General features: G+C 38.0%; 4 protein-coding genes, 1 long non-coding RNA gene and 2 other non-coding genes across 8 annotated transcripts; 2 read left to right on the forward strand and 5 right to left on the reverse strand.

The window, feature by feature from the left end:
- Window positions 1-77,739: 77,739 nt before the first annotated feature.
- On the forward strand, window positions 77,740-830,865 carry GPC6 (glypican 6). The gene is made up of 9 exons (XM_042778993.1): window positions 77,740-78,692; window positions 303,560-303,718; window positions 487,074-487,465; window positions 620,595-620,760; window positions 751,871-752,001; window positions 759,821-759,964; window positions 807,955-808,091; window positions 817,014-817,189; window positions 817,625-830,865. The coding sequence occupies exons 1-9, from the start codon at window positions 78,305-78,307 to the stop codon at window positions 817,825-817,827; spliced, it is 1,896 nt and encodes a 631-aa protein (XP_042634927.1). The 5' UTR covers window positions 77,740-78,304; the 3' UTR covers window positions 817,828-830,865.
- Window positions 100,577-121,481, reverse strand: LOC116992327. Its single transcript, XR_004417030.1, has 4 exons — window positions 121,176-121,481; window positions 121,042-121,093; window positions 113,981-114,085; window positions 100,577-100,982 (listed from the first exon to the last, which is right to left on the reverse strand). It is a non-coding gene; the product is annotated as an uncharacterized LOC116992327 (long non-coding RNA).
- LOC116993254 lies at window positions 608,600-608,789 on the reverse strand. The gene has a single exon (XR_004417244.1). It is a non-coding gene; the product is annotated as a U2 spliceosomal RNA (small nuclear RNA).
- Window positions 830,866-840,704: 9,839 nt separating the features above from the next.
- On the reverse strand, window positions 840,705-858,189 carry DCT (dopachrome tautomerase). The gene is made up of 8 exons (XM_033052369.1): window positions 857,706-858,189; window positions 849,486-849,785; window positions 848,009-848,109; window positions 846,755-846,921; window positions 844,949-845,128; window positions 844,715-844,850; window positions 843,036-843,237; window positions 840,705-841,162 (listed from the first exon to the last, which is right to left on the reverse strand). Exons 1-8 carry the CDS (start codon window positions 858,004-858,006, stop codon window positions 840,981-840,983), a joined length of 1,569 nt encoding a protein of 522 aa, XP_032908260.1. The 5' UTR covers window positions 858,007-858,189; the 3' UTR covers window positions 840,705-840,980.
- Window positions 858,190-868,159: 9,970 nt separating this feature from the next.
- TRNAF-GAA lies at window positions 868,160-868,232 on the reverse strand. The gene has a single exon. It is a non-coding gene; the product is annotated as a tRNA-Phe (tRNA).
- A 2,973-nt stretch (window positions 868,233-871,205) lies between these two features.
- On the reverse strand, window positions 871,206-884,771 carry TGDS (TDP-glucose 4,6-dehydratase). Of its 2 annotated transcripts, none has more exons than XM_033051117.2 (12): window positions 884,385-884,771; window positions 883,043-883,109; window positions 882,582-882,650; window positions 880,859-880,945; window positions 879,707-879,853; window positions 878,154-878,252; window positions 877,287-877,346; window positions 875,659-875,702; window positions 875,223-875,388; window positions 874,595-874,653; window positions 872,601-872,698; window positions 871,206-872,234 (listed from the first exon to the last, which is right to left on the reverse strand). In XM_033051117.2, exons 1-12 carry the CDS (start codon window positions 884,459-884,461, stop codon window positions 872,134-872,136), a joined length of 1,074 nt encoding a protein of 357 aa, XP_032907008.1. In that variant the 5' UTR covers window positions 884,462-884,771; the 3' UTR covers window positions 871,206-872,133. The 2 variants fall into 2 exon arrangements, with proteins under 2 accessions (XP_032907008.1, XP_032907007.1); XM_033051116.2 differs by having other exon boundaries at window positions 879,707-879,849; window positions 880,855-880,945; window positions 884,385-884,770.
- A 131-nt stretch (window positions 884,772-884,902) lies between these two features.
- GPR180 (G protein-coupled receptor 180) lies at window positions 884,903-906,556 on the forward strand. Its single transcript, XM_033051115.2, has 9 exons — window positions 884,903-885,085; window positions 887,362-887,520; window positions 890,453-890,647; window positions 893,769-893,949; window positions 894,154-894,203; window positions 897,734-897,891; window positions 904,071-904,262; window positions 904,607-904,684; window positions 906,348-906,556. The coding sequence occupies exons 1-9, from the start codon at window positions 884,941-884,943 to the stop codon at window positions 906,504-906,506; spliced, it is 1,317 nt and encodes a 438-aa protein (XP_032907006.1). The 5' UTR covers window positions 884,903-884,940; the 3' UTR covers window positions 906,507-906,556.
- The last annotated feature ends 19,103 nt before the right edge of the window (window positions 906,557-925,659 follow it).

Below are 925,659 nucleotides of genomic sequence, written 5' to 3' on the forward strand. Positions count from 1 at the left end.
TTCTGATTGCCCTTCTTACAAGTTGTCATTGTTACATCCTCAGAAAAAGATTTGCAGTTTCATGTAAGATGAGTCTAAGACACTGATGTTGCTTTTAAAAGCAAAACTCTAAGAATCTAAGGCATTCAAAAGCAGAAACATCAGTGATGTCTGCCTTTCCTGTCTGGAAGAAAAAAAAGGCTGACATCACTCACACTCCTTTATAGGGCAGACAAGAAGGCATTCTCGCTTCAAGACCCGGAAAGATTATGGTCTAGGAAACCTTGGTGAGGCACATGAAGAACAAGGTGTCAGGAACAACTTGTATGGCTTTACCATGGGCAAACCATGCCTGAGTATCTGTTTGGCAGGGGTGGGACCAGTAAAAACTTACCTCCCTCCACTCCCCTTCAATGTGAAAATGGTTGTGTGAGACCCCTCTGAGGGGCTAAGATGACAGTCAGTTGCCTTTTATTATAGGTAAAATAATGTAACTTTTAGCATAATACCATATGTTACCGTAAGATGGGGAGAAAACAAACTTGATTTGCAAGTTTATATTTCTGGTTTACAAGACCCAGCAATCACAGAGCTATTTAAGCTATTTGAAAATGTATATGGGAAGATCCCAATCCCTTATATTAATCACTGCACTGATACGATGAAGTTCTCCTTTGTTAAAACCTGCTAAAAGTTCAGGAGCTATTTCAGATTCAGGAACAAAGTCCTATCAAAAACTTTTTTGAACTAAAATATAATAAAATATAAAAGCTTGATTTCCCTTTCTTTTTTCCCTAAAGTAGATAGTAAAACCGAAAGAAAAGCTTATCTTTTTTCTGCTTCATGTTGCAAAGTCTCCTACAACATGCTAGCCTTGATGAAAACCTCTTATGCAGAAACGTTTTGTGGAAAAGTGCAAAAGAAAATCCTTTACATCACCTTTCAAGACTAAGCATGGGTTTGAACTAGAATTAAATTGGATAAAATTCTTATCAGTGGGCTTCATTAACTTCTTGATTTCTTCACAAGTCCCTGTGGTTTATAGGTTTCAATACAGTAGGAATTCCTTACACATTTTGTCTGATCTTCAGAGTTACTACAAAAGAAAAACCGGTGTTTCAGAAAGTTCCACTTTGTTCTGTGAATGAGCCTTTTCAGATAACTTTGGAACAGGTGACCAGAACACAAGACAATTAAATTCTGTTCATTGTATGCCATGGGTAACTAAAAAAGCCTGAAATATTGGTAAGGAAAGATAGGCTTACCTGAGAAGGTATTTTTCTAGTGGACTTTTGGAATAAAAGAATCAGTAACAATTTGGAGATCTGAAGATGTGTCAATTCATCAGTTCATTTCAAGAAACTCCTCACCTCCAGAATGAAGTAATCTAGGAGAAATCTTTCATGTTTCCACTTTCTAAGGAGATGTACTAAAATGAATATACTTATGTAATAATTTATCAAATTTTGTATAAAATCTGCATAATATATTAAAGAAAAGCAAACCTTTTACTTGTGTATAACTCAGCAATGCACTCATTGAAATTTGCATTACATATAGACTTTGTTATCTATCTATATATTTGATTTTTTTGCACATTATTCATCTAAGTGTCAAAAATATTTCGTTTTATTATACATCAATATATTATTATATATCAATAATTGTGGAGCTGGGTTTCATAATTTGCTTTTTTTCCCCCAACTAGTGCAAAAGAAAGGATAGGAAGCAAGATAATCTGTAACCCAAATCTTGAAACACCAAGGCTTTCAAAGGAACTATGACAATTGTGATGTATACTGAGAACACAAAGATTTATTTCAATGACTCACTTCCTGGCACACTGAAAGAAATTATTTCCTGTCAGGAAAGATCAAACAACTTTATATAGAGAACTATGGAAAGCAAATACAGAAGAAAAAAATTACTAGGAAAGTAGTGTATCAGGGTGTTCTTCTCCCCGCAGTTGTTAGAAAAGCACTACAAGAGACAGGAAAAAACGAACAAACAAATCTTTTTTTTTCTTTTTATAATTAAATAATTAACTAATAATAACTATTCTATTGAAAAATATCACATTACCAACGGATATTTCCCACATACTACACTGAGATTTATGAGAAGCAGTTGATGTCTATGTTAATATAGCAAATACCAACTCAATGACATAGAAGAACTGTATATTGTGACATCTGAAAGAAATATCGTAAATGGAATTAGTCACAAACTTTCATGTGAAATTTTTCAATTTAGAAAGTCATGATTTATTGAAACAATGTCTTAGTAAAAATGTCACTGAATTTTCTGGGTAAAAATTAATTTATTACTGCTAAAGTTTTATAGCTTTTCATAATCTATTTCCAGGTCTTCAGAAGAAAAATACTTTTAATATCAAAACATAAATGAATTTATAAAGTGAGAAATAAAAGCGAAAACTGAGAAGAAATGTTTTAGTAATCACTGAAGCGGGATGTTTTGATTAATTTTAACAGATGTTTTTCTTTCTTGCACTTTCATTAAGACATATTTCTCATATATTCAGCGTTTATTTCCAACTCAGAAAAAAAGCAATTTGGTTCTTTAAAACTGGGAGACTAATGTCCTTGTAGATGCTGTAATACCTTTTTCCAGATAGTTGCATGGAGCTAGAATCATTTAAGGAGAGGAACAGTAGATGGGTACTTGAAAGACCTCTACAAGTCTACACCTAGAAAACTAAATCCAGCTTTATGAGACCTGTAAAACAAAATTACCTTATGAACACATTTAAACACATCTTTGTGTGCAAGTAAGCCACTTCTGACTTTTGTTTGCTTCTTCTCAGAAATTAAGTGTAAAGCTACACTCTCCTTAAGTGCAATGCTAAATAAACAAGGGAATTTGCATAAAGATTGCCTGCTTCTGCTCTGATCAAGTTAAAAGAGCAATTCAGCTGTTTGATTGTTTTTAAATATTTCATTATATTGATCCCAAGTTTTGATGTGTAGGACATGCAAATGGAAGCTTTAACATCACACAGTATTTTTCTCTACAAAGTAAGAGGAAAAATCAACAGGAATTAAGGAGAAAAGCTAAATGCTTTTGAAGTGTTGTTCTGAATTTAAATTTCATATCTATCTATAATTTGATACTAAAAAATAAAAAAATTGATACCATAAAATACAAAATACACAAGGAAATCAGCTATTAGACTTTTCTTTGTTGTTTATAGGAAGAAAAAGTAGTAAAAATATTTACACTAAATCAAGTAAAAAACCCCCAAATTTGAATAAGTGCCATTTTTGTGCTTAGTGATTTGTGTTCTGATTCTCAGTTCATAAACTATGTTTTCCTTATGAGTATCTGAATTTAAACTTGAAACAGTTTAAAAAATATTTTATGCTTACATCAATGCTTGCTACAAATAAAGACTGCCTGAGACCAATATTCATATTTCAACCATAGCAAAGCAGAGTGAAACACAGATATAACATTAACTGTAGAAACTAGTTTTCATTTTATCCTTAAAGCTACTTTGTTTCTAGTTGTTTATCTTTTTAAGGATTTATCTCATCTAATTTTAAGTAGACCCTTTCTTGGTTATATATGTGTCTCAAACGCAAGTATGGACACACGTACAGAATCAGCAAAACATCTATTGCCAGTGCAATCAGGAGTTAGAAGAGTTTCCTCACAATAACTGGACACTTGGGAAAATAATATAATAGCAGAAACCAGCATTATAGTTCCTCAGAACTAGAGAAAATATGTAAAACCATAAATAAAACATGAAGAATTTGTTAATTTGTTTTTCTTCCCATTCTCTAGAAAAAGAATTTTGTACTTTCAATTTCTTTTCTTGGACAGTTTGAGAAGATCCAGTGAATTATGCATTGAAAAATGAAGTGCATCCTCCACATTTGTTTCATTCAAATTAATCATTGCTCTGAAGCAAAATCCCAAATCTTAAAATATATTTATCTTCACTTTACATAGAATTGCAACTTGGTAATATAGTTTCTAATCTCTATCACAGGCCAACCCACAGTTCTCTATCTCAGCTTTTAGCAGCTTTGGACAACTGAGAACACAGAATTTTGTACAATACTGATATATTTAGATTCCTTCATTAGTTTAGAACTAATAACAAAATGAGACATGTATTTCTAAATTAATAAACTTTTTTTTGTACATATAGCACCTTTCCAGTCAGAAAAGCAAAGTTCCAAGCCTACTAGCATTTAAGACAGGTTTGACGGAAATTAAAAAAACAAAAATTTTTGACTGTGTTTAACAAAAGGATAAATGCTTGACAATAAGTATCGTTGTATCTTTAATGACAAACAAATGCTTCTAAAAATGTACTGGAATTGAACTAACTTGTTGAAGAACTTGAAGGTCAGTTTGAAACAAGGGACTTTGTGAATGAAAGTCATCACATCGCTCACAGAGTTGCCCTGTCATACAAAGTGTGACATTCCAGCTCTCAAACACTTCTTTTCCAACAGAATGCATCCTTGATGTGTCAGGAATGTGACACACTCTATTAAAAGAGGATACTGGTGAGTGTCTTCACAGAGCAAGTTCTGCAGAAGTGTCACATTTTGTTAGAACTGCTACCCTGTCCTCACGTCTCATTATGCTCGGAACACTATACTGGAGGGTATCACTTAATGAAATTAGTGCTGAAAATGAAACAAATGATTGCATGATGATGACATAATGCACCTGTCCACTTTAGCAAGTGTTACAAAGTGAAGGTACATCTCATTATTTCAACTGGCTTCACTGACTGTAATTGTTTTTGATGTACTTGCAAATCACTCTAAGTGGCTGCAGTAGGAACATTTTACCTTTGTTGTTGAACTTACCTGAATATGTCTGAATTTACTCTTCTCCTTTTCCTCTCCTTTATATTTCTCTGTCTTTTTAACTTCCTATTGTGACTTTTTAGACACAGGCTTCTTCCAGGGTTTACATTCCTTAACTTCTCTGTGCTGTCTTGAATAATCTGAGTCTAAAATCCTTCGGAACTCACTGCTACTACTCACAATATACTAAAATGGAGCAACAGAAAACAAAGGAGAATATAATGCAAAATATAGGAGGGTCCATAATACAATTCTAGTCACACTGAAGTTGTTCCACCTGAATATTCCATGTGGCTGTTTCAGAGTTTTATTCTTGAAAGAAGGATCTGTCACAGAAGTGTCTGCTAGATCTTATCTAAGACAACATTCAGGTTGGCGTTAGCATTGTCAGAACGTGTTATTATAGTTCCTGAACAAAGTGGCCTTCAACAGCAGCTACTCTTTGCAGCATTTAGGTAAGGAAGTGCCCTCCAGGATCTTTAATGCAACAGAGGGATCCTGGGGAGTACAAGGCAGTCCACTAGTTGCATAGAATGGGCTGGTTTGTATGGCCTTTCTAAATGACGCCTACTACTGCTCTTGGATTAAAATATGGGGCAAAATGAACCATCGGTTTGACTTGAGAGAGGATTTCTCACATTCTTGTGAAGCGCAAATTCACCCAAATATCTTCTTTCCTCTACCCCACACTCAATTTGAAAGATATTAAAGGAAGGGCAAGCATGGAGAAGATTTCCTGTTGAAAATGCACCATTCAAATGCTAAGCAGAAGAGATTTGTAAGATAAAAGGGATCTTCAGTTCACAGTGTAGTGGATAAAACACTTTGCCAGGCTGTGGAGTCCTGGGTTATGCTCCCTGTTTTGTGTTCTACATTTAAGAGTCATTGATTTTAAAACACCCATAATAGTTTAAAAGAGTGTCTCCCATCTGGATTTCGTAGCCATTAGGATAGTTAATAATGCTTTGGGGCCTTTGGTTATGAAGAGGGGCAGTGAAGTATTCTGGGACTGTTGTTAAATAACAATATAGGTTCTTTGGTTTTAAACTTAGATCCTACACGGCTCAGTCCTACTGAGATAATTTATGATAGTCATAATCTTTGTTATCATCATGCAATTGATTTCATTTTCCCTTAGCTCAGCACTCATGATTATAACTTTTTATAAAGTAATTTCAGTCAGTATTCTGCAGGACCTTGATTCACAAGGGCATACAGAGATGGGGAAGAGGATATAATATAACACATAAAAATTCCAGCTGTATTTTCTTTGGTTGTTTAGTTCATTTCCTTTTCTACTCAGTCAATACATGTATTCTGCTGGATGTTTTTTCTCTCTTTGTCTTAGGTAACATGAGAGGAAAGTAATTTCACAGTGTACAGCATATTTACATCTGTTGTTTCTCAGGTAATGAATGAAGTTATGCACACTTGGCATTTATTCAGCTTGCTCTTATGTGTTAGATTGTACTTTTTGAATAATTCAGTATGCTCCTCACACTCCTGTAGACAAATCAGAGTAGGTAAGGGAGTCTGTAGAGAGACATGCAACTGTGGATGCGTTGCTATCATCAGAGGTTACAAACAGAATGGGGTGTCTAGTAGAGTAAACATGTAAAAATGGTGCAGAAATGCAATATCTTTCCTATAAAAGCTATACATCAAAGGATTCACAATATGAAAATTTCATGATGCAATTCTCTCAACAGAAAGGTCATAAGAGAGTAGAAGATGGCACTACAGAAACACAATGCTACAATTGTTAGACCAGTGCCTCTCAAGCACACTCTTTTTTAATCAGAAAGCTAACTACTGTTCTAAAAACACAAAAATTATCTTGTGCAATGTTAGAAAAATGGTTTTTATCTATGTTACACAAAAAAACTAAACTTAGCATGGGATGCTCAAATTTTATTTTTCCATTTTTTCATTTCAATTGTTTCATTGCCTGTGTGTGAACACATACTGTTACATGAACCGCTTGCTTGGATCATTGGAAATACAGAGACCACGAGCTCAGAAATAGCCTTAGATTTGGCTACTCCTGCACCTCCTTTGATTAGTCCTACTCAGATGAAGTGTCACAAGTAACACTGGCTGCTATAAACCTATAGGAGTTATTCTGGTTTTTGCTAGAAGCGGTCTGATGAAGCAAGGGACCAAGATCAGTTTTCTGCTAAATTGTTATTATATACTGTTCGTCTTCACATTGATACACAAATACACTTTCAGGTATCTCACAATGTTTTCCCTTGAGGTTTGATGGAAGATGATCAGTTAAATAGGTGCTCTTTGTGACTTGGTCCTAAGACATTAATGGTCTCTTTGATGGTGCTAAGGGTTTAAAAGATGTAAAATGCATTCATATCATATCACATCTGATCCCGTGCTCAGAAATGTATTTCTGCAACCACACAAGTTGTCATTTTTCTTACAGACTTCATGGAAACCGAACTGTATTCTTATATCAAAGTAAGGAAGGTTAGCAGAAAGATTGGTATTCATGTGAATTCATGGATGACTGGAAACTAATAATTATTTCATTCTATATTCAATATATTATGAGATGGACTTTTGTACTGTTTTAATCATTGTGCAAGAAACAGCATGACATGAGGGAAATATTTCCTGTTAAAACCCCCATAGAGCTCATTATAAAGATGAAGTGATTACAATACTGAAAAAAGAATGAAAAATTAATCTGAAAACAAAACTGAATATCACATAGGGTTTGGCCTTATGTTTTAGGGCTTCTTTTTAATATGTTTTTGTTTCATTGCATTTTGACTTTTTGTTACTTGGTCATCACTAAAAATTTATTTGTGGTGCCAGAGAGCATTTGGAAAACAGCAGAAAGGCTGAGAGAAGTGTTACAGAACTCAGAGAGTTGAACCGATGTTTTGGGGGAAAGTGATTTTCATATTGTTCTTCAATGAAACTTTTATTTAGTAATCCCATAAAATACGATCCTTACTGCAGTCACAGTGTCAAAATATGAGGAAAAAAAAAAAACAAAATAAAATCCTAAAGAATTTTCCAAATAAAACACTAGATCTCAGGAGGTAAAGGCAATGTATTTATAAGATTTTTATTTCTGTTCGTGACTTTGGTTATGAGGTCTTGGAAGATTGGCTCCAGGTGACCCTGATTGAGAAGTGGGGTTACACAAGATCACCTTCAGAGGCCCCTTGCAACCTCAATAGTTCTGTGATTCTGTGGCTAAGAACATTAACCACATTTATGTTTGACAAAAGTCAATGAACTGTAGATTTTATGATGATGATGATGATTATGATGATGATGATGATTATTATTATTATTATTATTATTTATCTTTATTTAACTGTAAGGGCAATTCAGAGGGAAGTCAAATTTGTGTCATTCACGCTGTTTCTTCAGAAAAATTTGAGTAGCTGGGAAGTGTAGTGGGACTCATTGTGAAGATGCCTTTCAATTCCATAAGAAATGGAGTTTGGTATGATACAAAAAAATGTTTTCATCTCAGCGAAATAGTATTGTTCAATGAAGTTAAATTATCATGAAGTCCAGAATTTTCTGGTCACATTCCCTTGCTTCAAACCCTTATAATGACTTCTACAGAAAGTGATTCCTGAATTGCTGCAATGTAGCAGAGAGGGAAAACAGTCTTACAATCGACTCATAAGATCTTTGGATGGCAACCACAACTCTCATCTGCCTTCATCTATATTAGTAGACTAATAGGCCAAATGAATTCATATACTGTTATCATAATGATTTTTCAAGATATTTTCATAGTGAATGTATTTATATAAATATACATATATATATAAGTATTTAATGACCATGTACAAAAAAGGTAAAAATATTTAGACATAAATTATCAGCTGTGAGAATATTTTGCTTATTGGGTTGGATATTTAAAAATGTTTTTCACCCAGAGGTAGGTTGTTTTGTTATTGGAACAGGCTCCCTAGGGAGAGGTCATAGCACCGGCCTGACAGAGTTCAAGCAGTGTTTAGACAATGTTCTCAGGCACATGCTGTGCCTCTTGGGGTGTTGTATGCAGGGCTAGGAGTTGGACTCAATGATACCTGTGGGTCCCTTTGAGTTCAGTAGATTCTGTAATTCTGTGATATCAATTCCAAAATATAAGTATTGGAAGATTTTATGTAAATGCAAACCTTATATTTTTAGTCAGACTCAGTTGACCGAACTTCAAGTGCCGTTTGATCTTCTTTGGGATACTCCTCCTGGTCTACAGACACTTTTTAAAAGTGCATGAGCTCTCCATAGATCTCCTATCACCTAGCCCTGTGTAGAGAGCTGAAAGGCCCATGAATATTTGAAATGTACTCCTGTGTACAGGCATTCAAATTGTAGCCTAAAGTTATCATTCTCTTAAGCATCTACCTTTCCATTACAGAGGAAGATGGTATTTTATCAGTTGGATCGTTCTGTAGACTAATGGCAGTAGAACAGTTGAAAAGACATTGATGACTGACACAATTTGAAATAATCATACTTCATTCTATCCTTCACTCCTGCAAAGGACATGGACTTCTGTTGACCTTGTGTAAGATCTGTCAGTGTGTCTGACATCTCGAAAGGCATTGAGAACCTTTGAGTGGACATCTGAAGCAAAACTAGAATCTTCTAAAAATACAGTGGTATCTTGGATAATAGCTTACAAACGGGCACCTAAATGTAGGTGTCTAAATCTTTGCAGCATGTCCACACTGGGAGTTCTCTTATTTCTCATAAAGGTGAACACAAACCAGCTGCTTTAAAATTGAAGCTATTACATTTAATGTCCCTACAGTGCATGGTGTCTGTGTTACTGTTGTGCAATCATTGGCTGGCAAGTCCCTGTGAATTGAAAACAGAGCATCAACTCACACTGCACAAAATTATCCTTAAGACGATAATTATAGTAGGATGAAAAAATAAAATATAATGAAAGCTGTTAATACAACTATTTCTTTTGCAGAAAAAGGCTTCATTGCAATGCAATTTAAATTGAGATACTGTTAATTACAGATGCAAGATTACAAGAAGCATTAAAGACAGAGACCTTCTCAATTGCTTTACATTAAACTTCTCAATCACTTTGTCAAGAACTCCTTATTTTTATCTCATGGCATTTGTGGTTAATAGAATCTTGTATCTGTTGGATAAAAAGTAAAAATATTGATTTCCTTTTTTTATTTTAAATTATCAAAATATGAAATTTAATTTATCAATCGTATTTTGAATTTCTTGTGCAATTTGAAGCAGATAGCAAAGTAAATATTTTATTCATTATGCTAGGTAGTCACCACTTTATATGCACCACAACAACTAAAGTATAGTAAGTACCTGCAGCTGTTTTGTAGCAGATGGTTATAGTTAGCATCTGATATTTTTTTACTGCTAGCAAGTGCACAGCACTTGATTCAATGGCCCAATTAAAAAAACAACAACAACAAAAATAAAAAACACAAACCATTTCAGAAGATACAGTTTGTCTTTCCTCTTCTTTCTCCTTATAATTGCCCTATAGCTTCATAGTATTATTTCCTCATCTTAGTTAAGATTTTTTGGCATTGGTATTTTTCAAGGCTCCTGCTTGATAGTTTTTAAATTAGCGTTGTATGTACCTCCTGCAGACATCCTCTCCTCTGAAGGGAACTTATGCTGGTATTCTTAAGATTTCATTTCACAGCTTGAAAAAACTTACAGATGTTTCAATCTTATTTGGAGAAGAGCTGGGATCTGGAAGGTAATATCATGTTAAATTTTTTCCAAGCACACTATAAACCTAAAAATTATCCCTTTTCTCTGAAACACTGGAAAATTAGTCCAAGCTGCCTTACTTAACTTCAACCCCATTCCCCTTGGAAGAAAGGTAGGACTCAGATTATAAGAAGCTGCTCTACAACCTTCTTGAAAAACTGTAGTCAGTCTGTAGTCAGCTGTAGATCAGTAATGAGAATTAAAGCTGATCAAAACTATATTGTCCTCATAACCACTTAAAAAAAAAAAAGTTTTATACACAAGTGTCTATAAAATTGTGTCTCTTAATTCTATCTCTCTAGTTTCAACAACATCTTTTACAATAATTTTAAAGTTTTTTTGAGAATTCAATTATTCTTCCCCCTCCCACCTAGTAGATGTACTAACCTAACACAGGCAGAAATCAAAATCAGGATTCCATTATGGAAGCTGCCATAATAAATTTGGGATGAGCTGCTTTGAAAAAGTGTTCTTACTATCACTTGGAAAAATGTGGTCCCTCTTTGAGTTGGACTTTGAAAAATGAACTCCAGAGGTCATTTCCAAGTAAATAATTTTATGAATCTGTGGTTCTAAAGCCTTTTTTTATCTTCAACAAGGGCCCATCCTGGAAATAAAGTAAGGATCAGAGCAAAACAAGACAAAATACATCATGCAATGGTCCTCATATGCAAATCAGGGAGAATGATTGCAACGAAAGTGAGCTGTAAGACTAACTTGTTCAACTGGAAAATTATACTGATAACTGTTCCCTGCTTAATTCAGGGCTTCTGCACAGTTGAAAGAAGGGCAGACTTGAGTGCAAAGTCTTGTGACATGACTACTGAGAGCTGTCAGGCTTGTTGCTTCACTGACAAATCCACTGAAACTCAAGACTACCTCTTCCAAATATGTTAGTACCCTGGCAGACACCACTGCATTGAGTGGCCTTGGTGGAGACTTTTAGTACCTTCTTAAATGTTGTGTGGGTTAGAAAGCGGGCATTAAAAAGGGAGATTATTCTCCCTTGTCTTCATAGTATTCTTTGGTCTTCTTTAATGAAAAGTGGATGCTTCAAAAATCCTTCAGATCCGGAAAGTATGACGAAAGTTTAATCTGCCCTTGGAATCTCAAAATATGATGAATGTAATAGAAATATTTTTTCATTTGAAGCATCTATCATTTCTATGCTGTTCTAATGTACAGGACATGGTTTACTGTCTTGCATAACAATACTAAACCCCATCGATCTGCTTGCATTGTATCTTCCATCACTGTCTAGTTAAGAGTAAACCAAATAATTTCATTCAGTAGAACCAGACTTAGTTGAATATACTTCTCTGAAATTGTTATGGGTGCTTGAGTGATAATGATTGGATGACCTACCTACACTTTAATAATGAACAGACTATAGAAAGTAATACAGCATATTAAATTGAGGATATAAATCTCTTTCTATTACTACTGTCTTCCTCAACACTAATGGAAAGTTCAGCTTTTTATGGCAGCTTAAATAAGAACCGGAAAATGATGGAGCAGGAAAGATTAATTAAATGCCCAGGAGATATGGTTGTTGCTGGTCTACCTCCTCCTGTCAGTCTCCTGGACTCACCTTACAGTATATCTGTACATTCACTCGTTATTTAAAATGCATATTTGTGGTAGATTTGGATTAAGGTTTTTATGCCTTTTTGGACTAGATTACAGTAATTTCACGATTATAAGCTGCACCATTTTTACTAAAATTTTGGTCCAAACCCAAAGTGCGGCTTATAATCAGGTGCGGCTTATATATGGACAAAGAACAAAAAGTTGCTGTTCTAATTTGAAGGACAGGTGTCTGCTGAGAAAGGCAGGAGTCTCTCTTTGAAAATGGAGAATGTAAACCCCCTCCCTCCAAATTATTATAATTTGGAAATCAAGGGGCTTTCAGGCAAAAATATGGAAATTAGGAATAACAGTTCTTTACTAGGGAAATCAAAATAGAAATACAGTACTACAAAGAAACAAACCCCAAACCCTGACAAAGTCAGAGTACAACCTGACACCCTGACAGGCAGGGTGTTGGTAGCAGTCCCATTAAATGGTGGCTGCATCCTCCTGCAGTGACAGATGTGGTTCAGTTGAAGCAGTGCTCCTGTAGAAGGTGCAGTTTCCCTCTGGAGGTCCAGTGGTGATGTGGAGAAATCCAATTTTCCTCTGGAGTCCAGTGGAGAAAGGGGCTACCTTAGTGTCCCAAAGCCTCTGGTTTTATCTTGGTAAGAAATACTGGGCTCTTCCCCCTGGCTGGAGCAACTTTCAATGGGATGAAGTAATTTTATCAGTCCCACAGTGGGACTCAATGGGCCATTAGCAGACAATGACTCCCTGGAGGAAGGATGGGTTGTGAAAAGATAAAGAACAATGCCCTGCCTGGTTTCAATGGATGGCCCATTAGCAGATTATCTGCCATTGAAATAAGGATCACTGCCCCCACCCTCAACAGATGGTGATAAATAGATAGCTTTTATCACACTCTGTATTGTAACATGCGGTTTATAATCAGGTGCGGCTTATGTATGGACAAAAAAACAAAAAGTTGCTGAAACCCAGAAGTGCGGCTTATACTCAGTGCAGCTTATAATCGTGAAATTACTGTAATTTTCTACAAACTTCAGGGCCCATTCTTTTGTTAACATTACATGCTTGTGTGTAAAACTCAGATTTTCCATTTAGAATACTTAGTTCCTCACTCTGTAACTATGACAAATCAGCAGTGTCAGACCAAAAGTTCTGCTTCTAAAAAAAAAAGGTTGTGGTGTTTCTGTGTCCACTAAGAAAATGTGTCTCAAACTTTTCCTTTAACCTCAGATGCATAAACTGTCATCAAAACTTAATGATTTTGCATTTACACTGAATAACATCTCATCTGATGTGCATAGAAATAAACTGGAAAAAAAAAATGGTAAAGTTTAAAAGAAACATCTACATTCAATGCTGCCAGTTTACTGTTTTATAGAAGTCTTTCTGATGTTTTTTTCCCCCTTGGTTAATTTGACTTCATTAATAAGAAATAAAGGTTTTTTGTTGTCTTATTAAACTCTTTTGTTGTAGTATATTGACTTAAGGTTTAACACCAACAGTCAAGGTAAAAGTTAATTACTATTCAGTACCTTTAATTGCAAGCTACAGTTCAAATACTTCAAGACAAGGTAAAGCAAATAACACTTGTCACCAGTAATTACAGTGAGTTTTCACCGCCCTGCCTTAAAGGCACTGAGCTGCTGCCTTCTTAAGAGGTCACAAAAGATAAAAGACCAAAAAAGGTCACACTTCTCAAACATCCAAACAATACTTCACTTTGATAAATCTTTTCTTTATCTGCAATTATGCTTGTGTTCACCATTAAAATTAAAACCCAAAAAATGTCTTTCTATTGTTCTGTCACTGCACATTCCAGGAAGTCTCCAAATAATTCATTTTTGCTTACTATGTAATACTCACATACCTCACCAAGTTGTGGGTTTAGGAAGACGTTGGTGATTGTGATTTTTGTTTTTTTAGCAAACTACCATAAAGACCTAGTAGATAAAGTACACCCTTATACGAAAAATACACAAGAGAAAAATAAACAGAACGCTGTATAAAATTAAATGGTCAAAGAGCGACTGGCATAGTTTCCAAATGCACAGATACCTCCTTTTTCTCCTATGCAGCATATGTGAAAAACATAAGCGAGTACATGGAAGAAGAAAATTTACATCAAGCTGTTTCTTAATTGAGGTCTAATGGATCCCCTTTGAGACTCATCATAACAGAGAAATTCATATGTAGTCTGATTTGCATCTGTGCACTGAACTGGCTCACAGGTGTTTACTTTTGCTGCCTAACAAAACCAGACAGTTTTTAGGACTGGTTTGCAGTCTAAATCTTCCTCTCATCTCTTCTAAGGAACAAAGCCCAAAGCTGCAAAAATAAGTTTGCTGTTTACTCTCTGTGAAACATATTTCCCTTTAGTATGTACACCTACAGTTTTTAATCTTTCCTCACAAAGTATCTGTGATGTAGAGGTGAGTTGGATAGTGAAGAGCAGAAAACAGAAAATGAAAAATATCCCTGCTAAACAGTCCTTACCATCAACAATAACTTTAGCTGTTTATACTAGTGATAATAAATTGTCACTGGCAGAATTGTATGTGGTTTCAAGGCCAATGTCCAGTGAAATAGAGAACACTGCAAATTCACATTTGCCATGTGTTTGTCATTTTGTTGCATGTATGTTTCCATTGCACACACAGACCTGTAAAGGGTTCTTGAAATAGACTGATCTGAAAAACTGAAAAAGAAAATACTGCAAAAGGGATAGGTAGAGCTGATATTGTCATTGAAACTACTCCATGTCTAAGGAGAATACTTTCGTGTACTGAACTTCCCACCCCTAATGACCACAAATGACCACTAACCACACGAGCTGCTTGGATTATTGGCACCTTTCTATGAGGCTCTTAGCTGACTTTCAGAGTTCAGATCATTTAAGTAAGGTATGGTCTCCTTGGACCAGCTCTTAAATGCTGCTGTACATTAAAGGAAACACACCTAGCTTTTGGACTGGTCAGTGCTCATTCACCTGAGTCATTTCTTTCCCTTGAACTTTGACTGGTCCCTACTGCCCAGCTGTACTGAGAAGAGTTAGTTGCAAGCCAGTTTAAAAGCAGTAGCAGGACATATTGGCAGCTTTAAAACCAGAATGTCCTCTTCTTACATGAGGTCTTTTGAGTGCTTTTCTTCCAGCTTCGTCATCTAACTTTATTTTGAGATGATTTAGGTATGTGAGAGGTTCAAATATATAGCTAATACTTTATTAGAAACGAACTAGTTTCAGTCAATTAAATAATCCCTATGGAAGTCTTTTTGATGCAAACATAAATTGAATGATGAGAAGAATATCTATACTTATATTAATTCCATAAATGTAGGACTAACAGTAATTTGGATTTGTGGATCTTATCAAAATTATATATATATATAAAATCTTAAATATGTCATATCATATTCCTTTGATTTTCTCAAAGTTTTTCATTTAAAAAAAAAGTGCAGAATTGTCTGGGGTCAGATTCCTGGAGAAGCATACATGTGAAAGTGTGGAGAGAAAGGAAATGTCTGTTTACTTAGGCATTTCAAATGTATCTTTGTCAGAGATGCAGAAGATGCTTATATGTCAGGCAGGAAGTATTTAGGTTAATCAGTTTATTGAAAGAGTTTTCTTTTATGGATTGTCAAAAGCTAATTGTAATGTTTGTTTCAATAATGTCATAGTTTCCTGAGAGATCTGGAGAGCCCAAGTATTGAATCTCATTAATAGTTTTCATTTAAGTAAAAACAAAATCACAGAAATGGAGATAGCAGCCAAAAGTTTGAAACTAAACTATGTCACTGCAAGAATTTTGAGAACTTGTTTTCAACACAAATAAATTAAGGTGCTGAAGGTGTTAGCCCCAAGTTCTGGCAGTAATCAAAGTAGAATGTTTCAGGTACTACTAATGATGTATTATTATGCCTCTGCCAATTCAATCCTTAGATAAAAGATATCAGATTAACCATTTTCTTAGAGTCTAAAGTACATAAAAAAGACAACTTTCACTTTCAATGTGTACCACTAACATGTTTTTAGAGACCTAAAAGTATCTTGTTTCTCTTTCATCCTCCTGCCTTTTTATATAAAGACAATCATGCATAAATTGTCCAAAGACTTGCACATAGATTAAGAGAATGAAGAGATCCTTGAAAAATAACAGGATTTAGGATGGCAACGTAGACAAAGACTATGTCTTAATTTTTACATCTTGCAAGTTTCTATGCTTCACATTTGCTGTGTGAGACTCTTCAGCCCCCAGAACAGGTTAAAACTTATGTTGTGCTGACTGTACATCAAATGAGAGCACAGGAGAGATATCAACAAATCTGAGCTGTTGCCTTCAATCACTGGTTTGGTTGCACCAAGTGCTTTGTCAGCAGAGCCCCCAGTGTACATGCAGAGCATGGCAGCAAAAAGTGTTTTTCTGCCATCATTGTCTCACTAATCCTCTCAATGACGTAAACTAAGTATGACAAAGACTCTGTCAGCATAAATGTCTCTGCATAAGGTATTTTTCTAACATAGCAGTGTCAGTAAGGAGTGCGATTTTTTTCACACTCTCAGCTATGAAAGCCCTACTGATCAAAATTTTTAATGTCATTTTGATCGAGACACAGGACTAAGAAATCAAACTTAAAATGTCTAAGAACCCTTTTTTCCCTCCCATCTGCACAAAGAAAAAGCTGAGATGGCAGGAGCAGGATTTGTGAGCCACAGAAGGATCAAGATGAATTTTTTGTGGGGCTGTAAAATTACATGGTTGTGTCTCACCGTCATTCAAAAATGTTGTCAAGGAATTTGGGGAGAATTAAGTAGGGTTTGGGGACTGTAGTGATGTTAATCTGTGATGTGGTTATCAATATGCCCCTTTCTGTACCTTGATATACTGGAAAGTGGCTTTTAGGAAGTTGTCCATATAATGTAAGCTCTTCTCCATTGTTTTATATAGGACGTCGCTGGGCCTGTTGTCATTGTTCTAAGTACACTGTAAGTAACAGTGCTCTGCAGCATAAACTAAATTTATTATGAATAATAATAAAAGAATATTTTAACGAATGATATAAGAGATCATAATATTTAATATCTTCTCAGTAACCAAAGGTGTGTACAGTAATTTCATGACCATAAGGTACACTGGATTATAAGGCGCACCTCCAGGAGTTGGCAAATTTCCGAACTTTTGCCGATATATAAGGCACACTGGACAATAAGGCACACTTTTTTTTGCAGCAAGGAGCCACCCCCAGCTCCGCCTGCACGGTTGCTGGTCGAGGCCCTGCCTCCACCCAGCAGCATGGGCCCCCGGGCCCCCGGCCCCCCGTGCACCCAACAGTCCCGACCCCATGGCCCCACCTCCACCCAGCAGCCGTGGCCCTACCGGCTCCCCCCACGGCTCGCAGCTCACACTTCCGGGTTGGCAAATTTCCAAACTTTGTCCATATATTAGGCGCACCGGACTATAAGGCGCACTTCTGGGTTCAGGTTGGAATTTTAGTCAAAAGGGTGCACCTTATAGTCATGAAATTACTGTACTTTATTGGGTACATCAAAATATGGGCAAAAAGTGTGCATTATGTAACACGCATACAGGTACATAGACACCTAGACAGACTACGCACTTCTATATTATATATAGTATATGTAAAGATGTGTGTGCATATATATACATGTATATGCGTGTATCAAAATTGTGACTTGAGATGCTAAGATTTAGCTGAAGTTTTAGACAAATTTGGGTAAGCATAAAATGCAATTTTGCTGGAAAACCCTGATATTCTACTCCCTTAAGTGACAGATTCTGATGCCATTAGAGATACTCTGGGGTCTGATCCACAAAATTTGTGCATCACTTAGTGAAGTGTTTGTTTATAATTACTGTTATGCTCAGATATGCAGCCTTGTACCAGTATATTCAAGAGAGTACAATTTCCTCCCAAACAGCTTCCTCTCATTTGCTACATTTGATTTTAAACCTGTAAAGTATCCTGCTAAGATGCAATTGAGAGATGCCTCTGCCCAAATTAAGGGGCAAATGAGGTCATATGCTGAAGCTAATGGTATGGATTTTATTCAACAGTAAATGTGAGGTAGAGAGATAGAAAGAAATATAAAAGTAGAGGGCGTGGGAGAGGAGAAAGGCAGAGAGAGGGGGAGAGGGAGAGAGGGCAAGAGAGAGAGAGAGAGACAGATCAAGCAGAAGATGGTTGACTATTCTTCACCCTGAGCTTCCTGGTGGCGGTCATCATAAGTTTGTTCAAAACTTTCCACTATTTATACATTTCTGAAAACAAGGAATTAATGGACAAGCATTTCTCTTATTCTGTTGGCTGAATTATTCCCTTACTTCTATTGCTAATTAATTCCCATGCTAAGTTTTTCTCTTCTTGTGAGACAGTAGTTTTCTGAGTCAGTGGGTCTGTGCTTGGCAGTTGCCATCCTCTCCTGCTGAATTACCTTTTACCCAGCCTGAGCTCCTTTCAGCACCCAGTTGCTGAGCTGGATTTCCTTGTGACCCATAAGTTTTGCATTCTTTATGTCCATTGTCAGTGATACAATCTTCTCCCCCAGATTTGTTACCCTAACCCTAGGTCTGAGATAAGAGTCGGACAACAGTACCACCTTTATCTTATCTCGAGTTTCTGTCATGTTGACTCAACTGCCCAAGTTCCAGGCATCCATGTAGGTGGGGAGGCTTCAGTGGTTGCAGATACCATCTGTCCCATAACTTGGTATAAGCTTTGTTTGCCTGCTGATATGTGTGTGATCAGTTGCTGATTTACACAGTTTGCCACAGTGGGAATTTTTGCCAGGATGCATTACCCAGGATGTGTCAGCAAGACCTTGCCTCAGCCAGGCCTGGAGTTAGTGCCATCCCATCACTCCATTCTGCGCTTATCTCATGGCAAAGGTCTCCTGTGGTAACAATGTTTGAGGCAGGAAATTGTGCACTTTAAGTCTTTACATATCCCTGGAATAATGCTAGCAAAGTTCAAGCATTTTGCTCTTGTTGTCTGCAATTACAGTTCACATTTAATGGTTCTATTAAAAGGCATTGCTTTATTCATAGCATTCACTCCAATTTTCAATTTTCTGCCTGTTTGCCTTTGACTTCAGGTGCCTTGTATTAACTATTTGTATTTATTTAACTTTGCATGGCTGTTTTATCTGCAATTCATATACGCTTAATTACTGCAATTAGGTGATTGAACTTATGAACTTGAATGTATCACATGGGTGGTAAGTAACAGATTTTCTGACTTGAGTGTTTTTTTTCTTTGAGTGTTTTCTTCTAGACTGCATATTTATTGCCTGAACAGTTGTTATATTCATTGTTATTCTCTTGAGAGTCTTATGACACTACTGCCATAAGTTCAGTCACATGCAGATCTGGCTTCTGATGCCTGTTCACTAAGGACCCTTCATTTCAGACAGTGTCCAGTAGTATAGAAGTCTTTTTACACTCAGACCACACATCCAGGTATTCTCTCCTTACTGCTTATCTCTGGCTGAGTTTCTCTTGTATTGTAGGTAACAGACGTACAGAGGTTTCAAAAGTAGAACAGAAATTTTCTGTCTTCAAGATGCTCTATTAATTAGGGTACTGCCTTAGGAGGGGAAAGAAGGGACTGATACTCCTCCAGGGAAAGCTGATATACTAAATGTGGAAACTTAGAGTCTTTGTGAGTTATTTCAGGCACTTACTCCTTCTCTAGGACATGAATAGTAGAGACTAGACTAGACTAGACTAGACTGAACTAGAGTGGAAATAGAACAGGTTGGGTTGGAAGGAACCTTAAGATCATCTAATTTAACATCCCTGACATGGGCAGAAACACCTTCCACTAGATTGAATTGCTCAAAGCCCCATCCAACCTGGCCTTGATCACTGCCAGGGATGGGGCATCCACAGCTTCTTTGGGCAATCTATTCCAGTGCTTCACCACTCTTAATCTGGGATAAACCAGTCCTTTCCATTGGGTGTGGAAGGTCCTTCCTCAGCTGCAGGATTTGTGGCATTCTCCAGAGGAAGCTAACTGATCTCTCCCTGGCCTAAAGACGATAGCTAAATACCAAACCTCTGAGGTCTAAATCATCACCTAGTGACAGATTCCTCATGAATGTGTCTAGTTAGATAAATGAATCTCACCTTTGGCTGATAGAATATACAATAGACTGCCGTTTAATGAGGCACTTAACTATAGCATTCATCCAGTTAGATTAATATATTGTTGTCAAGAAATTATTTCCTTTAAGGAAAAATGTATGGTCTTGAATATAATACACAGAAGCCTTTACTAAAATTTTTATTTTACTGTTGCAGATTTTCAATCTGTAACTTCTCTTACATTTTTTCATGTTGCATTTCTAGATTAAAAATGGGGCTTTTTTTTGTCCTCCCCTATACTTAACTAGTGTAGTAGTTTAGATAATACTTCTTTTTATTGCTAATATATGGGATGCTTATCAACACTCTTTAAATTAGCAAAGGCTTAACACTTGCAAATCTTTCTTCAGGGATGTATAGGTGCTTTTTTTTCATTAGTTTTATCAATGATTTTAACATCAATAAAATCTCAAGTGCACCAAGATTTACACTAAGTTGCTATGGCCTGCATTTCACGTTCAGATTTGAAATTACAGAAAAAGACAACAAGGGCTGAGCAAGTTATTTTAGAACCTAAGGACAAAAGGAAAAGGGAAGGGCTGTGCTTGGGTCAGCCACTCCTGGCATTTGAAGCCTGTAGAAGTTTGGGCTACAGCTTTAAAGCACATGAGCACAAAGAATATGTACTATACATTATTCATCGTCTGAAACAGAGCTGAACAAAAGTGTCCTCTTGAAGAACTCCTCACATGAGAATGTGTAATTTGTATTTGCACAGCACAGCATAGTACAATGCCAGGCAGGGGCTGTGTCCCAGCTAGTTCTGAAGCTGGAGGCAGCTTTGTGCTGTGCCTATGCCTGCCAGGGGTTACCTTAGAGCATTTACGTTGCTTCCAAGGTCTAACGTAGCATAAATCTGCATTCAGAGTATGGTACTGCACTGTGCAGTCACATTGCATCATTTAGAGCTAGCTGAGGTGTTCATAACACTGTGGTATTACTTCTTCTAAGGTTGTCTTTAAAGCCCTAGAAGCTTGGACTGAAGTCAATTCATCTGAGATACTTGACACCTCTATTGGCTACAATGACAATGTTATGCCATAGTGTGATAGTATTGCTGAATGCAATTTCTTCCTAGAAAGTAGAAATGTCAGTTCTGTGGATGGACATTGCTCTTGGTTCCCTAATGCACCACATTAAGGGGAATATTGAAAATCAAGGACTGTTAGCGCAAGTGTGGTTTCCAGATTGTGCAATAAGAATTTGCAAAGAGATGCTCATCTAATAGCTTCCCTTTGAATACGATCATGCAGGTTTTAAATTATGCTTCAGTAATTTCTCAGTTATGTGTAGATGGTTTCTTTTTCACGTGCCTGTAGCTGTAGGATCACCATTCCATCAGCATGTTCTATATTATATTTAATAGCCCTTATTAGACTCCATTTTCTGGCTGTTCTGACCAGTTACAATACCAGCCTTGCATGAGTGTTTTGATTTGTATCCTCTAATCACAGGTTTCTGGATGGTATCCTTCTTACCATCCCTGTACATGAGATAATCAGTCAGTATTTTCTTGAATTGTAACAGTAAAACTGCACAATTCCCTTTCAAGACTATAATTTCTTATAACAATTACTTAAATAAATATTCAATTTCCAGAGTTAACTATGGGGTTTTGATTTATTTTCATCCTGACAGAGTATTGTTCTCATTCCATTAGGGCTGGAAACATAGTTCATAAGCTTTTGCTCCAGCAACTGGAATTTCTACACATAATCTAAAAATGTGATACTGATGATCATGTAATAGATTTTTGCATGCATAATTTCAGGTAATAAATATCTTAGCAGATACTAAAACCTTTATAAGAGTTTCCCAATTATTTATTGGAATGCCATGCAGCAGTGCTTTTAAATTAATATTTTTCAGGAAGCTGAATTTCTTTCAATATGTCTAAACATCAACAACTGCTATCACTTGAGAATAGGTGAAACATTTGCACAGAGTTGGCAAGCAAATTTGAAGGTAGAGGATGTATGCAGGCCCATGCCTCTGGAGTGGCAACAACAGGCACCTGATAGTAGAGATGACATACCTTAAAGCACCTGAAGCAATCCCTGGCTGCTGTTTTGCCATGCACTTCAAATATTTGAATAACTGTAGTTTCAAAACAAGATTTAAGAGTTTAAATCCTTTACAATTTCATACATTGAAAAGCATTACCATAGAAGAAATTTTATGGGCATTTAAAATTAAACACTTTTTTTCCCCTAGGGATTTCATTTAAATATACAGGGCAATGTGTAGCAGGATCTTGTGTGAGTATATACACTGTCCACTTCATGGAAAAATACGCACAAATTATTTCTGCAGTAAAAAATGTACACATCTAAAAAAAACCATGTACACACCTTTGAAAATCAGAGATAAACGTTATGTATCAAACAGTAACGATTTAAGCCTGTGCAACTCCACTTGTACAGGGACAACTGAGAGCAAAGTCTCTCGTGTGAATGTTAGTTGGAAGGTGATGAGATGCATTATGAATTAAATAATCGCAATTAAATTCTTCCAGCAATTATAACAAGTCCTTAGAATAACAACAAAAAATTATTTACTACAATAAATTCAGTATTTGATCTTGATGTCCCAATTCTTCACTGAATTAAATTTATCATTCACTTAGCACTTCTGAAATGAACCTTTTACACCTGCAACAAAGTTCTGTAATTAAACTATTCCATGATCTCTACTATCTGCCTTACAAAAAGGTTCAGGAGAGTAATTAACACTTCACAACAGCAAAAAGAGTTATTAATCAACAGTAAAATAAACACATGGAGACAATTGTAAATTAATACATATAGAAATTAATAGTTTTGTAACAGGAAGACCATTAAAATTTAGCAGGTGTTTGAGAATTTACTGTAAAAACACTGCAGTATTTTTACATTCCTAATAAGAAAGGTAGACTTAACTAGCGAAGGTGATCTTAACAGAAAATTTGGAACTAATAGAAAAGGATCTTGTCTTAGTAGCTAGAGAAACACTTCTGACTTAAAATTTAAACACAAACCTGAATATCTGGTTTGATAGCATTGTGTCAGCTGTTTTATTTGTTAATAGAAATTATCATTTTGAAAGGTTCATAAACCTCTGAGTAGTTATGTGGATTTATAGTATTTTTAACTAGCCTGTAGATACAACTGTAGATAACGTAAATATTTCAGATAACCCAAATTCTTACTTTACAGGTCTAATTCCTATTATAAAATTTAATTGTACTAGGTTTTTGCCTAAAGTCATAGCATTTTCAATCTAAATTATTGAGGGGGGTGTGGTTCTGAATTCTTTGCTTGGATTTTCTTAGAGATTTCATAGAATGAGGGCAGAAGGTAAGCACTGTCTACTTACTGTAGTTAAGTACCCTTCCTGTGCTTTAATGCTACCCTGAGTTCATTGCCCCTGACATGAACACGAGCCATCGTTTTATTAATGGCCTTACTGGGAAAAGGCCAAGGTTGCCATCATGGGGCTGAATCTGCTCTGTAGACCCTTCCCTTCTGGAGGTCAGAGTAACTGTGCTCCAAGCCAGCGTTGATGTGGTGCCTAATCTTCCAGCAAGTCACTGGGAGAGGTCTTTGGGTGACAGAAGGACCTCATGGAGGCCTTGCTGGAGTCCTCTACCCTATGGTACTGAAGCTGCACCTCTACTCAGCCCCACAGTCATGGCCTTTGCCTGAGCTATTGCATAGTTATGGCCATGCAAACCTGCTGACTCTACTTGATGTGTCTGCGCTCCTGTAACGTCACAGTGTCTACAGGACTCATCTGACCATGGGGACAATCAGTGGTTCTGCTCTGCTCCTTTTTCTCACACACTGCTGAATGCTTTCCTTCCCAGCAATAGCCCACTCCTCTGTCCACCTGTCTTTGGATCTGGCACCAATGCAGGGAGCAGAGGCAGTAATGTTCAGAGGAGCCACTTCTGGATTGGGAAGTTTTCCTTGCACAGGTGAAGAAGGGTCAAGGTCTTAAATGCTGCTCCTGAACAACAAAATAAGGAGTGCTCAGTGGACTCATGACAAGTAACTAAATCAGTTGTCCAAACTGAAGACCACCTTTTCTCTCCCTAATTATTTACCAGAACCACTACTTTTTTCTTTTTTACCCTTTATTGAAGATCTATGCTTGTTTTCTGAGCTCAGAATAAAACAGTCTGTTACTGTTGTTGCTGTGGTGTTGTCATCCTCTGGCATTCAAAAATCTTCTGAATCAAAAGGTAAAAGCAGCTCTATTAGTTCTGCTTTTGCCTTCAGTCCTTTTGATTTATGTATTAAAGCTTTTCTATCCAATATTTTTACAATTTCATGTTTTCTTGCTTCCTCTTGGTTAGAAGCTCACATTCTTCAGTAATAGCACAGAAGTGAGAACATAGGAAAGGAAAATAATTGATTTTATGAAATCTGATGAGTCTGAGTAATGGTTTCATGGACTTTGTTGGTGTAGCAAATTTGGAAAAATCCTTTACCCAGAATTATACAATGCTTCCCTTTCTCCTCTATGTCATATTTTTAACATAATTTTTATCTTCTATGAAAAAAATGTTTTCATTGAAGTACTTGTGTCTCCTATGCACTGGCATCCAGCTCACACAAGGGTTCATACTGTAAATGATTCTGTATTTCTCTGAAATTGTTTGAAGCCAAATCAACTGAGTAGACAATTTTTATGTAGACCTGCTGATGATGCTGGTACAAGGGAACTTATTTTTGCTGTCAACCCCACCTCATGCGTGAATTAGCAGTGGCTCTGCCATCAAGGCAAATGTCTTGGAAAAAGATGTAAAACTGGCAGTTTGTACAACAAAAGTTGCATTTTAAATGTCTGTCTGTAAGGAAGAAAAGGTACACACAGAAATTAGATGTTAGATAGGTTCCATTACATTTTTTAAGCATGCAATGTATCAGTTTTACTTCCCTGCATCAGGATAAAATGAAAATGTAAAATGGTTTTAAAACCTGGACAAATATTCCAGACATAATTACTCAACTTTTTGAACACCATTATTATCCATTATGAATATGGTATCCTGAACAAGGCACTCAGTCTCTTTTTGTTGGCTTGATCTGGGTTTCTTTTTTTCGATGAAGGCATACATTTCACATAGGTTCATGTTGTTATAACTGTGTTTTTATGAACAAATAAATAGATAAACATTTATTTAATCACCAAAAACTAGGAAAATTATTAGGCTCAACAGCATGTCTCTCACTACATCTAGAAACTTCTTCCTCCCTCATATTTTGTTTTTAGCAGTAACTTTACTCCAGTGTCCTGGGGTGCTTTGGGAGATCTGGGTTTGAGTATTCAGGGCACACAGGGGACTCAGAGGTCCACACCAAGTGCACACATAGTAGGGACAGGACTGAAAACAGAGGAACTTCCCATTATGGTTCACTGGTGCACACATTTCTGAAATGCCCCTGTTACCTATGGGGTGTTTCTCTGTTGCATAATCCAAAGTAGCTGAATATCAGGGTGATTTATTAAATGGTTTAATTTAGAGAATTTTACATAGTTTTTTCCTATTCTGGATTTTAAACTTTATTTGGTTTTGTTTAGAAATTACCTTAATACAAGTACAGTCAATGATTAGGCTCTAATGAATGCAATCTGATTTAAATACGAATGAGAAAGTTTTTGGCACTGTAACTAAAAAATATAAACTGTGTGACCAATATTCCTAATTTTCAATGATCGCTTTAATTTATTTTTATTACCAGAGAAGTTGCTTTGTTGCACTAGAAAAAGTTCAGGGATAATTTAATCTCTTCTTTTACCTGGATATCTTTAATGATTTACTTCCTTGAAATACAGTGGATGACAGTAGATACAAATGAAAACAATTAATCTCTGTATAATGCATGCTGAGTTTGGACTGTTTCCAGGAAGTATCTTGCTTAAATATACTGGTCAAGACAAAAATCTTTGAAAATTACTGTTACTGAGGTTTGAATACAATAAAATAAGAAGCAGCTGTCCCATTTCTACAAGTTACCAGAGATGTGTCTCTCCAAAATCCTCATGTCTAAATTTAGGTTTAACCTTTTTATGTTGATATCTTTAATTTTACCCTAATTATATTGCTTTCATAAAAAATGGAGGAGCAAGCAGTTAACATTAGTAGTAACCAAGATCAGAATATGTACAGCAGATGCAGTAATGCTCATTGTTGTAAACAATGATCATCTGGATTATTGTATTGAGACTTCTCAATTTTCTCCATGCTACATAAGTCCATTGAATAGGCCTGCACTTCAATAGGGTGTTTGTGGGCATTTTGGGATTGGGTTTTTTGACCTGTTTTCTTGGCCATTTTGTTTGTTTGTTTTTTGTTTGGGATTGGTAATTCTTTTTTAGATTTTTAAAATTTTTGTCACTAATTTCTCTTGTGACTGTAGAGCAATGTAAGCTGTCTGTTGCCAAATATCTCACATGTTTATCTTATAGATACCTGATTTTTGTTATCTTATAGATACCTAATTTATAGGGTCCCAGGACAAAAATTATCAAGTGTTTCTGACTTTAGATATTGCATCTTTGGATTTGACTTTGTGCACGGACACCCACGTTTCCATGTGCTGTTCCACACATGTTCTGTGCTGTCCTCCTAAGAGCAAATGCAGGGAGCCAGTATATGGGCTTGGCTGAGTGTGGTGCTAATGCAGTTGGACTGTTTCTGCTGTATGAGGTAGGTCTTTCAAGCTGGGTTAGGTTTGTTGTTTTTTGGGGTTTTTTGATTCATGGTTATTTATAAAACTGAAATGGCCTTGGGGTTTTGTTCTTATTGCATTTGCAGCAGTCTAACTTGGACTTACAGCAGAAAATTTATACCTACAAATACTACTTTTCTTTCCTAGCTAGTGTTTTCTTCCTTCCTGCTTCCAAGTGTACTCCTGACAGCCTTACAGTTGATTTTTCAGTGAGAAAAGGCCATAATGCCTTTCTACAAAATTTTTCCAGGACTGATCATTTTTTTGAATGTGAAGGAGTCCCAGCAATTCCGTGAATCAATATGCTTAGTTCCTCCATTATCATTACTAATTCCCTAAATTCACTGAAATCTAACCACTTCAAACCCAAAAATATTTGGTAACATTTACAGAACTCCTTTTTTATTAATATAATTAGTTTAAATTGACTTTCAAAAAGTTATTCTCTATTAAATCCTTACAACGATATCCAGATCAGTGTAAATGTAGCACTGTTGCACTGTTGATTTTTAATGACTTAGCAAGGAAATCTGCCAGCTGTCAGAAATCTGAATAGCCAAGACTATTCAATAATAATACCATTATCAGTTGCATTTGTTCTCCAACACCTTGTTTAGGAAATTAAATACTTCTGTAATGATACTGTTCCAAATCCACCATCTGTTGAATGATGATAGGTCTTTATACTACACTTACAGCAAAATTAATTTTGAAGTCTTCTATGGTGATTAAAAAATTGCTGTTTCTTGAGACATCGGATATACAGTTTCACAAACATGTCTTTAGAAAGATAAGAGTAAGAAAACAGCCTAAAACCTTTGAGAAGATTGCAAACAAATCAGACATTACTGCAGAAAATGTAAATCAGGAAATGCTGGTGAAAAAAAGCTAAAAGACGCAGCCTAAAAAATAAAGAAACTTAGTAGGATTGCCCAAAAGCCAAATAACGGAGAAGTAGGAATGAAATTCTTGTAACAGCAGGTTGGGTGCTTCAGTTCAAATATGTTAAGAGGGAAAACGAGAGACAGCACACATTCCTAAATTAGCTAAGAGACAGTGAGGAATTTCAGGAAGCACTTCAAGGATTCTCTGCTTTTGCATTTTATTGCCTTAAAGTTTCTGTTGTAGTATTTAACATAATGGTAATTTTTTTTTTAATCCCTGTCGGGCACAGTGCAATTCTTTTGAGATCTGATAACATATGGGTAACAAAAATGGTAGTTGAATAAACAGTGAACTCATTCTCCAGTTGAGGACTGATACACTGCTCAAGAGTCTTTGCTTAATTCATTTCTTTCTGAACTCTCAGGCTTACACCAGAAAGGAGGGTTTCATAGACCTGGCACATCTGCATCCAGTTAAAAAGGATCATTTTGAGGTAACACTTCCCAAATGTCTAAGTTGTGTAGGGCTTTTAAATGTTGTTTTGTCAGACAATTAGAGTCTCAAAGTGACTGTGATGTATTCAGTTCAATGGATGAGAACAGACTCACAAGACAAAACAGTAAAATCTCATTCACTGTTTTTTATTCTTTTGTCCTCAAAAGATTGTCCACTGTTCTCAGATTCTGTGTGCCGATGCTTTTAAGGCGAGTAGGATTCTTGCAAGAGAGTTTCCGATAAAAGGAAATGTTTAACAGAAGCATCAATTGGAATGAGTGATAAAGGAACATCCATATTTCCAAGAGCTAAATCTTTTGAGATCAAAATTCCTGAAACAAGCTAATTTGTCTTCAAAATATGCATAAAACATAAGCCTGTACTATTTTCAGGACTCAACCTCTGTGTCAGACATAGATTTCCTAACCTGCTGTGATAAAGCAATTACCTCAGGCTTTGAAGTCAGCTATGAGAAAGTTTTTAAGGATTCCATAGTCTGGTGGAGACATCTGGCTGGAAAACAGAAATTAGTGCAAATTTATTACAATAACCTAAGAAATATTTGAACCAACAGCCTCAACAAAATGACTGATACGTTTTAAGGCTGAAAATATATTTTAGAAAATAGAATAATACACTATAAATACAGTGGATATTTAGACCCTAAAAATAAATGAAGTTATTTACTTCTTTTGAATTGTCTAAACCACCTTCTGTTAGGCAACAGAGCTACTGAGAATAACTCTTCAGTAAAATGTAAGTATTATTTTTTCAATTTGTCTTTTACCTGTTTTATTGGGTCTGAAAGACAGAGTTAATTTTCCCCATAGCAGCCAACATCCTGCTGTGCTTTGGAGTGGTAGCTGGATATGTGTTGGTAACACACACCAGTGTTTTGAGTGTTTTGGCTTTAGCTGAGGATGCTTACACAGCATCAAGGCTGTATCTCCAGCCTCACTCTCTCTCCAGGAGGCTGTGTGGGCAAGATCGTGGGAGGGGACACAGCCAGGACATCTGATGCCAACTGGCCAAAGAGTTATTTTATACCATATGGTGTCTGCTAAGCTATAAAAGCTAAGGGAAGGCAGGAGGTGGCATTTGCTATTATGACAATTGACTTCCAAGACAAATGTTATGTGCACTGAAACTCTGCTTCCAAGCAAGTGGCTGGACATCACATGCTATTGGGAAATAGAGAATAAATTACAGTAATTTCGCATGTGTAAGGCGCACCTTTTTGACTAAAGTTTTGATCTGAATCCAGAAGTGCGCCTTATACGCCGGTGTGTCTTATGTATGGACAAAGTTAGGAAAATTGCCAACCCAGAAGTGCGAGCCCACAGCCGCCTCGAGCTGACCCGAGCCCGCCCGGCCCCCAGTGGGACCGGGGCCACCCCCAGTGGCAGCCCTGGGCAGAGCCAGGGGCCGGCACGGCCGGGGGCCGCCCGGGGCCAGGGGTGGGAAGGAGTGCCAGGGCCTGCAGCATGGGGAGGGCGCCTGGGGCTGCATTTAAAGGCTACGCTGATCTGTGAAAACTGTTTGCAAATTGAGCACCTGACAGTATTCTGTTACTAATTTGTTACTTTGTTGCACACGGATCCTCGCTTCAAAAAAAGAGTATGTCTTATACGCTGATGTCCCTTATATATGGACAAAGTACAGGGAACCTGGAAGTGCGCCTTATACTCCGGTGCACCTTATACTCGTGAAATTACTGTAGGTTTGTTGTTTGGGTTTTTTTGCTTCCACACATAGTCTTTGTTTTTTATTTATTAATCTGCCTTTATCTTGAACCTTGAGGTTTTTCCCATTTTATTTTCTCCTCCACCCTGCCCTGATGAGGAAGGCAGTGGCAGCACATGTTAATGGTCCAGCCAAAATCAACATACTATAGTTCTTATTGGCTCACCAACAGGGACATTAGGAATTTGAGATAAGGCAGGGTGGAATGCATTTGGGTTTTGTGGCAGGGTTTTGGTAGCATGGTAGCTTCTGTGAGAAGCTTCTTGAAGCTTCCCCTATATTTGACAGAACCAATGTCAGCCAGCTCCAAGACAGACCCACTGCAGGCCAAGGTGGAGTCCATCAGTGATGCTGGGATGACATATATAAGAAAAGGTAAAAGCCTCATGTAATTCAGCCAGAGGAACATGGGAGAACATGAGAGAGCAGCAGCCATGCAGGCACCAAAGTCAGAGAAAGAGGTTGGGCAGGAGGTGCTCCAGGTGCTGGAGCTGATTGCCCCACAGCCCGTGCCACTGACCATGGTGAAGCAGCTGTACCCCAGCAACCCATTTCATTATCATACTCTGATTTAATTGACATAAATTTAACTAATTTCTCCAAGTCAAGTCTTTTTTTGCCTGTGAGAGTAACTGGTGAGTGATGTCTCCTTGTCCTTATCTCAATCCATGAGCTTTGCGCTATGTTTTCATTCCCCTTTCCAGTTGAGGAGGAGAGTGATAGAGCCGCTTTGGTGAGTGCCTGACATCCAGACACCTGAAATTGTTCTTCTTTATGTTTATTAAAAGCAGACCAAATATATTCTCAACAGCATGAAAATCCTCCTGATTCAATGATTTTCAGATACAATAGGTGGGATACATAAATCTGGATGATGTCTTTGTGCTTCACTTATGAAGTTAAGCCTTTATACACAGTTTGAAATAAATAAACCCCTATTTTCAAGGGGTTAAAACTTAGTGAGACAGCTTTCTCCTTTACTGATTAATTTGATATTTGTGAATTTTTCCATTTCTTTTTATATTTCTATTAACATTTTGTCATGGTGGTCAAAACAATGTATCTTGATTTCTTTCTTTCAAAGAAAATTAAAAGTCTTCACTAATAGAGAAATCATCAATTTTTTCTGGGCAAATGTATGGAAAAGATGAGATCATAGATTTAATCTGAAAGATTTCCTCTTTACCTTCAGATTTTAAACCTTCTTCAATCCTTGGTTTAATCCTAAAATTATACCCTTTTAACATTCATTTCCATACATTTTTAACTTGACCCATTTTTCCCCACCATGAATGACTCATAAAATAAATGTTACTCTTTTTTTCTTTTACGTTATCTAACTCATTTCCCTTCTAAATGTTCTACTGACACTCACTGATTGTGACAGGACTATCCTAGAGCCTTCAAAGAAATTATTTCCTTTGGGTGGTTACCGCTTCAGAAGTAGAATAGCTTAATCTTTACTTTTTAATTTAGTGATTAACTAAATAAGAGAGAAGTTGTTTCAAAGGTTGATTCAAAGTCTTGGAGTTGTTTCTATTTCCACCAAAAAAATTCCAATGAAAAATAATTTATTAAATCACATTTTTCACAGTTTTGATGGAAAGTATTTTTTCTTAAGGCAAAAAACCTAGTAATTTAATTGAACAACATACTCATAAGGTGCTAGTTTAAAATCTATATTTGGTATGATATGCCATTTACATGAGGCTAGTATGTTATGTGTGTTTCTATCAGATAAAAACTATTAAATGGATTTCTTTAGTGGAACTTTAGATCATCTATTTTTCCTTTGATTTCCATTTACATGGTCTCTGCTGGCAGAGAGATGAGTTGATATGCAATTAGCTTTTCACTTAGAGCACCTTTGAACTTATCACCTTGCTATCTTAAGAAAAACAACATGATAATAAAAAAGTGCAATTTTTTCATGCTGTGCATAACTGGTGGTTACAAGAGAGGTGCACAGGCTAACAACTCTGAAAGAATCCTTATTTTCTGAAGTGACTCTGTTGACTTTGAAACATGGTGAACTATTTCTAAAAAGCATTATGGACATTTAAAATAAATGTTAAACACTTCTGAAAATTCTGTGCTTTATTTTGAAGTGACTAATATTATTTCCTTGAAATTAGAACTTTTAGCTCTTTCTGTCTTTAATTTTTAACTGTGTATGTATACTGTGTCAGCTTTTAGTCTAAGTAATTCAAATGCTACTACGAGGCAGAAAAATAGATTTTTTAAAAGCAAGATCAGAAATTTAAAAAAAATTTGGCAAAGTATTTCAGGGCTAAGGAATTGACATCTGGTTTGAACTAAAATCATAGGTTTTGATGCATAATTTTTAGCGAGAAATTGTATCTAAGCACTCTACTTTTAGACTTGACAAAATAAAAAGAAAGAAGATAAACATGGACAGGGAGATGAACACAAGATGGTTAATACAAGCTTGCTTACATGGTTATCTGGTCCTACTGTATGAAAATCATCTTGCCAATACAAGAGAGAAGGGAGTGGGCTAAGATGGTTGATAATTTTTCAGTGTAAACTGATTCTTTCCCTCCCTTAAATGATTTTTTCCCTTAATTGCCCTAAATTAGAATTATTCTCTCCAGTGAAAAGCTGACACCTTTTTGTACCAAAAGAATGAATATGTACAACAATGACACAAGCAACTTTTACTGTCTGGCCTGGAGGTAATATCTCACAGAATTAGAGGCAAGGAGAGAAAAGCTTGAAGTGTACATAAAGACTGGAACCTGGCGAAGGTTTTTGACAAGTTTTACATATTTTACTGTGTGGTCTCTTTTGTTAAAAGGCAAGTCTTCAGGGAATATCTCAATAGTGCTAACAAAGTCCAGTCCCTTGTATAATTGATTGAGAGAAAGGCAGGATCCTGCTTTGAATCATTCTCTGGAAGAACCCAACTTTATAGACTAAATTAACAGCTAAGAAGCCTTTGTCTCTCTTCATTGACTATTAAAGAAGAAATGAAGATCAGTGTCTCTAAGCACAAATTAATCCTTAAGAAGACCTTTCACTTAATTGAATCATGCCTCTAGATGAAGTCACATCCCGGGATGATTCTTCAGTGGTTTCTTATTGCAGGCAGCCCTGTGTGACAGCTGGTTCTAGGGACAGAGTTGCAAAGGGAGAGGGTAAAGGGAAAAGGCAGCAGGCTATATCATGGACTGAAAGGTAAGGATAAATGTAGGGTATTTCAAAATTATGAGAACAGAGTGCTTTGGATCACAGGAATTTTCTTGCTTCAGATTGTCAAGCCTTTCTGCAATTTTGTTCCCATCACGTAGAGAGAAACAGGACTGTGAACATATTTTTTCTAAATAACCAGAAAGGTACTGAAAAAATACACAGCTTCCATTTCCAGAGGTTCCGATCAACTGTAAATTAATTGCATATGCTTATAACAAATTTTTTCAAGACCGCTGATAATCTAAAATTTGTGTTCAACGTAATTTTATGAACTTGGAGCTACATTGAATGTTTTCCTTCATGATTGGAAAGACTGAAGAGCTCTGCTTTGGATATTGTTTTCTTCTGAGACAGTTGGAATAAGATGAATTTCGAGTCAGTGATAGAGGTATTTGAGACTGCACTGAATATGCATTCCATTGCACATAGAGAGGTGAAGGCTGCTTTCAGATGGAAATGATTTTTCTCCAGTGACACCCAATTCTGCATTTATATGAAAATACAGGTATGAATGTATGATGTCTATAAGCAGTCTTAATAATCCATGTCTCTGATACAAAGATTTTTATACATATTTTTCCCCGCTAGTATATCCTGTCAAGACACTCACTAATTACTTTCAGAAAATAAGCATTTCACTAACAGCAAGGGGTCACTTGCAGAGAAGTTTTTTGCATTTGGTTATATCTATGCTCCTGCAGGCTAGCTATAATACATGACTAATTCACCAGGTCACTGTATCCATGATTCACTAACCAAAATACCTGTCCTGTGGAACTGTATCATTGGGGGCAAAATTTGGGAAGTTTTGCTTACCAGACAGACACCCTAACCAGGCAGGTCATTATCTTGTGTCCCACCATATCAGGCTATGGCTTCCAGCTACCTGCTGTGGGAAGCAGAAGCAAAATATCAATCCTGCAGCAGTCAAGGACTTAGCTCTTGGTTCTGCATCAACTAGGTGCCTCGAAGTGAGCTTCTCTTTCTGACTGGAAACAGAATTGTATTCTGAAATCCTGAAGTGCTCTGTCCTATTGCATACTTTTGCTCAGCTCTATTAGTAAGGTCATTTTGTGCCAACTGAATAAACTCTTACAATATCAATTATATTCTATTTAGAATACATTTATACCTATTTAAACTCTTAATTGCACAGGAAATAATACACATTACAAAATTATGATCCTTTTGATATCAGCTAATAAAGTATCAAGTAAATCACACTTCAGTCTTAAGAAGTGTAAAGGATATAATTGGTGCTAAAAGTTAATTACAATTATTTCACTGGTGTAGGACTTCTTGTATTATGAAGCTCTTTATGTTCCTCAATTTGTTTATAATAGGATGTTTGCACCTTTACCAGTAGGAGAACACTGTAATAAGCAACAAAACTATATTTTTAAAATTAAATTTTTTTGGCAGGAATACTAAGACAGACAACATTTTGTTCTAACACAGTTCTTTAAATGGTGGAGGAGTGTGTGCTATTTAGCCCAGAAGTAAACATCTTCTTTTAAAGAATCTCAAGTGACAATTTCCGATATTAATAATGCTTGCGTTTTATGCCAGTACTGTGAACTTTATTAATGTCTCAATTTGACTGGAGTTGATCTGTTAATGAGTGTGTAACGATGGATAATACTGGGAAGCCTTGCACATCAGAAAATAGTCTTTCTCTAAAGAGATAATGCTCATGAGTAACTAAGATCAATTAATTGAAATGCAGCACAATGACATTTTCTCAGTTTATAAATGAACATTGATTTGTTCAGTGGCTTCAAACATCTAATGCCCAGTCAGTTTCTAAGTAATTAAGCAGAATTTGAATAAAGGAAGGAATTTTTAGACTATGAAAAGAAAAACAATAGACTAAATTCTCTGTGTATGTTTTTATGACTGTAACTGGCAAAAAATAAGAGAATGAAGTTAGGAATAATGTATATGGAAAGGAAAAATATAACGTGATATATGATTCTTGGCTGTTTTATCAGCTAGATCCCTAAGTCTAAACAAGAGCTGTGAAAATGAACATATTAAAAGTAGCAGTCTGTCCCATTTGTAAATTCCTATGCCAACACTTATATTAGAAAAAATTGCTTTATTTCTAAATACTAGATTTTAACAAACTTTAAAAAGACTATATAGCCAAGCTCTTTCTGGACTATCTTTGATTTTTCACTTCAGCCAAAAGGCAAACTTTTTAAGAATTTAGCAGCAAAAAAGAAAATAAATATAAGAAAACCTGAGCATGTCTCAGTGGAGAAGTTAATACAATGAACATTACATTGAACTAAATACAAATTCAAGTAATTTCATGCTGGACACACTTGAAAATATGCACGAGAAGCATTTCAGTCTCCACTGAGCTACCTCCATATTTCAGTCTCTTTGAGAAATCTGTGACAATACTGGAGACATTGTTCCAAGTGTGGGCAGTGCCATTTCACGTACTGAGGAGAGGTATTTCTATTTTTCATTCTAGCTGGCACAAAACTGGGTGGTAACCAACTAATGGCTAACTCACCTACTATCAAAACCTTCCACTATTTTTACACTTTAACAAAAAAATGCATCAGCATTTATTGGTTGCAAGGTACCTAACTATTATTAATGAGTACTCAAACCCCAGTTTGCCAGCTATATCTCTCAATTCTCATGCTAATTAGTCCTCATGTGCAGTTCTTTTTTTCCATTTGAGTCTGGAGTCCATTTTGAGTTGGCATTTAGTAAGTTGGTGGTTGCAAACTCACCTTCCAAGCTTACCTTTTCCCCAGCTACTGATCTGCTCTGCTCCACACTGTACCACACACTCCTGGTGGCTCTTATCCAGACAGCCCATTCATCTTGGGATTGTCTTCACTCTTCCTTAAAACAAAAGATTAGCCAAGCACACAGTGCTCACAGTGCAACTGCTTTATCATAACTGTTCATCTGTAGCTACTGATTAACAACTAAAAAAATCCTGCAAAGATTGATCCAAATCTTGAGGGGTCCAAATCTTGGGGGGATAGATATCAGGAATACTCCCTTTGGTACTGCTACTGGGCATCAGTTCTCATACAATTGAAGTCAAAACAGTCAGGACATTTGCTCACCTGAAGATAAACCCCTTGCAAGCACATTAAATAAGGCTCTTATAAGGGAAGTCAATAAAATGATGCATATTCTCATCTCTATGCTGTGATTAAACTCATCCTACATAAGTGTCAAAAACAGATTAATTCTTCTAAAAGTGTACAGCTTGAACTTAGACATCCAAAATTAAGAAATATATGCATCTCATCCTGTGTGAGTCTGAAACAAGTTCTGTTTAGGCTGTGCCTTTTGCTGAATACCTACCAACAAGGAAGCTTTTTTCAGTAGTGAAAAAAGTAGTTCTTGTGGGTAGGATATGTCTCACTTAAGTTTAGACAACTACAATTGAAGTAGTTTGCAATGCTTACTTAAGAGTTAATAGAGATAAATAGGCATTTTGAATCAGACTCATTGCCTATGAAGACAGTCTGGACAAATAATCAAATATAGACATCCTAATTCACTTATTTGGATTTGAAATACATTCCTGATTGCAGATACAATGTTTGCAGTGACAAACAAAGGCATTTCTCTTTTCTTCTTCTCTCTCCTCACAAATTCTTATTCCCCACTATATTATGAAGATACTTTGCAGCCCTATTAAGAGTGATTAAATACTAGTTTAAGTAGATAATCAATGTCTGCTAAGACAGATTACCTTATTAAAGAGAAATTTAATTTTAGCCATCTCCAAAAACTGGGACACAGTGTAGAATAAAAACCCAGGGCAACCCTCAAGGTCACGGTCAGAATGAAATGCATCAGTTCAAGCATAAGCAGAAATAACTACACACAAACAGCCCAAGTAAAAGTAAAAAGCACAGACACAGGGGTAATTTATGTCTCAACACAGGCAGAGCAAGACTATGTTTTATGAATCTCTTGCTTAACTTTATGTGACCTCTTCACTCTGCAATTAAATTATCCAGAAAGCAAGAACATTTAATTCATTATAACAGGGAATGGTTTTTTCGCTATGCTCATGACAAGGCTTGTACTGAGACATAATCAGTTACTTCAGTTGACTGCTTAAATTCCAAGTACTTTCTTTCCCTCTGACTAATGGAAGTTAATTTTTTAAAAAATATGTCTTCAGACTTCATCTGTTTCTTTAATGATGCCAAATTCATTTGACATTTTGTTCTCTCTGTCATACAGGTGGGTCCCAAATAAAACTTTTTAATGAACCCTGTTTTGTGCTTAAAAAGCAAACACCAGATGATGGATAAGAATTTATTTGAAGCTGGACAAACACTGACATTTTCTTTGTTCGTAATCCTTTTGTGTATTAGTAATACCTCAATAATGACTGGTTGTAGGGGCTAACATGAAAGTCCCAGAGGGTACCTGCCTTGATTCTGATGGTCCAAAGGAAAGAATCACAGAGGTTGTGCAAATATTCAACTGCCAGCTGAACAGCTGGGGATCATTGGAAGGTCTTTGCCTCTTATCCTGTTTGAGCCTCCCTCAAGGGATGAGAACTTCTGCAGAGAGAAGATACAAGATCATAGAATCATAGATTCATACAACCATAGAATCATTTACATTGAAAAAGACCTCCAAGACTGAGTCCAACTGTTAACATAACACTGCCAAATTTACCCTGAAACCATGTCTCTAAGTGTCACATCTTTTAAATTCTTCCTGGGATAGTTACTCCCCTGGGCAGCCTGTAACAATGTTTGACATACCTTTCAGAGAAGTTTCTCCTAATATGCAATCTAAATCTCCCCTGGTGAAACCTAGGACTCTTTCCTCTCATTCTGTTACTTGAGACTTGGGAGAAGAGACCAATACCCATGTCACTGTAACTTCCTTTCAAGTTGCTGTAAAGAGCGATAAGGTCTCCCCTGAACCTCTTTTCTCCAGGGAATTTTTGGAATTGATCATGACTCTGTGTTCAGTACCACAAAATTTCACTCCCTCAAATTCAGATCTCCTGCATATCTCACAGCTTTGTTACTTCTATGTCTGCAAATGGGTGTGGTAGCAAATGAAGAAAAAATATCAGGAAAGGTATCTGTCATTCCACACCTGAGATTCTCATGTCTTTAAAGCTTTACATAGAGAGTGTTCAGGGGTAGTCAGAGAAGAGAATACATCTCACAGGACAGGATGACATTATTGCTAAACAGTGGGCTTCCATAGGCTATCTGCAAATCTATACTGCTTAAAATTTAGAAATAAGAAGGCTGTTTTTTTAAGACAAGGGATAGCATACATAACCAAAATTTTTAGTCCCCAGCTTCCCACATATTTTGGCATAGATCGCCACACCATGTGACACTTTTACATGAACTAAGGCATCATTACAAAAATCCACCTTTTGTCTCTGATCCTTGCATAATCAGTGTCATTCTAGAACATGGGTAGAAACTTATAATGGCTGACAAAAAGAACAGATACAATTTTTTGTACCTCTCTGCTGTTCCTATTACTTATTTCTATAAGAAGATGTATCCTGCTCATGCCTCCATCTGCAGAACTAACATCTTTATGCTGATTTCCGTGATAGAGAGCTCTGATAACTGGCAGATCCCTTCAATCACATGTACAGATAAGACAGAAACTTTTCTTTTGTCGGCTTGGAATGCTTGGAATAATATGTTATTTTAATCATACCAGTTTCACAGAATAATATGGCTATATATATGCACTAGAGTACAGATGCCTCCTTCTACTCCTTCTCCCTCATACCCAGCAACTCCCTAATTAATTCCTTTTTTAAATATGTTTTAGTTATGTTGTTAGGATGTAAACTGTGTCTGCTTTTGTTAGGTAGAGCAGAGGAGAGGAGGAAATTACTCTATTTCTGCAACAAACGCACACAGAATGATTTTTCATGAAGTTATCAGAAGGAAACATTTGAACAGATTTTGGTATCATTTATGAGTAAAAGCATGTTGAGCAATAAACAACTGTGGTCTGTTGTCCAACAAGTGAATAAGATAGAGGCAGATGGTAATTCATTAACGTGTTTTTTCCAAGTCTCCCAGTGCCAACTGCACTCACCAGAACTTCCCAATATTAACTTCCTTCTCCTTCATTGCCACATGCCACCTAGCGACTTAACACTGAATCACAGATTTAAAGCTATTGGCACTGAGAATTACAGCGTGCCACGAGGACACGTGCTTGTTTCTGAATGCTTAAGGATGTAAAACTGGCCACGGAAACAACCACATGCAGATGCAATGATGCAAAATTTTGTCATCCAATATTTGTGCCCGTGGAACACTAAAACAGAGATCAGGTCATTCAGACATTAAAATAACAACAACAATAACAACAAGAAAAGCAAGACAGCATGTCTGCTAAAACAACAAGGAATAAATTCAGTCAATGTCTAAAAATAACAAACATTCCCTTTGCACTTAGATTTCCTGAACATTTTACTCAACTTTCTTATTTATTGCCATGTATTTTAAACTTTTAAAAGTCATGTTTTTAGCCCGGTTTTGGTTTGTTTGTTTGTTTGTTTGTTTGTTTTTTATTTTATTTTTACATTCTCAGAGAACACAAAAAGTGGTGAAGGGCATCTCTTGCTGACTACAATCTAAGGCCATGTTACAGATATATTTTGATTTTTGAAGACACTATCACATTTATTACAAAGAATAGTGAGAGTATGTTTTTGTTAGATAAAATTAGAGATATTTAAATAATTATTTTAACAGTTTTACCCATAACGGCAACCCTAGAAACCCACACAATGATTTCCTTGTAATAGTTTTAGAATTAAAACTCTTGTGCTTGAGCAGGTAGTTCTAAGAAGAGATGTGGTAATCTCTGGATTCTTCCTCCTTAGGAAACAAAAAGCCCCAAACAAAATAATGCTATAGCGTACTTGTGATGCTTATCAAAATACTGTGTCTGCTTTCTCTCAAGTGTATTGTGATTGAACACTGTCTGAGAGGTTCTTCATTACACAGGCAGTCCAGACATTAGAGATTCAGCATGACTTTATGTAATGCAGATCAGAAAGCATTTGATGGCAACTTAATATTTGAAATGCAATGAATAATTCACTATGTGGATCCAGAGCACCATTTTCTAACTTGCTACATTAATAAAATTAAACTGCAAAGAATTATCGTCTCAAGACAAAACAGTATACCAGACCAAATCAAAATGACATTTATCATACACGACTGTTAAAATATCTTGTAAATGAATACTGCAATATATTCTCCTTTGAGGGCATGTTACTGTGGGACTAGTAACATAATAATTATGCCATATTTTTGTATAATGTTGTTTCATCTGACAACTCCAGGCCTGCTACCCTAGAAGGAACTTCCATAATCAACATCAGGGAAGCTGAGGTCAAAAGAAACAAGAATCTGTTAATTATTCCCCTCTTGCCTCTGATTCACCTGCAACTGCATAATATTCAAACCAGCCTATATTACAAGATTCAGAAATTCAAATCTGAAATATTTTTTCCTGCTCTGTGGACTTTTTTAAAGGTTCACACATACCATGATTCCACAGTTTTAATGATATAAAGTATTTCCTTGCCAAGCAGTTGAATGCTTACAGATGCTACAGGCAGCACTCCATGAGCAGTAGTATCCATAATCCTATGTCCTGTCAAGATCAAGTGTAACTGCATTTTAGAATTTGATTTGTACTGAGATAGGACCGACCAAAATTCCTTTCATTACAGTATTTAACCTCAAGTCTTCCTCATCTATGAAGTCTAAGGTTTGCAAATGTGCCTAACATGTAATTCTGAGAGTAAATAAAAAAAATTCTCAAATATCTAAACAGAAAGCAAGCTTTTAATGCTGAAAACAAACCTGGACTGTGCTACACAGCTAGCCTCGTGCTTTATCAGTCTTGACAAAAGAAAGAGTTGGGGAAAGACAGTTTTGTGAAGCTTAGGCACTGATGAAAAACATTCAAAATGCTCATTTAATTCAGAGGCTAAATATTCTCCCACAACTGTTGGTTCTCCTTCAGCCTGTCATGGGCATCAGTCTTGATAAATGGGAGGATAGGAGTGATTCATCCTTCCTAATGCTGTGCTCTACAGCTGACCTCAGCCTCTCCTGAGAGCTCCCAGAGTCTGCTGAATTTAATGCTACAAACTATGGTTCATAACTAAAATTTTGAAATCATTTTTTTACTGCAACTTAAATATGTTATATATATGTATCTCAGTGAAGTGATATCAGAGAGGCTAATGAGGGCAAGAAACATGGCATTGTGGAGGGAATCTGCCTTTGAAAGTCTATTTGTTCATTTGGTGTTTAAAAACCATCTGTTTTACAGGAGAAGGCAGCAGCACACAGTGTAATACACCACAGGCTGTCAGTTCTGTGTTTACCAGACAAGGACAATGCCAGTCTAATTTTAATGATAAGCTATTCTGGTTGAAGCTAGGCAGAACAGCTTCCTCCCGCTTCTTCGCAGGTGTGGTTTGACAAACCAACAGAGTTGTTAATATCTTCCAGAAACCTCATAGAGAAAAAGGAGAAAGAGAAAAAGGAGAAAGAGAGAGGCTTTGTGCATTCATTACCAGCTCTGGCAGGAGAACAGGATCCTGAGCTCCTTGAAGTCTATTTACTACACACTGGACTGTTTTGCCAATGATAAGCAGACTGTGGCAACTCTTTCCTGGGATCTGTTACTTTTTGGGTCATGGCAGAGGCATTGTGTCTCACTTAGGCCCTGAGCAGGATGAGAGGTAATAATCCTTATAACAGTTTGAAAGTGCATGTCAAACCTACCAGGGAGTCACTTTATTTGCCTAAAAGGCAAAGTTCAGACCTCTTTACAAATAGGTAGTAGGTTAATAGCATGATTCAGGCCACCTATTTTTTCCTGAATCCTAAAGAAGAACTACATGTTGTCTACACTGGAAAGCACAAGAGGCTAGGGAGCAAACTCAAGCACTTGCTCCTGATTATCCCACCACATAATCAGAACACCCCACTAGCTCACCCTTCAACTGTACCAGCCAGCTTTTTTCCAAGATTAAACCTGAGCTGGAGGAGGGATATAGTCAATTCCCAAACACATAAAGACAAACCTATACTAGGATTGCCTTCCTTCTCTCTTCACATCCTCCAATACAATCCAAGGACACCTTGCAGTCTCAAACAAGGCTGAAAGCCCTTATCTCTTCCCCAAGACATGCAATCAACACCTTTAGTCTCTCTCTAAGACACCACTCTGGTGAGCTGTATTGCAGCCCTAAATTAATTCAGACACTCCTGGTGGGAACAGAATAGTGGACAGTGCAGACTGTAGGTGTAGACTGTAGGTAAACTCTCTGAGACCATAATTTATAGGGCAGTTCAGTCTTCCCTTTCATAACACTGCCCATGTCCAAGACATTTAAAACAAATGAATCATGCCATACCTAAGGAAAATGATCTTGTTTGAGCTATGTTGCCGTTCAGTGATGGAAGTGGAGAAGCCTAAATTGCTTTTCAGCCTCTGGTGCTTAGGGGTAAAACTGGAAAGCTCAAAGCAAGTTCAAATGAATTCTAACACAACCAGGGACCCAAAAATACACAAGTGACACTGAGTAAACAGAATCAGAGCAGTGTGAATAAGGCATGTCCTAAAGATCTAAACTTTTTCAGGTAGCAAGCTGGAAGTTAAAGAATAATGCATTCTATTACAAGGGACTAGTTACATAAAACTTGTATGTGAAACTTCAGCAGAATGTAGGCCAAAGAAAGTGTGAATTGCAAACATGGGATGTATACAATGTAAAGAGTATTAAATTAACTGCTTCTAGGCTGACTCATTATTAATACTCAAAGTTATATCACTACTGTGTATCTCTGTACGTATGCATTTGTAATCTGACATGGAACAAAATAATACAAATCAGTTAAGAACTTAGAATGAAATGAACATAACCATGAATATGAGTGGATTTTTTTTTAAATGCAGTAGTTAAATGCAGTCCAGGCAGAGAAAATTGAATAGTAAAACACAGCAGAGAAATAGTGTATTAATTATGCATTTACAACCTATGATGCTTACTATATCAAAACAGCAGATTGCAAAACACAGTGAAAGGTTTATATAAATGAACAAGTTGTGGTGCAAAAGTTTCACCCACTTCACCTTATTTGTAATAGCTGCTTGTATAGAGGCTCTTAGCTTATTCTGAAGTGACTCTAGCTAACTTAGCTTTGTTTCATTAACTTTGTACACAATGAGAACTTTCTTCACGTATTTGAACTTTTCCCTGACACCTAACTTTCAGATTAATGCATATCACTGAAACATCACAGCCAGAGAGTTACAAAAGCCTACCCAGATTTGAAAACATGAACATTATTTTAACCTTTACTGATTGAAAGAACTCATAGGGTCATACCATCTTCTGTTTATCTAGGTAAAATAATTAAATTGTATGACAAAAAAAGTTGGAAAAAAATCCAAAAGAAAGTGAAAATATACTGCACATGTTTTACTAAACCAAGGGATATCTTGGTAAGAGCAGTGCTCTTTAGCACTGTTAAAACTCCTTCACCTTATGAAGCTGTCTTCCAGGACAGAACAGAAGGATAGGATGGTGTCTAGAGGAACAAACGTGAGAGATGAGTGCACAAGAATCTCATGAAGTTCAATGTGTCTAAATACAAGATGCTGCACCTGGATTGGTACAGTCCTGCATATGAGTACAGATTGGGAGACTAAGTGATTGACAGCAGCTCTGTTGAGAAGGTTTTGGGGATTGTCATGGATGAAAAGCTGAACATGAGCCAACAGTGTGCGACCAGAAGGCAAATCACAACCTGGGCTGCATCAAAAGTGTGGGCATCAGGCTGAGCAAGAGGATTTTCCCCCTACTTTGCTCTTGTGACACAATACTGGGTACAGTTCTGGGGTCATCAGCAAAAGAAAGATGTGGACCTGTTACAGTAATTTCATTACTATAAGGCGCACCCTTTTGACTAAAATTTTGGCCCAAACCCGGAAGTGCGCCTTATAGTCCGGTGCACCTTATATAATGGACAAAGTTTGGAAATTTGCCAACCCAGAAGTGTGAGCTATGAGCCGAGCTGGGACCCGCGGGAGCTGCAGCTGCGCAGGGGGAGCCGGGAACCGTGGGAGCTGCAGCCACCAGGTGGGGGGATGCCAGGATGGGACATGGCGCAGGCGCTGACCGGGGAGAAGATGGGGGGATGGGGGGATGGGATGGGACGCTGTGCAGGCACCGGTTGGGAAGTAGCTGGGGGGACGGGATGGGATAGGACGATGCACAGGTGCCGGCCAGAGAGAAGTCGGAGGGAGGGGTTGGGATGGGACGCTGCGCAGGAGCTGACCGGGGAGAAGCCGGAGGGATGGGATGGATAGGACACTGTGCAGGCGTCGGCCGGGGAAAAGCTGGAGGGACGGGATGGGATGGGAAGCTGTGCAGGCGGCGGCTGGGGGGATGGGATGGGACGGGACGTGGCGTAGCCACCGCATGAGGGGAAGCTGGAGGGACAGGATGGGATGGGATGGGATGGGATGCTATCCAGGCACTAGCTGGGGAGAAGCTGGAAGGACGGGATGGGACGCTGCACAGGCGTCGGCCAGGGAGAAGCTGGAGGGATGGGACAGGATGGGATAATGCGCAGGCGCCGCCTGGGGAGAAGCCAGGGGGACGGGATGGGACAGGGCACAGCCATCGGCCAGCGGGACGCTGCGCAGCCACCGGCCAGGGGGAAGCCTGGACCCGCCGCGGCCCCCAGGTGAGAGTCACTGGGACGCGGCGCAGCCACGCAGTGGGAGCTGGGAGCCGCGAGCCGTACCAGCTGGCACCGGGGGGTGGGAGGGGGTGCCGGGGCCTGCCCGCGCATGGGGAAGGCGCCTGGGGCTGCGTTTAAAGGCTGTACCAATCTGTTAAAATGTTTCCAATTTGAGCACATGCCAGTAAACCTGCAATGGCGTGATTCTGTTACTAATTCATTACTTTGTTGCACACGCCGCAGATCTTGCCCCAAAAAAAAGTGCGCCTTATAGTCCGGTGCGCCTTATATAATGTACAAAGATGCAAAATCTGCCAAGTCCCGGAGGTGTGCCTTATAATCTGGTGCGCCTTATGGTTGTGAAATTACTGTATTTCTGGTCCAGAGAAGGGCCATGAAGATGATCAGAGGAATGAAGCACCTCTCCGATGAAAACACATTGAGAGAGTTATGGTTGTTCGTCCTGAAGAAAAAGAGGGAGAGACCTCATTGCTGCCTCCCAATACCTTAAGAAGTCTTCCGGGGTAGGCATTCTATAATGTATATAGTCTCAGTACTTTAAATAGCCCATGGTTTTAATAATTTTTTAATAATTTATTTAGACAAGCTAATTACCTTTTATATTCATCTCTACAGCTTTGTTTTCTTCTCCCATAAATGGAGTCTTTTTTTCTTTTTTCTGCCAAACTACTGCATCTGAAAATTCTCAATATATGGCACATTCCTCTTAGTACCCCTCAATCAAGATGCAATCTATCTTCAGATCATATTTTGAAAGGGCATTCTCTCTGCAATAACCCTTAACTGGCATCAATTAACTACCCAGAGAAGTCTTGAATTTTCCAAAGAAAGCTAAACTATTAAAATATGTGATTTAGAACTAAACTAACTATATTTTAAATATGCGGTTTTTTAAACTACTTCCTGTTACGATATGAAAAAATATTTTTAGAAGACAACAGCACTTCAGTGTTAATTCTGTGGAACATTCCTGTAGCTGTTCCTTTAAGTAAAATGGACAAGGACCAAATAAAAATATTTATGTCTAAGCAGAACCTCGCAACAATATGTTATATATGACTGGGAAAGGAAAAATGAGCAGGGCTTGGAAGAATAACAGCAACAAGAGATATCACTATCAGAAATAAAATTAAATGTAGACAGGAACATCAAACAAGAATGGTGTATTATAAATAACCATGTCCCTAACTGAATTCATAAATCAGACTTTACTTATCTTTAATCTCTCTCTTGAGCATTGTAGATGTAGCTTCAGCTGCCTAACTACAGCCCTGACTGGCATTTGATCCCTGGGACAGTCTGGTCAGCCTTGAAGCAATGCATTCTTCCTTGCATTAATCCACGCCCTGGACCAGATTTAGGCTTCATTTCTACTCTAAGCCATATCTCTTTCCAGGCTGCTATCAAATGACTTTCCTGGTTCACCTCGAGGAAAACATTGAGCCTGTGCATTCTGCACGGTTCCTGGGCAATTGTCATGCAGCCGGCACAGCCCACCCTGGCACCGGCCCATTAAGGCTCCGGTCGTGCCTCCAAGGTCTGCCCTGTCGGCATTTCATCTTCAGCTCCCACTTCAGCCCAACTGCCTCTGCCAGTTCCATGAGCCTTGAAGGTCACTTGGTCAATAAAAAGATCAAAAGTGAATAATGAAGCCTAAATGTACAAAAAGGCAGTGGAAAGAAAGCAATACAATTGTATGACAGGAAATAACTGACACAACTTTTGCCAGAGAAGTGGATATAATGTCAGTTATAGCTAATAAATAGGCACCTGCCTTCCTTTATTACTGACAGATTTCTTATGCATGTTTCTTAGCTGATGCCTTTCTTACCCCTCTGCAAAAGAAGGCAAGTAAACAACTTGATTTCATTTTTTCATCTCTCACTTTTCTTAATGATCTTTTTTTGCCTTGAAAATGGTAGCATTAGCCAAAAATATTCATTCTAAGTGCTCTTGCAAATTCCCTGCTTCTCTGAGTTCCTTGTCTGACTGCCCATTCTTAGCTCAAATATAAGCTATTTGTCTTTCAGAGGAACTATATATGTACACTGAACTGGATTTTGTGCTTTCTTGAATACCTAGCCATCAATACGTTCAGGCAACCCCCAGTAAACCCTTCAACATCTCTGTTTCTTAGCATTATTAGAATGTTAGTTTCAAATTTCCTATAACTGTTACTTATTGTTGAAATACAACCAATTCAAAAATGAATTATAGAAATAAAGGAAAGCTGGTGCACAATAAAGCTGAAGAAAAATCAAACCCAAAGATTTGTCTCCTGTTCTGCATTACCTATTTTAAAAACAAATAATGCTGACATGCTTCCTTTATATGGACAGAAGGCTTTGGTATAAAATTATTTGAACTAATTGCACCACAATTTTAACAATACTACACCTATAAATAACCACGTTAAAATTTCACCAAATTAAATTAAATATGAAAAAAAATCTGATTTATGAAGTCTCTAAGTAGTGAACTACTATAAAATCATAGGATAGAAACAGTGATAAGCTGATAAGTAAGAATGAAGTATGGAAAAGATAGAGATATAAGATAAGAAAGGATTAAATATATACTACACCTGGGTTCATTAGTTCTTAATTTAAATTGATAAATGCAATATGCACAGATTTAAAACAATAAATGCCCCCAGTACAACAAAAAATCTGTGTCCAAAATCTATGGACCTCTATCCTTTTTTAAAGACTCCTCTCTATAGTCCTGCCCAATCTGCAAACTCTTTGGCATGAAAGCTCAAAAAGTACAGGGAACTCCTCGAGCAGGAGGCATCAAAGACACTGAGAGGTCTGGAGCATCTCTCTTACGGGGAGGCACTGCTGAATCTGGGCCTGTTTAGACTAGAGAAGAGAAGTCTGAGGGGGATCTCATCAATGCACATAAATATCTCAAAGGTGTGTGCCAGATGGATGGTGCCAGACTCTTTTCAGTGGTGCCCAGCAACAGGATGAGAAGCAACGGCCTTAAACGAAAACACAGGAAGTTTCACCTCAAATAAGGAAGAACTTCTTTACACTGAGGGTGGCAGAGCACTGGAATAGGCTGCCAAGGGAGCTGGGGGATCACAGAGACCCTGTCTGAGCACAGTCAAAACCCACCTGGACACATTTTGGTGTAACCTGCTCTAGGTGACCCTGCCTTGGCAGGGAGATTGGTCTAGATGGTCTTCAGAGGTCTTTTTCAACCCTAAAAATTCTATGCTTTTGTGATTCTGTGAGTGAGGCAACAGAAGGTAATAAATATTAAATCAAGGTATTAGGTTTTGAGGACTGTTTTCAGCAGAAATCATATGAAAAGCATGACATGTCAATGGAAGAATTTCAGAAAAAAAAATGTAAAGAAGAGCGGTAGCTCTCAGTCTTCAAATCTTACGGTGTTGTGTATTGAAGAAAAAAGGATATTCAACAATTAAAATCTCTTGATTTTCTCAAACCAAGTGCAAATGAGAAAAAGACAAACCATAGCAGATGTGTACTTCAACTACTCAGATCAAGAAATAAATCCAGAATCAGGATTCCCCTGTGAATTAGCACTTTGTGCCTTTTGGGGACTCTATTTAATTTTATTTCAAACTTAACTTAGCTATTTGCTTTCCCAAATAAAGTTGTACCTGCATTTTGTGTCTCTTCTACATAAAAGGAGACAAAAATGTACTTTCCTGGTGCGTTTCATTATTATTATTAATGAGTATTTTTCAGTCATCAGTTTTCTGCATTTCTTCCTAAAGCAATGTAGTGAAAAAGGCTGCCAGCATTTAAAGTAGTTCATCATTAATAGCTGGTTTGAAATAAATGAGCACAGGAATCAGCTCTTGATGTAACTGAATACTTAGGGTTGGACACAATCTCAAAGTGAAGTGGAGGAATTATTTCAGGAAGCTTAGTGCCCATTAAGGACACTTTGAGAGTAAGAAAGTGGATATTTGCTAAATATGTAAAATGTATCTTCACTTGTCACATATACTATGCAACAGATTACTTTGTTCTGAAAGACCGAGTATTATGTCGGTGGAAATAAAACAGACTGGTCATCCGCAGCTATATTCCTATTTTTTGCAAAATATTTTTCTGCCTAAACACAAGTGGAAAAATAAAATATTTTTTTCTCAACTTTTTAGTGGAAATGCTTGAATTGCTATTTGAGGCAACAAAACATCAAGAATATTTGAGCCAAACAAATAGTCATATCAGAGAACGTCAAGAGTTAATCCCACAGTGAAAAATTGTATATAGGATTAAAGTTAGATTTCAGGAAGTTATTTGACAAGTGAACAAGAGTCAACTCCTGAACTTGGAGCTTGAGTATTGTATTTTCTGTCTGGGCCTTAATATCCATGACTGCTGAGTGCTCATTCAGTTCATTTCAGAAAATTCATGACAAAAGACTAATTCAGTTCTTTTACAGTCACTTTTGATAGATGAATAGGTTTTATTCTGACACAGCCATTAAAATCAACTTGGAAAATTGAAAAAAAAGAATGCTTTTGACTGTCATGTAGACAGTTGCTCCTTGATAGCTTCAATTCCAATTTGCAAATGTCTTTATTGCAGACTTTCAGTTTCCTTGCCATTTTATTTTGGAAATTAATTAACAAACACACATAATAAATGCATAATTAAAAATGCATTTGCTTTTATGTTACTGTAGATATGAAACTTGAGGAGAAAACCATAAGCTTATTGTAAATGTTATGGAACAAAAGGGCAAGCACATACTTAAATGTCAAAAATTATTCTCAGTGTGTCTCAAGGCAGTTTTAAATGCCTGGTTTTGTTAATGTGATTAATGTGCTACCTTTGAAAAGATATTCACAGACAAAAAGTGTGGCAGTAAATTTGGTTACAAATATCTAGAAATATTTCTGATTCTGTTCCTGATTTCTGTTAACTCTGCCTATAATCCCTGACCAATATTTGTCCTTTAAAAGTTTCAGAATGCAGATTCTGCAGTTTCCTCAATGTCTAAATTGGACCATTTCATATTGTAAAGTAAATCTCTTAAATTAAAATGAAACCCCACACAGTCTGTGTATTAAACAGATGGAAAATGTTTTTCTTCACATCTAGCACTCACAATTGTACCTTGGCATGCTTGCACTGCATTACGGGAGCATTTCATTGAAGGATCATTACAACTGCAGCCTTCTGGACTCTCTCTACCTGGTGTTTATCTACTCTACAGTGCAGGTGAAAGCATTTCTGCCACGACCACACAGAAAGGAGCTCTACTGTAAAAATCAAAAAAGGAGTACATGTTGTGCCATTGGGACAGTTTTCCCATTTATATTTTCAGATAATAACGATAATTACATTTTTTGCAATTGTATTATGTTAGTCACTGTTGTTTAGATTCAATCTTAATACATTTTTGCATAATGCTACCAAGGCTATCATTCTTATTTTGGTGAAGTAATGCAGAATTTGGATAACTGTGCCCTGTTTGAATTCAGGATCAGTTTCCAGATTATTTATGCAGTTTATCAAGAAAATTATGGGTTTAATTCTTATCCAACAGTGTCCTTTGAGAAACTCCTAGGTGATAAAGATGCATTCTCTTCTATCATGAAGTGCTTCAAGACATTCAAATTTAAATGCTTAGTAGTGAGAATTCATTTTTCCAAAATGAAATATTTACACAAGATTCTAAATAAGGGAGATAGAAAATAACTTTTCTGTAATAGCAAATTAATGTGTTGATAAATGACCAATGCCAGTGCTCAACACTTAATTCAGCAAGAACTGACACTTTGGAGTAGTCAAAATAATTTGCTAATTTAGACTAATTTAAATAAAAACATTAAAAGATATATTCTCAGAATGAGTTATTCTGTCTTCAATATATGTCATATCTTAAATTAGGAATTTTAACATATTGTTTCTTTTGAATATTTATCTCCATTAAAACCAGAAAGAGTTCAGTAACTTTAAAAGGGAACTAACATTTTCATATGATAAAAAGAAAGTGTAGATTAGTCAGATTAGCATAGTTATTAGTCAGATTAACACAGTAATCATGTTTCAAAGAGAAAATGGAAAAAACCTAGCAGTTTGACCCATGAGTAACTTATTTTCCACAGCTATTTGGAGAAAGATTGAGTATTAAACAAACATTTAAAAATCCAGTCATACTTATCTTAGATATTATGTTTTCATTGTCACATCATGGTAAGGAAATCAGAAAACTTCCATTCACAATTTTTAAATACTGGCAATTGTAAAATTAGTATTTTAAGAGTTATATACTTGGTCAGAAACCAAGTATAATACACAACAACTAAAATATTTGCCACAGCTAGTTGTGTGGTAAGAGCAGATATTTATCAATATTTTAGGAGACAAGTCCTAACATAAAAAAAGCTTGAGTACAGGTCTTCATCACAACGACAAAAGCTTAGCCATGACCTGGGACTGTACATTTACTGTATAATAGACAAGTAATATGTGGTTACTCCTGAGAGGAGCAATCTGGGAGCTCAGAAACACACTGTACCTCTGTTTGGAAATTAATTCAGTTAGAGTCTTGGTGAATTGATGTACTGTTCCTTCCTGAGTACTGCTGATACTGACTGCTTTGAGATGTTCTAAGGAAAAGACAAAGGACCATTTATAGTAAACCACCTATGGAAATGAACAATGTGAAATCATGAAATTAATTGCTGAATTCCTACATTTCACTTCTTAGATTTCAACAGCACTCTCTCTTGAAGATACCACGAGCTACGTACGAATTTGTAGCTATCATCAACAGATCTTATTCCCATATAAATGCAGAGCTATTTCCCATTATGATTTCCTCCTGGAAATACTCCCTGCAGGAGGATAAACATATGGTAAATGTGAAAAAGTTAATTGCCTATATATTGGCTGTAAAAGTTAATTAGCTGCATAGTCTTCCATATATTGGTATTTTAACAATTTACCTTCAGATGTCAAAACTGATGCTTTCATTTTCCTAGGTCTGTTACCTCAAAATTAGCTTTCAAGAAAGTTTGATGCCATAAACAGATCTTTCTGTCCAGAGACTGCATGCACCTTACAGAGCAGTTCTATTCTTTTTGTCAGCCAACCCAGTGAAAAGAAGTTCATTCTTAGGATTCTTGCCATCTGATTGTGAATGGTCAGTCAAAAGCCAACCTGGAAAAAATGCTGTTTAAGCCAAGTCACTTGCCTGAAGAAATTTCTTGTCTGGCCATATAACCATAAGGGCTCAAGAAAGAAAGGGAGGAAAATAGTGTCAGACATTATTTGTGTGGCCTAATCTGCCAAGAAGCCACAGTTTAGTTCTCATATTATGTTGTTATGACTACTTGCACTCAAGTTTAAATTAGTCTTGTATCCAGGCTTTGAGCAAGTGCCAAAACATGGAGTGTGTGGGAGAGAGGAGAGCATCAGCTCCAAAGACCCCTTAGGACAGTGCATCAAAGACCAAACTGAGATATGCAGACAGCTGGTAAGGGCCACAGCCACACTAATTTTCTCCAATTCTCATGCTGTCTGCAGATACAACACATGGCTAATATCAGGCAGAAAATTATCACTCTTCATCATCAGAGGCCCAGTTGGACAAATCAGATTTTTGAAGTTCTGGTCAGCTGAACAGAAACTGTCTAAAGCCCCATGCCCTTTTGATAGTCCTTTAGTTATGCTTCTGGGAAGGGTTGGTTATGTAGGAGGATGTGGATCCCACTGAATATGGTAGATACTTGAAAATGAGGTGCCCAATCATCTAACACTGTACCTTCCATTTGGTTTAGGCCTTACCATTGTCCAGAGTCCAAATTTGGATATAAACTTGGTGCTTTTAAGTCTGAATATCACACTGGTCAAGATTTTGGGTAATGCCAACACTTTCAGGACAGTACTTATAACTTAAACCTTGATCATCTGTGGCACTCATGTTTTAAACCAGTCCTTCATGTCTTTTGTGGGCTGCTCCAGCTGCCTGTTTCCAAGACAAAACTGCTGTAGAGACAGATAGAATCAAGAAGTCTGGAGGCAAAACAGTCTGCAACACTTTGCTCTGATGTTCTCTTTAAATATTATAATAACATATTATAACACTATAACAATCAATTGTTTTTCCATTACTTACTGGAACCTCTGGACCTGTCAGTGAACCCCCTGAGATCTTTAATTAGCAAGAAATGGACAGCCTAGAGGAAGCCTGGTAAAGTTTTATCTATGGGAAGGTTCTTTACTCCTCTCTGTTTTGGGAAAAGGAAAGGTAGAAAGGGGACTACAATGATTAAAAAAATAATTAAAAAAAAAAAAGAAATTTTTTTTGCATTTGGGGTGCTTTTTAATGTGAGAACCTTACTGTAGTTTTCAATTTCACGTACACATTTAACTTACATGTGGAAGTTCACATTCCCTTTGTGACTGAGGGTTTAGAAGACATGTTGTCAGTGGCAGAACATGTACTAGATCACCACACTCTCTCCCTGATGCCAGTTAACTAATTATTCCAGATGGAATAAAACAGAAGGTACAAGTTCGTAACTTGGACTTGATCTCAATTTTCACCAAAGATGGAAAGATGGAACTTCATCTGTAATAAAACTTGTAAGTTACTAGGAATTCCCCTCATGATTTCTTCAACTTTCCGTGTATGATTTTTTATACCATTAATAAATGCTTCTGAAGTTAGCTTTCAAATGAAAACTTCTTCCCATCAGAATCTGAAAACTCAAAGACTGAACATCTTTTCCATTCCATTTGATGCCTTGGTTATCATGAACCTGGGAAAAATAAATGCCTATCAGTAAATGACTATCACTGACTACCCATCTCTTAACACCACTGCCTCTAGTCTGACTTAACTGGCTAGCAACTGCATGATGAGGTCTTTCTTCAGATTTTAATTCCTTCTTTCTATGCAGATTGCTCCCAAAGAAACAGTAAAATTTTCTAAAGCATGTTAACTCTGTTTATTTCTGCATATTTGAAACAATTCTCATTGGATCTTATACGCAATTCCAGTAAGCTTTTAAAGAATTTACATAGCTGAGAAAATCTTCCTTTTTTACTGCTCCATTGGCAGATCTGAAGTAGTGCAAAATGATCTTGTGATAGTCAAACAAACAACTGACCTATTTTTTCCATATGTGTTTGTCTCTGACAAAGACGTGCAAGACCAGAAACAGTTGAGTAAAAAGACAAATCTAGACCAGCATCAAGAAAGCCTTATTCTTCTTAAATGAGTATAAGGCAAATTTAAACAACCAGATGTAAAATTAAGAGTTGGCCACCTTGACAAGTACTTACAACTGGGCATTACTTTGCCTATGTCTGATGGTTTCACCATCAAGTTATCTCTGCGGCAGCAGCAGCAGCAATTTAAATCCCTGAAAGCCTGATAAAGCTGTGCTTTAAACACATCTTGTACACAGATCTTACAAAAGGCAAATAATTTTCAATAAAAAATTCTAAGGATTAATCACCTGCTAGCCAAAGAGATGTAGGTGATCTAGTTTCCTCTCCCTCCTTCAAACTAAGGAGTGAAAAATCCACATCTTAAAGCTACTATTAAAGCATCAAGACAAACTAGTTTCCATTCTATGCAAAGAGGCTATGGCAGTACAGAATATAAAGTTGAAGAAACTGTGGCAGTTGAAGAATATAAAGTTCCAGGGACCAGAAAACAAGTTAATCAATGTATTCACTGTGAGATGATGCTCTGATTTAATTTTATCTGAGCAGGGAATAGAACCCAGGCTTTTTATTTTGTGGTTGAATAGTTTAATTATTTTGTGAATTAAAGTTTTGAAAAGTGGAAAGTGTGTCACTGCCATGTTCATCTGATCCTTCATCAGCTGACTGGAGTCTTTCAGTCTGCCTACAAGAAATCTAGTTATGCCTTTTACAGAGAAACTTATTAAAAAAACCAAACCAAAACAAAAAATCCAACCAACAACCAAAAAAACTGCAAATCCCTATACCCTGAGATACTGTATGTAAACACAAAGTCTCGAACTTTGAGTGAAAGCTACCTGTCCTACAGGTGGGCTGAGAGAACCTGTACTTCATTCTCTTATTAATTGCTGCACAGAAATCCACTTGGAGGAGCCTCCAAAACACTAAAAGCCGCAATTCTTAGATTATCTTATATTTGTATGTGTCAATGCTTTTTTTAAGAAACAGGGGCTGGCTCTATCTTTCCCATGAGTGATGTAAAAGATCTTGTGGGTCTACCAAGAAAATCTGGCCATCTCCAACATGAAGGAGTGCTCTCCTTCTACTGCCTGGATGAAGTCCTCAAGTACTATCAGTTGTAGAGATTTGTGATCAATGTCAGGGTCTCAGGACAAGCTTTATAGCACCTCACATGAGATGATCAATTTTATTAATCTCTCCTCAGCTGGTACACGTTTACACAGGGCAACTGAGCCTCATTACCAAATCAGGCAGACAGGGCAGAAGCCTCAAGACTATCTAAAAGCCCACTATCAAAAATCATAGAGGATACTAGACTGGGCAGAGTGGGAGAGAGACACAGATCAGAAATGTTGCCTGAAGAAACCAGAACCTCTGTAATAAAGGAGTTGTCAGTACGCGTTTATACTTTTTTGTTTGTTTGTTTGTTATTCTGGAACATAATTGAAGTTAGTAACATAAAATACAGCTGGTCTAATGCTTGGACACTTTGACACTGAGAACTTCATAAAGCTGCTGCTGGACTCTTGGTCTGGTATTTATTTCCATGCCTGTAGATCCGAGTATAATGGAGATATTGATTCTTGATGGTTTTGTATATTATGGATACATATGATCTTATTATGAACTGCAACTTATCTGGTTTATCTGTCTTTCCAGAGTGGAGGCTGATCTTTGCTTTTGGTGTGCTTTCCCTGTTTATACTTCTGCATGCTATGGGAGTTAGACAGTATGACTGTAGAGTACTTGAGTTATTGAAAGTCAGTCAAATATTCTCATCCCAAACCATCCAGTTGCAAATCTGAAAACATAGCTTGTATTTATGTTGAGAAACACTTGCATATTCTTACATCTGAAAGCTTTAATTGCTGTAGTGTTGTTACTTGCCATTTGAACTCCTATTTGTGGTTTTATTGGTAGACAGTAGTGAAATGGTTAGCAGGGCTGAACAGAAGTTCCTAATGCTTACATCTCATAATCACCATAGGAAACATATTTATATCTAATTCCCTTCTTTATTCTCTTTTTACCTATTGTGTCTTTCAAAGCAGCTATGTTTTATAAAGACATATGTAAATATAATGCCAGTAGTATCGTTCCTCTGTTCCAAATTCTTAAGTACTATAATCATTCTAAGAAACTTGTTTAGATAGGAAAAAATCTCTGCCACCCCCAATTTGATTTGGGTCAGGTAGCCTGGGATTGTTTTGCAGTTTAAGATAAAAAAAAGATAATATCTGAAATAGCAAAATGTCATGGATGTCTAAATAAAATGCTCTTGTTCCAAAAATAGAATGTGCATATGCAAACTGCACAAAAAATAAAGAAAAACACGATTTCAATTCTTGTTGGGCTGACAAACTAAAAATAAGTCTCAAGCTAAAATTGTTTCAGTATTAGTTATGAGTAAAATCGATGCTGGACTGTGAGTAGCAAAACTCCAGAAACTCAGAAATAATTTGTTTTTCAGAGCTGAGGAAAATGGAAAACTGAAATAAGGTATAGCTTATCATAGGAAAAAATTTGTTTTAAATTTTTTTATTACTTCCCTTTTACTTAGATGCACAATTTTTCTACTCTATCGTAAACATTCTAACCTTAGAAACTTGCAGAATTATTACAGCAGACTACATTTTTTTTTTATATTAATACTTTTTGAAGTAACTTCTTGGACAAGAAAGTGGTATCACTGATACCACTAGAGCTCTATTTGGAAATACAGGAAATTAATATTATGAAAACTGTCACATATAGAAAGGAACAACTTACTTGTTGGTGTACTGGTTTATCATTCCTTCTTTTTATATCTTTGTGTAAAATTCATTCTGTTTGGTCATAGAAAAATGAAAACAAAATTCCAAGGTTACATCTATGAGATTACACATTTGACATGAAGGGGATCAAACTGTGCTTTGCACTTTCCTTGTTGAAGAATTTTGGCAGTTCTCACAGTTAGGATCAACAATTTTTCCAAAATCAGCTACTGGCACTCAGACTGAATTTGGCAATTCACTGTGGCACATTGCTGATTCAAGAATGTGTGGCTCACTGATTGTTCCCTGTGTTGAACATTTTTTTCCAACTGTTTTTTTCCAGGTCCTTCAAATCATGATGTGATGCATTTACTCCAATATAGTTAATATTTTCATTTTATGAATTATGATGAATAGGGGATTTATAAAACAAAAATAACAGGCATAGGAAAGCAGGAAATTAAGTTTCAATAATGTGTCTTAATTTTGAGGTTTTGATTCAAATCTTGAAAAGAATGAAAATTCTGCCCTAATTTTGTCATTTCTGAAGGGGAGTAGGTTTATAGGACATTCAAGATTCTGCAGCCAAAACCATTACTCTACACAATGTAATGCATATGCACAAAAATTCATAGCTGAGTAAAATGTTATCTCCTAGTTTTTCTGCACTTCTTCCTAAAGGCAATAAATGAGTACATAAGCTGATAAACTTCTGATTAATACCTGATGATTTTGTTCTGTTAAACCATAGAATTATTGCAATATAAATATTTTTTTCACATTTTTCTTCAGAAAGGATGATAGCACTACATAGTGGACTCAGAATTCAGATGACTTCTAGCTGCTGTAAAGATTTGGTGTATCATATTTAAAGAGTAAATTGTGCTTATCCTTTGGAAGATGGGTTTTCTCACAGAATTTCCAATTATTCAAAATCAATTCCAAATGGGAGAAAAACAAAGATTTAAAATTATGCTAAAATTACATTTCTGTATGTAGTATCCCCATATATTACAAGAAAAAAAATCTCATTTTTTATATAGAGTGGATGTTTTTAATTATGTTTTCTGCTTTCTAAAGATAGAATCAGTCTAATCAGCTTGCTGAAGTTTATAATCTGGTGATGTCCGTTTTGCATATTTGGATACTATTTGCATAAACAATGTAGCTCCTATTATCAGCTTTCCCCAAGAGATTACAAAAATCCAAATTAATCTAATTTACATGAGAATAAAGATAATTACCTGAGCGTATTTTATATTTTTTCCTTTTTTTAGCCATAGCAAAATGTTGGGGTTTTTTGGGGTTTTTTTAAAGATCCACACTGTACCCTTACAGAATTGTGTTCTAATAAGAATTGTTGTTTGAGGTTTTCAAAAATAGGGCTCAATTCCCTCAAAATGGATTATTCTATGATTATATTCCCTAGATTGTTCACTGATATGAGGAGCCCACTCAGACGAAAATGAAATCTTGGAGTCCTGAGCACTCTCGGCACTATAAATAACCTCCTTTTGGTCTTATATTCTCACATGCTCATAAATGAGAAATTTGTGGAAGAGGTTAACCCCACTGCTGTGTTTGCCTTTGAAAACTACATTTCTCCTTTCTTTCCCCCTACTTTTTGTGCTTCTGGATATCTCTATATTCATGTTTTTCAAAAGGGAAGTTCAAGGCTATATTAAAATCTATGTGAGTGAAAAAGTGGGGTTTGATAGATTTAAATCCCTGGGTGATTGACAGGTACCTTCTTCACATTCAGCATCACTGCAGTCAGCGAGCTAGAGGGTTTCAGAGAGAGTGAAAACAAAGATCATACCCAAAGGATTGCTTCTCCCAGTACTAGCAATAATAACCCTGAGTTTTGTCCTCAGGCAACACACATGAAAACAAAAACAAAAATAAAAAGGAGTATATAAATTATTTACAACTATTAAACATTAAAACAGCAAAGTGGTTTTTTTCAGGGGATTTGATGTGTCAATAAAATAACAGAAAAGGAATAACAGCCTACTCGGCTGTATTCTCCTATTGACATCCAAATTGAAGGGAAAATGGAAGGACAGAATTTCTATAGATTGTCTGTGTGTAGTTACTTGAGTTAAAAGTGTGTGTGCAAATATGACTCAATTCCTCTGTTACACGTGGTGCAAACCTTTTTCCATTGGTACACAGGTCACATTGCCTTGTGGGTTTATGGAATGTCTCACTGCTTTACCAGGTGTAATAGAATCACTATGTCTGAATAAGTTTTCCTGATTTTTTGGTTACTGCTGCATCTCACAGATACGAAGCAAGTAGCAATTTTTGCTGCAGAGGTGAAACAGTTGCACAGGGTCAAGCTGCATCCAGTTCTGTTTGCAGTGGCACCAACTACACATCCCTTAGTGTCAAGTTTCCTGTTTTTGCCTACCCAGACAAGATCTCACAGTCCTGCTATTTTTGGGTCAGACCTTCAGTGCCATCTCTTGTACTGTCCTGTACATCCTCATGGTTGCTGTGATGGTCTGGGTCTGGCCCCTGAGATTCTACAAGGATGCTGGAGCAGACTGATGAGACAACTTTCCTAATGTCAGCAGAAGCAGGGTTTGCTAAGGATGTGAAAAGTAGGCAAGCTTGCATGTCTACCTTATCTCTCCTTGAAGTGAACTTATTCTTTAGACAAAGTACTTTTTTGCCCAGTCTAGCTCATATGGCATTCTGGACAATTAGATGTGAATCATCTCAGACTTTCACTTTTTTCCTTCCTGTAGAAACATCAAAAGTGTTCTTCTGTACAGGTTTTTTCAACCTGCAATTTATAATTCCTGTTACTTTCCTGAAAGTTCTGTGGGCTCCCTCCAAAACCATGTACAATACCATGGCGTTTCAGTCTTGGTCCATCTGAGGTCCTTCACTCTTCTATCTGTTTCTTCTTCCCTTGCCCCAAATTTTCGCAGACTTCTTCATTTTGCTGGTGTTTTATTTTTGCTGGCATTTTGGAAAGTGAGGAAACAAGTTTTCAGCAGGAACAAATCCCTGAATAAGATAGGTTTGCTGCATTGCTTCTGATGGACTAATACTCAGAGGGGTAGGACGTGATGGAAGAATGATCAGGTTTTGGCAATTATCTTGCAAATAAACTAGTTTTCTAGTTAATAATTTTTCCATGTGGAATTGTGGAATAGCTCCATGTTTATAAAGAAGCTATTATCTTGTCTTATTGGTATAATTTACTAATGATTTTTCATTTAGTTTAATGTTGAATGAAAAAAGCTAAAATTGCTTTGGTTTAGAATAAATAGAGATTGTTTCACGGGAATAAAATTGCAGCAAGGATTTTAAGATGTCCTAAGATAGGCTTTATTAATCAGCAATGCCTTTGCATGCAGTAGATATATTTTACATTCATCTGTTGTGTAAAGGCTTATCTCTGGAGAATTGTCTCAGCTTGCTTATTGGTCTGCCACTTGTCTTGTGTCTTAAGTAGTGTCCTGATTTCATCCAAGGACAGAGTGAATTTTTTGCAGTAGCTGTGAGGGGGCGGATACTGAAGCCCTTTGGGAATGGCCAAGATCCTACTGTTATTTGGTATCACCTTATGTTATTGCCAGGGGCTAGGGAAAGGCACTCTCTCTCTCTTCCAGGAAGAAGAGCATTCCTTCCTGGTGAAGCAAGGGGAGTGGGATAATACTGGTCCTGACTGGAGGGAGTGGTTTGGCTGGCATGGTTGTGGTAGGGTTAAGCTTCCGCACTCTTTTTAGCATACTTTTGTTACTGATATTGTTATTGGTACTGTTTTGTTCCTATCTTATCCTTGTTTTCAGTAAGCTCTTCTTATTTCAACCTGTGATATTTGCATTTTGTGTTCCCAGCTGGAGCAAGAGAAGAAGTGAGTGGTGGCAAGGGGGTTTTTTCAGCAGGACTACTGAATTAGAGAATGCCATTCCTAACCCACAGACAGTGAAACCTGGACTACAAGGTAAAAAACCCAAAGTACTTGAAGTCAGAATAAGAAGATGAATAGTATATTGTCAAATACCAACAGGGCAGGATAAGATTCATCTTCAGTATGATTAATCTTTTCCTGTTATTTTTAACTGTAGTTTTAGTCATGGCTTAGTTTATTAGAAATTCAAAATATTGGTCCTTTTTTACATTATATGCTAAAACAAAGCAACGAAAGGAAGAATCCTACATTTGTCATTATTTTTAAAAATATTATTTGAATAAAGAAGCAACCAACCAAGAAACAAACAAACAAAAAAATCCCAATGAAAATACCCAATCAAATCACAGCCCTCAGAGGAACTAGGAATGTCTTAGTTATGCAGTTTTGGTTTGTTTCTTTTAAATGCTAAATTATAATGCTTTCTGAGTTTTGTCCTGTTTCAAGCCTTAGGATTGCTTCAGGATAGTACATAGCAGCTTAGAGCTCCAGTTGGTTCTCTAAAACTCTCCCTGACAATCCTGATGTTGCCAGACATTCATGGGAACTTGTCATTACCCATGTTGTTTGGACTACAGATGCTCTCAAGAATACAAATTCATTACGTCAGCAAATAATGCTCTGCTTTTGACTGTGGACAGCAGAGACATGAGCATCCCTGAGCAGCAGGTGCAAAGAGAATTTCTAGAAGGTTTTGAGATACTGAAATTCCTCGGGATGAAACAGGAATTATGTGTCTGAAAGCCAGAAAAAGTGTCTTGGTCCTTGGATGAGAAGCATAGTTAAAACTAATAAAGCAAGAACAACTGCACTAATTTCACATTTTATATGGTCTTAATTTTCATTTCATTTGCTTAAAAAAAGAATTAAAGAACAAGTGAGAAAATTCAAATGAATTATATAAAACTTGAAGGCTGGTTAGACCATGAGAAATGATGTACATGTAAGTTTTTTATACACATCTATTAAGTATTCTTTCAAAAGAAAAAGACAAAAGAAATACAAAATTAATTTTTGAGTAGTCTTCCAGTCTTAAAAACATGAGACACCCATTAGCTCCTTATTTCAGTGTGATAATTTCATACATACACTATGTGGCTTACACACATGCCTTTACTTGGAACTTAAGCAGAAAATGCGTTGTCAACTTTTTTGACAAGTTATTTCATATGACTTGGTGTATGTTGAGGAAGCTGCAAGTGTGGCAACCACAGTGAACCTTGAGCTTAAGAAAAATCATTGGTATGTTTTATTTACTAAGTTTGATAGGCTTTACGTGGTGTAATGAGATGATTTAATAATGTATGTTTGCAATTATAAGTATGAAAAATATAACTCAGTGTTTCCAGGTTTCCTACCTGTCCCAATGAAAAATCAAGTCCTTGGTTTTACTCATTACAGATCCTGTGTATTTTTACAGAATTTGCATTATTCAAGTAGGTCACCAATAACCTCAACACTTCTGTACTGCTTGAATTCTGTTGTGAACAGAGAATGGAAATTCTTTTGAAGATATGTGATTTCCTAAAGGGGTTTGGAAAAATAATGAAATTATGCTAAAATTTTGCGCTGTACTGCATCCTTTTTATTCTTTCTCTCCTTTACTAAAATAAGCTTGAATGGTCAGCGTGGTGAATTATCTGAATCAGCTAATATAAATTTCTGTTAATTAAACTACTTCATAACTTTGCCTACTGATTTTTATTAAGGTCAACTCATATTTTTCATTGTTGCTTGATTAACATTCTATTTCTTCATTTACTACATCAACTCTGAACTGTCAGTAAAAGGAAGTATTTCAAAGTATCCTGGTTATATCTCTTAAATCCCCCCAGTCTGTTTAACTGAATCCACAACGTACGTTATGTCAGTAAGTGACAGTCTTTACAACCTCACAATACAGTCAAGGATAAAAAGTTTCATGGATATGAAGTAAATTGATTTGAAATATTGTTCTGTCATGGCAAGAATGAGTTACTGGTGTTTCTCTCAAGGGTTTGCTTCTGTCTTATGTTACCGATGTATTTTATGTTGTCTTACGCTACCAATGTATTTTTACATTATGTACTGCCCAGTGAGTTGTTTTCTGTTATCTTCTTATTACTGATTAAAACATAGTAAGTGCTGAGCTAAATTTTTATCATGTCAGACTGTGTTAGGTAAGTGAATAAATAGTCTCTTTGTTGGTTTGGTTGTACCTACTACGTATTTGAACCCTGAATTGTAAGAATAGGATAATGAAATCCCAGCCTCAAAAAGTATTGAATATTATCCGGAAAAAGTGTTGTCTCAAAAATCATACAATCTGAGGCTGACCAGATGGTTCAAGTCTGTCTCTTCTCAGCAGACAAAAGGGAAGTGTTGCTGTTTAGGATAATAAGTAGTGGGTGTGGAAAGATATATAACAAATTTTCTGATTTGGGATTGCTGATCTCTCTCAAAAAAATCTTACCTGTACATTTTTAATGTACTCATTATCACACTTCTCTTCAGCTACTGGACTGCTTTGTAAAACCATATTTCAGAAACTGATTAATCTAATAAAATCTGTTTTGTAATGCATGAGTACTCTACCTTTTAACATATTAGTTTTAACTATTATTTTTACTCTGGAAAGATTAGTACATTAATATGTGACACATTAGTACAAACTGGTACTGCAAACTGCAGCCACTGAGGTTACAGAACGAACAGATACTGCCTTGTAGGGAAAAGGTTAGGGAGGGAGTGTACCTGTGTCAAGAGGATGGTCCCTTTTCCAGACCACCCAGGGCAGGAAAAGAAAGCATGATACAGAGCTAGGTGGGAAGAGCAATTGTTCCCTCTCCCATTATAATGGCTACTGGCTATCATGTTTTGCTGTTGCTTGGCATTTGCTGACAAAAGAGGAGCTTGGACTTTCTGGCTATATGAGGAAATCCAGCTTACTTTAATTAGAATACATTCCCTTCAATGGAACATATGCCTGAGTCTGCATTTTCATACAAGTTTTCCTGGGTAGAAAAATAGGATGCAGGCCCACCACCTGCTATATTAGTAGCCCTTTTCCTTGTTTTAACATTTTGGGTTTCAATCACTTCTTTTTTCCAAAGCACGATCAAAGTTCGTTTTGTGACATTATGGAACTGCAGAAGGGCATCAGCTGGGAGAGCAACCCATGCTGGTGATCCACGGAGTGGAAATAGCAAGAAAGTAAATGGGGTGGAAGTAATGAAAACACCTTTGATTAATCTTCACCTTGAGGCACAGTGAGATATATGATTACATCCTCAGGATGGACGAAAAAGAGACATTTAAGAAAGATTTAAATAGCTAAAAAACCATACCAAGTAGAATTTGTCCAAATTCTCTAAAGTGTACACAGTATGAAGAAAATAAAAACCACCTCTTGTAAAAGACGTTAAAAAGTGGGACATCTTCCAGAATAAACCATACTATGTCTGCCAGACAAAAGTATGAGAAAGGACATTGAACTCTTTTTTGCATGACAATCACTTTGTATCATGCTGGATTGAACAGGTACAAAACACAATGCCAAGAGTGTTTTGCTGCTGGGGTAATGTTTTCAATCACCTGCTCACTGTGAGCATGTCAGACTTCACTGCATCAGGGAGAGACAAGGGGCTTACATCCACCCTGAGAAATCACATGTATATGAAAAAATCTGTTATCTGTCTGTAAAGAGGACTACTACCACTGGCAGTTTCTGCCACAGCTCAGTTATATGCAAATAAAGGTTTAAAAAAAAAGTGAAAGCAGGAAGAGTGTTGCCAATGTAAAATTTGCATTCTGTGTCTCCCGTATCACAGAGATGAGATGCAATTATTGACACTCATTCCTGTGTTGGAACTCTGAATTTGTAAGTTGGGATTTGGTGTACTAAACCACTTCAGATGAGTAATAAAATTGAGATGATTTAATACTATGTACTTTTGTTGGTTACTTTAAATAGGTAAATATTTGTCAGTAAAACTGTCCTTTTCCAGCATCTGCAGAAATATGCTGTGACTCAAATGGCATTATTCTACCACCCACAGTTTGTTTTTTCTCAGAGATCACAGAGATTAAGATGATAAAAACATATTCTAGTAATAAATATATTGGAGGAGCATTTCTATTGCAAGGATGCTAAAAGTTGCATCAAAAGAACATCTACCTTAAGCACTTTTTTTTTTTTTCTGAATCAGATTATCTCCTTCTTTGTTTTTTTTTATGAAGGTCTAGTAAAGAAAAAGGATTTATTCATCCTGCATAATATTACTTCTGAGGAATAAATATTTTTTCTCCATTTTCCTCCTGTTATCCAAGGTTTCAATCTCTTGCTGTGAACATTCATTTTATATATTTTCAATTGTAATATTAAAATGAATATTGTTATTAGTCTGTCAACATTTCAATTCATCAGCATACTCCTTAGTGACAAGTAGCATCTTGAGTGAATTTCAGACAGTTAGTTTTAAAAGGATTTTTTTCTTCCTGAAAAGAAAAGGTCTCATTGTTTTTTTTAAGCTGATGTTGATGAAACAGATGTGCTCTGTACCTTATACTTTGTGGCATTCACAGAATATCATATATAAGAAAACTAGAAAAGGAGATAGCTCTGATACAATGAAGGGTGGCCCCCAGGAGGAATATTGGTTCCACATACTTTACATGCAGTCTTTTCCTTCACAAAGTACCAGACTGGATAACAGATACTGGGAGTTTTATACAATGAAAGACTTATCAGTTTATATTTTGTGGGATGATTTAGGTGAAAAGGTCTGGCTTCACTTATCTGCTAAAATCATTTACATTATGGATTAGACCATTTGGAGATTAAGATGTATTTTGTGACTTAATAGATAAGGTGAAGTGGAAATATATGGGGTCACAGTGTGGGGTTGTTGAATATGTCACTAAAGTTTCATCAGCCATCATTTAAACTGAGGTCACTGTCTTCCTATTTAGACACTTTGTAAACATAATCCTTCCCTATTGAGCCTAAATATCCTAGTTCCTTTGGAAAGTAACTATCCTGTAAAATTCCCAAGTGCTAATTCTTTAGCCAAGATTTGCTAGCTGCAGAACATTTCACCTACCGCTAGACTAATACCTTCATAAATATTTCCCTGGTAGAGGGCTGATGTTATTTTACACTGAGAATATTTTTGCAGTGATCACTGTCAGGAGAGATAGGGTCTGATTAACACTGGTCACCTTTGCCAGCTGGATCTTTAATCACAGACTCTGCAATAAACAGAGAAATGTAATCAATAAAATTGCAGATACTATGAAGAAATATAGAAGGGAACTAAAAGTCTATTGATAAAATCTGGTGATTATTTCTTATCAAGACTTTAGGCTGTTATCTTCTTTACCTGTAGCACTACCAAGTAGAACTCAGTGGCCAATTATTAATAAACATTGCAAAGAAAAATACCCAAATGAAATAGATCCTCTAAGCTATGTTTCTTAAAACTTAGTTTTATTTACTTGATGTATCTTTTTTTCTCTATGTATTTCTTCTGTTTCTTACCATGGGATCATTTGGTAGACAGTGAGTTATGCACAATAATTTGAAATATGCAACATTCCTTGTTATAATTTTATTGTAACTTAACGTTTCAGGTAACCACATAACTTAAAGCCTTTCTAGAAAGTGATCAATTACTTTCACTTAAGAAAGGTATTGCATATTAGTTTTGCTTTTCAAATAATAAATAATATTTATTTTATCCTGACTGTTACAGTACATAAACTTTAAATAAAATCACAATTCCCCACAATTTATAGACCCATCTGACTTCCCTATGTTTTCTAAATTTTTTTACCTACCTCATTTTTTTGTAAGTCTTGGAGAAAAGAAACCCCAACCCCAAACAACAACAACAAAATAAAATAAAACTCCCATATATTAAACGTGGTAAATGAGATTCTGACTTACAACTCCTTTGTTTCTTTTCATAGAAGTTGCATGCAACTGTCAAGGATTTTCAGGGAAAGAAAAATGGATGCATGTCTTAAGTTTGATTTCTTTATTAGTCAAAAATACAGTAATAAATCTCTCTATGTAAAAAATGCCCAAACTCAGATAATACTACAAAGTATATGTGCATCATGTATAGAATACATGTGTGAAAACTCTAAACCTAAAGCATAATTTTAAAGAAGTAAGTTTATCATTCAAATCACCTTTGAAACCAAGGAATGGTACCATTTCTCTTGAAGATTTGGAACATATTTTCTTGATTTTTTTTTAATCAAATAGAATAAAAATATGATAAATATGTCAATAGCTTCATAAATTAATGGTAAACTGTCATTCTTTTCTGAAAGCAATTTATCATTGATAATCTAAGCTAGCAATTTGAGCATAAACTTCTTAGGGATGAGTACAGTTTTTATAAAGAAATTACAGGCATATTTGTAGTATTCCAGGCAGTATTCAATACTTTTACATTAATTATTTTTAAAATAAGATATATATTTTAATATTCAGAAATCTGACACAATTTCTTCAGATGCAAAGCAGAATTCTTTCTCATGTTATCTGTGTTTACTTCCACATATACTTTAAAAAATATGAAGCAAGCTGTGATTTTCAAAATCAGATGATCTGCCACTTTTATGAGAGTGCATAAACATATTTCTAGAAGCTCTGCAAAGGTATTTCAGGGATGAATTCAGGATGACAATGAAGTTAGTGAGTGAAATCTTTCTTACGCACCACAGCAGAAAATGTACACTGCATGGTATTGATCATGCTAATTTTCACTCCAGTAATCATCCTGTATTTCGAAATCCCGGTGTAACTTTATTACCAATTGACAAAAAAAGAGAAGATCATGTGGTGGACAGATAGCATAAGGGGTATGGAAATGTGCTCTTCAGCTAAATATTTGCATGTGCCTTACACATCCCCAGTGTTTTGACTTATGTTATTAAGTCTCTCACCTAATCCCTGCATTTTTGCAGGATGTGCGTGGTTTGGTATTCAAATGATGTTCAGACTTGTAGATTACAGATATAATGCAGTGAAGCTCTGCCCTAAGCTTCTCTGACAAGATAGTATAAAGTTTTTAGGTTGCATGCAGATTTAGTCCTTGAGTTGATGCACAGAGGGGAATTACTAGGACTCAGACAGGACACAGACAAACACAACTTCAGGGGCTCCTCAAAGCTCTTAGTTGTAGCCCTGGGGATTAGGGGCATGACACTTCTTCTGTTCCAGAAACAAGGGGTGGACTGGTTTGGAACACTGGTTTCAAATAATCTGAAAGAGTGCACCGACTCATTAGGAAAAGGAATGTGCAAATTCTAGCAATAGCAAAGAATCTTTTTGCATTTTCCTTCATTTTTGTTCTTCACACATTTTGTTCTATTGTCTGGTGAGATATTGAAGGTGCATTAGTCCACCCTCTACATGTCATTAGTTCTAGTTGTTACTATCCATTGTTTGGCAATATGTTTTTGTTTGAATTTTCTCTGGCTATTGATCTGGAATTTTTCAGCAGCTGGAGTCATAAGACTTCAGTAAATCTAAACTGAAATCCAGACAAAAGGACTCTGCAGGTGGATGATTTATGTACATCCAAATGTGATCTACTGCACATGACCAGACTAACTATGTAACATTTTGCATATTCATCTAGACATATGCAATTTGCATACATCTAGTAAATTACAAGCAGGGACAATATCTGGGAGGAAATGAACTGCCATGCTTCTATTGAAATTAGAGCATTTTGATATCTTTTTAAACTTTTTTCTGGAAGAGTTTTGCTTGGTTTTTCAAGCTTTGGTTAGTTTTTTTGAAATTTGCATTTTTTAAAAAGGGTACATGATGTAGGAAAAGCATCATAAGACTGTTCTGTAACTCTTCTCTGGAAATAACAAATATACAAAAGGATCTGCACAGTGGATGTGCTAAGACACCAAGGTTCTCTTAAACTGACTTTAAGATACCTGTGGTTTCAAGGAGGTCTCCAAAGGCACTCTTGAGAATTGTGAGATTTTCAGCTGTGTATTTGGAAAATATTTACTGTGGTAGGATTTAAACTAATTTTAACTTGAAAGTAAGCAGCAGGAAGCCTTTTTAGGTAGACAAAAGAGCATTCTTACTACGGAAACATAAGAAAAGTATGAGCTAATGTTTTTTCTTGAGCCAAGAAGAGTCCAGACACTACATGTACACTGAAAAACAGCAGAATCCAATAAAAGAGTCCAGAAAGAGGAAAAATATACAGAAGATTGGGTTCTAGGTATAGACATCACAGCACTGTTCTTCTGCTCAACCTCAAAAAAAGCATGGACCAGTTCCAGTCACCCCAAGCCAGTTTCATTGTCCCAATTTCACAAACTGCAAGAAAGGAGCCATTGCTGCCATGCTCACAGCTCCTACAGCTGAGACTTATCTGATAGAAGAACAAAGAAATATGGAGCAGGGTGCCAAGCTTTTTTCAGAATTTTTCAGATTTTTTTTTTCTTTATAGAACTTTATTTCTCACCCAAGAATTACAATATCACATTGAGGACTCAGAGTTATAGAATAATATATATTACAGAGGGCCTCAGAAAGTTATCTGGCCCCACCCTACTAAAAATAGCAATACTGAAGTGTAAGAATTCCAAATTTTTCTAACAATCATGGAAAATAATACGAATAGGCTTAATGACTTTCTACATGTTTATCAATCTTCATATACAAAACTCCCACTGAATTACAGATAACACAGAAAAATGTCATCCACATTTTTTCTGTTTCTTCTTAAGGAATTGATATCAGACTTACTGATTGCAGAGAAGTTTATCTTCAAAGGTTTGAGGCTGAAAGTTATTCCACAGTCACAAATGTTCAGGCTGTGTCTTCAGCATCTTTTCTTTACTCGGGAACAAAAGGTGCAACCCTGTTGTCTTCACAAAGACACAACACTAAGACTTTGTCAAAAAACTGAAGTGTGTTAGTCAATCATCTGTGCCTTCTGAGGTTAAGCAAATGGTCTTTCAAAGGCTGCCTGGAGGCAACTGGCCACCTGTAATGCTAGACTTTTACAGATATTACCCATGGGGTCTTACACTCCTTAGGTGCCTTTGGGGAACAAGCTATCCATAAGAAGTAGGAAGATTGATGGCTCCCATACAAATATTCATCCCTTTATCTGCTGGGTTCCCACAATCTCTCTGCTGTGTTTTATCTACTTGGAACTGATGTATTTTTAAGGGTCACAATTTTGTACTTGCTGCAGAGGAAACTGCAGTGGGAAATCAAAGTGTCCCTCTTTTTTTTTTTTTTTTTTTTTTTTTTTTTCCCAATCCTTGCTTTCTGCAAATAAACTCCTACCCTTCCCACTCTTAGCACTTTTTTGAAATCTTAACATTAAGGTTCCAAGCTCTGGAAAAAAAAAAGGTGGTGATATGGTTATACTAATGATAATTTTGCTGACAGAGGTGAAAATTATCAAAGGAAGATAAGCTTCAGCACTTTGATGAAGGGTTCATGTGACGATAACAAAAATAATCTCCAGAGAAAAAGACATTTTCCTGAAACCTGTGAGCCTGGAAATAAAAATAAAGCATCTGAGTTGTTTAACAAATACACATTTTATAATTAAAGACAGTTACTGTCTGAAGGTTGGAGGGAGGCTGAATACAATATCTAAGTTTCACAGAAGAGTTAAAGGCAATGCTGGGAACTACAAAGCAGAGCTGAAGCAGTACAGGAAAAGCTAGCTGCCACTAAATTAACCAACAAAGAATTGAATCAGGACCGATCAATACGCATAACTGATTTTTCTGTATCAGAATTGTAAATCAACAGAACTCCCTGAACATGAGCACTGTTAAGTGAATACAGTCCTTTTCTTCGTAATATCCGCAAAAAGTTTTCTGAAGAAAGTGGGGTAAACTTTGCATGAATTTTTTTGGTTTTTTTCCTCCCTAAGACTGGATTGTAGCTTGCTGAACAGGAACATAAGGTTATTTATCTGAACTGTGTGCAGGTAAATATAAAAGAGACTTTCTGTGAGCTTTTCTTAGGAGAAGCGATTATTTTATTTAATTACATATGTGGGACTTATGTCCTGAGGACAGAAAAAACCAAAACAAACTAAACTTCTACAAATATTAATAAAACCTTCTGAGTTTTGCCATTTAAAGGTCAAACAGACATGAGTTGTGTTGAATCAAACTACAAAATACTTCTGGGAATTAGGAAAGTTTTTCGTCCATGGAATACAACTCAGTAACAAGTCAGAGGGACTTGAAAAGGAGGGATGAGAGGAAGGAACTGGGTTTTCCCATGAAGTAAAACATACTTTTAGAAGGAAGTGACTGTATTTGTCAAGCCAGTGATCTTGTAGAATATGGTAATTCCTGTGAACTGCCCTGACTGTGGGAAGTGGAAAGAAGGAAAGGTTTTGACAACTTCTGTAACACTTACAGGGTGTAGTTTTCAAACTGGAGGTTTATGAGGGATTTACAATTCCAGATCCAACGATAAGAGCATTTACTTTACATTTAGGTTATCTTCTGTTCTAGGCACCTAAGATCAAAACCAAATTAAGAATGTAACATTTGAATGGTTGCACTGGCTCTGACAAGAGGGTAGACCTAACAGGCTACTCCTTCTCCAGCAGAGGCCCAAAGCACATACCAATGGAAAGTACAGGAAAGGGCAATTTTCTACAGATAATCTCTCATCCTGGTCATTTGGTTGCTGAAGTTATTCCTGAGCCAGAAGTTGGCTGTGCTTTTAGAAATTCTTAGATAATTTGCTTTCCATTGTTTCATCTAATCACCCCATGGACCCATGTAAATATGTATTAAACATCCACAGGAAAGAGGCTATAGTAGCAATTAATTTACATGCTATACTCTATTTTGATTATGGCATGTCATGGCCACCGCATGACAACAAGGTGATGACACAATTCCATTTAGAGCACCAAGGAAAGGGAAATTATATTACTGTGCTTGAGGTGTATTTTCCTTTAATCCTCAGGTTTCCTGCCTGTCTTTACCTAAGAATGTGGCTTTTCTTCTCTCACAGCCTTTGAGAACACATGTGTTTACAGGAATGAATGCACCTCCTCCCACCCTTCATTTGGTGATACTCCTAAAATATATTTTGGTTTAGAAAACTGAAAAATCCAAGAAGACTGACAAGGTAAGCATGCTAAGAAATAAAAGAAAATTTACTCTCTAGTAAAACTGCAGCTATTATCATAATGCATATTCCAAGTCAAGTCAAAGATGTCCTGTATTTTTGCTGAATGTGTCAGCTTGTGTGACTCGTTAGGCTCCCATTCATTATGGAAATAGACCAGTAAATTACAGCTTTTGCAAATGCAATCATTACAGCTGTAACTTACAAAATATATTAAGCCCTTTGATCTTTGTCAGAGAACATATCATATACTTTTAAACACATTGCTCGGAAATGGTAATTTAAAAACTATAAACCTTACATTCACAGCTTTAATGCAGATATTATGCCGTACATTTATATCAGAAATAATGTCCATATTCTGTCTATTGCAAATTATTGCCTTAAATTTCAGCTGAACAGAAAAAAATATGATACTGCAAATTTATAAAGTATGAATGAAAATTGTCACCAATGGATATCTGTGGGTTTTTGCGTTACTCAGGAGTACAATCTAAATAAAGCTAAGTTGTTTTTTTTTTCAAGTGATAACGTATTGCAAAATGAATATTGCTAACCCTGTGATTTTGCTTCAGTGTACTCTGTAGTTCAGTATTCTATATATCCAGGTTTAGGCAGATTAAATGGCACTACCTTAAATAAGTAGATAGAAAAAATATATTTAAAAATTATTACTATGAACAATAGCCCTGGATTGTTTGCTGTGATGCTCACCTGAAAGGAGCAATGGTTCTGTCCAGATATTTTGACTTACTCATTCAGTTGCTGCGCGTAAACTTCTAATATTTGTTCACAAAAGGTTTCATAAAATGAACAGCTAATATTAAAAGCTGCTATTTGCCTAAAATAGCATAGCCTGCAGATTTCAAAAGCAACCACTACTGCTTACTGCTTATAATTAATATGACATCACTGATTACCACTTATAAACCTTTTTTATGGGAGCCTAAGCCTCCTATATTATGCATAACTGAGCATACGGAATCTTAGATCATTTTTTGCCTTCTGTCTCTGAAAAATTTTAGAAGAAAGAAAGCTAGTTGTATTTCATTATTCTGTATATTTAGCAGGTCTATTTTCTTGGCCAGGAATCTGAAAACTTTTTCTAAGAGGACTTACCTAGCAGCTGTGTTGACAATTCTATTTTTGAGTGCAACTTCTAGAGCAAGATGAGTTTTTCACACCTGTGCCTCTGGAGCTCACTTTTTGGAAAGAACTCGGCTTTGCATTAATTTTGCAGCAAATGCAATTCAGTACAAAGGAAAAATCCAAAGTTTCCCCTTCTAGCACAGACTGATAAGGAAGAGCAGTCTGTGCTATTTGGAGAAAGTTTTTCTATAAATGCTCTGGACAGAACATAAAAAGTCAGTTTAAAGGCACTTTTTGATGCTGCAATGTATGCCTTTGGAAAGTTTTATTGGAACAAACTCAGGGCTCCATCTCAATCAAAGTGCTACCTCATTACCATGCAATTAACTATTTCTGGACTTTTAAAGAACAACATCCACCTGGAGTAGACATTGTAGACCTAAAAAAAGAATGCCTTCATATTTGTCGTCATGGTTTTACAGTAAAAGGAACATGTTTGGATTTCCCTTTTGGTGTGCAGAGCCTGGAGCGTGAGTGACTTGTTCCTCAGTACCGAGGATGTGTTCTGTACTCTATATATAATTTGGCAACTTGTATGTGGATAGATCTTCCCCTAAAATTAAGGCAAGATCCTAGAAGCCCTCCCGCCCAAAGAGCACCTGCAGTGGTGCAGGGGCTGGTGGTGTGTACAGAGGCAGTTGTCTGCCTGCAGAAATAGCTGGAACGTCAGAGCCACTTCACCAACAGAAATTCATCGGATGTCTGAGAATCTTAGTGATTATTTCCTCAACCAGTGAAACATTCTTGCTAGAAATCCATTATGTGAAAGCTGCAAGTCTACAGAGAGCATAGGTTTAATGGAGAATCGAGAAGTCAGCTTCTCTATTTTGTGAAGCTGAGTTATGGAGCATTTTGACATTTGCCAGAGCTTTATTGTCAAGTCAGGTGAAAGATGCTTTTGTCTATGCAGTCCTCTTAATACCCATGACAACAAGGAGAGCTTTTTGATAACACCTGAAAATAAATCAGTGTATCTTTCAAAGTAACATCATTTATCCTGTTTCTAAAGGGAAATAACTCAAAAAGGAGCAAAATCCTTGTACAATCTCAATCTCATGCCTATGTACCACACATTATAATGTTTAAGACCTATAATCGTGTTTTTCCACCAAGATGATGACTGCTTTGCAAATGATACAGCAATTCAATATTTATTTTTTTCCTTATTGTTTAGAGATTCCATAAGTCCTTCACTGCACACCACAAAACTTTCTCAGCCATGTGAGGCAGAGTATTCCAGCGGATGAAGGAAATAATGCTGGCTGTTGCTCCACTTCCTATTCATGTGTTTTGCTATGATTTGGTGTGAATGATTCCTTTTAATTAATTTTTATAGCAGTATTTGGAAACAAAGGTTAAAAATCATGTCTTCTACATTTTTTGCAGATTTTTAGGAAAAACTCAGCAAAAAAATCAGTCAGTTGGACTTGAAATGAATGAACACCTATTTGGAATAACTGAAGAAAAAAAAAAAAGCCCACTTGTGATAAATCTGGCTAGCAGATGCATTGGAAAGTCTTCATTTTAAGCAATCATCTATATTACCACATTGAATGTGTTTGATGAAGGGGGCTCTCCAAGAGGGTAAAAGATTGATTTTCAGTCTGACTGCCAAGTATGAGAAACATTAAAAATTTATTTTTAATTGCTGTTATATCTTTCCAGAGAAATATAAAAGACACAAAAACTTTCCCTGGTGATCAAAATATTCCATATAACTAAAAAAAAAAAAATTTCATTTTCATGCTTATGCAAATGAATTGAGTAGTTCAAAATTGTTCCTACCCAAAATTAATGTGGGAAAAGCCAGCATTTTACCCAACAACTTAGTGGTCTAAGCTCCCTCACCAATGCACACCAACTAAAAATCAAGTCAATCTCTGTCAGAGAATGCTTTAAGTTGGAAGACACTAATCACCATGTCAAGGAGAAGGAAGGAAGGAAGGAAGAAGGAAGGAAGGAAGGAAGGAAGGAAGGAAGGAAGGAAGGAAGGAAGGAAGGAAGGAAGGAAGGAAGGAAGGAAGGAAGGAAGGAAGGAAGGAAGGAAGGAAGGAAGGAAGGAAGGAAGGAAGGAAGGAAGGAAGGAAGGAAGGAAGGAAGGAAGGAAGGAAGGAAGGAAGGAAGGAAGGAAGGAAGGAAGGAAGGAAGGAAGGAAGGAAGGCTTTAAAATAAAGTTAGAGGTCTTGCCATGAGAAACACCAGTTTACAGTTTTATTTACAAGGTTCAGCTGGAAAAGAATGGGTATGATGTGGCCACCTCAAACAGCCTCCTAGCATGAGTCCTGAAATAGGATAGCTTTTAGCTCATGCCTGTGATGTGCCTGGCAGAAGGTGTTATGTTTCTAAGGGATTGCTAAAGCCACTGGCTTAGAGTGCATTCCGACCTGGGCTTTCTTTGGAGCTCTTCCACTTTGTAGAAAATTAATTACATGCATACTGAGAACACACAATGATTCTCCCATGTGATGAGTAGGAGATTTGTTGAAGCCATAGAATTACCTGTGTTTAAATGTGAGCTCCTGGGAGAGTCAGGCACTCCTTCCACATTCAGGACTACAACACAACTGGCTGTCCAGGCCACTTGCATCTGAGGCAGGATTCAAAAGTGGAACTGAGCCTTTCTCATAGCAAATTTCCCATGTTATATAAAGGTTATATCATGCTGCCATTATCTTATGTAAAAGTGCTGATTATACTCACAATGGTATGAATTCAACTCATATTCACAAAAAATGCAGGGGCGAACATGCTTCATTTTTTTTTCTGGCAGATTTACATTTTTCTTTTTAAAACTACCTAGAGGCACCCCTGAATTAATCACGGGATCTCTTTTTGCTCTTTTACGATGATTTGTGCACTTCAAAACAGTTTGCTGATTTTCTTATTAGCATATTTGAATCTGTGTCAACTAACTTTCCTGTGGGTTGGAGAAATGCTGAAGAAGACTGGATTGTGGGGGAGTGTGTCATGCTCAGTATGTGGTAAACTAATGCTTGGCTTTGACCATGGCATTGAAGACTGTTGGAGCAATCCAGAAGAAATGACACAGAAGACATGAGGTATGTGTAACATTTGTAACACCCTTCTGATCCTATCTTCGGGTGGACTGTGTGTATCTTTCATATAGCTCACACACCCTGAGATCTTACATACAGACCTGTCAAAACTTTTCTGCACAGTAAATATACAAACCTTGTCTAACTTTTCACTATAATGGGCCACTAACATGTGCTAACAGCTTGTTACTTGTAGTGGGCTGGTAAGACACTGAGTTCTCTATTTGTAGATTGTTATAGAGGGGTCTACTTGCATCCTGTCCTCTGGCAGAAGAGGCTGGCTGATAGCACTTGCCACTGTTACAATGCACACAAACACTGCTTACCCCCTGTGTGCACAGGCAGTGTCAGAGCATCATCACTCGGTCGGGGTTGTGGGGTGAAAGGAGAAGGAAGAAGGAATGACAGTGTGGGAGAGGTAAAACAGGAAGGGAGGCTCAAGGAACACACAGCACCAGGTGGGACCAGGCTACATACAATGGCCCAGACCCAAAACTAACACTGCAGCTAATGTGACACCTCAGCAGTATTGGCACCTAATAATTGCTGTCTAAATTTGAAAGTATATTGAATTATGATGCTGTCATGATGTTGCTCTGTGGCTCCTCACTGATAAGTCAGTCTTGAAGTTCATAGTTTTTATTTGTTCTGTGGGGCCTTCTTCACTTCATCCTGTGTCTGACATTTCTCTATACTTTAGACAAGCTATCACACTTCTCTACAGTATTCATAAAAAGCACTCCAATATCTTTTAAAACTTTAAGTTTGGATTTTGCTATCAAATACTTTATGGAATATTCTTCTCCCTCCCTAACCCAAGACCAATTAACCTTGTGGGAATTTTCTTCACTTCCCCCATTCAGTTTTTTGCAGATGCTCATCTGCAGAAAGGAAATTTATGGTTTTGTTCCCCTGTTCTCCTCTCCTAGGTTGGCAGGAATTATCCAGGTCAAGGACTATCTTTTTGTCTTCTCATTCTTTGTATGATGCACAGAAACATCTTTCCTTTCCCCTTTCCTTTAGACGATGGGGTAATCTCGTTCTAGCTGGTCCACTCAGGTATTTATGTGTGCAACAAATAATAATAAATTGGGGAGAAGTATTTAAGGCTCCCAGAGAGCAATACTGCCGTGGAGTAGTACCTTTTTGATGTCTCACTAGAAGGAAATTTGCAATTTTGAGTCTAGGAGCAGCTGGATTTGTGGTGAGGAGGAAGTTTTCGGGGCTGAGGGTGCTTTTCCTTCCTTCTGCCAGCAAACAGCGATCCACGCCAGGATTTGCTTTCTGCTCCTGTATTCAGTATTTCGGCGATGCAATGTGTAGCACGTTTCTACGTGTGTGTGTGTGTGTGTGTGTGTGTGTGTGTGTGTGTGTGTGTGTGTGCATGTGCGGCTCTCCCTCGCTGTGTCTTGTCTCCAGGATTTCTCCCTGCCTGGCTCCGGAGGCTGCTCCAGCGCTGCGCGGAGCAGAGGTTTCCCCGGCTCCCGTAAATACAGGCACACGCATCCAGTGCACCACACGCACGCACACCACACACACACAGAGGCACACAGGCACGCTCCGAGCCGCTGTCCAGTCCATCCCCACCGTCTCCATCCAGCCTGGCAGAGGTGGCAGGCACAGCTCCGCGGCGGATCGCGCTGACGCTGCCCCGGGACTGCGCTCGCAACAACGCGCCCGCGGTTTCAGTCTTCACAGGCTACAGACAGATTTTTACTCTCTTTTTTCCTTTTCCTTTTTTCTTTTTTTTTTCTTTTTTTTTTTTTTTTTGGTTATGGGGAAACTGCTTGTGGTTTTGGGCTTTTAAATTTTTTTTTTTCTTTTGGCGAGGGGCTAGCGCTCTGCGTTTGGAGAAGGAGCCGGAGGGATAAGGCTACCGCTCTGCTGCCCCCCCGCCGGGCGCGCATGTGTGTGTGTGCGGGCCCGTCTCCCCCCCGCCTCGCAAAAGTTTGCCTGGGCGGCCGGGGGGCTCCCGGGCCGCCGCCCCCGCAGCCGGGGGGCGCGGCGGAGGCGCGGCGGAGCGCCGGAGGCGGCGGCGCGGCTCTTGCGCGCCGCGCGGGACTTGCGCTCCGCGCCATGCCGGCGGCGCGGGGGGCTGCGCGGCGCTGCGCCCTGCCGGGGCCGCTGCTGCCGGGGCCGCCGCCGCCGCCGCCGCTGCTGCTGCTGCTGTTGCTGCTGCCAGTGCTGCCGGCCGCGGGGACCGAGGGCAAGGCGCGGAGCTGCGGCGAGGTGCGGCAGGCGTACAGCGCCAAGGGCTTCAGCCTGGCCAGCGTGCCCTACCAGGAGATCGCAGGTAAGCACGGGGCCGGGCGCGGCGGGGAGCGGGCAGCGGCCGCGGAGCGGGGCCGGCGCTGCCGCCTCCGGGCTGCGCGCACGCCCCAGCGGAGCGGGGCCGGGGATCGCGCGGTGTGCGCGGAGCGGAGCGGCGCGGCGCTGCCGGCCAGGGTGGCACCCGGGGGCTTCCTGGAGGAGCGTGTGTGCGTGTAGATAAAGATTAAATACATACAGAAACTACGGGGGTGGGGGGTTAAAAAAAAAAATAAGGTGAGAATGATGGGGACGCAGGCAGGCTCAGCCGCGTTTCTGTTCGCTGGCTGAAACTTCTTGAGAGTTGCAGGCGGGCGGCGAGAGGCAGCGGGCAGGTCCGCAGTGGCGGCTGTCCCCCTGCCGCCCTGTGCGGGCGAGAAAACTTTGCCTTCTGCCCGCGGGTGCAGGGCGTGAAGGAGGCGGCGGAGGAGGGCGAGGAGGGCAGCCCCGCTCCGCTGCGCTCCGCACCCCTCCGCGGCCCCGGGCCGGGGGTCGCCCCTTGGAGGCGCCGCCGGGCTCCTCCGCCGCAGCACGGAGCGAGCAGAGGCACCGGCTGCCGGGGAGAGGCACCCACACACATCGCACACGCCCGCCCGGCAGCCCCGGCAGCCTGTTACTTGGCTCTTCCGTCTGCTGAAACATGCCTACAACAGGTTATATCGCAATCCGCCCACGAAGGTGTTGGGAACGGGTTTTTGTTGTAATTCTGTTTCCCTACGACCTTATCAGCATTGCATCTTTAAGACTGAATGAATAAAAATACGTTTGGGGCTGAGGCTCGTTTAGCAGTCAGAGAGCACCACAAAAAGAGAGCTGTTATACGTGAGGGTATGAGCCGGGGCTGCTTAAATCGGACTGCTTGAGCCCTCAGAAAAGGTTTATGCTTCGCCACTGGCACTTTGCTGTTAGGTCCTGCTATTTTAGAGTGAATTAGATGCCCCTCGGTTTGCTCGCTTCCTCTTAAAAGTTGGAAGCAGTAGATTTATCTTCCTTGAGGTGAAATAATGCCACAGTTATTCACTGTGCAACATTTAGCACTTTACATGAGGAATGATAAATGTGGAAAATCTCAGGACAGCGAGGCTGTACTTCACAAAGATACAGGGAAGGTTGTTCCATGTTGCACCTTCATCCCTCAGGCTCACTGATTCTCCGGTCTTTCTATGGTTTTTTTTTTCCTGTAATTTGTATTCAGGTTGCTCATCAGTTATATGAAATGATGAAATCTCTCCTGTGAGCCACAGGAGATCCTTTCAATATGCACTCATGTCTTCCCTTTGCTCACTGTCACACTAGCTGCTTTCAGACAGAATGGTAGGATATCCTCTGTTCCATTTAAGAAAAAGAAATTCCAGTAAATTTCAGACTTCTAATAACTTCGTGTAAACTTGTGGCTTTCAGCTCACAGAGAAGTTATATTGTTTCATATATTTTCAGTGCAAGGTCAACATGCAACTTTTAAGTAAGCGTAGCATTTACAAGTTTCTGTTCATAAGTATCAGTACAGAAAGACTTAGAGTAATTAAAAAATTAATAGTAGTTCAATCCAAAATTACTCCACAGTTTCATAAGTAAATCTGCTTTTATGGTTAAGTGCATGATTTATGGATGTATGAGTTATTTTTTTCTGAGTTCCTTGTTGAAGTAGTTTGGTTTTTTGTGGTTTATCTTCCTTTTTGCTAGTTGGTGTATCAACTTTTAAACAGTTCTGTTTGTAGCTGTTCAAGTGAGTTGTTGTGAGACTAAGATTGTTTTAAAGTGTATTTCTAAGCTGCTGTTCTTGTACAGTGCTGCAAGGTGGGGTAATAGCTGTTCATGCAGCATGGGCTCTTGTTAAAGCTCTGTATTTGCTATCTGGTGTGTTGTTGGAAGTGTAATTAAAGCAATCAATGTACAGGTTTGAGAAGCTTTTTTTTTTTTTCATTCTGTCTTTTTCCATCATTCTGACTTGGTTAAGGAAGCAATTTGTTAGTGTTACAGAAGTGTAGTCTGTCAAAGGCCTCATGTTCTAGGGAGTTCAAAGAACTTTATTACAGTCAAATTTCTGAAAAAACATTATGTTTTCAAAGATTTTGCATCAATGTCTTGATAATATGATGATAAATAGCAATACACAGTGTGGTTTGTGTGTTTTGATTTAACAATAGTCATGGTTTTTTGTTGTCATTTGTTTTAAAACTGTGTTCTAGATAAACCTTTTTTTGAAATGGATAAACTGAAGACAGTGTGTATGTACTGACATAAAGAGCTGTGAAGAAACTGTTTAAATTATAGAGGCTATGGACATAGAGGTATCTCCGTTGAATGGAACTGCAGTGCAAGAGACTTGTTAGCTAACTTCTGTAACGTTATTTTTACTGTCACTCACTTTTGCACAGAGAAGGTGGAAGTGACAGATTTAAAAAGTTGTCAGTTTTTGCTCTGTAAGGGAGAGTTTTCCTACAGTATTTTGTTGCACATGAAATATGTTGGCAGTAATGGGACTACAGTTGTTCACTGTACTTTTACAACAATGCTAAATTGTTCTGTGTGATTGTACAGAATGTATTTGTAATCACCCTTCTGTGTCTGACGTCTTGTCTGATCACCGCATTCTGGTGCTGTGACCTTCACTGAAGTACAGCACATAAAGTTGCTTTCTGACGTAGTTTAGCGGAGTAAATCCTCAATAAAGGAACTTTACGGAGTTGAGGAGAGAGGAAGAAAATTTGAAGTATACTTGATATGCTGCTGCGGGTTTAATTCTGTGCATCAGTCACATGCAGGGCAGGTAGCAGGAGCTTGCAGTGTGTGCTGGGCTGTCCTTGTAATGGTCTCACTCCTCTCTGAGAGCTGCTGTGGAGTGTCGTGTATTAAAAAGAGTTCTGCTGTGAGACTCAGTTTGCCATGACCCAGCATCCATGAGTGTTAGTGGAGTTCCCGAGGACTTTGCAGGAAATGTTTTGCTGTAGGAAAATTTGTCATTTGAAAGTCAACACACAAGAGAGAAATAATGGAACATATTTTTGGCAATACTTGTTTAACTCTAACCGCGCCTCCAATAACTTACATTGTCTTAGAGGAAGCCATGAAAATGAAATGTCAAAGTTAAAGTTGGATTGTGCCCTTGCCTCAGGATTTTCTGCATGAAAATGAATGTCTGTCTGTTTAAAGTAGTGAATACATATCTACTTTGTGCCTTTCCACTTCAAGAGTGTGAGGGTTTTGTGTGTTGCAGTCTTGGTTGGGATTTTGTGGGTTTTTGGGGATTTTTTTTTTGTTTGGGGAGTGGTTTACTATTTGCTGAATAATAATTTATTTAGATAAGGACTAGAACTGTTCTGGTAAATCTTTATCCAACAGTAAAGATGTTGAATTCTAAGTGCTGCGTAAGAAGTATGTGAACTTTGTTCTCCTGCACAGATGATGGACGAGGTGAGAGTCTGGCAGCACAGCCACCATAGTCAAAGTAACTGAAATGAAAGCAGCAGCAAACCCTTCATTTTGAAGGTCAGGAGTCACTTGAAATTGTGCTTTGATGAATAGGCTTTATACTGGCATAATGCAGAGGTGTTGACTGAAGCCTGCAAGAGTACATAACACAGTTGCTTGTAGCTCCTAAGTGGTAATGACAACTATAACAACAACAACAATAACAATAATAATAATAGTAATAATAAAAATAACAACAACAATAATAGTAGTAATAATAATAATAATAATACCTCAGTAGTCACCCATGCAATGAAGCTATTAGTCCATGTCAGGTGTCCCCAAGATACTCTTTCTGAATGTTTTGTTTTTGTACTCTAAAATGCAGTAATAGATTGACAGAAGAGAGAAAATCCTCCTGAGTCTGTTTCCAAGTACTTGTTCATTAATACCTTCTTCTACTGTTTCTCTGCTGCTCTCACTGAGTGCTGCATGAAGAAAGTGCCTGTAGACCAGTAGGTAGATGGGGGTTCACAGACACCTTATGTGGTTGCCTCAGCAGTGTTAAAAAAGATAGCCTTACTAAAATAAGCACTTTATTCAGTGCAAGCTTGTGAAATCTGTTTTGGGCCATTAGACATTAATACACTCCTAATCTCCATCATGGCAGTGAAGATGGACATGGAATTTCATGTAAATTTTTAATTTCCTTTTGGTTTTAGCTTTGTTGTAGTTGTATCCTCCACATTGTGTGTGACCCCCCTCTCACCTCTGTTTGCAGTTGCAGTAATTGCAGCATCAAGAGTCTCTCTGGTCACTTCTCCTTATTTTCCAGCTGTGGGTGCATGGTGCATGTTAATAAATTGGCATGTGCATGTAGATAGGAGGAAGTGTAGTTTTCCTAAGACCTGTCTTTGCTGTCACTTCTGTATGTATTTACTGGTTTGTGTATGACTGATGCCGTTAAAGGGAATACAACTTACGTATGCACATCTAAAACCTAAAGGTGATGTTTGTAAGATCAGGGCCTTTGAGAAGAAATAGCATGTTTTTTAATGCTTATAAATAATTCAATTTTGAATGAGAATTTTAAGTCTCAGCATCTGGAGTTTCCCAGTGTGACTTTATACTAGAGTATCTTGGAAAGAGGGACTTTAAAAGAGAAAAGGCAATGCTTTAATAATTTATGTAATGATGAACTTCAGTGTATTGTCTCTAATCATCTCTTTTCTTTCTGTTGTCAGTCTGATTTATAATCAAAAAGCTTACCTAAAGCTATAATATTTTCTACGCTTCTAAGTACTAATGTGTTAAACTGTTCTAAAGCTGTATTAGTACTTGTTTCATCATATGCTGTTTTGAAATACTCCTGAGATTAGGTGGTGTTCAGACACCAGAGGTCAAGCACTATGTTAAAAGCTCAGGCCATTCTTTTTTATATTACTGCAATAAAGAATATATTCATTTCATTTATATTACCACTTGGCTCTCATAAAAGGTCAGTTTCAGCTGAATGTACAATTACTTGCAAATGGCAAATCTTATAACAAGCGATCAACAATAAAAGCTTTTCTGGGTAATTTATCTTTAAAACTACTACCTGCCATTTCTTTTGAATGACTTGAGCATCTTGCAGTATCACTTGGAGATCTCTGTCTTATTCCCCATGATACATGTAAGAAAACTGTGCATACTAATCTTCCCTTCTGCTTAGTAAAGTAAAAATGCATAATTACATTACAATTTCTAGTTGAAATAACAGGTTTGGTGCTTAAAACTCCATTATGGTATCAAAGTATCAGCACTCCCATTATTAGAAAAATGAAATTACTTTTCTAGTGAGCTATGACTGTATGCCCCCTTTTGTACCTGGTTAATGGGTGCTATCTCCCTGCGAAGGGAGCCCACAATCTGTGGTTTTGACTGTTCATGCTACCAGGCATAATTATTTTAGCAGCTTAAATATGTATAAAAGAATTAACACTTTTTCAGAAATTCCTGAGAACAGCATATAAAGGTTGGTGTTTAAAGGCAGAATTGTTATTATACTAAAAAGAGAGAATACATTATAAGATGCAAAAGGAATTTAAAATGTGTTGCAGATGGCAAGAAAACATATGCTGGTAAAATTCATAGCACTTGATTCCTCTGTATGTAAAAAAGGCCTAAAACCTACTGAAACCAAGATTTGCTTTCTTCACTACTTATTACTCTAGAGCTCCAGCACATATCCAAAAAAAAAAAAAAAAAAAAGAGCTTCCCTGATAAGAACATTTCTAGCTCTTGTTATAGGAGGCTGTCACAAAGACCATGAGCTTTCTCCGACGAGCTTCTTTCAGCTAGCGTGCCCTTTTCCTTCCAGCAAAGTGGAACAGCAGCACTTTATTCTGTTGAGCAATTGTGAAACACAGCAGACATTTGGACGCTGGTGCTGCCAAAGATGTGCTGGAAGAGGTTCCCTCTGACTGCACAGGTGACAGCAATTTGGGTCCTACTGTGATGCCTGCCCAGCAGAAGCAGTCTCTGTGGCAGAGTCAGGGGTTGTGGGTAGTGCTGGGAGGGCTGCTGTCCTCTTCACCCACTGTGAAACTTGAATGTGCAGGGAGAGGCTCTGCAGCACAACCCCAGCTCTGAGATGGGATGGAGACCTGCTGGCCACCCGTCCTGGTCCTGATTTTCAGGGTTGGGGGCAGGAGCTGCTTTTGGTGCATCAAAAAGAAGCAGCCAGGGCTGATACTACTAATGCAAACAGCAAATTGCTCTCCAGCTTGTCTGGCCTGTGAGGTCTGTCACCTTGTGCTTCTAATGGCCTTTTAACTGTGTCTCCAGCTGAGTCGCAGATGTAAGGGTTACCGAGCATCTCCAGCCGTTTTTTTTTTCTCTTCCTGAAAGAAGCATTTCTACAGATGCTTGACAAACAGGGGAGCCTTGAACCTGCTCACTGACCTGTTGAATTTAAAATAGCAGGGCAAATTTCCCCAAAATAAGTGCAAGTGTCACCTACTTTTAACAGACACTGTAGTGCCATTAAATAAGTTTGCTTACAGAGTTGCATGTAGTATCCCTTTGTGTGCTTGTGTGTGCATGCAGACGTAAAGTTATAGCTTTTACTAGGAGTGGCTTCACATTTAAGGACTGAAAGAGCTAGAGAAGTTGCACATTACCAGAATAGGTGCTTGCAAACCAGGTTGAAATTTTGTTTTATGGGCCCATCTGACCAACACATGAATGCAAACATATGCACAATACAAAACTTCACAGGACTTACTTCATATATGTCAGAAAGATCACAGGCTAAGGCAACCATGCTAATCCTACTGTTTGGGAAGTCCAATTAGTTCAAGCTTGATGCTTGACTAAGCAATAAGTAGGTCCTATAACCTGCCCTGTAAGTGAAAAGCTAGACTTCTTTGTTGCCAGAAACAGTTTCCTTGTCTATCTGTGCAGCTCTTGACGTATTTGTAACGGTGGCAGTCTATTTATCTGATGTTTTTAGCAAAGTCCCTCTGGCTCGTGTGAGTTTCTAACATGCTAGAGACTGCAGTAGCATCTTTCTGGCATTTGTATGAGTTGGGCTTGGACGGAAGTCAATGCATGGGGTGAGGCTTTTGTTCATCTTGGTATCAGATTGTGATTTGCTATAGTGTGTGGATTTTTGTGGATACTGCTGTGGCTGGAGATCTGTAGAGGTATGTGTGAGTTCTCCAGACCTGGCAAAATACGGTCTGTAAATGCCTCACTATGGTTCTCATGTCAAATGTCTGTGCATGGCTTTTGAGTTATTGTTGGTATCCCTTACGAACTTGGAATTTGTCTTTGAGAGCAGTAATTAATACAGGAAACTAAAATGGCTTTCTTAAACAGGGTTTATGTTTTAAGAAGTGAAGCCTAAGAGTGGGGAACAGATCTTCATGTGCAGTTATCCTACCAAAGGTACAGCAGTGGTGACTGATCATCAAATGGCCAAGGAGGCTCTTGTCAGAATCTGTGTACATTTCCTGTAAGTTCTTTTCAGTTCAGAATTCAGGTTTCCCATCTTCAGGAAATGTTTCTCTGAACTAGAAAACTGACCTGATAGCAAATCCACCAAAAACAATGTTGAAGCTACTCAAGATGGTGTGTGGGAATGTATACCCAAAGTCATGACGAGAGCATGGGGATTACAGTTTGATAGTGTCTTTCAGGTAGATGTCTTACAATTCTATTGAAACTTCTGGAGAAAGATTATGCATCTTTTCTCATGTGTCAGTGAAATGCAGTGTGGCAGTAGTACAGTGTTCTTAGCAATACAGTTCAGAAGGAACTATTAGCAGCTGAACGTTCTTGGCTATTATCCTCACTTCTGTGCTTGGCTTTCTAACTGCATCACCATCAGCTTTACAAACCATACTAGCAAAGTCATCTGTTCTCCAAAACTGATGGACCTGAACACTTTCCTGGGATGAGGAAAAGTACTGAGTGGATTTTACTACCTTAGGGGAACTTGTTTGTTACCATGTCAGTGTGTGATGGTTAATGTGGTCAGTTCAGTGGGTGTCTGCTGATTTCATGGCATGTTGAATTTGGGGGTTAGGAGGCAAATTGATGAGGTTGTTAGACCTTATGTTTGTATACTTTTATGTATCACTGTTTTCCTGTTTCAAATCTTTTCTACATTCCCAACTCTCTGCACCTTTGACCTGAGCATGCCCATTCCCCACTCTTTGCACCTTTGACCTTACAGTTGTGCGCACTGTAGCACTGAAACAGAGATTGTTAAAAGCAGTGGCAAAATGCTTCTTTGTATGTCCTAAGAATCCAATTGTCAGCCATCAGATTTCAGCTGTTGAACAATTTCTAAATGCCTTCCAGTTCCTAAGTACCCTTGTTTTTAAATGAGTGCTTGTCCTTAAGAAGCTTAAACAATGCAGTGACAAATCAAAGGCAAGGGCTGATGAACAGCAGCGTCCAGTAGCTCAACCTTATCTGTTTTCTGTCTTTTCTCTTAAACTGATGTAGCGTTTCAGAGAGAAAGGAGCTGTAAATACGAACAGCAGCTTCTTCTTCTTCTTTGGTTACACAGAATTGATTCACAGCATAAACACAAAATATGAATACTTAGTTTTCTGATATTAGCATCTGGCTTTGCAACTTTAACATGTAAGTTAATACTGCATATGAGCAATGTAGGCTCCTTGGATGAGAATAGCTATATATAATTTTATCTGTCAGCACTATCTTTGTTGTAGAGAAACATGGAAAATACCTCTCAAACAGTTTCTCATTCAGGTCATTTTTCCTTTAACCACGTAGAGTCATTGTGAGTTACAGTATTCTTATCTGGTTCAATCTTTGCGTAGCATATATGTATTTAAAACTGTTTCAAAAATTTGATGCCAAAGATGACTCTCAGTAAAACCTTCCTTAATAAAATGGTTTTTATGTTGTGAAGTAACCTATCATTGGCTAGCAGTCCTGTTGCAAAGTAAAGCAGGGAGGACAGATAATGCAAACCACATTTGCAAAGTAAGTCATATTGGCTCACCAGAGGTTTAGGTGATTTTGAGCAGAAAATCAAAAACTAATTTTAAAATGAAGGTACTGAAAAGAATGGTGCAGGGGATGTTTATTTATTGAATTGGTGACAAGCAGGAGCAATATTCCTTGACCATAGCTGTTTCCAGAGATGGTCTTTGTGCTGACTATGGCCTGGCAATAAGCACTGTTAATGGAATACCTGGAACATAACTAATATTTACTGATTAAACACAAACACCTGTCTTTGCTATGTAGCATGGCTGATGAAGTGGAAGGACTCACAGAAAGGACTTCCTGAAACTGAATGCTGAAACAGTGATTAGCTTGTTCTAAAGTTGATCCTCAGAAGTCCTGTACTGTTCTTTGAATGAGAACTCCAAAGCCTCTTTCTTCTTTAACTACTGAGAAAGCATACTAAAAGCTGTGTGTGAATTGATTGCAGTCAGATTGGCTCTGAGGCACGTGCATGCTTCTGTTTTTACTTGTTTGAGTTAAAGACCCCCCCAAACTTGATTTTTGTCTATCTGTCTCCCTTGAATGCAGCTGATGGAGGAAACTGATTGAGAATTAATTGCCGGGGCTTTTTTTACAAAAGTAAATAGAGCAGGAAATGATCAAAATTCAAAATTGCAATTTAATTGTGAGAAGCACTGAAGAAATACGAAGAAGGAGCAGTCCTATCTGCAAAGAGGTTCCATTTTGCATTTATGTCAGTATTTCTTCATGAGACTTACAAAATCATAATGTCATAGTTATGTACATACTGTTTAAACCATTCTCTGTTACATAGACATCAAATATAATACAAATAAATCTGCTGCTTAATTTTTTAGTTGTCCTTCTAAAAGATGCAAGCTTCATATCCTGGTGAGATTCAACAATAATTGATGGATCATTTGTGGATGCATCTTTGTACCTTGTTAATTAGTTATTTAGAGTTTGAGTTTACTTCTTAAAGCAGCTCCAGCTGGACACTGTAAATCATTGTTTAGAGCACAGTCTATGCTTGGTGTAGAGACTGGTCAAACCACAAACTCTTTCCACCTTGTATATGAAAATCTATTTGCTGGTGAATACTCAAACACATAAATACAGATCACTTCTGAGGTAAAGTTATTTCCATATCTGATAAATGTATTTAAATTGTTCTTCTCGCTGGCTGCCCAACAGAATAATTCTGTCTCTTCAACCCAGAGGAATACATGGAAGTATTATGTCCACAGTCTATGGACATATGTATATACATTCATAAATCTCTGTACCCGAACAACTCCTTACATTGAAAAAGTCTGCAGAGATTGTATCACATTCTGAGGTACAAGTAATACTGTGAATAATGAATGGATTACAAATTTGGATTATAAATGAGGTACAGCTGTCTTTTTAATAGTTGTGTAGATTTCCTCTCATTGTTTGTTTTTTATTTCTGTGAGTATTCTAGAGTAATTTCCATTTGTCATTGACAGGAGGGTCACTGCCATTACCTCATGCCTAATGGACCTCCAGCTAAATCTGGTTTTGACCAAAGAGGAAATACTACAGAAGTTCCTTGTCCTTTTCAACTCCCAGAAGTGCAAAAAACCAACTCAAGATGAAGCAAATTCTACACTTAAGAATGGATTCATCCAGATTTTATTCTGCAATGCCAAACAAATCTGATATCAGTCCATAAAATTCAGCTGGATTAAAGAATCATGTGTGTCACTTTGCTATTGATTTATAAACTTTTACCTTAGTTTTTATAGTCCCTTCACCATCATTATTACATTTATTGTACAGCACAGACAATAAACCTTTCTGGGAAGAGTAATGGCATTGGAGAATTAGGATCATCATCATTTTAACAGCTGTTACCTAAGTGCTCATCATTTTGTTCTGTTCTGTGGCTTGCCTGATCAACCTGTTGCATCCAGTGACTATTCTGATGAGTCATAAGAAAATGACAGATGTAGCAAAATAAAACATCTCAAAATGGATCTTAAGGTTTCTATACCTTTATGTTAATCCAATATAGAAATACGGAAGCAAAATCTTAATTAGTTGAAATTGGCAAATACGAGATGAGCAGTTTAAAATTTTCAATAAGCATTTTGGGAAGCTGATACTAGCAGCTAGCAGCTACATTTTCTGATTAATACCTATTTGTAATTTTGACATGCTCATATGAAAGGCAAATTTGTAAACATTACCAAATATTTGTCTCATTTTTGTTTCACCCTCCTGCAATCTGGAAGTGCTAATCACTGGAACCCTTTGGAGCAAAGGAACACACCAAGTTGCATTAAATATAACAGGAGCAAAATATTCAAACAAATTTTTGTGGGAAAAGGGTCATGGTCGATCCAATTTTACAAGTGAGCTGCAGGCATGTCTTTCAACAGTGAGGAGTTAATTTGCAAAGGCAAGTTATAGAATATATACTGAATATTTTCTCATTTCCTTACAGGGAACTTCTCTCTTCTAAACCATTATTTTCCATTCTGTCCAGAACACATAGACACATACATACATCCCCATTTCAAAATAAGAAAAAAATAACAGATAATTCAGTTTTTAAAGCTACTTGTCATGGCTGAAATACTTTTTGCTTCCACAAAGAGTTAGGCCAGCACTGTTTTTACCGATACAGTCCTTTATTTTAGGTATCTTCCTGCCTTGCAGGATAATTTTTCATACAGCTGCTTAAGGCTGCAGGATACAATGCATGAGGGAAGTTAGAACAACTGAGTAATCAGCCAATGAATGTGATGTAGGAGAAAAACCCCGTGTGTGATGCTTGCTGATGAATGAGAGAGTTGAGTCCTCCCTCCACCTTTTGAGACAACATCTTCAAGGCCCTTTCTTGGAGGGATGCCTGTGATTTCTCTTTTTGAAGCAATTCCACTGTAGATAAATAGTATCACATAATAACAAGAAATAAGAGAGGGAGCGGGGAGAGGGACATTGTACAATATGCATGCAGTGATAGGACAAGGGCAAATGGCTTTAAGGAGAAAGAGAATAGGTTAAGATTAGATATTAGGAAGAAATTCCTTACTGTGAGGGTGGTAAGGCACTGAAAAATGTTGCCCAAGAGAGTTAGGCGGGATCTATCCCTGGAGTGCTCATAGCCAGGCTGTATGGGACTTTGAAGAACCTGGTTTAGTGAGAAGTATCCCTACACAGGGCAGGGGGCTTGGAACTAGATAATTTTCATGGTCCCTTCCAACTCAATTAATTCCATGATTCTATGATTCTCTGTTCATTGAGAGGATGTTTTATTTTGTGCCTGTTTTTTAGCACATCAGTGTTAACTATGGTTGAAGTTGAGTTTTGGGTAGGCTGTAGTTCCAAAAATGGTTTGATCACTCCTCAAACATGTGAATGAAACAGAAAACATTCTTGGAAGATGTTTTTATTTTCCTGTTAGTGGGAGTGGGTGGTGGTGGTGCAGAATGATTCTTTATGTACCCTGAGAAGGGGTTTAACATTTTGTGTGCTCTAAAGATATATTTCTGTAATAATAATAATAATAATAATAATAATAATAATAATAATAATAATAATATTTTAAGAGTAATACTATAAAAAGCCACAAAAATATCCCATGGAGAGTCAGCAGCAACAATCTTGGTGTTGCCTGCTGAAGATGAAGCTGTTCTCCTAAAATTTTCCACTAAGGTTAAGGTGCAAGAGAGGAGTCTTCAAAATCCTGTAGGTTCTGTCCATTTCCACTACAAATTTTTTTTTTCTTTATGAGCCTAGGTATAAACTTGGTACTGGGAATAGTAGCAGCTTTAAAACTTTCTCCTGGGGAAATTGTTTGACTTTCGAAACACTTTAGAAGGTTGCAAAGGTATTGCTGGCCAACAGGCACAAAATAATTTGATATAAAGCTGAGCTCTAGGTTGCTGTTGGAAACCACCAAGATAATGAGTCAGTTTAGAAAAAACAGGTTCATTATTTTTTAATTGGGCTGCTCATCAAAAATGCAAGAGGTGTTCCAAATATCATGAAGTTTAAGGAAATTAGCTTCTGATGAATTCCATATGCATAACATGATAAATCTATCGATTATACACTGCTGACCCTCACAAGTGAGTTCTTCCTCCTTTTCAAATGTCTTCTCAGGTGAAAAACAACACAAACATCAATTTAAGCAGTATATAAATATGAACTGAAGTGAGTACTTAAAATGAAACTTTAACAAGACCAAAAGCATTTTGGCAAGATTATTTCAGGGAACAGTTAAAATAAATGAGAACAGCTTTCCTTTGTGATTAACACCATTATATTCTCATTCATTTATGACATTATATTAATTCAGGATATTATATTCATTCAAGATTTACACAGCGATTTTCAGAGGAGCTGTGTAACAACAAAATGAGAAAAGCAATAAAAGACACAGAACTAACAATACATTTGATATTGAGAGAAAGGAGGATGCAGAGTGGGCTGAGAATATTGGGGCATATCTACATTCAGCTTGCTGCAGAATTCTAAAATAGGAAGATGTAGAAACTAAAGAAGCATTTCTTGTGCAGTTACATGGACAGAGCTGTGACAGAGAAGGTGGATATTTGGTGGAATTGCTGATGAGTGGACTTACAACGCTTTCTGAGATTGTTTTTTTGATTTCACTTTCGGTAGAAGTTCTTTCCTTGTTGTCATCAATCCCAAAAATAAAACTAGGATCAAAACTCTTTCGCTAAGAATTTTGTAGTTGTTTTATAGGGACGCAATACTGAGTGCAAAAGTGACCACGATGCTTTTATCATTTATCTGACTGTGTGTTCCAGAGTGACTAACAACTGCTGAAGTCTTGTGTGATGTCTTTCTGAAAGTGCCTCCCCTTAGTGTCTTGCCTTTCTCTTCCATTGGTCCTTCCCTGAACATCTCCTAGGTTTCAGCATCTCTGCCGCCCAGCTTTAGCACATCTCAAAATACTGGATACAGTCTTAAAATGCTCATACCTCTGCACCCATCCTACCAGCAGTCCTTTACCTCTGTACACGATTACCCTGTTCCATGTGTACAGCATGCTGGAGGGAGAGTTTATTTTAGTTTTATATCAGAGACAACAATCTCATCAAGAAATCATTCTCCTTGGGCACTCGTGAATAGCTGACTCAGTGTCCTCTAGTTTTCACTGACCAGGTTACTAGAATTCTTCTACCTTTATTGTTTTCTTTCGTCCCTGAGTTAGTTTTTTATTTGTGTTGCCTTTGCTATAGAGAAAACCTGACAGTGAATTTCCAACAGCTTCACTCCATGTTACTTTTTTCCCAATTGCTTTGTCATTTTTTTTTTGTTTTGTTTTTTTTTTTTTTGTTTTCTTTTTGGTGTATGTCCATGTCCTGGCCCTGCCCTCCCTTCTTTTCGTTCCCCTCCTACTTCTTAAAAATTGCTCTTAGTATTGTGCTTCTGCAATTCTGTGCTTCTTCTTCAGACTCTAGCTTTATCCACCACAAGAAGACATCTTTTAGTGTGGTCTTCTTATATTTAGGATTTAGCCTCCTTTCAATGAATTTTCTGTCAGCCTTTTCTTGGAGCACTTTCTGACTAAAGCCTGTCAAAACTTTTGGATTTTAGAAGGGCCAGGACTTCTTTCTTTGCCGAGAATTTTATTTCCTGAGCTATTTATTTTGGAAGATCATTTTCTTTAAAGCATATGTAAGGAACTCCTGGGAATATGGAGAAGAGTCCAGTAAGTTCAGTCTTTGAGAAGGAACAAAGCAGTGGGGAACAAAAGCATGAGGCACACAAGTTTGCTTCAGTAGAGCTATGTAAAAATAAAGAAACACAGGCTGAATTTAGCAATATCTGCAGGAACCAAAGACATAATAACTAAAGTACCGTAATTTCATGATTATAAGGCACACCTTAAAGCCTAAAATTTTGATCAAAACCCGGAAATGCGCCTTATAATCCAGTCCACCTTATATATCGACAAAATTCGGAAATTTGCCAACAACCCAGAAGTGCGAGTCGCAAACCGAGCAGCATGCCGAGTGTGGCTTGGCGGGGCTCAGTGCAGCTCTCTTGATTCCGTTACTTATTGGTTACTTTGTTGCACACGGATCCTCGCTGCCAAAAAAAGTGCGTCTTATAATCCGGTGCACCTAATATATGAAAAAAGTTTGGAAATTTGCCGACACCAGGAAGTGCGCCTTATAATCCGGTGCGCCTTATAGTCGTGAAATTACTGTAATCTTTTGTCATTTTTGCTTGTGTTAGTGCAGCAATTTTGCTTAAATTTGGACAGTATCAGAATCTTGTTTACAAACTCTAATTTTACAGCCCACCTGTAATTAGTATTTTATTCTTATACCATGGAAGCTATACCCTGTGGAGTTCCTTTTTAGAAAAACACTAGCTGTCCATCCATATTCCTGCCACAGTGAAGGCCCCAGGAGTTTTCAGCTAAAATTCTCATACACTCACAAGAACTGCAGAGGCATCCTTTGTGAGCCAGCAGATGGGGCATCTCTGTGAGGGCTTCAGGTAGGAGATGGCAACAGCTTCACAGTGGTCCCCTCGCTGTGCCAGTCCAGGTGGCTGCACTCCAGGCACCAGTGCCTTGCAGCCCACCTACAAATGATGTGATGTGGTCCAGGTGGGTCAGGATGACCTAACTTGCACTGAGTAACAGCTCCTGTTGCCTTAGGAAGTAATTTAATACTGTGTGCAGTAGAAGAAGGTGTTGGATTGATTTGGATTGGGGTGTAGGACATGACTTCAAATAAAGATGATAGGAATGAGAGGTTTATTGCATTTTTTCTTCCTCGCTTTTGGAGAAGGGAGAAATATTAATAGCAAACAGCAGTACAGATGTATTTTTGCTTCTCAGTCATCAGCACTTTGGGAAGAATACAGGCAAAGGACAGAATAAGAAAAAAGCAGCCGCAAGATAGAAGCGTCAGGATGTGCAGAAAAGCATGGCCTTTGCCATTCTACTATAGTCAGAAAAGTCAAAATCCACATCAGAATACAGGAATGAAAAATGACAGTCTTCTAGACTGAAGCCTGACAAAATTTCAGTGAATATAAGCTAGCTCCAAGAAAAGCACTGCTTGTCTACCATTTATCATGATGTTGACTCTTAAGATGAAAAGTAATGATACTGTATTTGGGGAGTGGAAAATTAATTTTTTTCATTAGCATGACAATTTTTAATCTCATTATTTCATAATTATTCCACAAAGTTTAAAGACATTTGGCATTGCCAGTAGCTTTTCATCTTATCAAATAGCACTGAAAAGGAATGAACATATTGAAATCCAAATACAAAATCAATGTGAAATTGCCAAAGATTTGACTTTTTTGTTTATTTTGCTTGGTTTTGATTTAAACAGATACACAGGTTTTGAGAATAAAGTTTCTTTATTAAAAAATAATTTTTAAAAAGTACAGTTTTGAGTTATGCATGGAATAAATTGCTGCTACCTAGAAGTGTGGAACACCAGAGGTAAATGTAACTTCAGTCTCAATCAGGACTGAGGAAGCACATAGTATGTGGCACCACAGGGCTAACTGATATATTTACTGCTGCTTTAATCTCCTTTACTGACCTGCATATGTCCAACAGGCACAAACTTTGTTTGTTGACATTTTTTATGTTAACTGTGCTTTTAGTAGCAGCAAAAAATAAATTCTGAATTAGGAAAGAAACACCAAAACAGGTTTTTTAACAGTGTAAATGAAATGTAATTTAACACGGTAGCATATTGTGACTATAACCTGATGTGAAAAATATTGCATCAGCAAAATTATTCTTACGTTATATTCTGGGGTTAACATTAAATAGTGGTAAAGACTCAAGGACTGAAATTGTGAAATATAAATTATTCATGGTCCTGTATGTAAATAGTGATGGTACTCCTTGACACTGTTTTTACCCATGACTAATTTGCCTTTACAATCTTAATATAAAAACCCCACGTGGTCAAGATACAGCTACTTTAGTAAGTCAGGTAGGCAGAACAGTTTTTTCTTTGGCATTATGCTGTAGAGCAAGGAAATAGTTTATTTAAAAATGAAAAATCCATTTACTCATTCTTTACAGAAAGTTGGTAGTTACCAGTGATGCAGATTCTGGATGTAAATCAAACAAATACACTTAGTGAACCAGGTATTGTGATGGCTGTTGCTTAAAACTTATTTCTTACACACTAATTCATGAGCAGATACTGGTAGAGAAAGCTTTGCTTTGAAACAGAACCAGAGCTGGATCAAAGACAGGAGAGAGAAGTCTGTGAATTGGGGCTGAGATGTATGTTTGATAAAAACAGAGATTACTTTGTATTTTTCTAAGATGCTAGGGACAAGTAAAAGGGATGGATCCAAAAAGAAAGGTACTTGAAAGCCCATTGGTGATAGGATCAAAAGGAAAGCAAATGGGAAATAAAGAGGAGAGTGAGGGGGAAGAGGTGCTCCATAACAATGTGCAGCAGCCTGTGGAGGGAAGTGGAGGTGAAGGAAATGTCATGTGGTAGCTTCCCTTCAGATGTAAGTCTTTAATCTTGTTCTGCATTTTTTGCACATGAATTCTGTAGAATTTTATTTCCTTTCAGAATTTCATCAGGCACAAGTGCTTGTTGGAGTATTTCTGACAGTATTCCTAGCGTTTGAACTTCATAGTTGTCATTAGTTCCTTCAATAAATATTCCCCGCTGTTGCTTTGATTTTCATAATTAGTCACTCTCAATCAAGTACATCTCTCAAGGACTGAAATCATGAAATATAAATTCTTCATGATCCCATAATAAAAAGACAATTTTAAAGGTTTTGATTCACAATATATGTTCCAGCTAAGAAAAGAACGTGATTATGTGAGAAAGAACAAAGAGCCAGGCTCTAAGATACTTCCATTTTAGGATAATTTAGGGAGTTTTTTATAACTTCTTAAGGTATTAACATACCTAAATACTTGAAAAACTTGGAATTGATTTATGAAAGCTAGAAGTCTGTATCTAATTTGTGAGGTGCATATCTATCTATCTATCTATCTATCTAGCCCTTGATCTATCCCTCTGTCTATCTAGAGGTGATTAAAGCAAAGCTAGTAATTTGCTGTCATTTGTGAAACAATATTTCTTCATCAGAGAGTCTCAGCATATGAAGTGATGTGTGATTCTAGCAAACAGGAAAGCAAGTGAAGTGAAAGGTGTTGTTCTACTTGGAAGTGAAGGCTCTATAGCAAGTATTTTATTGCATGCAAATCCAATAATACACATACAAAAATTATGAATATGCAGACCTCCAAAAAATCCTAGAACGATTTTATGAAGGATTTTGATACTGAAATATTTGAGAGCGGTTTGAGGCAGTGCCTTAAGAACCCCAAGATGTCTGTAAAAAACACATTAAAAACAGCTTCCCTGCCCCAAACAGTAGCATTGGCTCTTTTGGGGCAGAAACTTTGTTTGCTAGCAATGAGAGAGCAGTGCTATTCTCCTGCGCATGTTCATCACCCAAAAAGAGGTGTTTGGCATTTTGAATCTAGCTGGATTTAGGTATCTGCTTCATCAGGTTTATGAGACTGGTATTGTGGTGTATGGATACCCTGCAGTTTCCCTTGGAAATATATATATTTCTGTGGTCTTTATGTTTTCTTTTTTCTTGTTATAGTACATGACAAGAAAATAGATAATATGTGGGGTGTTGTTTTTTTTTTTTTTTTTTTTTTTGGTTTGGTTTGGTTTGAGTTTTTTCCGTTGTAGTTACTTGTAGTAAATGGAGAAGGGAAGACTTCTAATTAAGATGTTCTACATCATTCCCTGGAAACATTCAGGGAATATACCTGCATTAGCATTTCAGTATGAATTAGGAACGTGCTTTTGAAGGAAAGCTCCCCATTGTCTCTATTTGCTGTGCTTGGAATCACATTATAAAGTGGTCTTGGAGAGCACAAGATGGACTTTTTTCAGGGAAACCGGACAATGTGCCCCAGCCATTTCCAGATAATAAAATTCCTAGTCCCAGGTCAAAATAAATCCAAACCCTTTAATAAGTATAGTGTGGATGTCAGTTTCTCATCAGCCATGCATTACCCTAAGGAGTTGCTTCTATTGAAGTGCTCCACTTACTTCTGTAGGTGCAAGCATGAATTTCTTCAAAGCTTTCTCTCTTAGCTACAGGGTGAGCCTGGATCTTCAGCAGAGGCAGTCAGAATCACTCTGCTGCAGGAAGGTGCCTAAATCTGAGGCAGTGGAAGCTCATATTAGCTGCCTTTATATTAGGTGATATAAATACTGTTCATAGTGTTTATATCACAAAATAGAGCAAGGCAGTGCAGGCAGCAGCTGTGCATGACTTCTTACTTTTGTCCTCAGCACTAAGTTATTCTCCCTTGGGCAGGATATGATGGGGATTGCACCCCATCTGTGCTAATCCAGCTCTTGGCTGTTTGTTATTTTAGAGAGACATGATAATATTACAAAAAATGAAACAATAGAAAATAGGCAAAACGCTCTTTTTTTTTTTTTTTTTTTTTTTTTTTTAATACACCCTTCTCCATGCTTGCATTCAGGTGTTTGTAATCACTAGGCTAGTGCAAAACAAATACTTAGATCTTACACTAGGACTATTCAGTAAACAAGCTAAATTATTACTAGCATTAACTCCCATTTTCTAGCATGTTCTCTGAAAAGCTGTTTGGTAAATCTTGTTTCACTGTCAATTTAGATATTGTTTCTCCCTCCCAGAAAACACAGACCTTTCAGTTCATTCAAAGAATACTTAATGAGTACACATTTCTCATGTCAAAGCCATAATAAATCAAGTATGGAATGGTGCAGACTTGAGTCATGTACTTTTCTATAACTTTCTGGTTCTTGCATCATTTGTAGCATATATTTTTATTTAAAACACCAAAAAATACTAGCTTATAGCTAAGATCAAACAAAACCCAAAAAGACTGTATGCTAGCGTACTAGAAATTTGGAATCATAACATCAAATATTAAAAATCTAAGGTAATTATGATTGTTGCAGGAGCTTTGTTTGGCTGCCTTGTACCTATGAGTAAAGATAGTCCTAGAAGTATAGTCATGCACAAATCCTCATACATGATCACTTATTGTACTTAGACATTTAATTATTTTCTGTCTTATACTAGATCCTATTCAAATTCTGTTCTGAAGATAAGCTATAAATATTCTTATAGCCTCTTCTCTTACAACTATTATATCTAGAAACTTAATTAAATCCTTTTTCATAATTTTTCCTGGGCTGTTATTTTCCTTTTACATGTGAGAAAGAAATGCATTTTTAAAGATTCAGATGGTCAGTTTGTACTGTTAAAGTACTTAGCACTTTGGATTTTCAGAATATCACTAAAGCCACTGCTTTAGCTGCAGTCTTCAAGCAGATCTTCTGCATAACAGGCTCTACTGTGTCTGTTTTTGGACACCAGAAAGTGATTAATGTAAATGAAGAACCATTTGTACAAGCCTGGCTGAGATACAGGACGAAGAATGCAACCAAGCAGTTCTCCGTGGAAATACATTTGCCATGATACTCATGAGATTATCCTTTCTCTAGCTGTAACTCTCCATTCACTAAGTACTTTCTAAGTTTGGCTAAAAAAAGAAAAAAAAAAAGGCTTTTATCCTACAGACTGAACAGTACCCAATCTTGCTCACACTAAATCTATACCATCCACCATTGTGATGCAAATGCATGCAGGACACTAGGTGTGATTTTACTGTATGAATGTTTCCTTTCCTAACTTTCTTCATGATCTTTAAACAAGACTCCTTAAATGAATAGAAAAGTTACAGTGCAGGTGCCTGAATTTCGACTTTCTTATTGCCATGTCAGATTTTTGTATAAAATTCACTCTGTATGTATCTCCCTGTGGTCTTTGTTCTACCCAAAACACACCTTGGTTCCTTTTTAAAGTCCTTTATGGACCTTTTGTACAGTGATGAATTTTCCTGCTATTCATGTAGTAGCAGCTTAATGGAACTATATTAAAATGGACAGGAAATATGATGGCATTCATTGAAAAATGTAAGATGAGATGCATCTTTAAGTGTTCTGTCACTTTGACTGGTTAATAGGATTGGAGGATGTGCTTCAAATGATATCCAAAACAGCACCACAGGATACACTATGGCATTCTTGCTCTAGCAAGGTTAGGAGGAGCCCTAGAAAGTCATCTGCAGGAAAAAAGAGCGTAAACACCTGGTGTAGAGTTTGATTCACTTGAGCATCTGACTTGGATTCAGGTCCATAAATGCATGAAGAGGATGGTTTGGGATTTGACTCACAGGTTCTCTTCTTCATGAAGCCTGTTCTGCTGCATGAGTGTTTGTCGCTGAGGGCTGAGGGGACAACTAATGTGAACAGAGAGTTTGCATGTGGAGTGGACTTGTCAGCAGAAAGACTAGGCAAGGCAGGGTTGAAAAACCAATGTTTGGTTTATGTCTGAGCTCTTCCAGAGAGAGGAAAACCACAGTTTGTTCAGATCAAGTGTCAGCTGCTGAAGTACTGCTGTAAGTGTATTCAAGTGCCAGGTTCATATGGGACGCAGACTTATTTTAAACACTCCACAAAAATGAGAACAGTTCTTCAAAGCTGAAAGCTAAAGCGTTCATTTATTTCAAATGTTTCTCTTGGAACGATTTAGTAGACTAGACTCTTGGTTTACTATTGAGTAGTTTATTATTATTTCTGTTTCCTTCTGAGGGTTGCTTTGGATATTGTACTGAAAAGTTCAGAACTTCCTCGAAAATTCTGAAAGAGAGAGAGAAGCCTGGCTTATCTCCTTTACACTGCTGTTTAGTGATGTTACAGCTACGATTTAATTGCATGAGATGAGCGATTGGCAAGGTTTAGGAGCAATACCATATTGTGATCCCCCTCACCTAATACCTTTGACTTAGTACAGAACTCTCCAGAATTAATGATTACCTCTTTTCCCATTTCATGTCTGCCTAAGAAATGTTTTTCCTATTATTTTTTCAACCTTGTAAAGCTTTTGTTTTCAATGTTCTTGGGAACATTTTTCATTATAGTGAATTTTGCAGGATGTAAGGCACCTTCTACCCATATTACCATGACCTTGCACCAGCCAACAATGTACTATCAGTAACAGGTGTCAGTCGTTGGCAGCAGATGCTCCTCCCTTATAATTTTACCTGTCTCCACAGAAACTGATAGCTCAGATGAATTTCCCAGAAGCAGAGCTTTCGTGTTGAAGGCTTAATTTCAAATTATAATTCTAAAATGTGTGTGCTGCCCACATTTAATTCCATTTGTGCCTTCCCTGTGCGCTGAAAAAATTTCATCTTCTCTCTTCTCACTCCCGTCTTCTGACATAATTGTAGTAGCTGCTGTCCCAGTAGATTTCAAGGAGCATACTAGAGGCAAAAAACACAAACAAACAAACAAAGCAAAACAAAATAAAAAAAATCTTAATATGTTTTTCCCCTTTAGCTTCCATCCTTAATCCCTGTAATCATCTACAATGAATATAAGCAGAACAAAATCAGAACTAGATGGTTTACTCCAAGACATGCATACAGCACAGAGCATTCCTAAAATAAAATACAAAGCTATCTGGTTTTTGTTCTTTTAATTCAAGTTTCTTAACCTATTTAATCTTTTCAAAAATGAAGTCAATTCATTGTGGTCTTCTCTATACCTTTGCTAAGTATACCATCCTGTTGAAATTGTGCAGATGTTTTGCACTGTAGGGTTACATAGGTTACATAGTAAATAATTTTCTCTTTTGGTCTTGTTTCTTGTTGCTTAATAATTCCAAAAATTATATTTTGTTTTTTAGCAGCTACTGGGCATGAAGAGCAGTAATCAAAGGGTTGAAATTTACTATTAACACTAATGAAAATTACAGCAGTCCATGGCTGTCTGTGGTTATGACTGTCCTTTCTTGCCCTGCATATGCAGTACTTCACAAGTAATTACTTTGAATTTCATCTGTAATTTCTTTGCCAAGTGATTGAGTACTGTAAGATACTCATATAGCTCTTCAAACGCAGTTTTATTTACTCCTGTTCTGGTTAATTCTTTATTGTCAGACTTTTCTCTTCATCTACCATTCTCATTTTTCAGATGCTAAAAAAGAAAGTTCAGTGTCACGAGACCTGAGAGAAGTTGATGGGAATGCTTCCTTCTCTGTTGTGAATACTGACCATTTTATTCCTAGCATGCTTCCCATCTGCTAGCCAGTTACCAGCCAGAAGACTCTTGCCTCTCCTCCCGTGATAGTCAGGTCTAAGGCTCTTTTAAGTATGCTATCTGAAAGAAGGCTTTTGGAAATTCAACTGCTTTTTGCAAATCAATTGCATCTTATACAAACTTTGTTTACATTTCCAGAGAAGCAGTAACTTCTAGTAGAAGTGAGACAGGACTTATTCTCATGCATTCAACAATTTTCTGTTCATTTGGTTTGTTAGGCAAACTTTGTGGTTATATCTGATACAGAGGTGGGATTCCTCTTTTAGTGTTTATTAACATATATCTGCAGCCTTCCTCTGACACAGAGCATGATTTTACTGACAAAACCAGTTGTATTATGTATCACATGTTCTAGTCTAGTTTGGAGTGCAGTCCAAGTTATAGGAGAGAGAATCAGCGGTCTCTGAAGAATTAGGAAACCACTGTTTTGTGGGCTGGCTGAGCATTACCAGAGGTTTCATACTTCATTCAGAGGAAAGTTACGTCAAACAGGAAGCTGAACTCAGCCTAATCATGATTAGGAATATGCAATGCAACTCTTTTTAGAAAAGCCAGAACTGCGTGCTAATGAAAAATGAACAGAAACATTAAACCAGAGGGAAGGACTTGTTGTAGCTCCATGGGTTATCATGGAGTAGTAAGTGAAATTACCCTGTCTTCCAATAATATTCAAAGAAAAGCTTTTTTTCTTAGAATTGACACTATTAAGTTTAGTCTTAGGGCTGCTTCATTTATTTCAAACTGGAAAAGCTCAAAACTTGGAACACAATTCTTATAGAACCATGAAGAGCAGAGTGAGCTTTCCAGAGAAACCACTGGAAGGAGATCAGTTTGTCTGGAGAAGTATGGCCACAAACATCTTTTCAGAAGCTAGAAGCATTTACCAAAAAAATATGGGTTCATGTTATTAATTCAGATGAATACTTGCTGTAACTAATTTGACATTAATTTTCAAAGTAAATCCAAATAGTTTGCTTCCTTTCAGGTAAGCTTTCGTAACAGCACTATCAATCTGAGGCAGAGGAGTCATGACTTCTATTTGGAGATCAATGGGAGCGAATACATGACTACCAGTACAGCAATTTACTGTTCTGCTATTGGTCATACCAGGTAGAGGAAAATAGAAATTGTATATTATATAGAAAGTTTGTTTTAAATTTTCGGACTAGAGTAGAAACTTGCTTTCCAAGCGGGATAAATCTTTCCAAGTTCATAACTGTGAAAAATTGTTTCATGGTTGATTTATGGACCACAGTATGATGGAAAGTAGAAGTGTGTAACTGTGCTTACTTGGAGATTTCCTATATTCAGCAACAAAAGTCCTCAGATCAGAATATTCTAGAACTGCTGTGTAGAAATGCAGCGATTTATGTTCTGAAGTAATAGAAATATTTTCCTTTTTCCTCAGTTCTCTTACTATATAGTAACACTGAATTAACTTACCTGTGGAAGTGCTGATACCAGACAAAACTTGAGGGGTGAGACACAGTGTCACTTGTTGTAGGGACCAATCTGTGTCAGTCTTAAGAAGCTTCTGATTTTCTAAGAAAGGGAAACTTCATCGGTTTTCTGTGACTTAAGGTTTCCATACTTTAACCCATTTGTTAAAAACCCTGCAGGTATATGAGGCCCACTGAATAGCCCTACATCACTCTAATTCTTTTTAAGTGTCTGGCACTAGCAGATATATGCAACTTTCAAATGTATGAAATTGTATATTTGCTTTCTCTGTTTCTGGGAGAATTTTATGGGAGAATATCCAACTGTGGTGTGTTTGCTTTGTTGTAGTTTTTAGATGGTGTGTGTGTGTGGCATTTTTCCCCTGGACTTCCACCTTCCATCACTACTCAATAATGCAGTATGTTAAGGGGATTTTGTTAGCCAACATTAATGGTAATCTTCTTTCAGTGTGTTTTTATGTGGCCACATCCGAAGTGCTGATAAAAAGTTACGAGTTCTACAAGATGAGGACATAAAAGATGCAAAATTCAATTCTCTACCTCCTAGTCTTTTAATTACAATATTATCTGAATCAAGGACACTATCATTTTGTGCCATAAGAGCCAGTATTTTTAAAGAGTATTTCCAAAATTATTTCTGACAGATTTGACAGATGTAATCTTTTTACCTGGTCATCATCTTCCAGGGGTTTTTAAGCACTTATGTATGTCATAAGACATAGGAAAATAGATAAAGGGAGACCCAACACTGTTGTAGGTACTGCAGCAACTATCATGGTGATCGGGGATCTAGGTGAGCCTTTCTCAGGAACAGCAGCACAAACCAGTTAAAAAGCTACCACACCTACCAGGGATTACTGAAAAGCAGTTGCTGTGCCTTGCCTGTATCCTAACACAACACTCAGGGATGTGTCTTAACCTAACCCAGAAAGGTTTGTCATGAAGGAGTCTGCTTAAGGCAGTTTAAAATAGTCTTGGAGCAAGATGCTATTTAAGCACTGTATAATTGGTGCTTTGCTTCATTACACAGCCTTCTATTCTTTTAAAATTATTTTATTTTAATTTATTTTATTATAAATGCCAAATCCCAAATACATGGAGAACACTGCTAGGTGATTTAGTGGCCCTAAATCTTTTCCCCTAGAACCAACACTGAAATTTAGCACCAACACCAAAATTTATCCTCCTTCCTCAACATTGTGATAGTGCTCCCCCTTTCCACCTTTGACAGTCAGCTGAATGCTCCTTTCCTCCAAGGAAGTACCTCTCCTTGTTTTGTTGTTTTGGTTTTTTTTGTTTGTTTGTTTGTTTGTTTTTCTGTCAGTATTAACACTTCCCCTACAGTCTCTCCTTTCTAGGGCTCCTTTTCTGCCCTCCTGTAAATGTAACCTTGGTCAGCATCCAGTCAGTTCATTTCCAAAGAGACTTCTCTCAGCTTAGTCCTCAGCAACTTCTTTAATACCAGCTCATGAAAACAGCTCATTGTGCCTTGTTCATAGGCTAAAATAATTCTAAAATAATTTAAAAATAATTCTAAAATAATTCTAAAATAATATTTTGGGCACTGGGGAACATTTTCCCAGTATTTGTGAGGGTAAAAGGAGTCATGGAGTGGGATCAGACATTCCTAGTGGGTTGAATCTTTACACTCACCCCCAATTTGTAGGGTCTTGGAACCACTAGACAGCCCTTGTATAAACACTTGTCCTGAACCAAAATTTCCTAGCCCTAGTCCTAGCCAGCAGGAGCACATAACTCTCTGGTTAAAATGCTCTGAACTGGTCACTGAAACTCAGGAACAGATATCTATAGGTTTGCATATGAATACATGCATGCATACATATATATATATATGTGTATATATGTGTGTGTGTGTATCTACATATACCTGTATATCTAAGTGTGTATAGAATCATGAAATCATACGTCTTCTGTGAAGGCAGGCTGAGGGGATTGGGGTTGTTCAACCTGAAGATGAGAAGGCTCTAGGAAGACCCTAAAGCAGACCCCCCATTACCTAAAGGGGGGCACAGGAAATCTGGAAAGGGACTTCTTACAAGCACATGTTGTGATAGGGCAAGGGGAGTGGCTTTAAGCTGAAAATGGGTATATTTGGATCATATATCAGGAAGAAATTCGTTACTCTGAGGGTAGTGAAACACTGGAAATGGTTGCCCAGAGAAACTGTGGATGTCCTGTTGTCACCAAAAACTGGAAGATAGACTCTCCAACCAGACTGTTAGGTCAGAAAGCTGATATTACTTTATTCAGCACTGAAGTACATGGGGATCACTACACCAAATATATACACCAATTATCAGAAGTTTTAATTATTTATACGTTTTAGTAAACAAGGGAATTAGTGTTCAGTGGAATTAGTGTTCACTGGAATTAGCATACAAGTTACAAGTTCTCTTGGTACTTAGTATTCTATCTTCTATTGGTTTATGATTCTCTTCCTTCTCATGCTAATTCATTCGTTTGCTCAGTTTCTCTCTTCTTCTGGGTTAGTGGGTCAGTGGTCTATGGGTTGGTGGTTGCAGATCCCCCCTGCCAGAATTATTATTTACCCACTTGCAGCTAATTTCAAATGAGCTTCTTCCTTATTTTGGAAGTCCTGCCAAATGTCATTGTTGCCCATAAATTCTCTATTCTTTGTGTCCATTATCAAGTTGAATCCTTCTTCCCAAACTATGTTAATCTCCTCTCCTAGGTCTCAGATCACTGGAGCATGTTGAGTCCTAAACTTTAATTTGTTTTTGTAATGGACATCAATTGGAGGTTGCTTTGTTAGCTGCTATTGGTTTAATGGACTAAATCTTCATTCAAGTTAGTTAGGTCCTATCATTTTCCCCCAATGCTGCATGGGCTCCTTTTTAAAAGAAGTACAACTTGTTCAGCAACACCATCCCCGAGAATGTTCAAGATCACACTGGATGGAGCTTTGAACAATCAAGTCATGTGGAGGATGTCTCAGTCCATGGCAGGAGGAGTTGGAACTAAATGATCTTTAGGGTTCCTTTCAACCCAAACCATTCCCATGTTTTGGTGATATGATCATCAAAGGATAGTGTTTTCACCTGAGAAGCCTCTGACCACAGATTAGACAATTAGGAAGGACCTCACTCATTGGGCTGAAAAATAAATGGCTAAAAGCCCTTTTTATAAGGTGGGAAATATTTGTAAGAAACTCCTCATTCTTTCTCCTAACAAAACCTTTTTACACAGAAATCTGCACTGCCTCTTTCTCTGATGCTGGTCCCTTGCAGTTTTCTTAGCAGGCAGAGTTTCTTGCTGATTCCTGAAACCAGCAAAGGGTTTTCTGGAGGATTGAATCTGGTTCTTTCCCGAACTTCTTTAAGGGACACAGGTGCAGTGCTTCACTGACCATTACTGAAAGCAAGTTAAGTGTGGAGGATGGATTTTCTTTAGTAATGAAATTACCAATTTTCAAGTACATAAATTCTTTGAGAAGAAATGTTTTTTGGCTGCAGTGAACTTGTGAGCAGCCAAATGCATTCCTGTGATAGGGACTGTGCAGGCAGAGCAAGTACAGTGATGTGTTGTGTTCTCAGTAATAGTGTTTCATACACTGGACAGCAGGATGGATGCTACAGCTGGTGACTGCAGAATAGTGTGAGGTTAAAAACTGAATGAGGTGTCTGAGGTCGGATAATGGGACTGAGAAAAATCAGAATAATTAAATCCAGTTAGATCAGTTTCTTGCTAAAAGGTTGGACAGGATTTAAAATTCATGGTGGGGTAGGGGGTGGTGGAAGTTGTACACATCTCAGAATTTTATTAGCTCATTTTAAATCTTCTGTCATACACTAGGTCAGTTTTAAATATGTTCTCTATTTCTGTGCGATGTGCTGGAGAGATTTTCCTCCCTATTGACAGGAAACTGTTAGAAAATATTTCTTCTTTCTTTCCTGTTTTTTGTTGTTCTGAATCTTAAAATATCCCGTTCTAAAAAATATATATTTTTTATTCTCTGGATGCCCTTGAAATAGTCCATTGTGGGGCTGGATTCTTTCAAATGTATCAGTATATGTGTACCATATTTTTTCATCAATAATTTCTTCTTGTTTGTCAGGTCACCCAGAAAGTGTTTCTGCTTTAAGAACCAAATAGAATGTCTTTAAAATATAAATTTGCAGAAACGGAACCTAAATACAGAAGGATACATTAACGATATACAAAATTAAGACTATGCTTGGTAAGAGCAATCTTCCTTGCCTGTTACAGCCTCTCTGAAGATTTAATTGCTCTTAGTTTTTATATATACAGACTCTCCCTCTAGGAATTAAAGCTTACCTGCAGACCCTTTAAAATTTGCTTACATGGAAGAAATTGCCTCCAAATAAAAGCTACTGCTTTCCTCCTCTGCTATCCTAAGCTAGAGTGTTCTGTCTGTTTACTGACTGAGAAGTGAAAGAATTACTTTCCTTTCTTGCTTACTTATTGGAGTAATGCTTCAGTGGTTGCTTCAGAGTTGAGAACAGAGCATGGAGATATGTGTGCTTAATTCATAATAGAACCATTGCTAAGACAATTTATAAGGATTTTCCTAGGATCAGTGGACTTACTAATATGCCTCTCATTCACAGAAAAGTGAAGTTTGTGCCTTTTCTTTTGTATTAAAAATATAAAAACTTAACCCAATACGTGGGTTTGGGCTTTCTTTAGGTCTTTGATTATATATCTTTAGCTTTAATGCACCTTAGAAAACAAAATATTAAGGCAAGTGCAAAATTTCAGACTGGAAAGATAATGATAATAATAATTTAAAAAAAATAACAACCAAGAAAGTCTAAAGGTGTAAAAATCTGTGAAATGTACATAAATGTAGGGAAAAAAATCTTGATTAACTATCAGGGATGTAGGTGCTGTATCTTTCCATATTTTATTTCTGAATATTGATAAATCATTTTAGCAATTGGAAACCTTCACCTTCAGCCATGGTTTTAATTCTGTATATATCTTGGGAGTGGTTCAGTTGATTAGGCCATAAAATTTCATCCATTTTTTTCTGGCAAATCTTCAAAACCAGCAAGTCCATAATCACAAGAATACACGAGGAGGACCCTTATCATTGAGTTCATCAAGTTTGTGCATGTCAAAGTAAGCCACTTGGAAAATCCCCCTTGCATCCCCTCTGTATTTATTTAGGTTAGGCAGATGCTGGTACAGTTCAGCTGACTGCAGTAGATGAAGAAGAATTGCATGACTTTTGTAAAGGCTTTGATTTCAGCCAGTGGGTCTTTAAATGGCAATGTCAATGGACAAGCAATATTAAAACAAGGTGAAACAGAGCAAACTTCCTTCTCCACCAACAAAAACTATTTAGGAACACAGATACCTCACAAAATGGAAGTGATGATCTAATGGTAGTTTTTGCAACAAGACAGGGAATAAAACATACCCTAGGTCTACCTTTAGATCCCTTTCAAACCTGCAAGGGAATATATGTAATTTCAACAGTGTTTCCTGTGGTTGCTCTCTGTGAGTAGACTGCACTGCTTTTAAATGGGAAAAAACTCTGTCTCTTCATATACATGTACAGTTCCCCAAAAAAAGCAATGTCTCTATATAAAGTAGTTTCTTGAAAAGGTTTTCAGGTGCTGAGAGACTTTGAAAAAAATGGTTGATGAATGATTACTGGTGACCTAAAAGCTGTGCTTTCAGGATGGAGTTTTAAAAACCTCTTATTGGGGACGTCCATAAAACTTGTGGGAACAAAAGTAATTCTCTTTTGAAAATCTGCCCTAAACATGTGAGTTTTCCAGATGCTATGGAAGAATGTGGTTGGGCTGTCTTTTGCCCAAGAAAAACCTGTATGCCCACTGCTGATATGCCCTTACTCTGTCATGGGACATTTCTGCATTCTGCAAGCATTGCAGAAATGGAAGTGGCCACAGCATCCAAGGACTGTCATAAAATTGAAAATTAGCAATTGAAAGCATGTGGAATCAACTCCATTTTCAGTTGTCTGCTGCTGTCTAACAAGCAAAGTGCGTTATTCCTTCATGAAAATGAATTTCTAATGTAATTGCTTTAATTAAATGGTACTAGATCACTAGCCATATAGAACAAAACCACTACTATGTTAGACATTCAGGGGCACACAGACATTAAAAAGAGCCCTTGGCAAAATTTGAAATTGTGGTCTTTTCTAAATTTGTATTTATTATTAGCATCATCACACAAAGCTCACTGGGCCTCCTCAAAATATTGCAAACTGTAATTCCTTCTTCCTGAGCATCATCTCTCTGGGCTGTATTTATGATTTTTTCCCTGGTTTGGTTGTTTCTGTTTTTTTTGTTTGCTCATTTGTGATTTTTTTTCCTTATTATTTCAATTTCTCAGTGTCCTTTTTCTAACTTGAAATGTGATCTTTGCTCTAGAGGCAGTGGACGGCATGGTGGAATGGGCACTTTTGGTTGGGTTTAATAATACCTGGGAGGACTGTGTGAGGTCCATTTATAAATTATAGCAGCTTGAGAATCTTTGTGTATGATAGCATGGGAAATATAGCAGATGTATTGCCCAAGTTCAAGAGCACTTGATTAAAATACTGTCAAGAGAAACATACTTACTAGAGTGCAGTAACTCTTGAGTCAGTGTTTAAATTCCATTTTCCTGACTGCTAGATCCAGCTGTTGCCTCTCATTTTCTATATGCATCATAAAAGCTGCATGAATGTGGTGCTGTTTCTCCCAGCCTGATAAAAGCTGGAGCCTTGGTCAGTGACACTAGGTTTCATCAAAATCTAGATAATAAATGTATCACATAATGAAAGGAGCAAGCAGTACCTGTTACATAGATTGTGTAGTGGTGGCATCTTTCATCACTACACTATGCTTTCTATTTATTTTTTAATTCCTTCTCACACTACCTGAAGTAGTTTATCTTCTGCATTATACGTTTGGTTTAAAATACTATATTAATAGGTATTTAAATATTTTATAAACATACAAGCATTCTAGTTAATATTGTTCTTGCTCTTTCTACTAGTTGACATAGATTATTTGCTCTTTCGAGACTGGAGAACTCTAACTCTCAGGGTTACACACATGGGCTCCAATGCTTAAAGGGGATCCACAAAGTGCAGAGGACATTCTGTGGATCTCAGTAAACCTGTTGTTCAATCATGGGGGAATGATGCTGGCTATGGACTGCACATCAGCACCCATCTCTCACCTATCCTTCCTTTTCAAGTGAGGTCAAATCGAGTACCCAGCAAGTTAACCACAGTATCCTGCAGGCTCCAGTGTCTGTTAAAGCTCTGCCTGCAGATCCTTCTTTCAAGTGCCACTGTCAATGTCACTGCTTTTATTCCCAGTAAATATATATTTTATTCCAAGCCTCCTGTATTTTTCATGAATGCTAATTTTGTCCTTTTTATAATGTTGTTATCTATTTCTTTGGATGGCTTTTTTAAGGAGGCTGGAAATAAAGTTGCCTTTGCCATCATAAGAAGAATTAAAAAACCCAAGAAATCAAAACACCCACAAATAAAAGGAAGATTTGGCTAATGGATGCTGAGCATAGCCAGCATAGAAATTTTGTTAGTAGCTCTTTATCGTGTACTCAAGAAAGTATAGGCTGCAAGGGTGAGAACTGAATGCAAGACAGCAGAGCTACTAGGGGACAAACACGGAGTGGAGGGCTTTAAACTTGCCTCTAGGAAAGTTCCTTATGTTAATCAATTACTGAATACATTTCATAAACATTTCATAAACAGTTATGGCAGAAGGATCTGGATGGAGCATACTTCTCTCTTACACAGCTGCTTTACCCTCAAAGCTACAGAATCATGCTCTTTTTTCTTTCTCCTCTTGACTAAGGAAAGGCTGGAGGGGGCTCTTTCCCAGCCAGAATAATGCACAACCCATTTGTGAGGATACTTTCCAAGGAAATTAGATATTGCTGATAAAGCTTCAGCTCTCCCGCCTCAAAGAAGCAGTGAATCCATTAGACAAGTGTATTTAGGAGACATGAAAACATCAGATGGATTTTTTCAAGTACTGCTTGAAGTCAAGAGTGATACCAAGCACATTTTGAAAAGGAGTTTCTTCATCTGAGGAAAGTTGTTTTTATATCTCTTTAGAGATCTAGAGAGGTAGCACTTAAGATATGTATGGGTCCCCTTTGCTAATTGCTGCCTACTTTTGGGCTACTTCATCACAGTTCTCTGAGGTTAATTGGATCCTCCATCAGCCTTGATTGACTATCAGATTCTGTCATAATACAGTGTGCAGTGTAAGGAGCTGTGTGTCCCATACCTGATTTTTCTCTCAGGTCATATAACCTGATGCTTTGCATAACCTGCAGAGTAGTAGGAGACAGGGGCTTGCATTGCAGTAGCCAAGGAAAAGAGCTGAACTGTTATGTCTGAAAATATCCTGAGTATATCCTTGAATCAGAGTATATCCAGTGAATAAAGATTCTGTTTTTTTTTTTTTTAATGCTATTCTAGCTGATATGTATATCCATCCATAGCAGACTTAAGTCCCACTGATGGTTGAGATGCTCTTAGTTATTCTTTATGGATTACACCAAAACAGGCTGTTCTTGTATAATGCCTGCAGACTACAAACTGAATATAGGCTCAGCTACACTCAACTGTGGAAAAAAAAGCGGAACCAGCACTTTGTGTTACATTTTAAAAGTGTTGGTTAACACTGAAATTCAGACGTGCTTGATCATGATCCAGTGTGTCATAAAAATATCTAATGAATTTAGTTTTTTACTGAAGGTAGGCAGGAGATTATTGACTTGATTTTTGTCTTTAATTTTAGCTAAATGCTGGCTTCTCAGCATTCCCAAACCTGGAAGATATCTGTGGATGTATTAAAGGGACATTTTAGGCACCCAGGAACTTTTGAATAGTAAAAGTAGATTACTTGAGTAAACTTTCATCTGAGTTCAGGTCTTCTGAATTTCTTTCTTGACTAAAGGCAACTCTGTCTTTTTACTGAGGCTAATTTAAGTGCTTGATATCCTTCTTCACTTCTTCTAGTTTTTTTCTATTTGGAGTGACATAAATTAACCTTAGAGCGTGCCTACAAATGAGTGAATTAATACCTAGACTATGCTGCTAATGGTGTTGCATTTACTGCCGAACTAGGAAGGAGAATTAGGTACCTTAGTGTCTGACTGTCTGTGATCTGGCAGCAAGCTTAATTGGACAGCAGCAGCTCCTTGAATTAACAAGGTGCTGGCAGGACGCACCTGATTCCCAGCATGAGCAGAGGGGATGCAAGAGAAAAGAGATCTGACCAAAAGAAAAAGTTGCTGCAAAAGTGAGTGAAAAGGAAGGTAATTTTTTCCCATTCTTTAGTTTTTTTTCCCCTTGATAATTAATTTGGTAGTGATCAGACATTAAGTATACTTCAGGAGCTGCTAATTGAAAAATACTTTTTAGATTTTGAAAATTTCTGGCAGAAAGCTTGGAATATGTATTTTTCTTGTGAAATCTTGGAACAGAACAGTCTTATTTATAGTAAACACCGACAGACGATTGGATATATAATGAACAATTATGCTACTTTGTGTAACAAATACCACTTTCATACCATTTTCTCTAGTCAATGCATGGATTTTGACAGTGAAGCAGTGAGTATAAGTATTTTTGACATGGGCAAGGAGAAATTATGGCATAGATAATTACGCTAGACCATCTCAAACTAATCACTCAAGAGCTATAAAAATGGTTTTGGTGGAGGAGTCCCAGTTCTTTAACCATTATGTGTTTCCTTGGCTGTGGAATATAGGAAATGAAAATGATTTTCAGCCTTATGTCATTTTTATCTGCATGAAAAAGCTGAATCATTCAATATGTTAGTTGCAGCTATATGTGATGCTCATAACCTCTTTCCTCTATCTGTGTTTGTCTCTGTGTGTGTGTATATATGTAGAACTTCTGAACCTGGTAAAATTGTAAATGTATTTATATGTAGGGCATACTTAAATGCTGTCTATCCTTATAGTAACTGATAAACTCTCTATTCCACATATTTACTCTTTTGCTACAGTATGGATTTTGTATGCTTTTAGTTTTCATTTAAATGGTTTCTTCTTTTTGTTTAATTTTTCCTCCTCATCAGCCTGGTATCTTGGCTGTCTAGTTAAAAGAGTAAAAGGCCTAAAAAAACCCAATATTGAAGACGACCAGTTTCTTGTGGATTTATGTCCCTTGGTTAATAATTGAATTATAGAGGTCTTCTTTTATCTCTGAATATGCATATATTCTGGTGATGGTATGCTGGCTGCCACACTTGACAGCAGAAATGGGCTGATAAGATTGTTAGCACCCTGCATGTTAATACAAGGATCCTGGTCTCTCTTCTCTCCAGCAGCTGCCGCTTTCAAAATTTATAAGAGTGTAACTATCTTTGAGATTTCTACCTCCTCAGTCACATTTAGTTGAAAGCAGGCTACTTAGTTCAGAAATTACAAGTAGAGGACACACAGACTGTGTTATATTGTTGCTCAGTCTTGTTTCCATAGGAAACCAGACTAAAAACAGCCTGAAAGAAGTCAGCTTTATCTTCTGCTAAAAACAATCCCCTCCCAATTTGAATGCTGTAGGTCATAAGAGAGTTGAGGATACTCAGGAGAAGTTACTTTAAGGTAAATTACTTTTATTATATGCCTAATCACGCATCACCTTCTGTTAGAAAGAAGCTTTTCACCTGGCCAGGAGTAGGCAGGAGTAATCCAACCATGGAGAGCCTTTTCTGCCCAAATCTTTCCACGCTGTCTCCCATGGATGAAGGCTGACATCTTGTTATATGCATCTATGAGGAAGAAAAGTAGATGAAGGAAGGAGGAAGAGGACTACAGAAAGGTAAAATATTCTTCCTCCCCTACCTGCTATTGAAAATACATATAAGTATTTTCTTTTGCCTGCACTCTGCCTCTGTTCAAAGCTCCATTTCTCTACAGGTGTGCAGGGAACATTATTAAACTAATTGGAATTACATGATGAAAGAAATTGAAGGTACAACCTTCCAGTTTTATACTGCAGTAAGAAGCAACCTGGGTTGTAGAATTTAATATGAAGCATAGGTCAAAATGAAAGGAGGACTATTTGCCTAATCATAAAAGACCTATCAAAATACAGCATCCCATAGAGCTGTATGATTTGGGAAGTAGGAACTTCTAAGAATAGTTTCACTTCAGAATAATATTGCATACAAAAAAATGTAGAATTGTCTAATAACATGACTTTAGACATCTCCCATCATATTTTCAGGAAACAAATTACCACTGTTTTCATGGTAAAAATGAAACTCAATTTAAAAGCAGTCAAAGTCTATTTGCCTAGTACAAATAAATCAATAAATTACAATAGCTTAACTTGAACACTGCAAAATATGAAGACTTTTGGCTTGGCAGGCTTGTTGGAAACTTGTCTAAGTACTAATTTGTTCTGTGTCTATTTCTGTATAAAAAACATCTTTTTTTTTCTGATCTGTTAGTGAATTATTGGGTCTTTGGGGTAAGTATTGTTCACTCAGGTCTCACAAAAATAACATACATTTTATGTCCAGTACCTGTAACAGGCAAGTTGTACACAGACCAGCTTACTACCCACAAATATGTGCAAACTAAAGGCTTAGTAAACTGAAAACATCCATATATTTTTAGAAATTCAAATAGTGTTTGTTTATATAGTAATACATTCGGAAAGTTCCGAAAATGACCTAGTACAGGTAAGTGAAAACTCTCTTAAATTGAATGCAGTCATAGATAATCCACCTAGTTTCTATTGGATGGGCAGAGTGCAGTTGCTTGCTTAAGGGTTAAGCATCAAGCCTCAAGTGAGTTGTAGTTGCCTCAGGTCCTTCTGTAGGCAGTGGAGAGAAAGGGGCATCTTCAAAGTGTGGCTCATCCTGTGCTAAGTGTGTGGCTGGCATGAATGTGGGGAAAAGTGAAACAGAGAGATAATCTCATTCTGAAGATATGGAGTATTCTAGAAGTTTGTCACTGATCTCAAAGCATATGTTTCACCTTCAGAGTCAGACTTCAGACACGTGGTGAGTTTTATTGTTTCATGTGCAGCCTGTCACGTGCAAACACATTGAGATGTGTTTATGCAGTGGCGTAGGAACTGTATCAGGTAAGGGTCTTTTTTACAGCATTTTGCAAACGGACCAAGGTTATGATAAAATGCAGGTAGGATAAATCTTTCTCTCCAGTTTGCTCAGAAGTAGTTTGATTGGCTTATTGAGTTCTAAAAAGCCTTTTTCTCTATTATTATTTAATCAAACTTAGTACTAGCAAATATATTCAATAGCAGTTTTACCATCTGAGGAGCAGGATCTGATTGCTGATTCCCACAGTAATGTATCGAAGAGATGATATTATGACAGCCACCATTTTTATTTCATTGATTGAGGACAGTAATGAGGTCAAAATCATACATCTAAAACTGGTTCATTTAAACCTCTAATGAGCTGTGTGATATGAAAGCTTTTTCCATGTCTTACAGTATAGACACTGTGCAGTAGGAAAATACAGATAAGCAAACCATCTGAAAGAAGTACATAATTTTAAAAGGCTACAGGAGCAGTTATGTTTTGAACTTTTTAACCGTTCCAGTGAATCTGTGGTTGATCAAGGACTGGTGGTGCAGTAACATGAGGCTGCAATGCCACACTGGCTTGCAGCCAGAAATGATTTGCCTTTGTCACCCAAGGAAGGTATGTTCACTGAAGCATGTGTTTATGGAGTTTGTTGATGCCCACTATATGGTCAGGGGTCCACTGTTTGGACACTGGGAGATGCTGATCAGAAAGCAATGCTGTTTAGATGGCAGTCTAATTTAAGATGTGGTTAAAGAGGTAGGAAATGCTCCTAGGAGGACTACTGATGGCAGGAGACTTCCAGTACCAGGAAAACAACGCTGTGCAGAAGTATCACATGCATGTTTTTATTCGTTTACTTATCTGTGTGCTGTTTTAAATTATTTTCCAAACTTTACTGTTAGATTACAGGCCCTTACTTCTTTGTATCTGTTAAGAGACAGGTGTGTTCATCTACCAAATCAATATGTATTTAATTTTTCATGTACATCACTCAGCTCTTATGGGATTGCACTCCCTTGGTTTATAATGGGCTGGTATACCAGTTATTGATACTGAACTGAAATTACATAAACTTTAGTACATTGCAGTAGAACTGCAGATATGTGTTACTGTCCTAAGAGCTTGTCTTGAAACAACCCTTCCCTTGGCTTGGTATCTTGCTTCTTGAATTTATGGAGTTTAAAACAGTCTATGAAATTAATCACAGCTAAAAGTATTGCAGTTCAGCTGCACTGAGTGGGCTAAAACCTGCATTTATTCATGCAATATAACACCTACCCAGGAAGTCTGGTCTGCTAGTCCAACATACTGATGGGCTCATTCAAATGTTCCAAATCCCATGAAGAACAAGACCAGAAATTAGTTGTATTTAATTGATGTTATGTTATCTTAAAAGTAAAAAGATACTGAAAGATCAGTATCTTTCCAGTCTTAATAGTTACAATAAGAATAATTTAAAAAACACCCAAACCAAAGCAAAATCAACCACCAAACCCACAGGCTTGAAATTTCTCCAAGTAGTAACACTGTCAATGTCACATCTGCCCCGATTTGTCTATAAAATTATTTTATGTTTTTAACCACACTGTTTTATTCTTTATTCTCTTCCCTTCCTGTCACTGTTTTTCCCTGTCTTCTAAGGAGATCTCAGTCTCCTTATCCAAACTTTTTTCTATCAGTTCAATCTGACATTTTTCTTTTTCTCAATAACTTTTCTTTATACTTTAAAAAAAAAAATATGTTTCAGGTAGATATTCTTGACACAGGTTGTTTTCCTCTCAAGTGCCAGTAGAAGTGTGGTGAACAAATTAAAACCCGTTTAAATTCATGTTGATAAATGAAGGTCAACAACTGTTTCCCTCACCTGTTTTCTTTGGATGATAGACTATGCAGAATATATTACAGTAATTTCACGAATACAAGCCGCACCAATTTGACCAAAATTTTGGTGGAAACCCGGAAGTGCGGCTAATATTCCGGGGCGGCTAATCTATTAACAAAATTCTAAAAGCTGCCAACACGGAAGTGAGAGCCCGCGGCAGCCCCAAGCCAAGCTGGAGCCCGGCCGGCCCCGGCAGAGGTGGGAAAGCCTGGCAGAGGCGGGGCCAGCAGTGTGGGGGGCGGGCGGCAGAGCCTGAGCCAGCAGGGCGGGGGAGCCCGGGAGAACTGGGGCTAGCAGCGCAGGGGAGCATGGCAGAAGCAGGAAGGCCGGCGGGTGGGGCTGCCTGGCAGCGGGGGAAGCCCAGCATAATCGGGGCCAGCAGCGTGGGGGAGCCCGGCGGTGCGGGGGCCTGCAGTGCCGGCCAGGGCGAGGAAACGCGGCGGCGGTGCAGACGGGAGGGGGCGGCCGGCGAGCCGGGCGGCGGCGGCGGCAGCCCTGCCGGCGGGGCGAGCGAAAGCGCCGCCGCGAGCCGCGAACCGCGAGCCGCGAACCGCGAGCCGCGAACCGCGAGCCGCGAACCGCGAGCCGCGAAAGCGCCGCCGCGAACCGCGAACCGCGAGCCGCGAGCCGCGAGCCGCGAGCCGCGAACCGCGAGCCGCGAGCCGCGAACCGCGAGCCGCGAAAGCGCCGCCGCGAGCCGCGAACCGCGAGCCGCGAACCGCGAGCCGCGAACCGCGAGCCGCGAGCCGCGAGCCGCGAGCCGCGAGCCGCGAGCCGCGAGCCGCGAACCGCGAACCGCGAGCCGCGAGCCGCGAGCCGCGAACCGCGAGCCGCGAAAGCGCCACCGGGCGGGCGCGGCGCGGGGCGGGCGCGGCGCTCGCGAGGCGCGGCGCGGGGCGAGCGAAAGCGGCAGCGGGGCGGACGGCGAGCCCGGCGGCGGCAGCCCTGCCAGCCGGGCGAGCGAACGCGGCAGCGGGGCGGTGCTGACGGGAGAGGGGGGCCAGCGAGCCCGGCGGCGGCGGCAGCACCACCCGGCCAGCCCCGCCGAGCCGTGGCGCTGAGCTGGGCCACCCGGCCCCGTCGGCAACCATGAGCGGGCCGAGCCTGCCTGGCCCCGCCCCGAGCCAGTAAAGCCCGCTATGCCGCGATCCTCTTACTAATTGGCCAATTTGTGAAAGCTGCGCACGGATTCTCGCGACGAACGAAAGTGCGGCTAATATTCGGGGTGCGGCTTATCTATTGACAAAGACAGCAACATTGTCGAGGCACCGGGGGTGCGGCTTATAATCCGTGCGGCTTGTATTCGTGAAACTACTGTAACTGTTTCAGCACTGGGTTTCAAAACAATTGCATTATGTTCTAATCCTGAAACCTTTTTGCATTAAAAAAAAAATCCCACTGAATCAATGACAAGTTGACTATATTTAAATCTTTGAAGAGGTCTTCTGAAAAGGGAGAGGAGTCTTGCAGTGATTGTCTTGCAGTGTAGAGCCAGGCTGTCACTGCTGTTTGTGTTATACATGCCTCAGTAATTTTTGTGGGACCACAAGTCACTGGAAGATTTCTGTCCTTAGCATATCAGCCATGATTACAAGAACATTCTGTTTCTTTCAGCCTCTTCCTGTGCTTTCTGTGTCCAAATTACCAGCCTGCCACAGAGGCCAAGCAGAAGTCATCCTCCCTCCTCAGCAGAGCCTGGATACAGGACAAAAGAAAAGGAAGCAGCCAGTACTATTGTGACAGAAAGCTACAAGACCAGAAAGAACTTTGCATTTTTGTGATGATGTTCTTTTCCCATCACCAATTTTTCTTTTTGAAAACTCATTAATATTTTAAGTTCATTTACATCTTTATCCTTGGCTCTCCATGCCTGGAAGAGGAGAGGGAAAATTATGACCGTTTTGAGCCAAGCTCTCTCCAAGCCTGAGGAGAGGTCCAGGATGACTATGGATGAAGGTGGATGTGTTGGGTATGGATGTAGATAGCCTGAATGTTCCCAGGTATGGGGGACCCACCTCTTCTCTGGGTAACCTTTTTGAATCTTCTCCACCTCATTATCAGCTTGGGTTTTTTTCTTCTATCTAGTCTGAATCAACTCTCTTTTAATTTTAATTTAAAACCTTTTCTCCTTGTTCTATTGTTACAGTCCTACTAATGTCCTGGTTAACCACAGTGGTTCTGAACATTCAGGCACTGAGGGACTTCTTGGAGCATCTAGTTGTCAAATCCATTTCCACAGTGTGTGTCAGGGGACAAATCTTCCAGAAGAGTTTGTGTTTTGTTCAGAGGCAGTAGGGTTTTTTTTCCTAGGGACCACAAAAAGCAGCTTTGTTGACACATTTCAGTTTGCTGCTGCTCAAGAGTGTGAAGTGACAAGTTATCTGATGAGACTGGAGAAGAAATTCCTAAAGCTATTGCATAGAAAATCTTTTCTGCCTTTTCTGATCTGATTTCAGTCTGGAATGGAATATCTGAAAAATTGTTGCATGCTTAAACAACTGACCCTAACCAGATACTAGTTTACAGGTTTTTCTTCTGTTGAAAATTTATTGCCAAAATTTGAAATTCCTGAAAATAAGGATTGTCATAGAAAATTTCGAGCAATGCAAAGGCTGAACCTTTCCATTCCATTAAATAGCTCCATGAATTTGCTTTTAGCAGTGTCTCTAGAAATAATGAGAAATTGCACAGTAGATTAATGACAGTGCCATTATCATAGTGCTGATTATAATTGGATATACATTAGAATAGCTTCACATTGTGATCAGCTGTTCAGATTAAGACTATTATAGGTTTAGAGTTTTTGAATTTTAAAAAGGTTTGCCATGGTAGTTAGTTGCTTTCTGTGATGTATTTTCATAGGTTTACCAAGATTTAACAGAGAGGTGAAACAAATAAATCTTCTTCCTTTATGCAGACTGCTGTTATTTCATTTTCTGTTTATATATTTATAAAAGTGTCAGAGCAATACACCAATAAGAAATCCCTTTATATCTTACATGTTACAGACATTTGTAAAATTACTGCATACCAAATCACTCTTAATAACAATAACTACCACTTGCAACAAGGTTCTTACAAGGCTTCTGTTAATGTTTAGTCCACTTTCCAGCTCCTTTGAACTTGTTTTTAACATGTGGCTAGGCACATATAAATTGATATTAGTAAAATCTTTTTTGATTTCTAACTGCTGGAGAGAGACAGAGTAAGAGAGACAGGTGGCTTTAATATTGCTCAGTTTGTATTTGATAGTCACATGTCCTCCAGCACTGATCTGGGATATAATTTTTTAATGTATTCAGCATAATACAGGGTAGATGGTTTTGTAATAAACATGGAAATGCTTTTCTCAGATGTTTCCTTGCAGAATTTTAATTTAGTTGTTAGTAATTCCCTGAATCCTTTAGAAACGAGTATTTTTTAGCTACCATTAATCTCTACCACTCTGTCTTCAAACTCCTGTTTTCCAAGGGGAGTTCAGAAACCCAGCAGGAAGTTTAATAGCCTTATTGGAAAACTAGTACTAAAAAATACCATAATTTTTACCTATCCCCACCAAAGTGATACTTCATATAAAAAAGTATAATAAACTGGTAATTCTTTAGTGAAAAGACACTATTTTTCTCATGTAAACCCACTTTTAAATGGAAATACAGTCCTTCAAAGCATTTTTGTTAATATTTTGTTGCTAGTCAGAGAAATAGAAGGAATGCATGGGGAACAGAATTTTAGACATTTACACATTTAGAACTTCTTAAAATGCTGTATTACTAGGTCTTACCTCCTGAATAAGCATGTCCAGTATCTACCACAGTAGGAAGATTTTGCAGTCCCTTTTGTAAACATATGGTAAATATATTTTCAAAATAATGAACACATTTTGCCCACTTGCATTTTTTTATCCTTTATGCTTACCCCATTGTCATGGTTTAGGAATGACACTCCAAGACACAACCTGTTCCTCCCCCACCCTCCTGTGGGAGACAAAAAGCAGAGATTATGGGTTGAGATAAGAGCAATTCTGTGGAAGCAGCAAAGAGATACGAAAAAGAGCAGTAATAGCAAAAATATTGTAACAAAAGTATACAAGGAGAGGTTGATTTACATGCCAAAAATGCTCACCAAGCCCAGGACAATGAAAAACAGTGGTGGACAGACCCTACACGATCAATTGCAAGCCATGCAGCTTCTTCTTGGAAGTGTGAGAGTCCCTGTCATGGGCAGGAGCCCATGGCACAAGATGCGGTCAGGTAACACGATTATCTTGGCCATGCCCACACGGCTCCAGGCTCCACCCCATCCTGCTCCCTCACCCTGTCCTTGGCTGAAGGGAAGAGATCCATTCAACCCATGTGGCTACCAGGCAAAAGTATTCCAAACAGGATGCGTTATGAAAGAGTACAGATTCTTTAATTTGATCTCTGGTCCAGGTACTCCTAAGGTACTCCTAGCTTTTGTTTGGCTGCTTTCTTATTTTTTTTTTTTTCTTTTTTTTTTTTTTCCCCTTTTACTTCGTGATCATGTTGCCATCTCCTAATGTGCTGGGCTGGGTTTCATAATGAGTCACCTAAAAGGTGAGCATCCTCTCTAAAACAGTAGTTGAAGTGGAAAGAAAAAGATGGACATCTAGTATGTGTGATTCATCCCACCTCAGATTTCACATTTAGTTCAGTATGAATCATGAGCTAAAGATACTCTCCACTAAATGCAGAGAAATCCTTCATGACTGGCTGAGGCTGGACATCTTTTAGATGTTTGAACTGGATCAGTTATATGTGATGGTCTATGATCACTTGAACACAAAGGCTTTTCCTTGCTTCTCTTGGTCACAAAGAGAGCTCTCTTTTGCAAGTCAATAAATATACCCATTTAAAGTATCCTGCCAAGCAAAAAAGTTATGCAAGAGCCAGAGCATCATTGCCTTAATTCTTACATCTCTATTCCCTCTTCACAAGGGCATAAAGCACCAGCAATGCTGGAATTAGGTGTGAGTCTACTGAAAACATGATTACTGTCAGATTTTGAAATAGCACACCACTCTTCTAATAAAATAAATTTCTCTATATATAGAGTTTCCCTCCAAGATTAGTCTTGGGATAAAGTGGTGGATTTAACCTAACATGACAGCCTGCAAAGGGATACATGGGAAGATAGAATACTGCTATCATTCTGAATAACTGAATTTAATGCAAAAAATCTGCATCTAGAACTCTCTGATGCTTTTCACAGTTTTCAAAATTTTCAGTCTTAGTCTTAGTGATGCCTCACATTGCAGAAACATTTATGAGTTATCCCTGTTGCTATATATATTATTACCAACCTAAAATATATCTTTTAAACTTAAATAATTGTTAGACTGTGTAAAACAAAATCTTAACATCAGCAAATATTGAATAAGTTACTGAATTTTTTTTTTTAACTCTTGGAGAGCTTATCTTTATTGTCTTTATGAGCGTGGCAGCTTGTTTAAACACTACCAGATGATTGATTAACTTCCCAATTAAAATCAGCACTTGATAGTTAAAAGCTGATACTAAATTGATAATCAGTTATGATGTGAAATGACCTTGCAGGTTCTATACATAGAACAGTCTTCTTTGTACTTGATAATGGCATTATACAGTATTGCTCTTTTAGAATTTGCTATATTGGAAGCAGGAATTTTTGTCTCAATATTGAAGCATTCATTAGATATAGGAATAATTTCCTGTAGAAATATAATATTGCAGATTAAAACTGTAAGTGCTTTAGGATTTGAATAGAGAATATAATTCTTTTGGGCAATATTATGTCTAGGTTATCTAAAAGTTGTGCACATACAAATGGGTACATCTTAAATATCAGTTAGGCTTAGAGAAGCTCATGATAAGGTAACTCTAGAAATCAGCACTTACAAGAATAAACTTATTTCTTACATAGCAACCAAAAATAAGTCCTATCTATCTTGCATTAACAAGAAATAATGATGTGCTGGTGTTTCCCTTTAATCTGGAAAATGCTGTCATTCCCATATTAAAATGGTCTCTTATCTAATTTTCCACTAGTTTGCAAATACTTGAAGGCAAGCACATAGTTAAAAAGTCTGTAGCTATGTTTCTTGAATCTATTTTGCCCAGATGATGGCAGGGGATCAAGACCCCAAAGCTTTTTGACTCCTGCCTGTCAAGCCAGCTGTGGGAAATCATGATGTCTCTGTAACCATAGTCATCTGGACTTATGAAGTAGAATACACAACCTTAGACCAGGGGCACTCAACCTTTCTAATTAGGCAGATAATGCTTATTATAGGGCCCCAGAGACTTCTGTCAAGAGGCACTCATTAGGTGAACAACATTAGTAGATACTAGGACAGAAGAAGGCTAAAGAGCTGGAGATGTTCTGATGGCTTTGGAACATGGTAAACTTCTCATTATTCAGGTGTTTGCATAAACCCCTTTGGAGTAGGTGATGTCAATTTTAGCTTTTAAGTTTGACACCTAAGTATTTTTTTCTGACTTTCCATCACTTTGAAGGTGCCAGCATCTGCTGCCAGGCATTTTTCTATGCTGTCTTGTGCTATTCACTCATAAAATTTCCTGAGTTGGAAGGGACCCACAAGAATTATCAAAGACAAACTCCTGGCCTTGCACAAGACCACCCACAAATAAACAGTGAAAGCCCTCATGCAAACCTTAGTCTTTTTATTATATGTTAAATGTGCTGGCATGAGATTTAGCGTGATCTTTGTGAGGCCAGTGGGATCTCTACCCTCTGGACTTTCCTGGCAGTGCTGCTCTCTTGGTTATAATTTCTTCACTGCTATTGTTGGAGGGTCACCTGGATTAAAGGTAATGTGAGCATTCCTGTCCTGATTGTAAGGAGAGCAGTGCACACTGTGTACAAGTGCTCTGTTCCCAGTCGTGGGTCATCAGCTTGTCTCTCATAGTTGTGGGGAGTATTGTTTTGGTTGGTGGATAGTTGGTATTCGTAGGATGTGATCAAAAACTGTTCTGCAGTTTCTGTATGAGAAATTATTTTTTTAAGTTTTGTACAAATTTAAAATTTTTCTGTTGTAACTGACCTTTGCTATGTGCAATTAAAAAGCTGTGCCTGTACCAGGGTATGGTGTTTTATGTTTCCTTTGAAAGTGCAAATTCCTTTTATGCTTAGAAAAGAGAACTGGTATGTTCTATGTACTAGCTTTTTTATTTGTATAATTTTCATTTTAGATCATATCCATGATATATATTATTCCATATTGCTGTTTCATGGAAAGATGAGAGTACTTGTACTTGGATTAATTAGCCACTCAGTCGTCACTCATAATTATGCACAGCAAAATCATGCATTTGCCTTTGGGTTTTTGTTTTTGTTTAAAAATTAATTTGAGCCCCAGGATGAAGCTAGAGCCTCCATAAAGATATGTTGCATATCTTTTTAGGAAGAAGAATATTTAAGTTCTGTTTAGTTTAGTTTACTTTAGTTTAGCTTTGTTTTGTTTCTTTTTTTAAGACAGAAAAGTGTAAATATAGCCATGCAGATAGATACGCAATATTTTTTCCTTAAAATCTGAAGTAATGCATGTTTTGGGTAATCCAGAGTGTCTGTCCAAGTGATTAAGAGTATTCCCAAGAGACCTGTTGGAAACAGTTTAAAAACTTAGTAAGATGGATACTGTATTGATCCAGGAACGTATAGGAACAAGCCTATAAGGGAAGGTTCTGGACACTGATACTGGTGAAAATACAGAGTGTTTGTTTGCACTTTGCTGGAAGTGGATGAGCTGGAAGTGGATGGCAAATTACTGGTAAGTGTGATATGGGACTGAGAGATGTGGAGAAATATAGAATAGTGCTTTTGTGGAAGGACATTACATCACTGCACTCTAAAAGTCTTCTGAAATAAGTAAAGGAGCATGCAGACAAGTTTTTGCTTTGTTAATAGTGAACAATAAGAAGAGTTATATCACCTGCAGGCAGACCCATGGACCTCACTACGAGCTCTTCCAGAGCAAAGTAACTGAGTGATGTAAATTAATCAGATGTGCTTATTTTACAGATGTGCTTTAAAAAAAAGCAGATATGTCTCTCACTACTCTGGGCAGAGATAAACTGATACAGGACTGTCGTTGTCCTGAGGTTTGCATCAGCAGTTCCATCAGAGAGGAATGCAGGAGTGGAATACAAATAGTTTAGCTGTCTTCATGAGAAAAATAATTGGAAGTAGTTTTTGTTTCAATTTTTGCAGTTACTTCTAGCAAGGTAATTGCCATGATTTGGGATGATAAAGTGTAAAAGTTGATGGAGATAAGAGTCCAAGGAGTGTTCTCTTCTGTCTTCATATGGTAGTTCAGTGGCCATCCATGGTTTTGGATTAAAGTGAGGGTCTAATATAAGAGGCATTTTTGGTCCTGTAGTCAAAGAACACTGGCTTTGGTGTAACTGAAGAAGAGATTGATGAAGCAGGTCACAGGTCCTGTAGTACAGAGGTCTGGGTGCAGAGTTCTTCTACGGTTTTTGTACTTGCGTATGGGTGTCATGGAGAATGCTGATGAGATGCCTTCTTCAATTCATGGCAGAGAAGCTTTTCGAAACAAATCCTGGTAAACCTGATACCATGTTTCTCAATGTTATGCCCTGTGTTATTGTCAAAGGTTGGAGCTGAAGATCTAGGAGGGCTTTCCCAAACTGAATAATTCTATAATTATATGATTCTGTGATTGCTGTCTTTGGTGGCCTAAAAAAAAAAGTGGTAATTAAACTCCAAACAAGCCATTCCCCTTCCCCTCACCCCTCTCCAGTGAGAGAGGGACAAAGGGAGAGACTATGGGTTGAGATAACCTCTTAATGAAAATAGACAGCAATGGCAGTATTGGAGCAATATTAATAACAAAAGTATACAAAAGAGAAGGTACTTTACACATAAAAGGTGTTCACCACCTCGACATAGTTCTGTGTGACCACCAAGACACAGACAAGATGGTGGACACTCTCCATGGCTCATGTTCCCTGTCCCTGAGACAATGAAAAACAATGATGAACAAACCTCCCAAAAGCCAATTTGTCTATGCTGCACCACCCACTCCTGGACTTGGCTGTGCTTGGCATTATTTGTCTTAGCTCCTCTCCACTCATCTCGGGAATGGCTGGGCTTGGGCTTGTCTCCACTGTTGTGTTCCCCAGGGCTGTTTCCTGCACTGATACCCCAGTACTCACCTGGCCTCAGCTGTATTTGCCATTTAGAGCTGTGCTCTTCCTGAGGGAAGGGAAAGAACTCAGGAGAAAACAGAATAAAATGGTGCCACTTCCAGGGTGTGCTCACCTTTTCTTCCCCCCAAAGCTATGCCCCAGGGCTGAGTGGGTGGTACAGAATAGAAATAAAGCCACAGCCACGCAGTTCTAGACTGCGTTCCATCTTGACACCTGCAAGCAAAACATGGACAGGTCATATATCCTACCTGATGTGGGATTAATCTTGGCAAATCTAATAATGATTGTTCCTGTATTTCCACTACTCATCCGTACTGTTAGCTGTATTATTCAAAAGTAGTATTCTTTCCTCATGCGTTTGTTCCTCCAGAACAGTATCTATCAGGAAAAAGAATTACAGTAATTTCACGATTATAAGCCGCACCATTTTGACTAAAATTTTGGTCCGAACCCAAAGTGCGGCTTATAATCAGGTGCGGCTTATATATGGACAAAGAACAAAAAGTTGCTGTTTTAGTTTGGAGGACAGGTGTCTGCTGAGAAAGGCAGGAGTTTCTCTTTGAAATGGAGAATGTAAACCCCCTCTCTCCAAATTATTATAATTTTGAAATCAAGGGGCTTTCAGGCAAAAATATGGGAATTAGGAATAACAGTTCTTTTCTAGGGAAATTAAAATAGAAATACAGTACTACAAAGAAACAAACTCCAAACCCTGACACAGTCAGAGTACAACCTGACACCGTCAGGCAGGGTGTTGGTAGCAGTCCCATTAAATGGTGATTGCAGTCCCCTTGCAGTGACAGATGTGGCTCAGTTGGAACAGTGCTCCTGCAGAAGGTGCAGTTTCCCTCTGGAGGTCCAGTGGTGATGTGGAGAAATCCGGTTTTCCTCTGGAGTCCAGTGGAGAAAGGGGCTACCTTATTGTCCCAAAACCTCTGTTTTTATCTTGGTAAGAAATGTTGGGCTCTTCCCCCTGGCTGGAGCAACTTTCAATGGGATGCAGTAATTTTATCAGTCACGCAGTGGGACTCAATGGGCCATTAGCAGACAATGACTGGCTGGAGGAAGGATGGGTTGTGAAAAGATAAAGAACAATGCCTTGCCTGGTTTCAATGGATGGCCCATTAGCAAATTATCTGCCATTGAGATAAGGATCACTGTCCCCACCCTCAACAGATGGTGATAGAACAGATACCTTTTATCACACTCTGTATTGTAACATGTGGCTTATAATCAGGTGCGGCTTATGTATGGACAAAAACCAAAAAGTTGCTGAAACCCAGAAGTGCGGCTTATAATCAGTGCGGCTTATAATCGTGAAATTACTGTATCTTCTTTAAAGCATCCTTTGCACTTCAAATTATTGTCTTGAAATTCATTACAAGATTTGTAAACTCTTCCATTGCAGCATTAATCGCTTCATGGGTTTCTTCTTTCTGATCTATTCTTTTTACATTTTCTGTATTTTCTTAGATTGTAGTTTTTTGAGATGAAATAATAGAAACAAAAGTTATAAATCAGAATGTCCTAATCACAAAATTGTACTAAAATTTTATTCCAAGTAAGGCATAGTGGAAGAAAGACCATGGTTTATCTGTTAAGGAAAGGTCTGTTGATCTGTTGGCACCAAAGGCCAGTGTTTTCTCCTTTATTTCATGTGTATACTTTTATAGTAATAAATAAATAAATAAATGCATTCACTGCTGATAATATAAGAGGGAGAAGCCAAGGTAAAATTTTAAATTTTAAATTGGTTATTTTATGGCATACCATCATGAATTTAGTTTCAAAAAATTACTGAGTATTTTTACATAGGCATAGCATTCTTGCTAAAATGTACTCTAGTTATATACTGATCTATATTTTGCTGGGATTTCTTTTTTCATAAATACTGCTATTTATAGAAATTGTATTAGTATATTGCTGTATTTTCATTTACATTTGATTTACTGCATTTACTCTAAATATGTAGGTACTTTAAACATATAATTAAACAGAATCCTCTGCTTGTGCAATTTAAGCAAAAAAAAGAAAAAAGAATTATTTCCAATCTTCTTTGGTAAAGGTGTGCAAGTATTATCTTTCGAAGTGTAAATGGCAACCCTGAAAAAATATTTTTAAAAAATGTTTCAAACCTAGTATTATGTACATGTTATTGCTTTAAATGATGTTATCTCTGAAAGGTGAACAAGTAAAATGCAGCAAATCTAGTTTGAGGACTGATGCCTTTTATTTCTATTTTTGTAATACTTTCTGTTCAATTATATCAAACCCAGACTTTTCTAGGAGATTCTACTGATTTTCCAGGAATTTAGATTATATTCTATAAGAACCAATTACTCTGAAAGTATTGACCCATTGCACTGACCCTTCCCTTGCTGACCCCTCTACTTGTTTTTACCTTAGACTCAATTTGGCCTGAACAACACAAAACCAGTTTTTATAACATGATTAAGAGGAAATTATGTTGGCAGAGAGGGAGAATTTTATTACCTGAAGTGGTAGCAGGGTAAATAAATACACTGCTGATATCTCCCATTAGCTTTCGCTGCTTCATTATTTGAGTCTTATGGCTTCAAAGGAAAAAAAAAAAAAAACAGGCACAAAAATGCCCCCTAGCAAGACCAAAAGTTCGTTTCAGTTACTTTCATTGTGTAGTACAATAACAGTAGTTGTTGTTTGCAGTTAATGCTCCTAGGCAGCAAACACTGATCTGCCAGCATCTATGTTGGTTTGATGTAAGGCTGGGAACACAACTGTTACCTCCAGTAACTGGAGGGAAGCTAAAATTCATAATTTCAGTTCCTATGAACTATATTGAAGGAATTTAACCTCTCAAATCCCCCTTGTTTGGTTTGGTTTGGTTTTATAAAAATAAAATAAATACTGATGTTTTTGAGTTGCTTAGAGTTGTTGCAGGTTTTCCTTTTTCCCCGGCTGCAATGAAACACGCTTGTTGAAATGGACATTTGACTTGAGCATGGGATTTCAAGCCATCGAGCTTAGCAATTTGGTGCACCAAAATGCAGGACCAGGATGATGTCTTGATGGCTGGTCCCTGAAGTTGGCATGGCTTTGGCTTATAGAAGATGGTGAAGCCCACTAGAGGGCTCGCAGCGTGTGAAGACAGCCAGCTTTCCTATCAAGTCAACAGCTTTGCTGTACTTCCCTGCAGGATATTACTGAGCTGGGAAAGAACACGCTCGCATCTGAAATATAGGCATAGTGAACACAAGTAGAGAGCTCTCAAATTGTTTTAAGGAGTACTATTGACACAAATCCCCAGTACTTTGGTGTGTGCACCAAGCCTCTGTAGTAGCCTTGAATGTTCTGGATGCTCTGGTGCCTATGGCATTTTCACTTGCCAGGAGCAGTTCAGTTTTCTGCTCTGCCTCCTAGCACACGATTAAAAATTCAATAAAGACTTTATTCAGCTTCAAACAGAAATCTGAGCATGTACCAGAGGTCCAGGCTTCTTGTATAGAAAGCACACTTTTAGGCAAACCAGTCACATGGCCGGGAGCACAAATTGGGCCGCAGTAAAGTTAACACACTGAATTTGATTCAGCTGGCTGCAGTAGTCCCATTTGAGATGCCCTGATGGCTTACAGATCCTAGTTTAGCAGGTTACGTGTGTCCTACCTACATCAGCCACATTGGAGTGGTTTGGATTGTTATAAAACCTTAGAACAAAATTCCAGAGGAGGCAGCTAAAGCAATTGCCTTTGGTCAGCTGAGTAACTCCTAGAGTTGGATTAAAATTTTCTACACATTATGACTAGTAGAGGGACAATCTCAGCGCGTATACAGTTTTTAAGTAAAGCTAAAGCAATTTCTTAGAATTTAATTCTACCCCTCTACTGCTGTCCACCAAGAATAAACTATGCATATGCTTAATTTATAAGTATGTTTGGTATAATTCAGTCTTTGTCTATTATCAAAGCAAAATTTGCTGCTGGTACAGTGAGAGGACTGAAACTCCTTATCCCAACTATGCTGGGCTGTCTTTTCCACAACAAGGATGAAGACAAGCAGTTTGGAGAAGACTTCCTATTTCATTCAGGATATCTATATGCTAAACAGGTGCAGTGGGCTCATCAGTACTGGCAATACCTTAATACCTTTGTATTATATAAATACAGTTTAACCCTCTTGACAAAGAAAGAGCATCTTTTGTAGCCAGAAAAGCCTTACATATCCTTTGAATAACATTATTTTGAAGTCACTATTACCAGAATCCAGAATTACCAAGTACCTCTGCTTCTATCTGAAAACTGAAGTGTGAGTGTTTGGAAAATCTATAGATGTTGATAAGTATCTAAACCTTGATATCAAAGTAAGACACGAAGAACCATGGTTAGTTTGTTTCTATTTATACTAATAATACTATTTTCATTTTTATTGCTTTTTCTTTACAAGTGGCTGCTGTGTACTTAGAAGGGAGCAAAAGTTATCTTAAATATCTTCTAAAAAATTTCCACTTGAGAAAGAAAAGGATTTCTAAGCCCTGAAAAAGCATTTGGAATCACATTAATGAAGAACTAGAATAAAGTCAGGATAATCTTCTGTCCTTTATTATGCAGCAGGTCAGATTAGAGGATCACTGAGATCTTGGTGGCTCTATAATCTATGATTAACATATTAATTTTTAACTGCGTTCTTTGGATCAGTTCTTTGCAGCAATGCATATAAGTGTGTCTTTATTTGGAGCAGGTGGAGCCAACTCAAGGGGTTAAAATTAGGCAGATGTTGAAGTGTTTTGCAGACTGGAGCTTGACTCCTGATGTCCTGAACTCAGTCTTTCAGAATGTTTGCACTGATTTTTTTTGAGTGATGGTCTTCTCGCCTTTCACTTTATTTAGAAAAATATAGAGAAGTAAAAGTATTAAGGTTTTAGTACTTTTTCTTTGTTTAAAGAAACAACTTTATGAATTAAAAATATATTAAATAAGTTTTATTTGGGTGGAATAATTTTTCCCCTAGGTTTGAGTTTTTAAATTTTTTTTTGCATTTTCATAGGATTGTAGAATAATGGGATACAGGTTGGAAGGACCTTCACAGGTCATCTGGTCCAACCCTTCTTGGCAAAAGCACAGTCTAGACCAGATGGTCCAGCACCCTGTTCAGCTGAATCTCGGAAGTACCCGATGCTGGGGAATCCCCCACTTCCCTGGGGAAATTATTCCAGTGTCTGATAGTTCTGAGTGTAAAACTGTTGGGCAGTGTTGTCAGGGCCCATCAATTTATGGGGGACAAACTGCCACAGTAGTTCACAAATGAACTCCTCCGCGACAGTGGGTCTGTGTTTGTGTCATCCTGGATTTTTGGTCCCAAGGTCTGGGGCCCAGCACAGCAGGTAAAGACAGAAATGAAGAAAATGTTGAGAACCTCTACTTTTTCAGCATTCTTGGTGACTAATTCACCTCTCTTGTTTAACAGCAGGTCAATATTTTCCTTCCATTTCCATCATTTTCAGAAAAGAACAAATATATCATCTGTAGAAATATTCTAAAAGTTCAGTTTTTCTTGTGAAAACACACTAAGAGAATATAAATGATGGAAAAATAATATTGTCAGCCTGAATTCTGTATTTCAGGATCTAAATTAAATCTATGAACAGTAACAGCACAACTACATAATAGATCTTTATGTTTCTAAAAACCTGTTAAACTTTTAAAAGTGGTAAACCTCAGGATGTTAGCTTGCTTCATTCTTTGTTAATTTATTAAAAGGTAACATTTAACTGAAATATTCTGACCCCTGAAAAATATAACTTTGACAGTTGTAATGTGTGACTTTTAAACACATCCCTGGAGGTATTAAAAGACATGTATATGTGGCACTTAGGGATAGTTTGGTGATAGACTTGGCAGTACTGGGTTAACATTTGGATTCAGTGATCTTAAAGGTCTGTTCCAACCTGAATGATTCTATGTCTGTGTTCTCCAGGTGTGTGTTGGGGTTATTGTTCCCATTACAAAGCGCGTGGGCCAGTTAAAATCAGTAAATTCATAGCAATGTGGTGCACCTTGAAACATATCAAGAAGAGAAATAGCAAATACATAAGCCAATAGTAAAAAAGACCTACATCTTCCAGCAGGAAAGATTAATCTCTCCATCTTTCATCCCTGCTCCTTTTGCTTCTGTAGTTTATGTCTCTCAGAATGTTTCTATTACAAGTAGAGTTATAAATGTAATTCATAGACAGTGATATGATCAACAAATTACTTTGCATTTGCTAAGTTTATGTCAAGATTCTGGCACTGATTCAGTATTCATACACCCAGTACTTCTGCATAACTTTTTTTGTGTGCTATTGTTACCTGTCTTGAAGTATCTCAGAGGAGCTCGGTTTACTGAGTTCTCACCCGTTTTTCAGCTGCCATTCTAGCCACTGCCAATGTTTCCGGTTACCCAGATGCTATGAGTAGGATGGCTGCATCAATTCTAGTGAAATACACATTTTCTGACAAACTTTGTCTTTTCTGCCATCACAGAATTCTCTCACAGTTTTGTTTCATTTCCATTGGTCTCCTTTCCTGCCATGTCTTATCTTTCTCCCAGTTCTCACTCTACTTTATCACTCCTGTCTGCACTTCCACTTGCTGCAGTTTTTCCTGTAACTTCATTTTCCTGCTTGCTTGTTAGAGACTTTTTCCTCTGTGTACCATCTTGCTGTCTGCAAAGCTCCCTCTAACTGTTGACCAAAACCCCGTTGACTGAAAACGAAACCACCAGATAATGAGCAAGAGAATAAGCAGAATTTATGTAAAAATTTAGGTGATTCCAGATGGCTGGCTAATTTGTAAAACCACCCTGTGAGTGTCTTAAGACATTATGGTAATGAATAATTTTTGAGGTCTCGTTTCTCCTTGTATGAATAAGTCCTGGGTTTTGAGCTGGTGACCTGTATGTTTGTCAACAGAGATGCTATTTATAACTGTGCACAGACAGCAGTGGGGTAAAAAAAAAGCATAGAAGCAGCAAGAGAGTCTTTCCTGCATGCCTCTACCTTTTGGCAAAATTGCACTTTTACAGTGGTGATGTTGGTTTGTGATTCTTTGCAAGTCTACGTTAGCAGTCCAAGTCTGCTCCAGAGTTAAGGTTGCCAAGGGCACCTTCAGCTTTTGTGTAACTTTAAACTCTCTTACAATATAATAGTATATTTTATAAAACCAGAAAATGATGAATTAAAGCAATGTTGACTTCAGCTTATGAAAAGCACTTGCAGGTATGCCCCAAAATAATCTAAGGCTTCCCTCCTGAATAGACAGGTAGTTACTGGAAAAAACAGTAGTTGTACAATGGTATACCTGAACAGCAGTGGAATTACCTGTGTTGTATGACAAGTTTTTCAGTTCAGCATATGCCTTGTTTCTTTTCCAACTTTCATTCACAGCATTGTGTTCAAATGTACTGCAGAGTGGGGGATTGGTTGAAGGACCTTGTTGATGTTGTGAATGAATGTGGAAGCCTGAGGCTTCAAGTTACTGTCACCAAAATATGAGTGTCTGCAAGTGAACTTCACAAGCAAGGGCAGAATTGGACTCAATTACCTCAGGTTAGGTGTCAAGTACTATTTGAGCTGCCCTGCCATATCTGAGGCAGCAATGTAGGGCTAGTGAATGTGACAAGGTCCAGATGGAGATTGGAGTAGTGGATCCATGGTTTCCCCGGTGTCTTCAAGAACATCTGGGGAAGAATTTTTATCATAAGTCGTAGTTGAGGTAGCCCAATTTATCCCAGTGTTGGGAAATCTAATAAACACTAATGAAGCTTACAGAGCCTGTGTTTTATCATCTTCGTGCATGTGTTAAGGATGCCATACAGCTTCTCAAATTATTTTAGATGCCTGTATTGATGTATTCAATTCTGTCCATAACTGTTCATAATGGTGGGAACTTGTTCATATTTAGACACCTAAATGTACATCAATGAAGAACTATGTATGTCTCACATTCAGTACTAAGATTCCATATCACTGAGGAAAGTAGGGTGGCATGTATAAATTGGGATGAAAAACAAAGTAGTAATAGGAATGATTCAGATCTCTGCAATTACATAGAGGCAGTTAGGAAGATACTCTTGAGTAAAGGAGAAGTGGTGAGGTTTGCAAGGGCTGTTTGATGAGTATTAGATTTAGATGGAAACCATACTTAAGGGAGTGGCTTTCCTTTTAGCTTATGCCTAATGTACTCCTCTTGATTTCACATAATGATTTGTTTTCCCATGATTTTTCTAAATCATTCTTCAGCCTCTGTAGTGGAAATGTTCTGACCCTATTATCAAAGGGGGCAGAATTGAGGTTAACATTGTTAAATAGTCTTTTTTAAATTTTTGTGGAGGCTTCAGGATATTGTAGTTCAGATTGTGACATTATTAGATGACCCTGACTATGCATGAACTGGTGGGTTAACTTTAGCCAGCAGTCAGATGCCCACCCTGTTCTCTTGCCATGGAGTCCATCCCCTGCAGCCTCCCACATCTACACAATCCTTGGGACCTACACCCAGTACAGTCAAAAATAGTATATTCCTTTTTGTGCTGATGCAGGAAATACCTGTTCTTCCTTCTGTTCCCTGCAGTTGTTTGAAAATCATTTTGATGGCCAGAATTCACCCTTTTTCTGCTTACTCTTTTATCTCTACTTTGTTTTTGACCTTCCTCTTCTGAGGTGAGGAAGTGGTGTGAGTACATAGGGTTTGATGAACAAAAGAAAAGAGACAAGGAAATTACTGAGTGAGATGAGGGGTGCTATACTGTGTGCAAGAATGGAAGGGAAAGGGAAATTGTCATGGCAGGTACATCCCACATATTCAGACTTACTCTCCTCTTCATACTGTCCAGTGTTGTGCTGGCCATAACTATATCCCATGAAGCAATTACGCACAAGCAATTAGAAGAAGAAGGGAAATTTGGGATTCTTTCCTCTAATCACAAAGCAACAACTAATTCCCACAAGAGATGCTGAAATTGATACTGAAATATAAAAAAAATAAAATTACAAGCAGATAGTATTTCTTAACTTTTATCTATTAACAGTCTCTTGTCTGTTTCTCAATATTTGTAGTTTTTCTCTGCCAGAATTACTAGAAGGCAAAGGCCGGTTCTGATGGGCCTTAGATACAGAGTATTTTTGAAAATCGACTTCTTTATCATAACAATAACCATTCTGTATTTTAAGCCCTGCCTTGCAGCTTTGTGAGGAGTCTTAAGTCAGGTTCTCATTGATAGAAGAGTATGATGTTGCTTTATCAGTATGGCAGTGGAAAGTTATTATTAATGATCTCTTTTGAAAGTGCTTATGTATAAGCTGAATGTGTTTCTTTTAAGTATGTTCCTATATTTATGCAATTCGTCTGTGGAAGGATTTTGAATTTACATACAAAGTATCTTTTAAGAAAAAAAAATCGTAAGACAAATCTGTTTGTTTTAATCATCAGTTTAAAACTTTAAATTTCACATTCTTGAATATATATGCAATACTGTGTATTAGAATAGTTTGCATGCTTAATCATCTTCTTTATTGCATTAATTTTGCTTGCTGAGATCAATAGTTTATGTACATGTGGGAAAAGGGATAAAACCCTTCAATTTTAATCTAGAGGGGAAAAATCCCTAAACCAACCATGTGAATACAGCTATAGCATATTTGCTGGTTGTGCCTTAAAATACATGTTTTCAATTACATCTTGCACTAGGGTATTTCAGCATCAGGATACAGCCTATGCTCTCAAATGATAGCTGACATTTTCTCCATTCTCTCAAGAGATAATACAGGGAACTTTGATCATTTACTTTTCACACAAGCAGGATTTTCCCCTCAGTGGCTTTACAAGGTTATCTGTTTATAATCCCTCCTCACTTCTTGAACATAATTTTGCTCTTAAGGATAATGCTGAACCTTCATGTAAGGATTGTCTCCAGATTTTGTTACAGAGGTTTTAAGTAGGGTAATAAAATCTAGTGATGTGGTCATTGTTGTATACTAAAAGCCTAGAGTACGACAACTTCTGCCAGAAGTAAAATTGAAAGCATAATCAATGATGATGTTCTGTAAGATAAGATGGGTTTAATAATGTTTTATAAGCACAGATGAAGAAAAAGTGTACTTGTTAACTACCTTTTCATTCCATTTATTCACTAGACGTCCTCCAATGTACAGTATATGTTTCACAGGAAGCTCTCCAAAGATAATATTTTGAAATTAATTATTGTTAGAGCTTAGGCTTTTTGCTTTTTAAGAAATAGCACTTCAGAGAATCCTTGAATTTTCCAAGGGCACTGCACTGTGAGGCCCTATGATGCAAGGAAGTTTGCAGGACAGTAAGAATGCAAATTGTTCTTTTCCCTGTTTACAGACACTTTAGAAAGAAAAGATCAGTGAAACTATTGCTTAGCATCTGGTGCTGGTCTGTCTAAATTGTGTCCCATGGGGGTAATTCCTATTACTCCTTGTTAGCAAAGAACTATTTTGGTGAATTTGATTTTTCTGATTTGGTGATGCACTTCTTGGCTTAATTATTTTCCATTCCTCCCTGAAAATGCTAGGTCCATTAACTCTTGTTCAGCAAATACCTTTGTTACCTGTTTTATATTCTTCATTGTGAAGCTTGCAACCAAAGGTCTGAAACACTCAGAAAATATGAACATTTTTAGCAGGAATGAAAGTCTACTAGGAACTAGCAGTAAGTTAACTCCTTGATTTTTCTTCTTATAGTTTGATAAGTTGGTTAAATTTTAAAGTCTATCTTCACAAAATATTCCCAGTATATTAGTTTATACAGTGCTTATCATATGAACATTACCTTTGCCAGAAGTTCAGCTTCTGTTGGCTAAGCAGTAATGGTGGCAAAGTAGCAGGAACCCAAAAAGAACTCTTCTCACCTTACTTTAGATGGCTGCATCAGAGATTAACTGTAAATTATATATGATAGAAAGAAAGAAACACCTCTCATTTTTAGCAGAATTCCAGATTGCTCCAGTTCATCTCTGCTGATCTGGTCAGCATTAGGATGGGATGCCTTTTTCTCTTCTGTGACTGGAAAAAGTGCCTGCAATGAATTCCTTAAAGGTAGATGTGTATGGCATAAATATTGGGACAGATAAATTCCCATTCTGAACTTCATGACACTTCATTAATGCTAAATTATATTTTGCATAAATAGAGGCAAATAGACATACATAACCTATATTTTTGTGTAATTTAGGAGATATTCTTCTTCTTACTAAAAATTCTATTTAAAGATGAGTGCTTCTGAAAATCAGTTTTCAGCTTGTTTATAGGAGGTTTGATTGAGTTGAGCGGATTCTGCATTTAATGACAGAAAAACATAAAGTTGTAATATTTTAATTCCGACCTAAGCCTCCTTCATAAAATACTTTAAATATGATTGGAGTGCAAAAGGAAGTTATTATTAAATGAAATGGAAGTGTTTTAGTGACACAGAAGCATTAGGTAGTAAGTGACAGAGTATAGACAGGGAACTAAATCAAGATCAAAACTGTTTTCCAGAATACGTAAAAGATTACAAGCTCCTGATTTTCAAGAATGTATATATCAAAAATATATATGTAAAAAAAATTAGCAAAGTTTTTATTGCTTGCATCTTCTGAAAACTTATGGCCATGTGTCAAATATATGTGGAGAAAATTACATGTTAATTTCGAATTTGAAAATTTTAATTTTTATTTTAAGTCACTTTTCTTTTTCCATACTTTTTTGAGATTAAAAAAAGCCATTTTTATATGCATTTTAACATTTTAACATTTTAAATTAGAATGTTGGAATCAAATGCAAGAAATTACATTCTGTGATACTATGTCATATTACAGGAGGGAGTAATCATACTCTTCAAACAGGGACTGTGAACCAAAACATGTTTTAGGAAAGCTCTTAAGCTTATTGGCAAAGCCATTCATGCAGATACCAGAAAGATCATGTTTTTAAAGTAACAATTTGAAATTTCTTCAACAAGTTGTTGAGTTTAATTTTGGTTTTCAAGTTGACAAATTCCAAGAGCAGCAATTTTCAAAATATCTTCTGGCTAAGTGTGAAGCTATGGTAAAGCCTAATATATCAGTGATTTAGAGTTCTTTATGGAATATTTCTAATCTATTAAGAATCATCAGAACTCCTTCTGCAGGGAAGAAAAAAATGCTTAGCTTCTCCTTGGTCTTACTCCATGGAAGTTATCAGAAGGATTCCATTTTACCTCAGCACCTTGGGTTTGGCTTGCTGCCTCTTGACTCATCAAAACTGGCTGCCTGTTTTGCTTGAGGTTTATTCAATGGCAAGAGGCCTTTCTGTGCAATGAAGAAGAGAAAGTAGCAGCATTACTTCTTCAGCATGGCCTGCTTTCCTGTCCAAATCACACTGGGCTTTTCATCTTTCTGGAGGTATTTCCAAGCCAAGCAAAATTGTAGTGCTGATGGAGGCATTGCTTTTCTCATCAGACTGGGATGAGTCAGCTTTTGGAAAAAGGAATAGGTGAATGTGGAGTCTTACTTCTTGACTTCATTTGGACATTCCTTGGCCTTCTGGTTGCCATATGACAAGCTTCTGGTTTGGGAAGGAGCTTAGGCATCTAAATCAAACCTGACATTAATGACTGATGTTTGGTTTTGTCTCTTAAATCACAGAATACAACAGCACAGGTTGGAAGGGACCTCAAAAGACCATTTGGTCCAATTTTTAGCAGAATCAAGCATTGCTCCACTTGATCTCTGTAGACCTGTAATACTGATCCTTATCATAGACACCCCTAATGACTTATTTTAACTACCACTTGCTGAAAAGACTGAGACTGCTCTCTGGGACAGCATCAAGTGTCTTTTCACAGTCACAGAATCCCAGAACGGTGATATTACACACGAAACTGACCCAATACAAGTAGTCAGCATCGTACAAGATTGTATAGCAGCACGTGGCCATACCACCATCAATCTGAAACCTTCCTTGGGTCAGTTTTGTGCCCCAGCTGACAAGCTTTAGCTCTCCATTGCTGGTCTCCCCAGGCAGATTGTTGCAGTTGCAGCACGCTGGTGGTAAAGCCATTCTACTTCTGGCACTGCACCTTGTGTGACTCATGTGGCACCTGGCTTGAGCTGGTCAGTGCATCTTACTTGATATACTTACCTTTAGCTCATGTCTGCCTACAGCTCCTAAGAGGTTTGCTCATTTGAGGTGTTCTCAAGCATCTGTCTCTGTGCACTCTCTATTTGTGTTGCTCTTACAGCTGATGGATGTATCATTTTCTAAGCCACTATTATTTTCATTAACAATTATGTACTGTAAACTGGCAATTTTACATAAATGATAACACATATAAATGACATTCGTTATTTGTATTTACATTATTTTACACTATACACAATTTATAACATAAATTATGACACTGCAGGTCTTTGACATACCTATTCTAGACCTATATCCTATTTCCTATTTAACACAGGAAACATTTATAATCCATCCCAGAGAAGTTTTCAGTTGAAGTACAAGACCAAAGAAAAACTAATGAATCTGAAATCCCTTACTATATATATATACAATATATGTATTTGAAAATAGATATAAAACCATTTTGTGGCTAACTACTCCTTTACAACAAATGCATGTTGAAATAGGAAATAACACACTAGTCACAAACAGAATGCTGTACAAGAGAAAGCTGATTATAAATCTTATGTTTACTATAAAATGCAGGATTTTGATCCATTAAGGCAAAGTCTAAAGAGTGAACAATGGTTTCTGATAGTGTGGTTTCTTGTGATTAGTGTGACATTCTGGTGGCTGTAATATGCTCCATACATATTTTTGGGGAATATTTGAATAGAATATGTAAAGTGAAAAGCAATATTGTATGGAAGTAGCTTTCAGAAGTTATTCAGATCCTCTTTCTTACATGTTATTTATTTTTGTGTGCTTTTATTAATTGCATAACAATGAAATCGGTCAGTATTTCTCTAAATGAATTACAGAATAAGAACCAAATTTTTTGTGGTGGCTATGAATAAGAAAGATGGATTTATTGAATTGAGTTGCAAATTGAACAATATTTTAGATTATGAAAAATGTTATGTTTTATCAGTATTGTTTACCTAGAAATCAATGTGGAACAGTTATGCCTGCTAAATAGAACATTCCCTAAATCCTTAATACAAACAAAAATATTCAGCAAAAATTTGAGAACTAGAATTAAAAGACTGGTGCTCTCAGATGGAGAAAAAATTTATAGGATATTAAAAGATATGTTTATTTGTAATTTTATTTCTTGATTATGTCATTAATGAACAGGAGGATACAGATAAAATATTATTCTTGAAGTTAGGGCTACTGAATGAAAAATGTACCTGCTTAGAGATCATTCTCACCCTTCTCCCAACATCAATCAAAGGCTAAACATTTTTTATAGAACCAAATGTGTTTCCTAATAATCGTTTGCATAGAACTGTGCACTTCTTCACTTGATTTGTGTGAAGGTTCAAGCATGGATCTTGTTCATATATGCCTTGGTGATAAATTGGGTTAAGGATGAAAGGAGCATCTGATCTCATTGATAAAAGCTTGTTGGTTTTATTAAGAGCTGAATACTTCCGCTGCTTTGGATGAATGTTGCCTTAATTCTCAGGCCATTTTACTGAAATGAATAGGCTTTCCTCCTGAAAGAAGATGACAAATATGGTAGAAAACAGACCTTAATTTTGCCTGATAAGATGAAAATATATCATTTATTTTATACTTATTACTCTAATTCTCCAAATGTTTTGGAAAATAGCAATAAACCATACATCCTTTAACAGATTTTACTTGTGTATATACATGCTTTGCATGTATATTTGTGCAATTAGCTGCTGGCAGTGGGCAGTAAAATGGCTATTATGTACTCTCCTTTCCATATGGGTATGAATTTCAGAATTAAATTTAGCTTATTGCAGAGGAAATGTGTTGATCCACGGGCAGAATAGTGTCATCTATACTAATGACTGTCAGCTCCTCATAGAGCAGGGAAGAGGTAGTGCTGGCATGGTGGCCAGCAACAACACCTGAGAAGCACAGAAACACTGGCAGGAGAAAAAGAGAGGCCAGGCAACACAGAAACTGTACTTATTCCCAGAGAGAAAAAGATTTCAGCATGTCTTTTTTCATTATATTATTATTTCTCTTCTAAGATCACGCACCAGAAGAAGAGTTAAAATGTACTCAACCCTGAAGCAAAAGAAAAGAGAGTCTACTTAGCAGGCACCAATCTGCAAAGGGACTAGAAAATGTCCTGGGACAGAAAGGAGAACCTACTGGCCTGTATGTATCCAGCCTCTGGTACAATGCAGGTCTCTAGTTCAGTGGCACATATGAAAGCCGATTCACTTTCCTTAATATTGATTTAGACTATATTGTGTAAGTCTTGGCCTTCAGAAGCTTTTTATTATTTTTTTCTGAACCTACTCCACTCTCTTTTGTAAAAAAAAACAAAACATGCCAGTCAAAACCACAACTAATTTATACAAGTAACTCCTGAAAAAACTCTTCGTTAGGAGTTCCCAAGGCATTAACCTCTGCCACTGTTCCAACTAAATTCAAGAAACTGTGGTACTCTAAATCCCTCATCTTCTTTCTCTCAGAGGAATAGGAAAATGTGTGAGTTTTATTTGCTACTGTTCTAATATTTAAGATACTTCTGTGGAAATTCCACCTAGGACAAAAAACTTACTGCAGTAATAAGCAAATGAAAGAAAGCACTTCAGAAATTATGTGCAGCTCCAATGAAGGGGATAATAGTTTATCCCCATGCACACAGGAATAATAGTTTATAAAACTTCATAGTGTTACTTTTTAAATCATGAGTTGAACATTTGAGATGACAGTGCTTACAATATCTGTCAACAGAAATCGTGCTTTGATGCATCCAGACAGGCATGAGGTGGAATGGCTCACAGGATTAGAAATGGGATAAAGAACAGTTAGCTTTGCATTTGTAATTCAGGAATGGTGCTTAGTACCTGTTATTGGTATCATATAATTTGGGTTTTCAGCTAATTTGCTGTAGAAGCTATTGTCAGTAAGAAAATGTTCATATTGCAACTCCTAAGTTTCTCAGGCAGCTGAGATCATTAAATCACAGAAATCTAAAGCTCAAACTCTCTTGAAGAAATCATCTAATTCATCACCTCTACTGAAAGCAAGATCAAGTACATCCATATGTGACAGATGCTGGTGTATATTCTGTTCTTAAAGTGAGAAAGCTGTTCCTCAGATCAAACATAAATCTTCTTTGTTGCAAATTAAGATAATTTCTTATTATCTGCCATGGCCACAAGGAACAATTGATCATTGTATGTTCTACTCCAGCTTCTGCCTACTCTACCCTTGCTCCTTCCAGCTGCTACTTCCTCTCAGCTGCACCTCATGGGCTCACTTTTGGTGCATTTTCTTCATTAAAATTGCATGTTTTGGTCTTTTAGTGTTTTCTTGTTTTCATTTGGGCCCTTCAATTTGTCTAGGCTAACCTGCCCCAAAACACTGACAATTCTCTGAAAAAGCTCCACCATTGATAAGTAGAAGAAACTAAATATTTCCAGTGTGTCATATGGAATAATTGTTAGTAAACAAATCCAAAGTCACCCTACTTTTGATCTGCAGCAGTGGCATGTACAGATAGTGATGACTCATGCATTTAGGGAGTAATTTTAAATCCCCAGACCCTTCCTGGCATTCTGCTGAGAGTCCAGGCTGTTGCCATTTGATCATTTGGTGTTATACTTGACACCCTGCCCCTAACCCCCCTTTTCTTTAGTGTCACACTTGTGGCTGTGGCAGTAGATTTATCAGACACACCAGGTTCATGTGGCATTCTGGTTGTCTGCACAATTTTCAGAGCCTTCCCGGGAGTCATGTGAGCACTGTAAGCTGAGTTTCCTCTGCAGCACTGCTGAATGAAGCTGGGTCCAGGGCAGACTTGGGTAGTTGTGGTTGCCATTTTCCACAGCTCAATAAAACATCAGCAACATTTCATGTGTTGTTTTTCAGTGTGTTTTGAAACACATTGTGATCTGGGGCTACACTCACTTGCACCATGTAGATCTTTTTGGGAAGTCCTGTGTTTTCTGCCTGGCTCCCAAATGCTAGATCTTGTGGCCAAGCAGGGTAGGCTGCCCCTTGTAGGTCTGTATCATATCTGTGAGCCTTATCTTGTGTCTGGAAACTTAACTTGTGTCGAGACACCTAAGCCTATTTAAAAACAAATAGTATTTTTCATGAACGGACTTTTGTTTTGTAACGGTGTCAAAACATACAAATGTATAATTTGAGAGATTTGACATGTTTCCTTGTTTTCCTCAAAAGTGGATAAAGAACCCTTTGCTCCAGATTTCTTTTCTTGCATGTTTGAAGATCAACTGGTAAAGATTTTCCATTATTGCATTAATTTCTTAGAGTCACATTATTTAAAAATAAAAATTATTTGGCCTAGGTATTAGAAATATACTTTGTATTTTATCTCCTCAGCTGTATGTGGAAACCATGTTGTACAAAACATGTAAGTAACTTAACTAAATTATTGTTAGTCTGCAATGTCTTATGGGCAGAGTTGTCACATGGAAGTAAAAGACTGAAATAATTAATACAAGAAAAAAATTCTATTTTTCCGACTTTAATTATTCTTTACCTTTTCAAAGGATTAAGTGCTTTCAGAAGAGATCCTTTCAGACTATGTATAATCCCTATATTGTAAAGACAGTCAAAAAATTTGATAAGGGTAATTTTAGAAGTGAAGCTGAGTGGCTCAGTTTTTACTGTGAAAGAGATGTAACTCCAATAAATGAGAAAATTTATATGTGGCTTGTGGGAAAAACCTCTTGATTTAGTTGAGGCAGTTGTTGCTGATCTTACAGTTTAATTTCTTAATATAAATTGAAACATTTCCAGTAATTACATGTATGTTGATATTAAACCTTTCATTGAAGATAGTAATCATATTGATATAAATACATTGCACAAGGATAGTAATACTTGCAGTAGCTTATTTTATGGTAATCCAAAATTAATAGCTAGAAATAAGTTGAAAACCACTAATTTTTCAATGTTATTTGAAATAATAGGGATTGTTTGAACCTTTTTTATCAATATGGTTCCAGAATACATGCACTAATTTTAAATCCCTTTGGCATCATTGATTGCCACAGGAAATTAGCCTTTATTATTGCATTGGCCTTATGCAGCTGAATAAAGCTTAAAAAAACAAAGATCAAAAAAGAAAAAAAGTGCTTTTCCTACTATACTTTCATTTTCTTCTTCTTTTTTAATGGAAATTATTGGTTTACTTCTGTTGAAATTTCTTCCCTCTGACTGAGCACCGTTGAAGTATGTTGGGATTAAATGAGCTAGTTATAGATTGGGTAGATACTGCTGAGAAAGGTTGGATTCTTTTCAATATTTGAATGAGCTCCTATTATTGAACCTGAGAAAGCTCTGTCAAACACCAGGAGTTACCATCCATATAAAGAAATTTTTACCTTCCCAAATCACTTCTGCCTTCAAGTGTTAAAACTCCATGTAAACTAAGAAAAAAAAATAGCAGAGGGACATCCTGAAGGTAAATTCATACTGTGCTTCTTGGTATGTTTTAAAGTATGGCTGAATTTTATTTGCATTGTCTTTATTGTTTCTTCTGAGAAATTAGTGTTTACAGACATTTTAAAGCACCTGTACAGCAGACACAAACCAAAACATACTGTTGTCATTTTGCAGATTCTGAGGACCTTTCCACAATGTGCTGGGGAAGCATTATGGAAAAGAGAGACCAAATGTAGTTCAAAGGACATTTTCTGGCTGCCTTGGTGGGTTCCAGTCCTGATTTGTATTCTGTGAGCTGTAGTGGAAAAGTGTGACTTAAGAGTGATGAAGTGGATTAATGTTCAGAAATTTCAAAGCATCATTTTGTCTTTGGAGACCCTGGATTGCACAGTCTGCCAATTGGTGGTGGTGGTAGTGTAGAGTGTCCTCTGGGATGCAATGTAACCAGACAGAATTAAAAAATGTCACAGGCTGTCTTCAAGTTGCTGGATACAGTCTCAGCCCCATCATTTGTTTGGACTTACATTATTCACTAATTTCCAGTGGTTGGCAAAATCCGTACAAAATATTTAAAGTTGTTCATGGGTGAGGAAAAAATTAACTTCTTGTGATGCTTCCTAAAAAAAATCAGTTCTGTCATGGTCTAATAGACGCTTACTTTGGTTCTAGTGCTGCAATAATATCCAGTTTTACAAAGAAAAAAAACCCTTCTTTTTATTGCAAAGGTAGTTATGCATTTTAGATATGAGTGCCTCAGTTTTACATGCTTCATGTGGGATTATGTCATAGAGGCTGTGTTTTTATGAAGATATTTCAATAGTAAAGTCTACTTACTTGACTGTGGTTTAGGTAGACAGTGAAGTTTCTCTTTGCCATAAAAGGAATATATTAATTATGGATCCTAAGCATTTTAGCCCCTGGCAGGTATTGCAATTGCCTGTAGGAAATTTTTTATGTGTTTTAAAGTGCGGTGTTGTGTGTAGATGGTTTGCAGCATTCCAGTCTCCATTCTAAGCTTGACTCTGAAATGTACAGTGTTCAGTGTTTGTGCACAAGAATGAATGTTAGTTTACCTGTTAAGCAACTAATGTTACCCAAGTGGAGGAAAGGCAGCTGACTCGAGGCACTGAGCAATCTCATCCAGTTTTTCCATTAATGCTGTTTTGAGCAGAAGCTTGGGACTAATCCCCTCCAGAGGTCCTTCCCAGCCTCCATCTCTCTGTGGTTCTTTGAGGCAGCTAGCAGGAAGCCTCTAGAAAATGTAGTTGAAAATATGAAGGGGATTTGCTCTCACTTTCTTTAACCTGCTTAGGGAGGACATAACATGATTTATTACATCAAGAAACAGAAAGTGCAGATCATAATAAAACCAATAAATTATAAGTGAACAAACTAGTAGGGCTGATGAGTCAGATCTCATTGCAAATAAATCTAAGAGAAAAACATTAACAAGCACTGGCAGTTCCCCCTAGAAATTATATTTAAGGGAGAAGTACAAACCATCTCAATACTTGTGTAGCCTAGGAAGCAGTTCTCATAAGTAAGCCTTGACTGCCATGGCCTAAGGCCCAGGAAAAAAAAAGAAGCCCTCAGAAAGTGGAAACTAGGTCAAATTTCCCAATTAGTATAGATGAAATAGCACTAATAGGAAGGGTGACAAAAGTGGAAGGGCCAAGACACAGAATTATGCATGATGTAAGAAAAAGGACATAAAAGGAAACTAAGTAATTTTAGTAAATGCATTAATAATCAGAGCAAGGTAAATAAAAAGGTTAATATGCTATCAAACAGGGAAGAGAATACTTGAAAAATGGTATTAAGCCTGAAAATATGTTTAATGTCTTTCTTACTTTTCCTTAAGTGGAGCTCCTATTCATTAATGCAGCTACTAAGGCTATGAAAGGACTGAACTGTGAGATTGGAATGATAAAAGCGTTTCCTGAAGAATATATAGAACAATTACATATTTGAAAATAATCCAGTTAAATGACGTTTATTGTACAATATTTAAGTAACTAGATGAAGCTTTCTCAAGATGCTTAAGCAGTTCTCTGTTGTGGAGAATGAAGAAAGTTTCAGAAAATTCAAGAAGAGCTGACTCAGTGCCTGCCTTTTTAAAGGAGAGGAAGGAAGAGCTGTGGAATTACAGACCCATCAGCACAATTTAAATGTCATAAAAAAACCCCAAACAACTGGAACAAATAAATCAAATGAACTGTAAGCACCTGCAGAATAGTGGGAGATGCATTATAGCCAAAATGAATTTATCAAGGAGAAATTGTGTAATACCAATCCCATATCCTTTTGTGACAGAATAACAGTTATTGGGAAGGTGATGAACCAGGAGATGTCATCTGTCTTGACAAGTAAATCTTCTGACATTATTTCACATGACATTTTCATAAGAAAGCATTAAAAAAAAAAAAAAAGGAAATTACATTCTATGTGATCATATAATTAGTAAGGAAGCTGTGCAGAGTGTACTGTTCCATGTCAAGCTGACGTGTGTCCTGTAGGAATATGCCCTCAACCAAACTATTGCACATTTTTACTAATGGTATAGACTGTGAAATAAAGACTAGTTAAATGAAATTTCTGCCAAAATCAGTTGGAGAGCAGGATAAGCTGAATCAGCAACCTGGATGAGAATTCCAGAATTTATAAACGTAAAAAAACATCAAACCACTAAACACCACAATTCTGTGATGACAAAGGTTAATTGTTATTTTAAGTGAAAAAAATCCTGATAGAAATACAAATACAAACATGTTTAGAATTGAACTTTAGATGATCTGGGTTTCTCTCCTATGGTCATCACCTTTATGTCCATGATTGTAATGATAACTCTTCATTTTTTAAAGAAAATTTTTAAGTAATATAAATGAATACTTTTACTGTACATAATATGAAGGTAAAGAGAGGGAAATTACATATAGATCTTCCAATGTCCTTAATTTTGATCTTATTTTGATCTTATTGTTATTATAAGAGAGGTAGAGTTGAGCTTTTGAATTCTAGGAAAACATGCTTTGCTTCTTTCCAAAACTTAGAATCTAGTGCATTTTCATCCTACACTCATAACATTTTGATTTCTAGATTATTATAATCTTTCCTGTGCTTCTCTTGAGCAATTATGCCTGGTTTATAGTCACTGAGTTCAGACTACAGCATCATAATATTTTTAGTAACTAGCAAAAAGAAAAGTTCTGCTTTCATAATGTTTTCAGTCAAGAGTTTTCTAAAATATATTCCTGAGGAGTGTTAAGGGCCCAGAATTTTTATCAAAGCTTAATAGATACCCTAGAAATACTCTCTGGTGGATGCAAACCCAAATTTTTGGGCATGAATTTTCACCATTTGTAAAAGACTGTAATAGTCTTCTGCATAATTATAGTCTTTATAGTCTTTTACTAATTGAAACAGTATTAATTCAGTTAAAATTATATTTCTATATGTGTGGTTATTGTAGACTCTCTTGTTTACATTTTTCCACTTCTACACATGTAATATAATATAATATATTATTTTTTGTCTTCTTTTCGTACTACAGTAGGCTTGAACAAAGTGTATATCCAGGAGATGTCAGATATATAACACAAAAGGGAAAGTAAAAGGTGCATGTTAAGTTCACCTAGACTGAAAAAGGTGCATCAAATAAAGTGATTTTTGGTACTCTTAAGTTTTATTGAGAGTTAGGTAACTGTACTTTAACATCAGTAAACTAAGACAATTGTCAGCCTAAGAAGTCTGCAATCTCTGTTCGAAAAAAGGATAAATTTAGAAAAGAGGTATTATCTCTGGTTCATATTTGTTATAAATACCACCATACTCTTTATGAGGAGACAAAGCATTCAGTTCTAATTGCTCCATATTTGAAGCCAGGGGAGGGAAAAAAAAGGCGAGTCAAGGCACTTCCCTCTTACTTTCCTATTCCAGAATGTATGTACATGCAGGCAGTTGAAGATTTTAAAAAATCTTTGAGCAGGATATGCCAAAAACCAGGAAAGGAAACCAAATGCTCATTGGTAGAGTCAAGAAGAATTTTGTCAGATGAGTGGATTTACATTGCCTAATTTTAGACGTCAAGGTATCACACTTCATTTAAGTCAGGCTGGCCACAGTCTCTAAAAAATTCTTTCAAAGGTGCAGTATGGAGACCAGGCACCCCCACACAAATACATAAAAATAATAGTATTGCTCTACAATAACATCTTAATAATTGACAATTCCCTTTGGAATTCATTTTAATAAAATTAATCATTAAGTACTCAGTTGGGAATATGGATGAAGTACTTAAGGATTTCAGTGTTAATTGACCATTATACTGAGATGTCCCTACATGAATTTTGAGCTTGGGAGCATCACCATAAAGATGACTTGGTTGTAAGTTAGCCCTAGAACTACAGAGGTATGAGTATTTGATTTAGATCTGGGGATGGTTCTACATCCTCACTGCACAAACTGAAATCCATGTGCAACGTCCTTTGTGGTTTGCGTTGGAACTTAATTGAAGTTGCTGGATCAATTAATGTGGATCTGTTTTAATCAGTGAGTGCCTGTGCATAAAGAGATGGTAAGTTTAACCAGCAGGAGTGAGGCATTTGCAGTTAAATTGCCTACATTTTGCAGAAGTTGTCAACTACAGGCTTTTGAATGTTGCTTTGCTTTGAATAACTTTGTCTTGAAACTAAGCTGCGTAGGGTCAATATGGATATTTGAACTGTGAAAGTTGTCCTTTTGATTCAGGATCAGCTTCTTTCATACTGAGCACCTATCAGTGGTCAGTAGAGTCAGATCATCTAAAATTAAAAAGAGCAGTGGTGGTGGTAGCTGCAATTGGTTATCTTTAGGGTTGCAGACTGGTTTTATGTCTACCTCCTTCTTTTCTCTCATTCCCACATCTTACTTAAAATACTATCTCTTGGATTGTGCCAATTTAAGTCTTTGTGAATATGTATTTTAAATTTCTGTTTGGAAAATCTTCAGTGAGGTTTAAGGTCTTCCTGTGAAGTGAAACTTCTTACTCTAAGGTCATCATTTATCTTCTGTCTTTTACGATTTCTAAAGAAGTGGGAAATGTATGTATTTGTCTGAATTCTACCCATTTTTATAGACAAGCTAAAGGTAGATCTTCTCTGTGCAACAGAATATAGGACAAAGATTGCTAACCTCAATCTGACTTGCATCTACCACATGTCACAGTGCAGTACTCTACAGAGGCACCAGCTGGTATCCCAAAATGCATATTAATGGCAACAGCTTAAACAGCCACCATTTCTAACAAAGATATTGAAAGGGAAATATGTTTTTCAGAAATAAAGTTGAAAAGTGGGGGTGGGGGAAAATAGTGCACCCCAAAATTCACACTGGGCAGGTTATTAAGGGGATTTTTGGAGGGTACTAGAGTTTATCAGCCATTCTGCCCAGGAAACAGAAAGATTATAGTTTATTCTCTCCATTATTTGAAAGGAAGTCTACAGTTTGTGTGTGAGCAAGAATATATATGGTGCTCTGTGTTGTGGGTGTGAAGTAATAGAATCTGGTTTTTACAACTGAAAAAGTTGGAAAGCAGACTAAACCCATAAAGCATTAGTGTTGCTTTGTTTTAAAATATTTTGCTTTTAATTCTGCAATTCTCAATCTTATTTGATTGACAGCTGAGAAGAAACCTGAGCAAAATGCAGCACTTGCAATCCTGTAATTAAAAACAAAATCAGAAGCTAATAATTTTTAAAATTTTTCTCAGTTTTCAAAGTCCATGGGCAGAGCAGACTGTGCTGTCCATTTCATCAGTAGATTAAACCGTAAATACGAGTCTAGGCCAGGGTGATTAACTTGTGTCTAGAAATTTTAGACAATTAATTCAGGTCAGATGTGGTATAGTGTGAAATATTATTTAGGAAAGCAGAGACCACTATTTATAGTTTTTCAGATTCCCTACTTTACACATTTTGCCAAACTCCTTCTCTACTCTAACATGGTGCAATAAATGTTTCAGGGTAGACTTTATGAAGAAATGAAGCGGTAAATTGCATTATGTTTTGTATTATCTCTGTCTGCCACTAAACAATGCAGCATCAAATTGAGCTCATATGTACAACAGCTTTTACTAGAAAAAAAACAGCAGTTCTGATAAACTCGTTCTGTAAATGGCAGGTTTTCTGTCTCATGCAATCTCAAGTTGTTTTTTGCTGAACTTTGTGAGCATATTGCATAGGATTGAGCCCAGGTTCATTGGTTTTTGAGGTCTGTGAAGACATTTTCTTTAGTGCATCAAACCAGTCAGTCCTGCAGTTCCTGAGAAGTGCTTAAGATGAAGAGGAAGGACACTGTGGTCCAGGTGAATCGTGCTTGCTGTAATATTCCATTGAATGCCCTTTTATAATATGGGCCCTCACTGCTCAAGTGTGCTGTGGGCAGCATGTGTGTATATGTATATGTACACTTAGCACAGACATCAGTGCTAACAGCTCCAGTGCTGGATGTCTGCTGCAGCCTTCATCTTGTGTCAGGAAAGGGTCTACAACCCACCATCCTCAGCTGCTGCTAAGGAGATATGTGACTCTGAAAGTCAAAGCAGCTGAACCAAGAGTAGGAATTCAAAATGCATTAGTTGGGCAATGCAAAGTCCTTGTTTGTTAAATTAGTCTTTCTTCTGAAGAAACTGGTCTGTATCTGTCTGGTTGCATGCACATATGTATTCAATATATATTAAAGATACACTCAATTGGTTTCATGTCCCATCCAGAAAAAAATTATTTACTGTGGAAAAAAAATGGTAAAAAGACCTGGCTGCCCAGTGCTCTCACTAAGCCCCTGCAAACGTCAGAGCAATCATAGAGCTGTTGTCTGGAGTTACTCCTTTATCTTCCTCTAAGCTGGTCAGTCTCCCCAAACCACAAGAAGAGCAGGATGTACTCTAGGCAAATAAATAAGAGGAGCTGGAATTAAACCCCTGACTGTGATGTACTGTTTAATATACACTCTGTCCATGGTGACTCATAAGTTAGAAATGACCAATTCCAGTCATCACAAAGTACATTATTCTTCATTATCACCCCTTTAAAGATCATTACAGTGTAAGTAAAAAGGACTTCTGGAAAGAAAGAGAGATGACTGAAACTTAAAATGGTAAGCACCCAGAAGTTTTTATGTTTCCTTGCTCTGTGCCACTTTTTAGTGGCCCCTAGGACACATTTTGTTCCATAAAGCAAATCACTTGCAAAAATTTGCTACATCTTTCACCTCTGAAAATGAAGATGCAGTGCTCTGTATCTCAGCTCACAAAAAATGGACCTAGAAAACCTTTTCTTAACCAAATCCTTTCAACCTGTGGGAGAGGACAAGATGAAAATCAATTACATTGGTCTTCTAAGAAGAATTTTCCTTTTCACATCTTTCTGCTGGGCACGTCATTTCAACAACTTCTTTATATATGTTTTAGAAACTTTTCTTGTTTTCTGTTATTTCAAAAATTATTGGTAAAGAAGTCTATCAAGAGCAAAAATATTAGCCATTGTACAGATATTCTTAGAAATTAAAAATTGGTTTTTATAAATAAAAGCCCTGTAGCAAAATCATGCTCGAGAACCTGCAGTACTTGAGCAAAAAACCTCTACTGATGGAACAGTTTAACTATAAAACTGTGTGCACTGATGGCTGAAGAAATTCCCATTTTAGTGTAATGGCTCATATTGTTGAAAAACTCCAGTAAAGATGATGAAAAAAAGAACAGTAAATGTTTTTTTTATTATAAAATATGATTAACTTTTCACATGATTGGGCCATATGAAAGAGATGGGAGAGGAAAAGGTAATTTAAAAAATAATTAAAATTGATATTTGCAAAAGGTTTATTACCTTGATTTTTAATAAGGTTTTCTACTAGCTGCTCTACTCCCTGCTGTTACAGATTTTTCTGCTAGAAATCAGTCATAGATTTTAACAGTAATTCACCTGTCACCAGGAATTTTAATTGTCAGTGTGATCATTTATTAAAAACCAGAGGTTGATCTGCCTTCTGCTATGCAGGGTGCAGTTCCATAGATTCAAATTAAAGAAATTGTGCAAGCATGTCTTACACAATAGAAATAATACCGCAGGAAGAAAAACTGCTGTGTATAGATAATTCTCTAGTGCTAGTAATGCTGAATGTGCAGATACCAGGGAGGGGGGTCTAGTACTATGGGCTATGGCATAGGCTGCCTTGGAGGAACTTCTTTTGTGCCACTAGGGATATTTGAAAAGTCTTTTCACTGGAGGAGACTGTGTACTAAACAAGAAAAGGGACTTTTAAAGAAATTGCCCTGTATCCCAGCTCTGCTCAAGGCAGCTATGGGGCAGAGCTGGATGGGGACAAATTCTGCTCTCCTGAAGTAGCAAATGTTTGGGCTTGGGATATGAAATCCACAAACTGATCTAAGAGACCACATGGCTAAGTGTATATAGATTGTCACTGATAAAGCCTGGAACTAAGGGTTTTTTTTCAGTGATGAAAATAAAACAAACCAAACCAACCCATAATGGATAGAAAAATCAGTAAAATAGGTTATAGTAAATAGTAAATAAGAATTACTGTTTAATATTAAATAGTAATAGTAGATTACTATTTAGTAATTTATGAATTAGCAAATTGAATAGTAAATAGTAATTGAAGAGTGAATCAAGCATTTTCTAGTCTTTTCCTTTAATCATGGAAAAATACTGTTTCACATTTTCCTATATGAATTAATATTTAAAATATTATTTTAGTACCAAACCTACGTGTGTAAAGAAACATGAACACTTAGCTCTTGCCAACAGTGGCCATTCTCCTCCTTAACTTTACTCAAGGCACCTGTTTGAGTCACTATCTCTAAAAGGGTACTTTGCTGTGAGCTCTCTACCATTAGAGGAGGGAATTACAGCCTGAGATGCTCTGAGGAAGACGTGTATATCCATCTTCACTGGCCCTAGAAGGAATTCAGGTCATTAAAATTTGAACTTGTATAGCTCAGATTTTATAAATGTTGGTCATTGTAGCCACCTTTTGGGCTCCAGACTCTGTGGATCTGTATTGAAACTTTTATGCTCTACATTTTCCACCTCTTTCCTGTAAGTTCTCCTCTGTGATGACAGGAAAAAGGAAGAGAGAATGCAAGAATATATAGGTGAATTTTTTCTTACAATTCTCAAGACTATGCATCTTTATACACAGTGATGGCTTAATGAAAACTGTGCAAGTAGTCTTGAGTGCAGAATATCTCTCTGCTAACTAATGAACAGAGAAACTAGCAAGCACATCCAGCCATACAAAGACTGAGATTGACTCTGAAGCTTGTTAATTTATGGAGATTACTGGTCCCTCTTTCACATTCTCATTACAACAGCCTTACGCTGGTCTGATTCTGCTAAATCAAGTGGAATCACTGAAGTTAAACGGCGTTGGTACAGAGGCAATCCAACACAGTCCTTTGAAGTCATATAAAGGTACTTATCTTTTAGCATAAGTCTCTGTACCTGTGGTTGTTATAATTTTCTGTAGAAAAGGCTTCCTTTCATTATGGACTTGGTGGAGTGCTTTCTAGAACCAGAAATCTGCATTGCAATAGAAGGAGGATATTGAATGCAAAGAATTAAAGCACAAGTTATCAATAAATGTGTATGCAAAGGAAAAATAATAGCTGAGCCAACAGCTAGAAGAGCTGCTACTCAACATCATCTACCAAGAACCTTCTTTTTGAGGTTTCCTTTCACCAGAGATCCCCCCACATCTAGCAGAGGGGATTATTTAGGCACTAAAATACGACCACCCTATGAAATAGAGTAAAACTTATCTCATGTCCTGAATTTACCAAGTTTTGTGTAGCAGGATATTTAAACTGCAGGGTTTAAGACATCCCTCCAGCAGAGGTTTATGTTAGGCTGGCAATGTTGATACTCAAATAAAAAATACTACCCTGCCGTGTGATGTGTCTGGAGCCTGCAGAATACAGAATGAGTTCAAAAAGCCGCTTCCCTCTTCACCTTTGGACACTAACCAGGTTTACATTTTCCTTTCTGTTAGTGGACACTCTTTTTTGTTGTTCTTTTTTATTCTTTTGTGCTTCAATAGGTTTTTCTTCAGTATACAATGAGGCTAGGTTCACACACACTTGGATGACTTCCAGGAACTCAAGATTTCACTTAAGCATCAAAACTTAATCTGGTTCTGATCAGGAAAACTATTTTATTCATGGAAGTGATAGTTTGGTAAATTCTAAGAGGTAGCATTTATTAAACCCTCTCCCTTTCAAAGTCTGGGTTTAAATTAAAACAAAGGGATTATGTAATCTATTTTATTATTTGTATGGAACATCACTTCAGTTAAAATTAAAAGGAAATGTCATTAAGTTAAGCAGCAGTCTAAATAATTTTTATATGATTCCTAGCTCTTAATAAAAACATAGCTGTTCATGTAATTCACTCTGATGTTGGATAGCAATAAAATGTCTTCCTCATTACAATCAATACCTATGAATAGCAAAGACCTGCAGTGTGCCATGGCCTTTCTCAATAGGCAGCCTCACTTGGTGGTAAAGAAAATTGCTATCGTCTTATATGAAACCATTTTAACATCACCCTGAGCTTAATAGAGCAGTCTTTCATTGCCTGTTAACAAGCTGAGCTATTGCCAGGAAGTGTTTAAACTGACAAATGTTGTCAACGCTCTCCTTGCAAAGATTAATCTTTTTGGGGTGTGTAGTGTGTTAACAATAGTTTGATTTCTATCAAAACGTGTGTTGATTATTTTATTTGACAAGCCTGTCTATTATTTCAGGAGGACACAGAAGGTCTCTCAGTAAGACAGGTATGAGCACACTGGTGATAAGTGGAAGTTCCTGTGTTTGTGCTTAAATTCATCATAATTTCAGCAGACACAAACATTAAGAGCTGCATTGTGTAGCTGCTCTGTGCTCAGTAGTCACAAGTTGTTCTGTGCAATATACAAGGCTTTGCTACTATAGTGACAACCCACATATATCAAGTGTGATGGAGTGACAAACGTCTCATAAAGGCCAGACGTGCTGACATTATGTAAGCATTTATAGTCCTATATGTACTTGCATCTGCACAAAATGCATACTGATAATAGCATACATAAAACAGGACAAATGAAGGTTCATGATATTTATAGAGGTGAATGGTCACATAAAGAAATTCAAGAAAAGGATCACTGCATTACTCTGTGTTCTGGAATGGGAAAGATCAATCCTACAATATTAGTTTACAGGAGAAAAATTAAGTGTAGGCTTTTTGGGAACATGAATCAGATTTATGATTTCAGCAGTTGGGGTTATAATATGGATGTATTCTTTGTACTGCAGAATCTTCCAAATTCCACAAATGGTCAAGCAGACTTTTCCCATCTGCCTTCCATTTTTGTAAAGCTTTCACAGGCAGTTAGAGACAGTAAGAGGCAGAAAGTAATACTGAAGAAGAATAGGGGCTGGTGTGTGCTGCTGTAGGCACCTTCCTTCCTGTTTTATTTTATTGCTACTATAATTTATCACAAGGTAACCCCTTTCAACCCCCATGGCACAAACTGTGCTGTACTTATCTTGCTGCCTCTTTTGCTGAGTGCTCTTCAGATAAACCCAATGGATGATACCTATTATTTTTTGAATGTCACAGAAGCAGTAGTGATTTGGCTTCTAAGTCTTACAGTTAAGATTTTAATTTTCAGTAAAATCAAATGGAGTTGGATGTGAAGGGGAAGGATGATGCAATTAGTTGTCCGGACATTCTAATTTCAACTGGTTTTCATGAAATAATTAGCAATTTCACAATGTCTCTTGATTTGACAACATTGTCAGCCATTATTAGGCTTTTCAAATAAAATCTTATATTTTCATGAAATCCAGAAAAAAAAAAAATAAATAAAAGCAAAACCAAAAACCAACCAAACAAAAAAAATCCCTTGAAATAAAGTGAGGATCTGTCCTTGAGTGTTACTTTTTGTTCAGCTTTCCAATATAAACTTAAGTTTTATCTTTTCTGCAACATGTAGTTAGTGTGGAAAAGTTACTTTTTAAATGTAATGATTTTTCTTTATGCTCTAAGGAATGGTTGGAGTACTACAGTAAAAGGAAGAAAAATAATTAATTAACAATTTTCTTATGCCAGCTTTGGGTTTGAATCCATATTTCTTGCTATGTTTCACAAGACATGCAGACCTAGAAATAAGGTTTCAGAGTAAGAAAAAAAGTGAAAATATAAAGAAATACAGAATCTCACAAAGGAGGGGATTGTCTTCTTTTTCACGTGAGAAATCTCTCGAAATCAAAAGGAGGACAGAGCAGTGCTCTACAGTGCCCTGAAAAACAGTCCTCCTCTATATCCTGGAGAGGGAGGATTTTGCATCAAAATAAGGCTCATGCTACAGTAAGTCTCAATACAAGCACTGTATTAGTTGAGACATGGGGAAAATGAGAGGAGGGAGCAATCAAAAGGAAAACACACAGTAAACTCCCACTTAATTTAAAACACAGCCAAATCACTAAGTTCCTGAAATAATGTTTGAGACAAGTCTGAAATTTCATGCATTCTAATTACAAACCGCAAAGTAAGATAAAGATTTTTCAGGAATCTGTTCTCGATTTTCCCATTCCACATCTGTGAAATGCCAGTGGTTGTTGAGTGTACTGCCCTCTAGATCAGGAGGCCAAGTGAAATTGAGTGCTGTCACTGCATAATAACAATATTCTTCTTCATAAAGTGTTTGTTATTTTGTGGGCCAAAAGTTTCCTGTTTCCCTGAGCTGTGGGATTTAGCACAGTAGTGTTAGCTCTGAGAATTTTGTGCAAAAGGCAGTGGTTATGCACTTGATATCATAGAGACATCAGAAGGTTTAACTAGCTATACTTTGTATAGCTTGTGAGAAAAATTTTTGCACTTGTAATTTAATTTCTAGTTCTTTAAAGGCAGGGATTGAAAGACACTTTCCAAAATGACGAAGCTGATTTGCGTTTTGGGAATAAAATATATTTTTGCTAGTTTATGACTTCTTACCTGAGATACCTTATTTTGAATATGTAAATGAGAAATGGCCCAAACCAAATGATAAAAATAGTGCCTATGGATACACCACAGAGATAGAACATGAAAGGTATATTCTAAAAAGTTTGCATACCACTGAGGATGGAACCAGTGTTTTTGTCATCTGGTCCTCACGACTATTAAAAACATGCAGAAGACGTTTCTATGCAATGTACCATAAAACAGTTTGGAAGCAGAAATCTTTTTGTCCATAATCGCATAATTGTACTTCTGTTCCAAAATATGTTTACCCACATTCTGAAATTTTGGAGCCTAGCTTGTTAAAAGTTCTGGACTTCTAAACATTTACACTTACTTTGAGCAGATTTTAATTTTTGTAGAAGATTCTAAATGCTAAACAAAAGCATTTTCACTGAAGATTGCATTTGCTGTAAAGGAACAGAAAATGAGTGTTAATATCAGTGAAGGTATTTACACATGGAGACTTTTCTTGGGTTTTTTGTTAAGTTTGCCTAATGTCTCTGGAACATTTCTCCCCTTATCTTCCTGCACCAATATATTAAAACCTTCTAGAACAGCAGGAATGCTGTATTAGCATTTGCATTGTGTTTGTAAAATTATCATCAGATTCCTTTTGTTCAATAGATCTCATACGATCTCTCTGAATAGCTGAAGAAATTAAATCAGCTTGCTGGCTGCAAAAGGGAAAGATTTGCTGGGAATCAGAGGGTGGCCCTAGCAAAAGAATAATTCTAGGGAGTTTGAATCCAGATCAAATTACAATCTCAAAAGTGTGGGGAACACGGACAGACATAGGAGCTCTGTCTTCTGAACTGGACTGAATCCCTTTATTGAAATCTGCTGTGCTAATTACTTAAGAAATCTCTTTTAGATTGCTTTTGACTGCATGCAGGTGAAGCTTCATTAATAAAATCGAAAAAAAAGCCCCCATTGTAGTTTCAAGTACTTTGTGGTCAGTCTGTGGTTTTTGCTGCTTTATGCATTAATCTGTAAGCAATGTAGCTGGCTAAAGAAAGGGATATGCAAAAAAATCCTATGGCTTGGAAGCAGATAGCGGAAACAATATACATTTGTTTTCTTGCTTCAGTCATGTAGTATTGTTTAGAAAAATAATTTAACAGTGTGATTAAAAGAAAATATATGCACAATTTAATGTGAGTAACCAAGGTAATGCTGAGGTCTGCTAGGAAGGAAGAGGATTTATTTTGGAGCTGGTTTATAAAAACGTGTATTAATTGGTATCTCAGGATTGTGTCTGAAATTCAGCTTCCTGTTTTGACTTCCATTTTCACAGAAGCCGCCTGTGTGAGAGCTGAATCTCTCAGAAATGCTGACGTTAATTTTTAGGCTTTGAATCCAATTTTAAAGGAGGCTTTTACTGCAGGGACTTGAATTAGGGCCTATAAACTGTGCAGTCTGTGATGACACACAGAAAAGATGTGGTAGATTTTTGTAATAAGGGCTTGTGTTTTCAAATACGTGACACTTCTTGAAACTTTATAAATGTAGTTTCTCTTTCAATTGTCCTCTGAATTCTTGCTGCCCCATGCAAACTTTGCCTGCATGAAAAAAAAAAAATCTGATTCTCTCTTTCCATCTGGAAATAGTGAGTGGAAATATAAGGCCATTTTACTCATAGATAAGTTTCCAGGTCTTCAAAACGAGTTTCAAGAAGAAGTTTAAGGTCCAGCCTTGCACTGACAGGTTGAATTTAGTGCTGTTAAAAAGCATGCTATCCTGTTGCACTGTATTTACAGATGGGGTTGCAGTAATAAGTTCCAAAATGCCTGCTATTTTTCTGCTCATTTTCATGTAAGGACTCTTTATCACGGCTCACTCAAAATCTGTAGCTTGTGGATCTCAAGCAGAATTTTGCACTTCCTATAGTCTTCTGTTTATGACAGTATATACATTAGTTTAATAATAAGAATACAATCATGAACAATGGTCATGCTGTAAATGCTTGGTGGAACTGTGCACGGCTTCTGAAATTGCTGTCTAAAATCAGAAAATTACATATAGTGTTTTCAAGGTCAGCCATCTGAAGCAACTATATTATTTTTATTATTTTGCATTGATGAAATATTGGATTAGTAGTATTGATGAAGTGTTATTGACAGTCATTGGTAACTTACTTATGATGTTACTGCCAAAAACCATACATTTCTGCAGACTTCTTACAGCACAGGTAAACAATTTTACATAAAAATTCAATGATCACCTAGAGAGCTGCTTACAGGTATGTTAACTAATGATTCAAGTATGTTTCATTTATAAAATATGAGAAGCCTTTTTTTTTTTTGTGCTGTGAGACTAAGTTTTTTTTAGGGATTTTTGGAAATTAATTCACTCAGTTCACTAAACATAGAGACATAAAATATAATTTTATTTCAAGCACAAAACAAGTTGTCCACTTGGATGGGACTTTGAAAGACCAGGTCTGGTAGGAGGTTGGAACTGGATGATTTTTAAGGTCCCTTCCCACCCAAACCATTCTATGATTCTGTGATTATTAAACCCCTGATTCTAGAAATGCAGTGAGCAGATCTTAATCCAACTGCTAAGAAAGAGGTCCAAAACCAGTTCCTTGGACTTCCTTGGATTCCCCAGTGTAAAGCTCGGTTTCACAGTCACTGAAAGACACATCTTCACCCCTCAACCCTGTTGCTGGAAGCTCTGAAGCTGATTTAGGTATTTGCTAAGGAGAGATTTTTTGTTGTACTTTGGATATTCTGAAATTGTGTGGTAGAGATAAAGCATTTGTTACAATGTCACAATACCCACTTATAAATCTGCTAAGCAGTCCTGGATGAAAAATCCTGGCAAGCATGGCTAGCTCAAATCTGTGTAAATAAAAAAATGTTTTAAAAAGTTGGTTCCCATGCTGCCTATTTTGCATGTTGTAAATGTTTCTAAAAACTAATCAGTAAGTGAAAGAAAGAAAAAAAGAATCTTTTTTTTTTATGTCAGCATTAAAACTGAAAGGTGTCTCTACCTCTGTATGCATTACATAGCGGATTATACTTTCTACATGCCTTTCAGGTTCCTTTTGAGAGAGAGCTGCTTCCAAGCAGAAATGCTAGATTTATACCTAATCTTTCTTGAATGTCAGTAGGCATGTGGATAGATTTACTTGTTCTCTTTCAGTTCCTCCTGCCTTATTAGCTTCAATTTTTGTTAGGACCTAGTGTTACTCTTTCTCCAGCTGAAACAGACATTTCTTTAAGGGAGCAAAAATAACTTTGATGAGTCAGGTGTCAATTCCGGTATTTGATGGCCACCTCTGACTGAATGAGGTGGGTTCTTGCACTGCCCTCCTGTCTGGTCACCTGCTGAAAAGTGTCTCTCGCCAATAGGCTTAATATCTTCTATGTCCACTCATGTGATCTGTGTGTCTATGTACTAGGAATGCAATTGATGCAAGCACATATGGGAAATAACGTATGGGGTCATTACTGAGTCATGATGGTTCCTAGACACAGTGGTAGCCATCCACTTTGAGGACAAGCAATTTATACCCTTGTCGATCTCCAGCCTATTTTTTCTACATACACCATTCTGAATCCCATAACCCAGTAATGAATCTAAAATCTAAGAGATAGCTCTAAGGTTCATAACACTCAAGTGTTTGCTAACACAACGTGCTGCAATTTTTGTATTGCTGATGTGAATAACCATAATTCAATCTTAAGGTGTTCCAAATGTTTAGATACAAAATAAAGCCATAGTTTAACTTAAGTAGTGAGAGAGTGAAGAAGAAGGCTACGGTATTCTCGACAAGACAGATGAGGGAGAGTAATGCTGAATGACAGCACTAAATAATGTAAGATTCAGCTGGAAAGTGAAAGACATTACAGCATCTTTAGTTTCTGCTGTTCCTGCTTGCCTTTTTGCATTTTTCTCAGCAAGAGAGGTAAAACATGAGGATTCATGTAGTACACTGTGCAGCCCTGGGGCCCACCTCATGAAGCAGATTAAGGGATCCCATTAGTGCTTGTTTGTCACATCATCCCATCACTCAGCACTGGCAAACCTGGTTTAGACCCTTTCCCTTTTCCAAGGTAGTTTGAAGCTCTGTCGGTGAGCCACACCTATCTCCTGTGCTAGAGGTCTTTCTTCCCCCAAAATATGTTCATCCCATCAGGTGCCTGTAGGCCAAGTGTTGAGGAGATAATCTCATGGATATTTATCCTATTAGAAAAGTTAGATTGTAAATGTAAATACATTTTTTTTTCAAAGAATGCTCTTGTGTATCCATTCCTAAGTAGCAGATGATATTTTAATTCAGGTTTGCTGAGGACTATTTGGTTATTACCTATGGGAATTGCAATTGAAGATCGTGTCTGACTGCAAGTTTGGAAAGATACTTTTTGGTTTTTGCTGTGCTAGGAAAGCTGGAAAATTAATGAGGTAACCTAGAACTAGTTGAAAACATGATTGCTTCTATTTATACGTGAAAAGAGTAAGAAAGGAGTACTTCTGGTGATCGGAGGGATTTGAATTCTCGTGAATGCCATCAGGTGCCCAAGTTTTTAAATTGCATACTTTAGGAAGCCAGTCAATCATATTCCAGTACTGCTTTCTATCTGTACTTTTCACTTTATGCTGTAAGTAGAGGAATGAATTTGTACCTAAAGGAAGACTATAAACATTCTGATTGCCTGTAATGGGAGTGATAGATTTTATGTTGTATATCGTGTCAGAGAGTTTTCACAGGGACCCTTCTCCTCCACAGTATTTTAGGATTTTATGGATTGATTACTAAAGCTAAAAAAATATAAAATTCTGTTTCATGACCATTTCTTCTGCATCTTGCCCTTCTGTCAAATTGATATATGGGCTTTAGGACTTTAGTGGAAGGAACTTTGAGACACATGAAAATGGACTGTTCAAACTCTTCCTTCCCTAGTGTAAAGTGCGTGTAATTATTTAAAAAAATTATTTCTTTTTACAGTGAAAAGACTTATATTACAGAGAGGTGAATAAGCAGAGGGAGCAGCACTTATAAGGGATGAAGAAAAAGAAGTTGCACCAATGAAGGCACAGGGTCAAAATCTGAGGAATGCAAAGGTTGTTTTTGGATGGGAAGGGCTGCATCTCTTAAAAAGTTTGATTAAATAGTCTGCAAGATGAAGATATATCCTGAGTACAGGGACCAAGACACACCACTTTATATAAGTTATAAACTTCATATCTGAGGAGGATGGAATTATTCACAGATATAGAGAAAAGAAAGTAAAGATCTCTCAGGCCAGAAAGTAAAATTAAGAGTTCTCTTTTGAGCCATTATTATCTAAAGCCAGTAGTTTAAACCTTCTTGAAATGTATTGGTGTTATGTTAAAACAAAATGAGAGAAGTAGGAATAAAACCCAAAAGGAGTGATCCCAAAAGCTGCAACATGACTGTATTTCAAGAAAGAAAAAAATTGTGCCAGAAGCATTTGAAGATTAGGAGGGTGAAAATTAGGCATTGATTTTGCTTTTGGCTAAGAAAAACCATAAAGAATCTTTCTTAGAGAGTTGTGTCTGTGGAATGAATATAAGGACAGAAGTTATGCTGAAGTAGAGAAGCTACAGACATTAAGTGTAATTGGAGAAAAATAAGAACTTAGAGATAACTGTAAGAAAATATTTAAGGTGCTGGCATCAGCAAATGTAGGTGGTTGATTATGACTTGTTTCTGTAGTGGTTTATATCAAACTGAAATGATTGAGCGTTTGGACAGATAGGCTCTGCCTAAGAAGTTACCATATCAATTTTTTGTCTTCAAATGTTATGAGGAGGACTGGAAAATAGCTTATGCAAGTCTTAGTTTCCTTCATATAAATATTGCAGTTCCAGGACCCAGAGCACTATTAAGTACACCACCACTACTACTACTACTACTACTACTACTACTATTATTAATAATAATAATGATGATAATAACAACAGCAACTCTATTGGCAATAAGAATATAAGACTGATAGCACTGGATCAATCTGGAGAGACATTTTACTGTACTACTGTACATCTGAGAGCCACCACTCTCAGATGCTGAAGGAAGAGTAGAAGTTCTAGGGAACATATAGTGATGTTTGCATACTTGCCCAGCCTCCAGCAATTCATAAGTCTTGGCGTTTTGTTTTTAGTGTTTTATTAATATTTCTTAAATTAATTTATTCTGTGATTTAGGCAGCATTTCATTTCATATTTCAGTAAATTTGATGATGGGCATAGCCAGGCATAGGCAGTCATTTTTCTATGGAAATGATAGCTACAGGTAGAATCTGACATGTACTTCACTTGTGGTCCTCCCTAACTTCTTGCAGCAGAGAACTTTCTTTTAAAGGTGCTGATTCAGTCCATTTGGCTTCGCATGATTTCCTTGTATAAAGTACTGTTCTTATTCATTTATTATGATTTGCCATGTCCAGAAAAGACAGGAGAGACAACAGGATTTCAAAGGGTGACAAAAGATAAGGGGATCGTAGCTTTGTTTTGTGAAAGATGAGAATGTGAGAGATAGTTCTTATGGAAAAGATTGTGTCACTGTATGGTTTTTTTTATATCTCTGTATCTTTGGACTTTAATAACTGTGGTTGCACAGCTAAATACCTGTCAGATTTCAAGGATTTGGTCTGAGAATCAATATTTTAGTGTCGGACTTTAAAACCTATTCCTCAAATCTCAGATCTTAGAATAAAACCCCTAAACAGTCAAATGATCTAAGACACATCATACTGCCCCGGTCTGGAAATATGTTAAAACTTAAGCTGAGTAATTTCTCAAGACTGACTGACTGTTTTTTTCAAAAGCGAGCTCATTACTTCTTCTTAAACCAGCTGGCTTTCAAGTCTATTCTACTGCCTAACATTCCACAGTGTGAAGCATCTAATGTGCTTTCTGAGCATGTGGTGCTTGAATATCATGTAACAGCAAATTTTTTCCTTCTATCTTATTTTGGTGCAGTTGATCTCTTTTGTGGTAAAGACTCAGAGAGGTGAAGACTGATGAGTGGTTTTGGAACTCTGCTGTGCCATCTTTGCTGAATCATAACAAATACATATTCAATGCTCCCAAAGTCAGAATATACTGACAGTCTGACATAATATCTCAAGAATTGCTTAGGATCTTCTGCATTTTGTCAGTGAATGTTTTGGTGAGCTAAATTTAAAGAAGCTAAGTCCATAAAACTAATCAATGCCTTTTGAGCAAGATGTGAGCAGTAATCCATGGCATTGAAAGCAGCAGGTCTGTACTTGAGTGAAGTTATGGAATTCACTTCAGTATTGATATATCTGATCACATTGATTATGAAGTGTTTTTGAAGCCATACACTTTGAAGCCAATTTTGACTTTGTTCCCACTACTTCAAAGAACTAATATGGCTAATGCAGTCAGAAGTCTGGTTGGGTTTGGTTTGGTTTGGTTTGATGATATGAATGCCCATAAATGCTAATTCAGTTGTGAAATAAGAGGGTTGACTTTAGAAGAATTATATCAACATATACAACATTTGGCCTAAGTAAGGTAATACAGGGAAACACCATGTTGAACGGTAAATATGTTTCAAAAATACCTCTCTCCCAGCAACAACCAGACTGCCAGCTTTAATGTGTTACTGGGAATCAAAATGGGAGACACAGATATAGTAGGACATAAAAAGCTGGAAATGCTATGGGATTAATTCGTTCTTAAAGAAATAAAGCCCCTCTCTTTGTAATTTCAGTGTAGGAATCTTTATTTTTGATAAACAGTAACAGTAGAAGTACAGAGAAAGCAAATATAGTGTGACTAAGAAAATATATAGGGACTAAAGATTACTATATGAATAACATGACCTTCTTTAAGTGATCATGAAAAATACAACAGCCATTTTTTTTTTCACTCATTTGAATGCAAAACAAGGTATGTAGCTGGAAAAATACATTGCCAATAGCAGAAATAAAAAACAGTGCTACACTGTAGCAGACATTGCAAAATAGTTCCTGAAACTGTAGCAAACAAAGGATGGATAATTTCTACCATGTGTATAAGTTATCTGAAGAGCCTCTAGTAAATGTTTGTACCTACAAGAAAAACGATACTTGTACTCATTTATTTTCATGTCTCTTAAGGTCATCCTTTATAGATATTGAACAATTTTCATTCTGTTCAGCCTATTTTAGGGCATTTTTATGGTAGCTGCCAGACAACACTTAAAATTAGTTCAAGAAAGTTGATAACATTTGGTTGTATTTTATTCACAGAATATGCTTGATTTATAACTAGCTGTTTTATTAGCACCATGGCAGTTACAGCCTGTTTGCTTGGAGGGCTTTTGGGTTATATAAAGCAATTATTTTATTTTGCCATATACAGAATCTCTAAAACTGCTAACCTACAATTTAAGGAAATCCTGAAATCACTTGGAAACTCCTTATAGGCAGCAGAGAACCTGCCAAAGCCTCTGAAGATTCCTACCACACATGTAAGTTGTTTCCTCAAGGCAGGCAATTTTCCAGTTTTTTTGAATGATCTGAAACTGTAATTCTGGGGGATTTTGTGTTTGCTTATGCATTTTTTGCATTATTTTGTGACCTGCAGGAGCCAAAATGGTGGTCTGTAGGAGGGTATTAAGGTGCCTGGCTTATGTTCACAGATAGTTTTCAGGATGACTAAAAATGTTTATTTTTTCCTTTACTGCCATACCTAACACTCAGCTTTACTAATGTATAGTGCTGTTACTTTTAACTTAAAAAATACACAGGATTGTGAGCACCAGTGGAGTAGGAAGGTTTCCCTTTCTGCTGTTCCCTGTCTAACTTCCAGCTGTGAGAGGAGCGTACAGACAGGACGGTCCCTGCTTCAGCCATTTCAGCACATCTCATTTGCAAGCATTCCCCATACAAGCCTGAGTCCCAGTTTTTAACCCCCTGAAAGACTGCTTTGGTGCTGAAGGATGCTGAATTCTCAGGCTCTCTCTACTCTACTACACGATAATCACGGCTATTGTAAGCAGTCCTCTGCTTCCTTCATTAATGAAACTTAGCTTTTCAATACAAAAAGTCTTGTAAGTGATGAGTTTAGTTGCTTCTGAGAAGTGTATTATCACATTATTTAAGAGTCACCCAGGTGTTGAAGTGTTAGATATTGCTTGTATATCTCCATCCTAAAAAAGAAGATAAGCTTTGAGAAAATTGTCTGCCACCTTATTGGTCCTGTGTGAAATTGTAGGATGTGGCTTAAGTACATAGGCCTACATGGCTAAAGCACTTAAAACACTGCAAATGGATCTAAACAAACCAAATTAATTTGTCTTACAGTCACAAAAGCTATCAAGTGCTATTAAAACCAATGACCTCAAACAAACAAACAAACAAACAAACAAAAAGATATTGGCCGTGAGACAAGGTAATGAAATTATCTTCTGAGGTAACTTAGTTGTGTTGTAATTTCAATCAAGAAAATGGAATGATTATTTGATTTCTGCATATTTGGGAGTTGATAAATACTTCAATTTTTTTTTTTCCTAGTACATGAGAGAATACCCATTTAAAAAATATTTTATGCATACCCTCTTATATGATTTTTTTTCAGATTTTTTAGTCCTAGACTGATGCTTTTAAGTAGAATAAATCATAACCTATTATAAAAAGTAAAATAGTTCTGCAGTGTATTGCATTATAAAATAGTTCTGCAAAGGTTAATAACAAGAATAGAAAAAAGAGTTATTTTATTCTACTCTGAATGTGCTGAAAGAAAAGTATACTTTTACAATACTGCATATATTTTTACAGTATCTGCATATATTCAGATTATCTGAATACTTAAAATATATATTTCCAGGAATTGCTTTATAGTTCAGTACAATTAGAAGTTTCAAAGTGAAATGTATTGGTGTAAAATATTTACATTGGACATGAGGATAAGCCAGCCTCTCAAATTGCCTCAAAACGTTATGGTGACTATAATTTTTTCATGTTTGTGCTGCTGTGAGAATCACTGTAGGTTCATCGTTGGCCATGTACTTAAATGTTGTTTCCAGTATTGCTGCTTTCTGATCTGATATATATAACACAATCTTAAAATCACTGTGAATTTCTACCTGAGAGCACATTTGATACTTCTGTCCATACCTTGTGAAAGAGATGGTATTTTCAGTAAGTTATTCAAGAAGGACATGTTTTGCATTGTCACCTGAAATAATCAAGTGTCTTGTTTGTGAGTCATATCCTGTTGGAATTTTTTTTCACCCTGTTGTTCCTTGTGTCCTATGTTCCTATCTGTTATGCAGCTCAGAGATCATAATGAAGTTTTTTGGTGTTTTTAACTAACTTTGATATTTTTTTCTTTATATAATCATGATTTATGGAGCATATGATAGTTGAATTCCTACAACTTTTCTTTTTAAGTAATTTTTAAATGAGTCCATCCTTTTTATGACCAAAAATATGAGAGATTATGAGAAATACTTGAAAATAATTTATTCCTTAGCAGAATTTTGAAGAAGTGCTATGAATTAATTTCACATCTTTTAAACATATTGTTCAAGTGACTAGCATGATAAAATCAGCTTCACTGCTGACCTCAATATGCGACTTTTAGGTGAAAGACCAGCAAGCTGTCTCATGTGGAAAGCTAAAACAGTAAAGGCTGTATAAAAGGGTGATTGAGAAAGGGACACTATCTGGGTACTTTAGCACGATATGAACTTATTTCTGTACTTGAAATTAAAAAAAAATCTGTAATAATATAAGTTAGTGTCCTGGTCAGGTTATGCTGTGGCGGTAAAGTCCATTAATTGCCTCCCACTACATGAATGGATCCATAGACCAGGGTGGTTTGCTTGCTACCTGCAGATCTCTGCCAGACATGGATCTCAACTTGCAGGATCTATTACCAGCAGCAATATCCTAGCACACTTGTTAGTGCTTCCAATCAGAAGTTAGGTTCCCTTTCCAGCTGCTTTATTTGGAATTACAGGTTTCAAGCTCAGTGCCATCCTCCCTAATTAGGAGGCCCTGAAGATCTTAGCCTGAGGGCTGTTCAAGGAAAAGCTATTCTTCAGCACAAACATATTTTTATCTCCAATACAAGTCTGCTTTCAGGGTCTAACTGCAGTTAGTTATTACAGTCATACACATTTAGCTTTGGGCAAACACTGTGAGAAGCATTTGTATTCAAGACAATAGGCACTCATGAGTGTAAATTCCTGTCTGCTATGCAAGGTGCATCTTTGGATCTTTTAGAAAGAGCTGGAAAATTGGATGGTATTTGCAAAAGTCTTTCAGCAGAGCAATGTCAATAAAATAATCATGTTGAGACCAGTACGTGAAATTGACTTCTTGGAGGGGCCACAGGGATGGTTATAGGTGCAGGAATGAGTTGTGTAGCTTTTGATTACTTGGTCCGAAGTTCATAGATGAGAAATTGTGCAAAGGCTCAGCATCTTCAGGCTGTATCAGTCTCTCATTTGACATGGCAAATTGAAGGGTTTCCCACCTTTTTATTTTATTTTTTTTTTTTTTTGGTTAATCCAATGCGTGTGGAAACACTTTGTAAATACTTTGCCTTTGCCTTCAGCCCACTAATAAATATATGAAGGCAGCGCTGAAATGCAGTTGTAGTGCTATGGACGGTGCATGTTAACAAATGGGAGTAAATGTCTAGTTTAATTTCTTACTGAAACATTATTTCAAAGTCTGGGTCCCCACATACACTTCCTGTGCAGAGTTTTGCAAATCTACAGTGTTTAATGTATCTCTCTACAGGTCACTGCGCCCTAGCCACACTACTTCCATAAATAGTAATACTAATAATACTAATAATACTAATAATACTTATTATTATTATTATTATTATTATATTAATCTATTGCATGTGTTTGTTGTTAATGAGTTAACTTGAACACATGGCAGTTGAGGGGGTTTGGTTTTTTTGTTTTTTTCAGTTCACTGTATCTGTTTAGTCATAGGACGTATCCATTATCCCTTTGAGATTTTCACATGTAAGTTCTGGAATAGGAAAAGTTCATCTTTTAATTTTGTTTCTATATGTATTAGGCAAATACAGTAATTTCACGAATACAAGTTGCACCGTTTTGACCAAAATTTTGCTCCCACACCGGAAATGCGGTTTATACTCAGGAGCGGCCAATATGTGAATAATTTTCTGACATGTTCAACCCCGGGAGTGCAAACCGAGTCAGTGTAAACTGCAAAGTCGAGCACCTGCCAGTAAAACCCTGCATTTACGTGGTTGTTACAAATTGGTTACTCTGTTGCGTGGCGGGTGAAGCTGCTCCGTGCAGGCAGCACAGGGGGTGGGGAAGGCGGGGCAGCACTCTCCTGCTTAGCCCTGCAGCTCGGGGGGAGGCAGGGGGCTCCGTGCTGCTGGCCCCGCGGCTTGGGGGGCTCCCGTCCCCGCATGCCGCCTCCGCAGGAGCAGGCAGGCTCCATCCCCGCCTCCCACCACTGCCGTGGGTGCTGGTAGGCTCTGTGCACCCCCTGCCGCCGCGGGGCAGTGCCAGGCCAGGGCGAGCGAGCCCAGCGGTGATGGCGGCCGGCCCCGAACGGCCCTGCCAAGCGCCAACACCGAGCTGGGCCACCCAGCCCTGTCGGCAGCCCCGAGCCCTCATGGCCCGAGCTGAGACAGTAAACCCCACCCTGCCGCGATTCTGTTACTATCTGGCAACTTTGTTGCACACTGGTCCTCGCTGTGAACAACAGAGTGGCTTATTTATGGACAAAGAACAAAATGTTTGCCAACACCCAGCAATGCGGCTTATAGTCAGTGCAGCTTGTATTCGTGAAATTACTGTAAAATGATTTAAAAATAGCAAAACTCAGGAGATATATAGTTTTAAAATGCTTGGAGATTTTAAAGCATGAGACAATGTCAGAAAAACATATTTAGGTGTATATCAGATTAGGCCTAATATTCAACCAATTCATATCTTGAATAAAGTGGATTAGTAATAGGTTAACAACAACCCAAGGAAGAGTCTAAGCTGGAAGCAGTATTGCACAAAATTTTTTCCAGGGCTTGCTTAGCTGTCATGGTAGGTTTGTATTTCATAGTTCCAAACCAAGCTTTTTGTTCATTAATTTTACCTGCCAATTTTGAAACACTGTAAACATTTACAAGTACTTTCTAAACTTAATTTGCTGTGTGATACAATTTATGTTTGTTTTCCTTCCTTTCTTTTTCTGGGGTTGTGTTTTCTGGGTGGTTGGTTGTTTTGGTAGTAAGTCATTCCCTTATTCCCACTATGAGAAAAAAAAGGAAGGCGCAGTCTGTATGCACCTTCTTCAAACTGCTGAGAATTTAAGAGATCTCTATTATATCTCCTTCCTCTTTTTATCTCTCATCCAGCCTGAAGCATCCTTGACTGTTTGGTAGTTCCAGGTACAGAAGAGCATAAAGAAGATTAATGTTAGGTAAAATTTAATAATCCAAAAAGGCAAAGCTGCATATTTTAAGCAGCTGAATTAGAGAGATCGGTTGGCTTCTAGAGTTCTCCCAAGCATTAGCTGGTATTGCTCCTTGGAATTTTACTCAATACTGCTCATTAAGCAAGTGTATACATCTGTGAGTCTGCTCTTTATAGTTCCTCCTAGAAATGTAGGTTTGATAATAAGACAAAGCAGATCTCTATGATTCAAATGTGGGTTTTGTGATAATTCAAAATATAAAAAATACCAGACAGAGTCTCTTAACTTTTTCCTTTGATATGCACATACCTAAATAGGGCGAGATTACCGTACATATACGTAAGTTTATTAACTGACATGGTGTGCTATGAACAGTGACACTTCCAAACTTGATGTTACTGACAGAGGCTCGATTACTTAATTCAATTGTTCAGACTTCATGTTTTGGAAACATTTGTCTGATGGTTCCTGTGAAAATGTAAATGGAAATTAACAATGAGAGTAGGAGGACTTTAAAAAAAAGAACTTTATTGGATTTTAAGGTTTGGGGGTTTTTAACAATATGGAGTAAAGCAGAATTAGGGAGATTAGGCTTGTTGGCAGATGTCATGCAGGATTTGCCATTTCCCAGTTCCTAGCTTTGTGCTGAATCTTGTTAAACAAATACTACTAAGCTCTCAGTTTCCAAATTTGAACTGGATTTTAAATACAATGTTGTCTACTCTTTTTACATATAATCTTCCAGTTTTATGGATTTTGTGGAAACACAAACTATTGGGAAGGTGAGAAACAGAGTTAGTCATTCTGCAGTTCTCGTCTTGCTGTGATTCCTTACCACAACACATCCTTCTTGGGTGTGTGGTGAGTGAAATGATGTTAACAGTCTCCCCCAGTTCTTTGGAAAGTTCAGCAAGATCCACACCTTCTCTGAATGACTCTGCTTTGATGCTCACTATTGTAAAATACTTGTTTGAATACTTGTTTGGAAAAAAACATCCTGTAATACTTGCGTTCAGAATGAAATGACCCAAAACAACTGGTCTGGATGGAAATGGGAGTCTTTATTGCAAGAGTCTTTGGTGTGGTCAGCTTGGACAAGACTCCCCAAACCATTCTTCTACTGGCTTGTAGTACTACTTGGCAACCCCCAGTGCATGCATGGTGCATTTTCAGGAGCTATCTCAAACGACATTGAAAACCTCTTCCAACCATTGCAAAAGTCTGTGCAAAAGACTGTCCTGCAAGGACATTTCTGTGTCTGCAGCAAGTTTCTACAGGCTGTTTTCACATGGCTTACCTACAGATGATTGGATTAATTCCCCAGTAGGATCTGACTGGGACACTATACTCAGAACACTAATCAAGACGTTTAAGCTCACAAATTGAACGAAGCACTGAAGGAGCTGCCTGGGGGAATCTCCACATCCCTTTAAAATTCCCACATGGAGAGCTCACGTATCTGCAGTTCTTCAGTCAAACAATTAATTGTGACAGAAGGTGGCTCGAAGATCAGTGAGTTGCTTAGCTTGAAGTCAGTCCCTTGCCTCCAGCCAGTCCATTAGCTCATCTGTGTGGAAGACTGGTCTTGGAAGTCCTGGGCATCTCAGGGAATTCATTGCTGGATGTGAATGAAGGCACAGCTGTGTTAGCCAGCTACACCACTGTTGCAACAGTGGAAAACCTTGAACTTCATACTTGGAGTTAAACTTCCATAGCTTGTGCCCCAGAAGAGCAACAGGGGAGTTTGCTCAGCAGAAAGGGACATGGAAATGCAACAATCAGGGTTTTCTGCTCCTTCAAATCTCCAACTATTACCTAATATCTGCAATCAAATGGCCAGTCCTGCAAACCTAAAATACTTTGGTTTCTTCCATTCTACTCACTAATGTGACAGTGTGTCTATTTTCAGTGGCTATAAGAAGACTCAATATCCCACCAAATTCTTTCCTCAGGACCATCTGGTTAAAGAGAAAATTCTGGATTGATCTTAATCATAGATGTCCAGGGTAGAAAGGAACATTAACAGATCATCAATCTGCTGCCATGGGAAGGAACATCTTTCCTAATAGTTTCACTGGCATTATTGGAGGTCTATCTTCATGTTTAGGGGATTAATTAGATAATGGCTGAAACTTCTTTTTTCTAAATCAAGTGATTTTTGCCAATTATCAGCCTGGGTGGATGCAGAAAACTGAGTATGAGAAGCAACAGTGAAGTCTTTTAGGCCTGTTACATCGCTGAGACCATGTCTCCTTGTTTGTGTTGAAAATCAGCTCTGGAATAAAATGTCTATTCTTTATGCTGGTTTCTCATCCTAATAATCAGTTACATGTGATGGAGCCTGGCTTTCCTGGAGATGGTCAAACACCTGCTTGCCCATGGTGAATGAATTCCTTGGTTTGCTTTGTTTCTCTGCATGGCTTTTGGTTTACCTATTAAACTGTTTTTTAGCTTAACCCATGAGTTTTCTCAAATTTACTCTCCCAATTGTCTCTCCCATCCTGACATGATGGGATGCGTAGGATTTGGTTGCTGGCTGGGGCTAAACCACAACACTCAGGCAATTGCCTTCCTACTGAAATTTGACCCACGTTTTATACAGGATTTTATGAAAAACTACAAATTCCCATTTGCTCAAGGTTGCTGCTTAAAATTATGGTTCTTTAACTGTTAGATTGGTGACAAGATGCCACGTAGGGAATATTTGTTATCTCAAAAAATATCTTGCAAGCCTCGTATTCTTCTGGGACTGTGAGCTCCTATTTATTACACTGAGCTTCAGAAACAGGCTTGTAACATGCCACAGCTGAATTATCATCAGACAGGAATGCTGGTTAAGAGCATGCCTTCCTGTCAACAATTTTAGTTGACACAGTAGCTTTTTTTTTTTTTAATCTGAACAAAATTTAAGTTTAACATAACCTGGAAAGTTGACCTCTTCCTAATTGGCTGATATGCCTGGGAAATGCTGTAGCTTCTATGCCAGAGAAAGAACACAAAGTCTGCCAATGAATATAAGTTGATCGGAATTAGCACCATGTGTTTGCCTAGATTAAGAGTGTGTCTGTGCAAGAGTGTGTCTGTAATATATTTAAGCAATTAGCTGTGTCTGTATTTCTGGTCCAAAGCCTCTATAACTATAACTGTAATTTTTTTTTTTTTTTTTTTCTGGTTGGTTGGTTTTTCTTTGTGTTGTTTTGTTTGACCAGCCTCCTTGAAATTTTTTTTTATTTTTATTTTTTAATAGTTGATCCCAATCTTGCTATTGTGACACTAATTAGTTTTGTTGCTGAAGTAGCATGATCTAAGATAAAACATTCTGTACTCGAAACAAGGACCTCTCACATATGCTTCACTATTACTAGGGACATACTCCCTTACATTTTAAAACGTGTACAAACCGTTCCTTTAATTGCCAAAGTCTTTTGAATTAGAACAGAACATATTCACTGGTCTGTGAGGCTTTTTTCATGATTGACTTTTTTGTGTGGGTACTTCTAATGACTGGTGGCGCAGCAATATTAAATCTTGGTTATGCAACATTTTATACAAATGTTTCCAGAGTTTCTCACATTTCCTAACTTGGGTTGTAACTTTTCATGAGCAGTTTCAAGTTCACAGCCTGCAGGTCACAACCCCTTGCGTCACTTTTTCCCCTCTTCCCTCTCTATTTCATATGGTGGGGGTCCTTAGGTGTCACCCCTCCAACTCACCACTAGGTTTTATCCTGCTGAGGTTCAGCATCTCCTGATTTCCCATCTCTCCCTCCTCCATTCCTACCTCTTTCTCCCGAGGGGTTCTACCACCAAGGCAAGGAGCTCCATGTATTCATCCTTCCACCCAGCACTTTTTGAACCCTTCCCCTTCTGTTTTTCCCCTCCCACCTCTTTTCAGGGGTCTTCTTTTGGGGTGTCTAAAAACTCAGATGTACCTCTGTACAACAGCTTTCCCTGACACAGATTCTTGAGTCTCCCTCCCTTGTGGAAATCTCCTATTCCCCACCTCTTTAGTGATGGTGTCCATGCAGAGTAGCCTCTAAAGGTTCATTCAACTAAAGAATAAAAGTTTTTCTTTGGACAGCTCCTTCTTTTCTGACACTCTTTCCCCCATTTTTCCACTGGGAAGGGGAGACCAAAGGCTGTGTAAGTGCTTTCTAGTTTTACCTAAAACAGTTTTCCTTATTGAACAGAACTTTTTTCTCTAAACAAAGATCATCAAAAATGTTTACATCATAGGCACAAAATTTGAGGTATAACTGGTGAATCTGTATAGTAAGTTCTCAAAAGTCATGAAAGTTTTGGGAATATGAGCAAAAATGAGGGTTTCATTTTCTGTCTGTGTATATTTTGGTTAAGCTGTTTTCACTGAATAGCATCATGGCAGTAACACTATTTGAATGAAGTTGCAGTTGTTTCTTGCAAAGAAATGGAGGAAACCTGGTCTAGATTGAACAGCCAGAAGAAGACACTGAGTAGATTAAAACTGCATAAAGCAGAAATCCATATAGGGTGATAGGAATTGATCTGATGCTTTTTGCCAGAAACATAAACATGAAAATGCCTCCCACAAACTCATCCATACTTGCAAATACACCAAAGTAAATATGTCAGCATATAGAACAGAAGAAATTTTGGTTTTTTTAATTGATGGCAGAGCAGTTGCTCAGAATATAGATTATCTCAAGTGCAATACAGACATTTTTCCAAACCTAATCTAATCTTGCATTGACAGTGTTGTACAACTGTAGTGCATAATGGTAGCCACTGCAGAAATGCTGAAGCTGGCAACATCTCACACCAGCTCTGGAGTCATGGGATATAACATACAACTAAGTAATTTAAAAGCAATATAACCGAATTTGTATGATGCCACATCCAAACCGTTTTCCTGCTGAGAAATCTTCTATCTGAGGTGTAATGTTGCATTTTTGTTAGAACATGTGCACCATGCTGAGCTGCCTCGTGCAGACACAGGAGCTTGGTCAGCATTAGCTTCAGGACCTCAGTGATTTGAGGGTGGAATGATGCCTTGTGGAGTCCCTTGCTTATACATTAGAGTGCTTTCTCTGACTCTTCCAAAAAACATGTTTATTGAGTGTGCCACTGCGAAGTCAGTGTGATGACACTTCCCTTTACTTTCATGTTTATGATGAATTATAAGTTATCAATATTCTCAACAGTTAATTGCTGTTAAAATTCTCCGAGTCATCTAAATCTGAAAAGAAACTTATTTGCTGTTCTCTAGCAGAACATTCATCTTTGCTCAACAGCATTTTGACAAGACCTATGCAGTATTTTTCACTTTCACAGGACTGTGTCTCACTGGGAGACATCAGCAACATAAATACTGTACTGAGAGAAAAATAAAGCTAAATTCTTCCTCCTTATACTGATATCAAGCTTTGCATTTATCTTCTCCTCTCTAACTCCCTAATTTAAATTTCTGTGCCTGTCACCAAGCAGGCAATGTACAGAATCTTGCAACACAGTGAACTGGTATGTGAATCGAGTTGTGCAGAGAGCCAGGCTTTTGTGATGGGAGAGTGGTTCCTGAAGGACATAGTAATCTGTGCATTGTGTTTGTATGTAATTCTGCTGTGACTAGACAGATGGGTGGCTATAAATGAAGTATCTTCCTATTCCCTCTGAGATGTATGTGGTAATGTCCTTCTTTAGATGTTCTGTCATGGCAGTGCGCACAATTAGCTACAGAATATTAGTTACTCTGCAGGATGCAAATCAACATCTTTCTGTAAGTGTGGTAAAGGCACAAACCTATCAAATGATATTGAACTTGTATTAGTGATTTGGTTGCTCATCAGCTGAGTCAGGGGAAGAGAGTATAACAAATGGACAGTCTTATGTTTGTTTGTAATGAACCACAATTTAATGTTTTCATCTCCTTGCCCATTTAAATGCAAAAGAGCACATTTCACTTTGCAATATACCACATACACTGATGTACAACTTCACTGAAATATCAGTTTCTTCCAAAGCTTCTCATTGAGATGTAATAGCATCACAGTGGAGATTGACTTAGTGGTTAAGCACCAGTAAGGATCTAAGTCAGAAATAAACTCTTCTTTAATGTTATTTAAATAAGAGAAATACATTATCTTGTGAAATTTAATATTTTTTTCAATTGGAAGGATTTCCCTAAAATTCTTTGTGACCTTCGCAGACACCTTAGTAGGTGTCTGACTGTTAGGAGGTACCTGGGCAGATTGTTGTCATTGAAAAATAGATGAGCTTGATTGAACACCTTAATCTGCTATGTGCATATAAAAAATCACCTGGTCTCTGCCAAAGATCATCAACAGACTATGGATCTGTCACTTGATTCTTAGACAAGAAGTCTTAACTCATTTATGTTGTTCAATCTGAATCTGAATTTCAGTTTTAATGCCAAGTGGCATTGCACTCCTGAGAATTAAACACAGTTGGGACTTGAAACCCAGGATATGGCCTAATTTTGAAGCTCTTTGATGGCCTTTGTAAAATTCTTACTTTTCTCAGTCATTGTGAAAATCTGGCAATTCTGTTCACACTTATTTTATTGTGAGGCATGTTGTGGAAAGATCTAGATCACTCTTCTTGCATCAGTTCTGTCTTAAGCTATTAAGTCATCTCACATTTCTCAGACAAAATAAAATTAATAACCCTCTGGAGGAGCTAATTTATCTCTATTGATTATAAGGTAGCATAGGGATGACAGGCTAGATGAAAGTGTCTGAAAGCTTGTTGTAGAAATAGTTTTTAAAACCTTACCTTTGAATGCAGCAAAATCTTTAATGATAACAGTCTGTGTCTCCATTATCAACTTTCTGTTAGCATTTCACACAACAGAAACATGTATTTATCCTAAATCCCGAGTATGGGGAATAACAAGTCACCAGCAATGTTTAAATCATAGTACAAGTTTGTAACTTTCTTCGTTCAAACTTTTTTTTTGTTGCATGTGGTAGTACCCATAGCCCTAAAAAAAGCTTCCTCTCACCTACTCAGAGATAAGACTTCAGAATATTTAGTTCTACTTTAAGCTTTGTCCTAATATGTCATGAATCATTACAATTTTGCATCCAAATATTACAATTTATCTCATATTAAACCCTTAAAAAAGAAAATATTATGTTAACAATCCATTTTTTCTTATTTTCTACAAGACTTTGCTGATGAGACTTGATGACATTGTAAAAGTAGGAGAGAGAAAATACATTCATGATGTCTAAAATTAAAAGGCCTTTGAGAAATTGAGTCTTTAGCATGTTATGCCAAGAAGGGTCTTGAGCATTTACTCAATACTTCTGGAAAACCAAAAAACTGCACTCCATATGAAAGTTAGATAGAGGTCTTTTATAGCAAAGCAAGACAAATTTTAAATCTGAGTGGATTAAGCAGTTCATTTAAAGATTTTAAAGGTCCCTAGTACAGCCGCCTTTCCCTGTTGGAAATTTTGATTGTGTTACTCCTGGTAGATTAAAGTCACTGTGTTTTCTAAGGTTTTTTTTTTTTTTTAATAGCTACTAACAAATCTATCAGGGTTTTGGTTGGTAGGTTGGTTTGGTCTATTTGTTTCTTGCATGTCTATTTTGCAGTATATTTGCATTTGTTTTGGAAGAAGATTTTGTGCTGTGATTGTTGAGACAAGTAATCATGTTTTCAGAGGCAAAAGTGTTCCTTCCAATGATGAATTCTTTTTTCTTCTACTTATAGAAATATTTGCAGTTGTTCAGTGGTTAAAGAAAGCTTTAGCATTACCCTACTTAGCTACATTAATGCAACACTGTAAAATTTCTGTTAAGTTCCTTCTAAGATTCTTCAGTCAAGAGAGTTTTTGAGGGGAAATAGAGCTCACCCTGGCCCCAAGCTTCTCCCAACACAGCTAACACTGAAAGCAATGAAGCACTATATTAACGTAAGCCTTACCATCATTTTGTGTTGGATTTTCTTCCCAAAAAAAACCAATAAAACCAACAAAAAACACCCTCAAAAACAACAACAAAACCTCCAAACAAAACAAAAAAAATTGACACTCAAATCTAATAATGACTTCCTTGTGGTGTTTTTTTTTCAGCTCTAGAAAGATCTTGAAAGCAGCAGTGCTGAAACAAAAGCACCTGCAAGAGTTCTCTTTAGCAATGAATTTTCTCTACTCAGAACAAAAATGGTTTCTTATGCAGTCTGTGCTGAAATTGATGCAAGTATGGCAAGCTCAAATCTTCACTAGAAAGGCTAGAATATGTAAAGCTCCTCATTTCTGCAAGGATCCACTGAATCTAATAATTTTGTACCTCTGTTTATTTTGTATGGGTGAAATCATTGTGAATCACTGCTTTGAAACAAACTGGGTCTATTTCCATTCAGCTGGAAGATGAGTTAATAGCCCCACATAATTTTTAAATATGTTGCTTCTAGTATAGATAGTGTACATAAGCTTTGTCTAGGAATTACTAACCAGGCTAAAAGTAGCAAGTCATCCAGTGATTCTTCATTTAATTCTTTGAGTGCACATAGTCTGGTAGAGAGTATACCACGCTGAATTTGTCAGTACAGCCTTCGCATTCATTTCCCTTGCCTGACAGCAGCTTCATTCTCTTGCTTGGTCTTTGGCCAGCTCAAATTAACTACTTAGACTGAAGCATCTATTACAAGGATTGTGCCAGATCTGCACAGTATTGGCAAGTTTTTGGGGGCCACCTTGTGCCCTAGAGGTCTAATATGTTTAGCTGATGAGGAGTGACTGTTAGGAACCCCATTCCTGATCCCTATAACCATTTGTTCCGGCTGTAATTCAAAGAAAGCTCTTCCTCTGGCAAAAGAAGAAAAAAAGAAAAGAAAAGAAAAAAGAATTTTCAGTTGGAACAGCCTCATGTTTCATCTTTTGAGTGTCAGTGTATTATGAATAGATGTCTTTTATAAATATAAAATCTGTTAAAGAACTATGGCAATCTCAAATTTGTATCCAGATGACTGACTTACACTATATTCATGAAACATGATTTCTGAGCTTTGAAGTTCAAGTTATAGGTCACTTCCATTAGCAAATTCAGAACAAAAGTTTGACTAGCATTGGTTATTCCACAGAAAACTTTTTAAGTTATGACAGGGAGTCTGCTGGTCACTTCATCAGTTCCTCTGATGCATTTCTACTGATGCCTTTGATAACAGCTAATCCAACAAAGGTTTAACGCTGTTTTTAAAGTCAGCTTCTCTTTTTCTCAGAAATCACCAGATGCTGCTTTGATCCCCTTTTGCACCTCTTGTCTTTTAGTCTTATTTAAAATTACTGTGTCTGTTTTGGAGTTTTTTAAACATGCTGGCATCTGCTCTTTTGTGGTTCATCAGAAAAACCTGCTCACAGTTTTATCTTCTTAAACATAAATTCCACATCTCCTACCAGCATTTCCCTTTCTTGATGTGAGAAGCTAGCTAGTAATTAGAGTCCCGAGGATGCTTTGTGTTAGAGGAGAAAATGACAATGAGGTTGAATCTCTCTTTGTACTTCCTTTGTGAAATAAATAGGGTTGTGTCAAAGTACTGTTCCTGAAGCACAGTATGTAAGATGCGCTTTTATTCATGGATTCCATTCTTCCACCTGCTGCTTTGTAGTCTGCCGCCTCTGCTTCACTCTACTTTTTTTTAATCACCCTACCTCAGAGATGGGCAGGCCTTCATGCCATCCAGCAGAGCTGCTGAAGCACGTGTCCATCTCTGCCTGGCACCTGCCTTTGCACAGGGAAGTGGCCTGGGTTTGTTCTGTCCTGAATCTCCTGTTTCAGCACTCTCCTTCCCAGGAACTGCTCAGGGCCTGTCCCAGCTGTCAGGGAAACAGAGCTTTGAGAACAGCTCTCCATTCGCAAGTCGTTTCACCAAAGCATAACCTACCTGAGAATCCTTTCTGGGATTGGGTAAGATGACCTGCAAAGGTCCCTTCCAACCTCAACCAATTTCTAACTAATTCTGGGATTGTGATCAAACACGGTAGAGAAGTGGGAAATATGGCCCTCAGCTATTCCCATAAAAAGTGGAGCCAGAAACACATCTTCAGCCAATGACCTACTGAAGATCTAATTGCTCTTAGCAAAACACTGCCTTTGCTCCTTGTTGACACAGTAGAAATGTCCCAACTACCTCCCTGTCAGCACTTCATTTAGGTGGTAGTGATCTATACCTTGATCTCCAGGTATAGATGTAGGTATTGGAGTAGTATATCTGCATGAATTTGAAGGGACATCTGATTTTAAGAGACATGTTTGAATGATTCCAATTACACTATGAAACAGTGGACCTAGGAGCTGTCTATATTAATTTATCTTCTCATCTGGTCTGATGACTAAATAAATACATCTTCGTCCCCTCCTTCATACCTGAACTTCAGTCTTTTCTGCCAGAACATTTGTTTTCTTTTTCTAGTATTCTGCACATCTTTTGGTATTAAGAAATTGTCTTAGTTGGTTTGAATATGGGAAAAAATAAAAAGCAAACAGTAAATAATCTGTAGAATGTTAGAATAAAGACATGCTCTATTTTAATAGACAACTTAGAGTACAAACATGTATAGTTTAGATGAAATCCACAGCATGAATTTGTTTTTCATAATACCCTATCTTGGCAATTTGAGAATAGAAAGCAGACTGTAAGTCACATACATTTTTCTGTGTCTGTAGGTATTATTTAAATCTTGAATGCAAAGCACAGAAGAATAAAATTTTCACTCTTAAGACAAAGCTTTTCCCAGTACTACACTGGAGTAAAATCAGTATCTTTGGAATGAAAACAGGAGAATAAAGATGAAGTTATACGTCTGAATCAGGGAGAACAACAGCCTCAATCTGCCTCAAACATCATATATGAGCTCTGTGACCAGCTGGTCACTGACTTGTGTCTTGTACCCTTTTGCAGATGATTCTAACTTTGCTAAAAGCAACATCTCATCTCTCTGGAAAGTTTCAGTTCTGCAAGCCAAATGAGAACTGAGTTTTGATTGAAAATTCCAACTGCCCTCATCTGCAATATTTTCCTTTGAAATGCTAGCCTAATTTATTATAGAAAATTGGACATCCCTGCTTTTATCTTTTGCTACTTCTAAGTACATTTTAAGTATCAGTTTCACATGCTAGTACCTGAAAGAAAGACAAAACTAAAAGCTGCTCCTTCAAATTCCTTTTTGTAGCACCTCCCAGTCTTTAACTGGTTTTAGTCAGTTGTTCTGTTTCCATGGAGCCGTATGAATTAGTAGACATCTGGGTAGGGAAACAAGAAAAGAGGTACAAAACCAGAGCATGTGTCTTATCTGACATTTTCAGAAGAAAAACACTGTGTTTCCTTTCAGGAGGGTAAAAATGGGCGCATCTTGAGTGTTTTGAAAGTTTCAGTTACTCTTCAGGCAGAAGGATCATTACCGGAGCACTTCAGCACAGCTCTTTTCTCCGCGTTGAATTGTAAGCTCTCAGCAGATTATGGCAGCTGCAAACAGGGTCTAGATTTCATCCCTTTTGTTGAGAGCAAAATAGTTCCCTTTCTGTGAAAATAGCATAACAATACTTCTCTATATTTTTGATACTTTTATGATCTTTTTGTTGTTGGGAACACTGTCACAGAAGTGTTTCGTTGTCATTCAGGTATGCTGTGGCATGATCACAGTGAAAGGATTTGTCAATCAATCAATCAATCCATCCATCCATCTATCTCTGTATGCTTATGCAGTGACTCATCAGTTAGTCAGTGTGCTTATTTGATTGCTACTTGCCCCTTGGCAGGTTAGTAAAAATGCCATTGTGGGCCCCATAAATTAAAAATAGTATTGTTCTAATATAGCAGCAGTTGTGATTAATCATTCATAAATTCTTATTTATGTGATTATTCTTCTGACTGTGATGTAAATTATATTTAAACTCTAGGATCTATTTTTGGGAAACTTAATGATAAAGAAGAGAAAGAACTTCAGTTTAATCTGAGGTGAACTGAATCTCCAAAGAATGAAGAGAGAAAAATAAAAGGAACTGTGATCCACATCCTATTCTTTTCTTCAAGTCCATGGACCATTACATAGTGAAAAGGTTAACAATTTACCTCTAGAATAACAAGCTTCAGATTTTTCTGCTTTAAAGATGCATTTTTCTCTTCTCAAGTACTTGAAACTATACAGATGACTTTTATGTCCTTATAGCCCTCAAAAAATACAGACCTACACAGAAAGAAAAAGGGTGGGAGTTGTACCCATTAAAAATAATTCAGGACAGAAATATCTCAGTAGAAGTGACAAAATAAGACTCTTTATCCGTGTATATTTGTGTTTTCAGGGATTTTCTGCTGATTCTAGTAGGAATTATCTCTTATAGCAAGGTAGGGCTCTCCCTGCTACCCTGACACTTCCACCCATGGAAGATGCAAAGAAACCTAGAGGTATTTTTTTGCTGACACATACATAAAGGAGGTATAGACAATCTCTCTGTATTTCTGGGATTTGGAATAATACCATCTGAAATGCTGGAATGTACTAAATTTTATTCAAGGTGAAAACTGACCTGAGTTCTTTATTCATGTGGATAGCGTGGATAATTTCTTCAGCGGCATTAAGGTACCTTTCAGGCCAGAGCATGTCTCTTGACCCTGAGTCCAGAGCGCTGGGAGAAGTTTGCCTTCCAATTCCATTCTTCTTTTTCTTCATATTCCTCAAATCAAAATGACCAAAGTTTTGCTGGAAAATGCATCAGCGGTTCAAAGCACCAAGTTTTAACTGCACTCACTTCTTAGCTCTCATTAGTTCCTGGAGAATTGTATCAGAAATCCATGTTGGTGGGAAGCACAAAGGGCTTTGGAAGAAGTGTTGAAAAGACACACACAGTAGAGAAAAGTAGCTGCTGGATACAGTAGGCCTAAAAAGAGCTGAACAAAGGAAGATTTCCATCTGCTACTCAAACTTAGTTTTGCCAGCTCTCTTAGATTGACTCTCTGTAGTGTTTTCCCTACATTAAAAGCAGTGAAGACCTGAACCCCAGGAATATACTTCTTGTAAGAGCTGGCAAAAACTTCAAGTGTACAGTAAAATTAAATCTCTTCTGCAGAAACTACCAGACCTATAATGGGTAAATAATTTTTATGAAGGGTCTGCAAAATTTTAGCTGCTTCTTCTGCTTTGGGCTGCTAAATGCATGCTGTTTTTCTGAAGTAAATGGGTAATATATAGGAAAAAAAAACAAGTTTTCTCTTGATTAAATGCAACACCTCACACTTATTCTGAACTGCCCAAAGTGCAATTGCAGATAGACTCTTCTTTTGAATTAGAAGCACTCCATCCTTTCCCATTAGCAGCAATGGAACAGTGGGGTTTTGTTTTTTCTTCCTATCAGCATTAGAAAGAACATGGACTCTTCTTCCCCAGCTGCAATTTAAGGGAAAAAAAAATTAGAGATATAATGTAATTGCCAGCACTGGATTCTTGCCAGGATGCTGGGCCTTTCTTTCCTTTAATTCCTCAAAAAAAGTGTTCTAGGACCATCTAATTAAGAGCAACCAAGACCACAATTCCACACCTGACATGATGGACTCTGCCTCTAGCAACACAGAACATCATTCTGTACATTTCCTCAGAACTGACTCAGAAATGCCCCCTAATGACTCATATTTTTTGTTGGTTTTGTTTGTTCGAAGATTTTTTAATAAATTCTGTGATGTATCTAGAGCTTGTCAAAATATCTTAATAACCCACATATGTACATTTTCCAACACACTGTTTTACAGTCAGTAAAACAAGATCAGCCAGTACATATAATCCAGCCTATTCTCCTTAACGCCATTAGGGAGTGTATTTACTCCTGGAGTGTGGAAAATTTAGGGCAATATTATTTTCTTTGTTCATGCGAGTTCATGTGATAGTAAGTAGAATGAAAATGGTATTTTAATTGCAAGGAGTTTTAAAGACATTCATGTTCAATAAACAGTTACAAAGTCAACAGAAAACAACTGTAAATTAGAAACAAATGTCCCATCATATTATCCTGGCTATAAAATGTGTCACAGACTCTGTTTTAAAACATTTTGAGAATAGCTGTATCCACACTCCAATGACAAAGCTGATCAGCATCTACCAATAAAAAAGAAAATTACTCCTGTGAAATTTGAATTTCCTTACAAATTTGGTATGGCAAGCCCTGTTACTCTTGTGCAAAAATGAGTCTTTGGTATTTCAAAGAGGAGGACAATAAATACAAACAAACAACCAAACCAAAGGGGAAAAAAAAAACAAAACCCAAACAAAACAAAAAAACCCCAAAGGAAGTGAAAAAAGGAAATGGAGTGGGCTTGCTCTCAGAATTATTTTTATGACATATGTCAAATAGTTGACAAAATAGAATAAATGAAACGTGATTCACACATCAGTTCAATGAAATACCTTTGTAAATCCCTGAGTTGAGGTGTCTAGGTGGAGGGAAGCAAATATACAGAAAAATCTTCCTGTCCTGAACTCTATACAGGTCTAGTTTTTACTTGCAAAAGGGACATTGGTGATAGAATATTAATGGCAGAAAGCCTAAAAAATATCTTTATTCACATACTAACTAGTTAGAGGAAAACACAGAAGTTATTAGATGGAATGTGTACTTACTTATAATTGATTTCATTGCCATTAATGATGTGGTGAAAGATGTGGTGAAATCAATGATCTACATGGGTAAATGAAATCAACGTTGACATGCTGACTTCATCAACATAAGAGCAAAACCAACATCAGCAAGGCTCAGTGAAAGCTGATTTCTCAGGTCGTTTGCCATTTTAGAAATCACGCAATGTAGATTTTCCTTCTCTAAATTTCCTGTCAAGCTGTTAACTATATAAAATAGAAAAATCCCAGTTACTGGATGCCTGGAGAGAAGGAGGTGGGCACCTCCATTATTTTCCTGTGTCAAGGACTGTACATAATGAGGTTCCTTTCTTCATACGAGGAATCTAATGATCTTAACTCTGTGTTTATTCTACTTCCTTGACTCTAGACTTTAGCATAAGTTTGGCTTGGTTTTGGTGTACCGTAAGTCATCTTCTATACATGTAAGGCTATAATAACAACACACACTTGTATAATAACCATTTTAAACAGGAGTTCCACCACTTTTGGAAAACTGGTTTAAGACAACTGTGGTAATCTCACTGTGCCAGTGAGATTAGAGGCTATGTGGTTGCCTTCAATATCTCTTGAGTTTCCAGCTGGTGCTCATTGCCTTGAGAACCTTTCTGAAGTGATGTTGAAATGCAGTGGATATCAGGACCCTTAAAAAGTGGTCACATCATCTTTGACTTCAGAATTTAGAAGGATCAGATCTCCAGCATATACTCAAAGTCCTTTAAGAAGCTTGCACATATGAAAATAGAACAGAATAAGATAGTATTTCATCCAAATTTAATAGTTATTTTTGGCAGAAATTCGCTGTAGCAATATGGTTATCCAGGCAAATACTTGTCTGTTGGTATTGAATAAATTTAGAATATATTCCTCTTTGTGGGGATGTCAAGCTGAAAGCAGGTCAGAACATGTATTCACAGATGTAATTCTCAAATTTTCAGGATGTATGTAGGTGGCCTCCTATGAGGGGGACCAAAATTTAACAAGCTAATAACAGATGAATAGGGAAAGTGGCATTCGGCAGAAATGCAATTATATGTTGTGTAAAAATTTTAATAATCTCAAAAAAGAAGCCTGACAGCATGATGCTATAAGGATAGTAATACCAAGTGCCTCCATATGTTTAGTTGAAGTAAGGGTTTGGTATTACTACATTGCTGACTTGAAATCAAATTATAATCTAGTTTTGGAGCATTACCACAGTGACACTCCACAGAGGGATTTAACTGGAATAAAGATATATTAGGCCATTAATTGTTAGTGATTTAGTTGTAGCTGTGAAATACTGCTTCACTGGATGAATGAAAGAAAAGGGCAAGAAATGAAAGATGGTCTTTGATGAGAGGACCCACCTCCTCATTTAGTCAGCCAAGGATTGTTATCCCTTTATTTGCCTGTAACATGAGGACAAGTTCAGTGAGCAACTATGGAGACCATTAAGAACTGTTATGGAGAATTTATTTGCCTTGGAATAGAAGGTGGGTGCAGTATGGTAGAGACTGTGTGCTTCAAAATGGATAATTCTCCTTTTGCAAGGTTTTTAATACTATGTTTATTGTTTCCTAGTACATCTCCCTAGACTGTTTTTTGTTGCCCTTGCTTCTATTGTCAGGAATAAAAATTATAGAAGTGTGGCCCAGGAGAACCAATCTTATTTTCTGTAGTGACTATGCTAGCAGCCCACAGAGTCTTAGTGGAGACTTGCAGAAAACAGTAAAATCCACACCTCTTCAGAAGCTAAAAGTCGGGTAACATTTTTTCCTTCATTGCTGCAAAATACAGGTAGTTGTGGTAAAATAGACACTTTCTTTCAGTGTCTTAAATCCAAAGCAAATCTCATAAAAGTTTGTAGAAGCCTATTAGTCAGCTAAGTTGTTACATCCCATTTGACACTGCAAGCTTCTGATTTTGTAAGAAGCAGTTATTTTGCTTGTGCATTTCCTGAAGTGTAATAGACATTTTGAACACAAGAGAAAAGCTTGGTCCTTGCTTTGAATAATGCATTATATGACCTTAAAAGGCATGAGAAAATATGCTAAGTTAGAAAAGAGACTGGCAGCAATACATTCATCCAGTTGAGAATGCAGGGGACCAGTGAAAGAAGCAGAGCTGCTCAGAAAAAAGAGGAAACAAGAATTTTATTCAGTGTTTTGAAAGTAGACATGGGAGAGAGGGAGATGCTTTCTTAGGAGACAGTTTATGTTGGAGGCGAAAGGTATCTCTAAGACACAATTTCTAAAGCTCATGTCACCAGTACTCTTATGTAATTCACATATCCTGTGGATGTGCTGTGTCACAGAAGTGTTTGCAGAATGCATTCTATTTATTCTAAGTGAAATTAATCCTTGAATTTGGATCTGCTTTATAGGCATGCAATTTCCTTACCAGGAAATGCAAATGCAAATGTCTCAGAGAAAGAAAATTAAAACCCATAGATGAATATGAAAGTATCTGAAAATAAGAAGATTTTCAGATACAAAGTCAGACAGTGACTGAGTTCAAATGGTAATCTAGGGCTAGGTCTGAGTTGGATATTTCTCTTGATGCTACTTTGGTTACCATTCAGTAGTCTAAATATATGGGATCTTATTGTGACATTGACACTATTTACACAAGTAAATATAAGTTAACAATTGAAGTATATTTTTGTGCATTATACCAACTAATCCATTCTTCCTAATACTTTATCAAAAGGTGGATTTTTAAATTAATGAATGTTTATTCACTATAAGGTTTACTCTCAGAATTCAAATACTTTCTTTCCTGAAAAGTGTTGTGTTGTTGAAATATTGCTGAATGAATCTAGATTCTCTAAAAATTCTAGTTAAGTCTCTGCTGGCATGCCTCTGAAAAAAAAAAGAAAAAACGACAAATCCAGATACACAAAATATTTTTGTTCATAGATATATCTCCTGCCCAGCAATGCTCCACAGTTATAATGTGAACTCTTTATGAGGTTTATACACCAAATCTTCTAGTCCAGACAGAAGTACACAGCCCCAATTATTTTATTAAATGTTCAGCTACATTCAATGAAGTACGAAGATTCTGGTATTATTTTTAAAAAAATCTTAGTTGTTTTATTGAGAAGAAAGAATTAATATGAATTTTCAATTGGAAATTTCCACAAGACATGCACTTATTCCATTTATAAGTACCTAGACATTATTTAAAATATTTCTTTCAACCATTGACTTTTAAGACACATTTCCATTCTGCTTTTCTTCTAGTTTTCTTTTCTTCTTTCATCTTCAGGGTTTTAAACAATTTCTGGAGGCAGTAGCAGATGTTTCTTGTGATGTTATTGATAGCCTTGAGGGCAGTGTATGGAACAGCAATAGGAGGTATAGTCAAAGGTATAATGATAACTATTTTAAAATTTAAATTACTTGATCTTCCAAAGGACAGACCACAGACATTTGCTAACCATGAGTTATCAGTGGAAAGGTTATTGTGGTGGTTTTTAATTCTATCCCAAACTCTCTGTGGCATACAGTTACCAAAAGGTATCTATGAGGCTATTATCCTCTGCGTTCAGTTCTGGGGAAGAAGAGTAATTCCTCAGTGAGCAATGTGCTCACCTAGTGGCAAATGATCAAGTCAGTAATGGGACAAAAAAAGAGAAACTCCTGAACATGTGATCAGGCATTATCTGACACTCCCAAGCCATCATGAGTCTGAGCTTACCTTTCACACATTCATTTGTTCAGCTGTTGTCATTTGTAGGCTGCATCTGTGAGGATAAATGCACGTGTTCCTGAAGCATTCCCAGCTCAGAGGAGGAATGCAGGGTGGTCTGGCCCATGCCAATCACAGCTGGGCTCCACTGGAGGCGAGTGATGACACTGTGTGAGACAGTGCTTGGCTGTGTGGGCTGTCTGAGCCCAACATAGTGCCCCATGATCCTGCTAACATTGCACATAGTCATGTGCGCACGTGGGAGGCAAAAGCTCTTTTCAGTTTAAAGTATTGTTTTGCACTACAGTGTTTTTATAGCAACATGTAGAATGTACCATGCTAAAAGCCAGGCAATCCTCTTGTTCCATATGTGGAAAGTAGAATCCAGTTGCTCACGTGCACTCCTGCTAGAGGCACTGAGTTGCTTTCCTGGTACGTGTGTTTCAGAGTACACAGCAGTGGACCCTTGTACTCATGCCCATATTTCCCAAGTAGGCTGCTCCTTTACATACTTTACATACACTCACTCCCATAGGGCATGATTAAAGGCAACAGGAGATGGCATTTCCCCAGTGACAGTGTGAGCAGTGTTGGAGCTGTTGGTGAAGCTCATTGCCATCATTCCCAGCAACCACAATTTTCCTACTGCAGCACAATTCCACTGCTGCTGTCCCTGACCTTTGTTGTGAAACCCTGTGCTCCTACCCTCACGTTTTACAGAGCTGCTGGCAGAACAGATGCATTACTTACACATCTGGTTCTTGCAGCTTCAGTGGAAAAGGACACCTTGTATGTGGTGGCATTGTCAAATAAATCAAATGTTTCTTTGTGAAGTGGAGATATGTTACTTGATTCTTAGGCTCTCTGGTGAAGCAAATCAAGGTGTTTCCTCTCTCCAAGGTGAACCCACGTGGTTCAGGAGATGCTTCTTCCTGAGGACAAATAATTCTTCAGCCAGGACCATGCCAGGTTTGGTTTCTTCTGCCCTACACAGTCCTCTATGCTTTCCCAACAGGCCATGTACTTTGAAACACACCATATGTTCTGGTGCCATATCCTTCATTCCCTTAGCAGCATGCTGTGTACACACCATTCTGTGCTGACAGATTGCACGACAGCCTTCCTGTTATTTCAGGTATTCCAACTGAAACATCTGAAAGTCCAAACAATTATTTCTAAGAGGCAGAAGGATGGCATGAGAAAGTGGGACTGGACTGCGGGCTGTCATACTTCCAGCCCAACCAAGAAGTTTATTCACTGCATGGCCTGGGGCACAGGGATGTTTAGCAGAATAGATGTAGTTTTGTCCCTAACTGGCAGATGCAATTAATCTATCTGCTGCAGGATATTTACTTGCACAGTGTAGCTCTCTTAGCAGAATGATGTGGAAAAGTGTACCATGTATCAGAGGGGAAATAATGGCTTTACAGTGGCTCCTTTTTTTCAGCTGTCTACATTCCAGTGTATGTGGCCAGTATTAGAAAGATCTTCTTGACCTCTTCACCTCCCTTATATCAGTGGGAAGAAGTAGGGATTGCAATCAAGACCTGAAATAGCTGCTTTGAAGTCATGCTCACACATTATGCCTTTTAATTGTCTGATTTTCACAGAATGGGTTGCTCTTGTATGTCCACAGGGCATACCAGTGTCGCTTTATGGTGCATCATAGCCCCATAGTGCACTCAGAGGGAAAGCCACTCATTGGAAAGATGAATGCTGCCTGCTTCTCAGCACCTATTACTATCAAGATGTCTGAAATATGCAATACACATTCTTAATGGGCACTGACAAAGTACTTTAAAGCACACTGATGTCTTAACTGTATATTTAGACTAATGAACAAGATGTAGCTGAAGATGAACCTTTTGAGTCTATCAAATCAGTGGTATAGCCCCGCCTGCTCCTGAATTCCACTGTTTTCTTTCTTAATGTTTTATCCATACAGTGATACATTAGGAAGATAGTGAGGGTACAGCTCTCCATAAAGCATCTCAGATTATAGTGAGAAAGAATGGTAATTTACCAGGGTAAAAAAGAACTTGCATAATAATGACATAAAGGACAGATTATTGAAATTATGATTTTGACCTCAGCAGTGACTTTGCAAGAATGGTATTGTAGACCTCCATATTTCATATGTCTCCCAGATTTTGCAGATAAACCTTGCTTAGCTGGAGAGTGAGGAAATCTTACTGTTCTAGACCAGCCAGCTCTGCTGATGCTGCCCCAGCTCTGGTGTCCCAGCTGGGCTCTCTCTGGCAGAAGCCCCCTTAAGAGTAAGAGCACTTAACCACCTACTGCTTACCATCCCTACTTAGCACCACCCATCCATGTGTAACCTTGACCTAAGGGTTTATTTTCTGCAGTTCCTGTAAAAGCCCACTGCAAGGTTATGCTGATGCTCTCACTGCACTTGATGGATGGGCATGAGAACAAATGGTTTTAGTCATGCCTTGAGTAGGACTAGCAGGCTCTGGGAAGGTGCAGATAGAAAGGCAGGTGATTGATGGCAAGGCATGATGTGAGCAATCTGTCTGGGGTTTTTTGTCTCTGTGGGAGAGACTGAGGGTGCAATTTGTCCTGGCATCCAAACCACATGCACCCATTTAGTTAGAACAGAGAACAGAACTTCAATTGCTTGACACTAAAAATGGAAAGAGAGCCTGTTCAGTCTGATGTACTGTTGGATGTATCAGTCCCAAGGAAGAGTTCCATGGTAAAGTAATTTTGTCTAAACATGGGTCCAGGAGAAGAATTCTCTAACTCCCCTAATTTCTTTTCCCTGTTGCTGAATGTTGTATTGTTCTTGTAAGTTGCTAGATCCTGCTTTCTGATGCAGATCATGCTTTCCTGTACTGCTGTGTATTTGAAAAACAGTCCTTGTTGGGACTTCCAAGCAACAGGTTCTAAGTCCTTGGATCACCTGTCATAAATGTATGATCACCCATCAAGCCTTCATGATGTGCAAGACTGCCTGGATCATCAGTGATATATGGGAGTTCAGACTACTTAGAGATAAGCCTTGAAAATATGTGACTTGGCTTACTTAGCTTTCTCCTCTATCTGTTTTCTTAATAGAACTTTTCACCATATCTAGCTTTAGGAATATTTTTGATAATCTCAAATGAGGAGGTTATGTGCCCTAGGCCTGCTTAGTAACAGCTGACAGAGACAGGCATTTTTAACAGACAGACATTTTGTGCTTAAATAGAAACATTAAATTTTGTATTTTCTTTATCACTGCAGAGGAAAAATAGAAATGTTTTTAGAATAGGCATTATTAAAACATATGCCCCTGGGATTCTCATGCTAAGGCTCGCTGTGGTGGAGCATCTGTATGTCTGAATTCTCAAAGATATGGGAGTCTTGTGACCTAGCTGGATCCCTCTGAATATTAGCAAAATAACTCACAATATATGAATAACTGCTTTAACAGTATGGGGCTTTTACATTTTTTTGTGATAATAAAACATGAACATTCTAATTAAGTACCTAAACTCTCATATAGGTGATGTTTTTATTCCTTTTTTTTTTTAAACAGGACAAGCTTCACTAGTATTGCAGTCACTGGGTATTTGTGAGTTACATTTACAATATTGGTGTTTATTTCCAGTCTCTCACATCCTTAATTAATAGTTTCCCTTTATGCAAATTTTTCTCCTAATCACTTTCCTAATAAAATGCAGAAGATATAAGGGGTTTGTTTTCAATCTCATTTGTGTTATCTTGCATCTTTATATGTTTAACAACCAAAAAAGCTACAGAGAAAACGGCCTCAGAGCATGCAAATTTCATTGCAAAAAAATCCTATTGCAACAATGTCAGTGAAAGACTTAACTAGTTAAAAATTGAAACAAAAATCCATATGAAATCTGGATCTTTCAAATTCTTCTCTTGCATTTTTTAAAAATTGTGGAAATCTGAAATTGCACTGAAGTTTTGTAAAACAGTCATACCAATACATCTTAATTCTAAAAAATACAACTTTTTTTTAAGTTTGCACAGGTTGTTTACTGATAAGTTTAATGTAATTTCTAGATAAATATCCTATTTCAAGCTAGAAGTATTAGGCATTTTGTTCCTGATACAAATGATCATTTACCAGTATCTACTGTTTCTCATTTAGTCTCCTGTCTTGTGCAAATCTGTGTGAAGTTATTTACAATCTTCCATACTTCATTAACTGAAATGATTACCTGCAGGCTTCAACTATTTAGTCAACTTTCTCTCATAGTACACTAATGAATAGATCTACTTAGCATATTGACATTAACTGTCTCTTTCAGAAGAGTAGTCTTTATTAAATACCACAGGATTTAATTTTTTTTAATTTACTTGCTAAGTGACTCTCTCACATTTAATACTCTTTTGCATGCTAGGCCACATTTTGTTTACATCTTTTTCTAAAAAGAAGCAGGCACTCTACTGTTGACTCGGTAATGTACGGTACGGTATATACTTACGGCAGAGGAAAAAGAATTTTTTTCTTGTGCTGAATAGATAGACAGAAAGAACTTTCAATGAAATAGGACCCTTAATCCATGATAGCTCAAAGAGTCAAGAAATCTGTTTTGGTTTGGTTTGATTTTAGGTTTTTTGCAACTATAAGCACAAGTACTGCTCTAATTTGTTCCAATGTCCTGTCTCAAGAACTATAGACACTTCTCCTTTGTAATGATGTTGCCCTTGTATTCCTTCCATGATTTGTGGCTTCATGGCATAACTGAATCTGTAGTGAATAATCTTTTTACAGAGCTATCCAAGTATCTCATCTGCACTCAGTGATTTGCTGCACTTAAGATTCTCCCTAAGGACTTCAGTTTCTAAGGATCAGTTCCTGAAAAATATCTTTAAGAGAGCATACAACTCCTCTCCCACTGTTGAAGACTGACAGGAAAAAAAAAACTCCACTGTGCTTGTTAACCATCTCTTTTAGATAAGTATTTCTTCTTTTGAATGTCACTTACTGTATTTTCCCAGGTGTATTTAAAAAACCCTTAAACTTACTTTGCCATTAGATTTGTCTTACTGTTTGTCTTATATAATACAGCAATCTCTGACATGCATTTTCTGTGATCTTCATTGCTCTTGATGAATCCATATGCCTGCGGAGTTTTACTTTCTCCTTTCTGCTCCAGGGCTCATTAAGAATTTCAGTCTGCGCAGTGATTTTAAGGTGAAGGAAATAGGAAGAGAGGCCAGTTGTTTCAGTGTTCAGCAGCAAACTCCTTATTAAGGGAGGAACAGAGTAAGGTAAAAGCATGTGTAGTAGTTGCTGTCATCATACTTCCATCTTTCACTTTTTAAGTTATCAGCTCATTTCAGATATAATTTCCTCTCATTGGTACAGTACCTTCGCTTACAATGGCAGCAGCTCTGGATGTGCATGCAGTTTGTTATCATTAACTTCCTAATGGTCACTCAAAACCAGGCATCATCAGAAATCTGTACATAGAAATTGCAAGCCTGTTGCCCAAATGATAAGAAACTGATCTGTGATTTATTTTACTCAGAACTCCAATTTTTTTTTGTTTATGTTTTCTATTTAATGTGTCCTAACTGGAATGGATGAAGGGAAGGAACTGTATGAAAAATAGCTGGACAGTTTAATGTCCTGACCAGTTATTTCTTTCTTATTTCTCATCCCGGTATATGGCTGATCTGATCTGAGCTGTGGCATTTGCATGTGTTGAATAGATGGAAGTAGTGTTGGTTGCACTAATATTTCTAAGGCGTACCAGGAGAGAAACCTGAAAACCACCTGGGATCCCACAGGGATGTATTGTGTAGCAAAGAGGCAGTAGGTTGAACCCTTCCTACTAACTCTGGTTCAACCTCATTTTGGGCCTGAATTAGTCAGTAATGTGGCTCCTGTGCCTACGCCTTGCACTTGCTCACTCTGTAAGAGAACTTTTGGCAGAGCTCCTGCTGACAGGGGCCTTTGTTCTGGTGTCACTGTGATTGAAACCTGCCTATAAACGTGACAAATGTCTCCCAGGCATCATTCCCCTGGCTTCAATGGAGTTACACAAGGGATGATTTTGGAAATTTTCAGCAGTACTTTGTGATTTTAGTAACTGTACGCTTACAGTTTGGAACATGTATTTAATCTGCACAATCAATTTGATAGGTGTCCCAGAAAGATAAGTCACCTTTTGTCAGAATTATTGCTCTGTATATTCCAAAGTTAAGAGACTATTAAATCATTTTTCACTAAAAGCTTAACATTCTCCAACTTGGAGACTTTGCTTCTTTCAGGGAAATATGATGTCTAGTCCAGTATATTGTAATTTTTTTTCCTCTTGTTTATAATAAATTCTTGAGGAACTAAATAATGCAGTAGTTGCTTTAGGACCTAAGGCAAATGCATTTTATTAGGCCAAAGACCAGAAAAGCAAAAGTTTTTTTTCTCGGAGGGTATTTGTTAAACGATTGTCTGATGTCCACCATTTTTGTGACTAAACCCAATTACTGTATCAAGTTCTCTGTATGTGACCAGAGCCAGGAATGAGCTAAAAATTAAGCATTTAAATGGGTGCTGAGAGTTCCTGTGACTGAGCTTTCTCCTTGCCCTCTCATAGTTTGCAATATGAATGTACTCTTTTATTCAATCACAAAAGCTTTTAAGCTGTGTCTGGATAGGGTGTGTGTTTTTAGGTCTGGGAAGCCAGGTCTCAGGTTCAGAAATCCTTTTGGTGTGCCCTTCTTTCACTGAATAGCATTGCCTCAGCTCTGAAAAACAATTTCTGATCCTTCTTAGTCCTCCTAGGGGTTGCAGTCAGGTTTGTGACACTCTGGAAATTCAGCCTGATTTATTGACATGAAGATGATAGGCAGTAAAACAAGGCTCAGCAAAGGCATATTCACTTTGCCTTTAAACCATTAAGACATTTTGTAGTATCCCATATCCTTCTGTTGCTGCCCCTTCAGTGAGTGTGGTGCTTGGAGTTTGGGCATAGGAGACACCAACCAGTCCTTGTTTCCATTAACAGCTGTGGGGCAGGCAGAGGTGTTTGGACTTGTCTTTACAGAAGATACCTTTCTTTATTATGTGTAGCTTTAAATTTGGGAATGCACTGAACAGGCCTATTCATAATATTCCCCACACAGTCATCTATATAGCAGATTTTTTTTGTTGTGGTAGGGCTTTTTTATTGTGGGTTTTTTGTTTTGTTTTTTTTTTTCTTTTTCCCAGGAACTTTAGTGGGGAGAGAGCAGTAGTAGCTTTTAGGCTATTTTGTAGCCTTTTCATAAATGACCAGTGTGATTTTCAGGATAGAGAGGGTGCTTAATGTGTTTTCAAGGTTGTACAGGCCTGTAGAGTCACAGTGTGCCAACACTCCCAAACTCAGACTCACCAGGTACAACACATATGAGGGCAATCTGTGCTGTCACACTTGTTTCTCTTCCTATCAGTGTTGCAACCTCTAAATCACTCTGAGATGGCTGAAAAGTGGATGTACTTCACTCAGGTGCAGGTTGTGACAAGCCAAAAAATAAATCTCTTTTAGTGAATTTTTGTTGGAAAACTGCAAAGGAACAGTTCTAGAAACATGATAAAGCACTTTAAAGCACCATATGCATAATAAGGCAAAGTTGCTTCAGCAGAAGTAAAGGTTTTGTGACCATTAGCCAGCAGCAATGCTGGCTATTCATTAGGATTCTCCAGCTCGCTGGTACACTGCATGGGAACAGTTTATTTTGTATTCTGGGTTTAATTACCGCATTAGACCTTAGACCTCTCAGCAAATGAAAGCTTCCTGCCATTCTGACGGCTTATTTGATAGCTATGACTGTTAACCTTGAAGGCACCTTAAATGACATTTGAATAGTGTTTATGGATTTATGCTGCTCGTTGTGCTGTTTGGCTCGCTCTCCATTAAACCAAACGAGACACCTCCAGGAGCCTGTATTGATTCTTGACCACAGATCCTGGCTCTGCAGGATGCCAGTCTATTCTTCAGAAAGGTCGTGCTCCCTCAGAAGTCTTTTTTTGCAGAAAACACACATTGCACTGCAGCCAAGAGCTATGCAGATGACCACATAACCCAGTTTTAATGAAGGTTACTGTCCTTCTGCTCCTACTACATCAATAGTGCAACACCTTTTAAAAATGTATGCATACAGGATTTTTTCAAATTCAGCTTTATTAGTCTAACAAGTAGCAGACACATTAAACCTGTTGTCATTTTGTACATGCTTCAGTGAGTTCTACATGAATTTTAGGAATAGAAATGTCTCACTTGAATTGAAGCTTTTTTGTCTGTTGCCCTTTAGCTCTGCCAGGCAACACTTCCTCCTAGGTCTGTAATCTTTTCCTGTTTATGTTCTATTTCTTTGCCCTTGAAAGAAAATACTGGGAGAAGACATTACTCTGATCACTTCTGACTCACCTTACAAGGGAGAAATACACCTTTTAAAATTCTTCTGTACTTTGGAGAGGTTTGAAGGCTTTTCTGCATTAAATGTGCCCTATAGACATTTGCATCTAGACTTTCTTTACAATTAGGAGCTCTATGCTCAAATAAGTAGTTTGTGGAACATACTTTACCATACAGCAAGACATGAAAGCAAACAAGGCAGAAGAAAACAGGCAATCATATTAATGATAAATACCTTCCTGGATTCTTTTTTTATTTTTATTACTGTTTCTCTGTATTCAAACTACAGGTGTTTCAGCTTTGTAGCCTCAGCTTTTTTGTTCTGTTGGAGACACTACATCACCCTTCTGACAGCTCTGAATATATCCCATCCAGTATAAATTTAAACCTCCCATTTTCACAAAAAGACATGACTTTGAATTCCACTGTAAACTATCCAGACACTTCTGATGGACATTTCAAAACACAGGTACATTTCTGTCTAAATTGTAAATACTAGTCACGAAAATGAACTCTTCACTCATATGGCACAGATTCTGTTGCAGGTGTCAAATTGTGTGTCCAGTTCTGGGCCCCTCAAATCAAGAAGGACATTGAGGTGCTGGTGTGAGTCCAGAGAAAGGAAACAAAGCTGGTGAAGGGTCTGGAGTGTAAGTCCTATGAGGAGTGACTGAGGAAGCTGGGGTTGTTTAGCCTGGGGAAAAGGAGGCTCAGGGAAGATCTTATCACATTCAACAACTACCTGGTAGCCAGGTGAGGATCAGCCTCTTCTCCCAGGCAATCAGTGACAGGAGAGGACATAGACTCAAGCTGTGCTAGGGGAGGGTTATGTTGGACAGCAGGAAAAATTTCCTCACAGAAAGGGTGATTGGGCATTGGGATAGGCTGCCCAGGGAAGTGATGGAGTCATTGTCCTTGAAGGTATTCAAGAAATGTCTAGACACGGCACTTAATGCCACAGTCTAGTTGACAAGATGGTGTTCAGTCATAGGTTGGACTCCATAATCTCAAAGTTCTGTTCCAACCAAATTGATTCTGTGATTCTTTGAATCTGTGATAATACCATTTGCTAAATTATTTTATAATCCCATTCCACTACAGTAACATAACCTTTCAATATTCTGTCAAAACCAAATTTAGTTTTCAGAAGAACATACTAGTCCTTAAATTACTTGTTCCAATTAACTATTCATGCTGGTGATGCCAGTTTAACTATTATCAGTTAATAGAATATTATATTGGGGACTGGAATTAGTTGTTATTACAGGAACATGGTAGACTGATTATCTCCAAAGATTGATGAAAAAGGGACAGATTTTTGGTTGCAACTCCAAGGAGAAAAAAAGCCACTGACTTTTAAAGGAGCAGCCACTGCTGCTTAAAATAGTATCAGAGAATGAGTAGCAGTCCTCAGGATGTTGAAGCTTAATCTTTAGAATGACTGCTAGCTTTTTACCATGCATTAACAGTATTTTTAATTATTATAGTAATTATAATGCTAAACTAATTTTGAAACACTTTGTTTTCTTACATATGTACTAACAGGTTTTCAACTTCAATGCAGCAGTGCTAGTTATGCATTATGCAGACAAGTTGGTCTGCTAAAATGGTCTTAAATCTGCTTTAAATTATTGCTAAAGCAGTATCTTGGAAAAGACCTTCTGTGGATAGTGAGACATGTTTAATGCAGCACTTTAGAGCCAGCATGGGCATACTGCAGTTCCCTACTAGCAATCAGGGACCTCTGTGACCTTTTAGTAGTGTTTATCAAGCTTAGTCCTGGAGTTTTGGTGTAAAGCAACTATCAAGAATGAAGGCAATGAACAGAAGTGTGTGGGTGTGGATGCATAAAAAGAAAAATTTGTCTACTAGGCAAAAAGGAAACAGAAAAGCATTTTCTAGAACATGTTCAAGTTAGTTTTCTTATTTTGATGTTGCAGTCAAACAAAGGAACTCAAAAAAAAAAAAAAAAAAGATGCTTCAGTTCTGAATACACAAGTTGATGACATTTGATGGAACACAAAGCAAGAATCCAGAAAGTTTCTAAAGTTTATTTCTTCTTTAAAAAGTTATTCCAAAGAAAATAATTTTTGAACTACAGTCTTTATATTTTGCATCTGCTATCTATATAAATATGTGTTCATTTGCTTTGATCCTAATGACATCATTTCCCTATTTATAATAATCTAATGTGATAAGTGTAGTGAATCATGAATTTATTTCCCCAAGCTCTGGAGTCCTTTGTGTGTAAACTGAAGCAGTTGCTGATATAAACAGAATAATCAAAGCTACTAATCTGAACATCAGGCCTGAATTAAGGCCATTAAGTAAAACAATGACATTAGAGAGCTACACTATAATTTACTTTAAACAAAATTAAATTGAAAATGTTAGCATTATTATGCTGTGAGAAATTAAATACTTCTACCTTCTAGATATGCACGAATGCTGGTGAGTTTTCCTAGTTGTTTTTTATTGTTATTGTTCTAGGAAAAAAAGCAGTGCAACACAGATTTCAAAAAGTTATAAGTGATTCCTGCCTACTGAATAACACTATTATAGAAGGATGTAAAAAATGAGGAATATTTATAGACTGAAAATTGCTTAAATCAAATATTCTTAGAGAAAAATATAATAATTTTCCTTTTCTACATGCTGCTACTAGTTGTAGCCTAAAGTTAACCAGATATGGTTAGAAAATTCCCTATTTTTAGATGACTATATTACAAAATGCTGAATTTGCCTATGAAAAATAATTGAGAAAAATTTTTTTTAAATTGGTCATTCTTTCATGTTCTGTAAATGAAAATCTTTCACTTTTAAACCATAAAAATTTAAGTTATTAAATAATTAAGAAATATAGGAACATATTTCTCTTCTCCCTAGAAGTTATTATTCTAACCAAGGATCCCAAGCATTTTTCAATCACATTTCTCATAATTGTTAAGAAAATTTTTGAAAATGTTAAGATTTCTTAGATATTGGTTTGGGTTCTCTTATACTCTCAGGTATGAGTCACCATCTAACTCTAACATCAGCAAATGGCTATTTGGAGGGGGAAAAAAAAAATCATTTGTACGTAGAATTCAGAAACAGCTACTAGTCCTTCCCAGGCTGGCCCTGAGGATAATGCCAGTGTAGATAACCTTTTCAACCATCACTTCTGTGCTTACAAAAAACAGTGAAACCCCTTTTTCAGGAGGATTGATCCATCTGCTCAGAATCTGGGCATACTGCAGACAAAATGTTTATGTGAGTTAGGGACAAAAATCTGTGGAGATCGTGTTGAGACAAAGGGACAGCCTGCTTCTGCTTTTCCTGGTGATGTAGTTGTTTGAGGCATCCAGTGATTTATAAAATTCCTTTGGTGTCTTCTTGACTTTTCATAATCCTTTCCAAAATCATGTGCAGGCTCACACACTGGAGAGATGTCTCAGTACTACAAAAATATCCTTACTCAAAAAAAGCCACCTCTGCTCACAGCACCTGTGATAACACATGGCTTGTATGTGGCTTGGTTAAATGACATTCAATTTACAACAAAGGCACCAATTTTTCTTCTCTTGCTACCCCTGCTGCAGTTTACATTGTGAAACTGCTTCCAGTATTGTAAATAAAGCTAACATGAGGAGGTTAAAAGATACAGGTAATACTTAGCTGGAAATGTGGCACAAATATTCCTGGAAGGGCTGTGTTAACAGTTGTGCTTCATGATCTTGGAGGCCTTTTTCAACCTAAAATGATTGTATATTCCTGTGATTTGACAGCATGAATGTGGTGATTATATCCTGCAAGCAGATAAAGCCAAATTTGCAGATTTGAGACAATAGGTCACTGTTAATAAATGCTTTACTTAGTTGAATCTCAGTAAGAGTGTTTGTTCTTTTGCATGAGGTAGGCAGTCATAATCAGTGAAGGAAGCATTGACTCGCAATATTGAAACTACCATGCATTGTATGTAATTAGTAATAAATGTAATAGTTAAAAAAATAAGAAAAAAAAGGAATAAAATGGAATAAGTAATGAGACTAATTAATAGAAGTATCCTCTTCTGTTGCAGCAGACTTCTCATTACAGGTATAAATGAGCCAAAACACAGACTCACATTTAACAACATGGAAAGGGTTTCCCAGTTTATTCTCCTTTACAGCTTTGCCATCCTGACTGACTGCAGCAAGCTCCTGCTGTAGGGTGCAACTGCAGACTCTGACTGTGGCTATTTCCTGCCGGACTGTGACTGCCGGTGTTGGTTTGCAGACTCTGAACACAGCTTTCACCCAGCTCAGCTCTGACTTATCAAACCCAGACCAACCTCACTGAAGATCCTTTACCCCAGCAACTTTCTCCCTCCTCTAACAGCCTGCCTGAGTAGCCAACCCAGCCTTTTTATCACACTTATCTTTATTATCCACAGCTGTGACCCATAATTTCTCTTCTTTGGTAATTAGTACAACTGTGACTTATCAGGGGCAAGGTCACCTGTAATCTCTTCTACACCTACCCTCTTCTAATAATTAAGTATTTAAGTACTGACTATTATTGTAGATTATGAGTTTCTCAGAAGTAACTGAATTTGTCCGGCTGGATTGAAATTAGTCTTCTGATGAAAAATAAAACAAAAAAACACCACACCTTATCTCAAAGAATATATATATATATATTTATTTATTTATTTATTTATTTATTTATTTATTTATTTCACTTTTTATTAGTCTTTCAAATGAGAGAAGCAATCAGGGTCATGATGTTCTGTGCATGCTGTTTCTACAAATGCCTTGCACATCAAGCAACCCAGAGGCACTGGAGTTTGTGTGCAACACTTTGTAGTCCTGTATATTCAACTTGGGCATTTAGGAACGTTGCTGGTGACATTTAGGAGACACAGTTTTTCTGGGATCAGCAGCTGGAGGCCGTGAGGGTTTGGTTCCCTGGGGCATGCACCAGACACAAATGTGCATGGAAGCGAATTGAACACTTGATTAACACTGAGGAAAAAGAACGACCCTTGAGGTCCAGGAGTGTTCAGCTTGTGGCTGACACTGCTTTGGGCAGGTGACTGGACAGATCTTTGATGTTCCCTTCCAAAATGAATTATCGTGGGATCCTATGAGAAGAAGTTAAATTTTGCTTTTGCACTGGTTTCTGATTACAGAATATCTATGGTGAGATGTTCCTGAGATTTGGGTATTAACATAGAGTTTAAATTCCTAGAGGAGACTGTCCTTAAAGGCTGCCTGTCTTATTTTAGTACTCATGTTTATGCATAAGTGAAATTAGCGACTCTGAGATTATGCACGGATTCTACATCACTCTTGTCCCCTCTGCTGGGATACTGAAATGAATGGTTTGTGCTTTTCCACTGAGACCAGAATTATACGTTATAGTCCTTCCAGCCTCTGTTGGCAAGTTCACCCAGGCACTGCAGAAAACACAAGCAAGACCTGCCACCGGTCAGCAGTAATGGTTTCCTCTCTCTGCTGCAGAAAGTTATCTCAGATAAACAGCTTGCTAACTCTATTTCTTTTAAGTGCCTAGAGGAGGATTGCCGTCATACAGCTGAAAAACTTCCTGGAATGAAACGACAATAAACTAAATTGAACTGTGCTCCTATCATTAAAATACAGCCAATATGAGCAGTCAGATATGCTTAGTTAATTAATCACTGTTTGATGAATGGCATCCTTCTGTTAATTTCTTTTTAGCTGAGCAACAACTTGGTCAAGAGAGGACTGATATTTTCAAAAACACACACCTGAATTTTCTAATGTCTGTAATTGACTTGCGGCTAAAGTGTAAACTTATTTCTGTAAAAGAAAAAATTGCCTCATATCACTGCAAATAATTGAACCAATAAAAGCAGCAAGAATGCTGCAACTGTAAAAAATTGAAACACAGGGTCATACATTGTGCAAGAAGGCAGTAAAATGTCAGTAGAAACAAATGGTGCATACTTAAGTATTTACAGAGTAGAGGTGTTTCACACTCCTGGTCATTTCTGATGTCAGCAATTCTGCCAGGGTATGCACAGAGGGGCTGTGTGGGGATTGCCATGCAGAGATCTCAGGAGGCCAAGAGGATAAGCTGGGTCATTTTAATGCCATGCCTACTGTCTTCAGAGATTCTTTCTCATCACTAGAGAGTGGTGGGTTATGAAATAAGTAGTTGTCATCACAAATTTCAAAATGGTGCTATGGAAATCTGTGGTTAGTAGTTAACTAATTGTATAGGGAAATATCAAGAAAAAAACCCCTCTAAACTACTAAATGTTATATTTGTGATTATAGACCTCTTTCAAATCTTTCTCATAACTCAAGAGAAAGGCTTAAAACAGTTATTTATTTAAATAGACTCATCTTTCAAATATTTTAGAGATTAATATTCCTTTTACTGAGAAATTTGAAAGGAAATGTTATAAGAATTTTTATTTTCATAATGATGCCAGAACTCTCTGTCCAGGATCATATGGCTTTACTACTGTGAGGTAGAAGTTTAAGATACAAGTGCAATATGATTCTTGAATAATTTTATTTACTGTTCTAGAAAAATTCAAAAATTATTTAAGACAGATATATTTATGAATGATATTACTGCTTGAACACTCTTACAAAAGTACAGAAAGTACCATTCTAGCGAATGAGGACAATTATTATTAACACCTTGTTATTTATCAGACAATTTCAAGCTTTTTTTTTTTTTAATTCTAACAAGTTAACATTCTCTCAACATTAGTGATAAAGATATATCTTTTATTCATTTCAAATAAATAATTTTAAAAAGTAATTTGTTCTGATGTTCTTCTGAGTTTTGCTAGACCATAAAAATATATGGAAATAGAAAACTATTTAATCACAACTAGATATTTAATGATATCTGCAACTAAGCCAAAGTTTTTTGGAATGCTTAACTTTTTCTTTTTTTTTTTTAAATAAGCATTTTGAGCTTAGTGAAAGAATTCATGAATATGGTCAAAACCAGTGAGCAGTTTTCCCCAAAATGTAAAAAAAATTAAAACCCTCTCATTTTCTAAAGACATCTTGAAGTTCCATATTGAAGTATTTTTAGCCACTAACTAACAAACTAACTAACTATTTTACTTCATTAAAAATCTTTACTCAAAACTTTTTAGGGAAATCGTTTACACCAGATGTTGATTGGAAATGAAGAATGTGGAAAAGTATTTTAGTTTTGAAACTGAAGAGAAAGCTATCATCATACTGCAATGAAAATTAAGCACTGCTTGTTTTTTCCTAGTTTCAGAATCACAATACCTAATACATTGAGCTCTTAGCCAGAATGTTCAATTAGCAGATCTCAATGCATCTAGTAAGGATTTAATTGAAATTGCATTAATTTCACCAAAGACCTCTCAAAATAACCAAGTATTAAAAATCTAAAAACACAAAAGAAATCAAGGAAATCTCTAATGAGACATTAGGTCTACATCCTGAGGGCAATTTCTTCCTGGGACAAATTTTGTGCAGAGGTTTTTTCCAAACTTTTGAAAGCAGGGGATAAAAACCTCATGTTGTGTCTTTTTAAAACCTACTTTGGCAGCATCTTCAGGCAAAGGCAAGCAAAGATCAAAAACAAAGATCTGTGACCAGACATTTGGTCTTTAAGGCATTAATCAGAAGTTGCATATGTAAAAGCAACTGACTGCCCAGATTGCACTGCTGAACATTCTCTCTTCTCTGTACTATTCTCTATATTCATTATGCATCTTATTTACCAATTATGCTTGATGCTTGCAAATAAAAGCAATCGTTTATCATACCAGTAATACAGGTGTTATGCCTGACTGTGTGATCTCTCAGCACGCAACGTTGGCAAAGGCAGGAGAGCAAAGTGGGTCCAAGAGTACAACACATAAAAATGTAGCTCCAGAGTTATAGAAACTTGTAAATTATGTTCTGCTGTGAGAAGAGTTTAGTTTAGCAAACCTTATTTCTGTGTGTAAATGTTGTTTGTAGAGATCTTTCATCCAGCTGCCATACGAGGGACCAAACAAATCCTGTCCTCCCCTGTCGTATTCTGGACTTTGGCAGTGTGTGAAGACTAAGGCAAATAAAATAATGGGGAAAATTCAGTTTATGGCTAACATTTATTTTTCTTTTAAGCCACTCAAAGGCTAATTTACCTTTGTTCTTAGAGCTTTTTCAGAACCATGTCTTTAAGTAATATCCACATTGCACTGTTTAGCTGTTCACAATAACTCTGATGCCATTATATCTCAGCTACTATGTTTTTTTGTTTCACTACAAATGACAAAAAAATTATGAAACAATATCTAGGCAGAGAGTCTTTCACTCTCAAGAATTCACATATTCTTGGAATATTAGTAGCAAAACTATATTTTGTGTCTGCTGGAAGCTTCAGCCACCTTCAAAAATCTAACTTGATGATGCATTTGTTGCTTCATTGTAGTAAAATCTTGGTGGGTTTAAGATGATAAACTGATTTTAGGGAACTCTGAAAGGAGGTTTATGCAGTCACACAGCTTTCACACTTGTATCTGAAGCCCACTTGCTAATTTCCACATGAGTTTAAAGTGTAGCAGAAGTCTCACAGTCAAGTTCACAAATTTGGTGGGAAATTCAGGGCTAGACAATAAGGGAAAACCCAACATTGGTGCAATATTGAAGAGAATTCAGACTGGCAGTGTCTGGCTGTGCAGTTTTACATCTCCACAGTGGACACAGAGAAGGAGGTAAAGCTTGCAGTGCAGAAGAGGAAAAGCACAAGTTTTCTGTAGTTCCTACTGTATGCAAACAACATGTTACTCTTCAGCGCTGTTTTTCCAGGGGTAACACAGAGGTGCATCTGGCTCTAGTATTTATGTGGAGTCTATCCATTGGAATGTTAACTATATGATGGACATAGAGCATTCCCATTGAAGAGTGAAGTGGCAGAAGTTTATTAATTTAGGTGTGGGCAATTCAGGGAGATCAATAGGTTCCTGACCACATAATTGATTGTGGGAGCACCAAAACACCCTGCTCAAATGCAATTTTTGTTACCATCTGCCAATTTTAACAGCTTCTCTGGGTGGTCAACTGAAAGTCTCTTTAAAAATAATGTATAGGTTGAATTCTCTAGGTCTTCCACAGGTGATCACCATTTGATATCAAAGAGTAAGGCAAGAAATTTCCTCCAAGTTAAAAAAAAAAAAAAGACTAATGAAGACATGAGCAAGAAAACAAAAGTTTTTTGGGTTTTTTTTTTCCACAATGATATTTTATATGCAATAAAAACTGTGGTGTGGTTAGGGATGAAACAACCTTCATACACAAATATATCCATAGTTGTTCTGATAGCTAGTTCATGGCATTTGACAGAAGTAAGAAACCAGTGAAAAAATGCCGATGCCGCTGTCATTTAATGGAGATCTACCTATTGTGCTATTCATAAAGCAAGCTGTATTGCTGAAAGAGGTAGTTACATATTAGGGAGCTCATAGCCTGAAGACCTGGTGTAGAACTGTAATTAAAGTGAATACTAAATGAAGTTCATTCAGCTTACTTCATACACTATGCCAGTGATTGATTTTCACACCAGGGCTAATAGAAGAGTTTTCATCAGTCCTGCTATTACATTACTGTTAGAGCATTTTTAGATTTTTTTTTTCTTCTGATACTATGGATTTAATAGAATTTCTGAATCTCTTTTGTTGCTTGTAAATTTTAATTTAATTAGATCATGAGATCTCAATATTGAAAATGCAACCTTCTATTCTTTGGAAGTAGAATTGGCTTTTTGTATTCTCACCTCTTCAACTAACTGACCTCAAAAGGGTAATAAATGCTTTCATGATGGCAGATATTTCAAAAATTAAAAATGGTTTAAATGCAGTCATATAATTATAATAATAAATAATAACAAAAAACGTAGAATGCTGTACGAGGATTAAAAAAACCATCCCTCTCTGTCTTTTATAGTGAATTTGGAAGTTTGCATGTTTGTGTCACAATTTATTATGAGAAGATATTTTGTCATGTTATTTGAAACCGAGATGTTGTATAAATAGTATTTGCTTTTACCAGTTCTCTTGAAAACATTCCCTTTTTTTTATTTTTTTTCTTTTTTTTTCTTTTTTTTTTAATACCATAGATTAAACTGGTCCAGAACAGAAAGATATCAGTCCAAAGAAAAATTAATTATTTCAGATTGATTAAAAAGTTAACAACATGAGATGTTGTTTGCTCTGAAAAATCAACAGAGCTGACTGATCAATCATGTTGTATTGCCAGGTACATGTGGGTGGAGAACCTACATATTTGTTTACTGAAAAAGTAACAGGAAAAGTCCTAATGTTACATTGCTGTGTTATATACTGTATTCTTGTTAAGGGTCAGTCAGTGCTGATATCTTATAATACAATGCATTAAAAGCAAGAGTTGCTAAAGAGTTGCATAGTAATTTGCTGAAATAATGTTGAAATAGAATTTTGATTTTTTTCAAAGCATAGGCATAATGAAGCAAAGATTTAGAAGTGCTACCTGCAATGTCATCACAATCCACAGTGTAGTTGGAACACCCTCATGGTGACAAAACAGAGTGTCTCCTTTGGAGTCACTTGATCTCTGTGGTTTATAAACCATGAAAGCTGAGAAAGTGCTGAATGAGAGGGGAATGCGAGTTGGCATTGAAGATAAATTCTTCAAAGGGAATACAGTAGTTTCACGAATACAAGCCGCACGGATTATAAGCCGCACCCCCGGTGCCTCGACAATGTTGCTGTCTTTGTCAATAGATAAGCCGCACCCCGGATATTAGCCGCACTTTCGTTCGTCGCGAGAATCCGTGCGCAGCTTTCACAAATTGGCCAATTAGTAACAGGATCGCGGCATAGCGGGCTTTACTGGCTCGGGGCGGGGCCAGGCAGGCTCGGCCCGCTCATGGTTGCCGACGGGGCCGGCTGGGTGGTGCTGCAGCCGCCACCGGGCTCACTGGCCCCCCTCTCCCGTCAGCACCGCCCCGCCGCTGCGTTTACGTAGTCGCCCTGCCGGCGGGCCAGCCACTGCCACCGCTGGCAGGCATGCCGGCCGCGTCGCCGCTGCATTGTTTACGTAGTCGCCCTGCCGGCGGGCCAGGCACTGCCGCCGCTGGCAGGCACGCCGGCCGCGTCGCCGCTGCGTTGTTTACGTAGTCGCCCTGCCGGCGGGCCAGGCACTGCCGCCGCTGGCAGGCACGCCGGCCGCCCCCTCCCATCTGCACCGCCGCCGCGTTTCCTCGCCCTGGCCGGCACTGCAGGCCCCCGCACCGCCGGGCTCCCCCACGCTGCTGGTCCCGATTCTGCTGGGCTTCCCCCGCTGCCAGGCAGCCCCACCCGCCAGCCTTCCTGCTTCTGCCATGCTCCCCTGCACTGCTAGCCCCAGTTCTCCCGGGCTCCCCCGCCATGCTGGCTCAGGCTCTGCCGCCCTCCCTGCCCCGCCCTGCTGGCTCAGGCTCAGCCGCCCGCCCCCCACACTGCAGGCCCCGCCTCTGCCAGGCTTTCCCACCTCTGCCGGGGCCGGCCGGGCTCCAGCTTGGCTTGGGGCTGCCGCGGGCTCTCACTTCCGTGTTGGCAGCTTTTAGAATTTTGTTAATAGATTAGCCGCCCCGGAATATTAACCGCACTTCCGGGTTTCCACCAAAATTTTGGTCAAATTGGTGCGGCTTGTATTCGTGAAATTACTGTACATATTACGGCTTGGTTTGTCTAAGAAGTACAAATGATCACTGACAAAAAGATTTTCATATACTAAAGCAAAAGACTTTAGTATATGAAAATGTTGTGCTTCATTCTAATGACCCTGGTATTAAGGTCAGTGAGTAAGAAGGTAAAAACAAAACTGAAAAAAGAAGGTAAAAACAAAACTGAAAAACATCATGGCTCACATGGTGATTTTATAAGACTTGGGAGTAAGTTCTGTTTTCTTTTCAGACAGGTAGAGAGAAATGGGTCTCACTATGATTTTTAAGACGAAGCCATGGAAATACAATGGGGATACTTTGTACCATGTAAGTTATGTGCCTGGTGCAATAAGCTAATAATCAGCTGTACATTTGCCAGAGGAAGTAGCATGACCTTTTCAAAAAGTATTTGGGTCTGCTCCCCAGCTGCTGAATCTCACAAGATCATCTTCATGTGTGTTTGCAGATTGTATGAGAAGGTGTTTAAAATTACAAAGAGGTCATTGTTTTGAAAAATAAGGCAAAGTAATTTAATCTTTTAATGTAAAAATTTTTCAATTTATGCAAACATGATGCAATTCTAGAAGTTGTAATGTGAGTGGAAATACCGAAAACAAAAAAGCTAATATATTTTTTTTAGTGATTGTATGTAAAAATTGGAAATTATTTGAGTTCCTTGTCCAAGAAATAGCTGTAATCAGTAAAAGGGAGGACCCTTATCACCCTGGTTTTATTTTTTTCTAAGTTCCCTCATAGCCATTTCTCAATTTCCACAGCTTTTTTCATCAGGAAGAGATCTTTGTTCTTTAACCAAGTGATACAGAGAGCCTTTTTGTGCCCACTGAGGACTGTGTTGCTGCTGTAGAAGTGGCATCTGTACCCTGGGACCTGTGCGCTTTGGTGCAATGATTGTCTCATGGATGTGTCTTGAAGTCCCTGAAATAAAGTGAAGGCCTAATTGAAGCTCAACCAAGTGCTGTTTTCTTAGGGGAATGGTCAGTGTTGCCTTGCCTGCCTTGGGATATCTCCTGAGAAAGGCAGTGGCTCAAGGTCTGGTGGTAAAATGTCAAAGGGCAGTGGATAGAGCAAAGGAGCCACATCTACAATCCCAGTCATCTGTCCTCCAGGACTGGAGAAGGGGAGATCCCATCAACGTCACTGACAAAAGTAGGTCTCAGTGGAAGTTAAAGATTAAAAATAAATTAAATAAATAAAATCAAAGAAATCATCAACATAAGCCAAGAAACAGATTGCTAAATCTTTGTGGATTACCTTTATAAACTGTAAAACTGTTTGCCATGGGCCATTATGGATACTAAGACTGTGCAAGAGTGCAAGGGGCAATTTCATTAAAAAGTTGATGAAATGTATTCAAGAGTTTCTAAATGCAGAGGTGTCATCCCAGAATTGGGAAATCTGTGTGCTGCACAAGTACTGAGTGTTCAAGTGTCTCCCTGTGTGCCTACCTAAGCCGCATAGTTTGATTTTGGACATTGTTGGAAACTACTTGTAGGGCAAAATAGAATGACTTATGTTGCTATGCTCAGCTGTGTCAAGGTTTCCTCCTGTGTCTTTTGGTTCTTCAGATGGAAGTGACCTTTGTTACCTGTGTTTGTTTTTTGATGAATTTAAGAGGGAACACCTTATCGACATGATCCAGAGGGAGATACCACAGTAATTATTTAGGAAGAAGGGCAAACCTGAGGGCTATACTCAAAAGGCTACATAATTTTGAAACTGTACTTCTCAGTTTTCTCTGGGAAAAGAGGGATGTTTAAATTAGTTAAAAAAAGAGGTGTCCCTGTGGGGACTTAAATGAGGAACAGACTCTGAGAAAGCAGCAACTGGTCAGTAAAAACTCTAGTATGCCCTTGGGCAACAAAAATGAAAATCTGCTTTCCAGAAGGTGTAAAATGAGTTTTAAGAAGAGGAAAAGTAAAGGGACATGAATTTTAAAGAACATGGAACAACTAGCAATCTTATTCTTGGGACTGAATTTCAGGAAAAGATCTCTCTGTATGTATTTTGCTTTAAAACAAAATATGTCAGTTATAATGTGGAAAATAGAGGACATCCTTTAACTCAAAATATTTGTTAACAAACTTTTAAATACATTCATTGTGGTAGCAGTTGTAGATTTAAATACTTAAAGTTTTATGCAATGTTCAGTATTGATTAAAATATAAAAGTGAAATAAGTTTACAGCAAAGGCCAGCTTGCAATCTGGACCTTTGGAAGCACAGTAATTTCACAACTATAAGGCGCACCCGTTTGACTAAAATTTTGGCCCAAACCCAGAAGTGCGCCTTATAGTCCAGTGCACCTTATATATATGCAAAAGTTCGGAAATTTGCCAACCTGGAATTGTGAGCTGTGAGCCGCGGGGGGAACCGGCAGGGCCACAGTTGCTGGGTGCAGGGGGTCCTGGGGGCCCGGGGCCCCGTGGCTGCCGGGTGCAGGCGAGCCCGGGAACCCCGCGGTGCCAAGGCTACCAGGTGGAGGCGGGGCCTCGGGCAGCAACCGCGCAGGGGGAACCAGCGGCGGATCCTTGCTGCAAAAAAAAAAGTGCACCTTATAGTCCGGTGCGCCTTATATATCTGCAAAAGTGCGGAAATTTACCGACACCCGGAAGTGCGCCTTATAATCCGGTGCGCCTTATAGTCGTGAAATTACTGTATATTTTCCAAGCCATCCTAGAAGATGAAAAAGAATAAGGCAAAGTACCTTATATTAAAGAATTCTGAAATATTCTGAATAATTATTTGTCATAACACTATGGGAATAATATATATGTACAGCACACATGAAGATCAAGTGTCTCATTGAGGACATAATTGCTTTGTATATTTTTTGGTAGAGGACATGTGCAGCTAACTTCAGAAAGGTTGGTACGAAAATATTTTTCAAAGTTTTCCTCAGTAGTTAGGCATCTGGATATGTTTTTATAGTTGCCACTGCAGGACCAATAAAATAGTCATAAGCCTTCTAAGGCTCTTAAGTACTAGAGTATTTAATCATAAGCACTCTAAAGTACTCTTGAGAGTTAAAGAATGCATGATGTATGTGTAGAGTAATCCATAAAGTCATGTACAAGAATTTTCAACAAATAGTGATAACAATTGGCATTTCATGTGTCCACAATTAATATATCAGGCCTTGCTAATGTGGAAGTCATGGGAGTGGTGAAAAAAAAAATGGGCAAAAAAGAGAAAAAGAAACTTTCAGATTAGAATTCTGAAAGCATAATTCATGCAATGAAGGTTTCTTAGAAAGTTGGTTCACTAAAAAGTAGAAGATGATTGCAACAGACAACAAGATGGATAGATACAATTAGGCATGGATTGAGGAGACAGTAAATGAAGGCACGTGTGTAGTTTCCAGAGCACAGCAGTAAACATGGAGTAGATTGTCAGGGAGAGTACCTGCTCTGAAAAATGAGAACTGAGAAGGGCTGGAACTAACTATAATTTGCTTCCTCATAAGAAGAGATGGTGCTTTGTTTTAAATATTAAGAGGATGTATCTATAGATTGCTTTAGTTATAAGTTAATATAAGTACAGTGAACACATATCAAAATAATAGGCTTTTGAGGTAGGCATTTATTTGTGTATTTAAAAGGAAAACATGGATGTATAAAGAAAAGAGATTGTCATGTAATTTTAATAAAATTACACATATGTATTTGCAAGAAACAATTAAAAAAAAAAAAAGAAAGAAAAACATGGTTTTGAGAATACGAATATAAGCCAGGAAGGCTCTTTGGAAACAACTGTACCAATATAGGAGAAGCTGTATTTCTAATTTTTAATAATTGTTTTTTCCTGTAAATATATACATTTGAAATTTAGAAAAAGAAAGATGCTCTTAGGCAGTGGGTCAGAAAACCAAATCTGGCTGTAAAGTATTTGCTATGCTGTCAAGTCTAACTGGTCATTGAAGCAATTTATCTAAGGTTGTTTTTATGTTTCCATTTCACTTTATTTTGAGTAATACAATTTAAAATCCATCCAGATAGTTTTTCTCTGACATCAGAGGAGGACAGGCTAGGTAAACATTTCATATCCTAGAGGCTGGTATCATAAATTACAAGCTTTTGTAAGGTCCAATAAAACCCTTCATATTCAGACTCTAGGTCTGCATCTTCTTTCCAGCACTGCAATGTTGATGAGTTTGGAAAGTCCCTGCCTCAAAAATGCACAGAAGTTAGCATATGTGAAATGTCCATTTGTTTTCATATTGCATAAATCCTCTCTGGGTGTCTCCCCAAACCGTGATGTTCTAAACTCTGTTTTATGAGGGCTCAGAAGGAGGAAGGTGTCTGCTGGGATGCAAAAGATCTCACAGTGTCAATGCCTGAAAGTGTAGGTATCATATTTTCCCTTCTACCTTTGCTTTGGAGTTCTCATCTCTGTTAAATCCTAGCAGATTGGATATTTAGTATTAATGCATTTAGTATTTCAAGGTAGTTAAGGTGGTTTCTTTCCTTGCTCAGTAAGTGTTTGTTCAAATGCTTGTTCAAAAATGTTGTTTGTGGAAATTATTACCCACAGAACTCCCAAAACCCCATTTTTTCCCCTTTTTTTTAAACCCATTGGGAAAGCGGAACTTGTTTTCTAAGGCTATTTAATATATTAAATTTGTATCTGTACTTTCAGAATGTTTAATAGCATGAACTGAGCATCATGATCCAATTTTATTTGGTGCTGTAAAAACACAGATGGAAAAAGCAGGTCCCCAAAATATGCAAAAGACAACTACCAGATGGACAAATTTCGGCTGTGGAGTACAAGGAATGAATTAGCTAATGCTGAGTACATATTGCTGTCAGAGGTTTCAGTGCAGCCTTGGGTAAGACAGTGACTTCAAGTGAAATGTTGTTACAAATCTGAAAGTACAGTTTGTAGGAGAATCTGGGGGTTAGGCCAGTGAATCTGGGTACAATTTCAGTCTCAAAGAGTGTGCATCTGTGCAGTTTTAAAATTTCTTTTTTCTAAGTTTCTGCAGTCTTTCTAAATGTTTAAATTGTTTCCTTGCTCAAGTTTTGTATTCAGATTACGAAGTGTCAAGAATTAGTAGCAAAAAGAAGAAAGGTGCAGGTTGCCTGAGTATTCTGAAGGCAAAATGAAGTAGAAAATTAAAGATATTTATCTCCATTATTCTGTTTTAAATGTATTATTAACAAATCTGAAAGTACAAAGAAATTGATAAGTTATTATTCAGACTGTGAGAGATATATTTTCATGGGAAATCAAAAGTAGACCACTGCTTGCATATTGTGATCTTCTCTTCTTTTTTATGGAATAAATGAGATTGCAACTGTTCTGTGCACATCCCTGCCTATTCCAAGCAGTTGCTAGATGCTGTGATGTGTTTTCATAGCAGACAGTACCAGCTGATGCCAGGGGAAAGGTCAGTAATAACCAAAGTAGATTTCCAGTGACAAGGAAACATGAATTGCCTCAGAGGCTCAAACTATTAATGGCATTAAGCCATGAATTTTTCAAATATCTGTAAATGATAAGTAAATTTTAAAGGAAAAAAAGCAAAGAGACTGTAAAAATTATATTTCTGAATATGTGATGTGTGGGATGACATTCTTATATTCAGTGCTGCTTCCCTTGCAAGCTTCACTCTGTGAAGAGCTTTTTATAATTTGGTTGGCAGCTTTTTCCCTACCTCAGAAGGAAAGCTGTAGACTGTTCTCTGCTGTTGAAATCTCTAAGTCATGCTTGCTGGGTAGGTTTACAAACACTTCAGCAACCAGCACACCAGACTGTCTCCATGTGCTGATTCCTCTGCTGTTCTGGTGGGACCCCCAGAGCCCTGGCAATGCCTCTGGTCCCACAGAGACCTCAGAGGGGGTTGGGTATTACCAAGGAGTCTCCAGGACATGAGACCAGGTCTCTCAGATCTGCTCTTTTGCTTGCTAATTCCTGCTATTAACTCAGTATTTGGTTCCTCAGTAAAGGAAGCATGCTGGTCATGTGGATTAGAAATGCCTTGAGCTCTCTGGGCTCAAAACCACCTAAAACATTTCTGTCTCTCTAGGCTGCACACTGCTAAAAAGGCAGAAACATAGACTAGTGTCGTAAATAACTGGAAAGTAGTGCCACGTTTTACCAGAGCATTAGTATGCATTTCTCATCTTTCAGAGATTTAGTAGTAGTTGTTCTTAAAATAAACCTGCTTGTTGTCAATTCAGCCATTTCAATTGGCATCTTCTTATCGGTGATCAGTGTATGTCAACTGCCCAGCTGCAAACAAACTTTTTTGGTCAAAACAGCTATACAAGTAACCCCTGAAAATTGTTTCAGCTCATTCAATTACTGCATATTTTTCTTTTAAATGTAATTTGTAAACTTCACTTGTAATGTTCCGTATTAATACTTTAAAAATACTGTAGACAGATTGTTTGTCATCAAGGAACATTGGACTATGAGGTAATCCTGGTGGATTAATGTGTTTGTTAAAAGCGTAATGAAGCGCATTTTACCTGAAAAGGTTTTAATTAGGAAAGCACCAGAGGTTTGTATAACGCAAAACCATTAATCTGAAAATGAAATTATAACAAAGCCATATGAACACACCTCAGCAACTAAAACCAAATTTGCTGTAATTATAGAAAATTACATAGACTCTTTAATACAAAAATTGCAAGATAATGAAATTAGGGGTCATCTATTTGAATAACAGTGATTGTTTTTTGGAAAAAAGGACACTAGCACACATAATGGAGTGGAAAAGGGGTTATGATAAAAGTTATCAGAGTCTTTGCTGGTGCTTGTAAGATGAAAAATAAAAACATGATCTTGAGGAATATTTCTAGAAAGACATTAAATCAGAATAATTGTAGACTAAACTGCTGTGCTCACAGTATGTTAGATTTAAGAAGTTTTGGTAATTCTAAGACAAAGATTTTTTATGAAAGGTCTCAAAGCTCATATTCTGAAAATGGTTTTGCTTTATTCTAAATTATTTCAGTCATAAAATGTACAATAGAAGGTGAAAAATTTCACTAATGGAAGGAGTGACTTAGTGACAAAAGTAGCTCTATAAGTAACTGACTTTCAAAGAGAAAGGCTAAATGTGTTAATGATAACAGTTAAAAGTGTGTGTGTTCTGTAAACTCAACATTGTTTACTTTTTTAATGAAAATCATGTCTTTGAATATCCAATTAGATTGCAAAATAATTACTGTTATGTATAACCAAGAGAGTTCAAAGGACCTGAGATGATTTGTAGCTTTTTCTAAAAATTGTCAGGGCTCGGGTATTAATGAAATTTGTTCTGTAGCTTTCATATATCTTGTAGGCATTTTGGAAAAGTTAGTGTATTTTTCTCTGAAGCATAGATCTTTGAAAAGTAATAAAATGTTTTGTCACTTTTGCCCAGGTACAGTGACCTAGGTACAACAAATGATGCAGGAGGTGACCTCATACAGGGTTTTGGGACTTACTGTGATTCTGATGCAGAGCCAGATTCTGAGTCACTATTTCCTTTATGCACTAGCCCAATGGTCAGTGCCCAAGTCCAGATGTTCTACAGCTTTATATCTACTTCTAGCATAAGCAGGTTTGTATTTTAGTTTGGAGGACAAGAGTAAAATTTAGTGTCTATCCCAGTGGACTAGCTATTATTAGAATTGTCTGAACTTGGCAGTTTATTGAAAAGCTTGCCATAAAGCAGAGATTTTTGATAAGTTTTGACCACATCCATGACAAATTGTCACTGAAGCTGCATCAGCAGCTGTAATTCAGCTACACAATAAAGAAATGTGCTACATATTTGAAATTATTAAATCTGTAATACCAGTTATCAGATTCCTTTTGTAAAGTGATAGCATAACTAGATATACAACAAGCAAATCCTTCAAAAGAATGAAAAAATATCTTGAAAGCCCTGGGTTTCCTTTCTTATTACAGCAGATTGGTGGATCACCTTCTCAAAGTGCATGTTGTTCATCAGAAAGAAAAAGAAGCAAAATTGTATCAGAATTTAATCTTTATACATAATTTTCCCTACTTTTAAAATGTGTGTGTATACATACACACACACACATAATGTATATTATATACACATTTCTTGCTACTCACTACAGATATATATATATACTTAGACATACTTTCCTAAATCAAGAAGTAAAACCCATAAAGTGGAATGTGACATGTTTTGAGATTACAAATGATTGATCAGAGGAAATATAAGCACAAAATCAAGAGACATTAAGAAGTATTCTAAACTATACAGTCTGGTGCTAAAGACATCACAGCAGATACACAAACATAATTGTATTAAAATGCCTTGACACAAAAAATGCTATCTCAGCATATTTCTTTCTGAAGACCTCTTGCCTTGTAATATAGTTACAGAACTGCCAATGCAGTAAGTTCTTTGAAAAATCATCCTTACTATTTTGTATGCCTCAGTGGTTCATATGCCAAATGAAATTACCATACATGCTATAACAGAGCAGCAAATATATTATTCATTGAACTTTTTATGACAGCACTGAACCATATTTATTTTCAACTGCTAATTTTTTTGCTTTCCCTTATTCAGTTCAAACCAATCATTCAAGCTTATTTAACTTAGATAAAATGACTAATGGAAAGGAAAGGTAAAATACTGAGGTATATCTATAAAATGTTTACATATTGTAATATGTTTTAAATGTATACATAAACATATGTATAAAATATGTATGAAATTGCACACATATACAATGTATGTGTGTAAGATATCTCCTCTGAATATCCTGGTCAGCCAGACAAATATGAAGACAGTAGTCTAATGGATTTTCAATTTCCTGGAACATCACAGCTGGTGTCCAGCTGCCAGTCCAGAAAGTCTTGGTGCTCACACTGTACCTCTGTCCTGTCTGTGGCTGGCTCAGGTACTCCAGGGCCTCTCAAGGAGGGCTACATGCCTGTATTTAGGTAGAAGAATCCAGCATTGGAGTTTGTAAACTGGAGGTGGCATTATTTTGGCACACATTGATCACTGTTAACCAGGAGCAGATCTGTGGTCAGGCTTTCTGCTTTGGTTACAGCCACGTCTGGTTGATTTTGGGGTGCTCTGTATGGTTTGTGTTGGTTTTTTACAGCTCAATTTTTCTCATGGTGATAGGCATGATGGAAGAACTTAAGCTGATAAGGAAAAGGAATACAGTTACATCATGCTTGGGAAAACTAAGGAAATTGTCAGGCAGCTGAATTACAGAAATGTTGGATAGGCACTGCTTTGAAAAGGACTGAGATTTGTACATTTGTTCAGGTTGCCTGCTTTAGGCCTATAGCATTTATAACTGGTTTAGATTATTTCATCCTGATGAACTTCAGTTTTATATATAGGCAGTAATATTGTTTTCATTTTTCTACAAACCAAAGCACTTGAGAGACAGAGATGTTCAGCCTCAATACCATGATTTGAGAGGAATTTTGATTCTTCCAGTCATTAATGGAGATATCAAAGAACCCCAAACAATGCTGAAAACTGATCCAGAATATCCAGTTGCTGTGTCTTTTTTTTTTTTTTTCCTCTGTTCAGGGAGATCAGGTACCTTTATATAGTGATTAATTTCTCTTGAGTACCAAAAACTGTGGCAGCTAAGGTCATACAGAATAAGTTCAAACATGTATTGGTAATAAAGAGAGGTAGTGATATTTAAATTATACGAGTTTCTGTGTGAGTGTAAATTATTAGATTTTCTACAAATATTTTTCCTTCTTATAAGAAGTTTTCTATTTAGAGACAAGTTTAGAAGAAAAACACTCTGGAATGTGTATTTCCTCTAAAAAAGGACTCCAACAACATCTTTCCACCAGTAAGGAATGAATACTAGTGGATGAAAGTTAAAAAACCCCAACTGTTTATTGACAAACAGAGTACCCACAAGGCATGGGAAAAAGGTAAATAAATGCTAGTTATTGAACTGTCAGAACCCTCACACATACAGACCAGAAAACAAAACCCCAACATGCCAGGGATAAATGGTTGCTGAAGATCCCCAAGGTCCCCCCCGCAACCACCTTAGAGATACAGGAACCATTTTTGGACATTAAGCAGACCATCAGAGAATACACCATCATTAAATCACTCCAAGACAGAAATTTCATAAATATTATAAGAAATTTTAATGCACAGAGCTGCTTTAGAACTTCATCACGTGCATGTTTGTCTCTGATGCCTTCAGGACAAAGTGTTAATCAAATGTATTAATGTTTATTGCTGCTTTAGCTTTTTTTCTTCTCTCATTTGGGTAAAGAGATGTCTACTGCACACTTATTTAGTCTACTTCCTCTAGGCTAGTGACATGTTAGAGCTGCTACAGAAGGGTAATAAAGCATATGGTTTGACTCTGCATAGTATTAAACAAATTGATTTTTTTTCTTTCAGATCAACCAGGGGATATTTATTTCACTATCTTCCCTTAAAAGTTGCATAAACAGATATTCTCAGTCTTAGATCTACAAATTATCTGCCATTTTTTTTTAAACTTACTTCTTTTCAGTCTAGACTGTAATAAAAAAAGTTTATTTGGAAAAAAATGTGTCTTTCTGGGTGGTAGCTCTACATGTCTCATCTTCAGATTAAAAATTTATTTTCTCTTTAGATTAAAAATTTATTTTCTATTCCAGTGTACTTCTAATGTTAACTTTTCCATTAGAAGTAAGATTTTAGGTTAATGTTAAAAAGACAATTCATCATGAATAATTTTGAAGCTTCTGGGTCATCTTAATCCTGTCCTTAGCAATGAAGAGCTTAACATAGGTTGTAAAAGTTGACTAAGAAGCAGATGGACTCTTCATAATGTGCTGTGTGTCATCTTGTGTCATCATGGGCTGAGTTGAATGCAACTGTAAACTGCATCTTGGACTGCAAACCATACAGTTATTTTTTTATTTTTACTCTTTCTTTCAATTCTGTTTTCAGCCACCTGGAATTGAGTATAAATTCATATCCATTGTGAGTTAAAATTTGATGAAAAACATTGACTCTCTTATGAGGAAAGTTTTGTGTGCTGGGAGCTGTTTCTCAATTAGCCTTCTGTACACCAGTTTTCTCCTCTAATTCATTAGGGGTTTGCATATACAAATGTCAGCCTCCTGTAGCATCTACAGAAAAGGATGCATGCTTAGCCTTCCCTGTCAATCAAACATGGATAACTGGAACCTCTAAGTGCTTCATGGACACCAGTATTGGTTCACACCCTTTTCACCATGATGTAAGTTTGCCTTCGCAACAGTAATTGAAAGCATGTCCCAGGAACAGCAGCTAAAAAGAGCTGCATACAAAAATAGCAACATTTTAGAGTTTCCTTTCAAACCAAAATATTCTCATGTCTTTAATCTTCTCCAAATATCCTTCCCACTTTCTGTCTTCATGACAGTTTATGAAAAAGAGTCAGACAATTTAAAAAAAAAAAAAAAGAGAAAGGAATCAGAAAAAGTCTGTGTTCAGGGTCTTCAAATTTAAACCATTTGTGAATTTATATATAGAAGAATTCATAGCAAATGTAAAGGGTCTAAAAAACAGAACTGTATAATAACTAATGTAACTGTAATAGATATTGGAGAAAGTAAGATATTTATGGTCCATTTCAGGTCTTTTTAGAACACACCTTAGTTACAGAGAAACAGTCAATTGGTTAAATGGCACAGTTTAACGGCACAGCGCTCCAAAATTACACAGTACACATCATAATGTGATACCCATCATCATTCAGATTGTTGTCTTTGTTTATATTGTATTCATGGTCATGGTTTAAGAGAAAAGAAAGAAAGAGATTCTATTGACAAACAAAATTATTTCTGGTTATTTCAGTGAGTAAAATATAAATAACATGTCCAGCAATCCTTCTAAACATAAATCTATCCATATGTGCAAAGACTTTGCATAGTGATGCAAAACTCTTTTACATAATGATTAAAATGTTTTATTTTATAGAGATTTTATACTGAATACACTAAGATACTACCATTACAGGAATGTAATGCATGCAAAAAATGGCACAGAATGGTTCTGTCTATTATTATTAGTGAAATAAAAATATTCAGAATGACAGGACAAGGCTGAAAGAGAGCAAAACTGTGTGCAGTGTAGTAGGAAAAAATGTGAGTTTTCATAAATTTGTTTTTATTTTTTCCCCTGATATTTTTCATTTAAGAGCAGTTCTAAGATGCCTGAAATGTTGTCAAAAGTACCTCAAAAGGTCTGAAAGGTTCACCACATGCTATATTTTTTACATTATTTCTTGCAGGTTCAGAAAAGCTCTGGATGGCTGTAGACAACTATCATTTAGCTCTCCTGGGAGAGCAGCAAGAGTAGATCACATGTAGTCATAATGATGCTTTGTTGCCGGAGAAAAGCGTGTAGACAGACTTTACAGTTTCCTGGATCTCAGCAGTAAAAATATCTTTCATGATCTGTGTCAGGCCTTTCACGCTATCCTGACTGTTCCAGATGAACTGAGAAGATATGTGGCTTTAGCTGGGAGAGGCATTTTTAACACTTTTTTGCTAGCATCTTAATGAGCTTATTTGTCTACTCACCTGGGGAAGTTCTCAAACCTGTCACTCATGAGAATCTACTTGGAAGGCGTGATTAGACAGCCCCTAGAAATGAGAGATGTAAGCAATGCAATAAACATTACTGTCTCTTGGGACATCCTCATTGTGCCAGAGGAGTGGAATGTAGCAGCTGGACAAGTGCAGCCTCATTCTTGTTTTCAACTGTAATGACTTGCAAATATAGGAAATAGGTAAACATGCTGTGTCTGGAGGGCACATAAATATGACCTAGTGATAATAAGCAAATCTCATTCACTATACCCCAGAAATAGGTTTCCTTTATAAAAATTCAAGGTGAGATAACAAGTGGCAAAATGCCTGTAGCATGCTTAAGGATAGTACAGTGTTTTCTGGTTTTTTCATTTGCTGGATGTTCTAACAGAAACCCAGCAAATGAAAATTTATAGATTTGCTGTGGCTTCAAAATTAGAGATTATATGGCCTGTTAACTGTGATAGGTATTAATAGATTCAATATTTTTCTTTTTTCCCTTTACTTCTCAAAATTGTCACTTAAGTGGCATACCTTTAGTTTTCTAGAATAAATGTAATTGCTAAAAGATAAAGGATAAAATCCTGTCCAACAGAGTTATCTGTGATTGCAATGCCCCTAGGATGTACCTTAAGTTGCTGAGTCTTAAATTACAGACTCTGAAGCAGTTCATAGACCACCATTAGGGAAAAAAAAACCCAAAAAAACAAAACAAAAGGAAAAAAAAGTGTTTATTGTTAGGAACAAAACTCAATGTAGAGTTATAGATTGCACTAAATGCACCAAGTAGAAAAATCATCCAAACTTTAGATTTCCTCTTTAGATTTCCTCAGCTTTATCACTCTAGGTTACTTGAAGTATGGAGTTCTTTTTTCTTAGAGTAATTTTTTATTTAGTTTTAGCTTTTTATCTATATGTATTCAGCATGCTTTCAAGATTTCAGAGTTTACAGTCAGGCCAAAGGTCCTGATAAGTGCACTTGAAAGGAAGTTTTTTTTTTTTCATAGAATTACAGAATGGATTGGAAGGGTCCTTGAAGATCATCCAGTTCCAGCCTCCCCTCTGTGGTAAATGACATCTTTTATTGGACTAGTTTACTCAAGACCCCATTCAAACTGGGGTTGACCACTTATAGGGATTAGGCAACCACAGCTTCTCTGGGAAACCTGCTTCAGTGCCTCACCCCCCTTACAGTACAGAGTTTTTGCCTAATATCTAATCTAAACCTACTCTCTTTCAGCTTAAAACCATTCTCCCTTAATATGTTCTTGTAAAAAAACCCTCTCCCAGCTTTTCTGTAGGAAGTGGAAGGCCACTAAAAGGTCTCTGGGGAGGCTTGTCTTCTCCTGGATGATCAGCCCCAGCTCTCCCAGCCTGTCTTCTCTGGATGCATTCCATGAAATCCATGTCTTTCTCATGTTGGGCAAATTTTAATGCTACCCAGATAAAACGGGATTGCAAGCAAATTTATAGTTTTCTAGTAATATTCCTAGAAAATCTGACATATCAAAAATGCTTACCAGGAGAGATTCTGAAAAGCAGCAGGAAAGATTAACAGATAGTTTTAGAGAAAACATCTTTTGACAAAATATGACTAAGAATCAACTCAGCCTTAAACATAATTACTTTAATTCTGTAGGGGGGAAAAAAAGGAGTTCTAGAATTTATTTTGCACTTTCATGACTCATTAAAAAACCTCGACTTGGTTTCCTGTAGAAATATACCTGAAAAGATGATCAGCAGAATTACAGTGCTGTTCAGATTTGTACAATTTTGTCTTCATAATATGAGGAAAGTGTGTGAGTGTGTGAATCAGCACATACAGGTAGCCAAGGAAACTACCAAGCCAGAGCTAAAATGTGAGGAGTAGATTCGTGTCATTGCCTTGCTAACAAGGCTGGGCAGCGCTTGGGACACGTGGGGACACAGACTCCGTTAGGTTTAGTTCATCCTGGCAGGGGAGAGGGAGGCCTTGCTACCTGCCCCAAGATAACAAAAGGCTTCCACGTGTCTCTGAGAATGTGTTATCTCTCTACAAGAATTCTGCTTCTCAAAACAGGCAGAGGATAAACCACATTAAGCTTAAAAAATGGAATTTTTCCACACTGACATTTTTATTCATAGCATTTTTTTGCATTCCCAACTGCAAGATCAGTTTGAGTGAAACTATTCCCTTCTCCTCACCAAACCTTCCAGTTTAACCCTTTCCGCCCAACAATGAGGTTGAACACCAAAAAGCTTTTGGATTTTCTGGTTTTGTGTTTAGAATTGTAGTTGGGTTTAGGACTTCTGAATTTGCTAGATTAATAAATGACACAGTCTTGAGGTGATCTTTTCAGATCTACCCATCAGTTTCAGGAGTGTTCCCACTGCTACAGTTCTGATCTGCTTTGGGCAAAGATTGGTGGTCTATGAAGTGCTGGTTTGTGGGCTGTGAAACTTGCAGCAACCAAAGCAACATCAAATTCACTTTTGCCTTTACCCTTAGGGCTTAAACTTCACATCCAGAAGTGGAAGTGGTAATGTCACTCTGCAAGTCTCAGTTATGATGTCACAAGGTCATTAAGTGGGGGAGACTCCGTTTTCTAATATCCGGATCCTTCTATGGAAGTTAAAACTTTATCCTGGTTTTCATTCACCCACAGAAAAAAGTGGCCAAATTGATTTTTTGAGCTTAGGATGGGTAGAAAGAGATCTAAGAAGATATCTTACACATTTATACTGTGCGTATAAGTGTTCTCGATAGTTACAGATATCAAACGTTTGTTAGAGTTATAATTTTAGTGTGTGTGGGGGGAAATCACTGTAAATCCCTTAGAGTTGCGTATAGATGAAGACATGCCGAAAAAGACAGCATTATATACAACAGGAAAATTATTCAGGACACCATCAGCACACAAAAGTGAGCAAGCTGAGGCTATTTACATTCTGAAATCAAATATATGGTTTTTATTCAGTAGCTTCCAACCCATTTACTGAACTGAATTACACAACAATATTGTGGGTTGCCATTTATTCTGTCTGCCTTCCTTTTTTTATTCTCTACTGAGAACAGAAAAGAACTATAGAATAGTTATTTTCATGACACTGAACAGTTGATTTTTATTCCTTTTTCTAGTATATTGACCACTGTAGTGATATATAAAAAAAAATACTCTCATCTAGAAAAGCCAGAATTTAAGAAAACTGTAAAACCCTTGTTCAAATGAATGATGAAAATGTCCTTTTTGTCTGGAGATTTTAATGGTAAATCTTCTTTCTCTTCTTCTTTCTCTGTTTTTTGACATTTAACTGCTGAATTCAATACTTTCATTAGGAAGAGGGTACTATTTCTGAAGAAGAATGTGACTCTTACCTTCCTTTTGCCTTAAGATTTGGCACTGGCATTATTTATATTTTTATCCAATAAAGAGAAGCTTTCTGGAAAGTGATTCATGTTCTGTCTGTTTAAAGAATGCAGTGGCATATACTCCCCTCAAAGGGAAAAAAAAAAGAAGGATTTTTGGGCTTTTTTATGTCATGTCACTTCTCTTTATATCACTTTAATGGTTCCTTCAGTTTTTGTGAAACGAAGTCTTTATTGACTAGTCATTCTAAGATACAGTGCTAAATATTATATATGAGCTAAATAACTTGACTTATTTTGCCAACTAGATGTTTGAAAAATATGAAATTCCCCATTGTGATCATCCAAGAAGAAAACTCATTTAGTCTCTGAACAATCTATAGCGATGCTATGTTTTGGTTTTGTTTGCACTTATTGCCAGAAGTGAACTGAAGAAGTACAACAAAATTAGAGGAGGTATATCAGTATTTTAGTAATATCAATTATTGCTTTAAATGAAATAATAGTTCATTCCTTCCATTTTGCGACTTTATTTTAGATGTACCTTCCTCCTCCGAAATAAACAGTGGGTTGCAGAGGCAAAATCCAATCTTCTTTCGTATTTATGCTCATGATATAGCAAGAATTAATATTGGCTGTTAGCCTGCTGTTCTTGTTTTCCAAAAACACCCTTTAAACTTGCTAGTTCCTTGCAAATAGGAAGGAAATAGCAGAAGCCTCCAGACACAGAACATGCTTAGCTAATTCTAACTCTTGAGCCACCATATTTTTAAAGTAACAACTGTAGTTACTTATGACAGCAAAACTAGGGAAAGATTTTCCAGCTAAGGAGAGGAAACTCATGCTAAATGGTTAAAGGCTACTCCTTTAAATGGACTTACTTGCAGATGGAACTTTGGTGTTCCTTGTGTGCAGAAAAGTTTTTAACATCTCAGTGGAAGAGTTAAAAGCTGCAGGGTTCCAGCGCTGATGAGGCTGAGCATTTAGTTTCTGTCTCCAGAATCAGACTACCAGTCAACTAGAACAATTTTTTAAAAGTTGGACCATTAAGAGAAATGTTTCATTTTTAGGGAATTAAAATGCACAGTATCACGTTTTGTATACAACTTAGTTGATTAATCTTTTGTTCAAAGAAAACTTCAGGGATTATGGGATTATGTAATCGTGTGACTGCAGATGCCAGTGGCTCTAAGGAAAACATTAAATACTATAAACTCCTGATAAACCCACAGGAATCAGCAGAGACTGTGAGTTACATCAACTGAAAACAGGAATTACCAATCAAAATCATTTCCTGAGCCAGAACATGCCTTATTCTGCTGAAGAAGGAAAAATCACACCCTTTTGCATGAAAACAGGAGTGTAGGAAAAGAGTTCACATGAATCCTAGAAGGCTCTTTAGGAAATCACAAAATATTTGAGGTTCAAAGGTGCTGCTGGACATCAGCTACACCAACTCCACTTCTTAAACCAAGGTCAGCTACAGCACATAGCTCATGTTGAGTTCTGGGGAAGTCTGAAAATGGAGACTCCACAAACTCACTAGGCAACATGTGCCAGTGCTTTGTCACCCTCACAGTGGCAGAGTCACTCCTAATGTTCAGAGAGAACCTCCTATGTTTCAGGTTATGCCCATTGCCTCTGGTCTCGTTGAACACAACTGAGGAGAGCCTGGCTGTGTCCTCTTTACACACTCCCTTCAAGTATTTCCATACATTGATGAGATCCTCCTGAGCCTTCTCTTCTTCAACAGTCCCATCTCTTGCAGCCTTTACTTACATGAGAGATACTCCAAAACCTTGGTCATTTTTGTGGTCATTTTTGGACCTCACAGCTTTCAAATGGCTAAGTTTTTTTCAAGGATGTATGCACAGATAATTGTCAAAGCTGTTCTGTAAAGCTTACCTTAAGAGGAGCAAGGCAAATTTCAAATGCTTGCTTTTTTCAAGAATCAAACTGTATTTTTCATTAAGTTTTAATGTATGGATAGACTTTGGGTGCTGTTAACCAGTCTTTTGTCACTTGGAAAGCCAAAAGAATTACAGGGTGAAATTGGTGAGAGAATCTTTGTGTCTAGGGGGAAGCAAAGGAAAAATTATTACTTCATTAAGAAGGTGGGGCCCAGACTTAGCACCTTTGAAACTCTTTAAACAAGTTCTGATTTCCTTTTCAAGCAGTGCTGAGGTTTGGAATGACCTGTGAAGGATTCACGTATGGAGATGTGTAAGACTCATATCAAGAGAAATGCTCATAACTTCTTTAAAGGGCTTTGTAAAGCTCTGGTTCTTGCTCAGACTGTTTATTTAAAGGGGGCTTAAGGTACTACTTTTTCCTGAGGTGAGCACACAGGAGAAACACAACAATGTTCTCAGAAGGTTAAAAAACAAACTTTACTGGCAAACTTTAGAAGGTCAGAAAGTTGGCAAAATTTAAAGCAAACATTCAATCAAAACAAAATATTTCACAAAGCATTGACTTAGCAAACTCTAACCCATCCAGGACAGAAATAGAGAAAGAGACAAAAGCGTGATACAGATACTGCCTCTTGGATCCTAGCATGGATCATGGAAAACAGTGTTGGGTTGTAGAAAGTGAAGAATTTTTGGATGAAGCTTGACCAGATGATTTTTAGCAAATCCTATGTGTACTACAAGAATGAACAAGATGTATGTGTAGTAAAAGTTTCCAAAAACTCCACAGAAATTGCTTTGCACCTTGTTGCAGTGCACTGAATTGCTAATGCAATGCACTCACACGTGCCCAGGAACTAATTTTCTTTGTCATTCAGGGACTGACCATTTGAAGGTGGAAAGCCCTATCTTTTCTAGAGAGAAATAACCAGGTGATGGATCATTTATAGAAGCAGTTTCTTTGTAGCTCAAACTACACAAAGTGCTCAGATGAAGCTTGCAGGCTACAATTCAGTCAGTGCAGAAGCTGACTTCACAGCATCTGGGCCACTGGTTGATTTCCTTCAATACTGGTGGTGTACATTTGGGGATATGGTTTGTTTTCCTTGCAAATGTTGACACTGTTAACTGATCTTAGCAAGCTTAACATATTTATGTGTGTGAGTAAATATACACACACGTACAGTAGACAAGTGCACACTAAACATGCTGTAGTGTTCATAAAGCCCTCTAGTCTGCCTTTCTTCCAGTGTTTTGTCACAGAAATCTTTCTGCAGGAACTTTTTTTGGCACACCTGAAAAAAAAAATCAACGTTTCCTCAAACAGATGTTTCTGTGTAAAATGCATTAATGTAGTTAATTAGTACTGACCTTTTAGAATATTCATCATGCCATTGCTTTATTAACCTGAAAGTTCACTTTAAAGGAGGTATAGCTGGTCCTGCAGGGAGAAGCTGAAAGAAAACACAGTTGGGTTTTAATTTTATGCTGAAGTAACCGGTTTCTGCTGGATAGCTTTAATTTGCATCATCATTATACATTCCCTATTTATTTTGTGCTGCTGTGAACTTTCTTAGATTATATTATTCTTTAGATAGTTACTTTGGTGGAACACAAAAGTTACTTTTACTGAAATCACTTAATAGTCATACTTCAGCATATTTTCATGCAAAACCAAATGTTTTTATCCAAATAAGAAAAGTAATAAAGATCCTTCAAACACCATCACCTGTCTGTGGAAGAATAACCATGAGGATTACTATTAAGGGTCCATTTAATACCTTATGTGCATAATTTCTTGTGAGTGTTCAGTCACTTTGTGTAAAGATGCCTAAGATTATTGTTGCTTACTTAGGTGTTCCTTTTTTCTGTTAATATTTTTCTGGAGCTCTGCTGTGCAGGTTTCATCTGCTGTTTTAGAAAGAAACTCAAACATGATTATCTAATAGTAAGCCTATCAAAAAAAGCTTATGCAGGTCATATCCATGGATATTTTTGTATTCCCCTATTTAGACTTTCCACATGAAAATGAAAAATCTTTGACATATTGTTTCTATATCCAAGTTACAAACAAGAGGTGCAGAAAAATGACTGAAAATCTACATGGATTCTTACACACACATATTCTTCTTTTTCAGAGTTTTCAGAGTGCTTCTCATTGCATTGGAGGCTTGCACCTAGCAAAATGCAAGTCTGGATTTCTGCAGTTTTCAAATTAGTACTGCTGTATTTTGGTTATTCCAGTGCATCTTGCCTAACTAGCTGGTGGCACTGCTGAATTTTCCCCTTTACAAGTTACTATCAAACCTATCAAAGATAGGTTTAAGGGACTATCACTCCAAACCAACAGCCATCTCAGCAGAGTTAATTCAAGAGTTGGATATTTATCTGTGAGGTCATATAGTGAAATAAAAACATTTGTCTTGTTTTCATATTATTATCAAGTATACAGTAATTTCACAATTATAAGCCGCACCTGTTTATAAGCCGCATGTCCCACTGTGTGACTGATAAAATTACTTCATCCCATTGGAAGTTGCTCCAACCAGGGGGAAGAGCCCAACATTTCTTACCAAGATAAAAACAGAGGTTTTGGGACACTAAGGTAGCCTCTTTCTCCACTGGATTCCAGAGGAAAACCAAATTTCTCCACATCACCACTGGACCTTTAGAGGGAAACTGCACCTTCTGCAGGAGCACTGCTTCAACTGAATCACATCTGTCACTGCAGGAGGATGCAGCCACCATTTAATGGGACTGCTACCAACACACTGCCTGACGGGGTGTCAGGTTGTACTCTGACTTTGTCAGGGTTCGGAGTTTGTTTCTCTGTAGTACTGTATTTCTATTTTAATTTCCCTAGAAAAGAACTGTTATTCCTAATTCCCATATCTTTGCCTGAAAGCCCCTTGATTTCAAAATTATAATGATTTGGTGGGAGGGGGTTTACATTCTCCATTTCAAAGAGAAGTTCCTGCCTTTCTCAGCAGACACCTGTCCTCCAAACTAAAACAGCAACTTTTCATTCTTTGTCCATATATAAGCTGCACCCGATTATAAGCCGCACTTCCGGGTTCAGACCAAAATTTTAGTCAAAATGGTGCGGCTTATAATTGTGAAATTACTATTTGATAATCTCCAAGTTACCATAAAAAATGCATCTGATTATATAAATGTAAAAAGAGTCAGTGAAATTTCTGCTCTGGCATTTTTACACAGGCTGGAAAAGGAATTATTCATAAGTTAAAAGGCTTGTAGTGGGTCACACAAGTGCAGGAAGTGACAGTGCTCTGCCTCACCAGTGTTCCCATCTCTGCAGCAGCAGCAGGACAAACTTCCTTTGGATGCGAGGGCTGTCTTAACCATCTCACCAATAAGTCAAAGAGGTAAATAAATGTGGGAACTGGGGAGAAGTGAATGTGTATATAACTCCAAGAGAGCACACAGTGAAATAGTCTATAAACTCAGTATGTTTAAGTAGGAACAGATGCTCATTAAGGACATACAGTGGGAATGGAGGACAGCAGGATTCCTGAGACTGTATCCAGGAGCTGGATATAAGAGAAAACTGTTATATATAGCTCATATAGCTTAATATAGATTACTGTAAACATGTGCAACCGTTTTCTATTTTACATTTGCTGTAAAGTTTGGTTGTTTTTTTTTTATTCTACCCTTAGTTAAAGAAAATGTTGAGTTGTGTCAAAATGCTTCTCACTCATGTGGGGGAGAAGGAAGGCTTGAACACAAAACCTGGACTGCTGGAGACACTTTTTATGATAACCTACCTTTGCAACAAGTTATTTTCAGGCTTGACACATAGGCATAACTTGTCCCAATGGGAAAATTAACATCTCAGAAGCCAGGAAAGGGACTTTCTCACTCAGAGATAGGTGAAATTTGGGAAGGTTCTTTAATGTGAAAGCAATAGAAAGTTCACATGAATGTCCCAAACTGGAAAGGTCCTTACAGTTGTTCATATTTGAAAGTAGAAATACAGCCCTTTACTAAGTGTATTTTCAAAACTTATCAGAGAGGGACCACACTTTACCCTGAGTCTCTATATGCTGCTGGTCTACTGTACAAAACCATTTTGACTGAACCACATGAGAGTGGCATTGGGAAATTTGGGCAGAGCTAGGCAGGTAAATACAGGGATGCATGGAGATACCCATATTTCCCTGAATTAGTTTGTTTTTCAGTGTGTGCTTTAGGTTCCAGCACCGGGCATCAAATAAAGCATAGTTAAAACTCCTAACCTGATTTTGCCACTGCTGTTGTTTCGGCTGCTGCCATTCATATTGTCGAAGGATAATTAATCTCATTGACTGAATGGAAGTACTTTTTAGGGGGATGCAAATTTGGTGCATCTTACTCAGCACTTGGTCTGTCATAAAGGTAAGCAATTTCTGACTGTATGTGGAGATTTTACACTTCCCATGGGCAGTAAAGAAGTGAATTTTTAACCAGCGTCATGCTTCTTTCTCTACCTGATGATTAATGTGCTGGTAAAAACTTCATGCACACTTAATCATTCATAACCAAATATAACAGATTCTGTGCTGCTAAAAGCTTCAGCATTTATAATTAAATGACAACAGTGGAAAGAAACCAGCAAAATCGGGAACTAGACAGTTTGAAAGATTAATAATAATGTTTAAATCTTCCTTCATATTGCACAGTGGTATTTAAGAGCATTTCTTGGTGGATTTTATATTGAGGGAGGGACAGCTCCATCACAGTATTTTCTTGGGTACACTCTGTTTCCTTGACTAGGGATTAAAAATAATGGAGAGTGCAAGAATTGCCTAAACATCTGTACAGAAATGTGTATTTCAAAGTTTGGGTGAAGCTATTGCATTAATTTTTAGCATGTAAGTTTGAACAGTCTTGAGATTCTCCTTTCTTCTAGGAACTCTATTTTACTAAATAGGAGTGTTTGTTCATCAAAAATAAATTATTGCCAACATTACAAGACAGTCCTATCAGTTAGTTCTTCTTTCACCTGCCTCACCTTAAAAGAGAAGGGAATTTAACTTTGATCTCCCAGCATGTGAGAGGAGGATTCAGACTCTGAAGGACTGGATAAAAGTATGTACATGTTCTCACGTCACAGTCTGAGTGCTTGCTCAGATTAGAAAAAAGTTCATGAATTTTGGCTAAATTGAGATTGACCTGCTCTTTCTCATAAATTCAAGAATATAGACTCATTTTTTTTAAAACTGTTCCTTCCTGTAACTTTTATGATTTAGCATAGCTCCTCAAAAGTTGTTTATCTTAGACAAAAACTGAGTATTACCTAAAACATATATATGTATCTAAGACAATTTGCCTATTGGTATAAACTGTTTTCTGAGGATGTTCAGCATTATACTTTTAGTACTTTCATATAAACCAATAAAAGAAATAAATAAACCTATTTCTAAATTCATGGCTTTAAACAGACTTTTTACTGTTTCACTCAGTTGGGAAGATGTCAAGCAGTGGTAGAAGGGAATAAATTACAAGATGTTTCCACCCGTTCAGTTTCTTCTTCCTTTGTTTTTGTGCTTCCCCCAAATCAGGTGTAATGGATGGATCAGTGGTCTCATTTATTAATTCCCTGAAGCTTGAAAGAGATATCTTAGGGCAAAAGAATGTGGAAGCTATCCAAAGCAATGCAGTATTCAATTATTTATTTGCCTCTGTCCTTAAAAACTGCTCCAGATCTTCCCATTTCTCTTATATAATTAATGGGGGTATAAAATACAGCTCAGAGAGACTTGGCTGGATTTGAAAGCACAAGTACTTTTTGTTCACCATAGAAAGTACATAGGCATATGCACACCAGCTTCTGCTTGTTGGGTCAGCAAATACTTGATATATGTCATGTGTTTCACTGTGTCCTGAAAGTGAAAACACCTGTTTCACCAAACACATTAGATGTAAGTGCAATTTGCAGGAACATGTCTGCAGAGGTGTGTAAATTATATGTATAAATTTGCAGCTGGGTGTATTTATAGCATATTTTTTAGGCCTAAAGCATTATTTTAACTTAGTCATACAGAGATAGACCTCAAAAGGTGTCATATTCCTATCAGTATAGTCACAATAGGCAATGTTTTGCAAAAGGAACAGAAATCTTCACTCCAAAATACAGAATGGGTGATGGTATGTTCTTGGAAAGTGAAAGTTTTAGGTATATTCTTCTGGCTGAAGAGAGTGTTCAACCCAGATCTTCCATTTAAGGGATAGACTCTAAGGTGAGAACTACCACTGCATTTATCAGATGCTTCTTTGCTTCTGAACTTTCTTGAAAAAAATTAAGAAATCAACTGATTGCCTCAAATGATATGTGTAAAATCATTGTGTGTCATTGCAGATATTCCAAGTTGTTCATCCCTCCACTTCATAAATCCCCATTCCAGATCCCATCTCTCTTCTGCTTTTTGGTCATTTTTAGCTTGTCGTAATCAACAATCAATGAGTGCCTTATTCCTAGACACTCTCCTTTCCTCACCATGGGAAAACCCAGAAGGGAATAGGTTGCTACAAACTCACATAATCCATGCTCTGAACCAACTTGGCATCAGACTTATGAAATTAAAACTCTCAAAATTCAGTGGCTAGACTTCTGAAAGCATGCATGTGCCAAAGATTATTTTAAATATCAGGCTTTGTACAGTGAGGATATAAATATCATCTGAGGATATCAGTGTTTGATACCTGTAGAATTTTGGCTCCTAAAGACACAAGGGACTTTGAAAGACATTGACTTGTGGGCTTTGGGTTTTTTTGCTTGTTTGTTTGGTTTGGTGTTTTGGTTTGGTTTTTTGGTTTGTGTTTTTTGCTTTTTTTTTTTAAACCGATGTTGGAGAGAGATAAATGTGATAAAGAATATTTAGAAAATTGTTACTAGATTAGTCATGGATGTCACATATATTATTACACATACTGAGAAAAAGTGTGTGTGTGTGTTTATGAAATTAATTCACTGATTTGTAAACTAAGAGTTGTCCAAGAAATAGAAAAAAACAAGAACGTGCACTCTGCATTTGGATTCCCTGTGTAGTTTTAAGATAAGTAAAATGCAATAAATATAGCATTTCACTACTGATGAAGTTCTCAGTTTCTAGAAATCACCCATCTCCAGCAACTGAAGATCTACCAGTGCAGCTGGGGACACTTGTGTATGCTCTTTGCCACTACAAATATTTTAAAATGCAGTGCATGCTTTTTTCTTCTGTCTAGAAACCCGTGATATAAGAAAATGTGCCCATGGATAAATGCATTCTGTTTTAGAGCATCCCTCTCACAGGCTTGCTAGACTGATCTGCATAACTCACAAGATTCTCTGTAAGGAGACAAATGTTCTATTGAGGTCACAAGGACTACTGTCTCCTTGAAATTCAGGTCCTGTTTTACACTCTGATTTACTAATCTGAGCCTTTCAACAGGAGAAAATGGACGCAAAAATCATACTATTAAGTATGGTAAATATAGTAATTTATAGGATTCAGCCCTTGCAAGTTTCCTGTATGGAGGTTACAAAATTACTTTTTTCTCTGTGTCTGAGGCAGATTTAGTACTATAAACACCAAAGTAAATACAGTTTGCCCTTGAAAAGCACTATGGTTTAGGAATGTAAGGCAGTATCTTTAATTTGAAAACTGTGTGAACTCTGTGGATAACAGGTTTCTCAATTTGCACGAATTAAGTAGACCTTTCATGTTGTTTTTAATGTTTAAGTCACAGTAACCCAGGTCATGATGTGTGGCTCTGGAAGCAGAGTGAATGAAAGCACAACTTTTCCTTCCCTTTTGTGAGAAACGAAAGAGTGGGGAGGAGGGAAGCGTCTTAGCAGCTGTCATTGCCAAAGATTATTTAAAAGCTGTAAAAGCCTTCATTTGCCTTCAGGAGTTGTGACATATGGTCAGAAATGGTTTGAAGATTTATTGTCATCTTTGTTGGATGAGATTCAAAGTGTTCTTTAACAAGGATCTTGTCCCTCATCATCCTTGGAAAAATCCTTCAGCAATTGTAAAGCATACAGAAAGCAGACAACCCATCAGAGTTTTTAATGATTTTTTTTCTTTTTTTTTCAAGAAAGGCATTAAGCAGAATTTCCAGATAAAAGAAAGGAATTATTCATGGTAAAAGTGAACCTTATTTTTCACTTGCAATCCATTTTTTTTTTTTTAATGTGATACCATTTCAGTGCATGCATTAATGACAGATTGTTCCTTACACAGCTAATTAAAATTTCAGGTGCAAACCGTGCACGCTACATGTCACAAAACCATCAAGTTGTGATTTGAAGGCCTAAAGCTTCTCCATACAATTACAGCTGTCCATTTTGTCTGGACCGCCATCCCCCAGTAGTTAGCAGATGTGGATTTCACATTTTGAAGGCATGATGAGACCTTTCTGCCTATAAAAGCCCATCAAAACTTGTGAGACCAAGAGAGCAACAGGAATACACCAAATGACAGGCTGCTTGATCAAGCAGACTAAAGGCTAATAGCAAAGAGAAGACAATTGCCTGAGCACAGAAATACTTAGAACCAAAAATAGCCCCAATTGCAGGTCTGAAAATGGTAATGGACAAATCATCTCTAACTTAATTTTCCAGGCTGAAGGTACATGGAACAGTACTGTGCCTGCTCTCACTCCCACTGCCTGCTGCACCTGTGGGGATTTAGAATAAAGCCTGACACAATGAATATTGAAAGGCACATTGATCTCAAGGTATATGAGGTACCAGTGAGATATGGCAAAGGGCACCTTTCTCATCCCTCTCAAATTTTGCATAAGTCAGACTGATTTAAGTTTTAGCTGAATAAAATCCTCCAATCTTAGCAGGCTTGACAAGAATTTATTGTGCTCCAGCAAGAGAATAACATGGAAACATAATACTCCAATCATATTTTTAACAGTAACTTCACAGTATAAAGTTATGGTGCTTGCATGGTAGAATTATAGTTACTTTCAGATTCAGTGTCCTTGGCTGTTTCTGAATAGCAATAATATATCACAGAAGTGGGAAGTGACTGTTTACATATGTAAAACTTCTCACTGTCTCCTAAATCCAGAGTGCTGCCACATTACTGCCCACGGTGGGAGGAGGTGAAAGGCACTGTGCAAGCCTTTCATACTTTCATGACGACTGTGTGAGGAGCGTGAGGAAAGTGATCTGGTAGTAGTGACAGGCAGAGAAACCGAGTAAATTCATTTTCACCGGGGATCCTTGAAGAACTTGGAAAAATGAAGATCAGTAAGGGGAAGATAGACTTGATCTGACTCTTGGACAGGGAGTTTTATCACTCCTTTCACTCTGTTGCTATTACCACTGAAGTTTTCTCGTCCTTTTGGTGGGAGGGAAGGTATCTGACAAACTTCTTGGCATGCTGTTTGCTGTGTTTCCAGGTGGATTGAAATCTCAGTCAGAATTACATAAAAATAAAATCACTCATTCCAACATCCATTTACCATCCAAGAGACAAAAGAAAAAAAAAGTCTGCATAAAAACTATTTCATCTAATCTGTTAGGTTCTGACTATACAAGTAATGACAAATCAGTTCTGGAAGGGGGGCGATTGCACCTCTGCATTCAGTTCTCTACCTCAAGGTGTTGCTTCATGCAACATGCCCATGGGTGCAGTGGCTGCCCTGTGCCACTCCTAATTCCGTTTTCCATACATACCACTGCAGAAAGGAAAATAGTCCATAATTGTCCTGCTTTGGGGTTCTTCCATGTTTTTATCTGGTTTATTCTTTCTTTAAGTGCCCCAAACTTTCTACAGAGCTTCATTCTTCCTGGCAGGGGCTATATTTTCCTGGCAGCAAGACCTTCCTAACCCTTACACTGTATATTTTAGTCTTGATTTGCATAAATTTGCAGAAACCCACCAATATAGGGCTCCCCATCTGCTTGCACTATTATCACTGAGTGTTAGGAATAACACAAATGTTCAAAACAGAGCTGCCAGACCTGCCTGAGATGCTCTCCTCTCTCATACAGGGGCTGCTGCAGTGCAGCAAGTTGAAACCAGGCTTCGAGGCATGAATGCCACTCACCACTGTGAAAAAACCCCCCCCTTCTAGTCCATCCAAGGGTTCAGACTGACAAATGTGTTACAAGAGGAGCACAAATGTGGTGGGAATGTCACCACTGAGGAGAAGTCAAGCGGAATAGGTCTTCAAAGAGTGTGGTGGTACTCCTGAGTGTGCTGGCAGGGAATTCCTTGCTGTCAGAGTCATGGCTATGCCAAATAGGATTGGCAAGGGCACTGCTACACTCCAGGAGAGGGCTGTCTTCCTAGTGCCCATCTCCATGCCAGAGCTATTGGATGGAAATCAGGAAGGAGTACACAGTAACAGAGATGTTTGCTGCAGAGTGGGAGGGGAACCAGCCTGAATAAGGAGCAAAATAAATCCTTTCCACACATACATCTTGAATAACTAGGATGAGATATCCAAGGTGGCAGTGAAGCAGCCTGTGCTGCTGCTTTTCTTTGACATCAGAAAGCTGAATCAATGCAGGCCCATGTATGGTGCCTCAGAAATTGCTCCAACAGGATATGCCTCACGGTTTCTAAGATGCAGAACTAAGCCCTAACAGTTTTCTGAATCACTTGGGATTTGTTCCTTATTAATGCTAATTTAAATTTTCTCAAGAACATTGGTAGCGAGTCTGTCACCGGCAGAAAGTCATCCTTTTTATTTTTAAGGATGGAAAGATTATACTTGGAAGGAAATCTTAGTCCTTAGCATTTGATTTTTACATGAATCACTCAGGTACCACTCCATGATTTAAATTAACCTTGTTGCTACAGTTACATAGATATTTGGGCTCTCTGATGGCTTTTAATTTCTAGTCTATCTTCAAACACCTGGTTTTGAACACAGAGCCAAGGCATATATGTGACATATACAAGCTCAAATCTGTTACTGGGAATTTCTAATAACCTGTCCCATGGATACTTATTGTCTCATTAAATAACTTATGAAAACGAGTTTGAATTATCCACATTAAATGATAGCTAGGAGACCTGCATAATGAATTTATAAGTTTATCCTAATCAAATGCTGTTTTCCAGATATAATTTCTTGACTGAGCCTTGGGCTAAGGACAGCTCAGTAGGGGTCTAATTATAGTGATGCTTCTAGTATGAGAAATAGTTGCTTTCCCTTATGGGAAAGTTTCTGTAGACTACTAGGTCAAGATAATGAAGCACTGTTTGTAAGTCTGGAAATCTGCAAGTAATAGCTGCTTTTCTTAGAAGCTGATGTAGATGGTTTTAAGGAAGTTTGTGAAATACTGTGAAATACTTATCATTGCTTCCAGAAAATAATTCCAGTGAGTAGGATGAATAGGCTACTGTACTTTATTTAATATACTGCATTAGAAATGTCAGCATGCATGAGAATAACAGATCATGTGGGTGAAGGAACTTATTGCTCTTAAAAGAAAATCAATATATAGCCATTAAAATAAAGCCTCTTTTCAGTATAATGGAGGACAACATTTCCAAAGAGCCTATAATATGCCTACAAAGAGCATTCACTCCAAGAACAGGTGCTATAGCTGATCTTACCATTCATGCACCATAAAACCCTTTTGTCTCTCACATTTTGGGTTTACACAGTGAACTGCAGGTCTGTAAATACAAACGAAAATGGAAAATTCATTGTAACTGTACAAAAATAGCAATTCTGTTCTATTGCTGTGCATACATTTTAAGAAATTAGCAGAATAATAGTTATACTCTGAATCTGTGGCATTAGGCATTTTGAAGAAGGCTAAATTATGTGAGTTACAGAATGTTAGGACAATCAGGCTTTTAACTTAGGCCTTAACTGCTGCAAAGTTATTAGCACATTTTATACCAAGGTCAGGGAAGATTTCCTCTTCTTTCTCTGGTGTGAAGATGTGGTCTCAGGCAAGCAGATCTGTGTTTGAATCCTTAGGTATTGATTTGAGGCAGGGTTCTGCAATTATTTTGCATAGTTTTTGTTGCCACTGCATCTATTCTGTTTTAGTTTTAGTTTAGGGAATAGCTTAATATAGTGCTATCAGTAGATCATTTATTTCCCATTAAACACAGCCATAATTTGCAGAACAGAGTTTAAAGTTGATGAAAAAAATACTGGTACGTAGTTTTCTAGCATCAGCTATAGTTGATTATAGATTTCTTAAGAAAATTAGTAAGTCAGTCAGAAATTATGAGAAAACAACATGGTCTTCCCAATACGTAAAATAAGTGTCTGGGAATTTCTTTCTTGCTATTAATTTGGCTCTGATAGAATGTCTCATATTTTTTCTCACATCTCTTGTCATTGAGAACTATTTTTTAGAATAGGTTTTAGGTAAGTTGTCTGACTAAATCCTTCAAATTGTTAGAGAATATTGGAGTAATGTTGACTTTTGTAATATTGGAGTAATGTTGACTTTTGTCTAACAAGATATTGCAAAATTGGACCTTTGAGATGTATGGGTTTCAGTTTCTTTTATCTCTTACTGGAGGGTGTAAAGAGAAAAAGGCTGATAAAATACAAGACCATTAGCAGCTTGGAATGAAGGGTTGCTTTCAGATCTCAATACATAACCTGAAGTGAATATGAGAAGAAGAAATATAAAAGTAGGAAACCCCATAAATAGAGTACAAAATATTTGATTATACTCCCAGAATTCCTGATTTACCTTAGGAATTTTACGAACTGTCATTTTTGCTTCTGTTTTATAATCAATGAAAAATACACTTGTAAGCGACAGACAAAAAGCTCAGGAAAAGGAAAGTGGAAACAGAAACCAAAGTCACTTATGTTAGACACAATGATAAAATAAAGAGAGATTTGATCTTTGTTTTGGTGTTTTTGATAGTCTTCCTAGGACTTCATTGCACAACTCCAAGGGTTTCTTTGCTGCAAAGTTTAGACCACATGCAATTTTGAAGAATTGATGCAGCCTCACATTTCACTGCATTTGAATACCAGTAAGAGCAGTGGTGACTTGGCATTTGACAGTTTAGTTTAAGGAAATTTGAAGGTAATAAATGTATGTTTTTCTCCTTGGTGCCCAGGCAAAACTGTGATGAGCTTTGGAGATAGAGAGTTTTGAAGCAAACCCATTTTCTTTCAACAGTATGAAAAACAAACTGATGTGTAGGTCTCTACAGTACAGGCAAGGTATGAGTAACCCTGTCAGATTTACTCTTTCAGCATTCAGCAGACTACTTAAGGAAAGATATTAATTCATTTTTAATGTTAGGAAAATACTGTCATTAAAAAGTAGATAACATAAAATGCCAGAAATGCTTTTAACATTACACGAAGTGCGCTACTTGCCTAAATAGCTTGCTACTTTTGGAGATCTAGATATGCTGAGGTATTAAATATTAAAATAGAGGTTGCTTTTTAAAATGCAGTGTTTCTTATCAGCAAAACAGTTTGAACAAGCACTGCTGTTGTATAATGCATGATGTTGCTAATAAGAGAGTCTTGGAAAATAATTTTTCATGCTGTAAGACTGACTAGTGTTCTGAATAAGAAAGATTCTTTCTCTGTTCATATTCTCTTAACATATATATATATGTAGCAATGCTTTCAAGCTGTATGCAATTATAAATTTACAGCACAGCCTGAGTCACATGAGGTCCATTCTGGGCTTTTATCCTATTTTTGTTTATCTAGTGGTTATCAGCTCTGTTATCCGGCTATACATAACCTTGATTGGAAAGTCATTCTCAATGAGTTGTTATCAGTACTCCAGTGGTGGTTTGTATGAATGTGTTGGAAGGGCTCTGCAGCGTCTGTTCTGTGTCTGGTGTTATTTGATATTCATGGTATTGATTTGGATGAGACAATAGGAGCAATGCTTACTCAATTTTCCAATGATACTAACCTGCACACAGTCAAAACTTCAACATCAAAGGAAAATATTCTGAAATTATTTTGGAAATTATTAGGAAGAAAATAGGGGGAATATAAAGGAAAAAGGGTAATCTAGAAGTGAAAGCAGTATGGATACTAGGGAAAGATTGATTTTGTAACATTTGAAAGAAAATATTTTTTTAATTAAAAATTTAGGAAAAGAAAAATGGCATGGTATTACCAAAAAACTCCCAGAGTATGTAGTGAGATGGATGGATAGAAGCACTTTGGGAAAGATACATGCATGTAAATATATGCACACACACATATATATATGTATACATACACACATATATATATCCCTTGTGCTGTGAGGCAGGGGCATTTTGTTCAGATTGAGCACAACCAAGAAAGAGCAATTGCAGATAGTCCATGCAGAGCAATAGGAATTATGACACCTTTGAGAAAAGGTGAGGGAAACTTACTTAAGTTTCTCAGTTAAGAGAATGTATTGAAATATATATATATTAAAAAAATTAACAAATTCAAATAAGTTCTCAAAATTTATGAAAGTAAAATTTAATAGGCATTCATAATCACAAATTTTCTAATACTAGGGCAATCGAAGCATTGGAGTAAGAATTCATGAGCAGATTAGACAAAAATCTTTCAATGAAGGCACAGACACTGAGAAATGGGAGATGGATGAGAGTGGTGTATTTGGTTCTGAGAGATAATTCATTGTCACAAAGAGCACTTCTTGTCCACCCCAAATACCATTCTTCTTCTTGCAAAAGACAGTAAGCCATAGTCTAACTTTAGGATGGACTTGGAATTGATTACAGTGTCCAAAACTTTGACCTCATGAATCAGTTCTATTTAAACTTTACTGTGATTGTTTCAGTAAAAGTATGTGTTAGTAAGAACTAAGTAGTGTAGCTATGCGGGCTTTTAGGGTGTGACTTTGAATTTGTATTCAAATGGAGCAATGAGCACACTTTTTAATCTATTTACATATTCTTTTAAGCACATTCCCAAGGCTTTGGAAAACTTTCAGACGAAATAATAAGGTTTGTGAAGCAGATGGGAATAATGTATTTGTTACTGTGAAAGTTTTGGGTTTTTTTTAATGTGGTTTGGTTTGTCTTAGGGACAGCACAGTGAAATGGCTTGAGAACAAGTACAGTAAAATTTTAACTCCACATTAACCTATGAAGGATCTCTATTAGGGAAAACTGAGAGGCTTCAAATAGGCCATATGATAACATGGAACATGAGGAAGAACATCAGACCGAAAGGATCTCGATTTTTTTTTTGCCCTTGACTTGTCACTGACTTTGAGCAAAATTTTTTGCCTAGGCTAATTCTTTAGAAAATAGTGCAATGAGTGCATCTCATTTCATGTTCGACATGAGCACCCTTGTTCCACTGGGTACTTAAGGGAACTATTATTATTTAATAACAAAAACAATATAAGGAAGAAAAGGAAAGGTTGTAAAGCCTCTACACACAGTATACATGTAGGTTAAACAAGAGGTCTTGCAGTGAAAGATTAGTACTGTTCAGCCAGAACCTGGTTTTTACTTATTCCCTTTAAAATATTAATATCCACTTGCGGTGTTATGCACAGCAACAACAATAAAAAGGAATTGAAAAAGAATTTTTTTAACACTGACTCTAGTAGTCTGCATCTATTTCCTATTTCTTCTGTAATCAAAGTCCTGCTATCTTTCATCTCTGATAGTATTATATAACTCTTTTTGAATATGTACTTCAATTGACATGCAAACTTAATGCTTTTAATGCTAACATTGGGCATTGTGTGATAACTCAAAGAAGGCAGACCTATTATCCCCAGATCATTTTATGTATACAGGTTTATACATTTTGCATGCATTTTTGTTCTGACATATCATACGTATTGATGTAGTAGTTTTTTAATGTGTTGGTTTTAAAGTCTGTAATTCATAGTAAATGTAAACTTTCGAGTTGCATTATTTGCAAGCACTGTAAGTGAAAATTTGCCAGCGCATGACAGTGATTAAATCCCTTGAGAAAATTTTTGGATAACAAAGTTCCCTCAGTAGAAAATTCAGGCAGAAGAACTTTCCTGAATTACGTCAGTAGACTAATGCTTCTGACCTAATCAGTTTTGCTCACTTGGGAGCATATTGCAAGTCACAGTCAGGATTTTCAGACAGGATAACACATAGGACATTCTAGGAATCAAAAATATTCTGGATTCTGGTGCATTCTTGACCAGTACTTTAAGAGTAAAGCATTAGAATTAACTGTTCAAGAGAATATTAAAGCTTATAAGATTGTATTGACCTTCTGTGAAAAGAATTCTAATTGGATCTGAACTATAATAAAAAGAATTAAATAAATATCTTGGCTTTTGTCTAGCACATAGGATTTGGAGGGGAGAAAAGGAATTCCAAAAGAATAAATTGCAATCGCTCAGTCTGTTTTCATTTGTTTCTTTCTGAAACTTAGTACTATTGACACATAGGATGGGGAGGAATGAAAAACCTGAGATCTTTACTAACATTTGATTGAATATTAACTACTGTTTGTATGTCAGCACAGGGAGATCTAATATCCTACCTAGTCCAGTTTTCTGCTGCACCTTAAGTCTGCTCATGATTTTTCATGAAGAATACAGGGACTGACCTGCAAGTTCAATTTCAACCTTCAACTAACCTTTCTGAATTGAATGAAAAAACAATAACTGAGGAATACTGAACTTGATCGCACTGAAACACTGAGGAGTTGTGTATTCTCTAAGTAGGTCCATTGACACTGCATTCAATAGGACTATATCAAAGAGGTAATGAAGCAATAAGGTTTTCAGATCATGCTCAGGTTAAAGTCTTCAAAAACTGACAGATTTCTTTGGGGAAAATATATCTCTTTTTTAACATTTTGATACTGCTTTTAAATTTTGGATGATACTGGTACGAGGTTTGGTACAAGGTTTTTGTGCAACAGGCTCACTGTTTCAGCCATTTATAATTCAAATTGCTCTCAAACTTTTTAATAGATAACAAAATTTCTTTCAAGATTAATGTTTATTTTCTGTGATAGCCACATACTGTGTATAGACTGTTTCTCCTCAGTGCTTTTGCACTCACATCAGGTGCCAGTTGTTTGAATAGACTCATATCTTGCAGTCACCATTAATAATTTTGCACCATAATTTAAGCAACTACAATTTCAGTGTCCAGGCTTGAACTCCCAGATTCCCTTTACAGTCAAGGAAGAGGCATTTCCAGAGAATAATTAATCTCATCCTGAAATAGGTATCTGTGGGGGTCAAACAAATTTCCTACAGGCAAAGTCTAGTTTTCTTAATTGCTTATGTATCCAAACATGCAAATGTGGACATTTAACTTTTAGATGTCCAAAATTAGAGGAGATGATCTTACCGCTTTAGACAATCTGTACTGCACAGAGAAAATTATTTACTTATTTATTTAACAGAAAAGCCTTACCTGGAATTTCAACTGTTTTTCTTGAATTTCTGATGAGATCATACTTGTACTCAGAACAGCCTGCAGTGTTCAACAGCTGGGAAACATTTTGATTTTCTGCTTTCAAGTGACTTATTCCCAAGATGATATTGTATGCCTGTGTTGCTGAAAATTATACAGACATTTTTCATGGCCAATTGCCAAAGACGAGAAAGTCATATTTTTGTTTTGTATCAACAGAGGAAGTAGGATTTGATTTTCTGCACTTTCAATTGGTAGTCATTTACATGTGTGCCAAGAACAACTTTAGCAAGTCAAAATAGTTGGCTTTATGCTGCTCAGATCTGTCAAATCTCACAAGCTGAGCATGAGAGTCCTGCCCTTCTGTTTTGATTATTTTCTTTTGCTTCTTTACCATGACACCTCTTTACCACTACACTGCATTTGCCATGTGATGCCATGGTCTCTCTCCTACTCCATGTGTCCCTGCACAAATGTTGCACTTCCTGGTTGGGGATCTACTGACCAGCTACATTTACAATATGAGTCAATAAAGAAATAAATGATTACAAAGTACCATGCTCCTGCCAGGGCATTTCTTGTAGCCTGGTTTTGCTACAAAAAGGCATTTTCCCTTTTTAGAGCCCTGTGTGTGGTCGTGTAGATGTTGTGATAACATATAGAACATGAATAATTTGCTATATTATTGCAGGAGAAAGCTAAGAAAAGTGTACATTTGTCTTTATTGCAGAGATGAAAATGGCAACTAAAGGTATAACAAAGACTCTAGTGACTCAGATCCAAACAACTTTCTGAGATTCTATGGCAACACAGATATAAAACAAATATGAAACAAAAGTCTGATTCTCTAGGTAACAGCACATTCAGGATGTTTTGTCATATCTAGGTAGCAGTATAAGGCTAAAAGAGGCAACGAGACGTATGAAAATACAGCAAAAAGATTTTGGTAAAGGAAAGAGAAATTGAGAGAAGCCTCTCAATGCAAAGCAGAACTACTGCGTAATCACCCGAGATCCAAAAGCAAAACTGTTCAAAAGAGAAATCAGGGAAGCCACTGCCTATCCCCTTCAAGGGGTGAAATCTACCCCCAAGAAATGTTTCTTTTCTTCTGTGCATGAAAAAGAAATAAATAGGAAGTTCAAATAATGGAAGAATCTGCATATTCATCACTTATATGGAAATAAAATTTGCTATGCAGTCATGATAAGACCTGCATTTCAGTAGCATTGATAAGTGAATGTCAAAATATACATTTTTAGGAGACAATCTGGTTACTTTGGCAACTCAAGCGGTATTAGTCACTTCTGATAAAGCATCCTTCTTTCATTACCACCTGTGGCCTTTGTCACTCTGTTTCCCAGTAACATCAAGTTGTTTTCATAAAAAAGTAATTAACATATTCAGTTGTAACAAGACTGTACATAAATTTGATAGTTCTTTATTTTTTCTTTTCAAGGCAGCATAATGAAATTGAAAAGTAAGCTTTGTTTTCTTTTTTCTTAACCAAGCTGAGCGAATTACACTAAATTACTGAAGCATCTGTATATCGAAACCCATTAAAATAAAATAATTAGTTTTAAAAATGCTAGTTAGGATTGCTGCTTTAGATCAGGGGATATGTGATTAACAAGGAGAAAAAATAACCTTGAGTTCTAATGAAATAAGAAACAATTATTTTGCATATTTGAGAAAATTGCAACAGTTCAGAGATGCAGAAAATATTTTAAAGTCCTTTCAAAATGAAATTTTGAATTATCTATGTTGTAAATGGTCTTGATTTTTTTAACCACTTTTTAAAGTCCTGATAGTCCTAGGTCACAAAATATACTAACTTTTAAAAACCGCTAAACAAAAAGTACTGTTAAATTTTGTTCAGATGATTAGTCCCATAGACACACATTACTGTGCATATATGCATGTGCAAGGGACTCTTTCTCAAGATGTAAGGTTCTTTTCTTGCTGGTAAAAAAGTCAAGCCAGAGAAACTATACCTCTGGTGGTAGCAGCAATTCCCTGTATTAAATTACTGATGGTTTCAGTTTATTACACAATTGCAGAATGGTTGAGGTTGGACAGAATCTCTAAAGACCATCTAGTCCAATGCCTTTGCTTCAAAACAGAGTCAAGAAGAGCAAGTTGCCAAGGATGGAGTCCAGCTGGGCTTTAGATAATGTCAAGGTTAGAGCGTCCACAACCTCTCTGGGCAACTTCTTCCAACCACCCTTTTGGCAGAATTTTTTTCTGCTGTTTAAATAAAACGTATCAGTTTGTGTTCTTTGCCTCTATTCTACAATTGGACTGAGAAGTGTTTGGCTCAGCCTTCCTTACTCCCATCAAATCCACACTGAGTTCACCCTCAGTCTTCCTTCTTCCATTAAAACAGTTGTGACTCTCTCAGCCACTCCTCATATAACAGACCCTCCAATCCCTTAATCATCTTTGTGACAACTTGCTGGACTCCCTCTTGTGTTTCCATGTTCTTCTTGTACTGGATAATCAAAACTCAACACAAGACTCCAGGTGTGAACTTACCAGGGCTGAGCAGCAGGCAAGGTCATTTTCCCTCAGCTTGATGGCAACACTCATGGTAATGCCCATGGAAGCTGTTGGGACTTTTTTTCTGCAATGGCACACTGCCAGTTCTTATTCGACTTCTTGTCTGTCAGGTGCTTGTCTGAAAACTTCTGGCTAGTCAGCCCCAGTCTATACTGGGGTTATTCCCATATACAGGACTTTATTTCCCTTTGATGAGCTTCATGAGGTTTCTACTAGTCCATTTCTTCATCCTGTTGAAGTCCTTCTGGATGGCAGCACAACCAATCTGGTGTATGAGATATTCCTCTTTGCTTTGTATAATCTGCCAATTTCCTAAGGGTGCACTCTGTCCCATCATCCAGTTCATTGCTGAAGTCAAGATAAAATACATCACTGTTCTTCCTTCATTCAGAGTCCTAGGCCTTTCACTGTAGAAAGTTATTGGTTTGATCAAGCATGCTTTCTCCTCCATAGATCTATGCTGACTACACCCAGTCACCTCCTTGTTCTTCCTATATTTAGAAACGGCTTTCAAGATTATTTGCTTTATCACCTGCCCAGATAGTGAGGTGAGAGTGGCAGTTCCCTGGGTCCTTCTTCTTCCACTTCTAGAAGATAGAAATGGCATTTGCTTTCTTCAACACTTCAATGCCCCACCCCTGTGTTGCCCTAACCCTAAAAAGTCTTTGAGAGAGGTTTTGAAAGGTGGCAGCCATGTCCCTCTGCACTCATGTCTGCATCCCATCCAGACAGAGATTGTCTCTGTCCATTCAGTTTAAATGTTCCCTGGCTTGATCTCCTCTACCTACCTTTAATTTTGCTTGTTCCAATAGATCTCAGGGCAGGGATTCATGAAGTCTGACCTTGCCAAGATCACCTTGTGAGGGTTAGGAAGGTGTTGAACACCTCAGCCTTTGCCATGTCCTGTGTCACATGGTTCCCATTCCCATCTGGCAGCAGGCCCACACTTTCTTGTTTGCTGTTGATAGACCTCTAGAAGTCCTTGTGGCCTTTCCTGCATGTTTTCAGATTCTGCTTCAGATGGGGTCTTGACCTTCCCAGGAAAACATGCCTTTGCTTGAACACAGCTAAAATCTTTAGAATAAAAAAATATGCAAAATATGTAAGTGTATACGTGGGTGTATATTTACATGTATTAGTGTATGCATATGCATAGGAACCTGTATATATTTCTGTTGGTAAATTCCAGTGATTGTTACAATATTGAAATAAATTTTGTCCAATTCCATATATATCACAGATTTCAGGAGCCTGAAAGAAACCTTAAAAATTAGTACAGATAAAATAACTGAGTTTTGACTGGCCACCAAGATTTTTGGTGTAGGAAGAAGTAACTGCTCCATGACCTTGAAATGTGACCTTCCTGCTCTAGAAAAATAGGTGTCATGGAGGGATTTATCCATAGAATTCAATTGAAATTTAGACAGGTGTAATTCAATTTGTAACATGGAAACAGCAACTCGACAACTAATTAGTCAACACCTTATATGTTAGGCACTATATTCATGGAACACACAAAACAGAGAGTTTCTATCCTTAGATGAGTGTGATTTTTGTAATCTAGAGTGTATTAGAGTGTTGCTACTATATATTCCACTGATTATAATCCAATAGCAAAAGTAAATAGTGCGGAGAGTTGAGAGAAATTATTTTTCTTTTGCATTTTCATATATATTAAATATTTCCAGTTTACCATTGTTTTGTTTCGAGAAAAGTGAGAAAATCTGAATATGTTTATTCATAAAGCACTTAATTAAAACATTATCAAAATATTTACCATTTTATGATGTCACATAATTTTTTTTGAAAGCTGTCATACATTTTTTTTTCTCTTTATTATTTTTTTTTTTTTTCAGTAAATTCCTACTGAGAATCATCACTAACTGGATATTGATATTGATTGTGCTGGCATTTTTTGGTCTGCAATTGAGCTCTCAAAGACTGCAAAATATTAAAAAACAAAGAAACCTGTGAATAGTCTACATGAAATTTAGTCTTATGGTCTCTGTACAATGGCATGGGGTAGAATAAGAGTTATTTTTGATATTACCATTGAATAATGTTCATTTTTAAATACAATTTATTGCTACACTTCCATTGTGAATTTCTGTGTCCTTGGGCTACTTTTTCTGATTACTCTGGGAAACAAAAGTCTCTGTATTCTTTGGAAGAATGAAAGGAAACAGGTCATTTTATGTTATAGAGCAAGGTAATTGCTTACTATTATCACTTTTATTTCATATTTCATAATAGTTGGAAACATTATGGTATTTGTAGTAATTATTCAGTTTCTTAAAAAAAAAAGACAAAGCCAGAAACAATTTTTCTAACTAGATATTTCTCAATTTGAACTCTTGCTGCAACTGAACTGCAAAGAAGTGTAATGTAATTTGTTAATTGCGTACAAATGTTGCATATTTTTTCCAGAAAAAGTCACATTGCAATTTTATTTTTTCACAAGCTATTTCCTTCACTCATAAAATGGAATGTAAATTTCTAGTCAAAAATTTTTCAATATAGAAATATTAAAATGTTGAATTAGTCATAAATCTTTCAGAACACAACAACAAATGTATTATGAATTTTGTGTAGCTCAGACTTGATCATTGTAGCTCAGACTTTGAGAAAAATACGAAGCCTTCATGACCAGAGGAAAGGAAAAAATGAATCAAATAAATTGTTCTTTAAAACTTATTGTTAACCTGTAATGACATCATGGAGAATAATTCTTTTTATTCTTCAGACCAAACTAAATTCAGTGCATTAATATTTGAATTTGATATTCTGAATTAATTGAGTCATCATTAGTAAGGTCAATGGAAAAAACAATTTAAGACCTTGATCCTGGTAGCTTGTACTTAAAAATAGGCTCTTGAATCCTTTAAACTAGGTTTTCTCCAATCTGTCACTACAGGAAAGGTTGGTGAAAAATCAGAGTAATGTTGTAGCAGTGATAAACACTGAACCAACTTCTACACAGCAATTGAATTCAAAATTATGATGTTGTTTTACATAGTAAAGTACACTGGTTCAAATATGGCTGAGATCAACAGAGGTCCTTACTGTCTGTGGAGAAATTGACTTTGGGCCTGAAGCAGTTAGGAATGATTCAAGCGCACGCTAGCATATCTTCCAAAAGACATATTTTTCTCATCTTACCTAGAAGTGAGCTCTATGTCTCAGTTAATCTAATCTCTAATCCATTTAAATTATTCATTTTGTCTAAGTTTGTCAGCTATGTTTTTGTAAGTAGGGGGGACAGTCAGGAACTTCTGAAAGCAACTAAGTTATCTCTATTAAGTACAGAGAAATGACAGTGATGGATGCACATAGATATATAAATGTGCAGAAGAGAACCAAAAGATGTTCTACTGGATTTGTATGGCCAGTTTTTGGTGGGGTGGGGTTACAGGAGTGGCTTCTGTGAGAAGCTGCCAGAAGCTGCCCCCATGTCTGGCAGAATCAATGCCAGCTGGACATATAATACGGTTATTATGTAAGGTATGATTATGGTTCAAGACTTAAAATTGGAAGCAAAAATCAAACAAATTTGTCAACCTCAAGCCAACCAATCTCAATACTGAAAAGATGCTTCAAAAGGAATTCCATTTCTTTAGACTGAGAGAAGTGTGAAAAATATCTTTCTAGCAATCACAGTTTTGTGGCAATAAATTCAGGTACACTTTTAATTCAGAAAATAAGTTACTTGGATAAGGTACCAACTGCAAACCTCCCTTTCCAAAGACTAAAAAGATGGGGAAAGAATTGAATATTTATGTATTTGAGGGGGGGGATGTTATTAATATTCCATAATTTATTATGTCAAAGTTAGTAATTCCTATGTTTAGCCATTTGAAAATGATGATTTCTACATGTGTTCCTACAGAGGGCTGATTAACTTACTTCATATGTTTGTAAATGTTATTTTAAAAAAAAAATCCCTTCAAGCGTTACTCTGTGTTGAAGCAGAGATTTGATTTAAAAGCTACGTATACTAACAATGTTCAGGTTTCCAGCAGTAAAAATACATTATCAAAAAGAAAATTTGTGTTTGAAATGTTTTTCTTTCTCAGTAACAGGTTTTCATTTTTTTGTTTGGTTTGAATTTTGTTTAAATAAGTATCTCATGGACAATATTTACGCAAGGAGAGCTGAAGACAGGGATGATATCAATATCACACGAGAACAGCTGAATATAATTAATGCAGCAACATCACCTTGAGATTGGGAGGCTGTGTTCAGCAGGGTGTTAGGAAATCTGAACTGTGACTGTAAGTAGTTTTTTAGAAAGAATAAGGAGTCTGGTAGGTAAACAGATTCTGAGTTTTATTCTCCTGTGTCCCTGGGAGTTGATGTAGTGGAACGGAGTACTCTGCTAGGATCAAGGAGAGATGACATGGCCATCATCAGTAAGATGAGATGCAGCTGACTCAAGAAATTTCCTTTGCAAATGAATTGGTCCTCCAGGCTAAGAAAATAATTTTGCATAGCGCTCTGTCAGTGCAAGAACACAATGCTCCAGTCTCATCTGTGGGTATAGTCAAATTCTTTGATGAGGAGTAAGCTCATTTATATCTAATGACTGATAAGCAGGGAGTACCAGGTTTAGGAGGCCCAAGTGATGAAAAAGAACAAAGAATGATTTTGGGTGCCCCATTCCTGGCAGTGCTCAAGGCCAGATTGGATGGGGCTTTGACCAACCTGGTCTAGTGGAAGGTGCCCCTACCTATGGCTACGAGGTTGAAACTATGATCTTATGTCTTATGTCTCCCAACCCAGACCACTCAATGATTCTATGAAGGAAACAAGAAAGAAAAGTTTTTGTTTAGAGGTAGGTATACTGTGATTTTACTACTTCCTGGTTAGGCTCTGCTTTGGAATATTTCTGTACACACTTTTGAAAAACATGCTAGAGAAAAATACAACCAAAAGTTGAAACAGCACCCTGGGGCCTGGCCTGCTCCCCAAATACCTGCAGAGCTGGCCTTGGATGCTGTTTCATGTAAAACAGGAAGATATTAGAGGCTCTTTCTCCCAGGGTTGGTATTCTGCTTTATTCTTAGGCTTCCATGTGGTCAGAGCGGGAGATGGGGATAAAGAGAGCGAGTCCACACGTGGGTTCAGGGTTTTCTATGGGTCAGGAAAGGGGAGGGGTCAGCCTTGGCTTCAGGCCAATCCCATCGCAGGGGTCAGTCCATTGGTCTTGTAGGGGTTACAGGGTTAAAGGGATGTACCATTCTTAAAGCAGTAGGGTATTGGGTTACAACAAAAAGTGACAAAATTTGAATTGCAGTTGAATGGTGCCAGAACACCAGGTCATGGCTAAATTATTTTCCTTTTTATTGAATTTTACTGTTTTTCTTTTCTTGGGGTAGAGTTAGAAGGAACTGCCTTAATTTTATGCCTTAATGCTGGTAAAAAGTTCTGTTGAAAACCAATAGGAATTGAATATTCTCCTGCTTACATTTCCCTAGTTCCAGAGTAATGGGAGATGACAAATGGAAAATGGTTGTTAAGAGGTGACTTTAAAAGGCTGAGATGGTTACAGACCTGTTAGTTTGACTTCACAACTGGAAAGAAGTTTTTATCATAGAGAATTATTCATATTTTGTTTACAGAAGATCATAGAAAGTGATTTGTACTTATAAAGGTGTCAAATATACTTGGTTTTCAATAAGAAAACTTCTCTCAGTTCTGTTCAGGGTTTTCTAGGTGAGTAATAACTGTTTCAAGGATAGGAGACTAAAGTTGGGAATAAGTAGTCAGTTTCTCCAAAGGAGATGAAGCTTGTGAAACTTGTGCTCTTTAACCTCTCTATGAAATAACAAAATAAAAAAGATTAAAAAAAGGTAACAGAAGGCAGATAAAACTTAAGTGATTGTCGATCCTTTCAAATGAAGGGTGATGGTATTGATAGAATTAAAATAAACCTAATTTATCTATATTTTACTTACAGAATTATGTAGCAATAAGAATGTTGGTACACAGTGATGGTCTATAGATTAGATATTACTTTCCAGGCAGGAATTTATTAGAGGACAGTTATTAAATCTCACTTCTCAACAACTGTTAAAAATACAAAACCTATGGGATTTTTAAGAGTGGCCAGTCAAAAAGAAGCTATCACTCCTTTCACTATACTAATATCCAAGCAAATGTTTTGCCTTCATCTTGAACACTCCATTTAATTTTGCTCATATCTAAGTAAAAAAAAAAAAGGCAACAAAAAAAACCAAACACAAAACCTCCAGAAAAACCAAAGAGAAACAAACAAACAAAAAATCACACCCCAACAACACTAAAAACAAAACAAAATAAAACAGAACACCAAACAACATACCACCAAAAAAAACCACCCCTAAAGACCTTGTAAGTGTGCAAAGCTGTTTGGGAAAAGATCATTAGAAATACAGATTTCCGTGCAACCAGAATTATGAAGTAGAGTAAGAGTATTCAGCACTGAAAGGAAATAATTGATTGAGGTCAAAGGACATGGTGGAGATCTCTGTAATACATGGCAAAAATAGTCAGGTCATTGTGGGTCAGCATGTTTTATGGTACAACGAAAAATTATTGACATTCAATTAGATTGTTGGCCATAAAGTTGAAGAGAAACACAAGTACATTTCTCACAGTTGGAAAAGTGTTGAAGAAAGTATTGCTGTACATTTCCCCCACTTTTATACATCTCTAGGTATCTGCCATTTAATCTAATGGCCCAAGGCTCTGAAGATTAAGTAGCTCATAGCTCCTGTCCAGTTTTGCACTAGTCCTTCCAGAGCAGATTGGCTAAGTCTCTTCTCAGCCCTGTGTGGTGTTCCTAGCACACTATTCTTATACTGTGTCTGTGTGCATTCCTGTGTTTTTCTGCTAAGAGTGTCTGAAATAACATGAAGACTGCGTTGCAACCTGCCAGAACAGGCTTTTCAGGTATACTGTGGAGAATATGGGTTGCATGGATCAGGTATGGAGAATAATTATTGCTTCTACTCTGCAGGGAGTAGAGCACTGTGTCCACTTTCTGGATACCCATTGTAAAACAGACGTTGTCATGTTGACATGTCATCTGCCAGGGCCCTGTGGCGATCTTCAGAGCTGCTGCAGTTGTGTGTTGTTGTTGAACCCCAAGATGCACGAGTTTGCTAATTTGTCTTTGCTGAATTTTATGAAGTTTATAATGGCCCTTTCTCCATCTTTCTTTCTTGCTGAATATTAGCTCTGACCTCAAGCAATCAGATATTCCCTCACCTGCCATTTGTTAATGTACTGGAGGTTTGTTCTGAACGATCACTCACATCACTCACAGAGATTCATTTATTCATGCAGTTGATTCATTAGTCTCAGAATCAACTCTTGAAAAACAGTACCCCAAATTGGTTGCTTGTTAGACTTTGAAATATTAGCCTTGGTTCTAATTTGCACAGCCAGTTTTTCATTCACCCTGCAATTCACACATCCAGCCCATCTTTGCCCAGTTTAGCTACAAGGAGACTTTTTAAGAAGCACTACTGAAAAAAAAAAAAAAGTCTTCCAGTGCTTGCTTCCCACCAACTCCATGATCCACAGAGGCTGTTAACTCCTCACAGAAAGCAATCAGGTTGATCAAGTGCAGTTTGCTCTTTGTAGATCTGTGATGGCTGTTCACAGTCATTTGTTGTTCTTAATGTGCTTGGAAATGGATCCGTGGGGACTCGTACAATGAACTTCACAAGGCTGTCATATTTTCAGAATGATGTAAACCAAAGTAAAATTTTTCTTCTAAAAATTCTCATTTCATGCAGGTAACACTGTTTCAGACTTATTCTAGTTTGCAGTCATCTTTTTCTTTTTGTAAATAATGAATTTTGCATAGAGTATTCTTGATAAGGTTAAATATTTTTCTTTAGAAAGTTACAGTAATACTTTCCTTCAATTCTGCAAATACATAGTGTGACTCATTATATATGCATGTTGTAGCCTTCATTATGCTGACCTTTTTCAGTTATCCTCTCTTCCATGAGTAAACCTATTTCTGTCTATCTTTTGCTATTCCTCTCAGTAGCATCATTTCCTAATTGTGCTGCCTTTTTTCCTAATTGTATTATTCCTTAATACAATTATTCCAATTGTATTATTATTTCTCACTCTGTGGTATTCATATCTTCCTGTCTTGTTTCTTGAAAATATTCTTTGGTGTATTTCTGCTCTTTTTTACCAAAATCACTATTTAAAATATTCTTAAGGAACTTATGAGTAACTTCCTTCCAGCAAAATATGTTGCTTTCCTCCCTTGAACTAGTTTTGTCTCCATCTAAATTATTGTGGTAATAAATGTTAAACATTTTTATAAAAGCTAACAATTTTTAAATTGTTATCATAGCTAATGCTTCAGGAAGTCTTAGAAAATACATCCATATTTTCCAAAATATATTAATATTTTCTAAATAATTTATTTTCTAGGTATAAAATCAGTCTGGCATCTATTCTTAGCCCACACATATTATAACCTTTTTTCTTGGAAGCATTCTTTTAAAATATTATTTCTTTCAAAAACTGCTCTAAAACATTTTTTTTTAAGCATTCATCCTCAAGGCATAGATACCCTCATAAGTAATTTTTTTCTCTTTCTGGTAGGTTTTATAATGTCTAGTCATATGAGCTACTATGCAAGGTACTGATATTTCTTGCTAGACAAGTGAGACCATCACAAAAAAACAAGATAGAGAATTACAAAGTTTCTTTCTGAAAAAAACTGAGAATGGATAGGAGAAATCAGTGGGGCAGCTTGTCCCAGTGAGCATCAGTAAGAAGAAGCAAATCTGCTCACAGTCAACAGACTGAGAATACTCTAACTTGTTTGAACCTGCATGATGGATACACCTATTTGTGAGACCCCAGAGGAGATTTAGGGGATGGGGAGAGTGAGTCTGTCAAGGTTTTCTTACAGATACCTACAAATGTAGCACAGTGGTGTGTTGGGATTGTAGCTACACGGGTGCTGGGTACAAACTGTGACTGCCCGAGATAGGACGGGTGTGAGTGCCCTCACAGGGCAGGTAGGATCACAGGGGTGAAAAGAGCTACTGTGTTGCACGTTTCAGGTCTGTAGGGATGCCTGGGTTATCTCACTGAAGATCAACACCTTAAGCTTAACAGGACTTTGATCCACACTTACCAAACTACTATATTATTTGGCCTCCCATAGGTATAGTAGCAAAAAACCAATGGGGCAGGTATACCAGCAATAGCATTTTGTCCTTAATTAATTCAGGATGAGGTTCACTATTTAATTTGGAACCTAAGACAAATCATGATTTTGAAGAACTTACCTGGCATTCAAATATTTACACTTTTATTTTCTGGAATTATTAATCAAGAATAACATGTAAGTGATAAAAAACAGAAAATATGTTAGAGAATTGCCTTGATAACACTTCCCAGATGTCATTTTCACAAATAAAGAAATCCTGAAAAACATCAAAGCATTTCTTTGTGGCTAAAACAATATTATCTTGCTAGCCTTTCTGACAAAATACTAGCTTATCACATTTAGATTCAAACAGTGTTCACATCAGTGAAGTGGAAGTGAAAGTATCAGGGTTATTGGGTTCTTTTATAATTGTGTGAAAGGAGCAATCACGTCTCTTTATGAACAGCAAGTTCTTAGGTCAGGGAGCATTCGGAGACAAGCCATAAAATAAAGAGCAATATAGTGAGGATTTCAGTAAAATAGTAGAATCAGCACTTCTTACTCTATTTAACTGGAAAAGGATGAGGCCTGCCTTGGTAGCTAATGCTTCTTAAAAGTATTTGGGCAGTGAGTCAAGAGGAAAATGCATTTCAGAAAGAAAAAGACAGGCTAGTAGTTGGTAGGATAGGTAATCATGGCAAGCCACCCTAAAGCACCTAAATCCAGGATTTTAAACTGAGGATGAATGAGACTTTCAAGTCCTTGTGGCTGAAGCTAGAAATCAGCAATGTATTTATCAGATTACTAGTGAAACAGAAGCTTGAATTTTACTCTACAATGCAAAATTGAATTTATGTAAGTAACCTAACTGGTTAAATAGAAGTATTTTTTATAAAAATACTGGCTTTGATATTTAGTTAGATCTGCACAGGCTTTGCGAGCACGGGAAGATATGTTGCTTCTTAGATGTGTCCACTCCTGTACAATGCATGCAGACTACAGAAAATCTAATTTTTCAGTGTGTTCCTGCTTCATTTCATTGTGTAGTTTCTTATTTAAAATTTATTACAAAGAGCAATCCATTAAAATAACCTAAGTGTAAATGCAGATTAATACCCCTTCGTCATTTTTGTCCTCAAGTTTTTTTCAGCTTTAATCCAAGATTATAAGTGCTTTCACATTAAGAAGCAAACATAGGTCTTTAGGCACTCTAGGGATTTTTTTTTCTCAAAAGTAACCTAATTTCTAAGTTCAAACACATATGAAAAACTAGTGGAACAGAAATCTGTGCTCATGCTGATGAAAATCTTACTGTAGTAGCATTAAGTGCTCTTACGATACATAAATAGCAAAGGTAACACCTGAAAACTGCTGGTATTAGAAAGAGTGATAATTGAGGAGCAAGATAATATTAGAATATTTATTTCCTTATAAGAAATATTTACCATTGCTTTTGGCTCCCCAGTAGTGTTAGGCGTACATTAAATTTGGCATCAAGAACTAATTTTGGTTCTTACATGTTAGTCTTTTAAAATAGATTATGTTTGGTTTGTCTTTATTCATATACTGATAAGCAGCATACGCAAGAAGAAATCCAAGCATTTGCAGTCTAAATACCTCCTTGGATGCCTTGGATGTTGAAAAGCCTTTGAACTTTCATACCTTTCTGTCAACTAACAGGTCCCCCTAATCCGTTGCTCATTTCTTTTTAGAAGGAGAGTCTAATGTGATTATAGAAGTATATGTTTTTGCTGTTTTGATACAGAATATTTACCCCACTGTTGAAAAGCTACACATTTTTAACAATTTTTAAGTATTCGGTTTGTATTCATTTATCTTAAAAGCATGTTTTTTTCTTCTACAGAAAAGTTATAATGGTCCTTCAGTTTGCTAGCAATAGCTCTGTTTTCAGAGAGAGACTCAGAAAAGTATTGAATGCTACATATCCTCCAAACCACCATGTTACCTCCTTAATACCTCATACTGCATTTTACCTTATGCACACTCTCCCTGAGAACAATATTTAGATTACAAAGACTATGATGCAATTTCTCATTTCGAACAGAGGAAAAGAAAAAGCAGCAGCCAACATCGAAAATTTCACAGCATCTATAATTTTTCTTCTGCATGAAGGTGCAGTTTCTCTTGTCACTGAAAATGATCGTATAACCATAGGTGTCACAAAAAATAGAAATAAATAGGCATATCACTCATCAGTTGGTCTTCAGAGTTGAAAGACTCGTAATTCTCTAAATTGCTAGTGATGTTTTAAATTTTATTGAGTTCTGATTTTAGAACTTGCCCTCTCTTTATTTCAACTCATATCCAAAGATAAAAAATAAAACAAGCAGTTTCTTTATTAAATAACTTATTATGGGTTCATTTAATTGTCTTATGATACTAATTTTCCTACTAAATTTTGTTATCTATTTTAATTTTTTGGCAAAACCTAGTATCCACCTTACTCAAATCTAAACACTAGTCCTTTGATTTCATTTGTCTGTGTAAATCTGCACAAGCACAGGCAGAAGCCAACACACAACTGTATCAAATACATGTAGTAGATGATGCGGGAACCATTAAACTTCTTACGGTTTTCTTTTAGGAATGGTGCAGGCATTGCACTCTTTTTTTTTTTTTTTTTCCTACAAGTAACCAAGCAAAAAGGCTGAACAATCACCTAGAAATGTTCAAGTCAAGTACTGACTATAATGTTAAAGTAGATAATTATACTGGGATTTTTGTCCCTCTGCCCTCACAAAAAAAATACTCTATATTTTCTGGAGAAATATTCTGAAGGATTGACATGTTTTTTAAGCATGTTATCCACATATTCACTTTTATTTGTCTCATGGCTTATAAAGACTAGCAAGACTTGAACTGTTCTTCATTTTGGGAAAAGTATCAAAAGCTACTAATCCAGATCTTAGTAGAGGTCTTAAGGGATCAATGTACTTATCTCTCCTGATTTGTATCATAAGTATGTTATAACCTTTCTGCTGAGATCAGCTGCTTTACAGGTTCATCCTTCAGTATCTTCCTAAGTAAACCATTAATGAAGCAATTGATTTAGAGAGATTGTATACACAGTTAAATTTTGAACTTTTTTGATACCACTTCCGGTGAGCTGTATGTATTGTGCTACTAGAACAATTGTGAAAAACAACAGGATTTAACAACCCTTTTGACCCATTTTATTCAAAAGCAATATCAAAATGAGTTATGTGGCTTTATTGTTAATGTTTCTTTTGCTTTACAGTTATTTTAAAGGATTTTCAGTAGGCACAGAAATAGCATTCAAAAATAGTCGTGTGTAAACAGTAGAAATTAGTTTCACAGCAGTCTTTTGTATGCACCTGTAGGAGAAATAAAACAATACTTTCAGCATGAGAGAAAATTACAAGCATTGCCCACAAACACTTATTTAAACAAAAGCATTCATTTCCTAAAGTTGTCTAAATATTTTCAAATCAGTAGCCTTTTCTCCATAGGATTTCCTGTGTATTATAAACTCTGGTGCAGCACAAATGCTTGAATGCTGTCATTATCTGTCTTACATAAGATATTTTGTATATCTTACATGTCTTACATATGTCAAGCTATTCCACAGAACATAGTTTTAGGAGGAGAAACTGATAGAGAAACAGCCTTTGGCATTAAATATCTTGCCTGAAATTCAACTCATGAAACTTTAGGCAATAAACAGCCATTAAAGATTTCACCAGTAATTGAGTTAATAGAAAGAGTTAGCTGATGGCAAAGAAATAGAAATAGCATAAGTTAAAGGACTCCATCCTAAAGTGGTCATCAAGAATAGATTGCTGCTGTCGGTATTGACACTGACAATTAACAATGTTTGTGCAGCTGAGTATAGGCGAGATGTATCCCGAATGGATAATATGAGCGCCAGAAGAATTTGGATCAGGTTCCCTCAGGCAGAGGTAGAGAACTGAACTTCTCTTTCATCTGGAACTACTATCCAGTTAAATACTGACAAAGAAGCATCTCTCGAAGCACACATTCACATTAGTCATTTAAGGAACATAAGGGAAGGAATACTGAGTTTGTGAGCCCAGCAGTGATTATCCCTGTGCAGAAACCTGCCTGCTTTCTGTGCCCGGAACCTGCAGTCTGAGTGTGCTCAGAATGGGAGGCTGTGCAGCTGGAAATACACCTGTGGTAATTCAGAGCCCTGGGCAAGTCAGGAACTGCTGGTGTTAGGAAACACTGCTCTCTGGGTTTGGAGAAGCTTAGTTTTCAATTTAGGCATTTCAGAAAATGGCACCCAAATGCTTATATCCCACTTGGGATTTCTGTGTTAATGAGCTAAATCTGTTCTAGCTCTTTCCTAAATCAAGTGGGCATATTATTATTTGGCATATTATTTATTATTTATTATTTATTATTTATTTGAGTGGGATCTACCATATCTTATTGCATTCCCAAAAGATGATCATAAGAAACTATGTTCTTTAGTCTCTACCAAAAAAAAAAAAAATAAATAAAAATATTGTTTTTATTTTGGTTTGTATTTTTTGTGGTTTTGTTTATTTGGATTTGTTTTGGGGAGGGGGTTTGGTTTGGGCTTTTTGGTGAGGTTTTTTGTTTGTTTGTTTCATGTTGGTTTTTTTTGTTGTTTGGGGGTTTGGGGGTTTGTTGAGGGGGGGTGTTTGTTTTGTTGGTATTTTTTGGTTTTTCGTTGGATTTTTTTGTTGTTGTTGTTGTTTTTGTTGGGTTTTTTGTTTGTTGGTTTGTTTTTGTGGTTTTTTTGGTTAAGGAAGTATATCCAGAGATTGTGAGTATGTTTCAATATGCTTTTAATAAAGAAATATGCAACAGGACAGCTCTTTACTTTGGCCATTAAAATGAAAAATTGTGGTTTAGTCATTGAAATTGTGTTAATATGCTTACTATACTGTAGATTTCTGTGTACTTTATGCAGTTACCTTTATGCTCTGAGCTCAGGAAAGCTAATGAACTAGTTCTGTATGGTGTGCTTGAATTAGTCACTCAAAACTAGGAACATATCAGCTCAATGCTTCTGATTGCATCTCTTACTCTTCAGTCCTCAGTGATGATTTTGAGAAGGGTATTGGGAGGCTGGGAACCTTCACTTAACACAGGTCCCCTGTCTTGGCTTTTGCAGAACATTGTAACAACCTCATTAATGATCCAAACTTTTTCTTCCCTCGAACAATTTCATACTGAGTATTCAGAAGAGCAATTCTAATCCTGATCTCTGACATTAATTTTGGTCTCTGCTGCCAAGCCAAGGATTATTTTCCTTGGCTACATTTTCTTTAGTCCTAGACCCTAGTAACCAATGAAAATAAAAGAAATAAGTATGGGAAGGTGAGTGATAAAGACTAAAATAGCATACAGAAAACTAGTATCTAGTGGAGCAGTTCAGATGTCAATATTTGATGCCATTATCTTCTCTCTCAGATCATTAAATAGCTGATGATACTGAAATGGAGCAAAGAACTGCTTTGACAGTATTTTCTCTGTAACTATTATGTTTCCCTCCCTAGACCATTTGCAGGAGCATTGGGTGGAGCTCTTTCTCGCCCCAAGGAAAACTTCCTTTACAATTTACTAAATACCTATTAAATGACCAACCATTTTAAAACTTCTGGATACTTATGGACTGAGTCACTCTACTCAAAACTTTACAAATGTACAGACATTTGTATGAAAGACAGTTAGTGTTTTTTCCATCTTCTGGAGGAGTATATAAGAAGCAACAAATAAATATTGAATAAATCATGTGAGTTATAACATTAAACTGGGAAATGTGAAAACACTGAAGTAAAATGGTAGCAAAGTAATAAGAAAGGTAACACTATGCCTGTTAACTGCAATAGTACCATGACTAAGAGAAACGCAGTCTGACCTAATAAAGAGAGTAAAAACTTACTTTAATATGGTCTCAAAAGATACCTGAGATATACAATAAAAAGATATTTAGGAGCCTATATGTTTCAGAAGGAGGAACTGCCTGGAAAGAACAATTATGGCAGGAATTTCAGTAAAATGCCAGTAGCTTTTGGGACTGGATTTAAAACCACTTCTGGAGTGCATTTTAGGTATGTAGCAAAGTTTTAGAATATAAGTTTATGCAGTGAAAAAATTATAGGATTCCTGACATATAAAGATAGTGTTGTCATCTAAATTTCTCAAACTGTCAGTGGGATTGCAGTATTTTTGTCCTTCCCATTCTCATGTGTCCTTCCCATTTTCAGTGAATATGTATAACTCCATCAAATTCTGCTCATCATATCTTCTCTCTGTCCCTTAAGATGTTTTGGAAAATATCAGCTGGTTTGTCTCTAAAAGGACTTTTAGGCTAATGCAGGTTATAGCTGATGCACCAAACAGTCTTCTAAGGATTTATGAATGTACCAAAATGATGATATAAGCAAGAAATTAAATAATAATAAATTGACCTATTAGATAAAATTTGGAATAGAAAAAATTCCTCCCCAAATTCAAAATAAGGAACTAAGATGATAAAAGTGCAGTTCCTTGCTTTAGAGCTGTTGAGCTGAAGAGATAAATATCAGAGTCTCCCCATCCAGAAACCCTAGCCTCCTAGGAGGTGCTTCAAAGGTTCATGTTCCCCATTTTGATCCAACAGAGTCCTGTACATGTAGAATTGCACATCTAACCTTTGAAGATTCCACAATTTCCACAGAAAAACTATTCCTGTATTCAAATACACTTATTCTTAGAAAATGTTCATATTTCTTAACTAAAGTTTTATTGCTGGAGTGTAGTACCTTTTTTTCTTTTCTTATATACCGAGAATAAGAAAGTATCTTATTTCCTTTCTCTTTACAACTGCTTATTAATATTGGATATCATTCTTATATTCCAGCTTCATTCATTTTTCTTCTAAGAACAATAAATCTGGTTGTTTCTGTAGGTTATGATTGTTAGACATCTGGGTGCCTCCCTGTAGGATTTAAGTGGCCAATTTTTTGAAATGCAAGGCCCAAAACTAGACTCAGTAGAGAGAACAACCTTTGACAATCCAAAATAATTAATTCAAGGGGCTTGCAAAAATATTCCTCTTTATATGTCTCAGTATGATAGCCTTTACTAGTCAGCTGGCATTGACAGCTTATTGTCACCTGAGAATTCATTATATGCCTTAGATTTTTCCTTTTACAGCTGCCATCCTGCCACTTGTTTCCCATCCAGTACTTTTGCAACTGTTTATTCTGCCTCGCCGAAGAACATTGCATAGGGGTTTGATTTTTAATTGTTTTCATAATGAATCCTATCCTGTGATATTTAGACCACTTTGTCAATTCTTTGGCTTTTTTTTTCTAAACCAATTTTTTCATTTTGATGCCTGTGAATTCAGTAGATATGTTCTCTGCTCTATGTTGTTAATGAAGTATGAGGACTATAGATGCAGTTCTGTATCTGTATCTGTTGATAGTCATATACCTTCCAGTCCTGGAGTGAGCTATTCATAACTGCTCCCTGAGTGCAGTTCTGAAACTGATATTGCACGGCTCTTAGAATAGATTTGTCTGTAACATTCTTTGCCTATCAAAATGCCTCTTGAATCAAAGCCAAAAGTAATTTTAAGTTAGCGTATGTTCTGCTATTTTGTTTTTTATGAGGCCTTATTCTTAGAAGGAAAATTGAATTGGTTTTTTTCTTGATAAATACATTTTGACTGCTGTTCATCTTTGTGTTATTTTTCTAGTTTTTAAAATTCTTGATTTCTTCCAGTATTGTTTCAGATACTGAACATAAGTTGAGTAGTTAGTTCATAAATCCTTGTCTCTTCCTTTTGCCACTTCCTAGAGATAAAGGTTGTGCTTGACCTTTTTAAATCTTCTGAAATGTCATCGTCCTCTCAAAATTCTGAAAGATAATTACGAATGCTTCTGACTTTGTTGTAGTCAGTGTTTCATGTACTCTGAGGCAAGTTTCCTGAGATTCAGTCAATTTGGCAACATCTAATTAAGCCAGATATTCCCTCCTCAGTGTTCTTTTTATGTTCTCAGCTGATTACTTGCCCCTCTGTTAAAAATGTTAGCAGCCTGATACATACCTGGTAAATGCAGTAACCCCTTCTGATTCCTCCAGAACTGATGAGATAGGCTGGCGCTTAGGAAATCAATACAGACTGATCTTCGATGTTCTTGTACCTCCTTAATCCTTAATCTGAACCCCTGCTTATAGAGGATTTTCATGCTCAGATAGGACTAATCTCTCTCCAGAGAGCCATCAAAAATTTTTCTAAAAGCGGGCAGAAACTTCCTCAAGGTCCCTGATAAAACATTGTTGGTTTCATTTTGTTGATTTTGTTGTTGTTGTTGTTGTTGTTATTGGGTTTTGGGAGGATTTTTGTTTGATTGGGTTTTTTTACTGAAGTTCAGTCACTGAAATGATGCATGTCTCTAAATTTCTAAATTGTCATTAAAGGTAGGAGCAAGACTGTGATTCAAGCCCCTCCTTGTAGGGACTCAATCCATCTGCCTAACATAAATGCTCTGGCTTTTCTGAGACTCACTACAAAATCCAGAATGCCCCGTTAACACAGGACTTTGGTCTTTGAATGTCTGTTCAGTTCAGGTATCTGGTACCAGCTGAAATGTTCTACTCCATCCTGCTTGACTTCAGCTGCAAGTTCAGAAGTCACACATCTCACTTATGTCTTCTCTCTTATTTGATAGCTCATGTGGATATCCCAGGCACTGCAAGATGTCTCAGATGCAGCCTGGTACCTACATTTAGGCAGCTGATTTCCCCTCATATACATACACATCCATATAGCCTATAAATTCAGCATTTGATGCATAACTTAAATCCCAGACTAGATTTCATAATAATAAAATTATTACTGGTTGGAAATAATCCTACTTCTCATGAAAAGTGCTTGCATGCCTTTTTTCCAGAAACTGTTTTATGAATGTATGTATTTGATTATTTTTCTGTATTCTTTAGTACTAGGGAAATTAAATAAGATCACCCCTCCCCCAAAGTATTTCTAAAACTTAATCTTCTTGCTACTCTTTTGTATACTGAAGTCATAATCCTCCATTTGTGACACCTAAACTGGTTGCTGTGGAAATAATTACTCTGTTACAAACCTGATTAAGAGTTCAGGTACAGAAGCAGCCGGAGAAACAAACAAATTCTTGGAAATAAATATTCTACCTTGCCATTTATATCCCTGGTAAGGAATACAGTATTAAAGCACAATTGTTTCTAAAAAGGATGTAGTTTCCCAAATTTCTCTAAGATGTGGTACTCTTTTTTTCAGCCATCATCAAACTCTTTTTACCCCCATAATTTTATATAAGTATCTTTAATAAGATAAAAAGAAACAAAACAGAGAATATCTGTAATACAATGAACAAAAGTGTTTCTAATATATATTCTGAAGTGGTAGGAAAAAAATCCCTGAGCTATGGTTGCTGCTGGCATGAATTATTTCTCTCCCCTTGCTGCAGATTAAAACATCCAAAAGTATTTCTCTCTTAATCCCTTTTTTCAGGTTAGTGACTTTTTCTTTTTCAAGAAAGCATATGGTTTTCTTCATGTGCGATAAGCCTAAAATTAATATGATTAAAAAAAAAAAAAAAAAGTAAAACTAGAACATTAATAGAAAACTGCTATAGGGAAAAAAAATCTGAATTAGCATCCCAAAAGCGCTTCTTACTTTAGGTTAAAATGAGTAATGTTGCTCATTTATCATTGTAGGTAAATAATATTGGCAGGCCTATTGCTTGTATGCTGAGAGCACCACCGAACATTCAGTCACAGAGGTTTACACTAAAACACTTTGACAGCTTGCAGACATTTTAACCCACAGACAAGTATCTCTGTGTGACCACTAATGATTCTGATGCATGGTAAAGCAGCAATTGAGCTGAAACAGTAAGAGAAGTAGATGAAGCTACTTAATTAGAACTAGCAATCAGATTCTTGAAAGCATGGCTTACAATTTCTCTGCAGTAGGTGCACACAATAAATGTGAAGCCTGAGATCCAGACTCCCAAGTGCATATGATTTATTTGTACTTAAAAAATAAATCATGTTGATGTTCTGTGCATTACTTTGGCTAAATGGGTAAATCAAGAGGAGATGAAGTCTGAGGTTTTGTTTGATCAGGTGAGTTTAGCAAACAAATGTTAGAGAATTAAAGCTTTCAGTAACAGTGTTTAACACTTAAGTGAACTGTCTGATCAAGTGTAATTAACATATCTAGTGTCGTGGGTGGAATCCAGCTTTAAATACACTGCATCCTCCAACTGTAAAGGAATATTACATTTGCTGTTTGAGAAAGAACCATATTCAGCACTCCACTGAACAGTAAAGAAACCTCTTCCCAGCATGGAGGAATTTACATTGCAGTCAGGTTAACTTGTTCCTGTTTCTTTGTTCCTTTCGGTTTTCAGTATCTTTGCTCCTCTGTACCTCTGTTAGTCTCCTGCTTCTATGTCAGTGCAGCTTCATCTCCAGCTGTAGGAAATGTTTTGCAGACATGCACAAAGAATGAGGGATCCAAGAATACAAAGGCAAAGAGAAATGTGGAGGCTGGAAAGAGACAGAATCTAAAATATGTGGGAGAAAGGGGCTCTTATGAATCATCTGCGTTTCATTTGTGCAAATTTATATTCTGGACCAGGCATTAAAGACAAACTTCCGAAAATCATAGCAGTTTAAGCTGTGCTAGACTCCCTCCCCTGTTGCTGGCCACTGCACAAGGCTGTATTTCTAATCTTAGAGTTTGTATAGCAGCACCTAATCACTATAAATCTGCATCTTTCAGACTGAACTGCCTTTAAAAATCTCTTCAAGTTTCTGTGTAAATTACAAGACTGTAAGACTTATTTAAGAGAAACAAACTTTAGCATTCCTACCAATGCATATAGGCAATGTAAAATTTCTCCTACTCATGAAGCAACAGTGACCAATCTCCGTTCCTCAAATTTCAACAGATTTCTTTCATGAAATCTGTGTGTAATTGACCAAGGAAGCTAAAATGTGGAACAAATTTCAGCTTATTGACTGCATTGGCAGTCAAATAGTTTTGCCACACCTTTATTAAGAGCATGTTTGGCTGTGAAACACTTACAGAGAAGTAATAATCCGAGCTCCTTTTGATTCGAAAAGTGTAAAATCCTGAATATGTAGTAGATTTTGATTTCTCAATTCCTGGCACAACAACATGAAAATATTAAGGCAAACCTTAACATATATTAGATTGAATTAAATTGAATTTGTATAGATAAAATATATTCTTTCTTAAGTTGTATACCAAATTTTGATTCAAGTTTAGGAAATATTTGGTCGTTGCAACCGGCTTGTTCACACATGCCTTAATTGCTCCCTTGGGATCTTGTCTGTAATTTGTAATTGCTGGCCCTGGTTGTCAGTGGCACCTTTTAAATTTGTGACTTCTAGCATTGCCAGAAGAACATTCATCATTACCTTTCCTATCACTGCTTTCATTTTGAACCTTCTGGGGTTTTTTTCTTTAATTTAATTTTATCAAAGTCAAAATGAAACCAAACAGCTCATTATTGGTTAGCAAGATGTGCGGTCCAGTAAGAGTGGATCTGTAGTGTGCAATAGCTGCTGCTGAGCACCTGATGTCTACATTATATGCATGTTCAGGGTGTTTGTTTCACTTGGGCTGTAATGCTTCTGCAAAATGTGTGTGTCTTCGATACTTAAGGTAAAGTCTTGGAATGCAACTTTTCACTTGCTGCACTTTAATTGCAAGGAAATGCAAGTTGTGCCTGCTGACACATGGCATGAACCAAAGCATCATAGGTGCAGACACTGCAATATTGTCTTCAAAAATATCCTTCCTGGTCCAAAATGCTGAAGTAGCACACCCAAGGGTTAAACACCTATAGGACCTCAGCAAGGCAAAAATACCTGGGGAAAAATGTTCATTTTTTCAGTAGAAAAAGGATCCCATGACTGTTGATAAAAGCATAGCAACTCCAAAATGTCAGCCTGTGTTCAAGGTGCCATTCAACTGTGTGTAGAGTCATCCAACAGCACTGAAAAACTTGTTTAACTCTGTACTTGGTGGATGGTGTTTTGCTCTGCCTTGAGGATGTTAGGCACCACTGGAAAGCCATCTTGCAAGTTATGGTCATTAAGGAAATTAAGTAGCTAGGGAACTCTGAATCACCCACATCTATTGAAACTGAATTCAGGGTACTCAGCGTGAAAGGGAAAAGGACTTTGTGATGTGCTTGACAAAAATGGTACAGTAATGTGACAAGCATGGAATGACCTGTCCACTGGTTTGATTAGCTGATAATCTGCAATCTGGGTGCTTTCTGAGCAGGAAATTGCATCTGTGTCAATATGTTCTGCAGACACCTTATTTGTCCAGTAACTTCTGAACTCTTATAGAATTTTGCCACCCAAATAAAATGTACCAATGAGCCAAACACAGAATATCTGCTTTTTAAAGTCACTGCTTGATTTGATGCTGTCTGGTTTTTGCAACATAGGATATGCCTTCCCTAGCAAGTAGTACAGTGGAATGAAAGTGAAGATGTAGAATGAAATGATTCGTGCTGATGACCTGATAGCTTACAATATGCATTTGAGGGGATTTTACATCAAGCTAACAGTAGTCTAGTTACATGCACACCTGTTAGTGGCAGGCTCATTTTAGGTGAGTATATGGAGTGCATCTTTCAGTTTATTTTCCGTGTAAAGGAATCTGTTTAATGTGCATTGAAGCTCTTCTGTAGTGCGAACCAAAGAGGATATTTGGTTCAAGTGCTCTCCAGATCAAAACAAAACACTGATGTGGTTTCACATTGCTAGTAAGAGTTCCCTACTCTTCTTTCTGCTATTTGTCATCTTCAAGATCTGCCTCACAATTTCCTCAGTAATCTCTTTTCCTACCTGAAGAGCCCTACTGTATCTATTTCCTGCTTGTATGAAAATACTCCATTCATTTTAGCATTTTTGTCACTTTCTTAAGTTTATTGTCTCCTTGGGAGCTGAACTGCAAGTGTCAAATCCTTCTCCACTACAAGACCTCTCTGACTGTGCTGCAGGAGGGTTGAACAAATGAATTGCTCTGCCCCACTTATGGGACCCTGGAGTTAGTCCTGGAAATGAAGGTTTATTCTGTTCTAGTTCCTTAGCTTGGTACCTGGAGTAGGAGCTTTATTCAAATACTGGGACAAAGAGGAGGAGAAGTGGAATGAGGCAGTCAGATAACTGGCAATTTACAGGACTAAAGAAAATAGCAAAAATGACAAGGGGAAATTCAAGTATATTAAAGGTAAGGGAAATGGAAAGGAGAGAGCAGGGAGTCACATATTTCCTTTAGAATATGGAAGAAAAAAAAAATTCTTCTGCAAAATAGCTGTCAAACAGACTTACAAAATAGCATCCTGCTTGCACAATTGGTTCTGTTAGGCTGTGTTCACTGCTTGCTTTGAGGCAGAACTGAAATTATGGGCAGAGCTCACAGGTCATCCCCACGTGTTGCATATCAGAGAGCTGAGTCACAGAGCTGTTTGTATTTTCAAAGGAAAGCAATAAAATCTTCAAAGCATACTCCCTTCATAAAAGTCTGACTCAAGTGCAAGCCAAATAGAATCCACACCTTTTTGGAGAGTAAGGGTTGTTACCAATGACCAGTCTTTTGGATCATTCAGTTCCCGTGTCCTTGCTGCAAGCACTCAGTTTAGGGAACTCAATTCATCTCATCTGAGGTAAAATTCCTGTACCAGATATATTACTGCAGGTGCCAGTGTCATCTGTTTTGATCCTCTTCTGTTGCTCCAATTTACTTGTCAATATATAAGTATCCTGCAAAACCAACTGATAATTAGCTGGAGCGTCCAGTGCATCTAACATTTAGTGCAGAGCTCATTATGGTTTCAAAAAGCATATGTGACATTTACTTTCCTTTGTTTGTATACAGCAAAAAAGTGACTTTTAAAAGAGCATTAGACTCCTGTAAACAGGGTCTGGAAAGCCACATGCTCAAATGTTAGGAAATGTCAGCATTATGGCTGCAGAAGTGCCCAGCAGTCACAGCTGCAAGTCGAGTCAATTAGAGCAATATGACACATATTAAGTGTTAATGCTCTTAAAACTCAGGTGTTGCATAGCTTTAAAAATAAATGTAGTGTAAAGTCTGGATGGTTTTCCTTTCTCTTTGGCAAAGTGCTAATTGCTGTTAGTTCCCTAGGACTTTCAGAGCAAGTTGATGTCAGGGAAGTGAGTATATATTATGGCATAGGCATAAACAGAGAGCTCTGTGAGTTTTACCTTCTTGGTCATGGGGTAATCTATACCAAATTGCAATCAGAACATTTTTGAATTACAGCCAAGCTATTGCAGGAGTGAAAATAGCCCTAAATAAAAACCAAGTTGTTCTGCTGTGCTGCTGTGATAGTACCTGCCCTCCTGATGGAATGGTGCACTAAGGCTGCGAGGGCGCTGCTGATGGGTCATGGTTTCATGTTCTTCTGCCCCACCAGACACAGACTCCACTGGCACTTCCCATGTTGAGTCTGTCATTTCTTTTTCAGCAAAAAGGCACCTTTTATCATGACTTCCAAAGTTTGCCCATTGAGTCCATTCTTAAACATGTGACCTTCCCATGGTTATTTATATTCTGGTAGAGGGGAAGAGAAGAAAGAAACAGGTGAGGAACTGATGTTCTCAGATTCTCTGTTATGTCCTGATATTTTTTCCAGGACTAATATTACCTGAATTAACATCATAATCATGTCAATTTTTCAATCTCTGTCTACAGACATATTTTGGATTCCTTAATTTTGTCTAACAATGAGATTAGGCATGGCAAAGTGAGCCAAGAGTGTTGGCTTGCAGTTCTCCCATTGTCTGTAATTTGCAATTTGCATTAATGTTCCCAAGACTTCACTGTAGTGGACACAAATTAAAAATATACTGACACAAATTAATCTAAATATTATTTAGGTCTAATGGGGTTTTTGAGGGTTGTAAAATGCAGTGTACATAAGGTTATGAAGTGGCCTTCAATGAGAATTTTTAAATACGAAACAGAAACATAATGTATTTTTCAGACACTTCTAAAAAAGTTGTTTAAATCAATCTTTTGTTTATGCAGTTTCAGAAGAGAATTATAAATTGTTTTTGACTTTTGTATGTCAATTAGAAGACATCTAAATATTTTTTGTGTGGAGATGAAATTTCTGTGATCTCATTTTAATTTGCCATAGCAAATTGACTCCTTTTTTTATTTGCTTCTGGTTTGCATAATAGTTACTTGTGCTCAAACTGTTATCATGTTTTAAAGGAGGGTTTGCAGATGGTATAAGCACATTGATTTTTTTCGTGACATATCAACTGAAATGGTTTCATAAAGTAGCTTAAAGATAACATTTTGGTAAGCACACTCATGCCAAAGTATCAGGGTGCTTTTTTAAGATGTAAAAATCTTAATTGCTCTTCCACTGTGAATGTTCAGCTATATAATTAAAAGTAACCATATATTTTGATTCTGTGTGTTTCTTCCCTTTTTAATCCACTATGTGAACAAATCCATATTGAAAGGAAATCAACTTTGTGGGAAAATACATCTTATACCCATTTGTCTAACAATATGTAATCCATGTGCCAGACAGTATTGTAACAAGATTTAACAAGTAGTTAACTCCAACAATAAATACTTGGTATGTCACGCAAATTTTCTTGAATTTTTTTCTAGCTTTTGGTTTTGTCTTTATGTTAGAAAAAAACTGATGAAAAAAACCTCCTGTAATGTGAAATTGCCATTTAAATCCACTTTGTTAAGGCACATGCTTTTTTGATTACATACCTCTGCTCTTCGCAGTCTCCTGACAGTTTGATTTTCGCATAAATCTCAAGCTATGCCACCCCAGCTTCATCAGTGATGTCAGTCCTAAAGCCCAGCTGCTCTTCTGTCACTTTTGTTGTGTCTTTGCATGCCTCTGCAATGCACTGATTATGTTCCCAGTGAAACACATCAAGAACAGCCATCTGCTTATGCAAACACAACAGGAAAACCTCTCTCATCTTCTTGTCGCTGGAAGCAATTCTACTACCATGTCTCTGCTTCCTTGTTTGTGCAAAAAAGTGGGTTGAAAAGGAACAAAATACCCCCAAGTTATTTCCTCAAAGTGTTTTCCAAGCTTGTCCATTCTTGATCCAAAGTTTTCCTACTGTGAGTGTGGCCAGTCTGCCTCTCTCCAGGGACTACACTGCCACTTGAACAGCAATTTATTGTTCCCACGAGTGACTCTGTAATATGTGTGATTCCGAATCAACGTCTCCATGTTCCCAAATGTATATGCAAAATTTTACCCACACTCCCTGGTACACATCATTATACCATCCCAACCATGTCATATTTTGACTTGCATTGCTTTTTCTGGTACAACCACTGCCAATAAAATAAGTCATGTACCTTAGTACTGTGGACAGAATCACCTGTTTGGATGTTACGTTTAAAAGTTTTCATAGCTCTCTTGAGCTAAAGAACTGCTATTATCTGAGACTGGAAAGCATCCCCAAAACAGAAAATCATGACATCAACTTAGGCCCAAACATATTGCTGTTTTGGAAGAGAGTGGTACCCCAGATCTCAGAAGGTAGACCTCATTTGTTTCCAGAAAAGTGGCTATGGAAATTCTTAAAAAAGTGTGCAGGAAGAAAGAAGTGGGGAAAATTTGGATTTGAGGGAGCAATAGGAGTAGATAGTTGTCTTAGAGAAGATCTACAGAGGCACCAGGTATCTTGCTGCCATAGAGACATCCACAGCTGTCACCACTTCAGGATAGAGAATAGACCATCCCTAGGGACAGAGCACTTCCTCACCGTCCAAAAGTGGCACATAGAGGAGCACAAGAATGTCCATGCGGGAGAGTTACGTGGAGACCAGAAATCTCGCTCTCAATCTCTCTGTAGCCAGCAGCTGTCTTTTTTGCCTTGATAACTAAAATGGTAGAAATGTACTTGGAATAGTCAGGCTAACATCTTAGATGGACAGCTCAAGTATTTTGAGGGACAGGGTACGGCAAAAGAGAAGGGGGTCCATGAGAGGATATCCTAATTTCATCTGCTAATAAGAAGAAAAGTTCATGATATGATGAAGGAATTATCTCACTGTACAAAAAATACTTTGAATACAAGCTTCAGCATGCAATCAATGCACATCTTAGAGTAACCACTGAAATTATTCTTTTTAAAAAAAAGTGTAGTTTCAAATACATTTTTTTTTATTTTATCTACTTCTCCACATTAATCTTTCTTTCAGTTTCTGTTATGTTATTAATTATATTACATCTAATTATGCTTAAGTGTAAGTACAAGTCATCAGAGGAGTAGACCTTTTAATTACATAATAATTATGAAGTTATTGTGCTGTAGAATTACATTCATCCTCATTAAGGATACCACATGGTGTATACATAAGCAAAATTTCTTTTGAAGTTCAGTATTTTCATAATTTCAAAATGCCAAGAACAATTAGTCTAAATTATATTTTTCATTGCCTTAAATATACAGAATGCTTACAAAATCTCAACATGAAACTGTATAGATGAGTTTCATTTCGATTTCCGACCAAGCAAAAAAAACCCTTGACACAAGAGTTAGAATTTTCTACCTTTTCAAACGTCTGGGTTTATATAATTATTTTCAAAAACGTCTTTCAGGAGGGTTAAGTTTCCACCAAAATTGAACCATAGCTAGCACTCAAGATCATGAAAGAGTGCATGGTGGTTATGTAGCATTTTATTTAGAAAAGCAGTGACATGAAGCTGCAGGAGCAAACAGAGTGATTTGTCTTTGTGCTTTCAGCCCCACTTTGAGACACAACCATGTGCAGATTCTGTGATTCTCAGAGCAGTTGTAACCAGGGGTACTTCTCAGCAGCTTCAAAGAGCAGCTCCAAACCAGCCACCAGCAGATGGGCTTGCTGGCTTCATGGGCAGAAGAGCCCCAAAACCCTGCAGTCACAATTTGTTTTGTTCCTACCAAGTGTAATATTTCAGACCATGCTCACAGTCAACAAAAATTTTACAGCAAGTGATTAATGTTGATTAATATTTCCTACTCTTAATACTTTTTTGCATAGCCTTATTACATCTCCATTGTGGTGATTCAAGCAAACTTTTTAGTTAAAGATTTAAAAAGAAATTATTTGGATTGAATTCCCCATTTTGTAATGCAGATGAGTTTTGAAACATGCAGGGTTGTAGCTATGTTCTAAATGTGGGAGCAGCAAGAATTGAAAGTTTGATGATAGGTGCTGTCTTAAAAATCTATAATCTAAGTAATAACTTGAAGGGTTTTAAACTGTAATACAAATGGCAAAAAAAAATAGCTGCAATAGTAATATTTTTAATTGTTACACTAATTTATCTTTGATGAACATCTCGGTTTTTATCGATAGCGATTTTCAGAATAGTAGCCTTCAGCTATCATTTTGAAAGAACGTTTCACTACAAACTTCAAGGAATAATCTCATTCTTTCACTCTTTCTGAGGGAGTAAACTTGTTTGGCATATTGTGCAAAGAGATAAAGCCCCTCATTAAGGAAAATAAACCAAATTACCATATTCTTATTTCTCTGAATACTGATACAAACCTTTCATATAGGACCCAAGGCATGAACAGTATCATTTGCATCAAGATATGCAAGATATCAAGAGAAGAGTTACTAACAAATTGTTGGTCACTGGAAATTAAGAAAATCTTGGTTTTTTAATGCATTCTTATGTGAATGGAGTGCTTAAAAATAGTCACAATATTGGTGTGGTTGAACAACTGCATTTCCAGGTTTTTTGTGGCAAAGAATGAGAAATTAAATGTTCAAAAATGCCAAAGGCTCATTGAAAGAAGCTGGGTAAGAATCTGTGCAACACCTGAATGATGATTTCTGTTACATTATGATTATTATTATGATTATTGTTCCCAAACATTCACTTCAGCAAAAGTAGGTATGTAGGTCAGTGAAAACTGCATGACAGATTTGATCTAACTTGGGAATCACTCATGCTGTGCAAAAAAACCCACCAGGGAAATAAAGTGAATGAATGAAGGAAAACTATAATTTCTCTTGTTCAACTGCCAAATAAAGAAATACAGTGTTCCTACATTAAAACATGATCTTTGATATATTTGATATTCTGTAGACACTCTACAGAAAAAAAAATGTTATGCTCTCAGCAAATGGATTTTTTCCATTTAAATGGAATCTAGACTAGTTGGGAACCTGCCCTGAAGGTTACTGGTTAACATCGTGCTAATAAGAACAGGAGAATTTTGCATAACATTATTTCTCTTGAGGGAAAAGCTGTTTTCTTCAGTGATCTCACAAGGGAAGTTCAAAGACCTATGGAGGAGAGAAAAAGTGAAATCAAATCCTTTATATGAAAAAAACCATAAAAACCCATAAAAAATTGTTAACAAAAGTCTTCAGAGTAGTTTGCTGGAGCTCTCAGTTGAAAACTAAAAAAAAGCAACCACCTGCACAAATTGTTTTTCAGTTATTGAAAAATACATTATTTGGAGGAAAAAAGCCATAACATATAAAATCACAATAGTGAAAGATACACCTGGTATATTGGGAAAAAGTTGAAAATGAAGGATGCATTTTTTAATTAGCAAACATCTTTTTTGTTCTATTATAACTGAGCTCCTTTTTAAACTTAAGGTAATTGAACTTTGCTTAAAAAAACCCAAACCTGAAAGCTTTAATCAGTCTTTTGAAAGGTAAGCCCTATGTCAGTAGTATAAACCTGGGTTTTACCTACTTCAACCAAGCCTACTGGCAGCTACAGCTGGTGAGTTAAAGTGCATATACAATTCAAATTTTGCAATTATAAGCTGGGTCTGCAAATGCTACCAGTAGAATTTTCTGGGTACAGAAAAATGTTTTTGCTAATGAGCGATCAAGCCTTTTAAAATATAAATACATTTCATATAATTCTGTTTGTCTCTGGAGTACTTTTGAGTCTCTAATACTATTACTTAATCTTTTTGATAGTCAAAATTCTGTTACTCAACTTCTTACAGTAGTAATACAGAAAAATGTTAGGCAATGAGCTTGAATCTGTCACAGAATTATAATTTATTTTTCTAGCAATGAAGGAAAAACACATAATAGCAAGTATGTTTCCATGTGCTTATTTTTGCCCTAATTAGACCTAAAAACTTTTAATAGTTCTAATGAGAAATTGATGATATGGTGAACTGATTGTCGTCTGCAAACAGTGCTTAATGGACCAGTTTTGTTTCAGTTTTCTGCCTCTTTCTACTAGGAAACTTACTAATTTCAGGCTGCCTTAAAAACCTTGATGATAGAATGATAGAATTACCAGAAACTTACATATGAAATTCCAGTTTAATTAGGGAATATAAACATACACATGGTTAAAGACACACAGGCTCACACATATATGTATATATCCATGCATGCCTCAAGAAGCACATACTTCTGTAATCAAGGAGGAATTAGATTACATCTATGATATCATCATCTTCATCATCATCATGTGAAGTTGAAGATAATAAGACTGCATGCAAAGGAAATTGTGTTTGTAATATCCAGACTGATTTGGATATCAATGAAAACAAAATCCCCACAGTTCAGAAGAGCACTTATTGATAGGAAGAGTCAAATGACTGTGCAAATCTATTTGGTTTAGTCTAGCATCCTGAAAGGAGGAAGATACACATAGAAAAACTGTCTTGGAAAAATTATAAATAAAGAAAAAACTTTCACATTACAATATCTTAAATCCCTGAAATCCATCTGAGGCACTCAGAATTGGGATGTACTGTACAAAGGTGCTATGAAGTTTTAACACCATAAACTCAATCTCTGCCAAATACCCCCAAAACCTAAGATTCTTCCTCTACTCATAGTGGCAGACAATATTCCAGAAATAAAGACTGTTCTTTTGCAATGGGGAATAAGTTGCACAGTGCAATATCTTTATTAATTAAATTTTTTAAAAGCTGAAAACTGTGCAAGCTCTCTTCATAGACCAGTGCAGGGTATGTGTGGAGCCCAAGATGAAAACTAGATGAGAATTTCCTGACTATAAATCAAAACGACAAATCAAGTTGAAGTGTACTGTGTTTGTGTCACTTGAGAATATACACATCAGAGGCAGAGAACAATCCATGTAAAAATGTGTTTCAGCCTGCCTACACATTTCTCTTGGTTTCTCCTTGACCTCTTCACCCCACAAGTGATGTGTTAAAAACATCATCAATTTGCTATTTAATTAACAACAGGAAATATCCAACTTCATGGATTTCTGAAGAGTGGAGATCAGAATAGGCTTGCAACTAAACTTCAGTTTTCCTGTTCCTGGACAAATATCCTTTGCTCAAAGTATGAATAAATCATATTGGAGAAGTATTAGCTATCTACAAGTCCAATCAACAAATAGGGAGAGGCCTCTTTTGGAGACAGACATTGACTCTGCAATAAGGACATCAGCACAAATAGTGATGTTTTTTACAATGCTGCTTCTTCACTGTTTTAACTGCTACTCCTGGCTGTTCCACTGCCATTCATGAAAGCTATGTTTATTTTCTTTATTTGTAACTGTTACTCTGCCTTCAATGGTTAAAAATTAAACAGTGTCTATGAGTTGATAACTCACACCCTTCAATACACTGGAAACAAAAAAAGAGAAAGTTGTAGATACCTGATCTTTAAGGCAATTAACCTGCCATATATAGATATATATATATATAGGATATAGGGAGTTGTGCTGGTTTTGGTTGGGATAGAGTTAATTTTCTTCCCCATGGCTGGTACAGGACTGTTTTCTATTTGTGCTGAACACAATGTTGATAATGAAGAGATATTTTTGTTACAGTAAATTCACGAATACAAGCCGTACTGAGTATAAGCCGCATCTCTGGGTGTTGGCAAATATTTCGTTCTTTGTCCATAAATAAGCCGCACCTGATTATAAGCCGCTCTGTCGTTCGCAGCGAGGACCCGCGTGCAACAAAGTTGCCAAATAGTAACGGAACCGCAGCGGGGCGGGGTTTACTGGCTCAACTAAGCCTGTGCAGACTCGGCCCGCTAGGGGCTGCTGATGGGGCCAGGTGTCCCAGCTCGGTGGTGCCGCTCGGGGCTGGCAACCGCCTCTGGGTTTGCTCGCCCCGGCCCCGCTCCCGCCGCAGCACCAGCCGGGCACGGAGAGCGCACCCCGCTCACGCCGCGGCACCGACTGGGCACAGAGCACCCCCTGCTCCCACCACGGCGGCGGAGGGCGGGGGCAGAGCCCCCCCCCCTCATCCCCGAGCTGCGGCAATGGCGGCACGGGGTCCCCCCGTCTCTCCCCCGGGCTGCGGCAGAGGAGGCAAGAAGAGAGCTCTCCTGCCTCTCTCCCCACCCCCCATGCTGCCTGCAGGGAGCCAGGGCAACAGATTAACGCTGTAACAATCGTGAAATGCCGGCTTGTACTGGCAGGTGCTTGACTCTGCGCCCTGGCTGGCACGTCTGGGGTTGTAAATGTCAGAAAATTATTCACATATTAGCCGCCCCCGAGTATTAGCCGCACTTCCGGGTTTCCACCAAAATTTTTGTCAAATTGCTGCGGCTTGTATTCGTGAAATTACTGTATTTCCTGAGCAGGGGTTACACAGAGCAAAGGCCTTTTCTGCTTCTGGTATTACCACACTGGTGTGTAGATTAGGGGTGTTTAGGAGATTGGGAGGTGACACAGCCAGGACAGGTGACTCCAAATGTCCAAAGGGATATTCCAGACTATGTGACATCATGATCAGTATGTAAAGAGGGGGAAGAACAAAGAATGGGAAGTATTTGGCGTGATGGAATTTTGTCTTCTCAGGTTATACGTGATAGGGCCCTGCTATCCTGCTATCCAAATTAATTCCCTGTTTTGCTTTGCTTGCCTGCATGTTTTTGGTTTTTTTAATGGCTTTTTTTTTTTCTGTTAAACTGTCTTTATCTCAACTCATGAGTTCTCTTGCTTTTACCCTCCCAGTTCTCTCCCTGGTCCTACTGCTGGTGGAGCAAACAAACAGCTGTGTGGGGCTTGGATGCAGTCCAAGGGCTTAAACTGTGACAGAAGCATGTTAAAGTATTTCTCTGAGAATTTCAAAGCACTAATCTCAACTGATATGTTTTGGAGAAGAGTATATATATTTTTTTGTTTATTTGTTTGTTTGTTTTCAGGCAAATATGTTTATTGATTCATAACAAAATAGAAAATAATCTGAGGGATCTTTTAAAAGTGTAGATGAAGTTTAATATGCTAATCATACATGTATATTCTCTTGTGAGAGACCATGAAGGAAAGCATTGTACAGATGTAGCTCTGAGTGGGGAATTTTCAGGGGCTTTTGTTTTGGTTTGGGGTTCTTTTTGTTGTTTTTTTTTTTGGTTTTTTTACATGTGCTTAGAACTGGGTCAGGAAGAGAAAACAGTATTTTGCAATTTTGTAATGCTTTTTGTTTCTAATGCCTTCATATGAAACTAATGGCACTGTTTACTGATGGGTTCTAGATGCAATACAAAATTGGCCAAAGTACTGGATAGAGGATTTGACTTCTAAGCCTGTGGAACATTGTCTTTCGCCTTAATAATCAAAGCACAAACCTGAGAGATGTAAAAATACGCTTTCTATATTTATGTTGCATAAGAGGACACTTTTTTCTTAGTTAAGTCTTTTAAGGCAGGGTAGAAGCATGCTTCATAAAGAGAAAAAACATATTGCAAAGAAAGTATTGAATATGTAGGTTCCCAGAAACTGTTTTGGAAGTAAATAAAATATTTTATTCCATAAAAACAAGTGCCACTAAACAACATATGCACTAAAATATGTAAAATCACAGTTTATTATATTATCCAAAGCACTTTTTTCCCTCACTGAGTGAAGATTTTTTTGATATATGATATGTCATGATTTCTTTGTAACTAATTATCAATAATCAGGAACAACACTGTTGGACAAAACCTTTGGCTAACACGGATGTTATTTTATTTCTTGGCAGGAAGAGGAAAAGCAGGTTCAGAAGGTAACTGATAGCTGTATAGAAGTAGTTTTGGAATGTGTGCGTGATTTTTAATTTCAAAATATTGTTGCAGTCATCTTACTATTCCACAATTTTTAAATGAAAAGTCATAAATATTCAGAAGTTATTTATACAATTAGCCATAAATTTTCAAAATATTCTAGAAAAAATAGTTCTTCCATCATTTTGCAGTGTGAGTGTAAATCTCCATCATCAACGCTCAAATCATACTCCTAATCTATAACACCAGAGAGTTTTTGTTGGGATAGTACAAATATGTGATAAGAATATTCAATTTTCAATCAAGTGCTATGTGCAGACATAAGAAAGTCTAATACAAGAAAATACAGTTTTAGTTCTTTACTTAAACAGTATTGACAGTGAGATGTACTTAGAAGCAATGAGGTAGACTTTTAGTGTATCATCATACATAATATTTTGAAACCTGGCTTAAAAAATTAATTGTTCATGGGGCTGGCTTTTTCTGTGTAGTACTCTCAATGAACATCTGTAATTTACCATATTTTGTGTAAAGTAAGATGAAGTCGTTAAGTTTTTAAAATAAAATGTTCAATGGGAAAAAAGGTAATGTACAATAAAATAGAAAATATAAATAATTCCAAATTGTTCTCAAAAGTTCCATTAAGTTAGACTGCAACTCTTATTTTGGATGTTGAGAGTTAGTTTCAAAGTACTTTTGACTTTAATGGAAGAAAAGTTGGCTTCACATCTGTTAAGGAAATACCAGTTAAGTAAGATAAATTAAACAGTATCAAGAAATCTGCCTTGGGAGTAGCGTTGCACCAAGAACTGCTTGGTGTTGCACCAAGCAGAACTTTTCTATTAAAAAAAACAAAAAAAACAAGGCAAACACAAAAATGTTGGAGTTTAAGCAGTATCAGAGAGACAACCTGTGAAACTGTCTTAACTGACTTATTTAAATTTTTAACTTAACAAAATAATTTTATAAAATTTATTTATAGTGAATCTTGTAGCAGATGAGTGAAGACAAAATACTATTCCCAACGTTTTATGACTATCTAAATGTAATTTCACATAGGTGTCTAGAGAGTTCTTTTATGTTTCCACTGAATTAGCACACAGTAACTAGCATCTACCTTAAATTTATTTATTCGGGAGGAATGATTTTTTAGCATTTTTCCCATGTGTCTTACTTTCTTTTCAGCTGTTTCATTTATACAATTATACTATATTTTCAAAACAGTGAATACATTCCTCAAGACCAAAACTTAAACCTGTCACTAAAGTACTGTTTATTGCCACAAGTACATTTGCCTTATGGTGTTGTCTCTTTTCTTTTTTATCATCTACTGAATGAACAGGTTTTTTGGTTTTCAATGCTTCTTTCTGTACTGTTAGATGATGAGCCAGCTATGCACCACTGAGCCTGGGAATGTCAACAGTTTACCACTGATAGAACTTTCTGTTCTTCTGAGAATATCCAGGTTTGCACGTAAACACTTATGAACTGAAAGAAGAACATATGTAGGTTTCTGTCAGCTGCCAGTACTTTGCATTTGCAGTGCAAATTTGCTCACATTAGGTTTTAGAATTTGTAATTCTTTATTCTTACCATACCAATGTAAATAAATACATAAACAATCATCTAATTCCTGAGAAGGAGCAAGTTCTCAGAAAATACATTTTCTGCTAAGCTTTATATCAAGGTTAACACAAATGAAAAATGTTGCATAACTTTGAGATTTTTTACAGAACTGGTTGTCAAAATGACAACACAAACGTATTTTTTCTCTGTAGTGACTGAGACATAATTTTGTAGTTAAGACAGTAACTGGTGGTCTAGCATGATTCCCAGTCTAGGAAAGGAATGTCAAGGAAGTTTTTGGAACTTCTTAAACTGCATGGGGTTCCCCAAAGTGTACTCTTGCACTACACTTGGGAAGATGTTCTTCTCCTAACTAGCAGGATTTGCATGTGTTTGAACCTTTGCTGAGAGTGTTCACAGAGAAAAATTGTTATCTAGTACCTCACAAACTGTATGGGCTCACAAACCATCATGAAATGAAATCATAACCTTCTCAAGTGCTCTATATTAAAGCTGGTAAATATAAGTTTCTGTTTAGATATGTTTTAAGAAATCATAATCTCTCATTAGCTTTCTTGTTGATAGGATGTTTTGTGTTTTTAAAGTTTAATTTTGATGTATGTAGATGCTCTTTTTTTCCCCCTTCCATTTACTTCTTCCTGAATGCTCATCCTCCTTCCAGTGAAGGAATTTGCAGAAAGTAAATAGATTTTATGGTAATGAATTTATGTGCCTGAAGGAAATGATATTGAAAAATTGTGAGATTTTATTTTTTATTTTTATTTTTTATTTTTTATTTTTTATTTTACAATTAAAAATCATTTAAATGCATTTTAATATGCAAAATGAAAATATCTTCAACTTTCTAATTTATTTTTTTTTAAAAATACTTTGGACCAGTATTAGCTTGCACTTTCTTTCGCTTGTATTCTTGACAAAAATGCTTTGATATCAATCTTTGCACTTTGCTCTGGGAAAATGCAGGTACTCATAGATATAAATTTATCATTTAAGACAGTGTTTCCAAAAAACCCAACTAATCTTTTATCTAAAGACTTCTGAGAATTATCTGTCAATTAAAATGAAATCATCCAGACCCTCTAATATGTAGTGAATACGATACTTCAGGTAGACAATATGTGAAAACTTCTTTGTAAGTATGATGCACTCTTTTGTTTCAAGGACAGTGAGATAACACAAAAACAATAAAATAATTTTCAGCATCAAAACAAATTTCTGAATATTTATAAGACACGTAACATGGATAGACGTGAGCCCAGTAGACTAACACTTTAATAGACTGCTCATTTTAGTCAGATGTAAAAAAAGTTTAAAAAGAATTGAAAATGTTCAGAATTCCCTGTTATTTAAATGCATTGCTTAGAACGAATTGCAGACCAGTCCCAAGTGAATATGCAAACTGTTGACTGTCTTCTGAAACAAAAATGGAAACAACACTATGAGTCAGAAAGGGAACTTTTCTGAGGGGGCATAAGAAGCAAAATGCATATGGAAAATATTTGTAAAGAAGGGGTTTCATAAAGTTGCAGATTCTTGAAAACTGGTAAGAGAAAAAGGTTTTCAGTCTTTCAGCCTTGCAGGTCATTCAGGTTTTCAAGTGAGTCCTGCCAATCATTGTATCTGAAATCTATTCTACAGAATTGAACTGAAGATACAGACCAGAAAACTCTTCTCTTTCTATTTGCATTAAATATTACTCAGTTAAAAAAAAAGTTAGTGTGTTGAGAAGAAAAATACCTCTTTATCTTCTCCCGTGAATTCTTGGTGAAACTTAAAAGCATTTTAATTTAGTTTGTGAGAGAAACATCCGGGGCAACACTGTCCCCTGAAGATTTCTGCAACAACATAATACCGAAACCAGAACAACAGAATGCAAGTTTTTGCATCTTGTTAAGACATTATCCTTACCATGGATTGACAATGAAAACTCCTGTCTTTATTTGAGTTTCTTAGAGGCATAAGATTATGATCATGGGAAAGCAATTTTAGTTTGCAGTAATACTTAAGTGTATTATTTAAAAATATTGTATGATGAACAGTAGTGGTTTTAGCCACCAATTTTATGAAGACCTTGTTGCTTCAACTGTGGTTTAACAGCTCTGTTGCTTGGGGGGTGTGTGGAGATACACTTTTTTTTTTCAAATATCTGTCTAAAATTGAGCCTTCATTCATAGTTTTAAAGTTTCAGCTTGCTACCCTTAGGTAACTTACAATTTTAAAACATTAATTGTCCTTGAATTTAGCCCATGTGGCAGATTTCAGTGAGAAATCTGTTTTGAAGATTGAAGGCATATGTAAGACAATATGAATAAGGAAGACTGTATGTGAAGATTTTATCTTATATTTGAAGTTATATGTATTTGGTTTCATTATTGTAGTACACTGATAAATAGCAATACAGATTTAAGTGCAACTGAAGGCACAAGCATGAGTCAGTGAAGTCCAAAATATCTGAATGAAATTGTTTAAATTAATTTTAGAAATCTGGGATGCTGCAGATTACATCTAGAAAAATATCACCACATTTTTTACTTTTCATTGTTTCAAAAAAAGCAAAATTTTGTATGAAGAGTTATCTGCTAGCTCTTCAATGATTTCACTTCTCTTTTTCACACTCCATATGTCTGGTTTGTCACCCGTATGCAGCTATACAAGCATGTTGTTATCCTCTTTTGGCTGGGTTTTGGCATGGGAAAAAAAATGCTAATTGACATAACCTCTTCAAAGTTGCTGTAGGAGCAAGGGTTCTGTGGAAAAATAGCAACACATTGCATTCACAGCAAAGCTGTGCAACATTGGGCAAAATCTTGAAAGCATAACTACCAGCTACAGCATTTGTGGGTGTGGATGTTGCAGAGTGAACCTGCAGGAAGGACAACTGTCACTTCCTGGAGATCTCCAACTGTAAAAAGCTTCTTTAAGATCCAAACCCTTCATCCTGACACTGGATCGTATTTTTTTAAGAACCATGTCTGAATCAGGCATACGTAGAAGACCAGGAGATATTTTCTGCTTGCCTGCCTGGCTTAACCAGAAAACTGCTAACCAAAGGGGCTGATCTGCAGCCCCAAAGCATGTGGCACAGCCAAGTTCATACTCACGTTACTCTACCTCTTTTGGAGCAGAAGCTGCCTACTTTATCCCACACTTCATATTCATTACCCTTCATTCTTCTGTGGTCCCATAACAGGGTAACACTGTGGCATTATTCAGGTGACATTATTTCAGTTCAAAGTATCTGAAATAATTTGAGGTTTTGTTCTGTCTAAATAATTAGTGTGATTTGCTTTCATATTCCATTTTAGTTGAGAGCTTATGAAAATTAAAATAGCAATGATACGGTTCTTTCTGGACAAATGTTACATTATTTATATCCTCATTATTAATACACTTTGACTGTCTCTCTCTTTTCATTTCCCTTCCTTTCAGTCCCCATTTCCTTCTCATATTTCAAAAGCACTAAACCTTTGTTTGACAATTTAATTACGCTATCCAAAATCAAACTAAGACAATCTGAAGGTTGTAGTCCAGTCCTGGGTCACAGATGAGCCTCATAATTATGCAAACTTATGCATTGAGTAAGTGGGCAAATAAAAGAAAAAAAAAAAAGACAAGTTTAACTGCTTTTTTTTTTTTCTTCTTTTTTTTCCTTTTTTTTTTTTGAGGATTCTGGGATCATTCAAACTTGCAAAAGGGCAATTTAGGAAGATCAGAACTGAAGATTATATTATCTTGATGCCATGAAACAAAAATGGATGAACTTTGTTCAGTCTGAGCAGTAGAAATAAAGTACAAAAACGATCATGCCGTGCTATGGGAACATTTAATAAAGTAAGATGTAGTCACTCAGGGACATCATGATACCATTGTATTTCTCTGATCAATCCCAGTTTCACCGATGTGGATGTCATTCCCTGTAGTACTTCTACTTTCCATCTAATTAATCTGTTCTGATGATACAGCCCCTTTTAAAGGGTATTCTGCAACATTCAGAGACCTGATTTGCTCATAAGATAACTGACACAATTTCAGTTTGATCATTTTGTATTTTGAATGTGTCTCGTCACACAAGTCTTAGATGCTGTCTCAACTCTGAATGATGTGTCAAATTAGCATTAAATCACTGCTTGCTGCTTCTCTTTGCAGTCTGTACTCACAGATCTGCAGCTTGACATGTGGCATCTACCTTTAAAAATGCAGGGAACTCAGTTCTTACCTTCACTCTAGAATTCATTCCTGAAGGAGACAGATTGGTTAAAGCTTTGAACCTATTTTTGTATTACTTATTTCGTCTTCATACATATAACATATTGCAAATCAACTTAGAGTTATTGAGGGACCTTACAAGATTCTGTCACTAGCATATGTGCCTAAGTCTCAATTATTATATGGCAGCCATTTTTTAACCCTTTAAACATAATTTTATGTTAGTAGAAATAGTAATAATAGTTTCAGATTATTATAGGAACTTTAGCAGGAAGCTGATCACACAGGATTTCTAGTTTCTTGGTCTGGAAGCTCTTAAACATGACTTGAATGAAGAAGACATTGAAGGTGCTTAATTTGTTGTTTTCCTACACATCTTAGATATCAATACATTAAGGTTGTCTCAACTGAATTTAGCATCTGATTATGAGTAAGTAGTCACACATTTATAGGTTATAATAGGGAAAGGTTGCATCAAAGACTATAATCATTTGATACATTAATCACACTACTTCGTTAAACTCCAAATACAGTTTTAACTATAAACCAACCTGTTTGATTCATTTTAGATCCTGTTTGTCCAAATCATGAGTGTAGAGCTCATGATCATACCCAAATCACCCTGCATTTTTGTAGCTGTATAAAAGGAAAATCAATAATTCAGTAATCAGTAAAGTATGAGTAATAATACAATTATAAATTTAAACTCCAAATATCAATAAAAATGCATTTTCCAGCAGTGTGTCTTAATGAATATTAATGTTGGCACTATTTATGGATGAAGGACTACAGGTGTGCAAGTCATCACATAGAGTTTAGTGGTACTTTCAGATGCAAAAGTTATTGCAGAATTTATCACTGCCATCATCATCATCATAATCATCATCATCATTTAAGAGTTTAAGTTGGTTGGCTTTCATTTTTTAGGAAGTAATGTTATCCTGTGGTAGTTACTTTATGAGTTGTCATATACTGGTGAATTATTAAATGACAGCAAGGAGTAGCCTAGATAGCTGTTTTGTGACTTGCTTTTAATTAGTTTTTGTGTAGTTTTAGAACTTGGTCTGAGACCATGCAGCATGAATTTTGTATGATAACTCTATTAAGACAGAATTTATCTTTTGTGTTGGGTTTGCATGGTTTTGCTAGTAGGGGTGCTTCAGGGGTGGCTTCTGTGAGAAGCTGCCCAAAGCTTCTCCCACGTCCAACAGAACTATTACCAGCTGTCTCCAGGATAGACACTCTGCTGGCCAAGGCTGAGGCAATCAGGAATGGTGGCAGCACCTCTGTGGTGACATAATTAAAAAGGGGGGAAAAGTTTTTGTGCAGTTCTCGTGGGAGCCAGAGGATAGCAGAGTGAGAACGTGTGAGGAGCAACTCTGCAGACACCAAGATCAGTGCAGAAGGAGGGGCAACAGGTGCTGCAGGTGGTGGAGCTGGGGTTCCCCTGCAGCCCCTGGTGCACCCATGGTGATGGTGCTGTGCCCCTGCAGCCCACGGAGGTCCATGGGGACACAGAGATCCACCCTCAGCTCAGGGACGAGACCCACACAGAATGGCCAAAAGATGCCCATGGCTGCCCAAAAGAAGGTTGGGAACCTGTGGGAGGGCCACGCTGGAGCAGGGTCCTGGCAGGGATCTCTGGACCCTTGCACTGCTGCAGGGAGGAGGTAGAGCTGGGAAGGAGGGCGAGGTTAGGGGAAGGTGGTTTTAGGATATATTTTATTTCTCATGAACCTGCTCTGATTTTGTTAGCGATAAATTCAGTCAATATCCCCAGGCCGAGTCTCTTTTGCCCGTACTGGCAATCAGTGAGTCCTGTCCTTACCTCAACTCACAAACCCTCCCTTGTCCACTTGCAGAGAGGAATGATTGAGCTGCTTTGGTGAGTGTCTGGCATCCAGCCAGGGTCAGCCCACCACAGCTCCAGATTCTTTGTAACCATATTGTGAGGAAGGCTAAATCTGTTTAAATGTGCTATGTAGCTTTTAAAAAGCATTCTGTTCCATGGAAGGGGATTTAGAGTGTTCCTAAAGTGATGTTAAAAGAATGCTAGTAGTAATCTGATTCTCCCTTTAGGACATTAATCTTTTAACAGTAGTATCAGCTAAGATTGGCATTGATAATTCAATCACTCAAGTAGTTGAATTTGCATTTGGCAGAAAATGGTTGGAAACATCTGCAACAAGTGCTCAAAACTACTGTTGCAATTCAGCAACTGCTGTCACGGAATGGACGCAGAAAATATCCATAAACTTTAAAAGAATATTCATCAAACAGTACCCATTAGGCAATTTTTGAACTGCACCACATTATAATTACACTGTTTAGAAATCACCTTGAAATAGGTACTTTTTTCCTTAGAAAATAGCAAACAAGAAAAAACTTTTACAAAATGTTTTGCTATTTTCTGTTTAATCAAGATATAAAGGATTTCCATTTCCTTTTTTTGCACATTGCTTTTAGTGAAGTTAATAGCACTAGCGTTATATTGTTCCTCATTATAGAACTATAAATCTCCTTCAGAAACATTAAATGCTGTGCAACTTGTCAACTGGTAGTATATTGTATTTATTAGGATCATGAATCCCTAATTTGTAATTTAGGAAAGTGCCAGCTCAGTGGAGAGGTTATTTACTGGCAGGTGTGTATATTTTGTATATTACTTTTTCATAAACCATTCCGACTTGTTTGCTGATGATTTCTTTTGCAGAATGTGATTTGTTGCCTTATCTCATAAGCCTTCTATAAACAGAATGATCTTCATACTTTTTGTCACAGAAGAAGCCAAACCACTCCAATTTTTCAGAGAACAGCTTTCAACAGTTTCACAAGAAGAAAAAATCTTGTCATTCCATGCTTTTACTTGCATGTGCAGTGGTGTGCAAATGTTCATAACTTGTCCATACTATTTCCAGTTTGATTGTGTAAATCACCACCTCAAAGTTCCATCTCCTGGATCTCCTTATAGCCCATGAAACAAATCAGGAAAGAGACTTTGCAGGTTGACATGCAAGAATTGTGGCACAGTTGTGCAGTAACTTAAAACACATATATAAATGACAGTGAGTGGAGATCTTCTTTTAGTTGCTTCGCACATTCTACCACGTTACTGTTTTTTTTTTTTTTCTCCTTGGTAATTGTAGGCATTATCTTTACTTGCAGACATTTACTCTGCAAAGGCTGGGAAAGACAGACTGATATTTTTCCATGTATAAAACTACATGTATTCCTTAACTGAAACTTATCAGTCATCATTTATAACTTTATTTATGATATACAAGGAAAATAAAGTATATATCACTTTTGATAATCAATGAACCAATGATAAGGAAAAAGATACTGTGAGTTTTGTTAGTACATTTTCTATTTTAAATAATTGTAAGGACAGAAATAGTCAATACTATTGCTGAAAATGTCAACTTCATAGACTTTAGAAATTACTAGTAACTAATATTTAAAGAAATAAATATTGTCTAGAAATATTTTCTTCTTCACAATTTTTTTGCCAAGGTGAAAAAAACCAAAATATTCCAGGTCCAAGATTTTAGACATATATTAGCCCAACAAAGCACCAGAAAGTGCTGTAACATAATTACTGCTGCTGCTGTTGAGTCCAGGGTTGAAATATAGTTCATAGTTTATTAAAAAAAAAAAAATCTTAAAATATTACTCTTTCTCAAATATACATGATTCAGGTTGGAATAATGCACATGTTAACCTAGCTTTTATTTTACAGACTTATTCTTGCAGTTTGCAGAGAATTCTATAGATAATCAGAGTCACTCCCTATTACAGATGTAAATGAACACCACGTTTGCTCAGATGGTGCAATCACAGAGCCTCTTGGCAGGGCCACAGGGCACTCTCTAAAGAGGAGGAGAAGGGAGGAAGGGGGTAAAGGAAGGCAAATTCAAACTGTTTAACCCAAGATACCCAGGGAAGGCAATGGGCCCTTCCACCGGGAATGAGAAATCCTACCATTTAGAACTTCAGAGATAATAATGAAACCTGGGAAGATCATATCTACATCTGCAATGCTGGCTTGCATGGTTTTATGAATTTTATAGTTGTTTTTTAACAGTTTTTGGGATAAAGTGGGCAGTCATTTGAGGTTCGTACAGACATCCTCAGAGACTTCCTTACATTTTTGCCTGTCCTTACTGTGATTCCTTAATTTGACTTCATCCATGCAGCAGAGGCCAGGAAATACTTTATTCTGAATAGCTTCTGAGAGAAGGAACTAAGACAGGAATGTACTCAAGGTGATCTGAATTTAGAGAAATGCCATAGAGTCTTATTTATACTAAAGGCAAGAAGCACAAAGGACTTTGACAGTCTTTGTCAATTTTCTTTCTGGCTCAATCTGCTATAGATCTGCCAAGAGTTTGCTCCAAGAGACAAGTACTCACTTTGTATCTGTCTGTGCCATGTCAGTCAAAGCACAAAGAATAAATAATACCAAAGCATGCCTAGTATTCTTTATAGGAAAAAGCCCATTTGATCATAATAAAGAAGAATTATTAAGCTTCTTCAAGGAAAACGCAAGGTGTATCAAACCCTGAAGATGTGATTCTTTCAATAAACATTTATTTTTTTTTTTAGTTTGGTTGTTGTTTCAGGAGTTTTAGTTTTTGTTTTTGTTTTTGTTTTTGTTTTTGTTTTAAGTGTGGCTTGTAAAATAACCACAAATTAATGGGAGGTTGGTCACTGATGCAAGCTGCCAGTCTAAAGCTGTGATTGTACTGAAGAAATGGGTCCAAAAAAGGTATATTAAGAAGGTAAAAGCAATTCTCTAAAGGATTGATAGAACAAGTATAGCTTATTACTTTATTATTCTATATTTAAATGCTTTGATTAAGTCTATAAAAGTGCATTGAAGCCTTTTAATTTACACAGTCAAAAAAGTCCATTCAAAAATATGATTACATAAGAGAAGACTTTGACACAGATTTCCTTTCAAGCTGATCTTTAATCATAAAGGTCTAACCTTTAACATTAAAACACTTGAAGAGCAAGAAACATTCAGTTATTGATTTTGAAGACCCTGACCCTTACCAAGTATCACAGTCCATAGAGGGCATTGACAGAAGTACAGTAATAAAAAAAGCTAAAAAGAAATTGTTCTGACTCGTTTTGTGTCTGAACGCAGGGAAAAAACCAAACCAAAAGCAAAACAAAAAGTCCCACGTGAACAAAAAACAAAATGCCCACTGTGTAGAGCTAACAATAGATAAGATCTCAAACACTATTGGGAATAGTGGAAAAGGGAAATTGTTGTGGCTGAGCTGCTATCCTCTAAAAAGCTTTGTTTTTCCTTTTGGTGGTGGTTGCTATATCTGGATGATACTATGGAAGCATAGTTTCTGTTAATTAGAGTGAGCTAAAGGTTTTTTCAGACCAAATGGTGTTCTGTTAGAATATATTGATTAAAAAAACACCATGATATAGTAAACAGGTTTTTCTATTACACTGCAGGACTGCCTACATTCCCAAGCTTGCAGCATCAGCAGTGCAGGATGCATCTGTCCTATATCCTCCTTCAAGCTGGGAAACCACTGAAAGTCAAGGGCAATGTCATGCCTACTCTGCTAGGACCTCTGAAGTATGCTTCTCTAGTTCATTGCTAGAATTACAGAATCTTTATGTCGGACAAGACCATGAAGAGAGACTTATCACTGCCAAGGCCACCAATAAGCCACGTCCCTAAGAACCACCTGTTGAACCTCATATCATTGGCCATTCCCATAGATGCAGCCTCTCTAGAGCAGAGAGATCCTAAAGTTAAGCAAAGCAACAATCTTTCCTGTCAGGATCTTTGTTTGAAAATGGTCTAAGAAATTAGCTCAAGCTTTCACCCAAAACTTTTAGGTCCCACCCAGTCTCTTTTTGACATATTCAACTACTTTGTTCACAGATTCATTGCATAAAAGAGGATTTTCCTGGTGAAGCATGGGTGAAAGTTCCTCCAACCATATGTATCAGTGGCTAGCTCATTTTTGTTGAGAATACACATGAAAAGGGACTGACACTTAAGAATCCGACCTGAACCAGTAACTAAGAGAATTTCTGCCTTCTATAATGTGGAAACCTTGTAGGTTATCAAAAGTGGCAAGCTCTGAGAAAGCACTATGCCTGTAATAGGAAAGAAATCATCAAGTCCATGCTCAGGAATCCTTCAAAACTTTCCAAATCCTGAAGTGTGACAGGACTTCTGAACCACCTCCAGTCTGACCTCCCCCAGGTAACTTTGGGCACACACATCAGCTTCCTCCCTCTTCAGAGGATGCCCATGAGTCCAGATTGTCTGAAAGGTGGAAGGACCTGGACACCCCAATCCAAGTTCTATGAGGTACAACAGCTGGTTATTAAAACTGAGAATCTGAAAGCAATAATGAACAGGATTTCAAGAATATCAGTTCTCACTGCTGAACCATGAGATTCCTAAGGAAATATAATTTATTGAACGTATTTCAGAATTTCTTTCATATCCACCAAAAGTTTGTCTATCCATGGTTTTAATAATAGAGAATTTCTATTTTCATGGTATAGTTGACAACGTTCAGTGAGAAACCTTTGTTTCACATTGATAATTAGAAACTTTGTAATTCAGAGTGCTTTAACACATGGGTATGTTCAGTTCCACGAAGTTATATTTGTCACATAAGTGAATCAAAACAGTATAAAAGTAGTCAGTCAATAGCAAAAAAAGTCTTCCATGAGAGGATTCTCAGTGGATATCTGTACCGTACTCTTCCTCCTGTGTCAGTTGGTATCCTCTGTTATTGAAGGAGAGTCATTTCAGCAGTATTGATTTTTGTAGAGTGGGCAGAAAAAGGTCTGAGTTCCTTACTTTCATAAGATTTACTGTGGGAAGTCATAGGACATTCTCTTCTGCAACTTTAGGAAAGACCTAAATACCTATTCTCTGTAGTTTTGAGACCCTCCCTCCTGAAGGAGATGCCACTTGCAGAAAGAGGCATCCACCGACTGTGGTACCTTCTTCCACCTGGTTGATCAGGAGAAGTTTATCCCGTGATCCCTGGGAGTCAAGGCTCCCTGAGTCACTGCAGAGCATGTCCAACTAGAACCAATGAACTTTGAGGCTAAGCAACAGATTGATTACCACCAGTGAAAAGTCACCTGATAATTCTCAGGTGTTCATGCAGTCATCATTTGGGTCAGGAATAAGCTGGTTTTCCTTGTTTCTTCATTGCCACACTCCAGTTTGTCACATTTTTCCCGTAGGGTTTTGCACCTTCCCATGTCAGTAATTTTCGTGTTGAATCTCCCACAATTCTGTCTGTGCTTTGTTTCCAGTACTTTATTTTAGAGTGAAATTTCTCATATTGTAACAACAATTGGATCTGCAGAACTAAGCCAGGAACATATAAACTTACACCAAATTTGGCTTGCAGACCACAGAACTCCTGCATGGGGGTAACACGACATTATTTTTGAAGCATTTGGCCTCTCTTGCATTGAGTGATTTCTCTGGCCATTATACTTGTGACGTATTCTTAGCATGCTTCTCTGGGGGAAAAGAAAAAAAAATAAAAAATGGTTTCCCCCCTCCTTTATAAAGTGAAAGATACAAAAACTTGGAAAAAGTGCTTTGCTTCTTCCCTTACAACTTGTATCACAGTAAGGTTAATGCTTAGGAGATGGTAGAGGCATTTTGCTTTCCACAGTGCTGGTTCCAAACAGAAACTAAAGGACAGATGCCAGCATTTCTGGCCCTGAAATTTCATGGGTAGACCTCGAGTCAGTATGATAACAAATCATAACAAATCGTAACCTCCCTTTCTGCACCCTCTTTTTCCTGAAGGAACTAAGGAAAAGATTAGGCTGAAAAATATTTCAATAAAGAGCTTATGGCAGAGGTGCTAAAGTCTTACCGTTGCTGTATCCATTACAGTCTATGACTTAAGACCAATTCAACATTTATCATGTTTGTCTTCCTGAGCTGTTTCTGTGACTGGCATTGCAGGAAAGCATGTAATTATTAATCAGAAGAAAAAAAAAACCCATAGATTAAATCTTTTTAATGGTAGCACAAAAATGTTTCATTGAGCTGATTGAAGCCATGTGACTAAGAAGAGAGAGCTTAGATTAATGACTCTTAAACAGTTGTTGTTTAGTATTTTAGAAACATGGATTTTATGCATGACCATACAGTGACTAGCAAGGGATCTGTACAGTGTTAAAATACACTTGACAGTTGAATCAAATGGCATGACTTTATCTCATTCAGCTTTAACCTTTGATGTATGCATATTAGTTATGGTGTAACTATCTTAAGGTCTGGTTTGGGCAGTACAACATACCCAGTTAGTCCCAGGAAGCTAAGTCCAGCATGCTCTCCTACTGCAACGGTATTTCGGTGGGTGCAGGACCTAAGTGGTGAAAATCTGTCTCTGATACACCATGTGCTACAATCACATCTTTGGATTTCAGTTTTACATAGAGAATGTTAATTAAAATCTTTATAATTGTATGAATGTGTACAATCTCATCCTGTTATCTCAATCATAAAATTGTTCTGAGGGCGGATTAAACTTAAAGCTGGTCTTGCATTGTGTTTTATGGTCACGGAAAAGCAATGTGCTGCTTGTATTCTACTTCTCTCTATAATGCTATATAAGATATTTCTGCTATTATAGTAGGAGACATAATAAACAGCAAAAATCAATTGAGAGGGAGGGATAGTTGGTGGCTGCTCCCAGGTGGGAACATGCTTTGAAATCAGAAAATTGCAGCCATGTAGCCAGTGAGATGATGAAACTATCGGTGCTGAATCACAGCCTTGCCGTAATGCACTCTCAAAGAGGTAACTAAAGATTCTCCTCACAAACTGAGTTATCAAAAAACAATTTGTCTGACTGTGTATGCCTGGAAAATAAAATGATCCTGAGTGTTGGAGTAGTGGTACTGCTTCTAGCAGTTTAGTTAGGAATACTCGAGGGACTTCAATTCTTTCTTTAGCATCTGTATAGTCTTAGCCTGAACAAGTTTGCCTTGGCCTCGGCTTCAGTAACTTATTACTGCAATCTTCCCAAGGACAACAGGGTCAGGGCTTCTTGTAAATGAATGTTCCCTGTGGGACCTGTAATGAAGAGACTGTTAACTAATTATCAGTCTGTTTGGAAGGCGTTCATTTTTTAATTGACTTCAAAGAATTCAAGGAACAAAAGGAATCTAAGAAAAGATGATTTGAGTCCAACGCAAACAAATGAGTCGGTTTCTTTCTTGGGGTAGTTGCACAGGTTTGTTGGAGTCCACCAGATATAAAAGGTTTTCAAGTTCAATACTCCTTTGATTAAAATTAGGAGAGCAATGTCCGATGGCACGATCTGTGTCTTACAGACAGGTTGCCCTCCCTTCCTCCAGCTGTCATTTTCTGTTCAAATATTGCTCCTGTCATCACTTGTCAGGCCAATATTACGATGGAATTAATTTAAAACATAATCTGTTTCCTTTTAGTTTGAGTAGGAAAGTTCAATCTGTGACTTGAATGTCAGGTGCAGTTTTACAGAGGCTGCTTGCAGGGCTGTTATACCCCACAGAGAAGATAATTACAAAGTCAGAAGGAGCCTTAGGACTTTTTGGTTAGAGAACAGGGTTTTGTCCAACAAAATGATATTTTAATTTTTGCTATTTGAATATTGCCTGAAATGCTAAAACTCATGTTTCTAATTTATTTGAACTGCTAAATAAGTTAATGCAGAAAACATGATAATGCTACTAAGTTGGGTTGTTTTTTGGGGTTTTTTTCAAATTAAAGATGATTGTCAGTCAAATTCCTCTGCAGAATTGTTTTCTCTTAGCAGATGTGTGAGAGAATGGTGCAAGTGTATTGGAAAAGCATAGCTTTGTCTAATAGAAAATTAATAATGTGATCATTAAGAGTTTCCTATGCTCCTGATTTCACCAGAGAACTTAAATTGAAAACTTCAGAAAGATCACCTATAATGAAAATGATCCAAATCTCAAAACAATGGGCAAGGGTTAAAGTTGAATGAGGTTTTTCTTTTAACTCTATTCATCATGGTTTGTAAATAATCTTTTACAATAATAAAAAAGTACAGAAAATTGTGTGGAAAATGTTAACTTAGAAACAGAAGTCAAGAGGTTCCAGTCCTTTATAATTCTGAGAGGTAGGAAGTTCTGAAGTACCTAATCACAGACCCTCAGAATAGCCCACTTTGGAAGGCATGTTGGCAGATCATCTGATCTCAGGTACTGAGGGTTAGCTAACACCCTGTCCAATCAAATCTTGAAAACCTCCAGCAATGAGGCATCCACCATGTCCCTGGGGAGGCCGTCCCTAGTGACTGATTTTTCTCACCTTAAAAAATTTCTTTCTTATGCCAAGATGAAACTTCTCCAGGAATGATTTTTATCTTTTGCCCCTTGTCTTCTCCATGTGGGTTCTTGTGATTAGAGAGGCCCCATCCTCTTTGTACCTTCCCTTAAGTACTGTAATACAGTAGTTTCACGAATACAAGCCGCACGGATTATAAGCCGCACTTCCGGTGCCTCGACAATGTTGCTGTCTTTGTCAATAGATAAGCCGCAACCTGAATATTAGCCGCACTTTCGTTCGTCGCGAGAATCCGTGCGCAGCTTTCACAAATTGGCCAATTAGTAACAGGATCGCGGCATAGCGGGCTTTACTGGCTCGGGGCGGGGCCAGGAAGGCTCGGCCCGCTCATGGTTGCCGACGGGGCCGGGTAGCCCAGCTCAGCGCCACGGCTCGGTGGGGCTGGCTGGGTGGTGCTGCCGCCGCCGCCGGGCTCGCTGGCCCCCCTCTCCCGTCAGCACCGCCCCGCTGCCGCGTTCCCTAGCCCTGCCGGCGGCCTGCCGCCGCCCGGCTCGCTGGCCGCCGCCGCGTTCCCTAGCCCTGCCGGCGGCCTGCCGCCGCCCGGCTCGCTGGCCGCCGCCGCGTTCCCTAGCCCTGCCGGCGGCCTGCCGCCGCCCGGCTCGCTGGCCGCCGCCGCGTTCCCTAGCCCTGCCGGCGGCCTGCCGCCGCCCGGCTCGCTGGCCGCCGCCGCGTTCCCTAGCCCTGCCGGCGGCCTGCCGCCGCCCGGCTCGCTGGCCGCGCCGCGTTCCCTAGCCCTGCCGGCGGCCTGCCGCCGCCGCCGCTGCCAGGCATGCCGGCCGCCTCGCTGCTGCGTTCAGGTACTCGCCCTGCCGGCGGGCCAGCCGCTGCCGCCCCTGCCAGGCTCGCTGGCCGCCCCCTCCCGTCTGCACCGCCGCCGCGTTTCCTCGCCCTGGCCGGCACTGCAGGCCCCCGCACCGCCGGGCTCCCCCACGCTGCTGGCCCCGATTCTGCTGGGCTTCCCCTGCTGCCAGGTAGCCCCACCCGCCGGCCTTCCTGCTTCTGCCATGCTCCCCTGCACTGCTAGCCCCAGTTCTCCCGGGCTCCCCCGCCCTGCTGGCCCGGGCTCTGCCGCCCCCCCTGCCCCGCCCTGCTGGCTCAGGCTCTGCCGCCCGCCCCCCACACTGCTGGCCCCGCCTCTGCCAGGCTTTCCCACCTCTGCCGGGGCCGGCCGGGCTCCAGCTTGGCTTGGGGCTGCCGCGGGCTCTCACTTCCGTGTTGGCAGCTTTTAGAATTTTGTTAATAGATTAGCCGCCCCGGAATATTAGCCGCACTTCCGGGTTTCCACCAAAATTTTGGTCAAATTGGTGCGGCTTGTATTCGTGAAATTACTGTACTTTGATTGGGTCCTTCCTGAGCCTTCTCTTCCTCCAGGGGAAAAAAAAAAAAAAACAAACCCTGACTCTTTCAGTCTTTACTTACACAGCAGGTTCTACAGTCTTTTGATAATCCTCATGATGTTCCTTTGGACCCTCTCCAGTCTGCATCTTTCTTGACTTTATGGGGACCAGAATGGGGCGCAGTGCTCCAGGTGCAGCCTGATGAGCACTGAGTATTGTGGGATGATCATATCTCTACCTCTGCTAGTAATGTCCCTGGGGATGCAACCCAGGATGAGATTTACAACTGTGGCTGCAGGGAATTGTTGGCTTGTGTTGGCTGGGTGTGCACTAGGAGCCCCCATCCTTTTCAGCAAGGAGCTCCCCAGGTGTCAGTGTGTTTGGGTTCTTTGGCTATTCTGTTCCAGATGCAGAACTAGATACACGTATTTGTTAAAGTTCTTGCTGTTAATAAATTCCACTGCTTTCTCCATAAGTGGTTGAATATGAGCAGGTCTGAAGCAAGCATTTCAAGTTTCAAAGAGCACAGCTAATGACAAAGCCAAATCACATCAATGTAACCTGCAAGATAAAGAATGTAGAGGTATCTTTTCTTGTTTTAGGCTCTGCTGATGCAGAGTGATCTAGTTTGAAAGTATATCTTTAATTTACCCATTTTATTTAATAATTTTTTACTAATTACTGGATTTATGGAGCAGGATGGTGACTGTTTCTATTCTCCACAGTCATACAGTTAGCCCTACCATTCTGTGAACAGACCACTATCAGGTGTTAAATTTATGATTAGGTAAGGAACTATAAAATTTTGACTACCTGAGAAAGAAGTGCTTCCAAAATTGCTAAACTTGCAACATAACCCATAAAAAATTCTGCCTGATGTCAAATATGTTATGTGATAATACTTCAATTTCTAATAATGTACTCAAGGTGTCCAGGAAATCTGGTGGTTAAATTGTTGAGGGTAATGTTATATTCCATAGGGTTTACTGATCCTTCAGACTGTATCTTCTGCAAGTAGAAAAAGTTACCACGTTCAGATCAGTTCTGGCATTTTGATATGCAGTAAAAGCATTTATTCAGCTTGAGAGCTGTAAGTTGCAATTTTTTAAAGACTTCAGAGTTTCGTAGCATGTTTTAAGGACACCAAACAGCAATATATCTGAATATAAAACAAGTGCTTTATAAATTGCTTTATCACACTTCAAAGCAGCATTGCTAGCAGGATTGCCAAATTCAACTGCAAAACTTGCCAATTTGGATCATGTGAAGGCAGGTGTGAGATTACAGCTGTAATAAAACTGAAATTGAATACTGGTAGCTGAATTTGTAGTAGGCAATTGATTTGATTTATGTAACATAAGCCACATGAGGAGAGATATGTAGGTCAGCATCTTCAGCTGGTAGCAGTGGTTAGAAGAGTTGTGGTAGGTCACTGGAAATATTGAGTTAATAGCTGTTGAGCCTGGTAGAATGGTGGTGCAGTGGAACTGCATTGATATCAAGCTTGTTTGGGGAAACATCATTTGCAACAAGGAAAAACTAGTCAGTTATAACCGATGCCACTTGTGCCATAAAAACTGTTGCTAAAATTAGCATAAGAACCTAGACCATATGGAGTTTCCCAGGGCAAGAACTGGTACATTAGTTATGAGCACATTTTCAGCCTGCAAAATACTTGAGGTGTGTAAATACACAAATTAGTGATTAAACACTTCCTATGGTAATAAAACAATGTTTTACAAAATGCAAATTGTAAATGATCCAATTCAAAAAATCAGAGGAAACACAATCAAATTAGCCTGCAAAGTTATTTCCAATGCAAACAGCCTCATAGGTAACAGATTTGCACAAAAGAAGAAAAAAATCCAGAATAAAACACACACCCCTTAATTAAAAATATTCAAACTAACAACAACAACAGCAGCAGCAGCAACACAACAACAACATAAAACAAAAAAAACCCCAGAATAACAAAAAAAACCCAAACCAAAAAACCCCACAAAAACTCCCCAGCAAAACACATCTAAAAAACCCCAATAAACAAACCTCCTATTTTTATGCTAAGAAAAGTATGTCCATTTTTTTTTTTTTTTACAAGCAGCGAACTAATGACCTGGCAATTCAACATTAGATGGAGATTTGATAAGAACAAGCACAAAATGAGAATCATACTTTAAAAAAAGAAAAAAAAAAGATTAAGCATACAGAAATCACTGTCTGAGTGTTTCCCTATGCCATTCCCAGGAAAGCAGATGAGCTTTTGTCCAAGTTATGAAATTCTGGAAATTGCAGCCAGTCATGGTCAGTATAAACATGGCAGGGCTTATGAGCAAGACTTCTAAAAGCTTTATTTTTACAAAATGAACTTGAACATCTTAGGCATACAAAGACTCCATTGGTCTTGACCAATTGAAAATGCTTTTTTTTTTTTTCTTTGTTTGCTTTATCTGTAGTCAGACCTGATCCTCCAATGCAGGAAAAAAGAGGAAGCAAAAATCTTGAAACAGAATATGAAGAGTAGCACAATATTTCCATTACTGTTTCTTTCTACAGAAATACAGGGAATATATGGACAGAGAGGAGAGAAGAACTAAAAGTGTGTTTTGAAAAAAGTTCATTGTTGTACAGCAAAATTTTCGTGATGAGGGTGGGTGGCTTGTATAGACTATTTATAAAGACATATTATTGGGAGAAAAAGGCAATGAGATAATGTAGAAGATGTGAGTGTTTCTGATGATTGTGAGTTTCTACAGTAAAGAGCTTAATGAATGAAGGAATAACCAGTGAATTAAAAGGAAGAAGCTTAATACATGTATAAGAAAACAATGCAGTAGGAATCTGAATGAGTTTGTAGCAGCCAAAGTGAGAAATAATTTTTATAGGAAAGCAAAACTAAGATTCTAAATAAATCAGAGAAAGAACAAATTACTATTCCTCCAAAAATGATAGTTCAGTAGAATTTAATTTGTCATAATACTCAGCATAATACAGCATCTTAAAAAAATTTAGACTCATGGCTGTTACTTACTAAGTACAGTGCCATGATGATTACTGTTAGTCCAGCTTATAGCCTGACAATTCTGAAAAATAAACAGAGCCAGAAAAAAAATAATAATAATAAGGACTTCAGATGCAGAGAGGAAAGAGAAGTGAATTTTTAAAACATTCTTGGATGCAATGGCACCAGAGGACATTATCATAATAAAAAACATAAACTACCACTTTGACTGGAACTGGGAAAGTAGGTATTTTCAATAAGGAAAAAAACCTGGATTTATTGAGGAAAGGGGGTTGCAGACATTATGGATGGGGTATTTTTTTATTTAATCAAACACACAGCACTGCTTTTAATGACACAATATTTCAGCTTTACTTGTCTTTCTGACATCTAATAAAAACTCACATTCTGTTACTGAAATAACCTTTATTGTTTCTTATTATGGTACCTCCCTTACCTGTTGAATAGTTGCAGTTTCATGTGACAGAGATGTAGAGGGTAAGGCAAACATTAGTTTACCACTATCTTTTATGTTTGACAGCAGCTGGCTCACCAGTCCCTGTATGTGTTGTTTATGGCTTAGATGGGTGACTTTGAGAATGGAAAGGAATTAATTTCTTGTGGCAAGAGGGTGTAGCAGACACGGGAAGCAATCCTTACAATATTTTGGTGGTCATGGGATATAATTTTTTTCCCAGGTTTATACGAAGTTTTACATCATGGTTCATTTGGACATGACTGGGACTTGTAGGTAGTGCTGCCAAGGTGTAACTGATAATAATAAAATGATCCTTTCTGAAGATGTATATGTGTGAGCTTTGAAAAAGTCTTGAAATGGCTAAAGGAAACCTCATGGCATAATTCATATATAACAGACTCTTGCAGAAGAAACAAATTAAGATAGGGTGAGAAGTCCGGGTTGAGGAATGACTAAATTTCAAATTAAAAGACTTCATTCAAGATCTGAAACATAAATTGAAATAATGTGAGGACAAACTCAAGACAGTGTTTATTCTAAGCATGTGCAAACCTCTTTTTGATGCTGTCTTCAAAATGATGCAGCAGCTAAATGTATTATACACTTGGGAAGCATAAAACTTAGGGTCTGGTTCTCCTCACTACATAATAAGAATGGTGAAAAGCAGCCTTAAAGTAGATATAAATTCCATTTAAGTCTTCTTTATGGCTCAGCAGTGGTAGAAAGGAGCCTCGATATAAATGAGAATCAGGTCCCCAGTATTTATTTAACCCTTGGGCTTTGTATATCATTTTATTTGTACCTTTAAGAGATTTGCGGGGGGATTTTTAATCAGGATTCGGTGCACAGAAAGCTAAATGTTTTCATTGCCTTACAAGTAACTTTAATCATACAGGCAGATCATTCTCTGTATTTCTCAAGAGGAAATGGTAGAATTTTCTGCCTTTGTACAAACCAAGCAAAATGTTTCTGATACCCTTAGATCAGTGTCAATTGGAAATTCACATTTCATGTAATAACAGACCATTTTAATTTCATGAGCTGAAGAATTGGTTTCCACGTTCAAATTTTACTGAAGAAAGCAATATTGTCAGAAGAACTGGCAGAGTGCTTCAAAAGATAAATCTACTAAATTAAATAAGAGGCTTTCATTACCTTTTACATTGCATTTCCATATAACATAAGCATTAATTAAATTCTTCATTGCATTCTCCTATTCAGCAGACCACTTGCTCAGTCTGACAAGAAATGCTGCCCAAGAATACCTGTGGCACCCAAACACACTCATTAAAATACACTTAAGCAGAAGGGAAGGAAGGAAAGAAAGGAGGAATGTTTTGGTGCACTTGGGCAAGTGGGATGTCTCTACAGAAATGCATAATTTCTGTTATTCTTGTTTTGACAACAAATGCATAATTTCTGTTTTGCAATTTTTGACAGCTCCAATGACTTGCAATGGGTCATCTTGCTAGGTATTTCTCCAGGCAATTTGAATACAAGCAGAAAGCAAGTAATTGTTTTTCAAATTTGAAGTATGCTTCAGTAAATGTGGAAGGCTTCTTCAGCGTGGGAGAACACTTTTGGTGTGAGGCAGTTTTGCTTCTTGAAGTATCAAAACAACTCTGCAAAGTGTGTCTCCTCTCCCCTGCAAGGAATACCCAGCTGTAGCAGAGTTGTCAATACAAATTCATGATGCTTCCTGCCAAGCTCTTTAAGTCAAGCCTTAAAGAGCTCCCTGGGTAGCCCACCAAAACTGAGGAGCCATCATGTACTTTTGGTTCTGACACATTTCTATCTGTATTCAAATATGTCTAATTCCTTCTTTTCTTGTGATTCCAGGGGAACATTTGAGAATCTGCCCTCAGGAATATACATGCTGCACCTCAGAAATGGAGGACAAGTTAAGCCAGCAGAGCAAACTGGAGTTTGAAAACTTAGTGGAGGAGACAAGTCACTTTGTACGCACGACTTTCGTATCCCGGCACAAGAAGTTTGATGGTAGGCTGGATATAACTTACTTATTTTCAAGGTTATGGGATTTAAAAGCCGTAATATCCATAATATCCATAATAAATTCCAATGTTCTTTTCTTTACAATTAGATATCACATTTGCAGTTGTCAGTTTGGCTAAGATAAGCGTTAATATACAGCTGGTATGCTTATCAGCCTTGTGAGTATTGCCTTTAATTACAATGACATCAAGAATCAGACTGTTAAGTGCCTGCAGGCTTGGCTAATGTTGAAAAACGATATTAGATATGCATAGAGAGGTTTATAATTTTTGTCTCCTAGTTTCAAATGCAAAATTTAGGTTTGTAATTATGTTCACTGTTGCAAGATGAACTGTGGATCTCCCATGATTTTTGTTATTGAAGAGCAGTATTTGTGTAGTCTGCCTTTTTATAGCCTTAAGGCTGTTGTTTTTTTCCTGCGTCATTTTCTTGTGATGTACAGAAGCTCTAAGAGGGCTTCTGGCTTCCAAACACTAAGGCCTCAAGTTGTGTTAGAGAGAGATTATCGTACAAACCATTTAAGCAGTATTGAACACATCAGTTCTACCTAGAAAGAGCAGAAAAGAAGAGTTTGAGGGTTTAATTTCCTTATGATCAGCCTTTATGAGATCTTTTCCAGATAAAACTACAGTGTCACAATTTACTAAATGTTTGTCTTTGATAATGAACATTAAGCTCCTTTTGTAGTTGTGTCCATATTTTCAAATTGTGGGTTTATCTAAATATGAAATCTGTATTTGTGTTGAAAGTATCACCCTGAGCATTTCTGCATATGTGTAAGTTGAAGAGGCTCTGGCATCAAGAGGTGTAAATCAGCATTGCAAAGAGGATTGCAGTGCTGCATGTAGATGGAAAGCCTGCAAGTTGGTGGGTAAAGCTGGCTAACCCCAGGTATTGGATCAGATGCACGCATTTAGGAGAATGGTGGAAGCGTTATCTCTGAAGTTGGAAGCTTGCTTTAAAAACTCTTCGGTCCCATTCGTAAAGAAGTGAAGATGACTCTAACTCCTTAGGGTAATTCTGTTTTATTATCCAAGGAAAGATTTTTCTTTTCTAATATTGATTCTTTCAATGTGACACAGAAGAAAAAATTAATTATAAAAAAAGGAATGGAAAAGGTGTAATATGAAGATGAGCTGGAGGAAAATCCCTAGCAGATCAGATGCTACTGTAATTTAGAGAATGTCCTTGGAAGGCAGGGATGACTGTGAAACTGCTCTGAATTGTAATGACTTCCTTTTTTAATGTGAAAGTGTAATTTTTTTATGTAGCAGATTTTAAAAAATTGTTTGTCTTCAAAGGATCTAAAAACAAAAATTCAGAAGTTGTGTGTAGTGTTACAAGATAAGTGTGCAAGCAGAACAGACATTTCAAACCATCTGTGGGCATGCACAGGACTGTTTTTTCCTGGAAGGAAACCAGAGTGATCACTGGTGTTCACTGACCATGCAGCACACTGAGAACACTGGGCTCATTGACCACAGAGCTCAGACAGCACTTTGATATTTCTTTGTCAACTTCAGGCCTTTCTGCATTGCACTGAATTTAAGGACATTATGGCTTTTTCAGTAATCTGAAGTTTTGTGTCTTAACACTGATGGTAAGGTATGGCTGAAAGTTCCTGATTGGGTGTAAATTCTCCACTCTGGGATCTGCTCCACAGAAACTTGGAATAAGAGACTAAGTTGTTTCTTCTATCTTATTATTCTTGTTTTAAAGGGAATTTGCAATGTGATATCTTATCAGAGAGCTTTTGAACTTTGTGTATGCTTTCAGGATTTCAGTGCTGTTCTAAAGCTATTCAAAATTTGTTTACTTGCATAGAAAAACTGTTTCTTTCCAGATGGGCAAAGACATTAATGGAAAAATATATTCACCTAATAGACTTTCAGTGTAAAATACAATGATGCTTTTCAATATAAAGCAATGTTAAGATTGATAGCAAGGATCCATATTTTAACTGCTCAACTGTAATCCATTGTTTTGTTGTTTTTAATTTGGTACTGTGATTGCACAGAGCAATTCTGATACATGATTCTGCCATTTAATGCTAGTTCACCACAAACAGAAAAACAGATACAGCCACTTTTGCACAGTATCTGTGTTTGTCAAGAAGCAATAGAAGAATATATGAATATCTAAGTAATGTTGAGATAGATATCAGTGTTGCTCCCTTGAGGAGTTAATTTCGACTATAGTTGCTGCCAAGTTGTTTTTTGTTCAGACATTCATATAATTTTAAGAACTCTTGAAAGGATATCAAAGGGATATATTGTATATTTTACAAGGATTTTTTAAATGCCATACTAGATGTCTCAGGATAATACTAAGTTTTGCAACATAAGACTTTTTAGAGGTATGTGAAGTCTTTTGAATTTTGATCTAACCTTCATAAGTATTGTCTTTCTTGATTTGTTTTCTGCCCTACAACCATACACTTAAGCATAGGTAGAATGATCTTATGATTTCCATTTTGCAAGGCAATTTGAAATCTGTTTTCCTTTTCAGGATTTTTTCCAGATTTCTATTTGTGATCAAATCTAAAAGGAAACTGCAACTTGAACAATGTTCAAGAAAGAATCTGCTGTAAATTTAACATTGTCTCTTTAGCCTCTGATGAGACATTTTTACACAGAATCACAGAATCTGAGCATGAATGACATGTGACAGGGTTGGCTTTGTCAACCCTCCTGCTCCAAGCAAGCTCATCTGTCACAGGTCACCCAGAATCATGTGCAGCCAAATTTTTAATATCTCCATGGATAGAGACTGCACAGTATCTTTGAGCAGCTTGTGCCAGTGTTTGACCATCCTTACAATGAAGTGTTTTCTTGTGTTCACATGGAATTTCCTGATTTATTTTTGTTTTGTTTTTTCTCAGTTTGTACCCATTACTATCACTGGACTATATATCCCCCACTAGACATTTATGCTCATTGATGAGATCTCCTGCACCTTCTCTTCTCTGGGCTGAATAGACTCACCTCTCTCTGCCTCTGCTTTTAGAATAGGTAGTCCAGTCCCCTCATCATTATTGCCCTTTGCTTGGATTTCACCAGTGTGTCTCTTGTAGTGGGGAGGGAAGACCTGGACCTAACTCTCCATGAGTGGCCTTATCAATTCTGAGCTGAGATGAAGATTTTCTTCCCTCAGCCTGCTAGCAATTTTCCTACATAATTTCTGTGTCAGTTTTATATTTCATTTTACCTGAAGTGCAGTACTTCCAAATCTCTCCTGGAAATAAATTTCTGTAATAATTAAAAGCAATAGCGGGTAAAGATTAAATTTGTAACAGACAACTTTAGAAATTACTAAGCGATTTGGAACCATCTATGATCAGAAAAATTATACCTTTCTTTTAACTGCCAATCAGTTCTTGCATCCTTTAGAATCTTTCATTTCTTATTCATCTGTACTCGACATTTCTGAAGGGTTGTCACTGTATTGGGATTTTTGTCTGCTCCATTCTTCTAAACTCATTTATTCCTCATAGTATATGAGGTTCAAAGATGTCTCGGAACCAAAGATCTGACAATATATTTTTTCATTCAGTTTCCATGTTCTAGACAAGTGGTGTGCATTAGCATAAGTCACTACACAACATAATGCCAGCTGCCAGTTGTTCCTTGGCTGAACCTTACGTGCAGATTTTTACACCTGTATTGCCACCATCTGCATACTTGCCATTGCACTGACGTAATGGATGGTCATTTCAAGCAAAATCAGTATCTGGAATTTCTGTAACAGGTGTGTGAGGATCCATAGAATCTTCTCCTAAGAATCTTGCCAGATAAATAAAGCCTTGAAATGAGAAAAATTTCTATGAAACAACAAGTGCACAACGGTCTTAGCAAACAGTGCAATATCTATTTCAGCAATGGGACACACATACACTTCCAAGCTAGGAAAAGAAACAAAAAGCCTTTCCAGCAAATAGGAAACACACAGGAAGTGAAGAATTCCAGCAGATACGAATTATTCTCTTACCTCAAGGCTTTGTAAGACTAACCCATATAAGCAGACACATAATGATCAGCTGTTTCCTATTCCTAACAACAGACAAGTAATCATGCTCCGCTTCTTGGACCTCCACCATATACCTCAAAGCAGCTTAAAATATATTATGCTCCCAGTGTAGCTGTAATAGTATCATCTTATTATCACCAATTCCCTTGCATAGTGACATTGCTGAGCAGCTGTTTCACACACAAGCCAATTTCTTTTAAGTATTGCTCCATCAGAGGCTGAAACCAGCCTGGCCGGAAGGTTTTGTCATGAATGTTAATGAGGAGACAACTAGCTGTTCAGTGACATTTTCTCACTAATCCTTTGAGTGAGTGTAGGGAAAAATATAACAAAGAGTTTTAATTTAAGCTAAATAGATCTGAACCTGATAAAAGACACACTGTCTCCTCATTCTCATCAAAAATTACACTGGCAGCCTTATCAGTGGTGTTAAAAATGAAGGAATGTCTAAGAATAGCTATCATGAACTTGAATGGATATGGATAGCCTTCAGCAGAATGTGTGAGGCATGATGCCTTTTAAGGAAAATAACCCAAATAGCCTAAGGACCAATCTGCAACTGCATTGATCTATCATACAGTGCCATCATTCCCCGAGCTCCTTCTTCTTGCTGTCTCAGAGAACAGTGATCCATACCCATTAGTGCTGCTCATATATATCTTACAGTCATTACCAGCAGTAGTGGTGCAAATTACAGGGCAGCAAAGAAAGTCTCAGAGATGATCTCCCCTAGTAATACTTACAAGAATAGCTATCATCCCAGAAACCCTGTATTCCCTTTTCTTGCACACTTTATGAAAGAACTCGGAGAAAAATAGCAGGTTTGAATCTTTCCTTGATACTAGAGCTGAAAACATAATGTGCTTTGTGAAGTCAGTTCCCAACAAAGTAAGAACTTTTCAAAGAGATGAACTATTATAGCTGGGTATAACTGTCTCATTAAACTTGACCAAAAAAAAAAAAAAAGTGTGAAAAGTGAAATAAGGGAGGTGCTTGATGTTGGAACGCACTGAAGTTCAGTTGCATGGCCAGTGTAAGTCTCCTGCCCTCTGCTCCCTTGTCCTCTTGCTGCCCAGCCTGCCAGACTACCTTGAGCTATAGTTCATGCCTATGGCTCACTGACGTCTGTGGATTTCTGCAGAACAGGGGAATATAGCAACACAGAAGGTCACTTGTACACTGGTAGTGTCGTGATCAGTGGGTAAAGGATGGACTTCCAGAAGGGTATTTTTTAATGCTTTGCTTTCCATGCATCCAAAGTGAGAGGGCGTGGTTTTCACGTGAGGATTTTTGGCTGTTTGGTTTCTGGAAGCAGGAAGTCATAAAGGGCTGCCTTTTCCACAGACCTGTTTTGGAAGCAGGAGGGTTTTCTGGGGTGTGGGAAAGTCAAATAAATATATACTTGTATTATTCTAGTGCTGCCGTGTAGGCTACACCATGCCAAAGCTGGATTACCCGATATTTTGGGGCTTCCTTCTGTTCAAGATGGTGGTGGTTTGTTTGTTTGTTTGTTTTAACTTTGTTTCTTCTACAGTATTTCAGCATTGCTTTGCAACATGTTTTGCATCAAATGCAAAATTCACTTCACAAGAGGTGGATTTTTAAAATCCACAACTGCTTGACTGTAACAGCGCAAGCAGGGCTAAAGATTACGTGTAATTCATCTACTGGTCTAACACTCTATATAACTTCTGTGTTTGACAAAATACAGACCTTAGAGTAAATAGAAGGCTTAAAGAAATGCAACATCTGTTGACTTGTAGCCTGTAAGGGCTTGCAAGCCTTCACTGGACATCTGACACAAGTTTCTAAGCATTAAAGGGATTCCTAATAATAGATGTCATACGTTAAATATTCCACACCTGATCAAAATCCTATCAGAGCTGATAATGGCCTAAGAGAAATCTCTATTGCGTGCAAACAAATTTTAGTGTCTAATCCTGTAAGATTTGCACTGACTTCACTGTTTATCAATTTCACATATTATGTCAAAATTCATGAGCTGCATTTAAATCAATTTTTTGTTTGTTTAATTAATGAAAAGAGGAGGGGTGGCAACCTACAAAACTTGTATAGGAATGATTTGCCTAGTAATGAGAACAGTTTCCAGCCAGGAATGCTAATTCCTGTAACCTGGCCAAGTCCAGTACTGAAAGGCAACTTTTTGAGACTGGATGTCTTCTGCACACTCCCTACAGTTGGAAATGCACTTGGTGCATTTGGATGGGCTCTGCTCTTCCTCAGTTTCCTTTGCTAAGTGCAGCTGGTCAGAGGAACAGCAATATTCTAACCAGCTGCATAAAATTTATGAAGTTGCAAAGCAAAGAACAAGCTGAGCTGGAATAGATGGGCATCACCCACTCTCAAATAGATGTCCTTAGAAAACATTGTTGTCCAGGTGTAGCCAAATCCAAACAGGCTTTGAGAGGGCAGGGGTATAGCGTTTTTCCCATGCAAAAGAAAACAGAATTTCCTTGTCTGACGATTAAATACCCATGATATAGAGTGTTCCTGTAGGTTCCCTCATTAGTCAATAGGGAATGAAGAGTGCAAGTCACATTAGTGTAAAGATTACACCTCAAACAGGTCTGGAAAAATCTTTCCCTGGAGTACATATTTCTCTATATGGGTTAGAAAGGGTATTTAGTTATGACATAGATGCCTATGTTTTGAATTTACTTATACATTTGTTCAGATAATTTTGACCCCAGGGAATAGAATAAAGGAGTGGAACATCTAAAACTTCTAAAAGCACTCTTCTGTGCTTTTTTTTACCTCTTTTGCAGAAAGTGTTTGTTTGTTTGTTTGTTTGTTTGTTTGTTTGTTTGTTTGGGGGGTTTTTGGTATTAGTTTTGTTTTTTTGTTTTGTTTTGGTTTTGGGTTTGTCTTTTGCTTTTTGAGTTTTTTTGGTTTTTTCTTTTCTAGTATTCTGTAGGACAAAAGACACTTAAAATACTGAGACAGGTGAGCACTATAGAGGTCATTCATTATCTTATGCTGGTTAAAAAAGCCCCACATCCTGTTGAATTCGAATGGCATATAATCTTCAGCAAAGCTCTGAACAGTGTATAGTTTTAGTATTTTATGATGAAAATTATTCTCTAAATCTCCAATCCTTTAAAATATCAATCCATAAGTAAAATTACTGATTTGCAAATACTAAGCCCCCTGCGATTAAAGATGTTTCAGATGCAGATGGACAAGAATAGAATGAATAGTGGACTCAGCCTCAAGTCCATAATATTGATGTCTTCTTGCAATTGTCAAATGGAGACTCTCTTAGCCCTACATGATTCTTACTCTAATGGTGGGTGCTTACCTGTCACACAGCAATGACAAAAAACATGCTGTGAGAATCAAAAGTAGCCACTGTACATAAAACCCAAGCTGTGAAAAAAGGGTATTCATACATATTGTCAGCACTTTGGATAATTGGAACTATGGCCTTATAATTTCTCATTTATTGTCCTCAATCCTCATTAAATGCAGAAGTACTGTTTTTTAGATTAATCTCTTGGCTGTAATAAACAGGCATTGTTATCTTTTTGCTGACCTTCTTTCCCTAATTCTTTTGCCTGTGTGTCCAAACAACTGGGAAATTAAAAGGAAACTTAGCGTCTCATGAAAAGGTTTCTATAATACTGAAAAATGATTTAATGAATCTCTGTCCCTGTTTCTCTGCTTACCTAGAAGACTTTTTAGAGTTCATTTTTAATTATAGTTTCCTTTTTTCCCCTTTTACCTTTGTTTTATGGTTTAAAAGAAAAAGATGGAAGTGGATCTTTTTCTGGGAGGAGTATCTGTGAGAACTGTCACTTTTTCTGGGAGAACTGTCACTTTCAGCAGTAAGATGGGGACAGAAGGGAGCTATATGCCTAGATGCCTGTGTGCCATAGGAATGCTTTTAGTGAGAACTTAAAAACAGGCATATGAAGGTCCACTTGTGCTAGACTCCATGTCAACTATGAAAATTGCATATATAAATCAGAGCTACCAGGATTTGGGAAGGAGATATGAAAGATGTGGCAAAGAGGTATTGCTTCTCAAGTCTTCCCTGCTTGCTTTACATTAGCTCTCATTCTGTACCAGCAGCTGAGAGGTAAAAATGAGCATGTGCTGCCCAGACTCTCAGGGTGTAATCTCTCTTTTCTGTGTGGGTGCTGGTAGAAAAGAGCAGCCATGGTTCTCTGTGTGGGCAGCCCCACTTGGGTGCTGGTGAGGGCTGACAAAGCTGGTTAGTGTAACACCACAGCCACCAGCGAGCTGGTGTTAAATGTGACACCAGCATAAGGAGTGCAGTTTCTGCTGGCCAGGCTGTCACAGGTAAAACAAACACAGATCACAAAGACACAAACCCCATTAGATTATCCATACTGCAGTGTTTCTTGCTTGTTTTACTGTACATGGACATATAGGTGTTGTTTCTGAAAACTTTGAACTCAAAACACTGCAGGGCACCTATATGATGGAAATTATTTCAGTTTTCCTAAATACCTTGAAACTCTAAACCGCAGTGATTCTCTGTAAGGGGTTTTTTGTGGATTACTTTTCTGAATATTTCTGATACACTTCCCACTCATTCTCTTCTTAAGATTTTTATAAAAATAGGAATCTTTATTTTCAACTTTCTCATCTTTTCAAAATTATACTTCTGAAATGGTTTTGCTTCATGTGTTTATTGTGTATGCACCACATGTTCACTCTGGGATACATATATATTGGTTTGTAAGCTTTATCATAAATAACATATTTCATTTTCTTCTAGTTGTATCCCATGTGCTTTATGCATTTAGAATGACACAGCCCTAAAATGACAAGTGTTTCAGCCATGCACAGGTCAGTTACCTGTCATTAACAGCAGATTTTGGAATGACAAAGCATAGAGCAGGAGATGAACTGGCAAAGGGTGGTGGGGAGGGGGACAGAGAGAGAGAAGATCAAAAATACTGTGTCATGAGCTATCTGTTAAACTATAATAATGTAAAGAACAGTATATGGCTTACAGGAACAATCTGAGAGGGGTAACAATGCAGCTTCTGTGCAAGAGTCTTCACACTGGTGGAGAGACAGATGGTGGACACCACTGCTGCTTGAAGTCTGCTTTGAATCCTTACCAAGACTCTTAATAAAAAGAAAACCAAACCTTAAGACCTGAGATACATCTTCTTTAATGTATGGCAGGTTCTTAATTTAGCATTCCTGGGTGAAATTATTTACTGTAAATTGATAATTCTTTTGTGTAATTATGGGAGCATCCAGAAGCCATTTACTATTCCTGGGTTGGGAAATTCATCAACTCACAGCTAAAAGTCTGTCCTTGCTCTTGAAGAGCTATAGTCATAGTGAAAACATTAGACATATGTAAAGCAGGACGGGGGTGAGAGATAACTCATTTCAGAAATGTAGGACATCTTCAGTCAATGAAATCTCAGCAAGATCATGTACAGGAAAAGGCAACAGCAGGTACTTGTTGAATGCTAATATCAGTGAGTGGGTACAACGTATGTGAATTAATTTTTACCCTGATAAGAGCAACTGGTTTGCACAGGTGCTAAAACTGTGCTGAGGAAATCAATTCTGTTGTTATCTTCTTTTTCCTTCTTCTGACATTGAAGCAGTTTCACAGGGATATGCAGCTTAAGGAAAGCATAACAAGTTTATACAAGCTTGTATAAAAGTTGAACCAAAATTTGGTAGGTGGAGGACGAGGTAATTTCTGTTTGATGTGAACTAGTTTTTGGAGCATTAAAATCACTTAAGGGGAAAAATGCAACAAACTTTCAAAGCATAACGTAAAATGAATGCATGTGAGAGTATGCAGACTAAGAAGTCTAGCTATTGAGACTGAACAATCTGGGTTGTTTAATTTTCAAAAGCTGGAAAAATTCTTAAGGAAAGCACCTTTTTCAATCACCACAAAGCAAGAAGCAAGATTTGGAGCTGAAATATGTATTTCATGTCAACAAAATACTATACAAATTTAGTTTTGAATTTCATTAAAATCAGGTATTTTGAAAAATTTCAAATTAAAGCTAAAGGTTATTTTCAGCTGAAAAACCAAATGTTGCAATTTAAAATGAAGAAAGAAATTATTATCAAATCTTTTCAAATGACATATTTTGTGGTACAGTGAAGTTCTGTGAATTTGTGAAAAACATCAGCACTGCATTTTTAATTTTTACAAGTTTCTGATGTTAACACTTGGTCAACTTTACAAGAAAATCTGAAACACTCCCAAGAACAGTGTTTTTTTCAGTATCCACTGCTGCATATATAACTTTCCTGGCATTCCTACAAGTAAATAACAAATTAATTTAATCTCTCATTAAGTAACTTACAGGGGGAACCTTGCCTCACCTTCTAGATTGTATAATGAAGTTTCAGTACAGGCCATGAGCTGAAGATGCTTTTAGGCTATGAGGAATGGATCCCAGAGCCTCAGACATCTCAGGATCATTTTTGAGCTCTACCCAAATCCAGCCTGCTGGGATCTGCTGCCTAGTGAGCTACAGCTAGTGGAGAGCTACAGCTTTGAAATTACTCTGCTTCTTAATTCAATCCCCAGAGACATCTTTTTCCTACATGTAGTCAATATTTGGAATCCAGCTTCCTCTTTTCACACCAAAGCATACATGATACGACATTTTAAAAGGCCACTGTGTACTTGCAAGCATATTGGTATTCAGCTTCCAAAAGCTGTGATTTATTTATTCACACATTGAATTTTAAGTCTAAATAAAGGTACAGAGGCTGAACCATTCTAGTCTAACTGTATATCAATGAGAAGTTAAATATCAAGTGCACATTAAGGAAATTTAAATTAAGAATTTATACATCTTAAATTAGAAATTACCCTACAACAGGCTTTTCTCCCCACCATATTTGTAACATCACCTTCCTCAAGCAAATATGGGTATATCTTTAATATTTATAGTATATCTTTATGCATATATGCATACAAGTATATCTTTAATATTTGTAGCAGATTCAGTGTCATATAATCTCCTTACAGATGGGATCACTGGAACAGGACCTGTCTGCCTACCCTTGTAAAACAGCTTCTTTTTATGCCAAAACAAAATATGATGAAAACAAGAGTTTGGAAAATGAAAGAGAACTAGAAAGAAGTTTCCAAATGGCTCATCAGCAATGTTTCTGGTGGAGGGAAGGAAGGTACTACTGGTCTCAGGAATCTGAGTATACCTGAATTATCTTTTTCTTCAATTTTACATAATTCTTTGAAAAGGAAGAAATATAATTGTTTGTTCAAAATAATAATCAACCAGTTCTAACAACAGAGCCAGTGAGACAGTACTATACATACCAGGATAATATCATGCTCAACTGTTCAAAGGGAACCCTAAAAGCATAGTGATTTATTTGGATTTTCTGGCATCTTACATTCTTACATTCTCTTCCTTAACGTGACTGGCTTTTTGAACTGCTTTCTTTCATATGCATGGAAATCCACGTCTACATAAAACTGGAGAAATCCATGTTCTGTTCTTAGCCCAAGGATAAGCTTGTGCTGGGCCTAAAGTATACACGAGCTTAATGCTAGGACTTTGCGTAGGGATCAACTGCATTTTTCAGCTAACGCATAAAGTAAAATGCAACAAGCCAAAGCAATGTTGTGCCCACCATTTACAAAAAAAGCCCTTTGAAATGAAACTCCTTATCCTCACCTTCACCTGGGCTATGCTTGTGATTTATGTAGCTGTGTTGCTGCAAGATGGTTTTCTCAAGTGTGATCTAGTTTTCTGCTTACGCATCAGTAAGTTACTTGTTGAAACTTTATCACTGTTGTAGTGCTGTGCCTAGGAGGAAGTGCTTTTGTTCATCTGCTCCTAAAGAGTGCATGGAAGAAGAGTGATGCAGAAGAGGAAGGAAAGTTCAGAGGTGAGAAAAGGACAGATGAGACCTGACTATAATTTTATGGTGGCCTTAGTCCCATGAAAGGATGGGTAAATGCTGAAACTTGAAGGCCACATCAGCAAAGGTCTCTCACTGGGCAATCCACAGGGCTTTATTGCCCCTGCAGCCTGGGGATTTGTTTGTTTAAAGTGTTAGGATCTGGTGAATTGTCTAAAGATATGAACAAGAGTAGGCTGCTGTTGCCTGAGGAGTGTTTACCAGCAGGGAGTTGTAGTTGTTATGGAATATTATCTAGGACACAAATCTGCCCTCCTCCTGGCACCTGCTTTTCCTCTTCAACTCAGAAGAGACTGCAGAATGCAAGTATCTGTAATTAGGCCTTCAAATGCACAGCTTGAAAGGAAGCAATCGTAGCACAGCATAAAGACAATAGCACTTCTCTGTTTTGACTAAAGTTTCTAAATGTCTTAATCTCCTTAATTTGCATCTCTAATGATGCTTTTTGCAAATTCCCTAAACAGAAACTGTATTAATATGCAGACTGACAATGCCCTTATTGATACTCTGTATTGTATTTACTTATTTTTGCTATTGTAAGTATAGCCAGGAAAGCTATAATCCATATTTAATTTTGGAATAGCAGTGATGTGAGAGACTTTTAATTTAATCTCTGGAATAAAAACATATTCAACATAAGGCGGGGAAAGGACAGAACCAGTGACATTTTACAGGGATGATCTGTGCATCCCTAGTGCAGAGGTATAGTTGTGCAAAACAAGGTATCCCTGGACAGGGGATTTGCAGTTCTCAAATTAAGATTCAGGTGAGTTTGTGCAGTGCTGCTAATTTTACATAAGGAGATAAATATTCATCTTTCATTTTAACTGTTGCATCATTTCTAGACTTACAGGTGGTAAGATAATTTTCTGATAGCTAAGGACTCCATAGATAAAAAGGGAAAACAAGTCACTTGTAACAAGTACGTTTTTAGACCAAAATATCAGAAGTAATTTGAAATAACAAACTTCCAATGAAAAAGGAAAAGTCAAAATTATTTTTGCTTGCAAAGATTTATAAGAATACTGCTTGAAGTTACTCTTGTTTGATCCTATGACCTTTGTTTTCCTTGCCTAAAATTTGTGTCGAGTTTTTGAAAATTCTATTTAACATCTCCTTTTGCTACTCAGACCTGATATTGTCCCTACTTGAAATTTCCTTCATTAACGTGACAAACATGTGCACTCTGGTTATGGTTAAATTCCTGTTGTTCAAAACTAGTAGATGCTGAAGCTTGGGGTCAACCACAAGGCCACATTACTGTGATGGTCATGTGTACCACCAGTCGGCTTTAAACCAACTAAACTGGCTTAGCCTGTGAAATTGGCAAAAATGCTCTGTGGCTCCTTCAGATAAAAGAAAGGGCTGGAAGAGATAAAGAGACAATGGTGAAAATTGAGTGGACTGTCCGTGTAGTATGGCAAGTAATTCTTGGAGATGAAAACAAAACACTTTCAAGGGAGCAACAAAATTAGGAGGTGGAAATTTTGAGAAGGGGGGAGTCCTTCTCACAATAATAAGTAGGAACTTCTGTTTAGCTGTGGCATAGAAACATCAAAGTTCTAATGCAGATTTCAATCTCGTAGGAAAGGGTCAGACACTGCTCCCACCAATCCATTAGCACTTAGTCTGTTTAAAAGACTTCATTAGAGTACCCAGAAAAATAGCACACTATCAAATTCTCTGATAGACCATCTGGGAACAAGTGCAGCAAGTTCTGCAACAGTGAAAAGGTTTCTTCTCAGCTTCTGTTTGCAAAACATGTGTGAGTTAATGGAGTATCACATTCACATGGTGCTGGGGCATTGACCTGGAGTCTCTTCGGGAAATAGATCTAGGTTTTAAGTACAGTAATTTCACAATTACAAGCCGCACTGAGTATAAGCTGCATCTCTGGGTGTCGGCAACATTTCGTTTTTTGTCCATACACAAGCCTCACCTGATTGTAGGCCGCTCTGTCGTTTGCAGCAAGGACCTGCGTGCAACAAAGTTGCCAAATAGTAACAGAATCGTGGGATTGCGGGGTTTACTGGCTCGGCTTGGACCGTGCGGGCTTGGACCCCTCGGGGCTGCCGACGGGGCCAGGTGGCCCAGCTTGGTGCTGCCACTTGACGGGGTCACTTGGGGCCGGCTGCCGCTGCCACTGGGCTTGCTCGCCCAGGCCCAGTGCTGCCCTCCGGTGGCAGGTGGGGATGGAGCCCACCGGCACCCGCGGCAGGAGGAAAAGGGGACCCTCCGGTCCTGTGGTAGCAGGAGGGGAAGGAGCCTGCCTGCTCCTGCGGCGGCAGGCAAGGGCGGGAGCCCCCCACCTCCCCACTGGGCCGCGGGGATGGCAGCGCGGAGCCCCCCGCCTCTCCCCCAGGCTGCACTGCCTGAAGGAGGGAGCCCCCCACCTCCCTCCCCCACCCCGCGCTGCCGGCATGGAGCCCACCTGCACCCGCCGTGCAACAGAGTAACCAATTTGTAACAATCGCGCAATCCCGGATTATACTGGCAGATGCTCAGCTCGGCACCTCAGCTGCATTTCCGGGGTTGGAAATTTCAGAAAATTTTTCACATATTAGCCGCTTCTGAGTGTGAGCTGCATTTTCTGGGTGGGAGCAAAATTTTAGTCAAAATGGTGAGGCTTATAATAGTGAAATTACTGTAGATGTGCTGTGCTTTATAATGGGAACAGCCCACATTTTCTTATGTGGCAATTGTGTTATTTGTTATAATATTTGGCATGTTTTATGTTACTATGCTCTTTCTTCTTCGAGGGCAGTTCTCTTTCAAATAAGTCTCATTTCTCTTAGTTTGATGACTTATGTACCAAGTAAACTAGGGCCAGGGCAGCTCAAGTAATGATGCCAGTTTGTGTGACATGGGGAAAGAAAATAATCTGATTTGTTTCCAAAGAGTTCAGTGTCATTTGGGAAGGAATTTAGAGATTAGTTTAGAAATGTCTAGACTGTAGAGCACTTCCAAGGTCATATTCCTTGTGAAAGCATACTTCTGAGATTAGTTATACAGATAGTGAAGGAATAATTATTTCTGATGCTGTTGTAAATCTATCTGTAATATTTCAACTGTTGAGTATAGAACATGCTTATGGATTGTCAAGATTTCCTGTTAATGCCTCCATCTCTTCTTTGGTGAGATATGAAGAAAGGCTGAAAACAGGTTCAGCAATTACAATTCAGTAGCTAAATAAACATTGTCTGAAAATTACTATCCCCTACCTAACCACTATCAAAAAAGACCATTATTAATTGTATATCCATTTTCTGAACAACAGGGGTTCCTTTCAACTCTGCATTGACTTCAACCTTCCTGAAATCAGACTCAAAACACTTTGCTGAAAAGAAAACGTGTAATCAGATTTTGCAGAGCTGTGTTGCATTGTCATATTTTAACCAAATACGTAATTCTCTTTAGTCACATAGAAACACTTCATACAGATTATTCACAGAAGGATGAATATGCAAAAGATCATTTTCCCAGAATGATGGAGATGGAAATCATAGGTGTTAAATGAGAATGTAAATTACAGAATTCTAAATCTTTGAACCAAGGAGATGCTAACTTTCAAACAGTTAAACCCACCCAAATCTTGGCAGTTCTTTCATGCATAAAAGTATCTCAGACATATTTTTTCACTCCATTTGTTTTCATTATACTATTTATATTTTCTTTTAGTTTTTGAAAGTAATAAAAATTAAGATTAGTTACTTAAAGTCTTCTTACTTTCTGTGAAATGGAAAAAAAAAATCTTATAATGTTCATGTAATTATTGAGGTGATAGAGAAACTGAGGTACCTAAAGGCAATCTGGCTTGCCTGATGTCACAAAATTTGGTAGTGACAAAATTGCAAATGGAACGAAGTCTGGTTTTCACCTGCATTTTCTCAGGCTTTATATATAGCCCAAGTTTCTTGATGTTAATACCATAAAATTTTTAGAGAACGACATAGTTTTTTTCTTAATTTACTGTAAGCAAATATTCTTTTTCTTCTCTCATAAGTTTGAACTTCTTTCATAGGCTCTCATAAATTTGAATTTTCTTTCTTTTATTACTTTTCAGTAAATTCCTTTTAGTTCAGATTTTTGCTGTAGAAATGTCCAGACCTATATACAATATTCAGTGACTGCACCATGTTGCCGTAAGAAAGGTTTCTCATGTACAGTATCTTTTACTTTATGAAATTAAAATGATTTTTTTCCATGCAGCAGCAGTGTTGCATCTTCACATTTCATTTAGGTAATTTTCCCACAGGTATTCCTGTTTAATTTTTTCTCACTAGTCTTTAATGCATTTGCTTGCATTTTTCCAGATAGAACCTACTTCACTAGTGACTGCCAGTTTTTATTTTCAGTTTGTACAGGCTTTTTGTTTTCCCTCTATATAAGTTGTTGTAACACCTCCCATTTTGAAATAATCTACGAATTTTTGTGCTGCTTAGTCCCTCATCCAGGTGATTATTAGATGATTCATCTGCAAAAAACCAAAAAAAACCAAAAACCACAAACCCGTTTTTTATCTGACACAAGCTCTTTGGGATATACTAGTAATATCTCTAATTAGGTTGCTGAAATTCTGCCATAACCTCCTCTCATCACTGATCTTTCAAAACAACACTGCTCTCATATCAAATTTCTGCTTTGCAACTTCATGATAGCTTCCCACAGCTGAAGTGGATCATTGAACCCCAGTTATTTATCAGACAAAGCAAGCTTTTTTTTTCAGATGTTACTATATTGCAGTAGACTTGCAGCCTTTTTGGATTCAGTTCTCATGAAAACATTTAAGATTGTGTGTCACTAGAAATGTTTCCATGAGTACCATTACTGACCACTCTATTTATTAAAGTTATTAAAGTGCCTAGTATATCTCTCAAACAGTAAAAAACTACTTAAGCTTGATTCCCTCGAACTTTCTCCAAAATACACAAATAAATGCATTATTTCACTAGGACTGGCTGGGTTTCGATTTTAGCCGGTGAATTCTGCCCAAGGCACCAAGACACCATTCTGTAGTGAGCCAACTGTAAATTAGGAATATTGAAGTTAAGCATATTTTTCAGCACTTCTTCTCTACTAGGCAGAACTTCCTGACTACAACTTCTGTAAGTTAGGACTCCAAATACAGTTTCTCTTTTAGAAATTTTGCTCAGTTGACAAATTCTTTATGTTTACCATATTACTACATAGAACTGAAAAACCAATGTTATATCTAACAACAGTGTAAAGTTCAGATCAGTGGTACCTAATTATTACTCCTAAGACTGTCTTTTTCATAAAAGCAAGAGACAGCTGCCTTTTAAGCTGGAGAGAGATTTTTTTGCTGCTCTCTTCTGGTAGGTGCATGATTTCCAAGATCCAGCTTTGCCCATAAATTTCATAGGTGGAAGGAGGGTATCGCGTATCAACACATGCACTTAGTGAAGAGTAGATTCTGGTATTTATTCTTTCTCCCTCCTCTCTAACTATGACATGTTACTTGTCCTCTAGGAATATGTTCCTATACTACAGGTACTGAAAAATGACAGCTGTGGCTAAAAAATGTTTTTTTGAGTGGTAAGAATACCATCTGAAAGAATTAAGTATTACATTCATTTTTTTCTTGATATGATATAAATAGCTGTGATTGCATACTCAGGAAGTCCACATACCTATACAAAACAAACAGACAAAGCAGGGAACAAAAATATTTACAGAAAGAAAGAATAGAAAAGAAAAAACCAACCATTTCATCTCCTTAGGACCACAAATGAGTCCAAAGGCTAAAGCATAGGTATACTAAGCAAAGCATAGGTGACCTAGTCCTGTGGTCAGAAACGTTTAAGAAAAATAAATGCAATCATAAATATGGAAAAAATACATGTAATCTATGTCTTCAACAGATGAAGATGGTAGGAAATTTGTTTGAAGATTGTATGAATACACCTAAACGTCTATTCCTTCAGCTGACACCATAAAATACATGTTATTAGTTTGCTGGCTGGCCTAGCACCTGCCTGTTACAGCAGGTAATCTGAGCTATCCAGCATCTCAAAGCCCTGTTCTCAGAGGACTGATGGAATCAGATGTCATTTTCTGCCTTTTCTCTTTAAATGTCTGTGCAGAGAATACAAAGCTAAATGTTTTTCTATTCCTTGTACAGCTTGAAGATGGCTTATTAGTGAAATGATTGATTTATGCTTTGACCTTTGCTGTTTAGTTACTGATCTCTTTGCCTCTGAAAGACAGAAATGCATGCCTTATAAGGTAGCCCTGAAAAAATTTCAAAACATGCTATTTTAAATGGAAACAGTGAAACTTGGTATTTCAAAATGCTTCATGAAGAATATCTTAATAAAAGAAATTATATTAACAAAAATACCAACAGTAATTACTTGGATATATCTTTATGTGACCTGGAAAACTGTCCCAGATGTAAATGTATTGGATATAGCTCTATATCCTTGAAAACATGAGCAGTTGTCATCATTCACAGAAAATTGGGGTAAGAAATGCCTTTAATCAGATGTCTTATAACTAATATTTGGAATAAACTAATTACTCTAAAAACACTTTGTCTTTATTACTGAGTAGTTTCAAGTTAGTTTTATTTCGTTTTATGGCTTGGTTTTGGAAATAGAAAGACACTCCCAAAGAAATAGATCAGGAGATATTAAAGAATTTGATATTTCTGTTACTGCTTGTTAATTTGCAAGAATGATCTTCAGAGTCTTTTACTATCCCTAGAAACAGCACTCTGCAAAAAAAAAAATACAAATCTAGGATATCCTGAAGTGCAGCAGGTGCTGGCTGTGTCATTTCAACATCAGTTTGGGGTTCAACAGCCTTGCAGGACTGAGATTGTCAGTTTGCAGGTGTTAAATTTAAAAGACAGTGAGGCCAGCTGCATTCAGGCACTGCGAGTGTTCACGGCAGGCATTCAAGGGCAAATCATGCTTGAGCAACCTGATTGCCTCTACAACTAAATGACTGGCTCTGCAGATGAGAAAAGAGCCGTGGAGGTAATATACCTTGACTTTGGTAAGGTTTTTGACACTGTCTCCCACAGCGTTCTCATTTGATAGCTGAGGACACCCTGGCTGCCTAATCTGATTGCTGTGTTAGTAGAAAATCGTCTGGGCTATCAGGCTCAAAGGGCAGTGATCAGTGGCTGGATGGCCAGCAGGCAGCTGCTGAAGAGAGGGTACCCAACATGTTAGGGGGCGAGTGCTGGGGCCCTAAGTGTTCATCTGCCACCTCGGTGGTGACACAGAACAAACTTTTCACAAAGTTCAAGGAAATGGCTCTCATTAGGAATTTGAATTTCGGTCCAAAGGCTTATCATGGCAAACCTGTCCATGCTGTTCCCAGAGGCAGTTCAAACACTGGCCTAACACTTTCTATTAATTAAGGTATTTATGTTGGTTGCTGCTGTTCTACCTTCCTGATGATTCTCCTTCTTCCTTACAAGGGACTTAAATGTTAAAACTGAGTGTTAAGATCCAATTATTAAAATTATTAGAGATATGTCTCTGCCCAAATTAAGGTACAAATGAGACCATATTCCAAAGTCAATAGCACAGATTTTCATTTAACTGTAAATGTGACGTAGAGAGATGGGGTAAAGAGAGACAAGAATTGAGAAAGAAGGAGGGCAACAGAGATACAGATCAAGTAGAAAAGAAAAATCAACTCTCCATAAATTCTGACAACATCCCATTGGTCCTTTGCTAGTCCTCTCAGTGGTTGCAAACTGGGCATGAAGTGGTAGAAGGACAGTCCACCCAACACCAGGTCCGTAGGGTTTATATCATGCTGAGGGCAGGTGGAAAATGTCCCCATGAGTCTTCAAGCCCTGCTAAGATTTTGCAGCCATCTCTTATGTCAGCATAGTTGAGTCGATGATGGCCCATTATACCCCATTAGCTGAGATAAACACCTCATCCTATGTGTGAATGCCCCTGTTCTTGGGAGGGGAGTGACCTGGGTGGTTACTACAAGGGGTCAAATGTTTGAGTCATTAATCACTAGCAGTTCAGCCTCTCACAGTCAGCCTTCTGACACTAGACCTTTCATTTAGCTTAGTTCCACTCATTCTCTCCCCTTTCTTCCTCTTTTTCTTTCTCCTTCTCTCTCTCTTTTTTTTTTCCTTAATGGGGATGTCAGCCAGTGTGTGGATGACTTCATCTGAGCAAATTGTCTCAACTCCCTTGATAGTGAAGAGAAATAGGAACTCTTGGGGTACAACATATTTCCTAATTTAGAATAGGTTAGATGAATGCATCTTACAAGTGACTCCTTTTCTCTATTGACTGTACAAGAAATGAAGATGAAGCCTCTCAGATGAATGTCACAGGTATCTAAAGTGAGGTACAATGATATCACAATATATCAGAGTGATCATAACCAAAAAGAATGATGTTGCCACTATCCCATGATAACAGAATCTATTTCTTCTTAATGTTTTAAGAACATGTCATTCCTTCCATGTTCAGAGTCCTCTCCCTAAATTTCTGTGCTGGCTTTTGTTTTTCCCTTTTTTTTTCTTTTTAATTTATGGACACAGTGTATGGGGACATTACTCCGGTTCTATTAGTGCATATATCAGGAGATTTCAGGTCCTGAAATTGCTTCTCATACTCACAAAAATGATTGAAGGATCACAGTACTGGGTATCTCAATGTTGGATTTCCAGATGCAAATTTCACTTAACAGAAATGGAATAGATTAAATACTACTTTTTTTATTATTTTCTTACAGTCTTTTACGTTCCAGTTAACACATTAGCCTCTGTTGTGTTGAATACTATCAATGCTCCCCAGTCTGAGAGATATTATAATGTATCTGGCTGGTACAAAATGCTTCTGCTGTGTTTTAAGTATAACATTATGCAGCCAATGAGATTTTAATGGCTCTTTATCACAGCTGGACTCCAGTAATAAATGCATCAAGACCTCAGACACATTCTCCTTATATGTGACTGAGGACAATGAAGGAACCCAAATACATGGGACATATAATGAGATTATTTTGCTCTAACATAGAACAGCCAATGCTGTAGCACTTTTTCAACTCCTCAGATTTAAACTTGGCTCACTTCAGATTTTAATGCAATAGAAAATTGATATTAGGTTGATTTTATAAATACAGTAGCAAACCTTCGATTTTTTTCTTTTCAAATATTTATGAAATCTTGAATCATTAAGCTTTTTCAATAGCAAATTATAATGAAGCCATCTGCTTTAGAGATATAAGAGATCATCAGGTATCAGGTATTCCATTCTTTCAGATTTCATTAGAACTGTAATTTAAAAGATGAGAAGTTAACCTACAATTTGTTTATTAATTTGGTGACTGACCTTGTTTTTGTCTTTTTTTAAATTTTTTTTTTATTGCAGGCATGTTTTCACCCTTTTAAAATCATCCTTACAGCACAACATACAGCTCAAGTGATTTGCGTGCATGTGTGAGCACAAGCTTAGGTCTATTGTGAAATAACATTGTACAAACATGAAGACATTTGTCTTTCACTTTTATTGAAGTGCATGGAATTGAAAAAGTAAACTTAGAGCAATTCTTGGCCTGCAAGTTATAGCATGTTTTAGAACATTGAAATAAAAGCCATTTTCAATGACAGTCTAAACAAAGTTAAATGTGAAAGAGCAACTCGGCTCTTTTCATACTGCAATTTACAAAACAGCCTGATAAAAGCAGTTTTGTTCTACCTTTTATGAATTTCATGTAAGTAACACATTCAGAGACAATTGCAAGTCACAGAAAATACAAGAAAATCTCTCATAAAGGAAAATTTCTCATCTCTTTTGGGAAACAGTAATAACTTTACCTCTGAGAAAACACTATTCTCAATGTCCCATTCCTGTTTAACTCATTGAGATATTAGAACTTAAGGCACAAGCCTCTCTATTTTGCATTTGGATTCTTGGTAAAATGTTTGAGTGCAACAGTAGAAGGAATGTAATACTGTAATGCTGCTGTAATGCTGGATGCCACGCTGGAGGTATTTGATCTTTCTCAGAACAAAGATGCAGGCATGTATTTGGGTTAGCCCCATCTTTTGGATACCCAGGAAGTGTCTACATTCATATTGATTTAGATTTTCGCTACAGAGAAAAATCTCTCTTCGCTTAGTCCTTTTTGCAGCGCGTGTGTATGAATCTGTGTTTATCTCTTCTGCACAGCAGTGTTGTCTGGATGAATGATCTGGGTTTTGTGGTTTGTTTTATAGTTGCCTTTTTTATTAATGTACAAGTGGTTTTGTAAAATGCACAGAGTAAGTCTATTCTATGGTATTTTCATGTTTCTACTTATAGTCAAATATGATGCCCCTGAGCAGTGCTGGTGGCAAGTATTACAGAGTTTAAATCATTACTGTTGTGGCTTCTCCAGCCCATTCTGCCAGGAAGATTCCACTTTTCCTGAGCAAGGAAGGGTTCTTGCTCCTTGTAAGGGTTGTCTGCCCTGTCGCAGTGGCAGAGAATACGGCACAAGCCCTGTGCTCCAGAACAGACACTGAATATTTTGAAGTCCATACTATAACTGACAAAATTATAAGTGACAGGCAAAGTGGTCAGTCAGTGTTTATAACACTGGTTTTATGACTTAAGTTAACCAAACTTCTGCTTCTTTACCACGTTTAAAATAGCTGGGGTGTTTTCTATGACTAATACTCCAGTCTGAAGCCCATTTTTATTTCCTTTTCTGACTGTTACATATTGTAGGTAGTTTGACTGGAAGCTGTTGGTTAACCACAGTAAGGTGTTCCTCTGCAGAACACACACAAGCAGGCGATTAGCATATTTTTGAAAATGGTACTTTAATCTCTTACCCTTGGAAAGCAATGCAAAAAACAAGAAGAAGCTCTGTCCTGGCTGGAACTATCCATGCTCATTGTCCATAGTAATATGGGACACAGTGGCAGTCATTCAGCAACCAATATTATAAAATATGACGTTACAGACTCTTCTTACACAAAAATCAAATCCTCTTGAGGTACCTAACATGTTTCCCCATCCCTCTACATTACTCATACTCATGAGTGGCATGGAATGTGTAGGAAAATGAGCCAGTTTTTGGGGAAATTCTTGCTTCACTGGTTTGGAAGTTCACTACTGAACAGCTGCAAGAGTTAAGACTGTTAAAGTGACAGAATATTTGCAAGGATATTTACATTTTGGCCTTAAAGGAAAATTCTTGGTTTTTTTTTTTTTTTTTTTTTTTTTTTTTGTTGTTGTTTGTTTGTTTGTTTGTTTTGGGTTTTTTTTTTAAATGAAGATTTGGATTTAGGAAAACACACTGTAATTAAATTGTCTTGTTATCTACTATTTGTTGTTATGCTAAATGGTTATCAAAGTTAATCAAATATGTTTGAACTATTTTGTTGAGAAAAAAGTGGCCATGGTTAGCTTTTATTCTTTCAGATTCTCGGTTATTTTCCCTCCAGATTGCATGTGCTGAATTACAAGGGGGGAATTCACTTGCCTAACAATAGACATGTGTGCCATTTGAGATGTTTCAGCATTCCCAAGACACATGCAGAGGTTAGGCTAATAAGATACAGTCTGAAGGACCAATCTCACAGTGTTGAAAATAATAGCTTATCTTTATATTTCAGCAACTGATTCATACAATGAATGCCTGCTAATGAGCAACATTTTCTGAGAAATACTCCCCATGCCCTATGAAACAGCACCAGTTATTCCTCCTAGCCTTCAGATGCCTCTTCAAAAGGGCACGGTTGAGACAGAGGTCCATGTAAGCCTTGTTAGCTCTGGGGGGCACAACTTTAATGTGCTAAAACACCTCAAATGGGACCAGACTCCTCTACATAGGTAACTGAAGTGAGTCATCAGCTTTTTCAAGTGCAGAATAAGCCTATGGCAAGGTGATCTTCAAGACTGAAAACTTAGGAATGATGGTTGTCTTCAGGACAAATGAAAAAGACAGTGTCTCTGGGATCAAATGGCAAAAGAAAAGACACATCAGCTCAAAACACAGTAGACAGGGTTTTTGAGGGGTCTGTGGAGTAGTCAGATGTGTTGCATGGCTTTACCAGCACATGGCAGACACAACACAGTAGAAATGGATTGACAGTTCTGTTTTGGATTGGTGAGTGTGGAAAATGTAAAAGTTTCAGCTGATGTCTACAGAATAATTATTTGAATACCAAGGAGTCCCATGCTGAGGATGCTGCAGTGAATCCAAGCTGGAGCTGTCTAGGCTACACTCAGGAGCTGAAGCATCCAGGGACATTTGTCTGCTGTGGAAGATGGAGAGGGGGAAGTGAGATACTACTTTGAAACCAAGAGGGAGTAAAGCATGATCTCAGAGGCCTGAGCTGTGGAGGATCTCAGAGACCTGAGCTGTGGAGGTCAAGAGGATTAATAACTTAGAGCAATAAGTAATGGGGATAAGGTGGGGAAGGTAATAAGAAGAAGACAAATCAGATGCTTTGAGATTTTTATTTACTCATCAGTAAAAAAATAGCAATAAAATAAATCTTCTTGAGAAGGTGAGGGTGCTCATCAGTAGGAAGCTAATTCATGCTTGATTATACCTGACATTTTTTCTTCCTTTTTTTTTTTTAAATGTTTTTTTTCCTGCTCAGATTTGAAATAATGCATTTTCACTGATGTAAAAGCCAGAATCTGCATATAAATGGCAGTCCTTCAGCATCACCACAGGAAAATTTCATTTTCTCATCCAAGGATGATATTATTACATACACTTAATACTGAATGAAGTGTAAACCAGAATATTTTATTTAAATGCAAATTTTTAAAAATGACTGCAAGAGTATCTCTGAGTTCATTCGGTATCAAAATGCTGTTATTGGGTAAAATGGATAAACACTTCACCAAACAATAATTCAGCTTCTTTCTATATATATCTTTTAACATAAATTTTTTGAACTAGCCTAAAAGCTAAGCTACTCAAAACATCTTTATTTATGAGAAGCAATTTTTGAACTCTGTAAGTCTTTAATTTCATTTTGGATTCTGTTTGAGAAATAAAACTATGAATGTTCAGTACTCTTGTTATATGAGATATTTATCAAGGAAATTGCCTTTGGTACATCTGCCAGTACGGTACAAGAACATTGCTAGTCTTAATCACAAATTCCCTCCAATTAATTATTACTACATATTTCCCATGTTCTAGACATCTGATATTGTTTACTTGATGTTGGAGTTAATACACTGATCTAGAAAAGCTTTTTTTTGTATGTTGGTTGTTTTTTTCATACATTTTTATTTAAAGAAAGAAGTGCTTTTACTTGTTGAACACAAAAGAGGACTCATCAAGAGCAAGAAAATGGTAGTGGTCCACCTTCTTTCTAATTTCTTTTTGCTATTAAAAAAAAAAAAGATTTCTGGTATATTAAAATTAAAATACTGTACCATTTTCCATACTCTTTTCTTGCATCCAAAGAAGAGCAGCAAAGCTGGTGAAGGGTCTGGAGCACAAGTCTTACAAGGAGTGACTGAGGGAGCTGGGGCTGTTTAGCTTGGAGAAAAGGAAACTGGGTAGATTCCCTACCAACCTCTACAACTACCTCAAGAAAGGCTGAAACAAGTGGGTCGGTCTTTTCTCCCAGATAACAAGTGGCAGGATAAGAAGAAATGGCCTCAAGTAGTGCCAGGGTAGGTTTACATTGGATATTAGAAAAAATTTCTTCATGAAAATGGTTGTCAAACCATGTGTCCAGTCCGCCCAGGGAAATGCTAAAGTCACTATCCCTGCAGGGATTTATAAAATGTGCAGATGTGACTCTTAGGGACATGGCTTAGTGGTGGGCTTGACAGTGCTGAGTTGATGGCTGGTCTCTGTTAAGGATCTTTTCCAAGCTAAATGATTCTGTGGTTCTATTCTTAATTACGACACACATTCAATGTACTGCTCACAGTCATACCTGGTGTTTTCTATTTGCCATTTTTAAATTGGGGTAGTATTTAGTAATTTTATTAAAGTCATGACACACCTGGATGGAAGAGACTGCTAAGTACTGCCAATGCCTTTTTCCTGTCTTTAATGATTCAAGAACCACTTTTTGATAATAAAAAGAATGAAGTTGCTAAAATTTGATGCTTTACATCTGTAAACAGTAATTAAACATCTGTGAATAAGTGTACATTAACAGACTAACATCAAATTAAAAAAATAGAACAGTGTCATTAAAACACATAGTGTAGCAATGCACAACTATAAAATTCTTCACTGTTGTAAAATAACAATAACAAAAAACAGCTGCCTTTCAGCGGGATTAGTGTTGATGTCATTACAGCTTTCTCAGTTTCTCTGTTTTGCAGTGACATATGATAGTCTACTCCCTTTAACTCTTCATCTGGCACCAGTACTGGATCTATCATGTGCCAAGCCTCATAAATGCACATCCTTTTAATGTAAAATCAATAAATCACCAGGTCAATCACCCATTCCTGCAAGTAGAGGCACATTTTATTTAGGAAACAAAGCCTTTAGTAGATGGCTTGGAGAGTCTTTGTAAGAGTATCTTCCATTTATTTTGAATTTTTCAAGGAGGGGTGAATCAGTATCTGGTTCCATTAGATATCTGAGAGGGTCCATTCCTTATGCAAGAAAGACAAATATCTTATTGGACCATGAGGAAGGTTTTACAAAACAATCTAAACCAAGCAAGCAAACAAAAAAGTAAAGCTAGACCAACAGTTTCTGTCATAATGAATACTGTATGACAAATATTATTCTTTGTTCTATCTCCTGTTTGCATGTTATTTTTTTCCTTTACTTTTCCCTTATTCCTTTAGAAAATCTAAATCACTACTTAGATCAAATAATGAATGAATATATTCGAATAGCAGTATTTTCCTAACTACAATTTTCAAGTGTCAGGTAATCTTGACACATTACATTTCTTAGAAGCCTATTGCAACACAAGGAGTAAGCAGAAGCAAAAAGAAATAACAATTATGCAGTGAAAAATTATAAAAATTTGCATTAATTGATCTCTTTGGGCTAAATAGTCTATTTGTTGAGAATTTGAGTATTTTTACAGTCAACAGGAGTGTTTATACTTACAGTTTTGAACTATTTCTTGCTATATAAGTATGAAGAGACAATGTTAAGGACACCTGTACTTAGAAAGGGACCTTTCAAATTCCTGGGTTTTGCTTTCAGTTTATTAGAATAACACAGATTATTGTTTGAGCCAATTGTAAGCTGCTAACAGTATCCATAATATAGAAAGTTCTGCAACTTATTGAAAAACTTCAAGCTTCATAAGCTCTACTTAGTGAGCTCCTGCTCTGTTATAAATTACCAACTCCAATATTATTGCAAATCCAAATAAACTCCCTGGTGATTACAGATTACTGTCACAAATCCAAAAGGTACAGCACAATATACTTTTCTTAGCTAAATTAATTATTTCAGTTCTGGGCAACTCAATAGTGAGAACTGAACCACCAGCTGGCTAATATGTACAGTCAAAACATTTAGCAGCAGGTTTTTACATTAGTAACAGCAAGAATCCATTTCATGGAAGACAACAGAGAATAAATGATTCTCATTTTAAGAGTCCTTAAGGCTAAAGTGCTTTATCCTCCTTAAATGTTCTGACTAACTACCACCACATGATGTCATCAAGATTAATTTTATGTAGGTAGTTTCTTCTGCAGAAGCACTGTAGAAATGGGTACAAGACTGTGGGAAGTAGGAAAGACAGAGGAGAGCAATTCATGCAAAATAAAATTTTCCAGCTTCGTAACAGAGTCTTAGAAGTCTTTGCTCTCTTTGGAGTGTGAAGAAATCTCTTTCTAGTTGCTGATTATAAGCTCAAAGATGGAAGAAACTAAACTTTTTCCGGTTCTCAGAAGTTTTCTTTTCCATGGGTCACTATATAGGCTAGACTTTTTAGAGAGAGATTTGCAAAGAAATGATGCATTTTTTTTTTTTTTGGAAAGCATACAAATGACAGTATATCTAGGAATGTGCTTTTTTTGTTTTCTATTCAACTGGAAATAGTGATAATTAATATATTATCTCTTAATTGTTTTATAAACCTACCTGTGTAATACCCAAATAAATGCAGATTAAAATATTGCCAAATTGAATTTTCCCACAATTAACCCACTGACTATGAAATTGTGATAAATAGATATATTAAATACAGTAATTTCATGATTATAAGCTGCACCATTTTGACTAAAATTTTGGTCCAAAGCCAAAGTATGGCTTACACTCAGGTGCGGCTTATATATGGACAAAGAACAAAAAGTTGCTGTTTTAGTTTGGAGGACAGGTGTCTGCTGAGAAAGACAGGAACTTCTGTTTGAAATGGAGAATGTAAATCCCCTCTCTCCAAATTATTATAATTTGGAAATCAAGGAGTTTTCAGGCAAAAATATGGGAATTAGGAATAAGAGTTCTTTGCTAGGGAAATTAAAATAGAAATACAGTACTACAAAGAACAAACCCCAAACCCTGACAAAGTCAGAGTACAACCTGACACCCCGTCAGGCAGGGTGTTGGTAGCAGTCCCATTAAATGGTGGTTGCATCCTCCTGCAGTGACAGATGTGATTCAGTTGGAGCAGTGCTCCTGCAGAAGGTGCAGTTTCCCTCTGGAGGTCCAGTGGTGATGTGGAGAAATCCGGTTTTCCTCTGGAGTCCAGTGGAGAAAGGGGCTACCTTAGTGTCCCAAAACCTCTGTTTTTATTTTGGTAAGAAATGTTGGGCTCTTCCCCCTGGCTGGAGCAACTTCCAATGGGATGCAGTAATTTTATCAGTCCCACAGTGGGACTCAATGGCCATCAGCAGAAAATGACTGGCTGGAGGAAGGATGGATTGTGAAAAGATAAAGAACAATGCCCTGCCTGGTTTCAATGGATGGCCCATTAGCAGAATATCTGCCGTTGAGATAAGGATCACTGCCCCCATCCTCAACAGATGGTGATAGAATAGATAGCTTTTATCACACTCTGTATTGTAACATGCGGCTTGTAATCAGGTGCGGCTTATGTATGGACAAAGAATGAAAAGTTGCTGGGACTCGGAAGTGCGGCTTATACTCAGTGCAGCTTATAATCGTGAAATTACTGTAACTTTTTTTAGAGAAAATTAGAAGAGTCAGAATCTGATGGAAGTATTTATTAAAATATTTTTCTGGCCTATTGTTTGAATTCATTGATGGCCAGTTTTTAATTTTTATCACCAGGAGAGGACATTCTTCCATTCCATGAAAAGTGAAATGGAATGAATGGAAAGTTTGTATTTTGCCATGTTATTTTTGCCAGGATTATTTTTAATATTTTCATAATTATGTTGATAATATTATGATCTTTTTTCTTATTTTTTTTTAATCCATATGAATATGACATAGATATGTTAAATAGACATCCAGATAAATTTCAGAGTTGGGGAAAAGATGATGCTTAAAGATGGTTTGATTTGTGCAGGGACAAAAATATCTAGGACAGGATGCTGTGTTGCTTAAGCATGCACTTTAATCTCACAGGAAACAGCAGGCTATGGAAAGGTGATTAAAGTATTGCTTGCATGCATTCCTTGAAGATGAAAAGTGTAATTCTGGCCTAGTCTGTCCAGTTCTATTCCAATCACATTTATAGTTTTCGCTTTATTTGAAAGCTGATTAGACAAAATATGTGAGGGGAGGGTGTATCAGTTGAGCAGTGTATTTTTTTCTGTAATTTTTTTTTATGAATTTGAAAATTGATAGCTTTGAAATGAAAAATTTTAATTAAATATTCTTTGGGGAAATTGGCTGTTTTAAAATGTTTAAGATAGTGTTTTGGAGAAATGACAAAGCACAAAATAATCTCAATCTAAAAGAAAAATATATCACTTTCTTTTATTTCTTTTTTCCTTTTCTTTCTGAGCCAACTAATTTACTTTGCCTGAAATTAAAATAATGTTTTTCTTTAGGTAAACCCTATATTTTTCACAAAAGAAAGCTGAATCCAGTGCTTGTATTTTGCCGCTTTTAGCACACTGAACTAGTTTGCCAATTTGATGGGTCAGTGCTTCGTATACGTCAGGGATTGAATCCCAAAGTCAATTTTCCAGATATTTGGGCAATAAGACATTGGAAGGAAATTCAGAGCTTCTCTGGAAAAGATAAAAAATCTGAAAATTAGTGTTGTCATTGAATGAAAAATATTTACAAATATTGAAAGAGAAGACAGATGAACACCAGGTGCAGAAAATCATAAGAGAAAGATGTTTAAAGAAAGAAAATATGTGAAGTAGTTGGAAAGAGACTGTGGAAGGATACCCTGTCTACCTCAAAACCTATGTGGCCAACATTATTCTTACAGCCTTTCAAAGAAGGGCAGCTCAGAGCTTTTACTCCCTTTAAACAAATTCAGTGTTTCCTGCAAAATTTTGTTATGGGCAAACCCATACCTTTCATACCAAGCCAAAAATATATTGTGAGTATGGTGCAAAGGTTACCAGTTAACCAAATAAGCGTTACTCTTCCAGGTGCAGAAAAGTGCACAATCATAGACAAACAGCCCAATACTAACACAATTTAAAATGTTGCACTCCCAGTATGGGTTCATGTGTAAATGTGCCTCTGTTCCCTGGGGTTATGCTTACCCTTCCTCTGCTCCTCTGGTTCTAAGGGAAATCAGCACTCATCTTCCTCAAGACTGATGTCAACATTACAGCTTGGTACTAGCAGAAGGTCACTGCTGGTGCTGGGCAATGCTTCCTCCCTGCTCCTGGTTTTTCTTGGGAGGATATTTACTTGCAAATATCTTCTGTTGAATTTGCTTGCTTTTTCTTCCTTCACTAGCTCCCAAGACAAATACATACATAAGATTCTGCATAAGTACTCCTGGCCTTTGCCTGTTGTTGCCTGTGAACTGAAGCCAGCTTTGCCCAGCTCCTGAGACTTTATCCCTGTAGTGACCAGGAAGAAACCATTGGTGATTTATTTGTAAGTCTGCGGCCTGTCTTATCCTCCTCCTGTATCAGCACCTTTGCAGTCTATGCCACCATCCTATGCTTGCACCACTCTACACAATGCTTTATTCTAGAGCCAAAGATACTTTGTTTTGTGCCATATATGTTTTAAAACCATGGATAATGTTAATTCAGTGCATAATTTATTGTTTGCAGTTACTATCTTTTAATCACAGGTGTGTGTGGGTGTGTGTGTGTGAACATTATGAGAAGTATTTCTGGTCACCGTAGATCTACAGATAGTTAGAGATAAACCAAAACAATGTCAAGGCTGGAAAGGTAATCCCCCACTAAAATATAATAATTTTACAATCAGTTTGGGAAATGAAAAAATAAAGTGTTAATTGTAATCTAATCCTGGACTTCCAGGATAAACAAGGTAAGAAATTGTTGTCCAGTTTTGACTCCTCTGAAGAAGAATGTATCTCATTTTTGCAGTTTTAGTATCAGTACAGATAGATGGAAAAATATATTTAAAAATTGCACTAATAAATGTCAAATTAGCAGATGCTCAATGGGCAACTAACAGCAAATGTTGGCAAAATGCTTTCAGAGATATAGAGAGGTCTGTAGATCAAGGCAGTGAAGTCAGGGCATGGAGTTCGATTGTTCTAAGGAAGATTTGAAAAAATATAGCAATTTAGCACACCACTTACATAAATATTGAAGATTTGTAGTGTGGCTTCTTTCTCCTTCATGTAATTGGATGCAAGTCTGTTACATGATGGATATTTCATATTTTTTATTGTCATATGGGATTATATGACATAATAAAATGATGACCACTTGGCCTCATACAGAAAGCAAGAATAAAAATTGAAAATTTACAGATATGGGGTGGTTTTAAACATATCACATTGGTTTATAGAGAAAAGTTTTTTTCTTTATGAAAGCTTTAAGTCAAAATGAAAAAAGCAAAGGTTTATGCTATTGCACATATGGGATTTTGGTTCCTCTTCCATTGCTTAACTCAAGTTTTTCATTATATAGGTTCATATTTAGACAGTCTCACCTTTGAATAGGAGTAGGAAGAAGGCATGGATTTGATATTGAAGGAAGAAATTTCACAAACATAGAAAGTTTACAAAGTAAAATCCCTTAAGCCATTTCAAAGGGCCATAGTACCTTAAACTTCAAGAAGTTTAAGCTTTCTGATAGTTTTGACCTTTTGGTTGTATTTCTCCAGAGTGTTATCCCACTGTAATTTGTTTTAAGAAGGATAAAGAAAAACAGGAATCTCATGCAGTTCAACAAACACAGGTGTAAAGCTCTGTGCCTGGGGAGGAACAACACCGTGGACAAGAACAGGCTGAGGAAGGTCTGGATGGAAATCAACTTTGCAGAAAAACACCTGGAGCTGTAAGACATGAGCATACTGGAGCAATCCCAGTGAGGAATCACTAAGTTGATGAAAAGGCTGGAGCATTGGAGATACGTGAAAAAACAGAGAGAGCTGGGACTGTTTTGGCATGGATCAGAGAAGGTTGGACCTGAGGGAGGACTGTATCGACTTGTACAAAGTTGAAGGGACAGTGTAAAGTGGGTGCAGCCAAGTTCCGCTTAGCAACAGGACTAGAGGCAATGGCTCTGAAAGAGAAGAGGTTCGCTCTGGATATCAGGAAACACTTTTTGACTGTGAGGGTAACCAAGCACCACCACTGGCTGCCCACGGAGATGGTAGAGTGTCCGTGCTTGGAGACATTTAAAATCTGTCTGGACACAGCCAGGGGCAACCTGCTCTAGATGGCCCTGCTTGAGTAGGGAGGTTGGTCCAGTTGACCTCCAGCAGCCCATTTAAACCTCAGCTATTCTCTGAAGCCATTATCATGGTGCTTTAATGTTGGTGATTTATGCAACTGTCTCTTATGCCATGTGAGAAAAAGGAGTAAAATTTCTGAAGAGATTTTAAAATGCTTTGTATAAGAAGTCTTTACCAACGGGAGACACTTGAATAAAATTTCCATATCACAACAAGAAACTGGAAGGTATTTTATTATGAAGGAACTTAAAATGTAAAACAATAGTGTCTCCACTGATTTTTTTTTTTTTTGGTTGTTGCTTACTAAAATGTTCTGTGATAGCGAAGGTACAAAATGAAGTTGCTGTAAGAGATCCAGAATTCCAAGTACAGCTGTACATAGATGGAAGTGTGTAGTCATCTGGTGATCTTTCAGTACTTAAAAGACTGAGTACGACTTCCATCAGCATTTTCAATTTGGACAAACAGCTACAGAAAACGTGGTTATATGGACAGCAATAAAGATTTCTCAGCAGTATTTTGTACTGGAATTGCCATTTTGTTCTGTTTTTTTCTATACAGCTGATATTTTTGTCTGATTATTTTGAATTAAACAGCTGTTGCTGGGTCAGAATAAGCAAAGTCAGAAATTGAATCAGGTCCCTTCCATCACACTGTGAAATACAAGTATTCTCTTTCATCTTATAATTTAAATTCTTGTGAGAAATATTCTAGGGAAGTAAGAAATAGATGTACTTCTATAGAAGTACAAAGTAGGTACATTTAACTTTGAATGTCATTTAGCAGAAATGCTTTTCAGTGTGTCTTTCAATTCATGCCAATTTGCATTAGAAAAGTGTCTAAGTAGTTAACTTATTTAAATAAGAGCTTTGAAGAGAGGCTCAAAATTCTGCATAAAAGATAGGTATTCAGCAGTGTTTACTGAATTAAAGAAAGTATCTTTCAAGAAGAAAATCTATTTCTTCACATATATTCCTGAAGATTTTTTATGAAGACACTATGCTGAATGGTTGAATTTGGGTTGATAATTTAGAAAGACAAACAGTATAAAGGTAATCTTTAAAAAGGCGATGTAATTAAGCACTTCAAAAGCAGCCCTGGTAGTATTTGGCTTTATATTTGCACCTGTGTTTATTCATGGAAATAAAGGTTGGTGAGAAACCAGGTGATTTTAAATTTGGATTTTAAAATTTAAAAAAAAGAAAAAATAATTTTATTATTATTTATCTGACTATTGTTGAAAGTGTGTCTCTGAGACACCAACTTGTATTTCAAAAAGATAATTAGCAGAGCCTCTTCAGTGTATATTACGTATTTGTGTCAGAGCATCCACTTCAAATCTAAACACTGTTTTGAAGAAAAGCTTGCACACTGTGAGCAGATGATATACACGTTTGATTGTATCCTGTTGACCCCATTTTGATGGGACATTAACTTCCATTATGCAGTTCACTTGTGTTTCACCTGATATGTCAGCTGCAGTCCATAGTAAAGAGTCAAAGCTTCACAGAGTATTCAGATAATATAGCCAAGATTTGCTGGGAGATCAAGACGAAGTATTTTCTCTGAAGCACAAAACGGAATGGTTTTAGTGTAAATAAAGTTGTGCACAGAAGCATGAAATTGAGAAAGTTCTCGAAGCCTCTGGGAATGGAGGAGCTGGTGGTTCTGCCACATTTGACACCCTTGGCTGGGTGATTTCTCTTCAAAATGGGGTGAAATAGGATAAGAAAGCAAGAAGTGCCCATTATGCAGACCCTTTAATTTCTAAGAAGGTTATAACATTGAGAGTCAGTAAAATGCATGGCCAAAGGAAAATCTATTCTATCAGTAAAATGTTACAGTGATATGAAGTTAGTATATCAAAAACTTCACTGCGGTTTAGTTTTAGGTGGTAGATGTTTTGTTGCTGTTTGGAATTTTTTCTAACAGAATACATTTTATTACTAGCAAAATTATTCATTATTATTAGTGCTTTTTTGCTTTAATTCTCCAAGGAAGTTCAAAACTAGTACTTATAAATTGTTTCACAGAGCTTTGAATGGGTTTCTTGTTGACTAGGCGTGTCGCTGCAGATCAGCTAGAGCATGGAAGAAACTAATTAACCTGTGTTCTCCAATAGAGGCAATTTTAGAGTGTCTGAGCAAAATGCATCTGTGTAAAGTGATACAAGGCAGCAAATGGGCAGGGTGTTATCTGAAGAGAGTTCATCCAATTGTAGATTTAATCTGAAGAGATGTTTTGAGGTCCTAACATATTCAGAAGGGATAATGAATAATTCTAGATCAACTAATTCATAATGAATGGGAAAAATTGAGGTTCTGTTTCTTGTATTTTAATAAATCTATTAATAATAAAATAAATCTAATAAATAAAATATAATTCAATATTTTTTTGTTTAGAAATCAGGATAAATGTATTTGCTGGCCGTCTCTGTAAGCTGTCTTTATTTTGGAACATGCATGATTTTTTGGGGGCTTCTAAACTAAAACTTCTGTGATCATGCTGAAAAATAAAATGTAGATAGTTTAATTAAAGAACCTATATATAGTCAGCTAGTACCATTTGAAATACCATAGGATACCTTTTTCAGCTTCCAGCTGTTACTTCAGAAAAGCATAGGCCTTGGTATAACCCATGACATAATGTCTCATGTCTTGGCTACCACAGAACATTCCAAATAACACTAAACATTTTTATTTACTCACCTGAATCGACACTCCTGGACAAGGATAGAGTTGCTTAAGTTTAGAGAATGGCACTCTTTGGGTGGGACTCAGTTGCAAACTGACTTCCTCTCGCAGTCAAAAGATGTCTAGCAAGTACAGTCAAGTACAGTCCAACAACCTATTTATTGGTATCAACTCAGTGTCCATATCTGACATCTCAGAAGGTGGCAGACACTGCTTCGGTAGTTGAGCCAACATCAGGAATCAGCTCTCAAGGCCCTGACTGAATTGGCCAAGGACACCTTATGGCTCCTGCACACAGGTGTTTAGTGTTGCTTAAGCCACTGTAGGCTTTCTGGGACATTTTTCCAGGGTTGCCAGATATAAGACAGCATTTATGTCACTTCTGGAGTAGCAGCTGAAGGGCATGTGGGGTACACTACTAAATTTCAAATGGTGCTCAATACTTAGGTTCAAGCAACTTAATTAAAATTTTCATCCCTGATGATGATAGTAGGTGCCAGGTTGTATAAATAAATGTTGGTATCTTTATGTGAGAGTTGAATCTTATCTTTCATATCTGGGGTTTTTTGCACTAGTGTAGTTGTTTGTGCCATATGTGATCCCCTGTCCTTTAGTTGCCAGCCCAGAAGGGTGACTCTCTCAAAGATCTTGCATTGCTTTAACCAGGATCATGCCAATATCTCAGACAAAAGGGCATATTGAAGGGCTCTAGACATTTAGGCAACTGTAGGAAATCTTTAAATATATATGTCAATGAAGTGAACACATTTCAAGAGCTTCACAATCTGAAAGTTACCCTGAATTAAAGTACAATGGCAAGTAGTTTGTAAGTATAAGTTTGTTAATACCTCAGGGCATTTAGAAACAGGAGGAGGAAAAACCAAAATCAGTGTTACATACCTACACGTTAAAAATAGTAATTACAATTCTTAAGTGTGTTATCTTTCAACAAATTAGATAGGTCAGGTGTCCCCTAAGTAGAATTTACAAAGATTTTCACAGCAAAAATAGGTGAACCATCACACACAAAATATGTGAAATTCGCATATTTGTTTACTGTGTAAACAATCCAAGATTCTATTATCTGAGAAATAATCAAACCAAAACACTAAAGCCCTGAAAGGAAAAAAACTACTATTCATCACAGAAATGTTGCAATTTAAAAAGTTGAGTGATAATCTGGAATACTTAAAGTTCACAAGCTGAGGAGTGGAAGGACAGGTAATTGTTTTTCCACCAAATGAGGTGTTCAGTGCTGTCAGCTTCACTCTTGGTTGTATTTGTTGTAGCATTCTCTGTCAAAGTACTTAAGCAAAGACTAGAAGCTTCTCTGGGAACATATGAGAAATGAACTGTGACTTTTTTAGTAGGTATTGGAAAGAAAGAGCACTGATAGCAGTGATTTTTATAGAGAAAATAAAAGAATTTGTGTTTGAACAAAGTGTTGATATTTGGGTACACTATTTAGTGTGCATGCTGGTTTTTCATGTTTCCTGATAGAGTTGGGCCTTTTTAGCAGCATTGTCAGTGGCATGGTGTCAATTAACTGAGAATAATGTTTTTTTCTAGTCAGAGACTTTAAAAGTTGAAATAAGGAGAGAGCATTTGTGAAAGGAGAAAAAGAAAATCAAATGTTGATATGCATAAAAATAGATTTTAGTATAAGGACATAACTTTTTTGGGGTTCAGAGGTCTCTGTCTTTTCTTCAAAAATACTTGCTCTTATAAGGAACTGTCAAGATTCCATGTCTCTGACAGCATGAATTCTAACCTCAGATGTTTTTTTCCTTTTGCTACTACTTGGAATAGTCTGTGGTTTCTAGCACAGAGCTATTGGAATGCATTTATAACCCATTCATTACTTGTAATTTCAAACTGCTGCCTATTTCACTGCAGTTAACCTGGCACAAAGTGCCTTAGGTTCTTGACAGTCCCTTACCTTTGCCATATTTTTAGCTTTGGGTGATTGGCTAAGTGTTTTCCATGCTCCCATGTACCTGTTGGTTTTGTCTTTTGAGCCTGTCATGATCTCACAGACTCTGTAGTAGTGATTTGGACTTGATATCTTTCCCGTGTGTCCTGAGGTTTCTGGCACTCAGCATTTAGCTTGGTACAAAAGCTTGGTTCCTAGCAGCAGCTCCCTCCATTGTACAGATAGGATTCAGCTACAATTAATGCTTACCTGTAGATGATTTTAGACTCTAAGTGGCATTTACATTAAACTGCCTGATTTACAAACTGTACATCTGTCTTTAGAAAAAAAGTATCATTTTTATATTTAGACTACAACCTATTTTCATTACTTACAGCAAAGTTTTTATTGTAAAAATGAGGAAAAAGAAATCCTCTGTTTGACTACAGAGGGTCTAAAATAAATCCACAGTGTTTGGCTCAGATCTGATAATTTTCCATTTATGTTTTGTTTTCATTCCCTTAAATTGGCTCTGTTTAATACTGAATTAATGGGCTGTCTCTCCCTTGGTCCTAATTTCTGCATCAGAAATTCTGTTTCTAATGCCACACATTGTTGTGTTTCCAAACTCCTGCTATTCTGGCAGATGTGATTTGATGCCATGTGTGAAGGACTTGGATCAAAGTAGACTTTTATTTATACAAGGCAGAGAGACTATATCCAGTGAGACTCAGAGGCTTATCCTTATTCATTTAGTTTTAGTTAAATAGTTATGCTTTGATACACAGTCTTTAAGACTCTTTATTCTTAAGTGGGAATTTAGAAAACCATGCCTAAGTGACTTAGCAGTGTGTACATTTTCTGCTTTTTCTTTGCCTCTTCTGCTTAGGAGCTACCTATAGCCCGTTTACCTGTGGCTGGAGTCTCATTGTTTGGAGACTTCTGCTACATTGCTATAGAAAGCCTGACTCCCCTGTCAGCTCACTTTCCACTACAGGGATTCTCAGGAAATAGAAGCATTGATTATACTAAGCCTTCTCGATCTCTTTCATAGCAGGGGATGACTAAATAAAAGAGTATGTGAGCGTCATGAGAGGTCAAAAATGTGTAAGCCCTTCCAGAAGGTTTAACTCTATGGTGATGCAATGGAGCTGCTGCTGAAGAGAGTCTGGGGTGTTCTCTGCAAACTCTGCATTGAGTGCACGGGTCTCACATTTGTAAGTGCATGGAGATATCTATTGTCAGCTGTAATGAACCTCAAAATGTCATCTCTAATCTTGTGCAGTTGTTTTGTTCTGCTCTTTGTTGCTTTGCTTTGAATGGTATTTTTTAAAGCAATGCAACCTGAATTGCTTTTAAGGTAGAAAGACACAGATGGCTGTGAACTGATCTTGTTAGACTTTGTTAAAATAAAATGACAGATGTACTTTAGAAATTGAATACAGGTGCTGCAAAGAGAAAGTTATTACTTTGTATCTGACTTTGTCTGGAGACAGCTGATGCTACAACTTTGGGGGTTTTTTGATAATGGGGATTCAGGCATTTTATTTATTTTCATCTAAGTCACTTTTAAAACATAGTTAAATGACTCTGAAGATGTTATCAACTGTAATAAATAAAAAAGGATTTGATTCTCAGAGCTTCCAAGTATTGTTGAGTTGCAGAATCATACTGTGTTTTAGATTGGAAAGAACCTTAAATACCATCTAGTTCTACCCACCCCTGCCATGAATAGGAACACCTTCCATTAGACCATGTGGCTCAATTCCTCATCCAACTTGGCCTTGCACACTTCCACAACTCCCAGTGATTTCAGTATATTTTTTGGTTTGGTTATTGTTTTGGGATTTTTTTGGTTGTTTGGTTTTGGTTTTTTGTTTTGTTTATTTTTTTAAATTAATACCTCTAATAAATAAAAAAATAAAGTGAAATAATTTTGTTCTGAGTACAGTAATTTCACGAATACAAGCCGCACCAATTTGACCAAAAGTTTGGTGGAAACCCGGAAGTGCGGCTAATATTCGAGGGCGGCTAATACATGAACAATATTCTAAAAGCTGCCAACACGGAAGTGAGAGCCCGCGGCAGCCCCAAGCCAAGCTGGAGCCCGGCCGGCCCTGGCTGAGGTGGGAAAGCCTGGCAGAGGCAGGGCCAGCGGTGTGGGGGGCGGGCGGCAGAGCCCGGGCCAGCAGGGTGGGGGAGCCCGGGAGAACTGGGGCTAGCAGTGCAGGGGAGCATGGCAGAAGCAGGAAGGCCGGCGGGTGGGGCTGCCTGGCAGCAGGGGAAGCCCAGCAGAATCGGGGCCAGCAGCGTGGGGGAGCCCGGCGGTGCGGGGGCCTGCAGTGCCGGCCAGGGCGAGTAAACGCAGCAGCAGGGCGGCCGGCGTGCCTGCCAGCGGCGGCGGCGGCTGGCCCGCCGGCAGGGCGAGCAAACGCGGCAGTGAGGCGTTGCTGACGGGAGAGGGGGGACCAGTGAGCCCGGCGGCGGCTGCAGCACCACCCGGCCGGCCCCGTCGGCAACCATGAGCGGGCTGAGCCTGCCTGGCCCCGCCCCGAGCCAGTAGAGCCCGCTATGCCGCGATCCTGTTACTAATTGGCCAATTTGTGAAAGCTGCGCACGGATTCTCGCTACGAACGAAAGTGCGGCTAATATTCGGGGTGCGGCTTATCTATTGACAAAGACAGCAACATTGTCGAGGCACCGGAAGTGCGGCTTATACTCCGTGCGGCTTGTATTCGTGAAACTACTGTATTTTTCTGTATTTGCACCTGAGTCCAGGCCAATCAATATAAACTTAGTTAGGCATAATGCCTCGGTATATTTCCCAAAGGAGATTTTTTTTTTTTGTATATTAAAATACTGAAAATTAAATTCTTCTGTGCATCCTTCATGGTAATTCATATCATATCTTCAACTCCCATTTAACCTTTTACCCTGAACAGAGCTAACTGCAAATTAATACCTTTTGCTAAATCAGTTCAGGAAGATTTAGATTTTGTGGGACTTTGTGCCCATACATCATCACAATTTAATCAGGGGAAAAAAAAAAGAAAAAGAAAAAAAAAGAAAAATAGTATATTTTGTTAGATTGACTGACTTAGCTGAGATGGGGCACTAAAATATATTTAGATGTGAACCAGAAAGAGAAAAGTGAAAAATTAGTTACCGGTTAGAAGCAGTTGTGTTTGGTTGTGTCATTCTGCTAATCAGTAAAGCAATTTGAGAGAAAAGGCTGTATGACAACTGATGAAAGAAGGGGAGGTTAATAAAGCAGAGGTGGGAAGATCATTATTCTGTGTGGAACTGACAGAAGCAGGTGGTGAATGCCTATGCAACATTCAGGGCTAGTTGGCAGGGTGTCACTGGAAAAAATGGAATGTGCAATGCAGTCCATAACTTTTACTGTCCAGTATAATAATGGGTTTTAGCTTCCAGGCTCATATGTTTAAGGTATTTTATAGGTCTCACTTAAGGGAGAACAGTGAGAGACTGTTGCATGAAAAAATGGTTTCTGATGACAATGAGATGTTTCTGTCCTCTACCAGTTGGCTTTTCTCTTTGAGATGTAGCATTCATTTGCTTTCAACTGTATGGCTTCTACAACAACATCCTGTGCAGTAACTGAAATGTATTACAGTCTGGGATGAATGGCTGTAGGGCGTGTAGCTTTTGGTGACTCAGGTGACCAACTATTTAAATGTTAGCTTAGAATGTTAATTGAAAGGTTTTACTCCATAATGGTCTCATGTCATTGATGTTTGTTAATTTAATTTTGGGCAATTACCCCTCTAATCTTGTTGGATAAAATTAGAAGATGCTTTCTAGCATAGGAAAAGGCAGAGTGCAGGAAATTTTCTTGTAATGCATGAATTTCTTTTCTGGATCAGTTTCTACAGCTTAATTATTTTCTTAAAAACAGATTTCAGAGAAGAGTGATAGGTAACACCAAAAATACTTGGTTAAACTTGGTTGGGATTTTTTTCATGGTAGAGGGCAGTAGTATAAGGCTGTATAGAATCAATGTGCAACTTTGGTCTGTTCCAGGATGCAAACCTGTTTTGCCAGGGGAGTACTGATTGAAGGTCACCTTGCAGTTTTTAGAATCATGGAACGCCTTGAGTTAGAAACGACCTTAAAGACCATCTAGTTCCAATTGCCCTACCATGGACAGGGACCCTAAATCAGGTTGCTCAAAGCCCCATCCAACCTGGCATTGAACCCTTTCAGGGATGGAGCATCCACAACTTCTCTGGGCAACATGTTTCAGTGCCTCATCACCCTCAGAGGAAGGATGTGGAGAGCTAAGCTAAATGGACAATGCAGGAGGGAACCTTCCCCAGTGATTTGCAGCTGTACTTATTACCAAGGAGTGGAAACATCTGTGTCTGGCCAATCGGTCTGGGGAATATAAAGGAGTGGGATAGGTAGTCCCCAGCTGCAGGTACTTGCTGTTTAAGATCTGGAGTCTGCTGGCTGTGAGGAGGTAAGGGACAGGTAAGGTAAGATGTTGTGTGAGGGACAGCTTGGGGTTAGCCAGCCATGTTGAGTGAAAGGAGTCAGAGCTATGTGGAACTGTCTGTAAGAAAAGGAATCAGTGCTGTGTGAAGCTGCCTATAAGAGGAGAAGTCAGAATTGGTGAGAAAAAGGCCTGTAAAAGAAGGCATGTGGAGTTTGTGAATAAATGTCAGTTAAAGGGCTGGTGGCGATACCAGCCTTGTCTGTCTAGGCTTAACTGTGACAGAAAGAATAGCTTCCTCATACCTAATCTAAACCTACAATTTAAGCCTTTTGCCGTTGTCCTGTCAGTATGTGCTCTTGAAAAAAATCCTCCTCCGTCTGTAGACTCCCTTCAGGTACTGTAAGGCCCCTCCAGTGTCTTCTCCAGGTGCAGCAATCGGCCTTTCCTTATAGGAGAGGTGCTCCATCCCTGTGATTAGCTTGCTGACCTTCCTCTGGACTTGCTCCAACAGGCCAATGTCCTTCCTATACTGGGTATTTCTGAGCTGGATGCAGCACAGCAGGTGGAGACTTGGCAGAGTAGAGCAGCAGAATCCCCTCCCTGGCCCTGCTGCCCACATTGCTTTGGATGCAGCCCAGGCCATGTTTGGCTTTTTGGGCTGGGAGTGCAAATTGCTGGGCCATGTCCAGCCTCTCATTCACCAGCATCCCCCAAGTCCTTCTCAGCAGGGCTGCTCTGGATCTGTTCATCTTCAGCCTGTGCTGATACCAGGGACTTCCCAGCCCAGGTGGAGCAGATTGCACCTGGTCTTGTTAAACCTCCTGAGATTCCTGTGGGCCCACTTCTTGATCTGTCCAGGTCCCACTGGATGATATCCCATCCCTAAGGTATGGCAACTGCATTGATCAGTTTGGTGTCCTCTGCAACCTTGTTGAGGGTGCACTGGATCCCTTTTAGACACCATTTGTCACTGAGGTTCATTGAGACTCTGAGCTGTGGACCACTGCCCTCTGGATGTAACCATCCAACCAATTCCTTACCTACCTAACTGTCGACCAATCAAAGCTACTTCTCTCCAATTTAGGGAGAAGTATGTTTTGGGGAGCTGTGATAAAGGCTTTATAGAAATCCAGGTAAATAATTTCTTCTTCCCTTGTCCACTGATGTGATCACTCCATTATAGAAAGTCACTGGCTTGGTTAAGTAGGCATGGCTGTCTAAAATCACCTCCCTGTCTTCCATGCACCCTAGCACAGCTTCTAGGAGGACCTGTTTCATGACTTTCTCAAGCACAGAGGTGAGGCTGACAGATTGATAATTTCCCAAATCCTCCTCTCTTCTAATAAGGCAGTGTTTTCATAAAATCAAATGCTCTTATGTTTGGGAATATACAGTAATTTCACAATTATAAGCTGCACTTCCGGGTGCCAGCAACTTTTCGTTCTTTGTCCATATATAAGCCGCACCTGATTACAAGCCGCACGTTACAATACAGAGTGTGATAAAAGGTATCTATTCTATCACCATCTGTTGAGGGTGGGGGCAGTGATCCTGATCTCAACGGCAGATATTCTGCTAATGAGCCATCCATTGAAACCAGGTGGGGCATTGTTCTTTATCTTTTCACAACCCATCCTTCCTCCAGCGAGTCATTTTCTGCTAATGGCCCATTGAGTCCCACTGTGTGACTGATAAAATTACTGCATCCCATTGGAAGTTGCTCCAGCCAGGGGGAAGAGCCCAGCATTTCTTACCAAAATAAAAACAGAGGTTTTGGGACACTAAGGGAGCCCCTTTCTCCACTGGACTCCAGAGGAAAACGGGATTTCTCCACATCACCACTGGACCTCCAGAGGGAAACTGCACCTTCTACAGGAGCACTGTTTCAACTGAATCACATCTGTCACTGCAAGAGGACTGCAGCCACCATTTAATAGGACTGCTACCAACACCTTGCCTGATGGGGTGTCAGGTTGTACTCTGACTTTGTCAGGGTTTGGAGTTTGTTTCTTTGTAGTATTGTATTTCTATTTAAATTTCCCTAGTAAAGAACTGTTATTGCTAATTCCCATATTTTTGCCTGAAAGCCCCTTGATTTCAAAATTATAGTAATTTGGAGGCAGGGGGTTTACATTCTCCATTTCAAAGAGAAGCTCCTGCCTTTCTCAGCAGACACCTGTCCTCCAAACTAAAACAGCAACTTTTTGTTCTTTGTCCTTACATAGGTCGCACTTTGGTTTTGGACCAAAATTTTAGTCAAAATGGTGCGGCTTATAATTGTGAAATTACTGTAATTGTTTGTCCCTTTTTCTTGGTTTTGTTGGTGTTGTTGCTGGTACTATAACTGTATAATACTCCAAGAGAGGCTTACAGGCTTTCAGCAGGGCACCGAATTTAAGAAACATCCTGTTGATGCTGCAGAAAGACCTCATGGCAAATACTTAACTGGTTAAAATGAAGGCATCTAAAGTGATCAGTCCTCTTTGAAATGTAACAGCTTGCTCATTAATGCAGTAAAGTTTATTTAGAAATTAGTATATAGAAATAAACTGTGAAATGCTTACTTTGTGTTATAAATTGGCTTATATTTTATCATCTGGTAGAAACTGATATCACTTGCAATAAAAAATTAAATACTTTGTGTGAAATTCTGAAAGTTTTGAAATAGTAGTGAAAAATATATTCTGGTTACTGAAATATCTCTGGTAATGATGCTGGCAGCTCTGGGTGGAATACTACTTTAGGGGATAGTGCTATGTCTCACTGGGTGTTTTAATTAACCACTGGAATTAACAGAGCCCTTTGAAGCACTGATAATTCAATGCCTGTACTCATATAGCACAGTAGATAAAAAGATCCCAGAAATTATCTTCAGTTTTCTTCCTAGGGTTGGTGTAAGTGCTATGGATGGGGAAATATTATAACGGGAACTTATCAAAAGCTTTTGTTTAAAAATTCCTGATGATGCATTGGTAGCACCTAGAATCTGTAATTGTTAAACATAAATAAATGAGTTGACTTATTTAGTTTAACTGTATTTTTCAATCCTGATTCATAGTTTTTATGCTGGGATTAATACTTCCAACTAGAATGAATAAAAGTTTAAGTTTAAGCCTATTCATTAGTCACTTCAAATATTCTTTGTTTGTTCCTAAAGTGATAGCATAACATCTGTTTCCTGTAAGGCTTGTAAGTATAAAGAGTAAAAGTAATTTATCAGTAATCTCACGCAGTTCTTAGTATGTGTCTGAATTGTACTGTACCCAGCAGCTGAGGATTTGCTCTTTGTAGTTATGTTGCCCATTACCCACAATTGCTTTAAAAGATTTAAGGGAATGAATAATAGTAATAAAATCACAAAAAGTAGTTTACTTGTTAAAAGTGATAATTGAAAAACCCACTGTTCATTTGAATCCTAAAATCATCAAAATTAATATTTCAGTGTGACAAATCTACTGTGGTGAAGGTCCTGTATGTTAGGAGAGGCAATGCAGTGCTCAAGAGTAACTGAATGAATGAGGAGCTTCAAGGCAAGCTCAAGGAGGTTACAGAGAGATGCATGTTCAGTAACTACAACTGGTACACTTCAAAACTCTGCATCTCTGTAAATGATTAAAGTGATGATAAAGGCCTGATATATGCCTTTGATAATAATCTTTTAAATGTCATAGGTAAATGGCTAGGGAAAAGACAGGAAGATAGTACATTGTATTTTTGAGTCTCTTCACTGCGTTCTTATATGTACGTCTGATGGCTGGAAAAAAATTTTAGTAGTTGAACTCAAGGTCAATGGTATTGATTCACTCATTCTTGTCCCAAAAAAGCTTAGCCAACTGGACAGAATTCATACCTTCCCTTCCCCCTATTCGTTCTAGTACAAGGATGAGTTTAACACTGCATTCTTGCCACAGTAACCTCTTTAAAAATGGGAGATTCTGAAACCAGAGTAGAGTTGCTCGTAACATTGAAGTTATCACAGTATAATTGTGAAAGTTTATGTTTGTATTTTTTTTTTTTGTATGAACAACACTCTTTTTACTGGGAATGTCCCTTGAATTTGTGAATGTCTCCTGAGTCTGTGGTTTCAGAGCTCACAAGGTTACTCCTTCATATGCTTTGATCTGAAGCCCATTGCCTTTAGTGTAATTTCCATTTGACTCATATACAGTTAATAAGCCTTTGTGTAAAGAAATTAAAACAAGTTAAATGTCATTTTTTGAAGTGTGATGACTGTTGGCAAACTCAGTTTCAATAAAAAGGAAGACTGCTTTGGGAGTGAGATTTGAGAAAGCCAGATGGACTTAGGTATTGGCAAGGAGAAGTGATCTTGAACCTTATTCTTTTCCTTCTTTAACTCAACAAGGATCATTTATCTACTACTCTTGCCTTTCTAGAATGTTACCATGACCAAAATGCTGAAAGGCTATATGCATGTTGATCTAGACCATGACTGTTGGCAAATCTGTCTTGCTTTAGTGGAATTTGAAGATTACTTTGGAGGCAGATGTGCCTTCACTCATATTTTTCAAAGGGATCTTTCTATTTTTTTTTTACTTTACCTTTTCCATTTACCTTTTTCTTATGCAGAGCCAGGAAACTTTCTTTGGTTCTTTAATATTTCATTAATTGTGACAGTATGCCTCAGGAGACTGCGTCACTCCAGGAAATTTCATCAGTGTCAAAACGGGTGTTAGACAGTGGCCTTGACACTGCAAGTTAATCTTTTATGAAAGATTTAAACAGACAACAATAAGGCATAGGGTGGTACCTTTATACTTGACTGGGGAGAATTCAAATGTCAAAAGCATACAGCATTCTCTTTAGTGTTTGTTTTTTTTTTTCAAGTTTTCTTGAATTTCATTTGTGACAAGAAACATACTTTGAAAAATCAAAGCTGTAGTGGTAATTTTCAATGAGTTGCCAAATTTACATTTCAGAATCTCTCTCTCATCTTGCTTGGATGTAATAAAATGCCATAAAGTCTGACAGTCATACGTGCATACTAATATATTAAGTGCCTGAGAAATAAACCCACGAACTTTAAAGTGCTGACTTTTATTTCTGCAAGTTCTGTGTAGTAATCACACAAATGCAGTATTTTATTTATAGAGTAAAAAACTTAGCATATGAAATGTGACAATACTGAAAACAATTCTGAGTCTGTACAATATTTAAAATGAAATGTCATGAAATATTACCTGGCTTAGTCATTAATACAAAAGACAAAAATACTTTTACAACTGAGATGCCTGTGATTTTCAGTAATAATCTGATTTTTTTGTATGTCCTGGTAATTCTTTGGATAAACAAAGAAAAAAGTGATCTCAAGTTGCATAAAAATATCAGGTTTTTTTCCTGCACTTGGGTAGTTTTGTTTTTATTTATGAAAGTTGTTTTCCATAATAATTTCCACAAAGTCCATTAATCATAGATGATCTGGGTATGTGAATAAGGAGTCACACAAGTTTATCTGGTTACAGAAGGATGCTACAATATTTTTTTTAAAGAAACTCAGTGTCTGTTTGCTTATTTTTAGTCATCAGTAAATGCTGGATGTGCAGCCCTACCTGATTAGGGCTGTAGGTGTGAAAAAAAGTTAATGTAGGCTCGAGGTATTTTGTGTAAGGAACAGGTGTGAGTTTTCAGTCTCCTAACTAGGTTCTGGTCCTGTAACTTAACATTATATCAAGAAGTACAATTTAAAGTTATAATTATAAACTATCAAATAACATAAAAGTAGTCCAGATAAACGTTAGCTATGTTATTTAGACAATTGGCTTCCAGGGGGATCTCAGAAGATGAGACAGAATGATGACTGGAGGAGCACTTTATCTAAAGTATTATCTTTTGTATCTGCTGACTGTCTTTGTTTTGCCAACTTGATTTATATACTTCAAAAGAATTTTCTTTTCATCAGTTTTGATTGTGAGACTAATTTTAATATAGGGTCCCTGTTTTTGATGAGTTAATAAGCCTCCATCTGGTAAAACTTTTACTGTTACATTAGTTGGTTGCCATGGAAAATATGTCTACAGTCTGTCTAGGCCTAAAGAGTGTATGTACCTGCTGTTGATCTGAACAGATCTCTTCTTTTATTCATTTCCCATAGCACCCAATAGCAAGAGCACTGGCATCTTGTATTGTAATCTTGATTTTAGTTATTTATCCAGTAATTCTGTAGTCCCCTGTTACATCTTCAAGCATGATTATTCTACACTTATATCCTTACTTCTATTACTGTAATGTAATCTTTAGATAATTATATCTGTGTGAAGGGCATCCATGTACAGTAATGACCATCTCTTGTGAAAGAAGGGAGTTTTTCTTTTGATGGTCACAAAACCAGTGAGAAGTGTTTTTTGGTTTTTTTTCTGAAAAAACAGTGTGTATTTGGAGTTACTCCTTCCAACAAGGTGATATGTATAGAAGTGTGTGAGGATTCAGAACGTAGCAATCCAGACTGAACCCCATATCCAGCTCATCCATTGAGCTGTAGAGCCTGTTGACTGACGGATGAGTGACAGCAGTGAACAGGGAACTTTTGTATCATCAGACCATTGCTAAGGCATTATTTTCCTTTGTAAGTCTGTTTTATTGCTAGATTTGCATAAGACTGGACAAAAGAAAATGCAAATCTTTTTTCCTTGGAATTATTTACCTCGAAATGTAGGTGGAGGAGTATTACTTAGTAGTATGTGATATGTGTACATTTTGCAGGCTGTTTTGTCATTTTCTGGATGAAAGACATCCCAGTTAAATCTTTATCTGTATAAGTTATAGTAGTATCAGGGATATATTAAATTTACTTATAAATAATTGAAAACAAGACAAAAATTGCTTCAAATGGTCTGACGATAACCCCTCAATATGAAGCTTCTGATTCAGTTATTGCAGACACCATGCAAATCACATTCTGCCTTCCCATGATGAGTTCCAGGCTCATCAAGACAGAGCTGTAAAAGGATTTTTCTCTCTCCAGTTCTCTTCTTTTGTGCATTTCCTATATTGAGCTCTTAAGTTTTCATTGTTGTGGTTTATCCTTTTGGCGTATTTATGTGTGAAAATAGTACAGTAATTTCACAACTATAAGGTGCACCCTTTTGACTAAAATTTTGGCCCGAACCTGGAAGTGCGCCTTATAGTCCAGTGCGCCTTATATATGGACAAAGTTTGGAAATTTGCCAACCCAGAAGTGCGAGCTGCAGGGGGAGCCGGCAGGGCCACGGCCACCAGGTGGAGGCGGGGCTACGGCTGCTGGGTACAGGCGGGCCTGGGGCCCCGCAGCTGCTAGGTACAGGCGGGTCCGTGGCGTCGCGGCTGCCGGGTTGAGGCGGGGCCTCGGCCAGCAACCGCATGGGGGGAGCCAGTGATGGATCCTCGCTGCCAAAAAATCGTGCGCTTTATAGTCCGGTGCGCCTTATGTATCGGCAAAAGTTCAGAAATTTGCCGATGCCTGGAAGTGCACTTTATAATCCAATGCACCTTATAGTTGTGAAATTACTGTACTTTATTCTCTCAGCTACTGGAATTATATTTACAGTTTTATATGTATTTTAATGATGGAAAGAAAGGCATGGCAAAACAGTGATTTTTTTCAAAGAACAGGCAATGTGTATAGGTGTTTCACTTGTTTCTAAGGGTGTATTGAATTTAGAAGCAAGGATGGAAACACTTCCACCTGTTTTAAACATGAAATCAGGGCAAGAAAAACCCAAAAACAAGTAAGCAGAAAACTTTGGAAGAGAAATTAATCTGCCCAGCCTTGACAACATCCAAAGCACAGATGTGTAAATATCAGCCAGTTCCCATGGTTTCTTTTAAAGTCAGCAGAGATAAACATTCCAGAGAGTAATTTATCTTACTCTTCTTAGATGCCTTTCTTAATGTGAGATTAATTTCCCTTTGTTGTTGGTTGTAAAGTGAGACTAGAATGACTTGTTGAGACTTAAAAGCCCAATCTGGAGATGTCTGTACTAGGGCTAAGTAATCTGTCCCATTTAAAGCAGAAGATAGTGTTGGACAGTTTAGTCTGAATCCTTACATATTGCATTTCACTCAGTAACTGAATCAAGCAACTTCATCTAAAACAGACACAAAGCTGAACCAATATTAAGGCCAGTTTTAGCTCATTTCTTGCAAAGGATCTTGTTATCATGTACCAATCTGAATTCCAAAACCTGTATTATAGTATGTGCTTCCACAGGAAATGCATGGGTGAACTCAGCTTCCTACTTTTCTATCTCGAATCCTGAACTATGACATAATCTGACCCCTACGCAAGTGATCTGGGTTTTGTGATTGTAAGTGATGAATGCAGCTACTAACACCCTCTTTCATTCTAGTTGTTTGTCTTGCCTACCTGTCACCTGCTTCCAGTTTCGAAATAATTGTTGGAAATCATTGCTCTGCTTCAAACAGCTTTTTGTCCATTGCTTATGCAATAGCTTTTTTCACTCCCAGACCATAACTTTCAATACCCTCTCAATATACCATTTCTATGTATTAGGTGTGGAAAATTCCCTCTGAAAGGTAAGGGTTTAAATCTATTTCTGAGAATCTGCTGCTTGGTGTATCTTAAGTTTCATTTTCTCACTTTCAAAATATTGCCATATTGAGAGTGAGCAAATAACAAATGCAGCACCTTAAATCCTATCTTATTCATCTGTCTCATTACATTACACCTGTTAAAAAAAAAATCAGTATTAGCTTTCTGTAAAAAATTCTTACGGACTTGAAAGTGGCTCTTTGTTCCCCCTTTACAAATGCTTCCACAGTGCTCTAGGTACACTGTGGTTCCCTTGCCTGCTTCTTACCACATGTGACTTAGTTTCTATACAGGCATGTATGCATCAGACTGTTCTTTTAAATGTCGTCATTATCAGCTGGATTTAGTTTTTTGTAGATATAACTTTGGCTGTAGAGTTGGCCTATGATCCAAATTTAGCAAACTGATACCATCCTGCTTTTCCAGCCTATATTTACAGAAGGTATGCTGGAGGTATACTGGAGATATTTAATGAGTTTTTAGCCTGTCAATGTGAAGAAAGTTCTTGAATTCTGTGATTTTTAATGCTAAGAACAGCTAAGATTTAATTTATGATGTAACTCTAAGCGTTAATCAGGCAATCACATGCCATGTTTTGGGTTGGTTCTTAAAACACATACAGTTTCAGTAAATTATGGACTTTGCCTTGTTCCTGAGATATGGGAAGTTGAAAAGATTGGCTGATCATCTAGTACTATTGTTTCAAAATATGGATAACTTAAAATATGCAACAATTGCACTAATCTGAAGGTGTTTCCCAGCTGGATGGTTGATGAGCTTTGTATGTCTTTCTTGTTTTCATACTGGACTGCAAGTGTGGAAACATTTTTTTTCCTATCAAACAAGTTCAGTCAAATTCTGACTCCTCCAAATAGAGTTTCACCATCAGAATGGGCAGCAGTTGCCTGCAGACATCTATGCAAATCTCAAACATGGCATTCTGGCTTTGCTTAACCAGGATTTGATTAATGAGATAACTTGCTCTTGTTCAGCCTCCTCTTCATCCTCTGGCTTGCTCATCTTTTACAGGGCAGCATGGTCTTTCCCAGCCTCATCAACCACCACTGCCACATGTATGCAAAGTAATGCAGTGGTATTTACAGCCCTTTCGCTCCTGGTTGCTATCCAGCTTGATAAATGTCAACAACTATACAGACTAGGAGTGAAAGAGTTCATCAGGGCTCAGACTTCTGCCAGACTTGAGCCCTGCAGATGGTATTTATGTGAGTATTGCAGGACACAGAAGGGAAACATTTAATGAAAAAAATTTCCTCCTCTTTAAACTTTACAGTATCTTGGTTAATATTTCCCCCTCTTTCCCTTTTTACTCAAGCTCTGATCTATTTATTGTGACATGGAATAAGAATTATTGCACCTGTCAAAAATCAGTCACATTAGCAGCCTGTGGCATGGAGGGAGGGAGGATTTCTACTACCAGGTGCCACAGAAAAGCTCTCACTTTGAAGACAGCGACTTTTCCTTCCCACTGGCAGTGGCTGGGGCACTGGTGGAAAAAGCAGATGCATCATTATGGAGAAAAAACAAGGATCTACGTATGAATAAATGAGAACTATGCAAGTTTGAACTTACCAGGTCTGTGTACCTTCAGATGTCTGAGAAATCCAGACAGCCACATAAGCAGCAAAATCAGAAGTGTCTGGGGAAAGATGGTGGTGGGCAATTACAGGTGGTGGGTAACTGATAACCTATAAATTCAGGAGAGAGTTGACAGGAGGTTGGTTGGTCGGGTTAGTTCTTATTTAGCTGGAATACAAGTACCTGCTATATGTAGGAAGTTAGGTTGTTTTCTTTGACACAGCAGTTTCTTTGTTCTACCTATCAGTGTATTCTTCCTTTTTAACTTAATTCGTTTACTATGTATTTATTAATTCAAAAGATAATGTGTTCCATACTAACCAATAAGAACAGTAACACCAAAACATCTGTTTAAATATACATCCAGATGATTCAGTGAGATTTGCTTATGTTCACATCTAGCTAATATAAACATACAAATGAGTATAGGTGAGTTTATACTTTGTAATATAGATGCTTTACATGTAAATGTGAAAACACTTCAATAAAACTATGGTAGTGGACATTACTGGAATTTTATTTGGAATTAGATTTTAGAATACCTAGCATTAGAGAATGCTAAAACTAAGGTCTACACACATGAATGGTAATACAGTCTTTGCTTTTATGATCATATACATTTTTAACAGAAACCTTTATCCAATGCCTTGTTCTCAGGCTGCACTGAAAGAAAATGTGCTCTGTAGGATGTCTGATTAATTTATTTCTGGTTAGAAGATGTAACACTAGAGATGGAGCTGATCACTGTGAAACAGAATGATACCATCATTAATGCAACCATGTTAAAAGTAGTATATCTAAGTGGAAAAATTAGACAAGTTTCTGGGAAGGTAAGCCCTTCTTCCATTCTTAAATTGAAGCAGAAGATTTTGAAGTTAAATGCCCCTGCTGAATTTGTACTATTTGCATAATTTAAGAATGTACAATTTCTCAGATATCTCTCAGACCATCTCTTTAGGAAAAGGAGGCCTACAGAGCAGAGAGCCACAAGAGATGGTAAACTAGTTATCTCTTAGGGGAAAGAGAAAGATGTAAAGCATGGCAGAGTCTGAAAGGAAGAAAGAAAGAAATTCCTGGAACCTCTGCCTAAATTTCAAAAACATATTTTTTATCTAAAGCATGATGTTTCTGTATTTCTTGGTATACCATGGGAAAAAATGGGGTCAGATTTGAAGAACTTTTATATTTCCAGTTGTAAATAAAAGCAATTACAACTGTTCTGAATTATGACAATATTATGAATTAGTGTATGAAGAAATCAGGCCTCCAGTGATCAAAACTAAATACCCAAACCTAGGAGACATCTTAGTACAACTGTTAATTTTTCAAGCTGAAAAATGGCTGTAAAAAATTGAATCTTAGGAATTTCCAGTTATGGACTCTTCGTTCATCATTTGTTCACTACAGCTAACACACCGTTAAACAGTCCTCAAGGAAATAATTTTACTTCCTATTCAAACTTTGAATGATGTGTGCTAAACAATGTATAGGGTCAAACAAACACCAAATTAAGGAAATAATAAAAATATCACCTTGAATAGCAATAAATGCAACTAAAGATTAGAGGAAAAAATATGAGTCATGTAACTAAAATATTATGATGGATGTATCAAAGATGCTATAAAGTTGCATATGCATAAGCAACTTTTTTGATAAACTTCTGCATGCTTGAATAAATAACTATGACATTTGGCTTACAAAAAGGGGTATGCATACTGCAGATTAATAGAATTCTGCATATTTCTAACTTCTTAGAAAACAGTCTGCCATCTGATCACCTATAAGTGTGTTGGTAATGAATTAGGATCATCAGCATTTTTCCAATCAGTGCCACGAACTCCTTCAGCTTCAGGCAGTAGAGTAAGAAGTAGAAACAGTAGACTATGCCTCATCTGTGTACCAGCTGTATGGATAAAGTGACATAAGGAATCCAAAGTATTAAGATAATAATGATCTTTGAAGTTCAGTTACAATTTCCTTAAGGAAATGTGCAGTAATTTCACAACTCTAAGGCACACTTCCAGATGTCAGCAAATTTCTGAACTTTGCCCATATGTCAGGCGCACTGGACTATAAGGTGCACTCTATTTTTGCAGCAAAGATCCACATGCAGCAAAGTAACAAATTAGTAGTGGGATTGCGGGTTTACTGGCAGATGCTCAATTTGAAAACATTTTGCACAGATTGGTGTAACCTTTAAATGTAGCCCCAGGTGCCCTCCCTGTGCCGTCAGCCCCGGCACTCCTGCCTGGCACCGGCTGGGGTGGCTTGGGCCCCGCGCCCTCCTCAACTTGTGCTTTCAGGTTTGTCCATATATAAGGCACTCCGGGGTGTAAGGTGCATTTCTGGGTTTGGACCAAAATTTTAGTCAAAAAGGGTGCGCCTTATACATGTGAAATTACTGTACCTTACTGGTTACAGGCACTTCTGCCCTTCTAATGTTCTTACACATTTCATACCTCTTGTCAATCAAAATCAGATACTTCATTGTGTTAATCCTGTGTCCCACAATGAACACTCATTGTGCTTAAAACCCAGCAGACTAAAATCTCACTCTAAACTCAGATATTTGACTCCTCATTACAGGGTGTATGAGAATGCTTCTTTCAAAATCTTGGAAAACTGGATGCTGTTTTACATTATATTTGGTTCTAGCCAGTCATTTTGAGAAACCTGTTTTTCCCTCTTTTATCATATAATGCAGCTCTCTTGCCATTCTTAATGGGTGAGATAAATGTAGATGAATCAGTATTTTATGTATGTTATTTTATGGAAGGAGGGAAGTCTCTTCCCACTTCCTTTAAATCCAATTTCTATTTGTTTTATACTGCTATATTTAAGCAGGAAATTTGTTAATGCATTTATTGTGTGCTATGTACCCTGTATGTTGAAATGTAAGTCATGATGCAATGAGAGAGTTTAATTCAGAGAATTATTAGATACATGAAATGCTTAAAGTAATATGAAATTTTTTGCCATGTTTGAGTTTCATCTTCTTTAGTGATGCAGTCTTGATTCAAACAATATTATGAAAAAGGGAAAGTAACTGACAGGAATACTTCACCTGTAGAAAATATTGTATTGAAATTGATAAACAAATAGAGTAACCATTATGTTACAAATCCACTTAACTTATTTCTTTCATTAAGAAGGCAACATACTGACATTATTTAAAGGCTGCTTAAGGGACTCCTAAATAAATCTGTTTCCATCAGCTTAGCAAAGTGCCACAAATCCCTGAAGTTACTGAACCATTAAGCAAGAAAGTTGTTACTGTTATGGGATAGAGATGTGCTGCAAACATCAGATGTGTAAGTTTTGGTAGAAAGTGAGGTGGTAACTATTCCTGTTACAGCACAGTGTATTGACTAAAGTAGCACAGAGCTTAATCCCACTGAATTCAGTTAAATACCCAATCTGGCCTTTAGGTCTCTCTCGGTAATATTTGAGCCTTCAGTAGATCTCAAGACCTCAAATGCAGTGCACTTTCCATAAAACTGTATGTGACACCATAAGACCTGTGCAAGACATTAGTTGGATAGAAGCACTTGGGAGTCTAGGCAGCATGCCAAAGGAAGAAAACAGTGTGCAATCAGAAGCGCATCAAAGGAAGTAGATTATTTAGATGAGATGTGCAAGATTTCATTGTGGAAAATAATACCTTTTAGAAGAAAAGCAGGGGGAAACAAAATCTGAATTCTTTGCCTAGAGAGGGGAAGAGATTCCTTTCATATTCCAAATTAGCAACCAGTACAATCTAGATTTTTTTGGAGGGGCATTTATATGAAGTGTCAAGCATCCTAGTTATGATAAGCCAACAATAGTGTGTGGAAAAACTCTTGTCCTGGTAGTTGCTGGTAGCAACCACTCAATATTTTCCAAAAGAACCTGAGGTGGCCTCATGGTGGCCTCATGACTCCCTCTGTCTATCTGACATGAGGAATGGATGGTAGCAAGATACTGCAAATATAAATTAAAAAGGGAATGTTAAGTTGCAGATGCACATTAAATCTGCGTGCTCTTTTCTGTCCTCCATGTTGCACTTATTTTCACTTACAATGGTATTCTGCTGGATTAAATTAGTCTTGTTGGGGGTCATAGTTACTAAAAAAGAGAGGGAATTTTAAAGATGCTGCACCTAATTTGAAAGTAACTCTTCAGGAAACTTGTGTGTGATGGAGAGTTAAGAAAAGAAGGTTACTAATGTGTTTTACAACAGCTCTTCAGTACTCTTACGAACCTTTCCGTGTTTTCATTTCATTTCAGTACTGTAAATCTGGGTAAGTCTGATGAGGTTTCAGAAAGATTTCCAAACCCCTGACATTTATTGCTTTGGTCTCTGAATCCAGGTGTAAATGTGCTAGCGTATTTTGGCTCTTCCATTCTTTTGACAATGTCTGGGATTAGTTCAATTCCTCCTCCTGTGTGTATTCTGGCAACACCAGTGGGCTGGGTAACCATATGCTACTATATTAATTTTGGCAAGGCTAGTGTTGTTTCACAAATTCCACAACACATTCATAACGTAGAACCCACTGATGTCCCAGTGGTGATGCTGGTGACATTACTTTGAAATCCTAGAGGTAAGCCAATAGGATCTTTTTTTATGTTGTTGGAAGGGTGAAAATAGTTATTTTTATTTTTTTATTATTATTTTTTGTTAGTTATTTCTACCAAACATGAAAACCCAAAGTCTTAGTTTTGCCTTTGGATGTGAAGCATATGACAAGTCAGTGCAGCTGAAGCTATACCTTGGCTTTCTGAGCCAGTAATGTTAGTAATTTTCCTGGGGTTTAAGATAGAAATGGCTTAGAGTTTTACTGCTCATCCTTGTTCCTATTAAAGCTAAACCTCTTCCTTTTCTTAAATATCTTTTCACACAAAATAGGCTTCTGTCAATGTAACTTTGCTAGCTGAACTGCATTAACTGTTGTTCACGTAAAATTATATAAATAAATCTGGAAAAAAGAATTTCTTTCACAGTATTTCACAACTGAAAAGCTATCTAAAGAGGACAGATGGATCAAAATAAAATTTTGATTGATGAAAAGCCACTATATCTGATTCAGAAAGATTCCTCATCAAATAATGATGAAAATTGATACTTTTTGTAAAATAATAATGATTTCTGAAAGCAAATTATACAGCAGAGTGGGGGAAAATATAATGGACTAAACTGTTCTTGCAGATTTCTACTTTTACTGAGCAATGCTGAACATAAAAACAAATTCAGATTGACTGTGGAAACTGTGGTTTATGACTTGGTCTCTAGGTGTTCATGGAAAGTGTTTGAAGAGAGCACTTTATTTTAAAGGCATTTCATTCTTAGCATATGTCCTTGCAAGGTAGTTTTTACTTAAATAAGAACTGTCCATTTTATTTTACATGCAGTTAAGAAAAAGGTAGCATTTTAATGCTGTATGAAAAATAATCCTACTGAGAAACTGAACATACTTGAAAGAACTAGAAAAATCTAGTTACTGAAGCATAATTATTTTACTTCTTGACTTGGCTTTTACTGGAACGTGGGGAAACCAGGGGCACATCTTAAAACACTGTGAAGCAGTAAGGGATATCTTGGAAGTCACTCTTTTCCACAGAATCCCACTCTTTGGCAGACTTACATAATGTTAATGTAAACATTTTCCTGGCTACCTGATTCATTTCCGTCTTGGTAATTGAAGGTACAGATTGTAACTATCAACCTGGTCAGAAGAATGACCACTGTGGAAAAGCAAAGAGCATAGCAAAGAAGAAACATATTCTTTCTGCTGGAAGAACCATATTCAATTGCATGGTTTAGTATCCATGGTAATGAATATTTAAAGAATCTTTCTGAAGTTTCAGAGAGAAAAAAAATCCACACTGTATTTTAAAAATGTTCTTTGTTTATTTCCTCAGCACAAAACATTTGCTTTTAGCTTATGTACAATACTGTGGAAGGAAATTCACTCATCAATCCTCTGTTGAAGTTGATCCAAATTGCTTCATTTGTGGAACAGCTTGGAGAGGAAAATCTACCTGACATTTGTCTCTGCAAATTAATGCAAGTTTTAGTGTAGTTAGACAAAATCTAGTTTTCATATATGCCTTATTAAACTAAGAGGAGCTGTAGAACTGTATTTTTACAAGTGTAAAAATGTCAAAGCAAAAGGGTGCAATCACTCAGAGGGGAGGAATATATAGGTCTGTCATCCATGAGAAATACCTGGGGTAAGAACATTATATTGACCTTCCTTCTCTGTTAGAATTTAGCACCACAGATTTCCAGCTGACATTTTCTTCTATTTCTTGTATTTTAAGCTCTGGCTGGTAAATGGATATTGGCTCAAGACCTCTTAGGAATAAGGCTGTAAGAGTAATTTTGGGCACAAAAACTAGAGAAGCATGTTTGCTCTTGCTATCTTCCCTCCATTGCATAAGCCCACTTCTTTCAGTCATTTTTATTTTCCACCAAGCAGCAATGACAAGGTCTAATGAGAAATTCATCCAGATATATGTGCTAGGCTGGGTCAGTATTTGAAAGAAAGGCTTTGGAACCACAACTGAAACAGTAATTTCCTATTAAGCTTGAATTTTGATTTGTATTATGAAGCAAATCTTGCCACTGAGCATTGAAAATGAGGTCATACAGGAAAATGTTTGCTAAGGTATCTGTCTATTTTCACTAGTACTGAGAGCACAATAAAGGTAAAACCCATTCTCTGTGGCTGGGCAGCACTGTCCAATATAAATGAGTTTTCAATTTGCAAAACCATGACACTGAGGAATAAGGAAATATAAAATGCCTTATCACAAACCAAATGTAGCTCATCGAAGAGAGGACAGACTCCGCAGTATTTTGTGACTTTACAGGGTGGAAAGGCAATGGCTAGGTGAAAGTTTTGTATCTGTAAGGTTATAGATTCAGAATAGAAAGGTACTCTTCAAATTGTGCTGAATATTGAGTGTGTAGCTTATAAAGAACAAAATTCCCTGCATTCAGGTTTCTTGCAAATCATTTAAGGTTATTGTTCAATTGCCTAATTTCTAGTAGTGAAGCAATTTAAAAGGTAGTATATTAGGTGCAACATTCCCTTGACATTTTCTTTCTCCTTGATTCTGTCCTTATAATGCTACTGCTGGTTTTCCTTCTCTGACATTTATTTTATTCCCTTTGGTAATTTTATAATTCTGTGAAGAAGCTAACAGGTTAACAGGTTGCCCCTCTTAGTTTCGTGCAGTATTATTTTTTACTAGCAGCACTGCTGATTATTTGGATGAAAGATGTTTATCTTGCTTCCTGCCCAGAAAATAAGTGCTAGTTAAATGATGGAAACCCAGTGGGATAAGCTATTCTAATTCTCAAATGTTTATATTAATCCAGACAGGTAAATTTACTTAAGCACAGTGATGCATCCACAGTCTCAAGTTAGGAAGAATTGGGACCTTCCTCTAATTAACAATGACCTTAAAAGTCTTTATGTTTAAAAATGGATTAAAGATAATGCACCACTGTAATGCTGCACTCAGTCAGATTCTGTTCATGGCAACTGAGAATAAAAATGGGGGTGATAGATAACACATTTTTTCTTTAGTTTTTTTAATAACATTGAACATACAGCCTTCAAAACTTAATTGGGAGGTCTGGAGGAGCAAAAAGATGTTTTTATATCCAGTGGTTTGACTGAATTAGATTACCTTTTTTTTCCTTCTTGCTTTAAATTATCTATGTGATTCCATATAGACTGCCCTGTGAACTTTCAATTAAAAAAAAATAAAAACAAAAAAAACAACAAAAAGAATTAACCATTTGGTTTTCTCTATTTAATTTTCCTATGGTTTAATCTTGAACACTGACTTTTGGAAGTCATAATTTTGACTTCCAAACCTCAGAGGGCATAATTTTCTGTTGAAATATTATATTTTTCCAAGCATTTTATGTTGTTTGATTTCTCAAAGCTTTTTAAGTGCCATGAGTTGTTTGGGGTTTTTTTTTGTTGGTTGGTTGGTTGGTTGGTTGGTTGGTTTTTGGCTTGTGAGGGCAGTGAAATATGTTTTCTTCTATGGAAAATAAGGAAAGGACAGGGCAAAAGGAAGAGGAAGGGAATTTTCCAAGAAAAATATCCCATTATTTTATGTCCTTGGTATCTCATTTCTTTTTCCAAAGACTATATAATATTTGGAAACTTACCATTCCTTTCATAAAAACCGCTAGAGGTACCTCTGCGTAAGGTATTTTACAGTTAAATGGCATCTTAATTCAAAGATAATGCTTCTAACTATAATTTTGAAGAATTAATGTTGATCAGTGTCTGCATTCTTCCTATCTGTATATTTTTTATCTATTTAAAGGAATAGGCATTAGCTGTCCATTTGTTGAAAATTTTATTTGCTCTCCTTTAGTGTATAGAACCCATTGCTCAACTGCACCATAAATGTATTTGAAATTAGCTCCTGAAATGAACTACTGAACTTATTGACTCTAACATACAGATATCCTAGTATGTGAAACAAAGTTCAATAAAGTATTTTTTATTTATGTTCTGTTTTCTCTCCTTCTTAATACATAAATACATCACTGAAAAGATCTGTTTTTTCTCCAGTCACCCTAAAAGTATAGAAAGTTATGATTCTTATATTTTCAAAGAGGAAGATGAGTTATTGGAAGATTTATTGAGTAATTTTCTGAGCTCTGACTTCCTGAGATCTTCAGTTGTTGGTATTTTAGACACATGGGAGAGCTACCAACCACCTACAGCAAGCTGAAGGAATCTCAGTATCAGAGAGCAGAGAGACTTCTTTGAATTGGCTCCCTACTCTGAAACTGTTCAGTCTGTTTTAGTTCCTTAAAGCCTGTGCAGAGCAGGGTCTTTATAGGCAAGCATCTCCTCCGTATCTGTACTCCATAAACACACCTCGATGTCTGATGGAGAAACAAAGCGTTTTCCAGAGACTCCATGCTCCTTCTACCCTTAGAAATTCTCAGAATATGTTTCGAACACAGATAGGTATGATTGGTGATGCATAAATATGTGGTAGCACCTTTTATATAACAGTGAAGCTTAGCAGAAATGAGGGTGTCAGAAGAGGGAACAAAAGCTCACTGGGATGTAGGCAGGGTGTGGAAAATTCTCACTCCTTCTCTTAGAGTACTTTCATTGTTAAAAAAATTTCTTAAGTGCTGTTAAACCAAAGAAAGGATATAAAAGGAAACATGAAGCTGTTACACAGTAATTAAGGAAAGAATCTAAAATAAAGGACTTTTAGTGGTGCTTGATGCAAGAAATAGCTTTTGTATATCACATAAAACAGTCATGGAAGAAAATATAAAAATCAATAACCATTTCTAACCAGTTGAAAAGAAAAATAAATTCTCTGAAATGTTTGCCACAGATATATTTGTACACTGGTGGAAGCAAATGACCAAAGATTTTTTCCCAAAGTCCTGAGTCTAGTATCCCTACAGGTTCCGTAGAAGAAAGGTTGAGAAAGTACTGCAGAGGTGCCCAGTGCGCAGTGTTTCCCACAACCTGGCTAAGACTGAGTTTCAGCACACTGTTGGCTTGGATCTCCTTGTCTTTTAATGTTCTAATAACAAGAATTAAAGCTCATAAAGTTGTCCTTAGGAAATAATACATAATGACATCTAATATACAGATATCAAAATCTTCTGTTAGCCTGTCATCTTACTGTTGTTTGATAGGTAGCATTTCCTAGAGCAGGTGACATATCTACAAGCCTATGCCTACACACTTACTTCTTTTATTTCTTTTTGTGGAAGGGTCTTCAAAAATATTGAAATCTGTGGATTAAAAAAATAACCACAAGAAAATATAAAAAATAATAAATAGTGGAATTGGATCATTATCCTGCAGTCACATTTTTATGGCTACATAAATGCCCCGGTAGAAATGCTGCTGCACAAATGGCGGTTTGTCATGATACAACTGCAAAAGGCATCAGGGTATTTTTTTAAAGAAAAACAGTTTTTTTCCTAATTAGATGAGATGATTGAACGTGACAAAATGCATCTTAATGCCATTGAGATGGCTATTGCAAAAATCAAACAAAAATAATAAATGAGGGTAGTTATATAAAACCTGAAATGTTGCCCAGTTCTTTAAATAACTGAAACCAGTCATACTGTGTATGGGCACAGGCTTAGTTCCTGTAAGAAGAAATTGCAGATTAATTGCAGACTGGTGTACTTAGTAAATTACATTAATTTTGAATCTTATGTCATCTTTATCTGGCATCTCCAGTACCTCTTGAGCCACCATGTAGGAAAAATATATTCTTTCACTGAATTTTGGGACAAGAGATATGCTTCTAAACTTGTCTTACTCACAGTATAGGGGATTGAGGTCTCTGTGGCTTGTGACTTCTCTCCAAGGGAGAAGAAGATATTGCAGTAGCAGGAGGGTTTCAGCATGAAGGTTGCTTTGAAAAAGCATGGATGGAGAGTCCTGTCAAATTCCTTCCAAGAAGTGGACAAGCAGTAGAGCTATAGTGGTTCTCCTTAAAATGCAGTTTATTTTTGAAAAACGATATTTTTTTGTACTAATAAATTTAGAAATAGCATTTGAGTGACTTAGGTGATATAAGAGTGGTATCTTATGTAATGGATCATGTGATTCTGTTTTTCAGCACCTTTTCCTAACCTGGGAGAAAATTAAATAGGGGGAGAGAAAAAAAAAGAGAAATACAAAATAAAGAGAAGAAATAGCCATGGATTGATCAGTTATCTTTGATCTTAGAACTGCAGTTTTATTTGAGAAGTATCTTCTATAGTACAGTTAAATACATTTTAAAAATTGCTTTAAATTAACACTAAATGTTGTTCCTGCTAGATGTATCCTCATATGTAATGACACTGAAAAGGATCAAAGGAAAAGGTCAGCCTTGAAAATTAGTTACCGATGTAGGACTACAGAAGTATTGCTTCTATTCAGCATCAGTGACATTGTTGGTAAAGTGCTACATTCAGTTATGGTCATGATGCTGTAAGAGCTGTAGATGGAGACGAATTATGAGAAGACTAAAAGAATGGTTTAACTCAGAATTATCTCTCATTATGAATTTTAAAAAGCTCTCCAGTTTAACAAATAGAAAGTGAAGGGTGTCTCATTCTAAGTCTCAAAAAATAATTTGATCCAAATTATTTTGGGCAATAAACAGCTCTGTAATACAGAAGTAAAAATAGCATGTACGTGGAAACTGAAACTTTAATAAAAAATCAGTCTAGATAAAGGCAATACACTTTCACATGAAGTGTCTGGAAAAATGTGTTCAGGGATATGGTTGTTACACCATGACTTCAAATTCAAGCCATGAAATTACTCTCAGACACATACAAAAACTCTAAGAAATGAAGCCCTTATTTCCTGAATTATTGCATCACTTTTTTATAGCCTGTGTTATGAAAAGACCAGATGACTGTAAGAATTCCTTCTGGCCTTTAAATCTTAAACCTCTGTGAAGAGGACACTGAGAGTTCCCAGATTTTGGAACTGACAGGGGAATCTAAACCTCATTAAAACAAAAAGTGAATGAAATATTGGTCTGCTGAAAAAGACAAAAATTCCCTTGTATTTTCTAATTTCATCCCACATGCCTAAGTTTTTTAATTATAGCCCAAATACATATAAAAAATGACTGCTTTTTGCTGATCAGCAGAGCTCTGCAGTATGTAATGTTGTCATCTAATTAAATCTGCTTCTAGATCTCCCTTTATTACTTGTGTTAGTTAAAAACAAAACTGGATTCCCATTTGTAAGAAGATATCACAATTATCAGATGTCAGATGGGGTTTTTTCAGTTGAATTAAATACTTTCATATTGAAAATTTCCTAGAAAGATGAGCTGAGACGTTTGAAGGTTTTGTCAGGAAACTAAAGCTGTCTGGTCAAACTTGCGCTTTGCAGATGGTGTTGCTGCTGTGTCTAGCTATGGTTTATACAGGAGCAATAACTAAATTTTGATTATGTTGCTCATGATCCATCAAACATGAACTTAGATGCTGTGAATTGATATTTCTTGCATAAAAACAGACAAGTTCTGTGGTGTTTATTTTCCTAATTTTTATATTTGAGTAAACTACATAAATACTTAAAGCATTAAGTGAGCCTTATGAATATGAGCTGTAGTTTCTCCAGTAGCATCATAAGTACTGATGCAAACCAGGAAAGAGACTCCCATTTTATGCTAATTAAAAATCACCTTGACAAATGAAGAAATTCCTTTATAAACTTGGAATTCATTTACATGTAATTAATCAAACTGTTATTTGAGAAGACTTAAATTCATTTCAAGGAAACATACAAGTGTTATTTCCTTTTTTAAAAGTATGTTTGAAGCATTGTATGAAATGCAAATTTTTTGCTAGTGATGCAGGTTTCCAAAACTTCTTTTTCATAAGCAAATGAAAAGGCAGTGGGATGTCTTAAAAGTATTGTTAATTAATAGCTATTTTCTCTCTTATGGAATTCTTTTAGCATATTTAATGACAGAACTGGATACATGGGATCATTCCAAAGATCGTGCTATTCAGATAAGCATATTAAAAAAAAAAAAAAAGTTAAGTCTTCTATTTGTTTCCTACAACAGGAATTGCATTCTGTGCCACTTGGTCATTTTCCACAAGCCCACAGTCCACAAGATTGAAAAATCTATTGAAAGTCACATGTGAGTGAACCCACTAGCCTTTAATGTGCAAGAATACTCATCAATCATTTCTTTATCCCTTTGCTCTAGTTTTACCAGCTGGGAGTGAGTGCTATGTGAGTTTTTTTATACACAGGATTACCTGTTTCTGTGGCTGAGCCCCTCAGAGTCAGTACTGCTATGTGAAAGCCGTGCAATGCACATCCTTCTGTAGTTTCGCAGCTTTGCATGTTCAAAGTAATGTCTGCCCATCCCAGCTTAATTATTTGTGTGATAATCCAAGAATTTTTCATAAAGCCTAATTAATTTTATGGTTGAATATAGAATTAGTCTTTTGTTGTTCTCTAGAAGCAAGGCAGGCTTCACGGTGTCAGAAACAATTTGAAAGTCTAAATCAGGTGTAATATAAACAAATAACATGAGTCAAGAAAGTGGAACTAAAGCTTATTGAAGAGAATATAATTTCACATTCTCTTTAATGTGTCAAAAGCTTTATTGTGTCAAAAGAAAGAACTACATAGCTGTCACAAATTGGACATTCATGGAAGAGTATAAGTTGTTTTATAGTCCTTTAGATCAAGCTTTTACAGTACTTCACATTGTTTCCCTACAACCCTGTGATCCATAATCAGGTGCTACATAAGAGGAGGGTATTTTCTTTGCATTAAGTCACTTAATAGATTTTTATTTCCACCCATAGGGTTCTTTTGATGATAGGTAAAATTGGGTCAACAGGTTCTAAAGAAGTGCAAATCACAGAGAGAAACCTCCCAAGTATGGGAAGCAGAATTTAGGAAAAATATTTTAAAAGTTTTCCCTTCTGTTCCTACATGTGGGAACCCAGCATATTCCCCTGGCTTCCCTGGAACCTGGGCATAGGGTTCAGATGCCTTAGCAAGGTGCCCAAAACCCCTGTTAAGTCCCTGGGAGAAATTACCATCTTTGTATGAAGAATTACAAAGTCACAAAAAATAAGTAGAGTATAAATAAGAGTGTTAAAAGGTAGAAAAGTGAAGTTTTAAAATTGTTTGTATTAGGGGTCTGAACACAAGATGGAGGAATTAAGTCATGGTATGTCTTTCTTCTTCCTCATGTCATCCATCTTTTGGGTTAGGATGTCGGTTCTGGATTGGTTTAAGGGAAAACTGGACAATGCAATGTATGTGTCATGTATTGGAGATTAATTATAAACAATGTATACATCATTTATAGTATAAAAGATAAGTCCTGCCCTCGAGAGCAGGTGGAAAGCCTTGAACGAGATGCAGGATGAACTGCTGTAAATCAGAGAGAAAATTCCTTAGTTAAGAAAGAGCAAACAGCCTTGGAAACCTCACAAAATGGCTTCTGACTCTTCCTTCGGTGCCCAGGCTAAAAAACAAGAACTCTCAAACCACCACTACTGTGCGGTGAGTGATCTCGGACCATAAAAGAGATCGCTGCCGTTCACACCTACACAATACTAGTGAGCTTTCAAAATAAACTAAACATATAAATATGAAAACTGATATAATAATCTGTTGTACCTTCACTAAAATGTGGCTATTCCAGCAGCTCATGTCATCAGTATGAAAAGATCAGGAAGAACTCAGCTGGATACCCCACTGATCTCCAACCAAGTATATTTGCAGTTACCAAAGGCTAAATTCCTGTATTTGCTTATGATACAAGAGCTGATGCCTTTAAATGAAGACATGCAGCATAGTTTTACTTAAGCAAGCTTGGCCAGGTCGGGGATTGTATCTCACACCTGAAATAAGACATTCCCCACATCACCATCCCGGTGCTGCTTTCTGCATCTGACAGGTGTTTTATCACAACAGAGGAGAAGCCATACGGCTGAGCTCAGAGGTCTGTCTAGCCCAGAATTTGTCTTGACAGTTGCCAGTAATGGATGATTACAAGTGTGGGACAAATAGTGATCACTCACTACCTTGTTTAGGTTTTAGTCCACCACAGAAAATAGCTGTACTGCAGACTAACATGCTGCATTTTGACATATTTTAAAGCTAGTGCTTTAGAAACCACAGGTACCACTTCAGCCGTTTTCTTGAGCAGTAGGAATGCTGACAGCAGCTGTACACTGAAACCTGATCTAACCGCTGTACATTCCCCCTGTTTGGCAAAGTGTTAGCTGCTGGTATTTAGGGACTCCTCATTTCTATTTATTTTTTATTTGATCTGCTTTTGTAAGTGGGCTAGGCTGTGCACTGAGTAATTTTCCCCCCACAGCTTCTAATGATAAACACCAGCTGTCAACAGTGAATGCAGTGACATGAGAAGCATACAATGATTTTCAAGACAAGGTCAAATGACAGGTAGTTAAATAATGTAGGAAGGATAATCTTCTGAACAAGCAAAAATCTGAGGCTGGCACAGTGTTTTTCGCAGAATTTGCAATCACCAGATGGCAATGCAGAGGTCAAGCTCCCAGACAGAATATATCATGTAGGTGAATAAATAATTTTTGTGTTAATGATACTCTATGAAAACTAATTTTTGCTTTTGAGATACCTATCTGACCTTGTAATGTTACTGTTAACACTCTTCAAATACTCTTCAAATTGTTGTCTGAGTTTCTTTATAAGGTAGTACTTGAAGTCATATGTTGCTACTAAAGTCCAAAATTATATTGTTATACACATATAAAGGTCTCATTATTTTGAAACCTAAGGCTTTGTTTTCTGTACTGGTGTGTGTGCTTAAAAGCATCTTATGATGGGAACATGACAGAAATCATATACTTGAGAATTTAAATAAAACTTAGCTACTCCTGGGATTTTATCTGGCCAGTCTAGTGCCTTTTCTTGCCTAATCCTTTTTCACTTATGCCTGGCTTCCTGTGTTTCATAGTGTCCCTTGAGAGGTATTCCTTTACATTGTCCAAAAGCCTACATTTAACTGGCTCATAAAATTAGCAAAATGTTTTATACCACTGTAGAGCTTAATTTCAATTTTCCCTTAAGCATGAGGTTCTTTGAATTTCTTTAAATTAAAAGCATCACACTTATTATGCAAAGTTTAATTGAATTTGGTAAATACCTTTTCATTACCCCTTTAGAGTAAAAACAAATTAATGTTTCTCAAAAGTGAACCTCTTATGTATGCTAAAAGACATGAGGTAAAGTGATAATCTAAAATCAGTACGTAACAATAGAACCCACAGTGAGCTGTCACAGACATAAGATATAACACTAAAAGATTTTTAAATGGAAATGTCAAATACAATTGTAATAATTGGAAGTTAGCTCCCTATGACGACGTAAGTATAATTTCATTTTTTGGTTGGGAGCTTAAAACATCCCTTTCCCTTCATAGGTTATATTTTAATAAAGGAAATTAAATATCAATCCAAATCTCTGCTGAAATCATGTTAAAGTTTTCGAGGACCCAGGCAATGTAGGAAAATTCACAGATAAGTCTGCCACAATATCCAGAGATTAAAAGCAGTGAAACAACCCCCCAGGAATTGCTTGCCTTTCATGAATTGTCAGGTGATGATGAGAGATGAGGTGATAGTAAAGTGAAATATTTCTTCCCAGTGAGCTGAAAGTGTGATATTGACTTTTGAAGGTGCAAAGATAACTTGATTAGACTGAATTTATTCTGAATTTGCTTTCTAGTTTTAAAGAGACAATCTCCCTTTGAGTTAATGGAATACTAGTAAACAGAACCTCGTATTATATTGTTTTCAATATCCAGGACATTCTCCAAAAGTAAGGAAGAATTTACAAATTGGTGCCACTACGCTGATTTCAAAGATTTCAAAAACCTTATCCGCTCTGACAGAGAAGATAGTTTTGAAGATGTGCTTCATAGCTATCTTACTCTTCTGATAATAATTTTATAACCTTGCTTTTGAAAAGGAAGTATAAAGAAACAGTGGAATTTTGCTCAGTAGCCAAAATATAAATGATGCTGCATTCTTTTTCTGCAGTCTCTTTGTACTAGTTACATTCCTTCATTTAGCCAGAAAGTACAAGCAAACTGTAGGATTCACATCCAGAAAAACAAGCAAAAAATGAAATTACTGAATTCATTGAAATTATTGAATTGCTGAAAGCTTGGAAATGATAAAAATTGCTTGCTGTGAAAGTCAAGTATTTAGGCAATTTAGAGGAAACTTGTTGCAAAAATGACATTTTAATCCAGTTCTAAAACAACTCTTTTGCAATACCAGTGTTAGTAGCTACAATTTGTTCAAAAGCAATTCATTATTATTTTCCTTTTTGTAGCATTCAAATAGGAAGAGCAAGATCCATCTCACTGAAATAACAAGTATGAATTATATTTTAATCCAGGAGAAGAATAGAAGGTTTCATCAGGGTCTGATACTACTATTTCTGGCATTTGAAGATGACCTCTAGTAGTTTAGTATATGATATTTTTATGAGCATTGCTAGATGGAAGCAGAAAAAAATTTTAATATATGTTCCTCTCTGCTGGAAAGGTTTGAGACTTTGAATTGATTTTTACTTTACAATGCATACTTTTTTTGTTATTGAACTTGTTGCACAATTCTTTCACGCTGAAATAACCTGGAAGTATTATAATAGTTTAGTATTGGACATTCATTTGCATTGCTAGCGTCAACAGTTTTAAAGGATCTGCTTATTAGCAGATATATAGACTGGAAATTATTGAAAAACATAGCTGTTGTAATGAGAAGGGAATTCTTGTAAGCAATACTTCTCTTTGCATATTTTCCTTTTATGATCTTGGTTGCTGGCTGACACAACGTGTGTTGCTGACAATCCTAAGCTGCTAAAAAGCAACTAGGACAGGAACAAAGGAGTTGAACTTGTGAATTCTGTATCTTGATTTTCTGATGAGAAGACAGTTTTAAACTGTATTTCCTCCACTGTTACGTGAAATACATGCAGATCACATCAGATCACATTTTAATCACTAATAGAGGTAAGGAATCATTACCTTTTCCTTTTTTTTTTTTTTTTTTAAGTTCTGTGTCTTCATGTCCATTTTCCAACTGAAATTGGCAACAATTATTGAAAAAAAAGATAAGTAAGATATAGGTAGCCTCATTTGAAGTAAAATTCATAGTTAATTTAATTATTCTCTATTTTTCCCCCATTTACACATTTTGATGAACCTTATGCTCCTGAGACCTCAAATTACAGTCCTAAAGAATGAAGTGTTCTATGTAATTATAAAATACTTACAGTACAGAAGCAAAAACTGTCTAAAACACATTGATTGAAATTTCTTTCTCTCCTTGTAGTACCTGCTAAGAGCAGTGAGACAGAGGAATAGCAGGAAGGTTAAACCCAACAATGCATTGTGGTTAGTGTGGCTGTGGATAGTTAGAGCCTGATGGAATGCTTGCTCTCAGGAGCTGTTAGCTTTTGCAAACCTTCCCTGTATAGAATTGTGGTGAGGGGGATATTTACCTTCAATTTTGCAGATTAAGTTTTATGTGAGAAACATTTTAGCATTAGATTGCCACAGGCATCTAATCAAGTCATTCAGTGGGAAACAATCAAGAAAACATTTTGATCTGAGATGTCAGGGAATTCTTTCAGTCTAAATCTTTCAATCACTGCCTTATAACTAAACACTAAATATTGTTAAAGCCTTTCTGTTCCTCCAAAGCAGATTCTCTAATACTGCCAATTGTATAAAATTGCTTTGGAAGTGTCAGTCTTTCTCTCTTGACTCAATATTGAGTTTACATGACAGTTTTGGGAGACTACCATCAGTTATAGGAAAAATATAATTAGCAAAAAATTAAACCAAATCTGTGTTGTTAATCAAAGTGCACCAATGCATTATTTTGAAAGTTGAATCTCATATAGGAATTATTTTACCAAAAGAGTGATTTATATCCATATATGGCAGCTTTACTTAAGATACTATTAGAATATTTTATGGTGCTGTTTTTAATTATCTTTATCTCTCAACATTTATGATAATGTTCACATTTAACTTTCACTAAAATTCTTTTCGTATATATTTTTCTCAAGATGTGCATTCCTTTCATGGAGCCACACATTAACTTTCCATATAATGGTCCAATATCATGCTGTAAATTACAGAAGTAGCCTTCCAATATTGTAGCAGAGGTTTTGCATCTTGTAAAAGAAATATATGAGAGCAAGAAAAATACTGTTGCATGCTGGGTTTAATAGATATATAAATTCCTGAATGTTTAAAGAATACAGAAATTTAAGGTCCAACCTGCAATACAAAAGATGAATCTACAAAGATAATTATCAGTTCATAAAGACAATATGATAACAAAAGTTCTGAAATCAGGCTGATTTAAAAGGCTAAGGATAATCAAAGTGAAATGTTTCATATGAAAAATGCCACTTGAATAGTGAGTAGGTAGGCAAGTGTTACATTTCTAGATATGCTTGTTAAAAAAACCGCTTTGTGACATGAAATTAAGAAGAAAAATATTTTTATGGCTTTTGTTTCTTTTAATTACCACTTATTCAAATGAAACTGAATAAAAATTAACTTGAAAGCAATTGAAAACCAACAACAAAGAAAAACAAACAAACAGACAAAAACTTTTAAGTAAGATAACAGAATCCAGTGGTTTGTGAACAAAATCACAACATCATTTTGTCATCCTGTAATGAGGCAAAGATGAACAAACCTTGTGGCATCATACTGAAGTTTCTGAGGAATGCTTAATTCAGACTAGAATACAGTTAAATATATGCTGGGAATTATCAGGAAAAGCTATTCTTTTACTACTTTCAGAATATGGCTCATACATGCTCCATTTATGCTGATTTACGGGGTAGGATGTTTCGGGAACAGCAGTCCTGTCCCACTGACATTTCATCTGTCAGAAATGTTTGCTCTATGTAGTGAAAGGGATGTGGTTTAGGCTGCATAAAAATCACACTTTTTCTTATTTCCCACAGAGGAAACTCTACAGTCAAAGTACAGTTTCCATCTTCATTTTCTTCTGTGGTGAAATCCTGACTAAAACGTGGCCAGTATTTTACTTTATCTTTCACTCTGGGACCACTATCTGGAGTGTAGGAGATAGCAAGGGAGAAGTATATCATTTGTGGTGGTTATGATTCTGTATTTCAAGGTAGTCTATAAGAAGACATGAAAGGATGCAAGGAGGAAGTCTCAACTCATTTCATGCTCTAAACAATTCTTCAGAAGCAAAAAGTTTCTATCTGCTTATCTACCTCTAGCACCAAGTGGCTAAAATTGTAGCCCATGCATGGTCTCACCTCTAGCTGAATGCATTCTGTTTGGCAAGCTGCCTTCACATCCTGTGCAGTCACATTTTTTCTATGGTTTAAGTGTTTTTAGTTGTGCATGGAGAACATTTATGTACAAAAATATCCTTGTAAAACGGGTAGTGTTCTCTTCTATTTTTATTCCTTTAAGACCTGCTAAATATAAATGTACAAAAAAATAGAAGTAAAAAGGCCCAAGGAAATAGAAAGCAAGTTAAAAATACTTTAGCAACAAAGAAGATACTGAGTCAGAAAAGGGGAAATTATACTTCTTTTCATACATCACTTTGAATTTTTGGAGAATACTTAGATAATATTGTGATGGGCATTAGCCTAAGAATACAAATTTAATTGCTGTTAAAATCCATCAGTGTGGGAAGGACTCCACTTCCTTTATATAAGAAACTCTGGATTAATTTATTAACCGTTTCTGGGGTAATAAGGAGGTAAGAGAAAAGAGAAAACTATTTTTCTTCAGTCAGCATTGAGTTGGGGGACTGAGCAAAGACACACACTTTGTTCCCACTGTCATTTGTAAATATGTCTTTACTAAGTCTTATATTGTAGTTACTACTATATCCAAGTAATTAAATAGTGTTAGTATCTCAGAAAATCAGAGCATCCAAGGGTTTTCTAATTAAACAGTTCAAAGAAAATCTGAGGGCACAGATCTAGGACATGATACAGGTAAAATTCGTAATGGAAGCATATATAGTCGTGATCCAAACCAGAGTAATTTTCATCATAGGAGTAGATTTCCTTTCCTGATTTTTTTATATTTTTATATATTTTATATATATTTTTATATGGGCTGTGTGCAGCTGCTGAAAGTTATATGCCTTCCTTGTAGGTTTGAAACAATGAGTTAGTCTGAAACTGAGTCACCACACCTGGTGCATTTATACTTCCCAAACCAGCATTTACAGGAAAAACTGCAAACTTTATCTAGGACACTGTCAGTAAGTGATGAATGAGGTCAGTGGTGGAGTAACCCCAATCCCTTTCCCATGGGTGCAATTGGCTCCCTTGGAAACATTTGCTAGCTGGTTTCAGAATATGCAAGGGTTCCTACCAAGTATCTCTAGACTAATAGCTTTTGCAGGGATTCTGAAATGTTGAATTGGGAATATTTGGAACATTGTCGGCAGCAGTGCACTGTTTTCAAGATGCTATAAAGTACTACATGTCATTAATAGAGACAGAAAGTATTGCTTGTTAATGTATGAACATGTAAGAATTTCCTCTCCTACCAACTTTTAAAACTATCATCTGCATTACAGTAAATCAGAAATTTGACATTTCAATAATTTTGAAGCAGTCTGCAAGCTGCCTCTCATGACTTTTTGAAATACCAAGTTTGTGCTATAATCTATGGAGGTGTGATAAAAAATGCAGCGAGTAACTGATATAGCAAATTTCCCATAACATTACCTAATGTACATTTTTTTCAGCTGTGAAAAGTAGGAATTAGCTATCCAATCTTATATATGATTTGTGAGTTCCCTTTTTGTAGCAAGAGGCTGTAGCATAAATGAAGTACAGGGTAATAAAAAACGAAGGTTTAGTTTGCATTTTGCCTATAGTCAGATCAGAGTTTAAAAGAGCTTTAGAGTTGAAAGGTTTGAGCAACTTAGGACCTCAAATATGGTGCTCCTTGGTTGTGTTGATTTCAGATCAATGTAGTTCTCTCAGTGAAATGGGTGTTTATCTCCAGAACAAAAGAAGGTAAAATACTGTTCTCTGAGAAGTCCTATGCTGCAATAAGTATTTAATGTTCATAAAGTGTAGTTCCACACAATGTGTCTAAAAAGTACCAATAGTGTAAATAAACATTTAGAAAATTTGTTATGTTGATCTATGTTTATGTGAAGTGAACACACCTAAATTCTTGTGATAATCAACTTTGTATTTACCAATGAGTAGCAATGCTCCCTAACTGTGCTCTACTGCTAGGAATGTTTTCATCATTGCCAAAACCAGAGCTTTACAAGAAGAAAACAAATTAGATGATAAAAAATTAATGCATTCACATAGTGGCCCTTTTTCTCCCTACTAAAGAAATCAAGCACCTGTTAATTGTACTTAGACAAAGAGGAGGAGGGAGAGAAAATGTAATTTCACTTCACTATCCATTAGAAGGAGTTTTTAAATCATCACCAGAAACATTACAGTACCCTTTGATTTCTTCCATGCTGATGGAGAAAACAAGAGAAATTTACAGTGAAATCAATATCTCTGTTTATATGGTGATAATATAGGTTTTTAAAAGGATATGCCCTTATCATCTTCTTTACAAGTAAGAAAAAAAAGCAATGCAAACAAAACCCAATCAAATAAAATAGATAAATCAAAATTAAAAAAAAAAAAAAGCAAGTACTGATTTTTAACAGGTTGATGAGGGCAAGAGTAAGTTGCTTTAAAGTTATCTCAAAAGGCACATGACATTTGATCTCCCACTCTCTTTTTTGTAAGTTTTTTACGTTAAGAAAAGAATGAAAAAATAAAGAGAAGAAAGAAGGCAGACATGACTGAATGGATGTCTAGGCTACGTACCTTGTTTCTGGAACCCTTCTGACTGATTCTGCCAATTAGTGACGTGTGCTCTCTATCCAGCTAACAGCTGATCTGCAGCAGTCACCAAAATCTCATACTCTGGTACTGTTTTGCTCTGTAATGAATAAGGGCAAATATGATTATGCTGTTATCAGTATCAGCCAATTTAGATCCTAACTGACAGAAATAAAGTGAAATATTACTTTCCATGGCAAAATCACAACAGGTAGATCATCCTTTAGTGATGCTGAAAATCTGATCTTTCCACCAACTTTTAATACATTCAGAATCATTTATGATGCTGTCTGTTGGTCTTATTTTCTTCTGTGAAAATGTAATAACACACCCTACACTCTCTTTACAGGAAGTTTGAATGTTTTGGCAATGTAAAAACCCTTCCCACTCACCCCTTCCTTCCCCCAGCCAGTGGCATAGGGCTTTGCTTCATCATCCCAATTCTTCAAAATATGGTCACTGGGAAATGTCTTGGTTTTCAGCCTCCTCACTTTTTACTCAGTTCTGAGTAGTAGTAAATATTGATGGCAAATAGATTTGCTGTTTACTCTGTAAAAAATAAAGTTCATACTCACAGTTTATGTGCTGTTTCACCTAAGAGAATGCTCACAGTTTTGTGCTGTTTATATAGCCATATACATACATGAAATATACAGTACAGTGCGGAAAGTTCAGAACTGAAAGTCCTTGTTCAATAAAATTATGCTGAAGATTAATGAAAAGTCCATTGTTCATGTTCATTTGTATTATAAATGATCTTAAAATTACATATTCTGACATCTAGAAAGATTTTTAGTTCTATTTTTTTATTGGAGATGAGACCTCATAATTTAAAAATCATTCTTATAATTTTTTCTTCTATTTTACCTTGTCCTTTTGAATGCATTTCTTTCTTCCTGTACTCAGCCCTTTTGTAGCAATAGTCCCTTGAGCCAGAAAGAATCAACATGACCTTGAACACATATCAAAGCAGATGTAGTAAATTTACATAGTATCATGCAGTTTTCCTTGAAAATATATCACCTAGTGGAAAATGGGGACATACTTATGCCCAGACAACATGAAATGAAGGATAGCTTCGGCCAGAGGTCTTTGACATACTAAACTGTTCTTCATGAGAAATTACAACTTTTTGTGCAACTTCTTTTCCCCTCTAAAACTAAAGTCAGTGGGTTGGTGTATTGAAAATGTGGTGCTGAGTGAGGCATTCGCACAAGGAGGAACCACGTAGTTTTTGCAAATCTGTGTGCTATCTGACCTCAGATTTAAAAACAAAGTGACTTAAAGCAGTCCCTTTTTCCAATTCCTGCCCCTTTGCCCTTAGTGCAACATGCACACACAAGTATCCAAAGTTGTTTTTTATATTTATTCGCATGTTCTCTTTAATTACAGTAATTTCACAATTATAAGCTGCACCATTTTGACTAAAATTTTGGTCCAAACCCAAAGTGCGGCTTATAATCAGGTGCGGTTTATATATGGACAAAGAACAAAAAGTTGCTGTTTTCGTTTGGAGGACAAATGTCTACTGAGAAAGGCAGGAACTTCTCTTTGAAATGGAGAATGTAAACCCCTCCCTTCAAATTGTTATAATTTTGAAATCAAGGGGCTTTCAGGTAAAGATATGGGAATTAGGAATAACAGTTCTTTACTAGGGAAATTAAAATAGAAATACAGTACTACAAAGAAACAAACTCCAAACCCTGACAAAGTCAGAGTACAACCTGACACCCCGTCAGGCAGGGTGTTGGTAGCAGTCCCATTAAATGGTGGCTGCATCCTCTTGCAGTGACAGATGTGATTCAGCTGAAGCAGTGCTCCTGTAGAAGGTGCAGTTTCCCTCTGGAGGTCCAGTGGTGATGTAGAGAAATCCAGTTTTCCTCTGGAGTCCAGTGGAGAAAGGGGCTCCCTTAGTGTCCCAAAACCTCTGTTTTCATTTTGGTAAGAAATGTTGGGCTCTTGTCCCTGGCTGGAGCAACTTCCAATGGGATGAAGTAATTTTATCAGTCACACAGTGGGACTCAATGGGCCATTAACAGAAAATGACTCACTGGAGGAAGGATGGGTTGTGAAAAGATAAAGAACAATGCTCTGCCTGGTTTAAATGGATGGCTCATTAGCAGAGTATCTCCCGTGGAGATAAGGATCACTGTCCCCCACCCTCAAGAGATAGTGATAGAATAGATACCTTTTATCACACTCTGTATTGTAACGTGTGGCTTATAATCAGGTACGGCTTATATATGGACAAAGAACGAAAAGTTGCTGGCACCCGGAAGTGCAGCTTATAATCAGGTCCGGCTTATAATCATGAAATTACTGTAAATGCAACTGTGAGCCTATATATTTTTACTACTGACCAAGGACAGAGCAGCAGACTGACATCATGATGTGTGCTGGTGCACACCAGCTGGGTGATAACAGGCCTTGTGAAATAAGTTGGGAAAAACCCTACTTATTTTCTGTGTTAGCCTCACTACACCACATGCCCTATATACAGTAGTCAGTAGCTGGAACCTTTCTTGTGTCAGAAAAGTAGAAAGCAGGTCTCCTGTGGCTCCCATGGTATCTCAGAAGTACCTCTGAAATCCACTTGTATTTTAAAGGTTCAAACAGGTTGAGCTGGCTCAAGTCTGCCTGTTATTAATATTATTAGTAGAAAGTGATCTCCCACTTGGTATGCTCCCCATAGTTTATCGGATGTTTGGAGAGAAAGAGAAAATCTGAAGATCTCACAGGTGGGTGAACAGGACTAGATGCAGTTAAATCAATGCAGTGAAGAATGCTAGCTTTGACACAGTGCAGATCTGTGTTACCTCAATGCAGTGCCTCAGTCGAAAGTGTAGTTGACAGAGGATAACAGAATGAAATATCTACAGCAGGTTTTTTTCTTATGTGGCTTGGCTATAACGATGAGAAAACAGAAACAGGCGATATTCAGTAGCTGAATTGTGTCATGCAAAGCTGCAGAGTTAAGCACTGACCTTCAATTTGGTAACTGTCGTTTTTTCCCCTGTGGGCTGACTAGAACTTATCATTTTGCAAAAGGGAGTGTGGAAACTGCTCTTTACACTTCAGGTCTTAAAAAGTGAAAAGCTGATATATTAATGTTATAGGTCAGTGGAAGCTGTCAAGATTTGTGACAGCCAGTACCATTTACAGATGTCTCGCTTCTGTCTGTGCTGTTGCTTTATACTATATTCCTGAAATAGCAGAAAGCTCAGACTTTTGGCCAACAGAGTTGTATTTGTCTAGCAAGTACACTGAGCTGCAGCCAGTTATTCCTGCAGGATGTAAGGGAGACAAAATTAATGTTCCTCTTGAAGTAGATTGGTGCAGATGTTTCTGTGTTACAGCTGAAACACCAAATGCCAAATTCTTTTGAAACCAACAATGCTTGTTGCTGAAATTCTACATCAAGCAAATTGTGTACCATAGTAGGAACATGACAAGAGTCTGAGGATTATTAGCGTATATGAACAAATCATACAAATAATTTCTTGTTTCAACATATTTAACTATGATATGGTGTTTTCCTGAGCAGTTTCTGACGTACAGTAATTTCACGAATACAAGCCGCACGGAGTATAAGACGCACTTCCGGTGCGTCGACAGCGTTGATGTCTTTGTCAATAAAAAAGCCGCACCCGAATATTAGCCGCACTTTCGTTCGTAGCGAGGATCCGTTTGCAACTTTCACAAATTGGCCAATTAGTAACAGAATCGCGGCATAGTGAGGTTTACTGGCTCAGGGCGGGGCCAGGCAGGCTCGGCCCGCTCATGGTTGCCAACGAGGCCGGGTGGCCCAGCTCGGCGCTACGGCTCGGGGGGGCCGCTCGGGGCCGGCTGGGCGGTGCTGCCGCTGAAGCCACCAGGCTCGCTCACCCGCCACCCTCCCGTCTGCACCGCCGCCGCCGCGTTTGCTCGCCCTGGCCGGCACTGCTGCCCCCATGCTGCCAGGTTCCCCCACGCTGCTGGCCCCAGTTCTACTGGGCTTCCCTGCACCACTGGGCTTCCCCACGCTGCTGGCTCAGGCTCTTCTGCCCCCCTCGCCCCACGCTGTTGGCCCGGGCTCTGCCAGGCTTTCCCACCTCTACTGGGGCTGGCCAGGCTCCAACTTGGCTTGGGGCTGCCGCGGGCTCTCACTTCCGTGTTGGCAGCTTTTAGAATATTGTTCATATATTAGCCGCCCCGGAGTACCAGCTGCACTTCCGGGTTTCCACCAAAATTTTGGTCAAAATGGTGCGGCTTGTATTCGTGAAATTACTGTACATTAATACAGATAGAGACATGAAAAATACACTTAAAATTTTATGCAGGTTAATGTTAACAGACAATTCAAAACAGAGAATAAGTTGGTGCTGACTAATTAGGTATGGTCTATATTTCAGGCATATGGTTTTTTTAAAACTTGTAACCCTGAATTCTTTTTTAATCTGGTACTTTATAATGGTTAGTTCTGGCAACAGTGTTGGATCATCTCTATTCTTTAAGGATCTGATCCAATACCCAATAAAGACTAGGATGAGATACTAACAGAAAACTTGCTCGCTGCCCCATGACTTTATTTCTGTAAGTAGCATCTGAAGAAATGGACCTGATTTTGTATTCATGGTTTTGAGGGGGAAAAAACATGCTTAGGAATTTAAAAAGAAGAGAAAAAAAAAAGAAAATGTAATTTATGTCTTATTTGAATTTTCTTACAGAAAAAACTTAGAAACTCCTACCAATTGAAAGATTTGGTAGCTTCATAGAGATATTGGAAACTACTGCTGTTTAGCAGTTAACAAATTTTCATGTTAATTAATTCCTGGGATACATTCCTTTTCATGAGTTACTCTTCACATAGCTGTTTTTCTGGTTTATTTATCTGCCAGCTGTTATTTTTAGGCTTCCAAGGAACTGAACTTCTATGGTAAACTAAACTCTCTTAACGGCAATATACTTTCATGTTTCTCTTTTCTTCTATTATTTCATCTATGTAATGCAACTCCTAGCATACGGGTTTTCCACTCTTAACTGGAAAAACCTTTAAGACAGATCGTGCTGGCCAGAGAGTTGTGGCTGGCTTTGACTTAAAAAGAAAATTGGTCATTTTGGCAAAAATCCTTCAGAGGGACATGATGACAGAGCTAATACTTCTTATTGCAGGGAAGGGATGTGTGAACAACTCTGAATTTCATTGCTGCTGGTGGGGGAGAGGAGGAGGAGAAGCAATTTCAGCATCTTTGTTCATTGATTTCCAGCAGTGAATCATGTGTTCCCTCACAAGCTGTTTAGAAACTTAAGTAATCCTGGACTGATCTCTTCTTGAAGCTGTAAAATGACAATCCAATGAGCAGTTGGTCCACTGCTCCAAAGTGAATAGAATTTAGTCAAATTCTGTCAAAGTCACACTGAGGCCCTTCTTTATCAGGTCTAGGGACAGAACAACATCAGGGCCAGAGCTTGATGAGTGGAGTACTGGTGAGAAGTGACAGGGATGGGCCATCCTGTGCCACCCTGACCTGCAGGAGAGCAAGGTTGGGCCTTACAGACAGACCATGATGGCTGAATCAAAAGGAATCACTTCTTGTCACTGAGAACAAGTGACATGGACAGCCTCACAGCTATACTGCCTAAGACTTCACTACCTCCCACACCATTCCCTTCTTGCAAAAAACTGTTTTGAACAGTCCAAAATGGAATCAGAAAGTAGACTGATAGCAACAAGGCACTCTGGTGGCTGATGCCATGACTTCCTTGACCCTTTATTTATGACCTTACACCTGGCCTCAGAGAGACCCTAATGTTTATATCAGCAGCTGCAGCTGGCTCATCTATTCGGGCCTTCCCAGAACCTCCTCCTTTTCCTAGGGTATTCTCTTTGCCAGTCACATCACTTGATGGTGCACATCCCTACCTCAAGTACTTGGACATGTTTCAACAGAAGAAGTTTGGCTGCTGCTACCTTGACAGCGTGACTCTGTACCAATTGTGATTTCATTTTGTGAGGCTCCTTAGTATCTGGATGTATTTCACCCTCTGTGCTTCTGTGCATACCCATGCTGGTGTGCATTTCCATCTTATATGCACACTTCTGGCTATGATGTCTTAAGGACTCTTTTTATAGAGTCCAAAGTATACTTCGTCACATTAGAAAACTGGCTAGGTTTGGTAACCTACTAAGTCTTTCCCATCTCTCTTATTAAAAAGCAAATCACCATTTTCTGTAGCTACAAGTCTGTGTTCACCTCTGTTGAGAATGGAGACCTGTATGAGCATCCTTCTTTGTCTTGTAAAAGTTTCTCAATCATCATCAGCAAAAGTATTGTAATAAAGGGTCAGGGCAGAAGCAGGTGTTTCCATTTGGAAGAAATCTTGTTATGTAGCTCTGCCTGCAAAAGGACCTTCTACATCTTCAATAGCAGCACTAGCCTCATAATCTGCAGCTACACTGATGTAAAGAAAAATTCCTTCCTCTACTACATCTCTTCCTTTGCTACAGGAAATTAACTTCTAAGCTTTAAACATTGACATTACCCTTTGGTCTTTTGTGTTGCTAACATAGTCATAATTGCAAGTGCTATATACTGTGCTTGGAACAACACATGCTCTTGGAAATTTTCCTCCAGGTAGCATCACTGTTCCTGATCTCTCCTCTGTAGCCCAGGACAAAAATGTTACAGTGCAGTTGATTAATCTGCAGGGTTTAGGGCATCTCTTATGCACAGCTTTGTAGCCCTGAATGACAGTAAGACCTGCTAGATCTGGCCAAAGTAGAGCTTTTATGAGAAATCACAGCTGTGCACTCAGAAAACTGGCCAGCGCTCTTCTTGTCTGTGGGGTACTGGTGACATGTAGAGCATTTTGTATAATCAAAGACAGACAAGTTTGGAACCTTCCTCCAGAGTCATCAGTTTCATGAGGATTTCTGCAACTCAAGGGTTTAAGGAGCACTGTATTACATTTATAGGTACTGTAGCCAACTTTTGCTGGCCAGTAAATCAAGAAATCCAGCAGTTTTCTCTTATTTCCACCCACATCATTTTCCAACACGGAGTCCTTGTACCAGGAAAATCTATCACCCACCAAATACGAACAAGTACAGTTGTTTGCTTGTTTTTTTTTTTCCTTGAGAGAACTCAGTGAAAGCATACTGAATGTTTTTAGACACACATAATAATGAGTATATGTAGAAATTAATTAAATTATCTTTCTGAATAGGATACTAGCAGATTAAAACATAATTATGAAGTCAAATATAATTTCCAGTATATAGATCAATTTTTAATTGCTAGACTAATTACAGAAAGACAAGAGACCTTTGAAATCATTTGACTGAACAATTAATCAAATGCAGGGTTTGTATTTTTCCATTCCAGTCCCTGTTCCTTTGCAATTAATACCAGTCTTCCCATAGTCGCATAATAGAAGCTTTTGATTTAGTCATTTAGAAGCTTAACTTCTTGAATAAGACCAATGAACCATTTCATTAATATGCTAATTGATACTGTAAGGGGTCTGGAAATTATTAACGTCTTAAAATATTTATTGCTGTTTTGCTTTCAGCCAATGTAGGAAGTGAGCACAGAGTCTAAGTTTAAAGATTTGTTTGTGGAAAGATTTTAAAATGGGAAGAACTTTTAATAGTATTACAAGAAACATTTCTGAATTGGATATTTCAGCCACTTGAATATTTTTGACTAAAATAAGACATTCCCTGTTGGGTATAATTTCATTCTTTTGGGATGCTTTTGCTAATTAAGCCAGCTGAAATGTGAGACAGCATCATGCAGCAGCTCAGACTTTTTCTCTAACTATGAAAAATAACAGAATGTTAAGGAATTACATGATCTGTTGTAATGACAGACTTTTCCATCAGTCCATAAATGAGTCTATGGGGCTCTGCCATAACTCATGCACATCCTAAGGTACAAACATTATTCAGAAGGAGTTATAATTAGATCACAGATGTAAGTTTAAATGTGAAATATTTTACAACTACAGGAAAAGTAGCTGCCTTATGAAAATCAGGATTAGATTGAGTTTTGAATTTCTTTTAAAAAGTGAAAATCAGATTCTATTTTCTGATAATAGATTTTCTATAATCTGTGACTTAATAATAAGTTCTCCCAAACAGCAAATAGGTAGTTGAAATGGGTACTGTAGGACTCATTTTCATTAAAAGGTACAATGTAAGGTCCCTTAATCTGGTTACATAATACCATCCCTACAGAACTGTGTCGCTTCTGAACCTGTTTGAAATTGCACACTTAATATACAAGAAGCATGCTGCAGCTCTTGGTGGTTTGTGAGAGGTGGTGCCTTTTTTTTGGAGGGAGGTACAGGTGTGCTGGTTTTCAGATTACAGAGGGAGAAATACAAGAGACAGATGTTGACTGTGATAAGGAGATGATGATGTATATATGATTAATACATCACTAAGTATGTTTTGGGACAGTCTGTATGACCTCTTTATTAAGATTAAAATCATGTGCTTTAAATAACAGTAGGCTTTTAATTTAATCAGTGTTTGTCTTTATACTGCCAGGACTCAAATGAAAATGTCATGGGCATTTAGTTTGATGGGACCTTGCAGCTCCGTATCATTCTTGTTATGAACAGTAAATGACTACATATTTGACCTTTCCAGCTATATCCAGTTACACTGTAGATAGGAAAATTATAGGTCTGTAAATGTTGTCATTATGTGCTTTGATAATACAAATCAAATCCTATTTTGTGGATATCAACTTCACTGTTATTCTTGAATGCTATCATTTTTTGTTCACATTAAATCATAGTCCGCTCCGCTTTCATGAGACTAAATTTAAATGTATATGAAGAATATACTATTTAACATTAATTCTGCATGTCAACTATGAGTGAAGCCAGGTATCAGAAGTCTGATATCCCAATTCTAGACTTATTGTAAACTCAGCAGAAATTCCATGCCATGGAAATTAATTTCCACATCTACAAATTAAAGTCCTGACTTTTATTGAAACACAACATAAAAAAAAATTACAAATGTAAGACTTCATCTTACTTCAAAACGCATATAAGAGCATGTTGTACATGATGAAATTTTGAGCTTTGTATTTTTTATTCCAAGATCATTCAGAATCTATCTCAATAAACAATAAACTGCAGTCAGCTTTGTTACACATTCTGAGAATTATATCATGATATATACATAATGCAAGCAAACCCCCATAATTTTTACGTGCTAAACATACTGATGGAGCTCTGATGCTCTAGTAGAAGTCATCTATGTGTGCACCTCTGTGACAATACAGCCTGCTTCTAAAAACCTAAGTGACAGCTTTTGTAGTCTTGTAATGCATCACTACCTTGGATAAATGGAGGTGTCAAAAGGTAAATGCACACCTTTGAATTAAGTCAAATCTAAATTATGTCACAGTTAATCAAAATACAGGAACAGTTCACTTACCTAACCACAAGATCAAATGCCACACGATCTGTTCTTTGATACCTGCTCTCATACCAGATGTTTCTGTAGGGTGTTTTTATAGATCTTGAACCATAGCCTCATGTGACTATTCAGGATATGGCAGGGTTTCTCAAATGGCACCGGAAGCCTGCCTTTATAATGAAGAGAGGTGACTCATCTACTTTGTTGTGGAGAAAAAATGTTTCCGGAGCCAATTGCAAGAAAAGGGTGACACACATGACAAAACTACACAGGAACCTACATTCTGGACAAATTTCAGGAGGAATAGTCTACACCTTTTGCTTTTTTCTCTTCTTCTAACAGAAAATAACATGCCACTGCTCTAATAATTTGTTTTCCAACCCAGATTATAGAAAACATGGTTCTTGAAAGAATTTACTTCATACCAAGTGGGGTTTTTGCACAATGGAATTTTTCTTCTTCACCATCAAATTTCTTTTAAAAAAAATATGCTTATGCAAATCACTTTTACTTTATACCTTCTTTCATCTGCGTGGCTTTCATTTGAAGCCCTAATGCAGATAAAGAAATATTTCAATCATGATACACTGTGTGAAATTTCAATAAGAAAAAGAAGTCAAAGGGAATTTAAAATTGGACTACCAATCATAAGACATTAGCTACTGAGAATACAACTCAGTGATCAGAGAGAGGGAGAACAGGACAAATCACTTTTCTGTGCTATGAGTTCTCAGAGGTAAAAACCGAGAGGAGGTTTTCCCTGGCCTTGCTGCAGATAAAGATTTTTATTTTATATATAAAACATGCAGTTTTAATGCTCAATCCATTTTTTCCAAAATAGGATCTCCTGAAATACTTCTGGGTTTCCTTTTATCTTGAGATGATGCACTAAGTCACTGTGGGTAAAGGGAATGTCAAAACATTGTGTGCCCCAGACATATAGGAAAAGAGACTAAATCATGAAATGTCTGAATATAAAGTTTTCAACAGATCAGAAAATATACTAGAAGTAATTGAAGTCTTTAAACAGTCTTATAATAAAGTTCATGCAGGGTTTAATTATACAATCCTTCTGTGAGCATTTTCAGGCTAAATGCTACAGTAGGAGGTAGATTTGGGTTTTGCATCGGTTTTGGTTTGGGTTCGTTTGGTTTTTTTACTGTGATAACATGAAAGAAAAATCTATTTAATAAACTATAAGAGCATGAGTTTATGAATTTCAATTAATTTCTACTTGAAAAAATGTTTTATGTTATTTATTCTGAGAAAACGGTCTTCCTAATTACTCAGATGTATAGTCTTAATGGTAAGTTTAAAGAGCACAGACCTCTCTAAATTTGCTTGTATGGATTTCTCTCCTCAAATTAAATTTGGGCTTGTATAATATAGAGAAAAATTCTGAGGTCTTGTAGAAATACAATAGAACAGATGCAAGTTAGATACAGACTTACTGCAAATCATGGAAGTGCTCTCTAAAAAGACAAATACCATATGTCTGTATCAGCTATTTGAACTGAAGCTATTCCTTAAAAAAGTTCTCATTATAACATCTTTAATTTTACTACTGTTTAAAAGGTTTAGTTTTCATTTATTGAGGGAAATCTCATCCTTTCTTTCCATGCTTTTGAGATGTGATAAAAATGAGCGTATGTGTCTGTGTTGGTTTAAGACAATTTAAAGAGGTGGACACTCTAAAAGGAGTTTCCTCCTCTTAATTTCACCCAATCCCTTTTTACCAATGAGGAATTAATTCAAGTAGATATGAGTGAAAAAATTAATGGTTTACTAACATGCAAAACAGCAACAGGCAAATGAAAAGCAGCAAATAATTGCTAGATACAAAAGTGCAAAATCCCAGGAAGCCCATGGGAACAAAGAGACACACAAAATGGCAGAAATACCTTTCCAGAAAGGCAGCCTGTGTGTAGGGAGAAAAAGGGGAAATGGCATCAGAATAAGAGGTAGGTCACACTTAGCAGGGTGATGTCTGGCTTATGTATCCTGTACCCATATAAATTCAGAGTGCATACCTACTTTCATAATTAAGAACAGATCAGAGTAGCTACTTCCTTTCCTGCCACTCAAACCATTCCCTTTCCCTCTTCTGTGGCATCATCCTATCTGACCCTGTATCCTCCCTCTAGCCACGGCTAGGTTTTCTAGACCTATACTAAGGTTGTACCAATTGTTGGCTTCATACATTTCTCTCCCTTTTGGTTAACTTTGTTCAGGCAGATCTTGACTTACAAAAATTGAATTTTCCACCTGAAGAACTTACAGTTGAAAGTGCATTCCGTATTTTACAAGATGAAATAAATATTGGAGAAATAAAAGTAAAGAGTGTGCTAGTTTCTAGTTTAGGAGCATAGAAAGATTTGATGAACACAGACTGTATCATCTGGAATATTTGTCTCTTGCTGTGTTTTGGTGCACTAGTGCAGTTTTGCTGGGCTTGTCACTAAGCTTTCTTCTGCCATACAATTAATTATGGAGCAGGGAAGTTCAGTGTAGAACTGACTTAACTTGTTCCACAACTGGAAGCAATAGAGTTGTGCTGATATAGAACATTCCAAACTCACCAAAACTTCTTTTACACAGCAAGTTAACAAGGACCATGCTGATGAGTTTAGAGAGCTTTTGGGACTTCAGGTGTTCCGATTTTTTTTTTTAGCTGGTGCTGCTCTAGTTTCATTTAATATGTCTGCTTTAAAGACGTTTTGTATGCTTCTCTACCATGCTCCATTTAAAAATACAGATATGCTAAAGGAATAGGAATGGAGTCTCACAAATATGTTTGTCATAGACTAGAAGATCAATGCATGATGAAATACTGCTTTAAGAAAAACAAAAAAATAAACAGGGTTCCTCTGTTCATTATCTAAGAGGAGAAATGTTTTTGGCTGATTTATGCAGCTCTGGAATAACACCCAGATGTGTAAATGTGTATGTGCACCACTTGTGGGTGAGTTCATGTAACTGAACAGAGATATTTAAAGTATAGATGTCTGCATCTGAGTTAATCTTGCTTACTTCCTCTTATATCTATGGACAACAACAGAACTTCTCTAGTGTGATTCACTGCATCCTAAAATAATCTTCTAAATATGACTATAGGATTACACTGCCTGTTTCACCCATAAACTATATAATAATCCTCCAGTGACTAGCATAGATATAAATTACATTGCACAATTCGACAGTCAAAAAATCCCATCCTAAATCACCAAAATAGATTCTCTCTTAACACATATTATAAGGATCTGAGTTTCTCTGGAAATAATGTGATAATGAATAATCAGTGTGGGCATCAAAATAACTAATTAACTCTGTAATATAACATGCCTGCTGTGTGTTTGCCAAAGTGCTTATAAAAATGATAAATGCTTTTAACATTTTCTTACATGAGTTAGGTTTTCTTCAAATTGTATTAAAAAGTTTTCAAAGCAAAATATCTGTATCAACTTGTGTCAATGTAGTATTGCCTACAAACAATTCAGGTATGTCAGCCTGAGTGAATCTGAGGGTTTGCAATCATAATACTATTAATAATAATATTGAAAGGAACAAAAGGTAGGAAAATTAGAGGAATTGTTATAAAAATGTGGTAAAGGACTGTGTGATTTTTCTATTCACCTATCTGGACTAAAGGATGACTTCTCTGTTAACAAAATTTCTGGCTATGCTAAGGTAACCTAGGACTGGGCCATTTCCTTTTATTTCTATTTTGTTTCTCACCCACACCTTCCCAATGTTGAAGTCCTTGATTCAAGGATGGGATCGTCTTTATGAAGAGCAGAATACTTTTATCAGAGGAGACTGAGGAAGACCCTTTACAGATCACTTAATAGTGTTTGTAAGTGTATTGATAATTTATTTCCAGTGTGGAGGACTATCTGATTTGGAGGTATTATTCTAAATTTATGTGAGGTATTCAGGTGTAGAATTTAAGTTTAAGGCAGGTATGTCTAAAAGAGTTTCCCTATTTGAGCCTTTATTTAAGAATAAATTAATTTCCTTTTAGATTGTACTATTTGTCTGCAGAGGGTATGAGAAGAGTTTAGGTTACTAGTTTTCAGTGGGTAGCATCCATGTCCCTATTCACTGGAAATAGCATGCCCAAGGCATAATTTAGGTGCCTTAAGGCTATTCAAATGAGTGGGAGTCAGCTCCACACTCATTTTCATATGTATTACCACTTTCCTCTATAAGCCTGAGTTGGGAAGCCTTGAAAATTATGCCAAAAGCAAAGTGATCAGACTTACAGAACTTAGGGTTATAAATTATCCACAATTACCCCTTAAGCAATTGTTTATATTAGAGAGTTTCTTATGCTACTCCATCATAGGATGGAGGCTTTATTCTTTCTTTTTCTGGTACAGTGCTCTTTCCAAATTTACCTGCCTTCACCTCACTGTGAGCTGCTTTTCTTTTGCTGAGTGTAGTTAACATGATTTCCTGGGATCCTTTTCTATAAAGGAAAACATTGCTGTTCTATATATAGTCCAGTAGAGATTTTGTGCACTTGAATTCAAGTATCTCAACATCTTATATCAGTTGAAAATAAAAACAAACTCTTTCTAGTGAGTGTAAATCTCAGGGGGTTGAACTGAAACTGTGATATGTTATCATAATCATTGCATAAAAGAGAATGATGATGATGATGAAAGAAGCCTTGAGAATAAATGATAGATAATGTGATTTTAATCTTTGATGTTAAGTACTCTCTCAACATCCCCTTTTAACATTCTTTCTTATAAATCCTATACACCAGTTTGGTGCAAAGAGGTAAGAGTGTCTTAAAAGGAAAAAATTCTTTGGCTGTAACTGATAATGCAATAAACAATCATGGAGATCGTGTCTTGTCCAGTCTTAAGATCTAATATTTATATTGCTTAGTGCCCAAGCAGGGAACATGTCATTTGAGTGGATCTTCAGCAGAAATCAATAGCTACTTCGTATACAGAGGTAAATATAAAAAGAGTTACAAATAAATAAACTGAGTACTAGAAATTATATGGTTTCTGGCTGAATTTTTTGTAGTCAGAGCTGACAGTGGTGCTAAAGTTTCCTATTACAATCAGTGTTTTCAGTATGTTGAGTAGTTATGAGACAGATAAGGCAGATACTAGCCTTTAAAAAGTTTTCCCAAGTTTTATTTGTAGCCCTTTGCATGCCTTACTTTCTTGAATTTGAGATATTACTCTCCTTATGAGAAGGATGAAGGTTTTCTTATTTTCTTATCTTAATAGCAGCAAAATTCAATAAGTGGTAAAATACCTTATTATAGATAACAATCTAAATATGTGCAGTGTTTCCTATGCACTTTCCTACTGAAATACCTACAAAAACATGAACATTTGATTTCCAAAGAAGAAAATTGTAAAAATGTTGTTATTAAGAAATTTATAGTGTCAGAATATTTTGCTGGATTCTTTCCTGAACTCTTGTAAAATTTTTGCTTTTTCCTCTTAAACCACTTAATACCCTATTCCCCTCTCTTGCACTCTTTTTAAATGCTTATCTTCAGTAAATAGATTCTATAGCCTCATTTAGTTTTGCCTCTGTTTATCAAGCTCTATCCTTGAAGCTTTAAAGGATGACTGTAAGCGCCATTGTGCATTCCTTCTGCTACTCAAACCTTTGGATACCTTCTCTAAAAAAGAGTTTTCATTATTTATTGTAGCTGATATTTCACTGCATAATGTTGGAGTAATAGAAATACATAAATAGGAAGATCTCTTTACCTGGTAGTAGATGGAAATATTAAAAGTAAGGCTTGCCTTTTGTGCTAAAATAAAACTCCTTACCGCTTCACAAAAGCTCCTGTAATTGTCATATGTGGTAATATTTGAAGGATGAGAAGACATTTCATTTGGATATGCTATCAAAGGGACTTTATTGATACTGTAAGTGAAAAGGGGAAAATACAGTGAAGTATAAAGAATAAGCTTACTCATCTAATGATACCTGTGGTTAACTTTGGCAAGAGAAATTATCAAATACCAAATTATTCTCTAAATTGAAGTGGCCCAGAAATAAATGCTTTCTTGTGGATAGATCTCATTCTTTTTATAGGAAGGGAGAAACAGCTCATTCTGTGGTATAAAGATGCCTCCTCTGCCAAAGTGGTCAGCGTTGTGTTTCTCTCATTAACTCTTGCTACTCTTCAGGTATAGTGTCTGCACAAGGGACAGAACATCAAGTAACCTGTTTTCCAAATTTCATTTGTTCTTCTGTTGCTGTTGTGATATCCTCCCTGATTTCAGTGGCGATGGTAAATACTGAATTTTTTTAGGGAATGAAGGAAAAATTCAACAGACAGATTATCTTCTTATACCGGCCACAGGCAAGCCAGACTAAAATATGAAGTGTTTTATGGAGCACTAAATTGAAACTGTCTTCACTAAAATACAATCAAATGACAGTGCACAGGCATGCTTTATTTTAGTTCATTTCCAGTCTGTCAGAAAAAAATTGGGGATATTAGTCCTCCTCTCTTTTTGATTATTCCATTATCAAAAGAATGGGGAGTGCCAGGAACATACATGTTGATTTAGTGTTGCACTGATGAAACCATTCTGTTTGTGTGATGTGTCATTTTTCATTGCTCTCTTATCAAGGTGTTTCAGCTGCACCCATCCCAGGTCTTGTAATTGCTTCAGTTGCTTGTGGCAAAGTTATGTCAATGTCAATTGCTAAATAACTTTTGTCTGCTCCATGTTGGATCTGTTAACAGAGAAAGACAGTGCAGGATGGACTTTTTACATGCTGGTGTCATTCTGGATTGCAAACGATGTTTTTCTACCAAAGAACATGACTGCTAGTAAAGATATTAAATGTAAAGTATTAAACATGAAACCCTGGTAGAATGCTTATGGGAGTGAAAAAATACCTTTATGTTAAAAAGAGCTTTAAAGTCATGTGGGAGTCAGATGACACATCCATAGAATATCAAGTAGAAATCTGATGGCAAACCTTGTTACCCATACTAGGTAAAACTCCTGAATTTCAGCCAAAGGTATGTCCCCAGTTAAGACTCAGTGGACCCACGATGGCTCCCCAAAGGCAGAGATAACATCCATTTGAATCCTGTCCACAGCCATTCCTGCACGGCTTTGAAATGAGGTGGCAGTGCCATAGGATGGGGCTGTGCATCAGTGGTAATTAGCAGTTACTGGAATGTGAAAGCTTGTTCCTCCTGCTGTGTAGGCAGCTGCTGAAACAGATTTAGGAAGACATCACAATTTTTCCTGTAGTCCATTAGGTACAGATTTCAGATTCTTGTATGACCTATACATTATTTTAAAATCATGTATCAAAATTAAAATGAAGAAAGTCTGAAAACTAGAAGTGTCACGTGTCAGGCAAATTAACAAAATATAGTATTTCTCTCTTAAAACAGTCATGTTAATTATTTAACATGCCAAAATACAAGGTCTCTGTTAGTTCTAATATATAAGAAAGAGAAACACAACTAATTGGTTTGCTACATGACAAGTTTAGAACAAACAAGTTGACCATTAATTCTCAACTTACATTTTTCAATGACTTTATGTCAGAAAACTAACTGGAACATACTACCAAAAATACCATTTTTGTACCACTTTTCATACCTATGACATTCACAAATTGCTGCTGCTCAGGTAAGAACAAGCTCTACTCAGCATGATTATGTTTAGGAGCCAAGAAACTCTGACATGCCAAGAAGTGGGGTGCCAAGCTGTTGTGAAAATGCAGCAGAGGCAGGTATGGGAAATCTGTGGGGGGAAAGGCAGCAAAAAAAAAGAAAAAGTAAGGGGCAATGTAAAAACAATTTTCAATATCTGCCTTTGCTTTGAAGGTGTGCTTTGGAAGTATGTTGAGTGCTGTGAAGTCAGAAGGAGAAAGATTTATTGACATCACCACCTCTGGTGTGACCATCTAGCACCAGTCAGTGACCTTTGCCATTAAACATTCAGATTTTCTCTACATTCTGAGTTTAGCATAGCTTAGGACTGAAGGCTGCTCAGTTTTTGCTTCAGAGAACCTGAAGACTATGAAAGATGAATTGCTGAGTTGCCAGGCTGATCATAAAATAAAAATAATAAACAGATAATACTACAGAATTTCTAGGCCTCTCTGCACCCCTGTATGAGCAGGAGTGATCTCCTGTGTGATGGAACCTACAGGGCTTGCTGAATAACATTCTTCCTTGTTTTCTTCCAGTGGGAGACACTACATTTACAAAGTACCTCTTGTGTCCTTACACTTCCTCTGAAATTTGTGACTGATTAAAAATTATGGTCCCAGACCATCCAGGGACTCTGCCAGTATGACAGCATTGCCTTCTGTGTTTGTACTTAGCAACCCACTGCTGCTGCACAGAGTAGGACAAATGATCTGATTTCAATTTTCTGGTGACACCAGAAACACATTCTTCTTAATTTCTCCAAAATAGCTAAGCCTCTTCCAGAATCCACTAGTTTTATATGTAACCCGCCTGGAGACCCATTTGGATTTTTACTGTTGTTGTAAATTATTATTGATATATTTGGAGCATGTGTCATTCCCTAAAGTAAAATCAGCATTGCCACTGAAGATACTAATGTAGAGACATAGACTGTGTTCAAGATCCCTAAATAAAGGATCCATGTTTGTGCCCTTTTGAAACAAAAATCTTTGCAACTTTTCCACACTGGAACAACACTCAGGATCCAGTTGCTGTAATAAATAGTGCCATTTCCTACTTAGATGATTTATATTTCCCACATTAACATGAAAAAGGCCAATAGTTTCTGTTACCAGCTTGGCAGAAATTTAATTTAAACTTTAATTACAGGAAGACATTTTAAAATTCCTTTAAAACTTTTATGTAAATTGTTCTGAATTATAGGCTTGTCGTATTCATTCCAGACATGTGGTTTTATAAAGGATATTCTTCAGGTTTTAGCTGAATAGAAAATAAGTATTTCAGTCTGTCTTCTTTGGCAGGATTTCATTTTTGATTGTTCATTTAGCATTTCTTCTTAAGTCTTCAAAAGTTCTTCCTTTCTGATCCATGAGAAGCCTACAGAAACAAAGCAAGCTATGTCAGTTGGATCAATGCAATGCAATATTTATTTTTTTATTGTGTTCAGTTTTTTCAATTTTTTATTGAATAACTCTATTCTTTTAGTCACAGAGTTCCATGAAACTGTACTTTTCAAATTTTAGAGCACTTGACTTTCCCATACACTGATAGTCTATGTGTGCTTCAGTGACTTCAAGACTAATTCTCTGTGCTCCATTTTCTTTTGATTGCTTTTGATACCTTTTTATTCACTTAAATCCAGTTAATAGTACTGATTTTTTAAAATTCTATAATTTTAGAAGGACACGTTTCCAGTTCTTTGCTTGAATAAACATTTTTTTTCTTGGTGATTTTTAAATGCCTCCTTTTCTTTGATGTGCAAAAATTTGTACATGCTCCAAGGTGGCTATAAAGATGTTGGAGACCAAGTAATATGAGAGATGTAAATATTTCTTTCTAATCTGCATCTGCTTTTAAGCTAAAAAAGGTGTCAGGACTATTAATCATTCTGTGTTATCAATAGTTTGCATACAAGCAATGAAAACACTTTAAGATTTCAAAAATGTTGAAAGTATATAATTTTAATTGCCTGTATTTTACTTAATATGAACTTCTCAGCTCTTCAGAGTGGTTGATAGGTACTTCAGCAGAGGACTGAATTTCTTTTACCACACAGCTCCAGTTTGCCATCATCCTGTTTCTGAGAAGGAAGTGTTTAAAAAGGTGAAAAATGCTAAAAGATGTGGACATTGATATGCTTTCAATAACCATAACTGAATGAATGAAACTCTGCTATAAATTAAATATTAACTCTCATGTATAAGATAATAAATATAAAATATTGTTAAAGCTATATTGATAACATCCTGTTTTTAAAAGAGGAGTAGCAAATTTTTAGATAGTGTAAATTGCATAGGAGACTATGACAAGATCTTCTAATTGTTCCAAACAGCAAGAAAATTATAGACAAATACATATTTTATTACATATTGTAATGAAGTCTTGAGGGTGACTTTATAGGATTTTAATTATGATTGGAGTCACACATTTTAGCCTTCCTTCAAGATCAGGCAGGAGGGATGTGAGAGGAGAGGAATCAATTATGCCAGTGCTATGGATTTATGCTGCTGTCACAAAAGCTGCATCTACACTGTCAGTTTGAATCATTCAATTTTTCAATCCAGAAACCTGTTCTTCCTGGTTGTTCACACTTCATGCATGCAGAATCACTCCTGGAATCCCTTTTGGAGGGGACCAACTGTGTCTGACTGCAGAGAAGCGTCAGCAAGGTCTCTCTGCAGGCTGGCCCAAGGATGGCTCCAGCAGGCCAGGAGGGTTGCCATGATTTTGGTATACAACAGTTACTTTCAGCTTCCAGACATCAAATCAAAAACTTGACAGGTACCAAGGAAGCAATTTAGCATGTCCATTCCATATAGAAATATTAATTTTTAAAGAATTGTAGAAATACTGCTACAATGCCTCATACCCTAAAATTAAATCGACCTCAGATAAGTCCTTTATGACAGCTGGTGTCACACAGCAGGATAAATGCTATTCATGGTGTGCTGAGTATCTTGAAAAGGCTTGTGAAATACCTATTACAGCCAAATTATATATAGCCTGGAGATGCATGCAGACTAATTCAAAAGGAGCAAGATGGGCTTGAATCATTCAGGACTCATTTGGTTAGGGGAAGTGTCACTCCCTGGAGCATATCACAGAAATCACATGACCCAAATATATACATATCTCTCTCTCTATATATATCTATAGACAGAAAGGCAAAGCTTGGTTTTAAAATTCTAGAAATGTGGCAGGCAGGAAGAACTTCTTCATGCCTTTTTCCTGCAGTTTCATGGACACCTAAAAACTTAGTAATAATGTATATGTGACTCACATTTTTAGAGAACTTTTAGATATTTTCCCTTTCATTTGTGATTTTGCTTTTAATAGTGTTCATTGTCTTATCAAAGGTAACAATGAAAGTTTCACCAGATTCATCAACTTATGATGATGCACTCATTTTATCTATGGAAACTGGGCCAGAATCAACCCTTAGACGTGTAGAGAGAAAATCATCTCTCTGGGAGTAAGAACATTGGTCTCATCACTGGATCAAGAATAGCAGGTTTTTGGCAAAAGATTCAAAATTCATGAAAAAATATATACTTCCTTTTACACAGGGCTAACATTAGCCAGTTAATCTTAGCAGACTATTAATATTGCTCCTTAAACACATTGCTAGGCAACAGCACTATGTATCACAACTGATTATCATAAAACTGCTTTAAAATTCTGTACTAACAATTAAAAAACATTGTATAAAAAAGATTTTGATTAGAAGGCAAACAATGATGGGAACATGTCTAGCACTGTGGCTGCCTTGTTCTGGTTGTTGAGGAGATGGAATTTTCTGGTGTCAATCTTCTGCTTCATAACTTTATGTTATTACATATGTACTTATGCGTAACTTAATGATTTGACATACTTATCTTCAAATTTTGCCAGACAAAACATGAATTCACAAAACCAAAAAACTTCCTGAGCCAATTGACTATAATACAGTACTTTTTTTTTTCTATTTTACATGTATGTAGATGTTTTCTATAGTAAAAAGGATTTCTTTCATAAAATGTTACATATTAAACTTGTAATTTTTTTTTCTGGTAGGAGATTAGTGAATCTTAAGCACTACTCGAATTGTTGAAATATTAATGGAGACTGAAATCATGAAAATATGAGTACTATACTACAGAGTACTATCTGTAGTGCTGGAGAAAAACAAAACCAAATATTCTCGCATTGCTTGTTTATAAACATTTAATGGATTAAAGTGGTGGATGAGGAGAAACTTGATGGCATAATCCATTTTCTCTTTGAAAGAGACTCCAATGAGATCCTTCATAAGTGTCTCAGCAGTAGATTCAGAAACAACCTCAGTGATGCCTGACTATTAATTTACAAGAAAGATTTCCATACTTGAAGGTGATACACAATTATTCAGACTGTGTAAAGAAAAAAAAAAAGGGTAGAACCTCAAAGAAAGCTAGAAAGATTAAGGAAATGGGATCATGGTTTCAGGTAAGTTCACTGCTGAGAAATTCTAGGCAATCTATTTAAGAATATGTGAGGTGTTTAACTGGCTCAAACTTAGTTGCTTAGATTCAGGAAAAAGAGGAGACCAAAAGACCTAATAACTTCTATTGAAGAAATCAGAGAGAATAATGGAATTGGCTGCAGCTGATAAAGCCATTAAAGGTTTTTAAAAAATATTTGAAAAAGAGCTACTCCCTTGAAGCATGCAAATGAAAGGATTAAAACTCTGCAAAGGGAAAGAAAGAAGTGATAAAGACAGGTAGAATACATGAATACAGAAATTTTCAGAAACTGTGGATAAGACACAATGATCTGGGCTATACTTTAGAAGTCGAAAGCTTAAAAATTAGTAACGTTCCATTCAAGCCAAAAATAAATATTCTCTCAACCTAGAAACTATACAGGTACATTTTCTTTCAAGTTGTCCTAGGGCAACTGAATTCAGAACTGCAAAAATTGTGTGTATATGCTTGTAGAAATCTTCATGCTTGCAGTGGTTTACTCGAATTCTTCTTCTCTCTGTCTCTTGTTTACCAGCCTGGGAACTGTAGTGCTATCTTGCAGTGTTCATCATCAAAGTAGGAAGAACTGCACACCTTTGTTGCATGGTACAGAATAAAGGTCATAATATAATAAAGATATTTTTTTCCATAAATGTCCACACATATATTTATGTCAGCTTCAAGCTATGAACTTTATTTGCAGATAAATGAAAAGTGAAAGAAAATTTAAATGATGTAATAAATTAAATTTATTAAATAAATTCTTCATTTTAAATGAGAATGTTTTAACAGTAGATCACCTATATTCACTGAAATTGAATGTGAACTGAAAATATTTTATGAGTGGGAAACTGATAAAATTTCCTGCTTCATAGTTAGAGTTTTTATGCCTGTGCATTTGCATACTATTTTCCTCATCTGATGTCCACAAAGAAAAAATGCTGGGGCCCACCGTTAGTAGATGTGAAATATTGCAGTATTTTCCATCCTTATTTCAATAACTCTTTCTTTAAAAAAAAAAAACCAAAAACCAAAAACCCAAATCATGGTTGCTGGTTCTTTAAATAGTCCTTGGATTTTAAAAACTTAAGAGAAAAACCTTAAGTATGTACATAAGAACAGTGTATTATAAATGTATAAAAGAATAATAGAGACATTTGCATGAATCTGCATACCAGTTTATGCTCATGTTTTCACGGTGGCTTCAACAATAATCAGAATAATAAAGAAAAGTAAATAGCTAGGTCCCCAGATTTGGTTTTTTTTGCTGTTTCTTCAATCGTGTCTGAGTTGAACTGGTTTTATTATTTCTGTTTTAGGAAAATTTTGCTGGTCTCTGTGTGATTGGTACAGGAAAAAAAAAAAAATCCCTTATTTTGAAAAATTTGAGTTAGGAATTATTTTAAAATTAAATTCATTCTGTCTGTGAACCCCAAAATATTTATAGCTATAAATACCTTCATCAGGTTTTTTTGTAAGATATTTGCTCCAGTTTCTTTTACACATAAGCATGAAAACTGTTGGCATGATGCACTCATTCTTCCTGTTGTCATCATTGTGAATCACTGTGGATTATGTATGACAAAGTACTCATGAAGACATACGTTCTCCATCATTTATTATTTATATGGAAGTGTAAATTCACTTTTCTATTAAATCCCTCGGATCCTGAAGGGAGGGCCTGGAATTTGGTTTGCCATAGTAGCCTCAGGACTGTACACTCTCATCTTTACTTTAAAAGGTGGCATTTGCTGCCTTTGCTCCTCCTTGACACAAACCTTGCATAAGCACAGAGCTCCGCTGCCAGGGCACCCAGCATCCACCCTGCAGCTGGATCTCAGAGTGCGTCAGCCTGGAATTTTACCAGGGTTAACACTTGGAGAAACCATTTTTGTGTGCAAGAATGGACTGCAAGGCTATAGACCAGATACACTGGAAATTTTTACCAGGAAGGAGCCACGAAAAAGCTGTACCTTCTTTGTTATCTCTAAAAGTACTACTCTGGGAGCAGAGTTCTTTAGATATTCCATGTAACAATCTTCTCTTTTTTTTTTTTTTTTTTTTTTTTTTTAATTTACTGGGTCAGTCATCTGTATGCACACTAAAATACAATTAAAGTTCTTTTCATATTCATTACACAATTCTTTTTCTTTATGCTGTAGATACTGGTGGGTTTGGAAACTATTTTACTAAAAGGGGCAAGTTTAAGAAAAAAGCCTAATTATTAAAATTTATATTAAAAATGTGAATCTTATGCTGTTAATATTCTAATAACTGAAGCTGAGGTACTTTTGTCTATGAAAATGTATTCAAAAGCATGCAGCATTTTGCTACTAGGCTTAAGGTGTAAGAGTTTCTGAATAGTCTGTAAAGAACATGTAATCCAGGGAAATTACTCATTCTTAAGCATAGTTTCTTTAATACAGTTTTGTAGCCTCCTGAATATGGTGAGTGTACTTCAAAAGACAAAAATCATTATTTCCCAGAAACATAAATGTTTCTCTTGCCGAGACTTGGAAAACCTTGAATAGTTGGGGATTAATGGATAGATGGGAAAGTCATAAACTCTTCTTTTGCACACAGTTTAACTCATTGAACATGTTTTTGACTACCTGGAATGACTTTGTGGAAAGGACACGTTTTTAGAAATTAGAAGTTTAAATTAAGATGACCATTTACCATATGAGCTTGAAAAACAATAGTCACAAATATCCTGATTTAGAAAGATATTTCCACTGAAGAAAAATACTCAAAGGAGCTTAAAGTAAAGCTGACTTGAAGCTCAATTAGAATTACAGTAATTTCACTATTATAAGCCGCACCATTTTGACTAAAATTTTGCTCCCACCCTGGAAATGCAGCTTACACTCAGGAGCAGCTAATATGCAAAAAATTTTTTGAAATTTCCCACCCCGGAAGTGCAGCTGAGGTGCCGAGCTGAGCACCTGCCAGTAAAACCCGGCATTGCGCGATTGTTACAAATTGGTTACTCTGTTGTGCGACGGGAGCAGGGCGGGAGGCGGGGGGCTCCCTCCTGCCGGTCCCACAGCTCGGGGGAGAGGTGGGGGGCTCCTTCCCCTCCTGCCGCTGCTGACGTGGGTGCCGGCAGGCTCCATCCCCTCCTGCTGCCGTGGGGCAGCGCCAGGCCGGGGCGAGTGAGCCTGGCGGCAGCGGTGGCCGGCCCTGAGCAACCCCGCCAAGCGGCAGTGCCGAGCCCGCACGGCCCGAGCCGAGCCAGTAAACCCTGCGATCCCGCAATTCTGTTACTATTTGGCAACTTTGTTGCACACGGGTCCTCATTGCGAATGACAGAGCGGCTTATAATCAGATGCGGCTTATTTATGGACAAAGAACGAAATGTTGCCGACACTGGAGATGCAGCTTATAGTCAGCGCGGCTTGTAATCGTGAGATTACTGTAACTTAAGTGAAAGCATGCCAGTAAATTCCTCTCTGGTTTAGGGAAGCTTGTGCACCTCTGCTTTACACTCAAGTCCACATGGAGTTTTTTCCCAAATAGATTATGTGAACCATCACATGCCTAACGCAGGGACTGCAGTCTATGCCAGACTCTTTTTAATGGCCTTAAGCACAAAAATGAACTAGATTTGTTTTGTTTTTTTAGGGACTGACATAATGCATGAAAAGGAACTAACTTGCTAAAAATTGTAAACCTCTCAGATGAGACTTTCAACAGGGTGGCACTAAACTCAGTTCCGAACCATGTTGTGCCATCAGAGGCCATTTCATGATTTAAGAAGACTTTATCTTTTCCTTGACAAAAGTTGTTCCATTTCTCTTTCCCATCCTGACACTTACCAAGTGCTTCATGTTCAGTTAGGCAGTCCTGCAGAAAAGATGTTACTACCTTATGAATGACCAGGGGGTCACTTGACTTTCTTCATTTTTTATACCTACAAATATTACTCCTAAATAGTAGCTGTCCTGAGAACCATGAAAAATTTTTGATATATACGATTGATCAAGTAATCCTCAGTTAAAGAGAAGGGTATTTTTTACTTAGACCAGCTTTATTACTAAATAAACAAATATTTGAAAGGTGAAAACTGTGCTTATCAAGACAGCATGTTCAGAATGTGACATTTTATGTAGCTGGTATCACATACACTGCCTTTTACTGTGCCCATCATATGGCTTACCCCTTTGCTGCTGCATCAGTATAGTGGCATTTGGGAGACTTCTGGATCCATTTCTCCTTTGTCATTTTAAACTTGAACTGAATTTAACTATGCATTGTTTTGAAAATTGCAATCAAGACTACAAGTATGAGAACGTCATTAAAAGGAGGTTGTTAACATTTGTGGAGAGCATTTAAGGTTTCTGAAGTGCCACTACAAAGTCTTCCAGAAATGGACCTACCCAGTATGGTACCAGCACTATAAAACTCATAAACAAAAATAAAATCTAAGGCATGATTGGGGAGGGCTGAACAAGCCTGTTGATAGAAAGATGACAGACAGACTGGCAGAGAGATGTGTTTACCTCTGCATATATATATGAGCACGTGAAATCTGCTAGGTGTCCCTTTGTGCATTTCACTGTAGCAGTTTGTGCACGTCTCTCACCCCTTCTCTTTTTGACAGGAGTTTTTGCAGAGATTACCTGCAGAGAGACTGCAGAAGTGTCAATATTTTCTGTTAAAAAAAAACAAACAAAAAAAACCCCAAAATAACCAAAACAACAAGCAAACTAAATTTTTAAGCTGCTCTTGTCTTGATAATTTGCACTTTATGATTTTTATTGGGATTTAAATGCAAAGGGGACTGTAAAACTGCTGTGTGCAGGTCTATGATGGCAATAGAAAAGACTACTGTTAAGAAAACAGTCAGCAATGCTTAAAACTGAAAATAAAAATAACCCATAATTTTTTATTTATTTGCATATTTTGGATTTTGTCTTGTCTCTTCATATTTGAAAATGTGCAATCAGTTGTGTTCCAACTAGAAGATTCTCATTACTATTTGAACCAGAAAAAATCAAATTAAAAAAAAAGAGTAAGAAGATTTCCTTTGAATCAAAAAGGGGCAATAATCTATAATCTCTTATCAGTTTCCACATTTTTCAGGGTGTAGAACAGGAAAATATTGATATCAGCCTTGACTTAACTAGTGTCTTCAAACAACTGAGGATAGGACAGACAAAGTATGTATAAAATATCACAAAGTCTGATCCAAACAATTGCTTGTATTTCTAAACATTACAAATGCTAGTGATGGTGGACAAGTGGACCCAGTGTCATTTTCAAGTAAAGGGTTTACTTGCACCCCTCTTTTATCATGTATTCCACATGTGAGACTCTCATAGAAAACACTGATTTGGAGAGTCTGATTAATGTTGGGAGTTGTTTTATTGGATTTGCATATGTTTTCCTAAGTATCTGTGACTTTTTATTTCACTCTATTTTGTCAAGCATCCCCTATCTACTTCTTCTTAGAAAAGTTTCTTCCTGCTTCTGTTTTTCATTGATTTACCCACAAGATTTACCCAAGTATCTATTTTTTACTAGTAACCATGTCTGAACTGTATAAAGCATGGCCTTTGGGTGGATGTGAGAACTGGAATGCTGCTCATTCTTACCACACATTCCTGTCATAGTTTGTGCCCATACCACCATGTCCCCTCTTTACAAGACAGTGCCCCGGAGTTGTTTGTGGAGAGCGCCTGGGAGGCAGTTCCCAGTGCATGATTTGAGAAGGTTTGCAGCAGTCCTGGCTTTCCATAGCCTACACAGTTCATGAACCCCATGGCAACACCAGTAGCGTCCCATCTATCCTCATGCTGCTCTCTGACACTTGGAAAACAAATCAGAAACACAGAATGGTTGTGTTAGAAGGGACACTAGAGATCACCTAGTTCCAACCCAACTGATGTAGACCAGGACACCTTCCACTCAACAGTCCTCAGGTCCATTCTTTGCTATAAAATGTCACTCTAGATGATGGAACATCAGTGCTGTATCATGCAGTTTGAAATGAAAAATCCCACCTCTACAAACAGCAGTGTAATGTAAAGTGAACAGCAGCCAAATAACAACCAGTAGTAGATAGGGTTATGCAGTATGTCAGTTTATGCTACTTGTCCTTAAGGGCAGAGGACTCTCTGTGACCTTGTTTTATTCAGCAGTGTAGATATTGTCTCTTTGCACTCAGTGGAATATATCCTATTGTACTATAAAAGCCTAATTTGGATTAGCTGAATTCTGCTGCAAGGGAGGCTCTTAGCTGGGTTTGATTGAGGTCAGTCCCACACCAAGTGCTCTGGTTCTCTTGCTATATGTTTTTGTGTGTTTTTAGTTTTGTATGGAGGTGGAATTCCAAAGGGCTTTTACACAGTCCTATTTGGATTTCTCCTGTTGGCAAAACTGTGCTGTTTCAGAGATGTTCCTTTGAAAGGTACATTATATACTGAGAGTCTGCTGGTAACTGCTGTATTTCTGTGTTTGTGCAGAAGAAAGTTTGCCCTTGCTTGAGAATGTGAAATTCAAAAAACAAATATCCAATTGCACTGTATCAGGTGTTGAACCTTATCTTATTGGAACAAATGTACATATAAACCCCTGGTTTGGTCTCAGGTGTGGTCTCAGGTTCAACAAACAGCTTAGTTATTAAAGTTAAGCAATGCTCCTGAGAGATATGCTAATGTCCACCTCATTGTTAACAAACATAGTTTGAAAGGTTTTGCAGCCTGAAGACACATTGGGTTAGAATGGCTCACACAGGGATGATTAACAGTTGAAAGTAGATTGAAACAGTTGAAAGATCCTTGAAAGTACAAGGGTCATTTGAAAAATTATTTTTAAAGAAGAGGTTTATTTAGCAGATATCCTATAAGCAAAAATGCTAAAATTCTTCAGGTTTACTTACTATGTATCTTTGTATACATATAATATTTTTTTACTATATTTTTCTTATTATACTTTACTTTTGTATACTATGTATATTTTTAAGTATTTGACTTAGTGATTAAAATATCTTATGTTCTTTTCTTATCCCAAATAAATTCTAAAAAATATACAGTTTCATTCATGAAATTTTAATTATGCATCAATTTAAAAATTGGAAAGATTTCAATAGTGAATCTGGTGCAAAAAGTAAAAGATTCTCTAATACTTGTGCCATGTTAGTGGTGATATATAAATCCAGAGCAAAATTGACAAGTTTTAAAACTAATGTTATTGTGTGCCTTATTATAGAAAACATAACTGCACTCTAACAAATATTGATAATTCTTAAATAGCATTCTCTTGAATGGTAAATATTTCTTTAAAATATTCTTGGCTAGAGGGAATTATGTGGCAAATTTCTAATGTCTATGAAACAAGACATCCTTCTAGCCTGGAGAAAAGACAACACAAAATGCTGAAGAGCAAACAAATCTTCAGTTGTGTGAAGACTGGGTATCGATTAACAATAATAATTTGCAAAAAAAAAAAAGTAATTTGCAAAAAAAGTGCATAAGGGGATTCAGCAGTTGTCAAGTCTGTTTGACTCTATTAGACAAGTTGGTCTTTTACATAAAAAAGAGGCGATTTTTTAATTGTCAAAGCTGCAGAATAACTTCGGTCTCCAGTCATCAAAATAAATTGTCTTCCTGGCATGCACCTGTTGCCAGAAGGCAGCTGAGGAGTTGCACAAGTTTTGTTTTCAACCTCCACAACTGTTGTACATCAGGATGATATATCAGTAATGTAAATTATCACTCCAGTGTAACAGAGCAACACAAATTTTGTTAGCATGACCTACCATTTGTTTATTCTTGATGGATTTGCTTTAACGACAGAGGCTTCTTTGTCTACAAAGATGTTGCTTTATTACAGTGGAGAGAATTTTAGAACAAGCAGATGATGTCAGATCATCATCTATCCAGAACAGAATACATTCTTCTCAGCAATGCAGATTATATTTTCATTCATTTATGAATTTTTTTACCAATGAGCAGACTGAGTTTTCCTAAACTGTGGCTCAAACTAAGCAGTTTTGGACATGTGCTCTAAAAGACAATAATTCTGCAGCTATTTTTTCCCTGCATCTTCCCTTAGCTCATTTCTCACTGTATGTATACCATTCTTTTCATGTTAACACGATTTTTTCCTGGGCATTTTTTATTTATTTATTTGGGTTCCATAAGAAATGGGGCATGGGCTCATGGAAGAAGGCATTAAACTAAAAGTACAGTTTCTGCTTCCCTGAAGAGGTATACTACTCCTTAATTTTGTACATTATTTATGTGTGTTTAGCTGTGCACTGAACAAATCATCCATTTTATTGATGCACCTTTTAAGAATTTTTAAGAACAGTTACAATATATTTGCAGAAGGAGTACACAAGTTTCAGAAAAATATCTTAATATTGTATGCCTTGGGATACTGAAAAGGACACCTGAGTGGGGAGAGCAGTTAGCTTCTTCAAGGAGGCAGCCATATCTCTTCCAGGTTTATTTTATCAAAGGAGAACACTCATGCAGGCAAAGCTTAGAAGAAGCATTTGTAGAAGATCAGTCAATAGCACTAATTGGAATTTAAAAGAATGAACAGATGGTCTTTATGTGACTGGAAGTAGAAGGATAAAAATTAGCTCTTGTTTGCTAAGACAGCTCAGAGTCAAGAAAACACACCTGTTTATTTTTCTGATAACAAAAATATTGTTCATACAATTTTTATTTACAATTATCTTTGCAGTTAAATTATTCTGCAGTGTTTTAGTGCCTTTTGTAATCAGACAGATAATCAGCTTAAAACTACTTAATATTATTCATGTAAGTGTTTTTCTCCATGGGCCCAATAACATTAATCATAATATCAGAATAGCAAGGTGATCTTTCCAGTTTCCTTAATCCTATTTACACCATATGGCAAACACAGTCTGACTAGAAAGACAACAAATGCTATATCTTCACAACTGGGAAAGAGAGTTTCTTCCAAGCAATAGAAAATGATATTCCAGTTCTCTCTGGAAGGTATTGATCCTCACATTGCTTATCTTCCTAATGAAAATTCCCTAAAACCAAAAGAATAGGCATTAAATAGTTTACCTCACCTAAGCCAAGCTCTGACAAAAGGGTTCACCATGTGTCACTCTCTGACTGCCCCTTCCCAAAAGTCGTCTGCCATCAAGAGATTTGCTATGGCAAGGCCTCAAACCTGGAATTTAGCAAGAAAGCAAGACCCAGTTCCAAGGATTTCTAAGCTCATTTTGAGTTTCAGAAACCTGATAAGTGTGGCTGCAGTATGGCTTTATTTGGATACAGATTACCTTGTATGTTCAAATGGCCTTGTGTGCTAAAGTGAGTAAAAACAACTTGACTATATAACAAGTACCAGAGTATTTAACTTCTGACTTTGAGACACAATTTCAGAAAGGAAGATAAAATAGCATGAATTTCTGTGTTCCTCTCAGAACTCTCTGAAGGTCTTCCTTTGTTGCTTTCACGTTTCTGGAAATTTTGAGGGAATTTGAATTGTTACTACAGAGTTTTCTGAAACTGCACTTTCTTAGTGAAATTGTTCAGGGTATAAAACTCCTCCATCACCTTACTCATGGCTTTTAAGAAAAAATTTTCTAGTTCATATTTATTCCATAATTCAATCACAATTTAACATTACTAAACCATACCTCTTAAATAAGTATAATTCAAAGTTTTCTTGACCTCTAGGTTATTTTGGCATTGGTCTATAGGAGGAAAAATGCACATGCATCATCCCTCTTTGACTAGAGAACTTCCTTGAATATATCTTTAATCATATTTCTTATTTAGCCTTTGCATACTTAACTTCGTCCATACTACTCAAGGCATTTTCAAATGTAATAACCAGCAAATAATAACAAATACTATGTAACAATAATACAAATTCATAAATAAATTGTGTCTTTTCATGAGAGTTATCTGCCATTCTTGATAATAAAATTAATTTCTAGTCATTAATGACTAGAATTATATGAAGATTATATCAGTTAGCCATAGAATTAACCAATTAGGCATAAGAACAAGCTTTTCCTGTATGTGATTTCCTTCATTTCTTTTACCAGTGTCATGGTCTAACTCCAGCTGTCTAAGTTCAGAAGTTTTTTTCACTGAATGAAAACGACTTGATTCTTAACACAAGTATTGCTTCTAAGATGCTGCATATTTTTTAAAACTTATGAAAACCCAGTACTTTCCAGCTCACAGAAATTCCTCAGTAAGAAAACAGTTAAAGCTAATTTATAATTATATCAGTATCAGTTAATGTGGCAAAATTTCATGGTTCTTTGAATCATTGGTCCCATTTCAGGGAAACAGTTCAGAAATCAGGTCAGGAGCAAATAAAAAATACATATCATACCTTCTACCCAGGAAATATATTTACTAAACTTCATTAAGTCACTTAAGACCATGGGTAGGAAATTGTGGCAAAAAAAAAACCCCAAAAAACTGGATTAGAACAAAAGTAATTAGACAACACTTTAGCCCCACATATGCCCCACAGAGCTTAGCAGTTGGAAACCAGCCCACACTGCGAGTGAATCTCATTTAAGCTTCCTTATCTGGTTTTGAAAATTAGACAGTGAAAAAAATACACCTTGTTAATAGACATCAGACTGCATTTCACCCTGCTGAAAATTTTCCTTATCATATGCTAAATCTTATTATCCATATGGTTGCCATTTAGGTCACAGCTAACCTATTTATTGTTTATTGTTCTTTAATTTCATCCATACATAACAGAATTTCAGAAAACTTAATTCTTGTCATCTATCGCTACAAGTAACAAGCATAAAATTAACTAAAGAAAGCCACAGCTTTGCACAGATGGCCAAGTGCTGTTGGATAATGGTTCACATGTTGTCTTTCATCACCACCTGGATATATATTGCATCTTAAGTAAAATATAAATACATATGTATAAATACATAAATGCTGAATGAAATGCTCTCATTTGACTGGTGTGAAACCTGGTTGTACAATCCAGATCAGCTTCTTTTTGTTTATCCATCTTCCATCTACATTTCTATAAAACACTTAAGTCAGAGATAAAATTAAGAAAGACTCTATGGAATTACACATAGGATAGAGCCAAAACATATTTCAGACTGGAAGCTTTCCTTTGAAAGTGTTTGGATCTTAAAGTTTAAAATGCCTTAAGTGTTTTATTGGATCAGAACTGCTAGAGACAATTTCAGAGGGCAAAGTGATTACCTCCATCTTCTAAATTTGATACTAAACCATTTGGTTCTACACAGCAATCATGATGGCTTGCAGGAATTCTTGACAGATAGATAACCCTTTCAATCAATTAACTAATTATCATCTCATCACTCTTTGTTTCACTTATAGCTTATTTTTGAAAATAAGTTTGTATTTTCAGTCTCTTTAATTGCTTTTAGAAGTGCTCTAAAGATGTTCAGCAATTGCCCATGGGATTAATATGTGCTGTATGTATTATTTCCATGGTAACTTGAGATAACGGGAACGGGGATTTATCCTCTGTTACATCCATCTTAATTTGTTTTAGGACATGTTGTTTTTAGGGCTTTTTTTCCTAGGGTCAGTTTTCATTTAACAAAATATTAAACGACCTGTAAAATGAAGACTGAAAAGGCAAATGTCCTTTAATATAATGCTGTACTGAAGTACTTTTTCACAGTACATTTGCTTTGATCTTAGAGTAAAATAAAATGAATCTTTTTATTATTCTTCTTATTTCTAACAAAGAAGAAACTGATATCTCTAGTAAGTGTTCTATGATGATTTGAAATTTATCCTGAATATCTTGGAAACTTGCCCCCTGACCTTCTTCTTGTGCTACTCATAGTTAATGAAAGTACTAGTCATGGACAGAGGCAACTTTTTCTAAGTGAATCCAAACAGCTGATTGGATTGATGGATTTTCAGGAGACATCTTCAGGAGCTTCTGTGTTTGCTTCTTTTGAAATTACAGTGTTGAAGCAGTTTTTCCTATCTGGCTATATATTAGATCCCAATTCTACATATAATTGCATATATATATATATATATATATGTTTATATTTATACATTCATATATATATATATATATATAGTGTGTGTGTGTATGTGTGTCTAAATGAAACTCTCTATTCAACTACTGCTGTTACATAGTATTTTTGAATATGTAATGTAATATTCTCCAAAGTTGGACGTTTTTTTGGTTGCTTCATATTTATATCCTTTGGTCAAATATGTATTCATTTCTAAGTAGATTCCACATGAAGTATTGAGATAATGAAGAACCTGTAATAAATTAAACTACAAGAAATGAAATCAGCAAGTACTGCTGTTGGAGATAGTGGCATGCGAGCAGGAGACATTCATTAAAAGATTAGGCTTCATTTCGCTGTTTGCGTGTGTCACCTCGCAGACATTAAAAAATACTATGTCAGACACCATACAACTTCATCATGGAGCTGTCAGGTGAAAAAGCACACTTTGCAGATCCAGAAATATACTGGATGGAAAGCATTTCTACAAAATATCAATAGAAAATATACTTCAGGGAACAGTTGTCCTGTGTAGAGACAGAATTACATTATAGTCATCTCCATTAAGTTGTCAGCAGTCACCAATTGATTCCATGAAGTCATTTCCTGTTTGCAATGGGGGGAATAGCAATCAGCTGTATGATGGAAACAACTGCATTTAGTTATACATAATGTTAACTTATCAGCAGTTTAATGCCAATCACCGTATCTCAAGTACAACTTTAGAATATTTGCATATTATTTCACAGTGGGGCCAGTTTTCACTAGAAAGCCTTGTTGGGTATGAAATAAAATAACTCTTCATTTTTAAGTTCAAAGTGATTTGGAATTTAGGCTAGAATTTTTCAAGAAGGGTAAATGAGTTAAAATTGAAACAATGTTTTGAAAGTGTTTAAACCTGAATATTTCTAATTCACTTCTCTTATTTTTCTAATTTCTGTAGGGGGAATACACTTGAAATTCCTGGTTTGTTAGGTTTTTTTACCATCTTTGAAATGTTCCTACATGGTTCTTACTCACTACTCTTGTAGAATTCATTGATTTTGGTACATGACCAGGGAAAAATAAAGGTGGTTTTGGTTGAAACAGGGAAACGTGATAGTAGCACTTTGTAGGGAGTTTTCTGTAGCAAGTGACACCTTCACTGTAAAGATACTTCTGGCTTTCCTCATCTCCCTTCTCTTATTCCTTACATCCTCTTCTCAATTCTTGGTCACACTGTTTCTTCAGCTAGGTACCTAAAAGGAGGCAATGGAAAGCCCTGAGTACATTTTTTTCTGATTATATGGCCTTTATTGTGTGTTTCCTTCTCATACTGCATTTGGGGTTAAATAACAGACAGTAAAACACAGCTGACATACAGGCTCACTTTCCTATGGAAAAATGATCTCTCATGAGTAGCTTTCAAAGAAGGCAAAGTCAAGAGCTGAACTTCAATGATCCTTAAATGTCTCTTCCCACTCAGGGTATTCCAGGGCATTGAAAGCGGGGTTATTACCTGTCCATGATTGTGGTTTTGGAAAAGTAGAGGAAAGAATCAAGACAATCAAGATAATTATCATTGGAGTCACCACATACACATATTGCATGTCTCACAGGACCCACAAGGTTTGGATATCATGGTAAAGCAAAAATACTAATACCAAACATTGCAACAGAGTATCAGAGATTTTTATTTTCTTTCCAAGTCCTTGTGAATAGGTCTACTGCCTATCCAGAAAAAATATCTTCATTAAGGGAAAGAAAACTTCAACAAAAGTCTGAAATTACCAGAAATGTAATATTTTGTCCCTTTACTTATAATAATACCTATGTCTTGAAAATTCATGTTTTCTTGTTCTTGTGAAGGCAGCTTGAGAATCTATGTTAACTTTCCTCAGTTTTGTGAAATGCAATTTTTGTTTGTCCTGAGTTTTTTATACAATCATCGTTAGATAATAATTATTAACTTTTAACCAAAGTGGCATTAAAACAACATGTGGAATTACATTTTCTTTGAAGTGCATGCAAACTGACTACAGACATCTTCCAAAGATCACAGGTCTGAAACCATTTGATTTGACACAACCTATGCCTTTCAAAATGACCGCCTCACTCTTTTCTTTGAAAAAGCCATTATGTCAGAGGAGGCATCTGATATCTTTTATCATAGAATCATAGGAGAGTTTCAGTTGGAAAAAATCCTTAAGATCATTAAGTCTAAAAATCTAGCTTTTAGGGTGATGGGAATGGACAGACCTGGATCCTCTTACCTGCATATTCTATACGAATTTAATTTCATATTTTCCAGGTCTGGAGTAAATTCTTCTTGAAGTTGAGTTTGGTGTTATCAGAAATGTAAAGCATATGGGGCCATGAAGTGATGTCTCTGGAAGCCTGACTTGGTAGCACTGCAAGGATTGTGTGAAACACCGTGTGCTTGCACATTTAATGTTTATTGTATGGTGTAAAGAGACAAATCTTAACCAACTTGGTACTGTCTGCTGGAAAGCATTATGCAGAGATCTCCAAAGTCACCCTCACCTACCCAAAGCAACCCCAAACTTCAGCTGGAAGTTGAAGAATTCCTGAGGAACTTTGCATTGTGCCATACCTGAGAATTTAGGAGTCAAGAATCTAAGCATCTACTAAATCTACCAAAAAAAAAAAAAACAAAAAAAAAACAAAAAAAAAAAAAAAAGAGAAAAAAAAAATCAGAAAATTGTAATTTTGACTAAATGTGGGCATATCTTTGTTAGTAGTGACAGAAATTCCTCGCTGGCAGAGAGGCTATGCAGATTCCACTCCATGTCCTTGCACTAGGCTAGAATTGGGATATTTTTCCAATTTCGACTTTTCTTCTAACTTCTAAAATTATTTCTTCTCTCTAATATTTTGTCTTCTATATCATCTTTTGGAGCCATTCTTACCTGCAGTACAGGGTCTACCAACTCTTATAAAGATATATTTACTATCATTTGCAAAAGTAAAACTGCACCATTAATCCTCCCTTACAGTGTGACCTCATTTGTACATTGAGATGGTGCTGCTGCTGTTGGCAGTACCGGTGCTTTCCTCCTGAAGGTGACAAAGTGCTTTGAAGATGCTAATGAAGTACAAGTCCCAACACCCCTGCATGATAATGAGATAAGTTAATTCTGCAGTATTGATGGAAGAAGTTCAGGTGCAAAGAGGCCTGATGATTGTCTCCAAAGGGCATAATATTTTGAGATGTAATAACTTATAGGGCAAGATTTGAACAAAGGCTTCTGTGTAGCACTGTTCACTCCTATCATAAAAAGATACTACTGTGGTACATTATAGATGTAAGAATGTTTGTTTTCTGCTTTTCCAATCATCTCCTTCAAATTCAAATGAGTATCAATATGCTTTGAATTGCCAGAAAGTTAAACCTATTTCCATAATTCTTCTTCTGTCTAACTTTAACGAAATTTCATAAATATTGGTGGCATCTCCATCAGTGGAGATTTTCAAAACCTGGAGAAAGACTGGATAAACCCCAGAACCTTACCTGACCTTGTGGCTGACCTTACTTTGAGTAGGAAATTGTGCTTCCTGAACCTACATACCAATATTTTTGTGCTACTTTCTACTAGAAGTTGCCTGCCTATGACAATCACATACATGTATTATTAGCACAATATTGTGTGTAGGAAATGAATATTTAAAATAGGGTTAATGGAGAATGCATTCAATTCATTGCTATATAATACCATAACACTAGAACTTCTTTGCCTTATTGTAGAACCTCTCCTGCATTAAATAAGCATACGATTTGATTATAACTAAAATGTTTCCTAATGAAAAAAAAAATTGTTGTGAAAGATGAAACTAGAGGATGGCTCAGAAACTACTCTGGGTACCTGCAGTCCATACTTTCAAGTTGATTTTGAAAATATTAGAAAATTAAAATCAAATTATAATTCTTGGATTGCTTGCATAATAATTGTAAAATATGTTTTATCTGTGAAGTTTCAAGAAGTTATGCATAATATTTTTATAATGAGTGTAGATGAATTTACATTGGGTATAAATTTATCATTAGCTTGCATCATCCAAACCCTAGAAGCCTAGAGACTTGAGTCTAAATACCATATCCTTTCTGCAGATTAATGCATTAATTGGCACACTGTGTACATAAGCTTATTTATTTAATGAAGTCCGTGATTGCCTCTGTGGGTGAATGCACACATTAAAATATTGCAAAACACGCCTAATACTTTTTCTTCCTTTAATTCATAGAACTTTTTGTGTTAATTCTTGATTATTTTCTGAACTCTTCAAGCTTAATTCTGAGCTAATCCATAATAAGGGAAATCCAGGGAACCTCTGGAGTCAAGGCTGTGCTCTCTGGTTCTCAACCTGACTTGCTCTGTGTCAATAGGGAACTGAGAAGAAACTCTCGTGACATTCTGTGAAGTTTCAGCAGATGAGGATGCTGCCCTTTGTATTTAAAAGATTATTTCACCTCCTGTCTGCACAGGCAAGCTAGCTTAAAAGTTGGCTGTCTGAGGGCGAATAACTAGATCCAGTCTCTTTTTCAAGGTCTTTTCACAGACAGGAAGACAAAGAAAAAGACCTAGTGCCCCCATTTGAATGTGCAGTTCACAGTGCAAAACTGCAGCCTGTCAATCTAATGAGAAAATTCTGCCAGTGAGGGTTTATACAGAAATCAGAGACTGCCAGTACAATAACTTACTCCAGAAAGTAAAATAAAGGAAAAGTTAAAGGAACAAAAATGTTGTACCAGGACAACCATGTGTTGCCAGTTGCTGTAGCATGTTACTTGCAAAACTTTATCCAGAATTTGAGCTCGTTTAGTGGTGGTAACCTGTAAGTAATATCAGGACCTATTTGTTCTTCAGTGAAGGACTGTAAAGCACAGCATTCTAAGAAGTTATCAGTGAAAAAAAACAGGCTGACTCTGATGTATCTCTACTTTATCATACATCGTCAGTTGTCCAAGTAAAAGCAGAGAGCATTATCTGATTTTGTTTATACCAAAGAGAGTATATTTAGAAGAGCTAAAAGAGAAAAATAGAATGCAACACAGTTGCCTCCTTTGATTTTGCTTACATGAAATATTTATAACTTGCATTCACTTTGTGATTTCCACTCATGTTGAAAGCATACAACTTAATACCGATGTGAAAAGCATAGATGTTAGTATTTGTCATCTTGTGAATGGACCGCAGCAACTATCTGAAATCTGATCTCCAGTCTGTTGTCTGGTTACTGAAGAGGAACTGTTGTGGGACAACCCTGCATACAGAAAAATAATTTAAGTACTCTAATTTTTAGAATGTATTACATGTATTTGATATTTCAACAGGATTGTAAATGCAGTGGACAGCTGGAAGCTTCTTTTTCCTAAAGGGACATGTTTGGATGCTGTAGGTCCTCCAGACAGAGCGTGCTCCACAACAGAAGGTCCATGCCATGTTCAGGCGATATATTGACTGCCCATCTTGGGTACCCTATCCTGTTCATTAGATATTCTGTGAGTACACCAGGACAATATGGATATTAGTTTGCAAGGAACACGTGCCTGATTAACACTTAACAGACTTCCAGGGTCAGGTCCAATTAACTTAAAACCCTGGTGGCAGCCTGCAAGAAACCTGTGTTGGGGCATTGACCTTGAAGAGGTTGGCTTCACAGCAAGATTTAATGATTTTTTTTTACCTCAATGAAGAGCAAGATAACAGGAGGTGAATACGATTAATGACAAAATTAAACTTCAGCACAGATTATCTTTAATGTTTCTTCTGGCACAGCTGCACCAGCCCAAACAAGGTTTTCTTCCACCACTTCTAATTTTCCTCATTTTCCATGCACAGCTTTGGCAACTGTGTTCTTCTGCCCTACCTAGTTTCTCTCTTTTGCTTTCCCCTGCATATGGGGGGGAGGTATAGTGACTTTAATTGGAAGCCCTCTGGATTTGGAATATGCAGCCTGAGCATAACCTCCTAACTCCTGGTAGTTTGGTAGGTCTTCAGAGAGCAGACCAAGGAACAGCAGGCAACAGAAACCACTGGTCACCACACTCCCTTCACACAAGATATTTGATCCCCACCTCAGACTAGGGGATTAGAGGGTTTTGTTGGGATAGGGATGAATTGAAAAAGTCCCTTCATGGATCTGATGTGAAGGCTGTGCAACCACACATAAGGATCCTGTGTTGACGCATGAATCTCTCTTAATTTTTTTCTGTAGCAGCCGGCACTTACAATACAGGTCAATAAATTTCAATTAGCTACAGGGGCCTAAAATAACCAGGCTTAAAATTTGTGGAGCAGCTTCTAGTACTTCCCTTTGTAATTTTTTATCTTAAAAAAAACTTAGTGAAAGTGAGGTAGAAAGTATTAATATAATGCAGTATAATTTAGATGAAAAAATTCTTCATTTGGTTTCTTTCAATCTTTTTCACTAGTACAATTTTGCTTTAACAAGACACCGCTGTGTTCCTGTAGAAAACCAGCATGCAACAAGCAAGCTGTTCTTTGCAACCAGCTGGGCTTGGTGGGTGCATTTCTGTTTTCTAATGGGATTAAACTGGAGATCAGACTACAAGTGGGCTAAGGTGAGATTTCATACACAATACTGTAGGACTTCCTGCTATATCAAATAAAGCTGATGTTAAAGGTTTAACAGTGACATTGTGTATGTGCTTCTGGGACAAGAGATTTTTAGAGGAATAGAAGAAATAACCAAAATCCAGCATTTACTGAGATGGTGGGTGACATGAACCTAGATATTTTTTTTCGTGGCTACTGGGAGCTTGCATTTATATCCTGGTCATACCTCTGACTTTATGGACATTCTTATGAAAAATTTTAGGATTTATCTTTTGAAAAGTGACACATATAAATTTTGTTCTATTTTTTAGAGCACCAACTTTATAGCTGGGTATCATGCTCTTCATGGATCTGCGCATCTAGAGACTTTCAAAGGAAATAAGTTTCAGCACAACGGAGAACCGGTGGGGTGGGGAGTTGCGGTTTTTCTTTTTTCTAGAATGGGAAACTTCTTCTCAGAATTTATCTTCAGTGGGATCTTTGTCATTGCTGAATATCTCACTTGAGTTAGAAAGGCAGAAGCTTAGTAATCTATAGTAACAATACTGTACTACTTAATGTTTGTTTCTTATCTTTCTACTTGGATGCATTGCAAAGTTCATAGAAGTTTACCATATGTCTAAGTAAATTTTGGCATATAGAATAGTAGATCAGATCCTATCCCTTCTGAGTTCTATCACAATCCTGGAAATTTAAAATGATCCTTTTTCCTTAATGGTTTTTCTTTGAAAACAAAAAATAGGCAATGGTTTGTTGACATGGATGGAGTACATTATATTGATGAAATATCCACATTAGCTGGCAAAACTGACATCAGCAAGTCACACATCCATTCTAATCTCAGGTGATGGCAGGAATAAGAGTGACATGGTATTTTTTTCTATCCTCACCCGAAATTAATTCCTCACACATTTTCCAGTGCTTTGTCTATTTATATTTACTGTTGTTGCACAGTTTCCAAAACAATGGTCTCAGTACAATGCATTCATTTTTAATAAGCCACAGTTAACTGAATCATTGATCAATAACATTCCCTTATCTTTGTTAAAAACATGTACGTTGGTGTACTAGTAGTTATTAGTAGTATGGTGAATATACTGTTTCTGAGATGCTTTGATTTACCATGCTGGGTGAAGCACCAGTTGTTTAGAAAACAGTCTCTGCCCCCTACTGCAAAAAAGTCTGTTACACAAAGAACTGCCTGCCATGTGTGGATAGAGGGTCAGTGATCAAGCCAAACTATACTTCAAATTTATGTCTCAGAAACTTTACTACTAATAATTTTTACTGTCAGCTTTTAATATCAAAGAAGAAAGTACAGTACAGTGTTTTAACACACTCCAGAACACTTTATTAAACAGCATGGCAGTATGCTGTTGTAAATTGAGGTCAGGAGGAAGGGTAGCAATACTTTACAGGCTTGGGAACTCAGTATTTCGGTATACTGCTGGGATAAGAGTCCCTTTTCCAAGAGTGTTTGCAGCTGGCAGTGTGCTGTGGCTTAACCCCAGCCTGCAAAGAAGTTCCTGAGAGCCTCTTGCTCACTCCCCTTAGTGGGATGAGGAGACAATCAGAAGGGTCAAAGTGAGAAAACTCATGGGGTGAGATAAAGACAGTTTTAAAAGTGAAGCAAAATCTGTGCACAAGCAAAGAAAAACAACTAATTCTTTCACCACTTCCCACGGACAGGCAGGTGATCAGCCATATCCAGGAAAGCAGAGTTCCATCACAGCTTGTGGTGAATTGGGAAGACAAACCATCACTCCAAACATCCCCTGTTCCTTCTTCCCCCAGCTTTATATGCTGAACATGATGTTATATGGTGTGGGATATCCCTTTAGTCACTTGGACTCAGTTATCCCAGCTGTGTCACCTCCCAATCCTTATGTACCCTCAGCCTCCTCATAGGTGGGATGAGAAAAGGCCTTGACTTTGTACAAACATTGCTCAGTAATAACTAAAGCATCCCCTTGTTACCAGCACAGCCCCATACACAAATCCAAAACACAGCCCTATACAAGCAACTGTGAAGAAAATCAACCCCCTCCCAGTCAAAACCAGCTCACATTGCAATCAACAATTCCAGCTCATTATGGCAATGATAATAAGAATAAAAAAAAACCAAAACCAAAAAACAAAACAAACAAACAAAAAACCCAAACAACAACAACAAAAAATATTAGACATATAGGTAAAAACAATGATTTTGTTTATCTCAAGCAATAAAGGCAGCCGAAAGGGATCCCTGGGACACCTGAGGGAAGAAACTCTAATGCTAATTGGCATGATTTAAAAAGATTACTCTGTTATTGCCAACAGCCTAATTAAGTCATTATCTCCCCAATGTTGAGGTAATCACACCAGTTATAATTTTAATAGATGGATAACAAGGTATGCCTCAGTGTACAGACATATATACAAGAAGATAGGCTAGAAGAAAGTGAAAACAGCTTTCTAATAAATACATTTTGTCTGTCTTTTTATGAAGCACCACTCCTTAATGTTATTTGTGTGGTGGATGAGCTTCATTTTATTTTATGCAAATATGTAGTAGCAATTTGTCATGAAGCCACAGAAAACCAGAAAGAGACAACAAAACTACCTACATATCGTTAATGTCATCATTTTTCAAATTGAAAGGTCTTTATTTTTAAAATAGCTTTGTGACTTTTTTCCTCCCTGTGTATGTATGTTTGCTTTTCAGCTAATGCCCCTATATTAAAGAGGTCTCTCTGGTGTTCACCCAGAAGTTGTCAAGGCTATAAGAATTATAAGCAGATGCACTCACTCAACGATTGTATGCAATGCTTTCCTCACATCTGTTCTGAGTATACTTCCCACTCTGAAAATATCCTATCAGTATCATCCATTTTTACTAAATTGTTTAACAGTGTCCTGTTATGTTTTACCCCTGCTTTGACCAGCCTTTTTGCTAAGTCATATGTGCTTCAAACAAAGAGTGAAGGAATGGAAAAAAGACTATCTACACACAAAAATATTTACAGTAATTTCACGAATACAAGCCGCAGCAATTTGACAAAAATTTTGGTGGAAACCCGGAAGTGCGGCTAATACTCGGGGGCGGCTAATATGTGAATAATTTTCTGACATTTACAACCCCAGACGTGCCAGCCAGGGCGCCGAGCCAAGCACCTGCCAGTAAAAGCCGGTATTTCGAAATTGTTACAGTGTTACCGTGTTGCCCTGGCTCCCTGCAGGCAGCACGGGGGGTGGGGAGAGAGGCGGGAGAGCTCTCTTCTTCCCTCCTCTGCCGGAGCCCAGGGGAGGAGGGGGGGAAGGGGGGCGCGCCGCCATTGCCGCGGCTCGGGGAGGAGGCGGGGTGCTTTGTCCGCGCCCGCCTCCGGCGCCACGGGCGCAGGAAAGCTCCGTCCCTGCCCGCCGCCGCTGCTGTAGGAGCGGGGGAAGCTCCATCCCTGCCTGCCACCGCGGGGCAGCGCCGACCCGGGGTGACCGAGCCCAGTGGCAGCAGCGGCCGGCCCCGAGCGGCAGCACTGGGCTGGGCCACCTGGCCCCGTCAGCAGCCCCTAGCGGGCCGAGCCTGCACAGCCTTAGCTCAGCCAGTAAACCCCGCCCTCCCGCGGTTCTGTTACTAATTGCACGCGGGTCCTCGCTGCGAACGACAAAGCGGCTTATATTCGGGTGCGGCTTATCTATGGACAAAAACCGAAATATTTGCCAACACCCAGAGATGCGGCTTATACTCAGTGCGGCTTGTATTCGTGAATTTACTGTACTTCAACTCAAAATGCCCATTATTATAAGAAGAGACTTTGAGAGAGTGGACAGCCTTCAACTTTAGTACGACTTTGGAGTGCACTCTGCTCATACTACACCATGATGCTGAAAGTAGCAGCAGCTTTGTTCCCATTAAAAAAGAGAGTTCTGACCTTGAAACAGGATTTTCTTCTTTGCAAGGGTTGTTCATGTCCTGTGTGGCCCTTCTGCTCATACTTTGCTTGACATTTGTCAGGCAAATATAGGCCCCACTGATATTCTGCCACCCCAAAAGAGAGCATTTCATCGTGGTTTGTTTGTTTCTTTGCCAAAAATTTTGATGCTTTGAAATCAAGACTCTGTCTCTTTGTGTCACTCAAGGAACAAATATTTGAATGAGAAGGGGAGTAGCCAAAAGCTCCAATGATAAGGTGTTCGTACTCCATGTAGAGATCAGAGGTTCAGTCTTTGCTTTGACTCACGCAAGGTACAGACTGAAATGTACACTAATGTTCCTGTTTCCAGATTTTTAGACGTAAAATTCTGAGAGAGCAATTTCAAAAATTCTAAGTGGTCCTGTTAAAAAAGAGAAAAAAAATAATGTCACCCTCAAAAAGACTGAAGTTTGAAATTAAATGTTTAATTCTAATACTGTTATTTTTGTTTACACTTTATTTAGAACAAAATAAAAATATTTTGTAGAACAAAATAAAAATGCTAAAGAGAAGCTTTTGAAAGACATCTCTTGTTTGCTTAGCTGTTAGCTGCCAAGAGATGTAGCAAAATTGATAGAATTAATTCACTTCCATGACATTACTACAATTTATCCCTGGATGGGATAAATGGGCTTTAGAAAATGACACTGCCAGGAATGGATTAAGACAATTAACTTGCATAAGGAGTCAAATCACTGACCTCTACTTTGCTTCACCTCTCATGGTTGCCACAATCCACTGGTAGAAAGATGGAAGTGATAACCTTTAGAGAGTAGAGCAGATGAGTGCTCTTGTACAGAGAACAGCTTTTGAGAAGTTGGATTTCATGTGGGTCACTCCAGTCACAATTTACTGCTGTCTACTGCTACAGCAATTTGCATAGAGGAGATTTTTATACAGCTTGTTAAAACAGGTGTAAGGGAATCACTGTCAGACAGACTACACAATGGGAATGTTAACAAGCCAGCAATCTGTCATTTGCCTTCTGATAAGTTTTCCTAGTAGTCTTAAAGCATAAACTAGTCATAACCTACTATGTATAGAATAAACAAGTACCATACTATCCCTTATTTCACACACATGCCCCTAGCTCTGCAAGAGTAGCACTACTGTAAAAAGGAGCCAGTAAGGCAAAAGCCATGTCCATGCAGTGGTTCTCCATGTCCCTGAAAATTTTGTCAGTGTGCTTTGCTGGTGCTTTCAAAAGGAGAAGGAAAAGTACAATGGACAGGAGGAGAGTTCTGCAAACACAGTCATGAGTCAGGGCTGGATTTCCACAAGGTTCCCAGTTCAAGAAATATAGAAACATGCACAATGTGGATGAAATAATAGTTGTTTTAGCAGGACATAAAAAAAAAAAAAAATCACAGCTGGATGTCAGAAAACCATTTTTACCCCTTGATGTTAATACTTTTCCTGTAGATAGTGCATGTGTAACAGAGCAATGCAAAAAAATTACATGCTTTCTGATACTGGAACCATGGAATACTGTGGCTGCTTAGGGAAACACGTCTGTACCTCACATAAAGGGACATTTGCAAAGATTTCTTTTTGGCTCTTTATATGGGGCTGTAATTAATTTCTTTTTAGTTTAGAAAAGGGATGGAGCTATGACTTGAATCTAACAGTTCTAATATTCGTAGTTGTATATCATGATGACTGCTGAATTTTGACTCCAGGAAACAGTTTCTCTGTTAATTGAGAAAATTCAACTGTTCTGCTGAGAGGAAAATACCATTCCTTGGGCAAATGAATCCCTCAGCCTTGTTGCAAGTTCCCTGCCTAGTGGACCCTCAGTGGCTTTAGAGCACACCTGTCCTGCTGTAGTTTTGCTTATACAACTGCTCTGTAGCAAAACGCGGTTTCTTTAGTGAGCTTGTTACTTTATTTGTCTCCTGAGAGGAGAGCCATCCTCCATATTAGTGCTGTCACTATTTACTTGCCCCATGACTGGTGTTCCCAGTCCTATCTCCAGCTAGAACAATGCACACCTTGTGCTGTGCTAGCTGCACACACCTGAACCTATCATTTAGCATGTAGTATGAGTGGCCATAATACAGAAACAAAATACTTCCAAAGACAATTCTAAATTGTCATCCAAAGTTAAACCATCACTTCTTTCACTTACTTCATGCTAAGTCCCATAGAATAAAAAGCTTGGGCTTGATGAGAAAGGAAGGATATTAAGCCATGCTAATCTGTAATCATGATCATTCCCTGCAGTTTTCAGCGTTCTGTACTCTGCAGTTTCACACATCTCATTGATCTCCTAGATAACCCACCCACTGCACCGCCTGGGTGCACTGCAGTGATTTCCTAATCACAGTTTGGGATTTAAATATGATGTGCAAACATGGGGAATGGGTCACTTTTCAGAAGTGGTCTAATCCAATATAGCCACCTTAATGAAAAGCCAGGTACACTGGTCCTGTTATTGTCATAAAGAGTTAGGAGATGGTAGGAAAATATGACTTTCTATAAAAATCTGTCTATGTTATCTTCCTGGAGCTTGTAGGGTATTACCAATTATTAAAAAGGCAAAGAAATGGTTTTGAGACTCATTTTTTTCATAAAAGTTCTTAATTGGGAAAGGATTAGAGCTCATGCTTATATTATTCTTTGTTCAGTAAAGCCTGTAAGAAGTCACTCATATCCTAGATGATTATTTTGAAGGACAAAATTTCTGCAAAACTGCACTTCAGAAAACAGTTTTTCTGGACTGCTATTAAACAATAAAAATACATATTGCCTTTTTTTGATAAGGGGACATATTTTAACCACTAACTAAAAGACATTAGCAAAATACCTTCAAAATATGCGAAGGGTTGTATAGGCATGCAATAAATACTCTGCCTTGGAAACTTAGAAATCTGCCTGGCTGCCAACAAATAAGGGTCTGAACAACACATTGTGCTCAAGAATATGTATATATATATATATTTGAATTTTAAAGTTACAAAAATTTTCATACGCTTCAAAGATCCGTAATACACATATAAAATTGTACTTTTTAGAGTATATAAGGTAATGCAATTTAACTACTACAGTTAAAATACAGATTTCCGAAAGAAGTCTAGTTATGACAATGACTCCTTAAATTTTTTTTCTAATTATTGATATCAAGTTGCACCAGGGAAGGTTTAAACTGGATGTTAGGAAAAATTTCTTCAAGTAAAGAGTTGTCAAGCACTGGAACAGACTGCCCAGGGAACTGGCTGAGTCACCATTTCAGGAGGTGTTCAAAAGGTGTGTGAATGTGGCACTTGCAGACATGGTTTAGTGGTGGACTTGTCAGTCCCTGCTTAACAGTTGGACTAAATGATCCTAAAGGTCTTTTCCAACCCAAATGATCCTATGATTTTACAAATATTTCAGTTGTCACCATTAGTACAGTACCTGTAATAGTCAGAGCCCCTACTCTGGAGGTTTTTAAGCACCAGGAGAATTTATACAGTTATTCATGGTAGATATAGAAGGTGTATGCTTAAGAAAGCACAGTGCAACCATTACACAACACATGACCAGGGCACTGCCAGTGGTAAAACAGTAACAAACAAATGGGGAAGCAGCCTTGTTTTAATGTACTACATTATGAGATGGGAAAGATAAGCCTGAGTGCAAGTAGATAAACAATCCAATACTCCACTGGGATGTTGTGCATCAGAGACAGAATGCAGAGCAGATCTTCCAAGATAAGAGTCGTGTCATCATATTTCTTGAGTCTCAGCAGAAAATGAAGAGCTGTACATTTAAGCATGCAGATAGATAAGCTGAATTTAGAAGCTGTGTTGAATGTCAGCAAGAAATGGGTAAGGGAGAAATATGAAAGTAGGGAGATATGATATTCTGATGTTCTCCATGTACTAAAGTAAAAGAAAATCTTGCCTGATGGCTATGTTCATCTGAGAAATGTACTTATTATGATTAAATGCAGTCTTCCATTTATGTGAGACCTGCAAATGTTGATAGACCCATTGCACCATTTTGGTATATGGTAGATTATACCGTATACTTATTAATAACAATTTTTAAACATTTTATTTAAACAATTAATTACACTACCATTTATGAGATATATTTGGAGGAAAAACATCTTACCAGTTATACTTTGAATTTTCAGCCTTTGAATTTTTAGCTGATATTTGTTGTAGTCCAATACAACTTCAGAATATTTTAACAGTTTCATGAAATGCAGAAAAAATGAAATAAGAAAGTAGTGACACTTATTCACATTTTCCGTGTCATTTCCTCCATAAGAAGAAATTTGAGACCATTAGCTGGTAAAGTGACCTGCATATGATAGAATTATTGAACGGTTTGGGTTAGAAGGGACCTTAAAGATCTTTTTAGATCATCATATCCATAGAACCTGATACTTATTTCCAGTAAGACACTCCAGATTATTCTCACATAAAAGGTTAAACATTTGCATAAGTGTTTGCAGGAAGAATCTATTAAAATGTGCTCTTCATGTGCCCTGGTAACAAACCTTGAAGAAAAATTAGACAGAAAAATTCCATTCTTTAGACCTTACTAGTTATCTGGCAAATTTTAGCTGTCAGCTCACACAGCCAGTCTGGAGAAACACCATCAAACAAAGGGAGAAATCAGCATTATAATTATTTGGAATATTTCTTATGGAAACTTATAAAATTGCAAGGAAACAATCAGGACCAACCTCTCACTGCTAATACCTGAATTGGCTCTTCAATGTTGAATGCAGTTTACTCTCAGTGATACCAGAAGAAGGACACTGAATTACCTGCCTTTTGCCATGGGTTTGGAGAACAATTACTGTGCATTAGCTAACACATTGACATTCTTGCATGCCAAAGCCTGCAGATAGTGCTTTCAGCCCACTACCCAACAGAAGCCATCACACAGTCCATTCTCAACCGCAACTAGCAGCTTCCTCATCTCAATTTCCCTCCTAAAACCTTTTAGAATCCCCAAATCTACTAAGCAAAATATCTTTAATTTTTTATTTTGAAAATAATTAGAGAAATTCAAAAGCATGTGTAGAAGCATGAGCTGCAAATGCTCAGCACAGATTGCCTCTGACTGTAGTAGGTAAGATAGGATTTTATGCAAGTTTAAATATTTTCACTGCTCTTCTTATAGTCAGATCACAAGTGGAAGACGGATTCTACCTCATACATTTCTACCTTTGGAGTTCTCGTCTGAAAAATGCCACAACAACAATGCACAGTAGTGCATGTCAGGCTAAAATGTTTGATTTCTTAACTGCTGTGAAGGACACGTCTCTCTTAATACATTGTACAGAAAGTATTCCAGCCTTCAAGTATTTTCCAGATATCTCAGTGTTCTAGTTTTATTGCTTTCTTTGGTCTGCTTTGGCTTTGAAACCAGTCTTATGAAGTATTCTTTTTTCCAAATTAAGCTGACTTTCTCTTTCCACATCTCCTTGACAGAAGTTGTTGGAACATGATCAACATTGGTTGATTGGTCTAATGAAATATCTAGGTAACACTGTGCTAATCTTTCAAAACACATCTTGTGAATCTGCATTTGCCAGATGAGGTTTGCTTTCCCTTTGGGTGCACTACCTGAGCCACTGCAAATACAGGAGCATAACTCGACTGCAGGCACAAACTGGTTTGTGTAAGCTGCAGGATCTTAACATAAAGAGACTAAACCCAGTGCAGCTGGTGGGGATTTTCCTAAGGCATTTACAACCCTCATCATGCTAATATATTGCAAAACACTCAACAGCTTTATAGGCAGCACACTTGTTAGACACAGAGCAGAAGTCCCCAGTACATGAGAAGATGCCATATAGTTTGTGATAGCAGGAATGGGCTCAGCATCAAACTGCTTTTCACACAGCTGTGCCCACACAACTGAGTAGCTACACCCACTTCAGATTCAAATACCAAGACCTAAGTCTCTTGTGATAAGCTGCCATCATAGAAACCACCTTTGCCTTTAATTAAGCATGAAAAAAAAAAAAATCTCAAGTCTCGCAATTCTGGTGTCCTACAGATTTTCTAGAATAAAAAATACTTTCTCCTCCATATTTTTTAGGTAATAATGTTGATAGTCATTATTGTAAAAGGTTAGCTGAGAAGGACAGCAGCATTCACTACTCCAGTTCTGTCTAGTTTCCTAGAAGACTAAATAAATCAAACAGATGCCAAAGTGAGAGAAACAGATAAAGCAGAAAATACAGCATCAGTGGTGAGGGTTGAATTGCACATCACTGCTTCTCAAAGAAAGACAGGTATTACACACAATCTAGTCAGCTAGTCTGTCATGTGACGAACTTGTGGTGGTGTCAACCTCTTTGAGATATTATCATTAGGTGCCTTTCTAGTGATAAGCTTATTGCAATCGAACAAAAATAGAACATTTGGAGAGGCTAAGGCCAGCAGACTTGCGATGAAATGGATTAGAACCCATAATCTGCTATACACATCAGTTTTGACATTGCCTGTGAAAAAAGTGTGACCACTCAGCTTGTAGCTGTGGTAGCTGAAAAAGAGATATTTCAGCCATTAGCAGGAAACAAAACCCAGTATGCTGAGTGTTTCTAACCCCCAAGCCTATGAAGAAAATTCCTACTCTTTTGGTATTGTATTGTTTATCACATCAATAAGTCACTGAGTTGGTGAATGCAGTTGTACAAAGCTCTGGTAAACCCCTTCTCTCTTCTTGTTTTACTTGCACGTAATTTTACCTGTTTTCCACTGCAGTGTTTTTCATGATGATGGAATATATAATCAGTGTTGGTGGTGTGTCTCTGCAACTGGGAAAGTTTAAAGATGAGAAATATTAGGTAAATATGAAAAGGATACAGGAAAGCAATTGAAGTTAGGAACCCAAGAGTCACATTTCAAATAAAGCTGGAGATCTGACTGAGACAGGGAAAGAGAAGCAATCCTCTGTGTACCTTTTTGGTTTTGATCTGATCAGGTCATTTCTAAGTGTGAGGGTGAGGAACAGCAGTGTTAGTTTGGGTAGGAGAAAAGAGAGGAGAAGAAACTCCAGGAGGAGTCAGGATCTCTGGGTAATTCTCATTCATTTACTGTCAGATTATTAAACCTCATGACTGGTACACTCCCTCCTCCTTTGTTCACTTGTTAGATCCTATATTTCATATCAATTTAAAGTAATTAATCTCACAGCTATTTGGTGATAGATGTTAAAAATTTAGCTTTGGTTTCCTACTGTAATTGCTAAATGACTTTATAAGTAACTTCATGCAAGTAGATGAGTTGGGTACTTTTGTTATTTTGGACAACTACAATAATTTTTCAGAAATATGGTCTCCTTTAGTTCTCTGCTGTGAATTTCTCTACAGCTTCATTTGAATAAAGTTGGAGTAGACACCATTTCCTCTGTAGTCTCTCTGAAAGACTGGGAAATAATCCAAGCAAATGGAAGATAAAACTACTGAACAAAAAATAAGCTCAAGTTTAGCATTATAATTAGGTCAATGTAAAATTGACACAAATCCAGCATAATGACAGCCCCTAGGTATTGGATTCAAGACAGAAAAGTATGCCAACAGAAGAATGCTTGCTAAAACTGAAGCCAACCAGAAAAATATTCTGCCTGCACTCTGAAGCACTGAGCCACCAAGTCCTGCAGGAGGTGTTGCTGCCTTGACAGGTAAAAAGTTCAGGAAAAATTATTGCCATTATAATCTCTCTGCTTAAAATAGCAGGGAATTCTCATCAAATAATGTGAGAGAAGCCCCTTTGTCAACTGTAGACTGAGGTAGACTGAGGAAAAAAGATTTTAGTTACTTTATATTATACACCCCACAGGTCCCCAGAGAGATTATTTGCAAGCAAGTCCAGAGTACTTGGTAAAATTCAGAGAAGGGATAGACTACTATTTGCAGAGAAGAAAAAACTAATAGAAACCTGCAAGAATTGAATAAAGAAATTATCAGAGGGAGGATTGAAATTGTAGTGTAGAATAATTTACAATAATTTTATTGTTATTCCCCTCCAACTAATAGTCAGTGAGAGAGTCTGGAAATGAACATCAAAAACCTATGTTTATTTTTAAAAATTATTTTGCCATTTTAAATTCTTGTTTCTATTACTTGTAAACATTTCTTGGGTGTATATACTCCTCATCATTGTGTTAGTACATACAACATCATAAAAAAAACCAAAAAAAAGTCAATTATTTCTGGACAGGATATTTCATGACAGTTTCAAGAATCTCTTAAGACTAAGAGTCTGCTGGGATTATATGCAGGTTTTAGCTCTTCCCCAAACACACTCTAGGCCTGTTGTGTTTGAAATCCCAATTGATCAAATCCCTCTCTACCCAAGCTTGAGACTTGCTTAGGAATGCACTTGATCTTTCTGCTCTCCTTGATATTATATCTCCAGCTGCAAGCAGTATTAAATTCCCTTTGTAAAATCAATAATGATAAAGGAAGCATGCAAAGATGCATCATCCATATTTCACTCCAATGAAGCACCCTGTCCTCCTATTTTCATGTGCATCACTGCCTTAAATCTCAACAACTTGAAGTGCCATGTCATTAAGGTATCAATCTGATTCCTTCTATTTTATGCAGACATGTAAGATTTGTGGACAATAAGGTGAAATCTATAAGCAGAGATCCATGGTGAAGTCCAAAGATAAATAAGGATTTCTAACTGGGGCTTTTAAAAGATTGATTTTGAGGGAGAAAATGTTCTTCATTAAAAAAAAAAAAAAGATAATGCCCAGGGTCACAAAATTCAAAAGATGGAAGAGTCAAACCATAGAGAAAAAGATTTGTCCTTAAAGCAAATAGGAATTGAAAATTTTCTGGTTTCTGAGAAAGGAATGAAATAATTTAATCTCTGGCTCACTACAAGATTTATTACCCCAACAAACATATAGAAACAGATTTTGGGGGAAAAAGTAAAAGTCAGTAATAGTTTATTCCTGTTTCAATAAGAGCCACTGGAAAAGCTGTCTATTCCATGTCCATTAGTGAATGGAATGTATAATTAATTAGCTGTTTTAGCTTGGAAGAGATCAGCTCTTTCTGTGACAGTTTTGATCAGAACAAACCATCACACCATTAAACAACCTTCTGCTGTGAATGAGTAACAATCAGAATTATAACAACGAAAAAAACCAAAACCCAACAACAACAAAAAAAAACCCACCCCAAAAAAACAAAAACAAAAAAAAACCCAGCATGTTTTTCATAGCTTTAGCTTAGCATAGTAGCCTCAGCCTACGTCTTCTTTCATAGCAAGGCTATATTTTTTGTACTTGTAAATGTCTCACAATTTTGACAGAATCATAACAGCCATAATGCATAATTTACTTTTCATTATAAATTTTAAAAGCTTTTCAAAGGTGTCAAAATTTTATTGGATGCTTTTTCAGTGTTATAAATAGATGGAAAACAAACCTCAACATTTTTTAATACTTCTGTTATTTCTTTGAAGCAATTGTATTGTGCATGACTGGTGTTAGGCAGTATCTTTTCACACATTTCAGTATAAATGCATGTTAGTTGTATTAATGTGTAGCTGCTCACAGCTAAAGTTATGGTTCTTTGCTTTTTGTTGTTGGTTTGGCTTGGTTTTGGTTTTGTTGAAGGATAGTATCTTGATGTTGACATCATACCATGTGTACCCCACAGGCTAGAGACAAAAATTATGTAAAATATCCATATGAGACTGCTGTCTCTGTTCAACACACTGAAAAGATACTCTTTAAATTATTATATTTTTAGTAGTATTGTGTAATTAAGGTGTTATGTGCCAGTAATTTATGAACATTCACATATTTGTGATTTATGAAATTATTTTCAGCTGGGAGTTGAAAACATCAGGACTGTGTTATTCTGCATCAATTTAGCATCTAGACCAGTATTATCATCTTTAAAATTCAATTAAATATTTTGTGACATTAAAAATTGCACAGATTTTGACACTGAGATAAACCAAGACAAACATATGTGTATTAAGAGGATCTGACTCCCAACATAATCTATCCATATTGTTTAATTAATGGAATAAAATATTAAGCATTGCAAATTGTGATGGATTTTTAAAGCTACCCTAAAATAGCAGTATTATATTGCAAATGGTGACATTTGTCCTTCAGACTTAAATGTGTGTAATCTCCAATGCCCAAAAACATTTAATTGAATTCAGCTTAGCAACTCACACATAAAAATTCTGTATTGGCTGAAGAGCTTGCTGGATTAAACCATTGTTTGGCTTGAATTGCACATCCAAATATTTGTCATTTTGCTGCCAATTCGTTTCCCCCAGTTCCTACTAAGATACCCCAGAAACAGTGATGTCTTTTGCTGACCACTTGCCATTTTGCCCATTTCACATCAAATCAAGTGCTCTTACATAAGTTTAAAATATTTACAGTTCTTGAAATTGAATTTTACTGTATGATGCGACTCTGTAGAACCTTATGCAGTGAATAAAACTGCAATGTTCGAAGTTTAAATAGTATATATGAGTCATAACATCAGGTTTGGTGTTTGTTCTTGAGGAGGAATAACAGTGCTTGTGTCTGCTGACTTGTGTTTGAGTCACTGCTGTGCCTATCAACAGGGAGCTTGTCTAATTATTCTCTGAATTGACATGAGGCTTGGGTTTCCATTATACACCTGCTAGAAATTCACCACAGCAATATTGTAACCTAGAGGCACTATATCTAGTAATCAGTTCCAATCAAATAGCCGTACCCTAAGCCACACACATACCTGCTTCTTAAAATCTAGCATTCCAGTTGCCAAAGCACAGAATTCTGTTTGCTCCTTGTTTACCTAGTCCCATCACACTGATGCTCGTAAATATTTGTGAATCAATGGATTCCTTGTTTACAAGCTCTTCCACTAGGCTTGAGTGTAAATCTTCTTACGTGATTCTTGGGAAATTATTGCACATTATGATAAGCAAAAAGAATTGACTATTGTTCATTTATACTGCAGTTATCTTACATTCTATTAGACATATATTAAAAATCTCACTTGGGTGCTCTTTGAGATAGCCAAGGTTGTAAGGTCACAGATTTCATGTTGAACAAACCCCACATTAGTTACAAAAGAGAGAGCCTGTAGCTGTGCAAGATCTTGTGATTAGGGTTTTTTTTTCGAGATCAGCCATCACCATACATCATTTGCATCTTGAAACTTCATTTTAGTATGGTATCCTAAGGTTAATCTGTACAGAAACTGAGTTTTCTTCAGCTAATTTTTATTCAGTGAATGGCCTGACTTGCACTGCTGAAGAATCCATAATCAAGTTGGTTTCACATTTCAAGTCTGGATGTGAAAAATTGGTCAGGTTTGAAAAGGAATTTTAGGTGATTTTCTCTCTCTTCTCAGGACCCACAGGAAAACAGATTACAGTAATTTCACGATTATAAGCCGCACTGAGTATAAGATGCACTTCTGGGTTTCAGCAACTTTCTGTTTTTTTGTCCATATATAAGCCGCACCTGATTATAAGCCCCATGTTACAATACAGAGTGTGATAAAAGGTATCTATTCTATCACCATCTGTTGAGGATGGGGGCAGTGATCCTTATCTCAACAGCAGATATTCTGCTAATGAGCCATCCATTGAAACCAGGCAGGGCATTGTTCTTTATCTTTTCACACCCCATCCTTTCTCCAGTGAGTCATTTTCTGCTAATGGCCATTGAGTCCCACTGTGTGACTGATAAAATTACTGCATCCCATTGAGAGTTGCTCCAGCCAGGGGGAAGAGCCCAACATTTCTTACCAAAATAAAAACAGAGGTTTTGGGACACTAAGGGAGCCCCTTTCTCCACTGGACTCCAGAGGAAAACCGGATTTCTCCACATCACCACTGGACCTCCAGAGGGAAACTGCACCTTCTACAGGAGCACTGCTTCAACTGAACCACATCTGTCACTGCAGGAGGATGCAGCCACCATTTAATCAAACTGCTACCAACACCCTGCCTGACGGGGTGTCAGGTTGTACTCTGACTTTGTCAGGGTTTGGAGTTTGTTTCTTTGTAGTACTGTATTTCTATTTTGATTTCCCTAGAAAAGAACTGTTATTCCTAATTTCCATATTTTTGCCTGAAAGCCCCTTGATTTCAAAATTATAATAATTTGGAGAGAGGAGGTTTACTTCTCCATTTCAAAGAGAAGTTCCTGCCTTTCTCAGCAGACACCTGTCCTCCAAACTAAAACAGCAACTTTTCATTCTTTGTCCATATATAAGCCGCACCTGATTATAAGCCGCACTTTGGGTTCGGAACAAAATTTTAGTCAAAATGGTGCGGCTTATAATCGTGAAATTACTGTACTCCAAATCACATCAAGGACTGTGACAATTACTGCCAAGATAGATACTTGCAGTGCCACAGTTACATTATGACTGTTAATGTTACATTATGACTGTGCAATGTTCCTTTCAAACCCGATGCAGAAATTTGTGAATTAATGCTCAAATCAATGCAGTACACTCTAATACACTAATTTGTATCTGGTCTTCATATTTGAGATGGAATTGGTCCAGGACTCATTTTGTGCATACTAGAAGGAGCTTCATGACAAAGTTCTGTTTGTTTATTTTAGCTGGAAAATCCAATTAATCAAAACAGAAACTCATTGTTGGTTTGGGCCATTATAGAAAGGCTTTTACTGCCAAAGCCTTCTCAGCTCCACAGTGGAGATCCTGGTCAAAAACAGTAGTGGGAGAGAAACTGGATTTCGTGTGTAGGATTATGGTCTCCAGCATGAGAAGAGAGCCATGATGAACAGTTTATTCATTATCCTGGATTAGTTTTTCCAGGTTTTTCTGCTAGAGCTGTTCCATTTCATGTGCCTAATCAGGTATTATTTTTTGAATCAGAATCATCGATGACCCAAGTAACTCCCCTGCCTACTGAATTTATTCTTAATAAGTTTATCCAGCATAGAAGTTCTGCAAAAAGGGATAGACATAATAAATAAGGCAGATCCAAATCCAGTAACTTCATAAAATGAAGCATCTCTGAATGGGAAAAAAAAAACTGGACTTGAGCCAGCCAGAGGCTACAGGAAACATTGGTATTATTCAGACCATATTGATGGCTGGAAATGGCACATCCTGCAGTCATCAGAGTAGTGATGGCAGTAGAAGTGAAGCAGAGAAGTTAACTCATATGGAGATAATGCTGTATGATACCTGAGATAGCAAAAATTAAACTCAACTTACTTCAACACTGTTCGGAATTAGTCCATTAAATCAGGATTCCTATGCAACGCCTTTCCAGCCTTCAGCAATGACTGCTCTAATCAGGATTGCTGGCACATATTATGCCCCCAACTTTATTTCTCCTCCTTCCTTTTCTAATAGTTGGAGGTATTTTTGCCCAATTGATGAAAGTTTTTGCTCTGCTCTCACGCAACAAAATATGAAGGAACTTAAATTTCGGGAACTAAAGCTCGAGGTAATCCACTAAGTGGGGTTAGCAGACTGACTGCTGTATTCTGGCTGAGCTGCTTCCCCAAATAATGACTGTAGATTAAATGTCATAATAACAGCTGTCAACAAGCAGTGTGCAAAAGAGTTGGTTTTTTTAAGTCAACAACCTCTGCTCACTTTGCACACCAGAGATGTGTTTGATGTGCCATCTGTTGCCCTCCCACCCAGCAGTGCCACTGCTCTAGGCAGCACACTTTGCAAGATGAGTCATGCAGCTCAGCAAAGCATGTTCTTCAGCTGTGGAAATGAATAAAAGTGATACTAGCATGCTGGCTACATGGGGTGAACTAAAACTAGAGCTTATTCAGTTCAGCAGGAAACTCTTTTCCTTTGCATTTGGGATTGGTGTTGGCAGGAGGTTGGAAGTGACCACTCCATGATAGCTTTTGTCTGTAATTGGCCTTTGATATCCTGATATAGTTGATCTCAGTGGGAATAATTAATCTTTCACCCACTTAGGATATTGACTGGGTAGTTGAGCTTAGAAACATCCTCTAGAATTGCTCTGAGTCACAAAAAAATTGGCACAGGGAGATGTGAAATGAGAAAGGATAGAAGTCTTCTACAGCCGTCAATGCAAGGCCATGCAGGGAAAGAAAACTGCATTCCTCTGCTTTCCTTACCGAGTAGCTGAACAAAGTGTTTTCTAAATAACAGTCTAAAATATTGGGTTAAGATCTTTTGTATATGGAGAAAAAAAATATTTGCTCTGGTTAGAAGGCAGATGTCTAATATTGAAAGGAGAAACATGATTTTCCTGGCTTAAAAAGTGATAAGAGAGTTACCTAAAAATAGATTGCCTGTAGGACAATTTTAAAAGAAAAATATATAAAACTTGCTACAGCTCCAGTAATGTATTTTCTTGCTTTTGTGTCTCTCTGCATTTAAATACCATCATTTCAAGATTTTTATATGGCATATAAATCAAGAAATCCAGTATTCTGAGAATGTCTAATGTGCACGAGGATACACATTTTGACAGTGCAATATTGATTCAGCCAATTTTCAAAAAGCAAATGCAAGAGGAAAAGTTTCCCAAGTGTTTCTTGTGCTCCCCGTGTTCCAGTCTTACATGAGGAAATCCATTTGCAGGTGTGGGCATTACTGCTTTGGACCCCTGCTACATTTCCTCAGGTGCTGTAAGCAGCCAGAGATGACTAAGAAGGGAAAAGATGTGTTTTTAACATTTAGTTGTTGTTGAATCCCAAGGATGAGGCTACCCAGCCTCACAGGGAGTGGAAGATCCTTTCTTCTGTCTGAAAATCTTAGTGGGGCTGTGGAAATCAGAGCCACGGTCCTTCAGCCTAAGCAGATCAGGACACACTGCACTGATTGCCTTATGTTAAAATTCTGTTTAACTCTTCATAAAGTAGTGAAACAGATCTAAAAGCAAGAAGGAAAATGGGAGAGGTTGAGTAAAGAAAGAGTTTACCTCCTACTCTTCCAAAATTTAAATGTATCCAGAAGTCCTCTTGTACCTAAGGCAATTTGGATGGAAATTTAGTCAAAAGTTTTCTAAACTAACCTTCCTGTCTGAGTAAATAGGATTTTCTATACACAGAGTTTCAGGAAAAGCATCTTAATAAATAAAATAAAACAAAATAAAACAAAACTATTTATTTAAAATTAATTATCATTCAGCTTAAGTAATTTGTGACAGAGTGGATTTGACTTCTTTATAGATAATACAGCATTTAGTTGACTTAAAATTTAGGCCTGGTTCTAAATTGAAAATTTTTGTTTTGAATTGTTTTCAACCTTTATTCCAAGATCATTTTTCATTTAAATTACTTCTGTTTTTATTAACTGAAATTTGGAGTATTTTTTTAAAATTGGATCTTACTTTCAATATGAAGTATATTTTTCATTGATTAAAGCCTAATTAAATATTCAGAAAAATTTATTTTTCATTTTTTTATGTGATTTGCCAGCAAAGCAAAAAGATATTTTTTTGCCAAGCTCCAGTCACAAAATATTTAGTGCATCTACAGTAATAGTACAACAGGATTTTTTACTTTTTTTAAAATTTTGTTCTGAATACATTAATCTTTATATTTCCAGGCAAACTCCAAGAGCTTAAGTGCATATAAAATACTATTATGGGGAATAGATATTTTTGTCTTTGGTTTGCCCCATTTAAATATCATGGTCCTGCTAGCTGTACTAATGCTAACAAATTAACAGACACTGATAGATTTGGCTTGGGGAGGGTTATAGGAAGCAGGAAAGGTTTTGTTCTCAGACTTAACATATACATTTTTAAAATTTATTTTAAACAATTAGAAAATTCCTTTCATTGGAATGATGAAATAGTTAAACCTTCTGGATTAAGAACTATGCATAACATATAGGGGTAGTTGCACGGTGGATTCATGTATTTTTTTTGTGAAAGCCTCACAATCTTCATAAAGTAATAGAAAATCATAGAAGGAACAACAGATACCTAAAACCAAAAATCAACAACTGCTGTCACAATAAAAGACCATACAGGTCCATACAGAATTCAGTTATTTCAATTTATAGCATGTCCTATTCTACTTCTGCTTCTCTAAGTTCTGATTAATAGAATGTCTCAGAAATGTTAGTCTTTTTAAACCTGTCCAATTAAAGAAAGGTATTTTGTTGAAAACTCAAGAGTTTGACCAGGTTATCCAGGGTTCAGATGTAGCTCATGAAAATGAAACTTTACCTCTGATATTTTTTTAAAGTCTTAGAAACATCAATTCTTACCTTTTTGTCTAAGCTTCCTTGGAGATCTTGTTAAAGTTTCACAACTTGCTCCTTCCTCCCTGCTGAGGTTTATTGTTTCTCTGTGCTTTTAACAAATAAGGTCTTGAAACTCTGAGGTTTGAGATTTCTCTAGGGTATGAATTAAGGAATTCATGTTTCTTTCCAAGATGTTCTCCATGTACTTCTAGCAACTTGTTGCTACTGCAGCTTCACATCTTCCTTTTACTTTAAAAATCAAGAGTTTACTTTTATAGTTGCACACTATTAAAGTAAAGAAAAAAACATGCTAGAAGATGGAAGTTAGAAACCAGGTATGCCCTCTGGCCATGTCAAATCTATTAAATCTTCATCATAAAACTAATCTTTTGCTATTTTTCCCCTGAGGCAATAGACTGTGATCTCATTGTGTTCTATAAACCAAGAAAGGTGAGGCCAGCCTCCCTAGTCTTTGGATGAGTGAAATCCTAAGAACTCATCAGTGTTTAGGATGATGCTGATTAAGTTAGTGCAGAAACAAACAAGATCTAGCTAGAACACTTGAATTTACTTTTCACAGCTGTTTATTGCTGCTTCTCCAGGTAATCATTACAGCCCCCGCAGCTGAGGCCCAATAACAGCTTGTGGGAGTCCTCCCACTCTGTTTCAGGGCAAACCAGCTGTATTAACTTAAGCCAGTGTGGAAGATGGCTCAGGCTAGCCCAAACGGTGACTCATTAGTGCAGCTCAATATGGGGATAATGAGGAGCAACTGTTAGTCCTGAGAGCTAAAGCTGCTACTGCTGCCTTCAAGGAGAGCGCTTTGTGGCTCTGGAGGCTACACTGCTACCAAAAAGTAATGGCTGGAAGAAGTCCTAGAATACGTCAGGCTGCACTGGGAGATGTGATTCTTATTCAGAGTTTTGCTCTCTAAACAGGAAAAGGGGGGCTGCTATGTAGTTAACGGTGTTAGATGTCGTAGTGTGTCATATAGTATAATGTTTTTCCTTTGGTTTAAAGTGTGGACCCTCTCTTTTTCTCAACTTAAAAAAATGAATTGAAAGAGAAAATATTTTTAACTAAAATTAAAATTTCTTAATTTATATTACTTTGATTTTATAATTATTTCCCTCTATGCAAATGAAAATTATTGTTGTTTAACAAAAAGGGTAAATTGCGCCCATTTCTTGAAGAACAATTTAATTTTATTTTAGGTTTGTTTTTTTTTTCTCCATGGCTAATGTTAATTTTCTGATGCAATTTGGACTAAATGCAGTTAATTTTTTATTTTCTTTGGTAAATATTCAACTTTACATGAATTGAAAAACACATTTACTTTTTTTTTTTCACAGTACTGCATACTGCTGTTGAATGCTATTAGACATAGCCTTCACTATCAAAGACATCTACATTGCTGAATAAAAGAGACACAGGAAATCAGCTTGAATATTCAATCCCTGTTGAGCCCCACAATTTATTTTTTAGGGTAGTCTTCTGATTTCTTTAGGACCTTTTTAACTTACTCTCACTGGCAATCTTAGGTTGTGACCACAAGACTTAAGAACAGCAACTGGTTTCTTTTTCTTTCCTCATTAAACACTGATATTTTTACTATAAGTAACTAACAGAAGCAATGCACTCAGTTTATCAGACTACATGTGCATTTGCTTGTTAAATTCAGCTATGCCCTGTCATACAGTGTCTAATCATCTCTTTTACTGAAGTTTCCTGAAGATCATCTCCTTCGTGTGACATCCATTGCCTCTCTACATTTGAAATTATTGCTTACAGAGAACAAGGAGGAGATGGCGAAGCTCTTCCTTAGATCATTTATGTGGAGCCAGGGACAGATGATAGCACTTTTGACTCTTACAAATTAAGAAGTATATGCAATCTTTGCAGCAATATTGTTACTTATTATTTATTATGTGAGAGAGACACCACACCTCTGGCAAATGACAGATTGAGTTGCTGTCAGTACCGTCTTTCCTCTGGCCATTGCTGAAGGGCACATATTTATTTCCTCCCAGGCTATTTTTGTCACTGCTTCCTATGCAAGGAAACTAGAAAAAGATATCTGATAAGTCTCTTCCATGTGATCTCAAAGAACACTACAAGGAGGATTTCTTAATTCCATTTATAATGACTGAATTGCAGTTTCTTAACTACTAAATGGTTCTTATATATGCATATTTAAGTGCAGATATATATGCATGCACATAGCAATATCCATGCGTTTATCTCAGAGGTTCACAGAATCACTGGGTTGGAAGAGACCTTCAAGATCATAGAGTCTTACCCACGCCCTCACATCTCAACAAGACCATGGCACCAAGTGCCACATCCAGTCCTTCTTTAAACACATCCAGGGGTGGTGACTCCACCACCTCCCTGGGCAGACCATTCCAGTACTTTATCATTATTTCAGCAAATTTTTTTCCTAATATCCAACCTATATTTATTTTGGTGGAGCTTGAGACTGTGTCCTCTTGTTCTGTCGGTTGCTGTCTGGTGAAAGAGACCAACCCCACCTGACTACAACCACCTTTCAGGGAATTTTAGAGAGTGATAAGGTCATCCCTGATTCTTTTTCTCCAGGCTAAACAACACCAGCTCCCTCAGCTGTTCCTAACAGGGTTTGTGTTCCAAGCCCCTCCCCAGCCTTGTTGCCTCCTCTGGACACACTCAAGCGTCTCCATGTTCTTCCTAAACTGAGGGCCCAGAACTGGACACAGCACTCAAGGTGCAGCCTCACCAGTGCAGAGCACAGGAGAAGAATGACCTCCCTGCTCCTGCTGGCCACACCATTTCTGGTACAGGCCAGGGGCCATTGGCCTTCTTGGCCACCAGGGCACACTGCTGGCTCATGTTCAGTCAGCTGTACCAGCACCCCCAGGTCCCTTTCTGCCTGGGAACTGTCCAGCCATACCGTCCCCAGCCTGTAACACTGTGGGGGGTTATTGTGGCCAAAATGCGGGACTTGGCACTTGGACTTACTAAACTTCATCTTATTGGACTCTGCCCATCCATCCAACCGGTCCAGGTCTCTCTGCAGAGCTCTCCTGCCTTCCAACAGATCGACACTTGCTCCCAGCTTAGTGTCATCTGCAAATTTACTAATGAAAGACTCAATACTCTCATCCATATCATCAATGAAAATATTGAACAGAACAGGCCCCAGCACAGACCCCTGGGGGACACCACTGGTGACAGATTCCCAGCTGGATGCAGCACCCTTCACCACCACTCTCTGGGCCCGGCCATCCAGCCAGTTCTTAACCCAGCACAGAGTACTCCTGTCCAAGCCACAGGCTGCAGCTTTTCCAGGAGTATTCTGTCAGAGACAGTGTCAAAGGCCTTGCTGAAATCCAGGTACACAACATCCACAGCCTTTCCTGCATGTACCAGGTGGGTCACCTGGTCATAAAAAGAGACCAGGTTGGTCAAGCATGACCTTCCCCTCCTAAGTTGTATTGACATCATGGAAATAAATGTTTAATAATAGATACTGTGCCTTTTCTCCTAAACAATTTTTTTAGAAATTGACAGTAACATGTGGTTAATGCTGATATTCAATTAATGGTGTAGTTTAGAGCTTAGGTTTCAACTAAAATTCTGGTAATTTATTCTTATTTCTCTCAGACTGGGGAGAGGGCCTGCAATACTCTGTGGATCATTTTGTTCCTTTATTTTGTGGCACTGATGAACAGCAGCTCTATGATCCCCCTGTGTAGAAGGGTTCATACTAATTGTGATTCATAAATGTTATCCTCCGTTGTGCTATTTTAGAGCAATACTCAATCCAGGTAATTACGCTCTGTTGCCTCTGCCGCAAGCAGACACTCTATAAATCCTTCAGCAAAGGTGGGCTTGTCAGGCTGAGAATAATGTGCAGGTCCTCAGAAAGGATTTATATTCAAGGTCCATTTGATGAGTGTGTTTCCCAGTTTTTCATTTCTCACAACTGATGACAAACCAAACTATTTGGTTATTCCCTACTGATGCTGCTCCAGTGATGGGATGATCGAAAATCTGTGATTGATTAATTTAGAGTAACCTGTATGCTAGTACGAGGCAATTTTGACAGCCTTATTTTCAGTATCGATTTCTTGTATAATTTACAAAAGAGGGGCATACCAGAGACAATGATGCTTTGAAAGTTGTTTGCATTTTTCTTGTAGACACATACCTCCCCACCGCATCAGAAAAATCCCTGTGATGTAAAAAACATTTGAATCAAATAGTCTTACTCCTGCTCCTCTGTCTTTCATTGATGACAGATTTGTTTAAAAATAAATTAAAACTATCTATCAGCAGTGTATTAACAAGAGTCTGTCCCAAGAAGTTAGTGTACTGGGGTGTTATGGTTTTATAAGACCTCACAGTCTCAAAGTCTGAGACATCAATTTTTTTTTCATACATTCAAACAAAAGACCTTTCTGGTCAGCATAACTAAGGAAGAACACAATGCCATTTAAAAAATAAACACACATTAGGGTCATGTCTTAGAAATACCAATTTTAGCAATTTTTTCTTTCCTAGAAAAACATGTAGTGTTTAATCCAGTTTTCTGTTTTTAAAAGTGCAGTTTCTTTTGAAATCTATGGCATTACTATATGGGAAAAAGATATATTAGTATTATATGAGAATGTGTTGTTAGAGCACCCAAAAATTCATCTGATGGGAATCAAGGATTCTAGAAATTGTAGTGGAAAACAGAGGGTATCATTTTAGATAATGCCTTCTATTTGGAAGTACCAGAAAAATAATGTGGAAGGTTTAGTGAGGCTTGAGGAGAGGAGCCTTCAGTACATGGAAAAAAATAAGGAGTCAGTTATAGGAAGGAAATGTTCCTCTCTGGTAATTGTGATAAATGGGGTGGGTTAATCTTCCCTGACATCTTCAAAACTCTGCATTTATTTAAGCAAATAGAAGAGATTAGTGCTGAAAATGAAATTAATTCACTTCCCTTTCTTACTACTGAAATTGTCAAGATATGTAATGTATGATATGTAGGATATGTTAATAATTTTGCAAATAATTCCCTTTTGGGAAATTTGCTGAAATGTTTTTATTTTGTTTTTTGGTTTAATTTGAATAATGAAATTATTTACATGAATCTACATAATAATAAAACCAAAAAGACCTGTAACATTAGATGAAAAAAAAAAAAAAAGATGTTTTAACTGAAGATGAAATAAATGTGCTGCTGCTAATATTAAAAACAATGACCTCATTTTCTGTTCTGATTTGTGTGTTTTTTTGATTCTCAAACTGCCCTGTGAGACATGAAAAAAATACAGGAATAAGCTAGTTTGGAGTGGTCTGACTGATTGTTTCTTTGATTTTTCAATTTTTTTTTGTCATTGTTATTTAGCCGAATATATTACTACCTATATCCTGCTGTTTTGCTAATATGCATCAAACTGTATTGCATGTAGTAAAATACACAGTTATCATGCAAACAACAGGTAAATATACAGCTGTGTATACAAAATGAAATCAGAATGCAATCTGCAATTTTGGACGGCTTGATCTGCAATCAAGCCATCCAAACTCGTTGAGAACAGGCATATATTTAATGTGATCTGTAAAGCTGACATTTTCAGCAAGAAAAAATGATACGTTTTCAGCAAACATGTAATATATGGAAAAATATCCATCTCATGGTGGACTTGCCTAGTGACTGGTTTGGATGAAATTTTCTTTTACCTATCCTTGACCAAACTGAAGGCATCAGCCTCTTGGCTGATGAGGAATGTTCTCAGTGAGAAAGACTGCTGCCTACTACAAAGGTTATGTTCAAAATATGTTGCTGCAGGCAAGGGAAGGTCCCAGATCAGGAGCTAGTGGCAGGATAGTGGTAAAAGAGTATTGTGATCATGGCTTTCACTGGTATAACAGTTTTTTAACTTCTTCTCTAAGTGTGAATTTACCTGCTGCTTTCGCTAACATCCAGATCTCTGCATGTCCTGCTCTATTCTGTGCTCATGCACCCTTGAGTCATCTGTGCGGTTTTGAACACCACAATATAAAAAAATATTTACAGCTATTAGAGAGCAGCCAAAGGAGGATCTGTGAAGATTGTAAACAGTCCCAAGGAAGCCTTATGAGGAATGTCTGAGATCACTTGGCTTGTTCAGCCTGGAGAATGGGAAAATCATATTGTGATCTTCAGTATCCTCACCAGGGGAAGCAGAGGAACAGGAATTTTTTAGTCATAGGAATCCTTATTAGCTTCATTGATGCACTGGAGCCTAGATTAATTCTAAGTAATTTAGGCATTTTCCCAGCACAGGGAAGTCAGAAAACTGTTTCCCTAGAAACCCACAAAGTCAATGAAGAGAGAGATTCAGATCTTATATTTCAGCAGATTGCAGAAACTCATATTGTACAAGAGGTCTACAGAAGTTATGTTCTTCATTTAAACTCCTGAAAGGTGGGTGCCACTGGTGAGTCTGGTGCCACTGCAAAATGATGTATTTTGAAGACCCATATGTGTATAATTATAGTAACAAATAATTAAGTAGGACTTAACTGAAGGTACTCTTAGTCACACTGAACATAAGATTTGTGTCAAAATTCTGAGGTCGACATATCTTTATGCCTCACAAATTACACTGAAGAAATTTATATGCATATTCAGTCACCCAATGTATGGTGGCCTTGAAATTATCACAACTGAGTGACCACAAACAGAAAGGTCTGTTTGAAAATGTGCATGTCAAACTTTTCAGAACAAGTGACTTAAACTATCAATGGAAATTTGCTTCTTGTGTAGGGGGGTTCATGGAATTAATGAAGAAATGAGCAACCTGGTTGTTGATTTCCAAGACAAAACTGATATTTTTCTAGCTCTATCTAGCAGTTGCCTTTCTTTTTTATCACAGCCTACTTGTGAGTGCTTGGCAGATGGGTAAGCAATTTGCATAGGAAAAGTAAGCTAAGGGTTATGACAGTAGTGACCACAACAGCATGAACATCCCAGGCAGGGAATTTCACTACAATGTAAGTTCATGATTTTATTTTAGTTATTTCAACACTTTTTTCATATTAAAGCAAAGGAAAGCATGAGGGGTTTTTTTTGTTTCTTTATTTCTTTTTAAGTCTGAAAAAAAAGGTGAAATGGAAATGACACCATTTAAAAGGAAGATGGGACTGACAGGAAGGTTAAGGAGGCTTTTATCTTCAACATGGGTACAGCAGCAAAGGTATTTAACACATTTATCAGGGTATGCAAGTAGAAGTCCATCTGATGGCCCAATAATGAAATGACATGCAATATTCTGTGATTGCCCTCAATTACCCTATGCAAAGCAAGAATTAATTACTAGCCTTGAAAAAATTCACCTTTGTCCCTCATTTCAGGCTCTCATTTATAGTGAGTGTTTCTCAGATGGTATTAATAGAGGTCCAAGTACTTGATAGCTGGGGTATTTTTCCTTCTTTTTCCTTATAATGGTGTCAGTCCTCTTACATGATAGCTATAGTCTAATCAATCAGTGGCTGAAGTAAGCATTAAGGTATATACAAAACATTTTAAAAGTGCTGAACCCACCCTTGTACTTGTTTGGCACTTTGCTGTCCAGAGTTGTAGTACACAGGATAGTTAATTTGATCCATTTGTTTTGCAACAAAGACTGCCACCACCAAGTTATTCGATGTAATGTCATAAATCAACTTGAAGACCGCATAAAAAAATAAATAAGCCAAATAAAACCAACATAGAGATTTATCACATTTTGTCTGTTTTCCCTCATTGAATCAAGAGATGCATTTCTAAACAAAAAGCAATGCTAAATGATCATTACCCAAGATTCCTTTTGATTCCCAAGTTGCCAATATAGTATTATATTGGAGTTGTCTGCTTGCATATGATTTTACAATACATTCTGTCTGTACATATTTAGTACAAGTCTAGTCATAAATGCTGAGCCAGAATCAGAAATTTAAAGAGAAATTACATATTTTTAAAAAATGAAATAATATTTCTCCATTTCATCTTTATTTTATAATTAGTTCTACTCTGTATTCAGGTCTAGTTTACCAGGTAGAAGTGATGTTGTAGTAATAAAAGTGATGTTGTAGTAGTAATACAGAAGAATGGACACTATCATCTTTATTTAGATCTAGACATTTTCTTCCAAATCAAAAAGGCTTAGGAGGTGTGTATCCACATATTTATAGAGGATTCTGAGTTACAATAAGATTTTTTTTGCATACTCTGGTATAACAGTGAGTTGCATGCTAAGACATAAGACAGGTGCACAAAGAGAAAGGTAGCAGATGAGAAATCAGTTCCAGAGAGTCAGTAACTGCAATTTCTAGTCCCCAATGTCAGCTGGAGAGTGCTAGTAGTGAACTGCTGGTGAAGTGAGAGCAGCTTCCGAAATCAGTTGTTCAAATTAACCTGCTTGACTCTACTGTGAAAGGCACTGTAAATACTCATTCACTCAGGAAAGTGTAGGAGGAAATTTCAAAAGCTCTCTTTTCTCTTTCAACAAAAATCCATGTAAAGCGATCTCTCATCCATGTAGACATCTCTAATGTGTTGGCAGTATCTGAAGTAGTCATTCAAGGTTTCTTTATAGAAAAAAAATAAGTACTTCTGGAGTGCCATTCCCTGCTTTTCTTAGATAGAGATCTGGTGCAAAGCACTTTAATAGCTCTATAAAAGTTCCTACTTCTCACTAACACACAAAAAAAAAATAAGGAGGTCTGGAAAACCAAATTTGTTGTAGATGTCTACAGTGATCTACAGGTAGATGAGATAAATCCCATCTCCGTGACTTAAGATTCCATTTGGTGCTAAGTCAAACTAGCTATTGTGAGTTATAACTGGAGATTTAGGAGGCTGATCCTAGCCATTTCTAACAGTTAGAAGATTTAAGCTGAAAAGAATTTAGAATAAGCATTCACCTTTGTGCTGAAGGGTGATGAAATCTATCACACACCAGCTGCATCTCCCATCAAGAAAGCTGTGTTTTACTGTTGCAGACTGGGTGGGTATCCATGCCAATTTGGCATATTAACACAACACAGTGTTTAGGAGTTCAGGACAGACAGCCAACTCACCTAGTCATGTAAGTGTATTTTTAATTACGTTCTAAATAAATGGTCACAATAAGGGTGCTTCAGCAACACAAAAACACGATCAGGCACCAGTTGTAATGAAGACTCCCTCACTGAAGGCTTGCTTCATTTTGTGCATATACTGCATTTTTTCTCTTCTTTAGCATTTTTAAGATTAATATTAGTGAAAGATACCTTAAAAGTTTGGACTTTTTCTTTTTCAAAACCTCTATATTTTCTTCAAATTCTATCACCACACTTTCTTACATTTCAAGTTAAGGAAGTTTTCAGGATCTTTCTTTTTTCTGCTGAGGGAAATACTATTTTCTTTTTAGAAAACTAGAAATATATAAACCCACAGGATTATAGAAGTTAGGCCACAACTCTGGAGTTGAACTTCTGTTTTCATGGAAAGGAGGATTACAATGCTTCTCTTTCACACATTACAAATTGAAGTAAGTTTCTAACCAAAACTGCAGCCTTCACAAAAACAGGGTACAGCTGTGGAAAAAGACAAGCTCAGGAATGTGCATGGGGGTTTGGTTGATGTTGTTGCTCCCCTCCACGCTTGTTATCTACTTATATTATTATTATTAAACTAAATGGAGACAATGTGTGTCTGAGACTGTAATTTCTTTCAATGAATTGTGATCTCTGCAGGAGCTGCACTGACCAGCTTCACAGATAGACACACTAAAAGCTTTGCTGATGGCATTTTTAACAGAAATACTCACCCAGAAAAGTAAAAATATGAACAGAAAGAACTTAAATCCTTAGATTTTGTATGCCTGTGGCTGAATATCCCCAACACAGTAAATTGTTATTCTATACAAGAAAATCATGGGTATAAGTTTCTTTCCTGACTTGATTTAATAAAGAAAAGCACTGAGCTTGTGAGAGAACCAGGCTGGCACACTGGCTGATGTAAATTTACGTATAGGAGTAGTGTTAACAGAGATCTCTGAGAGGAGATAGGGTGGGTATCAGCAGAGGATTGTATAAGAACTCTGAATAAGTCAAAACCACAGTGCTTTCTCCCTGGGCAATCCATGGTGTTAAAAGCTTCTCTTTAAAGAGGAGTGAGAGAAAGGAGTGAAAGGGGAGCAGCTGCCTATATTCACAAAAGCATGTGGCTTACTGTGGTAGGTCAGTGGAAGCATCTCAGTTGTTCTCACCCTAGGAATATAGAAATGCTGAGGTCAGTAGAGACCCTCACAGAAAATCTGATTTTTTTAGTGTCTGAATTGCTCCTTCTTTAAGACAGTATATGCTGGTAAAAGCTGAAGGCTTTGTAGGATTCAGATGACAAATAAGTGTAAATTGTTGGTTATGAGATCATTATGGTATACAGGATAAAGAACAAACTTGAAGCATAGTCCTGAAAAAGCAGTCAGTATTTGTCTGCCCTTCAGGATGAGGCTAAGATGAAACTTTAAGGAGAAATTAAATGTGTCAGTACAACAATGTTAATATCTAACTATATTTCACAGGTAAATGAATAGTCTTCTGCACAGACAACTAGTAAGAGTATAAATTGCTGAAAGAATAGATTTGTTTTCCATTGGTTTACTGGAGTCTTTATATTCAGTGAAACATCCCTAATGAATGTTCAATCTGAATACAAAACAGTTAAATTAGTGAAAGTTAACAGCAGTAAATTGTGGGCTACATTGATTTTCTGACCTGCATACACAGTAAATTTTTCACATTGAGGCTACCCACAAAGTCTTTTGTTTTCCACTTCTCAGATTTCAGTTTGAAATAACTGAGAGAAAGCTTTCAGAATCTCCTTTCAGAGCCATCTTTTGAGGTGACCTTTGACTTGAAAGGGACAGTTAAAGTAAGACTTCAAATATCAGAAAATTACATCATTTTCAGGGATCGTTTACTCTTTGGCCTAGTAGCTGAGATGATGAAAATACAGTATTAAAATAAAAATTGCCTTGAAAATCAGTAATTACTTGGTTTTAAGATTTCTTGGACAATGATTGAGGAAGAAATTAAAAATGCAACCCTCTCACTGAAAAGTCAGGATCTCTCCAGTTATTTTGCTTGCATAGTCTGTGTGTCATTGACACAAGGACCCTGAACATAAAGGTTTTGAACAGGTTATAGAGAAGAATAAAACAAAAATAGATGTCAAGGCAGAAAACAAAATTTTGTAAAAATGCTTAATTTTTCAAGAAAGGCAGCAACATTCCATCCAAAATAGCAGATTTTTAGTTTCCTAATGTGTGAATAGAGTGCTGTCCAAGGGATTCCATTGCATGAAAGCTTATAGGAAGGTAGGAATCCTTTTGGTCTTCATACTGCAAATAACCAATTTTAATGTAACTGTTCAAATCCAGCTAGAGTGCTGTTTAAGTTTTGGGAAAACAGCCTGTCATCTGTATTGCTGACTTAAGATGAGAGTTTTGACAAAATTACATGTTTTCAATATTATTCGGTCTTCAATTTTCATCATAGGAAACTAGATTTCTGGAATTTCTCAAAAAGTAGAGAAAAGGAAGAAAATAGGACTAAAACTGAATATTAAGTGCATTACCTGTGTGAGAAAACTCTTTCCTGTTCTGTTATTGAGACAGCACATTTTCATTCATGTACAGTCTGTTTTGGTGGAAGAGGACAGTTCTAGGGCTAGTCTGGTATTTAATTTCTCTCTAGCAGAGATTGTAAATATAATTTAGGGCTTCACTGTCAAAAGTTGGGTAGTTATCATGGGGTAACTATCACACACCAGATGCAAAGTATAATATCAAGGTGGAAACAAGCCAGTGGCATTTAGTTCAGAACTAAATTGAATGCTCTAAATGACTAATAACTAAAAAGACCAGGAGTTTAATTCTATGAAGAAGTCAAAGTCAGCTAGTGAGTATGTGAGCAGTCCCATGGTAAGGAAAACAAAATCTTTATTTTACCTAGAAGATTTCAGTGTTGTCTTTTTGTTTTTTCTTTAGACATGCTGCGCCTATACTGACATTCATAGCAAAGTTGAGGTTAGTTCCTCAAAATGCCTTCCATTCTGTGAGTGAAATTTTCCACTGAATTAAAAGGAAATGGCTTCTTGCTGCCATGCAAACATTCCATTTGGACTAGATGATCACTGTAGATCCCTTCCAATTGAAATAGTCTAATCTATTTTATTTACTAGAGAATTAAATTTTTTTTCTCATGGCCACATTCTAAGATGCTTGAAACCTGCAACCTGAAATACAGTCTCTATCCTCCAGGAAACAGCTACCAGCAGGATGATCCCTTCCCTTTACCACTCCCAGTTCTGATGGAAGATTCAAACAGAGCCTTGCTCCTTGGTTGCATTTACTGTTAGCTGCTTTTTTGTTTCCAGATCCATATATGTCCAGTTGTTATTCTCCCGGTTCACACCAATATGGAATTTAAATAACTGTTTTCCATCCGTCTCTAAAAGTATAGAGCCATATACTGTAAATGTACTACTTTCTGCATTTAAAGAACAAAAATACAGAAATATTTCTTGGTAGGGGGTTTAAAGCTTGTATAATATTTGCAATTTTGGCTATGAATCATAGCTAGAAATTAGTCTGCAGCTACCAATCAACTGTTAGCTGGTGACTAATTTATGCAGCAGGGAATCTGACGTGTGCTTGTTTTTTATGAATGGCACTTCAAAACTACTTATTGTGCAGAAACTGTTGCTTTCATTCTGGTTAACTTCTGAAATGTGTATCTTCTCTGGCTCTACAATGTCTCTGAGCCATTTGGACTAAGTCCAGGTAAAATATTTTCAATTCAATAAATCAGCTTCCTGCTGCTGTGCATTGCTAGGAAGTACTGAAAGGTGCTCTCATACTTGTAAATAACAATAGATTATATGAAAATGACTCATCTGTAATAGAAGACTTCATGTAAACCAAAGTATTCATTTCAATCTTTGCATACACATGGTGAGAATTCAAGTATTTAGACAGACCTGTAATAGAGGTATGAAATTCTATGGATTATATCTTTAAATGTAAACATCACTAGATCTTAATTTTATACTTAAAAATTGTCTTCCATGATCATAGTTTTATGTAAAGAATACAAAGAAGCAGACAAAATATGTCTAGAGCCATTCCTAAAGACAACATGGAGAAGATGCTGGAGTTTGGCAGCAGACTTTTGAAACACTAAACTGTATTCTTTTGCTGACATTTCCAATGACTGTACTGCAGGTCAAGAGGGTCTCAGAGGTCTAAGAAGCTACAAATTTTGATAAAAAATTTTATACTTATGAAGAACAGTTTATGCCTTTTGAACTTTCAAAGGATGTTTTTAAACTAATCCTTTTTTACATGAGTTCTTTTTAAAATTAATGGTGTCATATAAAATGAGGAAAGCAAAACAAAATTATTTTCCCTTGAAGATAGCAATCCACTGGTGGAAGTTCATTATAGTACCCTATGCCCACTTATAAAAGATATGAATAGTCACAGCCCCCAGTGCAACATCTTGCAAGGGGTTTGGGGTTGTTTTAAACCAAGATCTAGCAAAAGGATTTGAGAGCATTTAAGCAGGTGGATTTGAAATTGTGATTCTGAGGTTTTACCTAATTTTGCTGCCCTGTACTTGGAGAAATAGAGCTTCCATCACATAGACCTTACTTTCTGACCTCAAAACAGCACAGTTTAATCAGAATCACAAAACATAGGTACTTCTCCAAATGACCAGAAGTTGCAGATAATGGTTAATTATGGAGCATCCCTAATGCAACCTCTAGGATGTGGTTCCCCCCAAAAAGGCCATGGTGATTTCTGCTTCAAATCACAATGCTTCTGTTGTAACTGTTGATAGCTGCAGTGCCCTCCTAGAAAAACCTACCTTCTGCTTCTGCTCCTGCTTTCTACAGCTTTGTATTGCTCAGGTCCTGACGATATTGGTGTTTCAATACCAGTGGACTGCTGTTTCTCCTCTGGTCATACAGAGAAACCAGAGAAGGAACCTATGTATAGGAAGGCTGAGGTATAAGAAAGGACTGACATTTCAGCCTCCTTTCATTCTTCAACATCATTACTGTGGGAAATGTTTTCCTAACTATAGGGTTCTCATGTAATGTTTAATGGTGTCAGAAATCCCACTTCAACTCCAAATTTCCTGTACTTAATCTTCTGGCCTTGGCTCAGATGTCTCAAAAGACAGATGAATACTGCCCATTGGGCTTGTCATTGATCAGCCTGCTGCTGAGTAAGGTAATTGGGATATGTGTTTTGCATATCATTTACCAGAGGTGTCACTTCCCCTGCTGTGAGTAGCTGGATTTTGGATCTTTCCACAAACCTTCACAAGACCCAGCCCTTTAAAGGCCTCTCTTTAGTGCATTCTGTATTCCATAGGGCTGAAAAACAGAAGTGCCCACTATTATGATGATTTACCTGCATTTGGGATTTTCTTTAAGGGTTTGGGGTTTTTTAGGTCGTTTTTAAGAAAGGGAAGTGGCTCATACTTGATAGGTATATTTTAAAGGTAATTACATTTTAGCCTGCATAGCTGAAATTATTTTAATATAAAATGCTAGAAATAAACTTAATTTGTGTTGAGAGGGACCTGACCACACTGTAACCAAAAAGTAGTATTTAGCACCCTTTCTTATCTTTCAAAAATGCCTTGCCATGATAAGCATTCAAAAGGTATTCTTTAATGTGGATACTCTTCCTGAGTATGTCAGCCAGTTGTGACTTTACAGCATAAATTTATTAAGACATGGAAACATGTTACTAAAATTGATTTTTTCCTCTCTTGCTCACTTTACTGATGAGAATGTGAAAATCTCCATTCACTTGAAGCCATTCTGCTGATTGCTTAAGTATTGCATTGTAGAGGTCATTCAGTGTTACTTTTGAAGACAGATCAAACTAGCTTTGGTGCTAAAACTTTTTTGCACATTGACAGTGAAGAACCTCTTATAAGGAAGACATTAAAAAGAAATGCTTCCAGGTAAAACAACTTCCTTTTGTTTTTAAGTAGGTTACCTCTTCAAAGTTCATTTCATTGCTCTTCTTACCCCCTTAAATGTATTTTAAGGAAATGAATATGAAATGAAGAGGCAGATTGAAAAAGGCCACCGCCAAGCACTTTCTGTCATGTTCTTTTAGAACAGTTGGTTTGAACCTTGAAAAGGAGAAATACTGCTGTATGCCTTTACCTTTTGATGCTATAGATGTTTTATAATATTGCCAACCACATATCAAGAAGGAATATTTAATTTATTTTAATATTGAATACTCTAGGGCAGACAAACATATTGACATCCAGGACTGAACCCATTAGATTAATGTACTTAAAATGCTATATCACATAACAGTAATATAATAGAAATGGTTGTTACTCTTGCAGCTCATGCCAGCTCTTGCCTATATCGAGAGTCTTGCATCTCTCTCTGCTGACACTTTATTCAAAGCAGTGAGGGCAACTTTCAAATTTATGAGTGTCTCCCTAAAACATCACCTTGCGCCATAAACTTTTCTTTGTGACAAGTTGTCATAGTTTTAATCCCAACTGGACATGAAATACCATGCAGCCACTCACTTACCCCCCTTTATCTGCCCCCCCCCGCCACCCTACACCCACTCTGGTGGTGTAGGGGGAAGAATCAAAGTAAAACTTCTGTGTTGAGATAAGAACAGTTTCATGATTCAAAATAAATCAAAATACTGTCATAATGGTAAATTAATAATAATAATAATAATAATAATAATGGAAAAGCAAGTGATGCACAATGCAACTGTTTGCCACCTGCTGATTGATCCTAGTCCCTCCTTCCCGAACACAGACCAGTCCCCCCTTCCCTGGCCACCTTTCCAGGTAACATTCAATTCTATACTGTATGTGTCTGCATTTAAGCCTTTAGAAGCTGGTGTCTGTATGTGACATTGTATCTGTGGCCTGATTTTAATCAGAAGAGATCTGAGACTTGGTTCAGTTGCCCTTCTTGGCCATTTGTGCCTGTTTGAGGTCGCTTAGGGCACCTGCAAGTTTGGCAGATGTGACAGAATAGCTACAGCTATGTACAGCACTATTCCAGTGACCAGAATTACAGTAGTGAGTAGACAATGTGAGATGCTATATGGTTCAGCTATAGTAATGAATTCTTAAATTAGGGGCAGATAAATAAGAACCAAATAAAGGAAGTTATTCCTGGTAGAAGTAGAGGTTGTCTACGGATTGCTATGTCTAAAACAGAGCAATGGGAGCAGAATATTTTTGCTTCAAGACTTCTGAAAAAGTTGAGATAACAAAACATGTGGAATGAAAATTAGTCAGTTTCAAGGGCTACTTGAAGTGGGGCCAAATTTTTAAAAATCTATAGGGGTCCACATACGGACCAGTGCTGTTTAATACATTCATTAATGACAAAGAGACCAAGTGCACCCTTGTCAAGGTTGCAGAGGGCAGCAAACTGACCAAAGCAACTGACACACCTGAAGGACAGGATAATGTCCAGAGGAACCTGGATAAGCTGAGAAATGGGCCCATGGGAATCTCATGAGGATTAACAAGACCAAGTGCAAGATGCTGCGCCTGGGTCAGGGCAACCCCCAGTATCAACACAGGCTGGGGGATGAACAGATCTAGAGCAGCCCTGCCAAGAAGGACTTGGGGATTCTGGTGGATAAGAGGCTGAACGTGACACAGCCATGTGCACTCACAGCCCAGAAAGCCAAACATGTCCTGGGCTGCATCACAGGAAGTGTGGCCAGCAGGGGAGGGAGGGGATTCTGCTCCTCTGCTCTGGTGAGACCCTATCTGCAGTCCTACATCCAGCTCTGGGGCCCTCAGCACATGAAATGCCATGGACCTGCTGGAGCAAGTCCAGATGAGGGCCACCAGGTTAGTCAGAGGGAAGGTGCACCTCTCCTATGGGGAAAGACTGAGAAAATTGTGATTGTTCAGCCTGAAAAAGAGAAAGTTTTGGGGTGATCTAATTGTGGTATGCCAGTATCTGAAGGGAACATAGTGAAAAGATGGAGAGAGCATATTCCCAATGCATGTAGTGGCAGGACAAGGTAATGGGTTCAAATTGAAAGAGAAGAGGCTTAAATTAGATATCAGGAAGAAGTTCTTTCCTGTGAGGGTTGTAAGGCACTGGAACATGCGCCCAGAGAAGTTGTGGATGCCCCATCCCAAGAGGTGTTCAAGGCCAGGCTGGATGGGGGTCTGAGCAGCCAGATCCAGTGGAAGGTGTCCCTGAGCACAGTGGAGGGGTTGGAACTAGACAATCTTAAAGGTTCCTTCCAATCCATGCCATTCTATGAATCTCTGATTTTATTATTCTATGATTCTATTACATTTCTTGAAGTATACTATATTTTGTACTTTTGTACATGTTGTACTGTTATTGAAGGTTATATTCTTCAGAAAATACAAAATTCTAACCTTATATCTTATCTTGAAGTGGAGTCTTAGTGATTTACCACAACTCAAAATTTTATTCCTGTAAGTTCTCAAATCCTTAGAAAGTAGAGTCTGAACAGTTGCAATCAAAGAAATCAGCACTTTCCTTCACAGTGAAGAACAGAGCATCTCTGAATGCACAGCCATGGGAGCTCATTTCAGGGCTACTTTGTTAGATGGTTTGTTACCAAGTTTGGTTGTCATCCAGCATTTGATGTGGGATATGATGCACAACTGGGAATTCTTTTATGCTTCTTATTTCATAGGATTCTAGCATCAATTGCTACTTTGGGGGGCATAGTGTCCATTTCACTTCTTCCTGTACATACATTTCAGTAGTATTAACATTAAAGGAACAAAAATGTTCTGTTGGGGGTTTTTTGGTTTTTTTTTTTTTTTTTTTTTGGTTTGGTTTGGTTTGGTTTTTTGTTTTGGGTTTTGGTTTTTTGTGTGTTTTGGTTTTTTGTTGTTGTTGTTGGTTTGGGTTTTTTTGTGGGTTTGTTTGGGGTTTTTTTGCCTTGGTAATTTTCTGGTTTCCCTCACTCAGGAAGTCTTGGTGAAAGGAAGAAAAATGGAATTATCAAAACCAATGCACTCTCAGTGGATTCAGATATACTGAGGATCTGTGCTGAAAAGGTTTGCGTGAAGAAATATTTAGGGCTATAGAAAGATGTGTGATAATTTACATATAAATTGATTTTTTTTAAAAGAAAAGGTTAGCTTTCAGAAATTTGAGGGAAGAGTCATAATGCAAATTATATTTTATTGACTGCAGAACAAGCTTAAAAATTAAATTACAGAAGATGAAATTATAAAAAACTGAAGACATTTGGGAAAATGTGTTCACACAAAGTACACAGAAATTAGTTGTTAAAACAATAGGTCTTAAGTTGACAAAAGTAGAAGTTCAGTGTCTTTCATGCCTGTAAGGTTTCAGAAACTGTGAGGAAAATATTCTAATACTGGTGAAATGTGCAGTGGATAGCATTTTATTTTCTATGAAGTGTTAGGTCTCTTTTCAATAATATACGAAAATGTTTAATACAGATGTTCTGGATATGGAGCCAACTCTAACACAAAGCTATCAGACTTACTTTGGGGACTTGAGGGCCTGTTTTGGTTTTGGGTTGGTTTGGTTTTTTTGGTTTTTTTTGTTTTGTTTTGGGTTCTTTTGGTTGCTTTTGTTTTTGGTGTGGGTTTTTTTTTTTTGTTTGGTAGGTTGGGTTTGTTGTTGTTGTGGTATTATGATTTGGGGATTTTTGATGGTGTTTTCCATCACATTTCATTATTTAGCGATGTTGATTATGTTTCTGTAAAATAACACCTTGTGGAATATAGAAGACTGTTCAGAGGTTATGATAAAACTGATATCTCAAATATCTCAGCACCAGACCTGTGTTCTTTGAGAAATGAAATAAAGAAGCAATATCCAACAGATTAGTAACCCCTTTGTTTCCCTTACTGAAAGACACAATATTTTCCTAGTCTATTTTAAGAATCTGTGCCAAATCATGTTACCTCTTCCTGTACCACACTGTAGATTTACTACGCTTAAAGAGCTAAGAAATTTTATGTATCCAAATACATCCAGCTAATCAGGTGTTGGAATAAATCAGCCAAGACTCCATTTTCTTCATGCAGAAAGCCAATTCTTTATTTACAAAGCTCATGTTTGTAGGAAATATCAGAAGGCACTGTGTTAAACCTAATTGGTCAGCAATATAGTGAAACTCAGTTCATTGGTCACTAAGGGTTATTGTATATGTCCATCAAATTTTCTCTCTCTAGATATGTTTACATTTTTCCTTTGTGGATTCTCATGGGACGAATCTTATTGTTTACACAGATGCATTTGTTCTTCGCCCTCAGAATAGTTTGTTGTTTTAAATGAACTTCTCGTTCTCAAAATAGCTTCACATGGGAACTTGCAAATTGCTTGTTAGCTGCACTTAGAAGAAATGACAGGTCAGCGTTGGCAATTTCAGCTGAGCAAGGCCTGATTTCATAAGGCCTTTCTTTTATAATTCTTCTATCTGTCTATGACAGTCAGGGGTTTAGTGTATATTTTGAAAGAAATTTTAATATTTGGCAGGTCTTTGTTTCTTGGTTTTGTATTTCCTGTAATTCTTATTTCTTTTTGTTGGTTTCTTCTTACACGCCACATTGCTCTTCCAGTTCTCTCCTATCTTCTCTACCACTGTCTGCCTCTCTCCCTCCTTTTTTTTTCTTACCCTTCATAAAAAGCCTTCAGGGTAAGGCTTGATGTTTCTGCATTGCAACTGGAGAACTTGAATGAGCAGCCAAAGTCAGATACTGAAATGGGAATGTGACTAGTTTTCCTAGGCAATATCCATGTGAAAAGCCAGCTCTTGCTCCCTTCTGCCACCCACCACCATGTCCAGAGAGGGAGCACACTCCTCTTTGCTGCTGCCTAGCCTGGTTTTCAGGTTTTCACATCAATTGCTGGCCAGCAGCTCCCAGAGAAGCACTGATCTTTTCTGTGACTAAGCTGATCCCTCACTGAAAGACATGCAATTGTTGCTAAGGATTGATAATGATAACAGCCCCCTTCTGGTTTGGTTTTTTTTTTTTTCTGTGATAGCTCTGGAGCTACACTCACTAGCTCACCCCTTAAAACTTCACAATTTCTTTCAATTTGTGAGATTTTAAGAATTTCGAATAAGAATTAATAATATTTTACTGACAATCTGGGATAGGTCTTTATCCAGTATGCATATTCCTGAGTCAGAAGGGGGGATTGATATTTTGCCAAGAGTTAGTGTTGGAGTTGTACGTAACAAGGAATGTGCCTGGGATTAGTTGCCAGCTCAAACTTCATAATGGGAAGAGGAATGTCAATCTTATGCCTACTAGAGCTGCTTGCAATATTGTGCTTTTCAGAGGGTTTGGGAAATCCTCACAGGACAGTGATACTAACTTGGGAAAATTTTAAAAGCGATTGACTCAGAAAACATGGCACTAGAAGTTGTAGAGAAGCATCTCTAACACAGTCTAAATAAAAAATCTGAAAAATAAGTTTTCTGGTGGAAATGATGACTGGATAAAGACAACTAGGTTTGTAAGCAAAGTGATTTTTGGTGCTTTTTGAATCCTGTGGTTCTTGCAAAAGCTTCTGCTTTTTTCGTAAATAAAAGGGCTCCTGAAAGAAGCACATGTCATTGTAGATTTTTTGTTTTTAATACTAACAATTCCCCCACACACTTTGGAGTATCGTTAACCCCTTTAAATAAGAATAAAAGTCCTATATAAACACCTTAGCTTCTGGTTACTGAGTAGGAGAAAAACAGAAGAGAAGATTACTATCAGAACAGGGTTATATCTTGGGGTGCAATGCAGGATGTAACCAAAAGTATGTATTCTACCATCTACTGAAATCAGATGTGACAGTGATCTTTATCTCCAGGGGCAACATCTTCTGTTAATGAGCCATCTGTTAAAATCAGGTGTGGCAATGATCTTTATCTTTTCCACAACCCATCCTTCCTCCAGGAAGATATCATCTGGTAATGGGCCATTGAGTCCCACTGTATGACTGATAAAATTACATCATCCCACTGGGATATGCTCCAGCCAGAGGGAGGAACCAAGCATTTCTTATCTAGGTAAAAATCTAAGATTTGGAACATCAGAGCAGCCTTTTTCCATTGGATTCCCAGAGGATAACCACACCTTCCCACATCATCACTGGACCTTTGGAGGAAAGCTACACTGTTCTGCAGGACCACTACTTCAACTGTTGCTCCAGGAGGACTGCGGCCACCATTTAATCAGACTGCTACCAACACCCTGCCTGACAGGGTGTCAGGCTGTATTGTGACTCTGTCAGTGTTTTGGGTTTGGGTTTTTTTTCGTATTACTGTGTTTTTAGTTTCATTTTCCTAGTAAAGAACTGTTATTCCTATTTCCATATCTTTACCCGAGAGTTCCTTAATTTCAAAGTCATAATAATTTGGAGAGAGGGGGTTTACATTCTCCATTTCAAGAGAGGCTCCTGCCTTTCTCAGCAGACACCTGTCTTTCTGACCACAACAGGATGTTACTTCCCCACAGTAATTTTTAGCAGTATTTCAGAAAAATATTGGGCTACGTATTCTATGTTATTCTTTCTGTTTTCCAATCTGAACCTGAGATCTGTGTGTTACTATTGTTGTACACATCTAATTTCAAGCAGGACAGCCTAAGTTCCTAGTTACCTGTTCAATTCTCAGTTTTCAATTACACAAACAGCATGTCATGTTTCCCAGCGTGTAGCCATATAGGTCTTTCTGAACATGACAGGAATGAATACTCACTGAGAATTCTAATCTCAACAACTATGCAGCAGATCTTATTTTCTCTTTCCCCTTCAAAGCTTTGAAGTTTAGAATTGCTATTAAGGATAACAGGTTTGAGTTTTAAATCCTTTAAAATAAGGTCAAGGAACCAACACCTTGTAAAACCAAGATTAAAGAGTAAGTGATAATGTTTAATCCAATTCTGTTAGATTTTACAATAGAAAAAACACATAAGCAGTGGTGCTGCATTTTACTCCAAGGCCCAAATTTTTTTGCTGTTCTTTCCCCAGACTATATTAAAAATATTAAAGCTTGGCTGCAGTAAATGTTTGTATAGTGCTTGACTTTTAACTTCCTGAAGTATGCTTTATTATTTCTGTTGCTATAATACGTAAGTATTCATAGACTGGTTGTCTATTTTGCTAAAGCTTTCAAATCCTCTCTGAGGCACACACAGTCTGGGTTAGCCCCATTATACTGATGAAGAACTAAGCATAAAGTTATGCATAGATCTTTTGCCAACAGACATCTCACTCTGCTGGGCCAACAAATAGCCTCCTCAGTTGGATCTTTAGGAAGAGTCTTTAGAAAATGTGCTTCAGCACCTCAGCAACTACTGAAGCAGAATGCAGACAGACACTGTCTCTGCTTGCAGAGATTGTGTGCTAAGCTGCAGAGAAAATCAAAGAACTAGGATTTCAGCACTGGACACCCACATCTGAGGCTGCATATTCTAATATTCTTTTCCTCTGGTGTTGTGTAAAGTGAGACAGGGGTACTTGATTACCACAGGCAGCAATAAAAGTAGTTGCATAGTACTGAAGGGCAGCAATATAAAATGCTGCATATAATGGGATTTCCATACCTAGCTCCATTAAAGGGATGAGTTGTCATCTTTTATGGTCAATACATGCTCTGGAACTGTGCAGAAACATCCTTTTCCTCTCTGGTTACTGTGATTTCATTCACTTTTATTATGTATGGTAGCAAGTCACTACCTTCTCCAAAGATAGTTACTCAGTGGTAATTGAAATAACACATGGAATTGCATCATAAAAGGCCTTTTCATAGTTACAGCTTATTTCTGAGACAAAATCACTACTCGTCACCATTCCCTTAAATTTTAATCCACCATTACTTACATGGGCTGCCTAAGTGCTTCTGTTTTTAACCACCCAGTCAGAGATCCAGGCTTTTTGGTTTCCCATGATAGTACATCAGAGACACTTAGTAATGATTAATAGGTATCTGTACTGTGCATCACCAAGCTGAAAAATATTTTTTTAATAGAGAAAATTTGCACAGTATTAAACATTTCTTATACTAAGTTTTGACTTTGTGCTATAGAAGAAAAAAAACCCAACCAAACCTAAAGACAAACAAACAAACAAATGTAGAATTCAGGAGCTAATACATATCTCTTTTCTCTCTTGTGCATTGCTATTCTGTCTACATTTTAGTTCTTAGTAGCTTTTGTTTTGGGATGTATGTCTTTGGAAGAACCAGATGTTGCATCACAATTGCTGTTGATTTCTCATAGGGTGTCACACCGTTGTAAAATCCCAATTACACATGTTTTTCACAGTTCCTGAAGCTAAATGTTGATTTTTTGCTACCACAACTTCTTTGTTTCTTTCTTTCTTGCATACTGTGGGAACTTTAAGTCTTCCAGCAAAAATTACTCTAAATACAAATTCAGTCGCATAGCTAAAAAAATGTAAAAGGCTGTTTTCTTGGCTGAGATCCAGTTACGAGCTGGAGCAGGTTAGTTATGCTCACAGAGAACGTCTTCTGGTTTGGTCTTATTTCAAAGGACTCTAGTTGCACATTCAGGCAAGACCATGCTGCCATGTGAAAGAAGGTGTGGGTACGTATACTGAAAGAGTATGCCTGATGCAAAATAAAACATCTAAGGTAGATCCCTACCCTGAAAAATAGACAATAGTCCCCAGACAGACACAAGCTTCCTTATTCTAGAATCTACTAGATTATTACAAGTATTAACTCTTAAAAGTAGTGGTGTTTTGCAATGGATGGGAAAGTGAGATCCTGACATCACTTCCAGATATGGATGAGACCACTTGAGCATGCTATCAATATGCTAAATTATGCCAGAAAGTGTCTTAAGTAAATACCATAGGGCAGGAAAGCTTGAATCTCATATGCAAAAGAGATTACAAAAATATGACAATGCACAATGCAACCTGGCTGAAAATCTAATGTGTACTTGGACAGAATATTTTATGAAATGGTAAATTTTCTAAAATATATTTTACCTCAGTTTTACCTACAAAAATGTGGAGTTTTTTCTTTTAATTTTTTTTGTCTGTGAACCAAATATGTGAAATGTGTTATATAAAATAAGGACAATTATCAGTGTAAACAAACTCTATGTTAATATCATTAGTAATAGGTTAGAAAACTGGCTCCATTTTAGTTGGAAAACTGGCTTAATTCTATTCTATGCATATTCCTTGTTATCATAGGCAAATAATTTATCTTGAAAATTATTATAAATATTTATTAGAATAGACAAAATATTTCATCCATTACAATTAATGAGTAAAAACTTCTGGTTATGTCTTCTGTCTTCTCCTAACTCAAGAAAGGTAACTAGACAGAAAAATAGTTTTATGTGTGTAATGTGGTGTGGCCAGTGTTTTCCAAATGTCATTATAATAATGGATGAAGATAATTTTTTTTTTTTAGGCATTTGCAATGGAATATTTTGTATAGACAATACCCATCAGTTTTCAGTGTAAATCTAAATACTACAGGTCTTCCATATCTACAGGACAAACTTCCCTTCGTCTTCAGCTTTATTGTCCAATTGCTTTTATTGGAAATTTTGTGCAGAAACTCTCTATTCTGTTAATAGAAATAATATATTGTCTTATCTAATTCATAGACAAGTTGTATTAATGGACTTTTTTTATTATGCCTGTTTTATCCATTATCTTAAATACCTGTGTTTTCTCCCTGGTGTTTAACACTCATATGTACTAGAGAATATTCATATCTGGCCCCGACCCAACCTTCATAATGTTAGGTTAAGCATGACATGCTCTTCTGGCATCCTGCACTATGACAAGTTCTCTGTTTTTCTCCTTATCCCAATGATCACATGAAAATGACCAATGAATCCCTTGCTGATGATTTTAATTTGTTATTATATTTCTTTTCAAAGTATTGAGAAAACATCCAGAGATAAATTAAATCCATTCATTGCACATTCCTTTCAATTGACCTTTCTGCCTGTCCTTATTTTAATAGAAAACCTGATTCCCTAACTAGCAAATAACCCCTGCACAATTATGACATTCATAAACTGTGGTTATAATCAAATGAACATCAGGAGGCAGCTGTGATTCACCATCTTGTTGCTGCCTACTGGGACTCTTCTCTCTTTATCAGCAATCAAACCAGGAACTGCTTGAGCCTTTCACACAAATGTAACTCTAGTACAAGTTTAACCTTATTTTAGTCCAGCTCCAGCACAACAATTCCTTGACAGTTTGTTTCCCAAACTGCTACCACCTACTATATTTTCTAGCTACAGGTCAACAAGGTCTCTTTCATGAAAAATCCCACAACTAATAGTTAGCCTGAAGTTAGAAACAGTGTTCGCTGCAGGGAATGGCTCGTGTCACAAAAACAGATTTGCTGGTCAATCAAATCAATCAGCCATGCCTACATGCCTTTCCTATCCCCCAGGATTTGGAAAGCTTCCTGTTGTCTTGAGACATATTTCCAAGACTGTGATTGTCATTTTTTAGAAACATTGACCAGAAGTGTGACAACTGCAAGAGCTAATATTTTGGTTTGTTTTGAGTTTTTGTTTTGGTTTGGTTTTTTGTTTTTTTGGTTTTTTTCTTCTTTTATAGAAAGGCTTCAGAAGCTCCCGTAGTTGAAAATAGCTTTAAATATGCTAGAATGCCCTTGGCACTGAAAATTTGGGAAACCTTATCTTGGACTCTTATCATCAGACCAAGTTTTATCTGAGAATTCTAGATAGATCAAATAAATAAAAGGGCTGAAGACTTTAACAGATAATTGTAACCCTAGTTTTCAAAGAGGAAGAGCAAATACTGAGTGGGATTCACATGACCATGTACATTGTGGACATCTGCACTGCTCACTCTTGGTATTTTTACAGTCAATTAAGACAAATAGGCACTTCAGGGTGCAATTTCTCTGTCTCTAAATTGCATTCTACGACTGCATTCTAAGAAGCATTAACTAAACTCACTAATTAAATAGGGACTCTACTGTGACCAATTTGGATACAGGTATCGGCACTAACAGCATGCCAAGTTAGATGATGTGAAACCAATATTTTAAATAATTAAGTCACAAATCAAACCCTTTCCCAAACTCACTCTTTACCTTTGAGTATAAACATGGACTTGTTGGAATGAATGCTACATGGTCTGTGCTCCTGTGTCATGAGTTGTGACAAAGCAATGGAAATAGGAATTTCATATCAGAGAGAAGGTTTGTCTTCACTGAACTGTGCAGAATTAGCACAAGCTTCACCCACCTTTATACCTCATCAGTGAATGTGGGCACACATGCACATTTCTACCCTCTTTATGGGCAAATTCTAACATGAAAGGGCAAGGTAAAGGAAAGTTTGGACATCTTTTCTAGTTTTATTAGTAAACCAAATATGTTTTTACAATCTTTTACCTCTACTAACTTTATCAGCATTTTTTTTCTTCTTTACAAGCAGATCATTGAAACCTGGATTCTTTGTAGCTATAATAGATAAGCACGCAGGGAAATGCTATTCTCTACCATTCTCATTAGGTGTTTCACAGAGATAGTTTAGAAGTCCTGGATTAAGGAAATAAACATTCGGAACCAAAAAGGAAAGGGGAGTCATAAGAGATTAAGAACTCAATGAAAATTTAACATTCAGTCACTGACTATAATGTACTATTGATGATTATGAATGAAGAAAAAGGGCAGTCTAGAAATTACAAATCAGTCAGAAATTCTGATGATGTGTTTATAAAAATAAACATTTTCTTGCCATTTAGGCACTTCTATGGAAAGGAATTAATTTTAAATTTTTTTAATCTAAACAGTTAGAAGAGGTCTAGAATTCATGTTACTCCAGGGTGGGCAGTTAAAGATTTTTACCGCTACTTTTATTTTATCATGAACAGATAAAACTTAAAATTTGCAAATGTGGGTCTCAAGGAACAATAGTCTTAAAATATGTCAATGAGTTGGTAATCATGTCTATTTTTACCAGTCATAGGTTTATTAATTTCTGAGGTTTTATGAAAAGTACCAAGAAATATTCTGATTGATGCACAGTTCTGTACTTTTATGCTCACTTACCAGAGACTGCTGTGGTAAAGTACAATAGCGTTAACAAAAATATATACAGTAATTTCACGAATACAAGCCGCAGCAATTTGACAAAAATTTTGGTGGAAACCCGGAAGTGCGGCTAATAGTCGGGGGCGGCTAATATGTGAATAATTTTCTGACATTTACAACCCCAGACGTGCCAGCCAGAGTGCCGAGCCAAGTACCTGCCAGTAAAAGCCAGCATTTCGCAATTGTTACAGTGTTACCGTGTTGCCCTGGCTCCCTGCAGGCAGCACGGGGGGCGGGGAGAGAGGCGGGAGAGCTCTCTTCTTCCCTCCTCTGCCGCAGCCCAGGGGAGGAGGGGGGGAGGGGGGGAGGAGGGGGAGGGGTCACGCCGCCATTGCCACGGCCCGGGGAGCCGACGGGGGCCCTGCGCAGCCATTGCCGCGGCCCGGGGAGGGGGGGGGAAGTGCGCGTCGCCATTGCCGCGGCTCAGGGCGGGGGAAAGTGCGCGCCGCCATTGCCGCGGCTCGGGGAGCTGACGGGAGCCCCGCACAGCCATTGCCGTGGCTCAGGGAGGAGGCGGGATGCTTTGTCCGCGCCCGCCGCCGGCGCCATGGGCGCGGGAAAGCTCCGTCCCCACCCGCCGCCGCTGCCACAGGAGCGGGGGAAGCTCCATCCCTGCCTGCCACCGCGGGGCAGTGCCAACCCGGGGTGACCGAGCCCAGTGGCAGCGGCGGCCGGCCCCGAGCGGCAGCACCGGGCTGGGCCACCTGGCCCCGTCGGCAGCCCCTAGCGGGCCGAGCCTGCACAGCCTTAGCTCAGCCAGTAAACCCCGCCCTCCCGCGTATCTGTTACTAATTGCACGCGGGTCCTCGCTGCGAACGACAGAGCGGCTTATATTCGGGTGTGGCTTATTTATGGACAAAAACCGAAATATTTGCCAACACCCAGAGATGCGGCTTATACTCAATGCGGCTTGTATTCGTGAATTTACTGTAATACTAATTTAAAAAGTTATGTCTCTAGCATACGCATAAGCATCCACAGGCGGGAGCATAGCATGGAAGATGCATAGTAGTGTTAGGGTGATCAGTGGGATATTATCTGTTTCCCCCAAAGTTTTAGAGTCACATAATCTTATGGGTTACTTTACTGTGGTAAGTTACATGTTAGGCATTGTACTGAGTAGGAAATGAGAAAGAATCAACTTATTTGATTCTGTCATTCTGCAAAGTTCAGGTTGATTTGGGCCTCTTCATCAATTCCTGGGTTCCTGGTTTTTGTTTGTTTGTGGCACAGGTTTTTGTAGAGGTTATTTTTCCTGTGTGGACAGGTTCAGTCACATGCTTAGAACAAAAACTAATGATAATTCTTCCTAACTGATGGCGTTTTTCACTGGTTTGGATAGTGATGAGTATAATCTTCCCATCAAGGTTCCAGACTTCCAGCTCCAAAAGAACTGTGTGAATGATATTATTTCTATAATTTAGTATAAACATTGCATTTTATTTTCTAAATGCTGTTCTTTCTCTTTTTATTTATATGCATCTTGAATTATGAAGATTTTTAGCAAACTTTCATGGGAAAAAACCCTGTATGCTTTACTCAAAATTAATGCCATATGATCCCTCGTGGCAAGGGGATTTGAACTAGATGATCTCTAAGGTCTCTGTGATTCTGTGATTCTTTATGTGTACGTGAGTTACTATGCTGAGGTAGCCCTTAGTCCAAAAAGCCACACATAATAATGCCACCATTTCATTAAGAGACACAGTGAAGAGAAACTGTATCTTTTTATTTCTATGTAGAATAAATCTTGCCACAGGTCTGCAATGGTTTCTTTATGTCCACATGGTGAATTGAAGAGAACATGGAAGCTTTGACTCATACTGCTGACCTTGTGGCGCATCCATTAAAGATAACCAAATTCAGGTTACAGGACTTGATGTGTAAATGAGAAACAAAATGGAACAGCAAATGAGTAAAAGATCTGACAGCTTTGAAAGGTGGGAAACAGTTCTGGCACTTCAGAGGACCAGCATCTTCCTTTTTCCCTTCTCTGATCTTCCTTTTCCCCCAAGCCAATCCCCAAGGTGCATAAGAGAAAATCTCCCACATCACATCATTAAAACACACACAGGAATTAAAAAGCATGTCATTAGCAGTTTCCTGAAATAGTGAATAAAAATTAAAATAAAAATCAATTCAAACATCAAGATCAATATGTTCTTAGACACAGCAGGAAAGAAAAAGGAATAGTTTACAGAATGATTTTTGGTTTCCTTCAGAAATGGCAGGATAATTTACAATGGTGAAAGCACATAGAGTTTGTTTTCTGAGTTTTCTAAATCTGTGTTTAAAATTCTCTTTAATAACAACTGCTACAATTTTTTATTATTGTCATGAATTTTTGTCATTTTGCAGTCCAGTCTAGGATAACCTATAATTTGAGGGGCAAGAGTTTATTATCAAATCCCCATTTGTTAATTTGTTTGTTTATTTTCTGAAATTATGAGGTTATGAGTTTAAGAAATATGGTTGGGGTTCTTTGGTTTGAGTTGGTGGTTTTTTCTGTTGTTGATGTTATTTTACCAAAGTTTTACCCGTCATGAGAGCCTAAGATGATATACTCCTTAAGCACAAGTTTACCAGCAATGTGCATTTTGGTTCTGCATAACTTTTTCAGAATTTGCTCAAATGCCTGTGGCCAAACAAAAAATTGAACTCAGAATATTGTGCCAACAAGAAACATTGCCAAATGATAAAATATTAATTCTTTTATTCTACATGCAGATATGAGAGAAGTACAATTACCCCTACTTTAATTGTTTCATAGACTAGTACAATTATTATGTTATTCATTCCATTTGCAGACTGAATCTAAAAAATAACATCAACATCATATAGTCAGACAGTTCATTCTAAAGTAAACCTTACAAATGTTAGATATATTAAAGCAATAAACCAAGAGATTAAAGTTTCATAAACTGTAGGAGCTCATTGTTTTGCAAATGGATGTATAACGTGTTTGTAGCTCAAATGAAACCGTAAAACTGGCTGGATGCTTTAGTCTTTCTGCAAACTTTTGATTTATCTTTTTAATCACTTGTTAGTTTTTTTTTAATGGCAATTAAACACTGGAAATGGTATCAGCCTTCTTGCTGCATTACTCTTCTCTCATTGAGCTGCTGTCATTTCTTTATGATGACGAGCAATTTAAAGGTGCAAAACCAAGCCAGTTAAAGTATATGCGGCTGCTGCTGCTACGGTGTTTGTTACTAATCAATGAAGTGATAGCTGTTGTTGGGATGTGAGATTTGTCTTTCTTTCTGACTTGTGCAACAAAGAGGAGAATGGGTTACCTTTGAAAAGCTAGTATGAACAGTCCACAATCACAGAAAGGCTGTAGTTAGACTTTATATCTGTAATATCATAGTTAATGTTAGGGAATATTAAATAAAATTTGTTTTGACCCTTACTGTAGCTACAAATATAAGAATTCAATACAACATATATTAGAGTCCATCCATTACTCCATACATTACAGGTATCCGCTAATGTTCCAAACAGGAGTTTTAAAACCCTACCTAATACTTAGATAGACATAATTAAGAAAATTAAATATGATGAATGATAAAGACCATAACTGCTCTAAAATAATGAAACATACTATAAAACTGCTTGCACAGGTGCAATGTTATAGTTGCACAGGTAATGTTATACACATTGCTAGCAGTAGGTATACCTAGGATTGGGAAGCAGTTCCTGGGAATCCCTGTAGTTTTCCAGCAATGTCTTACAATCAACTACTTTTTTTTTTTTTTTTTTTTTTGGAGGGAGGAAAGGACTGTTCATGCCTAACAAAAGTTACTAGCACATTCTTTGCCCCCTCTGTCATGTTTTGCTTCAGGGCTAACAGGACTAAAGGGTGCTAAGAACATATTTTGTCATTGAACAAATCTGTTGACTCAAACTGCCATTTTTCGTGGTGACTTCTAAGAGTCAAACAGCACCCTAGAGAAAACTACTCTCTGGAAGAACAAAAGTAACAACAGCAGCAGAATTTCACTTCTCATTTCCCTCTGCCATCCAGCTATATAAAAATATTTTCTATCTGTGTGCCCAGTCCAAATTGAGGAGAGAATTTTAACCTGGGAATATTTCACTGCTGATAGGATTGAGCCTTTCATATTTTTAAATGCTAAATGCCTACAGTGACTTTTTGTTTCTTCATTTGCTGTTAATGTACAATATCTTGTATCCATTTTTTTAAATTAATGCATTTCTTGAATTTCACATTCATGTATTTCAAAAGCATTATTTTAATCCATCATGTCGATTACTATCTGCATCCATTAATGATTTTTTCTGCCAAATATAATCAGCAAGGCTCTGCAAATAAGCATGACCTAAAAATAAACCAGAGAATTTACATCTAGATATCATAGAAGAAGGCAGCAAATCCTAAAATAGCAGCTTCAAATTCTGCTTCTTTAGATTACTTCCCATCCACAGTTTGCATCAGTCAGTCTGTGTGTTGCTAGGACATCCCTACTGCCTGGTATTAGTTTTAATAATTTTAGTGGCGTGCTGTTTATATAAAACAGAGTGAATAAAGGGTAATTTCAGGGACGAGACTGAGATTTTGGCTTTCATTTGTTTTAGCTGCAAATACTATTTGCATGTAGCTTTTGTGGTATAATTGTTTTCAGTTCTGCTGACATTGTGGCAGGATAGCGGCACAGATAATAACAGATGATGTTTCCTTTTGTGGAAGTTAAGAACTAGCTGATTAATTGTTATTATGGGACACTCTAGAGGAAACATTGTAATTAAACCACAAAAAGCTACATTAACATAATGGTAGGGGTCTGACTTAATCCCAGGAAAGCAAGAAAATTCAAAGTTAACGATGAAGAGGGTAATGTTACGTGTTTTAGGCCAAGTGCTTTTCTTTGGAAAAGAGCTTAGTCTAGCTATTTCTGACTATTGTGGTTGTTTCTCTGTGATTAGGGCAGCTGCATTTAAATCAAATTAAGTCCTTTGACTTTTCTTTGTATGTGCTTGCAGATCAAGCGCAATAAAAAAAGATTATTGAGCAGTCATTTCAGCAGTTATCTTTGGAACTAGGTCTGATGCTAAATTTCATGCTTCCAGGCAGCTGGTCCTGGATTTGAACCAGAGGATGAGATTCTCAGTAATTTTTTTATTTGCAGGTATACTATATTTCCTGACAACCTCCCAGTATTGGTACTTTTATGGGGCGTATTTTGATTTGCAGTAAAATGCTATTCCTTTATGTGTAAAACTTGGAAGAAGAAACACCTGGTTTATTTGAATGACTGCTTTTCTGAAAGCTAAAATCTTCCAAGTTTTAATACACACTCTATTCAAGACATAATTTAAAATTATTTCCACAGTCACACTTCCCTGTCCTGCTTTATGTATCTTCAGCTTTTTTATGTCCCCCACACAGACTGTCTGAAGGGTTCAAAGCCTATAGTATTCAGACATGCTACCACACCAGTAAAAATTCCTTAATTAAAAGTTTGAGGCAAATCAAGGATTATTCTGACAGGCTGATCACAATGGCTGCTTACCTTCCTCTTCCTCTATCCCAGCCCCTCACTGATGCAGAGTTACAGCATTTGCCTGCAGCCTGGGTTGCCAGTTGTCACACACATCTCCACAGCAGCTGATTGGGAGCCTTGATACTCCTGAAAGGTCTTGATTTGATGTGGTCCCCTTTTGTGTGAACAATTCAGGTAACACAAAACTTAATTCTCTATTCTCTGGTCTGTATGATCCTGTGGCAATTTAATAGCCCATTTTGCATCTATTATGGGTAGAAAATTATGTACAGGTTGATGGAGTTGGTAGTGAAGTGGCAAAGACAGATGATTACCTGAAAAATTCATATCCTCTATCTAAAAGACTTCAATCCTCAAGTATGGATTCCTCTTTGCATGCCTAAAGATTACTTTTGAATATATTTCCAGAAAATTAATGCCTAACTCCTAGTACTGGGGCAAGAGAAAGAAACACATGAATGCATAAGTTCCTGAATTGATCACAGGGTTCGTATGCAGTCAGTATTTCTGGAATTTTTAAAAACAGGCACTATAAAATTAGTTTCAAGAACTTCTTACTATAAAGGACAATAATGACAAGTTAATTGTCTCTATGAAAACTTAGTGGAAAACAGGAACTGTTTTAAAATATTAAGAACTCACTCAATTAGGAAATTTAAACATTGTAAATGGACTAGAGAGGTATGATTGCAATTCTAGGAATAGACTGGTTTATGAGCTGTCATAGCTAAAACATCCAAAATGAAAATACATTTTTCATGTAGTACTAAGGCAGTAAAAAACACTTGAACTTTATTTTCCAGTTTCCAGATTTCAGAGTTAGTTCAGTACACATTTTAGATGCATATGCCATGAAATCTGTCCTACTTAGTTATCATGCAAACTCATCAGCCACTGAATTTTAAATACAGTGTAGTCATCCTTGTTTTGGGGAACTAAAAGCACGCAATCTTACCTCTAAAGGGTTTGTTGTTCTTAGCTGTCACCCCTATAACAAATATGCAAGAAGCAAGTTCTGTAGGGGAAAAAAAAATTCTGAGCTTTTTTTTTTTTTAATTCTTAGAGCATACTCTTTTTCAGTGCTGTCCTGGATCGGAGCATAAAACATCCCTCTGACTTTCTGTGAGCTTTCCCTGGTTTTCTTTATGTATGCTTATGATGCTTTTTCTCCTCTCTCTATCTCTCTTTTTTTTTTCTCCCTCTCCTGGACAGAAGTCCAGCTGCTAGCATCTGTGCACACAAACCAGCCTCCAATTCCCTGGCTAACTCGCTGATGTGCTGTAGTTTGTGTGCAATTTAGATACGTGCAGCTTTAGCTGTCTGGTTTATATGGGCATTTAAATTATTTTTTTATCCATCTCCTAAATGATGGCCAGACATTATGCTCACTGGTTTCAATTATATTTTTTCTTTAGCAGTCTAGTTGTAATCATTTAGTTTTACTTGATTTAACCACAGAGCTCGGTCAGTTGGTATATTTAATAGGATCTAGTTACAACCATAAAAGTTGCAGGAAATTTCACCTATTTTACCTTCATGACATCCTAATTCCTGTATGTAACACCACAGCTGTTATCTGGAGGAATCTTTTTTTTAGCACCTGTAAGAGCCTTATCTTCATGCCTGTAGATACCTAACTTAAATATTTGATTTGTAAACACTTTTGCATAGGAAGGTTTGACAAGCACATTAAAAATGGTTACTCACAAGCTACAAATCTCTTAAGTTACAGCGACTGTATATATTGCACAGCTGGCTGTCATGATGCTAGCAAAATATTTTGCTTTGATCTAACAGGAGTTTAAAATTCAGAGTGTTCAAGATGCTTATCAAGATTGTTATTTCTGTGCATTCCTGAAAATGCTAAGAAAAGCTTTCCCAGCATCCAAGCACCGCCCTCAGGAGATGAACTTTTAGTGAAGTTGCCAGCTCCATGCTGAATGAGTTCCTTGCTCTTTTTGCTAAAGCCAGACCCTTGCTGGTTTTTGCCCACTTAATATGAAATAGTTGGAGCACTGCATAGAAGCCAGATGCAGAAGGACACAAAAACTACATTGGCAAATGATCTGTCAAGTGACCCATGAACAAAATCGAGATTGAGTTGCCCTTTGAAATAAACCTATTTGAATTTTATTATCTCTAGAGCACCTTGTGTCTCTAATCTTGTGAAAGGTTAGTATTCCATCCATCAGAGCAAGATTAGAGCTCTAGTTGATGCCTGTGCTTGATGATAACTGAATGCAGCAGTTGGGGCTGGAGGAAGGAGATTCATTACCATCAGCAGTTCAAAGAAAGATTGGATAAACATGCTCAGGGAAGCAGGTTTGTGTTATAGAGAACATACAATCCAGGTCAGGAGAGCAGAAATGAAAGGAGCAGAATATCACCAAAGATTTAAACCTATTAACAAAATAAAACAGTATTACCTTATTCCCATCCTTTTATTTCGTGCCACAGATTAGCAGACCCAAGTGGCTACTGCCTTCTAGGCTGCAATGCTGCCACTTTCTCAATGCATGTCTCAAGAAAAAGCTAAGACTAAAGGAATAAATGAGATGATAATAAAATAAAAAGATCCAGGGCTTGTGATCCTTGTATGCATAGATAGAAGTGGAGAATGCAGATTCTGTGATTTAAAAGAAAAAAAAAAAAGCCCTTTTTTTTATTAATTCAGAAGTACTCCCTCTCCTGCATCTGTTAAAAAAATGATTTCTCTATCTTTTTGTCTTTTTAAAGCTTACCTGACATTTTGGAAAAAACTTTAGTGAACAGGTATCTTTTTTCCATGTCCTTGTTTGCCTGAACTTTCTAAATTTTATATAATGTTCTAAATTATATATGTGATTAAGTTAATAACGATGATGACCTTACTTCTTGTATTAAAAAAAGAAATGTATTTAAATTCTTCACTGTTCTGTTTCAAGTTCAGGCCCATGCATTGCTTCAAGAATATAGAACTAATTCAAAGGATTAAAATGTGTATATTTTTCTAATCCTTTAGTTCCTCTTGGTAGGTCTGGATTTGTGCCTCTGGCTTTTCTATCCGTGCAGAGCCGACCATGTATTTATGTTCTCACATTTGGCTTTGAAGGATAACAAGAGGCCCTTTGGACCTGATGCCAATGTATCAGCCAGCAGCAAAACAACATGAGACTGAATTTTTTATTTCCTGTCAAACTTCATAACATCACAAAGGAAAGAGAAATAGAGGGTAGGTCTGAGATTTTCCAGAGACTAAGGTATGTTAAAGCAGTAGAAATAGTTGCTTTGCAAAGTAGGAACCTGTTTAGTTCTTAGGTAGTACCCACAGTGTAGTAAATTTTGAAAAATAAACAAACAAACAAACCCCCAAAAATCAACAAAGCAAAGTAAAATAATGCCAAAATAAATTTACGTTTTTAGTAAGTTATGTTGATGCTCAGAGTATAAGAAATCTTTCAGCTAGATTAGAGTTACTCAGAGTCTGTGGCAGGTGAATAATTTATATGGCTTCTCAGAATAAGTAGAAATGTTTAGAGAAGGCCAATTTTAAAGTAAAACCAGTAGTAGCAACAAGAAGAAAAAAATTCTGGGTATTCATGATGCTATGAAATATTTCAGTACCAGAAACTGAACTGATTCCAGAGACGAAAGCTGCTGTTTCTGAGCAATCAACAAAGATTTTTCAGTACCCTCTACAGCTACATTTTCAGCCACTTAATTGAGTTTTACTGAATTAAGGGACTTACAGTATAAACTATACCTAACACATTATATTAATTAATGTTCTTAATTAATAAATATGTATTAGGTTGGTAGTATGATACCTATTGCAGTTGCTGTGGCTTTAAAACATAAAAAAATTAATTAAAATGCATTATATATGCACATATTATGGGCAAGTCTGTGTGAACATATGGTCTTTGCAAGAGAGGAATGTGTGACTAATAAAATAATGCTTCTTCAGTGAAAATGGAGAATGTTTTCTAGGTAAGAGGTATACAATTTAATGCTGAACCCTAAAATAAAAGTCACCTATTGAAAACACATTTCTAAATATCTGGTTTGTAAATATGGAAGCACTTAAAATATAAGGCCATCCAGGACACATAAATTTATAATGTACTTATGAAGTTTATTTTTATGGCAGAGAAGCAGGGTAATTAGTCTCACCTAACATGTAACATCCCTAACATTTACATTTTTCAGAAGGTATCTGTGTTTTATTGTGAGTTTGAAAGTCCTTCCACGATTATTAAGGTCCTCATTAATGAATGTTGAATGGTGTCTCAATTAAAAAAGGGAGCATGTTCTCTCTTATGTCCTTTTCAAATGGAATATCCATTTCTTTGAGTGGTACTGTTTGACCCTTATTCTGTCCAATGTCTGAATGTTTCTCCCAAATGACTAAGCACATATACATTAGGGAAACTAATAAAGAAATTATTGGATAAAATATTTTACAACAATCTCTTAAAATAAGTATTCATTTTGCTTCTGTATCTCACCAGACCACTGAAAACTTTAGTCTTTCAGATAATGCAGTAATGGAAGACCTAAAATCACATTTTTAGCAAAAACACATATAGTCATCCATGCATTAAATGAAAATACTGGGCCTAATCTAGTGGGGTAGATATAAAGGACAGGCTCCTGCGGGATGTGTAAGGGAGCACTCAGTCTAAACGCCAAACCAGACTTTTGATCTAAATCCTTCTTTCTCTCCCCATGGACAACATAAAGGCAGAGCCAGGGTTCCTCAGTTGAATATGTGAAGCCTGAATGTGTAACTGAATGTGTAGCCTGGACATTCAGTTTTTGAGACCCTTGCTCTGCCTGTGTGTTCAAGGGTGATGGTTTTGGCAGTATTGATAGACTGTGTCTGAGAAACATCTGGAAAACTAAAGCTGAGCCCTCTTCTTATCACTTTGTTTCACTCAGTTGCCATTTCCCTATTTCTTTCCAACTATTTTCTAATATTGCTCTAATTTTGCTTTCTTGTTTCACCTGTACTGCCTCATTTGCACTTATCCTCCCATATTTTAAGATTTGTGCAGTAGTATAGCACAGGAAAACAAGTACAAGGCCTTTGGTCAGCATGGGTCACCTGGCCCCTTCACTACCTGCAGCCCAGTAGGATTGATCAGCTTTTCAACTTGTTCTTCAAATCTCATCTCAGAGGGCTGTAATTCTCAGCTGGCAAGATTTATACGAGAAAAGCAGTTATTGGGGTTTTCTTCCGAATGTTGATGGCACAGTGTTAATATTGTCACCAAACAAGCTGGGGTAACACCCAAATATTACACAAGGAAATAGTGTCCAGCAACAGTTTTAGGGACTGAATGAAAAGACCTTGCCACCAGAAGTGACAGAGTCTCCACTTCACTTCCAACTCAGGAGGAAGCATTAGACACTAATGTGGAAAACATGCCCATACTTCCCCACCAATCTCTCAAGTAAAAACCATGTAATGTGAGGATTACATGTCTGAGAGAGAGGGATGAGGGCTATATAGAAAAGAAGGCAGACTACAAAGTCTCAAGATTGGAGAGATGGAAGAAGCACTAAAAGGCAGAAGGCCTGGAATTCCAATGACTTCTGCACAAAAAAACCCCTACCAACAGACAAATAAAAATATACAACAATCCAGAAATAGTTTCTAAAGTTCCTACCTCCCACTGAGCAACCCCGTTTCTCACAAAACCCTGAAAAGCAGTCAAGTATATAGTTTGTTTGCTTAGAGAGTCAACAGCTTGTGGGTTCATTGAAATATTCTTGTCATTATGTTCAATATGTTCAGCAACTTATCAGCACACAAGCAGCAGAAGCACAAAACTTTGGTGTCATTAAATGGACATATTCATTTAGGTGAAAACATCATATGCAGCAAACAACTAATAAATAGAAATGATTCCTCAAATAAACTTGGCCTAGGGGTTTTAAGGCCGCTCTTGTGTAGTTCAATCAAATAAAAAGTAATTATATTGTTTGAAATCTAACATAATGCTAAATGCATACCAATCTTGTAAAGCTGGTTTTTCAGTTCATTGTGTTGCACCTTAGATATAAGTTTCCTTCTGACTGGAAAGCTTTCTCAATAGATAGCCTTGTAAGAGAAAAAAAAACATTCTGTTGAGAAGGCAGGTCAGATAAAAATCAATCATGCAGCATCTTGATCCAGTGAACTGATGTCTGTAGATGAAGATTTGTGTTGGCTTTCAAACTATTCAAATACTGACTTAGTTTTTTAATCCCTGATCTTTGAAACACGCAGGTAGGAAAGTTTATTGACTTCACAAAGCTCCTTAGGGAACCCAAGGTCTTTCTAGCAGCACATGAATGCAAACCCAGGTTCTGAAGACTGTTTTCTCCTAAAAGTAATTTTTTTTTTTTTGCATGTGTAGCTTATTTGAGCCCAGCTCTGTTATCCTTGACCTTAATCCTTAACCTTATCCTTAATCTAGGATTTCATGCATTGCCTTGTTTTAAGTCACTGATTGCCCAAACCTGATCTCTAGGACAAATGCTGGTCCTTAACTTTCCTACTATTGCCTCGAACAGAGAACATTTAAGTTAGCTTAATTTGCTGTCATAAAACTAAAAGGGTGTTTGTTGCTTCAGTGAAGTTTGAACATGTAGCACAATTTACAAGCAAGAAATCCAATCACATTGGCATTATGTCAGTAACAAATAGAAATGTGCTCAGTGTCCAGATAGCAAGAAACAACTGGGAAACCAGCTGGGATTTAATACTGCTTGACCTTAATGGTACCTGGGGCTCCTTTGAGTGTAGGGTAGAAAAATTGGATAAGCTCAAAAATAGGTAAATTTTCTTGAAGGTAGTTTTATGGTTTTTGTTAGTAGTGCTAAACCACAACAGAACTTATTAGCTGCATTCAGAGGTGTCTGGAAAAGCTATCAACATGACTTCATTACCTCTTAAGCTGTAGAGTTATATAAGAATTGATTTTATGTACATCATAATTTCCATAGGAAGTCAAACTTCAATCTGCTCTTGCAACAGGCTTCTGCTGATTAGCTCAAATAGAAGTCTTTGCAGTTATTTCAGTAGTATCTGTCTCAGGTCAAAAATCTAAAGATTTTGGGTTTTTTATGGAATAAAATTATTTCTTTCTAAACACTAAAATGAGCCTTCTTCAAAAAGGGGAAAAGGTGAAATGAGATTGAAAGGCAAACTGCAACAGATTTACAGCAGTCACATTTTATAAATACCACTGTGCAAATATGTTTTAGCTCTCTACACTTGCAACTGTGACATGAAAGTAGCTGCAGTTCTAATTTTAAACATATTGTGATGCAGCCAGTTTGACCTGTTTAAACCCCACATTTCCACACTGGGATTCAGACCTGCACTTCCTACTGGGCACTTCACTGAATGGATCTAATCACCAGATGCTTCAGAAAACATCTCTTTCTTGAAGCTGGGTAAGGCTCAAGAAATTGTTTTCAAAAACCTCATTGACTGTTCTGCACAGTAGTCTATTTTGTTTAAAGTGGGAGGAAGAAAACAAAGAAGACACTATGCTAAAAGAGGAGAGCAAGCCCTCTATAATCCCACACGTCTAAACCCAGGCTTAAATTTCTGCCTTCAAAGCCTGGTGTCACTGCTGTCAAATTGTGGCTGATCACCCCATTATAAATAAAAGTCCGTGAAAGTTTCAGTGTTTTCCTCTGGCCAGCCAGAGGCTCTTTCTCATGTGTGAGTCCTTCCTGCAGTCTACTCTGAGAAGAGATGTGAAGGCACACAGTGACTTCAGGGCCACATTCCTCCCCAACACAACACCTGTGACCTCTGAACAACACAGGAGTGAGTCTGGTGATAGCAAATACTGCCTTTGGTTTCATACCTGCTTGTCAAAAAATTACCTTTTTTTTTTTTTTTTTTTTGACAGAATATATAAATTATCCTGAATTAAATTTTATCTAGACTGTAGCAAGGCAATTTGTTGTTAATTTTCCCATATGTCTTCTGGTCCTCCTTACACTTCCCTGTATTAAGAGTCAACAAACTTTTAATATGTTTAGAAGATGGTTGTAGATTATAGATATGGCAAGGAATTTTCATACAAAATTTTAGATGGTAGATCTCTTTAACTATTGAACTGGGTGTTTAATAACCTCTAGTGAGACGTAGCGAAAAATGGTGCAGTCTCTATATTTTAAAACAATTGTTGTACTGAGTCCCATAGTTTATATATTGTTAATATTTTCATGAAAGCTTTAAATGTTTTTCAGAAGAAACTGTGGTGACTCATGAATCTTTCATGAGGTGTTATGCATTTTTATGAACATATGATGTAAAATTCATCATTCTGAAATTCACAGATATCCGTGAAGTGCTACATGCCTCTCTTTGGTCATGGATATTCATGACAATACTATTTCTGTAAGCATTTAAATGCCCATTCATAAATATTCTAGAATGCAACCTTCTGATGCCATGTAACATTTTGCTTACATTTTATGAGTACTCCACTTGGGCATTTTCCACTTCATAACGAAAACAGAACCTTCAGGGACAGTTATTGGTATATATATAAATTATATGTAAAACTGTCTCATTGCTTTGTTTTTATTCCTAGCATTTTCTTTCTTTGTCATTGCTCTAAGTTCAATGAATTCTTTGAGGGCATCTTGGGAATTTCAGGTTTCATATTTATAGCCAAGGATATATTATCAATATAAAGTACCTCATGCAAAATAATTGAGATTCTAGAGTGCAGTAAAGACTTCAAAAAGTATATGTAATGTGTAATATTCCTCATGTGAAACTTATGTGCGTCAGCTAGTTGCAAGTGTCTGTATAGAATTGTTAGCAGGATGAAGTCTCCCTTTCATGTACACTCAAGTGTTGGCAAATGACCTTTTGCAAAGAAATAACAGTAGATTTAGCGTTGGAAGGTTGCACCTCCATCCCCTGAAGTTGTTGGTAATCTTCTTATTGATTTTGGTGTTGCAGAATAAAGTCTTATAAGCCTTTATCAATGCATGTAATCAGCTTTGAGTAGATGACAGATCCTTTAACTCTGTTAATGTTCATTTGTACAATAGATCCTTTGTGCTTTGGCATTTAATAATGCCTTAAATTCTTTGTCAAATTAGCTTCCCATTGCGATAATGCCACTTGATGTATAAAAAGCAGCAAAGCTTTTTTTGTTCTTTTCCCTGCACCAGATCCACCCTGTCCAACCCAGCTTATCAAAGATGTGCTTGTCTTTCTTCCCCCTCCTCATGTCCCTCATTTTCGCTTAGGACAGTCCTGTTTGCATTATCTCTGTGCTCCACAGCGGGGAGTGGTTAAGGATGAAACCTCAGTGGTTTCCTCTCCCCCTGTATCTCATCTTTTTCTTGCAATATCCTGACCCATAAGGGGGAAGAAATCACAGACTCTGGATATGAGTCAGGGGGAAGATCACAGTGAATTATCTGCTGTTACCAAGTCTTGCAGTAGTTTGAGAAATGGAGGGATTAAAGAGGGGAGAGACTCTCATCTTTACTCACAACTTTTGGGACTGCAGTGCTTCTAAAAATTTAGTAGCATCCAAAAGATTTTTTTTTTAAATCATGATATTTACATGTCTGGGCCAGTCTAGAAAGCTGTCTTTTAGCAGCTAGGTAATTTCACACATACCCAAAACATAACTGGAGTATATAAATCATCTATTCTGAAATTTGCAATTGTAGAGCACATTTAATCATCGGACTTGTATTTCTTGTATGCATTTCATTAAATGCAATGTATATATATATTCAAAATGAGTTTAAAAAGGAGATGTTTTTAACAAATCTCACCACACTGCAGCTTTTGTTTTTTCTAATGGGAGATGAAATTTGTTTCCCAGTTGTGACTGTTGAGTGTTTTTAAAGGTCAAAGCTATAAGAGAATTTTTAAATTAGTAATTCAGGCTGACTAAAAAGTAATACCAGTGCACTCGTAGCCTTATGTAAGCAATTTGTTTGCTCTTGAATATAAAAGAAATGTAATGTTAGAACTAGGGGAGAAAAATCATCTGCTGTAAATATTCTCCTACAGCAAATTTTTTCTCAATCAGGAAGTTAAATTGAGTTCTTTTTGCTTTGTAAGGTTAGTTACTGTTTAAAGAAAGTCTCCAGAAACCTCAAGCAGTTGGAAAATGAAAAGGCATAAAACCCACAGAGGTTAATTTCACTTGAATTTCCTTGAGATAAATCACAACTTTCACTAATTGATGCCATGGCAGAATATCTTTAAAGAAAGAAAAAAGAAAAGAAAAAAGCCTTTGCAGTAAAAAAGATAAAGATTTCACAGAAATCTTTTTGTTTCCTTAATGACTTCACGAACAAAGAAAGACAGACAGAAATAGGATGCAGGAAAAGGCTGGCATTGATATTTGTAATGAATGTAAGTATCTGTACCTAAAGAACCCCCAAAGAATCTTTCTCTCAAAAAGTATAGTCCATTTACATGCATTCTAATATTCTCTTACCATCAGCCTTATTAGGACTGGGAAATCCGATGATTTGCAATAAATTTAGGTACACCAAGTCTGCATAGGTTATAAATACATGCACATCTTCACAGCAAATGATAGATCATGGTAAAGACTGTAGAATTTACATATCTAAACCCTTGGAGCTCTTAGGAAAGCAATGCCCCCATAAGAAGAACAAGGCTATGATGGGGAACTGCCAGTAGGGTTTGGGTGTTGTTAGGCAATGATAGATGAAGTCAGGATGTCACCCTGAGCAGTATTGTATATAAATTGTATATAAAATCAGGCATGTATCGCTGTCCAGAGCTCTGTGCAGCTGAGGTTTTTTTTTTTCTCAGCTAACAGTGAGTCTGCTTCAAGTGTATCAGGTGCACCATAGTATGGCTTCAGGTCTCAAAGTCTGCTGAAAAGGAAAGCTGTGCAGAATATATGATAATAAAATGAAATTATCTTTCTGTCTCTTTGGTCTTACAGCTCATGAATGTATTTTTGGTTTTAGGAATTAGAAAACAAACCATTTCTAGCTTTGCATCGTGTACTAGAGTCAGACATTGCTCTTGCTTAAATTACAGAGGAAAAGAAAATGCAAGGGAACTTATCAGGCTGGGAATGAGCATAGAATATCCACTCCAACATAATAAGAAATTTTGTCTGTAAAAATTGCCTCTAGGTATGTGTGCGTATATTTTGTTAAAAGCAATTATTACATCAGTCACACTGCAATATTATCTTGATTCACTGACTTACAGTGACAACTTGTTATCACTTTGGAAATAGACCAGTTCCCATGTTGAATTGCATTATGACTCTAGTTTGCCTATGTCAAAATAGAGTGAGAATGGCAACTTGCAGTTGGCAAAGTACTGTGAGAGATAACAAGACATTATTTTTAATCTGCAACGTTTTCCTACCTTTCAGTAATGGACCCTAGCAATTCTGCCCTTCCACTTTGTGACTGAGTTATCTTATCATGGCCAAAATATTTTAAAACAATTCAGGCTTCATTTTCAGACTTTTACTATCTATCTCACATCCTAAGGTTACAAAAAATGTTTTAAAATGAAAGCCAGCTAAAGTGTGATCCATGGACTGGAAACCATTTAAGCCTATAGAGAGCATGTGATGGCTTGCAATAGCAATCTTCTCTCCATCTTTTCAGTATCTCAGTGTGCCTTAGATCTTATTCTTTTCAAGTACCTCCTAAAAGTGAACAGGCTTCCTGAGACCCTCTGATTAAAAAATTAAATCTGTATAAAAACTTGCTGCCAACAAAAGACATACCCAGGACATATACTGTCATATGAATGAATCATCACTTAAAATTAGTAAAAATTATTTCCAGCATTAGCACTGCTCATGACACCCTATTTTGGCAGCAAAAGAAAATCACAAGATATATATTTTAAAATACTGCACAGCTCTGTCTAATATAGATTCTCTCTCCCACCCTAGTACTTGAATGCTTTCCAGAAGCACATTAAGCAACATGACTAATGTCTGTCTCATCTTCATTCTTTTACTTGAAGCTGAAAAATTACATTATTTTTCAAAAACTACCTGCAAGTTGATGAAATATCATCTATGCAATGAACATAAAATTTTTACTTTACTGTGAAGACCATGACAAAATTCAACCTTTGAAGAAGCACATACTGTTTCTACTGATGTAAGTGAACCAGTGCTCAGTTATGCCAGGATGCAGTTTCTGCACATAAGCATTGCAAAACAGACTACCTTCTTGATATATGGGAGATTTGCAAACTAAAACAGCAAGCAATCCTTTACAGCAGCATTCATTGTGCTGGATGGGAGCTGATTGGGAAATTAGCACAATGTGTGAGATCTCTTTCTATCTGGAACCAAAAAGATATCCAATTTTGTAGTTGCTGTTCATTTATTATTCTGATCCTGCATGAGGTTACTGATGCAGATAGCTCTCTTAACTAACTGTCTTTTGTGTCAAAGTGTACACAAGACTAACACTCCAACTTTTTAATGGAATAATCTACCTTTAGCAGTAGCTCTCAAAGACTAGAGACCTGTAAGAAGATTAAAAATTGAATAAATATTCTGCTGTTTACAGGACATTAGCTTTCCTACAGTATCAATATGTATGGCGTCACATTTGGGACTAGCATGAAATTTAAGCTTGTACCGTGTTTGTACCTCAGTATAAATAAAGTTGTGACCAGCACGGATCGCATTGTGCTGGATGCTGTACTAACAGAGAACAAATATATACCCCTCCCTGAAAAGTTTGGTTGGCTTCCAACGAGCTGACTGGGAGACTGCTAAATAATACACCCACGCAAAGAAAGAGCAAGCTAATAATCTCAGACAAGAGGAGCTGTCAGCAAACTCAGTTAAGCTTTGCTGTGACTGACATGTGCAGTGGCATGATCCTTTAAGATAAAGAGTAGGATTCCCAGTAGCTATGGATTGTGAAGAGCCAGCATGTGAGTTGTTTATGGCAGCCTCCCAGCATCTATAGGCTTATGGGAAAGAAGTTGGGGGGCCTGCATTCACTGTTTTTGTGACTGTCTTTCCCTGTTGTCTTTCAATTGCACAGGTGGGAAAACCTGGCTCCAGCCTAAGAACAAATTTATATTTGAGCCTCAAGTTCTTTGCCATCTTTTTGCTTCCTGGATTGTGTGACTAGAGAATTAGATGTATTCAGCAATGCAGTCAGGGTGCATTATTTCTAGAAGAAGAAATGCTGAATGTACAAAATACTAATCATGGTGATTTAGATGTCAAAGACACCACTAGATCAGGGCTAGCAGTGAAAACCGGCTTTGTTTCACTTTTCTCTTAAACAGAAGCCTATATGTTGTGGACATTAAATTATAATATTTGGCAACAAAGAATGTATTGTGGATGCTTTTTTTTTTTTGCTTTTTTTTCCTCTTTTTTTCTGCTTTTTTTTTTATTTTGGCAAAAGCATATCCTTTTCAAAGTGTGATTTATTCCTTATGAAGAGCTGTAGTTTTAATGACAGTTTAGACACTGATATATTTATTAGACTATATTTTGCCTTTAATAAATGCTTTGATGTAGGAAGTATGTTCTCAGTGTTCTGTGCATATATTTTCATAATAACCCCTTATCAGTTACCTGGGAGATCAAAGGCTGCAGCTCTGTACAACTTCTGTCAAAAATAAGAGATTCTTTTCTTACTGAGTTTTTGCAGACTGGCCCACAGTGTTCAGTGGATTCTGCTTTCACCTGATCACAGTTGCGAGCCCTCAAATTTAGTATAGATTTTCTCTTACTTAGTCTTAATTTCTGTCCTGTCTCTAGCACTGCAGTGGTTCTGCATTTTTATAAGTCACTGTAGCCATAGAAGGACCCTGTGTTAAGAGTATTCACATCTTAATATTAGCCAAGAGTGTGAGAAGTCAGCACATCCTTGCAGTTAGCACGCACAGATGTGTCTATGGGCAATGACCACAAATTAAGAATATGGTATCCCACACTTGGTGTGTGATAACTCCTGCCTCACTGCAAATCATATAGTTGCAGCAAATACACTTTTTGTCAAAGGTTTTGCCATCTCTGCCTTGCTGTCTGTAATGCCTCATTTACAAGCCACAGCAGTTATAGGACTCTTTTTCAAAGGTGGTTTAAGAATTTGACAGCAAGCGCTGTAAAAAGATGAGATCTTCTGAAAGGCTGGAGATACTATGCCTGCTTCGGTCAGCTGGGTTTAAAGAACTGTTGTACATGCTGAGAATTTTTGGGAAATCCTAAGTATCATATTGCAATTTAAAATCTGAACAGAAGAGATGATTACATTATTTCTGCTTCATACCATAGGCTCAGTTTCAAGTAAGAATAATTTCCACAAGCCAAAATTTAGAAATATTTTATGGTTTAGTCTTCAGTAAATAAAAGGCACCAAAGCAGTTGTCTGAAATCCTTTCAAGAAAACCTTAATGCTTGCATTTCCAAGATAAACAACTAGAATAGACTGGAATAAGTAGGATGGTTGTGACATGACTGGTGGAGGGTTGTAGTACTGTTTTTCAGTAGAGTAAAAAAATCACCGAAAATGCTAACCTATTTTACCATTACGTAGACATGTGACACTTTTAAGAAGGATCCTTCTCATTTCCACTCAAGTCTCTTTCAAGTTCTCTTCAAGAATATATGCAAATAAATATTCAGATTTATTTTCATGGTTTGCTTCTACATTGTAAGGACTCGATTAAAGTGGAATCTAAATTCTAAGATCATAAATTTTTCAGCTAAATCATCATAATAGTGATTTTACAATTAGCTTAGAAGATTTAGTATAATGGCTGTGGAGGGACAGGGATTGGTATGTTCAAATAGTATACGAGGAAGTGGAACTTTCCTTTTAAATGGGTCTTTCTGCTCAGTGTTGTAGGTTCTACATCTTGATAGGGAATTCAGTTTATACTGTATTTTTCTTTATTTATAAATAAAGCTACAGTAAATTCACGAATACAAGCCGCACGGAGTATAAGTCGCATATCCGGTGTGTTGGCAACATTGATGTCTTTGTCAATAAATAAGCCGCACCCGGAATATTAGCCGCGCTTTAGTTCACTGCGAACTTTCACAAAGTCGTCATTTAGTAACACAATCGCGGGATCGCCGGGGCTTACTGGCTTACTGCCGACCTCGGAAACATTGTTTCCAAGTGAAAAAAGACACACCCTTTATTTACAAGCCGAAAAAGACAGGAACAATAGTGTGGTCATTTTGCGAGCATTCCCAATGGATCCGCGTTGCCTTTAAACAGCCGCTCAGCCACGCGGGCAGGCAGCTGAGCTCCGAGCGGAGCCACATCTCCGTGCTGGCACAGGAGCGGCCGCTCTGGCCCTCACAGCCCCGCGGGGGGAGCGGCCGTTGTAGCCCTCACAGCCCCGCGGGGTGAGCGGCCGTTGTAGCCCTCGCAGCCCCGCAGGGCGAGCGGCCGTTTTAGCCCTCTCCCTGCGAGCTGAGTGGCCGTTCTACCCCTCTCCCTGCGGGCTGAGCGGCTCCCCCAGCCCTCTCCCTGCGAGCCGATCGCCCGCTTCATCCCTCTCCCTGCGGGGAGAGAGGCTCCCCCAGCCCTCTCCCTGCGAGCCCAGCCAGCCCCGTAGCCGCACAAGACTGAAAACACTTTAAAAAGTACAGAGAAATATCACACACTTTTATTGAACTGCCGAGGTAACTCACCCCAATAACAACCCCGCCCCTCAGTAACGCTGCCATCCACAGGCAGGCAATAAGCTGTTCTCTGATTGGTTCATCGTCGGAACAACGGGAAACCATGGATTACAAACTGTTTCGGCTCGGGACTGGACTGGTATGATACTAGGTAAGGGCAGATATCACATTTTTGTTCATAGATTAGCCGCACCTAAATATTAGCCACACTTCCGGGTTTCCACCAAAATTTTTGTCTAATTACTGCGGCTTGTATTCGTGAAATTACTGTATTTCCTATTCAAATGATGAATTTCACTAGTGAAGTGAAGCTGTGGTAAAAACCTATTAAGACAAATTATGATGATTTAGGAATGCAATAAGAAGACCCTTCATACCTTACAATTATGGTCCTTAATACCTGCTTGCTTTCCCCACAGAGTTTTTCCGAGAACTCCTGGAGAATGCAGAACGATCCTTAAATGACATGTTTGTGCGGACTTACGGCATGCTGTACATGCAGAACTCCGAGGTGTTCCAGGACCTCTTTGCTGAGCTGAAGCGCTACTACACAGGAGGCAACGTGAACTTAGAGGAAATGCTGAACGACTTCTGGGCTCGGCTGCTGGAGCGGATGTTCCAGCTTATAAACCCCCAGTACCATTTCAGTGAGGACTACCTGGAGTGTGTGAGCAAGTACACAGACCAGCTGAAGCCGTTTGGAGATGTGCCCAGGAAGCTGAAGGTTCAAGTGACCAGAGCTTTCATTGCTGCACGCACCTTTGTTCAGGGGCTGACAGTAGGCAGAGAGGTTGCAAACAGAGTATCCAAGGTAATGTAATTATTTTTAATATTTTTAGCTTGAATTTGTTCTCAACTTTCCAGGCAATTGAAATCTGCCTATGTTCTTTCTTTTGTGTTTTTTTTTTTTTCAGTATAAGGAGGTGTGTTTGTTTGGTTTTTATGTCTACCAATCTAGCCAGCCTAAGTTCATAAATAGGGGCAACAGTTGTTTTCAATTCCTTCTCGGATATTAAGGCAATACTGACTGGAAAGCATTTCTCTGTGCTTAGGACACAGTGAAATACCAATATACATCAATGTTATAGCATGGTCCTGATTGTCATTTGTAATTCAAAACTGTCTACATATATAAAAGATCAGGATTAGATCAGAATTTAAATGTTTTGAGCAAATTTATTCTGCTGCTCATTGGGAAAGTACAGCCCTCACAGCATTCATTCATCATGCAGCTGGGTGATGGATTTTTTTTTAGAAATGTCTACTCAGGTTTCTGATGAGAAAACAGACAAACAGTGACACCTCTGGAGCTTGAGCTTTCCCAAAGGATGGTTTGGTTCACATTTGTTTTAGTTTTAATTATTTATCTGTGCAAATATTTATGACAATTATAATCCTTGTGGGCTTCACATCATTAAAGAAAAAAACATACACAAAAATAACCCATCTGGGTGTCACAAATGTGTCTGAATGACTTTCTCTCATACAGTATTTCAAAACCAAGTGGGTTTTTCTGAATTGGTGTTCCAGCTAGATACTTGCTCTGTGATCTCGTTATTTCACAGTCCTCGTAGTGTATTTGGAATTTGAATTCTGAAATACTCTCATGAGATCCACTGTGAAATGCTCAAATACTCACTTCTGAACAATAAGTACATGAGTGATTTGGATGCTTGGCCCATCCAATACTTTCTCACATTTACAAGCCTAAGCCACATCTCTGCCTCAAGAGGACTGTCTAATTTGCTTTACTTAAATCACAGTCAGAAGGTGAGGTGGAGCAGATATATAGCACAGTAGACTCAAGCACTCAATGAGATGGGGCTTTTAAACTTTTTCTTAACCTCTATTATGTGATATTTTGCAATTACATGTTGAGAAGCCGTGGAGCCAGACATGTAGTCAGGAAGAGAGAGCCTGATTTTATGTATAGGAGACTGCATGGGAGAAAAAGGTAATTTTGCACTTAAAATTCAGTGGATGAGTCAGCTAGAACAAAAGGCTCTTCCTCCAAGTGCCTTCCTGAGCTTCAGGAAGCTTCAGGTTGCTTTTCTTTGATTTCTGACACTGTGTGTTCTTGTAGTTTTTCTGAATGGTGGCAGGGTATCGTTGTGAAATCCTGGGCTTCCCCATCTAGCTGGGGGCAGATGCAGCTTTTTAGCCTGCAAGCATGCAGAATGCATATATCTGCAGCCCTGGATTTCCTCTGAAGAGCAATGATGTCCCTATGGGTCAGGTTTTAAGTGAAAGTACAGAGCTCTGATGTCACTGTTGTCAGCAGGCATTAGGTCTTGCTGGATCAGACTGTACAGAGTAAGCTATGTAATTCATGTAATAGATGCGTAATTTGTGAATCCCTCACAGATTAAGGTTTGGATTGTCTGCTGAGATGTCATGTCCCCATGTATGTATATGACTGTACAGAATGTGCAGGTGTCTCCTCTCTCACATATCCTGGAAATGTTTTCCTCTCAGCCTCTGGGCTTTGGATACATAAGCCCTTTCAAGGAAAGGGTTTATAACAAGATCACTAAATGATCCTATGATCCTATAAGGAGAGCTGGTAGGTCTGCAATCATACAGTGGGTCTTTTCATAGTGTCACTTGAAGATGATAACAGCAGCTTAATAGTGTTTCTGTTGTTTTTTGGGGTTTTTTTTCTTTCAACATGAAAGAAACACTTGAAATCATCGTTAAAAGGTTTCAGTGAGTGGTGCAAGACACAACAGCGTCTTCATAGACACATAGTGATACTTTATTAGACTTCATGATCTGGACTGGATTACTTGTCCTCAGAGGAGAGCCTGTGGGACTGGGGCTTCTTCATTCTGGAGAAGAGGCTACTTCAGGGGCAATTAGCAGTTGCTCCTGGTGGCTCTAGGGAGGTCATTCAAGAAATGCAGCAGAGCTCTTCATAGTGGGGCATGGTTGGGTTTTTTGATGGGCATGAGTTGAAGCATTTTTTCTTGTCCTATCATGGCAGGCCCTCAAAAATTCCATCCCCATATTTCTTATAAATGCCTTTAAGTACTAGAAGGTTGCTAATAAGATCTTGCTGGACCTTCTCTTCTCCCGGCTGAACAATCCCAAATCCCTCATGTCTTCATAAGAGAGATGCTCCAGCCCTCTGACCATTTTTGTGGTTGTCTTCTGGGCCCAGTATAACAGGTCCACATCTTTCCTGTGATGCTGAGAATTCCAGAGCTGAATTTATTGATCGAAGTGGGGTCTTCTGAGAGCAGAGTACAGGTGACCTGCTGATCATATTTCATTAGGATCATTTTCTTGTGATCCTATTAAAAAATTACAGCAATTTCACCACCATAAGGCACACCGGACTATAAGGCGCACACCCCAGGAGTCGGTAAATTTTGCAACTTTGTAGATCACATAAGGTGCACCGGACTATAAGGCACACTTCTTTTTTTGCAGTGAGGCTCCGCCCCCAGCTCCCCCCCCGTGCGGTTGCTGGCCGAGGCCTCGCCTCAACCCGGCAGCCATTGGCCCCTGGGCCCACCTGTACCCGGCGGGGCTGGGCTATGCCTGCCGCCGCTCCGTGCAGCGTCCCCGGGGCCAGGGCATGCTCGCCGCCGCTCCGTGCAGTGTCCCAAGGGCTGGGCTATGACCACTGCTGCTCTGTGCAGCGTCCCCGGGGCCCCGCTGTTCCGGGAGTTCCCTGGCGCTCCAGGTGACCCAATGCCGGCAGGCTCGCCCCGCGCCGCCGCTGCCCCAATGCCGGCGGCTTTGCCCCCCACCCGGGCTGTGCTGCTGCCCTTTCCCTCTCCCGCACAGCCGCTGCCCCGATGCCGTCGGGCTTGCCCTGGCCCGGTGCTGGCCTGATGCCGCCGCAGGATGGGCTCTGCTCGGCTGGGGACTGTTGTGGCTCGCACTTACGGGGTTCAGGGGAAAATTTTAGTCAAAATGGTGTGCCTTATAGTCGTGAAATTACTGTAATAAAATCAACATTTTTGCTTATATGTAGAATATGCTTTGATGGCATGACTCTCTTCATTATTAAAATCTCGGTGGCTGTATTCATATCCACAACATATGCAAAACAATTGCTGGCCTCAGGGACTTTGTGTTACATGCAGCCTGGTGAAGCAGATATGAAGAACCCCAAGTGGCACCAAATATTCCAGATTAATAACTGTCCTGTGGAAAGGCTGTGATTATTCTGAGAAAGAATTTTTTGTTTTCATACCACAACTGTGGACTTGTATGCTGGTTATCTACAAATGACAAATCATTTTCTTTAAATGTAATTTTAAGAGAGTACAACCATTTCTTAGCGTCAGCACATAACTGTAGACAAAAATGAGGGAGGTAAACATCTTTTGTTGCTATTTTGAAAGTCATCCAAATTCAGTACAGATTTCTTTCTCATTGTACTCTAATATTGAGAGATTCTGTGATAAGGATGCCACATCTGGGTAAGTCAAGAGAAACTAATAAAGAAAGAAAATGAAAGGAAGAACTATTACAGTTCTTCTATAAAATCCTTTGTCCATTCTCTGCACTGGCTGGGAACAGAGGGGAATCTTCTACCTGCAACATCACAAGCTAAAAGATTTTTTTGCTTTCTGTTTGTGGACCCATTGTTTCACTGAACCACCATTGACAGAAAAATGTTGAGCCTACACCTTAAACACCATGAGAAAGAGCATGACTAATGCAAAAGTTGGAAAACAACATTTCTTTCAGGCCTTCACTCTCTCATTGTCTTCTGGACCATTTCTGTAGAGGAGTTGGGGGGTCACACACAAAGGATTTGTTGCCTCTCTAATGTCAAGGACATATCCTTTCTAAAGATTTTCCCTTAGAGAGGCTGTAATGTCTGAAAACAATGCAGTTGGTGTATTCCTTGCAAAGGAGCTACACTTCCTTTTTTTTTTATGCAGTGTGCACTCAAGCACAATCAAAGTAGGCAACACATATTGCAAACATTTTCCTCTTACAATAGAATTTTGCAGTTTAGCAATTTGCTTGTCAGTGAGATCATAATTTAATAAATCACACTTATATAAATGGGGAGAGAGGGTGGTTAGAGCATCTTATTTTTGTAATTTTTTCTAATGTTATATTTCAGTTGCAAGCAGACATAGTTGCTTCCATCTGCCTGACGTTTTATTACACTGTTTTAGTTGAACAGTATTTTCATGATCTCTAGGTCTAATTACAATTTTTAATCTTCAGAGATTTTAAAATCTTTTTATTTCTCCTTCTAATGCATTAAATTTGTCAGTGGTATGTTGCTATGCTGCTTAAATCACCACTCAGTGCAGTATATTTCCACTAGCCTGAATGGACCAACTTGCTAAATTCTATATATTTTCTAGAAAGTTGTATAGGCATATGAGCAAATAGTAATTATTTCTTAACGTGAGAAAATTAATTTAAATGAATTTATTCATTAATATAGAAGAATTCCTAAAATATCTCAAATTGAAAGGGCCCTGTAAAGATCATCGAATCCAACTCCCTGCTGCTTTCAAGACTAACTAAAAATAAACCATATGACTAAAAGCTTTATCCAGATGCTCCTTGAACTCTGACAAGCTTGGTTCCATGACCTCTTTCCTGGGGAGACTGTTCCAGTTACCAGCCACCCTCTCAGTGAAGAACCTTTTCCTGATGTCCGATCTGAACTTGCCCTGATGCAGCTTCAATATATAATATTCAATATACAACATCAAAACTGCCATTTTGGATATGTCAAAGGTCTGTTTGGTTGATTTTACCTCAGTAGCAGTAGTTTAAAGGTCAGTATAGGAGCAGAGCTTCTTAATGTGTAGGAGCAGTGTGCTTTCTCTAGCTAGGTAGTAGATGTTTATGGACATTTTGAACTACAGTTTCAGAAATAATTAGTTAAATTTTCTACTACCTGTTTTTTCAGTACTTAGTTAGGTTCTAAAAATCTGGCTTTTCTGTTTTGATACCCTTTGGTAAAAAAAAAAATACAAATACAGTTCTGCCCTTCCCTGTTCCTTTGTAAAAATATAGCATATTAACATGCTGTTGTTCTTAAATTTACTTGTTATCAACATTTTTCCTAGATAAAATAAATAGATAAGCTAAACAAAAGCAAAAAAAAAACCCACCCAAGCCTTCCTAACAAGCTGTGGTTTAGTATCTAATGTTAAGCTGGAGAAGCTGCTGAAAATGTTTCTGAAGTTGCTCTTAGCTGTGATTACCAATAATGTGATAGAAAAGACATATGCATACTTTTAATGTTCATCTTTTACTATGTCTGAGCTCTGGACACTGTGAGAAAATAATGCTAAGTTATTCTCGCTAAACAAAGCATTCTCAGTTATTGTAATAATCTCTTTGAACTGTCACTGAGTGGCAGAATGTACAATCAGAAAAACACATGGGGAATTAAAATTTTTGAACAGGAGGGTCCAGGATTTCCAGGAGCATGTGATTACTGAAATACTTTTCCCAAATATATTAAAAGTTGAATTACAAAAATTATAAAGCTAATTGTAATGGGATTTCTTTTTTTCATTAAATAGGAAGAATTCTGAACCCAACATGGCATGGCATGTGTAAAACAGAACCAGCTCCCAAGGAAAGACTGAGTGAAGCTAAGGGTATTTCAATATTGCCAAAAATATTGTACTAGTTGGGAAGGGCAATACTCTACCATGGGTGTTATCCCATCAGGTCAACATTCCAACCAAAAGAAATATTTCATGGAAATATTTTCTTTCCATACACTTATAATGGAAAGTGTATTATAGAGAACAGGAAAGAGAAAACAAAAACAAAACCAGAAACAAACAAACAACATAAACAAACAAAAAATCCCCACATTTTTTTCTGTTTCATGAGCACAGCCATTACCCCAGTGCTGCCCAAGCTCTGACTCCATCCCAGGCAGAAAGCTACACTTGCATTGCCTCTTGCATTAAACCTGCCTCACTAGGAACAGCGAGATCAGATTCAGAACACTTTTATTTATGGAGATCTAGGGGTTTATTTATTTGCTAGTTTTACTTTTCTCTAAGTTTAGCAGTTTTGTGTGGGGGGGTTGTCTGAATTTGAGCACTTTCTTCCCGTTGTGTACTGGGATAAGGACAAGAATTGTTCTGAGCTTGGCTTTGACTTTCACACTTGAAAATTCATGCTACCAGCAACCAAAGTAGTTTTTATACCAGGAGTAAAGTGAAGCTTAGCTCAGGGGCATCATTAAGAGCAGTTAGTGATTTTGTTAGTGGCATAAACATCAAAGATTTGTGGCCTAGCCACTAAGAACTTATTTCATTAATGCATTTAAATATTAATTATCATTTATTACAAAATAAAAAGAGGTTGTTACAATACTTTTCTCATTGTATGGCATAGGCTATATATCTCCTTCTTTTTAAACCAATTAAAACCATTCATCCCCTGAATATTATTAAATTATGTTAATATCAGACTTCTTATTAGGAACCTGGTGATATATGAGCAAAGTGAAATAAATTCAGTAATACAATTATAAGGTTAAACCTAAGATTAGTAGTGAAAAGCAGTCTCTAGTAATTGCTTGTGATTACTTCTACTTGCAGAATGCCAGGCCACTGCTTTTCTAATATGGTGAATCAATATTCTTACAAACTCTGCTTTTCATGGTTTATAAATAAACATTCAACATTTTGTGAGAGGCATAAATAAAGGCCAATATTGAATGACACAGTGATTCAGAATGTAATGATTGCAGGGGGGAGGGAATATGACATGGTGATAAGTCAGGTAATTAAAAGCCAAAACAAATTGTACTTTAAGCCTGGAAAATGTGATTTGTAGGGTATGACAGATAAAGAGCTATGTGCCCTGTATATTTTAGCTTCATTAGCTGAAGAGATTTGGCTTGTTAAAGCCACAGAGGTAAACGAAATTTTAAAAGACTATGGTTTTCAGCAAACTTTAATCCTCAGTTCAAACTGCTGTCTTAGGAACAGCCCAGCTGAACAAGAATAGCTTTTATGATGACATCTCTGTCTGTTGTTTTGAGGTTTTTTTTCAGTCATTAGCTCTTTGAGTTTTCATTGAGTTAACATATATTTACAAGAACTGGATCACACTGTGACACGAATGGAGCTACATTCTTTTTTCCTCTTCCTCTCCCTTGATGTTCCTCACGTGGTGAGTCCAAGGATTATCCAGCCAGGGAAGTTTCAGAGCTTTGTGTCTGTGTCACAAAAGCAGAGGTGAATTGTATCCACACTTGAGATCTTTTTGGGAAGTGTACTTGGAATTGAGGTTCTTCAGCTGTGCTGAATATCATTCCTCCTTTTTTTTTGGAAAGAAAAGGCACATAAACTGATCTAGTTAATTGCACACATTTCATGGGGAAATAAAACAGATGCCTTCCAGATATCCCAGACATACTGCAGGTGCACTGATCTATTTTCCACTTTGTGTGCACTGGAATCATCAGATGTTACAGAAGAGCAGTTCAGGAGAAAAGGCCTAAAATGAAACAGCAGCTTCAACAAAAGGAAAAAGGCAGTAAGAGGTCTGCAAAAGCTCTGCTGTATCTCCTACCTGTGAGAATTGTCAGATATAATCCAGCCTGGCCTCTCCATTTCATAGGTGTTTAAATATCATTCAGCTACCTTGGTATTGAACATAATAACCCAAGTTTAACTGAGTCATGTTGCTCAGTAAGACAGTCAGTCTTGCTGAGTGTCCCTCTAGCTAGGTTTGCTGTTTGGGTTTATTCCTACTGTGTGCCACATCACATCTCAGAATGTGAAGCAGTCCTGTCTTTTTGAATTTTTTGTATCATTCATAAACAGAGATCTTCTGATTGCAGTTCTTTTGCTCAGTTTCTGTTTGAGATTTTGCTCAATGCCTACTGCATAGCAAATACAATTTAGTTCAGCTTTCATTAAACTTCTAACTATAAATTAAGAACTCTAATGAGAGTATTTTAGTTTAACAACATTATTAAACACTGTCATGACCCATTAGAAAATTAATTCTTTTAATCCAGGTATTTTGCAGGATTGCTGAAATGCACACTTTACACACAACCTTCAAAATTCTCACATTGGATGTGTTTATCACCTACAAAAGATGTTGATATGGTATCTGAAGAAAATATACTAAGAAAAAAATTAAAACTTTGTCAGAGGCATTGCTAGTAAAAAAAGGATGCATCCTAATGCATATCATGATATATGGTCAAGTCATGATAAAAATAATGATGAAGAAACAAAATTCATCTAGGAGCTTGCTGACCCCACTATATTTAGAAGTTCTGTAATTAATCTTACAGCAGGCTTTACATTTTTGCTGTTTTAGCACAGGAGAGTGAAAGAAAATTCAGAGGAATCAAATGGAAATAAGAAGGAGATTAAAAACTCTGAAGGTTAAGCAATGAAAGGAGATCTAGATCATCTTACAACCTGCTGAATTTTTAGAATGACTCTTTTTACGGACTGTCTTAATTCTGTTTCAAAGACAGCCTATGGAAGCACTGTTTTTCAATCATGATTTGAGAAAAGCAATTAATTTTACTTCTCATGTGAGCCAGACGCAGTAAACAAATTCTAATAGGTTATTTGGCCTTTAGTTTTCTATGGCAAAACTTAGCAAGAAACTATCTGATTTACCTAACATGCATCAGGAATACTAACTGCAATTTAAATTCATATCTGCTTAAGTGTTGCAGTCAACAAAGTCATCAGCAAAATAGTGAAGAAGTCAAATTTCTTTGAGACTTTCAGATAATTAAGTCTGAAATCAACAATGTGGACCTAAGCTCGATTCTCAGTTATTCAGGAGTCAATTACAATTGGCTTAAGTCTTGCATCTCAAAATATAACTCAGACAAAAAAAAAAAAAAAAAAAAAAAAAAAAAAAAAAAAAAAGATGGTGTGAACATAGGAATACAAAATGAACAACTTAATTGTCAGGAAAATAATTCTGGTCATCTGTAAAATTTTGAACTTATGCACATACTCCAACATACTCCAATGTCTGCTTCTTATGGGAGATTTTATGACACAAACTTGCTGAGTGTTTTCCATAATATTTTCTGGAAAAGATAAAACGTCATTTTCCTTCAGTCCACATGTTTAAGAAAATCATTGCTCTTGCTTCTTCTCTTTTTCCTCCTTCTCCTTTTGTTTTATTTTTAAGCCCTTAAGAAGAATTTAATTCTCTAGTAAAAATTAAAATTAGTAGATCAAACTGAGGGGGAAAAGAGCTTTGAATAAGATGAGAGGATTTAGCTGATCTCACATGAACACCTCTCACCTTTAAGTGGCCAAGAGCAGAAAACAAGAATATAGAGTGAGGATTTTAATGCAAGACATGCCTGCTTGTCCTTCATAATGCTTTGGCATCCTTTGCCTACTGGTGTAAAAGATTTTGCAGTCGCCCAACACGTCAGGGCAGTTTTAGCCTGCAAACAACTTTCTAATCCTTGAAAAAGTTTTTTACTTTAAAAACTGACAGTGATGTTTTGATATTCTGGACTGTCCAAATACTGTGCAAGTCTGACTTCTGGTCCTTGAATTTAGAAGGTTTAGCAATTTTGCATAAATACACAAGTGAAGAAATTGTTGGATTTCTTCAGGAAGTACATACGGACTTTCCACTTAACCCCCACTTATGTGATCTTTAGTGTCAATCAGCAACAGAATTGCATCCACACTTGCCTGTTGTGTTCTTCATCCCACAGTTCTTTCATTCATGTTCATGTGTTGGCATTATCTGTGGATCCAGAAGCGAGTGTGTATCAGGCAATCTCTGGCAAGCTGACAAAGCTAGTGCACTCTAATTCACATTTCCTGAGTAAGCTCTCTGCATACTTAGTTCTTATGCAGAACCATCAGCAGCTCTCTCCACAGAGAAGACACTAATCTAATTGTCCTATTTCAAATTGAGGTTTTATGCATCTAATTGGTAGAGAGAAGCCTGAGCAGCCAAAGATATTATCTGAATTTCACAAAAGTAGCCTTTAGTGTTTAAGTACCAGAAAGTGAGAAATGACAAATGTGTTCTTCTTCCCTCCAGCAATTTGCTGATTCAGGAGCATCACCACTCTCTGTTGATGTTATGGAACACCAAGTCAGGTGTTAATGTACCCTGTTTTTCAGACGTCCCCAAAAAAGTGAATACATGTGGATCTAAGTGCCCAGTCGTCTTTGTCTGGGGAATGCAATAATTGACCTGCTTTGGTCTGTGGCACCCCAGCTGCATTAATTCACACCAGCTCAAGCCTAGGAGCCATGGAAACACATATGGAAAAGCTGCTCAGCTCAATGGCCATCTTCTTTTAGGTCCAAGGTCTTCTATGGGAATTAGATTGGATTTGGCCATAATGCCTTTTATACCTGCCTATTTCCTAGTCAGTGAAAGGACTGTTAGACTGTTAGACTATTTATTAGTCTGGTTTCTTCAGGCTAAATCTATATTTTGTTGTTGCTGGCTTTACCTGATTATATTAACATTAGAGTGTCATTCAATCCACTGTTTATTCGAAATAGCTATTTAATTTTGTGTGCTACTGAGGAAAGGATAGCATGAATCGGGAAAAAATCACTTTTACTCCAAACTGAGTGTTGGTTTTGAATTTGCTCTGACATTTTCTTTGAATAAGTAGTGGCTGATCAACATCTAAAACAATGATAGAGCATGCCAAATGGAAATTAATGCAATTCAGTTTTTCACCTTAATTGGAGCTAAAATTGTGGGTGAAGAATGATTGCAGATTTATTTATATCCTGCAGTCTCCAAAGCTCCAGAGGAAACTGGCTACCAGTCTCTACCACTATGCAAATGCTTTTTCTTCCATATAGTTACAAAAATATACCAAAAAATATTACAAATACACAATAATAATTTGTACAATAAATTTTATTCAAAATAAGAAAAGAGGCAGAGGACTAGGGACCCAAACAGTGAAATACTAATACCAAAATGGCTCAACTGTCTTAGTGTTATCCTGACCCCAAAGAAAGCATCCAATGGCCATATTATATTTTCAGTTTGATTTCCTAAAACTGCTTTTGAAAGAAATGTCTTCTGCGCTTAGACTAGTACTGAAGAACTGTGAACATGCATATATTCCTAGAATGCATATTTTTATATGCAAAAGTCTATTCTCTATTTAAGATTCAGTGTGTGCCTCCTGCTCTTCCTTCTACTTTCACTCCTTTTGACTGAATCAGTAAAAAGTACCTTAGCCATTGACTTCAATGTGAACTTGATTAGGGTCTGATTGTTCAGATTTATAGAAAATCAGGTAGAAAACAAAGATTTTAAGGCAAAGGTCTCTACAGGGAGATTGAAGAACTTGCTGGTGGAAACATTGCTGAGGAAATGTGGGTAGAATAAGAGATTTTCAGTCAAGAAATGACCATTTAAAGGCCTAAGAACAGCACTACATGCAAACATAGATAAAATGTTTATAAACTATTGGTATGTAGTATAATTTGCATAAAGTCATCATGAGTGGAATTTCACACATGTGATATTTTAGTTTAACATACCATAGAAGTTTAATACATTTCTGAAGCTTATAGCCTTACCTGCCACAAGGACCATGCCCCAAACAGGGGGAGCACAGTGTTCACAGTTAGTAAGGGCAATTCCTGCGGTTGCCAGTGAACTGAATATGGGCTGGCAGTGTGCCCAGGTGGCCAAGAAGGCCAATGGCATCCTTGCAATATTGCCTGTATCAGCAGGACCAGGGCAGTGATTGTGCCTCTGTACTTGGCAGTGCTGAGGCCACACCTTGGGTACTGTGTCCAGTTTGGGAGCCTCACTACAAAGAAGACACTGAGGTGCTGGAGCAAGTCCAGAGAAGGGCAATGAAGCTGGGGAGGGTCTGGAGCAAAGTCCTGTGAGGAGCAGCTGAGGGAGTTGGGGTTGTTTAGACTGGAGAAAAGGAGGTTCAGGGGAGACCTGATCGCTCTGCAACCACCTGAAAAGAGAGAGTAGCCAGGTGGGAATCAGTCTCTTTTCAAGTGAGAAGCAATGGGATGAGAGGAAATGTCCTTAAGTTGCACAAGAGAAAGTTTAGATTGGATATTAGGAAAAAGCTTCTTGATGGAGAGGGTTGTCAAGTATTGAGAAAGGCTGCTTAGGGAAGTGGTTCAGACACCACACGTAGATGTGGCATTCAGGCACATGGTTTACTGGTGGATTTGGCAGTGTTAATTTAATGTTTGGAGTAAAATATATCAAAGATCTTTTCCAACCTTAACAAGTCTATGATTCTATCATTACACACACACACACACACACACACAAAAGAAATTAATAAGCCTTGACAGATATATTGTATTAATAATGCTGATGTTGTGAGGTAGAACTTACGCAGTGGGTTATGTAAAGCAGTAAGTTTTGCTTGCTGCCAACTAAGATATGACATGGAAGAGATTGTCACTTAGCAGAAGAAAGAAACACGTTAACTAGATGTATTGGAATATTTTATTTTCACTATCAAAAGTATTTTCCTGGTGACTGTGTATTGGTCCTTAGTGGGAGGAGTAAGTACCTGCCAAGGGAATGTTAGATTTTTACAGAGTTGTTGAGCTTGCTGCCTAATCAAGTGATAATCCATTTCAGCACTTCTTTCTCTTGTCTGGTCTTCACATTCCTTTATATGCACACACACACACATACACGTACAGATTCCCAGGTGTCATGTTGGGAGCTAAAGTAGTGGGAGAACTTGCTGTCCTTGTGCTTGTTGTAGGAGAGGTGAACTGGATGATCTTTCTTTGCACAAACTCGTAGCTGTTGAGGTTCACTCACCCGTGCTTATGATCAAATGTATTTCAAAATACTAATAGAAAGAGGGGACTGAAGTGCATCCCAGCCTATGAGCACCCAAACTAACTGCAGGTAATGGCATACAAATGCTGCTATTTGAGCTTGTAATGGCTGTGTTATTATCACCTGATAGGTATTTAGATATATATATATCATGAAATGTTTATATATTTATACATAGATCACAGAAAGCACTACTCAGTCCAGTATTTTTAAAGATAATCTCAATAGAGAGGAAAAAATACAGTCAACAAATACAGAAAATTACTCTAGGTTTCCTGTACTATGTAGGTTTTGTATTTTGTAGCCTTATTTTTGCCTTTTTGGATCAAAGCTGAAGCATTGTTCATAGTCACACTTTCTTGCTCAATTTCATCAGTGACTAAGGACTCAATTATACTTTGATGTCAAGTAGACATCCTATAAAAACAGTAAAAACAAACAAATGCATTCTAATGGAACCATTTTTCACTATTATATTTTCACCTAAATGTATCTGTAGCATGATTCAAAAAGCCTCAGAAGTAAAATGTTTCCTAAATGCTCTAAGATACTCAAATGTAATGCTATGTTTAATGTGAAAGTGGCAAATGGACAAGGGTGGAGAAGAATGGAAGTTTTGGCAGATGAAAATGCTTTTAAGTTTGTTTATTAGTAGGAAAAGTTAAGGGCTTATTCAGAGAGTATTGTATGAGTTGAGAAATTGCTAAGAAACATAAAACTTGATGGGGAAAAACTAGAGGAGAGATGTTCTTCGAAGTGAAGATCAAGCATAATATTTAATAGCCAGAAATTCATATCACCCAGGATCAGTACTTATCTGAGGTAACTAAGTTAAAAATAGAGTGACCTGATACTGTTTCTATGATCTCTGCAGAAAATTAGGAATCTTTAGGGGAAATCACATCTTGTGCATGTTCAGTCATGTTCAAGAGTGAACATTCTCTCACCAGCAAAGGAGAGGGAACAGAGAGCCACTGGAGGCCATTTCATTCATGGACTGGGCTTTAACTAGTCCAAGATAAAACTGCTCAATAATGTGGACATCCCATGAATTTAAGAAAATTTCTCCTAAATGCAAAGATGGAAATTGCCTTAGGTGTTTTCCATTTGTCACAGAAGTCCTAAATTCTTTCCTTTCCTTTTTGCACAACTGTAGAAAACACACCTGTGCATTCTACTTGTGATTTTTTTAAATTTCCAAATGAACTTCTAGTTCACATTTTTAAATTACTCTGTAAGTTGTTATTTATTTACTATGCTCAAGATTTCATTAGAGAAGTCAAGAATAATGTTCACACATTTCTTAAAAGCCTAGGTTACTTTTTGCTTGACATATAGGTATACTGGTATATTCTTACCAAAAAATTATGATTAAACTCAAAATTATACTTTCCCTTTTTATAAACCCTATTTGTCCAAGTATTTACTATTTCAGGGACAAGAAGTTAACTTTGCAGATGATGGATAAAAATTAAATAAGGCAGAATCAACCTTAATTTTTTTATATGTAAATGTTGTGCTTCAAAATTAACTTAGAAAGTGGTACTGCTGTTGAAATACAATGGAAAATGTCCTCTTTAATCTGTTGTTCCAGGTGTATGTAGATTATTCATTACTGGAATAAGGAGACCTTGTAACTTAAAGAATAGGTGACACCACGAAAGAGGAGAGGAAGTATATGGTTTATATAGAGTTCAGCTGCTGTGCATACTTGTGACAGAATTGAAATTTGATTTTCTTAGCCATCATTATAGAAAATAATTTTTAAACTGGTGATATTAAAACATAACTACAAATGTAATAGGTAAAAAAATTACAACTTCAGAGATGAGAAATGCCTGATTATAGAATCATTTCCAGCATTAATATTCTTTCTTTACTCTTTTCAAAAAATAGGAATCTATGTCCTAGGACATGACTACATAATTTTGTTCTTATTGCTGTCAAAAATATTTCCTGATTTTTTGGCATGAGGTAAAGGGAGGATTTCTGAGCCATCATGTCAATTGAAAGGGTGGTCAGAGAGCAATATCAGCAGGAAAAAGTGAAAATCTCACTTCCCCATCTCTTTAATGTGAATGAAGTGGGTCAGAAATAGACTTTGGCATGTATCAGCCATAAAGCAGCCAAGAACTGCCCTTGTAAATATTCAAATGGTAGTGTTTGCTGCTCATAGGATTTGAAAACAGGTGTAATTTGAACTATTTGTAAGAGGAATTTTTTTTCGAAATATAAGATTCTTTAAAGCAAATATACACACTAAAAAAAAAAAAAAGTGCAGATAAATGAGTTACTTGAATATCAGTACATTTCTGCCTTGGCCTTTTGTCTTTTCCAAATACTTGTGCTCCATTTAGCCAGATAGATTTGCCTTTGAATATTATTCACTTTGAGGAGAGTGGTTGTTTTTCTCCCTGGGACTATAACTTCCTTTTGCTGTTTCTTTTGCTTGCTTGTTTGCTTTGGTTTTGGATTGGGTTTTTGTTTGCTTGTTAGTTAGTCAGTTAATTTGTTTTCATAAGAGTTGGTAGATTTCTGGGTTTTCCTTTTTTACAGAATATGAAATGAACCTGGCAAAGGAGTTACTGCCTCAGTAAATTTGAACGGCCATTTTTGGGATGTGCTTGGAAATTTTAGTGGGTCTTATCTCGAAGCATGTGGTTCACCTAATGAGAGAATTGAGTTCAGATGGTTCCATAAATTGTCTTCTGGCTTAGTCAGAAAGGTGTAAACTGATTTACTGTGAGAGAAATCTCTTTTTCCCTCAGGAAGCTGTGGAGATGGCAGACTGTGGAATATCAGCCACCATTTCACAGTGTCCAAAAGGCAGCTGTAGCAGGAGCTAACAGCCTACACTACGTTGGCCATACTGTGAGAGAGAAGAATCTGTTTGTAGTCTCATCTCCAAACCTAATCAGTCACCCTACTTCATAATGTAGTGCACTAAAAAGTAGTCAGAAAAATTTTCATCAGTCTGTTAATATTGTGTATGTCCTATAATATAGTTTGAATCATTTATTGAAGGGAGTAAAACTTTACATTGCACCAAAACTTACTTTCTGAGCTAGAGATTAATTGCACAAACTGTAAGATTTCTTAGTTCTTTGTTTCTATAATGGGAAAAAATGAATTCCTGTTTCTCTTATACAGGTCTTATATGCTTTATTCTAGTTTTAGTGATATTTTTCATCAAAGGAAAAGAATATCTTTACTAAGCTGAGCAACAAAGACTTGTAGATGAAAGCTGACCATAACTGGCTTATTTATTTTTGTAGAGATTTATTCAGAATCATATTTCTTCAAACCCAGAGGCCCTCAGATTGGCCCAGCTAGTCTGGCTCATTAAGCCAAAGTGAAAAGCACTAAGTTACCCTATGTAACAGAATTTCAGATGATCCTTACTTTTGGTGAACCAAGGTACCTTATGTTTGGTATGCATTTGTCATAGGTTGCTTCAAATAAGCAGTGAGAAGAGTTAAGCATCTCCAAAAACCAGTTCTCATCTCCAGTCACACTGATTAACTTTAGGACATTGCTGTCTTTCTTCAGCAGCTATAGAGAAGAAAATAACTCTTCTTTGCATTCTTTATCTATATGCATGACATTAGATGGGGGGAAAAAAATCCAGTCTGTCAATATTAATGAGCAAAATAGTATTTTGTAGCTGTTAAATTAGAGATTGTTAGGATTTTATCTTAGGTACTTGCATTAAAGGTGCTCCTTCTTAATTAAATGCCTGAAATACAATTTTTAATGACATTTTATTCAGCATTTATTGGTTAGTCATTGTGGAACTTATTCTAAAAGGAGAACAGACCAAGGTAATGATTTTCTGTAGAAATTGACTGCTTTAAAGGCAACAAATGTACAGTTTTAATGCAGTTTAGTCTTCTGGTGTATCAATACAGTCGACCGAATAATAAAAAAAAGATTGTTGAATATGTTTGAGTAAAAGTAGACCAATTTTCCTTTATGTAAATTAGTATTTCTGAAAATGCTCAATTTTGTAAATTGTAAATGAGTTAATCACAGTATTTATGTGAGGAACCTGCTGTTAGCTGGTCAGCAGCTGAAGAATTCTGCTTTTACATAAGAGATCTAAATACATGGCTAACTAGTCAGGCATAAAATTATCTAATTAAAATACACAGTCTGTAAATAAGTCAATTGTAAACCTAATTTTCTAATTCTGGTTGCAAATACTACTTAATAATGAGAACATCAACACAAATAAAAAACTATCCCCATTAGAAAAACCTCCTTCCTGAATCTTATAACCTGTACAACTTGCAATAGTATTTCATCATGTATCATAAAGGTTATTACGTAGAGTTTGTATGTGGTTCTAGCCATGAAAGTTGTTTAGTAATATATTTTCTGTTTTCATCATAATCTGTAACTCACATTCTCCCTGTTGCTCCTCTACATACTAGATGGCTCACAGTAATTAAGTTGCCTTTTTTTTTTTTTTAAGAAAGGTCCTAATAATTCATACAAATTTAGATGGCTTATTGGCTGCAAGCTCAGCTACTCAGTCAGCAGTATGGATATAAATCTTGTGTAGCAATTCTTCAGGTAAGCCATTAGATAGATCAAGCTCAAGACATGAGTTTATGCAGTACTGCTGCAGTACTTCACCTGTTGATCACGTTGGATGCGCTTAGATTTTATTCATCTCTTTACTGCTGGCTTTTGCTGTGTTCATGGTTAACACTGCAATTAGCACAGAGGTCTGTGTAGCACTCACATTAAAAGTGTAACATTAGCATGAGTGTTAAGTGTCTTGGGAATATAGCTCGTGTCTGTACAACTTAAGAATTTATAGTGCTGGAAAGGTTTTTTAAACCCAACTCTAAAGAGTTATGTAAAAAGTTATGTAAGTCATAAAAGGATACATAACCTTGGCTGGTAGAAAAAGTCAGGGCCAACAGGAACTGGAAACATGACTAAGGTATAGATACTGTATTTACTGAAGCCTTTTTTTGATACCTATCCCATATCCCATAATCAGTCACAGCATGTGCTTAGAAATTTTTTTCAAGCAAATGTGAACTGTGAATCCTGTGTTCTTTTACTATATCATATCAGTGCTTCAGACAGTTTTCTCCCATAAATATAAGTGCATGAGTGCTTGAAGATGGTGCCTTTTGCTGGATATGCTGGACACCAGTGGTCTTCATGGGCTGCTCAGGGTACAGAATTTCACCCTCTGGCAGAGTGAAGTGCCTGAAACCACATCATCCTCTCTTCTATTGTTCCTGTGTCTCATTCTGGCTTGGGCATTTGGCACTGGCGTGCCATGCTCTGAGAAAACAATGTTCTTCATACAGATGGGCTGGCCTTGGCAGTGCAATGTACCCTCAGCTCCTCACCAACAGTTGACTGGCAGCTGTGTCCTGGAAAACTGGCATATTACCTTGCAAGGGGCACCTTGCCATCCACAGACAATCAGGCACCTCGGCAGCAAAATGATCGCAAATGAATATCAGCTGTTAACATTCAAGGACTGATTCCAAGTCATTTGGGTTGGCTAGAAGCATGAAGTCTTTATTGCTAAATGCAGAAGTCTCTTGCACACTGCCTGCTGTCTTTCCTATAAATAAGTCTAAATTGAAGAGTAATTCTCCGTACAATATTTACAGCACAGATATCTGTGCTCTTTCATAAATACATAGAGAAAGGCAGTTTTCAGGAATATTTTGAATTGAAAAATCAGAAAATATGCTGACCATTTTTGGCTTTGATATCATATCTTACCCATGCTCTGAGAAGCAGGCTGTGGTCAGTAGTGAACTACACTGATCTCAAAGTTAATAAATGAATGTTTCATAGCAACTGTCTTTTCAGAACAAAAGGTAGGACAGAAATGGATTATATGACTCTTGCCCATAGTCATGAGTGCAGATCATACCTTTCTTAACCAGGAAATCAGATAGTGCAATGAAAAGCATATATTAGGAAAACTTAGCTACCATTTCAAAATGCAATTTTGATCTGAAAAATGTGTCAGGAGACATTTTGAATTAATTTTTCTTCATAGATTTATCATAGTTAAACAGATTTCCTAAAATAAAATAGAAGGAACTTTGAATTAGCAAACCTGAATGTTAAATCTTCATATGAGCCAAACTGAGCTTATTTTAATGAGCCAGGATCCCTACATAGTTCTGTCTTGTCTCCAGCTGAATGGGACATTTGCAAAAAAGATTAGGATGGTACACTGAATAGTTATGGAGACCTAAAAGCAAGAATAAAACTGAATTCAGTCTCATATATTTCTGTGCAGTTCATAGGGATAAGAAGCGAGAAAAAGACTGGCTTTTGATTTTTCTTGCCACACACTGAATGCATACAGCTGGCTGGAATGCTAATACCATGATGACATTTTTGCATACTGTATTCTCAGACTAGAAATGAATTCTGATTTATCACACGGCTTTTAGGGCAATTTTATTTGACCTTTTCTAAATACTACCTCCATTTATCCCTGGGCAGCTGACAAAGTCTCTTTTCCCTGTGACATGGTATTTTTTAGAAAATACGAAAGTTGAGGTTGGTTTTAAATTACTGGCTTCACATAGCTTTATCATGAAAAAGGCTAATAAAGTGCCCTCCCCACTCCAACTGTTCAATATTGTTGGAACATTTTAATTGTGGATTTTTTTCATTGCCTCATTTTTTCCCAGGTAATTTAGCCAAGGCACATGGATAAATTAAAAGGGATAGGGGAGTGGACCCTGGGTTCAAAGTGGCACAAATTAACTCACAGTAACAGGCCCCTGTCACCATGTGGAGTGAATGATGTCCTACACACTTATGCACAAACTAAATTTCTAATTTTTTTAATAGGAGTGAGTAACCATGGATCCTGAGGGGAAAAAAGGGTGGGGGCAGGGGGAATAGTACATGCCAGTTTTCAGCACCTCTGTGTCCTTTCACGGCAAACTACTATCAGGATCATCACATTGAATTTCAGCTGGGCTTTGTGTTGTAACTGCCAGCAGAGTAGTGATACTCAATAAGCTGGCAGCCAGCTGGGCTGAGAAAACTCACAGCAGGGTGGGCAAGTACACAAGAACCCCATGTGGAAGGACACATCCAAAATACGGCTCTCATCCAGCCGCTCCAAGGATCTCTGGAGTGCAATCTCTCCAGCTGCAGGTTTCCTAGCAAACAGTGCAAACAGTATGAAATCTTTGGGCATTCCAGCAAGCAACAAATTTACAAAGAAAGAATATTCTGTCAGCACTTCGCTCAAAGCTCATTGTAAGGTTATGAGAAATCAGGCTTAAAAACCATAGGACTGTAATTTTTTAAAAATAACTGACATTTCAGTAGGTGGAGGTGTTCAAGTTTATGCCCCTCTGTTTTATAAAGTCAGCCCACATTACTAAGCTCTCAAGGTGAACTCACTCTGAGAATTAGCATTTAGCGTTTGCCAAGCTTTCTAGGCCTTTATTTCAGGGAGCAGAGATGGTGCTAATTGCAGGGAGTGGGGCTGTGCACCCAAGGAAACGGGGGAGTGATATTGTGTGAAGCTACCTTTTCCACATTGTAATAGGAAGGTTATACACACTCTGCTCCCATCATGATAAATCCTTGTCTGTCTGGACCACTGAGCCACTCCTCCAGGAGAAACATCATGCCTATGAATAATTCTGGCAACATTTTAAAGCAAATTAGAGTAGGGCTTTATGGCATTTTCCACACTATCCTCACACAGAAAGGATTATAGATGTCAATTATTTTATCTTTTAAAGAGAGATGAGATTGTCTGTACACATCTTGATCCACTGCAGAGATGAAAATGCTGTTATGAGTTTACAAGACCTCTAAGGCTGATTAATTGCACATAAAATAGTAGTATGAGAGAATCCTGTTAAGAACAAAGAAACTATAAAACGATCCAGATGCAGCTGCATCTCAACATTACTTCATATGCTAGCTGTTAAGCATCTTGCAAATGCTGTTGACTCCTCTTGAATGCAGTTCTTGTTAACTGTACACTAATTCTATTTTTATTCAGTAGCTATGTAAATTTCTTTTCGTAGGGTTGTTTTTTTTTATTTCCCTGGAAAATTGCACTTGTATACTGATGATATTCATGAGGAACCAATCTATTGCACACCAAGAGGCATGACAATCAATGCAAAACAGTATTATGAATCTCTGGTGGATGCCCGAGACAATCTTATAGCTTAAAAGAAACAGAATAACCGCTTAATAAACTTATGCTCTGAATATAACATTCAAAACATTTTATTGCTCTATCCAATGAGCATTCTGTGGCATTTTGTACTTGCTGTTCTATTACTGTTTGTGACATGTCAGTATGTTGACTTTGTACATTAGTTCTGATCTGGCAAAAGACCTAAAAACATACTCATCTTTAAATCTGAGATACTAATTCAAAACTAAGGGCATCACTTAAATACTTTCCTAAATCAGGACCAGAGTTTCTACAAATAAAATATAATATGAATGTTGAATTTGCAGAAATAGATTTTTCCATTTCAAAGAGAATAAAATTACTTTTACACAGTGATTTTGGAGTGTTTCGCTGCTATTTAGCAGAGAACACATAGAATAAGTGTTTCATGTCTTTCAGCCTGCCAGTGCAAGATGGTATTGTTATCAGAAATAATGTTAAATAATTAGTACTCAGAGTGCTGTCATGCTCAGTATTATGGCCAATTAGCAATGATTAAAGATAAAATGTACTAATTTTTTATTATATAGATTAAAAAACTATTACCATGTTTATAGTTTAAAATAGGACAGACTTAGCATTTGTTTTTGATGTTAGTTTGCTCAAGAATTGGGACCACTATAATGCTTACAATAAAATGATTACAAATATACGTGATTGAATTACATAACCCCATGTTCTGTCAAAAATGAGATTTTTCTAGAGTTTGAGAGAAGCCTGCCTCTAATACAAGGTTTTGCTCTCTCATGCTTCATGAATGCTGTTCTTCAGTTTAGTGTTCCACTAAAACCATGACGCTTCTTTCTCCCTCTCCTTGTCCCCCCTTCCCACTGTGGGGGGGCTGGAGAAAAGAATTGGAAGCACAAAAGGTAAATATTTATGGGTTGAGATAAGAACAGCAATGAGGCAAGAAAAGCTCATAACTCATAATTGTAGAATAGTAACAGCAACAACACTAATAACAAAAGTGTACAAAAAGCAAGAGCACAAAACACTCCCCTCAGAGCCCCACCCAGCCACACTCCCCTGACTGGAAGAGACTCCCTGACTCCCACCCCTGTCAATAACATGAGGTGGAGTACAATAACCTCTGTGTCACAGCTATGATCCCTCCTGGCTACTGCAAAAAATTAACGCTGTGCTGGTTGGAACCAGGACACATTCCAATCACAAAATTAAGATGCACTTTTGGCTATTGCTCAGGTGCCATTAAGGCTAATAACATTAGAACAAGTAGAGATTTCTGTGACTCAGTTTGAGACACCCCGGAAATTATTTCCCTGCATACTGAAACTACTCAATTTCTAAAAGTTAGGACACTGAAGTGCTCATTCTCTGGGCAGCTGGATCTTCTAACTGCACTGAAATACTGTCTGGAGACAGGCAGGTTTTTTTTTTCCCTCTAGAATATGTAAACCTTACTTTAGGAAATTCCAAACTATCTAGAGTACACCATGCATATACTTCTGATCTACATTTATTTAAGTAGGGTTTGCAAGCTGACCTGATACTTTGGAAGGTTCTCTTTCTCCTTGTTTTAAAATTATTTATATATTTACACCTAATAGAGTATTCACCTAACAGACTATTCTTCTCGTGGAAGAGTTATCTAACACGAACACCATGTTGGGGTTCTTCAAGAACCAGCAGGCTAGTGACTAGAAGGGGAGGATCTTAGAATAAAGCTAGTTTTGACACATACTCCGCTCTAACGGCTTCTTGTTTCTCCTACATCAAGCCAAGCTAAAAACTTAGAATTCTTATTGATTAATTATGAATTGCTCTATCTAGGGGTAGAAACGAGCCAAGACAGATTCTCATTCAACAGCATGAAAAGGGGTTCCCCGTTTACGTTCCTTTACAGCTTTGCCATCTTGACTCTGACTACAAGAAGCTCCTGCTGTAGGGCCCAACTGCAGACTCTGACTATAGACTGTGACTGCCTGTGTTGGTTTGCAGACTTTGAGCACAGCTTTCACCCAGCTCAGCTGTGACTGCAGGCTCCAGCAGCAGCTGTGACTCCATCAGACTCAGACTGACCTCACAGCAGATCTTTTACTGCAGCAGCCTTCTTCCTTGTTTCATTCCTCTTTGTGTTTCTCTGGATTGTTCCTTTGTCCTCAGAGCTCCTCTGTCCTCAAGGCCCTCTTTCTCCAAGACCCCCAAACCAGCCAACTCACCCCTTTTATCTCACTGATCTTTATTAGTCACAGCTGTGACCCATTAAGGGCAAGGCTGTTCCTCTTTGTTAATTAGTACAACTGTGACTTATCAGGGGTGAGGTAGCCTGTATTTGCTTCTTCTACACCTCCATGCTGCCCTTAGAAGAACAGTTGGTTCTCTATAGAGAGAAACCTTATGGTTATAAGCGAAAGAAACACAGCTTTTCCAATGTTTGTCAGTAAAATACAGAGACAAATTGAGAAGGAGCATAGGGCGCTCCCTTCCTAGTGGAAAGCACAGAAATTAGAGCTCTATTTCTGAAGAATAGCTGTTAGCAACTTCCTGAATCAGAACGGTTGTTCTAGATGAAAAAGGATTGAGTATTGACAAATAAACATTAATTGATCATAAAATGAAAGGATAAAATTGCTTAGATATGAGTTGGTGTAACTGGGTTGTATTTAGTCCAGTCTGAAAAAACATTGAGCACATCCTAGATTTATTTGAAAAAGTGTTCCCAGTTTCCATGTGTCCACAATCCAAGAAAAGATACTAAGAGAGTGATGAAGAATGTCATAGTAATATTTAGAACTAATTAAAATATGTCCCATAGGAAGAGAGTCAAGGAGTGAAGTCTATTTCTTTGAGAAAAAAGAATTGCATAAAAGGTTGTTTAATCATGGATTTTACACACACAAGTGTGGAACAGCATTTTGATGATGGAAGAGGCTTTCTCTTAATTGACTAAGACACATAAAGATCCTCTGGCTGGAAGCTGAAACTACGCAAATTCAGGCTCTATTCACTACACACATTTTTAATTGCGAGGGTAATTATCCATAGAAACAGCTATTCAAAGGCTATGATGGCCTCCCTAGCACTTGAAGTTTTGAATATTAAATTGGATATTTTTTGAAATAGCTTTCTCAAAAAGCTCTGCTGTGTTTTTAACCTAGTTATTTTTTTGGCTATGTTTTGCTGGTCTTGACATCAGATGGCTGCAATGATCCCTTCTGGGTTTAAAATTCTACCAACATAAAGGGGAAAGTACTGAACTTTAATAAGTGAAAACTTAGTCTGATCAAACTAATTTGCTAAATATTATGGCCCCACTTGGAGCACCTAGATAAGATAGCACAGAGTAGGTTCAGTGAGAAAGATTTGTCTTGAAGTAATTTTTGTAGCATTTTGATCATATACTCAAGGGAACTGAAAGACCCTCACAGAATAATTTAACACATAATACAGTAGCAGGTATGTAAGCTGAATAGACTGCCTGATATTATTATGAATCATAGAAACACATAATGTGTTGGGTTGAAAGGGACCTTAAAGATAATATAGTTTCAACACCCCTGACACAGGCAAGGGCACCTTCTTTTAGTCCAAATTGCTCAAAGCCCCATCCAGCCTGGCCTTGAACACTTCCAGGCATTGGGCATCCACGGCTTTTCTGAGCAACCAGTAGCTCATCACCCTTACAATAAAGAATTTCTTCCTAATATCTGATATAACCCTACTTTTGCTAAGTTTAAAGCCTTTTCCTCTTGTCCTATCACTACTTTCCTGTATGAAAAGTGCCTCTTCATATTTATTTTAAGCCCCCTTTAGGTACTGGAAGGCTGTCGTAAGATATTCCCAGAGTCATTTCTTTTCCTATCTGAACAATCCCAACACTCTCAACTCCGTTAATGCTGATAATGTGTAATTTTATAATGTGTGTAACGCTTCAGTCCTAGACTACAGATCCCATGTGTTGGATACTATACAAATACAGATTTTCGTTTCACAAACTCTATGTGTGAAGGTACAAATCTCCATCTTGCCTTGTCTGCATACCTCTACCAGACAAACCATGTCTCTTCAAACCAAAGCCTATGACTCGTGTTGCTTCCAATTCAGGAGTATTGTTTTCCATCCAGGCTAAGTGGGTTTTAGCAGCTGTGCCCATGACCCATGAAATTAAAAAAAATCCCTTCCTATTGCTTTTAATTTCATAATGTAAAATAATTCTTTAGATCATGGAGAACATAATCTCCAAGACCTCATCTCCGGGGTAAGCCTGGTGATAGGATGTAGGTCCTTCCTGTTTACTGAACAGGTGCTGTGGAGCTGTACCACAGAGTATAACCTGGATTTATGCAGCAGAATATCCTGCTGGGAGTTTCAAAACTTACACAGGTTTGAAAAGTGTACTGTATTCTCAAAGAAAGCATTAGAACAATAAAAACATTTTTATTTTTATATAACATTTGCTTGAATGTAAAGAAAGAACAATAACTCCTCTTTCAGTACAGTTAAACCTTTCTAACAGTTCAGCCAAATGGGAAATGTCTTTATTCAAATTCCTCCCTTCTTCAAGGGGGCTGGTTAAAAACCTTTTTGTTGGAAAATCCACCTTGATACTTGAGAAACCCCTGTGCTAACTGAGGTATTTCTTGTTCAGTGGGCCAATCCTTGCAGTGTTTAGGTGCACAAGCTGTGTGCTGGAGTTAAAAGGGTAGAATGATTATGGAAAGATGTCCCCATGGAAGGCAGGTTATTTTAAAAGATACTTTGAATATGCAATTGGCATTGGTGACTAGTCAAACATGGATATTTGAATCAGATGAACAATTTGTTATTTATTAATGTCAGATTGAAAAAAATAATTTGAATTTATGACACTAAGGTTTAAACAAACATCAACCTAAATGTATGCCTGAAAGTCCTTATGAACATTTAAATAAATGACGCCATCCTTGATACTTCAAAAAACCAGGTCACTTATTTTTGCACCAGTAATGATATAGGAGATTTGAATGAGACATTTTTTATTTTAAAACTTACATAGGGTATTAAAATTACAGTAATTTCATTATTACAAGCCGCACCATTTTGACTAAAATTTTTCTCCCACACCGGAAACGCAGCTTACACTCAGGGGCGGCTAATATGTGAATAATTTTCTGACATTTCCAACCCCAGAAGAGCAAACCGACGTGCTGAGCCGAGCACGGGCCAGTAAAACCTGGGTTTACGCGATTATTACAAATTGGTTACTCTGTTGTACAACAGGTGGAGCCGGGATCGCTGCTGGCAGCGCAGGAGGGGGAGGGAGGCAGGGGAGCTCCCTCCTTCCCTCCTCTCCCGCAGCCCGGGGGAGGCAGGGGCTCCGTGCTGCCATCCCCGTGGCTTGGGAGGGAGGCAGGGGGCTCCCTCCTGCCTGCTGCCGCGGGAGCGGGGGCATTCCTTCCCCTCCTACCACCGCCGCCATGGGTGCTGGTGGGCTCCCATCCCCTCCTGCCGTGGCTGCCATGGGTGCCAGTGGGCTCCTGTCCCCTCCTACCGTGGCCGCCATGGGTGCCAATGGGCTCCGTGCCCCCCCTGTCACCGTGGGGCAGTGTCGGGCCAGGGTGAGCGAGCCCAGAGGCGGCGGCCGGCCCCAAGCGGCCCTGCTGAGCGGCAGCGTCGAGCTGGGCCACCCCAAGTGGGCCGAGCCCTCACGGCCTGAGATGAGCCAGTAAACCCCCGCCGCTGATCCTGTGATTCTGTTACTATTTGGCAACTTTGTTGCGCGCGGGTCCTCGCTGCGAATGACAGAGCGGCTTATGATCGGGTGCGGCTTATGTATGGACAAAGAATGAAATGTTTGCCAACGCCCGGCGATGCGGCTTATAGTCAATGCGGCTTGAATTCGTGAAATTACTATACTTATGTAAATGCCATTTGCAAATATACAGAACCACAGAATGGTTTCAGTTGGAAGGGACATTAAAGATCATCTAGTTTATTAAATGTAGTCCATACTGCAATGTGTGATGCTGTATCAAGTTGAACATTTTGTTGCATTTGCCTGAGAAGGAAGTATGTAAAACTTTGTCTCTTTGCTTATTCTTTTTAGCACAAAAAGTACACGATAAAAAATGACAATATTTGCAATTTTTTTGCGGAGAAACAGAAGGTTTTGGGTTTTTTTTAAGTTGAAAGCAAGATAGAGAGAGACAGGACTCTGTGGGATACTGTAGACTCTGAATTATGATATTTTTGTAAATACTCAAAAATCAGTTGTGTGCAGACTTCTCTCTTCATCTTTTGTGAATGCTCTAGGTGCAGCACCAAACAAAATTTTCAGTCCTTTCTTCATTATAAAGGAGAATAAAGGGTTGAAATTATTGAAAAATATGCAGTTGGCTTCAAAACAGTTACTCTTCAATGCATTTAACTGACAAGTATTTGAAATGTCATTAAATATTAGCAAAGTGAAAGACCAGTTGTTCTTTACAGGGTGTTTCTTAAGTAATCCACACAGAAACAAGATAGGAAGAGAGGCAAATAGGTAACTATCTTAACGTACTCAGATAATGTAATTTCAGAAATATTTATGATCATTATATGTTTGTTTATTTTCTTTTGCACATGTAAATTTGAAAAGTAGTTCTACTGAAATAAATGCTAATGTGGGGAAGAAATGCTGGCTGATTTGATGATATTCCCTCCAAACATATAAATAAAGCTTAAAACTTTGGTCTGTGCTAGTCACAGAACTTATGGGGGCTTACACCAGCACCTTAAAATGTAGATTTGCCATATGCTGTCACCTTGTCCACTGCAGGACATGGCACCAGTACCAAGTAACCTTCAGTACTGCAAGATGTGATTGCAGCGGACCTTAATGAGGTTCAGGCTGAACTTTCTCATATAACCTTGGGACCCTTCATTCCTAAGCTGTCTCTGGGCAGGAGCACTAATTTTGTTTCATTATCCTAATATGTGGCTCTGTTTACATCCTGCTTTTCAACAAAGGTTCAGCTGTGGGCTATGGCCCTACCAGGTGGAAATGCATCCAAAGTCAGCAGGGAGGCAGATGGCAGCAGATTCTCTGGGCTGTGGCAACCATTAGTAACTGTCACTTTTTGCTCAGACCTGCACAGTTTTCTGGTTCCAGACGGCTCTGTTCAAGCATTTGGGTTTGTTGCTGGTTAGTTCTCAGGAGCAGCATGGGAACAAAACCTTTGCATAGTGAAGCTGAGGTATCAGCCTGGGTGCCATAAAATTAGCTCCCTTCCAGGACAGGAGCCAGAGGACACTCTTCCACTCTTCCTCTGTGCTTGAGAGACCTTTCTCTCTAGGCAATAGTCTCAGATTAAAGAGGCAGTTAGCAATTGTCTCCCATGAATGGAAATGCTCCTGTAGCCATGTCCTCTTCTCTGTTGGGAAAAGGCAGATAAGAGCTGAGGTCAGAGGAGAGCTGAGACTTGGCATCTACTCTGTGTCCTGGAGCTTGATGGGGCGACAGGTTTGCCGTGCTGTCTCCAAACATTACAATGTAGATGCTTAAGTGCCTAGCAATCAAATGGTGTGCACTTTTAACAAATTAGGATCTAAGCCCAAACTGTGGCCACTGTAAATATACTATACTGTGGTAAATATTATACAACTATAAATATATATAAATAGTCATCTAAATTATAACACTGCAACAGTCATATATAGCCTTTAGTTCTCAACCAGTGCATTTCTCCCTTCTAAAATATTTTTTTCTTGCAAACACCAACCCCTCTCATACGAATTTTCTTGGACATTGAATCCTCTGAGAATATCCTTTTCCTTACTCATTTCATTAGCTGCAACCCCAGCCTTATCTCCAACCTCTCTTATTTTCTCTGTCACTGTATTGTCTCTTGCCCTTGACTGCAAACTCTCTGTTTGCAATTGAAGAGTAGTTTGAAAAGTATCTTTCACACTCTGAATAAGCTGTATTAAAAACATTATTTTTCCAACATAATGTCCCTTGACACAGAATAATTTATGTTCTTGCCCTTCCCTCTGTTTTCTTTCTGCCATCCCTCTTTTAATTAAGATCTTTTGCCCTCTCTCCCATTTGTTTCTTTTCATCTGGTAATTGGTCATTAATACTTTTTTCCAATTAAATATCAGAGTGACTTTTATGACAAGTGGGACATCCTAAAGTCAGTAACAGATTCTCTGATTTCTGTTCTTCCAGTGTCTATACTATTAACATCATCTTTATGTCAATGTTTTCCTAATCATTTTTTGAACTGTAAATAATATAATTTTCCTGTTTTCTACATATATTTTCACTTAGAGAAATTTGACTTTTTAATTTCCTTTCTTCTGGACTCCTTAAGAATTAACCTCATTCTCATATTCTGGATTCTGCTCTTAGTTTCAAACACCAGATGCCACTTTGGAGTTTAAATCAGTATCACAATTCTATGCTACAGGTGCACTCTCCTCATGCTCTATAGGTTGTCAAGCTTGGTTAAGAAATCAGAAGGAATTGCTATTATCCATAGATAAACTATGGACTTCGCTTCTCTGAATTTCATCTGGTCAATTGGCAATAGATCCTCTTTCCAGTGAACTAATCCTACTGTCTTCACTGATCATTTTGTACAAGTGTATTAAGAGGGACTATTCTTCGTGGTTATCCTGTGTTGAAAACCACTGTACTATTTACAGGTTCCTGTCTGGTGCCTTTTTTAAGGTTAACAAAATTGAAGCTGCCTCATTTCAGTCAGAAGAATAGTGAAGATAATCTTTCTTAACTTCAAGATAAAACTGTTTTTGCAGTATCAGTGTGAAACACTTTTAGTCTCACTTTATCATTTTTTGCCTTTCTGCACAAGGAGAAAGGGCAGCTAATGCAGTATTGCTATCCTGTTATTCCTTCCTCCTACAAAACATCTATTTCCACTGGAGGTGGCAGTTAACATTGTTTGTCCCACTTTACCTCGATTAAGATAGCAGGAGGAAATCATGTGTCCTGGGGAGCTGCTCTTTCTCTATTAAGCAAGTGAGTGGGCTGCACCTGGAGTTATAACACGCTTTCATTCTTTCACTTCAAGGTCAATGGGACTGCCTGATTGATAAATAATGCCTTTGTCCCCTACTGTCATGCAGTTCAAAATGCAACTTCTCAGAAGGGATGAAAATCAGGAGCAAATTGAGTCTGCTTGTCTTTTATTTTTTTTCATGAAGAACGGTAAATTATTATAGTAACATTATATGACCATGTGTTATATTAGTGCTACTTGCAAACCCGATTGCCTCAACAGGAATGGCAGAATGTGATATATTATTTTCAGAGTGGGAAATACATCATGGTCATTACAACTCTGTTGAAACAAACCTCCCAGTAAGTAATAAAAGATACACAATGAAATTATGAAAGGAACTTGCTCAGGCAAATAATCAGAGAGATGGAGCACCTCTCCTATCAGGAAAGGCTGAGAGAGTTGGGTTTTTTCAGCCTGGAGATGACAAAGCTCTGAAGAGACTTTATTGAGGCTTTTAGATACTTAAAGTGGACTTCTAAGAAAGATAGGGTCAAACATTTTAGTAGGGGCTGTAGGGACAGGACAAAAGGTCATGGTTTTAAACTAAAAGAGGGTAGGTTCAGAGAAGACAGAAGGAAGGAATTTTTTTTTAAGGGTGTTGAAATGCTGAAACAGGTTGCCCAGAGAGGTGGTAGATGCCTTATCCCTGGAAACATTCAATGTCAGGTTGGACGAGGCTCTGAGCAGACTGGTTTACTTGAAGACGCCTCTCCTCATTGCAAGGAAGTTGGACTAGATGACACCTTCCATTAAGGTTGCTTAAAGCCCCATCCAACCTGACCTTGAACACATTCATTCACAACTTCTCTGGGCAACCTATTGAAGTGCCTCATCACCTTCACAGTAAAATTCTTCCTAAAATTTTACCTAAGTCTGCCCTCTTTTAGTTTAAAAACATTACTCCTTGTCCTATCACTACACCTCCTCAAAAGAGCCCGTCTCCATCTTTCCCTGTAGGTCCCCTTTAGGTACTAGAACACTACTTTAAGATCTCTCTGGAGCCTTCTCTTCTCCAGTCTGAACAACCACAATTCTGTCAGCCTAGCTTCGGAGGAGAGGTGCTCCAGCCCTCTGATCATCTTCATGACCCTTCTCTGAACTCATTACAACAGGTCTTTCTTATGCTGACAACCCCAGAGCTGGACGCAGGTGGAGTCTCATGAAAGCAAAGTAGAGAGAGACACTCTCCTCCCTTGGCCTACTGGTCACTATTCTTTTGTTGCAACCTGGGGGCTGATTTGCTTTCTGGACTGCGAGCACACATTGCTGGGTGAGTTTTTCATCCACCAACACCCCCAAGTCCTTCTCTGCAGGGCTGTTCTCAATCTGCCATCACCCATCCTCTATCCATGTTTGGGATTGCCAGATCCCAGCACCTTACATTTGGCCTTGTTGAAATTCATGAGTGAAGTTCACCTTTATGAGTGAAGTTCACCTTTATGAGTTAAGTTCACCTTTACTCTTGAAATTTACCTGTCCAGGCAGCCACCAGTCAAATCTGCCAAGGTGTCTGGAAGACATTCCTTCCCCCTGGAGTATGAACCACACCACACAGTTTGGTGTCATCTGCAAACCTCACTGAGGGTGGACTCAGTCCCACATGTCACCGACAATGGTCAACAGTGCTGTTCCCAGTACTGACCCCTGAGGCACATCACTCCTCACTGGTCTCCAACTAGGCATCAAGTCATCCATTAAATCCATGTCTCTCCATTTTAGAGAAAAGGATGTTGTACAAAGAAACGTCAAATGCTTTACAGACAGTCCAAGTAGATGGTGTCATTTACTCCTTCATTATCCACCACTGCTGTAAAACTGTCATTGAAATTTGCCATAGAATTTGTCAAACACCATTTGCCCTTGGTGATGCCATATTGTCTGTCACCAGTCTGTCACCTCTGTTTACCTTGTGCCTTACCATCATTTCAGGGGGTTCTGCTCCTTGAACTTGCTAGGCACAGAATTGAGGCTGATTGGCATGTACTTTTTTCCTTTATAAAAACGGGGTTATATTTCCTCCTTTCCCATCAGAGGAACTTCACCAGCATGCCATGACTCCTCAATATGGCTAGTGGCTTAGCAGCTTCATTACAAGTTCCCTCAGGATCCTCAGATGCATCTTATCAGGTCCCATTGTCTTGTACACATTCAGGTTCCTTAGATGGTCTAGAGCTTGATCTTCTCCTATGGTGGACAGTAATTACAGTAATTTCACAATTATAAGCCCCACCATTTTGACTAAAATTTTGGTCTGAACCCAAAGTGCGGCTTATAATCAGGTGCAGCTTATATATGGACAAAGAACGAAAAGTTGCTGTTTTAGTTTGGAGGAAAGGTGTCTGCTGAGAAAGGCAGGAACTTCTCTTTGAAATGGAGAATGTAAACCCCCTCCCTCCAAATTATTATAAGTTTGAAATCAAGGGGCTCTCAGGCAAAGATATGGGAATTAGGAATAACAGTTCTTTTCTAGGGAAATTAAAATAGAAATATAGTACTACAAAGAAACAAACTGCAAACCCTGACAAAGTCAGAGTACAACCTGACACCCCGTCAGGCAGGGTGTTGATAGCAGTCCCATTAAATGGTGGCTGCATCCTCCTGCAGTGACAGATGTGATTCAGTTGAAGCAGTGCTCCTGCAGAAGGTGCAGTTTCCCTCTAAAGGTCCAGTGGTGATGTGGAGAAATCCGGTTTTCCTCTGGAGTCCAGTGGAGAAAGGGGCTCCCTTAGTGTCCCAAAACCTCTGTTTTTATCTTGGTAAGAAATGTTGGGCTCTTCCCCCTGGCTGGAGCAACTTCCAATGGGATGCAGTAATTTTGTCAGTCCCACAGTGGGACTCAATGGCCATTAGCAGAAAATGACTCACTGGAGCAAGGATGGGTTGTGAAAAGATAAAGAACAATGCCCCAGCTGGTTTCAATGGATGGCCCATTAGCAGAATGTCTCCCACGGAGATAAGGATCACTGCCCCCACCCTCAACAGATGGTGATAGAACAGATACCTTTTATCACACTCGGTATTGTAATGCGCGGCTTATAATCAGGTGTGACTTATGTATGGACAAAGAATGAAAAGTTGCTGACACCCGGAAGTGCGGCTTATACTCAGTGCAGCTTATAATCGTGAAATTACTTTAATTCTGCCAGTCCCAGCCTTTCAGTTCTCTGAATTGGGTCACAGGGCAAGGGTGTGTGCCAGTAAAGAGTAAAGGGAAGATAATTTTTGAGTCTGCAAGGTTTATGTCCACAATGGACAATAAACAATTCCAGTGCTGGTTTCTTTTAACCTATGTGTATTTTCACTCATATATCTATTCACCGAATGTCAAACTTCTGAAGTCTGGAGGGGGATCTCACCAATTTAGAAATAATTTTTTGCAAACTTTTTCTGTTTTGCTTGTTGATTGGATCTTGTGCTATGACATCTGGAACACTAACCCCTGCTATCTTTGGAGTCAGTGTCCATGTGGCATCAAAATTAAGGAAAACAAGTTTATTTATTTGCATATTTTGCATTTTTAAAAAACCACCACTTTTCAGTAAAAAACTGGGTGTCGAGACAAATGAGCTGGCTCGATTGATTTTAAACAACCTGACGTGACTGGCACTAGCAGAGATTTTGGCCTGCTGTGTTTGGCTTTGGTTTACACTGAGTCACATAAAGCCAGGAAACATGATGTTGCAAGTGCTTAGAAATGTTTTAAATCTTCTCTTGAGAAGCTTCTGAACAACAGTGCTAATTTCAAGTCTGTGAAACTTTACAAGCAAAAGAACTGGGATCAAGCAAAAGCAGCACTGGACCTATGAAATAAGTCTGAAACATATTTCTACCACAGAGTATTGGGACATAGCTAGTAAAAACTGCCACAGGATCTGAAGTTACACTGCTGTGGCCACTGCATAGGTGGAATGGGACCTCCAAGATACATTTCTGTTGAAATATTATTTTTTGATTTATTTTTCATCTTCCCCTGCAGCTGGAGGGTCTCCCTCAGTTTTAATGAAAATAAAAACACAGCTGGGTAGGAACATGATCTCCTGGAAAACAATGAATTTTTCACACTTCATGGAATAACATAAAAAAGGAGAACCCACGGTAGGGTATCAAAGATTACACAGAGGAGTCAGTGACTGACAGAAATAGAGTAGGGAGCTCTGGGTGAAAACACAAGCTTGGGGAAGAACAGTCTCACAGGAAGTTTTTCTGAGGAATAACGAGGGTGACTCCAAGCACAGTTTCCTGGAGAAGGGATGAGGTGAAGTGTGTAACTGCAAGTACACTGATGTACAGGCTCATGTTGATCTGGTCACCTGATAAAGCCAGGACACTCCTGAAGTGTGTGATAAGGGATTCAGGAATGGTAGCTGTTAGCAACCAAATAACTGATCCTCATGGACTTTACTGCAGATGTTTCCATGTGCAAGCATGTGAATTATATGTTCATTGTATACAAGCATGAACACGTGTGCCTATTGTTTGTATGACTAGCAAAGGTTTAATAAAAAAAAATGGGTGGAAGTAGTGTGTTACTGACATGAGTTGTTGCTGTATTAATAAATTTAAGCATTGTTTTAAGCATTGTGTTTGAGGATATGATCAACTTGCAATCTCACTTGTCAAAGTATTTTTACAGTTTAAAGGCATACAGTAAGATGTGATAGCTATAAGGTAATAGAGCTTAAAATATTTCACCTGTTTTTTCTGTTTATTTAGCATGTGTGACAGCATTTCACATATAGGGAAATATATATAGTGAGTCACATATAGTGAGTCTCCCCAGCTACTCAGCATCACCTTTAGTTATAGAGGTCATGTTCAAAACAAAAAGGAAAATCATTCTCAAGGGGAAAATTTTTGTGTCTTTCTGTCTTTACTACCTGTCCTTGATCCAGATTTATTTTAAAACCTGGCTCTAAATGTAAGCATAAAAAAGCTGAGGAAAATTATATTATTTGCATGCTTCAAAAAATAACATTTCTGTATAAAGTTCCTCTAGATCAGGCCCATTGCCAGGGTAATTAATGGGCAGATGCAGTCCTTGGAACTACTTTTAACTCGTCTCTTGAAACTGATTCAATTTTTATTTGATGATCTCCCTTTAATGATGCTTACTGTACAGTCAGTGCTAGTTAATAGGAGTGTTCCCTTCTTTGCCAGGAAATGGTTTTGTATAAGGTATTTAGGGATGTCCCAGACCTCATGTCATATATTATAATACCTGAGAATTTATTATTACCTTCTTAAATGCAGTAATCCCTTGAATACAAACTTTGAAATTTGAAAAAAAAGTTATATTATTTTGTGAATATGTGGAGATATCACAGAAAGAAATAGCATTGGCATTACGCATCTAACAATGTAGATCACGCTTCTATTTTTACAGCCTTATTCTATGATTACGATATCTTCTGATCCTTTTTATGTGACAAAAGGGCATACTTAAATTTTATCCATCATTATTAACTAAAGCCAAGACTCAGGAAATGCTAGTATTTGCTCAAGGTGACCTCTGGTTTACACCAAGAAGAAACTGCAGCTTTGGTTCTCCAAGGGTGGATTGCCTTTTGGAAGCAGAGCTGACTCCGTACAGCTGTGTTTAAGATCCAGTTTTAGTGTGGTAATGATTCAAAAACATAGAGGAAAGGAGGCAAGTGATTCTGAGAAGGAAATGGACTGAAGTTTACTTTTTCTTGAAACAGTGAGAGATTTGGCTCTGCTCTGTACCTCCATAACAGAACCTTTATTATACTCTCAGGAGTGGTGGTTTTACTGTCAACTTCTCAGACAGTTTTTCAGCAACCTCTCTGGTTAGTGTTTCTCTTTTTTCTCATCGTCATAATTTATTTTATTTTCCCTAATTATATCCCTTATATTGAATTTTTTGGCTCAATTTTGGCAAAGTCTTCCCCAAATTATGGAATATTACAGTGTTATTTGTAAATGGAGCAACTGTAGTTTGTCAACCAATTTGTTGCAAGCAATTTGTTCAGTAAGACTGTGGGAGGAAGGACTGTGGAGTAAATGAGCTGCATGGAAGAGAGTAATGGGAACAGACTATGAATTACTTTGCTGTGAGCAGAAAAGCTTCTGTTAATCTCTTCAGGAAAAAAGAGAAAAGCAGTCTGTCTACTTTCTATATTTTTTTGTTTTGTTGGGGGTTTTTTGGGGTTTTTTTGTCTTTTTTTTTTTTCCTTTTGAGATGTAGTTCACATCTCAGAGACCATTTGCCCTCTTGGCTGTAGTTAATGTCTCTATTTTATCTCTGTGTTTAAATAATTGACAAATCTCCAGAGATCAGGGTAGTTAGGAAGGGTCTTGAACTGCTGCTTCAGCTTGGCTTCAAAATAATATTAGAAAAATGCAGGGTTTCATTACATAGCAATCAAACTACTGTCAGTCAGGCAAAATACGAATTTTGTGTTCCAGGTTCAATTTACATAATAAAAAAGATGTAGAAAATAGAAAATAATTTTTTAAATTATATTTTTATTTAAATGCACATCTTAAAGGCCTGTTTGCTTCGGCAGATTCAAAATATAATTTATACATTATGTTTGCTTTATAGCATTAGGCTGCCCACAGCAATAACAGCTAACAGCCGAAGTAAAATCTGTTGTCAAGCAAATAGTGAAAGAGGGAATTAACGGGAACACCTGTGTCTTGTTATTAGAAATCATATCCATGCTGGACTTGTAATATGCTAAATAATACAAATTTAGCTAGAAGTTGCAAAGCAGATGGAAACATCTGTATATTGTATGTGATGACAGTTATCAGTAGAGTATCTGGCCCTGGTTTTCCTCTCAGTAAACATTATTTGCATAGTGGTTTTCATCCTTTGCATCCTTAATTTGTGAAAAAATTGATGTCTGATGAATGGAAAGAAACCCAAAAGCAACAGTAAAAACAGATTATATGCAATGGGAAAGCATACAGGACCTTCAAATTAAATTTTGTCTCTGTAAAATTAATTATAGTGAAAATTCTGCAAAGGAGAACTCTTTAAAAGTCTCCTCTCTTTATGAAACAATAAAAGACATCCAGCACAATGAATCTCTTAAACCTAGATTTTCTTTTTCATCCTTCCAAGATGTATCATAAATATGAATTCTTTTTTTCAGTTGGAAGGTGCTCTGTCAGCAGGCTGAGATGGTTGGACACTGGATACATTGGGCTCAAATATCTCTAAGATGTTACAATGATAGATATTAAACCAAACTTTGAGATAGGTGAATTTAACAACATAGGGAATTATGATAAAATACTGTTCTGTGAGTGCTTGATGACAGCTATTGTGCTTTTGGGGATGTGAAATTTTTCCGGGGTGATGTATTTAGAGCGTGACTCAGTACTGACTTCTTGCCTATATGGACAAGTGAAGCTTTTAAATTGCTAGTCTCCTTCACTCTAGGTGCTTTACACCTTATACTTCCAAAGAAAATGTTGCCTAATGCACCTATCCAATTGAGGAACTTCTGACAAAATAATTTCTTCCTCAGATCATCCATGAAATCCATTATTGCTTCATCTTTCTGAATTCATTCCTGTAGCTTTTTTAGTAAGTGTAATATTTTCAGAACTTACTGCTGTTCCTATAAATAACGAATCATTTTTCAATTGTACCAGTGTAATTTTCTCATTGACTTCTTACAGATTATCTGCAAAGATCCCCTTTCATTTAATTTGATGCTTCCAGTTGCTACTGGGGATATCCTTGGCTAAGCATACTTACTGTTAAGAGATTCTTGTGATGCAAGAAGAACAGTTATGAAATTGCCAAAACAGTATTTTATATTTTTGTAGCATTTCCCTTAATTCTGTTCACTTTATTAGTATGAAAGTCATGCACTCTTCTATTCTTCATCCAGCTATTGAGTATGTTATATAATAAAAAAGAAAACATTCTACTAATGAAATTACATTTCCTAATGCATTATTCACCAATCTCCACAGTTTTAATGCTATTTTGTACTGCTAAACACTTAACTATATTCATTATTTAACATGCAACAAAAATGCAGATAAACCAAGCCATTTGGGTGGTCAATCTGAAGGCAGAAAATATGAATCAGCCAAGGAATGTCTTTTCATATAAAATCTTACTATGCTGTCTCACCAAATTTTCAGAAACTCTGAAAAGACAAAGTCTCTGTTTAAAATAAGACAAATAAAAAAAACCTTTCACCTATTGTATTCTCCCCCATTTAGCTTCTTCCTCGTTTGGGGGGTAGCCATGACTCTCTCCTGTCATTAGGTTCAGAGACTACCTCTCTTACTCTGCCTTTCCAAGACACTAAACACCTCCATAGATCTCTTATTCTCTGCATATATGTCACTCATACATATCAATTATTGTACCATTATTGCATGGGATCATAGAATATTCTGATTTGGAAGGGACCCATCAGGATCATTAAGTGTAACTCCTGGCTCTGAGCAGGACACCCCAGGAGTCTCACCGCATGCCTGAGAGTATTGTTCAAATGCTTCTTGAAGTCAGACAGGCTTGGTGCTCTGAATATTTCTTTGTGGAGCCTGTTACAGTGCTCAGCCACCCCTGGGAGAACAACATTTTCCTGATATCCAGCCTATACCTACCCCAACTGAGGTTCATGCCATTTCCTTGAATCTTGTCACTGGTGACAAGACTGAAGAGATCAGGGTCTGCCTCTCCACTTCCCCTGATAAGGCTGTTGAAGACTACAATGATGCCTTCTGTCAGACTCCTCCAGGCTGATCAGACCAAGTGACCTCAGCTGTTCCTCACAGAGCTTCCCCTCCAGACCCTTCACCTTGCTGCCCTCCTTTTGACACTAATAGCTTAATGTTATTTTTATTTCTGGCACTCCAAACTGCCCCCAGCATTCAAGTTGAGGTGTCCCAGCTCAGAGCAGAGCAGGACAATCCTCTCTCTTGCCCAGCTGGAGATGCTGTGCCTGATGCCCCCCAGGACACCTTTGTCCCTCCTGGCTGCCAGGGCACTGCTGACTCACATTTGTCTTGCCATCAACCAGGACCCCCAGGTCCCTTTCCACTGTGCTACTCTCCAACCTCTCATTTCCTGGTCTATACACACAACCTGGGTTGCCCATCCCAGGTACAGAATCCAGCACTTGTTCTTGTTAAACTTTATGTGGTTGGTGATTCCCCAGCTCTCTAACTTGTCAAGCTCTCTCTGCAGGACCTCTATGCCCCTGAAGGAGTCAACAGCTCGTCCTAGTAGTATTATCAGAAAACTTGCTTAGTATCCCTTTGAGTCCTGCACCCAGGTCATTACTCAATATTTTGAAGAGCACAGGGTCTGAGATGGAGCCCTGAGGAATCCCATTAGTGACACAGTAGTGACAGGTCACCAGTCTGATGTCACCCCATTCACTGTAACCCTTTGTGCCTGACCCATGAGCCAGTTGCTCACCCATCGCATCATGTCTTTATCCAGCTGTGGGCTGAACATTTTGTCCAGAAGGATCCTGTGAGACACAATATCAAAAGCTTTGCTGAAGTCCAAAAAGATTATATTTACTGGCGTCCCTTGATCAATTAATTGGGTTATCCTGTCATAGAAGGAAGCCAGGTTCAACAAACAGGAAGCCACACCAGGTGTGACTGATGACTGCATTGCCCTCCAGGTGTTTTTCAACATCTCCCAGAATAATCTTTTCTATTATATTACTGGGCACTGAAGTGAGACTCATGGGCCTATATTTTCCAGAGTCCTCCTCCTTACCCTTCTTGAAAATTGGGAGAATGTTCTTCAGCTTCATGTCAGCTGGGACCTCTCTTGGATTCCAAAGACTGCTCAAAAAATCAAGGAAGGCTTTGGAATATCAGCCAGCTCTTTCAGGGTTCTCCAGTGAGTCTCATCAGACCCCATAGATTTCTAGGGATCCAGCTGGACCAGTAAATCTCACGTAAGTTCAGGAACAGCTGAGAGTTTATTTTTCTTGCCATCATGGTCATCCATCTCAGAGCACTGGACCTGCCTCTATCATCAGTGTTGAAGATGGAGGCAAAGACTGCACTGAACACCTCTGCCTTGTCTCTGTCCCTGTTTGCAAGAACACCTCATCCTGTATTGGTCTGATGTTATTTCCACACTGCCTTTCAACATTAATGTATTTGAAAAAGCATTTGTTTATATTTTTCTTCCTGTAGTGTTCTGAATTATAATTTATTCCTCTGAGTGCCCTTTTCTGACCCTGGTGTGTTTCCTAAAAACCCACTGTTTGTTGACCTGTATGTCAGAATGTTAGCTTTCACCTGAAAATATTTTTTAAACCTTTGTGATTAATGTGGGAAGGTGAGAAGGAAATAACCCCAAACCACAAATTGTGGCTGCTGTAAGACCCAGATATTCCAAAACCCAAAGAGGAAGACCCCAAAGTCCTCATTGTTTTACACAAATGTAAAACATAAAAAACTGTTGATAAAAATGAGCTTGATTTTGGAGGAACTGACCCACAACTACTGAAGGCTCCTGGCTGTCAAGGCATGAGGGGGAGAACTTGCAGTGCAGCTCCTGCTGTGCAGTTAGCCTACTGACACTTTTTTCCCCATGTGGTGGTACCAGCAGAACCTGGAAATGCTCCACTGGGATTCCTTCTGCTTAAGTGTATTTCATTTTGCAGGTGAGCTCCAGAGCAAATTATATTAACAAGGATTCTCAAAATGGGTACTTGGGAAGGACAGCATTAGAGCAGAAAGATGGATATTGCAATGGGTATGCTAATACTTAATTAGATAGCCTACTTATAGACATCTCTATAGCACTCATTACCAGAGCAGCTGTGATCTGATTATATCAGCAATCTGAACTTTATCAAATCATTAACTTATGGTATTAGTAATTTCAGAAGAGAACCACAACATAAAATAGCTGGCATTGCTGTTTTTGTAATGCATGGCATAGCATAGTTGCAACTGATAATTAACAATGTGATCAATCCTCATTAAGAGTAGCTCCTGTATGTTTGTTAACTATGGAGCATTAGAGTTTTAAATAACTCAACACTTGGGACTTGATACTCCGGCTGAAATATAATCTCCCAGGAAGACACTTTATAACTGCGAATAACACTCTTTGGGAGGCAAAGGGCGCTGCATGGGTTACATTGTGTTATATTTGCAGTTGGGCCCCTGTTTGGCAATGTCACCTGGAATAGGTGCCAGAAAAATGTGTGCTTAGCAGGCTGTGAAAGAACTCACACAAACCTGGTGGGACTCATGTGTTCCAGAAAACATCTAAAATGTGTCTGACATTGCTATAATTTAGGAAATCTGGAAGGATGTGGATTGGAAAGCACACTTCTATTCACTTTCTGTCAGCTGCAGTGAAGAAGTTGTTTTTTGCTGTGCTGATGGATAGTGCACCAGAATGGCACTTTAGAAATTCTTGTTAGTACCTACTAGCATCAGGTCTGGAGGGCAGCACTCAGGTAGGACTGCAATCTGGTGTTTGTTTCTCAAAATCCATCATGTTGTTATTCAAGAACATTCTTTTCTCCCTCACTGGAACTGAATTGCATCATTTAAGGTTACAGATTGAGTCAGCTTTCTGCTAACATTCCCTGAGTGAAATGTACCACTTCTGAAAGAGTGTTAGACTAACAGCGGAAGAGGATGAAGCCATTTGCTTATCCACAAAAGTTTCTGTAGAATCAGTGTTACCACATTTGCTAACACATGTATCTAGTCGTGGTTTGATGTTTCTTTTTTACACTTGAGAAACACATCTGCACCTGTATTTTTTTTTTTGAGTGAAACAAAAGAAACTGATTTATTGAACTGAGACCATCAAATAATGTTATGTATGTTCCCAAACATGCCTTGCTCTCAAATATCATGAGAGAACTAACCTTTTGAAGGATAAGTTAACCACATTATTTACTGGCCTACTTCAACTGATCCAATATTTTTCATGTTGTCTTCTTTGTAGCCTTTCTAAAAGAAGAATCGGAAAAGGACAGCATGATTGTTAGCATATTCCCAATCTACACCTCCATTCAGCTCTTTTTCATTTCATCTTTAATATCTATTCTTTTAATCCAGAAAAAGACTTTCTTTCCTGTCTGCACCCTCTGAAAGATATTAATTCAAAATCACATTAAGGCAAAAAGCCCAGGTCACTGAACAGGAATAAAGATATGAATTTCCACTAATCACATTCTCTCTTCCCAGCACTGTGGTTCCCCAGTGAAATGGAAAGAACCAGACATCCCGCTGGGTCTTTTATAAAACTGTGCTAACATTACATAATCCCAAAGGCACAGGAAAATGTGATAAAACTGTAAGATAAAGCCTATGTTTTATCTGTTCGTGAGAAATCCATAGGTGCCTGTGACACTCAGGCTTTTCTTTCAAGCTTAAAAATCCTTCTGCCCTTGGAATTTAACAGAAAGTTTCTGACCATCATTTTGACACAGTGTCCAACTGAAAAGCTGACTTCCTTACACATGTCAGGCAGGCACAGCTTGTTTTCTTGGTTGACTGTGCAAAAATGCTGTCATTTGCAAATTACCTATCTCATGCAACAAATGGAGGTCTTGCAATTTTGTTATTTTTAGTGGGTATTTTGTGAAGGTTCTTCAGTTTAAGTGAACCAAAGGCAGTCACTGCTCAGTGGATGTTGGGGTGCTTGCAACGGTGCTGGCAGGTTTTCATGACTGGGTGACATAAACATTCATATTAAGGAAACACTTAATGGCCCTGAACCAATAAAATGTTAATAGGAGTCTAATAGTAAAAGCCAACACTCTCTTAGTGATTTCAATAAGATAATGCAACAATTAATTGTTTTATGGACTGAGACTAGAGTGGATGGATGCATACAAATTAGACTGAGATGCATTCTCCATAGTTAATTTTTTAATTTTTTAAAATTATCATCTTTTTTTGTGTACATTTCTTGGGAGTGGAGAACATTTCTAGATGCTTATGCAAACATTTTGTTTTGCTGAATATATTTTCTAAGAAAGGAAGAAAGATCTAAACTACCACATCCCAAATTAAATTTGCAGTTACTATTAAAAAATGCAAAAAGGATAATTTTTGTGCTTTTACCACTCAACTAAAAACTAATCCTTACTCTGCCCTATGAACACCTATTATATCTTCATGTGGAGTAGGTGATTAAAACCATGAAATTTGAGGGAAACTATTTTAAAAAAGGTGGATGGTAGATTGCCAGATTCTTAGTTCCATTCAGATACCATAAACAAAAAGAAAAATAATATTTATGCTCAGGCAGAATACCTTAGTTTACACTCCTGAAACTAAGACCATATTCCTCTTCACACTTAATTAAAAAAAAAAAAAAAACCAAACAAAAAAACCCCCACAAAAACCCACAAAAAAACCCCACAAACAAACGAACCCCACAAACAAAAACAAACAAAAACAAACCCTATCCAAAACCAGTGAAAGTCATCCATTAGCATCGCTAGGGACAGAGTATTTTGGGTTTGAAATAAAGTCTAACTCCAAGAAGGCTCATTCCAGGGAGTTTGTCCATACAGTTAATTCCCATTAGCATATTTAAATAAGGTCCTTAAGAACACTGGTTTAATACTGTGCTAAATAGTTTATTACTTTGAGTAGAAATGGAGAATGTTTGATAAACTCTTGAACAGGATACGGGAAAGTTTTTAAGTTACCTTGCACCCCATGAATGTTCTTCTGAAGATGGCTCCAGGATCACTGAGGGACATTGTAGAAAAAGTAAGCATCCAAGGTGTGTTTGAGTACTGATGTGAGGAGCATGTATGAACTCTCAGCACCCTTCACTGATCAACTTCAAATTCTCTCTATTTTACAGTTATAATAGGAAATAAGTTCACCACATGCAACTGCAACAACTGATTGGTCTGTTTCACAGTCTTTATTCCAAAGAGGAAAAATTAATCATCTTGGAGTAAAAATCATGGCTGAGGGTGTGAGTTCTCTTTAAAGATGTCCAGACACAAGAAATGCTGTGCACCATTGCTTTGCAACAGCCTTTGTGGATTTTTCCCTTCTAGAATTTGTATATCTCTTGTTAGTCTGTCATCCATCCCAGGTGCCACTGCAGAAATGAGCAGTTTGTGAGTGAGGAAAAAGACAAGTTATCATCAGGGAGATGGCACAGAAATCCAAAAATATGGAATGGAATAAATGGCAAAATCTTCTCTTTGTTTACAAGCCAAATTCTAACTAAGGAAATCAACTGCAGCTTTAAAAGATTCCTGCCAGAAATTTTCTGCAGTCAAATCAAAATTCAGACCTTGTCTTGGAGATATTGTGATTTTATTGCCACTCATGTGCATCACAAGTAAACCACCAGTGTCTAAACATTTCATACACCAGCCAATTTGTCAGATTCTGAAGATGACACCATAATTCCCATAGCATATTTCTTGTAGAGTAATGTTTTGTGCACCTCATTCAATACTGTGTGTTCTGCATACAAGTAAGCTCTAACATTAAATGCTTCAGTGAAGTACTTTTCACCTTATTTGTAAAATACTTCAGAACAATAGGGACAGATGGGCATGAGCAAAGGAAGGAGCTTCTGTTTCCAGTAATTAACATGAAAAATGCAATCATCTTCTGGCTTTTTGCAGACAAATAAATTTCTTTCATGCTCTCTGAATACCAACTTTGAGCAATACTGGCACTGGTACAGGCAAAGCAGACCAGAAGATCCCAAGTAGTAGATGGAAGGGGACAGCTCCTCGAAACTCCATGAAAAGTGTTTTTTCATATGGAGGAATGGTAAACATCATAGAACTGCTATGTTCGTTCCTTTAACTGATTCTCAAGTTGTCAGTTGAAATACGGCCTTAAGACAGCTCAACATTCATGTGAATAAAAGCACATTTTGTAGCCTGTTGCAGATATCTTTGGTTTTGGTAGGGTTTATATTGCTCAAATTAGGAACCAAGCTTTAGAAATACAAGGAGAGTTGCATTAACATGCCTAGTTTTCTAATGAGTTTCTCCAATATCCCTTTCAAAGGATGGCATAACTTTGAGTTACCTCTGTTCAAGTGTTAAAATGAAATTATTTAACCTCGCAACTGACCCACAAGATGTGTCTTTGCATTTTATCATGTTTCCAGCAATTTACCCTTCCACCCTTATGTGAGGCAGTTGCAGGACATGATTACATCTTCTTCTTTCTTCCTTTAAGTAGACTAAAAGTCACAATTGTTTCAGATCATAGAAGTAAATCAAGTAATTATTCTTTCAGTTGTGGGAGTGTTTTCTTGCAAGACTACAATATAGGAAAGTATGTAATCTTCTAAAGTTTACAAAACTGCTTATTGTAATTGAATCTATTCAGATTATCATAAGCAAAATTATTTTCCTATATTCTAATATCAGAAAAAATGAGGAATTGTAGTTGTTGGAACCATATCCTTGTACAAAGAGTGTTCTAGTGTTATTTGGTTATTCGGAACATCCAAATGGTTAGATATTTCATATCACACAGGTGGCAAGTATCTTAAAATATTTTGCTTTCCTTCAAAAAGTTATGGTAGGTTTTGAAACGAATCTGCTCAAAACTTTGCACACATAAGTAGAAATTAAAATGAAAGTGGTTACAGTAAAGTACACTGTGCGGAGCTGGAAAAGAAAAGGTTGATCTTGTTTGCGTAAGAGAGCTTTAAAAAACCCTGATGTTTGGATGTCCAAAAATGTTTCAGCTTTGTTAACCTGTGTATTTTAACAAAAAGCTCCTCTGAGGACTGCAGTTTCGTAAATTGTAAATAAAATTATTCATAATGAGAATTAATGTAGTATATGTTACTATGGAGACCATTTGAGAATAGAGGCATTAAAGTATAGTTTGCTTTCTTACAGGAATTGAACCAAATGCTTATAAAAGTCTTTAAAGAAATTAGTTCAACTGTAGTAAACTACTTGAAAGAATTATGTAATAGAAAACATGTATCTACTTATTCACAGAATTCAAGTAAGGAGATTTGGTGACAGAATTATGACGGGGAAAGTAGGCATCTTTTATTTGTTGTTAGTCCACAGAAGTCCAATATTCAGAAACAATTCATAGGGAGAGATTTAACAATGCAAATAATGCTTATAGGAAATTTTATCTGGGGCTATTTCCAAAGCTCATTTATTTGCTGGATATGAATGACTGCTATATGTACTCTAAGAAATTCCTCTTACAAGGATAAAACCCAACAATTGGAAGAAAAAAGATAAACATTTTTTGAGGACCCTCTAAAAAATAATTTGTATGCATAGCCTGTCCTTATTCAGTGGCATAATAGGTTACAAGTAGCATAATATGTCATTTTACATTTTTGTTTTCTCATTAGGCTTGATAGAGAAATATCCCACTGCTCACTGGGAACACAGTATGGGAACCAGTAAGTAGTACAGGGAAGGAATACATATCTGAAACCAACACATGCTGTTATGAAATGCAATGGTGTGAGAAGGGAATTTGGAGAAAAATATAAGTAAAAAAAGGAAAGGGAAAGTTATTAAAAAAAATGCAAGAGTGAAAGTTGAAACAAAAAGCAAGGGAAAAGGAAGATATAAAAGTTTTATTGAAAGCTATTTCAAATCTTCACTTCTGCAATGGTAATTTCTAGTCTTCATTTGGTTTTGATTCTTTTTTCAATGGAATTTCTCTGTGCCATTTCTCTTTCTTGGCTGTTCATATAGCTCAGAGATGCTTCTCTCAATTTTTTCTTATTATGTTTTCTTCACATTTGTCATCTCTTCCCTGAAGAAAAGATGTGACTCCTGAGGGTATTCACTTGTTTTTCAAGATTCTGCTAATGAAAGGGTGGTTTCTTAGGAGCTCTGATAACCAAACCCGATTGTTCCTCTGCCCGATTTTCAACACACTTTCCTTCCGGAGGTTTTTTGGGATCTATGTTACTGTTATTGAGCAAGTGGGACTGTATTTTCTGTTCAGGCTAGTTTAGCATCTTGCCAGTCCTACAGACTCAGTAATTTTGAACAGGACCTGGGTAAGAGTGCCAACCTTCCTTATTTGAAAGCCACACACTGAAAATTTTAAGCCTGTCTTCTGGTTCAGACACAGTTAAAGACCATGGGCACAGCACACATGGGGCAGGGAAAATGAATCTCTACAAGGATTTCCACACTCTAGAGAACAGTGATTCTCATGTTGTTATACCAGAACACTGTAACAGGAGCTGAGGATTAGGCAGGGGTTACTTGAGTCTGAGGATGACTGACCTGAAACACCATCATCAGAACCCTCGCTGTCTCATATCCTTCTACAGGTATAGGAATGACTTTATGTCAAAGCACATTGTATAAAAAAAGCATGGGAAAGCATCTTTGTGAGACATGAACAAGACTGCTTACAAAAGGCTGAAATTTCATCAGTTAAGATAATTTTGGCCCACTTGGTAGATCAGCTGAGCTGAATTGACCTCTAGTCAAACCAAGTAATATAGTTTTGTATGTGCTACAGATCAAGAGTGTGCACACGTGCACATGGAGTGATAATCACAGCTGAAACAGCAATATAGTTTTCCTTAGGTTTAATGCAATTTATTTTGCATTAATATCAATATTTCCCATATCATAAATGGAATAAATTCAATTTAAGCCAAAAGATACCACTTTAGTTACTTGGGTCAGTAAATTTAGTCCTGCAGCTTCTTTATTTTTAATCTTAAACTAGGGTAGGTCAGCATTCTTTTGAGAACAAAATGATAGTCAAGTAGAGAATGAATTGTGAGGTACTTGAGAGGGAAATAACTGAAACTATCTATTGAAAGCATAGAAAAGGAAATGCAGCACAGATGAGTGTGAGGTACTTTACATTCAAAGCAGAGATGAAAGCATTGTGAATTTAAATTAGTGTAATGACCTACAGAAACTACGTCAAGGTCCCTGGAATTATTCAGCCCTGGCAACCAGAAGGTGTTCAGATTTTATTTTATCTAGAGCTCAAATTAATCCCAAGCACTGGTAGCAGTCATTTCACGCTTTTCATGGAGGGAGCATTGTGGAGAACTTTATATCTGAGTAGAGCCTGCTGCAATGCTCTATTTTGTGCTATTGGTAAAATGTGTTGCTCTTCCTTCCCCCCTTTTTTTTTTCCTTTTTTCTTTTTTCCTCTGTATTTTTTCTCTCTTTTCCATTTCTCTTTCCTAGAACCATGGAATCAATCACAGAAAAGCCCACAATGAAAGGGCCCCCAGTAGATCATTTGTTCCAGAAATCTCTGGGAAAGGGAGCCTAGATGTGATTAATTAGCACCTGGCGCATTCAGAGCTTGAAAACCTCCAACAATGGGGCCTCCACCACATCCCTGGTGAGGTTTTTCCATTGACTGACTCTTCTCACTGTAAAAATTTCTTTCTTATAGGAAGCTTCTCCTGGTGCAACTTCTACCTGTTGTCCCATGTGCTCTCCAGGAGACTCCTTGTGGAGAGAGGGCCTCTGCCCTCTTTGCCCTTTAATGCTAGAAGACTGTGATGAGGTCCTGACTTACATTTCTGTTCTCCATGAAGGAAAGGCCTGACTCCTTCAGTCCTCCATCATAGGGAAAGTTCTGCAGTGCTTTGACGATCTTCATGACCCTTCTTTGGACCCTCTCCAGTCTGTAAACATCTTGAATTGTGGGGATCAGTGTTCCAGGGGTACTCCTCTTTCTTCTTTCCCTTCACTTTAATATTGAAATAAAAAGCTGTACTTGAGTATTATTCTTTAGTTTTATCTTTTCAGAGGGATAACTCGGACTTTTAAATATCTGAAGGTGGCTAAATAATGTGATCCCCTCATTATTTCAGCAGTCCATTGAACACTGTTAAAAGTCTTGAGGGTTTTTATGTGGGTTGGAAGTCTCTGGAGCCTAGTTCAAAAAGTTTAAATGGGTAAGGTTGGCAATACTGGGAATCAAGCTTTTGAAGGGTTTCAAAGAGGATGATTTGTCATTTCCTATGGTCTATCATTGAAGAAAAATGAGAAATGTTCTTTTTTAAAATAAAGCAAAATATATCAGGCTGTTATGATAAAATAATTATACTTTCTTTTGAGTCTAAAAAATGCAAGTTTTGCATTGAAATAAAAAAAGACATCTTGGATGGGAAGAAGTTGAGAACTTAAATTTGCTTCTTTTACAAGAAGATGTAGGCCTGCATACTCAACTTGTAATTAGCAGCATTAAGGGGCACAGTACCCAAATCAGTACATATGAGCTCTTTGGAAATGACATCTACAATATTTGTGCATGTGATTATGTTCTGAATTGGCTGTAATCTCTCAGGGAAAAAAATAAAATGTCACCATGGACAGTTCAATAAAGACATCTGTTCAATGCCCACCTGCAGCCAAAGGAGAAATGTTCTGTGCCTTTTATTTCAGTGGAAACCTTTCAGATGAGATAATGACAGGAGCAAGCTCGGGGTGCTGAACAGCTGCTTGAGGGGTCTTGTCTTTGCTCTGGTAAGAGAGAATATGAGACTATGTGACCCATTGTTTTGTCCCAGGATGGCAATTTCTATGTTCCTGTAATGACAGGAACAAAATCTTCTGTGCAAGAAAAAACAAAGAGATCTGCAGATAATAGCCAATTAGTGGTTCAAAGGCTAATTAGGTAAGTTCTCAAATAAAGTTTTGAAGGTGATACAGTCAGCTAAGCAGGGAATTATAATCAGAGAAGATAATGATGCTATCTGAACAGCTCGGGAAAGGACAATCAAATACCCTCACTGATGCTTGAAATGATAAGAAAAAGAAATATGTTCAAATAAATATATTTTTAAAAAATCCCTAAATCAGTGGTTCTAGGAGTCACTGGGTGGAACTTGGACCAAATGAAGGATGAGACTGGTGTATTTGACTTAAAAATAACTCATATTCTGTGGTTTATTTCTTAATTGATTTGAGATTAATCAGCAAACAGTGCAACATGAGCTAATTTTTAATTTTAGATATATAAAGAGACAGACATGCGTGCACTGATACACACACACACAGTCATACACACCTTGCCTGTAGTTATTCTGAAGTTTATTATTTGAGACTGAAGATCTAAGGCTCAGTTCAGCCCTACATTAATTGCTAGATGATTGGGTAACATTTTGACAGATGCTCCACTCAAAGAAGAAGGTAACTTGCAGATTGACTTATTCAACTTTTACAGAATCTTACTACTTTAATGACAATATCTCTTCTGAGGGGGTGTGAGTTTTGAGTGGAGAGAGGGTTATTCTATTTGCAGCTGCAGGGATTAAACAGCCAGGCGCTTGTCAGAGGCAAGTAGCGCCTAAATCACAAAGCTACAGAAAGTTCTGTGTTCATGCATTGCCTTCCTTCACCTTCATGAGCACAGCCTCTCCCAGGAAGCCGGGCTGAGGCTCCTTGGTGAGAGCCAGGGCTCACCGTGCCCCTTGGGGCTGGCTGGACTGGCCAGGGCTGCTTCAGTGGCCCCATGTTGGCACTGCTGGCTCTTTGCTGTGGGCAGCAGTCCCGCCTGGAAACCCAACTTTGCTGAGATTTTCCTCTGGGCTGCTTGTCAGGAAGGGCAGTTCTGCGGTCATACGGTCACACCAGCTTATGGCAGTACAGAAGATACGATGGGAATCATCCACCAAGTCAGGGCTCTTGCTTTCTTCCTGGGATGAATTGCCTTCAGCAAATCATGAGATATCACCTTTATGTGTTCTTCCTTCTTGAGCCTCCCAAACTTAAAAACTTTTGTCTTTTGCATACTCTGATTCCTTTTCCCTACATGCAGCCAATATTTGGGTTTTCATATGGTAATCCCCTTTTAAGAAGCAAATAATGGAATATATAATATTTATGAGGTTTTATAGGCTGGCTCCAACAGTCACCATGTGAATTAATGTTCTCTGTGGTTCAGTGCTACAGCATGAACTACCAAATTGTTAAGATGTTAACATACATCAGCTTATATCAAGCTAATAACCAGAGATAACAAGAAAGCTCAATTACACTCAAACATGCTGAACGTTTCACTGACTGGGAATTTAAAAAACTAAGTCTTTTCAAAAATTTAAGGTGTTCTAAAACTGAAAAATATGGTTTGTGAATTTTGTCTTTGTTACTGTGTTTTGTTATTCACATCATTACTAAGTTCATTCCTTATTAAAGAGAATGTTATATTGCAGAGTGTGTGGAATGAGTATTCCTTCTAACCAAGGGAAAAACTTAGTAACTGGGTTCACCAAGAACAGACAATGATTTTGAGATATGGACTCCTGCATCTTGCCTAAAGTTCCTTGTGACTGTGAAGGGTAACTCCTAGACTGGAGTGTTTTCTTTTGTTTTTCCTTCTTGGGGTGGAGGGGGCAGTTTAGTCACATTCATTCAATCATAAGAAAGTATTTGGCATTAGGGAAAACTTACTGTCTAAGCTTGCAAACTTGACATGCTCAGAAATATATCTATCACCCACAATATGTTTAATTTTTATTTAAAATACATAGTGCATCTGTTTTGGGGTTACATTCTTCAAATCTGGGTTCCCAAAAGTGGAGTTTAGGAAAAATTTATGGGCTGAATATTATATCAATACAGAAATTCTTTCCATAAAATGTTATCCTAAAAATTGCTTGTGAACATAGTAAGTACTTATTCACATGACATATTCCAATGTATATGAGCAAAGTTATTAATGTAAGAGAAAACCTAAATGTGTGTAATGCTTTGCATTCTTTGCATGCTGAGAAATCCCCTAACATCTGTTTTGAGCATTTTAATGCAGATTATAACACCTGCATAAGTTCAGATGGTTCTAGCCTCATCCAGTAATACTACAATTATTTGTTCGCCCCTCTCAGAATTACAACCGGTGCACAGATTGTGCACTCTATTTTTCAAGGCCCTGCACAAACTTTTAAAAGTGAATTTGTGCACTCTTGAAGGTGATGCAGCTGTGTGCACCAAGGATGTGCCGTAAAAGAGGCCATTATCCTTCAAAGTTAGATGTATTTTCTTGTCATAAGAAAAAGAGATACGTGGCATTTTTAATATGTTGCTCAATTCCAACGATTTTATGGAGCATTGCAACTGTTTCAGTGTAGTGCTATTTCATTCTGAAATATTGTTTTCTTCTTTATAAATACCTCATTGATGGCCTTTCCACTGCCACCTTCTTTTCTGGACCAGTCATAATTATACCTCTCTTATATGGAATGATTGCAACTATTACTGATATATTTATGTCTTGAAACACTGATTCTCTTTTTCTTAACCAAACATTTAAACTTCCTACTTTTACATGCATTATTTGAGCAAAACTAGGGGAATGACAACTCTTATTTTAAAAGTTTTTTTTCAAAAGTGTTCTTTTCCTGTGTTTGGACTTAAGCAACTTCACTTGAAATACAGATCAGAAACATAAAGCCTGAATTAAACATCAATATTTAAGCAGCTCAAGGTATAAGGCAAAACTGAAGAATAAAAGACGTTGTTTTGATGTGTTTTGATCTGTTTTGATCACTGGACACTAACTGAAATTTTAACGATATAGTATAATACTGTGCTAAGTTCATGTAGCAAAAAATTGCTTTTAATTTGGTTAATGGGATCACGTGTTTTTCAGTTTTCTGTTTAAAAGAAGAAGTAAAGGTGGGATCAAAAAGTATAATTGCTTTTGATTTTTATTTCAAATAAGACTATAAAGCCTGTTGTAAAGCACTTTTGGTACAAAGGAAAAATGAGTAATAAGGATGATAAATAGTTTCTTAAGACAGAAAGATATTTAAGTGAAAGGAAGAAGAACAAGACAATTTTAAATCTTGGTTTTGGAGAAAAATCAATGATGTGGCTTAGGTCAGTGCCACATTACATATAGGCTAATGATCTGGATGAGAGAGTAGGCAATGAGTTGGATATTTGCTAATAACAGTCTTTAAGGTTTTTTACCTAATTAGCATGATTTGGCAATTAAAATCCAGAGCTATGTAGATGCAGACACTCTGCCCCTGAGCAGCGTGATGCCTATGAAATTCAACCAAGTATAACGCTCATGGGTGAAAAAAACTGAAAATAACTCTTCTTTTGTGGGTTTGTTATGTAGGGTTGGGGGTTTTGGGTTTTTTTTAAACTGAAAGATGAGAAACCATGAAAGGATAGAGAGAATGGCTTTTCTAGGGAAAAAGCTTTTTTGTGTGAGTTTTCTGCTTGACATTACTTGCGCTGTTTGTGACAGTTTAGCTAAAAAAAAAAAAACACAGGGATTTTCTCAAACAAGAAAATAAATTTTTTAAAAAAACAGAAAGTGATAAAGTCAGAACGATGTCATTGTGAATGAAATAATATTGCTCTCTTGTTTCATTATGTCTTGTAACTTTGATCCTATGATTTTAAGGCAAATGGTGACTGAAACAATTGTCTTACAAGGATGTATGTAAAATAAATAGTATCACCCAGGAATGCCCTAGTCTAATGAGGAGTTATTATATGCCTTAAAAAAAATTTTAAAAAAGAAAATCAAACCACAACTAAAATCAAATAAACAGCAAAAATATCAAATAAAAAAAAGAAAAACATCCCCTCCCATTATTAAAGCAGTCAGGACTATGGAAAATGACAAGGAGAAAAATGAATTATTTATTTTCTTGAGTGGGAAGTGGGGCTGTTACCCTACCAAAAGAACAAGAAACCCTTTGGTAAACTTGATGAGGACACGGTGAAGGCTACAGAAGAAGGCACAGATGACAGTTTGCCTCAGACTGTCCTCAGATCCTGCTCTCATTGATATGAGTGGTTTTGATTTCTGTGAATTTATGCATGAGCCACTTCACAACACTTGTTTCCACATCGGGAAAGAAGAATCAGTTTGAATAAAGAGCATGTGTCTGATTTTACATATAAGAATTTCTGACTTGATAGCTATTACTTCTTTAGTTAAAGAAGCAAAAGCAAAGTTGTAATAAAATCTTCAGCTTCAGGGAAATAATCCATCACCTTTGGAGACCAGGAAGGAATTTTCCCTCCACCACGAAGAATATTGCCTTGGGTACACCAGGCATACTTTGTCTTGCTCAAGAGCATGAAGCATTTGATCATTGCCAGTGGCAGGCAGGCACTGTGATAGACCAGTTGTCTGATCCAGTCTGACAAATGCTGTGTTCTAGGTTTAATTTATTCAGGTTTAAAGTTTGCTTATGAAGTTGATAGGGGCATAGCAACTAGCGAGACAATGTTGTTTAGCTTGTCCTGGAGAAACCATTACAGTTTCAGAACACACAGACTCTAATTAGAGTAAATCACTCCTGATGGAATAAGCAATCTGAGAAAAAGAAGAAGAAAAAGTGAGTGTAATTTCTGATGCCACAGGGAGGTCTTGACTGTACAAAACCTGTCTTTAAATCTTAGGAACTTTGCTTTGAAGCAATAGCTAATGGTGCAGGGCAAGAAATAAGCCTGATTAACATTTTATTAGTAACTTTAACCACAAAAAATGGACTTTCAACAATAGCCAAGACCTAGCATCTTCAACTGAACTTGACATTTATTTAAGAAAAAAAGTAAATTGAAGCAATTGAAAGGACTTTTAAAAAATTTAGGTGTTCATTCTGTTCATTGCTTATCATCTTCTTATTTAAAATAATATGTTTGGAGATTGCCAGATCTAACTGAAGGGGAGGGGGTTCCAATGGCTTAAGCAGGTTGTGACACACTTATATATATGCTATTCACCAGTTAATATTAATTCATATCACAATAATCTCTGCTGCACTTTAATACAGCAAATCAATCAGCAATATCTACAACAGAAAGTCTGGGAGAGATGCATTAGGTCTATTTCAAACTATTTACATCTGTAACCTTAAGGCCTTATTCCACAGGATTGATTTGAATTCATTGCACTGCATGAGGCAGTAGCTATGATTTTTTCTGCCCTACAGAATAATTCAATGTAAAGCTTGGATGGGCCACATGTTTTTCTGTTTGGATTCTCATGGTACCACTACAGCACATAATTGTGAGTGTATTTTTGAAGGGAAAGAGGCTTCTTTGCGGTTGATTTAGATTTTCATATTTTTAGTGAAAGCATTTCTAAGCAATTGCCCTTCTGTTTGGATTTGTTGTTGTTGTTCGATATCTTTTAGCTCAATTTTGCATGGAACACAGAAGACAATAAGGGAAGTGACACAACAATGAAGAGAAACAATATCTGCAAGTGGAAGAGAATAATCCCCTCAAAACCTGTAATCAGTATATATCCAAAAGGCATAAAATTCTTGTGAGCATACTGCTTAGTTTTAGACATGAGTTTTCAGACATTTGGGAAAGAAGTGAAAGATTTAGACAGGCAAATATTAAGAATATATTTTGTAGACTTTTGTAGACAACTCACTTTCCTGTACTGGAAATTTTAAAAAGCTAAAATAATATAGGAAGTTGAAATACGTGGAAAGGAATGGAAGTTAAAACTGTGAATGTGGATGAACACTAAGGTATTCATCACTGTGAGGTTTTCTTCCTGGGGATTGTTTTTTTTCCCTTACTGTTTTACAGTTTTCTTGTAGTTTTGCTGCCACATGGGGTTTGCTCTCAGTTTTTTTCAGTAGGCTGGACATGACTAGCTGATTCCTCTCAGTATTCCCAATTCCCTTGGCTGCCCATGGACCTCTAATTTTTGCTTGGAAGAGGTGTCTGAAGGCTGAGTGGCAGGAGCAAGAAATCTGGTTTTGCACTCAGTAACAGGGAGTTGTGTACCAATAATATTAGATATGCATTCCTCTTTAATGTAAATTTCAGGCTTTATGTTTTATTTTCAGCTTTACATATGCATATTAGCATATGAACTTCTCCAGGAACTTCTTTCCTAGGAGTTTCTGTGTTTCAGGTGTGCAGTATGCTGACTCTGTTCAAGTCTCCAGGGACTGGTTTGTTTAACCTAACCCTCCCATGCTCAAATATGAGCTCTTCTGTCCAGATGTTTAAATCTGTGGCTTGAAACATTTAATAGGACCTTAGAAACTTTTTTCTCCTCAAGTATTAGGATTCCTTTTACTTAAAATTGGTGTCAGGGGGGTTGTAAAAATACTGACTACTTCTGTTTCAAGTCATTAATTATTCAAGTTTTCTCCATTTACTTTATATTTCAGTCTGAAGGAATTTTGACTTCTCAATTAATAAAGTGATCACAAAAACAACCCCAGAACTGTTGGTATAAATCCAGTACTTTTTAGTACTCAGGATTGCAACCCATTCAGAGAAATGGGTGCAACTGTACCACCTTCCTCCTCCTAAAAAAATTCACAAAGCATACAGCCAGCAAACTGCTGAAATTTAACTTAGTGTGACACAGTGTTTTTCAGCTCTGAATAAATGATGTTCAGAAAGTGCATATGGGAATATGATCATTAGCCTGCATGTGTACAGTATGTGTATGCTGCCCTAGGGCTAGTGGAACTTTGGTCTGAGTCCCACAAGGACACTTTTAAACAAACTTTCCAACTTCTCTCTAGTCTCAATCAACATCAGTTTTTCTCTTATATTTAGAATTACCAGTATAAATAAGGGTTTGCTCTACTTTCATATATCTTTATTTAAAAGAAATCCAATAAAATTGAATCATTTTGACTTGGTTACACACCAGAAGATTATACCTGCAGACACAGACCAAAGGCTGTTTACTATAGTTTTAGGTTTAACCTAACATCACTGCCTTGCCAAAAAGAGCATTCTAATTTGTCAATATGTGAAGTTTCACACAGTGCTATATGCAAGGGTGTCTGTGTGCACACTCTAAAGGTTTAAAGGTTATATTAATTTCTTAAGGGGAAACAAGTAGTATTCAAATGGTTATCCTCAAGTAGTGTGTTTTGTATTGTGAAACAAGACAGTAATTCTGTATTCTGTCCTTGTCTATGTCAGTTGAAATGAGATGCTTGAAGGGAATAAGATTTCTCCTTCTGACACCTCTTATCCGCAGATTTTTTAAAGTATTTTTCCCTCAGTATATTTTGCCCTTTGCTGCCAGCTTAGTTACAAGAAGAAAGACTATGACTGCAAACAGGCAATCCTGACCCAAAATCTTCAATAATGTTGTGTTATATTGCAGAATACCTGTAGCCTAACTTGAGGCTAAAACCTGGATGTGATGATAGGCACTAACTGTACCAGGGAGAAAGGAGGATGCAGCATATGCAGATTAATGGTCCCTGCATTGACACTGTTTGGTGCAAAGATGCTTTTTCTCTACCTCTAGTCCATAGACCATAGATCTCAGGGCTAGCCAATTCACACATTTTCTTCCTAGATCTCTGTACCTTGGGACATGGGAATATATATACATTGCAGGCAAAATATGTATCTTTTGCACTATCCTATCCGTAAAGGAAGAAACCCTTTAAAAGAGGAAGTGTACAGGTGCAAGTTCAGCTTTAAACTGCAGCATTTAAATGAATAGCTGGTGTTATCACTGAATCAATGATTCTCTCAATAATTTTAAATGCTCAGACAAGAGGATTCCTATTTTGGCCTCTTTGTAGATACATTGAATAATGAATGCTGGAAGTCTCTTATACCAGTCCTAACCTGCAGTTATTCTCTCCAGATCAGATGTACCCTGGGGTCAAAGTCAAGTGAAAGGAATGTTTTATTCCAACATTTCAGAAAACTAGGAGTTGGATTTGTTTCTGAGTTTGACCTTTCAGAAAAAGGAATTGGCTGTCCTCATTACTGACTGTGGATTTTCTTAACAGCATGGATCGGTTGGGTCAAGAGGTGAGAGATACCAAGGTATACAGAACATAGATGAAAATCAAATATCTTCATTGGCTGCTTCTTTTGGTTCTATTGCCTAGAAAAAAGAAATCAGTCAGTAGAGAATCTATACAGTGCATAGAACTACAAAATTCTGGGGCTATGGTCTTTCTATTGAACCAAATGTGGGAAATATGAGAGAATAGGGAATCCAGAATCACTTCTGTTGCCGTCTTGAACATGGCAGTGTCACCTAATCTATGCCTTAAATAGTTTAGCCATTCTATTGTATCTGCTTCAATGGTCCATCATATTCCCAGATGAGTTGAGATTATTTTTCCCATATGTTAAAGTCAAAATATCCTTTCTTGTATATTATAAATACACTCGAGGATTGGGATTACCCTGTAAATTGTCTGGATGGGTTCTTTGAGTAAGGCAAGAAACCCTAAAGGTAGGTGTTAAGCTTGCATTTTATGATGAATCCTGGAGCAGAGACCCCTAGAGCCAGGAGCAACATGGGGGTAACCACCACACTCTGAAGTAATTAACCTATGAAAAGGAGAACATCTTTCAAAGGAAGGCATAACATCAATTAGAGAAACACTGATGGGTTTGTTTGGTTTGTTATCTCATCTGTAGATAATTATATTTATATATATATAAATATTGAATGTTTTTTAACTAAGGCAGACACTACCTGTTAGTGCTCATATAGGCAGATACGCAAGGGCTGAAGTTGATTCCCCATTGTATTCTCTGTATCTTAACTCTGATAAAAGGTTTGGCAAAGCTTTTCTCTTCTGTTTGCCTCTCTTGGTGTTAATAGGATCGATCTTTTCCTTGCTGTCATTGCATTTCAGGCATTCAATGAGCAGCACTAAAAGCAGGGAGAGAAAGAGGACAGTGTTAAAGACATGAATCATTTCCTTCCTACACCTATGGACAGACAAGCATCCTCTTGATGACCTGGAAGGTCTAATTACACTGGAGTACAGTGAAAAATATAGTCCACTGAGGATGCTAATGTTCTTTGGAAAAAACAATAAAATTTAAGAATTGTCCTTAACACTCTCTCACACAGAAAAAAAAAATACATCTTACCATTTAAAACAAGTAGGAGCCTCTATACTAAAATGTCCCTTCCCTCTCCAGTCACAAGGTAACAAATGATACCTCTTTCAGTGGAAGTGGAGTGTTGGAAAATCCAGACTGAGGAAGTGACAAGCAGATTTCAAAGAAATCCAGCAGAAAACCTTCTATAACTCCTGTCAGTGAGCTATTTTACTGCACTTTTGAAGTTTATCCTCTTCACTATTAAAAATTTCAATGCCTTTTTCTTAGAAAACAAACTTGATTCCGAAAATGTGCAGGGTCATGTATTTTCTGGGCACAGTGATTTATTCACTGAATAGTTTTCCAACTGATCACTTTTAAATCCAAGAGTGCAAAAGTAAATAAATATTTCATTAGCTTTTTTATTTGTCTGTTTGCCCCACTATGTTTGTTGATATGGTGCAGAGAGTGTTTTTTGTTCAGTCTGGAGAAGACAGGGCTTTGCAGGGATTCTCTAGTTGGCTGCTAATACTCAATGGGTGGCTGCAGGAGGGAGCTAAATTCTTATTAAAGGTGCACAGTAGAGCAAAAGGCAGCAAACCCAGTTGCAACACTTTGAATTCTACTTATGAATAAGAAATATTTTCTCATGATGGAGGTCAGTTCCAGAAAAGGTTTTCTTGGGAGGCTGTGGAATCTCTGTCCTTAGTTATGTGTGAAATAAATAAATATTTTTTAAATCATCCCAATTGTGGAATAATATGTCACTCTTGGTGATATAACAGCTGTATCTTCAGTTCTACAAGCAATATTTTTAGGACTTTGTTCTACAAGATAATTGAGCAGGTGGACTTTCAAAATTATAGTTTTATTAGTAGAAGCGAGCTAGCAGGTTTTGTTTAGAGGTTCTCTGGAAATTAAATGGTTCATTGATTGCTGCTTGGTGATTATCTTCAGGTCACTGTAAATAAACAGACTGTACAATGTCATTAAATCATACTTTTCATGCATTATCTCCTTTAAGTTTACAGAAAAGGTGAGGGTCTGTAACTTGCCAGCAAAATCAGGAGTCACAGAGCATGCTGAGCACCTTTCGCATCAGTAGCAGACCTATTGCATTACAGGGCAGACACCACTAGTGAGATTTCTCTAGAGTCATATCAGCAATTCTAAGGAATTTCATAGCTTCATATGCAAAAGGAAGAGAGTGCCAGTGGCAACTCTGCTCTTCATGTGAAACTGAACTAAGAATTGAGATTATTTCTTTTTGTGTCTTTCACTATTGCCTATTTTAAAACTGTGCTTGAAGTAACTAAGAAGGGTTGATTTATGTTTTTTTCTTTTTTGGGTTTTTTTTTCTGTAATGTTAATAATACTTATCTCAATCTCTGAGACTCCAAACCTGCTGGCAGTGGTCAAGCTCTGATGCAAGCTGGTCCCAGTGTATTTATGCTTGTCCTGTGCACATTGCATCGATTCTGCATCAGTACTGAGCACAGGCTGGGGTAGTGATTGTCATGAAGCTTGGAAATCCTTCCTCTTCTTTCCTGTGCTGTCTGTATGTAAGTGGCTCAAGCAGAAAAATATGAGATGCTGCAGAGGTGCTTTGGACCTTCCATTGATGAGGAACAATGGTCTGGCACTCAAGGGAAATAAATAGGTAAAAGTTTAATCAACCCTAGAAGCAGCAAGCAAATATTACTGTGTTGAGCAGTCTGTTTTGCTCTATAAAGCAAACCAAAAACAAGTTGGAGGGACAGGACAGAAGTAGGGAAGTATGAAATTAAAACTATGGGATCAAACAGTACAAAGTAATATATATCACAAGCTCCACAAAAGAATAAAAAAGAATGAAAAATAATCTAGAAGAGGACTCAGATTTATATTTCACAGTACAAGGAAATATAAGTGGTCTGTAGAGCTGTTCTGTACAAAACTGTCTCATATATTTTAATCATACCTCATTTTGGAAAATATTATGTCCTACATCGAAATAAAACTAACATGTTCTTTTAATTAGCTGCAATGACTTTAATTGAATGAGAACAGAAAGAACACAAGATGACTGCTGAAATGAATCAGCCAAGTCAGATTTCACTGTTACATTGCCACTGGTGTGCTTCAGTCAAAAGGCAGTCTGCAGCAAGGCAGGGGCTGCCCCTAATGACATTTTTCATCACCAGGGCAGAAAGCCCTTCAACAAACACCACATTTCAGGCAGTTATGGAGGGGAAAGAGAGCATCGAAAGAATTGGTAGAAATTGCTATGTTCATGTAAAGCAGACAGAAACAAACGTGGCCTTTCAGCTGCACTTTGGTTGTGATCTTGGGAGACAGAGGTCCTGAGTGCCTTGTGCCCTGAAATGAAACTGTAAAAGGCATCCCTGAACATTTAGTCCTTAAGTGTCCTTTCATTTCTGTGAGACTCCTTTTCCTGAAGTGCTCTTTATGCATTATACATCATCAGTACTATTTTTGTTTAGACACATCAGGAATCATCCCACAGCGATTAAAAATCATTATTCCATTAACTTTCCTGCATAGAAAAGAATAATGACTCCATGAATCATAATTAAAGTTTCCACTTCTTTCAGCAAGCAGAAAGCCAGACATTCAACAGACCTTCTTGTTATCTATTTTGGCTGTTGTAATGCTTCATTTTTCATTTTGCCTTCATGCTAACTGAGATCTCCATGCTTTCCCTTCATGTTTGTTTCCCTTACGTGCCTGTGAAGTTTGTTGAGCTGCAAAGCACAACTGATGAAGGAAAAGACTGCTGTACAAATAGGCATTGTACTTTGGGTATTTTCTAGTCTTTTGCTAAGTGTGAGAGCAGGGGTTTTTAGGTGTTTGAGGTTGGTTTGCTTTTTTGGTTTTTTTAAATTTCATTAGATTTGATATTTAAATGTAAGGCTGAAGATTTTTGCTGTATTTTGCCAGATGACCAGGCTGATAATTCATCTTACTCTTGTCCTGCTGCTTTCCCCCAGGAGTCAGTGTTTTACCAAACACATTTGTCAGCAAGGTCACAGTTACATCTAATGAAAGCATGTGCTACCACCACTTGGGTATGAGCAAGCCTTAAAATATTTAAAATATTTGCAGGTACTCATAAATATATCTAAATTAATTAGAGGAAGCATCAACTAAATATTAATAAAATTTTCTTGAAAGAATTTTGAGGAAAATTAGCTCTGGTCCAATGTAGTGACATGTTTTGAAGTTCAGAGGGAAAAGCATGTGTATTCAATTTTTTAAAAAGCAAAGGGATATTTGTCTTTATCATACCAATCTAGGGAAAAGCACGATAAACGTTAATCTGTGTAATCCCTTGATTTTCCACAAATCAGATATTCTTGAGGAACAAACTCTTGTAAATCATTGGCTCTCAGCTATAACCTGTGCAATGATCCTTTCCTCTTGAAACCTTCTTTCCTCTCCTCTTACTTCTCTGTTTCCCTTCTGCATCTTCCACCATTTCCTGGTAGTCCTGTGAGTGCAGCTGCCTCAGCCTTTTTTGGGGGAGTTGCTGGTGTAAGTCAAGCTCTAGCAATGTGACACCCAGCATGATGGAGGCTGAGACCTGCAGTTGCTTGTAAGAAATAGTGCTGTGCTTCTGAAATAGTAGTAAAAACCTGGAACTGATGGACCTGCCCTGCTGAAGAAGAATCAGGTTGTTACCTGCTAAAGGTCAACGTGCAATTTATATTATTGTGTTTTTCAGTTGAAGTGTCGGACTTCTTTTTCCCCCTCAGACATTATTAATTATAATGCACGTGTATATTTAATTAAAATTATGATTATGGAATTTTTTGCAAAAAATAATTAGCTACAGTAAGACATTGTAATACTGGCAGAGATGGGGCCTCTTGAAGCATTTTTCATTGTTAACGGCAGGAATCACTCATTTATCTCAATTGCCATCTTCTTACTGCATTTTTTCCCCTATGTAGCAGATCAAGCTCAGCAGCATGGCAGAGGTATGGCACTACCCTCTGCTAATTGTCTGCTTCTTTCTCTTTTTCTTCTTCATATCTAAGACATTTGTGGGTTTTTCTTCAAACTAACAGAAAGCATTCTGTGAAGATACTTCCCTCTAGTGAAGAGGAGACCCTCCCCTGTATGCTCTGTTGCTACTAATCCTTTTTCAACATTAATTCCAGAGAAGGAAACTGCTGAAGAACTGTGTTTTAAAGAGTGTTTCTTTTCCATCATTGTTTCAGTTGGTGGTGATGCAGGCTTTTTTCCAGCAGAGCTCTAAAATGTGAATACAAATTATCTGTGTTCTTTTTCCCAGATGCCCAGTGAATCCACAGTAACAAACTCAGTTTGTCAAGTCAACCTGGAATTTACAGACTTAGCTTTGTAGCACCATAGTGAGGGTTGTCTGAATCCTGGGTGATGTCCATAATTCTTACTCTGGTTGAGGAGTTTTACAGAGACATTCAACACGTCATCCATAAGTCTTAGCTCCTGAGTGACAAAGTACAAAGAAGTGTTTGATTCACTTACCATCTGACTATACTTTTTATGGACAAGCTAAACAAGTGTTGTCAACACATGGCAGAGGTCAAACCACTCCAGTGTCTCAGTGAAGGTAAAGTCTGGTCACAATACAGTTTCCTGGGATTTTTCCCGTCTCCATTGACATCTATTGACATTTTGGTGGAAACCTGACACAAGGTTTGATCTCTTCATCCCCTTTCCTATTCTTCTCATAAATATTAACACTGTTTAGAGTGATGTTCAGTGAAAATCTAGTCTCAGCATGTTCTATAGATTTAAAAATAGGAATCTAAATTTGTCAGAGAAAAAACCCAGCAATTTATTATTGTCAACTGTGGAAGTTAGCTGTTACCATAGTCAAATATCTTTTCTATCATCTAAAGTTGCCATTCGGAGAACTTCCTTCAGCAATAACTTGAATAAATGTTTTGAGCTGCCAGTTACAGTTTCTTTTCCTTTGGGACACAAAAATCTAGTAAAGAACTTACCATACTCATTCCTATAAACTGCTATCCTGAAGGGAACAATATACTCTAAATTCTTTGGAAGATACAACAATGGCACAAAATAAAAATTAATAGGAGGACATTGAAAGATCCCCCATTCCCTGCCTTTTCTTCCTCCCCCAGTAAAACTGAACATTTTCTGAGTTTCATCACAGCAGCTTTCAGCAGAGATGATTTCTTGCCCAAAGGCACAGGAAGATTAACCAACTATATCCAACTGCTCAACCAATAACTCATCTGAAAAGGAGTCTAAAGAGCATATTGTAAGCTTCACAAATGCAATCAGTTTATCAAGGTCAGATAAGGACAAGAGCCTGAAAAGATATGGTTCAGGATAAAAACTGAACAGATACTGATACCCTGCAGTTAGAACCCAAATGAGGCTACCTGCTGAATCACAGGGGTGAAACACCACATTCTGCAAAAATTCACTGTCAATAGAACATACACAGCCTGAAATCTCTGCTGATGAGGAGAAATTAACTTCGTAGTCAACAAATTTGTTGATGCTTTCCTTTTACAACTGTACAGTGGAATTGTTGAGATTAGGAGGGAATTTGTAATGCACAAATGAGGAGCTTTTATGCACATTTTGTATCACATCAGTGAAATGACGGTATGTCTCTGACAGTGACCTCTGGTATAATCATCATTAGTGATGGAGCAAGATGGCATCTGCTGAGAGGTTGACACCTGACGGGTGAAATATATGTATTTTTTATGAAACTGGGGGTAATATTTTAATGGCAAAGATACTGCATAGATAGTCAGAAAATCAAATTGCTGTACAATCTTGAATATGTAAAACTGGGAAAGAAATAACCTATTGTTCAGAAGATATGAAGCAAGAAGGAAGCACAGGAGAGGAGAAAACCTAGAGACAAAAGAATATATCATGGCCAATGTGCCATTCAGCAATTGTAGAAAACAACAAGAAGGTAAAAGAAAGTTAAAAATATCTCTGATCTTTGCAAATCTTGTTTGTAAAAATCAACTGTTTTATTTTTGTTGTCACTTTTTAGTTTGCAGTTCACAAGAACAGATGGCTTGGTATGTCCTAAATAAAGGTCCTTATCCTTAGATAATATTTTTGCTGTAGAGTTGATTGTCCTTTGGGATAGTTGCAAATGAACATGCAAGCTGTCAATCTGCTGCGGTGCTGTGCTCATATATGTCAGTCACTAGGACTTCAGGGTTCAAACTGCACTTTACTTATCATCACCAAAAAAATAAAATATCCCATGGAATCTTTCCCTGAGGCTTTTTGCCTTTTTGAGCACGTGGGTGTATTGTAGAAAGGCACGAGAGAAGCTGACTCAGCAATTGAATCAACGTTGTCTTTCTTCCACCCAGCTGCCTGCGTGCATGACCATCTGTATTCCCCAAAGCATTCCATGATTTGGCAGAAAAACACAGCTAAAGTCACCTCTATGTGGTGTCATAAAGGTTTGCTCTCTGGAGATATGAGACTCTGAAACCACTGAGATTGCTGTGAAAGAAACTCCTCTTCAGTCCAGTGTTTGCTTAAAGCTTACAGGGTTTTAGAAAGTAAAGGTGAGGTAACTGCTCACCAGTGCCTCTTACTGTTTCACATTAGGAATGTGTCATAAAATTGTGTATATGGATAAAAACTTACCATCTAAAGACTGGTTTAAAATAATGTGATTTGTTCTTACTAGTTAATCATGTATGCCAGCCATCAGTGAGCAGGCATTGAGTATAATCAGCACCCTTTTTATTGCTGACCTACTGAGTTTCCTTAGTATTCTGGAAGCAGTGATAGTAACCTTGTGGTTTTCTGTTACAAGTTTAATCTTTACACAACACATTCTCAGTCTCCCAAAGAGAAATCTGCTGCATGAAGCTGTTCTTGAATGGTCTTCAGCCAGATTTGTGTGTGCTTGCACATCATATATGCAGTACAGTGAGGCTGAGAATAGCCAGAGATTAATTTGGCAAGAGCTTGTTGAAATCACAGGTATAGAAGGGAAGTATTTGCTTTTCACTATTATTTGGTTCAGATGCTCAATATCTTTTCCCTGTCAGTAAAACCTAGACCATTACAACATTTTAGAAAATAATGCTGTTTCCATTTACGTATCAGCTGCAGAAAATTTGATAGTTCTTCATTCAAAATGAAGTTCTTACAATGTAAAACCATGTGAAACGTTGTTATTCTGTCATTGAAAGGGTATTTGTAGACACAGAAGACAAAATGTGAAATTTGGCTTATATTGCTGAAAGAAAAAAAAAATTACCTTAGGAGAACACTATGAAAAAGAACTGTATATGGAATTTAAAAGCCAAAAATCGAGATTCTTTACATCTTTTACTAAAAGGTACAGTCATAATGAGAAAGGTATTCTTAAATGTAAAAGCTACATAGTTCAGTCAGAGGTCTGAAGACATCTCATCTACATTTTTAAAACCTTCACACTTCAAGGTTCTAGTGCTCTGAAAATTTTCATAGAAGCAAGATTGTTTAAAATACTTGATAACACAAAGTGATACCAATGAGTAGTTGTATCAGTGAAACTTAGTATTGCTGTTAAGTTTTTATAGAATCACATGATTCACTTTCTGACCAATCTTGATGATTTCTGGAAAAATGCAAAGGTAATGGTTTCTTGCTCACTGGATTCAAACATTTGCAAGCATGTATGGAAACTGTCATAACCTTAAGTAAATTAATTTTTTGTTTAATTTAGTTTGGAAAATTCTAGATTTTCTAAGACAAGCAAAAAGAAAAGTTTAGCTGAATGAAGATCTGGTGCCAAGAACAAAATAACAGGAATAAAAATTTTTAGAGTAAACACGTACTGGTTAGAAATACCCTAGCTTTGCAAATGCTGCAAATCTTTGAATGTCTTCTCATTGTCATGTGGACCAACACTTCAGCAGAACTTAGGGGCAACGTTCAGAGCCTTTTTCTTGCTTTTTGTACAGGTACAGATCAGGCAGAGATAAAAGCAAAACAGGTATGACAGTTTCAGTTAATAATAGAAGTTGATGCTTTGTGCAGTGGACCAATGCTGATATGATGGTACTCAGGTGTCAGACTTGTGCTGTGCTAGGAAAATCACTGCTATGCAGTTAAAATCATTGCAGTTCAGTACAAAAATGGTATATAATGAAAAAATAATGTAGGAAACAGCCCCTTAAGTGCTCATAAAATTTGCAGGCGCTGCAACAGCTACAGTTCAGTGTGCTGTGAAGAGCAAGGATGTATTGGTGTCCGAAATAGATCAGGGCACCCAAAGCAAACTTGGGTGAATTTTCTAGCAGTAGGTGATCAGATAGTTTTAAAAATAAAATACATTAATAGCTTAATGTAGATATTGTTACAAATTCTCTTTTATGATTTTCACTCCTGTTGAGGATTAAAGATTTTATTCTCATGCACAACAGGTATTTTATTCCTCTGCCCTACAGTCACTTCTTATATGAAGAGGAAAGGCAGGTAAAAATATTAGGACCGTGGGTATCGAAACAAATAATGCAGCTATTCAAACCTGTGCTTAAGTTGGTGAAAAAAAAAATTTCTTATACTGGAAAAAAATTCAGACTCCTTAGTCCACTTCCTAAAGACATTATGGAATAACATGAAAGACGAGAGAGCAATAACCTGAAGCTAGATTTACATAGATCTTTGTGGTAGGATTTCTGCCTTAATTTGTGCATATAATTGCTCTTTGTCTATGTTCCACTTCAAGTCAATTGAAACTCCTTCCAGAGTGTGATTCATTATCTCTTAAAATAGATCTGATAAATTATCTAGAAAGAGAGCCTAAGGTAAGTCGCTCACAATTAGATGTCTAATTTTTGAGCAGCTGAATCTCACTTAATGCTGACAGTAAAGCAAGATCACAGAGTACATGCATGGAATTGCCTTGTTCTTTCCTGTAACCTCTATCCCACTCTAATGAAGCAGCCCTCATGAGAATGATTTCTCCAAGCTGAATTATGCTATAAGGATTATCATTTACCTCCTATCTTTCTCTCACTCTTAGCACTTCTTCGTCTTGAAATCTTTTCAATCTCTGCTCCCACATCTCTGTTCTTTTTTTATTCTTTGCTTCTTTATTTCCCTTCCAATATACTAGTTTTAGCTGAAGGTCCTTTAGAGTCTGTAGAGTCTGTCCATTCCCACCTTCCACTGTGCCATACCTCAGGGTAATCTCATCTAACAGCAATCTAATGTACCATTTCTTTTTCTACTGGGAAGATGTGTAATTTACTATCAATACCAATCCTCTTTCCTTCCACTCAAGCTAAAACCTTGTTTCTCTGATACCTCCAGGTATCCTCCAAGTTTACCTGCATTACCTATCTCTGCAGCAGCTTCTCTCCTTTTAGAAGGTGTTGTATGAACTGCAGATATCAGCCTCGGTTTGCAATTTCCTTCAGGCTACATCCAAATATTTTAGACTAATTGTTCATTATACCGAATAAACCTCTTTTACATGCATTGACATACTTTTATCCCAGCATCATGTGCTATCCTGTACTGGTCTTGACCAATGAAGTCTTGTTTCTGCTCAGCAGACTTGCTAATGTTTTCAGAATGATGTAAGGATTGTTTTTCCTCTGTTTTTGAGGTTTTTGAATTCCCTTTTGCAGCTATCCTTTGGATATCCCTTTTTATTAAATTAAAATGAGCTTTCTGTTAACTTCATAGCTTATCCCCAATTCTCATCAGGTCATTTCAAACAACTATCTCCCAACCAGCCTCCATCATTGTTCTTGATCTTGATTCTTATTAGGAGCATCCTAAAGTAAATCTCTTCCATTATTTTGCTGAAATTAAGTTCACAAAGAAACAGCAAAATTGTAATCACCTGTGCTATTCATGTGCTACATATTTCTATTGTCTGTTATTCTTCCCAATTTCAGTTTCTCTTCTTTTGAACAACAGCTTGACTCCATTCTCCTTTACTAATTTTCAATCTGTATAATTTCCTTTCTGCTGTTTTTTTTTCTCCCAGTCTTTTAAATTTACAGCTTGATTTATGGGGTCTTGATTTATGGTTAGAGTCATGATAGTAATATTAATTAAAAGAAAGAAAAATATGGAATTGCAGGATTTGGTATAGTATAAATTGATATACTGTTAACAAGATGGGACTAAAAACTAATTTGTAGTTATTTTGCATAAAAAACTTAAAATTTTTTGCTTTTGATGGCCAAGGAATATTTAAATGATGTTGCAATACTGTAGTTCCATTTTTCTCGATGAAAAATTCTGTTGAAAATTTTTACTGTCAGGAAAAACAGAATAATGAAAAAGGAATGTATGCATATTCATAATCTTGAAAATGAGCATGCAAGGTTAGAAATGATCATATGTTCCTTTAACATCACAAATTTGTCCCAACCCTCATAGTTCCAGAAGTGGCAGTATCCACTCTGGCAGGTTGACAGTGGATTCAAAATATTATTCTATACTGCTCAGCTGTGTCATGTTGTATTATTGCAACTTGAATATTTTAGATTTTTGTGTACATTGCTATATAGTGCAGCAAGAACTCTTCCAGTCAAAAAAAGAGTTATTTCTGAATTACCATTCTTCAATAACAGAATTCAGCAACCATGCTTATTAAATCAAAACTTTGGAAAAGGAAGCATAAACCCAATAGTCCATATATATGAGAAATATGTTTCTCAATATTTGAATTGCTCAGATGTGAAAATCAGTGCAAGCTATACAATCACTCTTGTGTTTATAAAGCAATTTTCATAACAATGCAATCTTACCAATTGCATGGTTTATTTCTTCAGGACAGAAGTACTGACTAATTTTGAATTATTTGTATATGTTGAAAATATAAATGAGAAAATCTTATATCATGTGAAGCACAGTTCCATGATTGAAGCTGCTTTACAGCAATGGGCTACTCCATCAAATTAGAGAGGGTTTTCACCCTCAAAATTTGGAAGGAAGCTGTGAAACTAAGTTTTGGCACAAAAACCTGTAACAGATACTCTGATAATAGGTTGATCATTTCTTAGAATGAACAAACTCTTTTTCTCCCCATCTGGTTTTAAAAATCACATCTGAAAAAAAATCAGCTTCCATTTTTCTTTCTATTTTCCTACTTTTAAACAACTAGATTTCTACAGACACCTTCTCACAGTATTATCATTTGGTTAAAATTCCTTTGCACTCCTAAATTTTTTTCCCCAGGCATTTTTCATACCCATGAAAAGCCACTTTGTATCAGAGTCAAGTTGTCAAACAACAGAATTTGGAGGGCCTTGGAAGAAGACAAAAAAAGCTAATTCATTTACTTCATAAACCATGAACAATGTGAACAATAATTCTAGCCCATGCAGACTGAAGGCAGGAAATTCTCCAAATCTAGGAAAAAATAACTGATTTAGTCATGGTCTAAATTAAATTTTATAAACTATTTTAGCTCTTTTTTATAAATACTACATTTATTCTGTAGGCTTGTTTACATAAACTCATATCTCACAATCAGAATATTGCAATGTCTAATTTAGTATTTTAGAGAAAGAGATGTCATTTAAATAACTCTTGTCGTCTCCTTGCTCTTTGGTTAGTTAAATTCTCTGTAAAATAATTTTGCTTTTCCATCTAAAGATTTCTTTGCACTCACCACTCTCTTAAATCTGAGGACTCCTTAAGAAGAAACAAACCAGAACCAGCCTCTCACAAGAAAAGATAAAGAAAAGAAACCAACAAGCAAACAACCGCTCCCCAAATCCCCACCCCCAAAAAAAAAAAAACCAAACAAAAAAAAAAAAAAAAAAAACAAAAAAAAAAGAAAAACCAACACAAAACCAAGCAACAGCAAAAACTACACATGTGCAGATACATTCTCTAGGAGGAAAATCGAGTTTAAAATTAATGTTAAAGGTTCATGTTAAAAGTTAAAGGTTCTCATTGGTAGTGGATGCCCGATGCATGACTCTAGATAACCATTTTCTAACATATCAATACAAGTGCTTTATAGCAATTACTGTTGCTCAACCACCTAAATGTTCACAATGAGCTAGCACCAAAATGCAAAGAAGCAGTGGGCGAAATGAAGGCTATATTTCTGCAGACACCCTATTCAGTATTTCCCTCCTGACTTCCCTTGCTCTGCGCCCTCAGTTTCCCCAGCTGCAGGCTGGTCTTCAAACGACTCGTCCTGACTGAATTTCTTGTCAGCGAGCTGTGAAGATAGCTGAAGCCACAAGCTTTGTGGAACATCAATCCCTAACCATCTCTTATTTCACAAACCAGAGAGCTCAGGTGGCTGCCTTTCTGCTCTTGTAGCACAGCTGACCAGCTTTGCAGGAGCAGGAAACATTTTCAGGGAGTGTCCTAGTATAAGGTGGAAATGGGGATAGCAAATGAAGCGTGAAGAACTGCAGGGATAGCAGTTTTGCACTTTTGATGCATGAACAATTTAGGAGGCTTCCCATATACTTTGTATTTTGTTACTGCTCTGGGCCTGTGAAACACCAGGAGTATGACTTGTCTTCTGACTGACAGGTTAGCTCATTGCAAAAGTAACAAGCAAGTGTGTTGAGAGGACTATTGCAAGCAAATACAAAAATAGAGTACTTAGCTTTGGGGTAAGATGATTGCTTTAGAGAAGCTTCAGGTTTAATTAATTCCAATACCCTGAAAGCAAGCAGGCGATCACAAAACATCGACTTTGGTATGTTTTGTGTGTTTACTTTGCCTGAGTCTTATGCCTGCAGTTTTTAAAGATGCATGGAAATTGTTAAACCACAAACCAGCAAAAGCAGTGTAAAAGTCATTCTGAGGAATGGATGAGCTCTGTCCTTTCCCAAAGAGAGACTTGTTTTAAATTGAATGCCCCATACTTGAGTTCTGCAATTTGTACCATACTAGCTAGCAACACCAAATATTCGAGGACATTTCTCTGCTTTTTGGACTGGGTTGGGTAGTTTTAAGCTTATATTGTTCATATCTATGGGCCAAATGTTGTAGGGAAAAAAATTACGCAACCAAGCCAAAAGAAAAACCATCCAGTTTTGATTCAAACTTTGATTCTTCTTATAAATTCCTTTCAGGGTTATTTTTTTTTTCTTTATTACAAAAAGATTTTAATTCAAAGTATTTTTTTCCAATTAATTTAGAATTAGTTTCTAAAGAGACAAACAAAAAACAACCCACAAGGACCCTTGTGCTAAGATGCAGAAAGAACCACCACATTTAGAATTTTCTAAATTCTTTTCATAATGTACTTGGACTATTAGTACTATTTACTAAATAACATGCATGGAGACTAGGAACCTATTGAAAATTATTTGCAGACATATCTCCTAGTGCAAAGGTAACTTTTGGAATTGAGTACAAGTATATAGGAGGCTAATACAGTGTTTCTGCCAGCTGTCTTGACCAGGGATCAAGCAGTCATGGGAACTGAAACCATTTTAAGGAGGAATTATCACAGTTGCTATACCTTCCATAAGAATAAGGACAACTGTCTCTTTCTGACATTACCCTGCTGGGTGACAGAGTATTATGTGGTCCTGAAATGCTGTGACTGTTAAACTCCACAATCCTATTCTTACAGGTCACTGAAAACACTTTTAAATGCTTTTTTATGGCTCAGCCACAGATAAATGAAGCAGAAAACGTCTGTGTTAGAGACTTGTCAATTAAAGAAGAAAAAAAACTTTGCATTTTCTGCCCTTGTTTTGACAGATTTATTTTTATTTCTCTAGTAGAGGATTTTCCTTTTTTTTTTTTTTTAAGAGTTCAAAAGACTGACGCTTATATGTGGAAATGAAGCCTTCAGTTTTGAACAAGGGAATAGAATTTCTGCATAGTACAAGTATGTGAGATTTGCTAAAATATTTTGCTGTCCTCTCAGTGGAAGTGTTTTACCTCTAAATTGTGTTGCCTGATGCATTAAAGAGTAAGGTACATGTGTTATGTGCAGTTGCTTTCAATCTTTGACATACAAGTATTTTTTAAAATTGGGCCAACGTCTATTGGGACATGCACAGGACAAAACTACTAATCCACACATGAACTGCAAAGAAAAAATGTTTGTACAGATAAAGAAAACCCTCTCCTCTCCTCTCCTCTCCTCTCCTCTCCTCTCCTCTCCTCTCCTCTCCTCTCCTCTCCTCTCCTCTCCTCTCCTCTCCTCTCCTCTCCTCTCCTCTCCTCTCCTCTCCTCTCCTCTCCTCTCCTCTCCTCTCCTCTCCTCTCCTCTCCTCTCCTCTCCTCTCCTCTCCTCTCCTCTCCTCTCCTCTCCTCTCCTCTCCTCTCTTCAGATTTTCTGTTTCACTAATTTATAGGACATCATGAATTAATTTTAGTAAAAACACTAAAAAACAGGCATTACTAGTGTAAGTCATTCCCATGAAGTGTACAAGTAGTCCACAGCTCATTATTTATGTTCTTTTGTTAATATGGCAAACTCCTACACTTTCCATCTTGAGTGCCTGGACTTGGTCCTTGGGACCTTAAGATTGAGGTTAGAATACAGTTTCCTTCCCAATTTTGAGCATGTATTGAAAATGTTCTGCATGATACGATCTTTACACCAGGTTGGCTGGTTTATTAGTTCCCTTTACAGTGAAGACGATTTTTAGGCCCAAGTTCACTGTTATTGACCATGTCTAAAAATGAATATTACTGGAAAGTCTGTTCTACTACTTCTGAGTCATATTCTGCTAGATAACACTGCAGTCAGAAGTCCGTATATGTGAAACTTCTTTTTCAAATTAAGGCTTGAGGGATGCTAAAACCAGTTACTGCAAGGTCAATTTTCTGTGGTTTCCTATCTGCTCTGCCTTCTACAGCATGTCCTATGCACCACTGCAGTAAAACTGTCTAACAGGAGACTGTAAGATTCATTAAGAAGAAAAATTATTCCTTTCCATGTTTGATCATGTGTATTTTTTCATATATGTTTGAAGATCCAGTGATACTTGGCAGGATCTAGAGATCAAAGTCTCACTAGAGAAGTTCCACCGAAAAGATGAAAGACAAGTGACAGATTTTAGTCTGTTTTCAAAAAACAGAAGCTAACTTTAGACAGGATTTACATATACAGTTTCCTCTGTTTTCTTTCAAAAGCTGGAATGACAGAGAGAAACCAAGTTTCTTGCAACAGACAACTATCTGTTTCTCCTCACTTTAGCCCATTTCTATCCCACTGAGGTTATGTGGGTGCATTATCTGTACATATTCTGTATTAAGATATCTGTGTTCCACATGTTTCTCTATCAAAGACTGAGGAAATCATTTAATAATACTGCCTAGAGCTTTCCATTAAAATTTTCATTGCATCTGGGAAAGCTGCTAAGTGAACGAGCATTGACTTTCTGAGATAAAAATAAACCCATAGTGCTTTAATTTTTTTTGGCAAAGAACCAGCATTTCATAATTTCATCCTTTTGGTTTGTTATGGGCTATAACTCAACTTTAATGATCTGATTCAGTGAAGTAATAAAATCCCAGCTTCACTTCAGCTTTTTTTTCTTTTTAATAGCCAGATTTATTGGTTCATACATGGTTTTTAACATTTGCAGGTCAGAAACTGTCAAATTGCTTAGACCAAGGTGTGTGTTTGTTACTTGGGCACAAGTGAACACAGATTTCTGCATTAGAATTATCGAAAGAATGATGATTGCATCACTAGGGACATATGACTCCATGGTTCACTACCAGGTTTTTTATTTACTTCTTAGGTACTGTCACCAATATTTTAGCACATAAGAAAACAGTTTAATCAGAACCAAAAGGATGAAGAGGTATTTGAGGAACTGAGAGACATTTATACATTTGTGAGGAAGGTGAAGGCTGTAATAATTGAATATTATTATTTAAACTATGCTTGTTTAAGAAATGTTACCGCTATAAGAACAATGTCTAATATTTCAGTCATACATAAGAAAATAGATAAGAGGAAAGCACAGAATAAACTGGTTTACAATCAAAATTGAGAGGGAAAGTGTAGTTGCCAATATTTACTTCCCTCAACTAATTTTGGTTTTTTTTTGCTTTCATCAAATTAGGGGCAGACAGGTAGGGTAGAATTAGAAGGGAAGGGTCATGTCCCATGTCCTAATGAATCCCGGAAGTCTGCTGGGCATCTTTGCCCCAGGGGGCCACATAGTTGTCTCATATCCAGCTTGATCCACAAGCTTCTTCTTAAAGCTGCTTTCTGCCTGTTAGACCCCAGTGTATCCTGCTGCATGAGGCTTTTCTTCTTACAGGCAGCACTTTGCATGTACCAAGAGGGTTACCAAATCTGGAATCAGGGAGGCTTCCTGGAGAGCTGGTCGATGCCCCAAACCTGTTGATAGTTAAGAGACATTTGGAAAAGGCCCTTAGTAATACACTTTAACTTTTAGTCAGTCTGAGGTGATCGGGCAGACTAGGTGAATGACTGCCTCTTCCAGCTGAGATGGGGAAATAGTGGCAGAGCATGAGGAACAGGGTGGAGTACCTGGCCTTCTTCACCTCAGTCTTTAATTGTAAGACTGTTCTCAGGGTACCCAGCCCTCTGAGCTGGGAGACAGAGGTGAGGAGCAGAATGGTAGCCTCACAGTCCAAGGGAAGATGGTCAGCAGCTTGCTACACCACTCAGGCACACAAAATCTGTGGGGCTGGATGGGAACCATCTGAGTACACTGAGAGAGTTGGCAGATGGACTCATTGGGCCACTTCTCATCATTTACTGGCAATCCTGAGTGACCAGGGAGGCCCCAGTTGACTGGAGGTTAGTTAATGTAGCACCCATCTACTAGAAGGGTTGTAAGGAAGACCCAGGGGTATACAGGTTTGTCTGTCTGATCTCAGTGCCAGGGAAGGTCATGGACCAGATCATCCTGAGTACCAGCAGGTGGAATGTGCAGAACAGCCCAGGGATCAGGCCCAGCCAACCTGGACTTGTGAAAGTCCTGCTTGACCAATCTGATCTCCTGCTCTGACAAGGTGATCCACTAATCAGATAAGGGAGAGGTTGTGGGTGTTGTCTACCAGGACTTTAGTTTAATTCACTGAATGGCAACATTCTCCTGAAGAAATTGGCTACTTGAATGGGTGGACTTTTTGCTAGATATAAATTTGGCTGGCTGGCTGGGCCCAGAGGGTGATTGTGAATGCAGTTACATCCAACTGGTGGCCAATCCCAAATGGTATTCCCCAGGGCTTTGCACTGGGGCCGATGTTTAATATTTTTAGTGACCACCTGGATGAGTGGGTTGAGTGCAGGCTCAGCCAGTTTTCCAAGGACACCAAGTTGGGTGGAAGAGTTGATCTGCTGCAGGGTAGGAGGGCTCTGCAGAGGGATCTGGACAGTATTGGACCCATGGCCTCAGACCAAAGGTATGAGGTTCAACCAGGACCAGGGCCAGGTCCTGACCTTGGATTGCAAAAACCCCTTGTAGTGCTAGGGGCAGAGTGGCTGGAGAGATGCCTGGTGGAAAAGGACCTGGAGGTGCTGGTTGACACCCACTGAACATGAGCAAGGGTAGGATACCCTGTAGTCTGCCAGATCAGCTAAGACTATCATCAGGAAGAGGTTTATGGTGGCTTCCACTGGGCTACAGCATGACTGTGCTTTGCCTTTTTGAGTGGAGAGATCCCCACAGAATACCCGTCTGGACGTGCTTCCGCATTAAGCCAAATAAGCAGTGTTTAGAGCCTGTTGGATTCAGTGGGCTTCAGTCTGCAAGGGTTTTCTCCAATATCAATCAGTTGGAACTGGTTTTGGTGGTCTCTAAGGCCCAGGGGGCAGCTGGGGAAATTTTGGAATAATTAGACCAAAATGTGGTTAGTTGTTCGGCTCATGCCTGATCCAAACCTCTTTGTACTATTCTAGTCAGTCAGCAATGCTTAGGCTTGGTATTAATGTGCGTGGAACCATAATCTTAGTCTCATCAAGGCTGAGATTATGACCCTGACCCTCTCCATCAGGAAAAACAGCTTTCCTGGAGTTCTAGAGGCTAAAATTATTTGCTCCTAAACATTTGAAAGTACTATCCAGGGAAGTGGTGGAGCCACCATCCCTGGAAGTATTCAAGAAATTACTCAATGTGGCACTTAGTGCACTGGTCCCGTTGATATGGTGGTATTCAATCAAAGGTTGGATTAAATCATATTTTAAGTATTTTCTAACCACAATGATTCTGTAATTCTGTGATCATATGTCAAGAGATGAGATTATACTTACATTCCCAAGGAAAAAAGGTATTAAAGTAAAAGCTTAATGAAGCATGTTATAATCATATAGTTAATATGAAGATGGGCTATGTTGTTTCTGTTCTTTTAATGAAACAGTTCACTCACCTGAAATTTCTGCTTCACAAAACTGCTTCACAGTTACTAAAAACATAATAAACATGGGTTGGGGGTTTTTTGCCTTGACTTGTAAATAACATTTGACCAATGAGATTGTATGCAGGAGCAAAGACTGCACACCACTGACTGTGTTTGATCTTCAGATGATAGAATTAAATCCAAAAATCCATTTTCCTGCAGCCAGTGAAAATCATGTATTCAACTCCTACTGTCAGCACCTGCATTTCCAAAATTAGCAAACATTTTGAGAGAGCTACACACATACCAACAAATCGTGTGTCTAATATCTGTCTTTCATTGAGAAGTATTTTATTTTTAGCAGGCTATTCTTTTCAGAAACAGAATTTCAACACAGAAGTCATAAAGACTCCCCATCTGACGGGTGCAGACACCTGTGCACTTATGCAGGCATGCATATATGCATTTAACACTCACTACACACACTGCATACAATTTTTTGTCATTCAAATAAGAAACAGAAAATAACATCAGGAGGGATGTAGTTCAATAATTATCTATTGTTGAACACAGCATTAGGCTTTTTCCAGAACTTGCTCATGGATAATTCTCATCTACTCTGCAAGTGTGGGAGTTCCAGTGATTTCCTTCTATGTTTTTGTGCACATCATTATTTAAATGGGGGAAGAAACAGGCATTTGGGGAGTCCATTTTGGGGTCCATTTAACAGATTCATATTTGAAGAATCAAAGGCTTGTAAGGTTCAATTTCCATTTAAAATTCAAAGTCAGCCTAATTCTTATGAAATAAGTATTGATTTTCTGCAGAGTAATGCTAATCAGAATGGTCTTGAAAAAGGAAAGGAAATCGAGTGTAGAAGAAAGGTACTGTGAAAGAAGATAGGAAATTTAGTGCCTCCTCTTTTTCTGAAGGGAATATTCATCTTGGAGCTTTGAGCTTGATGTCCAATATTCTTTACAAAGTAAAAAATAAATACTGAACTATCAGATACTTTTCTTGATATCATGCTTTTGTAGTAGTGACATGCTTCAAACTACAGGGATTATTGTAACTGTTGAAATTATGAATGCTTTTATGAGATTTAAAACCAATCCTTAAATCTAGTCTCCTTTCTCCAGGATCTTTGCATGAGACCTGGAAAATATTAGGAATTCTTGTTTACTATTTCAAGAAGATATAGGCAATTCACAGAGGTCAGAGTGAGAAGGAAGCACTGAAATCAATAGGCGTTGGTTTTGGAGTCAATCTTCCATAAAATTTACATCTTTCAATGGATAGAGACCTGTTCAGCCTCTCTCTTTTGCATAGAGAGTAGGGATTTATTTTTCAGATTACTTTCCAGAGGTCCCTCCAAACCTAATTTTTCTCTTGATGCTATGGTAATCAGTGAAAATAAATCTAAAGGACAAAACCCAGCAACTTCCAACTCTGCACACCTAGTTTGTATCCCAATTCTACATCAAGTTAAATTTTGGACATGCTTCCCTCCTTCCTCCATTTCCAGCTTCCACTTGTAAAGACCTGGTGAAAGCAACAGTGAGAACCAACAAGTTCCAGCTCAACAGGAGCTGGTTTTCTTTAACAGAACTAGGTTTGTCTGTTGACTGTTGCCTGAATGAAATGCGTTTGAGCTTCTCTATGTAAAAAATATGACTTTCCCAGTGGCTGTAGCTACACAGTGTTTGTAATCACAGTCAGCAGCAAGGAAGTTAAAAGACCAGAAAAATGCAAACTGTCACTCCACCTCCCCCACCACCAGCAGGCTTTATGAATGGTCTTTTATGAATGTTGTTAGCTTTCCAGCTACAAGACATTTTAAATGATGGATGAACAAAGGCATCATCTGTGCAAACACTGGGATGTTTGAACCCAGAGGAAGGTTCAATAATTAGTCATGCAGAATATTAGTAACGCCCTTTGGTCATATTCCAAGTTCCTCCTGGATTACAACACAATGTCACAAATCATCAGCTTCTGCAACTGGTGTTTTCACAAAGGAAAATCTTCCTGGTGGAAGTACTGAACTGAGGAGTAATATTTAACTCTGCATCTTTCCTAAAAACTGGTAGTGTACAGGGACCATTTCACTCTGCAAACAACTTTTTCTGGATATTCTTCTGGAAAATTGACAATTTTTTAAATCGTATTTCCTTTTCAAACCTTGCAGAACTGAATGTGCTAAGCAGCAGCAAGTGAGACAGTTTTCTACAGCTTATGTCATCAGCATAACTATGAACAGTTAAATATGCAGCGTCCTCTCTGTTACAGCTTCAAGCAAGCAGGAATAAAGGTACAAGGAAATACCTTTCCATGCCCACTGTGAGCCCTAGGCTACATGGAGGGAGGTAAATGAGGGCAGGATTTGAAAGCAATGCTTTCTTCTCTCACAGTTGTACCAGAAGGAAGCATTTGCCCAGCAGAAGGGTTTTCAGATTGTATTGTGCATGTAAGAAACAACATCGTTTCCTTTCCAGTCTCCTGGTAGGTTTGCAGAACAGATGCATAGAGAAAAAATGACATTTTAGTCAGCAAGCTAAGAAAATTTGATCTGGAAATCATTGGGGTATAACAAATAGGAACTTTATGCTACAATTTTTGCCAAAGCACTTTTAAAGTAGGACTGCACTTTAAATCGTTCAGTGTCAAATAGAACTAGGCTGTAGGGACAGCATGGAGATAGAGATTATGTAAAGAGCAATAAAAAAAGTTTAAATGCCTTTTTGTTCAGCTCTAAGGTTCTCCAGCACATAGCAGATATCACAGTCACTGTTATTGGCAGCAAAGGCCCATATGGTGTTAAAGATACAGTTCTGCACATTACCCAAAAAAAATCCTATTCACATAACATTCTACCTTTATGCTAGATCACTGTGCACTTAGTATCACTTCAAGATAAAAAAATAGTTTGGGCAGACAGGTTTAAAATGGAACTCAGTCAAGCACACTTTCCTGGATGAATCAGGCTGACTTCAATGTGCACATCGCTGGAACCTCCTGTGATTAAATACAGGGTATGTACAGCAAGGCATTCTGGCTGTGACTTCAATTGTCTGTTTTAAAACACAGACCTCCTGCAGAAAAAAAATTATTTAGTTAGTTAAATAAAATGCTTGTTGAAAATCCAAAGAAATAATTTGTGTGATAAATAAGGTTGCTTATTACCAAGCTACGATGATTATAGCTATTTTATGAAATTTTAATTACATTATGTGGCTGCTCAAATATTAGTTTTGAACATTAATCAAGTTACTTAGGAAGCATTTCACGGAAGGGAAAATAAAAATGAAATGGCTTATTTACTTATCCCAATGTATTAAGAAAAAAATCCAGTGGGGAAATCATGAAAAAGCCGTCAGGGAGAAAGCACTGCCTAAAAGTCTTCATAGTCAATAGAAGTCTGAAACAAATTTTCACTTGAATGATTCTCCAGTGCTGCCTCTGTAGTATCTCTATGCTCCAGAAAACATGGTGTACTTAAAAAGCCATGTTATAGGTGACTACAGTCTAAAGCATTAGGATTTTGTACATGTTTAGGAAACCATAATATGTTCTCATGTTAGTAGATAAACAAGATGTATATCAATTTTGTTATTCAAAAAATAAAGCTTTTTATGGGCTCTGAAAAATCCATAAAAATTCTTTGACAGAAAGAATGTTTGCAGTGAAGAAAAGCAAATATAAGCCTGAATTAATTAGACAGATATGGATTGATGTTGAACTGATGGGACAAGTGCCCATGTTTTGCCACTGCATATGTTTTCTGTCTCAGTGATTTGTTTCCTGTGGTAAATTGCACAGGACAGAGATGTCACCTGTAGTCTGCTGAATTATTTCATTTTACATTTTTATTACCCTTTAGAAACATTCCAGATTTGTATTAACATTGGCATCTTGAATAGCAATTCAAGGGCATTATCTGTGCGTGCAGTTTTACTAAGTACATATCAGCACTGATGGTAGCAAAAACCTCCTGATGGTGCTTCATCACAGACATCCAACAAACTCACAGCTGTATTCAACAGAGCCCTTTCCAAAGAGATTCAGAGGAGCATCTTTTCTGTAATGCATGACCTAACTCTACTTTTTCCTCATCCACAATCGGAGATATATGGAAAAAAAATAAGCCTTTTCCCTTCGTTTTCTCCCTTGCAGAAATTGAATAAGGGCCCAGATTATTTCTGCCCTGTCAGCCCAGGAACTGCAGTTTATTGTTTCCACAAGTCCAGAAGGAAGAGGGAAAGGACAGAAACAAGGCAGCAGATGCTGTTTTGCATTTCTGTCCAGGTGTATGAATAAAACATGCCTTGGGTCTTGAAGCTGGTGCTATAGTACACATGCTCTTTACTCACCAGGAGCCCCAAAAGCTGTTGCTTCATTCACTTACCTTCACGTCAGACCCTTGGACATGCTTTTCCAGCCAAAAGCTCATTTAGAAACTCAACAGTAGGATACTGTTTGTACTGAAAGGATGGGACAACATGCAGTCAGAAACACAGCTAGTTACTTTGCAGTACTTAGATTTCAACTTGAAAGAGCAGTGTTTAGCTTTCCTGCATAAATAGCTCTGCAAAGGTGGTTGTGGGTCAACAAAAGTGATGAGAAAATAACATCACAGAAACTATCATAAATTTTCTCACATTATAAAATCTAAACTGTATCAAAGTTATTTCTTAAGACATCTCTATAGTTTTATTTCAAACGAATTGACATTTTAATACAAATTGTATGTTTTAATGAAGAAATTATAGCACTACATTAGATTTTTGGCAATGAGAATTCCCCATTGTTACAAGCCCTGTTCTCAGACCCTTTAAATGTAATTCAGTGTTCTTCCCAAAGTATTTCACTTGTATTGTGCAATACATATCTTATCAAGATAAAATATTTCTATGTATTGCTTATAACTTCAGTGCTAATATCTGATATAATTTTTGGTATTTCTTTTCTCTTTGGACAGTACAGAATTCCTAAGAAGAGAAAAAAATAAAGTGGAACAATCTGGGGTCCAGATAATCACATAAAACTTTGAATCTGAATATTTTTGTAACAGCAAAGGCTAAGATAGGGTGCAAACCCAAGAGATAATCTATGTCTTCTCAGCACGTTTTATGTAAATATTAAACCCAGAAAGCTCTGAGTATTTCACCTCTATCCAAGGGCTGACTGTCAGCTGCTTGTTTATGTAGATCAAAATATTATCCAGATCACTTCTAAACTGTTGCCCATTTCAAGCTGCATTTTTGTTAAATATCAGCTCAGATCTTTTCTACTCTTAAAAATTGTGGTATTCAGGACTGAACACTTGTATCACCAAAGCATGAATATGGTCGAAGTGGGGATAGTGTATCCGTGAATCTCCAAAGACACACATTCATTTTACTTCTAATATATACAAATTGCCTTAAACTGACTTAGTAATCAATGATCCTTTTAGGTCCTATCCAGCTCAGCATATTCTATGATTCTGTGAAATATTAATCTTTTTTAAGAAGCCTTACCTATATTTAACCATACAAAAAAATATTTTGTACCAATCTGTGTAAGCTTGTCTCTTTAGTGAAGTTTTAATTCCCAGTCTAAAAGTTTTGATTCTGTGAGCTCCAGCAAAAATTTTCTTGCTTTTGTTGATATATTTTTAATCTAAATTGTTTACTTGGGTATGTCAAGCAAACTCCACATACTTGCCTGGATTATTACCAAAATTAACATTTTGATTGCAGGAGGTGCAAAAGTTTTGAGCACTTCTGTGTATGTGTGTTTCAGCTCTTCATAGACCTATTTAGACAAAGTGAAGCTTGATAAATCTCACAGGGTACAGTAAAATAGATTTACTGAAGACTGCTGAGGGCTATGCAGCATTTCATAACTTTCAAAGACACCATTAGAGATAGTACTTGTACCACTGCATTTCAGCAGGGTATGCCTTAAATTAACTTTGAATAGATGGACATTGAGAGAAAAGAAAGACCTTCAAAGAAAATTAAATTTTCAATGCAAGGACCATCCAGGTCCAAGGACATCCACATTTCTGTCCTTTGCACTTTTCAAAGTTCAATTGAATAAGAATTGAGTAAGAGTATTTTATGTTCAGGTAATTATGTAATTATTTTGTTTTATAATACCTTTCATTCTAAAGAATCCCATGAAGATTCAATATCCCTGCAATGGAACTGAGAGATATTTTGCTGAGGGATAACAGAGTATAGCTGGAGAATGAATACCTTTCTGCCAATTCAAAGTTTCAAGATGCAAAAAACTTTCTTCAGTCTTATCTTCTCATTAGATTAGTGACCAGTGAATTTATAAGAATGAGAAAGACTGATTTGTAATCCATGTACTTTAGCCTACACCTTCTTCATTCCAAATGAAATGCATAACCAGGCAGGAAAGGAAATTGCAACCTCTCCCATTGGAACTATTCCACCTTGGATAAGTAATGAACGCTTTCCTTGAAAAGGCATTTGAGCCTTTACTCCCACAATTCAAGATAACTCTAGCTTCTGAGAATTAGAATTAATTTATCCTATGTTTTCTCTGCACTAAGGAGTGTTTAACTGAACGTATTAACTAGAAAAAAAAAAAAACACCAGCAAGAGAGAGATTGTAAGAACTGACTGGAAAAGGCATAATCCTGGCTTTTATTTAACTACAAAACCTAATCTTTGCCCTCAAAATGTTCTTGCTGCAACCATTTTATCAGTGTGGTGAGTTAACCCTGACCATTAACTCACCACCCACTCAGTCGCTCATCCATTAGTCCTCAATCAGAATGGGAACAACAGTTTGAAGAGCAAAAGCAAGAATGCTTCTGGGTCAAGATAAAGACAATTTAATAGCTGATGGAAATATTAAGAAAAACTGGCCAAACATAAAGACTGAAAAGACAATCACTTCCATAGCACAGGCAAACTGATGCACAGCCAGTCTCCAAATATCTCTGAGGTCAGCTGTCCTGGCTGTGTCCTCTCCCAGCCTCTTGCCTACACTGGGCTACTTGACGGTGAGGTAACATGAGAAAAAAAAAAACTCTCAATGCTGTGTAGGAATATTGCTCAGCAATAACTGAAACTGATGTATTATCAACACTGTTTCAGTCTCAAATCCAAAATACAGCACTACATGGGCCACTGTGAAGACTTTTAACTCCATCCCAGCCAGATCCAGTACAATCACTTAAAGCAAGATTTCTCAATTTTAGTAATTCAGCATTTCCCAACAGAAAAGTTAATTTACTGGAAAAAAATCCCAAATTTAAGTAAGATCTCCAAACATTCCCCAAAAACTTGGTAAGGTTTCAGTCCAACTGAAATTCAGTAGAAAGTAAGCACTTCTGTATTTAAGATACTTCTCTATCTACATGGGTTTTTTAAAGTAGTATTAATTTTTAAGCTATTTTCCAAAATAGCATGGTGCCTCTGAGATGGGAGAGCTGTGATCCATAGAGACTTCCTTCCCAGGCTAGATTTTTATCATTAATGAATGAAATATACTAATACAGCAATAAAAACTAAGATGTGTTTTCAAATTCTTTTAAATCCTAAAACATAGAGCTAATCTGAAACAGTGTTCAGCCTAGACAAGATCCTTGAGACTTTCTCTCAGTTGATTTAGATGTCTTAATACCCAACTGCTATATCAAACCTGTACATGTCCATCTCTCTCATTTGACATTTAAACAGTTTCAGGTGCCTCAATTAACACTTTGAATTTTGATGCACTATCAGCACACGGATTTTGCAAAATGAAATTCAGATTGCTTCCACTTTGTTGTCCCATGAAGTAGCCTCATTTCCATTTTAAGCTGTCTACCCTCAAATAATATTATCTATTTAAACAATTTCTCTAACATGTTTTTTGAGAAGAGTCATTGTATTTCCTTGAACTAAATGTCAACGGAAAATGCTTTTAAATTGTTCTTGACTATTGTGTGAAACTTTGTTGGCAAAAAAAAAAACATTGATGCAGACTGCCTAAACCACTCGGTGTTGGGAATATTTTAGCTGAAAATGGAGAAATTCAAAGAGTGAAAAAGATAATATCTGGGAAAAGGGAGGCAGGCAAGGACAGAGAGGATTTAATCAAGATTCACATTAAATCTAATGTTGTCCAATTTACTAATTCCATTCCAAATTGTGTTTCTTGAAGAATAATATCTATCCTTATATTTTCTCCATTCGTCTGAAAAAGGTAGTGGAAGGAAAATAAGATTGCAGCTTATGATAAAGCAGAAAAAAATCCAAGACCATTGTACCTGTTCACGTGTTAAAGATTCCTATTTGATCCTGCAATTTAGGTGGAGTGTGACAGTTATTTGACAACCTTATTTCAAGAAAATTGGAAAAATAGTTGAACAAGATGGTCTTAATAGCTTTTTATGCTACCTTAAGCTTCTAAACCTTTTCCAAATATCCTATCATGGTGAGTTCTCATGCTTTCAAATTTGAAGGGGCTGCACTTTCTGCCTTTTGAATTTCCTTGCATGACCCAATGAAAGATGAGGCAGCTACCAGCCCAATACATTGTATTTATTGGAGTAATGGACACTTTTCTAACAGCACTGCTTTATTTGGTCTCTAGAGCAGCAGTAATTCTCCTTGTAGAAAAAAAAGAGAAAATACTGTTCTCGCTCACTCAGATGGAAAGGGAACTTCTTAATTTAATTTATTTAGGCAGCATGGGATGGATACATGCATTATAACTTAGAAAGAGCAAACAGCATCAGTGATTCAGCATATGCTTCTTCTTAATCAGGTAATTTATTCCCCTTGTAGTAGTTGCATTTTAAACCAGCTTTACTTCCTGATTCTCAAGGACAATAGAAGTCTTATCCCTTTCACTGTATCTCTTACATTATATTCCTATGTTGAAAGAACACTCATTTTTTCTGTAAGAATGAATTTAATTTTTTTTTGTAATAATGAGAATTTCTAGGTTTTGCTCCTTTATTACATGTTCATTTGCTCTTGATATCTAGTCATATGCTGTATCTCTTCTGAGAGCAGTTGATTTAATAAACTTACTTTTATTTTCTGAAGAAAACATCTTATCAAACCAGGAAAAGCAAAGCCTTTGAAAGAGTTGCTTCATTTTCTGCGACATGTCATGGAAGGAAAATGCCTCACTCCTACCAGCTCAACTGGATCAAACCATTGTGGGCAAGGATTCAATATTCAGCAGAATCACTAGCGGGTACTGGTTGGAGCTGTTGATACTCCTTTTGCTGAGAAAATCAGTATGAACACACAATGTAGGGAGGTTGAAGGGGAGATTGCATGTGGCTGTCTCTACCATTTCAATTGCTTTTATTGCAAGTCTGACTAAACCACATGCTTTTTCTACGCTCCTTGTTATTTCAGTTTTTATTGTGTTCTCTGTTGTAACTTGTAAGGTGTTTTACATGTATTAAAGACCCATTCCATATAGATCTAATTCATAAAGTAATTCAGTATTACTTAATCAATTATTGATGAAACAAGAATTAAAGAGAATCTTGGATTGTGCAATAACAACTTGCTTATACTTTTTCCAAAATAAGATTTACTGTGATGGTAAAGGACAGTATTTTATTACACTAGAATTTTTATAGAAATAATGTTTCAGCAGATTTTCCACATAGTAAGGGTTTTATTTTTTCCCTACACTCCCATTTTTTCTCTTACAGGCTCTTTAATTTTTCTTCTATCACAACTTCAGTCATTCTTACAGCTCAGTTCAGGGTTGTCTTCAGTATTTATGGCTATATTTCATATTGTGTGTTAAATTTAAATGTATTTTCTATAAATTCCCAAACCCCATATAGGTTTGTTCCAATTATTTATGGACAGTCTTGCCTGAACAGTCCTTACCTGGACAGTTTTCTTACTTTTTGCAAGACTTATATTTAAATGAGGATAAAATTATATGAATAGGCTTTCAAAGATGCTGAGCTGCCAAAGTTTCTATTGCCTTCAACAGCAGCTTTGTTCAGGTTCTTCAAAAAACCCATCAGTTGGGTCCTAGTTGAAGAATGTTTTACTACAAGTTTTTAAAATATCAAGACCATACAGATGTAGTATTTGAATGTTAAGATACTCAAATAAATGATTATTGTAGTTTGTGAAGGAGGGTGAAGCAGTACATATCTTCAGCAACTGCAGTGACCACTAGAAATGAAATGGTGTTTTATTTATGTGAAATTGGAAGCTGGATGGGGTTTTACTGTGTATGTGTAAAATAAGTTAGTGTTATTGATAGGCCGATTTTTGATATCTTTTTGTTGTTCATCTTGTTTCTCTCCATTTTGTGGCAGCCCTTGACAACCAAAATTGGTTTTACTTCATCCATCCTTCATATCAGAGAAATGAAATAGCAAGTACTGACATGTCCAAGACAAGTTTATCTATGTGATATCACCTCTCTTTTCATTTTGATCTGAAGCTTTGTTTTCATTCCACAGTCATCTTCACTCCCAATGAAGAGACAGACAATGCCATAGTTCTGATGACTGAATACAGAAAACTAAGTTCTGTCATCAGTTTTGCCTCAACTAGCTCCAGCAATGAAACGCATTTGAAAACATGATTTGTGTTCCATTTTAAAATATGTTTTTTTCTAAATGTGTTTCATTTCAGATGTGCTTACTTAAAGTCTACACTTTGATGGGTTTTTGGCTTTGATGTTGGTCTTTATGGCAGGTGAATGTTAAAGTTGTAACCTATTGTTGAAGTCATTGTGTATATGTGAAGGAATTGTTACATATTTCATCGTATCATGATTATTTCTTCTTTATACCTAGAGTCTTTAGGGCTGAGTGTTCAAAACAGAACATGTTTGTGTAACTGCATGTTTGTGTGCATGTGGCAAGAGGGCAAGAGACAGAAACTGACCTACTGTGCACTATCTGACTGATGAGAAATACTGCTAAATTTCTCATCAGTGAACATCTTTTTCTTTTAGGACGCTAGCATTACCACAATCATAAATATTTTCTGCAGCAACCTTTGCAGAGAATTCAGCAAGAACAAGGGGGACTTAGGCACCATTAGGTATCATAATCAGGCTTCAATTTTGCAGTATGTTCATAGTTCATGCATTCAGAGTCAGACTCAAAGGGACAGTTTTTTTAATTAATGTGGGAAAATTAATATGATCTTACTAAAATTTAAATTTCTTTAATATCAATCATTAGTAATCAATCTCTGTATGAGTGAAAATCATTATGCTAGATGTAAAAGGACTAGTTTGTGGCACTGCATTTCATTAGTAATTGGTATCATAGCATAAGGTTATATCAGGCAGAGTGTCCATCTAGGAAAAAAAATTATAAGTTTCATCAGAAGTTACTGAAAGAGAAATTGGCCAACTTGCAGTATAATTAGGACAGACAGTAGGAAAATACCTTTGCAACAATTGAGATTTTGGGTGGTTTAGGTTTGGGTTTGATTTTTGGTTTTGGTTTGGTTTTTTTTTTGCAGGGTTTGTGGGGGTAGGACAATAAAGTTCTGCTGTATATTGTCCATGTGAGCACACATGCTTGTACTTCACTTTATATCCAAGTGAAGGCAAGTAAAATTTTTCCACTCCTGTGCCATGGATCACTTGAATACTAGATGAAAGACAGATAGAAAAACTGGCATATATTTCAGACAATTTTATCAGGAAACAGTAGCATTTATTTCCCGCTGTATTTGACAATCACAATGGAAACGCAGTAAATATTTAGGCAAAAGTTTGTTAGCCCTGGTCTTGCTCATATCTAAGCCTTTTGTTTAAATATAAACACAAAGCACAGACATTAAATAAATAAAATATTTACAACTATTGTATTGTCATTAAATCACACTTCCTGGGATTTTTGCTTTTGGAGGAAGTCATTTTGGCTCTACAGGTACACTCCCCAAGTCACTTAAACTATATTTTACCTTCCAAAGGAAGGCAAAAGCATAGATATGAAAGATATACTTTAGTCAGAGAAGATAGATTCCTGAAGTTCTTCTGGAATTACTTCTAGAGTTCCATTGTGCTAATTTATTATGGATAGTAGATTGAGTATGTACTAGAAACAACGCACTATTTGTCCCCTAATGGCCATTATTTTTTATTATGCTATTTTTAAAAGACCTGGATTGTATAAATGAAAGACTAATAATTTTAAGCTTCTATCTATTCTTGTATTGCTATTCATTCATTACATAATTAAATTTTTTTAAATAAGACTGAGGGAGCTATATTGGTAATCTATATTTTTACCTCTTTATTCTCCTCATCAATATTTTCATGCATTGCAACGTAAATGTTTCCTTGAGCTTTCCTTTGCATGTTTGGAAACGATCATTTACTTTTTTTTCCTTAATTTATTCCTTGTCATTTTTAATTTAGAAAACACATCAGAAATGTTTATCTATCACGGTATCACTTTTTCTATCACACTGGTCAAAACATTGTATTTTTCAACATTCACTATTGCTTCTAGGATTGGCACAGAGAACTAGATTTTCTTAACAGTTTACTTTCAAATGTGACAAGAACTTCCACATACACAGTAAGGGAAAAGGGGAAAAAATGAAGGTCATTTACATAAGTACTAATGCACTAATCATACTGTAGTCTATTTGCTCTCTGGAGGTGTTCTTGGCAAGGTAGAGCTGTGCATTGTGCCTGTATTTGTTAAAAATACTTTGAAAGAAATGGAAGCATTCTAATTATTAAAGTCTAATTTCTGCAAGCACCAGGTGTGACAGGCACCATGTGATGAAGAACATATCCCATATTTCCAAATGTCATGAGCTCTCATGATACAAAGTTCAAGTAATATTGTTGGTGACTTTAGCTGATGATAGAAATCCATACAGGAAATTTTGCAATTGCTACTGCCTTGGTGTTTTGATGGCATTGCAAGAATTGCTGAGATAGATAGATAGATAGATAGATAGATAGATAGATAGATAGATAGATAGATAGATAGATAGATAGATGCAAAGCCACACACTTGTGTGTATGTGTTTATATTTTTTTATGCTGATGAATTTTATGTTTAGGAAGATACATGTTTGCTCCTGGATCGTCTCCCTTAACCAGATGGTATCTTTGTGATTGTTGTGACATTTCATTGTTGCTGCCGGCTGATGACTCACCGAAGGAAAATCCCAGCACACCCAGTAGGAGAAAATAAGGCTGCTTGGTGCTCTTTGCAACATCTAATTTTCTAACAGAAATTCGACAGATGTGACAATTTTGCTGAAATGTTGTCAAAATAATAGCAACAAGTTGACAAATCAAATCTGGCTCATGTTCAGTCCCCTGGTATTATACTGGTTCATCTGCAATAACAAGGGAATTTATATCAGTGTCATCCTTGACAACTTGATCATTTTGGATGGCACATTATCAATTTTTCATCCTTTTCTATGCCTTGTGTTTTTCTTTCTTTTTTTCTCTTTTTTTTTTTTTTTTTTCTTATGTTGCTGTCTCTGGTATTTTTTGCAAATAATTATTACCAAGTGTTTCCTGATCCCCAACTGGAAGTAAAGAAATACAATAAGGAAATTTAGGAACTTCAAATCTCACGTTGAAATGTGAAGGAAACTAAGCTTTAGTAGGGAATTTTCCTATGTTGTGCTGTTAACAAAAGTAAAACTGGAAACAGCAAGACCAAATATACCCAACGCATACAGTGGTGGAGTTCCACATCTGAAAAATGCCAAAAAGAGATCTTTAGGAATGCAGTCTAGCTATGGTATCTAATAAAATACAGTAAATATGCTTTGTGAGAGAAGCTGTTTTGCTCATTCCACAAAGTATTTCTATGTAAAGGTAGTTTTGTGTCTCCATGATGAGAAATTTTTTTATGAATCTTTTTCCTCTTTTCCCCTAACGGAACTGATTTTGACAAAGATTTTGCTGAAATAACACAAGGAAAGGTATAGAAACTAAAAGGATTGATGACTTCTTTGAAGAATAACTGTAACTTTGAAGAATAACAGAGATCCCTGCTGTGTCTGAATCTGAAATCAGAGGCACCAAAATTTCACTGTCCACTGCCTGAATAAGACATTTACAATACATTCACTGCTCCTTAACTTTGTAACTGCTCTATTTTATAAGGAAGATTAAAAAGTCATTAGGCAGAGGCAAAATAATCCTTAGTAAAACTGATGGTCATGCGAGATTTGAACCTTAGCCTTTCAGGCTCGGCATCTCAGGGAGCTCTTCAGTTTCTTACAGCCTCAGCTACTCTGCGTTGTGTTGTGTTGTGTTGTGTTGTGTTGTACAACTACTGAATTCTCCAGGTCGTTTTCAGGGTGAAATCAAAGTCATATGTGCTCTGTGTGAATTTGCAAATTCACAACAGCATATCTAAATGACTGAAAAATCCTCCACATAAAGTACTATTAATTGATCAATAAGACATTCTAAAGTATGAAGTGACATCCATATAATGGAAAAAGAACAAAGCTTTTCTTTCTTTTTTTTTTGTCCACCCATGTCGTATTAAGATTTCAGGGTGATGGGTAAAATAATCCAAACACCAGCCTGAAGCCTGAACTGTTACTTGGATTCTTTGCCCAACACAATTTATTTTTGAAAAGAGACCACTGCATTTGCAACTTACAGTAAATTCACGAATACAAGCCGCACTGAGCATAAGCCGCATCTCTGGGTGTTGGCAAATATTTCGGTTTTTGTCCATAGATAGGCCGCACCCGAATATAAGCCGCTCTGTCGTTCGCAGCGAGGACCCGCGTGCAATTAGTAACAGAACCGCGGGAGGGCGGGGTTTACTGGTTGAGCTAAGGCTGTGCAGGCTCGGCCCGCTAGGGGCCGCTGACGGGGCCAGGTGGCCCAGCCCGGTGCTGCCGCTCGGGGCCGGCCGCCGCTGCCACTGGGCTCGGTCACCCCGGGTCGGCGCTGCCCCGCGGTAGCAGGCAGGGACGGAGCTTCCCCCGCTCCTACGGCAGCGGTGGCGGGCGGGGACGGAGCTTTCCCGTGCCCGTGGCGCCGGCGGCGGGCGCGGACAAAGCACCCCGCCTCCTCCCCGAGCCGCGGCAATGGCTGCGCAGGGCTCCCGTCGGCTCCCGGAGCCGCGGCAATGGCGGCGCCACCCCCCCCGTCAACTCCCCGGGCCGCGGCAATGGCGGCGCCCCCCCCCCCCTCCTCCCCTGGGCTGCAGCAGAGGAGGAAAGAGAGCTCTCCCGCCTCTCTCCCCGCCCCCCGTGCTGCCTGCAGGGAGCCAGGGCAACACGGTAACACTGTAACAATTGCGAAATGCCGGCTTTTACTGGCCGGTGCTCGGCTCGGCACTCTGGCTGGCACGTCTGGGGTTGTAAAAGTCAGAAAATTATTAATATATTAGCCGCACCCGACTATTAGCCACACTTCCGGGTTTCCACCAAAATTTTTGTCAAATTGCTGCGGCTTGTATTCGTGAAATTACTGTATTATTATTATTATTATTATTATTAATTATTATTATTATTATTTAGTAAATTCAGAAAATATTTCTATTAATCTATTGTGGTATGCTATAACTATCCTGCTGTCCATCCAGGTCTCAGTGCATAAACATCAAGATCAGAAGTTACACTAATTGGTTACATTTGTTGGCACATTCTACAGACAGGTTAAGGCCTGAATAGCCATTTATATTTCATACCCATAGCAGTAGCCTGTTCTTTGAGATATTTTGACTGATACACCTTATTGCAGCAGTGAAAATTCAATGCAAATTTTTAGATAAAACAGAAAGTGACGCTGTCAAATTTGACTGAGGAAAAGGTATGCTATGGGTAAGCTAGTGGATTTTAATGTCAGTATTCTGCACTCAAATGATGTAAGAAGGGAATCTGAAAAAATATATAGGTATGTAGAGAAATTGACCATCCACATTAGGAGTAAAAATGAGTGTGAACTTTTTTAATATGTGGTATAATTTCTGTAAACAAATAAAAAGCTAGTCCTCACCACTGACAATTTATTACTATGTAAAAATAATGGTTTTATACATAAAATGCAAAATGAAGATTTAAAACAGATCTGATACTTGCCTTTCTACAGCACAGGGGGTGATATCAAAATTATCCTTTACAGTGGTCTGGCATCTCTAAATATCATTACAGTTTCTGTTGAACATCTGATCAACTGAAGAAAATGTGCTCATGACAGTCAGCTAGGGGCAGCATACTAACAAAATTCAGGGGCAAAGAAAGAATTAAATTAATAAAAATTAATCTGAAATACTTATTTTGACCCAAAATAAGGGTCTTAATTCTTTACAGTATCCTTCCCTTTTTTTATAGTATTAACTGAAAAATGGCCTTTGAGACATGTCAGACATACCTGTTAAAATTTTAAAATTAAATATCATAGAAATTTTAAAAATACATAGCAGGTTTAGGTTAAAATTAGTCTTGAATTTAAGTCAGATTAGACTTTTTCTACAGCCATAGGTGGTACTGTGTGCAGCATTATTATCCCTGTCTCCATGAACTTCCAAAAGCCGAAGGAAGGGCAGGCCCAGCAACGGAGTTTCATGCTCTTTGTACTGTGTTTCACCACGAGCTCTGTGAAAAATCCAGCAATAGCCTGGTGCATATGGGCATTGAATAAAATTTCCAAAAGTATTCTGGTGTCTTGAAGCTTAATCTCTCAAAATTGAATGGGTTTTAGATTCATAAATTAATTTGATTTAGAATTTTCTGAATTGTTTTTGTATAATTTTTCATTGGATATTTTCAAGGGTTTTCTCCTTTTTTTATTTCTCATGCATCACCGTCTTGGTCCACATAGACAGAAACATCACAGACAGGCCATTAATAGCAATTTAAAAACAATTGCAGTGAGGGTGGGACCTTGCAGGAGCTCAAGGACTAGAACTACAATTTTGTGACATTTTGAAAGCTTTAACCATTATTAGAAATGGAGAAAGATTCATGTGAATCACTGTGACTCACAGAACCTGCTGTTCTGGGTCTCATGAAGCACAGAGAAAAATCTGTGTTTTTGTAGTCTACAAAAAAATAAATATTTTTAACATCATTCTTTCAAAATCTGAAGGAAATCATCAGGCTTGATTTATCAATTCTCTTTTTCCTTTTCCTTTTCATTATTCTCTTCATCAGAAAAGAACAGTTATTGACTATATTTATAATTATAGCTTTTGAATTACTTTTTTAAACTCCATCTTGTATCTTCTTCCTGATCTTGATCATTTAATTGCGAGGCAATGTAGTATGGCAGAAGATAATAGAAAAATAAAGAGTTAAGGCAAACATCATGCTTAGTCTCTTGAATTTCATTTATGTTGGAAGGAAAATCTTCATAATAGAGGTGATGATCTGAGACCAGCTGAGGATGCTTCTTCCCTCCATGGCAGAGCTGGGAGGAGGAAAGTGACTGGATCATGACCTCTCCTCCTTGGGGTGCTGACTGTGTGAAATTAGAAGTCTTCCCTTGTTGGTTAATCCTTGAAGTTACTGTCATTGCTCAGAACAAAGTGAAATAGGTCAGTGTTGGTGACAAGAGTGGAGAACTTGAACTGACTCCTGTCGACCTCTGGGCCTCAGCGCAGACGGAGGCTCAAGTCTGACCTGTAGCATTTCCATCTTTTGCTGTATGCCTATAACAAGAGTTTGCTTTGTGAAGATAACATTTCCCTTAATGGATGTACCAAAGGGACATATTTTCAGTGCCAGGGGCAGTGAACTTATCTGCCTTTTTCTAGTTCTTTACTAATCTGTATTTATGTAGTCTGAGCAGGAAAATCTTTTGAGACTCGCAGACTCATTTGCAAGATAACCATGTCAGCAGCATCATTGGATCTCAAATCTGGAAATTTAGAAGTAATGCAGATAAAGATGTTTTAAAAGCAAATATACAACATGCAGTTCTGCACCGAGAACTTCAAATAAAATAGTATTTTGCGATAGAATGCTAGTTAATGCAGTTATTATTATTATTTTTCCAGTGCATGCAATATGCCAGGCATTTCACCAACCTCAAGATTATAATCCCTGGTCCTGTAAAACTGTGAAACAAATTTCAGCTATTACTCGGTAAAAAAATGAAAGGAATTAAGTAAAAAAAGGTAAGCAGAAGTGTGACAGTAAGGGATGTAAAGGAAACAAGAATGCATCAGTCTATAATTTTTCCAAAACCCTAACTTCATACTGGAAGTCTCAAAAAAAGCAGGAAGTCCTAAAAAAAGCAGGACTTATTTAAAAATATCTGCCTTAGTAGCTCATTATTTCTATGCATAAGCTCACTCATAAAACTGAATATGTTGTAGGTGTGTATAAACATGGTGCAGAGAGGTCCTTAATATATTACATCTTCCTTTGTGTTTCTCCTCAAGTGGGAACCTAAATGCTATCATGGGAGTGCTGCATGATCTGTTTCTCCTGGTTTGGTGTCACCTGAAGCTGTCTGGTACACTTATAAATATAAATAACAATATAAATACAAACATGTATTATATATAAATATATATTTATACATTATATATAAATATATATAATATATATTATATATGCATATCAATAGCACTTATAAATAAATATAAAAATAAAAGTATAAATATAAATATAAATATAAATATAAATATAAATATAAATATAAATATAAATATAAATATAAATATAAATATAAATATAAATATAAATATAAATATGTTATTTAGCTGAGATAACAGCATTATGCTCCCAGTTCCAGAGTTAATCTTTTAGCTGAAGAGTCCCCATGGCCAATGGCAAGTTGAATATAAGTCAGCAGTGCCCTGGTAGCCAGGAGGGCCTGAAAAATTCCTGGCATATATCATTAGAATGATTTCACTAAAGCCATGAACCTTTGCATGTTATCCTGGACATGCTGTGGGTTTCAATGTATCACATCGTCTTTCTCTTCTTCTATTATTTCTTTCACTGCCAAAATGTATTTACTTTTCAGCTATGTATTATGGTGACTTGTGTTTAATCTTAAACTGTAATAAAAGCATGTGAGAAATTCGTCAGAATGGGAGATAAGGTAGAGTTGAACATGAATATTCTGATTTGTTTAAATCTACACATGCCTGGAAAGAGTAAGAATTATCATTTTCAGACATAATGACATTGTTTGAACGACCTTTAAGGCAAACTGGTGCATTTCTCAAAGCACCATTTCTGTCTCTGCATCTTCTTTTTTTTTTCTTTTCATTCTGTCTGTTTTTTTAATTGACATCTCCCAGCAAGAAGTGACTGAAGACTGCTCAGAAACTTCCCAGTGCAAGACAGCTGGAGGTGACACCAAGTCAGAGGAAACAGCTCGTGCATCACATGCCTGGTAGTGCCCATGTTTCCTCAAGAACACCAGTATGTCCCCAAAACTCCCAAAAAAGGTGCATGATGTGAAACCAGGCACCGCTGACCATCACCTGCTGGTGCCCAGAGTCAGGACCTGTCACAGACAATTCTCTTTCCCTTCCCACTGCGTGAGCATCACTGTGGGGCATGAGTGCTGGCTACCAGGAACTGCTTCAAGCAGCCCAAACCTGCTCCCTACAGTCAGGCGTGCCTCCTGGGTGTCAAGTTTTGCAAAGAAGCAGCTGTTTCACTTACCATGCTTGAGCTTGGCACAGCAGGAAGAGCTAAGCTCCTCTATTTAAGTGTGTGGTGTTGCAGAATTTGCTTCTCTAATTGGGGGTCAGACCATTCAGGTGGTTTGCAATAGTCTAGAAATGCCCTTTTATGCCCTTGTGGTATTTGGGGAGGTTATAAGCTAAGGAAGTTGATTATGATAAAATATTGTTTCAGTGAGACTGACTGCACAAATAGGCTCAGAATAAGGGAGCCAGAATCTGGCCATCTGGTGTTATGGCTGGTGAAACGTGCTCATGCTGTTGGAGAGGTGTAAACAGCTTGAACAAGTGTCATGTTTTGAAAGCAGCATTTCAAAGGGTTTGTAAAGTGGAGGGAACAAATTTGGGTTTTACTTGACATTAGTATAGAGATAACAAAAATCTGGAAAAAGAATAAGCTTCATACTCCAGGATGAAAGTTCTGACCTTTCACATTTGGAACCTCTTTCAAGGGGATACAGTCTGCTGTCAGAAGAAGTTAGGTAAGATAATTGGCAAAAATGCTTTGAAGTTTTTCATCAAAATGCCTCATCCATATACAAGTAATATGCTGTGTTAGACAGTGTCACCTGACCTTGTTATATCTTATTCATTCCTAATTAGAAATGAGGCATCCAGATGTGAAAGGTCTTTATACTAGTTTCTATGACACCTATCATGGTGTATTTCTGTCACCTGGATTTTTATTAGAAATGCACTGAACAAGCCCTTCTCTCTCTGCCATATGTTTATTGCCATGTTCAAGGACCTGCAGGTAGAAAGAATATTTTGTCTACCCAGATGGTTATTGCCACATTTGGTTTTAAACTTCCACAGCATCTCATAGTGCTAATTGGTTCACACTCTGATGCCAGTTTACAGAGATGTTATTTTTGGTAATAGCACCATTGACAGCAATTCCTCTGCAAGAAACATCTCTTCAAGGAATACAAGAAAAAATTAGGGACTTTCCCAGACAAAAGCAAAGTTCTTGTTGTTTTGTTTTTTTTTTTAATGCTGATTCATATGAAGTATATTTTCAGTGTACTCTCATTTAAGACTATGAATTACAGAGTTTGTTTTTTTCTTTTTTTTTGCTGTGGTAGCTTTTTGAAAAGTCATTTTATCCATTTTTATTGAAGTGCTCAAAAGAAATAAAGCAACAAAATGATGAAAAGGTTACTTTAAAAATATGTTTGTCTTTACACAAGAGCATTTATATTTTTTCAGAAACCTTCATTTTGTATTTCAGCATATATGAAATGTCTAGTAGTCATCAATTTTTTTTTGTTTTGTTTTCATTTATGGAAGGTGACTTCTGATACCCCATTTAGTCTGAAGAGCTTCTTATTTGGCAACTAATACCATTAAAATCAATTGCACCACTTGCTAAAAAAGGCACCATTCCACCTGCATCCAGGGTAACAGAATCTGGCTCAGAACTGACACTGTCAAAATTGATTGATTTTGCTTTTGTCTCAAACCTGCTTGGATACTGAAAAGAAAAAAAAAATCAGAGGCTTTTCAAAGTTGAGCATTCAATACACATCAGCAAGTCAGCAAATTACTTATCCAATGTTAATATAAGGGTGTTTTATTATGTTCTCCCTTTCCCTTAAAAGAAAAGTGGGGTCTGTTATCCATAGGATTACCATATATCCATCTATTATTTCCAAACTAACAGAATGTGATTTCTGACTACATTTTCAGGTAATTTTCAAATATGTCTGCTTCATTTTCTTAAGGTTTCAGTGTGCATTAAAATTATGGTGCATATCAATTCTTATTACAGTGCAGCAGAGAGGTTTGGTTCAGACATCCAGGTTCTTGCTGTGATAAAGCTTAAATGTTACATGAATCATATGTATATATGGCAACAGAAGCCTCATTGAGACTGAAACACGTTTTGTTCAGACAGAATCTTCACAGCGTCTTCCCCAGTAGTTTAGCAAGTCCACTGCTGAGTAGTAGAAATGATAACATTGCCCTGTTTGCAGCTCAGTCAAATCCGAACAGATTTTCCCAAAGATAGCCACAGATATTTTTCTAATCTCTTCCAAATTTCAGGCACTATACTCAAGCAATAGAAGTATACAAAAGACTGCTCTTGAGGATCTTTAAATCCAGAAATATGTTTACAATGCCAAGGGTTGGGTAGCCTCAACAGGAAGCCATTTGACTGGATCAGTGATAGGGTTGTCACCAACAGATATTTGTGATATTAATAGTTAAAGAATGCATCAAAGAAAAAGTTCTTCTAGATTTTTCTTTCCAAACTAATGCACAGCACAATAAGTTGAGAGCACTTTTATGGGTCTGTAACTAAATTAACCGATATACATGAAAACCAAAGGGAAAAGGTGATATGAATCTTAAGCTTATAATTTAAAAATAAAACCAGATGTGATGATAAGGCAGAAATTCCACACAACCTTAGCTATAGCATTGTTACATGGAAAATCAACAATTTCTTACACATATGAATTGAACTTTTAAAATATAAAAACTCCAGCCATCTATTTTATTGTTATCTACAGGAATTGCTCAGCTGTCTGTGAAACCTTGTGGTTTTTCAGTATTTGCTGCCTCCAGGACTGCCTTTCAAGAAAATCTGAACATTAAACTTAAATTTTACTTACCACAGATAAAACTTGGTCTGAATGAGTGATTCAACCGAATAGAAGTTTTATTAGCTCTTCAAATAATGTAAAAACTCATGAACATTATGCTATGTAAGAAGCCTTTGAGAAATCACATTTTACTACAAATGTGAAAGGTAGTTATTTCTCTGAGCACACACTATTTGCATTAGTCTAATTTCCAGATCTGGGAGTTTTCAAATTTCTTGGTATTTATTTTAAACTACTCATGTATTTTTAACAAATCCTGTTTAAGAAATCTCTCAGATGTCTGAAGAACTCCTGTACAAATTTTGAGTTATTGACTACAGCAGCTTCAGGGTTTTTTCAAATTTATTTTCAAACATCGCTTGGGTTTTCTAAGGACATCAAAATGTTGTTCATTCTGACTGAAGTTTTCTTTTGCATTTCCTATTTCCCTGGGTTTTGGGGAGAAAAAAAAAAAATAAAAGGAAATGTGGCTTGAATTTTTATATTACATAGTGGTACCATAAGTATCATAATTTGTGGAGACTGACATAGTACTTCTGAGTAGCCAATTGGTTATAATCACAGGTCAATTTTTTTGTGGGTAGGATGTGGGTCAGAAAGTTGTTATTTAATATTAAAAATGGAAGGGGGAGAGGAATTACTGTCTCATTTATTGGCTTGGAGATTGTGAACCAAATTATGAAGGAAAAGAAAGACTTTATTTTTTTGCTGCTAGTAAGTGAATCATCTATACAGCAGGTATTTCCTGTGGTGTGGATCAGTTTGGTCGAAGATCAGAGGCACAAGACAGAACAAAGTCAGTATTTTTCCAAGATATATGGCAGCCTGGATTAACTTAAAAAGGAAAATTGTAGTTCTCCTTCTCCTCTAGCTCCATTCATCTTCACTTAAAAGTATGTTGTTAGCATTGGAACTGGAACACAGTCAAAATACCGGATTTAGAAGCAAACAGGAATGCTAGATCTCCATGTCAGCAAATATATAACTTGAGCCAGAAGAAAATATTTCATTTAGAAGAAGTTTAGCAGCCTCTAAATTATCATGTTGTGTATAACATGTACATGTGTACGTTTCCTCCCAGACTTGAAAGCTGAGACATAAGAAATAACTTTCTGGCTTTCCCATCATCTACCTCCTCAGCAGTGTTATGACAACATTCAGGGTGAGACTGGTTATGTAAATGGCACAAGATACACCATCAGCTAACTTTGCAAATTTTGTTAGGTTGTATGTGGAGACCTTAACATTTCCAGAAATTGGCACTGTAAATTGCACTGCTTCCTTTTTCAGTCTCCTTGCTATTAGAAAATAATTCTTTTGCTTGGGTTTTCCCAAGCAAAGAAGACTGAGCAGTTCTCAATGCCCTAGAAAAATAGGAAGCTGTAGAGCATATGCAAGATTTTCTGCATCAGTCTACATGACTTATTCTTTTGTTTCCACATATTCTGCTTAGGAATTCTTGAAGTTACCCTTGTAAAGCTCTGTCCAGAAATTGTACAGAATGCCATTTTTGTGATACTTTTCCAGAAACAAGTCCTACAGTGGTAGAAATGCTAAAAATGAAGGTGATTAAAGTCCTTTCAGTTTTTCATAGATGGGACTAGTACAATAAAATATTTGGTAAGGGTGAACAAGAAGGCATTTAATGTTAAGAGACATATCAGTATCTCTGGGATTTTTATTATTAAACGTTATTAAATTGTGTTATACATGGTTATATTTTAACTCCAGCTCTAAAATAAAACAGCTTTCCTACCTTGCTCCATAACTCCTAGTCAGCTAGCCTAAAAGTGCTGGTTTAGTGTTTCTAAGTTCTTTCCCATCAAATCTCTACCAACCTGAAATAAAAATTGATTGAAATACATTATAGGAATCTTGGTGTGTTCAACAGGTCTTCAGGCGCTCTCTTTGAAAACATTAACATATGACATAATGCCCCTTCTTTCACTCAAGATTTGGGAAGTTCCTGGTTAAAGGTGATATTAGGTGGCACTGATACAACCTGTGGTGGCATAATTGCAGGTGTAGGACATTGAGTCTGGCAAACAGATGAGGAAATTGAATACAGAAATTTTGGATACAGAAGTGGAAGGAACATCTGTACCAAAAGCTTGGCTAATATTTTATCTCGTTTTCTTTTCTGCTTGCAAACTGTGCAGTAGTTATAGCAGCCAAAGCTTTTTTTTCCTGGTTTAAATGCTGAAAGATAAGATGGGGTGGGAAGGAAGGGGAGGAAGGTTTTCTCTCTTATCATTGTACAAATTATATTTAATCTCTTTTTGTAAATAAAGTTACCAAGTATTTCAGATAGTTTTAGAAGTAGATCGATGGCCCTCACTGGCATTTCTTTTTCATTAGATCTTGATTATCATTACTGATTGGAAATCAAGTGAAAAAATTGTATTTTGATGGCAGTCACACTGGTTCATGTTAGATTAAAAGATGTGTTATATGAAATTTATCCAATGATTCACAAAAATTTACCTCTATAGGTTCATTTATCCCTGTTCCCAAGTATAATCACATTTTTACCGTGTTGGAAGTTGGAAACACTTAGGAAGCAAGCAACAGACCCATTTTTAACCGTGGACCAAAACTTTCTGTTGTCCATCTACACAGAATAGAAACTGTGTCACTGTGGCCAAAGTTAGAAGGGTGAAATATATAAAGAAATACCATACTGTTAATGTTCAGCAGTTTTCCCATGGTATATCCTTCTCCTTTTTACATTTGAAACTGTGCATCACTATCCATTATTTAATGAAATTGTCTCCTATCACCAGAATTTGAAATTTTGAGCTTTTGAGCTGATACACAGCAAACTTGAAGATTTACAGTAGTTATCTAGAACTTCATAATTTCTTGGAGTTTCACTTCAAATATTTGACAAGTACTTCTGTACAGTGGTAGACACTATGGGACTGGGGCCAAGACTTTAAAAAATAACAATTTTTGACATGTTTTATGGGTTATTTTTCCTAGTTATATTCTTATCCCATCAGTTTTCATTTAGGACTTCATTAAATATTAAACTGAATGAATTTGCTTTTAGGTTTCTACCTAGTTTAAGTAATAAGTGGACCTCATTTTTTCTTTCTGTGTTTAAATTAGTTGATATACATTTGTATATGCAAATAAATGTCTTTGCAAATGAATGTTTTCTGAAATCCTATGAGCAAGTATTAAAACCAGCATTAGGATCCCAAAGAGGCTGTGGTATTCTTAATTAGTTTTATGGACTGAATCCAATTATTCTTTATTAGAAACCATGCTGTGAAATTCCAGTGCTTTCTCTTGGTAAAGTATTTACTTCAACTGTTACAAAAAAAAAAAGGTAAATCCTTGCAAGAGGTCATCAAAATACTCTTTCTACAACTGGAGAACTGTTTGCATTGATATGATGCCTGTCATTTTGACAGAATCCCAGAGACCTCCAGGACTGAAAACCATAAACTATCACAGTTTGAGAGGAAGATCCAGGGTGTGGACAGTCATTCCTTGCATCTCATGCAGACCAACCTGCCGCTGCCACGCGCACTCTGCAGTGGGTCCCCTTTTTGGCTACTCAAGAAGTGCTTTCTCAGCATCTAGGACCTACTGCTCATGTAATCCCAGGTGATGTCCCAGTCAAGAGACCACCTGATGGCCAGCACTAGGGGCACAGATCTCCCAAGTTAGTAGCACAGCTGAAGGTAGGAGGGGGTGAGGGTTAGTATCAACTCCTGCCATCTGTTGCATAGCAAAACCAGTGGTTTTTTGACAGATAACTTTGTTGTCCCTGAGTAGTGAGAATTCAATCTTTTGCTATTCAAATACTAATTAAAAAAAGTTTTCCAGTGATCCTAGTGATAATATATTCACTATATCTCTTTTCTTTATGGGGCTGAATGTCTTCACATTTAATTACTGTTAACAAGACCTTTATGAGAAGAATAGAAAATTTCATGTACTGTGATAGCATTAGCATATTAAATGCAACCATCAGGTGGCCCTCCTAGGATTACTGCTTCTGATTGAAGTCTATTCAGCTTTCTCTTCATTGTCATTTAAACTTCATTAAGTGTAGAAATTAATTTTTTTTCCTCCTTTCCATGGCAGCCTTGCAGTCAAAGGTGTATAAGGTGACAATTCATTTGGTTTGATCAATAGAAGTTTGATCTGTTTGCATTCTGATTTGGAATGGTCTGAAGGGTGAGTTGGATTTTTCAAAGACAAAATAAGAATAGAAATGGTTGTTTTATGTAGAAACAAACAAATTTGAAACCATTGATTTTTTTTTTCTTTTAAGGTATTCGTAGAATTTGTCAATAGAAATTTGCCCTTAAGTGTACCATGTTTAATATTGCATAACTTTTCTTATAATCTGATTCTGCTTATAAGCCCTGATTAGGAAAAGGAAGCAAATTTTTAAAAAGGTTATTCTTAAGGTCATAAAGCATGACCAAAGATAAGATCCTACAGAGTCAAAGTATTCATTACTAAGTAAATATATTTCAACCTTCCAGGTACAGTGTAGTAGTGAATTTCACTGCTTCTGTGCCTAAAATAGAAAAAAAAAAAAAAAAAGGGGATGAGAAATTGCTTTCTTAAAAACACCATGCAATATTCTCCATGCTGCACTGGAGTCAAGAAGTTTCTGATCCTTGCAAGAGGAGAACAAAGCATCGATAACACTGACCTTTATAACAAGAGGTTACTTTTCAGTTCTTCTGCCACTAATTAGTATCAACATCTAAACATGACTCTGCATTGTTTTAATTGGCAGTTCTACTATGATTAGCACAAAAAGCAGATGATATTGTCATGCATAACTGCTTTGTGATTATTTCCACCAGTCTCATTTGCTTTGCCATCACATGAGTTTCACTGTCCTGAGATGCAAGCCCAGTAACTCACATTTCAGGTGGCAGAACACATGGCAGTTTATAGCAATGAAAAATATACACCTTTTTTACATCTGATTTGATTTTCTCAGCTCATTATGTTCTTAAGGAAGCAGTGAATGCTTTGTTTTCAGGAGATGGCAGCTTTGGAGCACAAAGCCATGTTTGCATCAGGGAAGTATTCAGATGGGGCAGTGATGATGTACCAACCTGTAAAATTGTTGTGTGCACAGGCGAGAGGTCTTGGTTTTGGAGTCACATAAAGAAAGCCCAAGCTGCTGCAACAAATGTTAATATTTGATAAAGCTTCCTTTTTTTCCTTTCAGTCTGAAGTATTTGTTATTTAGCTTGAGTCAGTTAGGGTTTGTTTTGGAGTTTTCTGGCAAAGCCTCCTTTTCTTTCTGCAATTCAATCTGACTTTGGCATTTGTAGCTTTGCACTGTAGGGAAGAAACTTTTTTTAATCCAAATGTATATATTTTATTTTGCAGAGGGCAGCAGCTGATTATTTTTTCTTGTGATTCTTATTTAAAGTTTTACAGATGTGTCAGTTTGAATAAAAAGGACAAAGACTTTGATGGATAAAACAAGTATCTTAACTGTATAGCTAGCGTTCTATTCCAATAAAATACAGTTAAGTAAGAAGGAAACAAAGATTGCCACAAAAACACTGATTTCTTTCATGTGGAAAAGGTAGTGATTACTATTATATAGTTATTTTACATTACATGCCATCAAAACATCTCAGAGTTATTTTCCCCTGTACATTCTAGTGCCTGTGGCTTAGCTGGGCATTCATGAACATCAGACATTTCTAATATTCCAGAGTTGTCCTCACAGCCTTGGCATGGACACTGTGGTGGATGTGGCATTTCACATTTTCATCATCATCACTAAACTTGGTGAAAGTGAAATTATTTACCTACATCTAGCAACTTGCATTATTTTTGCCTAAGCAAAGCACATTAATTGTAACAGTGATATGAGTCATTGGCCCATAGTCCAACAGCCTGTCTCTTGGAAATATCCAAATTCACTGGGGATTCATTTTGTTTCTTTTTTCTTTATAGGTAATGAGTAAAACTCCATGAGGTGCTTTTGTCTGCAAACAAAATGCATACAAATACCCTCACAATGACAGTAAAGAAAAAAAATGACCGAAAATGCTGATGTCTTCTTGAAGAAACAGTGAAATTTTCTTCCCCTCTTTCACTGTAGAAGGAGGAATTTGCCTATAGGGATCATTCTGGAAACTTCCTTATCTCTGAGCTCCTAAAACAAGGCTTCCAATAAATTTTCTTATTAAGACTATATATACAGTAATTTCACGAATACAAGCCGCAGTAATTAGACAAAAATTTTGGTGGAAACCCGGAAGTGCGGCTAATATTTGGGTGCGGCTAATCTATGAACAAAAATGTGATATCTGCCCTTACCTAGTATCATACCAGTCCAGTCCCGAGCCGAAACAGTTTGAAATCCATGGTTTCCCGGTGTTCCGACGATGAACCAATCAGAGAACAGTTTATTGCCTGCCTGTGGATGGCGGCGTTACTGAGGGGCGGGGGTTGTTATCGGGGTGAGTTACCTCGGGGTGAGTTACCTCGGCAGTTCAATAAAAGTGTGTGATATTTCTCTGTACTTTTTAAAGTGTTTTCAGTCTTGTGCGGCTACGGGGCTGGCTGGGCTCGCAGGGAGAGGGCTGGGGGAGCCTCTCTCCCCGCAGGGAGAGGGATGAAGTGAGCGATCGGCTCACAGGGAGAGGGCTGGGGGGAGCCACTCAGCCCGCAGGGAGAGGGGTAGAACGGCCACTCAGCTCGCAGGGAGAGGGCTACAACGGCCGCTCCCCCCGCCGGGCTGCGAGGGCTAAAACGGCCGCTCCTGTGCCAGCACGGAGATGTGGCTCCGCTCGGAGCTCAGCTGCCTGCCCGCGTGGCTGAGCGGCTGTTTAAAGGCAACGCGGATCCATTGGGAATGCTCGCAAAATGACCACACTATTGTTCCTGTCTTTTTCGGCTTGTAAATAAAGGGTGTGTCTTTTTTCACTTGGAAACAATGTTTCCGAGGTCGGCAGTAAGCCAGTAAGCCCCGGCGATCCCGCGATTGTGTTACTAAATGACGACTTTGTGAAGGTTTGCGGCGAACTAAAGTGCGGCTAATATTCCGGGTGCGGCTTATCTATTAACAAAGACATCAATGTTGCCAACACACCGGATATGTGGCTTATACTCCGTGCGGCTTGTATTCGTGAATTTACTGTAATCAGTGGTTAAAAGTTCAAGGGGCATGAAAACCACCAACATAATATCATGTTTTCCTAAAAAGCACAGGAAAATAGAGGAACAAATTCAGGTAAAATCATTTATGTTTCCAAAGACACTATTATGATAACCAAGTCTTTTCTATTACAAAAGTATCTCAGAGACAGAGTTAACACTTAGGGAAATCTGTAGGTGTCTTAGCCTGGGAGAAAGGCTGAGAAACAATTAGAGATAGTATAAAGATTGAAAACATAGTCAAAAAGTAATTTTCTTACTGTTCATAAGGAAAACAAGCAATCACACAAACAAAAAAAATTGAATTCCCAGTCAAAAATATTAAAATTAAAGCTATTTCATGAAAAATAAAATTATATAAATTAATATTTATTAAAGAAAAAAGAACAAGCTAAATGAACATGATTTTTTTAGCTATGTTAGTTGGAATGTCAAATGTAAAGAGCTACATTTCAAGCAAAAAGATTAGTCATTTCATAATTGTCAAAAGGGTATAAAAACTAGGTAGGAAATATAACTGAGAAAAGGAAACTTTGCTCCATACCTTAACAAAACTTCCTATCTATCCATCCAAACATGGTGAGGAATTAACGTCTTTCAGCAAGAGAGTCATGTAGTGTATTAGGACTGAGAGAGAAAAAAATCTGGATTTTCAAACATGGGCTTGATGGTCAAAGGTTTTTGTTCTTTAGCTTTAGAAGAAAACTTCAAAAAATATATTTTCAGTGAATTATCCTAAATATCTATTGAGTAATTTGTAATTTGGAAATAGTAGAACACAACATCTGTAAATCTCTATGTTACAGAGAAGTTTGATCTGTATGTTATTTTATTCTATTTTGTGTTTATTGCAAAAAAACTGTCCAGAAAGTTCAAAGCAGGAAAGATTCATTTCACCATCCCAGAATTCTTTGCTATTTTATCCCACAAATTGAGTTGTAAGTCATTTTCAGGTGGTTTCTCCGATAAGCTTAGGCAAGTTTGATTTCATGCAGTGCAAGTCAGACTTACATTCCTACTGTGGAAGAGAGCTCATCGGTCTGTCTTCTGGGACAGAAGGGCAAAACTCTTCAGAATTACTTAGTGTCAGTTATATTTTCTTTGCAGTGCAACATAACTCTTCCCCAGGAATGGAATAAACCTTGTGTTCGTTTCCATTTTTGGCCAAGATCAACCAATGCAATTTTAACTAAGCTTTTATAATCATTTAGAGAACTGCATAGTTACAAATAGTGCCAATATTAATGTCACAGTGAAGCAAATGCTCTGTTTAGCCAAAGAATGAAGGTAGCAGTGAAAGTTTTTATATCTGTCAGTTTTGTTTTTTTTTTTTTTTCTGGAGATTGGCATGGGTAACGGACAGGTTCAGCATCCACAACAGAAATTTTCAGGTTAGTTTGCCAGCCAGAACATCACTTAATGCAAAACATGGTGGTATTGTGATGAACAGAGCTCACTAACTTGTCTACTTGTCTCACACTGGCCACCAAACAGCCATCAGATGGTGTGAGCACGAGCCAGGATCCTGCAGTGATGTGTGCATGGAGAAAATGCTTTGCAGGACCAGGACCATAATACAGCCATTATTAGTCTGCCTTCCCACTGGAGACTGAAGATTAGATAGTATTTATTTTCTTCCCCAAGCCCAAGATGTCAGGGCTGCTTGTAGGGAGATTTTGTTTGCTTCTTGTAAATCAAACAAGAATGAGAAAAAAGAAATTGATCACTGGATTAGCCTTTAAAATGGTCAATGTTTGGAGAATTTTTTCAAGCTGATACTCCTCTTTTGTTAAGGAGGAGTATCAGCTAAGACATACCAGACATACTAAGACACTCTTAAAAAACTGAAAGAGAGAGAAGACAAGAATAAGAAATGATGGCAGAAAATTTTAATTTTATGTTTTGATACTATTTTGATTATTATGTGATTTGTATTAAGTTATATGCATTTATTTGAAGATTAATTGCTTTTCAGCCAATAGCCTTGTAAAGACCCAAGGGCAAAAAAATTATACTATGGATCAACTATTTTGTTTTTGTCCTCAAACTAATAATCACATCATGTTATGATGTAGGTTGAGTGAGTTTTCACAGATACTTCCAGTATTGAATTAAAAAATTAAATTGCAGTTTATGAAAACTGCATTTATATAAGAACAATATATGTTTAAAAATTTGAATTCTTTGCAGTTAAGAAAGTTGATTAAGTGGTTTATTTGCATGATGTATTGGCAGGAATGAGGAAATTCTAAAAAGGGAAGGAAAATCATGTAGCAAAAGTGAAGACACAAGGTAAACACAGATAAGAGAAGCTTGATAGGAGATTGTGGCATCAAGGGATGGATTCAAAATATGAAGAAAGCTATTAGCAATAATTTTGTCATGTGGGTTTAATTTCTTTGTGCTCAAGAAAGTGGTTTTTACACACTTATTTTAGCTGTTTGAAAATAATTCTCAAAATGTTTGTGGATTAAGACCTGTTGCCCAAGGGGCCCACTGACACCTTTAAACATAAAGACCACCAACCTCCCTATGCCTCATCCGAAAAGCTTCTTATGTGTGCATCAGATGTGTGAAAACAGCAAGGAAAGAGTAGTCAAAAAGAGCATTTAGAAGTTTTGGTTCCTCTGGACAACCCGAGGAAGGCTTTTCACAGGAGATGCCCTTGGTTTCAGGGTTTCAGGGACTTGGGTGGGTGAGAGGGGTGGGGTTCTTTAATTAGGACAAGAAGAGATGAAAAAGGTTGTAGACAAAACCAGTCAACTCCATAAGCTTGCATGCACTGCAGCCATACTACTCACCCCTACAACTCTGGAACAGTTTCACTTTCTGAAAACTACATTTTTCCTTCTTGTGACATAATCATATTACTACATACTGACATTGATCACTTACCCCTACATATGCAATCACTTCTACTGCTCTATTTCTTTCATTTTTCAGGGATTTTTTAAATTAAATTTGTGGTATCATAAATGGTTGTATCACTCAAAAACATTTTGCCTGTGTGCATCATAGTAGCCTGTTTTATATTACAGCTCATTGCACTGTAAAAGCATAAAAGCTTTCAAGACTGTTGATTCTGTTAAGGTTGCATTTGCCTATTTCATTGGACACTGTACACTTACAGAATAAAACAGCAAAGAATCATTTAGACTAAAGTAGTGTTTAACTTTATGTGATACTTCTATGAAGTGTTTTCTCAGTTGTCTAGGGGAGTTTCTATGCATCCTCACACTTAGTCCTTTTTTTAATTCTATAAACCAGTCAATGTCTTTTCCAATGGATAAAAATTGTTTACTGGAAAATGTTGGGTTGTTCATGTGTTACCTACTTTATTGTAAGAGACTGATGGTCTTCACCACAAATTTGGATTCCTAATTATGATTACCTAGATTTCAGAGAGAGTAAGCTGTCTGTTCTATGCTACTTAGTAGGATTAGTTACATGCCTTATCAGTAAGAGACTCAACTTATTACAAGTTCTTAGTTATTTTGTCAGTTGTTTTTTAAACCTTGGTCTACTTACGAATCTCAATTTTTCACATAAATTAGGAGTTGCAATTTTATGGATAGCTTGCAATTTATCATCTGTTCCTCTTAACATCCACCTTGTCCTCATCATTTACATATGATAATCAAAAAAGCACAAAACTTGGCATCAATTGTAAAGAAAATAAAATATAAATTAAATAACACTAGAGGGGAACTGTTATCATGCCAGAGAGTTAAAAATATTGAGCCTGTTAAATGAGATGAACTAAATATATACAGTAGCACCCTCCAGACAAAGTGCAAAATTTGCAAATCCTTTTTCTCTTCTTTGAAATGTAAGTGTATTTCACTTCAACAAAGAGATGTGCCTTTTTATCTTCTTTATTAGGTGTCATATGCATTGTCTAATGTAAATGAAAAATTGTACCATGTGGGCTCAAGATCCCTTTTTCTTTCATGCACATGACAACTTTTCTTCAGAAATCTAATGTAAATAAATCATTATGTCAATGAAAACCAATAAGCTGCACACAAAAAAAAAGGAGTGGTGGGGATTGTGTAGGTGGCGAGACCGTACATCTTCATGAGTTGAAGAAATAACAGCACTACTTTTTTTCAGTTCTCAGGATCTATTCCCATTTGACTCAAGAGGGCCTTCTGCTTCAATTATGTAATTGCAGAGCTCTTTTTTAACAGCTTAGGTGAATTTCCAAATGGACCTGGCAGTCCAGCCCTTGAGGCCAGGTGATGTCTTCCTCTCAAATTCACATGGGTCAGGATTTCATTCTTAGAGACTCATTGTTGCTCCTGGTGGTTTACATCTTCTGTGAGTGTGAGGACTTCCTGTTACACCTGTAGCATGCAAGCATTACCAGCAGGGTTGCAGTTGTCCTTCAAAACCCCTTTCATTACAGCTGTTTCTGTTCTGCACAGGATGCTTATGAGATGTAATTTTTGGTATGTGTGTATAGCATAACTGTTATGTTTAAGGGCTTGGAAGATATTGTCACTTGGGATTCTAATAGTTCTAGTCCTCAGAAGTTCTGCGTGGATCAAATGTCAGGCATTTTTCTAATTCTTCTCTTAGAATTTCTCAATTATTTTTGCAATTGCTTCCAGGTTGCTTATCTCTAAATCAAGAAATATTACTGGATGTTGAAGGTGTGATTTCAATCACATCTTCTTTATTTTCCAGACCCAGTGAATGACCCACTCTTGCCATTACAGTAATTTCATGATTATAAGCTGCACCATTTTGACTAAAATTTTGGTCCGAACCCAAAGTGCGGCTTATAATCAGGTGTGGCCAATATATGGACAAAGAACAAAAAGTTGCTGTTTTAGTTTGGAGGACAGGTGTCTGCTGAGAAAGGCAGGAACTTCTCTTTGAAACGGAGAATGCAAACCCCCTCCCTCCAAATTATTATAATTTTGAAATCAAGGGGCTTTCAGGCAAAAATATGGGAATTAGGAATAACAGTTCTTTATTAGGGAAATTAAAATAGAAATACAGCACTACAAAGAAACAAACTCCAAACCCTGACAAAGCCAGAGTACAACCTGACAGGGTTTTGGTAGCAGTCCCATTAAATGGTGGCTGCATCTTCCTGCAGTGACAGATGTGATTCAGTTGGAGCAGTGCTCCTGCAGAAGTTGCAGTTTCCCTCCGGAGGTCCAGTGGTGATGTGGAGAAATCCAGTTTTCCTCTGGAGTAGAGTGGATGAAGGGGCTCCCTTAGTGTCCCAAAACCTCTGTTTTTATTTTGGTAAGAAATGTTGGGCTCTTCCCCCTGGCTGGAGCCACTTCCAATGGGATGCAGTAATTTTATCAGTCACACAGTGGGACTCAATGGGCCATTAGCAGAAAATGACTCGCTGGAGGAAGGATGGGTTGTGAAAAGATAAAGAACAATGCCCCAGCTGGTTTCAATGGATGGCCCATTAGCAGATCCCACAGAGATAAGGATCACTGTCCCCACCCTCAACAGATGGTGATAGAATAGATACCTTTTATCACACTTTGTATTGTAACGTGCAGTTTATAATCAGGTGCGGCTTATAATCGTGAAATTACACTTCTGTCTATGTTCAACCTCAAGCTTCCAGCAACAGGTCATGTTAATCCTAAGAAAAGGGCTCCCTTAAAATAGTTATCCATTGACCCCAAAGCAAACTGCTGACAATTCCACAGTGAGACCCTGGTCAGGACAGATTGTTCTGATCCCAAACTCTTTCCCAAACTCTTTGTCTGGGATCTTCCTAAGCACAAAAAAAATATTGACTAGTATTAAGAACTAGCCTTTCTCTTTTTTCTTTTTTTTTTTTTTCCCTGCAGGTGTGAGAAGCCCAGACTTATTGCTGATCTTATTTAACCACGGCCATCAAATTCATGCCATAACCCAGACACTGGCTGCTGCATATAAAGTGAGGCAGCTGTGCATTTGGGGCATTTTAGTGTCTGGCAGCATTTGCCTTAGGTTTTCTGTTGTGGGCTTGCAGCCTTTTTAAATCTGCTGTTGTGATGGGTTAGCCTGTTACAGTTACTGTATTTGCTTCAGAGGGAAACCTCTCCTTAAATAGCTTCCAGGCATTGGAAACTGCGTGTTAGCTAGCAGGAAGGCTCTAGCTCTCATAAGGGACCCTAGAGGTATGTAAAGCCCTGTGAAGAGGCCAGTGCAACTATTTCAGAACCAGATCTTCAGACCACAAGCAAAAAGGTATTGCAAGAATGAGAACTTACGAGACACTGGAAATTAGGTCCTTCCTGAATGTTTCCTGAAAAAAGGTATATTTACACCATTTTGTCTGCAGTGAGTAGTTCAGTTTTGCATCTGCAGAATAAGGATAATGGAGATAAGAATGTGAATTTTAAAATAGAGTTTATGAAGCATAAGTTATTGTGTTCAATTTCACATAAATGCTCAAATTAAAAATAAAAGCATGTTGCAAAAACTTTAAACTTACACATATGACAATCAGAAAGTTAGGTACTCAGGTGTCTGTTGTCCATCTTTTTTAAAGTATTTTGTTAACTGAAAGTTTATAGCAGAATAATTATTGTACATTTAGAAAAACTTGTTTGACATACAATCCTTATTGTGAGCACAAATCTTCTCTATAAAACAAAAGTCAAACATCATATCAGTTTCATAGGTTTTCGTATCATAATTATCTCCTTTTGCTTTTCATGGAATTAGTGTATACACAGCAAAGGAGAAATAGACTCTGGCACCTATCAGTGGTAGAAAAAATGCATTTAAAGAGCACAATAACGAGGATTCATAAGGAACAGAAGTAACACATTTGGTACAAGTGGTCTTGCTGCAAGTTTGCTGCTTTTTGCTGAATAGCAGCCACTGGCTGCCACACACGACTGACTTCATGAAATGTTCTAGGAGGGTTTGATTCATTGTTGTGGCTTTATTAATACAAAATCATGAACCTGAATTAACCAACCAGTTTAGATAAGACCATCTGTTGTCTAATAATATGTGACTGTAATTGGAATAGTGCTTTTATAATAAATGCATTATGGAATGAAGGACAAGCAGATATTAGCTTTGTCTCATTAGCTTACATTAAAAAAAAAAATGTAACTAGTTTGCCACTATGGAACGGGGATTATTTTTCTTTAAGTCATAGCACAGATCTGTGACTAAAAATAAAATCGGATTCAATGCACCTTTTGGAATACTCCTGTGGTACCTCCTTAGTAGCAATGAATCCATTTTGTTCATACTTGGCTCTTCATATTGCTACTGGATATCCTGACTGCTGTGAAGATGAAAATGCAAGCAATGTAGTTTATTATCATTATGTCAATGTCATCTGCTTTTGCTTTATTTAGTTGCCGTGTCTGGTCTATTACAAGAACAGAATGTCAGCTAAGTACTGGGAAAACCTGTCATTTTCTGGATGTCTGGCAGTGAATAGATGGACAAAGCACATTGTAAAGTTGACTTGTCAATTCAAACTCTCCCTAAAGGTTTCTTATGTTTTTATACGGATGCTAGATAATACTGTAGATTAAGTTTTACTACTCACTATTATGCTTTTATTGAACCTCTAAAACTGAATTTTATAGAACCATTGTCCAGTTAAGTAACAAAGATAAACCTTTTCTTTGGTCATAAAAACCCAAGCATTAATCCATATGAATGCAAATTAAGACAGAAATAAGTGCAGATTTGTCTGGCAATGATTTTCTTTTAAAAGAAGAATGTTGTGTATTCTGTAGAGTTTTAGGTTAAGCTGTTGCTTCCTCTCATATCTGAGTGCTCTTGAATCTAGGAAAGCAAAATATATAATTAACAAGGAATATAGTACTACTAATTTGAAGGTTGTGTTGAAACACCAGACTGAGTGGTGTCGTCAGGTGCTGGAGGGAGAGAATGCCATTTAGATGGACATTGGCAGGTGTGAGAAGGTGGTCTGTGTGAACTTAATGAAGTTCAATATGGCCAAGTTAAGGGTCCTGCACCTGGGTTGGAGCAATCCCAAGCACAAATACAGGCTGTGCATAGACTGGGTCAAGAACAGGCCTGCTGAGAAAAACGCAGAGAGTTTGTGGATATGAAGATCAAAATGAGCCAGCAATGTGCATGCACAGCCCAGACAGCCAAACACATTCTGGGCTGCATCAAAAGAATCAAATGAAAAACCTTTTCCTAATATCCAACCTGAACCTCCCCTAAGAGAGTTTAATGCCATTTCCTCAGGTCTTGTCACTTCTCACCACAGACAAGAGATCATCAGCTTAAGGGAGGTAATTTTCCCCTTCTACTCTGCTCCTGTGAGACTCCACATGGAGTACTGTGTCCAACTTTGGGGCTCCTAACACAGAAAGGATGTGGACCTGCTCAGGCAAGTCCAAAGGAGGGACAGGTAGATGTTCAGAGAGCTGGAGTACCTCACATATGAGAGCAGGCTGAGGGGGTTGAGGTTCCTCACTCTAGAGAAAGCAAGGTCCAAGAGAACTTAGGGCAGCCTTCCAGTACTGAAAAGGGACCCACAGAAAAGCTGGAAAGGGCCTTTTTCCAAGGGCCTATGATAGTACAAGAGAATTGGCTTTAATCTGAAGAAGGGTAGGTTTAGATTACACCTAAGGAAGAACTACAGTAATTTTACGACTATAAGGCGCACCGGATTATAAGGTGCATTTCCGAGTGTCAGCAAATTTCTGAAGTTTTGCCGATATATAAGGCGCACTGGACAATAAGGTGCACTTTTTTTTTGCAGCGAGGATTCACCCCCAGCTCCCCCCATGCGGTTGCTGGCCGAGGCCCCGCCTGCACCCGGCAGCCATTGGCCCCTGGGCCTGCCTGTATCCGGCAGGAGCGGCACCGCTGGCCCCTGGACTCACCTGCACCTTGCAGCCACGGGTCCCCGGGCCTGCCTGTACCCGGCAGCCATGGCCCCACGGCCCCACCTCCACCCAGCAGCTGCAGCCCCGTGGCCCCACCTCCACCCGGCAGCCATGGCCCTGCCGGCTCCCCCCACGTCTTGAGGCTCACACTTCCGGGCTGACAAATTTCCGTTTGTCCATATATAAGGCACACTGGACTATAAGGCGCACTTCCGGGTTTGGGCCAAAATTTTAGTCAAAAGGGTGTGCCTTATAGTCATGAAATTACTGTGCTTTGCTGTGAGGGTGGTGAGTCACTTGAACAGAGAACTTGCCAGAAAACTTCTGGGTGCCATATCACCGAAAATGTTCAAGCCTGGATGGGGCTTTAAACAATCTGGTGTAGTGGAAAGTGTCCTGCCCATGGTCAGGAGTTTGGAAACAGGTGATCCCACCTAAAGGTCCCATCCAAACCAAGCCATTGAGAAAAATTCATGAGTTCCTTGATATGGATATTATGATGTGAAAAATTACACCAACATGTTTTGCACTTCATGTTTCACAACACATAGATACAGGGACATAAAAGTGCAATTAAATACAAAGGTCTTCAATTTCCCTTTGTCTCTGCTCTGTCAGCCTGAATGCTGAGCTTCAGGGACAATGCTGAGTCTGAAAACTAAGGCACCTTTTTGGGAGTCAGCTGGCTATGCCATTGCTTAGTCAAAGACAGAAAACAATCCAGTATCTTAGAGGGTACAGTTCTGGTACCAGGCTAAAGGTGAGCTATAATGTGCAGGATAAAACGCTCATTGGATTTTGGACCAAGAAGGCAGCAAGGGCACACTGAGCTTCAAAAGCCAGAGTGCTTTTAATCCTCGAGGAAAGCAAACAATCTGAAACTGATTCTTTTTATTAAAGGATCCAGTTATTGTATTGACTTTTTCAGAGAGGATGGACAATGAGTTTTCTGTACAATCTAATGAAGTATCACCAGAGAACTTACATAATATTAAATCCTTAGACAAGATTGAAAGAGCATATTTTCTATTTCCAGAATGGTAAGGATTCATTGCAGCTTCACATTTCCTAACAAACCCTGAAGTGAGAACGATGTCTCTCCATAAATCCTACTGTATCATTTGGACAGAGAGCTGCTTTATGTTCACATTTATATGGTTTTAAAGCCATAAAATAGCGTCCACAAAAATTTCTGAAGCTTTTCATTTTTTAGCAAATCTGTAAAGAATTGTAAGGAGTAGGAAGCCTTTGTATTCGCAAGGACAGAAAGTCTCAGGCAGCAAATACAATCTAAGCAAAAGGAAAATGTATTGCAGGTGCTGAACGTTGACTTACAGAAGATCAGAAGGTTCTTTGCACATGAAAAAAGTACACATCACCAGAAGGACCACAACTTTGAAAATAATATTGCAGCATGCTAGTCATGTTCAGTTTATTATCTCTGTGTCTCTGTATTTTTTTAAATAACACTTTTTTTTTATTTATGGCTGAAATCAAAATGCAGTATTTATTTCCAAGGAATATGCAAGGCTTAAAGGTTTTCCAGCAAAGGCTCAGATAAGTTAAATAAGTAGGAGTTTCATTTAATGGTTCTGAGTGGAAGACACTTTTGGGCAAGGCTTGTTACATATGTTACATCTTTTAAAATGGAATATCATGTCTTGTATGTGTGAATTCTGTTGTATACCATTAATCCCAGGAAGCAGCCATTGAAGCTGTTGGAAAGGGGAAGGTAAAAAAGCTTCTATTTTAAAGGGAAGGTTATAGTCGAGGTTAATTCAGGGCGTCATGAAAGTGTAGCTGTGACAAGATTTAGTGACAATGTAAGGCCAAATTAATGCAAGATCAGTGGCCTGACTATTGATTCTTATCATGGGATCCTACTGAAATGAAGTCATTATTTAATTATACTTTTACTTACACTATAAATGGTTCCCAGAATAGACTGCACTTGATTTTGATGTCTGCAGCTCCATCTTCACTTTTCTTTTGTGCCCATAAATAAGGAATTAATATAAGCACTCCACAAAATTTTTATTTATTGTACTTCACATGGTGACATTTTCCCAACATTTTGATTCTTCCATTCAGAACAGTCTGTGATATCAAATAATTCTGGGTTCAGAAGCCTTTGAAGTTGTGAAACCAAAATTTGTCTAGATTTGGTTTTTAAAATCAGTGTTTGAATGGTTTTCCTTTTCTTCTTGAGTGATTTAAAATACATTCTTTTACTGTCTCTAGAAGTAGACTAAACTTACTGTTCATATGAAAAGAAGTAACAACTGGGACCCTAATAAGTAATAATTAATTGAGACTTGTGATACTACAGTAAGGGCTTTGCTATAGAAATCTATATGGGAAAGCTCAAGCACCTACAAAATATCAGCAACATTCACTGAACAGTCAAAATTGCATTGATTCCCTATTTTATATTATCAACTATCTATATCAAATATTTGTATTTGATTCTTTTGGTTCTGAATCAGATCTGTTTGGCAAATTTGTGACTAGTAAAAGTTTGCAATTAATTGAGGTTCAATTTGTCTTGTGGACCAAGCCCCACATTTTTATTAAAATTACACAGATTTGAAGACCCAACAATTGAGAAAAATAATTGCAGTGGTTCTGTGTTAATAATTGGACTCTTAGAAATTTTTTCCAAGTTTATGATGACATGAAAATGAGACTGGTTGTTATTGCGATGCTACTGTTAGAAAAGCAGCATGTAAAAATGGGCAGAATTCATATTTTAAGTGCAGGATTATATTTGTTATTTTAAAACATGGAAGTATCTACTTCTGTGCGAGTATAATGCAGTGAAAATATAGCCTTGCCCAAAACAAGAATCTTAAATAAATAGTAATTTTACTGAGGAAAAAAAATCTTAGCTCAGTAGAATAAAGTTTCATAAAAAGTTGGTGAGAAATTAAGAATCATATTGAGGATATTGAGTTGAAAGTGACCCATGAGGAGCATCACATCCAGCTCATGGTCTCACATGGGACCACCCCAGGAATCATACCGTGTGTCTGAGAGCAGTATCCAAACATTGTCCTTCTTGGATTCTGTCAGGCTGGTGCTGTGACCACTGCCTTGGGGAGCCTGTTCCAGTGCCCCAACACCCTCTGGGAGAAAAACCTTTTTCTAATATCCAACCCACACCTCCCCTGACACAACTTGAGGCCATTCTCTCAGTGCTGTCACTGTCACCAGAAAGAAGAGATCAGTGCCTGCCGCTCCTGTTCCCCTCATGAGGAAGTTGTGGCTGCACTGAGGTCTCCCCTCAGTCTCCTCCAGGCTGAACAGATCAAGGGACCTCAGCCACTCCTCATTCAGCTTCCCCTCCAGGCTCTTCACCGTCTTTGTTGCCCTCCTTCTGACACTCTCTAGCAGCTTTTTATCTTTCTTTTACTGTGGTGCCCAAAACTGCACACAGGATTTGAGGAGAGGCTGCACCAACTCAGAGTACCGCAGAACAATCGCCTCCCATGACCAGATGGTGATTCCAATCAATCAGATAAAGGGAGCAAAATTAACTTTTTTAGTTTTGATCAAGGCAATGAGTAAAATAAATCTGCAGAGTTTAATCTGATTTTCATTGTATCTCACCATATTTACAAAAGCTTCATCTCCACAACTCCTTTTTTGGTTTGTACGCTGTATTTTTGTCTTTTTAAGTAAAAGAAAATGAAACTATATCATTTACAGAGTATAAAAGATAAATATGTAATGAAATAAACCCAGCCTCTGCAAGATTGTACTGTACTCTAAGTAAGATATCCAACTCTTGCTTAGCTCAGATTGTGGACTTTTCTCCTCAGAACATTATTCTCATTTTAAAACTTCTCCTACAAGAGGGAGAGAGAAAAAGAATCAACTAATTAGAGGAGTAAGTAATAAAATATCTTCCTTTAATAACCATCTCTAGTTGTTGCTTGGTATTTAGGCATTCAAAAAATAAACAAATAAAATGCAGTGCATAAGGTGCTTGCTTGCACAGTCAGTAGCACATGATTAGCCATTAAATGATAATACAGCAAGATCGTTCTGGTAAAACCCATAACAATAAAGAAATTTCTTTTCTATCTTGTGCACCTATGTCCATAAGTAATAGTGTCAAAATTTTCACATTTTCAACTACTTCAGAGGGAATTTATACATTTAAATTGGAGTGATAATATGCAAAGCATTTTGTTAATACCTTTACTCTGAATGAAGAAATTCAACTGTAGTGAAATTCTTTCTGGGTCAGCTTGTCTTTCAGTGCCCTTGACAGCTGTAGGGTTAGAGAGAAGAGCACGAAGAGAGGCTGATTCCTGTGCTTCAAGATTTCAGTCTTGGTTAAATGTCTTTTCTTATGTCATTTTATTTCATTTCTTTAACTTTTTCTCATTATAATATGTGCCCAGCAGTTATTTTTGTTCCATCTCTAGCAGTAGCACTGTCACTTATCTCACTATTTTGCAAGTGTGTCCACACAGCCAGTCAGGAGTCTTAGAGGTAGAACAAGAGATAGGAATGAGAATGAGATATATGGGTTGTAAAAGGGTGATTATAGTGAGAACCCATTTCCTGGAGTCATCTTGTACAAGGGAGTACTTCTGCAACATTATTTTGTACATTTTTGTTCCAATGTTATTTGCCAAAGCTGTCTTTTCTAAGCAGTGCTGATTTCACCGTGGTATGCCTGTTGTCTTCTTCACTCAAGGTGAATAATATTGCTGCACTGAGGACATCTCTCCCATCTTGTGAAATACCTTTGTGTTTTGGACACGACAGACTTTCCTTACTTTTAAAAGGTTTGGAAAGAGGTTGTGGTAGAGTAGCTGACAGTTCATCCATACCGGAGATGGTAAGGATGAGACATCATTCTGCAGGCATTATAAATGGATATCTGGCACTGAGAGTGCCTTTATGGTTTGAGAGTGTTTATCCTTGTGGTTCTGGGAACCAGACCACTAGGTGGATTTTATTGCTGTACATAAATTGCATTCCAGCATGTTTTATAAATCAGGTGGCTTAATCAAATAAAGACAAATGGCAATGGAATAGCTTAAATACAAATTTACTACCAGGTTACCATTAAAAAGCATTATATATATTTTCCTTTTACTGGATTTTCTGATTTAGCCAGCAATAAATTCAGTAATTTTTCCGCTTGGAGACATGGGTCAAATTGTCATTCAGTCATTGGGTGGTCATTTGAGGTTCAAGATTAATGTGGATTTTTTTCATCCAGCAAGGACTGACATCTTATTTTACAAGCTGCAGAGTTTCTTTCACTTTCTTAAAGGAGAAATGGGAGTGCTGAGGGAGAAATACAAAAATCCTTTCCTTTGTGTAGTTGCAGGTGTGTTCAGGACCAGTGCAGTCAACAGGACAATCAAGACTGCCCTATTTGTTTTTAGAAAGACTGTGACAGTCAATTGGGAAGAATGGCACCAGTAGGGACAAGGGCAGTCCCAGTTATAAACCTTCCCCCATGTGCACTGTGTCTCAGATTGAGATTTCAGGAGCTCTCCATGGGGAGCATAGCTGCAGTGCCTGCATCAGGCCCTCAGTTGAGCAGTGGTATTGTGGCCATGGACTGCATCACCAGAAGATCTGTGGAAGCATGACAGATCCAGAGTCCACCTAAAAGAATATGAAAGCACACAGGGTGGTTTTGTTTGCAGCTGTCACATCCTGACACGCGGTCACAGTGTGACCACAATAGCTAGGAGCACTGCATTTTTGGGCTGATGCAGGGAGTGGATGGAGGAAATTATTACTCCTCCACACAGGCCTTCCAAATCCATTTAATATAAAATCTTTAAGATGAGGGTGTATCAGATAATAAAATGATAAGAAAAGATGATGCACTTGATCTTAGCCAACAGCTGGAAAGTGTGCATCTGGGACAGGGGCTTCAGTGCATACTGCAGAGCAGTTCTGCCCACTGAGGATGATATAGGATCAGTACTTTGAAGGGCTGGTGACAGATCTAAAAGATGACACATAAAAGAATGATTTCTTCACTTGAGAAAGTAAGAATTGTAAATCAATACAATTACACTAGTTCACAGAGATAACTGAAATTGCTGGGGTTTAAATTACTCTGGCAAAATTTCTGAGCAAAAGGAAATAATCTTAGGCTATATGGTTTACCTCCTTAGTATCTTCTTTTATTTTTCTCATTTATAGATCTGCTGCTTCTTAGGTACTAGTCAACCCTACACAAAATGAATTTTCTTGCTCAGTTTTCGGTAAAGGAAAAAGTAATCTGAATAATATCTTACCTACTGAAAATTTATGAGGAACAAGATATTAAAAATATTTCCATATGGCTGTAGACACTATTTCTGGTTTGTACATCAACCTAAAATTCATGATAGGATAAATGAAGATTTAATAGCAAATTTCACATACAGTCTAAATAAAAGAAAAAGTAAATCTGATTGTCAGATATATTTTAATAGATTAGGTTTGGTCTGCTTCCTGCAGGCATGAACAAATAACCAGCTTAAACTTGACAAATCATCTTTTATTTGGTACTTACTTCTTTCAAACCAATGCTACAATGTGTTTACTTTCCATTGGAATTATTTCCCAAAAACTTAATTATCTACAGTATAATATTACAATACCAGGTATAATAAAGGCAATTTGCTGCTGCAGTTCACCCTTCTGCTCTCAGGGAAAAAACAATGTGTCTAATTTTAGTTTTTTTTGTACACCATTTCAGGTTTTCTTATGTTTATGTGTATCTGAGTGTGAAGAAGAAAGTTGACTCTTTTACACAGGACAAGTTTGTTCTAATATGTGGTGTTGGATTGCAATATGGGATGTGACCAAAAGTATCTATTCTAGCACCATCTGTTGAGACAGGGTGGGGCAGTGATCCTTATCTCCATGGGAGATACTCTGCTAATGAGCCATCCATTTAAACCAGTAGGGTATTGTTCTTTATCTTTTCACAACCCATCCTTCCTCCAGCGAGTAATTTTCTGCTAATGGACCACTGAGTCCCACTGTGTGACTGATAAAATTACTTTTATTTATCCCATTGGAAGACGCTACAGCCAGGGGAGAAAAGCCAAGTCTTTCCTACCTAGATAAAAACTGAAATTCTGAGACACCTAGTAGCACTTTTTTTTCCCCCTGGGCTCCAGAGGAAAACCAGACTTTTCCACATCACCACTGGACCTCTGGAGGGAAACTGCACCTTGTACAGGAGCACTGCTTCAACTGAATCACATCTGTCACTGCAAGAGGACTGCAGCCACCATTTAATGGGACTGCTACCAGCACTCTGCCTGTCAGGGTTTCAGGTTGTACTCTGACTTTGTCAGTGTTTGGGGCTTGTTCTTTGTAGTACTGTATTGCTATTTTAATTTTCTTAGTAAAGAACTGTTATTCCTAATTCCTATATCTTTGCCTGAGAGCCACATGATTTCAAAATTCTAATAATTTGGAGGGAGGGGGTTTACATTCTCCATTTCAAAGAGAAGTTCCTGCCGTTCTCAGCAGACACCTGTCCTCCAAACCAGGACATACATAAAACATTCTCTGTGAAATTATATACTTGACTTTGTAGTCATCCAGTGCTAGTACTTTGGACCATGTTTTTCTATAGTGTACAACTCAGAGGCAAAATGCTGAGAAGAATCGTTGTTCACAGACACATTCATTCCCTTAACTATTCTTGTTTTAATCACCTCCTTATGTTTCTCTCGTAGTCTCTTGAAGGTGGGATGTACAGACACTAGTAAGGATCCCTCTGTTTTTGTGTTTTGTGTCTATAGGTACGAAGATTTGAGGAAGGGATTAAAAGGGAAATAAAAGAAAATAAAATGATGAGATGGAGATTTACTCTTAGCTATGCAATTCTAAAAACTGCAAGTGCCACACTCAGCAGAAATTTGAGCACACATCCCATAAACAGGTCATTCCAGACCATAGTCATCATCCCAGATGCACTTGAGCATCTGTTAAATATTTTATATATGGTACTTATATTTACAAGTAGCAACGTGAAAACCTAACAAGAGTGTTTGAAAGACCATAAAGGAGGAAATGTTAACATGGAGCTGTGTAGGGTGATCTCACATGACTTGGGCCCACATAATGTGATGGGCATTTATAGATCCTATAAATAGAGGGTGAACTATTTTTAAAGTATTGCTCTGTTTCTGTGCTACACTGAATATATTACCAAAACATTGTGGTTTACTACTGGAACCCTAGTATCTGACTAGATCCTTGCTGGGATGCCTTAAAGATCTGACATCCTTTTTCCCTTTAGAACTCAAAGAAATAGTTAAACATGTTTTCTTTCCATCTCTGTACTTGCATATGATTCACACAGAATTAGTTTTACTCTCCTGCCTGTTGTGGTCCATCTTGTACTTAATTGACATCATGATATTAAAAAAGGAGAATAAGCAAAATATTATAATATTTTCATAATATATTCATAATATATTCTATTGTGTCCCAGAAAATTAACATCTTGCTTTGTACTGAGCTGCGGGGTCTTCAGAATACACTCCCTTTTTAAATCAGGCTTTACATTCCGTAGTGCCTTGATGACCGTGTGTATCTAACATGTCTGTGATACTGTGTGACTAGCTTATTGCAAATAATCAGAATGAATGTTTTGTTTCAAAACGCAGTACTCTTTATCTGGTCTTTTGATTTTCATGGAGAAGGAGCAAGAATATAAGCAACTTGAAAAGTCTTGTTTGATTTATATGGATGATCCTTAGCCTTTTTTCCCAATAGCCCAGAGCCCATAATGAAATTTTACCATTTGAATTTACCTAAAAATTGTTCAATATAGGAACATGATGAGGCTTAACAAGTAGGCAAAGCCATCAAACTTGGACTTTCCTGCTTCATTACTACAATTTGAACTCTTTCTCTGGTAAAAATACTCTCCTTTTAGTACTAATCTACCCAGTTTCTACCCTTTTGTCACTGTGAATATGCTTCCTAGACAATTCATCAGTTACACGGGAAAACAGCTGGAAGGAATCCACATATCCTTACTTGCTGTTTCGAGGAGATTGCCATTGTCAACATTACTATTTAGTGACCACCTTATTATAAACTTCAAGTGTCTTTTGCATCTTGTCTCCAGGTTTCTTAGAGCAGGAAGGAGAAGAAACAAGTCGGGTCAATCTGTTGTCTCCTGTCACTTCGAATTATTGCATAACTTATCATCTAACAAGACTGCCAATATTATGTATGCATTTATTTCTTTCTCATGAGTGTGTTGTTGCTGACACCACACAAATAAGACATCCCACAGCCCTTTCCACCACTCTGATTCATGCCCTTTTTAAGTCAGTGAAACAATTCACACATCAGTAGACAGTGAAGGAGAGGTACTTGTGAGCGCTTGTGAGTGATCAGAGCAGTTTTGCTTCTTGCTCTCTCTCTGAGAGAACTGCTTTTCTTCTCAGGTGCTTTTTTTGTTGGCATGGTGAATCATAGGCAATCAGCAAGAATGCTCTCAGGTATATAGTCTGCGTTTCAAACTTCGTGGGTGTTGCAAGTACGACTGACTTTGACCATTCTTCACATCACTTTCTTATCCAGATACTGCTGCACAAAACGTCTAAGTGCAAGATTTGATCATTATCTCCTGCTGTGGCAGTTCTCTTTCTCTCAGAGTTTTTCCTTCTGCTTATCTGGGGGTTTGATTTTCAGATTATCAAGGACTTCCTTTTCTATTTATGATTTGTACCTGGGCAATACTTAGCCTACTTCTCTACAGCAGTTTTTTTTTTTTCCTCACAGTGAGTACGAGGCTGAAAGAAATGAGCACATTCTCTTTTAAGTGAGAGGCAGTTTAGATTTTTTTCTCTAGGAAGAAAGCAGAGTAGCTACTTTCTGTTAAGAGAGTGTCTTAAAGTTCAGGTTCCAGAAGAAATAGTGGGGTTAGAAAATCTAACAGCTGTGTGATTCCTTCTTTGTTTCTGTGTAATAGAAAACTTTTCATCTTCTAGGAGTGGATGGAAGAAATTATTTCAGAGAATTTTCATCTTAGTGTTGTCCTTGAAATGCTAGGAAAGTAACAGATGGAATCTGTACCTCAAATTATGTTTAATGTGGGATTACTCTAAAAACAGATGAGAAAGATAAATATTCTTTCACAAAATTTCCAGGGCAGATTTTTCAGCTCAGTGATATCTCATGAGATGTAAATCCTCATATCCTGGAGTATTTTCTCAGCTTGTGTGATTTTAAAACAAATAAATTTTCATTTCCACCCAGTTTGTTTGAATTTAATTATGTTTCTGACAGGTACAATGGGATTTAAGAATATTTTAATATTTATAGCTGGGTGTTCAAATATTTTATTTGGTAAAAAAAAATTCTTTAAAGTGTCATTCAGAAGTGAATTGAGAATTTAAAATAAAACTTTACACAAAATACATCTTGTGACTGCCACTTTTCAAGTGGTTTTCTAAATTTAGACTTTCTGTATTCAGATCATCTGATAAGTAATTTTCCTATTTTCCTAAAAATAGGAGAGGCTATATTTTTCCTCTGTAAATTACTCACCCAAGTAAATATCTGAATGTTTTTTCCTTTTCTTTTTTTGATCTTGATTTCTATAGGGAAATTGTGAAATTACACAACTCACCTCTCCAACAGTTGTTTATTATTTGGTGTTCACCCTCCTGCTGTAATCTCTTAGAGACTTCCAGTCGTTATTTTCATATGGCCACTTTCACAATTACATGTTTTGACGACTTAAACAAATTAGTGATAATAGTGATGCCTATAGGCAGTGTTCAGAAAGTCTGATGCTTAAGTTTTAGGGGTTTATATACTTAAATTCCTTTATAAATGTCCTGTAATATTTCATGGTTTCTCACCTTCCAGCATTATGCACGTACACAACTGAGATGATGAAATAAATAAGAAAAATGCCTCAAATTTTAATAGGCTTTAGAAAAAAAGGTAGTTGCCATATTTCTCATGATTTCAAAGTCATGGATACTGGAAAAGGACATCTCAGTTGGACAAGAACAATGGCTAAAATGTCCTCTTCTTTCTTAGTGCTGCATGGTTTGTTGTCAGATTGTAAATGTGGCATTTTTTTGGTAACATTATAAAACTTATATAGGGTTCAAGTATATTGCCTTCATTTTATTCTAATTATTTAATTAATATCTTGAACTATATCTTAAACATTTGCTAAAAAATATTTTCTGGGATGTGAATATATTAAAATTAAAATGGCCATATTTTGTCTCATCATATTAATGAAATATACTATCCTGGGATTGTGGAAATCCTGCAGCTGCTTAAAAGGCTGTAGTTTTTTATTTTTAGTTTTACATAATTCAAGCACAAAGTCATAGGCACTAGTACAAAGCTGGAGTAATTAAACCAGCTCTTCTATCTTTCAGTCATCTGGGATGAAATTGTTAAACAGATAACTATTTTTGTCTTTAGGAGGTCAGTAATAGACTAGATTTTCAGTTGATATAAGCAAATATTCTCAAATTGACCTTCTGCAACATAAAATCCTGAGTGTGGCTGATGCAATACTTCCATTTTTATATCAGATTGTGCTATAAAAGCATTGAACTGAGGTCTCAGCTTCTATGAACTAGTCTGAAGCAATAAGAATGTTCTACTTCAATAGAGCATTCAAAATCTTATTAATATTTCTGTGTAGTTCTAATTGGATACATACAGACATGATTTCAACTGAAAATCACTGAAAAGAATTTTCTTGATACCTTGACTTTTAAATTAAATCAGCAATAACACACTGTTCATGAAAACAGCCAAAATATGGACAAAAAGAAAATTTAATTACTTGATCCAACAGTGAACATGAAGAAAAGAAAGAGCAAAAGGAGCAGAACCATCATTACCAGCTAAGCTTTACCTGCTTTTCTCAGTAATAAAAACAAACAACAAAAAAATCAATAGGGAGTAATTGTAACATGTGGAGAAGATAATGACAAAGGTATATGGCAAAAAATAGCCACTGACTGGGCTGAAGTTTAGTCATTGTCCTGAAGTTAATTAAAGATGAAATTAAAGAAAAAGCTCTTAGGATGCGTGATCCAAAGGTTTCTAATAGTCTTGTGTGCCCTATAAAATGTGCTTTGTGATACATCTCAGTCTGATCCTGGTTACATCACTGTTATGACAAGCAATCAGAAATTATGGGTTTTGTGCTTAGGAGAAATTTCCTCAGTACTAGCACATTGAATGTAATTCTTAATTAAAGGTTTTCCTTCTTCCTTCTCTTCTGAAATCACAAGCATGAACAATTTACGTCCCCTTTGATTTTTAAATGGAATATTTTATAGAAATGCTAGAATTAAATTGTGGAAGATTTTTGGACAGTAATCCCTAGAATTGTACCACAGAGTTCTCCACAGATTAGCTTTCTGGTAAAAGAATGTAAGGATACTTCTTGAAGTTCGTGAAGATGTTCTAAGGTATACAGGTTAAAAATCTGACCTGGCCACACACATATATAAGCATTTTATTACACAAGAGTAGTGAAGGGTCTGAAGGGGAAGCTGTGTGAGGAGTGGTTGAGGTCCCTTGGTCTGTTCAGCCTGGAGGAGACTGAGGGGAGACCTCAGTGCAGCCACAACTCGCTCATGAGGGGAACAGGAGCGGCAGGCACTGATCTCTTCTTTCTGGTGACAGTGACAGCACTGAGGGAATGGCCTCAAGTTGTGTCAGGAGAGGTTTAGGTTCACCTTCTTTACCCAGAGGGTGTTTGGGCACTGGAAAAAGTTCCTCAGGGAAGTGGTCCACTGTTTCAAAGGGGAAGAGTTCCTCTGGGTGCACAGGAAGTGTAGGAAATATTTATGTTCCCTGATGTGGTCTCTGCAGTGATTAATTTTGGTCATATTTGACAAATTTATTTTATGCCAAGAAATGACAGGACCTGGGCCTAAATATGTGTATGGACTTACTCTGTGAGTTTAGGTATATTCAATATAACTTTGGAAGAACACTCCTACCTTATTACCAGATAATGCATACCAGCTACTTTGGTAAGAAATCTCCTATAAATAAAAGAGAAACAGTGTCTCAATATATCTTGTTCTTCTAAAGGTGACCAGTTGTTTAATCAGTTTCTCTGATTTTTTCTATCAGAAAAAAAAAAAAATTGTGTTCATATACTTGACAAAACCAAGGATTTTGATTATAAAAACAGGTCAAATACATAACAAAGCAATCAGCAAATGCAGAGATACCTGAGAGGAAAATTTGCTGGCTTTCATCCAAATAAGTTCTCTCCTCAATTATTTAAATTTGCAAGTTCACCATTGCAAAATCTGTCTTCTAGATGAAATAATATTCCTCCTAGACTTTCTGAAGGGAGAAAACAAGTGTACAGTAATGAAGCCCTTAAGAATATTGCTTTTAGGGGGTTTTGCATGTATGCAAAAACATGCATTTAGGTAAAGCTGAAGCTGTCAGAAAATGTTACAAAATGCAGTAATGTAACATGTCCTGAAGCTACTAGGCTCAATCAAAGCTCAGAAAGGCACTTTTCTGACGTGCTGTATTCCACGTATGCTTACGCTAAAATGAAGCTGTCCTAGTCAGTCAGGGAGACAGCATGCTATAATTAATGACTCCTCTGTAGCAGTTTCCCCAGTTGTGTCATTCAGTGGGATCTCACTGATTTATATGATTTACGTAGGAACCAGTTATTTCTAAACTTTGAAGTCTATGCAAATTTCTCTGCTGCAATTATCGTACAACCAATTGCAATGTGCTTGAAAAGACAAAAAAGAAAAAAAAATCTAGCTGTAGCCTTCTATAAATGTAACTTACAGAAAAAGCATTGAAATTTCTGAGATGAGAAACATCTCTCCTCAGGAAATGCAGGTTTTGAGGTTTTGAATACCTTTGAATGAAATTAATATCCACTTTTTGGCTGGTCTGCAGAAAAGTACTTAGGTGTGAGAGACTCTGAATATATATATATATATATATAATATGTAAATGAAAAATGGGGTTTCAAAATGCATTTCTTAGCATTTTCCAGCAGCAAGAAGGCGGTTGAAAATCAACTTTCGGTGGTAATTTCAAGATTTCATGACCTCACAGCTTTCTAAAATACTCACACTCTAAGCTGGATTCTTTTTCTATTTGGGTTCTTACTAGGATTTCAGAATCTTAGACCAAAATTTGACTATTTTTTGCATGAGAGATAATTCAGCTGTTGTTGTGGGAAGAAAAAGGTGTGACTGTATTCTTTGAAAAGAAAATTACGGAAAAAACAGCTGAAGCAGAGAACTAAAATCTATCTGCTCACTGAATACTAGGTTCAGAAAAGCACTTAACTGCTGTAATACAGCATTTAACTTTTAGCCTTCAGACTTCTAAAGTAGCTGTGCTATTGGTAATATTTCCCTGAGCCACAGTTTGGATTCCTAAAGGCACATGAGTGACCAATGAATACGGAGCAGGATTGAGAACAAAGTTCATCCCTTGTCTGGGTCAGAACTTAACTGTCAGCCCTCTTCACAGATGTGTTTTGGACCTATCCACCTGTCTCTCCATGCAATATGCTTTTGGCAGGCTAGACATTGCATCCAGAAACCTGCATGAAGCTATTTGTCTTGTTGTGGCCCCCTCCCTTCTTTCAATGCTGAGCAGAGTGTAGTCTAAGCACTATGAAACCTCTGGTCTTACTTCAAAACACACATTATATTTAGCTTCCTTTTAGTCCCATTGCCTGTACTACTGACTCGTATTATTCCGAACACTTTGAGCTGAAAAATAACCACACAAAATAATAATTGTGTATTTTAGTCACTCTGGCACTAAGTGGAATCCAGAGAAGGTGTAGTGCCAATACAATGTGGTAGTATGGGATGTGGCCAGCTTGGAGCAGAAGGTGCAAGCAGTAAGCAAAGTGAATGTCAGCCAGCAGGCACAGCAATTCATCTGTGCTTGTATTTTATGTCACCAGTGGAGCATATTCTGAAACCAAGTTCTGCAACATCCAGCTTGATCAGCAAGGATTGTTTGTGTTAGTCTTTGTCAGAAAATGAAGTAGCTAAGTCAGATGCTGATATAAATAACATGACAGAGGCTTCTGTAGAAACCTTCTCCATCTGCTCTTTGTTTGGACCAATCTCTTGGATTCTTCTCTTAAAAACATCCTTTACTCCTAACATAAGCAGAACACCTTTCTTTCTGGTAAAATGCTATTAATGATGCCACCACTTTGTGTGAGAGATATTAAGACACTCAGGCAAGATATGAGACACCTGGGTCCTTCTCATTCTTTTTGAGTGGTTGGAAGTTATCCTGACTACTTCACAGTGGAGTGTGACCAGAAGTACTCTGCTAAAGCAGTTGTGTAATGTGAGAAGAATTGAAGATTCACAGGGTAATTTTCACAGAATAAATAGATACTCTAACTGGTCTTTAGGGTCCTGTCCTAGCAGATCTGGGACATGATCTGGATCTCTGGCAGAGTAAAGGATGATAGCTAGTTTCCTCTTGTTATAAAATAAGGCTCACCTAAATATTGATGGTATTTCCTTTATATAAAGACAATATAAGAAAGGTAATATATAAGAAAGGTAATATATAGTATAAAGATTTCCTTCTGTCTTTTAGATATGCTTTTCAAGAATTAGATTGACAGAAAGTTTTTATATGAGATCAAGATCTTATAGGTATATGTCAGCACAAGTACCAAAGTGGATTTGGGAAGGTATAGATGGAAAAACGTGTGGATTCCAGCTGAATTTAGGGGTCAACTAGGTGCTGATAACTTGGGATTAATGAGACTACTGGAACTGGGAAGAAGCATAACTTTAAGCATGAAAGGAACCTAGGTGATAAAACTCTCAGTACTCACAGATGGAAATATCTCTGGGTTTTAAGCAACAATTTCAATGTAAATTTGAAGATTCTGTTGTTGACTGTAAATATATGTATTCTGCTTGCTTCCTTCTTTGATGCTAGTCTTTTTGTAAAAACTGACCTGTTCTAGATTTGGAGGTATTCAGCAGTTGGATAAGGGCTCTAAAATGTAGTTCTGAGCAGTGAAAATAATAACGTCCACCTTTTTTTGAATTTGGATTTTCTGCTGTTCAATAAGGTGGAAGTTTCCCCTTGTGCTTTTTCTAAGCAATGGGTCATTCACAGCATTATTATCAACGTGGGTTCTTTGATATCTATGAGGAACTGACCTCATGTTTCACCCTTTTCCTCAGCAAAGGCAATAATAGAACCTCTCTCCTCTTTTTCTCTCAGCTGTCTATTTAAAAGAAAAACTATGTAGGATCTTAATGTACTGAGACCCAAAGAGCTCAGTTAAATTTGATTGAAACCGGCTGACGGTTCAAAAGCTATTGGAAAAGGATGTATAAATATGCCTTCACACATACCATCAGTGTTCTGCTAGTAAAGTGCATTTCCCTAGGAAACTGAAGCAAAAATCCCTCCTGAGCATATTCAGAAGAATGTGCTATATCTCAGAACCATTTTAATTTAAAAATGTCCTGTGTAAAGACTATGTGCTGTGTAGTTCTCTAAAAATCAATGATTTAACATCGAAAAGGGAGAAACAAATTCCATAGGAAAAAAAAAGGAAACACAATTTTAGTACAATCCTGATAATACAGATGACATCAATCAGCCTGTACCACTATATGCAAACTTAGATTCATGCTTTCAGCACAAGCAACCATGATTATGGAAAAAAATAGTTTAATCCCTTGAAATTTCTGTCAGTAGTGTTGCATTTATTCATAAACCAACAGGTTGAGTGAAACGAGCGCCATTGCTTTGCAATCTCCTGTCCAGGAATTTTGAAATTACTGAGGAACCTGCAGCTCTTTGTCATTGCTCTAGATTGTCACTCCAGAATGAGATACTTGTGCTTCACTGGACCGTGACAAGATGCTAATGTGATGAGTACCTAGTGTGCAGTTTTAATCCAAATTAGAAACTCTGGCATGAAAATGTATATTTTACCAGTACATATGATTTTAAAGTCTGAGATCAGACAATTAAAATACAGAAGTTCACATGTGCAGACATGTCTTGCTGATGTGAAAATTGAAATGCATTAGATTGTTTATAATGCTTTTTGTCACTTGAGATGTTGAAAGAATACAAAAAAAAATCCAAACAAACCTTTCTGATCTCTTTATGAATTTGTCTGAGAAGAAAGAAGGGTATTTTTGTCTGAAAACAGAATTATATCCCTTTCTGAATAAATTTATAGAAACCATCAAGATTATCCTGGATTTACTGTGCTTTAATAAAGAAGAGATTTTAATCCAGTGATGGTGTGACTGACAGTTCTAGTTTACACAAGAAAAGTGAGAAGTCTTCTCAGGATGCTCCATGCTAGGATCAGTCTGCCACTACCCAGCTGATTCCCTGGATGTTTTTCCTTTGTTTTTCCAGGAGATTTTGTGCGGGAGGGCTGGGGAGGCAAGCACTGCTATCTGTAGGAGAGTGTTGATTTCTGCATTCCTGAAAGTCCCTGCTGTGCTAAATGAAGATAATTGGCAGGAATCTATTAGTTTTATAGGAGGGTGTTATTAAGGGTTTAGCTCTTTCCACAAATTGCCCCTTCTGCACTTACTGCTTGAGAGGCATACTCTCAGCCATCCCAAAACTCACAGAACAGGAGATTGATTTCCTCCTTTTTCTTTTTCTTTCCCTGCCTTAAACTCTGCAGGTCAGTCCCACCCCAGGGTGCATCCGGGCGTTAATGAAGATGTTGTACTGCCCTTACTGCAGAGGACTTCCCACTGTGAAACCTTGCAACAACTATTGCCTCAATGTAATGAAGGGCTGCCTAGCAAATCAGGCTGATTTGGATACTGAGTGGAATCTGTTCATAGGTAAGAAGAGTTTAAATATTAGTGGAAGGAAACTCTGGTAATATCAAATCTTAAAAGGGTTCTGTGAGGTTAGAAGACACTGTTGGTCAATATTCAGAGTGAAGCAACTGCAGATGCAGCTCACTTTCTAATTGAACTTCATGGCTTGCAGTAAGAAATGACTGCTCACCCTGCCCTAAGCCAGTCACGTTTCACATTTCATATTTCCAAAGGAATGGAGTGGTGTTACAGCTCCTGAGCTGAATTATTACATGCTATGTGAAATGTTGAGAAAGATTTGGTAGAGGATTTGATAACAAGCTTAACATGGCAGAAATAGTATGTATTACAACTGAAAACTAGGCTCTTGCAAGCTGAGAAGATAATAACATTGTATAACATCCAGTCAACCTAAATCGCAACAGCTGCTGTTCTTAATTCTGGTAGTAGACAATCAAAAAGCTTTAAAAGTTGCATATATGAGAAATTATTAATTCCTCATTCTTGCTTAAGATTCGTTAATATCTCACTTCCAGTGTACTGAATAGAAAGTACCAAATGTGAAACCCAATGTTAGAATGGAGCATAGAATATATACTTAAGAAAAACTGCTTCCATGGTTTATTCGCATAATTCTTCGCTCAAATAAACTAAGAATAAAAAAAGAAAGAAATGTCCCTTAAAGAGCCATTCAGCTATCCTATAGCAAAACAAAGCAAAACAAAAAACCAACCAATAAAAAAAGTCCAAAACCCACAAGCAAAAAAAAAACCTCCTGTAAGAGTTACATGTAACAAGAAATATTACATATAGGTTGCTTTTGGTGATCGAATAGGATGACAATTAGACAAGGCTGATGATAATATGGAAGGAATGGAACAGCTAGTTAGCCTAGACATTAATGAGCGTCATAGTCTAGACTAGATTTCAGAAAAATAAATGCAGCTGGAAAAAAATGGAATAAAACTTTCTTTATTGCAGCTGAAGAAAGGAAATTTATTTTCTATTTTTGTAAAGATAAAACATAAGCAATCTCATTCTGCTTAATTTCAAACCCCACTGACCAATGTGACTTTGAAAATTTGACTCTGACTCATTCATGGATTTTTGCTTTACTCAGCAGTGCAAGATGGATAGGGAGAAGAAAACAGGATGAAAAATGAATCAGAGTATGAAAAGTGAAAACAAGCATTGAGCGTGCTATAAAAATAGCATGCAAACAACAATATTAACCAAATGGTGCAAATTTGCCTTCCCAGTCTCTTCTTCTGGTTAAAGGAGTTGACATCAGAAACAGTGCTGTATGAAGGGATACCCATGAGATTACTGAAGTAAAAAGGAGAATCTGATCATCATCAGAAAGCTAAGTAGAAGCTGATGGGAAAACAATGCTAGCCTGTTAAGGACATTGCATAAGCTACTTTCCCTGTCACTGAATAATAAGAAACTCACTAATTCTGATTAAAAAAACAAAGTAAGTTTTAAGAAAAAATCCCCTGAATATTTGAACTAAAATAAACAACAGAGTTTTTATTAAGGCAAGCACCTGTTTAAACCAAGAGCTGGAAGTTAAGGTTTGAGGTGTTAAGAGATTTCCTTCTCTGATGCTTGAAATTCAGTGAGAGTCCTGGGCATGGTGAGATGTGTTGAAAAGTGTGGAAGTGCTTACAGATTCAGACTTTCAGAGCCTTTGCTGCAAAGCTCTTGTCTTCATCAGTGTTTCTCTGGTTTTGATTGCTCTTGCACTCAGAAAATAAAAACTGCCTGAAAGCTTGTGTGCTATGTTAAAACCTAGTGCTAATTTATTAAATACCATGTCAGGCAGGCTACTGTGCAATTATCCCTGCAAGTCAGTGATGACAAAGCAGTATACAATACAAATACATCAAATCTTATTTCCTCCTTCTAACTGTACAACTTTCCCCCTGTAACTTTATGGGGAAGAAGATAAAGGAGATATTGAGATTTTCATGTATTTGGAAAACGTATTCTGTTTTATCCCATTTTTCAGGCCTCTGACAGCTTTGCTGAAGGTGAGGGTCCTTCCTTTATGAAAGACAGAAATAAGGCAAGTTGTCTCTGTCTCTGACAGCTGTCAGAGGCTTTCTAATAACACATGCAATTCCCTTAGTGGTAAACACAACAAAACTTCTACTCACTGAATTAAAACAAACAGCAACATTTTACAGCACCACTGAGCTATGAAAGATTGGAAAATACGCATGAGCAGTTTTTAGCCCTGTTCCAATACTAGGAACCATGCACTAGTGAAAAAAATAGATAATTTTGTGCATTAGCAGTCTCTGCCTAGGCAGGAATCCCAATGTTAGTGTATATTCATACATAAGACAGTTCATAATCTGTGCATTGCAAGGTTGTTTTGACAGAAGTTGGTACCAGGAGAAAACTTTCAGATATGTTAGTCAGTAGCTAAGTAAATCCTGTGATTTGGACTGCATGTCCTGATATTGTTCTATGGTTACAGCAATGGTCCAGCAACGGGCACGTGAGGAGGAGCAGAGGAAAGTAAATGGGCTGTTTGACAACAGGATGTGTTGCATGTTTCACCTAGTTTATAAATACAGAAGCCAGGACTGAAATCACATATATATAGCAATAATAAATCTTGCCTCTACTTTCAAAGCTAGGAAGATTGGGACAACTTCCCTAAACATCTGGTGCTTTCCAAGATTTTATAGACTGTGAAAATTGGTAAGAGGTGAAACAGCTGCAGCAGCATGACACATGGCGTATTATATCTTCCCTGGTTTTGTCACCTTAAAGTCTGTGTCCTTTTGGTGCAACGTTTCATTATAGGCTTTTTGTATTTTGTTGCCTAAATTATTGCGTGATAAAAGCCAAATGTAGCACATCTCATTCTAGCAGATCATCTGCAACCAGAATTTTGCCTCAGAAAGGAAGGCAGTCTTTAATATCATATTATAATTATAAAACTGTAATGAAAAAATGCTCCTTCCAGGTATCTATATAAAATATTTAAGAGGTATTTAAAAGTACACCTGCCACACTGACTTTGAAAATGTGTATTTTGCAAAGCTTGCTTCTGATGTTTTGCCTGTCAGTTACCCATCATAATCTCCTTTGCACCCGTCTCAAGCAAAGTTAGCAAATGCAAGATAAAAAGCATGAGCGGAGGAACTGTACTGCTGAGGAAGGAGATCGCCTCAGGGAGGAGCTGACTGATTCTGTGGAGTGGGAAAAAGGGGATTTTCTCTGTCTCATGGCCCAAAACATATAGTCAAAATTATAATTCTCTCCATGGAGCTTTACCAATTAAAAGCAGTAAGAATCAGGCATCTCACTGTTCATTCTGTCACAGAAACAGAAGAGATGGATAAAATTCTTCCCACTAACAATAATGTAAAACCCTTGTGTCTTAGGGAATGGCATTCAATTTTAGCAATACTATTACTTGTCTTTTTCTTACTAACCTGTATTTAAGTCCCTGTTCCTATTTTGAGATTCTCTGACTTTCCTTAACCTTAACTTTCCTTATAATTGGTCATTTATTTCCCTTCAACTGCTCTTTTTCTCAAGCAAGAATGTCAGCTGAGGAATGAGCCCACCTCAGTGGACACCACACTTTCTCTTAGTATCCTCATTCAGCTTCAGAATCAACAGCTGTAAAAAGATTATTTCCATGGAAGCAAGTGTATCTTCTTCTGACAGCTGCCTTAATCACTGGCTCAGGATGGCAAAGTGGCTATAACCCACTTGTTTTTTGGAGGATTTCTTTCACTATTAGCATTAGAGTTAAGTTTCTTCTGTAAAAACACAGATGATACTAAACCTGAAAATCTAGCAAGACTGTGGGCCAAATATGGCAATCCTTATATAAGTAATTCAGCACAACAGAAGAGTAAAAATGCAAGCAGTTGTTTTAATCAGAGCAATTACTGTATCTGAGCTTTTTTATTTGTGGAAATCTAAAGTAATTGATAAATGCTTTGTTGCTGTAGTTAGTGAAAAAGTGTAATGCCTGTGTAGTAGTATATAAAATGCAATCCATTGAGGTTTGACACTGCATGGCTATTTATGATAGCAGAAATTTAAAGTTGGGGTTTTTTTTTCCCTACAAATTATTCAATGATAAATCAGACTCACCTCAACCTTACCCCATGTTTTAATGGGCAGGGAATTCTGGAAAACACTTCCAATTGTGGAAAACATTTTAGAAGCTGTGCAGTAGCACAGATTGCATCCCTGTCTGTGAAAAGGAGCCAAGAGTTTATGTCCACAGCCACGCTTCTGCTCAGAGTGGAGAGCAACTGTCTTTGCTCTGAGTGTATTCGGTATTTGACAGGCTCTGCTGTGTAGTAAGGCAGATCAGCATGCAGTGTGTTCACACCGCAGGACTCAAAGCTGAGAGCCAGACACCTCTTACTGCCACCATCCTGCCAGGCTTCACCAGAGGAGAAAATCATATCTGTGAGGCTTCAGCAAAAGATTCGCCTGCCAGTGTTAAAATGATTTCTCTTATTGTCACTACAATGGCTCTGCATTACTAATTAGCTTTCTTCTTGTTGTGCTTTAAGAATCCCTTTTTTCTTCCCATCAGTATGACTCAGACACTTACCTTAGGAGTTCTCCTGAGGCAGAGTATTACCATGCTGTCTCACTCAGAGAAGCTAGATCATTTTCAGAAAAACTACCCAACAAAACCTTAACTACTTACTCCTAGTGAAAGTTTTAGTGAAGAAAATACGCCATCAGTTTCATTTACTGCTTACAAAACTCCTTAGGTGTCTGTTCTTTCTCTATTCCATGTGCAAGCACAGGATAAACATTTTCCTTTTAATGCTTCAAGAGGCCACCCTGATTTGGCTTTTTCGACTTTATTTACAGGAATAACTGTGTCTTCAGGATTCACTTTGGTTCAGAGAAAAAATCAGTCTATAATAGTAATAGTAATCCTTTACTATTTTCTTGTGGCTTTTATGAGATCTCAAAGCAACCTTCTCTTCTCCAGGTTTAACACCCCCCAATTTACTCAGCCTTTCCTTGTAGGGAAGGTAGTCCATTCTTCTTATGAAGTTTATGGTCCTCTGGATTTGCTCCAACCATTCCATGTCCTTATGCTGGAGACACCAGAGCTGGAGGCAGCACTCCAGGTGGGTCTCAGAAGTGCAGAGTGAAGGGGCAGAATCTCCTCCCTTGCCATGCTGGCCATGCTGCTTTTAACGCAGTCCAGGGTTCCACTGGCTCATGCTGAGGTTTTCATCAGCCTGCACACCCAAGTCTTTCTCTGCAGGGCTGCTGTCAATCACCACTCCAGCTAAACTGTAGGAGTGTCTGGGACTGCCACGGTCCAGGTGCAGAACCTGGTGCTTGGCCTTGCTGAATTTCATGACGTTCATGCAGACCCACTTCTCAAGCTTTTCAAGGCCCCTCTGAACCCCTGGATGGCACCCCTTCCCTCCAGCATGCTGACCACACCACACCGCTGCGAGCTTGGCATTGTCACGCACACAAGCTTGGTGTGAAACTTGCTGGGGGTGCACTCAATCCCACTGTCCCTGTCACCAACAAAGAAATTGAACAGTATCAGCCTGGTACTGACCATCAAGGGACGCCACTCATCACTGGAGTGCACATGGACAATGAGACATTGACAGCAACTCTGCATGTGGCCATTCATCCAGCTCTTTTTCCACCAAGTGGTGCATCCATGAGACCCATGTCTCTCCAACTTGGAGACAAGGATGTCGTGCAGGACAGTGTCAAACCTTTTGCATGAGTCCAGGTAGATGATGTCTGTTGTTCTGCTCTATCCACCAGTGCTGTAGCCTCGTCATAAAAGGTTGCCAATTGTCAGGTGTGATTTCCCCTTCATAAAGCAATACTGCATGTCACCAATTACCTCTTTGTTCTCCATGTGTTTCAACATAGTTTCCAGGAGAATCTGCTCCATCCTTCCCTTTTATTTATCTTTGCGTAGTACAGAGCAAAGGCTGGCAGTCTGTTCTAATGCTCAGTAGGCAAAAGTCTTGCTCTGGCTTAATCATGGCTTAAGTAGGAGCTAAATCAGAATTTTTACCAACTTAATTATCTGAAACTTGAATATCTTCTCTCTACCACTCTCCTCCTTAATCACTATATATGAAAGTATACTGTGCTATTTTTTAAATGTTAGCCTTTCACAAAGACTCTGGGAGAAAAAACAAGTTCTCTTATTTCTTCCAAGGAGAGGTACTGCAAAAGATTTCTGTAGCCCTGGGGTGCCATTACTCCAAATTCAAAATTTCTGGTAGCAATTCATAAATTTTGGTTTGATGATCATAAAATGGACACTTCAATACAAACACTGAGAGTTCATAATTTTCATCTTGTGCTGATATAAAAACTGAGAATTCATGGTCAAGACAGATTAAAACTCAAACCTGGAATATAAAGCCTTTTTTTAAATTATTGTATGCTTTAAAAATATTTAAAATTTTAGTTTAAAATCATCTTTTCTTCCTGAACCAAAGTTATCATGATGTCTCAAATGAAACTGCCCTTACCAAACATCAAAATGAAAATAGGGAAAATTATGTTTTCCTAATGCCTTTCATCTTTTATACTTACTTTTAAAACAATTTTATTGCCTCCAGAGTTTGCAGAAGTACTAGTTTCTTTAAGTCTCTTCTCTGTACAGACTGTAGTAGCTATTATACACCAATATCTATTCCCTTAGTTGAAGTGTCAGGGTTTGGTGGATGGCTCTAAGGGTGTGAAGCCGCATTGTGATTCTATATGAAAAAAAATGTATCCCTAGTTCAGAATTATTTTTCCCTACTTTAGCTTACTTTTACAAAAACAAGGGAGAATGAGTAGAGTGATCTGATATGTGATAAATGCAAATCTGGTTGCTCAGAGGTTGAGAACAAGATTTGCAGATGTAAATCTAATCTTTTTTATGGAAACACCTTTAGTGTGCTTCAGGCCCATTAGTCTCCATAATGCATAAGTAGCAACATGAAGGAATTTGCAGTACTATTAAAAACACAGACTTAATATCTGTTAACAATTATGTCAGTTCAGGTTAAATGAAAAATGAATTCAACTTGACAATGCCTAATTAAAATATTACAGTACTATAATTTTTTAAACCTCCATGAAGCAGTAACCTCCATGATCCCATATTTTCCTCTTGTTTTCCAGAAATAGTAAAATCACTGCCTACAATTTAAATACAATACCAATATCTGGTGGTTTAGAGTACATAGGAGCACCCCTGAAATAAAGGGAACATCACCATTCAGTAAGGTAAATAGTGTGTAGAAGAGGGGAACAGTACTTGTTATTTCCCACTGCTTTTCTTACTTCAGAAGTATAAAGGCTAGGCGACCTGGGTGTGTAATTCCTTGGACTGAAATGAATTCAGCCTGAGAGAAGCTCTCTGAAGTTGTGGACTGCCAGCAGAATGTAAATAGCACCAGCACTTGCCTGCTGCTTAAATTCTACTTATCCTGCCAAATCTCCATGCTCCCCCTGGGGCAGTAGAGATTCTTACAAGCAACTCTCAGCATCCATTGCCCTGTATCTTTGCTTTAGGAAGTGTCACTGAAGAAAGAGATTCCCTCCTGTAGGACTGTGGGGATTGTGCTCCTGTTACTGGATCAAAAGAGCTGGGACTCATCTGGCCTGATCTTGCCAGTGACAGCTTGTTACTTGGGGGTGCCTCCTGGAAGGGTGCTGATGGCTTCACTCAGAGTGACTCTTGAAGACTGCAGCTCCTAAAGAGGGACTGTGGATTCCTGAAAATGCAAATGTTTGGTTGAATGATAGCAGCAGACCTCTTAGGACCGTGAGTTTTGACATGTCTTGTGGAAAATCATATTTGGAGATTAATTATGTCATTATCTTTAAGGCACAAAAGCTAATAGTGCCCATCACCCATCATCATGTCACGTGGCAGCTACAAATACAGGATCAAATTCAGCCATTCTAGAATTCTGCCTTTGGCATGCAAACACAATTCTCTTGAACTGTATGATTTCTCTATATTAAGGAAAAAGCTTCCCAAAACTTAAAGTGATTTGAGAGTCACACACTCAGCATTTTCAGCAGGCCCTGTGTTGACTGCAGCGCTTAGACACTATAGCTTCTTTTGAAAATAGCAAGACTGATCAGCATTGTCAAAAAGTTTAAAAGTTTAAAAGATTTTATAATGAAACCATTGTACCCAAATGATGGCTTTTTAGTTCCATTTTCATTCCTCATCTCCAACTCCTTCATATTATTTCACATCAAAGGGAAATGTCTGTCTAGTATACATGAGCACAGTTTGAAAATTGCAGAGAACAGCAAATTTCTCTCTGTTTAGATTCAGGGGAAGTGCTGGGGAAGCTGTTTTGCCACTGTCCTTAAAATGCTATGAATTAACCCAGGGATGTTACATAAGATACCTCTAGAAATAGGAAATATGTTCATTATTTATTGCTCAAATAGTCTGTGGTTCTGGGACTATTATTTTGCACTTTTCCAGTCCATAGCTATGCCTTCTCAAAGGACACCTTGCTTCCAGGAGAGCACTAAACAGTGCTGCTATTTCTGTCCTAGGTTACCATGTGTATTAGCACCTCAAAAGTGTTTTCTCTTCGGTGGAGGATTTGACGTCTCAATTAATTGCATTTATGTAGGGCTGAATCCCTGTTCACCTGTTGGGATATCCCTCAGGCACTTCACTGTGCTGATCTCCCTGTTTCACAGGCAAGGGACTGGCTGGAGAGCATTGTGCCTCTCGCCTGCTCTGGCTTCCCTTCTGGTTTGGGGATTTGGGGCAGCAGGTTTCTCTGGTATAGGAGTGTGAGTGAAGCACACCCAAACTACAGAACTTGGCTGTGCTCTTACAGCTCAATTACCTGAAAGAGCTACCTCCATGCTACCTCCATGCACCCTTTTTTTTTTTTAAGGATTACAAATCCAAATGAAGAACATGCAAGTTTCGTTTTACCCAAAGCAAGTGGGACTAAATATCATTTTAATTGGTTTGAATGTACTACTTTGTCTGTGCTTAATTGAGGCAATGCTGTATTGCTCTAGGAAGGATGAAAATTATGTTATTTCTAAAAACATATCTTCAGTTAAATCATCACTTGACTTGGTCAGTATTGATAAACTTGAGATAATCTGTACGTTTGGCAAACACCTCTATATTTAAGGAAAAAAAATTGTGCAATAATTAGAATTCATTATTGCCCAGAAGAGTACTGACAGTTTTATTTTAACTTTAGTTGAAATAAAAATTATCTCTCTGTCCATTTTTTGCATTTTTTTCTGCTTGTATTCTGCTGCATCTAAAACTATGTATTTGAGGAAATTATTGGTTGCACCATGGCACCATTTTATAAATTTTAAGTATTTTATCTTGGAATCTGTATCAATTTTTTAAAACTACATAAATAAGAAACAGTTTTCATATGCTGAAAATAAACGTTAAAGTATGTAATATCTTGAGTGATGTGTTTTTTCTGATAAATTGATTTACTATTTCAGATTCTCTATATTCTGATTCTACATATTAGAAACAAATGCCAAATTATGTTCTCTGTTATTCAGGCAAATGCAATGGAGAGATAAATGTAACTCAGAGCAAATTTTTTCTACAAGTAACTGTCAAAACACTTGGTTATACCTGAAAATACTTTGCTGAATTTATTAGACCATATCAGTGAAAGGTGATCCCCTACCACAATGATGTCAAGGAAAAATTGACATTGATTTGCTTTGTATTACAATTTTGAGCCATTGCTTGATGAGGGCTAATCTGTTTATGATGATGGCTTAGGCAGGATATTATCTATTTAGAATCAGACTTAATTTTGAAACACAGAAGCAAAGTAGCATTGGCAACCAGCCTTAATTCCTCCTTACAAATAAACCCTAATGCTGCAAATGAACTATACACACAAACTCACACACAGAAAGTGATTTTTGATTATAACTAATCTTCCAGATTCCACTAATGAGAAGTTTGGGGGTTTCAGAGTATCCTTATGCTTTTAGGTTTCTTATGCTTTTCCAGTTCTTGAATTTCAGAGAAAGTTTCAATTTTACAACTCTTGAAGATGAAAAATGAACCCAAAACTGAGGTCATTAGAAGAACTCAAATGTGTAGGTGCTCCCAGTCTAAATCATTGAATTTTCTTTACTTTTTGACTGCTTATTCAAGTCTTTATTGAGCTCCACAAATATTATCCTATGCTGCTGAAAGTTCCAAACATTATTAGCAATGTGGCAAAACCTGCTCAAATGTATAATCTTGCATTAATATTACATATTATAATATGTATGTATAATATATATTATAATATATAATATTAATTCAATATTAATATTCTTAATGTAAACAAAATGTTCTCTTTTTTTCCTAATGAAGCCACACAGATATACAAGGGCACAGATTAGACTCAGTCATTTTGTTTTGGAAAGACTTTTTAAAGACAAGCTAATAGAAGAAGGCTGAGCTATAAATTTCTCATAACTTAGCAAAGAGATTGTGATAAATATCCCTAGGTAGTAGCCCATATCAGTGCCAGATTTAGTGGAGCAAAAACTTGAAACCATTAGAGAGATTAGAATTTCAGTATAACAAAAGATTCAGGAAGTAATTATTTCTTTCTGATAAGGGTCCTATGGGTTCCTTTCTTGTAATATGTCAACCCTCCATTTTTTATGTAAAGTATGTTCTATTAAAAACAGGAAATACTAGGAAAAACAAAGGGGTTTTTCCCCCCCTCCATCATCTCTGCCTTACCAACAGAAGATCTTACCATTTCTCAAGTCAAGAGAACTAGCCTGACACAGAGTGATATGACAGAGCTGGTATGGCCAAAATTCATTGAGCATTTTTTTGCAACAGTGGAATCTAAAAGTGTTCTGATGCTTTTGGGAAATTTCAATGTGTTTACAAGGTAATTTGAAAAACTCAGCTCTTATATTTCTTATTTCTCTGTGTTACTCAGTGTCACCTGCCCTGTAATATAACATTCAACATCCCTTAATGTCATTTATATTGCAAGTTAACCTATGGGAGTTTAAACTCCCATAACATGTATTTTTCATTTCACCAGCAGAACTTTCCATGTCAGTAGGAACTCTCAGACTTCAATTTGCAGCAGCAAAGAGCCTTTTTATCTGTCTTGTCTTGTTAACTCTTAAAATACATTTAACTGTGAAGGAGAAAGAAACAGCTTGAAAAATAAAGAATGCAGTTTTGGTTCTGCTGGATATTTGTTGCTGACCTCAGAAGAGAGTCCAATTTTTCAACTAAGCAATGCATCTCACTGCATTGTTATAAAATGAGATGAAGGTCAGTCTTTGAAGTCAGTGTACAGGTTACAACAGCACCTTGTACTTAATTCAACTGTAGAATAAGATGAAAAACATCACTAAAACAAATTATGGACCATGGAGAATGGACAGTGCCAAACAGACAAGAAGTTATCCTGAACATGAGACAATAAAACAGAGCACTCACAAGATTCTAGCTTGGATTTCACAGATGAAATTATACAAATGGTCTTGCAGTAGATTTAGTTCTTTTAATAAAACATGTAGGATTGGATCCACTGGCCTTTAGTTGTACTTCAGTTTCCTTATTTTGTATATGCATGAAAAGAAGCAAATGGACAGGATACAGACTCTACTGTAGGAACAGGAGTGACAGTTCTGGCCACACAAAGCTACAGTTTGTGATTTGTGTTTCATTTGTACACTCAAAAGAAGGGGTTTATGTATTTCTTACGACAAACTAAAAATTAATCTATTAATATTTTGTCAGTTGGAATTTTGCCAATATCTGCAGTGCTGACAACATACATCAGGTTCTCCTCTTTGTACTGCATTTTCTATTTGGTTAGCATTTCATAAAAATTAGAAAATGAAATATTTGTGTTTCCTTTCTACTTTTACCTGGGAGACTTTCTGTCAGGAAAATATTTCCATGGAAGTAGTAAGAGATGGCTGCTCTAAGTTACACTGAAGGCTAAACCACATTTCAGTAATACAGAAATCTTTTATTCCAGATATTAATGACTGATATTCTCATTTTAGCATTTTGACTGCACACAGATAAATCACTTTTAAATTATTAGACAGTTTTGAGGCATCTCATAATATTTACTTTGATTTTCTTCTCCATATACTATTAATAAATTCTTACAGTATCTTTCAATTTTTCATTTATACAAGTGTACATCTAGTGGTTTGTTTTTTTTCAAATGCAACTACTAGAAAAATAGTTACAGAGCCTAGTTGTCTGACTGATGTGTGTTTTGAAGAGTGTAAATATAAATTTATATTTTAAAAATTTAAAAGAAGCAAAATTATGGTAATGTGCAAGTCATTTTAAGAAGCCTCTGAAATTTCCATTCTGATCAAACTTTTCTATAAAAGCATAATAAAAGGTTTATAAATTACTCAGGTTGAAATCAGGAAGGACAGCGTGGCAGAACTTTAAATGATGCAAATAATTTGCTAATGGAAGTATGTCAGTGAAAAATACATGAAGACCTAATTCCACTTATACTGAATGTATCTATAAAGAAATAATTCTGAAATTACTGCATTCTGTCAAGCGACTTGTTACTGAGAGATGGGGAAAGGAAGTACTTATTTTTCTTTGTGTAAAAGCACCTCCAAGCTCCTCATCAAGTCTGTCAATTTCAAGATGTGGAAGAATTCTCTCCCCTTACAAAAAGAAATTTTATAGTTATAATATCTAGTTATATAGGCCATGAATTCTAAAGCAGAATAAAGTCCAACGCATAGAGCGAGGGTAGTCTTATATAAAATGTTTCACGTTGGATTCACATTTGTTTGAAATCCAGCAATGTGAAACCCAAGCATGAGTCCTGAGAGAGTTGATGTGGAGATACTTGTCTTCCAATGCGCCTTGTTGCTTGTCCAAGCAGAAAAGGCTACAGAGCCCAACCAATAGACAGCTTCTCTTTACAGAGAGAGAAACCATCAAATCACTGTGACTTGCACTCTTTGGAGAATAAACATCTCAGAGGGAAGCAATAGGTTACAAATAGCTTTTCACGAAGTATTTGACATTGTATTTTCTTTTCATTTCCTTTTCTTGTCTACTTTGGTCCAAATGGTCCAAATTGTGCAGTCTTGAGGCTTTATAGTGCTCAGTAAGTGACATGAATGCAGTCCTTTCCAGCTGATGCCAGTGTATGCAGTTTCCTTGGTGGTGTTTGTGGGGTTTTTTCCAGTTTTGATTACCTATTGTTTTTTTCACTGTTCTAAATAAATATGCAAAGCATATTGCACACAGGATTCTTGTAGTAAAACATAATCAACATTGTAGGAAATGTGTTTCTACTTACCACAATTCATTGCGTATTTTTCTAAAAGCATTCTATTTTGTTGACACTTTCACCTCTGTGGACTTTGGAAACAAATGTTTGAACTAAAAAACATTGTATTTCTTATGCATGGAAATAATAAGCATTTATGAGGAAGGGTAATACATCTTTCTTTCAGCTTTTAAGTTGGTCACAAAACCTGTGTGTTACCAGAAGTCTTTCTTGTTCAAATTTGTGAATGCCTCTCCATAAATCTACACCCAAGATTGAGAGAGTTGGGAACACCATACAAAATAAATAGTTCCATCTAAAATGAGTCTTCATTTATCTCATGTGTTATTTTGGTATTCCAGTTCAGTTTATTACTGACACCTTTTTCTTGGAAACTGACTCTCAATATATCCTACACATATGTGCTGAGCTGTTACAAAAGTGACAAAAGACACTCAGATCTCTGACTTACTGTGTTTCAGGAGAGGATTTTTTGAGGGGAAGAGCATAGATTTTCTGCAAATTTTCCCTCCAGTTCAGAGTGTATTTTTCAGGGTAGACTGAAAGACCTTCAGGCATAAAAGTATTATTCCAAGCACTGAAGATCCCTAATATGAATATGAAAAAACTAATTAGCTTTTTCCTGTAGACTAAATTTCTTTTCAATCCTTGTAAAAATATAAAGTGTAAAATAAAAAGTAAAAATTATATTGAATTAGTAGTTACTGGATGTGCAGTCTCTGCTTTTCATTACTTTATACTGAAATTCTATTGAAATTAATAAAATAAATAACTATTATATTGCTGTAGAACATCTTGCAGAACAGTTAGGATTCAAGGCAAAGAGGTTAGTTATGAAATATCAATATTTTCAATGGAAAGTGGGTAGTTATTGAAATTCCTTTGAGTCTGAATTCCATAGCTACTCAAAGCTTTGGTTATCTGTCAGTTTCCTCTAATTTAAATAGACACAGATAAGAAAGAAAAATTATTTAGTTTGATTTCTATTGGATAAATGAATATTTCTCTGAAGCATTTAAACAAGCTCACCAAATTCAAACAATTACAGGTGACCTCATTCAAGAATAAATAGGATAATTTATGTAATGTTTATGAGAGAGGTAAGAGAAAAGGTGAAGAGTTTAGCTATTCCACCTTATATACATGGATGTATTTAATTTCTATTTCTTATTTATTGAAGGAAGAGTTATGAGAGCTGAGTGAGCTCCCAGAAATGCATTACACAACATTTTAAATAACAAAATTTTAAAATGTTAAAATGTTCTTATGTTAAAAAGCTGTATTTCAGTGGAGACAGCAAGATGATGCTTGAAGAATAGCAGCTGTAATTTGTTTATTTGGGGGAAATGGAACAAATGCCTTCATACATTTCAGAGAATGCCAAGAATGTGAATGGGCACCATCCCAACCAAAACATTTTTCTACAAAATTATTGCTTGAAAGAAAGAATGAATCTCCACTGCAAGTACTATGTGTCACCTTTTGGTGAGCTAAAGAAATGGAGATGGATGAAAAATGGAGGCCTTTAGGAATCACAGTTTTTTCTTTAATTGACCACAGGCCAGTAAAACAACAGGTTTTATCCTGTTTTTCTGACGTGCAAACTAGAAAATGTTCACAGCATTCATCATCTGGATAATCAGACCAAGCACTTGGATTAACACAAGATATTTTCTAACTATTGCAGCAAATTGTAGTGTGAATTGTTGTCATTTGGGAATGCCATGATGACCCACACATCCCTTCCTACTGTTTGAACATTAAGTGGAATATTGTTTGCCTAGTGAGAATGGCACCTTGTTTTATCAACATATGTCAACTCCCAAAAAAGCTTACTGGAAAAGAGGAGTTTGCATGGATTGAAAATTCATGCCACATCAAAAAAAATTTTATTACTAAAACAACAGTAAATACAGATATCAATAGGATGCTTTGCCACATGTTTTTACTGCAATTAAGGTGCAATTTGAGTTTTATTTTGTTTAGGCCCTTTATGTGCTAACTACAAAATAAAATGGTAGCACAAATTTGAGCCTAAGCATGCTCTCTGTATTTCCCTGAGCTCCCAAGTGGGTCCTGTAATCTGATTTCACTGATAGCCCAGCCACATCTATTATCTGTAAAGCTGGAATGGATATTTCCAAGCAGAATACCATCTTCCCTCTTGCTGCAGACAGTGACATTTTTAAGGAAAGAAACACATGGCAAGAAGAGATGTTGAATAACAATCTTAATCCATTTGATTTCCAGTATGTACAATTCCTGAAGTGTAAACCTGAAAAGAGATTAAGCATTACAGTTTAGGGTTTATGTTCTCATAAACTGCTACTAAGGAATCTCAAAATTCCCAGAATTATTCAAATTCTGTCTCTACATCTCTGACTTTCAATCTGAAAAGTCTTATTCAATTCCTATTTTTAAAGGCCATAATATTTAGATTTCCATGTGCACTCAGAGAAATGACCATGATTATCTGAACTTTCCAATCACATTGGTTAATTTTGTCATTAGGAAGCTCTCACCTGAGACAGCTGAATTACTTTTCTGCAGAAACTCACTGTGTACATGGTATCTGTAGCAGTGATCCAAAAGAGCATAGGAAGCAAACAATACAGATCTCAGGGAGCCCGAGCAGCGCTGACCAAGCACTGGAGTAGATGTGCATTTTTGCTTGCTTTTTATGCAAAATTCTGAATGTTGCCTGTAGTGTGGCTTCATCATTAGCTGACCTAATGATGCTGCTTCAGAAAACAGTGATGACAGGCAGACAGCCATCTCTATAAAATAACATATACTTTCTTTTCTACTCTTTCAGTAAGTGTGCTTAGCTGAGATTGTTCTCTGGTTTGTCTCACTCTGTGACCCAGTGGGTTCTAGCACCATGGCAAGGGAGGGAATGTGTGGTGAGCTAGGAGACAGAGTATAATCAGAAAATAATTAAACCTAAACTCTCCTAGATTTTTACTTCAAAACTTTTAATCCTTTTTCCTCACAACAGCCGGGCTCTCCTCAGGGATTCACTAGGATGAAGCGTAGTCGTAGCCCAGTCACATTTGATACTCAGGAATCAACACAATACCTGAAAACCAACAATTGAGCTCCCTCAGAGGAGACAAGGAGAGCCTGAAAGCCTCCATCTGTGGGTCCTGCTGTGTGAGGAGCAAGGAGCAGCCACTGCTGCTACTACAGTCTGCTGTGGGAGGGGACATCAGGGCTGGTGCCTTGTTCTCTGCTGAGCATATGGTCTGGCACGGAGTGGGAAGGTGTGACAGAAAACACTTCTAGCCCTGTGAAGGTGGTGCGTGAGCAAGCTGCTTTTGGGAATCACTGTCTGGTCACACTTTCACATTTGGCACCCACCCTGCTTAAGCCAGCTGAGGCAGTCCCCAGCCGGGCAGCAGCTGTGTTTGCACCTCTGTGCCATCACGGTGCCCTGATCCTGAGATCCTCCACAGAAACAAACTGTTCTGCCAGCACAGAGCAGGGACAGGCAGTATGGTGGGAATGATGGTGGGAGGAGAATGTCAGGGAGAGAAAAAGAGCTCCCTAGGCCAGTGATGCCAATGAAATATGAGCCAGGTTGTGATTTAAGAGACGAGTTTGATGTTACAGAGATATGAAACGATGGGCAGCTGCCATGAACCAGTCAGTCACATTTCTGTCCCTGCCATAGGTTCCTACCATGCCTTTTCCAGCAGCAGTGGGGCATATAATAATTTAGGATAAGAAGTGGAATGCTAATTTGATCTTCATCAGTAGATCTTTAGGTGCATTTTGAAGTAGCATCCTTAAGGTGTAGGGTCCTGATGAGCCAGTCTAAGAGCTGGAAGCTGTCAGAGTCAGAAAACTCATTCCCAGCCATGAGCCCCTTCTTCCATTCTGCTAACCTGCTTCCTGAGCTGCAGCCTATTAACCTGGTAGAAAATGAACCATGAGGGGAAAAATTGTTTGAAATTCTCAGCCAGAACAGCATCCATTCAAGTAGACAACTCAAGTAGAAATGCAACTCCTAACTTTACGTGAGATGACTGTGGTCACCGTTGCTGAAAAGGTGTCTTGTAATTTATTTTTTTTTCTCCATCCCTTTGACCCCATATGGTTGCATATTTGCACTGATTCCTTTGCACTCACGTGGATGCTAATAAGGTGCTTTTCTGTACAGAACCATTGCCCAAGTATAAAATAATCATGCCTGCCACTTTTTTTTTCTTTTTTCTGTAGGTTTTTTTGGTTTGGTTTGGTTTGGTTTTTAAATCAGTTTTGTTTTCAGTGTGTTCATTGAATTGTCTTGGCTTATTGCCCCCTTGGATCACCATGCAAGGCATGTAGAACCAAATTAAGAGCTCTGGGTGCTCATGATAGGGAAGGCAGATGAGGTGTGGAGTAAGAGAGTAGAATGTCCTTCTAGCCTTTTACTACCAGGTAGTAAAAGCTCTTACCTGTTGCTCTATTTTAAGGGCTTGCTTTTAGTCCTTCATCAGATTATATGCAGAACAATGGTGAAAAAATATGCATCTCCTCAGAGAAAATAAACTGTGAAATACTTTAAATGTTTGCTATATATACCACTTCATTATTCTGGTTTTAATAATTCTTAGATAACTAGTTCACAATTTTCCTCTTAAAAAGGAGGAAATTAGTTATGTATTAATTTCTGCTTTTACATTTCTGTCATTTGTATTGTTTCATGCTCTAGTATGAAGTAATTGTGATTTTGTTTTATTTCAATTTTCAAGTGATCTCACTAAAGACTTCTCACTGTACTGAGAGATGCAAATATTATGTATACTGCATCTTCCTACATGTCATAGATAAAAATATTTTAACGGCTTTAATCAAAATGTCCTAAAGGCCTAACTATGTTTACGAAATGCAAATAATTAAAAAATAGGTAAGGAAAAGAGCAATTAAAATAATGGGAAAAGATACCAAAAAAAGTTTTCTTATGGGATTTAGAACAGTGGGCTGCTAAGCAGGGTTATGCAGGAAAGCTGACAGACATGGCAAAATCTCTCTTTAAGAAGGCTCCTGCATGAATAACAGTAACAAAATGAAAAGAAAAAATAAAGCAGAGAATAAAAAGGTATTAGACAGAAGGAATGGTGAAATATGAAGCGCAAAGTCTGTGTGGTTCCTTGCAGTAAATGTGTCAGCTTACACACACAAGGTCAGCTTTAATCTGGATCCATTTTTAATATATTTTCATTTCATTGTATCCATGAAAAAACAGCAAAGTAGTAGTGAATACAGGTCAACAGTGCAGAAAGCTCTGGGAAATGCAGCTTCAACCCATCTCAGAACTGCAGACAATCCTTTTTCCTTGTGTTTTTGAGATGTTTTAGTAAGGAATTCAGAACCCTAATAGCAGGTTTGGATTATTGGTGCTGACAGAAAAACTGGGTAAAGGCATTGCTAAAGGAGCTGAAAATGAAAACTGTAATTAAATGCACAAGAAAAAAAGGTTATAATTTAGAAAGAAGAAGTCCTCTCTATCTTCCATTATTACTGTTTTGGGTAATTAAATGTTATTTCCTCATAGGTATGTTTTAAACAACTTACTTGCATAGACATTAGGGAGAACTAGAACACAATGACAAGAGTCTGTGCACATGAGGAAATGCCATTTTCAATGAAACTTACTCAAGAAGGATAAAACAGCATTTCTTCTTAAAGTAGACGGTGTGCACTCCTGAGCAGTTACCTTAACAATCTCTCCAGAGATGGTTAAGCAGGAAATGGGGATTTCCCATGTTTTGTAGGAATGCCCTAGACTATATTGATGCCTTTTTTTTTTTTCCTCTACTGTTAGCGTATTTTGTATTCACTTTTTAAAGCCAAGATTTCAGCCTGTATTTTATTAGGAAAAATTATAACTTCCCAAGGTTTCGTTGAGCCATAGGCTGTCTTTAAAAACTTTTTGTATAACTGGTATGATGCTACAGCCTTTTAAATTGCAGTAATATCACATTACCTATTGAGAGCTTCCCAATTAGATATTTTAGTTTACAGAGTGTTCTATGTTACCTCCTAAATAAACATGAGGTCTTCTGTTACCAGAATGTTGAACTGTAGCACATTTCTGAGATAAGAGTGAGCACAAGGAGGACTGTAATTACAGCAATTATGGAAAAGTAATTTACTAGTTGTGCAAACTGAACAGCTTTGAAAGAGAGTGGATCGACCATAAAAAGAAGTTCAATATTGAAAATAAATATTTTGGGATCTCTGAAATGGTTGTAATGTGGATAAGCAAACTGTAAACATTTTGCGTAAAGTGATATATTTTCATTTTAAAGGACCTTATAAATACAACTTTGTGTTTTTATAAAAAGACTTAAAGATGTCAGAATTATGCATAGACATGCAGATATGTCATTTCCCATCTGGTATATACTCAGAGCTTACTAAAGAAACAAATAAATACAACCGAGTTGACATGCTTTTGGGGAAAAAGAATGAAACCCAAACTTTTATATTTTGAAACAGGTAAAACGATAATTCATTTAAAAGGAAATTGATAGGTTAATGCCAAAGGATGCAGTAATGAATAGAGTTATCTCGAGAGAAACTTGATCAAAAATGTCTCCCAAAATGTAGATGGTTCAGAAGCCAAATTGACATGTGAACAGTTATGGTTTAGCCCAGGAATATTCATACTTAGTTTTTCAATTCTTGGTCAAGAGAACAGCAGAGTTTTTTCAGCTGCTTTTGAAGATTCCACAAGATGGGCTTAAGGAAAGCAAGGCCATGTATCACATATGAAATTTCTAAACTGTTTTATCCCTTCACCAAATGTCTTATGCAAATCTTAAAAAGCATATAAATAGAAAAATTGAAAAAATCTGCTATGTGAAGTTTTTACTAAATCATTTTTGCAGTGGCAAAAACTAGGACCATGCTGTGTGTAGCTGTGCTCTGCAGCACACCTCTGTACTCTGCCCCTTGCCAAGGTGCCAGAATATATCTTTCTGCCTTCATCCATCCTAGGAAAGTGAGAATTTAGGGAAAAGGCTTTACATTCCCAATCCATCCCAGATGGAGGTGGTGCATAGATTGGCTGCATCTCCAGGGCCTCAGGGATTTAAGCAGTATACTTACAGTTTAAATGGCAGCATTTAGATCTTGCTTGCCTGTCATGCCAGAGCAGCTCAAAACCTAATGTAATTGATTGGATAATAATAATAATAATATTTCTTTGATCTGATTCCTGAGAACGGATGTTCTCAGTTATTACCTACACTTTGTGATTTGCAAAATCCACGTATGTCTCTGAATAAAAGCACTCATTACAAGCACTGGCTATATTCCACAGACAAATTAAACCACATGGCAATTGTATGTTCCATTACTTTGTACTAAGTCACAGCATTTAATTGCATTTTCACAATACTAAGTCATTGCAAGCAAGTCAGAAGCAAATAACAAGGCCTGAATAAGTATTTATAGTCATTCAAGCTTTGAGGACTGTTACATGAGAAATTGTTCACTTATGCTTTGCAGGGGGAAAGTTAAGACTTCTGTCTATGAGTTAAATGCTTGAAAACTATAGGGCTGGGCCAAAACCATTATAGAAAATAAACTGCTTCTGTTACAACCCTACTGCTGTAAATGCTTCTTTTTATATGAAGCATTTGACTTAAATGGATTACAGTTACTCTTGATAGTATGAAAGAAGGTACCCTAAAACATTTTTAAAAGCTCTTGTATTCTGCCTTTAAAGCTTTGGTGTATTAACTTGGCAGAAAATGGCTTATAAGAAAACCTTACTTGTATGAATGACAAAGCTGAAGAGGTCTGTATGCTGGGGAAAGAATACATCACTTTGTCAGTGGGAAAGAACACAGGTACCAGCTGGGGCTCATAAAATAAAGACAGAGGATGCAAAAGGATAAAATACCATAACCCTTGGCCTTTATTTTGTAACGTGTCCAGAATTTTTCACTCCTGTTTCTAACACGTGCTTTTTAATATAGTGAAGCTGTAAAAAAAGGAAAAGAAGTGAAAAGGTTACCTATTTTTACCTTGCTAACAATCCTCATTCAATACATCTGATTTCTTAATTGCTTCTTTCTGTAGCAATAGGTGTGGAAGTACCAAACAAGGCTTGAAATCTAGCATATATTTGTATGCAATACTGAGAGATCCTATTTAATGAGATCTGCAATATAATGTTGCTGGCTTTAACTGGAACAAAATTCTATACCATAGAAGACAAAAATGCAGTTTTAAAAATATATAGGATGACTCAAAGCATTTATGATTATCTCAGAACGGAAATTCTTATGTTGTCTTCACACATTAATGCATATATATACATTGTATATCTTATATATCTTATCTATATATTATTTAGATTATATGCTTTGAACTTACTTCATTCAAATAAAAAACTACTACAAAAATAGTTTTCTAATTAAACTTAAATAAAAATATACACCAGGAAGATAAGCCCAGTTCTATAGTAGAAATAAGCTTTTATAAAAACACATAGGCATAAACAAATATCCTTTCATATCCCAAGATTTTATTATTATATTCAGAATACCCTCCCTACGTACTATTTACTTAGGGAGTAAGTAAATATTTGAATTTTTTCCAGATGTTGGGGGCTCAACAAGCCAAAGGTATCCATAATAAAATAGAACTTGAATTTCTCTTGAAGAACCAATCCCAATCCCATTATTGACAGCCTCTTCTAATGTTTAATGAGTGTTTTTATTAATATGTTTCTGTGATGGAAGCAAGTGAAAAGGAACGCTATGTACTGCTTTTATGGACCATGTTTTTGCATGAAATTCTGATGTGTTTTAAGTCATCTGAAAAATAAGACAAGCTCTTACAATGGGGAATTAGAAAATTGTTTCATTTTCTATTTCTTCTTTAAGCAGGAGATTTATTCTGCAAAATCCTATTAAAAGAACCACTATAATAAAGATAATTTCCACGTTTAATTTGTTGTAGAAAGCACAAACAGTAATATGCCTTTGTATCATTTTACATTCAACTTTTTCCAAAACATTTATTTTCTTAAAAATGCTGAAGTGTATGAGCCAAAAATTGCAGGAAGCTGTTGGAAGGTAAGTTTGAGGGTGACTAAACAAAAATTCATTTGTAGGATAAATTATAAGGAATAAATTGAGTCAGGTTATTAGGAGGCATTTATGAAGGTGAAAAAATTCTGATGAGGTTTAGAAAGGCATAAAGTTGATGAGATGGAAAAATGCAGAATGCTCTGGTAAGTGCTAGCAGGCAGGGATGAGGACAGGCTGTGAATGTTGGTGTAAAGTGAGAGAAAACAGTCTGATTTGGATAATAGAAGTAAAGAAAGAAATCAAAAGCAAACATTTTATCTTAGTGTTGAATAATATGTCACCATGATGAGCAAATCTTTAAAAGAGTAGCTGTGAATCTGAAGGTCACAGTTCATCTGGGATAAAGGATCTCACTGCTTTGTTTGGAATTAAATCTGATTATTTCCATCTTTTTTAGGCTGGACAGGTTACTTCTGCTCCTGCTCCCAGACAGATTTTTTTAAGAGCCAAAAGACTGCTGCTTTCTTTTCGCATAGACTACCAAATGACAACCTCCCAGCAGCCTGGGAGGGAGGTCAGAGCTCTGCATGGCTCTGAGGGTGAGGAGGGGCCAAAGCTGCAAGCCCAGGTTGTCTCCCATCCCAGTCTGGCAAGTAAGGCACACAGCTGCAGATGGAAAAGATTTCCAGTCCAGCAATATAGACCATACAGGGTACAACATGTGAAAAACTCAAACTGGTGATGAGATAAAAGCTTTTACAGAATTTGTGGATGACCTAAGTAAAAAAATCCATCTGTGTAGTGAATACAGTATATATCTGAATACACAATCAGATTAAGTAATACGAGGGCGATGATACTCAGGTGATGCAGTAAAGAGGCAAATTAGAGGTAGAATAGTATTTCTAAACTATTTATACAGCAAATGCTTTGGGGGAAAGAGTGTGCTTTCTAATGCATTTATGAATTATCTTCCCTGTCATCGAATTATCTGCTTGTGGAATATTTTTTTTTAAAATTAATAATAAGAACATCAGCATTTACAAGATGATTAAAGCACTCCAGACGCATATAAACAATCAGCCAAAAGCCTTTCTTTCTATGGAGTCAAAGTAGAAAATTTATATATAGGAAACTCACAGTGGTTGAAAAAAGATTTCTTATACATTTCAGACTTAGTCAAGTTCATAAGAGTCACAAGCAGTTTCCTCAAGGGCTTATTCTCTCTAATGGAATTTTACTGAAGATTGATTACACTACCTTAATAATTAGAAGGTCTTAATAAGCGGTTTACCTTTGATAAATAGAATTGTTAGAAACTACCGTACTCTTGTAGTAAGCTAATAAGGTTGAAGTGTCAAGTTTTAGAATGCATTTTAATCTTGGTGTTACATGGTAATTAAAGGTAATTAATAATCCAGAAATAATCACCAGCAAAAACTCCAATCCATTTTCCTTGTTTAAGAAATTCTTTACAGAGGGTAGATGAGGAAAAGACAGTTTCCCTCATTTTTAATCAGTCTCTGACGGGGCAAAATGAGCAAGAGGACCATGACCAAGGGCTCAACACAGAAAGCTCTCTGGAGGAGTAGGGAGTGCAGGGAGATCCATAGGCAGCAGGGCCATGGCCTGAATCCACACACTCCCTCATTTCAGAGCTGTGGCGCCATGAACCACCTCCACTTCTGTAAAGCAGATGAGCTGCTGCCAGGATGAAACACCACACCTGAAGTGCAGACTGTGCCACAGACTCTCAGCTTCTCCTTAAGGTGATATATCTGCCCTTTTTAATTTTGAATAGGTAGAAGAAAGTGTTTCATCATTCTGTAGCTGTGTGAAATGAAAGTAGTCCTCTTCCTCACAGCCACACCAGATCTCTTGTGCAGTTCATAAAGCAGGTAGTCACCTTTTGCATTAATGCAGTATGTCTTAAATATTGAGTGAAAAAGAATCCATTGCAGGGTAATTAAATATGCTAATTCCCCTCGGTGTCCCAAAGGAATTGATTATAACTCTTAAGTGGGCAAATTTCATTTGCTTTATTTAAAAGCAGATGCAGTATAATCAATGCTAAATTTCCTGATTAACCATAAAAGCCCTGTTTGAATAAGTGATCCTTGGCATTTTAATAGGCTTTGATATAACTACAGTGTGTAAGCAGGGTTTATTAATATCATAGGACTAGAAGCATAGTGTGATATGGGTAGAAATGGTTCCTGCTTTGTAAAAATGTTAATATCCTGTGTAGATGACCTCGCACCTCTTCCACATATATTTTAGCTCAAGGCAGCAAGTAAAATTTAAAGCCTAACTGCAAATAACAGCGTGGCAGAAAAAGTAATTTTGATTTGTGAGGAATCAAAGCAAGATGTTATGTCATTATGAACATGGATATATAATTACGCATCTTAAAAGCTTAACTGTGCAACAAAGATAAGGTAGCAAACATAAAAAGAAGTAGACAGCATTATACTTTCACTAAATACATACACTAAATATATGCATAGTGTAACCCAGGCAGAGAGTTTTCTAAATCTTTGGAATTTGTGGGCATGCAAGGCGACTCAGTTTGCAGGTGGAGGGTCACATAAAAGCAGTTTCAATAACAACATTTTATTTTAAAAGCTTGCCAAATTCTTTTCTTTAATGCTGCTGAGATATACTCAGGGTGGCATGACTGAAGTATAGCAGCACACATTGCTGTAAAAGTTGTTTTGCCACTTGTTTGGGATGACCTACATAACTCACAAGTGACGTAGTGGCAATAAAACCTTTATGGCTCTCTGCACGATTACCGATTCCAGCCGTATGTTGATGCCTGCACTTGTGTGCACTGTAAAGCACAGGCCTTGCATAACCTTAACAAGACAAATGTCAGTGGAACTTAACAATGGCGAAAAACTTTGCCAACATAAAATCTGCAAATTTCAGTTTCACAGTATAAAGTCAGCAGGAAGAAGAGCTGAGTACAAACAGCTAAGATCAGTCTGGCCCTTGCATGGAGTGAAATATTTAGGCAGACTGTCTTGAAAAGGATTTTATCTGCTCTCACTTCCCCTACAAACCCTGATGGCATTACAAATAGATTATCTATTTAAAAATAAAATATTTCAAATGTTAGCAGTCCATTTTTCATTCTCACAGCAAAACTGATCCCAGGCAGATGAGGCATTAGAAGTGCTGGCCTAAAGCTTGGTTGATGGAAACACTGAGGAGAAAGGATCTTTGATTCTCCATTCTCGCCACAGAATAGACTGCAGGACAAAAACTTGTCTTCCCTAGAAAGTGAATCTCTGGTGGGGCAGAACACATGCAACCCCATCTTGTCCATCATAACACTCCACAGCCTCATTTACCACTAGATGCATCAATTTGAGGATTGGAAGGAATTATTTTTATTGGTTTTTTAATCAACCTATGTTAGTTCATTACAACCAGAATGTTTTCTGTGAAGATGCAATTTTGCTTTAAACTGTACCAAGGTGTGTTCTCTCAGGAGCACTAACATCAGACATCAGGGACTGAAGTCCATCATTTGTAGAGGCACTTAATAACATGGTGGGTTTGTTCTTTTTCTTTCTTGGTGAAAAGAGACACAAAGTTTCAGGACAAATCCAATATAGAGTAATGAAAATTTTGAAATCATCAAATTTTACACATGATGAGGAATTGATTTTCTATGCATTTCTAGTTACCTCTCCTCAAATTGTCCCAGGAGGAACTGATTAGTAAGGGTAGAGTTTTCACCATGATGGATTTCCTTGCCAGTAACATGATGATTGTGATGATGAATGTCCTTATAAGTGGATGCATCTTTAATTAAAAGACAATAAGTGAAGAAAATAACCATTTCTGGAGCACTTAAAAGGGCTTGTTTAAATATTTGTGTGTTTATGCCATAAAGCATCTTAGCTAGTGCTGTCACTTGTTACTCAGTACACACTTAATGAGACAAGCAATCAGAGGAATGTAACAGCAGCAATATGTTTCATCAAGATTATCAAGAAAAGTTAAGGAAAAGAAACCTGACTAAATTAATTGTGCATCAGTTAGCACACCACAGCTCCAAAGACTGTCTGCCTTTTATCTTGCAGATATTGGTAGAAGAGCATGTATCATTACTAAAGAGAAAACAGACACAGCTGATTTGGAAACCTGGAGAGCAGCAGTGACCTAGACTGTAGCTAGGGTCTTGTTTTGACCTTTCAGCATTTTTAACTATGTGATTATATTAAGGATCCTTGCTGTCCTACTGGCTCAGCCTTAGTTATTTAGACCACCAGATTTCAAGGCCAGCATGTACAGTAATTTCACGATTATAAGCCGCACCAATTATAAGCCGCACTTCCAGGTGTCAGCAACTTTTCGTTCTTTGTCCGTACATAAGCCACACCTGATTATAAACCGCAGGTTACAATACAGAGTGTGATAAAAGGTATCTGTTCTATCACCATCTATTGAGGGTGGGGGAAGTGATCCTTATCTCCACAGTAGATATTCTGCTAATGGGCCATCCATTGAAACCAGGTAGGGCATTGTTCTTTATCTTTTCACAACCCATCCTTCCTCCAGCCAGTCATTTTCTGCTAATGGCCATTGAGTCCCACTGTGGGACTGATAAAATTACTTCATCCCATTGGAAGTTGCTCCAGCCAGGGGGAAGAGCCAAACATTTCTTACTAAGATAAAAACAGAGGTTTTGGGACACTAAGGGAGCCCCTTTCTCCACTGGACTCCAGAGGAAAACCGGATTTCTCCACATCACCACTGGACCTCTGGAGGGAAACTGCACCTTGTACAGGAGCACTGCTTCAACTGAATCACATCTGTCACTGCAGGAGGATGCAGCCACCATTTAATGGGACTGCTACCAACACCCTGCCTGGCGGGGTGTCAGGTTGTACTCTGACTTTGTCAGGGTTTGGAGTTTGTTTCTTTGTAGTACTGTATTTCTATTTTAATTTCCCTAGAAAAGAACTGTTATTCCTAATTCCCATATCTTTGCCTGAAAGCCCCTTGATTTCAAAATTACAATGATTTGGAGGGAGGGGGTTTACATTCTCCATTTCAAAGAGAAGCTCCTGCCTTTCTCAGCAGACACCTGTCCTCCAAACTAAACCAGCAAACTTTTGTTCTTTGTCCATATATAAGCTGCACCTGATTATAAGCTGCACTTTGGGTTCGGACCAAAATTTTAATCAAAATGGTGTGGCTTATAATCGTGAAATTACTGTAACCTAAGTGGAATGCGCCCAACCATGCCACAAACTTAATTATTTCTTCTTCTACTAGCATGCATATGTACAAGTAGTCAGAATCAAGTTTTTCAAGAAAATTAAAACAGTAAGGAACTGATAAAGTCAGTCTTCTAGCTTTATGATTTTGTGCACATCCATACTGCATCCTTGGCCTGTGGCATATCTCATGCTCAGTGGAAAATAATGCCTTAGCAGAAGTAAAGAATTGCTGTATTTCCTAATTGTAGTTGAATCAGAAATAGTGAAATTATTTAGTGCATGCCTTAATCTTAGGTACAGAGTTTTTATTTTTGGAAAAATTATATACAAATACTTTTCATTAAATGGATGCTGGTATGCCTCCTCTTCCCCATTTGCTACTTGATATCATTCCTTTAAAGGTTAGGAACTGTGATGGGTTGACCTCAGGCAGCAGCCAGACCCCCACTCAGACTCTCTCACTCCACTTTGTCGTGACTGAAGAGCTGTGATGCAAAATTGATGGGTCAAGATAAAGATGGGGAAATTGGTAAACAGTTACAATAATGGGCAAAACTCAAATGTGAAAGACTAATTTAATTTATTGACAATCAAAATAGATTTGAATAGAAAGAATCAAAGAGAAACATTAAAACAACAAAATTCTTTCCCTTTTCCCCATATTCAACCTCACTCCAGACTCCAAACTCCTCCCTTTCCCCCAGAACAGTACAGCAGTAGGGGAAGGGGCTATGGTCCACATAAAAAGCTTTGCCCATACTTCCCTCGCATGTGTTTTACCTGCTCCAGTGTGGAATCTTCATGAGCTGCAATCCTCCAAGAAAAAGCCTTCTCCAGTGTGGGTCCTCAGTGGGCTGCAGTGGACCTTGCTCCAATACATGGAGCACATTCTTCCCATTCTCCTTTTCTGGCCTTGGCCTCTTCAGAGTTGTTTTTTCCCTTTACCCTGACTGGTGTTTTTAGCCCTCCTTAAATCTTCTTTACCTGACGTTCAGCAATCATAGCTGAGAGGTTCAGCTGTGCCCTGAAGTGGGCTGGTTGAAGGCAGTTGTGTCTGGCATGGGGCAGTCCCAGGACACTTCCCACAGAAACCACCCCTACCACCACCCCCAGCACAGCCTCAGCACCTACAGCCAATGTAGGTATAAAGCTGATGAGTCTATTTTTTTAGCTTGTAGTTTTCCTAAATGTTCTGTATAATCAATGGAGACAGACAGGCATCTCTGAGGAGTAATTCAAGTCTTGGGGAATCACACACGAGAGATGTGCATGTCTCTTCTCTTCTTCTTTAATTCTGTAATCATTTATTTTAAGTTGAACAAAGTAGATCTCCAGAGCAGAGTTCACAACACCTTCTGAGATCTATTCATCCCTTTACATATTCAATGAAACCTAAACCAAAGAATTATAGACACAGAACAGGTAGACACAAATATACCACCAAGCTACCTTAATCAAACATAATTATATCTTTTTATTTGCTTTAAATTTGCCTAAAGGTGCAATAAAATAAAAACATGTATGCAGTGGAGGGCATTTGTAGTACTATCAGGGATGGCAAGTGGGCTATAAAAACTCCATGTAATAGTTTTCAAAGAACTGAACCGGATTAGCATGGATTACTACATTTGTCTGAAAACCCATGGCAGAAACCATTATAAGTGCTTGGTACATCACCCCTTTTTACATTGCTTATTTTTTCAGCTGCACAAAGTAAGCATTGCAAAAAATAAAAACACTTTGTTGCATATTTCAGTTTCCCACAAAAGGAAGCTGTTAGACAAGATGAGGAGGTCACTGTGTGCAATACTGAAAATACAATAGTGGCATGTCCATAGTTTACAGTCCAGGTGCTTTTTAATGAGCGCACTATGGAATGCTGTTGTGGGTGAATATAAGGGTTATGTATTCACAATTTTTTCTTCTTATTTGATAAAGAAGACACTAAATATAAAAAATATGCCATGAAGGATGTTTAGAAAGTTGCAAAGTGAGAAGTATCAAGCCACTTGTCATCAGAATGTAAGTTATTCATACCATCTGATTTTTCCCACCATTTTTCATCACAAGCTTTTTTCCAAAGGAGAGTCTCATGCTGTTCAGAGTGTGGGAACCAATATGACCAAGGACAGCCTGCAGCAGCCCAGTTTCATTTACTTTAGCAGTTCAAAAAGGTTCAATATAAATCTTAGTAAGTAATTTAAAGGAAAGAAACTCTTTAAGTAGGTATGCTAAGTATGTTATTGTTGCAATAATTGCACTAATTTACAGATTTTGGTGCATCAGAGCTGTTCTGATAGGATTTAACCAGCCAAGTTCAAATGCAGTAGCTGTGTGTTCATGTAATAGCAGTAATTTGCATTCAGTGAAGTTGTGTCCAGGCTAATAATCCAAACAAAAAGCATGGCCTGATGCTGAATTAATATTAATATCTAGCATCCAGACTCAAACTGACCTCAAGGTCCCAGATAAAGAGGCACCAAATGGCAGAAAGCAGTAACAGCAAATAAAAAATTAAGAGTGTATTCTAGGTTGATCCCCTTTTAAGTGTTTCTTTCTATCCCAGTAACTTTATCTGTCTTTTCCCTGTGCAAGGTGCCAGAACAGTGAATCAAGTTACTTATTTAAAAAAGATTCAGCATCCATGGTTTTGTGGTGAATACAGATTTTGATCTCAGTTCCACCAAGGTCTTTTTTCCCATTCGGCTCTGGAAGCTCACTGCAAATTTTAATTTATCTGCAGGTGGCAATTTCCCCATCATCCTGTTCAGAAATTCTGTAAACCAGCATTTTTTTCAGGTTTCCACATTGTGTCCTCAGATCTCAGGTACTTATTTTGATATCTCCAGGCTTTCACAACAGAAATAAAGAGCATACACAAGTTCAGCTCACTTTACTAGGACATGAAATATTGCATGTTATCAAAAAGCACCAGGATCAATTCATAGAAGAAAAGTGATGGCCATTAAGTAAAAAATCCCATCAGTTCTGTATCAGGAAGTCTTAGAGTGAGACATCACTCAAGACTGAAATATTCTCCAGAAAATATTATGATATTTACAAAGACTGAGTATTTATATCACTACAGGCTTTGCCTGTCCTCACAGAGTGTCTTGTTGGCTCCCCAAGGTCAGAGGCAGGATGCAAGCTTACAGTCTGATCTGAACATCCTTCTGTTCATCACATTGGAAAGAATTGTGTCATGTCAAAACACATGCCTGGCAGTCAGGTGATCCTACATTATAACCGTTCATTTACTGCTGAGCCCATATGTTGCCCACATAAGACTTTGTCTCTGTTCCCCCAGCTGTGAAATTCATAAGGTCATATTGGAGATTAAATGATTGGTCACAAACTTCCAGGTTCCGTTCCTGAGTGATGGGCTGAAAAGCTTGTAAACAGTGACTTAAAATTTCACAAAAATATTGAACCACTTCCTGAGGGAGTGTCTTGAGCAATACCCATTGTGCACATTAGATGAAACAGGCTTTCTCTGGGAAAAATAATATATGGATATGGCATTAAAAATGGTCATACCACATGTGCACAGGGGACAGCAGTAGATTTAAAGTTTTATGTGTGACTTTAATTATAAAATTTCCTACTTTTCAATTTTTTGCCTTTACAGCTTTAATACTTTATCACAGAATCTCGCAAAAGCAGAAAATTAACACAGAACCATGTCTTTAGAGTGTTGCAGAGAGATTTTAGAATCAACACATGTAAATGCAGGGAGAACAACCATTTTCTTCAAGCATGGTAGCATGGGTCAGTACCTCACACTTAAGCCAAGGGTGTACTTTCATTTATCTTTTTCAGCCATTTGTGTGACAGCTACAAGTATATCTTATATCCTGCAGATGCTTGATACTGCCTCCTGAATAAGGAAGAAAATGTAAAATTAAATTATGGTATAAGCAAAACTTATGCCAAGCTGTTTTCTCTGACACTATAGACCTGAGCAGCAAACAAATATCTTCCCAGCAAGGTCACAAAGCTGGTGTTTATGTTTAAAATGAAGGAAATGTTTTGTTAGATCAGCCTGCTCTTTTCTTTAAACAGAACCTCTCCAGCTCACTTGTCTTCATTCCCTTGGAAAGTTGTAAACCCTGCTTGCCAGTGCTGCCCATGTTGCACACCTCCATTTTATCACTACTAGTGCTGTATTTGTTATCCTACCCAGAGTGGTTGCTTTCTGTCTCTGTGCTTTTCCCTCTCTTCACTTTGCTGATGTTCTACAACAGTCTCTGTGTGCATCTTTCATATCTGTAAAATGTGTAAAGTGAATTTCAAATTCAATTCTGGAAAGGACCACTGGATTTTGGAAACACTCTCCTACAATCTCTGGCAAACATTTCCTGTAATTACAGAAATTAAGAGCACTGTCCAAGGTAATTTCTTGGACTCTCTTGGTATGGAAAAACTGAAGAAAGAAAAGCTTTTTGGTGAAAAATTCCCCCTATCCTCGCTCTGTCTGCAAAATATTCATGGTTTTCCAAGTGACGCACTTGGAATGTGCTTCTAATGTTTATTTGCTTAAATGCAACCGTTGTGATAGACCTGTGTCTTAATCAAGGTGGGTCCAAATAATGTTTTCTTCAGTTGCAAACATCTGTACAATGACATCATAATTTAAAATTGGTGTTTGTTAACATGCACTAATCCGCTTCTAACTGGAAACAAAGTTTTGCTATGGGAGGAGGGAGCCCTGACAAGTGTAGGTTTTCTAAAGCAAACCAGGTTTCTTAACTTAGAAAAGGGGCTGGTATGCCAAGCACTACTTTCCTTAAACCAACCTGTAGCTGTGACTGTATTTTGAAGTGGCAGTAACCACAAATGTTTTTGTATCGCTGGGAAAAGCAGGAGTACTGGTAACACAAAATTGTATTTTGACAAACTGTTGAAATCAAAATCAAAGCTCTGGTAGTATCTGTGACTCACTACCGTAAACTGGTACTTCCTCAGGGACCCCTACCAACATGTAGAACCTTGTTTGAAAGCACAAGCCAAAATTTTAAGAAGTGCTGCAATGTTTATAGAGTTCCCGGTAACATGAGACTGACTCATAACACTAGAAACTGTAGTACTTATTTTTCCAGTAAGAATAACCTAACTCTAGCACCAAGAATTGGACTAAAGGGAACAGAACTCTTAGGTTACTGTAATTGCAACAGAGTATAGCTTTGGCAACACTTCTCTTTCCATCCCTGATCCCCTTTCCATAGTTCTAATACATATTTATCCTTTCACCTGTAAATTAATCCTTTTCAAAGGCATACTGTTAGCACTACACAAATTCTTCCCAGTAGGACTTTTATTTAATGTAGAAATGCCCATTTAAATTTTTTTTAAAGTGGGTTCAGAGATCCAGCCTTGCAAGTTGTAAATGGTTTTTCAAACTGAACCTGAACTTATAATTTCCTTTACTGTTCTCAAGATGAAGGAGTTTTAACTGCATTTATTTTACTGCTAGAGTACTATAATTTAAAGATCAAATGTGTTTGAAAAAAAGAGATATGCCTTAAGAAATTTTGTGATTCTATTTAGAATGGTGATTTTCATTTATTGGATCCCTAGTTTAATATTAATTTATGTTGTCATTTGATCCCAGCCAGCAGCTAAGCATCCAGGTAGGCGCTCATTCCTTTTCCCACAGTGAGACAGGAGAGAGAATCAGAAGAGAAAAAGGGAGAAAATTGAAGACAAGTAAAGGAAAGAGGAAAAAACCCATTGCAGTTGTTGCAATGACAATCAGTCACCACTTCCCACAGGCAGCCTGGTGCCAGCCAGCCTCCAAGCAATGGCCACCAGGGCAGACAAGCACTCTCATTTTTATTGCTGGGCACAACTAATATGGAATGGGACATCCTGTTGGCCAGTTCAGATCAGGCTGTGCTGCCTCCTGGACACATGCCCACCCCCAGCTTCCTCACTGAGGGGCAGACTGGGCAATGGAGAAAGCCTCACACTGTGCAGGCACTCTCCAGCCTCAGCCAAAACTGTGGTTTGTGATCAACACGGTTTTAGTCCTGAATGTGGAATGTAGCATCATAAGGACTGCTACCAAGAAAGTTAACTCTGACCCAGCCAGATCCAGAACATTTAACTATTTAAATAAATTAGAAGTATATTTATTACAATTTCCTGGTTATACTTGGACACTTTAACTCCTACATTTTTTTTCCTTGAAAATCTCTCTTTTTCTGAGACTAATTGGTAGCAGACTATATTACTAATTTGCTTAAACAGTCAGAATATTGTACCTGCAGTCCCATCTGCAGCCTCAGCAATGGAAAGGAAATCTGTATGCAGCAATATAAGTATTATTTTGCATATGCATTGACTGTATATCATTTCATGTCTATGCATTACTTGCAGCAGTAAAATACAATAAGAAATTTGGAAAATCATACAATAATTTAAAGAAACAAGATGCCAAAACAACTGGAGGTAGCTTTTTTTTTCCTAGCACAGGCACTCTTTAAATTTTTTTACAGGTTTGCATTAATTAAGGAAAAAAAGTTATATTGGAGTCCTCATGTAAAAACGCAAATTTTTCATCTTTGATGCTGTTCTGGTATGGCTGGCAGAAATGAAAGGAGAACACAGAAGCAGAACAGCAAAAGAGCAAGTGCTCAGATAAAGTACAGCACCAGGAAAGCACAAAGCACTTGAGGGTTTTTTAAGTAACTGAGTATTCCAAAACTGAGGTAGTACAAGATTTTGCAGATGCATTACTGAAGACAAAATTTCATCACAAAGATTGCTTCTATTACTAGTTGTGATCACTTGCCTCTTTTTCATTTTTTCTCCTAAATTGTGGCAATATTCTTAGCAACAATAAAGAATTCAAGAGGACAAATAGCACTGAATTGTACAAAAGCTGAAACAGTTTATATACAATAAGCTACCCTAACTGTTTGCCAGATGAAGCATACTTCATTTGAGAAGGCCTTAGGGAGCTGAGAAAACAAGTTAAGGCACTTATTCTCTGGAAACTCAGGAAATCTAGCATAATTTCCTTGCTTTGGGGTTAGTGAAGTCATCTAAATCCATCCTTCATAATGCTTCCAGCAATGCTGTGGCAGTTGCCACTTGTCCTTGCAATCAAAGCAAACTTCCATCACATCCATTTGCAGAGAATCATGGCATCATAGAACCATAGGCATGCAGAATGTCCTGAGTTGGAAGGGATCCCCAAGGATCATCAAAGTCCAACTCCTGACCCAGCACAAGTCAGCCCCTAGAATCACACCATGTGCCTGAAAACATTGTCCAAATGCTTTTTGAACAGGATTGGTGCTGTGACCACTACTCTGGGGAGCCTGTTCCAGTGCCCAACCACCCTCTGGGTGAAGAATCTTTTCCTGATATCCAACCTAAACCTCCCCTGACACAACTTCAGGCCATTCCCTTGGGTCCTGTCATTGTCACCACAGAGGAGACATCAGTGCCTGCCCCTCCACTCTCTTTGTGAAGAAGATGTAGACAGCTATCAAGGCTTCCCTTGGCCTTCCAGAAGATCTCTTGGTGGGAATGGGATATTTCCACTCAGCCCAGGAAGGGCATTTGCTTGGCTACAACAGTGAGGGTTAACTGTGTTGGCTGTGACACACAGTTCTCCCGGGTTTTATTTATGTCAGATTGGCAGGTTGTCCTTCTGCATTCTGAATTATCCACTCATTTTTGCGTAAGTCTTAACATTTTGGAAGCTATGCAGAGTGAACAGAACAAATGCCCTGCACATGTCAACGAGAATTAGAAAAGTGTCTCGTGTTAAGTATTTTGATGAAATATTGGACATGTGTCTCCATTTTTCTTCGTGGTAGAAAATTTCTTTGTAAGTGAAAAAATAAAATTGGAAGGAAAGGATATGGAAAGTTTTCAGTGCATGTAATATACCTCTGAATGATAAGCAATAAGAAAATAACACCTTTTCATGCATAACTCCACAAATACTGTCTGGGCTAATGGTGTCTAAAATTGCATTGAATACATTGTAACTTTTAATTCATTTTTAAATCACTGTTACTATAAAAAGTTCTTGGACCATGGAAATTATCCTAAAATTGACACTTTTTTCTGTAGTGTTTGCCCAGAGAGATTTTGCCATCAAACAGCATGGAGGTACTATAAATTCTCACATGTTCTCCCTGTTTTCAATGGCATTTTAAGCTTTACATAACATAACAGTTTGAATCACAAAGAAAAGATGTATTTAGAACAGTCCTGGCCTTGCTAAAATATACAAAGAAATGGCCAGATTTTCAACAATACTCTGCAAGCAATTTTTAGTAGTCTTTTTGGGATTTGCTGGACATGTGAAATTAAATGGTAGGAATTCTAGAGGTGATGAGTTCATGTGGATGGAAGGGCTGGGCAAATTTTGGTGCTGGCTTAGCTGCCAAAGCATGCATCCAATACCTCTATCAGCAGCCTGGTTTTCTGCAAAGACCAGTATTCATGGCCTCTGTCAGGTCCATCTGACAGCTTTCAGACAGCTTGCCACTTCTGTGCCTCACAGCTGTGGCGTTGGTCAGAGGGGTCCTTGTCTTTTTAGCATCTGTAAATGGTGTACGTTTATCCATTCAAGCTTTTCCGTTTTCCTGCCCTCCCCTCCAAATCAAGCAATCATTTTCAACTCAGGCTAACAGGATTTTCTCTGGGATGTAGTGCTTAATCAATGTCTCATGGAATCTGTGTCTCACACCAGTCAGCAAAGGAGGTATCCACTTGTTCTTAATCCAAACTCCAGCCTGATGAATGAGCATTTTATAGTGTATTTTATTCTTCTCAATACAAAGTATCAGTGCAGTGTGATCATCATATAACAGAACACGAGGAAAAAAAGGATATGGCTGTTGGGAAAAGGTTTTCTTAAAATATGCTTTTTATGTCTTTACTATTAAAAACACTATATAAAATTTCCTCATTAGATAATCATGGATTAATCAGAATCTGCTCTATCTTTTTCTTTAAAAATAAAATAATAAAAAAGACATATATTCTTTTCATGCTAGAAGCTGCCCCTGTAAATGGAGCTTCATCACATTGGTACGTGCATACTACTGCTAAGCTGTCTTGAAAACCAAAGAAGACTCTGCATACAAGCCTAATTATACCAAGACCAGTGTCAATGACACCAGAGTAATCTTGAACAGAGCACTCACAAAAAATGGAGGTGTTCTTCTGGGACCTTCGATGGTATTAATAAGCACTTCATCAAATCAAGAGATCTGATTAAAGAGATGTGCTGTATATATCTTAACGACAGACTATTTAGGAGCTTATCAGGATCCCAAATGAGAACAGTAATTGCCTTAATGGGATGCTGATTCTTTCCAGACACAGGACACTAGCTGGAAGTAATGTCTTTGTCTCTTAGGTTTTTTTACTTTCTGTAATAAAATAAGAAATGTGATTCCTGTTACTATAAAAATAAAAATAACTGATCTTTTAAAGTTTAATCATTACAGTGCTCCATTAAAATATCTGCCCTAAACTACTATTTACCTTTTTTATTTAGTCTGAGTTCAGTTTAAATAGAATTTATTGGATGGGATATACTACTAAATTGGTAGGGACCAAAGATATAGCTTCTGTTCTGTTTAAATCTTCTTGAGTCTCTTAGAAGGACTGTCTTCCACAGTAAAGAAAACTCCAGTTCAATCCCAGGAGTATAATTTTTTTCCAATTATGTATAATGTATATAGTGAAATTTAGATTATTTGAGGAAATGTCAACCAAACCTGTGCTGGAGAGATACCGTAGGGATATTTGCAGAAAAGGATCTACAAAGAAGACGAAGATAATGTTTTTTGAAATCCATTCACTGGTGCAATCTTCTCCTTTGATTTATCATTTGCTGAAGTTATTGCAGTTTTCCCAGCATTCAGTAAGCTTTAAAAGAAATCCTGTACAATACCTTGATTGTGCTTGGGACAAAGGAGGAAAATATTACAATTACCGTTGAAACAGTAAACACACACTAACTCTTTTAAGGCCATGTGTGTACAAAATATCTTCATGTTTAACCTTTAATTCTGAAAAATGTACTGATTTTTCCATTCTTCTTCATTTTTTTCTGAAGGCCTGAAAATGAGGGGAAAGGGAAGTAGTAGATGCGAACTTGCACTGTTAAGCTGTGTTTTGCTCTAAAGGATCTTCGTCAGTTGCTGAAAGATGACCAAAAAATGTTTCCTTTACATAACCCTTCGTAAGAGTACATTATCTGAAATTAAAAAAAAAAAAAAAAAAAAAAAAAAAACTGGTCTCAAAATACTTATGCTAAACACAATGTAACTACTACTTCAAAAATATGTGAGGTGACGATGCAGCATCATTTTATCTGACCTCAAAAATGCCCTCGTTTAGTTTAAACCAAATATTAGAAGTCAAGCAATTCATTATTTTTTTCCCATGTCTATGAAGCTATTGACCTGTGACATGGCTTTTATTAGAACATCGTTTACATTTCATCCTCAAAATTTAATGTAGTCATTACTCATTAAAATATGAAAAAAAATGACCAGAAGAGGGAAGAAAATGTTTCTACTCCAGGTAGTGATGAGATGAGGTGAACTGAGATCCTTTCCTCCTAATCCCAGTGCTGCCAGCTTCTGCAAGGACTCACTGAATTTCTAAGTTTATGAAAGAAAGCACAATTCCTTTAAAAAATATTATTGGCAGAGAAATGTTCATAGCTGCAAAAAAAGTGCCATTTGCTCAAAGTGGTATTACCCCTGCACTGCTGTCCTTGTGAGGCATTCTTGGTCTTACTTCTCACTGTAAGTTGTCACTCAGACCCTGGAAGTAAAAACTGAGATGATAAAACTGTGCAAGGTCCCCAGCTTCTTCAGCTTCCTCCTTTACACTGCTAGAGCTTTGCTTCCCTCTTCCGTCATCATTTTTCTCAGGAAGTTTTGTGGATCATACTTGATTTCACCAGCTTTACTGTTTTGTAGTGTGGTGTGATTTTTTTTTCTTCTGGAGTCATTGTGCATTTGTTTTGAAGCAATGCAGAAAATTGGTGTGAATGATTTTCCTTCACTCACCTCTCAGTTAAGGCATGTGTATATTGATAATGATGGAAAAAATTGATGTTGTCTGAGTTGCGGGGTTGGTTGGTTCACGTATTTGCTTTTCTGATGCACCAGGCATCTGTATATTGATGTTGTCACAGCTTTGCTCAAACCTTGTACAGTCAGTAGTGCAGACAAGATTACAGGGGGGGTTTGCATTCAGATAACCTATTGAGCAAAGCTCCTATTATCTGTAGGCTAACTGTATGTCAGGAGTGCTGACCTGCTTAATCTAAGGATTACAGTAATTTCACGACCATAAGGCACATCGGACTATAAGGCACACCTCTGAGAGTTGGCAAATTTCGCAACTTTGTACATTATATAAGGCGCACCGGACTATAAGGCGCACTTTTTTTAACCGCGAAGATCTGTGCCGCGCACAACAGAGTAACTTATTAGTAATGGAATCCCAGATCATGGAGTTTACTGGCAGGTGCACAATTTGCAAACATTTTTCACAGATTGGTGTAGCCTTTAAACGTAGCCCAAAGCGCCCTCCCCGTGGGCGGGGCCCGGCACTCCCGCCCACCCCCAGCTGGCGAGGCGGGGCTCGGGGTGGCCCCAGCTCAGGGTTGCCGTGGTTCAGGGCGGCCACGGCTCACACCTCGGGGTTGCTGCGGTTCAGAGTGGCTCGGGACCATCTGCAGCTTGGGGGGGTGCGGCGCTACCCACTCCCTCTCTCCCTGTGCGGTCGCCGCTGGCCAGGGGCTGGCTGCTCCTACCCCTCCTCGCAGCTCAGCGCTCCCGTGGCAGTGCCCCCCGTCGCGACTCGGCTCATGGCTCGCACTTTTTTTTGCAGCAAGGAGCTGTGCCGCGTGCAACAAAATAACAAATTACTGGCAGTTTGTAAACATTTTTCACAGACTTGCATAGCCTTTAAACACAGCCCCAGGTGCTCTCCCCGTGCCGTGGGCCCCCGCACTCCCACCCGTCCCCGGCACCAGCTGGCGCGGCTTGCAGCTCCTGGCTACCACCGCGCAGCCACGGGTCCCGGCTTCCCCTGCCTTACAGCCGCAGTTGCCATGGCCCCAGGCACTCCTGCCCAGTGCTGCCTGGTGCAGCTCGGCTTCTTGTTCCCCCTGCTCCTGGCACCGCCCAACTTCTTCTTCCCCCCGCGCCGGGGCTCGGGCCGGCGGCAGCTCCCTCCCTCCCCACGTGGCTCCTGCCAACTGCGGTCACCCGCTCCTGCCCCGCCTCGCGACTCGGTGCTCCCGTGGCACCACCCCTCCCCCATTGCTGCTCACACTTCCAGTTTGGCAAGTTTTGCAAGTTTTGCAACTTTGTACATTATATAAGGCGACTATAAGGTACACTTCCAGATTCGAGGGAAAATTTTAGTCAAAAGGGTGCACCTTATAGTCGTGAAATTACTGTATTCCAGAAATTTTGGGCTCCCTTGTTTGCTGCACACTCACTGACTGACAGAATGGCTATTTATGCCTATTCAACTGGACCTGCTACCTCACCTTATAAATCTCATGCATCCCTTCACAATCATTAGATACCATATTTACAATCTCTTGAAAAAAACAGTTTTCCTATAAGCACAGGATTATATCAGTCTCTTCCATTGCCAGCAGACAGAAGTTATATTCTGGAAGCTACTATTTTTGGGCTTTTTTTACAGTTTTGAACCATTTATTAAATGGGCAGAAGTAATTGGATGAATAGATAATTTTCAGTAAAATATCCCCAGCTTCTTTCCCTCATCTGACAACAAGAATACAAAAATCAATCATTCTGGCACTGAGTAATGATTGATCAAACCAAAAGAAGAGTCTACCACAAACAAGACATCCCAAAATTCTGGCCCGGATATGTCACCAGTACTATAACAGGTCTATGTTCAGTGCATGATCAGGAAGAAATGCACAATTCCTAGCCAGCATTACTGTTTCTCTAACTTCCACAGATTGGGGTTTTTCCATTATTTTTACCCACAGCTTTTTGGGGGGGTATTTTGTTCAGTGAAGGACACTTTGATTTCATACAACTGTTATGGTATCCACAGTCATCGTTTTTCTCAACAAAGAGGTATCTTTAAGAGATTCTGAAAGATGGAAAAGAAAACTTGGTTATATTAATCTGTAAGGTATTTGGTTCTTCATCTTTATTTTGACCCTCTTAAGAACCACTAGGGCTTTCCTGAAGTACATTTTTGCTTATTTGCAGTGGAGGATACAATTACAGAGCAATTTAGTTCTTAGGCAGCAGAAAGATGTTGTGTAAGCAGAAGGCAACGACAGCTGAAGGTTTTTATGCGGTTCTGTAATTCACTAATTAAAAAAGATCATTCTAGCAAACAGAACTGCCTCTTGAGATAATGCTTAATGAACATTTCAGTGACTGGATACCTTTAAACTCCGGTCAAGATTGCTACAGCTTGTAAGATTGCATTCAAGAAGACTGAATGATATAGCACACAAATTAGTTTTAGCTTTCATCAAAGAATTTTGAACTGCTTAGCATATTTATATCTCTTGTATTTACATTTGCTGGGGAAAAAAAGTGAATTTATAACCACTGAAAGCCCAGGCAGATCTCCTTAACGGTGTGCATTGATTTTTGCACAACGTCAGATTTACCTCATTAATGACAGTCTTTTGACATAATGACTCCATGTAGATACTGTCTGTCATTCTTTTGGGAATCTGCTGTTTCGGAAGGTATACCCAGGATTTCTTACAGTATGACAGGTACAATGCTGACAACTGAATCTTAATAAAATCAGCTTTCCTTGAGAGCAACCAGCAACTTTGGGAAGACTCCTTGCAAAAAATGCCAGGTGAAGTTTGATGAGGTAAAAAAAAGCCTTTGCACAAGCACTGGTGGAGATGACTGAACTCTCGTGACGATTTTTGTAGATTCCTCTGTCTCTTGGAGGGGAATTAAGAACAATATGCTGCCTAAATTAAAAACAGAACGATATAATGCCAGTGGCCATTAATGTTCCAAAGCAGCTGTTCTTCTCATCTTCTGGGATAGAGTCTGGGGCTCAGCAGCTAATTGCTGATACTGCACCATTACCAGAAAAAGCAGGGGATTTCTGTTTGTTCAGATTATAGGATTCCTATTTAGGACACAATGATCTTTAGCATTGAGGAGATGAGGATTTTAATGCATTGTGGACTGGTAGCTGTTGCCACAGTGGAGCCTCAGCACATGCTCTGTCTTAGCAACAGGCCATGTAGGATGATGCACACAGCAAGCCTCCAGTGAAACAATTGTGGTGTGATTTACACTTCATCAAGGGGGTTACAAAAAAACAAAACAAGCTTATTAGGCTCAATATATGTAGAAATTTGTCAGATCAGAGAGTGACTGAAGATAGCTGTTATGGAAATAATATGATACTAATGTAGTTGCTCTTTCTTCTACTGTCAGGATAATTGGAATACTTTAAAGAAAAAGCAATCTCATGGGTATGAAAGCAATGCCCCAGTTTTAACACTCTATTCTGCTTCATCTATTTTTTTTTTCTTTTTCCAGAACTCCTTATGTCTGTTCCTAGAAGGGTTGATACAAACTTGGTATTCAGTCAGGAAAGTAGCACATTTGAGATAATTTCCTTTCTAATTAGTTTTGTATTAATTTTCATCATAAAGGTTGCCTTACTCCTACAGATTTTAAATGCTGGTTCTTCCCATTCATGGAAGAAGTGTACTAAAGGACCATAATTCCCATATTTTGCAAACCTAACAGTGAGTCTCACCAAAGCACACAGGTTAGGATTCTAGGTGTTTTTCACTCAACCATATGAAATTTAAGTAACACAAATTACTTCAGTGCAGGGAGCATCATTATGTCTGATTTTCAGGTGGCTGGCTCCCAGGATGCCACTACCTATAGAGAGAATATAGGAAAAGGTGCATGGAAAAATACTCCTCATCAGTCAATGTGCTAGATGTCTGAACTGCCCGAGATGCCTCTCTTTATGGATAGTGCTTCAACATTGCATCAGGTTTGAGATTCCTCCTCCTTCCAATTTAAACGGACCATTAATTTCAATTGGATACGAGCATCTCAGCATCATTTTTGGATTTAGGCCTAAGTGGAAGAGAGGTTTTTTTTTTGTACTGCATGTTTTGCTGGATGTAAAGTGATGGCAGCACAAAAACTGTTTGCTTCTGTGGTTTGGCTTTGATGGTAATACGGAACTAACAGAACTAACATTTGGGTTTGAAGCCCCCCATTTGTTCTGGCAGGGCTTTTTTGTTTGTCTTTCCTGTCACATAACATTAAATCACACTCACTTAGCTTATTCTGCTTTTCTCTTTTCCTTATCCATGTATTCTCCACATGAATATTTAATTTAAAAATGCCAATTCCAAGCTTAAAAAAACCAAAGTTAGGGTAAAACTTCAAATTTCCTAACTTTCACACAGGCTTTTAATTCATAATTGTTTTACCATGAATAATTTCAACAGAGCTGGAGATTAAATAGAAAAAATATTAATTAAAATGGTATCAAGTATAAATGCATAATGTGCCTTTATAAAATAAAAAGGATGAAATAGTAATGAAATATAATAATTGGAAATTATTCTTGTGTCTGCCATATGAAATTAGTCCATTTTAATAAAGCCAGGATGGAAACAGCAGGAAACTATGTGAAGCAATGAGCAGCACTACAAACTTGTACAAAAGTGTTTCCACTGTTGGTGCTGCTTTTTGTTTCTCACTTTGCAGATTGCATGTTATCTGGGGCCATGACTTCTTAGTTGGGTGGGGTATTCTGCTTTTCACCCAAAGATGGAGCTGACATTTAAATTGGAGGCTGAAATGAAAAGGGGCAGGGACCACCCTTATGATTGTGCTTTAGGAGAGTGCAGAGCCCAATTTTCTGTCCTTGTTTTCAACTGAGACTCGACAGGTGGGCAAAGCATGCTGAAATCCTCCAGCGCGCATGATTTTATATGTATTTGCATAGCTGGCCACTCATAGATCAGTGGGCATTCAGATCTGTTTTTTGCATGACAGGGTGAGTGATAAAAAAGCCCGAAGTAAGAAACCTTGTTTGCATTTTGCTGCTTGGGCTCAGGTACTGTGCTCCCTGTCCTGCCTCAGAGCATCTCTCCCTGGGCCTCCATAGGCCAGAGGCTTTCCAAGACTGAGGCTTGTGGAACAAGGAGCAGGGATTCTCCACTCTTGCTAGAAGCCTCATTTGCTCTTCCTTCTGTGAATAATTTCTAATTCCATGCTTTGTTGTTTTATTTTGCTACCCCCCCCCCCAAAAAAAAAAGTTTGCAGTTGCTTTGTCTTGCTGCCCCAAAAAGAAAGTTTGGGGTTTTTACCCTTTTTTCCCTTTAATAGAAAAGAAGAGGGGGAAATACACTTCTAACTTTGACTGGCCTTGTTGTCCTCTGTGTAGACAGGGTGATCATTAAGGTTAATGACTCATCATTGTGCATAATCTGACGAGTGACATGGAACTTTTCAGAAAATGACAAAATTCCACATTCAAAGATTGAAATAAAAAACCACAGTTTTTTCACAGTAGTATTAAACAAATTACTAGACTTCATAACTTGCACATTGGCAGAATCCCAAATCATCAAAGCAAAGAAATTGGAAAGCATTTATCCAAGATAAAAGGATGCAAGTGCTTTCTTCACTTCAGTTCTCCAGGGGATTTTGGGTCACTGGCCATTTCCAGTGTTTCCTGCTGCCTTTTCTAGAACTGTGTCTGTAAAATACCACAAAACATATTTTGTGTGCTGAGCATAAAGCAGTGTAGTTGACAGAGTATGGCTGGGTTGATTTGCTTCTGTGGCAGGGTGCTGAGTATAATTATGTACAGTGAACTTGAACTCAGCATATATAAATTAGAAGACTGAAAATTACCTTTGAGATTCATTTTAAATCTACAGGGTCTTGAGGGACTATACTGAGAAGCACTTGTCAGTCTCACAACATCTGCAGCAAGGATGCCTGAGCAGAAGGGCAAATTACCATATCATCTGAGAGTGTGAATTTATCTGAGTAGCTGAAGAAGTATAGCGTTAAAATGCCTAATAAAACTCAAACTAAATTTGTGTAATCTGTTAATCTTCAGAATTTGATTTACTTAGGTCAGAATGAGCCCTCAATGTGCTGAATAAAAGTTTAGTGCCTTTGACTTGAAATTATGTGCCAGTGACCCAAGTAAAACAAATTAAGAAAGGCCTTAGTGAGCAATGTCTGAAGTAGTTTGGATTCTGTTTAGAATTTGGCAGCTTTCAAAGTTCAGATCTTTTGCTGTTTGGAACAAAATAGAAATGCTGCCATTTGAGCTTGAAAAAAAAAAACTCATAAGAGAGAACTGCAGGCACTGCAAGACAGTCAGATTGATTGCTTGCACTCATCAGAGGCATAGTGTGTGGGATCCTTGCCCTGGCTGCTGCTCCAGGGAAATAAGCCAGGAGAAGGGATTGATCTAACACCTCTCGCCAGGGGCTGTCAGTGAGGCAGCTCCTGATGGGACTGTGCTGGTCCACGTGTGGGTCAGCCCCACCTGATGCTACCATTCCCTAGGACTGCCATGTGTAGTACAGGAGACATGGAGAAACTGGAGCAAAGGGATGCTAAGATGTTTATGTGTCTCTAGCATATCGTATGAGGAGAGGCTGTGAGAATTGGGACTGTTCACCCTGTAGAAGATAAAGCTGGGGAGAACTCATCAATGTATATAAATTCCTTAAGTGGGGGAAATAAAAAAGTTGGAGCCAGGCTCTTCCCTCTGGTTCCCAGGCATTTAAGAATAAGAAGAAAATAATTTACTATGACAATGGTAAAATATCGGTACAGGTTGTCCAGAGAGGCAGTCTCTATCTATGGAGAGATATTTAAAACTCATCAGCCTGCTGCAGCTGACCCAGAGCCAGGTGTTGGACATGGGGATGTCCAGAGGTGCCTGTCCATCTGAGCAATCCTCTGGGATCCACCTGAATGATTCCACTGGGAAGCACATATGACTTCAAACACAGGTTCTCTGCAGGAGGGTGACCAGCCTCCCCCTCTGTGGTGTTAGAGATAGGCTTCTGTCAAAGGGCAGAATAAACATTAGAAGCAAGAAAAGAAAGGTGCATAGGCACAGATCCCCCAGGTGCTACAAGTGCAGCAGTTTGAGCTAAAAAGCAAGACCTCTGGACAGATATTGAGAAAGCACCAAAAAACAGCATTTCTGTTTCCTAGAGAAAGGCTGTTGCTCTTCACAGAACCAGTCTGTAAATATTTTATGCTAGGAAGAAAGCAGTGAGTTCCTTCTCTCTACTCCAAATCTCTTCCCCAGAAGAAAAACATTGCAAGTGTAGGGGTTCTGGACATACATACATTTTTCAAGTTGTAAAAAGTAAATATATCTTTGTTACAGCAAGAAGGTAATGGTGAAATCTTTAAGAAATTGCTTCTTAGAGAAAGAAATGACACCACAGGATCCAGCAAAATCCTAAAGGGATATTCAGCAATAAACATTCTCGAGCATGAGAGTTATTTAATTTTTAAATTGCTATCGCAACATTTTTGAACAAAGAAAGGTTTTGTATTTTCAAGCATGTTAAATACATCTGTCCTGTGTCTCATTTCTGTGTGTTGGAAGTGCCTGGCAGGTTTTTCAAAGGTTCCTGATAGATTTACCTGTTCCCTGATAGAAATCTCAGTGATGGGATGCCCACACAAGCTGTCATATTGCTCGCAGCAGAGATATCTGTGTGTCAAAGGCATTGTGCTGAGGTAAGGGCTTGCAGAACAAGGCCTCCTGAGACCCATGAAAAGGGATCCTTTCAAAAGAAAATTTCTTGACAGGTATGGGGAATGCAAGTTGTGATCAGTTCATCACACATTGTCTCTGCTGCTCTTTTGTCCACTCCTTACACTTTCCCTGCTCCAGCATGAGGTCCCTCCCACGGGAGGTAATCCTGCACAAACCATTCTAATTCATTTGCCCCCTGGAATGAGCCTTCTTCCTTCCCCTCTCCTGCATCTGACTTCTTCATGAGGCTGCCCCCCTGCTCTTTGTGTCCCAGAGCAGAAGCACACATAACAGCACATTAAAAAAGCAGAATTAATAGATATGTGGCAGTGTCATGAAATAATCTGATCATTTGCCTACAAATTGTGTAAAATCCTAAAACTACTGAATGAAAGGAACTTTTCCCTTTGACTTCAGCTGAGCCAAGACTGTGGACTAGGTGCTCCCATATCCATTGGTTAGATTCATTATTTGCAGAGTGCCACAACCATTTAAATCCATTTTAAAAAATGAGGGATTGATTATTTTGCCAAAGAACAATATGAAATACAAAGTTATGATGTAATAGAAAATGTTGATGGAATTGCTGAAACTTTTAATTTCTCAACAGGGTTTTTAGACCTTTTTCTTGATGTGTGTTAGTTTTTGAAGAAAGTGTTAAAAGAGTCCAGCTTCTGGCACTCTAATTTCTGTATGCTTTTGATTTTACAGGCCTACATACATAATGCTATTAGGCAATAGGTCTCAAGGTGCAATAAAACAACACCAGGACCTATTTACACAGGATGCTTTTGCATTAAAAAAAATGCAATGTTGCAAAAGGCAAGTAAAAAGATACATTCTTTTTGTACAGTAAGTTAAAGCATTTCAGTTTACTTATAATTAATCATATTTCACTTTCTTGTGTGGATGCTGAATATCATTACTGAATATAGAAATCTTGGAAGTTTATGATTAATATTGTCTATTCAAAGCAAAAACAGTCCTGCCCTGAAATAACCCAAACTTAACAAGCAATATTTTCTCCCCTGTACTTCCCAGTTGAAGCGGAAATTATACTTTTAAGAGTGTACTATAATCCATCTTTAGTACAAATAATAGTGAAATTGTATACATACATACATAGTTAATTACTGTTCTCAGTCTTATTTTTAAGAACTGCTCTCCCTCACTCCAATATACTTTGCTCAGCTTCATTCGGTTTTGAAGGTTTTTTCCCCCTGTTAGTGTATCCAATTGGAGAACTTTAACATCTCTGTACTCAGAAATTATGTTTCATATACTGCTTTTCTACTTACAATAAGTAGGCCATTGCAGAGATCTGGTATTTGAATTTGGACAAATTATGCTAAATAACAAATATAGCAATTAATCAGAGACTTCCTTAGGAAGCAAAAATTGAGGATAATCAATCTTCAAATGTTCTACCTTACCTTGCAGTTTTCCAGTTTTGTTTAGCAAATGTACTGCAAACCCCTGTTGTGCCTAGAAAGTCTGTATTTCTAAGCTATGTAGCAGAGATCAGACAAAATCTCAAATATATATATTTATTTATGTATAATTCAGTCACCTCTTGATGCTTCTGAATGGAGAGCCAGGAGTCTTTTTAAATGTGAGTTCACCTCTAGAGAGAGATGTGTTTCTAGGCTGTATTCCTAAATTCAGTAGGTTCCTACAATCTTGCTAAAATTCACTCCATACATTTGGTTGCAATGAATTTGGGACAACCTTAAATTACATTTTCAAACCCCAAGTAGTCTCTAAGTTTCAGAAAGTCACCTTAAAATTAAAAAAAAACCTGGAGGCTGATCCGTAGAGATATCTTTATTAAACTTTGGACTATCTTTCTTAAATGAGACTCAAGCATTCAAAATTGCCATAGCTGGCACTTCTGTTCTGCATTGTAGTTTTTACTTGGAAATTGTGTAAACTGAAGCAACATATTCAAGAAAAAAACTTCATCATGATGCAAAAATTCATCCAAAAAATGACTTGTGAGACAGAAACTTATGGAAATGTCTCCAGTGAGAGGACTGGAGGAAATCATCTCAAGATGAGAACAGGGGCATTCAGATTAGAGATCAGAAAGAGAAATTTCACTGTTATGAGGGTCAGGCATTGGAATATGTTGCCCAGGGAGGTTGGGAACTCACCATCCCTGCAGGTGTTTAAGAGGTGTGTGGGTCTGGCACTGGGCAGTATGACTTAGTGGTTTTAGATATTACAGAGATCATGCTGGGTTAATGGTTTGCCTTGATGATCTTAAAGGTCTCTCCCAACCTTGGTGATCTTATGATTCTAAAAAGTGTTTATGAAATAACTAATTTATATATACCCAGTTGCTCAAGTATGATCATGCTTTACATCTTCTACTTTGCATATTACCCATTTTCAAACCAGATTTACATTCTAGGAGTTGCATCAGATTCCAGAAGAAAATTTAGATTACTGATGCAGTATTTAACAACCTTTCCATTCTTTCCTTTAATTAAAGTACAAGATAATAATGATTCTCTTTTCAGGCAGCTGTGACCTCAGGTTTTGTTAGCTCTGGGTGATTTTGCTGAAATTGAATTGAATCTTTGACAGTAAATAATGACCTTCAGTCAAGAACATTCCAAAGTCTTTGCTAATGAGGATCTACAACTTATTCCTAATGTTAATCGTCCAATTTAGTGTCTTTATTTTCCATGCCCCACAGTTCTCTTTCTTAACTTGTGAGGTATTGTGCTTTTTTTGTGTAAAATATTTTGGTTTGGTTTCTACCCCTAGCTTTTGCTCTGATATCCATGAGACGTAGTTTATCAAAAGATATTTGAAATAAAAGGCACAAAGCACAAGCACTTGTATTTTTTTGCTTGGAAAACAATATATCCAAGAGCTGTATTGATTATTCATTGCTTCATACCATGCAGTTTAGTGTTACAATTCACGTTCAGACATCGAATTGAGATTGGGAACCCATTGAGTATATATTCATACTTTTGTTTAATGCATGATAAGTAATTGCCACTAAAGATTTGGGCATGTCCAGTCATGATTACTCATACTTTTAATGATTTTTTCATCTGTTTTCAGTATTTCATCATTTTCTAAAATGCTTCCAATTTTGCTCTAAAATAAATGTTAGGGTTTTGTATACCACAGGTGATGTAATAAGGAATATAAGAAGCTGTGACAGAGAGAAGGGCAAAGGAGCAGAACTAGAAATAACCAGGTAGGTCAGGGAGCTAAACCTGAGCCTATCAGAGCCTGTCAGTTTGCTGCAATTTCCAAGACATTAGCTGTCTTTTCCTCTGGTGCTGGAGGAAAAAAGAAAAAAAAAAAAAGAAAAAAAAAGTTGCCCTTGACCTAAGAAATTATTTGAATGAATTTGCTCAAACTGATTCTTCACAGGAATATTTTTTTGGATGGGAACCACAATTCCTGATGAATTAAAACAGTTAAACAGTAAAAAAACCTGGGTACTCCACATGGGGTATAAAAGAGAATGGTAGAGGAGGAAAATCACCTTCCTTAACCTGCTAGCCACACTTCTATGCAACAGTTTTTCAGGGCTGCAAGTGCATATTGCTGACTCATGTCAATTTTTTCACCCACTGGTATGCACAAGTCCTTCTCCAGAGGGTTTCTTCTTAAAGCTTAGTTTGACCAGGAGGTCCTTTGTCAGCCCTGCTTGTTTCCTGCCTCTCTTTTCTGATTTCCTCCATTTGGGAATTGAGAGCTCCAAAAAAAATGTCCTTAAAGAGATGACAGCTCTATTCCTCTCCTTTATTCTGCAGTGAAATTCTCAGGAGGGTCCATCCACTAATTACTCTAACAACTTAAATCTCAATCTCCTAAATGTCACAGTTCTGACTCTACTTTTCACCTGGCCCGTATCCCTCAAGACTGGGATCCCTCAAGCTAGGCTGCCACCTATCTTAACATTTCTAATTAGTTCAACCATGTTGGTAAGCAACTGGTTTCCTCTCCAGCAAACACTTTTTGTGGCAAAGATGATACAACCAAGAGATTGAGAACTGAACCCAGAAAAGCATATTAAGGAATCTGGAAATACTTTCCTGCTTGTATTTTCTACCTCTGCCCTGGGCTACATTACAATGCACACTAGAAAAGCCTCTGGTTTCAGAGCTGTGTCGCTGCACCTTCCACCACTGGGAGAGGATGGGACCTGTTCCATGTGCCAGGCACAAAAAAGTGACACATGTATGACCATACATCGGATGTTTTCTGCTGAAAAGTGGTTTTTAGTAAACCTCCTGCATTATGTATTTATCTCAATTTCTCTTCAGCTTTCCCTTAGCCTTTTGTCATTGGATTAATTTTTTTTTTTAATATTTTGCACCCTCTCTGTATCTGAAGTCCACTTGTATATACTCTCCTCATTTTTAGAACAAATTAATAGCATCAATATTCTTTTCAATACACTATTATAGTTGGACTGCTTTGTCTCTTTCTACCTTCACCAACATTTTCTTTATCAAATCCCTTTAGTGAAGGTAGCCAAGAATCCCACGTTGACCTTTTTCCTGTTTTTTCTTTGCACTGTGTAGTGTTGAAGTTATCAATTTATTGCATAGCTTTTAATTAGTTTGCAATTACTGGCATTCAAATTAGTACCATGATAATATTATTAAAAATAAAAGAATTTAGAGTTACTAATTGGAATTAAATTCTTTTTCCTTTCTTTGTATTACTCATAGTCCTCAAATTTTGACTTCTGTTTCCATTCAATTGTGGTTTTCTGTTATTCAATTTGCAAATCACATTATGCTTGTGTAAGGACTGGATGGCCAGAAGCCTGATACTTGAACAAAACTGACAGGACCAGTTCACTGAACTGTGCTACTGAACATAAATAGAAGAGGCTTGCTGACCTTAAAAAAATTGATAAATTAAGGAATATTTGAAGATATCTTTAAAATTATGAGATGGCCCAAGAAAATTAATCTTCAAAATAAAAGAAATATTAGAATATGGAACTGATATGTCATCAAGATTTGGGTAAGAAAAGAGGTAGCAGGGATGGAAACACATGACAGTTTTATCACATAAGGAATTAGAGGGCTCTCACGTTTCACTGACTACATATTTTAATTGTACCTCAAAGAATCAACTTAAAATCAGAATATAGCATCTCTAACTCACTCCTTTAAATAAATGTCTGACAGTAATCTGATTTACAGGCAGTTTTTACTTCAACTTGCAAACCAAATAAAAACTATGCAAAATAATAATAATAATAATAACTGTGAACATTTAAAAATAACCTTAAACTAAAATCTTCACCTAAAGAGGACAGACACTTTCTTTCTCCCTTCATGAGTAGTCACAAGGAGAAGACAAGGAGCAGTGGATACAAGTTGCACTAAAAGAGGTTTTATCTTGGTGTAAGAATGAAATTTTTATGCTGAGAGCAGTCAGACATTGGAACAACCTCACCAGGGAGGTTTTCAAGACATTTTTGGAGATGGTGATAGATAATCTCACCTAGGTTCCCTTTCTCATGAAAGGTTGGGCCAGAGGATCTTTCAAGGTCCCTTTCAGCCTGGTTCTGTGATTCTGTCATTTGAGTCTTAATTTCTACTTTTTTTTTTTTTCCTTACATAAATAAAATTTTTAAAACCCCAGAAACTTTGGCTTCCCTTAATGATGTCTCATTCCCTTGAGGGATCTTCCTGGGATATTGTCAGATGAGACAGCCTTTGTCAGTATCTAGACGGAATATCCCTCGACCATTTCAATTAAATTCAGTAGATAGGTAGTGGTGGGAAAAGACAGAGTCTGAGGATGTGGAACACAGCACAAGGCAGGCTGGTGTGTAGAAAAAAGCCAGAAAGTAACTGATAGACACACTGACCTCGCTAGTTCTGCTACTCGTGAAACAGCTCTTGATAGCCGATATTTTATAGTAATGTATTGCTTTTGAGTTAAAGAGCTACACAAGAATCTCCTTGTTTGTTCCAAATTATATACAGAATTAATGAGTTGCAAATTGTAAAACAATCCAGCTTCAATAAATATCACTATGAGCAGCACTAGGTTTACCTACACAAATGTTCAAAGCAAAATTACTCTGTGACTACAATAAGATTTAGAGCAGTTACGCTCCCTAAAATATAAGTACTTAAGGAGAAGCTTACCATGTGTTTAAAATTATCTGTAGTTGCATTTGAGATCTATGATAACAGTGAATATATTTTCTGGATTGTAGCACTTTAGAGGTTTTCCATTTTATTTTTATAGTGTTAGTGTAAAATTCACCTCTAGCAATTTATAGAAGGGCTCTAAAAATTCAAATAATAGAGAGCTTCTTTCTATGGCTGTGAGTAGTAATTTAACTATACATTAAAATGTTCACTACAAAGAAGCCAAACATAGCTATTGCTGATGAGTTTAGTAAATTGTGTTTGTGCTTCAATGCAAAGCTAAATTTCAACTAGTGCATCCTGTTCTAGGATTATCAGTGCTGATATTTTTTTAAATGGTGCATTTATGATAACATGTCTACTCATGCACAACATGGGACTTTATTTTTTTCTCTGAAATCAACAGAGAAATGTAATGTACTGGTAGTCTTCAGTTTCTAACTCCTCGGAACAACCTGGGCCTCTCCATAGTCTGGCAGGATTCTCCTTCTCTTTGTTCTGGTAACTCTGCACAGAAGTGGAGGTCAGCAAGCATTTCCACATGAATGAAATTACTTGCAAGTGCTTCTAGTCCACAGAAAGACAGCTATTGCCAGAGAGGAAAATCATCTATCTATCTATCTATCTATCTATCTATCTATCTATCTATCTATCTATCTATCTATCTATCTATCTATCTCTCTATCTATCCAGATTTAGCAAGGCAATGGACAATCTACATCAATGTTTCCCAACTCAGTCCACGAGCTGTCCATCTCATAAAGCTGAGAGGCAAGCAGGCAGCTCCTTGACCTGACTCCATCAGCATTTGCCATGCTCAGTGAGCTGTTCACTGCAGCACCACTGGAGCCTTGATGCCAGAGAAACCTCTCAGTGAGAGAACCCAATTCAGGAAAGTAAACTGTGCTGTACAAAGATCATTCGCTTGGCAAAAATGAGGTACAAAATTACTTTTTTTTTTTTTAATAGCATCAGTGTCAGTCTATATTGTAGACATGTACTTATCTGTAAATTCCACCTAGGGCAACCAAGATTGTGCCTGAGTGGTACAGACTAAGAATGTAAGGAAAGATATGGGCAATGCGAGATCTGCCATGTTTACCAGCCTGGTTTCCATACTGCCTGCCTTGCTACAGGTCTACTCAGTTTGAAACCATTCAAGAAATATTCTGATAATTTAAAAATAGGAATATGCAATATTTGTGAATTGCAAAGCCATAGATTCTAGATTTGCCACTTTTTCACTTTTGTTTGTATTGATACCACTGTTTTACCACTTTTGTTTGTATTGCGTGATCTTTAAATATTCTTTTTTGCCATTGATTCATAAGCTGCCAGGCTGAAAATAGATATTTCTGATAAAGCATAAAGTCTCCTTAAAATACTCAGTTATGTTCTGTAAAATATCTAACCATGTGTGACAAACCAATTTGGCAAGAACCTTTTATACTTAGTTGTTTGAGATGATGAGTTTACAATGTTTTCTTGAATTTCCCCTGAAGAACCCATTGATCAGGTCATTATAACTGAGCAGATTATGTCTATATTCTATGCTACATATTTTAGTGTATTGTTACTGAGCAAAGGGACATGCAGATTAGATATGTATTTATAGGCACAGCTTTATGTTCCAGGGGGAAATACTTTTTAAATCTTGTGCAGGCAGACAGGGGGTCTTTCTTTTTTTAGTTAAATAACTTTATATAAACTAAAGGTGAATTATTTTGTCATTACTAATGAGCAAGGTTATAAAAATATTACTGTCCACCTATAGAATCGTCTGTCTTCTATGCTTTTCATCACCTCTGAAATTCAGTTCATTGGCCTGGGAATTTTTCCCTGGAGTATATGATTAGAAAGGACAGTATTCTGCCAAACTCTTGTTTAAATTCTCAGTTTCAACTTTATTGTGTGATACCAGACAAGTTCAGAAATCTTTAACATCCAGTTTAAACCTTTATAATTTTTCCCTATGAGTTTGAGTAGTTCTGTAGTTCTCTCCACAGGAATTCTTCAGACATCCCAAGGGCCAGATTAGCACCTGTATTGACAGAAGTCTTCACCTGCCATAGTGTTTAATAGTGCCTCATCAAAATCAGAATGTGTAGTGGGATATTTAGGAGACTATAAAACTTTATGCCCTTAGGATAAAACACTGAATCTGTCTTTGACTATACCTATTGCGTCCCTTCCTCATCTCAGCTACCTAATTCCTTCCTGTGAGCAATATTTTTCTGAAGTTTTTCTTGGAACCATGATAGGTAGAAAATCTAGATTTGCAAAATGCTTTAATTCTACTTGAAATCTAACATCAGTGTTTGTCCTTTTGTTTATTTTCATTTCCCTCCTACTTTATTCTTAATTTCAGAGACTCTCACACATAAGAAATTATGCTGGTGCCTAAAAGGCTAGATGACTTCAGTGAAGTGATTTTCATTAAAGTGTTTGTTCCTTCTAGTCCCTACAATAAATGCAAAGTACAGAGAGGTATGTTCACTTTCTGATGAACAAATACTTTTTAATATTAAAAAAGTCACGGAGTGCTGAAAAAAGTAAGCTTCATTCTCAATCCTTGGTGAATCAAAGTAGATGTAACTGTTTCACTGTTCTGAAAACAGGGTCCTGGTTTATGAGTTACATTAAATTCCTGCTGCTTTAGAGGATTAAAATCTACGTTAAGGCAGATATTTATGTCAGCATAGTTCTGTTGCTGTGTCCTGAGCTGGCTAACTAAATACATATGGTTTTAAAATCAGGTCCAAAGTGACTTATTCCCCAAAATAAGGGTTGAAATTGGAAGGATGTCCCAGGAGCCCTGCTTTAACACCATCCGTAAAGTGTCTACTGCTATTTAACAGGATCTAAATAGCAGGTTTTATTTGTTCATCACCTTTTGTACCCTCCTGCACTCTTCTTCCCTGAAAAATATGAAAGTTCAGATGTATATCCACATTCCTCAGTGTCTGAAATTAAGAGAAGTTTTTCTCTTAGTGTCACTAGGACTCAGCCTTTGCTTTGAGGCATCTAGATTTAGGAAAATCATTGAAACATGATTCTGTTTTTCTGCATTGATGATCCCTTTTTTCACTAGTGCTGATTGCAAGCTATTTTAGTGGCATTTCATTACAGAGTCAGAAGGATTTTTATCTAAGGCTTCTTTTTTTGTGTGTGTGTCTTTTTGTTCCAGGGCAGTGTGAAGATAAAGTGGCTGAACACTAGCTTGATGTGAATATTCCTGAAAGTTACATCCACCCCTGCCAAACTGAGACAATATCCTGGTTTCAGCTGCAGTGGAGCTAATTTTCTTCCCAGTAGCCAATGTAGTGCTGTGTTTTGGATTTAGGATGGAAATAATGTTGACAACACAGGGATGTTTTATCTGTTGCTGAGCAGTGCTTATACAGAGTGTAGGACTTGAAAGTTCCACACCCCACTAGGGAGCAGGCTGCAGGTGCTCAGGAAGCTGGGAGGGGTCACAACCAGGACAGCTGACCAAAACTGGCCAAAGATATATCCCCTCTCACACGGCATCATTGTCAGTACACAACCTCAGGGAAAGCAGGCTGGTGGCAGCTGCTCAGGAACTGGCTGGGCATCAGTCAGAAGGTGGTGAGTTCTCTTCACAGGAATTCTCCAGACAATTCACTTGCACTGTGTATCACTCATTTTGTAGTATTAGTGTCAGTGTTCGTATGATTTTCCCTCATGTTTCCGTCCTATTAAACTGTCTTTATCTCAACCTGAAGATTTTATCTTTTGTTGTTGTTGTTGTTGTTTTCCTCATTCTCTACCCTGTCCTACTTGGGGCCAGAAGTGAGTGAGTGGCTGCATGGTGTTTAACCACCCACCCAGTTACACCATGACGCACAAGTATCTTTTTTCAAGAAAAGAAAATGATCATAGAACTTTAGACTGGTATTGATAATGAAGAGGAAAAGTCCTGAAGGAAAATGTGAATGTATTAACATAAGAATAAATGGGATGAATGCTGCAAACTGGAGCTAGACTCTCAAATGCAAGCTAAAATGTTTGGCAGTCCCAGCAGGTAAGAAGTCTGGTGAAGAAGTTGCTTTTATGGCTCCTACTAGTTGTCCTTTGAGAAGTCATTATGTAAGACTTGCTTCACACTCTTTTTCTTATCCTATCCCAGCCAAAATGTGGTGTTCACTTATTTTCTATTTGTATTTTTTAATTATTTATTTATACTTAGATGAGCAGCAGTTCTGGTATTCTTAAATTCCTTTTCCCAGGTACATGAGTATCTGGACAGAATGCAAGGGACAAGGTTTAATTGGATCACAACATTGCTGTTTAATTAATTTGCAGTCTGTCAAGCAATGAATTTTCCAGTGCACTTCCTTTCTGACTGGCTTCCAGCTGGTGGAGCTCATCTGTCTGCTCACAGCCCACTGCCCTGTGTCCTTCCACAGCTAGCCTGGTCTGAAAGCCACTTTACCTTATTTCCAATTTTAAGGTTAACAGACTGAGGAAAGAAGATTATATCAGACAATGAGAATTCATCTCCTTTCTTGCCTTCTCTAGGGGATGCATTATCCCAAATCCACTGCTGTCAGCTAACAAAGTGTCTCGCACTGAAGGCCTCTCAGACATGGGTGGTGACCTTGAGTTCCCCTATGGCTCATTATAGCTTGTGGCTTCTGCTGTCTCCTACTGTATAGATTTATAGATTTATAATAAGGTGCTTGGAAGGGTTGTGATATTGCGGTTTGGAAGGTAAATGGAGTTGATGTTATATTACAGCATTATCTTAATCAGGGCTGGGGGAGCACAGGACAACAGGAAAGGATTCAGTGGCCCGAGAAATGCTTTTCCAGCTGAACACACCTCTATCAGATAAATGCCTATCATGAGCAATAACACAGCCAGGACAACAGGGATCTCGATTTAAGTTACCACAGTTTAGGTGCTCTTCAGAGCTTGTTATAGAGTGATGTAATGGAAAAATCTATTCTTTATTATCAGGAAAATGTGTTGCAACCACTAAAAAGTACTGTGACCAGTAATGTCCCTTAGGATAATAAATACTTCATTATACAGAATAAGGAGAGACTTTTTAGAGTACATTTTCTAGTTTGATATCCTCATGCTTTTTTAAGCATAATTTATAAAATGTAGAGGGTTTTTTTCCTATCACTTAACGTAAATATGCCTTAATTCAGTCAAATGTCTCTGTGTTAGCTCAGAGCTTCTGGTTTTCTACAGATGAATCACAAGAACACAGAATCATAAAATAATATCCATACATAAATTGGTACAAATAGTTGTTGCAATAGTTGGGCTGTTTTCTACTGACTTTGATAATTATGCTCAATAAACAGAATACTGGACTTAATGATTAGTGAATACTAAATATCATTCCTAATTTCCGCCTTTGGAAAGCAGAAATCATTCACTTAGTCAGATACAAAACTATGTTATCTCAGAAATTCCCTGGCTGATATGTTCCTAGCAAAAGCTGCTTTATTCCAGATGTTACAGAACATATGTGTATATGCACAGTGCAGCAGAGAAGATTTATACAATATGCCACAAATTACCAGTGAAGACATAATATGTTATTGCAGTACATCCTTTGACCTTTCTGATTTCATCATTAAATTATTTTAAGTGTCTTCTCAGAAGGTTTTTTTACACAAAGTAAACACAGATAATTTATTTTGGGTTTATGTATGTACCTCAATATTTGACAAAAAGCCTTTTTTAAAAAAAAAAATTATAAATGTTAGTAGATATGTTAAGACTCAGCTGTATTACCACTCACACATTAGGGCTCTGTTTGTCTCAATGTGTTCATGGCAGCACTTAGATTAATGGTTTTGGACCTGGTGATTTGGCACAAGAATTGTGGAGATATTTGATTACCTACAAGCCCACATATAATCTAATTATACAACATATACATATACATATACATATACATCATATACATATACATATACGTATACTTATATGTATACGTATACATACACATATACATATATGGTAATTTTACGATTATAAGCCGCACCTGATTATAAGCTGCAGCTCCGGGTGTCGGCAACATTTTGTGCTTTGTCCATGTATAAGCCGCAATGGATTATTAGCCGCAATGGATTATTAGCCGCACTTTTGTTCACACCAAGGATCCGTGTGCAACTTTCACAAAGTTGTCAATTAGTAACAGATGCAGGATCGCGGGGTTTACTGGCTTGGCCCTGCTCAGGGCAGGCACCAGGGAGTGGCCCCAGCCCCGCTCGCCACTGCCGCCAGGAGGCAGGGGAGTGGTGTGCCCGGCCAGTGCCACCGGGAGGAGGGAGAGGGGCTTGCCCGGCTGGTGCCGCCAGGAAGAGGGAGAGGGGCATGCCCAGCCAGTGCCACTGGGAAGAGGGAGAGGGGCGTGCTCAGCCAGTGTCGCCGCCGCGCCCCCCGGGGCTGGGCAGCGCTGCTGCTGTGCCACTGCTGCCCCGCCACCCGGGACCTCGCTGGCTCCGGCTCGGCTCGGGGCTGCTGCTCGCTCAGACTTCTGGGTTGAGAAATTTCCAAAATTTGTTAATATATAAGCCGCTCCTGAATGTAAGCCACAGTTCCGGTTTGGGAGCAAAATTTTAGTCAAAATGGTGCGGCTTATAATACGTATGCTACATATACATATACTCTATAGTCCTAACACTTTTCGCTAGGTTTCCATCCCATTCACCATCTATGTGTAGTCCAACTCTGCAGACCCCTGTATATTAAGGAAACTTTCCACTCTGATCATTCAGACTCCCTAGCAGTCACCCTCCCCAAGGCCAGACTTCCACTGCTGGGACTGAAGCCCCTTCCCAGTAGGTGGCTCCAGTGACCTGATGGGAGCTCTGCTGGGCTCACCCCACTCACACAGTCAGACCAGGTTTCCCACAGCATAGATTCAGATGCCTTGTTCCAGAAAGTCATTTATTCCCAGAGCAGTACCAAAGACACAGCCCAAGCTGGTGCCTCCAAGGAGGGACCTCAAACAAAGGACACCCTGGGCTTTTATCCCTTCCAAGTCCAAGCACACAGGATTCTTGTTCATCTTCCCAAGTCTTTGGTTCCTGCTTTGTCCCTGGGTGTCCATTCACCTGGCTGGCACCACCCATGTTCGTGCCTTTCATTATCCCAAAGTTTGGCAGCTCCCAGCTTCTTGTCTCAGGCTCCCTCCCAGAACTCAACCTGCATCTCAATATGCATCTCAGTGTGCAGCTTGCAAGCCCAACTGCCTGCATCAGGTGTATTCCTCAACATAAAAGCCTGTTTCCCTAGGGATCCACAAGTGATTAAAGTAGTGCCTGAAAACTGCATCTTCCAACAAGACAGTAGGTAATTCTCAAAGGGAATTCTTCATACAACAGTCATCCTTTACCCACACCCAGCCATAACAGGTGTATTTCTAATCTGGAAAAGCCCAATTTCCTCCAGCATCTTCTTGTTTTCTCTGTCCTTGCCAATCAACTCTCAATGACAACAACTGCCTTGTTCCCAAGACACTGTAGGAAGTTGAGATTTAAGATCTCCTACTTGCTCCCTAGAGCGAACTAGATGAAAATAAATAGTCTCCTAAACTAACAGCAAAAGCTTTATATTGTTTTTTAAAATGCAATCCTCTTTCTTTTTTTTCTTACTTGTTCTTTCAGAAAATACTGTGATCTAAGTACAGGCATTCATCCCAGAAGGTGCAGCATAGATAAATTGGAACTTCATGGCACTTATTTCAGAAACCCTATTCTATATGTTTATAGAGATGAGAAAAAAAGCAAATCCGTATGTCTAGGTCTAGATATTTTATACTTTTCTTACTATGTAAATTATTTCAATAGTTTGTGATCTTATTCCTTGAAAATTAGCAAATGAAATACAGTCTGTATTTCTGAAACTGATTTTGATCCCATAATTATGGGCAAGGAGTCTACTGAAGAGTCACAAAAAGTGTAGATGAATTCAATTACGTTTCGGTCACCAGTTCTCCATATTCACTTTATAATCAGTTAATGCTAAATTGCATCAGTTTATCTGCACAAGATAAACTTTAATTTGAGAAAAGGAAGCTTCATGAATAATGTCTGGAAATGTTTAATATCTCTTTTTGTCTGAATTAAAAAGTAATGCTTCATATAAAGCAGTTTAGCTGGAGTAGAACTGCTGCTTAAGCTCCCAAAGTGAAACACATTATTCTATGAACATGAACTTGAAAGAGTTTTCCCTAACTACAGCATATATTGACAGCTACTGTGCATTGTAATGGCCAAACTTAATATATACAATCTTAATATATACAGTAATTTCACGATTATAAGCCACACCTGATTATAAGTCGCAGCTCTGGGCGTCGGCAACATTTTGTTCTTTGTCCATATATAAGCCGCACCAGATTGTAAGCTGCCCTATTGTTCGCAGCAAGGATCCGTGTGCACCTTTCACAAAGTTGCCAATTAGTAACAGAATTGCGGGATCACAGGGTTTACAGGCTAGACCCTGCTCAGGGCGGCTGCCAGGGAGCGGCCCCAGCCCTGCTTGCCGCTGCCACCGGGAAGCAGGGGAGCGGCGTGCCCAGCCACTGCCGCTGCCGCGCCTCCCGGGGCTGGGCGGGCTCTGGCTCGGCTTGAGGCTGCTGCTGGCTCGGACTTCTGGGTTGGGAAATTTCCAAAATTTGTTCATATATAAGCTGCTCCTGAATGTAAGCCACAGTTCCGGTTTGGGAGCAAAATTTTAGTCAAAATGATGCGGCTTATAATCATGAAATTGCTGTACATTTAAGACTTCTTTTCTTTCTAAGGGTATAGAAATTTCTCCAAAATATTTTTTCTGGAACAGTCTACATTGTTTCTTAGAGCAGCTACTTTTACTGACAAATGGAAGAAATAGGCTTAATTTTGGCAATTTAATCAGTCATATTTCAAATATATTTACTGGCCATTAGCACAAATTACCCTGGACTGGGTACATTTACATAATAGATTTTTTTTTTTTTTTTTTGCCAGAAGGATCCAAGAAACTTCTTGTTTACTGGGCTATTTAGAGCAGGAAAAAAAACAGCATCAAAATGATATGAAACAAGTGAAAGTACTATAATTTGGTAACCATTCTCTGATGAGAACAGTATTTTGTGTATGTGTGGTGTTACTCAGGGCTGTTGAGTTCAGGGCCATGAGTCAGACTTCAGTGATCCTTGTGGATCCTTTCCAGCTCAAGATATTCTGTGATTCTATAATTCTGATAGAGTAGCAACATGCAAACAAGTCACAATCCTAATCTGAACCCAGTTGTTGCAGGAAGTTGAGTGACTAGTCATGCAAGATGATTTGAAAATTGTCTACTAAAGGGGTCAATAAGAAATGCTCTGAAATTTGATTCTTAGCAGATTGTTCCAGATTTGGATCTGCCATACAAATCTGTTTTAAAGACTGTTGTGTTATTAACATTCTAGTAACACTGTGTTTCTACAGGTTTTAACAAATCTTCCTAGTAATGACAAAATTTTGGAGTACTACATCTAATGCAGATAAAAAAGGTGTGAATTTACCAACAGACTTCTCAAATGATGCCAAACAAAAAGACCTAATGAAAGACACAAATTGTGGAACTGCTTCAGCACCAGCCAGAGCCATTGGGAACATTTCCATTCAATTTGCTGGGTGTTGGAATCAAGCTCATTTGCAATTTAGGAGCAATATTAGACAGTAGCAATGTTAAATGAGTCAAGGCAGTTGACCAAATTTGACTAAGCCACTCAGACCCCTTGGATGATAAAAAATTTAGTAACAAACAAATCTCAGTGTGCCTTTTTTTTAATGTGGAAAATTATTTCATTCCCATCTCAAAATGCTTATAAAGTCACGTTTTATTTGGGAAACTAAGTGGACCAGTTAATTCTTCCTTACAGATACTTTTCAGGGTTTCTCTCACTTTCAATTTTTGCTGAAACCGTATAGTATGAATTGCTTGGCCTGACCTGCTCTTTTCTTGCCTAGAATATTGTATGTTATATGGTATTAAGTTGTCTTTCTTCCTACATGATTAAGCAGCATAATTTGAGATACGTAGAGGTCATGAAACATTACTGGAAAGATTAAAATGCAGTATTGTTAATTAATAACATACCTATAAAAATTAGCTTAGTTTTTGTTTTTGACCAAAACTATAAAACATAACATTTTGGCAAAGCTAGCACAGATATACCAATTTAATTTGTAATCCCTGTATTTCAATTATCCTTGTGAAGAGAGATACGTAGCAAAAAAGTGTTTCCTTTCCATGAAGGACAGAATGGTGTTAGAGCATAACAACTTCATTCTTGTGACTAATCAATTCTATGAAAATTTATAGACCTAATGTAATAAAAGACCAAAGGTAAGAAAAAAGATCATAAACTAATGAAACTAATAATATTAACAAAGTATTAAGGCAATCAATTACTAAAGAGCCGTAAAGGTTAACTGCCCGTGAAATGAACATACTAATTCAATGTTATTTTAAGGTGTACTTACAATTTGTTTCAAAATTTATTTCCATGGCTCAGGAGAAAATTTACTTACTCTTACTTGTGTCACATTAAAAATACCTTCAGTTCAGATGTAGGGTAAACAGATAGGCTGGTGATTGTGACAGCACCTTCTGTCAGGATAGAAGTATGTCCATATTGCTACCTCAGGCTGAGCTGCTTCCCAATCCCTTTGATATCCAGGCAGCCAAACTCAATTTTCTTTTAATTAGGTACCTAACTTTGTGTGATGTGGATACAAGCCCAAGGTCTAAAAGCTTCCAACACCTCCACCTGTGATCTATGTTCCCAGGAAGTTGATCACCTTCCTCACAGCAGTAAACAGACTGGGATACTTGTAAATACCAAAAGAAAGTGTCCTTAAGTAAACTTATCTTCCTACATGAAAACTGAAATCACTTACAAAACAATTCACCCAAGTTAATTTTATTTCTCTTTGGGACAAGAACAAGACATGTTTGATTGCCCAAGTTTGGTTTTGTTCATTTTTGCTGGAGATGCTGTTCATAAAAATTGATTTAAAGACAGGCAATGACAATATATAGTAAAATTGAAAAGCAGAAATTAAAATCCATCCTTGCCAAATTAATGAGGTGTTGAAAGAAAGATAACAACTCTACTGTGTCTGGCTGGTTTCACAGCATTACCTAGACTGTGAGGGATCTCAAGAGGTTTTGCCTAGCCTCCTGCTCTAAGCATGGCCAGCTGTGACATTACACCAGATTGATTTGGGCTGTAAAGGACTCTCATATGAAATGTGTTATAAAATTGTGTTCTGGATCCATAAAAAAAAATAAGTTGGTGTGCACCATTATGTAGCTACATGGATAGATAAATATATATATGTATGCTAAATCAATGCAGCAAGTTTTAAGTTTGATCCATAGTACAATGCCCTTATCCTGCAGCCTAGCACTGCACAGGTTTCTCTGCTGAGGATGATGTATGGCTGTCAGTGCTGCTTGAAGGAAAAGAGTCTGTGTAGGGCAGGTGGGTACACACTTAATGGACCGTGGCAGATGAAAGGATGCAAAAAGGTAGGAACAGTTGCTAAGTTCAGTGTGAAAGGCAAGACTATCATCCCTGACCAAGGAAAATATTTACCCAATGCACCTTCTCTGTTATCTGAGGGTCATTTAGCTGGGCACTTAAGAAAATTAAAGCTTCCTGCATCTGTTTTCCCCAAAGATCTATGGTGCTACCTTTTTTGATGGCTTGGATCCAATCTTTTTTATCTCAAAAATATCTCAAAAATGAGATAAATACTGCCAAGGATAATGATTAGAGAGGACCCAAGTGACTAGTGTACCTTTGCCTTACAATAAACTAAATTATTGCTTTGGCTTGCCTGTGGTTTTTTTGGTACTTGAGAAATAGAAAACCAATGAGTGCTTGTGTCTTGGGGCTAAGCAGAGCAAAAATAGTACAGATTAGTGACAACTCTGGGAGGCCCATAATTGCAAGTGGACTCAGTTCTGGGTATCACCCATTAACAGCAGCACACATAGGTACTGTTGGTTTCATTTGCTATTTCATTACAAGCAGTGGCCAAGAGATGCAATGGTCACAGGTCTGGCAGCACCACCATTTTGGATGTTTTTCTCTCACCCTACATTTCACATATTAGTACAAATTTCCTAGCTAGTACAGAGTACTAGCTTTCTTGTTTCCATTTGTTGTTTGACTCCTGTCCCCCACAGCAGAGGGAGCTAATTCCAATCTCCTTCAGGTGATGTCTGCTCAGCGTTTCTTTTTTTCCTTCTCTCTCCGTTCTTATTGATAAGAATTGGACCTGGAAACTTGCTCAAGTCTTGGTTCATCCACCATTTTTCTTCCTGATGTGGGAGCATTTCCTCACTCAGAGACATTTGTTCACCTGAGGGCAGAGGCTCAGCACGTTCCTGCACTGTTCCTGCAGTTTAATGGCAGGGCACTTGCCCCACAGGGAAGTTACACCTCACCAGCTCCCTGCTGTCAAAAATCACTCGATTTGTATCCTGTCATGGGATAGCTCCAGTACAACAAGCTATTTATCACCCCTACAGTGTCATTTTGTTTCCTGAGGCAATTGCCACAGAGGGTGCTTCTGCCTTCACTTCTGTCCCTCCCAGCTCTCGTTATTCATTTGGTCCATATCACATTCCTGAATTGCTCTACTTGACCAGGGAAAGGGAAAAAAAAAGAACAAAAAGATGTGTTTTGTGAAGATGAGTATGTAAAATAAGGATAATCGAGTTTCTGGCAGGAACAAGCATCTTCAGCCTGCATTTCTCATGTTGCTGTCTGAGCTGTAGTAATACCTGCATTAACTCCCTTCATACCAAGTGTAGAAACCACCAGGTCTTTGAAAGCTGATACAGCATGATTTGCAAGATATTGTATTCACCCAATTGCCTCCCTACTGGTCATTATTTGGAAATAGATATGCAAATCTGACAATTATACCCTTTCCCAGTTACAATAGGAGGAGACCAGAACTGGATCTTTGCTCTCTACATCTTTTACATTATCACCTACCACAGAACTTTGCAGAAGATTCTCTCCTGCAGGTACAGTGAGTCCTTTTCCTAAAAATCTCTTGCAAATTTACTTTCTCATGACTGAACTATATAATTTTTACTGTACCAGTAGACCTGCTGGAGCCAAAGTCAACTCAATTAGTACGTTTCATTGGAGGTTGCATTTCCAATGCAAAAGCTCCTAGGTCTGGTAGTTTTTCCTATTATCCTTATTTCTGCAGCAGAGACAGGTGGATTGCACAGGCACAGATGTCAGGCATCTGGCTTTAAATGTGCTCATCTATTCACATCTGAGTAAGCAATGCATCCCAATGAATTGGCTTTAAAAAGAGCAACTCTAAACAGAAAGACACATTTCCTCCCATTTCATAATGCCACTGCCTACTGCAGAGATCGCTGATTTGTACCTAACACCAAAGAATTGGCACAGGCAGGTTCTGGATGGTGGAGTTTGGAGCTACAGCCTACTGAGCAAAACCTGGGGGAGAAAAGCAGTGGGTCTCTTCAAGTTCCCCAGTTCAGCAAAAGCAGAACAATAAATTAATGCCAAGAGAATAGACCTTTGAAAGGAAACATCTCTTCAGCCCCCACCTAATAAATCTCTGATATAATCTGGCATTTGGCCTCTGACAGATTGCCAGCTGTCAGTCTTCTTGGGTCAGCTGTGGAAATAGCGTATTTTTTTTCCAATAACTTAGGGGATTTGTTGTTTGGGCAGTTTTATGTACTAAGGAAAGCCTTTTCATTTGAAGTCAGGGACTTCTATAAAAAACATGAAATTATTTTTTCCAACAGGTTTTTAACCTGTTCAATCAGAAAGCCCTTGAATGACAAGAATAATCTTGCTCAAAATGAAGATACTGTCACTGAAGTATCTCAGAGGGAGAAAAATAAAACCTACCCGTATCTTCTCTGTTTGTTTACTCCACACAGTGTTTACTCCACAAAGTGTCCAGTGTGGTTTTTCTCCAAGAAGTTAGGCCATAGGCCTTTTGTAGACATTTCAGGAAGAAATGCACAAAGGGGTCTACTTAATTTCTGTCTGATAAAAAGGTATAGTTGCTTTAATAGCGAAGAGCGACTGCAAAACCAGAAGTGATAGCTCTTTCATGATGGCCAGCTGGTATTAGTTTACACTTCATAGCAGGATTTTTTAAATCAAACAAGTGAGGAAAAGGTCTAATGCAGTTTCTTCTGAAGAACAAGCTAATACAAGATGGTAGTTTCAGGTATCACTCATTAACTCAATCAATTTCACAGGTCATCACTGTATATTTCCCTCATACGTTGTAAGAAGCAACTCAGACTAATTATGTGCAGAAGAGTCCAGGCATAGGCACTGCAGTTGCACAGTGCTTGTGGAAGAGAACCTTACCTTTGAGATGGTGCATTGCCCCTTTTGAAAGCTGCTGCAGAGCCAAGCCAATGATCTGACTTCTGTTGTCGTCCAGGAACTCTTGGGGACAATAAATATCCCAAGAGGAAAAGCTCTGACCTTTATCTAACCCACTGTTTGATTGGCAGTGCAGTTTCTTCATCCTATGCCTCAGAGCTGAACAAAGGTTTGAACCACCTAGAGAAGGATTAATCTCCTTAAATTTCTTCAGCCATCTAAAACCAGGGTATTTAATCTAAGGTGTCCACCTGGGATGCCTTCACAGTAAATGGAGATTGATGGGTGAGTAAGACTGATAAGATGATCTGCCTCTGGAACTGCCTGCTCCTCTGCTCCATTCTTCATTTTTTGCAGAGGATGGTGTTTTTATACCTGACACAAATTTCAGGCTATTAAAGTTAATCTTTCTAGAAAGAGTAAACAGTTAATATGCACAACACCAAATGGCCAGTTGTTATAATCAAAATTATTTTTTTAGTGTTGCAATATAAGATTGCCCTAAAAAATCTTCCTTGATTTCCTTTGCTGTTTGAGCCAGGGAAGGTTTATGTGACAGCTATGTTCTGTATTTTCCCATAATAAGAAGAGTTTATACATGCCAATATTCTAATGAAGAAAATGGTAGGAATCCAAAGTGTCCATAAAACCATCTGTGCATGTGCTGTCAGTCTGGTCTATATTTTATGTGCACAGATCAGCTCCTGCCTGAAAGTCCCAATGAAACCAGCCTCCATGTGGGCTGGTATGAGATATATGCACTGAATTCAAAGTGTCCAGGTTGTGTTTGATTTGGTACACAGAGAACGTGGATATAGTTTGGGTGCAGATAGTGACTACTCATTTTAAATTCCTGGATGACCAGACACACAGAGCATTGCACAGTCACAAGCCTGGTAGTTTGTTGCTGAAAGTCATCAGATTACTGCTAAATGTAGTATAAATGAGAGTATACGTGGAAGACAAATTTCTATCATCAGATGATAGTACTGTTTGAGTAAAAAAAAAAACTATTAAGGGCCAGCACTTTGGAGTAGTACAGCCCTGCCAAAAAAAAGTTCATCTGTGTACTGAAAGTATGTACAGTCTGTGAAGGGCTGCAAGGAATAACATGAAGGACAGGGACACTGAACCTTGGTGGACTTTTATGAATCCAAGTGGAAAAATATACAACATGTTCCAGGAGGAATATAAAATCTGAGTAAAGTTTAGGTGCCAACTAGGCACAGAAAATAAGATCTATATATATGCTGTCATTTTGCAAAAAAATTACTTCCTGTTAAATCAGTTCAAGTCCAGCATATCAAAACCAAAGTAAGGCCACTTCTTAACACTGCATGAAATGCACAGTGGCTAAGTAAATACATGACCTTCTTCACCAAATAAACTGATTTTAGTAACACCAATTCATAGCAAATCTCAGAGGTGATGACTTGTCCTAAAACAATTACTCTAAATTGCTCAGTGGTCACTGCTGGGAGTCACCAATTTACTGCCATCTGAGATGGGAAACCATATTGGAAAGGGAAGCTGAGAAATTCTCATGAAGTGCAGTTTGGTGTGCCAGCCTGCTATCTGCCCAACATGTCACATGGAGCAGGTCAGGAGTGCAAAGCAGATGGCATGGGCAGCTATAATGGACTGGACCTCTGCACTCAACAGATGGCACCAACAGGATACAAGAAAATCATTGATGTCCTTGTGGGCCTGGGAGCACAACAGGACTGGTTTCAAGTGAAGCACCAGTTAAACTTTTCTGAAAATGCACTCTGAGATCATCTCATTGTGGTTTGTGGGAGGGAGTGAGAAGAGAGATAATAAATAAAGTAATGAGAAATTAACTAAATGCAAATTATTTTGTAAGAACATGGTGTTCTAATTACAAAGATTTTAATTGCAAGTGTTGGTAATAAGAAAAATAATTAGTGGTGGAATTATGCCTGAGGATAGCAGTCAGAAGTTATCTCATGATGCTATCAGTTCACAAGATAAGACTTAGGATAAATGTTGGATGCTCAGTGCTTTTTTTGCTTTCCCTGCTGGTGAGGTGTTAAAATAACCATATTTGCAGTCAGACAATTAGCATCTACTGATGCAATTTCATATGCAGATCAAGAGGATAAAGATACAATCCCTGCCTCAATAAATATAAGATCTACATTCTAGCTACATAGCAAGAAGAAGGATGTGGGGCTTTGTGTGCTTGGTAAATACCTTGAAATTACTTTTTGGGCACACTATTATCTGCATAACAAATTCCTGAAACACATTTTCATAGATGTATGCTCACAGCTCCTCCCATCTAGAAGAAGTTTGGTAGGATGTCTGGATGTTCTTGGTAAAGGAAATTTGGATGCTTAAATTTTAAACTGCACAGATAGATTTTGTTTGGGTTTTTAAGTTCTCATGGCAATTTTTCTTTTTTTTTTGTGACAAAGTGCTCAAAAGTCACTTAGCAGAGTGACAGTGTAGTCTCACATTGAACCAATGTATGAACAACTATAAGATCAGGAACAATTTATGCAGAGTCAAATATCTGCTGTTTTCTGAAAATTTTCAGGAGTGAATTCACTGCAAGACTGTGATGGCCTTTGGTTCTCACTAGAGCAAAGCCAGTGAGAGTAGCTGTACACAGGAGCCTTTCAGGAAATCTTGGAGTCGTGACTCTGCTCTTGAAAGTCTCTGTTGCTCTCTCACTCTATGACTAGTTTCAGGTGGATAATGCCAATGTGGTCTAGCAGTGGAGTGGGGTTTTTTTATAAATACTAAGAGTAGTAAATAAGAAATAAGGGTAAAAACAAAGTTGTCTTTCCCACAGCCTGGAAAAACGTTGCAATACTCTAATCAAGGATGCAAAAGAAGAATTAAATTTCCACGGTTGGTGCTGTGAATATGGAGTATCCTCAGTCCTTCCATGACACAATAACACTTTTAACATTAGGGCAGCTGAGACCTGCAAGTCAGGCTGTTTCCAGTGGCCTAGTATTCAAAGGGGAGAGCAGCGTGGTCATCTGCTGGTTTTATTACCCCCTGCATAGGTCTTGTTTTTCTCTGAAGTTAATTCTGAAATGCAAGAAGCATCATCAGGTTTATGATTTTTACAACATCTGCCTTGAGAAAAATATGACTGAAATGAGAATAATATGGCTGTGGTGCCAGAACAGTAAGAACAGTAATAATAATAATAGCCTTTCTGTTCATTATGATCATCATTTTATTCTCACTATTACACCAAATAGTATAATTTATTGCAGTAATATGGCTGGCTATGAGTGATTATATAAATACATATGTTATCTTTTTCAGGGGTTTTACATTTTTTATGCTTTCTTGATGAAAATATATTATTTACCAATGAGGTGAAGGTCTTAGATGAGAAAGAAAGCAAATTTATTCTCTTTGGCAGCTATCCATTTCAGATCCAAGCAGGGTATGAGAAATGCATGAAAATGCGACAGCTGCCTGTTGATACTGGGATTCCTGTGGATCGTCTATTAAAGCAACACTTTATCATCTTCTGCATTCTGATCCTGAAGTGTGAATTTACACATAATAGATGAATCTAACTTTAAAATATATCCAGCTGTTAAAGACAGAAAATAATCCCTCAGGTAATGCATCTCAAATATTCAGAGCAAAAAGAACCAATGTTGATTTACCATCTAAATAGACTTTAAAACACTGAATTCTTAATGGTCTTTCTTAGAGTTTGGGGATTTTTCTTTTGATAAAGAAAGTCAGTGGTTGAAAAAAATTTTAATTCATAACTGAAATATATCTTCATATAGCAATCTCTGCTTGGTCTCCATTTCACAAGAGATGGACCCAGTCTTGAGGATATTTGAGCATCCAAGTAATTCTATTTAACAACAAACTGCAATACTCAGTGATTTTGCTCAAACATGTCAGAAGCAAGAATTTTCACTTGATCAAGTACTTTAGGATCGAAGTGTCTAAATTGAAAAACACCTTACTATAGTAGAGATTTTCTATTTGTCTTTTGAAAGAAGTCAATTCTGATATTGTTTTGTAGACCAGAATTTTGCAAGTTCATTTTCCATCTAAGAAAATTAATTTAAATTTTAGCTTTGCAGAGCTCTTATCTATTGTGTGATCATTAAAATGAAGATTTAGGTACCTGGTGACATCAAAAATCATGCTAATGCAGTACAAATTCTAGGCTCTTCAATTATGTGAATCATTGCATTTCTTGGGCACATAGCATCCGGCATCCAAAAGGTAGATTCTAAATATTTTGAAAGCTATTTAGAATCTAGTTATACCTGACACAAATGCATCAATTTATTATAAATAATATTTGGAAGGCTGCTGTAATGCAGTTCTAAATTAAAAGTAAACTACCAGTGATAAAGCTATTAGGCAAGCTTCTAAGCAAATACTGAGCTTAAACCGAAACTAAAGTTTTGTATATATGTGACTGCTGAATTTTGCTTGATTAATTTCACACTTTCATCTGTCAGTCTAGCAAAGCATGTGTATATCATTCCTAAAAAAAATTGTTAGGCAGGTTTTTGGGGGTTTTTTGTTGAGATTTTTGTGGGTTTTTTGGTTGGTTGGTTTTGTTCTTAATGTTTAATCATGAGAATAAAATTATGGACTTTTTGTAAATAGTGCAACTTTGCTGCAGTTATTTCAGGCATATTCATCCAACTTTAACCTGACCATGCTCTCCTTGTTGGGAATTGTAAAGCTTTCACTGCAGCAGAGCTGTGTTAGCTCTGTGAACAATTGAGACATCACCTGGGAGCTGTTTTCCACTGAAAAAGATCAGTCTCCAAGTGATGAAAGAAAATGAAATCAGCTGGTTACAGAGTTGACCTGAGTATTTCTTGAGGGCCTGGTAACAAGAGAAGAAAGGGATGCAGCCCATATGTTAATTAGTTAATACCTTTCTCTTAATTATGCTGATTTCACTGAATCCCAGAGTGATCAGAGGTGTGAGTGAGTAGCGCTGTTCCCTGGGCATCTGATCCCTGCAGAGCATCCAGAGGCAGACAGCATGGCTGGGACAGGTGGTTTGACTTTCCAGGGAGATCAGAATCTTTGTTGGCTCCCACAAACCGTGAGGAAAGGTTTAACACAGGTTTTTTTGCTATTGCAAAGCTGAACTGAAGTGTTTACAGTGACAGTCATGTTTCCAGTAGTGGCTTCTGCTCTGTTTTCAGTTACAAACTGTCTCTCTTACAGTATTACTTACAAACTCTTTGTGGGTGATGAATATGTTCCCTAACGACTTCCTGAGCACTGGAAAGGGAATAGGGACAGTAGCAATTTGGGAAGAGAAAAATGTCATGCACATTAATTGATATCTCTTTGGTTTTGAGCACTCAATGGTACTTCCAACTGCAGCTTTCATCAGGTCTCCTTTTTGGTCTTTAACTTCCCATAATTCATTGACTTAGTTTAAAATAATAAAAAAGTCTTAAAAGATATAGAGCATTATTGATTGTGTTGACAGTAAAGGAAATATGACAAATACAAAAATCTGAAAAAAAGGAACTCTGCAATGTTTTCTCATTAAAGATGTCATGGGTTTTTGGAGAACCTTGCATAATGCTGAAAAAATAAAACTATTACACTCTGAACATTAGTTTTAAATATTGATATTTGCATAAACTGTACTTTGCTGATTTATAGTCATAGACTTAGGATTTCTTTCTATGTAATCACACAACTGAAAATATAAGAAAATTAAAAAACACAGAAGTAATATTCTGCCATAAACACTTATATAGACCATTATACTATTCAAAATACATCTGTATTTGAAATACAGTAGCCTGTTCCTGTAGAGAAAATCTATATATCCTTTCCCTTCTATTTTAGGCCAGCCCTGCTGTTTATTCCAATTCTTCTTCTATAGGGGAAGGATGTTGGGAAAGGAAAAGTAACATTCTAGCCTCCAAAGAAATGTAGAGGAAGCACAAAAACTTTTCATTTAAACTGTGTCTTTTAGGAACTTTTCCTTACTTCTAGCTGTAGTTTTACACCCTCACTGTGCAGATCAGGAGGAAAAGTAATTTTCCCATTCTGCTGCTGGGCTCTTAGTGAAGGAAAAGGCTCTCCAGGTGACAGAGCAGGTCCTTAGCCTTGGGAGGACAGACTGTGGGATGTGCCATAGCATGTCCTGCCCTGAGGCTCTTCTTGCTTGAGTGCCAAGCCCCAGGTTGCTTCATCTGGAAGTTAGCCTTCCCCTTTTTTAGCATTAACCCTGGCTTTGGTATTCCTCACACAATACCAGTAATAATTTTAAAGCTTCTTAAAGATCTTGGATAAATACAGGATACATCCAAGTGCCAAGAAGCAGCCTCTCAGTGAGTTCAGTGAAAGGATTTGATGATGAATAAGAATGATTTCAATTTACATTGACATTTGGGGTATCATTTAGCCATCTTTAATAATTTTAAAATAGCCCTTGCAGAGCTTCAAAATAATTTTTTTAATTAAAGTGTCATGTAACATCAAGTCAAATGCCTCCATAGGTTTAATTCAAGTTTACAATCTTCACTGATCTTATGACTCGTGAAGAAAATATTTAAATTTGATCTCCATAAATGCACTGACTGATCAACTGTAGTTGCATCTTTTAGCTCTTTATTTGCTAGGTCTGCAGCACCCACACAATTATTTTGTCTGAAGTATTTCTCAAAGTACCCTTCTTTGTATGTTCAATCTTTTTTAAAAACTGCTTAAATTTAAATACGAGTGTCAGTTTCTGAATTGCTTCTCTACTTCTTTCCCTTCTTCCTTTATTATCCTTTTTGTATTCTTATTTATTTTATATTTCTAGTTCAAATGTTTTTAATTTCATAATAAGTTTTTCATTTAAAGTATCTATAAAATTAGGCAAAATGTGTTGTAGCATTGTGATTATTAAAATCAATTGTGAAAACTACAAATGCTTTCCAGTTAGAAGTTGAAAAATCAAAATTTCAGTTTTTCAGGTTGATTGTGACCCTTTAATCACTACAGACAAGCAATTGCTCTTTTTAAAGATATAATTGCTCTGAAAAATCTTAAAACAAGTCTTTATAGGACAGAAATTAAATTATATGTGCACTGTATATTTTGTACAGGAAGAAGTTGAGTTATATGGACTCTAACTAACAAAACCTTTTCACTGCCAAAAATGCAGTGTGGAAAGACATATCTGGCATATTTGGGCATCAAGTTTGAAAAATTGCAGCTCTTCAAGTAAATTATCACCACCTTTGTAATCTATGATGTGCTGCTTTTTACCTTCTTGGACAGAGATCTTAACTGAAGTTACGTCTTAAGACACCGGAATTTTAAATCTGGAAATTAATATGCTGCACCAAGAATTACTTTTTTTTTAAAAATGTACTCTCATCTATGTTTAATTTATAGCTGTCATTAGCAGCAATAGGAGCTTGATTTTCACACTGAAAATATAATATGGTTTTAGTTCTGACTGTGTTAATAGAAAAGAGTAAATTATTAGTAGATAACGAATATCACTAGGAAAGGAAAAAAACCCAAATCTTTCTTGCATCCTTATTAATTTTACATTTAAACCAGTGTATTGATTTCCCTGCTGTTTAGGTATTTAATTTTAGTGCTACAAAACGTTGACTTAAAAAGTCTGGTGTACAACAACATAAACCTTTCAACTTTAGAGCTATCTATGGGTATACTGAAGCAATACAAGATCCTGTACTGTCCAGCCACCTGAACACTGGCAAGTGAATGAAAATTTCATGGCAGGACTAAGTTTCAGCATTTCATAAAATGACTCCTCTATCACTGTCATTTCCAGGTGACATGTGCACCAACTCTGCATTACACATTTTGCAAAGATGTCAGGTCAGGATTTGTGATAGCACTTGTAAGGAAGAAAAAGATGTTATTTGAGAAGTAGCATATGAGATTTCAGGGGATGTTACAATCAAATGTACAAAATCAAATCAACTTAGCATAGAAAAGCAGCTCTATTATGATTTGTAAAGTGGTTGCCTATGGTTCAGGGTAGATTTTCAGAAGGTACCTTAGAAGACAGGACTACAGACAGGGTGAAGAAATGCTCTTTCAAATTCACCATTTAAACTGTAGATAAAAGATCATCTCTCAATGTCAGCTCAAAAAAAAACTCTTAACATATTCTTAGGTATTCCAGTAATAAGAAGAAAATTTTGACTGTGTTGCCTTCTACTAAAACATAAGGAAATTACTTTTTCAGACATGAAACATATGAAATAAAATCAATATTAAGAGAGGCAAAATTAATCTTATTGCTGATTTTACCAATGTACCTCTTAACATACCAAGGCTAGGCAAATCGGATTCTCTCCCTTTCGCATAAACTGTGAAATTTCTTTATCTAAGTCTTAACTGTAGACCTGTAAGTGGAAAATCCAACAATTCAAGGCATACTGTGGTTACTTCCAGTGGGCAGTCCAGACCTTGGCTTTACTAAATGGTTTTCCAGAGTACCAGTTTCTCTGCAAGGATAACTTCTCTTCCCTTCATTGACTGCTCCTCTAAGTGAATCCAGCTTACAAAAATGCTCCATCCCTGAAAGTGTTCAAGGCCAAGTTGCATGGGGCTCTGAGCAAGCTGGCATAGTGAAAAATGTCCCTGTGCATGGCAGGGAGGTTGGAACTAGATAATGTTTGAGGTCCCTTCCATCCCAAACTATTCAATGATTCTACAATTCTAAAATCAATGGAAAGGCAGAGAAGGGTTTGCATTTTCAAACATTTTTATCTGCAAATGATTTCCTGGCTACTGATTCTGGTCACAATGGGGAACCGATTATGGCAGACTGCTGAGGTGCTCTTCAGACACCCTGGAGATTCTCCCTGAGGAATCTCACTGACACTCCAGTGTTGGAAAAAGAATTAGAAAACATGTTGTGAGACGAGAAGGGAGGACACAAGCTGAGAAAAGAGTGGGAAAGAGAATACTAATGATTTTCCTGTGTTGCCTTGATCTCAGTTGCATAACTGGCACTGCCCAGCATGAGCTGATTGCTTTAGTGGAATTTGGGTGTTCGCTTGTGTACCTGTACACAAGCAATATGTGGTTGTGTATTGCATAGACATAACTTTAGTGATGCCTGCAGACTTTTGTAAAACAGGGATTTTAGAGACACAGGCCTAATAGCATTGAGAAAAGGGAGTTCTTTGGCTAATCAGCAGATATCCTCTTGTGGACGCCTTGCTACCATTGGGTTAATTAGAAAACAGCTGGCACTGATTGGGGGGAAGAGGGAAGTGTAGGGTGGTAGAGTTTGCTGAATCCCTATAATGCTTTATTATCTTTCTCTAACCTTTTAGCCTTAATTGCCATTTCAGGAACTTAATGAGATGCATGTTTTCAGAGCTATACCCCTCAAGTGGTAGGAAATGGGTTTGCTTGGGTAAGTGTGCTTAATCCTCTGGGGTTTCTTTTGAACTATTCAATTTAATTGGATTACACCAGGGGTCTGACTGGGTGTGATGAAGGCCCTCTTCACAAGCCCTTGATTACTTCATATTATGTTCATCCTCTTTTACTTCAACCTGGTGAGTTGTAAAGTGTGACAAACTGTATATCTTAGTAAAATGTAAAGTTTGCAACTAGGGCAGGTTATGCTGATTTCTAAAGGAAGACAGTTAAAGAGAAATATGGATACATACAGTATCTCCATTAACTGAATTATCCCACAGGAGTATAGTTTTTTGAGGTTGTGAACTGAGTTATCACATTCCTTAAATGCTAGAACAAGCATTTCATAGCAAAGATATGAGGAAAAGATGAGCACAGTAAGAATAAGATCAAGAGTTCCTGGGTTTAGAGCTAGTAAGAGAGGACAGAGCAAGAGGAAAAGAGGGAACATGCTGAGGAAAGATCTTAACAGATACCAAGCCACACAGATACCACAATTCCCTGTCAGTGTGATGGTCAAAGAGGTGCTCTGCTGGGAGGGAAACCTGAAGAGGTAAAGAATTAAAACCCTTAGAAATAAGCACAACTGTATATGAGATGAAACATTATGTTTCTTCACAAATTCATGCCAAAAATGTCTGAGGATACATGGCTGTTAATCTAACTTGCAATTATAAGAGATACAAATTTTTTAGAACATGGTGCAGAAACAGCTGCACTGAGAACATAAATGGGGTGCACTAACGTGTAGTGGACAGGTGATATATCCAAATTTTGTGAGCAGGATTTCATGGAGGAAGTCACACATGTATGTACTGCTTTCTTCCCTCTTCACCTTCCAGAGTTACCCTACTTTCCTGCAACAATGCTATCACTGAAAAGCACAAATATAAATATTTTACTACAGTATTGGACTGGGTGTTGCAATGAAGAGACTACAAGATTTCAAATCATTCTTAGTATTTTCTGAACTTCAGTACAATGTTGTTGCAAAGTAAAATTGGCAATGAAGTCCTAGATGAACTGTTTTGAGGTTACTGCATCATTAACTGTGAGGTTAAAACTGCTGTCCATGGGAAGAAGGCAATCCATCCGTTTATCTCAGGTCTTGGTGGCTAAAAAGTAATCTGAAGAAAAATGCAATAGGATAATTTTCTAAGAAATGAGATTGTTTTCTGGACATAACTATGATGGAAATGTGAAATTAGAAAATACTCCATTTCTTCAAATCCTTTCTGGTCTTTAAAGATGTAATAGGTGAAAGAACTGACAGCTGAGTGGTTAAAGTGCGTTAGCCTGAAATAACAGTAGGAAGGAGCTGAACAGCAAGAACAGTCTGCTTGTGGAACCCATCTGCCGTGAGCAAGGGGAAGTTACTTAAATGAGGAGGCAGAAACAAATATGGAGACAAAACACTGTGGGGGTTTTTTGCTGTAGCTGTGCATAACTAGATGATCTTCGAGGTCCCTTCCAGCCCAAATCATTCTATGTTTCTATAATAAATTTGCATAGAAGCATCAAGTGTTTGGATTTGCCTACCAGTATGGTAGGCAAATGTGACTGCAATTTAAATAGTCATTACTTTGAAGTCATACAATTCCCCAGAATATTCCTGAATTTTTTTAATTTTGCCTTTACATGGCAATAACAATGACATTGTCACCATGGCAAAGACTTTTGGGTGCATAAAAGTAAAAAAGACATTTGATAAAATTAGTTAAAGATTGATCAGGTGAATGCTGTGAAAGTCGACAAAGGATTGACATAAAAAGCTGAGATAAATTAGAAAGTCAAAGGACGATGAGAGGAGAGCAGAAAAATCTCATGCAAGTGTAATTTGGAACAAAGAAAAGATTTTGAATAAACATGTAAACAAATTTTTAAAATCTCCAGTAACTAGAAATATTTTAAGGGAGATAAAGTTGCAATATTTTTCTTGACAAAAGTGCAAACATACTTTATGTTTGAAAATGTCACAGTAGAAGTAATTTTAGATTTTTCAATGAAACCAGAGAAAAAAAGAAGGAAAATTAGACTAATTTGTAGTTGTCATTTGGAAAAACATGTAGCAACATATAGGAGTTGAAATCACAACATTATCTACAGCAAATTGTTAAAGTTATGAATTAGTATATTCAGACTCATTACATAAGATAAATAAATCAAGAGATGTTTAATTCTATTGTTAAAGCACAGCACTATCCTATATATGCAGTAAGGAAAAAGGAAGAATTTGGAAGAAAAAATCAATCTTTGGCTAGGTCTGTGTGTGGTAAATATAAAAGGATTGTTGAAGTGCAAGGGCTCTTTGCAATTGTGTTCATAACCTAATTAGGATGGTAATTAGGACACAGGTAAAACCACACAAGGAAAAAAAAAGTAGGATGTTAAATTTCAAAGAGTGAATTTCAGAAGAATGTAAAAGCACAGGATGAAATCAAGTAGGATAAATCAATAGAGATAAAGGACACAGAGGGAAATGGAAAACATTCAAAGATAAATTAATGTATGCCCAAGGGTTGTGCATGTAATCTAGCTAAAAATACACCAGAAATAAAGAAGGGTAATGCTGATGAACAAAGAAGCCCAAACCTGAAAATACACACTCTAGCAATAGCCAAGGGACTTTATGAAATGAATACAGCTGGAAAACAAAAGATCAGGGATGAAGTTCATAGCACATTTAACAAATTCTAAGAGTAAATTTTCCATTTAAAAATATATGTAATTCTCAAGGAAAAAAGAATAAATAAACAAAAAAAACCCCTCTTGAATTTGGAAGTACTCCGAAGAAGATAAAGAACAAAATAATTACTGGGAGCAATATCTTAAGTGCAAGATGCTGAAAGAAGGAACAAAAACTGTCAAAGATATTTTGGGTTCAAAGCAAAAATTGTCATGCTAGAGGACTTCAACTCTGATATTTACTTTTTACAATACTTCATTAGCACACTTTGAAGGACTGTATGAATCCTAAAATTACTTCTAAATTTCTCTTGTCAATTCAGCCATTTAAGCAGCCAATTTGTGAGTACATTACTAGGGGATTGACCTCTTGCTGTTACTGATTTCTATCCTGGTTTTAGGCCCCAACATCCTCATAAAAATAACAGTAGAAAATTACAGTTAAATAACACAAATCCTCAGACTTTCACTGTGTATGTGATTTCTGTGTAACTTTGACTAATATCAGAAGTTGTGAAAGCTCAAGGTCTTCCAAAGTTTCAACCTAGAAAATGGAGAAAAACTGGGAAAATGTAACATACATTTGAAGAAATGCCAGATTTGCCAGAACTGGAATTCAAAACAGTGAATCAGTTATGTGTCTCTGTGGTAAAAAATCTCAAATCTCAAATCTGCCTGATTTGAGTTTTTCACGGAGGCTTCCTATTGTCCAAATTTCCCTGACAGCTCCATTTCTTCTTCCTCCAAGTGTAAAGGGAACATCTGTACTGAGAAGACCAAATAGGATCACAGCTTACACACTTAACTGAGATCCCTAAAGGAGTGGGAGGTTAAATCAGATCTAACTATAGTTTTATTACCATAATTACAAAAAACAATTGCTCTCTGTACAGAATAATGAAATGAGAAAATCAAATGACTAACTGCCTGAATTAAGTTGATAAATGCACTACAATATAGTAGGTAGAATGGATCCAGTGAGATAGCTGGTTGAAAATGAGTAATTGATAATCATTTCACACCAGTAGTTCTTACTTGCTACAGCCCATAAACTGTCTTTTTGTAATTTTCCCAAGTATATGACCTTTTTTTTTTTTTTTTAACCAAGTAAGAAAATATCTTGGCTTGACAGAAATTCTGTTCATCCCTGATAAAAAGTAATTAAAAAGCTAAAGTACAGGGCAAGAAAAATTTATGTTTCAGGAAGTAAGAACTCAGAAATCTTGCTAGCTGGAGGAAGAAGGAGAGGGAATAAAGTTTGTGCTTTCATTTTGAACCTGGCCCTCTTTCCTTTCTTTACCATTTCATGTTGATGTGTCCAAAAAACCAGATTTATCCTCAGATCTGAAAAAAACACCCCAAATTAAACTTATTAAATTATATAATAAAAACTAGAAAAAAAAGGCAAAGTGGAAATGGAGGCTATTTAGAATAATCCAAAAGAACTCTTCATATCACCTAATATTAAAAGCTCCAGATTCATAACTTAAACGTCTATGATGTGTCTACATGTATATATGTCTAAATTTTGAGCTGAATCAAAGTTTTATCTGGAGACTGAAGTAACCCTGTATCCCTAAAAACAAAAGAGGCAGCTTTAATCACTTACATTAGGTGAGATGAACTCTGCCTTAGCCATGCCTGTCTTTCTTTATGGACTGAGTGGGGGAAAGGATGAAAAAATGAATCTATATTTTGTCAGAGGTATCTCAACTGTATGTTTTCTGTGAGACAGCATACCCAGGTCAAGTTTTTCATGACAAGCAGACCCAATGTCTAAGCTACCAGAGCTCATTTTGTAGTTCATAATGGTTCGTAGTAGCCACATGACACTTTTCCCTTCACCATAAGATTTGTATTATCCACTCTAAGCTGAACATTTTCACAAAATTTGACAGTTAAAAATCTGAAGCAGACAGTTGAAGACCTCATGCTTGGCTGTCTCCAAAGTACCACTGATGTGTCAGAAATTTGAATCCTGACCTAACTGTACAGTTCTTTCAAAATGTATGAGCAAGCACAAATGTTTCCTTCAAAATGCATGCCAGTATAAAACAAAATGGTAGTAAATAATTTGACTTTTAGTAGAGTCAACACACCTCTGATCACATAAAAAATCAACATTTTCCCTTTTTTTGAGCTGTGCTGCCCAGAGAACAAATACATTCTTACCATTATTCACAGTCACAAGAAGCAGCAATCAGAAACTGAGCGGGATTCATGTAGTACAATGAAAAATAAAACTGCACTCTGGGGTGTATCAGTAGAAATATTTTCACTTGGAAAAAAAAAATAAATAAAAAAAAAAAAGAAGTGCAGTTTGTCATCAGGTAAAAGGGCCCAAAACGGGATATGTAGAGAGTGGTTGAACATGTTCCAACTCTAAGAAGAGTTACAAAAATAAAGCCTGAAAGAGGGTAAGAAAATGCTTTTGTGGTCTGTCTTGGTACTTGGATGATCTTGGCCAACAGCTGAGCATCCACTCAGTCACTCAGAGAAAAAGAATTGGAAGCAAAGATAAAAACTGTAGGTGAAAAACAGTTTAATAGGTGAAGCAAGACTGCATGTGAAGCAATGCAAATTAAGTTATTCATTCCCTACTTCCCACCAGTAGGAAGATGGTTGCTCATTTCCAGGAAAGCTGGCCCTTAGCATAGGTAGTGGTTACTTGTGAAGACAAAGGCCATAACCATGAATGTCACTTTCTTCCCATTTCCTACAGCTTTTGTTGCTAAGTGTTACATTATAGGGCCTGGAATGTCCTTCTGGTCAGTTGGGGTCAGGTGCCCCAGCTGTGTCCCATCCCAGCCCCTTGCCCACCCAACCCTCTCACTGGGGAGGCAACGTGAGAAACTGCGAACACCCAAATGCCATGCAGGCACTGTTCAGCAATAGCCAAAACACTGGTGTGTTATCAGCAACGTTTTAATCTTAAATCAAAACCAAGTCACCTTATGGGCCACTTTGAGGAATGTTAACTCCATCCTTGCCAGACTCAACCAGTATATTATCTGATAAACAAGAATAAGGAAAGAAAATTAAAATTTTATTTGGAGGATTGTGGCACAATATTTCTTTCTGGGACTTAAGGAATGACATTGCAAAATTAGAGCAGTGAGATTTTGGAATTCCTCTTCATTCACATAGGGAGGACAAAATTAATTGCTATTAAGGTGCAGCCTCATAATTTTATAAAAAGCTTTATATCATAAGAGTCTCGCAATACCAATTGCCAGTGAACCACATCTCTTCCAGTCTATTGTTGTTTGGTGAAGTTTTTAAGAAAATATATTTGCATTAATAAACTGCTTTTACTCCCTTTTCAAGAACGATAAACAAACAGTAAATCTGAAGCACAGTCTGTAGGTAATTTGGAATTAACTAAGCGATTTTATATCTACTTTCTCAGACACTGATAGCTGTTCAGCTGAGGCAGCACATATAGGAATGGCCTGGGAAAAGCCACCCATCAAGAAAAGTAAAATATTCTGTCAGCATGTGCTGGGCTCCCTGCTACTGCTGAAAACTGCCACTAATTTAAAATATTTTAAGTGCATGTGCAATGACTTCAGGTCAGACATAACCTAAAGGCAAAAGAGCAAAGGGACTTCCCTCCCAGTCAGAGTGTGACCAAAGCCCTCTTCCAGGCAGCTGAGGATAAGCAGCATGCAGCAAGAAGCTCCTTGAGATAGCACACCCTGGCACATCTCCTCATTTCATCTCAAAGTGGGGGTGGAAACTAGCTTCTTTAATCTTCTGAAATGTGAAATTTGTCTCCTGTCATTCTAGACAACTTTGTTCTGTGCATTCAATCTATTTACAGTAGTTTGAATAGGCTAAAGCAATTTAGAGGCTCTGTGGAAGATGGAAATTCCAATTCCTCATTGCAAAGAGAAACACTTCTAAACTACTCTGACAGCCTTCTCACTCCTCCCCATTTTTTCAATGGGAGGTAGTTAAGCACATCATTTATAAGTTGTTCTAATGGAGTATCACACTGTTTTCAAGAGGAGAGTTGGAGGAAGAGAAATCATTAGGGCTGCCTTATGAGTGAAACCTGACCACCAAACTGAACTAACTCCACACATGGAAGAGAGGGTTTTTTTCATATTTGTCATGCTCTTATATTTTTAGAAAGCAAAATTTAACAATAAAACTTTACAAAGGAGAAAAGGTTATATAGCTCTTCATCCTCTTGTTTTTGAAAGCTGAATTAAAGTAAGGTGGGAATTTCCTATGAAGTCTGTCTTCTGCCAAAGGACTTCATTAACATGCCTCAGATAAAGTTTACCACTGCTTTCTTAGAAAAGGGCATTGTAATACCAGGAGAAAATACATTATTGCCATACTCACAGACAGAAAATAATATTGTCAGTCTGACTGAAAACAAATACAACAGTCTTTTCCCTGGGATTCTCTTCTGGATGATAAGCACTCACAAAAAAATATTTGGAGAAAAAACAAAAAGCTCTCTGAATTACTTTGAATTACTTTCCCCTAGCAGCTTTCCCTGTATAAATACTTTTCTCTTCTAAGGTGCTACATGTCTTCACAGCTTTGGGAAACCTTTGCTGAAAGAATAAGAGATTCTGGAATTTACTCCCTGGCACTCTTCTAGAGATGTTGGTGCTCCCTTTGCAGTGTACAAAGACTTCAGACAAAGGAATCCTTCTCTTCCTACTCCTACTAGGAGAACCTTTAGCAGATATTCACTTTGATGTTATTCATTCTTCACAGTCAGCATGAGGATTACGTGCTGAGAAGGGATAAATCAGTTTTTGTTGACATCTGGAAGAGCAAGGCTGAAAAAATCGGTCACAAAGGCATTTCTTACTTTGGGGTTTTCCCTGAATTTCCTTTACTCTAGAACAGGTAATTCTAGTAACCTAATCAGGAGTGCGTAATGTTTCTAGAAGTCTCTTCTTTGCACTAGGATGCATCAGTTTCAAATTTTACTCTGAAGGAAAGTTAGGATATACCCACAGGAAGGAAAAAAAAAAAAAAGCTTCTATATATATTATGAACAATTGCATTAGAAAGTTGGTTTTGGTTTTTTTAATTGAAAAATAAGGGATTATCTTAGAGAGGTATTTTCTAAGATCACATATGTCATACAAGGAAGAAGAATGTCATGCATCACATTCGAGATCTCAGATCTCTCAAGATATATATGATCAGTGTTGCAGAAATACCTAAAATTCAACATTATGTTATAAGATTCCCAAAGCTTCTTGTTCCCCTGGATACATATTTGATAGATACCCCGGGCTCTATTACAGTAAAAGAACATATAAATTAATGTTAGACTTTGTTACATGTAAACTTTCCCCTTCATATGTGTCATTTAGCTTTTTCAACACTTACATAGGACCCATCATTCACTGATTGAATTTTGCAAATCTAGTTTTGAATAAACTGGTGGTTTTTAATGCTCTCTCAGCATTTCAGTGCATGAAAAACTTTATCAGAAAACTAATATTAGAAAAGTGAGACATGAGAAGTTTCCCAGCACAAAAGTTCAAGAGTTAACATACGGTTGTTGATGTGAAGTTTGACAGAAAAGTTTCATGCAGTAAGATGTAACCTTTAAGATTCTTTTCAAGTACATGCAGTTAATAATTTAGTTTGTGTTTTGTTCTTGTACTCCTAAATGGACAGAAATGCTCATTGGCAGTCAGCAAGCATCAGGTTGTACTCTGCTTTCTCTGGGTCTGCTCTGGCATGACCCATTTATCTCCAGAAACACTATAAAACCTCCTGTCATATGCTCCTCTTCAAAAACATTTTAAATTTATTTTCAAAAACTAACAGTATAATTTCGAGATGTTTTAATGGCTCTTGAGCAGCCTTCAGATACATATTTGGGGTAGAGGAATGCAGACTTCCCTCTGTGGAGCCAGGGATAAGGAGGCTCCCTTTGTAGACTCCAGACCAGTAATGACTAGCTCCCCTGAAACCAGATATTCGTATATATATATTAATCTTCAAGTTACCCCTCTGCTAGACAGCTGTTCCCTGGCAAGAAATATCACTGCCTATTGCCCTAAGTCTGGATCCCTTTGGTCTGTGGTAACAAGCAGTCTCCCATTAAATTCCCTGTCACTATTTGGCTGAGAGGCTCCACAGATTTTTCCCAATTTGCAGAAAAGCACAAAGGAAACCTTTGAGGTAGCCCTATCTGTGCTGTCTGGTCCCACTCACTGCTGTTTCAATGTCCTAGAAACTGGAAAATTTGAATTTTTACTCAGAAAAGGCATTTCTTCCGCAAATATTAGTTGATAAGTATCCCAAAACCCAACCTTGTTTCACAAAGGGATTTATCATCAGCTGACCACAAGTAAGGAGGATGAGGATACCTGAGATATACAAAATAATTGAACAAGGATGAGATAAAAGAGAGTCACTATCATGCCTGGTGTAACCAACAAGGCAGGTAGACCACAGTTGAATTTAGCAGATCCCTTCAGGTGTCTCTGTCCCAGATTCCCACTCCAGCAGTTCAGGCACTGCACTGGACCCATGCTGGCTCTGTATGGCAGTTCCACTCTGCATCCTAGCAATAATCCCTTGGACCAGGAGCACTGCTGGAAAGCAGCACAGAGACATGGAGAAAGAAAGCTCCATGAGCTATAATGCAGTGCCCATCAAACTCTATCTCCTCTCCAAGCCAGCCGTGCCAGGCTTGGACCAACTCCGTGCAGAGTTGTTTGGTTGACTCTGCATGATGCAGGAAGGCCAAGTGATTTTCGTTTTGGCTCTGTAAACTGGTTCTGGGCTGCCTCGACCCTGCAAACTGTAAAGGCACCATCCCACAGCACTCTATAGTAGCATATAATTCTTGCCAGACCAGAGTTATCTCTGCAAGGAGCCAGCTCAGGGTCCATGTATCTGCAGTTCAACTAAACCACAACTTGTAAACCACTCACAAATAGTTGAGAGTTGATGGAGTAGAATTCATTTCATCCATGTAAATTCTCATTAATCTGCAATTTCTAAGCAGGAAACTGGGGGAAGGGAGGATAAAGGACATTTTACTGAAGTGAATCCAAGTGAGACATTAAGAAAGTCATTACATTAAATTGCAGGAATAATACATGAAGCAGAATGGTTTTGGAAATTAAACAAGCCTCTGCTCTCATAGGCTGTGGGATGAATTATATCTGGTCATTTTCTGTGTGGCTTCTTGGGTTGGTATAAGTGGAAGAAACTTACTACAAGGACTGGAACAAAATGGATTCTTTATCACAACTGTCAAACCAAAAACAATCTGGCCAAATGCTGCCACTCATTTAATAACCAAAGTTCTGAAAATAATTCTTGGATTTATTATTGAACAGCCTTCTCTGCTCAGCAGAGCTGCTTTACACAATCACTCACTTATGTAATTTCTGCATGTGTATGAAAATAACCATTCACTCCTCAGTGGTCCTATTTATCCTCAACAGTATATATTTAAGTGCTTTGCAATGTCTTTCATCTCAGAACAGAGAACACACATACTGCTCATAGTACCTACTGGCAATCCCTACTTGGTGTGGCACAACTAGCCAATTGGTTTTTAAGAGGTGGTGGTTGGGCAACTGTTCTCAAAACCAGTCAATAAATGGCAGTGTAATTCCTGTTTCCATGGGAATATGGCACCAAAATTTTAAAAATTATCTCATATGTGTCAAGCAACAGACATCAAAGGGAACAGAAGGGAACTTCTGGGATGTTAACATGTAGAATAGGATTGTCTGGAAAGGCAAAGCTGTTAATTACAAATAAGAAAAAAATGCTTAGATTCACTGATCCTTTATTGGAAATGGCTTAGCTGCTAAGAATATATCTGACATTTCATAGGACCTTGGTCTGTTTATTCGGCATAAAAGACAACAAATGTGTTATTTATACTTAAAAGCATCCAAATGGCAGCACCTTTGTGCCCTAAATAAACTTTGGAGAAACTAAAGAAAACAAATATATTCCTCTTCTCATTTTTCCATGCTAGGTAAAAATGTCATTGCTGAAAAAAAGTGATAAAGTTGCAACAAACATTCAACCGTAGTAAATTCCTGGAGACAGCATCCACTCTAACAACAAGCCAGTCTTTTCAAGGGGGAGAAGAGTTGAATGTATTCTTATGTCAAGGAATTGTCCTGTGAAGATGCCAATAAAAAGAAAAAAAAAATCAGTAAGCTTTGACAATTCATATAGCATAACTCTGAAGAGCAGCCTCCCGAGTTTATTTTTGACATGTCTTCAGGACAGATTACAGTAATTTCATGATTACAAGCCGCACCGATTATAAGCTGCACTTCCGGGGTGTCAGCAATGTTTCATTTTTCCTCCATATATAAACCTCACCGGATTGTAAGCCGCACTTTCGTTCACAGCGAGGATCTGTGTGCAACTTTTACAAAGTTGCCAAATAGTAACAGAATCATGGGATCACAGGGTTTACTGGCTCGGCCCTGCTCGGGGCGGCGGCCAGGGAGCGGCCCCGGCTCCGCTCGCTGGTGCTGCCAGGAGGCAGGGGAGCAGCATGTCCAGCCAGTGCCACCAGGAAGAGGGAGGGGGGCTTCCCTGGCTGCTGCCTCCATGAGGAGAGAGAGGGACTTGCCTGGCCAGTGCCGCCGGGAGGAGGAAGAGGGGCTCGCCCGGCCAGTGCCGCCGCCGCTCCCCCCGGGGCCGGGCAGAGCTGTCGCTGCGCCACCACTGCCCCGCTGCCGCCTGGGGCCGGGTGGGCTCCGCCTTGGCTCGGGGCTGCTGCTGGCTCAGACTTCCTGGTTGAGAAATTTCCAAAATTTGTTCATATATAAGCCACTCCTGACTGTAAGCCGCACTTCCAGTTTGGGAGTAAAATTTTAGTCAAAATGGTGCAGCTTATAATCATTAAATTACTGTACTCATGTTAAAGTAAATCAAATCCTTAAGAGATCCCCCAAAAATAAATTACTGATTTATGTTCCAATATTTCTATTCCAAATGAAGTCAATGATCAGACTTGTTCATTGGCAGAAGATAATCTAAGCATATTTATGAAGAAAAAAGATAAGTATTTTTTAAATGCTTTCAGGAATAGATACAGAACTACAGATACCTGTTTTGATATTTCTGAAGGGATGAAGCCTCCTGCTGTGGATTATTTGTGGGGCACTCATTTTCCTCTCTTTCCCAGAGGAAGTCTGCTGACATAGGGCTTGAGTGCTAATGAGTTCCTGCAATTCCCATAACTGGTATAACAGATGCAAAATCCCATCCAAATCAAACTTTTGGCTACAGGAGGATTAGGAAGAAGCATCTGGTTTTTGGCAAATGAAGCATTGCTCAGCATTTCAGTGCAGGGGGTGAAAAAACCACAGTGAAACCCTAGCCTAAGGTACACTTTCATATTCAGCATTAATGTACAAAAGATGTAGTTATTTTTAAGCAATAATAAGCAAAGCCGCATACCTTGAGAAATATCACTCAATGCAACTGTGAAAATCCTCTTTCTCGTGCATGCTGACACTAAAAACAAAACCTTTGGATTCTGTGTGCAAGATACCAGCATGACGCAGCTTCATGTTTAGACAATGCTGCTACTGACTGGGAATATTTCTGTGAAAACAAGCAAGAGTAGATGAAGGGGTAATAAGAAAAAGCCATTTCAACTCATCAGACAACTATTTTTCAGGAAGAGTATGACAACCAGGAAAGGACTGGTTTTTTAACCTAATAATTCCTTTAGCAAAAGTGTCATGACTTTCATATGAGCTCTGGGAAATGTATCATTTATACATAGCTCTTAGCACTTTTCAACTCACTGGCTATAGTGTCACTGATATCCTGGTGATCTGAAAGAACAGAACACCATGAAACCTTGATTTACTATAAATTCAGCTCTGATTAATTGCTATACTACCATGTGACACCTTACAACACAATCCTTGCCAGTGTGGAGTTTCACTTGATCAGAGAAGGAGACATATGAAGGCAAATGTCTTTTAAAGAGTTCTTTGGTTTGTATTACAAGAAAGGGTTTGAAAAATAAATCTGTGGTTGCAGAGTTAATATTTGTTTTGTTAGAACTTCTACGGATTTCTTGAACAGTTTTGTTAAACCTTTATTGACTTCAGTTGCTGCAACTTTTTTTCCAAACTCCTTTGGGGTTTTGAGTTCCTACTGCTTCAAACAGAAACCTGTATGACTCTCAAACAGAAACCTGTATGACTCTCAGTTCAAACTGGATATTCATTTTGTCATTTACTATCCACTTGCTCATGATCCTGTGCAACCCAGTATGCTTTAGTGATATTCACAGAGTGCACTTTCCAGTGTCACATTCCAGAGTGGGAGTCACTGGCTCTAGCATAGACAGGACTGTTCTGCTCTGCCTAATCACCATAAAGCTCAAACTGCTTCCTGTGGGCTGAAAGGAGAGGGGAAATGATGCACATGGACTACCACTGTTTGGTGTCCTTATTTAACTCTTCTGAAAGGGGCAGTTACATGGTTCAGTTGTCTTAATGAGGGCCAAATCCTTTTGGTTTGATTTGTTTGCAGGTGATATTGCCCACTCTAGGACACCCACTCCTAACTGCCCTAATTTTCTCTTCCAAATATATAGTGGAAAGCAACAAACCATTCTACCATAGAGGGTGAAGATATGACTGTGTCTGTACCCACTAGCATGGCTACAGCTTTGATGATACTGCAAAAACATTTTCTGCTACTGAATTACACACATATATATATACATATATATATATAAAAGTTGCTTTTGTAGCATTTCCCAAACCCTATTCTGACAATCTGGCATAATTTGGAATCACCTATAACATGTATAATAGAAAGTACACGTTTGGGTGTCTCACTCCTTTATTTTCCCAGGAATAAAGACTCGTGAGTGAGTACAGGTGGCAGTTCAAGGGCATGCAGTATTACAATGCAGAAGGAGGGAAATGAGAAATGAAATTTCATTAGTTAATTAACTCAGTCAGTGGTTTTATGTTTGCAGTGTCTGTAATTTCTTTGAGGCTGTTCCAGATATGCAGCTGTACCACAATTCCTCATTCTTTCCTGTTCTTTCACTTGCAATGCATTCTTCTTCTGTGAAATAAAGATCAAATATAGCTACAGCAGTAGGTTTAAAACTGAGCTGGGGATATCAGACTCTGTCTGCCTAAACTCTTAGGTATCACTAGCTGCTTGTCAATTAGGCATAATTGAGCACCCCTAACAACCATTATTTTAGCAAAATGATCAAAAAAGGACTGTAGAACCTCTTGTCCTCTGCTTTCTTTAAAGAAATTTTTTATCTTCTTTGTCTCTTTTTCTTTTAGTGAGTAAAACTGAAAAAGCTAATTATATTATCACATTGAATCAAACTAAGTAGCTTATTAAAGTATCAAAGGAAGTACTAACAGATTGTTGGGGTTTTGTATAGGTGGTGTACATACATGCTTCCCCACCTTCTTCATGTTGAATGTTGCCTATCAAATGAAGGACTGCAGAGTATTGTTGCTAACAGAAGTCTTATCACTGTTTCACCATATTTTGTAATGTTTGCAGATGCAACAGACTTTTTACTTGGAAAGGTGTCCCAGACAGGCTGTTCAGTACTCAATTTGACTCAGTCCTTAAGGAACCTGAGGTACTTTTGAAGTAGTATATATCCTCAAATTTAGCCCTAGTGACCTCAGATGCCCCTTCAACTCTAATTTAATATTAGGACAAACATCCTAGTAATTCATGAATTAAGAAATTTCTTTTGGAGTTTTGATTCACTTAATTTCTCAGATTTGAGGAAAAGTCAGGCTATTCAGTATGTTTCTGGAACATCTTGTGATTGGGTGTGTTTTGGTTTTATGGTTTTGTACAACATGATCTGTAGGCTCTAACTTTTAGTGCATTAAGGGTGAGATGCTGTCAAGGGAGACTTAAAAAGCTCTCGATCTTGTTCCTTTGTGTAGTTCTTTCAGATATGTAACTTTTGGCCTTTTCTGTTCCTTAAATTTTGTTTTAAGAAGAGGAGTTAATCAAATTGAGTGTAGATTACTACATATATATAAACTGGGCACATTAGGCTTATTTTTAATACTTATAATATAATGTAGATCATTCTGGTAAAGATGGCTAAAATAAGTCAGATGAATTGTGCTTTCAAAATGGTTGTTTCTCTCAAATGACAGCAGACACTGCCTAGATTAAAAGTTTAGCTCAGCTCATAATATCTACGTTACAGGTTCCTGAAGTTAGGTGAGACAGATTCCATCTAAGATTCTGGGTAATGGTTAGAATCATGTGCCTTGAGAGAATATGTATTCTGTGGACATTTCTAAGCCCTGTTGCTTAGTTTTTTGTAACTGTCAGGGTGATTCATTTTCAGTTCAGGAAGCCTTTGGCCAGAGGCCATAGCAAATCATGTACAGGAATAATTTTGCTAGAAAATTCTATTTTCCATTCCCTCCTCTGCTGCATATGGACTGTTGCATGTTTTGGGGAAAGGACTTGATTAGAGGTGCTGAAAACTGCACGCACTACTGAAGAGTTATATGTTTGGGTGGGTGGAGGAGGCTGGTTATTCAAAGGAAAAAGTATTCTGCATTCCTGGCTTCTGACAATGTTTTCAACTGGAATTCAGGAAAATATTCTCTTTTGACCACTTTATTGGTTACATCTGCTGTGTGTTAGAGGAGTAAGATGTCCAGGTATGGATTGCCTCATCATCATACACATAGTCACAAGATTTCTTATGAGAACCTTAATGTGGTAGAGAAGGACTTAGAAACTGACTGTCTGCCAGACTGATACTGTCTCTGGCTTGGTTTTGACCCCACTCTCAGATACATCCACTGTCTTTTCCACTATCAGCCTTACATAGTAGCTGTAATTTCTATAAATGTTAATATAAACTCCTGAATGCAGAAAAGCTGGGAGTGCAACTCAAGGTCTTGCTGTCTTTTAGGGAGATGGAAGGATATTTAGTTCATCTGGAGAGGGTTTTCTTGCATTTTAGCTTTACTCCCTTTTTAGATTTCATTATATCCCTCTTCTATTTATTTGCTTTTTATGTGCAGCCTGGACTGAAGCTGTGTAAATTCTTCACTGTAAAATGGAATAAATGAAAATTTCCTTGCTTCAAATTGCCTTATATTACTGAAAATCAAACCCAGAGAAATAAAAAAAAAAAATTAATCTCCTTTCTCAGTAAGGACTTAGTTGAAAATCAGTCCAACAGTACACCGATGGAAGAAGAAAACAAACCTGCTCCTTTCACTCAGTTCAATATTAAAAAGAAAAATTTGTGTGATGCTTCTGTTCAGGAATGCGTAATGAAACAAAACAACTGTCAACCTCCCTGGAAACTGAATCCACTGAGTGTTAGAATGCTCTAATAGTCATCCCCCTTCCTTTCAGCTACTCACCAATTTTATGTTTTTTACCAAGAAACGTGTAAACAGCAGAAAAGAAACATTTCATTTAGAATTTTCAATGCTAGATAAATTTGCATTTACTTCACTTCTTAACTTTTTGTCTCGCTTCAGTTTTCTCTGTTGTGACAGTAACAGCAGTAACATTAATACATAATTAGATGGGTAGGAATGTGCTCAAAGTCAATAGCTTGTAATAGCTCCTTTGGAGCCATAGTAAAGTATCTTCTATAGCAAATACATGGTTATGGACTTGTTAAAACAGACATTAGTTATCCAGTAGTCCATTATGGCTCCTTGTAGTCTGCCATTTGAGTAGCTCTATATTTAGAGTCATATTGATCAGTAATTAAGAGATAGCATGGTGGCAAAATAGAAATATATGATAAATAATCTTAAAGAAATAATTTATAAAAATTGTATAATGATCATGAACTGGCAAAAATCTTTTGTACGATTTTATTTTCCATTTAGAAACCAATAAAGTCAATAAAATTATAACTGATATTGTGAGATTCCATTGTGTAGGCTAAGAATCTTACTTCATCCAGAATTAATTTTTAAATCTATTAAAACTAGGAAGGAGTCAGGCAGGTCACCACCATGTTTGTAGTCTTCATCTCCTTGTAAAAATTAACAGTAATGAATGTAAGCACTGGTAAAGGGAATTCAGCCACTTTTAATTTTATTCATCTGGAGCTTTCCCATCTCTCATTAGTCTGTGTTCACATACACGTGAGTTTATCCAATTTTCTATTTTACAGCTATATTCACTGAAATGCAGTTATAATAATCAACAAGTTGCAAATAGTTAAGTCTCTATTAGAATGTGCCTTGAAAAGATATTCAGGCATGATAATCTTTTAGACTACCCAAAGTGCCACAGTAGTACTAATTCCTTAAGGTTTTCCCATGGTACTCAGGATATTGGGACACAATTACATATAAACCCAGAAAGAACAGCTATTCCTTACTTGTTTTACATTTCCCTCCACAAGGGGACTGCAATATTATTACTTGTGTTGTGTGTAATGAAATTGTTTAATTCACAATAGCTTTTGCAAATGTGAAGATCTAGTTACCGTGCCTGTACTAACTGAGCAAAAGAGGGCTGTTCTGCTGTGAACCTATTCTTCTAATTGTTCCAATCCCTGCATTAACATTAATTAGCAAATTTGTCTTTCAGTCTTTCCCACATGAGGCATGTTCAGTCAGGGTTTGGTCAATAGGGAATTTAATTAATTTATCAGCAAATTGGATTTTTTCACCAGGTGTCCTTGCTTTGGCTTTCTTTTGGTTGTTTTCGTTTTGGTTTTTTGGTGGTGGTGGTGGGGTGTTTTTACCCAAAAAATTTTGATGGTTTATAAAACTACAGGGTTTTTTTTTCTAGTGTACAATTCTCTGATACAGAGGTTGTTAATGGAATGATATTGAATAGAAATGCTGCATTTGTAAAGAATATCATCAAAAGAGAGGTACTCTCTGCCTCACTGGTAATTTGCAAGCAGGTAGTTCTGCTATAGTAAACTTTTTCCCGTGTAGACTTTCAGTCTAGTGGGAATATTACTTTACAATAAACCTGCCAATAGCTGGATTTATAAATGCCTGATATTTATGGCTTAAGCAGAAAGGGAATCAGTGTGTGAGAATTCAATTCAACAAGGCTAATCTCAAATGCAATTAATGTTCACATTCTTTATGTGCCCCTATGGTAGATCATTTGCCCAAGGAATTTATTGGAAGTGATACATTTAATTAAACTTCTTGAAACACTTGGGCAATGATATCATTTATGCGATAAGGCACCACTTTTGGAAAATGGAAGGAGGAACAGCACAATTGTTATATACAATCTATACTGCTTTACATTTACCATAGGGTAGGTGGGTCCATGGAGGCTGCATGGCAAGTGCTGCTCAGAAAATGTGATTTCTTCATGTTCTACCAAATGCTAAATAAAAGTCAGCAATGTTTTGATCTTGTGTCCATTTTGATTTAGCTATATGTGCTGTGTGAACAAACCGAGGAAATTTGCTGAACTGCTTGTAGGAAAAAAAATGTGGCTTTCTGTATTTCATTGGGATTTTAACTTTAGTAACACAAAGCAAATTTTATGCCTACTTAGCATCTTTTCTTTAACTTGTTAACCATAAAGTTGTCACCACAATCTAACCAGTGACAGGGATGATTGTGGAGCAGGTAGTCCTAAGTGCTGTCACACAGCACATGGAGAACAGCCAGGGGATGAGGCCCAGCCAGCATTGGCATGTGAAAGGCAGATCCTGCTTAACCAACCTGATCACCTTTTATGGCAAGGTGAGCCACTCAGTGGATGAGGAAAAGCTGTGGATGTCACCTACCTGAACTTTGGTAAAGCCTTTGGCACAGTCTCCCACAGCATTCTCCTGGGGAAACTGTTCATGGTTTGAAAGGGTGCACTGTCCCCTGGGTTGAAAACTGGCTGGGTGGCCAGGCCCAAAGAAATGGTGAATGGAGCACCATTGGGGCCAGTCACCAGCAGTGTTCCCTAGGGCTCAGTATTGGGGCCAGTCCTGTTTAATATCCCAGTTGATTATCTGGATGAGAGGATCAATGGCACCTTCAGTCAGTTTGCAAAGCCCTCAAGCTGAGTGGGAGTGTTGAGCTTCTAGAGGGCAGGAAGGCTCTGCAGATGGATCTGGACAGACTGATCAATGACCCATGCCAGCTGTATGAGGTTCAACAAGACCAGGTGCCAGTCCTACCCTTGAATCACAACAACTCCATGTTATCCTATAGGCTTGGGGAAGACTGGCTGGGAAGCTGCCTGACAGAAAATGACCCAAAGTGCTGGTCAACAGTGGCCAAATACAAGCCAGCATGTGCCCTAGTGGCCAAGAAGGCCAGTGCCATCCTGGCCAGTATCAGCAATTGTGTGGCAGGACCAGGGCAGTGATTCTCTCTGTGTACTCAGCACTGGTGAGGTCATATCCCTGAGTCCTGCATCCAGTTTTGGATTGCTCCCTTAGAAGCACATTGATGTGCCTGGAGCATACCCTGAGAAGGCAATGATGCTGATGAAATGTCTGAAGGAGTGGCTAAGGGAGATGGAGGCATTTAACACCAAGAAAAGAAGGCTGACGGAGGACCATGTCACTCTACAGCTACCTGAAAGGAGGGTGTACTGAGGTGGGAGTTGGTCTCTTCTGCCAGGTAACAAGTGATAGGAGAGAGGAAATGGCCTCAAGATATTAGAAAAGAATTCTTCACTGAAAGGGTTGTCAGGCATTGGGACAGGCAGCCGTGGGAGCTGGCAGAGTCACCATCCCTGGCGAAAATTCAGTATTTAAAGTACATGCAGACGTGGCACTCAGAGCCATGGTTTAGTGGTGGACTTGGCAGTGCTGAGTTAACAGTTTAATTTGAGACCTTGGATATCTTTTCAAATCTAAATGATTCCATAGAACTTCAATTAAAGAGAGACTCTGTCTTGCTACCAAGCTATTCTCCATGTTAAAATGTGTGCGATTGGAGAAATAAATACAAGTATTCTCATAGAAATTTTACTTTATGGTTTTCTTGTTCTTTTTTTGTTTATTTTGATAAATCTGGTCTGTACTAGCTCACTCTATGCTGATTCTGTTCAAGTGTTATAGACTAAGATAAATTATCCAATGCGATAAGTTATTGACAATGTTTGTCTTCAAGATATCTGTTTTCCCAGGTTCGAAGAACTCAGCATTACAAGGGAAATTTGTGAAGTCTGACTGGGTGGGTAAAAATTTCCTTTGTGAACTGTATGTCCAAGAAATTCAGGAGATTTTTTTAATCCCCACAGCCTGAGTTTTGGCTCCCGCTGTTTGAAAATTACCCTGTACACAAGAAAGAGAGGATAAAAATAGATATGTAGGTGGACCTCTGAAGGAAGAGGAGAGAGGAATTTTGGTTGTTTGCATGGACCTTATAGATTATGAATTAATTCAGAATTTTTCTACAATGACCCACATCTATGAGGTGAGACATCTCTGTTGAGATGACCAGGAAGTTTTGCTCTGAGGCTATAGCCTCTAATATGAATTCAATTCATATTTCAATACTTACTATCTTTACAATTAAAATTTCTTCTGAATTCTCAGAATAAAATACTGAAAACATAAAATAACAAACAAAAAAATTATTTATGAGATTCATTAGCAGAATTCCAATTCAGGCAGTGAATTCTACAATGACACCAGTGTGCCAGACACCTCCTTTCAGAGAATGAAAGCATAAGAATTGTCATATGTTGGTCTTTTTTTTTTACAGAAGCATTTAGATTAGATTTTTCAGATGCAGATGAAGATACAGTCACAAAATATTAATTGTGAGAACCATAAGAAAAGATTAATGTCCTGAATAAATGTAATTATTCCCCATCATCTTGTATGCATTTATTTGTATCTCATTCAAAGATATATAAATTTTAAATGTTAAATATTTGTAATATAAAATTACTGATTTTTTCACATTTGACAAATTCTCTGTGATTTATGCAAACATAGGACAGAAAACTTATCTCTCACTGACTTGATGAGGACTTTTCATTTAATACAAAGTCTTTGGAAGGACAAGGGTAATTACATTGTCTTCTAGTACAGTACTCTGGGAGAGCTGTTTAAAGTCACTTGTTTAATTTGTATAGTCATGGAGTGGTAAAAGAATGCTATACTACACAAAAGAGACAAAAAAGTTTTACTGTTTTTTCTTTTTTTTCTTAGATAAATACAGATACATCTCACTGCCTCTTAAAAATTCATGCAAAGACAATATCATTTACTTATTGGGGACTTCTAATGAAGCTTAGCATTTGCTTCTGTGGTGAAATGTAGAAGCATAATTATCCTGCCATTGTAGAAAGAGCATAACTCACCGAGCGGGAGAAATTCAAATATTACCCAGAAATAAGAGCATCCATTAAAAGAAAAGTATTGGTGAAATTATCCTAGTAAATATCTTCAGAATGACAAGGCATCCCATCATGGAGGCAGGAATGTCATGTTCAAGGGAGTAACCTGATAATTTGAAGATAAGTCTGATTCAAGCCCTATGACTCAAGTACTCCTGAACACAGTCCAGCTGAGTCCAGCATCTGAACGCTGCACTTCATGATGGCCTCTGCTTGGAGGGCGGAACATCACATACAAAACTAATGGCTAGTTCTGCAAAACAGAATGAGAAACAGCTGTTATGAGAATTAAACTGTACTGGTAGATAAACTAGAGGAACATAAGTTTATATTCTGACTTTTCTGTAGCTGAATGCTAAGAACAAGTAGATAAATGCTCAATTTAGGTAAATAAATATGGTAATGTGAAGCATCAGAATCTGAGGAACTTGGGTGGTAAATCATTCTCAGTTAATCATAATTGTGTCTATTACCACTGAGCATAATTTAATGGTATTTTAAGGCTTCATTTTCTATGAATAATAAATAGGAATTTAAGATGCATATGTATCTTGAAAAAATCATGCTTTGAAAATTCATTGCCGCTTTTTTATTACATGGCAATTTTGAAGTAGATTCTCTAAAGCAGACCTAAACTTTTTTTTTTTTTTTTTAGCAGGTATGACTATCAAAGGTATTCATCATTGCTATTGCTAGTCTAACTTCAGATAATAAAAATAGCTGCTACCTGTTTCTTTAGTCAGTTCAAGGGCTGGACATTGGTCACCTTGTCTGTGGCATGCATGTCTTGTTGCTCCTCCCCATGTAAGCAGGCTGAACTTCTTTTGAGTTTAACCATTGCTGTACTCTCTAGTGCTCACAGATCAGCTGAAACAACTAGGAATGTGTGCTGAGCACTGAAACCACTCGCTGGTGCTTAAATCAAGGTGTTTTCAGTCTAAATGGTCTAGCTCTTCTCACAGCTGTACTAGTCCCTGGGAGGCAGAGGGCACACATGGTGTGAATGAGTAGCACTGAAATCAAAATCAGTTCGAACAGAGGCTCCAGCTACTGAAGAGAAAGTGGTGCATCTCACACCTGCTGAATATCACTCCTGCAGAATGGAAGATCACTTAAATTTACATGGAAGAGGTGACCCTGCATACACTGTTTTCATCAGACCCAGACAATTTTGTGTTTTGTTCTTCTCCAGTGCAGTCTCAAATTGGTGTTGCAGGTGAGGTGAGACAAGCTCAGGACAAAGGAAATCTTAAGGTGTAACATAAAGTAGCATATCACTTGCAAAACAATCTCTCAACATCTCATTCAAGAAAATAGGATTTCATAGTCCATGAGAAACTATTTCTTCAAATTTATTATATTCTTGGTGTCACTCGGATTATTTAGAGCATGCAGGCTAACTGTCCCTAGATTTAAATACCAGACAGAATCAAATTTAGTTGTGTTTTTGTCACCTTTTCATGTTCAATAATGACCCCAAAAAATGAGATGTGTTTTCCAATGCCATGTGAGAGATCACCTGAAAATAAATCCTGAGTAACAGCCATACTTTTCCTGTACATGTCTGTTACTTCCCTCCTATAAACTCAGATAAACACCACCTTTTCAGAGTATAAACAGACAGTGCTAAGAATTCTTCCACACAGGAGAAAGTCTTTTGGATAATATGTAGTTAAATAAAACATCAACAGTATAAAATATGAAACCACACTGAAGGTGTGATGTGTTTTATGAAACATATAATTCACCACACAGGCAGCAAAAAGCTTTAGCTACAAACTGCAGCTGCTCACATAAATTGGTCTTGAGGTCTGTAATGCTAGCAAAATACCAAAAAAAAAAATTATTACACTGTGTATCTAAACACTATTCTAAAGAATATACTTGTTCAGAAGCCTGTAAGTTATCACTCAGCTTTGCATCTAATATAATATATACCTGCTGATGTTAAATACTCTGTAAAGCTTTGGCTTCTCCATCTTGAAAAAGGTTTAGTAAAACTAATTATGATACAGAAAATAGTAAAGAGAAATAGGAATTCTTCCATGCTAGGAATCACTCTGTGGGCCAACACATTTCATCTTGGAATAGAAACATCTCCAGGGAGATACTGCAGTGACCTATAAAACCCCCAAGGAGCAAGAAGAATGCATACAGAGAAATTATTCCCTGTCTCTCATAGTACAAGGGGTGATAAATATCTGATTAAATCAACAGATAGCAGATTGCAGATCAGCAGAAGTGCTTGTCCACACATGCCATGGTTGAGCCTCAGACCTTAGTGCCAGATGGTGGTGTGGTTCCCAGGGTTTACATGAGTTAAGAAAGGAGGTTAAGCAGACACATTAAAGTAAAATCAGATAAGGGCTTTGAAATAAAAATATGCTCCTCAGTATGTGTCTGACCTGCTCTTCCATGTTTTCTTAGACATCTGCTGCTACTCACTGTCAGAGCTTAGTAAATTATGTAAACCTTTGTCTGACCTGATACACCCATTTACAGCTCCTAAAACTATCTTAAGCATCCACAATACTTAAACCACCTACCTACGTATTTAATGCCACATAAGTCAGTGTAGCAATTATGTGTGTGTTGTATACAGTGAGAAACAATATTTTTGTATCAGCTTTAATTTGCATGAAATTTGATAATTATCTTCCATTATATCCCATCTCATTTCCTATTTTGTTATTATTTCAGTAAATGTGATTTCTTCCACAAATAATAGTGGGAGACAACAATGTAAATCCTTGTGTTCGAGTACAGAATAGGACCCCATAGCCTATTCCTTTGAAGAAGAATATGGCATTACCAAACTGTGAAGTAAACCTATAAAATATTAATTACAGATTGATTTAGTCTGGCTGGAATTCAGCATTAATGGTTTCACTTAGTGTTACCTAGGTTTTCAAAATTATGTCAGAAGGACAGCATAGGAAGTCATAAATGGAGCTAAGGAATACGTTCTAACTCTTCATCTCTAGAAACCTGAGGTCAAAATCCCATTGTCCACAACAGTGTCAACCTGTGCTCTTGTGAATGTTAGTGTGGAGCACAAAACTACTATAGAGCAAGGGTAGAAGTAAAGAGTGAGGTCTGCTGTGGGTCAAGAGTGCAGTGCACTGAGGAGAGCTTTTAAATTATCCATTTTATGAGTGGTTCTCAAATGACTCTGAAAACTGAAAGCTCCTCTAAGTGATGAAAAATGAAGCCAAATACCAACTTTGTCAGCATTCCCTGTTGTTACACTGGAGAATTTCCAAAGCAATTAAGCAATACAGAACTTCATACACTTATGTTTCTTGTTTCTTTCCAGTACTTTGTGCCATGAAATGGACACCCATGCCAATATTACAACATCATAGCTCCATTAGCAACTGTTAAAATAAATAATACCCCCAAGTCCTGTTTTCTAAGTATTTGGCTGAAATACCTTTTGGAGAATAGAATCCTCCCTTGTTCTCTCTGTCTTAGTTTGGAGGACAGGTATCTGCTGAGAAAGGCAGGAGCTGCTCTTTGAAAATGGAGAATGTAAACCCCCTCCCTCCAAATTATTATAATTTTGAAATCAAACGTCTCTCAGGCAAAGATATGGGAATTAGGAATAACAGTTCTTTTCTAGGGAAATTAAAATAGAAATACAGTACTACAGAGAAACAAACTCCAAACCCTGACAAAGTCAGAGTACAACCTGACACCCTGACAGGCAGGGTGTTGGTAGCAGTCCCATTAAATGGTGGCTGCATCCTCCTGCAGTGACAGATGTGGTTCAGTTGAAGCAGTGCTCCTGCAGAAGGTGCAGTTTCCCTCCGGAGGTCCAGTGGTGATGTGGAGAAATCCGGTTTTCCTCTGGAGTCCAGTGGAGAAAGGGGCTCCCTTAGTGTCCCGAAACCTCTGTTTTTATCTTGGTAAGGAATGTTGGGCTCTTCCCTCTGGCTGGAGCAACTTCCAATGGGATGCAGTAATTTTATCAGTCCCACAGTGGGACTCAATGGGCGATTAGCAGAAAATGACTCGCTGGAGGAAGGATGGGTTGTGAAAAGATAAAGAACAATGCCCCACCTGGTTTCAATGGATGGCCCATTAGCAGAATATCTGCCGTTGAGATAAGGATCACTGCCCCCACCCTCAACAGATGGTGATAGAATAGATACCTTTTATCACACTCTGTATTGTAACCCAAGGACTTTCTCAGTAAATTCAGTGGCATGCAGACACATTGGGTAACTTCATGTTGTGGGTCGGCCCTTCAAGAAATCCAGACCCTATTATTGCAAACAGATGGCTCAGATCTTTTGTCATCCAGACTGGGAACCTGTGGCAACGCACCATGGCTCTCATTTGACCTCATCTTTGATTTCCTTTCCATGTAAATCAGGGAATAGAAGGGGGTCAAATGCAAGCCTAAGGTTTATCCTAGTGTACAGACATGGGATGTAACCCCAAACTTACAGAAGCGAGATACAAAATCATGCCAGGCTTACTTTTCAGTCATAAATATTAGAAGTGTGAGGGTTCTTGAATGACATGTCTCTGAAAAGGAGTCAGGAGGTACGAGCATGCATGACCTTCATTTTCATGGTACCAGGAATGAAAGACTTGTTATTCTTTCATACTATTATGTAAGTTAAACAGGATTTTGTTTGTTTGTTTGTTTGTTTGTTTGTTTGTTTGTTTGTTTGTTTGTGGTGTTGTTTTGTTCTGTTTATTTGGCAATGTCTTTATACCCAATTAAGGGCCACAACATTTTTGTCAGTATAAATTTAAGCACATGAAATACAATTTAGGCTGAGAAGTTAGGAAAGACACTAAATAAAGAGTTATAAATCTCATATTATGAAATTTGTAAGCTCATTTTGTAGATCTTATTCTTTGATATTTTATTTCATAATTTTACTGTGTATCTAAAACATTTGGGTTTCTAATACTGACAACATTTTTTACATGTGGGTTTTTTGGGGGTTTTTTGGTACAGAAGCAAAATGCTGTAATATAGATCTGACTTACAGCCAATGGAAGAAAAATTAGTACTTTTGTTGATTTCTCAGCTAAATTTACTGTATTTTCTTTAAAACCTGGCCATGGTCAAGAACAGCTTTATAAAACAGTTAAAGCATTTTTGTAAAGGGAAGATTTGATGAGGAGTTTGTGGAACCAAATTGTCTCAAGTGTTCCTGTAGGAAAGCAAACTCTGTAACAATGAAGAATGTATCTGAGAACATTTTTAAGATGACCATATTTCATCTGCCATTTAACATGACATCTGCAAAGAAAACATGAAGGAGGAGGTATCCCAGCTGGCCAACATGCTGACATTGGAATGTGAATTATTTTCTCAAAGAAAACATATCTTTAGTTTATGTAAAACTTTAGTTTAGCCAGGCTATCTATGACATTTATTGGACATTTAACTTTCAATTACCTAAATGCTGTTAAAATCAAATTTGTTTCCCTCGCTTCTCCTATAGTTAGCATAAGTCTCTTCTGAATGTAAGAGCTACCTTCCAGTCAAATATGAAGAAGTCAATAATTGAGACAGGTAGCTTCAGTAATAGTAGTCTGAGACTTTAAAAATGTGTATGATTTAGTTGACAATTTAAGAGAAAGGGAAACAGGATTTTTTAAAAAACCTAATGATTTTTCAACTACTAAGGTACAAATACTCTGCTTCACTTTTACCATTAAAAAAAATTTGAAAAAGCTTTTAAACCCACATCTATTAAGAAATATATCAATGTGTTTTTATTATTTTAATATATATGAGTCTATGGAGTTTGTCTTTCAACCTAAAATGTTGTTTTTTTTTTTTTAAATCATAGAGAAAAATAATATGGAAAGAAGTTATAATAGCAATACGTTTAAAATTTATTATATGCAATGAATTTTTTAATCTTAGTTTTTTATTTGTTTTTGTTATGAACTTTACATTAAAAGAAACAAAGGACAGCTTAAAAGACATTTGGTAATTAAAAAGCTGTACTCAGTGTCATCATTTATCTTTCCTTTTTGCTTATCTTGCTCTTATAGAGTGAATACTGTTATGTTACTTAACATTTGTAGTGAAAGGATTTTTAAATAGCTTTTGATAATTAAAGGGCAAGATAAAATAATATTTTAGCTAGTAGTTTTTAATCTCATAAAACAAGCAGGGGCTGCAGGATAAAGAACATTCTGGTTTACTTTTGGGTTTTTTTTAATATATTTTATGAGTTATCTTAGATTGTCTGACATATAACACAGAATCACAAAATAAATAAAAATAGTCCTGTGTGGTTAATTGTGATCTATGGATATCAATTGCTTTACTTTTATTGCGCACGTATATTTTCCAGAAATGAAACATCAGCTTTCTTGAAAAAAACCAGAAGTTTAGATATTTGCTTCAACGAGGGATATTTAATTCTGGAGGTATAGCTACAGTTGCAGATGCCTTTTTTGTGATATAAATGTTTAAAGGTTAGAGCACTCAGCCCTGAAAATTTTTTTCTGTTCTTGCTTTAGTACCTGTTGCAGCCAGAAGTGACTCGCAGCAAATCTCTCCTTAGAATTGTTTTCCTTGTTTTCACACCCCAGGAAATCCCATCCAAACTATATTAAGTACTCATTAGATCCATAATCAATCTTAATGATCTCTTTTCATATAGCCTGCCTGGAACCATTGTAAGAACTTCCTACTTTTCCTCTCCAGGCATGCAGAACAGCCCTTTGCTTCACCTCCATTCACCATGTTTCTGATATTACAGTAATTTCACGATTATAAGCAGCACCATTTTTACTAAAATTTTGGTCTGAACCCAGAAGTGCGGCTTATAATCAGGTGCGGCCAATATATTGATGAGATTCAGAAATTTGCCGACCCGGCAGTGCAAGCCCACACAGCCCCGAGCAGAGCCGGAGCCTGCCCGGAACCAGTGGGGGGAAAGCGGGGCCAATCTGAGCCTGCACAGCCACGGCGGGGAGACGGTGGGGTCGATCCGAGCCCACACAGCCCCAGCAGGGAGGCGGCCCCGAGCCAAGCCTGCACAGACCCGGAGGGGGAAAAGCAGGGCCAATCCGAGCCTGCATGGCCCCGAGCCGAGCCAGTAAGCTCCGCGATCCCGTGATTCTGTTACTAATTGGCAACTTTGTGAAAGTTGTGCAAGCATCCTCGCTGTGAACGAAAGTGTGGCTTATAATCAGGTGTGGCTTATATATGGAGGAAGACCTAAACATTGCTGACACCCGGATGTGCGGCTTATAATCAGGTGTGCTTGTAATCGTGAAATTACTGTAGTCCAAAATTGTCTCCTCCTGTGCTCTTGGTGTTACCCCATTGTGTTTCATGTCATTTTGACACTTTATAAGAGATCTTTTATGCCAAAGAAAGTGCCACTATTTACTATTATAAATTCACCGTTATTTTTACAAGTAAAGTTGGCCTATCCTTTTCACAAAGTGCTGGTTCTAGCAAGAAGTCCTTGCTAGTTTCTTTTCATTAAAAAAAAAGAACTTTTAAAAGTGTTTTTCAAAGTGAAAGAGTCACAGCCATTTACATGCAAATATTTCAGTAGAATAATGTGATTACATGCATATAAAAATTACTATTTTTGCTTAGGAGTGAGTACACAGAGAGGAACTAGAGCCAAGCAGTTCAAATAAGTGTGTGCAGAAGAACTTCAAACAGCACCATTTTAGAGACAGAAAAATATCTCTAGTGCAGGCAGATTCTTTTGGATGGATAGACTAGCTTTTTTTCAAATTAATCTCTTTTTTATAGAGGACTGACTACTCCATTCATCCTTCAAAACCCTTTTTCATAAGAATATGTTTAGTTTAGACCTCAATTTAAATTATAACAGGAACCAGTAAAATTTCTCCCTCTTTATTTTGTTGCATTCCAACTCAAGTAGAATAACTTTCCGACCTAGGTGTTGTACATGCACACAAACACGTCACCAATTCCCATCACATCACCCAGTATAAATCTGCATTTACAATCTCCATCCTAGCAGTCAGTGCTGTGAGTTTCTAAATACGTTGTCATTGGCATTAAGATTAACAACAGGACTACTTCCAGCAGTGGTAGCCTCAGAGAGCTTGTAAAGCATTTTTTAATGACACAAAAATCCATATTTTGCAGAAAAATAGCCCTGTTTTTAAAAATTTTATACACTTCCAGCTTGTAAGTGTCTGAGGACCACTAGTGCAATGTTTTCAAATAGCCAGCATGAAATGAATCATATTCAAACATTGCAAAGGTTACTTTTTTTTTTCTTAAAAAGCAAATTTAAAGTGCTTGCTGGTTACTTTTTCATCAGAAAGGCTTTAACTACAAAATAAAAAATGAAAATAATAGCATATAATGACCTATTTTAAAGATTTAAATTTTAAGTTGGAAAACCTCTTCTCCTCAAGACTCCTAAAGACAACTTGCAGCCAGATTAAAGTGTGATCTCAGCTGTTTGTATGGTCAGTACTGTTATAAATTGTTAAGAGCGCATCTGAACCAAGTTCTAAAATAAGCATCATATATATTTTCAACATCTGCACTGAGTTTTGGTATGTATTGAACAAAGAGTTTTGGCAATCTACACTTTGCCAGTTCAATAAATAGCTCAGAAAACAAATAACATTAGTTCCTTCATTTTAGGAGAAGTTACAGTAGTAGGATCCCATACATTTTTCCCCATGAAAGGAGAAAACCAGCATCAGCACGAAAAGCCTGCAAGAGCAAGAAACTATTTCACCCAGAAGATCAAAAGGATAAAAATGAGTTTATTCAGCTCCTAATGCTATGCTCAAAGCAGTCCTTTGAAAAGGTTGTTTCCATTTGTCTCTGTGCTGAAATAAGGGTTTGCTGAGAAGATATTTGTGGAAAATAACAATCATTCTTTCCCTTAATCAGTCCAGTTCTTGATGAACTTCTACATAGGCAGTTAATGGAAAATTCAAATTTCAGTTGACCATGGAATAAATACTGATTTAATTTATTATAGTCATGATTTCTTGTTACATGCCCTATTTTCAGAATCTGCTTTCTCACAGTGAATTGTTCCAGTTCTCCAGGTTTTTAGGGGAATATCCAGCTGGTATTGTATAGAGAAACGAATGACTAAATTACCTTCAGGGTAGCTCCTTAGATTAGAACCAGCAGAGATACACTTACTGTTTATGAAGAAAAGAAATAGGTCTTTGATCATTTATTACAATTGATCATTTTTTATTGAAATGCCAGGAGCTTAAAAGTTGGCTTCCCAGCCCCCATCATTCTTTGACAGAAGATCAACAGATCTGCACTCCAAAGATTCACCAACTTGAAAGACCCTTCAATATGCAGAATAAAAGGCCACCATCTCCTAATGAACAGGCTGAGAAAGAGAATATCCCTTTCAGCCAGTATTTATTCTCTTTGATGATGTATAAAGACCATTTGGCTGCACATTGTTTTCTTATTGCTAGGTTTCCCTGGTTAACTACAGTTGTCATCCTAGAACAATAATCATGATTTAGGCTCTGTGTAGGTAACTCACTTCAGTATGTGGAGGAAAATCTTACAGCTTCAAGTGCCTACTTTGATGTTAATAGAGTTATTTTATGAGCATAAGTTAGGGAATGATATGATCCATTCTGTTTCATCTTCTGCCGTTTTAAGTGGATAGCAACTTTACCAGACCATCTGTTTTCCATAAAATATTTATATGTACATAAGAGAGAGAGAGAAAGAGAGGGGAGAGGGAGAGGGAGAGGGAGAGGGAGAGGGAGAGGGAGAGGGAGAGGGAGAGGGAGAGGGAGAGGGAGAGGGAGAGGGAGAGGGAGAGGGAGGGAAGTAGGACACCACAGAAATGGAAGAATAGTTTCTGAGGACAGCTTTAAAATGCAACATATATAGAACCTTTTTTGATAAAACATGCATATGAATTAAAAGTGAGATGTTAAACCCTCTGAAAAGGGTTTTACTTTATGATCATCACTATGTGCTAAAGGGAGTTCTAGTTCATGAGTTTTTTCTTTTGAAAGGAGAAGAATCTCACTTATAATATTGATCTGTTGTGCCCAAAAGAAAAGTCAGCAAGCAGATCAACGTATTAATTTTTCTTTTAATTATCATGTCTACTCAAAATAATTAATTTATCAAAGGGAGTTCAAAAGCAAAGCTGCCACCACTGAGTCAGTAAGGAAACTAAATTCCACTTCATTGCAACTTGCACCCAAACTTCAGGTATTGATTTAGCTCCAGGCATAAACAGTTATATTCCTAATCTAGACAGTGCGAAACATGATTCTGAAAACATCGCAGGAGAAATTTTGCCAGACTGGTTATGGTATCTGGGTTTAGGCAGGCAGAGATTGCGTTCCAGAAGCCTCTGCTGACACACCTCACCTTTGACTGAAGATCAAACTCTGTCTACAGAATGTACATTCTGTATCAGCCAGAAGTGTGGGCCAATAGAAGGAGATTTGCAAAGCAAAGTTGGTGCAGAGGGCCTGACATTCCCATTTCCATTCAAAGCATACACATTTCAAAGCTGTGTCCTGGTCCCAAGCACCAGTGCCCAGTGACTCTGGAAATGCAGGGGAATGTGATCTTGAAGTACAGCTTCCCACACTGCTGTCTCTCAAAGGCCTCCAGTTTGTGTGTTCTGAGCCCACCCTGCAAAGTGAACCAAAGCAGTCCAAGTGAGAAGAGACAAGAAATGTACTTACATGGAGTCATCTTGGTCTGAACCAAAATGCCAGAGTAAAAGTACCCACTGAATTTGAACTGTTTCACTGAAGAGTAAAACTTTCTGTTCAAACTGGAAACCTAACTTAGGCTGGCATTTCATGTATGTATTCAAAACTAAAATTGTTGCAGTTTAATATTCAAATACTAAAAAGAGCTAAAGAGATTCAGCTTTTTACTTTCTTTTTTTTTTTCCTAGAATATAATATTATATATTTTTGTAACATTTTTCACATGCTTTTATTTCATTGCCTAAGAAAAGGAGTATCAAAATTGCATGTAGTAACTATGATCAAACAAAATGGCCTTCAGTCAGCAATGGAACAATTTCCATGCCCATTTTAAAGTAACTGAAATGAATAACAAAGCTTGCTGCTGCACATTCTAGAGCTTTGTTCTTGGATACCTTGGATAGAGCCCTTACAGCCATTACTATCTCTCTCCTCTATATTTCAGTGTGAAGCAAATTTAAGACTCTTCAAAGGACTACTGAGTGGGTTTATGTATTTTATTTTTTTAGAAATTGTCTTCTGCAATTTGCACCCATTTTTTGTAAAGAAGCCTCCTTGCACTATATTCCCTTGCAACCCCTCAATTTTTTCTAGTCAAAGTCTCTGCTTCTTATATCCTCCTTCATAACAAATCATTCTAATAACATGTCCAAGAAAGGCCAATTTTACTCTTATAAGATAATCTCATGTGATGTTTGTCCTCATGATGGGGACAACAACAAAAAAGGTAGAAGCTTCATCTCTTTCAAATAGTTTTGGGAGGCAGCTGAATCTAACAGAAAAGCAAGGTAGTACATTAAAAAAATTAGTTGCAACGATTTTTTCTTTATTCTCAACTTTGCCTATGTTTAAGGAACAGATCATAGGCCAGTTATTGAGAACCCAGTCTGCAGTTCTTCCACAGAAACAGCTGTTCCTTAAAAAAAAAAAAAAAGCAAATTTTTTTTTTTTTTAAGAGGGAACTAACCTGATTAAAGGAGAAGGGTACGTGTTGTGAAATTCGAGTTTCACTTGACAATTTGCATAACAGATTAGCCTATGAGTAAAGAGATCATTTAACAGAAAAATATCAAGAGGGAAGCTGAATTTCTGCTTGCCACGCCTTACTGAGCAGCCCATTGTCACAGCAGTCTCACTGTAGTTCTATCTACCTAACCTAGCTCGAGTAAACATAGCACTTGGTTTATCTGTACAGCCAAGCATGTGTGCTAAATGATGACCACTAAAATAAAAAGAAAATAGCCCCATGCATCATCGATGTCAGCGATTTTTTAATACACTGATTTAGTCCAGTTTTAAACCCACATACTTCAGTTCAGTGCCTAAGTTTAAACAGGATAAATCAAAGAAGAAGAGAAAGGCAGAGGTGAGATGGGAGGAGGAAGAGGTGTAACAGGTTTGGGCTCAGCAGGGGTGTGCAGGGAGGCACTACATGTCAGCCATACTGGAATAGGGAATTCCAGAGGCTGCCCAAAATCTCTCCGTGCTGGGGGCTGGGTGATGGCCCCAGGGCCACTCCAAGTTACAACCTCACACAAAAAATGGGTTACTCTAGTCATGTGGGAGGCTGGGCTTGAGCTGCTGGGGCTCAGCCATGCATGAGGAGCATGAGGAACACTAAGAAATTCCTGAGCACTTGCTGGGGAAGGGCTGGGGTCTCACTGCACCTGGTGCTCAAGAGTCACAGCACCACTCGCAGCCCCAGTGCATGTGGGAAGAGCAGTGAGGGAGAGGAGGACATGAAGAGGTCTTCAGCTTCATGCACAGCATTTCCCACTGCCAGCAGGAAGCCACTTGCTTTTCCAGTTAGTGGGTGTCAGTAGTCAGAGGTAGCTAATGCCCAGGGCTCCTACCTTTTGGATGCCCCTCGGGAGCTTGGCTCCTAGGGTGACACATCAAAGAGAAATATACAGCAGCAACTTGTACTGCCCTAAGACTCTAATTCTCATTTCATTGCTAAAGAAACCTACTTACTCTGTGCCTACACCATCAGAACCATGGAAGAAAATTGATATTTATATAATACTAGTGACTTTAAAGTGCAAATAGAATAAATCTATTACCAATGAACCCGTTTTGACATTTGTGTTGGTAGCACAGTTTTACTTTTGACTTCATAGAATCACAGAATCATTTAGGTTAGAAAATATCAAGTTCAACTCTTGCCTTCCCATTGTACATTGATCACAATTCCAGTTCCTGCTTGCATTGTCTTCTGCCTGCAGTTGGGAAAGTGTTGCAGAATAAGCATTTAATTCATTTTGATCAGTCTGCACCTTGTATCTTCAATCAAAGTGAAAGTACTTATCCAGATGTAGTGTTCAGTAATCAGTAGGGATAATGCACAAGCAATCCATCAGTGTTTGAAGCTGTTCTCCATGAGCCCTTTCATGGCCCTAAATTGTTTTTCATAGGCAGAATTGATGCATTACATTTTGTCCCCAACATTTCTAAAAAAAAAGTGGAGTAATTTCTGGAATTATTCCAATATACCAGACCTGTACCTAGTTTTGAATCAAGGTTGTAATGGGTAGTTAGGGTTCTAATATTCTGCTATCACATAAAACAACCTCTGCATCCCCTCTGCAGCCTTGGTGGGAGATAAATGCACTCTCATCTGTCCAAGGTTCTGCATGCACTGACACACACGAGAGCTCAGCCGCAAGGGTTGTCATTGCTCAGCTCACCCCTTACCTTGCAGTGGTTTTTACATTGAAAATCCACCGAAGGGGAAAAAATGCAATCTCTACATTCTGTAAATCTCTGAGAGCAGGAGAAGTTAGGTGAGGACTTCTTCCTTCCATGCTAGTATGGCTATTAATTAACACCCATAAAGAGTTAATGGCTTAATTTTTACACACCCTTGGACATGGTCTCTTGAGAGCACTACTTTGGGCAGGAGAGTGTTGTTCAGCTTCCAGCTGAATAACAAAAGGGCTGGCAAAAACAACCCTATAGGAAGCCTTCCATATTAAAAAAAAGCCCTTAGAGAACTGGATTTTCTCAACCTTGAGAACAGAAGGCTTAGAGCAGACCTTGTCACCATGCTCCAGTATTTACAGAATGGTTTCAAAGAAGATAGGATTCCTTTTTTTAAAAGTTGCATGGAAAGGACAAGGAGTAGTGGGTACAAATTTCTCCCAGGGAAATTCCAAGTGAACACAAGAGGACAGTTTTTCACAATGAGAACAATCAGCCATAGGAATAATCTCCCCAGAGGAGTGGTGGCCTTCCCAATGTTGGACACTTTTAGGATTCACCTGGACAGGATGCTGGGCAATCTGATTTAGATTATGCTAATGCCAAGAAAGTTTAGAGCTGACCATTCTTGAGGTCCCTATCATATGATTTTATGATTTCACCCCCACTTTAGACCTTTAACAATTTGGATAGTGATATGCTTCATTCTGTGGGATCCTGCTTCATATGTGCAGGACTAGGTTCATATACACACAAAAACATATGCACACATATGCATGTTTGCTAGGGTGCACATCAATCTCACAGGGATTATTTGGCTCAGCCCTGGCATATAAGACTGCCTACATGGAGATCCTAATGCTACTGCAGCTTTTGCTTGTTCTCACTACCAGGCAACTCAAGATATTCCAGCTCTAAGCAGGAAGTTGACAAGATATGGCTTCTCCATTATGAGAAAGGTAATATTCTGTCATCCAGCTGGAGAGATTTCCCACTGCCCCATCCTGTAATGTGTGGAACTAGAGCAGATAATTGCTCCATTTTGCAAATTATGAAGCTGAAACCATTAAATAATTTATCTCGTTATTTTCTGTAGTGTTTTCCCTTTTCTGTGGGAAGTAGATGTAAATCATAATCTACAAGCCAAAAACACATTTGCAAAATTCTTGAATTATCCAGGGATGAAAACACAGTTCCCTGCTCAGTTTCTTTGCTGGACTCATGTGCTGGTCAGTTTTAAGCAGCATAAATAATCAGACCCTGCAAACATACAGAATGTATATAACATATATAACAATGTATATGCCAAGAACATTTAAAGTAGTTAAATCTGTCTTGTCATGTCCTTCATCTATTATAAATTTAACAGATGAATGGAACAATATTTCGTCCATTAAATAAACCCAAGCAAAATTGTGAACAGCAACAAAAAGTCACTAACTGGTTTTTGAGCCTGTATTTTTACAAAGTTGGAAGTTTTTGCAAAAATTCATGAATGTGCTGTAGCTTTTGAGTTTGTCATAGCTTGGTACTAGAAACTAGCAAACAGATGCTGGGTTTTGCAGCCAGATATTAATCTGTGTGTCTAAAGGGTTTATTTACTTGCACTTTCAATTCTGAAATTTGTATGCACACTTTGGCAGATGTATGTGTGTGCACACAAGTATGTAAACTGTTGTATACGTATAAAGCACAGCCCTACAAAATACAGGTATAGCTGCATCCAAATGGGTAAAACTCCAATCTTCTTTATAGAAATACTCTAAGCATCCAAATCCTCAGTAATCTAAATTATGAAAATAGGTCTTGCCAAAGTCAATGTAAAGAAGAAATTATTTCATCACCCTTCACTGTGCATTTTAAATAACAAATGAATCAGAGTAGACTTTGCAATTATACTTCTTTGATCTTTTTCCTTAAAACAAATGATGACAGCTGAAGGCAGGATCTCATGTTGTGCCATTAATAGTGCATTATGGACAGCATGAAGCATGAAAAAAGAAAGGGAATAAAACAAAGGTGTTAAGTTTTTAAAACTGTTACAAGAAGATGGATGAATCATTACTTGGGGAAAGCCCTCTGTTCTGCAGTTCTGTGCTGCAGGATTCTTCACCTCTGGTTAGAGAGATGCTTTACCTAACAGCTGCAAGACATTTATCCCCATAACACAGCCCTAATCCAGGTTCTCTGCAGTCCTCTGCAATCTGCTGCATTTTACAGTATCCTATTCCATCCCTGGCTCCTTTGCTGGCTTTACTACCAAGAGTGGAATAACTCTTTTCCAGGAGATGAAGCTGATAGGTGGTTTTTTGGGTGGCCCTCCCTCCTTCTCTTTGATGAATTTTTTATCTGCAACAGAGAAAGATTTGCTATCCACATGCCTTGTGGTGCACTGTAGAGAGGCATTTTATAGAAAGCTTAAGGACTGGTAGACACCTGTCTTTTGCTATGAAAACAAACACCTTCACCCAGTAATTCAGTAGCCTTGGATATGTGGCCTCTTATACTTTTCTACCATCTGGAATAAAAGAAGTGTCTATTTATTCTTTGACTCAAACTCAGATAAACTCTTATTCAATAGAATGTCTTTATGATGACCTCATCCAATTTGCACATAATACATGGGGGGAAATGGGATGTGAAGGAAATTGCTGTTAATTTCGAAACAAAATTAAATGCACTGTAAACCTTTCAGTAATATCTAGGAGTTTTTTCAATGTGTGACCCAAGAGTTAAAAAAACAGTTTCCATTAGACACATTTTTTCCCCTAAACTATGTGTGCACTGCTTGCTGCAGGAAACCAGTAGGAACAAACAAGGTGCTATACACTTCAGACTGGGCTATCATTATCTTGTTTTCCATGCCATCAAGCATGGGAAGGTTTGGGTAAGATGGAATTGGAGAAAGATGCTGGGCAGGTTTGAGAGAAAGGAAAGAAATGGCAAGTACACAGAGACCCATGGGTTTTGTTATTAACAACTTATCTAAGAGTTCAGGGACAATGTGAGGAAGTGGTTGGTACAAACTGGAGAGCTGAGTGTGAAAAGATGAAGCTAAATGTGAACAGGAGTATTTTATCTAATTCTCAAGAACATGCACAACAGAGTGCAATCTATTTGGTAAGCAAATCATGAAACTACTAATCAAGGAGCATGCCCTAATGGCAAAGGGATAAATAACTGCATAATGGCAGTATTTATCTAAGAAATTAGATTCTTTCAAATAGCATGAAGCTCTACAAAGCAATCACATATCAGAAACCCTTAGATTTATCATAAGTGACAATAAATACAAAAATCCATCTTTAACTGAACAAAAAACAAAAAGTCCAGAATAAATATGTCTTTAATGGCCTGTGTCTCCATGAATAAGTAATTGTTTTGTTTTTTAGTGTGGACAGGATTCAGATTACTCCAGTCATCCCCTATGTTGCAGAATTATTTTTTTTTTGTCAGCTAGAAGAAACCATCAATCTACTAGCACAACCTGCTCACCATTTTCCCAAGCAAATGAAGTTAGGGAGCTGAAAAGAACACAAGCTAGTACAGAAGTCATTTTGCCCTTTCCAATCAGCATTTATTTTTTATATTTTCCTACTTTTTCACAAAATAAAAAGAACTAAAAATTATTGAATGTTTAAACCAAGAAAGACTTATGGGCACATTTTTGTTTTAAAAACAAATCTTTTTTACATCCAGCATTCATTGAAAGACATATATTCGTCTTAACGTAACGCAATGTCATTTTACTGTTGATGCTTTCTTTTTAGCTTGTTCTATGCAGGCATTCAAAACTCCCTAAACATTTTCAAAGCACACAGCGGTTACCGTAGAACAACAGAAATCTGCTTCCAAGATTGTTTCCAACCAACTCCATCCCTCCCTGAATCTGTCTCTCTATTCCTTGAGCATCAGTGCTGGCACAGAGCAGGATGAAACGTTGTGCTCAGTGGTATGGAGGAGAATAAACCCTTTTTTCAGTTGGCTTAAATGCATTTTGTGATTGTATCCTGAGCTGAGGAGCAGAGTTGTCCTGTCTTCTGACACTGCTTTCTCATTTTAAGACTCTCTTGGAAGTTATCCTCCTCCATGCATATACCATCCAAGTCCACTTTTTCACTACACCACACAGATATCCAGACCGTTTCATGCATCCAGGATAGCAGAAGGACAAGAGAAAGTGCCCGAGGAGACACACGAATACTCCTGTGTTCCTCAGTGTTCCTTCAGGCAGCTATCCAGAAGGATCTGATCACACTGTGTCTGCAATCTTTATTCATTGCATTTCAAAGAACAGCTTTTGTAAGCAGAAGAGAATTTTCAGTTCTACTGAACCATTTACACTAAAGGAAACCACAAGTATGAGTTATAGACAATCTGGCATGCTTTTATTTTTTCTCTTTTTTTCTTTTTTTTCTTTTTTTTTTTTAACTGGCCACTTAATTCACAGCAAATGTATATCCTTGATTAGATATTCTAGCCTTCCAATCGGAATGAAGGAAGAAAAAGCTTTGTAGTAAGAGTGTAATAGAGGTATGGAAATTTTTTGTATTTTTCCTTGACAAACCCTTTTCCATTTTAAATTAGTGAGATTCATTCTTATCAAACAAAAAAGTAAGTAATGCTTTTTTATATATTGTCTTTTTTACATCTAAGTGACTGATGTTTTCAGTAAAATTTTCTGTCTCATTTCCATGAAGAAATGGTAGTCTTGGACATGTGAGAAACCTGAACAAACTCATCTGAACCACAGACACAATAACTTGTTCATGAATGGAAACTCCGCTACAGATATTTGTATAAACTAACATTAAGCACACAAATATTTACAGAAAAAAATAAACAAATAAAAAAAGTTAAGCAATAAAGTTAGGGCAAGGGGTAAGTTGACTTTATTGGCTGTTATGTTTCCATAGAGAGAGAGAGAAATGTTTGAAATAATCAGAGTAAATATTTTTGTTCCCTGGTTTGAGTAAATATCACCAAAAGGATAGGTTTGTTCTAGTTCCATTTGTGCAACTCACTTTTGAAATGGGAAGTTGTCTAACTTGCTTTTCCAAAAGACAATATCATAGAATAATAGAATTATTTGTTTTGGAAAGGACCTTGTAGACCACCTTAGTTCCGATGTCTCTGCCATAGGCTGGGTCTCACAAGTGCTGGGTCTCTCACTGAGGGTGAAATATATAAATGACATCTGCCTGCTTTAGGTGAAAAGATGTTGCTAGGCTGACATAAGTATTATAAAAGCCTTGTGGTTTTCCTTCCCAGCTGGTAGAGCAACATTATGCTACCAAGTTAATCATCATTACTTATATTGTTAACTCTTTCTGTATAGAGCATGTGGGAAATAATGAGGACAAAAATATGTCTTAAATTTTGCTTTAACAGAAGCAGAACACACTTGACTTTGAAGGCCTTTTGTAGTTCCTGAATACCAGCAATGTTAAGTGTCTGTGAAAATATTTCCCCACAGAGCAGACAGAATCCAGTGTACAGTGCAGCATATATCAGTGTCAGATGATGTAATTTTTACTAATTTTTCCTTGAAAAATATGATACATATATAAACTGGATTTAAAGAAAGGAGTCATTTCTGGTCAATTCTGTATCAGCTTTTAGAATAGTGTTTACTACTCTTTTTTCTGTCTTCTCACAATTTTTTATCTTCTGAAATCATGGAAAACAACTTGCTTCATAGATACCATCCTATTCCATTTGACAAACATTGGGTTTTTTTCACCCGTATTCTGAACAGGGCCAAAACTGGCATGGCTTATTGTGTTTAATAGAATGAAATCATCAACTTCATTACCACCTAAGCCTGTCATGTCAAAACATGCGTTTTTCTGTATAGTACTGTTGACAGATATTGGTGCAGAAATGGGAATAGTTATTTCATTCCATACACTCATCCAACTGCAAAAAAATTGGATTTTTTTCAGAAAAATCTGAGAACAGGAATGAACAAAAAAAATTGTTGAAAAGATGTTTTGTGACTTTATTATGATGCCTTTCTGTCCTGGCAGAGTCCGCTAAAAACAGATGCCTTGAGAGGCTAACCTAGAACAGAGGTTAGACAGTGTTAAAGGATTAAAGTAGGTATTTATTAAAAGGCCTTCAAAGGACACACCTTGGGCAGTACAAGGGCCCAGCCATGGCTACACCCAAGATGGACTCCAAGTCACAAGTTTTCACACTTTTATAAGTTTTGGTCAATTTACACATTGGGGTTAATTGTCCAATTACAACTTCAGGTTATGAAGTCCCATCCTCCCAGATTTCTCTCCTCAATGTGCTGTTATTTACACTTTTTGAGCTCGAAGCTGCAACAGTGTCCTTGGTTCTCAGGTTGGAAAAGGATTGTTTTGTCTAACCAAACTGTGAGGAGAACTTGCTAACACTTTATATGAAATTCAGAGTTATATACAGTAATTTCACGAATACAAACCGCAGCAATTTGACAAAAATTTTGGTGGAAACCCGGAAGTGCGGCTAATACTCGGGGGCAGCTAATATGTGAATAATTTTCTGACATTTACAACCCCAGATGTGCCAGCCAGGGCGCCGAGCCAAGCACCTGCCAGTAAAAGCCGGCATTCCGTGATTGTTACAGTGTTACTGTGTTGCCCTGGCTCCCTGCAGGCAGCACGGGGGGGCGGGGAGAGAGGCGGGAGAGCTCTCTTCTTCCCTCCTCTGCCACAGCCCAGGGGAGAGACGGGGGGAATCCCGCGCTGCCATTGCTGCGGCTCGGGGAGGAGGGGGGGGGCTCTGCCCCCGCCCTCCACCGCTGTGGCGGGAGCAGGGGGTGCTCCGTGCCCGACCGGCACCGCGGCAGGAGCGGGGCTGGGGCGAGCGAACCTAGAGGCGGCGACCAGCCCCAAGCAGCACCACCGAGCTGGGCCACCTGGCCCCGTCAGCAGCCCCTAGCGGGCCAAGCCTGCACAGCCTTAGTTGAGCCAGTAAACCCCCCGCCATGCCGTGGTTCTGTTACTATTTGGCAACTTTGTTGCACGCGGGTCCTCGCTGCGAACCACAGAGCGGCTTATATTCAGGTGCGGCTTATTTATGGACAAAGAACGAAATATTTGCCAATACCCAGAGATGCGGCTTATACTCAGTGCGGCTTGTATTCGTGAATTTACTGTACTAATGCAGTACAGAATCTGGAAAATATGGAAGCTAAAACTTAAGGCATCAATTAGGCCCTGGGTCATGTCCTATTCTTGTCAGATATAAGTATTAATAATAAACTTGATGTCTTCTTTAAAACGTATAGCATTGAGAAGCTACGTATTTGGGTTTACACTGTCACATTCAGAAAATCTGATGTCAGTGTTTTTTTTTTACAGCCGTAAACTGTGAGTACAATAGCACAGGAGAGGGCCTAGCATTTCTTCCTTAATGTGCTACTGGATCTGCTCCCTGTTCTTGCTTATGACTGTAAGGAACAAGAAGAGATGCAAGGAAATCAGTGTACTCATATCCCAGGGCTGGGTTAGTTATAGCAAAATTTCATCAACATTTGGTATTCTAGTAAGAAGGGGAGCTGGATTCAGAGGATCAACACAAAGATAAGGAATTTCATGAAGGCTGATCTCCAGTGCAGGTCAGTGACAGAGGAGGAGCTCAGTTGGACAAGAAGGCTGAGACAGAGCTTTGCAGAGGCTTGAATGCACAAAGCTGCTGCTTTAGGCAACTCCTAAAGAGCGAATGCATAGGTTCACAGAAAAATTAACCCCTAAATAAACTGGGAGGATGGAATATCTCTCCAGAGGTGTCCAGAACTGACTACATCTCCACATTTAGTGTTCAGGGAGCCAGGGAGGACTGTTCTACTAAGTGCTTAGAATGGAAAGAGCAGATTAGAACTCCAAGTTATAGAAAGTTGATCCCAAAATATCCCCATACCTCCCTAGATTTCCTATGCATTTTTATGACAGACAGCAGTCTTATGGAGAAATAAAGTTAATTCATATTCATAAATCCCCATGGAATAAAACTGGAGCTGTTGGATGAATTTTTGTTGGTGTTTTTTTCTTTTGGAAAATGTTCATTTTAGATAATCAAAAATTTTAGAGGGAACAATTAATGCAATGATTCCCTGGCCACTGGCCTAGATGCCTCAACAATGTGCAGCCAGACAGCAATCTTTCTGTAGAAAATGTTCCATTTTTTAATTTTTCACCATCTATTAAAGGCATTTTTTTCCTGCTGTGAAAGTTGTAATGGGAACAGACTTTTTATTTTCTGCAAAACACTGTTGTGTGTTATTATTAATATTTGTAATGATTACAGCCCATGAGACAAGTGGCCTCGTGATGAACATTAACATTTTATAGTATTTTGACCTTCTCTAGACTGGACAAACATTTTTACTCTTGATCTCACAATCATTTAAAAGATTAGGACATGGATAATTTGGAAGAATTAAGGAGCTCAAGTAGGATTGCTCAGTAGGAACACTGCAGGATTTTTGCAATGTTACCCCTATCCTATTGATTAGTTCTGTTTCATCCCAATAATATAGTTAGTGCAGCTAGGCAAACATAGAGGAATTGCTCTTTTCTTTCAAGAGGAATGTCAAAACAATAAATAGATTAGTCATGCCAACAGCATTGATTTGTGACAGCCTTGATGTATGCGATCATTTGGGAATCAAACAACTATCAGTGGGAGAAAATAAAAAACATTTTTATTTGCTGCATTGAGACTTGCTGGGAGAAAATGCTATTAGGTATCTCAAAATTCTCTGCATGGTGGCAGGCTTTTAAATGCAAGGAGATATCCGCAGTACATTTCCATATTAATCAATAAAATGAAAGGCAAAAATCAATTTTGTCTGTGCAACTGTGTGTGACACCTCCCTAAGAGCTGCTCCATTGGGATGGATTCATGCCAGCAAAGATGGTCATAGGTTGATTGTTTATTTATGGCAAGGAAAGGCATAAAGTCATCTTACTGACAAAGTAGCAGGAAAGATGTTACTCGTAGGATGTCTATTCAAAAACCTGGCACTGGTACCTGGCAAGTATGTATTTCAGACCTTAAGAGCAACTGTGGTTTCCCACATGAAACAGGGGCAATGATTTTCTTTGATTCAGAGGAAATTAAGGTTGAATTTACCAAAGAAACTGAGGATCATCCAGTTATTCTCTGAAAAGATGATAACACTGAAGAATTTGTCATATATACTTGGAATTAACAAATTATCATTATTGTAACTTGAAGAAATTAATAAAATGTGATACTCTAGTTTCACATTCTACATCTGTTTTCCTGTACTGAATCTTAAAGCACCCCCATGTCACCCACAATTTGGCTGGCAACTGTTGAATCCTCTGGTAATTCTTCTAATTCAGGATTGTATGATGCTAGATTATGGTTTGTGTCATATTTTAAAGCTTTCATTTATCACTTCATCTGCAATATGCTGTCTGTGATGTTATCTTACTCTAGATTTATTTGTAACTATAAACCTATTTTCTTTGGTGCTCTTTTCCTTCTCTAGTTATTTCAAATATTCAGTGTGAGGTTTTCTGATGATTGTTAAACCAATGTTATGATAGCATGAACTGAAAAGATATTAGGATTTTTTTGTTTGTTTTCTTATACTCATTGCTTGATTCCATTTTATTGCTCAGTCATTCAGTATCATGAGGTCCTTCTCAGATTTTCTAGTTCGGTCTTCATATTTACTCTCCTGAACAGTAACACTAGTGTCCATTTCCACCTTACTGTTTACCCCCAATCCCAGTTTATTGAAAAGAAAACAACAGGAAAGTCTTGGGTTAGTGTCCTGTGGAGTCTGTTAAAAATGTCTCTGGAGCAAAAGTTATCTCCAATATTTCCATCATCTAGGTGGACATCCACTGCCTTTTCATGCCATCCTTTTAACCCAAAGAATTCCTAAAAATTAATTGATAATGCAGCACTGAAGATGCATTACATCTAGTGGCATGCAGAGACTATGAAACAGGAAAAAATATTCATAGAAAAGAAAAAATTAGAATGATGACCAATGTCCTTCCATAAGGCAGTAAACTGCCAATAAGAGCATCAGTCTGTTAGGTTTAAACTGTATTTTTGTGGAAGAAGACATTAGAGTCATAGATACCACAACACTAAGTAGTAGAAAGATTATGAAAGGTGGAGAAAAACTTTTTTACAAGAGCATGAAGTGGCAGGATAAGGGGAAGTGGCTTTCAACTGAGAGAAAGTAGGTATAGATTAGATATTAGGAAAAAATTCTTTACTGTGAGGGTGGTGAGACACTGGAACAGGTTGCCCAAAGAAGTGGTAGGTGCCTCATCCCTGGAAGAGTTCAAGGCCAGGCTGGATGGGGCTTTGTGCAACTTGGTCAAGTGAAAGATGTCCCTGTCCACAGCAGGGGTTGGAACTTGATGATTTTTAATGTCCCTTCCAATCCAATCTATGCTATGATAAGATGCTAAGATAAGATGCTACACTGTGTGTAGATCAGATACTGCTAAAGGGGGAAGTTATTCTTGAAATAATTAAAAGTTTTTGAAAAAAACTTCTTTTAAAAGTAAAATATAAGTCAATTTTCTAGAAGAGATAATGGACAGGTCACTACCCATGTGTTAAAAAAGGTACTATAAATTCTGTCAAGGTCAGAAAAAGCTCTACTCCAAAATATTTAGAATTAAAAGTGGGGAAGAAAATAAAGAACAATGTAGAAATTGTATTCACTGTAAATTCTGAATATAAGGAGACATTTGAAAAGTGTGTCAGGGCTGACATGGGAAATATTAATTATACATCAGTTATGATGAAGGGGATAAGGAAATCAGATATATCAAGGCAAACAAAGTTTTCTGAATCAGAGATATGGGACAATAAGGACCTCTGGAAGACAACATTAATGAGATCCAATTCTAAAAGTTTACTTAGTTCTAGGCACCACAATACTAGAGAACTCTTTTAAAGGAAATAAAGAAAACAGGAAAAGACCTGAGGAAATCAGTTATGAAAACAGAATAAGAAAATTAACATGGAAAATATGACCAAGTACAAGCTAAAATACATGATAAATATCTTCATATAACTGAGGGATGCAAAAAACAAGAAATAGTCAAACTGTTTAAGATTTTATGAAGTAGCTTATTAGAAAAGTTGATTTAAATTAAGCCGAAGAAAAAACACACCAAAGCTGGACAAATATTCTAATAGTCATGTACCGCAGACAATGAAATATCTGTCATTTGAAAAGTCAAAAAAATGTTGCAAAGCTACTTTCAATTTTCAATTTTTTCTGCAGAGATCTCTAGGGAATTTGTACTTAGGAATTTATATCTAGGGTTGTAACTCTGCATGGGCTTTGGAATGGTTGAAAGATCTTTGAGGTTCTAATGTTTTTGACTGCATAAAGATAATGCAGACTATATACCCGGGAGATTTTTACTAAAGATACATTTAAATGTAATAGGAAATTTCAGGCTATAATTTGTTCTTTTCAAACATTTCAGCCTATCTCATCAAGAGAGTCAGAAAAATTGACTTTTTTCAGTGTTCCAAACTCCCCCTATCTTCAAAGAATTATGCACACTACTCTGTGTTAATAGAAATTTAAATTAACTATGGAAGGTAGCATATAGGCTTGCATCAGTGGAGATTATTTTATTTACTAACATTTCCTGTGACTGACAATGAGACCATTTAAACCTCTCTTGGCATATGGTAAAAGCAACAAGACAAAGATTTTAGAAATGTGTTACGTTTTAACTGATGCATGTCAAACATTCAGATAGAATCCTCAACATTTAACAGCAATGTTAGCTAAAAGTCCAGTTCAGAAAAATGTCTTGAATTTGGCTACTATAGGTAGTGGAAGGATAAGAATAATAGACAAAGATCACCATTTTTCCTAGTCCTTGCTACTTTCCTTTTGCATACATGAACAAAAATAAGACATGATCTGATAACAGTGTATAAATAATTTAGAATTCCATAAATTTATTGAAAGACATAGAAGAAGAATAATTTTACTTTGCCATTTTTTTCAATACATGGAAGAGAAATGTATGCTATGTGAAATACTAACAAAAATATAGTGCAACTGCAGTTCACCCAACAAAACTCATTTTGTTTCTATCAGATGCAAAAAGATGACAATTGTGTGTCAATAACTTTTCATACATATATCATAATTTCTTGAGCTGCTCAACCTAAGAGACAGTTAGATACAATCCAAACACGAGTAATAAAAAATCCTTTTAGTTTAGTCACACTGTTGACAATACATTTTTTCTTTTTTGAGTAAGAATAAGTGATGCTGTGATAAACCGACATGACTACATAGCTGATCAGAAATATCAAAAAACACATTTTAATTCTTAAATCTGTACATTCTTTTAATTAAAACATAGATAATAAAAAACTAGATCTGATACTCTACACTCGTTTTTAAAGCTTACCTTTTAATTATCTGGTAATTAATCTGGCAGGGACAGTTTTGGATTCCAGTCCCTCCTGAAAGAACTTGTGACATATTTCATTACATCATCTTTCAGACACCAGCCCTTCAAGCATAAGCCAGAAAACTGGATTCACCACTTCTTGCCTTAAATACCAATCATTCTGTTCAGAATAGCTAAGTATTCCATAGAAACAGCTCTAAAATGAGAGCTGTTTAGAATAGCAGAGATGGTTAAGGTGTTTTCCCAGCAGGTAAAATTTTGAGCCTAGTCACAGCAGGAAAAGAAATTGAAATGGAAAAAAGAAATTTCAGTGTCTTGGTTATACTGTGTACAGTTGGGTGCCTTGAGGAGTGCACCCTTCTGCACTCTTCCTTTGAAGAACTCAGTGCTCAAGGGTGATGTGCAGAAATTATAGGCTCAGAAGGGATAAGGGGGTGAATGGATCCCTGTCAGACTGCCCCTGTGGCAGTTCATTTGGGAGCTGCATGCAGAGCCCTTTGCTCATGCACACACGCTCATCTTGAACCAACTCCCTTGAACCATAGCCTGGACCTCAAGACTGTCCAGATTCTGCACCCAGACTAAACCAAGTGTCCAGCAGAAACCTCAATCTTACCTGCTGCTGGTCTCCTGCTCACAAGATCATTAGCTTGAAGCTTGCTAGCAGCATGTTACACACACAGAATATTCTGCACAACCATGCTGTGATTCTCAACCAGAAAATGGTTAAGAATAGAGTTTAATAGGGATAAAGAGCAGACTGCAGTGATCAGCCCTCTGACAAGTTTGCTGACCAGAAGTTTTTCCAGATACCCTCTTTCACATGCATTCTTCCACCGGTTTTCCTATGTTTGTTCCTTAGCTCACATTAATCCATCTTTCTTTCCCTTGTTTTCTCCCAAGTAAACAGCCCACCCCAGACATGTTTTCCCCATTGCTCCCTGTTTTGTTCAGCTGTGTATGCTGGCAATTTTTACCTCCAGAAAAATCTTACTCCCCATCCAGCAGTTTCAGTTTTGCTCAGGCAAAGACTGACAAGTCATTTGTCTGTATATCTCCAGAAAGAAGTTTAACTGGTTATTGTTAACTGAATATCCAAAGTAAAATATTGAGATCCCCCTTGCACAAGTGCAACATTAATTTTAAGAAAAGTGCCTTCTCCCATGAAACAAAACAAAGAACAAAAACAAACAAACAAAAAATAAAACTAACAAAAAGACCACAAAAACCAAACCAAACAAAAAAAAGGCAGGATGTAGAAAACTCTGATGTTATTATGCCATAGTATAAAGTATATGTGGAGCTTAATGATACTTAGAGAGGTAATCTAAAAAGTGTCAGTTTAGCCTCATCAGGATAGTACCATACAGACTTCAAACATGAATAATAATTTGGAAAAGAGATCATGGACCCCAAGGAAAATAGAAAGTTTTGGCATCACTTTCATGCCTTATTCTATTTTCCTGAGAAGAGTTTTTATCTCCTTCCTTAAATGTGAGTTACAGGTTTATTTCCCTCTTCTTGAATTTTTTTAGTAAATCATAATCTAGCAGTAAAAGTTTTGGCAGAGTATTACAAGGATGTATTTCCACTGATATTATATTTGTAAAAAGTCAATATGTACCCATATTTCACTTTTCAATTTTTAGTTTTTAATTTGTTTCATTAGTTTACCATCTAACGCTCTAAAGATTTTATGACCACTATTTATATTTAGTGTCATGATGGAAAACTCACTGAGTTTTACCTACACGACCTAGTAAATACAATCCAGACTCCTGCCTCCCCTTGCCCTTGGTCAGAAGGTTGGGAAGCTACCAAATATCCCTGCCTTGCAGCCCAGCATATCAACAATTCTATCCTTTTCCAAAACAGTCATTGCCACTCGCAAGGTCATAGGCAACTGCAACAGGTTGCTCACTCTGTTTATAACTGTTTAATCTGCAATCCATGGTCTTGTCCACAGACAAATCCTTTGAAGTTTCACAAATAAAAACTTACCCTTTTTTCACCAGTACCTTTGGGAACAAGCACTTTGCAGCTCTCCATAAATAAGTGTAAGACCACATACCTAGAAGAAAAATGGAGAACTCTTAATAGGGAATTTAAAATAAGATCTTCCTCCTTTTTTTTCCCAAAACAAAATATACCTTACTGTTTTTTGGAAGGACATGTAATTTAGTATTTTACCATCCTTTATTTCCATGAAGGAACAACATATATAGACTTCATCCACAGATTTTTTTTTTATTCCCCTGGGGGAAGCTCAGTCACTGCTGGAATGTCACTGATAATTTTGAAGTAGAAGAGCAACAATGTGCATGAAAGGAAAAGCTGATGTCACGGCCAAATTAACAGAGACCTTAAAAAATTCCTTACCTTATCAGCTTCCCAAATTTTCCCTATCAGACCCTCCTTTCATTTTCTTGATGATGGAAAGGAGGCAGGAAAAGGGAGGCACTGATTATTCAAGTGAGAACTTTGTATTTCAGCCGAGGTTTGGGGGAGTTTTGACTTGTCAGAAGTCTCATAAATCAGTATCATTGTCCCTACTCCTTCTATTTCAATCTGGAATTCACCTAGAAAGTTTTCTGGGAAACTGATCTGAAAGAAATATAAGACAAAAAGGAACACATCACTTTTGGTATCAAGATAATAAGGGGATGTCTTGATGAATTTCCAAGGAAACAGAGTCAGATTCTTGTCTATTTGTATTGTTAGTTTATCCTTTATTTTGCCTGGAGATGCTTAGAGCTCATAAACGTCTTTAAATTCATACCTGGTCTCCTGAATTTTTAAGTTATGCATTAAATAACTTAGCATGATGACCAGTTTTCTCCTGTGCTTCTCATTAAAATGGCACCTATAAAACAAAAAAAAACACAACAACAAAAAAAAAAAAAACAAAAAGAAAACAAAAAAACAAAAAAAAAACAATAAAACACCTACAAAGTTTCTTTCTTATATACTGCTTAAAATGAAACAACTTCCTTCTAAAAGGCACTGACAAATACCTCTGGTATTTCCCAATTTGGAAATATAAAGCATTAAAGAGAGAATATAAAGCAGTTAAAGAGAGCTGCTGTGCTCAACTGGCAGAGACATGTTGGGGGCCCTTGGACCACACCCTAGGTTTCAATAGACTTTGAGGGGGTGACTGCATCAGGAAGGTCCCCACTCCTGCTTTCAGCATCCAGGAGAGGCTGAGAGCAGCAGCACTGATGGTGACCCTGGTGTGCTGGATGCTCTTCACTTTCTCAGGACCATTGGCAAGCCTCAAGTGAGCAATTAGTCGTGTCTGCTGTTTCCAAACCCCTGACAAACCCACAGCACAACAACTTACCTACACTGAGTTCTTCATCCACTCACCTCAGCTGGAAGCTAGATGCCAGCTTTTTGCTAAATGCTGTAGTATATGGCGAAAGAAGACATACTGAACCTAAGAAAGCAGATTTGAAAAAAAAATAAAAATTAAAAAATGGAAAAATAAAGAACATATGTAATTGAACGATACAGTCCAAGTATATTAGCAACATAAAACACAGCTCAATCACCCAGTTTTCAGATTTTTTTAATTAGAATTAAGTTCCCAATAGCTACTATTTGAGATTATTGAGAAATTATTAAGCCCACTCAGATTTACACTGAATTCAACTGGGCTTTTGTCCTGTTCAAGGGTCTGTTATTGAGAATTAGGATTGCAAGACTAAAGCATCTAGGTTTTCTGAACTTCATTTTGAAATCTTTCCAGCTTCTCATGTAATAATATTCACAATATTTTTAGAAGGGATAAAAAAGGACTTGGAACAGTAGTGTTGTGTTTGTTGATACACAATTAAATTACACAATTATAAATTTGAAGAGCTACAGTCTCGTGAAAACAATTACAACATTTTGACTCTCCTGTCATAAATCTCAGATTATTACATTTCATCTGATTTTCACTATATTCAACCTAACAGCTTCCATTTCACTCAATTGTACAAGGTGTTATGTATGTGTTCATATGGAACTGTACAGTGAATAATAAAGTTTATCACTGTAGTGAGAGTTAGGGTTGGCAAAAAATAGAATTCAACCTAATGACCTGAGGAAATGTTTTCCAAGAGAGCAATTTACCTTAAACACTGTACAGTGTTTCTTCATACAAATCAGTGTTAAGGATGAAAAATTCAGTCTTAATTTAAATCTGAGGCCTCACACAAAAAATTTATAGTATGAAGCTAGTTAAATACAGACGTGAGTTTGTTCCCAAGGGACCTGAACATTCTTTCACAATAATAAAAATAGCTTGTTTTTCCAGGCATCTCTCAGTTTGTGGCTGTCAGGTATCATCTGGATATGTTTGATTTAGTTAGGAACAGCATGATGATTAGAAAAAGGGTAGAAGGAAGAGCCTGGTCAGACAGGGGCTAAGAAAATCTTTTTGGCATTCATAGGAGTGGCACTTGTTCATCCTCTTTTGCTAGACTGAGCTTGTGGTGCTCTTACCAGAAGGAGACAAGAATAACCCAGCAGCTTGGTCACTGCTAGGTTAGTCATGGACCCACAAAGCTCCTGAAACTGATATTAAAATGAGTCCTCAAACATTAATTTTCCATTTGTGCAAGAAATCATCTGAACTGTGCAACTGTCCAAGATTTCTAGTCTGAGCTGATCTCTAAAATGAGCCTTAATTGGAGGCACAACTTGTGTCAGCCTCAGAAATAATGTTGAAGGAGGAACCTATTTTGCTTCATCCTTTCAAGCATCTCTTGTTACAGGATTTAATCCATTTCCCAGACTTTTCCTCTTCAAATATGTCCCTGTATAGCCCTCTACTTCAACATTAATTCTATCCCACATCCGAACCCCAAAATGAAAATACGAACTGCTGATATAAAGATGTATCTGTAATCAATAAAGATGTGGATATTTCAAGTTCTTCTTTTCCCTTAACCCCTTGCTCCCCAGGCATATCCTTAATACCTAACTAAATAAAAGTTGGCTCTGATGTCAAGTGTCACTGTTGGCTCATAGCTTCTCACTGCTTCAGGGAAGCTTCTCCACAGACTTAAGTTATGAATAGCTGCCAGGAGTGGTCCAGATTCATTCTAAGTCAGAGAAGGAGATAGAAATTAAGGAATATGGACAAACAGGGATTTACTGTTTGATTTTTCTCTCTTCTTTCTTTTCTTTTATTTTCTCCTATTTTCTTCCTTTCCTTTATACAGAGCAATAGCATAAAGCCATAGCCCATGTGATTGAAATATAAACTTGACTCTAACCTAACTTGAACCCTATCTCTAGAGAGTATCATCAGATCTATACCATACTAAATCAAAGGAAGAAGCTCAGCATAACAAAAAGCTTACCTTTGGCAGCCAGGAATTATCCACATTCCTCAGCCTTTGCCCACTTCCTTAACAATGACTAATAAATATAGAGATAGGTAGGTACATAGGTAGGTAGGTAGGTAGGTAGGTAGGTAGATAGATAGATAGATAGATAGATAGATAGATAGATAGATAGATAGACAGATAGATAGATAGATATAGAAATGTATATATAAAGACTAAGTCTATGAATAGGCTTAAGGTTCAGAAAATAGAAGCTGATTAGCTGAAGGGTATCTTTCTAAAGATAAAAACTGTCCAAGTCAGGAACAGATTTTCAGTTTACATCTCCTAGAGCTGTTTATTTTGGAGTTGCAGGCACTTTGCTTGAGGAAAGGTTGTTCTTAAAACTGTGGTTCTTGTTCAGTTAAAGGGGATGCACTTTTCTCTTCTGCTACATAGCTGAGATTTCACTTCAAGATTTAATTCAGAGCTAGTCCCACATGCCAGCAGAAGCAGTAAATAAACTCAAGCCAAAACTTTCTGGTTGCCAAAATGGAGGCACCTATCCTTAACTTGAAATATAGTCTACTCCAACCAAAAAAATGCCAAAACAAAATAAAACAAAAAAACCTCAAATCTACCTTTTGACTGTTTTATGCAGTAACCCTAATTTTAGCCTTACTCCTGAAGTAAGCTACCAAAATCCATCCACCAAAACGTGTGCCCTAACAATGCCTGGTACTGGTTGTGGCACCTAGGATTTAAGCTGATCACATTGCTCAAAAGGTACTAAAGCATAAATGTTTTATACAAGTCATTCTGAACATGAGGAAGAAAATATTTCATATGAGTCCACACCTACAAATTCGTTTTTTAATTTTTTTTGTATGTGGAAAAACTGCTAACTTATTGAACTAATCTGTAAGTGTCTGTGTGTGCATGTGTATATGTATATGTGTGTCTTTGTGAGTATGTTTTCTCTCTCAGAGGTAGTTCTTTTTTCACCATTTCCCACTGGAAACAGTATAAACTAAAGAATTTTAAATTAATGTGCAGGCAAAATAACACCTCTGCTTGAAACCAATTTCCTATCATCTCATCATTTTTCACAGTTAGCAACAAGAGCTATACACCTTACTCCAAATAACTGGCATTGCACTCTTTCCAGCCTAAAAGTACTGTGAAATATTAGATGTAAATTTGCAAAAGTGCTTAGGTGCTACATACCAAGCAATTCCAGTTTCAGTGGGATTTCTGGGTATGCACTGACAGCATATAAACAACATAATGTAGTCCTAGGGTAAGGCTGTGCATTAGGTGTGTGTCTCAATTGCTAGAGTGAGACACCAGCCATTCCTTCCCACTTGTGCTTTTGTGGGGAAGGCGAAGGAACAAACACGGAACAAGATGGAACAAACATCTCTGACTTGCAGCCAAGTGTGAAGCAAACAAGCGCTGCTGTCAGATCTATGGGGTGCTCCATGCCTTCTCCAGACTGCTGCTGTGGGACTGGTGCTTACAACAGCAAAGCAGGCATGGGTCTGTTTAGGAAGGAAGTCTGCTTGGTACTTTCTGGAGCTTACATCTGATGTATAAAGAAGAGAGCATGGGAAGATTTTTGTTTATCATGTTAAAGTTACAAGCGTCATCTGCTTAAAGCTAATTAGTTGCTAAAAACTTTAAATCTAACCTAGGAGACAAGGATTGAATATGATATTCAAAGGATATACTGTAAATCCAGTTTATTACATGGCTATTGCCACATAAATTATGATAAATTTGTGTCTGTGTACAGAGAAATGTATCTGATTCATGGCAAAACCTTTTGTATTGCCATGAATTTCATTTCAGTTGCTTGTTTTTTACTTGTTAATGAACATCAAAAGATTAAATTATTTCGCAGAGGGGTTCTAATGGAAGTCAAGCAAACTTTTTTGTTTTAATCCAAAACATACAAACAATATGTGTTTTTGCATACAACTTACAGCCATGTTTTGAAAATTTAGCAAGGCAAACATGGTTTATACCTATATACTATGGCAGAAATCCAATATTCATCTGCTGTTCATATTGCAAGAAAATGAGATCATTAAGGTCAGAAAAAACAGCTACTATAATTATAACAGCCTGATATATCATAACAAAAATTTGATCATCTCACACAAACTGTAAGAACATACCCCAAGGATTCATTTCTATCATTCTGCTTTTTCTTGGGAAGGAGAGTGCATAAGTCCACTCCAGAGCACTGGCTGCTTCGAGAAGCCATGTAAAATAATTTTACCATGAGCTCAACAATGCTATGGCAACTAATATTAATCTAACTTCTAAAGTCTTTATTCCTTTTTTTGTGGTGGCAGCAGTAAGGGAAGATATTTTTGACAGCTGGGAAGCTGCCCTGCAGGCTTCACAGTGCTGCTGCCACACATCCCCCCAGACTCCTGCTGAGGAGCTCAGTATCCACACCTACAGCTGGCAGTGCAGGTCTGCCTGGGGAACCCAAAGGTATCCCTTCTTTAAGGGAATGGCTGCTTTGTGTTTTAACAGATGCTATGCTTCTGGTAGCGGAGAGATTAGAGGGACCATTCAACATTGAAACAGTCATGGATCCTATTGATGTCAAGATTTCTGAAGCCATCATGAACATGCAAGAAAACAGCATGCAGGTGTCAGCAAAGGTACTGTGTGAGTTGTGCCTTCTCTGTTGTTGAATGTCACAAGCGGGGGGAAAAACATCTCCACCAATTTTTCTGTGTAGACTTTAAGAAAGATTGTCCAAACCACCAGAAATTACTTTTGCTTGTTCAACAGCTCACTAGACTGCCTTTGAATTCCTCACCTAGTTAAACAAGCTCAAATTTTTCAAAAGGAAGTGGAGGGGAGAAAGCTACCATTTATTAAACTTTAAATTAGTAACTGTAAGAGATTTAAGGAAAATAGAGAGTGCTGAAAACCAGTGGTAACTCTGTAAGCATTATCCTGCAGAATACACTTGGTAACTTCCACTCATGCCTCGTATATGATTCTCCATATTAACTTCAAAACACGTTTTGATTTATCTAGGTCAGACTGAAGCACAATGTGTTTCAGGTGAATACACAAAATGTTCTGTTTAACCTCCTTTAATAACCACTCTAGGGAAATACTACATTGGCCGGTCTCTGATTACCAGACCTCAGTCTGACAGAGTTTTGTCTGGATTCTGACATAAAGATAAACAGAGCTAATGATATCAGCTTCCTCCTTTTCATTTTTAATGTGTGTGTATACACAGATCGCCACCACCTCTGAACCCCATGTTAATAAGATTCTTTGAATTCAGTAGCAGGTACTGTGAAGCCAATAGTCAACAATTAATAGCTTTGCCTTAATATTCATAAGTGCATTGTGGTTAAAATTCCAAAGTCAACAGTTTGCCAAGCCACCTGCATTAGGAGCTCCTATCTCCCTTTAACTCCCAGTACTCAGTTAGGTGCTGGCCAGACTGCCAAGTCAGTGGTTTTCCATTGCTTGTAAGGAAGCTGCTGTAGCTGGGGAAAAAAGTGGGGACAAAAAGCAGGAGCCTGAGATTTACATTCTTCCTGTCAACCCAAAATTAGATGCTTTTTATGGCCCCAGTGCTGCAGGTTGCTGAAAGTTTCCTTCAATAGGGCTTTTGCTTTCAACCTACATGACGTTCCTTGGATTTTAAAAGCAGTCTACATCCTGCAGGATGAGACTTTATTCTGGCGCCAGTGATCAAGGTGTTTTAACAGCCAAATTCTCTCAAATATTTTGGGAAGTAAAGTCTAGCTTCAGCAAACTCAGCCCTTACCTCAAAAAAGAAACAAAAATTATTTTCACTTAAAACTCACCCCAGGCCCAGGTGTATTTCTTCTTCCTTTTTACTTGTTTGGTTTTCAAAGTTTTTCCATTAGCTGGAAAGCTGCATCCCCTGCTGGAGTCCAATGATGTTTTGGCATGAGCTCATCTCACTACTTGTTTGCACCAGAGCAGACTGTTTTCCCTGTCCTTCAAAAATATTTTATTTGCTGTAAAGATTAATAGCAATGGCATTTGCAATGCAAAAGTTTTTCCTCTAAGAGAAACTTTTGACAACATTTTTTTAAATCTTGTAGAACAGAAATTATATCAAGAAAATTTATTTCATTATATTTTCATAGATAACAGCACTATCTATCCTTGAGAGACCTTTGTATAGTCTCTGTAGACCATTATTCTCCTGAAATGTGATTTCCTTGATCTCCCAGGTTATATCCATCATTTTTCATGTAACATGGAAATACTTTACCCCTTAATAAAAGGCAAAGTCCTTGGGTGTAGTGCTGTCCTCCTCTATGCCAGGCGGCAGACCTGCAGAGATGATATACAAGTAGACTTTGTCCTTTGTCATCCAGTTTTTCCCCCTTGTACATATTGACCACTTAGAGCTTTGGTGTAAATGGCAGATACCTCACCAGATGTAATGGGGTGCATGGAATGCAATCGTAGACCTAGTGTGGGAGAAAAGCCACTCTTGTCAATTATTCTGAGATGCCATTCAGAAAGCTTCAATCAGGGTGTTGAAATCATGATCTTTTCTATTTTCTCATTCTTCAGACAATTTTGCACCTTTTATTTGACTGTACCTACTGAAAAATGTGGTGACTAGGAATTATAGCTATTTTTCAACAACTCAGTTAGTACCTTTTTACAGTGGAAAAATGATGATGCACTAATAATGTTATGCCTGCAACACCCACATACATATAGATGGTTTTTCACTGCTGACATGCAGCCTTTTCTACCAAAAAATCTGATTGATGTTTGAGAATTTTCAGCCATGTTATATAATCTTGGTTTTCTTTTAAAAGGAGTGGGGAAAATGAAAACAAAGGGTTTCTTCCTCAAGGAGCTCTCAGTTACTTCATCCTCTTTGTAGGCAGAAAAACCAGACCTTATTTAATCCAAAATCCAGCACTCCTGCTTCAAATAGTTATACAAAATTTCCCTATTCCAAAAGTCTAAGAAAAAGCCGATGACTTAACAATTAATCAGTGGAAACAGTCAAGGCTTTATTGCTTTAGTTCACTCCTTGTTTTTCATTTCCTTAGAAGACACAAACCCTCTGTCTTCCTTTTTTGATGGCTGCATGTCAATACTGAGACAGAGGATTATAGACACCACATGTACCTCTTCTATCTTTGTCCTGCTGACCAAGGACATTCAGACTCAGACACATCCCAGTATCTCTCAATGCTTAAAACAGAGCATCTTTGTTGCTAAGCCATTAACTTTTCTTCTTTGTGTGATGATTATAGTCGATTCCTCTAGCACAGTTGACATGAAACATGAGCTAGTATTATGTTAAGATCCTCCAATTCATGCTGAGGCTGCAATCTTTCTCTGTTTTCTTGGTATTTCTCAGCAGTGTGTGTTCAGCACTGGCTGCCTCAGAAGTCTGACCATAAATCTCTAGGCTTCCTGACTGCTCACCTGCATGACTGTCATGTCCCTTAATGACAGACACACACAGTCCTAATTTTGCCACAGGGAAAGTCCCATTCCTGACAGCTGTGACAACTGGAGATACTCGTCAAGAAAGAGCAGTGTCATAGAAAGTCACACCCCAAAGCCCCTTGCTGATGGAAGGATATATGTGCTCTGAATATGCCCAAAGTTTCCCTTCTCCAAGAGAAGACAAGGACTGATGGTCATCAAAACCAGTTTCCCTAGATTCATCATCTGACACCTGCAGCCATTTTTACAGAGTACCTTGCCCAAACCAAACCACAGAGAGTGCAAAGCAATGAGCCTGGGCTGCCTGAGGTGCCTTCCAAGACATCAGTACCTTTTAAGAGCTAGCTTTGCAGCCTGGGTCTACCCAGACTACAGTAATGTTTCCTGAAGGTTGCCTCTGGCAGAAGTCAGGGTGCTATAGATTTACCTTGAATTTCTGCTTATCACAGCTGAGACAGGATATCCTCCTTATTGAAACCTCTTTGTTATTCTTCAGTGACACCTTTTTGGTATTTGAACAGTATAGTGCCAAATTCAGTGCTCAGCAACCTGTTGATTATTTCTCAGGCAAAATTTTTACATTTTGTGCATTGTTTCTCAAGGTTCAGCTCATGTCCAAGACTTAGTCATAGCATACATTTACCTTATTTTCATTCTTATTCTCCCTGAGGTAATTCAGGTAGTCATACATATAAATGTTCATTTCAATCTTGGCTAAAACAAACATGTTTTGAGAGCCTTCACAATTTTCCCACAAGGCTGTCAGTACCAACACCTTTGATTCCTGATTCAAGTCAAAAAGTAAATGCTACATCTGCTCCATTTTTAAAATATGAATGTTTACTAGTTGATATCTGCATAGATTGCTCATTCACAAGTGGAGGAAAACTCAAAAAACAGCACAAAAGATGTTATAACATCTTTTTTTTTTTTTTTTCAAAATGGAAACATTTCCTAAACTGGTTGCATCAGCACAATCCTGTCTCCATTTCTGCTCAAAACACAACATATTGAACTATTTTCTGTCACAGTCTGGTACTATACAGGTATGTTAGGCTGCTGTAAGAGCCATTTGGCTGCCATGACCAGATTTTTTCACTTTCATACAGTCTATCCCATAAGTGAGTTTCCCCTTAGTAAGTCTTAAATCTTCTTTTATCTGAGTTGATGGATGTGCCATTTTAACCTATAAATATATGTTCCTTCTCAGCAATTACTTCAGCTAAATGGATGAATGAGCTCCATGACATAGCAGACTACCTATGCATTATTTATAAGGAGGATATCTTCACAGAACTACATCCAAGGTTCTTCTTAAAATAGTCCACAAGTTTCATATTAAGGAAACCTCTTCATTTATCTGTGTTCTTTCCAGAGCTCTGTGCAGGAAAAATATAATGGCATTTCAGGTAAAAAATCAATGCTATTCTATCTGAAGAGTCAGTGGAGCAGAATCGTATAGAGACACTCAGCTGGAAACACTGAGCACATGGCTAAATAACAGTATGACCCAAGGCTTCACAGAGAACAAGCTATGTCTTCCATAAAAATTCTAAACTTCAAATTCTCCTGGGAAAAGGGCTCTTTTTTCTACAGTATCTACATCCTAGGTCTGAAGGAGATACTTCCATTTAGTCAGCTCAAGAGATTTAATTCTTCACTGGCTCTGTTGACTTGTTCTCATGCCTTGGTTCATATCCCTGACCACAGAGATTTGGTCCATTTGAGCTTTAACTGCAGTTCAGTGGGGAATGGGTTCATGCTATAAAATCTTAACAGGTGTCTCAGATACCCCAGAACATCCCAAACTACTGTAGGTGCTGATGAGAGAGAAACAGAAGGAAGGTTTTGATCTCCCCTATCTTAGATGTATAGCTTAAATGTAGACACATGCACGATGCTAACTAAATTCAGCTTTCTTAATTTCAAATGGAATCCATCCTAGAAATTCAGATGAAATGGATTGCACCAATTATATATAAAAAATATGGTTTTAGAGAGTGGGTTTATGCTACCAATTCACAGCAGGTGTAATGAAACACCTGAATATTTTTCCTGGAATTATTCAGTACCTCTCAGTATCATTGTAATGGAAATATTTCATATGCTTCTTCTTAGGAAGCATTTGTCAATATCAGTTATCATATTTACATTTTGTGTTCTGCCAATTAATACCAGGATGCAAATTTTAAAATGTCTCTTTTGCACTCAAAATTCGGTTACTGAATATTGTATCCTTACTGCATTTCTGTTAGGTCATTTAAAAAGCAAGTTCTTTTTCTGTGATGTAAATATTACTGTCTGGTTTCCATCTCTGTTATTGCCTGACTGTATGTAAATTTGTTTGTATAAAACCACTTGCTGCAACTATTTGTATGAAGATAAATGCCACAAAGTCCCTGTTGGGTTTTTTTCAGTACATCATAAGAAAGATAAAATACAAATTATGCAGACTTGCAGTTGCACCACATGGTCATACAAGTAGCTTAACAATCACACACTGGGACATTTAAGGATATGTGCCCTCACTTTCCTTTCTCCTGAGAATTAGTTGTATGTTTTGGATAATTGTTGCTTGCTTTGTAGGCAAATACCCAGTTTTTTAATTGAGTAAATGGGATTTCATAGGTATCTAAATGAACAATTATGTTTTCAGTGCATAACTTATCTCAAGTCAGAAGAAACTTCAATAAACTTTTATAATTCATGCTCTTAACATATAGATTTCACCCTTTAAATGGTACACTATCCTACAAAATCATGTGCAAATTCTGAATATTAATCTTAGCTGAATTTTCTTCACAGAGGAAAAATGAGATTCTTTCCTGATGAAAGATTTAGAGCTTTAGAAGCTGAAATCATTTTTCTTAGTTTATTAAATTAATTTATTGTCCAATAGTCCTCAGGACTAGGGAGGCTTGAAATTCTTAAAACAGATATTCTTAAACCAGAACAAACAGTATTCCACTCATAAATTAAAAATCCCAATGGCCATACAACAGCTGACTTGCTGGACTTTTAGCCAAAGGAGAACTGATGATTGGACATATGTTTAGTATGAATCAGCTTCTTTCAGCAAATTTTGAATCATTTGGGGCCTCTAAATTAGCATCAGGAAACTTGAGAGCCAATTTAATGTACCCTGAAAGAAAGAGAAGTTGCATGGACCCATGGACTTGGGTCACTCTTCCTTCCACAGGGTGCAGTCCTTCAGGCACGGCCTGCTCCAGGGTGGGTCCCTTCCCAGGGTCACAAGTCCTACCAGGAATCCTGCTCCAGCGTGGGCTCCTCTCTCCACAGGTCTGCAGGTCCCTGCCAGGACCCTGCTCCAGCACAGGCAGCCCCCCATGGGGTCACAGCCTCCTCTCAGGCACCCACCTGCTCTGGTGTGGGTCTGTTCCATGGGCTGTGGGTGGATCTCTGTGTCCCCATGGACCTCCATGAGCTGAGGGTGGATCTTTGTGTCCCCATGGACCTCCATGGGCTGAGGGTGGATCTCTGTGTCCCCATGGACCTCCATGGGTTGAGGGTGGATCTTTGTGTCCCCATGGACCTCCGTGGGCTGCAGGGGCACAGCACCATCACCATGGGTGCACCAGGGGCTGCAGGGGAATCTCAGCTCTGGCATCTGCAGCACCTCCTGCCCCTCCTTCTGCACTGACCTTGGTGTCTGCAGAGCTGTTCATCTCACATGTTCTCAGCTCACTCTTCTCTGGCCACAATTTCACCTCACAATGACTTTTTTTTCCTTCTTAAATACATTATCACAGAGGCATTACTATAATTTCTTATTGGCCCAGCCTTGGGCAGCAGAGTGTCTGTCCTGCAGGTGGCTGGCATCAGTTCTGCTGGACATGGGGGAAGCTGCCAGCAGCTTCTCATAGAAGCCACTCCTGTAGTCCCCCACTACCAAAACCTGGCCACAGAAACCAACATAGCCGCACAAAAAAGGGTAATTTGGTCCTACAACCAAAACACAGCATCTGCATCCTTTCCACCCCCACAAAGCTCATTCAAACAGTCTGTGTATGGCATCAGGGTTTTATATAATATATTTGATGTGAATTTCTGCCCTTTAATTTTTTTCTTTTGAATGGAGGTAAAATGATGAAACAGCCAAAATACAATGGTCACAAAACCAGAAGGGTGATTCTAAAACTGAAAAAGCTGATATGAAAGCAAACACTAGAATTCTACTTCAGGAGAGCACTTGAAAATTTTAACTCAGTGGATATTGTACCTCTTTTCAGATGTGTGAAAATGCCACTGGGAAATATGCTTGATATCCAGTAGTCAAAAGTGTTCTCTGGTGTCCCTTAGTACCTTCCAGATACACAATACTGAAACTTTTTTCCAAATGGAAGTATATGAAAAATTTCATAACCGGAACATTATTTTCTATATCCAGAAAACAAATATACTAGCAGAAAATAATTATCACTGTTGTCCACAGTGGTAGTCTACCCTACCCCTCTTCTAGTGAGGATATTGGTAGGGAATGAGAAAGTTATCCAGTTACAAGACTATTTCATCATTGACCTTTTCTCTAAGACTACAAATAAGATTGCAAGGTAGAAAGAGCTGTAGGTAACGATTATGGATAACCTATGATTCTGGGTGAATACCACATTTTAACAAAACTGAAAACAGTTATCAAATATGTCCTGCCACAAAGGACATCCTTTGGTGCATTTTTCTTCCTGGAAAGACAGCAATTAAGATGCTTTCAGATGTTAATTTCTCATAATAATCACCTTCATAAATGAAAGGGGGTTTAAGGTCCCTGTATGTTTCTATACCTTCACCAAGTGATTAACAATGCTAAATAATTAACCTGAGTTTTAATGCAGCCCAGGCACTCAATTCACTAGTATAAAAATACCAATCAAATCTTGTTTAAAGTATACAAAAGAAGAATAAAGAGGCTGCAAAATACCAGATTTCTTTTTTTTTATGATTTTCATATAACCAACATATAACCAAGAATGTCTTTTCCAGGTTTTCCAAGGATGTGGCCAACCTAAACCAGCACCTGCCCTGAGATCTTCCCGTTCTGTCCCTGAAAACTTCAATACCCGGTTTAGACCATATAACCCAGAGGAGAGACCTACAACTGCTGCTGGCACAAGTTTGGATAGGCTGGTAAGGCAAAATATAGTCAATTTTCAGATCAGTACAAAAGGCTTGGCTATATACTAGAAGGTGGTAATCTCCTGATTTAATAATTTTATAATTGCTCTTTGTAGTTTCACTGCCAGCTGTTCCAGCACTCAGTAAAGCTTTTTTTCTCCATTTGAAATGGTATAGAATTTCATTGTAGGAGAGCAGTATGGTTCAGTTTTTATGTATTAGACATGTTAGAAGAGAATTAACTCCCTCCTAGAGTCCAAAAACTGCATAAGCCTTTGCAGGTATTTTCTGTATAAACTATGTATCAAAAGTGGTCTACGACACTATTTTATATTTTTTTATTTTATAAAAAACTATGTATTAAGGTCATTTTTATCACCTAGTTCTTTAACTTACACCCTTACAAAGGCATCTCAATTTGTTTCACTTCTTTACTTAATTATAAAATTACCACTGCTTTATTTCCATCTATCTCAACAATTTACTTTAGTCAGCTAAAATTTCAGTGATTGTTAATCTTGCTTTACTCATTTGATCATTTTGGGAAAAAAATTCTTTAACATAAGATTATTATCTTTACTACCAATCATCGAATTTATATTTCAGACTTTCATGTTCCTGCTATTTGTACATCTATAGATTTATGGAGGGCTAAATACTACAGCTGTTAGTACCATCCCAGCAATCATCTCTAGGTAAAACCAATGAGCACAACTGAAGAGTTTCTGATTTTAAAAAAGGTGTATCACATGCCCTCAGCTTATTGCTGCACACTTGCAGAGCACTGGTCTGTCTTGCCAAAGAGAGCATACAAATATACCAATGCAGATGAGGACCTGAATATCTTCCTGATGCTGTCATTCATGTGATGGTCACAGCAGTTTCTCACAGTGCCAAGTCTTTCCAATCACTTCTGTCTATGCTGTACTCCATTCTGTCAATTTTCATGGCAACTCAGTAGGAAAATAACATGGCATTTCTAGTCAAGACATGGGATTACCCTGCAGCAAAAGACATAATTTGTTAGTTCTGTATACTTCTGGAAATAGTGTAGCCTGGTTATCCTAAAAGGAGAAGCAGAGAAGATGCTTACCTCCACTGTAGATCCTACCACAGCAGGATCATAGTGCAGTGCAATATCTCAGGCTAAAAATCTGACTAGCAATACTCAACCTATATTTGATAGGATCCTTGTTTTACCCTTTCACTTTAGATTCAGAGAACCAGTCCTTCTGCATTGCTCGGAGCAGAGGCCTGGATCTTAATGTAGAATTGGCCAAAGTGAAGTGAAAGGTCACCAAAGCCTTTGTGTTTCAATCATGCTTTGTCAAATCTAAAGGTTGCAAACAGCTGAAATGGGAGAAAGAACCTAAAAATCAAGGGACTGAAAGCACAGCTCAGCTTGGATTGGCTTGATCATGTAAGAACAGTTCAAGAATTTTTTAAATGAAAAAGGAAGGTTTAAGATACATTACATATTGACATAAGAAGAATAATTCTGAACATATTAATATCCTTTTTTAAATGCTAACTTGTAAAATACTGAGCGACACACTGAATAAAGCAGAGGTGTGTCCCATGCTGCCAGCCTTTAAAGGCTGAAACTAATGAAAGTTGCCAATGCAGATAATTTTTTGTAACTTCTAGACTTTGAAAGGGGAATTTATTTCCATATGATTTAACTAGTTTTGTTCATGCAGTATTTCAGGGAAAAAACAAGAAGTTTAATATTGCTGCTCTTAATCTAAAAAATTTTCAAATCAAATTCCTATTCTTGCTGCTGATAATTACTATTTATGGTCTGTTAATGATGAGTGTTGGTATCAAATCCATCTTCAAACGGCAATGATGAATGTGTTGTCCCCTTCTGGGCTGAGACCAGCCATCTCTCAATTCAGAGATGGCTGCTGATCTCAGTGGAGCTAGGAAAGGTAGTTTACGTGGATTAGAGCAGAAGACCTTATTTTAGAGCTGTAATCCCTTAGCAACTCTTGGGAAAGGTCACTGCCTGCATCTCACACCATCTTGGGTAATTTTACCCAGAAGGATATAAATGCTACACTCCTGCCTCACAGAAACACCGTTTAACCTGTGTTAGAACCTCAGCTTTCCATGTGCTGAATCATTTCCTCAATGATGTATCTCTCTTCATTAACTCTAGCCAGAGCTTGGAGGACTAGCTTCATTTGGACACTCCTAACCCTTGCATTGTTAACAGGATGTAAAGGGGACCCCATGCACAGCAGATTTCTTGTCTACACACTGATCATTTCTGTTGCTTACTTCATATACATACACTGCAATATTAGTATTTTGTAGGTATTTTCAAACACTTAAAGATTGTTTTGATTGTTATAGATATAAGAAAGAAATCTTCTCTTGTGATTCAGAAGACTGTTCAGTGTTATATCAATGCTTTTAGAAGTCTGTTCTGGAGTTTGTTTTCATGAAACACTGTCAGACCACTTAACTTTAAACTGTCACTGCAAAGTCCAAACATACAGTTACAAAAACCTCAAAAGAAGTGACAAGCCATTCTGCTTTTATCTGCCTTTGACAGCAGAAGAAACCAAATTTAGAAAATATTTCCTCTGCAATCTCAGTGTTATACAAACATGCCGCATATTTGAACCAAATTCTGTTTTAGTTCTGCTCATATCCCCAATTATAAACTTAATTCAGTTGGGCATATTTTATCAGGTATTTTGCACAAAGCAGCCTTCATAAGACACCTATGCTAAAATCACCAGGTACTAAACCCATCTAAGAAAGTGCTTCTTCATCCTTGCCTGAGCTTATGTGATTAATCCAGCCATTCTATTTTAAAAGGGAAAGTGATTTTTCTGTGTTACTGTCATAGCTGTAACAAGTAAGGCTTAACAAATAAGAAATAGATCAAAATTAATTATAAGAAATGTGGAAAAATTTCAATATCCCCCAAAAGCTGTGGTATATGCGGTTTTAAAGCATCTGATGTATTTAAGAAGTTGTGTAGAGCTTGAGAGACTTGTCTCAGCAGGGATGAAAAGCATCATCTGAGACATCCTGGGGTACCTGAAATATAGGACCAGCAGAGGACTAAAGGAGACTTCTGGAGCAGCAGAGGGGATCTGGCCTGAATACACTACAGAAACTCAACCAATTCAAGATGCTTATGCTCAGACAATTCAATGACATCTTCACAGCATTGGGCCTAAAAGTCAGGTTCTTTCTGAAGTCAATGGAGAGAGACACACATCTTTGGAGAGTGATTCACCCCATCTGTCACAGACATCACTCAAAGACTGGGAAATAAAAGACTCAGTTGAATATCCACATGTAGATAGATAAGACTGAAATGCCTTGGAGTATTTAAGTCATCTAACTGAGCTGGAAGATAGAACAGTAATTTGAGATGCTTATACTCCCCTGGACTAGCAGTTGAAGTCTGGATAGAGCACCCTAGAGGATGTTCACTATGAGGCATCCAAGTGAGAGAACAGAACTGAGCCCCAGCTGTTCTCTGCAGGATGCACCATGTGAAATTTGGCTACATAAATGTAGTCACCTCATGGTCTTTGAGATGCCTGTGCTCTTCAAGATGTCCAGGGTTACAGGAGACCTGGTTGGAGGTAAGATGGAATATCTCAGAGCTGCTAAATTCACTTGCTCTGCCTACATTTCGCTAACTGTATTCCACCTCATACTGACTGCAGCAGCAGCAAAAATTAGGACTTTTCTGATTCAGTATAGAAATTCATAGTGCAGGTACCTAGAACCAGCTACCTTAATTTGAGTCCAGATGACTGTCATTTTTACTGAGAGAAATAAAGGCCTTCATTCAGTTGTCTAATCATGGGCTTAGGCAACTGGTTTGAGATCACACATTTCTAAAGCACAATTCATCTCATTCTAAACTATACATTTGCACAGCTCAGAGAAATCTTTCCATATCCCTCTACTACAAAGGGCCAAAAAGGTACAGTCTTAGTCCAGGCATCTAGCAAATACATCTGAATATCAGTAAATTTAAAATTTGTCAAAAATTAAATAATTTTAACCACTGATCACTGAGAATGATCTAAAGTTTCTCATTTAAAATCAACTGCTTATAAAGACTCGTTATCTTCTCTGTGGTTGCCTGTTTGGTATAACCTGTGGTTTATTTTGTTTTGTTTTGTTTTGTTTTTCTGTTCCCTGAATCTGTTTCCCTCTTGCTTCCCAGAGGACTATCTGGAGGACAATGCAACATGGTGTAAGCTTTGGTATTCTTATTCTTCACTTCATTCCCATTTGTATTTGTACAATGCTGGACAAAACACCTGTATAAGTTTCATCTTCACCATCTTTACTTTGTGTGTGTGTGTCTTGTAGGCTAAAATACTAGCAGTTCTTTCTGTAATTTTGCATTCTAATTTAATTTTGCCACATGCCCAGAGCTGCTATTGCCTTCCAGTATCTTTGTCTCACCTCAAGGATGATGCCTCATCCCTAGAAAAAAACTGTGTATTCCTCCAGTGTAAAAACTGGTATAAGCATCCCCATAGTCTCAAACTCCACAAGGGCATGTGGAGCAAATGCCTGGAGCAGAGGAAGAGTTCCTAGGCCTACCTGGGCTCTCTCCCTTAAACTGCCCCTGTCTTGCTGGCCAATCTCCTTATGCTTTACAGCTTCATAAATTTTGTGGCTGTTAGAGGTGCCTGGTTCCAGACAGAAAAGCCTTCCTCAGCAGAGCTCATTCAGCACAGCCCAAGGATAAGGCGGGAACACTGCACAGATTTGCATTTAGCTGGGACTTCTTAGCAGGACTAATTAGTCTACAGAGAGCACCATGCTGATCCAGCCATGCTGCTTCCTGTGTTTGAGCTACCCCAAGTACCTCTGTACCCACCACATCACTGAACAGCAGAGCTGTCTTAATTCAGCTGGAATTTCTCCCGAGAACACACTGCAGCCTGGCCTGGCTGGACGTGTATAAAATTATTCCACATTTTCTTTCAGGAGGACACAGCAGTTTTCTTGATTTTCCACCAGGGAGCTGATGCACTATTAAACATATAATACATAATGCACATGCATAGTATGGGACAGGCAACTGAGAAATTGGCTGTGGCATTCATGGGTGATCTGCATTCACGTACAGTACAGTGGCTGCATAGATTAGTGGATGAGCATGCACCCTGGCTGAGAAAGAACACCTTTTATGCTCTTTACCCTGGGGAGAGGAATATACTGTGTCATTTTTTTCTGAGAGAATATTCTTCTAGAGTCCCTTCTGATTTATTTAAACTAGAAGTAGATAAAGTCTCAATTTACATGAGGAAAATATCCTGAACTACCCTTTTTAGGAATAAATTCCAATGTACTTTAAGTCTGTTTTAAACTTTTTTATTCCATTGTGCTGTGTTTTCTGTTGTAGTGAAAAAATGTGATGGTAACCTAACATCAGTTGTGAGCAACTTTTTCCCATTGCTCCAAAACAACATGAAATAGAAAGTATTACTTAAAAAATATAATCTGCTTTGCATTTTGACTATAAAATACTAAAAGTAACAGGATTGTATTCAGACATTGATCTGAATAGGCCAGGGAATCCTCCGGCGCACTCCTAAAAGTGAAGTTTTCATTTCGGTATTGTTAGACTCCATTTGGTCCACCATCATGAACTGTTAAATACATGCCATGGTAGCACAATTTTCCTGGGATAGGATGTTTATCCTCAAGATTTTTTTTCCTCAAGAGACCCTAGAATAAAATCCAGAAGGTATAAATCTTATAGGATTTAAAGTTCTGAAAGTAATTTTCCAAAGATCTGCATACTGAGGCCACAGGATAAAATACAAACAATGAGCCTGCAAAATACATCATAACTCTGGAGGTTTGGGTTGCACTCTTAAGGGTGAAGATGACAGGCTTGCAGAAGTGCTTTAGGAGCCCACTGGCTACCCACAAGCTACTACCCTAAAACCCTTAGACACTGTGCTGTTGTATTTGATAACCCTTTGTGATGTTACTCAGCAGATGATTCCCGAAATGTGCAGCTCCTCCAGTTGTATGTTTTGCATGTTTAGACAGTCTTGTTTCTTATTAGCAATTTGGATGCAATATGCAAAATGAATAAGTATGTTTTACCACATTCATTGTGGTCATTTGGTGTTAGATTTAGGCTTTGATTGATTCTCCAAAAGTAAGTGTTTGCTTAGTTTTGTTTAATCTCAGTTTCTGTCTCAGAGTAATATCTAAGTTTAAGTCTGTGCAATCAGTTTTCCCCCCATGGTTAATATCAGTTCCAGGTGGCAAAGGTGGATGAATGATGGTGGCTGTCAGAACCCTCCTGGGAGACCTGACAGAGTCCTGTTTTTAAAAATGGTGATATTATTCCATCCCCCAGGTGGATGGCTGTGCACGCCGCTGTATCTGATGCACTGCATTCTGACCGTGCGTGAGGTGGTTGCTAAGACAGAGCTTTGTTACAGTGGCTGCCTCTGCCTTCAGGTGGAATGGGTCTGCCTGCTGCTCAGACCCTGACAAGCATGGGCAAGGAAAGGCCATCTCCCAACAGTGACAGGAGCCACAGATCTCTGCCTTAATTAGTTGTCAAAGAAAATGCACAAAGCATGACTGCCATGCAGTTTCTGTCTTGCCTGAAGAGTGATGTCTTGTGGAACACAGTGTGTGCTTGATCATCTTCTAAAATGGACTTTTTAGTACTAATTGAACTTCCTTTACCTGATGGGTGTGAAGACCCACTGAGAGTCATCATCTCATTTCCAGGAAAGTCTTAGGGGTGTGAATGGTACTATGGATCAGTGTTAGAGAGGTGGAAAATCCAAAACCTGTGGATAGAATCCACTCCTAATCACCAGACTTTCGTCAAACAGTAGGCTAAGAAATGGCACAGTCAGGGGTCTTCACTTGGTGGACATTGAAAAATTTTGTGGTTGCTGAACTTGGCTGTTAGGGTAAAGAAAAGTAAGATATCTAGGCTAAAGTTTGCACATCTGTGCCCTATCAAACCAGATAAACATGAAGTGGGATTTATTTGTCCTAACTTTCCATGTTTCTGGTGTTGCAATCAAAGTCTCAGCTATCACTTCATTCTTTTACTAATAGATGGAGATAGCACCTCCAGAGCTTGCCTAAAATACTCATTTAGAGAAGACAAGAATCTGAATTACCCCCTTCTCCCCACTGAGGGCGAATAGAATCTGGATGAATAATTCAGAGATCCAATTCGAAGATGTCTAAATGTAACCATAATTCTTGGTATGGGAGCTGGGCTCTATGAATCAGATGTGCACAAAGGAGATTTTAGTCTATAAGATTGATACATAGTTCTTATCATACTGCTAATCATACTTGTTGCCATGGTATCATCAGGTATCTACAAGGATAGCTAGACTCAAATGAAAATTGTTGATTTGAAGGTTGCAGCACTTGTATTCAATGGAAATTTCACCTTGTAAATCTGGATTAAAATCTACCTCCTTCTGTTTGATGTTTTAGCTTCTGCTCAATAAAGACTAGAGATTTTTCCAATATACAGAAAGTTTATATTACTAGCCTCTGGAAGATTAATCTAAACAGGAAATACATTCGCACTACTCTTTCAACTGGAAGATAGATCACATTTCATTTCATGTGTCTGTGCATGAATCTGTGCAGAAGGAAAAGTCGATTCTTAATTCATGTTCTTGTTCATGATAAAGAAAGATAGTACCTATACATACATCTTCTGCATTTAGTGTTTCAGCATCATATTAGGAAAAAAATATGGTTTAAAAATTAATGGCAGGGCTTGTGTCACCATTTGCAGTGCATAAACCTTGCTCATTTAGATGCTTCCAAGTAATATGACAGTAACAGCAACAACTGTCTGCCTCCCTGGAAGGTGTTAGAGTGTGATGAATTCTTGCATTGTTAAGATGAGTGCAGCCAACAAGTTCTAAGTTTTCATTTTAAAATGGATTTGTGATATATTATCTGTTCATTTACCACTAGAGAATTAGAAGGTCCTTTTTGTGCAACTGACTACAGAACATAAAATGTCTTTCCACAACAAAGTCAGTTGTGTACAAATGTAGAGGCTAAGAGAGAAATTAAAGCTTTGGTAATTTCTATATTAGTTGCAAATTGTGACTCTCACTCTCCAAAGAAAAGCATGTTTTATGCTTTACTGGTAATTAGTTTCCTCCAGCCTTTGCAGATTATTTTATTTTGTTAGATTGCAGTACATGGATATATTGTGAACTTTTAACAGGAGTGTGCCAGTGCTGGACTCCACGTAGAGCAAGTAGTAGGTTACAGCAGACCAAAGCTGATTTCCCAAACTAAACATCTCATACGTTTTTCTTTGATTGTAATAGACAGAAAATTGTACTTCATGGACTTTTATGTGTATTATAGTGGCTAAAGAGAGGTAAAATACAAGGAATAAAAGGGTTTATCTTCATTACAAATGGTGACCCTTCTTTAGTCAATACCGACTATTTCACATTAGAAAAGATTTTCTGTATTTTTTCCTGCTCTTATCATCCTTCAATCTTTACCATCCCTCAGTCATATCAATGTATCAATCTATGTTGTTGGGATAGCAATACAGGATGCTTCTATAATGCAGAGCTGCATGTAAACAGTAAATCTTGAGTGGCTAATTACAGATGTTTGATGGGAAAGCCAAAATTATTAACGATATTGAGGAAGGCAAAAGCATGGATTCATCACATCAAATTTTATCCATTATTAAGAGAGGACAAGCCTAAGACTGTGCAGCTCAGCGCAAACCCAACAGCATTTTCTGGATCCTAGGTCTGGGTGCAGACCCTAGCAACCTGACAGGTCCACATTAGGGCAAAATGAGTAGCTAGCATATGGCCAATTCAGATGCTTCATCAACATGGGAAATGGAAGAATACCTGAAAGATGCTTCAAGAGATCCCATTCTGGACATGGTAAGAGAGAAGTCTGCCTACAGGATTAGGATTGAGTAGTATGGACTCCTTGCACAGCTGCTTAGGAAAACAGGTGCTTTCAAAGGGTAAATCCCAGTCTAATGTGGACATGTGCCAGAGATTGCATGAATAGCTCTGTGGAAGTGCCAATGTTTCTCCATCAGCTATGAAGAACTTTAGACTTGACAAGATATTTAGGTTACAGAGAGCTAGAGATCAGTTCATCTAACTCCTTCTGAGCGGTCAATACCTGACTTCTCCCCAGACAGGCCTACCAAAGTGAAAGTGACTCAGACTATTAGAATTAAGGACTCGGATGTAGTCAGCTGGGGACTGAATAGAAGCTCACAATTTCACCATGTTCCAGTGACTTTGTGATCTGATGGCAGTAATCATAAATTACCATTGTCTACATGTCTTTGTCAACTTTCTTGGGTCTTGCTGCTTCTGTACTTAATGTATTTCATGCTAATGTTATTTCTAGTACAAAAGAAATGGAATTCACTGTCTGTTTCAATGTCTCTAATACAGGTGTTCTGGGGAGTTGCATTTGTTAATCTTCCACGGTAGGAGTGGAGAGCTAGTCAAGGGGGTCAGTTACAGACAGAAATCACTTGCTGAAACACAGGTGTCATGATAAGTGACATGTCCTGAGCTATCTAGGCATCTGCAAAGACCTAAGAGATGTGATAAAAGCCTTACAGAAGTTCTTCCACCTTCTGGATGCTCTAGAGGACTCCAAGATGGCATTAAATTCATTTGTATCTATATTGAATGAGGGAGATGGGAACTACTCATAAGATCTTAAATTAGACCAAAATGAGACAGTTGGTAACATGAATAACTGTCTAGATGCCACTGACTAAGAGGTCACAGCCTTTCCAGAGAGAGATTTCACATGAGGGGCTCAGGTATGGTGCAGGACCTACAGTAATTTCATGACCATAAGTCGCACCGGACTATAAGGCGCACCCCCTGGGAGCCGGCACATTTTGCAACTTTGTAGATCATATAAGGCACACCGGACTATAAGGCGCACTTTTTTTTTGCAGCGAGGATCCACCCCCAGCTCCCCCCGTGTGAATGCTGTCCGAGGCCCCGCCTCAACCCGGCAGCCATTGGCCCCCGGGCCAGCCTGTATCCGGCGGGGCCGGGGCATGCCTGCCGCCGCTCCGCCCCGCCTCCATGGGGCTGGGGCATGCCTGCAGGGCTCCTCCCCGCCTTCCCAGGGCTGGGGCATGCCTACCGGGGCTCCGCCCCACCTCCACCTGGCAGCCACGGCCCTGCCGGCTTCCCCCACGGCTCGGAGCTCTCACTTCTGGGTTTGCAAATTTCCGAACTTTGTCCATCAGATAAGGTGCACCGGACTATAAGGCGCACTTCTGGGTTCGGGGAAAAATTTTAGTCAAAAGGGTGCGCCTTATAGTCGTGAAATTGCTGTATTTGACATCAGTTCTGGACGAGAGGGAAGGTTTCCAGAGGTAGTGGGTATCAGTCCACAGGCAATTGAACCTCACTCCAGGTCTCCACTGTCTGTGTTCTTAGACACCCAGCTGACATGTCAACACCCACACTGATAGATTTAAATTCAGGCAAGACTAATGTACTGAAAGATCCTGATTGACAGCTGACATTGCTGTGCATTTGTATGGGAGAAAACCACCCTGCTGATACTCAACCAGCTCCTAACAGTCCCTAGGATAATTGCCTTTGCTTTAAAGTACAGAGAATTTTCCTTTTCTATTATGTATTTGGACAGCATAAATACTATATAAGAACCCAAATGAAAACAGACCAGAATGAAAGTTGCTTTTCTCTTGAAACATTCAAGGCCATAAAAATATCCAGTACATAATAATAAATGTGTTACCTAAGTAACTGCTAGAGAAAGTAAAGTAAAAAGTTAATTGCTTAAAGTGCATTGTGTTTTTAACATAACATACCTACAGTGCTCCTATATTAAAGTGTGATATATATGGAGAAATAACAGGAATTTGAGTAATGTATTTCTTCTGCTGAAAAAAGCATCAGTCATTTGGAGGAAAAAAATTACTGCATAATAAATGAACCTGTGCAAAACTTCTGTGATCTCATAATGAATGCTAATGGGCTTTAAAAAATCAGGGAACATTTATAATGTTGGAAATAATTTTTATATCTAAAAATCAGGGAACATTTATAATAATAGAAATAATTGTACATTAAAATATTTTCAACTCTTACTCCCTCATTCAGACAAAATCCAGTTGGCCAAATAGGGGCATCTATCCCAGAGCTAGACAGATAATGTGTTCTTTGGTGGCAGCTGAGAGAAGTGCCACCCTTTGGTGGCACTTTCAGGGCACAGTTGATCTGAGCTACTTTAAAAATCTTTGTTGGATGAAGCAGCACTTGTGCTCTTCATTTCCTGCTTCTCACCATTGTCTGCAGAAGAGTTTGTAGCTCAAACAGGAACACTGACACCATGTGAGATTAATTTCATTCACAGATTCTTCTTTCTGGAGTCATGGTCTGAATGGACTAAGAAATTACTATCATACACCTTGATGGTATTTCTACTTGGTTTGGTTTGGCAACAAGGGGTTACACTGTGCTGGGCATTGAACACACGTTAAAACTCTGTTCCTGTCTTGAACACCTTAATGAGCTCTATCTTTCAGACCTTTTCTTCTGAAATAGAAGATGCAAGATTACCAGTCATTGATCATTACCTCCATATTTTTTTCTAACCATTCATTTGCACTATGGGAATGGAATTATCCAGAAAAAGAAATCAGCTGTTCCTGTAGAACATGATATTTGTAATACCCAAGTAAACAAAATATGAATTGTAACCTGTTTGCCTCATATGAGAAAGAGCAGAAAATCACTTATGCTCAGGCAATTCAGATTACACTGCCAAGTGCAGAGCAGTAGAAATGGCATACTGTCCAGGGTGCAAGAGTCCCAGAGACTGGAAATATCCTCCTCTTTGTCAGGTACAGAGCATTTTCACAGGTAGTGGTGGGACAGGGAAACCATGACTGTTTCTATCTGCAACCCATGTCTCCCAGATTATAATGCTTATGTAGTTGGGAAAGCAAAGAGGACAGCTCCTATCTCAATCCCATCCAGAGTCTTATTCCCAGCCCAACTTTAGTTCTCCTAGGTAAAGAACTTCATTGTTAAAAGGAAAATGGATAACTCAGCTCTTTTCTGCCTGCACAGAGAGGGCTGGATTCATCATACTTTTATCAAGTCACCCCTTGCTTGATAAAAATCAATGTGGCAAAACCAGATCCCTTAAAAATCTCTTTTATCATGGAATCAGCCAGATATAGACATATAGGGGGAAGATGGATTGGATAAAAAGTACTGCCTGTAAAACATGCAGCTCACTTGGGAATGTGACTAGCTAAAAATTGACTTGGTAATGTTCTGGGACAAAACCCCTGGAATTCTCAAGCTAGTTGTGGAAGTACTTGTAAGAAATCCTATTTTCCACAGGTTGTAATGTTGATTTATTTCTGTGCTAAAACATGAAATAATATGGCTGGCAAACACGCTTTCAGAAATCTAGAAAATAGTTAGTGATATATAGGGACATATTCTTCAATGTCATTTGTTCCTTAATGTGTCCCCATGGCAAAGGCGCCATAATCACTTCAAGGCCACTCATTTCCATGCTGTAACATTCTCTCTGCTCTCAGCCATTCCCTTCCTCAGAGAGAAAACAGAGATTAGAAGGGTATCATTGTAAAAAAGAGGATCCGAGCAAGATACTTATGTCTTATAACCACCCAAAATTTAACTATGGCCTTCTATAGCAAGGTGACCAAAGCCAGACTCACTACAGGATATGAGCCATACTCTTCCATGTGGCTCAGTACTCAGTGGATGCTGAGGACCCAAGCTAGTTGCTGAACTTTGCATCCAGAAAAGAGCCCATACACACTCTGGAAGCTCCCCAACATATGCAAATAAACTTCTCAGGCTTTCAGGAAGGGCTCTGAAACTCATGGTGATCACACAGCTGAGTTTAGATGCACACCTAAATATTTTAATTCTCCATTTGAAGCACTAGAGTGTCTGATGCTTAGAACCTCCAAATTTGTTTTGCACTTAACCAGGTAGCCATTCCCTAAACAAACTGAATATTTTGTCCTTTTTCCTTTTCCACTGTTAGTGGTGAAAAAAATGACAGGACTAACATTAAGGTTCACTTTAGGATTTATTGCACTTCTAAATGAAGTATTATCTGATTTTGAGACCTTACTCCTTTAGCTGTTGGCTTGCTGAAGTGTTTTCTAACAAAGAAAGTAATACTCACGATATAATCCAGACCAACGACTGAGTTCCAGCAAGGAGTTCCAGGCTCAGACTTCATTTGCACAATTCACCATTTAATTTTAATGGATTAAATTGCATAGTTGGGGGGAAAGAGCAATGATAAGAACATACCTGTGTATGCTCCATTCTTGCTGCAGTCATGGAAGTTGCCATAGTAACTTATCAGGATAAGTTAATCAAGCTTTGCCTGTTATTAGAAACCAGATGGAGCAAAGACTGCAGACTATGGATCTTTAGGCAGCTATTAAAAGTCAGATTGATGTTCAGCTACAGGTAAATAGGGCAAGGGTGCTAGGGTCTGTCAGAGAGAAATTGTAGGCATAATACATTGATATAAAGGAATGACAGAGGAAATGGGGGTTATGAGGCACAGGAAAAAGTGTTTTAAATTTCTATTCATAATTTCAAATATCATTCTGGTTCAGAAAGCATGTTTATTTAAATAAGGTTCTGATATTCCATATGGTTTGCTCCATCCGTTGTATGACTACTGTCATATTTAGTTAGTCACAGCTATTTGTCTTCTCCACTCAGTCTTCCAGGGGTGAGCCCAGCAAAAGGAAATCAAATTTTCCTAGTTGTCTTTAATATGCCAACATTTATAACCTGAAGGAACCTACCTGTCATTCTTCTACTGTACCTGTCTATGCCTAGGGGTTCATTTGTGAAGGAGAAAAAAACATGGTTTTCATGGGCCAGTGTGGGGATCAAAACTTGTTTCATGGATCTCTTCACAACAGGGAAAGGTGCTGCATTTTGCACTGGAGAGAGGAGGGGGACGCTAGGGAGAAGCCTGTTTCTCCATGTGTGAACGTGCAGGCCAAGAGGTTCAAGATGGCCAGGAATTTCAGTTCTGGGAATTGGCTGTATGCTCAGGTACAGGTTCAGGGAACACTAAAACTCCTGAGGTCTTTGCTTGGAAACATGAAGTGTATTCTCCACTCCAATTCCCAGCAGCCAAAGAGGGCAAGCAGTAAAGTTTTTACTTTTCCCCTGTATACAGAATTTTTAATTTTCCTGTAGGCTTCAGGCAGGAAAGGCCATGACAGTATGGGCAGTGCAAGACAGTGCTTAGTGCCCTGCAACTGCTGGTCTCTATCATAAGGGATGGCAGGGTAAGCACTGCAGCCTGGTAAACATATCCCACAATTTTAATTGTGGAGCACACTATGCTGGCTTCTAGCAGAGCAGCAAGCTGTTACCCTGCACTGAAAATTCAGGGGAGGGAGGCCAAAATCATGAGCCTTTTGTAGGTTTATCAATATAAAAGAAAAAGCCAAGAGGTGTTTTTCACCAGCATAGTCACCAGCTTATAGCCTTTGGGGTGCATAGTACAAGACAGCTTGAGATAACTCGGCTCTTCATCGGAAGAAGTACTAGTCCTGAAAGGATCCACAGCTATCAGATGTATTTGAATTTCAACAAGATAATCACAATACCCAAGGTTAGCCTGGCTTAAGAAGGTACTAAGTATCCATCTAGTTTCCATGAAGAGCACTCATCTGCACATTTTCCTTTTGATAGTTTGCCAGGTTTTCCTAAGTAGGAAAATAAATGAGATAAAATTGCTAAAACCACCTTGAAAGGAAGTGTAAACATCACAGAGATTTGGCTTGCATAGTACATTCCTTAAAGGGCTGGAAGACATCTGTGGGATGATGTGAGGCAAGTTATATATTCTGAAAATAATTGAACCCAAGGAGCATAAGAACATTAAAGGAGGATGGGTAATCCAATTCAGATAAAATGAAAAGTGATTCTACCTTTTCTCCCTCACCTCATTGAATTAAACTATTTTGTGCATTGAAAAAATCATGCTACTTTTTCCCTATTTATTTTTATGGATACAATTATTTTTAGGATTCCTGACAAGAAGAAGAGTCTATTACCTAAGAGTTGTACAAACATACAGCTTTGAAACCAAGAACTTGAGTCAGAAATTAATTCAGATCCCAACCACCCTGACTCCCTGACTCTCGAATATCAAACCACATTTTCTTTGAAAAACAGGCAGGGGATATGAATAAGGCAGATAATTTTTGTTTCCTGTTTATCTGGGTTTGGTCAGGACTAGAAACAAATATGCAAATAAACGAAGTAAAGCAAGCTTCTGCTATCTGAGGTTGCAGCAGAATTGCAGTTATATTTTACAGATTTCAAAGGTTCCGAAAAGTGAACCTTTGGTTTTGGGGTGGTTCTTTAAAGTGCACATTTAAAAAATAATCATCCCTGGTTATCTCCTTACTATGATGCATAGCACAGTAGAAGCTGGAACACATCTGTAAGTCTGTATTGCCCAAGCAAGAGTCACGGAGAGTGTCACTCCCATTTAGAGACCAGCTGCAGGATTGCTCTGAGAGCAGTCCACGGATTGCTGTGTTAGGGAAGCAAAAACAGAGAAGAACCTCTCTGCTTCTTCTCTATTTCTGCTGTTTTTCAGATTCTCTGCTTGCATATTGTAAGCAAATTCTTAAAGCAGTTGTAGTCAGAATGGTAAAGGTCCCCTGAATTTTAGTGATTTTAGCTGTAGACTCCTTCAGGGATTTTATTGGTGGCTTGGGGGCTTTTTTTTGGTAACTCTTTTGACAGAGATTTGCTTTCCTCTTGAACCTACTGTGCAGTTCTAGCCCTTTGCCTTTTCCATCACAGGATGAAGTAATGCATACAGTAGCTGAGTTATAAATTCAGCTTCATGAGCAGTTGTACTGTAGAATAAAATAAGACAGGCAAAGCATCTGTAAGAAACAAAACTTGTTTAGATGTAAGTGGCTTTGATCAGGAGATGTGGCAAGGGCATGAGGAAAATAAATAGGTTTGTCTTAAAATAGGACATAGTTAAAAGTCATTCCCAGTGTGAAAGTATTCTCTTTGCACAGCTGAAACATAAATAATGTAAGATCAGTGTTAGATGTTGGCCGGTCTCTTCAGAAAACAAGACTGTAGAAACTGTGCAAACCAACCACCACCAATAAGTTTATTTTGCCGTATGCCTCAAGACAGAGAAATTGAAAGAACATGTAAAACTAGGCATGAGTTGATGGAGAATTTAAACTACAAAATGACAGGAAGACAGGAGATGTAATGACCAGCATAGGCTGGTTGAACTGGTTGTTTGAATTAAAATGATTACTTATGCAGCCTCAGGAAATAAAAGCTCCCATTCCATTCAACACAGTTTACAAAGTTTTGCTCCAGTAATGAAAAATGGAAATTAGCCTCTCCAATGAATTATAGCAATTATTTCTCTTCTGGGGCAAGACAACTCTGAATCCACTCATATCCCCCCAAGAAAAGAAGCACTGTGTGCTGTTATTCACCACACACCTTGAGAAATCCAACAACATTTTCTTGTTATTGTTTTTGTGAAGCACAGGGCTTCTGAGCAGCCAGTTCATGGTGCTTCTGGATTTCACACTGAGCCTTCACTTACTGGAGTATGTTTGCACAGGGAGCTCTCTGTGCATGAGCAGCAGGCTGACACAGAATTAGGTTGATTTCTCACACTGCTATGTGGCAGTAACTTTTTCATGGACTGTAAATCTGGTTAAAGTAAAATCCAAGTCGTTTCTCATTTATGGACTTTAGCTGATTTCTGCAAAAGGAAGATGGTGTGAATCATATTTTAAACAAAAACTTCTCTGTGTCACCTGTCATGGAAGAAAAGTAATACTGGCATTTCCATGTTAGGAGAAATTTATCTAGATTTCCTGATTGGCATAAGAGATGTGTCAAGATAAAAAGACTGAGATTACTAAAAGTACTATGATTAAATCCAGCTGTACTTCATTTTACCACACATGCACATTTTCTCACATACAAAACATTTACATTCAAACTGGTTCAAATACAGTTTTGTTCAAAACCATTGTTAAAAAATTGGGGAATTGCCTAGGAAATTACACTCGAATTGAGCAAGAAGTGAACTATTATGGGTAAATAACATTTATTGCAAGTTGGAAAGTGTGTTATCTCTTGGACATTTTTTTTCCAAAGAAAGAGCATATTCAGTGTGTCCCCTTCTATAGAATTAAGATGGTGCCTACTTAAATCAATAAAAACTAAAATATTTTTTTTCTGTGAGATCTCTATTGAGAGATTTGTACAGCTGTTCATTGGCAATGCATCACAGTTAGGCTGGAACCTTATTTTTAGGGAAGATATTAGGTTAAATCCTAGGCATTGGGAGCATCTGGGAAGTCTTTATCTGAACATTTTCATGTGATAAAAGCACAGATATATTTGTATCATGTAAGAACAACATATGTTTATATAGCTGAGTTTTTCAGACTTGCAGACTGAAAACTGCACAGTCTAAACAGAGAAGTTTTGAGCATCCAGGAAAGAAATTTTTTAACATCCCATGCTTATACTTCTATTCAACTGAGACAAACCCCTGCAATTAACTGTTTAAAATGGACAGAGCCTGTCTTCTCTCTTTCTTTTGACAGTGACAGATTATTTGCATCATGAGCAGCCCTAGCTATAAATCTCACTTAAGGCCAAAGCTGTGCATCATCTCATTGTCAGTGTTCAGCCACAACACGCCGCATCCTCAGGCTCCGAGCTTGAGTCTCAGAATTCACACTCATTCATAAAAACTGCACCAGGAGCTTCTGCCTCAACACACCAGGGTGACCCTAGGTTCTGGAGGCAAGCAGGTGTCATCCTTCAGGGTGAGTGTTCCCAAATGGTGGCTGGGGGAACCTGTGGCCACCAGCTAATCAAGAGCTTACAAATGCCGGGGAGCAAAAGAAATCAAGCAGGAAAGTTGTGTGCCTCGGGAGTTTGCACAGAGCTTTGTACTGTAAAACAGGGAGAGCTGGGAAGAATGAGACTGGCTAATTTCCTGTACACTTCTATGATACTTTATTGAAATGAAAAAGACCTGAACAGTGCAGGAGAGGGGCAGAAGCCTGAGGTTTCATCTGAGGAAAGCAGAGTCTTTCTGCCACAAGGCTTCATCCTGTGGCTGCTGTTTTATCCCTGTGGGTTCACTTGTTATTACTGTCCATGAGTAGCCTATTGGCAAGTTGCCCTCTCTTTCAGGTCCTTCTTTTTTTTTCTCCTCTCCTCTCCTTATGCAAAATCTTTAATGGTTTCTGATCTCTCAGGGAGATATCACTGCCCTTTTCTCTCCTGCTTTTAACTTTACAAGCAAAAATGTGTTAGAGGTCAGTTCTGTCCTCTGCAGTAACACTGCCTAAGAAGCCAGAAGCCAGCTCTAGGTGAGCTGGTGTAACCCTGCCACTCACCATGCCACAGCATGGGAAGCTGCCAGCTCATATCCTGGAAGCAATAAAGATATTTTAGCATCATTCTGCAGCTCTTGACCTGCCTCTCCACAGGACTAATTCGTTCAATTGACATGTCTCTGCCATCCAGCCACCAGGTCCATAATGAGCCTGGCTGGGGTGATCTCAAGATCTCTGACTGCCATACATATGCTTCTTAAGTAGTCAGAATCTTTATATAGAACTTACAGTTCAAGGGCAGTCTTGTAGAAAATGCAAAAATCTTTTATAGCTTCTTGTACAGCTCTCTACAAAAAAACACAAAACAAAAACAAAACCAAAACCTAAGAATGATTCTGTACAGGCAACAGTTTGCAAAATACAGCTCAGAACATCTCAGTCTGCTCTTGTTTTTCACAAAGATCAGCTCTGTAATCTAGCTTAGTAATGCATCTCTGTTATTTAAGTGACAGCATACAGCATCCTGTTTTAAAATCTTTCTTTACAAAACATGGAGAAACATACAGTAAAAACATTAAGAATGGAGACAGATTTTTCAAGATGTATAAGCACTTCCTGTAATTTCCAAAAGAAGTATCTGGACTGACTAGCTAGCTTACTGATCTCAGCAAATAGAGGGAATCGTCATGTTTCCAAGCAACTGTGCTCTTCTATATAACGATGTGTTCCTGTGGAACTCTGTGAAAACCAGTTATAGATCTTGTAGCATTCAGTGTTTATGCTGGTAAAATTCGGTATGAGTTTTACAGGTAGCACAGACTGGTCTCATAATATATATTTGATAGAACAGGATAGCCCAAGAGAATTATATAAATCACCTATGATTTTAGTCCCTTTAGATAAAATGTATTTTGATAGAGCCAGATACAAGGCCATGTGTATGGGAACAATGGCTACCTGCCAGACCTAAAAAATGTGAGACTATCTTTCAAAAGAAAGGCTTAAGAGAACTGAGGAGATAGCAGGAAAAAGCAAGGTAGAAGTTTGCAGCTGCTGTTGCAAGAAAGGTTAGCCACCACACACGCAATCATGAGGTGCAACTGAGGATTTATGTCTTTGAAAATGATGGGTCTACTTGGATCACTGAACAAAAAAAGGCTGGATGTGATCAAGGGCTGGGCCAAGGGCCACTCACACTGCTTACGTGGCTGATTCGTTCCACATCACAGTTTTGGCCCACACTAATAAATACCCTCCAAGAAATGGATGCAGCTTGAAGGATATTAGGAATCATTCCCCAAAGCCAACAGATGGGGCAGAAGGTCAAACTGTCTTTGACCTCCCAATCCAGCATACTTTTCCAACTCCATCTTATCATCTGCTATCCCGGTATTACCCTCAGAATACTTTGCCCAGATACCTGGCATTCCTCAGGGTATGTAACACACAGGCCATGGAAAACCCTGCACCAAGTACTGTGTAAAACAGCTGCAAGGAGTTTCTGCCACTTGCACCAGGGCCAAGCTCTTTAGATCATTTCTAGAAAGAGGCATGTTCTACTTCTGTCATTTTTCTTCTTTAAAAAATATGGGGCTGAGGGAAATGAGGGAAAGTTCTTTTGCAAGACTGTGTTCTGTCTGTCTGTAACATCAACAAATCCAGGACTGTAAATTCAGAAAAGAAAGAATATTCCTTCCAGCAGAATGAATAAAATTTGGAATAGATCTTGATAAAAGTTGCACTGCTAATATATTAGTACAGCAAACCCCAAAGCAATGCATTTTTGGCACCACACAGTGAGGCTGTGGTTATATACCATGCTTACTCCATTTCTCAAGTGAATTCCATATTTCACTCTAAATAGAGTACAGAACAATGATCCAGTCTTGAGCTGACAAAGGTACATGGCAAGTTTTATTGAGGTGGAGAGGTTGTGTTTGCTTCTATAGGCAAAGATGGTTCTATTATTTGGGGCTGTAATTGCAAGCTAGGCATGCAGGAGATTCTTAAGTTCTTATACCACACCTGAATGGCCACCTGCCACCTCCCAGAGCACAGTCACACTCCTTCTGTTTTGATGCTGATCTAATATTCGATCAGCATCTCACCTGAACTTTGCAGTTCACCCAAGTTGTCTCAGATGATGTGTAACACATCTGCAGGCAGCTAATCGTCTTCAGCAGCCTTGCTCATGGGGGTACTCTGCTAGTTAGCTCATTGCACCAGCTGGAGCCAATGGGACAGATATGGAAAGCTTCATCAACATGCTATGCGCAGGCAACAACTCCCCCAGTTCCGTTTTGAGCTAGCTCAGTTGTTTCTTTATTGTGCCTTTAATGTAATTCATTCAGAGCAAGAAATAATCCCCAAGTTAGAAATAAAGTGCTTGACTTTCATGTTTCAAGGGAGGGCTGCTAATTAGCTAAAAATCTCACACCATTTTATTTATATAGAAAGCAAATTTGATTTTGAAACCACTGAGAAGCAATAACCACAGAACTTCATGATGTCACTATTAAAGAGATGTTTTTTCAAGCTTTATTTATGACCTAATTTTATACAAAGCGCCTGCAGTGTTGTGGGCATATAGGAATACCAACTAAGTGCAAGGGAAATCAGAGGCCATTTGAAAAAGTCATTTGCTCAGTGATCCCCATGGGCTGATTCCAGTAGAGGATTCAGGTACTTGTAAATTATGTCACAGAAGCACCAAACATTCGAGCAGCTGGATCCCAGTGATAAGTCAGGGAAAAGAAAAAAGAATTAAAAAAAAAGGGAGGCAAAGCCAAAGAAACTTAGAAGTATGATTGATGTGGTGAAAGCACATTGACAAGTGATCTAATCTGACCATATTCTGTACCACAGAACATCAGAACATCAAGTGTTCAGGATGTAAACTGGGGGGAGCTGGCAGGAAGGAGCTGCTCACTGCTCGAGGATGGGGTGGGCATAGGTCAGTGAGTAGTGCACAATTGCACTGTACATCACTCAATTCTCTTGGGCTTTATTTCTCTCTTTCCTTTTCCTTTTCATCATCATCATTTTAAAAATTATTATTATTATTCACATATTAAACTGTTCTTATCTCAAACCATGGGCTTTACCTTTTTCCAATTTTTTCTCCCATCCCACCAGGAGGAGAGCAGAGAGGAAGTGAGCGAGCAGCTGTGTGGTATTTAGTTGCCAGCTGGGATTAAATCATGTCAGTAGCCAAACTGCCTTCTGAGGGGAGAAATATGCATTTGAGTCTACTGTCTCTGCTTGAAAAAAAAAAAAATACCACCTTGCCATAGGAACTACACACCTGAGTATATAATATACACTAACAATAGCTCTAAGTATATTAACCACAACCTTGCAGAGTGGGGTATATACCCACTGTGCCTACATTTCTAGCTGGCTAGGTTCAAGGGGCCCCACCTTCCCCAGTGTGGATTTTAGGGTAGCCTTTGAGACATGCCTAGCTTTGCTGAGCAGTGTACTACGACCAGTCCATCTCTCATTCAAATTCTGAAGTGCAACACTTTGTAATGCTGCATAGAAACAGCCACACCAGTTCTCATCCAGATGCCTGCAAAAGGTCTTCTGGGGTGACTATACCTCTTTTCAAGCAGGTCTTGAATTATTCCTTATTTTAGAAAAAGAGGGAGAGCAATTCTTTATGTGGGAAGATTTTGATAGGACAAGGGGGGAACAGTTTTCAATTAAAAGAGGAGAAATTTACATTGGACATTAAGAAGAAGTAAGGGTGATGAAACACTGGAAGAGGTTGACCAGAGGAACTGTGGACATGCCATTCCTGGAAGTGTCCAAGGCCGAGGGTGATGGGATTTTGGCAGCCTGGTCTAGTGGAAGGTGTCCCTGCCAATGGCAGAAGGCTGGAACAAGATGATCTTATGGTTCCTTTCAACCCAAACCACTTCATCATTCTATGATTCTATTATTTCTGGATAGTTGTATTAAGAGAGATCAGTATCTTGACGAAGATTACTTTCTCTCACACCCTAACTCCAGGCCCAGGACCCATTCTGCACTCAGCCATTAGCAGCAGAAGGGATGTAAATGTAACACATACAGCTCTGCAGGGTGGTTGTACCATATCTCACAGCTTTTTTTGGCTAAGGGTAGACTGTATGTCACTCAGACTCCATGGAGTCAGCTTTCCACTGTGTGAAGTCTAAAACAGAGATCAGAGAACCTCTGAGAAGTGAGGTAAATTTCTCACAAGTACAGCATACTTGGAACCATGCAAAACCATCTCTTGATTTTTAAGGACTTACTGTTGAAACCATTTTGGTCGTTTGGAGCCTAAAAAGTAAACACTGTCTTCAGACACTTCTCTTCTGGAAAGTCTTGAAATCCCTTGTCCCAGAAGGGAGAACAAGACATCCCCTTATCTCCACTCAGGGCAATGTTCAAAAGTTTTATTTATATATACATCAGCTTAAATCTTGGCTTCAAGTGGTATGACCCAGCTGCAAAAGCTGCCAACTCCCAGATGTTTTTTGTCTCTGGTTGTACACTTATCTCTCAGAAGACTACCCTGGGTCAGGGGATGGCAGTGATTATCCATATTTCTTTCCTACATCCAAAGCAATCATTTTAAAGCTGCACAGTCTTTCTCACAAGCCCTTGTCTGGGTCTTGTCTAGGTCATATATTACTACTCCCTATGAAAACTGCAGAGTCTTGCTAGATTGACTATAAAATATCCTCAGGTTGCTGCAGGGTTTTGATTTGTTGCACAGTACTAGATGAAAATCCTTTCAGCTAAATATGAATAAAGACTCGAGGTTTATGTAGCAGCCTTGCAAGAAGAGAAGGTCATCATAACTCTGTCTTCTGAGAAGAAAATGAGGGCTAAAGGAGTGTAATTAAGAATTTTTTCTGCAAGTAGAAAGTAAGCTCTCTATTCAAAGTGTTTGAGGCAGTAACTGACACTTACCACACATTTGCTGTTGATAGGTATTTGGGGTGGTCCCAGCAGTAATTTTAAATTCGTTTAAAATAAATTTGACACCAACTGACAAAAAAGGTCCATTATTGGTGTTTTAAGAGAAAGGGAATGGACTGCAAACCTTCATCATTGTAAACCTGAGAGAGGCTCTGTGGTCTTCGTTTTGAGGATTTGCCATCAGAACCAAGTACAGTGCTTAATGTCATGAAAAATACCAACCAATGTGTGAAAATACATCATGCCAGTAACATAAACAGGTAACTAGAGCTAAGTTACTCCTTCCCAGGTAATCTGGCAGCACGTTTCAGGAGAGGCAGGAGGACTCCCAACCAGCTGCAGTCCAACCACCCCCATGCAGAGAGTGGAGTGTTTTGGGAGGCTTGTGCATGAGTTGCTCCTCAGGACCCATGGCACCAAGGCTTCTGCATGGTCACATGAATTTATCCTACCAGAGATTTTTTTTTTTGCAGTTCTTTACCCCCTCCTTGTCCTAACACTCTTCTTACACAAGCAGACAATCTCAGATACATCATAGAAGAATAATTATTGCAGATTTGAGCTGGATTTATTTTTTATAGCTGCTGTCACCAGCTGTGTTTGCTGTACAATCTGCTGGCCACAACCACCACCCTGCTGAGCTACCTCTGCCCAGCAAATCCCCCACAGGGCTTCAGTTCTTTTAGAATAGAATCGTTTGCAACAGGATGTTCATATAAGGTTTGCAACAAAAGAGAAATTTTCCTTCCCTCTCATAACAAAAATAAAAAAGCATCAAACTGTGAGCCCTTCTAACAAGGACAGTCTCATCAGACTGATTAATGCAGTGTATGGCAGATATTAAGGTGATTTCTCTTGGCCTGACTGCCAGTGTTTCTAAATGCATGGACTGTGGCTCCCTTTCATCCCCTAAATACCTCAATTGTCACTAAAGCACTAACACATCTTGTCTTGTCTGATTAGAAGCCTGCAGACACACTAACACTGCTCAGAGAACTGTCTCCAATCCCTGCAAGAAATGCTGTCCACTCATTCTCACCACTCTTCCAAGGCCTCCAAAATGTAGCTTATACAGAAAATAGAAAATTGTGGACTTTTCATGTCTGTAAAGTACCTGCATGGTAGAATTTTCCAGAAGACATTACTGACACACATTAAATTAATTTTGTTCATGTATGGAGTTAAAACATAGAGAATAAGTTAATTTCTTTTCAAATTTAATGTCTACAAAAGACAAGATTATTATTATTATTATTATTGTGCTATTATTCCCATGTCAAAGAAGATTAAAGGATTGTATATAAACATATAAACCCAATGCACATCTTCCATACCATATTTTTTATCATCCCCATGGCTACATAGTCTTTAATGGTTATTCAGCTTTTTGACTCTGTGAATTTGTGTATCAGACCTCCTTTTTCTCAGAATCCCTTCAGAATCTCATTTCTGAGATATACTTTTCATTCCCTGCATTTTCACTCCACAGTAAGTATGTTTGCATCCAATTTTAGAAAACAAAATCAAGTAATATCTATTCCTTTAATTTTTGTGTGGCCATTTTAGGTTTCCAACATGGAAAGTGTAGTCTTTCCTCTAAAAGAGTAAAATGGACCACATCATCTGCTCCAGGTGTCAATCCTATCCAATATTCTTCTTCACAAGAGCAAAGAGAGGAGTCTATTTTACATTTCAGACACTAGGTACCTTGATTGACTGTTTGAGATTATGAATACGAACTAAGTAATTCCTCTGTTAAGTTAGGAAGTTTAGTTTGGAGCTCTTGTCCTCAAAGGTACACATTTTCAGATAGATATAAATAGGTTTGGTATTATTTGTGTGAACATCTGCACTGTATCAGCTGGTGCTTGTGGCCTGTATTTCCTAAGAGCTGGAATTGGTTTTGTATCTAGAGTTATTGTAAGGTTCATTAGCAATCAACAAACAGGTTCTTTCAAACTTTTCCATCATGATAAGTGAAAAGTGTGCAAAACTCTAGAAGGAACTGGAGCAAGGCTTAATCCTTGGACACTATGCATACATTAACCTCTACAAAGACTTTGATCAAGCCCTTAAATGTCATCAGCCCCCTTTCTGTTTCTTCCAGGCCATATAACATCACACACATCACAAGAATTGACCTTTATTGTTTGCAGGCATGCCCGAGGATATTTACATCATCCACATACAGCCCAGACATACCAGTCTCTGTTTCTTACAAGATCTAAATGACTGACAGTGCATGGAAAGCAGAATTGCATACCCATACAATAATTTAGATTAGAAGGAGCTCCTGGAGGTCATCTGGTTCATGCCTGCCACCTCCTCTTTACATTCTCATCTGGTTCAAAGCAGGGATGACTTCAAAGATAGGTCTATCTTCAAGTTGGATCAGACTGCTCAGAGCCTTGCCTACATCAGGTCAATGAATCTGTTGGTACCAGGATAGAGAACCCAACTGGTTGGACATATGAAAGAGCACAAATTCCCCACAGCAGCATTTCAATATCTAGCACAAGCAGCTTTCCCAACTCATCCATCAAAAACAGCATAGTTACAGACAAAAGCAAAATCAAAACACCACCCCCTTACTTTCATGCTGAAACCATTGCTTTGATACCAGTATATGCTCTAAGAGCACTCTATCAGTGATGCCCATGCTGCCTGCAGAGAACAGCAGCTGGAAATCCCCAAAAGCATTTTCTCCACAGGGCATGAATGGAAGCCATGAATTTTGATTATTTTGTTCCTTTTTTCCAAGGTGAGGGTGTCTACCCATGAACTCATTGGGAGACAGCACAAGCAAGATATGTCAGATTTTGTTCAGGGGGCATCAGGGACAGAACGTCTTTGCAATGAAGGGCCAGGTCAATTCATATCTGCATCCCCAGTGGTTTCCACACCACTGAGGGCTCTGAGTTTCTTCATTGTGTAGCTCTAAACCATTTTTCCTACAAAGTCCTTGACCCTTCAGTGGGGCTCCAAAATACACCTTATCTGCTTCCAAATGAAAATGCAAGGGAGCCAATTCCCAATCAAATTGTTTCATCTTTTAAAAAAGGAAACAAGAAACCTGCTTTACTCACTGCTTTTTGTAGATGACACTGCTGTCACTCTCCCTGCCCAGCAGGCACTGCTGGGACACATCTCGCATGGGCAAGTGCATTTGCACACCCATGCTGTGCAAAATGCACACAGAGGCAACACACGTCAAAGACCTCCAATTACTGAACACGTAAGTAACTTTCCTCTCAGTGCACCACATGATTGAGTCCTAATTGAGCATCACATTCCTCCTGGATGCAAAAGCAAACCATTTTGGACAAATGAGTCAAAAAGCCAAAATAAAAACCAGTCAGATAGTTTAAGCACACCTGACAGAGCTATTTAAAGGATTCTGACCATTAGCTATCACTTCGATTTTATCACTTTTCATACTGACATGAAAGGTGGCAGAGGAGCTATTTTCTCAGTCTCTTACTTCTTCACAAAAGGAGACAAACATCAGGCACAAAATATTCAGAAAAAAAAATGTTAGCTGTCTTTGTTGCCATTTCATCTTCACCTCAGTCTAATGCTATTGTCTGGGGTGGTGTGGGCTCATATCTGAACAGCCAAACACTATTTTTAAGGCTTTCAAAGAATAGTCTGAATATGAAAAATACATGTCTACATATGGATGACTACACTGGTCTTTAATGCTTCATCCCCATATATATTTTACTGGTGCAACAAAAAGACTTCGACCCAGGTATTTATAGATATATATATCTATACGTGTATATATATATACATTTATACATTTATACATATATAGCATCTTTTCAATATTTATGTTTTATGGATTTATTTACAGTTGCCAGCAAGATTGTGAACATCATAGTTTTATTTCCTTTGCTATTAACCAAAAAAAAAAGGCTGTGTTTCAAACCTATGATAATTTGTGTAATTCGAAGCCTAGTTTTATGAAAAGTTAGAGAACACAATTTGAGGGTGGCTTTGTTTGAAATTAGCCATTCCTCAGAGTATCTTGTTATCTATCTTCCTTCACATACACACACACAAAATTCCTCACAGTAAAGCCTTTGCTTATAATTAAAAGGAGGGCAAATACAAGGAATAAGTCTCACATGCCCAGCCAAATGGGTTCTCTATCCCCATTAGCAATCCATTCAAGGACTGCTGTTTTCACTGCCATAGGAAAGAGGGGAGTTCCCATACAAACCTCCAAGTCTGACTGCAAGTTATTCAGGGGGCTGGAGCACATGGCATACAAGGAAGGGAGGCAAGTGCTGTTCAGGCTGAAGAGGTGAAAGCAAAGATAGAATCTTACTGCTGCCTTCAACTACCACATGAAAGGTTACCAAGAATGAGCCATATTCTCATTGTAGCTCCATGGCCAGAGAATGAGAGGTAGTGAGAGGCAGTGAACACCACCAGAAGAACAGGAAAATCCAACTAGATATTAGGATTTTTGTTTGGTTGGTTTGGTTTTGTTTGGTTTGGGGTTGTTTGTTTGTTTGTTTGTTTGGGGTTTTTCTGTCCAGAGAAGGTGACTGAGTGTCAGAACAGACTGTTGAAAGAGCTTTTGGTACCTCCCTTTTTGGAGGTATTCAAAACCTGATGTAGGCAAGACCCTGAGCAACATGATCCAAATTCAAGATAGAATTTTTTTTAAGTTGTCCCTGCTTTAAGCCAAATAAAGATGTGAAGGAGAGGTGGCAGACATGAACCAGATGACCTCCAGGAGCTCCTTCTAATCTAAATTATTGTATGGGTATGCAATTCTGCTTTCCATGCACTGTCAGTCATTTAGATCTTGTAAGAAACAGAGACTGGTATGTCTGGGCTGTATGTGGATGATGTAAATATCCTTGGGCATGCCTGCAAACAATAAAGGTCAATTCTTGTGATGTGTGTGATGTTATATGGCCTGGAAGAAACAGAAAGGGGGCTGATGACATTTAAGGGCTTGATCAAAGTCTTTGTAGAGGTTAATGTATGCATAGTGTCCAAGGATTAAGCTTTGCTCCAATGCCTTTTAGAGATTTTAAAAACTAATCACTTCTCTTATTTGACTCTTGGCTGAAATTCCTCTTTTACTCTCTCTTTCAATTTATATTCTTTCTTTTCTTATCAAACAATGAGGTATTAAAGTCTTCATTTTCAGAAAATAAATGTTTATCCTTTTTGTAATTTAGCTCATCAGTGCTGCTCAATGGAAACACCAGTGATACAACTTGAATGACAGTTTTGGGGCTTTGTGTATCTATCTGTTCATTAGGACATGGCCCAGTGCCAATTGCATTCTGTCAGTGAATTTTGAATCAGATATTTCAGAGCTAGATGCAAAAAGAATGGACACACTGAGTGAGCCCAGAGCTGAATCCAAATCTTTGAGTCAGGTATTAGCATTACTTTATCTGGGGACAGATTTGTGACTCATTGTGAGATGCGACACAAGTTCCAGAACTTAAATCAACACTCTGCAAGCTTAGTTCTCAGAAACATATAAAACAATTCCATTTAGAATTTTTTCAGTAATGTGTTTCTAAGGAAGAAAAATTACCCATGGGAAAGTAAACTTTAGCAGTGATTTGTTGGCTGAAAATATCTGGGAACCACTAGCTAGAAATAGCCAGTCATTCCTTAGGGCAGGCTAATATTTTAGATTTTGACTTCCTTGGCATATTTGGAGTTTTACCCGTCAGCACCAGGAAACACCTCCTTAAAAAATGCATCATATATTTATATATATTCACCATAGCACCACCTCAAACCACTGGTAGATGTTGTCTTCAAAAATGGACATCAAGTGTGACAGAGCTCATTATGACAGCATTCACAGGCACATGGAAAGTCTAGGTTTAATTCCTTTCCCTGGCTGATGAGACTGCAATATCCTATCTTCCTAGAAAGTGGCTTATCCATCACCTGTAGTCCATCCTAATACAAGACCATCCTCCTTGATGAACTCTGTAGCATGAAGGAAATGTGTTGAAATGTCTTGGGATAAAGCATAGGAGTGTGAATGAGCCTGGCTGTGAAGTTCAGTGATTAGAAATCTTCCATTCCTGCCAGTTAGTTAGCATTTAAGGTGACTTACCCTCCTTTCAGTTTCCAACTGTTCTTTGGTCATTGCTCTCTGTGCCAGCAGCTTGGTTTGCACTTGATGTAAGAACTGAGAGCTTGAGCACTTGGACAATCCTTGAAAGCAGATTCCACATACTTCAATATCACCCCTTTTACATGTGGTATGGACAAATACAGCACAGTAAGAGAGAAAAATCCAAGTTTCTTTTACTGTTTATCTGTGGAACACCAATTGTTTCGGTACTGTAATTAAAGGATATTAAAACTTGCCAATAAATTTTCTTATTTACTCAGGCATGGAAGGCAGATGAAATATGTTACTAAACTGTGAATGCATCATCAGTGTTGTCTATTCTATTAGAACTAATGATAGGCAGAAAAGATACAAAAGTGTAGCATAAAAATTATATTGTCGGTTTTTGACAAATTGTAGCTTTATGGTAACTGTCATTTTGGAATGCCTTCGGTTTTGAGGAACACTAAGATGAGGTCATTTAGATATTATTGACTCTGCCTTTATGGCATCAGTCATAAGTATTTAAAGCATTTAACCCTCCATGAGGAGCTTTGAACTATAAATGGCGGTGTGTAATAAGGACAGCCTGCTGTTTCGTAGCAGTGACACCAGATGTGTCGTCCCTTTCATGGCTGCCTGTACTGCCACAGGAACTTCTGTGGTTCTCATGGTGCTTGAACAGCACTTTCACTGAAGACAATGAAACTATACCCGTAATTAGGATACAGCAAGCATCTTTTTATTTGCCTATATGTTTGAACTCATTCTAGCTAGATTGGACCATCTTTTCTGGAGTGATGTTAATGGAGTTTGGAATCAGCAAGCAAACTAACAAACCCTTGTTCCAGGTAAACAGGAGGTGCAGAATACACATTAATACAAGACACAACATTCCTTTACTAGAGTCTACAATTAGGCTAATAACACTATACTCAGCTTTTTCAGCAAATGGCCTTGTTTTTCAACAGGCTGAGCACTGATTCTTACAGTGATTTTGCAGGAAGCCTCTGCTCATTCATCCAAAGCGTGCAAATGTGCACATAGCACTTTAACTCAGACACCCTCTTAAAACAAACTTGGCCATAATGTTCACAAATCAAACTGTACATAGGGAAAAAAACCTAGAGCCTAACATTAAGCTCAGTGAGATCAATATAAAAATTTCCATTCATTTTGTTAGGTTTTGGGTGAGTCACAATGAAGATTCAGTAGGTGTTCAGAGCATGAAATCACAGTTTTGAACTTCTTGTGGTCTAAGTGTAAACCCCAAAGCACAAACAAAAATGCTAAATACATTCAGTTCATGGAGATATTTTTTCCTACCACTAGCCTTTCCAACTTATAATATGTCAGCAATGAAGTTTTCATCCCAGTTTGCATGATTTTTTTTGCCATTTACAATTTCCAGCTGTCTGTGAACTTCATAGTTCCAGCCTTCCTAATTGTGTCCATCTGTAACCTGTACCCAGCCTTCAGACCCTCTCTACTGGCAAAGAAGCACTTCCCAGATGCTGTTCATCAATGTCAGACAAGCATGAGATATAGAGGTATGGGATATTTGAGCATTTAGAATGCACCTAACTTTACCACTGTCAGAGCTCAATGCATTTGCTTACATATGGTACCTAATGCCATTTGTAATTATGTAGATCATGTGAGACACCTGCATGTAGCACATGGCATGTGTCACAGCAGTGCTTCAGTGTGATGGCAGTCATGCACCTTCTGAAACCACAGCTGACATCCAGGTAGCATTCTCTGGGGCATCTCCAACAGCAATGGCAACATTTGGGCAACTGGACCACATCCACCAATTTAGGCAAAGGAGTTTCCATATGCATTGCAAATATCAACCTGGACTGCCTGTAAGGGTATATTGATCCCACTAAACTGAGAAGAGGCTAGGATATAATCCTGGCTTTTTGAGGCTATGTAAAGCGTGCCTTGTTCACACTGATGAGGACTCATTTACACAGAAGCACACTGCCTGCACCCACAGACCACACCTCTTGTCCTGGACCTCCTGTGAGTCATGCATTGTGTTGCTGTAGTCTTAGGAAATACTGATTTTGTGTATGACTGTGTTTCCAGTTTAAACAATCTGAAATAATGTGAGAGCTGTGTGTGACCAACACATGTGGCAGCACTGAACTTAGCATATGTGTCTTTGTGCCCTTGAACGTGGCAGGAAGGATGTATGGTTCTGCAAGAGAAGGCAAAGCCCGGCAGGATAGCATTAGAGAGCTGTGCAGAGCATAGGATACCATAAATATGCAGTCTCATGTGCACTGCCTGCTGGGAGCCATCTCTGGAATGAACTCTCCGCCAAGCCATGGCAGGACATTGCAATGGAGAAAGCATTTGGAGTGACTGAGCACAGTTCCAGGGAACAGGTTAACAATTTAGTACCATGAACCACCTGAGGTCCCATGCTCGTGCCATTTCCTATTTTTATGAAGTAATGTAGATCTATCTTCAGTGCCTACTGGTTAGTATTATTGATACTACGGTTAAAAATGTATGCTTATACAAACATACTTACATTCATATAACTTTTCAAATACAGAAAAAAGTCAATTAGAGTGTGCTTGAAATTTTGATATTATTTTATCCTGGACTGTGTCCAGGTTCAATAGAAGAACTGGGGTGAGCAATTTTGCTCAGTCTTCCTGGAACTTAGCATGTCAACTCACTCAGCATACCATATAAAGCACCACATTCAACAGCACTCCTGCCTAAGATGTGTGAGATTGGGTATTCATTGATGTAACCTACATTTCATGGAGAGTAGGTGGTCTGTGGATAATGTGTATGCCCCTCAAAAACAAGAGACAGTGAGAATTAAGCACTTAATACTGGCTAAAATCTGTTCCTGGCTCCAATAAAGTTAATCTAAATGAGTATTATGATGCACTACTACTTTAATTTTCAGCAGCCTTCCTGTTGTGGGAGTGAGAGTGCTCTGGGGAAGCAAATCATCAGGACATTGATTTAATATCAGTTTTGATTTAAGTTTCTTGCAACACAGTGGGTAATGCTGACTCTCAGCCTGTGTGTTGTTATTTGGATTCTGGATAAACAAAACAGTGTTCATTAGAAAGACATTAGTACTTTTGACTTCTCAGGGCAGGAGGAAGACGGAATATGCCTTACATTTGCTGTCATTTTTAAAATTTTAACACTGAAAATCACAGGTAATTTATATGCGATGTATTTCCATATCAGCTCAAAATACACTTCATGAATATTACTGCTGGTAGAGGAGTCATGCTTTCATATGACTTTGCTGTTCATAAACAAGTTTTCTTTTTACAAGTGAATACACAGATCATTTTGTGACTACTGTATTGCAAGCTTCCCACAAACATGAGTATTTGTGCCTTTCACAGTATCATTACTTTTCTGTGTGAAGTATCTCATCTACACGTGTCTGCAGGATGTCAGTATGCATTGTGAGTATTTTGCTTGTTATGAGGAAATATCTCTTGGATTTTCTGGGATGTTTTAGTCCCCAAGTATGGATTACTACCATTCTTTTGAATAGTACATTTTCTTTGCTGAGGTAAACACCTAGAAATCATCTGTCTGCTGAGAGAAAGTAATTTAGCTTGTTGTCCCTAAGGACTACAACCACAGCTATCAACCACCAGTGTTGTGTTGGGAAAATTCTGTTTGTGATGAAAATAATATTGGTCTGAGCTGTAATGCAAGCTACCACTCCCCATATTCAAGAAAGACCAACTCTTGGTGTTTGGAGTCAAATTGAAGCAAGGAGGAATGATTTCAGCATGCTATGAATTTAGCCTGCCCAAAATAATTTTGTTCTTCATTGTACAGGATTACATGTATCCATTGTACATTCATCAAAAGGAATTTTTAGTTCTATTCCTAGAGTTATCAGGCATGTCTTTCCTTCTGAAAGGAATTTATTTACAGTTTGCCTGCTGGACTCACTTGAGCTGGCCCTGTGCATTGTTTGTCCCGTCCCCATTATTATAACATCTTGTTTCTCTTTTTGGTAAGAATACTCTGTGGATTTTTCATAAATCCATGCTATCCTTACAGGAAGTTGTTCAATCTGTGTTGTCTGTTTTCTGGTTTTGTTTGGGGTTTTTTTAATGTTTTCTACTTACTGAATTCCTTTGGAATTTCAGAGAAAAATAAAGATCCTAGCACTGATACTTGACTGCTATCTGATTCAGAAGGAAAAATTAAATCATCTACAAACTGTACCAAGAATCTGAATCCAACCTAGGCAGCAGCACTGAATCTAGTTTGTCAAGTCTTTAAAAAATATTGAAGTATAGAGCTTTCATTTGGCTTTCTTTTGCAGTGAAAATGTTTCTCAGAAAGTCATTCCAAAGTAGCAACTGTGACCAACGTAGTGTTTTGGAAAAGCAATTAACAGGAATATCACCAAGATTATGCTGCTCTGAAATTCTTGTTCAACTGCTTTTTCATGACTGCAGCATGATCAACCAATGGATTGATATGAAAAGAGACACTTAGAAAATGTGGTCTGTGCACTAAGGTTTGTGTTGCTCCTGGAAGAGTTTAAAAGTAGGATTTTCAGTGCCTGTAGCTTCCAGCCATATTCAAGGGCACCTTGATTTTACTGTAAGCAGTGCCCCAGTGTATAGTCGTAGGGTTATTTCTGTTCTTTGGGGACAAAATCAAGCTGCAAATGCACACATTCTTCATGGCAGAATATCTGTCTAGAGAGAGGAAAGCAGATATATGTATAAGGGTAAAAATCCCAAATATAGCCTCTAATAGGTGTGATAATTATTTTCAGGAGAAAGTGATAAGATGCGGTTTAAATCCATGGGGCACATTGTTCCAATGAATGTGCAGTGTATTTATTAGGGTACTCAAAGGATTTATAGCTGTTCCAAAGAAGTACATCTGCTCTATGCTCTATGACTACAGGCAACTTTAGTTTTTAGGGAAAGTTTCTCGAAACTTTTTAAAATATGCATTAACCTCTTGCATGCCAATTTGATATACCTAAAAGTGAGTTGGCTCACACAGCCTTCACAGGAAAAGGCTAAACTATAGCATCCATCTGCTCCAGATGCTCAAACTGGGCTAAACCTCTGGCTTGGCACCAGCTCCAGACTGTCAAGACTCAAGTATATACCTCCCAAAATTTTTGCAATTCCTGGTTTCTGGGAAAGCAGTTGAATTCTAGTTTTTCCTGTAGTATCTAAATTAGATGATTTTGGCAAGCAGTAGCAGTTAAGTATAGGGGAGTACATGTCTATGTACACATATGGAATGATCTGCTGGTCCTGAAAAATGGGTATACATGGAATAAATGCCCAGCAAGATCTCATGTCTACATTGCACAGCCCTACAGGCTTTGACCCAACAAATCTCCTGCCCTTTAGCTGTGCTCACCCTGGCAGGCTTATAGCGTGAGGTGCCAAGGAAGAGTCTCTTAAGCCACCTCCCATCTCTGCATGCCTGCAAGGGCTCCCTCATGTTTCCCCTCAGGTGATCACAGACCAAAGCTGGAGCTATCACACCCCTGGGAGCTGGCCACCAGACCACAACCTCCTTCTTGCCCCAACCACACAGGATGGACAGAGACAACTGAGACAGTGGAAGAAGGAGATACTGTGATGCACAAAGGAAAAAGAAAATGAGATAGAGATAAAACTGATAAAGAGAAAGGAAAAAAATATCCCAGTAAAATAAGAAGTAATGAATTTTTCATTACATTCCAATGCAAGTTATTACCACTGTGACAAAAAAAATTGAACCTCATCATCTCATAGCTGCTGAATAACTTGTCCTCCTCATATGTGCCCGTTTGTGGCTCAAGATGTGAACCAGAGAGAATGAAACTGCTTGCTTGATATTTAGGGCAGGGTAGTCAACAACTATTTGCTCTGCTGGCAAATGACCCATAGGTCAGGCCATTGCTCAGAAATATCACAGGAGGATGTTGCCATTCAGAGTGCTGACTCAGGGAGAGCAGGAATACCAAATGAATGAACAATCATAATGACATTTTGTTTAGCATGGAAAACTCAATTAGAATTCTGCACTTCTCCTGCTTCTTGTTCTTCCTTGTGGCAATCTTTTTACACAACAGCGAGATGTTAACAGTGCAGAATAAAAGGCATGCTAATAAGTATAATTTTCCTTTTTTTTTTCCCTGAACACCACATTTGCTTCATGTTCTTTATTCTGTTGTACATAGCAATTAAATAAAGAAAAACTAGTACTGGGCTGTTTCTTTCTACAGGGATTTTAAATTTTTCAAGCCACTCCTCTCTGAGCATTTGTACATTTGAGAGCAATTGTACATTTGCTCCCTTTCCTCCACAAACACCTGGTCCTCTCTAGGAACTGCTGTTCTTGTATGCAAAGATGTAAGAGCAGTGAATAGCAGTGGAACAGTCTGTCTGAAATCCATTTTCATCTGTTTTTTCTCTTTTTTATCCCAAGTGTTATCTTATTCATTATAAAATATTTCTGTTCTTCTATTATATTTTTTCCTTTCAATTTTTATTCCAAATTCCCTGTGTCTACTGTTATTGACTTTGATGGACAGATGATATATGATAACCTGAGACATGTTTGACAGAATATGACTTTGGCCTGCATAAATTACTGTCAGGGAATTTTCAAGGAAGTACTGAAATAAATTTGCAGTGACTCAAAAATGTGTTATAAATTATAACATAATCCCCACTGCTGAATGAATTGATGCTTAAAACAATTAAGTGAGTTTTTACTTTAGGTTAATTCTCATAATTTTTCCTTATAGTTTAACTTCTCAAACTGCGCTGAGCCCCTTGGAGGAAAATATTTTAGAAGGGAAATTTTCCCTCTCCCTTGCCAAAATTCATATTTCTTTTCTGTCAAGCTAGTGTCTCTACTCTCACAGGTAGTTCAAAGATGGCAAGGTTTGGTCTTTCCTCTCATACTTGTATTAACTCCTAGAGGGAGTTCTACAGGGATCCTTCTACATCGTGCCACTAGTTTCCTGAATCCTTTTCTACTCCAAGTCACCAAATCCCAGCTTTTCAAATTACATTCTTGAAATACTCCAGTTAAGAGGATAAGAAATGAAAGAGTTTGTGAAGCTCAGGATCCTTATGGGATCTTGAAAATATTCTTCAGGCAGTGGCCTATATTTTATGCATTCAGTATCAATGGTAGCTTTGACTCAGTAAGAGTAATCTCTTCTGTCTGCTGAAGAGCTCCTGACTGGAAAATAACTAAAATAGAAAATGTGAATGTTTCTATTATTATCTTTAGCTCCTTTATGACATTACCCTTTGTGAAGCTGTATATCCTCTTTCTCCATTTTGAGTTTTTTCTACACTGTGTAGAACTCTGGAGTTATTTTTCTGGACAAAATTGAAAATTTTCTAGATTTTTCACTACCAATCCTCTGAAACTGCTTTTCTTAAAACCTGCCATCTTCAGTCTTATGGTAAAACAAATCAATTTTCCAGTTTTTGTGGCTATTACTAAATCCCCCAAAACATGAATTTCAAAGCTTCTAGGTTTTGGAGGCAAATAAACCACAGCACTCATTACTTCAATGATGTCATTAATTTTATGATAGACTCCTGACTGTGGGAACGCAACCTGCGATCACCAAATGCGTGGTGTGCCTGAAAAGCATCAGCAAAGGTGGGGTAGGCACTTTGGGAAAAAAAAGCCAAGCAAATGGCCAGTGCACAGCTGCCTCCATCATGAGAGGGCTGGCACAGGAGCTGGGCTGCTTTTAAGCTCCTGTGTGCGAGGAGCGAGCATCGATCTTCTGTCCGACTCCTTGCTTCCATCAGGAGCGGTACCCGGCAGGAGGCTGCCTGCCAGCATGGGCAGCTCTGCCTTTTGGCTGCACCTGTTTGTTCTCACACACAGCTGAGAGGAGCTCAGGGATTGCCTGGGCTTCGTGGAAAGAATGAGACAAGAATATTTTACTGTTCTTTGTGATGTGACTCACTAGCTATCCATTGCAAATTGATTGCTTTGAGTCCTGTAGCTTTCCTTGCACCACCCACCTCTGCACTGCCCTCACAGGCCACTGCAGAAGATGTAGAACAGATGCATTCCTATTTCCTATTTGTATTTGGAAACATCCCAGTGACAGCATCTTTGTCCCAGCAGAACCACACAGCCTGTCCTCCCCCTACAGTCTCAAGAATGTCAGTACCTGTGGAGAACAAAAAAAAAAAAAAAAAACAACCAACCAAACATCACAAAATCAAATTTACATACACAGCTTCTTCTCGACTCAGACCTCTTCTCTTGTCAGCATCCAGAAAGTGATGTGTCCCCCTCAGCAGTGTGGTGACATAGAGCTCCCAGATTGTGGTGGGATGGCAAGCTACAAAGCCTGCCCAAGAGCCACAACAAGAAATCGAGCAGTAACACCGAGCCTAGTTGCATGCTGTGTTTACCTGCTTGGTTTAAATATACAGTAGTTTCACGAATACAAGCCGCATGGAGTATAAGCCGCACTTCCAGTGCGTCAACAATGTTACTGTCTTTGTCAATAAATAAGCCGCACCCCGAATATTAGCCGCACTTTTGTTCGTAGCGAGAATCCGTGCGCAGCTTTCACAAATTGGCCAATTAGTAACAGGATCATGGCATAGCGGGGTTTACTGGCTCGGGGCGGGGCCAGGCAGGTTCGGCCCACTCATGGTTGCCGACAGGGGCGGGTGGCCCAGCTCGGCGCTACGGCTCGGCTGGGTCGGCCGGGCGGTGCTGCCGCCGCTGCCGCCGCCAGGCTCCCTGGCTCCCCACTCCCGTCTGCACCGCCGCTGCCGCGTTTGCTCGCCCTGGCTGGCACTTCTGGCCCCGGTTCTCCTGGGCTCCTGTGGACTGCTAGCCCCGTTTCTGCCAGGCTTCTCCCCGCCGCCGGGCAGCCCTGCCCGCCGGGCTTCCTGCTTCTGCTATCCTCCCCTATGCAGTTGGGCTCCCCTGCACTGCCAGCCCCGCTTCTGCTGGGCTCCCCCGCCCTGCTGGCCCAGGCTCTGCCGCCCCCCCTGCCCCGCCCTGTTGGCTCAGGCTCTGCCGCCCGCCCCCCGCACCGCTGGCCCCGCCTCTGCCAGGCTTTCCCACCTCTGCCCGGGCTGGCCGGGCTCCAGCTTGGCTTGGGGCTGCCGCGGGCTCTCACTTCCGTGTTGGCAGCTTTTTGAATATTGTTCATATATTAGCCGCCCCCAAATATTGGCCACACTTCTGGGTTTCCACCAAAATTTTTATCAAATTGCTGCGGCTTGTATTCGTGAAATTACTGTAGCTTGAATTGTGCTATATTATCACTACAGTTAGGTATACGTTTGGAAAAGTGGGGAGACTTATTACCTGATGCAGTATTCAAGAAAGGAAAATAGAGTTTTCATCATAAGGAAGGTATTAGAGATGCAGAAGGTTGTTTTGCTTATCCAGTGACTCCTGATTTCAAGTAATTTGCTTGGTGTATGATTATTTTTTATCTATATGGGGTCTTCCTTTGTTCTCTTCATTTTTCTCTTTGGAATAAAAACTCTTTGGGACAGAGAACTCATTCAAATTCATACAGTATGCCTCAAGTGGTGGAAACTGTGCTCATTCTTATCCAACAATGTTTGCTCTTTAAATTGTCCAGATTAGATTTCACAAATGGTTTTGCAATGTATTGAATTTATGGCAAAGGAGAGCTGTGCACCTTGAATTCACACTGCTCACAAGTCACAGAGCTCAGACTGAGGACTCCAGATATCTGCTTCAAAGAGAACCAAAGAAGGGGTTCATTTCCTGATTCAGGATTAGATGAAGCACCAATTTTGAAAGATTATCTAAATTCATTACTTTCCACCCAGCCATGGCAGAAAACAGGGAATCAATTAGTCTCATAGGATTTTTGCTGCTTTAGGATATAATCTTATGAGAACACCCCATTATTTTGCAATACTTCAATCTGGACTTAAATATTGTCCTTCTTTTAGAGTCTTGAACACTCCAGCAGAAGCTGGACCCACACCCAACCTCTGCATCTCCTGTCTGCACCTGCCTGAGTCCCTGGCAGCCCCGAGGAAGCTGTGTGCAGCTGTTCTCTGAGGATCCAGTGACTGGGGTACTTAACCCTGTCGTGAAAGGACAAGAGTGCAACTCCACCTCAGGTCCCTGCTCAGTAGGAAGGCAATGAAAGCCATTAGGGTATTGACATAGCACATTGATGCTACAAGGCTCTCTCTGACTCCAGTTGTTTTCCTGATAAGCACTTTCCCTGCTGAGTTTACTCACCCCACCAGAAATATCTTTTTTACATAACTCTATGCCTCTGAAAACATTACCTTTTCCATTCTCAGTATTTTTTGATTTTCACTTAAATGTTTTAACTATTTATATTTGCATGTGATTTAACACCAATTAGTTGATAACTTTCTCATCTTGAAAACCACTTTGAAAATGAAATTGTGGCATATTCCTTGAAGAGTCTGGTAAAAAAATCTGGCAAAACAAATGAAAAAATATAAAACTACACATCACTACAACGAGCATATGCAATGACACAAAGCCTCTAAGCTGACTTTTATTTTTTTCCTGAATGTATATACTCACCACTTGTAATAATGCAGATTTGTATGTATTTGGATTTAAATAATCCATAAGGAAAATACCAGGCCATTGAAACCAAGCTTCAGCTTCAGAAAAGAATGTGTTAGGGGAGGGAAATCTAGCAGACATTACTTTTGGATGGAATAAATTGTGGTGTTAGAACAAGCAGGAGTTTGCATGGTATGGCTGCAAATTTGGGGTGTTCTCATAGACCTCGGATCCCCTGGGATAAGAGGGCCTGAAAAGTTTGGCTTTGAATCATTGAGAGTCCACTGAGAATCTCTTCAGTTTGGAAAGTAAAGGAGTTATGTCAAGAAGTAACTACTAGAAGAAGTGATGTTAAATGTAAAATTATCCTTGCTCTGTTACGAAAGGACATATCCCAGCTCTTGATGCCCTTTGAAATCGTACACTTCTCACAGCTCTTGGGAAGCTTCAACTATTTCTCTGCTGTAACACATGCAGTTCCCTTTAAACCGTTGAGTTTTAAGAGAAGAAACAGCCACTGCATTATGGATACCAGATGAACATTTCCAGGACAAATGAAAGTCTATGTAAGCTTCAAATGCTCTATTAGTAATTGTTTACATTAGCTATTTACATTTCTGCTTGGAAAGATGAAGGACTGTTCAGAAAGAATCAGTGCTTTATGGCACTTGCCACAGAAAAGCCTCTGGCATTTTATCTTTAAGATTCCAACATATTTCTGTTGCTACTTTTATACTTATCTGCAGTAAAAAGCTGATTCCTCCAAGTGCTTCGGATTTGCTTGAATCAGATTTACAGACCAGCTTTTTAGCACTGCTCCTAGGTATTGCAGGGAAGGGGAAAGCTACTTTGGGTCCTGCAGATTTCCATTTCAGGAAAAATTATTTTTCCAGTTCCTTGTACCTTCCAAAAGCAATGTTTTTACTCACTGGGGGTCAAAGTGTAGAGTCTAAATGGACACATTTATGGAAAGGATATTTAGACCAGGTTGCTCCACCATTGCCCTTCATCTTTCCCCAGCCAAAAGGAATATTGAATATGGGAGGACTTTTGTGTCAGGCTTTACCTGCCTGTAGGCAAAAAGTGTTTTTATTTAAAAAGAAAGGTCCATCTGATGATGTGAGATAATGCTGCGCTCTCTTCAGGGCTGTGTACACTGCCGAAGGTGGGATCTTCAGGTGAGGGTTAAGGCACAGAAAGGTAGCAATGCCAAAGGCACATGCCTGATTTACTTGTACTCTTTTGGAGCAGAAGGCTGTCAGCTCTGAGCAGTGACTGTCTAGCCCCTACCTGAGCAATGCCACCTGCCCCTGGAGCCAGCGAGCACACCGTGTGACACCAGCATTTCCAGGCCACCGATGGCAAGGAGCCTTCTGCAAGATCATGTCAACCCTCCCGCCGACCCACAAATTATTTCCCTGAAAAAACATGCAGCAGGCAGCCTGGATTGCTTTAAAAGGCATGTTTCAGGTCAAAGCTCAATGAAACACAATTCAACTAGGTCATCCAAGACAGCACCCTGGGCAGTCACATATAAATCACAAATTACGAGAGACTTGCCCAGATCACTGCAGGTGTCTCAAATGGCACTAGAAACATAGATGTGTCAGTGTTTGGTTTCTAGGGATTGTGATGTGAATGTAGATACGTAAGTGTAGGAGTATTAGTGTGGAAGCTGAATGCACCCTAACTCTCTGAACTTATATATGTGTTATTCTGAGAATTCAGTAAGGTTAATAGCCATTCTTTACTGTTATTAAAGACCTTAACTTTTTTCTTGTCAAAGAGGTGATAGTTCTCAGAGACAACGGCAGTAAAAAATCCTTTCATTTTAATTTAAAATACTCTGATGAGAAAAGTCTTGCTTTATAAAGTCACCTGGTTCATTTGTTTCATTTCCCAAATTTCCCAGACACTAATCTGTGCTTTATAACTGGGATTCTGCATTAGTTCTTGATTAGAAGAGCTGTCATCTGCTTTTCTGCAGATTCAAAAACATGAATCATGAGCAGGCAGTTATTGGTAAAGCTCTGGACCATTTAAAGTCACAAAGTCGGGGGGAGGGGGGAAATGGGTAGAGAACCAAGAAGTATTTGTTGAGCAAGACGACCTGGGTGAAATTCTCAGAACTTCTCTGCCCTGAGAAAGTATCAATAACCATAAATTTCACAACCCCCTTTTTAGAACCGCAGCCTTAATGTTTTGTAGGGAAAATAAAGCTTTGGTTAACCTTGGCACTGGCAGACCTCATTAAAATAACAGCCTGTCACTTTCGAGTTTAAAATAACAGGGTTGTCAGTTTTATATTCAGCGGAACAATCTACGGTCTTATTCTCTGGGAAACACAGCGGGCGTGCAGAGCGGGGCTGGCAGCAGTGGAAAGGCTGAGCAACACTGCCATCTCGAGGGCCCCCCAAATCCAGAGTGCTCCCTGGTAGCTGGGGCAAGGCGATGCTCAAATCCTGCTGAGTCCATGTGGCACGCACCTCACTTTTTAAAAAGCTCAAAATAATCCGCCGTCAAGTGCACGGTGGTTTGGCAACTGCTTGGCATTTAAATTTATTTTGTGAGAAAGTATGGAAATGTATAATGTATGAAAAGAAAAAATTTCCATATAGAGCAAATAAAGTTCTGCCTCACTTGTTTTATAATCGAAGCAAGTCACCCTCACTGAGGTACCTGGTGTGCATTGAAATTTTGGGCACCTAATGAGCCATTCTAAACAAAAATGTGTGCCTAAGCTCCCTACATCTAATCAGTGGAGAAATGAAGGTGCCTTTAAAAAAACCTCAGAGAGAGAGATCCTCTTTAGCTAAATAGATGGATGAGATAGAGGGAGCCTAGTTCAGCTGCTTATACATCAGTGCCTAGTGTCTCTGAGATATCTATATGAAGATGAGAGAAGTAACAAAGGACACACAGGAGACACATCTTTCTTGGGGAACAGCCCCTAAAACTTAGTTAACTGCTTTTCATTAAGCCCATTTTACAAGGAAAAGTGTGTATCAATTAAAATACTCAGCTGTTCTATACTAAGGTACTTGTGACATATGTTTCTTGCACTGTGACATACATGCAGCAGAAATATAAACATCACAACTTAGTTAGAAGCAGTATATGATATATGCTTGCTAACCTAGTCCTTTTAAACAAATTGTTGGCTGTTAGTCTTAGAATGCTTTCAGATTAAATCCCTAATGGACATAAATCGATGTATGAAAGTCTGGCACAGTTTTCTGCTGGTACAGCAGAACACAAATCAGATGGTGGTGAACTGTTTGTTCTTCCTACCTGGCCATGCCCATGATGAAGGGCATGCCTCTCACAATTCCACATGCAGCTCAGGTGCTCAAGCACCATATCCACAAATCCATTATCCAGCTGCCCACCATTATATAAGGTCTACATTATTTTTAATAAAAACTGCAAGGGTGCTGAGTGCATGGTTGGGCATCTTAGACACTTCTAGGGCAAAGCAAGCAGCAGACAAAAAAAAAAGCTTGTCTGATTTTTCACTGGAAAATAATGTAGCATGAAGAAGAGGCATTAGTTAAATGTTGCTTGTGAATGAAAGAGCAAAGGAGTCTGTGATTAAAGAAACTGCAGAGACACGAACATGACTCATGATGGCTGCTGCCTTCATGTCTGCTCCCAAACAAAATGTCAGACCTCTTTCCACTCCTTGTCTGTAGCTGACACACTGGCCTGAAGTCCCTGAAATTACAGCACCCCATCACAAGCAACCAAGAAACATCTGCCAAGTGTCTTTGCTGCCACGTACAACCCACAGTACCACATCTGGGGTGGCACCCTGGTACCCCAGAGAAGCAACTTCCAGTGAACAACCAGAAACCTTTGTACATTTTTCCAGGTCATAAAGCCTTAATTCTCAATGGACTTTGCATCAAGGTGTCTCTGAGCATCCACAAGAAGAAGGTGTTGACAGAAAGGCAAGCTGAATATTCTGCTTTCACTTCAAAAGGAAAATTTTTCCAAATTGCAGAGTAAACAAGAAAAAAATGCAATTCAAAAACATGAGGAAGAAGATAGAGCGGTTAATGGGAAACATTTCTTCTTAACATAAAGACTCCATATTATTTGATTTCATTTATTGCATTGAACCTACATCTGGTGTGTGTGCACTTCACCATATTTGAACATGATTTTAGCATCTTCTGACCATCCTTTATCTTTGAAAGTAGGAATTATATGGGTGGGGATGATAAATCTAGAAGGAACATGAGATGGTCTTGACAGGGAAGGATTGAAACTGTGTTTCTCAATGTAGGGTGTGTAGCTATACCATTCCCATAACTCTGGATATTAATTTCTCTTTGCAAATTATTCAAATATTTAACTTTTCTCTCTTACACAGTAATGCCTTTTTTCTGTTAGGAATTTTAGATCAAGACAAGGCTATTTTAATATCCTTTTTTTAGTGTCCCAAATAAATTAAAAATTTAACTCTTTGCATGGTTCTTGCTGTATCTTTTTTCTTATGAGAAAGTATTATGATTCAAAAAGTTTCATACCTTCAAAGTAGCTGAAAAAGGGTATTTCAATATAATATCAGGGCTATATCAGGAAGATAGCTAGGGAAAATCAGGCTAGCTAGAGCCAAAGATATCCAGCCATCTTAATCCCTATAAATCTCTGCTAGAGCAAGTGGAAAGAAAATATGTAAAATATCAAAACTGCATATGTCTCATATTTAAATGTTTCCACAGAAGCCTAACCAAGCTTGAAAGCTAATCTTTAATTCAAAGAATAGGAAATACCAAGGAATCATTTACAAGGCCACAGGTCACCAGGGAATACAGTAGTCTGACTTCATAAATCACAAGCAAGCAATGTTAACTTAGTGGGTTTTATCTCATTTTCAAGGGTCTGTACATCTGTTACATACTTTTTAAATGCTGGTGGCGATCAAAACAATGTACAGAGGAGGCACATGTGTAACCATGGGGACTAATAAGAGAGTTTCTGTGGTCATGCTTGACAAGATCCCAGAACTGAAGCCTCTGAAACCCATGGCAAAAGTTTAACATGTCGTGGCAGGCATTACATCTCCCAATTCTATTCTGCATTTGAAGTTACATTAAAAGTACTCCAAAGTCACTGCCTGTCCAAACATTCATCTCACAGAAGTGGCCATCAGGCTACTCCCTAAAAGAGGAGGTGAAGCAATCAGTGTTCAGAATTCCTTTAGCAAAGCCATCAGACACCACACTGCACTTCCAGAAACTTTCAGGATGAGGTTCAAGGAACCAGTTAGACAGATGTGCAAACTCCAGTGCTAAAAACTGAGGATTAAGAGAGGTCTGGTGAGATAGCAAGAAAGGACAAGGCTTCAGAGACTGAGTGCACACAAGTTGTGTAAAGCTTTATGGTAAAATAATACAATAGGGAGGTGTGAGGTAGGAGCTAGCTGTGAAGGGAAATATCTGAAGGACATGAACAAACTTTAAAATGTACCTGAATTGAAGGCATCTCAAGAGAATGTAAATGGTAACCTTTCCCTAAGCTGTACTCATTTTTACTACTGCTGCCTCTTATGAGCCATGTAAATGTCTGCTTCCCCCCAGGCTTTAAAATGGGAATAACACCTCAGGAGGATGCCTCTGAGATTTAATTAGTTGTCATTTATCAATGATCCTGAATAAAGTAAGACCATCTTACTTTATCAGGTGTACTTCTGTAGCACAATTTTTTTAAAAAAATTCTATTAGGAAATTTAATGATTTGTTATCTAATATAGAGTATGCAGACACCATTTAATATCTGCAGAGGAGATTGGGGAATGGGAGTCCTCATTTTGATTTTCAGGGAGTATCTGGAGAGCTTGTGCAACATGTGAGCTGTAAGAATCTCTCTCCATACTTTTGCTGGCTTCTGGGAAAATGAAAGGCTTCTACTCCAAATTACAGCCCTTAGAAGAATCAGGGGGAAAATCACTTTCCAGTAGGTTTTGAATCACATATTGAAAACAGAAGTCTGCAAGTCCTGGAGCACCAGCTCTAATTTGAATATGGGCAAAATCTGAATGTAGCTCTAAACATCTGAGTTTTGAATAACTTTACATAACTTCCAGCAAGTCATGAAGTTATTGCTCTGAAAGTTAATTACTCGCTATCAATATCAATAAGATATTAATATATATCAGATATTTACTTGTGTAAATAGTTATTCAGAAACAAGCAATAATAAGAAATCTATCCTTATGACTTTCATATTCACCAAACTTACATTAAAGGATCGTCCACCCTATAATCTTTTTTCCTTACACTTTCTATAGAATTCTCTATTCTCACTTTGTCCTAGCAGGAATTTGCACATCATGAACAATGGGCAGTCTAACTGAGTTGTTTGTGCTGGTTAGCTGTCCTAGTAGAGGCCTTGGGGTTTTTGCCCTCAGCATGGGCAGAGAGGGAAGAAGAGGGATTGCTGTCTCCCCAAAAACCCTGGTGCCAGGGACCAAAGCCATCAGAAAGGGCAAAGCATCCTGAGACCATCTCCACTTCTGCCAAAACCTAGCACACAGCCTGTAAACTGGAATTTATTTTGACAGGGCTCCCCTACTGAGACTTTAAAGCCTTGCAAATGCCACTAGTATCTCATGTGAAAACAAAGCAACTAGAGCTTGGCAAGGGTTGTGGAGGAGATTTATAAGGTGTCTATCATAGCAAGAAACACTGTCAACAACCCATACAGAAAAATACTGTCCTACTTATTTCTTGTGGATGAAAATTCAAACAGTGCTTCTGAAATAACGTCCTCAGCTGTTTCTATCTCCTGGCTTATAAAGTGACGTTCCACAGAGTTTAAGCATGGCGAAGCAGCATAGGCCATTTGAGAGGAGAGCTATCATGTCCTGAGAAAAAAAGATAAAAGAGATAAATAGCCAAGTACGATATTGTACCTCGACAGCCTAAAAGACAATCTGAAAACTGAATGGAGGAATGGTGAGCTTTTATTTCTTGATTTTTAAAGAACAAAGCTTAGCGATTTCCTTTAAAAGCTATTCAACAAGCTCCCCTAAATCCTATTACAACTTAATGTGAAATGCATCTGTTTCCATAAGAGCAACAGTGGCAGCATTCATCCTTTGTAGTCTGTCCTTTGTTGTTTTTCTACTTATTCTTGTAGATTTCTCCACTCTAATATTCCATACACAAAACAAGAACTGATAAAATTTTAGTCAGACCATTTATTTATTAAGTTGATGCTAGAAATTCCATTTGTCCCTGCTTGCCTCCTGAATCTTGCCAAATTAAATTATTGTTCAAGGAATTTATAAGGTAAAGAAACTGTTTCGATACTCTCCCAACATTTCTTGCATGCGGATTCTCTATTCAGCTACAGATATTTATCTACACATAATAGCAAAGATGAATATAGTCTCTGCATGGCTTCTCACTGTAACTGAGATCCAAATGTACTGCAATGTATTCAGCCCAGGTATGTTAAATTAGTTCAACATCAGCTCAGCACTGCACCATTTTTTTAGAACCTGCAATGTAGCTGTCTATGTAATATTTTTCTAAGACATGAACCAAGCTGGTGGGTTTATCTGATGTACACTATTTAACTGAATTCACATTCAGCAGACCGAGAGGTATATTAATTCTTAAAAAGGAGTATATTCAGAAAACCTTAGACAAATGGAGACTGGGAAGCTCAAGATGCAATATACTTTTATTAATGCCTTGCCTGTGGAAAAAGGTGACTTTGATTGTTTGTATGTTCTGAACTCAAATGCTGGGTCTCTTTTTTTTTAAACACAGGAAATTAAGTTTTAGCATTTTTAGCTTTTTTTAATCTTCACCATCATCCCCATTACAAATTCAAACAATGTGTTGTTTAACATTATAATTAGCGTGGCTGATGTTTTTTAATCTGTTTTCCCTCTCATTGTCTCCTAATCAGGTAACAGACATTAAAGAAAAGCTAAAGCTCTCTAAAAAGTTCTGGTCAACGCTTCCCTATACCATGTGCAAGGATGAGCGAGTGACAGCCGGTCCGTCAGTCGAGGAGGACTGCTGGAATGGCCACACCAAGGCCAGGTGAGGTGGACCCCTCTCCACTCCACCCACTCCAAACCCCCATCTGGCCTGAAGCAATCATGAAGCTGAGGGTATTTCACTGAGCTGTTTATGAGTGTGAAACAGAAATGGCGAGATCAAGTCATTGTCCACACGCAGCTTGTAGCCAAGATTACTTATTGTCAAAGTGCTGTTAAAGCCAGAGTGTGAGTCGGGGTAAATGTGCACAGCGTGTCAGCAAGTGAAGGCAGAAAATGTGCAACGGTTCAGCTCCAGAAGGATAATTTATACTGAGATTTCAAAGAGCTCTTTAGGTCCATTTAGCATCCCTGTGTTGGGACTGACAGCTTGTGAAGCAATTGCACTCTGGGGATATCATACTGGGATGAAACAGAAATTGGAATTTCAACTCTACTTGCTATTGGCCGGCAAAGCTTAGGGCTATTTTCTTGGGGAGAGGCAAAAAATGAAAAATAACCTCCAGAAAATAAATGTAGCACTCCTACTTATCTTGTGTAGAAGATTTGACCTTATGTTACTTCTTCAGAGATAACTGTAGTCATCTGCCCCTGTTTGTGATGAGTTTTCTGTGAGTTTTAATTTTGAAGTTTACTTGGCCCTCACTGCGGCAGACCAGGAACCAGCAGAATGAACAGGTGTCTCCAAAAGTCCCAGTGTGGATTCATCAGCTGACAGAGGAGAGGATCTGATTATCCCTGCTGAGAGGGGGAGGAATTGGCTCAGGGACCATGCCAGGGGCATGGTTTCAGCGGCACAGAGGTATCCTGTGCTTTTGGGTAGACATGAGGAGTGAAGAGGTTTGAGTGTCTGGTGACAGCTGACTCTCTAAAGAAGTGACACTTTCTGGCACTCAGGGACTGGAATGTTTATTTTCCTTTCACCTGAAGATGTATATGAAGACAGAGTATAAAAATGAGCCAAAAAGAAAAAACACCAAACCACTCAAACAAACAATAGAAAAAAAATAAGTGAAACAAGCACATAAAATATAAAAACAGTGAAAATAAGACAACATGGGGAAAAAGGCTTAGAGACATGCTCAGTGTCATTTTACATGGATGTATGGATGGACAGATGCATAAATAGATTGCACCCACCCCACCATCTCATCACCTGATCATTTTGATAAGGAGCACAGTTTACAGGGGGAAGTTTCACACTGAATGCACACCAGTTTTTCCCAGCCTTACTATATAACTTTCAAAGGAATTCATTTTACAGACAAGAGGAGGGGGGTGTTTGGAATACTGCAAGCCTTTTGAATCCACTTTTGAATGCATATGAACAAATCTGTCTAAATGCACAAGCCACTGCTCAGTTGCTAAGTCCCAGATCCCAGAAAGCCCCTGGGGATTCAGAGAAATACTAGGAGGAGCAACTGGCTATTACAGGATTCATCGTACAGGAACGGTGTGAAGAGAGAAATAAAAATGTGCAGTTTCTCTTTTGCTATTTTATCCTCTCTTGTTATTGAGCTTTGAAAGATGTGAGCCCAGGCCAGCGCACTGCCAGTAGTTAAGCAGAGTTTCAAGGCATTCCAGCTAAATGCCTTGAGCCCCATCAGGATGCATGCATCAGTAAGAGATGTATGCTACTCTTTCTACAAAAGAGCAGTCAAATCCCTTAATATCTATCCATTCCTCCTGGTTTCCATGACCGACACTAGTGTGTGTACCACATCTGACAAATACTTGGCAGCTCTCTTCTGCTCCTGCACTGAAGGGTTTGGCACAGCTTCCACATTTTTGGGAGTTAAGGAGGCAGATTGCAAGCATACAGTTTTTCACCCTTCTTTTGCAAATTTTATCTTATGAGAAGCCTGGGATTTTTCATGATGCCTTCTGAGAATAATGTTCTGGAGAGAGAAGAGCAGTCCTCTGTTAATAATCTCCTTGGTAATTCAGCACAGATGTTTCACTGGATGTAGAGTGACAGCTTCAAAATATCACCTGAAGATACAATTTCAGCAGGTCCAGCCACTGCTCCCCTGCCCAGTTTCTGTTTAATATCCATTCACAAAGGAAATGTATAGTCATAGTCTTATAACAGAATTCAATAAATGCTTCAGGTGGAGGCAATAGTAATAAATCAGAGAAACACCACAGAATGCCATGGCTGTATATGAAATAGTATTAAAAACAATATTGAAAATAACTAGTTCTAAATGCAACATCACCTCTCTGCTGCTGGACAAAGACTTTTCCTGCAGCATTTAAAACAAAAAAAAAGGTTTCCTTGATCAGATTCTTTGGCATCTGATATCAAGTACTAGCTCACAAGAACAAGCATAGCAAAATCTGGCCAGTATTCATATGTATATATCTGTGTTCACTGTGTCAGCTGCCATAAACACCCCTGTGCTATATGAGGACCTGCATGTTGAATTCCAGAGAATATGACAAAAGCCTGTGATAGAAAAAAAAAGGAAATTTAGCCACCTACTGTTTTCCTAGACATTATTACTGTAAGTAAGAAGACAATATGGTGTTGGCTACTGTTGGGAAAGGAAATTATTGCTGGGATTTTTTTTAAAAAAAAGTAATTTTTAACAAATCCTGTTTTGGAATAAAGAATTAGAAACTTCGAATTGCCAGATAGACATTATGCTTTATGTTTCACTTTACACATCACCTTTTGATGCTGCTTTTACAGGGGGAAAGAGTTACAAACCTGAGAGCACAGAGAATGAGAGCTTGGCTTTCTCCTGGGAGAGGCATTACACCAAGGTCATTTGTGGTTATTACATTCCCTAAATATCACTTTGCTGCCATGATTAATTTACAGTGACACCAGGTCTCCAACTGAAGGTCACCAATTCACAAGTAATCACAGGGTAACAGAGTCATCCATTTGGCGTTCTGGAAGGGTGCACTTGGCCCCTTGCTGATCCTGTACGAAGAATGGTTTTAATTCAGGTCACATCAGATAGATACCAAGTGCTGTGGAAATGGGAAAATATTTATTAGATGGATTAATCTCTTTTTTAAAAAAAATCCATATTAAGAAAAATAATAATAGCTACTTCAGACAAAGTGCCTTTTAGAGAGATGCCCAGCAGGATTTCCCCATCATATTTGTATTCACAAAAGAACATGAACATAATTTTATGTTTAAAGAATTAACATCTTCTACCAGATGTGCAGAGACAGATTTCTGAAAGCTATTTAGGATCTAAAAAACAACATTAAGATCAAACTTTGAAAATTTATCTCCCTCCCTACATGCAATTAAATTCTTAACAACAGCTGATGGCATCTTCACTAATAGGTATTCTCCATAAATTAAGATATTTTCCCAAGAATGACAAAAAATCAGGCTTTGGGACTTAAACCAAGTCCAAGGTATTAGTTCTTGAATAGCAACCAAATCTGGAGGCCTCTGATGTTGACAAGAATAACCTTGAATTGCTCCAACCAGCTCAGCCATCTCATTCCTACCAAAGCATCTGAGAAATGGTGCTCATGCACTATCATCCTGGCGCTCAGGCTCACCAGGGCTGCAGACTGACTAATATGTCTTGGCTTTGAAAAGCTGTAATCCATGGAATAGATGAGATCTGCATTCCTTTCCACAAGGAACCTATCACTCCTCCAAACAGAGGAAGAAATAGAATGATATATGAGACAGGAAAAAAAAAAAAAACAAGCAGAAAAACATAGAGAGAAGTAAGGGATAAAAGGGAAAATGAACATTATAATTTTCAATATCTAGGTCAAAACTACAAGGTATGTCACCAAAACAAACACAGGATAGATTCTCAACTGTCCTGAAATCGTCTTTTTCTCCTGACACACATATGGGGGTGTCTAGTTCTGTGGCAGAGAGCTTTTAATTTCTGGTGAGATTCAGGTGGGAAGAAAGACTCACCAGATCAGTGTTTGCCCTGAGGAAGTTGCTCACTGCTGTCCAGCAAAGTTTGCAGTGACAATGAGTCGAGTGTCCATTAGCTAGAGGTAGGCACAGATAACTGTTTTGCACCTCTAGTGAAAGACAGAATAAACCACATATCAGTAAGTGTGAAAACTGCCTATTTTAATTGATGGCTCTAGCTTATTTTTGTATCTTCCAACAAACTGGCAGTGAGACATTTTCTCCCTCTCCTTGTGTCTCCTCAAGCTTTTCTCCAAGATGGAGGAAAAAAACCAAATTTCCTGAACTGAAAATATCCTATTGGGATTACCTCCTGAGCAAACAGAATCAGATGAGGTGAACTAGTTAACCAAACAAGACAATTTTCCACTGCACTTATCTTTCTGGACCAGATGTGACTGTCTAAACCCAGCCCAGCCTGAGTAAGCCTGTGCTGTATTTTGTACTCTATTGCCTACAATTCTGTGCACCTGGAATAACTCCAGTACTGCCTAGGTAGCATGCCCCAGTTGTACTGTAATCAGCTGCTGTGACAGCAAAATAAAATATGGAGAATGTTGCCCTTTAAGACCAATTTAAAAATCAGAAATTTTTTGTTGGGTTTTTTTGGTTTTTTTTTTTGGTGGGGGGTGTCAACTCTACAGGCTTTACATATATATATATCTCTATATATATGACCTGAAAGATTCATCAATCATTTTTAGACTTGAAAAGGAAGCAGACACTGTGGAACATTAATGGGTTATTTAAAAAAAAAAAAAAAAAAAGTGAGGGGGAAAAGAGAAGTGGTTTTAAATAGGCTTTGTGGTACTTGGCTATGATGTGCCAAAAGACATCTTTTCTGTGTCTGCTGAGACAAGCAAGAACTGTGGAAAGGCTAAGAGGAACAGAAAGCATTAATATTTTAGAAAACAACGTAAATTACACTAAAATCCTGACATAGCTGAGCAAGAAAACAAACAGTATTGTTCAGCTTCGCTATACTCTCTATACTCAGCAGGCTAAGAAAGCTTGAAAGCTTGCTTCTCTTTTTTTTTGTTGTTTTTTTTGGGTTTTTTTTGTTTTTCCTTTGCTAGGAGGATGCAAAAACAGACACTGATTCAGGTTGGCACTTTTTTTCATTTATAATGGGCATACAGTTCTTGTAACGGCCAGGCCTACAAAGAGATCATTAAGGAGAGCAGAAGCAGCAGCAAAGCTAAAAATTCACAAGGGTGTCTCAACTTATGGAGCTGAAGCAAAAGCAGCTGTGTTCAACAACTTTGCCCAGCCAGCAACAAATCTTCTGTCAAATCATGGTCCCAAGACATGGCTTCCTACTCAGTGTGTCTTAACCCTACCCCACACACATCAAAGTGCTTTTGTCAGAACTTGTGTTGGGTTGCCTCTCCGAGGCTGCCACTCACAAAACACCTTGGGCTGCATGTTCCCATATCTGCATCAGTTCTTTAAAGAAAGGAAAATTATTCAAAGATACCTCACTCAATATTGGTTTTTCTGACTTCCCCCTCCCCCAAAAAGAAGCAGGTGTACTAGTTCAGTAAAGAGGGCAGAATCCAGCTACACATTCAAACATTCAGGTACTTAAATAGGGGGTTGGACAATAAGGAGTGTGTTGCTTATGCCATTGTAGTATCATTGGTGACTCTCTGGCCTATCTGGGATGAGTGGGACACAGGACACTGCCTCCCCTTTCGACCAGAGCCTGGGCTAAAACTGCTTGAACATTTTTAAAAGCACCAATATTAAGGCACCTGGAAAGACCCCCAATATCCTGTCAGTGTACTCAAAGAGACAGTTTTCCCCTTCCTTAACACACTTACCTACTTCTATGTGAGATGGTCTAAGTAGTCATGCCACCTTCATGAAACCGGGAAATTAGACCCTGGACCTGCTGGATATTCAAACTCTACTGGAGTGGCAGCATGACACCAAACAGCCTACATCCTAGTTGCTAAAGTGGCATTCAAGACTCAATTCAGCTGCCTTAAAAAAGACACACACTATAACTTTAGATGCCCCAGATGTCCAGGACCTCCCCCTAAAGCCTGCAGATATGATCCAGAAAGCCTCACCTTTCAGAGCTCACCTTTCAGAGCTAGTGACAAGAAGGGGAGGAATAACTAACAGCACTCAAATGGCACCAGCTGTCTGTGTTTATGCAAGGAAATCCCAGCAGATGAAATATAATGAACCAGTCATTTGGCCAAAGGCACATGGGACCATAACAGCTGTCCCTGCTCCACTGATGAATAAACTCCTGACTGGCTGTGACTGGATCTGGTGGTGGCTAGATCTGGTGAGAGTGGGACTCTGCTTATGCTCAGATACTTGCATTTGATCATACAAGATTTGGTATGTGTGTAAACTTAAACATTAATTTTCAGCCTTTCTAATGCTATTGCTATTATGTACTAAATGCCAAGGGAATTTAAGTATCCGACCAACTGTTAGTCAGTGTTAAGGCCATGGATTTCTTGTGACCTACATCTAGTATGTGTCCCTTACACACTTAAGTGAGGTACACTTGCCAGGAATGCTTTGGGGATCACCAGGTCCTGGGCAGATAAAGCAGGGTGTGTGACAGTTCGACAAAATCGTTGAATGGGCTGCCCCCTTTGAAGTTAGATGGTCCTGAGAAGGACATCAGATGCACTAGTCATAGTGCAAAATACGAACCTTCATGAAATGCACACACCAGAGTACTCTCTAATTGCTTTAAGTCAGTACATTCTTCTTTTATTATTGATGATAAGACAAAATGAAATCAAACAGAAATCAGTCAAAGACAGCCTGTGAGCTGCCCTTCAGAGCTATCCTTATCTTCTCATGGACAGCTTGCAATGAAGAGCTGCTAACCCTTCATAAACAAGGAAAGCAATCCATATGAATATTTAGCAATTTCAGATCACTTGTAGCTACAAACAGCTACAGCCATCATCATGAACAGGATACAGAGCAAGACAGTCATCGTCTCTGAGCCAGTAATTCAATCCTTACATTCTTGCTTTTTTTAATCAACTGCACCTTGAAATCGCTGATTTACTACTAGGCTGAGTAATTTATCTACAGCAGCCCTTTTATTTGTAGAGACGTGTGACAGATGGAGATGCTGCTCCTTTGCAGTCCACAGCATCCCTCCCTGCCAAGGTCTCCATCCTACTGCCTCTAGGCAGCTCTGCAGAATCATTTCCTATTCTGTCTTTAGTGATTCATAACACTGTGGTCTGCAGTCTTCCATACTGGGGGAGGCAGCTTCTGTGTTCTCACCGTAGTAAATCTGATCACAGGAGTTTGGATAGGATCCCCACAGCAATGTTATTTCTCATCATGGTACTTGTGTAACAACAGGACATGCAGCTTGAGGCTGGGTATTTTGGCAATCATATTTGGTTCTTAGATGTTCACACACCCCCAGGATTATTCTCATGTAAGCCTTCAAAGGCCACTGCTGGCAAATGAGTCTCGTATAGCAAAGCGAGGGTCCACTGCACTGAGACTAAGTCCTTCCTTGGTGCAGCAAAGCATCTGTTGTCTTGTGAACCTCCAGAAGCAATGCAGAGCTTATTTTCCCTTCACCATGATTTCAACAGAGAAAGCCCTTTTATCTCCCAGACCAATGTGATCAATGCTGCCATCAACACCAAACTTCAGTGCTGGTAGAGAATTGGGCACACACAAGCCAGAGTGATGTGAAATATTCTCAAGCTATATTTGGTACCAGGCATCATGAAAGTTTGTCATCAATAGACTAGACAGTGCTATCATTACTTATTGTCTGAGCACATATGCACACAAGGAGTCCCACAAACATCAGTAGGACAGCCTGGTACACAGACTAATTACAAAATAGATCATATCCTTATAAAGCACGTAAACAAAGGGTAGATCCGGCCCAAATCCCTTGCAGCCTAAATATGAGACAAAGGTAGTAGGTAAAGGCAGACAAGAAGAGGGAACCTGTGATACACTATTTTCTCAGAGTACAATGCCAGCACAGAGAAATAATGTCAACCCTTTTTCAGCCTGGCAGCTGTAAAATGCACAGATAATTCTTAACAGAAATTCGAAGCCGGAAAAAAATGTAGTTTTGCAAATGCTGCAAGGAGAGCTTTCTGAGGACAAAGAGCAGCAGAGGATGAAGAGTGCATCTTTTACAAAGGGTAATGGAGATTTTTACTGTAGGATGACTGGATGCATGGGCTGCTTTTTGTAGAGGAAAGATGTGCAAAAGCACACTTGCTGCCTGTGAGCATCCTAAGACTGCATTACTCAAGGTCAGAGAAATGAATTCTGCAGTAATCAAGAAATTATAAGGTAAGAGCCTGTATAAAAGATTCAGATTTGTGGATGAACAGGAAATGCCATACCTTAAATGTTATGCACAAAGTACATGAGACACACAAGCATACTCTGCTTTAAAGGAATAACAACCAAATCAAAGAGAATACTGGAGTTTGGTAAAATTACAATGCTTTTTATGGGCCTGGATGTCATGTAGACTGGAGAGATTGTTCATGGTGGGCTAAAAAAGAGATGCAAGGCAGAATTGGAGAAGAAAATTAAGTGCTCTTTTAAACTAGGAAAGCCATAATGCCTCGAGATAGGCTTCTAAACTGTCTCAGAAGAACAAATATGCTATATACAACAAAGGAGTTCATATTTTTTAAGCAGAAAGAAATAAAAACAGCAGAATGCACTGTTAGATGCTTAATTTAGTGTGCAGCCATTCATGTCAGCAGAGGATATGAATATGTGGTGACTTACTGCTGGCTTGCGAACCTTTTCCATAGTTCACACAGTCATTGCTCTTGCTGGGGAGTTTATGGAGAGTTTGGAGGTTGAAGAACTTAAATCCTTTCTGCTCCCCATGCAGCTGTGCTATTGAACAGATCTTTTGGAGTCAGTAAAATTAAAAACTATATTTTTAAAACTGTTTTAATGGCTCTGTTTAAGAGCTGCACATTGAATTTCTTAGCACATCATTTACTGCACAGTGTTTTATTCCTGGAATTACTGCATCTCAAACTAATCTTTCATTCTGCTGTACAGATACTTGCCTGAGATAATGAACGATGGCTTGACCAACCAGATCAACAATCCAGAAGTAGATGTGGACATCACAAGGCCCGACACCTTCATTCGACAACAAATCATGGCCTTGCGTGTCATGACTAACAAACTGAAGAATGCGTACAATGGGAATGATGTCAACTTCCAGGATACGAGTAAGAAACCATTAACTGTCATTACATAACTGTGATCTTGGAACACATTCATAAATTGGCTCTGTTGCAATGACTTTCTGTGGTCTTTGTGCTCTGCAGTGCTGACAACATAAAAGTCTTTTTCTGTTCCATGAAATTCCAGTTATATAATTGTTTCTTTTGCTTCTTTTCCTTATCTTCATGTTTAATGCATCCAGACACTGAAGGCTTTCCATAACGCCAGCAGCCTGATCCTTTTTTCAGAAGAGCATTTAATCACCTAATTAAGTCACAGTGGGTTTCATTTGGAAGCGTTGCTGAATGAAATTTAGCACCACCAACACTTCCTCCTTCCCAATGTGTTCATCCCCACAGGGGTGCCAAGTGGAAGGGAGAAAAGGGATGAAAGCTGTAGGCTGTAGCACTCACGCTGTTCCCCTCACTCCTTTGTGCCAGGTGACGAAACCAGTGGCTCAGGCAGCGGGAGTGGCTGCACAGATGACATCTGTCCCACCGAGTTTGATTTCGTCACCACCGAAGCACCGCCGGTCGACTCGGACAGGAGGGAGGTGGAGGCTGCAGCCACACTGCCTGGCTGGTCACTGAAGACATTGCTCCTCATCTTCCTCAGCCTTGTACTGCAAAGACAGTGGAGATAATCCTGGATCTAGTCAGAGAAACTGTGTTTTAGCTACAGAAACAGCCTACTTTCTTCTTTTCTTATCTCTTGGACTCTTGGACAGTGGACCACGCCACAAACACTTGCAGTTTTCTACAAGACAGCAGTATTGCAACCTGCTTCCCGTTTTAGTTTTCCCAAAGAGTACCAGGTGCCAGACTGAACTACTTCCTGCTTTTTTCAGATATCTCTGAAGACAATATCTACTCTTGAGAGAATTCTTTCTCAATCCTTTATTACGGGAGACTTTCTGAGCTTCATTTCCTTTTATGCTGCAAAAGGGAGAAAGGATCTTACAGTATGTGTTTTTCCCCAGTGAGAAAAAATACAGGGGAAGAAACTAAGAAAGTTTTCTTTCTGAATCAAGCCTGACTCAAGGCTGCTGCATTTCAATAGAATATCAACAAAACAAAGAAGAAAAAGAAAAAAAAGACAAGGAAGGAACAAAAAAAATGCAACCGTTCTTCACTGACAGCCAGGTTTCCTTTAGGAACTTCTGTAGGATGATTCAGGTCATCAGAATGATCACTGTTATAGGGAGGAAGGCTGGATTTTTTTTTTTCCCCAACACTAAAAAAGTATGTCTCAGCAGTGAATGTCTTGCACTCCATCTGCCAACTACATCAGATTGATATGAAGGTAGAGAAGCTGAAAAATAAGTTTATCTTTTAGTATGGTAGTAGCTCCACTAGCTTCAGAATGTCATGTTACAGTTGCTTAGGACTTGAATCTTAATGCCCAGTAAAAATATGAGTAGTAGCACGATTTCACCTAGTTTCTTTTAGGATTTATCCATGTTATAGAATTTTCACAGTTTTTCACTTAGCTCACCACTGTGAGCTCACCAGCCATGATCGTAATGTTAAACAACGCTCTTGACCCTTCATGGGTTCAGACAGAAAATAATCTCTTGTGATGTAATCTTTTTCTTTTTGTCACTGTTCTGACATCAATTAGAACTTTTTGCTACTATGCCCATTACCTTACCAAGACAGCAATTCTCTAATAGACTAACAGCAACCAGTTCAATAGTGTGTTCCACACCTAACTACATCTTTCATACCAGTTAGTTTCAGTGTCACAAGGATTTCTTCTATAAAATTTCAGATCAAACAAATATATAGTACTGGCATGGAGATTTCTTTCACTTTTTTAGTCTTAGTATGATCATCTATTTTTATATATATAAATATATATAAATCACAGATTTTAACTTCTTAATTACAAGCTCAGGGTTGACACTTCTTTATAAGAAAAAAATGTTTGGTCAACCAACTCTTCTTTCTTTTTGCTGCTCTGGAAAGTAACCCTTTAATGACTGGTGAGCATGAAAATCAAAGAAGAGAATTTTTTACATATCCAGTTGTCCATTTCCTAACAAGTTAGCAGGTTGGAGAAAACCTCTCTCATATGTGTGTATTTGGTGGAGCAGGGGTGGGGCATGTGAGTTTGTATGATAGACCTAGAGAAAGACATGGATGTTAATTGTGATGGTAATTGTACTTCAGATTCTTCAAGGATACATTGCTTTAATAATAATTGTCTAAATGGTTATGGTCTGGGATAGAGTTTCCCTAATTGCATCTGGTCATAAAATCCAAGATGGAAGCTCTTTCAATCCTGGACAAATGTGTGTCAACAATTCGACATCAAAATCCTTCTTCTCCCATCAACCACAGACAAAGGATTTTTGGGGCAATTCACCTGGTGTTGAAATTATTTGCCAGAAATTTATTTCCTAATTCTTACATTGACCCTGGAAATGGTATGCACAAATTGTGGTAACACTATAAAGCCAGCCAACCACATTCCAATTTAACAGCAGAGCAGGTAGATCATATCCATTGCAATCGCTTTTTCCTGTCAAATTATAATTAGCTATTGATTTAGGCATGAAATTAAAATAGAAAACACACAGCACGTTAGAAGAAAGTATACTTCAGCACTTTTACCAAAAAGTATTTACAATCTATTTATATAGTATGTCTTATAACAAAAACTGTAAGTTTTGAGCCACTTGTATTCAATTCTTTTTCTTCTCCATTTTTTTACTTTGAAATATAATGATAGATAGCATCATAGAATCATAGAAGCATGGAATGGTCTGGGTTGAAAGGGACCTTAAAAATCATCTAGTACCATCCCCCCTGCCATGGGCAGGGATGCCATTCACCAGATGAAGTTGCTCAGGGCCCCATCCAGCCTGGCCCTGACAGGTAGTCTGTTCTTCTGGGCCCAGATTAGTTTATCACTCACTAGATCACACGGGTCTTACATGGCCATAGCAATGCTTCCCATTTCTCCAAAGTTCCCCCTTGAGCAGGTCTTCTGATAGAGCATTTACTGTTTATAGGAAGTTTAAGCAAATTCTCACAGGCTTTTTCTTTTGCCCTGGCACAGCAGGTATCAAGCAGAAGATTTTTGCTTTTAATTTTTTTTCCTGAACTTGCACATGAAGCTTTCTTTAAAAGTCTACCCTGATCCTTTTCTTTCTACCCATCTCCACATTCCCTCTACATCCTCAGCAACTTTGTTTCAGGAGAAGTTAAGTTTGATTTTGATTTCTCTGCTTGTGTGCTTATTCACTGGTAACTGACTAAATTTCCACCTGATTATTCTGGATCTGAGTCCTTATTGACAGGCAAAAATGTCCAAGCCCTCTGATGCAAGTCCTCTGTTGTACCTGCTCCACACTGCTAGTGAAGGAGCTGACAGACTCATCAGCCCACAAGCAGGTGATCTGACAACTGTTTTCAGCTGGTGCCACAAAAAGGGCGTGTCCAGGGTGGTGTCATCATCTATTTTCAGACCTCCATGGACTTTTGGACAAGTAAGAGGGAAGCAGGAATCCCTAAGAACTAGGGGTTCAGTGAAGGCACTCATCACTGGAGGAACTTGTCCTGCTCTTTTTTAATTGGATCTTATAAACTGAGGCTCAAACAGAGCACCAGCTGAATCTTTGCCAAAATGTGATTCTTGAGGGAGTTCTGCCACAAATTTATGTCTTCCATGCTATTATTCCTCCTCTTATTTTCCTACCAGGAATGGTGATATTTTGTCAGGAGATGGAAATGCCTTTGCATGAAGTACTGTGTATATATTTCTTTAATAGTCCCTAAAGATTGAATACACTCTTCATACATTGCATTTTTCTAAGATTAAGAGAGCTATTAAATCTACAGAGAAAATGAAATAGGGAATGAAGGGGAGAAAAAAAAAGCATTCATGTTCATAAATGTGAGAATCTACATAATTTCCAATTATTCTGTTTGCACATCCTTTGCATCCAATAGCTCTTCTTCTAAGGTAATTTTTTAGTGTGCCACAATTTAAATATTTCTCTTCTGTTAGCAGCAGATAAAGTAAGAAATTATAAAGAAGACAATTATATGTTCAAGAAAAAGGAGCTAAGTCCTAAGGAAAAGTCCTTTGATTGTGTAAACCCTCTATTCTGTGCAATCTAGAAGTTCTTCACATGTAATGTTCTTTTAAAGTGGAGACTAATAAAAAATTAGATGCAATTAATTGCATAACCATTGCTGTAGACCCCTGTAAGGTTTTATCTTTTCAATATTAACTGAATTGCTTTTGCATCATCCCCAAATTATTCATGTTCATTGTACTGCAGATTTTTCTACTTATGACTCAATACATAGTATTGTGAATGCAGTGCAGGCTACCTGGACTCTGGCCAAACTTAGGCATTTCAAAAAAAGACAATCAGAAAAAATATTAAAAAGAGGATAGAGATTTCCTGCAAAAGAGGAAGAGGAAAGGAAACCATGCCGCAGTGCTGGTAAGGGTTCATCTATCCCAGTTCCCTAAGAGGCATCACAGACCCCTGTCTATGGAAAACTCTGAAAATCTGAGTTTCAGATGCACAAATCATCCCAGTTCTGTGGGATTTTTAGGAAGAATGATTCCCACAGACGTGTGAACCAGTTTGAGCTCCTTCCATGCGAAATGGCTTTACTGTGCATGTGAGTGGCACAGATTGCTCAGAGGTTGTGAAGTTTCCCTCAATAGAGATACCCAAGAATCATCTGGACACAATCCTGTGCCACATGCTCTGGGATGACCCTGCTTGAGCAGGGAAGTTGGACCAGATGACCCACTGTGCTCCCTTCCAGCCTGACCCATTCTGTGATTCTGTGATTCTACGAGCTGGAGCTGTTTTTGGGAGGTAGACTCTATGTGCAGTGTCTCAGCAGGCAGCAACTTTGCCTTCAGTTTACTAATTGATTCTGAATCATTATCAAATGTAACTATAGTTATTCACTGAAACTTTTATTACTTCAGCATAAAAAATAAATTACAGCACTGATGTAAGTTGTGGTTTTTGTTTTTAATTTGCTTCCAAAGATAACCCATTAAAACTGAATACAGAAAATTTTAGAATGATTATGCAGGTTTCCATAGATTTCCGTATGGTTATTAAGGAGAAATCCACATTTCTAAGACCACAAAGCTATGTTTACTGTATTAACCCATAAATGTTCAAACCTGCTAGAAGAGAATGGACAGAGTTAACAACAGTGGAATGTTACATAAAATTGAAAAAAGCCATAAATTTAAAGGGAATTCAGCAGTCAAAGGCAAAGTCTTAGTGTCAGTACTGAGATTATGTTGTCAAAACATAATAGACTCAGCAATGCCTACTTTCAAGAAAAATAGGGCAGGTGATGGCAATGTTTTCATTACAACTACTCAGATGGACTGTGAGGATTATAATTAATATGTGTAATTATGACCTCTTTTGGATAAAATAATGATAAAGACCAGAGTACCATGGTATGTGAAGGATAAATGTTATGATAGTAACAATTTCCTCCTCTGTTAAACAGTATAGGAGACATAATGGAGAATGAAAAACTTTGATTTTTAAAATAAAGCTCTAAGACCAGACAAGAGTGATGGTCTCAAAATAATTTAGTCAGAACATTTTGCAAATCTGTCCTATTCAAATCTGCTGACCAATACAACCAACCAATCACTCGAGGGTAATTTGCCAACATAACATGAGGTGTTCACTTACAGTATCAACTTACTTTTCCTACTAAGCTGTGTATATAGTTTATGATTCTGATTGTGCATCATATGAGGTTGTAAACAGACTTGTGCATTGCACCTGGGTGAAATCCCAGTGAAAGCAAATGAGAGCTTTGAAGTTAACAAGGGTTTTGACTATAGTCAGGGAGAAGAAAATAAGTCCCTTTTCCTCTGGAAGCTGTTCATATGTGGTTTATTTCTGACTCTTAACAAAACAACAACACTGTCCATGAAAGAAGTGATGTTACCATTGTCACCTGCAAGTTTCCAACCTTTACTCCAAAGCAGTTGCAATCTTTCTGCCTGGTTTCCCCACAACCAAGGTCTCAGGACTGTCCAGGAGTTCAAGAAAGTCACATGAGTTTGTCCATGGCTTAAAGTCTACACAGTTAAATGCAATAATTTCAACAAAATGGCTTGATATTTCAGTCAGCTCTTATTTCACCTTTATATTTAATTATGTAGAATTGATAATTAACAATATAATACACCTGAAAGGCTTTTGTTTCACATCAATGAAAAAAAAAACCCTTCTTCCTTTTCCTCCTTTATTCTGGCACCAGGAAATCTGTGCCGCTTAATACTTAAAGCAGTTGGCAGCATCTGGTGTGTAGTTTGTTTATTAAACTCAGAACAGCTGCATTACTAAGAGGAGTTGTCTTTTTCTTGAGAGGGAATAGGGAAAGAGTGTGTCCATTTATCATTAGCAAAAAAGATGTACAGAATGTTGACTATTTATCTTAGATACAGCAGAGATCCATCTGTCAGCATTTCTGAAGAAGTTTTAAAGTCAGATTTCCAGGGAAGACAAATCTACTCCCACTGAAACATAAATCAACACAATTTTCTTCCATGAAAATAATACAGAATATGTGGCTTTCAGTTCCAAGCATTGAGGAAGTTAGAAATTTGACTTCTCCAAAGTGGGAAACCAGCAATTTAGACAACTCTCCTTCTCTCAGCTCCTGCAGCTCTTTTGTAGCTCTCCAGGGCTCTCATGAGCCCCCACACAGATTGTTTGAAGCAAGGATCCTCCTGAGTAAGCAAGTTGTCTCTGCCAACAATGGAGTTTGTTTTTCTAAGGTGAGTAGAAAGACAGCTGTCAGGGCAGAGTGAGACCCAGCAGATATGACTGGGGAGGATTAACAATAAAATCAGATGAGGGGCAGCTGGAGATCCTCACATCTTAGCTCTTCTGTTCTTCTTTTCTCACATCCAACTTTTCAACCTACTGCCTGTGAATTTTCAATGTAGTCTGATTATAATCATCTTCTCTTGGACATAGCAAAGACACAAACATTGCTTCACAAGTCAGCAGTGCTTTGGTACTCTGCTGCAAAGTTTCTCTTCTCATTTTCCTTGCAGACTGTCTAATTCTGTATCTTTCAGAGTCTGAGGAGGAGCTTACTACCTGAAACAGAATTCTGTGTGTCAGTAGTCCATTTTTAATTTTAAAAAAATGTGTTATCTAGGCACAAAAGTTGTTCACGTGTCTCACAAAATTTACTCAATTTCACTATGTATCTAGTGAGTTTTCTTCTCCAGCCTGAAAACAGCACTCAGAGGAGGCTTTGGAAAAAGCCCAAACTCCATTAACCCTCTAAGCTTCTTAGAGGTTCCACTACGTACCCCAAGTACCAGGTGACAGGTGGACAGTCCTTCTTCTCATCCCTCCTCTCCTCACCTCAAAGTATCATCGTGGCCTTGAAAATCTTTCAAAATAAGTATTTCATCATTTTAGCCTGTACGTTTTAATTTTTTTCCCCATATCTGCATTTCCTGATGATAAATAATTCTAACTAATGCTTCCTGCGTGCCACATGTCCCATCTATTTAACCAGTGTGGCTATGACAATTTTCTTCTCTGGGCTGAGCTGTCTTTTCTGTCATTTTTAGCTCACCGGATTTCCTATCTCCCTTCACCAGATTTCTGTGCCTTTGGTAGAAACTAAAGCTTCTATTTTCAGAAAAAGGAAGTAGCAACAGGGAGATTTGGTTCACTTATTTGGGAGGTTTCTATTGGGCTTTATCAAACCCCAACTTTAGCTTTTATTCTCTATTCTAAACATGCTTGTCTGGGTGTAGGTTCTTGATTATCTGACATAAATCTGGTGACTCTTTTTTCTATCTATAATTAGAGCTTAAAGACTGTGTTTTGGGTTATTCATTCCGTTGTGGCAAATTTCCACTTCTTTCTTTTAACTGCAGCCCTTCATTTACTTCACACATGTATAATACATTGTATGCATGGAAGGTAATTACAGATAAATTGTTTTAGTCTTTAGATCACACAGAAGGTTTGTAAGCAATCGGTTGGTGTTAGGGGGGGTTTTTTTAAAGATACAGAGTGATGATGAGTCTCAAAAATTTTCCCAAAGAGTAATCAGAGGACTTCAGATGCCAGCTTCGTGCTGTTAATTGAGACTCCAAGAACATTTTGTAAATAATTTGTGAATATGTTTGTGTACTTGAGGGGGGAGAAGGGAGCATTCGCATCTCTGAAATATTCTGATGCTTCTTTCCAACTTCTGCCTAATCTGAATACAAATCTACAAATGAGGAATTCGCATTCAGATGTTCAGGGAAGTCAAACTAAATCAATTGATGGACATTTACAGACAGATTCCCCCCAGGTTACTTTTTTTGTGGATGAGCAACATCATTTAATTTCCACTAGCAATTTTGTTACATTTATCAAATTCAAAGAAAGGATGTTGTTTAAGTAGGTCAGATTTCTTGATTTGGGTATCAATTGACATTTATACATGTTTGTTAAACTTTTATGCCTCCAGACATATGAACATTGCTTGAAAGCATGCAAATTGTTAGCTCTGGTTTTTATGCTATGTTTCTAGACTAGTGTTTAACATAGCTAAATGTGAATTTATAGGGACGGTATTTAAGTGCAAATCAAGTTTAGAATAGAATTAGTTTCAGACAGAAACGGGGTTAGATTGAAAAAATATTATTAAACTTTAAACCTGCTTTTCTACTGATCTGGTCCTAACATTTCAGCTTAATCTGGCACAACAAAAACCCAAAGCCAGTTTATAGCTCATACCTGAAACTAAATGGTAGTTTCAAATTTGGGTGTTTCCAATCAAAATGAAAGTTGAGAAAAATCCCAAGTTCTTCCATCTCCAAGCACTACTTATAAAGATAGAATATTTAGCAGCATATGGCAGTGTGTGTGTGTGTATATATATAGCAGTATATCAAGGCAGAGTTTGAACTTTTAAGGGGAAGATTCTTTATGGCTTTGTAACTTCAGAGAAGTATTGTACCACAGAAATAGACAGAAATAGAAAAATATATACAATCGTTTTGATACATTTGTGAAATAGGTTTCACAGAACCTGATACTTTTTGTGCAAAATGCCTTAAATCACTTTATGTAGGGCTAATGCAATTGAATTTATTTCTGTATATAGCCTTTTATAGTAAATACTTCGGATGCAACACTAGACTTTTCTTTCCACAATCATATACAGCCTTATGATTACTAACTATAACAAAGAGGCAATGAAAGCTCTGCTTTATTAGCTGTGAATGCACTTTCAGTCCAGTCGTAGACTGAGAGCTTGGAAGCAAGAAGTGGTGACAGTGCCAAGAGCACCAAGACCTTCCTGATGGGCAATGCCTACATTCTCTCAGCCCTTTGCAACTGACTCTTTCTTTTTCCTCTCATGCCATCTGTCCTCATGAAAATCAGCTGTGACTTAGGGCCTCAGATGTTCCCACCAAGCACTTCAGGGAGCACACTATCTTTGTAGATCTCTGCAGTCAGTCAGCAGAGATGGGCACCTCCATGCCTGGGAAGGGGCTTACCTCCCTTCCCAGCACAGGCTGCCTGGGATGACAAGGCTTGTCATGTAGAAATCTCACTTAAGTGCCTGAAGGTAGATGCTACCAGTGAGACAAGGGGTCCAAACTTCACTCAGACTCTCTCCTGGGCTCTTCATGCCTGAGCTGGAGTAAGGAGCCTGGAGAGGAATTCTACCTGGAGAAGTCACAGTACAATGACTTTGTTTCTGGGCCAAACCAACCCTAGTGTAACCAGACGTACAACCAACATGCACTCGTTCTGAATACTGCCTGATGCTGCTGTGTTTGTATTCTTACTTATAAGACAGTGGAACCAGTCAAATATCCTGGTTTCAAACAGGAAAGGAAACTGCCTTCAATGAACAGATGCATGAGGGATGGAGCTCAAACAGGTCTTTTCTGAAATCCCAGATGTCTTTGCAAGGCTATCATAAGCGGTGCACAGGGCTAAAGACAGCTCAGATAGATAGCAAGGATTATGATGCATATAGCCAAAGGACAGAAAACAAATTAATGCAGTGCCTCAAAGAGTGAGGAACTGCAATAAAGATACCCTTTGGGTTTAATCATTAATGCACTTAGTTGTTTGTCAGCCTCAGCCCTTACTGCATCAGTGAAAGGAAAATACACATCTAAGAGGTCAGTAGAGAAAGCAAGGTTAATACCTGCAGGTTAATGCTGACAAACCACGAACACAAGTCTTTAAAAATAGCTGAGTGGCATGACAGAAATAATTCGTTAAAAGCTGAACAATAATTAAGCACAGCTTCATGTGTTTCCCCCTCCATCTCTTGAGACTCCATAAGGAGGAAAATCTTTTTCATTCCCCAGAATACTTCCTAGGGGGTTGGTGCTTGAAATGTGGCAGAAACCACCCTAGCTATGAAGCACCCATTTCAGTCCAATATTCTGGGCCTCCTGCTCTTCCACCTTGTTTTCCTTTTGCATTTCTGAGAATGGTATATGCACACAGTGCATGTCAGGATGCATCTCTCTCCTTGTATGCACATTTACGTATGCATGTACACATATATGTGTATCTCTACAAATACAACCACAGACCAGTAAATTTCAAGCACATATGCTGTAAGAGAGTATTGGAAAGGCTCCATTTACCACAATACTTGACACAGACCTAATGAGAACAGTCCCAAGCAGGGACTTGTGCTTTAAATATGTTTATACCTTGTGTCTCTATAAGTGGTGTTGAAATTTTCTGAAATTACTGGAAAAGAGTGAGCCTGAAGAACTTAATTTGGCAACATCTGCTGCTACTAGTAAGGAACAGATAAAATACACAACTTTCCAGATAAAAACAGCAACCTAGATGGTATTTTGGGGCTTTACTGATACAAATTTCACTATTCCTTGGTTTCGATTTGTGCACAAGACCTCCTAGGGAAGCTCACCAAGCTTTTTGGAGCCCCTACTTCCTTCCTTTCAGGTTACAATAATTGTTAAATGATGACTTTCTTACATTTATGGAAGTATATTCTTTAAAAATGAGCTGGGTAGAATACTGGCGATCAAAACTGTCATCCTTGTTGTTTTTTTTTTTAAAAAGTGAATTCATAATGCATGGAAAGTGGCTCTTACTTCTAATTATATAATTTGGTCTCCCCTTAACTGAATCACAGATTTATAATCATACTGCCGCTGTCCATCACCCAAGAATGACATGACACAATACCCGATGGATTGCCCCTGCAGCAATTGGGTCTTTTTCATTTCTTTCTTCTCCACATACTTTACTCCAGGAAGTTTTGATTAGTAGAAATGCATTCAGATTTCCCTGTGGATAAACATTTGACATTTTCCAGGCAATCTCAGACAGTACTGCTCAGCCCATTGCTTTTCAATTTCCCCCTGAGTCTTTACTAAGTCCAGTGCACAACAGCTAATGTGGTTTTCACAAAACAATGATCAGTAATGTAAATACCATTTCTTCCCTCGAGATTTAAAATTAATTCTGTGTTTTTAAAGCTAATTTCTCTCACAGCTTTTTCATGTTAAAGATGATATTTTGAAATCACAGAACAGTTAAAACATAAACCATTGTGTTTCTGTTCATCAGTAAGAAAAGTTTGACTGCAGGGATATTTTGTTGTTAGGGTTGTATTAACAGTCATTTACTTATACATATATATGTGTGTATATATATGTGTAGAGCTGCACCTGCTTCTTTCATATACCTTAAAATTACTACCAGATAATGAATGTCCTCCTGTTAAACTCTTTTTTTTTTTTTTTTTTGGTATAGCATCTTCCTGAAATATAGACATTAGAAGACTTTGCTGCTCAGCCAAGGCAATTTTGCCTGGTGCAATATTATGTTATTAGGCAAAGGCATTTGAAAAAGCCATACATTTTATTTTGTAAATCAATACTTCTTTTGCTGCCTACTGAAAATCCTTTTTAGTGCTTACAACTTATCTGAGAGCTAGAATAGGATTGTAATATTCAGTAACAGACTGAAACAATAACTAGCATTCTTAAAGATTAGTTTTATTTGCCTTTTGCCTGCAAAAGTTATCCATGTAATGCTTTTCAGACAGATTGTACCTTGTTAGTTTCCCTGCTTCATAGTATAAATATATTAATGAATATGTATTTCCATTGGCAACAGTGTAAGGCAAGTTATTTCTCTCATAGTGTTATTCTACTGTTTATTCAAGTGCATATTTTAAATTTGCAATGGCTTGTTGGAAAGTCTAATTGATTGTCACTGACTACTAGCCAGAGTTTTCTTTTGTTAAGACACCATTACATGAAATTCTGATCATTACACGAGAGTTCACTTCTGGTGGTTGATCTAAATTATATTCTTTTCAAAATCACAGCAAATCCCTTATCAATGAATCTCCACAAAAATATTGTGTTAAAAATGTCAGAAAACACAGTTTTTCCAGTTGTCTTCATAACAAGAAATAAATAGATTTTCTGAGTTAAACAAGAAGATATATTGACCTTTATATGAATCTTGCCATAACTGACAAAGCTTTGGAATATAGAATTCACAATTCACTAACTCTCTGTACAGAGAGACCAATAGCTCAGCTAAAAAATACCAGATTGCTCATCAGGGAAGTCTTATTGATGCAACACACTAAGTCATTTGCAGACCATTTACTATAGGTATCCAGTTGCAGCAACTACTGTGAGATGTGACAACAAGAAAGCAAAGAGAATCAAATTCTCTGCTTCCCAGTGCCATGAGATTTCAATCAACAGACAGAAACAGGGAAACACATTCTTTCCAGTGGCTGTAGCTGCATATACTGTATGTTGCTCTGACTTCTCTCTGTTGACAGTAAAGAGTATTCTTGGTCTGGCATCATGGCATGACAAGCTCTATGAATGATTCACTACCATTTTCAGCTCAGAAACCTTTAAATACATGCACAATGCCACAGTAGGTGGTTTGCACTCAGCCCATTAATCCAAGTATTAGAAATAGGTGATCAGAAGTAGTTATTTTTGGTGAGGTAACTATATATACAGATGAAGGCTTCCCAATGTAACTCATTTAAATTCAAAGTTTAGAATGTTCCAGCAACCTGGACAATGTAATTCATGCTGTGTGAGGACTATGCAATGGAGGATCAGAAACACCTTCCCCAGCCTCTCTGGTCCTCCTCCCAGTGAAGCTAGTGAGAGTTTGCCATTGGCTCCAGTACCAGGTAAAGCACATCTAGCAAGTTTGATACTAACCATTCAGATCTGTTTATATCCTCGGTGTTTATCTCTCAAACAACACTGGTGACACTTACTAGTTCATAATTAAAACAGAAATAAAGTGTGGGACTATCTTTTACACTGTTACTTAATATTCAGTACTGTATGTATATATCTACTTGACACCTCAGTGAAGACTTTGACATGCCTTATTCATTCTAGTTATTTTTATGGTATTGGTTTTATTAGATTGCTTTCCCATATAAAGAATAAAACTATAACTGTTCTGACTTAAAATTGTCCAATTCATTTTTATCCAAGTTTTGTTAAATCTAAATCATGTTCATCTGTTCTTCTCATTCCCATCACCCTTCACTCACACTAGGAAGGCAATGTATATTGGTGGTTTAAAAACAGGTATTTGATATTCTCTGATGGACTACAATAAATATCTGAAGTAAGTACCTGCCTCATGTCTTGTGGTTTCTTGTCTGCATAAGGAAAGTGCTCTCTGCAGACCAGCAGTGTTAATGCTATGATTGTCAGCTACTGGAGAATCATGAGGTAAATTGAATCTTTAAAATAACTTATGAGGACCTCATTCTACAGCATTCTTTTTTCAGCTACATTTATGTGCCAACCATATTCCCCTAAAATCTGCCAGAGAAGTGAAAAACATTGTGGAACTGTCCAAAGTCATAACATCTAAGGATAAATTTCAGGCAGGCATCCTTTATTTATTCTTTTGCAAAAGGTGAGATCTTTCTATGTCTATACATAAAATACTTCTAAAAATTATACTTGATTGTTATTTTTACTTACTTATTAGCTTTTAATCATATTAGGAGCTAATTTAATCATAGAATTTTATTGAAATTGTTGAACATCTTTTGGTTTGTTTGGAGTTTTGTTTGTTTGTTTATTTATTTGTTTTTAGTTTTGTTTTTTGTTTTTGCATAAGACTGCCCATGATCCAGGGGTCTGAAAATGTAAATAAATCTTGGTCTTTGAGAAACGTGGGATCTGGCAAATTAGAGAGGTCTCTTTCTCCTTTTTAGTTTGGCTTATACTAATTCCTTCAGTGGAGTCAGATTTCATAAAAGTCTTCTGTGGATTGGGTTTCAAGTTTAAGGGGTTTGTTCAGATACCCACATATTGCTGTCTGGCATCACTTGAAACAGTTTAAGTTAGCCCAGGCATCTGCCCAGAGCCAGCAGCCATGCCACAGGACCTGCAGAGCCCTGCATCCTTCCAGACTGGCAATTGGCTGTCCAGGTGGGACGGTCTCAAGAACCTTGAACAAAACCAAAGGCTAAGTTTAGGTGAGAGAACCAATTTCCTAAATTCAGGTGAGCTGAATCCCACTTTACCCTGGTACAAACCTAGATATATCACCATGAGAAAGGGCTTAGTTGCCTAAATAAAGGTAACGTTGCCATTCTGGGTGTGGCAGGGTTTGGCTCAGCTGCCTGTGTTTACATCTTCTAGTCCCACTGCCTTGGATTTTCTAGGATGTATCAAAGATCACTGGACACTTTTGTGAGGCTCATTGAGTCATAGCTTGCTTTGCATTCAAGACATCTGTGTGTAGCTGGGAAATATGCAGAGCAGCAGGAAATCCATGGTTTCCTGGGATAGCAGCTGCAGCCAGTGCATGGCACACTGAGCATCTCCAGTGGCACCACGTTACCCACACCAGCTCTCCAAGACAGAGGAAGACTGACACCTTCTGGGCGTGTCTGTCACTGAACTGAGAGAAAACAGCTCATTCTGAAAATGATTCTGCGAAGAAATTGGGTAGGGCTTTCTTTAGAGTGCCCCATCCTGGACCAAAACATTCAGTTCTCAAGGAGGAAAAAAATACTTTATGGTGTTCAGCCTCTGAAGAAGGCTGAAGAATGATTTCCAGCTTCTAATAATTTTGTAGTATTCTTTATCTTCTTAACACATGACAAACCTTGCTGTGCATGTTTCCTGATGAGGTAAAAACAATTGTTTGTCGTAGAATAGTTTAGTGATATCAACAATTTAAAATTCTGGTATTTCCTTGAAGAGACATTACCTGAAGCAGTGCTTAGAGTCTTCTGTGAATCATGAAAATCTATCTGACCACTAATAGCTTCTTTTAATTATTATTCCTTTCCTGTGCACCTATGAGAAGATTCTGTTAATTAATAGTGTCTTGCTTTAAATCCTGCTGGAACAGAACAAAAAAGTGAATTGCTAGGAATTTGATTTAAGTGTCAAAAATTTACCTGCCTATTCAAACATCACTGAATCCTTTAGTCTGAAAACACTATCACAACTATTTTCTCTGCCAAACTTCTGATATTTGTTTCATGACTGCATGAAACATTGCAAGTCTATTTTGATTCTTTGTCTCATCAGAATGCAAATAAAATTCAAGGAGAACAGAATGTGAGAAAGTATTTTATAAAGTGAAAATAAAACCACCTAACTGTTTGAAAACAACAGATGCTTTTATTTGAATGGCAAGTAAAGGTTCTGGTCGGTCCTTTTACAAGTTAGAGATGATATTTGAACACCAGTCTTTGCACTGAAATTATATTGATATGTTAAATTCTGAGGCTTTGCTGAATTTATTAGCACTCTCTTGGTTTAATGCAGTACTGAACCTAATATTACATTTGCATCTGTGAAATGCATATCCATTTACCTGAATGTTCAGGTAGTGTCTTTGGCAAACATTAATAAATCCAAATGACTGTTGACATTAATCCAGGGAAAACAGTGGCCTAAGAAAATGTTTTCTGATGCATTGCTAAGCTCAGGCATACCAGTGAGCCATCAGATACAGATTCACAGCGAATATAAAGAATGTGCAGGTGTCGAGTTCTTGCAATATGAGGTAAATGCAAAAAAATCCTCCCCTGGGATTTGGATCTGCATGAGGAATGATGTTGTCTTACAAAGAGAGGGATGATGGCCCATTTTTGAGCAACTCATGTGATGGATGATGCTCAATTTTGCCTCAGCTTCACCTGCCCAAGCCCAGCCCACGGGAGGGAGCACAGGGCTGGGCAGCCCATGCAGGCAGGAGCTCTGGGGACAGGGCAGTGAGGGAGCATGAGGGATAGGAGGGGCTTGGAGAAGAGACCAGCCTACTGCAACAAGACATCTTTGATACTTACAGTTACTTCAACTAAATTATGTTATGAGATGAGGAGCATGGGAGAAAGAGGAGAGTAAAATAAAAGAAGTCCAAGAGCTACAGAATAATGGAATTAAGAGGAAAGATTTGAAATGAGTGTCAGTAAAAGTATCCTTACAGCAAAACAGATAAAGATGCCTAGTCTGTCTCCCGATTTTGATTTTTGTAATGAGGTTTCTCTTTTTTCTGGTAAATTATTATCTTCAATGATGCATTTATTCTGTTTAGATAGAGATATGAATTAATTCAAAACAATCAATAAAATTATAAATAACAGAAACTTTTCACACACTCTTTATCAGATGTCAAAAACTTCCATTTTCCAACTGTACCCCTGACTGTACTTAAAACAGCAGAGTATACAGGATACAAATGGCTACTACATGCGAGACAACTATGTATGCAACTCAGTTTCGGATGTTTCTTCAAAATACAACCTAGGTTTAAGCATCATTCTACTTCCCCCACCGGAATGAATATTAACAGATAAGTTAGAGAAGGGTGAAATAGATACATTTGATAAGCAAGGCAATGTGGAAGAGAGGAGGGAGACTGGAGAATTCTCTAGAGGAACAAATGGAAGTGAAATCTCTGGGCACCTCCCAGCAGAAAACAGAACTGGGACAATCCTGCACTGCAATGCAAACATGCTAGAAATTCAGACTGGATTTTCTTCTTTCCCCAACTGCTGTTCCCTGAAATACTGAAATATGTGAGGGGTTCCTCCCTGAAACAACTTCAAAGATCCTTAACCATGCCACAGGCGCAATTGAAAACTAAGGGATCCTATTCTAGGGGAAGCAGCTCCACTACACATTCCATGAAATGTGTAAGGAAAAAAGTCTGACATTCCCTGGCTGCAAATTGAATTTACTGACACTTTTCAGGCAAAGGCAATATTCCATGTAGTCATTTTGTTGCTCAATAAATTCCCATTCCCATTCACTTTGCTCTGTAAAACCTGCCCCTACCTTGCTTCCAAAGGAAATAAATCATGGAATATTAGAAAAAAGAAGAGAGAGCAATTTTGTGAAGTGCTACTACAGATGGGTTTTCCAGATAAAAACCATACCAATATTGAGAGACTGACAGCAACTAAAGCAAAAATGAGCATGAGACAGGCTGTCGTGATGAGCTGACACAAATTCATCTGTCTGAACAGCACAATTAAGTATACATCACAAAAACACAACTAGCAATCCCCAGACCAAGCTAAAATATTTAGATATAGGCAAGACTGAAACAAAAAGTACCACTTTTTACCTCCTTTTTAAATTTTAAGTAGAAATACACCTTTTATCTTTATGTTTGTCTGTCCTAGCACAGCCACCAGGGTATACTTCTTTCTTACCAGCAGGTAGACATAGTGTAAATGAGCACTGAGCTCTGTAATCTCTCTATCTATCTGTCATGTCCCTGATCAAATATTTTTATTTGGGGGATTGATTTAAAAACAACAAATTCTATATTAAAACAAACGCTCTCATTGCTTTTGCAAAATCGACTTATCCTAAGATTACACACGGAAAATGCTGGAGGAAAACAAAGAAGGACTTTTCCTTCTGCTAAAAAAACCAAACCCATCTTTTTCTTTCCTCAGGAAGGAGTGTGCTTTGCCTTTACAAGTGGTGTTTTTCAAAGCTCTGAGGTGAATTTCAGATGCACGGGGCTTGGTACAGTGAGTGGGGACCAGCACAAGCAGGAGCTCACCTGCAAACCACAAACCAGGTCAGTCCTGACTCCTGTGAGTAGGTTTGATGTGCATCTGCAAGGGCTGAGCACATCACTCCTCCTGGCAATGCCCTGGCCCTGCACAGCCCTCTGCAGCTCCCTGCAAGGTCTCTCCATCCTGAGCAGCTGCTGACCATGGGATGGCAGCATGAAAGAGAGTGGAAAAATTGTGCTTATAAAAGCTGGGCTGGAGTTTGGAAGTCTATGGTAAAAATGAAAAAGAAAACCAATGTAGAAGGTTTAATAAGCAGTTCAGACTCTATTTATCCATTTATTTGTATATTTATATCCATTCAGACTATATCTATCTATCTATTGGTGGCAACTAGCCCCAACAAAGCCAGTCACCAGCCTTATTGCTGACAAGAAGAACTTCTGAGCATTGAACGCATTTAGCAGCTTTTCACTTAACCAAGCAGAGGAGGCAACTGTAAAACACTTACAGATACTTGAACAATAATGCCTCCACATAAATATGAAGCCACTGAAAGATGTTTTCAAGTAGAAGGTATGCAGAGGGGGAAAAAAATGAAAGAAACCTCAGGAGACCTTCTTTTAAGTCAGAAGCAAAGAAATCTGGTAGGAGACAGAATAGACCAAACAGAGATGGATGGCAGGGAAACAGGCCTGGAAGCAGCCTGGGTGCAGCAATGAAATCACCCAGTGAAGGAAGCTGCAAGGGAGATTTTGTGGCCTTACCGCTGAACACTTAAGCATTTGTCTCCCAGTCATAAATCCACATAACACAACTCACCATTTCCAGAACAGACAGCTGAGCTCTCTACTGCACAGCCACAGAAAATCAGGAGCCACAGAAGGAGATCCATGACAGGAAAAACGATACTGGTAAGGATCTTTTTAATCTAGTCTGTGAAACAGGCTGAGGACAGAGATAAGGGCTGGAGACCCCGTGATTGTCTCCTTTATTCAGGCACTTGGAAGTGCTGCCAAGGCCAATGGCTGCAGTCCTCCCTTACTTTCTTTCCAATGTGCCTGTTGAAGTTGCTCCAGAGTTCATCAGTTTTGTCAACAGGCCAGAGAGAACAAGGCATAAAGGGAGGAGAGACAAACAGGGATGGATTATGTGATGTGGAAGAGACCTGACTGCTTATTTGGTCTCTACTGAAAAGCTTGGTGTGTTGAAGTTTCTCACAGTCAGATTTACTAGCTTTGTTACTATCCTGGAAAATCCACCTGTCCTGGTCCAAGGACAAATTAGATTTCTGAAGTGGGAATACATGGCAATGGTAACATCATCATAAGTGCAGACAGGATTCATGAAGAATATCAGAACAGGCAAAATAACCTGCAGATTCTGCAGTTTGGTGAATACCTGGAGCTTTCTTTTCATATTTCATCCATACCCTGCTGTTCTTGGAGCATGGTTTTGAATCTACAGAGTGCAATGGTTTATACGCTGCCTTAATTTGAAGCCCAGTGTAGGGGTACATTTGCTGTCCATGAAGGAGAAGGTAAATGCCCCTTCACAAGAAGAAGCTGGTGTGTGAAAAAAGATGGGCAGCATTAGTGCCATTTTGTCTGTCCACCCAGGCCTTGGAAAGCCTAGTTTCAGTTAAAAGCCCTGGATAATGAATATCTGCTGTCTCTCAGCTGCAGGATCACTGAAGCATAGTGGGATCACAGATGCAGCTTTGCTCATAACCTGACTAAGTGCAGGCACCTGTGTGCAGGGCATGTCACTGGCTGCATGCACTGCACAACTGGGCACAGCCACAATTTCAGGGAAAAAGGTTTCCTTCCTGGTAGCTATCAGCCTACATGCCTAGCTCTGTAAGTTTATACCTTCCCTACTAAATTTAGCTGACAGTCTTTCAAATTGCTTCTTTCTGTCATCACAAGTATAGACGTGTCTGCCCCAAAAGAAAGTCAGTAATGATATTGCAACTTAAAATTTTACAATAATAGCCATGACACATGGTAGCTTTATGCCACTTCTTTCCTAAATCAGGGCAAAATTGGAACAAATTCCTTTTCAAGCATTTAGCTAAACAGATAGGAGTGAGATTTAATTTAATTCAGAAAACAGGTTCTCACTAATTCCTTAAGAATATTTTCATGATAATCATTTTCACAAAAGCACAGGCCATGACTGACAGAGACGATGTGGTTTTCATCAGCTTACTGCAGTGTCAAAATTTAGGCACCTAATCTACTGAGTGACTCAGAAAGAGACATTAGCTGCCCACAGATCCAGTACAACCAGGTGAGAGAGCAATTAAGTTGTGACCAGAGAGAATTAAACTCCTCAGAAAGATGATCCACTCAAAAGCCCTACATGCAAAGCTGAAAGCTGCATGTGTCTAGCTAACAAAAAAGGCTGAGGAAGGGATGTTTTTGAGTTCTTCTTCTCCAGAGCTCAAACATCTCATTTGTGGCTCCTGTGTGCATTTTCTCAGAAGAAAGCAGCAATATAGTAGGAATTATTTTAAAGGGCAGGGGTGGTGATGATTACACCCATCTCAGCTTGAAGCCATTCAGCAGAGCACCTCCCATCTGTTAGCAAAGTGCCTTGAGTAAAAAGCACACAAAGCCAGATGTGCTGATCCTTCATCCTTCCTCCCTGGGTTGGGCAGGGTGGCTGTTTAATTATGACTGTGAAGGGGAAAAGTGAAGGGCAGAGGTGGTCCATGAGCACCAGCTGAGGTCATGTTTTGCACTGATCTGTAGGATGAAAATCCCAGGGTGTACTGGGCTATGTGGAGATTGGGAATACTATGTTTTCAGCATTCTTTCCCTCAGTTTAAGAGTTTGTGGGAGCCTTTGAGCATCCCTTTTCATCCCACCCCAGCAGTCTCAGGACAATTTATGAAACAAGAGACAGTAGTTATTTAATAACACCTGCATAAACCAGCAACAAAAAATGCATCTTGTGTTGGTTGGGATTAATACAATATCAAAACATGTAAAACCAACCTTTACAATCAGACTTGTTGCAGGATTTCCTCCATCCATTCTTTAAAGTGCCTGTGCTCAGTTTCCTTCATTTTTAAGCACTTCATACAAAGTTGAGCTGTGTTTCTTTCCTTCTTCAAAGACACAGCTTTCTTGGTTGCCAGAACAATACTTTTTTAAGAGGGAGAAAAAGAGCTTTCTGGTGTCACCAGTAATATTCCAGTAAGCCACGAGAGGGCAGGTTGTGCTCTTGATACAGCTGCAGATTTTTATAAGCAGCTGTTAAGTCTCACAGTTTTAAAGCCCTAATTACCAAACTAAGCTCCAGCCAGTGAAAAGAGGAATGCATGGGTCTTTGACCCTAGTACTCGTTATGTGCCCTCATTGCTTTTCTTCTGGAAAGGAAAATGCCTTTCTACTCAGTTTACATGCAAGACAAAAGACTCGCCTTTGCCTTACTCACAGACTGTTAGGCAAACTCTGTTCTAACAAATTAGTTGCTGTGCTACATTTTTTACATTTCTCCCTCTTTATTTCCTTCCTCTACCCCACTGCCACTGTTACTTGCCCATAACCAGGGAAGCTTGCAACGCAGACCCTTGGGACAGCAGCATCCAAACCTCCAAGCCGATGAAGCTAGTCAGGCACTCTGTTATCCCAAGGAAAATTCCCATCCACTCCTGGAACCAGCAGTCTAGAGTGCCTCCAAAATTTTGGCATCCAGATCCCATGAAAGACAAAAATGTGTCAATCTCCATCCAACATCAGCTCTCTAAATCAGTGTTTAGCATGAACTGGTCCATGTTCTAGGTTGTTCAGCCTGGAGAAGAGAAGGCTCCAGGGAGACGTTGTTGCAGTCTTTCAACAATCAAACGGGGCTTATAAGAAAGATGGGGACAAAACTTTTAATGGAGCCTGTTGTACTAGGACAAGGGGTAATGGTTTCAAACTAAAAGAGGGTAGATTTAGACTGGGCATAAGGAATAAATTTATTACAATGGGGATGGTGAAACACTGTCACAGGCTGCCCAGAGAGGTGGTGGATGCCCCATCCCTACAAACATTCAAGTCTTTGATCAGGTGAGCAACATGATCTAAAGATGTTCCTGCTCATTTCACAGGAGCTGGATTAGATAGATGATCTGGACCTGAAATCTTCTGTGATTCTATATGAAAACACATAATCTTGTAGTGCTGGAAGACAGCTGACAACTCCTTGAGAAAGGCACATGGAGGTCTCAGACCTAGCTACCTTCTGACACAGATCAAGGTCAACTAATGTGGCATGTGTAAGCTAGATTTCTGGAGACCTCATCTATAGTGTTCAGCACCAGATCACACTGATCCCTAAATAACAAATCCCCCAAAAGGCAGCCTGAGCTGGAAACTAAGGTACTGAGCTGAGCTGCTGTACAAAAAGTGCTTCAACCTTTGATATCTTGGGTATAATCCAGAAACAAGTGCACTGGGATCCCCCAAAGGCACCACAAAACAGCAGAAATGGCAGCAGACTGCTGTCCATCTGAGAGAGCAAAGGCTATTTGAGCAAATCACAACTTTGTTTGACCCAAAAAGACCACATTTTAGAGGTAAGTTTTGTGAGTTACACATATTCAAAGCTAAGTATATGTGAAACTCATCTTCTTTCTAGTCCACATAGGTGTTATTGAGCAGGCCTAAAAGAAATGCCAGAAACTAACTGATTTTTTTTATTCAAGGCAACAAAAGGAAGGGTTTTATAAGTCTCGAGATCCCACAATACACACAGTCTGAATACTCCATTAATGTCATATATCAAGCACCAAAGCTGACAGGATCTGCTCAAGATGTCATTTCTGTGTAAAAAAACCTGTTCTAATATAACACAGGTGAACCACACAAATGGGCTTCAAATCTCTGTCTAAAAGAAATATATAGGGAATGTATAAAGGAATGTTTAGGATGGGGTCTAGCAACTGCCACATCCAAACCTGATTCCCCATCTGCACACCTGAATAATGCAAGCTATCTTACTTTTGTTACCTTGAGTCCTGGACTTTGGAAATTTGGAAATTTAAGCCTAGATTCACAGAGCAGTCCATCAGAGACAAAAAAGTTTAGTCCCATTTTCAATTTCTGTCCAAGGTCCCTAAACACAGAGGTAAAACACGTGTATATCTTGGTGTTAGGGAACTCCTGATCTTAAATTTTAGGAGTTGGAGTTTTGGAGTGTACCTGTTGCTTTCATCAACTTTATTGGAAATAACATACAGAATTGATTATGTTTCTAAAATAAACCAGGGAGTTCCTATAGTATTTTGTCAAACAACATGAAACATTTTGAATCTTAAAATAAGACTATGCTATACAGAATATTTATTGATAACTATAAAATAATATATTATTCAAATAAACATGTAGAATTACTAACTTTCAGCACATCTTAATGCAGCTAAATGAAATCAAGAGCACATTGAGGTGAAAATTTATCTTGGTTATTCAAATTGGTTTTCTTCTATTTGGATTCTCAGCTGTCTTGAACGAAATCTATAGAGGAGGATTTACAGGTGTCACACACTCCAGATAACATTTAGTAATGAGAAAAATCTAGCCTGAATTGGGCTTTGCTCATATGTACCCAGAGACTACACACTACAGTTCACAAGATAACAGGAAAAACCTGAATGAGAACAATTTAGTCAGCTGCCAAAGGAGTGTGTGATAAAGTCTCAGCTAAGATAGCAGTAAGGCAATCAAGGTCGCTCCCTACAAGAAGGGAAGTGAGGGCACTAGGCCTCTCCCATGTACTTTTTGGGGTTGAAGCTCACATTCATCAGTGGTTCAAAACCTCTTCTGTGCCGTCGGTGCTGGAAAAGTACAAGCAGCAGAACAAGCACAGCCAGAGCTATAAGTGCTCCTCCAATTGTGGATCCAACCATGACAGCCCATGCTTGGGTTTCTTCAAGGGAACCTGGAAATACGAACAACTGTAGTAAGGATAGCCCATAATTTAATTTTGCAAATTACACAGAAGACATAATATCTCTTACATGGCGATAATTACAATTACTTGTGCAGTTTAGTGACCTACTGACCACAGGCAAAATTCGTAACACACCATGTAACTGAGACGTACCAGAGCTGGAGATGCTTCCTGCCAGAGAAGTCTACAGCTGAATTTAAACTTCAACAATTCGTACAAATGAAAGTGTTGGCAATAGAAAATATTAACATTGGCAAGACAAACAGACCATTCTTTCATCTAATTTGGCCAAAATTATGAATAAGCAATTATAAGCAATTCTTTCTATAGTGACATTTAAAGAAAGCTGCTTCCAAGCTATTTTGGTGAACAGAAAACCCTCAAATTTTCCTAAAGACCACAAAGCAGCCAATTGTCAAACTTTTAACTGAAAACCCTACTTAGTGTGGTTCTGCTGACCAGCTCAAGATTGCATCTGCTGATTTTGAACCACTTCTGAAGAACCAGTGTCTTCTAAGATAATATTACTTATTCCTATAATAACATTGCTCCAGTTGACTGAATTTTTTGTTTTCATCTGTGTTTTCAGAAGCAAAAATTGCCTGCTCTCCTTTTCTGAAGAATGCTGCATATACTGAGATGACAATTAAAAAAAAAATCTCAAAAGGACTGCACATATTTAAAAGTTATCTAGATATACGGGTTAGAGGAGACAGATGGCTAAGGGAAATGTCACACTGACTATAAAAGCAATTAAAAGTCTTGTGCCCCAATCTGCAGTCTTCAAAAAAGTTGCATGCAATCATTCCAAAAATCAGTAAAGTCCCCAAAATTAATTGTTTACTGCTTTATCACCTTTCAAGTAAGAACCAGTAATTCATTAATATATGTTTATTTTTAATGTAATTACCTGAAGTACAATTAGCAAGTTATTCTTTTAGTTGAAAGAGAAGGGTTTGGATGTAAAAGCTGTATTGTCTGAACACAGGCCATGCAGACAGGGATAGTTACACTCCTTCATGGAGAGCTGACAATTTATTTAGGTGTGAGTCAGAAGCAACAGTCACAAGCAACCTGCATTCCTCTCTGGGTGCCTCAGGCCAAAAGGGCATCCACATTTGCAAAGCAGGAGAGGGGGACAGTAATCCAAAGAGAGGAAAGCCTAATCTCCAAAAGAAGGGAAGTTTAAATTTTCAGGGAAAATTCTGGGGATGCCCCTGAGAAAAGCACTGCAGCAGCAGCTAGCATGCCTCCACAAATCAGGGCTCCCCTGCATGAATGCAGCCTGAGGACAAGGGTTTCAATCTTTTGCAGTCTCTAGACCTTTAAACAGACTCCACAGATTAAAATGAGAGATATATGGTAAGGATTTAGAAGAAATTCCTGCCCCCACAGGTTAGATAAGTACCTTATGCCTCTCAAAGTCATACTTAAATGGAGAAGGAAGCTACTCAGATTTAATCTTTGGAAAAGCAGCTGAAGCAGAGTTTTCATGCATTTCTTATTCTTATGCCTTTTACAAATGTTTTAATATCTTGTTGCAAAATTTGGATTTTCTGCATAAATACTTTGCTTCCTTGCTATTTTGTCTTTGTCTGATTTGTGTCAAAGGTAATTTCGAATGAATAGACAAACACTTAGGAACATCCCAGCTATGGACATTGAAAATCTCTAAATCTGGGGATTTACAACAAAAAACACCCAGGTGCATCTCTCCAGGTACCCAAATATTAATGTTTGGAAGTGGGCAGGTGAATAGACCTGCGCATTTTGTGAAAGGTTCCTTATTTTATATGTGCCTGAGGCATGGACAGTGTGAGCTGTCTCATCACTCGGCCAGGAGCAGCATGCTGGGACATACCTGGCAGGTCAATGGCATAGGTGTAGCCAAGCTGCTCTGCAGTTTGGAAGAGCTCATCGTTGGTCACCGGAGGGAAGAAAGGCACCATGTTGTACAGCCGGTTGTGCCCGATGGGGGCCATCTCCTCAGGCCAAGCGTTGTCAGGGGGCTTGAAACGCCTCATCCACTCATCAAAGATGGCATCAGTAAAGGAGTGAAGAACCTGCAAGTCCAGGCATGGGCACGCACATTTATCGAGCTCTTTCAGAGCTCAATCACCTTTAAAACACTCAACAAACACATGAGGTGGCTGGAGCTTTTGAAAGAGAGAGAAGAAGGTAATCTGAGTTAGATGGGATTTACAGAATGGGAAATCAGGAAAGCTCATGAGAAGACTAAACTGATCTTAGGCTTGGAACATTTTGTTTATACACCCTTGCTGCTGCTTGTTCACAATAAAACCTCTCTCCAGACAGTTTGACATCAGCTGACATCTAATGGGCAGGTGAATCATTGCCGGTGAGGAGCCACTGAGCTCATTCAGGTGAATGTGCCTTTCAAAATTATTTTAATTCTTCTCATCTCTGAACAAGTATGGAAAGTTGCAGGAAATTTAACTCCATCATGCTCATTTAAATCATGTGCCACCAGCTCCACAGGTGCCCATGAATTTAATCAGGTGAGTTTATAGATCTAAGATTAACTAATGCAGGAAAGTTGTTTCAGACAACTATTGCAAATGTCTGAAACTAATTGCTGACATACTCATGTTTTTTAATTACAACCCTGGAAACAACTTGGGAAATATCCTATAGAAAATAATATTTTGCACAATATTACAATGAATTTCATGAATTCATTGAAAATGAATGAAAATTCAATGAAAATTGCAAATTAATTTCACTGTGTAAGAAAGAAACCAATACAGGAATTAAAGAATTATTAAGGAAGCAATCTGAAGAACCATCACATAAGTATTTGGACTAATTTCTCAAAAAAAAAGGTTGAAAACTTAAAACAAAAGTAAGAAAGAAATGTATCTACATAATATACATAAAGATACAATACATAAAGAATTTATATATGCAATGTAAACACTGTGGTTTAATCTAACAAAGAGGAGAATAAATTTGCATGAATTTACTAGGGGAGAAAGATGTATAAGCAGAGTCAACCACCGGCTTTTTCTTTGAACAAAGCTGTTTGTGCTGCTCATGGCAGTGCAGCACTATTCCAATGCACCAGTAAAATAAAATTTTTTCTATTTCCCAAGAAATACCCTGATATTTGATGGCCTTCCTTTCAGCTTGTAAATTTTGAAACAACAAAACAAACCACTCAATCTACTGCTTTAAAATAACTATCCCCACTTTCACCTCACCTTGATGCTGTAAAATTGTGTGATATAAGCCATTAGATTTAGATACCACCTAATGAAATTATTCAAGGCAGCATGACTTGGAATAGCAGCTCTTCTCCCTAGAATCTTATTTTATATTTTACAAATTACCCTGAGATGTTTTTCCTTTTTATTCAACATTTATGGAGGTATGGCAGTGTTCAAGACAAAGGATTCCTCCTTTTCTATTTAAAGAACTAATTTTTTAGGGAATTCACTTTACTTGTTCTGCAAATCTCTTGTGAGAAAGGATCCTTTGAGGCTCAGCCGTGGTCAATCACACTGGGGGTAAGAGACATACCACAAAGATGGGATCGTTGGCAGCTGCATGAGGGAGAGCACTGGTCCCATTCAGGAAGGAGTGAACCAAATTATGGAGGCTCAGCATCGGCGAGTCAAGGGCTCCATCTGGTTTATCAAATCCCTCCAGCGCATTCCTGCGGGTGGGTAGAAGCAGCATTGAGTAACCACATTTTGCTGTGCTCATAAACAAAACCAAGGTAGAAAACCTCCCAAGAGGAGCCGGAGGACAAACCTGAAACTGAAGCTGGAATTGCGGAAGAAGGGGGGTCTGTCGAACTCCTGCAGGGAGAGGCACCTCCTGACATCCTCCATGGTGGGCAGCAGCTCGCCGGAGCCCCGGGGCGGCCTGCGCCTCAGCGGCCCCTCAGCAGTCCCATTGCACAGCGTGACCAGGCGGTTGTAGTCGTCCAGACTGAGCAGGGAACACAGAGAAGCACAAGGCAGAAGGAGCTGGGCGCTCGTTTGTTGGCTTTTTCTCATGTGGTGCAAAGAGGTCTCAGCTATTCGTGTGAGAGCAGAGGTTTGGGATGGACACCTCCTGGGACAGCTCAGTTCATCTCCCACAGTCTGGGACATTAATTTATTGCAGGACTGTCACCATGACATGGCTTTCTGTGGCCCTGCATCCTCTGGGGACCACCAGTCATTTAGACCAAGAGTTACCAGGTTCATTATCCACAGAGAAAGGATGCTTTAGAAGGGGCAAACACAACTCCCATTGTGCCTTCTCCCCTCCCAAGGGCTTTGGAAGAAGTTTTTGTCAGGCAATGTAAAGCAGAGTTTTCAATTTTGAATTGACAAACTTTCGCTCCTGAGTGAGAGCTATTTTTTTAACTCCACAAAAAGGGAAAAAATGAAGGAAAATGTGAACTGAGAAAATGTAAGAAATGGCAGAAAATAGGTTTTTACTTGCCATTCCTCATCCTCTTTAGAAGAAAAACAAGAGCAATGCATTGCATCCTCTTTTTTCAGGGTCTTCGAAAACAACCTGCTTTTGCAGGGATTACCCAGTAACTAATGGGGAGAAAATCCTTTCTATCAGGGAGAGAAAGAGGGAAGGAGAAGGGGAAAAACAGCATAACACTTGTAAAACAAAAAAAAAAAGTATTTTCTATTCAGTGTGAAATTAAACAGCATTTTCAGAAACTTCTGAAGTAAACAAAAGCTCTTCTCAGTTTAACCTTGGTAAGGCGAAAGTTCAGTCACTTCAGTTTTCAAAAAAAAAAGCCAAAGCCCTTTTTATCTTTGAGGGAAAAATAGGGGTAAGACATAAAGCCAACTGGTGCCTAAAGCTGGAATTTCAAATATCTGTTTAGGTATCCAGAAAAAGGGATCCTTTTGAAAAACCCTGAGCTTTCGGTACCTCTGTCTGACTAGCTGCACACTGCCCCTGGGCTGAGAGAAGAATGATGTATGGGTATTTATAACTAACAGCACTTTATGTCATAGCACCCTGATCCTGTCTCTGAATCCCCTGTCAAAGCCCTGCTCTCACACGAGTCAGCACATTCCCACATGGAGCTGGCAGCAAGCTCCTGGCTGGCTTTGTGCTGTTTTTTATGTGAAATCTCAGATATTTCAAAGTCAATCCCAAACTGCATTAAATATATCAGGGTTAAAGTCTCATTCAAAACAAGGTAACAGACTTTCCAGCCTATCTCTGGCTTCCTATGTGCCAAAACAATTTTCTTTTTTCTGCTGCTGTGATCGGTTGGGTGTGTGTTATAGAGAACCAACACACAGGCACTTCTTTTTTAGAAAGATACTTGCCAATAGGGAAACTCTTCAGACTTTTGGCAGCCAAAAATTGGCTAAAACAACTAAAATCCTGTACTTTAAAAAATACACTTCCAGAACATGAGAAAGTTTACACAGAACCATGTACACATAAACTGGTGGCAATTTCCAGTTTTAAAGAAGATATCTTGGCTCCTTTCCTGCTCACACTCACAGTGCGGGAGCAGCCCATGCTGTCAATGCTGAATGAATGACAGCAAGGTTTTGTCCATATGTGAGCTTCCCCTGGACACTCCCCTACCTGTTACAAACCACTTGCCACCGAGAAAACCTGGAGCTCTGGTTGATCAAGCCGGGGTCATCGGGCCGTGGTGTTCCAAAGAGCTGGTCTGTGCAGATGTCACACTCATTCCTGCCCGTGGCAAAGTTCCAGTAAGGCAGAGCGAAGGACTCGTTGCCCATCAGGCGCTGCAAAGGACAGAAATGCTTTAGAAGGGAATCAGCTCCAAAGGAAAGAGAAAGAAAGGGACTCCTTCAAGCTGTTTGACTGGATATTTCACTGAATATTCAGCTTTTCATTCTGCATTTCAACTACCTGCATTTCACAGTGCCACTCCAACTCCTTCCACAAGACTGTGGCATTAAATCAGTCTAAGCAAAGACATTGTCACTAGCTTCCCTACTGTGGGACTGCACTTCTTTTGGCCATGTTAGGCTGTCTGCCAACTCAGACCCAGGCAGGAGAGCAGGAGCAGAGATGAATTGAGCCTTAAGCAAGTAAGAGGCTTTGAGTGATGTAAGTGGGTAATGGGTAAAATTGTGCGTGTGGTTGGCTTTCGTTCCAGAAAACTGGCCCTGGGGAGGAATCAGAACTTGTGTTAATAGGGGAGTACAGTGCATTTGATTGTGCTTGCTTGCCAGATACGATTTCACACAAGCAAGATCCTGCAGCTATTTTGATAAGCAACCATTTTCATTAGAGATCTGTAAGGCTGAAATACAGCAACATTGCCAATATAGAAGTCATGCAAATGGAAATTAGTCTATGCTTCTGTAGCTGACTCTCAGGCATGTTAGCATATATTTGTTAACAAATTTGTTATTTTAAAGGCATATTGCTAAATATATGTCTGTATTAAATGCATAATATGTCATATTTAAAGGGACTAATATTTAGAGCTGGTTTCATAGGGACGGTATCTTCAACATCAGCCAACAATATTTGTTACCAAGTTTTATGTGAAAGTGTTGCTTCAATTTTATTAATGAATACTGTTACTTCACATCTTCTATCCTCTGTTGAGAAGACGAAAGGAAAAAATCTCCATTATAACCTTCACATCACTATTCACGGTGAGAAGCCATTCAGTCCTCAGCACTCAGAAAGCACTAATTTCACTTAAAACAGAGCAAAACAAATTATCAAAGAGCAAATACCCCTGGGAGTTTGGGTGAGAAACTATTCTAAGAGGTAGCTTACCCTTGGCTGGATCAACAAAGTGACAGAGCAAAACAGAGAAGCTGTGCAAGGAAAAGAAAAGGCTGTTCAACTAACCTGCAGCTCCCTCTCCAGCCACAGCAAGTGGTACCTGTGCCAAGTAACAAAGGCAGGTCCTTGGTGGGAGAAATCAATACCTTTGAAGGGGCGGCCAGGACCTACAAAGGGGTGATAAAACAAGCATTTAGGTGTCAAACGAGGCTAGAGAGAAAGACAGCATGTCCTTTTATTGCCTGGAGGGGAGTTAAACAAGAACCTTCAGCTCTGCATCTTTGAAAAGAGTGCACACATCAGAAGTTACATCACTTACTTGAGACAAGTGAAACAAACTCTTCTGTGGATATTTGCTTCAATGCTTATCAAAACTTCACATTCCCTAAAACGTTGGATATTGTGAAGATTTCCTCTCACTTTAGTGGATTTTGATTTTAAAAAGCTGTTTTACTTTCTAAAAGCCTATTTCCTTGCTAATATGTGCATTATCACGTTCTCTTGCTCAGCTACAAGACTTACACCATGTATCTATCAAGAGAACCTTAGCATTTTCCATGCCAATAGTAATCCAGAATCCTTTGCCAACTTTCTTCAAATTGTGCTTGTTATTTCTTGTATTGTGTTTTTGCTGGGTGAGAGGTGAGAGGCTTCAAACCACATACAGATTTGTTTATCACTGTAGAAACCTTCAACCCACATATGCATTTATTTACCATTGCAGCAGCACTAGAAGTTTCTCTTTCCCTTTCCACATGACTGCCCTGCCCCATGAAGAATCTTTGCTCTCACTAGGCCAGAGGCTGCTTCCTCCAGCCCTGCAAAATGGAATTGTGGCAAAGGGGCAAACTGAATGATACCCAGTGCAGAGTCACCCTCCAGCAAGGAGACAGATATGGGCTGTTCAGCTTGCACATGGTAGAAAACCACACCGAGGTGCACCTCTTACAAGAAGCAGGCTTTGTGAAAAGGAGCTGGTACAGGTACTTCTGTCTAGAAAAGTAATGAGGCCATGGAATCTGAATTTGGGAGAAAGCATGGGGTTAGACAACCAAACTTCTAAGCTAGGTTGGTTTTAAAAGGTGACTGTGGTTAGTCAGGCAAATCCCATCCTTGGTGACTTGCTGACAGCCACAGAAAGCAGTAGCACTCTGGTCCCAAGTATCTCTGCATGGCCAGTGGCTTCACCACTGCAGAGCCCTATTCCCAACACCACTGCATCTACCTTGTCCTATGAACTGGGAACATCTTTTTGAAGTCAGTCGCTACCTGACCACACTTCAGTTCACTCAAGTGAAGACTGTGCATTGCTCCGTCTCAGACTGAAGATGCACCACAAGTGCAACTGGTGTGCTCTAGCTGCCATGGGGTGTGGGGACCAGACCATAGCAGGCCCAAAGGACATCTCTCCTTCATGGCCACCAGTTTCTCACCAGTTGTTTCACTCCACTGCTCTGTGCCTACCACTGGGAGCTTTGTTCAGCAGTGGTACTTCCACCCTTTTCTTTACCTGCAGAGCCCACTGGAAAAGAATAGCACTAACCCAAGAGCGTGTCTCTGACTGAGTAGTAATGAAGCCAAACAAAGTAGTTGTAAATACTGCAGTTGGCAATCTGTGGCTCCTCTCCGCTTGGACCAAGCAGACTTCTCCAGTGCTGAGTTGCAATGACATAGTCCGGGTGAATCGTTGCCTTGGCACGATCCAGAGCATCAAAGAACTGCTCTCTCTCCTCTGCTGTCAGGGAGTGGATGTCCTTCCTGACAACTGCTGGCTTCCTCCTGTTGCATTCAGGGCCAGTCCAGCCAAACTTGCATTCACCGCAGTTGTAGCCACCAAAGTTTCCTGGATTAAGAGGGAACAATCAGTCATGACATTATGAATCAGGGAAAACTAACAGTGAAATGCTCTTCTTCCCCAGAGATGCCAGTTCCTGGAAAGGACAGCAGCTGAGCAGACTGGCAGCTTTGCCAATTGACTAACCAGAAGGATGGCTGGCTTGATTCCCAGAGCCACAGCAGGGCCAAGAATCACACTCAGCCAGTTGGGGAAGTGCTGGGTAATGGGCTTCACGCCCTGAGGTGCTCAGAGCTCTGCAAAGCCCTCAGGCACGTGGGGACTCTCACTGAACAGAGAGCTGAGCAATTGAGGTTAAGCCAGTGATGAAGTGCTTTGCTCAATTGGCTCTCAAGTACTCCTCTACTTCCAGGATCAAACCCAAAACAGGGTCAGTTCACATGGACCCTTAAGCACAGAAAAAAAATCCCTAAACAAAACAGTCCTCTTAAGGACAAAACTTATGTGAAACTAGTGCCTCTTAACGGTGTATCTGGGGCCCAACACAAACCAGGACAAGCACTGGGGTTGCTGCTGGTCACACTCTAAGCATTATTAAATAGCGCTGCAATAACAGCCTGAGAAACACTGCAGCACTGTCATTCCCTGCTGGCATCACTCCTAAGGCAAGTAATCAGGTTCGCTTTAGGATATTAGCTCAGAGTGTCTGATGAGATGGAAGAGCCCAGGAAAGCAGAGCTTGCTTTATGTGTGGTCTATTGCACGCTGTGGCAGACAGCTGGCAGCAGCAGAAAGCACTACTGGATCTTGCTCCCTCGTTTCTGAGGGAGCCAGGGAACAACCAGCCCTTCCCACAGTACACACCTGCCCCCTGCCTGTTGGCAGGCTTCAGCAGTGTAGAACATGGGGAAAGGCTTCCAGGGGCAGGAGGGAGCAGAATGGCAACCAGAGGTCCTCTGGGATCTCCATGCTGCTATCAAAAATCTGCACTGACTCCTTAACCCGTCCTCAACCTCCTCTCCAACTCCCCACACACTCATTCCACAGCAACCATGACAATTGTTTTCCAAAATGCCACAAAATCTCACTGCTCAAAACACATATTGGTGCTGCTAGATCCAGGACTACTGTAGGGATGAGGAAGTGTCTTTTGAAATGTTCCCAGATAGGCACATGTCCCTAGGCCATAGGCTTGAGCCTAGGACCAGAACAACAATTAACATTAAAGCAAGATTTCAGATTGTCGGGGGTTGTAGAGCTTATCACCAAATTCAAAGACCCCCAAGGTTACAAGGGCTGTTAGCAATAAGGCTCTGAAACTTAAGTCTAGCTTTTATGGTAAGGGTTGCTGAAGAGTAAACATCTGTGGCAGACACCTGTGAGACCTGCCAAGAAGACATGAGGACTCTTACTGCAGAGTTTGGACCAGCTGTGGGCTGGTTATGGCTGCTTCAGAGCCCCTGAGATCTCTGTGTTTACTTGTCATGAAGCTGAGGATCAGTGCTAAGCTTAGGGACCACAGGCACAAAGACTCCAATGAGGTTTTGGATTATGTACACCCCAATGGCATCCCATGAGGATAATTTCCAGATATATGGCTTACATTTTGTCATGATGCAAGTAGGAGCAGCTGGGTTCAGCTGCCATGTTCCAGCTATAAGGGAAGGCACCCAAAGCCAGGAATGTGCACTGGCTAAAGGGGATGAAGACATACACCAGAAAAAACAAGTAGGTTATAATTATATGAAACAAAGCAGGTTGTATGGATTGTATGGGTATGGAGCGATAAACAATATGCAAGATTTACTTGATCACAGTATCCTTGGGGTCCCATCAGAACAGCACAATTACTGTTATCAGTTCAGTGTACTCCACTATCTGTGTCTTCTTCATTCTTCATGACTCAGCCTAGCTATTAGGGCCCATCATATACTCCAGCCTGAACTGACCAGATGACAAATATCAAGAATATCTTGCAACATTGCCATGTATACTGCTCAAGTTTCAGTCATGGACCCCAAACTTCTGGAAAGCATCTGTTGACTCCTCACACTCAGGTACACTTCAATCCTTAAGAGAAGGAGGCAAAAGCAGGAATTAACCATTAAAAAGTTCTGTCAACAACCTCTTTTGAGACCAGCAGTTATTCCTCCAGTCATTTAAGGGACCCCTCTGCTCACAGTGCTGGATAAGCATCACATTGAAATACAGCACTAACAGAACCAAAGTCAGTGCAGGACCAGGTTTGTCTGGGTTGGTAGCAGAACAAGACACTCTCAGTCACTTGTAGAGGCTCTGATGGTGCCTCTGATCCTGCTCTTTCAGGATGGGACCTTTGAATCTGCAGGTCTAGATGCCTGAAATAATTTTATCAGACAATATGTGGAGCTCCTCAAGCTCTGAGAAGACGTTTTAAAAAGCCTGAAATGACGAGTTATTTTCATGGGAAGAAGGCTTTTCTCCAGCTGTATTTATCTGGAGCCAGGTGGACCAATGACTTGTCACCTGCTTCCCTTGGGCAGGAGCTAATTATATCCAATTGGTGCTCTGCAGGATTTTCTCCCTTAACCACCCAATCTATGAAGGAGTCCAAGAGCTCCACCTTTCCATCGCTTCCCCAGTCACTTTTCGATGGGGCAAGAGCTTTTACTAAGTGAGGAGGACTGCAGTGGAGACCTGCAAACAGGAGATGATTTCCAGGCAAAGTGATATTTCACCCTGCAATATTTCTGCTCATTGTGTTGAACATTTTTGTCACATCCTCAGGTCTATTTGGCAATGTTCCATTGTTAGAAACACGCAGAACAACAACACTTCATGATATCAAAACTTGCTTTTTGTCATTTTCTTTCAACAGACTCCATGTGTCACAGGACTGCCATCATGCAGCAGTTGAAATGGCAAGAAAATTATGGAGGTCTGTGGGATTTCCCATAATTCAAAGATAAATTACTGCAGTAATCAGACACAGGTGTTTTATGACCCACCCAAACCAATCTTTCAGCACTTGTTTCTAAAGCACTCTACCAGGACACTGATCTGGAAATTGTGCATTACTGTTCCCAGAAAGTTCATTTACTGCCATGTGCACTTCCCACATGACAGCATTGTGAAATGCTGGTCTCTTACAATTTAACTTCCCGCTCTGCTATGCTAGTGGTGGTGGCCCTCCATGATACAACTCCACAAGAGCAGGAAAAATAAACTCATGATAGCAGGATATAGCGCACAGTAGATATTTCCACTGAGGCAGTGAGACCCTTTCAAGATCCTTTTGCACACAGGAATCCTAGGAATATGCAAGGATTCATGCCTTAGCATTTTTTCACCTTCAGTGAATAACACAAAGGAACTCAGTGTACAACCTTCCTGAGGCTCTGCCAGGGACAACAGAGATTATTATCATCTCTTGTGGTTTCCAGAGAATATAGTGTGGGAGGTCATTCTGGTGCACAGGAAGGAGATCATATCACTGTTGGATGCTCCCAGCTTGTTCCACTGTTTCCAGGAATGTCCATTGCACTGCCGCTGGTCAAAAAAATTGTCTGCATATTCTTCATTAGCCCTTTTGACTGGAGATGGGATCACATGCCTTGGAAGCTTCTTCTGTCCCCAGTCTCACCAACACTTAAGGTGCTGTTTCTCAGTCAAGTTGTGTGAATCTGGCTGTTTCTGTAGGCACTAAGGCCATGCTACTTCTCCCAGTGGATCAATCCATTGGTATGGCACTGAGAAAAGTACACTCCTTATGACCTGATACTTGGTATGTGCTCATACACATCACTGGTGTAGCTTACACCAGCCATCACACACCACTGTAGCTGCTTCTCAAGCCTGGGGTTTGCCTGAGCTCATGGATTTTCTACCTCTTAGTGGTCAGAACATGTGATTAGCCTTCAGTCACCAAATGTAACACAAATTAGTAGCTCCATCAACTTAGTGTCTTTTCATCGTTAAAAATGAACCTACTCAGCACTTACCATCTTCTGCCTTGTTTTAGTGTACCCAGATGAAACCCAAGCAGCTGCCATGCCTCTTCATTCTATAGTGACCAGTTTAATGCCCATCTTTTATTGGATGGGGAGAAAGGACTCCTTTTCAGACTTCTTCAGCTATTGCATTAAAACAGGAGTTACTTTAGATTTGAAACTCCTGCATACTGTAATTTCTCAAGGCTGGGATCAGGACTGCTACCATATGGGACAAATGGTTAATTCTTTTCTCTTTTTTGGCTCTTCATTTGGACATGCTCACAGGCTGTAGGATGTGGAAGTTCTGCACCTACACTGGATTTCATAGGGTCATTAAAGTATGGCTGTAATTACTCTACAACAAGTAAATGAAGTGTATTTTATAACCACTTCAATAGGCCAATTTTTAGCTCATGGAGTAGCCATATTAGATACACGGCTTAACTGACAATTTGATTACAGCTAAAGAATAGATGCTAAATTATCTGTCCCCAACTCGAATATATTGCACAGCAATTAGAAAGGATTTTTTTTTCCTTCAAAAAACTTCTACTAAAAAATAATGTTTGGCATACACCCAAATGTAAACCTTAGAAAGTGAAAGCAGAAAAAAAGAATGATAATTCAGTTTCACTCCTCAGTGAACTCCAACTACGTCACAGTTTAATCACTGTCACAATCTGTACTACCAACCACATGACTGGCTGCAGTGGTTTTTCACAATAGTCGTCTGTACTGAGTTTTTAAAATGCTACATCAGATCTGTATCCCAGCAGTACAACGTTATCGTTTAGAACTCAAAATAGCATTTAGTTCACAAGTCCTCTAAAATAGTTTTCTTCTAAACTAAATTTAACTGTCTCACTGAAATACTGCTTTGTTGTGTAAATAGCTACAAGTCTCGATATTCGAGGTTGGACTTATGTATCCATTACTTGGTCTAATTCAACACATACACCTTCTTGACAAACAAATCAGCACATTCCCCTTCACATGTGCTGCTCGCTGTCAGGATCTGTCATCAGTAGTTTCAGTTTAAGAATTGATATAAATTGAATAATATGAGGGGCACCCAAACCAATTGTAGAACATATTCAGTGGATTCAAAACCTAAATTAGTCAAGGACTAAAAACTCTTTGCTGCCCTCCAACTACATTCATGCCATAATCCCATATTTTTTTACAAAGATGATATTTTTGCTATAACAAACACATTGAGTGAAATGTGCAGCATCCTGACTACAAACCAGCAATTGCTTATTGACCTTGGCACAGAAAGTGGGAAGCAAAACTGGATCTTTCTTTTGTTCTAATCTTGCTATATTTGTCCTAAGTTAAAGAAAAACTAATGCATAATATCTGCTGAGGCCTAGAAATGGAAAAAAAATAATCTGATCCCATTATAGGCATTCATCCATATTTGTGTTTGGGATTTTCCTTTTTCTTTCTGGTTAGGTGAGGTTGTGGGGGCGGGGGGGGGGCCTCCCTAAATATTCAGGACCCAGACATAGACAGATATGATCTTAAGGTACTTTTCCTCAGTGAATGGCTTCAGTAAATGGACAAAATTTCAGAATTTCTTTTCTCCTTAGATACTGAGTTTTTAGTAAAAAGCTAAATTTATTGTGAAAACTCCAGACTCCCACCTTTGGAAAATCACAGCCCTATTCCTCACAGTTCCTCCAGTTTCCTACCAAAGAGCCATCAGCTATGTGACATGTGCAGTTGGCACTGTCTAACTAATAAACAGCTACATGGTTGTTGGAGTTCCCATAGCTTATCATTCACACCATTTCTAAACTAAAAATTAAACAGTGCCAAGATGGAACACAGCTGTTTATATTGTTAAAGTGCTAGAAAGAGCCTTGGTGGGGTTGGAATTTGCACAGTCCATTCCAAACCATTCCAAACAGGCAGTTTGCACATAACATTCACTTGGAAAATAAGACACCTTAATAGCAGGGTTATGCACTGTTCCATGTCCCTTTGAACGAGTATATTTAATTTCTGTTACTGTATGTTGCCTACCATTATGTTACACAGGTAGCATAGCCTTAGATGCCTAATAAATACCACATGTCACATCACTTACAGCTGGTGTGGAGACAACCAATCAGTGGATTAAACCAAGTGGAAAAAAAATCAAAAAAAAACCCTAATAGACATGGAGCCACAATCACCAGCATTGTAAAGGCATCAGATCTAATTCAAATCCCACACAGCTGTGAACTTCTTAGCATTCTCCCAGAAATGGTTTTGCATGCAACATCAGGCAGAGTACAGCCCAGGAAAACTTTCTGAAAATCACGCTTAAGGATACATTTCGCATACTGTTTTATCATTGGTGTATTTAGATTTAAAAAAAACTGCAAGGAGAAAGAGGAATCCAAGGGATTTGAAGAGATGAGGGGAGCAGCCAGCTCAGAAGTAGAGCTGAAGGAAAGGACACTACATTCTGCTCACATAACTTGGGATCCAGTCCTGCCAGTGCTTACCTCTACTTGGACAAGTAAATTAATGTCTGCCTATGCAGAGCATGTCTGTCTCCACTGTTCTTCAATCTTCTCCCAGGTTTTGATGCTCTAATTACTTAAACTGAATAAACATTGGTGCATGCCCATGTGTTCCAGACTTCTGACCCAGGATCTCTGTCTATATGTGATACCTGACTTCAGTTTTGGAGGTATATGAGAAACTTTAAGGAAAAAAAAAGTGTGCATCTAATTTCTTTTTTTTTTTTTGCAAACAATCTGGAAAAGTCCTTTTGCACAAGCATTTGAAATCTAGTCAAAGGAAGAGATAAAAATTGATGTATACTATAAAGTCTATAAAGTCAATCATTACTTTGAGGAGTTTGGGTAACAGCATGTATCCATTTATGTTATCTGCCACTACCTCTCTGTTTCCAGTTGATAACTGCACTGGAAAATTTAACCTCTTTGGCTGAAATTCTCTGCAATGCTGCCTTCTCAGATTGATCTGGGCTTTCTTAGTAGTGCAAGCTAAGGTATACATTTTAGACAAAACAGTCCAGCTTGTTCTTAGAATCAGGCTGAAGCAAAGCATTTTATCCTTCTCATGTTAGAAAATTCAAACAATTTGATGTTTTCAACAAAAAATCACAAGTTTCACTTGAAATGTGCCTAGAAAGAGACTTCAGTGCCTGGGATGTGCCTTTTGCCCTACTAGTGGTTCCATCTCCTGCCAGCCCTGCACAGAAGTCTGGGCTGAGGCTGCAGCTCTTGCTCATTTTACCCCACTTCAGCCAGGGCTGTTGCTGAGAAAGGGTCCTGTCACCTTATTCTGCCCTGAGCTCACCCTCCTGCTCACTGCCTACTGCCAGCATTAGGGAAGTGGTCTCATTAGAACCTTATCCCTTTGGCCAGGTTAGTCTTCAAGCACATCTCCTCCCAGGTCTGTTTCACCTCCAGCACGCAAACTCAGGAGCCCATGTAAAGTCACAGCGAGAAGTCATAGGTGGAGATGAGGAGGAAAAGGATGGAATGGCCTCTTTGGTGGTTTTACAGACACATTTTGAATCAATGTAAGATGTAAATTTAGTTAACAAACCTGGGAGACATCCTGGCCTGACATTGGGAGCCTTTCAGTGCACAGGGCTATGTCATGCTACAAAGTGCTAGTCCACGAGGAATAAATTTTCAAACAGTGACCCAGGTTCAGTGCACCTGAGAAGCAGTGATAGAGGTTTGAAAGCAGCACTGAAAGGTCCAAAGCCCTGTGGAGAAATGGGATTGCTGGCTACGGGGGACAACTCCATGGGCAAAGAGGAAAACACAGTTCACATGAGAGAAAACACTTCCTTGACACTGCTGCTCTGAAAAAGTGCTAACAGTATCATGAACATGGAAGAACTGTTAGGATAATGGTAATATTTGAAGCCTTCTTGAGGCCTTATATCTCCAGGAAAGTCTCTGGCTTTGGAGCAAGGTCAGCAGATCCCTCCATCCCCATGCCCTCCCCCCAGCACCCATCTCACCTCTGCACCGACAGCTGTGGTTGAAGAACTTGAGGGGCCACCGTTCCCGGTCATCCACATTTTGGAGAGTGTAGGGGCCACTCCAGGGCTGAGTGTCTGCCTGCACCCCCTCACACTGTCCCCTGCCCTGCAAGGACCCACAGATATTGCCTGGCTCTGTCCCCAAGGCTGGGCAGCAGCGTTTCAAGCGTAGGGCTTCCACCGTCATGCAGACACGGGGAAACTGTGCCTGTGCCTGTGGGGGACAGCAGCAGCTCAGGTAGCCCAGCCCAGCCCAGAAGAGCCATCCCAGGGCTCCCATTACAGCTGGTTGTGCTTCCCTGTCCCTGCTGGACCTGTCTGCAAAGAGCAGGGAGATGTAGGCTGTGGGACAACCTGGCCTCACCACAGCTCCGTGCCCCAGCCAACCGGATAATGACTCTTGCTGCTGAGGATGCTGGTGTTGGGTGTTTGTTTAATCCCAGCCTCTAATTGCCTTGAATGCAGCTCAAAAGACGGGTGCTTTGACTCTGTGGTGCCTGCGCAGCAGCCACAGCTTTGAGCAGGGTTTATATAGAGGTTGGGAGAAGCCCTCATTAGAGGGATTAGCACGGTACAAATCCTCGTGTTTTGCACATGACATCAAGGGCAGAAAAGATGCCAGTGTGAAAGCAAGTTCTGCAGGCTCTGGCAGCTTGTCAGGAGAGTGAATGCCTCAGATTTATTTCTTCAAGTCTTTTATGAGCTTTGATAAATTGATGGTCTTGTTTTAGCTGAGCTGGCTGGAGAAACACATTTATTCTTTTAAACAAAACCCTGTAAACAGATGATAAATAGAAGAGAAACCCTCTTCTCTTTTACTTCATTCACTGTAAGATAATACTTTCCATTAAAGCAGCAGCAGTGGAAAACTAATTGGAAGTGCAGAGAATAGAGATGCACCATTAACAAAAATTAATAAATGTTGTAGTATAAATTTGGGATGGAGATTCCACCTGCCAACTGCTGAACTTTCAGTGCTTGCACTGAAAATATCTGAGTGGCAAGTGGGGTTTCCTTCCTAATAGCCTTTTTGCATGCAAAATAAATTATTTAATTGTTTTAAAAGAGCTCTTATTTGCTCTGCAATCCTTTCCCCATCATTACACCAGAGATTGTTGTAGAGGTGGTGTGGCTGTTAGACTTTCAGAACTGTCACAGCTGAACATTTATTACCCACCTGGCAGCAGACAGTCTATGAGATCGATATACACACCAGACATGCACTTAAGTGGTTCTGTTCAGTGCACCGACAAAAATATCTTTGAAAAGCTCCTAGTATGCAGCAGTTCTTGCCCTCAATGCAACTCCTAGGGCAATAAAATTAATAAACAAAAATAAAGTAGTGATAAGTGATTCTGTGAGTCTGAAGCAATAGCTATTAGTTCAGGTCCACCATACTGAGTAAAAACTGGCAACTCCCCCTGCTTCACTGAAAACTTTCACTCCACCTTCCCCAGCTCTGTTGTTCAGCCATTTTTATAGGTATGCATAGCAAAAAAAAAAAAAAAAAAAAAAAAAAAAAAAAGCCATGGCTGTGTCCATGCTATTAAACACTTCCATGGATGTTCAACCTCGCTATTCTGCCACAAGAAGTTTTTGATTTATGCAGCAAATTATTGTAGCTGAAGAGTTCATCCACACTGTGGACACTGTCATCACTTTTAGGTTCTTAGATCTTTATATCAAAAACTTATTGTTTGACAGACAAACTGAAATGTGATTCTACCTCATTTATGGAGGCATAAAGCATATTAGCAACACCATGTATTCTGAAATGGGTTTCAACTCACCTCACTTTGGATTCAATTTACCTGGAATTGGCTTTTGTCTGCTGCTCTTGACACAACATGTGAAAAAAACAGAAAGTGTGAATAGTTGCTGAAGAAATATATTGAAGAAGCTCAAGAGTTATAAATTGAAGCACTGGTTCAAAAACCCTCTGAAAAGCACTCCTCCCCATCCTACTCAGCACCCAAATGCATCTCTCTGCTGTGTGAGGGATCTGTCTTGAAATATGTTAGACAATGTCTTGTACCAAAGTTACCCACATAATATCTGAAAGCAATTAAAGTGAAAACTCACTTATCAGCATCACCAAAATTAAATCAAAATATACAGACAGGATTGAGCTAACCAAACCCCTGAACTGATGGATCTGTATGCAAAATATGTGTCCAACCAGCCTTTTAATCAAAGCTGACTCAATTCAGACACTGATAGGAAGGTTCTTACAGCTATTTGAAACCCTATATGAGACAGAAAGAATAAGCACAGAGGAAGGTGAGGTACTGGGGCAGGCAAGACAAGGTAAGGCAAGAAAACAGGCTTCTAAGGTAATGCATTTTCAGAGAAGCTGGAGTGTGGAGAAAAGGAACCACAGGTAGAGGATGACATGAAAAATACTTGGAGTGCAGGGAAAATAAAACTGTGAGTAGAAGACTAGCACACATGTAGCTTTTATGATTATTACTTCCCTCCATCACAACTACATAATTCTACAACACTGGGAGCACACTAGAGCCTGCAGTCCTGGCACAGATGTAGCACTAGTCTCTTGTCCTCAGTAATGCATCAGCATTTTAGGAGTGCCTTTCCCGGATGAGGGGGAACACCCAGACAAACAGAAAAAGGACACACAGATTCCACATCCGGGCGTCACTGTGTCGCCAGCAATGGTGGGTGTCTGCTGCTGCATGACACGTCATGAGGAATACACTGAACAAAATTACAAAAAGACAGTTGTCTGTTTTGGGAAAACAGCAGGCACTGTCCATTCCTTAGTGTGTCACTACTGAGAAGTTCCTCTGTTTTTCCCACGCAATCACACTTAAATAAAGGAGCTGTTGTTAGGGCTGCAAAGAATCAGCACTATACCAGTTTACAAATTAGCATCTAGAATGACCTTCTATTTACTACAGTTTTACTATGTCTTGGAAAACAGGTAGAACTGTGTCCTGAACCATCAAAGGACTTTTCAGGCAGCAAATCTGAGCACATGAGCCATGCCAGTGATCCAAACTGTGATTGAACTCCCTTATCCACACGCACTGGGCTTGCATGCCACAGTTTGGCAGGTGGGGAGCTACAGGGGTGGCTTCTGTTTTGAAATTTTCCCCATGCCCAAGAGAGTCAAAGCCAGCTGGCTCCAAGGTGGACCCGCCATTGGCCAAGGCCAAGCCCATCAGTAAGGTGATAGCACTTTGGGGATAACAGATTTAAAAGGGGAAAATAAATTACTACATAATGGCAACTGCAGACTCAGAAAGGAGAGAAAATATGTGAGAGAGACAGCCCTGCAGACACCAAAGTCAGAGAAGAAGGTGGGGCAGGAGGTGCTTCAGATAAAGGAGCAGAGATTCCCCTGCAACCCATGGAGGTCTGCAGGGTACCAGAGACCCACCAGGAGCTTGGGGAGAACTCCACACCAGAGCAGGTGGATGTCCAAAGGAGACTGTGACCCTTTGGGAAGTAGGCTTCTGGCAGGAGCTGTGGAGAGGAGGCTGTGCTGTAGCAGGGCTGCTGGCGGGACCTATGACCCTGCAGGGACCCACACTGGAGCAGTCTGCTCCTATATGACTGCACCTGTGGGAAGGACTCATACTGGAGAAATTCATGGAGGACTGTCTCCTGTGGGAGGCACCCCAGGCAGAAGCAGGGGCAGACTGTGAGGAGTCCTCCCCCTGAGGAGGAAGGAACACAGGGCAGAGACAGGGCAGACTAACCACAGCTCCCGTTTGTTGTCACCCTGCACTGCTGGTGGGGAAAAGGTAGAGAAGTTGGGAGTGAAGTTAAGCCCAAGATTTTATTTTATTTCTCATTGCCCCAGTCTGATTTGACTGGTCATAAATTGTACTAATTTCCCTAAATCTGTTGTGCCCACGATAGCAATTGGTGAATGATGTCTCCCTGTCCTGATCCCAAACCACAAGCTTTTCTCTATATTCTCTCTCCCCTATCCAATTGAGGAGGGCAGTGACAGAGTGGCTTTGGCATCCAGCAAGGGTCAACCCAGCCCACTACACATCTGAGCTACTGGATCAGGCTACACACCTGAAACTGTGTTCCATTTTTAATTACAATATTTAGGATTTACACTGAAACTACAGGAAAACAGTATTTCAGCTACCTTGTAGTCTGATTCATGCATAGGGTGACCCCTCTACAGAAAACTTCTCAGCCTGTCATCAAAGGCTGACAAAGAATGATATCCACATGCCAACACATTTTTGGGATAAATACATTCACATATTTTTGAGGTAAGAGAGGAAATAAAGAAAAAGAATACTCAAATGTACAGGCAAAGAAATCACTAAACACAATTCACACAAGTAATACAGAATTCCTGAGTAGTAAGTAGGTAGCAAGTACACATTTTTTTCTCAATGACACTATTGTTTCTCAGGCTCCTTCTACTGTACTCAAGCACAGATTAGTATCAAGCCAGAAAAGTATTTAACCTTTGGAATTTTGGAAAGAATTTTGGTCAAAATAAAACATTCTACATATAAAGTGGTGTAGAAGCCAGTACATCAACAGAAGAGTAAATAAATTACATGATAATTCATCATGACTCTAGAGATAACAAGAAGAAAGGTTATTTTAAAAGGAAGCCTGCAGTCGAGGTTTTTAGACACCTGGGCATGTTCAAGGTTTCCTGAATCTCCTAACAAATTTATGTCTTTGGGATATCTCAATACAAGCTACTGCCCTGTCACCACCTTACCTTTTGTCTCCCTGTCCAGTATGTGGGAGAATGAGGCCAAAGTCTGGGAATGTCAGAGCAGCTCTGAAGATCTCAAGATCCTGCCTTTTCACAGAACACCCCTTCATATGAGCAGTCTCATCATCTCCTGGCTTCTCATATTTAAGTTATTCATCCAGTCCTTTTCTAACGGAATGTGGAATTGTTTTCCTGAAAACCAGTTTATATGCTACAACATGTTGACACATTCTTAGAAGAGAAGAGTGACTCAGAGAAGAGCAATCTGCTCAGGTCTCATGGAAAATACACCAGATGAATGCAGCCAGGAATTAAACCTGAGTTAAAGACAGTTTCATGGTCTTCCATGAGTTTTCTTTCCTCAACAACCAGAAGACCGCTGTACTCGTACCCTATCAATCTGGATGCTGGATTACTCGAGCTTTCCTTGTGTTACCAATTTCACATGTCATCTTTTTGTGGATTTACCTGTAGGCCTCATTGTGATAGAGAATAAAATTTATCTCGCCCAATGTTAGACATCTCTGATTGCTGATATCTAAAACTTTACCAGTCGTTCAGGGTTTCCTTTGTGGGATACTCTCTTAATGGAGAGAAACAGCTGGGTTTGGGGTGCAATTCACTTGGCCTGTTTTCTGCACTCACATTAAGAGGGGATGAGCTGCACCCCCTAGGCTTAGCCTCTATTTATTTATTTATTTATTGTAAAGGGAGCCTTGGTTTCAGTGGTAGGCACTCAATATGCATGAGAGGTCTGCATTTAGACAGATGGATCCCCCCAGATTCCTCATGGATTCCTTACCAGGCCTTGGGGTCCAGCTGAACTTGCCTCCCGAAAGTCTGGAGCTGACTGCAGTGGGAATTCCTCATTACTTAAAGACACAAACACAATTGCAAAGCTCCAAATTTGCTGGCGCTTTGCTTCTCCCCTCCCCAAGGACACACGCTAGCTGATGCATGCACTCTGCACAACTTGCATAGGAAGGTCCCACATTCACACACTGCCTTGGTACAGCACATTGCTGCGTCAGCTCTGCCAGATCTTTCCACGGCCTCAAACAAACATTATTTGCAGACACATTTTTACACTTCTAAGTCAAGTGTTGCCTTACTGTGGTATTATTCCCTTCTGTCTGAGATAATGACTGAGCACTTCCATTTATTTTGTAAGGTCTTTCTTTCGTCCTACTCCCTCATTCAAGATGTCTGAGAAACTTCTTCAGTGATCATGACTGAGTATCATCATTTGGTTATGAGACTCAGTACTCTGACACTTTCTAACTAAACAAGCAGCACACTTTTTCCAGTGTCCATATTATGAAGGAACATGGATATAAGCTCAAGCCATTTATAATTTAGATAAACACAATGCTGACTGGCAGATTAAACTGCTGCTGTGGTGACACCTACCCAAAGACAGTTTTATCTTCAGAATTATTTCATCAGCTTCTAGCCTGGGCTACTATAAAGACAGTCATAGAATATAAAGTATGATTCACTTAAGGAAACCAGAATCTGCAAGAAAAGAGAACTAAATCTCAGTTACCCTGATGTTCACCCTGATGTTCCCTATGATGGCAAAGAAGCACCTGCAGGGAGCAACACACCCCATTCTCAGACAGGCATCTTGGCAAGGCCTTCTGTCCTAATTTCTCTACCATGATCTTAAAAGGAGGTGAGGGTGACTAGTTTAACTTCAGACAGACACTGAAATTCTAAATGTCACTGATATCAAATGAATGTCTAAACGGCTGTGGTAGGAGAGGGCCTGATCTACATAGAGTAGATTTATGCCAGTGTGCAAAATGTGAAGTAGGTAGGACAGAGTCACACGTATCAATGATTCAGCCAGGCAACAAATTGCCCCAGAGGAAGAAATATGAAGAAGAAAATCCAGATCTGGCTGTGTATCACATAAAAAAAAAAATCTGAAAGATAGGACAAGAATTTGAAATAATATCTGAAGTTATAGAGTCACAGTGTAGTTTGGGTTGGAACCTTACATTCAGCTTTTCAAAGTCTGTTCCAGAAGATATTCTTCTCTCAAAATCTTTATTCAAAAGACTAATTCTACTACTTATCCCAATAGAAAATATAAAATGGAACAAAATGTACTCAAATGTACTCATCCCTCATGTCATGTGGTCTAAATTCCAAGAACATTGTTGGACAAAGTAATGAATGCTCCCTTGCTTTAAGCAAAAGGATGTATGTGCATTTTTAAAATGTATATATATATAATGTTTCCCCTGGGGTTCATTGAGGAATAAAGATGGCATTGGTGATAGTAAGACTGAAGGCTAAGGTTTCACTTAATTGCCCCAAATTTGCCTTGGTAACTGTACCATAAATTCTCTAGTTCTACATTACAATGGAATATGAGTCCCATATTCCTAGAAAAGTATAAAGTAGGAACACTGGAATAAATCACTGGGGAAAAAAATAAAAAAGGAGGAGGGGGAAAAAAAACTACCACAGTCCAAAACCCCCTATAAATGGCATCAGAAAAAGGCTCCTTTGAAGGAGGTTCCTGAGCAGAACTCAAACAGGGGAAAGCTCTCCTAAACTGCTCACTCACAAGGGGGCAGGGGACATGAAAGTCTTGAATGTAAACTATTGGATTCCAGAAATGCATCATCAGCTGAAAATTTTTGTTGTCTTTTAAACTGCATTTCGTTCCACAAAATAATTGTGAAACACCATTCTAGTTCTTCTATAGCATCAGAAATCAAAAAGACTATAACTAAGATTTGTTTTTAAAAACATAAAAAACCTAAATGTGACTCCTGACTCGTTTTCTAAATCCCTTATATCTGTCACACTAGGTAACTAAATGAGATTTAGCAGATGTCTGTAAACATTGAAGGAGACAAGTCAGAAATCTTTCAGTCAGGAGACAGAAACAAAACTTTTCTATTAAACAAACCCAATTTTTGATCCAAAGAGAGGGAAATTTTGTTGCTGAGAGGTAGAAACGACAGTAAAAAATACCAAGTGCAGAAATTCCTTCTGCAAGGAGGAAATTTTTTAAATTAGGTGATGTGCAGCTTGGGGAATATGGAGGAAAAGAAGGAGCATTTTGCTTGAGGAACAGCTGAACTTGAGCCTACTTGAACAGCAACTTTGTCCCACCACTGTCAGAAATTCCAAATAGAGGTATTTCACCTTTAAGAAAGCTTAAAGCTTCTTCACTATTTGTCATGTTCTCTGACTGCAAGTTGTTGCAGCCTGCAGCAGAGCTAGGATGTGAGGTATGCCTCTCTCTGATCCTCTCCTATGCCCCAGTTTTCATTCACTTAAAACAGGAGCCAAGGATGGCCATGGAAAAAGCAGGTGAACCAAATCCACCAGATTTTTAATCTTTGCCTGAGGCTGAAAACACATGATAAGGTTTTTTCCCTCTGAATCCCTGCGAGGTATCAACTACAGTATTTGATGGACATTTAAAAAAGCATATATAAGTATATCTGTAGAAGCAGAGAAGCTTCCCAGTTGCAGAGAAGGAATTTTGTGACTAAATCATAAAGGCCTAGTTAGACAGCCTGTATTTGTGTCCTAGCAGGGGGTTCATCTTGAGGGAAGAAGCTGATAGAAAAATAAATGGAAATGTTTGCTGACAAGAAGAGCCCTGGAGTGCAGCAAAAAAAGATTGTGTAAAGAAGGATAGCTGAATGAAGAAATGCCCAAATATTCTGTGACAAGCAATAAAGCACCAACACTTCAGGTTATTTTCATAGAACCTGCCAAATCACATTAGAAATGTGCATCAAGCCCGCAAAATCAAACAGACAGGAGTTTAAAAATTCCAGAATTGAGGTTATCTCTCAATATTACCCTCTTCTTCCACACAAGACTTCAGGTCTTACTCAGTGTGTGCAACCTAAATCCCACACCAAACAAAAAATGAGATTTTCTTCTCACTGTCCCCATGGCTATCACTGTTAGTATTTCGGTGCTCCACAAAATTTCTGTTTAACATCACAAAAGCTCTGAGAACAGAATTGCCATTACAGGTAATATTATCGTTATCTATAAAACAGATATTTCAGACACTACCACAGCACATATTTGTCACAGATCCATGTGCCTGGATACTCCTGCTAAAAGTCAGACACTTTGAGGGGTTGAGGGTGACCCACACCCTTCCTGCCCCTTGAGAACTCAGCAGCAGAGGAGACCAAACCTCCAGAGCAGCATGGGGGGGGTATAGCCAGACCATTGCATAAAAGAAGTCTTGGGGTTTTTTTTATTTTTATACAGCCCCTCCCAGCTGAGCAGCACCAGCTGGCAGCTGTATCCACTGTGTCCTGCTCTTCCCTCCATAGCAAAGAGCTTGGCAGAGCTGTCTCTCAGGGTGCCAGTGCACAAGCAGAGTCACAGCTCCAACACCCAGGCTTGCACCATGACTTTCTTTTATTCAGCAGTGTGGAAAAGGCCAAAAAGTAAACAGCCATTCTTGATTTTTGCTTGTTTGATCACATATCTGCAGGAGATTAAGACCTCCCTAATTCTTCCCCAAAGCACCATAAAAGTCTTCAGTGAATAATTGAACACTTTAGGAAAAAAAAAAAAAAAAAAAGCATTTTTGATATCACACACTCAAAGAAGCTGTAAGTGATTATTTTAATATTTCCTTCTGTCCTGAGTACTCAAGTGTGCAGTCTTAGGGCTATTTCAAAACCTTAAAAAATCTTTAGGAAAAATAGTAATATAAGCAGTTATACTAACCCTTATCTGTCTTATCAGTAAGGATCCAAGCAACACTGCCCTTAGTTTGTACAAATAAGATAATAGTCTGTAGTGAGTGTTCCTTGTACCAGACATGTAATTCAATGCTAGTTGTGATGCTGTGATTAGAAAAGGACCAGGGACACCTTTTCATGGACAGATCAAAGAGGCTGAACAGAGAGGTAAGGAAGATTCTTTACTGCTGTGTTTTGCACTGGTGACATCAATATTGAAAGTCATTTTTCTGTGTATTGTTCTGATGTCAGTGTATTTAAAAGGTTACCAAAAAAATTACCCAAAAGCAGGAGAAAATGTCTTGAAGTCTCAAAGAATTTAATTTCTTTATCTTACCAAAACAAAGGTGGTGCTGACTTGATAGTTTTGTGATGGCCAAACGCCAGGTACCAAGAAAGATCTCTGATCTGACAGAGAAAAGGTTTAACAAAGGGCAGGTCCAGATTAAAGGTGAATATTTGAAAAAATTGCAACAAATTACCAAAGACAAACAATGAACTGTCTGCCTCTTCATGTCTTCAAATCAAAAGCAGACACCCTCCTTAAAAATAAGCTTCACAAAATCCAAATTATTTTTCTCAACTTACAAGTAAACAAAGGAACACCAGTCACACCCGAGCAATCCCTCACAGCCAACCCTCCTGCAGAGTTTCACTTTCTCTTCTCATCCCTGCCGCCGTGAGATAGCCAAGGGCAGAGGAAGAACGAGGAATGAAGGTCGCTGCTTTCATTTCTTCCATCCTAGATAAAAATCTTAAACTTAGAGGAGCTGAGAAGGGAAAAGGGAAGGCAGGGCACGCAGCGCCAGGAGCGGCACGGCCGGAATAAACCCAAGCCAACTCCCAGGCGCTGCACAATCCCCGGGGCAGCCGGGCCGGCTCCTGCAGGCGCTCAGAGCCCGCGGGCAGCCCGGCTGCAGCATTCGCTCGCCACCGCCCGGGCAGGGCGAGGAAAAGGAGGAAAACGGTTCTGCCGAAACCCGGGATCGAACCAGGGACCTTTAGATCTTCAGTCTAACGCTCTCCCAACTGAGCTATTTCGGCTGCCGTGCTGCCGTGTGTGCGCTGAGATGGGACTAATCCGTTCTCCCGCATCTGTCACACCTGATGATCTAAGTAAAATAAATTTTTTAATTAGTTATCAGCTAATTCGTTACTAGCACTACAGCGCTGGATGCCACAAACGAGTCAATGATGGGTCTTCACAAACAAAATTATGCCATAAGCCAACTACAAACTAGCAGTAACACAAAATTATGCAAATACAAACATCTGCACACAAAACACATGTCAGGATGAAATGAAGGTGTTTTAGCAGTGACTCCCTGGATTATTGGGGGAGGTAACAGGAACTAGAACATTATGTGGGACTCAGGAGCATTAAATTGGCTTCAGTTTTCAGGGGTTTTATTTTAAAGGCTGACAAACTGTGTGCAGAGATGATGGTGTCACAAAAACACACGAATAGGAAGGGCACCTGCACCTGCTTGTGTCGGTGGTCTTCCACTGGACAAGCTCCCTGTGTCCACATAAATCACAAATCCCGACTAAGCAGTGTAATAACAAAAATAGTTCAAATTCACTTTGTTGATTAGGCATTGATGTCAACAGACAACTGGTCGCACACTCCTGTGGCTGCAGGGAAAAGGCAGAGGATGCATCAGAGTGCCCGTGTTAGCTCCTCTGGTGGGCACTGACATCTCAAGTTGGTGTTGATTTGCACAGCCCACAGTCTAGGAAAAGCCACCTGTGAGGGCATCTCCTACTCACACTTTCCACACACTGTGAGGGAAGACAGGCTGCTTTGCAAAACTGTGCACTGCTGCTCCCTCCTGTTAGTAAAAAAAAACAAGACTTTCTTCCACAGTACTAGAGAAATTTAACAAATCCCTCCTCTTTCGAGTGGGGAAGAAACAGCTTCAGCCCAAGTCAGACATTTTTCCTCACGTTGTCCCACATTTTGGGTTCTGCAGGAGCTGATACATTTTCAGGAGTCAAATACCTGTTTTCAGAAGTACAAAGGCCGAGGACTGAGCCAGCAGTTTAGTGACTGAAAACAAAAACTCTTCACAAAAATAGTTCAGCTAAGGAGAGGTTAAAAAAACCCACCCCCACTCGTGCTTTAGAGGTATGTGAACAACATACTGATACAAAATCTCATCTTCTCATGATTTTCCATTGCCAATGGCAATGATTGTTTTGCTGAGAAATCATGAATGTAATCCCTTAACAAGTGTGTTGCTGATGCAGCTAACACAATCTGTGATCTTTGGTGCAGATAAACTCCAAATGTGTCATGGCATGTACAGAAGTCAAAACACTATTGACAGAAGAGTTTTCATACATTACCATAACAATCAGAGGTACTATGGAGCAATGGGTTATTCCGATTCTTATTTTTAGAAATCTTCCTTTTGCCAGGTGAAATGGCAATGGGAATAAAAATAAAAACTAAAGGTAATGCAAAACAAAATTAAATGCAAGTGAAGGACAATTCGGTCTCAGATACAGCACATTTAATAAAAGAGTCAGCTTTTCCCCTAACTGAATTTAGCAAGGGAGTTTGCATTAAAAGTTCTACCTTCTGTAAAAAGATATTTGAATTTTGTGACTGTCTAATGAGAATAAGAACACAGTTTCAGCAAAATGGAGCATTCTGAGTCCAAAAAACCACAAAAAAAAGCATGCCACTTTTCACCCACAATCTTTCTCCTACATCAAAGAAAGTTCTGGGGGGACAAGCAAAAGGTATTTTCTAGTCTATCATCTTGTAACAGTGTAAACCAGCCTCAACCACAGCTGACACCCCTTAATGCAAGCAACCAGCACACAAATATAAGCAGGTGCCGAGGTCAGACCAGAGAAAGCCTTGGAGAAGGTAAGGGTTCTCTCTGTTGCACAGGTTGGAGCTGGGACACACGCACCACAAACACTCCACAGGCACAGCTCACAGGGTAAGATGTGGCTGCCCCATCCCTGGAAGTGCTCGAGGCCAGGTTGGATGGGGCTCTGTGTCCCTGCACATGGCAGAGGGCTTGGACTAGGTGATCTTTAAGGTCCTTTCCCAGCCAAACCACTCAGGTCCTGTGACTGCAGACAGCCCTGCCTCAGCTGCCCACTTCAGTGTCTTCAAAATCCTTTCACTTGCTGCTGGCAAGGGATGCACTGAATAGCAGCTGTGGTACATCAAGAGTGAGGCAGCAATATTGGTTTTTCCCAATGCACAAGGGATTTCAGGAACTGCTTCTCAAAGATCTGATCCAATTCAGAACAGTAATCCCAAAAAGAGACGTAAACCAATGGCAAACCCCACATAATTTCCCAAATTCCTGCAAGAAGCTGAATCAAAACCTTTGCCAAAAGTCCAGCCCTCCTCCACTGCCACACAATTCAAGTATAGTATTATTATCCCACTTTGTCACAGAAAACTCACCTTCAATAACAGGCTCCAAGACTTTAAAAACCATAAACCATACTTGGCACTGCAGTAAGCCTAGAAACTTCCTGGCTAGCCTTCTTTAGAGTGAAATCTTGCCAGCCACAAGTGGCACTTGCTCAACAGCACCACACAAGAGCTGTGATGAAGATGGGAACACTTGTCACTTGTGTTTCAAGAGCTAACTCCCAGTTTCTGAGACCCTTCGGAAGTCACAGCTTTTTCTGATACACCACAGCATCCCAGTCCTGTGCTGCCTGCAGCTCTGCGCAGAGCCCACAGAGGATCAGGGACTGTGGCAACTACAGATGCTAAAGTGATAAAACCAACAACAGTGGTCCTTTTATTGTTTGCCACATCACCTCAAAGAAAAAAAGTGAAGATAATTTTTTCAAGATAAAGGAAGAGCTAAGAAACTTTTTCTTAAAAAATTCCACCATTTAGTTTTCCAGCATGTTTTTCTTACTTGCGAGAAACCAGTTACACCGCAATATTTATCACCAAATCAACTTTGAACAAGATTCACTGATATATTTCTAGAATTAAAGAATTTTTCAAAATTTTATATTGAAACTCAAATATTGTTTTATCCTTAAAATGTTTATTACAGAAAAAATGGTGAAACACTGCATTGATTAAGGTCTGCCAACCCACAATTCACAGAAAAAGAAGAGTTTTAAAAAATTTTCTCCATAAGTAACCTTCATATCACAGGAAATAAGATCATTGGAATGTTAACTGTGTTCCAGTATTTCAAGTTTGTTACAATTACAGCCAAGAAAAAGGAATTAACATGTAATAGACAGTAATACAGTAAAAAGAGGACAATATGTAAGGAAATACTTCTGGAAATCTCAGCAAGAACACTGCCACTTCTTAACATCTTCCCCCCCACACTATTCCCCTTGAAAAGGGGCATTTAAAGTTATAGAATAACTTTAAATGGTAATTTGAATCATAGACAAAAGCTAATAGTGCACCAGCAGAGAAATGGACGGAAACATACAGGTGCTGTATCCAGCTTTTGTCAATCAATTTATAATCTCCAAAAATATGTAACTTCTCTCCTTGATTAAAAATAAAACCCAACTTTTTGAAATGACAAAAAATTATATATATTCCACTGTAAAAACAAATACAGATGAATAATTCCAGAACTAAAACAAATTTAACTCCAAGTCCCAAAAGCTGCAATCACAGTTAATTATTCTTAATAAGGCAAATTTTCCTTCAATACACTAACTTATAACATTATAAATATTCCTCACTCCATACAGTTTTTTAAAATCAATACCTAGTGAGAACAGAGTATTGCACCAAAAGCTGAAACGAAGAGGTTCAACTTATAAAGTGCTGAAACCATTCCAAAGTTGTGCCATACTGTGGTTCTTTACTCATCATGATTCTTGTATCTTGAATACATTAAGAGTCCAGTGTGGCCACTTGATTGCAGGCTTTGAAGAAAAGACCACATGAGGTAGAAAAAACTCCTTCAGGTTCTGTGCCACACTATGGACCACTGAGCTGGGCAAATGGGTCTGTCACAGGAAAGGGCTCCAAAGCTTTCTCCGAGTTTTTCCAGTTGTGGAAATTTTCTCTGTACCATTCAACTAATATGGAAAGAATGTTGATGAGTCAAGTTGACCAGAGATAACAGGGAAATCCAAATATTCCACCGATATAAGACTAACAAGATGCTAATTGTTCTTTGTGGAAGAGTTTAACCCATAATATTACAGAAATCTAGTTTAAACTTCAATAAGTTCTTTATGCAAGACTTATTCTAGCACTAAAAAGTGACTTTTTTCTTTTATGTCATGTAAATTCACTATTTAGTAAGCAGCCAATTTTATGTAAAATTGAAGTGTTACATTCAATCTCTTCAGCCTCTCTTTAACTAACCTATATACCCATCTCCTGCTTTCCCTCTCCCTCCTCCCACCACTCCTGAATCAGTGTAAAAGTCATCGTCTTACTTGTTTTCATTATTCCTTCTTTCCAAGGCACTTTAGGTCTCCATCCTAAGTTGTGCATTTTTTCTGAACTCATTGGATATCTGAGGTCATTTGTAGGCCTGATTAAGTATAAAATGCACACAGAAAACAATCTGATTATACCACTTCATTAATTAGAGATGCAGTATCTCACACTGTTTTCCAAGGAACATTAGACATGCTTCAATTCTGAAAATTCCCATCAACATGAACAGGTTGCATTGCCTTCAAAAAATAGGTGGCAGCTGAGTGCAGCTACAACAACACAATTCAGTTTGTACAGCCAACTACTTGAAATTGACTAAAATAAATATTAATTAGTATTCTACTGGTACAAAAACAAACACAAAACGCAAATCACTGCCAACGCATTTGTGCAAATCAGTGCATTTGCAACGCAGAGCCAGTGTTTTCTAATATTAGCATTTAGGTTTTTCATCCTGAAAACCCACAAATTTACACATACTTCAGATTTAAAACACACAGGCTTCCAAAGGGGCATCATTGCAGTGGCTCATTAGCTAGATAAACTTAGTATTACTGAATATGTAGAATCCCAACCTGCAAGATTCAACACGGAAAGATACATCTGATATTTAAGCATGGCAGAAATTTTCACTTCCACAGTCTGGCAGACAGGTAGCCTAGTCTAGCATTCTGCACTACTGCACTGGCATATTGAATAGTCAAGGTACATGTGCAGGTATAAACCAACACTTATCACTGGTACTATAACATGCCAATCTCAAGCAGAAGCAGAACTAGTTTTTCCATAGCAAGTAATCCCCATGACTTTTAAGTCACTCATTATAAAATTATATAGTCATAAATTAGGTATATTAACAATCTTTTATAAGACCTCAACATTCCCTGACATTCCTACCTACTTAGTTTTCCAGAGTCCATTTATGTTTAAGCATTAGCAGACAGGGCCCAATAGACACGAAGAAACATCTCAAACTGAATTACACTGAGAACTCCTAAACACTCACATCATGTGAGCCAAAGGCATTTTGTTCAAAGTCCTGTAATACATTAAGATAGGATTCTGAAGAACATTTCCTTTTAAAAACAAAAGTTAGCACACTTTTGAAGACACTTCAGTTGCCATGATAACAATCTAAATGTGCACAGAAAGTGAGGATTCTAAAGGTCGTAATACTTAACTGCTATCAGTAGACACATCATTTCTAATCACTCTGGAGAGAGTGATATCTAAAGTAAGCAGACACTCATTGCTGCTGCAGGAAAGAAATGGATATAAAAGAGCAGAGCCAAACCAAGTTTGAAATTAAGGAAGGAAACACAGAGCAAAATCATATCTATATGATTTTACTACTGCCCTAACTTTGGTATCTTAGAGCTTTACATCTACTTTTGAGATAGCAGCTTCAGCTCAAGATAGAAATCTAAAGCTAACTAGACTCCACAGGCACATATTTCTGCCTGTGGAGACTGGGTCTTACTACAAAGTATATCTAAGTCTGAACTAGTCACATTAATGCCAAAATACCAAAGTTAAACGAGAAACGATAGAATTCATCTCACTCAGTAATGCTGAATACAAAGTACACTGAATAAACTGTCCAAACAACTGTAAAGGAACGATTTAATTTTTAGCTGTTCTGTAAAACCTGTCCTCTTCCCAAAGCAGACTTCAGTAATGAGAAGTATGAACAAAGTTTGAAGAGAGAGTAGCATTACATGTTTCCCTTCAAGACATTCATTCTGACCAACAGATCCAAATAATAAAGGAAAATCCTGTTTTCTATACAGAACCCTGATCATAGATGACAAATCCACTAGCAAAAAAAAAATTTAGGAAGCAAAACAGCTTTTACTCCCTCAAAAGTGTTCCCTCCTTTAGAGCAGAAACACTTCCACAAAAAACTATTTGGTAAAGAGTCTCATAAAACTTTCAGGACAAAACTATTCTGCATGTGTAGCACATCCTGCATGTCCTCCACATTCTTCACCTGTCTTTGACATAATCCATCCAGTGCTCCATTTCAGACTCTGAACTGGTCTTCTTTATCTGTCAAAAAGAAAAACAAGTATCATTTCCATCCATTTTGGGCTGTCTAAACATATATTTTAAAAACAGGAGGTTTTAAACAAGATTTAAGTTTGTTAAGAAAAAAACACCACCAAATAAAAAATATAAACCACAAACAGAAATGGTCTTTTGTATACTGAGTCTTCAAATCAACAAAATCACCAAATTATCTAGAATAACTCCAACCTGTCTCCTTCACCTGGAGCACTGCCAGAGCATCCATAATCAAAATGTTAGATTTTAATAGTGTCACATTCTCAGACCAAAACTAAAGCAATCAGCATGGAAAAAAAATGGCAATTAATCATGATGCCAATCAGGATATGTCCCAACCAGGACAACTGATGCAGCAAACCCATGCAGGATAGCTCATACTGCAAACTTAAGACAGTCCAGTTGCCACAGAAAGGGTAGCACATCTTTCTGCTGCAAGGATTTTCCAATACCTACCACAAGTCTAAGCTCTTTCAGAGCTACAGGGGGTCTGTGGAATTATTCATATGTGCAATGAAAACCAGTAAAGGAAAGCATCAGAACTGTTTACTCACTAAATGGATTAGCTCCTTAGCAAGCTGGGCAATAGACATCTCAAAGTTAGTTCCAATGTTATAAATTTCACCAGGTTTCCCCTCCTTCAGGACAGTAAGGAATGCTTCTACCACATCAGTTGCATAAAGGAAATTCCTTCTCTGAAGTCCAGAACCATGAATACAGCTTAAGACAACAAAAAGACAAAAAAATTTGTTAGTCCTCAAATAGATGCATTCAATTTACTGGACTGTGTTTTAAGCAGTTTTGCTGTTAGATGGTTGCCTGAAGATACTTTAAGTATCTGACAATCCTTTACTTTAAGGAAATCCTGTTATTAAAATAAATTATTCAGAACTTAGTTATGTAACTATCATTTTACAATCTAGCACATATTTATAACTGCAATTAGTTTTACAGCACAAATACTACAAAAAAAAAATGTGAGCTACCTACCATTTTCTGTTCTGTTGCAACAAAGATATAAACTTTGGAATAACCTAAGGAATTGAACAACAACAAAAAAATTACTCCCCTATTTTAGAAGCTGTTCTTCTATAAAGCATGAGGAATTTCAACAATTATGTAACATTAAGTATTTTAATAAGATCCTTTAAATACTTCTAAGTTTTATTAAGTCTAATGAAAGAATGTATCAAGCCTAGAAACTGCAAGGATTTTTGGTTTGTAACAGTAGACGCCTCTATTGTACCATAAAAGTTATCTTTCTGGTGGTTACTAATGTAACATTTTTACAATAAGTTTCCATTACTTTTGCACAACAGTGCATCAGTCTGACTAGTAATAATTATTGCCAACAGTTACAAACAAGGTTTAAACATCCAGCCAACTGCAGTAAATCTATAACTGAGGAGTTGTTAAATTAGCTAAATTTGGAAGAGAATCAACAGAGAATTGTAAAATAATGCAGATAAACACAGATCAAGTGACAGTGCACTTGCTGCACAAAGATTTACATTATTTTCATCTACAAGCTTAAATCCATTCTTAATGTCCCGGATACTTCTGAACAGTCGCCCCCATTATTAAAGTCCTTAAAATGAAGCCATTATAAAACTACCCAAATTACTTAAATTTAATTTCTTACTCTAAACACAGGAGCAGAATACTAGATAAAAGTAAAAATTCATGTGGCCTAGTGCTGTGTTTTCAGCAGTTAACTACAATTTGGTATGTGAAGAAGAATATATAAAAGTCAAAAGCAAGCAAATACATCCCCTGAATATACCCCCAACAATCATGCAACCTGTAGCAAGACAGATCAATGAAAAATGTACTCCAAAAGCCATTGCTTCTCCATCTGCAATAATGCAGGTGCAAATAAATTTATTTGTGAAAAAAAAAAACCACAAAAGGTGAAAAGCTATTTAAACTAAAAAACACCTCCACAGAACTGTAAAATATATAGCTACATTGCCCACCAGTTCCAAACTCCAAAGAGTACATGTGATTATCACTTCCATTTCACCAGTGTATTTCCATTCACTAACTAAGCAGATTCTGGTACTGACTTAAAAAGGCAATTCCTTCTCACAAATAACTGTTTTAAATAGTTACCCTGCAAGGTCTGTATGAACACATGCAAAGCCAACCACTTTACACTACTTCTCACCTTATATACGAATGCTATAGCTCTGTCTTACTTATTTTCTGTGCAGGTTGGAACATCCCTTTCTAGACCAGTTATTGTACTCTCAGTTTACTTTTTGAAATGTTTCCCTTAGTTATTAAACACTCACAATTACAGAACATGATGTAAGTTAATGTAATTTGTAGGGGAACTTTGTCAAAATATCCTTTGAAAAATAGAAAAATTACAAAAAAAAAAGATGCTGTCATAAAATTAATTTAAACTACAAGTCTCTAATTGAAGTTTTATCAACAATCAAAAAATATGTGTTCAGGGTAAGACATGTTAGTGTAAGCTTAAAATATATAATCACACATTAATTGCAAGAGTGCCTTTTTCAAAAGTCATCCCATGCACACGAGGAAAAAGTAACATCACTACAGCCCTGAATTCTGGTACACTGAAGCTCAGAGAAAAGCGCAGTTTAACTTACTTTTTCTGGATACTGATGTGGTCCGTAAACATTACTGCTCCGTGTGATGACAACTGGAAACTGGAGAGCATTAAACATACATGTGATTATATAAGAAAGCACGTACCAGTAAAACTCTGTAGGCTTCCTGCTGATCAATAAGCAAACCAACACATGCACAGTGCTTACTCAAAAAGCTGCAAGTCCTTACAAATGTTACTGAATTAATTTCTGTTCAACAGACAAGAGCATCCAGCCTTCTCAGCCTGTAAGGAGCACCACAAGTGACAAATGTTTGAAATCTCTCTGGCTCTGGAATCACCACAGGACATTGCATATGTGTTGACTGAAGACTGACTTACTCCTACTTATTCCCATATGTTTCACAGGTCATCAACATCCTATTCTTGTTCACTTTACAGCAAAACCATCATCTATCAAGAACAGAAGTCTAAAGTATGCAAAATATTACATGTGGTTGCTTAAACAAATCTGACTAGCAGGGCTTTTTTTTTTTTTTTTTTTTTTTTTTGCTTTAACTATAAGCCTAGTCTTAATACAATTTGAATTATGCATGTTCTACTTCTGTATAATACTTTTGTACTTCCTGCAAGGTTAGCACCGGGTTTTAAACTCCTAATGTTCTCTTTGACTACTTTATCAAAGCAAATTTTTAGTTGATTTAAAAAACAAAAACGAAAAACATCTGACCTGTCCCCACCGTCTTGCAGTGTATCTTCACAACTTACTGGTGGAGATTCTCTAACACATCCAAACCACAAGACTAACAATAAGGAAAGAGGTGGCACTGTGTGGATATACTCTTACATACATAATACAGAGACTTAATTACAGGTTTCAGAGTTTTTGAAGTTTCCATGAACTTACTTGGTACCTTTCCCAATAAGACTGAACAAAACACTCTGCAGCTGCTTTAGAGGAGGCATAGGGATTTGTTGGACGTTTTGGTGAGGACTCATCAAATTCCTAAAACGAAAAGAAAAATTTACATTACTCAATACCTTTTGTCCAGCGAAGCCTCAAAGTTACAAAAGAAATAAAAATCTCTAAATATTCAAGCACACCAGTCTGACAAAGTCCCCTTACAATAGAAGACCATAACAAAAGACAGCCTATTTATTGAACATAGGAGGCAGCCAGATTACCAGCAGTAATATTTTTATACTTGTAACAGAGTAACCTCACAGCAGCAGGTCCTCAGATTTTTATCTTTTTAAATAATCACTGTTGCTACAGGGAGGCTTAATATTTCTCAGGTTTATATTGCCTCAGAGAGCAATTGGGCCACCACTAGCAAATTCACCTTTCAGTCTTAAATAAAAGGGGTCTTTTCTTAAATTTTTCTGTAACTTTATTTCTGTAAAAAATGTAGAATTGCAACCCAAAAACTTCCAAAGCAAGGCTTTGACAATTCTGACCAGTTCCAGAACAGGTATCTTTCAGGTTATCCTGATACTTCAATCTACTCACTTTAAGGGAGAAAAAAACAAACCAAAAGAAGGAGGGATACTACACAAGGTGTGATTGGTAACAATCACCTTAACGTGATTAAAACACTGTTCTTGTCCAACCTTCGCCTCTGAAATTAAAAGGCATTCCTCCCCTTAAAACAAACCATCTCTACAAGAACTTCTAGTGTGATTCACAAAGAGAAGAAAAAATAGATTAAGGTTTTCTTTTCAAGGTTCAAAAACAAATACTTGAAGGTATCAGCCAAGCCACAGGTCTACACACAAGAAAACATCATTCTTGGTATCATAAAAGTCTACAGATGGAAGTTGTGCTGAAGGAACTGATAAAGACACTGTGATAATAAAGTGCATAGAACTCTTCTGAAGTACATTAATATTTCCAGGGACTATGGCAAAAGGCTCCTTGATTTTATTTATGCCTTTAAAAAGATGAATATGAATAATTTACCTTTTTAGTGAGCTAAATTACATTTCCTGAATTAAGGTCAGGTATAAATTCTCAAAAATCAAAGATCTGCATACAACAACAAGAAACATCTGAATATTTATTACAGTAATACAGGAATTGTTTCCTATTTGAATTGTCACTACCTGTTAGTATTTTAGCTAGAATATAAAGTAGTTCCCTGCCTGTCAAGCTGTGCATATTACTGAAGTCTCATAAATGCTCCAGGACAAAACCTGTACAACACACTGCTTTGATACTATCTCTGAGGAGTAGTGTGACACCATTAATGACCCAAATCTCACTGCTTTAGACAATAAACATTCAATATAAAACAAGCTATGAGAAAAAAAAATCATCAGGACAATTTTGATACTCAGCTTTCTAAAAGCAACCAGTGTTTACTTGAAGTCAAACATTTACAGAGGTCAAGTTAAACTCAACTGTTTTTCACTATTAAAAGCAGGTAAACTAGAAAAATCCTCATGCATTTTGAAACTCACCTCATCAGTGCTACCTCCATATACTTCATCTGTACTAACATACACAAACTTCTCCACATTGGCTTCATGTGCAGCAGCAACCAGCACATTGGTGCCATAAACATTCACGTAGGTGAATTCCAGGGCATGCCAAAATGAAAGATCTACATTAAAAAAATCAGACAATTCTGTTTAAATTTAGGCAAGACAGGGCTATAAGTTCCACTTGGAGGTTGCAATATAGACCTGTCAGATAGCAAGGTCCTTATAAAATGAAGGCACCTTCTACACTTACTTGAAGACAAAAATCCTTGCTCTCAAGAGGCTGGAATCGTGAGCAAAAGCTTGTTGGCTATGGACATTTTAATCTAAAATAGCATTATCTAACTTTATTTAAGTGGCAGTATAATTACTTCCCATCTCAGTAGGAAAGGCTAAGTACAGCAAGGAAAGTGTCATTCAAAGACAGTAGCAAGATGCTTACATGCAGTAATTGCAAGATGCAATATGGATCCATTACTATTAACTCATCAGCAACTATTTTGATTCTTACAACTGTTCCCCTGACCTACTGACTTTGTGCCTATCAAATCTGACAATTTTGAGAAGTATTCTCCTGGAGAATACTTTGAGGATTTCTTCTCATGATGGGTGGGGTATGGTGGGGATTGCTCTTACTAACAATGATACTGAAAAGTAGCCATTTGAAATAGGCACTTTATAATTCATTCTCTCTTTTTAGCATAAGGACAAGATTCCAATGGGACTTATACCTAATCCTTCAGCTTTCACATTGTTTTTTCATATGACATTGGAGCCAATTAAGTAAAAATTTCAGATTATGTACAAAGCCCCTCTCCACTGTCTTTATGACTCCTTCAGTACACTGTCAGCTACATACGGGTCTAGACAGAATTTCAAAATGCAATGCAGACAAAAAGGTACATTACCAGTTAGTGCAATGAAAACTAGACAACAGTTAGATGAAGCGCTTTTTAAATCAAGGCTGTGAATCCTCTGAGTTAAAAAGGCCACCAGACAGTCATGTGATTTGTAGAGACAAACTGTATCTTTGGTTTATATGAAGGGAAAAGAAAAAAGTATACTGGCATATATTTCAAGCAAGTACAGCCATGGAAAACAATACTAAAACATACATCAATGCTCACCTACATGTGTTTGGGCTGCAAAATGAAGGACTATATCTATTTTCTCAGTTTCAAAGAGCTGCTTTATAAAATCAGGTTCACAAATATCTCCCTAAACAGGAAAAAAAAAGGCAAATTATTTTTGATAGAAAATAGTCAGTTTCCCTTTATACCAATTGTCACATAAAAAACCATTACAAAGGGAACACAGCATACAAATGGCACTATCAACAGAGCTCTTGGCAATTTATCAATGCCATGTCTAAAATAAAACCATACATAAAATTCAATCCATTTTTTAAAAATCCTCAACAAAACTTATTTCACAATTTATGCAACTATTAACATTAGAAACAGCAATGTGTCCAAACATACACACAATAAAAATACAGCATGCAGCTCCAACACTGAGGCTGAAATGCCAAGTTCCCAGAGCAAGTAAAAGTTCCCAGTCTGGCGAGCAGGCAGGGACATCTAGTGGCACTGCAAAAGGAGAAGTGGATTCCCACTAAAGCACCAGGGTTTTGCTGTTTGCTGTTTATTCTGGTGATTTATTTTTTAATTGACATATTTTTTGAAAAGAAACCTTATTTTGAACTAAATGGCTAGTTACTGATTTTCTTTAACTGAAATTCAAGCTTAGTACATCTGTTGCTGAACAGTAACAGAAATTGTGATTAAAATGTATCTGTGATACAGCCCCTGAGTCAAATTTTCTAAACTTAGTGTTCTACTTTCCAAAACAGACTTCCTTTCTACAGTACCACTAGAGAGCATATCTTTTTTGCTGTCTCCTAAAGTCACTACCAATGTTACAGTTCTAATGGCAAGGGTTGCACATCAGAGACTATCTTTTACAGCACATTTTTTCCTGTCAGTGTAAACTGCTTGGTTGCATACCAACTGGATGTTGTGATCAACTGTCCCTAAAAACCAAAAAAACCAGAAGCAAACAAATAACCCAGGCATACACCCCAAACCATTAAAAAGGAAAAAAAAAAGCCACAGTAAAAAGTTGGAATTATTCATACTGATGTAAGTTTTGTGAGAAGATATTCCTACCCTTCCCCAAAAGCAGTACAGCCACATCATTCCTAGTTAGTTTCCCTGCTTCACAAAGGAATCTGACTGTTTAAAGGATATCTTGTAGAACTCCAAGCTCTCCCCAGCAATTAATGTTAATATCTACCCAGGTAACAAGGCTTTTAAAAGCCTTTGTACATTTCATACTGCACATTGGAAACAATCAAAAACCCTAGGAAAATACCAAAAAGCCACTTTGGTCATGCTGAAACTGCGCACACACACGTCTGCATACAGGCTGTCCCTTTCTTCTCATGCAACTTCTATCCCAAAAGCTCAGATATAATCCCTTACTGAAATAAAGAGGTGGTTTACAAAAATATAAACAGCCATAGGGGGTCACCAACAGGTCAGGGCAAGTTCAGCTTTCACCCTCACCTGAATCTAAGAAAAAGGGCAAGTTTACATCTACTACCTCTGAGAAAGGTGCTGTTTCAGCAAACTGAACTATGTGCATTTCTCAGATGTCCTGCAACCCTGGGCAGACCCCAAGACAGAGACATGAGCATCAGCACTGCCTTTTGTAGACAGGAGGAAGCTCAGCATACAAGCCCAGGAAGTCCAAATATTGATCTGACCAATAAATCAAAATCCATCTCCTATCTGAAGTAGTACACCAAAAATCTGTAAAAAGTCACATTTTGTGAAAGAAAAGGTTCTATCACCTGGATAAACTTGTAGTTTTCCTTCCCAGAGACAGTTTCAAGATTCTTCAAGCTTGCACAGTAGTCGAGCTAAAGAGAAATACCACACAACATCAGTAAGTGGGCTTCATGGAAGCAAAAAGACAAACGTAAACCCAACCTAACCACTGGAAAGTCTGAGAATAAAGTAAAACTTATCTAAAAAAAACCCAACAACATACTTCACAAGCAGATGTGAAGCCTTAAAAGTACAAATCTCCAAAAGATACCCTAACTGCAAAATTCTTAAACAGATGTTTAGAGCCTGAAAAGCTTTGTTCTTTTTCTGAACACCAGTTGATGGTTTTTTGCACATTAACAAATGGAAAATCAAATAAAAATTAGTAACTAACAATAAACCATATAAATTTCAACATATTAGAGATTGCATTATAAATCACCTAAAACAGTTGTCCATATCAAGAAAGAAAACAAGCTATTACCTTATCCAGATTTATAATCAGGTAGTTTGGATAGTTCTTCACAAGAGAGACAACTACATGTGAAGCACTGCAGGATAGAAGAAAAACACATTTTACAGTTATATACTTGGTTTTAAGGTAATAAAGAGATGACAAAATCCCAATAAATTCAGCATTTTTTAAAGTCTTGGGAGGAAGAAGGGGATGTATTCAAGACAGAAGAAAGACAAAGTTAAAGATATTTTAACATGTCAACATTATTCTAATATATATTCTATACATTATCCTAATATTTTCTACATATAAAGATACGGTTAAGAAACTAAAAATCAGAATATAAGTTCATCCTATAATGAAAGGAATCAGCACTGTCCACATTAAAAAAAAAACCCAGACTGTTTTATGCTATCTTCAATTGTCATTGTAAAATATTATTGTACTCTAAAGCCTACATATCAGGTATCAGGGATAACGAGTCCACACTCCTAACCCACAACCGTGATTCCCATGACTAAAGTCTATGACACCGCTACCGGGTGTAAGAAGTGACAACCAGGTGGCACCGCCCCTTTGACACGGTCTTGTGCACACGAAGCTCATTCTGAGAGTTCAGGTTAGTTCAGGGGTTCTTCACACAGAGAAATTTAACCCCCTCGCAGCTTCCGACTCCAGGCACACTGAGGGGCTCAAGCTTAAGAGGGACCAGACCTTTCTCTGACTCAAACTGAGCCCACACCACTGGGGGTTGATAAAGGAAAAAGCAGCTGGTTCGAAGCCCTGCAACCTTCAGCCCAAGGAATCCATTAGGCTGGAAAAGACCTGAGATCATCGAGTCCAACTTATGACCAAACACAACCTTTATAACTAGACCATAGCACTAAGCGCCATGTCTAGTGGTTTCCTGAACACACGCAGGGACAGTGACTCCTGACCTCTTTGGGCAGCTCAAAACAGTATCTAACCATTCTTCCCATGAAAAAATTCTTTCTAATGTCCAACTTAAACCTCTGCCAGCCCTCTCATTTGCTGCCCGGGAGATGAGGCTGAAGCCCACTTGACTACATCCCTCTTTCAGGGAGGCGAAGAGAGCGATCAGGTAGTTTCGCCTAAAGGTAAAACAACCCCAGCTCCTTCAGCCGCTCCTCGTAAGGCTGGTGCTCCAGGCACTTACCACCTCAGAACCCACGACAAGGGCGAGTCACCGCAGCCCCTGAGAGAGCGCGGCCCGTGCCAGCGGCTCCAAGGAACCAGCCCAGGATGGACACACGGGAGACGGCACCGCGGGACCCCCGCCCGCCACGTCTCACCCGCGCCCCAGGACAGGAGGCCGGCGGCCCGCTCCGGCCCCGCGGGGCTCACTCACATGAAGCCGGCGCCGCCCGTCACCAGGACCCGCTTCTCGAACACCGGCGGCGCCGCGGGGTCCGCCCGCCCCGACATCGTCCGCGCTTTACGGCACCGGCCCCCCACTCCCTCTCCCCCACGGCTGCGCGTGCGTGGCACGGGCCCGTGGGTTTCACGGGCAGAGTCGCAGCGCCTGCAAGAGTCTCATCGAAAGATTGCCTTCCTCGCTCCCCGCGCGGCTCCAAGAGCGGACTTGTCACCGTCTCGGAGGCCACCGACAGCGGAGCGGGCGCGGCGTGTGAAAAGGGCCAATGCTTCGCCTCCACATTCAGCGGCGACTGAAGCCCGTCTCTTTTACGACGCTGAGTCTCTCAACTTACGGCCGGACCCGTCAACGGGACACGTTGTCGCAGGGGCGGGGCCTGGTCGGTCGGTCACGCCCCCAGGGGCGGGCGCGCTCCCTCATTGGCTCTCTCGCCGCTCCCGCCCTCCCGCTCGCGCCTAACGCGGCGGGGGGCGTCACGTGACCCGGCGGGGCAGCCCGGGAGGATCCCGGTGTCCGGCGGGTCCCGGCGATGCGGTGGCGGCTGCTGTGGCTGCTCAGCGCCGCCGCCTGCTGCTGCTGGGGCCTCGCCGCGGGCAAGACGCTTAGGGGCGGCTTCGCCAGCGCCGCCGCCCGCCGGGAGCCGTGGCGGCCCGTGGCGCGCTTCCAGTTCTACGGTGGGTGCCCCGAGGGCAGGAGCGCGGGGGAGCGGCTGTACCGTCCTGGAACGGGCCCGGTGGGGAAGGGCGCGGCTGTGAGGAGCCGCTGGAGCGCGGGGGAACCGGTGGCGGCTGGAGGGGCCGGGGTTGGGGGGCAGCGCGGTCAGCCCTGCAGATCTCCGTCCTTCCCTACTTCTCTCCCTTGCAGTCTCCTTCCCGCTTTTCCTCCTTCTCTCTCCTCCTCCGCCGGGGCGTGCAACAGGTTCGATACACTGTCCGGGCAGCGCCGGAGCGGGGCCGGCGATCCCGGCCAGCAGCAGGGCTCGATGGGGCGGGAGCAGCGCAGGGGGAGCAGTGCCGTGGGGCGCAGGGGGAGCAGCGCTGTGGCCCCTGGGTGCCCCGCAGCCCGTGCGGACACTCCCGGCCGAGTGTCCTGGCGAGCAGAGGCGTTCTCACTGCGACACGCATCGCTCCTTCCCTCTTGGAACTCCACCAAATGGCAGCGGTGCTTACCGTCTCTGTGTGGTCTTCGGTGACAACGCGCATCAGGGTGTAAAATTCTCACCTGGTTATTCCCAATGGATTTTCTTTACTGTGTTAAAAACTCCTTTTCAGTAATGATTTTTGACTGTTAGTCAGTGATTACTTAGTAATAATTCCTGACTATTGTCCTGCTGGAAGAGAGCCCGAGCAGTGGTCCCTTGTGCTTGCTAGGGAGGTTTGACTTTGCAGAAAAAACTGTGTGTAACCATGACAAGTGCCATGTCCAGCAAGGCTGTGCTGCTCAGCCTGCTTTTTCTATGTGCTCAGCATTTCAGTAGCTTAGACTGTTTTTCTTTCCTATTGAGTTTCATGACAGAACAGTTCTGTGGAGTGCTTTAAAATCTAACGGGATGCAGGAAAACATGACAAAAGCAAACTAGAGTTGGAGCATGACCTTCCAGTACTGGATAAGAAATTATAGATTCGGTGGAGTTAGCTTATGAAGTGACTTGAAAGCAGCTAATTATCACTGTCCTAGAAGTTAATTGTAGAAGTGCTCTAAATAGATCTGAAGGGGAAAAGTGCACTGTTTAAATCTGAGAAAAGACTGTAAAAATTCAAGATGAGTGGTGAGGGTGTTCAGATATAATTCTCTAAAGTGATGCCGCGTATTTTGCATAGAAATGCTTCTCTACATGAATACCAACAACTATTTTGGATCTTAGTGATACTTTCTTTAGAGCCTTCTGTTAATATTTAAAAATCTTGCCTAAACTGTAGTTCATATCACATTTTACTGATTTTTCTTCTCCACTAAATTCTGCCTAGGTTAAAGAAGTCTATGGCAATGTATGAAAGAAATCATGAAAACAGTTTTGAGGATTGTGGAATTACTCCAGCAAGATAAATTTTGTCAAACGAGCTAGTTCTAAAATGACTAAAATATTTGTGTCAAGATGCAGCCTATAGTATCAGGACAAGGGGCAGGGGGGGAATGGTTTCAGTCTGAAAGAAAGTAGATTTAGATTAGATATTAAGAAAAAAATATTTATGGTGAGGGTGGTGAGGCACTGAAACAAGTTGCCTAGAGATGTTGTGGATGCCCCAGGACAGGCTGGATGGAGCTTTGAGCAACCTGGTCTAGTGGAAAATGTCCTTGCCCACAGCAGGGGGGTTGGAAACTAAGTGGTCTTTCAAGTCCCTTCCAACCCAGGCCATTCTACCATTCTATGATTCTATAGGCAGACTGACACATTAGAGAACAGTTTTGAAGTTTATTTTTCTTTGTATCAATTTGACATCTGTCATCTATAACTAAGTATTTTAGCTCTCATCCATCCCTAACGTGAAAGTCCATTCACATAAGTTCTTCTGGTGTTAGGCTTAAGAGCTATCCTATGATGGCCATAGTCATGCCACAGAGGTCATAAAATACTAGACTTTGAACGAGTTATTGAGGCACTGTCTTTGACTTGAGAACAATAAAATTTGGGGGTGGGGGGAGGAAAAACATTATCTAGAAGTCTGTTTTAAAAAAGAGGGAGGAGGGAAGGCTGTAGTAGAGAAGGTTAATGACACTTGGGCTGTGGTGAAGGTTTGTTTAAGTACTGTCATAGAGGATTGTGCATTCACTGGTTTCTTAATGGGAGACATAGAAATTGTTTCTGAAAGACCATCAATACTTTTACTTGGAAGTAGTGGTAAAAAATTAAGGATAATGTAAAGCTGCATTGCAGCTACTTATTTAAAAAAATTTTTGCTTGTAACTGACATCAAGACAGAATAGTTGATTTTATTTTTCAAATATCAAGGTGACCGTGCTGTTCTGTGTGTCAGAATCAAGAATATAGCAGTAGCTGTGGCAAAAGCAGCTAGACTTCATCTCTTTCAAGCACAGGAATGGCAGAAGCTGGAGAACAGTGTCCAAGAACACAGCTGTACAGAGAAGTTCTCTAAAGCTCAGCTGACAAGTGAGTTACTGCTTTTTTTCTCCTTACAGAGTTACTAGTGTATTGAGAACTCTGTTGTCTGTGTGTTTAGAATATTCATTTCAGTGAATTTGGGCTTCGCATCAGCTAGAACTTTGGCCTTCTGCAATTAAAAATACTACAAGGAAATAAAATTTATTTCTTTGTATCACTTCAGAAGACTTTGTTTGCAAGTTAAGATTTAATGGGTGGCTGGAAAATGAAATCCATGACAAACAATGGCTCTAGTGGAAACAGCCAAACTTTATGATCAGTTCCAGTTCAATCTTTCACATGTTCACAACTCAGAGTACATGCTTGGCTGAAGTTTTCATTTAGTCATTCAGTACAGAGATTTATTTTTTTTTTTAGCTCCATATGGAGTAAATGTCTTTCTTTGTAGATTTTTGGGGTTTTTTTAAATCTCACATTTTCCGTAAAATAGATCATCTTGGATATGTGAGAGAATTTACAAAGAATACCATTGTACTAAGAAAATGAAGAACTAAAGAATCTGAATGTTTGGGACAGTCAAATGTTTGACTTGTTTGGGTTGTGATTCGAGTTGTGACTTTCAATGCAGTGGAATGAAAAACAAATTAGAGGCAAAGTGATGGAACCCTCTGCAGTTGCCTCTAAAGTTCTGAAGCAAATGCTTCTAAGGTGGGAGTGTGTAGCCCAAGTACAAAGTAAAAGGGTAGTTTTGTACCTGAAACCTTCTCTTTCACTACCTCATAATAAGTCTTTCTTCTCTGCAAAAATGGATCTGCATCATGCTGCCTTACTTTATAACTTAGTCTGCTATAACTTAATGCTATTTCACCCTTTACTTTTATAGCTTGATATTTGTCGCTGAATCTTGCATTCAACTGTTTTTAATATTTCAGCTAAGAGTTATACTAGTATATAATATGTAGATTGTTTGTCTCTTGTTTAGAAAAGGAGCATTTCTCACTTGTCAGGAGGTTCCATGGAAATGGCATTTTTCAAAATGGAGAAAACAAAAATAAAATTATATTTCCATAATAGCACAGATCTGTCATGCTTTGATGTACAAAACATGCTAGAAAATTTTTAATACAGTATCAAAGATGAGCTAATCAGGATAAAAAAAACCTGAGTACCCATCAAAATGTGAAAGAAGCATTGAGTTACATAACTAGAAGACAGACTGAAATAATTTTTGCTCCATTTGTTGATTGTAATGGTACTTAAAGCATAAATTTTCCTATAATAAATCAAATTAGTATTAGAAGCTTCATTCAAATATGTTCTAAGTGACTACAGCTTCTGTTTTAAATAAATTTCCTTTATGCAGTCAGAATCCCAAGAGTAACAGATTGCTCTCCTGTAACATTTATCATAATGAAACCTTACAAAGATGTCACTTCTTGGGATGCAGTTTCCTTACACTTCATCAGAGCTGCACAGAAGTGCTGCTGGAATAACTGGCAGTTGGTCTGTCGTTCCTGACTGTCCCAGCAGTGTAGTCACTGTTTTCTGCTCCATTAGGAGTTGTATGACCACAGGGTGAGTTGGATCTCTTAGCTGATCTTGGGCAAAATTGGTTGCTTTTCTACCTCTGAGTCAGCTTACAGATTTGAGGGAAACTAACTAAACACACTCTGGAATCCTGCTATTGGTGCAAGTAACAGTGTCAGAACCCAGCTGAGAGGTGACATGAGGAGTAAAGCCACTCCTGTCAGCTGTTTGCTTTTCATTTGGACTAAAGCACCATATGAAGTACTGGTTTCTGTGTCATCCAAATCTGTACCTTATGACAATTGCTGCAAGGACACATACAATACAATTATTCCTGGATTCCAATGTTGTTCAGTGCATACCTTGAGAGAACAGAAAATAACTTCTTGCAGTTGAAACACGTTTATTGGCATTACATAGAAGTTTTTCACAGGTAGGCTTCAAGTTGGAAATTTGCTCTAAATTTTGCCTACAAAATATTTAGGGAAAATGAGTTTATGTTTGCAGCTCTTTTATTAAGAAAGACCTTTCACAAAAAAGTGTTTTGTGGGATTTTTAATGAAATTTTTATTTATCCTTAACCATTGTCATCTTTACCTATTAAGGTGAATTATTCTGTTATTATTTCACCTGCAAAAAAATGATAGAGCTGATTAGCACTCAAGTTCAGTAAATGACAGTGACAGTGCTTGCATTTCTTGCAGTTTCAGCCAAGCATAGAGAGCCACAGGTTTCACTTGCATTAAGAGTTTGTTTTGAAGAGACTGTGCTTGGTTAACTGAGGTTTTTTAGGCAAAAATAATGTTAAGATAACAAGCAGATGAAACATGGATGTCTTACATAGTTGTTTTTAAATGTAATCTGGTTTGAAATACACAGTTTGATTGCATGGTGGTTTCAGCTGTTAACTGTCAATTGAAATCCAGTATGTTACAGTTTGGGGAAGATCCTGTGAATTAATACTGATTTGAACCTTTAAAACATGTATGGTGTTGTTTACTGAGCTCACATGCAGCTGTTCCTATTTGGTGCTCTAATTCTCTTTGAAAACAGAGTCAAATAAATTTCACAAAGGTATTTTTCATGCTGCAGCAGTATCTGGTGGGTAGTGTAGAATAGCTAATCCTGTCAATACAGAACCAGAGGATGGAAATGTGCTAAGCAAAGGAGATAGTTTGTGCTTCCTGGCTTCTAAAGGAGGGAGCCCTCCCAGCAGAGCTGAAAGGTGGGATGCAGTGTCCTCACCAGCCGTTGCCCACACCTACCTGAAACCAAAGCTGAAGTTGGATGTCTGGTCTCTGGTGTTATGGATAGTTTTCAAAACTCAGTCTGTTTTCTACTGGGTATGTGATGCTGTGGATTTAAGTTTTATCTTCATTCAAATATGTGTTTTCTAAAACCAAACTAATCAAGTATTTACTCCTATTTTTGTGGTTTTTCTTTTTTTCCAAAGTGACTGTGAACCACACAGAGCAAAATCTGACAGTGTCCCAGATTCCTTATCCGGAAACATGGTATGTGTTTTATGTAGACAAGTTTACCTGCGAGGAGAATTATTCTGAATCCGAGGATATTCAGTTTGAAATGGTCTTACTAAACCCAGATGCAGAAGGGAATCCATTAGATCACTTTAGCGCAGGGGAATCTGGTAAGATTTTTTTTCTTAAATTTAGATTTGTAAGTTAAGGATCTGATTACTCAAATCAGTACTTACTGTGCTTGGAGAAGTGTGGGGAATGGATAGCAGAACTTCTTATGTTTCATATTCTGTTTTCCTACAAAGAGTAAATTTGAGTTCGTTTTCTGTCATCACAGAAAAGTCTTTCCTTTTTCTAGACTGACTTTACAAAACTTTCCTTACTGGAAGTGTAGATGCACAAGGAAAGTCAATGTTAAAATCTTTGCTGATAGGTATTTTTGAACACGTTAAAATTGTAATCTTCCACTTGAATGTGAGCTTAATACCTGATTTTAATTAATTAGTGAAATTCCTTAGCTGTGTGCAACTTGATTCTGTGCAACAAGAGTACATGCACAATAAAACATTTTGCCAGTACAATTTCAGTTTAGTGTTTAGATCTTTATAAGTGTCTTAGTCACAGGCTGTAGGTTAGGTTTGTCAGGCCTGATTTAGATATCATTAAGAAATGTAATTTTAAATCTTTAAACAGACGAAGAAAAACTCAAGATGGCAGCTAAAGAAACACCTACATAAAATTTTATGCTTTGGACAATCCAGCCTAATGTACTCCTGGTTGCAGTGAGTAGCATCACTGCTCTGGGAGGCTTCATCAACCTGTCACTCACCTGGGTCTGTTGTGAGGGAAGGGCCCTGTAGGCTTAGTCTGCCTTCCTATACAGAGTGAACCTGACTATACCAAGGATGAACCTAATTACTGTGCTTGGAATCAAATGCCCTAGTGTCACTCGTGGTCTCAAAAGAATATAGTGAGAACAAAGGCAGCTCAGTTTTTAAAAGGAAGAAAATATTTACTGGCATAATTAGCAGAATCTGCAAGAAACTAGCACATTAATAATCTGGATTTCAAGGCTCATAATCAGACTTAATCTCTCTCTTTAACTTCTTAAATTCTACAAACTTGCTAGTCTTCAGAAGAGAATTCTAGGTTAATTTAATACATGCTGAGTAAGGAGGTGTGTAAATGTGCTGGATGTATGTATCTAGGTCTAACAAGTAGGAAGCAAGGTGACCTGTACATGCTATGCCTTTCAGAGTTCAGAGGAACATCTTTGTTGATTCAGAATTAAAAGCTCCATTGTTGCCATGAATCCTGAAGCTACATGCACTGGTCTACTTTCAAAGCGCTGAGGAGCATTTCATCTCTCTCTCATTCTCTCTCTTTTTAAATTTAATTTTTAATGCATGTCTGGGAAATAATCTTTGCCATTTTTCCATAGAAACTTAGAATTCTGAGAGGGTATCAGAGAGAAGGTCCAGCTTTATTTCTTGCTTATTTCATGCAGGCAACTAAAAATTGCATAGTTGCAGAAGGTTTTAGTTAGGTCTTCCTTCCCTTGAGTTACTTTAGGCTGTGGCCTGGCATGGGATGTCTCAAAAATTAAATGAATAATAAGGAAAATGAGGATAATTGAGAGAATTGGAATCTAGGATTTCTAAAGGCAGCTGAACAAGTAGCATTTTGAAGAGCTTTGAAGTAAGATATTTCAAATAATGTTTTACTTTGTCTGTCAGCTAGGTTTCTTGAAAGTCAGGAAACTTAAGAGACAGATTGAAAATTGTAATTTTTATAGTTGGTTTTCAGTGCAGCTTTCTCTTAACCCCTTTTGGTCTCAAACCAATAATCTACACTCTATCGATGATTGGAAGGAGCTGTCATAAATGCTTAGTGTTTGTTAAAAGCTAGTTGATTTTTCTAGAGAGTTTTCCAAGGATTCTCACAATGGTGAGAAATAACTTTTACCTACAAAGTCCTTGCCAATTTCAGTGGGTATCTTTTGAAGCAGAAAGAAAGATTTTATCTAAACCACATGCTTTTGTCATTGATAAATCATGCTTATGTCTTGGTGCGCAGGAGAAGAAAAGTGGCCTGAAATTTTTAAGACTCTTAATTACCTTACAATCTTTTTCTCCCATTTTCTTGTGTGTATGCCCAAAATGCTTAATTTCAGTCACAGAAGCTATAATGTTAGCTACTATTCAGAACTCATCCAGTTCTAATATTTTTCAGCTCAGATATTGAAGTGTGTATACTTGCTCTTCCCAGTCTCTGGGTGGAGCTGGCTGGAAGCTTTTGGCAGAGATATTTTACTGCTGGAGAAAAAGTTTTTTGGTTTTTTTGGGGTTTTTTCTGAATCTGATTCTATAGGTGCCACTAAATTTCAAGGAAGGTTAGGGAAAGAAAACAAGTTTTCTGTGAGAAATGTTTACCTTTTTTTGCTTACATCTCATTGGCTTTGACCCTTTGGGAGCTCCTGATGGGTTGAAAGCATAGGGACAGTAGAAAAGATTTCTAGGATCCAGGTCTTAAGGGGAGCATTTTACCAGACTACCACCAGACTAAAAATTCGAAAACTTCTGTTTTATAAATAATCATAGTCATAGATACAATAATAAAAAAATAAATAAATCTGGGGTATATTTATTTAGAAAAGCACCAAAAAATGCATGCTAAGGACTAATTACTGTTTTCTGCACAACTTTTCTTTATCTACTAAAGTTTTCAGACGATCATCTGTGCTTCTTGAGCTGCTTTATGCAGAGGAAGGGTGACACCCAGTGGTTAAAAAGATTAAATAGAAGTCTGTCTGGGGTTTTTCTCACCTTGGATTGTGCCTTTACAGAATGAAATAAGCAAAAAGAGCTAAAAATGAATCCCTTTAACAAATATGTTTCTAACTGATCAAATGAGCTGCAATTGTTTTGTGTGTATCAAGAAACTGTGTGTCACTTTATATTAATCTAGTAATTGCTGCAAACCTCTCTGCTTAGAAAAGGTATTGTTGACTAAAAACACTTTGCCAAATCAAATTGTAATCAGTTGTCTGATAAAATTCTGGTTTTCTTGGCTAAAATTGGCCAGGATTTAGACATTTTTTGTGCACTACTACTTTTGGGTAACAGTTGCTAAATATTTCCCAATGATTCTGTTAAAAAAAACCCTCTGGTTTTTTTTTTTTTTTGTTTGGTTGGGGTTTTTTGGTGTGGTTTTTGTTTTTGTTTTTTAAGTTATTTGCAGCTAGCAATGTTTCTTTTTAAAACTAAACTATTCCTTTTTTCCCCCCCACAGGACTACATGAATTCTTTTTCCTGCTTGTCCTAGCATACTTCATAACTGCTTGCATATATGCACAATCTCTGTGGCAAACAATTAGGAAGCATGGACCTATGCATGGTGTATTAAAGGTGTTGACAATTTCATTACTGTTGCAGGCTGGTTCAGCTGTTGCCAACTACCTGCATTTCTCAAGGTATTTTTGCTCCTTTTCTGCTTCAGTCTTTAGACTTGAAGGACAATGTGTTATAAAAAGATCAGTAGTGATTTGTGTGGGAGGGATTATGACAAAATATAGGACTGACTTTTGAGCTGCATCATTGCCTAAATGTACTTGTGAGAGAGAATGCCCGTGTAAGACAAACCCACTAAAAAACACAATCTTTTTCTTCTTTTTCAGCTATTCTAGAGATGGGATAGGAGCTCCTTTTATGGGAAGTCTGGCAGAATGTAAGGCCTGTCTCCAGTTTTCCTACATATTCCGACCCATGAATCTGTATAATATATTAGCAAATGCTGTTGCTGGACTATACTATGATCTTGGATCACATAATTAGATTTTTAATATAAAACGCTAAAAATTGCCCTCCAGGAAAAAAAAAAATTGTTTCATGTGTTTACACTAACTGTATTTGAGGTTATATATCTGGGATACTGTTTAGGATTTTTCAAAGCATTTTTTTGTCTCAAGATTCCTTGCTACAAGCACTTAAGGACATGACTATCACTTAAGCAGGTCTTTCAATAGATGGAAGAGTTTTGTGGACTTAGACCTAGAAAGCCAAGCTTTTTGGGAAATTTAATCATATTTTATAGGATTTGTCATTTCACTAACAAATTTAACAATTATTAAATGGATAAGATTTTACAGCACTAATTTTTTAGTTAGCATAATGCAAAAATGCTTGTATGAAGGCTTGATGCTAACAGCATTTTTCTCCACTCTGTATAGATATTCTAAGTTCTCACTGGAAGTAAATTCCTGTAGCATACCTTTCCAAAATGCACTTCATCTTGTTCTATTTTTCATTCTCTATTGTTGTTGGGTAGTTTGGGTTTTTTTTTCCTGCAGTTCACATTTGAAGAGTTGGGGGTTCATTCCAAGTAAATACATTTCCTTTTGACTGGCTTGAAGCACCCCAAGAAAGTAGGACTGCAGTAGTGTGATAGTGTTGGGGAGTAACAGCCTATACAGAGAAAGATTTCCCTTTGTAGAGTTCATTTAGAAGGCTGCAGTTGGAATTATCAGCCTCTTGATGGCACCTGGCACCACAATAATTGCCTCCTTCTTGTTTTAACCATTTGAGCTGGCAGCTCCTTGCAGCCACTCCAGCAACTGTGTTATTAAACATTCCTTCTCATCTCATGAAATAAAATGGAGAATATGGAGGTAGTCATAACTCTGCCCCAGTGTTAACTATCCAGAACTTCAGAGAGAATAGCTTCATGTTAGATTTTTTTGTGTATGTGTTGTAGTTAAAAAGCACACTTTTATTCAAATAAGCAAACATTATAATGAATTTTTCTTTAATCAGTAGCTGAATTTCTTAAATTCAACCATGAAAGTTTTCCCTTTCTTACTGTCTCTGAAGTTGGTGGTTTCCAAAACAGTAAAAGAGCTGAAGTGGTAGATGTGGAAAGCTTCAGTGGCAATTACAATTCTAAAGAATGGCTGATGGCAAGTAGTATGGTTTGAAACGGAAAGATGATACCATTTTTACTATATGACAACAGAAATCTGAGTCAAAAATAAATGTTAAAATTTCTATTAATTGCAGTGTGGCCAGAATATCTTTCTAAAAACCTGCTCAGATACTATCTCAAGCAATTATTCTTTTCCAAGTATGATTTAGTCTTTACTATGTATAAAGAGCTGATCCTCAGTCTAATTAACCACCTAACCTAATCACATAAATCACACAAATAATACTGACACTCGGAAGCATTGCAAATGGTGTTCTTTTTATTTTTGGTAAGAATAAAATGTGAAAAGTCAACTACTGTGTTCTGTTGAACAATCAGAAAAGATTAATTGTGATGAAATCAGACTATTATGGTATCAGCTCAGTAATGTGACTTTACACTGACCCTGAATAGTGTGGGATCATTGTACTCTTTAAAATTTTTCTCACCTTTGTCCCTTTCTAGCAAAGTGTATGGAATGTCAAAGATTAAAACTTGTTGTGGATTTTTGTCTAACACGAATTTATGTGGGAATCCACTTGAATTGTTACCACACTGAAGCAGAGCAGTAGCTATATCATGATATGATTGAGAGATGATGTCTGGCTATACCTTATGGGGCAGGTTTTCTTAAGGAATGACAGAAAAGAAAATGCTCCCTGGAACACAGAGTTATTCAGTCATTTTTCTAGTTCGGATTTGTGACACTGGTTTGGCATGCCTTTGGTTCGTGTGACAATTCTTTTTCTAGTGTGTACTGTCTCTCGATAAGGTAGAACTGGAAAATAATCCCATCATCATTTTTTTGCCCAAAATCAGTGCTGGTTGATTTTATTAAAGAATTATGAAGTTTGTATTTACTAAAAGTTTTTGTTGGACCTTAAACAGCAAAGGTGTCTTAATGCATTAAGAAACATTTAAACATGTAAACTCTGAGAATAACAAGCATATCCCAGGAATTACATTTTGAAGTCTGTTTTATACCCTTATTTTGCTAGTGTTGCTGAGTGTCGGGGAAATATTGTAGATGATCTTCTTTTGACTTACTTCCCTTGTATCCATAGTAATTTCTGTACAGTGGCAACATTTTCTGTGCCAGTCTTTTTAGTAAATGTGATATTTACCTTTTTTAATACAGTTCAGTTGTATAAAAGTAGAGCTTTCCTTTTTTGTGTCAGGAATATTACTCTTGTACCTGATAGTGTAAGTGAAAATTACAAATAAGGAACAAATTTAATTGAACTACAATATTAATGAAGTGAAAAAGAAAGCATTGCTGTGTGTAGTACCCAATCTCTAGTTTCTGAACCAAATTTGCAATTTACGTAGTGTAAGAATCAATTTTCTTTTTACATCTCTGCTACGCCAGTACAATGAGTCAGATCCCAACACCAACTTTAAAATAGTTCATTAAGTCGAAAGCATACCAGATCTAAAGCTAACAATCACTAAGAAAGAAATCTACAGGTTTTTCTACTGTCAGTAATGCTACAGCAAGGCTACAAATAGACTTTAATATAATCTAGCTTAAAGTTTTCTTTATTCTGATGCAACTTCAAACACAAGTTTAAGACACTGATTAAGAATATAACTTTATGGAGTATGTATTTATTGTTCCCAAACAGAAGTAAAAATGGACATAGCAAAATGAGGCAAAGGTACTTTGCATTTAATAAAATGAAATACAGACAAGTTGTTGATCTAAATGAAGTTTGTGTTAGAGTTATTCATTATATTTTCCCCTTCAAGTATCTCAGAGTGGAATTTGTCCTATATATTAGTGCTTTTTTCTGGAAGCTACTACATCCTCAAGACAAGGTGCAATTAATTCAAAGTACAATGTAACTATCTGATTTTTGAACAAAAGTTCTTCAGAGCGAAGAAAGGAGTTCATTTCATCACATTGCATATTTGCTCTATGATTAACATACATATGATTTTAGTTCTTTAGCATTTATAAGTCTATTTATGCAGATGGACTCCTGAGCCCAGACTACTCTGACAAAAGAATGGGATTTGGGAAGATGTGGCACTGTGCCCATGTTCTTGCAGAACTGCAGCATAAATGCAGGAAAGCTGATAGTGATCTGTTTGGTCACTGAAAACTCGACAAAATAGCCACATTTTGTGGCAAAGCAACCTCATTAATCTAACTCATCAAAATTAAAAGGTGATACAGAGGCATATGCATCCATCCTTCATTTGCAGGTATAGAGAACATTTCTCTGTGATATAGGAAAAAAAACAAAACTTTATTTTTGTTGTAATTTTATTCATTTTTCTTTTGTTTTCAATAGTGTGTGACATAATCTCACAGATACAAATGCTGTATTTATTGTTGAGTCTGTGCATGGGTTGGACAATAGGCAGAATGAAGAAATCTCATGGCAGACCTCTTCAGTGGGATTCCAGTCCAGCATCTACCGGCATTGCTGTAGTAGTTGTTGTTACACAGGTTTGTATTTCATATTCATTCTTACACTGAAGTATACAGCTGCTATTAAGTATGACAGAACTGTGAACCAAATAATTTCAATATTTTAATTTTATGAAGGAGGGAGTATCAAGACTGGAAAAAAGCCCACAGCATAATGTGCACCCAGTATGTCTAATAGGTAACACCAGCTTCTCTTTACTTTCACAATTTAAGATGTAGCTCTACAGTATGTTTTTGTCTAGCAGTAAAACCACTTAAGAAGTTCCCACAGTTTTCCAAACTCCTGATTGTGCCAACTTTTTGTAGCATTATACAGTGAACCACATTAGTGGAACAACCTAGACTGAAAAAGTTAAAAAAATTTTTTTTTTTTGCACAATCACTTTATTGATCTGATTTGTAATGTGGTCCTCTAAATAGTTGTAATCAGTACAACTGAGGCATTGTGAACTATGTTATTCAGGTTAACAGCCAAAAGCATGGGAGGAAAGACAAGCTGCTGTGATCAAGTTTTTGTCATGAAAAAAAGGAAATCATCAGTGCCCTCCTTTTGGAAGCACTCAAATAGAATGTCTTATGGTCCTTTCAATCAATATAAGGAAGGGAATTCTTGAAATGTTCATGTGCAGGATTGGTCTTGCAAATATACAAATGGTCTGACATATAATTTCATTCAAATATTTTCCATTAGTATAAATTAGAAAGTTAAGTAAACCAGTAACTTAAAAGTAAATTGTAATGGAAATCATTCAACCCTGGTGGTGCCTTTTGTAAACAAATTTTTTTTAATCACATCATAAAGACAAGAGAATCTGAAAACCATTGAGAAAAAGAAGAGCAGGGAGAAACTGGCGACAGTAATGAGGAAGAGATTCTACAGAAGGTTTTTGTGCCATTTGGGTAGTATCTGTAATTAGTGCTGCTTCTAAACTTAATAAGTGGACTTCTAGAATATTAAGAATAGCTGGGAGCTGGCATTTCTTGCTAATTAAGAATATAAACCAAAGGCTGTTAAGGTCAATGAGACTGTTGAAATTTAAAGATGGGTATCAAAGTAAGGTGGAATGAACCTATCCAGCACCAGAAGTTTTACATGCTGGTAGTAAAGAAGACTTCTAAAGTATTTCGTGCCTCTGCACTTGTGCATATGTATGGATGTGTTAGTACTCTGCCACTTGAGCCTGGAAAGTTTTTCATTGTTGTTTCCTTTTACTATACATAGAAAAACCACTCAGTATAATCAGCTTGATCTTATTTTGGTTGTTACTTATGGTAAAAGTGGGGCAGGCATCATACATGTGAGCTGCTTCCCCCAAGACTAGTCCATTACACGTCTTTTGGCTCTTGGAGTAGCATTGGAGCATTAGCACAAAGTTGTCTATCTTATTACCAGTAAGGCACAGCTCTACCACATCTCCTCCTGGTACCATTGGGAATGTCAGGTTTGGCAGGAGTCTTGCAAAAACACAATATGAATATTGGAATATGTCACTCCCTAAGTGGTTTTGCACCCCCATATCAGTGTCTGTTGTCTCCAGCAAAATTTCCCTCACACCAAGAGTATCTCTTCTGGAGAGGATATTTTCCATCTCATGGTTTAGTAAATACAAAATAAACCTTCTGCCAGATTTGTTCTCCTTATTACGGAGTGCAGCTGTTGGGCTCAGGGAAACCAGATTTAGACTGTATCACCTCTATCAAAGGTGGTGAGTTCAGGAGTTCATTGCTGGATTAGTCAGTTGTTCACTGGTCTGTCTAGATTGACATGGATGTTTGACCTGCTGTAAACAATCAATGGCTTTTGACATCTAAAAATGTATAATAACCTTCTTCCTGTTCTGATCTTTCCCAGAGATTCTTATGGGAGAACCAGCTTTCCTCCTATGCCAGAGATTGGACAGACTTGATGTTGGATAATCAGTGATGTTCTAAGTACTTGCCGAGGAGGCTGCTGGAAACTATGTGCATTAACCTAATGCAGCAGATAGAGATTGCCCTATGTTAGTTTTATTGACATTCTCCCATACCTGTCCTCATCTCATCTTCAGGGAAGTCAAGAAAGTGGACAGCTTGAGAAAACATGTTAGTCTTCAGCTTAAATGCAGTTTTGACTGGCAAGCTATCTGTTTGCCTATTACTAGTTCAAATTACTCAGCAAATTTTAAGGGGTTTTTCTCCTCTTTGTACTGATGCTATGGGTTTTTTTTCGTTTTGTTCTTTCAGAAGCAGTAGCAATTTCCTGGGCTATGTTTATGGGTTGCCTTCAGTGTTGGGTGGACACAGCCTCCTAGTCAGCAAATGTCTTGTGGTCTTTGCAGCTGCAAAGAGGTAACATCTCAAAGGAGGGACAAGTCTTTTAGCATTATTTAGCATCTCTCTTTGCCTTAACTTGTTGTTTATTTCAGCCACAGAACAAAAGATTCCCGGGCTTCTGTGCATTCATAAGAAATTCCACTTTCTGCTGCTGAGGCACAAACCTTGTACAGAACTTAACTGATGGCAAGCCCTTCCCATCACATAGACCTGAGCAGTTTCACCTTTCAGGGATGACCAGACTGGAGGCAATGATTCTGGAAGGATAGCTGATTGCTCTCAACCTGATCAAGATGGCATAGAGTCTTACTGTTAGATACCACCCTACACAGGGATTCTCAGGTGTGCTCAGAATGAGATCTATCTCTGACCTTAGATCTAAACCATTTTTTGCTGTACTGGCATTGTGTGACATCAGATAACTGTGTCCTGGATATGGTTAGAAACAGCTAGTTTGCCTTGCTGCTCCTAATTTCCCTTTTGCTTCCCCCTTCCCCTTGCCTCTCAGGGGTGATCTGTCCCATGAGAACTTGTCTTTGCTGGAGATGGATATGCTATCTTGACTTGTCATAAAGTCAGTGTTGGCATCGTGAAGGGAAGGAGGAGTTCTACCATAATTGTTTCCTCATGATATAAAGGAAGAGTGTCTGGTTCTTCTTCATATGGATATGGAGGTTCAGCTTGTAAATCTGGAACATCAGGATGATATCCATGGCCATCATTCCTCTAGTATTTGAAGAGGAAGGCCAGTACTGGGCAGTGGTTGGTGTCCACTATGAGCCAGGATAGGTCAGGATTATATACAGGTAAAGTCAGGCACTTTAAACAGTGTATTACCTCAACAAGGAGATGGTCATTCTCTTATGAAGAAGCAGTCGCGAGTTTAATGTTGGTCATAGCATAGTGTGAGTCAGCTCTTTAGCTTCCTCTCTCATCCAGTTCGTTTGTCTACAACCTAAGCACAGTTTTTCTTCTGGATAACAATTAGAATTGTCCCCCCTGATTGCTTCTCAGAGCTCAAACATAGTTCTACTAGTTGCCAACAAAAGATGTCTGATATCTACTTCACGGGTTGATTGCGGCTAAATGAGCTGATACTTGCCCTTCTGTGGTTAAGGTAGGGGACTTTACTGTTCCTTGACCTTGATTTTTCAAATGTTTAATTTTTTTTTAATATTTCACAACTAAAGAGATTTTAACTCTGACATCATGCTTGTCTATGAAAACTCTTCGTTGAGAACAGATTGTCTAATCCATTTTTACCTAGAAACACTAAATAGCACACATTTCTCTTTTATGGGATCCTACTTTTTTCAGGTGAGTTTGAACAGCCCCAGCACATAGTAAGGGCAATGATACATTTATTTTGTCCAAGTTTACACTGTGTTCCATCTCTGCCTCTAATGTCTCTCCCTTCTGCTTATGGAGTAATCTAATGAAGCTGAAGGAAACTGGACTTCTCTGATCTCACATTCCTGTCACCATACACAGCCTTTGATCAACTGATGTTGTGTTGTTTACACTCTTTAAAGGGCTGGTCCAGAGCACACTCTGCTGTCAGACACTATTATCCTGTGAGGATTTGGGCTTTGTTCTCATGATTCCTTTACTCCAGTTCTTTGTCATCTTGCCATGAAAGTGGCTTCCTTCTTTGCTGTTACTCTTGGTGTAGACTAAGAAAAATTTAGGCCTTCTTGAGATCTGGTTTTTAAAGTAAGGTAGATTCCAGTGATACTTTCTTCTTAGAGCAATATTACAGTTCTGTCTCCATAGCCCACATGGCTTCCCTTCAGACGCTTGCTTGATTCAGGAAGATTCTATACATAGGTTCAGGGGGTCTTTTATTTTCTCAAGTAGAATATGTACAGTCCAGGGAAGTTAAATATTTTGGCTGTTCCCACATGTAAATAATAAAAGGGAAAATGCTCACAAGACTGCAGTGATTCTGTTACTGGTAGAACCCTTGTTCGTTGTCTGAGCATGTTGTAACTGGACTGAAATAACTTCTGTGACAGGAATTCATCAATTTCATGCCGAAACTAGTGCTGTAGACACAATGTTACCAAACACTGCTGTATCTCAGGGATTCTGGAGCAGTTCAGTCTTACTCCTTGACAGAACTCTCACACAATTAACTTGATCATTTGGAGATGTTTGCTTGAAATTACTCTTTTTCTGAGCATTATGGTGAGAACATTTGAAGCCTGTCAGTCAGATTGTGTACTAGTAATCAGTGATGTTGAAGACACACATACTTTACATCTGTCCCTCTCCCATCATTCCATTTTCCGTCCAGATGAATGAGGAGTGACTGAAGTTGTGAAATGACAGGGCTATGTCCCCCCTAGGTAAGGGAGGGGGAAAGCAGGAGAGTACTCTGAGGATATTCTAAGCAAAAATTATTCTAATGCTCAACTGAGGAGACTCAAGGCCACCCACCTTTGGAAGGCACAGGTGGATTACGCATTTTTTTTAAAGTTAATAGTAGTAATCTTTTTGTCTTTATGTAGTGAGAAAGCCTTTGAATGTATTCAGAAAGGAATCTGACTAATTTATATTTCTAAATTGAGCCATACATTGTCTGCTTCTGAAAGCCTTCAGAGCTACTTCACTCATGAATCAGATTTGCCTACCTTTCTTCAAAAAACCTACTTTATTAGGTACCTGAAGCCTCAGTGCAAGTTAGATATGTGCAGTAGGTGGGCTGTATTCCAGTGTATATTCAAGTTCTAAAATACCATTCAGCTGCTGCATGATGCTCTGAGAGTCTAAACTTTGTGTATTCTAATTTATAATGTTAACATTCCCAAAGTCTTGAAAAGGTGTTCTTCAGCAAGACACATGTTTTTTATGCAATTGGTTGGTGCCTGCCTTCTTCCCAACTAAGATTCAGAAACTAGGCACTTGTTAGTCTGTTTTTTCTTGGAGAATATAATTTCTCAGAGTGCTCCCAGAAAACTGAATTCTACAGGAGACGGATACAATGCTGGGCATTGGGGAGGGGGTTACTGTCTTTTATGTACTTTTCTGTTGGCTGGAGTGCTTGGCCAGATGTTGGAATGGCGTTTGGAGCCTGGGACACTCCCTTTCCTATACCCTAGGAGGTTTCTGAGCCAGGTGCTTGCAGAGTCAGGCTCGCTCACAGTTTCTGACCTAGCTGATGTTGAATTCTTTTCTCCACAATGGCACAGCTTCAATAGAAGGGGTGGAGAGTGGCCCACCCAAGAACACCCTATAGCCTGGCAGTTGCAGCACTCTCCAAGGAGGTGGGAGATGTGAATTGGATATCCTTTAGGCAAAGAAGGGAATTGTGGGAGATCCAAGTTCAACCTGGGTGAATGCTTGAGCCTTAAGGCTATTGTATAAAAGGGGCAGCAGCACCACCCTCTTACTTCCCCATCTTTGAAAAGAAAAGTGAATCCTGTTAGGATTTTGAAAGAAAAGGCGTAGTCGCCTGCCTTTGAAACAAGCTTTACAGGTTGTAGATCACAAGTGAAAGGAGACACCTCCCTGTAGCTCTGTGAAATCATTTCAGTGGTCTTCCTCCAGAGTAGGACGAGGGTGCAGGTGATTATTTCAGATTTTTTTTCTAAGGCACTACATTCCCTCTATCCAAATTAGAGGAAACTTTAACTTGTCCAGCTTTCTGAAAGTTACAGAATCCGAAAAGTGAGACTCAATTCCTGCCAGTTGCAGTTGGAGTCACAGGTTACAGGGAAAAAGCATTTCAGACTAGGGTTTGTTGGAGTTTTTTTCTTAGCATGGCAGTCCCTAAAAAGTAGAGTGGACCACTATCAGATAACTTCATCTGAGATGGGAAGGTTTGTTGAGAGTTAGTGTAACCTGGCTTACTCTAAGTGCACTTTGCTGTTGTTGTTTTTCAGAGCATTTTGTTAATTTGGGAACAGTTTGAAGATACAAATCACCACAGCTACCATTCGCACCACGGCTTGGCAAGCGGGCTGCTCATCGGCCTCAGAGTCTGCCTCGCTCTGTCCCTGGCTGCTGGGCTGTACCAGATTATCACAGTGGAGAGAAGCACGCTGAAAAGGGAGTTCTATATCACCTTTGCCAAAGTATGGGTTATATCAAGCAAACTGATCCCTTCTTCTGTAAATATAATTGTGGCATGCAGTTGACTGAAGCACTAAATTCTTTCTCTCCATAAGAAAGTTAGTGTCTGATTTGATTACATTGCACCCTGTCATCATACTCTGAGTAGGCATTTTAATTTGACAAGGAGTATAGAGCTTTTTAAAACAGAAATCCCACCTTTCATTGTGTGGTTTTCGTTATGTTGATTGAAAATTAAATAATGGGTTCATAAAATAGACAGAAATGTAAATGTAGTTCCTGTAACTGTCATCTCTTTCTTCTAAGCTGGCATGTAGTCATTTTACAACTTAGACTCCTCTTTTAGGCCTGCATTCTCTGGTTTCTGTGCCACCCATGTCTTGCAACCATTGCTGTAATATTCAGAGAATATCAAAGAGAAAAGGTATGTACAGGCAAGATAAAAGAGATGAAATTTGAATAGTAGTTGTTCTTCATGTTTAATGTTTGTTAGCAAACTCATGCTCTTAGGCTGTTAATCCTATGACCCCAAAGCAACTTGAAAAGTCTTAGTCACACAGCTCTCATTGATGCTAATGTGAGTCATATTTTACAAAGGCATATAGGGCTCAAATCATCTAAGGGTAATCATTTCTAGGTTAAGGGAGGGAGAGGGGGAGATTGTTAAGTCAAAGGAAAATGTGGAGGGGGTGTTTTGTTTTATTGTTTGCTTGTTTGCTTTTAATTAAAAACAGCTTGGGGATTCTTTTAACAAAGGGAGTAGAAAGATAAATCAGTGGGGTTTTTTTGTTGTTTGCTTTTTAGTCTTCATCCTTTAAAAGCTTTATGTGGCTAAATAGGTCAGAGAACCTGTAGCTGAACTTTTTTCTTTAGATCATGAAGTCTGTCCAAGTAAGTTGTTTGGTTTGTAAGGTCTAAACAGTTAAAAACAAAAGTGGACTCACTGAGTTTCTCGGTTCCTTATTGGGAACTGGAGAACTCTGTGTGTGTGTGGAGCCTGCCATGGTCAGATGAGGTGCACCACAATTCTCAGGTGATTGACTACTCATTCCAGCACAGGGTTTGCTTCTTTTCTTTATGCTTATAACCATCTGTGCATTTGTATGCAAATATATTCAGAAAATTAGCTTTTATTTGTGTAGAGGATATGTAAGGGAAAGAAAAATGTTTTACTAAATATAAATAATAAATTCTGTGTTTGATTTACAAAAAAAAAAGAAAAGGAAATCTAGGCAGAAAAAAATTGATTCCTCTAGAGTTACTAATGAAGAGACTTTTTGTTTTGCTTGATGAAAACATCCTCAGGGCAGCAGGACAGTCTCTAGAGATGGGAGCAGTAAAGTAGTATTTTTGCAACATTTTAAGATTTTGAACTTACTGAAGGAAAGCTACAATTGCTCTTTCATTTGAGCAACTTTAACCATCATGTGCAGCTGCAGTTCCTACACTATGATAATTCAACTGTGTTTTGCTTCTTCAATTGCACCTCAATACAATAAAATGCACAATCAATAAATATCATATTTATTTAAGAAAAACATGTATTTTAAAGTTTATGCCTGTGCATAATCTGAAGACTTGTGATTTTTCAGAAACAAGTTACACCTTTAGGCTTTTGATAAATGCATCCTTACACAGCTTTTACAGATGAAGAGAATTGAACTGAAAGAGATCTGGCTAAGTGAGATTGATAAATCACTATCCTCAGCTCCATGATTGTGCTAGTGTAAAGTGATTCCAAACTTTCTTTTTTTTCCCCCCCGCTCTGTTTGTTGTAAGAATAGAATATCTAAACATCACCTCTGCTTGTGAAACTGCATGGGTGGTGAATTGCAAGTCTGAAATTCCCCAGAACAGAGACTGCCAGAAGGGTTATGTGACTTGCCCAGGGCTATCTACTGATTTAAAAACACCCAGGTGTGAGAGTCTGATTCCTGGACTTAAAATGCATGTTCAAAACTTTTTTCACTGCAGCAGTATTAAAACATTTAGAGTTAAACCTCATGCTAATAGAAATTTATTGTCTTGTTTAGTGAGAGGGTTTTTTTCACTTACTATTTCTTTTTTCTCTCTTTTCTTGTCTCTAGATTGTCACCATAGGTGTTATCCTCTGTCAGTGCATCTCCATGGTTATCCTCTACAGACTTTTTCTATCTCATAGTCTATATTGGGAAGTATCTTCACTGTCATCAGTGACATTGCCACTAACAGTATCCTCTGGACATAAAAATCGACATCACTTCTGAGATGTTTAGGAGGAATATATTATGTAATAAATGTGCAATAATGACTTGAACATACAGGTGTTTTTGTCACAAGTGTATGATACATTGGTTTCACTGGAAAACTGAGTGATAATATCGAAGCACTTCACAGACTTTTGGTCTGACAAGATTCCTAGATTAAGTGTTTAAAAATACTGTGGAGTGTAAAAATCCCTGATTTGAAGAGTTTTACAGACCCTGTTTTACAAGTGATGCTGAGCTGTATCACATATGAGTACAATGAATCTTTTCTCTCCCTTCCACAGATACCAAAAATGCCCTTCCTTTGTGTCAATACTAGGTTTAAAGGTCTTATAAAGTGCAGTTCTTAAAATATCTACATGCTCAAACAAGTTTAAAATAGGCCAGTTGTGAAATTGGTGTGATGCATAACAATGAGTACAAGGAATTTTTTATTTTCATGCTTTAGAGAAAATGTATTTTGTGTATCAGTGTAAAAGATGAGGAAAGAGAGAGAAAAATCTAGAAAACACATGTAAAATGTTCACAACTGACTGCAAGAAACTTTCCTTTATCATGGGCTTAAAAGAAAAGCCTTTTGCATCTAATGTTCATACTGGTTAAAATTCTAATGGAAATGTAAATAGGGTTTATATCATCCTTTTTTTAAAAAAAAAGTTAATGTAACTAAAAATTTCATCCAGTAATCAAGGTCTAAACAGTTTTTGAGGCTTAGAATACATAGCAACATAAAGGTAATTAAAACAGCAGCCTTGCATCTTTTAAAGCAGAGAAAAAAAAAAGGTAAAGAAAATGGAATGGGTGATGTGGTACTAGAATTTTAATCCTGATATAATTCATTTCTGTTACATTGAGGATTCAATCATAATTAAGCCATATACACAGATTAAATTAACAGAAGCATTTCAAATAAATGTTGGTTTCAGTCATCAACTACCCATGAATTCCTGCCCAAGGATACTTAATCAGGATTAAATTTTCTATGAATAATTGAAAAACAAAATACTCACTGGATTTGTTATAATCCATGTTGGCACTGGGTTCTAAGTAGTTGCCATCTTCCATCCATTGTAATAAAGCCATTCTACTTTGTGATGCCCTAGCATTCAGAAAGCCAGTGTAAATATATACTTTATTGAAGTGCCTATTTATAGAGTATGATTAAATCATGCTGACACATTTTTCTTTTATAATAAGAATATACCTATTGCCATTGTGAGTGAAATTTTTCTTTTTGTATTTAGCTTAGTTTAGACTTCATACATGTGTGTTTCTTCACAAAATGGATTTTATTTTCCAGTGAATCAGTGTTTGCTTCTTCTTAACAGTGTGTATTTGATTATGTCTCTGTGCAAATGTGAAGACACTGGTTCTAACTTTAAAATAGCCCTAACTTTTCCATTTATCTTTGCCTCAGTTGTGAGCATAGTTGAAACATAAGTCTGTTCCATTTTAGTTTAGAGGCAAAACTAGATATTTGCCTTTGACTAAGGCAAAATGGCAACATGACAAAGTTGCTCATTAAATCATCTCCTTTCTTATTGTTTGTAATTCAGATCAAGAATGGCAGGTTGAGGCTGGAAAAGATGAGATATTATGATTTCACACAATCTTCAGAATGATTAAAAGATTAATTATTACATTCCTCTGATAACCACACAAAAATATTATTGGTTAAAACTTCAGTCTTTATTTCCCTGCTTATCTCTGTACTTTTCATCTTCTCAGGAAAAAAGCATCCTGTTTTTGATAAGTCTCCAATAATGTGGTAAAAGAGTTCTATCTGTCCTCATGTATAAGACTTCAAATTCATACATAAAATTTAATTTTCTGATAGACAGAAGTACTACTTTACAGTTTATGATCCGTCATGATAAAAGTTTTAATCTATGCAAAAAAACCTCTATGTGACTTTCAGAAGAGGCACTCCATTTGTTTTATTCTCCAGAAGTACTGTCTTACTTCCTGTAGTTCTTCTGACTTGACTTGGTCAGTATTACAATACCATTTTCTTTATTTTAATTTTATAAATATACCCCACAACAAATCATAGTTCATTAGTGTAAGCATGAAATGTGTAAGGTGTTGTGTGTTGCATCTTTCCCACATTGCCCCATGCCCCGCTACCCACATTCCCCATTGCTCCAACAGGTAACGTTAGTTTCTTAGTTTGGCATTGGATCCAGTTACTTGAAAATAGATTTTAATATTACTACTAATGTAACTAGCAATGAAGTAACACTTTCTCATGGTAAGTGGTACAAAGGGCCTCTTAGTAGATGCCCAGGTCTCTTAGCAGATAGCTCACCAGTTTGGTGTTATTAAATAATTAATGCACACTTTACCAGTACATCGCTATGACTGCAGTAATATTCAGTTAATCTGGTGCAAGATCTCTTGGGGAGAGGGGAAGTATTCATCTGTTACTAATGGACAAAGCTTCATACTTAACCCGTACTCTGTGTTGAAACTTTCTGCCTCTGCTCATGCCTGAGGAGTGGTTCAAGTATGTAAAAGTCTCTCTCTTCTTTCTAATTTGTATCTCCTGGGAGAGCAGCTGATGGGACCTTGCTTTTTTCATGCTCATCCACACTGTTGCCCATTCTATCAATTTGATTTCATAATTTCATCTTGGAAAAAAAAACTTCCAACCTTCTTCCCATTGTCTTCAATCCATGCATCCCATCTTGAAAACTAGACTTGTAAAACATGCTGTCACCGAAAAAAAAAATTTTTTTAATTTAGTTTTCTGTCATAAACTGGGGCTTTTGCGTACATCAGGTCCGCGTTAGGTGACTGCAGTGGACAGAAGCACTCCTCCAGTGTGTGTGAGGTGTGGGTTTGTGCCTGCCCAAAGCTGCCACACAGGTGGGGAATTTTCAGGGAGAGCTGCGGCAGTTCCAGGCTCCCTGACACCTCACTGCTGCCTGGGGCTGAAACAGGGTCCCCCTGCTCTGCCCCTGCTCACCAAGGTGAGCAGTACTGCGGAGGTCAGAGGGGAACATATCACCTGGGCGTTTCTGTGCATTATGCAGTTCTGTTTTAAATAAAGTCGGGGTTGCTGTGTCTGCGCAGTCTATTACCTGTGTGTTTCAATGCTTGCAAAACAGGAGTGTGTATTGGCAAGACTGCACACTGAAGTTGGTTGTACTCTGAAGAAATATACTTCTCTGTGCAAGAGGGCTTCACCTGGCCGGCCATCACCTTTTCTGCTGGCACAGATGCCAGTTTGTGTCAGCTGTGATTTGTTGGTTGGGAGGGAGGATCTCGGTGCAGTAGACAAAAGGGTGAGATCACCAACTCAATCTACAAGACCCCCCACAAGCTCTCAAGCGGGATCATCCTGCATTGTTCCTGACCAGTGGTGTGGAGGCTGGCGCAGTTTTGGGGCTCATCACAAGTCTCCTCAGCTATTCACTCCTCTTCCATGTAGACTGTGTTTATTGTATATTTATTTAAAGTGCTTCAGGTAGGAAAATGAATATTTACAATTAAATATATGTAAATGGAAGTGGAAAGACTTGATTGGAAAACTACCAAGTTTCTAATACATATTACAATACTAAGACCTCCCACACAAGATAAACGTTTATAGCCAGATCTAAATGAATATTTCTTTATGGTTCCTGTGCCAGTGGAAAGCCATGGAAGTATCAGAATCTTTTTGTTTGCATCTCGATCCTCTACAGAACTGGAAGAATGCTTTATTTGATTTGGCTTTAGTTTATTCTGTGCAATGTTCTGCCTCTAATTGATAGAATAAATGTTTATGGGGCTGGCCAATGCTGATGTTAGGCTGTACCTTTTAACTCTGTGTGACTGTGCAGCGTACAAAGAGCAGGTTCTCCTTGTGAATGTCAAAAATTAAAAGAGAAACTCTTAACTGGGTTTTCAAAGGGTCCTTCTTTTCTAACTGCACTCATCTGACCAGGCTGTGGTTTTCCAGTGAACGCTAAGTTCTGATTCCAGTTTTCCGTAAACCACTATTTTCTGCAAATCTATTTCCTGCCTTATGAATTCTCTCTCCCACTGTGCTCTCTCTCTGCCCTCCCTTCTCCCCCTCTCTCATACATATGATTTTGAGTGTAATGGGGTGTCATTTCTCTCTCTATCTCTCCATCTGTTCCCACGATCAACACTCGCAGTCCAGCCCCTGCTTTGCATGTAGTATGTGTACTCTTTATCCCTGACCTGTTTTGATTTTGCGCTTTTCCTGTCTCTCCTTTGCCCGCTGTGCCATCTTTCTAGTCTCCATAGCCATCAGAGACCTGAGGGTGTGGTTTGACATTGCAGCTAATTTGGGCTGTTAGCTGTTAAAAATAGTGTCCCTGTTCCCCTGGCTACACACTGCTGTCACTTCCCTTGAACTGACACTGGCTGTCACCTCACAGTTTGAGGAGTCGAGGAGTTAAACTGGTAAAAAATTCAGCCTTTAGCAGCAGCCAAAGAAAAAACAGTTTAGTTCTCAGCGGTTTTAGCTCAGCAAACCAAATTCCTCAAACTTTGTGGAGTGCTGGTGGCACTGCTGGGGATGGGGTAGGAAAGGCACACCGAAGAGAGGCCCTTTAGAAAGCCAGCTTCAAGGTTGGACAGTCTTTTATAAGCTGTCAGCCTTGTAATTCCTCCATCTCTCTTCTCTGTCTTCTGCATTTTGCATGCTGAGGGTTGGACTGTCCCTGCCCTCAACAGCTGTCTTACAACAGGAGTGTGTCATTAGAGGCATGGGTATTTCAGCAAAGGGCAAACTGTTCAGCTGCTTTAAAGTATTTTTACTTGAATTAAAGTGGTGCCTTTGCAGCCTTGAAAACGAGCTGGGAGGCATCACAAGCAACCCCCATTTTAAGGAAGTATTTTTGAGGAGAGAAAAACCATGAAAGCAGACGCGACTGGAGTGGGTGCCATTTTTTTCAACAGATGGTAAGGCTGAGGTAGAAGGCAACCGAGGACATCACGTGGCTTTTCACAAGGTCTGCCTGTGGGTAAGGAGAGATTTAATCCGAACATCTGCAACCCAAAGAGCAAAGGTTTCCAGCAGTGGGTACTCTGGAAGGCTGCCTTTATCTCAGCCGGTTAATCTGCTGAGATGCGTGACTTCAGGAGGCTCTGGTGGGATGGTCGGGATCTGCCTCACCCTGTGGTCAAGTGCTCCTGAGTTTGTCCAGCCTGGTGAGCAAGTTTGGCTTCTAATGCTCCTGCAACAACCCCCTCCAAAAAGTGAATTAATGGATCTGAAAACAAGGTATCTCAGGAATCTCTCCTTTGATACAGTAGCCACAGCTGAAAGAGTGTATGTGCACCTTGTTAGTGTATACTTTTTTTTGCTTAGTTTCTCACCCTTCCAGCCTCTGATAAAACAATGGCATTATTTTCAAATCAAATTTTATAAAATGAACATTGGAGTTGTTAAGAAGAGATCAAAATTTACATAAGACTTCTATGTAACCTATTACCTATGAAAATTTACTTCAGGCTGAAACATGTTTTCCAAAGTTTACAGCATACAAAACAAATGGGGTTTTAAAATTTCTTTACTTATGATTACCTTAAATTGTGTTTTCTAAAAGGGAAGGGGGAAAAAAAACCTTGGAACCTTACCAGTTTAATTTGCATTTTGGCTCTGATGTAACTCAAAATAGATTAGATTAAAAAAAGGAAATTTGGCAAGTGATTACTCAATTACATGATTTTACTGCTTTGGTATTTTGAAAATAAAAATGAACAGATCTGTTTTACTTTGAAAAGTGCCTGGTGCACGTGTGCTGTAACCACTTTTCAGAAACCATATGGAAGGTTCCCCACGCTGCATATGGCAATGCTACCCAGAGCTCAGATATGTATTCCTGTGATAGACTACACAGGATTCAGTCAGATCAGGGATATTAATGTCTACATTCAGATAGAGCTGCATCGAAGCACAGCAGGGTAATGACTTTGGTGTAAAACATGGGAAGTTCCCACCGACAGGGCTGCATTGCTCCTTTTTCATAGAAAGGAACTAAAATTGCTTGGAGCTAGTGCCCGACTAGGAAGTTAGGAGGAATTTGAAGAAGGGTTACAGTTTATGTTTTGCAAGATAGAAAAGGTGAACAGCATCAACAGATACTTTGAAAACATTTCATCATCTAGGGCTATGGTAGTTGCTCGTCTCTAGCCTTCACGGCAAGGGTAGGAAGCCTTTGCTGACCCCTGGAAGACCAAGCAAGTGGTGACAAACTGCCTAGAGTAACAAAGGATTGATCCTCCACATGGTGAGGGATGGGGTAGTACTGTGTCTTAAACTGGGTATCATCAGGATTATCTGTTATTCCTATCACCCTCTTTTTATTTAGCAAACTGGTAGGAGAAGATGGACCATCTGTCTCTCCATCATTGATGTGTCCCCTTGGAGACTCCAGGGATGTTTGTGGCTTTTCAGGTCTCTGAGAACTACAACACTTTTGCAAATGTTATTTCAGTGCCATGATCTGATCATTTGCCTGTCCTGCTCTTTAGAGCTGCTTGAGTTCTTGAAAGCTTCTCCACATGTGCAGCTGTCCCCTCAGTGCAAACATCACGGTGTGTATCTGTTCCTTCACACAAAGCCTGCTTCCATGGCAGGAGATTTCACCAAAATAACTGCAATTTCAAATGACAGAAACCTTACTTTGTGCCATCACTAGCAAATTGTAGCTCTTGCAGTTGATTTCAGTAAGGATTAAGACCTTCAGAACACTAATCTTAGTGTAGTAATGATGATACAGACTCAGAGTCCTGACACAAGAAGAGCAGAATATGCTGGGGAGTTAAAAATTAATAAATTCCTTTTGAAAGTGTGGAATGGAGGTGATGTGCTACTGGACTGCTGAGCCTGTGGGCCTTCAGTACAGCAGCACTGTCTGAAGAGGGGTCACTATCTAGATGTCTATCACACAAATGATCATTGCAGAGGGACAAATGTTCTGCTGTTGCAGCAGGGAGACCCTACTTCTATCCACCTCAATGTATTTGAAGAGTTACATGGCGTGTGAGACTTGTTCATCCTCTACATCTTGGTTTTGTCTTTATGCCCACTCACACATAACTGGGTTTGGGTGCTATATACCTGATATTTAACAGACCAATTTCTGAGAAATCCGTGAGATGGATCTTCACTGTCTAAAATAAAGCACTTCTCAAGACCCTGAATTTCCCTCCTGTCTTTACTTTTCTCCTGTTTAAATGTGAAGCAATGGCCTTCAGGACCCTTCACTGCTGTGCTATTGCCACTGATGCCATCGGTACATGAGGATTGTTGCTGCTTCTCAAGAATTGAATGTATTTGGTTTTCCTTTCCTTTCTACTTTTGTGGGAGCAAGGGATGAGCTCAAACCTGCTGTCTGTCCCTCTAGGTCAGCAGCCTGTGCTGGCACTGTCAATAGCCTGAGTCATCCCAGCACTGGCAGTGGACAAAGCACGAAGCCTTTACTCAGTGACAGGAGAGGAGCTGAGAGCTGCCATCACCCTGAAGTATTTCCAAGGGGGGAACGGCCATGTGCTTACCAGAAGGGTTGATCACCTTCAAAGAAAAAAAAAAAATAAACAATAACCTTTTTCTGCTATTGAGTTTGAGAGATGTAGACAGTGAGTTTCAGTTTCTTATCTCTGAGGTCTGTTACCAGAGACCAGAATGTGCAGCGGTGTGCATGTGTGCAGATGTTGCTGTTGTGACTTTTTAAGTTCTGTGTTGGGGGAAGCAGCAAAACTAGGGTTTCTGTTCTGGAGATGAAAATAGGATGATAGAATCGGGGCAGGAAGAAATTGCTTCCCAGTCACCATATCCTGGTGGAATCGTTGCAATTCATGTGTTATTCAAGGTCTAGATTTCGTAGCCAAGTCTTAAATTAATCTTGGAGTTTTCTGAAAAGTCCCGTTTTCCCTGTCGTGTATGAGGCATTCCCAAGCAAACACCCTCGCTCCTCACACACCTCATCCCCAGTCACCGCTGTTGGTGCTCCAGAGGGAAAGAAATGCAAGCGGCGTGGTGGCTGAAAAGCTGGCTTGGGAAGCCTATCCCGGCTAATTCCATGAAGCACGGTCGAGCAGGGCCCGTGAGCATCCACACCTTTCCTCAACGCGCGGGTCTGTATTTTCGGTCCCCCGCGGTGAGGAAGAAAGTCCCCGCGAGTGGAAGCCGCTCTGCCGGGGAAGGCGGCTGCGGGGAGTCCCGGGGCTCGGGGGCCGGGCCGGGCCGGGCCGGGCGGTGCCGCCAGGGGGGGCCCTTGGGCCGCGGCCGCAGCCCCGGGGAAGCCGCGAGCGGCCCCGGCCCGGCGGGACCCGGCACGACCGGGTTGGGCGAGAGCCTGCCCGCCGTCCTCCCCTCCGCTTCGGGGGCCCGCGAGGATTTATCTCCCTTCTTTTATTTTTCTTCTTTTTTTTTTTTCCCTTTTTTTTTTTTTTTCCTCCCAACCTACGATTATTTCCGTACACCTGACCCGCTATTTCACAAGCTCGGGAAAGCCCAGAGCGCGGCTGACACCGGGTCCCAGCGAGCGAGGGGGAGAGAATGTGAGCAGAGAAGTTTAGGAAGATAAGTGCGAAATAAGAAAAAAAAAAATAAAGCCCCAGCAACAAAAAAAAACAAAAAACCACGAGTCTTTAGAAAATCCTGAATGTCTGAACGTGTGTGTTTGTGTTTGTGTGTGTGTGTGTGTGTCTGTGTGTGTGGTTTCCTTCCTGCCAAAGCAGGATGTCAAATACTGTCCTTTTCCCCTCTTTTTTAAAGCAGACTGAAAGGAAAATTCTTCACAGAATCTTAAAGAACTTTTTGACACAACAGCTGCAAAATCTATTTTCTAAACAAAGATTTATACATATTTATACGAGCTTAATCCAGATTTTTTTTTTTAATAAATCATTCTCAGAACTGCAGAGGTAAACTATATGTAAATACCTCAAGTAATAGGCTTGTAGTGCAAATCACATCATTTTATCTTCAATTTTGCATTCGTTTTTCTGGCTTAAAGGTGCATCAGAGATATGCATTTTAGCATATTCAGAACACGGGGCGTGAAATTAAATGTTTGACAGAGTGAGAAAAATATACAGACTTTGGAGATGCCTTAAAAATAGTAATTTATGCAGATCTAGAGGAGTGAAATCATTTGCAATGGAGTGACCCTCTCTCCAGGAATTTTTTGCTCAGTGTTCTTCTCTAATCTCCTGCTGTATCTTCATTTTTCATTGAACTAGCCAGTTTTCTGCGAAGCAGTCTTGTAGATAAGGGAAGTGCTAAAAGAAGAAGAAAGAAGAAGCTCAGTGGGTCCGTTTCCATTGCACTTTTACCCAAGGCAATGGGCAGAATTTAACGGATTCCTTCCAACATATGTTTTTGCCAGATAAGTAAACAGTGTGTGTCGGAAATGAAAAAGCATTTGCAATTTAATGACATTACAGCTCTCAGCTTAGGCTGGCGTGCTGCGAGGCGAAAAGCAGAAAGAGAGAGGAGAGTAGAAAGAGAAAAAGAACAAAGTTCATCTTCCCTTTTGTGCATTTTTATCAAGGAAAATATTACTTCTTTCCCCCTCTTGTTCTCTTTTCTTTTTCTCTTTGCTTTTTTGTCTCACTCATCTACATTTTTTTCTTTTCTCTCCTTTTGTCTCCTCTGTTCACTTTTACCTTTTTCTTCCACTGCCACCGACTCGTTTCCTTTCACCACCCCCCTTTCCATTGTGTCGCCTTATTCATCTATTTGGCCCATTCAGTTTTTACCTATAAGGAGCTGTTTATCCAACAATGTATCTTTTTTTTTTTTTTTTTTTTTTCCCTCCACCGTGTTGTACTCCCGGCGCTACAGCTCACAGTCAACAGGATTGTTGGAGGGATTATAACGTTTCATTTCAAAGCGCGACAAATCTGCTCGCCTTCCCTCTGTCCCCGCTCTCCCCAGGCTCGCCGGTCCCTCGCAGATGCGCGGCACCCTCGGGGCCGGGATCGCCCCCACATCCCCTCACCAAACCCCGTCTGGGACACCCCGCCGGGGCCGTCCCGCTCGGCAGGGGAGCGGGGAGCGGGGGCAGCCCCCGGGAGGGGCAGGGGGTGCGGGGCAGGGCAGGCAGAGCCTCCCTCCCGCCGCCGTCGGACGCGCCCGCATCTCATCCCCTCTCTTTCCCCAGCCATTAGGTGAGCGCTGCACAGTCACGGGCTCCCACCCCAGGCTTCCCCTGGAGCTCGGGTGTAATTGAAAAATACCTCCAGTCACTGGCAAGTCCTATCTTATAGGCACATATCTGAAACGATGTTTAAAAAGAAAAAAAAAAAAAAAAGTGCTTGTCTAAAGATCGGTGCATGGGTTGGTTTGGGGTTGGGTTGGCTGGGTTTTTTTATTATTATTATTATTTTCCTTTTTTTTTTTTTTTTATTTTAACCATGAAATTACATCTTCCACATCTCCTAGATCCGGTACTTGGTAAGTAAAAAGGGAAATCTGTTTGGACATAAGGAGGTAAAGTAGCTAGAGGTGGTAATTTAATCATCCGAGGATATATTTCAATGTTTTTTCTGGTCTTCTAGGCATTAGCACTTTAAATTCATTATGTCTGTTTGACAGATATATGCAGCCTTAAGGATCTAAAAATGAAATCCAAGAAGTATAGCCTGCTAGAGGACATATATTGAAGTTAAGAGATTAAAACGGTCTAACCATTGCAAACAGAATGGAACATCTCGCATTTCTCATTCCTTATAAGCATGACTATTTTGCAGATGTTAAATACGGTCTGCTCTAATTATGAAGGAGGGGAGGGGGGTACCCGCTCAAGAGCCGAGGCTTTCTAACTTTTACATTGATGAAGTGGATATTAGAAAGACAATATTAGCTCCTGTGCTGTGTCTCGGGCTCGGGAAGTTTTACATGGAGGATTTTCTCTATCAATGATTTAATAAGGAGGGTGCAAGTAGCAGGAGCAGCAGCCTCTCCTACATGCTTTAAAGACGCAAGAATCGTGCATGAATTTCCTATAAGGCAAATAACAAAAGAGCCAAATGAGAAGAGCGGGTCTTTTTTTCTGTTTAACTGGGACACTGAGGACTCTGTGTCATTACAGTAATTTAGCAATGTTAATGATCTGTAATATTAATACATCATACTTGAAAATGGGGAAGAGTTGTCATAATTAAATGCATTAAGCCACAATTAAAAAGTCATCTAAGCAGTTGTAAAGATACCAGCGCCGATAAAGCTTTCATTACACTGTGAACCTCTCTGCCCATGGAAGCTCTCCCTGGCAGGGCTGGTGCAGCCGCCTCCGCGCAGGAAGGCGGTGGGGCGCGCAGCCTGCGCGGCCTTATCAGCGCATCGCCTGCGGAGGCGGGGGAGAGGGGCTGGGCCAGCGAGCCCTTGGACGGATCTGCCTCTGTTCTTCGGGGACGGGGGGAAGGGAGGGAGACAGCGCAGGAGTCTCATCCCAGACATTCGTGTCCACCTTTCCAAAGCATGTTCCCAGACGCCCTGCAGCGCGCATTCGGGCCCGAAGCCGGTGCGCGGATGCCCAGGAGCAGCCCGGAGCAGCTGCTCTCGCCCCGCCGCCGTGCGCTCCCCGCCCGCCGCGGACACGGGCGGCGGCCGTCGGGGCACACCTGCCGGGCCCTGAACCCGGCCCCTCGCCCCTCACCCTCGGCATCTCCCTGCTGCTGCCGGGAAGGGCTGGAGCCCCTCTGAGCCGTGGGACTGAGCTCTGAACAGCGCCGCTGAGCGCTCCAGCTGTGGGGCTGCCTCCTCACCCCTCGGCGTTCCCTCTGACTCCAGTGTGCTCTCATGCAGGCTCTTGGGGTTCAGGGGTGAGCAGACACAGACTGATACTATGGACTGTTAGACCTGGCCCTTCTGCTGCCCAGGTGCTTCCAGCCATCCCACGGGGACAACATCCCCCCGCATTTATTTCCTTGTATATCTCGTGAGACCCTCATCCCCAAAGTTTTGGTGAAAACCTCATCCCTAGCCTGTTCCTAAAACAACCCATTAAAAAAAACCCAACACATTCTGCAAGATCACTGCTGATAGTCAGAGTGTTTCTTCTTCCACCTCTGTCAGGTTTTCCATCTCATGGACACACACTGATTTTCAGGCTGGTTTCGTAATGGAGAAGAGGTTGCACTCACTGACAGTGCACTTATGTAGGGCTCTCTGGTGGTCCCCTCCTGAAAACGGCTTATCTCTTTGCACAAATTCAGGAAAATCTGGCTGAGGGATGATGGTCTCGCAGCCCTTTATTATGGAAATGGGCAGTTGGGTAAAAGAGGAAAACCCAGTCTGGCGATTCCAGAGGGAAAGACTCTAATACCAGCCTAACCTTGTGAATCAGACATAAAGATGAGTCTTCGAATCAAAGGAAAAGTTTCAGACCAATCTTGAACATAGTTCCAAAAACCAGGCCTATTTCCAGCCGTGATCCACAACTCCATGCAAATGTAGGCTTCTTTTTTTTTTTTCCCCCAGGAGAGATACAGCACATGCATGGACACCATCATCTAGACAGAGTCCTGAGAGGAGTGCTGCATATTGCAACTGCTCAGACCTTTCCCTCTCCTGTTGAAATCAATGATTAATGTGATCACCAAAAATAAGAGGGAATAGAATTAATGCCAAATAAACAGATAGGAGTAAAGAATATTAAGTAAAAGCAACACAATTTACCCAATCTTCAGATACGGCATTTTGGTATTGTCAACAATTTTGTAATTTTTTCTGTATTGCTGTTAACTCAAACACTCTAGAAATGCACAAGATCAAGTTCTTGGTTTGATATTACTATTTACACCAATATATTAGTAAAAATAATTTACACACATAACAATTTATATATATATCTCCAACTTTCATATATGGTTGAGTGTGATTCCTTAGAGGCCCTTACCATCCATGGGAATGTTGCTTCTTTGAATGACAGCATGATGATGAGAAAGTCTTCAGTTGGATTTGCAAAAAATCTACAGGTTTATCTTGCAGATAAAATGCAGGTGAAATGACAATGTCAAAGTGATGTAACTTTAGCTTTTGTGAGTATGGATTTCTTAAAGGGATGAAGGGAACTTTATCTCCTCTTCCCCTCCTGCATCCTCTGACACTGTATGTCCAAACTCTGTGAGAGGGTCACAGCTGTGTGACTGCGTGGCTTCCCATTCAGTGGATCAATTTCTCTTGTGTGATGGTCCATAAGAAGAATCTCATGCACCCTCAGCTTCTGTCTTACAGCTTTCTTGAGTTTACTTAAAACCCATACCTGACCCCAGACAGAGGCAAAATAGCCTTGGACTTGAGCTCACACTTATGTCCATTGTCAGAATTCTTGAAAACACTCAAAATGATCTTGACTTAAGTCAGGAAGGAGCTGTTACCTTTGGAAATGGGAATAGACCTTCAATGGTCGGAGACCAACGCTGTGTCTCAGAACCCTATTTGTGGTCCATTTGTCTAAACATGGCATAAGCATGTTTCACAATGCATCTTAATGAAGAAGATTAATGCCCCACAAAGCTTATGTGTGGTGGTGTCCTGGACAAGACCTTTTCCAGCTGTGAAATTCTGGAAAATACCATTCCTGGCATTCAGCCCTGAAAATATTGATCTGAACCCAGGCTCTCTGTCTTTATGATCATCCCCACTGTCTGTTGCAGAGCTGGGATTCAGAGCCCAAGCTCTAGGGCCATGCCTTAGGGTCCATGGTCCTGGGTTTGTTTGGGTGGAGGAAATGTCTCACAGCCACACATTCTGGGAGATTCCACAGAGGTCTGGGGCCAGTGCCTTGACAAAGCCCATGAAAGAACAACGTTTACCTCATCAACTTCAAGATGCAAGGTATGTTTTTTTACTTGGAAACATTATCTTTTGGTGTTCTAAAGGGAATTTATTTCTCTAAAAATGCCCAGGCTGTGGAAAAACATTTTTTTACTGAGATGAAAGTTATGTATAAATATATTTAAAATAAATTGTGTCCGTGCTTGAATCCATGCTTATTTTGAGTCTTGACAAATGAAAACTGTGCTCTTCAGCTGGTTCTGCTGGGCATGCAACCTGAGACACTTTCCTGGCACTGGAGAGTGAACAAGCCTGGTGTGTGATGGCCTGTGCAAAGAAGATGAGGAAATAATCACTCATATCACAATGAACAGCCATCCAACCCATCGACTGCCTTGATTCTGTTGAGTGTTTTGCTGGTGCAACCAGAGAAGTCAATTCTGAGGAGAGATTAGAAGGAGTACACTGTACAGCTAACCTCACAGGATGCTCCTCACCTGAGAACTGGGCAAAACTGTAGATGCTTGAGAGGTAAACTAAATCAATGAGCCATAAAGGTGTTATCAAAAGTACTGGAAAGGCAGAAGCTCCTATAGCAACACTGGAGTTAAGATGCTGTAAGACACACAATTGTCGATGCTAGCACTGTGGCTGTGTTGAAGCAGCTGACAGCTGTGTGGAGCAAAGGAGGTGCAGAGAAGGAAGGCACAAGAGTAGGTGGTCATGTGGGCCATGTGTGCATTGTTATACAATGGTACAGGGAAAATAGAAAAATTGTATTTGTTGAAGGAATTTACATTAATCTAAATTATAAAACTTGACTGGGGTTTGGTTTGAAGGACAGTAAGGGAAGGTCAAGATTCAGAGATATGTGTAGGAATATTAATCATTGGAGGATGGTGAAAGAAAACGCTCAAAGTCTGAGAAAGCAGGAGCTTGCTCTGACTGTGCAGAATTAATTCTGGTATGTTAAACTAGGATATATTTTGAAAACAAGTAAAAGACATAATCTGAGCAAAGAGTGATATTTTCTGCTGTCACAGTGAAGGTGATCGAAGAAGCCATCTTCTCCGGAGTCACCAGGGAAGGCACAGGTAAAGGAAAGAGGGTAAAAGAGGTGATTCTAAAAAGCCTGAAAGAAATAAAGCCCGGAGAGTGTGGCTGCAAGTGTCAGAGGCAGCTGAGACTGAAGAGGATGAGAAAAAACCGTGGGCCATAAATTGACCAAGCTGGAAAGCCTTCAGGAGCAGGCACAGGTGGCATGTCCTAGGGAAGAGGTTGGCTGGAATATCTTCTGCCATCAACTGGAGGTATTTAGCAAGGTGGGCTATTGGCTCCTACTGCAGCTGTAACTAGTGTTTGTTTGGCACTAGATGTTCAGCTCTATCAGAGCTTTGTGGTCTGTTCCCAGGGGACAGGCATGTTTGTCAGAAGTATAATAACAGCTGACTAAGGCGGGCTTGCTCTGAGGTTATCATTACTTCTCCATAGCTGATCATAAATAAATATTTCAGTAGAAATCTTAGCTCCCCTTCTAGAAAAGTAACAAAAGAGAAATGAATGTTTTCTTTTAAATGTGAGCTTTGGAAGCTGACAAGTTTCACTAGTCATTATTTGGAAGCAATACCTTCAAAAAGAGTGCCTCACAAAGAATAAGCTTTCCCTAAAACCTCACAATCTTATACCTGAGCCCTTCCAAAATGAGAGATATTTTTCATCTTCACAAGCTAGAGGCAAAATATTCTGCTCATTTAGAAATAACTTGCCTTAGGTACATCTTATTTGATGTAATATAAATTCTTATTGAGTATTCCAGAGCAAATAAATGAGAGGGGGGAAAAAGTAAATTTGTCTCCAGCAATTGTTTCTAGTAGTAATTTTTAAATAATTTGTCCTAGTTGGTCATCCAGGAGCCAAATTTGTCATTAGTCCATGTCAGAAAAAGACTATTCAAAGAATACTTATGAGATGCAAATGAAAGACTAAATTTTCATTTAATCCAGTACCCTCTTCAACATTTCACTTTATTAATCAGCAAGGAGCTTCTGCACGAACTTAAAAAAATGTTCCTAAAAGTGATCCAGGTGCAACTTCAAGAAGGAGCATGTTTTAATTGGGATTTATGATCTTCTAAAGAGTTTGGAGCTCAGAAATGAATTATTTTACTGCAACAGGGTAAAAAAAAAATGGAAAAAGGTGGGGAAAAGCCTGGTCCTGGTGAAATCTGTGGTAGAGATGTCATTTTCCTTAGCATCGTCTGGATTTGCCCCATTTTCTTTCATCTGTGACCATTACAAACCTGATGCAGTTGTTTTCTTATTGCTTTTACGTTTGGAAATTTTAAGGTGTATTTAAGTTGCTGAGGTTATGTTCAAAATACAGTAAAATATCAAACTTAACATTGCCTTTTTGTAGTCAGTTTTTCGGGATGTGACAATAGATTTTAATTGGTGCAAATATGCATGAATGGGCATTGTTTATATGGATGTTTTGGTCAATATTGTCCAGCAATACTGGTTCCTGGACTATTCAAATGCTGGCTTGCTAATTGTTAAATTATGCTGATGATGAGATGCAGGAGCAAGTATAATTTATCCTGTATGCAGAATATTCAGGCCATAAAAACAAATTTCAAACATACCTTTATTCTTCGGTAATTACAGTAACAAGGTCAAGAAAGGCCCGTCAAGAAATGACCATAGCCCAACCACCAGCCAGACTTGGGCAATTAACAGCAGGTGTTAATGAAACCTTCTTGCCCGGCGATACTCGCGAACGTGCATTCAAAAGAGTGGCTCAGGAAAGGCGGGGGCCAAAGCTGCTGATGGAGTCCACACCGGGAATTGCGAAGGAGGCTCCCGAGAAATACATACCTCTGACGTCCATTTCCTGCAGCTAGGTTGTAGCTAGGCATCTTTTTGAAGCTGAGCATCAGAGCCTGAAATCACTAGTTTGACCCAGATCTGAAGTATCCACCAGAGTTCTGCATTCTGAACAATGTCTGTGTTTTAACCCATAACTAACTAATAAGAGATATGGATGTAAAACAGCCACGCAGCAGAACCCCAGAACGGCTGCAGCAGGAATTCTAGAATTAAATTCACTTTTCTTCGTCTCTAATCTTTTCCATGTCCTGTCGCTAGATCTCATCCTTCAGCTCACCGAGTGTCCCGATGAGAGGAAGGCCCTCACCTCCACCACCCCATGGCCAGGTGGAGCAGACAGGAGGCAGCGGCTGGAAATGCTCCCTGCTGTGTATGTCCAAGAACTGGACCCCGTCTCCTCGGGGAAAGCTGCTCTGCCTAGCACGAGAAAAGCGGGGCAGGGGGAAAACCGGGGCTTGCCTGACTTAGCGTCTCAGGTGCTTGTAGGCAGGCTAGATGTTGACAGTACAGGGTTCACGGGGAGCCCAAACAGGTCCAAGAAGCCGCGTCCAGGGTGCCATAGCAGGGCTTCTCCTGACCTGCTCCCACGGTTTTAGACTGCCACGCTGAATTTAGCCATTAAAAATCCTCAACAGGTTCCATCGGGGGAATCCCGAAGTTATGTGCCCACCCTTACAGGGCTAGGTTAGGGGTTTTCTGTTTGTTTTTTTATTTCTGAGAATATAAACCAAGCCCATGCAAGGGGTTGCAGCCCCTGAAGGAGTGAGGGTTCGCCGGCTGTAGTCGGGGCAGCGCGGCAGCCCCGGGGAGGGTCGGGGGTCACCAATCGCGGCACGACGAAGGAGGAACCCTGAGACACTGAATGCACTCCGGAGACCCTCAGCCGACCCCACAGTAATCAACAAAGACCCACGGATCTCTTCCCCCGAGGCCCCCCGAAACTCCTGGGTCATCGCGGTCTGTCGCCGGGATGGCCTGGCGGGGCCGGGGCTGGCACGGAGGTGGCGGGAGCCATGGGGAGAGCCACGGGGGGAGCCAGAGGGGCGGTGACAGAGCATCGGCCGCCTCGGGGGGGATGCACGGCCGCCGGAGATCCCGGCTGCGGCACCCCCGACCGCTGCGGGAGGCCGGGGCGTGGGGCTGGTGCGAGGACGGCCGGCAGCGCGGGGGGGTGACACGGACGGCACACTCAGTGCCGGTACTCAGGACGGTGCTCAGGACGGTGCTCAGGCTGCCACAGCGCGGGCAGCTGCTCTGAAGAGCCGCGGAAGGCTGAAGGCTTGGGGTCGGGGGGCTCCGGCTGCAAAGTCACTCTGTGCGGGACCGACCCTCAGCCGCCCCTTCGGGCTGCCCAGGGGGATGCGCCCCGCGCTGCCGTGCCGTGCCGTGCCGTGCCGTGCCGTGCCGTGCCACCCGCTCCGGCGCAAACGATGCCACCAACTGCGAGGGACGCGGTCCTGTCGCCGGGCCCGTGTCCAGCCCCGTCGGGGCGGGCCCGTGTCCCCCCGGGACGCTCACTCGACAGACGGGGCGGATGCGGAGAGATACGCTTGTACCCCAGCCCGATTCCGCTGCTGGCCCCAAACCGCGGCATGGGATTGCCGGGATTTCCTAAGCAGCTGTGAAACGGGCGGCCAAGGAGGGATAACTCCCTCCTGGTTTTGGGGACTTTTCCCAAGGTTATCCCGCTGAGGGTTGTCAGCGCCTCCTCATGCTGAAATCTTTCAACGTAGGGAAGGAACGGGGTCGGCGCTAACGATTAACTCCCGAAGTATGCTGAAAATGCAGTGACACTTGTCTTTAGAAGGGCTTGGTTTTGTCTGCGGTGCTAATTGATTTCTGTTCAGGCTGATCCCTCTTAAAACATGAACAGATTTAATGGTTCTTACTCCCGAGCTCTATGCTATTGAGATAATTTCGGTTATTAAGACGCATTAATAAACAGTTAATAGACACCCTTTTTTTCACCGAGAGGTAAGCTCTTCATCAGTCCGAAATAAACGAGCAGCCTCTACCAATGCTCTCCCGCACTCGGGATCACCAGTTACTGCCCACGCGTGTCAAAAATACCCTACAGCTAAGGAAGTGCAGGTGGCTCGTCCCGTAGACCCCAGCAAATCCTTCTGCAGCGTCGCACAGGAGAAAGAAGGGCTGTAACATCAAAACAAAGGATCGGTGACTAATTCGGTCTTTGACTCCGCCGATGAGAAAATAACTCCCAACAAGTGTACCGAGCCCGGCTTCAGCCCCTGAGCAAAAGAGGGCGAGTCAAATTCCTCGAGACAAAATCTGGGATGTGCTAGAAAGCCTCCTCGTTGTTAAGGCCAGGAGGATGAATTCCTATTGTAGGGAACCTGAATGAGAGCTGGGTTAGGTAACTTGTCATTTTTCTGGCTCCAACCTGCGCTCCCGCCTCCTTCCCCTCCAAAAAAAAAAAAAAAAAAAGCTTATAAGAATTTGCTCTGGCCTTCCTTTACGTTTTCTCTGGTAAGGCTCATATTTCATTTCTGGCAGCCAG

Source organism: Catharus ustulatus, chromosome 2, assembly GCF_009819885.2.
Source record: "Catharus ustulatus isolate bCatUst1 chromosome 2, bCatUst1.pri.v2, whole genome shotgun sequence".
NCBI lineage: Eukaryota > Metazoa > Chordata > Aves > Passeriformes > Turdidae > Catharus > Catharus ustulatus.

Bases quoted from the DNA above. Each gene is read 5' to 3' on its own strand.
- DCT (XM_033052369.1), bottom strand. From the start codon at position 858,006: ATGGGAGCCCTGGGATGGCTCTTCTGGGCTGGGCTGGGCTACCTGAGC. The intron at 849,786-857,705 runs GTGAGATGGGTG...CTCTTAATCCAG, and splicing joins CCACAGCTGTCGGTGCAGAG to GAAACTTTGGTGGCTACAAC. The intron at 846,922-848,008 runs GTTAGTTGAACA...TGTCCTTTGCAG, and splicing joins GGCTGGAGAGGGAGCTGCAG to CGCCTGATGGGCAACGAGTC.
- GPR180 (XM_033051115.2), top strand. From the start codon at position 884,941: ATGCGGTGGCGGCTGCTGTGGCTGCTCAGCGCCGCCGCCTGCTGCTGC. The intron at 893,950-894,153 runs GTATTTTTGCTC...CTTCTTTTTCAG, and splicing joins AACTACCTGCATTTCTCAAG to CTATTCTAGAGATGGGATAG. The intron at 904,685-906,347 runs GTATGTACAGGC...TCTTGTCTCTAG, and splicing joins GAGAATATCAAAGAGAAAAG to ATTGTCACCATAGGTGTTAT.
- TGDS (XM_033051117.2), bottom strand. From the start codon at position 884,461: ATGTCGGGGCGGGCGGACCCCGCGGCGCCGCCGGTGTTCGAGAAGCGG. The intron at 879,854-880,858 runs GTAGGTGAGCAT...GATTTTTTTAAT, and splicing joins ATTTTGCAGCCCAAACACAT to GTAGATCTTTCATTTTGGCA. The intron at 872,699-874,594 runs GTGAAGAATGTG...ATACTTAATCAG, and splicing joins ATGGATTATGTCAAAGACAG to GCCTACAAATGACCTCAGAT.
- GPC6 (XM_042778993.1), top strand. From the start codon at position 78,305: ATGTGTGTGTGTGCGGGCCCGTCTCCCCCCCGCCTCGCAAAAGTTTGC. The intron at 78,693-303,559 runs GTAAGCACGGGG...TTGTGATTCCAG, and splicing joins GCCCTACCAGGAGATCGCAG to GGGAACATTTGAGAATCTGC. The intron at 752,002-759,820 runs GTACTGTGTGAG...TGTCTTTTCCAG, and splicing joins GCATGCAGGTGTCAGCAAAG to GTTTTCCAAGGATGTGGCCA.